A 1,141,204-nucleotide genomic window follows, 5' to 3' on the forward strand; every position below is an offset into this window, starting at 1 on the left:
GATACACTCTCTAGTGCTCAGCAGGGGCTGGCACTGGTGCATGGACGCAATGATGCCTTGGAGAGCATTAATCTCTGGGGAAGCTCCCACCACACCTGACAAGGAGCTGGGATCAGGTTTGGATGAGACCCAGTGCATCTTGGGATGTGGCATGGAGGGAAGCATATTGGCCCGCAATAGTAGAAGCCTTGCCAGCAGATCGAGGGAAGTGATTATTCCCCACTATTCGGCACTGGTGAGGTCACATCTGGCCCCCCACAAGAGAAAGGATGTGGAGAAATCGGAGAGAGTCCAGCAGAGGCTAAGGAAAATGATTAGCGGGCTGAAGCACATGAATTATGAGGAGAGACTGAGGGAAGTGGGCTTATTTAGTCTGCAGAAGAGAAGAGTGAGGGGGGATTTGATAGCAGCCTTCAACTACCTGCGGGGGTCGGGGGGGTGGGTTCCAAAGAGGCTGGAGCTCGGCTGTTCTTAGTGGTGGCAGGTGACAGAACAAGCATCAATGGTCTCAAGTTGCAGAGGGGGAGGTCCAGGTTGGATATGAGGAAACGCTATTTCACTAGAAGAAAAGGAGTACTTATGGCACCTTAGAGACTAACCAATTTATTTGAGCATAAGCTTTCGTGAAGTGAGCTGTAGCTCACAAAAGCTTAAGCTCAAATAAATTGATTAGTCTCTAAGGTGCCACAAGTACTCCTTTTCTTTTTGCGAATACAGACTAACACGGCTGTTACTCTGAAACTATTTCACTAGGAGGGTGGTGAAGCACTGGAAAGCGTTACCTAGGGAGGTGGGGAATCTCCATCCTTCGAGATTTTTAAGGTCAGGCTTGACAAAGCCCTGGCTGGGATGATTTAGTTGGGGTTGGTCCTGCTATGAGAAGGGGGTTGGATTAGATACCTCTGAGGTCTATGATTCTATGAGGTGGAGTGGGCCATCGGCAGGGCTCCGGCCCAGCTGGATGGGGTCAGTCACACGCCTGGGTCTGTCCCTCCCCCCTGACTCCTAGGGTGTTAATTTCTCTCTCCTGAGAACTCTGGGCACAACAATCCCAGGAAGCATTGAAAGTAGTTACCATGGCGATATTGCTGGTGTTGGTGAACCAGGTGACCCAGAAGGTGTTCTCCGCTCGCCACTCCCTGAAGACCTGCAGATACTCTGCACTCTGCTTTGCCAGCGTGGTGCCTGAACCAGGGAGGGGAAACAGACAGCAGGCAATAGAAATCAGAGGTTAGCTTTGGAAACGGGAGTTTTGCAAGGAAGTTTAGAGACAAGTACATCTAAGAAACATACCGTAAATTCAGACCAATAAACTCCCCCCCCCCCAACAAAACAAAACAAACTAACCCCCCTGGAAGAGTCAAAATAAACCAGGCAGAAGTGCAGCAGCAGTGTGAGGCTCTCCAGTGGATTGCACTGAATGCAGCATGTAGGATTACCAGCCCTGTGGGCAGCTAGCACATCTGGGCATTTGGCCCAAGGAGCTACTGCCCTCGGAGACCAGGAGGCCAGAGGATCTGAACTGGTGGAGCCAAGGGAGACAGCGAGGTACATAGAGGAGACTTTTAGGGATGCAGTAGAGTGGTCCCACCCCCCGTCTGACAGCCTCTGTGCTGCTGAGGAGGGTGAAAGTTTCTGGGAAGGAGAACATCGAGCTGGAGCAGAGGGAGAAGATCCCATAGTTGGGACCCACCTGCCAGATGAAGTCAGGATATCCTCTCACACTGAGGCTGCCCCTCCTGAGTCAGGAAGCCCAGTTAGAAAGAAAAGCCAGGTAATAGTAATGGGGGATTCAATCAATAGACATATAAGCAGTTGGGTTTGTGATGAGTGGGAGAACCGCATGGTAAATTGCCTGCCTGGTGCAAAGGTTGCAGCTCTCACGAGACATCCAAACAAACTTATGTGCAGTGCTGTGGTATGTAAGCTAATGTTTAAATCGGCCTCTGTACGAGATAGCGAATGTGACAGTGAAGTTTATAAAAGTCTCCAGATGTGATCCCTGGCAAGCCTGACTTCAGGACCAGGCAACTTGTTGAAATGATAGGAAAGAAGAGAATTATCAGACACATAGGTGAACACAATTTGTTGGGGCAGAGTCAACCTGGCTTTTGTAAAGGGAAATCATGCCTCACCAATCTACTAGAAATCTTTGAAGGGGGTCAACAAGAATGTGGAGAAGGGTGATCCAGTGGATATGGTGTACTTGGACTTTCAGAAAGCCTTTGACAGGGTCCCTCACCAAAGGCTCTTAACCAAAGTAAGCTGTCATGGGATAAGAGGGAAGGTCCTCTCATGGGTCAGTGGTTAAAAGATAGGAAGCAAACAACAGGAATAAATGGTCAGTTTTCACAGTGGAGAGAGGTAAAGAGCGGGGCACCCCAAGGATCTGTGTTGACACCAGTGTAGTTCAACATAGTCATCAATGATCCAGAAAAAGGGGTAACCAGTGAGGTAGCAAAATTTGCAGATGATACAAAATGACTCAAGATAGTTAAATCCAAAGCAGACTGCGAAGAGCTACAAAGGGATCTCACAAAACTGGGGGACTGGGCAACAAAATGGCAGATGACATTCAATATTGATAAATGCAAACTGGACACCACAATCCCAACTATACATACACAATTATGGGGTTTAAATTACCACTCAAGAAAGAGATTTTGGAGTCATCATAAAGAGTTCTCTGAAAACATCCGCTCACCGTGCAGTGGCAGTTAAAAAAGCCAACAGAATGTTGGGAACCATTAGGAAAGGGATAGATAATAAACCAGAAAAATGTCAGAATGCCTCGATACAAATCCAATGTGCGCGCCCACACCTTGAATACCACGTGTAGTTCTGGTCGCCCCATCTCAAAACAGATATACCAGACTTGTAAAAGGTGCAGAGAAGGGCGACAAAAATGATTAGGGGTATGGAAGAGCTTCCATATGAGGAAAGATTAAAAAGACTGGGGGCAAGTCTACACTTAAACCACTCTATCGCCATAGCTGCACCGGCGCTGTAGCGTTGAAGAGAAGATGGTCCTCTGCCAACAAGCTCTGAATCCACCTCCCGGAGAGGCGCTAGCTATGTCAGTGGGAGGGGTGCTTCTGCCAACAGGGGTGTGGATTTTTCACAGCCCTGAGCAATGGAGTGATAACAATATAGGTGTGCAGTGTAGACCTGGGACCATTTAGTTTAGAAAAGAGCTGACTAAGGGGGGAGATGACAGAGGTCTATAAAATCATGACTGGTGTGGAGAAAGTGAATAGGGAAGTGTTATTTACCCCTGCACATAACACGGGAACTAGGGGTCACTTTCTGAAATTAATAGGCAGCAAGTTAAAAGCAAAGAAAAGAAGGTATCTCTGCACACAATGCACAGGCAACCTGTGGAAATTGTTGCTGTGGGATGTTGTGAAGCCTAAAAGGATAATTGGGTTCAAGATAATTAGGCCATGCAACCCCAGACTCTGCATGTCCCTAAACCTCTGACTACCAGAAGCTGGGACTGGATGAGAGGGGATGGATCACTCCAAATTTCCCTTTTCAGTTCATTCACTCTGAAGCATGAGGCACTGGCCGTTATCAGAAGACCCAGTACTGGGCTAGATGAACTGATCTGAGTCAGTATGTCCATTCTTATGTGAGTTATGAAGAGTAGAGTATGGACAGGGGAAGCTAAAGACATCAGGGGAAACTCCATGGCTTGAAGGACTATGGATACTAAGGAGGTTTTTTTCAAAAAGTGTATTAGGAACAAAAGAAATCCTAGCAATGGGGTAGACTCATTACTAGATGGAGACTGTTTAAAAGGATGCAGAAAAGGCAGAAGTGTTCAATAAATATGTTTCCCATGTTTGGAAACCCCATGTCAGTGTATTTAGGAAGGACAAGGGTCTCCAGTGCTCTTACGTTTTTGCCGCAGCATGAAGGTGTAGAGGTGGTGAAGTCCCTCCATAGCCGATCGGCAGATCTCCTGCTCCTGCTCAGCACAGCGCAGAGTGAGACAGCCCACCAGCTGGCCCAGGGCTCTGAACTCCTCCACTCCCTGACGGAGAGAGGGAGCAAGGGGAGTCACTCGCCCCTGCAGGCCCAGCGCAGCATGTCCCCCTGGCATTGCACTAGCAAGGGGCTAGAACCGGGGGAGGCAGAGCCCAGCGCAGAGAGACTGGGGACAATGAGAGCAGGAGGAGCCATGGGGCCCATCACCAGGGACTGAGGGAAGCTCAGCAGGGACGGGAAGTCTGGGTAGCAAAGTCAGCAAACATTGCCCTCGAGTGGGGACCTGGGTAAGGAATGAACTAACGTCCAGTCTCCATCTATCTCAAGGGCAAGCTCCTAATCCCAGCCCCTTCTCCCATCCCCCTCCCTCCACAGACCTCAGATCTAGGAGCGTGAGGTCACCTTGGACTCCTCTTCTCTGCATTGCGCCTCTCTCACTCCATCCTGGAGCTCCCCACAACCCCCACTTTCTGCGCCGCACCCAGCCTGCCGGCTCTCTCCTGCCGGCTCTCTCCTGCAGCCTCCCCCTCTAGCCTCCCCCTCCTGCCAGACCTTCCCTTGCCCCTCCTGCAGCCCCTGCGCTTGCTCCCTCCTCTTCCCCATGTCGTTGCACCAAGCCCCTTGCCCTCCTCTCCTGGGGTCTGCACAGCCTCCCCTGACCCACTCCCCATTGCTCTGGCTCCTTTGGCCCCTCCCATCCCTTTCACTGTGTCCCCTCCCACCTCCCTCCTTCTCTTCTGCTGCCCCAGCCTCTGGGGGCATATCATCCAAGCGCCCCCCTCCAGCTGCCGGAGGGGAGGCCCTGCCACAGGGGGGATGGAGCAGCTGGAGCAGCTCAGTGGCCCTGAGCACCCAGAGCAGGGGGTGTTCATCTGGCAGCCTGGCAGGAGCTGATGCCAAAGCATCCCGGGGGCAACTGACAAAGGGGCTGAACAGACACCTGGGTTCAGAGGGTGCTCTCAGGGCGATCCTCTGTAAATCCGTTGACCCTGCGGAGCAGACTTTGGTCCTAGGGGAACAGCGGGGAGAGTCCTTGGAGATAGAATTATGGGGCTCCACCCAAGGCCCACTGGAGTCAGAGGACAGACCTGTCCACATCAGGGCTCATTAGATTGGACTCCTACCGAGGATCTTGCTGAGTCACTATTCCAGGCCCGGGTTTTCCCTGCCAGGGAGCGCTGCACCGCGAGGCTGCTCAGTGCAGTTAGGAGACGGCCAGAGTCACAGGCTGCTCACCTTGAATTTGTGTTGACCGGAGATGAATTTGGTCAGCCAGGTGATTCTTCCCACTGCCCTCAGCCGCACATGCACCTCCCTGGATGCGGTCCAGGGGAGCAGGACCTGAGAGAAACAGATTGGGACAAATTGCAAAGGAGAAGTACCAAAAAATAACACAAGCACATAGAGTGAAAATCAGAAAGGCTAAGGCAAAAATGAGTTCTAACTGGCAAGGGACATAAAAGGCAATCAGAAGCATTTTGGGATGTATAAGTGGGGCATAGCCAGCAGATCGAGGGATGTGATCGTTCCCCTCTATTCGACACTGGTGAGGCCTCATCTGGAGTACTGTGTCCAGTTTTGGGCCCTACACTACAAGAAGGATGTGGATAAATTGGAGAGAGTCCAGCGAAGGGCAACAAAAATGATTAGGGGTCTAGAGCACATGACTTATGAGGAGAGGCTGAGGGAGCTGGGATTGTTTAGTCTGCAGAAGAGAAGAATGAGGGGGGATTTGATAGCTGCTTTCAACTACCTGAAAGGGGGTTCCAAAGAGGATGGCTCTAGACTGTTCTCAATGGTAGCAGATGACAGAACGAGGAGTAATGGTCTCAAGTTGCAATGGGGGAGGTTTAGATTGGATATTAGGAAAAACTTTTTCACTAAGAGGGTGGTGAAACACTGGAATGCGTTACCTAGGGAGGTGGTAGAATCTCCTTCCTTAGAGGTTTTTAAGGTCAGGCTTGACAAAGCCCTGGCTGGGATGATTTAACTGGGAATTGGTCCTGCTTCGAGCAGGGGGTTGGACTAGATGACCTTCTGGGGTCCCTTCCAACCCTGATGTTCTATGATTCTATGATTCTATGAAGCAGCTCTGTAAATGCATTAGGAGCAAGAGAAAGACAAAGGAAAGTGTGGGGCCACTACTCTGAGGAGCAGAAGGCACGGGGGTGTCCCATGCTTGCAATTAAATGGAGCCTTGGTCCCAGAGCCCCACCCCAGCTACAGGACTCGTCCCCTTCCTGCCCCCATGCCTCCACACCTCCAAGATGTTTTGCAGCACCACAAGGTTGGGCTTCTCCTCCTCGCACACCAAGGCCTTCAGCAGCTCATCCATGGTGTTCAGAGTCTGTGTGCAGAACAGAGGAGAAACCACAGCAAGTGGCGTTACCCAGCCAGGCCACGAACCAATGCCCTGGCGTGTGACATGCCCCAGGCCATGGCAGCCCCTGCTATTCCAGCTCACCCTCTCACTTGTACCCGCAGGGGACCTACTGCAAACTCTCCTGGCAACAGGACCCCACCCGCTTTTGCTGTCCCCAGGGAGGCCACTGCACACAGTCTAATGCATTAGAAGAGTCAGGAAGGACTCCGCATTTGAGGGGGAGGGGAGATTTCCAGCCAAGCTTCACTTCCCCTGGCCTGTGTGCGTCTGAAGCAGCTGATCTCAGGGCTGTGCCCCCAGCCATGCACTGGGGTGAATGTGCTTGTGAAGGGAGTGTCTGTTCCCCACTAATTGCCGGTGCCTGTGAAGGATAAATGCCTACTACTGCTACCCTATGAGGGAGTTACTCCTTTATCTGCGGCCGTGGGGCTTGTGCTTTGGTACTGGAGGTCCTGAGCTGAAGCGCTGCCAAGGAGCTGTGATCATTACACTCTTATGCCAGCGCCAGGTAACCCAGGGGGCAGGGACACGAGCGACTTGCAGGATTCTCCCTCGGTTTGGGGCAGCTCCTCATGGCTAGTTTGGGGCTTACGTTGTTGTATAGAGCAGCCTCCACGCCCTGGTTGGTCTCTGCTGGAGGCAGGGAGAAGACGCTGGAGAAGGAGACGGTGAGCAGGCTGGATAGCTCCATTCCCCGCAGCAGTGGCTCCACTTTGCTAAGAGAAGAGACACGCGTGGATTGGAGGGCTGAGGCGAGACTGATGCACTGATGTTGGCCTCAGGCTCCCAGGACATGCTGGGCAGGCTTCTGGGAAGCTGAGAGCAGGGTGCCAGCGGCACTGAGAGAGCCCCCCATGGCGCAGGCTGTGCCACGTGCCAGGGCTCAGCCTGTCCCGCCTCTGAGCCACAGGGAGTCGCTGAGCTGCCGGTATGATGCAGCTGGCACAGCTGGCGGCGACTCCGGTGGCTCCCTCCAGCAGTGCCCAACTGCTCCTCTCCCCCCGGAGCCATCGCCTGCGGGTCCCAGAGGGGACCGGTCCAACCCCCTCGCTCCCTCCCCCACATCTTCACACGGCCACTTGGAGAGGTCGCCAGGCACCGAAGGATCCTCCACCACCAACCCACGGGTGCCAGCTCACATGCACCAGCACCATGGCCTGGTGCCACGTGCCCGCGGGAATCAGAAGACGGGGGAGGAGCAGAGGGGGCAATGCCCTGGAGAACTGGCCATGCCAAGAGGCTGGCGTGTCTGGCTGCACACAGCACTAGCTGGGGCTGCGCGGGCAGGCCAGGTACCTCAGCTCCATGATGGCGAGCATCGCTTGCTGACGCACCCCGCTGGTCAGGGAGTCGACGGACTCAAGATCAATCAGCTCCTGGGGAGACAATGTGGGGAAGTGCCAGCTGAGCTCCGAGCTCCCGTAAGGTTCCGACTGGGGAGCAAAGCGCTGGGCCTGCAACACGTGGCCTCGGCAGACAGGTCGTCCTACTGTTGGCTTGACGGTGTGCAGGGCTCCAGCTGGGGAGCGCAGTGCAGGGCCTGTGGTCAGTGCCCCAGCGTCACGCGCCAGTGCACTGCAAAGGCTCCATCAGCATTAGCACCCAGGGACTCCACCTGAGATCAGGCTCCTTGTGCCAGGTGCTGCACACACACAGTGAGAGCCAGTCCCTGCCCCAGAGAACTCACGAGCTAACTGGACGAGACAAGGCATGGGAGGGAAACTGAGGCACAGAGGGGGAAGTGATTTGCCCAAAGGTCTCACTGAGGAACTGAGCCCCAGACCACTGGACCTCCCACCAGCACATGCTGTCCCACGTTCAGGGAAGGGAGGTAAGCTCCGGAAAGCTTTCTGCAGCGCCGCAGATCAAAGACTTTCCAAATCTACGGAGTAGATTTGTTGCTAGTTCCTAGTGGGCACTGACTGAGCAGTGCTGGGGCTCTGTGCAGGGAGACTGGTGTATACAGAGCGACCTGGTGACTTGGGAAGCTGGGTGCAAGGGAACAATCTACGTTTCAATACAGTGACATGTTCAGGAACAAAGAACGCAGGCCACGCTCACAACACGATCCAGCGATTGGCAGTTGAAGGTAGACAAATCTGCAGAGCTCTCCAGGCTCTTTCTGCAGCTGGGCGTGGCCCTGCTTGTATGTATGGCTGGAAGAGGCTTGTGAGCCGAGCCCAACAAGACAAGGTAACGGGGGCCCAGGCTGGCAGAACAGGCGGGCTCAGTGATAAGCCAGTACATCAGGTGGCACCTCAAAGGGGGGCAACCCATCACGCTGGGGACTGGCCAAATCCAGTGGGCACAAGTGGGCAAGGGGCATGGTGGGTGCCTTTTGTAACTCAAGAGAGGATGTTTTTAAGATGCTCTAGTTTCAACAGGAATTATTTGGGGGCAGGTCTCTGGCCTGTGTTATACAGGAGGTCACAGTGGTCCCGTCTGGCCTTAGAATCCATGCCTCATGCGGAGAAGGACGGATGGTGCCTGTGGACAGGGCAGTAGCTGAGAGATCAGAGGAGGGCTCTTGGTACCTGTTCATTGCCCTTGAGAAAGGCGTTGATGTACTCTAGGGTCTCTTTCTCCTGCGAGTCTGGCCCCATAAAGCAGGAGGCATTCCCAGGTGATGGTGAATCTGATCAAAGACAGAGCAGTGGTAATACCTGGGGCTGCCAAGCTGCAGGCTGGATGACAGAGATCTTAGCAGAAACCCTTGCCCCCCGCTCCCACCCCAGCAGGGTAGCAGCCCTAATGCACAACAGAGTCTGGCACAGCCATCCCTGGTTTCCCCAACTCTTTGCTGCTCAGCCCAGCAAAGATCCAGTCAGAGCCCTGGTTCCCAGCGGCCACCCCACTTCCCTGCCGCACCCAGCATGCAGGCTGAGCCTGGGGATTTGGGGAGCGCCACACCTGGAAGGAGGCATGATGTCAGGCTATGAGTGGTGTCCCCGCTCTCCGGGCCATTGCTGGAGGGGGCAGAGGGACTGGCAGTGAATCGGTCTGCTCCCCGCTGCGGGAGAGGGAGGAGCTACCCAGTCTGCGCGGGATATGGGGACCCAGGGCCTGCCCGTTCTGCTTCCTCTGACTGCCTCTCCTGCCATCGACAGCCACGGGGTGTAACCTGGGCAAGCCCTGGGCTCCCATCATCGACCCCCCCACCCAAATGCCCTGCGCTGTGCCATGTGTCACTCCCCTGCAAAGGAGCCAGCAGATGGGGCTGCAACATCAGGGGTCATCTCATGCTTTGGCCGGCGCCCTGCAATCCTAGGCTTAACAACCCACAGTGCACAGAGCATCCCCTTCGACCGGTGGAAACATCTTCTGACCCCGCAGTGTGACGGATCGGGGTGGGCAATTCAGTCAGTCTCCACCTGATGCTTCTGCTGCCGCCCCTAATGCCCCGATCAGATGCAGGGGCTGCAGCTGCTGCCAGCAAGAGGGGCCATTCCCCCCTGCCTGGGTTCTCCTGTCTCTCCATCTCATGGCAGCCCAGAGTTGTACAAAGGTGATGGAGTCTTCTCCCGCCACTGACACCCTGGTCTTGCAACCCCAACCCCCAGAGGGGCCAAGTCCCACCGCAATGCAGGGCCATGGCCCCTGCCGTTTTTGCAGCCCCCTCCGCCCACCCAGGAGGCACCCACTCACCAGCATGGAAGGGCTGAGGCACACACAGCTCCTGCTGCTGCTGTGGCCTCTTCCGCGGACTCTTCCTTCGAGGAGGTCTCGTCTCCTCCCAGGCACGGATGGGTTTCAAGGGGACCTTGCGGACTTCCTCAGCCATCCTGCAAGAAGCCAGGACAAGGCATTGCTTGTGAGGGGTGAGAGGCGACTGCCCCGTTCAGCATCAGGGCCAGTCCACGTACTGCCTACAGCTGCCAGCTGAGATCAGGGCCCTGGTGCCCCAGGTGCTGCAGACAATCCCTGGGCCGTAGGGCTCAGACTCTAACTAGCCAAGGCAGCCAGCAGGGAAACAAGCCAATGGATGTGCTCAAAATCACCCAGTCAGTCAGCAGTACAGGCAGGATTAGAACCCAGGTCTCCGGACTCCCAGGCCCATCCGCAGGCCAAACGGCCTCCCCCGGCTCACTCCCGCCTCTCCTTCTGCTGGTTCACAAACTGCCCAGCAGACAGGCGGCATCCAAGCACTCAGGATTCTTCCTGCCCAGGGAAATTACCCTGATCCCTTCCCCCAGGAATCTTGGGGCCGTGGCAGGTGCCAGGTGGGGGAGGCAAGTGGTGTGAGGGAGCGGGGGGCAGGCTGGTGAGCAGCAGGAGTTGCTCTGACACCACCGTGAAGGGGAAGGAGCAGAAGGCGGGAGAGCGGCAGGCAGGCAGGCTGTGCCGGGGCAGAGCTTTGTGGCGATTTCGCATCTCGTCTCTCCAAGGCCTGTGTGGGAGCAACCACTGCAGAGAATCCCAGGCCTGATTCCCCCCACGCTGGGTCTCCTGAATGGCCCCTGCCCTGGGGGGCTCCATTCCTCACCCACTGTCTCCTGCTCACTCTCCAGCAGCTGCACGGCGGCATCCTAAGGCACCTCTAGTCCTCTCCAGAGCTCAGGGGGACTGTCCTGGCATCGGACTGTCCTGGTGAATGGAACAATGGCTCCGGGCAGCCGGAGAAAGCCTGTTCCCCTGGCAACCTCAGTGCCATTCCCTCTGGAAGTGATGGTGTCAGCAAAGGTGCTGGAGGTGGTCAGGCCTCGTGGTTGGAGCTGGACTCAGGAGGCCAGGGCGTGGGTGGAGCAAGGCTGGAGCGAGAGCAGGGCTGGAGTAGGACGAGGGGCAGGGCCACCAGCTACCTCCCGGTCTGGGCACTTACCTGGCCCCACCATGCCAGTGGCTGAGCACACACGAGTTGTGGTATTTAAGCTCTCAACCCCCCCTCTGCAGAGCAGGGACCTGCTCTCCCTCGTTAGCTGAGGCCCGGGGCGGCGGGGACTCACCTGATCTCACACAGAAGACTTACAGAGGAGCGGGGAACTGAACACAGCTCTCCTGGGTCCCAGCCCAATGCCTCATCTAACACCCTGTGCCGCCTTCCCGTGCCGTGCCACCAGCCCTGCCAAACCCTCCTCCTTGTCTCCGTCCCCTCCGGGCTCGACTGGTGCGATCCCTTCTGTCGAGCCGCCCCAGACTCCCTCCTGTGCGCATGCCGCTGCCCGCTTCCTGACTGGCACCAGGCTAGACGGCCGGCACCGGGGCACTTGGCAGACGTGCGCCGCCCAGCCAGGAGCTCGGGAAGGCTCGGTGTGGTTGGCGATGCAATGGAAAAGCAGAGGTGGGCAATGGAAGATTCTCCTACCTGGAGTCAGGAGTGGGCAGAAGCCTGCGTGTAAATGGGCCACCCACTTTCTGCTGCCGGTGGCGGAGCTGGAACTGCTGGCTCAGCGTTCCCCAGCGGCACGTGCCAGCTCTCGCTCTGCCAGAGCCAAGCCTGGCAGTGAGGGGATGGGGCTGTGCCAGCCAGCAGGGGCGTGTCACAATGGGCAGGCGAGTCACAGACCAGCCAATGTGTGACTCCCCAGCCATGGGATGCCCCAGCCCAGACTTGCTCTGGCCTCGCCGGGGCGTTAGAGCCTGTCCTTCCCCAACGGGGTCATGGGAGGGACCTTCCGCTGTTATACCAATAAAATAAAAACCAGCAGGATCTCATGAAAGGGTAAAAAGGCAAAATACCACATTTATTGTGAATACAGAAAGAATCATAGTAAGCAGTTAGTTATAGGTATAACATTCCATTCAATCTCATATTTATTCACACATTCATTCATACAAACACACACACCCAGGTTCTGCAAGGTTGTTATCATAGTTACCAGCCTTAGAGTTGCTCATGCCAAGCCACTGGCCAGGTGGCCTGACATGAGGAGGGAGCAGGTTCTTGTCAGATGCTCATCTGATGCTCCTGGAAGTTGGTTGGCAGAATCAGACCGCAAAGTTCTCACTTTTTCTAACACTTTTCCTTTTTAACATTTTCACAGAATTTAACTGCTTAATTCCCTCCAGCCTCTGCAGAGTTAACTTTTTTTTACTCTCTTTTCTCTTTGTATTTATGCCTGGGGGTGCCGTACATAGGACCTTCTCCCCCTTTACCTGTCTCCCTCCAGCCTCTGCAGAGTTAACTTTTTCACTCTTTTTGTATTCCTGGAGTGCCTCTTTCACTATTTTCAGCTGGCTTTGGGTATTTGTAGCCAGCACCTTCCAATTGTCTGCTCCCTTTTCCGTTTGTGCCTTTTCCTCTTTACATGAAGACAAGCGGAGGGAAGAATCCTTACATGCCTCCCACAACAACCAAATTGCTGCTGCATCTCTTTTGGCAGCACTAGAAGGTTTGTATATGAGGATATACTGAGCCAATCTATCCTCTAGGTCCGAAATAGTGCAGACATCGGCTAGGGCTTGTTTAGTCCAAGGACTGTGCCCAAATTTTTGAAGGATTTGTTTAAAAGGTGTAATTTCTTTAACAAAGGTGAGGTTGGAGTTCCTTCTGACTCCATTCCTCCCTCTGGACTGGCTTACCCTGTTTTCTTTTAAACATCTTAACATGGATAGTTCAATCTCTTTGTCACTGCTGGTATTACTTAGCAAGTGACACAAGTGATGGTGTCAGCAAAGGTGCTGGAGGTGGTCAGGCCTCGTGGTTGGAGCTGGACTCTGGAGGGCGGGGCGTGGGTGGAGCGAGGTTGGAGCAAGAGCAGGGCTTCAGCAGGACGAGGAGCAGGGCTGGAGCAGCCTAAGACTGTTGCCAATGTCAGGCAGGAGCGAGTTCCTGGCCCTGGAGTCCTGTTGAGCAGACTGAGCTGCTGCTGTGAGACTGAAATACTTGCTCCGGAAGTCACGGGCCTGTTCCTGGCTTGTGGATTGGTGGGAACCCAGCACAGGAGGGACTCAGGGCCTGACACATGGCTCCAGGGGGCCCTTGGCTCCAGCCCCGCTGGGCACTGACAGGCTAGGTGCAGGAGGCCAGGCGCAGCACCAGGGAGGACATTGGGGAGGCAGGAGCGCTGAGGTGGGGCTGAGGGGGCAGGTGCTGAGGAGCTGCGGCCGGCTGGCCAGCAGGGAGGAGGAGCAGCACCCAGCTGTGGAGGGCCCAGCTGCAGCTCCACACCGGGCGCTGCCAGAGCCTGGCAGGCGGCTGGCTGAAGTGGCACTTTGTGATCTGGCGCAGGCGGGAGCTGGCTCCCCACATCTGAACTCTCTGCAGAGCCGGCGGATTCGCATCTAAACCCGGATCTGGCTCCCAATTCACAGCTGGCCCCTCCCCCCGATCTGGAGTGGCTGAGACTCCAGCGCTCTGTGGAAGAGGCCAACAAATGCCAGCTCCTGGGGTGGGCTTCCCCCAGAGACAATCCCGTGCTGGGAAGGGAGGTTCCAAGAGCCGGCAGCTTGACCACTCACACTCCCAGCTTCCTGGGAATGAGCCAGGAGCAGAGTCCCAGTCCCCGTCCCCTGGCATTAACCCAGGGACTCCGCACTGGGGATGTGCACCTGGGAGCACGCATCCTCCTGAGAACACACAGGCCAGGGTGCAGGGCAAGGGCTCCCAGAGAGAAACAGGAGGAGGGCAATGCTGGGAACCCCCAGGCCGTCTTCAGCTCAAGCATGAGGACACTCCAGCATCCTGGAGAGCATGAATCTAGCTTCAGCTCAGCCTTTATGTCCCCCCGTTCTCTGTGCTAGATGGGTTGGTCTCCCGGAGGGAGGAAAGTGCCCATCAGGAGTTCCTGGCTTATCCAACGTCAGTTTCCCGCTCTTGTGAAAAAAACGGTGACTTCCCTTACACAGGAGCTGGTGTTCTTCAGGCTGGGCTGGGCCTGTACACGTTCCCCTGTAGGGGTGTGTGCACCCAGGGCCCGTGAGTCGCAGACGTTTGCCAACGAACATTTGCCAACAGACGTTTGCCCCCTGCTCTCCCCATGGGCTCAGGGACCGCCATCAAAAGGGCACGTCTGCCACCTCCCTCTCAAGTCCTTCGCACCTGCATACTGCCAGGGGAACCTCCCCATTTCTACTGAGGCCTCAGGGACAGGGTTTACGATGAACCAGCTGGAGTTGATCCCCCCTCCCCCCTCCCCGCGTGTTGCACCCCTACGACTAGCTGGGGATCCAAACTGACGCTCCCCGGTTTGAGCCCCTGCCTAGCCAGGCCCTGTTCCCTCCCCCCAGGCAGTCGGTGGCCCTGAACTCCTGCAGGCAGCCATGACACACAGGTGCTTGGGGGCTTGAGAGATGGGCTATCACCAGCTGAATGACCCCTGCCTGTACGGTGGGGACTGAGGTGCCCCCCAAGTCCTGTGCTATGCTGAGTCTGGGAGATGGGCAGGTTCAGCCTCATTAGAAGGGATCGGCCAGACAGAAAGGCAGAATCGGGTCCCCGCACAGAGCCCCTCTACTCCCTGCCTGTGTCCTAACCACCAGGACAGTGGCCAATCCCACCTTCAGGTCAGGTTCCAGCGTCGGGCCCTGTCCATACCCACAGCGTGTGGCACCCAGCATGCGCTGATAGACTCCGGTACATGCAGTAAGTTCACAGACACTAGAAACTGCCTAACACCAGGCTGGGGGCTGGGGATGTGTAGGGTACAGAGCACAGCACCCCCTAAGGCCGGGCAGGAGGGCTGGAAAATGCATATGATACAAAGCACAGCGCCCTCTAATACCTGGCAGGGGGGCTGAGAGATGGGGGGTGTAGGGTACAGAGCATAGCGCTCCCTAATGCCGGCCAGGGGGCCTGGAAGCTGGGGGAATATGTCGGATCCGGAGCATAGCATCCCCTAACACCAGGCTGGGGGGCAGGGAGAGGGGGGATATGTGGGGTACAGAGCACAGCGCTCCCTCACACCAGGACACGAGGTCTCATCCGTCTCAGGGCGGAAATGATCACACCCTTCGAATGGGGGATCTGCCACGGGCACTGGCAGGAGCGCGCTGCTTTACATTCAGGTTCTTTGGCTGATGGGCGAACCTCACCCCACCCTGCGTTTCGAACAGCTGTCGATGGAAACCCAGACAGCAGAGATGGAGTAGGACTAACCGGGGTCACTGAGTCTCGCCCTCACCCCGTGTCTACACTGTACAAGGGTGGGAAATAGCAGGTGCCTTTTCTTGCCCTGATACGATTTTGGAGATGCCGACGCTTGCGACAGCTTTCTCCCTGTGTGGGTTGTGGGATCCAGGGGAGCCGTCTGTGTGCTCTGTACAGGACAAGGCGTGTAGATCGTTTATACCTCAATGTATCACTGTAAATACAGTTATTTAATATATCAAATAAAAGCAGAACAATACATCAAAAAGCATCAAAATGAAAGAGAGGATTACTATGTACAGGGGGGATTGCTATGTACAGGGGGGGTTGCACGTGACTAGTTAACTGCTCGAGAGCTTTCATCACCGTGTACTTTCTGACAGGTTTCTGCGCCCTGTGTAGGGTTTACGTCCCGCCCTCCGTCCCCATTTCCGGTCGTGTACGGTTTTGGCTCCGTTGGCCCTTTTGAACATTTCTTTTGTATTGTTTTCTGTGTTTGGCTGGGGGAAGGTTGCGTTCTTGTGTTTTGACATATTTAGAGAAACAGTATGAACAAGTAGAAAGAAAGGCTGTAAGGGGTTCGCGGCTCCCTCCCCGTCCATCAGGGTGGGAGACCATGCCCCTCGCTACGATACTTCCGGGGTACCTTGGTTCAGGGGAAAATTAGCCCGGTGTTAATGGTTCAGGCCTGCAGTCAGGCCGAGCAATGGTAGAGAGTCTGTTTGCCTAGGGCCCTCATTCAGGGCAGGGCTGCAGTCAAGTAGGGGCTCTGGCCTACAGTCAGGCAGGCAGAGCAGCAGAAGGTCCATTTGCCTGGCCCTTGATCAGGGCGGGGCAGCAATCAAGCAGGGGGGCTCTGGCCTACAGTCCGGCAGAGCCGTCGCCGTCTAGGGGAGATTAGCTCTCTGGTGGAAGAGTCAGAACAACCATCTGGCGTCCTGATTCAGGCGCGTGCCAGACCAATCAGGCCTCCTGACAACCAGGTGGGGAGCCTGCCACTCCTGACGGTGGCGTGGCGGTGGTAGGGGAACGCAGGCCTTCCCGCTCCACTGAGTCCCCTCCCAGGGCCCTAAACAACAGCGGAGTGGTCCAGCACTGGGTCAGCGGGGAAAATCTGATCACAACACGCTGGCCGGCTTGTAGTCACTAACACAGCTGAACCCAATTCGGCTGCCCTGGGCTCCTTCCTACACACCCATTCCGTGTGTACATGAGTTCCAGGGTTGTTGTTCGCTTCGCTGGGGTAGACGGCTAGTGGCAGCCCCACCAGCTCCTTGGAGTCCCCGGCGTTTGGCAGCTCCGGCAGCCCCTCTGGCTCTCTGTCAGGATAGCGCTCTCCATTAGGGGAGCAGGGAAGAGACGTCCTGCTCCTCCAGCAGCTCTCTCCCAACTCAGCTGGAGGGGCGGCCTTTTATAGTTCCGCTTCCTGTCCCACCCCTCTGCTTCCGGCAGGGTGGCATGCGGTGGGAGACAAGCCTGCTTTCTGCAACCCTCCTGTCCCCAACAACCCACTACAGCAAGTCCCCAAATCAAATCCACTTACCAGGGGCCTCCTCTCCTCTTTGCGCTTCGCCAACATCCGGGGTAGAAAAGAGCTCCTGGCCGCATGTCATCTTCTGCCTCTCGGTCCCCCTCCACATCCTCGTCCAAAATTTCCTCCTCCTGGCTCGGTCCACTCTCAACTGACACGCGAGCCACCCAAGTATCCACAGTGGTGTTAGCAATGGAGGTGGGATCGCCGCGGAGTATCATGTCCAGCTCTTTGGAGAACCGGCAGCTCATAGGCGCAGCACCGGAGTGGCGTTTGCCTCCCGCGTCCTGTGGTCGGCATTCCGCAGCTCGTTCACTTTGATCCTAAACTGCCGTGTGTCCCGGTCATCGCCCCTTTCTGTCATGCATCGTGAAATCTGTCCGTAGGCGTAATGATGCTGGTTCTGGCGGGACCCAACTGAGAGTGCCAGTTCAGGACAAACTGCTTCAAGCAGGGCAGTTACAGCCGAAGGCTGGGGGGTTTCCACCTCTGAGGCAAACCAAACCAGCCAAACAGAGCAGACTTTGGTCTCACCCCACTGGCTCACCACAAGTCACACAAGCAATTCCCTCAGACACTCCAATTTCCCAGTATCACCAACAGTACCACTTCTTATGGGGACAAATGGTTATGAAAACCAAGACCCCAGGAAAAGAAAAAAGGTTCTCTCGATCCCAAAGGACCAAGCCCCAGACCCAGGTCAATATACACATCAGATCTTGTCCCAAATCACGCTGTTGCCAATCCTTTAGACTCTAAAATCTAAAGGTTTGTTCATAAAAGGAAAAAGCTATAGATGAGAGGTAGAATTGGTGAAATGGAATCAATGACATACAGTCATGGCCAAGTTCTTGGTTCAGGCGTGCGGCAGCGACAGAATAAACTGCAGGTTCAAATCAAGTCTCTGGAGAACATCCACAGCTGGGATGCGTCTTTCAGTTCTTGGTTGAAAGCTTCAGTGTAGCAAAGTCCCTCCAGAGGGATGAAGCAGGACTGAAGACAAGATGGAGGAGCTGCAGCAGCTTTTAATATTCTCTTGCCATGTGGTCTTTCTTTCTTTGTCCCAAAGACAAGCTGTCCATCACGTGGCCTGGAAAAACCTCCGAGTTCTGGCTATAGGCAGGTCCCTGCACACCTTGCTGAGTCCCAAGGCATGTCTGCCTTCTCTCAATGGGTCAATTGTGTAGCTGATGGTCCTTAATCGGCCATCAAGCAGGCTAGGCATTGCATCCAGTGAAGTGAGCTGTAGCTCACGAAAGCTTATGCTCAGATAAATTTGTTTGTCTCTAATGTGCCACAAGTCCTCCTTTTCAACTTGTCTGGGGTGTCACCCAGAAGCATAGTACAAGTTTGAACCACAGACAGTGTAGAGCCAATACTTATAACTTAAAATACAAAAATGACACAAGCATATAGATAGCACAGTCAGAACCAGCAAACCGTAACCTTGCCTTAGACACCTTGTTTGACCCCCCTTTATACAAGATTTGGTGCCACTACAGGACCTTGGTTGCAACAATGATCTATATGGTCCCAGTTCAAGTCAATAACGTCACAGTAGCTATAATAATTGCTACGTCCGGAGTGCAGCTGGGACTGCACAGCCTCCTCTCCCCAAATGGTGATAAGGTCCAGCAGCTCGGCATAGCTCCAAGCAGGGGGATCGCCTGGTGCGTGGAGCAGGCCTGGCCACCTGGAAAGATGCGCTGCACGCATCACCGAGCAAACAGGAAGGGGACTTTCAAAATTCCAAAGGAGTTTACGGAGTGGAGATGATGGATGGTCACCTGAGGGCCGGGCAGTAGAGTTCAAACCGATGACCAGAGAGGCGAGAGCAGGCATTGTGGGACACCTCCCGGAGGCCAATCGCAGCGCCGTAATCGACCTCGGTGTCTACACTGGCACCGCAGCCCTGTAGCCCCAGTGCAGAAAGTTTTTTAAACTGTGCAGTGCTTTTTTTAAAGCACTGCAACTGCCCTGTTTCCGCGCCCTGAGTGGCGTGGCCGTGTGTACACCTCACCAGTTGCAGCGCAGAAAGCTGCTTTACCGCGCTGGAACTTGCCAGCGTAGACAGGACCTAAGGAAACAGTGCCATGACTTTAAACCTGCTGTTTACCGGAAAAAAACAAGGCTGTGTTTTGGAGTGGAATAAAAATGCACCTTTTAAAAATGCTGTAACAGTTTTAACACATGATGAAAGTTATATTAAGCTTATTAAACATTTTAGATTTTTGTTGCATTATCAGACTGCTTTTGTTCTTAAATGTTTGCAGCCCACGGGCTGAGACATAGATACATGCTTCTGTGTTTGTTTTGGGTCTAGAAGCTGTAGTAAATGTAATGCTTTATAAAAACAAAAAGGTTTTTTCATTTGGACTTTGTGTTTCTAAGAAGACAAAAAGCATTTTAGTTATAAGTTTGACAGGGGCATTTTTGAATTAGCCGGTTTGTTTTCAAAAGATGTCTAGCTACCATTAAGCAAAAGCCAGGGCCGTAAAGTTAATTAAAGGAAACAGGCATGTAGATTTCAAAGCCTCCTGGTTACAGAAATGGGAATGGCCACATCACCATTCACAAAATCTTTTTATTAACTGTTTAAATAAACTTACTATATAAAAGAATACAAAAAGAGACCCAAACCAAAACAGTTTTACCTTTAAATTGTAAAGAAAGCTTTAAAAATCAGGGTACAGTTAAAACCCTCATGTTTTTAAAGTATGGATTTAGACAAAAAAGAAGAAAAAGCAGCTGATGTGAAAAAGTTCTGACAGAGATAAGGGGCTTGTTCTGTTCCCAACATACACACACATACGTTCTTCTTCTTTTCTCATCTTTTTTTGAAATGTAAAACAGGACACACAAGTTTGCTTTAGGCCTGTTATAGAAAATCTGCATGGAGCAGGATTTAAAAATAGCTGCCTTCCCCTGTTTAGCTCGCATGTCCTGTGACCAAAGTTGTTTCACTGTAAAGATGGCCAAAACATGTATGAATTTAAAACAAACAAGAACCCACAGCAGATTACTTTTCAAAAGACACCCTTTGAACTTATTAAGAGTGTAAAATAAAGAAGCACCTCGGGGTTAAAACCACAGGCAGTTTACAAAAGTAATTTGTGAAAGTTAAATGAAGTTTTTATTGACTTAGGGATTTTTGTCTGAATTTTGTGCTGCATTATCAGACTGTCTTTGTTTCTAAATGTTTCTAAATGTTTGCAGTCTGTGTGCTGAGACCCAGGTACAAGCTCTTTTTTAACTGTTTAAATGGACTTAATATATCAAAGAATGCAAAAAGAGAAAGCTGTTTTTGTTTGGTTAGCTTGAAATTGTAAAGAAAGCTTTAAAAATCAGGGTACAGTTAAAAACCTCATGTTTTGAAAGTATGGATTTCTACAAAACACAAGAAAAAGCAGCTTATGTGAACCAGGTAGCTTTTTTTTTTAAACCTGAGATAAGGTATTTGTTGCCCCCCTTCGCCGCCCCCCGCACACACATTTTTCTTTTCTCATGATTTTTTAAATGTAAACCAAAGGCAAACAAACTTGGAAGGGTTTTAAAATGCTAAAAGGAAACATAAAAAGACATGATGAAAGGTTTTTTTTTTTAAAGTGTTCATTTGCTTCTCAGAGTTTTGCCCAAGTCAATTGACCAGAGTACAAAAATCTAGCGTTAGTTTCTTTTTAAAGCATTTGCCTACGAGTACTTTTGTATGATTTCTTGAATATGTGACCAAGCAAGGCAGTGGCTCCTGCCCCTTATGAAAATTCCTAATGAATTTAAGAAACCTTTCCAGAGGTTTTTTAAACTCCTGATAGAATTGCATGCTAATTTTTATCCTGGCTACCAAATTTTGTAGGCTGTATTTTTTAAAAACCTACAAAAAGGCTCACACTCTTTATTAAACCCCTTACATCTTTAGCATGATGTCTATAGAACCCCAATGTCTTTAATCCCTTTTAAATTTTATGGGACTTTTCCCACTGGGGCTGACAGACGAACAACAAAAATGATTTTGGGGGTTTTTAGAGAGAGTTCCCTGTTTTAAAATTTCACAGTTTAATTAGATTCTGTAAACTCAGCTCCTTGAACTTTTTCATGGTCCAAGCCCACGAATTTCACAACTGTTAGGAGAGAAGCATCCAGCATTCTGTGTGTACTTCTCCTCTGAATGCTGCTTTCTACTGGGAGAGGGCCGTACTACAGCACATTTTATAGCCTGTGGTCATAAGTTGTTATATCTACTGGTAGCAGATAGGCACAAGAAACAGCCCTCTGACCAGGTACATTTGTTTTCCAGCACACAGTGATGAGGCCGCTGGCCTGCCTGCCGGCGATTTTGGAAAACCTCCACCCCACCCCTTTCCTGACTTTTCCCCCGCCACTTAACACTTGCTAAACATACAGCGTTTAATCATATCAAATAAAGTTTTTAAGAGATTTGACCTATTTGAAGCAGGCCCTTCTGCTTTTCAAAATTTTTTGCAGCAAAGGCAGAGGATTAAAACTAAATGTAAACCTAAAGGGCTGCCAAGTTTTACTGAAGACTAATAAGCTCAACACCTGTTTACAGGAACGTTAATGGTAAAGACATAGCAATATTACCATTCACGGTCTATTTAACACCTTTTGAACCCTTGAAATGAACTCCCTTGTTCTTTAGTGAAATAAAGAGGCCCCCTTTTAACACTAACTGGTATAAACTGTTCAGAAGGTGTCTACGCTGCCCACGTTAAATCGCTGCCGCGACAAGGCTTTAAGGTGGCAGTGTCGCCGCGGCTCCAGCTCAGGAGGGTGTTTTTTCACACCCCTGAGCGGTGCAAGTTTCAGCGCTGTAAGTGGCAGTGTAGACAAGCCCTAATTAAACTGTTAAATTTTAAAACAGGGAACTCTCTCTAAAAACCCCTGAAATCATTTTTCTTGTTTGTCTGTCAGCCCCAGTGGGAAAAGTCCCATAAAATTTAAAAGGGCTTCAAGCCAATGGGGTTATCTATCTATCTATCTATCTATCTAGTGGGAAAGGTGCTTGGGGCCTGTTTTCTTAGGGAAGAATAAGGCAGTTAAAGGGGGTGGGTAGTGAGGGGAGGGGCTGGGAGGGGAGGGAGAGGGCTCTTGTTTAAAAATCTTGGGTTGATAGGATTGGTTCAGGAAAATGCATTCGATGATGCAGCTGTAGAACAGTTTCTGATTGGTCCGCCCGAGAGGCGGAGATAACCATGCTGGGGGCTGTGAGCCTTGGGAGCTCCCTCTTTTCCCAGGGGCAGCCGCAAGGGTAAGTTCTCTTCCCCCTCCCCGTCCGCCCCCTGCAGCTTGCTATACTTTCCTTGCATAATGACAGGTTTCAGAGTAGCAGCCGTGTTAGTCTGTATTGGCAAAAAGAAAAGGAGGACTTGTGGCACCTTAGAGATTAACACATTTATTTGAGCATAAGCTTTCGTGAGCTACAGCTCACTTCATCCGATGCTCACGAAAGCTTATGCTCAGATAAATTTGTTAGTCTCTAAGGTGCCACAAGGACTCCTTTTCTTTATACTTTCCTTGTCTCACCAACCAAAAAGGATCTCTTCCTGTTTTCAATACTCTCCTTCTCTAATTAACCAAAAAAAGGATCTTTCTCTCTTTTGCACAGCTCTGTGTTCTGCTTACTAACAAAAAAGGATCTTTCTCTCTCTTTCTGTTTTCTGTACTTTACACAGCCCTGTGTCACTGACACAAGATCTCTAGCTCATTTTTCGGCCGTGTGATTTCTTTCACCCGACCTTCTCAACCTTCCTTTAGAGTTTCCTCTTTTCTTTAATGAGCCTTTGCTTTTTAAAATTTATTTCAATTTTTTTACTCTTATTATTTTTTAGTCCCAACAAAAATAACATTTTACCACGTTCTTACTAATCTATCAAAAACACTCCTCTCTCTTGTTGCTTACTATAGTTTCCCCTCTTCCTTCTATTTAAAATAACCTTTCTTTCCTTTTTTCTTCTAAGGCTAAGCAATTTTTCTTTTCTTAAAACTCCTTTCCTTTAAGGCCTCTGTCGCGAGGGGGCATGGTCTCCTGCCCTGACAGCCTGGGAGGGAGCCGCAAACGCCCCCTGGTGGGCAGAACCGGGACACCCATGGCAGCAGAGGGGCAGGGCAGGAAGCGGCACTATAAAAGGCCGGCCCTCCAGCTCAGATGGGAGAGAGGTGGCAGATGAGCAGCACCTCTCTTCCCCGCTGTGGAAGGACAGAGCTAAGGGAGAGCGCTATCCTGACAGAGACCCAGAGGGGCTGCCAGATGCCGGGGACGCCGAGGAGCTGGTGGGGTTGCCACTCACCGTCCTCCCCTAGAGCTCGCTGTTGCCGGCAGGGAAAGGGCTGGGGGGAGTCCTCCTCTCTGGCCCCTGTCCCGGAGCAGCCCGCCTACACCCCAAACTCATCCCCAGCCCTGCCCCACCCCAGAGCCCACACCCCCAGCCAGAGCTTTCACCTCCCACCGCACCCTCAACCCTCGCCCTGAGCCCCTCCAACACCCCAAACCCCTCATCCGCCCACACCCCAACCCTCTGCCCCAGCCCTGAGCCCCCTCCAACACCACAAACCCCTCATCTCCAGCCCTAGACAGAGCCCTCATCCCCCCCATACCCCAACCCTCTACCCCAGCCCTGAGCCCCCTCCAACACCACAAACCCCTCAACTCCAGCCCTAGACAGAGCCCTCATCCTCCTGAACTCCCACCCTCCTCCCCAGCCCTGAGCCTCTCTAACCCCCCAAACCCCTCAGCCCCAAACAGAACCCTCACCCTCTACACCCCTACTCTTGCCCTGAGCCCCTCCCAAACACCTCAGCCCTGCACCCCACCTCCGCACCCCCTCCCATCCCCAAACTCCCTCCCAGAGCCTGCAGCCTGCACCCCAATACTCTGCCTAAACCTAGGGCCTGCACCCCAGACGTCCTTCCCCACCCATACTCCCTCCTGGAGCCTTGGGCAGGAGGGGGGCAAAGTAGGGGCGGGTTCGGGGCACCAGCAAAATTTCTACAAACCTGCCACCCCTGAACCCATGTACACACGGAACGGGCGTGTAGCAAGGAGCCCAGGGCAGCTGAATTGGGTTCAGCTGTGTTATTGACTACAAGCCGTCCAGTGTGTTGCGGTCAGATTTTCCCCACTGACGCAGTGGCGGACCGCTCCACGGCTGTTAGGGCCCTGGGCTGGGACGCAGTGGAGCGGGAGGGCCTGGGTTCCCCGACCACCGCCACCCCACCGTCAGGAGTAGCAGCCTCCCCACTTGGTTGTCAGGAGGCCTGATTGACCTGGCACCCGCCTGAATCAGGACGCCAGACGGTTGTGCTGACTCTCCCACCAGAGAGCTAACCTCCCCCAGACTGCGACGGCTCTGCCGGACTCTAGGCCAGAGCCCCCCTACTTGATTGCTGCCCCGCCCTGATCAAGGGCCAGGCAAATGGACCTTCTGCTGCTCTGCCTGCCTGACTGTAGGCCAGAGCCCCTACTCGACAGCAGCCCTGCCCTGAATGAAGTCCCCGGGGAAACAGATTCTTGACCGTTGGTCGGCCTGACTGCAGGCCAGAACCATGAACACTGAGCTATTTCCCCTGAACCAAGGTACCCCGGAAGTATCGTAGCAAGGGGCATGGTCTCCCGCCCAGACGGATGGGGAGGGAGCCGCGAACCCCCTACAGCCTCTCTTTCTACTCGTTCATACTTTTTCTCTGAATATGTCAAAACACAGCACGCTGTTAGGGCCCTGGGCGGGGACGCTGTGGAGCGGGAGGACCTGGGTTCTCCTATCCCCGCCACCCCTCCGTCAGGAGTGGCAGCCTCCCGATGTGGCCGTCAGGAGGCCTTCTGCTGCTCTGCCTGCCTGACTGTAGCACAAGCATGCAACCTTCCCCCGGCCAGACACAGAAAAATAATACAAAATAAATGTTCAAAAGGGCCGATGGTGCCAAAAATGTACACGACCGGAAACGGGGACGGAGGGCGGGACGTAAACGCTACACGGGGCATGGAAACCTGTCAAAAAGTACATGGTGATAAAAGCTATTGAGCGGTTAAGTACTCAGGTGGCTGGGCAGGGCAGGCGGCCAATGGGGAGGAAGCCATGGTCCGGCATGATGTGTTCCACCCTGCTCCAGGCGGGCTCTGGTGCACCAAACCCCCAGAGTAGAGAGGCTGGCTTTTACTCGGACAGCTGGGCAGCTTCAATGACTGGGCTCTCCCTTGTACACATCAGTCTCATCCTCTGCAAGAGTGTTCGTAGGCTGGCACGGGCTGGACGGTGTTTCTTGCAGGCATTGAGGATTAGCGTGGTCTGCAAAGCCAGGCACCTGACAGAGGACTTGCTGTCCTCCTGCAAGCCTTTGAGGACTAAGATTGAAAGGAAGGAAATGGAGGTCAGAGCCATGGTGCTCTGGAAAGCCCTGGCAGACCAAGCCACAATGAACCCCATTCACTCACTATTTCTAGGACTGCCCCACCCCTGCAGTATCTGATGGCCTCATCCCTGCCTGTATTTAAGCTCCCCCTTCCCCCCAGTGCACAGATGGGCACTTAAGCCCCGAGAGGGGGAGATTCACAAAGGGGGCTGGGCATCGTTAGGCTACGCCTAACTTCCGGTGCCCTGCTGCCCTCCAGGAAATGCCGAGGAGGGAGCTCTGCCATTCCCTAGCTCTGGTTGGGGACCAGCTGTGAACCTGCTCTGGGAGTGAGGAGCCTGAGCTATGTCACCCCCCCGCCCCCTTTTCCCCAACAAATGTGGAGGAGACGCTGCTCTGCCCTGCGCTGGCCCAGGGGTCCGGGCACGCAGCAGGGAGGTAGATGACCGGACGTCACCTCAGTCTCCTTTGGAGCAGTGGCTTGACACCAGGCACCCCACCTGGAGGTGACTGCAACAAACCCTGGGCTAGTGAGTGCAAGGCGGGGAGGCAGGACCAAACCTTTGCTGTGTTGGGGGGGGGGCAATCATCTGCGAAGGCCAGCCAGCTTCGGCCCAGTTTGGGGATTTGCCAGGCCACAGCTCTGAGGTCAGGGCTAAGTGCCTGGGCACATGCCAACCAGCAGACACCACAGGGTGAGGGGGAAGCTGATCAGGGGTTTGGGGATCTACATTTTGCAACCCTTTGTGGCTCTTGCCCAAGATCACATTGCTGGCGTTGGAGATTGAACACAGCCCGCAGCCCTGGGCCATTCCTCCCTCTAGCGCTCAGTGCTCAAAGCGGGTACCACTCACCGTTGAAGATGGCATCCAACTTCTTCTGGCTCTTCTGGTCCAGCTGCCGGGCAGTGAGCCCTACACACACAAACAGCTCATCACATCCCTGCATCCCCAGTGAGGGTGTCAAAGCGTCTGTCACCCTCCAAGCAGCGGGGCTTTCCCCTGCCCCTTGCTGCCCAGGACGGACTCCTGAGTCCCCAGGGGAAAGGGCGAGTCCCCAGGGATGGCTGTGGGGCTGGTTGCCAAAGGAGAGCATAGCACCTTGAGGTTCCACTCCCAAGAGCCCATGGTGGGGTGGGGGGAGGGGGAGATGGGGACTGCATGGGGAGCAGTGGGGTTAGAGGGGGCCCATCAGCCGATCAGGGCAGTTTGGGGTGAGCTTGCTCCTGCGGGTTTCTGACACCCCTGAGCCTTCATTCGGCAATCAGGAGCCCAGGGGTTACTTCTCGCTGCCGGCAGGGACTGAGGAGAGCCTGAAACTGGATCCAGCCCCCCTGCTTAAGGGACCCCTCTGCTCTGTGGTTACCTAGAAACCTGATGGCCGCTTCTCTAATGGGAGCCTGCGGGTTTTTCAGAAAGGCCATGGCCTGGCAGAGGAAGGTTTCTGCCCTCTCCTTGTAGCACGCCACCTAGGAGCCAGAAGAAGGGAGCACAAGGTTATTAAAGGCCTTTCCATCCTGCAGGCCAGGTTCCAGATCTGTGGAGTGTCCTGCTTTCGCCCCTCCTTCCTCTGCCGGGGGGATCACGCAGCGGGACTACAGCCAGGGCCAGGTGTGGTCCCGGGGCTGGGGCTCGGTGTGGGCACGGAGCCGGGCAATGGAGGGCTCCCTCACCAGGCAGTCACAGCCTCGCCAAAGCTCCTTTCGCTGGACGAGAGCACCGAGCTGGCTCCACCTTAGGAATTCCACAGCACGGCTGAGGGCGTCCCAACACACCTGCAAAACAAGAGGGGCCGGGGCGAGCCAGCCACGGTTACAGGAGGTGGAAGCCAGGGCAGTCCCTCGGCATAGGTGGCTGCATAGGGGACCACGAAATATGGGGCACCAAATTTCCCCAAATTTCATGGTGCCACTAGGCGGCTGCATGCTGCACATGCAGCAGCCCCAGCCCCAGTGACCTGCCCTATACCTCGGCCAGCCCCGCCGCGGGCTGCGCCCACTACAAAGGGCAGGGCCGTCCCTGGGGGGGCTCAGACAACTCCCTCCGCCCGGACTCTTCCCCTTCCCCCCTGCTACGCCCCTGGCCCGCCCCCATTCCACCTCTTCTCCGCAAGCCTCTTCCCCCAGCCACCCCACACTCACCGGCAGTGGCAGGAAGTGGAGCAACCAGGTCCCAGGCCGCTCTACTCCAAAGGATTGCCCCCCGCACTCACCGGCGGTGGGAAGCGGAGTGCCGCGGCTGGGAGCTGGCAGAGTAGAGCAGGCTGGGGCCAGGCTGCTCCGCTTCCCGCTGCTGTCAGTGAGTGTGTGTGTGGGAGGGATCCCTTTCCCCAAACCCCCTCCCTCGAGCCACACGGCTGGAGCCGGGGAGAGGGAAGCAGAGCGGGCTACTCCCAGCTCTCCGCTAATCTCCCAGGCCACTCTGGGCCTGTGGGCCCCCCAAAAGTGGCCCCACACAGCTCCTGCCTCCCAGACCGTGGTGGGGGGGAGGAGGAGGCCTGGGACCCCACACAGCCCCACTGCGGGGGGGGCTGGATAGGGCAGCCGAATGGCTAGGGACAGCCCCGCTGGAAGCCACTAGCCTAGTTACCGGAGGCCGTGTGTGCGGAACGGTTCCCGGCCCGCGGCTGCTCGCGGAAGGGCGGAGGTGTGGCTAAGGCAATGGCTGGAGACCTGACTCAATTCCCAGCTCTTCCTGCAGGAACTCAGGCAAGTTGCTTCGGCCCAGGGCTACAAAGGGATTTAGGTGCCTAATGCCCATGGGCATTCAATACTTCTGAGGCGCTAGGCCTCACGCTGTGCCTTAGTTCCCCACCTCCTGGGGGGTAGGAGGGTGAATTCATTACTGCTGGGGGCATTTGGCTCCCAAGTGATGGGGGCCATGAGAGCGAGCGTGTGCACAGGCACCTGGGGCGGGGCGGAGGGGGGGATTGGGCGTGTCATGGATAGTAAGAGCTGACCGGGCTGCTTGGCCAAGGGCACATTGGGTCTTGGGCACCATCCGGAGGGCTCCTGGTAGGGACCATGGCCAGGGTTGTGCTCTTCCCACCAGCACAGCCAGGGGAATGTGCGGAGGCCAGTGGCTGTAGGAGAGGTGAGCTGACCCCTCCACCCACCCATTCTCTCAGCCTGGCTGCAGAGGGGCAGTGTTGGGCTCAGAGGAGGCAGGGAAGACTCAGCAATTGGGTGAGGCGCCATGGTCATGGCGCTACTGGACTCAACGTTCAAGTGATTTTGAGCACCTGATTGTCACAGCACTGAGCACCCGCCCTCTGCCGGCCAGACCCTTGAAAGGGGGGTGTCACATGTTGGCCCCCCCCAACAAATTCCTGGTCACTGTAACAATCTCAGCTGCAGGCTCCAGCTCGTGGCCTCACCTGGGACACATTGGGACGCTCATCGTGCAGGAGGAGGAGCAGCGGGACCAGGCTCCGGAGGACGAGCTCCTTCATCTTTTTTCTGTTGGGCTCCCTTACAAGCTCCAGCAGGTGTTTAAAGAGGGCGATGGAGAGCACCCGGAGTTTGCTGGACTCCTGCAAGAGAGGATGTGGGGAGGAGATGCTGTGACGGTCGTGCTCTCCCAGCAAGGTGAGCGCTCACTGTGAGAGAGATGTCTGCCCTGCAGGGGGTATTGCTAACTCACCCCCAGTCATACGGGCACAGCTGGGGGCCAGAGTCTCATGGGCACAGCGCCATTGAAGGCAATAGAGATGCAGGTTTCCACCAGCTGAGGGGCTGGCCTGGCAACTTCTTGGCCAGAGAGAGCAGTAAGGTGGGGTGAGACAGCCCCTGGGATCTCACAGCCAGCTCTGGGCACACTGACATCAGCACCCGCCTGTCAAGCCCAGGGGAAACGCTCAGGGCAGAGCAGCACCAGGACAGGGGCGGCAGAGAGGGAGCGATGAGGAAAGATTCAAAGAACGAAGGGATGTGTGTACTTTGTCCTCCCGCTTTGCATGCCCGACTCACACTGGTGCTGACCCACAGCGACCCTCTAGCGAGGCCAAGGGGGCCAGGCATGGGGGGCAAATTCCTACACTGCTGTTTGTTCGGGCCACGCACAGGGACCTGAGGGGGATTTAAGCAGGAGCAAGGGGTGGTAAATGTGCAGGAGCTCCCAGATAGGGGGCCTTGGAAGCCATGACTGGAAACCACCCAGCCTCCAGGGGCTTGGGGTTCGGCAAGGGCTGCCCAACTCCTACACATGGGTTTCTTGTTAACTCAGGGTTGGCCCCACTTGGTCACATGATGCCCCCTCGCTGCATGGCAGCTGGCAGAGCCGGACCAGTCCAGTGACCTGGGAGGCCGGGCAAGCTGTGCCCAGCAGGGAGAACCAGGAGCAATAGCTGGGGGCTGTAGGGAGGGGCCACTGCTTTCTGGGAGGTGAGGCTGAGGGTAAGGGGGGGCAGCCTGGGGGGGCGGGTTGACTTGAGCTGTTCTGAGAGTGGCTGAACCTTTAAATGGTGCCCCCCCAATCAGCAGTTACGTGTCGCCTCTGGGCACCAGGTTCTAGACCAGGCAGTTCTCTGAGTGACGTCTGTTGTAAAAGTCTTCATAAGTTCTTTTAGTCTGTTTATCTATTTGGCTGCGCTCTCCTGTCTGGCCACTTTGGAGACAGGCTCTTGGAACAGTAGTTCTCAGTTGTCTTTCCATCAGGAGCGGGTGCTGGACTAGATGCAGGAGCTGCTCTTGGTGTTGATCTTTAGCTGGGCCTGTGCCACTGCTAAATCAAGAGCGGCTGGGTCCCAGCAGAGTTGGGGAGGGCTGAGGGTAGGATTTAGCGTTGTGAGAGCTGGGGAGGTGGGTGGTCCCTCCAGGAGCCCCCACTGGGGCGTTACCCCTGGAAGGCAGTAATGGATGGGTCCCTTTCTCCTGCCCACTTTGCTGGCTCTCGCCATGCAGTGGGGGACTGAACATCAGTCTGGTGAACACGCTGGCGGGGGCTCGTTTGTGGTTACAAAAGGCCTGGGGAGAACTAGCCCCTCCTTTGATGCTGCCCTGCCATGAGAACGAAGGGGAGAGGAAAGGGCGGTAGCTGCAGAACCTATAGACGGAGCCGTTTCCTTATGGAGCTGACAGGCCAGCTGTGGGATTCCTGGCCAGGGAGGGGAGGGGCGGGGCAGGATTTTCACCAGGGTACCATCACTTGTTACCCTGGAAGCCAGCAGGAGCATTGCGGCACCCTGTGCTGCAGAGGCCCCCTCGCTGCATGCAGGCTCAGGAATGCATGTCCTTCCCTCAAGGGGAGCCTCGTCCCCAGGCTGCCCTGATCCTTGTCAGCAGGCCTGCAGGACACCAGGGTTCCCACCCTTACTGCCATATGCTCTGATGGAGAATGGGCTAGCAGAAGAAGGCGGGAATGGGTTCATGTCATTTACGACAATCCTTTTTCTGGCTGGGGCCATAGCATAGGTCCCGCTAGCCCACCCGCCAGCCCCCATTCACACGTCTGTGGCTTGAAGGGTCTCCCGCGGGCCGCCAGGCCTTACATCATGAAAGAAGGGCAGGAGTTTCTCAGCCACTTGCACAGCCACGGGGCTGGCGCTCTGCCTGTCCATGCCGGCGAGGATGTCTCTCAGCACGGTGATGGCATTGGAGATGACACCCCTGTCTGCCTTGTGTAGCCGCTCCACGACGACTGGCTGCTGACGCTGGATTTTCCCCACCTGTGTGAAAGGAGGAGCTGCTTTACGGAACACCCTCCGGTGACCCAACAAGCCATTTCCATAACAACGTCTGCCTCCCCTGCAGACAGAGCCACGGGAACTAGGAGTGCAGGGGGTGCTGCAGCACTCCAAGCTTTTACGCGGGGCTCTGCTCCTGGCTCCACACACAAGGTCCCAGCTGCCGGCCCTGCGCCAACTCCCAGCTGTGGCCCCAGCCTCGGACCCCTTGCCCCATCCGTCTCCCGCCCCCCTGGAGCCATGGCCCTGCTCCTGACCCCAGCTCTAGGGGTGGTGGGGTGTGTGGACAGGTGTAAGGGGGTGCTCAGCACCTCCACTAGAAAAAGTCTTCTAGCGCCCCTCCTCCAGATGACATGTTAGAGCCTCAAAGCCCTTGCACAGCCCCAGCTAGGATCGCAGGCAGCGGGGCCGGCTACCTGCAACATAAGCAGCTGCTTCCTTGTACCCCCGATCTCAGGGGGTGGTATTTATTAGCAGGTATCATCTGTGGAAACTTCTCTGCACAACACCTTGACCCCAAACAAATCAAGTGTATTATTGTTATAAGGGTTAGAATAGCACCTCCAGCGCCTATCTGCAATCAGGGCGTGTGCTGGGGGCTTTCCAGGCACAGAAAGAGACATTCCCTGGCCTAGAGCTTACAGGCTAGACACACAAAGGAAGGATTTCTATCCCCGTTGTACAGACATGGAAGTCAGGCACAGAGAGGCGACGTGACTCACCCATGGTCACCCAGGGAGTCTGGCAGAGCCCGAAACTGAACTTGGGTTCTGCTGAGTCCCGGGCCTTACAGCCCAGCCTCGGCGAGGGAGCCGATTTTGTACACGAGTTGTAGGGTTGGTCTGTTACTAAAAGCCAGATTCAATCATTTCTGTGTTTGGCTTTTGAACTGTTCAAAGACAGCCCCACAAAACCTCAACCGGGATCAGGGGGAAAAGTGTCCAATACAGGCTTACTGGTTCCGGAAGGAAAAATAAAACACAAGCAAGTGAAAACCAGCTGAGGACATGGAACAATGGGAATGGTGGATAACAAGGAGAATTACAGTCATGCCCTCTCCATGTCTGATCGATTCATCGTCCGTGTTTAATAAACCGGACTCACCTGCTATTCTCAGGGGAAGTAAATTATCATTAGGGAGAGTTGCCTTCAGATTGTCTCCTCTTTGACCAAGCTGCCAGATCTGTGTATTTAAGTCCCAAGGGTTTTCTCTGCCTTCACTATGCTGTGTCTATCACACTTGTTATGAGGTCGGAGCAGCAAAAGGCCCTTCTCGAGCTCTTCAGAGGAGTGAGTGCTGCGGGACAGAGCTGTGACGTCAACAGTTAAAACCTACGAGGCTCAGAAAGGGGATTGGTAGGAAAAAATGGTTCCAATTGAAGCAAAATGGCTCTGTCCGGGCGTCCCGGATCACTGGTGTCACCAGCATTCCCTGGAGGTCTAGAGTCCACAGCTCTAGAGTCCACAGTCACACACCCAGAGACGCACCCTGCAGGAGCCAGGCCCTGCCATGCAGAACAACAGACAAAAGCCAGGCAGGGACTTGCCCAAGGTCACCCAGCAGGTCAGAGGCAGAGCCAGGAATAGAAACCAGGGCTCCTGACTCCAGGCCAGGGCCAGGTCCCCTGGGAAGCTTTCAATGACTCCAGCCCTGCATCAGCTCCCTGATGAAGGAGTTGCCAAGACTTTGAAGGAAAGAGCTGAAATTCAGAGGGATCATGGTAAATTGGAGGACTGGGCTATAGACAACAAAATGAAACTCACCCAAGACAAAAGTGAGGTGCTACATTTAGAGAAGAAAAAGCAAATGCACAGAAACAGAATGGGAGATAACCGGTTGAACTGCTGAGAAGGATCTGGGAGCTGCGGTGGATCACAGCCTCAGCATGAGTCAGCAAAGCGATGCTGTTGCCAAAAAAAAAAAAAGCAAATGCAATTTTAGGTTGCATTAACAGAGGTATAGCCTGCAAGTCATGGGAGGTGATAGTACCACTCTACTCAGTGCTGGTTAGGCCTCAGCTGGAGTACGGTATCCAGTTTTGGTCACCAATGTCTACAAAAGATGTGGAGAAACTGTAATGGATCCAGAGGCGAGTGACAAAGACGATCAGAGGGATGGAACACAAGCCATATGAGCAAAGGTTGAAGGAACTGGCTATGTTTAGTTTGGAAAAGAGGAGATTAAGGGGGGACATGCTAATGGCCTTCAGATTCTTCGAAGGCTGCCAAAAAAAAGATGGCAAAAAGTTGTTCTCTCTTGCCACAGAGGGCAGGACAAGAGGGGATGGGTTCAAAGGACAGCACGGCAGATTTAGATTAAATCTCAGGAAAACCTTCCTAACTGTAAGAAGAGTAGGACAATGGGACAGACGACTAGGGAGCTTGTGGAAGCCCCTTTGCTGGAGGTTTATAGTAGGAAGCTGGAGCCATCTGTCTCGGCTGGGATAGACACAACAAATCCTGCATCTTGGCAGGGGGCTGGACAAGCTGACCATGCGATCCCTTCTCACCCTGCGGTTCTATGAGAGCTGTCCCAGAGCACCAGGAGAGGGTTTCGGCGTGTTCTGCCTCGACCATAGCGCTGGCTAGAGTCACGCTCTCTCTCTTCGGCCCAATGGCGATACCCAGTGGGAGACTGAGAGACACCCTCAGGCCGTGGAGGGGAAACACGGTGCTCCTTCCCTTGCTGCAGGGGCTGGAACTTACAGTCAAGGGGGCGATGCCAGCCTCTTGCTGAGAGACGTTGTGATGAGGGTGCAGCGGTCGCTCCTGCTGCGTGTTGAGCAGCTCCCGTAGGACCTTTCCTGCGGTCTTGGGGTGGGATATCAGCACCCTCCACATCTCCACAGCAACGCTGCAAAGGGAGAGAGCCGATTTCACCTGGCCAGAGCCCCGCCAGCCTCCTGCACCCACTGCCACCCGCACCCTGCTGGGTCTCCGGCCACTGGCCGGCCCTTTGTTGCCCTCCAGATGCAGCAAGGGCCCCCACTGCCTGGCGCAGGTTGCATGGGGGCCGGGTCTGAGTGTCAGCCCCGGGGGAGGACGAGGGCTGCCATATGGGGTTTTGCAGGCTGGCCTGTCTCCACGGCATGTCAGCCTGCAAAACCCTCCAGAACAAGCAGCAGCTCTGCAGGGAGCAGGAGGTCTCTGGAAGGTTCTGCACGCCCCTGTCCCTGGCAGCGGGACCAGTCCGGGGGAGCCGGAGCGCAAGCGGCAGCAGCCCCAGCCCCGTACCTGTCACATGACAGCGAGCAGCCCAGCAGCGTTGTGACCACCTCCTCGCTGTACTGGTTGCCCAGCACGACAAGGGCCTTGAGCAGCTGCTGCTGGGCCAGCGGCTCGCTGATGGAGTCCAGGTTGTGGTAGATGCTCATCACAGCCTCCGACACCTGGAAGGGAAATGGGGAGATGGGAGCCTTGGCTTCCTCGCGCTGCTATTGATCTGGGATGCCAGGGACCTGCCGTACCTGAGAGCCATCTGCCCTCCCACATCCTCTTCTCCAGCTCCAGGCCTAGAACACAGGGCCAATTCCCGGCCTATCGATTCATAGACTGCAAGACCACAAACGGCCAAGGAGATCACCTAGACTGACCCCCCTCATGGCACAGGACCTGCCCCCCAGTAATGCCGAGCGCCCAGAGACAGAGTCTCCCACGGATGGGCTCCCCCAGCAGGCTGTTCTCACTGCAGCTCTTACCCTCTCCAAGCTTGGGCTGGGGACCCACAGGATCACATGCAGCATGTGCCTGGCCGCCACCGAGTCATGGACGCTGGTGTCTCTCATGCCCTCGATAGCAGTGAGGAGGAAGTCCATGCGCTCGGATGGGTTGAAGTACTTCCCAAACATCTGAAACAAACCTGCCAGTGAAACCCCTTTTGCTGCCCAGTGCGGTTCCAGTCGGACCGAGCAGCCAGGAGTGCAGGCAAAGCCCGCTTTGCCGGGACAGGGCTGGGTTACTGCACCTGGGACGCACAGTACCCAGCCAGCAATCAGGAGCTGTCCTGCATGGCACAGGCCAGCGTGGCAGTGCATGGGGGCACAATACCGCACAGCACGGATACACTCTCTAGTGCTCAGCAGGGGCTGGCACTGGTGCATGGACGCAATGATGCCTTGGAGAGCATTAATCTCTGGGGAAGCTCCCACCACACCTGACAAGGAGCTGGGATCAGGTTTGGATGAGACCCAGTGCATCTTGGGATGTGGCATGGAGGGAAGCATATTGGCCCGCAATAGTAGAAGCCTTGCCAGCAGATCGAGGGAAGTGATTATTCCCCACTATTCGGCACTGGTGAGGTCACATCTGGCCCCCCACAAGAGAAAGGATGTGGAGAAATCGGAGAGAGTCCAGCAGAGGCTAAGGAAAATGATTAGCGGGCTGAAGCACATGAATTATGAGGAGAGACTGAGGGAAGTGGGCTTATTTAGTCTGCAGAAGAGAAGAGTGAGGGGGGATTTGATAGCAGCCTTCAACTACCTGCGGGGGTCGGGGGGGGGGGGGTTCCAAAGAGGCTGGAGCTCGGCTGTTCTCAGTGGTGGCAGGTGACAGAACAAGCATCAATGGTCTCAAGTTGCAGTGGGGGAGGTCCAGGTTGGATATGAGGAAACGCTATTTCACTAGAAGAAAAGGAGTACTTATGGCACCTTAGAGACTAACCAATTTATTTGAGCATAAGCTTTCGTGAAGTGAGCTGTAGCTCACAAAAGCTTAAGCTCAAATAAATTGATTAGTCTCTAAGGTGCCACAAGTACTCCTTTTCTTTTTGCGAATACAGACTAACACGGCTGTTACTCTGAAACTATTTCACTAGGAGGGTGGTGAAGCACTGGAAAGCGTTACCTAGGGAGGTGGGGAATCTCCATCCTTCGAGATTTTTAAGGTCAGGCTTGACAAAGCCCTGGCTGGGATGATTTAGTTGGGGTTGGTCCTGCTATGAGAAGGGGGTTGGATTAGATACCTCCTGAGGTCTATGATTCTATGAGGTGGAGTGGGCCATCGGCAGGGCTCCGGCCCAGCTGGATGGGGTCAGTCACACGCCTGGGTCTGTCCCTCCCCCCTGACTCCTAGGGTGTTAATTTCTCTCTCCTGAGAACTCTGGGCACAACAATCCCAGGAAGCATTGAAAGTAGTTACCATGGCGATATTGCTGGTGTTGGTGAACCAGGTGACCCAGAAGGTGTTCTCCGCTCGCCACTCCCTGAAGACCTGCAGATACTCTGCACTCTGCTTTGCCAGCGTGGTGCCTGAACCAGGGAGGGGAAACAGACAGCAGGCAATAGAAATCAGAGGTTAGCTTTGGAAACGGGAGTTTTGCAAGGAAGTTTAGAGACAAGTACATCTAAGAAACATACCGTAAATTCAGACCAATAAACTCCCCCCCCCCCAACAAAACAAAACAAACTAACCCCCCTGGAAGAGTCAAAATAAACCAGGCAGAAGTGCAGCAGCAGTGTGAGGCTCTCCAGTTGATTGCACTGAATGCAGCATGTAGGATTACCAGCCCTGTGGGCAGCTAGCACATCTGGGCATTTGGCCCAAGGAGCTACTGCCCTCGGAGACCAGGAGGCCAGAGGATCTGAACTGGTGGAGCCAAGGGAGACAGCGAGGTACATAGAGGAGACTTTTAGGGATGCAGTAGAGTGGTCCCACCCCCCGTCTGACAGCCTCTGTGCTGCTGAGGAGGGTGAAAGTTTCTGGGAAGGAGAACATCGAGCTGGAGCAGAGGGAGAAGATCCCATAGTTGGGACCCACCTGCCAGATGAAGTCAGGATATCCTCTCACACTGAGGCTGCCCCTCCTGAGGCAGGAAGCCCAGTTAGAAAGAAAAGCCAGGTAATAGTAATGGGGGATTCAATCAATAGACATATAAGCAGTTGGGTTTGTGATGAGTGGGAGAACCGCATGGTAAATTGCCTGCCTGGTGCAAAGGTTGCAGCTCTCACGAGACATCCAAACAAACTTATGTGCAGTGCTGTGGTATGTAAGCTAATGTTTAAATCGGCCTCTGTACGAGATAGCGAATGTGACAGTGAAGTTTATAAAAGTCTCCAGATGTGATCCCTGGCAAGCCTGACTTCAGGACCAGGCAACTTGTTGAAATGATAGGAAAGAAGAGAATTATCAGACACATAGGTGAACACAATTTGTTGGGGCAGAGTCAACCTGGCTTTTGTAAAGGGAAATCATGCCTCACCAATCTACTAGAAATCTTTGTAGGGGTTCAACAAGAATGTGGAGAAGGGTGATCCAGTGGATATGGTGTACTTGGACTTTCAGAAAGCCTTTGACAGGGTCCCTCACCAAAGGCTCTTAACCAAAGTAAGCTGTCATGGGATAAGAGGGAAGGTCCTCTCATGGGTCAGTGGTTAAAAGATAGGAAGCAAACAACAGGAATAAATGGTCAGTTTTCACAGTGGAGAGAGGTAAAGAGCGGGGCACCCCAAGGATCTGTGTTGACACCAGTGTAGTTCAACATAGTCATCAATGATCCAGAAAAAGGGGTAACCAGTGAGGTAGCAAAATTTGCAGATGATACAAAATGACTCAAGATAGTTAAATCCAAAGCAGACTGCGAAGAGCTACAAAGGGATCTCACAAAACTGGGGGACTGGGCAACAAAATGGCAGATGACATTCAATATTGATAAATGCAAACTGGACACCACAATCCCAACTATACATACACAATTATGGGGTTTAAATTACCACTCAAGAAAGAGATTTTGGAGTCATCGTAAAGAGTTCTCTGAAAACATCCGCTCACCGTGCAGTGGCAGTTAAAAAAGCCAACAGAATGTTGGGAACCATTAGGAAAGGGATAGATAATAAACCAGAAAAATGTCAGAATGCCTCGATACAAATCCAATGTGCGCGCCCACACCTTGAATACCACGTGTAGTTCTGGTCGCCCCATCTCAAAACAGATATACCAGACTTGTAAAAGGTGCAGAGAAGGGCGACAAAAATGATTAGGGGTATGGAAGAGCTTCCATATGAGGAAAGATTAAAAAGACTGGGGGCAAGTCTACACTTAAACCACTCTATCGCCATAGCTGCACCGGCGCTGTAGCGTTGAAGAGAAGATGGTCCTCTGCCAACAAGCTCTGAATCCACCTCCCGGAGAGGCGCTAGCTATGTCAGTGGGAGGGGTGCTTCTGCCAACAGGGGTGTGGATTTTTCACAGCCCTGAGCAATGGAGTGATAACAATATAGGTGTGCAGTGTAGACCTGGGACCATTTAGTTTAGAAAAGAGCTGACTAAGGGGGGAGATGACAGAGGTCTATAAAATCATGACTGGTGTGGAGAAAGTGAATAGGGAAGTGTTATTTACCCCTGCACATAACACGGGAACTAGGGGTCACTTTCTGAAATTAATAGGCAGCAAGTTAAAAGCAAAGAAAAGAAGGTATCTCTGCACACAATGCACAGGCAACCTGTGGAAATTGTTGCTGTGGGATGTTGTGAAGCCTAAAAGGATAATTGGGTTCAAGATAATTAGGCCATGCAACCCCAGACTCTGCATGTCCCTAAACCTCTGACTACCAGAAGCTGGGACTGGATGAGAGGGGATGGATCACTCCAAATTTCCCTTTTCAGTTCATTCTCTCTGAAGCATGAGGCACTGGCCGTTATCAGAAGACCCAGTACTGGGCTAGATGAACTGATCTGAGTCAGTATGTCCATTCTTATGTGAGTTATGAAGAGTAGAGTATGGACAGGGGAAGCTAAAGACATCAGGGGAAACTCCATGGCTTGAAGGACTATGGATACTAAGGAGGTTTTTTTCAAAAAGTGTATTAGGAACAAAAGAAATCCTAGCAATGGTGTAGACTCATTACTAGATGGAGACTGTTTAAAAGGATGCAGAAAAGGCAGAAGTGTTCAATAAATATGTTTCCCATGTTTGGAAACCCCATGTCAGTGTATTTAGGAAGGACAAGGGTCTCCAGTGCTCTTACGTTTTTGCCGCAGCATGAAGGTGTAGAGGTGGTGAAGTCCCTCCATAGCCGATCGGCAGATCTCCTGCTCCTGCTCAGCACAGCGCAGAGTGAGACAGCCCACCAGCTGGCCCAGGGCTCTGAACTCCTCCACTCCCTGACGGAGAGAGGGAGCAAGGGGAGTCACTCGCCCCTGCAGGCCCAGCGCAGCATGTCCCCCTGGCATTGCACTAGCAAGGGGCTAGAACCGGGGGAGGCAGAGCCCAGTGCAGAGAGACTGGGGACAATGAGAGCAGGAGGAGCCATGGGGCCCATCACCAGGGACTGAGGGAAGCTCAGCAGGGACGGGAAGTCTGGGTAGCAAAGTCAGCAAACATTGCCCTCGAGTGGGGACCTGGGTAAGGAATGAACTAACGTCCAGTCTCCATCTATCTCAAGGGCAAGCTCCTAATCCCAGCCCCTTCTCCCATCCCCCTCCCTCCACAGACCTCAGATCTAGGAGCGTGAGGTCACCTTGGACTCCTCTTCTCTGCACTGCGCCTCTCTCACTCCATCCTGGAGCTCCCCACAACCCCCACTTTCTGCGCCGCACCCAGCCTGCCGGCTCTCTCCTGCCGGCTCTCTCCTGCAGCCTCCCCCTCTAGCCTCCCCCTCCTGCCAGACCTTCCCTTGCCCCTCCTGCAGCCCCTGCGCTTGCTCCCTCCTCTTCCCCATGTCGTTGCACCAAGCCCCTTGCCCTCCTCTCCTGGGGTCTGCACAGCCTCCCCTGACCCACTCCCCATTGCTCTGGCTCCTTTGGCCCCTCCCATCCCTTTCACTGTGTCCCCTCCCACCTCCCTCCTTCTCTTCTGCTGCCCCAGCCTCTGGGGGCATATCATCCAAGCGCCCCCCTCCAGCTGCCGGAGGGGAGGCCCTGCCACAGGGGGGATGGAGCAGCTGGAGCAGCTCAGTGGCCCTGAGCACCCAGAGCAGGGGGTGTTCATCTGGCAGCCTGGCAGGAGCTGATGCCAAAGCATCCCGGGGGCAACTGACAAAGGGGCTGAACAGACACCTGGGTTCAGAGGGTGCTCTCAGGGCGATCCTCTGTAAATCCGTTGACCCTGCGGAGCAGACTTTGGTCCTAGGGGAACAGCGGGGAGAGTCCTTGGAGATAGAATTATGGGGCTCCACCCAAGGCCCACTGGAGTCAGAGGACAGACCTGTCCACATCAGGGCTCATTAGATTGGACTCCTACCGAGGATCTTGCTGAGTCACTATTCCAGGCCCGGGTTTTCCCTGCCAGGGAGCGCTGCACCGCGAGGCTGCTCAGTGCAGTTAGGAGACGGCCAGAGTCACAGGCTGCTCACCTTGAATTTGTGTTGACCGGAGATGAATTTGGTCAGCCAGGTGATTCTTCCCACTGCCCTCAGCCGCACATGCACCTCCCTGGATGCGGTCCAGGGGAGCAGGACCTGAGAGAAACAGATTGGGACAAATTGCAAAGGAGAAGTACCAAAAAATAACACAAGCACATAGAGAGAAAATCAGAAAGGCTAAGGCAAAAATGAGTTCTAACTGGCAAGGGACATAAAAGGCAATCAGAAGCAGCTCTGTAAATGCATTAGGAGCAAGAGAAAGACAAAGGAAAGTGTGGGGCCACTACTCTGAGGAGCAGAAGGCACGGGGGTGTCCCATGCTTGCAATTAAATGGAGCCTTGGTCCCAGAGCCCCACCCCAGCTACAGGACTCGTCCCCTTCCTGCCCCCATGCCTCCACACCTCCAAGATGTTTTGCAGCACCACAAGGTTGGGCTTCTCCTCCTCGCACACCAAGGCCTTCAGCAGCTCATCCATGGTGTTCAGAGTCTGTGTGCAGAACAGAGGAGAAACCACAGCAAGTGGCGTTACCCAGCCAGGCCACGAACCAATGCCCTGGCGTGTGACATGCCCCAGGCCATGGCAGCCCCTGCTATTCCAGCTCACCCTCTCACTTGTACCCGCAGGGGACCTACTGCAAACTCTCCTGGCAACAGGACCCCACCCGCTTTTGCTGTCCCCAGGGAGGCCACTGCACACAGTCTAATGCATTAGAAGAGTCAGGAAGGACTCCGCATTTGAGGGGGAGGGGAGATTTCCAGCCAAGCTTCACTTCCCCTGGCCTGTGTGCGTCTCAAGCAGCTGATCTCAGGGCTGTGCCCCCAGCCATGCACTGGGGTGAATGTGCTTGTGAAGGGAGTGTCTGTTCCCCACTAATTGCCGGTGCCTGTGAAGGATAAATGCCTACTACTGCTACCCTATGAGGGAGTTACTCCTTTATCTGCGGCGGTGGGGCTTGTGCTTTGGTACTGGAGGTCCTGAGCTGAAGCGCTGCCAAGGAGCTGTGATCATTACACTCTTATGCCAGCGCCAGGTAACCCAGGGGGCAGGGACACGAGCGACTTGCAGGATTCTCCCTCGGTTTGGGGCAGCTCCTCATGGCTAGTTTGGGGCTTACGTTGTTGTATAGAGCAGCCTCCACGCCCTGGTTGGTCTCTGCTGGAGGCAGGGAGAAGACGCTGGAGAAGCAGACGGTGAGCAGGCTGGATAGCTCCATTCCCCGCAGCAGTGGCTCCACTTTGCTAAGAGAAGAGACACGCGTGGATTGGAGGGCTGAGGCGAGACTGATGCACTGATGTTGGCCTCAGGCTCCCAGGACATGCTGGGCAGGCTTCTGGGAAGCTGAGAGCAGGGTGCCAGCGGCACTGAGAGAGCCCCCCATGGCGCAGGCTGTGCCACGTGCCAGGGCTCAGCCTGTCCCGCCTCTGAGCCACAGGGAGTCGCTGAGCTGCCGGTATGATGCAGCTGGCACAGCTGGCGGCGACTCCGGTGGCTCCCTCCAGCAGTGCCCAACTGCTCCTCTCCCCCCGGAGCCATCGCCTGCGGGTCCCAGAGGGGACCGGTCCAACCCCCTCGCTCCCTCCCCCACATCTTCACACGGCCACTTGGAGAGGTCGCCAGGCACCGAAGGATCCTCCACCACCAACCCACGGGTGCCAGCTCACATGCACCAGCACCATGGCCTGGTGCCACGTGCCCGCGGGAATCAGAAGACGGGGGAGGAGCAGAGGGGGCAATGCCCTGGAGAACTGGCCATGCCAAGAGGCTGGCGTGTCTGGCTGCACACAGCACTAGCTGGGGCTGCGCGGGCAGGCCAGGTACCTCAGCTCCATGATGGCGAGCATCGCTTGCTGACGCACCCCGCTGGTCAGGGAGTCGACGGACTCAAGATCAATCAGCTCCTGGGGAGACAATGTGGGGAAGTGCCAGCTGAGCTCCGAGCTCCCGTAAGGTTCCGACTGGGGAGCAAAGCGCTGGGCCTGCAACACGTGGCCTCGGCAGACAGGTCGTCCTACTGTTGGCTTGACGGTGTGCAGGGCTCCAGCTGGGGAGCGCAGTGCAGGGCCTGTGGTCAGTGCCCCAGCGTCACGCGCCAGTGCACTGCAAAGGCTCCATCAGCATTAGCACCCAGGGACTCCACCTGAGATCAGGCTCCTTGTGCCAGGTGCTGCACACACACAGTGAGAGCCAGTCCCTGCCCCAGAGAACTCACGAGCTAACTGGACGAGACAAGGCATGGGAGGGAAACTGAGGCACAGAGGGGGAAGTGATTTGCCCAAAGGTCTCACTGAGGAACTGAGCCCCAGACCACTGGACCTCCCACCAGCACATGCTGTCCCACGTTCAGGGAAGGGAGGTAAGCTCCGGAAAGCTTTCTGCAGCGCCGCAGATCAAAGACTTTCCAAATCTACGGAGTAGATTTGTTGCTAGTTCCTAGTGGGCACTGACTGAGCAGTGCTGGGGCTCTGTGCAGGGAGACTGGTGTATACAGAGCGACCTGGTGACTTGGGAAGCTGGGTGCAAGGGAACAATCTACGTTTCAATACAGTGACATGTTCAGGAACAAAGAACGCAGGCCACGCTCACAACACGATCCAGCGATTGGCAGTTGAAGGTAGACAAATCTGCAGAGCTCTCCAGGCTCTTTCTGCAGCTGGGCGTGGCCCTGCTTGTATGTATGGCTGGAAGAGGCTTGTGAGCCGAGCCCAACAAGACAAGGTAACGGGGGCCCAGGCTGGCAGAACAGGCGGGCTCAGTGATAAGCCAGTACATCAGGTGGCACCTCAAAGGGGGGCAACCCATCACGCTGGGGACTGGCCAAATCCAGTGGGCACAAGTGGGCAAGGGGCATGGTGGGTGCCTTTTGTAACTCAAGAGAGGATGTTTTTAAGATGCTCTAGTTTCAACAGGAATTATTTGGGGGCAGGTCTCTGGCCTGTGTTATACAGGAGGTCACAGTGGTCCCGTCTGGCCTTAGAATCCATGCCTCATGCGGAGAAGGACGGATGGTGCCTGTGGACAGGGCAGTAGCTGAGAGATCAGAGGAGGGCTCTTGGTACCTGTTCATTGCCCTTGAGAAAGGCGTTGATGTACTCTAGGGTCTCTTTCTCCTGCGAGTCTGGCCCCATAAAGCAGGAGGCATTCCCAGGTGATGGTGAATCTGATCAAAGACAGAGCAGTGGTAATACCTGGGGCTGCCATGCTGCAGGCTGGATGACAGAGATCTTAGCAGAAACCCTTGCCCCCCGCTCCCACCCCAGCAGGGTAGCAGCCCTAATGCACAACAGGGTCTGGCACAGCCATCCCTGGTTTCCCCAACTCTTTGCTGCTCAGCCCAGCAAAGATCCAGTCAGAGCCCTGGTTCCCAGCGGCCACCCCACTTCCCTGCCGCACCCAGCATGCAGGCTGAGCCTGGGGATCTGGGGAGCGCCACACCTGGAAGGAGGCATGATGTCAGGCTATGAGTGGTGTCCCCGCTCTCCGGGCCATTGCTGGAGGGGGCAGAGGGACTGGCAGTGAATCGGTCTGCTCCCCGCTGCGGGAGAGGGAGGAGCTACCCAGTCTGCGCGGGATATGGGGACCCAGGGCCTGCCCGTTCTGCTTCCTCTGACTGCCTCTCCTGCCATTGACAGCCACCGGGTGTAACCTGGGCAGGCCCTGGTTTCCCATCATCGACCCCCCCACCCAAATGCCCTGCGCTGTGCCATGTGTCACTCCCCTGCAAAGGAGCCAGCAGATGGGGCTGCAACATCAGGGGTCATCTCATGCTTTGGCCGGCGCCCTGCAATCCTACGCTTAACAACCCACAGTGCACAGAGCATCCCCTTCGACCGGTGGAAACATCTTCCGACCCCGCAGTGTGACGGATCGGGGTGGGCAATTCAGTCAGTCTCCACCTGATGCTTCTGCTGCCGCACCTAATGCCCCGATCAGATGCAGGGGCTGCAGCTGCTGCCAGCAGGAGGGGCCATTCCCCCCTGCCTGGGTTTTCCTGTCTCTCCATCTCATGGCAGCCCAGAGTTGTACAAAGGTGATGGAGACTTCTCCCGCCACTGACACCCTGGTCTTGCAACCCCAACCCCCAGAGGGGCCAAGTCCCACCGCAATGCAGGGCCATGGCCCCTGCCATTTTTGCAGCCCCCTCCGCCCACCCAGGAGGCACCCACTCACCAGCATGGAAGGGCTGAGGCACACACAGCTCCTGCTGCTGCTGTGGCCTCTTCCGCGGACTCTTCCTTCGAGGAGGTCTCGTCTCCTCCCAGGCACGGATGGGTTTCAAGGGGACCTTGTGGACTTCCTCAGCCATCCTGCAAGAAGCCAGGACAAGGCATTGCTTGTGAGGGGTGAGAGGCGACTGCCCCGTTCAGCATCAGGGCCAGTCCACGTATTGCCGTTCCACCAGCGCCTACAGCTGCCAGCTGAGATCAGGGCCCTGGTGCCCCAGGTGCTGCAGACAATCCCTGGGCCGTAGGGCTCAGACTCTAACTAGCCAAGGCAGCCAGCAGGGAAACAAGCCAGTGGATGTGCTCAAAGTCACCCAGGCAGTCAGCAGTACAGGCAGGATTAGAACCCAGGTCTCCGGACTCCCAGGCCAATCCCGCAGGCCAAACGGCCTCCCCCGGGTCTCTCCCGCCTCTCCTTCTGCTGGTTCACAAACTGCCCAGCAGACAGGCTGCATCCAAGCACTCAGGATTCTTCCTGCCCAGGGAAATTACCCTGATCCCTTCCCCCAGGAATCTTGGGGCCGTGGCAGGTCCCAGGTGGGGGAGGCAAGCGGGGTAGGGGAGCGGGGGGCGGGCTGGTGAGCAGCAGGAGTTGCTCTGACACCACCGTGAAGGGGAAGGAGCAGAAGGCGGGAGAGCGGCAGGCAGGCAGACTGTGCCGGGGCAGAGCTTTGTGGCGATTTCACATCTCGTCTCTCCAAGGCCTGTGTGGGAGCAGCCGCTGCAGAGAATCCCAGGCCTGATTCCCCCCACGCTGGGTCTCCTGAATGGCCCCTGCCCTGGGGGGCTCCATTCCTCACCCACTGTCTCCTGCTCACTCTCCAGCAGCTGCACGGCAGGCATCCTAAGGCACCTGTAGTCCTCTCCAGAGCTCAGGGGGACTGTCCTGGCATCGGACTGTCCTGGTGAATGGAACAATGGCTCCAGGCAACCGGAGAATGCCTGTTCCCCCGGCAACCTCAGTGCCATTCCCTCTGGAAGTGATGGTGTCAGCAAAGGTGCTGGAGGTGGTCAGGCCTCGTGGTTGGAGCTGGACTCAGGAGGCCAGGGCGTGGGTGGAGCAAGGCTGGAGCGAGAGCAGGGCTGGAGTAGGACGAGGGGCAGGGCCACCAGCTACCTCCCGGTCTGGGCACTTACCTGGCCCCACCATGCCAGTGGCTGAGCACACACGTGTTGTGGTATTTAGGCTCTCAACCCCCCCTCTGCAGAGCAGGGACCTGCTCTCCCTCGTTAGCTGAGGCCCGGGGCGGCGGGGACTCACCTGATCTCACACAGAAGACTTACAGAGGAGCGGGGAACTGAACACAGCTCTTCTGGGTCCCAGCCCAATGCCTCATCTAACACCCTGTGCCGCCTTCCCGTGCCGTGCCACCAGCCCTGCCAAACCCTCCTCCTTGTCTCCGTCCCCTCCGGGCTCGACTGGTGCGATCCCTTCTGTTGAGCCGCCCCAGACTGCCTCCTGTGCGCATGCCGCTTCCCGCTTCCTGACTGGCACCAGGCTAGTCGGCCGGCACCGGGGCACTTGGCAGACGTGCACCGCCCAGCCAGGAGCTCGGGGAAGGCTCGGGGTGGTTGGCGATGCAATGGAAAAGCAGAGGTGGGCAATGGAAGATTCTCCTACCTGGAGTCAGGAGTGGGCAGAAGCCTGCGTGTAAATGGGCCACCCACTTTCTGCTGCCGGTGGCGGAGCTGGAACTGCTGGCTCAGCGTTCCCCAGCGGCACGTGCCAGCTCTCGCTCTGCCAGAGCCAAGCCTGACAGTGAGGGGATGAGGCTGTGCAAGCCAGCAGGGGCGTGTCACAATGGGCAGGCGAGTCACAGACCAGCCAATGTGTGACTCCCCAGCCATGGGATGCCCCAGCTCAGACTTGCTCTGGTCTCGCCGGGGCGTTAGAGCCTGTCCTTCCCCAACGGGGTCATGGGAGGGACCTTCCGCTGTTATACCAATAAAATAAAAACCAGCAGGATCTCATTAAAGGGTAAAAAGGCAAAATACCACATTTATTGTGAATACAGAAAGAATCATAGTAAGCAGTTAGTTATAGGTATAACATTCCATTCAATCTCATATTTATTCACACATTCATTCATACAAACACACACACCCAGGTTCTGCAAGGTTGTTATCATAGTTACCAGCCTTAGAGTTGCTCATGCCAAGCCACTGGCCAGGTGGCCTGGACATGAGGAGGGAGCAGGGCCTTGTCAGATGCTCATCTGATGCTCCTGGAAGTTGGTTGGCAGAATCAGACCCCAAAGTTCTCACTTTTTATAGTCTATTTTTATAGGAATTTCTTCCTATGCCAGTCTATGGGAATTGCTTCATCATGCTGTTGCTGAATCAATCAGCAGATAGCACATTCCTGACGGCTCCAAGATGTTATCTTGTTCTTTGGTTCTCCCATTCTTGAGGCTGTTGGGTGGATTGCAGTCTGCCCTCTGGGGGACCTCTGGTTATTTCCACTTGACGCCTTCTTCAGCCCATGGACACGGGATTCTTAGGCTGGCACCTCCCTGATCATTCAGTTATTATCCACACCAAGCATCCATCCACATACATCCTCTATCTCGATTGTAATCACAATTGTTAATACAACAAAAGGGCGGGGAGTCTCTGGGTGCTGTTTCTGTTGTTACAGAGTATTGCTTTGAGTCTCTCTCTGTGTGAATTGCTTTGAGAACAGACTCAGTCTTAGAATGTACTAACACAATTAGCAGCTTGCAAGTTTCACACATAGAGGGAGAGAAACAGCACCAAAAACCAAGAGACCTCTTAACTAGTAATACCCTGGAATTGAAACTATGGGGAATCAAACTCATTTGTGATTTTAATACAGAACTTCTTTAATATGATCCAACACCGCTCCCCACAGTCACAGACGTTAGGCCGGAAGGGACCGCTGGGCTCCTCTAGTCCCAGCTCCTGCTACCCCAGGCCAGAGCCCCTCCCTGCGTCCATGCCACTGGAGCCAGGGGGTCTCTGGATCCCCGAGTGGGAGAACCACTTCCATCCCGGTTCCTCCTTCTCGTGACAGTGCAGAACGGGGATTCATGAACTCTCCCCACCCCCAGCTCCCAGTCCACCCGAGCGGCTCTTTCCACTTTCCCATGCTGCCGGGTGCTTTGGCCATGGGGTGTAAAACGGTCCCATCTCTGCTTCCTCTCCCAACGCTGCAACGATGCAGAAGCTGCTTTAATAGCAGCCCCTCCCCCGCCCAACTGAGTCCCAGGCCTTGCTAACGCTCAGTGCCATGGCAGCCCCAGGAGATGATTGCTGTGGGGGTCTCGGCCCAGGGAGAGGCAGTGACTCCTAGAAGCAGGGAGAGCAGCAGCACCATAGATCAGGGAGGTCTGGCAATGCCAGTTGCTGTCTGGGGTCTGGCACCCCAGGCACTCAGAGCAGATTGTCAAAGGCCAAACCCCTCTCACCACCAGCTCTGTAGCTCCCCCTTGCTTTCGGTCTGTCTTAGGCACCATCCTGGCCCTCATCCCCCTGGCATCCGAGCACTGCCCAACCTCGATTGCATTTATTCTAACTGCCCCCATCAGGGCAGGGCCTGGCTGCTACCCCCACTGTACAGACAGGGAACCGCTGCAGAGAGAGAATAAGGGACTTGCTCGAAGCCAAACAGAGCATCTGTGGCAGAGCTGGGAAATAAACATGGGTCTCCTGGGTCCCGGGCTGGCACCTTCTCTTCCAACCTCCTGCCCCCTTCGTCCCTGGTTCAGTGGGAGCTGTGGGAGCTCTCTGGGGCACAGGAGCTGGCTGGAGCCCAGATGGAGCTACGTTGCCTATTGCACAGATCTCGCTTTTCCCGAACAATGAAAATGCTGCTCCAACCTTACCAGGGCCCGCCAGGATCCTTGCAGCTGGTCAGTGCTAAATTGTGAACTGTGCCCTGGCCTCCCAGAGCGGGGCAATGGGAGAGGGTGGGGCTGGCCCAAGGCCCTGCTGGATTGCGGCTCACGCGTACGGAGTCCCAGTGCTACAGAGCTGTGTGCCGGGATGGCGTTTTGTGGGGGTTTCGCAGCTCCTCTCTCCAAGGCTGTGTGGGAGCAGCCGCTGCAGAGAATCCCAGGCCTGATTCCCCCCACGCTGGGTCTCCTGAATGGCCCCTGCCCTGGGGGGCTCCATTCCTCACCAAGTGTCTCCTGCTGACTCACCAGCAGCTGCACGGCAGGTGTCCTAAGGCACCTCTAGTCCTCTCCAGAGCTCAGGGGGACTGGCCTGGCATCGGACTGTCCTGGTGAATGGAACAATGGCTCCGGGCAGTCGGAGAATGCCTGTTCCCCCGGCAACCTCAGTGCCATTCCCTCTGGAAGTGATGGTGTCAGCAAAGGTGCTGGAGGTGGTCAGGCCTCGTGGTTGGAGCTGGACTCAGGAGGCCGGGGCGTGGGTGGAGCGAGGTTGGAGCAAGAGCAGGGCTGGAGCAGCCTAAGACTGTTGCTAATGTCAGGCAGGAGCGAGTTCCTGGGCCTGAAGTCCTGTTGAGCAGACTGAGCTGCTGCTGTGAGACTGAAATACTTGCTCCGGAAGTCACGGGCCTGTTCCTGGCTTGTGGATTGGTGGGAGCCCGGCACAGGAGGGACTCAGGGCCTGACACATGGCTCCAGGGGGCGCTTGGCTCCAGCCCCGCTGGGCACTGACAGGCCAGGTGCAGGGGGCCAGGCGCAGCACCAGGGAGGACATTGGGGAGGCAGGAGCGCTGAGGTGGGGCTGAGGGGGCAGGTGCTGAGGAGCTGCGGCCGGCTGGCCAGCAGGGAGGGCCCAGCTGCAGCTCCACACCGGGCACTGCCAGAGCCTGGCAGGCGGCTGGCTGAAGTGGCACTTTGTGATCTGACGCAGGCGGGAGCTGGCTCCCCACATCTGAACTCTCTGCAGAGCCGGCGGATTCGCATCTAAACCCGGATCTGGCTCCCAATTCACAGCTGGCCCCTCCCTCCGATCTGGAGTGGCTGAGACCCCAGCGCTCTGTGGAAGAGGCCAACAAATGCCAGCTCCTGGGGTGCGCTTCCCCCAGAGACAATCCCGTGCTGGGAAGGGAGGCTCCAAGAGCCGACAGCTCCACCACTCACACTCCCAGCTTCCTGGGAATGAGCCAGGAGCAGAGTCCCAGTCCCCGTCCCCTGGCATTAACCCAGGGACTCCGCACTGGGGATGTGCACCTGGCAGCAGGCAGCCTCCTGAGAGCACACAAGGCAGGGTGCAGGGCGAGGGCTCCCAGAGAGAAACAGGAGGAGGGCAATGCTGGGAACCCCCAGGCCATCTTCAGCTCAAGCATGAGGACACCCCAGCATCCTGGAGAGCATGAATCTAGCTTCAGCTCAGCCTTTATGTCCCCCCGTTCTCTGTGCTAGATGGGTTGGTCTCCCGGAGGGATGAAAGTGCCCATCAGGAGTTCCTGGCTTATCCAACGTCAGTTTCCCGCTCTTGTGAAAAAAACGGTGACTTCCCTTACACAGGAGCTGGTGTTCTTCAGGCTGGGCTGGGCCTGTACACGTTCCCCTGTAGGGGTGTGTGCACCCAGGGCCCGTGAGTCGCAGACGTTTGCCAACGAACATTTGCCAACAGACGTTTGCCCCCTGCTCTCCCCATGGGCTCAGGGACCGCCATCAAAAGGGCACGTCTGCCACCTCCCTCTCAAGTCCTTCGCACCTGCATACTGCCAGGGGAACCTCCCCATTTCTACTGAGGCCTCAGGGACAGGGTTTATGATGAACCGGCTGGAGTTGATCCCCCCTCCCAACTCCCCGCATGTTGCACCCCTACGACTAGCTGGGGATCCAAACTGACGCTCCCCGGTTTGAGCCCCTGCCTAGCCAGGCCCTGTTCCCTCCCCCCAGGCAGTCGGTGGCCCTGAACTCCTGCAGGCAGCCATGACACACAGGTGCTTGGGGGCTTGAGAGAAGGGCTATCACCAGCTGAATGACCCCTGCCTGGACGGTGGGGACTGAGGTGCCCCCCAAGTCCTGTGCTATGCTGAGTCTGGGGAGATGGGCAGGTTCAGCCTCATTAGAAGGGATCGGCCGGACAGAAAGGCAGAATCGGGTCCCCGCACAGAGCCCCTCTACTCCGTGCCTGTGTCCTAACCACCAGGACAGTGGCCAATCCCACCTTCAGGCCAGGTTCCAGCATCGGGCCCTGTCCATACCCACAGCGTGTGGCACCCAGCATGCGCTGATAGACTCCGGTACATGCAGTAAGTTCACAGACACTAGAAACTGCCTAACACCAGGCTGGGGGCTGGGGATGTGTAGGGTACAGAGCACAGCACCCCCTAAGGCCGGGCAGGAGGGCTGGGAAATGCATATGATACAGAGCACAGCGCCCTCTAACACCTGGCAGGGGGGCTGAGAGATGGGGGGTGTAGGGTACAGAGCACAGCGCTCCCTAATGCCGGCCAGGGGGCCTGGAAGCTGGGGGAATATGTCGGATCCGGAGCACAGCATCCCCTAACACCAGGCTGGGGGGCAGGGAGAGGGGGGATATGTGGGGTACAGAGCACAGCGCCCCCTCACACCAGGACACGAGGTCTCATCCGTCTCAGGGCGGAAATGATCACACCCTTCGAATGGGGGATCTGCCACGGGCACTGGCAGGAGCGCGCTGCTTTACATTCAGGTTCTTTGGCTGATGGGCGAACCTCACCCCGCCCTGCGTTTCGAACAGCTGTCGATGGAAACCCAGACAGCAGAGATGGAGTAGGACTAACCGGGGTCACTGAGTCTCGCCCTCACCCCGTGTCTACACTGTACAAGGGTGGGAAATAGCAGGTGCCTTTTCTTGCCCTGATACGATTTTGGAGATGCCGACGCTTGCGACAGCTTTCTCCCTGTGTGGGTTGTGGGATCCAGGGGAGCCGTCTGTGTGCTCTGTACAGGACAAGGCGATTAGATCGTTTATACCTCAATGTATCACTGTAAATACAGTTATTTAATATATCAAATAAAAGCAGAACAATACATCAAAAAGCATCAAAATGAAAGAGAGGATTACTATGTACAGGGGGGATTGCTATGTACAGGGGGGGTTGCACGTGACTAGTTAACTGCTCGAGAGCTTTCATCACCGTGTACTTTCTGACAGGTTTCTGCGCCCTGTGTAGGGTTTACGACCCGCCCTCCGTCCCCGTTTCCGGTCGTGTACGATTTTGGCGCCGTCGGCCCTTTTGAACATTTCTTTTGTATTGTTTTCTGTGTTTGGCTGGGGGAAGGTTGCGTTCTTGTGTTTTGACATATTTAGAGAAACAGTATGAACAAGTAGAAAGAAAGGCTGTAAGGGGTTCGCGGCTCCCTCCCCGTCCATCAGGGTGGGAGACCATGCCCCTCGCTACGATACTTCCGGGGTACCTTGGTTCAGGGGAAAATTAGCCCAGTGTTAATGGTTCAGGCCTGCAGTCAGGCCGAGCAATGGTAGAGAGTCTGTTTGCCTAGGGCCCTCATTCAGGGCAGGGCTGCAGTCAAGTAGGGGCTCTGGCCTACAGTCAGGCAGGCAGAGCAGCAGAAGGTCCATTTGCCTGGCCCTTGATCAGGGCGGGGCAGCAATCAAGCAGGGGGGCTCTGGCCTACAGTCCGGCAGAGCCGTCGCCGTCTAGGAGAGGTTAGCTCTCTGGTGGAAGAGTCAGCACAACCATCTGGCGTCCTGATTCAGGCGCGTGCCAGACCAATCAGGCCTCCTGACAACCAGGTGGGGAGCCTGCCACTCCTGATGGTGGCGTGGCGGTGGTAGGGGAACCCAGGCCTTCCCGCTCCACTGAGTCCCCTTCCAGGGCCCTAAACAGCAGCGGAGTGGTCCGGCACTGGGTCAGCAGGGAAAATCTGATCACAACACGCTGGCCGGCTTGTAGTCACTAACACAGCTGAACCCAATTCGGCTGCCCTGGGCTCCTTCCTACACACCCATTCCGTGTGTACATGGGTTCCAGGGTTGTTGTTCGCTTCATTGGGGTAGACGGCTAGTGGCAGCCCCACCAGCTCCTTGGAGTCCCCGGCGTCTGGCAGCTCCGGCAGCCCCTCTGGCTCTCTGTCAGGATAGCGCTCTCCACTGGGGAGCAGGGAAGAGACGTCCTGCTCCTCCAGCAGCTCTCTCCCAACTCAGCTGGAGGGGCGGCCTTTTATAGTTCCGCTTCCTGTCCCGCCCCGCTGCTTCCGGCAGGGTGGCATGCGGTGGGAGACAAGCCTGCTTTCTGCAACCCTCCTGCCCCCAACAACCCACTTCAGCGAGTCCCAAAATCAAATCCACTTACCAGGGGCCTCCTCTCCTCTTTGTGCTTCGCCAACATCCGGGGTAGAAAAGAGCTCCTGGCCGCATGTCATCTTCTGCCTCTGAGTCCCCCTCCACATCCTCGTCCAAGATTTCCTCCTCCTGGCTCGGTCCACTCTCGACTGACACGCGAGCCACCCAAGTATCCACAGTGGTGTTAGCAATGGAGGTGGGGTCGCCGCGGAGTATCATGTCCAGCTCTTTGGAGAACCGGCAGCTCATAGGCGCAGCACCGGAGTGGCGTTTGCCTCCCGCGTCCTGTGGTCGGCGTTCCGCAGCTCCTTCACTTTGCTCCTAAACTGCCGTGTGTCCTGGTCATCGCCCCTTTCTGTCATGCATCGTGAAATCTGTCCGTAGGCGTAATGATGCTGGTTCTGGCGGGACCCAACCGAGAGTGCCAGTTCAGGACAAACTGCTTCAAGCAGGGCAGTTACAGCCGAAGGCTGGGGGGTTTCCACCTCTGAGGCAAACCAAACCAGCCAAACAGAGCAGACTTTGGTCTCACCCCACTGGCTCACCACAAGTCACACAAGCAATTCCCTTAGACACTGCAGTTTCCCAGTATCCCCAACAGTACCACTTCTTATGGGGACAAATGGTTATGAAAACCAAGACCCCAGGAAAAGAAAAAAGGTTCTCTCGATCCCAAAGGACCAAGCCCAGACCCAGGTCAATATACAAATCAGATCTTGTCCCAAATCACGCTGTTGCCAATCCTTTAGACTCTAAAATCTAAAGGTTTGTTCATAAAAGGAAAAAGCTATAGATGAGAGGTAGAATTGGTGAAATGGAATCAATGACATACAGTCATGGCCAAGTTCTTGGTTCAGGCGTGCGGCAGCGACAGAATAAACTGCAGGTTCAAATCAAGTCTCTGGAGAACATCCACAGCTGGGATGCGTCTTTCAGTTCTTAGTTCAAAGCTTCAGTGTAGCAAAGTCCCTCCAGAGGGATGAAGCAGGACTGAAGACAAGATGGAGGAGCTGCAGCAGCTTTTTATATTCTCCTGCCGTGTGGTCTTTCTTTCTTTGTCCCAAAGACAAGCTGTCCATCACGTGGCCTGGAAAAACCTCCAAGTTCTGTCCATAGGCACAAGGTCCCTGCACACCTTACTGAGTCCCAAGGCGTGTCTGCCTTCTCTCAATGGGTCAATTGTGTAGCTGATGGTCCTTAATTGGCCATCAAGCAGGCTAGGCATTGCATCCGATGAAGTGAGCTGTAGCTCACGAAAGCTTATGTTCAAATAAATTTGTTCGTCTCTAATGTGCCACAAGTCCTCCTTTTCAACTTGTCTGGGGTGTCACCCAGAAGCATAGTACAAGTTTGAACCACAGACAGTGTAGAGCCAATACTTATAACTTAAAATACAAAAATGATACAAGCGTATAGACAGCATAATCATAACCAGCAAACCGTAACCTTGCCTTAGACACCTTATCTGACCCCCTTTATACAAGATTTGGTGCCACTATAGGACCTTGGTTGCAACAATGTTCTATATGGTCCCAGTTCATAGAATCATAGAATATCAGGTTTGGACGGGACCTCAGGAGGTCATCTAGTCCAACCCCCTGCTCAAAGCAGGACCGATCCCTGACTAAATCATCCCAGCCAGGGCTTTGTCAAACCTGACCTTAAAAACTTCTAGGGAAGGAGATTCCACCACCTCCCTAGGTAACGCATTCCAGTGTTTCACCACCCTCATAGTGAAAAAGTTTTTCCTAATATCCAACCTAAATCTCCCCCACTGCAACTTGAGACCATTACTCCTTGTTCTGTCATCTGCTAAGTCAATAACGTCACAGTAGGTATAATAATTTCTACGTCCGGAGTGCAGCTGGGACTGCACAGCCTCCTCTCCCCAAATGCTGATGAGGTCCAGCAGCTCGGCATAGCTCCAACAGGGGTGTCGCCTTGTCCGTGGAGCAGGCCTGGCCAGCTGGAAAGATGTGCTGAGACCACTGCACGCATCACCGAGAAAACAGGAAGGGGACTTTCAAAATGGCAAAGGAGTTTACGGAGTGGGGATGATGGATGGTCACCTGAGGGCCGGGAAGTAGAGTTCAAACCGATGACCAGAGAGGCGAGAGCAGGCATTGTGGGACACCTCCCGGAGGCCAATCGCAGGGCCGTAATCGACCTCGGTGTCTACACTGGCACCGCAGCCCTGTAGCCCCGGTGAAGAGTGTTTTTTAAACAGTGCAGTGCTTTTTTTAAAGCGCTGCAACTGCCCTGTTTCCACGCCCTGAGTGGCGTGGCCATGCGTACACCTCACCAGTTGCAGCGCAGAAAGCTGCTTTACCGTGCAGCAACTTGCCAGTGTAGACAGGACCTAAGGAAACAGTGCCATGACTTCAAACCTCCTGTTCACCGGAAAAAAACAAGGCTGTGTTTTGGAGTGGAATAAAAATGCACCTTTTAAAAATGCTGTAACAGTTTTAACACATGATGAAAGTTATATTAAGCTTATTAAACATTTTAGATTTTTGTTGCATTATCAGACTGCTTTTGTTCTTAAATGTTTGCAGCCCACGGGCTGAGACATAGATATATGCTTCTGTGTTTGTTTTGGGTCTAGAAGCTGTAGTAAAAGTAATGCTTTATAAAAACAAAAAGGTTTTTTCATTTGGACTTTGTGTTTCTAAGAAGACAAAAAGCATTTTAGTTATAAGTTAGACAGGGTCATTTTTGAATTAGCCAGTTTGTTTTCAAAAGATGTCTAGCTACCATTAAGCAAAAGCCAGGGCCGTAAAGTTAATTAAAGGAAACAGGCATGTAGATTTCAAAGCCTCCTGGTTACAGAAATGGGAATGGCCACATCACCATTTACAAAATCTTTTTATTAACTGTTTAAATAAACTTACTATATAAAAGAATACAAAAAGAGACCCAAACCAAAACAGTTTTACCTTTAAATTGTAAAGAAAGCTTTAAAAATCAGGGTACAGTTAAAACCCTCATGTTTTTAAAGTATGGATTTAGACAAAAAAGAAGAAAAAGCAGCTGATGTGAAAAAGTTCTGACAGAGATAAGGGGCTTGTTCTGTTCCCAACATACACACACATACGTTCTTCTTCTTTTCTCATGTCTTTTGAAATGTAAAGCAGGACACACAAGTTTGCTTTAGGCCTGTTATAGAAAATCTGCATGGAGCAGGATTTAAAATAGCTGCTTTCCCCTGTTTAGCTCGCATGTCCTGTGACCAAAGTTGTTTCACTGTAAAGATGGCCAAAACATGTGTGAATTTAAAACAAACAAGAACCCACAGCAGATTATTTTTCAAAAGACACCCTTTGAACTTATTAAGAGTGTAAAATAAAGAAGCACCTCGGAGTTAAAACCACAGGCAGTTTACAAAAGTAATTTGTGAAAGTTAAATGAAGTTTTTATTGACTTAGGGATTTTTGTCTGAATTTTGTGCTGCATTATCAGACTGTCTTTGTTTCTAAATGTTTCTAAATGTTTGCAGTCTGTGTGCTGAGACCCAGGTACAAGCTCTTTTTTAACTGTTTAAATGGACTTAATATATCAAAGAATGCAAAAAGAGAAAGCTGTTTTTGTTTGCTTAGCTTGAAATTGTAAAGAAAGCTTTAAAAATCAGGGTACAGTTAAAAACCTCACGTTTTGAAAGTATGGATTTCTACAAAACTCAAGAAAAAGCAGCTTATGTGAACCAGTTAGCTTTTTTTTTTAAACCTGAGATAAGGTATTTGTTGCCCCCCTTCGCCGCCCCCCGCACACACATTTTTCTTTTCTCATGATTTTTTAAATGTAAACCAAAGGTAAACAAACTTGGAAGGGTTTTAAAATGCTAAAAGGAAACATAAAAAGACACGATGAAAGGTTTTTTTTTTTAAAGTGTTCGTTTGCTTTTCAGAGTTTTGCCCAAGTCAATTGACCAGAGTACAAAAATCTAGCGTTAGTTTCTTTTTAAAGCATTTGCCTACGAGTACTTTTGTATGATTTCTTGAATATGTGACCAAGCAATGCAGTGGCTCCTGCCCCTTATGAAAATTCCTAATGAATTTAAGAAACCTTTCCAGAGGTTTTTTATACTCCTGATAGAATTGAATGCTAATTTTTATCCTGGCCACCAAATTTTGAAGGCTGTATTTTTTAAAAACCTACAAAAAGGCTCACACTCTTTATTAAACCCCTTACATCTTTAGCATGATGTCTATAGAACCCCAATGTCTTTAATCCCTTTTAAATTTTATGGGACTTTTCCCACTGGGGCTGACAGACGAACAACAAAAATGATTTTGGGGGTTTTTAGAGAGAGTTCCCTGTTTTAAAATTTCACAGTTTAATTAGATTCTGTAAACTCAGCTCCTTGAACTTTTTCATGGTCCAAGCCCACGAATTTCACAACTGTTAGGAGAGAAGCATCCAGCATTCTGTGTGTACTTCTCCTCTGAATGCTGGTTTCTACTGGGAGAGGGCCGTACTACAGCACATTTTATAGCCTGTGGTCATAAGTTGTTATATCTACTGGTAGCAGATAGGCACAAGAAGCAGCCCTCTGACCAGGTACACTTGTTTTCCAGCACACAGTGATGAGGCCGCTGGCCTGCCTGCCGGCGATTTTGGAAAACCCCCACCCCACCCCTTTCCTGACTTTTCCCCCGCCACTTAACACTTGCTAAACATACAGTGTTTAATCATATCAAATAAAGTTTTTAAGAGATTTGACCTATTTGAAGCAGGCCCTTCTGCTTTTCAAAATTTTTTGCAGCAAAGGCAGAGGATTAAAACTAAATGTAAACCTAAAGGGCTGCCAAGTTTTACTGAAGACTAATAAGCTCAACACCTGTTTACAGGAACGTTAATGGTAAAGACATAGCAATATTACCATTCACGGTCTATTTAACACCTTTTTAACCCTTGAAATGAACTCCCTTGTTCTGTAGTGAAATAAAGAGGCCCCCTTTTAACACTAACTGGTATAAACTGTTCAGAAGGTGTCTACGCTGCCCACGTTAAATCACTGCCGCGACAAGGCTTTAAGGTGGCAGTGTCGCCGCGGCTCCAGCTCAGGAGGGTGTTTTTTCACACCCCTGAGCGGTGCAAGTTTCAGCGCTGTAAGTGGCAGTGTAGACAAGCCCTAATTAAACTGTTAAATTTTAAAACAGGGAACTCTCTCTAAAAACCCCTGAAATCATTTTTGTTGTTTGTCTGTCAGCCCCAGTGGGAAAAGTCCCATAAAATTTAAAAGGGCTTCAAGCCAATGGGGTTATCTATCTATCTATCTATCTCTCTATCTCTCTATCTATCTAGTGGGAAAGGTGCTTGGGGCCTGTTTTTTTAGAGAAGAATAAGGCAGTTAAAGGGGGTGGGTAGTGAGGGGAGGGGCGGGGAGGGGAGGGAGAGGGCTCGTTTAAAAATCTTGGGTTGATAGAATTGGTTCAGGAAAATGCATTCGATGATGCAGCTGTAGAACAAAAAGAAAAGGAGGACTTGTGGCACCTTAGAGACTAACCAATTTATTTGAGCATGAACTTTCGTGAGCTACAGCTCACTTCATCGGATGCATACTGTGGAAACTGCAGAAGACATTATATACACAGAGACCATGAAACAATACCTCCTCCCACCCCACTCTCCTGCTGGTAATAGCTTATCTAAAGTGATCATCAAGTTGGGCCATTTCCAGCACAAATCCAGGCTAACCTGGTGGCTGAACTTTGTGACTTTGTCCTTCCCATAACTATTTTACATTTGGGGACAATGTATACCTTCAGATCAGCGGCACTGCTATGGGTACCCGCATGGCCCCACAGTATGCCAACATTTTTATGGCTGATTTAGAACAACGCTTTCTCAGCTCTCGTCCCCTAACGCCCCTACTCTACTTGCGCTATATTGATGACATCTTCATCATCTGGACCCATGGAAAAGAAGCCCTTGAGGAATTCCACCATGATTTCAACAATTTCCATCCCACCATCAACCTCAGCCTGGTCCAGTCCACACAAGAGATCCACTTCCTGGACACTACAGTGCTAATAAACAATGGTCACATAAACACCACCCTATACCGGAAACCTACTGACCGCTATTCCTACCTACATGCCTCCAGCTTTCACCCTGACCACACCACATGATCCATCGTCTACAGCCAAGCTCTGCGATACAACCGCATTTGTTCCAACCCCTCAGACAGAGACAAACACCTACAAGATCTCTATCAAGCATTCTTACAACTACAATACCCACCTGCGGAAGTGAAGAAACAGATTGATAGAGCCAGAAGAGTTCCCAGAAGTCACCTACTACAGGACAGGCCTAACAAAGAAAATAACAGAACACCACTAGCCGTCACCTTCAGCCCCCAACTAAAACCCCTCCAACGCATTATTAAGGATCTACAACCTATCCTGAAGGATGACCCAACACTCACAAATCTTGGGAGACAGGCCAGTCCTTGCCTACAGACAGCCCCCCAACCTGAAGCAAATACTCACCAACAACCACATACCACACAACAGAACCACTAACCCAGGAACCTACCCTTGCAACAAAGCCCGTTGCCAACTGTGCCCACATATCTATTCAGGGGACACCATCACAGGGCCTAATAACATCAGCCACGCTATCAGAGGCTCGTTCACCTGCACATCCACCAATGTGATATATGCCATCATGTGCCAGCAATGCCCCTCTGCCATGTACATTGGTCAAACTGGACAGTCTCTACGTAAAAGAATAAATGGACACAAATCAGATGTCAAGAATTATAACATTCATAAACCAGTCGGAGAACACTTCAATCTCTCTGGTCACGCAATCACAGACATGAAGGTCGCTATCTTACAACTGTAAGCAGAGTCAGGATGGGCTCCACCCTGACATCTGGTGGTGAGGTGTGGCAAGTAGTGGAAAAGAACTTCAGGGGCTGATCTCAATTTGCATAGGCACACCCACCCCGCCTAGAATGAGGCCATAACTGCCCAAATGGTCACTTTGGCTGTTGTGGGATCCCCAGTGTCTCTGTTATTGGGGCGGGAAGAGTAAATTTTTATTACCCTGATTATGGGAACTGTGCTTGGAACTGTACTTGGCCTTTTGTTATGATGGAGGGACTCACCATCAACTGAGTAGCACTCGCTAGGCAAGGGACATGGGTTCCAAAACTCTGTGAAGGGAGAGAGACTTGAGACAGGTATTAGTACCTGGTGGTGTGGGCCCCTCTGTGAGGGCCTGAAGCACCAATTGCACCTCTGTCTCTCTCCACTGTGGAATGTCAGAGCTAATTTTGGGTCTATTAAGAGTCTTGCTACAGGTACTGTGCTGCATTCACTTTGGCCTTATGGTGCACCAGCACTAAGGCCCCCACTACTATGAGCTGAAATCACTGAGAGCTGAAATCACTAAGAGCTGAAATCACTGAGCACTGTGTCAAGTAGTGGGGAGCCGGAAGATCTAGAGTGCAGTGGTGCTGTTCGTGAGACAGCGAGCTGTGCAGAGCGGAGCCGTTCGCGAGACGGCTAGCTGAGCAGAGCTGTTCGTGGGACGGCGAGCTGTGCAGAGTGGAGCCGTTCGTGAGACAGCGGTGTGTTCGCGAGACGGCGAGCTGAGCAGAGCTGTTCGTGAGATGGCGAGCTGTGCCGAGCGGAGCCGGTCGTGGTGGAGCGGAGCCGTTCGTGAGACGGCGAGCTGAGCGGAGCCGTTCGTGAGACGGCGAGCTGAGCCGAGCTGTTCGTGAGACAGCGAGCTGTGCCGAGCGGAGCCGGTCGTGGTGGAGCGGAGCCGTTCGTGAGACAGCGAGCTGAGCAGAGCTGTTCGTGAGACGGCGAGCTGTGCAGAGCGGAGCCGGTCGTGGTGGAGCGGAGCCGGTCGCGAGACGGCAAGCTGAGCAGAGCTGTTCGTGAGACGGCGAGCTGTGCAGAGTGGAGCCGGTCGTGGTGGAGCGGAGCCGTTCGTGAGACAGCGTAGCAGAGCAGAGCCCTGTGGGGCAGTCAGCTTCAGGACACGTAAGGTACCCCTTACCTCTTTCCCCCACACACAGGCACATTTTAGCCAGACTGGGGAGTAACACTCTGCAGATGAACTTTTGAACTCTGGGGCTGGACTTTTTGGAGTTTGGGTGATTTGAGGATTGCTGGACTCAAGAGACATTTGGGGTTCTGGGACTCAAGAACCCGAGGGAAAGGATGTGGCCCAATTTTCTGGGGTGGGTCTTTGCTCATGGTTTGGTTAATGAACACTAGTTGTGGTGTTTTCCCAATTTAATGCTGATGTCGTTTACCTCATGTAATTAAAGATTCTCTACTACACCGAGACTCCGTGCTTGCGAGAGGGGAAGTATTGCCTCTTCGAGGCGCCCAGGGGGTGTGTAAGATTTTCCCAGGTCACTGGGTGGGGGCTCGAGCCAGTTTTGTATTTGCTTTGATGAGAGGGAACCCCTGTGTACTGAACCCGGCCCTTGCTGCTATCAACTTGGCCTGGCAGAAGGGTTACACAACAAAAAAACTTCAAATCCAGACTCCAGCGAGAAACTGCTGAATTGGAATTCATTTGCAAATTGGATACTATTAATTTAGGCTTAAATAGAGACTGGGAGTGGCTAAGTCATTATGCAAGGTAGCCTATTTCCCCTTGTTTTTTCCTAACACACCCCCCCCCAGACGTTCTGGTTAAACTTGGATTTATGCTGGAAATGGCCCACCTTGATTATCATGCACATTGTAGGGAGAGCGGTCACTTTGGATAAGCTATTACCAGCAGGAGAGTGAGTTTGTGTGTGTGTGTTTTTTGGGAAAAAAAAAAGGGGGGGGTGAGAAAACCTGTATTTGTGCTGGAAATGGCCCACCTTGATTTTCATGCATGTTGTAAGGAGAGTGGTCACTTTGGATAGGCTATTACCAGCAGGAGAGTGAGTTTGTGTGTGTGGTTTTTGGAGGGAGGTGAGGGGGTGAGAGAACCTGGATTTGTGTAGGAAATGGCCCACCTTGATTATCATACACATTGTGAAGAGAGTGGTCACTTTGGATGGGTTATTACCAGCAGGAGAGTGAGTTTTTTTTTGGGGGGGGGGGGGCGGAGGGTGAGAAAACCTGGATTTGTCCTGGAAATGGCCCAACTTGATGATCACTTTAGATAAGCTATTACCAGCAGGAGAGTGGGGTGGGAGGAGGTATTGTTTCATGGTCTCTGTGTGTATATAATGTCTTCTGCAGTTTCCACAGTATGCATCCGATGAAGTGAGCTGTAGCTCACGAAAGCTCATGCTCAAATAAATTGGTTAGTCTCTAAGGTGCCACAAGTCCTCCTTTTCTTTTTGCCAATACAGACTAACACGGCTGTTACTCTGAAAGCTGTAGAACAGTTTCTGATTGGTCCGCCCGAGAGGCGGAGATAACCATGCTGGGGGCTGTGAGCCTTGGGAGCTCCCTCTTTTCCTGGGGGCAGCCGCAAGGGTAAGTTCTCTTCCCCCTCCCCGTCCGCCCCCCTGCAGCTTGCTATACTTTCCTTGCATAATGACAGGTTTCAGAGTAGCAGCCGTATTAGTCTGTATAGGCAAAAAGAAAAGGAGGACTTGTGGCACCTTAGAGATTAACACATTTATTTGAGCATAAGCTTTCATGAGATACAGCTCATTACATCCAATGCTCACGAAAGCTTATGCTCAGATAAATGTGTTAGTCTCTAAGGTGCCACAAGGACTCCTTTTCTTTATACTTTCCTTGTCTCACCAACCAAAAAGGATCTCTTCCTCTTTTCTATACTCTCCTTCTCTAACTAACCAAAAAAAGGATCTTTCTCTCTTTTGCACAGCTCCGTGTTCTGCTTACTAACAAAAAAGGATCTTTCTCTCTCTTTCTGTTTTCTGTACTTTACACAGCCCTGTGTCACTGACACAGGATCTCTAGCTCATTTTTTGGCCGTGTGATTTCTTTCACCCGACCTTCTCAACCTTCCTTTAGAGTTTCCTCTTTTCTTTAATGAGCCTTTGCTTTTTAAAATTTATTTCAATTTTTTTACTCTTATTATTTTTTAGTCCCAACAAAAATAACCTTTTACCACGTTCTTACTAATCTATCAAAAACACTCCTCTCTCTTGTTGCTTTCTATAGTTTCCCTCTTCCTTCTATTTAAAATAACCTTTCTTTCCTTTTTTCTTCTAAGGCTAAGCAATTTTTCTTTTCTTAAAACTCCTTTCCTTTAAGGCCTCTGTCGCGAGGGGGCATGGTCTCCTGCCCTGACAGCCTGGGAGGGAGCCGCGAACGCCCCCTGGTGGGCAGAACCGGGACACCCATGGCAGCAGAGGGGCGGGGCAGGAAGCGGCACTATAAAAGGCCGGCCCTCCAGCTCAGCTGGGAGAGAGCTGCCAGATGAGCAGCACGTCTCTTCCCTGCTGCGGAAGGACAGAGCTAACGGAGAGCGCTATCCTGACAGAGACCCAGAGGGGCTGCCAGATGCCGGGGACGCCGAGGAGCTGGTGGGGCTGCCACTCACCGTCCTCCCCTAGAGCTCGCTGTTGCCGGCAGGGAAAGGGCTGGGGGGAGTCCTCCTCTCTGGCCCCTGTCCCGGAGCAGCCTGCCTGCACCCCAAACTCATCCCCAGCCCTGCCCCACCCCAGAGCCCACACCCCCAGCCAGAGCTTTCAGCTCCCACCGCACCCTCAACCCTCGCCCTGAGCCCCTCCAACACCCCAAACACCTTATCCCCAGTCCTAGGCAGAGCCCTCATCCCCCCCATACCCCAACCCTCTGCCCCAGCCCTGAGCCCCCTCCAACACCACAAACCCCTCATCCCCCCACACCCCAACCCTCTGCCCCAGCCCTGAGCCCCCTCCAACACCACAAACCCCTCATCTCCAGCCCTAGACAGAGCCCTCATCCTCCTGAACTCCAACCCTCTGCCCCAGCCCTGAGCCTCTCTATCCCCCCAAACCCCCCAGCCCCAAACAGAACCCTCACCCTCTACACCCCTACTCTTGCCCTGAGCCCCTCCCAAACCCCTCAGCCCTGCACCCCCTCCCTCTGCACCCCCTCCCATCCCCAAACTCCCTCCCAGAGCCTCAGCCTGCACTCCAATACTCTGCCTAAGCCTAGGGCCTGCACCCCAGACGTCCTTCCCCACCCAAACTCCCTCCCGGAGCCTTGGGCAGGTGGGGGGCAAAGTAGGGGCGGGTTCTGGGCAGCAGCAAAATTTCTACAAACCTGCCTCCCCTGAACCCATGTACACACGGAACGGGCGTGTAGCAAGGAGCCCAGGGCAGCCGAATTGGGTTCAGCTGTGTTATTGACAACAAGCCGTCCAGTGTGTTGCGGTCGGATTTTCCCCACTGACGCAGTGGTGGACCGCTCCACGGCTGTTAGGGCCCTGGGCTGGGACGCAGTGGAGCGGGAGGGCCTGGGTTCCCCGACCACCGCCACCCCACCGTCAGGAGTAGCAGCCTCCCCACTTGGTTGTCAGGAGGCCTGATTGACCTGGCACCCGCCTGAATCAGGACGCCAGACGGTTGTGCTGACTCTCCCACCAGAGAGCTAACCTCCCCCAGACTGCGACGGCTCTGCCGGACTGTAGACCAGAGCCCCCCTACTTGATTGCTGCCCCGCCCTGATCAAGGGCCAGGCAAATGGACCTTCTGCTGCTCTGCCTGCCTGACTCTAGGCCAGAGCCCCTAATCGACAGCAGCCCTGCCCTGAATGAAGTCCCTGGGGAAACAGACTCTCGACCGTTGGTCGACCTGACTGCAGGCCAGAACCATGAACACTGAGCTATTTCCCCTGAACCAAGGTACCCCGGAAGTATCACAGCAAGGGGCATGGTCTCCCGCCCAGACGGATGGGGAGGAAGCCGTGAACCCCCTACAGCCTCTCTTTCTACTCGTTCATATTTTTTCTCTAAATATGTCAAAACACAGCACGCTGTTAGGGCCCTGGGCGGGGACGCTGTAGAGCGGGAGGGCCTGGGTTCCCCTATCCCCGCCACCCCACCGTCAGGAGTGGCAGCCTCCCGATGTGGTCGTCAGGAGGCCTTCTGCTGCTCTGCCTGCCTGACTGTAGCACAAGCACGCAACCTTCCCCCGGCCAGACACAGAAAAATAATACAAAATAAATGTTCAAAAGGGCCGATGGTGCCAAAAATGTACACGACCGGAAACGGGGACGGAGGGTGGGACGTAAACTCTACACGGGGCATGGAAACCTGTCAAAAAGTACATGGTGATAAAAGCTATTGAGCGGTTAAGTACTCACGTGGCTGGGCAGGGCAGGCGGCCAATGGGGAGGAAGCCATGGTCTAGCATGCTGTGTTCCACCCTGCTCCAGGCGGGCTCTGGTGCACCAAACCCCCAGAGTAGGGAGGCTGGCTTTTACTCGGACAGCTGGGCAGCTTCAATGACTGGGCTCTCCCTTGTACACATCAGTCTCATCCTCTGCAAGAGTGTTCGTAGGCTGGCACGGGCTGGACGGTGTTTCTTGCAGGCATTGAGGATGAGCACGGTCTGCAAAGCCAGGCACCTGACAGAGGACTTGCTGTCCTCCTGCAAGCCTTTGAGGACTAAGATTGAAAGAAAGGAAATGGAGGTCAGAGCCATGGTGCTCTGGAAAGCCCTGGCAGACCAAGCCAGCGCTGTACCTCTCGGCCTGCAATAAGGAGGCAGCAGGCTGGGAGGCGGGAGGCAGGGGACTAGCAGGAACAACCACCGATCCTCACTAAACATCCCTGCTGCCCTCCACAGCTGGGGGAGCCCCCAGACACAGGCAAGAAGTCACAATGAACCCCATTCACTCACTATTTCTAGGACTGCCCCACCCCTGCAGTATCTGATGGCCTCATCCCTGCCTGTATTTAAGCTCCCCCTTCCCCCCAGTGCACAGATGGGCACTTAAGCCCCGAGAGGGGGAGATTCACAAAGGGGGCTGGGCATCGTTAGGCTACGCCTAACTTCCGGTGCCCTGCTGCCCTCCAGGAAATGCCGAGGAGGGAGCTCTGCCATTCTCTAGCTCTGGTTGGGGCCCAGCTGTGAACCTGCTCTGGGAGTGAGGAGCCTGAGCTATGTCACCCCCCCGCCCCCTTTTCCCCAACAAATGTGGAGGAGACGCTGCTCTGCCCTGCGCTGGCCCAGGGGTCCGGGCACGCAGCAGGGAGGTAGATGACCGGACGTCACCTCAGTCTCCTTTGGAGCAGTGGCTTGACACCAGGCACCCCACCTGGAGGTGACTGCAACAAACCCTGGGCTAGTGAGTGCAAGGGGGGGAGGCAGGACCAAACCTTTGCTGTGTTGGCGGGGGGGCAATCATCTGCGAAGGCCAGCCAGCTTCGGCCCAGTTTGGGGATTTGCCAGGCCACAGCTCTGAGGTCAGGGCTAAGTGCCTGGGCACATGCCAACCAGCAGACACCACAGGGTGAGGGGGAAGCTGATCAGGGGTTTGGGGATCTACATTTTGCAACCCTTTGTGGCTCTTGCCCAAGATCACATTGCTGGCGTTGGAGATTGAACACAGCCCGCAGCCCTGGGCCATTCGTCCCTCTAGCGCTCAGTGCTCAAAGCGGGTACCACTCACCGTTGAAGATGGAATCCAACTTCTCCTGGCTCTTCTGGTCCAGCTGCCGGGCAGTGAGCCCTACACACACAAACAGCTCATCACATCCCTGCATCCCCAGTGAGGGTGTCAAAGCGTCTGTCACCCTCCAAGCAGCGGGGCTTTCCCCTGCCCCTTGCTGCCCAGGACGGACTCCTGAGTCCCCAGGGAAAGGGCGAGTCCCCAGGGACGGCTGTGGGGCTGGTTGCCAAAGGAGAGCATAGCGCCTTGAGGTTCCACTCTCAAGAGCCCATGGTGGGGTGGGGGGAGGGGGGGATGGGGACTGCATGGGGAGCAGTGGGGTTAGAGGGGGCCCATCAGCCGATCAGGGCAGTTTGGGGTGAGCTTGCTCCTGCGGGTTTCTGACACCCCTGAGCCTTCATTCGGCAATCAGGAGCCCAGGGGTTACTTCTCGCTGCCGGCAGGGACTGAGGAGAGCCTGAAACTGGATCCAGCCCCCCTGCTTAAGGGACCCCTCTGCTCTGTGGTTACCTAGAAACCTGATGACCGCTTCTCTAATGGGAGCCTGCGGGTTTTTCAGAAAGGCCATGGCCTGGCAGAGGAAGGTTTCTGCCCTCTCCTTGTAGCACGCCACCTAGGAGCCAGAAGAAGGGAGCACAAGGTTATTAAAGGCCTTTCCATCCTGCAGGCCAGGTTCCAGATCTGTGGAGTGTCCTGCTTTCGCCCCTCCTTCCTCTGCCGGGGGGATCACGCAGCGGGACTACAGCCAGGGCCAGGTGTGGTCCCGGGGCTGGGGCTCGGTGTGGGCACGGAGCCGGGCAATGGAGGGCTCCCTCACCAGGCAGTCACAGCCTCGCCAAAGCTCCTTTCGCTGGACGAGAGCACCGAGCTGGCTCCACCTTAGGAATTCCACAGCACGGCTGAGGGCGTCCCAACACACCTGCAAAACAAGAGGGGCCCGGGCGAGCCAGCCACGGTTACAGGAGGTGGAAGCCAGGGCAGTCCCTCGGCATACGCGGCTGCATAGGGGACCACGAAATATGGGGCACCAAATTTCCCCAAATTTCATGGTGCCACTAGGCGGCTGCATGCTGCACATGCAGCAGCCCCAGCCCCAGTGACCTGCCCTATACCTCGGCCAGCCCTGCCGCGGGCTGCGCCCACTACATAGGGCAGGGCCGTCCCTGGGGGGGGCCCAGACAACTCCCTCCGCCCGGCCTCTTCCCCTTCCCCCTCTGCTACGCCCCTGGCCTGCCCCCATTCCACCTCTTCTCCGCAAGCCTCTTCCCCCAGCCACCCCACACTCACCGGCAGTGGCAGGAAGTGGAGCAACCCGGTCCCAGCCCACTCTACTCCAAAGGATTGCCCCCCGCACTCACCGGCGGTGGGAAGCGGAGTGCCACGGCTGGGAGCAGGCAGGGTAGAGCGGGCTGGGGCCAGGCTGCTCCGCTTCCCGCTGCTGTCAGTGAATGTGTGTGTGGGAGGGATCCCTTTCCCCAAACCCCCTCCCTCGAGCCACACGGCTGGAGCCGGGGAGAGGGAAGCAGAGCGGGCTACTCCCAGCTCTCCGCTAATCCCCCAGGCCACTCTGGGCCTGTGGGCCATCCAAAAGTGGCCCCACACAGCTCCTGCCTAACAGACCCTGGTGGGGGGGAGGGGGAGGCCTGGGACCCCACACAGTCCCACTGCGGGGGGCTGGATAGGGCACCCGAATGGCTAGGGACGGCCTGGCTGAAAGCCACTAGCCTAGTTACCGGAGGCCGTGTGTGCGGAACACTTCCCGGCCCGCGGCTGCTCGCGGAAGGGCGGAGGTGTGGCTAAGGCAATGGCTGGAGACCTGACTCAATTCCCAGCTCTTCCTGCAGGAACTCAGGCAAGTTGCTTAGGCCCAGGGCTACAAAGGGATTTAGGTGCCTAATGCCCATGGGCATTCAATACTTCTGAGGCACTAGGCCTCACGCTGTGCCTTAGTTCCCCACCTCCTGGGGGGTAGGAGGGTGAATTCATTACTGCTGGGGGCATTTGGCTCCCAAGTGATGGGGGCCATGGGAGCGAGCATGTGCACAGGCACCTGGGGCGGGGCGGAGGGGGGGCTTGGGCGTGTCATGGCTAGTAAGAGCTGTCCAGGCTGCTTGGCCAAGGGCACATTGGGTCTTGGGCACCATCCGGAGGCTGGGTAGTTCTGCTCCGGGTAGGGACCATGGCCAGGGTTGTGCTCTTCCCACCAGCACAGCCAGGGGAATGTGCGGAGGCCAGTGGCTGTAGGAGAGGTGAGCTGACCCCTCCACCCACCCATTCTCTCAGCCTGGCTGCAGAGGGGCAGTGTTGGGCTCAGAGGAGGCAGGGAAGACTCAGCAATTGGGTGGGGCACCATGGTCATGGCGCTACTGGACTCAACGTTCAAGTGATTTTGAGCACCTGATTGTCACAGCACTGAGCACCCGCCCTCTGCCGGCCAGACCCTTGAAAGGGGGGTGTCACATGTTGGCCCCCCCCAACAAATTCCTGGTCACTGTAACAATCTCAGCTGCAGGCTCCAGCTCGTGGCCTCACCTGGGACACATTGGGACGCTCATCGTGCAGGAGGAGGAGCAGTGGGACCAGGCTCCGGAGGACGAGCTCCTTCATCTTTTTTCTGTTGGGCTCCCTTACAAGCTCCAGCAGGTGTTTAAAGAGGGCGATGGAGAGCACCTGGAGTTTGCTGGACTCCTGCAAGAGAGGATGTGGGGAGGAGACGCTGTGACGCTCGTGCTCTCCCAGCAAGGTGAGCGCTCACTGTGAGAGAGATGTCTACCCTGCAGGGGGTATTGCTAACTCACCCCCAGTCATACGGGCACAGCTGGGGGCCAGAGTCTCATGGGCACAGCGCCATTGAAGGCAATAGAGATGCAGGTTTCCACCAGCTGAGGGGCTGGCCTGGCAACTTCTTGGCCAGAGAGAGCAGTAAGGTGGGGTGAGACAGCCCCTGGGATCTCACAGCCAGCTCTGGGCACACTGACATCAGCACCCGCCTGTCAAGCCCAGGGGAAACGCTCAGGGCAGAGCAGCACCAGGACAGGGGCGGCAGAGAGGGAGCGATGAGGAAAGATTCAAAGAACGAAGGGATGTGTGTACTTTGTCCTCCCGCTTTGCATGCCCGACTCACACTGGTGCTGACCCACAGCGACCCTCTAGCGAGGCCAAGGGGGCCAGGCATGGGGGGCAAATTCCTACACTGCTGTTTGTTCGGGCCACGCACAGGGACCTGGGGGGGATTTAAGCAGGAGCAAGGGGTGGTAAATGTGCAGGAGCTCCCAGATAGGGGGCCTTGGAAGCCATGCCTGGAAACCACCCAGCCTCCAGGGGCTTGGGGTTCGGCAAGGGCTGCCCAACTCCTACACATGGGTTTCTTGTTAACTCAGGGTCGGCCCCACTTGGTCACATGATGCCCCCTCGCTGCATGGCAGCTGGCAGAGCCGGACCAGTCCAGTGACCTGGGAGGCCGGGCAAGCTGTGCCCAGCAGGGAGAACCAGGAGCAATAGCTGGGGGCTGTAGGGAGGGGCCACTGCTTTCTGGGAGGTGAGGCTGAGGGTAAGGGGGGGCAGCCTGGGGGGGCGGGTTGACTTGAGCTGTTCTGAGAGTGGCTGAACCTTTAAATGGTGCCCCCCCAATCAGCAGTTACGTGTCGCCTCTGGGCACCAGGTTCTAGACCAGGCAGTTCTCTGAGTGACGTCTGTTGTAAAAGTCTTCATAAGTTCTTTTAGTCTGTTTATCTATTTGGCTGCGCTCTCCTGTCTGGCCACTTTGGAGACAGGCTCTTGGAACAGTAGTTCTCAGTTGTCTTTCCATCAGGAGCGGGTGCTGGACTAGATGCAGGAGCTGCTCTTGGTGTTGATCTTTAGCTGGGCCTGTGCCACTGCTAAATCAAGAGCGGCCGGGTCCCAGCAGAGTTGGGGAGGGCTGAGGGTAGGATTTAGCGTTGTGAGAGCTGGGGAGGTGGGTGGTCCCTCCAGGAGCCCCCACTGGGGCGTTACCCCTGGAAGGCAGTAATGGATGGGTCCCTTTCTCCCGCCCACTTTGCTGGCTCTCGCCATGCAGTGGGGGACTGAACATCAGTCTGGTGAACACGCTGGCGGGGGCTCGTTTGTGGTTACAAAAGGCCTGGGGAGAACTAGCCCCTCCTTTGATGCTGCCCTGCCATGAGAACGAAGGGGAGAGGAAAGGGCGGTAGCTGCAGAACCTATAGACGGAGCCATTTCCTTATGGAGCTGACAGGCCAGCTGTGGGATTCCTGGCCAGGGAGGGGAGGGGCGGGGCAGGATTTTCACCAGGGTACCATCACTTGTTACCCTGGAAGCCAGCAGGAGCATTGCGGCACCCTGTGCTGCAGAGGCCCCCTCGCTGCATGCAGGCTCAGGAATGCATGTCCTTCCCTCAAGGGGAGCCTCGTCCCCAGGCTGCCCTGATCCTTGTCAGCAGGCCTGCAGGACACCAGGGTTCCCACCCTTACTGCCATATGCTCTGATGGAGAATGGGCTAGCAGAAGAAGGCGGGAATGGGTTCATGTCATTTACGACGATCCTTTTTCTGGCTGGGGCCATAGCATAGGTCCCGCTAGCCCACCCGCCAGCCCCCATTCACACGTCTGTGGCTTGAAGGGTCTCCCGCGGGCCGCCAGGCCTTACATCATGAAAGAACGGCAGGAGTTTCTCAGCCACTTGCACAGCCACGGGGCTGGCGCTCTGCCTGTCCATGCCGGCGAGGATGTCTCTCAGCACGGTGATGGCATTGGAGATGACGCCCCTGTATGCCTCGTGTAGCCGCTCCACGACGACTGGCTGCTGACGCTGGATTTTCCCCACCTGCGTGAAAGGAGGAGCTGCTTTACGGAACACCCTCCGGTGACCCAACAAGCCATTTCCATAACAACGTCTGCCTCCCCTGCAGACAGAGCCACGGGAACTAGGAGTGCAGGGGGTGCTGCAGCACTCCAAGGTTTTACGCGGGGCTCTGCTCCTGGCTCCACACACAAGGTCCCAGCTGCCGGCCCTGCGCCAACTCCCAGCTGTGGCCCCAGCCTCGGACCCCTTGCCCCATCCGTCTCCCGCCCCCCTGGAGCCATGGCCCTGCTCCTGACCCCAGCTCTAGGGGTGGTGGGGTGTGTGGACAGGTGTAAGGGGGTGCTCAGCACCTCCACTATCAAAAGTCTTCTAGCGCCCCTCCTCCAGATGACATGTTAGAGCCTCAAAGCCCTTGCACAGCCCCAGCTAGGATCGCAGGCAGCGGGGCCGGCTACCTGCAACATAAGCAGCTGCTTCCTTGTACCCCCGATCTCAGGGGGTGGTATTTATTAGCAGGTATCATCTGTGGAAACTTCTCTGCACAACACCTTGACCCCAAACAAATCAAGTGTATTATTGTTATAAGGGTTAGAATAGCACCTCCAGCGCCTATCTGCAATCAGGGCGTGTGCTGGGGGCTTTCCAGGCACAGAAAGAGACATTCCCTGGCCTAGAGCTTACAGGCTAGACACACAAAGGAAGGATTTCTATCCCCGTTGTACAGACATGGAACTCAGGCACAGAGAGGCGACGTGACTCACCCATGGTCACCCAGGGAGTCTGGCAGAGCCCGAAACTGAACTTGGGTTCTGCTGAGTCCCGGGCCTTACAGCCCAGCCTCGGCGAGGGAGCCGATTTTGTACACGAGTTGTAGGGTTGGTCTGTTACTAAAAGCCAGATTCAATCATTTCTGTATTTGGCTTTTGAACTGTTCAAAGACAGCCCCACAAAACCTCAACCGGGATCAGGGGGAAAAGTGTCCAATACAGGCTTACTGGTTCCGGAAGGAAAAATAAAACACAAGCAAGTGAAAACCAGCTGAGGACATGGAACAATGGGAATGGTGGATAACAAGGAGAATTACAGTCATGCCCTCTCCATGTCTGATCGATTCATCGTCCGTGTTTAATAAACCGGACTCACCTGCTATTCTCAGGGGAAGTAAATTATCATTAGGGAGAGTTGCCTTCAGATTGTCTCCTCTTTGACCAGGCTGCCAGATCTGTGTATTTAAGTTCCAAGGGTTTTCTCTGCCTTCACTATGCTGTGTCTATCACACTTGTTATGAGGTCTGAGCAGCAAAAGGCCCTTCTCGAGCTTCTCGAGGAGCGAGTGCTGCGGGACAGAGCTGTGACGTCAACAGTTAAAACCTACGAGGCTCAAAAAGGGGATTGGTAGGAAAAAATGGTTCCAATTGAAGCAAAATGGCTCTGTCCGGGCGTCCCGGATCACTGGTGTCACCAGCATTCCCTGGAGGTCTAGAGTCCACAGCTCTAGAGTCCACAGTCACACACCCAGAGACGCACCCTGCAGGAGCCAGGCCCTGCCCTGCAGAACAACAGACAAAAGCCAGGCAGGGACTTGCCCAAGGTCACCCAGCAGGTCAGAGGCAGAGCCAGGAATAGAAACCAGGGCTCCTGACTCCAGGCCAGGGCCAGGTCCAGGTCCCCTGGGAAGCTTTCAGTGACTCCAGCCCTGCATCAGCTCCCTGATGAAGGAGTTGCCAAGACTTTGAAGGAAAGAGCTGAAATTCAGAGGGATCATGGTAAATTGGAGGACTGGGCTATAGACAACAAAATGAAACTCACCCAAGACAAAAGTGAGGTGCTACATTTAGAGAAGAAAAAGCAAATGCACAGAAACAGAATGGGGGATAACCGGTTGAACTGCTGAGAAGGATCTGGGAGCTGCGGTGGATCACAGCCTCAGCATGAGTCAGCAAAGCGATGCTGTTGCCAAAAAAAAAAAAAGCAAATGCAATTTTAGGTTGCATTAACAGAGGTATAGCCTGCAAGTCATGGGAGGTGATAGTACCACTCTACTCAGTGCTGGTTAGGCCTCAGCTGGAGTACGGTATCCAGATTTGGTCACCAATGTCTACAAAAGATGTGGAGAAACTGTAATGGATCCAGAGGCGAGTGACATAGACGATCAGAGGGATGGAACACAAGCCATACGAGCAAAGGTTGAAGGAACTGGCTATGTTTAGTTTGGAAAAGAGGAGATTAAGGGGGGACATGCTAATGGCCTTCAGATTCTTCGAAGGCTGCCAAAAAAAAGATGGCAAAAAGTTGTTCTCTCTTGCCACAGAGGGCAGGACAAGAGGGGATGGGTTCAAAGGACAGCACGGCAGATTTAGATTAAATCTCAGGAAAACCTTCCTAACTGTAAGAAGAGTAGGACAATGGGACAGACGACTAGGGAGCTTGTGGAAGCCCCTTTGCTAGAGGTTTATAGTAGGAAGCTGGAGCCATCTGTCTCGGCTGGGACAGACACAACAAATCCTGCATCTTGGCAGGGGGCTGGACAAGCTGACCTTGCGATCCCTTCTCACCCTGCGGTTCTATGAGAGCTGTCCCAGAGCACCAGGAGAGGGTTTCGGCGTGTTCTGCCTCGACCATAGCGCTGGCTAGAGTCACGCTCTCTCTCTTCGGCCCAATGGCGATACCCAGTGGGAGACTGAGAGACACCCTCAGGCCGTGGAGGGGAAACACGGTGCTCCTTCCCTTGCTGCAGGGGCTGGAACTTACAGTCAAGGGGGCGACGCCAGCCTCTTGCTGAGAGACATCGTGATGCTGGCACAGCGGCCCTTCCTGCAGCCTGTCGAGCAGCTCCCGTAGGACCTTTCCTGCGGTCTTGGGGTGGGATGTCAGCACCCTCCACATCTCCACAGCAACGCTGCAAAGGGAGAGAGCCGATTTCACCTGGTCAGAGCCCCGCCAGCCTCCTGCACCCACTGCCACCCGCACCCTGCTGGGTCTCCGGCCACTGGCCGGCCCTTTGTTGCCCTCCAGATGCAGCAAGGGCCCCCACTGCCTGGCGCAGGTTGCATGGGGGCCGGGTCTGAGTGTCAGCCCCGGGGGAGGACGAGGGCTGCCATATGGGGTTTTGCAGACTGGCCTGTCTCCACGGCATGTCAGCCTGCAAAACCCTCCAGAACAAGCAGCAGCTCTGCAGGGAGCAGGAGGTCTCTGGAAGGTTCTGCACGCCCCTGTCCCTGGCAGCGGGTCCAGTCCGGGGGAGCCGGAGCGCAAGCGGCAGCAGCCCCAGCCCCGTACCTGTCACATGACAGCGAGCAGCCCAGCAGCGTTGTGACCACCTCCTCGCTGTACTGGTTGCCCAGCACGACAAGGGCCTTGAGCAGCTGCTGCTGGGCCAGCGGCTCGCTGATGGAGTCCAGGTTGTGGTAGATGCTCATCACAGCCTCCGACACCTGGAAGGGAAATGGGGAGATGGGAGCCTTGGCTTCCTCGCGCTACTATTGATCTGGGATGCCAGGGACCTGCCGTACCTGAGAGCCATCTGCCCTCCCACATCCTCTTCTCCAGCTCCAGGCCTAGAACACAGGGCCAATTCCCGGCCTATCGATTCATAGACTGCAAGACCACAAATGGCCATGGAGATCACCTAGACTGACCCCCCTCATGGCACAGGACCTGCCCCCCAGTAATGCCGAGCGCCCAGAGGCAGAGTCTCCCACGGATGGGCTCCCCCAGCAGGCTGTTCTCACTGCAGCTCTTACCCTCTCCAAGCTTGGGCTGGGGACCCACAGGATCACATGCAGCATGTGCCTGGCCGCCACCGAGTCATGGACGCTGGTGTCTCTCATGCCCTCAATAGCAGTGAGGAGGAAGTCCATGCGCTCGGATGGGTTGAAGTACTTCCCAAACATCTGAAACAAACCTGCCAGTGAAACCCCTTTTGCTGCCCAGTGCGGTTCCAGTCGGACCGAGCAGCCAGGAGTGCAGGCAAAGCCCGCTTTGCCGGGACAGGGCTGGGTTACTGCACCTGGGACGCACAGTACCCAGCCAGCAATCAGGAGCTGTCCTGCATGGCACAGGCCAGCGTGGCAGTGCATGGGGGCACAATACCGCACAGCACGGATACACTCTCTAGTGCTCAGCAGGGGCTGGCACTGGTGCATGGACACAATGATGCCTTGGAGAGCATTAATCTCTGGGGAAGCTCCCACCACACCTGACAAGGAGCTGGGATCAGGTTTGGATGAGACCCAGTGCATCTTGGGATGTGGCATGGAGGGAAGCATATTGGCCCGCAATAGTAGAAGCCTTGCCAGCAGATCGAGGGAAGTGATTATTCCCCACTATTCGGCACTGGTGAGGTCACATCTGGCCCCCCACAAGAGAAAGGATGTGGAGAAATCGGAGAGAGTCCAGCAGAGGCTAAGGAAAATGATTAGCAGGCTGAAGCACATGAATTATGAGGAGAGACTGAGGGAAGTGGGCTTATTTAGTCTGCAGAAGAGAGGAGTGAGGGGGGATTTGATAGCAGCCTTCAACTACCTGCGGGGGGCGGGGGGGCGGGTTCCAAAGAGGCTGGAGCTCGGCTGTTCTTAGTGGTGGCAGGTGACAGAACAAGCATCAATGGTCTCAAGTTGCAGTGGGGGAGGTCCAGGTTGGATATGAGGAAACGCTATTTCACTAGAAGAAAAGGAGTACTTATGGCACCTTAGAGACTAACCAATTTATTTGAGCATAAGCTTTCGTGAAGTGAGCTGTAGCTCACAAAAGCTTAAGCTCAAATAAATTGATTAGTCTCTAAGGTGCCACAAGTACTCCTTTTCTTTTTGCGAATACAGACTAACACGGCTGTTACTCTGAAACTATTTCACTAGGAGGGTGGTGAAGCACTGGAAAGCGTTACCTAGGGAGGTGGGGAATCTCCATCCTTCGAGATTTTTAAGGTCAGGCTTGACAAAGCCCTGGCTGGGATGATTTAGTTGGGGTTGGTCCTGCTATGAGAAGGGGGTTGGATTAGATACCTCCTGAGGTCTATGATTCTATGAGGTGGAGTGGGCCATCGGCAGGGCTCCGGCCCAGCTGGATGGGGTCAGTCACACGCCTGGGTCTGTCCCTCCCCCCTGACTCCTAGGGTGTTAATTTCTCTCTCCTGAGAACTCTGGGCACAACAATCCCAGGAAGCATTGAAAGTAGTTACCATGGCGATATTGCTGGTGTTGGTGAACCAGGTGACCCAGAAGGTGTTCTCCGCTCGCCACTCCCTGAAGACCTGCAGATACTCTGCACTCTGCTTTGCCAGCGTGGTGCCTGAACCAGGGAGGGGAAACAGACAGCAGGCAATAGAAATCAGAGGTTAGCTTTGGAAACGGGAGTTTTGCAAGGAAGTTTAGAGACAAGTACATCTAAGAAACATACCGTAAATTCAGACCAATAAACTCCCCCCCCCAACAAAACAAAACAAACTAACCCCCCTGGAAGAGTCAAAATAAACCAGGCAGAAGTGCAGCAGCAGTGTGAGGCTCTCCAGTGGATTGCACTGAATGCAGCATGTAGGATTACCAGCCCTGTGGGCAGCTAGCACATCTGGGCATTTGGCCCAAGGAGCTACTGCCCTCGGAGACCAGGAGGCCAGAGGATCTGAACTGGTGGAGCCAAGGGAGACAGCGAGGTACATAGAGGAGACTTTTAGGGATGCAGTAGAGTGGTCCCACCCCCCGTCTGACAGCCTCTGTGCTGCTGAGGAGGGTGAAAGTTTCTGGGAAGGAGAACATCGAGCTGGAGCAGAGGGAGAAGATCCCATAGTTGGGACCCACCTGCCAGATGAAGTCAGGATATCCTCTCACACTGAGGCTGCCCCTCCTGAGGCAGGAAGCCCAGTTAGAAAGAAAAGCCAGGTAATAGTAATGGGGGATTCAATCAATAGACATATAAGCAGTTGGGTTTGTGATGAGTGGGAGAACCGCATGGTAAATTGCCTGCCTGGTGCAAAGGTTGCAGCTCTCACGAGACATCCAAACAAACTTATGTGCAGTGCTGTGGTATGTAAGCTAATGTTTAAATCGGCCTCTGTACGAGATAGCGAATGTGACAGTGAAGTTTATAAAAGTCTCCAGATGTGATCCCTGGCAAGCCTGACTTCAGGACCAGGCAACTTGTTGAAATGATAGGAAAGAAGAGAATTATCAGACACATAGGTGAACACAATTTGTTGGGGCAGAGTCAACCTGGCTTTTGTAAAGGGAAATCATGCCTCACCAATCTACTAGAAATCTTTGTAGGGGTTCAACAAGAATGTGGAGAAGGGTGATCCAGTGGATATGGTGTACTTGGACTTTCAGAAAGCCTTTGACAGGGTCCCTCACCAAAGGCTCTTAACCAAAGTAAGCTGTCATGGGATAAGAGGGAAGGTCCTCTCATGGGTCAGTGGTTAAAAGATAGGAAGCAAACAACAGGAATAAATGGTCAGTTTTCACAGTGGAGAGAGGTAAAGAGCGGGGCACCCCAAGGATCTGTGTTGACACCAGTGTAGTTCAACATAGTCATCAATGATCCAGAAAAAGGGGTAACCAGTGAGGTAGCAAAATTTGCAGATGATACAAAATGACTCAAGATAGTTAAATCCAAAGCAGACTGCGAAGAGCTACAAAGGGATCTCACAAAACTGGGGGACTGGGCAACAAAATGGCAGATGACATTCAATATTGATAAATGCAAACTGGACACCACAATCCCAACTATACATACACAATTATGGGGTTTAAATTACCACTCAAGAAAGAGATTTTGGAGTCATCGTAAAGAGTTCTCTGAAAACATCCGCTCACCGTGCAGTGGCAGTTAAAAAAGCCAACAGAATGTTGGGAACCATTAGGAAAGGGATAGATAATAAACCAGAAAAATGTCAGAATGCCTCGATACAAATCCAATGTGCGCGCCCACACCTTGAATACCACGTGTAGTTCTGGTCGCCCCATCTCAAAACAGATATACCAGACTTGTAAAAGGTGCAGAGAAGGGCGACAAAAATGATTAGGGGTATGGAAGAGCTTCCATATGAGGAAAGATTAAAAAGACTGGGGGCAAGTCTACACTTAAACCACTCTATCGCCATAGCTGCACCGGCGCTGTAGCGTTGAAGAGAAGATGGTCCTCTGCCAACAAGCTCTGAATCCACCTCCCGGAGAGGCGCTAGCTATGTCAGTGGGAGGGGTGCTTCTGCCAACAGGGGTGTGGATTTTTCACAGCCCTGAGCAATGGAGTGATAACAATATAGGTGTGCAGTGTAGACCTGGGACCATTTAGTTTAGAAAAGAGCTGACTAAGGGGGGAGATGACAGAGGTCTATAAAATCATGACTGGTGTGGAGAAAGTGAATAGGGAAGTGTTATTTACCCCTGCACATAACACGGGAACTAGGGGTCACTTTCTGAAATTAATAGGCAGCAAGTTAAAAGCAAAGAAAAGAAGGTATCTCTGCACACAATGCACAGGCAACCTGTGGAAATTGTTGCTGTGGGATGTTGTGAAGCCTAAAAGGATAATTGGGTTCAAGATAATTAGGCCATGCAACCCCAGACTCTGCATGTCCCTAAACCTCTGACTACCAGAAGCTGGGACTGGATGAGAGGGGATGGATCACTCCAAATTTCCCTTTTCAGTTCATTCTCTCTGAAGCATGAGGCACTGGCCGTTATCAGAAGACCCAGTACTGGGCTAGATGAACTGATCTGAGTCAGTATGTCCATTCTTATGTGAGTTATGAAGAGTAGAGTATGGACAGGGGAAGCTAAAGACATCAGGGGAAACTCCATGGCTTGAAGGACTATGGATACTAAGGAGGTTTTTTTCAAAAAGTGTATTAGGAACAAAAGAAATCCTAGCAATGGTGTAGACTCATTACTAGATGGAGACTGTTTAAAAGGATGCAGAAAAGGCAGAAGTGTTCAATAAATATGTTTCCCATGTTTGGAAACCCCATGTCAGTGTATTTAGGAAGGACAAGGGTCTCCAGTGCTCTTACGTTTTTGCCGCAGCATGAAGGTGTAGAGGTGGTGAAGTCCCTCCATAGCCGATCGGCAGATCTCCTGCTCCTGCTCAGCACAGCGCAGAGTGAGACAGCCCACCAGCTGGCCCAGGGCTCTGAACTCCTCCACTCCCTGACGGAGAGAGGGAGCAAGGGGAGTCACTCGCCCCTGCAGGCCCAGCGCAGCATGTCCCCCTGGCATTGCACTAGCAAGGGGCTAGAACCGGGGGAGGCAGAGCCCAGTGCAGAGAGACTGGGGACAATGAGAGCAGGAGGAGCCATGGGGCCCATCACCAGGGACTGAGGGAAGCTCAGCAGGGACGGGAAGTCTGGGTAGCAAAGTCAGCAAACATTGCCCTCGAGTGGGGACCTGGGTAAGGAATGAACTAACGTCCAGTCTCCATCTATCTCAAGGGCAAGCTCCTAATCCCAGCCCCTTCTCCCATCCCCCTCCCTCCACAGACCTCAGATCTAGGAGCGTGAGGTCACCTTGGACTCCTCTTCTCTGCATTGCGCCTCTCTCACTCCATCCTGGAGCTCCCCACAACCCCCACTTTCTGCGCCGCACCCAGCCTGCCGGCTCTCTCCTGCCGGCTCTCTCCTGCAGCCTCCCCCTCTAGCCTCCCCCTCCTGCCAGACCTTCCCTTGCCCCTCCTGCAGCCCCTGCGCTTGCTCCCTCCTCTTCCCCATGTCGTTGCACCAAGCCCCTTGCCCTCCTCTCCTGGGGTCTGCACAGCCTCCCCTGACCCACTCCCCATTGCTCTGGCTCCTTTGGCCCCTCCCATCCCTTTCACTGTGTCCCCTCCCACCTCCCTCCTTCTCTTCTGCTGCCCCAGCCTCTGGGGGCATATCATCCAAGCGCCCCCCTCCAGCTGCCGGAGGGGAGGCCCTGCCACAGGGGGGATGGAGCAGCTGGAGCAGCTCAGTGGCCCTGAGCACCCAGAGCAGGGGGTGTTCATCTGGCAGCCTGGCAGGAGCTGATGCCAAAGCATCCCGGGGGCAACTGACAAAGGGGCTGAACAGACACCTGGGTTCAGAGGGTGCTCTCAGGGCGATCCTCTGTAAATCCGTTGACCCTGCGGAGCAGACTTTGGTCCTAGGGGAACAGCGGGGAGAGTCCTTGGAGATAGAATTATGGGGCTCCACCCAAGGCCCACTGGAGTCAGAGGACAGACCTGTCCACATCAGGGCTCATTAGATTGGACTCCTACCGAGGATCTTGCTGAGTCACTATTCCAGGCCCGGGTTTTCCCTGCCAGGGAGCGCTGCACCGCGAGGCTGCTCAGTGCAGTTAGGAGACGGCCAGAGTCACAGGCTGCTCACCTTGAATTTGTGTTGACCGGAGATGAATTTGGTCAGCCAGGTGATTCTTCCCACTGCCCTCAGCCGCACATGCACCTCCCTGGATGCGGTCCAGGGGAGCAGGACCTGAGAGAAACAGATTGGGACAAATTGCAAAGGAGAAGTACCAAAAAATAACACAAGCACATAGAGAGAAAATCAGAAAGGCTAAGGCAAAAATGAGTTCTAACTGGCAAGGGACATAAAAGGCAATCAGAAGCAGCTCTGTAAATGCATTAGGAGCAAGAGAAAGACAAAGGAAAGTGTGGGGCCACTACTCTGAGGAGCAGAAGGCACGGGGGTGTCCCATGCTTGCAATTAAATGGAGCCTTGGTCCCAGAGCCCCACCCCAGCTACAGGACTCGTCCCCTTCCTGCCCCCATGCCTCCACACCTCCAAGATGTTTTGCAGCACCACAAGGTTGGGCTTCTCCTCCTCGCACACCAAGGCCTTCAGCAGCTCATCCATGGTGTTCACAGTCTGTGTGCAGAACAGAGGAGAAACCACAGCAAGTGGCGTTACCCAGCCAGGCCACGAACCAATGCCCTGGCGTGTGACATGCCCCAGGCCATGGCAGCCCCTGCTATTCCAGCTCACCCTCTCACTTGTACCCGCAGGGGACCTACTGCAAACTCTCCTGGCAACAGGACCCCACCCGCTTTTGCTGTCCCCAGGGAGGCCACTGCACACAGTCTAATGCATTAGAAGAGTCAGGAAGGACTCCGCATTTGAGGGGGAGGGGAGATTTCCAGCCAAGCTTCACTTCCCCTGGCCTGTGTGCGTCTCAAGCAGCTGATCTCAGGGCTGTGCCCCCAGCCATGCACTGGGGTGAATGTGCTTGTGAAGGGAGTGTCTGTTCCCCACTAATTGCCGGTGCCTGTGAAGGATAAATGCCTACTACTGCTACCCTATGAGGGAGTTACTCCTTTATCTGCGGCGGTGGGGCTTGTGCTTTGGTACTGGAGGTCCTGAGCTGAAGCGCTGCCAAGGAGCTGTGATCATTACACTCTTATGCCAGCGCCAGGTAACCCAGGGGGCAGGGACACGAGCGACTTGCAGGATTCTCCCTCGGTTTGGGGCAGCTCCTCATGGCTAGTTTGGGGCTTACGTTGTTGTATAGAGCAGCCTCCACGCCCTGGTTGGTCTCTGCTGGAGGCAGGGAGAAGACGCTGGAGAAGCAGACGGTGAGCAGGCTGGATAGCTCCATTCCCCGCAGCAGTGGCTCCACTTTGCTAAGAGAAGAGACACGCGTGGATTGGAGGGCTGAGGCGAGACTGATGCACTGATGTTGGCCTCAGGCTCCCAGGACATGCTGGGCAGGCTTCTGGGAAGCTGAGAGCAGGGTGCCAGCGGCACTGAGAGAGCCCCCCATGGCGCAGGCTGTGCCACGTGCCAGGGCTCAGCCTGTCCCGCCTCTGAGCCACAGGGAGTCGCTGAGCTGCCGGTATGATGCAGCTGGCACAGCTGGCGGCGACTCCGGTGGCTCCCTCCAGCAGTGCCCAACTGCTCCTCTCCCCCCGGAGCCATCGCCTGCGGGTCCCAGAGGGGACCGGTCCAACCCCCTCGCTCCCTCCCCCACATCTTCACACGGCCACTTGGAGAGGTCGCCAGGCACCGAAGGATCCTCCACCACCAACCCACGGGTGCCAGCTCACATGCACCAGCACCATGGCCTGGTGCCACGTGCCCGCGGGAATCAGAAGACGGGGGAGGAGCAGAGGGGGCAATGCCCTGGAGAACTGGCCATGCCAAGAGGCTGGCGTGTCTGGCTGCACACAGCACTAGCTGGGGCTGCGCGGGCAGGCCAGGTACCTCAGCTCCATGATGGCGAGCATCGCTTGCTGACGCACCCCGCTGGTCAGGGAGTCGACGGACTCAAGATCAATCAGCTCCTGGGGAGACAATGTGGGGAAGTGCCAGCTGAGCTCCGAGCTCCCGTAAGGTTCCGACTGGGGAGCAAAGCGCTGGGCCTGCAACACGTGGCCTCGGCAGACAGGTCGTCCTACTGTTGGCTTGACGGTGTGCAGGGCTCCAGCTGGGGAGCGCAGTGCAGGGCCTGTGGTCAGTGCCCCAGCGTCACGCGCCAGTGCACTGCAAAGGCTCCATCAGCATTAGCACCCAGGGACTCCACCTGAGATCAGGCTCCTTGTGCCAGGTGCTGCACACACACAGTGAGAGCCAGTCCCTGCCCCAGAGAACTCACGAGCTAACTGGACGAGACAAGGCATGGGAGGGAAACTGAGGCACAGAGGGGGAAGTGATTTGCCCAAAGGTCTCACTGAGGAACTGAGCCCCAGACCACTGGACCTCCCACCAGCACATGCTGTCCCACGTTCAGGGAAGGGAGGTAAGCTCCGGAAAGCTTTCTGCAGCGCCGCAGATCAAAGACTTTCCAAATCTACGGAGTAGATTTGTTGCTAGTTCCTAGTGGGCACTGACTGAGCAGTGCTGGGGCTCTGTGCAGGGAGACTGGTGTATACAGAGCGACCTGGTGACTTGGGAAGCTGGGTGCAAGGGAACAATCTACGTTTCAATACAGTGACATGTTCAGGAACAAAGAACGCAGGCCACGCTCACAACACGATCCAGCGATTGGCAGTTGAAGGTAGACAAATCTGCAGAGCTCTCCAGGCTCTTTCTGCAGCTGGGCGTGGCCCTGCTTGTATGTATGGCTGGAAGAGGCTTGTGAGCCGAGCCCAACAAGACAAGGTAACGGGGGCCCAGGCTGGCAGAACAGGCGGGCTCAGTGATAAGCCAGTACATCAGGTGACACCTCAAAGGGGGGCAACCCATCACGCTGGGGACTGGCCAAATCCAGTGGGCACAAGTGGGCAAGGGGCATGGTGGGTGCCTTTTGTAACTCAAGAGAGGATGTTTTTAAGATGCTCTAGTTTCAACAGGAATTATTTGGGGGCAGGTCTCTGGCCTGTGTTATACAGGAGGTCACAGTGGTCCCGTCTGGCCTTAGAATCCATGCCTCATGCGGAGAAGGACGGATGGTGCCTGTGGACAGGGCAGTAGCTGAGAGATCAGAGGAGGGCTCTTGGTACCTGTTCATTGCCCTTGAGAAAGGCGTTGATGTACTCTAGGGTCTCTTTCTCCTGCGAGTCTGGCCCCATAAAGCAGGAGGCATTCCCAGGTGATGGTGAATCTGATCAAAGACAGAGCAGTGGTAATACCTGGGGCTGCCAAGCTGCAGGCTGGATGACAGAGATCTTAGCAGAAACCCTTGCCCCCCGCTCCCACCCCAGCAGGGTAGCAGCCCTAATGCACAACAGGGTCTGGCACAGCCATCCCTGGTTTCCCCAACTCTTTGCTGCTCAGCCCAGCAAAGATCCAGTCAGAGCCCTAGTTCCCAGCAGCCACCCCACTTCCCTGCCGCACCCAGCATGCAGACTGAGCCTGGGGATCTGGGGAGCGCCACACCTGGAAGGAGGCATGATGTCAGGCTATGAGTGGTGTCCCCGCTCTCCGGGCCATTGCTGGAGGGGGCAGAGGGACTGGCAGTGAATCGGTCTGCTCCCCACTGCGGGAGAGGGAGGAGCTACCCAGTCTGCGCGGGATACGGGGACCCAGGGCCTGCCCGTTCTGCTTCCTCTGACTGCCTCTCCTGCCATTGACAGCCACCGGGTGTAACCTGGGCAGGCCCTGGTTTCCCATCATCGACCCCCCCACCCAAATGCCCTGCGCTGTGCCATGTGTCACTCCCCTGCAAAGGAGCCAGCAGATGGGGCTGCAACATCAGGGAGCATCTCATGCTTTGGCCGGCGCCCTGCAATCCTACGCTTAACAACCCACAGTGCACAGAGCATCCCCTTCGACCGGTGGAAACATCTTCCGACCCCGCAGTGTGACGGATCGGGGTGGGCAATTCAGTCAGTCTCCACCTGATGCTTCTGCTGCCGCCCCTAATGCCCCGATCAGATGCAGGGGCTGCAGCTGCTGCCAGCAGGAGGGGCCATTCCCCCCTGCCTGGGTTTTCCTGTCTCTCCATCTCATGGCAGCCCAGAGTTGTACAAAGGTGATGGAGACTTCTCCCGCCACTGACACCCTGGTCTTGCAACCCCAACCCCCAGAGGGGCCAAGTCCCACCGCAATGCAGGGCCATGGCCCCTGCCATTTTTGCAGCCCCCTCCGCCCACCCAGGAGGCACCCACTCACCAGCATGGAAGGGCTGAGGCACACACAGCTCCTGCTGCTGCTGTGGCCTCTTCCGCGGACTCTTCCTTCGAGGAGGTCTTGTCTCCTCCCAGGCACGGATGGGTTTCAAGGGGACCTTGCGGACTTCCTCAGCCATCCTGCAAGAAGCCAGGACAAGGCATTGCTTGTGAGGGGTGAGAGGCGACTGCCCCGTTCAGCATCAGGGCCAGTCCACGTATTGCCATTCCACCAGCGCCTACAGCTGCCAGCTGAGATCAGGGCCCTGGTGCCCCAGGTGCTGCAGACAATCCCTGGGCCGTAGGGCTCAGACTCTAACTAGCCAAGGCAGCCAGCAGGGAAACAAGCCAGTGGATGTGCTCAAAGTCACCCAGGCAGTCAGCAGTACAGGCAGGATTAGAACCCAGGTCTCCGGACTCCCAGGCCCATCCCGCAGGCCAAACGGCCTCCCCCGGGTCTCTCCCGCCTCTCCTTCTGCTGGTTCACAAACTGCCCAGCAGACAGGCGGCATCCAACCACTCAGGATTCTTCCTGCCCAGGGAAATTACCCTGATCCCTTCCCCCAGGAATCTTGGGGCCGTGGCAGGTCCCAGGTGGGGGAGGCAAGCAGGGTAGGGGAGCGGGGGGCGGGCTGGTGAGCAGCAGGAGTTGCTCTGACACCACCGTGAAGGGGAAGGAGCAGAAGGCGGGAGAGCGGCAGGCAGGCAGACTGTGCCGGGGCAGAGCTTTGTGGCGATTTCGCATCTCGTCTCTCCAAGGCCTGTGTGGGAGCAGCCGCTGCAGAGAATCCCAGGCCTGATTCCCCCCACGCTGGGTCTCCTGAATGGCCCCTGCCCTGGGGGGCTCCATTCCTCACCCACTGTCTCCTGCTCACTCTCCAGCAGCTGCACGACAGGGGTCCTAAGGCACCTGTAGTCCTCTCCAGAGCTCAGGGGGACTGTCCTGGCATCGGACTGTCCTGGTGAATGGAACAATGGCTCCGGGCAAGCGGAGAATGCCTGTTCCCCTGGCAACCTCAGTGCCATTCCCTCTGGAAGTGATGGTGTCAGCAAAGGTGCTGGAGGTGGTCAGGCCTCGTGGTTGGAGCTGGACTCAGGAGGCCAGGGTGTGGATGGAGCGAGGCTGGAGTGAGAGAAGGGCTGGAGAAGGACGAGGGGCAGGGCCACCAGCTACCTCCCGGTCTGGGCACTTACCTGGCCCCACCATGCCAGTAGCTGAGCACACACGTGTTGTGGTATTTAGGCTCTCAACCCCCCCTCTGCAGAGCAAGGACCTGCTCTCCCTCGTTAGCTGAGGCCCGGGGCGGCGGGGACTCACCTGATCTCACTCAGAAGACTTACAGAGGAGCGGGGAACTGAACACAGCTCTTCTGGGTCCCAGCCCAATGCCTCATCTAACACCCTGTGCCGCCTTCCCGTGCCGTGCCACCAGCCCTGCCAAACCCTCCTCCTTGTCTCCGTCCCCTCCGGGCTCGACTGGTGCCACCCCTTCTGTCGAGCCGCCCCAGACTCCCTCCTGTGCGCATGCCGCTGCCCGCTTCCTGACTGGCACCAGGCTAGACGGCCGACAACGGGGCACTTGGCAGACGTGCGCCGCCCAGCCAGGAGCTTGGGGAAGGCTCGGGGTGGTTGGCGATGCAATGGAAAAGCAGAGGTGGGCAATGGAAGATTCTCCTACCTGGAGTCAGGAGTGGGCAAAAGCCTGCGCGTAAATGGGCCACCCACTTTCTGCTGCCGGTGGCGGAGCTGGAACTGCTGGCTCAGCGTTCCCCAGCGGCACGTGCCAGCTCTCGCTCTGCCAGAGCCAAGCCTGGCAGTGAGGGGATGAGGCTGTGCCAGCCAGCAGGGGCGTGTCACAATGGGCAGGCGAGTCACAGACCAGCCAATGTGTGACTCCCCAGCCCTGGGATGCCCCAGCCCAGACTTGCTCTGGCCTCGCCGGGGCTTTAGAGCCTGTCCTTCCCCACCGGGGTCATGGCAGGGACCTTCCGCTCCCCACAGTCACAGACGTGAGGCCGGAAGGGACCGCTGGGCTCCTCTAGTCCCAGCTCCTGCTACCCCAGGCCAGAGCCCCTCCCTGCATCCATGCCACTGGAGCCAGGGGCTCTCTGGATCCCCGAGTGGGAGAATCACTTCCATCCCGGTTCCTCCTTCTCGTGACAGTGCAGAACGGGGATTCATGAACTCTCCCCACCCCCAGCTCCCAGCCCACACGGGAGGCTCTTTCCACTTTCCCAAGCTGCCAGGTGCTTTGGCCATGGGGTGTAAAATGGTCCCATCTCTGCTTCCTCTCCCACCGCTGAAACGACGCAGAAGCTGCTTTAATAGCAGCCCCCCACCCACCCAACTGAGTCCCAGGCCTTGCTAACGCTCAGTGCCATGACAGCCCCAGGAGATGATTGCTGCGGCGTGTGACGAAGTGGGACTGTTCTTAATGTTTCCTCTGAATAGTATGGGGGTGCCTCAGTTTCCCCTAGGCAGTTCTCAAGTCTCTAGGTGGTGGGATAAGGGTGTATGATCATTGCAGAGCCCTAGAGGGCAGGTATGTGCAGGGGTCTGGACACAGAGAATGGCCGACACCCTGTTTCCTGGCAACTGATGGCCTGGCCCTTCCCCCCTGCAAGGTGAGAGCTAAAAGGGTTGGAGAACAAAGGAATCGGGTGACCTCCTGGCCCCGGAAAGGGACAAAGCCCAGAGGAGGAGGGGCTGGAGGGAGTTTCAGTTGAGGCTGGCTGGGGACATGGAGTGAAGTACAGAGGTGGTTGTCTGGCTCACTACCTCCCAAAATGGACCCAGCTGAGGGGTCCTGTTCTCTGCACCTACAAGCTCTGTGTTAGACCATGTTCCTGTTGTGTAATAAACCTTCTGTTTTACTGGCTGGCTGAGAGTCCCGTCTGACTGCGGAGTTGGGGGGCAGGACCTCTGGCTTCCCCAGGAGCCTGCCTGGGCGGACTCGCTGTGGGAAGCTCACGGAGGGGCAGAGGATGCTGAATGCTCCGAGGTCAGACCCAGAAAGGTGGACGCTGTGTGAGCTGTTTGCCCTGCATACAGGCTGCTCACAGAAAAGAGACTTCCCCAGAGTCCTGACTGACTTTGTAGGGAGCAGTTCCAGAGCATCGCCCGGGGACTCCGTGACACGGGGGTCTCGGCCCAGGGGGAGGCAGTGACTCCTAGAAGCAGGGAGAGCAGCAGCACTATAGATCAGGGAGGTCTGGCAATGCCAGTGGCTGGCTGGGATCTGGCAGCCCAGGCACTCAGAGCAGATTGTCAAAGGCCAAACTCCTCTCACCACCGGCTCTGTAGCTCCCCCTTGCTTTCAGTCTGTCTTAGGCACCATCCTGGCCCTCATCCCCCTGGCATCGGAGCACTACCCATCCTCGATAGCATTTATTCTAACTGTCCCCTTCAGGGCAGGGTCTGGCAGCTACCCCCACTGTACAGACAGGGAACTACAGCACAGAGGGAAGAAGGGACTTGCTCGAAGCCAAACAGAGCATCTGTGGCAGAGCTGGGAAATGAACATGGGTCTTCTGGGTCCCAGGATGGCACCTTCTCGTTCAACCTCCTGCCCCCTTCGTCCCTGGTTCAGTGGGAGCTGTGGGAGCTCTCTGGGGCACAGGAGCCGGCTGGTGCTCAGATGGAGCTACGTTGCCTATTGCACAGATCTCACTTTTCTCGAACATTGAAAATGCTGCTCCAACCTTACCAGAGCCCGTCAGGATCCTTGCAGCTGGTCAGTGCTAAATTGTGAACTGTGCCCTGGCCTCCCAGAGCGGGGCAATGGGAGAGGGTGGGGCTGGCCCAAGGCCCTGCTGGATTGCGGCTCACGCGTACGGGGTCCCAGTGCTACAGAGCTCTGTGCCGGGACGGCGCTTTGTGGGGGTTTCGCAGCTCCTCTCTCCAAGGCCTGTGTGGGAGCAGCCGCTGCAGAGAATCCCAGGCCTGATTCCCCCCACGCTGGGTCTCCTGAATGGCCCCTGCCCTGGGGGGCTCCATTTCTCACCCAGTGTCTCCTGTTGACTCCCCAGCAGCTGCACGGCAGGTGTCCTAAGGCACCTCTAGTCCTCTCCAGAGCTCAGGGGGACTGTCCTGGCATCGGACTGTCCTGGTGAATGGAACAATGGCTCCAGGCAACCGGAGAATGCCTGTTCCCCCGGCAACCTCAGTGCCATTCCCTCTGGAAGTGATGGTGTCAGCGAAGGTGCTGGAGGTGGTCAGGCCTCGTGGTTGGAGCTGGACTCAGGAGGCCAGGGCGTGGGTGGAGCAAGGCTGGAGCGAGAGCAGGGCTGGAGTAGGATGAGGGGCAGGGCCACCAGCTACCCCCCGTTCTGGGCACTTACCTGGCCCCACCATGCCAGTGGCTGAGCACACACGTGTTGTGGTATTTAGGCTCTCAACCCCCCCTCTGCAGAGCAGGATCCTGCTCTCCCTCGTTAGCTGAGGCCCGGGGCGGCGGGGACTCACCTGATCTCACACAGAAGACTTACAGAGGAGCGGGGAACTGAACACAGCTCTCCTGGGTCCCAGCCCAATGCCTCATCTAACACCCTGTGCCACCTTCCCGTGCCGTGCCACCAGCCCTGCCAAAACCTCCTCCTTGTCTCCGTCCCCTCCGGGCTCGACTGGTGCGATCCCTTCTGTCGAGCCGCCCCAGACTGCCTCCTGTGCGCATGCCGCTGCCCGCTTCCTGACTGGCACCAGGCTAGACGGCCGGCACCGGGGCACTTGGCAGACGTGCACCGCCCAGCCAGGAGCTCGGGGAAGGCTCGGGGTGGTTGGCGATGCAATGGAAAAGCAGAGGTGGGCAATGGAAGATTCTCCTACCTGGAGTCAGGAGTGGGCAGAAGCCTGCGTGTAAATGGGCCACCCACTTTCTGCTGCCGGTGGCGGAGCTGGAACTGCTGGCTCAGCGTTCCCCAGCGGCACGTGCCAGCTCTCGCTCTGCCAGAGCCAAGCCTGGCAGTGAGGGGATGAGGCTGTGCCAGCCAGCAGGGGCGTGTCACAATGGGCAGGCGAGTCACAGACCAGCCAATGTGTGACTCCCCAGCCATGGGATGCCCCAGCTCAGACTTGCTCTGGTCTCGTCGGGGCGTTAGAGCCTGTCCTTCCCCAACGGGGTCATGGGAGGGACCTTCCGTTGTTATACCAATAAAATAAAAACCAGCAGGATCTCATGAAAGGGTAAAAAGGCAAAATACCACATTTATTGTGAATACAGAAAGAATCATAGTAAGCAGTTAGTTATAGGTATAACATTCCATTCAATCTCATATTTATTCACACATTCATTCATACAAACACACACACCCAGGTTCTGCAAGGTTGTTATCATAGTTACCAGCCTTAGAGTTGCTCATGCCAAGCCACTGGCCAGGTGGCCTGACATGAGGAGGGAGCAGGTTCTTGTCAGATGCTCATCTGATGCTCCTGGAAGTTGGTTGGCAGAATCAGACTCCAAAGTTCTCACTTTTTCTAACACTTTTCCTTTTTAACATTTTCACAGAATTTAACTGCTTAATTCCCTCCAGCCTCTGCAGAGTTAACTTTTTTTTACTCTCTTTTCTCTTTGTATTTATGCCTGGGGGTGCCGTACATAGGACCTTCTCCCCCTTTACCTGTCTCCCTCCAGCCTCTGCAGAGTTAACTTTTTCACTCTTTTTGTATTCCTGGAGTGCCTCTTTCACTATTTTCAGCTGGCTTTGGGTATTTGTAGCCAGCACCTTCCAATTGTCTGCTCCCTTTTCCGTTTGTGCCTTTTCCTCTTTACATGAAGACAAGCGGAGGGAAGAATCCTTACATGCCTCCCACAACAACCAAATTGCTGCTGCATCTCTTTTGGCAGCACTAGAAGGTTTGTATATGAGGATATACTGAGCCAATCTATCCTCTAGGTCCGAAATAGTGCAGACATCGGCTAGGGCTTGTTTAGTCCAAGGACTGTGCCCAAATTTTTGAAGGATTTGTTTAAAAGGTGTAATTTCTTTAACAAAGGTGAGGTTGGAGTTCCTTCTGACTCCATTCCTCCCTCTGGACTGGCTTACCCTGTTTTCTTTTAAACATCTTAACATGGATATTTCAATCTCTTTGTCACTGCTGGTATTACTTAGCAAGTGACACAGCCTAGATTCTGAAATAATAGCTTCATCTATGCGTTTTTCCCTGCTACCTTCCCGGAGGCTAGCAGGTCTGGTTAACCTAATAGAAATGCCTAGCTCAATAGAGCTGGCGGTGTGCACACCAATATTTACAATAACTGAGGTTTTTTACCAATATTCCCCCTTTCACATTTCTCCACCAAAATGTTATACCAATAAAATAAAAACCAGCAGGATCTTATTAAAGGCAAAAAGGCAAAATACCATATTTACTGTGAATACAGAAAGAATCATAGACAGCCCCCCAACCTGAAGCGAATACTCACCAACAACCACATACCACACAACAGAACCACTAACCCAGGAACCTATCCTTGCAACAAAGACCGTTGCCAACTGTGCCCACATATCTATTCAGGGAACACCATCACAGGGCCTAACAACATCAGCCACACTATCAGAGGCTCGTTCACCTGCACATCCACCAATGTGATATATGCCATCATGTGCCAGCAATGCCCCTCTGCCATGTACATTGGTCAAACTGGACAGTCTCTACGTAAAAGAATAAATGGACACAAATCAGATGTTAAGAATTATAACATTCATAAACCAGTCGGAGAACACTTCAATCTCTCTGGTCACGCAATCACAGACATGAGGGTCGCTATCTTAAAGCAAAAAAACTTCAAATCCAGACTCCAGCGAGAAACTACTGAATTGGAATTCATTTGCAAATTGGATACTATTAATTTGGGCTTGAATAGAGACTGGGAGTGGCTAAGTCATTATGCAAGGTAGCCTATCTCCCCTTGTTTTTTTCCTACAACCCCCCCCCCCCCCCAAGACGTTCTGGTTAAACTTGGATTATTGCTGTGCACATTGTAAGATGAGCTATTGCCAGCAGGAGAGTGAGTTTGTGTGTGTGGTTTTTGGAGGGGGTGTGTGTGTGGGGGGGGTGGTGAGAAAACCTGGATTAGTGCTGGAAATGACCCACCTTGATTATCATGCGCATTATAAATAGAGGTTTCAAAGAGGGATGGGCTATTACCAGCAGGAGAGTGAGTTTGTATGTGTGTCTGTGTGTGTGTGTGTGTGGGGGGGAAGAGTGAGAAAACCTTGATTTGTGCTGGAAATGGCCTTCCTTGATGATCACTTGATGATCACTTTAGATAAGCTGTTAGCAGCAGGACAGTGGGGTGGGAGGAAGTTTTGTTTCATGGTCTCTGTGTGTATATAATGTCTTCTGCAGTTTCCACGATACGCTATGCATCCGATGAAGTGAGCTGTAGCTCACGAAAGCTCATGCTCAAATAAACTGGTTAGTCTCTAAGGTGCCACAAGTACTCCTTTTCTTTTTTCTTTTTACGAATACAGACTAACACGGCTGTTACTCTGAAACCTGTCATTATGCAAGGCACTGCATTTAGCCGCATGGAGTGGAAATCTATCAACTGCATGAAAAAACTTGTACAGATACAGACAGACATCATCTTCCTTTCCAAATGCAAACAGATGGACATCGTACCAAAAGGACTGAAGGTAAAAAATCCATTACAATCTACATACCACACAGACTATGCTGACAGCTTGTGCCACACGCTCTCAAAGAAACTGCGGAATCACCTGATCAACATCCTCTACAGCAAACAGGGAAAGATTAAGAATGAGCTCTCAAAAATGGATACTCTCATAAAAAACCAACCTTCCACACAAACTTCCTCGTGGCTGGATTTTACTAAAACTGGACAAGCCATTTACAACGCACACTTTACTTCTCTACAAAAGAAAAAGGACACTAAACTTTCTAAACTACTACTGGCTACAAGGGGCCACAGCAATGGTCCCCTCAACCCACCCAGCAATATTGTTAACCTATCCAACTATACTCTCAGCCCAGCAGAAGCAGCTGTCCTATCTCGGGGTCTCTCCTTCTGCCCCTCCACCCCCTCGAACATGATACAGTTCTGTGGTGACCTAGAATCCTATTTTCGACGTCTCCGACTCAAGGAATATTTCCAAGATACCTCTGAACAACATAATGATCCACAGAGGCCTGCCTACCAACATTACAAAAAGAAAGATTCTAGGTGGACTCCTCCTGAAGGTCGAAACAGCAGACTGGACTTCTACATAGAGTGCTTCCGCCGACGTGCACGGGCTGAAATTGTGGAAAAGCAGCATCACTTGCCCCATAACCTCAGCCGTGCAGAACACAATGCCATCCACAGCCTCAGAAACAACTCTGACATCATAATAAAAAAGGCTGACAAAGGAGGTGCTGTTGTCATCATGAATAGGTCGGAATATGAACAAGAGGCTGCTCGGCAGCTCTCCAACACCACTTTCTACAAGCCATTACCCTCTGATCCCACTGAGAGTTACCAAAAGCATCTACAGCATTTGCTCAAGAAACTTCCTGAAAAAGCGCAAGATCAAATCCGCACAGACACACCCCTGGAACCCCGACCTGGGATATTCTATCTACTACCCAAGATCCATAAACCTGGAAATCCTGGACGCCCCATCATCTCAGGCATTGGCACCCTGACAGCAGGATTGTCCGGCTATGTAGACTCACTCCTCAGGCCCTACGCTACCAGCACTCCCAGCTACCTTCGAGACACCACTGACTTCCTGAGGAAACTACAATCCATTGGTGATCTTCCTGATAACACCATCCTGGCCACTATGGATGTAGAAGCCCTCTACACCAACATTCCACACAAAGATGGACTACAAGCCATCAAGAACACTATCCCCGATAATGTCACGGCTAACCTGGTGGCTGAACTTTGTGACTTTGTCCTTACCCATAACTATTTTACATTTGGGGACAATGTATACCTTCAGATCAGCGGCACTGCTATGGGTATCCGCATGGCCCCACAGTATGCCAACATTTTTATGGCTGATTTAGAACAACGCTTCCTCAGCTCTCGTCCCCTAACGCCCCTACTTTACTTGCGCTATATTGATGACATCTTCATCATCTGGACCCATGGAAAAGAAGCCCTTGAGGAATTCCACCATGATTTCAACAATTTCCATCCCACCATCAACCTCAGCCTGGTCCAGTCCACACATGAGATCCACTTCCTGGACACTACAGTGCTAATAAACGATGGTCACATCAACACCACCCTATACCGGAAACCTACTGACCGCTATTCTTACCTACATGCCTCCAGCTTTCACCCTGACCACACCACACGATCCATCGTCTACAGCCAAGCTCTCCGATACAACCGCATTTGCTCCAACCCCTCAGACAGAGACAAACACCTACAAGAGCTCTATCAAGCATTCTTACAACTACAATACCCACCTGCGGAAGTGAAGAAACAGATTGATAGAGCCAGAAGAGTTCCCAGAAGTCACCTACTACAGGACAGGCCTAACAAAGAAAATAACAGAACGCCACTAGCCGTCACCTTCAGCCCCCAACTAAAACCCCTCCAACGCATTATTAAGGATCTACAACCTATCCTGAAGGATGACCCAACACTCTCACAAATCTTGGGAGAAAGGCCAGTCCTTGCCTACAGACAGCCCCCCAACCTGAAGCGAATACTCACCAACAACCACATACCACACAACAGAACCACTAACCCAGGAACCTATCCTTGCAACAAAGACCGTTGCCAACTGTGCCCACATATCTATTCAGGGAACACCATCACAGGGCCTAACAACATCAGCCACACTATCAGAGGCTCGTTCACCTGCACATCCACCAATGTGATATATGCCATCATGTGCCAGCAATGCCCCTCTGCCATGTACATTGGTCAAACTGGACAGTCTCTACGTAAAAGAATAAATGGACACAAATCAGATGTTAAGAATTATAACATTCATAAACCAGTCGGAGAACACTTCAATCTCTCTGGTCACGCAATCACAGACATGAGGGTCGCTATCTTAAAGCAAAAAAACTTCAAATCCAGACTCCAGCGAGAAACTGCTGAATTGGAATTCATTTGCAAATTGGATACTATTAATTTGGGCTTGAATAGAGACTGGGAGTGGCTAAGTCATTATGCAAGGTAGCCTATCTCCCCTTGTTTTTTTCCTACAACCCCACCCCACCCCCCCAAGACGTTCTGGTTAAACTTGGATTATTGCTGTGCACATTGTAAGATGAGCTATTGCCAGCAGGAGAGTGAGTTTGTGTGTGTGGTTTTTGGAGGGGGTGTGTGTGTGGGGGGGGGGGTGGTGAGAAAACCTGGATTAGTGCTGGAAATGACCCACCTTGATTATCATGCGCATTATAAAGAGAGGTTTCAAAGAGGGATGGGCTATTACCAGCAGGAGAGTGAGTTTGTATGTGTGTCTGTGTGTGTGTGGGGGGGGGGAAGAGTGAGAAAACCTTGATTTGTGCTGGAAATGGCCTTCCTTGATGATCACTTGATGATCACTTTAGATAAGCTGTTAGCAGCAGGACAGTGGGGTGGGACGAAGTTTTGTTTCATGGTCTCTGTGTGTATATAATGTCTTCTGCAGTTTCCACGATACGCTATGCATCCGATGAAGTGAGCTGTAGCTCACGAAAGCTCATGCTCAAATAAACTGGTTAGTCTCTAAGGTGCCACAAGTACTCCTTTTCTTTTTTCTTTTTACGAATACAGACTAACACGGCTGTTACTCTGAAACCTGAAGTAAGCAGTTAGTTATAGCTTTAACATTCCATTCAATCTCATATTTATTTACACATTCATTCCTACAAACACACACACACAGGTTCTGCAAGGTTGTTATCATAGTTACCAGCCTTAGAGTTGCTCATGCCAAGCCATGGCCAGGTGGCCTGGACATGAGGAGGGAGCAGGGCCTTGTCAGATGCTCATCTGATGCTCCTGGAAGTTGGTTGGCAGAATCAGACCCCAAAGTTCTCACTTTTTAGAGTCTATTTTTATAGGAATTTCTTCCTATGCCAGTCTATGGGAATTGCTTCATCATGCTGTTGCTGAATCAATCAGCAGATAGCACATTCCTGACGGCTCCAAGATGTTATCTTGTTCTTTGGTTCTCCCATTCTTGAGGCTGTTGGGTGGATTGCAGTCTGCCCTCTGGGGGACCTCTGGTTATTTCCACTTGACGCCTTCTTCAGCCCATGGACACGGGATTCTTAGGCTGGCACCTCCCTGATCATTCAGTTATTATCCACACCAAGCATCCATCCACATACATCCTCTATCTCGATTGTAATCACAATTGTTAATACAACAAAAGGGCGGGGAGTCTCTGGGTGCTGTTTCTGTTGTTACAGAGTATTGCTTTGAGTCTCTCTCTGTGTGAATTGCTTTGAGAACAGACTCAGTCTTAGAATGTACTAACACAATTAGCAGCTTGCAAGTTTTACACATAGAGGGAGAGAAACAGCACCAAAAACCAAGAGACCTCTTAATTAGTAATACCCTGGAATTGAAACTATGGGGAATCAAACTCATTTGTGATTTTAATACAGAACTTCTTTAATATGATCCAACACCGCTCCCCACAGTCACAGACGTGAGGCCGGAAGGGACCGCTGGGCTCCTCTGGTCCCAGCTCCTGCAGACCTCAGGCCAGAGCCCCTCCCTGCGTCCATGCCACTGGAGCCAGGGGGTCTCTGGATCCCCGAGTGGGAGAACCACTTCCATCCCGGTTCCTCCTTCTCGTGACAGTGCAGAACGGGGATTCATGAACTCTCCCCACCCCCAGCTCCCAGTCCACCCGAGCGGCTCTTTCCACTTTCCCAAGCTGCCGGGTGCTTTGGCCATGGGGTGTAAAACGGTCCCATCTCTGCTTCCTCTCCCAACGCTGCAAGGATGCAGAAGCTGCTTTAATAGCAGCCCCTCCCCCGCCCAACTGAGTCCCAGGCCTTGCTAACGCTCAGTGCCATGGCAGCCCCAGGAGATGATTGCTGTGGGGGTCTCGGCCCAGGGGGAGGCAGTGACTCCTAGAAGCAGGGAGAGCAGCAGCACCATAGATCAGGGAGGTCTGGCAATGCCAGTGGCTGTCTGGGGTCTGGCACCCCAGGCACTCAGAGCAGATTGTCAAAGGCCAAACCCCTCTCACCACCAGCTCTGTAGCTCCCCCTTGCTTTCGGTCTGTCTTAGGCACCATCCTGGCCCTCATCCCCCTGGCATCCGAGCACTGCCCAACCTCGATTGCATTTATTCTAACTGCCCCCATCAGGGCAGGGCCTGGCTGCTACCCCCACTGTACAGACAGGGAACCGCTGCAGAGAGAGAATAAGGGACTTGCTCGAAGACAAACAGAGCATCTGTGGCAGAGCTGGGAAATAAACATGGGTCTCCTGGGTCCCGGGCTGGCACCTTCTCTTCCAACCTCCTGCCCCCTTCGTCCCTGGTTCAGTGGGAGCTGTGGGAGCTCTCTGGGGCACAGGAGCTGGCTGGAGCCCAGATGGAGCTACGTTGCCTATTGTACAGATCTCGCTTTTCCCGAACAATGAAAATGCTGCTCCAACCTTACCAGGGCCCGCCAGGATCCTTGCAGCTGGTCCGTGCTAAATTGTGAACTGTGCCCTGGCCTCCCAGAGCGGGGCAATGGGAGAGGGTGGGGCTGGCCCACGGCCCTGCTGGATTGCGGCTCACGCGTACGGAGTCCCAGTGCTACAGAGCTCTGTGCCGGGATGGCGTTTTGTGGGGGTTTCGCAGCTCCTCTCTCCAAGGCCTGTGTGGGAGCAGCCGCTGCAGAGAATCCCAGGCCTGATTCCCCCCACGCTGAGTCTCCTGAATGGCCCCTGCCCTGGGGGGCTCCATTCCTCACCCACTGTCTCCTGCTGACTCACCAGCAGCTGCACGGCAGGTGTCCTAAGGCACCTCTAGTCCTCTCCAGAGCTCAGGGGGACTGGCCTGGCATCGGACAGTCCTGGTGAATGGAACAATGGCTCCGGGCAGTCGGAGAATGCCTGTTCCCCCGGCAACCTCAGTGCCATTCCCTCTGGAAGTGATGGTGTCAGCAAAGGTGCTGGAGGTGGTCAGGCCTCGTGGTTGGAGCTGGACTCAGGAGGGCGGGGCGTGGGTGGAGCGAGGTTGGAGCAAGAGCAGGGCTGGAGCAGGACGAGGAGCAGGGCTGGAGCAGCCTAAGACTGTTGCCAATGTCAGGCAGGAGCGAGTTCCTGGGCCTGGAGTCCTGTTGAGCAGACTGAGCTGCTGCTGTGAGACTGAAATACTTGCTCCGGAAGTCACGGGCCTGTTCCTGGCTTGTGGATTGGCGGGAGCCCGGCACAGGAGGGACTCAGGGCCTGACACATGGCTCCAGGGGACGCTTGGCTCCAGCCCCGCTGGGCACTGACAGGCCAGGTGCAGGGGGCCAGGCGCAGCACCAGGGAGGACATTGGGGAGGCAGGAGCGCTGAGGTGGGGCTGAGGGGGCAGGTGCTGAGGAGCTGCGGCCGGCTGGCCAGCAGGGAGGAGGAGCAGCACCCAGCTGTGGAGGGCCCAGCTGCAGCTGCACACCGGGCGCTGCCAGAGCCTGGCAGGCGGCTGGCTGAAGTGGCACTTTGTGATCTGGCACAGGCGGGAGCTGGCTCCCCACATCTGAACTCTCTGCAGAGCCGGCGGATTCACATCTAAACCCGGATCTGGCTCCCAATTCACAGCTGGCCCCTCCCCCCGATCTGGAGTTGCTGAGACCCCAGCGCTCTGTGGAAGAGGCCAACAAATGCCAGCTCCTGGGGTGCGCTTCCCCCAGAGACAATCCCGTGCTGGGAAGGGAGGCTCCAAGAGCCGACAGCTTGACCACTCACACTCCCAGCTTCCTGGGAATGAGCCAGGAGCAGAGTCCCAGTCCCCGTCCCCTGGCATTAATCCCGGGACTCCGCACTGGGGATGTGCACCTGGCAGCACGCAGCCTCCTGAGAACACACAGGCCAGGGTGCAGGGCGAGGGCTCCCAGAGAGAAACAGGAGGAGGGCAATGCTGGGAACCCCCAGGCCGTCTTCAGCTCAAGCATGAGGACAACCCAGCATCCTGCAGAGCATGAATCTAGCTTCAGCTTCAGCTCAGCCTTTATGTCCCCCCATTCTCTGTGCTAGATGGGTTGGTCTCCCGGAGGGAGGAAAGTGCCCATCAGGAGTTCCTGGCTTATCCAACGTCAGTTTCCCGCTCTTGTGAAAAAAACGGTGACTTCCCTTACACAGGAGCTGGTGTTCTTCAGGCTGGGCTGGGCCTGTACACGTTCCCCTGTAGGGGTGTGTGCACCCAGGGCCCGTGAGTCGCAGACGTTTGCCAACGAACATTTGCCAACAGACGTTTGCTCCCTGCTCTCCCCGTGGGCTCAGGGACCGCCATCAAAAGGGCACGTCTGCCACCTCCCTCTCAAGTCCTTCGCACCTGCATACTGCCAGGGGAACCTCCCCATTTCTACTGAGGCCTCAGGGACAGGGTTTATGATGAACCGGCTGGAGTTGATTACCCCCTCCCCCCCACTGCGTGTTGCACCCCTACGACTACCTGGGGATCCAAACTGACGCTCCCTGGTTTGAGCCCCTGCCTAGCCAGGCCCTCTTCCCTCCCCCCAGGCAGTTGTTGGCCCTGAACTCCTGCAGGCAGCCATGACACACAGGTGCTTGGGCTATCACCAGCTGAATGACCCCTGCCTGTACGGTGGGGACTGAGGTGCCCCCCAAGTCCTGTGCTATGCTGAGTCTGGGAGATGGGCAGGTTCAGCCTCATTAGAAGGGATCGGCCAGACAGAAAGGCAGAATCGGGTCCCCGCACAGAGCCCCTCTACTCCCTGCCTGTGTCCTAACCACCAGGACAATGGCCAATCCCACCTTCAGGTCAGGTTCCAGCGTCGGGCCCTGTCCATACCCACAGCGTGTGGCACCCAGCATGCGCTGATAGACTCCGGTACATGCAGTAAGTTCACAGACACTAGAAACTGCCTAACACCAGGCTGGGGGCTGGGGATGTGTAGGGTACAGAGCACAGCACCCCCTAAGGCCGGGCAGGAGGGCTGGGAAATGCATATGATACAAAGCACAGCGCCCTCTAATACCTGGCAGGGGGGCTGAGAGATGGGGGGTGTAGGGTACAGAGCACAGCGCTCCCTAATGCCAGCCAGGGGGCCTGGAAGCTGGGGGAATATGTCGGATCCGGAGCACAGCATCCCTTAACACCAGGCTGGGGGGCAGGGAGAGGGGGGATATGTGGGGTACAGAGCACAGCGCTCCCTCACACCAGGACACGAGGTCTCATCCGTCTCAGGGCGGAAATGATCACACCCTTCGAATGGGGGATCTGCCACGGGCACTGGCAGGAGCGCGCTGCTTTACATTCAGGTTCTTTGGCTGATGGGCGAACCTCACCCCACCCTGCGTTTCGAACAGCTGTCGATGGAAACCCAGACAGCAGAGATGGAGTAGGACTAACCGGGGTCACTGAGTCTCGCCCTCACCCCGTGTCTACACTGTACAAGGGTGGGAAATAGCAGGTGCCTTTTCTTGCCCTGATACGATTTTGGAGATGCCGACGCTTGCGACAGCTTTCTCCCTGTGTGGGTTGTGGGATCCAGGGGAGCCGTCTGTGTGCTCTGTACAGGACAAGGCGATTAGATCGTTTATACCTCAATGTATCACTGTAAATACAGTTATTTAATATATCAAATAAAAGCAGAACAATACATCAAAAAACATCAAAATGAAAGAGAGGATTACTATGTACAGGGGGGATTGCTATGTACAGGGGGGGTTGCACGTGACTAGTTAACTGCTCGAGAGCTTTCATCACCGTGTACTTTCTGACAGGTTTCTGCGCCCTGTGTAGGGTTTACGTCCCGCCCTCCGTCCCCGTTTCCGGTCGTGTACGGTTTTGGCGCCGTCGGCCCTTTTGAACATTTCTTTTGTATTGTTTTCTGTGTTTGGCTGGGGGAAGGTTGCGTTCTTGTGTTTTGACATATTTAGAGAAACAGTATGAACAAGTAGAAAGAAAGGCTGTAAGGGGTTCGCGGCTCCCTCCCCGTCCATCAGGGTGGGAGACCATGCCCCTCGTTACGATACTTCCGGGGTACCTTGGTTCAGGGGAAAATTAGCCCAGTGTTAATGGTTCAGGCCTGCAGTCAGGCCGAGCAATGGTAGAGAGTCTGTTTGCCTAGGGCCCTCATTCAGGGCAGGGCTGCAGTCAAGTAGGGGCTCTGGCCTACAGTCAGGCAGGCAGAGCAGCAGAAGGTCCATTTGCCTGGCCCTTGATCAGGGCGGGGCAGCAATCAAGCAGGGGGGCTCTGGCCTACAGTCCGGCAGAGCCGTCGCCATCTAGGGGAGATTAGCTCTCTGGTGGAAGAGTCAGCACAACCATCTGGCATCCTGATTCAGGCGCGTGCCAGACCAATCAGGCCTCCTGACAACCAGGTGGGGAGCCTGCCACTCCTGACGGTGGCGTGGCGGTGGTAGGGGAACCCAGGCCTTCCCGCTCCACTGAGTCCCCTCCCAGGGCCCTAAACAGCAGCAGAGTGGTCCGGCACTGGGTCAGCGGGGAAAATCTGATCACAACACGCTGGCCGGCTTGTAGTCACTAACACAGCTGAACCCAATTCGGCTGCCCTGGGCTCCTTCCTACACACCCATTCCGTGTGTACATGGGTTCCAGGGTTGTTGTTCGCTTCATTGGGGTAGACGGCTAGTGGCAGCCCCACCAGCTCCTTGGAGTCCCCGGCGTCTGGCAGCTCCGGCAGCCCCTCTGGCTCTCTGTCAGGATAGCGCTCTCCATTAGGGGAGCAGGGAAGAGACGTCCTGCTCCTCCAGCAGCTCTCTCCCAACTCAGCTGGAGGGGCGGCCTTTTATAGTTCCGCTTCCTGTCCCGCCCCTCTGCTTCCGGCAGGGTGGCATGCGGTGGGAGACAAGCCTGCTTTCTGCAACCCTCCTGCCCCCAACAACCCACTACAGCAAGTCCCAAAATCAAATACACTTACCAGGGGCCTCCTCTCCTCTTTGCGCTTCGCCAACATCCGGGGTAGAAAAGAGCTCCTGGCCGCATGTCATCTTCTGCCTCTGAGTCCCCCTCCACATCCTCGTCCAAGATTTCCTCCTCCTGGCTCGGTCCACTCTCAACTGACACGCGAGCCACCGAAGTATCCACAGTGGTGTTAGCAATGGAGGTGGGATCGCCGCGGAGTATCATGTCCAGCTCTTTGGAGAACCGGCAGCTCATAGGCGCAGCACCGGAGTGGCGTTTGCCTCCCGCGTCCTGTGGTCGGCGTTCCGCAGCTCCTTCACTTTGATCCTAAACTGCCGTGTGTCCCGGTCATCGCCCCTTTCTGTCATGCATCGTGAAATCTGTCCGTAGGCGTAATGATGCTGGTTCTGGCGGGACCCAACCGAGAGTGCCAGTTCAGGACAAACTGCTTCAAGCAGGGCAGTTACAGCCGAAGGCTGGGGGGTTTCCACCTCTGAGGCAAACCAAACCAGCCAAACAGAGCAGACTTTGGTCTCACCCCACTGGCTCACCACAAGTCACACAAGCAATTCCCTCAGACACTCCAATTTCCCAGTATCCCCAACAGTACCACTTCTTATGGGGACAAATGGTTATGAAAACCAAGACCCCAGGAAAAGAAAAAAGGTTCTCTCGATCCCAAAGGACCAAGCCCCAGACCCAGGTCAATATACAAATCAGATCTTGTCCCAAATCACGCTGTTGCCAATCCTTTAGACTCTAAAATCTAAAGGTTTGTTCATAAAAGGAAAAAGCTATAGATGAGAGGTAGAATTGGTGAAATGGAATCAATGACATACAGTCATGGCCAAGTTCTTGGTTCAGGCGTGCGGCAGCGACAGAATAAACTGCAGGTTCAAATCAAGTCTCTGGAGAACATCCACAGCTGGGATGTGTCTTTCAGTTCTTGGTTGAAAGCTTCAGTGTAGCAAAGTCCCTCCAGAGGGATGAAGCAGGACTGAAGACAAGATGGAGGAGCTGCAGCAGCTTTTAATATTCTCTTGCCATGTGGTCTTTCTTTCTTTGTCCCAAAGACAAGCTGTCCATCACGTGGCCTGGAAAAACCTCCGAGTTCTGGCTATAGGCAGGTCCCTGCACACCTTGCTGAGTCCCAAGGCATGTCTGCCTTCTCTCAATGGGTCAATTGTGTAGCTGATGGTCCTTAATCGGCCATCAAGCAGGCTAGGCATTGCATCCAGTGAAGTGAGCTGTAGCTCACGAAAGCTTATGCTCAGATAAATTTCTCTAATGTGCCACAAGTCCTCCTTTTCAACTTGTCTGGGGTGTCACCCAGAAGCATAGTACAAGTTTGAACCACAGACAGTGTAGAGCCAATACTTATAACTTAAAATACAAAAATGACACAAGCATATAGATAGCACAGTCAGAACCAGCAAACCGTAACCTTGCCTTAGACACCTTGTTTGACCCCCCTTTATACAAGATTTGGTGCCACTACAGGACCTTGGTTGCAACAATGATCTATATGGTCCCAGTTCAAGTCAATAACGTCACAGTAGCTATAATAATTGCTACGTCCGGAGTGCAGCTGGGACTGCACAGCCTCCTCTCCCCAAATGCTGATGAGGTCCAGCAGCTCGGCATAGCTCCAACAGGGGTGTCGCCTTGTCCGTGGAGCAGGCCTGGCCAGCTGGAAAGATGTGCTGAGACCACTGCACGCATCACCGAGCAAACAGGAAGGGGACTTTCAAAATTCCAAAGGAGTTTACGGAGTGGGGATGATGGATGGTCACCTGAGGGCCGGGCAGTAGAGTTCAAACCGATGACCAGAGAGGCGAGAGCAGGCATTGTGGGACACCTCCCGGAGGCCAATCGCAGCGCCCTAATCGACCTCGGTGTCTACACTGGCACCGCAGCCCTGTAGCCCCGGTGCAGAAAGTTTTTTAAACTGTGCAGTGCTTTTTTTAAAGCGCTGCAACTGCCCTGTTTCCGCGCCCTGAGTGGCGTGGCCGTGTGTACACCTCACCAGTTGCAGCGCAGAAAGCTGCTTTACCGCGCTGGAACTTGCCAGCGTAGACAGGACCTAAGGAAACAGTGCCATGACTTTAAACCTGCTGTTTACCGGAAAAAAACAAGGCTGTGTTTTGGAGTGGAATAAAAATGCACCTTTTAAAAATGCTGTAACAGTTTTAACACATGATGAAAGTTATATTAAGCTTATTAAACATTTTAGATTTTTGTTGCATTATCAGACTGCTTTTGTTCTTAAATGTTTGCAGCCCACGGGCTGAGACATAGATATATGCTTCTGTGTTTGTTTTGGGTCTAGAAGCTGTAGTAAATGTAATGCTTTATAAAAACAAAAAGGTTTTTTCATTTGGACTTTGTGTTTCTAAGAAGACAAAAAGCATTTTAGTTATAAGTTTGACAGGGGCATTTTTGAATTAGCCGGTTTGTTTTCAAAAGATGTCTAGCTACCATTAAGCAAAAGCCAGGGCCGTAAAGTTAATTAAAGGAAACAGGCATGTAGATTTCAAAGCCTCCTGGTTACAGAAATGGGAATGGCCACATCACCATTCACAAAATCTTTTTATTAACTGTTTAAATAAACTTACTATATAAAAGAATACAAAAAGAGACCCAAACCAAAACAGTTTTACCTTTAAATTGTAAAGAAAGCTTTAAAAATCAGGGTACAGTTAAAACCCTCATGTTTTTAAAGTATGGATTTAGACAAAAAAGAAGAAAAAGCAGCTGATGTGAAAAAGTTCTGACAGAGATAAGGGGCTTGTTCTGTTCCCAACATACACACACATACGTTCTTCTTCTTTTCTCATGTCTTTTGAAATGTAAAGCAGGACACACAAGTTTGCTTTAGGCCTGTTATAGAAAATCTGCATGGAGCAGGATTTAAAAATAGCTGCCTTCCCCTGTTTAGCTCGCATGTCCTGTGACCAAAGTTGTTTCACTGTAAAGATGGCCAAAACATGTATGAATTTAAAACAAACAAGAACCCACAGCAGATTACTTTTCAAAAGACACCCTTTGAACTTATTAAGAGTGTAAAATAAAGAAGCACCTCGGGGTTAAAACCACAGGCAGTTTACAAAAGTAATTTGTGAAAGTTAAATGAAGTTTTTATTGACTTAGGGATTTTTGTCTGAATTTTGTGCTGCATTATCAGACTGTCTTTGTTTCTAAATGTTTCTAAATGTTTGCAGTCTGTGTGCTGAGACCCAGGTACAAGCTCTTTTTTAACTGTTTAAATGGACTTAATATATCAAAGAATGCAAAAAGAGAAAGCTGTTTTTGTTTGGTTAGCTTGAAATTGTAAAGAAAGCTTTAAAAATCAGGGTACAGTTAAAAACCTCATGTTTTGAAAGTATGGATTTCTACAAAACACAAGAAAAAGCAGCTTATGTGAACCAGTTAGCTTTTTTTTTTAAACCTGAGATAAGGTATTTGTTGCCCCCCTTCGCCGCCCCCCGCACACACATTTTTCTTTTCTAATGATTTTTTAAATGTAAACCAAAGGCAAACAAACTTGGAAGGGTTTTAAAATGCTAAAAGGAAACATAAAAAGACATGATGAAAGGTTTTTTTTTTTAAAGTGTTCATTTGCTTTTCAGAGTTTTGCCCAAGTCAATTGACCAGAGTACAAAAATCTAGCGTTAGTTTCTTTTTAAAGCATTTGCCTACGAGTACTTTTGTATGATTTCTTGAATATGTGACCAAGCAAGGCAGTGGCTCCTGCCCCTTATGAAAATTCCTAATGAATTTAAGAAACCTTTCCAGAGGTTTTTTAAACTCCTGATAGAATTGCATGCTAATTTTTATCCTGGCTACCAAATTTTGTAGGCTGTATTTTTTAAAAACCTACAAAAAGGCTCACACTCTTTATTAAACCCCTTACATCTTTAGCATGATGTCTATAGAACCCCAATGTCTTTAATCCCTTTTAAATTTTATGGGACTTTTCCCACTGGGGCTGACAGACGAACAACAAAAATGATTTTGGGGGTTTTTAGAGAGAGTTCCCTGTTTTAAAATTTCACAGTTTAATTAGATTCTGTAAACTCAGCTCCTTGAACTTTTTCATGGTCCAAGCCCACGAATTTCACAACTGTTAGGAGAGAAGCATCCAGCATTCTGTGTGTACTTCTCCTCTGAATGCTGCTTTCTACTGGGAGAGGGCCGTACTACAGCACATTTTATAGCCTGTGGTCATAAGTTGTTATATCTACTGGTAGCAGATAGGCACAAGAAACAGCCCTCTGACCAGGTACATTTGTTTTCCAGCACACAGTGATGAGGCCGCTGGCCTGCCTGCCGGCGATTTTGGAAAACCTCCACCCCACCCCTTTCCTGACTTTTCCCCCGCCACTTAACACTTGCTAAACATACAGCGTTTAATCATATCAAATAAAGTTTTTAAGAGATTTGACCTATTTGAAGCAGGCCCTTCTGCTTTTCAAAATTTTTTGCAGCAAAGGCAGAGGATTAAAACTAAATGTAAACCTAAAGGGCTGCCAAGTTTTACTGAAGACTAATAAGCTCAACACCTGTTTACAGGAACGTTAATGGTAAAGACATAGCAATATTACCATTCACGGTCTATTTAACACCTTTTGAACCCTTGAAATGAACTCCCTTGTTCTGTAGGGAAATAAAGAGGCCCCCTTTTAACACTAACTGGTATAAACTGTTCAGAAGGTGTCTACACTGCCCACGTTAAATCGCTGCCGCGACAAGGCTTTAAGGTGGCAGTGTCGCCGCGGCTCCAGCTCAGGAGGGTGTTTTTTCACACCCCTGAGCGGTGCAAGTTTCAGCGCTGTAAGTGGCAGTGTAGACAAGCCCTAATTAAACTGTGAAATTTTAAAACAGGGAACTCTCTCTAAAAACCCCTGAAATCATTTTTGTTGTTTGTCTGTCAGCCCCAGTGGGAAAAGTCCCATAAAATTTAAAAGGGCTTCAAGCCAATGGGGTTATCTATCTATCTATCTATCTCTCTATCTAGTGGGAAAGGTACTTGGGGCCTGTTTTCTTAGGGAAGAATAAGGCAGTTAAAGGGGGTGGGTAGTGAGGGGAGGGGCGGGGAGGGGAGGGAGAGGGCTCTTGTTTAAAAATCTTGGGTTGATAGGATTGGTTCAGGAAAATGCATTCGATGATGCAGCTGTAGAACAGTTTCTGATTGGTCCGCCCGAGAGGCGGAGATAACCATGCTGGGGGCTGTGAGCCTTGGGAGCTCCCTCTTTTCCCAGGGGCAGCCGCAAGGGTAAGTTCTCTTCCCCCTCCCCGTCCGCCCCCTGCAGCTTGCTATACTTTCCTTGCATAATGACAGGTTTCAGAGTAGCAGCCGTGTTAGTCTGTATTGGCAAAAAGAAAAGGAGGACTTGTGGCACCTTAGAGATTAACACATTTATTTGAGCATAAGCTTTCGTGAGCTACAGCTCACTTCATCCGATGCTCACGAAAGCTTATGCTCAGATAAATTTGTTAGTCTCTAAGGTGCCACAAGGACTCCTTTTCTTTATACTTTCCTTGTCTCACCAACCAAAAAGGATCTCTTCCTGTTTTCTATACTCTCCTTCTCTAATTAACCAAAAAAAGGATCTTTCTCTCTTTTGCACAGCTCTGTGTTCTGCTTACTAACAAAAAAGGATCTTTCTCTCTCTTTCTGTTTTCTGTACTTTACACAGCCCTGTGTCACTGACACAAGATCTCTAGCTCATTTTTCGGCCGTGTGATTTCTTTCACCCGACCTTCTCAACCTTCCTTTAGAGTTTCCTCTTTTCTTTAATGAGCCTTTGCTTTTTAAAATTTATTTCAATTTTTTTACTCTTATTATTTTTTAGTCCCAACAAAAATAACCTTTTACCACGTTCTTACTAATCTATCAAAAACACTCCTCTCTCTTGTTGCTTACTATAGTTTCCCCTCTTCCTTCTATTTAAAATAACCTTTCTTTCCTTTTTTCTTCTAAGGCTAAGCAATTTTTCTTTTCTTAAAACTCCTTTCCTTTAAGGCCTCTGTCGCGAGGGGGCATGGTCTCCTGCCCTGACAGCCTGGGAGGGAGCCGCAAACGCCCCCTGGTGGGCAGAACCGGGACACCCATGGCAGCAGAGGGGCAGGGCAGGAAGCGGCACTATAAAAGGCCGGCCCTCCAGCTCAGATGGGAGAGAGGTGGCAGATGAGCAGCACGTCTCTTCCCTGCTGTGGAAGGACAGAGCTAATGGAGAGCGCTATCCTGACAGAGACCCAGAGGGGCTGCCAGATGCCGGGGACGCCGAGGAGCTGGTGGGGTTGCCACTCACCGTCCTCCCCTAGAGCTCGCTGTTGCCGGCAGGGAAAGGGCTGGGGGGAGTCCTCCTCTCTGGCCCCTGTCCCGGAGCAGCCTGCCTACACCCCAAACTCATCCCCAGCCCTGCCCCACCCCAGAGCCCACACCCCCAGCCAGAGCTTTCACCTCCCACCGCACCCTCAACCCTCGCCCTGAGCCCCTCCAACACCCCAAACACCTTATCCCCAGTCCTAGGAAGAGCCCTCATCCCCCCCATACCCCAACCCTCTGCCCCAGCCCTCAGCCCCCTCCAACACCACAAACCCCTCATCTCCAGCCCTAGACAGAGCCCTCATCCTCCTAAACTCCAACCCTCTGCCCCAGCCCTGAGCCCCCTCCAACACCACAAACCCCTCATCCGCCCACACCCCAACCCTCTGCCCCAGCCCTGAGCCCCCTCCAACACCACAAACCCCTCATCTCCAGCCCTAGACAGAGCCCTCATACCCCAACCCTCTACCCCAGCCCTGAGCCCCCTCCAACACCACAAACCCCTCAACTCCAGCCCTAGACAGAGCCCTCATCCTCCTGAACTCCCACCCTCCTCCCCAGCCCTGAGCCTCTCTAACCCCCCAAACCCCCCAGCCCCAAACAGAACCCTCACCCTCTACACCCCTACTCTTGCCCTGAGCCCCTCCCAAACCCCTCAGCCCTGCACCCCCCCTCCGCACCCCCTCCCATCCCCAAACTCCCTCCCAGAGCCTGCAGCCTGCACCCCAATACTCTGCCTAAACCTAGGGCCTGCACCCCAGACGTCCTTCCCCACCCATACTCCCTCCTGGAGCCTTGGGCAGGAGGGGGGCAAAGTAGGGGCGGGTTCGGGGCACCAGCAAAATTTCTACAAACCTGCCACCCCTGAACCCATGTACACACGGAACGGGCGTGTAGCAAGGAGCCCAGGGCAGCTGAATTGGGTTCAGCTGTGTTATTGACTACAAGCTGTCCAGTGTGTTGCGGTCAGATTTTCCCCACTGACGCAGTGGCGGACCGCTCCACGGCTGTTAGGGCCCTGGGCTGGGACGCAGTGGAGCGGGAGGGCCTGGGTTCCCCGACCACCGCCACCCCACCGTCAGGAGTAGCAGCCTCCCCACTTGGTTGTCAGGAGGCCTGATTGACCTGGCACCCGCCTGAATCAGGACGCCAGACGGTTGTGCTGACTCTCCCACCAGAGAGCTAACCTCCCCCAGACTGCGACGGCTCTGCCGGACTCTAGGCCAGAGCCCCCCTACTTGATTGCTGCCCCGCCCTGATCAAGGGCCAGGCAAATGGACCTTCTGCTGCTCTGCCTGCCTGACTGTAGGCCAGAGCCCCTACTCGACAGCAGCCCTGCCCTGAATGAAGTCCCCGGGGAAACAGATTCTTGACCGTTGGTCGGCCTGACTGCAGGCCAGAACCATGAACACTGAGCTATTTCCCCTGAACCAAGGTACCCCGGAAGTATCGTAGCAAGGGGCATGGTCTCCCGCCCAGACGGATGGGGAGGGAGCCGCGAACCCCCTACAGCCTCTCTTTCTACTCGTTCATACTTTTTCTCTGAATATGTCAAAACACAGCACGCTGTTAGGGCCCTGGGCGGGGACGCTGTGGAGCGGGAGGACCTGGGTTCTCCTATCCCCGCCACCCCTCCGTCAGGAGTGGCAGCCTCCCGATGTGGCCGTCAGGAGGCCTTCTGCTGCTCTGCCTGCCTGACTGTAGCACAAGCATGCAACCTTCCCCCGGCCAGACACAGAAAAATAATACAAAATAAATGTTCAAAAGGGCCGATGGTGCCAAAAATGTACACGACCGGAAACGGGGACGGAGGGCGGGACGTAAACGCTACACGGGGCATGGAAACCTGTCAAAAAGTACATGGTGATAAAAGCTATTGAGCGGTTAAGTACTCACGTGGCTGGGCAGGGCAGGCGGCCAATGGGGAGGAAGCCATGGTCCGGCATGATGTGTTCCACCCTGCTCCAGGCGGGCTCTGGTGCACCAAACCCCCAGAGTAGAGAGGCTGGCTTTTACTCGGACAGCTGGGCAGCTTCAATGACTGGGCTCTCCCTTGTACACATCAGTCTCATCCTCTGCAAGAGTGTTCGTAGGCTGGCACGGGCTGGACGGTGTTTCTTGCAGGCATTGAGGATTAGCGTGGTCTGCAAAGCCAGGCACCTGACAGAGGACTTGCTGTCCTCCTGCAAGCCTTTGAGGACTAAGATTGAAAGGAAGGAAATGGAGGTCAGAGCCATGGTGCTCTGGAAAGCCCTGGCAGACCAAGCCACAATGAACCCCATTCACTCACTATTTCTAGGACTGCCCCACCCCTGCAGTATCTGATGGCCTCATCCCTGCCTGTATTTAAGCTCCCCCTTCCCCCCAGTGCACAGATGGGCACTTAAGCCCCGAGAGGGGGAGATTCACAAAGGGGGCTGGGCATCGTTAGGCTACGCCTAACTTCCGGTGCCCTGCTGCCCTCCAGGAAATGCCGAGGAGGGAGCTCTTCCATTCCCTAGCTCTGGTTGGGGACCAGCTGTGAACCTGCTCTGGGCGTGAGGAGCCTGAGCTATGTCACCCCCCCGCCCCCTTTTCCCCAACAAATGTGGAGGAGACGCTGCTCTGCCCTGCGCTGGCCCAGGGGTCCGGGCACGCAGCAGGGAGGTAGATGACCGGACGTCACCTCAGTCTCCTTTGGAGCAGTGGCTTGACACCAGGCACCCCACCTGGAGGTGACTGCAACAAACCCTGGGCTAGTGAGTGCAAGGGGGGGAGGCAGGACCAAACCTTTGCTGTGTTGGGGGGGGGCAATCATCTGCGAAGGCCAGCCAGCTTCGGCCCAGTTTGGGGATTTGCCAGGCCACAGCTCTGAGGTCAGGGCTAAGTGCCTGGGCACATGCCAACCAGCAGACACCACAGGGTGAGGGGGAAGCTGATCAGGGGTTTGGGGATCTACATTTTGCAACCCTTTGTGGCTCTTGCCCAAGATCACATTGCTGGCGTTGGAGATTGAACACAGCCCGCAGCCCTGGGCCATTCCTCCCTCTAGCGCTCAGTGCTCAAAGCGGGTACCACTCACCGTTGAAGATGGCATCCAACTTCTCCTGGCTCTTCTGGTCCAGCTGCCGGGCAGTGAGCCCTACACACACAAACAGCTCATCACATCCCTGCATCCCCAGTGAGGGTGTCAAAGCGTCTGTCACCCTCCAAGCAGCGGGGCTTTCCCCTGCCCCTTGCTGCCCAGGAGGGACTCCTGAGTCCCCAGGGGAAAGGGCGAGTCCCCAGGGATGGCTGTGGGGCTGGTTGCCAAAGGAGAGCATAGCGCCTTGAGGTTCCACTCCCAAGAGCCCATGGTGGGGTGGGGGGAGGGGGGAATGGGGACTGCATGGGGAGCAGTGGGGTTAGAGGGCGCCCATCAGCCGATCAGGGCAGTTTGGGGTGAGCTTGCTCCTGCGGGTTTCTGACACCCCTGAGCCTTCATTCGGCAATCAGGAGCCCAGGGGTTACTTCTCGCTGCCGGCAGGGACTGAGGAGAGCCTGAAACTGGATCCAGCCCCCCTGCTTAAGGGACCCCTCTGCTCTGTGGTTACCTAGAAACCTGATGGCCGCTTCTCTAATGGGAGCCTGCGGGTTTTTCAGAAAGGCCATGGCCTGGCAGAGGAAGGTTTCTGCCCTCTCCTTGTAGCACGCCACCTAGGAGCCAGAAGAAGGGAGCACAAGGTTATTAAAGGCCTTTCCATCCTGCAGGCCAGGTTCCAGATCTGTGGAGTGTCCTGCTTTCGCCCCTCCTTCCTCTGCCGGGGGGATCACGCAGCGGGACTACAGCCAGGGCCAGGTGTGGTCCCGGGGCTGGGGCTCGGTGTGGGCACGGAGCCGGGCAATGGAGGGCTCCCTCACCAGGCAGTCACAGCCTCGCCAAAGCTCCTTTCGCTGGACGAGAGCACCGAGCTGGCTCCACCTTAGGAATTCCACAGCACGGCTGAGGGCGTCCCAACACACCTGCAAAACAAGAGGGGCCGGGGCGAGCCGACCACGGTTACAGGAGGTGGAAGCCAGGGCAGTCCCTCGGCATAGGTGGCTGCATAGGGGACCACGAAATATGGGGCACCAAATTTCCCCAAATTTCATGGTGCCACTAGGCGGCTGCAAGCTGCACATGCAGCAGCCCCAGCCCCAGTGACCTGCCCTATACCTCGGCCAGCCCCGCCGCGGGCTGCGCCCACTACAAAGGGCAGGGCCGTCCCTGGGGGGGCTCAGACAACTCCCTCCGCCCGGACTCTTCCCCTTCCCCCCTGCTACGCCCCTGGCCCGCCCCCATTCCACCTCTTCTCCGCAAGCCTCTTCCCCCAGCCACCCCACACTCACCGGCAGTGGCAGGAAGTGGAGCAACCAGGTCCCAGGCCGCTCTACTCCAAAGGATTGCCCCCCGCACTCACCGGCGGTGGGAAGCGGAGTGCCGCGGCTGGGAGCTGGCAGAGTAGAGCAGGCTGGGGCCAGGCTGCTCCGCTTCCCGCTGCTGTCAGTGAGTGTGTGTGTGGGAGGGATCCCTTTCCCCAAACCCCCTTGTGACGAAGTGGGACTGTTCTTAATGTTTCCTCTGAATAGTGTGGGGGTGCCTCAGTTTCCCCTATGAAGTTCTTAAGTATCTAGGTGGTGCGATAAGGGTGTATGATCATTGCAGAGCCCTAGAGGGCAGGTGTGTGCAGGAGTCTGGACACAGAGAATGGCCGACACCCTGTTTCCTGGCAACTGATGGCCTGGGCCCTTCCCCCCTGCAAGGTGAGAGCTAAAGGGTTGGAGAACAAAGGAATCAGGTGACCTCCTGGCCCGGGAAAGGAACAAAGCCCAGAGGAGGAGGGGCTGGAGGGAGTTTCAGTTTGGGGCTGGCTAGGACATGGAGTGAAGTGCAGACGTGGTTGTCTGGCTCACTGCCCTCCAAAATGGACCCAGCTGAGGGGTCCTGTTCTCTGCACCTACAAGCTCTGTGTCAGACCATGTTCCTGTCGTCTAATAAACCTTCTGTGTCACTGGCTGGCTGAGAGTCACGTCTGACTGCGAAGTTGGGGGGCAGGACCCTCTGGCTTCCCCAGGAGCCCCGCCTGAGCGGACTCGCTGTGGGAAGCGCACGGAGGGGCAGAGGATGCTGAATGCTCCGAGGTCAGACCCAGGAAGGTGGAAGCCGGGTGAGCTGTTTGCCCTGCGGACAGGCTGCTCACCGGAAGGCGACTGCCCCAGAGTCCTGACTGGCTTCATAGGGAGCAGTTCCAGAGCATCGCCCGGGCACTCCGTGACACCCCTCCCTCGAGCCACACGGCTGGAGCCGGGGAGAGGGAAGCAGAGCGGGCTACTCCCAGCTCTCCGCTAATCTCCCAGGCCACTCTGGGCCTGTGGGCCCCCCAAAAGTGGCCCCACACAGCTCCTGCCTCCCAGACCGTGGTGGGGGGGAGGAGGAGGCCTGGGACCCCACACAGCCCCACTGCGGGGGGGGCTGGATAGGGCAGCCGAATGGCTAGGGACAGCCCCGCTGGAAGCCACTAGCCTAGTTACCGGAGGCCGTGTGTGCGGAACGGTTCCCGGCCCGCGGCTGCTCGCGGAAGGGCGGAGGTGTGGCTAAGGCAATGGCTGGAGACCTGACTCAATTCCCAGCTCTTCCTGCAGGAACTCAGGCAAGTTGCTTCGGCCCAGGGCTACAAAGGGATTTAGGTGCCTAATGCCCATGGGCATTCAATACTTCTGAGGCGCTAGGCCTCACGCTGTGCCTTAGTTCCCCACCTCCTGGGGGGTAGGAGGGTGAATTCATTACTGCTGGGGGCATTTGGCTCCCAAGTGATGGGGGCCATGAGAGCGAGCGTGTGCACAGGCACCTGGGGCGGGGCGGAGGGGGGGATTGGGCGTGTCATGGATAGTAAGAGCTGACCGGGCTGCTTGGCCAAGGGCACATTGGGTCTTGGGCACCATCCGGAGGGCTCCTGGTAGGGACCATGGCCAGGGTTGTGCTCTTCCCACCAGCACAGCCAGGGGAATGTGCGGAGGCCAGTGGCTGTAGGAGAGGTGAGCTGACCCCTCCACCCACCCATTCTCTCAGCCTGGCTGCAGAGGGGCAGTGTTGGGCTCAGAGGAGGCAGGGAAGACTCAGCAATTGGGTGAGGCGCCATGGTCATGGCGCTACTGGACTCAACGTTCAAGTGATTTTGAGCACCTGATTGTCACAGCACTGAGCACCCGCCCTCTGCCGGCCAGACCCTTGAAAGGGGGGTGTCACATGTTGGCCCCCCCCAACAAATTCCTGGTCACTGTAACAATCTCAGCTGCAGGCTCCAGCTCGTGGCCTCACCTGGGACACATTGGGACGCTCATCGTGCAGGAGGAGGAGCAGCGGGACCAGGCTCCGGAGGACGAGCTCCTTCATCTTTTTTCTGTTGGGCTCCCTTACAAGCTCCAGCAGGTGTTTAAAGAGGGCGATGGAGAGCACCCGGAGTTTGCTGGACTCCTGCAAGAGAGGATGTGGGGAGGAGATGCTGTGACGGTCGTGCTCTCCCAGCAAGGTGAGCGCTCACTGTGAGAGAGATGTCTGCCCTGCAGGGGGTATTGCTAACTCACCCCCAGTCATACGGGCACAGCTGGGGGCCAGAGTCTCATGGGCACAGCGCCATTGAAGGCAATAGAGATGCAGGTTTCCACCAGCTGAGGGGCTGGCCTGGCAACTTCTTGGCCAGAGAGAGCAGTAAGGTGGGGTGAGACAGCCCCTGGGATCTCACAGCCAGCTCTGGGCACACTGACATCAGCACCCGCCTGTCAAGCCCAGGGGAAACGCTCAGGGCAGAGCAGCACCAGGACAGGGGCGGCAGAGAGGGAGCGATGAGGAAAGATTCAAAGAACGAAGGGATGTGTGTACTTTGTCCTCCCGCTTTGCATGCCCGACTCACACTGGTGCTGACCCACAGCGACCCTCTAGCGAGGCCAAGGGGGCCAGGCATGGGGGGCAAATTCCTACACTGCTGTTTGTTCGGGCCACGCACAGGGACCTGGGGGGGATTTAAGCAGGAGCAAGGGGTGGTAAATGTGCAGGAGCTCCCAGATAGGGGGCCTTGGAAGCCATGACTGGAAACCACCCAGCCTCCAGGGGCTTGGGGTTCGGCAAGGGCTGCCCAACTCCTACACATGGGTTTCTTGTTAACTCAGGGTTGGCCCCACTTGGTCACATGATGCCCCCTCGCTGCATGGCAGCTGGCAGAGCCGGACCAGTCCAGTGACCTGGGAGGCCGGGCAAGCTGTGCCCAGCAGGGAGAACCAGGAGCAATAGCTGGGGGCTGTAGGGAGGGGCCACTGCTTTCTGGGAGGTGAGGCTGAGGGTAAGGGGGGGCAGCCTGGGGGGGCGGGTTGACTTGAGCTGTTCTGAGAGTGGCTGAACCTTTAAATGGTGCCCCCCCAATCAGCAGTTACGTGTCGCCTCTGGGCACCAGGTTCTAGACCAGGCAGTTCTCTGAGTGACGTCTGTTGTAATAGTCTTCATAAGTTCTTTTAGTCTGTTTATCTATTTGGCTGCGCTCTCCTGTCTGGCCACTTTGGAGACAGGCTCTTGGAACAGTAGTTCTCAGTTGTCTTTCCATCAGGAGCGGGTGCTGGACTAGATGCAGGAGCTGCTCTTGGTGTTGATCTTTAGCTGGGCCTGTGCCACTGCTAAATCAAGAGCGGCCGGGTCCCAGCAGAGTTGGGGAGGGCTGAGGGTAGGATTTAGCGTTGTGAGAGCTGGGGAGGTGGGTGGTCCCTCCAGGAGCCCCCACTGGGGCGTTACCCCTGGAAGGCAGTAATGGATGGGTCCCTTTCTCCCGCCCACTTTGCTGGCTCTCGCCATGCAGTGGGGGACTGAACATCAGTCTGGTGAACACGCTGGCGGGGGCTCGTTTGTGGTTACAAAAGGCCTGGGGAGAACTAGCCCCTCCTTTGATGCTGCCCTGCCATGAGAACGAAGGGGAGAGGAAAGGGCGGTAGCTGCAGAACCTATAGACGGAGCCGTTTCCTTATGGAGCTGACAGGCCAGCTGTGGGATTCCTGGCCAGGGAGGGGAGGGGCGGGGCAGGATTTTCACCAGGGTACCATCACTTGTTACCCTGGAAGCCAGCAGGAGCATTGCGGCACCCTGTGCTGCAGAGGCCCCCTCGCTGCATGCAGGCTCAGGAATGCATGTCCTTCCCTCAAGGGGAGCCTCGTCCCCAGGCTGCCCTGATCCTTGTCAGCAGGCCTGCAGGACACCAGGGTTCCCACCCTTACTGCCATATGCTCTGATGGAGAATGGGCTTGCAGAAGAAGGCGGGAATGGGTTCATGTCATTTACGACAATCCTTTTTCTGGCTGGGGCCATAGCATAGGTCCCGCTAGCCCACCCGCCAGCCCCCATTCACACGTCTGTGGCTTGAAGGGTCTCCCGCGGGCCGCCAGGCCTTACATCATGAAAGAACGGCAGGAGTTTCTCAGCCACTTGCACAGCCACGGGGCTGGCGGTCTGCCTGTCCATGCCGGCGAGGATGTCTCTCAGCACGGTGATGGCATTGGAGATGACGCCCCTGTCTGCCTAGTGTAGCCGCTCCATGACGACTGGCTGCTGACGCTGGATTTTCCCCACCTGTGTGAAAGGAGGAGCTGCTTTACGGAACACCCTCCGGTGACCCAACAAGCCATTTCCATAACAACGTCGGCCTCCCCTGCAGACAGAGCCACGGGAACTAGGAGTGCAGGGGGTGCTGCAGCACTCCAAGGTTTTACGCGGGGCTCTGCTCCTGGCTCCACACACAAGGTCCCAGCTGCCGGCCCTGCGCCAACTCCCAGCTGTGGCCCCAGCCTCGGCTCCCTTGCCCCATCCGTCTCCCGCCCCCCTGGAGCCATGGCCCTGCTCCTGACCCCAGCTCTAGGGGTGGTGGGGTGTGTGGACAGGTGTAAGGGGGTGCTCAGCACCTCCACTGTCAAAAGTCTTCTAGCGCCCCTCCTCCAGATGACATGTTAGAGCCTCAAAGCCCTTGCACAGCCCCAGCTAGGATCGCAGGCAGCGGGGCCGGCTACCTGCAACATAAGCAGCTGCTTCCTTGTACCCCCGATCTCAGGGGGTGGTATTTATTAGCAGGTATCATCTGTGGAAACTTCTCTGCACAACACCTTGACCCCAAACAAATCAAGTGTATTATTGTTATAAGGGTTAGAATAGCACCTCCAGCGCCTATCTGCAATCAGGGCGTGTGCTGGGGGCTTTCCAGGCACAGAAAGAGACATTCCCTGGCCTAGAGCTTACAGGCTAGACACACAAAGGAAGGATTTCTATCCCCGTTGTACAGACATGGAACTCAGGCACAGAGAGGCGACGTGACTCACCCATGGTCACCCAGGGAGTCTGGCAGAGCCCGAAACTGAACTTGGGTTCTGCTGAGTCCCGGGCCTTACAGCCCAGCCTCGGCGAGGGAGCCGATTTTGTACACGAGTTGTAGGGTTGGTCTGTTACTAAAAGCCAGATTCAATCATTTCTGTGTTTGGCTTTTGAACTGTTCAAAGACAGCCCCACAAAACCTCAACCGGGATCAGGGGGAAAAGTGTCCAATACAGGCTTACTGGTTCCGGAAGGAAAAATAAAACACAAGCAAGTGAAAACCAGGCTGAGCACATGGAACAATGGGAATGGTGGATAACAAAGAGAATTACAGTCATGCCCTCTCCATGTCTGATCGATTCATCGTCCGTGTTTAATAAACCGGACTCACCTGCTATTCTCAGGGGAAGTAAATTATCATTAGGGAGAGTTGCCTTCAGATTGTCTCCTCTTTGACCAAGCTGCCAGATCTGTGTATTTAAGTCCCAAGGGTTTTCTCTGCCTTCACTATGCTGTGTCTATCACACTTGTTATGAGGTCGGAGCAGCAAAAGGCCCTTCTCGAGCTCTTCAGAGGAGTGAGTGCTGCGGGACAGAGCTGTGACGTCAACAGTTAAAATCTACGAGGCTCAGAAAGGGGATTGGTAGGAAAAAATGGTTCCAATTGAAGCAAAATGGCTCTGTCCGGGCGTCCCGGATCACTGGTGTCACCAGCATTCCCTGGAGGTCTAGAGTCCACAGCTCTGCTACTACTCTAGTGCTAGGGTTCTTTGGATCACACACCCAGAGATGCACCCTGCAGGAGCCAGGCCCTGCCCTGCAGAACAACAGACAAAAGCCAGGCAGGGACTTGCCCAAGGTCACCCAGCAGGTCAGAGGCAGAGCCAGGAATAGAAACCAGGGCTCCTGACTCCAGGCCAGGGCCAGGTCCAGGTCCCCTGGGAAGCTTTCAATGACTCCAGCCCTGCATCAGCTCCCTGATGAAGGAGTTGCCAAGACTTTGAAGGAAAGAGCTGAAATTCAGAGGGATCATGGTAAATTGGAGGACTGGGCTATAGACAACAAAATGAAACTCACCCAAGACAAAAGTGAGGTGCTACATTTAGAGAAGAAAAAGCAAATGCACAGAAACAGAATGGGGGATAACCGGTTGAACTGCTGAGAAGGATCTGGGAGCTGCGGTGGATCACAGCCTCAGCATGAGTCAGCAAAGCGATGCTGTTGCAAAAAAAAAAAAAAGCAAATGCAATTTTAGGTTGCATTAACAGAGGTATAGCCTGCAAGTCATGGGAGGTGATAGTACCACTCTACTCAGTGCTGGTTAGGCCTCAGCTGGAGTACGGTATCCAGATTTGGTCACCAATGTCTACAAAAGATGTGGAGAAACTGTAATGGATCCAGAGGCGAGTGACAAAGACGATCAGAGGGATGGAACACAAGCCATACGAGCAAAGGTTGAAGGAACTGGCTATGTTTAGTTTGGAAAAGAGGAGATTAAGGGGGGACATGCTAATGGCCTTCAGATTCTTCGAAGGCTGCCAAAAAAAAGATGGCAAAAAGTTGTTCTCTCTTGCCACAGAGGGCAGGACAAGAGGGGATGGGTTCAAAGGACAGCACGGCAGATTTAGATTAAATCTCAGGAAAACCTTCCTAACTGTAAGAAGAGTAGGACAATGGGACAGACGACTAGGGAGCTTGTGGAAGCCCCTTTGCTGGAGGTTTATAGTAGGAAGCTGGAGCCATCTGTCTCGGCTGGGATAGACACAACAAATCCTGCATCTTGGCAGGGGGCTGGACAAGCTGACCATGCGATCCCTTCTCACCCTGCGGTTCTATGAGAGCTGTCCCAGAGCACCAGGAGAGGGTTTCGGCGTGTTCTGCCTCGACCATAGCGCTGGCTAGAGTCACGCTCTCTCTCTTCGGCCCAATGGCGATACCCAGTGGGAGACTGAGAGACACCCTCAGGCCGTGGAGGGGAAACACGGTGCTCCTTCCCTTGCTGCAGGGGCTGGAACTTACAGTCAAGGGGGCGACGCCAGCCTCTTGCTGAGAGACATCGTGATGCTGGCACAGCGGCCGTTCCTGCAGCCTGTTGAGCAGCTCCCGTAGGACCTTTCCTGCGGTCTTGGGGTGGGATGCCAGCACCCTCCACATCTCCACAGCAACACTGCAAAGGGAGAGAGCCGATTTCACCTGGCCAGAGCCCCGCCAGCCTCCTGCACCCACTGCCACCCGCACCCTGCTGGGTCTCCGGCCACTGGCCGGCCCTTTGTTGCCCTCCAGATGCAGCAAGGGCCCCCACTGCCTGGCGCAGGTTGCATGGGGGCCGGGTCTGAGTGTCAGCCCCGGGGGAGGCCGAGGGCTGCCATATGGGGTTTTGCAGGCTGGCCTGTCTCCACGGCATGTCAGCCTGCAAAACCCTCCAGAACAAGCAGCAGCTCTGCAGGGAGCAGGAGGTCTCTGGAAGGTTCTGCATGCCCCTGTCCCTGGCAGCGGGACCAGTCCGGGGGAGCCGGAGCGCAAGCGGCAGCAGCCCCAGCCCCGTACCTGTCACATGACAGCGAGCAGCCCAGCAGCGTTGTGACCACCTCCTCGCTGTACTGGTTGCCCAGCACGACAAGGGCCTTGAGCAGCTGCTGCTGGGCCAGCGGCTCGCTGATGGAGTCCAGGTTGTGGTAGATGCTCATCACAGCCTCCGACACCTGGAAGGGAAATGGGGAGATGGGAGCCTTGGCTTCCTCGCGCTGCTATTGATCTGGGATGCCAGGGACCTGCCGTACCTGAGAGCCATCTGCCCTCCCACATCCTCTTCTCCAGCTCCAGGCCTAGAACACAGGGCCAATTCCCGGCCTATCGATTCATAGACTGCAAGACCACAAACGGCCATGGAGATCACCTAGACTGACCCCCCTCATGGCACAGGACCTGCCCCCCAGTAATGCCGAGCGCCCAGAGGCAGAGTCTCCCACGGATGGGCTCCCCCAGCAGGCTGTTCTCACTGCAGCTCTTACCCTCTCCAAGCTTGGGCTGGGGACCCACAGGATCACATGCAGCATGTGCCTGGCCGCCACCGAGTCATGGACGCTGGTGTCTCTCATGCCCTCGATAGCAGTGAGGAGGAAGTCCATGCGCTCGGATGGGTTGAAGTACTTCCCAAACATCTGAAACAAACCTGCCAGTGAAACCCCTTTTGCTGCCCAGTGCGGTTCCAGTCGGACCGAGCAGCCAGGAGTGCAGGCAAAGCCCGCTTTGCCGGGACAGGGCTGGGTTACTGCACCTGGGACGCACAGTACCCAGCCAGCAATCAGGAGCTGTCCTGCATGGCACAGGCCAGCGTGGCAGTGCATGGGGGCACAATACCGCACAGCACGGATACACTCTCTAGTGCTCAGCAGGGGCTGGCACTGGTGCATGGACGCAATGATGCCTTGGAGAGCATTAATCTCTGGGGAAGCTCCCACCACACCTGACAAGGAGCTGGGATCAGGTTTGGATGAGACCCAGTGCATCTTGGGATGTGGCATGGAGGGAAGCATATTGGCCCGCAATAGTAGAAGCCTTGCCAGCAGATCGAGGGAAGTGATTATTCCCCACTATTCGGCACTGGTGAGGTCACATCTGGCCCCCCACAAGAGAAAGGATGTGGAGAAATCGGAGAGAGTCCAGCAGAGGCTAAGGAAAATGATTAGCGGGCTGAAGCACATGAATTATGAGGAGAGACTGAGGGAAGTGGGCTTATTTAGTCTGCAGAAGAGAAGAGTGAGGGGGGATTTGATAGCAGCCTTCAACTACCTGCGGGGGGCGGGGGGGCGGGTTCCAAAGAGGCTGGAGCTCGGCTGTTCTTAGTGGTGGCAGGTGACAGAACAAGCATCAATGGTCTCAAGTTGCAGTGGGGGAGGTCCAGGTTGGATATGAGGAAACGCTATTTCACTAGAAGAAAAGGAGTACTTATGGCACCTTAGAGACTAACCAATTTATTTGAGCATAAGCTTTCATGAAGTGAGCTGTAGCTCACAAAAGCTTAAGCTCAAATAAATTGATTAGTCTCTAAGGTGCCACAAGTACTCCTTTTCTTTTTGCGAATACAGACTAACACGGCTGTTACTCTGAAACTATTTCACTAGGAGGGTGGTGAAGCACTGGAAAGCGTTACCTAGGGAGGTGGGGAATCTCCATCCTTTGAGATTTTTAAGGTCAGGCTTGACAAAGCCCTGGCTGGGATGATTTAGTTGGGGTTGGTCCTGCTATGAGAAGGGGGTTGGATTAGATACCTCTGAGGTCTATGATTCTATGAGGTGGAGTGGGCCATCGGCAGGGCTCCGGCCCAGCTGGATGGGGTCAGTCACACGCCTGGGTCTGTCCCTCCCCCCTGACTCCTAGGGTGTTAATTTCTCTCTCCTGAGAACTCTGGGCACAACAATCCCAGGAAGCATTGAAAGTAGTTACCATGGCGATATTGCTGGTGTTGGTGAACCAGGTGACCCAGAAGGTGTTCTCCGCTCGCCACTCCCTGAAGACCTGCAGATACTCTGCACTCTGCTTTGCCAGCGTGGTGCCTGAACCAGGGAGGGGAAACAGACAGCAGGCAATAGAAATCAGAGGTTAGCTTTGGAAACGGGAGTTTTGCAAGGAAGTTTAGAGACAAGTACATCTAAGAAACATACCGTAAATTCAGACCAATAAACTCCCCCCCCCCAACAAAACAAAACAAACTAACCCCCCTGGAAGAGTCAAAATAAACCAGGCAGAAGTGCAGCAGCAGTGTGAGGCTCTCCAGTGGATTGCACTGAATGCAGCATGTAGGATTACCAGCCCTGTGGGCAGGTAGCACATCTGGGCATTTGGCCCAAGGAGCTACTGCCCTCGGAGACCAGGAGGCCAGAGGATCTGAACTGGTGGAGCCAAGGGAGACAGCGAGGTACATAGAGGAGACTTTTAGGGATGCAGTAGAGTGGTCCCACCCCCCGTCTGACAGCCTCTGTGCTGCTGAGGAGGGTGAAAGTTTCTGGGAAGGAGAACATCGAGCTGGAGCAGAGGGAGAAGATCCCATAGTTGGGACCCACCTGCCAGATGAAGTCAGGATATCCTCTCACACTGAGGCTGCCCCTCCTGAGTCAGGAAGCCCAGTTAGAAAGAAAAGCCAGGTAATAGTAATGGGGGATTCAATCAATAGACATATAAGCAGTTGGGTTTGTGATGAGTGGGAGAACCGCATGGTAAATTGCCTGCCTGGTGCAAAGGTTGCAGCTCTCACGAGACATCCAAACAAACTTATGTGCAGTGCTGTGGTATGTAAGCTAATGTTTAAATCGGCCTCTGTACGAGATAGCGAATGTGACAGTGAAGTTTATAAAAGTCTCCAGATGTGATCCCTGGCAAGCCTGACTTCAGGACCAGGCAACTTGTTGAAATGATAGGAAAGAAGAGAATTATCAGACACATAGGTGAACACAATTTGTTGGGGCAGAGTCAACCTGGCTTTTGTAAAGGGAAATCATGCCTCACCAATCTACTAGAAATCTTTGTAGGGGTTCAACAAGAATGTGGAGAAGGGTGATCTAGTGGATATGGTGTACTTGGACTTTCAGAAAGCCTTTGACAGGGTCCCTCACCAAAGGCTCTTAACCAAAGTAAGCTGTCATGGGATAAGAGGGAAGGTCCTCTCATGGGTCAGTGGTTAAAAGATAGGAAGCAAACAACAGGAATAAATGGTCAGTTTTCACAGTGGAGAGAGGTAAAGAGCGGGGCACCCCAAGGATCTGTGTTGACACCAGTGTAGTTCAACATAGTCATCAATGATCCAGAAAAAGGGGTAACCAGTGAGGTAGCAAAATTTGCAGATGATACAAAATGACTCAAGATAGTTAAATCCAAAGCAGACTGCGAAGAGCTACAAAGGGATCTCACAAAACTGGGGGACTGGGCAACAAAATGGCAGATGACATTCAATATTGATAAATGCAAACTGGACACCACAATCCCAACTATACATACACAATTATGGGGTTTAAATTACCACTCAAGAAAGAGATTTTGGAGTCATCGTAAAGAGTTCTCTGAAAACATCCGCTCACCGTGCAGTGGCAGTTAAAAAAGCCAACAGAATGTTGGGAACCATTAGGAAAGGGATAGATAATAAACCAGAAAAATGTCAGAATGCCTCGATACAAATCCAATGTGCGCGCCCACACCTTGAATACCACGTGTAGTTCTGGTCGCCCCATCTCAAAACAGATATACCAGACTTGTAAAAGGTGCAGAGAAGGGCGACAAAAATGATTAGGGGTATGGAAGAGCTTCCATATGAGGAAAGATTAAAAAGACTGGGGGCAAGTCTACACTTAAACCACTCTATCGCCATAGCTGCACCGGCGCTGTAGCGTTGAAGAGAAGATGGTCCTCTGCCAACAAGCTCTGAATCCACCTCCCGGAGAGGCGCTAGCTATGTCAGTGGGAGGGGTGCTTCTGCCAACAGGGGTGTGGATTTTTCACAGCCCTGAGCAATGGAGTGATAACAATATAGGTGTGCAGTGTAGACCTGGGACCATTTAGTTTAGAAAAGAGCTGACTAAGGGGGGAGATGACAGAGGTCTATAAAATCATGACTGGTGTGGAGAAAGTGAATAGGGAAGTGTTATTTACCCCTGCACATAACACGGGAACTAGGGGTCACTTTCTGAAATTAATAGGCAGCAAGTTAAAAGCAAAGAAAAGAAGGTATCTCTGCACACAATGCACAGGCAACCTGTGGAAATTGTTGCTGTGGGATGTTGTGAAGCCTAAAAGGATAATTGGGTTCAAGATAATTAGGCCATGCAACCCCAGACTCTGCATGTCCCTAAACCTCTGACTACCAGAAGCTGGGACTGGATGAGAGGGGATGGATCACTCCAAATTTCCCTTTTCAGTTCATTCTCTCTGAAGCATGAGGCACTGGCCGTTATCAGAAGACCCAGTACTGGGCTAGATGAACTGATCTGAGTCAGTATGTCCATTCTTATGTGAGTTATGAAGAGTAGAGTATGGACAGGGGAAGCTAAAGACATCAGGGGAAACTCCATGGCTTGAAGGACTATGGATACTAAGGAGGTTTTTTTCAAAAAGTGTATTAGGAACAAAAGAAATCCTAGCAATGGGGTAGACTCATTACTAGATGGAGACTGTTTAAAAGGATGCAGAAAAGGCAGAAGTGTTCAATAAATATGTTTCCCATGTTTGGAAACCCCATGTCAGTGTATTTAGGAAGGACAAGGGTCTCCAGTGCTCTTACGTTTTTGCCGCAGCATGAAGGTGTAGAGGTGGTGAAGTCCCTCCATAGCCGATCGGCAGATCTCCTGCTCCTGCTCAGCACAGCGCAGAGTGAGACAGCCCACCAGCTGGCCCAGGGCTCTGAACTCCTCCACTCCCTGACGGAGAGAGGGAGCAAGGGGAGTCACTCGCCCCTGCAGGCCCAGCGCAGCATGTCCCCCTGGCATTGCACTAGCAAGGGGCTAGAACCGGGGGAGGCAGAGCCCAGCGCAGAGAGACTGGGGACAATGAGAGCAGGAGGAGCCATGGGGCCCATCACCAGGGACTGAGGGAAGCTCAGCAGGGACGGGAAGTCTGGGTAGCAAAGTCAGCAAACATTGCCCTCGAGTGGGGACCTGGGTAAGGAATGAACTAACGTCCAGTCTCCATCTATCTCAAGGGCAAGCTCCTAATCCCAGCCCCTTCTCCCATCCCCCTCCCTCCACAGACCTCAGATCTAGGAGCGTGAGGTCACCTTGGACTCCTCTTCTCTGCATTGCGCCTCTCTCACTCCATCCTGGAGCTCCCCACAACCCCCACTTTCTGCGCCGCACCCAGCCTGCCGGCTCTCTCCTGCCGGCTCTCTCCTGCAGCCTCCCCCTCTAGCCTCCCCCTCCTGCCAGACCTTCCCTTGCCCCTCCTGCAGCCCCTGCGCTTGCTCCCTCCTCTTCCCCATGTCGTTGCACCAAGCCCCTTGCCCTCCTCTCCTGGGGTCTGCACAGCCTCCCCTGACCCACTCCCCATTGCTCTGGCTCCTTTGGCCCCTCCCATCCCTTTCACTGTGTCCCCTCCCACCTCCCTCCTTCTCTTCTGCTGCCCCAGCCTCTGGGGGCATATCATCCAAGCGCCCCCCTCCAGCTGCCGGAGGGGAGGCCCTGCCACAGGGGGGATGGAGCAGCTGGAGCAGCTCAGTGGCCCTGAGCACCCAGAGCAGGGGGTGTTCATCTGGCAGCCTGGCAGGAGCTGATGCCAAAGCATCCCGGGGGCAACTGACAAAGGGGCTGAACAGACACCTGGGTTCAGAGGGTGCTCTCAGGGCGATCCTCTGTAAATCCGTTGACCCTGCGGAGCAGACTTTGGTCCTAGGGGAACAGCGGGGAGAGTCCTTGGAGATAGAATTATGGGGCTCCACCCAAGGCCCACTGGAGTCAGAGGACAGACCTGTCCACATCAGGGCTCATTAGATTGGACTCCTACCGAGGATCTTGCTGAGTCACTATTCCAGGCCCGGGTTTTCCCTGCCAGGGAGCGCTGCACCGCGAGGCTGCTCAGTGCAGTTAGGAGACGGCCAGAGTCACAGGCTGCTCACCTTGAATTTGTGTTGACCGGAGATGAATTTGGTCAGCCAGGTGATTCTTCCCACTGCCCTCAGCCGCACATGCACCTCCCTGGATGCGGTCCAGGGGAGCAGGACCTGAGAGAAACAGATTGGGACAAATTGCAAAGGAGAAGTACCAAAAAATAACACAAGCACATAGAGTGAAAATCAGAAAGGCTAAGGCAAAAATGAGTTCTAACTGGCAAGGGACATAAAAGGCAATCAGAAGCAGCTCTGTAAATGCATTAGGAGCAAGAGTAAGACAAAGGAAAGTGTGGGGCCACTACTCTGAGGAGCAGAAGGCACGGGGGTGTCCCATGCTTGCGATTAAATGGAGCCTTGGTCCCAGAGCCCCACCCCAGCCACAGGATTCGTCCCCTTCCTGCCCCCATGCCTCCACACCTCCAAGATGTTTTGCAGCACCACAAGGTTGGGCTTCTCCTCCTCGCACACCAAGGCCTTCAGCAGCTCATCCATGGTGTTCAGAGTCTGCGTGCAGAGCAGAGGAGAAACCACAGCAAGTGGCATTACCCAGCCAGGCCACGAACCAATGCCCTGGCGTGTGACATGCCCCAGGCCATGGCAGCCCCTGCTATTCCAGCTCACCCTCTCACTTGTACCCGCAGGGGACCTACTGCAAACTCCTGCTGGCAACAGGACCCCACCCGCTTTTGCTGTCCCCAGGGAGGCCACTGCACACAGTCTAATGCATTAGAAGAGTCAGGAAGGACTCCGCATTTGAGGGGGAGGGGAGATTTCCAGCCAAGCTTCACTTCCCCTGGCCTGTGTGCGTCTGAAGCAGCCGATCTCATGGCCCCCAGCCATGCACTGGGGTGAATGTGCTTGTGAAGGGAGTGTCTGTTCCCCACTAATTGCCGATGCCTGTGAAGGATAAATGCCTACTACTGCTACCCTATGAGGGAGTTACTCCTTTATCTGCAGCCGTGGGGCTTGTGCTTTGGTACTGCAGGTCCTGAGCTGAAGCGCTGCCAAGGAGCTGTGATCATTACACTCTTATGCCAGCGCCAGGTAACCCAGGGGGCAGGGACACGAGCGACTTGCAGGATTCCCCCTCGGTTTGGGACAGCTCCTCATGGCTAGTTTGGGGCTTACGTTGTTGTATAGAGCAGCCTCCAGGCCCTGGTTGGTCTCTGCTGGAGGCAGGGAGAAGGTGCTGGAGAAGCAGACGTTGAGCAGGGTGGATAGCTCCATTCCCCGCAGCAGTGGCTTCACTTTGCTAAGAGAAGAGACACGCGCGGATTGGAGGGCTGAGGCGAGACTGATGCACTGATGTTGGCCTCAGGCTCCCAGGACATGCTGGGCAGGCTTCTGGGAAGCTGAGAGCAGGGCAGGGGAGGGGAGATTTCCAGCCAAGCTTCACTTCCCCTGGCCTGTGTGCGTCTCAAGCAGCCGATCTCATGGCCCCCAGCCATGCACTGGGGTGAATGTGCTTGTGAAGGGAGTGTCTGTTCCCCACTAATTGCCGATGCCTGTGAAGGATAAATGCCTACTACTGCTACCCTATGAGGGAGTTACTCCTTTATCTGCGGCCGTGGGGCTTGTGCTTTGGTACTGCAGGTCCTGAGCTGAAGCGCTGCCAAGGAGCTGTGATCATTACACTCTTATGCCAGCGCCAGGTAACCCAGGGGGCAGGGACACGAGCGACTTGCAGGATTCCCCCTCGGTTTGGGACAGCTCCTCATGGCTAGTTTGGGGCTTACGTTGTTGTATAGAGCAGCCTCCAGGCCCTGGTTGGTCTCTGCTGGAGGCAGGGAGAAGGTGCTGGAGAAGCAGACGTTGAGCAGGGTGGATAGCTCCATTCCCCGCAGCAGTGGCTTCACTTTGCTAAGAGAAGAGACACGCGCGGATTGGAGGGCTGAGGCGAGACTGATGCACTGATGTTGGCCTCAGGCTCCCAGGACATGCTGGGCAGGCTTCTGGGAAGCTGAGAGCAGGGCAGGGGAGGGGAGATTTCCAGCCAAGCTTCACTTCCCCTGGCCTGTGTGCGTCTCAAGCAGCCGATCTCATGGCCCCCAGCCATGCACTGGGGTGAATGTGCTTGTGAAGGGAGTGTCTGTTCCCCACTAATTGCCGATGCCTGTGAAGGATAAATGCCTACTACTGCTACCCTATGAGGGAGTTACTCCTTTATCTGCGGCCGTGGGGCTTGTGCTTTGGTACTGCAGGTCCTGAGCTGAAGCGCTGCCAAGGAGCTGTGATCATTACACTCTTATGCCAGCGCCAGGTAACCCAGGGGGCAGGGACACGAGCGACTTGCAGGATTCCCCCTCGGTTTGGGACAGCTCCTCATGGCTAGTTTGGGGCTTACGTTGTTGTATAGAGCAGCCTCCAGGCCCTGGTTGGTCTCTGCTGGAGGCAGGGAGAAGGTGCTGGAGAAGCAGACGTTGAGCAGGGTGGATAGCTCCATTCCCCGCAGCAGTGGCTTCACTTTGCTAAGAGAAGAGACACGCGCGGATTGGAGGGCTGAGGCGAGACTGATGCACTGATGTTGGCCTCAGGCTCCCAGGACATGCTGGGCAGGCTTCTGGGAAGCTGAGAGCAGGGCGCCAGCGGCACTGAGAGAGAGCCCCCCATGGCGCAGGCTGTGCCACGTGCCAGGGCTCAGCCTGCCCAGCCTCTGAGCCACATGGAGTCGCTGAACTGCCGGTGTGATGCAGCTGGCACAGCTGGCGGCGACTCCGGTGGCTCCGCTCCAGCAGTGCCCAACTGCCCCTCTCCCCCCGGAGCCATCGCCTGCGGGTCCCAGAGGGGACCGGTCCAACCCCCTCGCTCCCTCCCCCACATCTTCACACGGCCACTTGGAGAGGTTGCCAGGCACCGAAGGATCCTCCACCACCAACCCACGGGTGCCAGCTTACATGCACCAGCACCATGGCCTGGTGCCACGTGCCCGGGGGAATCAGAAGACGGGGGAGGAGCAGAGGGGGCAATGCCCTGGAGAACTGGCCATGCCAAGAGGCTGGCGTGTCTGGCTGCACACAGCACTAGCTGGGGCTGCGCGGGCAGGCCGGGTACCTCAGCTCCATGATGGCGAGCATCGCTTGCTGACGCACCCCGCTGGTCAGGGAGTCGACAGACTCAAGATCAATCAGCTCCTGGGGAGACAATGTGGGGAAGTGCCAGCCGGGCTCCGAGCTCCCGTAAGGCTCCGACTGGGGAGCAAAGCGCAGGGCCTGCAACACGTGGCCTCGGCAGACAGGTCGTCCTACTGTTGGCTTGACGGTGTGCAGGGCTCCAGCTGGGGAGCGCAGTGCAGGGCCTGTGGTCAGTGCCCCAGCGTCACGTGCCAGTGCACTGCAAAGACTCCATCAGCATTAGCACCCAGGGACTCCACCTGAGATCAGGCTCCTTGTGCCAGGTGCTGCACACACAGTGAGAGCCAGTCCCTGCCCCAGAGAACTCACGAGCTAACTGGACGAGACAAGGCATGGGAGGGAAACTGAGGCACAGAGGGAGAAGTGATTTGCCCAAAGGTCTCACTGAGGAACTGAGCCCCAGCCCACTGGACCACCCACCAGCACACGCTGTCCCACGTTCAGGGAAGGGAGGTAAGCTCCGGAAAGCTTTCTGCAGCGCCGCAGAGCAAAGACTTTCCAAATCTACGGAGCAGATTTGTTGCTAGTTCCCTAGTGGGCACCGACTGCGGAGTGTTGGGGCTCTGTGCAGGGAGACTGGTGTATACAGAGCGACCTGGTGACTTGGGAAGCTGGGCGCAAGGGAACAATCTACGTTTCAATACAGTGACATGTTCAGGACCAAAGAACGCAGGCCACACTCACAGCATGGGGGGCTCTAACCTGGGAAGCGGTGACTCTGGAAAAGACTTGGCAGGCATGGAAATCAGCTGACCAGGAGTGCCCAGTGCGAGGCTGGGGCCAAAAGGGCTTATGCCATCCTGGGCTGGACAAACAGGGCAATCTCCAGTTGTTAGAGAGGTTATTTTCCCTCTGTATTTGGCACTGGTGCGACCTCTGCTGGGATCCTCTGTCCAGGTCTGGTGCCCACAATTCAAGGAGAATGTTGATAAATTGGAGGGGGGTCAGAGAAAAGCCACAAGAGTGACTGAAGGACTGGGAAACATGCCTTATAGTGAGAGACTCCAGAAATCAATCAGTTCAGCTTCACAAAGAGAAGGTTACAGGGTGCCTTGATGACAGTCTGTAAGTACCTACACAGGGAGCAAATGCTTGAAAATGGGCTCTTCAGTCTAACAGACAAACGTCCAACACGATCCAGCGATTGGCAGTTGAAGGTAGACAAATCTCCAGAGCTCTCCAGGCCAAACACTAAACCCGCTAAGTAACATAGCCCGAGTGTGTGTTTTACTCACCTTTATCTTCTCCACAAGGAGGGCTTTGCCGAGAAAAGCTGACAGGTTTCTCTCTGGGTGCCTCGTGAGGACGGCCCTGCTGATGGTGATGACACGATCCAAGAATTCAAGTTTCTTGGCCTCCTCCTATGCCCCGCAGAGATTAGACAAAAACAGGAAGGTTAGCGTGGAAAGGAGCTGCCAGTGGGAGAGATGTCAGAAAGCTTCCCCCCAGCGCTGCTCAGGCTTTGATATGCCGAAGGCCAGAAGGCCATTCATCTCCCAACAGGAGTGACTATGTGGGTTGGGCAGGGCAGGTCTGTGTGAAACCAGACCAGAGAGGGAGCAGATCTCACGGGGTAGGTGTCCAAAGAGGAACTGCAAGATGGGGGCTAAGCAGCCAGACAGTCTTACTGGGGGGCTTGATAGAGTGGGAGGAACATCTGGGTGTGACACCCTGACACCCCAATATTCGCCGCTGTCATATAATTAGGATATGTTTGGTACCAAGTATGTCTTGTAAGGTATCATTCTAAAAGTCTTTCTCTGCTAGACATTAATGTCTCACTGGATTGCATGTGCTATCGTTGGATGTGACGTTCTGAAGTTCAGCTGTGTATGTGTTCCTGAAAAACACTGTGAGGTTCAAAACAGCCTTTCAGGTAGAACAGCAAAAAAGCCAAACACTGGCTCCTGGAGGAAATGCACAAGCATTAGGGCTACCCCAGGAACTGTGTGCAATAGAAACCTCCCCGAGATAAGGCGACACAACGGGAGCTGTTGGACCCAGGTCACAGCAAAAGAGTTTTCCAGCAGGTGGGAAGAGAAGAGAAAAGGGGAACAATGACATCGCGGGGGGGACGGGACGGGACCTCAGACTCCCTGCAATAAGATACCTGGAAACACCTGAGGGACAAAGATTGAACCATGAGAAGTGATGGTCCCAGGCTAGAGAGAGATTCCTAGCCTGTGCAAGAAAACCTGGGAAATCCAAGCTGCAAAACCAAGGCAGCTTCTGCCTTAAGAATCTGCCAACCTCTTTATCACTCGGGGAGAATTTGCTAATGTATATCCTATCTATCTGGTGTGTAAAGCTTCGTTTGTGTGTTTTGTCTATTTACTACGGTAATCTGCTTTGTTCTGTTTGCTATCTCTTATAACCGCTTAAAATCTACCTCTTGTAGTTCATCATCTTGTTTCTTGTTTATACCACAACCCAGTTTGTAGTATAAATTAGTAATTGGGAGGAGGGGCAAAGAGTTGTTCATACCTCTCTCCACACCGAGGGAGGGGGCGAATGTCATAAAACCTTTGGGTCTGTACTCCAAAGGAGGTGGGCACCAGAGGACTGGGACAAGGCCCTTCAGCTGAGTCTTCCCAGAGCTGATCTCAGTGTCTGTGTCTTTCTGCAGCTGGGTGTGGCCCTGCCTGTGTGTATGGCTGGAAGAGGCTTGTGAGCCGAGCCCAACAAGACAAGGTAACGGGGGCCCAGGCTGGCAGAACAGGTGGGCTCAGTGATAAGCCAGTACATCAGGTGGCACCTCAAAGGGGGGCAACCCATCACACTGGGGACTGGCCAAATCCAGTGGGCACAAGAGGGCAAGGAGCATGGTGGGTGCCTTTTGTAACTCAAGAGAGGATGTTTTTAAGATGCTCTAGTTTCAACAGGAATTATTTGGGGGCAGGTCTCTGGCCTGTGTTATACAGGAGGTCACAGTGGTCCCGTCTGGCCTTAGAATCCATGCCTCATGCGGAGAAGGATGGATGGTGCATGTGGACAGGGCAGTAGCTGAGAGATCAGAGGAGGGCTCTTGGTACCTGTTCCTTGCCCTTGAGAAAGGCGTTGATGTACTCTAGGGTCTCTTTCTCCTGCGAGTCTGGCCCCATAAAGCAGGAGGCATTCCCAGGTGATGGTGAATCTGATCAAAGACAGAGCAGTGGTAATACCTGGGGCTGCCAAGCTGCAGGCTGGATGACAGAGATCTTAGCAGAAACCCTTGCCCCCCGCTCCCACCCCAGCAGGGTAGCAGCCCTAATGCACAACAGGGTCTGGCACAGCCATCCCTGGTTTCCCCAACTCTTTGCTGCTCAGCCCAGCAAAGATCCAGTCAGAGCCCTGGTTCCCAGCGGCCACCCCACTTCCCTGCCGCACCCAGCATGCAGGCTGAGCCTGGGGATTTGGGGAGCGCCACACCTGGAAGGAGGCATGATGTCAGGCTATGAGTGGTGTCCCCGCTCTCCGGGCCATTGCTGGAGGGGGCAGAGGGACTGGCAGTGAATCGGTCTGCTCCCCGCTGCGGGAGAGGGAGGAGCTACCCAGTCTGCGCGGGTTACGGGGACCCAGGGCCTGCCCGCTCTGCTTCCTCTGACTGCCTCTCCTGCCATTGACAGCCACCGGGTGTAACCTGGGCAGGCCCTGGTTTCCCATCATCGACCCCCACACCCAAATGCCCTGCGCTGTGCCATGTGTCACTCCCCTGCAAAGGAGCCAGCAGATGGGGATGCAACATCAGGGGTCATCTCATGCTTTGGCCGGCGCCCTGCAATCCTAGGCTTAACAACCCACAGTGCACAGAGCATCCCCTTCGACCGGTGGAAACATCTTCCGACCCCGCAGTGTGACGGATCGGGGTGGACAATTCAGTCAGTCTCCACCTGATGCTTCTGCTGCCGCCCCTAATGCCCCGATCAGATGCAGGGGCTGCAGCTGCTGCCAGCAAGAGGGGCCATTCCCCCCTGCCTGGGTTTTCCTGTCTCTCCATCTCATGGCAGCCCAGAGTTGTACAAAGGTGATGGAGACTTCTCCCGCCACTGACACCCTGGTCTTGCAACCCCAACCCCCAGAGGGGCCAAGTCCCACCGCAATGCAGGGCAATGGCCCCTGCCATTTTTGCAGCCCCCTCCGCCCACCCAGGAGGCACTCCCATCCGCAGGACAAACGGCCTCCCCCGGCTCACTCCCGCCTCTCCTTCTGCTGGTTCACAAACTGCCCAGCAGACAGGCGGCATCCAACCACTCAGGATTCTTCCTGCCCAGGGAAATTACCCTGATCCCTTCCCCCAGGAATATTGGGGCCGTGGCAGGTCCCAGGTGGGGGAGGCAAGTGGGGTGAGGGAGCGGGGGGCAGGCTGGTGAGCAGCAGGAGTTGCTCTGACACCACCGTGAAGGGGAAGGAGCAGAAGGCGGGAGAGCGGCAGGCAGGCAGACTGTGCCGGGGCAGAGCTTTGTGGCGATTTCACATCTCGTCTCTCCAAGGCCTGTGTGGGAGCAGCCGCTGCAGAGAATCCCAGGCCTGATTCCCCCCACGCTGGGTCTCCTGAATGGCCCCTGCCCTGGGGGGCTCCATTCCTCACCCACTGTCTCCTGCTCACTCTCCAGCAGCTGCACGGCAGGGGTCCTAAGGCACCTGTAGTCCTCTCCAGAGCTCAGGGGGACTGTCCTGGCATCGGACTGTCCTGGTGAATGGAACAATGGCTCCGGGCAGCCGGAGAAAGCCTGTTCCCCTGGCAACCTCAGTGCCATTCCCTCTGGAAGTGATGGTGTCAGCAAAGGTGCTGGAGGTGGTTAGGCCTCGTGGTTGGAGCTGGACTCAGGAGGCCAGGGCGGGGATGGAGCGAGGCTGGAGTGAGAGAAGGACTGGAGTAGGACGAGGGGCAGGGCTACCAGCTACCTCCCGGTCTGGGCACTTACCTGGCCCCACCATGCCAGTGGCTGAGCACACACGTGTTGTGGTATTTAGGCTCTCAACTCCCCCGCAGAGCAAGGACCTGCTCTCCCTCGTTAGCTGAGGCCCGGGGCGGCGGGGACTCACCTGATCTCACACAGAAGACTTACAGAGGAGCGGGGAACTGAACACAGCTCTCCTGGGTCCCAGCCCAATGCCTCATCTAACACCCTGTGCCGCCTTCCCGTGCCGTGCCACCAGCCCTGCCAAACCCTCCTCCTTGTCTCCGTCCCCTCCGGGCTCGACTGGTGCGATCCCTTCTGTCGAGCCGCCCCAGACTCCCTCCTGTGCGCATGCCGCTTCCCGCTTCCTGACTGGCACCAGGCTAGACGGCCGGCAACGGGGCACTTGGCAGACGTGCGCCGCCCAGCCAGGAGCTTGGGGAAGGCTCGGTGTGGTTGGCGATGCAATGGAAAAGCAGAGGTGGGCAATAGAAGATTCTCCTACCTGGAGTCAGGAGTGGGCAGAAGCCTGCGCGTAAATGGGCCACCCACTTTCTGCTGCCGGTGGCGGAGCTGGAACTGCTGGCTCAGCGTTCCCCAGCGGCACGTGCCAGCTCTCGCTCTGCCAGAGCCAAGCTTGGCAGTGAGGGGATGAGGCTGTGCCAGCCAGCAGGGGCGTGTCACAATGGGCAGGCGAGTCACAGACCAGCCAATGTGTGACTCCCCAGCCCTGGGATGCCCCAGCCCAGACTTGCTCTGGCCTCGCCGGGGCTTTAGAGCCTGTCCTTCCCCACCGGGGTCATGGGAGGGACCTTCCGCTCCCCACAGTCACAGACGTGAGGCCGGAAGGGACCGCTGGGCTCCTCTAGTCCCAGCTCCTGCTACCCCAGGCCAGAGCCCCTCCCTGCATCCATGCCACTGGAGCCAGGGGCTCTCTGGATCCCCGAGTGGGAGAATCACTTCCATCCCGGTTCCTCCTTCTCGTGACAGTGCAGAATGGGGATTCATGAACTCTCCCCACCCCCAGCTCCCAGCCCACACGGGAGGCTCTTTCCACTTTCCCAAGCCGCCAGGTGCTTTGGCCATGGGGTGTAAAATGGTCCCATCTCTGCTTCCTCTCCCACCGCTGAAACGACGCAGAAGCTGCTTTAATAGCAGCCCCCCACCCACCCAACTGAGTCCCAGGCCTTGCTAACGCTCAGTGCCATGACAGCCCCAGGAGATGATTGCTGCGGCGTGTGACGAAGTGGGACTGTTCTTAATGTTTCCTCTGAATAGTATGGGGGTGCCTCAGTTTCCCCTAGGCAGTTCTTAAGTCTCTAGGTGGTGGGATAAGGGTGTATGATCATTGCAGAGCCCTAGAGGGCAGGTATGTGCAGGGGTCTGGACACAGAGAATGACAGACACCCTGTTTCCTGGCAACTGATGGCCTGGCCCTTCCCCCCTGCAAGGTGAGAGCTAAAAGGGTTGGAGAACAAAGGAATCGGGTGACCTCCTGGCCCCGGAAAGGGACAAAGCCCAAAGGAGGAGGGGCTGGAGGGAGTTTCAGTTGAGGCTGGCTGGGGACATGGAGTGAAGTACAGAGGTGGTTGTCTGGCTCACTATCTCCCAAAATGGACCCAGCTGAGGGGTCCTGTTCTCTGCACCTACAAGCTCTGTGTTAGACCATGTTCCTGTTGTGTAATAAACCTTCTGTTTTACTGGCTGGCTGAGAGTCCCGTCTGACTGCGGAGTTGGGGGGCAGGACCTCTGGCTTCCCCAGGAGCCTGCCTGGGCGGACTCGCTGTGGGAAGCTCACGGAGGGGCAGAGGATGCTGAATGCTCCGAGGTCAGACCCAGAAAGGTGGACGCTGTGTGAGCTGTTTGCCCTGCATACAGGCTGCTCACAGAAAAGAGACTTCCCCAGAGTCCTGACTGACTTTGTAGGGAGCAGTTCCAGAGCTTCGCCCGGGGACTCCGTGACACGGGGGTCTCGGCCCAGGGGGAGGCAGTGACTCCTAGAAGCAGGGAGAGCAGCAGCACTATAGATCAGGGAGGTCTGGCAATGCCAGTGGCTGGCTGGGATCTGGCAGCCCAGGCACTCAGAGCAGATTGTCAAAGGCCAAACTCCTCTCACCACCGGCTCTGTAGCTCCCCCTTGCTTTCAGTCTGTCTTAGGCACCATCCTGGCCCTCATCCCCCTGGCATCCGAGCACTACCCATCCTCGATAGCATTTATTCTAACTGTCCCCTTCAGGGCAGGGTCTGGCAGCTACCCCCACTGTACAGACAGGGAACTACAGCACAGAGGGAAGAAGGGACTTGCTCGAAGCCAAACAGAGCATCTGTGGCAGAGCTGGGAAATGAACATGGGTCTTCTGGGTCCCAGGATGGCACCTTCTCGTTCAACCTCCTGCCCCCTTCGTCCCTGGTTCAGTGGGAGCTGTGGGAGCTCTCTGGGGCACAGGAGCCGGCTGGTGCTCAGATGGAGCTACGTTGCCTATTGCACAGATCTCACTTTTCTCGAACATTGAAAATGCTGCTCCAACCTTACCAGAGCCTGTCAGGATCCTTGCAGCTGGTCAGTGCTAAATTGTGAACTGTGCCCTGGCCTCCCAGAGCGGGGCAATGGGAGAGGGTGGGGCTGGCCCAAGGCCCTGCTGGATTGCGGCTCACGCGTACGGGGTCCCAGTGCTACAGAGCTCTGTGCCGGGACGGCGCTTTGTGGGGGTTTCGCAGCTCCTCTCTCCAAGGCCTGTGTGGGAGCAGCCGCTGCAGAGAATCCCAGGCCTGATTCCCCCCACGCTGGGTCTCCTGAATGGCCCCTGCCCTGGGGGGCTCCATTTCTCACCCAGTGTCTCCTGTTGACTCTCCAGCAGCTGCACGGCAGGTGTCCTAAGGCACCTCTAGTCCTCTCCAGAGCTCAGGGGGACTGTCCTGGCATCGGACTGTCCTGGTGAATGGAACAATGGCTCCAGGCAACCGGAGAATGCCTGTTCCCCCGGCAACCTCAGTGCCATTCCCTCTGGAAGTGATGGTGTCAGCGAAGGTGCTGGAGGTGGTCAGGCCTCGTGGTTGGAGCTGGACTCAGGAGGCCAGGGCGTGGGTGGAGCAAGGCTGGAGCGAGAGCAGGGCTGCAGTAGGATGAGGGGCAGGGCCACCAGCTACCCCCCGTTCTGGGCACTTACCTGGCCCCACCATGCCAGTGGCTGAGCACACACGTGTTGTGGTATTTAGGCTCTCAACCCCCCCTCTGCAGAGCAGGATCCTGCTCTCCCTCGTTAGCTGAGGCCCGGGGCGGCGGGGACTCACCTGATCTCACACAGAAGACTTACAGAGGAGCGGGGAACTGAACACAGCTCTCCTGGGTCCCAGCCCAATGCCTCATCTAACACCCTGTGCCACCTTCCCGTGCCGTGCCACCAGCCCTGCCAAAACCTCCTCCTTGTCTCCGTCCCCTCCGGGCTCGACTGGTGCGATCCCTTCTGTCGAGCCGCCCCAGACTGCCTCCTGTGCGCATGCCGCTGCCCGCTTCCTGACTGGCACCAGGCTAGACGGCCGGCACCGGGGCACTTGGCAGACGTGCACCGCCCAGCCAGGAGCTCGGGGAAGGCTCGGGGTGGTTGGCGATGCAATGGAAAAGCAGAGGTGGGCAATGGAAGATTCTCCTACCTGGAGTCAGGAGTGGGCAGAAGCCTGCGTGTAAATGGGCCACCCACTTTCTGCTGCCGGTGGCGGAGCTGGAACTGCTGGCTCAGCGTTCCCCAGCGGCACGTGCCAGCTCTCGCTCTGCCAGAGCCAAGCCTGGCAGTGAGGGGATGAGGCTGTGCCAGCCAGCAGGGGCGTGTCACAATGGGCAGGCGAGTCACAGACCAGCCAATGTGTGACTCCCCAGCCATGGGATGCCCCAGCTCAGACTTGCTCTGGTCTCGTCGGGGCGTTAGAGCCTGTCCTTCCCCAACGGGGTCATGGGAGGGACCTTCCGCTGTTATACCAATAAAATAAAAACCAGCAGGATCTCATGAAAGGGTAAAAAGGCAAAATACCACATTTATTGTGAATACAGAAAGAATCATAGTAAGCAGTTAGTTATAGGTATAACATTCCATTCAATCTCATATTTATTCACACATTCATTCATACAAACACACACACCCAGGTTCTGCAAGGTTGTTATCATAGTTACCAGCCTTAGAGTTGCTCATGCCAAGCCACTGGCCAGGTGGCCTGGACATGAGGAGGGAGCAGGGCCTTGTCAGATGCTCATCTGATGCTCCTGGAAGTTGGTTGGCAGAATCAGACCCCAAAGTTCTCACTTTTTAGAGTCTATTTTTATAGGAATTTCTTCCTATGCCAGTCTATGGGAATTGCTTCATCATGCTGTTGCTGAATCAATCAGCAGATAGCACATTCCTGACGGCTCCAAGATGTTATCTTGTTCTTTGGTTCTCCCATTCTTGAGGCTGTTGGGTGGATTGCAGTCTGCCCTCTGGGGGACCTCTGGTTATTTCCACTTGACGCCTTCTTCAGCCCATGGACACGGGATTCTTAGGCTGGCACCTCCCTGATCATTCAGTTATTATCCACACCAAGCATCCATCCACATACATCCTCTATCTCGATTGTAATCACAATTGTTAATACAACAAAAGGGCAGGGAGTCTCTGGGTGCTGTTTCTGTTGTTACAGAGTATTGCTTTGAGTCTCTCTCTGTGTGAATTGCTTTGAGAACAGACTCAGTCTTAGAATGTACTAACACAATTAGCAGCTTGCAAGTTTCACACATAGAGGGAGAGAAACAGCACCAAAAACCAAGAGACCTCTTAACTAGTAATACCCTGGAATTGAAACTATGGGGAATCAAACTCATTTGTGATTTTAATACAGAACTTCTTTAATATGATCCAACACCGCTCCCCACAGTCACAGACGTGAGGCCGGAAGGGACCGCTGGGCTCCTCTAGTCCCAGCTCCTGCAGACCCCAGGCCAGAGCCCCTCCCTGCGTCCATGCCACTGGAGCCAGGGGGTCTCTGGATCCCCGAGTGGGAGAACCACTTCCATCCCGGTTCCTCCTTCTCGTGACAGTGCAGAACGGGGATTCATGAACTCTCCCCACCCCCAGCTCCCAGTCCACCGGAGCGGCTCTTTCCACTTTCCCAAGCTGCCGGGTGCTTTGGCCATGGGGTGTAAAACGGTCCCATCTCTGCTTCCTCTCCCAACGCTGCAAGGATGCAGAAGCTGCTTTAATAGCAGCCCCTCCCCCGCCCAACTGAGTCCCAGGCCTTGCTAACGCTCAGTGCCGTGGCAGCCCCAGGAGATGATTGCTGTGGGGGTCTCGGCCCAGGGAGAGGCAGTGACTCCTAGAAGCAGGGAGAGCAGCAGCACCATAGATCAGGGAGGTCTGGCAATGCCAGTTGCTGTCTGGGGTCTGGCACCCCAGGCACTCAGAGCAGATTGTCAAAGGCCAAACCCCTCTCACCACCAGCTCTGTAGCTCCCCCTTGCTTTCGGTCTGTCTTAGGCACCATCCTGGCCCTCATCCCCCTGGCATCCAAGCACTGCCCAACCTCGATTGCATTTATTCTAACTGCCCCCATCAGGGCAGGGCCTGGCTGCTACCCCCAGTGTACAGACAGGGAACCGCTGCAGAGAGAGAATAAGGGACTTGCTCGAAGACAAACAGAGCATCTGTGGCAGAGCTGGGAAATAAACATGGGTCTCCTGGGTCCCGGGCTGGCACCTTCTCTTCCAACCTCCTGCCCCCTTCGTCCCTGGTTCAGTGGGAACTGTGGGAGCTCTCTGGGGCACAGGAGCTGGCTGGAGCCCAGATGGAGCTACGTTGCCTATTGCACAGATCTCGCTTTTCCCGAACAATGAAAATGCTGCTCCAACCTTACCAGGGCCCGCCAGGATCCTTGCAGCTGGTCCGTGCTAAATTGTGAACTGTGCCCTGGCCTCCCAGAGCGGGGCAATGGGAGAGGGTGGGGCTGGCCCAAGGCCCTGCTGGATTGCGGCTCACGCGTACGGAGTCCCAGTGCTACAGAGCTCTGTGCCGGGATGGCGTTTTGTGGGGGTTTCGCAGCTCCTCTCTCCAAGGCTGTGTGGGAGCAGCCGCTGCAGAGAATCCCAGGCCTGATTCCCCCCACGCTGGGTCTCCTGAATGGCCCCTGCCCTGGTGGGCTCCATTCCTCACCCAGTGTCTCCTGCTGACTCACCAGCAGCTGCACGGCAGGTGTCCTAAGGCACCTCTAGTCCTCTCCAGAGCTCAGGGGGACTGTCCTGGCATCGGACTGTCCTGGTGAATGGAACAATGGCTCCGGGCAGTCGGAGAATGCCTGTTCCCCCGGCAACCTCAGTGCCATTCCCTCTGGAAGTGATGGTGTCAGCAAAGGTGCTGGAGGTGGTCAGGCCTCGTGGTTGGAGCTGGACTCAGGAGGCCGGGGCGTGGGTGGAGCGAGGTTGGAGCAAGAGCAGGGCTGGAGCAGGACGAGGAGCAGGGCTGGAGCAGCCTAAGACTGTTGCCAATGTCAGGCAGGAGCGAGTTCCTGGGCCTGGAGTCCTGTTGAGCAGACTGAGCTGCTGCTGTGAGACTGAAATACTTGCTCCGGAAGTCACGGGCCTGTTCCTGGCTTGTGGATTGGTGGGAGCCCGGCACAGGAGGGACTCAGGGCCTGACACATGGCTCCAGGGGACGCTTGGCTCCAGCCCCGCTGGGCACTGAGAGGCCAGGTGCAGGGGGCCAGGCGCAGCACCAGGGAGGACATTGGGGAGGCAGGAGCGCTGAGGTGGGGCTGAGGGGGCAGGTGCTGAGGAGCTGTGGCCGGCTGGCCAGCAGGGAGGGCCCAGCTGCAGCTCCACACCGGGCGCTGCCAGAGCCTGGCAGGCGGCTGGCTGAAGTGGCACTTTGTGATCTGACGCAGGCGGGAGCTGGCTCCCCACATCTGAACTCTCTGCAGAGCCGGCGGATTCACATCTAAACCCGGATGTGGCTCCCAATTCACAGCTGGCCCCTCCCTCCGATCTGGAGTGGCTGAGACCCCAGCGCTCTGTGGAAGAGGCCAACAAATGCCAGCTCCTGGGGTGCGCTTCCCCCAGAGACAATCCCGTGCTGGGAAGGGAGGCTCCAAGAGCCGACAGCTCCACCACTCACACTCCCAGCTTCCTGGGAATGAGCCAGGAGCAGAGTCCCAGTCCCCGTCCCCTGGCATTAACCCAGGGACTCCGCACTGGGGATGTGCACCTGGCAGCAGGCAGCCTCCTGAGAACACACAGGGCAGGGTGCAGGGCGAGGGCTCCCAGAGAGAAACAGGAGGAGGGCAATGCTGGGAACCCCCAGGCCGTCTTCAGCTCAAGCATGAGGACACCCCAGCATCCTGGAGAGCATGAATCTAGCTTCAGCTCACCCTTTATGTCCCCCCGTTCTCTGTGCTAGATGGGTTGGTCTCCCGGAGGGAGGAAAGTGCCCATCAGGAGTTCCTGGCTTATCCAACGTCAGTTTCCCGCTCTTGTGAAAAAAACGGTGACTTCCCTTACACAGGAGCTGGTGTTCTTCAGGTTGGGCTGGGCCTGTACACGTTCTCCTGTAGGGGTGTGTGCACCCAGGGCCCGTGAGTCGCAGACGTTTGCCAACGAACATTTGCCAACAGACGTTTGCCCCCTGCTCTCCCCGTGGGCTCAGGGACCGCCATCAAAAGGGCACGTCTGCCACCTCCCTCTCAAGTCCTTCGCACCTGCATACTGCCAGGGGAACCTCCCCATTTCTACTGAGGCCTCAGGGACAGGGTTTACGATGAACCAGCTGGAGTTGATCCCCCCTCCCCCCTCCCCGCGTGTTGCACCCCTACGACTAGCTGGGGATCCAAACTGACGCTCCCCGGTTTGAGCCCCTGCCTAGCCAGGCCCTGTTCCCTCCCCCCAGGCAGTCGGTGGCCCTGAACTCCTGCAGGCAGCCATGACACACAGGTGCTTGGGGGCTTGAGAGATGGGCTATCACCAGCTGAATGACCCCTGCCTGTACGGTGGGGACTGAGGTGCCCCCCAAGTCCTGTGCTATGCTGAGTCTGGGGAGATGGGCAGGTTCAGCCTCATTAGAAGGGATCGGCCAGACAGAAAGGCAGAATCGGGTCCCCGCACAGAGCCCCTCTACTCCGTGCCTGTGTCCTAACCACCAGGACAGTGGCCAATCCCACCTTCAGGCCAGGTTCCAGCGTCGGGCCCTGTCCATACCCACAGCGTGTGGCACCCAGCATGCGCTGATAGACTCCGGTACATGCAGTAAGTTCACAGACACTAGAAACTGCCTAACACCAGGCTGGGGGCTGGGGATGTGTAGGGTACAGAGCACAGCACCCCCTAAGGCCGGGCAGGAGGGCTGGGAAATGCATATGATACAGAGCACAGCGCCCTCTAACACCTGGCAGGGGGGCTGAGAGATGGGGGGTGTAGGGTACAGAGCACAGCGCTCCCTAATGCCGGCCAGGGGGCCTGGAAGCTGGGGGAATATGTCGGATCCGGAGCACAGCATCCCCTAACACCAGGCTGGGGGGCAGGGAGAGGGGGGATATGTGGGGTACAGAGCACAGCGCCCCCTCACACCAGGACACGAGGTCTCATCCGTCTCAGGGCGGAAATGATCACACCCTTCGAATGGGGGATCTGCCACGGGCACTGGCAGGAGCGCGCTGCTTTACATTCAGGTTCTTTGGCTGATGGGCGAACCTCACCCCGCCCTGCGTTTCGAACAGCTGTCGATGGAAACCCAGACAGCAGAGATGGAGTAGGACTAACCGGGGTCACTGAGTCTCGCCCTCACCCCGTGTCTACACTGTACAAGGGTGGGAAATAGCAGGTGCCTTTTCTTGCCCTGATACGATTTTGGAGATGCCGACGCTTGCGACAGCTTTCTCCCTGTGTGGGTTGTGGGATCCAGGGGAGCCGTCTGTGTGCTCTGTACAGGACAAGGCGATTAGATCGTTTATACCTCAATGTATCACTGTAAATACAGTTATTTAATATATCAAATAAAAGCAGAACAATACATCAAAAAGCATCAAAATGAAAGAGAGGATTACTATGCACAGGGGGGATTGCTATGTACAGGGGGGGTTGCACGTGACTAGTTAACTGCTCGAGAGCTTTCATCACCGTGTACTTTCTGACAGGTTTCTGCGCCCTGTGTAGGGTTTACGACCCGCCCTCCGTCCCCGTTTCCGGTCGTGTACGGTTTTGGCGCCGTCGGCCCTTTTGAACATTTCTTTTGTATTGTTTTCTGTGTTTGGCTGGGGGAAGGTTGCGTTCTTGTGTTTTGACATATTTAGAGAAACAGTATAAACAAGTAGAAAGAAAGGCTGTAAGGGGTTCGCGGCTCCCTCCCCGTCCATCAGGGTGGGAGACCATGCCCCTCGTTACGATACTTCCGGGGTACCTTGGTTCAGGGGAAAATTAGCCCAGTGTTAATGGTTCAGGCCTGCAGTCAGGCCGAGCAATGGTAGAGAGTCTGTTTGCCTAGGGCCCTCATTCAGGGCAGGGCTGCAGTCAAGTAGGGGCTCTGGCCTACAGTCAGGCAGGCAGAGCAGCAGAAGGTCCATTTGCCTGGCCCTTGATCAGGGCGGGGCAGCAATCAAGCAGGGGGGCTCTGGCCTACAGTCCGGCAGAGCCGTCGCCGTCTAGGAGAGGTTAGCTCTCTGGTGGAAGAGTCAGAACAACCATCTGGCATCCTGATTCAGGCGCGTGCCAGACCAATCAGGCCTCCTGACAACCAGGTGGGGAGCCTGCCACTCCTGATGGTGGCGTGGCGGTGGTAGGGGAACGCAGGCCTTCCCGCTCCACTGAGTCCCCTCCCAGGGCCCTAAACAGCAGCGGAGTGGTCCGGCACTGGGTCAGCAGGGAAAATCTGATCACAACACGCTGGCCGGCTTGTAGTCACTAACACAGCTGAACCCAATTCGGCTGCCCTGGGCTCCTTCCTACACACCCATTCCGTGTGTACATGGGTTCCAGGGTTGTTGTTCGCTTCATTGGGGTAGACGGCTAGTGGCAGCCCCACCAGCTCCTTGGAGTCCCCGGCGTCTGGCAGCTCCGGCAGCCCCTCTGGCTCTCTGTCAGGATAGCGCTCTCCATTAGGGGAGCAGGGAAGAGACGTCCTGCTCCTCCAGCAGCTCTCTCCCAACTCAGCTGGAGGGGCGGCCTTTTATAGTTCCGCTTCCTGTCCCGCCCCTCTGCTTCCGGCAGGGTGGCATGCGGTGGGAGACAAGCCTGCTTTCTGCAACCCTCCTGCCCCCAACAACCCACTTCAGCGAGTCCCAAAATCAAATCCACTTACCAGGGGCCTCCTCTCCTCTTTGTGCTTCGCCAACATCCGGGGTAGAAAAGAGCTCCTGGCCGCATGTCATCTTCTGCCTCTGAGTCCCCCTCCACATCCTCGTCCAAGATTTCCTCCTCCTGGCTCGGTCCACTCTCGACTGACACGCGAGCCACCCAAGTATCCACAGTGGTGTTAGCAATGGAGGTGGGGTCGCCGCGGAGTATCATGTCCAGCTCTTTGGAGAACCGGCAGCTCATAGGCGCAGCACCGGAGTGGCGTTTGCCTCCCGCGTCCTGTGGTCGGCGTTCCGCAGCTCCTTCACTTTGCTCCTAAACTGCCGTGTGTCCTGGTCATCGCCCCTTTCTGTCATGCATCGTGAAATCTGTCCGTAGGCGTAATGATGCTGGTTCTGGCGGGACCCAACCGAGAGTGCCAGTTCAGGACAAACTGCTTCAAGCAGGGCAGTTACAGCCGAAGGCTGGGGGGTTTCCACCTCTGAGGCAAACCAAACCAGCCAAACAGAGCAGACTTTGGTCTCACCCCACTGGCTCACCACAAGTCACACAAGCAATTCCCTTAGACACTGCAGTTTCCCAGTATCCCCAACAGTACCACTTCTTATGGGGACAAATGGTTATGAAAACCAAGACCCCAGGAAAAGAAAAAAGGTTCTCTCGATCCCAAAGGACCAAGCCCCAGACCCAGGTCAATATACAAATCAGATCTTGTCCCAAATCACGCTGTTGCCAATCCTTTAGACTCTAAAATCTAAAGGTTTGTTCATAAAAGGAAAAAGCTCTAGATGAGAGGTAGAATTGGTGAAATGGAATCAATGACATACAGTCATGGCCAAGTTCTTGGTTCAGGCGTGCGGCAGCGACAGAATAAACTGCAGGTTCAAATCAAGTCTCTGGAGAACATCCACAGCTGGGATGCGTCTTTCAGTTCTTAGTTCAAAGCTTCAGTGTAGCAAAGTCCCTCCAGAGGGATGAAGCAGGACTGAAGACAAGATGGAGGAGCTGCAGCAGCTTTTTATATTCTCCTGCCGTGTGGTCTTTCTTTCTTTGTCCCAAAGACAAGCTGTCCATCACGTGGCCTGGAAAAACCTCCGAGTTCTGTCCATAGGCACAAGGTCCCTGCACACCTTGCTGAGTCCCAAGGCGTGTCTGCCTTCTCTCAATGGGTCAATTGTGTAGCTGATGGTCCTTAATTGGCCATCAAGCAGGCTAGGCATTGCATCCGATGAAGTGAGCTGTAGCTCCCGAAAGCTTATGTTCAAATAAATTTGTTCGTCTCTAATGTGCCACAAGTCCTCCTTTTCAACTTGTCTGGGGTGTCACCCAGAAGCATAGTACAAGTTTGAACCACAGACAGTGTAGAGCCAATACTTATAACTTAAAATACAAAAATGATACAAGCGTATAGACAGCATAATCATAACCAGCAAACCGTAACCTTGCCTTAGACACCTTATTTGACCCCCTTTATACAAGATTTGGTGCCACTATAGGACCTTGGTTGCAACAATGTTCTATATGGTCCCAGTTCATAGAATCATAGAATATCAGGTTTGGACGGGACCTCAGGAGGTCATCTAGTCCAACCCCCTGCTCAAAGCAGGACCGATCCCTGACTAAATCATCCCAGCCAGGGCTTTGTCAAACCTGACCTTAAAAACTTCTAGGGAAGGAGATTCCACCACCTCCCTAGGTAACGCATTCCAGTGTTTCACCACCCTCATAGTGAAAAAGTTTTTCCTAATATCCAACCTAAATCTCCCCCACTGCAACTTGAGACCATTACTCCTTGTTCTGTCATCTGCTAAGTCAATAACGTCACAGTAGGTATAATAATTTCTACGTCCGGAGTGCAGCTGGGACTGCACAGCCTCCTCTCCCCAAATGCTGATGAGGTCCAGCAGCTCGGCATAGCTCCAACAGGGGTGTCGCCTTGTCCGTGGAGCAGGCCTGGCCAGCTGGAAAGATGTGCTGAGACCACTGCACGCATCACCGAGAAAACAGGAAGGGGACTTTCAAAATGGCAAAGGAGTTTACGGAGTGGGGATGATGGATGGTCACCTGAGGGCCGGGAAGTAGAGTTCAAACCGATGACCAGAGAGGCGAGAGCAGGCATTGTGGGATGCCTCCCGGAGGCCAATCGCAGGGCCGTAATCGACCTCGGTGTCTACACTGGCACCGCAGCCCTGTAGCCCCGGTGCAGAAAGTTTTTTAAACTGTGCAGTGCTTTTTTTAAAGCGCTGCAACTGCCCTGTTTCCACGCCCTGAGTGGCGTGGCCGTGCGTACACCTCACCAGTTGCAGCGCAGAAAGCTGCTTTACCATGCAGCAACTTGCCAGCGTAGACAGGACCTAAGGAAACAGTGCCATGACTTCAAACCTCCCGTTCACCGGAAAAAAACAAGGCTGTGTTTTGGAGTGGAATAAAAATGCACCTTTTAAAAATGCTGTAACAGTTTTAACACATGATGAAAGTTATATTAAGCTTATTAAACATTTTAGATTTTTGTTGCATTATCAGACTGCTTTTGTTCTTAAATGTTTGCAGCCCACGGGCTGAGACATAGATATATGCTTCTGTGTTTGTTTTGGGTCTAGAAGCTGTAGTAAAAGTAATGCTTTATAAAAACAAAAAGGTTTTTTCATTTGGACTTTGTGTTTCTAAGAAGACAAAAAGCATTTTAGTTATAAGTTAGACAGGGTCATTTTTGAATTAGCCAGTTTGTTTTCAAAAGATGTCTAGCTACCATTAAGCAAAAGCCAGGGCCGTAAAGTTAATTAAAGGAAACAGGCATGTAGATTTCAAAGCCTCCTGGTTACAGAAATGGGAATGGCCACATCACCATTTACAAAATCTTTTTATTAACTGTTTAAATAAACTTACTATATAAAAGAATACAAAAAGAGACCCAAACCAAAACAGTTTTACCTTTAAATTGTAAAGAAAGCTTTAAAAATCAGGGTACAGTTAAAACCCTCATGTTTTTAAAGCATGGATTTAGACAAAAAAGAAGAAAAAGCAGCTGATGTGAAAAAGTTCTGACAGAGATAAGGGGCTTGTTCTGTTCCCAACATACACACACATACGTTCTTCTTCTTTTCTCATGTCTTTTGAAATGTAAAGCAGGACACACAAGTTTGCTTTAGGCCTGTTATAGAAAATCTGCATGGAGCAGGATTTAAAATAGCTGCTTTCCCCTGTTTAGCTCGCATGTCCTGTGACCAAAGTTGTTTCACTGTAAAGATGGCCAAAACATGTATGAATTTAAAACAAACAAGAACCCACAGCAGATTATTTTTCAAAAGACACCCTTTGAACTTATTAAGAGTGTAAAATAAAGAAGCACCTCGGGGTTAAAACCACAGGCAGTTTACAAAAGTAATTTGTGAAAGTTAAATGAAGTTTTTATTGACTTAGGGATTTTTGTCTGAATTTTGTGCTGCATTATCAGACTGTCTTTGTTTCTAAATGTTTCTAAATGTTTGCAGTCTGTGTGCTGAGACCCAGGTACAAGCTCTTTTTTAACTGTTTAAATGGACTTAATATATCAAAGAATGCAAAAAGAGAATGCCGCCCCCCGCACACACATTTTTCTTTTCTCATGATTTTTTAAATGTAAACCAAAGGCAAACAAACTTGGAAGGGTTTTAAAATGCTAAAAGGAAACATAAAAAGACACGATGAAAGGTTTTTTTTTTTAAAGTGTTCGTTTGCTTTTCAGAGTTTTGCCCAAGTCAATTGACCAGAGTACAAAAATCTAGCGTTAGTTTCTTTTTAAAGCATTTGCCTACGAGTGCTTTTGTATGATTTTTTGAATATGTGACCAAGCAATGCAGTGGCTCCTGCCCCTTATGAAAATTCCTAATGAATTTAAGAAACCTTTCCAGAGGTTTTTTATACTCCTGATAGAATTGAATGCTAAGTTTTATCCTGGCCACCAAATTTTGAAGGCTGTATTTTTTAAAAACCTACAAAAAGGCTCACACTCTTTATTAAACCCCTTACATCTTTAGCATGATGTCTATAGAACCCCAATGTCTTTAATCCCTTTTAAATTTTATGGGACTTTTCCCACTGGGGCTGACAGACGAACAACAAAAATGATTTTGGGGGTTTTTAGAGAGAGTTCCCTGTTTTAAAATTTCACAGTTTAATTAGATTCTGTAAACTCAGCTCCTTGAACTTTTTCATGGTCCAAGCCCACGAATTTCACAACTGTTAGGAGAGAAGCATCCAGCATTCTGTGTGTACTTCTCCTCTGAATGCTGCTTTCTACTGGGAGAGGGCCGTACTACAGCACATTTTATAGCCTGTGGTCATAAGTTGTTATATCTACTGGTAGCAGATAGGCACAAGAAGCAGCCCTCTGACCAGGTCAAACTGGACAAATTGGTCAAACTGGACAGTCTCTACGTAAAAGAATAAATGGACACAAATCAGATGTCAAGAATTATAACATTCATAAACCAGTCGGAGAACACTTCAATCTCTCTGGTCACGCAATCACAGACATGAAGGTCGCTATCTTACAACAAAAAAACTTCAAATCCAGACTCCAGCGAGAAACTGCTGAATTGGAATTCATTTGCAAATTGGATACTATTAATTTAGGCTTAAATAGAGACTGGGAGTGGCTAAGTCATTATGCAAGGTAGCCTATTTCCCCTTGTTTTTTCCTAACACCCCCCCCCCCCAGACTTTCTGGTTAAACTTGGATTTATGCTGGAAATGGCCCACCTTGATTATCATGCACATTGTAGGGAGAGTGGTCACTTTGGATAAGCTATTACCAGCAGGAGAGTGAGTTTGTGTGTGTGTGTGTTTTTTGGGAAAAAAAAAAGGGGGGGGTGAGAAAACCTGTATTTGTGCTGGAAATGGCCCACCTTGATTTTCATGCATGTTGTAAGGAGAGTGGTCACTTTGGATAGGCTATTACCAGCAGCAGAATGAGTTTGTGTGTGTGGTTTTTGGAGGGGGGTGAGGGGGTGAGAGAACCTGGATTTGTGTAGGAAATGGCCCACCTTGATTATCATACACATTGTGAAGAGAGTGGTCACTTTGGATGGGCTATTACCAGCAGGAGAGTGAGGTTTTTTGGGGGGGGGGGGCGGAGGGTGAGAAAACCTGGATTTGTCCTGGAAATGGCCCAACTTGATGATCACTTTAGATAAGCTATTACCAGCAGGAGAGTGGGGTGGGAGGAGGTATTGTTTCATGGTCTCTGTGTGTATATAATGTCTTCTGCAGTTTCCACAGTATGCATCCGATGAAGTGAGCTGTAGCTCACGAAAGCTCATGCTCAAATAAATTGGTTAATCTCTAAGGTGCCACAAGTCCTCCTTTTCTTTTTGCCAATACAGACTAACACGGCTGTTACTCTGAAAGCTGTAGAACAGTTTCTGATTGGTCCGCCCGAGAGGCGGAGATAACCATGCTGGGGGCTGTGAGCCTTGGGAGCTCCCTCTTTTCCTGGGGGCAGCCGCAAGGGTAAGTTCTCTTCCCCCTCCCCGTCCGCCCCCCTGCAGCTTGCTATACTTTCCTTGCATAATGACAGGTTTCAGAGTAGCAGCCGTATTAGTCTGTATTGGCAAAAAGAAAAGGAGGACTTGTGGCACCTTAGAGATTAACACATTTATTTGAGCATAAGCTTTCATGAGCTACAGCTCATTACATCCGATGCTCACGAAAGCTTATGCTCAGATAAATGTGTTAGTCTCTAAGGTGCCACAAGGACTCCTTTTCTTTATACTTTCCTTGTCTCACCAACCAAAAAGGATCTCTTCCTCTTTTCTATACTCTCCTTCTCTAACTAACCAAAAAAAGGATCTTTCTCTCTTTTGCACAGCTCCGTGTTCTGCTTACTAACAAAAAAGGATCTTTCTCTCTCTTTCTGTTTTCTGTACTTTACACAGCCCTGTGTCACTGACACAGGATCTCTAGCTCATTTTTTGGCCGTGTGATTTCTTTCACCCGACCTTCTCAACCTTCCTTTAGAGTTTCCTCTTTTCTTTAATGAGCCTTTGCTTTTTAAAATTTATTTCAATTTTTTTACTCTTATTATTTTTTAGTCCCAACAAAAATAACCTTTTACCACGTTCTTACTAATCTATCAAAAACACTCCTCTCTCTTGTTGCTTTCTATAGTTTCCCTCTTCCTTCTATTTAAAATAACCTTTCTTTCCTTTTTTCTTCTAAGGCTAAGCAATTTTTCTTTTCTTAAAACTCCTTTCCTTTAAGGCCTCTGTCGCGAGGGGGCATGGTCTCCTGCCCTGACAGCCTGGGAGGGAGCCGCGAACGCCCCCTGGTGGGCAGAACCGGGACACCCACGGCAGCAGAGTGGCGGGGCAGGAAGCGGCACTATAAAAGGCCGGCCCTCCAGCTCAGATGGGAGAGAGGTGGCAGATGAGCAGCACGTCTCTTCCCTGCTGTGGAAGGACAGAGCTAACGGAGAGCGCTATCCTGACAGAGACCCAGAGGGGCTGCCAGATGCCGGGGACGCCGAGGAGCTGCTGGGGCTGCCACTCACTGTCCTCCCCTAGAGCTCACTGTTGCCGGCAGGGAAAGGGCTGGGGGGGAGTACTCCTCTCTGGCCCCTGTCCCGGAGCAGCCTGCCTGCACCCCAAACTCATCCCCAGCCCTGCCCCACCCCAGAGCCCACACCCCCAGCCAGAGCTTTCAGCTCCCACCGCACCCTCAACCCTCGCCCTGAGCCCCTCCAACACCCCAAACACCTTATCCCCAGTCCTAGGCAGAGCCCTCATCCCCCCCACACCCCAACCCTCTGCCCCAGCCCTGAGCCCCCTCCAACACCACAAACCCCTCATCTCCAGCCCTAGACAGAGCCCTCATCCCCCCCATACCCCAACCCTCTGCCCCAGCCCTGAGCCCCCTCCAACACCACAAACCCCTCATCTCCAGCCCTAGACAGAGCCCTCATCCTCCTGAACTCCAACCCTCTGCCCCAGCCCTGAGCCTCTCTTACCCCCCAAACCCCCCAGCCCCAAAAAGAACCCTCACCCTCTACACCCCTACTCTTGCCCTGAGCCCCTCCCAAACCCCTCAGCCCTGCACCCCCTCCCTCTGCACCCCCTCCCATCCCCAAACTCCCTCCCAGAGCCTCAGCCTGCACTCCAATACTCTGCCTAAGCCTAGGGCCTGCACCCCAGACGTCCTTCCCCACCCAAACTCCCTCCCGGAGCCTTGGGCAGGTGGGGGGCAAAGTAGGGGCGGGTTCTGGGCAGCAGCAAAATTTCTACAAACCTGCCACCCCTGAACCCATGTACACACGGAACGGGCGTGTAGCAAGGAGCCCAGGGCAGCCGAATTGGGTTCAGCTGTGTTATTGACTACAAGCCGTCCAGTGTGTTGCGGTCGGATTTTCCCCACTGACGCAGTGGCGGATCGCTCCACGGCTGTTAGGGCCCTGGGCTGGGACGCAGTGGAGCGGGAGGGCCTGGGTTCCCCGACCACCGCCACCCCACCGTCAGGAGTAGCAGCCTCCCCACTTGGTTATCAGGAGGCCTGATTGACCTGGCATCCGCCTGAATCAGGACGCCAGACGGTTGTGCTGACTCTCCCACCAGAGAGCTAACCTCCCCCAGACTGCGACGGCTCTGCCGGACTGTAGACCAGAGCCCCCCTACTTGATTGCTGCCCCGCCCTGATCAAGGGCCAGGCAAATGGACCTTCTGCTGCTCTGCCTGCCTGACTGTAGGCCAGAGCCCCTACTCGACAGCAGCCCTGCCCTGAATGAAGTCCCTGGGGAAACAGACTCTCGACCGTTGGTCGACCTGACTGCAGGCCAGAACCATGAACACTGAGCTATTTCCCCTGAACCAAGGTACCCCGGAAGTATCACAGCAAGGGGCATGGTCTCCCGCCCAGACGGATGGGGAGGAAGCCGTGAACCCCCTACAGTCTCTCTTTCTACTCGTTCATATTTTTTCTCTAAATATGTCAAAACACAGCACGCTGTTAGGGCCCTGGGCGGGGACGCTGTAGAGCGGGAGGGCCTGGGTTCCCCTATCCCCGCCACCCCACCGTCAGGAGTGGCAGCCTCCCCATGTGGTCGTCAGGAGGCCTTCTGCTGCTCTGCCTGCCTGACTGTAGCACAAGCACGCAACCTTCCTCCGGCCAGACACAGAAAAATAATACAAAATAAATGTTCAAAAGGGCCGATGGTGCCAAAAATGTACACGACCGGAAACGGGGACGGAGGGTGGGACGTAAACTCTACACGGGGCATGGAAACCTGTCAAAAAGTACATGGTGATAAAAGCTATTGAGCGGTTAAGTACTCACGTGGCTGGGCAGGGCAGGCGGCCAATGGGGAGGAAGCCATGGTCCCGCATGATGTGTTCCACCCTGCTCCAGGCGGGCTCTGGTGCACCAAACCCCCAGAGTAGGGAGGCTGGCTTTTACTCGGACAGCTGGGCAGCTTCAATGACTGGGCTCTCCCTTGTACACATCAGTCTCATCCTCTGCAAGAGTGTTCGTAGGCTGGCACGGGCTGGACGGTGTTTCTTGCAGGCATTGAGGATGAGCACGGTCTGCAAAGCCAGGCACCTGACAGAGGACTTGCTGTCCTCCTGCAAGCCTTTGAGGACTAAGATTGAAAGAAAGGAAATGGAGGTCAGAGCCATGGTGCTCTGGAAAGCCCTGGCAGACCAAGCCAGCGCTGTACCTCTCGGCCTGCAATAAGGAGGCAGCAGGCTGGGAGGCGGGAGGCAGGGGACTAGCAGGAACAACCACCGATCCTCACTAAACATCCCTGCTGCCCTCCACAGCTGGGGGAGCCCCCAGACACAGGCAAGAAGTCACAATGAACCCCATTCACTCACTATTTCTAGGACTGCCCCACCCCTGCAGTATCTGATGGCCTCATCCCTGCCTGTATTTAAGCTCCCCCTTCCCCCCAGTGCACAGATGGGCACTTAAGCCCCGAGAGGGGGAGATTCACAAAGGGGGCTGGGCATCGTTAGGCTACGCCTAACTTCCGGTGCCCTGCTGCCCTCCAGGAAATGCCGAGGAGGGAGCTCTGCCATTCTCTAGCTCTGGTTGGGGACCAGCTGTGCACCTGCTCTGGGAGTGAGGAGCCTGAGCTATGTCACCCCCCTGCCCCCTTTTCCCCAACAAATGTGGAGGAGACGCTGCTCTGCCCTGCGCTGGCCCAGGGGTCCGGGCACGCAGCAGGGAGGTAGGTGACCGGACGTCACCTCAGTCTCCTTTGGAGCAGTGGCTTGACACCAGGCACCCCACCTGGAGGTGACTGCAACAAACCCTGGGCTAGTGAGTGCAAGGGGGGGAGGCAGGACCAAACCTTTGCTGTGTTGGGGGGGGGCAATCATCTGCGAAGGCCAGCCAGCTTCGGCCCAGTTTGGGGATTTGCCAGGCCACAGCTCTGAGGTCAGGGCTAAGTGCCTGGGCACATGCCAACCAGCAGACACCACAGGGTGAGGGGGAAGCTGATCAGGGGTTCGGGGATCTACATTTTGCAACCCTTTGTGGCTCTTGCCCAAGATCACATTGCTGGCGTTGGAGATTGAACACAGCCCGCAGCCCTGGGCCATTCGTCCCTCTAGCGCTCAGTGCTCAAAGCGGGTACCACTCACCGTTGAAGATGGCATCCAACTTCTCCTGGCTCTTCTGGTCCAGCTGCCGGGCAGTGAGCCCTACACACACAAACAGCTCATCACATCCCTGCATCCCCAGTGAGGGTGTCAAAGCGTCTGTCACCCTCCAAGCAGCGGGGCTTTCCCCTGCCCCTTGCTGCCCAGGACGGACTCCTGAGTCCCCAGGGAAAGGGCGAGTCCCCAGGGACGGCTGTGGGGCTGGTTGCCAAAGGAGAGCATAGCGCCTTGAGGTTCCACTCCCAAGAGCCCATGGTGGGGTGGGGGGAGGGGGGGATGGGGACTGCATGGGGAGCAGTGGGGTTAGAGGGGGCCCATCAGCCGATCAGGGCAGTTTGGGGTGAGCTTGCTCCTGCGGGTTTCTGACACCCCTGAGCCTTCATTCGGCAATCAGGAGCCCAGGGGTTACTTCTCGCTGCCGGCAGGGACTGAGGAGAGCCTGAAACTGGATCCAGCCCCCCTGCTTAAGGGACCCCTCTGCTCTGTGGTTACCTAGAAACCTGATGGCCGCTTCTCTAATGGGAGCCTGCGGGTTTTTCAGAAAGGCCATGGCCTGGCAGAGGAAGGTTTCTGCCCTCTCCTTGTAGCACGCCACCTAGGAGACAGAAGAAGGGAGCACAAGGTTATTAAAGGCCTTTCCATCCTGCAGGCCAGGTTCCAGATCTGTGGAGTGTCCTGCTTTCGCCCCTCCTTCCTCTGCCGGGGGGATCACGCAGCGGGACTACAGCCAGGGCCAGGTGTGGTCCCGGGGCTGGGGCTCGGTGTGGGCACGGAGCCGGGCAATGGAGGGCTCCCTCACCAGGCAGTCACAGCCTCGCCAAAGCTCCTTTCGCTGGACGAGAGCACCGAGCTGGCTCCACCTTAGGAATTCCACAGCACGGCTGAGGGCGTCCCAACACACCTGCAAAACAAGAGGGGCCGGGGCGAGCCAGCCACGGTTACAGGAGGTGGAAGCCAGGGCAGTCCCTCGGCATACGCGGCTGCATAGGGGACCACGAAATATGGGGCACCAAATTTCCCCAAATTTCATGGTGCCACTAGGCGGCTGCATGCTGCACATGCAGCAGCCCCAGCCCCAGTGACCCGCCCTATACCTCGGCCAGCCCTGCCGCGGGCTGCGCCCACTACAAAGGGCAGGGCCGTCCCTGGGGGGGGCCCAGACAACTCCCTCCGCCCGGCCTCTTCCCCTTCCCCCTCTGCTACGCCCCTGGCCTGCCCCCATTCCACCTCTTCTCCGCAAGCCTCTTCCCCCAGTGACCCCACACTCACCGGCAGTGGCAGGAAGTGGAGCAACCCGGTCCCAGCCCACTCTACTCCAAAGGATTGCCCCCCGCACTCACCGGCGGTGGGAAGTGGAGTGCCACGGCTGGGAGCAGGCAGGGTAGAGCGGGCTGGGGCCAGGCTGCTCCGCTTCCCGCTGCTGTCAGTGAATGTGTGTGTGGGAGGGATCCCTTTCCCCAAACCCCCTCCCTCGAGCCACACGGCTGGAGCCGGGGAGAGGGAAGCAGAGCGGGCTACTCCCAGCTCTCCGCTAATCCCCCAGGCCACTCTGGGCCTGTGGGCCATCCAAAAGTGGCCCCACACAGCTCCTGCCTAACAGACCCTGGTGGGGGGGAGGGGGAGGCCTGGGACCCCACACAGTCCCACTGCGGGGGGCTGGATAGGGCACCCGAATGGCTAGGGACGGCCTGGCTGAAAGCCACTAGCCTAGTTACCGGAGGCCGTGTGTGTGGAACACTTCCCGGCCCGCGGCTGCTCGCAGAAGGGCGGAGGTGTGGCTAAGGCAATGGCTGGAGACCTGACTCAATTCCCAGCTCTTCCTGCAGGAACTCAGGCAAGTTGCTTAGGCCCAGGGCTACAAAGGGATTTAGGTGCCTAATGCCCATGGGCATTCAATACTTCTGAGGCACTAGGCCTCACGCTGTGCCTTAGTTCCCCACCTCCTGGGGGGTAGGAGGGTGAATTCATTACTGCTGGGGGCATTTGGCTCCCAAGTGATGGGGGCCATGGGAGCGAGCATGTGCACAGGCACCTGGGGCGGGGCGGAGGGGGGGCTTGGGCATGTCATGGCTAGTAAGAGCTGTCCAGGCTGCTTGGCCAAGGGCACATTGGGTCTTGGGCACCATCCGGAGGCTGGGTAGCTCTGCTCCGGGTAGGGACCATGGCCAGGGTTGTGCTCTTCCCACCAGCACAGCCAGGGGAATGTGCGGAGGCCAGTGGCTGTAGGAGAGGTGAGCTGACCCCTCCACCCACCCATTCTCTCAGCCTGGCTGCAGAGGGGCAGTGTTGGGCTCAGAGGAGGCAGGGAAGACTCAGCAATTGGGTGGGGCACCATGGTCATGGCGCTACTGGACTCAACGTTCAAGTGATTTTGAGCACCTGATTGTCACAGCACTGAGCACCCGCCCTCTGCCGGCCAGACCCTTGAAAGGGGGGTGTCACATGTTGGCCCCCCCCAACAAATTCCTGGTCACTGTAACAATCTCAGCTGCAGGCTCCAGCTCGTGGCCTCACCTGGGACACATTGGGACGCTCATCGTGCAGGAGGAGGAGCAGTGGGACCAGGCTCCGGAGGACGAGCTCCTTCATCTTTTTTCTGTTGGGCTCCCTTACAAGCTCCAGCAGGTGTTTAAAGAGGGCGATGGAGAGCACCTGGAGTTTGCTGGACTCCTGCAAGAGAGGATGTGGGGAGGAGACGCTGTGACGCTCGTGCTCTCCCAGCAAGGTGAGCGCTCACTGTGAGAGAGATGTCTACCCTGCAGGGGGTATTGCTAACTCACCCCCAGTCATACGGGCACAGCTGGGGGCCAGAGTCTCATGGGCACAGCGCCATTGAAGGCAATAGAGATGCAGGTTTCCACCAGCTGAGGGGCTGGCCTGGCAACTTCTTGGCCAGAGAGAGCAGTAAGGTGGGGTGAGACAGCCCCTGGGATCTCACAGCCAGCTCTGGGCACACTGACATCAGCACCCGCCTGTCAAGCCCAGGGGAAACGCTCAGGGCAGAGCAGCACCAGGACAGGGGCGGCAGAGAGGGAGCGATGAGGAAAGATTCAAAGAACGAAGGGATGTGTGTACTTTGTCCTCCCGCTTTGCATGCCCGACTCACACTGGTGCTGACCCACAGCGACCCTCTAGCGAGGCCAAGGGGGCCAGGCATGGGGGGCAAATTCCTACACTGCTGTTTGTTCGGGCCACGCACAGGGACCTGGGGGGGATTTAAGCAGGAGCAAGGGGTGGTAAATGTGCAGGAGCTCCCAGATAGGGGGCCTTGGAAGCCATGCCTGGAAACCACCCAGCCTCCAGGGGCTTGGGGTTCGGCAAGGGCTGCCCAACTCCTACACATGGGTTTCCTGTTAACTCAGGGTCGGCCCCACTTGGTCACACGATGCCCCCTCGCTGCATGGCAGCTGGCAGAGCCGGACCAGTCCAGTGACCTGGGAGGCCGGGCAAGCTGTGCCCAGCAGGGAGAACCAGGAGCAATAGCTGGGGGCTGTAGGGAGGGGCCACTGCTTTCTGGGAGGTGAGGCTGAGGGTAAGGGGGGGCAGCCTGGGGGGGCGGGTTGACTTGAGCTGTTCTGAGAGTGGCTGAACCTTTAAATGGTGCCCCCCCAATCAGCAGTTACGTGTCGCCTCTGGGCACCAGGTTCTAGACCAGGCAGTTCTCTGAGTGACGTCTGTTGTAAAAGTCTTCATAAGTTCTTTTAGTCTGTTTATCTATTTGGCTGCGCTCTCCTGTCTGGCCACTTTGGAGACAGGCTCTTGGAACAGTAGTTCTCAGTTGTCTTTCCATCAGGAGCGGGTGCTGGACTAGATGCAGGAGCTGCTCTTGGTGTTGATCTTTAGCTGGGCCTGTGCCACTGCTAAATCAAGAGCGGCCGGGTCCCAGCAGAGTTGGGGAGGGCTGAGGGTAGGATTTAGCGTTGTGAGAGCTGGGGAGGTGGGTGGTCCCTCCAGGAGCCCCCACTGGGGCGTTACCCCTGGAAGGCAGTAATGGATGGGTCCCTTTCTCCCGCCCACTTTGCTGGCTCTCGCCATGCAGTGGGGGACTGAACATCAGTCTGGTGAACACGCTGGCGGGGGCTCGTTTGTGGTTACAAAAGGCCTGGGGAGAACTAGCCCCTCCTTTGATGCTGCCCTGCCATGAGAACGAAGGGGAGAGGAAAGGGCGGTAGCTGCAGAACCTATAGACGGAGCCGTTTCCTTATGGAGCTGACAGGCCAGCTGTGGGATTCCTGGCCAGGGAGGGGAGGGGCGGGGCAGGATTTTCACCAGGGTACCATCACTTGTTACCCTGGAAGCCAGCAGGAGCATTGCGGCACCCTGTGCTGCAGAGGCCCCCTCGCTGCATGCAGGCTCAGGAATGCATGTCCTTCCCTCAAGGGGAGCCTCGTCCCCAGGCTGCCCTGATCCTTGTCAGCAGGCCTGCAGGACACCAGGGTTCCCACCCTTACTGCCATATGCTCTGATGGAGAATGGGCTAGCAGAAGAAGGCGGGAATGGGTTCATGTCATTTACGACGATCCTTTTTCTGGCTGGGGCCATAGCATAGGTCCCGCTAGCCCACCCGCCAGCCCCCATTCACACGTCTGTGGCTTGAAGGGTCTCCCGCGGGCCGCCAGGCCTTACATCATGAAAGAAGGGCAGGAGTTTCTCAGCCACTTGCACAGCCACGGGGCTGGCGCTCTGCCTGTCCATGCCGGCGAGGATGTCTCTCAGCACGGTGATGGCATTGGAGATGACGCCCCTGTATGCCTTGTGTAGCCGCTCCACGACGACTGGCTGCTGACGCTGGATTTTCCCCACCTGTGTGAAAGGAGGAGCTGCTTTACGGAACACCCTCCGGTGACCCAACAAGCCATTTCCATAACAACGTCTGCCTCCCCTGCAGACAGAGCCACGGGAACTAGGAGTGCAGGGGGTGCTGCAGCACTCCAAGGTTTTACGCGGGGCTCTGCTCCTGGCTCCACACACAAGGTCCCAGCTGCCGGCCCTGCGCCAACTCCCAGCTGTGGCCCCAGCCTCGGACCCCTTGCCCCATCCGTCTCCCGCCCCCCTGGAGCCATGGCCCTGCTCCTGACCCCAGCTCTAGGGGTGGTGGGGTGTGTGGACAGGTGTAAGGGGGTGCTCAGCACCTCCACTATCAAAAGTCTTCTAGCGCCCCTCCTCCAGATGACATGTTAGAGCCTCAAAGCCCTTGCACAGCCCCAGCTAGGATCGCAGGCAGCGGGGCCAGCTACCTGCAACGTAAGCAGCTGCTTCCTTGTACCCCTGATCTCAGGGGGTGGTATTTATTAGCAGGTATCATCTGTGGAAACTTCTCTGCACAACACCTTGACCCCAAACAAATCAAGTGTATTATTGTTATAAGGGTTAGAATAGCACCTCCAGCGCCTATCTGCAATCAGGGCGTGTGCTGGGGGCTTTCCAGGCACAGAAAGAGACATTCCCTGGCCTAGAGCTTACAGGCTAGACACACAAAGGAAGGATTTCTATCCCCGTTGTACAGACATGGAACTCAGGTACAGAGAGGCGACATGACTCACCCATGGTCACCCAGGGAGTCTGGTTCCGGAAGGAAAAATAAAACACAAGCAAGTGAAAACCAGCTGAGGACATGGAACAATGGGAATGGTGGATAACAAGGAGAATTACAGTCATGCCCTCTCCATGTCTGATCGATTCATCGTCCGTGTTTAATAAACCGGACTCACCTGCTATTCTCAGGGGAAGTAAATTATCATTAGGGAGAGTTGCCTTCAGATTGTCTCCTCTTTGACCAGGCTGCCAGATCTGTGTATTTAAGTTCCAAGGGTTTTCTCTGCCTTCACTATGCTGTGTCTATCACACTTGTTATGAGGTCTGAGCAGCAAAAGGCCCTTCTCGAGCTTCTCGAGGAGCGAGTGCTACGGGACAGAGCTGTGACGTCAACAGTTAAAACCTACGAGGCTCAAAAAGGGGATTGGTAGGAAAAAATGGTTCCAATTGAAGCAAAATGGCTCTGTCCGGGCGTCCCGGATCACTGGTGTCACCAGCATTCCCTGGAGGTCTAGAGTCCACAGCTCTAGAGTCCACAGTCACACACCCAGAGACGCACCCTGCAGGAGCCAGGCCCTGCCCTGCAGAACAACAGACAAAAGCCAGGCAGGGACTTGCCCAAGGTCACCCAGCAGGTCAGAGGCAGAGCCAGGAATAGAAACCAGGGCTCCTGACTCCAGGCCAGGGCCAGGTCCAGGTCCCCTGGGAAGCTTTCAATGACTCCAGCCCTGCATCAGCTCCCTGATGAAGGAGTTGCCAAGACTTTGAAGGAAAGAGCTGAAATTCAGAGGGATCATGGTAAATTGGAGGACTGGGCTATAGACAACAAAATGAAACTCACCCAAGACAAAAGTGAGGTGCTACATTTAGAGAAGAAAAAGCAAATGCACAGAAACAGAATGGGGGATAACCGGTTGAACTGCTGAGAAGGATCTGGGAGCTGCGGTGGATCACAGCCTCAGCATGAGTCAGCAAAGCGATGCTGTTGCCAAAAAAAAAAAAAGCAAATGCAATTTTAGGTTGCATTAACAGAGGTATAGCCTGCAAGTCATGGGAGGTGATAGTACCACTCTACTCAGTGCTGGTTAGGCCTCAGCTGGAGTACGGTATCCAGTTTTGGTCACCAATGTCTACAAAAGATGTGGAGAAACTGTAATGGATCCAGAGGCGAGTGACATAGACGATCAGAGGGATGGAACACAAGCCATATGAGCAAAGGTTGAAGGAACTGGCTATGTTTAGTTTGGAAAAGAGGAGATTAAGGGGGGACATGCTAATGGCCTTCAGATTCTTCGAAGGCTGCCAAAAAAAAGATGGCAAAAAGTTGTTCTCTCTTGCCACAGAGGGCAGGACAAGAGGGGATGGGTTCAAAGGACAGCACGGCAGATTTAGATTAAATCTCAGGAAAACCTTCCTAACTGTAAGAAGAGTAGGACAATGGGACAGACGACTAGGGAGCTTGTGGAAGCCCCTTTGCTGGAGGTTTATAGTAGGAAGCTGGAGCCATCTGTCTCGGCTGGGACAGACACAACAAATCCTGCATCTTGGCAGGGGGCTGGACAAGCTGACCTTGCGATCCCTTCTCACCCTGCGGTTCTATGAGAGCTGTCCCAGAGCACCAGGAGAGGGTTTCGGCGTGTTCTGCCTCGACCATAGCGCTGGCTAGAGTCACGCTCTCTCTCTTCGGCCCAATGGCGATACAGTGGGAGACTGAGAGACACCCTCAGGCCGTGGAGGGGAAACACGGTGCTCCTTCCCTTGCTGCAGGGGCTGGAACTTACAGTCAAGGGGGCGACGCCAGCCTCTTGCTGAGAGACATCGTGATGCTGGCACAGCGGCCGTTCCTGCAGCCTGTCGAGCAGCTCCCGTAGGACCTTTCCTGCGGTCTTGGGGTGGGATGTCAGCACCCTCCACATCTCCACAGCAACGCTGCAAAGGGAGAGAGCCGATTTCACCTGGTCAGAGCCCCGCCAGCCTCCTGCACCCACTGCCACCCGCACCCTGCTGGGTCTCCGGCCACTGGCCGGCCCTTTGTTGCCCTCCAGATGCAGCAAGGGCCCCCACTGCCTGGCGCAGGTTGCATGGGGGCCGGGTCTGAGTGTCAGCCCCGGGGGAGGACGAGGGCTGCCATATGGGGTTTTGCAGGCTGGCCTGTCTCCACGGCATGTCAGCCTGCAAAACCCTCCAGAACAAGCAGCAGCTCTGCAGGGAGCAGGAGGTCTCTGGAAGGTTCTGCATGCCCCTGTCCCTGGCAGCGGGACCAGTCCGGGGGAGCCGGAGCGCAAGCGGCAGCAGCCCCAGCCCCGTACCTGTCACATGACAGCGAGCAGCCCAGCAGCGTTGTGACCACCTCCTCGCTGTACTGGTTGCCCAGCACGACAAGGGCCTTGAGCAGCTGCTGCTGGGCCAGCGGCTCGCTGATGGAGTCCAGGTTGTGGTAGATGCTCATCACAGCCTCCGACACCTGGAAGGGAAATGGGGAGATGGGAGCCTTGGCTTCCTCGCGCTGCTATTGATCTGGGATGCCAGGGACCTGCCGTACCTGAGAGCCATCTGCCCTCCCACATCCTCTTCTCCAGCTCCAGGCCTAGAACACAGGGCCAATTCCCGGCCTATCGATTCATAGACTGCAAGACCACAAACGGCCATGGAGATCACCTAGACTGACCCCCCTCATGGCACAGGACCTGCCCCCCAGTAATGCCGAGCGCCCAGAGGCAGAGTCTCCCACGGATGGGCTCCCCCAGCAGGCTGTTCTCACTGCAGCTCTTACCCTCTCCAAGCTTGGGCTGGGGACCCACAGGATCACATGCAGCATGTGCCTGGCCGCCACCGAGTCATGGACGCTGGTGTCTCTCATGCCCTCGATAGCAGTGAGGAGGAAGTCCATGCGCTCGGATGGGTTGAAGTACTTCCCAAACATCTGAAACAAACCTGCCAGTGAAACCCCTTTTGCTGCCCAGTGCGGTTCCAGTCGGACCGAGCAGCCAGGAGTGCAGGCAAAGCCCGCTTTGCCGGGACAGGGCTGGGTTACTGCACCTGGGACGCACAGTACCCAGCCAGCAATCAGGAGCTGTCCTGCATGGCACAGGCCAGCGTGGCAGTGCATGGGGGCACAATACCGCACAGCACGGATACACTCTCTAGTGCTCAGCAGGGGCTGGCACTGGTGCATGGACGCAATGATGCCTTGGAGAGCATTAATCTCTGGGGAAGCTCCCACCACACCTGACAAGGAGCTGGGATCAGGTTTGGATGAGACCCAGTGCATCTTGGGATGTGGCATGGAGGGAAGCATATTGGCCCGCAATAGTAGAAGCCTTGCCAGCAGATCGAGGGAAGTGATTATTCCCCACTATTCGGCACTGGTGAGGTCACATCTGGCCCCCCACAAGAGAAAGGATGTGGAGAAATCGGAGAGAGTCCAGCAGAGGCTAAGGAAAATGATTAGCAGGCTGAAGCACATGAATTATGAGGAGAGACTGAGGGAAGTGGGCTTATTTAGTCTGCAGAAGAGAAGAGTGAGGGGGGATTTGATAGCAGCCTTCAACTACCTGCGGGGGGCGGGGGGGGCGGGTTCCAAAGAGGCTGGAGCTCGGCTGTTCTTAGTGGTGGCAGGTGACAGAACAAGCATCAATGGTCTCAAGTTGCAGTGGGGGAGGTCCAGGTTTGATATGAGGAAACGCTATTTCACTAGAAGAAAAGGAGTACTTATGGCACCTTAGAGACTAACCAATTTATTTGAGCATAAGCTTTCGTGAAGTGAGCTGTAGCTCACAAAAGCTTAAGCTCAAATAAATTGATTAGTCTCTAAGGTGCCACAAGTACTCCTTTTCTTTTTGCGAATACAGACTAACACGGCTGTTACTCTGAAACTATTTCACTAGGAGGGTGGTGAAGCACTGGAAAGCGTTACCTAGGGAGGTGGGGAATCTCCATCCTTCGAGATTTTTAAGGTCAGGCTTGACAAAGCCCTGGCTGGGATGATTTAGTTGGGGTTGGTCCTGCTATGAGAAGGGGGTTGGATTAGATACCTCCTGAGGTCTATGATTCTATGAGGTGGAGTGGGCCATCGGCAGGGCTCCGGCCCAGCTGGATGGGGTCAGTCACACGCCTGGGTCTGTCCCTCCCCCCTGACTCCTAGGGTGTTAATTTCTCTCTCCTGAGAACTCTGGGCACAACAATCCCAGGAAGCATTGAAAGTAGTTACCATGGCGATATTGCTGGTGTTGGTGAACCAGGTGACCCAGAAGGTGTTCTCCGCTCGCCACTCCCTGAAGACCTGCAGATACTCTGCACTCTGCTTTGCCAGCGTGGTGCCTGAACCAGGGAGGGGAAACAGACAGCAGGCAATAGAAATCAGAGGTTAGCTTTGGAAACGGGAGTTTTGCAAGGAAGTTTAGAGACAAGTACATCTAAGAAACATACCGTAAATTCAGACCAATAAACTCCCCCCCCCCCCAACAAAACAAAACAAACTAACCCCCCTGGAAGAGTCAAAATAAACCAGGCAGAAGTGCAGCAGCAGTGTGAGGCTCTCCAGTTGATTGCACTGAATGCAGCATGTAGGATTACCAGCCCTGTGGGCAGGTAGCACATCTGGGCATTTGGCCCAAGGAGCTACTGCCCTCGGAGACCAGGAGGCCAGAGGATCTGAACTGGTGGAGCCAAGGGAGACAGCGAGGTACATAGAGGAGACTTTTAGGGATGCAGTAGAGTGGTCCCACCCCCCGTCTGACAGCCTCTGTGCTGCTGAGGAGGGTGAAAGTTTCTGGGAAGGAGAACATCGAGCTGGAGCAGAGGGAGAAGATCCCATAGTTGGGACCCACCTGCCAGATGAAGTCAGGATATCCTCTCACACTGAGGCTGCCCCTCCTGAGGCAGGAAGCCCAGTTAGAAAGAAAAGCCAGGTAATAGTAATGGGGGATTCAATCAATAGACATATAAGCAGTTGGGTTTGTGATGAGTGGGAGAACCGCATGGTAAATTGCCTGCCTGGTGCAAAGGTTGCAGCTCTCACGAGACATCCAAACAAACTTATGTGCAGTGCTGTGGTATGTAAGCTAATGTTTAAATCGGCCTCTGTACGAGATAGCGAATGTGACAGTGAAGTTTATAAAAGTCTCCAGATGTGATCCCTGGCAAGCCTGACTTCAGGACCAGGCAACTTGTTGAAATGATAGGAAAGAAGAGAATTATCAGACACATAGGTGAACACAATTTGTTGGGGCAGAGTCAACCTGGCTTTTGTAAAGGGAAATCATGCCTCACCAATCTACTAGAAATCTTTGTAGGGGTTCAACAAGAATGTGGAGAAGGGTGATCCAGTGGATATGGTGTACTTGGACTTTCAGAAAGCCTTTGACAGGGTCCCTCACCAAAGGCTCTTAACCAAAATAAGCTGTCATGGGATAAGAGGGAAGGTCCTCTCATGGGTCAGTGGTTAAAAGATAGGAAGCAAACAACAGGAATAAATGGTCAGTTTTCACAGTGGAGAGAGGTAAAGAGCGGGGCACCCCAAGGATCTGTGTTGACACCAGTGTAGTTCAACATAGTCATCAATGATCCAGAAAAAGGGGTAACCAGTGAGGTAGCAAAATTTGCAGATGATACAAAATGACTCAAGATAGTTAAATCCAAAGCAGACTGCGAAGAGCTACAAAGGGATCTCACAAAACTGGGGGACTGGGCAACAAAATGGCAGATGACATTCAATATTGATAAATGCAAACTGGACACCACAATCCCAACTATACATACACAATTATGGGGTTTAAATTACCACTCAAAAAAGAGATTTTGGAGTCATCGTAAAGAGTTCTCTGAAAACATCCGCTCACCGTGCAGTGGCAGTTAAAAAAGCCAACAGAATGTTGGGAACCATTAGGAAAGGGATAGATAATAAACCAGAAAAATGTCATAACGCCTCGATACAAATCCAATGTGCGCGCCCACACCTTGAATACCACGTGTAGTTCTGGTCGCCCCATCTCAAAACAGATATACCAGACTTGTAAAAGGTGCAGAGAAGAGCGACAAAAATGATTAGGGGTATGGAAGAGCTTCCATATGAGGAAAGATTAAAAAGACTGGGGGCAAGTCTACACTTAAACCACTCTATCGCCATAGCTGCACCGGCGCTGTAGCGTTGAAGAGAAGATGGTCCTCTGCCAACAAGCTCTGAATCCACCTCCCGGAGAGGCGCTAGCTATGTCAGTGGGAGGGGTGCTTCTGCCAACAGGGGTGTGGATTTTTCACACCCCTGAGCAATGGAGTGATAACAATATAGGTGTGCAGTGTAGACCTGGGACCATTTAGTTTAGAAAAGAGCTGACTAAGGGGAGAGATGACAGAGGTCTATAAAATCATGACTGGTGTGGAGAAAGTGAATAGGGAAGTGTTATTTACCCCTGCACATACCACGGGAACTAGGGGTCACTTTCTGAAATTAATAGGCAGCAAGTTAAAAGCAAAGAAAAGAAGGTATCTCTGCACACAATGCACAGGCAACCTATGGAAATTGTTGCTGTGGGATGTTGTGAAGCCTAAAAGGATAATTGGGTTCAAGATAATTAGGCCATGCAACCCCAGACTCTGCATGTCCCTAAACCTCTGACTACCAGAAGCTGGGACTGGATGAGAGGGGATGGATCACTCCAAATTTCCCTTTTCAGTTCATTCTCTCTGAAGCATGAGGCACTGGCCGTTATCAGAAGACCCAGTACTGGGCTAGATGAACTGATCTGAGTCAGTATGTCCATTCTTATGTGAGTTATGAAGAGTAGAGTATGGACAGGGGAAGCTAAAGACATCAGGGGAAACTCCATGGCTTGAAGGACTATGGATACTAAGGAGGTTTTTTTCAAAAAGTGTATTAGGAACAAAAGAAATCCTAGCAATGGTGTAGACTCATTACTAGATGGAGACTGTTTAAAAGGATGCAGAAAAGGCAGAAGTGTTCAATAAATATGTTTCCCATGTTTGGAAACCCCATGTCAGTGTATTTAGGAAGGACAAGGGTCTCCAGTGCTCTTACGTTTTTGCCGCAGCATGAAGGTGTAGAGGTGGTGAAGTCCCTCCATAGCCGATCGGCAGATCTCCTGCTCCTGCTCAGCACAGCGCAGAGTGAGACAGCCCACCAGCTGGCCCAGGGCTCTGAACTCCTCCACTCCCTGACGGAGAGAGGGAGCAAGGGGAGTCACTCGCCCCTGCAGGCCCAGCGCAGCATGTCCCCCTGGCATTGCACTAGCAAGGGGCTAGAACCGGGGGAGGCAGAGCCCAGCGCAGAGAGACTGGGGACAATGAGAGCAGGAGGAGCCATGGGGCCCATCACCAGGGACTGAGGGAAGCTCAGCAGGGACGGGAAGTCTGGGTAGCAAAGTCAGCAAACATTGCCCTCGAGTGGGGACCTGGGTAAGGAATGAACTAACGTCCAGTCTCCATCTATCTCAAGGGCAAGCTCCTAATCCCAGCCCCTTCTCCCATCCCCCTCCCTCCACAGACCTCAGATCTAGGAGCGTGAGGTCACCTTGGACTCCTCTTCTCTGCATTGCGCCTCTCTCACTCCATCCTGGAGCTCCCCACAACCCCCACTTTCTGCGCCGCACCCAGCCTGCCGGCTCTCTCCTGCCGGCTCTCTCCTGCAGCCTCCCCCTCTAGCCTCCCCCTCCTGCCAGACCTTCCCTTGCCCCTCCTGCAGCCCCTGCGCTTGCTCCCTCCTCTTCCCCATGTCGTTGCACCAAGCCCCTTGCCCTCCTCTCCTGGGGTCTGCACAGCCTCCCCTGACCCACTCCCCATTGCTCTGGCTCCTTTGGCCCCTCCCATCCCTTTCACTGTGTCCCCTCCCACCTCCCTCCTTCTCTTCTGCTGCCCCAGCCTCTGGGGGCATATCATCCAAGCGCCCCCCTCCAGCTGCCGGAGGGGAGGCCCTGCCACAGGGGGGATGGAGCAGCTGGAGCAGCTCAGTGGCCCTGAGCACCCAGAGCAGGGGGTGTTCATCTGGCAGCCTGGCAGGAGCTGATGCCAAAGCATCCCGGGGGCAACTGACAAAGGGGCTGAACAGACACCTGGGTTCAGAGGGTGCTCTCAGGGCGATCCTCTGTAAATCCGTTGACCCTGCGGAGCAGACTTTGGTCCTAGGGGAACAGCGGGGAGAGTCCTTGGAGATAGAATTATGGGGCTCCACCCAAGGCCCACTGGAGTCAGAGGACAGACCTGTCCACATCAGGGCTCATTAGATTGGACTCCTACCGAGGATCTTGCTGAGTCACTATTCCAGGCCCGGGTTTTCCCTGCCAGGGAGCGCTGCACCGCGAGGCTGCTCAGTGCAGTTAGGAGACGGCCAGAGTCACAGGCTGCTCACCTTGAATTTGTGTTGACCGGAGATGAATTTGGTCAGCCAGGTGATTCTTCCCACTGCCCTCAGCCGCACATGCACCTCCCTGGATGCGGTCCAGGGGAGCAGGACCTGAGAGAAACAGATTGGGACAAATTGCAAAGGAGAAGTACCAAAAAATAACACAAGCACATAGAGTGAAAATCAGAAAGGCTAAGGCAAAAATGAGTTCTAACTGGCAAGGGACATAAAAGGCAATCAGAAGCAGCTCTGTAAATGCATTAGGAGCAAGAGTAAGACAAAGGAAAGTGTGGGGCCACTACTCTGAGGAGCAGAAGGCACGGGGGTGTCCCATGCTTGCGATTAAATGGAGCCTTGGTCCCAGAGCCCCACCCCAGCCACAGGACTCGTCCCCTTCCTGCCCCCATGCCTCCACACCTCCAAGATATTTTGCAGCACCACAAGGTTGGGCTTCTCCTCCTCGCACACCAAGGCCTTCAGCAGCTCATCCATGGTGTTCAGAGTCTGCGTGCAGAGCAGAGGAGAAACCACAGCAAGTGGCATTACCGAGCCAGGCCACGAACCAATGCCCTGGCGTGTGACATGCCCCAGGCCATGGCAGCCCCTGCTATTCCATCTCACCCTCTCACTTGTACCCGCAGGGGACCTACTGCAAACTCCTGCTGGCAACAGGACCCCACCCGCTTTTGCTGTCCCCAGGGAGGCCACTGCACACAGTCTAATGCATTAGAAGAGTCAGGAAGGACTCCGCATTTGAGGGGGAGGGGAGATTTCCAGCCAAGCTTCACTTCCCCTGGCCTGTGTGCGTCTCAAGCAGCCGATCTCATGGCCCCCAGCCATGCACTGGGGTGAACGTGCTTGTGAAGGGAGTGTCTGTTCCCCACTAACTGCCGATGCCTGTGAAGGATAAATGCCTACTACTGCTACCCTATGAGGGAGTTACTCCTTTATCTGCGGCGGTGGGGCTTGTGCTTTGGTACTGCAGGTCCTGAGCTGAAGCGCTGCCAAGGAGCTGTGATCATTACACTCTTATGCCAGCGCCAGGTAACCCAGGGGGCAGGGACACGAGCGACTTGCAGGATTCTCCCTCGGTTTGGGGCAGCTCCTCATGGCTAGTTTGGGGCTTACGTTGTTGTATAGAGCAGCCTCCAGGCCCTGGTTGGTCTCTGCTGGAGGCAGGGAGAAGGTGCTGGAGAAGCAGACGTTGAGCAGGGTGGATAGCTCCATTCCCCGCAGCAGTGGCTTCACTTTGCTAAGAGAAGAGACACGCGCGGATTGGAGGGCTGAGGCGAGACTGATGCACTGATGTTGGCCTCAGGCTCCCAGGACATGCTGGGCAGGCTTCTGGGAAGCTGAGAGCAGGGCGCCAGCGGCACTGAGAGAGAGCCCCCCATGGCGCAGGCTGTGCCACGTGCCAGGGCTCAGCCTGCCCAGCCTCTGAGCCACAGGGAGTCGCTGAACTGCCGGTGTGATGCAGCTGGCACAGCTGGCGGCGACTCCGGTGGCTCCGCTCCAGCAGTGCCCAACTGCCCCTCTCCCCCCGGAGCCATCGCCTGCGGGTCCCAGAGGGGACCGGTCCAACCCCCTCGCTCCCTCCCCCACATCTTCACACGGCCACTTGGAGAGGTTGCCAGGCACCGAAGGATCCTCCACCACCAACCCACGGGTGCCAGCTTACATGCACCAGCACCATGGCCTGGTGCCACGTGCCCGGGGGAATCGGAAGACGGGGGAGGAGCAGAGGGGGCAATGCCCTGGAGAACTGGCCATGCCAAGAGGCTGGCGTGTCTGGCTGCACACAGCACTAGCTGGGGCTGCGTGGGCAGGCCGGGTACCTCAGCTCCATGATGGCGAGCATCGCTTGCTGACGCACCCCGCTGGTCAGGGAGTCGACAGACTCAAGATCAATCAGCTCCTGGGGAGACAATGTGGGGAAGTGCCAGCCGGGCTCCGAGCTCCCGTAAGGCTCCAACTGGGGAGCAAAGCGCAGGGCCTGCAACACGTGGCCTCGGCAGACAGGTCGTCCTACTGTTGGCTTGACGGTGTGCAGGGCTCCAGCTGGGGAGCGCAGTGCAGGGCCTGTGGTCAGTGCCCCAGCGTCACGTGCCAGTGCACTGCAAAGACTCCATCAGCATTAGCACCCAGGGACTCCACCTGAGATCAGGCTCCTTGTGCCAGGTGCTGCACACACAGTGAGAGCCAGTCCCTGCCCCAGAGAACTCACGAGCGAACTGGACGAGACAAGGCATGGGAGGGAAACTGAGGCACAGAGGGAGAAGTGATTTGCCCAAAGGTCTCACTGAGGAACTGAGCCCCAGCCCACTGGACCACCCACCAGCACACGCTGTCCCACGTTCAGGGAAGGGAGGTAAGCTCCGGAAAGCTTTCTGCAGCGCCGCAGAGCAAAGACTTTCCAAATCTACGAAGCAGATTTGTTGCTAGTTCCCTAGTGGGCACCGACTGCGCAGTGTTGGGGCTCTGTGCAGGGAGACTGGTGTATACAGAGCGACCTGGTGACTTGGGAAGCTGGGCGCAAGGGAACAATCTACGTTTCAATACAGTGACATGTTCAGGACCAAAGAACGCAGGCCACACTCACAGCATGGGGGGCTCTAACCTGGGAAGCGGTGACTCTGGAAAAGACTTGGCAGGCATGGAAATCAGCTGACCAGGAGTGCCCAGTGCGAGGCTGGGGCCAAAAGGGCTTATGCCATCCTGGGCTGGACAAACAGGGCAATCTCCAGTTGTTAGAGAGGTTATTTTCCCTCTGTATTTGGCACTGGTGCGACCTCTGCTGGGATCCTCTGTCCAGGTCTGGTGCCCACAATTCAAGGAGAATGTTGATAAATTGGAGGGGGGTCAGAGAAAAGCCACAAGAGTGACTGAAGGACTGGGAAACATGCCTTATAGTGAGAGACTCCAGAAATCAATCAGTTCAGCTTCACAAAGAGAAGGTTACAGGGTGCCTTGATGACAGTCTGTAAGTACCTACACAGGGAGCAAATGCTTGAAAATGGGCTCTTCAGTCTAACAGACAAACGTCCAACACGATCCAGCGATTGGCAGTTGAAGGTAGACAAATCTCCAGAGCTCTCCAGGCCAAACACTAAACCCGCTAAGTAACATAGCCCGAGTGTGTGTTTTACTCACCTTTATCTTCTCCACAAGGAGGGCTTTGCCGAGAAAAGCTGACAGGTTTCTCTCTGGGTGCCTCGTGAGGACGGCCCTGCTGATGGTGATGACACGATCCAAGAATTCAAGTTTCTTGGCCTCCTCCTATGCCCCGCAGAGATTAGACAAAAACAGGAAGGTTAGCGTGGAAAGGAGCTGCCAGTGGGAGAGATGTCAGAAAGCTTCCCCCCAGCGCTGCTCAGGCTTTGATATGCCGAAGGCCAGAAGGCCATTCATCTCCCAACAGGAGTGACTATGTGGGTTGGGCAGGGCAGGTCTGTGTGAAACCAGACCAGAGAGGGAGCAGATCTCACGGGGTAGGTGTCCAAAGAGGAACTGCAAGATGGGGGCTAAGCAGCCAGACAGTCTTACTGGGGGGCTTGATAGAGTGGGAGGAACATCTGGGTGTGACACCCTGACACCCCAATATTCGCCGCTGTCATATAATTAGGATATGTTTGGTACCAAGTATGTCTTGTAAGGTATCATTCTAAAAGTCTTTCTCTGCTAGACATTAATGTCTCACTGGATTGCATGTGCTATCGTTGGATGTGACGTTCTGAAGTTCAGCTGTGTATGTGTTCCTGAAAAACACTGTGAGGTTCAAAACAGCCTTTCAGGTAGAACAGCAAAAAAGCCAAACACTGGCTCCTGGAGGAAATGCACAAGCATTAGGGCTACCCCAGGAACTGTGTGCAATAGAAACCTCCCCGAGATAAGGCGACACAACGGGAGCTGTTGGACCCAGGTCACAGCAAAAGAGTTTTCCAGCAGGTGGGAAGAGAAGAGAAAAGGGGAACAATGACATCGCGGGGGGGACGGGACGGGACCTCAGACTCCCTGCAATAAGATACCTGGAAACACCTGAGGGACAAAGATTGAACCATGAGAAGTGATGGTCCCAGGCTAGAGAGAGATTCCTAGCCTGTGCAAGAAAACCTGGGAAATCCAAGCTGCAAAACCAAGGCAGCTTCTGCCTTAAGAATCTGCCAACCTCTTTATCACTCGGGGAGAATTTGCTAATGTATATCCTATCTATCTGGTGTGTAAAGCTTCGTTTGTGTGTTTTGTCTATTTACTACGGTAATCTGCTTTGTTCTGTTTGCTATCTCTTATAACCGCTTAAAATCTACCTCTTGTAGTTCATCATCTTGTTTCTTGTTTATACCACAACCCAGTTTGTAGTATAAATTAGTAATTGGGAGGAGGGGCAAAGAGTTGTTCATACCTCTCTCCACACCGAGGGAGGGGGCGAATGTCATAAAACCTTTGGGTCTGTACTCCAAAGGAGGTGGGCACCAGAGGACTGGGACAAGGCCCTTCAGCTGAGTCTTCCCAGAGCTGATCTCAGTGTCTGTGTCTTTCTGCAGCTGGGTGTGGCCCTGCCTGTGTGTATGGCTGGAAGAGGCTTGTGAGCCGAGCCCAACAAGACAAGGTAACGGGGGCCCAGGCTGGCAGAACAGGTGGGCTCAGTGATAAGCCAGTACATCAGGTGGCACCTCAAAGGGGGGCAACCCATCACACTGGGGACTGGCCAAATCCAGTGGGCACAAGAGGGCAAGGAGCATGGTGGGTGCCTTTTGTAACTCAAGAGAGGATGTTTTTAAGATGCTCTAGTTTCAACAGGAATTATTTGGGGGCAGGTCTCTGGCCTGTGTTATACAGGAGGTCACAGTGGTCCCGTCTGGCCTTAGAATCCATGCCTCATGCGGAGAAGGATGGATGGTGCATGTGGACAGGGCAGTAGCTGAGAGATCAGAGGAGGGCTCTTGGTACCTGTTCCTTGCCCTTGAGAAAGGCGTTGATGTACTCTAGGGTCTCTTTCTCCTGCGAGTCTGGCCCCATAAAGCAGGAGGCATTCCCAGGTGATGGTGAATCTGATCAAAGACAGAGCAGTGGTAATACCTGGGGCTGCCAAGCTGCAGGCTGGATGACAGAGATCTTAGCAGAAACCCTTGCCCCCCGCTCCCACCCCAGCAGGGTAGCAGCCCTAATGCACAACAGGGTCTGGCACAGCCATCCCTGGTTTCCCCAACTCTTTGCTGCTCAGCCCAGCAAAGATCCAGTCAGAGCCCTGGTTCCCAGCGGCCACCCCACTTCCCTGCCGCACCCAGCATGCAGGCTGAGCCTGGGGATTTGGGGAGCGCCACACCTGGAAGGAGGCATGATGTCAGGCTATGAGTGGTGTCCCCGCTCTCCGGGCCATTGCTGGAGGGGGCAGAGGGACTGGCAGTGAATCGGTCTGCTCCCCGCTGCGGGAGAGGGAGGAGCTACCCAGTCTGCGCGGGTTACGGGGACCCAGGGCCTGCCCGCTCTGCTTCCTCTGACTGCCTCTCCTGCCATTGACAGCCACCGGGTGTAACCTGGGCAGGCCCTGGTTTCCCATCATCGACCCCCCCACCCAAATGCCCTGCGCTGTGCCATGTGTCACTCCCCTGCAAAGGAGCCAGCAGATGGGGCTGCAACATCAGGGGTCATCTCATGCTTTGGCCGGCGCCCTGCAATCCTAGGCTTAACAACCCACAGTGCACAGAGCATCCCCTTCGACCGGTGGAAACATCTTCCGACCCCGCAGTGTGACGGATCGGGGTGGACAATTCAGTCAGTCTCCACCTGATGCTTCTGCTGCCGCCCCTAATGCCCCGATCAGATGCAGGGGCTGCAGCTGCTGCCAGCAAGAGGGGCCATTCCCCCCTGCCTGGGTTTTCCTGTCTCTCCATCTCATGGCAGCCCAGAGTTGTACAAAGGTGATGGAGACTTCTCCCGCCACTGACACCCTGGTCTTGCAACCCCAACCCCCAGAGGGGCCAAGTCCCACCGCAATGCAGGGCAATGGCCCCTGCCATTTTTGCAGCCCCCTCCGCCCACCCAGGAGGCACTCCCATCCGCAGGACAAACGGCCTCCCCCGGCTCACTCCCGCCTCTCCTTCTGCTGGTTCACAAACTGCCCAGCAGACAGGCGGCATCCAACCACTCAGGATTCTTCCTGCCCAGGGAAATTACCCTGATCCCTTCCCCCAGGAATATTGGGGCCGTGGCAGGTCCCAGGTGGGGGAGACAAGTGGGGTGAGGGAGCGGGGGGCAGGCTGGTGAGCAGCAGGAGTTGCTCTGACACCACCGTGAAGGGGAAGGAGCAGAAGGCGGGAGAGCGGCAGGCAGGCAGACTGTGCCGGGGCAGAGCTTTGTGGCGATTTCACATCTCGTCTCTCCAAGGCCTGTGTGGGAGCAGCCGCTGCAGAGAATCCCAGGCCTGATTCCCCCCACGCTGGGTCTCCTGAATGGCCCCTGCCCTGGGGGGCTCCATTCCTCACCCACTGTCTCCTGCTCACTCTCCAGCAGCTGCACGGCAGGGGTCCTAAGGCACCTGTAGTCCTCTCCAGAGCTCAGGGGGACTGTCCTGGCATCGGACTGTCCTGGTGAATGGAACAATGGCTCCGGGCAGCCGGAGAAAGCCTGTTCCCCTGGCAACCTCAGTGCCATTCCCTCTGGAAGTGATGGTGTCAGCAAAGGTGCTGGAGGTGGTCAGGCCTCGTGGTTGGAGCTGGACTCAGGAGGCCAGGGCGGGGATGGAGCGAGGCTGGAGTGAGAGAAGGACTGGAGTAGGACGAGGGGCAGGGCTACCAGCTACCTCCCGGTCTGGGCACTTACCTGGCCCCACCATGCCAGTGGCTGAGCACACACGTGTTGTGGTATTTAGGCTCTCAACTCCCCCGCAGAGCAAGGACCTGCTCTCCCTTGTTAGCTGAGGCCCGGGGCGGCGGGGACTCACCTGATCTCACACAGAAGACTTACAGAGGAGCGGGGAACTGAACACAGCTCTCCTGGGTCCCAGCCCAATGCCTCATCTAACACCCTGTGCCGCCTTCCCGTGCCGTGCCACCAGCCCTGCCAAACCCTCCTCCTTGTCTCCGTCCCCTCCGGGCTCGACTGGTGCCACCCCTTCTGTCGAGCCGCCCCAGACTCCCTCCTGTGCGCATGCCGCTGCCCGCTTCCTGACTGGCACCAGGCTAGACGGCCGACAACGGGGCACTTGGCAGATGTGCGCCGCCCAGCCAGGAGCTTGGGGAAGGCTCGGTGTGGTTGGCGATGCAATGGAAAAGCAGAGATGGGCAATGGAAGATTCTCCTACCTGGAGTCAGGAGTGGGCAAAAGCCTGCGCGTAAATGGGCCACCCACTTTCTGCTGCCGGTGGCGGAGCTGGAACTGCTGGCTCAGCGTTCCCCAGCGGCACGTGCCAGCTCTCGCTCTGCCAGAGCCAAGCCTGGCAGTGAGGGGATGAGGCTGTGCCAGCCAGCAGGGGCGTGTCACAATGGGCAGGCGAGTCACAGACCAGCCAATGTGTGACTCCCCAGCCCTGGGATGCCCCAGCCCAGACTTGCTCTGGCCTCGCCGGGGCTTTAGAGCCTGTCCTTCCCCACCGGGATCATGGGAGGGACCTTCCACTCCCCACAGTCACAGACGTGAGGCCGGAAGGGACCGCTGGGCTCCTCTAGTCCCAGCTCCTGCTACCCCAGGCCAGAGCCCCTCCCTGCATCCATGCCACTGGAGCCAGGGGCTCTCTGGATCCCCGAGTGGGAGAATCACTTCCATCCCGGTTCCTCCTTCTCGTGACAGTGCAGAACGGGGATTCATGAACTCTCCCCACCCCCAGCTCCCAGCCCACACGGGAGGCTCTTTCCACTTTCCCAAGCCGCCAGGTGCTTTGGCCATGGGGTGTAAAATGGTCCCATCTCTGCTTCCTCTCCCACCGCTGAAACGACGCAGAAGCTGCTTTAATAGCAGCCCCCCCCCCACCCAACTGAGTCCCAGGCCTTGCTAACGCTCAGTGCCATGACAGCCCCAGGAGATGATTGCTGCGGCGTGTGACGAAGTGGGACTGTTCTTAATGTTTCCTCTGAATAGTATGGGGGTGCCTCAGTTTCCCCTAGGCAGTTCTTAAGTCTCTAGGTGGTGGGATAAGGATGTATGATCATTGCAGAGCCCTAGAGGGCAGGTATGTGCAGGGGTCTGGACACAGAGAATGGCAGACACCCTGTTTCCTGGCAACTGATGGCCTGGCCCTTCCCCCCTGCAAGGTGAGAGCTAAAAGGGTTGGAGAACAAAGGAATCGGGTGACCTCCTGGCCCCGGAAAGGGACAAAGCCCAGAGGAGGAGGGGCTGGAGGGAGTTTCAGTTGAGGCTGGCTGGGGACATGGAGTGAAGTACAGAGGTGGTTGTCTGGCTCACTATCTCCCAAAATGGACCCAGCTGAGGGGTCCTGTTCTCTGCACCTACAAGCTCTGTGTTAGACCATGTTCCTGTTGTGTAATAAACCTTCTGTTTTACTGGCTGGCTGAGAGTCCCGTCTGACTGCGGAGTTGGGGGGCAGGACCTCTGGCTTCCCCAGGAGCCTGCCTGGGCGGACTCGCTGTGGGAAGCTCACGGAGGGGCAGAGGATGCTGAATGCTCCGAGGTCAGACCCAGAAAGGTGGACGCTGTGTGAGCTGTTTGCCCTGCATACAGGCTGCTCACAGAAAAGAGACTTCCCCAGAGTCCTGACTGACTTTGTAGGGAGCAGTTCCAGAGCATCGCCCGGGGACTCCGTGACACGGGGGTCTCGGCCCAGGGGGAGGCAGTGACTCCTAGAAGCAGGGAGAGCAGCAGCACTATAGATCAGGGAGGTCTGGCAATGCCAGTGGCTGGCTGGGATCTGGCAGCCCAGGCACTCAGAGCAGATTGTCAAAGGCCAAACTCCTCTCACCACCGGCTCTGTAGCTCCCCCTTGCTTTCAGTCTGTCTTAGGCACCATCCTGGCCCTCATCCCCCTGGCATCGGAGCACTACCCATCCTCGATAGCATTTATTCTAACTGTCCCCTTCAGGGCAGGGTCTGGCAGCTACCCCCACTGTACAGACAGGGAACTACAGCACAGAGGGAAGAAGGGACTTGCTCGAAGCCAAACAGAGCATCTGTGGCAGAGCTGGGAAATGAACATGGGTCTTCTGGGTCCCAGGATGGCACCTTCTCGTTCAACCTCCTGCCCCCTTCGTCCCTGGTTCAGTGGGAGCTGTGGGAGCTCTCTGGGGCACAGGAGCCGGCTGGTGCTCAGATGGAGCTACGTTGCCTATTGCACAGATCTCACTTTTCTCGAACATTGAAAATGCTGCTCCAACCTTACCAGAGCCCGTCAGGATCCTTGCAGCTGGTCAGTGCTAAATTGTGAACTGTGCCCTGGCCTCCCAGAGCGGGGCAATGGGAGAGGGTGGGGCTGGCCCAAGGCCCTGCTGGATTGCGGCTCACGCGTACGGGGTCCCAGTGCTACAGAGCTCTGTGCCGGGACGGCGCTTTGTGGGGGTTTCGCAGCTCCTCTCTCCAAGGCCTGTGTGGGAGCAGCCGCTGCAGAGAATCCCAGGCCTGATTCCCCCCACGCTGGGTCTCCTGAATGGCCCCTGCCCTGGGGGGCTCCATTTCTCACCCAGTGTCTCCTGTTGACTCCCCAGCAGCTGCACGGCAGGTGTCCTAAGGCACCTCTAGTCCTCTCCAGAGCTCAGGGGGACTGTCCTGGCATCGGACTGTCCTGGTGAATGGAACAATGGCTCCAGGCAACCGGAGAATGCCTGTTCCCCCGGCAACCTCAGTGCCATTCCCTCTGGAAGTGATGGTGTCAGCGAAGGTGCTGGAGGTGGTCAGGCCTCGTGGTTGGAGCTGGACTCAGGAGGCCAGGGCGTGGGTGGAGCAAGGCTGGAGCGAGAGCAGGGCTGGAGTAGGATGAGGGGCAGGGCCACCAGCTACCCCCCGTTCTGGGCACTTACCTGGCCCCACCATGCCAGTGGCTGAGCACACACGTGTTGTGGTATTTAGGCTCTCAACCCCCCCTCTGCAGAGCAGGATCCTGCTCTCCCTCGTTAGCTGAGGCCCGGGGCGGCGGGGACTCACCTGATCTCACACAGAAGACTTACAGAGGAGCGGGGAACTGAACACAGCTCTCCTGGGTCCCAGCCCAATGCCTCATCTAACACCCTGTGCCACCTTCCCGTGCCGTGCCACCAGCCCTGCCAAAACCTCCTCCTTGTCTCCGTCCCCTCCGGGCTCGACTGGTGCGATCCCTTCTGTCGAGCCGCCCCAGACTGCCTCCTGTGCGCATGCCGCTGCCCGCTTCCTGACTGGCACCAGGCTAGACGGCCGGCACCGGGGCACTTGGCAGACGTGCACCGCCCAGCCAGGAGCTCGGGGAAGGCTCGGGGTGGTTGGCGATGCAATGGAAAAGCAGAGGTGGGCAATGGAAGATTCTCCTACCTGGAGTCAGGAGTGGGCAGAAGCCTGCGTGTAAATGGGCCACCCACTTTCTGCTGCCGGTGGCGGAGCTGGAACTGCTGGCTCAGCGTTCCCCAGCGGCACGTGCCAGCTCTCGCTCTGCCAGAGCCAAGCCTGGCAGTGAGGGGATGAGGCTGTGCCAGCCAGCAGGGGCGTGTCACAATGGGCAGGCGAGTCACAGACCAGCCAATGTGTGACTCCCCAGCCATGGGATGCCCCAGCTCAGACTTGCTCTGGTCTCGTCGGGGCGTTAGAGCCTGTCCTTCCCCAACGGGGTCATGGGAGGGACCTTCCGTTGTTATACCAATAAAATAAAAACCAGCAGGATCTCATGAAAGGGTAAAAAGGCAAAATACCACATTTATTGTGAATACAGAAAGAATCATAGTAAGCAGTTAGTTATAGGTATAACATTCCATTCAATCTCATATTTATTCACACATTCATTCATACAAACACACACACCCAGGTTCTGCAAGGTTGTTATCATAGTTACCAGCCTTAGAGTTGCTCATGCCAAGCCACTGGCCAGGTGGCCTGACATGAGGAGGGAGCAGGTTCTTGTCAGATGCTCATCTGATGCTCCTGGAAGTTGGTTGGCAGAATCAGACTCCAAAGTTCTCACTTTTTCTAACACTTTTCCTTTTTAACATTTTCACAGAATTTAACTGCTTAATTCCCTCCAGCCTCTGCAGAGTTAACTTTTTTTTACTCTCTTTTCTCTTTGTATTTATGCCTGGGGGTGCCGTACATAGGACCTTCTCCCCCTTTACCTGTCTCCCTCCAGCCTCTGCAGAGTTAACTTTTTCACTCTTTTTGTATTCCTGGAGTGCCTCTTTCACTATTTTCAGCTGGCTTTGGGTATTTGTAGCCAGCACCTTCCAATTGTCTGCTCCCTTTTCCGTTTGTGCCTTTTCCTCTTTACATGAAGACAAGCGGAGGGAAGAATCCTTACATGCCTCCCACAACAACCAAATTGCTGCTGCATCTCTTTTGGCAGCACTAGAAGGTTTGTATATGAGGATATACTGAGCCAATCTATCCTCTAGGTCCGAAATAGTGCAGACATCGGCTAGGGCTTGTTTAGTCCAAGGACTGTGCCCAAATTTTTGAAGGATTTGTTTAAAAGGTGTAATTTCTTTAACAAAGGTGAGGTTGGAGTTCCTTCTGACTCCATTCCTCCCTCTGGACTGGCTTACCCTGTTTTCTTTTAAACATCTTAACATGGATATTTCAATCTCTTTGTCACTGCTGGTATTACTTAGCAAGTGACACAGCCTAGATTCTGAAATAATAGCTTCATCTATGCGTTTTTCCCTGCTACCTTCCCGGAGGCTAGCAGGTCTGGTTAACCTAATAGAAATGCCTAGCTCAATAGAGCTGGCGGTGTGCACACCAATATTTACAATAACTGAGGTTTTTTACCAATATTCCCCCTTTCACATTTCTCCACCAAAATGTTATACCAATAAAATAAAAACCAGCAGGATCTTATTAAAGGCAAAAAGGCAAAATACCATATTTACTGTGAATACAGAAAGAATCATAGACAGCCCCCCAACCTGAAGCGAATACTCACCAACAACCACATACCACACAACAGAACCACTAACCCAGGAACCTATCCTTGCAACAAAGACCGTTGCCAACTGTGCCCACATATCTATTCAGGGAACACCATCACAGGGCCTAACAACATCAGCCACACTATCAGAGGCTCGTTCACCTGCACATCCACCAATGTGATATATGCCATCATGTGCCAGCAATGCCCCTCTGCCATGTACATTGGTCAAACTGGACAGTCTCTACGTAAAAGAATAAATGGACACAAATCAGATGTTAAGAATTATAACATTCATAAACCAGTCGGAGAACACTTCAATCTCTCTGGTCACGCAATCACAGACATGAGGGTCGCTATCTTAAAGCAAAAAAACTTCAAATCCAGACTCCAGCGAGAAACTACTGAATTGGAATTCATTTGCAAATTGGATACTATTAATTTGGGCTTGAATAGAGACTGGGAGTGGCTAAGTCATTATGCAAGGTAGCCTATCTCCCCTTGTTTTTTTCCTACAACCCCCCCCCCCCCCAAGACGTTCTGGTTAAACTTGGATTATTGCTGTGCACATTGTAAGATGAGCTATTGCCAGCAGGAGAGTGAGTTTGTGTGTGTGGTTTTTGGAGGGGGTGTGTGTGTGGGGGGGGTGGTGAGAAAACCTGGATTAGTGCTGGAAATGACCCACCTTGATTATCATGCGCATTATAAAGAGAGGTTTCAAAGAGGGATGGGCTATTACCAGCAGGAGAGTGAGTTTGTATGTGTGTCTGTGTGTGTGTGTGTGGGGGGGGGAAGAGTGAGAAAACCTTGATTTGTGCTGGAAATGGCCTTCCTTGATGATCACTTGATGATCACTTTAGATAAGCTGTTAGCAGCAGGACAGTGGGGTGGGAGGAAGTTTTGTTTCATGGTCTCTGTGTGTATATAATGTCTTCTGCAGTTTCCACGATACGCTATGCATCCGATGAAGTGAGCTGTAGCTCACGAAAGCTCATGCTCAAATAAACTGGTTAGTCTCTAAGGTGCCACAAGTACTCCTTTTCTTTTTTCTTTTTACGAATACAGACTAACACGGCTGTTACTCTGAAACCTGTCATTATGCAAGGCACTGCATTTAGCCGCATGGAGTGGAAATCTATCAACTGCATGAAAAAACTTGTACAGATACAGACAGACATCATCTTCCTTTCCAAATGCAAACAGATGGACATCGTACCAAAAGGACTGAAGGTAAAAAATCCATTACAATCTACATACCACACAGACTATGCTGACAGCTTGTGCCACACGCTCTCAAAGAAACTGCGGAATCACCTGATCAACATCCTCTACAGCAAACAGGGAAAGATTAAGAATGAGCTCTCAAAAATGGATACTCTCATAAAAAACCAACCTTCCACACAAACTTCCTCGTGGCTGGATTTTACTAAAACTGGACAAGCCATTTACAACGCACACTTTACTTCTCTACAAAAGAAAAAGGACACTAAACTTTCTAAACTACTACTGGCTACAAGGGGCCACAGCAATGGTCCCCTCAACCCACCCAGCAATATTGTTAACCTATCCAACTATACTCTCAGCCCAGCAGAAGCAGCTGTCCTATCTCGGGGTCTCTCCTTCTGCCCCTCCACCCCCTCGAACATGATACAGTTCTGTGGTGACCTAGAATCCTATTTTCGACGTCTCCGACTCAAGGAATATTTCCAAGATACCTCTGAACAACATAATGATCCACAGAGGCCTGCCTACCAACATTACAAAAAGAAAGATTCTAGGTGGACTCCTCCTGAAGGTCGAAACAGCAGACTGGACTTCTACATAGAGTGCTTCCGCCGACGTGCACGGGCTGAAATTGTGGAAAAGCAGCATCACTTGCCCCATAACCTCAGCCGTGCAGAACACAATGCCATCCACAGCCTCAGAAACAACTCTGACATCATAATAAAAAAGGCTGACAAAGGAGGTGCTGTTGTCATCATGAATAGGTCGGAATATGAACAAGAGGCTGCTCGGCAGCTCTCCAACACCACTTTCTACAAGCCATTACCCTCTGATCCCACTGAGAGTTACCAAAAGCATCTACAGCATTTGCTCAAGAAACTTCCTGAAAAAGCGCAAGATCAAATCCGCACAGACACACCCCTGGAACCCCGACCTGGGATATTCTATCTACTACCCAAGATCCATAAACCTGGAAATCCTGGACGCCCCATCATCTCAGGCATTGGCACCCTGACAGCAGGATTGTCCGGCTATGTAGACTCACTCCTCAGGCCCTACGCTACCAGCACTCCCAGCTACCTTCGAGACACCACTGACTTCCTGAGGAAACTACAATCCATTGGTGATCTTCCTGATAACACCATCCTGGCCACTATGGATGTAGAAGCCCTCTACACCAACATTCCACACAAAGATGGACTACAAGCCATCAAGAACACTATCCCCGATAATGTCACGGCTAACCTGGTGGCTGAACTTTGTGACTTTGTCCTTACCCATAACTATTTTACATTTGGGGACAATGTATACCTTCAGATCAGCGGCACTGCTATGGGTATCCGCATGGCCCCACAGTATGCCAACATTTTTATGGCTGATTTAGAACAACGCTTCCTCAGCTCTCGTCCCCTAACGCCCCTACTTTACTTGCGCTATATTGATGACATCTTCATCATCTGGACCCATGGAAAAGAAGCCCTTGAGGAATTCCACCATGATTTCAACAATTTCCATCCCACCATCAACCTCAGCCTGGTCCAGTCCACACATGAGATCCACTTCCTGGACACTACAGTGCTAATAAACGATGGTCACATCAACACCACCCTATACCGGAAACCTACTGACCGCTATTCTTACCTACATGCCTCCAGCTTTCACCCTGACCACACCACACGATCCATCGTCTACAGCCAAGCTCTCCGATACAACCGCATTTGCTCCAACCCCTCAGACAGAGACAAACACCTACAAGAGCTCTATCAAGCATTCTTACAACTACAATACCCACCTGCGGAAGTGAAGAAACAGATTGATAGAGCCAGAAGAGTTCCCAGAAGTCACCTACTACAGGACAGGCCTAACAAAGAAAATAACAGAACGCCACTAGCCGTCACCTTCAGCCCCCAACTAAAACCCCTCCAACGCATTATTAAGGATCTACAACCTATCCTGAAGGATGACCCAACACTCTCACAAATCTTGGGAGAAAGGCCAGTCCTTGCCTACAGACAGCCCCCCAACCTGAAGCGAATACTCACCAACAACCACATACCACACAACAGAACCACTAACCCAGGAACCTATCCTTGCAACAAAGACCGTTGCCAACTGTGCCCACATATCTATTCAGGGAACACCATCACAGGGCCTAACAACATCAGCCACACTATCAGAGGCTCGTTCACCTGCACATCCACCAATGTGATATATGCCATCATGTGCCAGCAATGCCCCTCTGCCATGTACATTGGTCAAACTGGACAGTCTCTACGTAAAAGAATAAATGGACACAAATCAGATGTTAAGAATTATAACATTCATAAACCAGTCGGAGAACACTTCAATCTCTCTGGTCACGCAATCACAGACATGAGGGTCGCTATCTTAAAGCAAAAAAACTTCAAATCCAGACTCCAGCGAGAAACTGCTGAATTGGAATTCATTTGCAAATTGGATACTATTAATTTGGGCTTGAATAGAGACTGGGAGTGGCTAAGTCATTATGCAAGGTAGCCTATCTCCCCTTGTTTTTTTCCTACAACCCCCCCCCCCCCCCAAGACGTTCTGGTTAAACTTGGATTATTGCTGTGCACATTGTAAGATGAGCTATTGCCAGCAGGAGAGTGAGTTTGTGTGTGTGGTTTTTGGAGGGGGTGTGTGTGTGGGGGGGGGGGTGGTGAGAAAACCTGGATTAGTGCTGGAAATGACCCACCTTGATTATCATGCGCATTATAAAGAGAGGTTTCAAAGAGGGATGGGCTATTACCAGCAGGAGAGTGAGTTTGTATGTGTGTCTGTGTGTGTGGGGGGGGGGGGGGAAGAGTGAGAAAACCTTGATTTGTGCTGGAAATGGCCTTCCTTGATGATCACTTGATGATCACTTTAGATAAGCTGTTAGCAGCAGGACAGTGGGGTGGGACGAAGTTTTGTTTCATGGTCTCTGTGTGTATATAATGTCTTCTGCAGTTTCCACGATACGCTATGCATCCGATGAAGTGAGCTGTAGCTCACGAAAGCTCATGCTCAAATAAACTGGTTAGTCTCTAAGGTGCCACAAGTACTCCTTTTCTTTTTTCTTTTTACGAATACAGACTAACACGGCTGTTACTCTGAAACCTGAAGTAAGCAGTTAGTTATAGCTTTAACATTCCATTCAATCTCATATTTATTTACACATTCATTCCTACAAACACACACACACAGGTTCTGCAAGGTTGTTATCATAGTTACCAGCCTTAGAGTTGCTCATGCCAAGCCATGGCCAGGTGGCCTGGACATGAGGAGGGAGCAGGGCCTTGTCAGATGCTCATCTGATGCTCCTGGAAGTTGGTTGGCAGAATCAGACCCCAAAGTTCTCACTTTTTAGAGTCTATTTTTATAGGAATTTCTTCCTATGCCAGTCTATGGGAATTGCTTCATCATGCTGTTGCTGAATCAATCAGCAGATAGCACATTCCTGACGGCTCCAAGATGTTATCTTGTTCTTTGGTTCTCCCATTCTTGAGGCTGTTGGGTGGATTGCAGTCTGCCCTCTGGGGGACCTCTGGTTATTTCCACTTGACGCCTTCTTCAGCCCATGGACACGGGATTCTTAGGCTGGCACCTCCCTGATCATTCAGTTATTATCCACACCAAGCATCCATCCACATACATCCTCTATCTCGATTGTAATCACAATTGTTAATACAACAAAAGGGCGGGGAGTCTCTGGGTGCTGTTTCTGTTGTTACAGAGTATTGCTTTGAGTCTCTCTCTGTGTGAATTGCTTTGAGAACAGACTCAGTCTTAGAATGTACTAACACAATTAGCAGCTTGCAAGTTTTACACATAGAGGGAGAGAAACAGCACCAAAAACCAAGAGACCTCTTAATTAGTAATACCCTGGAATTGAAACTATGGGGAATCAAACTCATTTGTGATTTTAATACAGAACTTCTTTAATATGATCCAACACCGCTCCCCACAGTCACAGACGTGAGGCCGGAAGGGACCGCTGGGCTCCTCTGGTCCCAGCTCCTGCAGACCTCAGGCCAGAGCCCCTCCCTGCGTCCATGCCACTGGAGCCAGGGGGTCTCTGGATCCCCGAGTGGGAGAACCACTTCCATCCCGGTTCCTCCTTCTCGTGACAGTGCAGAACGGGGATTCATGAACTCTCCCCACCCCCAGCTCCCAGTCCACCCGAGCGGCTCTTTCCACTTTCCCAAGCTGCCGGGTGCTTTGGCCATGGGGTGTAAAACGGTCCCATCTCTGCTTCCTCTCCCAACGCTGCAAGGATGCAGAAGCTGCTTTAATAGCAGCCCCTCCCCCGCCCAACTGAGTCCCAGGCCTTGCTAACGCTCAGTGCCATGGCAGCCCCAGGAGATGATTGCTGTGGGGGTCTCGGCCCAGGGGGAGGCAGTGACTCCTAGAAGCAGGGAGAGCAGCAGCACCATAGATCAGGGAGGTCTGGCAATGCCAGTGGCTGTCTGGGGTCTGGCACCCCAGGCACTCAGAGCAGATTGTCAAAGGCCAAACCCCTCTCACCACCAGCTCTGTAGCTCCCCCTTGCTTTCGGTCTGTCTTAGGCACCATCCTGGCCCTCATCCCCCTGGCATCCGAGCACTGCCCAACCTCGATTGCATTTATTCTAACTGCCCCCATCAGGGCAGGGCCTGGCTGCTACCCCCACTGTACAGACAGGGAACCGCTGCAGAGAGAGAATAAGGGACTTGCTCGAAGACAAACAGAGCATCTGTGGCAGAGCTGGGAAATAAACATGGGTCTCCTGGGTCCCGGGCTGGCACCTTCTCTTCCAACCTCCTGCCCCTTTCGTCCCTGGTTCAGTGGGAGCTGTGGGAGCTCTCTGGGGCACAGGAGCTGGCTGGAGCCCAGATGGAGCTACGTTGCCTATTGTACAGATCTCGCTTTTCCCGAACAATGAAAATGCTGCTCCAACCTTACCAGGGCCCGCCAGGATCCTTGCAGCTGGTCCGTGCTAAATTGTGAACTGTGCCCTGGCCTCCCAGAGCGGGGCAATGGGAGAGGGTGGGGCTGGCCCACGGCCCTGCTGGATTGCGGCTCACGCGTACGGAGTCCCAGTGCTACAGAGCTCTGTGCCGGGATGGCGTTTTGTGGGGGTTTCGCAGCTCCTCTCTCCAAGGCCTGTGTGGGAGCAGCCGCTGCAGAGAATCCCAGGCCTGATTCCCCCCACGCTGAGTCTCCTGAATGGCCCCTGCCCTGGGGGGCTCCATTCCTCACCCACTGTCTCCTGCTGACTCACCAGCAGCTGCACGGCAGGTGTCCTAAGGCACCTCTAGTCCTCTCCAGAGCTCAGGGGGACTGGCCTGGCATCGGACAGTCCTGGTGAATGGAACAATGGCTCCGGGCAGTCGGAGAATGCCTGTTCCCCCGGCAACCTCAGTGCCATTCCCTCTGGAAGTGATGGTGTCAGCAAAGGTGCTGGAGGTGGTCAGGCCTCGTGGTTGGAGCTGGACTCAGGAGGGCGGGGCGTGGGTGGAGCGAGGTTGGAGCAAGAGCAGGGCTGGAGCAGGACGAGGAGCAGGGCTGGAGCAGCCTAAGACTGTTGCCAATGTCAGGCAGGAGCGAGTTCCTGGGCCTGGAGTCCTGTTGAGCAGACTGAGCTGCTGCTGTGAGACTGAAATACTTGCTCCGGAAGTCACGGGCCTGTTCCTGGCTTGTGGATTGGCGGGAGCCCGGCACAGGAGGGACTCAGGGCCTGACACATGGCTCCAGGGGACGCTTGGCTCCAGCCCCGCTGGGCACTGACAGGCCAGGTGCAGGGGGCCAGGCGCAGCACCAGGGAGGACATTGGGGAGGCAGGAGCGCTGAGGTGGGGCTGAGGGGGCAGGTGCTGAGGAGCTGCGGCCGGCTGGCCAGCAGGGAGGAGGAGCAGCACCCAGCTGTGGAGGGCCCAGCTGCAGCTGCACACCGGGCGCTGCCAGAGCCTGGCAGGCGGCTGGCTGAAGTGGCACTTTGTGATCTGGCACAGGCGGGAGCTGGCTCCCCACATCTGAACTCTCTGCAGAGCCGGCGGATTCACATCTAAACCCGGATCTGGCTCCCAATTCACAGCTGGCCCCTCCCCCCGATCTGGAGTTGCTGAGACCCCAGCGCTCTGTGGAAGAGGCCAACAAATGCCAGCTCCTGGGGTGCGCTTCCCCCAGAGACAATCCCGTGCTGGGAAGGGAGGCTCCAAGAGCCGACAGCTTGACCACTCACACTCCCAGCTTCCTGGGAATGAGCCAGGAGCAGAGTCCCAGTCCCCGTCCCCTGGCATTAATCCCGGGACTCCGCACTGGGGATGTGCACCTGGCAGCACGCAGCCTCCTGAGAACACACAGGCCAGGGTGCAGGGCGAGGGCTCCCAGAGAGAAACAGGAGGAGGGCAATGCTGGGAACCCCCAGGCCGTCTTCAGCTCAAGCATGAGGACAACCCAGCATCCTGCAGAGCATGAATCTAGCTTCAGCTTCAGCTCAGCCTTTATGTCCCCCCATTCTCTGTGCTAGATGGGTTGGTCTCCCGGAGGGAGGAAAGTGCCCATCAGGAGTTCCTGGCTTATCCAACGTCAGTTTCCCGCTCTTGTGAAAAAAACGGTGACTTCCCTTACACAGGAGCTGGTGTTCTTCAGGCTGGGCTGGGCCTGTACACGTTCCCCTGTAGGGGTGTGTGCACCCAGGGCCCGTGAGTCGCAGACGTTTGCCAACGAACATTTGCCAACAGACGTTTGCTCCCTGCTCTCCCCGTGGGCTCAGGGACCGCCATCAAAAGGGCACGTCTGCCACCTCCCTCTCAAGTCCTTCGCACCTGCATACTGCCAGGGGAACCTCCCCATTTCTACTGAGGCCTCAGGGACAGGGTTTATGATGAACCGGCTGGAGTTGATTACCCCCTCCCCCCCACTGCGTGTTGCACCCCTACGACTAGCTGGGGATCCAAACTGACGCTCCCTGGTTTGAGCCCCTGCCTAGCCAGGCCCTCTTCCCTCCCCCCAGGCAGTTGTTGGCCCTGAACTCCTGCAGGCAGCCATGACACACAGGTGCTTGGGCTATCACCAGCTGAATGACCCCTGCCTGTACGGTGGGGACTGAGGTGCCCCCCAAGTCCTGTGCTATGCTGAGTCTGGGAGATGGGCAGGTTCAGCCTCATTAGAAGGGATCGGCCAGACAGAAAGGCAGAATCGGGTCCCCGCACAGAGCCCCTCTACTCCCTGCCTGTGTCCTAACCACCAGGACAATGGCCAATCCCACCTTCAGGTCAGGTTCCAGCGTCGGGCCCTGTCCATACCCACAGCGTGTGGCACCCAGCATGCGCTGATAGACTCCGGTACATGCAGTAAGTTCACAGACACTAGAAACTGCCTAACACCAGGCTGGGGGCTGGGGATGTGTAGGGTACAGAGCACAGCACCCCCTAAGGCCGGGCAGGAGGGCTGGGAAATGCATATGATACAAAGCACAGCGCCCTCTAATACCTGGCAGGGGGGCTGAGAGATGGGGGGTGTAGGGTACAGAGCACAGCGCTCCCTAATGCCAGCCAGGGGGCCTGGAAGCTGGGGGAATATGTCGGATCCGGAGCACAGCATCCCTTAACACCAGGCTGGGGGGCAGGGAGAGGGGGGATATGTGGGGTACAGAGCACAGCGCTCCCTCACACCAGGACACGAGGTCTCATCCGTCTCAGGGCGGAAATGATCACACCCTTCGAATGGGGGATCTGCCACGGGCACTGGCAGGAGCGCGCTGCTTTACATTCAGGTTCTTTGGCTGATGGGCGAACCTCACCCCGCCCTGCGTTTCGAACAGCTGTCGATGGAAACCCAGACAGCAGAGATGGAGTAGGACTAACCGGGGTCACTGAGTCTCGCCCTCACCCCGTGTCTACACTGTACAAGGGTGGGAAATAGCAGGTGCCTTTTCTTGCCCTGATACGATTTTGGAGATGCCGACGCTTGCGACAGCTTTCTCCCTGTGTGGGTTGTGGGATCCAGGGGAGCCGTCTGTGTGCTCTGTACAGGACAAGGCGATTAGATCGTTTATACCTCAATGTATCACTGTAAATACAGTTATTTAATATATCAAATAAAAGCAGAACAATACATCAAAAAACATCAAAATGAAAGAGAGGATTACTATGTACAGGGGGGATTGCTATGTACAGGGGGGGTTGCACGTGACTAGTTAACTGCTCGAGAGCTTTCATCACCGTGTACTTTCTGACAGGTTTCTGCGCCCTGTGTAGGGTTTACGTCCCGCCCTCCGTCCCCGTTTCCGGTCGTGTACGGTTTTGGCGCCGTCGGCCCTTTTGAACATTTCTTTTGTATTGTTTTCTGTGTTTGGCTGGGGGAAGGTTGCGTTCTTGTGTTTTGACATATTTAGAGAAACAGTATGAACAAGTAGAAAGAAAGGCTGTAAGGGGTTCGCGGCTCCCTCCCCGTCCATCAGGGTGGGAGACCATGCCCCTCGTTACGATACTTCCGGGGTACCTTGGTTCAGGGGAAAATTAGCCCAGTGTTAATGGTTCAGGCCTGCAGTCAGGCCGAGCAATGGTAGAGAGTCTGTTTGCCTAGGGCCCTCATTCAGGGCAGGGCTGCAGTCAAGTAGGGGCTCTGGCCTACAGTCAGGCAGGCAGAGCAGCAGAAGGTCCATTTGCCTGGCCCTTGATCAGGGCGGGGCAGCAATCAAGCAGGGGGGCTCTGGCCTACAGTCCGGCAGAGCCGTCGCCATCTAGGGGAGATTAGCTCTCTGGTGGAAGAGTCAGCACAACCATCTGGCATCCTGATTCAGGCGCGTGCCAGACCAATCAGGCCTCCTGACAACCAGGTGGGGAGCCTGCCACTCCTGACGGTGGCGTGGCGGTGGTAGGGGAACCCAGGCCTTCCCGCTCCACTGAGTCCCCTCCCAGGGCCCTAAACAGCAGCAGAGTGGTCCGGCACTGGGTCAGCGGGGAAAATCTGATCACAACACGCTGGCCGGCTTGTAGTCACTAACACAGCTGAACCCAATTCGGCTGCCCTGGGCTCCTTCCTACACACCCATTCCGTGTGTACATGGGTTCCAGGGTTGTTGTTCGCTTCATTGGGGTAGACGGCTAGTGGCAGCCCCACCAGCTCCTTGGAGTCCCCGGCGTCTGGCAGCTCCGGCAGCCCCTCTGGCTCTCTGTCAGGATAGCGCTCTCCATTAGGGGAGCAGGGAAGAGACGTCCTGCTCCTCCAGCAGCTCTCTCCCAACTCAGCTGGAGGGGCGGCCTTTTATAGTTCCGCTTCCTGTCCCGCCCCTCTGCTTCCGGCAGGGTGGCATGCGGTGGGAGACAAGCCTGCTTTCTGCAACCCTCCTGCCCCCAACAACCCACTACAGCAAGTCCCAAAATCAAATACACTTACCAGGGGCCTCCTCTCCTCTTTGCGCTTCGCCAACATCCGGGGTAGAAAAGAGCTCCTGGCCGCATGTCATCTTCTGCCTCTGAGTCCCCCTCCACATCCTCGTCCAAGATTTCCTCCTCCTGGCTCGGTCCACTCTCAACTGACACGCGAGCCACCGAAGTATCCACAGTGGTGTTAGCAATGGAGGTGGGATCGCCGCGGAGTATCATGTCCAGCTCTTTGGAGAACCGGCAGCTCATAGGCGCAGCACCGGAGTGGCGTTTGCCTCCCGCGCCCTGTGGTCGGCGTTCCGCAGCTCCTTCACTTTGATCCTAAACTGCCGTGTGTCCCGGTCATCGCCCCTTTCTGTCATGCATCGTGAAATCTGTCCGTAGGCGTAATGATGCTGGTTCTGGCGGGACCCAACCGAGAGTGCCAGTTCAGGACAAACTGCTTCAAGCAGGGCAGTTACAGCCGAAGGCTGGGGGGTTTCCACCTCTGAGGCAAACCAAACCAGCCAAACAGAGCAGACTTTGGTCTCACCCCACTGGCTCACCACAAGTCACACAAGCAATTCCCTCAGACACTCCAATTTCCCAGTATCCCCAACAGTACCACTTCTTATGGGGACAAATGGTTATGAAAACCAAGACCCCAGGAAAAGAAAAAAGGTTCTCTCGATCCCAAAGGACCAAGCCCCAGACCCAGGTCAATATACAAATCAGATCTTGTCCCAAATCACGCTGTTGCCAATCCTTTAGACTCTAAAATCTAAAGGTTTGTTCATAAAAGGAAAAAGCTATAGATGAGAGCTAGAATTGGTGAAATGGAATCAATGACATACAGTCATGGCCAAGTTCTTGGTTCAGGCGTGCGGCAGCGACAGAATAAACTGCAGGTTCAAATCAAGTCTCTGGAGAACATCCACAGCTGGGATGTGTCTTTCAGTTCTTGGTTGAAAGCTTCAGTGTAGCAAAGTCCCTCCAGAGGGATGAAGCAGGACTGAAGACAAGATGGAGGAGCTGCAGCAGCTTTTAATATTCTCTTGCCATGTGGTCTTTCTTTCTTTGTCCCAAAGACAAGCTGTCCATCACGTGGCCTGGAAAAACCTCCGAGTTCTGGCTATAGGCAGGTCCCTGCACACCTTGCTGAGTCCCAAGGCATGTCTGCCTTCTCTCAATGGGTCAATTGTGTAGCTGATGGTCCTTAATCGGCCATCAAGCAGGCTAGGCATTGCATCCAGTGAAGTGAGCTGTAGCTCACGAAAGCTTATGCTCAGATAAATTTCTCTAATGTGCCACAAGTCCTCCTTTTCAACTTGTCTGGGGTGTCACCCAGAAGCATAGTACAAGTTTGAACCACAGACAGTGTAGAGCCAATACTTATAACTTAAAATACAAAAATGACACAAGCATATAGATAGCACAGTCAGAACCAGCAAACCGTAACCTTGCCTTAGACACCTTGTTTGACCCCCCTTTATACAAGATTTGGTGCCACTACAGGACCTTGGTTGCAACAATGATCTATATGGTCCCAGTTCAAGTCAATAACGTCACAGTAGCTATAATAATTGCTACGTCCGGAGTGCAGCTGGGACTGCACAGCCTCCTCTCCCCAAATGCTGATGAGGTCCAGCAGCTCGGCATAGCTCCAACAGGGGTGTCGCCTTGTCCGTGGAGCAGGCCTGGCCAGCTGGAAAGATGTGCTGAGACCACTGCACGCATCACCGAGAAAACAGGAAGGGGACTTTCAAAATTCCAAAGGAGTTTACGGAGTGGGGATGATGGATGGTCACCTGAGGGCCGGGCAGTTGAGTTCAAACCGATGACCAGAGAGGCGAGAGCAGGCATTGTGGGACACCTCCCGGAGGCCAATCGCAGCGCCCTAATCGACCTCGGTGTCTACACTGGCACCGCAGCCCTGTAGCCCCGGTGCAGAAAGTTTTTTAAACTGTGCAGTGCTTTTTTTAAAGCGCTGCAACTGCCCTGTTTCCGCGCCCTGAGTGGCGTGGCCGTGTGTACACCTCACCAGTTGCAGCGCAGAAAGCTGCTTTACCGCGCTGGAACTTGCCAGCGTAGACAGGACCTAAGGAAACAGTGCCATGACTTTAAACCTGCTGTTTACCGGAAAAAAACAAGGATGTGTTTTGGAGTGGAATAAAAATGCACCTTTTAAAAATGCTGTAACAGTTTTAACACATGATGAAAGTTATATTAAGCTTATTAAACATTTTAGATTTTTGTTGCATTATCAGACTGCTTTTGTTCTTAAATGTTTGCAGCCCACGGGCTGAGACATAGATATATGCTTCTGTGTTTGTTTTGGGTCTAGAAGCTGTAGTAAATGTAATGCTTTATAAAAACAAAAAGGTTTTTTCATTTGGACTTTGTGTTTCTAAGAAGACAAAAAGCATTTTAGTTATAAGTTTGACAGGGGCATTTTTGAATTAGCCGGTTTGTTTTCAAAAGATGTCTAGCTACCATTAAGCAAAAGCCAGGGCCGTAAAGTTAATTAAAGGAAACAGGCATGTAGATTTCAAAGCCTCCTGGTTACAGAAATGGGAATGGCCACATCACCATTCACAAAATCTTTTTATTAACTGTTTAAATAAACTTACTATATAAAAGAATACAAAAAGAGACCCAAACCAAAACAGTTTTACCTTTAAATTGTAAAGAAAGCTTTAAAAATCAGGGTACAGTTAAAACCCTCATGTTTTTAAAGTATGGATTTAGACAAAAAAGAAGAAAAAGCAGCTGATGTGAAAAAGTTCTGACAGAGATAAGGGGCTTGTTCTGTTCCCAACATACACACACATACGTTCTTCTTTTCTCATCTTTTTTTGAAATGTAAAACAGGACACACAAGTTTGCTTTAGGCCTGTTATAGAAAATCTGCATGGAGCAGGATTTAAAAATAGCTGCCTTCCCCTGTTTAGCTCGCATGTCCTGTGACCAAAGTTGTTTCACTGTAAAGATGGCCAAAACATGTATGAATTTAAAACAAACAAGAACCCACAGCAGATTACTTTTCAAAAGACACCCTTTGAACTTATTAAGAGTGTAAAATAAAGAAGCACCTCGGGGTTAAAACCACAGGCAGTTTACAAAAGTAATTTGTGAAAGTTAAATGAAGTTTTTATTGACTTAGGGATTTTTGTCTGAATTTTGTGCTGCATTATCAGACTGTCTTTGTTTCTAAATGTTTCTAAATGTTTGCAGTCTGTGTGCTGAGACCCAGGTACAAGCTCTTTTTTAACTGTTTAAATGGACTTAATATATCAAAGAATGCAAAAAGAGAAAGCTGTTTTTGTTTGGTTAGCTTGAAATTGTAAAGAAAGCTTTAAAAATCAGGGTACAGTTAAAAACCTCATGTTTTGAAAGTATGGATTTCTACAAAACACAAGAAAAAGCAGCTTATGTGAACCAGTTAGCTTTTTTTTTTAAACCTGAGATAAGGTATTTGTTGCCCCCCTTCGCCGCCCCCCGCACACACATTTTTCTTTTCTAATGATTTTTTAAATGTAAACCAAAGGCAAACAAACTTGGAAGGGTTTTAAAATGCTAAAAGGAAACATAAAAAGACATGATGAAAGGTTTTTTTTTTTAAAGTGTTCATTTGCTTTTCAGAGTTTTGCCCAAGTCAATTGACCAGAGTACAAAAATCTAGCGTTAGTTTCTTTTTAAAGCATTTGCCTACGAGTACTTTTGTATGATTTCTTGAATATGTGACCAAGCAAGGCAGTGGCTCCTGCCCCTTATGAAAATTCCTAATGAATTTAAGAAACCTTTCCAGAGGTTTTTTAAACTCCTGATAGAATTGCATGCTAATTTTTATCCTGGCTACCAAATTTTGTAGGCTGTATTTTTTAAAAACCTACAAAAAGGCTCACACTCTTTATTAAACCCCTTACATCTTTAGCATGATGTCTATAGAACCCCAATGTCTTTAATCCCTTTTAAATTTTATGGGACTTTTCCCACTGGGGCTGACAGACGAACAACAAAAATGATTTTGGGGGTTTTTAGAGAGAGTTCCCTGTTTTAAAATTTCACAGTTTAATTAGATTCTGTAAACTCAGCTCCTTGAACTTTTTCATGGTCCAAGCCCACGAATTTCACAACTGTTAGGAGAGAAGCATCCAGCATTCTGTGTGTACTTCTCCTCTGAATGCTGCTTTCTACTGGGAGAGGGCCGTACTACAGCACATTTTATAGCCTGTGGTCATAAGTTGTTATATCTACTGGTAGCAGATAGGCACAAGAAACAGCCCTCTGACCAGGTACATTTGTTTTCCAGCACACAGTGATGAGGCCGCTGGCCTGCCTGCCGGCGATTTTGGAAAACCTCCACCCCACCCCTTTCCTGACTTTTCCCCCGCCACTTAACACTTGCTAAACATACAGCGTTTAATCATATCAAATAAAGTTTTTAAGAGATTTGACCTATTTGAAGCAGGCCCTTCTGCTTTTCAAAATTTTTTGCAGCAAAGGCAGAGGATTAAAACTAAATGTAAACCTAAAGGGCTGCCAAGTTTTACTGAAGACTAATAAGCTCAACACCTGTTTACAGGAACGTTAATGGTAAAGACATAGCAATATTACCATTCACGGTCTATTTAACACCTTTTGAACCCTTGAAATGAACTCCCTTGTTCTGTAGGGAAATAAAGAGGCCCCCTTTTAACACTAACTGGTATAAACTGTTCAGAAGGTGTCTACACTGCCCACGTTAAATCGCTGCCGCGACAAGGCTTTAAGGTGGCAGTGTCGCCGCGGCTCCAGCTCAGGAGGGTGTTTTTTCACACCCCTGAGCGGTGCAAGTTTCAGCGCTGTAAGTGGCAGTGTAGACAAGCCCTAATTAAACTGTGAAATTTTAAAACAGGGAACTCTCTCTAAAAACCCCTGAAATCATTTTTGTTGTTTGTCTGTCAGCCCCAGTGGGAAAAGTCCCATAAAATTTAAAAGGGCTTCAAGCCAATGGGGTTATCTATCTATCTATCTATCTCTCTATCTAGTGGGAAAGGTACTTGGGGCCTGTTTTCTTAGGGAAGAATAAGGCAGTTAAAGGGGGTGGGTAGTGAGGGGAGGGGCGGGGAGGGGAGGGAGAGGGCTCTTGTTTAAAAATCTTGGGTTGATAGGATTGGTTCAGGAAAATGCATTCGATGATGCAGCTGTAGAACAGTTTCTGATTGGTCCGCCCGAGAGGCGGAGATAACCATGCTGGGGGCTGTGAGCCTTGGGAGCTCCCTCTTTTCCCAGGGGCAGCCGCAAGGGTAAGTTCTCTTCCCCCTCCCCGTCCGCCCCCTGCAGCTTGCTATACTTTCCTTGCATAATGACAGGTTTCAGAGTAGCAGCCGTGTTAGTCTGTATTGGCAAAAAGAAAAGGAGGACTTGTGGCACCTTAGAGATTAACACATTTATTTGAGCATAAGCTTTCGTGAGCTACAGCTCACTTCATCCGATGCTCACGAAAGCTTATGCTCAGATAAATTTGTTAGTCTCTAAGGTGCCACAAGGACTCCTTTTCTTTATACTTTCCTTGTCTCACCAACCAAAAAGGATCTCTTCCTGTTTTCTATACTCTCCTTCTCTAATTAACCAAAAAAAGGATCTTTCTCTCTTTTGCACAGCTCTGTGTTCTGCTTACTAACAAAAAAGGATCTTTCTCTCTCTTTCTGTTTTCTGTACTTTACACAGCCCTGTGTCACTGACACAAGATCTCTAGCTCATTTTTCGGCCGTGTGATTTCTTTCACCCGACCTTCTCAACCTTCCTTTAGAGTTTCCTCTTTTCTTTAATGAGCCTTTGCTTTTTAAAATTTATTTCAATTTTTTTACTCTTATTATTTTTTAGTCCCAACAAAAATAACCTTTTACCACGTTCTTACTAATCTATCAAAAACACTCCTCTCTCTTGTTGCTTACTATAGTTTCCCCTCTTCCTTCTATTTAAAATAACCTTTCTTTCCTTTTTTCTTCTAAGGCTAAGCAATTTTTCTTTTCTTAAAACTCCTTTCCTTTAAGGCCTCTGTCGCGAGGGGGCATGGTCTCCTGCCCTGACAGCCTGGGAGGGAGCCGCAAACGCCCCCTGGTGGGCAGAACCGGGACACCCATGGCAGCAGAGGGGCAGGGCAGGAAGCGGCACTATAAAAGGCCGGCCCTCCAGCTCAGATGGGAGAGAGGTGGCAGATGAGCAGCACGTCTCTTCCCTGCTGTGGAAGGACAGAGCTAATGGAGAGCGCTATCCTGACAGAGACCCAGAGGGGCTGCCAGATGCCGGGGACGCCGAGGAGCTGGTGGGGTTGCCACTCACCGTCCTCCCCTAGAGCTCGCTGTTGCCGGCAGGGAAAGGGCTGGGGGGAGTCCTCCTCTCTGGCCCCTGTCCCGGAGCAGCCCGCCTACACCCCAAACTCATCCCCAGCCCTGCCCCACCCCAGAGCCCACACCCCCAGCCAGAGCTTTCACCTCCCACCGCACCCTCAACCCTCGCCCTGAGCCCCTCCAACACCCCAAACACCTTATCCCCAGTCCTAGGAAGAGCCCTCATCCCCCCCATACCCCAACCCTCTGCCCCAGCCCTCAGCCCCCTCCAACACCACAAACCCCTCATCTCCAGCCCTAGACAGAGCCCTCATCCTCCTAAACTCCAACCCTCTGCCCCAGCCCTGAGCCCCCTCCAACACCACAAACCCCTCATCCGCCCACACCCCAACCCTCTGCCCCAGCCCTGAGCCCCCTCCAACACCACAAACCCCTCATCTCCAGCCCTAGACAGAGCCCTCATACCCCAACCCTCTACCCCAGCCCTGAGCCCCCTCCAACACCACAAACCCCTCAACTCCAGCCCTAGACAGAGCCCTCATCCTCCTGAACTCCCACCCTCCTCCCCAGCCCTGAGCCTCTCTAACCCCCCAAACCCCCCAGCCCCAAACAGAACCCTCACCCTCTACACCCCTACTCTTGCCCTGAGCCCCTCCCAAACCCCTCAGCCCTGCACCACCCCTCCGCACCCCCTCCCATCCCCAAACTCCCTCCCAGAGCCTGCAGCCTGCACCCCAATACTCTGCCTAAACCTAGGGCCTGCACCCCAGACGTCCTTCCCCACCCATACTCCCTCCTGGAGCCTTGGGCAGGAGGGGGGCAAAGTAGGGGCGGGTTCGGGGCACCAGCAAAATTTCTACAAACCTGCCACCCCTGAACCCATGTACACACGGAACGGGCGTGTAGCAAGGAGCCCAGGGCAGCTGAATTGGGTTCAGCTGTGTTATTGACTACAAGCTGTCCAGTGTGTTGCGGTCAGATTTTCCCCACTGACGCAGTGGCGGACCGCTCCACGGCTGTTAGGGCCCTGGGCTGGGACGCAGTGGAGCGGGAGGGCCTGGGTTCCCCGACCACCGCCACCCCACCGTCAGGAGTAGCAGCCTCCCCACTTGGTTGTCAGGAGGCCTGATTGACCTGGCACCCGCCTGAATCAGGACGCCAGACGGTTGTGCTGACTCTCCCACCAGAGAGCTAACCTCCCCCAGACTGCGACGGCTCTGCCGGACTCTAGGCCAGAGCCCCCCTACTTGATTGCTGCCCCGCCCTGATCAAGGGCCAGGCAAATGGACCTTCTGCTGCTCTGCCTGCCTGACTGTAGGCCAGAGCCCCTACTCGACAGCAGCCCTGCCCTGAATGAAGTCCCCGGGGAAACAGATTCTTGACCGTTGGTCGGCCTGACTGCAGGCCAGAACCATGAACACTGAGCTATTTCCCCTGAACCAAGGTACCCCGGAAGTATCGTAGCAAGGGGCATGGTCTCCCGCCCAGACGGATGGGGAGGGAGCCGCGAACCCCCTACAGCCTCTCTTTCTACTCGTTCATACTTTTTCTCTGAATATGTCAAAACACAGCACGCTGTTAGGGCCCTGGGCGGGGACGCTGTGGAGCGGGAGGACCTGGGTTCTCCTATCCCCGCCACCCCTCCGTCAGGAGTGGCAGCCTCCCGATGTGGCCGTCAGGAGGCCTTCTGCTGCTCTGCCTGCCTGACTGTAGCACAAGCATGCAACCTTCCCCCGGCCAGACACAGAAAAATAATACAAAATAAATGTTCAAAAGGGCCGATGGTGCCAAAAATGTACACGACCGGAAACGGGGACGGAGGGCGGGACGTAAACGCTACACGGGGCATGGAAACCTGTCAAAAAGTACATGGTGATAAAAGCTATTGAGCGGTTAAGTACTCACGTGGCTGGGCAGGGCAGGCGGCCAATGGGGAGGAAGCCATGGTCCGGCATGATGTGTTCCACCCTGCTCCAGGCGGGCTCTGGTGCACCAAACCCCCAGAGTAGAGAGGCTGGCTTTTACTCGGACAGCTGGGCAGCTTCAATGACTGGGCTCTCCCTTGTACACATCAGTCTCATCCTCTGCAAGAGTGTTCGTAGGCTGGCACGGGCTGGACGGTGTTTCTTGCAGGCATTGAGGATTAGCGTGGTCTGCAAAGCCAGGCACCTGACAGAGGACTTGCTGTCCTCCTGCAAGCCTTTGAGGACTAAGATTGAAAGGAAGGAAATGGAGGTCAGAGCCATGGTGCTCTGGAAAGCCCTGGCAGACCAAGCCACAATGAACCCCATTCACTCACTATTTCTAGGACTGCCCCACCCCTGCAGTATCTGATGGCCTCATCCCTGCCTGTATTTAAGCTCCCCCTTCCCCCCAGTGCACAGATGGGCACTTAAGCCCCGAGAGGGGGAGATTCACAAAGGGGGCTGGGCATCGTTAGGCTACGCCTAACTTCCGGTGCCCTGCTGCCCTCCAGGAAATGCCGAGGAGGGAGCTCTTCCATTCCCTAGCTCTGGTTGGGGACCAGCTGTGAACCTGCTCTGGGCGTGAGGAGCCTGAGCTATGTCACCCCCCCGCCCCCTTTTCCCCAACAAATGTGGAGGAGACGCTGCTCTGCCCTGCGCTGGCCCAGGGGTCCGGGCACGCAGCAGGGAGGTAGATGACCGGACGTCACCTCAGTCTCCTTTGGAGCAGTGGCTTGACACCAGGCACCCCACCTGGAGGTGACTGCAACAAACCCTGGGCTAGTGAGTGCAAGGGGGGGAGGCAGGACCAAACCTTTGCTGTGTTGGGGGGGGGCAATCATCTGCGAAGGCCAGCCAGCTTCGGCCCAGTTTGGGGATTTGCCAGGCCACAGCTCTGAGGTCAGGGCTAAGTGCCTGGGCACATGCCAACCAGCAGACACCACAGGGTGAGGGGGAAGCTGATCAGGGGTTTGGGGATCTACATTTTGCAACCCTTTGTGGCTCTTGCCCAAGATCACATTGCTGGCGTTGGAGATTGAACACAGCCCGCAGCCCTGGGCCATTCCTCCCTCTAGCGCTCAGTGCTCAAAGCGGGTACCACTCACCGTTGAAGATGGCATCCAACTTCTCCTGGCTCTTCTGGTCCAGCTGCCGGGCAGTGAGCCCTACACACACAAACAGCTCATCACATCCCTGCATCCCCAGTGAGGGTGTCAAAGCGTCTGTCACCCTCCAAGCAGCGGGGCTTTCCCCTGCCCCTTGCTGCCCAGGAGGGACTCCTGAGTCCCCAGGGGAAAGGGCGAGTCCCCAGGGATGGCTGTGGGGCTGGTTGCCAAAGGAGAGCATAGCGCCTTGAGGTTCCACTCCCAAGAGCCCATGGTGGGGTGGGGGGAGGGGGGAATGGGGACTGCATGGGGAGCAGTGGGGTTAGAGGGCGCCCATCAGCCGATCAGGGCAGTTTGGGGTGAGCTTGCTCCTGCGGGTTTCTGACACCCCTGAGCCTTCATTCGGCAATCAGGAGCCCAGGGGTTACTTCTCGCTGCCGGCAGGGACTGAGGAGAGCCTGAAACTGGATCCAGCCCCCCTGCTTAAGGGACCCCTCTGCTCTGTGGTTACCTAGAAACCTGATGGCCGCTTCTCTAATGGGAGCCTGCGGGTTTTTCAGAAAGGCCATGGCCTGGCAGAGGAAGGTTTCTGCCCTCTCCTTGTAGCACGCCACCTAGGAGCCAGAAGAAGGGAGCACAAGGTTATTAAAGGCCTTTCCATCCTGCAGGCCAGGTTCCAGATCTGTGGAGTGTCCTGCTTTCGCCCCTCCTTCCTCTGCCGGGGGGATCACGCAGCGGGACTACAGCCAGGGCCAGGTGTGGTCCCGGGGCTGGGGCTCGGTGTGGGCACGGAGCCGGGCAATGGAGGGCTCCCTCACCAGGCAGTCACAGCCTCGCCAAAGCTCCTTTCGCTGGACGAGAGCACCGAGCTGGCTCCACCTTAGGAATTCCACAGCACGGCTGAGGGCGTCCCAACACACCTGCAAAACAAGAGGGGCCGGGGCGAGCCGACCACGGTTACAGGAGGTGGAAGCCAGGGCAGTCCCTCGGCATAGGTGGCTGCATAGGGGACCACGAAATATGGGGCACCAAATTTCCCCAAATTTCATGGTGCCACTAGGCGGCTGCAAGCTGCACATGCAGCAGCCCCAGCCCCAGTGACCTGCCCTATACCTCGGCCAGCCCCGCCGCGGGCTGCGCCCACTACAAAGGGCAGGGCCGTCCCTGGGGGGGCTCAGACAACTCCCTCCGCCCGGACTCTTCCCCTTCCCCCCTGCTACGCCCCTGGCCCGCCCCCATTCCACCTCTTCTCCGCAAGCCTCTTCCCCCAGCCACCCCACACTCACCGGCAGTGGCAGGAAGTGGAGCAACCAGGTCCCAGGCCGCTCTACTCCAAAGGATTGCCCCCCGCACTCACCGGCGGTGGGAAGCGGAGTGCCGCGGCTGGGAGCTGGCAGAGTAGAGCAGGCTGGGGCCAGGCTGCTCTGCTTCCCGCTGCTGTCAGTGAGTGTGTGTGTGGGAGGGATCCCTTTCCCCAAACCCCCTTGTGACGAAGTGGGACTGTTCTTAATGTTTCCTCTGAATAGTGTGGGGGTGCCTCAGTTTCCCCTATGAAGTTCTTAAGTATCTAGGTGGTGCGATAAGGGTGTATGATCATTGCAGAGCCCTAGAGGGCAGGTGTGTGCAGGAGTCTGGACACAGAGAATGGCCGACACCCTGTTTCCTGGCAACTGATGGCCTGGGCCCTTCCCCCCTGCAAGGTGAGAGCTAAAGGGTTGGAGAACAAAGGAATCAGGTGACCTCCTGGCCCGGGAAAGGAACAAAGCCCAGAGGAGGAGGGGCTGGAGGGAGTTTCAGTTTGGGGCTGGCTAGGACATGGAGTGAAGTGCAGACGTGGTTGTCTGGCTCACTGCCCTCCAAAATGGACCCAGCTGAGGGGTCCTGTTCTCTGCACCTACAAGCTCTGTGTCAGACCATGTTCCTGTCGTCTAATAAACCTTCTGTGTCACTGGCTGGCTGAGAGTCACGTCTGACTGCGAAGTTGGGGGGCAGGACCCTCTGGCTTCCCCAGGAGCCCCGCCTGAGCGGACTCGCTGTGGGAAGCGCACGGAGGGGCAGAGGATGCTGAATGCTCCGAGGTCAGACCCAGGAAGGTGGAAGCCGGGTGAGCTGTTTGCCCTGCGGACAGGCTGCTCACCGGAAGGCGACTGCCCCAGAGTCCTGACTGGCTTCATAGGGAGCAGTTCCAGAGCATCGCCCGGGCACTCCGTGACACCCCTCCCTCGAGCCACACGGCTGGAGCCGGGGAGAGGGAAGCAGAGCGGGCTACTCCCAGCTCTCCGCTAATCTCCCAGGCCACTCTGGGCCTGTGGGCCCCCCAAAAGTGGCCCCACACAGCTCCTGCCTCCCAGACCGTGGTGGGGGGGAGGAGGAGGCCTGGGACCCCACACAGCCCCACTGCGGGGGGGGCTGGATAGGGCAGCCGAATGGCTAGGGACAGCCCCGCTGGAAGCCACTAGCCTAGTTACCGGAGGCCGTGTGTGCGGAACGGTTCCCGGCCCGCGGCTGCTCGCGGAAGGGCGGAGGTGTGGCTAAGGCAATGGCTGGAGACCTGACTCAATTCCCAGCTCTTCCTGCAGGAACTCAGGCAAGTTGCTTCGGCCCAGGGCTACAAAGGGATTTAGGTGCCTAATGCCCATGGGCATTCAATACTTCTGAGGCGCTAGGCCTCACGCTGTGCCTTAGTTCCCCACCTCCTGGGGGGTAGGAGGGTGAATTCATTACTGCTGGGGGCATTTGGCTCCCAAGTGATGGGGGCCATGAGAGCGAGCGTGTGCACAGGCACCTGGGGCGGGGCGGAGGGGGGGATTGGGCGTGTCATGGATAGTAAGAGCTGACCGGGCTGCTTGGCCAAGGGCACATTGGGTCTTGGGCACCATCCGGAGGGCTCCTGGTAGGGACCATGGCCAGGGTTGTGCTCTTCCCACCAGCACAGCCAGGGGAATGTGCGGAGGCCAGTGGCTGTAGGAGAGGTGAGCTGACCCCTCCACCCACCCATTCTCTCAGCCTGGCTGCAGAGGGGCAGTGTTGGGCTCAGAGGAGGCAGGGAAGACTCAGCAATTGGGTGAGGCGCCATGGTCATGGCGCTACTGGACTCAACGTTCAAGTGATTTTGAGCACCTGATTGTCACAGCACTGAGCACCCGCCCTCTGCCGGCCAGACCCTTGAAAGGGGGGTGTCACATGTTGGCCCCCCCCAACAAATTCCTGGTCACTGTAACAATCTCAGCTGCAGGCTCCAGCTCGTGGCCTCACCTGGGACACATTGGGACGCTCATCGTGCAGGAGGAGGAGCAGTGGGACCAGGCTCCGGAGGACGAGCTCCTTCATCTTTTTTCTGTTGGGCTCCCTTACAAGCTCCAGCAGGTGTTTAAAGAGGGCGATGGAGAGCACCTGGAGTTTGCTGGACTCCTGCAAGAGAGGATGTGGGGAGGAGATGCTGTGACGGTCGTGCTCTCCCAGCAAGGTGAGCGCTCACTGTGAGAGAGATGTCTGCCCTGCAGGGGGTATTGCTAACTCACCCCCAGTCATACGGGCACAGCTGGGGGCCAGAGTCTCATGGGCACAGCGCCATTGAAGGCAATAGAGATGCAGGTTTCCACCAGCTGAGGGGCTGGCCTGGCAACTTCTTGGCCAGAGAGAGCAGTAAGGTGGGGTGAGACAGCCCCTGGGATCTCACAGCCAGCTCTGGGCACACTGACATCAGCACCCGCCTGTCAAGCCCAGGGGAAACGCTCAGGGCAGAGCAGCACCAGGACAGGGGCGGCAGAGAGGGAGCGATGAGGAAAGATTCAAAGAACGAAGGGATGTGTGTACTTTGTCCTCCCGCTTTGCATGCCCGACTCACACTGGTGCTGACCCACAGCGACCCTCTAGCGAGGCCAAGGGGGCCAGGCATGGGGGGCAAATTCCTACACTGCTGTTTGTTCGGGCCACGCACAGGGACCTGGGGGGGATTTAAGCAGGAGCAAGGGGTGGTAAATGTGCAGGAGCTCCCAGATAGGGGGCCTTGGAAGCCATGACTGGAAACCACCCAGCCTCCAGGGGCTTGGGGTTCGGCAAGGGCTGCCCAACTCCTACACATGGGTTTCTTGTTAACTCAGGGTTGGCCCCACTTGGTCACATGATGCCCCCTCGCTGCATGGCAGCTGGCAGAGCCGGACCAGTCCAGTGACCTGGGAGGCCGGGCAAGCTGTGCCCAGCAGGGAGAACCAGGAGCAATAGCTGGGGGCTGTAGGGAGGGGCCACTGCTTTCTGGGAGGTGAGGCTGAGGGTAAGGGGGGGCAGCCTGGGGGGGCGGGTTGACTTGAGCTGTTCTGAGAGTGGCTGAACCTTTAAATGGTGCCCCCCCAATCAGCAGTTACGTGTCGCCTCTGGGCACCAGGTTCTAGACCAGGCAGTTCTCTGAGTGACGTCTGTTGTAAAAGTCTTCATAAGTTCTTTTAGTCTGTTTATCTATTTGGCTGCGCTCTCCTGTCTGGCCACTTTGGAGACAGGCTCTTGGAACAGTAGTTCTCAGTTGTCTTTCCATCAGGAGCGGGTGCTGGACTAGATGCAGGAGCTGCTCTTGGTGTTGATCTTTAGCTGGGCCTGTGCCACTGCTAAATCAAGAGCGGCCGGGTCCCAGCAGAGTTGGGGAGGGCTGAGGGTAGGATTTAGCGTTGTGAGAGCTGGGGAGGTGGGTGGTCCCTCCAGGAGCCCCCACTGGGGCGTTACCCCTGGAAGGCAGTAATGGATGGGTCCCTTTCTCCCGCCCACTTTGCTGGCTCTCGCCATGCAGTGGGGGACTGAACATCAGTCTGGTGAACACGCTGGCGGGGGCTCGTTTGTGGTTACAAAAGGCCTGGGGAGAACTAGCCCCTCCTTTGATGCTGCCCTGCCATGAGAACGAAGGGGAGAGGAAAGGGCGGTAGCTGCAGAACCTATAGACGGAGCCGTTTCCTTATGGAGCTGACAGGCCAGCTGTGGGATTCCTGGCCAGGGAGGGGAGGGGCGGGGCAGGATTTTCACCAGGGTACCATCACTTGTTACCCTGGAAGCCAGCAGGAGCATTGCGGCACCCTGTGCTGCAGAGGCCCCCTTGCTGCATGCAGGCTCAGGAATGCATGTCCTTCCCTCAAGGGGAGCCTCGTCCCCAGGCTGCCCTGATCCTTGTCAGCAGGCCTGCAGGACACCAGGGTTCCCACCCTTACTGCCATATGCTCTGATGGAGAATGGGCTAGCAGAAGAAGGCGGGAATGGGTTCATGTCATTTACGACAATCCTTTTTCTGGCTGGGGCCATAGCATAGGTCCCGCTAGCCCACCCGCCAGCCCCCATTCACACGTCTGTGGCTTGAAGGGTCTCCCGCGGGCCGCCAGGCCTTACATCATGAAAGAAGGGCAGGAGTTTCTCAGCCACTTGCACAGCCACGGGGCTGGCGCTCTGCCTGTCCATGCCGGCGAGGATGTCTCTCAGCACGGTGATGGCATTGGAGATGACACCCCTGTCTGCCTAGTGTAGCCGCTCCACGACGACTGGCTGCTGACGCTGGATTTTCCCCACCTGTGTGAAAGGAGGAGCTGCTTTACGGAACACCCTCCGGTGACCCAACAAGCCATTTCCATAACAACGTCGGCCTCCCCTGCAGACAGAGCCACGGGAACTAGGAGTGCAGGGGGTGCTGCAGCACTCCAAGGTTTTACGCGGGGCTCTGCTCCTGGCTCCACACACAAGGTCCCAGCTGCCGGCCCTGCGCCAACTCCCAGCTGTGGCCCCAGCCTCGGCTCCCTTGCCCCATCCGTCTCCCGCCCCCCTGGAGCCATGGCCCTGCTCCTGACCCCAGCTCTAGGGGTGGTGGGGTGTGTGGACAGGTGTAAGGGGGTGCTCAGCACCTCCACTGTCAAAAGTCTTCTAGCGCCCCTCCTCCAGATGACATGTTAGAGCCTCAAAGCCCTTGCACAGCCCCAGCTAGGATCGCAGGCAGCGGGGCCGGCTACCTGCAACATAAGCAGCTGCTTCCTTGTACCCCCGATCTCAGGGGGTGGTATTTATTAGCAGGTATCATCTGTGGAAACTTCTCTGCACAACACCTTGACCCCAAACAAATCAAGTGTATTATTGTTATAAGGGTTAGAATAGCACCTCCAGCGCCTATCTGCAATCAGGGCGTGTGCTGGGGGCTTTCCAGGCACAGAAAGAGACATTCCCTGGCCTAGAGCTTACAGGCTAGACACACAAAGGAAGGATTTCTATCCCCGTTGTACAGACATGGAACTCAGGCACAGAGAGGCGACGTGACTCACCCATGGTCACCCAGGGAGTCTGGCAGAGCCCGAAACTGAACTTGGGTTCTGCTGAGTCCCGGGCCTTACAGCCCAGCCTCGGCGAGGGAGCCGATTTTGTACACGAGTTGTAGGGTTGGTCTGTTACTAAAAGCCAGATTCAATCATTTCTGTGTTTGGCTTTTGAACTGTTCAAAGACAGCCCCACAAAACCTCAACCGGGATCAGGGGGAAAAGTGTCCAATACAGGCTTACTGGTTCCGGAAGGAAAAATAAAACACAAGCAAGTGAAAACCAGGCTGAGCACATGGAACAATGGGAATGGTGGATAACAAAGAGAATTACAGTCATGCCCTCTCCATGTCTGATCGATTCATCGTCCGTGTTTAATAAACCGGACTCACCTGCTATTCTCAGGGGAAGTAAATTATCATTAGGGAGAGTTGCCTTCAGATTGTCTCCTCTTTGACCAAGCTGCCAGATCTGTGTATTTAAGTCCCAAGGGTTTTCTCTGCCTTCACTATGCTGTGTCTATCACACTTGTTATGAGGTCGGAGCAGCAAAAGGCCCTTCTCGAGCTCTTCAGAGGAGTGAGTGCTGCGGGACAGAGCTGTGACGTCAACAGTTAAAATCTACGAGGCTCAGAAAGGGGATTGGTAGGAAAAAATGGTTCCAATTGAAGCAAAATGGCTCTGTCCGGGCGTCCCGGATCACTGGTGTCACCAGCATTCCCTGGAGGTCTAGAGTCCACAGCTCTGCTACTACTCTAGTGCTAGGGTTCTTTGGATCACACACCCAGAGATGCACCCTGCAGGAGCCAGGCCCTGCCCTGCAGAACAACAGACAAAAGCCAGGCAGGGACTTGCCCAAGGTCACCCAGCAGGTCAGAGGCAGAGCCAGGAATAGAAACCAGGGCTCCTGACTCCAGGCCAGGGCCAGGTCCAGGTCCCCTGGGAAGCTTTCAATGACTCCAGCCCTGCATCAGCTCCCTGATGAAGGAGTTGCCAAGACTTTGAAGGAAAGAGCTGAAATTCAGAGGGATCATGGTAAATTGGAGGACTGGGCTATAGACAACAAAATGAAACTCACCCAAGACAAAAGTGAGGTGCTACATTTAGAGAAGAAAAAGCAAATGCACAGAAACAGAATGGGGGATAACCGGTTGAACTGCTGAGAAGGATCTGGGAGCTGCGGTGGATCACAGCCTCAGCATGAGTCAGCAAAGCGATGCTGTTGCAAAAAAAAAAAAAAGCAAATGCAATTTTAGGTTGCATTAACAGAGGTATAGCCTGCAAGTCATGGGAGGTGATAGTACCACTCTACTCAGTGCTGGTTAGGCCTCAGCTGGAGTACGGTATCCAGATTTGGTCACCAATGTCTACAAAAGATGTGGAGAAACTGTAATGGATCCAGAGGCGAGTGACAAAGACGATCAGAGGGATGGAACACAAGCCATACGAGCAAAGGTTGAAGGAACTGGCTATGTTTAGTTTGGAAAAGAGGAGATTAAGGGGGGACATGCTAATGGCCTTCAGATTCTTCGAAGGCTGCCAAAAAAAAGATGGCAAAAAGTTGTTCTCTCTTGCCACAGAGGGCAGGACAAGAGGGGATGGGTTCAAAGGACAGCACGGCAGATTTAGATTAAATCTCAGGAAAACCTTCCTAACTGTAAGAAGAGTAGGACAATGGGACAGACGACTAGGGAGCTTGTGGAAGCCCCTTTGCTGGAGGTTTATAGTAGGAAGCTGGAGCCATCTGTCTCGGCTGGGATAGACACAACAAATCCTGCATCTTGGCAGGGGGCTGGACAAGCTGACCATGCGATCCCTTCTCACCCTGCGGTTCTATGAGAGCTGTCCCAGAGCACCAGGAGAGGGTTTCGGCGTGTTCTGCCTCGACCATAGCGCTGGCTAGAGTCACGCTCTCTCTCTTCGGCCCAATGGCGATACCCAGTGGGAGACTGAGAGACACCCTCAGGCCGTGGAGGGGAAACACGGTGCTCCTTCCCTTGCTGCAGGGGCTGGAACTTACAGTCAAGGGGGCGACGCCAGCCTCTTGCTGAGAGACATCGTGATGCTGGCACAGCGGCCGTTCCTGCAGCCTGTTGAGCAGCTCCCGTAGGACCTTTCCTGCGGTCTTGGGGTGGGATGCCAGCACCCTCCACATCTCCACAGCAACACTGCAAAGGGAGAGAGCCGATTTCACCTGGCCAGAGCCCCGCCAGCCTCCTGCACCCACTGCCACCCGCACCCTGCTGGGTCTCCGGCCACTGGCCGGCCCTTTGTTGCCCTCCAGATGCAGCAAGGGCCCCCACTGCCTGGCGCAGGTTGCATGGGGGCCGGGTCTGAGTGTCAGCCCCGGGGGAGGCCGAGGGCTGCCATATGGGGTTTTGCAGGCTGGCCTGTCTCCACGGCATGTCAGCCTGCAAAACCCTCCAGAACAAGCAGCAGCTCTGCAGGGAGCAGGAGGTCTCTGGAAGGTTCTGCATGCCCCTGTCCCTGGCAGCGGGACCAGTCCGGGGGAGCCGGAGCGCAAGCGGCAGCAGCCCCAGCCCCGTACCTGTCACATGACAGCGAGCAGCCCAGCAGCGTTGTGACCACCTCCTCGCTGTACTGGTTGCCCAGCACGACAAGGGCCTTGAGCAGCTGCTGCTGGGCCAGCGGCTCGCTGATGGAGTCCAGGTTGTGGTAGATGCTCATCACAGCCTCCGACACCTGGAAGGGAAATGGGGAGATGGGAGCCTTGGCTTCCTCGCGCTGCTATTGATCTGGGATGCCAGGGACCTGCCGTACCTGAGAGCCATCTGCCCTCCCACATCCTCTTCTCCAGCTCCAGGCCTAGAACACAGGGCCAATTCCCGGCCTATCGATTCATAGACTGCAAGACCACAAACGGCCATGGAGATCACCTAGACTGACCCCCCTCATGGCACAGGACCTGCCCCCCAGTAATGCCGAGCGCCCAGAGGCAGAGTCTCCCACGGATGGGCTCCCCCAGCAGGCTGTTCTCACTGCAGCTCTTACCCTCTCCAAGCTTGGGCTGGGGACCCACAGGATCACATGCAGCATGTGCCTGGCCGCCACCGAGTCATGGACGCTGGTGTCTCTCATGCCCTCGATAGCAGTGAGGAGGAAGTCCATGCGCTCGGATGGGTTGAAGTACTTCCCAAACATCTGAAACAAACCTGCCAGTGAAACCCCTTTTGCTGCCCAGTGCGGTTCCAGTCGGACCGAGCAGCCAGGAGTGCAGGCAAAGCCCGCTTTGCCGGGACAGGGCTGGGTTACTGCACCTGGGACGCACAGTACCCAGCCAGCAATCAGGAGCTGTCCTGCATGGCACAGGCCAGCGTGGCAGTGCATGGGGGCACAATACCGCACAGCACGGATACACTCTCTAGTGCTCAGCAGGGGCTGGCACTGGTGCATGGACGCAATGATGCCTTGGAGAGCATTAATCTCTGGGGAAGCTCCCACCACACCTGACAAGGAGCTGGGATCAGGTTTGGATGAGACCCAGTGCATCTTGGGATGTGGCATGGAGGGAAGCATATTGGCCCGCAATAGTAGAAGCCTTGCCAGCAGATCGAGGGAAGTGATTATTCCCCACTATTCGGCACTGGTGAGGTCACATCTGGCCCCCCACAAGAGAAAGGATGTGGAGAAATCGGAGAGAGTCCAGCAGAGGCTAAGGAAAATGATTAGCGGGCTGAAGCACATGAATTATGAGGAGAGACTGAGGGAAGTGGGCTTATTTAGTCTGCAGAAGAGAAGAGTGAGGGGGGATTTGATAGCAGCCTTCAACTACCTGCGGGGGGCGGGGGGGCGGGTTCCAAAGAGGCTGGAGCTCGGCTGTTCTTAGTGGTGGCAGGTGACAGAACAAGCATCAATGGTCTCAAGTTGCAGTGGGGGAGGTCCAGGTTGGATATGAGGAAACGCTATTTCACTAGAAGAAAAGGAGTACTTATGGCACCTTAGAGACTAACCAATTTATTTGAGCATAAGCTTTCATGAAGTGAGCTGTAGCTCACAAAAGCTTAAGCTCAAATAAATTGATTAGTCTCTAAGGTGCCACAAGTACTCCTTTTCTTTTTGCGAATACAGACTAACACGGCTGTTACTCTGAAACTATTTCACTAGGAGGGTGGTGAAGCACTGGAAAGCGTTACCTAGGGAGGTGGGGAATCTCCATCCTTTGAGATTTTTAAGGTCAGGCTTGACAAAGCCCTGGCTGGGATGATTTAGTTGGGGTTGGTCCTGCTATGAGAAGGGGGTTGGATTAGATACCTCTGAGGTCTATGATTCTATGAGGTGGAGTGGGCCATCGGCAGGGCTCCGGCCCAGCTGGATGGGGTCAGTCACACGCCTGGGTCTGTCCCTCCCCCCTGACTCCTAGGGTGTTAATTTCTCTCTCCTGAGAACTCTGGGCACAACAATCCCAGGAAGCATTGAAAGTAGTTACCATGGCGATATTGCTGGTGTTGGTGAACCAGGTGACCCAGAAGGTGTTCTCCGCTCGCCACTCCCTGAAGACCTGCAGATACTCTGCACTCTGCTTTGCCAGCGTGGTGCCTGAACCAGGGAGGGGAAACAGACAGCAGGCAATAGAAATCAGAGGTTAGCTTTGGAAACGGGAGTTTTGCAAGGAAGTTTAGAGACAAGTACATCTAAGAAACTGTAAATTCAGGCCAATAAACTCCCCCCCCCCCCTCGAACAAAACTAAACAAACTAACCCCCCTGGAAGAGTCAAAATAAACCAGGCAGAAGTGCAGCAGCAGTGTGAGGCTCTCCAGTTGATTGCACTGAATGCAGCATGTAGGATTACTAGCCCTGTGGGCAGCTAGCACATCTGGGCATTTGGCCCAAGGAGCTACTGCCCTCGGAGACCAGGAGGCCAGAGGATCTGAACTGGTGGAGCCAAGGGAGACAGCGAGGTACATAGAGGAGACTTTTAGGGATGCAGTAGAGTGGTCCCACCCCCCGTCTGACAGCCTTTGTGCTCTGAGGAGGGTGAAAGTTTCTGGGAAGGAGAACATCGAGCTGGAGCAGAGGGAGAAGATCCCATAGTTGGGACCCACCTTCCAGATGAAGTCAGGATATTCTCTCACACTGAGGCTGCCCCTCCTGAGGCAGGAAGCCCAGTTAGAAAGAAAAGCCAGGTAATAGTAATGGGGGATTCAATCAATAGACATATAAGCAGTTGGGTTTGTGATGAGTGGGAGAACCGCATGGTAAATTGCCTGCCTGGTGCAAAGGTTGCAGCTCTCATGAGACATCCAAACAAACTTATGTGCAGTGCTGTGGTATGTAAGCTAATGTTTAAATCAGCCTCTGTACGAGATAGCGAATGTGACAGTGAAGTTTATAAAAGTCTCCAGATGTGATCCCTGGCAAGCCTGACTTCAGGACCAGGCAACTTGTTGAAATGATAGGAAAGAAGAGAATTATCAGACACATAGGTGAACACAATTTGTTGGGGCAGAGTCAACCTGGCTTTTGTAAAGGGAAATCATGCCTCACCAATCTACTAGAATTCTTTGTAGGGGGTCAACAAGAATGTGGAGAAGGGTGATCCAGTGGATATGGTGTACTTGGACTTTCAGAAAGCCTTTGACAGGGTCCCTCACCAAAGGCTCTTAACCCAAGTAATCTGTCATGGGATAAGAGGGAAGGTCCTCTCATGGGTCAGTGGTTAAAAGATAGGAAGCAAACAACAGGAATAAATGGTCAGTTTTCACAGTGGAGAGAGGTAAAGAGCGGGGCACCCCAAGGATCTGTGTTGACACCAGTGTAGTTCAACATAGTCATCAATGATCCAGAAAAAGGGGTAACCAGTGAGGTAGCAAAATTTGCAGATGATACAAAATGACTCAAGATAGTTAAATCCAAAGCAGACTGTGAAGAGCTACAAAGGGATCTCACAAAACTGGGGGACTGGGCAACACAATGGCAGATGACATTCAATATTGATAAATGCAAACTGGACACCACAATCCCAACTATACATACACAATTATGGGGTTTAAATTACCACTCAAGAAAGAGATTTTGGAGTCATCGTAAAGAGTTCTCTGAAAACATCCGCTCACCATGCAGTGGCAGTTAAAAAAGCCAACAGAATGTTGGGAACCATTAGGAAAGGGATAGATAATAAACCAGAAAAATGTCAGAATGCCTCGATACAAATCCAATGTGCGCGCCCACACCTTGAATACCACGTGTAGTTCTGGTCGCCCCATCTCAAAACAGATATACCAGACTTGTAAAAGGTGCAGAGAAGGGCGACAAAAATGATTAGGGGTATGGAAGAGCTTCCATATGAGGAAAGATTAAAAAGACTGGGGGCAAGTCTACACTTAAACCACTCTATCGCCATAGCTGCACCGGCGCTGTAGCGTTGAAGAGAAGATGGTCCTCTGCCAACAAGCTCTGAATCCACCTCCCGGAGAGGCGCTAGCTATGTCAGTGGGAGGGGTGCTTCTGCCAACAGGGGTGTGGATTTTTCACAGCCCTGAGCAATGGAGTGATAACAATATAGGTGTGCAGTGTAGACCTGGGACCATTTAGTTTAGAAAAGAGCTGACTAAGGGGGGAGATGACAGAGGTCTATAAAATCATGACTGGTGTGGAGAAAGTGAATAGGGAAGTGTTATTTACCCCTGCACATAACACGGGAACTAGGGGTCACTTTCTGAAATTAATAGGCAGCAAGTTAAAAGCAAAGAAAAGAAGGTATCTCTGCACACAATGCACAGGCAACCTGTGGAAATTGTTGCTGTGGGATGTTGTGAAGCCTAAAAGGATAATTGGGTTCAAGATAATTAGGCCATGCAACCCCAGACTCTGCATGTCCCTAAACCTCTGACTACCAGAAGCTGGGACTGGATGAGAGGGGATGGATCACTCCAAATTTCCCTTTTCAGTTCATTCTCTCTGAAGCATGAGGCACTGGCCGTTATCAGAAGACCCAGTACTGGGCTAGATGAACTGATCTGAGTCAGTATGTCCATTCTTATGTGAGTTATGAAGAGTAGAGTATGGACAGGGGAAGCTAAAGACATCAGGGGAAACTCCATGGCTTGAAGGACTATGGATACTAAGGAGGTTTTTTTCAAAAAGTGTATTAGGAACAAAAGAAATCCTAGCAATGGGGTAGACTCATTACTAGATGGAGACTGTTTAAAAGGATGCAGAAAAGGCAGAAGTGTTCAATAAATATGTTTCCCATGTTTGGAAACCCCATGTCAGTGTATTTAGGAAGGACAAGGGTCTCCAGTGCTCTTACGTTTTTGCCGCAGCATGAAGGTGTAGAGGTGGTGAAGTCCCTCCATAGCCGATCGGCAGATCTCCTGCTCCTGCTCAGCACAGCGCAGAGTGAGACAGCCCACCAGCTGGCCCAGGGCTCTGAACTCCTCCACTCCCTGACGGAGAGAGGGAGCAAGGGGAGTCACTCGCCCCTGCAGGCCCAGCGCAGCATGTCCCCCTGGCATTGCACTAGCAAGGGGCTAGAACCGGGGGAGGCAGAGCCCAGCGCAGAGAGACTGGGGACAATGAGAGCAGGAGGAGCCATGGGGCCCATCACCAGGGACTGAGGGAAGCTCAGCAGGGACGGGAAGTCTGGGTAGCAAAGTCAGCAAACATTGCCCTCGAGTGGGGACCTGGGTAAGGAATGAACTAACGTCCAGTCTCCATCTATCTCAAGGGCAAGCTCCTAATCCCAGCCCCTTCTCCCATCCCCCTCCCTCCACAGACCTCAGATCTAGGAGCGTGAGGTCACCTTGGACTCCTCTTCTCTGCATTGCGCCTCTCTCACTCCATCCTGGAGCTCCCCACAACCCCCACTTTCTGCGCCGCACCCAGCCTGCCGGCTCTCTCCTGCCGGCTCTCTCCTGCAGCCTCCCCCTCTAGCCTCCCCCTCCTGCCAGACCTTCCCTTGCCCCTCCTGCAGCCCCTGCGCTTGCTCCCTCCTCTTCCCCATGTCGTTGCACCAAGCCCCTTGCCCTCCTCTCCTGGGGTCTGCACAGCCTCCCCTGACCCACTCCCCATTGCTCTGGCTCCTTTGGCCCCTCCCATCCCTTTCACTGTGTCCCCTCCCACCTCCCTCCTTCTCTTCTGCTGCCCCAGCCTCTGGGGGCATATCATCCAAGCGCCCCCCTCCAGCTGCCAGAGGGGAGGCCCTGCCACAGGGGGGATGGAGCAGCTGGAGCAGCTCAGTGGCCCTGAGCACCCAGAGCAGGGGGTGTTCATCTGGCAGCCTGGCAGGAGCTGATGCCAAAGCATCCCGGGGGCAACTGACAAAGGGGCTGAACAGACACCTGGGTTCAGAGGGTGCTCTCAGGGCGATCCTCTGTAAATCTGTTGACCCTGCGGAGCAGACTTTGGTCCTAGGGGAACAGCGGGGAGAGTCCTTGGAGATAGAATTATGGGGCTCCACCCAAGGCCCACTGGAGTCAGAGGACAGACCTGTCCACATCAGGGCTCATTAGATTGGACTCCTACCGAGGATCTTGCTGAGTCACTATTCCAGGCCCGGGTTTTCCCTGCCAGGGAGCGCTGCACCGCGAGGCTGCTCAGTGCAGTTAGGAGACGGCCAGAGTCACAGGCTGCTCACCTTGAATTTGTGTTGACCGGAGATGAATTTGGTCAGCCAGGTGATTCTTCCCACTGCCCTCAGCCGCACATGCACCTCCCTGGATGCTGTCCAGGGGAGCAGGACCTGAGAGAAACAGATTGGGACAAATTGCAAAGGAGAAGTACCAAAAAATAACACAAGCACATAGAGAGAAAATCAGAAAGGCTAAGGCAAAAATGAGTTCTAACTGGCAAGGGACATAAAAGGCAATCAGAAGCAGCTCTGTAAATGCATTAGGAGCAAGAGAAAGACAAAGGAAAGTGTGGGGCCACTACTCTGAGGAGCAGAAGGCACGGGGGTGTCCCATGCTTGCGATTAAATGGAGCCTTGGTCCCAGAGCCCCACCCCAGCTACAGGACTCGTCCCCTTCCTGCCCCCATGCCTCCACACCTCCAAGATGTTTTGCAGCACCACAAGGTTGGGCTTCTCCTCCTCGCACACCAAGGCCTTCAGCAGCTCATCCATGGTGTTCACAGTCTGTGTGCAGAACAGAGGAGAAACCACAGCAAGTGGCGTTACCCAGCCAGGCCACGAACCAATGCCCTGGCGTGTGACATGCCCCAGGCCATGGCAGCCCCTGCTATTCCAGCTCACCCTCTCACTTGTACCCGCAGGGGACCTACTGCAAACTCTCCTGGCAACAGGACCCCACCCGCTTTTGCTGTCCCCAGGGAGGCCACTGCACACAGTCTAATGCATTAGAAGAGTCAGGAAGGACTCCGCATTTGAGGGGGAGGGGAGATTTCCAGCCAAGCTTCACTTCCCCTGGCCTGTGTGCGTCTGAAGCAGCTGATCTCAGGGCTGTGCCCCCAGCCATGCACTGGGGTGAATGTGCTTGTGAAGGGAGTGTCTGTTCCCCACTAATTGCCGGTGCCTGTGAAGGATAAATGCCTACTACTGCTACCCTATGAGGGAGTTACTCCTTTATCTGCGGCGGTGGGGCTTGTGCTTTGGTACTGCAGGTCCTGAGCTGAAGCGCTGCCAAGGAGCTGTGATCATTACACTCTTATGCCAGCGCCAGGTAACCCAGGGGGCAGGGACACGAGCGACTTGCAGGATTCTCCCTCGGTTTGGGGCAGCTCCTCATGGCTAGTTTGGGGCTTACATTGTTGTATAGAGCAGCCTCCACGCCCTGGTTGGTCTCTGCTGGAGGCAGGGAGAAGACGCTGGAGAAGCAGACGTTGAGCAGGCTGGATAGCTCCATTCCCCGCAGCAGTGGCTCCACTTTGCTAAGAGAAGAGACACGCGTGGATTGGAGGGCTGAGGCGAGACTGATGCACTGATGTTGGCCTCAGGCTCCCAGGACATGCTGGGCAGGCTTCTGGGAAGCTGAGAGCAGGGTGCCAGCGGCACTGAGAGAGCCCCCCATGGCGCAGGCTGTGCCACGTGCCAGGGCTCAGCCTGTCCCGCCTCTGAGCCACAGGGAGTCGCTGAGCTGCCGGTGTGATGCAGCTGGCACAGCTGGCGGCGACTCCGGTGGCTCCCTCCAGCAGTGCCCAACTGCTCCTCTCCCCCCGGAGCCATCGCCTGCGGGTCCCAGAGGGGACCGGTCCAACCCCCTCGCTCCCTCCCCCACATCTTCACACGGCCACTTGGAGAGGTCGCCAGGCACCGAAGGATCCTCCACCACCAACCCACGGGTGCCAGCTCACATGCACCAGCACCATGGCCTGGTGCCACGTGCCCGCGGGAATCAGAAGACGGGGGAGGAGCAGAGGGGGCAATGCCCTGCAGAACTGGCCATGCCAAGAGGCTGGCGTGTCTGGCTGCACACAGCACTAGCTGGGGCTGCGCGGGCAGGCCAGGTACCTCAGCTCCATGATGGCGAGCATCGCTTGCTGACGCACCCCGCTGGTCAGGGAGTCGACGGACTCAAGATCAATCAGCTCCTGGGGAGACAATGTGGGGAAGTGCCAGCTGAGCTCCGAGCTCCCGTAAGGTTCCGACTGGGGAGCAAAGCGCTGGGCCTGCAACACGTGGCCTCGGCAGACAGGTCGTCCTACTGTTGGCTTGACGGTGTGCAGGGCTCAAGCTGGGGAGCGCAGTGCAGGGCCTGTGGTCAGTGCCCCAGCGTCACGCGCCAGTGCACTGCAAAGACTCCATCAGCATTAGCACCCAGGGACTCCACCTGAGATCAGGCTCCTTGTGCCAGGTGCTGCACACACACAGTGAGAGCCAGTCCCTGCCCCAGAGAACTCACGAGCTAACTGGACGAGACAAGGCATGGGAGGGAAACTGAGGCACAGAGGGGGAAGTGATTTGCCCAAAGGTCTCACTGAGGAACTGAGCCCCAGACCACTGGACCTCCCACCAGCACATGCTGTCCCACGTTCAGGGAAGGGAGGTAAGCTCCGGAAAGCTTTCTGCAGCGCCGCAGATCAAAGACTTTCCAAATCTACGGAGTAGATTTGTTGCTAGTTCCTAGTGGGCACTGACTGAGCAGTGCTGGGGCTCTGTGCAGGGAGACTGGTGTATACAGAGCGACCTGGTGACTTGGGAAGCTGGGTGCAAGGGAACAATCTACGTTTCAATACAGTGACATGTTCAGGAACAAAGAACGCAGGCCACGCTCACAACACGATCCAGCGATTGGCAGGTGAAGGTAGACAAATCTGCAGAGCTCTCCAGGCCAATCACTAAACCCGCTAAGTAACATAGCCCGAGTGTGTGTTTTACTCACCTTTATCTTCTCCACAAGGAGGGCTTTCCCGAGAAAAGCTGACAGGTTTCTCTCCGGGCGCCTCGTAAGGACGGCTCTGCTGATGGTGATGACACAATCCAAGAATTCAAGTTTCTTGGCCTCCTCCTATGCCCCACAGAGATTAGACAAAAACAGGAAGGTTAGCGTGGAAAGGAGCTGCCAGTGGGAGAGATGTCAGAAAGCTTCCCCCCAGCGCTGCTCAGGCTTTGATATGCCGAAGGCCAGAAGGCCATTCATCTCCCAACAGGAGTGACTATGCGGGGAGGGCAGGGCAGCTCTGTGTGAAACCAGACCAGAGAGGGAGCAGATCTCACGGGGTAGGGGTCCAAAGAGGAACTGCAAGATGGGGGCTAAGCAGCCAGACAGTCTTACTGGGGGGCTTGATAGAGTGGGAGGAACATCTGGGTGTGACACCCTGACACCCCAATATTCGCCACTGTCATATAATTAGGATATGTTTGGTACCAAGTATGTCTTGTAAGATATCAGTCTAAAAGTCTTTCTCTGCTAGACATTAATGTCTCACTGGATTGCATGTGCTATCGTTGGATGTGACGTTCTGAAGTGCAGCTGTGTATGTGTTCCTGAACAACACTGTGAGGTTCAAAACAGCTTTTCAGGTAGAACAGCAAAAAAGCCAAACACTGGCTCCTGGAGGAAATGCACAAGCATTAGGGCTACCCCAGGAACTGTGTGCAATAGAAATCTCCCTGAGATAACGCGACACAACGGGACCTGTTGGACCCAGGTCACAGCAAAAGAGTTTTCCAGCAGGTGGGAAGAGAAGATAAAAGGGGAACAATGACATCGTGGGGGGGACGGGACGGGACCTCAGACTCCCTGCAATAAGATACCAGGAAACACCTGAGGGACAAAGATTGAACCATGAGAAGTGATGGTCCCAGGCTAGAGAGAGATTCCTAGCCTGTGCAAGAAAACCTGGGAAATCCAAGCTGCAAAACCAAGGCAGCTTCTGCCTTAAGAATCTGCCAACCTCTTTATCACTCGGGGAGAATTTGCTAATGTATATCCTATCTATCTGGTGTGTAAAGCTTCGTTTGTGTGTTTTGTTTATTTACTATGGTAATCTGCTTTGTTCTGTTTGCTATCTCTTATAACCGCTTAAAATCTACCTCTTGTAGTTCATCATCTTGTTTCTTATTTATACCACAACCCAGTTTGTAGTATAAATTAGTAAGTGGGAGGAGGGGCAAAGAGTTGTTCATACCTCTCTCCACATCGAGGGAGGGGGCGAATGTCATAAAACCTTTGGGTCTGTACTCCAAAGGAGGTGGGCACCAGAGGACTGGGACAAGGCCCTTCAGCTGAGTCTTCCCAGAGCTGATCTCAGTGTCTATGTCTTTCTGCAGCTGGGCGTGGCCCTGCTTGTGTGTATGGCTGGAAGAGGCTTGTGAGCCGAGCCCAACAAGACAAGGTAACGGGGGCCCAGGTTGGCAGAACAGGCGGGCTCAGTGATAAGCCAGTACATCAGGTGACACCTCAAAGGGGGGCAACCCATCACGCTGGGGACTGGCCAAATCCAGTGGGCACAAGTGGGCAAGGGGCATGGTGGGTGCCTTTTGTAACTCAAGAGAGGATGTTTTTAAGATGCTCTAGTTTCAACAGGAATTATTTGGGGGCAGGTCTCTGGCCTGTGTTATACAGGAGGTCACAGTGGTCCCGTCTGGCCTTAGAATCCATGCCTCATGCGGAGAAGGACGGATGGTGCCTGTGGACAGGGCAGTAGCTGAGAGATCAGAGGAGGGCTCTTGGTACCTGTTCATTGCCCTTGAGAAAGGCGTTGATGTACTCTAGGGTCTCTTTCTCCTGCGAGTCTGGCCCCATAAAGCAGGAGGCATTCCCAGGTGATGGTGAATCTGATCAAAGACAGAGCAGTGGTAATACCTGGGGCTGCCAAGCTGCAGGCTGGATGACAGAGATCTTAGCAGAAACCCTTGCCCCCCGCTCCCACCCCAGCAGGGTAGCAGCCCTAATGCACAACAGGGTCTGGCACAGCCATCCCTGGTTTCCCCAACTCTTTGCTGCTCAGCCCAGCAAAGATCCAGTCAGAGCCCTAGTTCCCAGCAGCCACCCCACTTCCCTGCCGCACCCAGCATGCAGACTGAGCCTGGGGATCTGGGGAGCGCCACACCTGGAAGGAGGCATGATGTCAGGCTATGAGTGGTGTCCCCGCTCTCCGGGCCATTGCTGGAGGGGGCAGAGGGACTGGCAGTGAATCGGTCTGCTCCCCACTGCGGGAGAGGGAGGAGCTACCCAGTCTGCGCGGGATACGGGGACCCAGGGCCTGCCCGTTCTGCTTCCTCTGACTGCCTCTCCTGCCATTGACAGCCACCGGGTGTAACCTGGGCAGGCCCTGGTTTCCCATCATCGACCCCCCCACCCAAATGCCCTGCGCTGTGCCATGTGTCACTCCCCTGCAAAGGAGCCAGCAGATGGGGCTGCAACATCAGGGAGCATCTCATGCTTTGGCCGGCGCCCTGCAATCCTACGCTTAACAACCCACAGTGCACAGAGCATCCCCTTCGACCGGTGGAAACATCTTCCGACCCCGCAGTGTGACGGATCGGGGTGGGCAATTCAGTCAGTCTCCACCTGATGCTTCTGCTGCCGCCCCTAATGCCCCGATCAGATGCAGGGGCTGCAGCTGCTGCCAGCAGGAGGGGCCATTCCCCCCTGCCTGGGTTTTCCTGTCTCTCCATCTCATGGCAGCCCAGAGTTGTACAAAGGTGATGGAGACTTCTCCCGCCACTGACACCCTGGTCTTGCAACCCCAACCCCCAGAGGGGCCAAGTCCCACCGCAATGCAGGGCCATGGCCCCTGCCATTTTTGCAGCCCCCTCCGCCCACCCAGGAGGCACCCACTCACCAGCATGGAAGGGCTGAGGCACACACAGCTCCTGCTGCTGCTGTGGCCTCTTCCGCGGACTCTTCCTTCGAGGAGGTCTTGTCTCCTCCCAGGCACGGATGGGTTTCAAGGGGACCTTGCGGACTTCCTCAGCCATCCTGCAAGAAGCCAGGACAAGGCATTGCTTGTGAGGGGTGAGAGGCGACTGCCCCGTTCAGCATCAGGGCCAGTCCACGTATTGCCGTTCCACCAGCGCCTACAGCTGCCAGCTGAGATCAGGGCCCTGGTGCCCCAGGTGCTGCAGACAATCCCTGGGCCGTAGGGCTCAGACTCTAACTAGCCAAGGCAGCCAGCAGGGAAACAAGCCAGTGGATGTGCTCAAAGTCACCCAGGCAGTCAGCAGTACAGGCAGGATTAGAACCCAGGTCTCAGGACTCCCAGGCCCATCCCGCAGGCCAAACGGCCTCCCCCGGGTCTCTCCCGCCTCTCCTTCTGCTGGTTCACAAACTGCCCAGCAGACAGGCGGCATCCAACCACTCAGGATTCTTCCTGCCCAGGGAAATTACCCTGATCCCTTCCCCCAGGAATCTTGGGGCCGTGGCAGGTCCCAGGTGGGGGAGGCAAGCAGGGTAGCGGAGCGGGGGGCGGGCTGGTGAGCAGCAGGAGTTGCTCTGACACCACCGTGAAGGGGAAGGAGCAGAAGGCGGGAGAGCGGCAGGCAGGCAGACTGTGCCGGGGCAGAGCTTTGTGGCGATTTCGCATCTCGTCTCTCCAAGGCCTGTGTGGGAGCAGCCGCTGCAGAGAATCCCAGGCCTGATTCCCCCCACGCTGGGTCTCCTGAATGGCCCCTGCCCTGGGGGGCTCCATTCCTCACCCACTGTCTCCTGCTCACTCTCCAGCAGCTGCACGACAGGGGTCCTAAGGCACCTGTAGTCCTCTCCAGAGCTCAGGGGGACTGTCCTGGCATCGGACTGTCCTGGTGAATGGAACAATGGCTCCGGGCAAGCGGAGAATGCCTGTTCCCCTGGCAACCTCAGTGCCATTCCCTCTGGAAGTGATGGTGTCAGCAAAGGTGCTGGAGGTGGTCAGGCCTCGTGGTTGGAGCTGGACTCAGGAGGCCAGGGTGTGGATGGAGCGAGGCTGGAGTGAGAGAAGGGCTGGAGAAGGACGAGGGGCAGGGCCACCAGCTACCTCCCGGTCTGGGCACTTACCTGGCCCCACCATGCCAGTAGCTGAGGACACACGTGTTGTGGTATTTAGGCTCTCAACCCCCCCTCTGCAGAGCAAGGACCTGCTCTCCCTCGTTAGCTGAGGCCCGGGGCGGCGGGGACTCACCTGATCTCACTCAGAAGACTTACAGAGGAGCGGGGAACTGAACACAGCTCTTCTGGGTCCCAGCCCAATGCCTCATCTAACACCCTGTGCCGCCTTCCCGTGCCGTGCCACCAGCCCTGCCAAACCCTCCTCCTTGTCTCCGTCCCCTCCGGGCTCGACTGGTGCCACCCCTTCTGTCGAGCCGCCCCAGACTCCCTCCTGTGCGCATGCCGCTGCCCGCTTCCTGACTGGCACCAGGCTAGACGGCCGACAACGGGGCACTTGGCAGACGTGCGCCGCCCAGCCAGGAGCTTGGGGAAGGCTCGGTGTGGTTGGCGATGCAATGGAAAAGCAGAGATGGGCAATGGAAGATTCTCCTACCTGGAGTCAGGAGTGGGCAAAAGCCTGCGCGTAAATGGGCCACCCACTTTCTGCTGCCGGTGGCGGAGCTGGAACTGCTGGCTCAGCGTTCCCCAGCGGCACGTGCCAGCTCTCGCTCTGCCAGAGCCAAGCCTGGCAGTGAGGGGATGAGGCTGTGCCAGCCAGCAGGGGCGTGTCACAATGGGCAGGCGAGTCACAGACCAGCCAATGTGTGACTCCCCAGCCCTGGGATGCCCCAGCCCAGACTTGCTCTGGCCTCGCCGGGGCTTTAGAGCCTGTCCTTCCCCACCGGGGTCATGGCAGGGACCTTCCGCTCCCCACAGTCACAGACGTGAGGCCGGAAGGGACCGCTGGGCTCCTCTAGTCCCAGCTCCTGCTACCCCAGGCCAGAGCCCCTCCCTGCATCCATGCCACTGGAGCCAGGGGCTCTCTGGATCCCCGAGTGGGAGAATCACTTCCATCCAGGTTCCTCCTTCTCATGACAGTGCAGAAACGGGGATTCATGAACTCTCCCCACCCCCAGCTCCCAGCCCACACGGGAGGCTCTTTCCACTTTCCCAAGCTGCCAGGTGCTTTGGCCATGGGGTGCAAAATGGTCCCATCTCTGCTTCCTCTCCCACCGCTGAAACGACACAGAAGCTGCTTTAATAGCAGCCCCCCCCCCCCACCCAACTGAGTCCCAGGCCTTGCTAACGCTCAGTGCCATGACAGCCCCAGGAGATGATTGCTGCGGCGTGTGACGAAGTGGGACTGTTCTTAATGTTTCCTCTGAATAGTATGGGGGTGCCTCAGTTTCCCCTAGGCAGTTCTCAAGTCTCTAGGTGGTGGGATAAGGGTGTATGATCATTGCAGAGCCCTAGAGGGCAGGTATGTGCAGGGGTCTGGACACAGAGAATGGCCGACACCCTGTTTCCTGGCAACTGATGGCCTGGCCCTTCCCCCCTGCAAGGTGAGAGCTAAAAGGGTTGGAGAACAAAGGAATCGGGTGACCTCCTGGCCCCGGAAAGGGACAAAGCCCAGAGGAGGAGGGGCTGGAGGGAGTTTCAGTTGAGGCTGGCTGGGGACATGGAGTGAAGTACAGAGGTGGTTGTCTGGCTCACTACCTCCCAAAATGGACCCAGCTGAGGGGTCCTGTTCTCTGCACCTACAAGCTCTGTGTTAGACCATGTTCCTGTTGTGTAATAAACCTTCTGTTTTACTGGCTGGCTGAGAGTCCCGTCTGACTGCGGAGTTGGGGGGCAGGACCTCTGGCTTCCCCAGGAGCCTGCCTGGGCGGACTCGCTGTGGGAAGCTCACGGAGGGGCAGAGGATGCTGAATGCTCCGAGGTCAGACCCAGAAAGGTGGACGCTGTGTGAGCTGTTTGCCCTGCATACAGGCTGCTCACAGAAAAGAGACTTCCCCAGAGTCCTGACTGACTTTGTAGGGAGCAGTTCCAGAGCATCGCCCGGGGACTCCGTGACACGGGGGTCTCGGCCCAGGGGGAGGCAGTGACTCCTAGAAGCAGGGAGAGCAGCAGCACTATAGATCAGGGAGGTCTGGCAATGCCAGTGGCTGGCTGGGATCTGGCAGCCCAGGCACTCAGAGCAGATTGTCAAAGGCCAAACTCCTCTCACCACCGGCTCTGTAGCTCCCCCTTGCTTTCAGTCTGTCTTAGGCACCATCCTGGCCCTCATCCCCCTGGCATCCGAGCACTACCCATCCTCGATAGCATTTATTCTAACTGTCCCCTTCAGGGCAGGGTCTGGCAGCTACCCCCACTGTACAGACAGGGAACTACAGCACAGAGGGAAGAAGGGACTTGCTCGAAGCCAAACAGAGCATCTGTGGCAGAGCTGGGAAATGAACATGGGTCTTCTGGGTCCCAGGATGGCACCTTCTCGTTCAATCTCCTGCCCCCTTCGTCCCTGGTTCAGTGGGAGCTGTGGGAGCTCTCTGGGGCACAGGAGCCGGCTGGTGCTCAGATGGAGCTACGTTGCCTATTGCACAGATCTCGCTTTTCCCGGACATTGAAAATGCTGCTCCAACCTTACCAGAGCCCGTCAGGATCCTTGCAGCTGGTCAGTGCTAAATTGTGAACTGTGCCCTGGCCTCCCAGAGCGGGGCAATGGGAGAGGGTGGGGCTGGCCCAAGGCCTTGCTGGATTGCGGCTCACGCGTACGGGGTCCCAGTGCTACAGAGCTCTGTGCCGGGACGGCGCTTTGTGGCGGTTTCGCAGCTCCTCTCTCCAAGGCCTGTGTGGGAGCAGCCGCTGCAGAGAATCCCAGGCCTGATTCCCCCCACGCTGGGTCTCCTGAATGGCCCCTGCCCTGGGGGGCTCCATTCCTCACCCACTGTCTCCTGTTGACTCTCCAGCAGCTGCACGGCAGGTGTCCGAAGGCACCTCTAGTCCTCTCCAGAGCTCAGGGGGACTGTCCTGGCATCGGACAGTCCTGGTGAATGGAACAATGGCTCCAGGCAACCGGAGAATGCCTGTTCCCCCGGCAACCTCAGTGCCATTCCCTCTGGAAGTGATGGTGTCAGCAAAGGTGCTGGAGGTGGTCAGGCCTCGTGGTTGGAGCTGGACTCAGGAGGCCAGGGCGTGGGTGGAGCAAGGCTGGAGCGAGAGCAGGGCTGGAGTAGGACGAGGGGCAGGGCCACCAGCTACCTCCCGGTCTGGGCACTTACCTGGCCCCACCATGCCAGTGGCTGAGGACACACGTGTTGTGGTATTTAGGCTCTCAACCCCCCCTCTGCAGAGCAGGGACCTGCTCTCCCTCGTTAGCTGAGGCCCGGGGCGGCGGGGACTCACCTGATCTCACACAGAAGACTTACAGAGGAGCGGGGAACTGAACACAGCTCTTCTGGGTCCCAGCCCAATGCCTCATCTAACACCCTGTGCCGCCTTCCCGTGCCGTGCCACCAGCCCTGCCAAACCCTCCTCCTTGTCTCCGTCCCCTCCGGGCTCGACTGGTGCGATCCCTTCTGTCGAGCCGCCCCAGACTCCCTCCTGTGCGCATGCCGCTTCCCGCTTCCTGACTGGCACCAGGCTAGTCGGCCGGCACCGGGGCACTTGGCAGACGTGCACCGCCCAGCCAGGAGCTCGGGGAAGGCTCGGGGTGGTTGGCGATGCAATGGAAAAGCAGAGGTGGGCAATGGAAGATTCTCCTACCTGGAGTCAGGAGTGGGCAGAAGCCTGCGTGTAAATGGGCCACCCACTTTCTGCTGCCGGTGGCGGAGCTGGAACTGCTGGCTCAGCGTTCCCCAGCGGCACGTGCCAGCTCTCGCTCTGCCAGAGCCAAGCCTGGCAGTGAGGGGATGAGGCTGTGCCAGCCAGCAGGGGCGTGTCACAATGGGCAGGCGAGTCACAGACCAGCCAATGTGTGACTCCCCAGCCATGGGATGCCCCAGCCCAGACTTGCTCTGGTCTCGCTGGGGCGTTAGAGCCTGTCCTTCCCCAACGGGGTCATGGGAGGGACCTTCCGCTGTTATACCAATAAAATAAAAACCAGCAGGATCTCATGAAAGGGTAAAAAGGCAAAATACCACATTTATTGTGAATACAGAAAGAATCATAGTAAGCAGTTAGTTATAGGTATAACATTCCATTCAATCTCATATTTATTCACACATTCATTCATACAAACACACACACACAGGTTCTGCAAGGTTGTTATCATAGTTACCAGCCTTAGAGTTGCTCATGCCAAGCCACTGGCCAGGTGGCCTGGACATGAGGAGGGAGCAGGGCCTTGTCAGATGCTCATCTGATGCTCCTGGAAGTTGGTTGGCAGAATCAGACCCCAAAGTTCTCACTTTTTAGAGTCTATTTTTATAGGAATTTCTTCCTATGCCAGTCTATGGGAATTGCTTCATCATGCTGTTGCTGAATCAATCAGCAGATAGCACATTCCTGACGGCTCCAAGATGTTATCTTGTTCTTTGGTTCTCCCATTCTTGAGGCTGTTGGGTGGATTGCAGTCTGCCCTCTGGGGGACCTCTGGTTATTTCCACTTGACGCCTTCTTCAGCCCATGGACACGGGATTCTTAGGCTGGCACCTCCCTGATCATTCAGTTATTATCCACACCAAGCATCCATCCACATACATCCTCTATCTCGATTGTAATCACAATTTTTAATACAACAAAAGGGCGGGGAGTCTCTGGGTGCTGTTTCTGTTGTTACAGAATATTGCTTTGAGTCTCTCTCTGTGTGAATTGCTTTGAGAACAGACTCAGTCTTAGAATGTACTAACACAATTAGCAGCTTGCAAGTTTCACACATAGAGGGAGAGAAACAGCACCAAAAACCAAGAGACCTCTTAACTAGTAATACCCTGGAATTGAAACTATGGGGAATCAAACTCATTTGTGATTTTAATACAGAACTTCTTTAATATGATCCAACACCGCTCCCCACAGTCACAGACGTGAGGCCGGAAGGGACCGCTGGGCTCCTCTAGTCCCAGCTCCTGCAGACCCCAGGCCAGAGCCCCTCCCTGCGTCCATGCCACTGGAGCCAGGGGGTCTCTGGATCCCCGAGTGGGAGAACCACTTCCATCCCGGTTCCTCCTTCTCGTGACAGTGCAGAACGGGGATTCATGAACTCTACCCACCCCCAGCTCCCAGTCCACCCGAGCGGCTCTTTCCACTTTCCCAAGCTGCCGGGTGCTTTGGCCATGGGGTGTAAAACGGTCCCATCTCTGCTTCCTCTCCCAACGCTGCAAGGATGCAGAAGCTGCTTTAATAGCAGCCCCTCCCCCGCCCAACTGAGTCCCAGGCCTTGCTAACGCTCAGTGCCATGGCAGCCCCAGGAGATGATTGCTGTGGGGGTCTCGGCCCAGGGAGAGGCAGTGACTCCTAGAAGCAGGGAGAGCAGCAGCACCATAGATCAGGGAGGTCTGGCAATGCCAGTTGCTGTCTGGGGTCTGGCACCCCAGGCACTCAGAGCAGATTGTCAAAGGCCAAACCCCTCTCACCACCAGCTCTGTAGCTCCCCCTTGCTTTCGGTCTGTCTTAGGCACCATCCTGGCCCTCATCCCCCTGGCATCCGAGCACTGCCCAACCTCGATTGCATTTATTCTAACTGCCCCCATCAGGGCAGGGCCTGGCTGCTACCCCCACTGTACAGACAGGGAACCGCTGCAGAGAGAGAATAAGGGACTTGCTCGAAGACAAACAGAGCATCTGTGGCAGAGCTGGGAAATAAACATGGGTCTCCTGGGTCCCGGGCTGGCACCTTCTCTTCCAACCTCCTGCCCCCTTCGTCCCTGGTTCAGTGGGAGCTGTGGGAGCTCTCTGGGGCACAGGAGCTGGCTGGAGCCCAGATGGAGCTACGTTGCCTATTGCACAGATCTCGCTTTTCCCGAACAATGAAAATGCTGCTCCAACCTTACCAGGGCCCGCCACGATCCTTGCAGCTGGTCCGTGCTAAATTGTGAACTGTGCCCTGGCCTCCCAGAGCGGGGCAATGGGAGAGGGTGGGGCTGGCCCAAGGCCCTGCTGGATTGCGGCTCACGCGTACGGAGTCCCAGTGCTACAGAGCTCTGTGCCGGGATGGCGTTTTGTGGGGGTTTCGCAGCTCCTCTCTCCAAGGCTGTGTGGGAGCAGCCGCTGCAGAGAATCCCAGGCCTGATTCCCCCCACGCTGGGTCTCCTGAATGGCCCCTGCCCTGGGGGGCTCCATTCCTCACCCAGTGTCTCCTGCTGACTCACCAGCAGCTGCACGGCAGGTGTCCTAAGGCACCTCTAGTCCTCTCCAGAGCTCAGGGGGACTGGCCTGGCATCGGACAGTCCTGGTGAATGGAACAATGGCTCCGGGCAGTCGGAGAATGCCTGTTCCCCCGGCAACCTCAGTGCCATTCCCTCTGGAAGTGATGGTGTCAGCAAAGGTGCTGGAGGTGGTCAGGCCTTGTGGTTGGAGCTGGACTCAGGAGGCCGGGGCGTGGGTGGAGCGAGGTTGGAGCAAGAGCAGGGCTGGAGCAGGACGAGGAGCAGGGCTGGAGCAGCCTAAGACTGTTGCCAATGTCAGGCAGGAGCGAGTTCCTGGGCCTGGAGTCCTGTTGAGCAGACTGAGCTGCTGCTGTGAGACTGAAATACTTGCTCCGGAAGTCATGGGCCTGTTCCTGGCTTGTGGATTGGTGGGAGCCCGGCACAGGAGGGACTCAGGGCCTGACACATGGCTCCAGGGGACGCTTGGCTCCAGCCCCGCTGGGCACTGACAGGCCAGGTGCAGGGGGCCAGGCGCAGCACCAGGGAGGACATTGGGGAGGCAGGAGCGCTGAGGTGGGGCTGAGGGGGCAGGTGCTGAGGAGCTGCGGCCGGCTGGCCAGCAGGGAGGGCCCAGCTGCAGCTCCACACCGGGCGCTGCCAGAGCCTGGCAGGCGGCTGGCTGAAGTGGCACTTTGTGATCTGACGCAGGCGGGAGCTGGCTCCCCACATCTGAACTCTCTGCAGAGCCGGCGGATTCGCATCTAAACCCGGATCTGGCTCCCAATTCACAGCTGGCCCCTCCCTCCGATCTGGAGTGGCTGAGACCCCAGCGCTCTGTGGAAGAGGCCAACAAATGCCAGCTCCTGGGGTGCGCTTCCCCCAGAGACAATCCCGTGCTGGGAAGGGAGGCTCCAAGAGCCGACAGCTCCACCACTCACACTCCCAGCTTCCTGGGAATGAGCCAGGAGCAGAGTCCCAGTCCCCGTCCCCTGGCATTAACCCAGGGACTCCGCACTGGGGATGTGCACCTGGCAGCAGGCAGCCTCCTGAGAACACACAGGGCAGGGTGCAGGGCGAGGGCTCCCAGAGAGAAACAGGAGGAGGGCAATGCTGGGAACCCCCAGGCCATCTTCAGCTCAAGCATGAGGACACCCCAGCATCCTGGAGAGCATGAATCTAGCTTCAGCTCAGCCTTTATGTCCCCCCGTTCTCTGTGCTAGATGGGTTGGTCTCCCGGAGGGAGGAAAGTGCCCATCAGGAGTTCCTGGCTTATCCAACGTCAGTTTCCCGCTCTTGTGAAAAAAACGGTGACTTCCCTTACACAGGAGCTGGTGTTCTTCAGGCTGGGCTGGGCCTGTACACGTTCCCCTGTAGGGGTGTGTGCACCCAGGGCCCGTGAGTCGCAGACGTTTGCCAACGAACATTTGCCAACAGACGTTTGCCCCCTGCTCTCCCCGTGGGCTCAGGGACCGCCATCAAAAGGGCACGTCTGCCACCTCCCTCTCAAGTCCTTCGCACCTGCATACTGCCAGGGGAACCTCCCCATTTCTACTGAGGCCTCAGGGACAGGGTTTATGATGAACCGGCTGGAGTTGATCCCCCCTCCCACCTCCTCGCGTGTTGCACCCCTACGACTAGCAGGGGAACCAAACTGACGCTCCCCGGTTTGAGCCCCTGCCTAGCCAGGCCCTGTTCCCTCCCCCCAGGCAGTTGGTGGCCCTGAACTCCTGCAGGCAGCCATGACACACAGGTGCTTGGGCTATCACCAGCTGAATGACCCCTGCCTGTACGGTGGGGACTGAGGTGCCCCCCAAGTCCTGTGCTATGCTGAGTCTGGGAGATGGGCAGGTTCAGCCTCATTAGAAGGGATCGGCCAGACAGAAAGGCAGAATCGGGTCCCCGCACAGAGCCCCTCTACTCCCTGCCTGTGTCCTAATCACCAGGACAGTGGCCAATCCCACCTTCAGGTCAGGTTCCAGAGTCGGGCCCTGTCCATACCCACAGCGTGTGGCACCCAGCATGCGCTGATAGACTCCGGTACATGCAGTAAGTTCACAGACACTAGAAACTGCCTAACACCAGGCTGGGGGCTGGGGATGTGTAGGGTACAGAGCACAGCACCCCTAAGGCCGGGCAGGAGGGCTGGGAAATGCATATGATACAAAGCACAGCGCCCTCTAATACCTGGCAGGGGGGCTGAGAGATGGGGGGTGTTGGGTACAGAGCACAGCGCTCCCTAATGCCGGCCAGGAGGCCTGGAAGCTGGGGGAATATGTCGGATCCGGAGCACAGCATCCCCTAACACCAGGCTGGGGGGCAGGGAGAGGGGGGATATGTGGGGTACAGAGCACAGCGCTCCCTCACACCAGGACACGAGGTCTCATCCGTCTCAGGGCGGAAATGATCACACCCTTCGAATGGGGGATCTGCCACGGGCACTGGCAGGAGCGCGCTGCTTTACATTCAGGTTCTTTGGCTGATGGGCGAACCTCACCCCGCCCTGCGTTTCGAACAGCTGTCGATGGAAACCCAGACAGCAGAGATGGAGTAGGACTAACCGGGGTCACTGAGTCTCGCCCTCACCCCGTGTCTACACTGTACAAGGGTGGGAAATAGCAGGTGCCTTTTCTTGCCCTGATACAATTTTGGAGATGCCGACGCTTGCGACAGCTTTCTCCCTGTGTGGGTTGTGGGATGCAGGGGAGCCGTCTGTGTGCTCTGTACAGGACAAGGCGTGTAGATCGTTTATACCTCAATGTATCACTGTAAATACAGTTATTTAATATATCAAATAAAAGCAGAACAATACATCAAAAAGCATCAAAATGAAAGAGAGGATTACTATGTACAGGGGGGATTGCTATGTACAGGGGGGGTTGCACGTGACTAGTTAACTGCTCGAGAGCTTTCATCACCGTGTACTTTCTGACAGGTTTCTGCGCCCTGTGTAGGGTTTACGTCCCGCCCTCCGTCCCCATTTCCGGTCGTGTACGGTTTTGGCTCCGTTGGCCCTTTTGAACATTTCTTTTGTATTGTTTTCTGTGTTTGGCTGGGGGAAGGTTGCGTTCTTGTGTTTTGACATATTTAGAGAAACAGTATGAACAAGTAGAAAGAAAGGCTGTAAGGGGTTCGCGGCTCCCTCCCCGTCCATCAGGGTGGGAGACCATGCCCCTCGCTACGATACTTCCGGGGTACCTTGGTTCAGGGGAAAATTAGCCCAGTGTTAATGGTTCAGGCCTGCAGTCAGGCCGAGCAATGGTAGAGAGTCTGTTTGCCTAGGGCCCTCATTCAGGGCAGGGCTGCAGTCAAGTAGGGGCTCTGGCCTACAGTCAGGCAGGCAGAGCAGCAGAAGGTCCATTTGCCTGGCCCTTGATCAGGGCGGGGCAGCAATCAAGCAGGGGGGCTCTGGCCTACAGTCCGGCAGAGCCGTCGCCGTCTAGGGGAGATTAGCTCTCTGGTGGAAGAGTCAGCACAACCATCTGGCGTCCTGATTCAGGCGCATGCCAGACCAATCAGGCCTCCTGACAACCAGGTGGGGAGCCTGCCACTCCTGACGGTGGCGTGGCGGTGGTAGGGGAACCCAGGCCTTCCCGCTCCACTGAGTCCCCTCCCAGGGCCCTAAACAGCAGCGGAGTGGTCCGGCACTGGGTCAGCGGGGAAAATCTGATCACAACACCCTGGCCGGCTTGTAGTCACTAACACAGCTGAACCCAATTCGGCTGCCCTGGGCTCCTTCCTACACACCCATTCCGTGTGTACATGAGTTCCAGGGTTGTTGTTCGCTTCGCTGGGGTAGACGGCTAGTGGCAACCCCACCAGCTCCTTGGAGTCCCCGGCGTCTGGCAGCTCCGGCAGCCCCTCTGGCTCTCTGTCAGGATAGCGCTCTCCATTAGGGGAGCAGGGAAGAGACGTCCTGCTCCTCCAGCAGCTCTCTCCCAACTCAGCTGGAGGGGCGGCCTTTTATAGTTCCGCTTCCTGTCCCGCCCCTCTGCTTCCGGCAGGGTGGCATGCGGTGGGAGACAAGCCTGCTTTCTGCAACCCTCCTGCCCCCAACAACCCACTTCAGCGAGTCCCAAAATCAAATCCACTTACCAGGGGCCTCCTCTCCTCTTTGCGCTTCGCCAACATCCGGGGTAGAAAAGAGCTCCTGGCCGCATGTCATCTTCTGCCTCTGGGTCCCCCTCCACATCCTCGTCCAAGATTTCCTCCTCCTGGCTCGGTCCACTCTCAACTGACACGCGAGCCACCGAAGTATCCACAGTGGTGTTAGCAATGGAGGTGGGATCGCCGCGGAGTATCATGTCCAGCTCTTTGGAGAACCGGCAGCTCATAGGCGCAGCACCGGAGTGGCGTTTGCCTCCCGCGTCCTGTGGTCGGCCTTCCGCAGCTCGTTCACTTTGATCCTAAACTGCCGTGTGTCCCGGTCATCGCCCCTTTCTGTCATGCATCGTGAAATCTGTCCGTAGGCGTAATGATGCTGGTTCTGGCGGGACCCAACCGAGAGTGCCAGTTCAGGACAAACTGCTTCAAGCAGGGCAGTTACAGCCGAAGGCTGGGGGGTTTCCACCTCTGAGGCAAACCAAACCAGCCAAACAGAGCAGACTTTGGTCTCACCCCACTGGCTCACCACAAGTCACACAAGCAATTCCCTCAGACACTCCAATTTCCCAGTATCCCCAACAGTACCACTTCTTATGGGGACAAATGGTTATGAAAACCAAGACCCCAGGAAAAGAAAAAAGGTTCTCTCGATCCCAAAGGACCAAGCCCCAGACCCAGGTCAATATACAAATCAGATCTTGTCCCAAATCACGCTGTTGCCAATCCTTTAGACTCTAAAATCTAAAGGTTTGTTCATAAAAGGAAAAAGCTATAGATGAGAGGTAGAATTGGTGAAATGGTATCAATGACATACAGTCATGGCCAAGTTCTTGGTTCAGGCGTGCGGCAGCGACAGAATAAACTGCAGGTTCAAATCAAGTCTCTGGAGAACATCCACAGCTGGGATGCGTCTTTCAGTTCTTGGTTGAAAGCTTCAGTGTAGCAAAGTCCCTCCAGAGGGATGAAGCAGGACTGAAGACAAGATGGAGGAGCTGCAGCAGCTTTTAATATTCTCTTGCCATGTGGTCTTTCTTTCTTTGTCCCAAAGACAAGCTGTCCATCATGTGGCCTGGAAAAACCTCCGAGTTCTGGCTATAGGCAGGTCCCTGCACACCTTGCTGAGTCCCAAGGCATGTCTGCCTTCTCTCAATGGGTCAATTGTGTAGCTGATGGTCCTTAATCGGCCATCAAGCAGGCTAGGCATTGCATCCAGTGAAGTGAGCTGTAGCTCACGAAAGCTTATGCTCAGATAAATTTGTTCGTCTCTAATGTGCCACAAGTCCTCCTTTTCAACTTGTCTGGGGTGTCACCCAGAAGCATAGTACAAGTTTGAACCACAGACAGTGTAGAGCCAATACTTATAACTTAAAATACAAAAATGACACAAGCATATAGATAGCACAGTCAGAACCAGCAAACCGTAACCTTGCCTTAGACACCTTGTTTGACCCCCCTTTATACAAGATTTGGTGCCACTACAGGACCTTGGTTGCAACAATGATCTATATGGTCCCAGTTCAAGTCAATAACGTCACAGTAGCTATAATAATTTCTACGTCCGGAGTGCAGCTGGGACTGCACAGCCTCCTCTCCCCAAATGCTGATGAGGTCCAGCAGCTCGGCATAGCTCCAACAGGGGTGTCGCCTTGTCCGTGGAGCAGGCCTGGCCAGCTGGAAAGATGTGCTGAGACCACTGCACGCATCACCGAGAAAACAGGAAGGGGACTTTCAAAATTCCAAAGGAGTTTACGGAGTGGGGATGATGGATGGTCACCTGAGGGCCGGGCAGTTGAGTTCAAACCGATGACCAGAGAGGCGAGAGCAGGCATTGTGGGACACCTCCCGGAGGCCAATCGCAGCGCCCTAATCGACCTCGGTGTCTACACTGGCACCGCAGCCCTGTAGCCCCGGTGCAGAAAGTTTTTTAAACTGTGCAGTGCTTTTTTTAAAGCGCTGCAACTGCCCTGTTTCCGCGCCCTGAGTGGCGTGGCCGTGTGTACACCTCACCAGTTGCAGCGCAGAAAGCTGCTTTACCGCGCTGGAACTTGCCAGCGTAGACAGGACCTAAGGAAACAGTGCCATGACTTTAAACCTGCTGTTTACCGGAAAAAAACAAGGATGTGTTTTGGAGTGGAATAAAAATGCACCTTTTAAAAATGCTGTAACAGTTTTAACACATGATGAAAGTTATATTAAGCTTATTAAACATTTTAGATTTTTGTTGCATTATCAGACTGCTTTTGTTCTTAAATGTTTGCAGCCCACGGGCTGAGACATAGATATATGCTTCTGTGTTTGTTTTGGGTCTAGAAGCTGTAGTAAATGTAATGCTTTATAAAAACAAAAAGGTTTTTTCATTTGGACTTTGTGTTTCTAAGAAGACAAAAAGCATTTTAGTTATAAGTTTGACAGGGGCATTTTTGAATTAGCCGGTTTGTTTTCAAAAGATGTCTAGCTACCATTAAGCAAAAGCCAGGGCCGTAAAGTTAATTAAAGGAAACAGGCATGTAGATTTCAAAGCCTCCTGGTTACAGAAATGGGAATGGCCACATCACCATTCACAAAATCTTTTTATTAACTGTTTAAATAAACTTACTATATAAAAGAATACAAAAAGAGACCCAAACCAAAACAGTTTTACCTTTAAATTGTAAAGAAAGCTTTAAAAATCAGGGTACAGTTAAAACCCTCATGTTTTTAAAGTATGGATTTAGACAAAAAAGAAGAAAAAGCAGCTGATGTGAAAAAGTTCTGACAGAGATAAGGGGCTTGTTCTGTTCCCAACATACACACACATACGTTCTTCTTTTCTCATCTTTTTTTGAAATGTAAAACAGGACACACAAGTTTGCTTTAGGCCTGTTATAGAAAATCTGCATGGAGCAGGATTTAAAAATAGCTGCCTTCCCCTGTTTAGCTCGCATGTCCTGTGACCAAAGTTGTTTCACTGTAAAGATGGCCAAAACATGTATGAATTTAAAACAAACAAGAACCCACAGCAGATTACTTTTCAAAAGACACCCTTTGAACTTATTAAGAGTGTAAAATAAAGAAGCACCTCGGGGTTAAAACCACAGGCAGTTTACAAAAGTAATTTGTGAAAGTTAAATGAAGTTTTTATTGACTTAGGGATTTTTGTCTGAATTTTGTGCTGCATTATCAGACTGTCTTTGTTTCTAAATGTTTCTAAATGTTTGCAGTCTGTGTGCTGAGACCCAGGTACAAGCTCTTTTTTAACTGTTTAAATGGACTTAATATATCAAAGAATGCAAAAAGAGAAAGCTGTTTTTGTTTGGTTAGCTTGAAATTGTAAAGAAAGCTTTAAAAATCAGGGTACAGTTAAAAACCTCATGTTTTGAAAGTATGGATTTCTACAAAACACAAGAAAAAGCAGCTTATGTGAACCAGTTAGCTTTTTTTTTTAAACCTGAGATAAGGTATTTGTTGCCCCCCTTCGCCGCCCCCCGCACACACATTTTTCTTTTCTAATGATTTTTTAAATGTAAACCAAAGGCAAACAAACTTGGAAGGGTTTTAAAATGCTAAAAGGAAACATAAAAAGACATGATGAAAGGTTTTTTTTTTTAAAGTGTTCATTTGCTTTTCAGAGTTTTGCCCAAGTCAATTGACCAGAGTACAAAAATCTAGCGTTAGTTTCTTTTTAAAGCATTTGCCTACGAGTACTTTTGTATGATTTCTTGAATATGTGACCAAGCAAGGCAGTGGCTCCTGCCCCTTATGAAAATTCCTAATGAATTTAAGAAACCTTTCCAGAGGTTTTTTAAACTCCTGATAGAATTGCATGCTAATTTTTATCCTGGCTACCAAATTTTGTAGGCTGTATTTTTTAAAAACCTACAAAAAGGCTCACACTCTTTATTAAACCCCTTACATCTTTAGCATGATGTCTATAGAACCCCAATGTCTTTAATCCCTTTTAAATTTTATGGGACTTTTCCCACTGGGGCTGACAGACGAACAACAAAAATGATTTTGGGGGTTTTTAGAGAGAGTTCCCTGTTTTAAAATTTCACAGTTTAATTAGATTCTGTAAACTCAGCTCCTTGAACTTTTTCATGGTCCAAGCCCACGAATTTCACAACTGTTAGGATAGAAGCATCCAGCATTCTGTGTGTACTTCTCCTCTGAATGCTGCTTTCTACTGGGAGAGGGCCGTACTACAGCACATTTTATAGCCTGTGGTCATAAGTTGTTATATCTACTGGTAGCAGATAGGCACAAGAAACAGCCCTCTGACCAGGTACATTTGTTTTCCAGCACACAGTGATGAGGCCGCTGGCCTGCCTGCCGGCGATTTTGGAAAACCCCCACCCCACCCCTTTCCTGACTTTTCCCCCGCCACTTAACACTTGCTAAACATACAGCGTTTAATCATATCAAATAAAGTTTTTAAGAGATTTGACCTATTTGAAGCAGGCCCTTCTGCTTTTCAAAATTTTTTGCAGCAAAGGCAGAGGATTAAAACTAAATGTAAACCTAAAGGGCTGCCAAGTTTTACTGAAGACTAATAAGCTCAACACCTGTTTACAGGAACGTTAATGGTAAAGACATAGCAATATTACCATTCACGGTCTATTTAACACCTTTTGAACCGTTGAAATGAACTCCCTTGTTCTGCAGTGAAATAAAGAGGCCCCCTTTTAACACTAACTGGTATAAACTGTTCAGAAGGTGTCTACACTGCCCACGTTAAATCGCTGCCGCGACAAGGCTTTAAGGTGGCAGTGTCGCCGCGGCTCCAGCTCAGGAGGGTGTTTTTTCACACCCCTGAGCGGTGCAAGTTTCAGCGCTGTAAGTGGCAGTGTAGACAAGCCCTAATTAAACTGTGAAATTTTAAAACAGGGAACTCTCTCTAAAAACCCCTGAAATCATTTTTCTTGTTTGTCTGTCAGCCCCAGTGGGAAAAGTCCCATAAAATTTAAAAGGGCTTCAAGCCAATGGGGTTATCTATCTATCTATCTATCTATCTATCTATCTAGTGGGAAAGGTGCTTGGGGCCTGTTTTCTTAGAGAAGAATAAGGCAGTTAAAGGGGGTGGGTAGTGAGGGGAGGGGCGGGGAGGGGAGGGAGAGGGCTCGTTTAAAAATCTTGGGTTGATAGGATTGGTTCAGGAAAATGCATTCGATGATGAAACTGTAGAACAGTTTCTGATTGGTCCGCCCGAGAGGCGGAGATAACCATGCTGGGGGCTGTGAGCCTTGGGAGCTCCCTCTTTTCCCGGGGGCAGCCGCAAGGGTAAGTTCTCTTCCCCCTCCCCGTCCGCCCCCTGCAGCTTGCTATACTTTCCTTGCATAATGACAGGTTTCAGAGTAGCAGCCGTGTTAGTCTGTATTGGCAAAAAGAAAAGGAGGACTTGTGGCACCTTAGAGATTAACACATTTATTTGAGCATAAGCTTTCGTGAGCTACAGCTCACTTCATCCGATGCTCACGAAAGCTTATGCTCAGATAAATTTGTTAGTCTCTAAGGTGCCACAAGGACTCCTTTTCTTTATACTTTCCTTGTCTCACCAACCAAAAAGGATCTCTTCCTGTTTTCTATACTCTCCTTCTCTAATTAACCAAAAAAAGGATCTTTCTCTCTTTTGCACAGCTCTGTGTTCTGCTTACTAACAAAAAAGGATCTTTCTCTCTCTTTCTGTTTTCTGTACTTTACACAGCCCTGTGTCACTGACACAAGATCTCTAGCTCATTTTTCGGCCGTGTGATTTCTTTCACCCGACCTTCTCAACCTTCCTTTAGAGTTTCCTCTTTTCTTTAATGAGCCTTTGCTTTTTAAAATTTATTTCAATTTTTTTACTCTTATTATTTTTTAGTCCCAACAAAAATAACCTTTTACCACGTTCTTACTAATCTATCAAAAACACTCCTCTCTCTTGTTGCTTTCTATAGTTTCCCCTCTTCCTTCTATTTAAAATAACCTTTCTTTCCTTTTTTCTTCTAAGGCTAAGCAATTTTTCTTTTCTTAAAACTCCTTTCCTTTAAGGCCTCTGTCGCGAGGGGGCATGGTCTCCTGCCCTGACAGCCTGGGAGGGAGCCGCGAACGCCCCCTGGTGGGCAGAACCGGGACACCCACGGCAGCAGAGTGGCGGGGCAGGAAGCGGCACTATAAAAGGCCGGCCCTCCAGCTCAGATGGGAGAGAGGTGGCAGATGAGCAGCACGTCTCTTCCCTGCTGCGGAAGGACAGAGCTAACGGAGAGCGCTATCCTGACAGAGACCCAGAGGGGCTGCCAGATGCCGGGGACGCCGAGGAGCTGCTGGGGCTGCCACTCACTGTCCTCCCCTAGAGCTCACTGTTGCCGGCAGGGAAAGGGCTGGGGGGGAGTACTCCTCTCTGGCCCCTGTCCCGGAGCAGCCTGCCTGCACCCCAAACTCATCCCCAGCCCTGCCCCACCCCAGAGCCCACACCCCCAGCCAGAGCTTTCACCTCCCACCGCACCCTCAACCCTCGCCCTGAGCCCCTCCAACACCCCAAACACCTTATCCCCAGTCCTAGCCAGAGCCCTCATCCCCCCATACCCCAACCCTCTGCCCCAGCCCTGAGCCCCCTCCAACACCACAAACCCCTCATCCCCCCACACCCCAACCTTCTGCCCCAGCCCTGAGCCCCCTCCAACACCACAAACCCCTCATCTCCAGCCCTAGACAGAGCCCTCATTCTCCCCATACCCCAACCCTCTCCCCAGCCCTGAGCCCCCTCCAACACCACAAACCCCTCATCTCCAGCCCTAGACAGAGCCCTCATCCTCCTGAACTCCAACCCTCTGCCCCAGCCCTGAGCCTCTCTAACCCCCCAACCCCCCCAGCCCCAAACAGAACCCTCACCCTCTACACCCCTACTCTTGCTCTGAGCCCCTCCCAAACCCCTCAGCCCTGCACCCCCTCCCTCTGCACCCCCTCCCATCCCCAAACTCCCTCCCAGAGCCTGCAGCCTCCACCCCAATACTCTGCCTAAGCCTAAGGCCTGCACCCCAGACGTCCTTCCCCACCCAAACTCCCTCCTGGAGCCTTGGGCAGGTGGGGGGCAAAGTAGGGGCGGGTTCTGGGCAGCAGCAAAATTTCTACAAACCTGCCACCCCTGAACCCATGTACACACGGAATGGGCGTGTAGCAAGGAGCCCAGAGCGGCCGAATTGGGTTCAGCTGTGTTATTGACTACAAGCCGTCCAGCGTGTTGCGGTCGGATTTTCCCCACTGACGCAGTGGCGGATCGCTCCACGGCTGTTAGGGCCCTGGGCGGGGACGCAGTGGAGCGGGAGGGCCTGGGTTCCCCTACCACCGCCACCCCACCGTCAGGAGTAGCAGCCTCCCCACTTGGTTGTCAGGAGGCCTCACCGGTCTGGCACGCGCCTGAATCAGGACGCCAGACGGTTGTGCTGATTCTCCCACCAGAGAGCTAACCTCCCCCCGACTGCGACGGCTCTGCCGGACTGTAGACCAGAGCCCCCCTACTTGATTGCTGCCCCGCCCTGATCAAGGGCCAGGCAAATGGACCTTCTGCTGCTCTGCCTGCATGACTGTAGGCCAGAGCCCCTACTCGACAGCAGCCCCCCCTGAATGAAGTCCCTGGGGAAACAGACTCTTGACCGTTGGTCAGCCTGACTGCAGGCCAGAACCATGAACACTGAGCTATTTCCCCTGAACCAAGGTACCCCGGAAGTATCGTAGCAATGGGCATGGTCTCCCGCCCAGACGGATGGGGAGGGAGCCGCGAACCCCCTACAGCCTCTCTTTCTACTCGTTCATACTTTTTCTCTAAATATGTCAAAACACAGCACGCTGTTAGGGCTCTGGGCGGGGACGCTGTGGAGCGGGAGGATCTGGGTTCCCCTATCCCCGCCACCCCTCCGTCAGGAGTGGCAGCCTCCCGATGTGGTCGTCAGGAGGCCTTCAGCTGCTCTGCCTGCCTGACTGTAGCACAAGCACGCAACCTTCCCCCGGCCAGACACAGAAAAATAATACAAAATAAATGTTCAAAAGGGCTGATGGTGCCAAAAATGTACACGACCGGAAACGGGGACAGAGGGCGGGACGTAAACGCTACACGGGGCATGGAAACCTGTCAAAAAGTACATGGTGATAAAAGCTATTGAGCGGTTAAGTACTCACGTGGCTGGGCAGGGCAGGCGGCCAATGGGGAGGAAGCCATGGTCCGGCATGATGTGTTCCACCCTGCTCCAGGCGGGCTCTGGTGCACCAAACCCCCAGAGTAGGGAGGCTGGCTTTTACTCGGACAGCTGGGCAGCTTCAATGACTGGGCTCTCCCTTGTGCACATCAGTCTCATCCTCTGCAAGAGTGTTCGTAGGCTGGCACGGGCTGGACGGTGTTTCTTGCAGGTATTGAGGATGAGCACGGTCTGCAATGCCAGGCACCTGACAGAGGACTTGCTGTCCTCCTGCAAGCCTTTGAGGACTAATATTGAAAGGAAGGAAATGGAGATCAGAGCCATGGTGCTCTGGAAAGCCCTGGCAGACCAAGCCACAATGAACCCCATTCACTCACTATTTCTAGGACTGCCCCACCCCTGCAGTATCTGATGGCCTCATCCCTGCCTGTATTAAAGCTCCCCCTTCCCCCCAGTGCACAGATGGGCACTTAAGCCCAGAGAGGGGGAGATTCACAAAGGGGGCTGGGCATTGTTAGGCTACGCCTAACTTCCGGTGCCCTGCTGCCCTCCAGGAAATGCCGAGGAGGGAGCTCTGCCATTCTCTAGCTCTGGTTGGGGCCCAGCTGTGAACCTGCTCTGGGAGTGAGGAGCCTGAGCTATGTCACCCCCCCCCGCCCCCTTTTCCCCAACAAATGTGGAGGAGACGCTGCTCTGCCCTGCGCTGGCCCAGGGGTCCGGGCACGCAGCAGGGAGGTAGATGACCGGACGTCACCTCAGTCTCCTTTGGAGCAGTGGCTTGACACCAGGCACCCCACCTGGAGGTGACTGCAACAAACCCTGGGCTAGTGAGTGCAAGGGGGGGAGGCAGGACCCCACCTTTGCTGTGTTGGGGGGGGCAATCATCTGCAAAGGCCAGCCAGCTTTGGCCCAGTTTGGGGATTTGCCAGGCCACAGCTCTGAGGTCAGGGCTAAGTGCCTGGGCACATGCCAACCAGCAGACACCACAGGGTGAGGGGGAAGCTGATCAGGGGTTCGGGGATCTACATTTTGCAACCCTTTGTGGCTCTTGCCCAAGATCACATTGCTGGCGTCGGAGAATGAATACAGCCCTCAGCCCTGGGCCATTCCTCCCTCTAGCGCTCAGTGCTCAAAGCGGGTACCACTCACCGTTGAAGATGGCATCCAACTTCTCCTGGCTCTTCTGGTCCAGCTGCCGGGCAGTGAGCCCTACACACACAAACAGCTCATCACATCCCTGCATCCCCAGTGAGGGTGTCAAAGCGTCTGTCACTCTCCAAGCAGCCGGGCTTTCCCCTGCCCCTTGCTGTCCAGGATGCACTCCTGAGTCCCCAGGGGAAAGGGCGAGTCCCCAGGGATGGCTGTGGGGCTGGTTGCCAAAGGAAAGCATAGCGCCTTGAGGTTCCACTACCACGAGCCCATGGTGGGGAGGGGGGGAATGGGGACTGCATGGGGAGCAGTGGGGTTAGAGGGGGCCCATCAGCTGATCAGGGCAGTTTGGGGTGAGCTTGCTCCTGCGGGTTTCTGACACCCCTGAGCCTTCATTCGGCAATCAGGAGCCCAGGGGTTACTTCTCGCTGCCGGCAGGGACTGAGAAGAGCTTGAAATTGGATCCAGCCCCCCTGCTTAAGGGAACCCTCTGCTCTGTGGTCACCTAGAAACCTGATGGCCACTTCTCTAATGGGAGCCTGCGGGTTTTTCAGAAAGGCCATGGCCTGGCAGAGGAAGGTTTCTGCCCTCTCCTTGTAGCACGCCACCTCGGAGCCAGAAGAAGGGAGCACAAGGTTATTAAAGGCCTTTCCATCCTGCAGGCCAGGTTCCAGATCTGTGGAGTGTCCTGCTTTCGCCCCTCCTTCCTCTGCCGGGGGGATCACGCAGCGGGACTACAGCCAGGGCCAGGGGTGGTCCCGGAGCTGGGGCTCGGTGTGGGCACGGAGCCGGGCAATGGAGGGCTCCCTCACCAGGCAGTCACAGCCTCGCCAAAGCTCCTTTCGCTGGACGAGAGCACCGAGCTGGCTCCACCTTAGGAATTCCACAGCACGGCTGAGGGCGTCCCAACACACCTGCAAAACAAGAGGGGCCGGGGCGAGCCAGCCACGGTTACAGGAGGTGGAAGCCAGGGCAGTCTCTCGGCATAGGCTGCTGCATAGGGGACCACGAAATATGGGGCACCAAATTTCCCCAAATTTCATGGTGCCACTAGGCGGCTGCATGCTGCACATGCAGCAGCCCCAGCCCCAGTGACCCGCCCTATACCTCGGCCAGCCCCGCCGCGGGCTGCGCCCACTACAAAGGGCAGGGCCGTCCCTGGAGGGGGCCCAGACAACTCCCTCCGCCCGGCCTCTTCCCCTTCCCCCCTGCTACGCCCCTGGCCTGCCCCCATTCCACCTCTTCTCCGCAAGCCTCTTCCCCCAGTGACCCCACACTCACCGGCAGTGGCAGGAAGTGGAGCAACCCGGTCCCAGCCCGCTCTACTCCAAAGGATTGCCCCCCGCACTCACCGGCGGTGGGAAGCGGAGTGCCGCGGCTGGGAGCTGGCAGAGTAGAGCGGGCTGGGGCCAGGCTGCTCCGCTTCCCGCTGCTGTCAGTGAGTGTGTGTGTGGGAGGGATCCCTTTCCCCAAACCCCCTCCCTCGAGCCACATGGCTGGAGCCGGGGCGAGGGAAGCAGAGCGGGCTACTCCCAGCCCTCCGCTAATCCCCCAGGCCACTCTGGGCCTGTGGGCCCCCCAAAAGTGGCCCCACACAGCTCCTGCCTCCCAGACCCTGGTGGGGGGGAGGGGGAGGCCTGGGACCCCACACAGCCCCATTGCAGGGGGGCTGGATAGGGCACCCGAATGGCTAGGGACGGCCTGGCTGAAAGCCACTAGCCTAGTTACCGGAGGCCGTGTGTGCGGAACGGTTCCCGGCCCGCGGCTGCTCGCGGAAGGGCGGAGGTGTGGCTAAGGCAATGGCTGGAGACCTGACTCAATTCCCAGCTCTTCCTGCAGGAACTCAGGCAAGTTGCTTAGGCCCAGGGCTACAAAGGGATTTAGGTGCCTAATGCCCATGGGCATTCAATACTTCTGAGGCGCTAGGCCTCACGCTGTGCCTTAGTTCCCCACCTCCTGGGGGGTAGGAGGGTGAATTCATTACTGCTGGGGGCATTTGGCTCCCAAGTGATGGGGGCCATGAGAGCGAGCGTGTGCACAGGCACCTGGGGCGGGGCGGAGGGGGGGCTTGGGCATGTCATGGCTAGTAAGAGCTGTCCAGGCTGCTTGGCCAAGGGCACATTGGGTCTTGGGCACCATCCGGAGGCTGGGTAGCTCTGCTCCGGGTAGGAACCACGGCCAGGGTTGTGCTCTTCCCACCAGCACAGCCAGGGGAATGTGCGGAGGCCAGTGGCTGTAGGAGAGGTGAGCTGACCCCTCCACCCACCCATTCTCTCAGCCTGGCTGCAGGGGGGAGTGTTGGGCTCAGAGGAGGCAGGGAAGACTCAGCAGTTGGCTGGGGCGCCATGGTCGTGGCGCTACTGGACTCAACGTTCAAGTGATTTTGAGCACCTGATTGTCACAGCACTGAGTACCCGCCCTCTGCCGGCCAGACCCTTGAAAGGGGGGTGTCACATGTTGGCCCCCCCCAACAAATTCCTGGTCACTGTAACAATCTCAGCTGCAGGCTCCAGCTCGTGGCCTCACCTGGGACACATTGGGATGCTCATCGTGCAGGAGGAGGAGCAGCGGGACCAGGCTCCGGAGGACGAGCTCCTTCATCTTTTTTCTGTTGGGCTCCCTTACAAGCTCCAGCAGGTGTTTAAAGAGGGCGATGGAGAGCACCCGGAGTTTGCTGGACTCCTGCAAGAGAGGATGTGGGGAGGAGACGCTGTGACGCTCGTGCTCACTCAGCGGGGTGAGCGCTCACTGTGACAGAGATGTCTGCCCTGCAGGGGGTATTGCTAACTCACCCCCAGTCATACAGGGACAGCTGGGGGCCAGAGTCTCATGGGCACAGCGCCATTGAAGGCAATAGAGATGCAGGTTTCCACCAGCTGAGGGGCTGGCCTGGCAACTTCTTGGCCAGAGAGAGCAGTAAGGTGGGGTGAGACAGCCCCTGGGATCTCACAGCCAGCTCTGGGCACACTGACATCAGCACCCGCCTGTCACGCCCAGGGGAAACGCTCAGGGCAGAGCAGCACCAGGACAGGGGCGGCAGAGAGGGAGCGATGAGGGAAGATTCAAAGAGCGAAGGGATGTGTGTACTTTGTCCTCCCACTTTGCGTACCCCACTCACACTGGTGCTGACCCACAGCGACCCTCTAGCGAGGCCAAGGGGGCCAGGCATGTGGGGCAAATTCCTACACTGCTGTTTGTTCGGGCCACGCACAGGGACCTGGGGGGGATTTAAGCGGGAGCAAGGGGTGGTAAATGTGCAGGAGCTCCCAGATAGGGGGCCTTGGAAGCCATGCCTGGAAACCACCCAGCCTCCAGGGGCTTGGGGTTCGGCAAGGGCTGCCCCACTCCTACACATGGGTTTCTTGTTAACTCAGGGTCGGCCCCACTTGGTCACATGATGCCCCCTCGCTGCATGGCAGCTGGCAGAGCCGGGCCAGTCCAGTGACCTGGGAGGCCGGGCAAGCTCTCCCAGCAGGGAGAACCAGGAGCAATAGCTGGGGGCTGTAGGGAGGGGCCACTGCTTTCTGGGAGGTGAGGCTGAGGGTAAGGGGGGGCAGCCTGGGGGGGCGGGTTGACTTGAGCTGTTCTGAGAGTGGCTGAACCTTTAAATGGTGCCCCCCCAATCAGCAGTTACGTGTCGCCTCTGGGCACCAGGTTCTAGACCAGGCAGTTCTCTGAGTGACGTCTGTTGTAAAAGTCTTCATAAGTTCTTTTAGTCTGTTTATCTATTTGGCTGCGCTCTCCTGTCTGGCCACTTTGGAGACAGGCTCTTGGAACAGTAGTTCTCAGTTCTCTTTCCATCAGGAGCGGGTGCTGGACTAGATGCAGGAGCTGCTCTTGGTGTTGATCTTTAGCTGGGCCTGTGCCACTGCTAAATCAAGAGCGGCCGGGTCCCAGCAGAGTTGGGGAGGGCTGAGGGTAGGATTTAGCGTTGTGAGAGCTGGGGAGGTGGGTGGTCCCTCCAGGAGCCCCCACTGGGGCGTTACCCCTGGAAGGCAGTAATGGATGGGTCCCTTTCTCCCGCCCACTTTGCTGGCTCTCGCCGTGCAGTGGGGGACTGAACATCAGTCTGGTGAACACGCTGGCGGGGGCTCGTTTGTGGTTACAAAAGGCCTGGGGAGAACTAGCCCCTCCTTTGATGCTGCCCTGCCATGAGAACGAAGGGGAGAGGAAAGGGTGGTAGCTGCAGAACCTATAGACGGAGCCGTTTCCTTATGGAGCTGACAGGCCAGCTGTGGAATTCCTGGCCAGGGAGGGGAGGGGCGGGGCAGGATTTTCACCAGGGTACCATCACTTGTTACCCTGGAAGCCAGCAGGAGCATTGCGGCACGCTGTGCTGCAGAGGCCCCCTTGCTGCATGCAGGCTCAGGAATGCATGTCCTTCCCTCAAGGGGAGCCTCGTCCCCAGGCTGCCCTGATCCTTGTCAGCAGGCCTGCAGGACACCAGGGTTCCCACCCTTACTGCCATATGCTCTGATGGAGAATGGGCTAGCAGAAGAAGGCGGGAATGGGTTCATGTCATTTACGACAATCCTTTTTCTGGCTGGGGCCATAGCATAGGTCCCGCTAGCCCACCCGCCAGCCCCCATTCACACGTCTGTGGCTTGAAGGGTCTCCCGCGGGCCGCCAGGCCTTACATCATGAAAGAAGGGCAGGAGTTTCTCAGCCACTTGCACAGCCACGGGGCTGGCGCTCTGCCTGTCCATGCCGGCGAGGATGTCTCTCAGCACGGTGATGGCATTGGAGATGACGCCCCTGTCTGCCTCGTGTAGCCGCTCCACGACGACTGGCTGCTGACGCTGGATTTTCCCCACCTGTGTGAAAGGAGGAGCTGCTTTACGAAACACCCTCCGGTGACCCAACAAGCCATTTCCATAACAACGTCTGCCTCCCCTGCAGACAGAGCCACGGGAACTAGGAGTGCAGGGGGTGCTGCAGCACTCCAAGGTTTTACGCGGGGCTCTGCTCCTGGCTCCACACACAAGGTCCCAGCTGCCGGCCCTGCGCCAACTCCCAGCTGTGGCCCCAGCCTCGGACCCCTTGCCCCATCCGTCTCCCGCCCCCCTGGAGCCATGGCCCTGCTCCTGACCCCAGCTCTAGGGGTGGTGGGGTGTGTGGACAGGTGTAAGGGGGTGCTCAGCACCTCCACTATCAAAAGTCTTCTAGCGCCCCTCCTCCAGATGACATGTTAGAGCCTCAAAGCCCTTGCACAGCCCCAGCTAGGATCACAGGCAGCGGGGCCGGCTACCTGCAACATAAGCAGCTGCTTCCTTGTACCCCCGATCTCAGGGGGTGGTATTTATTAGCAGGTATCATCTGTGGAAACTTCTCTGCACAACACCTGGACCCCAAACAAATCAAGTGTATTCTTCTTATAAGGGTTAGAATAGCACCTCCAGCGCCTATCTGCAATCAGGGCGTGTGCTGGGGGCTTTCCAGGCACAGAAAGAGACATTCCCTGGCCTAGAGCTTACAGGCTAGACACACAAAGGAAGGATTTCTATCCCCGTTGTACAGACATGGAACTCAGGCACAGAGAGGCGACATGACTCACCCATGGTCACCCAGGGAGTCTGGCAGAGCCCGAAACTGAACTTGGGTTCTGCTGAGTCCCGGGCCTTACAGCCCAGCCTGGGCGAGGGAGCCGATTTTGTACACGAGTTCTAGCGTTGGTCTGTTACTAAAAGCCAGATTCAATCATTTCTGTATTTGGCTTTTGAACTGTTCAAAGACAGCCCCACAAAACCTCAACCGGGATCAGGGGGAAAAGTGTCCAATACAGGCTTACTGGTTCCGGAAGGAAAAATAAAACACAAGCAAGTGAAAACCAGGCTGAGCACATGGAACAATGGGAATGGTGGATAACAAAGAGAATTACAGTCATGCCCTGTCCATGTCTGATCGATTCATCGTCCGTGTTTAATAAACCGGACTCACCTGCTATTCTCAGGGGAAGTAAATTATCATTAGGGAGAGTTGCCTTCAGATTGTCTCCTCTTTGACCAAGCTGCCAGATCTGTGTATTTAAGTCCCAAGGGTTTTCTCTGCCTTCACTATGCTGTGTCTATCACACTTGTTATGAGGTCGGAGCAGCAAAAGGCCCTTCTCGAGCTCTTCAGAGGAGTGAGTGCTGCGGGACAGAGCTGTGACGTCAACAGTTAAAATCTACGAGGCTCAGAAAGGGGATTGGTAGGAAAAAATGGTTCCAATTGAAGCAAAATGGCTCTGTCCGGGCGTCCCGGATCACTGGTGTCACCAGCATTCCCTGGAGGTCTAGAGTCCACAGCTCTAGAGTCCACAGTCACACACCCAGAGACGCACCCTGCAGGAGCCAGGCCCTGCCCTGCAGAACAACAGACAAAAGCCAGGCAGGGACTTGCCCAAGGTCACCCAGCAGGTCAGAGGCAGAGCCAGGAATAGAAACCAGGGCTCCTGACTCCAGGCCAGGGCCAGGTCCAGGTCCCCTGGGAAGCTTTCAATGACTCCAGCCCTGCATCAGCTCCCTGATGAAGGAGTTGCCAAGACTTTGAAGGAAAGAGCTCAAATTCAGAGGGATCATGGTAAATTGGAGGACTGGGCTATAGACAACAAAATGAAACTCACCCAAGACAAAAGTGAGGTGCTACATTTAGAGAAGAAAAAGCAAATGCACAGAAACAGAATGGGGGATAACCGGTTGAACTGCTGAGAAGGATCTGGGAGCTGCGGTGGATCACAGCCTCAGCATGAGTCAGCAAAGCGATGCTGTTGCCAAAAAAAAAAAAGCAAATGCAATTTTAGGTTGCATTAACAGAGGTATAGCCTGCAAGTCATGGGAGGTGATAGTACCACTCTACTCAGTGCTGGTTAGGCCTCAGCTGGAGTACGGTGTCCAGTTTTGGTCACCAATGTCTACAAAAGATGTGGAGAAACTGTAATGGATCCAGAGGCGAGTGACATAGACGATCAGAGGGATGGAACACAAGCCATACGAGCAAAGGTTGAAGGAACTGGCTATGTTTAGTTTGGAAAAGAGGAGATTAAGGGGGGACATGCTAATGGCCTTCAGATTCTTCGAAGGCTGCCAAAAAAAAGATGGCAAAAAGTTGTTCTCTCTTGCCACAGAGGGCAGGACAAGAGGGGATGGGTTCAAAGGACAGCACGGCAGATTTAGATTAAATCTCAGGAAAACCTTCCTAACTGTAAGAAGAGTAGGATAATCGGACAGACGACTAGGGAGCTTGTGGAAGCCCCTTTGCTGGAGGTTTATAGTAGGAAGCTGGAGCCATCTGTCTCGGCTGGGACAGACACAACAAATCCTGCATCTTGGCAGGGAGCTGGACAAGCTGACCTTGCGATCCCTTCTCACCCTGCGGTTCTATGAGAGCTGTCCCAGAGCACCAGGAGAGGGTTTCGGCGTGTTCTGCCTCGACCATAGCGCTGGCTAGAGTCACGCTCTCTCTCTTCGGCCCAATGGCGATACCCAGTGGGAGACTGAGAGACACCCTCAGGCCGTGGAGGGGAAACACGGTGCTCCTTCCCTTGCTGCAGGGGCTGGAACTTACAGTCAAGGGGGCGACGCCAGCCTCTTGCTGAGAGACATCGTGATGCTGGCACAGCGGCCGTTCCTGCAGCCTGTCGAGCAGCTCCCGTAGGACCTTTCCTGCGGTCTTGGGGTGGGATGTCAGCACCCTCCACATCTCCACAGCAACACTGCAAAGGGAGAGAGCCGATTTCACCTGGCCAGAGCCCCGCCAGCCTCCTGCACCCACTGCCACCCGCACCCTGCTGGGTCTCCGGCCACTGGCTGGCCCTTTGTTGCCCTCCAGATGCAGCAAGGGCCCCCACTGCCTGGCGCAGGTTGCATGGGGGCCGGGTCTGAGTGTCAGCCCCGGGGGAGGACGAGGGCTGCCATATGGGGTTTTGCAGACTGGCCTGTCTCCACGGCATGTCAGCCTGCAAAACCCTCCAGAACAAGCAGCAGCTCTGCAGGGAGCAGGAGGTCTCTGGAAGGTTCTGCACGCCCCTGTCCCTGGCAGCGGGACCAGTCCGGGGGAGCCGGAGCGCAAGCGGCAGCAGCCCCAGCCCCGTACCTGTCACATGACAGCGAGCAGCCCAGCAGCGTTGTGACCACCTCCTCGCTGTACTGGTTGCCCAGCACGACAAGGGCCTTGAGCAGCTGCTGCTGGGCCAGCGGCTCGCTGATGGAGTCCAGGTTGTGGTAGATGCTCATCACAGCCTCCGACACCTGGAAGGGAAATGGGGAGATGGGACCTTGGCTTCCTCGCGCTGCTATTGATCTGGGATGCCAGGGACCTGCCGTACCTGAGAGTCATCTGCCCTCCCACATCCTCTTCTCCAGCTCCAGGCCTAGAACACAGGGCCAATTCCCGGCCTATCGATTCATAGACTGCAAGACCACAAACGGCCATGGAGATCACCTAGACTGACCCCCCTCATGGCACAGGACCTGCCCCCCAGTAATGCCGAGCGCCCAGAGGCAGAGTCTCCCACGGATGGGCTCCCCCAGCAGGCTGTTCTCACTGCAGCTCTTACCCTCTCCAAGCTTGGGCTGGGGACCCACAGGATCACATGCAGCATGTGCCTGGCCGCCACCGAGTCATGGACGCTGGTGTCTCTCATGCCCTCGATAGCAGTGAGGAGGAAGTCCATGCGCTCGGATGGGTTGAAGTACTTCCCAAACATCTGAAACAAACCTGCCAGTGAAACCCCTTTTGCTGCCCAGTGCGGTTCCAGTCGGACCGAGCAGCCAGGAGTGCAGGCAAAGCCCGCTTTGCCGGGACAGGGCTGGGTTACTGCACCTGGGACGCACAGTACCCAGCCAGCAATCAGGAGCTGTCCTGCATGGCACAGGCCAGCGTGGCAGTGCATGGGGGCACAATACCGCACAGCACGGATACACTCTCTAGTGCTCAGCAGGGGCTGGCACTGGTGCATGGACGCAATGATGCCTTGGAGAGCATTAATCTCTGGGGAAGCTCCCACCACACCTGACAAGGAGCTGGGATCAGGTTTGGATGAGACCCAGTGCATCTTGGGATGTGGCATGGAGGGAAGCATATTGGCCCGCAATAGTAGAAGCCTTGCCAGCAGATCGAGGGAAGTGATTATTCCCCACTATTCGGCACTGGTGAGGTCACATCTGGCCCCCCACAAGAGAAAGGATGTGGAGAAATCGGAGAGAGTCCAGCAGAGGCTAAGGAAAATGATTAGCGGGCTGAAGCACATGAATTATGAGGAGAGACTGAGGGAAGTGGGCTTATTTAGTCTGCAGAAGAGAAGAGTGAGGGGGGATTTGATAGCAGCCTTCAACTACCTGCGGGGGGCGGGGGGGCGGGTTCCAAAGAGGCTGGAGCTCGGCTGTTCTTAGTGGTGGCAGGTGACAGAACAAGCATCAATGGTCTCAAGTTGCAGTGGGGGAGGTCCAGGTTGGATATGAGGAAACGCTATTTCACTAGAAGAAAAGGAGTACTTATGGCACCTTAGAGACTAACCAATTTATTTGAGCATAAGCTTTCATGAAGTGAGCTGTAGCTCACAAAAGCTTAAGCTCAAATAAATTGATTAGTCTCTAAGGTGCCACAAGTACTCCTTTTCTTTTTGCGAATACAGACTAACACGGCTGTTACTCTGAAACTATTTCACTAGGAGGGTGGTGAAGCACTGGAAAGCGTTACCTAGGGAGGTGGGGAATCTCCATCCTTTGAGATTTTTAAGGTCAGGCTTGACAAAGCCCTGGCTGGGATGATTTAGTTGGGGTTGGTCCTGCTATGAGAAGGGGGTTGGATTAGATACCTCTGAGGTCTATGATTCTATGAGGTGGAGTGGGCCATCGGCAGGGCTCCGGCCCAGCTGGATGGGGTCAGTCACACGCCTGGGTCTGTCCCTCCCCCCTGACTCCTAGGGTGTTAATTTCTCTCTCCTGAGAACTCTGGGCACAACAATCCCAGGAAGCATTGAAAGTAGTTACCATGGCGATATTGCTGGTGTTGGTGAACCAGGTGACCCAGAAGGTGTTCTCCGCTCGCCACTCCCTGAAGACCTGCAGATACTCTGCACTCTGCTTTGCCAGCGTGGTGCCTGAACCAGGGAGGGGAAACAGACAGCAGGCAATAGAAATCAGAGGTTAGCTTTGGAAACGGGAGTTTTGCAAGGAAGTTTAGAGACAAGTACATCTAAGAAACTGTAAATTCAGGCCAATAAACTCCCCCCCCCCCTCGAACAAAACTAAACAAACTAACCCCCCTGGAAGAGTCAAAATAAACCAGGCAGAAGTGCAGCAGCAGTGTGAGGCTCTCCAGTTGATTGCACTGAATGCAGCATGTAGGATTACTAGCCCTGTGGGCAGCTAGCACATCTGGGCATTTGGCCCAAGGAGCTACTGCCCTCGGAGACCAGGAGGCCAGAGGATCTGAACTGGTGGAGCCAAGGGAGACAGCGAGGTACATAGAGGAGACTTTTAGGGATGCAGTAGAGTGGTCCCACCCCCCGTCTGACAGCCTTTGTGCTCTGAGGAGGGTGAAAGTTTCTGGGAAGGAGAACATTGAGCTGGAGCAGAGGGAGATGATCCCATAGTTGGGACCCACCTGCCAGATGAAGTCAGGATATCCTCTCACACTGAGGCTGCCCCTCCTGAGGCAGGAAGCCCAGTTAGAAAGAAAAGCCAGGTAATAGTAATGGGGGATTCAATCAATAGACATATAAGCAGTTGGGTTTGTGATGAGTGGGAGAACCGCATGGTAAATTGCCTGCCTGGTGCAAAGGTTGCAGCTCTCACGAGACATCCAAACAAACTTATGTGCAGTGCTGTGGTATGTAAGCTAATGTTTAAATCGGCCTCTGTACGAGATAGCGAATGTGACAGTGAAGTTTATAAAAGTCTCCAGATGTGATCCCTGGCAAGCCTGACTTCAGGACCAGGCAACTTGTTGAAATGATAGGAAAGAAGAGAATTATCAGACACATAGGTGAACACAATTTGTTGGGGCAGAGTCAACCTGGCTTTTGTAAAGGGAAATCATGCCTCACCAATCTACTAGAATTCTTTGAAGGGGGTCAACAAGAATGTGGAGAAGGGTGATCCAGTGGATATGGTGTACTTGGACTTTCAGAAAGCCTTTGACAGGGTCCCTCACCAAAGGCTCTTAACCAAAGTAAGCTGTCATGGGATAAGAGGGAAGGTCCTCTCATGGGTCAGTGGTTAAAAGATAGGAAGCAAACAACAGGAATAAATGGTCAGTTTTCACAGTGGAGAGAGGTAAAGAGCGGGGCACCCCAAGGATCTGTGTTGACACCAGTGTAGTTCAACATAGTCATCAATGATCCAGAAAAAGGGGTAACCAGTGAGGTAGCAAAATTTGCAGATGATACAAAATGACTCAAGATAGTTAAATCCAAAGCAGACTGCGAAGAGCTACAAAGGGATCTCACAAAACTGGGGGACTGGGCAACAAAATGGCAGATGACATTCAATATTGATAAATGCAAACTGGACACCACAATCCCAACTATACATACACAATTATGGGGTTTAAATTACCACTCAAGAAAGAGATTTTGGAGTCATCGTAAAGAGTTCTCTGAAAACATCCGCTCACCGTGCAGTGGCAGTTAAAAAAGCCAACAGAATGTTGGGAACCATTAGGAAAGGGATAGATAATAAACCAGAAAAATGTCAGAATGCCTCGATACAAATCCAATGTGCGCGCCCACACCTTGAATACCACGTGTAGTTCTGGTCGCCCCATCTCAAAACAGATATACCAGACTTGTAAAAGGTGCAGAGAAGGGCGACAAAAATGATTAGGGGTATGGAAGAGCTTCCATATGAGGAAAGATTAAAAAGACTGGGGGCAAGTCTACACTTAAACCACTCTATCGCCATAGCTGCACCGGCGCTGTAGCGTTGAAGAGAAGATGGTCCTCTGCCAACAAGCTCTGAATCCACCTCCCGGAGAGGCGCTAGCTATGTCAGTGGGAGGGGTGCTTCTGCCAACAGGGGTGTGGATTTTTCACAGCCCTGAGCAATGGAGTGATAACAATATAGGTGTGCAGTGTAGACCTGGGACCATTTAGTTTAGAAAAGAGCTGACTAAGGGGGGAGATGACAGAGGTCTATAAAATCATGACTGGTGTGGAGAAAGTGAATAGGGAAGTGTTATTTACCCCTGCACATAACACGGGAACTAGGGGTCACTTTCTGAAATTAATAGGCAGCAAGTTAAAAGCAAAGAAAAGAAGGTATCTCTGCACACAATGCACAGGCAACCTGTGGAAATTGTTGCTGTGGGATGTTGTGAAGCCTAAAAGGATAATTGGGTTCAAGATAATTAGGCCATGCAACCCCAGACTCTGCATGTCCCTAAACCTCTGACTACCAGAAGCTGGGACTGGATGAGAGGGGATGGATCACTCCAAATTTCCCTTTTCAGTTCATTCTCTCTGAAGCATGAGGCACTGGCCGTTATCAGAAGACCCAGTACTGGGCTAGATGAACTGATCTGAGTCAGTATGTCCATTCTTATGTGAGTTATGAAGAGTAGAGTATGGACAGGGGAAGCTAAAGACATCAGGGGAAACTCCATGGCTTGAAGGACTATGGATACTAAGGAGGTTTTTTTCAAAAAGTGTATTAGGAACAAAAGAAATCCTAGCAATGGGGTAGACTCATTACTAGATGGAGACTGTTTAAAAGGATGCAGAAAAGGCAGAAGTGTTCAATAAATATGTTTCCCATGTTTGGAAACCCCATGTCAGTGTATTTAGGAAGGACAAGGGTCTCCAGTGCTCTTACGTTTTTGCCGCAGCATGAAGGTGTAGAGGTGGTGAAGTCCCTCCATAGCCGATCGGCAGATCTCCTGCTCCTGCTCAGCACAGCGCAGAGTGAGACAGCCCACCAGCTGGCCCAGGGCTCTGAACTCCTCCACTCCCTGACGGAGAGAGGGAGCAAGGGGAGTCACTCGCCCCTGCAGGCCCAGCGCAGCATGTCCCCCTGGCATTGCACTAGCAAGGGGCTAGAACCGGGGGAGGCAGAGCCCAGCGCAGAGAGACTGGGGACAATGAGAGCAGGAGGAGCCATGGGGCCCATCACCAGGGACTGAGGGAAGCTCAGCAGGGACGGGAAGTCTGGGTAGCAAAGTCAGCAAACATTGCCCTCGAGTGGGGACCTGGGTAAGGAATGAACTAACGTCCAGTCTCCATCTATCTCAAGGGCAAGCTCCTAATCCCAGCCCCTTCTCCCATCCCCCTCCCTCCACAGACCTCAGATCTAGGAGCGTGAGGTCACCTTGGACTCCTCTTCTCTGCATTGCGCCTCTCTCACTCCATCCTGGAGCTCCCCACAACCCCCACTTTCTGCGCCGCACCCAGCCTGCCGGCTCTCTCCTGCCGGCTCTCTCCTGCAGCCTCCCCCTCTAGCCTCCCCCTCCTGCCAGACCTTCCCTTGCCCCTCCTGCAGCCCCTGCGCTTGCTCCCTCCTCTTCCCCATGTCGTTGCACCAAGCCCCTTGCCCTCCTCTCCTGGGGTCTGCACAGCCTCCCCTGACCCACTCCCCATTGCTCTGGCTCCTTTGGCCCCTCCCATCCCTTTCACTGTGTCCCCTCCCACCTCCCTCCTTCTCTTCTGCTGCCCCAGCCTCTGGGGGCATATCATCCAAGCGCCCCCCTCCAGCTGCCAGAGGGGAGGCCCTGCCACAGGGGGGATGGAGCAGCTGGAGCAGCTCAGTGGCCCTGAGCACCCAGAGCAGGGGGTGTTCATCTGGCAGCCTGGCAGGAGCTGATGCCAAAGCATCCCGGGGGCAACTGACAAAGGGGCTGAACAGACACCTGGGTTCAGAGGGTGCTCTCAGGGCGATCCTCTGTAAATCTGTTGACCCTGCGGAGCAGACTTTGGTCCTAGGGGAACAGCGGGGAGAGTCCTTGGAGATAGAATTATGGGGCTCCACCCAAGGCCCACTGGAGTCAGAGGACAGACCTGTCCACATCAGGGCTCATTAGATTGGACTCCTACCGAGGATCTTGCTGAGTCACTATTCCAGGCCCGGGTTTTCCCTGCCAGGGAGCGCTGCACCGCGAGGCTGCTCAGTGCAGTTAGGAGACGGCCAGAGTCACAGGCTGCTCACCTTGAATTTGTGTTGACCGGAGATGAATTTGGTCAGCCAGGTGATTCTTCCCACTGCCCTCAGCCGCACATGCACCTCCCTGGATGCTGTCCAGGGGAGCAGGACCTGAGAGAAACAGATTGGGACAAATTGCAAAGGAGAAGTACCAAAAAATAACACAAGCACATAGAGAGAAAATCAGAAAGGCTAAGGCAAAAATGAGTTCTAACTGGCAAGGGACATAAAAGGCAATCAGAAGCAGCTCTGTAAATGCATTAGGAGCAAGAGAAAGACAAAGGAAAGTGTGGGGCCACTACTCTGAGGAGCAGAAGGCACGGGGGTGTCCCATGCTTGCGATTAAATGGAGCCTTGGTCCCAGAGCCCCACCCCAGCTACAGGACTCGTCCCCTTCCTGCCCCCATGCCTCCACACCTCCAAGATGTTTTGCAGCACCACAAGGTTGGGCTTCTCCTCCTCGCACACCAAGGCCTTCAGCAGCTCATCCATGGTGTTCACAGTCTGTGTGCAGAACAGAGGAGAAACCACAGCAAGTGGCGTTACCCAGCCAGGCCACGAACCAATGCCCTGGCGTGTGACATGCCCCAGGCCATGGCAGCCCCTGCTATTCCAGCTCACCCTCTCACTTGTACCCGCAGGGGACCTTCTGCAAACTCTCCTGGCAACAGGACCCCACCCGCTTTTGCTGTCCCCAGGGAGGCCACTGCACACAGTCTAATGCATTAGAAGAGTCAGGAAGGACTCCGCATTTGAGGGGGAGGGGAGATTTCCAGCCAAGCTTCACTTCCCCTGGCCTGTGTGCGTCTGAAGCAGCTGATCTCAGGGCTGTGCCCCCAGCCATGCACTGGGGTGAATGTGCTTGTGAAGGGAGTGTCTGTTCCCCACTAATTGCCGGTGCCTGTGAAGGATAAATGCCTACTACTGCTACCCTATGAGGGAGTTACTCCTTTATCTGCGGCGGTGGGGCTTGTGCTTTGGTACTGCAGGTCCTGAGCTGAAGCGCTGCCAAGGAGCTGTGATCATTACACTCTTATGCCAGCGCCAGGTAACCCAGGGGGCAGGGACACGAGCGACTTGCAGGATTCTCCCTCGGTTTGGGGCAGCTCCTCATGGCTAGTTTGGGGCTTACATTGTTGTATAGAGCAGCCTCCACGCCCTGGTTGGTCTCTGCTGGAGGCAGGGAGAAGACGCTGGAGAAGCAGACGGTGAGCAGGCTGGATAGCTCCATTCCCCGCAGCAGTGGCTCCACTTTGCTAAGAGAAGAGACACGCGTGGATTGGAGGGCTGAGGCGAGACTGATGCACTGATGTTGGCCTCAGGCTCCCAGGACATGCTGGGCAGGCTTCTGGGAAGCTGAGAGCAGGGTGCCAGCGGCACTGAGAGAGCCCCCCATGGCGCAGGCTGTGCCACGTGCCAGGGCTCAGCCTGTCCCGCCTCTGAGCCACAGGGAGTCGCTGAGCTGCCGGTGTGATGCAGCTGGCACAGCTGGCGGCGACTCCGGTGGCTCCCTCCAGCAGTGCCCAACTGCTCCTCTCCCCCCGGAGCCATCGCCTGCGGGTCCCAGAGGGGACCGGTCCAACCCCCTCGCTCCCTCCCCCACATCTTCACACGGCCACTTGGAGAGGTCGCCAGGCACCGAAGGATCCTCCACCACCAACCCACGGGTGCCAGCTCACATGCACCAGCACCATGGCCTGGTGCCACGTGCCCGCGGGAATCAGAAGACGGGGGAGGAGCAGAGGGGGCAATGCCCTGCAGAACTGGCCATGCCAAGAGGCTGGCGTGTCTGGCTGCACACAGCACTAGCTGGGGCTGCGCGGGCAGGCCAGGTACCTCAGCTCCATGATGGCGAGCATCGCTTGCTGACGCACCCCGCTGGTCAGGGAGTCGACGGACTCAAGATCAATCAGCTCCTGGGGAGACAATGTGGGGAAGTGCCAGCTGAGCTCCGAGCTCCCGTAAGGTTCCGACTGGGGAGCAAAGCGCTGGGCCTGCAACACGTGGCCTCGGCAGACAGGTCGTCCTACTGTTGGCTTGACGGTGTGCAGGGCTCAAGCTGGGGAGCGCAGTGCAGGGCCTGTGGTCAGTGCCCCAGCGTCACGCGCCAGTGCACTGCAAAGGCTCCATCAGCATTAGCACCCAGGGACTCCACCTGAGATCAGGCTCCTTGTGCCAGGTGCTGCACACACACAGTGAGAGCCAGTCCCTGCCCCAGAGAACTCACGAGCTAACTGGACGAGACAAGGCATGGGAGGGAAACTGAGGCACAGAGGGGGAAGTGATTTGCCCAAAGGTCTCACTGAGGAACTGAGCCCCAGACCACTGGACCACCCACCAGCACATGCTGTCCCACGTTCAGGGAAGGGAGGTAAGCTCCGGAAAGCTTTCTGCAGCGCCGCAGATCAAAGACTTTCCAAATCTACGGAGTAGATTTGTTGCTAGTTCCTAGTGGGCACTGACTGAGCAGTGCTGGGGCTCTGTGCAGGGAGACTGGTGTATACAGAGCGACCTGGTGACTTGGGAAGCTGGGTGCAAGGGAACAATCTACGTTTCAATACAGTGACATGTTCAGGAACAAAGAACGCAGGCCACGCTCACAACACGATCCAGCGATTGGCAGTTGAAGGTAGACAAATCTGCAGAGCTCTCCAGGCTCTTTCTGCAGCTGGGCGTGGCCCTGCTTGTGTGTATGGCTGGAAGAGGCTTGTGAGCCGAGGCCAAAAAGACAAGGTAACGGGGGCCCAGGCTGGCAGAACAGGCGGGCTCAGTGATAAGCCAGTACATCAGGTGGCACCTCAAAGGGGGGTAACCCATCACGCTGGGGACTGGCCAAATCCAGTGGGCACAAGTGGGCAAGGGGCATGGTGGGTGCCTTTTGTAACTCAAGCGAGGATGTTTTTAAGATGCTCTAGTTTCAACAGGAATTATTTGGGGGCAGGTCTCTGGCCTGTGTTATACAGGAGGTCACAGTGGTCCCGTCTGGCCTTAGAATCCATGCCTCATGCGGAGAAGGACGGATGGTGCATGTGGACAGGGCAGTAGCTGAGAGATCAGAGGAGGGCTCTTGGTACCTGTTCATTGCCCTTGAGAAAGGCGTTGATGTACTCTAGGGTCTCTTTCTCCTGCGAGTCTGGCCCCATAAAGCAGGAGGCATTCCCAGGTGATGGTGAATCTGATCAAAGACAGAGCAGTGGTAATACCTGGGGCTGCCAAGCTGCAGGCTGGATGACAGAGATCTTAGCAGAAACCCTTGCCCCCCGCTCCCACCCCAGCAGGGTAGCAGCCCTAATGCACAACAGGGTCTGGCACAGCCATCCCTGGTTTCCCCAACTCTTTGCTGCTCAGCCCAGCAAAGATCCAGTCAGAGCCCTAGTTCCCAGCAGCCACCCCACTTCCCTGCCGCACCCAGCATGCAGACTGAGCCTGGGGATCTGGGGAGCGCCACACCTGGAAGGAGGCATGATGTCAGGCTATGAGTGGTGTCCCCGCTCTCCGGGCCATTGCTGGAGGGGGCAGAGGGACTGGCAGTGAATCGGTCTGCTCCCCGCTGCGGGAGAGGGAGGAGCTACCCAGTCTGCGCGGGATACGGGGACCCAGGGCCTGCCCGTTCTGCTTCCTCTGACTGCCTCTCCTGCCATTGACAGCCACCGGGTGTAACCTGGGCAGGCCCTGGTTTCCCATCATCGACCCCCCCACCCAAATACCCTGCGCTGTGCCATGTGTCACTCCCCTGCAAAGGAGCCAGCAGATGGGGCTGCAACATCAGGGAGCATCTCATGCTTTGGCCGGCGCCCTGCAATCCTACGCTTAACAACCCACAGTGCACAGAGCATCCCCTTCGACCGGTGGAAACATCTTCCGACCCCGCAGTGTGACGGATCGGGGTGGGCAATTCAGTCAGTCTCCACCTGATGCTTCTGCTGCCGCCCCTAATGCCCCGATCAGATGCAGGGGCTGCAGCTGCTGCCAGCAGGAGGGGCCATTCCCCCCTGCCTGGGTTTTCCTGTCTCTCCATCTCATGGCAGCCCAGAGTTGTACAAAGGTGATGGAGACTTCTCCCGCCACTGACACCCTGGTCTTGCAACCCCAACCCCCAGAGGGGCCAAGTCCCACCGCAATGCAGGGCCATGGCCCCTGCCATTTTTGCAGCCCCCTCCGCCCACCCAGGAGGCACCCACTCACCAGCATGGAAGGACTGAGGCACACACAGCTCCTGCTGCTGCTGTGGCCTCTTCCGCGGACTCTTCCTTCGAGGAGGTCTCGTCTCCTCCCAGGCACGGATGGGTTTCAAGGGGACCTTGCGGACTTCCTCAGCCATCCTGCAAGAAGCCAGGACAAGGCATTGCTTGTGAGGGGTGAGAGGCGACTGCCCCGTTCAGCATCAGGGCCAGTCCACGTATTGCCGTTCCACCAGCGCCTACAGCTGCCAGCTGAGATCAGGGCCCTGGTGCCCCAGGTGCTGCAGACAATCCCTGGGCCGTAGGGCTCAGACTCTAACTAGCCAAGGCAGCCAGCAGGGAAACAAGCCAGTGGATGTGCTCAAAGTCACCCAGGCAGTCAGCAGTACAGGCAGGATTAGAACCCAGGTCTCCGGACTCCCAGGCCCATCCCGCAGGCCAAACGGCCTCCCCCGGGTCTCTCCCGCCTCTCCTTCTGCTGGTTCACAAAGTGCCCAGCAGACAGGCTGCATCCAAGCACTCAGGATTCTTCCTGCCCAGGGAAATTACCCTGATCCCTTCCCCCAGGAATCTTGGGGCCGTGGCAGGTCCCAGGTGGGGGAGGCAAGCGGGGTAGGAGAGCGGGGGGCGGGCTGGTGAGCAGCAGGAGTTGCTCTGACACCACCGTGAAGGGGAAGGAGCAGAAGGCGGGAGAGCGGCAGGCAGGCAGACTGTGCCGGGGCAGAGCTTTGTGGCGATTTCGCATCTCGTCTCTCCAAGGCCTGTGTGGGAGCAGCCGCTGCAGAGAATCCCAGGCCTGATTCCCCCCACGCTGGGTCTCCTGAATGGCCCCTGCCCTGGGGGGCTCCATTCCTCACCCACTGTCTCCTGCTCACTCTCCAGCAGCTGCACGGCAGGGGTCCTAAGGCACCTGTAGTCCTCTCCAGAGCTCAGGGGGACTGGCCTGGCATCGGACTGTCCTGGTGAATGGAACAATGGCTCCGGGCAAGCGGAGAATGCCTGTTCCCCTAGCAACCTCAGTGCCATTCCCTCTGGAAGTGATGGTGTCAGCAAAGGTGCTGGAGGTGGTCAGGCCTCGTGGTTGGAGCTGGACTCAGGAGGCCAGGGTGTGGATGGAGCGAGGCTGGAGCGAGAGAAGGGCTGGAGAAGGACGAGGGGCAGGGCTACCAGCTACCTCCCGGTCTGGGCACTTACCTGGCCCCACCATGCCAGTAGCTGAGCACACACGTGTTGTGGTATTTAGGCTCTCAACCCCCCCGCAGAGCAAGGACCTGCTCTCCCTCGTTAGCTGAGGCCCGGGGCGGCGGGGACTCACCTGATCTCACACAGAAGACTTACAGAGGAGCGGGGAACTGAACACAGCTCTCCTGGGTCCCAGCCCAATGCCTCATCTAACACCCTGTGCCGCCTTCCCGTGCCGTGCCACCAGCCCTGCCAAACCCTCCTCCTTGTCTCCGTCCCCTCCGGGCTCGACTGGTGCGATCCCTTCTGTCGAGCCGCCCCAGACTCCCTCCTGTGCGCATGCCGCTTCCCGCTTCCTGACTGGCACCAGGCTAGTCGGCCGGCACCGGGGCACTTGGCAGACGTGCACCGCCCAGCCAGGAGCTCGGGGAAGGCTCGGGGTGGTTGGCGATGCAATGGAAAAGCAGAGGTGGGCAATGGAAGATTCTCCTACCTGGAGTCAGGAGTGGGCAGAAGCCTGCGTGTAAATGGGCCACCCACTTTCTGCTGCCGGTGGCGGAGCTGGAACTGCTGGCTCAGCGTTCCCCAGCGGCACGTGCCAGCTCTCGCTCTGCCAGAGCCAAGCCTGGCAGTGAGGGGATGAGGCTGTGCCAGCCAGCAGGGGCGTGTCACAATGGGCAGGCGAGTCACAGACCAGCCAATGTGTGACTCCCCAGCCATGGGATGCCCCAGCTCAGACTTGCTCTGGTCTCGCCGGGGCGTTAGAGCCTGTCCTTCCCCAACGGGGTCATGGGAGGGACCTTCCGCTGTTATACCAATAAAATAAAAACCAGCAGGATCTCATGAAAGGGTAAAAAGGCAAAATACCACATTTATTGTGAATACAGAAAGAATCATAGTAAGCAGTTAGTTATAGGTATAACATTCCATTCAATCTCATATTTATTCACACATTCATTCATACAAACACACACACCCAGGTTCTGCAAGGTTGTTATCATAGTTACCAGCCTTAGAGTTGCTCATGCCAAGCCACTGGCCAGGTGGCCTGGACATGAGGAGGGAGCAGGGCCTTGTCAGATGCTCATCTGATGCTCCTGGAAGTTGGTTGGCAGAATCAGACCCCAAAGTTCTCACTTTTTAGAGTCTATTTTTATAGGAATTTCTTCCTATGCCAGTCTATGGGAATTGCTTCATCATGCTGTTGCTGAATCAATCAGCAGATAGCACATTCCTGATGGCTCCAAGATGTTATCTTGTTCTTTGGTTCTCCCATTCTTGAGGCTGTTGGGTGGATTGCAGTCTGCCCTCTGGGGGACCTCTGGTTATTTCCACTTGACGCCTTCTTCAGCCCATGGACACGGGATTCTTAGGCTGGCACCTCCCTGATCATTCAGTTATTATCCACACCAAGCATCCATCCACATACATCCTCTATCTCGATTGTAATCACAATTGTTAATACAACAAAAGGGCGGGGAGTCTCTGGGTGCTGTTTCTGTTGTTACAGAGTATTGCTTTGAGTCTCTCTCTCTGTGAATTGCTTTGAGAACAGACTCAGTCTTAGAATGTACTAACACAATTAGCAGCTTGCAAGTTTCACACATAGAGGGAGAGAAACAGCACCAAAAACCAAGAGACCTCTTAACTAGTAATACCCTGGAATTGAAACTATGGGGAATCAAACTCATTTGTGATTTTAATACAGAACTTCTTTAATATGATCCAACACCGCTCCCCACAGTCACAGACGTGAGGCCGGAAGGGACCGCTGGGCTCCTCTAGTCCCAGCTCCTGCAGACCCCAGGCCAGAGCCCCTCCCTGCGTCCATGCCACTGGAGCCAGGGGGTCTCTGGATCCCCGAGTGGGAGAACCACTTCCATCCCGGTTCCTCCTTCTCGTGACAGTGCAGAACGGGGATTCATGAACTCTCCCCACCCCCAGCTCCCAGTCCACCCGAGCGGCTCTTTCCACTTTCCCAAGCTGCCGGGTGCTTTGGCCATGGGGTGTAAAACGGTCCCATCTCTGCTTCCTCTCCCAACGCTGCAAGGATGCAGAAGCTGCTTTAATAGCAGCCCCTCCCCCGCCCAACTGAGTCCCAGGCCTTGCTAACGCTCAGTGCCATGGCAGCCCCAGGAGATGATTGCTGTGGGGGTCTCGGCCCAGGGAGAGGCAGTGACTCCTAGAAGCAGGGAGAGCAGCAGCACCATAGATCAGGGAGGTCTGGCAATGCCAGTTGCTGTCTGGGGTCTGGCACCCCAGGCACTCAGAGCAGATTGTCAAAGGCCAAACCCCTCTCACCACCAGCTCTGTAGCTCCCCCTTGCTTTCGGTCTGTCTTAGGCACCATCCTGGCCCTCATCCCCCTGGCATCCGAGCACTGCCCAACCTCGATTGCATTTATTCTAACTGCCCCCATCAGGGCAGGGCCTGGCTGCTACCCCCACTGTACAGACAGGGAACCGCTGCAGAGAGAGAATAAGGGACTTGCTCGAAGACAAACAGAGCATCTGTGGCAGAGCTGGGAAATAAACATGGGTCTCCTGGGTCCCGGGCTGGCACCTTCTCTTCCAACCTCCTGCCCCCTTCGTCCCTGGTTCAGTGGGAGCTGTGGGAGCTCTCTGGGGCACAGGAGCTGGCTGGAGCCCAGATGGAGCTACGTTGCCTATTGCACAGATCTCGCTTTTCCCGAACAATGAAAATGCTGCTCCAACCTTACCAGGGCCCGCCACGATCCTTGCAGCTGGTCCGTGCTAAATTGTGAACTGTGCCCTGGCCTCCCAGAGCGGGGCAATGGGAGAGGGTGGGGCTGGCCCAAGGCCCTGCTGGATTGCGGCTCACGCGTACGGAGTCCCAGTGCTACAGAGCTGTGTGCCGGGATGGCGTTTTGTGGGGGTTTCGCAGCTCCTCTCTCCAAGGCCTGTGTGGGAGCAGCCGCTGCAGAGAATCCCAGGCCTGATTCCCCCCACGCTGGGTCTCCTGAATGGCCCCTGCCCTGGGGGGCTCCATTCCTCACCCAGTGTCTCCTGCTGACTCACCAGCAGCTGCATGGCAGGTGTCCTAAGGCACCTCTAGTCCTCTCCAGAGCTCAGGGGGACTGTCCTGGCATCGGACAGTCCTGGTGAATGGAACAATGGCTCCGGGCAGTCGGAGAATGCCTGTTCCCCCGGCAACCTCAGTGCCATTCCCTCTGGAAGTGATGGTGTCAGCAAAGGTGCTGGAGGTGGTCAGGCCTTGTGGTTGGAGCTGGACTCAGGAGGCCGGGGCGTCGGTGGAGCGAGGTTGGAGCAAGAGCAGGGCTGGAGCAGGACGAGGAGCAGGGCTGGAGCAGCCTAAGACTGTTGCCAATGTCAGGCAGGAGCGAGTTCCTGGGCCTGGAGTCCTGTTGAGCAGACTGAGCTGCTGCTGTGAGACTGAAATACTTGCTCCGGAAGTCACGGGCCTGTTCCTGGCTTGTGGATTGGTGGGAGCCCGGCACAGGAGGGACTCAGGGCCTGACACATGGCTCCAGGGGACGCTTGGCTCCAGCCCCGCTGGGCACTGACAGGCCAGGTGCAGGGGGCCAGGCGCAGCACCAGGGAGGACATTGGGGAGGCAGGAGCGCTGAGGTGGGGCTGAGGGGGCAGGTGCTGAGGAGCTGCGGCCGGCTGGCCAGCAGGGAGGGCCCAGCTGCAGCTCCACACCGGGCGCTGCCAGAGCCTGGCAGGCGGCTGGCTGAAGTGGCACTTTGTGATCTGACGCAGGCGGGAGCTGGCTCCCCACATCTGAACTCTCTGCAGAGCCGGCGGATTCGCATCTAAACCCGGATCTGGCTCCCAATTCACAGCTGGCCCCTCCCTCCGATCTGGAGTGGCTGAGACTCCAGCGCTCTGTGGAAGAGGCCAACAAATGCCAGCTCCTGGGGTGCGCTTCCCCCAGAGACAATCCCGTGCTGGGAAGGGAGGCTCCAAGAGCCGACAGCTCCACCACTCACACTCCCAGCTTCCTGGGAATGAGCCAGGAGCAGAGTCCCAGTCCCCGTCCCCTGGCATTAATCCCGGGACTCCGCACTGGGGATGTGCACCTGGCAGCAGGCAGCCTCCTGAGAACACACAGGGCAGGGTGCAGGGCAAGGGCTCCCAGAGAGAAACAGGAGGAGGGCAATGCTGGGAACCCCCAGGCCGTCTTCAGCTCAAGCATGAGGACACCCCAGCATCCTGGAGAGCATGAATCTAGCTTCAGCTCAGCCTTTATGTCCCCCCGTTCTCTGTGCTAGATGGGTTGGTCTCCCGGAGGGAGGAAAGTGCCCATCAGGAGTTCCTGGCTTATCCAACGTCAGTTTCCCGCTCTTGTGAAAAAAACGGTGACTTCCCTTACACAGGAGCTGGTGTTCTTCAGGCTGGGCTGGGCCTGTACACGTTCCCCTGTAGGGGTGTGTGCACCCAGGGCCCGTGAGTCGCAGACGTTTGCCAACGAACATTTGCCAACAGACGTTTGCCCCCTGCTCTCCCCGTGGGCTCAGGGACCGCCATCAAAAGGGCACGTCTGCCACCTCCCTCTCAAGTCCTTCGCACCTGCATACTGCCAGGGGAACCTCCCCATTTCTACTGAGGCCTCAGGGACAGGGTTTATGATGAACCGGCTGGAGTTGATCCCCCCTCCCCCCTCCCCGCGTGTTGCACCCCTACGACTAGCTGGGGATCCAATCTGACGCTCCCCGGTTTGAGCCCCTGCCTAGCCAGGCCCTCTTCCCTCCCCCCAGGCAGTTGTTGGCCCTGAACTCCTGCAGGCAGCCATGACACACAGGTGCTTGGGGGCTTGAGAGAAGGGCTATCACCAGCTTAATGACCCCTGCCTGTACGGTGGGGACTGAGGTGCCCCCCAAGTCCTGTGCTATGCTGAGTCTGGGGAGATGGGCAGGTTCAGCCTCATTAGAAGGGATCGGCCAGACAGAAAGGCAGAATCGGGTCCCCGCACAGAGCCCCTCTACTCCCTGCCTGTGTCCTAACCACCAGGACAGTGGCCAATCCCACCTTCAGGTCAGGTTCCAGCGTCGGGCCCTGTCCATACCCACAGCGTGTGGCACCCAGCATGCGCTGATAGACTCCGGTACATGCAGTAAGTTCACAGACACTAGAAACTGCCTAACACCAGGCTGGGGGCTGGGGATGTGTAGGGTACAGAGCACAGCACCCCCTAAGGCCGGGCAGGAGGGCTGGGAAATGCATATGATACAGAGCACAGCGCCCTCTAACACCTGGCAGGGGGGCTGAGAGATGGGGGGTGTAGGGTACAGAGCACAGCGCTCCCTAATGCCGGCCAGGGGGCCTGGAAGCTGGGGGACTATGTCGGATCCGGAGCACAGCATCCCCTAACACCAGGCTGGGGGGCAGGGAGAGGGGGGATATGTGGGGTACAGAGCACAGCGCCCCCTCACACCAGGACACGAGGTCTCATCCGTCTCAGGGCGGAAATGATCACACCTTTCGAATGGGGGATCTGCCACGGGCACTGGCAGGAGCGCGCTGCTTTACATTCAGGTTCTTTGGCTGATGGGCGAACCTCACCCCGCCCTGCGTTTCGAACAGCTGTCGATGGAAACCCAGACAGCAGAGATGGAGTAGGACTAACCGGGGTCACTGAGTCTCGCCCTCACCCCGTGTCTACACTGTACAAGGGTGGGAAATAGCAGGTGCCTTTTCTTGCCCTGATACGATTTTGGAGATGCCGACGCTTGCGACAGCTTTCTCCCTGTGTGGGTTGTGGGATCCAGGGGAGCCGTCTGTGTGCTCTGTACAGGACAAGGCGTGTAGATCGTTTATACCTCAATGTATCACTGTAAATACAGTTATTTAATATATCAAATAAAAGCAGAACAATACATCAAAAAACATCAAAATGAAAGAGAGGATTACTATGTACAGGGGGGATTGCTATGTACAGGGGGGGTTGCACGTGACTAGTTAACTGCTCGAGAGCTTTCAACACCGTGTACTCTCTGACAGGTTTCTGCGCCCTGTGTAGGGTTTACGACCCGCCCTCCGTCCCCGTTTCCGGTCGTGTACGGTTTTGGCGCCGTCGGCCCTTTTGAACATTTCTTTTGTATTGTTTTCTGTGTTTGGCTGGGGGAAGGTTGCGTTCTTGTGTTTTGACATATTTAGAGAAACAGTATAAACAAGTAGAAAGAAAGGCTGTAAGGGGTTCGCGGCTCCCTCCCCGTCCATCAGGGTGGGAGACCATGCCCCTCGCTACGATACTTCCGGGGTACCTTGGTTCAGGGGAAAATTAGCCCAGTGTTAATGGTTCAGGCCTGCAGTCAGGCCGAGCAATGGTAGAGAGTCTGTTTGCCTAGGGCCCTCATTCAGGGCAGGGCTGCAGTCAAGTAGGGGCTCTGGCCTACAGTCAGGCAGGCAGAGCAGCAGAAGGTCCATTTGCCTGGCCCTTGATCAGGGCGGGGCAGCAATCAAGCAGGGGGGCTCTGGCCTACAGTCCGGCAGAGCCGTCGCCGTCTAGGAGAGGTTAGCTCTCTGGTGGAAGAGTCAGCACAACCATCTGGCGTCCTGATTCAGGCGCGTGCCAGACCAATCAGGCCTCCTGACAACCAGGTGGGGAGCCTGCCACTCCTGACGGTGGCGTGGCGGTGGTAGGGGAACCCAGGCCTTCCCGCTCCACTGAGTCCCCTCCCAGGGCCCTAAACAGCAGCGGAGTGGTCCGGCACTGGGTCAGCAGGGAAAATCTGATCACAACACGCTGGCCGGCTTGTAGTCACTAACACAGCTGAACCCAATTCGGCTGCCCTGGGCTCCTTCCTACACACCCATTCCGTGTGTACATGGGTTCCAGGGTTGTTGTTCGCTTCATTGGGGTAGACGGCTAGTGGCAGCCCCACCAGCTCCTTGGAGTCCCCGGCGTCTGGCAGCTCCGGCAGCCCCTCTGGCTCTCTGTCAGGATAGCGCTCTCCATTAGGGGAGCAGGGAAGAGACGTCCTGCTCCTCCAGCAGCTCTCTCCCAACTCAGCTGGAGGGGCGGCCTTTTATAGTTCCGCTTCCTGTCCCGCCCCTCTGCTTCCGGCAGGGTGGCATGCGGTGGGAGACAAGCCTGCTTTCTGCAACCCTCCTGCCCCCAACAACCCACTTCAGCGAGTCCCAAAATCAAATCCACTTACCAGGGGCCTCCTCTCCTCTTTGCGCTTCGCCAACATCCGGGGTAGAAAAGAGCTCCTGGCCGCATGTCATCTTCTGCCTCTGAGTCCCCCTCCACATCCTCGTCCAAGATTTCCTCCTCCTGGCTCGGTCCACTCTCGACTGACACGCGAGCCACCCAAGTATCCACAGTGGTGTTAGCAATGGAGGTGGGATCGCCGCGGAGTATCATGTCCAGCTCTTTGGAGAACCGGCAGCTCATAGGCGCAGCACCGGAGTGGCGTTTGCCTCCCGCGCCCTGTGGTCGGCGTTCCGCAGCTCCTTCACTTTGCTCCTAAACTGCCGTGTGTCCTGGTCATCGCCCCTTTCTGTCATGCATCGTGAAATCTGTCCGTAGGCGTAATGATGCTGGTTCTGGCGGGACCCAACCGAGAGTGCCAGTTCAGGACAAACTGCTTCAAGCAGGGCAGTTACAGCCGAAGGCTGGGGGGTTTCCACCTCTGAGGCAAACCAAACCAGCCAAACAGAGCAGACTTTGGTCTCACCCCACTGGCTCACCACAAGTCACACAAGCAATTCCCTTAGACACTGCAGTTTCCCAGTATCCCCAACAGTACCACTTCTTATGGGGACAAATGGTTATGAAAACCAAGACCCCAGGAAAAGAAAAAAGGTTCTCTCGATCCCAAAGGACCAAGCCCCAGACCCAGGTCAATATACAAATCAGATCTTGTCCCAAATCACGCTGTTGCCAATCCTTTAGACTCTAAAATCTAAAGGTTTGTTCATAAAAGGAAAAAGCTATAGATGAGAGGTAGAATTGGTGAAATGGAATCAATGACATACAGTCATGGCCAAGTTCTTGGTTCAGGCGTGCGGCAGCGACAGAATAAACTGCAGGTTCAAATCAAGTCTCTGGAGAACATCCACAGCTGGGATGCGTCTTTCAGTTCTTAGTTCAAAGCTTCAGTGTAGCAAAGTCCCTCCAGAGGGATGAAGCAGGACTGAAGACAAGATGGAGGAGCTGCAGCAGCTTTTTATATTCTCCTGCCGTGTGGTCTTTCTTTCTTTGTCCCAAAGACAAGCTGTCCATCACGTGGCCTGGAAAAACCTCCAAGTTCTGTCCATAGGCACAAGGTCCCTGCACACCTTGCTGAGTCCCAAGGCGTGTCTGCCTTCTCTCAATGGGTCAATTGTGTAGCTGATGGTCCTTAACTGGCCATCAAGCAGGCTAGGCATTGCATCCGATGAAGTGAGCTGTAGCTCACGAAAGCTTATGTTCAAATAAATTTGTTCGTCTCTAATGTGCCACAAGTCCTCCTTTTCAACTTGTCTGGGGTGTCACCCAGAAGCATAGTACAAGTTTGAACCACAGACAGTGTAGAGCCAATACTTATAACTTAAAATACAAAAATGATACAAGCGTATAGACAGCATAATCATAACCAGCAAACCGTAACCTTGCCTTAGACACCTTATTTGACCCCCTTTATACAAGATTTGGTGCCACTATAGGACCTTGGTTGCAACAATGTTCTATATGGTCCCAGTTCATAGAATCATAGAATATCAGGTTTGGACGGGACCTCAGGAGGTCATCTAGTCCAACCCCCTGCTCAAAGCAGGACCGATCCCTGACTAAATCATCCCAGCCAGGGTTTTGTCAAACCTGACCTTAAAAACTTCTAGGGAAGGAGATTCCACCACCTCCCTAGGTAACGCATTCCAGTGTTTCACCACCCTCATAGTGAAAAAGTTTTTCCTAATATCCAACCTAAATCTCCCCCACTGCAACTTGAGACCATTACTCCTTGTTCTGTCATCTGCTAAGTCAATAACGTCACAGTAGGTATAATAATTTCTACGTCCGGAGTGCAGCTGGGACTGCACAGCCTCCTCTCCCCAAATGCTGATGAGGTCCAGCAGCTCGGCATAGCTCCAACAGGGGTGTCGCCTTGTCCGTGGAGCAGGCCTGGCCAGCTGGAAAGATGTGCTGAGACCACTGCACGCATCACCGAGAAAACAGGAAGGGGACTTTCAAAATGGCAAAGGAGTTTACGGAGTGGGGATGATGGATGGTCACCTGAGGGCCGGGAAGTAGAGTTCAAACCGATGACCAGAGAGGCGAGAGCAGGCATTGTGGGACGCCTCCCGGAGGCCAATCGCAGGGCCGTAATCGACCTCGGTGTCTACACTGGCACCGCAGCCCTGTAGCCCCGGTGCAGAAAGTTTTTTAAACTGTGCAGTGCTTTTTTTAAAGCGCTGCAACTGCCCTGTTTCCACGCCCTGAGTGGCGTGGCCGTGCGTACACCTCACCAGTTGCAGCGCAGAAAGCTGCTTTACCATGCAGCAACTTGCCAGCGTAGACAGGACCTAAGGAAACAGTGCCATGACTTCAAACCTCCTGTTCACCGGAAAAAAACAAGGCTGTGTTTTGGAGTGGAATAAAAATGCACCTTTTAAAAATGCTGTAACAGTTTTAACACATGATGAAAGTTATATTAAGCTTATTAAACATTTTAGATTTTTGTTGCATTATCAGACTGCTTTTGTTCTTAAATGTTTGCAGCCCACGGGCTGAGACATAGATATATGCTTCTGTGTTTGTTTTGGGTCTAGAAGCTGTAGTAAAAGTAATGCTTTATAAAAACAAAAAGGTTTTTTTCATTTGGACTTTGTGTTTCTAAGAAGACAAAAAGCATTTTAGTTATAAGTTAGACAGGGTCATTTTTGAATTAGCCAGTTTGTTTTCAAAAGATGTCTAGCTACCATTAAGCAAAAGCCAGGGCCGTAAAGTTAATTAAAGGAAACAGGCATGTAGATTTCAAAGCCTCCTGGTTACAGAAATGGGAATGGCCACATCACCATTTACAAAATCTTTTTATTAACTGTTTAAATAAACTTACTATATAAAAGAATACAAAAAGAGACCCAAACCAAAACAGTTTTACCTTTAAATTGTAAAGAAAGCTTTAAAAATCAGGGTACAGTTAAAACCCTCATGTTTTTAAAGTATGGATTTAGACAAAAAAGAAGAAAAAGCAGCTGATGTGAAAAAGTTCTGACAGAGATAAGGGGCTTGTTCTGTTCCCAACATACACACACATACGTTCTTCTTCTTTTCTCATGTCTTTTGAAATGTAAAGCAGGACACACAAGTTTGCTTTAGGCCTGTTATAGAAAATCTGCATGGAGCAGGATTTAAAATAGCTGCTTTCCCCTGTTTAGCTCGCATGTCCTGTGACCAAAGTTGTTTCACTGTAAAGATGGCCAAAACATGTATGAATTTAAAACAAACAAGAACCCACAGCAGATTATTTTTCAAAAGACACCCTTTGAACTTATTAAGAGTGTAAAATAAAGAAGCACCTCGGGGTTAAAACCACAGGCAGTTTACAAAAGTAATTTGTGAAAGTTAAATGAAGTTTTTATTGACTTAGGGATTTTTGTCTGAATTTTGTGCTGCATTATCAGACTGTCTTTGTTTCTAAATGTTTCTAAATGTTTGCAGTCTGTGTGCTGAGACCCAGGTACAAGCTCTTTTTTAACTGTTTAAATGGACTTAATATATCAAAGAATGCAAAAAGAGAAAGCTGTTTTTGTTTGGTTAGCTTGAAATTGTAAAGAAAGCTTTAAAAATCAGGGTACAGTTAAAAACCTCATGTTTTGAAAGTATGGATTTCTACAAAACACAAGAAAAAGCAGCTTATGTGAACCAGGTAGCTTTTTTTTTTAAACCTGAGATAAGGTATTTGTTGCCCCCCTTCGCCGCCCCCCGCACACACATTTTTCTTTTCTAATGATTTTTTAAATGTAAACCAAAGGCAAACAAACTTGGAAGGGTTTTAAAATGCTAAAAGGAAACATAAAAAGACACGATGAAAGGTTTTTTTTTTAAAGTGTTCGTTTGCTTTTCAGCGTTTTGCCCAAGTCAATTGACCAGAGTACAAAAATCTAGCGTTAGTTTCTTTTTAAAGCATTTGCCTACGAGTACTTTTGTATGATTTTTTGAATATGTGACCAAGCAATGCAGTGGCTCCTGCCCCTTATGAAAATTCCTAATGAATTTAAGAAACCTTTCCAGAGGTTTTTTATACTCCTGATAGAATTGAATGCTAATTTTTATCCTGGCCACCAAATTTTGAAGGCTGTATTTTTTAAAAACCTACAAAAAGGCTCACACTCTTTATTAAACCCCTTACATCTTTAGCATGATGTCTATAGAACCCCAATGTCTTTAATCCCTTTTAAATTTTATGGGACTTTTCCCACTGGGGCTGACAGACGAACAACAAAAATGATTTTGGGGGTTTTTAGAGAGAGTTCCCTGTTTTAAAATTTCACAGTTTAATTAGATTCTGTAAACTCAGCTCCTTGAACTTTTTCATGGTCCAAGCCCACGAATTTCACAACTGTTAGGAGAGAAGCATCCAGCATTCTGTGTGTACTTCTCCTCTGAATGCTGCTTTCTACTGGGAGAGGGCCGTACTACAGCACATTTTATAGCCTGTGGTCATAAGTTGTTATATCTACTGGTAGCAGATAGGCACAAGAAGCAGCCCTCTGACCAGGTACACTTGTTTTCCAGCACACAGTGATGAGGCCGCTGGCCTGCCTGCCGGCGATTTTGGAAAACCCCCACCCCACCCCTTTCCTGACTTTTCCCCCGCCACTTAACACTTGCTAAACATACAGCGTTTAATCATATCAAATAAAGTTTTTAAGAGATTTGACCTATTTGAAGCAGGCCCTTCTGCTTTTCAAAATTTTTTGCAGCAAAGGCAGAGGATTAAAACTAAATGTAAACCTAAAGGGCTGCCAAGTTTTACTGAAGACTAATAAGCTCAACACCTGTTTACAGGAACGTTAATGGTAAAGACATAGCAATATTACCATTCACGGTCTATTTAACACCTTTTGAACCCTTGAAATGAACTCCCTTGTTCTGTAGTGAAATAAAGAGGCCCCCTTTTAACACTAACTGGTATAAACTGTTCAGAAGGTGTCTACGCTGCCCACGTTAAATCACTGCCGCGACAAGACTTTAAGGTGGCAGTGTCGCCGCGGCTCCAGCTCAGGAGGGTGTTTTTTCACACCCCTGAGCGGTGCAAGTTTCAGCGCTGTAAGTGGCAGTGTAGACAAGCCCTAATTAAACTGTGAAATTTTAAAACAGGGAACTCTCTCTAAAAACCCCTGAAATCATTTTTGTTGTTTGTCTGTCAGCCCCAGTGGGAAAAGTCCCATAAAATTTAAAAGGGCTTCAAGCCAATGGGGTTATCTATCTATCTATCTATCTCTCTATCTATCTAGTGGGAAAGGTGCTTGGGGCCTGTTTTTTTAGAGAAGAATAAGGCAGTTAAAGGGGGTGGGTAGTGAGGGGAGGGGCGGGGAGGGGAGGGAGAGGGCTCGTTTAAAAATCTTGGGTTGATAGGATTGGTTCAGGAAAATGCATTCGATGATGCAGCTGTAGAACAAAAAGAAAAGGAGGACTTGTGGCACCTTAGAGACTAACCAATTTATTTGAGCATGAGCTTTCGTGAGCTACAGCTCACTTCATCGGATGCATACTGTGGAAACTGCAGAAGACATTATATACACAGAGACCATGAAACAATACCTCCTCCCACCCCACTCTCCTGCTGGTAATAGCTTATCTAAAGTGATCATCAAGTTGGGCCATTTCCAGCACAAATCCAGGCTAACCTGGTGGCTGAACTTTGTGACTTTGTCCTTACCCATAACTATTTTACATTTGGGGACAATGTATACCTTCAGATCAGCGGCACTGCTATGGGTACCCGCATGGCCCCACAGTATGCCAACATTTTTATGGCTGATTTAGAACAACGCTTCCTCAGCTCTCGTCCCCTAACGCCCCTACTCTACTTGCGCTATATTGATGACATCTTCATCATCTGGACCCATGGAAAAGAAGCCCTTGAGGAATTCCACCATGATTTCAACAATTTCCATCCCACCATCAACCTCAGCCTGGTCCAGTCCACACAAGAGATCCACTTCCTGGACACTACAGTGCTAATAAACAATGGTCACATAAACACCACCCTATACCGGAAACCTACTGACCGCTATTCCTACCTACATGCCTCCAGCTTTCACCCTGACCACACCACACGATCCATCGTCTACAGCCAAGCTCTGCGATACAACCGCATTTGTTCCAACCCCTCAGACAGAGACAAACACCTACAAGATCTCTATCAAGCATTCTTACAACTACAATACCCACCTGCGGAAGTGAAGAAACAGATCGATAGAGCCAGAAGAGTTCCCAGAAGTCACCTACTACAGGACAGGCCTAACAAAGAAAATAACAGAACACCACTAGCCGTCACCTTCAGCCCCCAACTAAAACCCCTCCAACGCATTATTAAGGATCTACAACCTATCCTGAAGGATGACCCAACACTCACAAATCTTGGGAGACAGGCCAGTCCTTGCCTACAGACAGCCCCCCAACCTGAAGCAAATACTCACCAACAACCACATACCACACAACAGAACCACTAACCCAGGAACCTACCCTTGCAACAAAGCCCGTTGCCAACTGTGCCCACATATCTATTCAGGGGACACCATCACAGGGCCTAATAACATCAGCCACGCTATCAGAGGCTCGTTCACCTGCACATCCACCAATGTGATATATGCCATCATGTGCCAGCAATGCCCCTCTGCCATGTACATTGGTCAAACTGGACAGTCTCTACGTAAAAGAATAAATGGACACAAATCAGATGTCAAGAATTATAACATTCATAAACCAGTCGGAGAACACTTCAATCTCTCTGGTCACGCAATCACAGACATGAAGGTCGCTATCTTACAACAAAAAAACTTCAAATCCAGACTCCAGCAAGAAACTGCTGAATTGGAATTCATTTGCAAATTGGATACTATTAATTTAGGCGTAAATAGAGACTGGGAGTGGCTAAGTCATTATGCAAGGTAGCCTATTTCCCCTTGTTTTTTCCTAACACCCCCCCCCCCAGACGTTCTGGTTAAACTTGGATTTATGCTGGAAATGGCCCACCTTGATTATCATGCACATTGTAGGGAGAGCGGTCACTTTGGATAAGCTATTACCAGCAGGAGAGTGAGTTTGTGTGTGTGTGTTTTTTGGGAAAAAAAAAGGGGGGGGTGAGAAAACCTGTATTTGTGCTGGAAATGGCCCACCTTGATTTTCATGCATGTTGTAAGGAGAGTGGTCACTTTGGATAGGCTATTACCAGCAGGAGAGTGAGTTTGTGTGTGTGGTTTTTGGAGGGGGGTGAGGGGGTGAGAGAACCTGGATTTGTGTAGGAAATGGCCCACCTTGATTATCATACACATTGTGAAGAGAGTGGTCACTTTGGATGGACTATTACCAGCAGGAGAGTGAGTTTTTTGGGGGGGGGGGGCGGAGGGTGAGAAAACCTGGATTTGTCCTGGAAATGGCCCAACTTGATGATCACTTTAGATAAGCTATTACCAGCAGGAGAGTGGGGTGGGAGGAGGTATTGTTTCATGGTCTCTGTGTGTATATAATGTCTTCTGCAGTTTCCACAGTATGCATCCGATGAAGTGAGCTGTAGCTCACGAAAGCTCATGCTCAAATAAATTGGTTAGTCTCTAAGGTGCCACAAGTCCTCCTTTTCTTTTTGCCAATACAGACTAACACGGCTGTTACTCTGAAAGCTGTAGAACAGTTTCTGATTGGTCCGCCCGAGAGGCGGAGATAACCATGCTGGGGGCTGTGAGCCTTGGGAGCTCCCTCTTTTCCTGGGGGCAGCCGCAAGGGTAAGTTCTCTTCCCCCTCCCCGTCCGCCCCCCTGCAGCTTGCTATACTTTCCTTGCATAATGACAGGTTTCAGAGTAGCAGCCGTATTAGTCTGTATTGGCAAAAAGAAAAGAAGGACTTGTGGCACCTTAGAGATTAACACATTTATTTGAGCATAAGCTTTCATGAGCTACAGCTCATTACATCCGATGCTCACGAAAGCTTATGCTCAGATAAATGTGTTAGTCTCTAAGGTGCCACAAGGACTCCTTTTCTTTATACTTTCCTTGTCTCACCAACCAAAAAGGATCTCTTCCTCTTTTCTATACTCTCCTTCTCTAACTAACCAAAAAAAGGATCTTTCTCTCTTTTGCACAGCTCCGTGTTCTGCTTACTAACAAAAAAGGATCTTTCTCTCTCTTTCTGTTTTCTGTACTTTACACAGCCCTGTGTCACTGACACAGGATCTCTAGCTCATTTTTTGGCCGTGTGATTTCTTTCACCCGACCTTCTCAACCTTCCTTTAGAGTTTCCTCTTTTCTTTAATGAGCCTTTGCTTTTTAAAATTTATTTCAATTTTTTTACTCTTATTATTTTTTAGTCTCAACAAAAATAACCTTTTACCACGTTCTTACTAATCTATCAAAAACACTCCTCTCTCTTGTTGCTTTCTATAGTTTCCCTTCTTCCTTCTATTTAAAATAACCTTTCTTTCCTTTTTTCTTCTAAGGCTAAGCAATTTTTCTTTTCTTAAAACTCCTTTCCTTGAAGGCCTCTGTCGCGAGGGGGCATGGTCTCCTGCCCTGACAGCTTGGGAGGGAGCTGCGAACGCCCCCTGGTGGGCAGAACCGGGACACCCATGGCAGCAGAGGGGCGGGGCAGGAAGCGGCACTATAAAAGGCCGGCCCTCCAGCTCAGCTGGGAGAGAGCTGCCAGATGAGCAGCACGTCTCTTCCCTGCTGCGGAAGGACAGAGCTAACGGAGAGCGCTATCCTGACAGAGACCCAGAGGGGCTGCCAGATGCCGGGGACGCCGAGGAGCTGGTGGGGCTGCCACTCACCGTCCTCCCCTAGAGCTCACTGTTGCCGGCAGGGAAAGGGCTGGGGGGAGTCCTCCTCTCTGGCCCCTGTCCCGGAGCAGCCTGCCTGCACCCCAAACTCATCCCCAGCCCTGCCCCACCCCAGAGCCCACACCCCCAGCCAGAGTTTCAGCTCCCACCGCACCCTCAACCCTCGCCCTGAGCCCCTCCAACACCCCAAACACCTTATCCCCAGTCCTAGGCAGAGCCCTCATCCCCCCCATACCCCAACCCTCTGCCCCAGCCCTGAGCCCCCTCCAACACCACAAACCCCTCATCTCCAGCCCTAGACAGAGCCCTCATCCTCCTGAACTCCAACCCTCTGCCCCAGCCCTGAGCCTCTCTAACCCCCCAAACCCCCCAGCCCCAAACAGAACCCTCACCCTCTACACCCCTACTCTTGCCCTGAGCCCCTCCCAAACCCCTCAGCCCTGCACCCCCTCCCTCTGCACCCCCTCCCATCCCCAAACTCCCTCCCAGAGCCTCAGCCTGCACTCCAATACTCTGCCTAAGCCTAGGGCCTGCACCCCAGACGTCCTTCCCCACCCAAACTCCCTCCCGGAGCCTTGGGCAGGTGGGGGGCAAAGTAGGGGCGGGTTCTGGGCAGCAGCAAAATTTCTACAAACCTGCCACTCCTGAACCCATGTACACACGGAACGGGCGTGTAGCAAGGAGCCCAGGGCAGCCGAATTGGGTTCAGCTGTGTTATTGACTACAAGCCGTCCAGTGTGTTGCGGTCGGATTTTCCCCACTGACGCAGTGGTGGATCGCTCCACGGCTGTTAGGGCCCTGGGCTGGGACGCAGTGGAGCGGGAGGGCCTGGGTTCCCCGACCACCGCCACCCCACCGTCAGGAGTAGCAGCCTCCCCACTTGGTTATCAGGAGGCCTGATTGATCTGGCATCCGCCTGAATCAGGACGCCAGACGGTTGTGCTGACTCTCCCACCAGAGAGCTAACCTCCCCCAGACTGCGACGGCTCTGCCGGACTGTAGACCAGAGCCCCCCTACTTGATTGCTGCCCCGCCCTGATCAAGGGCCAGGCAAATGGACCTGCTGCTGCTCTGCCTGCCTGACTGTAGGCCAGAGCCCCTACTCGACAGCAGCCCTGCCCTGAATGAAGTCCCTGGGGAAACAGACTCTCGACCGTTGGTCGACCTGACTGCAGGCCAGAACCATGAACACTGAGCTATTTCCCCTGAACCAAGGTACCCCGGAAGTATCATAGCAAGGGGCATGGTCTCCCGCCCAGACGGATGGGGAGGAAGCCGTGAACCCCCTACAGCCTCTCTTTCTACTCGTTCATATTTTTTCTCTAAATATGTCAAAACACAGCACGCTGTTAGGGCCCTGGGCGGGGACGCTGTAGAGCGGGAGGGCCTGGGTTCCCCTATCCCCGCCACCCCACCGTCAGGAGTGGCAGCCTCCCCATGTGGTCGTCAGGAGGCCTTCTGCTGCTCTGCCTGCCTGACTGTAGCACAAGCATGCAACCTTCCCCCGGCCAGACACAGAAAAATAATACAAAATAAATGTTCAAAAGGGCCGATGGTGCCAAAAATGTACACGACCGGAAACGGGGACGGAGGGCGGGACGTAAACTCTACACGGGGCATGGAAACCTGTCAAAAAGTACATGGTGATAAAAGCTATTGAGCGGTTAAGTACTCACGTGGCTGGGCAGGGCAGGCGGCCAATGGGGAGGAAGCCATGGTCCGGCATGATGTGTTCCACCCTGCTCCAGGCCGGCTCTGGTGCACCAAACCCCCAGAGTAGGGAGGCTGGCTTTTACTCGGACAGCTGGGCAGCTTCAATGACTGGGCTCTCCCTTGTACACATCAGTCTCATCCTCTGCAAGAGTGTTCGTAGGCTGGCACGGGCTGGACGGTGTTTCTTGCAGGCATTGAGGATGAGCACGGTCTGCAAAGCCAGGCACCTGACAGAGGACTTGCTGTCCTCCTGCAAGCCTTTGAGGACTAAGATTGAAAGAAAGGAAATGGAGGTCAGAGCCATGGTGCTCTGGAAAGCCCTGGCAGACCAAGCCAGCGCTGTACCTCTCGGCCTGCAATAAGGAGGCAGCAGGCTGGGAGGCGGGAGGCAGGGGACTAGCAGGAACAACCACCGATCCTCACTAAACATCCCTGCTGCCCTCCACAGCTGGGGGAGCCCCCAGACACAGGCAAGAAGTCACAATGAACCCCATTCACTCACTATTTCTAGGACTGCCCCACCCCTGCAGTATCTGATGGCCTCATCCCTGCCTGTATTTAAGCTCCCCCTTCCCCCCAGTGCACAGATGGGCACTTAAGCCCAGAGAGAGGGAGATTCACAAAGGGGGCTGGGCATCGTTAGGCTACGCCTAACTTCCGGTGCCCTGCTGCCCTCCAGGAAATGCCGAGGAGGGAGCTCTGCCATTCTCTAGCTCTGGTTGGGGACCAGCTGTGCACCTGCTCTGGGAGTGAGGAGCCTGAGCTATGTCACCCCCCTGCCCCCTTTTCCCCAACAAATGTGGAGGAGACGCTGCTCTGCCCTGTGCTGGCCCAGGGGTCCGGGCACGCAGCAGGGAGGTAGGTGACCGGACGTCACCTCAGTCTCCTTTGGAGCAGTGGCTTGACACCAGGCACCCCACCTGGAGGTGACTGCAACAAACCCTGGGCTAGTGAGTGCAAGGGGGGGAGGCAGGACCAAACCTTTGCTGTGTTGGGGGGGGGGCAATCATCTGCGAAGGCCAGCCAGCTTCGGCCCAGTTTGGGGATTTGCCAGGCCACAGCTCTGAGGTCAGGGCTAAGTGCCTGGGCACATGCCAACCAGCAGACACCACAGGGTGAGGGGGAAGCTGATCAGGGGTTCGGGGATCTACATTTTGCAACCCTTTGTGGCTCTTGCCCAAGATCACATTGCTGGCGTTGGAGATTGAACACAGCCCGCAGCCCTGGGCCATTCGTCCCTCTAGCGCTCAGTGCTCAAAGCGGGTACCACTCACCGTTGAAGATGGAATCCAACTTCTCCTGGCTCTTCTGGTCCAGCTGCCGGGCAGTGAGCCCTACACACACAAACAGCTCATCACATCCCTGCATCCCCAGTGAGGGTGTCAAAGCGTCTGTCACCCTCCAAGCAGCGGGGCTTTCCCCTGCCCCTTGCTGCCCAGGACGGACTCCTGAGTCCCCAGGAAAAGGGCGAGTCCCCAGGGACGGCTGTGGGGCTGGTTGCCAAAGGAGAGCATAGCGCCTTGAGGTTCCACTCCCAAGAGCCCATGGTGGGGTGGGGGGAGGGGGGGATGGGGACTGCATGGGGAGCAGTGGGGTTAGAGGGGGCCCATCAGCCGATCAGGGCAGTTTGGGGTGAGCTTGCTCCTGCGGGTTTCTGACACCCCTGAGCCTTCATTCGGCAATCAGGAGCCCAGGGGTTACTTCTCGCTGCCGGCAGGGACTGAGGAGAGCCTGAAACTGGATCCAGCCCCCCTGCTTAAGGGACCCCTCTGCTCTGTGGTTACCTAGAAACCTGATGGCCACTTCTCTAATGGGAGCCTGCGGGTTTTTCAGAAAGGCCATGGCCTGGCAGAGGAAGGTTTCTGCCCTCTCCTTGTAGCACGCCACCTAGGAGCCAGAAGAAGGGAGCACAAGGTTATTAAAGGCCTTTCCATCCTGCAGGCCAGGTTCCAGATCTGTGGAGTGTCCTGCTTTCGCCCCTCCTTCCTCTGCCGGGGGGATCACGCAGCGGGACTACAGCCAGGGCCAGGTGTGGTCCCGGGGCTGGGGCTCGGTGTGGGCACGGAGCCGGGCAATGGAGGGCTCCCTCACCAGGCAGTCACAGCCTCGCCAAAGCTCCTTTCGCTTGACGAGAGCACCGAGCTGGCTCCACCTTAGGAATTCCACAGCACGGCTGAGGGCGTCCCAACACACCTGCAAAACAAGAGGGGCCGGGGCGAGCCAGCCACGGTTACAGGAGGTGGAAGCCAGGGCAGTCCCTCGGCATACGCGGCTGCATAGGGGACCACGAAATATGGGGCACCAAATTTCCCCAAATTTCATGGTGCCACTAGGCGGCTGCATGCTGCACATGCAGCAGCCCCAGCCCCAGTGACCCGCCCTATACCTCGGCCAGCCCTGCCGCGGGCTGCGCCCACTACATAGGGCAGGGCCGTCCCTGGGCGGGGCCCAGACAACTCCCTCCGCCCGGCCTCTTCCCCTTCCCCCTCTGCTACGCCCCTGGCCTGCCCCCATTCCACCTCTTCTCCGCAAGCCTCTTCCCCCAGTGACCCCACACTCACCGGCAGTGGCAGGAAGTGGAGCAACCCGGTCCCAGCCCACTCTACTCCAAAGGATTGCCCCCCGCACTCACCGGCGGTGGGAAGCGGAGTGCCACGGCTGGGAGCAGGCAGGGTAGAGCGGGCTGGGGCCAGGCTGCTCCGCTTCCCGCTGCTGTCAGTGAATGTGTGTGTGGGAGGGATCCCTTTCCCCAAACCCCCTCCCTCGAGCCACACGGCTGGAGCCGGGGAGAGGGAAGCAGAGCGGGCTACTCCCAGCTCTCCGCTAATCCCCCAGGCCACTCTGGGCCTGTGGGCCATCCAAAAGTGGCCCCACACAGCTCCTGCCTAACAGACCCTGGTGGGGGGGAGGGGGAGGCCTGGGACCCCACACAGTCCCACTGCGGGGGGCTGGATAGGGCACCCGAATGGCTAGGGACGGCCTGGCTGAAAGCCACTAGCCTAGTTACCGGAGGCCGTGTGTGTGGAACACTTCCCGGCCCGCGGCTGCTCGCAGAAGGGCGGAGGTGTGGCTAAGGCAATGGCTGGAGACCTGACTCAATTCCCAGCTCTTCCTGCAGGAACTCAGGCAAGTTGCTTAGGCCCAGGGCTACAAAGGGATTTAGGTGCCTAATGCCCATGGGCATTCAATACTTCTGAGGCACTAGGCCTCACGCTGTGCCTTAGTTCCCCACCTCCTGGGGGGTAGGAGGGTGAATTCATTACTGCTGGGGGCATTTGGCTCCCAAGTGATGGGGGCCATGGGAGCGAGCATGTGCACAGGCACCTGGGGCGGGGCGGAGGGGGGGATTGGGCGTGTCATGGATAGTAAGAGCTGTCCAGGCTGCTTGGCCAAGGGCACATTGGGTCTTGGGCACCATCCGGAGGCTGGGTAGCTCTGCTCCGGGTAGGGACCATGGCCAGGGTTGTGCTCTTCCCACCAGCACAGCCAGGGGAATGTGCGGAGGCCAGTGGCTGTAGGAGAGGTGAGCTGACCCCTCCACCCACCCATTCTCTCAGCCTGGCTGCAGAGGGGCAGTGTTGGGCTCAGAGGAGGCAGGGAAGACTCAGCAATTGGGTGGGGCACCATGGTCATGGCGCTACTGGACTCAACGTTCAAGTGATTTTGAGCACCTGATTGTCACAGCACTGAGCACCCGCCCTCTGCCGGCCAGACCCTTGAAAGGGGGGTGTCACATGTTGGCCCCCCCCAACAAATTCCTGGTCACTGTAACAATCTCAGCTGCAGGCTCCAGCTCGTGGCCTCACCTGGGACACATTGGGACGCTCATCGTGCAGGAGGAGGAGCAGTGGGACCAGGCTCCGGAGGACGAGCTCCTTCATCTTTTTTCTGTTGGGCTCCCTTACAAGCTCCAGCAGGTGTTTAAAGAGGGCGATGGAGAGCACCTGGAGTTTGCTGGACTCCTGCAAGAGAGGATGTGGGGAGGAGACGCTGTGACGCTCGTGCTCTCCCAGCAAGGTGAGCGCTCACTGTGAGAGAGATGTCTACCCTGCAGGGGGTATTGCTAACTCACCCCCAGTCATACGGGCACAGCTGGGGGCCAGAGTCTCATGGGCACAGCGCCATTGAAGGCAATAGAGATGCAGGTTTCCACCAGCTGAGGGGCTGGCCTGGCAACTTCTTGGCCAGAGAGAGCAGTAAGGTGGGGTGAGACAGCCCCTGGGATCTCACAGCCAGCTCTGGGCACACTGACATCAGCACCCGCCTGTCAAGCCCAGGGGAAACGCTCAGGGCAGAGCAGCACCAGGACAGGGGCGGCAGAGAGGGAGCGATGAGGAAAGATTCAAAGAACGAAGGGATGTGTGTACTTTGTCCTCCCGCTTTGCATGCCCGACTCACACTGGTGCTGACCCACAGCGACCCTCTAGCGAGGCCAAGGGGGCCAGGCATGGGGGGCAAATTCCTACACTGCTGTTTGTTCGGGCCACGCACAGGGACCTGGGGGGGATTTAAGCAGGAGCAAGGGGTGGTAAATGTGCAGGAGCTCCCAGATAGGGGGCCTTGGAAGCCATGCCTGGAAACCACCCAGCCTCCAGGGGCTTGGGGTTCGGCAAGGGCTGCCCAACTCCTACACATGGGTTTCTTGTTAACTCAGGGTCGGCCCCACTTGGTCACATGATGCCCCCTCGCTGCATGGCAGCTGGCAGAGCCGGACCAGTCCAGTGACCTGGGAGGCCGGGCAAGCTGTGCCCAGCAGGGAGAACCAGGAGCAATAGCTGGGGGCTGTAGGGAGGGGCCACTGCTTTCTGGGAGGTGAGGCTGAGGGTAAGGGGGGGCAGCCTGGGGGGGCGGGTTGACTTGAGCTGTTCTGAGAGTGGCTGAACCTTTAAATGGTGCCCCCCCAATCAGCAGTTACGTGTTGCCTCTGGGCACCAGGTTCTAGACCAGGCAGTTCTCTGAGTGACGTCTGTTGTAAAAGTCTTCATAAGTTCTTTTAGTCTGTTTATCTATTTGGCTGCGCTCTCCTGTCTGGCCACTTTGGAGACAGGCTCTTGGAACAGTAGTTCTCAGTTGTCTTTCCATCAGGAGCGGGTGCTGGACTAGATGCAGGAGCTGCTCTTGGTGTTGATCTTTAGCTGGGCCTGTGCCACTGCTAAATCAAGAGCGGCCGGGTCCCAGCAGAGTTGGGGAGGGCTGAGGGTAGGATTTAGCGTTGTGAGAGCTGGGGAGGTGGGTGGTCCCTCCAGGAGCCCCCACTGGGGCGTTACCCCTGGAAGGCAGTAATGGATGGGTCCCTTTCTCCCGCCCACTTTGCTGGCTCTCGCCATGCAGTGGGGGACTGAACATCAGTCTGGTGAACACGCTGGCGGGGGCTCGTTTGTGGTTACAAAAGGCCTGGGGAGAACTAGCCCCTCCTTTGATGCTGCCCTGCCATGAGAACGAAGGGGAGAGGAAAGGGCGGTAGCTGCAGAACCTATAGACGGAGCCGTTTCCTTATGGAGCTGACAGGCCAGCTGTGGGATTCCTGGCCAGGGAGGGGAGGGGCGGGGCAGGATTTTCACCAGGGTACCATCACTTGTTACCCTGGAAGCCAGCAGGAGCATTGCGGCACCCTGTGCTGCAGAGGCCCCCTCGCTGCATGCAGGCTCAGGAATGCATGTCCTTCCCTCAAGGGGAGCCTCGTCCCCAGGCTGCCCTGATCCTTGTCAGCAGGCCTGCAGGACACCAGGGTTCCCACCCTTACTGCCATATGCTCTGATGGAGAATGGGCTAGCAGAAGAAGGCGGGAATGGGTTCATGTCATTTACGACGATCCTTTTTCTGGCTGGGGCCATAGCATAGGTCCCGCTAGCCCACCCGCCAGCCCCCATTCACACGTCTGTGGCTTGAAGGGTCTCCCGCGGGCCGCCAGGCCTTACATCATGAAAGAACGGCAGGAGTTTCTCAGCCACTTGCACAGCCACGGGGCTGGCGCTCTGCCTGTCCATGCCGGCGAGGATGTCTCTCAGCACGGTGATGGCATTGGAGATGACGCCCCTGTATGCCTCGTGTAGCCGCTCCACGACGACTGGCTGCTGACGCTGGATTTTCCCCACCTGTGTGAAAGGAGGAGCTGCTTTACGGAACACCCTCCGGTGACCCAACAAGCCATTTCCATAACAAAGTCTGCCTCCCCTGCAGACAGAGCCACGGGAACTAGGAGTGCAGGGGGTGCTGCAGCACTCCAAGCTTTTACGCGGGGCTCTGCTCCTGGCTCCACACACAAGGTCCCAGCTGCCGGCCCTGCGCCAACTCCCAGCTGTGGCCCCAGCCTCGGACCCCTTGCCCCATCCGTCTCCCGCCCCCCTGGAGCCATGGCCCTGCTCCTGACCCCAGCTCTAGGGGTGGTGGGGTGTGTGGACAGGTGTAAGGGGGTGCTCAGCACCTCCACTAGAAAAAGTCTTCTAGCGCCCCTCCTCCAGATGACATGTTAGAGCCTCAAAGCCCTTGCACAGCCCCAGCTAGGATCGCAGGCAGCGGGGCCGGCTACCTGCAACATAAGCAGCTGCTTCCTTGTACCCCCGATCTCAGGGGGTGGTATTTATTAGCAGGTATCATCTGTGGAAACTTCTCTGCACAACACCTGGACCCCAAACAAATCAAGTGTATTCTTCTTATAAGGGTTAGAATAGCACCTCCAGCGCCTATCTGCAATCAGGGCGTGTGCTGGGGGCTTTCCAGGCACAGAAAGAGACATTCCCTGGCCTAGAGCTTACAGGCTAGACACACAAAGGAAGGATTTCTATCCCCGTTGTACAGACATGGAACTCAGGCACAGAGAGGCGACGTGACTCACCCATGGTCACCCAGGGAGTCTGGCAGAGCCCGAAACTGAACTTGGGTTCTGCTGAGTCCCGGGCCTTACAGCCCAGCCTCGGCGAGGGAGCCGATTTTGTACACGAGTTGTAGGGTTGGTCTGTTACTAAAAGCCAGATTCAATCATTTCTGTATTTGGCTTTTGAACTGTTCAAAGACAGCCCCACAAAACCTCAACCGGGATCAGGGGGAAAAGTGTCCAATACAGGCTTACTGGTTCCGGAAGGAAAAATAAAACACAAGCAAGTGAAAACCAGCTGAGGACATGGAACAATGGGAATGGTGGATAACAAAGAGAATTACAGTCATGCCCTGTCCATGTCTGATCGATTCATCGTCCGTGTTTAATAAACCGGACTCACCTGCTATTCTCAGGGGAAGTAAATTATCATTAGGGAGAGTTGCCTTCAGATTGTCTCCTCTTTGACCAAGCTGCCAGATCTGTGTATTTAAGTCCCAAGGGTTTTCTCTGCCTTCACTATGCTGTGTCTATCACACTTGTTATGAGGTCGGAGCAGGAAAAGGCCCTCCACGAGCTTCTCGAGGAGCGAGTGCTGCGGGACAGAGATGTGACGTCAACAGTTAAAACCTACGAGGCTCAAAAAGGGGATTGGTAGGAAAAAATGGTTCCAATTGAAGCAAAATGGCTCTGTCCGGGCGTCCCGGATCACTGGTGTCACCAGCATTCCCTGGAGGTCTAGAGTCCACAGCTCTAGAGTCCACAGTCACACACCCAGAGACGCACCCTGCAGGAGCCAGGCCCTGCCCTGCAGAACAACAGACAAAAGCCAGGCAGGGACTTGCCCAAGGTCACCCAGCAGGTCAGAGGCAGAGCCAGGAATAGAAACCAGGGCTCCTGACTCCAGGCCAGGGCCAGGTCCAGGTCCCCTGGGAAGCTTTCAATGACTCCAGCCCTGCATCAGCTCCCTGATGAAGGAGTTGCCAAGACTTTGAAGGAAAGAGCTCAAATTCAGAGGGATCATGGTAAATTGGAGGACTGGGCTATAGACAACAAAATTAAACTCACCCAAGACAAAAGTGAGGTGCTACATTTAGAGAAGAAAAAGCAAATGCACAGAAACAGAATGGGGGATAACCGGTTGAACTGCTGAGAAGGATCTGGGAGTTGCGGTGGATCACAGCCTCAGCATGAGTCAGCAAAGCGATGCTGTTGCCAAAAAAAAAAAAAGCAAATGCAATTTTAGGTTGCATTAACAGAGGTATAGCCTGCAAGTCATGGGAGGTGATAGTACCACTCTACTCAGTGCTGGTTAGGCCTCAGCTGGAGTACGGTATCCAGTTTTGGTCACCAATGTCTACAAAAGATGTGGAGAAACTGTAATGGATCCAGAGGCGAATGACATAGACGATCAGAGGGATGGAACACAAGCCATACGAGCAAAGGTTGAAGGAACTGGCTATGTTTAGTTTGGAAAAGAGGAGATTAAGGGGGGACATGCTAATGGCCTTCAGATTCTTCGAAGGCTGCCAAAAAAAAGATGGCAAAAAGTTGTTCTCTCTTGCCACAGAGGGCAGGACAACAGGGGATGGGTTCAAAGGACAGCACGGCAGATTTAGATTAAATCTCAGGAAAACCTTCCTAACTGTAAGAAGAGTAGGACAATGGGACAGACGACTAGGGAGCTTGTGGAAGCCCCTTTGCTGGAGGTTTATAGTAGGAAGCTGGAGCCATCTGTCTCGGCTGGGACAGACACAACAAATCCTGCATCTTGGCAGGGGGCTGGACAAGCTGACCTTGCGATCCCTTCTCACCCTGCGGTTCTATGAGAGCTGTCCCAGAGCACCAGGAGAGGGTTTCGGCGTGTTCTGCCTCGACCATAGCGCTGGCTAGAGTCACGCTCTCTCTCTTCGGCCCAATGGCGATACCCAGTGGGAGACTGAGAGACACCCTCAGGCCGTGGAGGGGAAACACGGTGCTCCTTCCCTTGCTGCAGGGGCTGGAACTTACAGTCAAGGGGGCGACGCCAGCCTCTTGCTGAGAGACATCGTGATGCTGGCACAGCGGCCATTCCTGCAGCCTGTCGAGCAGCTCCCGTAGGACCTTTCCTGTGGTCTTGGGGTGGGATGTCAGCACCCTCCACATCTCCACAGCAACGCTGCAAAGGGAGAGAGCCGATTTCACCTGGTAAGAGCCCCGCCAGCCTCCTGCACCCACTGCCACCCGCACCCTGCTGGGTCTCCGGCCACTGGCCGGCCCTTTGTTGCCCTCCAGATGCAGCAAGGGCCCCCACTGCCTGGCGCAGGTTGCATGGGGGCCGGGTCTGAGTGTCAGCCCCGGGGGAGGACGAGGGCTGCCATATGGGGTTTTGCAGACTGGCCTGTCTCCACGGCATGTCAGCCTACAAAACTCTCCAGAACAAGCAGCAGCTCTGCAGGGAGCAGGAGGTCTCTGGAAGGTTCTGCACGCCCCTGTCCCTGGCAGCGGGACCAGTCCGGGGGAGCCGGAGCGCAAGCGGCAGCAGCCCCAGCCCCGTACCTGTCACATGACAGCGAGCAGCCCAGCAGCGTTGTGACCACCTCCTCGCCGTACTGGTTGCCCAGCACGACAAGGGCCTTGAGCAGCTGCTGCTGGGCCAGCGGCTCGCTGATGGAGTCCAGGTTGTGGTAGATGCTCATCACAGCCTCCGACACCTGGAAGGGAAATGGGGAGATGGGAGCCTTGGCTTCCTCGCGCTGCTATTGATCTGGGATGCCAGGGACCTGCCGTACCTGAGAGCCATCTGCCCTCCCACATCCTCTTCTCCAGCTCCAGGCCTAGAACACAGGGCCAATTCCCGGCCTATCGATTCATAGACTGCAAGACCACAAATGGCCATGGAGATCACCTAGACTGACCCCCCTCATGGCACAGGACCTGCCCCCCAGTAATGCCGAGCGCCCAGAGGCAGAGTCTCCCACGGATGGGCTCCCCCAGCAGGCTGTTCTCACTGCAGCTCTTACCCTCTCCAAGCTTGGGCTGGGGACCCACAGGATCACATGCAGCATGTGCCTGGCCGCCACCGAGTCATGGACGCTGGTGTCTCTCATGCCCTCGATAGCAGTGAGGAGGAAGTCCATGCGCTCGGATGGGTTGAAGTACTTCCCAAACATCTGAAACAAACCTGCCAGTGAAACCCCTTTTGCTGCCCAGTGCGGTTCCAGTCGGACCGAGCAGCCAGGAGTGCAGGCAAAGCCCGCTTTGCCGGGACAGGGCTGGGTTACTGCACCTGGGACGCACAGTACCCAGCCAGCAATCAGGAGCTGTCCTGCATGGCACAGGCCAGCGTGGCAGTGCATGGGGGCACAATACCGCACAGCACGGATACACTCTCTAGTGCTCAGCAGGGGCTGGCACTGGTGCATGGACGCAATGATGCCTTGGAGAGCATTAATCTCTGGGGAAGCTCCCACCACACCTGACAAGGAGCTGGGATCAGGTTTGGATGAGACCCAGTGCATCTTGGGATGTGGCATGGAGGGAAGCATATTGGCCCGCAATAGTAGAAGCCTTGCCAGCAGATCGAGGGAAGTGATTATTCCCCACTATTCGGCACTGGTGAGGTCACATCTGGCCCCCCACAAGAGAAAGGATGTGGAGAAATCGGAGAGAGTCCAGCAGAGGCTAAGGAAAATGATTAGCAGGCTGAAGCACATGAATTATGAGGAGAGACTGAGGGAAGTGGGCTTATTTAGTCTGCAGAAGAGAAGAGTGAGGGGGGATTTGATAGCAGCCTTCAACTACCTGCGGGGGGCGGAGGGGGCGGGTTCCAAAGAGGCTGGAGCTCGGCTGTTCTTAGTGGTGGCAGGTGACAGAACAAGCATCAATGGTCTCAAGTTGCAGTGGGGGAGGTCCAGGTTTGATATGAGGAAACGCTATTTCACTAGAAGAAAAGGAGTACTTATGGCACCTTAGAGACTAACCAATTTATTTGAGCATAAGCTTTCGTGAAGTGAGCTGTAGCTCACAAAAGCTTAAGCTCAAATAAATTGATTAGTCTCTAAGGTGCCACAAGTACTCCTTTTCTTTTTGCGAATACAGACTAACACGGCTGTTACTCTGAAACTATTTCACTAGGAGGGTGGTGAAGCACTGGAAAGCGTTACCTAGGGAGGTGGGGAATCTCCATCCTTCGAGATTTTTAAGGTCAGGCTTGACAAAGCCCTGGCTGGGATGATTTAGTTGGGGTTGGTCCTGCTATGAGAAGGGGGTTGGATTAGATACCTCCTGAGGTCTATGATTCTATGAGGTGGAGTGGGCCATCGGCAGGGCTCCGGCCCAGCTGGATGGGGTCAGTCACACGCCTGGGTCTGTCCCTCCCCCCTGACTCCTAGGGTGTTAATTTCTCTCTCCTGAGAACTCTGGGCACAACAATCCCAGGAAGCATTGAAAGTAGTTACCATGGCGATATTGCTGGTGTTGGTGAACCAGGTGACCCAGAAGGTGTTCTCCGCTCGCCACTCCCTGAAGACCTGCAGATACTCTGCACTCTGCTTTGCCAGCGTGGTGCCTGAACCAGGGAGGGGAAACAGACAGCAGGCAATAGAAATCAGAGGTTAGCTTTGGAAACGGGAGTTTTGCAAGGAAGTTTAGAGACAAGTACATCTAAGAAACATACCGTAAATTCAGACCAATAAACTCCCCCCCCCCAACAAAACAAAACAAACTAACCCCCCTGGAAGAGTCAAAATAAACCAGGCAGAAGTGCAGCAGCAGTGTGAGGCTCTCCAGTGGATTGCACTGAATGCAGCATGTAGGATTACCAGCCCTGTGGGCAGGTAGCACATCTGGGCATTTGGCCCAAGGAGCTACTGCCCTCGGAGACCAGGAGGCCAGAGGATCTGAACTGGTGGAGCCAAGGGAGACAGCGAGGTACATAGAGGAGACTTTTAGGGATGCAGTAGAGTGGTCCCACCCCCCGTCTGACAGCCTCTGTGCTGCTGAGGAGGGTGAAAGTTTCTGGGAAGGAGAACATCGAGCTGGAGCAGAGGGAGAAGATCCCATAGTTGGGACCCACCTGCCAGATGAAGTCAGGATATCCTCTCACACTGAGGCTGCCCCTCCTGAGTCAGGAAGCCCAGTTAGAAAGAAAAGCCAGGTAATAGTAATGGGGGATTCAATCAATAGACATATAAGCAGTTGGGTTTGTGATGAGTGGGAGAACCGCATGGTAAATTGCCTGCCTGGTGCAAAGGTTGCAGCTCTCACGAGACATCCAAACAAACTTATGTGCAGTGCTGTGGTATGTAAGCTAATGTTTAAATCGGCCTCTGTACGAGATAGCGAATGTGACAGTGAAGTTTATAAAAGTCTCCAGATGTGATCCCTGGCAAGCCTGACTTCAGGACCAGGCAACTTGTTGAAATGATAGGAAAGAAGAGAATTATCAGACACATAGGTGAACACAATTTGTTGGGGCAGAGTCAACCTGGCTTTTGTAAAGGGAAATCATGCCTCACCAATCTACTAGAAATCTTTGTAGGGGTTCAACAAGAATGTGGAGAAGGGTGATCTAGTGGATATGGTGTACTTGGACTTTCAGAAAGCCTTTGACAGGGTCCCTCACCAAAGGCTCTTAACCAAAGTAAGCTGTCATGGGATAAGAGGGAAGGTCCTCTCATGGGTCAGTGGTTAAAAGATAGGAAGCAAACAACAGGAATAAATGGTCAGTTTTCACAGTGGAGAGAGGTAAAGAGCGGGGCACCCCAAGGATCTGTGTTGACACCAGTGTAGTTCAACATAGTCATCAATGATCCAGAAAAAGGGGTAACCAGTGAGGTAGCAAAATTTGCAGATGATACAAAATGACTCAAGATAGTTAAATCCAAAGCAGACTGCGAAGAGCTACAAAGGGATCTCACAAAACTGGGGGACTGGGCAACAAAATGGCAGATGACATTCAATATTGATAAATGCAAACTGGACACCACAATCCCAACTATACATACACAATTATGGGGTTTAAATTACCACTCAAGAAAGAGATTTTGGAGTCATCGTAAAGAGTTCTCTGAAAACATCCGCTCACCGTGCAGTGGCAGTTAAAAAAGCCAACAGAATGTTGGGAACCATTAGGAAAGGGATAGATAATAAACCAGAAAAATGTCAGAATGCCTCGATACAAATCCAATGTGCGCGCCCACACCTTGAATACCACGTGTAGTTCTGGTCGCCCCATCTCAAAACAGATATACCAGACTTGTAAAAGGTGCAGAGAAGGGCGACAAAAATGATTAGGGGTATGGAAGAGCTTCCATATGAGGAAAGATTAAAAAGACTGGGGGCAAGTCTACACTTAAACCACTCTATCGCCATAGCTGCACCGGCGCTGTAGCGTTGAAGAGAAGATGGTCCTCTGCCAACAAGCTCTGAATCCACCTCCCGGAGAGGCGCTAGCTATGTCAGTGGGAGGGGTGCTTCTGCCAACAGGGGTGTGGATTTTTCACAGCCCTGAGCAATGGAGTGATAACAATATAGGTGTGCAGTGTAGACCTGGGACCATTTAGTTTAGAAAAGAGCTGACTAAGGGGGGAGATGACAGAGGTCTATAAAATCATGACTGGTGTGGAGAAAGTGAATAGGGAAGTGTTATTTACCCCTGCACATAACACGGGAACTAGGGGTCACTTTCTGAAATTAATAGGCAGCAAGTTAAAAGCAAAGAAAAGAAGGTATCTCTGCACACAATGCACAGGCAACCTGTGGAAATTGTTGCTGTGGGATGTTGTGAAGCCTAAAAGGATAATTGGGTTCAAGATAATTAGGCCATGCAACCCCAGACTCTGCATGTCCCTAAACCTCTGACTACCAGAAGCTGGGACTGGATGAGAGGGAATGGATCACTCCAAATTTCCCTTTTCAGTTCATTCTCTCTGAAGCATGAGGCACTGGCCGTTATCAGAAGACCCAGTACTGGGCTAGATGAACTGATCTGAGTCAGTATGTCCATTCTTATGTGAGTTATGAAGAGTAGAGTATGGACAGGGGAAGCTAAAGACATCAGGGGAAACTCCATGGCTTGAAGGACTATGGATACTAAGGAGGTTTTTTTCAAAAAGTGTATTAGGAACAAAAGAAATCCTAGCAATGGGGTAGACTCATTACTAGATGGAGACTGTTTAAAAGGATGCAGAAAAGGCAGAAGTGTTCAATAAATATGTTTCCCATGTTTGGAAACCCCATGTCAGTGTATTTAGGAAGGACAAGGGTCTCCAGTGCTCTTACGTTTTTGCCGCAGCATGAAGGTGTAGAGGTGGTGAAGTCCCTCCATAGCCGATCGGCAGATCTCCTGCTCCTGCTCAGCACAGCGCAGAGTGAGACAGCCCACCAGCTGGCCCAGGGCTCTGAACTCCTCCACTCCCTGACGGAGAGAGGGAGCAAGGGGAGTCACTCGCCCCTGCAGGCCCAGCGCAGCATGTCCCCCTGGCATTGCACTAGCAAGGGGCTAGAACCGGGGGAGGCAGAGCCCAGCGCAGAGAGACTGGGGACAATGAGAGCAGGAGGAGCCATGGGGCCCATCACCAGGGACTGAGGGAAGCTCAGCAGGGACGGGAAGTCTGGGTAGCAAAGTCAGCAAACATTGCCCTCGAGTGGGGACCTGGGTAAGGAATGAACTAACGTCCAGTCTCCATCTATCTCAAGGGCAAGCTCCTAATCCCAGCCCCTTCTCCCATCCCCCTCCCTCCACAGACCTCAGATCTAGGAGCGTGAGGTCACCTTGGACTCCTCTTCTCTGCATTGCGCCTCTCTCACTCCATCCTGGAGCTCCCCACAACCCCCACTTTCTGCGCCGCACCCAGCCTGCCGGCTCTCTCCTGCCGGCTCTCTCCTGCAGCCTCCCCCTCTAGCCTCCCCCTCCTGCCAGACCTTCCCTTGCCCCTCCTGCAGCCCCTGCGCTTGCTCCCTCCTCTTCCCCATGTCGTTGCACCAAGCCCCTTGCCCTCCTCTCCTGGGGTCTGCACAGCCTCCCCTGACCCACTCCCCATTGCTCTGGCTCCTTTGGCCCCTCCCATCCCTTTCACTGTGTCCCCTCCCACCTCCCTCCTTCTCTTCTGCTGCCCCAGCCTCTGGGGGCATATCATCCAAGCGCCCCCCTCCAGCTGCCGGAGGGGAGGCCCTGCCACAGGGGGGATGGAGCAGCTGGAGCAGCTCAGTGGCCCTGAGCACCCAGAGCAGGGGGTGTTCATCTGGCAGCCTGGCAGGAGCTGATGCCAAAGCATCCCGGGGGCAACTGACAAAGGGGCTGAACAGACACCTGGGTTCAGAGGGTGCTCTCAGGGCGATCCTCTGTAAATCCGTTGACCCTGCGGAGCAGACTTTGGTCCTAGGGGAACAGCGGGGAGAGTCCTTGGAGATAGAATTATGGGGCTCCACCCAAGGCCCACTGGAGTCAGAGGACAGACCTGTCCACATCAGGGCTCATTAGATTGGACTCCTACCGAGGATCTTGCTGAGTCACTATTCCAGGCCCGGGTTTTCCCTGCCAGGGAGCGCTGCACCGCGAGGCTGCTCAGTGCAGTTAGGAGACGGCCAGAGTCACAGGCTGCTCACCTTGAATTTGTGTTGACCGGAGATGAATTTGGTCAGCCAGGTGATTCTTCCCACTGCCCTCAGCCGCACATGCACCTCCCTGGATGCGGTCCAGGGGAGCAGGACCTGAGAGAAACAGATTGGGACAAATTGCAAAGGAGAAGTACCAAAAAATAACACAAGCACATAGAGTGAAAATCAGAAAGGCTAAGGCAAAAATGAGTTCTAACTGGCAAGGGACATAAAAGGCAATCAGAAGCAGCTCTGTAAATGCATTAGGAGCAAGAGTAAGACAAAGGAAAGTGTGGGGCCACTACTCTGAGGAGCAGAAGGCACGGGGGTGTCCCATGCTTGCGATTAAATGGAGCCTTGGTCCCAGAGCCCCACCCCAGCCACAGGATTCGTCCCCTTCCTGCCCCCATGCCTCCACACCTCCAAGATGTTTTGCAGCACCACAAGGTTGGGCTTCTCCTCCTCGCACACCAAGGCCTTCAGCAGCTCATCCATGGTGTTCAGAGTCTGCGTGCAGAGCAGAGGAGAAACCACAGCAAGTGGCATTACCCAGCCAGGCCACGAACCAATGCCCTGGCGTGTGACATGCCCCAGGCCATGGCAGCCCCTGCTATTCCAGCTCACCCTCTCACTTGTACCCGCAGGGGACCTACTGCAAACTCCTGCTGGCAACAGGACCCCACCCGCTTTTGCTGTCCCCAGGGAGGCCACTGCACACAGTCTAATGCATTAGAAGAGTCAGGAAGGACTCCGCATTTGAGGGGGAGGGGAGATTTCCAGCCAAGCTTCACTTCCCCTGGCCTGTGTGCGTCTCAAGCAGCCGATCTCATGGCCCCCAGCCATGCACTGGGGTGAATGTGCTTGTGAAGGGAGTGTCTGTTCCCCACTAATTGCCGATGCCTGTGAAGGATAAATGCCTACTACTGCTACCCTATGAGGGAGTTACTCCTTTATCTGCGGCCGTGGGGCTTGTGCTTTGGTACTGCAGGTCCTGAGCTGAAGCGCTGCCAAGGAGCTGTGATCATTACACTCTTATGCCAGCGCCAGGTAACCCAGGGGGCAGGGACACGAGCGACTTGCAGGATTCCCCCTCGGTTTGGGACAGCTCCTCATGGCTAGTTTGGGGCTTACGTTGTTGTATAGAGCAGCCTCCAGGCCCTGGTTGGTCTCTGCTGGAGGCAGGGAGAAGGTGCTGGAGAAGCAGACGTTGAGCAGGGTGGATAGCTCCATTCCCCGCAGCAGTGGCTTCACTTTGCTAAGAGAAGAGACACGCGCGGATTGGAGGGCTGAGGCGAGACTGATGCACTGATGTTGGCCTCAGGCTCCCAGGACATGCTGGGCAGGCTTCTGGGAAGCTGAGAGCAGGGCAGGGGAGGGGAGATTTCCAGCCAAGCTTCACTTCCCCTGGCCTGTGTGCGTCTCAAGCAGCCGATCTCATGGCCCCCAGCCATGCACTGGGGTGAATGTGCTTGTGAAGGGAGTGTCTGTTCCCCACTAATTGCCGATGCCTGTGAAGGATAAATGCCTACTACTGCTACCCTATGAGGGAGTTACTCCTTTATCTGCGGCCGTGGGGCTTGTGCTTTGGTACTGCAGGTCCTGAGCTGAAGCGCTGCCAAGGAGCTGTGATCATTACACTCTTATGCCAGCGCCAGGTAACCCAGGGGGCAGGGACACGAGCGACTTGCAGGATTCCCCCTCGGTTTGGGACAGCTCCTCATGGCTAGTTTGGGGCTTACGTTGTTGTATAGAGCAGCCTCCAGGCCCTGGTTGGTCTCTGCTGGAGGCAGGGAGAAGGTGCTGGAGAAGCAGACGTTGAGCAGGGTGGATAGCTCCATTCCCCGCAGCAGTGGCTTCACTTTGCTAAGAGAAGAGACACGCGCGGATTGGAGGGCTGAGGCGAGACTGATGCACTGATGTTGGCCTCAGGCTCCCAGGACATGCTGGGCAGGCTTCTGGGAAGCTGAGAGCAGGGCGCCAGCGGCACTGAGAGAGAGCCCCCCATGGCGCAGGCTGTGCCACGTGCCAGGGCTCAGCCTGCCCAGCCTCTGAGCCACATGGAGTCGCTGAACTGCCGGTGTGATGCAGCTGGCACAGCTGGCGGCGACTCCGGTGGCTCCGCTCCAGCAGTGCCCAACTGCCCCTCTCCCCCCGGAGCCATCGCCTGCGGGTCCCAGAGGGGACCGGTCCAACCCCCTCGCTCCCTCCCCCACATCTTCACACGGCCACTTGGAGAGGTTGCCAGGCACCGAAGGATCCTCCACCACCAACCCACGGGTGCCAGCTTACATGCACCAGCACCATGGCCTGGTGCCACGTGCCCGGGGGAATCAGAAGACGGGGGAGGAGCAGAGGGGGCAATGCCCTGGAGAACTGGCCATGCCAAGAGGCTGGCGTGTCTGGCTGCACACAGCACTAGCTGGGGCTGCGCGGGCAGGCCGGGTACCTCAGCTCCATGATGGCGAGCATCGCTTGCTGACGCACCCCGCTGGTCAGGGAGTCGACAGACTCAAGATCAATCAGCTCCTGGGGAGACAATGTGGGGAAGTGCCAGCCGGGCTCCGAGCTCCCGTAAGGCTCCGACTGGGGAGCAAAGCGCAGGGCCTGCAACACGTGGCCTCGGCAGACAGGTCGTCCTACTGTTGGCTTGACGGTGTGCAGGGCTCCAGCTGGGGAGCGCAGTGCAGGGCCTGTGGTCAGTGCCCCAGCGTCACGTGCCAGTGCACTGCAAAGACTCCATCAGCATTAGCACCCAGGGACTCCACCTGAGATCAGGCTCCTTGTGCCAGGTGCTGCACACACAGTGAGAGCCAGTCCCTGCCCCAGAGAACTCACGAGCTAACTGGACGAGACAAGGCATGGGAGGGAAACTGAGGCACAGAGGGAGAAGTGATTTGCCCAAAGGTCTCACTGAGGAACTGAGCCCCAGCCCACTGGACCACCCACCAGCACACGCTGTCCCACGTTCAGGGAAGGGAGGTAAGCTCCGGAAAGCTTTCTGCAGCGCCGCAGAGCAAAGACTTTCCAAATCTACGGAGCAGATTTGTTGCTAGTTCCCTAGTGGGCACCGACTGCGGAGTGTTGGGGCTCTGTGCAGGGAGACTGGTGTATACAGAGCGACCTGGTGACTTGGGAAGCTGGGCGCAAGGGAACAATCTACGTTTCAATACAGTGACATGTTCAGGACCAAAGAACGCAGGCCACACTCACAGCATGGGGGGCTCTAACCTGGGAAGCGGTGACTCTGGAAAAGACTTGGCAGGCATGGAAATCAGCTGACCAGGAGTGCCCAGTGCGAGGCTGGGGCCAAAAGGGCTTATGCCATCCTGGGCTGGACAAACAGGGCAATCTCCAGTTGTTAGAGAGGTTATTTTCCCTCTGTATTTGGCACTGGTGCGACCTCTGCTGGGATCCTCTGTCCAGGTCTGGTGCCCACAATTCAAGGAGAATGTTGATAAATTGGAGGGGGGTCAGAGAAAAGCCACAAGAGTGACTGAAGGACTGGGAAACATGCCTTATAGTGAGAGACTCCAGAAATCAATCAGTTCAGCTTCACAAAGAGAAGGTTACAGGGTGCCTTGATGACAGTCTGTAAGTACCTACACAGGGAGCAAATGCTTGAAAATGGGCTCTTCAGTCTAACAGACAAACGTCCAACACGATCCAGCGATTGGCAGTTGAAGGTAGACAAATCTCCAGAGCTCTCCAGGCCAAACACTAAACCCGCTAAGTAACATAGCCCGAGTGTGTGTTTTACTCACCTTTATCTTCTCCACAAGGAGGGCTTTGCCGAGAAAAGCTGACAGGTTTCTCTCTGGGTGCCTCGTGAGGACGGCCCTGCTGATGGTGATGACACGATCCAAGAATTCAAGTTTCTTGGCCTCCTCCTATGCCCCGCAGAGATTAGACAAAAACAGGAAGGTTAGCGTGGAAAGGAGCTGCCAGTGGGAGAGATGTCAGAAAGCTTCCCCCCAGCGCTGCTCAGGCTTTGATATGCCGAAGGCCAGAAGGCCATTCATCTCCCAACAGGAGTGACTATGTGGGTTGGGCAGGGCAGGTCTGTGTGAAACCAGACCAGAGAGGGAGCAGATCTCACGGGGTAGGTGTCCAAAGAGGAACTGCAAGATGGGGGCTAAGCAGCCAGACAGTCTTACTGGGGGGCTTGATAGAGTGGGAGGAACATCTGGGTGTGACACCCTGACACCCCAATATTCGCCGCTGTCATATAATTAGGATATGTTTGGTACCAAGTATGTCTTGTAAGGTATCATTCTAAAAGTCTTTCTCTGCTAGACATTAATGTCTCACTGGATTGCATGTGCTATCGTTGGATGTGACGTTCTGAAGTTCAGCTGTGTATGTGTTCCTGAAAAACACTGTGAGGTTCAAAACAGCCTTTCAGGTAGAACAGCAAAAAAGCCAAACACTGGCTCCTGGAGGAAATGCACAAGCATTAGGGCTACCCCAGGAACTGTGTGCAATAGAAACCTCCCCGAGATAAGGCGACACAACGGGAGCTGTTGGACCCAGGTCACAGCAAAAGAGTTTTCCAGCAGGTGGGAAGAGAAGAGAAAAGGGGAAAAATGACATCGCGGGGGGGACGGGACGGGACCTCAGACTCCCTGCAATAAGATACCTGGAAACACCTGAGGGACAAAGATTGAACCATGAGAAGTGATGGTCCCAGGCTAGAGAGAGATTCCTAGCCTGTGCAAGAAAACCTGGGAAATCCAAGCTGCAAAACCAAGGCAGCTTCTGCCTTAAGAATCTGCCAACCTCTTTATCACTCGGGGAGAATTTGCTAATGTATATCCTATCTATCTGGTGTGTAAAGCTTCGTTTGTGTGTTTTGTCTATTTACTACGGTAATCTGCTTTGTTCTGTTTGCTATCTCTTATAACCGCTTAAAATCTACCTCTTGTAGTTCATCATCTTGTTTCTTGTTTATACCACAACCCAGTTTGTAGTATAAATTAGTAATTGGGAGGAGGGGCAAAGAGTTGTTCATACCTCTCTCCACACCGAGGGAGGGGGCGAATGTCATAAAACCTTTGGGTCTGTACTCCAAAGGAGGTGGGCACCAGAGGACTGGGACAAGGCCCTTCAGCTGAGTCTTCCCAGAGCTGATCTCAGTGTCTGTGTCTTTCTGCAGCTGGGTGTGGCCCTGCCTGTGTGTATGGCTGGAAGAGGCTTGTGAGCCGAGCCCAACAAGACAAGGTAACGGGGGCCCAGGCTGGCAGAACAGGTGGGCTCAGTGATAAGCCAGTACATCAGGTGGCACCTCAAAGGGGGGCAACCCATCACACTGGGGACTGGCCAAATCCAGTGGGCACAAGAGGGCAAGGAGCATGGTGGGTGCCTTTTGTAACTCAAGAGAGGATGTTTTTAAGATGCTCTAGTTTCAACAGGAATTATTTGGGGGCAGGTCTCTGGCCTGTGTTATACAGGAGGTCACAGTGGTCCCGTCTGGCCTTAGAATCCATGCCTCATGCGGAGAAGGATGGATGGTGCATGTGGACAGGGCAGTAGCTGAGAGATCAGAGGAGGGCTCTTGGTACCTGTTCCTTGCCCTTGAGAAAGGCGTTGATGTACTCTAGGGTCTCTTTCTCCTGCGAGTCTGGCCCCATAAAGCAGGAGGCATTCCCAGGTGATGGTGAATCTGATCAAAGACAGAGCAGTGGTAATACCTGGGGCTGCCAAGCTGCAGGCTGGATGACAGAGATCTTAGCAGAAACCCTTGCCCCCCGCTCCCACCCCAGCAGGGTAGCAGCCCTAATGCACAACAGGGTCTGGCACAGCCATCCCTGGTTTCCCCAACTCTTTGCTGCTCAGCCCAGCAAAGATCCAGTCAGAGCCCTGGTTCCCAGCGGCCACCCCACTTCCCTGCCGCACCCAGCATGCAGGCTGAGCCTGGGGATTTGGGGAGCGCCACACCTGGAAGGAGGCATGATGTCAGGCTATGAGTGGTGTCCCCGCTCTCCGGGCCATTGCTGGAGGGGGCAGAGGGACTGGCAGTGAATCGGTCTGCTCCCCGCTGCGGGAGAGGGAGGAGCTACCCAGTCTGCGCGGGTTACGGGGACCCAGGGCCTGCCCGCTCTGCTTCCTCTGACTGCCTCTCCTGCCATTGACAGCCACCGGGTGTAACCTGGGCAGGCCCTGGTTTCCCATCATCGACCCCCCCACCCAAATGCCCTGCGCTGTGCCATGTGTCACTCCCCTGCAAAGGAGCCAGCAGATGGGGCTGCAACATCAGGGGTCATCTCATGCTTTGGCCGGCGCCCTGCAATCCTAGGCTTAACAACCCACAGTGCACAGAGCATCCCCTTCGACCGGTGGAAACATCTTCCGACCCCGCAGTGTGACGGATCGGGGTGGACAATTCAGTCAGTCTCCACCTGATGCTTCTGCTGCCGCCCCTAATGCCCCGATCAGATGCAGGGGCTGCAGCTGCTGCCAGCAAGAGGGGCCATTCCCCCCTGCCTGGGTTTTCCTGTCTCTCCATCTCATGGCAGCCCAGAGTTGTACAAAGGTGATGGAGACTTCTCCCGCCACTGACACCCTGGTCTTGCAACCCCAACCCCCAGAGGGGCCAAGTCCCACCGCAATGCAGGGCAATGGCCCCTGCCATTTTTGCAGCCCCCTCCGCCCACCCAGGAGGCACTCCCATCCGCAGGACAAACGGCCTCCCCCGGCTCACTCCCGCCTCTCCTTCTGCTGGTTCACAAACTGCCCAGCAGACAGGCGGCATCCAACCACTCAGGATTCTTCCTGCCCAGGGAAATTACCCTGATCCCTTCCCCCAGGAATATTGGGGCCGTGGCAGGTCCCAGGTGGGGGAGGCAAGTGGGGTGAGGGAGCGGGGGGCAGGCTGGTGAGCAGCAGGAGTTGCTCTGACACCACCCTGAAGGGGAAGGAGCAGAAGGCGGGAGAGCGGCAGGCAGGCAGACTGTGCCGGGGCAGAGCTTTGTGGCGATTTCACATCTCGTCTCTCCAAGGCCTGTGTGGGAGCAGCCGCTGCAGAGAATCCCAGGCCTGATTCCCCCCACGCTGGGTCTCCTGAATGGCCCCTGCCCTGGGGGGCTCCATTCCTCACCCACTGTCTCCTGCTCACTCTCCAGCAGCTGCACGGCAGGGGTCCTAAGGCACCTGTAGTCCTCTCCAGAGCTCAGGGGGACTGTCCTGGCATCGGACTGTCCTGGTGAATGGAACAATGGCTCCGGGCAGCCGGAGAAAGCCTGTTCCCCTGGCAACCTCAGTGCCATTCCCTCTGGAAGTGATGGTGTCAGCAAAGGTGCTGGAGGTGGTTAGGCCTCGTGGTTGGAGCTGGACTCAGGAGGCCAGGGCGGGGATGGAGCGAGGCTGGAGTGAGAGAAGGACTGGAGTAGGACGAGGGGCAGGGCTACCAGCTACCTCCCGGTCTGGGCACTTACCTGGCCCCACCATGCCAGTGGCTGAGCACACACGTGTTGTGGTATTTAGGCTCTCAACTCCCCCGCAGAGCAAGGACCTGCTCTCCCTCGTTAGCTGAGGCCCGGGGCGGCGGGGACTCACCTGATCTCACACAGAAGACTTACAGAGGAGCGGGGAACTGAACACAGCTCTCCTGGGTCCCAGCCCAATGCCTCATCTAACACCCTGTGCCGCCTTCCCGTGCCGTGCCACCAGCCCTGCCAAACCCTCCTCCTTGTCTCCGTCCCCTCCGGGCTCGACTGGTGCGATCCCTTCTGTCGAGCCGCCCCAGACTCCCTCCTGTGCGCATGCCGCTTCCCGCTTCCTGACTGGCACCAGGCTAGACGGCCGGCAACGGGGCACTTGGCAGACGTGCGCCGCCCAGCCAGGAGCTTGGGGAAGGCTCGGTGTGGTTGGCGATGCAATGGAAAAGCAGAGGTGGGCAATAGAAGATTCTCCTACCTGGAGTCAGGAGTGGGCAGAAGCCTGCGCGTAAATGGGCCACCCACTTTCTGCTGCCGGTGGCGGAGCTGGAACTGCTGGCTCAGCGTTCCCCAGCGGCACGTGCCAGCTCTCGCTCTGCCAGAGCCAAGCTTGGCAGTGAGGGGATGAGGCTGTGCCAGCCAGCAGGGGCGTGTCACAATGGGCAGGCGAGTCACAGACCAGCCAATGTGTGACTCCCCAGCCCTGGGATGCCCCAGCCCAGACTTGCTCTGGCCTCGCCGGGGCTTTAGAGCCTGTCTTTCCCCACCGGGGTCATGGGAGGGACCTTCCGCTCCCCACAGTCACAGACGTGAGGCCGGAAGGGACCGCTGGGCTCCTCTAGTCCCAGCTCCTGCTACCCCAGGCCAGAGCCCCTCCCTGCATCCATGCCACTGGAGCCAGGGGCTCTCTGGATCCCCGAGTGGGAGAATCACTTCCATCCCGGTTCCTCCTTCTCGTGACAGTGCAGAACGGGGATTCATGAACTCTCCCCACCCCCAGCTCCCAGCCCACACGGGAGGCTCTTTCCACTTTCCCAAGCCGCCAGGTGCTTTGGCCATGGGGTGTAAAATGGTCCCATCTCTGCTTCCTCTCCCACCGCTGAAACGACGCAGAAGCTGCTTTAATAGCAGCCCCCCACCCACCCAACTGAGTCCCAGGCCTTGCTAACGCTCAGTGCCATGACAGCCCCAGGAGATGATTGCTGCGGCGTGTGACGAAGTGGGACTGTTCTTAATGTTTCCTCTGAATAGTATGGGGGTGCCTCAGTTTCCCCTAGGCAGTTCTTAAGTCTCTAGGTGGTGGGATAAGGGTGTATGATCATTGCAGAGCCCTAGAGGGCAGGTATGTGCAGGGGTCTGGACACAGAGAATGACAGACACCCTGTTTCCTGGCAACTGATGGCCTGGCCCTTCCCCCCTGCAAGGTGAGAGCTAAAAGGGTTGGAGAACAAAGGAATCGGGTGACCTCCTGGCCCCGGAAAGGGACAAAGCCCAAAGGAGGAGGGGCTGGAGGGAGTTTCAGTTGAGGCTGGCTGGGGACATGGAGTGAAGTACAGAGGTGGTTGTCTGGCTCACTATCTCCCAAAATGGACCCAGCTGAGGGGTCCTGTTCTCTGCACCTACAAGCTCTGTGTTAGACCATGTTCCTGTTGTGTAATAAACCTTCTGTTTTACTGGCTGGCTGAGAGTCCCGTCTGACTGCGGAGTTGGGGGGCAGGACCTCTGGCTTCCCCAGGAGCCTGCCTGGGCGGACTCGCTGTGGGAAGCTCACGGAGGGGCAGAGGATGCTGAATGCTCCGAGGTCAGACCCAGAAAGGTGGACGCTGTGTGAGCTGTTTGCCCTGCATACAGGCTGCTCACAGAAAAGAGACTTCCCCAGAGTCCTGACTGACTTTGTAGGGAGCAGTTCCAGAGCTTCGCCCGGGGACTCCGTGACACGGGGGTCTCGGCCCAGGGGGAGGCAGTGACTCCTAGAAGCAGGGAGAGCAGCAGCACTATAGATCAGGGAGGTCTGGCAATGCCAGTGGCTGGCTGGGATCTGGCAGCCCAGGCACTCAGAGCAGATTGTCAAAGGCCAAACTCCTCTCACCACCGGCTCTGTAGCTCCCCCTTGCTTTCAGTCTGTCTTAGGCACCATCCTGGCCCTCATCCCCCTGGCATCCGAGCACTACCCATCCTCGATAGCATTTATTCTAACTGTCCCCTTCAGGGCAGGGTCTGGCAGCTACCCCCACTGTACAGACAGGGAACTACAGCACAGAGGGAAGAAGGGACTTGCTCGAAGCCAAACAGAGCATCTGTGGCAGAGCTGGGAAATGAACATGGGTCTTCTGGGTCCCAGGATGGCACCTTCTCGTTCAACCTCCTGCCCCCTTCGTCCCTGGTTCAGTGGGAGCTGTGGGAGCTCTCTGGGGCACAGGAGCCGGCTGGTGCTCAGATGGAGCTACGTTGCCTATTGCACAGATCTCACTTTTCTCGAACATTGAAAATGCTGCTCCAACCATACCAGAGCCTGTCAGGATCCTTGCAGCTGGTCAGTGCTAAATTGTGAACTGTGCCCTGGCCTCCCAGAGCGGGGCAATGGGAGAGGGTGGGGCTGGCCCAAGGCCCTGCTGGATTGCGGCTCACGCGTACGGGGTCCCAGTGCTACAGAGCTCTGTGCCGGGACGGCGCTTTGTGGGGGTTTCGCAGCTCCTCTCTCCAAGGCCTGTGTGGGAGCAGCCGCTGCAGAGAATCCCAGGCCTGATTCCCCCCACGCTGGGTCTCCTGAATGGCCCCTGCCCTGGGGGGCTCCATTTCTCACCCAGTGTCTCCTGTTGACTCTCCAGCAGCTGCACGGCAGGTGTCCTAAGGCACCTCTAGTCCTCTCCAGAGCTCAGGGGGACTGTCCTGGCATCGGACTGTCCTGGTGAATGGAACAATGGCTCCAGGCAACCGGAGAATGCCTGTTCCCCCGGCAACCTCAGTGCCATTCCCTCTGGAAGTGATGGTGTCAGCGAAGGTGCTGGAGGTGGTCAGGCCTCGTGGTTGGAGCTGGACTCAGGAGGCCAGGGCGTGGGTGGAGCAAGGCTGGAGCGAGAGCAGGGCTGGAGTAGGATGAGGGGCAGGGCCACCAGCTACCCCCCGTTCTGGGCACTTACCTGGCCCCACCATGCCAGTGGCTGAGCACACACGTGTTGTGGTATTTAGGCTCTCAACCCCCCCTCTGCAGAGCAGGATCCTGCTCTCCCTCGTTAGCTGAGGCCCGGGGCGGCGGGGACTCACCTGATCTCACACAGAAGACTTACAGAGGAGCGGGGAACTGAACACAGCTCTCCTGGGTCCCAGCCCAATGCCTCATCTAACACCCTGTGCCACCTTCCCGTGCCGTGCCACCAGCCCTGCCAAAACCTCCTCCTTGTCTCCGTCCCCTCCGGGCTCGACTGGTGCGATCCCTTCTGTCGAGCCGCCCCAGACTGCCTCCTGTGCGCATGCCGCTGCCCGCTTCCTGACTGGCACCAGGCTAGACGGCCGGCACCGGGGCACTTGGCAGACGTGCACCGCCCAGCCAGGAGCTCGGGGAAGGCTCGGGGTGGTTGGCGATGCAATGGAAAAGCAGAGGTGGGCAATGGAAGATTCTCCTACCTGGAGTCAGGAGTGGGCAGAAGCCTGCGTGTAAATGGGCCACCCACTTTCTGCTGCCGGTGGCGGAGCTGGAACTGCTGGCTCAGCGTTCCCCAGCGGCACGTGCCAGCTCTCGCTCTGCCAGAGCCAAGCCTGGCAGTGAGGGGATGAGGCTGTGCCAGCCAGCAGGGGCGTGTCACAATGGGCAGGCGAGTCACAGACCAGCCAATGTGTGACTCCCCAGCCATGGGATGCCCCAGCTCAGACTTGCTCTGGTCTCGTCGGGGCGTTAGAGCCTGTCCTTCCCCAACGGGGTCATGGGAGGGACCTTCCGCTGTTATACCAATAAAATAAAAACCAGCAGGATCTCATGAAAGGGTAAAAAGGCAAAATACCACATTTATTGTGAATACAGAAAGAATCATAGTAAGCAGTTAGTTATAGGTATAACATTCCATTCAATCTCATATTTATTCACACATTCATTCATACAAACACACACACCCAGGTTCTGCAAGGTTGTTATCATAGTTACCAGCCTTAGAGTTGCTCATGCCAAGCCACTGGCCAGGTGGCCTGGACATGAGGAGGGAGCAGGGCCTTGTCAGATGCTCATCTGATGCTCCTGGAAGTTGGTTGGCAGAATCAGACCCCAAAGTTCTCACTTTTTAGAGTCTATTTTTATAGGAATTTCTTCCTATGCCAGTCTATGGGAATTGCTTCATCATGCTGTTGCTGAATCAATCAGCAGATAGCACATTCCTGACGGCTCCAAGATGTTATCTTGTTCTTTGGTTCTCCCATTCTTGAGGCTGTTGGGTGGATTGCAGTCTGCCCTCTGGGGGACCTCTGGTTATTTCCACTTGACGCCTTCTTCAGCCCATGGACACGGGATTCTTAGGCTGGCACCTCCCTGATCATTCAGTTATTATCCACACCAAGCATCCATCCACATACATCCTCTATCTCGATTGTAATCACAATTGTTAATACAACAAAAGGGCAGGGAGTCTCTGGGTGCTGTTTCTGTTGTTACAGAGTATTGCTTTGAGTCTCTCTCTGTGTGAATTGCTTTGAGAACAGACTCAGTCTTAGAATGTACTAACACAATTAGCAGCTTGCAAGTTTCACACATAGAGGGAGAGAAACAGCACCAAAAACCAAGAGACCTCTTAACTAGTAATACCCTGGAATTGAAACTATGGGGAATCAAACTCATTTGTGATTTTAATACAGAACTTCTTTAATATGATCCAACACCGCTCCCCACAGTCACAGACGTGAGGCCGGAAGGGACCGCTGGGCTCCTCTAGTCCCAGCTCCTGCAGACCCCAGGCCAGAGCCCCTCCCTGCGTCCATGCCACTGGAGCCAGGGGGTCTCTGGATCCCCGAGTGGGAGAACCACTTCCATCCCGGTTCCTCCTTCTCGTGACAGTGCAGAACGGGGATTCATGAACTCTCCCCACCCCCAGCTCCCAGTCCACCGGAGCGGCTCTTTCCACTTTCCCAAGCTGCCGGGTGCTTTGGCCATGGGGTGTAAAACGGTCCCATCTCTGCTTCCTCTCCCAACGCTGCAAGGATGCAGAAGCTGCTTTAATAGCAGCCCCTCCCCCGCCCAACTGAGTCCCAGGCCTTGCTAACGCTCAGTGCCGTGGCAGCCCCAGGAGATGATTGCTGTGGGGGTCTCGGCCCAGGGAGAGGCAGTGACTCCTAGAAGCAGGGAGAGCAGCAGCACCATAGATCAGGGAGGTCTGGCAATGCCAGTTGCTGTCTGGGGTCTGGCACCCCAGGCACTCAGAGCAGATTGTCAAAGGCCAAACCCCTCTCACCACCAGCTCTGTAGCTCCCCCTTGCTTTCGGTCTGTCTTAGGCACCATCCTGGCCCTCATCCCCCTGGCATCCAAGCACTGCCCAACCTCGATTGCATTTATTCTAACTGCCCCCATCAGGGCAGGGCCTGGCTGCTACCCCCAGTGTACAGACAGGGAACCGCTGCAGAGAGAGAATAAGGGACTTGCTCGAAGACAAACAGAGCATCTGTGGCAGAGCTGGGAAATAAACATGGGTCTCCTGGGTCCCGGGCTGGCACCTTCTCTTCCAACCTCCTGCCCCCTTCGTCCCTGGTTCAGTGGGAACTGTGGGAGCTCTCTGGGGCACAGGAGCTGGCTGGAGCCCAGATGGAGCTACGTTGCCTATTGCACAGATCTCGCTTTTCCCGAACAATGAAAATGCTGCTCCAACCTTACCAGGGCCCGCCAGGATCCTTGCAGCTGGTCCGTGCTAAATTGTGAACTGTGCCCTGGCCTCCCAGAGCGGGGCAATGGGAGAGGGTGGGGCTGGCCCAAGGCCCTGCTGGATTGCGGCTCACGCGTACGGAGTCCCAGTGCTACAGAGCTCTGTGCCGGGATGGCGTTTTGTGGGGGTTTCGCAGCTCCTCTCTCCAAGGCTGTGTGGGAGCAGCCGCTGCAGAGAATCCCAGGCCTGATTCCCCCCACGCTGGGTCTCCTGAATGGCCCCTGCCCTGGTGGGCTCCATTCCTCACCCAGTGTCTCCTGCTGACTCACCAGCAGCTGCACGGCAGGTGTCCTAAGGCACCTCTAGTCCTCTCCAGAGCTCAGGGGGACTGTCCTGGCATCGGACAGTCCTGGTGAATGGAACAATGGCTCCGGGCAGTCGGAGAATGCCTGTTCCCCCGGCAACCTCAGTGCCATTCCCTCTGGAAGTGATGGTGTCAGCAAAGGTGCTGGAGGTGGTCAGGCCTCGTGGTTGGAGCTGGACTCAGGAGGCCGGGGCGTGGGTGGAGCGAGGTTGGAGCAAGAGCAGGGCTGGAGCAGGACGAGGAGCAGGGCTGGAGCAGCCTAAGACTGTTGCCAATGTCAGGCAGGAGCGAGTTCCTGGGCCTGGAGTCCTGTTGAGCAGACTGAGCTGCTGCTGTGAGACTGAAATACTTGCTCCGGAAGTCACGGGCCTGTTCCTGGCTTGTGGATTGGTGGGAGCCCGGCACAGGAGGGACTCAGGGCCTGACACATGGCTCCAGGGGACGCTTGGCTCCAGCCCCGCTGGGCACTGAGAGGCCAGGTGCAGGGGGCCAGGCGCAGCACCAGGGAGGACATTGGGGAGGCAGGAGCGCTGAGGTGGGGCTGAGGGGGCAGGTGCTGAGGAGCTGTGGCCGGCTGGCCAGCAGGGAGGGCCCAGCTGCAGCTCCACACCGGGCGCTGCCAGAGCCTGGCAGGCGGCTGGCTGAAGTGGCACTTTGTGATCTGACGCAGGCGGGAGCTGGCTCCCCACATCTGAACTCTCTGCAGAGCCGGCGGATTCACATCTAAACCCGGATGTGGCTCCCAATTCACAGCTGGCCCCTCCCTCCGATCTGGAGTGGCTGAGACCCCAGCGCTCTGTGGAAGAGGCCAACAAATGCCAGCTCCTGGGGTGCGCTTCCCCCAGAGACAATCCCGTGCTGGGAAGGGAGGCTCCAAGAGCCGACAGCTCCACCACTCACACTCCCAGCTTCCTGGGAATGAGCCAGGAGCAGAGTCCCAGTCCCCGTCCCCTGGCATTAACCCAGGGACTCCGCACTGGGGATGTGCACCTGGCAGCAGGCAGCCTCCTGAGAACACACAGGGCAGGGTGCAGGGCGAGGGCTCCCAGAGAGAAACAGGAGGAGGGCAATGCTGGGAACCCCCAGGCCGTCTTCAGCTCAAGCATGAGGACACCCCAGCATCCTGGAGAGCATGAATCTAGCTTCAGCTCAGCCTTTATGTCCCCCCGTTCTCTGTGCTAGATGGGTTGGTCTCCCGGAGGGAGGAAAGTGCCCATCAGGAGTTCCTGGCTTATCCAACGTCAGTTTCCCGCTCTTGTGAAAAAAACGGTGACTTCCCTTACACAGGAGCTGGTGTTCTTCAGGTTGGGCTGGGCCTGTACACGTTCTCCTGTAGGGGTGTGTGCACCCAGGGCCCGTGAGTCGCAGACGTTTGCCAACGAACATTTGCCAACAGACGTTTGCCCCCTGCTCTCCCCGTGGGCTCAGGGACCGCCATCAAAAGGGCACGTCTGCCACCTCCCTCTCAAGTCCTTCGCACCTGCATACTGCCAGGGGAACCTCCCCATTTCTACTGAGGCCTCAGGGACAGGGTTTACGATGAACCAGCTGGAGTTGATCCCCCCTCCCCCCTCCCCGCGTGTTGCACCCCTACGACTAGCTGGGGATCCAAACTGACGCTCCCCGGTTTGAGCCCCTGCCTAGCCAGGCCCTGTTCCCTCCCCCCAGGCAGTCGGTGGCCCTGAACTCCTGCAGGCAGCCATGACACACAGGTGCTTGGGGGCTTGAGAGATGGGCTATCACCAGCTGAATGACCCCTGCCTGTACGGTGGGGACTGAGGTGCCCCCCAAGTCCTGTGCTATGCTGAGTCTGGGGAGATGGGCAGGTTCAGCCTCATTAGAAGGGATCGGCCAGACAGAAAGGCAGAATCGGGTCCCCGCACAGAGCCCCTCTACTCCGTGCCTGTGTCCTAACCACCAGGACAGTGGCCAATCCCACCTTCAGGCCAGGTTCCAGCGTCGGGCCCTGTCCATACCCACAGCGTGTGGCACCCAGCATGCGCTGATAGACTCCGGTACATGCAGTAAGTTCACAGACACTAGAAACTGCCTAACACCAGGCTGGGGGCTGGGGATGTGTAGGGTACAGAGCACAGCACCCCCTAAGGCCGGGCAGGAGGCCTGGGAAATGCATATGATACAGAGCACAGCGCCCTCTAACACCTGGCAGGGGGGCTGAGAGATGGGGGGTGTAGGGTACAGAGCACAGCGCTCCCTAATGCCGGCCAGGGGGCCTGGAAGCTGGGGGAATATGTCGGATCCGGAGCACAGCATCCCCTAACACCAGGCTGGGGGGCAGGGAGAGGGGGGATATGTGGGGTACAGAGCACAGCGCCCCCTCACACCAGGACACGAGGTCTCATCCGTCTCAGGGCGGAAATGATCACACCCTTCGAATGGGGGATCTGCCACGGGCACTGGCAGGAGCGCGCTGCTTTACATTCAGGTTCTTTGGCTGATGGGCGAACCTCACCCCGCCCTGCGTTTCGAACAGCTGTCGATGGAAACCCAGACAGCAGAGATGGAGTAGGACTAACCGGGGTCACTGAGTCTCGCCCTCACCCCGTGTCTACACTGTACAAGGGTGGGAAATAGCAGGTGCCTTTTCTTGCCCTGATACGATTTTGGAGATGCCGACGCTTGCGACAGCTTTCTCCCTGTGTGGGTTGTGGGATCCAGGGGAGCCGTCTGTGTGCTCTGTACAGGACAAGGCGATTAGATCGTTTATACCTCAATGTATCACTGTAAATACAGTTATTTAATATATCAAATAAAAGCAGAACAATACATCAAAAAGCATCAAAATGAAAGAGAGGATTACTATGCACAGGGGGGATTGCTATGTACAGGGGGGGTTGCACGTGACTAGTTAACTGCTCGAGAGCTTTCATCACCGTGTACTTTCTGACAGGTTTCTGCGCCCTGTGTAGGGTTTACGACCCGCCCTCCGTCCCCGTTTCCGGTCGTGTACGGTTTTGGCGCCGTCGGCCCTTTTGAACATTTCTTTTGTATTGTTTTCTGTGTTTGGCTGGGGGAAGGTTGCGTTCTTGTGTTTTGACATATTTAGAGAAACAGTATAAACAAGTAGAAAGAAAGGCTGTAAGGGGTTCGCGGCTCCCTCCCCGTCCATCAGGGTGGGAGACCATGCCCCTCGCTACGATACTTCCGGGGTACCTTGGTTCAGGGGAAAATTAGCCCAGTGTTAATGGTTCAGGCCTGCAGTCAGGCCGAGCAATGGTAGAGAGTCTGTTTGCCTAGGGCCCTCATTCAGGGCAGGGCTGCAGTCAAGTAGGGGCTCTGGCCTACAGTCAGGCAGGCAGAGCAGCAGAAGGTCCATTTGCCTGGCCCTTGATCAGGGCGGGGCAGCAATCAAGCAGGGGGGCTCTGGCCTACAGTCCGGCAGAGCCGTCGCCGTCTAGGAGAGGTTAGCTCTCTGGTGGAAGAGTCAGAACAACCATCTGGCATCCTGATTCAGGCGCGTGCCAGACCAATCAGGCCTCCTGACAACCAGGTGGGGAGCCTGCCACTCCTGATGGTGGCGTGGCGGTGGTAGGGGAACGCAGGCCTTCCCGCTCCACTGAGTCCCCTCCCAGGGCCCTAAACAGCAGCGGAGTGGTCCGGCACTGGGTCAGCAGGGAAAATCTGATCACAACACGCTGGCCGGCTTGTAGTCACTAACACAGCTGAACCCAATTCGGCTGCCCTGGGCTCCTTCCTACACACCCATTCCGTGTGTACATGGGTTCCAGGGTTGTTGTTCGCTTCATTGGGGTAGACGGCTAGTGGCAGCCCCACCAGCTCCTTGGAGTCCCCGGCGTCTGGCAGCTCCGGCAGCCCCTCTGGCTCTCTGTCAGGATAGCGCTCTCCATTAGGGGAGCAGGGAAGAGACGTCCTGCTCCTCCAGCAGCTCTCTCCCAACTCAGCTGGAGGGGCGGCCTTTTATAGTTCCGCTTCCTGTCCCGCCCCTCTGCTTCCGGCAGGGTGGCATGCGGTGGGAGACAAGCCTGCTTTCTGCAACCCTCCTGCCCCCAACAACCCACTTCAGCGAGTCCCAAAATCAAATCCACTTACCAGGGGCCTCCTCTCCTCTTTGTGCTTCGCCAACATCCGGGGTAGAAAAGAGCTCCTGGCCGCATGTCATCTTCTGCCTCTGAGTCCCCCTCCACATCCTCGTCCAAGATTTCCTCCTCCTGGCTCGGTCCACTCTCGACTGACACGCGAGCCACCCAAGTATCCACAGTGGTGTTAGCAATGGAGGTGGGGTCGCCGCGGAGTATCATGTCCAGCTCTTTGGAGAACCGGCAGCTCATAGGCGCAGCACCGGAGTGGCGTTTGCCTCCCGCGTCCTGTGGTCGGCGTTCCGCAGCTCCTTCACTTTGCTCCTAAACTGCCGTGTGTCCCGGTCATCGCCCCTTTCTGTCATGCATCGTGAAATCTGTCCGTAGGCGTAATGATGCTGGTTCTGGCGGGACCCAACCGAGAGTGCCAGTTCAGGACAAACTGCTTCAAGCAGGGCAGTTACAGCCGAAGGCTGGGGGGTTTCCACCTCTGAGGCAAACCAAACCAGCCAAACAGAGCAGACTTTGGTCTCACCCCACTGGCTCACCACAAGTCACACAAGCAATTCCCTTAGACACTGCAGTTTCCCAGTATCCCCAACAGTACCACTTCTTATGGGGACAAATGGTTATGAAAACCAAGACCCCAGGAAAAGAAAAAAGGTTCTCTCGATCCCAAAGGACCAAGCCCCAGACCCAGGTCAATATACAAATCAGATCTTGTCCCAAATCACGCTGTTGCCAATCCTTTAGACTCTAAAATCTAAAGGTTTGTTCATAAAAGGAAAAAGCTATAGATGAGAGGTAGAATTGGTGAAATGGAATCAATGACATACAGTCATGGCCAAGTTCTTGGTTCAGGCGTGCGGCAGCGACAGAATAAACTGCAGGTTCAAATCAAGTCTCTGGAGAACATCCACAGCTGGGATGCGTCTTTCAGTTCTTAGTTCAAAGCTTCAGTGTAGCAAAGTCCCTCCAGAGGGATGAAGCAGGACTGAAGACAAGATGGAGGAGCTGCAGCAGCTTTTTATATTCTCCTGCCGTGTGGTCTTTCTTTCTTTGTCCCAAAGACAAGCTGTCCATCACGTGGCCTGGAAAAACCTCCGAGTTCTGTCCATAGGCACAAGGTCCCTGCACACCTTGCTGAGTCCCAAGGCGTGTCTGCCTTCTCTCAATGGGTCAATTGTGTAGCTGATGGTCCTTAATTGGCCATCAAGCAGGCTAGGCATTGCATCCGATGAAGTGAGCTGTAGCTCCCGAAAGCTTATGTTCAAATAAATTTGTTCGTCTCTAATGTGCCACAAGTCCTCCTTTTCAACTTGTCTGGGGTGTCACCCAGAAGCATAGTACAAGTTTGAACCACAGACAGTGTAGAGCCAATACTTATAACTTAAAATACAAAAATGATACAAGCGTATAGACAGCATAATCATAACCAGCAAACCGTAACCTTGCCTTAGACACCTTATTTGACCCCCTTTATACAAGATTTGGTGCCACTATAGGACCTTGGTTGCAACAATGTTCTATATGGTCCCAGTTCATAGAATCATAGAATATCAGGTTTGGACGGGACCTCAGGAGGTCATCTAGTCCAACCCCCTGCTCAAAGCAGGACCGATCCCTGACTAAATCATCCCAGCCAGGGCTTTGTCAAACCTGACCTTAAAAACTTCTAGGGAAGGAGATTCCACCACCTCCCTAGGTAACGCATTCCAGTGTTTCACCACCCTCATAGTGAAAAAGTTTTTCCTAATATCCAACCTAAATCTCCCCCACTGCAACTTGAGACCATTACTCCTTGTTCTGTCATCTGCTAAGTCAATAACGTCACAGTAGGTATAATAATTTCTACGTCCGGAGTGCAGCTGGGACTGCACAGCCTCCTCTCCCCAAATGCTGATGAGGTCCAGCAGCTCGGCATAGCTCCAACAGGGGTGTCGCCTTGTCCGTGGAGCAGGCCTGGCCAGCTGGAAAGATGTGCTGAGACCACTGCACGCATCACCGAGAAAACAGGAAGGGGACTTTCAAAATGGCAAAGGAGTTTACGGAGTGGGGATGATGGATGGTCACCTGAGGGCCGGGAAGTAGAGTTCAAACCGATGACCAGAGAGGCGAGAGCAGGCATTGTGGGATGCCTCCCGGAGGCCAATCGCAGGGCCGTAATCGACCTCGGTGTCTACACTGGCACCGCAGCCCTGTAGCCCCGGTGCAGAAAGTTTTTTAAACTGTGCAGTGCTTTTTTTAAAGCGCTGCAACTGCCCTGTTTCCACGCCCTGAGTGGCGTGGCCGTGCGTACACCTCACCAGTTGCAGCGCAGAAAGCTGCTTTACCATGCAGCAACTTGCCAGCGTAGACAGGACCTAAGGAAACAGTGCCATGACTTCAAACCTCCCGTTCACCGGAAAAAAACAAGGCTGTGTTTTGGAGTGGAATAAAAATGCACCTTTTAAAAATGCTGTAACAGTTTTAACACATGATGAAAGTTATATTAAGCTTATTAAACATTTTAGATTTTTGTTGCATTATCAGACTGCTTTTGTTCTTAAATGTTTGCAGCCCACGGGCTGAGACATAGATATATGCTTCTGTGTTTGTTTTGGGTCTAGAAGCTGTAGTAAAAGTAATGCTTTATAAAAACAAAAAGGTTTTTTCATTTGGACTTTGTGTTTCTAAGAAGACAAAAAGCATTTTAGTTATAAGTTAGACAGGGTCATTTTTGAATTAGCCAGTTTGTTTTCAAAAGATGTCTAGCTACCATTAAGCAAAAGCCAGGGCCGTAAAGTTAATTAAAGGAAACAGGCATGTAGATTTCAAAGCCTCCTGGTTACAGAAATGGGAATGGCCACATCACCATTTACAAAATCTTTTTATTAACTGTTTAAATAAACTTACTATATAAAAGAATACAAAAAGAGACCCAAACCAAAACAGTTTTACCTTTAAATTGTAAAGAAAGCTTTAAAAATCAGGGTACAGTTAAAACCCTCATGTTTTTAAAGCATGGATTTAGACAAAAAAGAAGAAAAAGCAGCTGATGTGAAAAAGTTCTGACAGAGATAAGGGGCTTGTTCTGTTCCCAACATACACACACATACGTTCTTCTTCTTTTCTCATGTCTTTTGAAATGTAAAGCAGGACACACAAGTTTGCTTTAGGCCTGTTATAGAAAATCTGCATGGAGCAGGATTTAAAATAGCTGCTTTCCCCTGTTTAGCTCGCATGTCCTGTGACCAAAGTTGTTTCACTGTAAAGATGGCCAAAACATGTATGAATTTAAAACAAACAAGAACCCACAGCAGATTATTTTTCAAAAGACACCCTTTGAACTTATTAAGAGTGTAAAATAAAGAAGCACCTCGGGGTTAAAACCACAGGCAGTTTACAAAAGTAATTTGTGAAAGTTAAATGAAGTTTTTATTGACTTAGGGATTTTTGTCTGAATTTTGTGCTGCATTATCAGACTGTCTTTGTTTCTAAATGTTTCTAAATGTTTGCAGTCTGTGTGCTGAGACCCAGGTACAAGCTCTTTTTTAACTGTTTAAATGGACTTAATATATCAAAGAATGCAAAAAGAGAATGCCGCCCCCCGCACACACATTTTTCTTTTCTCATGATTTTTTAAATGTAAACCAAAGGCAAACAAACTTGGAAGGGTTTTAAAATGCTAAAAGGAAACATAAAAAGACACGATGAAAGGTTTTTTTTTTTAAAGTGTTCGTTTGCTTTTCAGAGTTTTGCCCAAGTCAATTGACCAGAGTACAAAAATCTAGCGTTAGTTTCTTTTTAAAGCATTTGCCTACGAGTGCTTTTGTATGATTTTTTGAATATGTGACCAAGCAATGCAGTGGCTCCTGCCCCTTATGAAAATTCCTAATGAATTTAAGAAACCTTTCCAGAGGTTTTTTATACTCCTGATAGAATTGAATGCTAATTTTTATCCTGGCCACCAAATTTTGAAGGCTGTATTTTTTAAAAACCTACAAAAAGGCTCACACTCTTTATTAAACCCCTTACATCTTTAGCATGATGTCTATAGAACCCCAATGTCTTTAATCCCTTTTAAATTTTATGGGACTTTTCCCACTGGGGCTGACAGACGAACAACAAAAATGATTTTGGGGGTTTTTAGAGAGAGTTCCCTGTTTTAAAATTTCACAGTTTAATTAGATTCTGTAAACTCAGCTCCTTGAACTTTTTCATGGTCCAAGCCCACGAATTTCACAACTGTTAGGAGAGAAGCATCCAGCATTCTGTGTGTACTTCTCCTCTGAATGCTGCTTTCTACTGGGAGAGGGCCGTACTACAGCACATTTTATAGCCTGTGGTCATAAGTTGTTATATCTACTGGTAGCAGATAGGCACAAGAAGCAGCCCTCTGACCAGGTCAAACTGGACAAATTGGTCAAACTGGACAGTCTCTACGTAAAAGAATAAATGGACACAAATCAGATGTCAAGAATTATAACATTCATAAACCAGTCGGAGAACACTTCAATCTCTCTGGTCACGCAATCACAGACATGAAGGTCGCTATCTTACAACAAAAAAACTTCAAATCCAGACTCCAGCGAGAAACTGCTGAATTGGAATTCATTTGCAAATTGGATACTATTAATTTAGGCTTAAATAGAGACTGGGAGTGGCTAAGTCATTATGCAAGGTAGCCTATTTCCCCTTGTTTTTTCCTAACACCCCCCCCCCCCCAGACTTTCTGGTTAAACTTGGATTTATGCTGGAAATGGCCCACCTTGATTATCATGCACATTGTAGGGAGAGTGGTCACTTTGGATAAGCTATTACCAGCAGGAGAGTGAGTTTGTGTGTGTGTGTGTTTTTTGGGAAAAAAAAAAGGGGGGGGTGAGAAAACCTGTATTTGTGCTGGAAATGGCCCACCTTGATTTTCATGCATGTTGTAAGGAGAGTGGTCACTTTGGATAGGCTATTACCAGCAGCAGAATGAGTTTGTGTGTGTGGTTTTTGGAGGGGGGTGAGGGGGTGAGAGAACCTGGATTTGTGTAGGAAATGGCCCACCTTGATTATCATACACATTGTGAAGAGAGTGGTCACTTTGGATGGGCTATTACCAGCAGGAGAGTGAGGTTTTTTGGGGGGGGGGGGGGCGGAGGGTGAGAAAACCTGGATTTGTCCTGGAAATGGCCCAACTTGATGATCACTTTAGATAAGCTATTACCAGCAGGAGAGTGGGGTGGGAGGAGGTATTGTTTCATGGTCTCTGTGTGTATATAATGTCTTCTGCAGTTTCCACAGTATGCATCCGATGAAGTGAGCTGTAGCTCACGAAAGCTCATGCTCAAATAAATTGGTTAATCTCTAAGGTGCCACAAGTCCTCCTTTTCTTTTTGCCAATACAGACTAACACGGCTGTTACTCTGAAAGCTGTAGAACAGTTTCTGATTGGTCCGCCCGAGAGGCGGAGATAACCATGCTGGGGGCTGTGAGCCTTGGGAGCTCCCTCTTTTCCTGGGGGCAGCCGCAAGGGTAAGTTCTCTTCCCCCTCCCCGTCCGCCCCCCTGCAGCTTGCTATACTTTCCTTGCATAATGACAGGTTTCAGAGTAGCAGCCGTATTAGTCTGTATTGGCAAAAAGAAAAGGAGGACTTGTGGCACCTTAGAGATTAACACATTTATTTGAGCATAAGCTTTCATGAGCTACAGCTCATTACATCCGATGCTCACGAAAGCTTATGCTCAGATAAATGTGTTAGTCTCTAAGGTGCCACAAGGACTCCTTTTCTTTATACTTTCCTTGTCTCACCAACCAAAAAGGATCTCTTCCTCTTTTCTATACTCTCCTTCTCTAACTAACCAAAAAAAGGATCTTTCTCTCTTTTGCACAGCTCCGTGTTCTGCTTACTAACAAAAAAGGATCTTTCTCTCTCTTTCTGTTTTCTGTACTTTACACAGCCCTGTGTCACTGACACAGGATCTCTAGCTCATTTTTTGGCCGTGTGATTTCTTTCACCCGACCTTCTCAACCTTCCTTTAGAGTTTCCTCTTTTCTTTAATGAGCCTTTGCTTTTTAAAATTTATTTCAATTTTTTTACTCTTATTATTTTTTAGTCCCAACAAAAATAACCTTTTACCACGTTCTTACTAATCTATCAAAAACACTCCTCTCTCTTGTTGCTTTCTATAGTTTCCCTCTTCCTTCTATTTAAAATAACCTTTCTTTCCTTTTTTCTTCTAAGGCTAAGCAATTTTTCTTTTCTTAAAACTCCTTTCCTTTAAGGCCTCTGTCGCGAGGGGGCATGGTCTCCTGCCCTGACAGCCTGGGAGGGAGCCGCGAACGCCCCTGGTGGGCAGAACCGGGACACCCACGGCAGCAGAGTGGCGGGGCAGGAAGCGGCACTATAAAAGGCCGGCCCTCCAGCTCAGATGGGAGAGAGGTGGCAGATGAGCAGCACGTCTCTTCCCTGCTGTGGAAGGACAGAGCTAACGGAGAGCGCTATCCTGACAGAGACCCAGAGGGGCTGCCAGATGCCGGGGACGCCGAGGAGCTGCTGGGGCTGCCACTCACTGTCCTCCCCTAGAGCTCACTGTTGCCGGCAGGGAAAGGGCTGGGGGGGAGTACTCCTCTCTGGCCCCTGTCCCGGAGCAGCCTGCCTGCACCCCAAACTCATCCCCAGCCCTGCCCCACCCCAGAGCCCACACCCCCAGCCAGAGCTTTCAGCTCCCACCGCACCCTCAACCCTCGCCCTGAGCCCCTCCAACACCCCAAACACCTTATCCCCAGTCCTAGGCAGAGCCCTCATCCCCCCCACACCCCAACCCTCTGCCCCAGCCCTGAGCCCCCTCCAACACCACAAACCCCTCATCTCCAGCCCTAGACAGAGCCCTCATCCCCCCCATACCCCAACCCTCTGCCCCAGCCCTGAGCCCCCTCCAACACCACAAACCCCTCATCTCCAGCCCTAGACAGAGCCCTCATCCTCCTGAACTCCAACCCTCTGCCCCAGCCCTGAGCCTCTCTAACCCCCCAAACCCCCCAGCCCCAAAAAGAACCCTCACCCTCTACACCCCTACTCTTGCCCTGAGCCCCTCCCAAACCCCTCAGCCCTGCACCCCCTCCCTCTGCACCCCCTCCCATCCCCAAACTCCCTCCCAGAGCCTCAGCCTGCACTCCAATACTCTGCCTAAGCCTAGGGCCTGCACCCCAGACGTCCTTCCCCACCCAAACTCCCTCCCGGAGCCTTGGGCAGGTGGGGGGCAAAGTAGGGGCGGGTTCTGGGCAGCAGCAAAATTTCTACAAACCTGCCACCCCTGAACCCATGTACACACGGAACGGGCGTGTAGCAAGGAGCCCAGGGCAGCCGAATTGGGTTCAGCTGTGTTATTGACTACAAGCCGTCCAGTGTGTTGCGGTCGGATTTTCCCCACTGACGCAGTGGCGGATCGCTCCACGGCTGTTAGGGCCCTGGGCTGGGACGCAGTGGAGCGGGAGGGCCTGGGTTCCCCGACCACCGCCACCCCACCGTCAGGAGTAGCAGCCTCCCCACTTGGTTATCAGGAGGCCTGATTGACCTGGCATCCGCCTGAATCAGGACGCCAGACGGTTGTGCTGACTCTCCCACCAGAGAGCTAACCTCCCCCAGACTGCGACGGCTCTGCCGGACTGTAGACCAGAGCCCCCCTACTTGATTGCTGCCCCGCCCTGATCAAGGGCCAGGCAAATGGACCTTCTGCTGCTCTGCCTGCCTGACTGTAGGCCAGAGCCCCTACTCGACAGCAGCCCTGCCCTGAATGAAGTCCCTGGGGAAACAGACTCTCGACCGTTGGTCGACCTGACTGCAGGCCAGAACCATGAACACTGAGCTATTTCCCCTGAACCAAGGTACCCCGGAAGTATCACAGCAAGGGGCATGGTCTCCCGCCCAGACGGATGGGGAGGAAGCCGTGAACCCCCTACAGTCTCTCTTTCTACTCGTTCATATTTTTTCTCTAAATATGTCAAAACACAGCACGCTGTTAGGGCCCTGGGCGGGGACGCTGTAGAGCGGGAGGGCCTGGGTTCCCCTATCCCCGCCACCCCACCGTCAGGAGTGGCAGCCTCCCCATGTGGTCGTCAGGAGGCCTTCTGCTGCTCTGCCTGCCTGACTGTAGCACAAGCACGCAACCTTCCTCCGGCCAGACACAGAAAAATAATACAAAATAAATGTTCAAAAGGGCCGATGGTGCCAAAAATGTACACGACCGGAAACGGGGACGGAGGGTGGGACGTAAACTCTACACGGGGCATGGAAACCTGTCAAAAAGTACATGGTGATAAAAGCTATTGAGCGGTTAAGTACTCACGTGGCTGGGCAGGGCAGGCGGCCAATGGGGAGGAAGCCATGGTCCAGCATGATGTGTTCCACCCTGCTCCAGGCGGGCTCTGGTGCACCAAACCCCCAGAGTAGGGAGGCTGGCTTTTACTCGGACAGCTGGGCAGCTTCAATGACTGGGCTCTCCCTTGTACACATCAGTCTCATCCTCTGCAAGAGTGTTCGTAGGCTGGCACGGGCTGGACGGTGTTTCTTGCAGGCATTGAGGATGAGCACGGTCTGCAAAGCCAGGCACCTGACAGAGGACTTGCTGTCCTCCTGCAAGCCTTTGAGGACTAAGATTGAAAGAAAGGAAATGGAGGTCAGAGCCATGGTGCTCTGGAAAGCCCTGGCAGACCAAGCCAGCGCTGTACCTCTCGGCCTGCAATAAGGAGGCAGCAGGCTGGGAGGCGGGAGGCAGGGGACTAGCAGGAACAACCACCGATCCTCACTAAACATCCCTGCTGCCCTCCACAGCTGGGGGAGCCCCCAGACACAGGCAAGAAGTCACAATGAACCCCATTCACTCACTATTTCTAGGACTGCCCCACCCCTGCAGTATCTGATGGCCTCATCCCTGCCTGTATTTAAGCTCCCCCTTCCCCCCAGTGCACAGATGGGCACTTAAGCCCCGAGAGGGGGAGATTCACAAAGGGGGCTGGGCATCGTTAGGCTACGCCTAACTTCCGGTGCCCTGCTGCCCTCCAGGAAATGCCGAGGAGGGAGCTCTGCCATTCTCTAGCTCTGGTTGGGGACCAGCTGTGCACCTGCTCTGGGAGTGAGGAGCCTGAGCTATGTCACCCCCCTGCCCCCTTTTCCCCAACAAATGTGGAGGAGACGCTGCTCTGCCCTGCGCTGGCCCAGGGGTCCGGGCACGCAGCAGGGAGGTAGGTGACCGGACGTCACCTCAGTCTCCTTTGGAGCAGTGGCTTGACACCAGGCACCCCACCTGGAGGTGACTGCAACAAACCCTGGGCTAGTGAGTGCAAGGGGGGGAGGCAGGACCAAACCTTTGCTGTGTTGGGGGGGGGCAATCATCTGCGAAGGCCAGCCAGCTTCGGCCCAGTTTGGGGATTTGCCAGGCCACAGCTCTGAGGTCAGGGCTAAGTGCCTGGGCACATGCCAACCAGCAGACACCACAGGGTGAGGGGGAAGCTGATCAGGGGTTCGGGGATCTACATTTTGCAACCCTTTGTGGCTCTTGCCCAAGATCACATTGCTGGCGTTGGAGATTGAACACAGCCCGCAGCCCTGGGCCATTCGTCCCTCTAGCGCTCAGTGCTCAAAGCGGGTACCACTCACCGTTGAAGATGGAATCCAACTTCTCCTGGCTCTTCTGGTCCAGCTGCCGGGCAGTGAGCCCTACACACACAAACAGCTCATCACATCCCTGCATCCCCAGTGAGGGTGTCAAAGCGTCTGTCACCCTCCAAGCAGCGGGGCTTTCCCCTGCCCCTTGCTGCCCAGGACGGACTCCTGAGTCCCCAGGGAAAGGGCGAGTCCCCAGGGACGGCTGTGGGGCTGGTTGCCAAAGGAGAGCATAGCGCCTGAGGTTCCACTCCCAAGAGCCCATGGTGGGGTGGGGGGAGGGGGGGATGGGGACTGCATGGGGAGCAGTGGGGTTAGAGGGGGCCCATCAGCCGATCAGGGCAGTTTGGGGTGAGCTTGCTCCTGCGGGTTTCTGACACCCCTGAGCCTTCATTCGGCAATCAGGAGCCCAGGGGTTACTTCTCGCTGCCGGCAGGGACTGAGGAGAGCCTGAAACTGGATCCAGCCCCCCTGCTTAAGGGACCCCTCTGCTCTGTGGTTACCTAGAAACCTGATGGCCGCTTCTCTAATGGGAGCCTGCGGGTTTTTCAGAAAGGCCATGGCCTGGCAGAGGAAGGTTTCTGCCCTCTCCTTGTAGCACGCCACCTAGGAGCCAGAAGAAGGGAGCACAAGGTTATTAAAGGCCTTTCCATCCTGCAGGCCAGGTTCCAGATCTGTGGAGTGTCCTGCTTTCGCCCCTCCTTCCTCTGCCGGGGGATCACGCAGCGGGACTACAGCCAGGGCCAGGTGTGGTCCCGGGGCTGGGGCTCGGTGTGGGCACGGAGCCGGGCAATGGAGGGCTCCCTCACCAGGCAGTCACAGCCTCGCCAAAGCTCCTTTCGCTGGACGAGAGCACCGAGCTGGCTCCACCTTAGGAATTCCACAGCACGGCTGAGGGCGTCCCAACACACCTGCAAAACAAGAGGGGCCGGGGCGAGCCAGCCACGGTTACAGGAGGTGGAAGCCAGGGCAGTCCCTCGGCATACGCGGCTGCATAGGGGACCACGAAATATGGGGCACCAAATTTCCCCAAATTTCATGGTGCCACTAGGCGGCTGCATGCTGCACATGCAGCAGCCCCAGCCCCAGTGACCCGCCCTATACCTCGGCCAGCCCTGCCGCGGGCTGCGCCCACTACAAAGGGCAGGGCCGTCCCTGGGGGGGGCCCAGACAACTCCCTCCGCCCGGCCTCTTCCCCTTCCCCCTCTGCTACGCCCCTGGCCTGCCCCCATTCCACCTCTTCTCCGCAAGCCTCTTCCCCCAGTGACCCCACACTCACCGGCAGTGGCAGGAAGTGGAGCAACCCGGTCCCAGCCCACTCTACTCCAAAGGATTGCCCCCCGCACTCACCGGCGGTGGGAAGTGGAGTGCCACGGCTGGGAGCAGGCAGGGTAGAGCGGGCTGGGGCCAGGCTGCTCCGCTTCCCGCTGCTGTCAGTGAATGTGTGTGTGGGAGGGATCCCTTTCCCCAAACCCCCTCCCTCGAGCCACACGGCTGGAGCCGGGGAGAGGGAAGCAGAGCGGGCTACTCCCAGCTCTCCGCTAATCCCCCAGGCCACTCTGGGCCTGTGGGCCATCCAAAAGTGGCCCCACACAGCTCCTGCCTAACAGACCCTGGTGGGGGGGAGGGGGAGGCCTGGGACCCCACACAGTCCCACTGCGGGGGGCTGGATAGGGCACCCGAATGGCTAGGGACGGCCTGGCTGAAAGCCACTAGCCTAGTTACCGGAGGCCGTGTGTGCGGAACACTTCCCGGCCCGCGGCTGCTCGCGGAAGGGTGGAGGTGTGGCTAAGGCAATGGCTGGAGACCTGACTCAATTCCCAGCTCTTCCTGCAGGAACTCAGGCAAGTTGCTTAGGCCCAGGGCTACAAAGGGATTTAGGTGCCTAATGCCCATGGGCATTCAATACTTCTGAGGCACTAGGCTTCACGCTGTGCCTTAGTTCCCCACCTCCTGGGGGGTAGGAGGGTGAATTCATTACTGCTGGGGGCATTTGGCTCCCAAGTGATGGGGGCCATGGGAGCGAGCATGTGCACAGGCACCTGGGGCGGGGCGGAGGGGGGGCTTGGGCATGTCATGGCTAGTAAGAGCTGTCCAGGCTGCTTGGCCAAGGGCACATTGGGTCTTGGGCACCATCCGGAGGCTGGGTAGCTCTGCTCCGGGTAGGGACCATGGCCAGGGTTGTGCTCTTCCCACCAGCACAGCCAGGGGAATGTGCGGAGGCCAGTGGCTGTAGGAGAGGTGAGCTGACCCCTCCACCCACCCATTCTCTCAGCCTGGCTGCAGAGGGGCAGTGTTGGGCTCAGAGGAGGCAGGGAAGACTCAGCAATTGGGTGGGGCACCATGGTCATGGCGCTACTGGACTCAACGTTCAAGTGATTTTGAGCACCTGATTGTCACAGCACTGAGCACCCGCCCTCTGCCGGCCAGACCCTTGAAAGGGGGGTGTCACATGTTGGCCCCCCCCAACAAATTCCTGGTCACTGTAACAATCTCAGCTGCAGGCTCCAGCTCGTGGCCTCACCTGGGACACATTGGGACGCTCATCGTGCAGGAGGAGGAGCAGTGGGACCAGGCTCCGGAGGACGAGCTCCTTCATCTTTTTTCTGTTGGGCTCCCTTACAAGCTCCAGCAGGTGTTTAAAGAGGGCGATGGAGAGCACCTGGAGTTTGCTGGACTCCTGCAAGAGAGGATGTGGGGAGGAGACGCTGTGACGCTCGTGCTCTCCCAGCAAGGTGAGCGCTCACTGTGAGAGAGATGTCTACCCTGCAGGGGGTATTGCTAACTCACCCCCAGTCATACGGGCACAGCTGGGGGCCAGAGTCTCATGGGCACAGCGCCATTGAAGGCAATAGAGATGCAGGTTTCCACCAGCTGAGGGGCTGGCCTGGCAACTTCTTGGCCAGAGAGAGCAGTAAGGTGGGGTGAGACAGCCCCTGGGATCTCACAGCCAGCTCTGGGCACACTGACATCAGCACCCGCCTGTCAAGCCCAGGGGAAACGCTCAGGGCAGAGCAGCACCAGGACAGGGGCGGCAGAGAGGGAGCGATGAGGAAAGATTCAAAGAACGAAGGGATGTGTGTACTTTGTCCTCCCGCTTTGCATGCCCGACTCACACTGGTGCTGACCCACAGCGACCCTCTAGCGAGGCCAAGGGGGCCAGGCATGGGGGGCAAATTCCTACACTGCTGTTTGTTCGGGCCACGCACAGGGACCTGGGGGGGATTTAAGCAGGAGCAAGGGGTGGTAAATGTGCAGGAGCTCCCAGATAGGGGGCCTTGGAAGCCATGCCTGGAAACCACCCAGCCTCCAGGGGCTTGGGGTTCGGCAAGGGCTGCCCAACTCCTACACATGGGTTTCCTGTTAACTCAGGGTCGGCCCCACTTGGTCACACGATGCCCCCTCGCTGCATGGCAGCTGGCAGAGCCGGACCAGTCCAGTGACCTGGGAGGCCGGGCAAGCTGTGCCCAGCAGGGAGAACCAGGAGCAATAGCTGGGGGCTGTAGGGAGGGGCCACTGCTTTCTGGGAGGTGAGGCTGAGGGTAAGGGGGGGCAGCCTGGGGGGGCGGGTTGACTTGAGCTGTTCTGAGAGTGGCTGAACCTTTAAATGGTGCCCCCCCAATCAGCAGTTACGTGTCGCCTCTGGGCACCAGGTTCTAGACCAGGCAGTTCTCTGAGTGACGTCTGTTGTAAAAGTCTTCATAAGTTCTTTTAGTCTGTTTATCTATTTGGCTGCGCTCTCCTGTCTGGCCACTTTGGAGACAGGCTCTTGGAACAGTAGTTCTCAGTTGTCTTTCCATCAGGAGCGGGTGCTGGACTAGATGCAGGAGCTGCTCTTGGTGTTGATCTTTAGCTGGGCCTGTGCCACTGCTAAATCAAGAGCGGCCGGGTCCCAGCAGAGTTGGGGAGGGCTGAGGGTAGGATTTAGCGTTGTGAGAGCTGGGGAGGTGGGTGGTCCCTCCAGGAGCCCCCACTGGGGCGTTACCCCTGGAAGGCAGTAATGGATGGGTCCCTTTCTCCCGCCCACTTTGCTGGCTCTCGCCATGCAGTGGGGGACTGAACATCAGTCTGGTGAACACGCTGGCGGGGGCTCGTTTGTGGTTACAAAAGGCCTGGGGAGAACTAGCCCCTCCTTTGATGCTGCCCTGCCATGAGAACGAAGGGGAGAGGAAAGGGCGGTAGCTGCAGAACCTATAGACGGAGCCGTTTCCTTATGGAGCTGACAGGCCAGCTGTGGGATTCCTGGCCAGGGAGGGGAGGGGCGGGGCAGGATTTTCACCAGGGTACCATCACTTGTTACCCTGGAAGCCAGCAGGAGCATTGCGGCACCCTGTGCTGCAGAGGCCCCCTCGCTGCATGCAGGCTCAGGAATGCATGTCCTTCCCTCAAGGGGAGCCTCGTCCCCAGGCTGCCCTGATCCTTGTCAGCAGGCCTGCAGGACACCAGGGTTCCCACCCTTACTGCCATATGCTCTGATGGAGAATGGGCTAGCAGAAGAAGGCGGGAATGGGTTCATGTCATTTACGACGATCCTTTTTCTGGCTGGGGCCATAGCATAGGTCCCGCTAGCCCACCCGCCAGCCCCCATTCACACGTCTGTGGCTTGAAGGGTCTCCCGCGGGCCGCCAGGCCTTACATCATGAAAGAAGGGCAGGAGTTTCTCAGCCACTTGCACAGCCACGGGGCTGGCGCTCTGCCTGTCCATGCCGGCGAGGATGTCTCTCAGCACGGTGATGGCATTGGAGATGACGCCCCTGTATGCCTTGTGTAGCCGCTCCACGACGACTGGCTGCTGACGCTGGATTTTCCCCACCTGTGTGAAAGGAGGAGCTGCTTTACGGAACACCCTCCGGTGACCCAACAAGCCATTTCCATAACAAAGTCTGCCTCCCCTGCAGACAGAGCCACGGGAACTAGGAGTGCAGGGGGTGCTGCAGCACTCCAAGGTTTTACGCGGGGCTCTGCTCCTGGCTCCACACACAAGGTCCCAGCTGCCGGCCCTGCGCCAACTCCCAGCTGTGGCCCCAGCCTCGGACCCCTTGCCCCATCCGTCTCCCGCCCCCCTGGAGCCATGGCCCTGCTCCTGACCCCAGCTCTAGGGGTGGTGGGGTGTGTGGACAGGTGTAAGGGGGTGCTCAGCACCTCCACTATCAAAAGTCTTCTAGCGCCCCTCCTCCAGATGACATGTTAGAGCCTCAAAGCCCTTGCACAGCCCCAGCTAGGATCGCAGGCAGCGGGGCCAGCTACCTGCAACGTAAGCAGCTGCTTCCTTGTACCCCTGATCTCAGGGGGTGGTATTTATTAGCAGGTATCATCTGTGGAAACTTCTCTGCACAACACCTTGACCCCAAACAAATCAAGTGTATTATTGTTATAAGGGTTAGAATAGCACCTCCAGCGCCTATCTGCAATCAGGGCGTGTGCTGGGGGCTTTCCAGGCACAGAAAGAGACATTCCCTGGCCTAGAGCTTACAGGCTAGACACACAAAGGAAGGATTTCTATCCCCGTTGTACAGACATGGAACTCAGGTACAGAGAGGCGACATGACTCACCCATGGTCACCCAGGGAGTCTGGTTCCGGAAGGAAAAATAAAACACAAGCAAGTGAAAACCAGCTGAGGACATGGAACAATGGGAATGGTGGATAACAAGGAGAATTACAGTCATGCCCTCTCCATGTCTGATCGATTCATCGTCCGTGTTTAATAAACCGGACTCACCTGCTATTCTCAGGGGAAGTAAATTATCATTAGGGAGAGTTGCCTTCAGATTGTCTCCTCTTTGACCAGGCTGCCAGATCTGTGTATTTAAGTTCCAAGGGTTTTCTCTGCCTTCACTATGCTGTGTCTATCACACTTGTTATGAGGTCTGAGCAGCAAAAGGCCCTTCTCGAGCTTCTCGAGGAGCGAGTGCTACGGGACAGAGCTGTGACGTCAACAGTTAAAACCTACGAGGCTCAAAAAGGGGATTGGTAGGAAAAAATGGTTCCAATTGAAGCAAAATGGCTCTGTCCGGGCGTCCCGGATCACTGGTGTCACCAGCATTCCCTGGAGGTCTAGAGTCCACAGCTCTAGAGTCCACAGTCACACACCCAGAGACGCACCCTGCAGGAGCCAGGCCCTGCCCTGCAGAACAACAGACAAAAGCCAGGCAGGGACTTGCCCAAGGTCACCCAGCAGGTCAGAGGCAGAGCCAGGAATAGAAACCAGGGCTCCTGACTCCAGGCCAGGGCCAGGTCCAGGTCCCCTGGGAAGCTTTCAATGACTCCAGCCCTGCATCAGCTCCCTGATGAAGGAGTTGCCAAGACTTTGAAGGAAAGAGCTGAAATTCAGAGGGATCATGGTAAATTGGAGGACTGGGCTATAGACAACAAAATGAAACTCACCCAAGACAAAAGTGAGGTGCTACATTTAGAGAAGAAAAAGCAAATGCACAGAAACAGAATGGGGGATAACCGGTTGAACTGCTGAGAAGGATCTGGGAGCTGCGGTGGATCACAGCCTCAGCATGAGTCAGCAAAGCGATGCTGTTGCCAAAAAAAAAAAAAAGCAAATGCAATTTTAGGTTGCATTAACAGAGGTATAGCCTGCAAGTCATGGGAGGTGATAGTACCACTCTACTCAGTGCTGGTTAGGCCTCAGCTGGAGTACGGTATCCAGTTTTGGTCACCAATGTCTACAAAAGATGTGGAGAAACTGTAATGGATCCAGAGGCGAGTGACACAGACGATCAGAGGGATGGAACACAAGCCATATGAGCAAAGGTTGAAGGAACTGGCTATGTTTAGTTTGGAAAAGAGGAGATTAAGGGGGGACATGCTAATGGCCTTCAGATTCTTCGAAGGCTGCCAAAAAAAAGATGGCAAAAAGTTGTTCTCTCTTGCCACAGAGGGCAGGACAAGAGGGGATGGGTTCAAAGGACAGCACGGCAGATTTAGATTAAATCTCAGGAAAACCTTCCTAACTGTAAGAAGAGTAGGACAATGGGACAGACGACTAGGGAGCTTGTGGAAGCCCCTTTGCTGGAGGTTTATAGTAGGAAGCTGGAGCCATCTGTCTCGGCTGGGACAGACACAACAAATCCTGCATCTTGGCAGGGGGCTGGACAAGCTGACCTTGCGATCCCTTCTCACCCTGCGGTTCTATGAGAGCTGTCCCAGAGCACCAGGAGAGGGTTTCGGCGTGTTCTGCCTCGACCATAGCGCTGGCTAGAGTCACGCTCTCTCTCTTCGGCCCAATGGCGATACAGTGGGAGACTGAGAGACACCCTCAGGCCGTGGAGGGGAAACACGGTGCTCCTTCCCTTGCTGCAGGGGCTGGAACTTACAGTCAAGGGGGCGACGCCAGCCTCTTGCTGAGAGACATCGTGATGCTGGCACAGCGGCCGTTCCTGCAGCCTGTCGAGCAGCTCCCGTAGGACCTTTCCTGCGGTCTTGGGGTGGGATGTCAGCACCCTCCACATCTCCACAGCAACGCTGCAAAGGGAGAGAGCCGATTTCACCTGGTCAGAGCCCCGCCAGCCTCCTGCACCCACTGCCACCCGCACCCTGCTGGGTCTCCGGCCACTGGCCGGCCCTTTGTTGCCCTCCAGATGCAGCAAGGGCCCCCACTGCCTGGCGCAGGTTGCATGGGGGCCGGGTCTGAGTGTCAGCCCCGGGGGAGGACGAGGGCTGCCATATGGGGTTTTGCAGGCTGGCCTGTCTCCACGGCATGTCAGCCTGCAAAACCCTCCAGAACAAGCAGCAGCTCTGCAGGGAGCAGGAGGTCTCTGGAAGGTTCTGCATGCCCCTGTCCCTGGCAGCGGGACCAGTCCGGGGGAGCCGGAGCGCAAGCGGCAGCAGCCCCAGCCCCGTACCTGTCACATGACAGCGAGCAGCCCAGCAGCGTTGTGACCACCTCCTCGCTGTACTGGTTGCCCAGCACGACAAGGGCCTTGAGCAGCTGCTGCTGGGCCAGCGGCTCGCTGATGGAGTCCAGGTTGTGGTAGATGCTCATCACAGCCTCCGACACCTGGAAGGGAAATGGGGAGATGGGAGCCTTGGCTTCCTCGCGCTGCTATTGATCTGGGATGCCAGGGACCTGCCGTACCTGAGAGCCATCTGCCCTCCCACATCCTCTTCTCCAGCTCCAGGCCTAGAACACAGGGCCAATTCCCGGCCTATCGATTCATAGACTGCAAGACCACAAATGGCCATGGAGATCACCTAGACTGACCCCCCTCATGGCACAGGACCTGCCCCCCAGTAATGCCGAGCGCCCAGAGGCAGAGTCTCCCACGGATGGGCTCCCCCAGCAGGCTGTTCTCACTGCAGCTCTTACCCTCTCCAAGCTTGGGCTGGGGACCCACAGGATCACATGCAGCATGTGCCTGGCCGCCACCGAGTCATGGACGCTGGTGTCTCTCATGCCCTCGATAGCAGTGAGGAGGAAGTCCATGCGCTCGGATGGGTTGAAGTACTTCCCAAACATCTGAAACAAACCTGCCAGTGAAACCCCTTTTGCTGCCCAGTGCGGTTCCAGTCGGACCGAGCAGCCAGGAGTGCAGGCAAAGCCCGCTTTGCCGGGACAGGGCTGGGTTACTGCACCTGGGACGCACAGTACCCAGCCAGCAATCAGGAGCTGTCCTGCATGGCACAGGCCAGCGTGGCAGTGCATGGGGGCACAATACCGCACAGCACGGATACACTCTCTAGTGCTCAGCAGGGGCTGGCACTGGTGCATGGACGCAATGATGCCTTGGAGAGCATTAATCTCTGGGGAAGCTCCCACCACACCTGACAAGGAGCTGGGATCAGGTTTGGATGAGACCCAGTGCATCTTGGGATGTGGCATGGAGGGAAGCATATTGGCCCGCAATAGTAGAAGCCTTGCCAGCAGATCGAGGGAAGTGATTATTCCCCACTATTCGGCACTGGTGAGGTCACATCTGGCCCCCCACAAGAGAAAGGATGTGGAGAAATCGGAGAGAGTCCAGCAGAGGCTAAGGAAAATGATTAGCAGGCTGAAGCACATGAATTATGAGGAGAGACTGAGGGAAGTGGGCTTATTTAGTCTGCAGAAGAGAAGAGTGAGGGGGGATTTGATAGCAGCCTTCAACTACCTGCGGGGGGCGGGGGGGGCGGGTTCCAAAGAGGCTGGAGCTCGGCTGTTCTTAGTGGTGGCAGGTGACAGAACAAGCATCAATGGTCTCAAGTTGCAGTGGGGGAGGTCCAGGTTTGATATGAGGAAACGCTATTTCACTAGAAGAAAAGGAGTACTTATGGCACCTTAGAGACTAACCAATTTATTTGAGCATAAGCTTTCGTGAAGTGAGCTGTAGCTCACAAAAGCTTAAGCTCAAATAAATTGATTAGTCTCTAAGGTGCCACAAGTACTCCTTTTCTTTTTGCGAATACAGACTAACACGGCTGTTACTCTGAAACTATTTCACTAGGAGGGTGGTGAAGCACTGGAAAGCGTTACCTAGGGAGGTGGGGAATCTCCATCCTTCGAGATTTTTAAGGTCAGGCTTGACAAAGCCCTGGCTGGGATGATTTAGTTGGGGTTGGTCCTGCTATGAGAAGGGGGTTGGATTAGATACCTCCTGAGGTCTATGATTCTATGAGGTGGAGTGGGCCATCGGCAGGGCTCCGGCCCAGCTGGATGGGGTCAGTCACACGCCTGGGTCTGTCCCTCCCCCCTGACTCCTAGGGTGTTAATTTCTCTCTCCTGAGAACTCTGGGCACAACAATCCCAGGAAGCATTGAAAGTAGTTACCATGGCGATATTGCTGGTGTTGGTGAACCAGGTGACCCAGAAGGTGTTCTCCGCTCGCCACTCCCTGAAGACCTGCAGATACTCTGCACTCTGCTTTGCCAGCGTGGTGCCTGAACCAGGGAGGGGAAACAGACAGCAGGCAATAGAAATCAGAGGTTAGCTTTGGAAACGGGAGTTTTGCAAGGAAGTTTAGAGACAAGTACATCTAAGAAACATACCGTAAATTCAGACCAATAAACTCCCCCCCCCCCAACAAAACAAAACAAACTAACCCCCCTGGAAGAGTCAAAATAAACCAGGCAGAAGTGCAGCAGCAGTGTGAGGCTCTCCAGTTGATTGCACTGAATGCAGCATGTAGGATTACCAGCCCTGTGGGCAGGTAGCACATCTGGGCATTTGGCCCAAGGAGCTACTGCCCTCGGAGACCAGGAGGCCAGAGGATCTGAACTGGTGGAGCCAAGGGAGACAGCGAGGTACATAGAGGAGACTTTTAGGGATGCAGTAGAGTGGTCCCACCCCCCGTCTGACAGCCTCTGTGCTGCTGAGGAGGGTGAAAGTTTCTGGGAAGGAGAACATCGAGCTGGAGCAGAGGGAGAAGATCCCATAGTTGGGACCCACCTGCCAGATGAAGTCAGGATATCCTCTCACACTGAGGCTGCCCCTCCTGAGGCAGGAAGCCCAGTTAGAAAGAAAAGCCAGGTAATAGTAATGGGGGATTCAATCAATAGACATATAAGCAGTTGGGTTTGTGATGAGTGGGAGAACCGCATGGTAAATTGCCTGCCTGGTGCAAAGGTTGCAGCTCTCACGAGACATCCAAACAAACTTATGTGCAGTGCTGTGGTATGTAAGCTAATGTTTAAATCGGCCTCTGTACGAGATAGCGAATGTGACAGTGAAGTTTATAAAAGTCTCCAGATGTGATCCCTGGCAAGCCTGACTTCAGGACCAGGCAACTTGTTGAAATGATAGGAAAGAAGAGAATTATCAGACACATAGGTGAACACAATTTGTTGGGGCAGAGTCAACCTGGCTTTTGTAAAGGGAAATCATGCCTCACCAATCTACTAGAAATCTTTGTAGGGGTTCAACAAGAATGTGGAGAAGGGTGATCCAGTGGATATGGTGTACTTGGACTTTCAGAAAGCCTTTGACAGGGTCCCTCACCAAAGGCTCTTAACCAAAATAAGCTGTCATGGGATAAGAGGGAAGGTCCTCTCATGGGTCAGTGGTTAAAAGATAGGAAGCAAACAACAGGAATAAATGGTCAGTTTTCACAGTGGAGAGAGGTAAAGAGCGGGGCACCCCAAGGATCTGTGTTGACACCAGTGTAGTTCAACATAGTCATCAATGATCCAGAAAAAGGGGTAACCAGTGAGGTAGCAAAATTTGCAGATGATACAAAATGACTCAAGATAGTTAAATCCAAAGCAGACTGCGAAGAGCTACAAAGGGATCTCACAAAACTGGGGGACTGGGCAACAAAATGGCAGATGACATTCAATATTGATAAATGCAAACTGGACACCACAATCCCAACTATACATACACAATTATGGGGTTTAAATTACCACTCAAAAAAGAGATTTTGGAGTCATCGTAAAGAGTTCTCTGAAAACATCCGCTCACCGTGCAGTGGCAGTTAAAAAAGCCAACAGAATGTTGGGAACCATTAGGAAAGGGATAGATAATAAACCAGAAAAATGTCATAACGCCTCGATACAAATCCAATGTGCGCGCCCACACCTTGAATACCACGTGTAGTTCTGGTCGCCCCATCTCAAAACAGATATACCAGACTTGTAAAAGGTGCAGAGAAGAGCGACAAAAATGATTAGGGGTATGGAAGAGCTTCCATATGAGGAAAGATTAAAAAGACTGGGGGCAAGTCTACACTTAAACCACTCTATCGCCATAGCTGCACCGGCGCTGTAGCGTTGAAGAGAAGATGGTCCTCTGCCAACAAGCTCTGAATCCACCTCCCGGAGAGGCGCTAGCTATGTCAGTGGGAGGGGTGCTTCTGCCAACAGGGGTGTGGATTTTTCACAGCCCTGAGCAATGGAGTGATAACAATATAGGTGTGCAGTGTAGACCTGGGACCATTTAGTTTAGAAAAGAGCTGACTAAGGGGAGAGATGACAGAGGTCTATAAAATCATGACTGGTGTGGAGAAAGTGAATAGGGAAGTGTTATTTACCCCTGCACATACCACGGGAACTAGGGGTCACTTTCTGAAATTAATAGGCAGCAAGTTAAAAGCAAAGAAAAGAAGGTATCTCTGCACACAATGCACAGGCAACCTATGGAAATTGTTGCTGTGGGATGTTGTGAAGCCTAAAAGGATAATTGGGTTCAAGATAATTAGGCCATGCAACCCCAGACTCTGCATGTCCCTAAACCTCTGACTACCAGAAGCTGGGACTGGATGAGAGGGGATGGATCACTCCAAATTTCCCTTTTCAGTTCATTCTCTCTGAAGCATGAGGCACTGGCCGTTATCAGAAGACCCAGTACTGGGCTAGATGAACTGATCTGAGTCAGTATGTCCATTCTTATGTGAGTTATGAAGAGTAGAGTATGGACAGGGGAAGCTAAAGACATCAGGGGAAACTCCATGGCTTGAAGGACTATGGATACTAAGGAGGTTTTTTTCAAAAAGTGTATTAGGAACAAAAGAAATCCTAGCAATGGGGTAGACTCATTACTAGATGGAGACTGTTTAAAAGGATGCAGAAAAGGCAGAAGTGTTCAATAAATATGTTTCCCATGTTTGGAAACCCCATGTCAGTGTATTTAGGAAGGACAAGGGTCTCCAGTGCTCTTACGTTTTTGCCGCAGCATGAAGGTGTAGAGGTGGTGAAGTCCCTCCATAGCCGATCGGCAGATCTCCTGCTCCTGCTCAGCACAGCGCAGAGTGAGACAGCCCACCAGCTGGCCCAGGGCTCTGAACTCCTCCACTCCCTGACGGAGAGAGGGAGCAAGGGGAGTCACTCGCCCCTGCAGGCCCAGCGCAGCATGTCCCCCTGGCATTGCACTAGCAAGGGGCTAGAACCGGGGGAGGCAGAGCCCAGCGCAGAGAGACTGGGGACAATGAGAGCAGGAGGAGCCATGGGGCCCATCACCAGGGACTGAGGGAAGCTCAGCAGGGACGGGAAGTCTGGGTAGCAAAGTCAGCAAACATTGCCCTCGAGTGGGGACCTGGGTAAGGAATGAACTAACGTCCAGTCTCCATCTATCTCAAGGGCAAGCTCCTAATCCCAGCCCCTTCTCCCATCCCCCTCCCTCCACAGACCTCAGATCTAGGAGCGTGAGGTCACCTTGGACTCCTCTTCTCTGCATTGCGCCTCTCTCACTCCATCCTGGAGCTCCCCACAACCCCCACTTTCTGCGCCGCACCCAGCCTGCCGGCTCTCTCCTGCCGGCTCTCTCCTGCAGCCTCCCCCTCTAGCCTCCCCCTCCTGCCAGACCTTCCCTTGCCCCTCCTGCAGCCCCTGCGCTTGCTCCCTCCTCTTCCCCATGTCGTTGCACCAAGCCCCTTGCCCTCCTCTCCTGGGGTCTGCACAGCCTCCCCTGACCCACTCCCCATTGCTCTGGCTCCTTTGGCCCCTCCCATCCCTTTCACTGTGTCCCCTCCCACCTCCCTCCTTCTCTTCTGCTGCCCCAGCCTCTGGGGGCATATCATCCAAGCGCCCCCCTCCAGCTGCCGGAGGGGAGGCCCTGCCACAGGGGGGATGGAGCAGCTGGAGCAGCTCAGTGGCCCTGAGCACCCAGAGCAGGGGGTGTTCATCTGGCAGCCTGGCAGGAGCTGATGCCAAAGCATCCCGGGGGCAACTGACAAAGGGGCTGAACAGACACCTGGGTTCAGAGGGTGCTCTCAGGGCGATCCTCTGTAAATCCGTTGACCCTGCGGAGCAGACTTTGGTCCTAGGGGAACAGCGGGGAGAGTCCTTGGAGATAGAATTATGGGGCTCCACCCAAGGCCCACTGGAGTCAGAGGACAGACCTGTCCACATCAGGGCTCATTAGATTGGACTCCTACCGAGGATCTTGCTGAGTCACTATTCCAGGCCCGGGTTTTCCCTGCCAGGGAGCGCTGCACCGCGAGGCTGCTCAGTGCAGTTAGGAGACGGCCAGAGTCACAGGCTGCTCACCTTGAATTTGTGTTGACCGGAGATGAATTTGGTCAGCCAGGTGATTCTTCCCACTGCCCTCAGCCGCACATGCACCTCCCTGGATGCGGTCCAGGGGAGCAGGACCTGAGAGAAACAGATTGGGACAAATTGCAAAGGAGAAGTACCAAAAAATAACACAAGCACATAGAGTGAAAATCAGAAAGGCTAAGGCAAAAATGAGTTCTAACTGGCAAGGGACATAAAAGGCAATCAGAAGCAGCTCTGTAAATGCATTAGGAGCAAGAGTAAGACAAAGGAAAGTGTGGGGCCACTACTCTGAGGAGCAGAAGGCACGGGGGTGTCCCATGCTTGCGATTAAATGGAGCCTTGGTCCCAGAGCCCCACCCCAGCCACAGGACTCGTCCCCTTCCTGCCCCCATGCCTCCACACCTCCAAGATATTTTGCAGCACCACAAGGTTGGGCTTCTCCTCCTCGCACACCAAGGCCTTCAGCAGCTCATCCATGGTGTTCAGAGTCTGCGTGCAGAGCAGAGGAGAAACCACAGCAAGTGGCATTACCGAGCCAGGCCACGAACCAATGCCCTGGCGTGTGACATGCCCCAGGCCATGGCAGCCCCTGCTATTCCATCTCACCCTCTCACTTGTACCCGCAGGGGACCTACTGCAAACTCCTGCTGGCAACAGGACCCCACCCGCTTTTGCTGTCCCCAGGGAGGCCACTGCACACAGTCTAATGCATTAGAAGAGTCAGGAAGGACTCCGCATTTGAGGGGGAGGGGAGATTTCCAGCCAAGCTTCACTTCCCCTGGCCTGTGTGCGTCTCAAGCAGCCGATCTCATGGCCCCCAGCCATGCACTGGGGTGAACGTGCTTGTTAAGGGAGTGTCTGTTCCCCACTAACTGCCGATGCCTGTGAAGGATAAATGCCTACTACTGCTACCCTATGAGGGAGTTACTCCTTTATCTGCGGCGGTGGGGCTTGTGCTTTGGTACTGCAGGTCCTGAGCTGAAGCGCTGCCAAGGAGCTGTGATCATTACACTCTTATGCCAGCGCCAGGTAACCCAGGGGGCAGGGACACGAGCGACTTGCAGGATTCTCCCTCGGTTTGGGGCAGCTCCTCATGGCTAGTTTGGGGCTTACGTTGTTGTATAGAGCAGCCTCCAGGCCCTGGTTGGTCTCTGCTGGAGGCAGGGAGAAGGTGCTGGAGAAGCAGACGTTGAGCAGGGTGGATAGCTCCATTCCCCGCAGCAGTGGCTTCACTTTGCTAAGAGAAGAGACACGCGCGGATTGGAGGGCTGAGGCGAGACTGATGCACTGATGTTGGCCTCAGGCTCCCAGGACATGCTGGGCAGGCTTCTGGGAAGCTGAGAGCAGGGCGCCAGCGGCACTGAGAGAGAGCCCCCCATGGCGCAGGCTGTGCCACGTGCCAGGGCTCAGCCTGCCCAGCCTCTGAGCCACAGGGAGTCGCTGAACTGCCGGTGTGATGCAGCTGGCACAGCTGGCGGCGACTCCGGTGGCTCCGCTCCAGCAGTGCCCAACTGCCCCTCTCCCCCCGGAGCCATCGCCTGCGGGTCCCAGAGGGGACCGGTCCAACCCCCTCGCTCCCTCCCCCACATCTTCACACGGCCACTTGGAGAGGTTGCCAGGCACCGAAGGATCCTCCACCACCAACCCACGGGTGCCAGCTTACATGCACCAGCACCATGGCCTGGTGCCACGTGCCCGGGGGAATCGGAAGACGGGGGAGGAGCAGAGGGGGCAATGCCCTGGAGAACTGGCCATGCCAAGAGGCTGGCGTGTCTGGCTGCACACAGCACTAGCTGGGGCTGCGTGGGCAGGCCGGGTACCTCAGCTCCATGATGGCGAGCATCGCTTGCTGACGCACCCCGCTGGTCAGGGAGTCGACAGACTCAAGATCAATCAGCTCCTGGGGAGACAATGTGGGGAAGTGCCAGCCGGGCTCCGAGCTCCCGTAAGGCTCCAACTGGGGAGCAAAGCGCAGGGCCTGCAACACGTGGCCTCGGCAGACAGGTCGTCCTACTGTTGGCTTGACGGTGTGCAGGGCTCCAGCTGGGGAGCGCAGTGCAGGGCCTGTGGTCAGTGCCCCAGCGTCACGTGCCAGTGCACTGCAAAGACTCCATCAGCATTAGCACCCAGGGACTCCACCTGAGATCAGGCTCCTTGTGCCAGGTGCTGCACACACAGTGAGAGCCAGTCCCTGCCCCAGAGAACTCACGAGCGAACTGGACGAGACAAGGCATGGGAGGGAAACTGAGGCACAGAGGGAGAAGTGATTTGCCCAAAGGTCTCACTGAGGAACTGAGCCCCAGCCCACTGGACCACCCACCAGCACACGCTGTCCCACGTTCAGGGAAGGGAGGTAAGCTCCGGAAAGCTTTCTGCAGCGCCGCAGAGCAAAGACTTTCCAAATCTACGAAGCAGATTTGTTGCTAGTTCCCTAGTGGGCACCGACTGCGCAGTGTTGGGGCTCTGTGCAGGGAGACTGGTGTATACAGAGCGACCTGGTGACTTGGGAAGCTGGGCGCAAGGGAACAATCTACGTTTCAATACAGTGACATGTTCAGGACCAAAGAACGCAGGCCACACTCACAGCATGGGGGGCTCTAACCTGGGAAGCGGTGACTCTGGAAAAGACTTGGCAGGCATGGAAATCAGCTGACCAGGAGTGCCCAGTGCGAGGCTGGGGCCAAAAGGGCTTATGCCATCCTGGGCTGGACAAACAGGGCAATCTCCAGTTGTTAGAGAGGTTATTTTCCCTCTGTATTTGGCACTGGTGCGACCTCTGCTGGGATCCTCTGTCCAGGTCTGGTGCCCACAATTCAAGGAGAATGTTGATAAATTGGAGGGGGGTCAGAGAAAAGCCACAAGAGTGACTGAAGGACTGGGAAACATGCCTTATAGTGAGAGACTCCAGAAATCAATCAGTTCAGCTTCACAAAGAGAAGGTTACAGGGTGCCTTGATGACAGTCTGTAAGTACCTACACAGGGAGCAAATGCTTGAAAATGGGCTCTTCAGTCTAACAGACAAACGTCCAACACGATCCAGCGATTGGCAGTTGAAGGTAGACAAATCTCCAGAGCTCTCCAGGCCAAACACTAAACCCGCTAAGTAACATAGCCCGAGTGTGTGTTTTACTCACCTTTATCTTCTCCACAAGGAGGGCTTTGCCGAGAAAAGCTGACAGGTTTCTCTCTGGGTGCCTCGTGAGGACGGCCCTGCTGATGGTGATGACACGATCCAAGAATTCAAGTTTCTTGGCCTCCTCCTATGCCCCGCAGAGATTAGACAAAAACAGGAAGGTTAGCGTGGAAAGGAGCTGCCAGTGGGAGAGATGTCAGAAAGCTTCCCCCCAGCGCTGCTCAGGCTTTGATATGCCGAAGGCCAGAAGGCCATTCATCTCCCAACAGGAGTGACTATGTGGGTTGGGCAGGGCAGCTCTGTGTGAAACCAGACCAGAGAGGGAGCAGATCTCACGGGGTAGGTGTCCAAAGAGGAACTGCAAGATGGGGGCTAAGCAGCCAGACAGTCTTACTGGGGGGCTTGATAGAGTGGGAGGAACATCTGGGTGTGACACCCTGACACCCCAATATTCGCCGCTGTCATATAATTAGGATATGTTTGGTACCAAGTATGTCTTGTAAGGTATCATTCTAAAAGTCTTTCTCTGCTAGACATTAATGTCTCACTGGATTGCATGTGCTATCGTTGGATGTGACGTTCTGAAGTTCAGCTGTGTATGTGTTCCTGAAAAACACTGTGAGGTTCAAAACAGCCTTTCAGGTAGAACAGCAAAAAAGCCAAACACTGGCTCCTGGAGGAAATGCACAAGCATTAGGGCTACCCCAGGAACTGTGTGCAATAGAAACCTCCCCGAGATAAGGCGACACAACGGGAGCTGTTGGACCCAGGTCACAGCAAAAGAGTTTTCCAGCAGGTGGGAAGAGAAGAGAAAAGGGGAACAATGACATCGCGGGGGGGACGGGACGGGACCTCAGACTCCCTGCAATAAGATACCTGGAAACACCTGAGGGACAAAGATTGAACCATGAGAAGTGATGGTCCCAGGCTAGAGAGAGATTCCTAGCCTGTGCAAGAAAACCTGGGAAATCCAAGCTGCAAAACCAAGGCAGCTTCTGCCTTAAGAATCTGCCAACCTCTTTATCACTCGGGGAGAATTTGCTAATGTATATCCTATCTATCTGGTGTGTAAAGCTTCGTTTGTGTGTTTTGTCTATTTACTACGGTAATCTGCTTTGTTCTGTTTGCTATCTCTTATAACCGCTTAAAATCTACCTCTTGTAGTTCATCATCTTGTTTCTTGTTTATACCACAACCCAGTTTGTAGTATAAATTAGTAATTGGGAGGAGGGGCAAAGAGTTGTTCATACCTCTCTCCACACCGAGGGAGGGGGCGAATGTCATAAAACCTTTGGGTCTGTACTCCAAAGGAGGTGGGCACCAGAGGACTGGGACAAGGCCCTTCAGCTGAGTCTTCCCAGAGCTGATCTCAGTGTCTGTGTCTTTCTGCAGCTGGGTGTGGCCCTGCCTGTGTGTATGGCTGGAAGAGGCTTGTGAGCCGAGCCCAACAAGACAAGGTAACGGGGGCCCAGGCTGGCAGAACAGGTGGGCTCAGTGATAAGCCAGTACATCAGGTGGCACCTCAAAGGGGGGCAACCCATCACACTGGGGACTGGCCAAATCCAGTGGGCACAAGAGGGCAAGGAGCATGGTGGGTGCCTTTTGTAACTCAAGAGAGGATGTTTTTAAGATGCTCTAGTTTCAACAGGAATTATTTGGGGGCAGGTCTCTGGCCTGTGTTATACAGGAGGTCACAGTGGTCCCGTCTGGCCTTAGAATCCATGCCTCATGCGGAGAAGGATGGATGGTGCATGTGGACAGGGCAGTAGCTGAGAGATCAGAGGAGGGCTCTTGGTACCTGTTCCTTGCCCTTGAGAAAGGCGTTGATGTACTCTAGGGTCTCTTTCTCCTGCGAGTCTGGCCCCATAAAGCAGGAGGCATTCCCAGGTGATGGTGAATCTGATCAAAGACAGAGCAGTGGTAATACCTGGGGCTGCCAAGCTGCAGGCTGGATGACAGAGATCTTAGCAGAAACCCTTGCCCCCCGCTCCCACCCCAGCAGGGTAGCAGCCCTAATGCACAACAGGGTCTGGCACAGCCATCCCTGGTTTCCCCAACTCTTTGCTGCTCAGCCCAGCAAAGATCCAGTCAGAGCCCTGGTTCCCAGCGGCCACCCCACTTCCCTGCCGCACCCAGCATGCAGGCTGAGCCTGGGGATTTGGGGAGCGCCACACCTGGAAGGAGGCATGATGTCAGGCTATGAGTGGTGTCCCCGCTCTCCGGGCCATTGCTGGAGGGGGCAGAGGGACTGGCAGTGAATCGGTCTGCTCCCCGCTGCGGGAGAGGGAGGAGCTACCCAGTCTGCGCGGGTTACGGGGACCCAGGGCCTGCCCGCTCTGCTTCCTCTGACTGCCTCTCCTGCCATTGACAGCCACCGGGTGTAACCTGGGCAGGCCCTGGTTTCCCATCATCGACCCCCACACCCAAATGCCCTGCGCTGTGCCATGTGTCACTCCCCTGCAAAGGAGCCAGCAGATGGGGATGCAACATCAGGGGTCATCTCATGCTTTGGCCGGCGCCCTGCAATCCTAGGCTTAACAACCCACAGTGCACAGAGCATCCCCTTCGACCGGTGGAAACATCTTCCGACCCCGCAGTGTGACGGATCGGGGTGGACAATTCAGTCAGTCTCCACCTGATGCTTCTGCTGCCGCCCCTAATGCCCCGATCAGATGCAGGGGCTGCAGCTGCTGCCAGCAAGAGGGGCCATTCCCCCCTGCCTGGGTTTTCCTGTCTCTCCATCTCATGGCAGCCCAGAGTTGTACAAAGGTGATGGAGACTTCTCCCGCCACTGACACCCTGGTCTTGCAACCCCAACCCCCAGAGGGGCCAAGTCCCACCGCAATGCAGGGCAATGGCCCCTGCCATTTTTGCAGCCCCCTCCGCCCACCCAGGAGGCACTCCCATCCGCAGGACAAACGGCCTCCCCCGGCTCACTCCCGCCTCTCCTTCTGCTGGTTCACAAACTGCCCAGCAGACAGGCGGCATCCAACCACTCAGGATTCTTCCTGCCCAGGGAAATTACCCTGATCCCTTCCCCCAGGAATATTGGGGCCGTGGCAGGTCCCAGGTGGGGGAGGCAAGTGGGGTGAGGGAGCGGGGGGCAGGCTGGTGAGCAGCAGGAGTTGCTCTGACACCACCCTGAAGGGGAAGGAGCAGAAGGCGGGAGAGCGGCAGGCAGGCAGACTGTGCCGGGGCAGAGCTTTGTGGCGATTTCACATCTCGTCTCTCCAAGGCCTGTGTGGGAGCAGCCGCTGCAGAGAATCCCAGGCCTGATTCCCCCCACGCTGGGTCTCCTGAATGGCCCCTGCCCTGGGGGGCTCCATTCCTCACCCACTGTCTCCTGCTCACTCTCCAGCAGCTGCACGGCAGGGGTCCTAAGGCACCTGTAGTCCTCTCCAGAGCTCAGGGGGACTGTCCTGGCATCGGACTGTCCTGGTGAATGGAACAATGGCTCCGGGCAGCCGGAGAAAGCCTGTTCCCCTGGCAACCTCAGTGCCATTCCCTCTGGAAGTGATGGTGTCAGCAAAGGTGCTGGAGGTGGTTAGGCCTCGTGGTTGGAGCTGGACTCAGGAGGCCAGGGCGGGGATGGAGCGAGGCTGGAGTGAGAGAAGGACTGGAGTAGGACGAGGGGCAGGGCTACCAGCTACCTCCCGGTCTGGGCACTTACCTGGCCCCACCATGCCAGTGGCTGAGCACACACGTGTTGTGGTATTTAGGCTCTCAACTCCCCCGCAGAGCAAGGACCTGCTCTCCCTTGTTAGCTGAGGCCCGGGGCGGCGGGGACTCACCTGATCTCACACAGAAGACTTACAGAGGAGCGGGGAACTGAACACAGCTCTCCTGGGTCCCAGCCCAATGCCTCATCTAACACCCTGTGCCGCCTTCCCGTGCCGTGCCACCAGCCCTGCCAAACCCTCCTCCTTGTCTCCGTCCCCTCCGGGCTCGACTGGTGCCACCCCTTCTGTCGAGCCGCCCCAGACTCCCTCCTGTGCGCATGCCGCTGCCCGCTTCCTGACTGGCACCAGGCTAGACGGCCGACAACGGGGCACTTGGCAGATGTGCGCCGCCCAGCCAGGAGCTTGGGGAAGGCTCGGTGTGGTTGGCGATGCAATGGAAAAGCAGAGATGGGCAATGGAAGATTCTCCTACCTGGAGTCAGGAGTGGGCAAAAGCCTGCGCGTAAATGGGCCACCCACTTTCTGCTGCCGGTGGCGGAGCTGGAACTGCTGGCTCAGCGTTCCCCAGCGGCACGTGCCAGCTCTCGCTCTGCCAGAGCCAAGCCTGGCAGTGAGGGGATGAGGCTGTGCCAGCCAGCAGGGGCGTGTCACAATGGGCAGGCGAGTCACAGACCAGCCAATGTGTGACTCCCCAGCCCTGGGATGCCCCAGCCCAGACTTGCTCTGGCCTCGCCGGGGCTTTAGAGCCTGTCCTTCCCCACCGGGATCATGGGAGGGACCTTCCGCTCCCCACAGTCACAGACGTGAGGCCGGAAGGGACCGCTGGGCTCCTCTAGTCCCAGCTCCTGCTACCCCAGGCCAGAGCCCCTCCCTGCATCCATGCCACTGGAGCCAGGGGCTCTCTGGATCCCCGAGTGGGAGAATCACTTCCATCCCGGTTCCTCCTTCTCGTGACAGTGCAGAACGGGGATTCATGAACTCTCCCCACCCCCAGCTCCCAGCCCACACGGGAGGCTCTTTCCACTTTCCCAAGCCGCCAGGTGCTTTGGCCATGGGGTGTAAAATGGTCCCATCTCTGCTTCCTCTCCCACCGCTGAAACGACGCAGAAGCTGCTTTAATAGCAGCCCCCCACCCACCCAACTGAGTCCCAGGCCTTGCTAACGCTCAGTGCCATGACAGCCCCAGGAGATGATTGCTGCGGCGTGTGACGAAGTGGGACTGTTCTTAATGTTTCCTCTGAATAGTATGGGGGTGCCTCAGTTTCCCCTAGGCAGTTCTTAAGTCTCTAGGTGGTGGGATAAGGATGTATGATCATTGCAGAGCCCTAGAGGGCAGGTATGTGCAGGGGTCTGGACACAGAGAATGGCAGACACCCTGTTTCCTGGCAACTGATGGCCTGGCCCTTCCCCCCTGCAAGGTGAGAGCTAAAAGGGTTGGAGAACAAAGGAATCGGGTGACCTCCTGGCCCCGGAAAGGGACAAAGCCCAGAGGAGGAGGGGCTGGAGGGAGTTTCAGTTGAGGCTGGCTGGGGACATGGAGTGAAGTACAGAGGTGGTTGTCTGGCTCACTATCTCCCAAAATGGACCCAGCTGAGGGGTCCTGTTCTCTGCACCTACAAGCTCTGTGTTAGACCATGTTCCTGTTGTGTAATAAACCTTCTGTTTTACTGGCTGGCTGAGAGTCCCGTCTGACTGCGGAGTTGGGGGGCAGGACCTCTGGCTTCCCCAGGAGCCTGCCTGGGCGGACTCGCTGTGGGAAGCTCACGGAGGGGCAGAGGATGCTGAATGCTCCGAGGTCAGACCCAGAAAGGTGGACGCTGTGTGAGCTGTTTGCCCTGCATACAGGCTGCTCACAGAAAAGAGACTTCCCCAGAGTCCTGACTGACTTTGTAGGGAGCAGTTCCAGAGCATCGCCCGGGGACTCCGTGACACGGGGGTCTCGGCCCAGGGGGAGGCAGTGACTCCTAGAAGCAGGGAGAGCAGCAGCACTATAGATCAGGGAGGTCTGGCAATGCCAGTGGCTGGCTGGGATCTGGCAGCCCAGGCACTCAGAGCAGATTGTCAAAGGCCAAACTCCTCTCACCACCGGCTCTGTAGCTCCCCCTTGCTTTCAGTCTGTCTTAGGCACCATCCTGGCCCTCATCCCCCTGGCATCCGAGCACTACCCATCCTCGATAGCATTTATTCTAACTGTCCCCTTCAGGGCAGGGTCTGGCAGCTACCCCCACTGTACAGACAGGGAACTACAGCACAGAGGGAAGAAGGGACTTGCTCGAAGCCAAACAGAGCATCTGTGGCAGAGCTGGGAAATGAACATGGGTCTTCTGGGTCCCAGGATGGCACCTTCTCGTTCAACCTCCTGCCCCCTTCGTCCCTGGTTCAGTGGGAGCTGTGGGAGCTCTCTGGGGCACAGGAGCCGGCTGGTGCTCAGATGGAGCTACGTTGCCTATTGCACAGATCTCACTTTTCTCGAACATTGAAAATGCTGCTCCAACCTTACCAGAGCCCGTCAGGATCCTTGCAGCTGGTCAGTGCTAAATTGTGAACTGTGCCCTGGCCTCCCAGAGCGGGGCAATGGGAGAGGGTGGGGCTGGCCCAAGGCCCTGCTGGATTGCGGCTCACGCGTACGGGGTCCCAGTGCTACAGAGCTCTGTGCCGGGACGGCGCTTTGTGGGGGTTTCGCAGCTCCTCTCTCCAAGGCCTGTGTGGGAGCAGCCGCTGCAGAGAATCCCAGGCCTGATTCCCCCCACGCTGGGTCTCCTGAATGGCCCCTGCCCTGGGGGGCTCCATTTCTCACCCAGTGTCTCCTGTTGACTCCCCAGCAGCTGCACGGCAGGTGTCCTAAGGCACCTCTAGTCCTCTCCAGAGCTCAGGGGGACTGTCCTGGCATCGGACTGTCCTGGTGAATGGAACAATGGCTCCAGGCAACCGGAGAATGCCTGTTCCCCCGGCAACCTCAGTGCCATTCCCTCTGGAAGTGATGGTGTCAGCGAAGGTGCTGGAGGTGGTCAGGCCTCGTGGTTGGAGCTGGACTCAGGAGGCCAGGGCGTGGGTGGAGCAAGGCTGGAGCGAGAGCAGGGCTGGAGTAGGATGAGGGGCAGGGCCACCAGCTACCCCCCGTTCTGGGCACTTACCTGGCCCCACCATGCCAGTGGCTGAGCACACACGTGTTGTGGTATTTAGGCTCTCAACCCCCCCTCTGCAGAGCAGGATCCTGCTCTCCCTCGTTAGCTGAGGCCCGGGGCGGCGGGGACTCACCTGATCTCACACAGAAGACTTACAGAGGAGCGGGGAACTGAACACAGCTCTCCTGGGTCCCAGCCCAATGCCTCATCTAACACCCTGTGCCACCTTCCCGTGCCGTGCCACCAGCCCTGCCAAAACCTCCTCCTTGTCTCCGTCCCCTCCGGGCTCGACTGGTGCGATCCCTTCTGTCGAGCCGCCCCAGACTGCCTCCTGTGCGCATGCCGCTGCCCGCTTCCTGACTGGCACCAGGCTAGACGGCCGGCACCGGGGCACTTGGCAGACGTGCACCGCCCAGCCAGGAGCTCGGGGAAGGCTCGGGGTGGTTGGCGATGCAATGGAAAAGCAGAGGTGGTCAATGGAATATTCTCCTACCTGGAGTCAGGAGTGGGCAGAAGCCTGCGTGTAAATGGGCCACCCACTTTCTGCTGCCGGTGGCGGAGCTGGAACTGCTGGCTCAGCGTTCCCCAGCGGCACGTGCCAGCTCTCGCTCTGCCAGAGCCAAGCCTGGCAGTGAGGGGATGAGGCTGTGCCAGCCAGCAGGGGCGTGTCACAATGGGCAGGCGAGTCACAGACCAGCCAATGTGTGACTCCCCAGCCATGGGATGCCCCAGCTCAGACTTGCTCTGGTCTCGTCGGGGCGTTAGAGCCTGTCCTTCCCCAACGGGGTCATGGGAGGGACCTTCCGCTGTTATACCAATAAAATAAAAACCAGCAGGATCTCATGAAAGGGTAAAAAGGCAAAATACCACATTTATTGTGAATACAGAAAGAATCATAGTAAGCAGTTAGTTATAGGTATAACATTCCATTCAATCTCATATTTATTCACACATTCATTCATACAAACACACACACCCAGGTTCTGCAAGGTTGTTATCATAGTTACCAGCCTTAGAGTTGCTCATGCCAAGCCACTGGCCAGGTGGCCTGACATGAGGAGGGAGCAGGTTCTTGTCAGATGCTCATCTGATGCTCCTGGAAGTTGGTTGGCAGAATCAGACTCCAAAGTTCTCACTTTTTCTAACACTTTTCCTTTTTAACATTTTCACAGAATTTAACTGCTTAATTCCCTCCAGCCTCTGCAGAGTTAACTTTTTTTTACTCTCTTTTCTCTTTGTATTTATGCCTGGGGGTGCCGTACATAGGACCTTCTCCCCCTTTACCTGTCTCCCTCCAGCCTCTGCAGAGTTAACTTTTTCACTCTTTTTGTATTCCTGGAGTGCCTCTTTCACTATTTTCAGCTGGCTTTGGGTATTTGTAGCCAGCACCTTCCAATTGTCTGCTCCCTTTTCCGTTTGTGCCTTTTCCTCTTTACATGAAGACAAGCGGAGGGAAGAATCCTTACATGCCTCCCACAACAACCAAATTGCTGCTGCATCTCTTTTGGCAGCACTAGAAGGTTTGTATATGAGGATATACTGAGCCAATCTATCCTCTAGGTCCGAAATAGTGCAGACATCGGCTAGGGCTTGTTTAGTCCAAGGACTGTGCCCAAATTTTTGAAGGATTTGTTTAAAAGGTGTAATTTCTTTAACAAAGGTGAGGTTGGAGTTCCTTCTGACTCCATTCCTCCCTCTGGACTGGCTTACCCTGTTTTCTTTTAAACATCTTAACATGGATATTTCAATCTCTTTGTCACTGCTGGTATTACTTAGCAAGTGACACAGCCTAGATTCTGAAATAATAGCTTCATCTATGCGTTTTTCCCTGCTACCTTCCCGGAGGCTAGCAGGTCTGGTTAACCTAATAGAAATGCCTAGCTCAATAGAGCTGGCGGTGTGCACACCAATATTTACAATAACTGAGGTTTTTTACCAATATTCCCCCTTTCACATTTCTCCACCAAAATGTTATACCAATAAAATAAAAACCAGCAGGATCTTATTAAAGGCAAAAAGGCAAAATACCATATTTACTGTGAATACAGAAAGAATCATAGACAGCCCCCCAACCTGAAGCGAATACTCACCAACAACCACATACCACACAACAGAACCACTAACCCAGGAACCTATCCTTGCAACAAAGACCGTTGCCAACTGTGCCCACATATCTATTCAGGGAACACCATCACAGGGCCTAACAACATCAGCCACACTATCAGAGGCTCGTTCACCTGCACATCCACCAATGTGATATATGCCATCATGTGCCAGCAATGCCCCTCTGCCATGTACATTGGTCAAACTGGACAGTCTCTACGTAAAAGAATAAATGGACACAAATCAGATGTTAAGAATTATAACATTCATAAACCAGTCGGAGAACACTTCAATCTCTCTGGTCACGCAATCACAGACATGAGGGTCGCTATCTTAAAGCAAAAAAACTTCAAATCCAGACTCCAGCGAGAAACTACTGAATTGGAATTCATTTGCAAATTGGATACTATTAATTTGGGCTTGAATAGAGACTGGGAGTGGCTAAGTCATTATGCAAGGTAGCCTATCTCCCCTTGTTTTTTTCCTACAACCCCCCCCCCCCCCAAGACGTTCTGGTTAAACTTGGATTATTGCTGTGCACATTGTAAGATGAGCTATTGCCAGCAGGAGAGTGAGTTTGTGTGTGTGGTTTTTGGAGGGGGTGTGTGTGTGGGGGGGGTGGTGAGAAAACCTGGATTAGTGCTGGAAATGACCCACCTTGATTATCATGCGCATTATAAAGAGAGGTTTCAAAGAGGGATGGGCTATTACCAGCAGGAGAGTGAGTTTGTATGTGTGTCTGTGTGTGTGTGTGGGGGGGGGGGAAGAGTGAGAAAACCTTGATTTGTGCTGGAAATGGCCTTCCTTGATGATCACTTGATGATCACTTTAGATAAGCTGTTAGCAGCAGGACAGTGGGGTGGGAGGAAGTTTTGTTTCATGGTCTCTGTGTGTATATAATGTCTTCTGCAGTTTCCACGATACGCTATGCATCCGATGAAGTGAGCTGTAGCTCACGAAAGCTCATGCTCAAATAAACTGGTTAGTCTCTAAGGTGCCACAAGTACTCCTTTTCTTTTTTCTTTTTACGAATACAGACTAACACGGCTGTTACTCTGAAACCTGAAGTAAGCAGTTAGTTATAGCTTTAACATTCCATTCAATCTCATATTTATTTACACATTCATTCCTACAAACACACACACACAGGTTCTGCAAGGTTGTTATCATAGTTACCAGCCTTAGAGTTGCTCATGCCAAGCCATGGCCAGGTGGCCTGGACATGAGGAGGGAGCAGGGCCTTGTCAGATGCTCATCTGATGCTCCTGGAAGTTGGTTGGCAGAATCAGACCCCAAAGTTCTCACTTTTTAGAGTCTATTTTTATAGGAATTTCTTCCTATGCCAGTCTATGGGAATTGCTTCATCATGCTGTTGCTGAATCAATCAGCAGATAGCACATTCCTGACGGCTCCAAGATGTTATCTTGTTCTTTGGTTCTCCCATTCTTGAGGCTGTTGGGTGGATTGCAGTCTGCCCTCTGGGGGACCTCTGGTTATTTCCACTTGACGCCTTCTTCAGCCCATGGACACGGGATTCTTAGGCTGGCACCTCCCTGATCATTCAGTTATTATCCACACCAAGCATCCATCTACATACATCCTCTATCTCGATTGTAATCACAATTGTTAATACAACAAAAGGGCGGGGAGTCTCTGGGTGCTGTTTCTGTTGTTACAGAGTATTGCTTTGAGTCTCTCTCTGTGTGAATTGCTTTGAGAACAGACTCAGTCTTAGAATGTACTAACACAATTAGCAGCTTGCAAGTTTTACACATAGAGGGAGAGAAACAGCACCAAAAACCAAGAGACCTCTTAATTAGTAATACCCTGGAATTGAAACTATGGGGAATCAAACTCATTTGTGATTTTAATACAGAACTTCTTTAATATGATCCAACACCGCTCCCCACAGTCACAGACGTGAGGCCGGAAGGGACCACTGGGCTCCTCTGGTCCCAGCTCCTGCAGACCTCAGGCCAGAGCCCCTCCCTGCGTCCATGCCACTGGAGCCAGGGGGTCTCTGGATCCCCGAGTGGGAGAACCACTTCCATCCCGGTTCCTCCTTCTCGTGACAGTGCAGAACGGGGATTCATGAACTCTCCCCACCCCCAGCTCCCAGTCCACCCGAGCGGCTCTTTCCACTTTCCCAAGCTGCCGGGTGCTTTGGCCATGGGGTGTAAAACGGTCCCATCTCTGCTTCCTCTCCCAACGCTGCAAGGATGCAGAAGCTGCTTTAATAGCAGCCCCTCCCCCGCCCAACTGAGTCCCAGGCCTTGCTAACGCTCAGTGCCATGGCAGCCCCAGGAGATGATTGCTGTGGGGGTCTCGGCCCAGGGGGAGGCAGTGACTCCTAGAAGCAGGGAGAGCAGCAGCACCATAGATCAGGGAGGTCTGGCAATGCCAGTGGCTGTCTGGGGTCTGGCACCCCAGGCACTCAGAGCAGATTGTCAAAGGCCAAACCCCTCTCACCACCGGCTCTGTAGCTCCCCCTTGCTTTCGGTCTGTCTTAGGCACCATCCTGGCCCTCATCCCCCTGGCATCCGAGCACTGCCCAACCTCGATTGCATTTATTCTAACTGCCCCCATCAGGGCAGGGCCTGGCTGCTACCCCCACTGTACAGACAGGGAACCGCTGCAGAGAGAGAATAAGGGACTTGCTCGAAGACAAACAGAGCATCTGTGGCAGAGCTGGGAAATAAACATGGGTCTCCTGGGTCCCGGGCTGGCACCTTCTCTTCCAACCTCCTGCCCCCTTCGTCCCTGGTTCAGTGGGAGCTGTGGGAGCTCTCTGGGGCACAGGAGCTGGCTGGAGCCCAGATGGAGCTACGTTGCCTATTGTACAGATCTCGCTTTTCCCGAACAATGAAAATGCTGCTCCAACCTTACCAGGGCCCGCCAGGATCCTTGCAGCTGGTCCGTGCTAAATTGTGAACTGTGCCCTGGCCTCCCAGAGCGGGGCAATGGGAGAGGGTGGGGCTGGCCCACGGCCCTGCTGGATTGCGGCTCACGCGTACGGAGTCCCAGTGCTACAGAGCTCTGTGCCGGGATGGCGTTTTGTGGGGGTTTCGCAGCTCCTCTCTCCAAGGCCTGTGTGGGAGCAGCCGCTGCAGAGAATCCCAGGCCTGATTCCCCCCACGCTGAGTCTCCTGAATGGCCCCTGCCCTGGGGGGCTCCATTCCTCACCCACTGTCTCCTGCTGACTCACCAGCAGCTGCACGGCAGGTGTCCTAAGGCACCTCTAGTCCTCTCCAGAGCTCAGGGGGACTGGCCTGGCATCGGACAGTCCTGGTGAATGGAACAATGGCTCCGGGCAGTCGGAGAATGCCTGTTCCCCCGGCAACCTCAGTGCCATTCCCTCTGGAAGTGATGGTGTCAGCAAAGGTGCTGGAGGTGGTCAGGCCTCGTGGTTGGAGCTGGACTCAGGAGGGCGGGGCGTGGGTGGAGCGAGGTTGGAGCAAGAGCAGGGCTGGAGCAGGACGAGGAGCAGGGCTGGAGCAGCCTAAGACTGTTGCCAATGTCAGGCAGGAGCGAGTTCCTGGGCCTGGAGTCCTGTTGAGCAGACTGAGCTGCTGCTGTGAGACTGAAATACTTGCTCCGGGAGTCACGGGCCTGTTTCTGGCTTGTGGATTGGCGGGAGCCCGGCACAGGAGGGACTCAGGGCCTGACACATGGCTCCAGGGGACGCTTGGCTCCAGCCCCGCTGGGCACTGACAGGCCAGGTGCAGGGGGCCAGGCGCAGCACCAGGGAGGACATTGGGGAGGCAGGAGCGCTGAGGTGGGGCTGAGGGGGCAGGTGCTGAGGAGCTGCGGCCGGCTGGCCAGCAGGGAGGAGGAGCAGCACCCAGCTGTGGAGGGCCCAGCTGCAGCTGCACACCGGGCGCTGCCAGAGCCTGGCAGGCGGCTGGCTGAAGTGGCACTTTGTGATCTGGCGCAGGCGGGAGCTGGCTCCCCACATCTGAACTCTCTGCAGAGCCGGCGGATTCACATCTAAACCCGGATCTGGCTCCCAATTCACAGCTGGCCCCTCCCCCCGATCTGGAGTTGCTGAGACCCCAGCGCTCTGTGGAAGAGGCCAACAAATGCCAGCTCCTGGGGTGCGCTTCCCCCAGAGACAATCCCGTGCTGGGAAGGGAGGCTCCAAGAGCCGACAGCTTGACCACTCACACTCCCAGCTTCCTGGGAATGAGCCAGGAGCAGAGTCCCAGTCCCCGTCCCCTGGCATTAATCCCGGGACTCCGCACTGGGGATGTGCACCTGGCAGCACGCAGCCTCCTGAGAACACACAGGCCAGGGTGCAGGGCGAGGGCTCCCAGAGAGAAACAGGAGGAGGGCAATGCTGGGAACCCCCAGGCCGTCTTCAGCTCAAGCATGAGGACAACCCAGCATCCTGCAGAGCATGAATCTAGCTTCAGCTTCAGCTCAGCCTTTATGTCCCCCCATTCTCTGTGCTAGATGGGTTGGTCTCCCGGAGGGAGGAAAGTGCCCATCAGGAGTTCCTGGCTTATCCAACGTCAGTTTCCCGCTCTTGTGAAAAAAACGGTGACTTCCCTTACACAGGAGCTGGTGTTCTTCAGGCTGGGCTGGGCCTGTACACGTTCCCCTGTAGGGGTGTGTGCACCCAGGGCCCGTGAGTCGCAGACGTTTGCCAACGAACATTTGCCAACAGACGTTTGCTCCCTGCTCTCCCCGTGGGCTCAGGGACCGCCATCAAAAGGGCACGTCTGCCACCTCCCTCTCAAGTCCTTCGCACCTGCATACTGCCAGGGGAACCTCCCCATTTCTACTGAGGCCTCAGGGACAGGGTTTATGATGAACCGGCTGGAGTTGATTACCCCCTCCCCCCCACTGCGTGTTGCACCCCTACGACTAGCTGGGGATCCAAACTGACGCTCCCTGGTTTGAGCCCCTGCCTAGCCAGGCCCTGTTCCCTCCCCCCAGGCAGTTGTTGGCCCTGAACTCCTGCAGGCAGCCATGACACACAGGTGCTTGGGCTATCACCAGCTGAATGACCCCTGCCTGTACGGTGGGGACTGAGGTGCCCCCCAAGTCCTGTGCTATGCTGAGTCTGGGAGATGGGCAGGTTCAGCCTCATTAGAAGGGATCGGCCAGACAGAAAGGCAGAATCGGGTCCCCGCACAGAGCCCCTCTACTCCCTGCCTGTGTCCTAACCACCAGGACAATGGCCAATCCCACCTTCAGGTCAGGTTCCAGCGTCGGGCCCTGTCCATACCCACAGCGTGTGGCACCCAGCATGCGCTGATAGACTCCGGTACATGCAGTAAGTTCACAGACACTAGAAACTGCCTAACACCAGGCTGGGGGCTGGGGATGTGTAGGGTACAGAGCACAGCACCCCCTAAGGCCGGGCAGGAGGGCTGGGAAATGCATATGATACAAAGCACAGCGCCCTCTAATACCTGGCAGGGGGGCTGAGAGATGGGGGGTGTAGGGTACAGAGCACAGCGCTCCCTAATGCCAGCCAGGGGGCCTGGAAGCTGGGGGAATATGTCGGATCCGGAGCACAGCATCCCTTAACACCAGGCTGGGGGGCAGGGAGAGGGGGGATATGTGGGGTACAGAGCACAGCGCTCCCTCACACCAGGACACGAGGTCTCATCCGTCTCAGGGCGGAAATGATCACACCCTTCGAATGGGGGATCTGCCACGGGCACTGGCAGGAGCGCGCTGCTTTACATTCAGGTTCTTTGGCTGATGGGCGAACCTCACCCCACCCTGCGTTTCGAACAGCTGTCGATGGAAACCCAGACAGCAGAGATGGAGCAGGACTAACCGGGGTCACTGAGTCTCGCCCTCACCCCGTGTCTACACTGTACAAGGGTGGGAAATAGCAGGTGCCTTTTCTTGCCCTGATACGATTTTGGAGATGCCGACGCTTGCGACAGCTTTCTCCCTGTGTGGGTTGTGGGATCCAGGGGAGCCGTCTGTGTGCTCTGTACAGGACAAGGCGATTAGATCGTTTATACCTCAATGTATCACTGTAAATACAGTTATTTAATATATCAAATAAAAGCAGAACAATACATCAAAAAACATCAAAATGAAAGAGAGGATTACTATGTACAGGGGGGATTGCTATGTACAGGGGGGGTTGCACGTGACTAGTTAACTGCTCGAGAGCTTTCATCACCGTGTACTTTCTGACAGGTTTCTGCGCCCTGTGTAGGGTTTACGTCCCGCCCTCCGTCCCCGTTTCCGGTCGTGTACGGTTTTGGCGCCGTCGGCCCTTTTGAACATTTCTTTTGTATTGTTTTCTGTGTTTGGCTGGGGGAAGGTTGCGTTCTTGTGTTTTGACATATTTAGAGAAACAGTATGAACAAGTAGAAAGAAAGGCTGTAAGGGGTTCGCGGCTCCCTCCCCGTCCATCAGGGTGGGAGACCATGCCCCTCGTTACGATACTTCCGGGGTACCTTGGTTCAGGGGAAAATTAGCCCAGTGTTAATGGTTCAGGCCTGCAGTCAGGCCGAGCAATGGTAGAGAGTCTGTTTGCCTAGGGCCCTCATTCAGGGCAGGGCTGCAGTCAAGTAGGGGCTCTGGCCTACAGTCAGGCAGGCAGAGCAGCAGAAGGTCCATTTGCCTGGCCCTTGATCAGGGCGGGGCAGCAATCAAGTAGGGGGGCTCTGGCCTACAGTCCGGCAGAGCCGTCGCCATCTAGGGGAGATTAGCTCTCTGGTGGAAGAGTCAGCACAACCATCTGGCATCCTGATTCAGGCGCGTGCCAGACCAATCAGGCCTCCTGACAACCAGGTGGGGAGCCTGCCACTCCTGACGGTGGCGTGGCGGTGGTAGGGGAACCCAGGCCTTCCCGCTCCACTGAGTCCCCTCCCAGGGCCCTAAACAGCAGCAGAGTGGTCCGGCACTGGGTCAGCGGGGAAAATCTGATCACAACACGCTGGCCGGCTTGTAGTCACTAACACAGCTGAACCCAATTCGGCTGCCCTGGGCTCCTTCCTACACACCCATTCCGTGTGTACATGGGTTCCAGGGTTGTTGTTCGCTTCGCTGGGGTAGACGGCTAGTGGCAGCCCCACCAGCTCCTTGGAGTCCCCGGCGTCTGGCAGCTCCGGCAGCCCCTCTGGCTCTCTGTCAGGATAGCGCTCTCCATTAGGGGAGCAGGGAAGAGACGTCCTGCTCCTCCAGCAGCTCTCTCCCAACTCAGCTGGAGGGGCGGCCTTTTATAGTTCCGCTTCCTGTCCCGCCCCTCTGCTTCCGGCAGGGTGGCATGCGGTGGGAGACAAGCCTGCTTTCTGCAACCCTCCTGCCCCCAACAACCCACTACAGCAAGTCCCAAAATCAAATACACTTACCAGGGGCCTCCTCTCCTCTTTGCGCTTCGCCAACATCCGGGGTAGAAAAGAGCTCCTGGCCGCATGTCATCTTCTGCCTCTGAGTCCCCCTCCACATCCTCGTCCAAGATTTCCTCCTCCTGGCTCGGTCCACTCTCAACTGACACGCGAGCCACCGAAGTATCCACAGTGGTGTTAGCAATGGAGGTGGGATCGCCGCGGAGTATCATGTCCAGCTCTTTGGAGAACCGGCAGCTCATAGGCGCAGCACCGGAGTGGCGTTTGCCTCCCGCGTCCTGTGGTCGGCGTTCCGCAGCTCCTTCACTTTGATCCTAAACTGCCGTGTGTCCCGGTCATCGCCCCTTTCTGTCATGCATCGTGAAATCTGTCCGTAGGCGTAATGATGCTGGTTCTGGCGGGACCCAACCGAGAGTGCCAGTTCAGGACAAACTGCTTCAAGCAGGGCAGTTACAGCCGAAGGCTGGGGGGTTTCCACCTCTGAGGCAAACCAAACCAGCCAAACAGAGCAGACTTTGGTCTCACCCCACTGGCTCACCACAAGTCACACAAGCAATTCCCTCAGACACTCCAATTTCCCAGTATCCCCAACAGTACCACTTCTTATGGGGACAAATGGTTATGAAAACCAAGACCCCAGGAAAAGAAAAAAGGTTCTCTCGATCCCAAAGGACCAAGCCCCAGACCCAGGTCAATATACAAATCAGATCTTGTCCCAAATCACGCTGTTGCCAATCCTTTAGACTCTAAAATCTAAAGGTTTGTTCATAAAAGGAAAAAGCTATAGATGAGAGCTAGAATTGGTGAAATGGAATCAATGACATACAGTCATGGCCAAGTTCTTGGTTCAGGCGTGCGGCAGCGACAGAATAAACTGCAGGTTCAAATCAAGTCTCTGGAGAACATCCACAGCTGGGATGTGTCTTTCAGTTCTTGGTTGAAAGCTTCAGTGTAGCAAAGTCCCTCCAGAGGGATGAAGCAGGACTGAAGACAAGATGGAGGAGCTGCAGCAGCTTTTAATATTCTCTTGCCATGTGGTCTTTCTTTCTTTGTCCCAAAGACAAGCTGTCCATCACGTGGCCTGGAAAAACCTCCGAGTTCTGGCTATAGGCAGGTCCCTGCACACCTTGCTGAGTCCCAAGGCATGTCTGCCTTCTCTCAATGGGTCAATTGTGTAGCTGATGGTCCTTAATCGGCCATCAAGCAGGCTAGGCATTGCATCCAGTGAAGTGAGCTGTAGCTCACGAAAGCTTATGCTCAGATAAATTTCTCTAATGTGCCACAAGTCCTCCTTTTCAACTTGTCTGGGGTGTCACCCAGAAGCATAGTACAAGTTTGAACCACAGACAGTGTAGAGCCAATACTTATAACTTAAAATACAAAAATGACACAAGCATATAGATAGCACAGTCAGAACCAGCAAACCGTAACCTTGCCTTAGACACCTTGTTTGACCCCCCTTTATACAAGATTTGGTGCCACTACAGGACCTTGGTTGCAACAATGATCTATATGGTCCCAGTTCAAGTCAATAACGTCACAGTAGCTATAATAATTGCTACGTCCGGAGTGCAGCTGGGACTGCACAGCCTCCTCTCCCCAAATGCTGATGAGGTCCAGCAGCTCGGCATAGCTCCAACAGGGGTGTCGCCTTGTCCGTGGAGCAGGCCTGGCCAGCTGGAAAGATGTGCTGAGACCACTGCACGCATCACCGAGAAAACAGGAAGGGGACTTTCAAAATTCCAAAGGAGTTTACGGAGTGGGGATGATGGATGGTCACCTGAGGGCCGGGCAGTTGAGTTCAAACCGATGACCAGAGAGGCGAGAGCAGGCATTGTGGGACACCTCCCGGAGGCCAATCGCAGCGCCCTAATCGACCTCGGTGTCTACACTGGCACCGCAGCCCTGTAGCCCCGGTGCAGAAAGTTTTTTAAACTGTGCAGTGCTTTTTTTAAAGCGCTGCAACTGCCCTGTTTCCGCGCCCTGAGTGGCGTGGCCGTGTGTACACCTCACCAGTTGCAGCGCAGAAAGCTGCTTTACCGCGCTGGAACTTGCCAGCGTAGACAGGACCTAAGGAAACAGTGCCATGACTTTAAACCTGCTGTTTACCGGAAAAAAACAAGGATGTGTTTTGGAGTGGAATAAAAATGCACCTTTTAAAAATGCTGTAACAGTTTTAACACATGATGAAAGTTATATTAAGCTTATTAAACATTTTAGATTTTTGTTGCATTATCAGACTGCTTTTGTTCTTAAATGTTTGCAGCCCACGGGCTGAGACATAGATATATGCTTCTGTGTTTGTTTTGGGTCTAGAAGCTGTAGTAAATGTAATGCTTTATAAAAACAAAAAGGTTTTTTCATTTGGACTTTGTGTTTCTAAGAAGACAAAAAGCATTTTAGTTATAAGTTTGACAGGGGCATTTTTGAATTAGCCGGTTTGTTTTCAAAAGATGTCTAGCTACCATTAAGCAAAAGCCAGGGCCGTAAAGTTAATTAAAGGAAACAGGCATGTAGATTTCAAAGCCTCCTGGTTACAGAAATGGGAATGGCCACATCACCATTCACAAAATCTTTTTATTAACTGTTTAAATAAACTTACTATATAAAAGAATACAAAAAGAGACCCAAACCAAAACAGTTTTACCTTTAAATTGTAAAGAAAGCTTTAAAAATCAGGGTACAGTTAAAACCCTCATGTTTTTAAAGTATGGATTTAGACAAAAAAGAAGAAAAAGCAGCTGATGTGAAAAAGTTCTGACAGAGATAAGGGGCTTGTTCTGTTCCCAACATACACACACATACGTTCTTCTTTTCTCATCTTTTTTTGAAATGTAAAACAGGACACACAAGTTTGCTTTAGGCCTGTTATAGAAAATCTGCATGGAGCAGGATTTAAAAATAGCTGCCTTCCCCTGTTTAGCTCGCATGTCCTGTGACCAAAGTTGTTTCACTGTAAAGATGGCCAAAACATGTATGAATTTAAAACAAACAAGAACCCACAGCAGATTACTTTTCAAAAGACACCCTTTGAACTTATTAAGAGTGTAAAATAAAGAAGCACCTCGGGGTTAAAACCACAGGCAGTTTACAAAAGTAATTTGTGAAAGTTAAATGAAGTTTTTATTGACTTAGGGATTTTTGTCTGAATTTTGTGCTGCATTATCAGACTGTCTTTGTTTCTAAATGTTTCTAAATGTTTGCAGTCTGTGTGCTGAGACCCAGGTACAAGCTCTTTTTTAACTGTTTAAATGGACTTAATATATCAAAGAATGCAAAAAGAGAAAGCTGTTTTTGTTTGGTTAGCTTGAAATTGTAAAGAAAGCTTTAAAAATCAGGGTACAGTTAAAAACCTCATGTTTTGAAAGTATGGATTTCTACAAAACACAAGAAAAAGCAGCTTATGTGAACCAGTTAGCTTTTTTTTTTAAACCTGAGATAAGGTATTTGTTGCCCCCCTTCGCCGCCCCCCGCACACACATTTTTCTTTTCTAATGATTTTTTAAATGTAAACCAAAGGCAAACAAACTTGGAAGGGTTTTAAAATGCTAAAAGGAAACATAAAAAGACATGATGAAAGGTTTTTTTTTTTAAAGTGTTCATTTGCTTTTCAGAGTTTTGCCCAAGTCAATTGACCAGAGTACAAAAATCTAGCGTTAGTTTCTTTTTAAAGCATTTGCCTACGAGTACTTTTGTATGATTTCTTGAATATGTGACCAAGCAAGGCAGTGGCTCCTGCCCCTTATGAAAATTCCTAATGAATTTAAGAAACCTTTCCAGAGGTTTTTTAAACTCCTGATAGAATTGCATGCTAATTTTTATCCTGGCTACCAAATTTTGTAGGCTGTATTTTTTAAAAACCTACAAAAAGGCTCACACTCTTTATTAAACCCCTTACATCTTTAGCATGATGTCTATAGAACCCCAATGTCTTTAATCCCTTTTAAATTTTATGGGACTTTTCCCACTGGGGCTGACAGACGAACAACAAAAATGATTTTGGGGGTTTTTAGAGAGAGTTCCCTGTTTTAAAATTTCACAGTTTAATTAGATTCTGTAAACTCAGCTCCTTGAACTTTTTCATGGTCCAAGCCCACGAATTTCACAACTGTTAGGAGAGAAGCATCCAGCATTCTGTGTGTACTTCTCCTCTGAATGCTGCTTTCTACTGGGAGAGGGCCGTACTACAGCACATTTTATAGCCTGTGGTCATAAGTTGTTATATCTACTGGTAGCAGATAGGCACAAGAAACAGCCCTCTGACCAGGTACATTTGTTTTCCAGCACACAGTGATGAGGCCGCTGGCCTGCCTGCCGGCGATTTTGGAAAACCTCCACCCCACCCCTTTCCTGACTTTTCCCCCGCCACTTAACACTTGCTAAACATACAGCGTTTAATCATATCAAATAAAGTTTTTAAGAGATTTGACCTATTTGAAGCAGGCCCTTCTGCTTTTCAAAATTTTTTGCAGCAAAGGCAGAGGATTAAAACTAAATGTAAACCTAAAGGGCTGCCAAGTTTTACTGAAGACTAATAAGCTCAACACCTGTTTACAGGAACGTTAATGGTAAAGACATAGCAATATTACCATTCACGGTCTATTTAACACCTTTTGAACCCTTGAAATGAACTCCCTTGTTCTGTAGGGAAATAAAGAGGCCCCCTTTTAACACTAACTGGTATAAACTGTTCAGAAGGTGTCTACACTGCCCACGTTAAATCGCTGCCGCGACAAGGCTTTAAGGTGGCAGTGTCGCCGCGGCTCCAGCTCAGGAGGGTGTTTTTTCACACCCCTGAGCGGTGCAAGTTTCAGCGCTGTAAGTGGCAGTGTAGACAAGCCCTAATTAAACTGTGAAATTTTAAAACAGGGAACTCTCTCTAAAAACCCCTGAAATCATTTTTGTTGTTTGTCTGTCAGCCCCAGTGGGAAAAGTCCCATAAAATTTAAAAGGGCTTCAAGCCAATGGGGTTATCTATCTATCTATCTATCTCTCTATCTAGTGGGAAAGGTACTTGGGGCCTGTTTTCTTCGGGAAGAATAAGGCAGTTAAAGGGGGTGGGTAGTGAGGGGAGGGGCGGGGAGGGGAGGGAGAGGGCTCTTGTTTAAAAATCTTGGGTTGATAGGATTGGTTCAGGAAAATGCATTCGATGATGCAGCTGTAGAACAGTTTCTGATTGGTCCGCCCGAGAGGCGGAGATAACCATGCTGGGGGCTGTGAGCCTTGGGAGCTCCCTCTTTTCCCAGGGGCAGCCGCAAGGGTAAGTTCTCTTCCCCCTCCCCGTCCGCCCCCTGCAGCTTGCTATACTTTCCTTGCATAATGACAGGTTTCAGAGTAGCAGCCGTGTTAGTCTGTATTGGCAAAAAGAAAAGGAGGACTTGTGGCACCTTAGAGATTAACACATTTATTTGAGCATAAGCTTTCGTGAGCTACAGCTCACTTCATCCGATGCTCACGAAAACTTATGCTCAGATAAATTTGTTAGTCTCTAAGGTGCCACAAGGACTCCTTTTCTTTATACTTTCCTTGTCTCACCAACCAAAAAGGATCTCTTCCTGTTTTCTATACTCTCCTTCTCTAATTAACCAAAAAAAGGATCTTTCTCTCTTTTGCACAGCTCTGTGTTCTGCTTACTAACAAAAAAGGATCTTTCTCTCTCTTTCTGTTTTCTGTACTTTACACAGCCCTGTGTCACTGACACAAGATCTCTAGCTCATTTTTCGGCCGTGTGATTTCTTTCACCCGACCTTCTCAACCTTCCTTTAGAGTTTCCTCTTTTCTTTAATGAGCCTTTGCTTTTTAAAATTTATTTCAATTTTTTTACTCTTATTATTTTTTAGTCCCAACAAAAATAACCTTTTACCACGTTCTTACTAATCTATCAAAAACACTCCTCTCTCTTGTTGCTTACTATAGTTTCCCCTCTTCCTTCTATTTAAAATAACCTTTCTTTCCTTTTTTCTTCTAAGGCTAAGCAATTTTTCTTTTCTTAAAACTCCTTTCCTTTAAGGCCTCTGTCGCGAGGGGGCATGGTCTCCTGCCCTGACAGCCTGGGAGGGAGCCGCAAACGCCCCCTGGTGGGCAGAACCGGGACACCCATGGCAGCAGAGGGGCAGGGCAGGAAGCGGCACTATAAAAGGCCGGCCCTCCAGCTCAGATGGGAGAGAGGTGGCAGATGAGCAGCACGTCTCTTCCCTGCTGTGGAAGGACAGAGCTAATGGAGAGCGCTATCCTGACAGAGACCCAGAGGGGCTGCCAGATGCCGGGGACGCCGAGGAGCTGGTGGGGTTGCCACTCACCGTCCTCCCCTAGAGCTCGCTGTTGCCGGCAGGGAAAGGGCTGGGGGGAGTCCTCCTCTCTGGCCCCTGTCCCGGAGCAGCCTGCCTGCACCCCAAACTCATCCCCAGCCCTGCCCCACCCCAGAGCCCACACCCCCAGCCAGAGCTTTCACCTCCCACCGCACCCTCAACCCTCGCCCTGAGCCCCTCCAACACCCCAAACACCTTATCCCCAGTCCTAGGAAGAGCCCTCATCCCCCCCATACCCCAACCCTCTGCCCCAGCCCTCAGCCCCCTCCAACACCACAAACCCCTCATCTCCAGCCCTAGACAGAGCCCTCATCCTCCTAAACTCCAACCCTCTGCCCCAGCCCTGAGCCCCCTCCAACACCACAAACCCCTCATCCGCCCACACCCCAACCCTCTGCCCCAGCCCTGAGCCCCCTCCAACACCACAAACCCCTCATCTCCAGCCCTAGACAGAGCCCTCATACCCCAACCCTCTACCCCAGCCCTGAGCCCCCTCCAACACCACAAACCCCTCAACTCCAGCCCTAGACAGAGCCCTCATCCTCCTGAACTCCCACCCTCCTCCCCAGCCCTGAGCCTCTCTAACCCCCCAAACCCCCCAGCCCCAAACAGAACCCTCACCCTCTACACCCCTACTCTTGCCCTGAGCCCCTCCCAAACCCCTCAGCCCTGCACCCCCCCTCCGCACCCCCTCCCATCCCCAAACTCCCTCCCAGAGCCTGCAGCCTGCACCCCAATACTCTGCCTAAACCTAGGGCCTGCACCCCAGACGTCCTTCCCCACCCATACTCCCTCCTGGAGCCTTGGGCAGGAGGGGGGCAAAGTAGGGGCGGGTTCGGGGCACCAGCAAAATTTCTACAAACCTGCCACCCCTGAACCCATGTACACACGGAACGGGCGTGTAGCAAGGAGCCCAGGGCAGCTGAATTGGGTTCAGCTGTGTTATTGACTACAAGCTGTCCAGTGTGTTGCGGTCAGATTTTCCCCACTGACGCAGTGGCGGACCGCTCCACGGCTGTTAGGGCCCTGGGCTGGGACGCAGTGGAGCGGGAGGGCCTGGGTTCCCCGACCACCGCCACCCCACCGTCAGGAGTAGCAGCCTCCCCACTTGGTTGTCAGGAGGCCTGATTGACCTGGCACCCGCCTGAATCAGGACGCCAGACGGTTGTGCTGACTCTCCCACCAGAGAGCTAACCTCCCCCAGACTGCGACGGCTCTGCCGGACTCTAGGCCAGAGCCCCCCTACTTGATTGCTGCCCCGCCCTGATCAAGGGCCAGGCAAATGGACCTTCTGCTGCTCTGCCTGCCTGACTGTAGGCCAGAGCCCCTACTCGACAGCAGCCCTGCCCTGAATGAAGTCCCCGGGGAAACAGATTCTTGACCGTTGGTCGGCCTGACTGCAGGCCAGAACCATGAACACTGAGCTATTTCCCCTGAACCAAGGTACCCCGGAAGTATCGTAGCAAGGGGCATGGTCTCCCGCCCAGACGGATGGGGAGGGAGCCGCGAACCCCCTACAGCCTCTCTTTCTACTCGTTCATACTTTTTCTCTGAATATGTCAAAACACAGCACGCTGTTAGGGCCCTGGGCGGGGACGCTGTGGAGCGGGAGGACCTGGGTTCTCCTATCCCCGCCACCCCTCCGTCAGGAGTGGCAGCCTCCCGATGTGGCCGTCAGGAGGCCTTCTGCTGCTCTGCCTGCCTGACTGTAGCACAAGCATGCAACCTTCCCCCGGCCAGACACAGAAAAATAATACAAAATAAATGTTCAAAAGGGCCGATGGTGCCAAAAATGTACACGACCGGAAACGGGGACGGAGGGCGGGACGTAAACGCTACACGGGGCATGGAAACCTGTCAAAAAGTACATGGTGATAAAAGCTATTGAGCGGTTAAGTACTCACGTGGCTGGGCAGGGCAGGCGGCCAATGGGGAGGAAGCCATGGTCCGGCATGATGTGTTCCACCCTGCTCCAGGCGGGCTCTGGTGCACCAAACCCCCAGAGTAGAGAGGCTGGCTTTTACTCGGACAGCTGGGCAGCTTCAATGACTGGGCTCTCCCTTGTACACATCAGTCTCATCCTCTGCAAGAGTGTTCGTAGGCTGGCACGGGCTGGACGGTGTTTCTTGCAGGCATTGAGGATTAGCGTGGTCTGCAAAGCCAGGCACCTGACAGAGGACTTGCTGTCCTCCTGCAAGCCTTTGAGGACTAAGATTGAAAGGAAGGAAATGGAGGTCAGAGCCATGGTGCTCTGGAAAGCCCTGGCAGACCAAGCCACAATGAACCCCATTCACTCACTATTTCTAGGACTGCCCCACCCCTGCAGTATCTGATGGCCTCATCCCTGCCTGTATTTAAGCTCCCCCTTCCCCCCAGTGCACAGATGGGCACTTAAGCCCCGAGAGGGGGAGATTCACAAAGGGGGCTGGGCATCGTTAGGCTACGCCTAACTTCCGGTGCCCTGCTGCCCTCCAGGAAATGCCGAGGAGGGAGCTCTTCCATTCCCTAGCTCTGGTTGGGGACCAGCTGTGAACCTGCTCTGGGCGTGAGGAGCCTGAGCTATGTCACCCCCCCGCCCCCTTTTCCCCAACAAATGTGGAGGAGACGCTGCTCTGCCCTGCGCTGGCCCAGGGGTCCGGGCACGCAGCAGGGAGGTAGATGACCGGACGTCACCTCAGTCTCCTTTGGAGCAGTGGCTTGACACCAGGCACCCCACCTGGAGGTGACTGCAACAAACCCTGGGCTAGTGAGTGCAAGGGGGGGAGGCAGGACCAAACCTTTGCTGTGTTGGGGGGGGGCAATCATCTGCGAAGGCCAGCCAGCTTCGGCCCAGTTTGGGGATTTGCCAGGCCACAGCTCTGAGGTCAGGGCTAAGTGCCTGGGCACATGCCAACCAGCAGACACCACAGGGTGAGGGGGAAGCTGATCAGGGGTTTGGGGATCTACATTTTGCAACCCTTTGTGGCTCTTGCCCAAGATCACATTGCTGGCGTTGGAGATTGAACACAGCCCGCAGCCCTGGGCCATTCCTCCCTCTAGCGCTCAGTGCTCAAAGCGGGTACCACTCACCGTTGAAGATGGCATCCAACTTCTCCTGGCTCTTCTGGTCCAGCTGCCGGGCAGTGAGCCCTACACACACAAACAGCTCATCACATCCCTGCATCCCCAGTGAGGGTGTCAAAGCGTCTGTCACCCTCCAAGCAGCGGGGCTTTCCCCTGCCCCTTGCTGCCCAGGAGGGACTCCTGAGTCCCCAGGGGAAAGGGCGAGTCCCCAGGGATGGCTGTGGGGCTGGTTGCCAAAGGAGAGCATAGCGCCTTGAGGTTCCACTCCCAAGAGCCCATGGTGGGGTGGGGGGAGGGGGGAATGGGGACTGCATGGGGAGCAGTGGGGTTAGAGGGCGCCCATCAGCCGATCAGGGCAGTTTGGGGTGAGCTTGCTCCTGCGGGTTTCTGACACCCCTGAGCCTTCATTCGGCAATCAGGAGCCCAGGGGTTACTTCTCGCTGCCGGCAGGGACTGAGGAGAGCCTGAAACTGGATCCAGCCCCCCTGCTTAAGGGACCCCTCTGCTCTGTGGTTACCTAGAAACCTGATGGCCGCTTCTCTAATGGGAGCCTGCGGGTTTTTCAGAAAGGCCATGGCCTGGCAGAGGAAGGTTTCTGCCCTCTCCTTGTAGCACGCCACCTAGGAGCCAGAAGAAGGGAGCACAAGGTTATTAAAGGCCTTTCCATCCTGCAGGCCAGGTTCCAGATCTGTGGAGTGTCCTGCTTTCGCCCCTCCTTCCTCTGCCGGGGGGATCACGCAGCGGGACTACAGCCAGGGCCAGGTGTGGTCCCGGGGCTGGGGCTCGGTGTGGGCACGGAGCCGGGCAATGGAGGGCTCCCTCACCAGGCAGTCACAGCCTCGCCAAAGCTCCTTTCGCTGGACGAGAGCACCGAGCTGGCTCCACCTTAGGAATTCCACAGCACGGCTGAGGGCGTCCCAACACACCTGCAAAACAAGAGGGGCCGGGGCGAGCCGACCACGGTTACAGGAGGTGGAAGCCAGGGCAGTCCCTCGGCATAGGTGGCTGCATAGGGGACCACGAAATATGGGGCACCAAATTTCCCCAAATTTCATGGTGCCACTAGGCGGCTGCAAGCTGCACATGCAGCAGCCCCAGCCCCAGTGACCTGCCCTATACCTCGGCCAGCCCCGCCGCGGGCTGCGCCCACTACAAAGGGCAGGGCCGTCCCTGGGGGGGCTCAGACAACTCCCTCCGCCCGGACTCTTCCCCTTCCCCCCTGCTACGCCCCTGGCCCGCCCCCATTCCACCTCTTCTCCGCAAGCCTCTTCCCCCAGCCACCCCACACTCACCGGCAGTGGCAGGAAGTGGAGCAACCAGGTCCCAGGCCGCTCTACTCCAAAGGATTGCCCCCCGCACTCACCGGCGGTGGGAAGCGGAGTGCCGCGGCTGGGAGCTGGCAGAGTAGAGCAGGCTGGGGCCAGGCTGCTCCGCTTCCCGCTGCTGTCAGTGAGTGTGTGTGTGGGAGGGATCCCTTTCCCCAAACCCCCTTGTGACGAAGTGGGACTGTTCTTAATGTTTCCTCTGAATAGTGTGGGGGTGCCTCAGTTTCCCCTATGAAGTTCTTAAGTATCTAGGTGGTGCGATAAGGGTGTATGATCATTGCAGAGCCCTAGAGGGCAGGTGTGTGCAGGAGTCTGGACACAGAGAATGGCCGACACCCTGTTTCCTGGCAACTGATGGCCTGGGCCCTTCCCCCCTGCAAGGTGAGAGCTAAAGGGTTGGAGAACAAAGGAATCAGGTGACCTCCTGGCCCGGGAAAGGAACAAAGCCCAGAGGAGGAGGGGCTGGAGGGAGTTTCAGTTTGGGGCTGGCTAGGACATGGAGTGAAGTGCAGACGTGGTTGTCTGGCTCACTGCCCTCCAAAATGGACCCAGCTGAGGGGTCCTGTTCTCTGCACCTACAAGCTCTGTGTCAGACCATGTTCCTGTCGTCTAATAAACCTTCTGTGTCACTGGCTGGCTGAGAGTCACGTCTGACTGCGAAGTTGGGGGGCAGGACCCTCTGGCTTCCCCAGGAGCCCCGCCTGAGCGGACTCGCTGTGGGAAGCGCACGGAGGGGCAGAGGATGCTGAATGCTCCGAGGTCAGACCCAGGAAGGTGGAAGCCGGGTGAGCTGTTTGCCCTGCGGACAGGCTGCTCACCGGAAGGCGACTGCCCCAGAGTCCTGACTGGCTTCATAGGGAGCAGTTCCAGAGCATCGCCCGGGCACTCCGTGACACCCCTCCCTCGAGCCACACGGCTGGAGCCGGGGAGAGGGAAGCAGAGCGGGCTACTCCCAGCTCTCCGCTAATCTCCCAGGCCACTCTGGGCCTGTGGGCCCCCCAAAAGTGGCCCCACACAGCTCCTGCCTCCCAGACCGTGGTGGGGGGGAGGAGGAGGCCTGGGACCCCACACAGCCCCACTGCGGGGGGGGCTGGATAGGGCAGCCGAATGGCTAGGGACAGCCCCGCTGGAAGCCACTAGCCTAGTTACCGGAGGCCGTGTGTGCGGAACGGTTCCCGGCCCGCGGCTGCTCGCGGAAGGGCGGAGGTGTGGCTAAGGCAATGGCTGGAGACCTGACTCAATTCCCAGCTCTTCCTGCAGGAACTCAGGCAAGTTGCTTCGGCCCAGGGCTACAAAGGGATTTAGGTGCCTAATGCCCATGGGCATTCAATACTTCTGAGGCGCTAGGCCTCACGCTGTGCCTTAGTTCCCCACCTCCTGGGGGGTAGGAGGGTGAATTCATTACTGCTGGGGGCATTTGGCTCCCAAGTGATGGGGGCCATGAGAGCGAGCGTGTGCACAGGCACCTGGGGCGGGGCGGAGGGGGGGATTGGGCGTGTCATGGATAGTAAGAGCTGACCGGGCTGCTTGGCCAAGGGCACATTGGGTCTTGGGCACCATCCGGAGGGCTCCTGGTAGGGACCATGGCCAGGGTTGTGCTCTTCCCACCAGCACAGCCAGGGGAATGTGCGGAGGCCAGTGGCTGTAGGAGAGGTGAGCTGACCCCTCCACCCACCCATTCTCTCAGCCTGGCTGCAGAGGGGCAGTGTTGGGCTCAGAGGAGGCAGGGAAGACTCAGCAATTGGGTGAGGCGCCATGGTCATGGCGCTACTGGACTCAACGTTCAAGTGATTTTGAGCACCTGATTGTCACAGCACTGAGCACCCGCCCTCTGCCGGCCAGACCCTTGAAAGGGGGGTGTCACATGTTGGCCCCCCCCAACAAATTCCTGGTCACTGTAACAATCTCAGCTGCAGGCTCCAGCTCGTGGCCTCACCTGGGACACATTGGGACGCTCATCGTGCAGGAGGAGGAGCAGTGGGACCAGGCTCCGGAGGACGAGCTCCTTCATCTTTTTTCTGTTGGGCTCCCTTACAAGCTCCAGCAGGTGTTTAAAGAGGGCGATGGAGAGCACCTGGAGTTTGCTGGACTCCTGCAAGAGAGGATGTGGGGAGGAGATGCTGTGACGGTCGTGCTCTCCCAGCAAGGTGAGCGCTCACTGTGAGAGAGATGTCTGCCCTGCAGGGGGTATTGCTAACTCACCCCCAGTCATACGGGCACAGCTGGGGGCCAGAGTCTCATGGGCACAGCGCCATTGAAGGCAATAGAGATGCAGGTTTCCACCAGCTGAGGGGCTGGCCTGGCAACTTCTTGGCCAGAGAGAGCAGTAAGGTGGGGTGAGACAGCCCCTGGGATCTCACAGCCAGCTCTGGGCACACTGACATCAGCACCCGCCTGTCAAGCCCAGGGGAAACGCTCAGGGCAGAGCAGCACCAGGACAGGGGCGGCAGAGAGGGAGCGATGAGGAAAGATTCAAAGAACGAAGGGATGTGTGTACTTTGTCCTCCCGCTTTGCATGCCCGACTCACACTGGTGCTGACCCACAGCGACCCTCTAGCGAGGCCAAGGGGGCCAGGCATGGGGGGCAAATTCCTACACTGCTGTTTGTTCGGGCCACGCACAGGGACCTGGGGGGGATTTAAGCAGGAGCAAGGGGTGGTAAATGTGCAGGAGCTCCCAGATAGGGGGCCTTGGAAGCCATGACTGGAAACCACCCAGCCTCCAGGGGCTTGGGGTTCGGCAAGGGCTGCCCAACTCCTACACATGGGTTTCTTGTTAACTCAGGGTTGGCCCCACTTGGTCACATGATGCCCCCTCGCTGCATGGCAGCTGGCAGAGCCGGACCAGTCCAGTGACCTGGGAGGCCGGGCAAGCTGTGCCCAGCAGGGAGAACCAGGAGCAATAGCTGGGGGCTGTAGGGAGGGGCCACTGCTTTCTGGGAGGTGAGGCTGAGGGTAAGGGGGGGCAGCCTGGGGGGGCGGGTTGACTTGAGCTGTTCTGAGAGTGGCTGAACCTTTAAATGGTGCCCCCCCAATCAGCAGTTACGTGTCGCCTCTGGGCACCAGGTTCTAGACCAGGCAGTTCTCTGAGTGACGTCTGTTGTAAAAGTCTTCATAAGTTCTTTTAGTCTGTTTATCTATTTGGCTGCGCTCTCCTGTCTGGCCACTTTGGAGACAGGCTCTTGGAACAGTAGTTCTCAGTTGTCTTTCCATCAGGAGCGGGTGCTGGACTAGATGCAGGAGCTGCTCTTGGTGTTGATCTTTAGCTGGGCCTGTGCCACTGCTAAATCAAGAGCGGCCGGGTCCCAGCAGAGTTGGGGAGGGCTGAGGGTAGGATTTAGCGTTGTGAGAGCTGGGGAGGTGGGTGGTCCCTCCAGGAGCCCCCACTGGGGCGTTACCCCTGGAAGGCAGTAATGGATGGGTCCCTTTCTCCCGCCCACTTTGCTGGCTCTCGCCATGCAGTGGGGGACTGAACATCAGTCTGGTGAACACGCTGGCGGGGGCTCGTTTGTGGTTACAAAAGGCCTGGGGAGAACTAGCCCCTCCTTTGATGCTGCCCTGCCATGAGAACGAAGGGGAGAGGAAAGGGCGGTAGCTGCAGAACCTATAGACGGAGCCGTTTCCTTATGGAGCTGACAGGCCAGCTGTGGGATTCCTGGCCAGGGAGGGGAGGGGCGGGGCAGGATTTTCACCAGGGTACCATCACTTGTTACCCTGGAAGCCAGCAGGAGCATTGCGGCACCCTGTGCTGCAGAGGCCCCCTTGCTGCATGCAGGCTCAGGAATGCATGTCCTTCCCTCAAGGGGAGCCTCGTCCCCAGGCTGCCCTGATCCTTGTCAGCAGGCCTGCAGGACACCAGGGTTCCCACCCTTACTGCCATATGCTCTGATGGAGAATGGGCTAGCAGAAGAAGGCGGGAATGGGTTCATGTCATTTACGACAATCCTTTTTCTGGCTGGGGCCATAGCATAGGTCCCGCTAGCCCACCCGCCAGCCCCCATTCACACGTCTGTGGCTTGAAGGGTCTCCCGCGGGCCGCCAGGCCTTACATCATGAAAGAAGGGCAGGAGTTTCTCAGCCACTTGCACAGCCACGGGGCTGGCGCTCTGCCTGTCCATGCCGGCGAGGATGTCTCTCAGCACGGTGATGGCATTGGAGATGACACCCCTGTCTGCCTAGTGTAGCCGCTCCACGACGACTGGCTGCTGACGCTGGATTTTCCCCACCTGTGTGAAAGGAGGAGCTGCTTTACGGAACACCCTCCGGTGACCCAACAAGCCATTTCCATAACAACGTCGGCCTCCCCTGCAGACAGAGCCACGGGAACTAGGAGTGCAGGGGGTGCTGCAGCACTCCAAGGTTTTACGCGGGGCTCTGCTCCTGGCTCCACACACAAGGTCCCAGCTGCCGGCCCTGCGCCAACTCCCAGCTGTGGCCCCAGCCTCGGCTCCCTTGCCCCATCCGTCTCCCGCCCCCCTGGAGCCATGGCCCTGCTCCTGACCCCAGCTCTAGGGGTGGTGGGGTGTGTGGACAGGTGTAAGGGGGTGCTCAGCACCTCCACTGTCAAAAGTCTTCTAGCGCCCCTCCTCCAGATGACATGTTAGAGCCTCAAAGCCCTTGCACAGCCCCAGCTAGGATCGCAGGCAGCGGGGCCGGCTACCTGCAACATAAGCAGCTGCTTCCTTGTACCCCCGATCTCAGGGGGTGGTATTTATTAGCAGGTATCATCTGTGGAAACTTCTCTGCACAACACCTTGACCCCAAACAAATCAAGTGTATTATTGTTATAAGGGTTAGAATAGCACCTCCAGCGCCTATCTGCAATCAGGGCGTGTGCTGGGGGCTTTCCAGGCACAGAAAGAGACATTCCCTGGCCTAGAGCTTACAGGCTAGACACACAAAGGAAGGATTTCTATCCCCGTTGTACAGACATGGAACTCAGGCACAGAGAGGCGACGTGACTCACCCATGGTCACCCAGGGAGTCTGGCAGAGCCCGAAACTGAACTTGGGTTCTGCTGAGTCCCGGGCCTTACAGCCCAGCCTCGGCGAGGGAGCCGATTTTGTACACGAGTTGTAGGGTTGGTCTGTTACTAAAAGCCAGATTCAATCATTTCTGTGTTTGGCTTTTGAACTGTTCAAAGACAGCCCCACAAAACCTCAACCGGGATCAGGGGGAAAAGTGTCCAATACAGGCTTACTGGTTCCGGAAGGAAAAATAAAACACAAGCAAGTGAAAACCAGGCTGAGCACATGGAACAATGGGAATGGTGGATAACAAAGAGAATTACAGTCATGCCCTCTCCATGTCTGATCGATTCATCGTCCGTGTTTAATAAACCGGACTCACCTGCTATTCTCAGGGGAAGTAAATTATCATTAGGGAGAGTTGCCTTCAGATTGTCTCCTCTTTGACCAAGCTGCCAGATCTGTGTATTTAAGTCCCAAGGGTTTTCTCTGCCTTCACTATGCTGTGTCTATCACACTTGTTATGAGGTCGGAGCAGCAAAAGGCCCTTCTCGAGCTCTTCAGAGGAGTGAGTGCTGCGGGACAGAGCTGTGACGTCAACAGTTAAAATCTACGAGGCTCAGAAAGGGGATTGGTAGGAAAAAATGGTTCCAATTGAAGCAAAATGGCTCTGTCCGGGCGTCCCGGATCACTGGTGTCACCAGCATTCCCTGGAGGTCTAGAGTCCACAGCTCTGCTACTACTCTAGTGCTAGGGTTCTTTGGATCACACACCCAGAGATGCACCCTGCAGGAGCCAGGCCCTGCCCTGCAGAACAACAGACAAAAGCCAGGCAGGGACTTGCCCAAGGTCACCCAGCAGGTCAGAGGCAGAGCCAGGAATAGAAACCAGGGCTCCTGACTCCAGGCCAGGGCCAGGTCCAGGTCCCCTGGGAAGCTTTCAATGACTCCAGCCCTGCATCAGCTCCCTGATGAAGGAGTTGCCAAGACTTTGAAGGAAAGAGCTGAAATTCAGAGGGATCATGGTAAATTGGAGGACTGGGCTATAGACAACAAAATGAAACTCACCCAAGACAAAAGTGAGGTGCTACATTTAGAGAAGAAAAAGCAAATGCACAGAAACAGAATGGGGGATAACCGGTTGAACTGCTGAGAAGGATCTGGGAGCTGCGGTGGATCACAGCCTCAGCATGAGTCAGCAAAGCGATGCTGTTGCAAAAAAAAAAAAAAGCAAATGCAATTTTAGGTTGCATTAACAGAGGTATAGCCTGCAAGTCATGGGAGGTGATAGTACCACTCTACTCAGTGCTGGTTAGGCCTCAGCTGGAGTACGGTATCCAGATTTGGTCACCAATGTCTACAAAAGATGTGGAGAAACTGTAATGGATCCAGAGGCGAGTGACAAAGACGATCAGAGGGATGGAACACAAGCCATACGAGCAAAGGTTGAAGGAACTGGCTATGTTTAGTTTGGAAAAGAGGAGATTAAGGGGGGACATGCTAATGGCCTTCAGATTCTTCGAAGGCTGCCAAAAAAAAGATGGCAAAAAGTTGTTCTCTCTTGCCACAGAGGGCAGGACAAGAGGGGATGGGTTCAAAGGACAGCACGGCAGATTTAGATTAAATCTCAGGAAAACCTTCCTAACTGTAAGAAGAGTAGGACAATGGGACAGACGACTAGGGAGCTTGTGGAAGCCCCTTTGCTGGAGGTTTATAGTAGGAAGCTGGAGCCATCTGTCTCGGCTGGGATAGACACAACAAATCCTGCATCTTGGCAGGGGGCTGGACAAGCTGACCATGCGATCCCTTCTCACCCTGCGGTTCTATGAGAGCTGTCCCAGAGCACCAGGAGAGGGTTTCGGCGTGTTCTGCCTCGACCATAGCGCTGGCTAGAGTCACGCTCTCTCTCTTCGGCCCAATGGCGATACCCAGTGGGAGACTGAGAGACACCCTCAGGCCGTGGAGGGGAAACACGGTGCTCCTTCCCTTGCTGCAGGGGCTGGAACTTACAGTCAAGGGGGCGACGCCAGCCTCTTGCTGAGAGACATCGTGATGCTGGCACAGCGGCCGTTCCTGCAGCCTGTTGAGCAGCTCCCGTAGGACCTTTCCTGCGGTCTTGGGGTGGGATGCCAGCACCCTCCACATCTCCACAGCAACACTGCAAAGGGAGAGAGCCGATTTCACCTGGCCAGAGCCCCGCCAGCCTCCTGCACCCACTGCCACCCGCACCCTGCTGGGTCTCCGGCCACTGGCCGGCCCTTTGTTGCCCTCCAGATGCAGCAAGGGCCCCCACTGCCTGGCGCAGGTTGCATGGGGGCCGGGTCTGAGTGTCAGCCCCGGGGGAGGCCGAGGGCTGCCATATGGGGTTTTGCAGGCTGGCCTGTCTCCACGGCATGTCAGCCTGCAAAACCCTCCAGAACAAGCAGCAGCTCTGCAGGGAGCAGGAGGTCTCTGGAAGGTTCTGCATGCCCCTGTCCCTGGCAGCGGGACCAGTCCGGGGGAGCCGGAGCGCAAGCGGCAGCAGCCCCAGCCCCGTACCTGTCACATGACAGCGAGCAGCCCAGCAGCGTTGTGACCACCTCCTCGCTGTACTGGTTGCCCAGCACGACAAGGGCCTTGAGCAGCTGCTGCTGGGCCAGCGGCTCGCTGATGGAGTCCAGGTTGTGGTAGATGCTCATCACAGCCTCCGACACCTGGAAGGGAAATGGGGAGATGGGAGCCTTGGCTTCCTCGCGCTGCTATTGATCTGGGATGCCAGGGACCTGCCGTACCTGAGAGCCATCTGCCCTCCCACATCCTCTTCTCCAGCTCCAGGCCTAGAACACAGGGCCAATTCCCGGCCTATCGATTCATAGACTGCAAGACCACAAACGGCCATGGAGATCACCTAGACTGACCCCCCTCATGGCACAGGACCTGCCCCCCAGTAATGCCGAGCGCCCAGAGGCAGAGTCTCCCACGGATGGGCTCCCCCAGCAGGCTGTTCTCACTGCAGCTCTTACCCTCTCCAAGCTTGGGCTGGGGACCCACAGGATCACATGCAGCATGTGCCTGGCCGCCACCGAGTCATGGACGCTGGTGTCTCTCATGCCCTCGATAGCAGTGAGGAGGAAGTCCATGCGCTCGGATGGGTTGAAGTACTTCCCAAACATCTGAAACAAACCTGCCAGTGAAACCCCTTTTGCTGCCCAGTGCGGTTCCAGTCGGACCGAGCAGCCAGGAGTGCAGGCAAAGCCCGCTTTGCCGGGACAGGGCTGGGTTACTGCACCTGGGACGCACAGTACCCAGCCAGCAATCAGGAGCTGTCCTGCATGGCACAGGCCAGCGTGGCAGTGCATGGGGGCACAATACCGCACAGCACGGATACACTCTCTAGTGCTCAGCAGGGGCTGGCACTGGTGCATGGACGCAATGATGCCTTGGAGAGCATTAATCTCTGGGGAAGCTCCCACCACACCTGACAAGGAGCTGGGATCAGGTTTGGATGAGACCCAGTGCATCTTGGGATGTGGCATGGAGGGAAGCATATTGGCCCGCAATAGTAGAAGCCTTGCCAGCAGATCGAGGGAAGTGATTATTCCCCACTATTCGGCACTGGTGAGGTCACATCTGGCCCCCCACAAGAGAAAGGATGTGGAGAAATCGGAGAGAGTCCAGCAGAGGCTAAGGAAAATGATTAGCGGGCTGAAGCACATGAATTATGAGGAGAGACTGAGGGAAGTGGGCTTATTTAGTCTGCAGAAGAGAAGAGTGAGGGGGGATTTGATAGCAGCCTTCAACTACCTGCGGGGGGCGGGGGGGCGGGTTCCAAAGAGGCTGGAGCTCGGCTGTTCTTAGTGGTGGCAGGTGACAGAACAAGCATCAATGGTCTCAAGTTGCAGTGGGGGAGGTCCAGGTTGGATATGAGGAAACGCTATTTCACTAGAAGAAAAGGAGTACTTATGGCACCTTAGAGACTAACCAATTTATTTGAGCATAAGCTTTCATGAAGTGAGCTGTAGCTCACAAAAGCTTAAGCTCAAATAAATTGATTAGTCTCTAAGGTGCCACAAGTACTCCTTTTCTTTTTGCGAATACAGACTAACACGGCTGTTACTCTGAAACTATTTCACTAGGAGGGTGGTGAAGCACTGGAAAGCGTTACCTAGGGAGGTGGGGAATCTCCATCCTTTGAGATTTTTAAGGTCAGGCTTGACAAAGCCCTGGCTGGGATGATTTAGTTGGGGTTGGTCCTGCTATGAGAAGGGGGTTGGATTAGATACCTCTGAGGTCTATGATTCTATGAGGTGGAGTGGGCCATCGGCAGGGCTCCGGCCCAGCTGGATGGGGTCAGTCACACGCCTGGGTCTGTCCCTCCCCCCTGACTCCTAGGGTGTTAATTTCTCTCTCCTGAGAACTCTGGGCACAACAATCCCAGGAAGCATTGAAAGTAGTTACCATGGCGATATTGCTGGTGTTGGTGAACCAGGTGACCCAGAAGGTGTTCTCCGCTCGCCACTCCCTGAAGACCTGCAGATACTCTGCACTCTGCTTTGCCAGCGTGGTGCCTGAACCAGGGAGGGGAAACAGACAGCAGGCAATAGAAATCAGAGGTTAGCTTTGGAAACGGGAGTTTTGCAAGGAAGTTTAGAGACAAGTACATCTAAGAAACTGTAAATTCAGGCCAATAAACTCCCCCCCCCCCCTCGAACAAAACTAAACAAACTAACCCCCCTGGAAGAGTCAAAATAAACCAGGCAGAAGTGCAGCAGCAGTGTGAGGCTCTCCAGTTGATTGCACTGAATGCAGCATGTAGGATTACTAGCCCTGTGGGCAGCTAGCACATCTGGGCATTTGGCCCAAGGAGCTACTGCCCTCGGAGACCAGGAGGCCAGAGGATCTGAACTGGTGGAGCCAAGGGAGACAGCGAGGTACATAGAGGAGACTTTTAGGGATGCAGTAGAGTGGTCCCACCCCCCGTCTGACAGCCTTTGTGCTCTGAGGAGGGTGAAAGTTTCTGGGAAGGAGAACATCGAGCTGGAGCAGAGGGAGAAGATCCCATAGTTGGGACCCACCTTCCAGATGAAGTCAGGATATTCTCTCACACTGAGGCTGCCCCTCCTGAGGCAGGAAGCCCAGTTAGAAAGAAAAGCCAGGTAATAGTAATGGGGGATTCAATCAATAGACATATAAGCAGTTGGGTTTGTGATGAGTGGGAGAACCGCATGGTAAATTGCCTGCCTGGTGCAAAGGTTGCAGCTCTCATGAGACATCCAAACAAACTTATGTGCAGTGCTGTGGTATGTAAGCTAATGTTTAAATCAGCCTCTGTACGAGATAGCGAATGTGACAGTGAAGTTTATAAAAGTCTCCAGATGTGATCCCTGGCAAGCCTGACTTCAGGACCAGGCAACTTGTTGAAATGATAGGAAAGAAGAGAATTATCAGACACATAGGTGAACACAATTTGTTGGGGCAGAGTCAACCTGGCTTTTGTAAAGGGAAATCATGCCTCACCAATCTACTAGAATTCTTTGTAGGGGGTCAACAAGAATGTGGAGAAGGGTGATCCAGTGGATATGGTGTACTTGGACTTTCAGAAAGCCTTTGACAGGGTCCCTCACCAAAGGCTCTTAACCCAAGTAATCTGTCATGGGATAAGAGGGAAGGTCCTCTCATGGGTCAGTGGTTAAAAGATAGGAAGCAAACAACAGGAATAAATGGTCAGTTTTCACAGTGGAGAGAGGTAAAGAGCGGGGCACCCCAAGGATCTGTGTTGACACCAGTGTAGTTCAACATAGTCATCAATGATCCAGAAAAAGGGGTAACCAGTGAGGTAGCAAAATTTGCAGATGATACAAAATGACTCAAGATAGTTAAATCCAAAGCAGACTGTGAAGAGCTACAAAGGGATCTCACAAAACTGGGGGACTGGGCAACACAATGGCAGATGACATTCAATATTGATAAATGCAAACTGGACACCACAATCCCAACTATACATACACAATTATGGGGTTTAAATTACCACTCAAGAAAGAGATTTTGGAGTCATCGTAAAGAGTTCTCTGAAAACATCCGCTCACCATGCAGTGGCAGTTAAAAAAGCCAACAGAATGTTGGGAACCATTAGGAAAGGGATAGATAATAAACCAGAAAAATGTCAGAATGCCTCGATACAAATCCAATGTGCGCGCCCACACCTTGAATACCACGTGTAGTTCTGGTCGCCCCATCTCAAAACAGATATACCAGACTTGTAAAAGGTGCAGAGAAGGGCGACAAAAATGATTAGGGGTATGGAAGAGCTTCCATATGAGGAAAGATTAAAAAGACTGGGGGCAAGTCTACACTTAAACCACTCTATCGCCATAGCTGCACCGGCGCTGTAGCGTTGAAGAGAAGATGGTCCTCTGCCAACAAGCTCTGAATCCACCTCCCGGAGAGGCGCTAGCTATGTCAGTGGGAGGGGTGCTTCTGCCAACAGGGGTGTGGATTTTTCACAGCCCTGAGCAATGGAGTGATAACAATATAGGTGTGCAGTGTAGACCTGGGACCATTTAGTTTAGAAAAGAGCTGACTAAGGGGGGAGATGACAGAGGTCTATAAAATCATGACTGGTGTGGAGAAAGTGAATAGGGAAGTGTTATTTACCCCTGCACATAACACGGGAACTAGGGGTCACTTTCTGAAATTAATAGGCAGCAAGTTAAAAGCAAAGAAAAGAAGGTATCTCTGCACACAATGCACAGGCAACCTGTGGAAATTGTTGCTGTGGGATGTTGTGAAGCCTAAAAGGATAATTGGGTTCAAGATAATTAGGCCATGCAACCCCAGACTCTGCATGTCCCTAAACCTCTGACTACCAGAAGCTGGGACTGGATGAGAGGGGATGGATCACTCCAAATTTCCCTTTTCAGTTCATTCTCTCTGAAGCATGAGGCACTGGCCGTTATCAGAAGACCCAGTACTGGGCTAGATGAACTGATCTGAGTCAGTATGTCCATTCTTATGTGAGTTATGAAGAGTAGAGTATGGACAGGGGAAGCTAAAGACATCAGGGGAAACTCCATGGCTTGAAGGACTATGGATACTAAGGAGGTTTTTTTCAAAAAGTGTATTAGGAACAAAAGAAATCCTAGCAATGGGGTAGACTCATTACTAGATGGAGACTGTTTAAAAGGATGCAGAAAAGGCAGAAGTGTTCAATAAATATGTTTCCCATGTTTGGAAACCCCATGTCAGTGTATTTAGGAAGGACAAGGGTCTCCAGTGCTCTTACGTTTTTGCCGCAGCATGAAGGTGTAGAGGTGGTGAAGTCCCTCCATAGCCGATCGGCAGATCTCCTGCTCCTGCTCAGCACAGCGCAGAGTGAGACAGCCCACCAGCTGGCCCAGGGCTCTGAACTCCTCCACTCCCTGACGGAGAGAGGGAGCAAGGGGAGTCACTCGCCCCTGCAGGCCCAGCGCAGCATGTCCCCCTGGCATTGCACTAGCAAGGGGCTAGAACCGGGGGAGGCAGAGCCCAGCGCAGAGAGACTGGGGACAATGAGAGCAGGAGGAGCCATGGGGCCCATCACCAGGGACTGAGGGAAGCTCAGCAGGGACGGGAAGTCTGGGTAGCAAAGTCAGCAAACATTGCCCTCGAGTGGGGACCTGGGTAAGGAATGAACTAACGTCCAGTCTCCATCTATCTCAAGGGCAAGCTCCTAATCCCAGCCCCTTCTCCCATCCCCCTCCCTCCACAGACCTCAGATCTAGGAGCGTGAGGTCACCTTGGACTCCTCTTCTCTGCATTGCGCCTCTCTCACTCCATCCTGGAGCTCCCCACAACCCCCACTTTCTGCGCCGCACCCAGCCTGCCGGCTCTCTCCTGCCGGCTCTCTCCTGCAGCCTCCCCCTCTAGCCTCCCCCTCCTGCCAGACCTTCCCTTGCCCCTCCTGCAGCCCCTGCGCTTGCTCCCTCCTCTTCCCCATGTCGTTGCACCAAGCCCCTTGCCCTCCTCTCCTGGGGTCTGCACAGCCTCCCCTGACCCACTCCCCATTGCTCTGGCTCCTTTGGCCCCTCCCATCCCTTTCACTGTGTCCCCTCCCACCTCCCTCCTTCTCTTCTGCTGCCCCAGCCTCTGGGGGCATATCATCCAAGCGCCCCCCTCCAGCTGCCAGAGGGGAGGCCCTGCCACAGGGGGGATGGAGCAGCTGGAGCAGCTCAGTGGCCCTGAGCACCCAGAGCAGGGGGTGTTCATCTGGCAGCCTGGCAGGAGCTGATGCCAAAGCATCCCGGGGGCAACTGACAAAGGGGCTGAACAGACACCTGGGTTCAGAGGGTGCTCTCAGGGCGATCCTCTGTAAATCTGTTGACCCTGCGGAGCAGACTTTGGTCCTAGGGGAACAGCGGGGAGAGTCCTTGGAGATAGAATTATGGGGCTCCACCCAAGGCCCACTGGAGTCAGAGGACAGACCTGTCCACATCAGGGCTCATTAGATTGGACTCCTACCGAGGATCTTGCTGAGTCACTATTCCAGGCCCGGGTTTTCCCTGCCAGGGAGCGCTGCACCGCGAGGCTGCTCAGTGCAGTTAGGAGACGGCCAGAGTCACAGGCTGCTCACCTTGAATTTGTGTTGACCGGAGATGAATTTGGTCAGCCAGGTGATTCTTCCCACTGCCCTCAGCCGCACATGCACCTCCCTGGATGCTGTCCAGGGGAGCAGGACCTGAGAGAAACAGATTGGGACAAATTGCAAAGGAGAAGTACCAAAAAATAACACAAGCACATAGAGAGAAAATCAGAAAGGCTAAGGCAAAAATGAGTTCTAACTGGCAAGGGACATAAAAGGCAATCAGAAGCAGCTCTGTAAATGCATTAGGAGCAAGAGAAAGACAAAGGAAAGTGTGGGGCCACTACTCTGAGGAGCAGAAGGCACGGGGGTGTCCCATGCTTGCGATTAAATGGAGCCTTGGTCCCAGAGCCCCACCCCAGCTACAGGACTCGTCCCCTTCCTGCCCCCATGCCTCCACACCTCCAAGATGTTTTGCAGCACCACAAGGTTGGGCTTCTCCTCCTCGCACACCAAGGCCTTCAGCAGCTCATCCATGGTGTTCACAGTCTGTGTGCAGAACAGAGGAGAAACCACAGCAAGTGGCGTTACCCAGCCAGGCCACGAACCAATGCCCTGGCGTGTGACATGCCCCAGGCCATGGCAGCCCCTGCTATTCCAGCTCACCCTCTCACTTGTACCCGCAGGGGACCTACTGCAAACTCTCCTGGCAACAGGACCCCACCCGCTTTTGCTGTCCCCAGGGAGGCCACTGCACACAGTCTAATGCATTAGAAGAGTCAGGAAGGACTCCGCATTTGAGGGGGAGGGGAGATTTCCAGCCAAGCTTCACTTCCCCTGGCCTGTGTGCGTCTGAAGCAGCTGATCTCAGGGCTGTGCCCCCAGCCATGCACTGGGGTGAATGTGCTTGTGAAGGGAGTGTCTGTTCCCCACTAATTGCCGGTGCCTGTGAAGGATAAATGCCTACTACTGCTACCCTATGAGGGAGTTACTCCTTTATCTGCGGCGGTGGGGCTTGTGCTTTGGTACTGCAGGTCCTGAGCTGAAGCGCTGCCAAGGAGCTGTGATCATTACACTCTTATGCCAGCGCCAGGTAACCCAGGGGGCAGGGACACGAGCGACTTGCAGGATTCTCCCTCGGTTTGGGGCAGCTCCTCATGGCTAGTTTGGGGCTTACATTGTTGTATAGAGCAGCCTCCACGCCCTGGTTGGTCTCTGCTGGAGGCAGGGAGAAGACGCTGGAGAAGCAGACGTTGAGCAGGCTGGATAGCTCCATTCCCCGCAGCAGTGGCTCCACTTTGCTAAGAGAAGAGACACGCGTGGATTGGAGGGCTGAGGCGAGACTGATGCACTGATGTTGGCCTCAGGCTCCCAGGACATGCTGGGCAGGCTTCTGGGAAGCTGAGAGCAGGGTGCCAGCGGCACTGAGAGAGCCCCCCATGGCGCAGGCTGTGCCACGTGCCAGGGCTCAGCCTGTCCCGCCTCTGAGCCACAGGGAGTCGCTGAGCTGCCGGTGTGATGCAGCTGGCACAGCTGGCGGCGACTCCGGTGGCTCCCTCCAGCAGTGCCCAACTGCTCCTCTCCCCCCGGAGCCATCGCCTGCGGGTCCCAGAGGGGACCGGTCCAACCCCCTCGCTCCCTCCCCCACATCTTCACACGGCCACTTGGAGAGGTCGCCAGGCACCGAAGGATCCTCCACCACCAACCCACGGGTGCCAGCTCACATGCACCAGCACCATGGCCTGGTGCCACGTGCCCGCGGGAATCAGAAGACGGGGGAGGAGCAGAGGGGGCAATGCCCTGCAGAACTGGCCATGCCAAGAGGCTGGCGTGTCTGGCTGCACACAGCACTAGCTGGGGCTGCGCGGGCAGGCCAGGTACCTCAGCTCCATGATGGCGAGCATCGCTTGCTGACGCACCCCGCTGGTCAGGGAGTCGACGGACTCAAGATCAATCAGCTCCTGGGGAGACAATGTGGGGAAGTGCCAGCTGAGCTCCGAGCTCCCGTAAGGTTCCGACTGGGGAGCAAAGCGCTGGGCCTGCAACACGTGGCCTCGGCAGACAGGTCGTCCTACTGTTGGCTTGACGGTGTGCAGGGCTCAAGCTGGGGAGCGCAGTGCAGGGCCTGTGGTCAGTGCCCCAGCGTCACGCGCCAGTGCACTGCAAAGACTCCATCAGCATTAGCACCCAGGGACTCCACCTGAGATCAGGCTCCTTGTGCCAGGTGCTGCACACACACAGTGAGAGCCAGTCCCTGCCCCAGAGAACTCACGAGCTAACTGGACGAGACAAGGCATGGGAGGGAAACTGAGGCACAGAGGGGGAAGTGATTTGCCCAAAGGTCTCACTGAGGAACTGAGCCCCAGACCACTGGACCTCCCACCAGCACATGCTGTCCCACGTTCAGGGAAGGGAGGTAAGCTCCGGAAAGCTTTCTGCAGCGCCGCAGATCAAAGACTTTCCAAATCTACGGAGTAGATTTGTTGCTAGTTCCTAGTGGGCACTGACTGAGCAGTGCTGGGGCTCTGTGCAGGGAGACTGGTGTATACAGAGCGACCTGGTGACTTGGGAAGCTGGGTGCAAGGGAACAATCTACGTTTCAATACAGTGACATGTTCAGGAACAAAGAACGCAGGCCACGCTCACAACACGATCCAGCGATTGGCAGTTGAAGGTAGACAAATCTGCAGAGCTCTCCAGGCTCTTTCTGCAGCTGGGCGTGGCCCTGCTTGTATGTATGGCTGGAAGAGGCTTGTGAGCCGAGCCCAACAAGACAAGGTAACGGGGGCCCAGGCTGGCAGAACAGGCGGGCTCAGTGATAAGCCAGTACATCAGGTGACACCTCAAAGGGGGGCAACCCATCACGCTGGGGACTGGCCAAATCCAGTGGGCACAAGTGGGCAAGGGGCATGGTGGGTGCCTTTTGTAACTCAAGAGAGGATGTTTTTAAGATGCTCTAGTTTCAACAGGAATTATTTGGGGGCAGGTCTCTGGCCTGTGTTATACAGGAGGTCACAGTGGTCCCGTCTGGCCTTAGAATCCATGCCTCATGCGGAGAAGGACGGATGGTGCCTGTGGACAGGGCAGTAGCTGAGAGATCAGAGGAGGGCTCTTGGTACCTGTTCCTTGCCCTTGAGAAAGGCGTTGATGTACTCTAGGGTCTCTTTCTCCTGCGAGTCTGGCCCCATAAAGCAGGAGGCATTCCCAGGTGATGGTGAATCTGATCAAAGACAGAGCAGTGGTAATACCTGGGGCTGCCAAGCTGCAGGCTGGATGACAGAGATCTTAGCAGAAACCCTTGCCCCCCGCTCCCACCCCAGCAGGGTAGCAGCCCTAATGCACAACAGGGTCTGGCACAGCCATCCCTGGTTTCCCCAACTCTTTGCTGCTCAGCCCAGCAAAGATCCAGTCAGAGCCCTAGTTCCCAGCAGCCACCCCACTTCCCTGCCGCACCCAGCATGCAGACTGAGCCTGGGGATCTGGGGAGCGCCACACCTGGAAGGAGGCATGATGTCAGGCTATGAGTGGTGTCCCCGCTCTCCGGGCCATTGCTGGAGGGGGCAGAGGGACTGGCAGTGAATCGGTCTGCTCCCCACTGCGGGAGAGGGAGGAGCTACCCAGTCTGCGCGGGATACGGGGACCCAGGGCCTGCCCGTTCTGCTTCCTCTGACTGCCTCTCCTGCCATTGACAGCCACCGGGTGTAACCTGGGCAGGCCCTGGTTTCCCATCATCGACCCCCCCACCCAAATGCCCTGCGCTGTGCCATGTGTCACTCCCCTGCAAAGGAGCCAGCAGATGGGGCTGCAACATCAGGGAGCATCTCATGCTTTGGCCGGCGCCCTGCAATCCTACGCTTAACAACCCACAGTGCACAGAGCATCCCCTTCGACCGGTGGAAACATCTTCCGACCCCGCAGTGTGACGGATCGGGGTGGGCAATTCAGTCAGTCTCCACCTGATGCTTCTGCTGCCGCCCCTAATGCCCCGATCAGATGCAGGGGCTGCAGCTGCTGCCAGCAGGAGGGGCCATTCCCCCCTGCCTGGGTTTTCCTGTCTCTCCATCTCATGGCAGCCCAGAGTTGTACAAAGGTGATGGAGACTTCTCCCGCCACTGACACCCTGGTCTTGCAACCCCAACCCCCAGAGGGGCCAAGTCCCACCGCAATGCAGGGCCATGGCCCCTGCCATTTTTGCAGCCCCCTCCGCCCACCCAGGAGGCACCCACTCACCAGCATGGAAGGGCTGAGGCACACACAGCTCCTGCTGCTGCTGTGGCCTCTTCCGCGGACTCTTCCTTCGAGGAGGTCTTGTCTCCTCCCAGGCACGGATGGGTTTCAAGGGGACCTTGCGGACTTCCTCAGCCATCCTGCAAGAAGCCAGGACAAGGCATTGCTTGTGAGGGGTGAGAGGCGACTGCCCCGTTCAGCATCAGGGCCAGTCCACGTATTGCCGTTCCACCAGCGCCTACAGCTGCCAGCTGAGATCAGGGCCCTGGTGCCCCAGGTGCTGCAGACAATCCCTGGGCCGTAGGGCTCAGACTCTAACTAGCCAAGGCAGCCAGCAGGGAAACAAGCCAGTGGATGTGCTCAAAGTCACCCAGGCAGTCAGCAGTACAGGCAGGATTAGAACCCAGGTCTCAGGACTCCCAGGCCCATCCCGCAGGCCAAACGGCCTCCCCCGGGTCTCTCCCGCCTCTCCTTCTGCTGGTTCACAAACTGCCCAGCAGACAGGCGGCATCCAACCACTCAGGATTCTTCCTGCCCAGGGAAATTACCCTGATCCCTTCCCCCAGGAATCTTGGGGCCGTGGCAGGTCCCAGGTGGGGGAGGCAAGCAGGGTAGCGGAGCGGGGGGCGGGCTGGTGAGCAGCAGGAGTTGCTCTGACACCACCGTGAAGGGGAAGGAGCAGAAGGCGGGAGAGCGGCAGGCAGGCAGACTGTGCCGGGGCAGAGCTTTGTGGCGATTTCGCATCTCGTCTCTCCAAGGCCTGTGTGGGAGCAGCCGCTGCAGAGAATCCCAGGCCTGATTCCCCCCACGCTGGGTCTCCTGAATGGCCCCTGCCCTGGGGGGCTCCATTCCTCACCCACTGTCTCCTGCTCACTCTCCAGCAGCTGCACGACAGGGGTCCTAAGGCACCTGTAGTCCTCTCCAGAGCTCAGGGGGACTGTCCTGGCATCGGACTGTCCTGGTGAATGGAACAATGGCTCCGGGCAAGCGGAGAATGCCTGTTCCCCTGGCAACCTCAGTGCCATTCCCTCTGGAAGTGATGGTGTCAGCAAAGGTGCTGGAGGTGGTCAGGCCTCGTGGTTGGAGCTGGACTCAGGAGGCCAGGGTGTGGATGGAGCGAGGCTGGAGTGAGAGAAGGGCTGGAGAAGGACGAGGGGCAGGGCCACCAGCTACCTCCCGGTCTGGGCACTTACCTGGCCCCACCATGCCAGTAGCTGAGGACACACGTGTTGTGGTATTTAGGCTCTCAACCCCCCCTCTGCAGAGCAAGGACCTGCTCTCCCTCGTTAGCTGAGGCCCGGGGCGGCGGGGACTCACCTGATCTCACTCAGAAGACTTACAGAGGAGCGGGGAACTGAACACAGCTCTTCTGGGTCCCAGCCCAATGCCTCATCTAACACCCTGTGCCGCCTTCCCGTGCCGTGCCACCAGCCCTGCCAAACCCTCCTCCTTGTCTCCGTCCCCTCCGGGCTCGACTGGTGCCACCCCTTCTGTCGAGCCGCCCCAGACTCCCTCCTGTGCGCATGCCGCTGCCCGCTTCCTGACTGGCACCAGGCTAGACGGCCGACAACGGGGCACTTGGCAGACGTGCGCCGCCCAGCCAGGAGCTTGGGGAAGGCTCGGTGTGGTTGGCGATGCAATGGAAAAGCAGAGATGGGCAATGGAAGATTCTCCTACCTGGAGTCAGGAGTGGGCAAAAGCCTGCGCGTAAATGGGCCACCCACTTTCTGCTGCCGGTGGCGGAGCTGGAACTGCTGGCTCAGCGTTCCCCAGCGGCACGTGCCAGCTCTCGCTCTGCCAGAGCCAAGCCTGGCAGTGAGGGGATGAGGCTGTGCCAGCCAGCAGGGGCGTGTCACAATGGGCAGGCGAGTCACAGACCAGCCAATGTGTGACTCCCCAGCCCTGGGATGCCCCAGCCCAGACTTGCTCTGGCCTCGCCGGGGCTTTAGAGCCTGTCCTTCCCCACCGGGGACATGGAAGGGACCTTCCGCTCCCCACAGTCACAGACGTGAGGCCGGAAGGGACCGCTGGGCTCCTCTAGTCCCAGCTCCTGCTACCCCAGGCCAGAGCCCCTCCCTGCATCCATGCCACTGGAGCCAGGGGCTCTCTGGATCCCCGAGTGGGAGAATCACTTCCATCCCGGTTCCTCCTTCTCATGACAGTGCAGAAACGGGGATTCATGAACTCTCCCCACCCCCAGCTCCCAGCCCACACGGGAGGCTCTTTCCACTTTCCCAAGCTGCCAGGTGCTTTGGCCATGGGGTGCAAAATGGTCCCATCTCTGCTTCCTCTCCCACCGCTGAAACGACACAGAAGCTGCTTTAATAGCAGCCCCCCCCCCACCCAACTGAGTCCCAGGCCTTGCTAACGCTCAGTGCCATGACAGCCCCAGGAGATGATTGCTGCGGCGTGTGACGAAGTGGGACTGTTCTTAATGTTTCCTCTGAATAGTATGGGGGTGCCTCAGTTTCCCCTAGGCAGTTCTCAAGTCTCTAGGTGGTGGGATAAGGGTGTATGATCATTGCAGAGCCCTAGAGGGCAGGTATGTGCAGGGGTCTGGACACAGAGAATGGCCGACACCCTGTTTCCTGGCAACTGATGGCCTGGCCCTTCCCCCCTGCAAGGTGAGAGCTAAAAGGGTTGGAGAACAAAGGAATCGGGTGACCTCCTGGCCCCGGAAAGGGACAAAGCCCAGAGGAGGAGGGGCTGGAGGGAGTTTCAGTTGAGGCTGGCTGGGGACATGGAGTGAAGTACAGAGGTGGTTGTCTGGCTCACTACCTCCCAAAATGGACCCAGCTGAGGGGTCCTGTTCTCTGCACCTACAAGCTCTGTGTTAGACCATGTTCCTGTTGTGTAATAAACCTTCTGTTTTACTGGCTGGCTGAGAGTCCCGTCTGACTGCGGAGTTGGGGGGCAGGACCTCTGGCTTCCCCAGGAGCCTGCCTGGGCGGACTCGCTGTGGGAAGCTCACGGAGGGGCAGAGGATGCTGAATGCTCCGAGGTCAGACCCAGAAAGGTGGACGCTGTGTGAGCTGTTTGCCCTGCATACAGGCTGCTCACAGAAAAGAGACTTCCCCAGAGTCCTGACTGACTTTGTAGGGAGCAGTTCCAGAGCATCGCCCGGGGACTCCGTGACACGGGGGTCTCGGCCCAGGGGGAGGCAGTGACTCCTAGAAGCAGGGAGAGCAGCAGCACTATAGATCAGGGAGGTCTGGCAATGCCAGTGGCTGGCTGGGATCTGGCAGCCCAGGCACTCAGAGCAGATTGTCAAAGGCCAAACTCCTCTCACCACCGGCTCTGTAGCTCCCCCTTGCTTTCAGTCTGTCTTAGGCACCATCCTGGCCCTCATCCCCCTGGCATCCGAGCACTACCCATCCTCGATAGCATTTATTCTAACTGTCCCCTTCAGGGCAGGGTCTGGCAGCTACCCCCACTGTACAGACAGGGAACTACAGCACAGAGGGAAGAAGGGACTTGCTCGAAGCCAAACAGAGCATCTGTGGCAGAGCTGGGAAATGAACATGGGTCTTCTGGGTCCCAGGATGGCACCTTCTCGTTCAATCTCCTGCCCCCTTCGTCCCTGGTTCAGTGGGAGCTGTGGGAGCTCTCTGGGGCACAGGAGCCGGCTGGTGCTCAGATGGAGCTACGTTGCCTATTGCACAGATCTCGCTTTTCCCGGACATTGAAAATGCTGCTCCAACCTTACCAGAGCCCGTCAGGATCCTTGCAGCTGGTCAGTGCTAAATTGTGAACTGTGCCCTGGCCTCCCAGAGCGGGGCAATGGGAGAGGGTGGGGCTGGCCCAAGGCCTTGCTGGATTGCGGCTCACGCGTACGGGGTCCCAGTGCTACAGAGCTCTGTGCCGGGACGGCGCTTTGTGGGGGTTTCGCAGCTCCTCTCTCCAAGGCCTGTGTGGGAGCAGCCGCTGCAGAGAATCCCAGGCCTGATTCCCCCCACGCTGGGTCTCCTGAATGGCCCCTGCCCTGGGGGGCTCCATTCCTCACCCACTGTCTCCTGTTGACTCTCCAGCAGCTGCACGGCAGGTGTCCGAAGGCACCTCTAGTCCTCTCCAGAGCTCAGGGGGACTGTCCTGGCATCGGACAGTCCTGGTGAATGGAACAATGGCTCCAGGCAACCGGAGAATGCCTGTTCCCCCGGCAACCTCAGTGCCATTCCCTCTGGAAGTGATGGTGTCAGCAAAGGTGCTGGAGGTGGTCAGGCCTCGTGGTTGGAGCTGGACTCAGGAGGCCAGGGCGTGGGTGGAGCAAGGCTGGAGCGAGAGCAGGGCTGGAGTAGGACGAGGGGCAGGGCCACCAGCTACCTCCCGGTCTGGGCACTTACCTGGCCCCACCATGCCAGTGGCTGAGGACACACGTGTTGTGGTATTTAGGCTCTCAACCCCCCCTCTGCAGAGCAGGGACCTGCTCTCCCTCGTTAGCTGAGGCCCGGGGCGGCGGGGACTCACCTGATCTCACACAGAAGACTTACAGAGGAGCGGGGAACTGAACACAGCTCTTCTGGGTCCCAGCCCAATGCCTCATCTAACACCCTGTGCCGCCTTCCCGTGCCGTGCCACCAGCCCTGCCAAACCCTCCTCCTTGTCTCCGTCCCCTCCGGGCTCGACTGGTGCGATCCCTTCTGTCGAGCCGCCCCAGACTCCCTCCTGTGCGCATGCCGCTTCCCGCTTCCTGACTGGCACCAGGCTAGTCGGCCGGCACCGGGGCACTTGGCAGACGTGCACCGCCCAGCCAGGAGCTCGGGGAAGGCTCGGGGTGGTTGGCGATGCAATGGAAAAGCAGAGGTGGGCAATGGAAGATTCTCCTACCTGGAGTCAGGAGTGGGCAGAAGCCTGCGTGTAAATGGGCCACCCACTTTCTGCTGCCGGTGGCGGAGCTGGAACTGCTGGCTCAGCGTTCCCCAGCGGCACGTGCCAGCTCTCGCTCTGCCAGAGCCAAGCCTGGCAGTGAGGGGATGAGGCTGTGCCAGCCAGCAGGGGCGTGTCACAATGGGCAGGCGAGTCACAGACCAGCCAATGTGTGACTCCCCAGCCATGGGATGCCCCAGCCCAGACTTGCTCTGGTCTCGCTGGGGCGTTAGAGCCTGTCCTTCCCCAACGGGGTCATGGGAGGGACCTTCCGCTGTTATACCAATAAAATAAAAACCAGCAGGATCTCATGAAAGGGTAAAAAGGCAAAATACCACATTTATTGTGAATACAGAAAGAATCATAGTAAGCAGTTAGTTATAGGTATAACATTCCATTCAATCTCATATTTATTCACACATTCATTCATACAAACACACACACCCAGGTTCTGCAAGGTTGTTATCATAGTTACCAGCCTTAGAGTTGCTCATGCCAAGCCACTGGCCAGGTGGCCTGGACATGAGGAGGGAGCAGGGCCTTGTCAGATGCTCATCTGATGCTCCTGGAAGTTGGTTGGCAGAATCAGACCCCAAAGTTCTCACTTTTTAGAGTCTATTTTTATAGGAATTTCTTCCTATGCCAGTCTATGGGAATTGCTTCATCATGCTGTTGCTGAATCAATCAGCAGATAGCACATTCCTGACGGCTCCAAGATGTTATCTTGTTCTTTGGTTCTCCCATTCTTGAGGCTGTTGGGTGGATTGCAGTCTGCCCTCTGGGGGACCTCTGGTTATTTCCACTTGACGCCTTCTTCAGCCCATGGACACGGGATTCTTAGGCTGGCACCTCCCTGATCATTCAGTTATTATCCACACCAAGCATCCATCCACATACATCCTCTATCTCGATTGTAATCACAATTTTTAATACAACAAAAGGGCGGGGAGTCTCTGGGTGCTGTTTCTGTTGTTACAGAATATTGCTTTGAGTCTCTCTCTGTGTGAATTGCTTTGAGAACAGACTCAGTCTTAGAATGTACTAACACAATTAGCAGCTTGCAAGTTTCACACATAGAGGGAGAGAAACAGCACCAAAAACCAAGAGACCTCTTAACTAGTAATACCCTGGAATTGAAACTATGGGGAATCAAACTCATTTGTGATTTTAATACAGAACTTCTTTAATATGATCCAACACCGCTCCCCACAGTCACAGACGTGAGGCCGGAAGGGACCGCTGGGCTCCTCTAGTCCAAGCTCCTGCAGACCCCAGGCCAGAGCCCCTCCCTGCGTCCATGCCACTGGAGCCAGGGGGTCTCTGGATCCCCGAGTGGGAGAACCACTTCCATCCCGGTTCCTCCTTCTCGTGACAGTGCAGAACGGGGATTCATGAACTCTACCCACCCCCAGCTCCCAGTCCACCCGAGCGGCTCTTTCCACTTTCCCAAGCTGCCGGGTGCTTTGGCCATGGGGTGTAAAACGGTCCCATCTCTGCTTCCTCTCCCAACGCTGCAAGGATGCAGAAGCTGCTTTAATAGCAGCCCCTCCCCCGCCCAACTGAGTCCCAGGCCTTGCTAACGCTCAGTGCCATGGCAGCCCCAGGAGATGATTGCTGTGGGGGTCTCGGCCCAGGGAGAGGCAGTGACTCCTAGAAGCAGGGAGAGCAGCAGCACCATAGATCAGGGAGGTCTGGCAATGCCAGTTGCTGTCTGGGGTCTGGCACCCCAGGCACTCAGAGCAGATTGTCAAAGGCCAAACCCCTCTCACCACCAGCTCTGTAGCTCCCCCTTGCTTTCGGTCTGTCTTAGGCACCATCCTGGCCCTCATCCCCCTGGCATCCGAGCACTGCCCAACCTCGATTGCATTTATTCTAACTGCCCCCATCAGGGCAGGGCCTGGCTGCTACCCCCACTGTACAGACAGGGAACCGCTGCAGAGAGAGAATAAGGGACTTGCTCGAAGACAAACAGAGCATCTGTGGCAGAGCTGGGAAATAAACATGGGTCTCCTGGGTCCCGGGCTGGCACCTTCTCTTCCAACCTCCTGCCCCCTTCGTCCCTGGTTCAGTGGGAGCTGTGGGAGCTCTCTGGGGCACAGGAGCTGGCTGGAGCCCAGATGGAGCTACGTTGCCTATTGCACAGATCTCGCTTTTCCCGAACAATGAAAATGCTGCTCCAACCTTACCAGGGCCCGCCACGATCCTTGCAGCTGGTCAGTGCTAAATTGTGAACTGTGCCCTGGCCTCCCAGAGCGGGGCAATGGGAGAGGGTGGGGCTGGCCCAAGGCCCTGCTGGATTGCGGCTCACGCGTACGGAGTCCCAGTGCTACAGAGCTGTGTGCCGGGATGGCGTTTTGTGGGGGTTTCGCAGCTCCTCTCTCCAAGGCTGTGTGGGAGCAGCCGCTGCAGAGAATCCCAGGCCTGATTCCCCCCACGCTGGGTCTCCTGAATGGCCCCTGCCCTGGGGGGCTCCATTCCTCACCCAGTGTCTCCTGCTGACTCACCAGCAGCTGCACGGCAGGTGTCCTAAGGCACCTCTAGTCCTCTCCAGAGCTCAGGGGGACTGGCCTGGCATCGGACAGTCCTGGTGAATGGAACAATGGCTCCGGGCAGTCGGAGAATGCCTGTTCCCCCGGCAACCTCAGTGCCATTCCCTCTGGAAGTGATGGTGTCAGCAAAGGTGCTGGAGGTGGTCAGGCCTTGTGGTTGGAGCTGGACTCAGGAGGCCGGGGCGTGGGTGGAGCGAGGTTGGAGCAAGAGCAGGGCTGGAGCAGGACGAGGAGCAGGGCTGGAGCAGCCTAAGACTGTTGCCAATGTCAGGCAGGAGCGAGTTCCTGGGCCTGGAGTCCTGTTGAGCAGACTGAGCTGCTGCTGTGAGACTGAAATACTTGCTCCGGAAGTCACGGGCCTGTTCCTGGCTTGTGGATTGGTGGGAGCCCGGCACAGGAGGGACTCAGGGCCTGACACATGGCTCCAGGGGACGCTTGGCTCCAGCCCCGCTGGGCACTGACAGGCCAGGTGCAGGGGGCCAGGCGCAGCACCAGGGAGGACATTGGGGAGGCAGGAGCGCTGAGGTGGGGCTGAGGGGGCAGGTGCTGAGGAGCTGCGGCCGGCTGGCCAGCAGGGAGGGCCCAGCTGCAGCTCCACACCGGGCGCTGCCAGAGCCTGGCAGGCGGCTGGCTGAAGTGGCACTTTGTGATCTGACGCAGGCGGGAGCTGGCTCCCCACATCTGAACTCTCTGCAGAGCCGGCGGATTCGCATCTAAACCCGGATCTGGCTCCCAATTCACAGCTGGCCCCTCCCTCCGATCTGGAGTTGCTGAGACCCCAGCGCTCTGTGGAAGAGGCCAACAAATGCCAGCTCCTGGGGTGCGCTTCCCCCAGAGACAATCCCGTGCTGGGAAGGGAGGCTCCAAGAGCCGACAGCTCCACCACTCACACTCCCAGCTTCCTGGGAATGAGCCAGGAGCAGAGTCCCAGTCCCCGTCCCCTGGCATTAACCCAGGGACTCCGCACTGGGGATGTGCACCTGGCAGCAGGCAGCCTCCTGAGAACACACAGGGCAGGGTGCAGGGCGAGGGCTCCCAGAGAGAAACAGGAGGAGGGCAATGCTGGGAACCCCCAGGCCATCTTCAGCTCAAGCATGAGGACACCCCAGCATCCTGGAGAGCATGAATCTAGCTTCAGCTCAGCCTTTATGTCCCCCCGTTCTCTGTGCTAGATGGGTTGGTCTCCCGGAGGGAGGAAAGTGCCCATCAGGAGTTCCTGGCTTATCCAACGTCAGTTTCCCGCTCTTGTGAAAAAAACGGTGACTTCCCTTACACAGGAGCTGGTGTTCTTCAGGCTGGGCTGGGCCTGTACACGTTCCCCTGTAGGGGTGTGTGCACCCAGGGCCCGTGAGTCGCAGACGTTTGCCAACGAACATTTGCCAACAGACGTTTGCCCCCTGCTCTCCCCGTGGGCTCAGGGACCGCCATCAAAAGGGCACGTCTGCCACCTCCCTCTCAAGTCCTTCGCACCTGCATACTGCCAGGGGAACCTCCCCATTTCTACTGAGGCCTCAGGGACAGGGTTTATGATGAACCGGCTGGAGTTGATCCCCCCTCCCACCTCCTCGCGTGTTGCACCCCTACGACTAGCTGGGGATCAAAACTGACGCTCCCCGGTTTGAGCCCCTGCCTAGCCAGGCCCTGTTCCCTCCCCCCAGGCAGTTGGTGGCCCTGAACTCCTGCAGGCAGCCATGACACACAGGTGCTTGGGCTATCACCAGCTGAATGACCCCTGCCTGTACGGTGGGGACTGAGGTGCCCCCCAAGTCCTGTGCTATGCTGAGTCTGGGAGATGGGCAGGTTCAGCCTCATTAGAAGGGATCGGCCAGACAGAAAGGCAGAATCGGGTCCCCGCACAGAGCCCCTCTACTCCCTGCCTGTGTCCTAATCACCAGGACAGTGGCCAATCCCACCTTCAGGTCAGGTTCCAGAGTCGGACCCTGTCCATACCCACAGCGTGTGGCACCCAGCATGCGCTGATAGACTCCGGTACATGCAGTAAGTTCACAGACACTAGAAACTGCCTAACACCAGGCTGGGGGCTGGGGATGTGTAGGGTACAGAGCACAGCACCCCTAAGGCCGGGCAGGAGGGCTGGGAAATGCATATGATACAAAGCACAGCGCCCTCTAATACCTGGCAGGGGGGCTGAGAGATGGGGGGTGTTGGGTACAGAGCACAGCGCTCCCTAATGCCGGCCAGGAGGCCTGGAAGCTGGGGGAATATGTCGGATCCGGAGCACAGCATCCCCTAACACCAGGCTGGGGGGCAGGGAGAGGGGGGATATGTGGGGTACAGAGCACAGCGCTCCCTCACACCAGGACACGAGGTCTCATCCGTCTCAGGGCGGAAATGATCACACCCTTCGAATGGGGGATCTGCCACGGGCACTGGCAGGAGCGCGCTGCTTTACATTCAGGTTCTTTGGCTGATGGGCGAACCTCACCCCGCCCTGCGTTTCGAACAGCTGTCGATGGAAACCCAGACAGCAGAGATGGAGTAGGACTAACCGGGGTCACTGAGTCTCGCCCTCACCCCGTGTCTACACTGTACAAGGGTGGGAAATAGCAGGTGCCTTTTCTTGCCCTGATACAATTTTGGAGATGCCGACGCTTGCGACAGCTTTCTCCCTGTGTGGGTTGTGGGATGCAGGGGAGCCGTCTGTGTGCTCTGTACAGGACAAGGCGTGTAGATCGTTTATACCTCAATGTATCACTGTAAATACAGTTATTTAATATATCAAATAAAAGCAGAACAATACATCAAAAAGCATCAAAATGAAAGAGAGGATTACTATGTACAGGGGGGATTGCTATGTACAGGGGGGGTTGCACGTGACTAGTTAACTGCTCGAGAGCTTTCATCACCGTGTACTTTCTGACAGGTTTCTGCGCCCTGTGTAGGGTTTACGTCCCGCCCTCCGTCCCCATTTCCGGTCGTGTACGGTTTTGGCGCCGTCGGCCCTTTTGAACATTTCTTTTGTATTGTTTTCTGTGTTTGGCTGGGGGAAGGTTGCGTTCTTGTGTTTTGACATATTTAGAGAAACAGTATGAACAAGTAGAAAGAAAGGCTGTAAGGGGTTCGCGGCTCCCTCCCCGTCCATCAGGGTGGGAGACCATGCCCCTCGCTACGATACTTCCGGGGTACCTTGGTTCAGGGGAAAATTAGCCCAGTGTTAATGGTTCAGGCCTGCAGTCAGGCCGAGCAATGGTAGAGAGTCTGTTTGCCTAGGGCCCTCATTCAGGGCAGGGCTGCAGTCAAGTAGGGGCTCTGGCCTACAGTCAGGCAGGCAGAGCAGCAGAAGGTCCATTTGCCTGGCCCTTGATCAGGGCGGGGCAGCAATCAAGCAGGGGGGCTCTGGCCTACAGTCCGGCAGAGCCGTCGCCGTCTAGGGGAGATTAGCTCTCTGGTGGAAGAGTCAGCACAACCATCTGGCATCCTGATTCAGGCACGTGCCAGACCAATCAGGCCTCCTGACAACCAGGTGGGGAGCCTGCCACTCCTGACGGTGGCGTGGCGGTGGTAGGGGAACCCAGGCCTTCCCGCTCCACTGAGTCCCCTCCCAGGGCCCTAAACAGCAGCGGAGTGGTCCGGCACTGGGTCAGCGGGGAAAATCTGATCACAACACACTGGCCGGCTTGTAGTCACTAACACAGCTGAACCCAATTCGGCTGCCCTGGGCTCCTTCCTACACACCCATTCCGTGTGTACATGAGTTCCAGGGTTGTTGTTCGCTTCGCTGGGGTAGACGGCTAGTGGCAACCCCACCAGCTCCTTGGAGTCCCCGGCATCTGGCAGCTCCGGCAGCCCCTCTGGCTCTCTGTCAGGATAGCGCTCTCCATTAGGGGAGCAGGGAAGAGACGTCCTGCTCCTCCAGCAGCTCTCTCCCAACTCAGCTGGAGGGGCGGCCTTTTATAGTTCCGCTTCCTGTCCCGCCCCTCTGCTTCCGGCAGGGTGGCATGCGGTGGGAGACAAGCCTGCTTTCTGCAACCCTCCTGCCCCCAACAACCCACTTCAGCGAGTCCCAAAATCAAATCCACTTACCAGGGGCCTCCTCTCCTCTTTGCGCTTCGCCAACATCCGGGGTAGAAAAGAGCTCCTGGCCGCATGTCATCTTCTGCCTCTGGGTCCCCCTCCACATCCTCGTCCAAGATTTCCTCCTCCTGGCTCGGTCCACTCTCAACTGACACGCGAGCCACCGAAGTATCCACAGTGGTGTTAGCAATGGAGGTGGGATCGCCGCGGAGTATCATGTCCAGCTCTTTGGAGAACCGGCAGCTCATAGGCGCAGCACCGGAGTGGCGTTTGCCTCCCGCGTCCTGTGGTCGGCCTTCCGCAGCTCGTTCACTTTGATCCTAAACTGCCGTGTGTCCCGGTCATCGCCCCTTTCTGTCATGCATCGTGAAATCTGTCCGTAGGCGTAATGATGCTGGTTCTGGCGGGACCCAACCGAGAGTGCCAGTTCAGGACAAACTGCTTCAAGCAGGGCAGTTACAGCCGAAGGCTGGGGGGTTTCCACCTCTGAGGCAAACCAAACCAGCCAAACAGAGCAGACTTTGGTCTCACCCCACTGGCTCACCACAAGTCACACAAGCAATTCCCTCAGACACTCCAATTTCCCAGTATCCCCAACAGTACCACTTCTTATGGGGACAAATGGTTATGAAAACCAAGACCCCAGGAAAAGAAAAAAGGTTCTCTCGATCCCAAAGGACCAAGCCCCAGACCCAGGTCAATATACAAATCAGATCTTGTCCCAAATCACGCTGTTGCCAATCCTTTAGACTCTAAAATCTAAAGGTTTGTTCATAAAAGGAAAAAGCTATAGATGAGAGGTAGAATTGGTGAAATGGTATCAATGACATACAGTCATGGCCAAGTTCTTGGTTCAGGCGTGCGGCAGCGACAGAATAAACTGCAGGTTCAAATCAAGTCTCTGGAGAACATCCACAGCTGGGATGCGTCTTTCAGTTCTTGGTTGAAAGCTTCAGTGTAGCAAAGTCCCTCCAGAGGGATGAAGCAGGACTGAAGACAAGATGGAGGAGCTGCAGCAGCTTTTAATATTCTCTTGCCATGTGGTCTTTCTTTCTTTGTCCCAAAGACAAGCTGTCCATCACGTGGCCTGGAAAAACCTCCGAGTTCTGGCTATAGGCAGGTCCCTGCACACCTTGCTGAGTCCCAAGGCATGTCTGCCTTCTCTCAATGGGTCAATTGTGTAGCTGATGGTCCTTAATCGGCCATCAAGCAGGCTAGGCATTGCATCCAGTGAAGTGAGCTGTAGCTCACGAAAGCTTATGCTCAGATAAATTTGTTCGTCTCTAATGTGCCACAAGTCCTCCTTTTCAACTTGTCTGGGGTGTCACCCAGAAGCATAGTACAAGTTTGAACCACAGACAGTGTAGAGCCAATACTTATAACTTAAAATACAAAAATGACACAAGCATATAGATAGCACAGTCAGAACCAGCAAACCGTAACCTTGCCTTAGACACCTTGTTTGACCCCCCTTTATACAAGATTTGGTGCCACTACAGGACCTTGGTTGCAACAATGATCTATATGGTCCCAGTTCAAGTCAATAACGTCACAGTAGCTATAATAATTGCTACGTCCGGAGTGCAGCTGGGACTGCACAGCCTCCTCTCCCCAAATGCTGATGAGGTCCAGCAGCTCGGCATAGCTCCAAGCAGGGGGATCGCCTGGTGCGTGGAGCAGGCCTGGCCACCTGGAAAGATGCGCTGCACGCATCACCGAGCAAACAGGAAGGGGACTTTCAAAATTCCAAAGGAGTTTACGGAGTGGGGATGATGGATGGTCACCTGAGGGCCGGGCAGTAGAGTTCAAACCGATGACCAGAGAGGCGAGAGCAGGCATTGTGGGACACCTCCCGGAGGCCAATCGCAGCGCCCTAATCGACCTCAGTGTCTACACTGGCACCGCAGCCCTGTAGCCCCGGTGCAGAAAGTTTTTTAAACTGTGCAGTGCTTTTTTTAAAGCGCTGCAACAGCCCTGTTTCCGCGCCCTGAGTGGCGTGGCCGTGTGTACACCTCACCAGTTGCAGCGCAGAAAGCTGCTTTACCGCGCTGCAACTTGCCAGCGTAGACAGGACCTAAGGAAACAGTGCCATGACTTCAAACCTCCTGTTCACCGGAAAAAAACAAGGCTGTGTTTTGGAGTGGAATAAAAATGCACCTTTTAAAAATGCTGTAACAGTTTTAACACATGATGAAAGTTATATTAAGCTTATTAAACATTTTAGATTTTTGTTGCATTATCAGACTGCTTTTGTTCTTAAATGTTTGCAGCCCACGGGCTGAGACATAGATATATGCTTCTGTGTTTGTTTTGGGTCTAGAAGCTGTAGTAAATGTAATGCTTTATAAAAACAAAAAGGTTTTTTCATTTGGACTTTGTGTTTCTAAGAAGACAAAAAGCATTTTAGTTATAAGTTTGACAGGGGCATTTTTGAATTAGCCGGTTTGTTTTCAAAAGATGTCTAGCTACCATTAAGCAAAAGCCAGGGCCGTAAAGTTAATTAAAGGAAACAGGCATGTAGATTTCAAAGCCTCCTGGTTACAGAAATGGGAATGGCCACATCACCATTCACAAAATCTTTTTATTAACTGTTTAAATAAACTTACTATATAAAAGAATACAAAAAGAGACCCAAACCAAAACAGTTTTACCTTTAAATTGTAAAGAAAGCTTTAAAAATCAGGGTACAGTTAAAACCCTCATGTTTTTAAAGTATGGATTTAGACAAAAAAGAAGAAAAAGCAGCTGATGTGAAAAAGTTCTGACAGAGATAAGGGGCTTGTTCTGTTCCCAACATACACACACATACGTTCTTCTTCTTTTCTCATCTTTTTTTGAAATGTAAAACAGGACACACAAGTTTGCTTTAGGCCTGTTATAGAAAATCTGCATGGAGCAGGATTTAAAAATAGCTGCCTTCCCCTGTTTAGCTCGCATGTCCTGTGACCAAAGTTGTTTCACTGTAAAGATGGCCAAAACATGTATGAATTTAAAACAAACAAGAACCCACAGCAGATTACTTTTCAAAAGACACCCTTTGAACTTATTAAGAGTGTAAAATAAAGAAGCACCTCGGGGTTAAAACCACAGGCAGTTTACAAAAGTAATTTGTGAAAGTTAAATGAAGTTTTTATTGACTTAGGGATTTTTGTCTGAATTTTGTGCTGCATTATCAGACTGTCTTTGTTTCTAAATGTTTCTAAATGTTTGCAGTCTGTGTGCTGAGACCCAGGTACAAGCTCTTTTTTAACTGTTTAAATGGACTTAATATATCAAAGAATGCAAAAAGAGAAAGCTGTTTTTGTTTGGTTAGCTTGAAATTGTAAAGAAAGCTTTAAAAATCAGGGTACAGTTAAAAACCTCATGTTTTGAAAGTATGGATTTCTACAAAACACAAGAAAAAGCAGCTTATGTGAACCAGGTAGCTTTTTTTTTTAAACCAGAGATAAGGTATTTGTTGCCCCCCTTCGCCGCCCCCCGCACACACATTTTTCTTTTCTAATGATTTTTTAAATGTAAACCAAAGGCAAACAAACTTGGAAGGGTTTTAAAATGCTAAAAGGAAACATAAAAAGACATGATGAAAGGTTTTTTTTTTTTAAAGTGTTCATTTGCTTTTCAGAGTTTTGCCCAAGTCAATTGACCAGAGTACAAAAATCTAGCGTTAGTTTCTTTTTAAAGCATTTGCCTACGAGTACTTTTGTATGATTTCTTGAATATGTGACCAAGCAAGGCAGTGGCTCCTGCCCCTTATGAAAATTCCTAATGAATTTAAGAAACCTTTCCAGAGGTTTTTTAAACTCCTGATAGAATTGCATGCTAATTTTTATCCTGGCTACCAAATTTTGTAGGCTGTATTTTTTAAAAACCTACAAAAAGGCTCACACTCTTTATTAAACCCCTTACATCTTTAGCATGATGTCTATAGAACCCCAATGTCTTTAATCCCTTTTAAATTTTATGGGACTTTTCCCACTGGGGCTGACAGACGAACAACAAAAATGATTTTGGGGGTTTTTAGAGAGAGTTCCCTGTTTTAAAATTTCACAGTTTAATTAGATTCTGTAAACTCAGCTCCTTGAACTTTTTCATGGTCCAAGCCCACGAATTTCACAACTGTTAGGATAGAAGCATCCAGCATTCTGTGTGTACTTCTCCTCTGAATGCTGCTTTCTACTGGGAGAGGGCCGTACTACAGCACATTTTATAGCCTGTGGTCATAAGTTGTTATATCTACTGGTAGCAGATAGGCACAAGAAACAGCCCTCTGACCAGGTACATTTGTTTTCCAGCACACAGTGATGAGGCCGCTGGCCTGCCTGCCGGCGATTTTGGAAAACCCCCACCCCACCCCTTTCCTGACTTTTCCCCCGCCACTTAACACTTGCTAAACATACAGCGTTTAATCATATCAAATAAAGTTTTTAAGAGATTTGACCTATTTGAAGCAGGCCCTTCTGCTTTTCAAAATTTTTTGCAGCAAAGGCAGAGGATTAAAACTAAATGTAAACCTAAAGGGCTGCCAAGTTTTACTGAAGACTAATAAGCTCAACACCTGTTTACAGGAACGTTAATGGTAAAGACATAGCAATATTACCATTCACGGTCTATTTAACACCTTTTGAACCGTTGAAATGAACTCCCTTGTTCTGCAGTGAAATAAAGAGGCCCCCTTTTAACACTAACTGGTATAAACTGTTCAGAAGGTGTCTACACTGCCCACGTTAAATCGCTGCCGCGACAAGGCTTTAAGGTGGCAGTGTCGCCGCGGCTCCAGCTCAGGAGGGTGTTTTTTCACACCCCTGAGCGGTGCAAGTTTCAGCGCTGTAAGTGGCAGTGTAGACAAGCCCTAATTAAACTGTGAAATTTTAAAACAGGGAACTCTCTCTAAAAACCCCTGAAATCATTTTTCTTGTTTGTCTGTCAGCCCCAGTGGGAAAAGTCCCATAAAATTTAAAAGGGCTTCAAGCCAATGGGGTTATCTATCTATCTATCTATCTATCTATCTATCTAGTGGGAAAGGTGCTTGGGGCCTGTTTTCTTAGAGAAGAATAAGGCAGTTAAAGGGGGTGGGTAGTGAGGGGAGGGGCGGGGAGGGGAGGGAGAGGGCTCGTTTAAAAATCTTGGGTTGATAGGATTGGTTCAGGAAAATGCATTCGATGATGAAACTGTAGAACAGTTTCTGATTGGTCCGCCCGAGAGGCGGAGATAACCATGCTGGGGGCTGTGAGCCTTGGGAGCTCCCTCTTTTCCCGGGGGCAGCCGCAAGGGTAAGTTCTCTTCCCCCTCCCCGTCCGCCCCCTGCAGCTTGCTATACTTTCCTTGCATAATGACAGGTTTCAGAGTAGCAGCCGTGTTAGTCTGTATTGGCAAAAAGAAAAGGAGGACTTGTGGCACCTTAGAGATTAACACATTTATTTGAGCATAAGCTTTCGTGAGCTACAGCTCACTTCATCCGATGCTCACGAAAGCTTATGCTCAGATAAATTTGTTAGTCTCTAAGGTGCCACAAGGACTCCTTTTCTTTATACTTTCCTTGTCTCACCAACCAAAAAGGATCTCTTCCTGTTTTCTATACTCTCCTTCTCTAATTAACCAAAAAAAGGATCTTTCTCTCTTTTGCACAGCTCTGTGTTCTGCTTACTAACAAAAAAGGATCTTTCTCTCTCTTTCTGTTTTCTGTACTTTACACAGCCCTGTGTCACTGACACAAGATCTCTAGCTCATTTTTCGGCCGTGTGATTTCTTTCACCCGACCTTCTCAACCTTCCTTTAGAGTTTCCTCTTTTCTTTAATGAGCCTTTGCTTTTTAAAATTTATTTCAATTTTTTTACTCTTATTATTTTTTAGTCCCAACAAAAATAACCTTTTACCACGTTCTTACTAATCTATCAAAAACACTCCTCTCTCTTGTTGCTTTCTATAGTTTCCCCTCTTCCTTCTATTTAAAATAACCTTTCTTTCCTTTTTTCTTCTAAGGCTAAGCAATTTTTCTTTTCTTAAAACTCCTTTCCTTTAAGGCCTCTGTCGCGAGGGGGCATGGTCTCCTGCCCTGACAGCCTGGGAGGGAGCCGCGAACGCCCCCTGGTGGGCAGAACCGGGACACCCACGGCAGCAGAGTGGCGGGGCAGGAAGCGGCACTATAAAAGGCCGGCCCTCCAGCTCAGATGGGAGAGAGGTGGCAGATGAGCAGCACGTCTCTTCCCTGCTGCGGAAGGACAGAGCTAACGGAGAGCGCTATCCTGACAGAGACCCAGAGGGGCTGCCAGATGCCGGGGACGCCGAGGAGCTGCTGGGGCTGCCACTCACTGTCCTCCCCTAGAGCTCACTGTTGCCGGCAGGGAAAGGGCTGGGGGGGAGTACTCCTCTCTGGCCCCTGTCCCGGAGCAGCCTGCCTGCACCCCAAACTCATCCCCAGCCCTGCCCCACCCCAGAGCCCACACCCCCAGCCAGAGCTTTCACCTCCCACCGCACCCTCAACCCTCGCCCTGAGCCCCTCCAACACCCCAAACACCTTATCCCCAGTCCTAGCCAGAGCCCTCATCCCCCCATACCCCAACCCTCTGCCCCAGCCCTGAGCCCCCTCCAACACCACAAACCCCTCATCCCCCCACACCCCAACCTTCTGCCCCAGCCCTGAGCCCCCTCCAACACCACAAACCCCTCATCTCCAGCCCTAGACAGAGCCCTCATTCTCCCCATACCCCAACCCTCTCCCCAGCCCTGAGCCCCCTCCAACACCACAAACCCCTCATCTCCAGCCCTAGACAGAGCCCTCATCCTCCTGAACTCCAACCCTCTGCCCCAGCCCTGAGCCTCTCTAACCCCCCAACCCCCCCAGCCCCAAACAGAACCCTCACCCTCTACACCCCTACTCTTGCTCTGAGCCCCTCCCAAACCCCTCAGCCCTGCACCCCCTCCCTCTGCACCCCCTCCCATCCCCAAACTCCCTCCCAGAGCCTGCAGCCTCCACCCCAATACTCTGCCTAAGCCTAAGGCCTGCACCCCAGACGTCCTTCCCCACCCAAACTCCCTCCTGGAGCCTTGGGCAGGTGGGGGGCAAAGTAGGGGCGGGTTCTGGGCAGCAGCAAAATTTCTACAAACCTGCCACCCCTGAACCCATGTACACACGGAATGGGCGTGTAGCAAGGAGCCCAGAGCGGCCGAATTGGGTTCAGCTGTGTTATTGACTACAAGCCGTCCAGCGTGTTGCGGTCGGATTTTCCCCACTGACGCAGTGGCGGATCGCTCCACGGCTGTTAGGGCCCTGGGCGGGGACGCAGTGGAGCGGGAGGGCCTGGGTTCCCCTACCACCGCCACCCCACCGTCAGGAGTAGCAGCCTCCCCACTTGGTTGTCAGGAGGCCTCACCGGTCTGGCACGCGCCTGAATCAGGACGCCAGACGGTTGTGCTGATTCTCCCACCAGAGAGCTAACCTCCCCCCGACTGCGACGGCTCTGCCGGACTGTAGACCAGAGCCCCCCTACTTGATTGCTGCCCCGCCCTGATCAAGGGCCAGGCAAATGGACCTTCTGCTGCTCTGCCTGCCTGACTGTAGGCCAGAGCCCCTACTCGACAGCAGCCCCCCCTGAATGAAGTCCCTGGGGAAACAGACTCTTGACCGTTGGTCAGCCTGACTGCAGGCCAGAACCATGAACACTGAGCTATTTCCCCTGAACCAAGGTACCCCGGAAGTATCGTAGCAATGGGCATGGTCTCCCGCCCAGACGGATGGGGAGGGAGCCGCGAACCCCCTACAGCCTCTCTTTCAACTCGTTCATACTTTTTCTCTAAATATGTCAAAACACAGCACGCTGTTAGGGCTCTGGGCGGGGACGCTGTGGAGCGGGAGGATCTGGGTTCCCCTATCCCCGCCACCCCTCCGTCAGGAGTGGCAGCCTCCCGATGTGGTCGTCAGGAGGCCTTCAGCTGCTCTGCCTGCCTGACTGTAGCACAAGCACGCAACCTTCCCCCGGCCAGACACAGAAAAATAATACAAAATAAATGTTCAAAAGGGCTGATGGTGCCAAAAATGTACACGACCGGAAACGGGGACGGAGGGCGGGACGTAAACGCTACACGGGGCATGGAAACCTGTCAAAAAGTACATGGTGATAAAAGCTATTGAGCGGTTAAGTACTCACGTGGCTGGGCAGGGCAGGCGGCCAATGGGGAGGAAGCCATGGTCCGGCATGATGTGTTCCACCCTGCTCCAGGCGGGCTCTGGTGCACCAAACCCCCAGAGTAGGGAGGCTGGCTTTTACTCGGACAGCTGGGCAGCTTCAATGACTGGGCTCTCCCTTGTGCACATCAGTCTCATCCTCTGCAAGAGTGTTCGTAGGCTGGCACGGGCTGGACGGTGTTTCTTGCAGGTATTGAGGATGAGCACGGTCTGCAATGCCAGGCACCTGACAGAGGACTTGCTGTCCTCCTGCAAGCCTTTGAGGACTAATATTGAAAGGAAGGAAATGGAGATCAGAGCCATGGTGCTCTGGAAAGCCCTGGCAGACCAAGCCACAATGAACCCCATTCACTCACTATTTCTAGGACTGCCCCACCCCTGCAGTATCTGATGGCCTCATCCCTGCCTGTATTAAAGCTCCCCCTTCCCCCCAGTGCACAGATGGGCACTTAAGCCCAGAGAGGGGGAGATTCACAAAGGGGGCTGGGCATTGTTAGGCTACGCCTAACTTCCGGTGCCCTGCTGCCCTCCAGGAAATGCCGAGGAGGGAGCTCTGCCATTCTCTAGCTCTGGTTGGGGCCCAGCTGTGAACCTGCTCTGGGAGTGAGGAGCCTGAGCTATGTCACCCCCCCCCGCCCCCTTTTCCCCAACAAATGTGGAGGAGACGCTGCTCTGCCCTGCACTGGCCCAGGGGTCCGGGCACGCAGCAGGGAGGTAGATGACCGGACGTCACCTCAGTCTCCTTTGGAGCAGTGGCTTGACACCAGGCACCCCACCTGGAGGTGACTGCAACAAACCCTGGGCTAGTGAGTGCAAGGGGGGGAGGCAGGACCCCACCTTTGCTGTGTTGGGGGGGGCAATCATCTGCAAAGGCCAGCCAGCTTTGGCCCAGTTTGGGGATTTGCCAGGCCACAGCTCTGAGGTCAGGGCTAAGTGCCTGGGCACATGCCAACCAGCAGACACCACAGGGTGAGGGGGAAGCTGATCAGGGGTTCGGGGATCTACATTTTGCAACCCTTTGTGGCTCTTGCCCAAGATCACATTGCTGGCGTCGGAGAATGAATACAGCCCTCAGCCCTGGGCCATTCCTCCCTCTAGCGCTCAGTGCTCAAAGCGGGTACCACTCACCGTTGAAGATGGCATCCAACTTCTCCTGGCTCTTCTGGTCCAGCTGCCGGGCAGTGAGCCCTACACACACAAACAGCTCATCACATCCCTGCATCCCCAGTGAGGGTGTCAAAGCGTCTGTCACTCTCCAAGCAGCCGGGCTTTCCCCTGCCCCTTGCTGTCCAGGATGCACTCCTGAGTCCCCAGGGGAAAGGGCGAGTCCCCAGGGATGGCTGTGGGGCTGGTTGCCAAAGGAAAGCATAGCGCCTTGAGGTTCCACTACCACGAGCCCATGGTGGGGAGGGGGGGAATGGGGACTGCATGGGGAGCAGTGGGGTTAGAGGGGGCCCATCAGCTGATCAGGGCAGTTTGGGGTGAGCTTGCTCCTGCGGGTTTCTGACACCCCTGAGCCTTCATTCGGCAATCAGGAGCCCAGGGGTTACTTCTCGCTGCCGGCAGGGACTGAGAAGAGCTTGAAATTGGATCCAGCCCCCCTGCTTAAGGGAACCCTCTGCTCTGTGGTCACCTAGAAACCTGATGGCCACTTCTCTAATGGGAGCCTGCGGGTTTTTCAGAAAGGCCATGGCCTGGCAGAGGAAGGTTTCTGCCCTCTCCTTGTAGCACGCCACCTCGGAGCCAGAAGAAGGGAGCACAAGGTTATTAAAGGCCTTTCCATCCTGCAGGCCAGGTTCCAGATCTGTGGAGTGTCCTGCTTTCGCCCCTCCTTCCTCTGCCGGGGGGATCACGCAGCGGGACTACAGCCAGGGCCAGGGGTGGTCCCGGAGCTGGGGCTCGGTGTGGGCACGGAGCCGGGCAATGGAGGGCTCCCTCACCAGGCAGTCACAGCCTCGCCAAAGCTCCTTTCGCTGGACGAGAGCACCGAGCTGGCTCCACCTTAGGAATTCCACAGCACGGCTGAGGGCGTCCCAACACACCTGCAAAACAAGAGGGGCCGGGGCGAGCCGACCACGGTTACAGGAGGTGGAAGCCAGGGCAGTCTCTCGGCATAGGCTGCTGCATAGGGGACCACGAAATATGGGGCACCAAATTTCCCCAAATTTCATGGTGCCACTAGGCGGCTGCATGCTGCACATGCAGCAGCCCCAGCCCCAGTGACCCGCCCTATACCTCGGCCAGCCCCGCCGCGGGCTGCGCCCACTACAAAGGGCAGGGCCGTCCCTGGAGGGGGCCCAGACAACTCCCTCCGCCCGGCCTCTTCCCCTTCCCCCCTGCTACGCCCCTGGCCTGCCCCCATTCCACCTCTTCTCCGCAAGCCTCTTCCCCCAGTGACCCCACACTCACCGGCAGTGGCAGGAAGTGGAGCAACCCGGTCCCAGCCCGCTCTACTCCAAAGGATTGCCCCCCGCACTCACCGGCGGTGGGAAGCGGAGTGCCGCGGCTGGGAGCTGGCAGAGTAGAGCGGGCTGGGGCCAGGCTGCTCCGCTTCCCGCTGCTGTCAGTGAGTGTGTGTGTGGGAGGGATCCCTTTCCCCAAACCCCCTCCCTCGAGCCACATGGCTGGAGCCGGGGCGAGGGAAGCAGAGCGGGCTACTCCCAGCCCTCCGCTAATCCCCCAGGCCACTCTGGGCCTGTGGGCCCCCCAAAAGTGGCCCCACACAGCTCCTGCCTCCCAGACCCTGGTGGGGGGGAGGGGGAGGCCTGGGACCCCACACAGCCCCATTGCAGGGGGGCTGGATAGGGCACCCGAATGGCTAGGGACGGCCTGGCTGAAAGCCACTAGCCTAGTTACCGGAGGCCGTGTGTGCGGAACGGTTCCCGGCCCGCGGCTGCTCGCGGAAGGGCGGAGGTGTGGCTAAGGCAATGGCTGGAGACCTGACTCAATTCCCAGCTCTTCCTGCAGGAACTCAGGCAAGTTGCTTAGGCCCAGGGCTACAAAGGGATTTAGGTGCCTAATGCCCATGGGCATTCAATACTTCTGAGGCGCTAGGCCTCACGCTGTGCCTTAGTTCCCCACCTCCTGGGGGGTAGGAGGGTGAATTCATTACTGCTGGGGGCATTTGGCTCCCAAGTGATGGGGGCCATGAGAGCGAGCGTGTGCACAGGCACCTGGGGCGGGGCGGAGGGGGGGCTTGGGCATGTCATGGCTAGTAAGAGCTGTCCAGGCTGCTTGGCCAAGGGCACATTGGGTCTTGGGCACCATCCAGAGGCTGGGTAGCTCTGCTCCGGGTAGGGACCACGGCCAGGGTTGTGCTCTTCCCACCAGCACAGCCAGGGGAATGTGCGGAGGCCAGTGGCTGTAGGAGAGGTGAGCTGACCCCTCCACCCACCCATTCTCTCAGCCTGGCTGCAGGGGGGAGTGTTGGGCTCAGAGGAGGCAGGGAAGACTCAGCAGTTGGCTGGGGCGCCATGGTCGTGGCGCTACTGGACTCAACGTTCAAGTGATTTTGAGCACCTGATTGTCACAGCACTGAGCACCCGCCCTCTGCCGGCCAGACCCTTGAAAGGGGGGTGTCACATGTTGGCCCCCCCCAACAAATTCCTGGTCACTGTAACAATCTCAGCTGCAGGCTCCAGCTCGTGGCCTCACCTGGGACACATTGGGATGCTCATCGTGCAGGAGGAGGAGCAGCGGGACCAGGCTCCGGAGGACGAGCTCCTTCATCTTTTTTCTGTTGGGCTCCCTTACAAGCTCCAGCAGGTGTTTAAAGAGGGCGATGGAGAGCACCCGGAGTTTGCTGGACTCCTGCAAGAGAGGATGTGGGGAGGAGACGCTGTGACGCTCGTGCTCACTCAGCGGGGTGAGCGCTCACTGTGACAGAGATGTCTGCCCTGCAGGGGGTATTGCTAACTCACCCCCAGTCATACAGGGACAGCTGGGGGCCAGAGTCTCATGGGCACAGCGCCATTGAAGGCAATAGAGATGCAGGTTTCCACCAGCTGAGGGGCTGGCCTGGCAACTTCTTGGCCAGAGAGAGCAGTAAGGTGGGGTGAGACAGCCCCTGGGATCTCACAGCCAGCTCTGGGCACACTGACATCAGCACCCGCCTGTCACGCCCAGGGGAAACGCTCAGGGCAGAGCAGCACCAGGACAGGGGCGGCAGAGAGGGAGCGATGAGGGAAGATTCAAAGAGCGAAGGGATGTGTGTACTTTGTCCTCCCACTTTGCGTACCCCACTCACACTGGTGCTGACCCACAGCGACCCTCTAGCGAGGCCAAGGAGGCCAGGCATGTGGGGCAAATTCCTACACTGCTGTTTGTTCGGGCCACGCACAGGGACCTGGGGGGGATTTAAGCGGGAGCAAGGGGTGGTAAATGTGCAGGAGCTCCCAGATAGGGGGCCTTGGAAGCCATGCCTGGAAACCACCCAGCCTCCAGGGGCTTGGGGTTCGGCAAGGGCTGCCCCACTCCTACACATGGGTTTCTTGTTAACTCAGGGTCGGCCCCACTTGGTCACATGATGCCCCCTCGCTGCATGGCAGCTGGCAGAGCCGGGCCAGTCCAGTGACCTGGGAGGCCGGGCAAGCTCTCCCAGCAGGGAGAACCAGGAGCAATAGCTGGGGGCTGTAGGGAGGGGCCACTGCTTTCTGGGAGGTGAGGCTGAGGGTAAGGGGGGGCAGCCTGGGGGGGCGGGTTGACTTGAGCTGTTCTGAGAGTGGCTGAACCTTTAAATGGTGCCCCCCCAATCAGCAGTTACGTGTCGCCTCTGGGCACCAGGTTCTAGACCAGGCAGTTCTCTGAGTGACGTCTGTTGTAAAAGTCTTCATAAGTTCTTTTAGTCTGTTTATCTATTTGGCTGCGCTCTCCTGTCTGGCCACTTTGGAGACAGGCTCTTGGAACAGTAGTTCTCAGTTGTCTTTCCATCAGGAGCGGGTGCTGGACTAGATGCAGGAGCTGCTCTTGGTGTTGATCTTTAGCTGGGCCTGTGCCACTGCTAAATCAAGAGCGGCCGGGTCCCAGCAGAGTTGGGGAGGGCTGAGGGTAGGATTTAGCGTTGTGAGAGCTGGGGAGGTGGGTGGTCCCTCCAGGAGCCCCCACTGGGGCGTTACCCCTGGAAGGCAGTAATGGATGGGTCCCTTTCTCCCGCCCACTTTGCTGGCTCTCGCCGTGCAGTGGGGGACTGAACATCAGTCTGGTGAACACGCTGGCGGGGGCTCGTTTGTGGTTACAAAAGGCCTGGGGAGAACTAGCCCCTCCTTTGATGCTGCCCTGCCATGAGAACGAAGGGGAGAGGAAAGGGCGGTAGCTGCAGAACCTATAGACGGAGCCGTTTCCTTATGGAGCTGACAGGCCAGCTGTGGAATTCCTGGCCAGGGAGGGGAGGGGCGGGGCAGGATTTTCACCAGGGTACCATCACTTGTTACCCTGGAAGCCAGCAGGAGCATTGCGGCACGCTGTGCTGCAGAGGCCCCCTTGCTGCATGCAGGCTCAGGAATGCATGTCCTTCCCTCAAGGGGAGCCTCGTCCCCAGGCTGCCCTGATCCTTGTCAGCAGGCCTGCAGGACACCAGGGTTCCCACCCTTACTGCCATATGCTCTGATGGAGAATGGGCTAGCAGAAGAAGGCGGGAATGGGTTCATGTCATTTACGACAATCCTTTTTCTGGCTGGGGCCATAGCATAGGTCCCGCTAGCCCACCCGCCAGCCCCCATTCACACGTCTGTGGCTTGAAGGGTCTCCCGCGGGCCGCCAGGCCTTACATCATGAAAGAAGGGCAGGAGTTTCTCAGCCACTTGCACAGCCACGGGGCTGGCGCTCTGCCTGTCCATGCCGGCGAGGATGTCTCTCAGCACGGTGATGGCATTGGAGATGACGCCCCTGTCTGCCTCGTGTAGCCGCTCCACGACGACTGGCTGCTGACGCTGGATTTTCCCCACCTGTGTGAAAGGAGGAGCTGCTTTACGAAACACCCTCCGGTGACCCAACAAGCCATTTCCATAACAACGTCTGCCTCCCCTGCAGACAGAGCCACGGGAACTAGGAGTGCAGGGGGTGCTGCAGCACTCCAAGGTTTTACGCGGGGCTCTGCTCCTGGCTCCACACACAAGGTCCCAGCTGCCGGCCCTGCGCCAACTCCCAGCTGTGGCCCCAGCCTCGGACCCCTTGCCCCATCCGTCTCCCGCCCCCCTGGAGCCATGGCCCTGCTCCTGACCCCAGCTCTAGGGGTGGTGGGATGTGTGGACAGGTGTAAGGGGGTGCTCAGCACCTCCACTAGAAAAAGTCTTCTAGCGCCCCTCCTCCAGATGACATGTTAGAGCCTCAAAGCCCTTGCACAGCCCCAGCTAGGATCACAGGCAGCGGGGCCGGCTACCTGCAACATAAGCAGCTGCTTCCTTGTACCCCCGATCTCAGGGGGTGGTATTTATTAGCAGGTATCATCTGTGGAAACTTCTCTGCACAACACCTGGACCCCAAACAAATCAAGTGTATTCTTCTTATAAGGGTTAGAATAGCACCTCCAGCGCCTATCTGCAATCAGGGCGTGTGCTGGGGGCTTTCCAGGCACAGAAAGAGACATTCCCTGGCCTAGAGCTTACAGGCTAGACACACAAAGGAAGGATTTCTATCCCCGTTGTACAGACATGGAACTCAGGCACAGAGAGGCGACATGACTCACCCATGGTCACCCAGGGAGTCTGGCAGAGCCCGAAACTGAACTTGGGTTCTGCTGAGTCCCGGGCCTTACAGCCCAGCCTGGGCGAGGGAGCCGATTTTGTACACGAGTTCTAGCGTTGGTCTGTTACTAAAAGCCAGATTCAATCATTTCTGTATTTGGCTTTTGAACTGTTCAAAGACAGCCCCACAAAACCTCAACCGGGATCAGGGGGAAAAGTGTCCAATACAGGCTTACTGGTTCCGGAAGGAAAAATAAAACACAAGCAAGTGAAAACCAGGCTGAGCACATGGAACAATGGGAATGGTGGATAACAAAGAGAATTACAGTCATGCCCTGTCCATGTCTGATCGATTCATCGTCCGTGTTTAATAAACCGGACTCACCTGCTATTCTCAGGGGAAGTAAATTATCATTAGGGAGAGTTGCCTTCAGATTGTCTCCTCTTTGACCAAGCTGCCAGATCTGTGTATTTAAGTCCCAAGGGTTTTCTCTGCCTTCACTATGCTGTGTCTATCACACTTGTTATGAGGTCGGAGCAGCAAAAGGCCCTTCTCGAGCTCTTCAGAGGAGTGAGTGCTGCGGGACAGAGCTGTGACGTCAACAGTTAAAACCTACGAGGCTCAGAAAGGGGATTGGTAGGAAAAAATGGTTCCAATTGAAGCAAAATGGCTCTGTCCGGGCGTCCCGGATCACTGGTGTCACCAGCATTCCCTGGAGGTCTAGAGTCCACAGCTCTAGAGTCCACAGTCACACACCCAGAGACGCACCCTGCAGGAGCCAGGCCCTGCCCTGCAGAACAACAGACAAAAGCCAGGCAGGGACTTGCCCAAGGTCACCCAGCAGGTCAGAGGCAGAGCCAGGAATAGAAACCAGGGCTCCTGACTCCAGGCCAGGGCCAGGTCCAGGTCCCCTGGGAAGCTTTCAATGACTCCAGCCCTGCATCAGCTCCCTGATGAAGGAGTTGCCAAGACTTTGAAGGAAAGAGCTCAAATTCAGAGGGATCATGGTAAATTGGAGGACTGGGCTATAGACAACAAAATGAAACTCACCCAAGACAAAAGTGAGGTGCTACATTTAGAGAAGAAAAAGCAAATGCACAGAAACAGAATGGGGGATAACCGGTTGAACTGCTGAGAAGGATCTGGGAGCTGCGGTGGATCACAGCCTCAGCATGAGTCAGCAAAGCGATGCTGTTGCCAAAAAAAAAAAAAGCAAATGCAATTTTAGGTTGCATTAACAGAGGTATAGCCTGCAAGTCATGGGAGGTGATAGTACCACTCTACTCAGTGCTGGTTAGGCCTCAGCTGGAGTACGGTATCCAGTTTTGGTCACCAATGTCTACAAAAGATGTGGAGAAACTGTAATGGATCCAGAGGCGAGTGACATAGACGATCAGAGGGATGGAACACAAGCCATACGAGCAAAGGTTGAAGGAACTGGCTATGTTTAGTTTGGAAAAGAGGAGATTAAGGGGGGACATGCTAATGGCCTTCAGATTCTTCGAAGGCTGCCAAAAAAAAGATGGCAAAAAGTTGTTCTCTCTTGCCACAGAGGGCAGGACAAGAGGGGATGGGTTCAAAGGACAGCACGGCAGATTTAGATTAAATCTCAGGAAAACCTTCCTAACTGTAAGAAGAGTAGGACAATGGGACAGACGACTAGGGAGCTTGTGGAAGCCCCTTTGCTGGAGGTTTATAGTAGGAAGCTGGAGCCATCTGTCTCGGCTGGGACAGACACAACAAATCCTGCATCTTGGCAGGGGGCTGGACAAGCTGACCTTGCGATCCCTTCTCACCCTGCGGTTCTATGAGAGCTGTCCCAGAGCACCAGGAGAGGGTTTCGGCGTGTTCTGCCTCGACCATAGCGCTGGCTAGAGTCACGCTCTCTCTCTTCGGCCCAATGGCGATACCCAGTGGGAGACTGAGAGACACCCTCAGGCCGTGGAGGGGAAACACGGTGCTCCTTCCCTTGCTGCAGGGGCTGGAACTTACAGTCAAGGGGGCGACGCCAGCCTCTTGCTGAGAGACATCGTGATGCTGGCACAGCGGCCGTTCCTGCAGCCTGTCGAGCAGCTCCCGTAGGACCTTTCCTGTGGTCTTGGGGTGGGATGTCAGCACCCTCCACATCTCCACAGCAACGCTGCAAAGGGAGAGAGCCGATTTCACCTGGTAAGAGCCCCGCCAGCCTCCTGCACCCACTGCCACCCGCACCCTGCTGGGTCTCCGGCCACTGGCCGGCCCTTTGTTGCCCTCCAGATGCAGCAAGGGCCCCCACTGCCTGGCGCAGGTTGCATGGGGGCCGGGTCTGAGTGTCAGCCCCGGGGGAGGACGAGGGCTGCCATATGGGGTTTTGCAGACTGGCCTGTCTCCACGGCATGTCAGCCTACAAAACTCTCCAGAACAAGCAGCAGCTCTGCAGGGAGCAGGAGGTCTCTGGAAGGTTCTGCACGCCCCTGTCCCTGGCAGCGGGACCAGTCCGGGGGAGCCGGAGCGCAAGCGGCAGCAGCCCCAGCCCCGTACCTGTCACATGACAGCGAGCAGCCCAGCAGCGTTGTGACCACCTCCTCGCCGTACTGGTTGCCCAGCACGACAAGGGCCTTGAGCAGCTGCTGCTGGGCCAGCGGCTCGCTGATGGAGTCCAGGTTGTGGTAGATGCTCATCACAGCCTCCGACACCTGGAAGGGAAATGGGGAGATGGGACCTTGGCTTCCTCGCGCTGCTATTGATCTGGGATGCCAGGGACCTGCCGTACCTGAGAGCCATCTGCCCTCCCACATCCTCTTCTCCAGCTCCAGGCCTAGAACACAGGGCCAATTCCCGGCCTATCGATTCATAGACTGCAAGACCACAAACGGCCATGGAGATCACCTAGACTGACCCCCCTCATGGCACAGGACCTGCCCCCCAGTAATGCCGAGCGCCCAGAGGCAGAGTCTCCCACGGATGGGCTCCCCCAGCAGGCTGTTCTCACTGCAGCTCTTACCCTCTCCAAGCTTGGGCTGGGGACCCACAGGATCACATGCAGCATGTGCCTGGCCGCCACCGAGTCATGGACGCTGGTGTCTCTCATGCCCTCGATAGCAGTGAGGAGGAAGTCCATGCGCTCGGATGGGTTGAAGTACTTCCCAAACATCTGAAACAAACCTGCCAGTGAAACCCCTTTTGCTGCCCAGTGCGGTTCCAGTCGGACCGAGCAGCCAGGAGTGCAGGCAAAGCCCGCTTTGCCGGGACAGGGCTGGGTTACTGCACCTGGGACGCACAGTACCCAGCCAGCAATCAGGAGCTGTCCTGCATGGCACAGGCCAGCGTGGCAGTGCATGGGGGCACAATACCGCACAGCACGGATACACTCTCTAGTGCTCAGCAGGGGCTGGCACTGGTGCATGGACGCAATGATGCCTTGGAGAGCATTAATCTCTGGGGAAGCTCCCACCACACCTGACAAGGAGCTGGGATCAGGTTTGGATGAGACCCAGTGCATCTTGGGATGTGGCATGGAGGGAAGCATATTGGCCCGCAATAGTAGAAGCCTTGCCAGCAGATCGAGGGAAGTGATTATTCCCCACTATTCGGCACTGGTGAGGTCACATCTGGCCCCCCACAAGAGAAAGGATGTGGAGAAATCGGAGAGAGTCCAGCAGAGGCTAAGGAAAATGATTAGCAGGCTGAAGCACATGAATTATGAGGAGAGACTGAGGGAAGTGGGCTTATTTAGTCTGCAGAAGAGAAGAGTGAGGGGGGATTTGATAGCAGCCTTCAACTACCTGCGGGGGGCGGGGGGGCGGGTTCCAAAGAGGCTGGAGCTCGGCTGTTCTTAGTGGTGGCAGGTGACAGAACAAGCATCAATGGTCTCAAGTTGCAGTGGGGGAGGTCCAGGTTGGATATGAGGAAACGCTATTTCACTAGAAGAAAAGGAGTACTTATGGCACCTTAGAGACTAACCAATTTATTTGAGCATAAGCTTTCATGAAGTGAGCTGTAGCTCACAAAAGCTTAAGCTCAAATAAATTGATTAGTCTCTAAGGTGCCACAAGTACTCCTTTTCTTTTTGCGAATACAGACTAACACGGCTGTTACTCTGAAACTATTTCACTAGGAGGGTGGTGAAGCACTGGAAAGCGTTACCTAGGGAGGTGGGGAATCTCCATCCTTCGAGATTTTTAAGGTCAGGCTTGACAAAGCCCTGGCTGGGATGATTTAGTTGGGGTTGGTCCTGCTATGAGAAGGGGGTTGGATTAGATACCTCTGAGGTCTATGATTCTATGAGGTGGAGTGGGCCATCGGCAGGGCTCCGGCCCAGCTGGATGGGGTCAGTCACACGCCTGGGTCTGTCCCTCCCCCCTGACTCCTAGGGTGTTAATTTCTCTCTCCTGAGAACTCTGGGCACAACAATCCCAGGAAGCATTGAAAGTAGTTACCATGGCGATATTGCTGGTGTTGGTGAACCAGGTGACCCAGAAGGTGTTCTCCGCTCGCCACTCCCTGAAGACCTGCAGATACTCTGCACTCTGCTTTGCCAGCGTGGTGCCTGAACCAGGGAGGGGAAACAGACAGCAGGCAATAGAAATCAGAGGTTAGCTTTGGAAACGGGAGTTTTGCAAGGAAGTTTAGAGACAAGTACATCTAAGAAACATACCGTAAATTCAGGCCAATAAACTCCCCCCCCCCAACAAAACAAAACAAACTAACCCCCCTGGAAGAGTCAAAATAAACCAGGCAGAAGTGCAGCAGCAGTGTGAGGCTCTCCAGTGGATTGCACTGAATGCAGCATGTAGGATTACCAGCCCTGTGGGCAGGTAGCACATCTGGGCATTTGGCCCAAGGAGCTACTGCCCTCGGAGACCAGGAGGCCAGAGGATCTGAACTGGTGGAGCCAAGGGAGACAGCGAGGTACATAGAGGAGACTTTTAGGGATGCAGTAGAGTGGTCCCACCCCCCGTCTGACAGCCTCTGTGCTGCTGAGGAGGGTGAAAGTTTCTGGGAAGGAGAACATCGAGCTGGAGCAGAGGGAGATGATCCCATAGTTGGGACCCACCTGCCAGATGAAGTCAGGATATTCTCTCACACTGAGGCTGCCCCTCCTGAGGCAGGAAGCCCAGTTAGAAAGAAAAGCCAGGTAATAGTAATGGGGGATTCAATCAATAGACATATAAGCAGTTGGGTTTGTGATGAGTGGGAGAACCGCATGGTAAATTGCCTGCCTGGTGCAAAGGTTGCAGCTCTCACGAGACATCCAAACAAACTTATGTGCAGTGCTGTGGTATGTAAGCTAATGTTTAAATCGGCCTCTGTACGAGATAGCGAATGTGACAGTGAAGTTTATAAAAGTCTCCAGATGTGATCCCTGGCAAGCCTGACTTCAGGACCAGGCAACTTGTTGAAATGATAGGAAAGAAGAGAATTATCAGACACATAGGTGAACACAATTTGTTGGGGCAGAGTCAACCTGGCTTTTGTAAAGGGAAATCATGCCTCACCAATCTACTAGAATTCTTTGAAGGGGGTCAACAAGAATGTGGAGAAGGGTGATCCAGTGGATATGGTGTACTTGGACTTTCAGAAAGCCTTTGACAGGGTCCCTCACCAAAGGCTCTTAACCAAAGTAAGCTGTCATGGGATAAGAGGGAAGGTCCTCTCATGGGTCAGTGGTTAAAAGATAGGAAGCAAACAACAGGAATAAATGGTCAGTTTTCACAGTGGAGAGAGGTAAAGAGCGGGGCACCCCAAGGATCTGTGTTGACACCAGTGTAGTTCAACATAGTCATCAATGATCCAGAAAAAGGGGTAACCAGTGAGGTAGCAAAATTTGCAGATGATACAAAATGACTCAAGATAGTTAAATCCAAAGCAGACTGCGAAGAGCTACAAAGGGATCTCACAAAACTGGGGGACTGGGCAACAAAATGGCAGATGACATTCAATATTGATAAATGCAAACTGGACACCACAATCCCAACTATACATACACAATTATGGGGTTTAAATTACCACTCAAGAAAGAGATTTTGGAGTCATCGTAAAGAGTTCTCTGAAAACATCCGCTCACCGTGCAGTGGCAGTTAAAAAAGCCAACAGAATGTTGGGAACCATTAGGAAAGGGATAGATAATAAACCAGAAAAATGTCATAACGCCTCGATACAAATCCAATGTGCGCGCCCACACCTTGAATACCACGTGTAGTTCTGGTCGCCCCATCTCAAAACAGATATACCAGACTTGTAAAAGGTGCAGAGAAGGGCGACAAAAATGATTAGGGGTATGGAAGAGCTTCCATATGAGGAAAGATTAAAAAGACTGGGGGCAAGTCTACACTTAAACCACTCTATCGCCATAGCTGCACCGGCGCTGTAGCGTTGAAGAGAAGATGGTCCTCTGCCAACAAGCTCTGAATCCACCTCCCGGAGAGGCGCTAGCTATGTCAGTGGGAGGGGTGCTTCTGCCAACAGGGGTGTGGATTTTTCACAGCCCTGAGCAATGGAGTGATAACAATATAGGTGTGCAGTGTAGACCTGGGACCATTTAGTTTAGAAAAGAGCTGACTAAGGGGAGAGATGACAGAGGTCTATAAAATCATGACTGGTGTGGAGAAAGTGAATAGGGAAGTGTTATTTACCCCTGCACATAACACGGGAACTAGGGGTCACTTTCTGAAATTAATAGGCAGCAAGTTAAAAGCAAAGAAAAGAAGGTATCTCTGCACACAATGCACAGGCAACCTGTGGAAATTGTTGCTGTGGGATGTTGTGAAGCCTAAAAGGATAATTGGGTTCAAGATAATTAGGCCATGCAACCCCAGACTCTGCATGTCCCTAAACCTCTGACTACCAGAAGCTGGGACTGGATGAGAGGGGATGGATCACTCCAAATTTCCCTTTTCAGTTCATTCTCTCTGAAGCATGAGGCACTGGCCGTTATCAGAAGACCCAGTACTGGGCTAGATGAACTGATCTGAGTCAGTATGTCCATTCTTATGTGAGTTATGAAGAGTAGAGTATGGACAGGGGAAGCTAAAGACATCAGGGGAAACTCCATGGCTTGAAGGACTATGGATACTAAGGAGGTTTTTTTCAAAAAGTGTATTAGGAACAAAAGAAATCCTAGCAATGGGGTAGACTCATTACTAGATGGAGACTGTTTAAAAGGATGCAGAAAAGGCAGAAGTGTTCAATAAATATGTTTCCCATGTTTGGAAACCCCATGTCAGTGTATTTAGGAAGGACAAGGGTCTCCAGTGCTCTTACGTTTTTGCCGCAGCATGAAGGTGTAGAGGTGGTGAAGTCCCTCCATAGCCGATCGGCAGATCTCCTGCTCCTGCTCAGCACAGCGCAGAGTGAGACAGCCCACCAGCTGGCCCAGGGCTCTGAACTCCTCCACTCCCTGACGGAGAGAGGGAGCAAGGGGAGTCACTCGCCCCTGCAGGCCCAGCGCAGCATGTCCCCCTGGCATTGCACTAGCAAGGGGCTAGAACCGGGGGAGGCAGAGCCCAGCGCAGAGAGACTGGGGACAATGAGAGCAGGAGGAGCCATGGGGCCCATCACCAGGGACTGAGGGAAGCTCAGCAGGGACGGGAAGTCTGGGTAGCAAAGTCAGCAAACATTGCCCTCGAGTGGGGACCTGGGTAAGGAATGAACTAACGTCCAGTCTCCATCTATCTCAAGGGCAAGCTCCTAATCCCAGCCCCTTCTCCCATCCCCCTCCCTCCACAGACCTCAGATCTAGGAGCGTGAGGTCACCTTGGACTCCTCTTCTCTGCATTGCGCCTCTCTCACTCCATCCTGGAGCTCCCCACAACCCCCACTTTCTGCGCCGCACCCAGCCTGCCGGCTCTCTCCTGCCGGCTCTCTCCTGCAGCCTCCCCCTCTAGCCTCCCCCTCCTGCCAGACCTTCCCTTGCCCCTCCTGCAGCCCCTGCGCTTGCTCCCTCCTCTTCCCCATGTCGTTGCACCAAGCCCCTTGCCCTCCTCTCCTGGGGTCTGCACAGCCTCCCCTGACCCACTCCCCATTGCTCTGGCTCCTTTGGCCCCTCCCATCCCTTTCACTGTGTCCCCTCCCACCTCCCTCCTTCTCTTCTGCTGCCCCAGCCTCTGGGGGCATATCATCCAAGCGCCCCCCTCCAGCTGCCGGAGGGGAGGCCCTGCCACAGGGGGGATGGAGCAGCTGGAGCAGCTCAGTGGCCCTGAGCACCCAGAGCAGGGGGTGTTCATCTGGCAGCCTGGCAGGAGCTGATGCCAAAGCATCCCGGGGGCAACTGACAAAGGGGCTGAACAGACACCTGGGTTCAGAGGGTGCTCTCAGGGCGATCCTCTGTAAATCTGTTGACCCTGCGGAGCAGACTTTGGTCCTAGGGGAACAGCGGGGAGAGTCCTTGGAGATAGAATTATGGGGCTCCACCCAAGGCCCACTGGAGTCAGAGGACAGACCTGTCCACATCAGGGCTCATTAGATTGGACTCCTACCGAGGATCTTGCTGAGTCACTATTCCAGGCCCGGGTTTTCCCTGCCAGGGAGCGCTGCACCGCGAGGCTGCTCAGTGCAGTTAGGAGACGGCCAGAGTCACAGGCTGCTCACCTTGAATTTGTGTTGACCGGAGATGAATTTGGTCAGCCAGGTGATTCTTCCCACTGCCCTCAGCCGCACATGCACCTCCCTGGATGCGGTCCAGGGGAGCAGGACCTGAGAGAAACAGATTGGGACAAATTGCAAAGGAGAAGTACCAAAAAATAACACAAGCACATAGAGTGAAAATCAGAAAGGCTAAGGCAAAAATGAGTTCTAACTGGCAAGGGACATAAAAGGCAATCAGAAGCAGCTCTGTAAATGCATTAGGAGCAAGAGTAAGACAAAGGAAAGTGTGGGGCCACTACTCTGAGGAGCAGAAGGCACGGGGGTGTCCCATGCTTGCGATTAAATGGAGCCTTGGTCCCAGAGCCCCACCCCAGCTACAGGACTCGTCCCCTTCCTGCCCCCATGCCTCCACACCTCCAAGATGTTTTGCAGCACCACAAGGTTGGGCTTCTCCTCCTCGCACACCAAGGCCTTCAGCAGCTCATCCATGGTGTTCAGAGTCTGCGTGCAGAGCAGAGGAGAAACCACAGCAAGTGGCATTACCCAGCCAGGCCACGAACCAATGCCCTGGCGTGTGACATGCCCCAGGCCATGGCAGCCCCTGCTATTCCAGCTCACCCTCTCACTTGTACCCGCAGGGGACCTACTGCAAACTCTCCTGGCAACAGGACCCCACCCGCTTTTGCTGTCCCCAGGGAGGCCACTGCACACAGTCTAATGCATTAGAAGAGTCAGGAAGGACTCCGCATTTGAGGGGGAGGGGAGATTTCCAGCCAAGCTTCACTTCCCCTGGCCTGTGTGCGTCTGAAGCAGCCGATCTCATGGCCCCCAGCCATGCACTGGGGTGAATGTGCTTGTGAAGGGAGTGTCTGTTCCCCACTAATTGCCGGTGCCTGTGAAGGATAAATGCCTACTACTGCTACCCTATGAGGGAGTTACTCCTTTATCTGCGGCGGTGGGGCTTGTGCTTTGGTACTGCAGGTCCTGAGCTGAAGCGCTGCCAAGGAGCTGTGATCATTACACTCTTATGCCAGCGCCAGGTAACCCAGGGGGCAGGGACACGAGCGACTTGCAGGATTCTCCCTCGGTTTGGGGCAGCTCCTCATGGCTAGTTTGGGGCTTACGTTGTTGTATAGAGCAGCCTCCAGGCCCTGGTTGGTCTCTGCTGGAGGCAGGGAGAAGGTGCTGGAGAAGCAGACGTTGAGCAGGGTGGATAGCTCCATTCCCCGCAGCAGTGGCTTCACTTTGCTAAGAGAAGAGACACGCGCGGATTGGAGGGCTGAGGCGAGACTGATGCACTGATGTTGGCCTCAGGCTCCCAGGACATGCTGGGCAGGCTTCTGGGAAGCTGAGAGCAGGGCAGGGGAGGGGAGATTTCCAGCCAAGCTTCACTTCCCCTGGCCTGTGTGCGTCTCAAGCAGCCGATCTCATGGCCCCCAGCCATGCACTGGGGTGAATGTGCTTGTGAAGGGAGTGTCTGTTCCCCACTAATTGCCGATGCCTGTGAAGGATAAATGCCTACTACTGCTACCCTATGAGGGAGTTACTCCTTTATCTGCGGCGGTGGGGCTTGTGCTTTGGTACTGCAGGTCCTGAGCTGAAGCGCTGCCAAGGAGCTGTGATCATTACACTCTTATGCCAGCGCCAGGTAACCCAGGGGGCAGGGACACGAGCGACTTGCAGGATTCCCCCTCGGTTTGGGACAGCTCCTCATGGCTAGTTTGGGGCTTACGTTGTTGTATAGAGCAGCCTCCAGGCCCTGGTTGGTCTCTGCTGGAGGCAGGGAGAAGGTGCTGGAGAAGCAGACGTTGAGCAGGGTGGATAGCTCCATTCCCCGCAGCAGTGGCTTCACTTTGCTAAGAGAAGAGACACGCGCGGATTGGAGGGCTGAGGCGAGACTGATGCACTGATGTTGGCCTCAGGCTCCCAGGACATGCTGGGCAGGCTTCTGGGAAGCTGAGAGCAGGGCGCCAGCGGCACTGAGAGAGAGCCCCCCATGGCGCAGGCTGTGCCACGTGCCAGGGCTCAGCCTGCCCAGCCTCTGAGCCACATGGAGTCGCTGAACTGCCGGTGTGATGCAGCTGGCACAGCTGGCGGCGACTCCGGTGGCTCCGCTCCAGCAGTGCCCAACTGCCCCTCTCCCCCCGGAGCCATCGCCTGCGGGTCCCAGAGGGGACCGGTCCAACCCCCTCGCTCCCTCCCCCACATCTTCACACGGCCACTTGGAGAGGTTGCCAGGCACCGAAGGATCCTCCACCACCAACCCACGGGTGCCAGCTTACATGCACCAGCACCATGGCCTGGTGCCACGTGCCCGGGGGAATCAGAAGACGGGGGAGGAGCAGAGGGGGCAATGCCCTGGAGAACTGGCCATGCCAAGAGGCTGGCGTGTCTGGCTGCACACAGCACTAGCTGGGGCTGCGCGGGCAGGCCGGGTACCTCAGCTCCATGATGGCGAGCATCGCTTGCTGACGCACCCCGCTGGTCAGGGAGTCGACAGACTCAAGATCAATCAGCTCCTGGGGAGACAATGTGGGGAAGTGCCAGCCGGGCTCCGAGCTCCCGTAAGGCTCCGACTGGGGAGCAAAGCGCAGGGCCTGCAACACGTGGCCTCGGCAGACAGGTCGTCCTACTGTTGGCTTGACGGTGTGCAGGGCTCCAGCTGGGGAGCGCAGTGCAGGGCCTGTGGTCAGTGCCCCAGCGTCACGTGCCAGTGCACTGCAAAGACTCCATCAGCATTAGCACCCAGGGACTCCACCTGAGATCAGGCTCCTTGTGCCAGGTGCTGCACACACAGTGAGAGCCAGTCCCTGCCCCAGAGAACTCACGAGCGAACTGGACGAGACAAGGCATGGGAGGGAAACTGAGGCACAGAGGGAGAAGTGATTTGCCCAAAGGTCTCACTGAGGAACTGAGCCCCAGCCCACTGGACCACCCACCAGCACACGCTGTCCCACGTTCAGGGAAGGGAGGTAAGCTCCGGAAAGCTTTCTGCAGCGCCGCAGAGCAAAGACTTTCCAAATCTACGGAGCAGATTTGTTGCTAGTTCCCTAGTGGGCACCGACTGCGGAGTGTTGGGGCTCTGTGCAGGGAGACTGGTGTATACAGAGCGACCTGGTGACTTGGGAAGCTGGGCGCAAGGGAACAATCTACGTTTCAATACAGTGACATGTTCAGGACCAAAGAACGCAGGCCACACTCACAGCATGGGGGGCTCTAACCTGGGAAGCGGTGACTCTGGAAAAGACTTGGCAGGCATGGAAATCAGCTGACCAGGAGTGCCCAGTGCGAGGCTGGGGCCAAAAGGGCTTATGCCATCCTGGGCTGGACAAACAGGGCAATCTCCAGTTGTTAGAGAGGTTATTTTCCCTCTGTATTTGGCACTGGTGCGACCTCTGCTGGGATCCTCTGTCCAGGTCTGGTGCCCACAATTCAAGGAGAATGTTGATAAATTGGAGGGGGGTCAGAGAAAAGCCACAAGAGTGACTGAAGGACTGGGAAACATGCCTTATAGTGAGAGACTCCAGAAATCAATCAGTTCAGCTTCACAAAGAGAAGGTTACAGGGTGCCTTGATGACAGTCTGTAAGTACCTACACAGGGAGCAAATGCTTGAAAATGGGCTCTTCAGTCTAACAGACAAACGTCCAACACGATCCAGCGATTGGCAGTTGAAGGTAGACAAATCTCCAGAGCTCTCCAGGCCAAACACTAAACCCGCTAAGTAACATAGCCCGAGTGTGTGTTTTACTCACCTTTATCTTCTCCACAAGGAGGGCTTTGCCGAGAAAAGCTGACAGGTTTCTCTCTGGGTGCCTCGTGAGGACGGCCCTGCTGATGGTGATGACACGATCCAAGAATTCAAGTTTCTTGGCCTCCTCCTATGCCCCGCAGAGATTAGACAAAAACAGGAAGGTTAGCGTGGAAAGGAGCTGCCAGTGGGAGAGATGTCAGAAAGCTTCCCCCCAGCGCTGCTCAGGCTTTGATATGCCGAAGGCCAGAAGGCCATTCATCTCCCAACAGGAGTGACTATGTGGGTTGGGCAGGGCAGGTCTGTGTGAAACCAGACCAGAGAGGGAGCAGATCTCACGGGGTAGGTGTCCAAAGAGGAACTGCAAGATGGGGGCTAAGCAGCCAGACAGTCTTACTGGGGGGCTTGATAGAGTGGGAGGAACATCTGGGTGTGACACCCTGACACCCCAATATTCGCCGCTGTCATATAATTAGGATATGTTTGGTACCAAGTATGTCTTGTAAGGTATCATTCTAAAAGTCTTTCTCTGCTAGACATTAATGTCTCACTGGATTGCATGTGCTATCGTTGGATGTGACGTTCTGAAGTTCAGCTGTGTATGTGTTCCTGAAAAACACTGTGAGGTTCAAAACAGCCTTTCAGGTAGAACAGCAAAAAAGCCAAACACTGGCTCCTGGAGGAAATGCACAAGCATTAGGGCTACCCCAGGAACTGTGTGCAATAGAAACCTCCCCGAGATAAGGCGACACAACGGGAGCTGTTGGACCCAGGTCACAGCAAAAGAGTTTTCCAGCAGGTGGGAAGAGAAGAGAAAAGGGGAACAATGACATCGCGGGGGGGACGGGACGGGACCTCAGACTCCCTGCAATAAGATACCTGGAAACACCTGAGGGACAAAGATTGAACCATGAGAAGTGATGGTCCCAGGCTAGAGAGAGATTCCTAGCCTGTGCAAGAAAACCTGGGAAATCCAAGCTGCAAAACCAAGGCAGCTTCTGCCTTAAGAATCTGCCAACCTCTTTATCACTCGGGGAGAATTTGCTAATGTATATCCTATCTATCTGGTGTGTAAAGCTTCGTTTGTGTGTTTTGTCTATTTACTACGGTAATCTGCTTTGTTCTGTTTGCTATCTCTTATAACCGCTTAAAATCTACCTCTTGTAGTTCATCATCTTGTTTCTTGTTTATACCACAACCCAGTTTGTAGTATAAATTAGTAATTGGGAGGAGGGGCAAAGAGTTGTTCATACCTCTCTCCACACCGAGGGAGGGGGCGAATGTCATAAAACCTTTGGGTCTGTACTCCAAAGGAGGTGGTCACCAGAGGACTGGGACAAGGCCCTTCAGCTGAGTCTTCCCAGAGCTGATCTCAGTGTCTGTGTCTTTCTGCAGCTGGGTGTGGCCCTGCCTGTGTGTATGGCTGGAAGAGGCTTGTGAGCCGAGCCCAACAAGACAAGGTAACGGGGGCCCAGGCTGGCAGAACAGGTGGGCTCAGTGATAAGCCAGTACATCAGGTGGCACCTCAAAGGGGGGCAACCCATCACACTGGGGACTGGCCAAATCCAGTGGGCACAAGAGGGCAAGGAGCATGGTGGGTGCCTTTTGTAACTCAAGAGAGGATGTTTTTAAGATGCTCTAGTTTCAACAGGAATTATTTGGGGGCAGGTCTCTGGCCTGTGTTATACAGGAGGTCACAGTGGTCCCGTCTGGCCTTAGAATCCATGCCTCATGCGGAGAAGGATGGATGGTGCATGTGGACAGGGCAGTAGCTGAGAGATCAGAGGAGGGCTCTTGGTACCTGTTCCTTGCCCTTGAGAAAGGCGTTGATGTACTCTAGGGTCTCTTTCTCCTGCGAGTCTGGCCCCATAAAGCAGGAGGCATTCCCAGGTGATGGTGAATCTGATCAAAGACAGAGCAGTGGTAATACCTGGGGCTGCCAAGCTGCAGGCTGGATGACAGAGATCTTAGCAGAAACCCTTGCCCCCCGCTCCCACCCCAGCAGGGTAGCAGCCCTAATGCACAACAGGGTCTGGCACAGCCATCCCTGGTTTCCCCAACTCTTTGCTGCTCAGCCCAGCAAAGATCCAGTCAGAGCCCTGGTTCCCAGCGGCCACCCCACTTCCCTGCCGCACCCAGCATGCAGGCTGAGCCTGGGGATTTGGGGAGCGCCACACCTGGAAGGAGGCATGATGTCAGGCTATGAGTGGTGTCCCCGCTCTCCGGGCCATTGCTGGAGGGGGCAGAGGGACTGGCAGTGAATCGGTCTGCTCCCCGCTGCGGGAGAGGGAGGAGCTACCCAGTCTGCGCGGGTTACGGGGACCCAGGGCCTGCCCGCTCTGCTTCCTCTGACTGCCTCTCCTGCCATTGACAGCCACCGGGTGTAACCTGGGCAGGCCCTGGTTTCCCATCATCGACCCCCCCACCCAAATGCCCTGCGCTGTGCCATGTGTCACTCCCCTGGAAAGGAGCCAGCAGATGGGGATGCAACATCAGGGGTCATCTCATGCTTTGGCCGGCGCCCTGCAATCCTAGGCTTAACAACCCACAGTGCACAGAGCATCCCCTTCGACCGGTGGAAACATCTTCCGACCCCGCAGTGTGACGGATCGGGGTGGACAATTCAGTCAGTCTCCACCTGATGCTTCTGCTGCCGCCCCTAATGCCCCGATCAGATGCAGGGGCTGCAGCTGCTGCCAGCAAGAGGGGCCATTCCCCCCTGCCTGGGTTTTCCTGTCTCTCCATCTCATGGCAGCCCAGAGTTGTACAAAGGTGATGGAGACTTCTCCCGCCACTGACACCCTGGTCTTGCAACCCCAACCCCCAGAGGGGCCAAGTCCCACCGCAATGCAGGGCAATGGCCCCTGCCATTTTTGCAGCCCCCTCCGCCCACCCAGGAGGCACTCCCATCCGCAGGACAAACGGCCTCCCCCGGCTCACTCCCGCCTCTCCTTCTGCTGGTTCACAAACTGCCCAGCAGACAGGCGGCATCCAACCACTCAGGATTCTTCCTGCCCAGGGAAATTACCCTGATCCCTTCCCCCAGGAATATTGGGGCCGTGGCAGGTCCCAGGTGGGGGAGGCAAGTGGGGTGAGGGAGCGGGGGGCAGGCTGGTGAGCAGCAGGAGTTGCTCTGACACCACCGTGAAGGGGAAGGAGCAGAAGGCGGGAGAGCGGCAGGCAGGCAGACTGTGCCGGGGCAGAGCTTTGTGGCGATTTCACATCTCGTCTCTCCAAGGCCTGTGTGGGAGCAGCCGCTGCAGAGAATCCCAGGCCTGATTCCCCCCACGCTGGGTCTCCTGAATGGCCCCTGCCCTGGGGGGCTCCATTCCTCACCCACTGTCTCCTGCTCACTCTCCAGCAGCTGCACGGCAGGGGTCCTAAGGCACCTGTAGTCCTCTCCAGAGCTCAGGGGGACTGTCCTGGCATCGGACTGTCCTGGTGAATGGAACAATGGCTCCGGGCAGCCGGAGAAAGCCTGTTCCCCTGGCAACCTCAGTGCCATTCCCTCTGGAAGTGATGGTGTCAGCAAAGGTGCTGGAGGTGGTTAGGCCTCGTGGTTGGAGCTGGACTCAGGAGGCCAGGGCGGGGATGGAGCGAGGCTGGAGTGAGAGAAGGACTGGAGTAGGACGAGGGGCAGGGCTACCAGCTACCTCCCGGTCTGGGCACTTACCTGGCCCCACCATGCCAGTGGCTGAGCACACACGTGTTGTGGTATTTAGGCTCTCAACTCCCCCGCAGAGCAAGGACCTGCTCTCCCTCGTTAGCTGAGGCCCGGGGCGGCGGGGACTCACCTGATCTCACACAGAAGACTTACAGAGGAGCGGGGAACTGAACACAGCTCTCCTGGGTCCCAGCCCAATGCCTCATCTAACACCCTGTGCCGCCTTCCCGTGCCGTGCCACCAGCCCTGCCAAACCCTCCTCCTTGTCTCCGTCCCCTCCGGGCTCGACTGGTGCGATCCCTTCTGTCGAGCCGCCCCAGACTCCCTCCTGTGCGCATGCCGCTTCCCGCTTCCTGACTGGCACCAGGCTAGACGGCCGGCAACGGGGCACTTGGCAGACGTGCGCCGCCCAGCCAGGAGCTTGGGGAAGGCTCGGTGTGGTTGGCGATGCAATGGAAAAGCAGAGGTGGGCAATAGAAGATTCTCCTACCTGGAGTCAGGAGTGGGCAGAAGCCTGCGCGTAAATGGGCCACCCACTTTCTGCTGCCGGTGGCGGAGCTGGAACTGCTGGCTCAGCGTTCCCCAGCGGCACGTGCCAGCTCTCGCTCTGCCAGAGCCAAGCTTGGCAGTGAGGGGATGAGGCTGTGCCAGCCAGCAGGGGCGTGTCACAATGGGCAGGCGAGTCACAGACCAGCCAATGTGTGACTCCCCAGCCCTGGGATGCCCCAGCCCAGACTTGCTCTGGCCTCGCCGGGGCTTTAGAGCCTGTCCTTCCCCACCGGGGTCATGGGAGGGACCTTCCGCTCCCCACAGTCACAGACGTGAGGCCGGAAGGGACCGCTGGGCTCCTCTAGTCCCAGCTCCTGCTACCCCAGGCCAGAGCCCCTCCCTGCATCCATGCCACTGGAGCCAGGGGCTCTCTGGATCCCCGAGTGGGAGAATCACTTCCATCCCGGTTCCTCCTTCTCGTGACAGTGCAGAACGGGGATTCATGAACTCTCCCCACCCCCAGCTCCCAGCCCACACGGGAGGCTCTTTCCACTTTCCCAAGCCGCCAGGTGCTTTGGCCATGGGGTGTAAAATGGTCCCATCTCTGCTTCCTCTCCCACCGCTGAAACGACGCAGAAGCTGCTTTAATAGCAGCCCCCCACCCACCCAACTGAGTCCCAGGCCTTGCTAACGCTCAGTGCCATGACAGCCCCAGGAGATGATTGCTGCGGCGTGTGACGAAGTGGGACTGTTCTTAATGTTTCCTCTGAATAGTATGGGGGTGCCTCAGTTTCCCCTAGGCAGTTCTTAAGTCTCTAGGTGGTGGGATAAGGGTGTATGATCATTGCAGAGCCCTAGAGGGCAGGTATGTGCAGGGGTCTGGACACAGAGAATGACAGACACCCTGTTTCCTGGCAACTGATGGCCTGGCCCTTCCCCCCTGCAAGGTGAGAGCTAAAAGGGTTGGAGAACAAAGGAATCGGGTGACCTCCTGGCCCCGGAAAGGGACAAAGCCCAAAGGAGGAGGGGCTGGAGGGAGTTTCAGTTGAGGCTGGCTGGGGACATGGAGTGAAGTACAGAGGTGGTTGTCTGGCTCACTATCTCCCAAAATGGACCCAGCTGAGGGGTCCTGTTCTCTGCACCTACAAGCTCTGTGTTAGACCATGTTCCTGTTGTGTAATAAACCTTCTGTTTTACTGGCTGGCTGAGAGTCCCGTCTGACTGCGGAGTTGGGGGGCAGGACCTCTGGCTTCCCCAGGAGCCTGCCTGGGCGGACTCGCTGTGGGAAGCTCACGGAGGGGCAGAGGATGCTGAATGCTCCGAGGTCAGACCCAGAAAGGTGGACGCTGTGTGAGCTGTTTGCCCTGCATACAGGCTGCTCACAGAAAAGAGACTTCCCCAGAGTCCTGACTGACTTTGTAGGGAGCAGTTCCAGAGCTTCGCCCGGGGACTCCGTGACACGGGGGTCTCGGCCCAGGGGGAGGCAGTGACTCCTAGAAGCAGGGAGAGCAGCAGCACTATAGATCAGGGAGGTCTGGCAATGCCAGTGGCTGGCTGGGATCTGGCAGCCCAGGCACTCAGAGCAGATTGTCAAAGGCCAAACTCCTCTCACCACCGGCTCTGTAGCTCCCCCTTGCTTTCAGTCTGTCTTAGGCACCATCCTGGCCCTCATCCCCCTGGCATCCGAGCACTACCCATCCTCGATAGCATTTATTCTAACTGTCCCCTTCAGGGCAGGGTCTGGCAGCTACCCCCACTGTACAGACAGGGAACTACAGCACAGAGGGAAGAAGGGACTTGCTCGAAGCCAAACAGAGCATCTGTGGCAGAGCTGGGAAATGAACATGGGTCTTCTGGGTCCCAGGATGGCACCTTCTCGTTCAACCTCCTGCCCCCTTCGTCCCTGGTTCAGTGGGAGCTGTGGGAGCTCTCTGGGGCACAGGAGCCGGCTGGTGCTCAGATGGAGCTACGTTGCCTATTGCACAGATCTCACTTTTCTCGAACATTGAAAATGCTGCTCCAACCTTACCAGAGCCTGTCAGGATCCTTGCAGCTGGTCAGTGCTAAATTGTGAACTGTGCCCTGGCCTCCCAGAGCGGGGCAATGGGAGAGGGTGGGGCTGGCCCAAGGCCCTGCTGGATTGCGGCTCACGCGTACGGGGTCCCAGTGCTACAGAGCTCTGTGCCGGGACGGCGCTTTGTGGGGGTTTCGCAGCTCCTCTCTCCAAGGCCTGTGTGGGAGCAGCCGCTGCAGAGAATCCCAGGCCTGATTCCCCCCACGCTGGGTCTCCTGAATGGCCCCTGCCCTGGGGGGCTCCATTTCTCACCCAGTGTCTCCTGTTGACTCTCCAGCAGCTGCACGGCAGGTGTCCTAAGGCACCTCTAGTCCTCTCCAGAGCTCAGGGGGACTGTCCTGGCATCGGACTGTCCTGGTGAATGGAACAATGGCTCCAGGCAACCGGAGAATGCCTGTTCCCCCGGCAACCTCAGTGCCATTCCCTCTGGAAGTGATGGTGTCAGCGAAGGTGCTGGAGGTGGTCAGGCCTCGTGGTTGGAGCTGGACTCAGGAGGCCAGGGCGTGGGTGGAGCAAGGCTGGAGCGAGAGCAGGGCTGCAGTAGGATGAGGGGCAGGGCCACCAGCTACCCCCCGTTCTGGGCACTTACCTGGCCCCACCATGCCAGTGGCTGAGCACACACGTGTTGTGGTATTTAGGCTCTCAACCCCCCCTCTGCAGAGCAGGATCCTGCTCTCCCTCGTTAGCTGAGGCCCGGGGCGGCGGGGACTCACCTGATCTCACACAGAAGACTTACAGAGGAGCGGGGAACTGAACACAGCTCTCCTGGGTCCCAGCCCAATGCCTCATCTAACACCCTGTGCCACCTTCCCGTGCCGTGCCACCAGCCCTGCCAAAACCTCCTCCTTGTCTCCGTCCCCTCCGGGCTCGACTGGTGCGATCCCTTCTGTCGAGCCGCCCCAGACTGCCTCCTGTGCGCATGCCGCTGCCCGCTTCCTGACTGGCACCAGGCTAGACGGCCGGCACCGGGGCACTTGGCAGACGTGCACCGCCCAGCCAGGAGCTCGGGGAAGGCTCGGGGTGGTTGGCGATGCAATGGAAAAGCAGAGGTGGGCAATGGAAGATTCTCCTACCTGGAGTCAGGAGTGGGCAGAAGCCTGCGTGTAAATGGGCCACCCACTTTCTGCTGCCGGTGGCGGAGCTGGAACTGCTGGCTCAGCGTTCCCCAGCGGCACGTGCCAGCTCTCGCTCTGCCAGAGCCAAGCCTGGCAGTGAGGGGATGAGGCTGTGCCAGCCAGCAGGGGCGTGTCACAATGGGCAGGCGAGTCACAGACCAGCCAATGTGTGACTCCCCAGCCATGGGATGCCCCAGCTCAGACTTGCTCTGGTCTCGTCGGGGCGTTAGAGCCTGTCCTTCCCCAACGGGGTCATGGGAGGGACCTTCCGCTGTTATACCAATAAAATAAAAACCAGCAGGATCTCATGAAAGGGTAAAAAGGCAAAATACCACATTTATTGTGAATACAGAAAGAATCATAGTAAGCAGTTAGTTATAGGTATAACATTCCATTCAATCTCATATTTATTCACACATTCATTCATACAAACACACACACCCAGGTTCTGCAAGGTTGTTATCATAGTTACCAGCCTTAGAGTTGCTCATGCCAAGCCACTGGCCAGGTGGCCTGGACATGAGGAGGGAGCAGGGCCTTGTCAGATGCTCATCTGATGCTCCTGGAAGTTGGTTGGCAGAATCAGACCCCAAAGTTCTCACTTTTTAGAGTCTATTTTTATAGGAATTTCTTCCTATGCCAGTCTATGGGAATTGCTTCATCATGCTGTTGCTGAATCAATCAGCAGATAGCACATTCCTGACGGCTCCAAGATGTTATCTTGTTCTTTGGTTCTCCCATTCTTGAGGCTGTTGGGTGGATTGCAGTCTGCCCTCTGGGGGACCTCTGGTTATTTCCACTTGACGCCTTCTTCAGCCCATGGACACGGGATTCTTAGGCTGGCACCTCCCTGATCATTCAGTTATTATCCACACCAAGCATCCATCCACATACATCCTCTATCTCGATTGTAATCACAATTGTTAATACAACAAAAGGGCAGGGAGTCTCTGGGTGCTGTTTCTGTTGTTACAGAGTATTGCTTTGAGTCTCTCTCTGTGTGAATTGCTTTGAGAACAGACTCAGTCTTAGAATGTACTAACACAATTAGCAGCTTGCAAGTTTCACACATAGAGGGAGAGAAACAGCACCAAAAACCAAGAGACCTCTTAACTAGTAATACCCTGGAATTGAAACTATGGGGAATCAAACTCATTTGTGATTTTAATACAGAACTTCTTTAATATGATCCAACACCGCTCCCCACAGTCACAGACGTGAGGCCGGAAGGGACCGCTGGGCTCCTCTAGTCCCAGCTCCTGCAGACCCCAGGCCAGAGCCCCTCCCTGCGTCCATGCCACTGGAGCCAGGGGGTCTCTGGATCCCCGAGTGGGAGAACCACTTCCATCCCGGTTCCTCCTTCTCGTGACAGTGCAGAACGGGGATTCATGAACTCTCCCCACCCCCAGCTCCCAGTCCACCGGAGCGGCTCTTTCCACTTTCCCAAGCTGCCGGGTGCTTTGGCCATGGGGTGTAAAACGGTCCCATCTCTGCTTCCTCTCCCAACGCTGCAAGGATGCAGAAGCTGCTTTAATAGCAGCCCCTCCCCCGCCCAACTGAGTCCCAGGCCTTGCTAACGCTCAGTGCCGTGGCAGCCCCAGGAGATGATTGCTGTGGGGGTCTCGGCCCAGGGAGAGGCAGTGACTCCTAGAAGCAGGGAGAGCAGCAGCACCATAGATCAGGGAGGTCTGGCAATGCCAGTTGCTGTCTGGGGTCTGGCACCCCAGGCACTCAGAGCAGATTGTCAAAGGCCAAACCCCTCTCACCACCAGCTCTGTAGCTCCCCCTTGCTTTCGGTCTGTCTTAGGCACCATCCTGGCCCTCATCCCCCTGGCATCCAAGCACTGCCCAACCTCGATTGCATTTATTCTAACTGCCCCCATCAGGGCAGGGCCTGGCTGCTACCCCCAGTGTACAGACAGGGAACCGCTGCAGAGAGAGAATAAGGGACTTGCTCGAAGACAAACAGAGCATCTGTGGCAGAGCTGGGAAATAAACATGGGTCTCCTGGGTCCCGGGCTGGCACCTTCTCTTCCAACCTCCTGCCCCCTTCGTCCCTGGTTCAGTGGGAACTGTGGGAGCTCTCTGGGGCACAGGAGCTGGCTGGAGCCCAGATGGAGCTACGTTGCCTATTGCACAGATCTCGCTTTTCCCGAACAATGAAAATGCTGCTCCAACCTTACCAGGGCCCGCCAGGATCCTTGCAGCTGGTCCGTGCTAAATTGTGAACTGTGCCCTGGCCTCCCAGAGCGGGGCAATGGGAGAGGGTGGGGCTGGCCCAAGGCCCTGCTGGATTGCGGCTCACGCGTACGGAGTCCCAGTGCTACAGAGCTCTGTGCCGGGATGGCGTTTTGTGGGGGTTTCGCAGCTCCTCTCTCCAAGGCTGTGTGGGAGCAGCCGCTGCAGAGAATCCCAGGCCTGATTCCCCCCACGCTGGGTCTCCTGAATGGCCCCTGCCCTGGGGGGCTCCATTCCTCACCCAGTGTCTCCTGCTGACTCACCAGCAGCTGCACGGCAGGTGTCCTAAGGCACCTCTAGTCCTCTCCAGAGCTCAGGGGGACTGTCCTGGCATCGGACTGTCCTGGTGAATGGAACAATGGCTCCGGGCAGTCGGAGAATGCCTGTTCCCCCGGCAACCTCAGTGCCATTCCCTCTGGAAGTGATGGTGTCAGCAAAGGTGCTGGAGGTGGTCAGGCCTCGTGGTTGGAGCTGGACTCAGGAGGCCGGGGCGTGGGTGGAGCGAGGTTGGAGCAAGAGCAGGGCTGGAGCAGGACGAGGAGCAGGGCTGGAGCAGCCTAAGACTGTTGCCAATGTCAGGCAGGAGCGAGTTCCTGGGCCTGGAGTCCTGTTGAGCAGACTGAGCTGCTGCTGTGAGACTGAAATACTTGCTCCGGAAGTCACGGGCCTGTTCCTGGCTTGTGGATTGGTGGGAGCCCGGCACAGGAGGGACTCAGGGCCTGACACATGGCTCCAGGGGACGCTTGGCTCCAGCCCCGCTGGGCACTGAGAGGCCAGGTGCAGGGGGCCAGGCGCAGCACCAGGGAGGACATTGGGGAGGCAGGAGCGCTGAGGTGGGGCTGAGGGGGCAGGTGCTGAGGAGCTGTGGCCGGCTGGCCAGCAGGGAGGGCCCAGCTGCAGCTCCACACCGGGCGCTGCCAGAGCCTGGCAGGCGGCTGGCTGAAGTGGCACTTTGTGATCTGACGCAGGCGGGAGCTGGCTCCCCACATCTGAACTCTCTGCAGAGCCGGCGGATTCACATCTAAACCCGGATGTGGCTCCCAATTCACAGCTGGCCCCTCCCTCCGATCTGGAGTGGCTGAGACCCCAGCGCTCTGTGGAAGAGGCCAACAAATGCCAGCTCCTGGGGTGCGCTTCCCCCAGAGACAATCCCGTGCTGGGAAGGGAGGCTCCAAGAGCCGACAGCTCCACCACTCACACTCCCAGCTTCCTGGGAATGAGCCAGGAGCAGAGTCCCAGTCCCCGTCCCCTGGCATTAACCCAGGGACTCCGCACTGGGGATGTGCACCTGGCAGCAGGCAGCCTCCTGAGAACACACAGGGCAGGGTGCAGGGCGAGGGCTCCCAGAGAGAAACAGGAGGAGGGCAATGCTGGGAACCCCCAGGCCGTCTTCAGCTCAAGCATGAGGACACCCCAGCATCCTGGAGAGCATGAATCTAGCTTCAGCTCACCCTTTATGTCCCCCCGTTCTCTGTGCTAGATGGGTTGGTCTCCCGGAGGGAGGAAAGTGCCCATCAGGAGTTCCTGGCTTATCCAACGTCAGTTTCCCGCTCTTGTGAAAAAAACGGTGACTTCCCTTACACAGGAGCTGGTGTTCTTCAGGTTGGGCTGGGCCTGTACACGTTCTCCTGTAGGGGTGTGTGCACCCAGGGCCCGTGAGTCGCAGACGTTTGCCAACGAACATTTGCCAACAGACGTTTGCCCCCTGCTCTCCCCGTGGGCTCAGGGACCGCCATCAAAAGGGCACGTCTGCCACCTCCCTCTCAAGTCCTTCGCACCTGCATACTGCCAGGGGAACCTCCCCATTTCTACTGAGGCCTCAGGGACAGGGTTTACGATGAACCAGCTGGAGTTGATCCCCCCTCCCCCCTCCCCGCGTGTTGCACCCCTACGACTAGCTGGGGATCCAAACTGACGCTCCCCGGTTTGAGCCCCTGCCTAGCCAGGCCCTGTTCCCTCCCCCCAGGCAGTCGGTGGCCCTGAACTCCTGCAGGCAGCCATGACACACAGGTGCTTGGGGGCTTGAGAGATGGGCTATCACCAGCTGAATGACCCCTGCCTGTACGGTGGGGACTGAGGTGCCCCCCAAGTCCTGTGCTATGCTGAGTCTGGGGAGATGGGCAGGTTCAGCCTCATTAGAAGGGATCGGCCAGACAGAAAGGCAGAATCGGGTCCCCGCACAGAGCCCCTCTACTCCGTGCCTGTGTCCTAACCACCAGGACAGTGGCCAATCCCACCTTCAGGCCAGGTTCCAGCGTCGGGCCCTGTCCATACCCACAGCGTGTGGCACCCAGCATGCGCTGATAGACTCCGGTACATGCAGTAAGTTCACAGACACTAGAAACTGCCTAACACCAGGCTGGGGGCTGGGGATGTGTAGGGTACAGAGCACAGCACCCCCTAAGGCCGGGCAGGAGGCCTGGGAAATGCATATGATACAGAGCACAGCGCCCTCTAATACCTGGCAGGGGGGCTGAGAGATGGGGGGTGTAGGGTACAGAGCACAGCGCTCCCTAATGCCGGCCAGGGGGCCTGGAAGCTGGGGGAATATGTCGGATCCGGAGCACAGCATCCCCTAACACCAGGCTGGGGGGCAGGGAGAGGGGGGATATGTGGGTACAGAGCACAGCGCCCCCTCACACCAGGACACGAGGTCTCATCCGTCTCAGGGCGGAAATGATCACACCCTTCGAATGGGGGATCTGCCACGGGCACTGGCAGGAGCGCGCTGCTTTACATTCAGGTTCTTTGGCTGATGGGCGAACCTCACCCCGCCCTGCGTTTCGAACAGCTGTCGATGGAAACCCAGACAGCAGAGATGGAGTAGGACTAACCGGGGTCACTGAGTCTCGCCCTCACCCCGTGTCTACACTGTACAAGGGTGGGAAATAGCAGGTGCCTTTTCTTGCCCTGATACGATTTTGGAGATGCCGACGCTTGCGACAGCTTTCTCCCTGTGTGGGTTGTGGGATCCAGGGGAGCCGTCTGTGTGCTCTGTACAGGACAAGGCGATTAGATCGTTTATACCTCAATGTATCACTGTAAATACAGTTATTTAATATATCAAATAAAAGCAGAACAATACATCAAAAAGCATCAAAATGAAAGAGAGGATTACTATGCACAGGGGGGATTGCTATGTACAGGGGGGGTTGCACGTGACTAGTTAACTGCTCGAGAGCTTTCATCACCGTGTACTTTCTGACAGGTTTCTGCGCCCTGTGTAGGGTTTACGACCCGCCCTCCGTCCCCGTTTCCGGTCGTGTACGGTTTTGGCGCCGTCGGCCCTTTTGAACATTTCTTTTGTATTGTTTTCTGTGTTTGGCTGGGGGAAGGTTGCGTTCTTGTGTTTTGACATATTTAGAGAAACAGTATAAACAAGTAGAAAGAAAGGCTGTAAGGGGTTCGCGGCTCCCTCCCCGTCCATCAGGGTGGGAGACCATGCCCCTCGCTACGATACTTCCGGGGTACCTTGGTTCAGGGGAAAATTAGCCCAGTGTTAATGGTTCAGGCCTGCAGTCAGGCCGAGCAATGGTAGAGAGTCTGTTTGCCTAGGGCCCTCATTCAGGGCAGGGCTGCAGTCAAGTAGGGGCTCTGGCCTACAGTCAGGCAGGCAGAGCAGCAGAAGGTCCATTTGCCTGGCCCTTGATCAGGGCGGGGCAGCAATCAAGCAGGGGGGCTCTGGCCTACAGTCCGGCAGAGCCGTCGCCGTCTAGGAGAGGTTAGCTCTCTGGTGGAAGAGTCAGAACAACCATCTGGCATCCTGATTCAGGCGCGTGCCAGACCAATCAGGCCTCCTGACAACCAGGTGGGGAGCCTGCCACTCCTGATGGTGGCGTGGCGGTGGTAGGGGAACGCAGGCCTTCCCGCTCCACTGAGTCCCCTCCCAGGGCCCTAAACAGCAGCGGAGTGGTCCGGCACTGGGTCAGCAGGGAAAATCTGATCACAACACGCTGGCCGGCTTGTAGTCACTAACACAGCTGAACCCAATTCGGCTGCCCTGGGCTCCTTCCTACACACCCATTCCGTGTGTACATGGGTTCCAGGGTTGTTGTTCGCTTCATTGGGGTAGACGGCTAGTGGCAGCCCCACCAGCTCCTTGGAGTCCCCGGCGTCTGGCAGCTCCGGCAGCCCCTCTGGCTCTCTGTCAGGATAGCGCTCTCCATTAGGGGAGCAGGGAAGAGACGTCCTGCTCCTCCAGCAGCTCTCTCCCAACTCAGCTGGAGGGGCGGCCTTTTATAGTTCCGCTTCCTGTCCCGCCCCTCTGCTTCCGGCAGGGTGGCATGCGGTGGGAGACAAGCCTGCTTTCTGCAACCCTCCTGCCCCCAACAACCCACTTCAGCGAGTCCCAAAATCAAATCCACTTACCAGGGGCCTCCTCTCCTCTTTGTGCTTCGCCAACATCCGGGGTAGAAAAGAGCTCCTGGCCGCATGTCATCTTCTGCCTCTGAGTCCCCCTCCACATCCTCGTCCAAGATTTCCTCCTCCTGGCTCGGTCCACTCTCGACTGACACGCGAGCCACCCAAGTATCCACAGTGGTGTTAGCAATGGAGGTGGGGTCGCCGCGGAGTATCATGTCCAGCTCTTTGGAGAACCGGCAGCTCATAGGCGCAGCACCGGAGTGGCGTTTGCCTCCCGCGTCCTGTGGTCGGCGTTCCGCAGCTCCTTCACTTTGCTCCTAAACTGCCGTGTGTCCTGGTCATCGCCCCTTTCTGTCATGCATCGTGAAATCTGTCCGTAGGCGTAATGATGCTGGTTCTGGCGGGACCCAACCGAGAGTGCCAGTTCAGGACAAACTGCTTCAAGCAGGGCAGTTACAGCCGAAGGCTGGGGGGTTTCCACCTCTGAGGCAAACCAAACCAGCCAAACAGAGCAGACTTTGGTCTCACCCCACTGGCTCACCACAAGTCACACAAGCAATTCCCTTAGACACTGCAGTTTCCCAGTATCCCCAACAGTACCACTTCTTATGGGGACAAATGGTTATGAAAACCAAGACCCCAGGAAAAGAAAAAAGGTTCTCTCGATCCCAAAGGACCAAGCCCCAGACCCAGGTCAATATACAAATCAGATCTTGTCCCAAATCACGCTGTTGCCAATCCTTTAGACTCTAAAATCTAAAGGTTTGTTCATAAAAGGAAAAAGCTATAGATGAGAGGTAGAATTGGTGAAATGGAATCAATGACATACAGTCATGGCCAAGTTCTTGGTTCAGGCGTGCGGCAGCGACAGAATAAACTGCAGGTTCAAATCAAGTCTCTGGAGAACATCCACAGCTGGGATGCGTCTTTCAGTTCTTAGTTCAAAGCTTCAGTGTAGCAAAGTCCCTCCAGAGGGATGAAGCAGGACTGAAGACAAGATGGAGGAGCTGCAGCAGCTTTTTATATTCTCCTGCCGTGTGGTCTTTCTTTCTTTGTCCCAAAGACAAGCTGTCCATCACGTGGCCTGGAAAAACCTCCAAGTTCTGTCCATAGGCACAAGGTCCCTGCACACCTTGCTGAGTCCCAAGGCGTGTCTGCCTTCTCTCAATGGGTCAATTGTGTAGCTGATGGTCCTTAATTGGCCATCAAGCAGGCTAGGCATTGCATCCGATGAAGTGAGCTGTAGCTCCCGAAAGCTTATGTTCAAATAAATTTGTTCGTCTCTAATGTGCCACAAGTCCTCCTTTTCAACTTGTCTGGGGTGTCACCCAGAAGCATAGTACAAGTTTGAACCACAGACAGTGTAGAGCCAATACTTATAACTTAAAATACAAAAATGATACAAGCGTATAGACAGCATAATCATAACCAGCAAACCGTAACCTTGCCTTAGACACCTTATTTGACCCCCTTTATACAAGATTTGGTGCCACTATAGGACCTTGGTTGCAACAATGTTCTATATGGTCCCAGTTCATAGAATCATAGAATATCAGGTTTGGACGGGACCTCAGGAGGTCATCTAGTCCAACCCCCTGCTCAAAGCAGGACCGATCCCTGACTAAATCATCCCAGCCAGGGCTTTGTCAAACCTGACCTTAAAAACTTCTAGGGAAGGAGATTCCACCACCTCCCTAGGTAACGCATTCCAGTGTTTCACCACCCTCATAGTGAAAAAGTTTTTCCTAATATCCAACCTAAATCTCCCCCACTGCAACTTGAGACCATTACTCCTTGTTCTGTCATCTGCTAAGTCAATAACGTCACAGTAGGTATAATAATTTCTACGTCCGGAGTGCAGCTGGGACTGCACAGCCTCCTCTCCCCAAATGCTGATGAGGTCCAGCAGCTCGGCATAGCTCCAACAGGGGTGTCGCCTTGTCCGTGGAGCAGGCCTGGCCAGCTGGAAAGATGTGCTGAGACCACTGCACGCATCACCGAGAAAACAGGAAGGGGACTTTCAAAATGGCAAAGGAGTTTACGGAGTGGGGATGATGGATGGTCACCTGAGGGCCGGGAAGTAGAGTTCAAACCGATGACCAGAGAGGCGAGAGCAGGCATTGTGGGATGCCTCCCGGAGGCCAATCGCAGGGCCGTAATCGACCTCGGTGTCTACACTGGCACCGCAGCCCTGTAGCCCCGGTGCAGAAAGTTTTTTAAACTGTGCAGTGCTTTTTTTAAAGCGCTGCAACTGCCCTGTTTCCACGCCCTGAGTGGCGTGGCCGTGCGTACACCTCACCAGTTGCAGCGCAGAAAGCTGCTTTACCATGCAGCAACTTGCCAGCGTAGACAGGACCTAAGGAAACAGTGCCATGACTTCAAACCTCCTGTTCACCGGAAAAAAACAAGGCTGTGTTTTGGAGTGGAATAAAAATGCACCTTTTAAAAATGCTGTAACAGTTTTAACACATGATGAAAGTTATATTAAGCTTATTAAACATTTTAGATTTTTGTTGCATTATCAGACTGCTTTTGTTCTTAAATGTTTGCAGCCCACGGGCTGAGACATAGATATATGCTTCTGTGTTTGTTTTGGGTCTAGAAGCTGTAGTAAAAGTAATGCTTTATAAAAACAAAAAGGTTTTTTCATTTGGACTTTGTGTTTCTAAGAAGACAAAAAGCATTTTAGTTATAAGTTAGACAGGGTCATTTTTGAATTAGCCAGTTTGTTTTCAAAAGATGTCTAGCTACCATTAAGCAAAAGCCAGGGCCGTAAAGTTAATTAAAGGAAACAGGCATGTAGATTTCAAAGCCTCCTGGTTACAGAAATGGGAATGGCCACATCACCATTTACAAAATCTTTTTATTAACTGTTTAAATAAACTTACTATATAAAAGAATACAAAAAGAGACCCAAACCAAAACAGTTTTACCTTTAAATTGTAAAGAAAGCTTTAAAAATCAGGGTACAGTTAAAACCCTCATGTTTTTAAAGCATGGATTTAGACAAAAAAGAAGAAAAAGCAGCTGATGTGAAAAAGTTCTGACAGAGATAAGGGGCTTGTTCTGTTCCCAACATACACACACATACGTTCTTCTTCTTTTCTCATGTCTTTTGAAATGTAAAGCAGGACACACAAGTTTGCTTTAGGCCTGTTATAGAAAATCTGCATGGAGCAGGATTTAAAATAGCTGCTTTCCCCTGTTTAGCTCGCATGTCCTGTGACCAAAGTTGTTTCACTGTAAAGATGGCCAAAACATGTATGAATTTAAAACAAACAAGAACCCACAGCAGATTATTTTTCAAAAGACACCCTTTGAACTTATTAAGAGTGTAAAATAAAGAAGCACCTCGGGGTTAAAACCACAGGCAGTTTACAAAAGTAATTTGTGAAAGTTAAATGAAGTTTTTATTGACTTAGGGATTTTTGTCTGAATTTTGTGCTGCATTATCAGACTGTCTTTGTTTCTAAATGTTTCTAAATGTTTGCAGTCTGTGTGCTGAGACCCAGGTACAAGCTCTTTTTTAACTGTTTAAATGGACTTAATATATCAAAGAATGCAAAAAGAGAATGCCGCCCCCCGCACACACATTTTTCTTTTCTCATGATTTTTTAAATGTAAACCAAAGGCAAACAAACTTGGAAGGGTTTTAAAATGCTAAAAGGAAACATAAAAAGACACGATGAAAGGTTTTTTTTTTTAAAGTGTTCGTTTGCTTTTCAGAGTTTTGCCCAAGTCAATTGACCAGAGTACAAAAATCTAGCGTTAGTTTCTTTTTAAAGCATTTGCCTACGAGTGCTTTTGTATGATTTTTTGAATATGTGACCAAGCAATGCAGTGGCTCCTGCCCCTTATGAAAATTCCTAATGAATTTAAGAAACCTTTCCAGAGGTTTTTTATACTCCTGATAGAATTGAATGCTAATTTTTATCCTGGCCACCAAATTTTGAAGGCTGTATTTTTTAAAAACCTACAAAAAGGCTCACACTCTTTATTAAACCCCTTACATCTTTAGCATGATGTCTATAGAACCCCAATGTCTTTAATCCCTTTTAAATTTTATGGGACTTTTCCCACTGGGGCTGACAGACGAACAACAAAAATGATTTTGGGGGTTTTTAGAGAGAGTTCCCTGTTTTAAAATTTCACAGTTTAATTAGATTCTGTAAACTCAGCTCCTTGAACTTTTTCATGGTCCAAGCCCACGAATTTCACAACTGTTAGGAGAGAAGCATCCAGCATTCTGTGTGTACTTCTCCTCTGAATGCTGCTTTCTACTGGGAGAGGGCCGTACTACAGCACATTTTATAGCCTGTGGTCATAAGTTGTTATATCTACTGGTAGCAGATAGGCACAAGAAGCAGCCCTCTGACCAGGTCAAACTGGACAAATTGGTCAAACTGGACAGTCTCTACGTAAAAGAATAAATGGACACAAATCAGATGTCAAGAATTATAACATTCATAAACCAGTCGGAGAACACTTCAATCTCTCTGGTCACGCAATCACAGACATGAAGGTCGCTATCTTACAACAAAAAAACTTCAAATCCAGACTCCAGCGAGAAACTGCTGAATTGGAATTCATTTGCAAATTGGATACTATTAATTTAGGCTTAAATAGAGACTGGGAGTGGCTAAGTCATTATGCAAGGTAGCCTATTTCCCCTTGTTTTTTCCTAACACCCCCCCCCCCCCCCCAGACTTTCTGGTTAAACTTGGATTTATGCTGGAAATGGCCCACCTTGATTTTCATGCATGTTGTAAGGAGAGTGGTCACTTTGGATAGGCTATTACCAGCAGCAGAATGAGTTTGTGTGTGTGGTTTTTGGAGGGGGGTGAGGGGGTGAGAGAACCTGGATTTGTGTAGGAAATGGCCCACCTTGATTATCATACACATTGTGAAGAGAGTGGTCACTTTGGATGGGCTATTACCAGCAGGAGAGTGAGGTTTTTTGGGGGGGGGGGGGGCGGAGGGTGAGAAAACCTGGATTTGTCCTGGAAATGGCCCAACTTGATGATCACTTTAGATAAGCTATTACCAGCAGGAGAGTGGGGTGGGAGGAGGTATTGTTTCATGGTCTCTGTGTGTATATAATGTCTTCTGCAGTTTCCACAGTATGCATCCGATGAAGTGAGCTGTAGCTCACGAAAGCTCATGCTCAAATAAATTGGTTAATCTCTAAGGTGCCACAAGTCCTCCTTTTCTTTTTGCCAATACAGACTAACACGGCTGTTACTCTGAAAGCTGTAGAACAGTTTCTGATTGGTCCGCCCGAGAGGCGGAGATAACCATGCTGGGGGCTGTGAGCCTTGGGAGCTCCCTCTTTTCCTGGGGGCAGCCGCAAGGGTAAGTTCTCTTCCCCCTCCCCGTCCGCCCCCCTGCAGCTTGCTATACTTTCCTTGCATAATGACAGGTTTCAGAGTAGCAGCCGTATTAGTCTGTATTGGCAAAAAGAAAAGGAGGACTTGTGGCACCTTAGAGATTAACACATTTATTTGAGCATAAGCTTTCGTGAGCTACAGCTCATTACATCCGATGCTCACGAAAGCTTATGCTCAGATAAATGTGTTAGTCTCTAAGGTGCCACAAGGACTCCTTTTCTTTATACTTTCCTTGTCTCACCAACCAAAAAGGATCTCTTCCTCTTTTCTATACTCTCCTTCTCTAACTAACCAAAAAAAGGATCTTTCTCTCTTTTGCACAGCTCCGTGTTCTGCTTACTAACAAAAAAGGATCTTTCTCTCTCTTTCTGTTTTCTGTACTTTACACAGCCCTGTGTCACTGACACAGGATCTCTAGCTCATTTTTTGGCCGTGTGATTTCTTTCACCCGACCTTCTCAACCTTCCTTTAGAGTTTCCTCTTTTCTTTAATGAGCCTTTGCTTTTTAAAATTTATTTCAATTTTTTTACTCTTATTATTTTTTAGTCCCAACAAAAATAACCTTTTACCACGTTCTTACTAATCTATCAAAAACACTCCTCTCTCTTGTTGCTTTCTATAGTTTCCCTCTTCCTTCTATTTAAAATAACCTTTCTTTCCTTTTTTCTTCTAAGGCTAAGCAATTTTTCTTTTCTTAAAACTCCTTTCCTTTAAGGCCTCTGTCGCGAGGGGGCATGGTCTCCTGCCCTGACAGCCTGGGAGGGAGCCGCGAACGCCCCCTGGTGGGCAGAACCGGGACACCCACGGCAGCAGAGTGGCGGGGCAGGAAGCGGCACTATAAAAGGCCGGCCCTCCAGCTCAGATGGGAGAGAGGTGGCAGATGAGCAGCACGTCTCTTCCCTGCTGTGGAAGGACAGAGCTAACGGAGAGCGCTATCCTGACAGAGACCCAGAGGGGCTGCCAGATGCCGGGGACGCCGAGGAGCTGCTGGGGCTGCCACTCACTGTCCTCCCCTAGAGCTCACTGTTGCCGGCAGGGAAAGGGCTGGGGGGGAGTACTCCTCTCTGGCCCCTGTCCCGGAGCAGCCTGCCTGCACCCCAAACTCATCCCCAGCCCTGCCCCACCCCAGAGCCCACACCCCCAGCCAGAGCTTTCAGCTCCCACCGCACCCTCAACCCTCGCCCTGAGCCCCTCCAACACCCCAAACACCTTATCCCCAGTCCTAGGCAGAGCCCTCATCCCCCCCACACCCCAACCCTCTGCCCCAGCCCTGAGCCCCCTCCAACACCACAAACCCCTCATCTCCAGCCCTAGACAGAGCCCTCATCCCCCCCATACCCCAACCCTCTGCCCCAGCCCTGAGCCCCCTCCAACACCACAAACCCCTCATCTCCAGCCCTAGACAGAGCCCTCATCCTCCTGAACTCCAACCCTCTGCCCCAGCCCTGAGCCTCTCTAACCCCCCAAACCCCCCAGCCCCAAAAAGAACCCTCACCCTCTACACCCCTACTCTTGCCCTGAGCCCCTCCCAAACCCCTCAGCCCTGCACCCCCTCCCTCTGCACCCCCTCCCATCCCCAAACTCCCTCCCAGAGCCTCAGCCTGCACTCCAATACTCTGCCTAAGCCTAGGGCCTGCACCCCAGACGTCCTTCCCCACCCAAACTCCCTCCCGGAGCCTTGGGCAGGTGGGGGGCAAAGTAGGGGCGGGTTCTGGGCAGCAGCAAAATTTCTACAAACCTGCCACCCCTGAACCCATGTACACACGGAACGGGCGTGTAGCAAGGAGCCCAGGGCAGCCGAATTGGGTTCAGCTGTGTTATTGACTACAAGCCGTCCAGTGTGTTGCGGTCGGATTTTCCCCACTGACGCAGTGGCGGATCGCTCCACGGCTGTTAGGGCCCTGGGCTGGGACGCAGTGGAGCGGGAGGGCCTGGGTTCCCCGACCACCGCCACCCCACCGTCAGGAGTAGCAGCCTCCCCACTTGGTTATCAGGAGGCCTGATTGACCTGGCATCCGCCTGAATCAGGACGCCAGACGGTTGTGCTGACTCTCCCACCAGAGAGCTAACCTCCCCCAGACTGCGACGGCTCTGCCGGACTGTAGACCAGAGCCCCCCTACTTGATTGCTGCCCCGCCCTGATCAAGGGCCAGGCAAATGGACCTTCTGCTGCTCTGCCTGCCTGACTGTAGGCCAGAGCCCCTACTCGACAGCAGCCCTGCCCTGAATGAAGTCCCTGGGGAAACAGACTCTCGACCGTTGGTCGACCTGACTGCAGGCCAGAACCATGAACACTGAGCTATTTCCCCTGAACCAAGGTACCCCGGAAGTATCACAGCAAGGGGCATGGTCTCCCGCCCAGACGGATGGGGAGGAAGCCGTGAACCCCCTACAGTCTCTCTTTCTACTCGTTCATATTTTTTCTCTAAATATGTCAAAACACAGCACGCTGTTAGGGCCCTGGGCGGGGACGCTGTAGAGCGGGAGGGCCTGGGTTCCCCTATCCCCGCCACCCCACCGTCAGGAGTGGCAGCCTCCCCATGTGGTCGTCAGGAGGCCTTCTGCTGCTCTGCCTGCCTGACTGTAGCACAAGCACGCAACCTTCCTCCGGCCAGACACAGAAAAATAATACAAAATAAATGTTCAAAAGGGCCGATGGTGCCAAAAATGTACACGACCGGAAACGGGGACGGAGGGTGGGACGTAAACTCTACACGGGGCATGGAAACCTGTCAAAAAGTACATGGTGATAAAAGCTATTGAGCGGTTAAGTACTCACGTGGCTGGGCAGGGCAGGCGGCCAATGGGGAGGAAGCCATGGTCCAGCATGATGTGTTCCACCCTGCTCCAGGCGGGCTCTGGTGCACCAAACCCCCAGAGTAGGGAGGCTGGCTTTTACTCGGACAGCTGGGCAGCTTCAATGACTGGGCTCTCCCTTGTACACATCAGTCTCATCCTCTGCAAGAGTGTTCGTAGGCTGGCACGGGCTGGACGGTGTTTCTTGCAGGCATTGAGGATGAGCACGGTCTGCAAAGCCAGGCACCTGACAGAGGACTTGCTGTCCTCCTGCAAGCCTTTGAGGACTAAGATTGAAAGAAAGGAAATGGAGGTCAGAGCCATGGTGCTCTGGAAAGCCCTGGCAGACCAAGCCAGCGCTGTACCTCTCGGCCTGCAATAAGGAGGCAGCAGGCTGGGAGGCGGGAGGCAGGGGACTAGCAGGAACAACCACCGATCCTCACTAAACATCCCTGCTGCCCTCCACAGCTGGGGGAGCCCCCAGACACAGGCAAGAAGTCACAATGAACCCCATTCACTCACTATTTCTAGGACTGCCCCACCCCTGCAGTATCTGATGGCCTCATCCCTGCCTGTATTTAAGCTCCCCCTTCCCCCCAGTGCACAGATGGGCACTTAAGCCCAGAGAGGGGGAGATTCACAAAGGGGGCTGGGCATCGTTAGGCTACGCCTAACTTCCGGTGCCCTGCTGCCCTCCAGGAAATGCCGAGGAGGGAGCTCTGCCATTCTCTAGCTCTGGTTGGGGACCAGCTGTGCACCTGCTCTGGGAGTGAGGAGCCTGAGCTATGTCACCCCCCTGCCCCCTTTTCCCCAACAAATGTGGAGGAGACGCTGCTCTGCCCTGCGCTGGCCCAGGGGTCCGGGCACGCAGCAGGGAGGTAGGTGACCGGACGTCACCTCAGTCTCCTTTGGAGCAGTGGCTTGACACCAGGCACCCCACCTGGAGGTGACTGCAACAAACCCTGGGCTAGTGAGTGCAAGGGGGGGAGGCAGGACCAAACCTTTGCTGTGTTGGGGGGGGGCAATCATCTGCGAAGGCCAGCCAGCTTCGGCCCAGTTTGGGGATTTGCCAGGCCACAGCTCTGAGGTCAGGGCTAAGTGCCTGGGCACATGCCAACCAGCAGACACCACAGGGTGAGGGGGAAGCTGATCAGGGGTTCGGGGATCTACATTTTGCAACCCTTTGTGGCTCTTGCCCAAGATCACATTGCTGGCGTTGGAGATTGAACACAGCCCGCAGCCCTGGGCCATTCGTCCCTCTAGCGCTCAGTGCTCAAAGCGGGTACCACTCACCGTTGAAGATGGAATCCAACTTCTCCTGGCTCTTCTGGTCCAGCTGCCGGGCAGTGAGCCCTACACACACAAACAGCTCATCACATCCCTGCATCCCCAGTGAGGGTGTCAAAGCGTCTGTCACCCTCCAAGCAGCGGGGCTTTCCCCTGCCCCTTGCTGCCCAGGACGGACTCCTGAGTCCCCAGGGAAAGGGCGAGTCCCCAGGGACGGCTGTGGGGCTGGTTGCCAAAGGAGAGCATAGCGCCTTGAGGTTCCACTCTCAAGAGCCCATGGTGGGGTGGGGGGAGGGGGGGATGGGGACTGCATGGGGAGCAGTGGGGTTAGAGGGGGCCCATCAGCCGATCAGGGCAGTTTGGGGTGAGCTTGCTCCTGCGGGTTTCTGACACCCCTGAGCCTTCATTCGGCAATCAGGAGCCCAGGGGTTACTTCTCGCTGCCGGCAGGGACTGAGGAGAGCCTGAAACTGGATCCAGCCCCCCTGCTTAAGGGACCCCTCTGCTCTGTGGTTACCTAGAAACCTGATGACCGCTTCTCTAATGGGAGCCTGCGGGTTTTTCAGAAAGGCCATGGCCTGGCAGAGGAAGGTTTCTGCCCTCTCCTTGTAGCACGCCACCTAGGAGACAGAAGAAGGGAGCACAAGGTTATTAAAGGCCTTTCCATCCTGCAGGCCAGGTTCCAGATCTGTGGAGTGTCCTGCTTTCGCCCCTCCTTCCTCTGCCGGGGGGATCACGCAGCGGGACTACAGCCAGGGCCAGGTGTGGTCCCGGGGCTGGGGCTCGGTGTGGGCACGGAGCCGGGCAATGGAGGGCTCCCTCACCAGGCAGTCACAGCCTCGCCAAAGCTCCTTTCGCTGGACGAGAGCACCGAGCTGGCTCCACCTTAGGAATTCCACAGCACGGCTGAGGGCGTCCCAACACACCTGCAAAACAAGAGGGGCCCGGGCGAGCCAGCCACGGTTACAGGAGGTGGAAGCCAGGGCAGTCCCTCGGCATACGCGGCTGCATAGGGGACCACGAAATATGGGGCACCAAATTTCCCCAAATTTCATGGTGCCACTAGGCGGCTGCATGCTGCACATGCAGCAGCCCCAGCCCCAGTGACCTGCCCTATACCTCGGCCAGCCCTGCCGCGGGCTGCGCCCACTACATAGGGCAGGGCCGTCCCTGGGGGGGGCCCAGACAACTCCCTCCGCCCGGCCTCTTCCCCTTCCCCCTCTGCTACGCCCCTGGCCTGCCCCCATTCCACCTCTTCTCCGCAAGCCTCTTCCCCCAGCCACCCCACACTCACCGGCAGTGGCAGGAAGTGGAGCAACCCGGTCCCAGCCCACTCTACTCCAAAGGATTGCCCCCCGCACTCACCGGCGGTGGGAAGCGGAGTGCCACGGCTGGGAGCAGGCAGGGTAGAGCGGGCTGGGGCCAGGCTGCTCCGCTTCCCGCTGCTGTCAGTGAATGTGTGTGTGGGAGGGATCCCTTTCCCCAAACCCCCTCCCTCGAGCCACACGGCTGGAGCCGGGGAGAGGGAAGCAGAGCGGGCTACTCCCAGCTCTCCGCTAATCCCCCAGGCCACTCTGGGCCTGTGGGCCATCCAAAAGTGGCCCCACACAGCTCCTGCCTAACAGACCCTGGTGGGGGGGAGGGGGAGGCCTGGGACCCCACACAGTCCCACTGCGGGGGGCTGGATAGGGCACCCGAATGGCTAGGGACGGCCTGGCTGAAAGCCACTAGCCTAGTTACCGGAGGCCGTGTGTGCGGAACACTTCCCGGCCCGCGGCTGCTCGCGGAAGGGCGGAGGTGTGGCTAAGGCAATGGCTGGAGACCTGACTCAATTCCCAGCTCTTCCTGCAGGAACTCAGGCAAGTTGCTTAGGCCCAGGGCTACAAAGGGATTTAGGTGCCTAATGCCCATGGGCATTCAATACTTCTGAGGCGCTAGGCCTCACGCTGTGCCTTAGTTCCCCACCTCCTGGGGGGTAGGAGGGTGAATTCATTACTGCTGGGGGCATTTGGCTCCCAAGTGATGGGGGCCATGGGAGCGAGCATGTGCACAGGCACCTGGGGCGGGGCGGAGGGGGGGCTTGGGCGTGTCATGGCTAGTAAGAGCTGTCCAGGCTGCTTGGCCAAGGGCACATTGGGTCTTGGGCACCATCCGGAGGCTGGGTAGTTCTGCTCCGGGTAGGGACCATGGCCAGGGTTGTGCTCTTCCCACCAGCACAGCCAGGGGAATGTGCGGAGGCCAGTGGCTGTAGGAGAGGTGAGCTGACCCCTCCACCCACCCATTCTCTCAGCCTGGCTGCAGAGGGGCAGTGTTGGGCTCAGAGGAGGCAGGGAAGACTCAGCAATTGGGTGGGGCACCATGGTCATGGCGCTACTGGACTCAACGTTCAAGTGATTTTGAGCACCTGATTGTCACAGCACTGAGCACCCGCCCTCTGCCGGCCAGACCCTTGAAAGGGGGGTGTCACATGTTGGCCCCCCCCAACAAATTCCTGGTCACTGTAACAATCTCAGCTGCAGGCTCCAGCTCGTGGCCTCACCTGGGACACATTGGGACGCTCATCGTGCAGGAGGAGGAGCAGTGGGACCAGGCTCCGGAGGACGAGCTCCTTCATCTTTTTTCTGTTGGGCTCCCTTACAAGCTCCAGCAGGTGTTTAAAGAGGGCGATGGAGAGCACCTGGAGTTTGCTGGACTCCTGCAAGAGAGGATGTGGGGAGGAGACGCTGTGACGCTCGTGCTCTCCCAGCAAGGTGAGCGCTCACTGTGAGAGAGATGTCTACCCTGCAGGGGGTATTGCTAACTCACCCCCAGTCATACGGGCACAGCTGGGGGCCAGAGTCTCATGGGCACAGCGCCATTGAAGGCAATAGAGATGCAGGTTTCCACCAGCTGAGGGGCTGGCCTGGCAACTTCTTGGCCAGAGAGAGCAGTAAGGTGGGGTGAGACAGCCCCTGGGATCTCACAGCCAGCTCTGGGCACACTGACATCAGCACCCGCCTGTCAAGCCCAGGGGAAACGCTCAGGGCAGAGCAGCACCAGGACAGGGGCGGCAGAGAGGGAGCGATGAGGAAAGATTCAAAGAACGAAGGGATGTGTGTACTTTGTCCTCCCGCTTTGCATGCCCGACTCACACTGGTGCTGACCCACAGCGACCCTCTAGCGAGGCCAAGGGGGCCAGGCATGGGGGGCAAATTCCTACACTGCTGTTTGTTCGGGCCACGCACAGGGACCTGGGGGGGATTTAAGCAGGAGCAAGGGGTGGTAAATGTGCAGGAGCTCCCAGATAGGGGGCCTTGGAAGCCATGCCTGGAAACCACCCAGCCTCCAGGGGCTTGGGGTTCGGCAAGGGCTGCCCAACTCCTACACATGGGTTTCTTGTTAACTCAGGGTCGGCCCCACTTGGTCACACGATGCCCCCTCGCTGCATGGCAGCTGGCAGAGCCGGACCAGTCCAGTGACCTGGGAGGCCGGGCAAGCTGTGCCCAGCAGGGAGAACCAGGAGCAATAGCTGGGGGCTGTAGGGAGGGGCCACTGCTTTCTGGGAGGTGAGGCTGAGGGTAAGGGGGGGCAGCCTGGGGGGGCGGGTTGACTTGAGCTGTTCTGAGAGTGGCTGAACCTTTAAATGGTGCCCCCCCAATCAGCAGTTACGTGTCGCCTCTGGGCACCAGGTTCTAGACCAGGCAGTTCTCTGAGTGACGTCTGTTGTAAAAGTCTTCATAAGTTCTTTTAGTCTGTTTATCTATTTGGCTGCGCTCTCCTGTCTGGCCACTTTGGAGACAGGCTCTTGGAACAGTAGTTCTCAGTTGTCTTTCCATCAGGAGCGGGTGCTGGACTAGATGCAGGAGCTGCTCTTGGTGTTGATCTTTAGCTGGGCCTGTGCCACTGCTAAATCAAGAGCGGCCGGGTCCCAGCAGAGTTGGGGAGGGCTGAGGGTAGGATTTAGCGTTGTGAGAGCTGGGGAGGTGGGTGGTCCCTCCAGGAGCCCCCACTGGGGCGTTACCCCTGGAAGGCAGTAATGGATGGGTCCCTTTCTCCCGCCCACTTTGCTGGCTCTCGCCATGCAGTGGGGGACTGAACATCAGTCTGGTGAACACGCTGGCGGGGGCTCGTTTGTGGTTACAAAAGGCCTGGGGAGAACTAGCCCCTCCTTTGATGCTGCCCTGCCATGAGAACGAAGGGGAGAGGAAAGGGCGGTAGCTGCAGAACCTATAGACGGAGCCGTTTCCTTATGGAGCTGACAGGCCAGCTGTGGGATTCCTGGCCAGGGAGGGGAGGGGCGGGGCAGGATTTTCACCAGGGTACCATCACTTGTTACCCTGGAAGCCAGCAGGAGCATTGCGGCACCCTGTGCTGCAGAGGCCCCCTCGCTGCATGCAGGCTCAGGAATGCATGTCCTTCCCTCAAGGGGAGCCTCGTCCCCAGGCTGCCCTGATCCTTGTCAGCAGGCCTGCAGGACACCAGGGTTCCCACCCTTACTGCCATATGCTCTGATGGAGAATGGGCTAGCAGAAGAAGGCGGGAATGGGTTCATGTCATTTACGACGATCCTTTTTCTGGCTGGGGCCATAGCATAGGTCCCGCTAGCCCACCCGCCAGCCCCCATTCACACGTCTGTGGCTTGAAGGGTCTCCCGCGGGCCGCCAGGCCTTACATCATGAAAGAACGGCAGGAGTTTCTCAGCCACTTGCACAGCCACGGGGCTGGCGCTCTGCCTGTCCATGCCGGCGAGGATGTCTCTCAGCACGGTGATGGCATTGGAGATGACGCCCCTGTATGCCTCGTGTAGCCGCTCCACGACGACTGGCTGCTGACGCTGGATTTTCCCCACCTGTGTGAAAGGAGGAGCTGCTTTACGGAACACCCTCCGGTGACCCAACAAGCCATTTCCATAACAACGTCTGCCTCCCCTGCAGACAGAGCCACGGGAACTAGGAGTGCAGGGGGTGCTGCAGCACTCCAAGGTTTTACGCGGGGCTCTGCTCCTGGCTCCACACACAAGGTCCCAGCTGCCGGCCCTGCGCCAACTCCCAGCTGTGGCCCCAGCCTCGGCTCCCTTGCCCCATCCGTCTCCCGCCCCCCTGGAGCCATGGCCCTGCTCCTGACCCCAGCTCTAGGGGTGGTGGGGTGTGTGGACAGGTGTAAGGGGGTGCTCAGCACCTCCACTATCAAAAGTCTTCTAGCGCCCCTCCTCCAGATGACATGTTAGAGCCTCAAAGCCCTTGCACAGCCCCAGCTAGGATCGCAGGCAGCGGGGCCGGCTACCTGCAACATAAGCAGCTGCTTCCTTGTACCCCCGATCTCAGGGGGTGGTATTTATTAGCAGGTATCATCTGTGGAAACTTCTCTGCACAACACCTTGACCCCAAACAAATCAAGTGTATTATTGTTATAAGGGTTAGAATAGCACCTCCAGCGCCTATCTGCAATCAGGGCGTGTGCTGGGGGCTTTCCAGGCACAGAAAGAGACATTCCCTGGCCTAGAGCTTACAGGCTAGACACACAAAGGAAGGATTTCTATCCCCGTTGTACAGACATGGAACTCAGGCACAGAGAGGCGACGTGACTCACCCATGGTCACCCAGGGAGTCTGGCAGAGCCCGAAACTGAACTTGGGTTCTGCTGAGTCCCGGGCCTTACAGCCCAGCCTCGGCGAGGGAGCCGATTTTGTACACGAGTTGTAGGGTTGGTCTGTTACTAAAAGCCAGATTCAATCATTTCTGTATTTGGCTTTTGAACTGTTCAAAGACAGCCCCACAAAACCTCAACCGGGATCAGGGGGAAAAGTGTCCAATACAGGCTTACTGGTTCCGGAAGGAAAAATAAAACACAAGCAAGTGAAAACCAGCTGAGGACATGGAACAATGGGAATGGTGGATAACAAGGAGAATTACAGTCATGCCCTCTCCATGTCTGATCGATTCATCGTCCGTGTTTAATAAACCGGACTCACCTGCTATTCTCAGGGGAAGTAAATTATCATTAGGGAGAGTTGCCTTCAGATTGTCTCCTCTTTGACCAGGCTGCCAGATCTGTGTATTTAAGTTCCAAGGGTTTTCTCTGCCTTCACTATGCTGTGTCTATCACACTTGTTATGAGGTCTGAGCAGCAAAAGGCCCTTCTCGAGCTTCTCGAGGAGCGAGTGCTGCGGGACAGAGCTGTGACGTCAACAGTTAAAACCTACGAGGCTCAAAAAGGGGATTGGTAGGAAAAAATGGTTCCAATTGAAGCAAAATGGCTCTGTCCGGGCGTCCCGGATCACTGGTGTCACCAGCATTCCCTGGAGGTCTAGAGTCCACAGCTCTAGAGTCCACAGTCACACACCCAGAGACGCACCCTGCAGGAGCCAGGCCCTGCCCTGCAGAACAACAGACAAAAGCCAGGCAGGGACTTGCCCAAGGTCACCCAGCAGGTCAGAGGCAGAGCCAGGAATAGAAACCAGGGCTCCTGACTCCAGGCCAGGGCCAGGTCCAGGTCCCCTGGGAAGCTTTCAGTGACTCCAGCCCTGCATCAGCTCCCTGATGAAGGAGTTGCCAAGACTTTGAAGGAAAGAGCTGAAATTCAGAGGGATCATGGTAAATTGGAGGACTGGGCTATAGACAACAAAATGAAACTCACCCAAGACAAAAGTGAGGTGCTACATTTAGAGAAGAAAAAGCAAATGCACAGAAACAGAATGGGGGATAACCGGTTGAACTGCTGAGAAGGATCTGGGAGCTGCGGTGGATCACAGCCTCAGCATGAGTCAGCAAAGCGATGCTGTTGCCAAAAAAAAAAAAAGCAAATGCAATTTTAGGTTGCATTAACAGAGGTATAGCCTGCAAGTCATGGGAGGTGATAGTACCACTCTACTCAGTGCTGGTTAGGCCTCAGCTGGAGTACGGTATCCAGATTTGGTCACCAATGTCTACAAAAGATGTGGAGAAACTGTAATGGATCCAGAGGCGAGTGACATAGACGATCAGAGGGATGGAACACAAGCCATACGAGCAAAGGTTGAAGGAACTGGCTATGTTTAGTTTGGAAAAGAGGAGATTAAGGGGGGACATGCTAATGGCCTTCAGATTCTTCGAAGGCTGCCAAAAAAAAGATGGCAAAAAGTTGTTCTCTCTTGCCACAGAGGGCAGGACAAGAGGGGATGGGTTCAAAGGACAGCACGGCAGATTTAGATTAAATCTCAGGAAAACCTTCCTAACTGTAAGAAGAGTAGGACAATGGGACAGACGACTAGGGAGCTTGTGGAAGCCCCTTTGCTAGAGGTTTATAGTAGGAAGCTGGAGCCATCTGTCTCGGCTGGGACAGACACAACAAATCCTGCATCTTGGCAGGGGGCTGGACAAGCTGACCTTGCGATCCCTTCTCACCCTGCGGTTCTATGAGAGCTGTCCCAGAGCACCAGGAGAGGGTTTCGGCGTGTTCTGCCTCGACCATAGCGCTGGCTAGAGTCACGCTCTCTCTCTTCGGCCCAATGGCGATACCCAGTGGGAGACTGAGAGACACCCTCAGGCCGTGGAGGGGAAACACGGTGCTCCTTCCCTTGCTGCAGGGGCTGGAACTTACAGTCAAGGGGGCGACGCCAGCCTCTTGCTGAGAGACATCGTGATGCTGGCACAGCGGCCCTTCCTGCAGCCTGTCGAGCAGCTCCCGTAGGACCTTTCCTGCGGTCTTGGGGTGGGATGTCAGCACCCTCCACATCTCCACAGCAACGCTGCAAAGGGAGAGAGCCGATTTCACCTGGTCAGAGCCCCGCCAGCCTCCTGCACCCACTGCCACCCGCACCCTGCTGGGTCTCCGGCCACTGGCCGGCCCTTTGTTGCCCTCCAGATGCAGCAAGGGCCCCCACTGCCTGGCGCAGGTTGCATGGGGGCCGGGTCTGAGTGTCAGCCCCGGGGGAGGACGAGGGCTGCCATATGGGGTTTTGCAGACTGGCCTGTCTCCACGGCATGTCAGCCTGCAAAACCCTCCAGAACAAGCAGCAGCTCTGCAGGGAGCAGGAGGTCTCTGGAAGGTTCTGCACGCCCCTGTCCCTGGCAGCGGGTCCAGTCCGGGGGAGCCGGAGCGCAAGCGGCAGCAGCCCCAGCCCCGTACCTGTCACATGACAGCGAGCAGCCCAGCAGCGTTGTGACCACCTCCTCGCTGTACTGGTTGCCCAGCACGACAAGGGCCTTGAGCAGCTGCTGCTGGGCCAGCGGCTCGCTGATGGAGTCCAGGTTGTGGTAGATGCTCATCACAGCCTCCGACACCTGGAAGGGAAATGGGGAGATGGGAGCCTTGGCTTCCTCGCGCTACTATTGATCTGGGATGCCAGGGACCTGCCGTACCTGAGAGCCATCTGCCCTCCCACATCCTCTTCTCCAGCTCCAGGCCTAGAACACAGGGCCAACTCCCGGCCTATCGATTCATAGACTGCAAGACCACAAATGGCCATGGAGATCACCTAGACTGACCCCCCTCATGGCACAGGACCTGCCCCCCAGTAATGCCGAGCGCCCAGAGGCAGAGTCTCCCACGGATGGGCTCCCCCAGCAGGCTGTTCTCACTGCAGCTCTTACCCTCTCCAAGCTTGGGCTGGGGACCCACAGGATCACATGCAGCATGTGCCTGGCCGCCACCGAGTCATGGACGCTGGTGTCTCTCATGCCCTCGATAGCAGTGAGGAGGAAGTCCATGCGCTCGGATGGGTTGAAGTACTTCCCAAACATCTGAAACAAACCTGCCAGTGAAACCCCTTTTGCTGCCCAGTGCGGTTCCAGTCGGACCGAGCAGCCAGGAGTGCAGGCAAAGCCCGCTTTGCCGGGACAGGGCTGGGTTACTGCACCTGGGACGCACAGTACCCAGCCAGCAATCAGGAGCTGTCCTGCATGGCACAGGCCAGCGTGGCAGTGCATGGGGGCACAATACCGCACAGCACGGATACACTCTCTAGTGCTCAGCAGGGGCTGGCACTGGTGCATGGACACAATGATGCCTTGGAGAGCATTAATCTCTGGGGAAGCTCCCACCACACCTGACAAGGAGCTGGGATCAGGTTTGGATGAGACCCAGTGCATCTTGGGATGTGGCATGGAGGGAAGCATATTGGCCCGCAATAGTAGAAGCCTTGCCAGCAGATCGAGGGAAGTGATTATTCCCCACTATTCGGCACTGGTGAGGTCACATCTGGCCCCCCACAAGAGAAAGGATGTGGAGAAATCGGAGAGAGTCCAGCAGAGGCTAAGGAAAATGATTAGCAGGCTGAAGCACATGAATTATGAGGAGAGACTGAGGGAAGTGGGCTTATTTAGTCTGCAGAAGAGAGGAGTGAGGGGGGATTTGATAGCAGCCTTCAACTACCTGCGGGGGGCGGGGGGGCGGGTTCCAAAGAGGCTGGAGCTCGGCTGTTCTTAGTGGTGGCAGGTGACAGAACAAGCATCAATGGTCTCAAGTTGCAGTGGGGGAGGTCCAGGTTGGATATGAGGAAACGCTATTTCACTAGAAGAAAAGGAGTACTTATGGCACCTTAGAGACTAACCAATTTATTTGAGCATAAGCTTTCGTGAAGTGAGCTGTAGCTCACAAAAGCTTAAGCTCAAATAAATTGATTAGTCTCTAAGGTGCCACAAGTACTCCTTTTCTTTTTGCGAATACAGACTAACACGGCTGTTACTCTGAAACTATTTCACTAGGAGGGTGGTGAAGCACTGGAAAGCGTTACCTAGGGAGGTGGGGAATCTCCATCCTTCGAGATTTTTAAGGTCAGGCTTGACAAAGCCCTGGCTGGGATGATTTAGTTGGGGTTGGTCCTGCTATGAGAAGGGGGTTGGATTAGATACCTCCTGAGGTCTATGATTCTATGAGGTGGAGTGGGCCATCGGCAGGGCTCCGGCCCAGCTGGATGGGGTCAGTCACACGCCTGGGTCTGTCCCTCCCCCCTGACTCCTAGGGTGTTAATTTCTCTCTCCTGAGAACTCTGGGCACAACAATCCCAGGAAGCATTGAAAGTAGTTACCATGGCGATATTGCTGGTGTTGGTGAACCAGGTGACCCAGAAGGTGTTCTCCGCTCGCCACTCCCTGAAGACCTGCAGATACTCTGCACTCTGCTTTGCCAGCGTGGTGCCTGAACCAGGGAGGGGAAACAGACAGCAGGCAATAGAAATCAGAGGTTAGCTTTGGAAACGGGAGTTTTGCAAGGAAGTTTAGAGACAAGTACATCTAAGAAACATACCGTAAATTCAGACCAATAAACTCCCCCCCCCAACAAAACAAAACAAACTAACCCCCCTGGAAGAGTCAAAATAAACCAGGCAGAAGTGCAGCAGCAGTGTGAGGCTCTCCAGTGGATTGCACTGAATGCAGCATGTAGGATTACCAGCCCTGTGGGCAGCTAGCACATCTGGGCATTTGGCCCAAGGAGCTACTGCCCTCGGAGACCAGGAGGCCAGAGGATCTGAACTGGTGGAGCCAAGGGAGACAGCGAGGTACATAGAGGAGACTTTTAGGGATGCAGTAGAGTGGTCCCACCCCCCGTCTGACAGCCTCTGTGCTGCTGAGGAGGGTGAAAGTTTCTGGGAAGGAGAACATCGAGCTGGAGCAGAGGGAGAAGATCCCATAGTTGGGACCCACCTGCCAGATGAAGTCAGGATATCCTCTCACACTGAGGCTGCCCCTCCTGAGGCAGGAAGCCCAGTTAGAAAGAAAAGCCAGGTAATAGTAATGGGGGATTCAATCAATAGACATATAAGCAGTTGGGTTTGTGATGAGTGGGAGAACCGCATGGTAAATTGCCTGCCTGGTGCAAAGGTTGCAGCTCTCACGAGACATCCAAACAAACTTATGTGCAGTGCTGTGGTATGTAAGCTAATGTTTAAATCGGCCTCTGTACGAGATAGCGAATGTGACAGTGAAGTTTATAAAAGTCTCCAGATGTGATCCCTGGCAAGCCTGACTTCAGGACCAGGCAACTTGTTGAAATGATAGGAAAGAAGAGAATTATCAGACACATAGGTGAACACAATTTGTTGGGGCAGAGTCAACCTGGCTTTTGTAAAGGGAAATCATGCCTCACCAATCTACTAGAAATCTTTGTAGGGGTTCAACAAGAATGTGGAGAAGGGTGATCCAGTGGATATGGTGTACTTGGACTTTCAGAAAGCCTTTGACAGGGTCCCTCACCAAAGGCTCTTAACCAAAGTAAGCTGTCATGGGATAAGAGGGAAGGTCCTCTCATGGGTCAGTGGTTAAAAGATAGGAAGCAAACAACAGGAATAAATGGTCAGTTTTCACAGTGGAGAGAGGTAAAGAGCGGGGCACCCCAAGGATCTGTGTTGACACCAGTGTAGTTCAACATAGTCATCAATGATCCAGAAAAAGGGGTAACCAGTGAGGTAGCAAAATTTGCAGATGATACAAAATGACTCAAGATAGTTAAATCCAAAGCAGACTGCGAAGAGCTACAAAGGGATCTCACAAAACTGGGGGACTGGGCAACAAAATGGCAGATGACATTCAATATTGATAAATGCAAACTGGACACCACAATCCCAACTATACATACACAATTATGGGGTTTAAATTACCACTCAAGAAAGAGATTTTGGAGTCATCGTAAAGAGTTCTCTGAAAACATCCGCTCACCGTGCAGTGGCAGTTAAAAAAGCCAACAGAATGTTGGGAACCATTAGGAAAGGGATAGATAATAAACCAGAAAAATGTCAGAATGCCTCGATACAAATCCAATGTGCGCGCCCACACCTTGAATACCACGTGTAGTTCTGGTCGCCCCATCTCAAAACAGATATACCAGACTTGTAAAAGGTGCAGAGAAGGGCGACAAAAATGATTAGGGGTATGGAAGAGCTTCCATATGAGGAAAGATTAAAAAGACTGGGGGCAAGTCTACACTTAAACCACTCTATCGCCATAGCTGCACCGGCGCTGTAGCGTTGAAGAGAAGATGGTCCTCTGCCAACAAGCTCTGAATCCACCTCCCGGAGAGGCGCTAGCTATGTCAGTGGGAGGGGTGCTTCTGCCAACAGGGGTGTGGATTTTTCACAGCCCTGAGCAATGGAGTGATAACAATATAGGTGTGCAGTGTAGACCTGGGACCATTTAGTTTAGAAAAGAGCTGACTAAGGGGAGAGATGACAGAGGTCTATAAAATCATGACTGGTGTGGAGAAAGTGAATAGGGAAGTGTTATTTACCCCTGCACATAACACGGGAACTAGGGGTCACTTTCTGAAATTAATAGGCAGCAAGTTAAAAGCAAAGAAAAGAAGGTATCTCTGCACACAATGCACAGGCAACCTGTGGAAATTGTTGCTGTGGGATGTTGTGAAGCCTAAAAGGATAATTGGGTTCAAGATAATTAGGCCATGCAACCCCAGACTCTGCATGTCCCTAAACCTCTGACTACCAGAAGCTGGGACTGGATGAGAGGGGATGGATCACTCCAAATTTCCCTTTTCAGTTCATTCTCTCTGAAGCATGAGGCACTGGCCGTTATCAGAAGACCCAGTACTGGGCTAGATGAACTGATCTGAGTCAGTATGTCCATTCTTATGTGAGTTATGAAGAGTAGAGTATGGACAGGGGAAGCTAAAGACATCAGGGGAAACTCCATGGCTTGAAGGACTATGGATACTAAGGAGGTTTTTTTCAAAAAGTGTATTAGGAACAAAAGAAATCCTAGCAATGGGGTAGACTCATTACTAGATGGAGACTGTTTAAAAGGATGCAGAAAAGGCAGAAGTGTTCAATAAATATGTTTCCCATGTTTGGAAACCCCATGTCAGTGTATTTAGGAAGGACAAGGGTCTCCAGTGCTCTTACGTTTTTGCCGCAGCATGAAGGTGTAGAGGTGGTGAAGTCCCTCCATAGCCGATCGGCAGATCTCCTGCTCCTGCTCAGCACAGCGCAGAGTGAGACAGCCCACCAGCTGGCCCAGGGCTCTGAACTCCTCCACTCCCTGACGGAGAGAGGGAGCAAGGGGAGTCACTCGCCCCTGCAGGCCCAGCGCAGCATGTCCCCCTGGCATTGCACTAGCAAGGGGCTAGAACCGGGGGAGGCAGAGCCCAGCGCAGAGAGACTGGGGACAATGAGAGCAGGAGGAGCCATGGGGCCCATCACCAGGGACTGAGGGAAGCTCAGCAGGGACGGGAAGTCTGGGTAGCAAAGTCAGCAAACATTGCCCTCGAGTGGGGACCTGGGTAAGGAATGAACTAACGTCCAGTCTCCATCTATCTCAAGGGCAAGCTCCTAATCCCAGCCCCTTCTCCCATCCCCCTCCCTCCACAGACCTCAGATCTAGGAGCGTGAGGTCACCTTGGACTCCTCTTCTCTGCATTGCGCCTCTCTCACTCCATCCTGGAGCTCCCCACAACCCCCACTTTCTGCGCCGCACCCAGCCTGCCGGCTCTCTCCTGCCGGCTCTCTCCTGCAGCCTCCCCCTCTAGCCTCCCCCTCCTGCCAGACCTTCCCTTGCCCCTCCTGCAGCCCCTGCGCTTGCTCCCTCCTCTTCCCCATGTCGTTGCACCAAGCCCCTTGCCCTCCTCTCCTGGGGTCTGCACAGCCTCCCCTGACCCACTCCCCATTGCTCTGGCTCCTTTGGCCCCTCCCATCCCTTTCACTGTGTCCCCTCCCACCTCCCTCCTTCTCTTCTGCTGCCCCAGCCTCTGGGGGCATATCATCCAAGCGCCCCCCTCCAGCTGCCGGAGGGGAGGCCCTGCCACAGGGGGGATGGAGCAGCTGGAGCAGCTCAGTGGCCCTGAGCACCCAGAGCAGGGGGTGTTCATCTGGCAGCCTGGCAGGAGCTGATGCCAAAGCATCCCGGGGGCAACTGACAAAGGGGCTGAACAGACACCTGGGTTCAGAGGGTGCTCTCAGGGCGATCCTCTGTAAATCCGTTGACCCTGCGGAGCAGACTTTGGTCCTAGGGGAACAGCGGGGAGAGTCCTTGGAGATAGAATTATGGGGCTCCACCCAAGGCCCACTGGAGTCAGAGGACAGACCTGTCCACATCAGGGCTCATTAGATTGGACTCCTACCGAGGATCTTGCTGAGTCACTATTCCAGGCCCGGGTTTTCCCTGCCAGGGAGCGCTGCACCGCGAGGCTGCTCAGTGCAGTTAGGAGACGGCCAGAGTCACAGGCTGCTCACCTTGAATTTGTGTTGACCGGAGATGAATTTGGTCAGCCAGGTGATTCTTCCCACTGCCCTCAGCCGCACATGCACCTCCCTGGATGCGGTCCAGGGGAGCAGGACCTGAGAGAAACAGATTGGGACAAATTGCAAAGGAGAAGTACCAAAAAATAACACAAGCACATAGAGTGAAAATCAGAAAGGCTAAGGCAAAAATGAGTTCTAACTGGCAAGGGACATAAAAGGCAATCAGAAGCAGCTCTGTAAATGCATTAGGAGCAAGAGTAAGACAAAGGAAAGTGTGGGGCCACTACTCTGAGGAGCAGAAGGCACGGGGGTGTCCCATGCTTGCGATTAAATGGAGCCTTGGTCCCAGAGCCCCACCCCAGCCACAGGACTCGTCCCCTTCCTGCCCCCATGCCTCCACACCTCCAAGATGTTTTGCAGCACCACAAGGTTGGGCTTCTCCTCCTCGCACACCAAGGCCTTCAGCAGCTCATCCATGGTGTTCAGAGTCTGCGTGCAGAGCAGAGGAGAAACCACAGCAAGTGGCATTACCGAGCCAGGCCACGAACCAATGCCCTGGCGTGTGACATGCCCCAGGCCATGGCAGCCCCTGCTATTCCAGCTCACCCTCTCACTTGTACCCGCAGGGGACCTACTGCAAACTCCTGCTGGCAACAGGACCCCACCCGCTTTTGCTGTCCCCAGGGAGGCCACTGCACACAGTCTAATGCATTAGAAGAGTCAGGAAGGACTCCGCATTTGAGGGGGAGGGGAGATTTCCAGCCAAGCTTCACTTCCCCTGGCCTGTGTGCGTCTCAAGCAGCCGATCTCATGGCCCCCAGCCATGCACTGGGGTGAATGTGCTTGTGAAGGGAGTGTCTGTTCCCCACTAATTGCCGATGCCTGTGAAGGATAAATGCCTACTACTGCTACCCTATGAGGGAGTTACTCCTTTATCTGCGGCCGTGGGGCTTGTGCTTTGGTACTGCAGGTCCTGAGCTGAAGCGCTGCCAAGGAGCTGTGATCATTACACTCTTATGCCAGCGCCAGGTAACCCAGGGGGCAGGGACACGAGCGACTTGCAGGATTCCCCCTCGGTTTGGGACAGCTCCTCATGGCTAGTTTGGGGCTTACGTTGTTGTATAGAGCAGCCTCCAGGCCCTGGTTGGTCTCTGCTGGAGGCAGGGAGAAGGTGCTGGAGAAGCAGACGTTGAGCAGGGTGGATAGCTCCATTCCCCGCAGCAGTGGCTTCACTTTGCTAAGAGAAGAGACACGCGCGGATTGGAGGGCTGAGGCGAGACTGATGCACTGATGTTGGCCTCAGGCTCCCAGGACATGCTGGGCAGGCTTCTGGGAAGCTGAGAGCAGGGCAGGGGAGGGGAGATTTCCAGCCAAGCTTCACTTCCCCTGGCCTGTGTGCGTCTCAAGCAGCCGATCTCATGGCCCCCAGCCATGCACTGGGGTGAATGTGCTTGTGAAGGGAGTGTCTGTTCCCCACTAATTGCCGATGCCTGTGAAGGATAAATGCCTACTACTGCTACCCTATGAGGGAGTTACTCCTTTATCTGCGGCCGTGGGGCTTGTGCTTTGGTACTGCAGGTCCTGAGCTGAAGCGCTGCCAAGGAGCTGTGATCATTACACTCTTATGCCAGCGCCAGGTAACCCAGGGGGCAGGGACACGAGCGACTTGCAGGATTCCCCCTCGGTTTGGGACAGCTCCTCATGGCTAGTTTGGGGCTTACGTTGTTGTATAGAGCAGCCTCCAGGCCCTGGTTGGTCTCTGCTGGAGGCAGGGAGAAGGTGCTGGAGAAGCAGACGTTGAGCAGGGTGGATAGCTCCATTCCCCGCAGCAGTGGCTTCACTTTGCTAAGAGAAGAGACACGCGCGGATTGGAGGGCTGAGGCGAGACTGATGCACTGATGTTGGCCTCAGGCTCCCAGGACATGCTGGGCAGGCTTCTGGGAAGCTGAGAGCAGGGCAGGGGAGGGGAGATTTCCAGCCAAGCTTCACTTCCCCTGGCCTGTGTGCGTCTCAAGCAGCCGATCTCATGGCCCCCAGCCATGCACTGGGGTGAATGTGCTTGTGAAGGGAGTGTCTGTTCCCCACTAATTGCCGATGCCTGTGAAGGATAAATGCCTACTACTGCTACCCTATGAGGGAGTTACTCCTTTATCTGCGGCCGTGGGGCTTGTGCTTTGGTACTGCAGGTCCTGAGCTGAAGCGCTGCCAAGGAGCTGTGATCATTACACTCTTATGCCAGCGCCAGGTAACCCAGGGGGCAGGGACACGAGCGACTTGCAGGATTCCCCCTCGGTTTGGGACAGCTCCTCATGGCTAGTTTGGGGCTTACGTTGTTGTATAGAGCAGCCTCCAGGCCCTGGTTGGTCTCTGCTGGAGGCAGGGAGAAGGTGCTGGAGAAGCAGACGTTGAGCAGGGTGGATAGCTCCATTCCCCGCAGCAGTGGCTTCACTTTGCTAAGAGAAGAGACACGCGCGGATTGGAGGGCTGAGGCGAGACTGATGCACTGATGTTGGCCTCAGGCTCCCAGGACATGCTGGGCAGGCTTCTGGGAAGCTGAGAGCAGGGCGCCAGCGGCACTGAGAGAGAGCCCCCCATGGCGCAGGCTGTGCCACGTGCCAGGGCTCAGCCTGCCCAGCCTCTGAGCCACAGGGAGTCGCTGAACTGCCGGTGTGATGCAGCTGGCACAGCTGGCGGCGACTCCGGTGGCTCCGCTCCAGCAGTGCCCAACTGCCCCTCTCCCCCCGGAGCTATCGCCTGCGGGTCCCAGAGGGGACCGGTCCAACCCCCTCGCTCCCTCCCCCACATCTTCACACGGCCACTTGGAGAGGTTGCCAGGCACCGAAGGATCCTCCACCACCAACCCACGGGTGCCAGCTTACATGCACCAGCACCATGGCCTGGTGCCACGTGCCCGGGGGAATCAGAAGACGGGGGAGGAGCAGAGGGGGCAATGCCCTGGAGAACTGGCCATGCCAAGAGGCTGGCGTGTCTGGCTGCACACAGCACTAGCTGGGGCTGCGCGGGCAGGCCGGGTACCTCAGCTCCATGATGGCGAGCATCGCTTGCTGACGCACCCCGCTGGTCAGGGAGTCGACAGACTCAAGATCAATCAGCTCCTGGGGAGACAATGTGGGGAAGTGCCAGCCGGGCTCCGAGCTCCCGTAAGGCTCCGACTGGGGAGCAAAGCGCAGGGCCTGCAACACGTGGCCTCGGCAGACAGGTCGTCCTACTGTTGGCTTGACGGTGTGCAGGGCTCCAGCTGGGGAGCGCAGTGCAGGGCCTGTGGTCAGTGCCCCAGCGTCACGTGCCAGTGCACTGCAAAGACTCCATCAGCATTAGCACCCAGGGACTCCACCTGAGATCAGGCTCCTTGTGCCAGGTGCTGCACACACAGTGAGAGCCAGTCCCTGCCCCAGAGAACTCACGAGCGAACTGGACGAGACAAGGCATGGGAGGGAAACTGAGGCACAGAGGGAGAAGTGATTTGCCCAAAGGTCTCACTGAGGAACTGAGCCCCAGCCCACTGGACCACCCACCAGCACACGCTGTCCCACGTTCAGGGAAGGGAGGTAAGCTCCGGAAAGCTTTCTGCAGCGCCGCAGAGCAAAGACTTTCCAAATCTACGGAGCAGATTTGTTGCTAGTTCCCTAGTGGGCACCGACTGCGGAGTGTTGGGGCTCTGTGCAGGGAGACTGGTGTATACAGAGCGACCTGGTGACTTGGGAAGCTGGGCGCAAGGGAACAATCTACGTTTCAATACAGTGACATGTTCAGGACCAAAGAACGCAGGCCACACTCACAGCATGGGGGGCTCTAACCTGGGAAGCGGTGACTCTGGAAAAGACTTGGCAGGCATGGAAATCAGCTGACCAGGAGTGCCCAGTGCGAGGCTGGGGCCAAAAGGGCTTATGCCATCCTGGGCTGGACAAACAGGGCAATCTCCAGTTGTTAGAGAGGTTATTTTCCCTCTGTATTTGGCACTGGTGCGACCTCTGCTGGGATCCTCTGTCCAGGTCTGGTGCCCACAATTCAAGGAGAATGTTGATAAATTGGAGGGGGGTCAGAGAAAAGCCACAAGAGTGACTGAAGGACTGGGAAACATGCCTTATAGTGAGAGACTCCAGAAATCAATCAGTTCAGCTTCACAAAGAGAAGGTTACAGGGTGCCTTGATGACAGTCTGTAAGTACCTACACAGGGAGCAAATGCTTGAAAATGGGCTCTTCAGTCTAACAGACAAACGTCCAACACGATCCAGCGATTGGCAGTTGAAGGTAGACAAATCTCCAGAGCTCTCCAGGCCAAACACTAAACCCGCTAAGTAACATAGCCCGAGTGTGTGTTTTACTCACCTTTATCTTCTCCACAAGGAGGGCTTTGCCGAGAAAAGCTGACAGGTTTCTCTCTGGGTGCCTCGTGAGGACGGCCCTGCTGATGGTGATGACACGATCCAAGAATTCAAGTTTCTTGGCCTCCTCCTATGCCCCGCAGAGATTAGACAAAAACAGGAAGGTTAGCGTGGAAAGGAGCTGCCAGTGGGAGAGATGTCAGAAAGCTTCCCCCCAGCGCTGCTCAGGCTTTGATATGCCGAAGGCCAGAAGGCCATTCATCTCCCAACAGGAGTGACTATGTGGGTTGGGCAGGGCAGGTCTGTGTGAAACCAGACCAGAGAGGGAGCAGATCTCACGGGGTAGGTGTCCAAAGAGGAACTGCAAGATGGGGGCTAAGCAGCCAGACAGTCTTACTGGGGGGCTTGATAGAGTGGGAGGAACATCTGGGTGTGACACCCTGACACCCCAATATTCGCCGCTGTCATATAATTAGGATATGTTTGGTACCAAGTATGTCTTGTAAGGTATCATTCTAAAAGTCTTTCTCTGCTAGACATTAATGTCTCACTGGATTGCATGTGCTATCGTTGGATGTGACGTTCTGAAGTTCAGCTGTGTATGTGTTCCTGAAAAACACTGTGAGGTTCAAAACAGCCTTTCAGGTAGAACAGCAAAAAAGCCAAACACTGGCTCCTGGAGGAAATGCACAAGCATTAGGGCTACCCCAGGAACTGTGTGCAATAGAAACCTCCCCGAGATAAGGCGACACAACGGGAGCTGTTGGACCCAGGTCACAGCAAAAGAGTTTTCCAGCAGGTGGGAAGAGAAGAGAAAAGGGGAACAATGACATCGCGGGGGGGACGGGACGGGACCTCAGACTCCCTGCAATAAGATACCTGGAAACACCTGAGGGACAAAGATTGAACCATGAGAAGTGATGGTCCCAGGCTAGAGAGAGATTCCTAGCCTGTGCAAGAAAACCTGGGAAATCCAAGCTGCAAAACCAAGGCAGCTTCTGCCTTAAGAATCTGCCAACCTCTTTATCACTCGGGGAGAATTTGCTAATGTATATCCTATCTATCTGGTGTGTAAAGCTTCGTTTGTGTGTTTTGTCTATTTACTACGGTAATCTGCTTTGTTCTGTTTGCTATCTCTTATAACCGCTTAAAATCTACCTCTTGTAGTTCATCATCTTGTTTCTTGTTTATACCACAACCCAGTTTGTAGTATAAATTAGTAATTGGGAGGAGGGGCAAAGAGTTGTTCATACCTCTCTCCACACCGAGGGAGGGGGCGAATGTCATAAAACCTTTGGGTCTGTACTCCAAAGGAGGTGGTCACCAGAGGACTGGGACAAGGCCCTTCAGCTGAGTCTTCCCAGAGCTGATCTCAGTGTCTGTGTCTTTCTGCAGCTGGGTGTGGCCCTGCCTGTGTGTATGGCTGGAAGAGGCTTGTGAGCCGAGCCCAACAAGACAAGGTAACGGGGGCCCAGGCTGGCAGAACAGGTGGGCTCAGTGATAAGCCAGTACATCAGGTGGCACCTCAAAGGGGGGCAACCCATCACACTGGGGACTGGCCAAATCCAGTGGGCACAAGAGGGCAAGGAGCATGGTGGGTGCCTTTTGTAACTCAAGAGAGGATGTTTTTAAGATGCTCTAGTTTCAACAGGAATTATTTGGGGGCAGGTCTCTGGCCTGTGTTATACAGGAGGTCACAGTGGTCCCGTCTGGCCTTAGAATCCATGCCTCATGCGGAGAAGGATGGATGGTGCATGTGGACAGGGCAGTAGCTGAGAGATCAGAGGAGGGCTCTTGGTACCTGTTCCTTGCCCTTGAGAAAGGCGTTGATGTACTCTAGGGTCTCTTTCTCCTGCGAGTCTGGCCCCATAAAGCAGGAGGCATTCCCAGGTGATGGTGAATCTGATCAAAGACAGAGCAGTGGTAATACCTGGGGCTGCCAAGCTGCAGGCTGGATGACAGAGATCTTAGCAGAAACCCTTGCCCCCCGCTCCCACCCCAGCAGGGTAGCAGCCCTAATGCACAACAGGGTCTGGCACAGCCATCCCTGGTTTCCCCAACTCTTTGCTGCTCAGCCCAGCAAAGATCCAGTCAGAGCCCTGGTTCCCAGCGGCCACCCCACTTCCCTGCCGCACCCAGCATGCAGGCTGAGCCTGGGGATTTGGGGAGCGCCACACCTGGAAGGAGGCATGATGTCAGGCTATGAGTGGTGTCCCCGCTCTCCGGGCCATTGCTGGAGGGGGCAGAGGGACTGGCAGTGAATCGGTCTGCTCCCCGCTGCGGGAGAGGGAGGAGCTACCCAGTCTGCGCGGGTTACGGGGACCCAGGGCCTGCCCGCTCTGCTTCCTCTGACTGCCTCTCCTGCCATTGACAGCCACCGGGTGTAACCTGGGCAGGCCCTGGTTTCCCATCATCGACCCCCCCACCCAAATGCCCTGCGCTGTGCCATGTGTCACTCCCCTGGAAAGGAGCCAGCAGATGGGGATGCAACATCAGGGGTCATCTCATGCTTTGGCCGGCGCCCTGCAATCCTAGGCTTAACAACCCACAGTGCACAGAGCATCCCCTTCGACCGGTGGAAACATCTTCCGACCCCGCAGTGTGACGGATCGGGGTGGGCAATTCAGTCAGTCTCCACCTGATGCTTCTGCTGCCGCCCCTAATGCCCCGATCAGATGCAGGGGCTGCAGCTGCTGCCAGCAAGAGGGGCCATTCCCCCCTGCCTGGGTTTTCCTGTCTCTCCATCTCATGGCAGCCCAGAGTTGTACAAAGGTGATGGAGACTTCTCCCGCCACTGACACCCTGGTCTTGCAACCCCAACCCCCAGAGGGGCCAAGTCCCACCGCAATGCAGGGCAATGGCCCCTGCCATTTTTGCAGCCCCCTCCGCCCACCCAGGAGGCACTCCCATCCGCAGGCCAAACGGCCTCCCCCGGCTCACTCCCGCCTCTCCTTCTGCTGGTTCACAAACTGCCCAGCAGACAGGCGGCATCCAACCACTCAGGATTCTTCCTGCCCAGGGAAATTACCCTGATCCCTTCCCCCAGGAATATTGGGGCCGTGGCAGGTCCCAGGTGGGGGAGGCAAGTGGGGTGAGGGAGCGGGGGGCAGGCTGGTGAGCAGCAGGAGTTGCTCTGACACCACCGTGAAGGGGAAGGAGCAGAAGGCGGGAGAGCGGCAGGCAGGCAGACTGTGCCGGGGCAGAGCTTTGTGGCGATTTCACATCTCGTCTCTCCAAGGCCTGTGTGGGAGCAGCCGCTGCAGAGAATCCCAGGCCTGATTCCCCCCACGCTGGGTCTCCTGAATGGCCCCTGCCCTGGGGGGCTCCATTCCTCACCCACTGTCTCCTGCTCACTCTCCAGCAGCTGCACGGCAGGGGTCCTAAGGCACCTGTAGTCCTCTCCAGAGCTCAGGGGGACTGTCCTGGCATCGGACTGTCCTGGTGAATGGAACAATGGCTCCGGGCAGCCGGAGAAAGCCTGTTCCCCTGGCAACCTCAGTGCCATTCCCTCTGGAAGTGATGGTGTCAGCAAAGGTGCTGGAGGTGGTTAGGCCTCGTGGTTGGAGCTGGACTCAGGAGGCCAGGGCGGGGATGGAGCGAGGCTGGAGTGAGAGAAGGACTGGAGTAGGACGAGGGGCAGGGCTACCAGCTACCTCCCGGTCTGGGCACTTACCTGGCCCCACCATGCCAGTGGCTGAGCACACACGTGTTGTGGTATTTAGGCTCTCAACTCCCCCGCAGAGCAAGGACCTGCTCTCCCTCGTTAGCTGAGGCCCGGGGCGGCGGGGACTCACCTGATCTCACACAGAAGACTTACAGAGGAGCGGGGAACTGAACACAGCTCTCCTGGGTCCCAGCCCAATGCCTCATCTAACACCCTGTGCCGCCTTCCCGTGCCGTGCCACCAGCCCTGCCAAACCCTCCTCCTTGTCTCCGTCCCCTCCGGGCTCGACTGGTGCGATCCCTTCTGTCGAGCCGCCCCAGACTCCCTCCTGTGCGCATGCCGCTGCCCGCTTCCTGACTGGCACCAGGCTAGACGGCCGGCAACGGGGCACTTGGCAGACGTGCGCCGCCCAGCCAGGAGCTTGGGGAAGGCTCGGTGTGGTTGGCGATGCAATGGAAAAGCAGAGGTGGGCAATAGAAGATTCTCCTACCTGGAGTCAGGAGTGGGCAGAAGCCTGCGCGTAAATGGGCCACCCACTTTCTGCTGCCGGTGGCGGAGCTGGAACTGCTGGCTCAGCGTTCCCCAGCGGCACGTGCCAGCTCTCGCTCTGCCAGAGCCAAGCTTGGCAGTGAGGGGATGAGGCTGTGCCAGCCAGCAGGGGCGTGTCACAATGGGCAGGCGAGTCACAGACCAGCCAATGTGTGACTCCCCAGCCCTGGGATGCCCCAGCCCAGACTTGCTCTGGCCTCGCCGGGGCTTTAGAGCCTGTCCTTCCCCACCGGGGTCATGGCAGGGACCTTCCGCTCCCCACAGTCACAGACGTGAGGCCGGAAGGGACCGCTGGGCTCCTCTAGTCCCAGCTCCTGCTACCCCAGGCCAGAGCCCCTCCCTGCATCCATGCCACTGGAGCCAGGGGCTCTCTGGATCCCCGAGTGGGAGAATCACTTCCATCCCGGTTCCTCCTTCTCGTGACAGTGCAGAACGGGGATTCATGAACTCTCCCCACCCCCAGCTCCCAGCCCACACGGGAGGCTCTTTCCACTTTCCCAAGCCGCCAGGTGCTTTGGCCATGGGGTGTAAAATGGTCCCATCTCTGCTTCCTCTCCCACCGCTGAAACGACGCAGAAGCTGCTTTAATAGCAGCCCCCCACCCACCCAACTGAGTCCCAGGCCTTGCTAACGCTCAGTGCCATGACAGCCCCAGGAGATGATTGCTGCGGCGTGTGACGAAGTGGGACTGTTCTTAATGTTTCCTCTGAATAGTATGGGGGTGCCTCAGTTTCCCCTAGGCAGTTCTTAAGTCTCTAGGTGGTGGGATAAGGGTGTATGATCATTGCAGAGCCCTAGAGGGCAGGTATGTGCAGGGGTCTGGACACAGAGAATGGCAGACACCCTGTTTCCTGGCAACTGATGGCCTGGCCCTTCCCCCCTGCAAGGTGAGAGCTAAAAGGGTTGGAGAACAAAGGAATCGGGTGACCTCCTGGCCCCGGAAAGGGACAAAGCCCAAAGGAGGAGGGGCTGGAGGGAGTTTCAGTTGAGGCTGGCTGGGGACATGGAGTGAAGTACAGAGGTGGTTGTCTGGCTCACTATCTCCCAAAATGGACCCAGCTGAGGGGTCCTGTTCTCTGCACCTACAAGCTCTGTGTTAGACCATGTTCCTGTTGTGTAATAAACCTTCTGTTTTACTGGCTGGCTGAGAGTCCCGTCTGACTGCGGAGTTGGGGGGCAGGACCTCTGGCTTCCCCAGGAGCCTGCCTGGGCGGACTCGCTGTGGGAAGCTCACGGAGGGGCAGAGGATGCTGAATGCTCCGAGGTCAGACCCAGAAAGGTGGACGCTGTGTGAGCTGTTTGCCCTGCATACAGGCTGCTCACAGAAAAGAGACTTCCCCAGAGTCCTGACTGACTTTGTAGGGAGCAGTTCCAGAGCATCGCCCGGGGACTCCGTGACACGGGGGTCTCGGCCCAGGGGGAGGCAGTGACTCCTAGAAGCAGGGAGAGCAGCAGCACTATAGATCAGGGAGGTCTGGCAATGCCAGTGGCTGGCTGGGATCTGGCAGCCCAGGCACTCAGAGCAGATTGTCAAAGGCCAAACTCCTCTCACCACCGGCTCTGTAGCTCCCCCTTGCTTTCAGTCTGTCTTAGGCACCATCCTGGCCCTCATCCCCCTGGCATCCGAGCACTACCCATCCTCGATAGCATTTATTCTAACTGTCCCCTTCAGGGCAGGGTCTGGCAGCTACCCCCACTGTACAGACAGGGAACTACAGCACAGAGGGAAGAAGGGACTTGCTCGAAGCCAAACAGAGCATCTGTGGCAGAGCTGGGAAATGAACATGGGTCTTCTGGGTCCCAGGATGGCACCTTCTCGTTCAACCTCCTGCCCCCTTCGTCCCTGGTTCAGTGGGAGCTGTGGGAGCTCTCTGGGGCACAGGAGCCGGCTGGTGCTCAGATGGAGCTACGTTGCCTATTGCACAGATCTCACTTTTCTCGAACATTGAAAATGCTGCTCCAACCTTACCAGAGCCTGTCAGGATCCTTGCAGCTGGTCAGTGCTAAATTGTGAACTGTGCCCTGGCCTCCCAGAGCGGGGCAATGGGAGAGGGTGGGGCTGGCCCAAGGCCCTGCTGGATTGCGGCTCACGCGTACGGGGTCCCAGTGCTACAGAGCTCTGTGCCGGGACGGCGCTTTGTGGGGGTTTCGCAGCTCCTCTCTCCAAGGCCTGTGTGGGAGCAGCTGCTGCAGAGAATCCCAGGCCTGATTCCCCCCACGCTGGGTCTCCTGAATGGCCCCTGCCCTGGGGGGCTCCATTTCTCACCCAGTGTCTCCTGTTGACTATCCAGCAGCTGCACGGCAGGTGTCCTAAGGCACCTCTAGTCCTCTCCAGAGCTCAGGGGGACTGTCCTGGCATCGGACTGTCCTGGTGAATGGAACAATGGCTCCAGGCAACCGGAGAATGCCTGTTCCCCCGGCAACCTCAGTGCCATTCCCTCTGGAAGTGATGGTGTCAGCGAAGGTGCTGGAGGTGGTCAGGCCTCGTGGTTGGAGCTGGACTCAGGAGGCCAGGGCGTGGGTGGAGCAAGGCTGGAGCGAGAGCAGGGCTGGAGTAGGATGAGGGGCAGGGCCACCAGCTACCCCCCGTTCTGGGCACTTACCTGGCCCCACCATGCCAGTGGCTGAGCACACACGTGTTGTGGTATTTAGGCTCTCAACCCCCCCTCTGCAGAGCAGGATCCTGCTCTCCCTCGTTAGCTGAGGCCCGGGGCGGCGGGGACTCACCTGATCTCACACAGAAGACTTACAGAGGAGCGGGGAACTGAACACAGCTCTCCTGGGTCCCAGCCCAATGCCTCATCTAACACCCTGTGCCACCTTCCCGTGCCGTGCCACCAGCCCTGCCAAACCCTCCTCCTTGTCTCCGTCCCCTCCGGGCTCGACTGGTGCGATCCCTTCTGTCGAGCCGCCCCAGACTGCCTCCTGTGCGCATGCCGCTGCCCGCTTCCTGACTGGCACCAGGCTAGACGGCCGGCACCGGGGCACTTGGCAGACGTGCACCGCCCAGCCAGGAGCTCGGGGAAGGCTCGGGGTGGTTGGCGATGCAATGGAAAAGCAGAGGTGGGCAATGGAAGATTCTCCTACCTGGAGTCAGGAGTGGGCAGAAGCCTGCGTGTAAATGGGCCACCCACTTTCTGCTGCCGGTGGCGGAGCTGGAACTGCTGGCTCAGCGTTCCCCAGCGGCACGTGCCAGCTCTCGCTCTGCCAGAGCCAAGCCTGGCAGTGAGGGGATGAGGCTGTGCCAGCCAGCAGGGGCGTGTCACAATGGGCAGGCGAGTCACAGACCAGCCAATGTGTGACTCCCCAGCCATGGGATGCCCCAGCTCAGACTTGCTCTGGTCTCGTCGGGGCGTTAGAGCCTGTCCTTCCCCAACGGGGTCATGGGAGGGACCTTCCGCTGTTATACCAATAAAATAAAAACCAGCAGGATCTCATGAAAGGGTAAAAAGGCAAAATACCACATTTATTGTGAATACAGAAAGAATCATAGTAAGCAGTTAGTTATAGGTATAACATTCCATTCAATCTCATATTTATTCACACATTCATTCATACAAACACACACACCCAGGTTCTGCAAGGTTGTTATCATAGTTACCAGCCTTAGAGTTGCTCATGCCAAGCCACTGGCCAGGTGGCCTGACATGAGGAGGGAGCAGGTTCTTGTCAGATGCTCATCTGATGCTCCTGGAAGTTGGTTGGCAGAATCAGACTCCAAAGTTCTCACTTTTTCTAACACTTTTCCTTTTTAACATTTTCACAGAATTTAACTGCTTAATTCCCTCCAGCCTCTGCAGAGTTAACTTTTTTTTACTCTCTTTTCTCTTTGTATTTATGCCTGGGGGTGCCGTACATAGGACCTTCTCCCCCTTTACCTGTCTCCCTCCAGCCTCTGCAGAGTTAACTTTTTCACTCTTTTTGTATTCCTGGAGTGCCTCTTTCACTATTTTCAGCTGGCTTTGGGTATTTGTAGCCAGCACCTTCCAATTGTCTGCTCCCTTTTCCGTTTGTGCCTTTTCCTCTTTACATGAAGACAAGCGGAGGGAAGAATCCTTACATGCCTCCCACAACAACCAAATTGCTGCTGCATCTCTTTTGGCAGCACTAGAAGGTTTGTATATGAGGATATACTGAGCCAATCTATCCTCTAGGTCCGAAATAGTGCAGACATCGGCTAGGGCTTGTTTAGTCCAAGGACTGTGCCCAAATTTTTGAAGGATTTGTTTAAAAGGTGTAATTTCTTTAACAAAGGTGAGGTTGGAGTTCCTTCTGACTCCATTCCTCCCTCTGGACTGGCTTACCCTGTTTTCTTTTAAACATCTTAACATGGATATTTCAATCTCTTTGTCACTGCTGGTATTACTTAGCAAGTGACACAGCCTAGATTCTGAAATAATAGCTTCATCTATGCGTTTTTCCCTGCTACCTTCCCGGAGGCTAGCAGGTCTGGTTAACCTAATAGAAATGCCTAGCTCAATAGAGCTGGCGGTGTGCACACCAATATTTACAATAACTGAGGTTTTTTACCAATATTCCCCCTTTCACATTTCTCCACCAAAATGTTATACCAATAAAATAAAAACCAGCAGGATCTTATTAAAGGCAAAAAGGCAAAATACCATATTTACTGTGAATACAGAAAGAATCATAGACAGCCCCCCAACCTGAAGCGAATACTCACCAACAACCACATACCACACAACAGAACCACTAACCCAGGAACCTATCCTTGCAACAAAGACCGTTGCCAACTGTGCCCACATATCTATTCAGGGAACACCATCACAGGGCCTAACAACATCAGCCACACTATCAGAGGCTCGTTCACCTGCACATCCACCAATGTGCCATCATGTGCCAGCAATGCCCCTCTGCCATGTACATTGGTCAAACTGGACAGTCTCTACGTAAAAGAATAAATGGACACAAATCAGATGTTAAGAATTATAACATTCATAAACCAGTCGGAGAACACTTCAATCTCTCTGGTCACGCAATCACAGACATGAGGGTCGCTATCTTAAAGCAAAAAAACTTCAAATCCAGACTCCAGCGAGAAACTGCTGAATTGGAATTCATTTGCAAATTGGATACTATTAATTTGGGCTTGAATAGAGACTGGGAGTGGCTAAGTCATTATGCAAGGTAGCCTATCTCCCCTTGTTTTTTTCCTACAACCCCCGCCCCCCAAGACGTTCTGGTTAAACTTGGATTATTGCTGTGCACATTGTAAGATGAGCTATTGCCAGCAGGAGAGTGAGTTTGTGTGTGTGGTTTTTGGAGGGGGTGTGTGTGTGTGGGGGGGGTGGTGAGAAAACCTGGATTAGTGCTGGAAATGACCCACCTTGATTATCATGCGCATTATAAAGAGAGGTTTCAAAGAGGGATGGGCTATTACCAGCAGGAGAGTGAGTTTGTATGTGTGTCTGTGTGTGTGTGTGTGTGGGGGGGAAGAGTGAGAAAACCTTGATTTGTGCTGGAAATGGCCTTCCTTGATGATCACTTGATGATCACTTTAGATAAGCTGTTAGCAGCAGGACAGTGGGGTGGGAGGAAGTTTTGTTTCATGGTCTCTGTGTGTATATAATGTCTTCTGCAGTTTCCACGATACGCTATGCATCCGATGAAGTGAGCTGTAGCTCACGAAAGCTCATGCTCAAATAAACTGGTTAGTCTCTAAGGTGCCACAAGTACTCCTTTTCTTTTTTCTTTTTACGAATACAGACTAACACGGCTGTTACTCTGAAACCTGAAGTAAGCAGTTAGTTATAGCTTTAACATTCCATTCAATCTCATATTTATTTACACATTCATTCCTACAAACACACACACACAGGTTCTGCAAGGTTGTTATCATAGTTACCAGCCTTAGAGTTGCTCATGCCAAGCCATGGCCAGGTGGCCTGGACATGAGGAGGGAGCAGGGCCTTGTCAGATGCTCATCTGATGCTCCTGGAAGTTGGTTGGCAGAATCAGACCCCAAAGTTCTCACTTTTTAGAGTCTATTTTTATAGGAATTTCTTCCTATGCCAGTCTATGGGAATTGCTTCATCATGCTGTTGCTGAATCAATCAGCAGATAGCACATTCCTGACGGCTCCAAGATGTTATCTTGTTCTTTGGTTCTCCCATTCTTGAGGCTGTTGGGTGGATTGCAGTCTGCCCTCTGGGGGACCTCTGGTTATTTCCACTTGACGCCTTCTTCAGCCCATGGACACGGGATTCTTAGGCTGGCACCTCCCTGATCATTCAGTTATTATCCACACCAAGCATCCATCCACATACATCCTCTATCTCGATTGTAATCACAATTGTTAATACAACAAAAGGGCGGGGAGTCTCTGGGTGCTGTTTCTGTTGTTAGAGAGTATTGCTTTGAGTCTCTCTCTGTGTGAATTGCTTTGAGAACAGACTCAGTCTTAGAATGTACTAACACAATTAGCAGCTTGCAAGTTTTACACATAGAGGGAGAGAAACAGCACCAAAAACCAAGAGACCTCTTAATTAGTAATACCCTGGAATTGAAACTATGGGGAATCAAACTCATTTGTGATTTTAATACAGAACTTCTTTAATATGATCCAACACCGCTCCCCACAGTCACAGACGTGAGGCCGGAAGGGACCGCTGGGCTCCTCTGGTCCCAGCTCCTGCAGACCTCAGGCCAGAGCCCCTCCCTGCGTCCATGCCACTGGAGCCAGGGGGTCTCTGGATCCCCGAGTGGGAGAACCACTTCCATCCCGGTTCCTCCTTCTCGTGACAGTGCAGAACGGGGATTCATGAACTCTCCCCACCCCCAGCTCCCAGTCCACCCGAGCGGCTCTTTCCACTTTCCCAAGCTGCTGGGTGCTTTGGCCATGGGGTGTAAAACGGTCCCATCTCTGCTTCCTCTCCCAACGCTGCAAGGATGCAGAAGCTGCTTTAATAGCAGCCCCTCCCCCGCCCAACTGAGTCCCAGGCCTTGCTAACGTTCAGTGCCATGGCAGCCCCAGGAGATGATTGCTGTGGGGGTCTCGGCCCAGGGGGAGGCAGTGACTCCTAGAAGCAGGGAGAGCAGCAGCACCATAGATCAGGGAGGTCTGGCAATGCCAGTGGCTGTCTGGGGTCTGGCACCCCAGGCACTCAGAGCAGATTGTCAAAGGCCAAACCCCTCTCACCACCAGCTCTGTAGCTCCCCCTTGCTTTCGGTCTGTCTTAGGCACCATCCTGGCCCTCATCCCCCTGGCATCCGAGCACTGCCCAACCTCGATTGCATTTATTCTAACTGCCCCCATCAGGGCAGGGCCTGGCTGCTACCCCCACTGTACAGACAGGGAACCGCTGCAGAGAGAGAATAAGGGACTTGCTCGAAGACAAACAGAGCATCTGTGGCAGAGCTGGGAAATAAACATGGGTCTCCTGGGTCCCGGGCTGGCACCTTCTCTTCCAAACTCCTGCCCCCTTCGTCCCTGGTTCAGTGGGAGCTGTGGGAGCTCTCTGGGGCACAGGAGCTGGCTGGAGCCCAGATGGAGCTACGTTGCCTATTGCACAGATCTCGCTTTTCCCGAACAATGAAAATGCTGCTCCAACCTTACCAGGGCCCGCCAGGATCCTTGCAGCTGGTCCGTGCTAAATTGTGAACTGTGCCCTGGCCTCCCAGAGCGGGGCAATGGGAGAGGGTGGGGCTGGCCCACGGCCCTGCTGGATTGCGGCTCACGCATACGGAGTCCCAGTGCTACAGAGCTGTGTGCCGGGATGGCGTTTTGTGGGGGTTTCGCAGCTCCTCTCTCCAAGGCCTGTGTGGGAGCAGCCGCTGCAGAGAATCCCAGGCCTGATTCCCCCCACGCTGGGTCTCCTGAATGGCCCCTGCCCTGGGGGGCTCCATTCCTCACCCACTGTCTCCTGCTGACTCACCAGCAGCTGCACGGCAGGTGTCCTAAGGCACCTCTAGTCCTCTCCAGAGCTCAGGGGGACTGGCCTGGCATCGGACAGTCCTGGTGAATGGAACAATGGCTCCGGGCAGTCGGAGAATGCCTGTTCCCCCGGCAACCTCAGTGCCATTCCCTCTGGAAGTGATGGTGTCAGCAAAGGTGCTGGAGGTGGTCAGGCCTCGTGGTTGGAGCTGGACTCAGGAGGGCGGGGCGTGGGTGGAGCGAGGTTGGAGCAAGAGCAGGGCTGGAGCAGGACGAGGAGCAGGGCTGGAGCAGCCTAAGACTGTTGCCAATGTCAGGCAGGAGCGAGTTCCTGGGCCTGGAGTCCTGTTGAGCAGACTGAGCTGCTGCTGTGAGACTGAAATACTTGCTCCGGGAGTCACGGGCCTGTTTCTGGCTTGTGGATTGGCGGGAGCCCGGCACAGGAGGGACTCAGGGCCTGACACATGGCTCCAGGGGACGCTTGGCTCCAGCCCCGCTGGGCACTGACAGGCCAGGTGCAGGGGGCCAGGCGCAGCACCAGGGAGGACATTGGGGAGGCAGGAGCGCTGAGGTGGGGCTGAGGGGGCAGGTGCTGAGGAGCTGCGGCCGGCTGGCCAGCAGGGAGGAGGAGCAGCACCCAGCTGTGGAGGGCCCAGCTGCAGCTGCACACCGGGCGCTGCCAGAGCCTGGCAGGCGGCTGGCTGAAGTGGCACTTTGTGGTCTGGCGCAGGCGGGAGCTGGCTCCCCACATCTGAACTCTCTGCAGAGCTGGCGGATTCACATCTAAACCCGGATCTGGCTCCCAATTCACAGCTGGCCCCTCCCCCCGATCTGGAGTTGCTGAGACCCCAGCGCTCTGTGGAAGAGGCCAACAAATGCCATCTCCTGGGGTGCGCTTCCCCCAGAGACAATCCCGTGCTGGGAAGGGAGGCTCCAAGAGCCGACAGCTTGACCACTCACACTCCCAGCTTCCTGGGAATGAGCCAGGAGCAGAGTCCCAGTCCCCGTCCCCTGGCATTAATCCCGGGACTCCGCACTGGGGATGTGCACCTGGCAGCACGCAGCCTCCTGAGAACACACAGGGCAGGGTGCAGGGCGAGGGCTCCCAGAGAGAAACAGGAGGAGGGCAATGCTGGGAACCCCCAGGCCGTCTTCAGCTCAAGCATGAGGACAACCCAGCATCCTGGAGAGCATGAATCTAGCTTCAGCTTCAGCTCAGCCTTTATGTCCCCCCCATTCTCTGTGCTAGATGGGTTGGTCTCCCGGAGGGAGGAAAGTGCCCATCAGGAGTTCCTGGCTTATCCAACGTCAGTTTCCCGCTCTTGTGAAAAAAACGGTGACTTCCCTTACACAGGAGCTGGTGTTCTTCAGGCTGGGCTGGGCCTGTACACGTTCCCCTGTAGGGGTGTGTGCACCCAGGGCCCGTGAGTCGCAGACGTTTGCCAACGAACATTTGCCAACAGACGTTTGCTCCCTGCTCTCCCCGTGGGCTCAGGGACCGCCATCAAAAGGGCACGTCTGCCACCTCCCTCTCAAGTCCTTCGCACCTGCATACTGCCAGGGGAACCTCCCCATTTCTACTGAGGCCTCAGGGACAGGGTTTATGATGAACCGGCTGGAGTTGATTACCCCCTCCCCCCCACTGCGTGTTGCACCCCTACGACTAGCTGGGGATCCAAACTGACGCTCCCTGGTTTGAGCCCCTGCCTAGCCAGGCCCTCTTCCCTCCCCCCAGGCAGTTGTTGGCCCTGAACTCCTGCAGGCAGCCATGACACACAGGTGCTTGGGCTATCACCAGCTGAATGACCCCTGACTTGGTGGGGACTGAGGTGCCCCCCAAGTCCTGTGCTATGCTGAGTCTGGGAGATGGGCAGGTTCAGCCTCATTAGAAGGGATCGGCCAGACAGAAAGGCAGAATCGGGTCCCCGCACAGAGCCCCTCTACTCCCTGCCTGTGTCCTAACCACCAGGACAATGGCCAATCCCACCTTCAGGCCAGGTTCCAGCGTCGGGCCCTGTCCATACCCACAGCGTGTGGCACCCAGCATGCGCTGATAGACTCCGGTACATGCAGTAAGTTCACAGACACTAGAAACTGCCTAACACCAGGCTGGGGGCTGGGGATGTGTAGGGTACAGAGCACAGCACCCCCTAAGGCCGGGCAGGAGGGCTGGGAAATGCATATGATACAAAGCACAGCGCCCTCTAATACCTGGCAGGGGGGCTGAGAGATGGGGGGTGTAGGGTACAGAGCACAGCGCTCCCTAATGCCAGCCAGGGGGCCTGGAAGCTGGGGGAATATGTCGGATCCGGAGCACAGCATCCCTTAACACCAGGCTGGGGGGCAGGGAGAGGGGGGATATGTGGGGTACAGAGCACAGCGCTCCCTCACACCAGGACACGAGGTCTCATCCGTCTCAGGGCGGAAATGATCACACCCTTCGAATGGGGGATCTGCCACGGGCACTGGCAGGAGCGCGCTGCTTTACATTCAGGTTCTTTGGCTGATGGGCGAACCTCACCCCACCCTGCGTTTCGAACAGCTGTCGATGGAAACCCAGACAGCAGAGATGGAGTAGGACTAACCGGGGTCACTGAGTCTCGCCCTCACCCCGTGTCTACACTGTACAAGGGTGGGAAATAGCAGGTGCCTTTTCTTGCCCTGATACGATTTTGGAGATGCCGACGCTTGCGACAGCTTTCTCCCTGTGTGGGTTGTGGGATCCAGGGGAGCCGTCTGTGTGCTCTGTACAGGACAAGGCGTGCAGATCGTTTATACCTCAATGTATCACTGTAAATACAGTTATTTAATATATCAAATAAAAACAGAACAATACATCAAAAAACATCAAAATGAAAGAGAGGATTACTATGTACAGGGGGGATTGCTATGTACAGGGGGGGTTGCACGTGACTAGTTAACTGCTCGAGAGCTTTCATCACCGTGTACTTTCTGACAGGTTTCTGCGCCCTGTGTAGGGTTTACGTCCCGCCCTCCGTCCCCGTTTCCGGTCGTGTACGGTTTTGGCGCCGTCGGCCCTTTTGAACATTTCTTTTGTATTGTTTTCTGTGTTTGGCTGGGGGAAGGTTGCGTTCTTGTGTTTTGACATATTTAGAGAAACAGTATGAACAAGTAGAAAGAAAGGCTGTAAGGGGTTCGCGGCTCCCTCCCCGTCCATCAGGGTGGGAGACCATGCCCCTCGTTACGATACTTCCGGGGTACCTTGGTTCAGGGGAAAATTAGCCCAGTGTTAATGGTTCAGGCCTGCAGTCAGGCCGAGCAATGGTAGAGAGTCTGTTTGCCTAGGGCCCTCATTCAGGGCAGGGCTGCAGTCAAGTAGGGGCTCTGGCCTACAGTCAGGCAGGCAGAGCAGCAGAAGGTCCATTTGCCTGGCCCTTGATCAGGGCGGGGCAGCAATCAAGCAGGGGGGCTCTGGCCTACAGTCCGGCAGAGCCGTCGCCATCTAGGAGAGGTTAGCTCTCTGGTGGAAGAGTCAGCACAACCATCTGGCGTCCTGATTCAGGCGCGTGCCAGACCAATCAGGCCTCCTGACAACCAGGTGGGGAGCCTGCCACTCCTGACGGTGGCGTGGCGGTGGTAGGGGAACCCAGGCCTTCCCGCTCCACTGAGTCCCCTCCCAGGGCCCTAAACAGCAGCGGAGTGGTCCGGCACTGGGTCAGCAGGGAAAATCTGATCACAACACGCTGGCCGGCTTGTAGTCACTAACACAGCTGAACCCAATTCGGCTGCCCTGGGCTCCTTCCTACACACCCATTCCGTGTGTACATGGGTTCCAGGGTTGTTGTTCGCTTCATTGGGGTAGACGGCTAGTGGCAGCCCCACCAGCTCCTTGGAGTCCCCGGCGTCTGGCAGCTCCGGCAGCCCCTCTGGCTCTCTGTCAGGATAGCGCTCTCCATTAGGGGAGCAGGGAAGAGACGTCCTGCTCCTCCAGCAGCTCTCTCCCAACTCAGCTGGAGGGGCGGCCTTTTATAGTTCCGCTTCCTGTCCCGCCCCTCTGCTTCCGGCAGGGTGGCATGCGGTGGGAGACAAGCCTGCTTTCTGCAACCCTCCTGCCCCCAACAACCCACTACAGCAAGTCCCAAAATCAAATACACTTACCAGGGGCCTCCTCTCCTCTTTGCGCTTCGCCAACATCCGGGGTAGAAAAGAGCTCCTGGCCGCATGTCATCTTCTGCCTCTGAGTCCCCCTCCACATCCTCGTCCAAGATTTCCTCCTCCTGGCTCGGTCCACTCTCAACTGACATGCGAGCCACCGAAGTATCCACAGTGGTGTTAGCAATGGAGGTGGGATCGCCGCGGAGTATCATGTCCAGCTCTTTGGAGAACCGGCAGCTCATAGGCGCAGCACCGGAGTGGCGTTTGCCTCCCGCATCCTGTGGTCGGCGTTCCGCAGCTCCTTCACTTTGATCCTAAACTGCCGTGTGTCCCGGTCATCGCCCCTTTCTGTCATGCATCGTGAAATCTGTCCGTAGGCGTAATGATGCTGGTTCTGGCGGGACCCAACCGAGAGTGCCAGTTCAGGACAAACTGCTTCAAGCAGGGCAGTTACAGCCGAAGGCTGGGGGGTTTCCACCTCTGAGGCAAACCAAACCAGCCAAACAGAGCAGACTTTGGTCTCACCCCACTGGCTCACCACAAGTCACACAAGCAATTCCCTCAGACACTCCAATTTCCCAGTATCCCCAACAGTACCACTTCTTATGGGGACAAATGGTTATGAAAACCAAGACCCCAGGAAAAGAAAAAAGGTTCTCTCGATCCCAAAGGACCAAGCCCCAGACCCAGGTCAATATACAAATCAGATCTTGTCCCAAATCACGCTGTTGCCAGTCCTTTAGACTCTAAAATCTAAAGGTTTGTTCATAAAAGGAAAAAGCTATAGATGAGAGCTAGAATTGGTGAAATGGAATCAATGACATACAGTCATGGCCAAGTTCTTGGTTCAGGCGTGCGGCAGCGACAGAATAAACTGCAGGTTCAAATCAAGTCTCTGGAGAACATCCACAGCTGGGATGTGTCTTTCAGTTCTTGGTTGAAAGCTTCAGTGTAGCAAAGTCCCTCCAGAGGGATGAAGCAGGACTGAAGACAAGATGGAGGAGCTGCAGCAGCTTTTAATATTCTCTTGCCATGTGGTCTTTCTTTCTTTGTCCCAAAGACAAGCTGTCCATCACGTGGCCTGGAAAAACCTCCGAGTTCTGGCTAAAGGCAGGTCCCTGCACACCTTGCTGAGTCCCAAGGCATGTCTGCCTTCTCTCAATGGGTCAATTGTGTAGCTGATGGTCCTTAATCGGCCATCAAGCAGGCTAGGCATTGCATCCAGTGAAGTGAGCTGTAGCTCACGAAAGCTTATGCTCAGATAAATTTGTTCGTCTCTAATGTGCCACAAGTCCTCCTTTTCAACTTGTCTGGGGTGTCACCCAGAAGCATAGTACAAGTTTGAACCACAGACAGTGTAGAGCCAATACTTATAACTTAAAATACAAAAATGACACAAGCATATAGATAGCACAGTCAGAACCAGCAAACCGTAACCTTGCCTTAGACACCTTGTTTGACCCCCCCTTTATACAAGATTTGGTGCCACTACAGGACCTTGGTTGCAACAATGATCTATATGGTCCCAGTTCAAGTCAATAACGTCACAGTAGCTATAATAATTGCTACGTCCGGAGTGCAGCTGGGACTGCACAGCCTCCTCTCCCCAAATGCTGATGAGGTCCAGCAGCTCGGCATAGCTCCAAGCAGGGGGATCGCCTGGTGCGTGGAGCAGGCCTGGCCACCTGGAAAGATGCGCTGCACGCATCACCGAGCAAACAGGAAGGGGACTTTCAAAATTCCAAAGGAGTTTACGGAGTGGGGATGATGGATGGTCACCTGAGGGCCGGGCAGTAGAGTTCAAACCGATGACCAGAGAGGCGAGAGCAGGCATTGTGGGACGCCTCCCGGAGGCCAATCGCAGGGCCGTAATCGACCTCGGTGTCTACACTGGCACCGCAGCCCTGTAGCCCCGGTGCAGAAAGTTTTTTAAACTGTGCAGTGCTTTTTTTAAAGCGCTGCAACAGCCCTGTTTCCGCGCCCTGAGTGGCGTGGCCGTGTGTACACCTCACCAGTTGCAGCGCAGAAAGCTGCTTTACCGCGCTGGAACTTGCCAGCGTAGACAGGACCTAAGGAAACAGTGCCATGACTTTAAACCTGCTGTTTACCGGAAAAAAACAAGGATGTGTTTTGGAGTGGAATAAAAATACACCTTTTAAAAATGCTGTAACAGTTTTAACACATGATGAAAGTTATATTAAGCTTATTAAACATTTTAGATTTTTGTTGCATTATCAGACTGCTTTTGTTCTTAAATGTTTGCAGCCCACGGGCTGAGACATAGATATATGCTTCTGTGTTTGTTTTGGGTCTAGAAGCTGTAGTAAATGTAATGCTTTATAAAAACAAAAAGGTTTTTTCATTTGGACTTTGTGTTTCTAAGAAGACAAAAAGCATTTTAGTTATAAGTTTGACAGGGGCATTTTTGAATTAGCCGGTTTGTTTTCAAAAGATGTCTAGCTACCATTAAGCAAAAGCCAGGGCCGTAAAGTTAATTAAAGGAAACAGGCATGTAGATTTCAAAGCCTCCTGGTTACAGAAATGGGAATGGCCACATCACCATTCACAAAATCTTTTTATTAACTGTTTAAATAAACTTACTATATAAAAGAATACAAAAAGAGACCCAAACCAAAACAGTTTTACCTTTAAATTGTAAAGAAAGCTTTAAAAATCAGGGTACAGTTAAAACCCTCATGTTTTTAAAGTATGGATTTAGACAAAAAAGAAGAAAAAGCAGCTGATGTGAAAAAGTTCTGACAGAGATAAGGGGCTTGTTCTGTTCCCAACATACACACACATACGTTCTTCTTCTTTTCTCATCTTTTTTTGAAATGTAAAACAGGACACACAAGTTTGCTTTAGGCCTGTTATAGAAAATCTGCATGGAGCAGGATTTAAAAATAGCTGCCTTCCCCTGTTTAGCTCGCATGTCCTGTGACCAAAGTTGTTTCACTGTAAAGATGGCCAAAACATGTATGAATTTAAAACAAACAAGAACCCACAGCAGATTACTTTTCAAAAGACACCCTTTGAACTTATTAAGAGTGTAAAATAAAGAAGCACCTCGGGGTTAAAACCACAGGCAGTTTACAAAAGTAATTTGTGAAAGTTAAATGAAGTTTTTATTGACTTAGGGATTTTTGTCTGAATTTTGTGCTGCATTATCAGACTGTCTTTGTTTCTAAATGTTTCTAAATGTTTGCAGTCTGTGTGCTGAGACCCAGGTACAAGCTCTTTTTTAACTGTTTAAATGGACTTAATATATCAAAGAATGCAAAAAGAGAAAGCTGTTTTTGTTTGGTTAGCTTGAAATTGTAAAGAAAGCTTTAAAAATCAGGGTACAGTTAAAAACCTCATGTTTTGAAAGTATGGATTTCTACAAAACACAAGAAAAAGCAGCTTATGTGAACCAGGTAGCTTTTTTTTTTAAACCAGAGATAAGGTATTTGTTGCCCCCCTTCGCCGCCCCCCGCACACACATTTTTCTTTTCTAATGATTTTTTAAATGTAAACCAAAGGCAAACAAACTTGGAAGGGTTTTAAAATGCTAAAAGGAAACATAAAAAGACATGATGAAAGGTTTTTTTTTTTAAAGTGTTCGTTTGCTTTTCAGAGTTTTGCCCAAGTCAATTGACCAGAGTACAAAAATCTAGCGTTAGTTTCTTTTTAAAGCATTTGCCTACGAGTACTTTTGTATGATTTCTTGAATATGTGACCAAGCAAGGCAGTGGCTCCTGCCCCTTATGAAAATTCCTAATGAATTTAAGAAACCTTTCCAGAGGTTTTTTAAACTCCTGATAGAATTGCATGCTAATTTTTATCCTGGCTACCAAATTTTGTAGGCTGTATTTTTTAAAAACCTACAAAAAGGCTCACACTCTTTATTAAACCCCTTACATCTTTAGCATGATGTCTATAGAACCCCAATGTCTTTAATCCCTTTTAAATTTTATGGGACTTTTCCCACTGGGGCTGACAGACGAACAACAAAAATGATTTTGGGGGTTTTTAGAGAGAGTTCCCTGTTTTAAAATTTCACAGTTTAATTAGATTCTGTAAACTCAGCTCCTTGAACTTTTTCATGGTCCAAGCCCACGAATTTCACAACTGTTAGGAGAGAAGCATCCAGCATTCTGTGTGTACTTCTCCTCTGAATGCTGCTTTCTACTGGGAGAGGGCCGTACTACAGCACATTTTATAGCCTGTGGTCATAAGTTGTTATATCTACTGGTAGCAGATAGGCACAAGAAACAGCCCTCTGACCAGGTACATTTGTTTTCCAGCACACAGTGATGAGGCCGCTGGCCTGCCTGCCGGCGATTTTGGAAAACCTCCACCCCACCCCTTTCCTGACTTTTCCCCCGCCACTTAACACTTGCTAAACATACAGCGTTTAATCATATCAAATAAAGTTTTTAAGAGATTTGACCTATTTGAAGCAGGCCCTTCTGCTTTTCAAAATTTTTTGCAGCAAAGGCAGAGGATTAAAACTAAATGTAAACCTAAAGGGCTGCCAAGTTTTACTGAAGACTAATAAGCTCAACACCTGTTTACAGGAACGTTAATGGTAAAGACATAGCAATATTACCATTCACGGTCTATTTAACACCTTTTGAACCCTTGAAATGAACTCCCTTGTTCTGTAGGGAAATAAAGAGGCCCCCTTTTAACACTAACTGGTATAAACTGTTCAGAAGGTGTCTACACTGCCCACGTTAAATCGCTGCCGCGACAAGGCTTTAAGGTGGCAGTGTCGCCGCGGCTCCAGCTCAGGAGGGTGTTTTTTCACACCCCTGAGCGGTGCAAGTTTCAGCGCTGTAAGTGGCAGTGTAGACAAGCCCTAATTAAACTGTGAAATTTTAAAACAGGGAACTCTCTCTAAAAACCCCTGAAATCATTTTTGTTGTTTGTCTGTCAGCCCCAGTGGGAAAAGTCCCATAAAATTTAAAAGGGCTTCAAGCCAATGGGGTTATCTATCTATCTATCTATCTCTCTATCTAGTGGGAAAGGTACTTGGGGCCTGTTTTCTTAGGGAAGAATAAGGCAGTTAAAGGGGGTGGGTAGTGAGGGGAGGGGCGGGGAGGGGAGGGAGAGGGCTCTTGTTTAAAAATCTTGGGTTGATAGGATTGGTTCAGGAAAATGCATTCGATGATGCAGCTGTAGAACAGTTTCTGATTGGTCCGCCCGAGAGGCGGAGATAACCATGCTGGGGGCTGTGAGCCTTGGGAGCTCCCTCTTTTCCCAGGGGCAGCCGCAAGGGTAAGTTCTCTTCCCCCTCCCCGTCCGCCCCCTGCAGCTTGCTATACTTTCCTTGCATAATGACAGGTTTCAGAGTAGCAGCCGTGTTAGTCTGTATTGGCAAAAAGAAAAGGAGGACTTGTGGCACCTTAGAGATTAACACATTTATTTGAGGATAAGCTTTCGTGAGCTACAGCTCACTTCATCCGATGCTCACGAAAGCTTATGCTCAGATAAATTTGTTAGTCTCTAAGGTGCCACAAGGACTCCTTTTCTTTATACTTTCCTTGTCTCACCAACCAAAAAGGATCTCTTCCTGTTTTCTATACTCTCCTTCTCTAATTAACCAAAAAAAGGATCTTTCTCTCTTTTGCACAGCTCTGTGTTCTGCTTACTAACAAAAAAGGATCTTTCTCTCTCTTTCTGTTTTCTGTACTTTACACAGCCCTGTGTCACTGACACAAGATCTCTAGCTCATTTTTCGGCCGTGTGATTTCTTTCACCCGACCTTCTCAACCTTCCTTTAGAGTTTCCTCTTTTCTTTAATGAGCCTTTGCTTTTTAAAATTTATTTCAATTTTTTTACTCTTATTATTTTTTAGTCCCAACAAAAATAACCTTTTACCACGTTCTTACTAATCTATCAAAAACACTCCTCTCTCTTGTTGCTTACTATAGTTTCCCCTCTTCCTTCTATTTAAAATAACCTTTCTTTCCTTTTTTCTTCTAAGGCTAAGCAATTTTTCTTTTCTTAAAACTCCTTTCCTTTAAGGCCTCTGTCGCGAGGGGGCATGGTCTCCTGCCCTGACAGCCTGGGAGGGAGCCGCAAACGCCCCCTGGTGGGCAGAACCGGGACACCCATGGCAGCAGAGGGGCAGGGCAGGAAGCGGCACTATAAAAGGCCGGCCCTCCAGCTCAGATGGGAGAGAGGTGGCAGATGAGCAGCACCTCTCTTCCCCGCTGTGGAAGGACAGAGCTAAGGGAGAGCGCTATCCTGACAGAGACCCAGAGGGGCTGCCAGATGCCGGGGACGCCGAGGAGCTGGTGGGGTTGCCACTCACCGTCCTCCCCTAGAGCTCGCTGTTGCCGGCAGGGAAAGGGCTGGGGGGAGTCCTCCTCTCTGGCCCCTGTCCCGGAGCAGCCCGCCTACACCCCAAACTCATCCCCAGCCCTGCCCCACCCCAGAGCCCACACCCCCAGCCAGAGCTTTCACCTCCCACCGCACCCTCAACCCTCGCCCTGAGCCCCTCCAACACCCCAAACACCTTATCCCCAGTCCTAGGAAGAGCCCTCATCCCCCCCATACCCCAACCCTCTGCCCCAGCCCTCAGCCCCCTCCAACACCACAAACCCCTCATCTCCAGCCCTAGACAGAGCCCTCATCCTCCTAAACTCCAACCCTCTGCCCCAGCCCTGAGCCCCCTCCAACACCACAAACCCCTCATCTCCAGCCCTAGACAGAGCCCTCATCCCCCCCATACCCCAACCCTCTACCCCAGCCCTGAGCCCCCTCCAACACCACAAACCCCTCAACTCCAGCCCTAGACAGAGCCCTCATCCTCCTGAACTCCCACCCTCCTCCCCAGCCCTGAGCCTCTCTAACCCCCCAAACCCCCCAGCCCCAAACAGAACCCTCACCCTCTACACCCCTACTCTTGCCCTGAGCCCCTCCCAAACCCCTCAGCCCTGCACCCCCCCTCCGCACCCCCTCCCATCCCCAAACTCCCTCCCAGAGCCTGCAGCCTGCACCCCAATACTCTGCCTAAACCTAGGGCCTGCACCCCAGACATCCTTCCCCACCCATACTCCCTCCTGGAGCCTTGGGCAGGAGGGGGGCAAAGTAGGGGCGGGTTCGGGGCACCAGCAAAATTTCTACAAACCTGCCACCCCTGAACCCATGTACACACGGAACGGGCGTGTAGCAAGGAGCCCAGGGCAGCTGAATTGGGTTCAGCTGTGTTATTGACTACAAGCCGTCCAGTGTGTTGCGGTCAGATTTTCCCCACTGACGCAGTGGCGGACCGCTCCACGGCTGTTAGGGCCCTGGGCTGGGACGCAGTGGAGCGGGAGGGCCTGGGTTCCCCGACCACCGCCACCCCACCGTCAGGAGTAGCAGCCTCCCCACTTGGTTGTCAGGAGGCCTGATTGACCTGGCACCCGCCTGAATCAGGACGCCAGACGGTTGTGCTGACTCTCCCACCAGAGAGCTAACCTCCCCCAGACTGCGACGGCTCTGCCGGACTCTAGGCCAGAGCCCCCCTACTTGATTGCTGCCCCGCCCTGATCAAGGGCCAGGCAAATGGACCTTCTGCTGCTCTGCCTGCCTGACTGTAGGCCAGAGCCCCTACTCGACAGCAGCCCTGCCCTGAATGAAGTCCCCGGGGAAACAGATTCTTGACCGTTGGTCGGCCTGACTACAGGCCAGAACCATGAACACTGAGCTATTTCCCCTGAACCAAGGTACCCCGGAAGTATCGTAGCAAGGGGCATGGTCTCCCGCCCAGACGGATGGGGAGGGAGCCGCGAACCCCCTACAGCCTCTCTTTCTACTCGTTCATACTTTTTCTCTGAATATGTCAAAACACAGCACGCTGTTAGGGCCCTGGGCGGGGACGCTGTGGAGCGGGAGGACCTGGGTTCTCCTATCCCCGCCACCCCTCCGTCAGGAGTGGCAGCCTCCCGATGTGGCCGTCAGGAGGCCTTCTGCTGCTCTGCCTGCCTGACTGTAGCACAAGCATGCAACCTTCCCCCGGCCAGACACAGAAAAATAATACAAAATAAATGTTCAAAAGGGCCGATGGTGCCAAAAATGTACACGACCGGAAACGGGGACGGAGGGCGGGACGTAAACGCTACACGGGGCATGGAAACCTGTCAAAAAGTACATGGTGATAAAAGCTATTGAGCGGTTAAGTACTCACGTGGCTGGGCAGGGCAGGCGGCCAATGGGGAGGAAGCCATGGTCCGGCATGATGTGTTCCACCCTGCTCCAGGCGGGCTCTGGTGCACCAAACCCCCAGAGTAGAGAGGCTGGCTTTTACTCGGACAGCTGGGCAGCTTCAATGACTGGGCTCTCCCTTGTACACATCAGTCTCATCCTCTGCAAGAGTGTTCGTAGGCTGGCACGGGCTGGACGGTGTTTCTTGCAGGCATTGAGGATTAGCGTGGTCTGCAAAGCCAGGCACCTGACAGAGGACTTGCTGTCCTCCTGCAAGCCTTTGAGGACTAAGATTGAAAGGAAGGAAATGGAGGTCAGAGCCATGGTGCTCTGGAAAGCCCTGGCAGACCAAGCCACAATGAACCCCATTCACTCACTATTTCTAGGACTGCCCCACCCCTGCAGTATCTGATGGCCTCATCCCTGCCTGTATTTAAGCTCCCCCTTCCCCCCAGTGCACAGATGGGCACTTAAGCCCCGAGAGGGGGAGATTCACAAAGGGGGCTGGGCATCGTTAGGCTACGCCTAACTTCCGGTGCCCTGCTGCCCTCCAGGAAATGCCGAGGAGGGAGCTCTGCCATTCCCTAGCTCTGGTTGGGGACCAGCTGTGAACCTGCTCTGGGCGTGAGGAGCCTGAGCTATGTCACCCCCCCGCCCCCTTTTCCCCAACAAATGTGGAGGAGACGCTGCTCTGCCCTGCGCTGGCCCAGGGGTCCGGGCACGCAGCAGGGAGGTAGATGACCGGACGTCACCTCAGTCTCCTTTGGAGCAGTGGCTTGACACCAGGCACCCCACCTGGAGGTGACTGCAACAAACCCTGGGCTAGTGAGTGCAAGGGGGGGAGGCAGGACCAAACCTTTGCTGTGTTGGGGGGGGGGGGCAATCATCTGCGAAGGCCAGCCAGCTTCGGCCCAGTTTGGGGATTTGCCAGGCCACAGCTCTGAGGTCAGGGCTAAGTGCCTGGGCACATGCCAACCAGCAGACACCACAGGGTGAGGGGGAAGCTGATCAGGGGTTCGGGGATCTACATTTTGCAACCCTTTGTGGCTCTTGCCCAAGATCACATTGCTGGCGTTGGAGATTGAACACAGCCCGCAGCCCTGGGCCATTCCTCCCTCTAGCGCTCAGTGCTCAAAGCGGGTACCACTCACCGTTGAAGATGGCATCCAACTTCTCCTGGCTCTTCTGGTCCAGCTGCCGGGCAGTGAGCCCTACACACACAAACAGCTCATCACATCCCTGCATCCCCAGTGAGGGTGTCAAAGCGTCTGTCACCCTCCAAGCAGCGGGGCTTTCCCCTGCCCCTTGCTGCCCAGGACGGACTCCTGAGTCCCCAGGGGAAAGGGCGAGTCCCCAGGGATGGCTGTGGGGCTGGTTGCCAAAGGAGAGCATAGCGCCTTGAGGTTCCACTCCCAAGAGCCCATGGTGGGGTGGGGGGAGGGGGGAATGGGGACTGCATGGGGAGCAGTGGGGTTAGAGGGCGCCCATCAGCCGATCAGGGCAGTTTGGGGTGAGCTTGCTCCTGCGGGTTTCTGACACCCCTGAGCCTTCATTCGGCAATCAGGAGCCCAGGGGTTACTTCTCGCTGCCGGCAGGGACTGAGGAGAGCCTGAAACTGGATCCAGCCCCCCTGCTTAAGGGACCCCTCTGCTCTGTGGTTACCTAGAAACCTGATGGCCGCTTCTCTAATGGGAGCCTGCGGGTTTTTCAGAAAGGCCATGGCCTGGCAGAGGAAGGTTTCTGCCCTCTCCTTGTAGCACGCCACCTAGGAGCCAGAAGAAGGGAGCACAAGGTTATTAAAGGCCTTTCCATCCTGCAGGCCAGGTTCCAGATCTGTGGAGTGTCCTGCTTTCGCCCCTCCTTCCTCTGCCGGGGGGATCACGCAGCGGGACTACAGCCAGGGCCAGGTGTGGTCCCGGGGCTGGGGCTCGGTGTGGGCACGGAGCCGGGCAATGGAGGGCTCCCTCACCAGGCAGTCACAGCCTCGCCAAAGCTCCTTTCGCTGGACGAGAGCACCGAGCTGGCTCCACCTTAGGAATTCCACAGCACGGCTGAGGGCGTCCCAACACACCTGCAAAACAAGAGGGGCCGGGGCGAGCCAGCCACGGTTACAGGAGGTGGAAGCCAGGGCAGTCCCTCGGCATAGGTGGCTGCATAGGGGACCACGAAATATGGGGCACCAAATTTCCCCAAATTTCATGGTGCCACTAGGCGGCTGCAAGCTGCACATGCAGCAGCCCCAGCCCCAGTGACCTGCCCTATACTTCGGCCAGCCCCGCCGCGGGCTGCGCCCACTACAAAGGGCAGGGCCGTCCCTGGGGGGGCTCAGACAACTCCCTCCGCCCGGACTCTTCCCCTTCCCCCCTGCTACGCCCCTGGCCCGCCCCCATTCCACCTCTTCTCCGCAAGCCTCTTCCCCCAGCCACCCCACACTCACCGGCAGTGGCAGGAAGTGGAGCAACCAGGTCCCAGGCCGCTCTACTCCAAAGGATTGCCCCCCGCACTCACCGGCGGTGGGAAGCGGAGTGCCGCGGCTGGGAGCTGGCAGAGTAGAGCAGGCTGGGGCCAGGCTGCTCCGCTTCCCGCTGCTGTCAGTGAGTGTGTGTGTGGGAGGGATCCCTTTCCCCAAACCCCCTTGTGACGAAGTGGGACTGTTCTTAATGTTTCCTCTGAATAGTGTGGGGGTGCCTCAGTTTCCCCTATGAAGTTCTTAAGTATCTAGGTGGTGCGATAAGGGTGTATGATCATTGCAGAGCCCTAGAGGGCAGGTGTGTGCAGGAGTCTGGACACAGAGAATGGCCGACACCCTGTTTCCTGGCAACTGATGGCCTGGGCCCTTCCCCCCTGCAAGGTGAGAGCTAAAGGGTTGGAGAACAAAGGAATCAGGTGACCTCCTGGCCCGGGAAAGGAACAAAGCCCAGAGGAGGAGGGGCTGGAGGGAGTTTCAGTTTGGGGCTGGCTAGGACATGGAGTGAAGTGCAGACGTGGTTGTCTGGCTCACTGCCCTCCAAAATGGACCCAGCTGAGGGGTCCTGTTCTCTGCACCTACAAGCTCTGTGTCAGACCATGTTCCTGTCGTCTAATAAACCTTCTGTGTCACTGGCTGGCTGAGAGTCACGTCTGACTGCGAAGTTGGGGGGCAGGACCCTCTGGCTTCCCCAGGAGCCCCGCCTGAGCGGACTCGCTGTGGGAAGCGCACGGAGGGGCAGAGGATGCTGAATGCTCCGAGGTCAGACCCAGGAAGGTGGAAGCCGGGTGAGCTGTTTGCCCTGCGGACAGGCTGCTCACCGGAAGGCGACTGCCCCAGAGTCCTGACTGGCTTCATAGGGAGCAGTTCCAGAGCATCGCCCGGGCACTCCGTGACAACTGGTGGCAGCGGTGGGATCTACTGCACCCCGTGGATGGCGCTTCCTGCAGTAAGTGACTGGGGAGCAGTAAAACAAAGGGGGATTGATGGGGACTAGGCGTGCTGAAGATGCAGAGAGAGACGGTTTCAGGGGGCGGTTAACCCCTAGGATCGTGTGACCAGAGAAAAGGACTTTTGCAGTAACAGGGTCCCCCGGGGGACTGCAGCGAGCGGTCCCAGGGGCGGAGGAGTCTGCAGCTCGACCCTGGCAAAGAGGTGGTGACCTCGAGAAGGGCTGGCACACTAGGGGTTTTCCCTGGAAACCGTGGGGAGCTGCGAGCACACAGGCCTGTGAGTCCACAACAACTTGGGAAGAGTGGAGTGATGGTCTGTCACCGTCTTCTTAAGAAGGACATTGTAACCCTGTGCAAAAAGAGAGGGTTGAGCATTGGAAAGTTCACCAAAGCACAGTTAATCGTGCAGCTGGAGGAGGATGACCACTCTAAGGGACAGATTCCTGACCCCAAATGGGGCTATAGCAGGATCTGGGAGCAGCTGGAGTAGTAGCCAGGCATCCCCAAGACTCCTGTCCCTGACCAGACGAGGGTCTTCACGATCGGGTTCCCCATCCGGGGATCGGAGATGGACGGGATTGGAGCTGAGTCCGAGAGAGCAAGAGGACTGTGAGAGACAGCGAGAGCCCGAGAAAGAGCTGCAGAAGCAGTAGCAGCATGAACTGGCGGTGGGGGAGCGGAGAGGCCTAGGGAACCTCCCCGGGGTGAGTGGGGATAGACCCCGGGGGGCCAGTTCCGCAGGGAACCTCGAGACTAAATTGCTGCCCCTGGTTAAGGGGGGGGGGATGTGGATGCCCACCTCACTGCCTTTGAGCAGGCTGGAGATCTGAACCAGGGGGACCCTGCGGAAAAGCCCCGGTGTCTAGCTCCCTTGCTGGGTCCCAAGGCCATAGACTCTGTCGGCCAGATGGGTGGGGAGGTGGACAGGCTCCCACTCCTGACCCCAACCTATATGTCTGTGTGGAGTTTCCTGGGGCCAGGCCCCTCGGACCCCCAGTGGGAGCGGAAGGTGATGGTCAATGGGGAGACATTCCTGGGGTGGCGAGATCCTGGGACAGAGAGAACTGTTGTCAGGCCCTGGGTGGTGCAGCCTCAGAGGTTGAGGGGCTGTGTGAGCTGGGTGAGGGTCCCAGGGACGAAGCCCCTCGCCCTGCCTATGGCCCAGATCCCTGTGCAGACCCAGGAGGGGTGGGGCTGGCTGGTTGTTGGGGTTCTCCAGGATATCGGCTGCAAGACCCTGTTGTGGGGGGACTGTGTCTCTTTGGGACAGGATCCAGGCCCTGCTCCGGTAACTGCCAAGGGTTTGAATTTGAATCCAGGGAACCAATCAGCGGAGAGGGAAATGGTCAGTGAAAATGCAGATAACCTGGCTGGCAGGTGGGGGGAGCCGCTAAGCTCAGGCTACCTGCCTGCCTGTAACCAGACCCCTGGGTCTGGGTGGGACAGAGAGATGCTCCCCGCCCCCTTGCACACTGGAGAGGGGGCTCACACTGGCTCTGATGCAGTGAGGAAAGCAGGGAGCTCACTGCCTACCCCCACTGGGACAGCAGCGCTGAGCACAATGGGAGCTGAGACCCCAGCTGAGTGAGGGGAGACACAGGCAGGGCAGGGGATCTGTTGGGAGTGGCAAGGTGCTGGGTAAGGAAAGTTTGGATGAGCCTAGGCAGCCTTGTGATCTGATGGCTTTGTCTAGTCAGCAGGGTGGGAAGGCGAGGAGAGTGGAAGATGAGTGTCCCTGGACCTTACCTGTTAGCTGGGTGGAGAATTGGGACAGTGAAGGAAATGTGTCTGTGTCTGTCAGGGGTATTGACTTGCCTATGGAGGGAGCTACCCTGATCTCCAAGCAGTTGTCTGTGACCAGCCCTGTGTGCTGGGACAAGGGGAAAGAGATCCCAAGCTGTGTGTCTGGGAAAGGAGAAAGTGTGTCCGGCTCTTCTTTGTCTGTGCAGCAGACAGAAGGGGCCTTTCCGCCTGTGATGGTTGAGGGTAGTGCAGTTGTCTCAGAGCTGGTTCTGGATTCAGCTAAAGCCCAGGAAGGGAAGGGTCCTAAGTTTGTGTCTGCTCGGGAGAATGGCCCTGTAACTAGGTCACATCCAGTTAGTGTCTATGTAAAATCCCAGAGCCCAGACAATTCTGGTGCTTGTATTTTGCCTGTTGCTAGTGTGTTGTTGGGAAAGGGTGTCGCAACTCTGTCTAATCAGGGTGAGATCCTAGCCAGGGCACAAGGAGAGCATGAAGGTGATGTGATTGTGTTACCTACTGAGGGTGTGGAAACCTGTAGCAAGAAGGAAAAGATTCCTGAACTTGTGTGTGGCAAAGGGAAGGAGAATGCTTCTGACCTTTTCTCTAGGAAGTCTGTCAGTTTGCCTGAAAGGGGATTGTGTAGGAATCCGCCGGATGGGCTAGAGGTAATTCTGGATGTAAGGGAGACCCAGTGTGGAGAGCTTTGAGAAGGTCTCAGATGAAGTGAAAGCTGTTAAGAAAGTTAAACCGTCCTATAACCAAGTGGCTGTGTTTGGCCAGCTTGATGGGGAGAAGACCCAATCCCAGTTTGACCCACTGGGGTTTTGGGGTGGCCAAAGGGCACGGGCCGCATAAACCTTCCCACATGCGGCCTGCGAGTGCTATCGACCACCCCCGACCTAAGGGAGGGCGTGAAACTGGAAGGTCCTGGTGTAACTCCTACCAAGGAATGGGAGAGATGCTGGGGCATCCATGGGAACGTTGGTGGCTTCGAACTTCCCCAGGTCACCAGCTAAAGTGACCCTGCTCAGTTCGATCTCGAAGGGGGGAGAGATGTGACGAAGTGGGACTGTTCTTAATGTTTCCTCTGAATAGTGTGGGGGTGCCTCAGTTTCCCCTATGAAGTTCTTAAGTATCTAGGTGGTGCGATAAGGGTGTATGATCATTGCAGAGCCCTAGAGGGCAGGTGTGTGCAGGAGTCTGGACACAGAGAATGGCCGACACCCTGTTTCCTGGCAACTGATGGCCTGGGCCCTTCCCCCCTGCAAGGTGAGAGCTAAAGGGTTGGAGAACAAAGGAATCAGGTGACCTCCTGGCCCGGGAAAGGAACAAAGCCCAGAGGAGGAGGGGCTGGAGGGAGTTTCAGTTTGGGGCTGGCTAGGACATGGAGTGAAGTGCAGACGTGGTTGTCTGGCTCACTGCCCTCCAAAATGGACCCAGCTGAGGGGTCCTGTTCTCTGCACCTACAAGCTCTGTGTCAGACCATGTTCCTGTCGTCTAATAAACCTTCTGTGTCACTGGCTGGCTGAGAGTCACGTCTGACTGCGAAGTTGGGGGGCAGGACCCTCTGGCTTCCCCAGGAGCCCCGCCTGAGCGGACTCGCTGTGGGAAGCGCACGGAGGGGCAGAGGATGCTGAATGCTCCGAGGTCAGACCCAGGAAGGTGGAAGCCGGGTGAGCTGTTTGCCCTGCGGACAGGCTGCTCACCGGAAGGCGACTGCCCCAGAGTCCTGACTGGCTTCATAGGGAGCAGTTCCAGAGCATCGCCCGGGCACTCCGTGACACCCCTCCCTCGAGCCACACGGCTGGAGCCGGGGAGAGGGAAGCAGAGCGGGCTACTCCCAGCTCTCCGCTAATCTCCCAGGCCACTCTGGGCCTGTGGGCCCCCCAAAAGTGGCCCCACACAGCTCCTGCCTCCCAGACCGTGGTGGGGGGGAGGAGGAGGCCTGGGATCCCACACAGCCCCACTGCGGGGGGGGCTGGATAGGGCAGCCGAATGGCTAGGGACAGCCCCGCTGGAAGCCACTAGCCTAGTTACCGGAGGCCGTGTGTGGGAACGGTTCCCGGCCCGCGGTTGCTCGCGGAAGGGCGGAGGTGTGGCTAAGGCAATGGCTGGAGACCTGACTCAATTCCCAGCTCTTCCTGCAGGAACTCAGGCAAGTTGCTTCGGCCCAGGGCTACAAAGGGATTTAGGTGCCTAATGCCCATGGGCATTCAATACTTCTGAGGCGCTAGGCCTCACGCTGTGCCTTAGTTCCCCACCTCCTGGGGGGTAGGAGGGTGAATTCATTACTGCTGGGGGCATTTGGCTCCCAAGTGATGGGGGCCATGAGAGCGAGCGTGTGCACAGGCACCTGGGGCGGGGCGGAGGGGGGGATTGGGCGTGTCATGGATAGTAAGAGCTGACCGGGCTGCTTGGCCAAGGGCACATTGGGTCTTGGGCACCATCCGGAGGGCTCCTGGTAGGGACCATGGCCAGGGTTGTGCTCTTCCCACCAGCACAGCCAGGGGAATGTGCGGAGGCCAGTGGCTGTAGGAGAGGTGAGCTGACCCCTCCACCCACCCATTCTCTCAGCCTGGCTGCAGAGGGGCAGTGTTGGGCTCAGAGGAGGCAGGGAAGACTCAGCAATTGGGTGAGGCGCCATGGTCATGGCGCTACTGGACTCAACGTTCAAGTGATTTTGAGCACCTGATTGTCACAGCACTGAGCACCCGCCCTCTGCCGGCCAGACCCTTGAAAGGGGGGTGTCACATGTTGGCCCCCCCCAACAAATTCCTGGTCACTGTAACAATCTCAGCTGCAGGCTCCAGCTCGTGGCCTCACCTGGGACACATTGGGACGCTCATCGTGCAGGAGGAGGAGCAGTGGGACCAGGCTCCGGAGGACGAGCTCCTTCATCTTTTTTCTGTTGGGCTCCCTTACAAGCTCCAGCAGGTGTTTAAAGAGGGCGATGGAGAGCACCCGGAGTTTGCTGGACTCCTGCAAGAGAGGATGTGGGGAGGAGATGCTGTGACGGTCGTGCTCTCCCAGCAAGGTGAGCGCTCACTGTGAGAGAGATGTCTGCCCTGCAGGGGGTATTGCTAACTCACCCCCAGTCATACGGGCACAGCTGGGGGCCAGAGTCTCATGGGCACAGCGCCATTGAAGGCAATAGAGATGCAGGTTTCCACCAGCTGAGGGGCTGGCCTGGCAACTTCTTGGCCAGAGAGAGCAGTAAGGTGGGGTGAGACAGCCCCTGGGATCTCACAGCCAGCTCTGGGCACACTGACATCAGCACCCGCCTGTCAAGCCCAGGGGAAACGCTCAGGGCAGAGCAGCACCAGGACAGGGGCGGCAGAGAGGGAGCGATGAGGAAAGATTCAAAGAACGAAGGGATGTGTGTACTTTGTCCTCCCGCTTTGCATGCCCGACTCACACTGGTGCTGACCCACAGCGACCCTCTAGCGAGGCCAAGGGGGCCAGGCATGGGGGGCAAATTCCTACACTGCTGTTTGTTCGGGCCACGCACAGGGACCTGGGGGGGATTTAAGCAGGAGCAAGGGGTGGTAAATGTGCAGGAGCTCCCAGATAGGGGGCCTTGGAAGCCATGACTGGAAACCACCCAGCCTCCAGGGGCTTGGGGTTCGGCAAGGGCTGCCCAACTCCTACACATGGGTTTCTTGTTAACTCAGGGTCGGCCCCACTTGGTCACATGATGCCCCCTCGCTGCATGGCAGCTGGCAGAGCCGGACCAGTCCAGTGACCTGGGAGGCCGGGCAAGCTGTGCCCAGCAGGGAGAACCAGGAGCAATAGCTGGGGGCTGTAGGGAGGGGCCACTGCTTTCTGGGAGGTGAGGCTGAGGGTAAGGGGGGGCAGCCTGGGGGGGCGGGTTGACTTGAGCTGTTCTGAGAGTGGCTGAACCTTTAAATGGTGCCCCCCCAATCAGCAGTTACGTGTCGCCTCTGGGCACCAGGTTCTAGACCAGGCAGTTCTCTGAGTGACGTCTGTTGTAAAAGTCTTCATAAGTTCTTTTAGTCTGTTTATCTATTTGGCTGCGCTCTCCTGTCTGGCCACTTTGGAGACAGGCTCTTGGAACAGTAGTTCTCAGTTGTCTTTCCATCAGGAGCGGGTGCTGGACTAGATGCAGGAGCTGCTCTTGGTGTTGATCTTTAGCTGGGCCTGTGCCACTGCTAAATCAAGAGCGGCCGGGTCCCAGCAGAGTTGGGGAGGGCTGAGGGTAGGATTTAGCGTTGTGAGAGCTGGGGAGGGGGGTGGTCCCTCCAGGAGCCCCCACTGGGGCGTTACCCCTGGAAGGCAGTAATGGATGGGTCCCTTTCTCCCGCCCACTTTGCTGGCTCTCGCCATGCAGTGGGGGACTGAACATCAGTCTGGTGAACACGCTGGCGGGGGCTCGTTTGTGGTTACAAAAGGCCTGGGGAGAACTAGCCCCTCCTTTGATGCTGCCCTGCCATGAGAACGAAGGGGAGAGGAAAGGGCGGTAGCTGCAGAACCTATAGACGGAGCCGTTTCCTTATGGAGCTGACAGGCCAGCTGTGGGATTCCTGGCCAGGGAGGGGAGGGGCGGGGCAGGATTTTCACCAGGGTACCATCACTTGTTACCCTGGAAGCCAGCAGGAGCATTGCGGCACCCTGTGCTGCAGAGGCCCCCTCGCTGCATGCAGGCTCAGGAATGCATGTCCTTCCCTCAAGGGGAGCCTCGTCCCCAGGCTGCCCTGATCCTTGTCAGCAGGCCTGCAGGACACCAGGGTTCCCACCCTTACTGCCATATGCTCTGATGGAGAATGGGCTAGCAGAAGAAGGCGGGAATGGGTTCATGTCATTTACGACAATCCTTTTTCTGGCTGGGGCCATAGCATAGGTCCCGCTAGCCCACCCGCCAGCCCCCATTCACACGTCTGTGGCTTGAAGGGTCTCCCGCGGGCCGCCAGGCCTTACATCATGAAAGAACGGCAGGAGTTTCTCAGCCACTTGCACAGCCACGGGGCTGGCGCTCTGCCTGTTCATGCCGGCGAGGATGTCTCTCAGCACGGTGATGGCATTGGAGATGACACCCCTGTCTGCCTTGTGTAGCCGCTCCACGACGACAGGCTGCTGACGCTGGATTTTCCCCACCTGTGTGAAAGGAGGAGCTGCTTTACGGAACACCCTCCGGTGACCCAACAAGCCATTTCCATAACAACGTCTGCCTCCCCTGCAGACAGAGCCACGGGAACTAGGAGTGCAGGGGGTGCTGCAGCACTCCAAGGTTTTACGCGGGGCTCTGCTCCTGGCTCCACACACAAGGTCCCAGCTGCCGGCCCTGCGCCAACTCCCAGCTGTGGCCCCAGCCTCGGCTCCCTTGCCCCATCCGTCTCCCGCCCCCCTGGAGCCATGGCCCTGCTCCTGACCCCAGCTCTAGGGGTGGTGGGGTGTGTGGACAGGTGTAAGGGGGTGCTCAGCACCTCCACTGTCAAAAGTCTTCTAGCGCCCCTCCTCCAGATGACATGTTAGAGCCTCAAAGCCCTTGCACAGCCCCAGCTAGGATCGCAGGCAGCGGGGCCGGCTACCTGCAACATAAGCAGCTGCTTCCTTGTACCCCCGATCTCAGGGGGTGGTATTTATTAGCAGGTATCATCTGTGGAAACTTCTCTGCACAACACCTTGACCCCAAACAAATCAAGTGTATTATTGTTATAAGGGTTAGAATAGCACCTCCAGCGCCTATCTGCAATCAGGGCGTGTGCTGGGGGCTTTCCAGGCACAGAAAGAGACATTCCCTGGCCTAGAGCTTACAGGCTAGACACACAAAGGAAGGATTTCTATCCCCGTTGTACAGACATGGAACTCAGGCACAGAGAGGCGACGTGACTCACCCATGGTCACCCAGGGAGTCTGGCAGAGCCCGAAACTGAACTTGGGTTCTGCTGAGTCCCGGGCCTTACAGCCCAGCCTCGGCGAGGGAGCCGATTTTGTACACGAGTTGTAGGGTTGGTCTGTTACTAAAAGCCAGATTCAATCATTTCTGTGTTTGGCTTTTGAACTGTTCAAAGACAGCCCCACAAAACCTCAACCGGGATCAGGGGGAAAAGTGTCCAATACAGGCTTACTGGTTCCGGAAGCAAAAATAAAACACAAGCAAGTGAAAACCAGCTGAGGACATGGAACAATGGGAATGGTGGATAACAAGGAGAATTACAGTCATGCCCTGTCCATGTCTGATCGATTCATCGTCCGTGTTTAATAAACCGGACTCACCTGCTATTCTCAGGGGAAGTAAATTATCATTAGGGAGAGTTGCCTTCAGATTGTCTCCTCTTTGACCAAGCTGCCAGATCTGTGTATTTAAGTCCCAAGGGTTTTCTCTGCCTTCACTATGCTGTGTCTATCACACTTGTTATGAGGTCGGAGCAGCAAAAGGCCCTCCTCGAGCTTCTCGAGGAGCGAGTGCTGCGGGACAGAGATGTGACGTCAACAGTTAAAACCTACGAGGCTCAAAAAGGGGATTGGTAGGAAAAAATGGTTCCAATTGAAGCAAAATGGCTCTGTCCGGGCGTCCCGGATCACTGGTGTCACCAGCATTCCCTGGAGGTCTAGAGTCCACAGCTCTGCTACTACTCTAGTGCTAGGGTTCTTTGGATCACACACCCAGAGATGCACCCTGCAGGAGCCAGGCCCTGCCCTGCAGAACAACAGACAAAAGCCAGGCAGGGACTTGCCCAAGGTCACCCAGCAGGTCAGAGGCAGAGCCAGGAATAGAAACCAGGGCTCCTGACTCCAGCCCAGGTCCAGGTCCCCTGGGAAGCTTTCAATGACTCCAGCCCTGCATCAGCTCCCTGATGAAGGAGTTGCCAAGACTTTGAAGGAAAGAGCTGAAATTCAGAGGGATCATGGTAAATTGGAGGACTGGGCTATAGACAACAAAATGAAACTCACCCAAGACAAAAGTGAGGTGCTACATTTAGAGAAGAAAAAGCAAATGCACAGAAACAGAATGGGGGATAACCGGTTGAACTGCTGAGAAGGATCTGGGAGCTGCGGTGGATCACAGCCTCAGCATGAGTCAGCAAAGCGATGCTGTTGGAAAAAAAAAAAAAAGCAAATGCAATTTTAGGTTGCATTAACAGAGGTATAGCCTGCAAGTCATGGGAGGTGATAGTACCACTCTACTCAGTGCTGGTTAGGCCTCAGCTGGAGTACGGTATCCAGTTTTGGTCACCAATGTCTACAAAAGATGTGGAGAAACTGTAATGGATCCAGAGGCGAGTGACAAAGACGATCAGAGGGATGGAACACAAGCCATATGAGCAAAGGTTGAAGGAACTGGCTATGTTTAGTTTGGAAAAGAGGAGATTAAGGGGGGACATGCTAATGGCCTTCAGATTCTTCGAAGGCTGCCAAAAAAAAGATGGCAAAAAGTTGTTCTCTCTTGCCACAGAGGGCAGGACAAGAGGGGATGGGTTCAAAGGACAGCACGGCAGATTTAGATTAAATCTCAGGAAAACCTTCCTAACTGTAAGAAGAGTAGGACAATGGGACAGACGACTAGGGAGCTTGTGGAAGCCCCTTTGCTGGAGGTTTATAGTAGGAAGCTGGAGCCATCTGTCTCGGCTGGGATAGACACAACAAATCCTGCATCTTGGCAGGGGGCTGGACAAGCTGACCATGCGATCCCTTCTCACCCTGCGGTTCTATGAGAGCTGTCCCAGAGCACCAGGAGAGGGTTTCGGCGTGTTCTGCCTCGACCATAGCGCTGGCTAGAGTCACGCTCTCTCTCTTCGGCCCAATGGCGATACCCAGTGGGAGACTGAGAGACACCCTCAGGCCGTGGAGGGGAAACACGGCGCTCCTTCCCTTGCTGCAGGGGCTGGAACTTACAGTCAAGGGGGCGATGCCAGCCTCTTGCTGAGAGACGTCGTGATGAGGGTGCAGCGGTCGCTCCTGCTGCGTGTTGAGCAGCTCCCGTAGGACCTTTCCTGCGGTCTTGGGGTGGGATATCAGCACCCTCCACATCTCCACAGCAACGCTGCAAAGGGAGAGAGCCGATTTCACCTGGCCAGAGCCCCGCCAGCCTCCTGCACCCACTGCCACCCGCACCCTGCTGGGTCTCCGGCCACTGGCCGGCCCTTTGTTGCCCTCCAGATGCAGCAAGGGCCCCCACTGCCTGGCGCAGGTTGCATGGGGGCCGGGTCTGAGTGTCAGCCCCGGGGGAGGCCGAGGGCTGCCATATGGGGTTTTGCAGGCTGGCCTGTCTCCACGGCATGTCAGCCTGCAAAACCCTCCAGAACAAGCAGCAGCTCTGCAGGGAGCAGGAGGTCTCTGGAAGGTTCTGCATGCCCCTGTCCCTGGCAGCGGGACCAGTCCGGGGGAGCCGGAGCGCAAGCGGCAGCAGCCCCAGCCCCGTACCTGTCACATGACAGCGAGCAGCCCAGCAGCGTTGTGACCACCTCCTCGCTGTACTGGTTGCCCAGCACGACAAGGGCCTTGAGCAGCTGCTGCTGGGCCAGCGGCTCGCTGATGGAGTCCAGGTTGTGGTAGATGCTCATCACAGCCTCCGACACCTGGAAGGGAAATGGGGAGATGGGAGCCTTGGCTTCCTCGCGCTGCTATTGATCTGGGATGCCAGGGACCTGCCGTACCTGAGAGCCATCTGCCCTCCCACATCCTCTTCTCCAGCTCCAGGCCTAGAACACAGGGCCAATTCCCGGCCTATCGATTCATAGACTGCAAGACCACAAACGGCCATGGAGATCACCTAGACTGACCCCCCTCATGGCACAGGACCTGCCCCCCAGTAATGCCGAGCGCCCAGAGGCAGAGTCTCCCACGGATGGGCTCCCCCAGCAGGCTGTTCTCACTGCAGCTCTTACCCTCTCCAAGCTTGGGCTGGGGACCCACAGGATCACATGCAGCATGTGCCTGGCCGCCACCGAGTCATGGACGCTGGTGTCTCTCATGCCCTCGATAGCAGTGAGGAGGAAGTCCATGCGCTCGGATGGGTTGAAGTACTTCCCAAACATCTGAAACAAACCTGCCAGTGAAACCCCTTTTGCTGCCCAGTGCGGTTCCAGTCGGACCGAGCAGCCAGGAGTGCAGGCAAAGCCCGCTTTGCCGGGACAGGGCTGGGTTACTGCACCTGGGACGCACAGTACCCAGCCAGCAATCAGGAGCTGTCCTGCATGGCACAGGCCAGCGTGGCAGTGCATGGGGGCACAATACCGCACAGCACGGATACACTCTCTAGTGCTCAGCAGGGGCTGGCACTGGTGCATGGACGCAATGATGCCTTGGAGAGCATTAATCTCTGGGGAAGCTCCCACCACACCTGACAAGGAGCTGGGATCAGGTTTGGATGAGACCCAGTGCATCTTGGGATGTGGCATGGAGGGAAGCATATTGGCCCGCAATAGTAGAAGCCTTGCCAGCAGATCGAGGGAAGTGATTATTCCCCACTATTCGGCACTGGTGAGGTCACATCTGGCCCCCCACAAGAGAAAGGATGTGGAGAAATCGGAGAGAGTCCAGCAGAGGCTAAGGAAAATGATTAGCGGGCTGAAGCACATGAATTATGAGGAGAGACTGAGGGAAGTGGGCTTATTTAGTCTGCAGAAGAGAAGAGTGAGGGGGGATTTGATAGCAGCCTTCAACTACCTGCGAGGGTCGGGGGGGGGGGGTTCCAAAGAGGCTGGAGCTCGGCTGTTCTTAGTGGTGGCAGGTGACAGAACAAGCATCAATGGTCTCAAGTTGCAGTGGGGGAGGTCCAGGTTGGATATGAGGAAACGCTATTTCACTAGAAGAAAAGGAGTACTTATGGCACCTTAGAGACTAACCAATTTATTTGAGCATAAGCTTTCGTGAAGTGAGCTGTAGCTCACAAAAGCTTAAGCTCAAATAAATTGATTAGTCTCTAAGGTGCCACAAGTACTCCTTTTCTTTTTGCGAATACAGACTAACACGGCTGTTACTCTGAAACTATTTCACTAGGAGGGTGGTGAAGCACTGGAAAGCGTTACCTAGGGAGGTGGGGAATCTCCATCCTTCGAGATTTTTAAGGTCAGGCTTGACAAAGCCCTGGCTGGGATGATTTAGTTGGGGTTGGTCCTGCTATGAGAAGGGGGTTGGATTAGATACCTCCTGAGGTCTATGATTCTATGAGGTGGAGTGGGCCATCGGCAGGGCTCCGGCCCAGCTGGATGGGGTCAGTCACACGCCTGGGTCTGACCCTCCCCCCTGACTCCTAGGGTGTTAATTTCTCTCTCCTGAGAACTCTGGGCACAACAATCCCAGGAAGCATTGAAAGTAGTTACCATGGCGATATTGCTGGTGTTGGTGAACCAGGTGACCCAGAAGGTGTTCTCCGCTCGCCACTCCCTGAAGACCTGCAGATACTCTGCACTCTGCTTTGCCAGCGTGGTGCCTGAACCAGGGAGGGGAAACAGACAGCAGGCAATAGAAATCAGAGGTTAGCTTTGGAAACGGGAGTTTTGCAAGGAAGTTTAGAGACAAGTACATCTAAGAAACTGTAAATTCAGGCCAATAAACTCCCCCCCCCCCCGAACAAAACTAAACAAACTAACCCCCCTGGAAGAGTCAAAATAAACCAGGCAGAAGTGCAGCAGCAGTGTGAGGCTCTCCAGTTGATTGCACTGAATGCAGCATGTAGGATTACTAGCCCTGTGGGCAGCTAGCACATCTGGGCATTTGGCCCAAGGAGCTACTGCCCTCGGAGACCAGGAGGCCAGAGGATCTGAACTGGTGGAGCCAAGGGAGACAGCGAGGTACATAGAGGAGACTTTTAGGGATGCAGTAGAGTGGTCCCACCCCCCGTCTGACAGCCTTTGTGCTCTGAGGAGGGTGAAAGTTTCTGGGAAGGAGAACATTGAGCTGGAGCAGAGGGAGATGATCCCATAGTTGGGACCCACCTTCCAGATGAAGTCAGGATATTCTCTCACACTGAGGCTGCCCCTCCTGAGGCAGGAAGCCCAGTTAGAAAGAAAAGCCAGGTAATAGTAATGGGGGATTCAATCAATAGACATATAAGCAGTTGGGTTTGTGATGAGTGGGAGAACCGCATGGTAAATTGCCTGCCTGGTGCAAAGGTTGCAGCTCTCATGAGACATCCAAACAAACTTATGTGCAGTGCTGTGGTATGTAAGCTAATGTTTAAATCAGCCTCTGTACGAGATAGCGAATGTGACAGTGAAGTTTATAAAAGTCTCCAGATGTGATCCCTGGCAAGCCTGACTTCAGGACCAGGCAACTTGTTGAAATGATAGGAAAGAAGAGAATTATCAGACACATAGGTGAACACAATTTGTTGGGGCAGAGTCAACCTGGCTTTTGTAAAGGGAAATCATGCCTCACCAATCTACTAGAATTCTTTGTAGGGGGTCAACAAGAATGTGGAGAAGGGTGATCCAGTGGATATGGTGTACTTGGACTTTCAGAAAGCCTTTGACAGGGTCCCTCACCAAAGGCTCTTAACCCAAGTAATCTGTCATGGGATAAGAGGGAAGGTTCTTTCATGGGTCAGTGGTTAAAAGATAGGAAGCAAACAACAGGAATAAATGGTCAGTTTTCACAGTGGAGAGAGGTAAAGAGCGGGGCACCCCAAGGATCTGTGTTGACACCAGTGTAGTTCAACATAGTCATCAATGATCCAGAAAAAGGGGTAACCAGTGAGGTAGCAAAATTTGCAGATGATACAAAATGACTCAAGATAGTTAAATCCAAAGCAGACTGCGAAGAGCTACAAAGGGATCTCACAAAACTGGGGGACTGGGCAACAAAATGGCAGATGACATTCAATATTGATAAATGCAAACTGGACACCACAATCCCAACTATACATACACAATTATGGGGTTTAAATTACCACTCAAGAAAGAGATTTTGGAGTCATCGTAAAGAGTTCTCTGAAAACATCCGCTCACCGTGCAGTGGCAGTTAAAAAAGCCAACAGAATGTTGGGAACCATTAGGAAAGGGATAGATAATAAACCAGAAAAATGTCAGAATGCCTCGATACAAATCCAATGTGCGCGCCCACACCTTGAATACCACGTGTAGTTCTGGTCGCCCCATCTCAAAACAGATATACCAGACTTGTAAAAGGTGCAGAGAAGGGCGACAAAAATGATTAGGGATATGGAAGAGCTTCCATATGAGGAAAGATTAAAAAGACTGGGGGCAAGTCTACACTTAAACCACTCTATCGCCATAGCTGCACCGGCGCTGTAACGTTGAAGAGAAGATGGTCCTCTGCCAATAAGCTCTGAATTCACCTCCCGGAGAGGCGCTAGCTATGTCAGTGGGAGGGGTGCTTCTGCCAACAGGGGTGTGGATTTTTCACAGCCCTGAGCAATGGAGTGATAACAATATAGGTGTGCAGTGTAGACCTGGGACCATTTAGTTTAGAAAAGAGCTGACTAAGGGGGGAGATGACAGAGGTCTATAAAATCATGACTGGTGTGGAGAAAGTGAATAGGGAAGTGTTATTTACCCCTGCACATAACACGGGAACTAGGGGTCACTCTCTGAAATTAATAGGCAGCAAGTTAAAAGCAAAGAAAAGAAGGTATCTCTGCACACAATGCACAGGCAACCTGTGGAAATTGTTGCTGTGGGATGTTGTGAAGCCTAAAAGGATAATTGGGTTCAAGATAATTAGGCCATGCAACCCCAGACTCTGCATGTCCCTAAACCTCTGACTACCAGAAGCTGGGACTGGATGAGAGGGGATGGATCACTCCAAATTTCCCTTTTCAGTTCATTCTCTCTGAAGCATGAGGCACTGGCCGTTATCAGAAGACCCAGTACTGGGCTAGATGAACTGATCTGAGTCAGTATGTCCATTCTTATGTGAGTTATGAAGAGTAGAGTATGGACAGGGGAAGCTAAAGACATCAGGGGAAACTCCATGGCTTGAAGGACTATGGATACTAAGGAGGTTTTTTTCAAAAAGTGTATTAGGAACAAAAGAAATCCTAGCAATGGGGTAGACTCATTACTAGATGGAGACTGTTTAAAAGGATGCAGAAAAGGCAGAAGTGTTCAATAAATATGTTTCCCATGTTTGGAAACCCCATGTCAGTGTATTTAGGAAGGACAAGGGTCTCCAGTGCTCTTACGTTTTTGCCGCAGCATGAAGGTGTAGAGGTGGTGAAGTCCCTCCATAGCCGATCGGCAGATCTCCTGCTCCTGCTCAGCACAGCGCAGAGTGAGACAGCCCACCAGCTGGCCCAGGGCTCTGAACTCCTCCACTCCCTGACGGAGAGAGGGAGCAAGGGGAGTCACTCGCCCCTGCAGGCCCAGCACAGCATGTCCCCCTGGCATTGCACTAGCAAGGGGCTAGAACCGGGGGAGGCAGAGCCCAGCGCAGAGAGACTGGGGACAATGAGAGCAGGAGGAGCCATGGGGCCCATCACCAGGGACTGAGGGAAGCTCAGCAGGGACGGGAAGTCTGGGTAGCAAAGTCAGCAAACATTGCCCTCGAGTGGGGACCTGGGTAAGGAATGAACTAACGTCCAGTCTCCATCTATCTCAAGGGCAAGCTCCTAATCCCAGCCCCTTCTCCCATCCCCCTCCCTCCACAGACCTCAGATCTAGGAGCGTGAGGTCACCTTGGACTCCTCTTCTCTGCATTGCGCCTCTCTCACTCCATCCTGGAGCTCCCCACAACCCCCACTTTCTGCGCCGCACCCAGCCTGCCGGCTCTCTCCTGCCGGCTCTCTCCTGCAGCCTCCCCCTCTAGCCTCCCCCTCCTGCCAGACCTTCCCTTGCCCCTCCTGCAGCCCCTGCGCTTGCTCCCTCCTCTTCCCCATGTCGTTGCACCAAGCCCCTTGCCCTCCTCTCCTGGGGTCTGCACAGCCTCCCCTGACCCACTCCCCATTGCTCTGGCTCCTTTGGCCCCTCCCATCCCTTTCACTGTGTCCCCTCCCACCTCCCTCCTTCTCTTCTGCTGCCCCAGCCTCTGGGGGCATATCATCCAAGCGCCCCCCTCCAGCTGCCGGAGGGGAGGCCCTGCCACAGGGGGGATGGAGCAGCTGGAGCAGCTCAGTGGCCCTGAGCACCCAGAGCAGGGGGTGTTCATCTGGCAGCCTGGCAGGAGCTGATGCCAAAGCATCCCGGGGGCAACTGACAAAGGGGCTGAACAGACACCTGGGTTCAGAGGGTGCTCTCAGGGCGATCCTCTGTAAATCTGTTGACCCTGCGGAGCAGACTTTGGTCCTAGGGGAACAGCGGGGAGAGTCCTTGGAGATAGAATTATGGGGCTCCACCCAAGGCCCACTGGAGTCAGAGGACAGACCTGTCCACATCAGGGCTCATTAGATTGGACTCCTACCGAGAATCTTGCTGAGTCACTATTCCAGGCCCGGGTTTTCCCTGCCAGGGAGCGCTGCACCGCGAGGCTGCTCAGTGCAGTTAGGAGACGGCCAGAGTCACAGGCTGCTCACCTTGAATTTGTGTTGACCGGAGATGAATTTGGTCAGCCAGGTGATTCTTCCCACTGCCCTCAGCCACACATGCACCTCCCTGGATGCGGTCCAGGGGAGCAGGACCTGAGAGAAACAGATTGGGACAAATTGCAAAGGAGAAGTACCAAAAAATAACACAAGCACATAGAGAGAAAATCAGAAAGGCTAAGGCAAAAATGAGTTCTAACTGGCAAGGGACATAAAAGGCAATCAGAAGCAGCTCTGTAAATGCATTAGGAGCAAGAGAAAGACAAAGGAAAGTGTGGGGCCACTACTCTGAGGAGCAGAAGGCACGGGGGTGTCCCATGCTTGCGATTAAATGGAGCCTTGGTCCCAGAGCCCCACCCCAGCTACAGGACTCGTCCCCTTCCTGCCCCCATGCCTCCACACCTCCAAGATGTTTTGCAGCACCACAAGGTTGGGCTTCTCCTCCTCGCACACCAAGGCCTTCAGCAGCTCATCCATGGTGTTCACAGTCTGTGTGCAGAACAGAAGAGAAACCACAGCAAGTGGCGTTACCCAGCCAGGCCACGAACCAATGCCCTGGCGTGTGACATGCCCCAGGCCATGGCAGCCCCTGCTATTCCAGCTCACCCTCTCACTTGTACCCGCAGGGGACCTACTGCAAACTCTCCTGGCAACAGGACCCCACCCGCTTTTGCTGTCCCCAGGGAGGCCACTGCACACAGTCTAATGCATTAGAAGAGTCAGGAAGGACTCCGCATTTGAGGGGGAGGGGAGATTTCCAGCCAAGCTTCACTTCCCCTGGCCTGTGTGCGTCTCAAGCAGCTGATCTCAGGGCTGTGCCCCCAGCCATGCACTGGGGTGAATGTGCTTGTGAAGGGAGTGTCTGTTCCCCACTAATTGCCGGTGCCTGTGAAGGATAAATGCCTACTACTGCTACCCTATGAGGGAGTTACTCCTTTATCTGCGGCGGTGGGGCTTGTGCTTTGGTACTGCAGGTCCTGAGCTGAAGCGCTGCCAAGGAGCTGTGATCATTACACTCTTATGCCAGCGCCAGGTAACCCAGGGGGCAGGGACACGAGCGACTTGCAGGATTCTCCCTCGGTTTGGGGCAGCTCCTCATGGCTAGTTTGGGGCTTACATTGTTGTATAGAGCAGCCTCCACGCCCTGGTTGGTCTCTGCTGGAGGCAGGGAGAAGACGCTGGAGAAGCAGACGGTGAGCAGGCTGGATAGCTCCATTCCCCGCAGCAGTGGCTCCACTTTGCTAAGAGAAGAGACACGCGTGGATTGGAGGGCTGAGGCGAGACTGATGCACTGATGTTGGCCTCAGGCTCCCAGGACATGCTGGGCAGGCTTCTGGGAAGCTGAGAGCAGGGTGCCAGCGGCACTGAGAGAGCCCCACATGGCGCAGGCTGTGCCACGTGCCAGGGCTCAGCCTGTCCCGCCTCTGAGCCACAGGGAGTCGCTGAGCTGCCGGTGTGATGCAGCTGGCACAGCTGGCGGCGACTCCGGTGGCTCCCTCCAGCAGTGCCCAACTGCTCCTCTCCCCCCGGAGCCATCGCCTGCGGGTCCCAGAGGGGACCGGTCCAACCCCCTCGCTCCCTCCCCCACATCTTCACACGGCCACTTGGAGAGGTCGCCAGGCACCGAAGGATCCTCCACCACCAACCCACGGGTGCCAGCTCACATGCACCAGCACCATGGCCTGGTGCCACGTGCCCGCGGGAATCAGAAGACGGGGGAGGAGCAGAGGGGGCAATGCCCTGCAGAACTGGCCATGCCAAGAGGCTGGCGTGTCTGGCTGCACACAGCACTAGCTGGGGCTGCGCGGGCAGGCCAGGTACCTCAGCTCCATGATGGCGAGCATCGCTTCTGACGCACCCCGCTGGTCAGGGAGTCGACGGACTCAAGATCAATCAGCTCCTGGGGAGACAATGTGGGGAAGTGCCAGCTGAGCTCCGAGCTCCCGTAAGGTTCCGACTGGGGAGCAAAGCGCTGGGCCTGCAACACGTGGCCTCGGCAGACAGGTCGTCCTACTGTTGGCTTGACGGTGTGCAGGGCTCAAGCTGGGGAGCGCAGTGCAGGGCCTGTGGTCAGTGCCCCAGCGTCACGTGCCAGTGCACTGCAAAGACTCCATCAGCATTAGCACCCAGGGACTCCACCTGAGATCAGGCTCCTTGTGCCAGGTGCTGCACACACACAGTGAGAGCCAGTCCCTGCCCCAGAGAACTCACGAGCTAACTGGACGAGACAAGGCATGGGAGGGAAACTGAGGCACAGAGGGGGAAGTGATTTGCCCAAAGGTCTCACTGAGGAACTCAGCCCCAGACCACTGGACCTCCCACCAGCACATGCTGTCCCACGTTCAGGGAAGGGAGGTAAGCTCCGGAAAGCTTTCTGCAGCGCCGCAGATCAAAGACTTTCCAAATCTACGGAGTAGATTTGTTGCTAGTTCCTAGTGGGCACTGACTGAGCAGTGCTGGGGCTCTGTGCAGGGAGACTGGTGTATACAGAGCGACCTGGTGACTTGGGAAGCTGGGTGCAAGGGAACAATCTACGTTTCAATACAGTGACATGTTCAGGAACAAAGAACGCAGGCCACGCTCACAACACGATCCAGCGATTGGCAGGTGAAGGTAGACAAATCTGCAGAGCTCTCCAGGCCAATCACTAAACCCGCTAAGTAACATAGCCCGAGGTCACAGTGGTCCCGTCTGGCCTTAGAATCCATGCCTCATGCGGAGAAGGACGGATGGTGCCTGTGGACAGGGCAGTAGCTGAGAGATCAGAGGAGGGCTCTTGGTACCTGTTCATTGCCCTTGAGAAAGGCGTTGATGTACTCTAGGGTCTCTTTCTCCTGCGAGTCTGGCCCCATAAAGCAGGAGGCATTCCCAGGTGATGGTGAATCTGATCAAAGACAGAGCAGTGGTAATACCTGGGGCTGCCAAGCTGCAGGCTGGATGACAGAGATCTTAGCAGAAACCCTTGCCCCCCGCTCCCACCCCAGCAGGGTAGCAGCCCTAATGCACAACAGGGTCTGGCACAGCCATCCCTGGTTTCCCCAACTCTTTGCTGCTCAGCCCAGCAAAGATCCAGTCAGAGCCCTAGTTCCCAGCAGCCACCCCACTTCCCTGCCGCACCCAGCATGCAGACTGAGCCTGGGGATCTGGGGAGCGCCACACCTGGAAGGAGGCATGATGTCAGGCTATGAGTGGTGTCCCCGCTCTCCGGGCCATTGCTGGAGGGGGCAGAGGGACTGGCAGTGAATCGGTCTGCTCCCCACTGCGGGAGAGGGAGGAGCTACCCAGTCTGCGCGGGATACGGGGACCCAGGGCCTGCCCGTTCTGCTTCCTCTGACTGCCTCTCCTGCCATTGACAGCCACCGGGTGTAACCTGGGCAGGCCCTGGTTTCCCATCATCGACCCCCCCACCCAAATGCCCTGCGCTGTGCCATGTGTCACTCCCCTGCAAAGGAGCCAGCAGATGGGGCTGCAACATCAGGGAGCATCTCATGCTTTGGCCGGCGCCCTGCAATCCTACGCTTAACAACCCACAGTGCACAGAGCATCCCCTTCGACCGGTGGAAACATCTTCCGACCCCGCAGTGTGACGGATCGGGGTGGGCAATTCAGTCAGTCTCCACCTGATGCTTCTGCTGCCGCCCCTAATGCCCCGATCAGATGCAGGGGCTGCAGCTGCTGCCAGCAGGAGGGGCCATTCCCCCCTGCCTGGGTTTTCCTGTCTCTCCATCTCATGGCAGCCCAGAGTTGTACAAAGGTGATGGAGACTTCTCCCGCCACTGACACCCTGGTCTTGCAACCCCAACCCCCAGAGGGGCCAAGTCCCACCGCAATGCAGGGCCATGGCCCCTGCCATTTTTGCAGCCCCCTCCGCCCACCCAGGAGGCACCCACTCACCAGCATGGAAGGGCTGAGGCACACACAGCTCCTGCTGCTGCTGTGGCCTCTTCCGCGGACTCTTCCTTCGAGGAGGTCTCGTCTCCTCCCAGGCACGGATGGGTTTCAAGGGGACCTTGTGGACTTCCTCAGCCATCCTGCAAGAAGCCAGGACAAGGGATTGCTTGTGAGGGGTGAGAGGCGACTGCCCCGTTCAGCATCAGGGCCAGTCCACGTATTGCCGTTCCACCAGCGCCTACAGCTGCCAGCTGAGATCAGGGCCCTGGTGCCCCAGGTGCTGCAGACAATCCCTGGGCCGTAGGGCTCAGACTCTAACTAGCCAAGGCAGCCAGCAGGGAAACAAGCCAGTGGATGTGCTCAAAGTCACCCAGGCAGTCAGCAGTACAGGCAGGATTAGAACCCAGGTCTCCGGACTCCCAGGCCCATCCCGCAGGCCAAACGGCCTCCCCCGGGTCTCTCCCGCCTCTCCTTCTGCTGGTTCACAAACTGCCCAGCAGACAGGCGGCATCCAACCACTCAGGATTCTTCCTGCCCAGGGAAATTACCCTGATCCCTTCCCCCAGGAATCTTGGGGCCGTGGCAGGTCCCAGGTGGGGGAGGCAAGCAGGGTAGCGGAGCGGGGGGCGGGCTGGTGAGCAGCAGGAGTTGCTCTGACACCACCGTGAAGGGGAAGGAGCAGAAGGCGGGAGAGCGGCAGGCAGGCAGACTGTGCCGGGGCAGAGCTTTGTGGCGATTTCGCATCTCGTCTCTCCAAGGCCTGTGTGGGAGCAGCCGCTGCAGAGAATCCCAGGCCTGATTCCCCCCACGCTGGGTCTCCTGAATGGCCCCTGCCCTGGGGGGCTCCATTCCTCACCCACTGTCTCCTGCTCACTCTCCAGCAGCTGCACGACAGGGGTCCTAAGGCACCTGTAGTCCTCTCCAGAGCTCAGGGGGACTGTCCTGGCATCGGACTGTCCTGGTGAATGGAACAATGGCTCCGGGCAAGCGGAGAATGCCTGTTCCCCTGGCAACCTCAGTGCCATTCCCTCTGGAAGTGATGGTGTCAGCAAAGGTGCTGGAGGTGGTCAGGCCTCGTGGTTGGAGCTGGACTCAGGAGGCCAGGGTGTGGATGGAGCGAGGCTGGAGTGAGAGAAGGGCTGGAGAAGGACGAGGGGCAGGGCCACCAGCTACCTCCCGGTCTGGGCACTTACCTGGCCCCACCATGCCAGTAGCTGAGGACACACGTGTTGTGGTATTTAGGCTCTCAACCCCCCCTCTGCAGAGCAAGGACCTGCTCTCCCTCGTTAGCTGAGGCCCGGGGCGGCGGGGACTCACCTGATCTCACTCAGAAGACTTACAGAGGAGCGGGGAACTGAACACAGCTCTTCTGGGTCCCAGCCCAATGCCTCATCTAACACCCTGTGCCGCCTTCCCGTGCCGTGCCACCAGCCCTGCCAAACCCTCCTCCTTGTCTCCGTCCCCTCCGGGCTCGACTGGTGCCACCCCTTCTGTCGAGCCGCCCCAGACTCCCTCCTGTGCGCATGCCGCTGCCCGCTTCCTGACTGGCACCAGGCTAGACGGCCGACAACGGGGCACTTGGCAGACGTGCGCCGCCCAGCCAGGAGCTTGGGGAAGGCTCGGTGTGGTTGGCGATGCAATGGAAAAGCAGAGATGGGCAATGGAAGATTCTCCTACCTGGAGTCAGGAGTGGGCAAAAGCCTGCGCGTAAATGGGCCACCCACTTTCTGCTGCCGGTGGCGGAGCTGGAACTGCTGGCTCAGCGTTCCCCAGCGGCACGTGCCAGCTCTCGCTCTGCCAGAGCCAAGCCTGGCAGTGAGGGGATGAGGCTGTGCCAGCCAGCAGGGGCGTGTCACAATGGGCAGGCGAGTCACAGACCAGCCAATGTGTGACTCCCCAGCCCTGGGATGCCCCAGCCCAGACTTGCTCTGGCCTCGCCGGGGCTTTAGAGCCTGTCCTTCCCCACCGGGGTCATGGCAGGGACCTTCCGCTCCCCACAGTCACAGACGTGAGGCCGGAAGGGACCGCTGGGCTCCTCTAGTCCCAGCTCCTGCTACCCCAGGCCAGAGCCCCTCCCTGCATCCATGCCACTGGAGCCAGGGGCTCTCTGGATCCCCGAGTGGGAGAATCACTTCCATCCCGGTTCCTCCTTCTCATGACAGTGCAGAAACGGGGATTCATGAACTCTCCCCACCCCCAGCTCCCAGCCCACACGGGAGGCTCTTTCCACTTTCCCAAGCTGCCAGGTGCTTTGGCCATGGGGTGTAAAATGGTCCCATCTCTGCTTCCTCTCCCACCGCTGAAACGACGCAGAAGCTGCTTTAATAGCAGCCCCCCCCCCCACCCAACTGAGTCCCAGGCCTTGCTAACGCTCAGTGCCATGACAGCCCCAGGAGATGATTGCTGCGGCGTGTGACGAAGTGGGACTGTTCTTAATGTTTCCTCTCAATAGTATGGGGGTGCCTCAGTTTCCCCTAGGCAGTTCTCAAGTCTCTAGGTGGTGGGATAAGGGTGTATGATCATTGCAGAGCCCTAGAGGGCAGGTATGTGCAGGGGTCTGGACACAGAGAATGGCCGACACCCTGTTTCCTGGCAACTGATGGCCTGGCCCTTCCCCCCTGCAAGGTGAGAGCTAAAAGGGTTGGAGAACAAAGGAATCGGGTGACCTCCTGGCCCCGGAAAGGGACAAAGCCCAGAGGAGGAGGGGCTGGAGGGAGTTTCAGTTGAGGCTGGCTGGGGACATGGAGTGAAGTACAGAGGTGGTTGTCTGGCTCACTACTTCCCAAAATGGACCCAGCTGAGGGGTCCTGTTCTCTGCACCTACAAGCTCTGTGTTAGACCATGTTCCTGTTGTGTAATAAACCTTCTGTTTTACTGGCTGGCTGAGAGTCCCGTCTGACTGCGGAGTTGGGGGGCAGGACCTCTGGCTTCCCCAGGAGCCTGCCTGGGCGGACTCGCTGTGGGAAGCTCACGGAGGGGCAGAGGATGCTGAATGCTCCGAGGTCAGACCCAGAAAGGTGGACGCTGTGTGAGCTGTTTGCCCTGCATACAGGCTGCTCACAGAAAAGAGACTTCCCCAGAGTCCTGACTGACTTTGTAGGGAGCAGTTCCAGAGCATCGCCCGGGGACTCCGTGACACGGGGGTCTCGGCCCAGGGGGAGGCAGTGACTCCTAGAAGCAGGGAGAGCAGCAGCACTATAGATCAGGGAGGTCTGGCAATGCCAGTGGCTGGCTGGGATCTGGCAGCCCAGGCACTCAGAGCAGATTGTCAAAGGCCAAACTCCTCTCACCACCGGCTCTGTAGCTCCCCCTTGCTTTCAGTCTGTCTTAGGCACCATCCTGGCCCTCATCCCCCTGGCATCCGAGCACTACCCATCCTCGATAGCATTTATTCTAACTGTCCCCTTCAGGGCAGGGTCTGGCAGCTACCCCCACTGTACAGACAGGGAACTACAGCACAGAGGGAAGAAGGGACTTGCTCGAAGCCAAACAGAGCATCTGTGGCAGAGCTGGGAAATGAACATGGGTCTTCTGGGTCCCAGGATGGCACCTTCTCGTTCAATCTCCTGCCCCCTTCGTCCCTGGTTCAGTGGGAGCTGTGGGAGCTCTCTGGGGCACAGGAGCCGGCTGGTGCTCAGATGGAGCTACGTTGCCTATTGCACAGATCTCGCTTTTCCCGGACATTGAAAATGCTGCTCCAACCTTACCAGAGCCCGTCAGGATCCTTGCAGCTGGTCAGTGCTAAATTGTGAACTGTGCCCTGGCCTCCCAGAGCGGGGCAATGGGAGAGGGTGGGGCTGGCCCAAGGCCTTGCTGGATTGCGGCTCACGCGTACGGAGTCCCAGTGCTACAGAGCTCTGTGCCGGGACGGCGCTTTGTGGCGGTTTCGCAGCTCCTCTCTCCAAGGCCTGTGTGGGAGCAGCCGCTGCAGAGAATCCCAGGCCTGATTCCCCCCACGCTGGGTCTCCTGAATGGCCCCTGCCCTGGGGGGCTCCATTCCTCACCCACTGTCTCCTGTTGACTCTCCAGCAGCTGCACGGCAGGTGTCCGAAGGCACCTCTAGTCCTCTCCAGAGCTCAGGGGGACTGTCCTGGCATCGGACAGTCCTGGTGAATGGAACAATGGCTCCAGGCAACCGGAGAATGCCTGTTCCCCCGGCAACCTCAGTGCCATTCCCTCTGGAAGTGATGGTGTCAGCAAAGGTGCTGGAGGTGGTCAGGCCTCGTGGTTGGAGCTGGACTCAGGAGGCCAGGGCGTGGGTGGAGCAAGGCTGGAGCGAGAGCAGGGCTGGAGTAGGACGAGGGGCAGGGCCACCAGCTACCTCCCGGTCTGGGCACTTACCTGGCCCCACCATGCCAGTGGCTGAGCACACACGTGTTGTGGTATTTAGGCTCTCAACCCCCCCTCTGCAGAGCAGGGACCTGCTCTCCCTCGTTAGCTGAGGCCCGGGGCGGCGGGGACTCACCTGATCTCACACAGAAGACTTACAGAGGAGCGGGGAACTGAACACAGCTCTTCTGGGTCCCAGCCCAATGCCTCATTTAACACCCTGTGCCGCCTTCCCGTGCCGTGCCACCAGCCCTGCCAAACCCTCCTCCTTGTCTCCGTCCCCTCCGGGCTCGACTGGTGCGATCCCTTCTGTCGAGCCGCCCCAGACTCCCTCCTGTGCGCATGCCGCTTCCCGCTTCCTGACTGGCACCAGGCTAGTCGGCCGGCACCGGGGCACTTGGCAGACGTGCACCGCCCAGCCAGGAGCTCGGGGAAGGCTCGGGGTGGTTGGCGATGCAATGGAAAAGCAGAGGTGGGCAATGGAAGATTCTCCTACCTGGAGTCAGGAGTGGGCAGAAGCCTGTGTGTAAATGGGCCACCCACTTTCTGCTGCCGGTGGCGGAGCTGGAACTGCTGGCTCAGCGTTCCCCAGCGGCACGTGCCAGCTCTCGCTCTGCCAGAGCCAAGCCTGGCAGTGAGGGGATGAGGCTGTGCCAGCCAGCAGGGGCGTGTCACAATGGGCAGGCGAGTCACAGACCAGCCAATGTGTGACTCCCCAGCCATGGGATGCCCCAGCCCAGACTTGCTCTGGTCTCGCTGGGGCGTTAGAGCCTGTCCTTCCCCAACGGGGTCATGGGAGGGACCTTCCGCTGTTATACCAATAAAATAAAAACCAGCAGGATCTCATTAAAGGGTAAAAAGGCAAAATACCACATTTATTGTGAATACAGAAAGAATCATAGTAAGCAGTTAGTTATAGGTATAACATTCCATTCAATCTCATATTTATTCACACATTCATTCATACAAACACACACACCCAGGTTCTGCAAGGTTGTTATCATAGTTACCAGCCTTAGAGTTGCTCATGCCAAGCCACTGGCCAGGTGGCCTGGACATGAGGAGGGAGCAGGGCCTTGTCAGATGCTCATCTGATGCTCCTGGAAGTTGGTTGGCAGAATCAGACCCCAAAGTTCTCACTTTTTAGAGTCTATTTTTATAGGAATTTCTTCCTATGCCAGTCTATGGGAATTGCTTCATCATGCTGTTGCTGAATCAATCAGCAGATAGCACATTCCTGACGGCTCCAAGATGTTATCTTGTTCTTTGGTTCTCCCATTCTTGAGGCTGTTGGGTGGATTGCAGTCTGCCCTCTGGGGGACCTCTGGTTATTTCCACTTGACGCCTTCTTCAGCCCATGGACACGGGATTCTTAGGCTGGCACCTCCCTGATCATTCAGTTATTATCCACACCAAGCATCCATCCACATACATCCTCTATCTCGATTTTAATCACAATTGTTAATACAACAAAAGGGCGGGGAGTCTCTGGGTGCTGTTTCTGTTGTTACAGAGTATTGCTTTGAGTCTCTCTCTGTGTGAATTGCTTTGAGAACAGACTCAGTCTTAGAATGTACTAACACAATTAGCAGCTTGCAAGTTTTACACATAGAGGGAGAGAAACAGCACCAAAAACCAAGAGACCTCTTAATTAGTAATACCCTGGAATTGAAACTATGGGGAATCAAACTCATTTGTGATTTTAATACAGAACTTCTTTAATATGATCCAACACCGCTCCCCACAGTCACAGACGTGAGGCCGGAAGGGACCGCTGGGCTCCTCTGGTCCCAGCTCCTGCAGACCTCAGGCCAGAGCCCCTCCCTGCGTCCATGCCACTGGAGCCAGGGGGTCTCTGGATCCCCGAGTGGGAGAACCACTTCCATCCCGGTTCCTCCTTCTCGTGACAGTGCAGAACGGGGATTCATGAACTCTCCCCACCCCCAGCTCCCAGTCCACCCGAGCGGCTCTTTCCACTTTCCCAAGCTGCTGGGTGCTTTGGCCATGGGGTGTAAAACGGTCCCATCTCTGCTTCCTCTCCCAACGCTGCAAGGATGCAGAAGCTGCTTTAATAGCAGCCCCTCCCCCGCCCAACTGAGTCCCAGGCCTTGCTAACGTTCAGTGCCATGGCAGCCCCAGGAGATGATTGCTGTGGGGGTCTCGGCCCAGGGGGAGGCAGTGACTCCTAGAAGCAGGGAGAGCAGCAGCACCATAGATCAGGGAGGTCTGGCAATGCCAGTGGCTGTCTGGGGTCTGGCACCCCAGGCACTCAGAGCAGATTGTCAAAGGCCAAACCCCTCTCACCACCAGCTCTGTAGCTCCCCCTTGCTTTCGGTCTGTCTTAGGCACCATCCTGGCCCTCATCCCCCTGGCATCCGAGCACTGCCCAACCTCGATTGCATTTATTCTAACTGCCCCCATCAGGGCAGGGCCTGGCTGCTACCCCCACTGTACAGACAGGGAACCGCTGCAGAGAGAGAATAAGGGACTTGCTCGAAGACAAACAGAGCATCTGTGGCAGAGCTGGGAAATAAACATGGGTCTCCTGGGTCCCGGGCTGGCACCTTCTCTTCCAACCTCCTGCCCCCTTCGTCCCTGGTTCAGTGGGAGCTGTGGGAGCTCTCTGGGGCACAGGAGCTGGCTGGAGCCCAGATGGAGCTACGTTGCCTATTGTACAGATCTCGCTTTTCCCGAACAATGAAAATGCTGCTCCAACCTTACCAGGGCCCGCCAGGATCCTTGCAGCTGGTCCGTGCTAAATTGTGAACTGTGCCCTGGCCTCCCAGAGCGGGGCAATGGGAGAGGGTGGGGCTGGCCCACGGCCCTGCTGGATTGCGGCTCACGCGTACGGAGTCCCAGTGCTACAGAGCTCTGTGCCGGGATGGCGTTTTGTGGGGGTTTCGCAGCTCCTCTCTCCAAGGCCTGTGTGGGAGCAGCCGCTGCAGAGAATCCCAGGCCTGATTCCCCCCACGCTGGGTCTCCTGAATGGCCCCTGCCCTGGGGGGCTCCATTCCTCACCCAGTGTCTCCTGCTGACTCACCAGCAGCTGCACGGCAGGTGTCCTAAGGCACCTCTAGTCCTCTCCAGAGCTCAGGGGGACTGGCCTGGCATCGGACAGTCCTGGTGAATGGAACAATGGCTCCGGGCAGTCGGAGAATGCCTGTTCCCCCGGCAACCTCAGTGCCATTCCCTCTGGAAGTGATGGTGTCAGCAAAGGTGCTGGAGGTGGTCAGGCCTCGTGGTTGGAGCTGGACTCAGGAGGGCGGGGCGTGGGTGGAGCGAGGTTGGAGCAAGAGCAGGGCTGGAGCAGGACGAGGAGCAGGGCTGGAGCAGCCTAAGACTGTTGCCAATGTCAGGCAGGAGCGAGTTCCTGGGCCTGGAGTCCTGTTGAGCAGACTGAGCTGCTGCTGTGAGACTGAAATACTTGCTCCAGGAGTCACGGGCCTGTTTCTGGCTTGTGGATTGGCGGGAGCCCGGCACAGGAGGGACTCAGGGCCTGACACATGGCTCCAGGGGACGCTTGGCTCCAGCCCCGCTGGGCACTGACAGGCCAGGTGCAGGGGGCCAGGCGCAGCACCAGGGAGGACATTGGGGAGGCAGGAGCGCTGAGGTGGGGCTGAGGGGGCAGGTGCTGAGGAGCTGTGGCCGGCTGGCCAGCAGGGAGGGCCCAGCTGCAGCTCCACACCGGGCGCTGCCAGAGCCTGGCAGGCGGCTGGCTGAAGTGGCACTTTGTGATCTGACGCAGGCGGGAGCTGGCTCCCCACATCTGAACTCTCTGCAGAGCCGGCGGATTCACATCTAAACCCGGATGTGGCTCCCAATTCACAGCTGGCCCCTCCCTCCGATCTGGAGTGGCTGAGACCCCAGCGCTCTGTGGAAGAGGCCAACAAATGCCAGCTCCTGGGGTGCGCTTCCCCCAGAGACAATCCCGTGCTGGGAAGGGAGGCTCCAAGAGCCGACAGCTCCACCACTCACACTCCCAGCTTCCTGGGAATGAGCCAGGAGCAGAGTCCCAGTCCCCGTCCCCTGGCATTAACCCAGGGACTCCGCACTGGGGATGTGCACCTGGCAGCAGGCAGCCTCCTGAGAACACACAGGGCAGGGTGCAGGGCGAGGGCTCCCAGAGAGAAACAGGAGGAGGGCAATGCTGGGAACCCCCAGGCCGTCTTCAGCTCAAGCATGAGGACACCCCAGCATCCTGGAGAGCATGAATCTAGCTTCAGCTCACCCTTTATGTCCCCCCGTTCTCTGTGCTAGATGGGTTGGTCTCCCGGAGGGAGGAAAGTGCCCATCAGGAGTTCCTGGCTTATCCAACGTCAGTTTCCCGCTCTTGTGAAAAAAACGGTGACTTCCCTTACACAGGAGCTGGTGTTCTTCAGGCTGGGCTGGGCCTGTACACGTTCTCCTGTAGGGGTGTGTGCACCCAGGGCCCGTGAGTCGCAGACGTTTGCCAACGAACATTTGCCAACAGACGTTTGCCCCCTGCTCTCCCCGTGGGCTCAGGGACCGCCATCAAAAGGGCACGTCTGCCACCTCCCTCTCAAGTCCTTCGCACCTGCATACTGCCAGGGGAACCTCCCCATTTCTACTGAGGCCTCAGGGACAGGGTTTACGATGAACCAGCTGGAGTTGATCCCCCCTCCCCCCTCCCCGCGTGTTGCACCCCTACGACTAGCTGGGGATCCAAAATGACGCTCCCCGGTTTGAGCCCCTGCCTAGCCAGGCCCTCTTCCCTCCCCCCAGGCAGTCGGTGGCCCTGAACTCCTGCAGGCAGCCATGACACACAGGTGCTTGGGGGCTTGAGAGATGGGCTATCACCAGCTGAATGACCCCTGCCTGTACGGTGGGGACTGAGGTGCCCCCCAAGTCCTGTGCTATGCTGAGTCTGGGGAGATGGGCAGGTTCAGCCTCATTAGAAGGGATCGGCCAGACAGAAAGGCAGAATCGGGTCCCCGCACAGAGCCCCTCTACTCCGTGCCTGTGTCCTAACCACCAGGACAGTGGCCAATCCCACCTTCAGGCCAGGTTCCAGCGTCGGGCCCTGTCCATACCCACAGCGTGTGGCACCCAGCATGCGCTGATAGACTCCGGTACATGCAGTAAGTTCACAGACACTAGAAACTGCCTAACACCAGGCTGGGGGCTGGGGATGTGTAGGGTACAGAGCACAGCACCCCCTAAGGCCGGGCAGGAGGGCTGGGAAATGCATATGATACAGAGCACAGCGCCCTCTAACACCTGGCAGGGGGGCTGAGAGATGGGGGGTGTAGGGTACAGAGCACAGCGCTCCCTAATGCCGGCCAGGGGGCCTGGAAGCTGGGGGAATATGTCGGATCCGGAGCACAGCATCCCCTAACACCAGGCTGGGGGGCAGGGAGAGGGGGGATATGTGGGGTACAGAGCACAGCGCCCCCTCACACCAGGACACGAGGTCTCATCCGTCTCAGGGCGGAAATGATCACACCCTTCGAATGGGGGATCTGCCACGGGCACTGGCAGGAGCGCGCTGCTTTACATTCAGGTTCTTTGGCTGATGGGCGAACCTCACCCCGCCCTGCGTTTCGAACAGCTGTCGATGGAAACCCAGACAGCAGAGATGGAGTAGGACTAACCGGGGTCACTGAGTCTCGCCCTCACCCCGTGTCTACATTGTACAAGGGTGGGAAATAGCAGGTGCCTTTTCTTGCCCTGATACGATTTTGGAGATGCCGACGCTTGCGACAGCTTTCTCCCTGTGTGGGTTGTGGGATCCAGGGGAGCCGTCTGTGTGCTCTGTACAGGACAAGGCGATTAGATCGTTTATACCTCAATGTATCACTGTAAATACAGTTATTTAATATATCAAATAAAAGCAGAACAATACATCAAAAAGCATCAAAATGAAAGAGAGGATTACTATGCACAGGGGGGATTGCTATGTACAGGGGGGGTTGCACGTGACTAGTTAACTGCTCGAGAGCTTTCATCACCGTGTACTTTCTGACAGGTTTCTGCGCCCTGTGTAGGGTTTACGACCCGCCCTCCGTCCCCGTTTCCGGTCGTGTACGGTTTTGGCGCCGTCGGCCCTTTTGAACATTTCTTTTGTATTGTTTTCTGTGTTTGGCTGGGGGAAGGTTGCGTTCTTGTGTTTTGACATATTTAGAGAAACAGTATAAACAAGTAGAAAGAAAGGCTGTAAGGGGTTCGCGGCTCCCTCCCCGTCCATCAGGGTGGGAGACCATGCCCCTCGCTACGATACTTCCGGGGTACCTTGGTTCAGGGGAAAATTAGCCCAGTGTTAATGGTTCAGGCCTGCAGTCAGGCCGAGCAATGGTAGAGAGTCTGTTTGCCTAGGGCCCTCATTCAGGGCAGGGCTGCAGTCAAGTAGGGGCTCTGGCCTACAGTCAGGCAGGCAGAGCAGCAGAAGGTCCATTTGCCTGGCCCTTGATCAGGGCGGGGCAGCAATCAAGCAGGGGGGCTCTGGCCTACAGTCCGGCAGAGCCGTCGCCGTCTAGGAGAGGTTAGCTCTCTGGTGGAAGAGTCAGCACAACCATCTGGCGTCCTGATTCAGGCGCGTGCCAGACCAATCAGGCCTCCTGACAACCAGGTGGGGAGCCTGCCACTCCTGACGGTGGCGTGGCGGTGGTAGGGGAACCCAGGCCTTCCCGCTCCACTGAGTCCCCTCCCAGGGCCCTAAACAGCAGCGGAGTGGTCCGGCACTGGGTCAGCAGGGAAAATCTGATCACAACACGCTGGCCGGCTTGTAGTCACTAACACAGCTGAACCCAATTCGGCTGCCCTGGGCTCCTTCCTACACACCCATTCCGTGTGTACATGGGTTCCAGGGTTGTTGTTCGCTTCATTGGGGTAGACGGCTAGTGGCAGCCCCACCAGCTCCTTGGAGTCCCCGGCGTCTGGCAGCTCCGGCAGCCCCTCTGGCTCTCTGTCAGGATAGCGCTCTCCATTAGGGGAGCAGGGAAGAGACGTCCTGCTCCTCCAGCAGCTCTCTCCCAACTCAGCTGGAGGGGCGGCCTTTTATAGTTCCGCTTCCTGTCCCGCCCCTCTGCTTCCGGCAGGGTGGCATGCGGTGGGAGACAAGCCTGCTTTCTGCAACCCTCCTGCCCCCAACAACCCACTTCAGCGAGTCCCAAAATCAAATCCACTTACCAGGGGCCTCCTCTCCTCTTTGCGCTTCGCCAACATCCGGGGTAGAAAAGAGCTCCTGGCCGCATGTCATCTTCTGCCTCTGAGTCCCCCTCCACATCCTCGTCCAAGATTTCCTCCTCCTGGCTCGGTCCACTCTCGACTGACACGCGAGCCACCCAAGTATCCACAGTGGTGTTAGCAATGGAGGTGGGGTCGCCGCGGAGTATCATGTCCAGCTCTTTGGAGAACCGGCAGCTCATAGGCGCAGCACCGGAGTGGCGTTTGCCTCCCGCGTCCTGTGGTCGGCGTTCCGCAGCTCCTTCACTTTGCTCCTAAACTGCCGTGTGTCCTGGTCATCGCCCCTTTCTGTCATGCATCGTGAAATCTGTCCGTAGGCGTAATGATGCTGGTTCTGGCGGGACCCAACCGAGAGTGCCAGTTCAGGACAAACTGCTTCAAGCAGGGCAGTTACAGCCGAAGGCTGGGGGGTTTCCACCTCTGAGGCAAACCAAACCAGCCAAACAGAGCAGACTTTGGTCTCACCCCACTGGCTCACCACAAGTCACACAAGCAATTCCCTTAGACACTGCAGTTTCCCAGTATCCCCAACAGTACCACTTCTTATGGGGACAAATGGTTATGAAAACCAAGACCCCAGGAAAAGAAAAAAGGTTCTCTCGATCCCAAAGGACCAAGCCCCAGACCCAGGTCAATATACAAATCAGATCTTGTCCCAAATCACGCTGTTGCCAATCCTTTAGACTCTAAAATCTAAAGGTTTGTTCATAAAAGGAAAAAGCTCTAGATGAGAGCTAGAATTGGTGAAATGGAATCAATGACATACAGTCATGGCCAAGTTCTTGGTTCAGGCGTGCGGCAGCGACAGAATAAACTGCAGGTTCAAATCAAGTCTCTGGAGAACATCCACAGCTGGGATGTGTCTTTCAGTTCTTAGTTCAAAGCTTCAGTGTAGCAAAGTCCCTCCAGAGGGATGAAGCAGGACTGAAGACAAGATGGAGGAGCTGCAGCAGCTTTTTATATTCTCCTGCCGTGTGGTCTTTCTTTCTTTGTCCCAAAGACAAGCTGTCCATCACGTGGCCTGGAAAAACCTCCGAGTTCTGTCCATAGGCACAAGGTCCCTGCACACCTTGCTGAGTCCCAAGGCGTGTCTGCCTTCTCTCAGTGGGTCAATTGTGTAGCTGATGGTCCTTAATTGGCCATCAAGCAGGCTAGGCATTGCATCCGATGAAGTGAGCTGTAGCTCACGAAAGCTTATGTTCAAATAAATTTGTTCGTCTCTAATGTGCCACAAGTCCTCCTTTTCAACTTGTCTGGGGTGTCACCCAGAAGCATAGTACAAGTTTGAACCACAGACAGTGTAGAGCCAATACTTATAACTTAAAATACAAAAATGATACAAGCGTATAGACAGCATAATCATAACCAGCAAACCGTAACCTTGCCTTAGACACCTTATTTGACCCCCTTTATACAAGATTTGGTGCCACTATAGGACCTTGGTTGCAACAATGTTCTATATGGTCCCAGTTCATAGAATCATAGAATATCAGGTTTGGACGGGACCTCAGGAGGTCATCTAGTCCAACCCCCTGCTCAAAGCAGGACCGATCCCTGACTAAATCATCCCAGCCAGGGCTTTGTCAAACCTGACCTTAAAAACTTCTAGGGAAGGAGATTCCACCACCTCCCTAGGTAACGCATTCCAGTGTTTCACCACCCTCATAGTGAAAAAGTTTTTCCTAATATCCAACCTAAATCTCCCCCACTGCAACTTGAGACCATTACTCCTTGTTCTGTCATCTGCTAAGTCAATAACGTCACAGTAGGTATAATAATTTCTACGTCCGGAGTGCAGCTGGGACTGCACAGCCTCCTCTCCCCAAATGCTGATGAGGTCCAGCAGCTCGGCATAGCTCCAACAGGGGTGTCGCCTTGTCCGTGGAGCAGGCCTGGCCAGCTGGAAAGATGTGCTGAGACCACTGCACGCATCACCGAGAAAACAGGAAGGGGACTTTCAAAATGGCAAAGGAGTTTACGGAGTGGGGATGATGGATGGTCACCTGAGGGCCGGGAAGTAGAGTTCAAACCGATGACCAGAGAGGCGAGAGCAGGCATTGTGGGATGCCTCCCGGAGGCCAATCGCAGGGCCGTAATCGACCTCGGTGTCTACACTGGCACCGCAGCCCTGTAGCCCCGGTGCAGAAAGTTTTTTAAACTGTGCAGTGCTTTTTTTAAAGCGCTGCAACTGCCCTGTTTCCACGCCCTGAGTGGCGTGGCCGTGCGTACACCTCACCAGTTGCAGCGCAGAAAGCTGCTTTACCGTGCAGCAACTTGCCAGCGTAGACAGGACCTAAGGAAACAGTGCCATGACTTCAAACCTCCTGTTCACCGGAAAAAAACAAGGCTGTGTTTTGGAGTGGAATAAAAATGCACCTTTTAAAAATGCTGTAACAGTTTTAACACATGATGAAAGTTATATTAAGCTTATTAAACATTTTAGATTTTTGTTGCATTATCAGACTGCTTTTGTTCTTAAATGTTTGCAGCCCACGGGCTGAGACATAGATATATGCTTCTGTGTTTGTTTTGGGTCTAGAAGCTGTAGTAAAAGTAATGCTTTATAAAAACAAAAAGGTTTTTTCATTTGGACTTTGTGTTTCTAAGAAGACAAAAAGCATTTTAGTTATAAGTTAGACAGGGTCATTTTTGAATTAGCCAGTTTGTTTTCAAAAGATGTCTAGCTACCATTAAGCAAAAGCCAGGGCCGTAAAGTTAATTAAAGGAAACAGGCATGTAGATTTCAAAGCCTCCTGGTTACAGAAATGGGAATGGCCACATCACCATTTACAAAATCTTTTTATTAACTGTTTAAATAAACTTACTATATAAAAGAATACAAAAAGAGACCCAAACCAAAACAGTTTTACCTTTAAATTGTAAAGAAAGCTTTAAAAATCAGGGTACAGTTAAAACCCTCATGTTTTTAAAGCATGGATTTAGACAAAAAAGAAGAAAAAGCAGCTGATGTGAAAAAGTTCTGACAGAGATAAGGGGCTTGTTCTGTTCCCAACATACACACACATACGTTCTTCTTCTTTTCTCATGTCTTTTGAAATGTAAAGCAGGACACACAAGTTTGCTTTAGGCCTGTTATAGAAAATCTGCATGGAGCAGGATTTAAAATAGCTGCTTTCCCCTGTTTAGCTCGCATGTCCTGTGACCAAAGTTGTTTCACTGTAAAGATGGCCAAAACATGTATGAATTTAAAACAAACAAGAACCCACAGCAGATTATTTTTCAAAAGACACCCTTTGAACTTATTAAGAGTGTAAAATAAAGAAGCACCTCGGGGTTAAAACCACAGGCAGTTTACAAAAGTAATTTGTGAAAGTTAAATGAAGTTTTTATTGACTTAGGGATTTTTGTCTGAATTTTGTGCTGCATTATCAGACTGTCTTTGTTTCTAAATGTTTCTAAATGTTTGCAGTCTGTGTGCTGAGACCCAGGTACAAGCTCTTTTTTAACTGTTTAAATGGACTTAATATATCAAAGAATGCAAAAAGAGAAAGCTGTTTTTGTTTGGTTAGCTTGAAATTGTAAAGAAAGCTTTAAAAATCAGGGTACAGTTAAAAACCTCATGTTTTGAAAGTATGGATTTCTACAAAACTCAAGAAAAAGCAGCTTATGTGAACCAGGTAGCTTTTTTTTTTAAACCTGAGATAAGGTATTTGTTGCCCCCCTTCGCCGCCCCCCGCACACACATTTTTCTTTTCTCATGATTTTTTAAATGTAAACCAAAGGCAAACAAACTTGGAAGGGTTTTAAAATGCTAAAAGGAAACATAAAAAGACACGATGAAAGGTTTTTTTTTTTAAAGTGTTCGTTTGCTTTTCAGAGTTTTGCCCAAGTCAATTGACCAGAGTACAAAAATCTAGCGTTAGTTTCTTTTTAAAGCATTTGCCTACGAGTGCTTTTGTATGATTTTTTGAATATGTGACCAAGCAATGCAGTGGCTCCTGCCCCTTATGAAAATTCCTAATGAATTTAAGAAACCTTTCCAGAGGTTTTTTATACTCCTGATAGAATTGAATGCTAATTTTTATCCTGGCCACCAAATTTTGAAGGCTGTATTTTTTAAAAACCTACAAAAAGGCTCACACTCTTTATTAAACCCCTTACATCTTTAGCATGATGTCTATAGAACCCCAATGTCTTTAATCCCTTTTAAATTTTATGGGACTTTTCCCACTGGGGCTGACAGACGAACAACAAAAATGATTTCCTGATGATAAGAATGTTTTTTCACACCCCTGAGCGGTGCAAGTTTCAGCGCTGTAAGTGGCAGTGTAGACAAGCCCTAATTAAACTGTGAAATTTTAAAACAGGGAACTCTCTCTAAAAACCCCTGAAATCATTTTTGTTGTTTGTCTGTCAGCCCCAGTGGGAAAAGTCCCATAAAATTTAAAAGGGCTTCAAGCCAATGGGGTTATCTATCTCTCTATCTCTCTATCTCTCTATCTATCTAGTGGGAAAGGTGCTTGGGGCCTGTTTTTTTAGAGAAGAATAAGGCAGTTAAAGGGGGTGGGTAGTGAGGGGAGGGGCGGGTAGGGGAGGGAGAGGGCTCGTTTAAAAATCTTGGGTTGATAGGATTGGTTCAGGAAAATGCATTCGATGATGCAGCTGTAGAACAAAAAGAAAAGGAGGACTTGTGGCACCTTAGAGACTAACCAATTTATTTGAGCATGAGCTTTCGTGAGCTACAGCTCACTTCATCGGATGCATACTGTGGAAACTGCAGAAGACATTATATACACAGAGACCATGAAACAATACCTCCTCCCACCCCACTCTCCTGCTGGTAATAGCTTATCTAAAGTGATCATCAAGTTGGGCCATTTCCAGCACAAATCCAGGCTAACCTGGTGGCTGAACTTTGTGACTTTGTCCTTACCCATAACTATTTTACATTTGGGGACAATGTATACCTTCAGATCAGCGGCACTGCTATGGGTACCCGCATGGCCCCACAGTATGCCAACATTTTTATGGCTGATTTAGAACAACGCTTCCTCAGCTCTCGTCCCCTAACGCCCCTACTCTACTTGCGCTATATTGATGACATCTTCATCATCTGGACCCATGGAAAAGAAGCCCTTGAGGAATTCCACCATGATTTCAACAATTTCCATCCCACCATCAACCTCAGCCTGGTCCAGTCCACACAAGAGATCCACTTCCTGGACACTACAGTGCTAATAAACAATGGTCACATAAACACCACCCTATACCGGAAACCTACTGACCGCTATTCCTACCTACATGCCTCCAGCTTTCACCCTGACCACACCACACGATCCATCGTCTACAGCCAAGCTCTGCGATACAACCGCATTTGTTCCAACCCCTCAGACAGAGACAAACACCTACAAGATCTCTATCAAGCATTCTTACAACTACAATACCCACCTGCGGAAGTGAAGAAACAGATCGATAGAGCCAGAAGAGTTCCCAGAAGTCACCTACTACAGGACAGGCCTAACAAAGAAAATAACAGAAGGCCACTAGCCGTCACCTTCAGCCCCCAACTAAAACCCCTCCAACGCATTATTAAGGATCTACAACCTATCCTGAAGGATGACCCAACACTCACAAATCTTGGGAGACAGGCCAGTCCTTGCCTACAGACAGCCCCCCAACCTGAAGCAAATACTCACCAACAACCACATACCACACAACAGAACCACTAACCCAGGAACCTACCCTTGCAACAAAGCCCGTTGCCAACTGTGCCCACATATCTATTCAGGGGACACCATCACAGGGCCTAATAACATCAGCCACGCTATCAGAGGCTCGTTCACCTGCACATCCACCAATGGTGATATATGCCATCATGTGCCAGCAATGCCCCTCTGCCATGTACATTGGTCAAACTGGACAGTCTCTACGTAAAAGAATAAATGGACACAAATCAGATGTCAAGAATTATAACATTCATAAACCAGTCGGAGAACACTTCAATCTCTCTGGTCACGCAATCACAGACATGAAGGTCGCTATCTTACAACAAAAAAACTTCAAATCCAGACTCCAGCGAGAAACTGCTGAATTGGAATTCATTTGCAAATTGGATACTATTAATTTAGGCTTAAATAGAGACTGGGAGTGGCTAAGTCATTATGCAAGGTAGCCTATTTCCCCTTGTTTTTTCCTAACACACCCCCCCCCCGAGACGTTCTGGTTAAACTTGGATTTATGCTGGAAATGGCCCACCTTGATTATCATGCACATTGTACGGAGAGCGGTCACTTTGGATAAGCTATTACCAGCAGGAGAGTGAGTTTGTGTGTGTGTGTTTTTTGGGAAAAAAAAAAGGGGGGGGTGAGAAAACCTGTATTTGTGCTGGAAATGGCCCACCTTGATTTTCATGCATGTTGTAAGGAGAGTGGTCACTTTGGATAGGCTATTACCAGCAGGAGAGTGAGTTTGTGTGTGTGGTTTTTGGAGGGGGGTGAGGGGGTGAGAGAACCTGGATTTGTGTAGGAAATGGCCCACCTTGATTATCATACACATTGTGAAGAGAGTGGTCACTTTGGATGGGCTATTACCAGCAGGAGAGTGAGTTTTTTTTTTTTGGGGGGGGGGGGGGCGGAGGGTGAGAAAACCTGGATTTGTCCTGGAAATGGCCCAACTTGATGATCACTTTAGATAAGCTATTACCAGCAGGAGAGTGGGGTGGGAGGAGGTATTGTTTCATGGTCTCTGTGTGTATATAATGTCTTCTGCAGTTTCCACAGTATGCATCCGATGAAGTGAGCTGTAGCTCACGAAAGCTCATGCTCAAATAAATTGGGTAGTCTCTAAGGTCCCACAAGTCCTCCTTTTCTTTTTGCCAATACAGACTAACACGGCTGTTACTCTGAAAGCTGTAGAACAGTTTCTGATTGGTCAGCCCGAGAGGCGGAGATAACCATGCTGGGGGCTGTGAGCCTTGGGAGCTCCCTCTTTTCCCGGGGCAGCCGCAAGGGTAAGTTCTCTTCCCCCTCCCCGTCCGCCCCCCTGCAGCTTGCTATACTTTCCTTGCATAATGACAGGTTTCAGAGTAGCAGCCGTGTTAGTCTGTATTGGCAAAAAGAAAAGGAGGACTTGTGGCACCTTAGAGATTAACACATTTATTTGAGCATAAGCTTTCGTGAGCTACAGCTCACTTCATCCGATGCTCACGAAAGCTTATGCTCAGATAAATTTGTTAGTCTCTAAGGTGCCACAAGGACTCCTTTTCTTTATACTTTCCTTGTCTCACCAACCAAAAAGGATCTCTTCCTCTTTTCTATACTCTCCTTCTCTCACTAACCAAAAAAAGGATCTTTCTCTCTTTTGCACAGCTCTGTGTTCTGCTTACTAACAAAAAAGGATCTTTCTCTCTCTTTCTGTTTTCTGTACTTTACACAGCCCTGTGTCACTGACACAGGATCTCTAGCTCATTTTTCGGCCGTGTGATTTCTTTCACCCAACCTTCTCAACCTTCCTTTAGAGTTTCCTCTTTTCTTTAATGAGCCTTTGCTTTTTAAAATTTATTTCAATTTTTTCACTCTTATTATTTTTTAGTCCCAACAAAAATAACCTTTTACCACGTTCTTACTAATCTATCAAAAACACTCCTCTCTCTTGTTGCTTTCTATAGTTTCCCTCTTCCTTCTATTTAAAATAACCTTTCTTTCCTTTTTTCTTCTAAGGCTAAGCAATTTTTCTTTTCTTAAAACTCCTTTCCTTGAAGGCCTCTGTCGCGAGGGGGCATGGTCTCCTGCCCTGACAGCTTGGGAGGGAGCCGCGAACGCCCCCTGGTGGGCAGAACCGGGACACCCATGGCAGCAGAGGGGCGGGGCAGGAAGCGGCACTATAAAAGGCCGGCCCTCCAGCTCAGCTGGGAGAGAGGTGGCAGATGAGCAGCACGTCTCTTCCCTGCTGCGGAAGGACAGAGCTAACGGAGAGCGCTATCCTGACAGAGACCCAGAGGGGCTGCCAGATGCCGGGGACGCCGAGGAGCTGGTGGGGCTGCCACTCACCGTCCTCCCCTAGAGCTCGCTGTTGCCGGCAGGGAAAGGGCTGGGGGGAGTCCTCCTCTCTGGCCCCTGTCCCGGAGCAGCCTGCCTGCACCCCAAACTCATCCCCAGCCCTGCCCCACCCCAGAGCCCACACCCCCAGCCAGAGCTTTCAGCTCCCACCGCACCCTCAACCCTCGCCCTGAGCCCCTCCAACACCACAAACCCCTCATCTCCAGCCCTAGACAGAGCCCTCATCCTCCTGAACTCCAACCCTCTGCCCCAGCCCTGAGCCTCTCTAACCCCCCAAACCCCCCAGCCCCAAACAGAACCCTCACCCTCTACACCCCTACTCTTGCCCTGAGCCCCTCCCAAACCCCTCAGCCCTGCATCCCCTCCCTCTGCACCCCCTCCCATCCCCAAACTCCCTCCCAGAGCCTCAGCCTGCACTCCAATACTCTGCCTAAGCCTAGGGCCTGCACCCCAGACGTCCTTCCCCACCCAAACTCCCTCCCGGAGCCTTGGGCAGGTGGGGGGCAAAGTAGGGGCGGGTTCTGGGCAGCAGCAAAATTTCTACAAACCTGCCACCCCTGAACCCATGTACACACGGAACGGGCGTGTAGCAAGGAGCCCAGGGCAGCCGAATTGGGTTCAGCTGTGTTATTGACTACAAGCCGTCCAGTGTGTTGCGGTCGGATTTTCCCCACTGACGCAGTGGCGGATCGCTCCACGGCTGTTAGGGCCCTGGGCTGGGACGCAGTGGAGCGGGAGGGCCTGGGTTCCCCTACCACCGCCACCCCACCGTCAGGAGTAGCAGCCTCCCCACTTGGTTGTCAGGAGGCCTCACCGGTCTGGCACCCGCCTGAATCAGGACGCCAGACGGTTGTGCTGACTCTCCCACCAGAGAGCTAACCTCCCCCCGACTGCGACGGCTCTGCCGGACTGTAGACCAGAGCCCCCCTACTTGATTGCTGCCCCGCCCTGATCAAGGGCCAGGCAAATGGACCTTCTGCTGCTCTGCCTGCCTGACTGTAGGCCAGAGCCCCTACTCGACAGCAGCCCCCCCTGAATGAAGTCCCTGGGGAAACAGACTCTTGACCGTTGGTCAGCCTGACTGCAGGCCAGAACCATAAACACTGAGCTATTTCCCCTGAACCAAGGTACCCCGGAAGTATCGTAGCAAGGGGCATGGTCTCCCGCCCAGACGGATGGGGAGGGAGCCGCGAACCCCCTACAGCCTCTCTTTCTACTCGTTCATACTTTTTCTCTAAATATGTCAAAACACAGCACGCTGTTAGGGCTCTGGGCGGGGACGCTGTGGAGCGGGAGGATCTGGGTTCCCCTATCCCCGCCACCCCTCCGTCAGGAGTGGCAGCCTCCCGATGTGGTCGTCAGGAGGCCTTCTGCTGCTCTGCCTGCCTGACTGTAGCACAAGCACGCAACCTTCCCCCGGCCAGACACAGAAAAATAATAGAAAATAAATGTTCAAAAGGGCTGATGGTGCCAAAAATGTACACGACCGGAAACGGGGATGGAGGGCGGGACGTAAACGCTACACGGGGCATGGAAACCTGTCAAAAAGTACATGGTGATAAAAGCTATTGAGCGGTTAAGTACTCACGTGGCTGGGCAGGGCAGGCGGCCAATGGGGAGGAAGCCATGGTCCGGCATGATGTGTTCCACCCTGCTCCAGGCGGGCTCTGGTGCACCAAACCCCCAGAGTAGGGAGGCTGGCTTTTACTCGGACAGCTGGGCAGCTTCAATGACTGGGCTCTCCCTTGTGCACATCAGTCTCATCCTCTGCAAGAGTGTTCGTAGGCTGGCACGGGCTGGACGGTGTTTCTTGCAGGCATTGAGGATGAGCACGGTCTGCAAAGCCAGGCACCTGACAGAGGACTTGCTGTCCTCCTGCAAGCCTTTGAGGACTAATATTGAAAGAAAGGAAATGGAGGTCAGAGCCATGGTGCTCTGGAAAGCCCTGGCAGACCAAGCCACAATGAACCCCATTCACTCACTATTTCTAGGACTGCCCCACCCCTGCAGTATCTGATGGCCTCATCCCTGCCTGTATTAAAGCTCCCCCTTCCCCCCAGTGCACAGATGGGCACTTAAGCCCAGAGAGGGGGAGATTCACAAAGGGGGCTGGGCATTGTTAGGCTACGCCTAACTTCCGGTGCCCTGCTGCCCTCCAGGAAATGCCGAGGAGGGAGCTCTGCCATTCTCTAGCTCTGGTTGGGGCCCAGTTGTGAACCTGCTCTGGGAGTGAGGAGCCTGAGCTATGTCACCCCCCCCCGCCCCCTTTTCCCCAACAAATGTGGAGGAGACGCTGCTCTGCCCTGCGCTGGCCCAGGGGTCCGGGCACGCAGCAGGGAGGTAGATGACCGGACGTCACCTCAGTCTCCTTTGGAGCAGTGGCTTGACACCAGGCACCCCACCTGGAGGTGACTGCAACAAACCCTGGGCTAGTGAGTGCAAGGGGGGGAGGCAGGACCCCACCTTTGCTGTGTTGGGGGGGGCAATCATCTGCAAAGGCCAGCCAGCTTTGGCCCAGTTTGGGGATTTGCCAGGCCACAGCTCTGAGGTCAGGGCTAAGTGCCTGGGCACATGCCAACCAGCAGACACCACAGGGTGAGGGGGAAGCTGATCAGGGGTTCGGGGATCTACATTTTGCAACCCTTTGTGGCTCTTGCCCAAGATCACATTGCTGGCGTCGGAGAATGAATACAGCCCTCAGCCCTGGGCCATTCGTCCCTCTAGCGCTCAGTGCTCAAAGCGGGTACCACTCACCGTTGAAGATGGCATCCAACTTCTCCTGGCTCTTCTGGTCCAGCTGCCGGGCAGTGAGCCCTACACACACAAACAGCTCATCACATCCCTGCATCCCCAGTGAGGGTGTCAAAGCGTCTGTCACTCTCCAAGCAGCCGGGCTTTCCCCTGCCCCTTGCTGTCCAGGACGCACTCCTGAGTCCCCAGGGGAAAGGGCGAGTCCCCAGGGATGGCTGTGGGGCTGGTTGCCAAAGGAAAGCATAGCGCCTTGAGGTTCCACTACCACGAGCCCATGGTGGGGAGGGGGGGAATGGGGACTGCATGGGGAGAAGTGGGGTTAGAGGGGGCCCATCAGCTGATCAGGGCAGTTTGGGGTGAGCTTGCTCCTGCGGGTTTCTGACACCCCTGAGCCTTCATTCGGCAATCAGGAGCCCAGGGGTTACTTCTCGCTGCCGGCAGGGACTGAGAAGAGCTTGAAATTGGATCCAGCCCCCCTGCTTAAGGGAACCCTCTGCTCTGTGGTTACCTAGAAACCTGATGGCCACTTCTCTAATGGGAGCCTGCGGGTTTTTCAGAAAGGCCATGGCCTGGCAGAGGAAGGTTTCTGCCCTCTCCTTGTAGCACGCCACCTCGGAGCCAGAAGAAGGGAGCACAAGGTTATTAAAGGCCTTTCCATCCTGCAGGCCAGGTTCCAGATCTGTGGAGTGTCCTGCTTTCGCCCCTCCTTCCTCTGCCGGGGGGATCACGCAGCGGGACTACAGCCAGGGCCAGGTGTGGTCCCGGAGCTGGGGCTCGGTGTGGGCACGGAGCCGGGCAATGGAGGGCTCCCTCACCAGGCAGTCACAGCCTCGCCAAAGCTCCTTTCGCTGGACGAGAGCACCGAGCTGGCTCCACCTTAGGAATTCCACAGCACGGCTGAGGGCGTCCCAACACACCTGCAAAACAAGAGGGGCCGGGGCGAGCCGACCACGGTTACAGGAGGTGGAAGCCAGGGCAGTCTCTCGGCATAGGCTGCTGCATAGGGGACCACGAAATATGGGGCACCAAATTTCCCCAAATTTCATGGTGCCACTAGGCGGCTGCATGCTGCACATGCAGCAGCCCCAGCCCCAGTGACCCGCCCTATACCTCGGCCAACCCCGCCGCGGGCTGCGCCCACTACAAAGGGCAGGGCCGTCCCTGGAGGGGGCCCAGACAACTCCCTCCGCCCGGCCTCTTCCCCTTCCCCCCTGCTACGCCCCTGGCCTGCCCCCATTCCACCTCTTCTCCGCAAGCCTCTTCCCCCAGTGACCCCACACTCACCGGCAGTGGCAGGAAGTGGAGCAACCCGGTCCCAGCCCGCTCTACTCCAAAGGATTGCCCCCCGCACTCACCGGCGGTGGGAAGCGGAGTGCCGCGGCTGGGAGCTGGCAGAGTAGAGCGGGCTGGGGCCAGGCTGCTCCGCTTCCCGCTGCTGTCAGTGAGTGTGTGTGTGGGAGGGATCCCTTTCCCCAAACCCCCTCCCTCGAGCCACATGGCTGGAGCCGGGGCGAGGGAAGCAGAGCGGGCTACTCCCAGCCCTCCGCTAATCCCCCAGGCCACTCTGGGCCTGTGGGCCCCCCAAAAGTGGCCCCACACAGCTCCTGCCTCCCAGACCCTGGTGGGGGGGAGGGGGAGGCCTGGGACCCCACACAGCCCCATTGCGGGGGGGCTGGATAGGGCACCCGAATGGCTAGGGACGGCCTGGCTGAAAGCCACTAGCCTAGTTACCGGAGGCCGTGTGTGCGGAACGGTTCCCGGCCCGCGGCTGCTCGCGGAAGGGCGGAGGTGTGGCTAAGGCAATGGCTGGAGACCTGACTCAATTCCCAGCTCTTCCTGCAGGAACTCAGGCAAGTTGCTTAGGCCCAGGGCTACAAAGGGATTTAGGTGCCTAATGCCCATGGGCATTCAATACTTCTGAGGCGCTAGGCCTCACGCTGTGCCTTAGTTCCCCACCTCCTGGGGGGTAGGAGGGTGAATTCATTACTGCTGGGGGCATTTGGCTCCCAAGTGATGGGGGCCATGAGAGCGAGCGTGTGCACAGGCACCTGGGGCGGGGCGGAGGGGGGGCTTGGGCATGTCATGGCTAGTAAGAGCTGTCCAGGCTGCTTGGCCAAGGGCACACTGGGTCTTGGGCACCATCCAGAGGCTGGGTAGCTCTGCTCCGGGTAGGGACCACGGCCAGGGTTGTGCTCTTCCCACCAGCACAGCCAGGGGAATGTGCGGAGGCCAGTGGCTGTAGGAGAGGTGAGCTGACCCCTCCGCCCACGCATTCTCTCAGCCTGGCTGCAGGGGGGAGTGTTGGGCTCAGAGGAGGCAGGGAAGACTCAGCAGTTGGCTGGGGCGCCATGGTCGTGGCGCTACTGGACTCAACGTTCAAGTGATTTTGAGCACCTGATTGTCACAGCACTGAGCACCCGCCCTCTGCCGGCCAGACCCTTGAAAGGGGGGTGTCACATGTTGGCCCCCCCCAACAAATTCCTGGTCACTGTTACAATCTCAGCTGCAGGCTCCAGCTCGTGGCCTCACCTGGGACACATTGGGACGCTCATCGTGCAGGAGGAGGAGCAGCGGGACCAGGCTCCGGAGGACGAGCTCCTTCATCTTTTTTCTGTTGGGCTCCCTTACAAGCTCCAGCAGGTGTTTAAAGAGGGCGATGGAGAGCACCCGGAGTTTGCTGGACTCCTGCAAGAGAGGATGTGGGGAGGAGACGCTGTGACGCTCGTGCTCACTCAGCGGGGTGAGCGCTCACTGTGAGAGAGATGTCTGCCCTGCAGGGGGTATTGCTAACTCACCCCCAGTCATACAGGCACAGCTGGGGGCCAGAGTCTCATGGGCACAGCGCCATTGAAGGCAATAGAGATGCAGGTTTCCACCAGCTGAGGGGCTGGCCTGGCAACTTCTTGGCCAGAGAGAGCAGTAAGGTGGGGTGAGACAGCCCCTGGGATCTCACAGCCAGCTCTGGGCACACTGACATCAGCACCCGCCTGTCACGCCCAGGGGAAACGCTCAGGGCAGAGCAGCACCAGGACAGGGGCGGCAGAGAGGGAGCGATGAGGGAAGATTCAAAGAGCGAAGGGATGTGTGTACTTTGTCCTCCCACTTTGCGTACCCCACTCACACTGGTGCTGACCCACAGCGACCCTCTAGCGAGGCCAAGGGGGCCAGGCATGGGGGGCAAATTCCTACACTGCTGTTTGTTCGGGCCACGCACAGGGACCTGGGGGGGATTTAAGCAGGAGCAAGGGGTGGTAAATGTGCAGGAGCTCCCAGATAGGGGGCCTTGGAAGCCATGCCTGGAAACCACCCAGCCTCCAGGGGCTTGGGGTTCGGCAAGGGCTGCCCCACTCCTACACATGGGTTTCTTGTTAACTCAGGGTCGGCCCCACTTGGTCACATGATGCCCCCTCGCTGCATGGCAGCTGGCAGAGCCGGGCCAGTCCAGTGACCTGGGAGGCCGGGCGAGCTCTCCCAGCAGGGAGAACCAGGAGCAATAGCTGGGGGCTGTAGGGAGGGGCCACTGCTTTCTGGGAGGTGAGGCTGAGGGTAAGGGGGGGCAGCCTGGGGGGGCGGGTTGACTTGAGCTGTTCTGAGAGTGGCTGAACCTTTAAATGGTGCGCCCCCAATCAGCAGTTACGTGTCGCCTCTGGGCACCAGGTTCTAGACCAGGCAGTTCTCTGAGTGACGTCTGTTGTAAAAGTCTTCATAAGTTCTTTTAGTCTGTTTATCTATTTGGCTGCGCTCTCCTGTCTGGCCACTTTGGAGACAGGCTCTTGGAACAGTAGTTCTCAGTTGTCTTTCCATCAGGAGCGGGTGCTGGACTAGATGCAGGAGCTGCTCTTGGTGTTGATCTTTAGCTGGGCCTGTGCCACTGCTAAATCAAGAGCGGCCGGGTCCCAGCAGAGTTGGGGAGGGCTGAGGGTAGGATTTAGCGTTGTGAGAGCTGGGGAGGTGGGTGGTCCCTCCAGGAGCCCCCACTGGGGCGTTACCCCTGGAAGGCAGTAATGGATGGGTCCCTTTCTCCCGCCCACTTTGCTGGCTCTCGCCGTGCAGTGGGGGACTGAACATCAGTCTGGTGAACACGCTGGCGGGGGCTCGTTTGTGGTTACAAAAGGCCTGGGGAGAACTAGCCCCTCCTTTGATGCTGCCCTGCCATGAGAACGAAGGGGAGAGGAAAGGGTGGTAGCTGCAGAACCTATAGACGGAGCCGTTTCCTTATGGAGCTGACAGGCCAGCTGTGGAATTCCTGGCCAGGGAGGGGAGGGGCGGGGCAGGATTTTCACCAGGGTTCCATCACTTGTTACCCTGGAAGCCAGCAGGAGCATTGCGGCACCCTGTGCTGCAGAGGCCCCCTTGCTGCATGCAGGCTCAGGAATGCATGTCCTTCCCTCAAGGGGAGCCTCGTCCCCAGGCTGCCCTGATCCTTGTCAGCAGGCCTGCAGGACACCAGGGTTCCCACCCTTACTGCCATATGCTCTGATGGAGAATGGGCTAGCAGAAGAAGGCGGGAATGGGTTCATGTCATTTACGACAATCCTTTTTCTGGCTGGGGCCATAGCATAGGTCCCGCTAGCCCACCCGCCAGCCCCCATTCACACGTCTGTGGCTTGAAGGGTCTCCCGCGGGCCGCCAGGCCTTACATCATGAAAGAACGGCAGGAGTTTCTCAGCCACTTGCACAGCCACGGTGCTGGCGCTCTGCCTGTCCATGCCGGCGAGGATGTCTCTCAGCACGGTGATGGCATTGGAGATGATGCCCCTGTCTGCCTCGTGTAGCCGCTCCACGATGACTGGCTGCTGACCATGGATTTTCCCCACCTGTGTGAAAGGAGGAGCTGCTTTACGAAACACCCTCCGGTGACCCAACAAGCCATTTCCATAACAACGTCTGCCTCCCCTGCAGACAGAGCCACGGGAACTAGGAGTGCAGGGGGTGCTGCAGCACTCCAAGGTTTTACGCGGGGCTCTGCTCCTGGCTCCACACACAAGGTCCCAGCTGCCGGCCCTGCGCCAACTCCCAGCTGTGGCCCCAGCCTCAGACCCCTTGCCCCATCCGTCTCCCGCCCCCCTGGAGCCATGGCCCTGCTCCTGACCCCAGCTCTAGGGGTGGTGGGGTGTGTGGACAGGTGTAAGGGGGTGCTCAGCACCTCCACTAGAAAAAGTCTTCTAGCGCCCCTCCTCCAGATGACATGTTAGAGCCTCAAAGCCCTTGCACAGCCCCAGCTAGGATCACAGGCAGCGGGGCCGGCTACCTGCAACATAAGCAGCTGCTTCCTTGTACCCCCGATCTCAGGGGGTGGTATTTATTAGCAGGTATCATCTGTGGAAACTTCTCTGCACAACACCTGGACCCCAAACAAATCAAGTGTATTCTTCTTATAAGGGTTAGAATAGCACCTCCAGCGCCTATCTGCAATCAGGGCGTGTGCTGGGGGCTTTCCAGGCACAGAAAGAGACATTCCCTGGCCTAGAGCTTACAGGCTAGACACACAAAGGAAGGATTTCTATCCCCGTTGTACAGACATGGAAGTCAGGCACAGAGAGGCGACCTGACTCACCCATGGTCACCCAGGGAGTCTGGCAGAGCCCGAAACTGAACTTGGGTTCTGCTGAGTCCCGGGCCTTACAGCCCAGCCTGGGCGAGGGAGCCGATTTTGTACACGAGTTCTAGCGTTGGTCTGTTACTAAAAGCCAGATTCAATCATTTCTGTATTTGGCTTTTGAACTGTTCAAAGACAGCCCCACAAAACCTCAACCGGGATCAGGGGGAAAAGTGTCCAATACAGGCTTACTGGTTCCGGAAGGAAAAATAAAACACAAGCAAGTGAAAACCAGGCTGAGCACATGGAACAATGGGAATGGTGGATAACAAAGAGAATTACAGTCATGCCCTCTCCATGTCTGATCGATTCATCGTCCGTGTTTAATAAACCGGACTCACCTGCTATTCTCAGGGGAAGTAAATTATCATTAGGGAGAGTTGCCTTCAGATTGTCTCCTCTTTGACCAAGCTGCCAGATCTGTGTATTTAAGTCCCAAGGGTTTTCTCTGCCTTCACTATGCTGTGTCTATCACACTTGTTATGAGGTCGGAGCAGCAAAAGGCCCTTCTCGAGCTCTTCAGAGGAGTGAGTGCTGCGGGACAGAGCTGTGACGTCAACAGTTAAAACCTACGAGGCTCAGAAAGGGGATTGGTAGGAAAAAATGGTTCCAATTGAAGCAAAATGGCTCTGTCCGGGCGTCCCGGATCACTGGTGTCACCAGCATTCCCTGGAGGTCTAGAGTCCACAGCTCTAGAGTCCACAGTCACACACCCAGAGACGCACCCTGCAGGAGCCAGGCCCTGCCCTGCAGAACAACAGACAAAAGCCAGGCAGGGACTTGCCCAAGGTCACCCAGCAGGTCAGAGGCAGAGCCAGGAATAGAAACCAGGGCTCCTGACTCCAGCCCAGGTCCAGGTCCCCTGGGAAGCTTTCAATGACTCCAGCCCTGCATCAGCTCCCTGATGAAGGAGTTGCCAAGACTTTGAAGGAAAGAGCTGAAATTCAGAGGGATCATGGTAAATTGGAGGACTGGGCTATAGACAACAAAATGAAACTCACCCAAGACAAAAGTGAGGTGCTACATTTAGAGAAGAAAAAGCAAATGCACAGAAACAGAATGGGGGATAACCGGTTGAACTGCTGAGAAGGATCTGGGAGCTGCGGTGGATCACAGCCTCAGCATGAGTCAGCAAAGCGATGCTGTTGCCAAAAAAAAAAAAAGCAAATGCAATTTTAGGTTGCATTAACAGAGGTATAGCCTGCAAGTCATGGGAGGTGATAGTACCACTCTACTCAGTGCTGGTTAGGCCTCAGCTGGAGTACGGTGTCCAGTTTTGGTCACCAATGTCTACAAAAGATGTGGAGAAACTGTAATGGATCCAGAGGCGAGTGACATAGACGATCAGAGGGATGGAACACAAGCCATACGAGCAAAGGTTGAAGGAACTGGCTATGTTTAGTTTGGAAAAGAGGAGATTAAGGGGGGACATGCTAATGGCCTTCAGATTCTTCGAAGGCTGCCAAAAAAAAGATGGCAAAAAGTTGTTCTCTCTTGCCACAGAGGGCAGGACAAGAGGGGATGGGTTCAAAGGACAGCACGGCAGATTTAGATTAAATCTCAGGAAAACCTTCCTAACTGTAAGAAGAGTAGGATAATCGGACAGACGACTAGGGAGCTTGTGGAAGCCCCTTTGCTGGAGGTTTATAGTAGGAAGCTGGAGCCATCTGTCTCGGCTGGGATAGACACAACAAATCCTGCATCTTGGCAGGGAGCTGGACAAGCTGACCTTGCGATCCCTTCTCACCCTGCGGTTCTACGAGAGCTGTCCCAGAGCACCAGGAGAGGGTTTCGGCGTGTTCTGCCTCGACCATAGCGCTGGCTAGAGTCACGCTCTCTCTCTTCGGCCCAATGGCGATACCCAGTGGGAGACTGAGAGACACCCTCAGGCCGTTGAGGGGAAACACGGTACTCCTTCCCTTGCTGCAGGGGCTGGAACTTACAGTCAAGGGGGCGACGCCAGCCTCTTGCTGAGAGACATCGTGATTCTGGCACAGCGGCCATTCCTGCAGCCTGTCGAGCAGCTCCCGTAGGACCTTTCCTGCGGTCTTGGGGTGGGATGTCAGCACCCTCCACATCTCCACAGCAACGCTGCAAAGGGAGAGAGCCGATTTCACCTGGCCAGAGCCCCGCCAGCCTCCTGCACCCACTGCCACCCGCACCCTGCTGGGTCTCCGGCCACTGGCCGGCCCTTTGTTGCCCTCCAGATGCAGCAAGGGCCCCCACTGCCTGGCGCAGGTTGCATGGGGGCCGGGTCTGAGTGTCAGCCCCGGGGGAGGCCGAGGGCTGCCATATGGGGTTTTGCAGGCTGGCCTGTCTCCACGGCATGTCAGCCTGCAAAACCCTCCAGAACAAGCAGCAGCTCTGCAGGGAGCAGGAGGTCTCTGGAAGGTTCTGCATGCCCCTGTCCCTGGCAGCGGGACCAGTCCGGGGGAGCCGGAGCGCAAGCGGCAGCAGCCCCAGCCCCGTACCTGTCACATGACAGCGAGCAGCCCAGCAGCGTTGTGACCACCTCCTCGCTGTACTGGTTGCCCAGCACGACAAGGGCCTTGAGCAGCTGCTGCTGGGCCAGCGGCTCGCTGATGGAGTCCAGGTTGTGGTAGATGCTCATCACAGCCTCCGACACTTGGAAGGGAAATGGGGAGATGGGAGCCTTGGCTTCCTCGCGCTGCTATTGATCTGGGATGCCAGGGACCTGCCGTACCTGAGAGCCATCTGCCCTCCCACATCCTCTTCTCCAGCTCCAGGCCTAGAACACAGGGCCAATTCCCGGCCTATCGATTCATAGACTGCAAGACCACAAGCGGCCATGGAGATCACCTAGACTGACCCCCCTCATGGCACAGGACCTGCCCCCCAGTAATGCCGAGCGCCCAGAGACAGAGTCTCCCACGGATGGGCTCCCCCAGCAGGCTGTTCTCACTGCAGCTCTTACCCTCTCCAAGCTTGGGCTGGGGACCCACAGGATCACATGCAGCATGTGCCTGGCCGCCACCGAGTCATGGACGCTGGTGTCTCTCATGCCCTCGATAGCAGTGAGGAGGAAGTCCATGCGCTCAGATGGGTTGAAGTACTTCCCAAACATCTGAAAGAAACCTGCCACTGAAACCCCTTTTGCTGCCCAGTGCGGTTCCAGTCGGACCGAGCAGCCAGGAGTGCAGGCAAAGCCCGCTTTGCCGGGACAGGGCTGGGTTACTGCACCTGGGACGCACAGTACCCAGCCAGCAATCAGGAGCTGTCCTGCATGGCACAGGCCAGCGTGGCAGTGCATGGGGGCACAATACCGCACAGCACGGATACACTCTCTAGTGCTCAGCAGGGGCTGGCACTGGTGCGTGGACGCAATGATGCCTTGGAGAGCATTAATCTCTGGGGAAGCTCCCACCACACCTGACAAGGAGCTGGGATCAGGTTTGGATGAGACCCAGTGCATCTTGGGATGTGGCATGGAGGGAAGCATATTGGCCCGCAATAGTAGAAGCCTTGCCAGGAGATCGAGGGAAGTGATTATTCCCCACTATTCGGCACTGGTGAGGTCACATCTGGCCCCCCACAAGAGAAAGGATGTGGAGAAATCGGAGAGAGTCCAGCAGAGGCTAAGGAAAATGATTAGCGGGCTGAAGCACATGAATTATGAGGAGAGACTGAGGGAAGTGGGCTTATTTAGTCTGCAGAAGAGAAGAGTGAGGGGGGATTTGATAGCAGCCTTCAACTACCTGCGGGGGTCGGGTGGGGGGTTCCAAAGAGGCTGGAGCTCGGCTGTTCTCAGTGGTGGCAGGTGACAGAACAAGCATCAATGGTCTCAAGTTGCAGTGGGGGAGGTCCAGGTTGGATATGAGGAAACGCTATTTCACTAGAAGAAAAGGAGTACTTATGGCACCTTAGAGACTAACCAATTTATTTGAGCATAAGCTTTCGTGAAGTGAGCTGTAGCTCACAAAAGCTTAAGCTCAAATAAATTGATTAGTCTCTAAGGTGCCACAAGTACTCCTTTTCTTTTTGCGAATACAGACTAACACGGCTGTTACTCTGAAACTATTTCACTAGGAGGGTGGTGAAGCACTGGAAAGCGTTACCTAGGGAGGTGGGGAATCTCCATCCTTCGAGATTTTTAAGGTCAGGCTTGACAAAGCCCTGGCTGGGATGATTTAGTTGGGGTTGGTCCTGCTATGAGAAGGGGGTTGGATTAGATACCTCCTGAGGTCTATGATTCTATGAGGTGGAGTGGGCCATCGGCAGGGCTCCGGCCCAGCTGGATGGGGTCAGTCACACGCCTGGGTCTGTCCCTCCCCCCTGACTCCTAGGGTGTTAATTTCTCTCTCCTGAGAACTCTGGGCACAACAATCCCAGGAAGCATTGAAAGTAGTTACCATGGCGATATTGCTGGTGTTGGTGAACCAGGTGACCCAGAAGGTGTTCTCCGCTCGCCACTCCCTGAAGACCTGCAGATACTCTGCACTCTGCTTTGCCAACGTGGTGCCTGAACCAGGGAGGGGAAACAGACAGCAGGCAATAGAAATCAGAGGTTAGCTTTGGAAACGGGAGTTTTGCAAGGAAGTTTAGAGACAAGTACATCTAAGAAACATACTGTAAATTCAGGCCAATAAACTCCCCCCCCCCCCCCGAACAAAACTAAACAAACTAACCCCCCTGGAAGAGTCAAAATAAACCAGGCAGAAGTGCAGCAGCAGTGTGAGGCTCTCCAGTTGATTGCACTGAATGCAGCATGTAGGATTACCAGCCCTGTGGGCAGCTAGCACATCTGGGCATTTGGCCCAAGGAGCTACTGCCCTCGGAGACCAGGAGGCCAGAGGATCTGAACTGGTGGAGCCAAGGGAGACAGCGAGGTACATAGAGGAGACTTTTAGGGATGCAGTAGAGTGGTCCCACCCCCCGTCTGACAGCCTTTGTGCTCTGAGGAGGGTGAAAGTTTCTGGGAAGGAGAACATTGAGCTGGAGCAGAGGGAGATGATCCCATAGTTGGGACCCACCTTCCAGATGAAGTCAGGATATTCTCTCACACTGAGGCTGCCCCACCTGAGGCAGGAAGCCCAGTTAGAAAGAAAAGCCAGGTAATAGTAATGGGGGATTCAATCAATAGACATATAAGCAGTTGGGTTTGTGATGAGTGGGAGAACCGCATGGTAAATTGCCTGCCTGGTGCAAAGGTTGCAGCTCTCACGAGACATCCAAACAAACTTATGTGCAGTGCTGTGGTATGTAAGCTAATGTTTAAATCAGCCTCTGTACGAGATAGCGAATGGGACAGTGAAGTTTATAAAAGTCTCCAGATGTGATCCCTGGCAAGCCTGACTTCAGGACCAGGCAACTTGTTGAAATGATAGGAAAGAAGAGAATTATCAGACACATAGGTGAACACAATTTGTTGGGGCAGAGTCACCCTGGCTTTTGTAAAGGGAAATCATGCCTCACCAATCTACTCGAATTCTTTGAAGCGGGTCAACAAGCATGTGGAGAAGGGTGATCCAGTGGATATGGTGTACTTGGACTTTCAGAAAGCCTTTGACAGGGTCCCTCACCAAAGGCTCTTAACCCAAGTAATCTGTCATGGGATAAGAGGGAAGGTTCTTTCATGGGTCAGTGGTTAAAAGATAGGAAGCAAACAACAGGAATAAATGGTCAGTTTTCACAGTGGAGAGAGGTAAAGAGCGGGGCACCCCAAGGATCTGTGTTGACACCAGTGTAGTTCAACATAGTCATCAATGATCCAGAAAAAGGGGTAACCAGTGAGGTAGCAAAATTTGCAGATGATACAAAATGACTCAAGATAGTTAAATCCAAAGCAGACTGCGAAGAGCTACAAAGGGATCTCACAAAACTGGGGGACTGGGCAACACAATGGCAGATGACATTCAATATTGATAAATGCAAACTGGACACCACAATCCCAACTATACATACACAATTATGGGGTTTAAATTACCACTCAAGAAAGAGATTTTGGAGTCATCGTAAAGAGTTCTCTGAAAACATCCGCTCACCGTGCAGTGGCAGTTAAAAAAGCCAACAGAACGTTGGGAGCCATTAGGAAAGGGATAGATAATAAACCAGAAAAATGTCAGAATGCCTCGATACAAATCCAATGTGCGCGCCCACACCTTGAATACCACGTGTAGTTCTGGTCGCCCCATCTCAAAACAGATATACCAGACTTGTAAAAGGTGCAGAGAAGGGCGACAAAAATGATTAGGGGTATGGAAGAGCTTCCATATGAGGAAAGATTAAAAAGACTGGGGGCAAGTCTACACTTAAACCACTCTATCGCCATAGCTGCACCGGCGCTGTAGCGTTGAAGAGAAGATGGTCCTCTGCCAACAAGCTCTGAATCCACCTCCCGGAGAGGCGCTAGCTATGTCAGTGGGAGGGGTGCTTCTGCCAACAGGGGTGTGGATTTTTCACAGCCCTGAGCAATGGAGTGATAACAATATAGGTGTGCAGTGTAGACCTGGGACCATTTAGTTTAGAAAAGAGCTGACTAAGGGGGGAGATGACAGAGGTCTATAAAATCATGACTGGTGTGAAGAAAGTGAATAGGGAAGTGTTATTTACCCCTGCACATAACACGGGAACTAGGGGTCACTTTCTGAAATTAATAGGCAGCAAGTTAAAAGCAAAGAAAAGAAGGTATCTCTGCACACAATGCACAGGCAACCTGTGGAAATTGTTGCTGTGGGATGTTGTGAAGCCTAAAAGGATAATTGGGTTCAAGATAATTAGGCCATGCAACCCCAGACTCTGCATGTCCCTAAACCTCTGACTACCAGAAGCTGGGACTGGATGAGAGGGGATGGATCACTCCAAATTTCCCTTTTCAGTTCATTCTCTCTGAAGCATGAGGCACTGGCCGTTATCAGAAGACCCAGTACTGGGCTAGATGAACTGATCTGAGTCAGTATGTCCATTCTTATGTGAGTTATGAAGAGTAGAGTATGGACAGGGGAAGCTAAAGACATCAGGGGAAACTCCATGGCTTGAAGGACTATGGATACTAAGGAGGTTTTTTTCAAAAAGTGTATTAGGAACAAAAGAAATCCTAGCAATGGGGTAGACTCATTACTAGATGGAGACTGTTTAAAAGGATGCAGAAAAGGCAGAAGTGTTCAATAAATATGTTTCCCATGTTTGGAAACCCCATGTCAGTGTATTTAGGAAGGACAAGGGTCTCCAGTGCTCTTACGTTTTTGCCGCAGCATGAAGGTGTAGAGGTGGTGAAGTCCCTCCATAGCCGATCGGCAGATCTCCTGCTCCTGCTCAGCACAGCGCAGAGTGAGACAGCCCACCAGCTGGCCCAGGGCTCTGAACTCCTCCACTCCCTGACGGAGAGAGGGAGCAAGGGGAGTCACTCGCCCCTGCAGGCCCAGCACAGCATGTCCCCCTGGCATTGCACTAGCAAGGGGCTAGAACCGGGGGAGGCAGAGCCCAGCGCAGAGAGACTGGGGACAATGAGAGCAGGAGGAGCCATGGGGCCCATCACCAGGGACTGAGGGAAGCTCAGCAGGGACGGGAAGTCTGGGTAGCAAAGTCAGCAAACATTGCCCTCGAGTGGGGACCTGGGTAAGGAATGAACTAACGTCCAGTCTCCATCTATCTCAAGGGCAAGCTCCTAATCCCAGCCCCTTCTCCCATCCCCCTCCCTCCACAGACCTCAGATCTAGGAGCGTGAGGTCACCTTGGACTCCTCTTCTCTGCATTGCGCCTCTCTCACTCCATCCTGGAGCTCCCCACAACCCCCACTTTCTGCGCCGCACCCAGCCTGCCGGCTCTCTCCTGCCGGCTCTCTCCTGCAGCCTCCCCCTCTAGCCTCCCCCTCCTGCCAGACCTTCCCTTGCCCCTCCTGCAGCCCCTGCGCTTGCTCCCTCCTCTTCCCCATGTCGTTGCACCAAGCCCCTTGCCCTCCTCTCCTGGGGTCTGCACAGCCTCCCCTGACCCACTCCCCATTGCTCTGGCTCCTTTGGCCCCTCCCATCCCTTTCACTGTGTCCCCTCCCACCTCCCTCCTTCTCTTCTGCTGCCCCAGCCTCTGGGGGCATATCATCCAAGCGCCCCCCTCCAGCTGCCGGAGGGGAGGCCCTGCCACAGGGGGGATGGAGCAGCTGGAGCAGCTCAGTGGCCCTGAGCACCCAGAGCAGGGGGTGTTCATCTGGCAGCCTGGCAGGAGCTGATGCCAAAGCATCCCGGGGGCAACTGACAAAGGGGCTGAACAGACACCTGGGTTCAGAGGGTGCTCTCAGGGCGATCCTCTGTAAATCCGTTGACCCTGCGGAGCAGACTTTGGTCCTAGGGGAACAGCGGGGAGAGTCCTTGGAGATAGAATTATGGGGCTCCACCCAAGGCCCACTGGAGTCAGAGGACAGACCTGTCCACATCAGGGCTCATTAGATTGGACTCCTACCGAGGATCTTGCGGAGTCACTATTCCAAGCCCGGGTTTTCCCTGCCAGGGAGCGCTGCACCGCGAGGCTGCTCAGTGCAGTTAGGAGACGGCCAGAGTCACAGGCTGCTCACCTTGAATTTGTGTTGACCGGAGATGAATTTGGTCAGCCAGGTGATTCTTCCCACTGCCCTCAGCCGCACATGCACCTCCCTGGATGCGGTCCAGGGGAGCAGGACCTTAGAGAAACAGATTGGGACAAATTGCAAAGGAGAAGTACCAAAAAATAACACAAGCACATAGAGAGAAAATCAGAAAGGCTAAGGCAAAAATGAGTTCTAACTGGCAAGGGACATAAAAGGCAATCAGAAGCAGCTCCGTAAATGCATTAGGAGCAAGAGAAAGACAAAGGAAAGTGTGGGGCCACTACTCTGAGGAGCAGAAGGCACGGGGGTGTCCCATGCTTGCGATTAAATGGAGCCTTGGTCCCAGAGCCCCACCCCAGCCACAGGACTCGTCCCCTTCCTGCCCCCATGCCTCCACACCTCCAAGATGTTTTGCAGCACCACAAGGTTGGGCTTCTCCTCCTCGCACACCAAGGCCTTCAGCAGCTCATCCATGGTGTTCAGAGTCTGTGTGCAGAACAGAGGAGAAACCACAGCAAGTGGCGTTACCCAGCCAGGCCACGAACCAATGCCCTGGCGTGTGACATGCCCCAGGCCATGGCAGCCCCTGCTATTCCAGCTCACCCTCTCACTTGTACCCGCAGGGGACCTACTGCAAACTCTCCTGGCAACAGGACCCCACCCGCTTTTGCTGTCCCCAGGGAGGCCACTGCACACAGTCTAATGCATTAGAAGAGTCAGGAAGGACTCCGCATTTGAGGGGGAGGGGAGATTTCCAGCCAAGCTTCACTTCCCCTGGCCTGTGTGCGTCTGAAGCAGCTGATCTCAGGGCTGTGCCCCCAGCCATGCACTGGGGTGAATGTGCTTGTGAAGGGAGTGTCTGTTCCCCACTAATTGCCGGTGCCTGTGAAGGATAAATGCTTACTACTGCTACCCTATGAGGGAGTTACTCCTTTATCTGCGGCGGTGGGGCTTGTGCTTTGGTACTGCAGGTCCTGAGCTGAAGCGCTGCCAAGGAGCTGTGATCATTACACTCTTATGCCAGCGCCAGGTAACCCAGGGGGCAGGGACACGAGCGACTTGCAGGATTCTCCCTCAGTTTGGGGCAGCTCCTCATGGCTAGTTTGGGGCTTACGTTGTTGTATAGAGCAGCCTCCACGCCCTGGTTGGTCTCTGCTGGAGGCAGGGAGAAGACGCTGGAGAAGCAGACGGTGAGCAGGCTGGATAGCTCCATTCCCCGCAGCAGTGGCTCCACTTTGCTAAGAGAAGAGACACGCGTGGATTGGAGGGCTGAGGCGAGACTGATGCACTGATGTTGGCCTCAGGCTCCCAGGACATGCTGGGCAGGCTTCTGGGAAGCTGAGAGCAGGGTGCCAGCGGCACTGAGAGAGCCCCCCATGGCGCAGGCTGTGCCACGTGCCAGGGCTCAGCCTGTCCCGCCTCTGAGCCACAGGGAGTCGCTGAGCTGCAGGTGTGATGCAGCTGGCACAGCTGGCGGCGACTCCGGTGGCTCCCTCCAGCAGTGCCCAACTGCTCCTCTCCCCCCGGAGCCATCGCCTGCGGGTCCCAGAGGGGACCGGTCCAACCCCCTCGCTCCCTCCCCCACATCTTCACACGGCCACTTGGAGAGGTCGCCAGGCACCGAAGGATCCTCCACCACCAACCCACGGGTGCCAGCGCACATGCACCAGCACCATGGCCTGGTGCCACGTGCCCGCGGGAATCAGAAGACGGGGGAGGAGCAGAGGGGGCAATGCCCTGGAGAACTGGCCATGCCAAGAGGCTGGCGTGTCTGGCTGCACACAGCACTAGCTGGGGCTGCGCGGGCAGGCCAGGTACCTCAGCTCCATGATGGCGAGCATCGCTTGCTGATGCACCCCGCTGGTCAGGGAGTCGACGGACTCAAGATCAATCAGCTCCTGGGGAGACAATGTGGGGAAGTGCCAGCCGAGCTCCGAGCTCCCGTAAGGTTCCGACTGGGGAGCAAAGCGCAGGGCCTGCAACACGTGGCCTCGGCAGACAGGTCGTCCTACTGTTGGCTTGACGGTGTGCAGGGCTCAAGCTGGGGAGCGCAGTGCAGGGCCTGTGGTCAGTGCCCCAGCGTCACGCGCCAGTGCACTGCAAAGGCTCCATCAGCATTAGCACCCAGGGACTCCACCTGAGATCAGGCTCCTTGTGCCAGGTGCTGCACACACAGTGAGAGCCAGTCCCTGCCCCAGAGAACTCACGAGCTAACTGGACGAGACAAGGCATGGGAGGGAAACTGAGGCACAGAGGGAGAAGTGATTTGCCCAAAGGTCTCACTGAGGAACTGAGCCCCAGCCCACTGGACCACCCACCAGCACACGCTGTCCCACGTTCAGGGAAGGGAGGTAAGCTCCGGAAAGCTTTCTGCAGCGCCGCAGATCAAAGACTTTCCAAATCTACGGAGCAGATTTCTTGCTAGTTCCTAGTGGGCACTGACTGCGCAGTGCTGGGGCTCTGTGCAGGGAGACTGGTGTATACAGAGCGACCTGGTGACTTGGGAAGCTGGGTGCAAGGGAACAATCTACGTTTCAATACAGTGACATGTTCAGGAACAAAGAACGCAGGCCACGCTCACAACACGATCCAGCGATTGGCAGTTGAAGGTAGACAAATCTGCAGAGCTCTCCAGGCCAATCACTAAACCCGCTAAGTAACATAGCCCGAGTGTGTGTTTTACTCACCTTTATCTTCTCCACAAGGAGGGCTTTGCCGAGAAAAGCTGACAGGTTTCTCTCTGGGCGCCTCGTAAGGACGGCTCTGCTGATGGTGATGAGACAATCCAAGAATTCAAGTTTCTTGGCCTCCTCCTATGCCCCGCAGAGATTAGACAAAAACAGGAAGGTTAGCGTGGAAAGGAGCTGCCAGTGGGAGAGATGTCAGAAAGCTTCCCCCCAGCGCTGCTCAGGCTTTGATATGCCGAAGGCCAGAAGGCCATTCATCTCCCAATAGGAGTGACTATGCGGGGAGGGCAGGGCAGCTCTGTGTGAAACCAGACCAGAGAGGGAGCAGATCTCATGGGGTAGGGGTCCAAAGAGGAACTGCAAGATGGGGGCTAAGCAGCCAGACAGTCTTACTGGGGGGCTTGATAGAGTGGGAGGAACATCTGGGTGTGACACCCTGACACCCCAATATTCGCCACTGTCATATAATTAGGATATGTTTGGTACCAAGTATGTCTTGTAAGATATCAGTCTAAAAGTCTTTCTCTGCTAGACATTAATGTCTCATTGGATTGCATGTGCTATCGTTGGATGTGACGTTCTGAAGTTCAGCTGTGTATGTGTTCCTGAACAACACTGTGAGGTTCAAAACAGCTTTTCAGGTAGAACAGCAAAAAAGCCAAACACTAACTCCTGGAGGAAATGCACAAGCATTAGGGCTACCCCAGGAACTGTGTGCAATAGAAAACTCCCCGAGATAACGCGACACAACGGGACCTGTTGGACCCAGGTCACAGCAAAAGAGTTTTCCAGCAGGTGGGAAGAGAAGAGAAAAGGCGAACAATGACATCGTGGGGGGGACGGGACAGGACCTCAGACTCCCTGCAATAAGATACCAGGAAACACCTGAGGGACAAAGATTGAACCATGAGAAGTGATGGTCTCAGGCTAGAGAGAGATTCCTAGCCTGTGCAAGAAAACCTGGGAAATCCAAGCTGCAAAACCAAGGCAGCTTCTGCCTTAAGAATCTGCCAACCTCTTTATCACTCGGGGAGAATTTGCTAATGTATATCCTATCTATCTGGTGTGTAAAGCTTCGTTTGTGTGTTTTGTTTATTTACTATGGTAATCTGCTTTGTTCTGTTTGCTATCTCTTATAACCCCTTAAAATCGACCTCTTGTAGTTCATCATCTTGTTTCTTATTTATACCACAACCCAGTTTGTAGTATAAATTAGTAAGTGGGAGGAGGGGCAAAGAGTTGTTCATACCTCTCTCCACATCGAGGGAGGGGGCGAATGTCATAAAACCTTTGGGTCTGTACTCCAAAGGAGGTGGGCACCAGAGGACTGGGACAAGGCCCTTCAGCTGAGTCTTCCCAGAGCTGATCTCAGTGTCTGTGTCTTTCTGCAGCTGGGCGTGGCCCTGCTTGTGTGTATGGCTGGAAGAGGCTTGTGAGCCGAGCCCAACAAGACAAGGTAACGGGGGCCCAGGCTGGCAGAACAGGCGGGCTCAGTGATAAGCCAGTACATCAGGTGGCACCTCAAAGGGGGGCAACCCATCACGCTGGGGACTGGCCAAATCCAGTGGGCACAAGTGGGCAAGGGGCATGGTGGGTGCCTTTTGTAACTCAAGAGAGGATGTTTTTAAGATGCTCTAGTTTCAACAGGAATTATTTGGGGGCAGGTCTCTGGCCTGTGTTATACAGGAGGTCACAGTGGTCCCGTCTGGCCTTAGAATCCATGCCTCATGCGGAAAAGGATGGATGGTGCATGTGGACAGGGCAGTAGCTGAGAGATCAGAGGAGGGCTCTTGGTACCTGTTCCTTGCCCTTGAGAAAGGCGTTGATGTACTCTAGGGTCTCTTTCTCCTGCGAGTCTGGCCCCATAAAGCAGGAGGCATTCCCAGGTGATGGTGAATCTGATCAAAGACAGAGCAGTGGTAATACCTGGGGCTGCCAAGCTGCAGGCTGGATGACAGAGATCTTAGCAGAAACCCTTGCCCCCCGCTCCCACCCCAGCAGGGTAGCAGCCCTAATGCACAACAGGGTCTGGCACAGCCATCCCTGGTTTCCCCAACTCTTTGGCTGCTCAGCCCAGCAAAGATCCAGTCAGAGCCCTAGTTCCCAGCAGCCACCCCACTTCCCTGCCGCACCCAGCATGCAGACTGAGCCTGGGGATCTGGGGAGCGCCACACCTGGAAGGAGGCATGATGTCAGGCTATGAGTGGTGTCCCCGCTCTCCGGGCCATTGCTGGAGGGGGCAGAGGGACTGGCAGTGAATCGGTCTGCTCCCCGCTGCGGGAGAGGGAGGAGCTACCCAGTCTGCGCGGGATACGGGGACCCAGGGCCTGCCCGTTCTGCTTCCTCTGACTGCCTCTCCTGCCATTGACAGCCACCGGGTGTAACCTGGGCAGGCCCTGGTTTCCCATCATCGACCCCCCCACCCAAATGCCCTGCGCTGTGCCATGTGTCACTCCCCTGCAAAGGAGCCAGCAGATGGGGCTGCAACATCAGGGAGCATCTCATGCTTTGGCCGGCGCCCTGCAATCCTACGCTTAACAACCCACAGTGCACAGAGCATCCCCTTCGACCGGTGGAAACATCTTCCGACCCCGCAGTGTGACGGATCGGGGTGGGCAATTCAGTCAGTCTCCACCTGATGCTTCTGCTGCCGCCCCTAATGCCCCGATCAGATGCAGGGGCTGCAGCTGCTGCCAGCAGGAGGGGCCATTCCCCCCTGCCTGGGTTTTCCTGTCTCTCCATCTCATGGCAGCCCAGAGTTGTACAAAGGTGATGGAGACTTCTCCCGCCACTGACACCCTGGTCTTGCAACCCCAACCCCCAGAGGGGCCAAGTCCCACCGCAATGCAGGGCCATGGCCCCTGCCATTTTTGCAGCCCCCTCCGCCCACCCAGGAGGCACCCACTCACCAGCATGGAAGGGCTGAGGCACACACAGCTCCTGCTGCTGCTGTGGCCTCTTCCGCGGACTCTTCCTTCGAGGAGGTCTCGTCTCCTCCCAGGCACGGATGGGTTTCAAGGGGACCTTGCGGACTTCCTCAGCCATCCTGCAAGAAGCCAGGACAAGGGATTGCTTGTGAGGGGTGAGAGGCGACTGCCCCGTTCAGCATCAGGGCCAGTCCACGTATTGCCGTTCCACCAGCGCCTACAGCTGCCAGCTGAGATCAGGGCCCTGGTGCCCCAGGTGCTGCAGACAATCCCTGGGCCGTAGGGCTCAGACTCTAACTAGCCAAGGCAGCCAGCAGGGAAACAAGCCAGTGGATGTGCTCAAAGTCACCCAGGCAGTCAGCAGTACAGGCAGGATTAGAACCCAGGTCTCCGGACTCCCAGGCCCATCCCGCAGGCCAAACGGCCTCCCCCGGGTCTCTCCCGCCTCTCCTTCTGTTGGTTCACAAACTGCCCAGCAGACAGGCTGCATCCAAGCACTCAGGATTCTTCCTGCCCAGGGAAATTACCCTGATCCCTTCCCCCAGGAATCTTGGGGCCGTGGCAGGTCCCAGGTGGGGGAGGCAAGCGGGGTAGGGGAGCGGGGGCGGGCTGGTGAGCAGCAGGAGTTGCTCTGACACCACCGTGAAGGGGAAGGAGCAGAAGGCGGGAGAGCGGCAGGCAGGCAGACTGTGCCGGGGCAGAGCTTTGTGGCGATTTCGCATCTCGTCTCTCCAAGGCCTGTGTGGGAGCAGCCGCTGCAGAGAATCCCAGGCCTGATTCCCCCCACGCTGGGTCTCCTGAATGGCCCCTGCCCTGGGGGGCTCCATTCCTCACCCACTGTCTCCTGCTCACTCTCCAGCAGCTGCACGGCAGGGGTCCTAAGGCACCTGTAGTCCTCTCCAGAGCTCAGGGGGACTGTCCTGGCATCGGACTGTCCTGGTGAATGGAACAATGGCTCCAGGCAACCGGAGAATGCCTGTTCCCCTGGCAACCTCAGTGCCATTCCCTCTGGAAGTGATGGTGTCAGCAAAGGTGCTGGAGGTGGTCAGGCCTCGTGGTTGGAGCTGGACTCAGGAGGCTAGGGCGTGGGTGGAGCAAGGCTGGAGCGAGAGCAGGGCTGGAGTAGGACGAGGGGCAGGGCCACCAGCTACCTCCCGGTCTGGGCACTTACCTGGCCCCACCATGCCAGTAGCTGAGCACACACGTGTTGTGGTATTTAGGCTCTCAACCCCCCCTCTGCAGAGCAGGGACCTGCTCTCCCTCGTTAGCTGAGGCCCGGGGCGGCGGGGACTCACCTGATCTCACACAGAAGACTTACAGAGGAGCGGGGAACTGAACACAGCTCTTCTGGGTCCCAGCCCAATGCCTCATCTAACACCCTGTGCCGCCTTCCCGTGCCGTGCCACCAGCCCTGCCAAACCCTCCTCCTTGTCTCCGTCCCCTCTGGGCTCGACTGGTGCGATCCTTTCTGTCGAGCCGCCCCAGACTCCCTCCTGTGCGCATGCCGCTTCCCGCTTCCTGACTGGCACCAGGCTAGACGGCCGGCAACGGGGCACTTGGCAGACGTGCACCGCCCAGCCAGGAGCTCGGGGAAGGCTCGGGGTGGTTGGCGATGCAATGGAAAAGCAGAGGTGGGCAATGGAAGATTCTCCTACCTGGAGTCAGGAGTGGGCAGAAGCCTGCGCGTAAATGGGCCACCCACTTTCTGCTGCCGGTGGCAGAGCTGGAACTGCTGGCTCAGCGTTCCCCAGCGGCACGTGCCAGCTCTCGCTCTGCCAGAGCCAAGCCTGGCAGTGAGGGGATGAGGCTGTGCCAGCCAGCAGGGGCGTGTCACAATGGGCAGGCGAGTCACAGACCAGCCAATGTGTGACTCCCCAGCCCTGGGATGCCCCAGCCCAGACTTGCTCTGGCCTCGCCGGGGCTTTAGAGCCTGTCCTTCCCCACCGGGGTCATGGAAGGGACCTTCCGCTCCCCACAGTCACAGACGTGAGGCCGGAAGGGACCGCTGGGCTCCTCTAGTCCCAGCTCCTGCTACCCCAGGCCAGAGCCCCTCCCTGCATCCATGCCACTGGAGCCAGGGGCTCTCTGGATCCCCGAGTGGGAGAATCACTTCCATCCCGGTTCCTCCTTCTCATGACAGTGCAGAAACGGGGATTCATGAACTCTCCCCACCCCCAGCTCCCAGCCCACACGGGAGGCTCTTTCCACTTTCCCAAGCCGCCAGGTGCTTTGGCCATGGGGTGTAAAATGGTCCCATCTCTGCTTCCTCTCCCACCGCTGAAACGACGCAGAAGCTGCTTTAATAGCAGCCCCTCCCCCACCCAACTGAGTCCCAGGCCTTGCTAATGCTCAGTGCCATGACAGCCCCAGGAGATGATTGCTGCGGCGTGTGACGAAGTGGGACTGTTCTTAATGTTTCCTCTCAATAGTATGGGGGTGCCTCAGTTTCCCCTAGGCAGTTCTCAGGTCTCTAGGTGGTGGGATAAGGGTGTATGATCATTGCAGAGCCCTAGAGGGCAGGTATGTGCAGGGGTCTGGACACAGAGAATGGCCGACACCCTGTTTCCTGGCAACTGATGGCCTGGCCCTTCCCCCCTGCAAGGTGAGAGCTAAAAGGGTTGGAGAACAAAGGAATCGGGTGACCTCCTGGCCCCGGAAAGGGACAAAGCCCAGAGGAGGAGGGGCTGGAGGGAGTTTCAGTTGAGGCTGGCTGGGGACATGGAGTGAAGTACAGAGGTGGTTGTCTGGCTCACTACCTCCCAAAATGGACCCAGCTGAGGGGTCCTGTTCTCTGCACCTACAAGCTCTGTGTTAGACCATGTTCCTGTTGTGTAATAAACCTTCTGTTTTACTGGCTGGCTGAGAGTCCCGTCTGACTGCGGAGTTGGGGGGCAGGACCTCTGGCTTCCCCAGGAGCCTGCCTGGGCGGACTCGCTGTGGGAAGCTCACGGAGGGGCAGAGGATGCTGAATGCTCCGAGGTCAGACCCAGAAAGGTGGACGCTGTGTGAGCTGTTTGCCCTGCATACAGGCTGCTCACAGAAAAGAGACTTCCCCAGAGTCCTGACTGACTTTGTAGGGAGCAGTTCCAGAGCATCGCCCGGGGACTCCGTGACACGGGGGTCTCGGCCCAGGGGGAGGCAGTGACTCCTAGAAGCAGGGAGAGCAGCAGCACTATAGATCAGGGAGGTCTGGCAATGCCAGTGGCTGGCTGGGATCTGGCAGCCCAGGCACTCAGAGCAGATTGTCAAAGGCCAAACTCCTCTCACCACCGGCTCTGTAGCTCCCCCTTGCTTTCAGTCTGTCTTAGGCACCATCCTGGCCCTCATCCCCCTGGCATCCGAGCACTACCCATCCTCGATAGCATTTATTCTAACTGTCCCCTTCAGGGCAGGGTCTGGCAGCTACCCCCACTGTACAGACAGGGAACTACAGCACAGAGGGAAGAAGGGACTTGCTCGAAGCCAAAAAGAGCATCTGTGGCAGAGCTGGGAAATGAACATGGGTCTTCTGGGTCCCAGGATGGCACCTTCTCGTTCAATCTCCTGCCCCCTTCGTCCCTGGTTCAGTGGGAGCTGTGGGAGCTCTCTGGGGCACAGGAGCCGGCTGGTGCTCAGATGGAGCTCCGTTGCCTATTGCACAGATCTCGCTTTTCCCGGACATTGAAAATGCTGCTCCAACCTTACCAGAGCCCGTCAGGATCCTTGCAGCTGGTCAGTGCTAAATTGTGAACTGTGTCCTGGCCTCCCAGAGCGGGGCAATGGGAGAGGGTGGGGCTGGCCCAAGGCCTTGCTGGATTGCGGCTCACGCGTACGGGGTCCCAGTGCTACAGAGCTCTGTGCCGGGACGGCGCTTTGTGGGGGTTTCGCAGCTCCTCTCTCCAAGGCCTGTGTGGGAGCAGCCGCTGCAGAGAATCCCAGGCCTGATTCCCCCCACGCTGGGTCTCCTGAATGGCCCCTGCCCTGGGGGGCTCCATTCCTCACCCACTGTCTCCTGTTGACTCTCCAGCAGCTGCACGGCAGGTGTCCGAAGGCACCTCTAGTCCTCTCCAGAGCTCAGGGGGACTGTCCTGGCATCGGACAGTCCTGGTGAATGGAACAATGGCTCCAGGCAACCGGAGAATGCCTGTTCCCCCGGAAACCTCAGTGCCATTCCCTCTGGAAGTGATGGTGTCAGCAAAGGTGCTGGAGGTGGTCAGGCCTCGTGGTTGGAGCTGGACTCAGGAGGCCAGGGCGTGGGTGGAGCAAGGCTGGAGCGAGAGCAGGGCTGGAGTAGGACGAGGGGCAGGGCCACCAGCTACCTCCCGGTCTGGGCACTTACCTGGCCCCACCATGCCAGTGGCTGAGCACACACGTGTTGTGGTATTTAGGCTCTCAACCCCCCCTCTGCAGAGCAGGGACCTGCTCTCCCTCGTTAGCTGAGGCCCCGGGGCGGCGGGGACTCACCTGATCTCACACAGAAGACTTACAGAGGAGCGGGGAACTGAACACAGCTCTCCTGGGTCCCAGCCCAATGCCTCATCTAACACCCTGTGCCGCCTTCCCGTGCCGTGCCACCAGCCCTGCCAAACCCTCCTCCTTGTCTCCGTCCCCTCCGGGCTCGACTGGTGCGATCCCTTCTGTCGAGCCGCCCCAGACTCCCTCCTGTGCGCATGCCGCTTCCCGCTTCCTGACTGGCACCAGGCTAGTCGGCCGGCACCGGGGCACTTGGCAGACGTGCACCGCCCAGCCAGGAGCTCGGGGAAGGCTCGGGGTGGTTGGCGATGCAATGGAAAAGCAGAGGTGGGCAATGGAAGATTCTCCTACCTGGAGTCAGGAGTGGGCAGAAGCCTGCGTGTAAATGGGCCACCCACTTTCTGCTGCCGGTGGCGGAGCTGGAACTGCTGGCTCAGCGTTCCCCAGCGGCACGTGCCAGCTCTCGCTCTGCCAGAGCCAAGCCTGGCAGTGAGGGGATGAGGCTGTGCCAGCCAGCAGGGGCGTGTCACAATGGGCAGGCGAGTCACAGACCAGCCAATGTGTGACTCCCCAGCCATGGGATGCCCCAGCTCAGACTTGCTCTGGTCTCGCCGGGGCGTTAGAGCCTGTCCTTCCCCAACGGGGTCATGGGAGGGACCTTCCGCTGTTATACCAATAAAATAAAAACCAGCAGGATCTCATGAAAGGGTAAAAAGGCAAAATACCACATTTATTGTGAATACAGAAAGAATCATAGTAAGCAGTTAGTTATAGGTATAACATTCCATTTAATCTCATATTTATTCACACATTCATTCATACAAACACACACACCCAGGTTCTGCAAGGTTGTTATCATAGTTACCAGCCTTAGAGTTGCTCATGCCAAGCCACTGGCCAGGTGGCCTGGACATGAGGAGGGAGCAGGGCCTTGTCAGATGCTCATCTGATGCTCCTGGAAGTTGGTTGGCAGAATCAGACCCCAAAGTTCTCACTTTTTAGAGTCTATTTTTATAGGAATTTCTTCCTATGCCAGTCTATGGGAATTGCTTCATCATGCTGTTGCTGAATCAATCAGCAGATAGCACATTCCTGACGGCTCCAAGATGTTATCTTGTTCTTTGGTTCTCCCATTCTTGAGGCTGTTGGGTGGATTGCAGTCTGCCCTCTGGGGGACCTCTGGTTATTTCCACTTGACGCCTTCTTCAGCCCATGGACACGGGATTCTTAGGCTGGCACCTCCCTGATCATTCAGTTATTATCCACACCAAGCATCCATCCACATACATCCTCTATCTCGATTGTAATCACAATTGTTAATACAACAAAAGGGCGGGGAGTCTCTGGGTGCTGTTTCTGTTGTTACAGAATATTGCTTTGAGTCACTCTCTCTTTGAATTGCTTTGAGAACAGACTCAGTCTTAGAATGTACTAACACAATGAGCAGCTTGCAAGTTTCACACATAGAGGGAGAGAAACAGCACCAAAAACCAAGAGACCTCTTAACTAGTAATACCCTGGAATTGAAACTATGGGGAATCAAACTCATTTGTGATTTTAATACAGAACTTCTTTAATATGATCCAACACCGCTCCCCACAGTCACAGACGTGAGGCCGGAAGGGACCGCTGGGCTCCTCTAGTCCCAGCTCCTGCAGACCCCAGGCCAGAGCCCCTCCCTGCGTCCATGCCACTGGAGCCAGGGGGTCTCTGGATCCCCGAGTGGGAGAACCACTTCCATCCCAGTTCCTCCTTCTCGTGACAGTGCAGAACGGGGATTCATGAACTCTCCCCACCCCCAGCTCCCAGTCCACCCGAGCGGCTCTTTCCACTTTCCCAAGCTGCCGGGTGCTTTGGCCATGGGGTGTAAAACGGTCCCATCTCTGCTTCCTCTCCCAACGCTGCAAGGATGCAGAAGCTGCTTTAATAGCAGCCCCTCCCCCGCCCAACTGAGTCCCAGGCCTTGCTAACGCTCAGTGCCATGGCAGCCCCAGGAGATGATTGCTGTGGGGGTCTCGGCCCAGGGAGAGGCAGTGACTCCTAGAAGCAGGGAGAGCAGCAGCACCATAGATCAGGGAGGTCTGGCAATGCCAGTTGCTGTCTGGGGTCTGGCACCCCAGGCACTCAGAGCAGATTGTCAAAGGCCAAACCCCTCTCACCACCAGCTCTGTAGCTCCCCCTTGCTTTCGGTCTGTCTTAGGCACCATCCTGGCCCTCATCCCCCTGGCATCCGAGCACTGCCCAACCTCGATTGCATTTATTCTAACTGCCTCCATCAGGGCAGGGCCTGGCTGCTACCCCCACTGTACAGACAGGGAACCGCTGCAGAGAGAGAATAAGGGACTTGCTCGAAGACAAACAGAGCATCTGTGGCAGAGCTGGGAAATAAACATGGGTCTCCTGGGTCCCGGGCTGGCACCTTGTCTTCCAACCTCCTGCCCCCTTCGTCCCTGGTTCAGTGGGAGCTGTGGGAGCTCTCTGGGGCACAGGAGCTGGCTGGAGCCCAGATGGAGCTACGTTGCCTATTGCACAGATCTCGCTTTTCCCGAACAATGAAAATGCTGCTCCAACCTTACCAGGGCCCGCCAGGATCCTTGCAGCTGGTCCGTGCTAAATTGTGAACTGTGCCCTGGCCTCCCAGAGCGGGGCAATGGGAGAGGGTGGGGCTGGCCCAAGGCCCTGCTGGATTGCGGCTCACGCGTACGGAGTCCCAGTGCTACAGAGCTGTGTGCCGGGATGGCGTTTTGTGGGGGTTTCGCAGCTCCTCTCTCCAAGGCTGTGTGGGAGCAGCCGCTGCAGAGAATCCCAGGCCTGATTCCCCCCACGCTGGGTCTCCTGAATGGCCCCTGCCCTGGGGGGCTCCATTCCTCACCCACTGTCTCCTGCTGACTCACCAGCAGCTGCACGGCAGGTGTCCTAAGGCACCTCTAGTCCTCTCCAGAGCTCAGGGGGACTGGCCTGGCATCGGACTGTCCTGGTGAATGGAACAATGGCTCCGGGCAGTCGGAGAATGCCTGTTCCCCCGGCAACCTCAGTGCCATTCCCTCTGGAAGTGATGGTGTCAGCAAAGGTGCTGGAGGTGGTCAGGCCTCGTGGTTGGAGCTGGACTCAGGAGGGCGGGGCGTGGGTGGAGCGAGGTTGGAGCAAGAGCAGGGCTGGAGCAGGACGAGGAGCAGGGCTGGAGCAGCCTAAGACTGTTGCCAATGTCAGGCAGGAGCGAGTTCCTGGGCCTGGAGTCCTGTTGAGCAGACTGAGCTACTGCTGTGAGACTGAAATACTTGCTCCGGAAGTCACGGGCCTGTTCCTGGCTTGTGGATTGGTGGGAGCCCGGCACAGGAGGGACTCAGGGCCTGACACATGGCTCCAGGGGGCGCTTGGCTCCAGCCCCGCTGGGCACTGACAGGCCAGGTGCAGGGGGCCAGGCGCAGCACCAGGGAGGACATTGGGGAGGCAGGAGCGCTGAGGTGGGGCTGAGGGGGCAGGTGCTGAGGAGCTGCGGCCGGCTGGCCAGCAGGGAGGGCCCAGCTGCAGCTCCACACCGGGCGCTGCCAGAGCCTGGCAGGCGGCTGGCTGAAGTGGCACTTTGTGATCTGACGCAGGTGGGAGCTGGCTCCCCACATCTGAACTCTCTGCAGAGCCGGCGGATTCACATCTAAACCCGGATCTGGCTCCCAATTCACAGCTGGCACCTCCCTCCAATCTGGAGTGGCTGAGACCCCAGCGCTCTGTGGAAGAGGCCAACAAATGCCAGCTCCTGGGGTGCGCTTCCCCCAGAGACAATCCCGTGCTGGGAAGGGAGGCTCCAAGAGCCGACAGCTTGACCACTCACACTCCCAGCTTCCTGGGAATGAGCCAGGAGCAGAGTCCCAGTCCCCGTCCCCTGGCATTAACCCAGGGACTCCGCACTGGGGCTGTGCACCTGGGAGCACGCATCCTCCTGAGAACACACAGGCCAGGGTGCAGGGCAAGGGCTCCCAGAGAGAAACAGGAGGAGGGCAATGCTGGGAACCCCCAGGCCGTCTTCAGCTCAAGCATGAGGACACCCCAGCATCCTGGAGAGCATGAATCTAGCTTCAGCTCAGCCTTTATGTCCCCCCGTTCTCTGTGCTAGATGGGTTGGTCTCCCGGAGGGAGGAAAGTGCCCATCAGGAGTTCCTGGCTTATCCAACGTCAGTTTCCCGCTCTTGTGAAAAAAACGGTGACTTCCCTTACACAGGAGCTGGTGTTCTTCAGGCTGGGCTGGGCCTGTACACGTTCCCCTGTAGGGGTGTGTGCACCCAGGGCCCGTGAGTCGCAGACGTTTGCCAACGAACATTTGCCAACAGACGTTTGCCCCCTGCTCTCCCCGTGGGCTCAGGGACCGCCATCAAAAGGGCACGTCTGCCACCTCCCTCTCAAGTCCTTCGCACCTGCATACTGCCAGGGGAACCTCCCCATTTCTACTGAGGCCTCAGGGACAGGGTTTATGATGAACCGGCTGGAGTTGATCCCCCCTCCCCCCTCCCCGCGTGTTGCACCCCTACGACTAGCTGGGGATCCAAACTGACGCTCCCCGGTTTGAGCCCCTGCCTAGCCAGGCCCTGTTCCCTCCCCCCAGGCAGTTGTTGGCCCTGAACTCCTGCAGGCAGCCATGACACACAGGTGCTTGGGGGCTTGAGAGAAGGGCTATCACCTATGCTGAGTCTGGGGAGATGGGCAGGTTCAGCCTCATTAGAAGGGATTGGCCAGACAGAAAGGCAGAATCGGGTCCCCGCACAGAGCCCCTCTACTCCCTGCCTGTGTCCTAACCACCAGGACAGTGGCCAATCCCACCTTCAGGTCAGGTTCCAGCGTCGGGCCCTGTCCATACCCACAGCGTGTGGCACCCAGCATGCGCTGATAGACTCCGGTACATGCAGTAAGTTCACAGACACTAGAAACTGCCTAACACCAGGCTGGGGGCTGGGGATGTGTAGGGTACAGAGCACAGCACCCCCTAAGGCCGGGCAGGAGGGCTGGGAAATGCATATGATACAGAGCACAGCGCCCTCTAACACCTGGCAGGGGGGCTGAGAGATGGGGGGTGTAGGGTACAGAGCACAGCGCTCCCTAATGCCGGCCAGGGGGCCTGGAAGCTGGGGGACTATGTCGGATCCGGAGCACAGCATCCCCTAACACCAGGCTGGGGGGCAGGGAGAGGGGGGATATGTGGGGTACAGAGCACAGCGCCCCCTCACACCAGGACACGAGGTCTCATCCATCTCAGGGCGGAAATGATCACACCCTTCGAATGGGGGATCTGCCACGGGCACTGGCAGGAGCGCGCTGCTTTACATTCAGGTTCTTTGGCTGATGGGCGAACCTCACCCCGCCCTGCGTTTCGAACAGCTGTCGATGGAAACCCAGACAGCAGAGATGGAGTAGGACTAACCGGGGTCACTGAGTCTCGCCCTCACCCCGTGTCTACACTGTACAAGGGTGGGAAATAGCAGGTGCCTTTTCTTGCCCTGATACGATTTTGGAGATGCCGACGCTTGCGACAGCTTTCTCCCTGTGTGGGTTGTGCGATCCAGGGGAGCCGTCTGTGTGCTCTGTACAGGACAAGGCGTGTAGATCGTTTATACCTCAATGTATCACTGTAAATACAGTTATTTAATATGTCAAATAAAAGCAGAACAATACATCAAAAAACATCAAAATGAAAGAGAGGATTACTATGTACAGGGGGGATTGCTATGTACAGGGGGGGTTGCACGTGACTAGTTAACTGCTCGAGAGCTTTCAACACCGTGTACTCTCTGACAGGTTTCTGCGCCCTGTGTAGGGTTTACGTCCCGCCCTCCGTCCCCGTTTCCCGTCGTGTACGGTTTTGGCGCCGTCGGCCCTTTTGAACATTTCTTTTGTATTGTTTTCTGTGTTTGGCTGGGGGAAGGTTGCGTTCTTGTGTTTTGACATATTTAGAGAAACAGTATAAACAAGTAGAAAGAAAGGCTGTAAGGGGTTCGCGGCTCCCTCCCCGTCCATCAGGGTGGGAGACCATGCCCCTCGCTACGATACTTCCGGGGTACCTTGGTTCAGGGGAAAATTAGCCCAGTGTTAATGGTTCAGGCCTGCAGTCAGGCCGAGCAATGGTAGAGAGTCTGTTTGCCTAGGGCCCTCATTCAGGGCAGGGCTGCAGTCAAGTAGGGGCTCTGGCCTACAGTCAGGCAGGCAGAGCAGCAGAAGGTCCATTTGCCTGGCCCTTGATCAGGGCAGGGCAGCAATCAAGCAGGGGGGCTCTGGCCTACAGTCCGGCAGAGCCGTCGCCGTCTAGGAGAGGTTAGCTCTCTGGTGGAAGAGTCAGCACAACCATCTGGCGTCCTGATTCAGGCGCGTGCCAGACCAATCAGGCCTCCTGACAACCAGGTGGGGAGCCTGCCACTCCTGACGGTGGCGTGGCGGTGGTAGGGGAACCCAGGCCTTCCCGCTCCACTGAGTCCCCTCCCAGGGCCCTAAACAGCAGCGGAGTGGTCCGGCACTGGGTCAGCAGGGAAAATCTGATCACAACACGCTGGCCGGCTTGTAGTCACTAACACAGCTGAACCCAATTCGGCTGCCCTGGGCTCCTTCCTACACACCCATTCCGTGTGTACATGGGTTCCAGGGTTGTTGTTCGCTTCATTGGGGTAGACGGCTAGTGGCAGCCCCACCAGCTCCTTGGAGTCCCCGGCGTCTGGCAGCTCCGGCAGCCCCTCTGGCTCTCTGTCAGGATAGCGCTCTCCATTAGGGGAGCAGGGAAGAGACGTCCTGCTCCTCCAGCAGCTCTCTCCCAACTCAGCTGGAGGGGCGGCCTTTTATAGTTCCGCTTCCTGTCCCGCCCCTCTGCTTCCGGCAGGGTGGCATGCGGTGGGAGACAAGCCTGCTTTCTGCAACCCTCCTGCCCCCAACAACCCACTTCAGCGAGTCCCAAAATCAAATCCACTTACCAGGGGCCTCCTCTCCTCTTTGTGCTTCGCCAACATCCGGGGTAGAAAAGAGCTCCTGGCCGCATGTCATCTTCTGCCTCTGAGTCCCCCTCCACATCCTCGTCCAAGATTTCCTCCTCCTGGCTCGGTCCACTCTCGACTGACACGCGAGCCACCCAAGTATCCACAGTGGTGTTAGCAATGGAGGTGGGGTCGCCGCGGAGTATCATGTCCAGCTCTTTGGAGAACCGGCAGCTCATAGGCGCAGCACCGGAGTGGCGTTTGCCTCCCGCGCCCTGTGGTCGGCGTTCCGCAGCTCCTTCACTTTGCTCCTAAACTGCCGTGTGTCCCGGTCATCGCCCCTTTCTGTCATGCATCGTGAAATCTGTCCGTAGGCGTAATGATGCTGGTTCTGGCGGGACCCAACCGAGAGTGCCAGTTCAGGACAAACTGCTTCAAGCAGGGCAGTTACAGCCGAAGGCTGGGGGGTTTCCACCTCTGAGGCAAACCAAACCAGCCAAACAGAGCAGACTTTGGTCTCACCCCACTGGCTCACCACAAGTCACACAAGCAATTCCCTTAGACACTGCAGTTTCCCAGTATCCCCAACAGTACCACTTCTTATGGGGACAAATGGTTATGAAAACCAAGACCCCAGGAAAAGAAAAAAGGTTCTCTCGATCCCAAAGGACCAAGCCCCAGACCCAGGTCAATATACAAATCAGATCTTGTCCCAAATCACGCTGTTGCCAATCCTTTAGACTCTAAAATCTAAAGGTTTGTTCATAAAAGGAAAAAGCTCTAGATGAGAGCTAGAATTGGTGAAATGGAATCAATGACATACAGTCATGGCCAAGTTCTTGGTTCAGGCGTGCGGCAGCGACAGAATAAACTGCAGGTTCAAATCAAGTCTCTGGAGAACATCCACAGCTGGGATGCGTCTTTCAGTTCTTAGTTCAAAGCTTCAGTGTAGCAAAGTCCCTCCAGAGGGATGAAGCAGGACTGAAGACAAGATGGAGGAGCTGCAGCAGCTTTTTATATTCTCCTGCCGTGTGGTCTTTCTTTCTTTGTCCCAAAGACAAGCTGTCCATCACGTGGCCTGGAAAAACCTCCGAGTTCTGTCCATAGGCACAAGGTCCCTGCACACCTTGCTGAGTCCCAAGGCGTGTCTGCCTTCTCTCAATGGGTCAATTGTGTAGCTGATGGTCCTTAATTGGCCATCAAGCAGGCTAGGCATTGCATCCGATGAAATGAGCTGTAGCTCACGAAAGCTTATGTTCAAATAAATTTGTTCGTCTCTAATGTGCCACAAGTCCTCCTTTTCAACTTGTCTGGGGTGTCACCCAGAAGCATAGTACAAGTTTGAACCACAGACAGTGTAGAGCCAATACTTATAACTTAAAATACAAAAATGATACAAGCGTATAGACAGCATAATCATAACCAGCAAACCGTAACCTTGCCTTAGACACCTTATTTGACCCCCTTTATACAAGATTTGGTGCCACTATAGGACCTTGGTTGCAACAATGTTCTATATGGTCCCAGTTCATAGAATCATAGAATATCAGGTTTGGACGGGACCTCAGGAGGTCATCTAGTCCAACCCCCTGCTCAAAGCAGGACCGATCCCTGACTAAATCATCCCAGCCAGGGCTTTGTCAAACCTGACCTTAAAAACTTCTAGGGAAGGAGATTCCACCACCTCCCTAGGTAACGCATTCCAGTGTTTCACCACCCTCATAGTGAAAAAGTTTTTCCTAATATCCAACCTAAATCTCCCCCACTGCAACTTGAGACCATTACTCCTTGTTCTGTCATCTGCTAAGTCAATAACGTCACAGTAGGTATAATAATTTCTACGTCCGGAGTGCAGCTGGGACTGCACAGCCTCCTCTCCCCAAATGCTGATGAGGTCCAGCAGCTCGGCATAGCTCCAACAGGGGTGTCGCCTTGTCCGTGGAGCAGGCCTGGCCAGCTGGAAAGATGTGCTGAGACCACTGCACGCATCACCGAGAAAACAGGAAGGGGACTTTCAAAATGGCAAAGGAGTTTACGGAGTGGGGATGATGGATGGTCACCTGAGGGCCGGGAAGTAGAGTTCAAACCGATGACCAGAGAGGCGAGAGCAGGCATTGTGGGACGCCTCCCGGAGGCCAATCGCAGGGCCGTAATCGACCTCGGTGTCTACACTGGCACCGCAGCCCTGTAGCCCCGGTGCAGAAAGTTTTTTAAACTGTGCAGTGCTTTTTTTAAAGCGCTGCAACTGCCCTGTTTCCACGCCCTGAGTGGCGTGGCCGTGCGTACACCTCACCAGTTGCAGCGCAGAAAGCTGCTTTACCATGCAGCAACTTGCCAGCGTAGACAGGACCTAAGGAAACAGTGCCATGACTTCAAACCTCCTGTTCACCGGAAAAAAACAAGGCTGTGTTTTGGAGTGGAATAAAAATGCACCTTTTAAAAATGCTGTAACAGTTTTAACACATGATGAAAGTTATATTAAGCTTATTAAACATTTTAGATTTTTGTTGCATTATCAGACTGCTTTTGTTCTTAAATGTTTGCAGCCCACGGGCTGAGACATAGATATATGCTTCTGTGTTTGTTTTGGGTCTAGAAGCTGTAGTAAAAGTAATGCTTTATAAAAACAAAAAGGTTTTTTCATTTGGACTTTGTGTTTCTAAGAAGACAAAAAGCATTTTAGTTATAAGTTAGACAGGGTCATTTTTGAATTAGCCAGTTTGTTTTCAAAAGATGTCTAGCTACCATTAAGCAAAAGCCAGGGCCGTAAAGTTAATTAAAGGAAACAGGCATGTAGATTTCAAAGCCTCCTGGTTACAGAAATGGGAATGGCCACATCACCATTTACAAAATCTTTTTATTAACTGTTTAAATAAACTTACTATATAAAAGAATACAAAAAGAGACCCAAACCAAAACAGTTTTACCTTTAAATTGTAAAGAAAGCTTTAAAAATCAGGGTACAGTTAAAACCCTCATGTTTTTAAAGTATGGATTTAGACAAAAAAGAAGAAAAAGCAGCTGATGTGAAAAAGTTCTGACAGAGATAAGGGGCTTGTTCTGTTCCCAACATACACACACATACGTTCTTCTTCTTTTCTCATGTCTTTTGAAATGTAAAGCAGGACACACAAGTTTGCTTTAGGCCTGTTATAGAAAATCTGCATGGAGCAGGATTTAAAATAGCTGCTTTCCCCTGTTTAGCTCGCATGTCCTGTGACCAAAGTTGTTTCACTGTAAAGATGGCCAAAACATGTATGAATTTAAAACAAACAAGAACCCACAGCAGATTATTTTTCAAAAGACACCCTTTGAACTTATTAAGAGTGTAAAATAAAGAAGCACCTCGGGGTTAAAACCACAGGCAGTTTACAAAAGTAATTTGTGAAAGTTAAATGAAGTTTTTATTGACTTAGGGATTTTTGTCTGAATTTTGTGCTGCATTATCAGACTGTCTTTGTTTCTAAATGTTTCTAAATGTTTGCAGTCTGTGTGCTGAGACCCAGGTACAAGCTCTTTTTTAACTGTTTAAATGGACTTAATATATCAAAGAATGCAAAAAGAGAAAGCTGTTTTTGTTTGGTTAGCTTGAAATTGTAAAGAAAGCTTTAAAAATCAGGGTACAGTTAAAAACCTCATGTTTTGAAAGTATGGATTTCTACAAAACACAAGAAAAAGCAGCTTATGTGAACCAGGTAGCTTTTTTTTTTAAACCTGAGATAAGGTATTTGTTGCCCCCCTTCGCCGCCCCCCGCACACACATTTTTCTTTTCTAATGATTTTTTAAATGTAAACCAAAGGCAAACAAACTTGGAAGGGTTTTAAAATGCTAAAAGGAAACATAAAAAGACACGATGAAAGGTTTTTTTTTTAAAGTGTTCGTTTGCTTTTCAGAGTTTTGCCCAAGTCAATTGACCAGAGTACAAAAATCTAGCGTTAGTTTCTTTTTAAAGCATTTGCCTACGAGTACTTTTGTATGATTTTTTGAATATGTGACCAAGCAATGCAGTGGCTCCTGCCCCTTATGAAAATTCCTAATGAATTTAAGAAACCTTTCCAGAGGTTTTTTATACTCCTGATAGAATTGAATGCTAATTTTTATCCTGGCCACCAAATTTTGAAGGCTGTATTTTTTAAAAACCTACAAAAAGGCTCACACTCTTTATTAAACCCCTTACATCTTTAGCATGATGTCTATAGAACCCCAATGTCTTTAATCCCTTTTAAATTTTATGGGACTTTTCCCACTGGGGCTGACAGACGAACAACAAAAATGATTTTGGGGGTTTTTAGAGAGAGTTCCCTGTTTTAAAATTTCACAGTTTAATTAGATTCTGTAAACTCAGCTCCTTGAACTTTTTCATGGTCCAAGCCCACGAATTTCACAACTGTTAGGAGAGAAGCATCCAGCATTCTGTGTGTACTTCTCCTCTGAATGCTGGTTTCTACTGGGAGAGGGCCGTACTACAGCACATTTTATAGCCTGTGGTCATAAGTTGTTATATCTACTGGTAGCAGATAGGCACAAGAAGCAGCCCTCTGACCAGGTACACTTGTTTTCCAGCACACAGTGATGAGGCCGCTGGCCTGCCTGCCGGCGATTTTGGAAAACCCCCACCCCACCCCTTTCCTGACTTTTCCCCCGCCACTTAACACTTGCTAAACATACAGCGTTTAATCATATCAAATAAAGTTTTTAAGAGATTTGACCTATTTGAAGCAGGCCCTTCTGCTTTTCAAAATTTTTTGCAGCAAAGGCAGAGGATTAAAACTAAATGTAAACCTAAAGGGCTGCCAAGTTTTACTGAAGACTAATAAGCTCAACACCTGTTTACAGGAACGTTAATGGTAAAGACATAGCAATATTACCATTCACGGTCTATTTAACACCTTTTTAACCCTTGAAATGAACTCCCTTGTTCTTTAGTGAAATAAAGAGGCCCCCTTTTAACACTAACTGGTATAAACTGTTCAGAAGGTGTCTACGCTGCCCACGTTAAATCACTGCCGCGACAAGGCTTTAAGGTGGCAGTGTCGCCGCGGCTCCAGCTCAGGAGGGTGTTTTTTCACACCCCTGAGCGGTGCAAGTTTCAGCGCTGTAAGTGGCAGTGTAGACAAGCCCTAATTAAACTGTGAAATTTTAAAACAGGGAACTCTCTCTAAAAACCCCTGAAATCATTTTTGTTGTTTGTCTGTCAGCCCCAGTGGGAAAAGTCCCATAAAATTTAAAAGGGCTTCAAGCCAATGGGGTTATCTATCTATCTATCTATCTCTCTATCTATCTAGTGGGAAAGGTGCTTGGGGCCTGTTTTTTTAGAGAAGAATAAGGCAGTTAAAGGGGGTGGGTAGTGAGGGGAGGGGCGGGGAGGGGAGGGAGAGGGCTCGTTTAAAAATCTTGGGTTGATAGGATTGGTTCAGGAAAATGCATTCGATGATGCAGCTGTAGAACAAAAAGAAAAGGAGGACTTGTGGCACCTTAGAGACTAACCAATTTATTTGAGCATGAGCTTTCGTGAGCTACAGCTCACTTCATCGGATGCATACTGTGGAAACTGCAGAAGACATTATATACACAGAGACCATGAAACAATACCTCCTCCCACCCCACTCTCCTGCTGGTAATAGCTTATCTAAAGTGATCATCAAGTTGGGCCATTTCCAGCACAAATCCAGGCTAACCTGGTGGCTGAACTTTGTGACTTTGTCCTTACCCATAACTATTTTACATTTGGGGACAATGTATACCTTCAGATCAGCGGCACTGCTATGGGTACCCGCATGGCCCCACAGTATGCCAACATTTTTATGGCTGATTTAGAACAACGCTTCCTCAGCTCTCGTCCCCTAACGCCCCTACTCTACTTGCGCTATATTGATGACATCTTCATCATCTGGACCCATGGAAAAGAAGCCCTTGAGGAATTCCACCATGATTTCAACAATTTCCATCCCACCATCAACCTCAGCCTGGTCCAGTCCACACAAGAGATCCACTTCCTGGACACTACAGTGCTAATAAACAATGGTCACATAAACACCACCCTATACCGGAAACCTACTGACCGCTATTCCTACCTACATGCCTCCAGCTTTCACCCTGACCACACCACACGATCCATCGTCTACAGCCAAGCTCTGCGATACAACCGCATTTGTTCCAACCCCTCAGACAGAGACAAACACCTACAAGAGCTCTATCAAGCATTCTTACAACTACAATACCCACCTGCGGAAGTGAAGAAACAGATTGATAGAGCCAGAAGTGTTCCCAGAAGTCACCTACTACAGGACAGGCCTAACAAAGAAAATAACAGAAGGCCACTAGCCGTCACCTTCAGCCCCCAACTAAAACCCCTCCAACGCATTATTAAGGATCTACAACCTATCCTGAAGGATGACCCAACACTCACAAATCTTGGGAGACAGGCCAGTCCTTGCCTACAGACAGCCCCCCAACCTGAAGCAAATACTCACCAACAACCACATACCACACAACAGAACCACTAACCCAGGAACCTACCCTTGCAACAAAGCCCGTTGCCAACTGTGCCCACATATCTATTCAGGGGACACCATCACAGGGCCTAATAACATCAGCCACGCTATCAGAGGCTCGTTCACCTGCACATCCACCAATGGTGATATGTGCCATCATGTGCCAGCAATGCCCCTCTGCCATGTACATTGGTCAAACTGGACAGTCTCTACGTAAAAGAATAAATGGACACAAATCAGATGTCAAGAATTATAACATTCATAAACCAGTCGGAGAACACTTCAATCTCTCTGGTCACGCAATCACAGACATGAAGGTCGCTATCTTACAACAAAAAAACTTCAAATCCAGACTCCAGTGAGAAACTGCTGAATTGGAATTCATTTGCAAATTGGATACTATTAATTTAGGCTTAAATAGAGACTGGGAGTGGCTAAGTCATTATGCAAGGTAGCTTATTTCCCCTTGTTTTTTCCTAACACGCCCCCCCCCCAGACGTTCTGGTTAAACTTGGATTTATGCTGGAAATGGCCCACCTTGATTATCATGCACATTGTAGGGAGAGCGGTCACTTTGGATAAGCTATTACCAGCAGGAGAGTGAGTTTGTGTGTGTGTGTTTTTTGGGAAAAAAAAAAGGGGGGGGGTGAGAAAACCTGTATTTGTGCTGGAAATGGCCCACCTTGATTTTCATGCATGTTGTAAGGAGAGTGGTCACTTTGGATAGGCTATTACCAGCAGGAGAGTGAGTTTGTGTGTGTGGTTTTTGGAGGGGGGTGAGGGGGTGAGAGAACCTGGATTTGTGTAGGAAATGGCCCACCTTGATTATCATACACATTGTGAAGAGAGTGGTCACTTTGGATGGGCTATTACCAGCAGGAGAGTGAGTTTTTTTTTTGGGAGGGGGGGGGGCGGAGGGTGAGAAAACCTGGATTTGTCCTGGAAATGGCCCAACTTGATGATTACTTTAGATAAGCTATTACCAGCAGGAGAGTGGGGTGGGAGGAGGTATTGTTTCATGGTCTCTGTGTGTATATAATGTCTTCTGCAGTTTCCACAGTATGCATCCGATGAAGTGAGCTGTAGCTCACGAAAGCTCATGCTCAAATAAATTGGTTAGTCTCTAAGGTGCCACAAGTCCTCCTTTTCTTTTTGCCAATACAGACTAACACGGCTGTTACTCTGAAAGCTGTAGAACAGTTTCTGATTGGTCCGCCCGAGAGGCGGAGATAACCATGCTGGGGGCTGTGAGCCTTGGGAGCTCCCTCTTTTCCTGGGGGCAGCCGCAAGGGTAAGTTCTCTTCCCCCTCCCCGTCCGCCCCCCTGCAGCTTGCTATACTTTCCTTGCATAATGACAGGTTTCAGAGTAGCAGCCGTATTAGTCTGTATTGGCAAAAAGAAAAGGAGGACTTGTGGCACCTTAGAGATTAACACATTTATTTGAGCATAAGCTTTCATGAGCTACAGCTCATTACATCCGATGCTCACGAAAGCTTATGCTCAGATAAATGTGTTAGTCTCTAAGGTGCCACAAGGACTCCTTTTCTATATACTTTCCTTGTCTCACCAACCAAAAAGGATCTCTTCCTCTTTTCTATACTCTCCTTCTCTAACTAACCAAAAAAAGGATCTTTCTCTCTTTTGCACAGCTCCGTGTTCTGCTTACTAACAAAAAAGGATCTTTCTCTCTCTTTGTGTTTTCTGTACTTTACACAGCCCTGTGTCACTGACACAGGATCTCTAGCTCATTTTTTGGCCGTGTGATTTCTTTCACCCGACCTTCTCAACCTTCCTTTAGAGTTTCCTCTTTTCTTTAATGAGCCTTTGCTTTTTAAAATTTATTTCAATTTTTTTACTCTTATTATTTTTTAGTCCCAACAAAAATAACCTTTTACCACGTTCTTACTAATCTATCAAAAACACTCCTCTCTCTTGTTGCTTTCTATAGTTTCCCTCTTCCTTCTATTTAAAATAACCTTTCTTTCCTTTTTTCTTCTAAGGCTAAGCAATTTTTCTTTTCTTAAAACTCCTTTCCTTGAAGGCCTCTGTCGCGAGGGGGCATGGTCTCCTGCCCTGACAGCCTGGGAGGGAGCCGCGAACGCCCCCTGGTGGGCAGAACCGGGACACCCATGGCAGCAGAGGGGCGGGGCAGGAAGCGGCACTATAAAAGGCCGGCCCTCCAGCTCAGCTGGGAGAGAGCTGCCAGATGAGCAGCACGTCTCTTCCCTGCTGCGGAAGGACAGAGCTAACGGAGAGCGCTATCCTGACAGAGACCCAGAGGGGCTGCCAGATGCCGGGGACGCCGAGGAGCTGGTGGGGTTGCCACTCACCGTCCTCCCCTAGAGCTCGCTGTTGCCGGCAGGGAAAGGGCTGGGGGGAGTCCTCCTCTCTGGCCCCTGTCCCGGAGCAGCCTGCCTGCACCCCAAACTCATCCCCAGCCCTGCCCCACCCCAGAGCCCACACCCCCAGCCAGAGCTTTCAGCTCCCACCGCACCCTCAACCCTCGCCCTGAGCCCCTCCAACACCCCAAACACCTTATCCCCAGTCCTAGGCAGAGCCCTCATCCCCCCCACACCCCAACCCTCTGCCCCAGCCCTGAGCCCCCTCCAACACCACAAACCCCTCATCTCCAGCCCTAGACAGAGCCCTCATCCTCCTGAACTCCAACCCTCTGCCCCAGCCCTGAGCCTCTCTAACCCCCCAAACCCCCCAGCCCCAAACAGAACCCTCACCCTCTACACCCCTACTCTTGCCCTGAGCCCCTCCCAAACCCCTCAGCCCTGCACCCCCTCCCTCTGCACCCCCTCCCATCCCCAAACTCCCTCCCAGAGCCTCAGCCTGCACTCCAATACTCTGCCTAAGCCTAGGGCCTGCACCCCAGACGTCCTTCCCCACCCAAACTCCCTCCCGGAGCCTTGGGCAGGTGGGGGGCAAAGTAGGGGCGGGTTCTGGGCAGCAGCAAAATTTCTACAAACCTGCCACCCCTGAACCCATGTACACACGGAACGGGCGTGTAGCAAGGAGCCCAGGGCAGCCGAATTGGGTTCAGCTGTGTTATTGACTACAAGCCGTCCAGTGTGTTGCGGTCGGATTTTCCCCACTGACGCAGTGGCGGATCGCTCCACGGCTGTTAGGGCCCTGGGCTGGGACGCAGTGGAGCGGGAGGGCCTGGGTTCCCCGACCACCGCCACCCCACCGTCAGGAGTAGCAGCCTCCCCACTTGGTTGTCAGGAGGCCTGATTGACCTGGCATCCGCCTGAATCAGGACGCCAGACGGTTGTGCTGACTCTCCCACCAGAGAGCTAACCTCCCCCAGACTGCGACGGCTCTGCCGGACTGTAGACCAGAGCCCCCCTACTTGATTGCTGCCCCGCCCTGATCAAGGGCCAGGCAAATGGACCTTCTGCTGCTCTGCCTGCCTGACTGTAGGCCAGAGCCCCTACTCGACAGCAGCCCTGCCCTGAATGAAGTCCCTGGGGAAACAGACTCTCGACCGTTGGTCGACCTGACTGCAGGCCAGAACCATGAACACTGAGCTATTTCCCCTGAACCAAGGTACCCCGGAAGTATCGTAGCAAGGGGCATGGTCTCCCGCCCAGACGGATGGGGAGGAAGCCGTGAACCCCCTACAGCCTCTCTTTCTACTCGTTCATATTTTTTCTCTAAATATGTCAAAACACAGCACGCTGTTAGGGCCCTGGGCGGGGACGCTGTAGAGCGGGAGGGCCTGGGTTCCCCTATCCCCGCCACCCCACCGTCAGGAGTGGCAGCCTCCCGATGTGGTCGTCAGGAGGCCTTCTGCTGCTCTGCCTGCCTGACTGTAGCACAAGCACGCAACCTTCCCCCGGCCAGACACAGAAAAATAATAGAAAATAAATGTTCAAAAGGGCCGATGGTGCCAAAAATGTACACGACCAGAAACGGGGACGGAGGGTGGGACGTAAACTCTACACGGGGCATGGAAACCTGTCAAAAAGTACATGGTGATAAAAGCTATTGAGCGGTTAACTACTCACGTGGCTGGGCAGGGCAGGCGGCCAATGGGGAGGAAGCCATGGTCCGGCATGCTGTGTTCCACCCTGCTCCAGGCGGGCTCTGGTGCACCAAACCCCCAGAGTAGGGAGGCTGGCTTTTACTCGGACAGCTGGGCAGCTTCAATGACTGGGCTCTCCCTTGTACACATCAGTCTCATCCTCTGCAAGAGTGTTCGTAGGCTGGCACGGGCTGGACGGTGTTTCTTGCAGGCATTGAGGATGAGCACGGTCTGCAAAGCCAGGCACCTGACAGAGGACTTGCTGTCCTCCTGCAAGCCTTTGAGGACTAAGATTGAAAGAAAGGAAATGGAGGTCAGAGCCATGGTGCTCTGGAAAGCCCTGGCAGACCAAGCCAGCGCTGTACCTCTCGGCCTGCAATAAGGAGGCAGCAGGCTGGGAGGCGGGAGGCAGGGGACTAGCAGGAACAACCACCGATCCTCACTAAACATCCCTGCTGCCCTCCACAGCTGGGGGAGCCCCCAGACACAGGCAAGAAGTCACAATGAACCCCATTCACTCACTATTTCTAGGACTGCCCCGCCCCTGCAGTATCTGATGGCCTCATCCCTGCCTGTATTTAAGCTCCCCCTTCCCCCCAGTGCACAGATGGGCACTTAAGCCCCAAGAGGGGGAGATTCACAAAGGGGGCTGGGCATCGTTAGGCTACGCCTAACTTCCGGTGCCCTGCTGCCCTCCAGGAAATGCCGAGGAGGGAGCTCTGCCATTCTCTAGCTCTGGTTGGGGCCCAGCTGTGAACCTGCTCTGGGAGTGAGGAGCCTGAGCTATGTCACCCCCCCCCCCGCCCCCTTTTCCCCAACAAATGTGGAGGAGACGCTGCTCTGCCCTGCACTGGCCCAGGGGTCCGGGCACGCAGCAGGGAGGTAGATGACCGGACGTCACCTCAGTCTCCTTTGGAGCAGTGGCTTGACACCAGGCACCCCACCTGGAGGTGACTGCAAGAAACCCTGGGCTAGTGAGTGCAAGGGGGGGAGGCAGGACCAAACCTTTGCTGTGTTGCGGGGGGGGGGCAATCATCTGCGAAGGCCAGCCAGCTTCGGCCCAGTTTGGGGATTTGCCAGGCCACAGCTCTGAGGTCAGGGCTAAGTGCCTGGGCACATGCCAACCAGCAGACACCACAGGGTGAGGGGGAAGCTGATCAGGGGTTCGGGGATCTACATTTTGCAACCCTTTGTGGCTCTTGCCCAAGATCACATTGCTGGCGTCGGAGATTGAACCCAGCCCTCAGCCCTGGGCCATTCCTCCCTCTAGCGCTCAGTGCTCAAAGCGGGTACCACTCACCGTTGAAGATGGCATCCAACTTCTCTTGGCTCTTCTGGTCCAGCTGCCGGGCAGTGAGCCCTACACACACAAACAGCTCATCACATCCCTGCATCCCCAGTGAGGGTGTCAAAGCGTCTGTCACTCTCCAAGCAGCGGGGCTTTTCCTTGCCCCTTGCTGTCCAGGACGCACTCCTGAGTCCCCAGGGGAAAGGGCGAGTCCCCAGGGATGGCTGTAGGGCTGGTTGCCAAAGGAAAGCATAGCGCCTTGAGGTTCCACTACCACGAGCCCATGGTGGGGTGGGGGGAGGAGGGGATGGGGACTGCATGGGGAGCAGTGGGGTTAGAGGGGGCCCATCAGCTGATCAGGGCAGTTTGGGGTGAGCTTGCTCCTGCGGGTTTCTGACACCCCTGAGCCTTCATTCGGCAATCAGGAGCCCAGGGGTTACTTCTCGCTGCCGGCAGGGACTGAGAAGAGCTTGAAACTGGATCCAGCCCCCCTGCTTAAGGGACCCCTCTGCTCTGTGGTTACCTAGAAACCTGATGGCCGCTTCTCTAATGGGAGCCTGCGGGTTTTTCAAAAAGGCCATGGCCTAGCAGAGGAAGGTTTCTGCCCTCTCCTTTTAGCATGCCACCTAGGAGCCAGAAGAAGGGAGCACAAGGTTATTAAAGGCCTTTCCATCCTGCAGGCCAGGTTCCAGATCTGTGGAGTGTCCTGCTTTCGCCCCTCCTTCCTCTGCCGGGGGGATCACGCAGCGGGACTACAGCCAGGGCCAGGTGTGGTCCCGGAGCTGGGGCTCGGTGTGGGCATGGAGCCGGGCAATGGAGGGCTCCCGCACAAGGCAGTCACAGCCTCGCCAAAGCTCCTTTCGCTGGACGAGAGCACCGAGCTGGCTCCACCTTAGGAATTCCACAGCACGGCTGAGGGCGTCCCAACACACCTGCAAAACAAGAGGGGCCGGGGCGAGCCGGCCACGGTTACAGGAGGTGGAAGCCAGGGCAGTCCCTCGGCATAGGCGGCTGGATAGGGGACCACGAAATATGGGGCACCAAATTTCCCCAAATTTCATGGTGCCACTAGGCGGCTGCATGCTGCACATGCAGCAGCCCCAGCCCCAGTGACCTGCCCTATACCTCGGCCAGCCCCGCCACGGGCTGCGCCCACTACAAAGGGCAGGGCCGTCCCTGGGGGGGGCCCAGACAACTCCCTCCGCCCGGCCTCTTCCCCTTCCCCCCTGCTACGCCCCTGGCCCGCCCCCATTCCACCTCTTCTCCGCAAGCCTCTTCCCCCAGCCACCCCACACTCACCGGCAGTGGCAGGAAGTGGAGCAACCCGGTCCCAGCCCGCTCTACTCCAAAGGATTGCCCCCCGCACTCACCGGCGGTGGGAAGCGGAGTGCCACGGCTGGGAGCAGGCAGGGTAGAGCGGGCTGGGGCCAGGCTGCTCCGCTTCCCGCTGCTGTCAGTGAGTGTGTGGGGGGGAGGGATCCCTTTCCCCAAACCCCCTCCCTCGAGCCACACAGCTGGAGGCGGGGAGAGGGAAGCAGAGCGGGCTACTCCCAGCTCTCCGCTAATCCCCCAGGCCACTCTGGGCCTGTGGGCCCCCCAAAAGTGGCCCCACACAGCTCCTGCCTCCCAGACCCTGGTGGGGGGGAGGGGGAGGCCTGGGACCCCACACAGTCCCACTGAGGGGGGCTGGATAGGGCACCCGAATGGCTAGGGACGGCCTGGCTGAAAGCCACTAGCCTAGTTACCGGAGGCCGTGTGTGCGGAACGGTTCCCGGCCCGCGGCTGCTCGCAGAAGAGCGGAGGTGTGGCTAAGGCAATGGCTGGAGACCTGACTCAATTCCCAGCTCTTCCTGCAGGAACTCAGGCAAGTTGCTTAGGCCCAGGGCTACAAAGGGATTTAGGTGCCTAATGCCCATGGGCATTCAATACTTCTGAGGCGCTAGGCCTCACGCTGTGCCTTAGTTCCCCACCTCCTGGGGGGTAGGAGGGTGAATTCATTACTGCTGGGGGCATTTGGCTCCCAAGTGATGGGGGCCATGAGAGCGAGCGTGTGCACAGGCACCTGGGGCGGGGCGGAGGGGGGGCTTGGGCATGTCATGGCTAGTAAGAGCTGTCCAGGCTGCTTGGCCAAGGGCACATTGGATCTTGGGCACCATCAGGAGGCTGGGTAGCTCTGCTCCGGGTAGGGACCATGGCCAGGGTTGTGCTCTTCCCACCAGCACAGCCAGGGGAATGTGCAGAGGCCAGTGGCTGTAGGAGTGGTGACCTGACCTCTCCGCCCACCCATTCTCTCAGCCTGGCTGCATGGGGGGAGTGCTGGCCTCAGAGGAGGCAGGGAAGACTCAGCAGTTGGCTGGGGCGCCATGGTCATGGACTCAACGTTCAAGTGATTTTGAGCACCTGATTGTCACAGCACTGAGCACCTGCCTTCTGCCGGCCAGACCCTTGAAAGGGGGGTGTCACATGTTGGCCCCCCCCCAACAAATTCCTGGTCACTGTAACAATCTCAGCTGCAGGCTCCAGCTCGTGGCCTCACCTGGGACACATTGGGACGCTCATCGTGCAGGAGGAGGAGCAGCGGGACCAGGCTCCGGAGGACGAGCTCCTTCATCTTTCTCCTGTTGGGCTCCCTTACAAGCTCCAGCAGGTGTTTAAAGAGGGCGATGGAGAGCACCCGGAGTTTGCTGGACTCCTGCAAGAGAGGATGTGGGGAGGAGACTCTGTGACGGTCGTGCTCACCCAGCAGGGTGAGCGCTCACTGTGACAGAGATGTCTGCCCTGCAGGGGGTATTGCTAACTCACCCCCAGTCATACAGGCACAGCTGGGGGCCAGAGTCTCATGGGCACAGCGCCATTGAAGGCAATAGAGATGCAGGTTTCCACCAGCTGAGGGGCTGGCCTGGCAACTTCTTGGCCAGAGAGAGCAGTAAGGTGGGGTGAGACAGCCCCTGGGATCTCACAGCCAGCTCTGGGCACACTGACATCAGCACCCACCTGTCAAGCCCAGGGGAAACGCTCAGGGCAGAGCAGCACCAGGACAGGGGCGGCAGAGAGGGAGCGATGAGGAAAGATTCAAAGAGCGAAGGGATGTGTGTACTTTGTCCTCCCGCTTTGCATGCCCGACTCACACTGGTGCTGACCCACAGCGACCCTCTAGCGAGGCCAAGGGGGCCAGGCATGGGGGGCAAATTCCTACACTGCTGTTTGTTCGGGCCACGCACAGGGACCTGGGGGGGATTTAAGCAGGAGCAAGGGGTGGTAAATGTGCAGGAGCTCCCAGATAGGGGGCCTTGGAAGCCATGCCTGGAAACCACCCAGCCTCCAGGGGCTTGGGGTTCGGCAAGGGCTGCCCCACTCCTACACATGGGTTTCTTGTTAACTCAGGGTTGGCCCCACTTGGTCACATGATGCCCCCTCGCTGCATGGCAGCTGGCAGAGCCGGACCAGTCCAGTGACCTGGGAGGCCGGGCGAGCTGTGCCCAGCAGGGAGAACCAGGAGCAATAGCTGGGGTCTGTAGGGAGGGGCCACTGCTTTCTGGGAGGTGAGGCTGAGGGTAAGGGGGGGGCAGCCTGGGGGGGCGGGTTGACTTGAGCTGTTCTGAGAGTGGCTGAACCTTTAAATGGTGCCCCCCCAATCAGCAGTTACGTGTCGCCTCTGGGCACCAGGTTCTAGACCAGGCAGTTCTCTGAGTGACGTCTGTTGTAAAAGTCTTCATAAGTTCTTTTAGTCTGTTTATCTATTTGGCTGCGCTCTCCTGTCTGGCCACTTTGGAGACAGGCTCTTGGAACAGTAGTTCTCAGTTGTCTTTCCATCAGGAGCGGGTGCTGGACTAGATGCAGGAGCTGCTCTTGGTGTTGATCTTTAGCTGGGCCTGTGCCACTGCTAAATCAAGAGCGGCCGGGTCCCAGCAGAGCTGGGGAGGGCTGAGGGTAGGATTTAGCGTTGTGAGAGCTGGGGAGGGGGGTGGTCCCTCCAGGAGCCCCCACTGGGGCGTTACCCCTGGAAGGCAGTAATGGATGGGTCCCTTTCTCCCGCCCACTTTGCTGGCTCTCGCCGTGCAGTGGGGGACTGAACATCAGTCTGGTGAACACGCTGGCAGGGGCTCGTTTGTGGTTACAAAAGGCCTGGGGAGAACTAGCCCCTCCTTTGATGCTGCCCTGCCATGAGAACGAAGGGGAGAGGAAAGGGCGGTAGCTGCAGAACCTATAGACGGAGCCGTTTCCTTATGGAGCTGACAGGCCAGCTGTGGAATTCCTGGCCAGGGAGGGGAGGGGCAGGATTTTCACCAGGGTACCATCACTTGTTACCCTTGAAGCCAGCAGGAGCATTGTGGCACCCTGTGCTGCAGAGGCCCCCTCGCTGCATGCAGGCTCAGGAATGCATGTCCTTCCTTCAAGGGGAGCCTCGTCCCCAGGCTGCCCTGATCCTTGTCAGCAGGCCTGCAGGACGCCAGGGTTCCCACCCTTACTGCCATATGCTCTGATGGAGAATGGGCTAGCAGAAGAAGGCGGGAATGGGTTCATGTCATTTACGACAATCCTTTTTCTGGCTGGGGCCATAGCATAGGTCCCGCTAGCCCACCCGCCAGCCCCCATTCACACGTCTGTGGCTTGAAGGGTCTCCCGCGGGCCGCCAGGCCTTACATCATGAAAGAACGGCAGGAGTTTCTCAGCCACTTGCACAGCCACGGGGCTGGCGCTCTGCCTGTCCATGCCGGCGAGGATGTCTCTCAGCACGGTGATGGCATTGGAGATGATGCCCCTGTCTGCCTCGTGTAGCCGCTCCACGATGACTGGCTGCTGACCATGGATTTTCCCCACCTGTGTGAAAGGAGGAGCTGCTTTACGAAACACCCTCCGGTGACCCAACAAGCCATTTCCATAACAACGTCTGCCTCCCCTGCAGACAGAGCCACGGGAACTAGGAGTGCAGGGGGTGCTGCAGCACTCCAAGGTTTTACGCGGGGCTCTGCTCCTGGCTCCACACACAAGGTCCCAGCTGCCGGCCCTGCGCCAACTCCCAGCTGTGGCCCCAGCCTCGGACCCCTTGCCCCATCCGTCTCCCGCCCCCCTGGAGCCATGGCCCTGCTCCTGACCCCAGCTCTAGGGGTGGTGGGGTGTGTGGACAGGTGTAAGGGGGTGCTCAGCACCTCCACTAGAAAAAGTCTTCTAGCGCCCCTCCTCCAGATGACATGTTAGAGCCTCAAAGCCCTTGCACAGCCCCAGCTAGGATCGCAGGCAGCGGGGCCGGCTACCTGCAACATAAGCAGCTGCTTCCTTGTACCCCCGATCTCAGGGGGTGGTATTTATTAGCAGGTATCATCTGTGGAAACTTCTCTGCACAACACCTGGACCCCAAACAAATCAAGTGTATTCTTCTTATAAGGGTTAGAATAGCACCTCCAGCGCCTATCTGCAATCAGGGCGTGTGCTGGGGGCTTTCCAGGCACAGAAAGAGACATTCCCTGGCCTAGAGCTTACAGGCTAGACACACAAAGGAAGGATTTCTATCCCCGTTGTACAGACATGGAACTCAGGCACAGAGAGGCGACGTGACTCACCCATGGTCACCCAGGGAGTCTGGCAGAGCCCGAAACTGAACTTGGGTTCTGCTGAGTCCCGGGCCTTACAGCCCAGCCTGGGCGAGGGAGCCGATTTTGTACACGAGTTCTAGCGTTGGTCTGTTACTAAAAGCCAGATTCAATCATTTCTGTATTTGGCTTTTGAACTGTTCAAAGACAGCCCCACAAAACCTCAACCGGGATCAGGGGGAAAAGTGTCCAATACAGGCTTACTGGTTCCGGAAGGAAAAATAAAACACAAGCAAGTGAAAACCAGGCTGAGCACATGGAACAATGGGAATGGTGGATAACAAAGAGAATTACAGTCATGCCCTCTCCATGTCTGATCGATTCATCGTCCGTGTTTAATAAACCGGACTCACCTGCTATTCTCAGGGGAAGTAAATTATCATTAGGGAGAGTTGCCTTCAGATTGTCTCCTCTTTGACCAAGCTGCCAGATCTGTGTATTTAAGTCCCAAGGGTTTTCTCTGCCTTCACTATGCTGTGTCTATCACACTTGTTATGAGGTCGGAGCAGCAAAAGGCCCTTCTCGAGCTCTTCAGAGGAGTGAGTGCTGCGGGACAGAGCTGTGACGTCAACAGTTAAAACCTACGAGGCTCAGAAAGGGGATTGGTAGGAAAAAATGGTTCCAATTGAAGCAAAATGGCTCTGTCCGGGCGTCCCGGATCACTGGTGTCACCAGCATTCCCTGGAGGTCTAGAGTCCACAGCTCTAGAGTCCACAGTCACACACCCAGAGACGCACCCTGCAGGAGCCAGGCCCTGCCCTGCAGAACAACAGACAAAAGCCAGGCAGGGACTTGCCCAAGGTCACCCAGCAGGTCAGAGGCAGAGCCAGGAATAGAAACCAGGGCTCCTGACTCCAGGCCAGGGCCAGGGCCAGGTCCCCTGGGAAGCTTTCAATGACTCCAGCCCTGCATCAGCTCCCTGATGAAGGAGTTGCCAAGACTTTGAAGGAAAGAGCTGAAATTCAGAGGGATCATGGTAAATTGGAGGACTGGGCTATAGACAACAAAATGAAACTCACCCAAGACAAAAGTGAGGTGCTACATTTAGAGAAGAAAAAGCAAATGCACAGAAACAGAATGGGGGATAACCGGTTGAACTGCTGAGAAGGATCTGGGAGCTGCGGTGGATCACAGCCTCAGCATGAGTCAGCAAAGCGATGCTGTTGCCAAAAAAAAAAAAGCAAATGCAATTTTAGGTTGCATTAACAGAGGTATAGCCTGCAAGTCATGGGAGGTGATAGTACCACTCTACTCAGTGCTGGTTAGGCCTCAGCTGGAGTACGGTGTCCAGTTTTTGTCACCAATGTCTACAGAAGATGTGGAGAAACTGTAATGGATCCAGAGGCGAGTGACATAGACGATCAGAGGGATGGAACACAAGCCATACGAGCAAAGGTTGAAGGAACTGGCTATGTTTAGTTTGGAAAAGAGGAGATTAAGGGGGGACATGCTAATGGCCTTCAGATTCTTCGAAGGCTGCCAAAAAAAAGATGGCAAAAAGTTGTTCTCTCTTGCCACAGAGGGCAGGACAAGAGGGGATGGGTTCAAAGGACAGCACGGCAGATTTAGATTAAATCTCAGGAAAACCTTCCTAACTGTAAGAAGAGTAGGACAATGGGACAGACGACTAGGGAGCTTGTGGAAGCCCCTTTGCTGGAGGTTTATAGTAGGAAGCTGGAGCCATCTGTCTCGGCTGGGACAGACACAACAAATCCTGCATCTTGGCAGGGGGCTGGACAAGCTGACCTTGCGATCCCTTCTCACCCTGCGGTTCTACGAGAGCTGTCCCAGAGCACCAGGAGAGGGTTTCGGCGTGTTCTGCCTCGACCATAGCGCTGGCTAGAGTCACGCTCTCTCTCTTCGGCCCAATGGCGATACCCAGTGGGAGACTGAGAGACACCCTCAGGCCGTGGAGGGGAAACACGGTGCTCCTTCCCTTGCTGCAGGGGCTGGAACTTACAGTCAAGGGGGCGACGCCAGCCTCTTGCTGAGAGACATCGTGATGCTGGCACAGCGGCCATTCCTGCAGCCTGTCGAGCAGCTCCCGTAGGACCTTTCCTGCGGTCTTGGGGTGGGATGTCAGCACCCTCCACATCTCCACAGCAACGCTGCAAAGGGAGAGAGCCGATTTCACCTGGCCAGAGCCCCGCCAGCCTCCTGCACCCACTGCCACCCGCACCCTGCTGGGTCTCCGGCCACTGGCTGGCCCTTTGTTGCCCTCCAGATGCAGCAAGGGCCCCCACTGCCTGGCGCAGGTTGCATGGGGGCCGGGTCTGAGTGTCAGCCCCGGGGGAGGACGAGGGCTGCCATATGGGGTTTTGCAGGCTGGCCTGTCTCCACGGCATGTCAGCCTGCAAAACCCTCCAGAACAAGCAGCAGCTCTGCAGGGAGCAGGAGGTCTCTGGAAGGTTCTGCACGCCCCTGTCCCTGGCAGCGGGACCAGTCCGGGGGAGCCGGAGCGCAAGCGGCAGCAGCCCCAGCCCCGTACCTGTCACATGACAGCGAGCAGCCCAGCAGCGTTGTGACCACCTCCTCGCTGTACTGGTTGCCCAGCACGACAAGGGCCTTGAGCAGCTGCTGCTGGGCCAGCGGCTCGCTGATGGAGTCCAGGTTGTGGTAGATGCTCATCACAGCCTCCGACACCTGGAAGGGAAATGGGGAGATGGGAGCCTTGGCTTCCTCGCGCTGCTATTGATCTGGGATGCCAGGGACCTGCCGTACCTGAGAGCCATCTGCCCTCCCACATCCTCTTCTCCAGCTCCAGGCCTAGAACACAGGGCCAATTCCCGGCCTATCGATTCATAGTCTGCAAGACCACAAACGGCCATGGAGATCACCTAGACTGACCCCCCTCATGGCACAGGACCTGCCCCCCAGTAATGCCGAGCGCCCAGAGGCAGAGTCTCCCACGGATGGGCTCCCCCAGCAGGCTGTTCTCACTGCAGCTCTTACCCTCTCCAAGCTTGGGCTGGGGACCCACAGGATCACATGCAGCATGTGCCTGGCCGCCACCGAGTCATGGACGCTGGTGTCTCTCATGCCCTCGATAGCAGTGAGGAGGAAGTCCATGCGCTCGGATGGGTTGAAGTACTTCCCAAACATCTGAAACAAACCTGCCAGTGAAACCCCTTTTGCTGCCCAGTGCGGTTCCAGTCGGACCGAGCAGCCAGGAGTGCAGGCAAAGCCCGCTTTGCCGGGACAGGGCTGGGTTACTGCACCTGGGACGCACAGTACCCAGCCAGCAATCAGGAGCTGTCCTGCATGGCACAGGCCAGCGTGGCAGTGCATGGGGGCACAATACCGCACAGCACGGATACACTCTCTAGTGCTCAGCAGGGGCTGGCACTGGTGCATGGACGCAATGATGCCTTGGAGAGCATTAATCTCTGGGGAAGCTCCCACCACACCTGACAAGGAGCTGGGATCAGGTTTGGATGAGACCCAGTGCATCTTGGGATGTGGCATGGAGGGAAGCATATTGGCCCGCAATAGTAGAAGCCTTGCCAGCAGATCGAGGGAAGTGATTATTCCCCACTATTCGGCACTGGTGAGGTCACATCTGGCCCCCCACAAGAGAAAGGATGTGGAGAAATCGGAGAGAGTCCAGCAGAGGCTAAGGAAAATGATTAGCGGGCTGAAGCACATGAATTATGAGGAGAGACTGAGGGAAGTGGGCTTATTTAGTCTGCAGAAGAGAAGAGTGAGGGGGGATTTGATAGCAGCCTTCAACTACCTGCGGGGGTCGGGGGGGGGGGGTTCCAAAGAGGCTGGAGCTCGGCTGTTCTTAGTGGTGGCAGGTGACACAACAAGCATCAATGGTCTCAAGTTGCAGTGGGGGAGGTCCAGGTTGGATATGAGGAAACGCTATTTCACTAGAAGAAAAGGAGTACTTATGGCACCTTAGAGACTAACCAATTTATTTGAGCATAAGCTTTCGTGAAGTGAGCTGTAGCTCACAAAAGCTTAAGCTCAAATAAATTGATTAGTCTCTAAGGTGCCACAAGTACTCCTTTTCTTTTTGCGAATACAGACTAACACGGCTGTTACTCTGAAACTATTTCACTAGGAGGGTGGTGAAGCACTGGAAAGCGTTACCTAGGGAGGTGGGGAATCTCCATCCTTTGAGATTTTTAAGGTCAGGCTTGACAAAGCCCTGGCTGGGATGATTTAGTTGGGGTTGGTCCTGCTATGAGAAGGGGGTTGGATTAGATACCTCTGAGGTCTATGATTCTATGAGGTGGAGTGGGCCATCGGCAGGGCTCCGGCCCAGCTGGATGGGGTCAGTCACACGCCTGGGTCTGTCCCTCCCCCCTGACTCCTAGGGTGTTAATTTCTCTCTCCTGAGAACTCTGGGCACAACAATCCCAGGAAGCATTGAAAGTAGTTACCATGGCGATATTGCTGGTGTTGGTGAACCAGGTGACCCAGAAGGTGTTCTCCGCTCGCCACTCCCTGAAGACCTGCAGATACTCTGCACTCTGCTTTGCCAGCGTGGTGCCTGAACCAGGGAGGGGAAACAAACAGCAGGCAATAGAAATCAGAGGTTAGCTTTGGAAACGGGAGTTTTGCAAGGAAGTTTAGAGACAAGTACATCTAAGAAACATACCGTAAATTCAGACCAATAAACTCCCCCCCCCCAACAAAACAAAACAAACTAACCCCCCTGGAAGAGTCAAAATAAACCAGGCAGAAGTGCAGCAGCAGTGTGAGGCTCTCCAGTGGATTGCACTGAATGCAGCATGTAGGATTACCAGCCCTGTGGGCAGCTAGCACATCTGGGCATTTGGCCCAAGGAGCTACTGCCCTCGGAGACCAGGAGGCCAGAGGATCTGAACTGGTGGAGCCAAGGGAGACAGCGAGGTACATAGAGGAGACTTTTAGGGATGCAGTAGAGTGGTCCCACCCCCCGTCTGACAGCCTCTGTGCTGCTGAGGAGGGTGAAAGTTTCTGGGAAGGAGAACATCGAGCTGGAGCAGAGGGAGAAGATCCCATAGTTGGGACCCACCTGCCAGATGAAGTCAGGATATCCTCTCACACTGAGGCTGCCCCTCCTGAGTCAGGAAGCCCAGTTAGAAAGAAAAGCCAGGTAATAGTAATGGGGGATTCAATCAATAGACATATAAGCAGTTGGGTTTGTGATGAGTGGGAGAACCGCATGGTAAATTGCCTGCCTGGTGCAAAGGTTGCAGCTCTCACGAGACATCCAAACAAACTTATGTGCAGTGCTGTGGTATGTAAGCTAATGTTTAAATCGGCCTCTGTACGAGATAGCGAATGTGACAGTGAAGTTTATAAAAGTCTCCAGATGTGATCCCTGGCAAGCCTGACTTCAGGACCAGGCAACTTGTTGAAATGATAGGAAAGAAGAGAATTATCAGACACATAGGTGAACACAATTTGTTGGGGCAGAGTCAACCTGGCTTTTGTAAAGGGAAATCATGCCTCACCAATCTACTAGAAATCTTTGAAGGGGGTCAACAAGAATGTGGAGAAGGGTGATCCAGTGGATATGGTGTACTTGGACTTTCAGAAAGCCTTTGACAGGGTCCCTCACCAAAGGCTCTTAACCAAAGTAAGCTGTCATGGGATAAGAGGGAAGGTCCTCTCATGGGTCAGTGGTTAAAAGATAGGAAGCAAACAACAGGAATAAATGGTCAGTTTTCACAGTGGAGAGAGGTAAAGAGCGGGGCACCCCAAGGATCTGTGTTGACACCAGTGTAGTTCAACATAGTCATCAATGATCCAGAAAAAGGGGTAACCAGTGAGGTAGCAAAATTTGCAGATGATACAAAATGACTCAAGATAGTTAAATCCAAAGCAGACTGCGAAGAGCTACAAAGGGATCTCACAAAACTGGGGGACTGGGCAACAAAATGGCAGATGACATTCAATATTGATAAATGCAAACTGGACACCACAATCCCAACTATACATACACAATTATGGGGTTTAAATTACCACTCAAGAAAGAGATTTTGGAGTCATCGTAAAGAGTTCTCTGAAAACATCCGCTCACCGTGCAGTGGCAGTTAAAAAAGCCAACAGAATGTTGGGAACCATTAGGAAAGGGATAGATAATAAACCAGAAAAATGTCAGAATGCCTCGATACAAATCCAATGTGCGCGCCCACACCTTGAATACCACGTGTAGTTCTGGTCGCCCCATCTCAAAACAGATATACCAGACTTGTAAAAGGTGCAGAGAAGGGCGACAAAAATGATTAGGGGTATGGAAGAGCTTCCATATGAGGAAAGATTAAAAAGACTGGGGGCAAGTCTACACTTAAACCACTCTATCGCCATAGCTGCACCGGCGCTGTAGCGTTGAAGAGAAGATGGTCCTCTGCCAACAAGCTCTGAATCCACCTCCCGGAGAGGCGCTAGCTATGTCAGTGGGAGGGGTGCTTCTGCCAACAGGGGTGTGGATTTTTCACAGCCCTGAGCAATGGAGTGATAACAATATAGGTGTGCAGTGTAGACCTGGGACCATTTAGTTTAGAAAAGAGCTGACTAAGGGGGGAGATGACAGAGGTCTATAAAATCATGACTGGTGTGGAGAAAGTGAATAGGGAAGTGTTATTTACCCCTGCACATAACACGGGAACTAGGGGTCACTTTCTGAAATTAATAGGCAGCAAGTTAAAAGCAAAGAAAAGAAGGTATCTCTGCACACAATGCACAGGCAACCTGTGGAAATTGTTGCTGTGGGATGTTGTGAAGCCTAAAAGGATAATTGGGTTCAAGATAATTAGGCCATGCAACCCCAGACTCTGCATGTCCCTAAACCTCTGACTACCAGAAGCTGGGACTGGATGAGAGGGGATGGATCACTCCAAATTTCCCTTTTCAGTTCATTCTCTCTGAAGCATGAGGCACTGGCCGTTATCAGAAGACCCAGTACTGGGCTAGATGAACTGATCTGAGTCAGTATGTCCATTCTTATGTGAGTTATGAAGAGTAGAGTATGGACAGGGGAAGCTAAAGACATCAGGGGAAACTCCATGGCTTGAAGGACTATGGATACTAAGGAGGTTTTTTTCAAAAAGTGTATTAGGAACAAAAGAAATCCTAGCAATGGTGTAGACTCATTACTAGATGGAGACTGTTTAAAAGGATGCAGAAAAGGCAGAAGTGTTCAATAAATATGTTTCCCATGTTTGGAAACCCCATGTCAGTGTATTTAGGAAGGACAAGGGTCTCCAGTGCTCTTACGTTTTTGCCGCAGCATGAAGGTGTAGAGGTGGTGAAGTCCCTCCATAGCCGATCGGCAGATCTCCTGCTCCTGCTCAGCACAGCGCAGAGTGAGACAGCCCACCAGCTGGCCCAGGGCTCTGAACTCCTCCACTCCCTGACGGAGAGAGGGAGCAAGGGGAGTCACTCGCCCCTGCAGGCCCAGCGCAGCATGTCCCCCTGGCATTGCACTAGCAAGGGGCTAGAACCGGGGGAGGCAGAGCCCAGCGCAGAGAGACTGGGGACAATGAGAGCAGGAGGAGCCATGGGGCCCATCACCAGGGACTGAGGGAAGCTCAGCAGGGACGGGAAGTCTGGGTAGCAAAGTCAGCAAACATTGCCCTCGAGTGGGGACCTGGGTAAGGAATGAACTAACGTCCAGTCTCCATCTATCTCAAGGGCAAGCTCCTAATCCCAGCCCCTTCTCCCATCCCCCTCCCTCCACAGACCTCAGATCTAGGAGCGTGAGGTCACCTTGGACTCCTCTTCTCTGCATTGCGCCTCTCTCACTCCATCCTGGAGCTCCCCACAACCCCCACTTTCTGCGCCGCACCCAGCCTGCCGGCTCTCTCCTGCCGGCTCTCTCCTGCAGCCTCCCCCTCTAGCCTCCCCCTCCTGCCAGACCTTCCCTTGCCCCTCCTGCAGCCCCTGCGCTTGCTCCCTCCTCTTCCCCATGTCGTTGCACCAAGCCCCTTGCCCTCCTCTCCTGGGGTCTGCACAGCCTCCCCTGACCCACTCCCCATTGCTCTGGCTCCTTTGGCCCCTCCCATCCCTTTCACTGTGTCCCCTCCCACCTCCCTCCTTCTCTTCTGCTGCCCCAGCCTCTGGGGGCATATCATCCAAGCGCCCCCCTCCAGCTGCCGGAGGGGAGGCCCTGCCACAGGGGGGATGGAGCAGCTGGAGCAGCTCAGTGGCCCTGAGCACCCAGAGCAGGGGGTGTTCATCTGGCAGCCTGGCAGGAGCTGATGCCAAAGCATCCCGGGGGCAACTGACAAAGGGGCTGAACAGACACCTGGGTTCAGAGGGTGCTCTCAGGGCGATCCTCTGTAAATCCGTTGACCCTGCGGAGCAGACTTTGGTTCTAGGGGAACAGCGGGGAGAGTCCTTGGAGATAGAATTATGGGGCTCCACCCAAGGCCCACTGGAGTCAGAGGACAGACCTGTCCACATCAGGGCTCATTAGATTGGACTCCTACCGAGGATCTTGCGGAGTCACTATTCCAGGCCCGGGTTTTCCCTGCCAGGGAGCGCTGCACCGCGAGGCTGCTCAGTGCAGTTAGGAGACGGCCAGAGTCACAGGCTGCTCACCTTGAATTTGTGTTGACCGGAGATGAATTTGGTCAGCCAGGTGATTCTTCCCACTGCCCTCAGCCGCACATGCACCTCCCTGGATGCGGTCCAGGGGAGCAGGACCTTAGAGAAACAGATTGGGACAAATTGCAAAGGAGAAGTACCAAAAAATAACACAAGCACATAGAGTGAAAATCAGAAAGGCTAAGGCAAAAATGAGTTCTAACTGGCAAGGGACATAAAAGGCAATCAGAAGCAGCTCTGTAAATGCATTAGGAGCAAGAGAAAGACAAAGGAAAGTGTGGGGCCACTACTCTGAGGAGCAGAAGGCACGGGGGTGTCCCATGCTTGCGATTAAATGGAGCCTTGGTCCCAGAGCCCCACCCCAGCCACAGGACTCGTCCCCTTCCTGCCCCCATGCCTCCACACCTCCAAGATGTTTTGCAGCACCACAAGGTTGGGCTTCTCCTCCTCGCACACCAAGGCCTTCAGCAGCTCATCCATGGTGTTCAGAGTCTGCGTGCAGAGCAGAGGAGAAACCACAGCAAGTGGCATTACCCAGCCAGGCCACGAACCAATGCCCTGGCGTGTGACATGCCCCAGGCCATGGCAGCCCCTGCTATTCCAGCTCACCCTCTCACTTGTACCCGCAGGGGACCTACTGCAAACTCCTGCTGGCAACAGGACCCCACCCGCTTTTGCTGTCCCCAGGGAGGCCACTGCACACAGTCTAATGCATTAGAAGAGTCAGGAAGGACTCCGCATTTGAGGGGGAGGGGAGATTTCCAGCCAAGCTTCACTTCCCCTGGCCTGTGTGCGTCTCAAGCAGCCGATCTCATGGCCCCCAGCCATGCACTGGGGTGAATGTGCTTGTGAAGGGAGTGTCTGTTCCCCACTAATTGCCGATGCCTGTGAAGGATAAATGCCTACTACTGCTACCCTATGAGGGAGTTACTCCTTTATCTGCGGCCGTGGGGCTTGTGCTTTGGTACTGCAGGTCCTGAGCTGAAGCGCTGCCAAGAAGCTGTGATCATTACACTCTTATGCCAGCGCCAGGCAACCCAGGGGGCAGGGACACGAGCGACTTGCAGGATTCCCCCTCGGTTTGGGGCAGCTCCTCATGGCTAGTTTGGGGCTTACGTTGTTGTATAGAGCAGCCTCCAGGCCCTGGTTGGTCTCTGCTGGAGGCAGGGAGAAGGTGCTGGAGAAGCAGACGTTGAGCAGGCTGGATAGCTCCATTCCCCACAGCAGTGGCTTCACTTTGCTAAGAGAAGAGACACGCGCGGATTGGAGGGCTGAGGCGAGACTGATGCACTGATGTTGGCCTCAGGCTCCCAGGATATGCTGGGCAGGCTTCTGGGAAGCTGAGAGCAGGGTGCCAGCGGCACTGAGAGAGAACCCCCCATGGCGCAGGCTGTGCCACGTGCCAGGGCTCAGCCTGCCCAGCCTCTGAGCCACAGGGAGTCGCTGAACTGCCGGTGTGATGCAGCTGGCACAGCTGGCGGCGACTCCGGTGGCTCCGCTCTAGCAATGCCCAACTGCCCCTCTCCCCCCGGAGCCATCGCCTGCGGGTCCCAGAGGGGACCGGTCCAACCCCCTCGCTCCCTCCCCCACATCTTCACATGGCCACTTGGAGAGGTTGCCAGGCACCGAAGGATCCTCCACCACCAACCCACGGGTGCCAGCTCACATGCACCAGCACCATGGCCTGGTGCCACGTGCCCGGGGGAATCGGAAGACGGGGGAGGAGCAGAGGGGGCAATGCCCTGGAGAACTGGCCATGCCAAGAGGCTGGCGTGTCTGGCTGCACACAGCACTAGCTGGGGCTGCGCGGGCAGGCCGGGTACCTCAACTCCATGATGGCGAGCATCGCTTGCTGACGCACCCCGCTGGTCAGGGAGTCGACGGACTCAAGATCAATCAGCTCCTGGGGAGACAATGTGGGGAAGTGCCAGCCGAGCTCCGAGCTCCCGTAAGGCTCCGACTGGGAAGCAAAGCGCAGGGCCTGCAACACGTGGCCTCGGCAGACAGGTCGTCCTACTGTTGGCTTGACGGTGTGCAGGGCTCCAGCTGGGGAGCGCAGTGCAGGGCCTGTGGTCAGTGCCCCAGCGTCACGCGCCAGTGCACTGCAAAGGCTCCATCAGCATTAGCACCCAGGGACTCCACCTGAGATCAGGCTCCTTGTGCCAGGTGCTGCACACACACAGTGAGAGCCAGTCCCTGCCCCAGAGAACTCACGAGCGAACTGGACGAGACAAGGCATGGGAGGGAAACTGAGGCACAGAGGGAGAAGTGATTTGCCCAAAGGTCTCACTGAGGAACTGAGCCCCAGCCCACTGGACCACCCACCAGCACACGCTGTCCCACGTTCAGGGAAGGGAGTTAAGCTCCGGAAAGCTTTCTGCAGCGCCGCAGAGAAAAGACTTTCCAAATCTACGGAGCAGATTTGTTGCTAGTTCCCTAGTGGGCACCGACTGCGGAGTGTTGGGGCTCTGTGCAGGGAGACTGGTGTATACAGAGCGACCTGGTGACTTGGGAAGCTGGGCGCAAGGGAACAATCTACGTTTCAATACAGTGACATGTTCAGGACCAAAGAACGCAGGCCACACTCACAGCATGGGGGGCTCTAACCTGGGAAGCGGTGACTCCGGAAAAGACTTGGCAGGCATGGAAATCAGCTGACCAGGAGTGCCCAGTGCGAGGCTGGGGCCAAAAGGGCTTATGCCATCCTGGGCTGGACAAACAGGGCAATCTCCAGTTGTTAGAGAGGTTATTTTCCCTCTGTATTTGGCACTGGTGCGACCTCTGCTGGGATCCTCTGTCCAGGTCTGGTGCCCACAATTCAAGGAGAATGTTGATAAATTGGAGGGGGGTCAGAGAAAAGCCACAAGAGTGACTGAAGGACTGGGAAACATGCCTTATAGTGAGAGACTCCAGAAATCAATCAGTTCAGCTTCACAAAGAGAAGGTTACAGGGTGCCTTGATGACAGTCTGTAAGTACCTACACAGGGAGCAAATGCTTGAAAATGGGCTCTTCAGTCTAACAGACAAACGTCCAACACGATCCAGCGATTGGCAGTTGAAGGTAGACAAATCTGCAGAGCTCTCCAGGCCAAACACTAAACCCGCTAAGTAACATAGCCCGAGTGTGTGTTTTACTCTCCTTTATCTTCTCCACAAGGAGGGCTTTCCCGAGAAAAGCTGCCAGGTTTCTCTCTGGGTGCCTCGTGAGGACGGCCCTGCTGATGGTGATGACACGATCCAAGAATTCAAGTTTCTTGGCCTCCTCCTATGCCCCGCAGAGATTAGACAAAAACAGGAAGGTTAGCATGGAAAGGAGCTGCCAGTGGGAGAGATGTCAGAAAGCTTCCCCCCAGCGCTGCTCAGGCTTTGATATGCCGAAGGCCAGAAGGCCATTCATCTCCCAACAGGAGTGACTATGTGGGTTGGGCAGGGCAGGTCTGTGTGAAACCAGACCAGAGAGGGAGCAGATCTCACGGGGTAGGTGTCCAAAGAGGAACTGCAAGATGGGGGCTAAGCAGCCAGACAGTCTTACTGGGGGGCTTGATAGAGTGGGAGGAACATCTGGGTGTGACACCCCGACACCCCAATATTCGCCGCTGTCATATAATTAGGATATGTTTGGTACCAAGTATGTCTTGTAAGGTATCATTCTAAAAGTCTTTCTCTGCTAGACATTAATGTCTCACTGGATTGCATGTGCTATCGTTGGATGTGACGTTCTGAAGTTCAGCTGTGTATGTGTTCCTGAAAAACACTGTGAGGTTCAAAACAGCCTTTCAGGTAGAACAGCAAAAAAGCCAAACACTGGCTCCTGGAGGAAATGCACAAGCATTAGGGCTACCCCAGGAACTGTGTGCAATAGAAACCTCCCCGAGATAAGGCGACACAACGGGACCTGTTGGACCCAGGTCACAGCAAAAGAGTTTTCCAGCAGGTGGGAAGAGAAGAGAAAAGGGGAACAATGACATCGCGGGGGGGACGGTACGGGACCTCAGACTCCCTGCAATAAGATACCTGGAAACACCTGAGGGACAAAGATTGAACCATGAGAAGTGATGGTCCCAGGCTAGAGAGAGATTCCTAGCCTGTGCAAGAAAACCTGGGAAATCCAAGCTGCAAAACCAAGGCAGCTTCTGCCTTAAGAATCTGCCAACCTCTTTATCACTCGGGGAGAATTTGCTAATGTATATCCTATCTATCCGGTGTGTAAGGCTTCGTTTTTGTGTTTTGTCTATTTACTATGGTAATCTGCTTTGTTCTGTTTGCTATCTCTTATAACCGCTTAAAATCTACCTCTTGTAGTTCATCATCTTGTTTCTTATTTATACCACAACCCAGTTTGTAGTATAAATTAGTAAGTGGGAGGAGGGGCAAAGAGTTGTTCATACCTCTCTCCACACCGAGGGAGGGGGCGAATGTCATAAAACCTTTGGGTCTGTACTCCAAAGGAGGTGGGCACCAGAGGACTGGGACAAGGCCCTTCAGCTGAGTCTTCCCAGAGCTGATCTCAGTGTCTGTGTCTTTCTGCAGCTGGGTGTGGCCCTGCCTGTGTGTATGGCTGGAAGAGGCTTGTGAGCCGAGCCCAACAAGACAAGGTAACGGGGGCCCAGGCTGGCAGAACAGGCGGGCTCAGTGATAAGCCAGTACATCAGGTGGCACCTCAAAGGGGGGCAACCCATCACGCTGGGGACTGGCCAAATCCAGTGGGCACAAGTGGGCAAGGAGCATGGTGGGTGCCTTTTGTAACTCAAGAGAGGATGTTTTTAAGATGCTCTAGTTTCAACAGGAATTATTTGGGGGCAGGTCTCTGGCCTGTGTTATACAGGAGGTCACAGTGGTCCCGTCTGGCCTTAGAATCCATGCCTCATGCGGAAAAGGATGGATGGTGCATGTGGACAGGGCAGTAGCTGAGAGATCAGAGGAGGGCTCTTGGTACCTGTTCCTTGCCCTTGAGAAAGGCGTTGATGTACTCTAGGGTCTCTTTCTCCTGCGAGTCTGGCCCCATAAAGCAGGAGGCATTCCCAGGTGATGGTGAATCTGATCAAAGACAGAGCAGTGGTAATACCTGGGGCTGCCAAGCTGCAGGCTGGATGACAGAGATCTTAGCAGAAACCCTTGCCCCCCGCTCCCACCCCAGCAGGGTAGCAGCCCTAATGCACAACAGAGTCTGGCACAGCCATCCCTGGTTTCCCCAACTCTTTGCTGCTCAGCCCAGCAAAGATCCAGTCAGAGCCCTGGTTCCCAGCGGCCACCCCACTTCCCTGCCGCACCCAGCATGCAGGCTGAGCCTGGGGATTTGGGGAGCGCCACACCTGGAAGGAGGCATGATGTCAGGCTATGAGTGGTGTCCCCGCTCTCCGGGCCATTGCTGGAGGGGGCAGAGGGACTGGCAGTGAATCGGTCTGCTCCCCGCTGCGGGAGAGGGAGGAGCTACCCAGTCTGCGCGGGTTACGGGGACCCAGGGCCTGCCCGTTCTGCTTCCTCTGACTGCCTCTCCTGCCATTGACAGCCACCGGGTGTAACCTGGGCAGGCCCTGGTTTCCCATCATCGACCCCCCCACCCAAATGCCCTGTGCTGTGCCATGTGTCACTCCCCTGCAAAGGAGCCAGCAGATGGGGCTGCAACATCAGGGGGCATCTAATGCTTTGGCCGGCGCCCTGCAATCCTAGGCTTAACAACCCACAGTGCACAGAGCATCCCCTTCGACCGGTGGAAACATCTTCCGACCCCGCAGTGTGACGGATTGGGGTGGGCAATTCAGTCAGTCTCCACCTGATGCTTCTGCTGCTGCCCCTAATGCCCCGATCAGATGCAGGGGCTGCAGCTGCTGCCAGCAGGAGGGGCCATTCCCCCCTGCCTGGGTTTTCCTGTCTCTCCATCTCATGGCAGCCCAGAGTTGTACAAAGGTGATGGAGACTTCTCCCGCCACTGACACCCTGGTCTTGCAACCCCAACCCCCAGAGGGGCCAAGTCCCACCGCAATGCAGGGCCATGGCCCCTGCCATTTTTGCAGCCCCCTCCGCCCACCCAGGAGGCACCCACTCACCAGCATGGAAGGGCTGAGGCACACACAGCTCCTGCTGCTGCTGTGGCCTCTTCCGCGGACTCTTCCTTCGAGGAGGTCTCGTCTCCTCCCAGGCACGGATGGGTTTCAAGGGGACCTTGCGGACTTCCTCAGCCATCCTGCAAGAAGCCAGGACAAGGCATTGCTTGTGAGGGGTGAGAGGCGACTGCCCCGTTCAGCATCAGGGCCAGTCCACGTACTGCCTACAGCTGCCAGCTGAGATCAGGGCCCTGGTGCCCCAGGTGCTGCAGACAATCCCTGGGCCGTAGGGCTCAGACTCTAACTAGCCAAGGCAGCCAGCAGGGAAACAAGCCAATGGATGTGCTCAAAATCACCCAGTCAGTCAGCAGTACAGGCAGGATTAGAACCCAGGTCTCCGGACTCCCAGGCCCATCCGCAGGCCAAACGGCCTCCCCCGGCTCACTCCCGCCTCTCCTTCTGCTGGTTCACAAACTGCCCAGCAGACAGGCGGCATCCGACAACTCAGGATTCTTCCTGCCCAGGGAAATTACCCTGATCCCTTCCGCCAGGAATATTGGGGCCGTGGCAGGTCCCAGGTGGGGGAGGCAAGTGGGGTGAGGGAGCGGGGGGCAGGCTGGTGAGCAGCAGGAGTTGCTCTGACACCACCGTGAAGGGGAAGGAGCAGAAGGCGGGAGAGCGGCAGGCAGGCAGACTGTGCCGGGGCAGAGCTTTGTGGCGATTTCACATCTCGTCTCTCCAAGGCCTGTGTGGGAGCAGCCGCTGCAGAGAATCCCAGGCCTGATTCCCCCCACGCTGGGTCTCCTGAATGGCCCCTGCCCTGGGGGGCTCCATTCCTCACCCACTGTCTCCTGCTTACTCTCCAGCAGCTGCACGGCAGGCATCCTAAGGCACCTGTAGTCCTCTCCAGAGCTCAGGGGGACTGGCCTGGCATCGGACTGTCCTGGTGAATGGAACAATGGCTCCAGGCAACCGGAGAATGCCTGTTCCCCCGGCAACCTCAGTGCCATTCCCTCTGGAAGTGATGGTGTCAGCAAAGGTGCTGGAGGTGGTCAGGCCTCGTGGTTGGAGCTGGACTCAGGAGGCCAGGGCGTGGGTGGAGCAAGGCTGGAGCGAGAGCAGGGCTGGAGTAGGACGAGGGGCAGGGCCACCAGCTACCCCCCGTTCTGGGCACTTACCTGGCCCCACCATGCCAGTGGCTGAGCACACACGTGTTGTGGTATTTAGGCTCTCAACCCCCCCTCTGCAGAGCAGGGACCTGCTCTCCCTCGTTAGCTGAGGCCCGGGGCGGCGGGGACTCACCTGATCTCACACAGAAGACTTACAGAGGAGCGGGGAACTGAACACAGCTCTCCTGGGTCCCAGCCCAATGCCTCATCTAACACCCTGTGCCGCCTTCCCGTGCCGTGCCACCAGCCCTGCCAAAACCTCCTCCTTGTCTCCGTCCCCTCCGGGCTCGACTGGTGCGATCCCTTCTGTCGAGCTGCCCCAGACTCCCTCCTGTGCGCATGCCGCTTCCCGCTTCCTGACTGGCACCAGGCTAGTCGGCCGGCACCGGGGCACTTGGCAGACATGCGCCGCCCAGCCAGGAGCTCGGGGAAGGCTCGGGGTGGTTGGCGATGCAATGGAAAAGCAGAGGTGGGCACTAGAAGATTCTCCTACCTGGAGTCAGGAGTGGGCAGAAGCCTGCGTGTAAATGGGCCACCCACTTTCTGCTGCCGGTGGCGGAGCTGGAACTGCTGGCTCAGCGTTCCCCAGCGGCACGTGCCAGCTCTCGCTCTGCCAGAGCCAAGCCTGGCAGTGAGGGGATGAGGCTGTGCCAGCCAGCAGGGGCGTGTCACAATGGGCAGGCGAGTCACAGACCAGCCAATGTGTGACTCCCCAGCCATGGGATGCCCCAGCTCAGACTTGCTCTGGTCTCGCCGGGGCGTTAGAGCCTGTCCTTCCCCAACGGGGTCATGGGAGGGACCTTCCGCTGTTATACCAATAAAATAAAAACCAGCAGGATCTCATTAAAGGGTAAAAAGGCAAAATACCACATTTATTGTGAATACAGAAAGAATCATAGTAAGCAGTTAGTTATAGGTATAACATTCCATTCAATCTCATATTTATTCACACATTCATTCATACAAACACACACACCCAGGTTCTGCAAGGTTGTTATCATAGTTACCAGCCTTAGAGTTGCTCATGCCAAGCCACTGGCCAGGTGGCCTGGACATGAGGAGGGAGCAGGTTCTTGTCAGATGCTCATCTGATGCTCCTGGAAGTTGGTTGGCAGAATCAGACTCCAAAGTTCTCACTTTTTCTAACACTTTTCCTTTTTAACATTTTCACAGAATTTAACTGCTTAGTTCCCTCCAGCCTCTGCAGAGTTAACTTTTTTTTACTCTCTTTTCTCTTTGTATTTATGCCTGGGGGTGCCGTACATAGGACCTTCTCCCCCTTTACCTGTCTCCCTCCAGCCTCTGCAAAGTTAACTTTTTCACTCTTTTTGTATTCCTGGAGTGCCTCTTTCACTATTTTCAGCTGGCTTTGGGTATTTGTAGCCAGCACCTTCCAATTGTCTGCTCCCTTTTCCGTTTGTGCCTTTTCCTCTTTACATGAAGACAAGCGGAGGGAAGAATCCTTACATGCCTCCCACAACAACCAAATTGCTGCTGCATCTCTTTTGGCAGCACTAGAAGGTTTGTATATGAGGATATACTGAGCCAATCTATCCTCTAGGTCCGAAATAGTGCAGACATCGGCTAGGGCTTGTTTAGTCCAAGGACTGTGCCCAAATTTTGAAGGATTTGTTTAAAAGGTGTAATTTCTTTAACAAAGGTGAGGTTGGAGTTCCTTCTGACTCCATTCCTCCCTCTGGACTGGCTTACCCTGTTTTCTTTTAAACATCTTAACATGGATATTTCAATCTCTTTGTCACTGCTGGTATTACTTAGCAAGTGACACAGCCTAGATTCTGAAATAATAGCTTCATCTATGCGTTTTTCCCTGCTACCTTCCCGAAGGCTAGCAGGTCTGGTTAACCTAATAGAAATGCCTAGCTCAATAGAGCTGGTGGTGTGCACACCAATATTTACAATAACTGAGGTTTTTTACCAATATTCCCCCTTTCACATTTCTCCACCAAAATGTTATACCAATAAAATAAAAACCAGCAGGATCTTATTAAAGGCAAAAAGGCAAAATACCATATTTACTGTGAATACAGAAAGAATCATAGTAAGCAGTTAGTTATAGCTTTAACATTCCTTTCAATCTCATATTTATTTACACATTCATTCCTACAAACACACACACACAGGTTCTGCAAGGTTGTTATCATAGTTACCAGCCTTAGAGTTGCTCATGCCAAGCCATGGCCAGGTGGCCTGGACATGAGGAGGGAGCAGGGCCTTGTCAGATGCTCATCTGATGCTCCTGGAAGTTGGTTGGCAGAATCAGACCCCAAAGTTCTCACTTTTTAGAGTCTATTTTTATAGGAATTTCTTCCTATGCCAGTCTATGGGAATTGCTTCATCATGCTGTTGCTGAATCAATCAGCAGATAGCACATTCCTGACGGCTCCAAGATGTTATCTTGTTCTTTGGTTCTCCCATTCTTGAGGCTGTTGGGTGGATTGCAGTCTGCCCTCTGGGGGACCTCTGGTTATTTCCACTTGACGCCTTCTTCAGCCCATGGACACGGGATTCTTAGGCTGGCACCTCCCTGATCATTCAGTTATTATCCACACCAAGCATCCATCCACATACATCCTCTATCTCGATTGTAATCACAATTGTTAATACAACAAAAGGGCGGGGAGTCTCTGGGTGCTGTTTCTGTTGTTACAGAGTATTGCTTTGAGTCTCTCTCTGTGTGAATTGCTTTGAGAACAGACTCAGTCTTAGAATGTACTAACACAATTAGCAGCTTGCAAGTTTCACACATAGAGGGAGAGAAACAGCACCAAAAACCAAGAGACCTCTTAACTAGTAATACCCTGGAATTGAAACTATGGGGAATCAAACTCATTTGTGATTTTAATACAGAACTTCTTTAATATGATCCAACACCGCTCCCCACAGTCACAGACGTGAGGCCGGAAGGGACCGCTGGGCTCCTCTAGTCCCAGCTCCTGCAGACCTCAGGCCAGAGCCCCTCCCTGCGTCCATGCCACTGGAGCCAGGGGGTCTCTGGATCCCCGAGTGGGAGAACCACTTCCATCCCGGTTCCTCCTTCTCGTGACAGTGCAGAACGGGGATTCATGAACTCTCCCCACCCCCAGCTCCCAGTCCACCCGAGCGGCTCTTTCCACTTTCCCAAGCTGCCGGGTGCTTTGGCCATGGGGTGTAAAACGGTCCCATCTCTGCTTCCTCTCCCAACGCTGCAAGGATGCAGAAGCTGCTTTAATAGCAGCCCCTCCCCCGCCCAACTGAGTCCCAGGCCTTGCTAACGTTCAGTGCCATGGCAGCCCCAGGAGATGATTGCTGTGGGGGTCTCGGCCCAGGGGGAGGCAGTGACTCCTAGAAGCAGGGAGAGCAGCAGCACCATAGATCAGGGAGGTCTGGCAATGCCAGTGGCTGTCTGGGGTCTGGCACCCCAGGCACTCAGAGCAGATTGTCAAAGGCCAAACCCCTCTCACCACCAGCTCTGTAGCTCCCCCTTGCTTTCGGTCTGTCTTAGGCACCATCCTGGCCCTCATCCCCCTGGCATCCGAGCACTGCCCAACCTCGATTGCATTTATTCTAACTGCCCCCATCAGGGCAGGGCCTGGCTGCTACCCCCACTGTACAGACAGGGAACCGCTGCAGAGAGAGAATAAGGGACTTGCTCGAAGACAAACAGAGCATCTGTGGCAGAGCTGGGAAATAAACATGGGTCTCCTGGGTCCCGGGCTGGCACCTTCTCTTCCAACCTCCTGCCCCCTTCGTCCCTGGTTTAGTGGGAGCTGTGGGAGCTCTCTGGGGCACAGGAGCTGGCTGGAGCCCAGATGGAGCTACGTTGCCTATTGTACAGATCTCGCTTTTCCCGAACAATGAAAATGCTGCTCCAACCTTACCAGGGCCCGCCAGGATCCTTGCAGCTGGTCAGTGCTAAATTGTGAACTGTGCCCTGGCCTCCCAGAGCGGGGCAATGGGAGAGGGTGGGGCTGGCCCAAGGCCCTGCTGGGTTGCGGCTCACGCGTACGGAGTCCCAGTGCTACAGAGCTCTGTGCCGGGATGGCGTTTTGTGGGGGTTTCGCAGCTCCTCTCTCCAAGGCCTGTGTGGGAGCAGCCGCTGCAGAGAATCCCAGGCCTGATTCCCCCCACGCTGGGTCTCCTGAATGGCCCCTGCCCTGGGGGGCTCCATTCCTCACCCACTGTCTCCTGCTGACTCACCAGCAGCTGCACGGCAGGTGTCCTAAGGCACCTCTAGTCCTCTCCAGAACTCAAGGGGACTGGCCTGGCATCGGACTGTCCTGGTGAATGGAACAATGGCTCCGGGCAGTCGGAGAATGCCTGTTCCCCCGGCAACCTCAGTGCCATTCCCTCTGGAAGTGATGGTGTCAGCAAAGGTGCTGGAGGTGGTCAGGCCTCGTGGTTGGAGCTGGACTCAGGAGGCCGGGGCGTGGGTGGAGCGAGGTTGGAGCAAGAGCAGGGCTGGAGCAGGACGAGGAGCAGGGCTGGAGCAGCCTAAGACTGTTGCCAATGTCAGGCAGGAGCGAGTTCCTGGGCCTGGAGTCCTGTTGAGCAGACTGAGCTGCTGCTGTGAGACTGAAATACTTGCTCCGGGAGTCACGGGCCTGTTTCTGGCTTGTGGATTGGCGGGAGCCCGGCACAGGAGGGACTCAGGGCCTGACACATGGCTCCAGGGGACGCTTGGCTCCAGCCCCGCTGGGCACTGACAGGCCAGGTGCAGGGGGCCAGGCGCAGCACCAGGGAGGACATTGGGGAGGCAGGAGCGCTGAGGTGGGGCTGAGGGGGCAGGTGCTGAGGAGCTGCGGCCGGCTGGCCAGCAGGGAGGGCCCAGCTGCAGCTCCACACCGGGCGCTGCCAGAGCCTGGCAGGCGGCTGGCTGAAGTGGCACTTTGTGATCTGACGCAGGCGGGAGCTGGCTCCCCACATCTGAACTCTCTGCAGAGCCGGCGGATTCGCATCTAAACCCGGATCTGGCTCCCAATTCACAGCTGGCCCCTCCCTCCAATCTGGAGTGGCTGAGACCCCAGCGCTCTGTGGAAGAGGCCAACAAATGCCAGCTCCTGGGGTGCGCTTCCCCCAGAGACAATCCCGTGCTGGGAAGGGAGGCTCCAAGAGCCGACAGCTCCACCACTCACACTCCCAGCTTCCTGGGAATGAGCCAGGAGCAGAGTCCCAGTCCCCGTCCCCTGGCATTAATCCCGGGACTCCGCACTGGGGATGTGCACCTGGCAGCAGGCAGCCTCCTGAGAACACACAGGCCAGGGTGCAGGGCGAGGGCTCCCAGAGAGAAACAGGAGGAGGGCAATGCTGGGAACCCCCAGGCCGTCTTCAGCTCAAGCATGAGGACACCCCAGCATCCTGGAGAGCATGAATCTAGCTTCAGCTCAGCCTTTATGTCCCCCCGTTCTCTGTGCTAGATGGGTTGGTCTCCCGGAGGGAGGAAAGTGCCCATCAGGAGTTCCTGGCTTATCCAACGTCAGTTTCCCGCTCTTGTGAAAAAAACGGTGACTTCCCTTACACAGGAGCTGGTGTTCTTCAGGCTGGGCTGGGCCTGTACACGTTCCCCTGTAGGGGTGTGTGCACCCAGGGCCCGTGAGTCGCAGACGTTTGCCAACGAACATTTGCCAACAGACGTTTGCTCCCTGCTCTCCCCGTGGGCTCAGGGACCGCCATCAAAAGGGCACGTCTGCCACCTCCCTCTCAAGTCCTTCGCACCTGCATACTGCCAGGGGAACCTCCCCATTTCTACTGAGGCCTCAGGGACAGGGTTTACGATGAACCGGCTGGAGTTGATTCCCCCCTCCCCCCCACTGTGTGTTGCACCCCTACGACTAGCTGGGGATCCAAACTGACGCTCCCTGGTTTGAGCCCCTGCCTAGCCAGGCCCTCTTCCCTCCCCCCAGGCAGTTGTTGGCCCTGAACTCCTGCAGGCAGCCATGACACACAGGTGCTTGGGCTATCACCAGCTGAATGACCCCTGCCTGTACGGTGGGGACTGAGGTGCCCCCCAAGTCCTGTGCTATGCTGAGTCTGGGAGATGGGCAGGTTCAGCCTCATTAGAAGGGATCGGCCAGACAGAAAGGCAGAATCGGGTCCCCGCACAGAGCCCCTCTACTCCCTGCCTGTGTCCTAACCACCAGGACAGCGGCCAATCCCACCTTCAGGTCAGGTTCCAGCGTCGGGCCCTGTCCATACCCACAGCGTGTGGCACCCAGCATGCGCTGATAGACTCCGGTACATGCAGTAAGTTCACAGACACTAGAAACTGCCTAACACCAGGCTGGGGGCTGGGGATGTGTAGGGTACAGAGCACAGCACCCCCTAAGGCCGGGCAGGAGGGCTGGGAAATGCATATGATACAAAGCACAGCGCCCTCTAATACCTGGCAGGGGGGCTGAGAGATGGGGGGTGTAGGGTACAGAGCACAGCGCTCCCTAATGCCGGCCAGGGGGCCTGGAAGCTGGGGGAATATGTCGGATCCGGAGCACAGCATCCCCTAACACCAGGCTGGGGGGCAGGGAGAGGGGGGATATGTGGGGTACAGAGCACAGCGCTCCCTCACACCAGGACACGAGGTCTCATCCGTCTCAGGGCGGAAATGATCACACCCTTCGAATGGGGGATCTGCCACGGGCACTGGCAGGAGCGCGCTGCTTTACATTCAGGTTCTTTGGCTGATGGGCGAACCTCACCCCACCCTGCGTTTCGAACAGCTGTCGATGGAAACCCAGACAGCAGAGATGGAGTAGGACTAACCGGGGTCACTGAGTCTCGCCCTCACCCCGTGTCTACACTGTACAAGGGTGGGAAATAGCAGGTGCCTTTTCTTGCCCTGATACGATTTTGGAGATGCCGACGCTTGCAACAGCTTTCTCCCTGTGTGGGTTGTGGGATGCAGGGGAGCCGTCTGTGTGCTCTGTACAGGACAAGGCGTGTAGATCGTTTATACCTCAATGTATCACTGTAAATACAGTTATTTAATATATCAAATAAAAGCAGAACAATACATCAAAAAGCATCAAAATGAAAGAGAGGATTACTATGTACAGGGGGGATTGCTATGTACAGGGGGGGTTGCACGTGACTAGTTAACTGCTCGAGAGCTTTCATCACCGTGTACTTTCTGACAGGTTTCTGCGCCCTGTGTAGGGTTTACGTCCCGCCCTCCGTCCCCGTTTCCGGTCGTGTACGGTTTTGGCTCTGTTGGCCATTTTGAACATTTCTTTTGTATTGTTTTCTGTGTTTGGCTGGGGGAAGGTTGCGTTCTTGTGTTTTGACATATTTAGAGAAACAGTATGAACAAGTAGAAAGAAAGGCTGTAAGGGGTTCGCGGCTCCCTCCCCGTCCATCAGGGTGGGAGACCATGCCCCTCGCTACGATACTTCCGGGGTACCTTGGTTCAGGGGAAAATTAGCCCGGTGTTAATGGTTCAGGCCTGCAGTCAGGCCGAGCAATGGTAGAGAGTCTGTTTGCCTAGGGCCCTCATTCAGGGCAGGGCTGCAGTCAAGTAGGGGCTCTGGCCTACAGTCAGGCAGGCAGAGCAGCAGAAGGTCCATTTGCCTGGCCCTTGATCAGGGCGGGGCAGCAATCAAGCAGGGGGGCTCTGGCCTACAGTCCGGCAGAGCCGTCGCCGTCTAGGGGAGATTAGCTCTCTGGTGGAAGAGTCAGAACAACCATCTGGCGTCCTGATTCAGGCGCGTGCCAGACCAATCAGGCCTCCTGACAACCAGGTGGGGAGCCTGCCACTCCTGACGGTGGCGTGGCGGTGGTAGGGGAACGCAGGCCTTCCCGCTCCACTGAGTCCCCTCCCAGGGCCCTAAACAACAGCGGAGTGGTCCAGCACTGGGTCAGCGGGGAAAATCTGATCACAACACGCTGGCCGGCTTGTAGTCACTAACACAGCTGAACCCAATTCGGCTGCCCTGGGCTCCTTCCTACACACCCATTCCGTGTGTACATGGGTTCCAGGGTTGTTGTTCGCTTCGCTGGGGTAGACGGCTAGTGGCAGCCCCACCAGCTCCTTGGAGTCCCCGGCGTTTGGCAGCTCCGGCAGCCCCTCTGGCTCTCTGTCAGGATAGCGCTCTCCATTAGGGGAGCAGGGAAGAGACGTCCTGCTCCTCCAGCAGCTCTCTCCCAACTCAGCTGGAGGGGCGGCCTTTTATAGTTCCGCTTCCTGTCCCGCCCCTCTGCTTCCGGCAGGGTGGCATGCGGTGGGAGACAAGCCTGCTTTCTGCAACCCTCCTGCCCCCAACAACCCACTACAGCAAGTCCCCAAATCAAATCCACTTACCAGGGGCCTCCTCTCCTCTTTGCGCTTCGCCAACATCCGGGGTAGAAAAGAGCTCCTGGCCGCATGTCATCTTCTGCCTCTCGGTCCCCCTCCACATCCTCGTCCAAAATTTCCTCCTCCTGGCTCGGTCCACTCTCAACTGACACGCGAGCCACCCAAGTATCCACAGTGGTGTTAGCAATGGAGGTGGGATCGCCGCGGAGTATCATGTCCAGCTCTTTGGAGAACCGGCAGCTCATAGGCGCAGCACCGGAGTGGCGTTTGCCTCCCGCGTCCTGTGGTCGGCGTTCCGCAGCTCGTTCACTTTGATCCTAAACTGCCGTGTGTCCCGGTCATCGCCCCTTTCTGTCATGCATCGTGAAATCTGTCCGTAGGCGTAATGATGCTGGTTCTGGCGGGACCCAACTGAGAGTGCCAGTTCAGGACAAACTGCTTCAAGCAGGGCAGTTACAGCCGAAGGCTGGGGGGTTTCCACCTCTGAGGCAAACCAAACCAGCCAAACAGAGCAGACTTTGGTCTCACCCCACTGGCTCACCACAAGTCACACAAGCAATTCCCTCAGACACTCCAATTTCCCAGTATCCCCAACAGTACCACTTCTTATGGGGACAAATGGTTATGAAAACCAAGACCCCAGGAAAAGAAAAAAGGTTCTCTCGATCCCAAAGGACCAAGCCCCAGACCCAGGTCAATATACACATCAGATCTTGTCCCAAATCACGCTGTTGCCAATCCTTTAGACTCTAAAATCTAAAGGTTTGTTCATAAAAGGAAAAAGCTATAGATGAGAGGTAGAATTGGTGAAATGGAATCAATGACATACAGTCATGGCCAAGTTCTTGGTTCAGGCGTGCGGCAGCGACAGAATAAACTGCAGGTTCAAATCAAGTCTCTGGAGAACATCCACAGCTGGGATGCGTCTTTCAGTTCTTGGTTGAAAGCTTCAGTGTAGCAAAGTCCCTCCAGAGGGATGAAGCAGGACTGAAGACAAGATGGAGGAGCTGCAGCAGCTTTTAATATTCTCTTGCCATGTGGTCTTTCTTTCTTTGTCCCAAAGACAAGCTGTCCATCACGTGGCCTGGAAAAACCTCCGAGTTCTGGCTATAGGCAGGTCCCTGCACACCTTGCTGAGTCCCAAGGCATGTCTGCCTTCTCTCAATGGGTCAATTGTGTAGCTGATGGTCCTTAATCGGCCATCAAGCAGGCTAGGCATTGCATCCAGTGAAGTGAGCTGTAGCTCACGAAAGCTTATGCTCAGATAAATTTGTTCGTCTCTAATGTGCCACAAGTCCTCCTTTTCAACTTGTCTGGGGTGTCACCCAGAAGCATAGTACAAGTTTGAACCACAGACAGTGTAGAGCCAATACTTATAACTTAAAATACAAAAATGACACAAGCATATAGATAGCACAGTCAGAACCAGCAAACCGTAACCTTGCCTTAGACACCTTGTTTGACCCCCCTTTATACAAGATTTGGTGCCACTACAGGACCTTGGTTGCAACAATGATCTATATGGTCCCAGTTCAAGTCAATAACGTCACAGTAGCTATAATAATTGCTACGTCCGGAGTGCAGCTGGGACTGCACAGCCTCCTCTCCCCAAATGCTGATGAGGTCCAGCAGCTCGGCATAGCTCCAAGCAGGGGGATCGCCTGGTGCGTGGAGCAGGCCTGGCCACCTGGAAAGATGCGCTGCACGCATCACCGAGCAAACAGGAAGGGGACTTTCAAAATTCCAAAGGAGTTTACGGAGTGGGGATGATGGATGGTCACCTGAGGGCCGGGCAGTAGAGTTCAAACCGATGACCAGAGAGGCGAGAGCAGGCATTGTGGGACGCCTCCCGGAGGCCAATCGCAGCGCCCTAATCGACCTCGGTGTCTACACTGGCACCGCAGCCCTGTAGCCCCAGTGCAGAAAGTTTTTTAAACTGTGCAGTGCTTTTTTTAAAACGCTGCAACAGCCCTGTTTCCGCGCCCTGAGTGGCGTGGCCGTGTGTACACCTCACCAGTTGCAGCGCAGAAAGCTGCTTTACCGCGCTGCAACTTGCCAGCGTAGACAGGACCTAAGGAAACAGTGCCATGACTTTAAACCTGCTGTTTACCGGAAAAAAACAAGGATGTGTTTTGGAGTGGAATAAAAATACACCTTTTAAAAATGCTGTAACAGTTTTAACACATGATGAAAGTTATATTAAGCTTATTAAACATTTTAGATTTTTGTTGCATTATCAGACTGCTTTTGTTCTTAAATGTTTGCAGCCCACGGGCTGAGACATAGATATATGCTTCTGTGTTTGTTTTGGGTCTAGAAGCTGTAGTAAATGTAATGCTTTATAAAAACAAAAAGGTTTTTTCATTTGGACTTTGTGTTTCTAAGAAGACAAAAAGCATTTTAGTTATAAGTTTGACAGGGGCATTTTTGAATTAGCTGGTTTGTTTTCAAAAGATGTCTAGCTACCACTAAGCAAAAGCCAGGGCCGTAAAGTTAATTAAAGGAAACAGGCATGTAGATTTCAAAGCCTCCTGGTTACAGAAATGGGAATGGCCACATCACCATTCACAAAATCTTTTTATTAACTGTTTAAATAAACTTACTATATAAAAGAATACAAAAAGAGACCCAAACCAAAACAGTTTTACCTTTAAATTGTAAAGAAAGCTTTAAAAATCAGGGTACAGTTAAAACCCTCATGTTTTTAAAGTATGGATTTAGACAAAAAAGAAGAAAAAGCAGCTGATGTGAAAAAGTTCTGACAGAGATAAGGGGCTTGTTCTGTTCCCAACATACACACACATACGTTCTTCTTCTTTTCTCATCTTTTTTTGAAATGTAAAACAGGACACACAAGTTTGCTTTAGGCCTGTTATAGAAAATCTGCATGGAGCAGGATTTAAAAATAGCTGCCTTCCCCTGTTTAGCTCGCATGTCCTGTGACCAAAGTTGTTTCACTGTAAAGATGGCCAAAACATGTATGAATTTAAAACAAACAAGAACCCACAGCAGATTACTTTTCAAAAGACACCCTTTGAACTTATTAAGAGTGTAAAATAAAGAAGCACCTCAGGGTTAAAACCACAGGCAGTTTACAAAAGTAATTTGTGAAAGTTAAATGAAGTTTTTATTGACTTAGGGATTTTTGTCTGAATTTTGTGCTGCATTATCAGACTGTCTTTGTTTCTAAATGTTTCTAAATGTTTGCAGTCTGTGTGCTGAGACCCAGGTACAAGCTCTTTTTTAACTGTTTAAATGGACTTAATATATCAAAGAATGCAAAAAGAGAAAGCTGTTTTTGTTTGGTTAGCTTGAAATTGTAAAGAAAGCTTTAAAAATCAGGGTACAGTTAAAAACCTCATGTTTTGAAAGTATGGATTTCTACAAAACACAAGAAAAAGCAGCTTATGTGAACCAGGTAGCTTTTTTTTTTAAACCAGAGATAAGGTATTTGTTGCCCCCCTTCGCCGCCCCCCGCACACACATTTTTCTTTTCTAATGATTTTTTAAATGTAAACCAAAGGCAAACAAACTTGGAAGGGTTTTAAAATGCTAAAAGGAAACATAAAAAGACATGATGAAAGGTTTTTTTTTTTAAAGTGTTCATTTGCTTCTCAGAGTTTTGCCCAAGTCAATTGACCAGAGTACAAAAATCTAGCGTTAGTTTCTTTTTAAAGCATTTGCCTACGAGTACTTTTGTATGATTTCTTGAATATGTGACCAAGCAAGGCAGTGGCTCCTGCCCCTTATGAAAATTCCTAATGAATTTAAGAAACCTTTCCAGAGGTTTTTTATACTCCTGATAGAATTGAATGCTAATTTTTATCCTGGCCACCAAATTTTGAAGGCTGTATTTTTTAAAAACCTACAAAAAGGCTCACACTCTTTATTAAACCCCTTACATCTTTAGCATGATGTCTATAGAACCCCAATGTCTTTAATCCCTTTTAAATTTTATGGGACTTTTCCCACTGGGGCTGACAGACGAACAACAAAAATGATTTTGGGGGTTTTTAGAGAGAGTTCCCTGTTTTAAAATTTCACAGTTTAATTAGATTCTGTAAACTCAGCTCCTTGAACTTTTTCATGGTCCAAGCCCACGAATTTCACAACTGTTAGGAGAGAAGCATCCAGCATTCTGTGTGTACTTCTCCTCTGAATGCTGGTTTCTACTGGGAGAGGGCCGTACTACAGCACATTTTATAGCCTGTGGTCATAAGTTGTTATATCTACTGGTAGCAGATAGGCACAAGAAGCAGCCCTCTGACCAGGTACACTTGTTTTCCAGCACACAGTGATGAGGCCGCTGGCCTGCCTGCCGGCGATTTTGGAAAACCCCCACCCCACCCCTTTCCTGACTTTTCCCCCGCCACTTAACACTTGCTAAACATACAGCGTTTAATCATATCAAATAAAGTTTTTAAGAGATTTGACCTATTTGAAGCAGGCCCTTCTGCTTTTCAAAATTTTTTGCAGCAAAGGCAGAGGATTAAAACTAAATGTAAACCTAAAGGGCTGCCAAGTTTTACTGAAGACTAATAAGCTCAACACCTGTTTACAGGAACGTTAATGGTAAAGACATAGCAATATTACCATTCACGGTCTATTTAACACCTTTTGAACCGTTGAAATGAACTCCCTTGTTCTGCAGGGAAATAAAGAGGCCCCCTTTTAACACTAACTGGTATAAACTGTTCAGAAGGTGTCTACACTGCCCACGTTAAATCGCTGCCGCGACAAGGCTTTAAGGTGGCAGTGTCGCCGCGGCTCCAGCTCAGGAGGGTGTTTTTTCACACCCCTGAGCGGTGCAAGTTTCAGCGCTGTAAGTGGCAGTGTAGACAAGCCCTAATTAAACTGTGAAATTTTAAAACAGGGAACTCTCTCTAAAAACCCCTGAAATCATTTTTCTTGTTTGTCTGTCAGCCCCAGTGGGAAAAGTCCCATAAAATTTAAAAGGGCTTCAAGCCAATGGGGTTATCTATCTATCTATCTCTCTATCTCTCTATCTATCTAGTGGGAAAGGTGCTTGGGGCCTGTTTTTTTAGAGAAGAATAAGGCAGTTAAAGGGGGTGGGTAGTGAGGGGAGGGGCGGGGAGGGGAGGGAGAGGGCTCTTGTTTAAAAATCTTGGGTTGATAGGATTGGTTCAGGAAAATGCATTCGATGATGAAACTGTAGAACAGTTTCTGATTGGTCCGCCCGAGAGGCGGAGATAACCATGCTGGGGGCTGTGAGCCTTGGGAGCTCCCTCTTTTCCCGGGGGCAGCCGCAAGGGTAAGTTCTCTTCCCCCTCCCCGTCCGCCCCATGCAGCTTGCTATACTTTCCTTGCATAATGACAGGTTTCAGAGTAGCAGCCGAGTTAGTCTGTATTGGCAAAAAGAAAAGGAGGACTTGTGGCACCTTAGAGATTAACACATTTATTTGAGCATAAGCTTTCGTGAGCTACAGCTCACTTCATCCGATGCTCACGAAAGCTTATGCTCAGATAAATTTGTTAGTCTCTAAGGTGCCACAAGGACTCCTTTTCTTTATACTTTCCTTGTCTCACCAACCAAAAAGGATCTCTTCCTCTTTTCTATACTCTCCTTCTCTCACTAACCAAAAAAAGGATCTTTCTCTCTTTTGCACAGCTCTGTGTTCTGCTTACTAACAAAAAAGGATCTTTCTCTCTCTTTCTGTTTTCTGTACTTTACACAGCCCTGTGTCACTGACACAGGATCTCTAGCTCATTTTTCGGCCGTGTGATTTCTTTCACCCGACCTTCTCAACCTTCCTTTAGAGTTTCCTCTTTTCTTTAATGAGCCTTTGCTTTTTAAAATTTATTTCAATTTTTTTACTCTTATTATTTTTTAGTCCCAACAAAAATAACCTTTTACCACATTCTTACTAATCTATCAAAAACACTCCTCTCTCTTGTTGCTTACTATAGTTTCCCCTCTTCCTTCTATTTAAAATAACCTTTCTTTCCTTTTTTCTTCTAAGGCTAAGCAATTTTTCTTTTCTTAAAACTCCTTTCCTTGAAGGCCTCTGTCGCGAGGGGGCATGGTCTCCTGCCCTGACAGCCTGGGAGGGAGCCGCAAACGCCCCCTGGTGGGCAGAACCGGGACACCCACGGCAGCAGAGGGGCGGGGCAGGAAGCGGCACTATAAAAGGCCGGCCCTCCAGCTCAGATGGGAGAGAGCTGCCAGATGAGCAGCACCTCTCTTCCCCGCTGTGGAAGGACAGAGCTAATGGAGAGCGCTATCCTGACAGAGACCCAGAGGGGCTGCCAGATGCCGGGGACGCCGAGGAGCTGGTGGGGTTGCCACTCACCGTCCTCCCCTAGAGCTCGCTGTTGCCGGCAGGGAAAGGGCTGGGGGGAGTCCTCCTCTCTGGCCCCTGTCCCGGAGCAGCCCGCCTGCACCCCAAACTCATCCCCAGCCCTGCCCCACCCCAGAGCCCACACCCCCAGCCAGAGCTTTCACCTCCCACCGCACACTCAACCCTCGCCCTGAGCCCCTCCAACACCCCAAACACCTTATCCCCAGTCCTAGGCAGAGCCCTCATCCCCCCCATACCCCAACCCTCTGCCCCAGCCCTGAGCCCCCTCCAACACCACAAACCCCTCATCTCCAGCCCTAGACAGAGCCCTCATCCTCCTAAACTCCAACCCTCTGCCCCAGCCCTGAGCCCCCTCCAACACCACAAACCCCTCATCCGCCCACACCCCAACCCTCTGCCCCAGCCCTGAGCCCCCTCCAACACCACAAACCCCTCATCTCCAGCCCTAGACAGAGCCCTCATCCCCCCCATACCCCAACCCTCTACCCCAGCCCTGAGCCCCCTCCAACACCACAAACCCCTCAACTCCAGCCCTAGACAGAGCCCTCATCCTCCTGAACTCCCACCCTCCTCCCCAGCCCTAAGCCTCTCTAACCCCCCAAACCCCCCAGCCCCAAACAGAACCCTCACCCTCTACACCCCTACTCTTGCCCTGAGCCCCTCCCAAACCCCTCAGCCCTGCACCCCCTCCCTCTGCACCCCCTCCCATCCCCAAACTCCCTCCCAGAGCCTACAGCCTGCACCCCAATACTCTGCCTAAACCTAGGGCCTGCATCCCAGACGTCCTTCCCCACCCATACTCCCTCCTGGAGCCTTGGGCAGGAGGGGGGCAAAGTAGGGGTGGGTTCGGGGCACCAGCAAAATTTCTACAAACCTGCCACCCCTGAACCCATGTACACACGGAATGGGCGTGTAGCAAGGAGCCCAGGGCAGCTGAATTGGGTTCAGCTGTGTTATTGACTACAAGCCGTCCAGTGTGTTGCGGTCGGATTTTCCCCACTGACGCAGTGGCGGACCGCTCCACGGCTGTTAGGGCCCTGGGCTGGGACGCAGTGGAGCGGGAGGGCCTGGGTTCCCCGACCACCGCCACCCCACCGTCAGGAGTAGCAGCCTCCCCACTTGGTTGTCAGGAGGCCTGATTGACCTGGCACCCGCCTGAATCAGGACGCCAGACGGTTGTGCTGACTCTACCACCAGAGAGCTAACCTCCCCCAGACTGCGACGGCTCTACCGGACTCTAGGCCAGAGCCCCCCTACTTGATTGCTGCCCCGCCCTGATCAAGGGCCAGGCAAATGGACCTTCTGCTGCTCTGCCTGCCTGACTGTAGGCCAGAGCCCCTACTCGACAGCAGCCCTGCCCTGAATGAAGTCCCTGGGGAAACAGACTCTTGACCGTTGGTCGGCCTGACTGCAGGCCAGAACCATGAACACTGAGCTATTTCCCCTGAACCAAGGTACCCCGGAAGTATCGTAGCAAGGGGCATGGTCTCCCGCCCAGACGGATGGGGAGGGAGCCGCGAACCCCCTACAGCCTCTCTTTCTACTCGTTCATACTTTTTCTCTGAATATGTCAAAACACAGCACGCTGTTAGGGCCCTGGGCGGGGACGCTGTGGAGCGGGAGGACCTGGGTTCCCCTATCCCCGCCACCCCTCCGTCAGGAGTGGCAGCCTCCCGATGTGGCCGTCAGGAGGCCTTCTGCTGCTCTGCCTGCCTGACTGTAGCACAAGCATGCAACCTTCCCCCGGCCAGACACAGAAAAATAATACAAAATAAATGTTCAAAAGGGCTGATGGTGCCAAAAATGTACACGACCGGAAACGGGGACGGAGGGCGGGACGTAAACGCTACACGGGGCATGGAAACCTGTCAAAAAGTACATGGTGATAAAAGCTATTGAGCGGTTAAGTACTCACGTGGCTGGGCAGGGCAGGCGGCCAATGGGGAGGAAGCCATGGTCCGGCATGATGTGTTCCACCCTGCTCCAGGCGGGCTCTGGTGCACCAAACCCCCAGAGTAGAGAGGCTGGCTTTTACTCGGACAGCTGGGCAGCTTCAATGACTGGGCTCTCCCTTGTACACATCAGTCTCATCCTCTGCAAGAGTGTTCGTAGGCTGGCACGGGCTGGACGGTGTTTCTTGCAGGCATTGAGGATTAGCGTGGTCTGCAAAGCCAGGCACCTGACAGAGGACTTGCTGTCCTCCTGCAAGCCTTTGAGGACTAAGATTGAAAGGAAGGAAATGGAGGTCAGAGCCATGGTGCTCTGGAAAGCCCTGGCAGACCAAGCCACAATGAACCCCATTCACTCACTATTTCTAGGACTGCCCCACCCCTGCAGTATCTGATGGCCTCATCCCTGCCTGTATTTAAGCTCCCCCTTCCCCCCAGTGCACAGATGGGCACTTAAGCCCCGAGAGGGGGAGATTCACAAAGGGGGCTGGGCATCGTTAGGCTACGCCTAACTTCCGGTGCCCTGCTGCCCTCCAGGAAATGCCGAGGAGGGAGCTCTGCCATTCCCTAGCTCTGGTTGGGGACCAGCTGTGAACCTGCTCTGGGAGTGAGGAGCCTGAGCTATGTCACCCCCCCGCCCCCTTTTCCCCAACAAATGTGGAGGAGATGCTGCTCTGCCCTGCGCTGGCCCAGGGGTCCGGGCACGCAGCAGGGAGGTAGATGACCGGACGTCACCTCAGTCTCCTTTGGAGCAGTGGCTTGACACCAGGCACCCCACCTGGAGGTGACTGCAACAAACCCTGGGCTAGTGAGTGCAAGGGGGGGAGGCAGGACCAAACCTTTGCTGTTTGGGGGGGGGGGGGGGGGAATCATCTGCGAAGGCCAGCCAGCTTCGGCCCAGTTTGGGGATTTGCCAGGCCACAGCTCTGAGGTCAGGGCTAAGTGCCTGGGCACATGCCAACCAGCAGACACCACAGGGTGAGGGGGAAGCTGATCAGGGGTTTGGGGATCTACATTTTGCAACCCTTTGTGGCTCTTGCCCAAGATCACATTGCTGGCGTCGGAGATTGAACACAGCCCGCAGCCCTGGGCCATTCCTCCCTCTAGCGCTCAGTGCTCAAAGCGGGTACCACTCACCGTTGAAGATGGCATCCAACTTCTCCTGGCTCTTCTGGTCCAGCTGCCGGGCAGTGAGCCCTACACACACAAACAGCTCATCACATCCCTGCATCCCCAGTGAGGGTGTCAAAGCGTCTGTCACCCTCCAAGCAGCGGGGCTTTCCCCTGCCCCTTGCTGCCCAGGACGGACTCCTGAGTCCCCAGGGGAAAGGGCGAGTCCCCAGGGATGGCTGTGGGGCTGGTTGCCAAAGGAGAGCATAGCGCCTTGAGGTTCCACTCCCAAGAGCCCATGGTGGGGTGGGGGGAGGGGGGGATGGGGACTGCATAGGGAGCAGTGGGGTTAGAGGGGGCCCATCAGCCAATCAGGGCAGTTTGGGGTGAGCTTGCTCCTGCGGGTTTCTGACACCCCTGAGCCTTCATTCGGCAATCAGGAGCCCAGGGGTTACTTCTCGCTGCCGGCAGGGACTGAGGAGAGCCTGAAACTGGATCCAGCCCCCCTGCTTAAGGGACCCCTCTGCTCTGTGGTTACCTAGAAACCTGATGGCCGTTTCTCTAATGGGAGCCTGCGGGTTTTTCAGAAAGGCCATGGCCTGGCAGAGGAAGGTTTCTGCCCTCTCCTTGTAGCACGCCACCTAGGAGCCAGAAGAAGGGAGCACAAGGTTATTAAAGGCCTTTCCATCCTGCAGGCCAGGTTCCAGATCTGTGGAGTGTCCTGCTTTCGCCCCTCCTTCCTCTGCCGGGGGGATCACGCAGCGGGACTACAGCCAGGGCCAGGTGTGGTCCCGGGGCTGGGGCTCGGTGTGGGCACGGAGCCGGGCAATGGAGGGCTCCCTCACCAGGCAGTCACAGCCTCGCCAAAGCTCCTTTCGCTGGACGAGAGCACCGAGCTGGCTCCACCTTAGGAATTCCACAGCACGGCTGAGGGCGTCCCAACACACCTGCAAAACAAGAGGGGCCGGGGCGAGCCAGCCACGGTTACAGGAGGTGGAAGCCAGGGCAGTCCCTCGGCATAGGTGGCTGCATAGGGGACCACGAAATATGGGGCACCAAATTTCCCCAAATTTCATGGTGCCACTAGGCGGCTGCATGCTGCACATGCAGCAGCCCCAGCCCCAGTGACCTGCCCTATACCTCGGCCAGCCCCGCCGCGGGCTGCGCCCACTACAAAGGGCAGGGCCGTCCCTGGGGGGGCTCAGACAACTCCCTCCGCCCGGACTCTTCCCCTTCCCCCCTGCTACGCCCCTGGCCCGCCCCCATTCCACCTCTTCTCCGCAAGCCTCTTCCCCCAGCCACCCCACACTCACCGGCAGTGGCAGGAAGTGGAGCAACCCGGTCCCAGCCCGCTCTACTCCAAAGGATTGCCCCCCGCACTCACCGGCGGTGGGAAGCGGAGTGACACGGCTGGGAGCTGGCAGAGTAGAGCAGGCTGGGGCCAGGCTGCTCCGCTTCCCGCTGCTGTCAGTGAGTGTGTGTGTGGGAGGGATCCCTTTCCCCAAACCCCGTCCCTCGAGCCACACGGCTGGAGCCGGGGCGAGGGAAGCAGAGCGGGCTACTCCCATCTCTCCGCTAATCTCCCAGGCCACTCTGGGCCTGTGGGCCCCCCAAAAGTGGCCCCACACAGCTCCTGCCTCCCAGACCCTGGTGGGGGGAGGAGGAGGCCTGGGACCCCACACAGCCCCACTGCGGGGGGGGCTGGATAGGGCAGCCGAATGGCTAGGGACAGCCCCGCTGGAAGCCACTAGCCTAGTTACCGGAGGCCGTGTGTGGGAACGGTTCCCGGCCCGCGGCTGCTCGTGGAAGGGCGGAGGTGTGGCTAAGGCAATGGCTGGAGACCTGACTCAATTCCCAGCTCTTCCTGCAGGAACTCAGGCAAGTTGCTTCGGCCCAGGGCTACAAAGGGATTTAGGTGCCTAATGCCCATGGGCATTCAATACTTCTGAGGCGCTAGGCCTCACGCTGTGCCTTAGTTCCCCACCTCCTGGGGGGTAGGAGGGTGAATTCATTACTGCTGGGGGCATTTGGCTCCCAAGTGATGGGGGCCATGAGAGCGAGCGTGTGCACAGGCACCTGGGGCGGGGGGATTGGGCGTGTCATGGATAGTAAGAGCTGACCGGGCTGCTTGGCCAAGGGCACATTGGGTCTTGGGCACCATCCGGAGGGCTCCTGGTAGGGACCATGGCCAGGGTTGTGCTCTTCCCACCAGCACAGCCAGGGGAATGTGCGGAGGCCAGTGGCTGTAGGAGAGGTGAGCTGACCCCTCCACCCACCCATTCTCTCAGCCTGGCTGCAGAGGGGCAGTGTTGGGCTCAGAGGAGGCAGGGAAGACTCAGCAATTGTGTGGGGCGCCATGGTCATGGCGCTACTGGACTCAACGTTCAAGTGATTTTGAGCACCTGATTGTCACAGCACTGAGCACCCGCCCTCTGCCGGCCAGACCCTTGAAAGGGGGGTGTCACATGTTGGCCCCCCCCAACAAATTCCTGGTCACTGTAACAATCTCAGCTGCAGGCTCCAGCTCGTGGCCTCACCTGGGACACATTGGGACGCTCATCGTGCAGGAGGAGGAGCAGCGGGACCAGGCTCCGGAGGACGAGCTCCTTCATCTTTTTTCTGTTGGGCTCCCTTACAAGCTCCAGCAGGTGTTTAAAGAGGGCGAAGGAGAGCACCTGGAGTTTGCTGGACTCCTGCAAGACAGGATGTGGGGAGGAGATGCTGTGACGGTCATGCTCTCCCAGCAAGGTGAGCGCTCACTGTGAGAGAGATGTCTGCCCTGCAGGGGGTATTGCTAACTCACCCCCAGTCATACGGGCACAGCTGGGGGCCAGAGTCTCATGGGCACAGCGCCATTGAAGGCAATAGAGATGCAGGTTTCCACCAGCTGAGGGGCTGGCCTGGCAACTTCTTGGCCAGAGAGAGCAGTAAGGTGGGGTGAGACAGCCCCTGGGATCTCACAGCCAGCTCTGGGCACACTGACATCAGCACCCGCCTGTCAAGCCCAGGGGAAACGCTCAGGGCAGAGCAGCACCAGGACAGGGGCGGCAGAGAGGGAGCGATGAGGAAAGATTCAAAGAACGAAGGGATGTGTGTACTTTGTCCTCCCGCTTTGCATGCCCGACTCACACTGATGCTGACCCACAGCGACCCTCTAGCGAGGCCAAGGGGGCCAGGCATGGGGGGCAAATTCCTACACTGCTGTTTGTTCGGGCCACGCACAGGGACCTGGGGGGGATTTAAGCAGGAGCAAGGGGTGGTAAATGTGCAGGAGCTCCCAGATAGGGGGCCTTGGAAGCCATGCCTGGAAACCACCCAGCCTCCAGGGGCTTGGGGTTCGGCAAGGGCTGCCCCACTCCTACACATGGGTTTCTTGTTAACTCAGGGTCGGCCCCACTTGGTCACATGATGCCCCCTCGCTGCATGGCAGCTGGCAGAGCCGGACCAGTCCAGTGACCTGGGAGGCCGGGCAAGCTGTGCCCAGCAGGGAGAACCAGGAGCAATAGCTGGGGGCTGTAGGGAGGGGCCACTGCTTTCTGGGAGGTGAGGCTGAGGGTAAGGGGGGGCAGCCTGGGGGGGCGGGTTGACTTGAGCTGTTCTGAGAGTGGCTGAACCTTTAAATGGTGCCCCCCCAATCAGCAGTTACGTGTCGCCTCTGGGCACCAGGTTCTAGACCAGGCAGTTCTCTGAGTGACGTCTGTTGTAAAAGTCTTCATAAGTTCTTTTAGTCTGTTTATCTATTTGGTTGCGCTCTCCTGTCTGGCCACTTTGGAGACAGGCTCTTGGAACAGTAGTTCTCAGTTGTCTTTCCATCAGGAGCGGGTGCTGGACTAGATGCAGGAGCTGCTCTTGGTGTTGATCTTTAGCTGGGCCTGTGCCACTGCTAAATCAAGAGCGGCTGGGTCCCAGCAGAGTTGGGGAGGGCTGAGGGTAGGATTTAGCGTTGTGAGAGCTGGGGAGGTGGGTGGTCCCTCCAGGAGCCCCCACTGGGGCGTTACCCCTGGAAGGCAGTAATGGATGGGTCCCTTTCTCCCGCCCACTTTGCTGGCTCTCGCCATGCAGTGGGGGACTGAACATCAGTCTGGTGAACACGCTGGCGGGGGCTCGTTTGTGGTTACAAAAGGCCTGGGGAGAACTAGCCCCTCCTTTGATGCTGCCCTGCCATGAGAACGAAGGGGAGAGGAAAGGGCGGTAGCTGCAGAACCTATAGACGGAGCCGTTTCCTTATGGAGCTGACAGGCCAGCTGTGGGATTCCTGGCCAGGGAGGGGAGGGGCGGGGCAGGATTTTCACCAGGGTACCATCACTTGTTACCCTGGAAGCCAGCAGGAGCATTGCGGCACCCTGTGCTGCAGAGGCCCCCTCGCTGCATGCAGGCTCAGGAATGCATGTCCTTCCCTCAAGGGGAGCCTCGTCCCCAGGCTGCCCTGATCCTTGTCAGCAGGCCTGCAGGACACCAGGGTTCCCACCCTTACTGCCATATGCTCTGATGGAGAATGGGCTTGCAGAAGAAGGCGGGAATGGGTTCATGTCATTTACGACAATCCTTTTTCTGGCTGGGGCCATAGCATAGGTCCCGCTAGCCCACCCGCCAGCCCCCATTCACACGTCTGTGGCTTGAAGGGTCTCCCGCGGGCCGCCAGGCCTTACATCATGAAAGAACGGCAGGAGTTTCTCAGCCACTTGCACAGCCACGGGGCTGGCGGTCTGCCTGTCCATGCCGGCGAGGATGTCTCTCAGCACGGTGATGGCATTGGAGATGACGCCCCTGTCTGCCTCGTGTAGCCGCTCCACGACGACTGGCTGCTGACCATGGATTTTCCCCACCTGTGTGAAAGGAGGAGCTGCTTTACGGAACACCCTCCGGTGACCCAACAAGCCATTTCCATAACAACGTCTGCCTCCCCTGCAGACAGAGCCACGGGAACTAGGAGTGCAGGGGGTGCTGCAGCACTCCAAGGTTTTACGCGGGGCTCTGCTCCTGGCTCCACACACAAGGTCCCAGCTGCCGGCCCTGCGCCAACTCCCAGCTGTGGCCCCAGCCTCGGACCCCTTGCCCCATCCGTCTCCCGCCCCCCTGGAGCCATGGCCCTGCTCCTGACCCCAGCTCTAGGGGTGGTGGGGTGTGTGGACAGGTGTAAGGGGGTGCTCAGCACCTCCACTAGAAAAAGTCTTCTAGCGCCCCTCCTCCAGATGACATGTTAGAGCCTCAAAGCCCTTGCACAGCCCCAGCTAGGATCGCAGGCAGCGGGGCCGGCTACCTGCAACATAAGCAGCTGCTTCCTTGTACCCCCGATCTCAGGGGGTGGTATTTATTAGCAGGTATCATCTGTGGAAACTTCTCTGCACAACACCTTGACCCCAAACAAATCAAGTGTATTATTGTTATAAGGGTTAGAATAGCACCTCCAGCGCCTATCTGCAATCAGGGCGTGTGCTGGGGGCTTTCCAGGCACAGAAAGAGACATTCCCTGGCCTAGAGCTTACAGGCTAGACACACAAAGGAAGGATTTCTATCCCCGTTGTACAGACATGGAACTCAGGCACAGAGAGGCGACGTGACTCACCCATGGTCACCCAGGGAGTCTGGCAGAGCCCGAAACTGAACTTGGGTTCTGCTGAGTCCCGGGCCTTACAGCCCAGCCTGGGCGAGGGAGCCGATTTTGTACACGAGTTCTAGCGTTGGTCTGTTACTAAAAGCCAGATTCAATCATTTCTGTATTTGGCTTTTGAACTGTTCAAAGACAGCCCCACAAAACCTCAACCGGGATCAGGGGGAAAAGTGTCCAATACAGGCTTACTGGTTCCGGAAGGAAAAATAAAACACAAGCAAGTGAAAACCAGCTGAGGACATGGAACAATGGGAATGGTGGATAACAAGGAGAATTACAGTCATGCCCTCTCCATGTCTGATCGATTCATCGTCCGTGTTTAATAAACCGGACTCACCTGCTATTCTCAGGGGAAGTAAATTATCATTAGGGAGAGTTGCCTTCAGATTGTCTCCTCTTTGACCAAGCTGCCAGATCTGTGTATTTAAGTCCCAAGGGTTTTCTCTGCCTTCACTATGCTGTGTCTATCACACTTGTTATGAGGTCTGAGCAGCAAAAGGCCCTTCTCGAGCTTCTCGAGGAGCGAGTGCTGCGGGACAGAGATGTGACGTCAACAGTTAAAACCTACGAGGCTCAAAAAGGGGATTGGTAGGAAAAAATGGTTCCAATTGAAGCAAAATGGCTCTGTCCGGGCGTCCCGGATCACTGGTGTCACCAGCATTCCCTGGAGGTCTAGAGTCCACAGCTCTAGAGTCCACAGTCACACACCCAGAGACGCACCCTGCAGGAGCCAGGCCCTGCCCTGCAGAACAACAGACAAAAGCCAGGCAGGGACTTGCCCAAGGTCACCCAGCAGGTCAGAGGCAGAGCCAGGAATAGAAACCAGGGCTCCTGACTCCAGGCCAGGGCCAGGTCCAGGTCCCCTGGGAAGCTTTCAATGACTCCAGCCCTGCATCAGCTCCCTGATGAAGGAGTTGCCAAGACTTTGAAGGAAAGAGCTGAAATTCAGAGGGATCATGGTAAATTGGAGGACTGGGCTATAGACAACAAAATGAAACTCACCCAAGACAAAAGTGAGGTGCTACATTTAGAGAAGAAAAAGCAAATGCACAGAAACAGAATGGGGGATAACCGGTTGAACTGCTGAGAAGGATCTGGGAGCTGCGGTGGATCACAGCCTCAGCATGAGTCAGCAAAGCGATGCTGTTGGAAAAAAAAAAAAAAGCAAATGCAATTTTAGGTTGCATTAACAGAGGTATAGCCTGCAAGTCATGGGAGGTGATAGTACCACTCTACTCAGTGCTGGTTAGGCCTCAGCTGGAGTACGGTATCCAGTTTTGGTCACCAATGTCTACAAAAGATGTGGAGAAACTGTAATGGATCCAGAGGCGAGTGACAAAGACGATCAGAGGGATGGAACACAAGCCATATGAGCAAAGGTTGAAGGAACTGGCTATGTTTAGTTTGGAAAAGAGGAGATTAAGGGGGGACATGCTAATGGCCTTCAGATTCTTCGAAGGCTGCCAAAAAAAAGATGGCAAAAAGTTGTTCTCTCTTGCCACAGAGGGCAGGACAAGAGGGGATGGGTTCAAAGGACAGCACGGCAGATTTAGATTAAATCTCAGGAAAACCTTCCTAACTGTAAGAAGAGTAGGACAATGGGACAGACGACTAGGGAGCTTGTGGAAGCCCCTTTGCTGGAGGTTTATAGTAGGAAGCTGGAGCCATCTGTCTCGGCTGGGATAGACACAACAAATCCTGCATCTTGGCAGGGGGCTGGACAAGCTGACCATGCGATCCCTTCTCACCCTGCGGTTCTATGAGAGCTGTCCCAGAGCACCAGGAGAGGGTTTCGGCGTGTTCTGCCTCGACCATAGCGCTGGCTAGAGTCACGCTCTCTCTCTTCGGCCCAATGGCGATACCCAGTGGGAGACTGAGAGACACCCTCAGGCCGTGGAGGGGAAACACGGCGCTCCTTCCCTTGCTGCAGGGGCTGGAACTTACAGTCAAGGGGGCGATGCCAGCCTCTTGCTGAGAGACGTCGTAATGAGGGTGCAGCAGTCGCTCCTGCTGCGTGTTGAGCAGCTCCCGTAGGACCTTTCCTGCGGTCTTGGGGTGGGATGTCAGCACCCTCCACATCTCCACAGCAACGCTGCAAAGGGAGAGAGCCGATTTCACCTGGCCAGAGCCCCGCCAGCCTCCTGCACCCACTGCCACCCGCACCCTGCTGGGTCTCCGGCCACTGGCTGGCCCTTTGTTGCCCTCCAGATGCAGCAAGGGCCCCCACTGCCTGGCGCAGGTTGCATGGGGGCCGGGTCTGAGTGTCAGCCCCGGGGGAGGACGAGGGCTGCCATATGGGGTTTTGCAGGCTGGCCTGTCTCCACGGCATGTCAGCCTGCAAAACTCTCCAGAACAAGCAGCAGCTCTGCAGGGAGCAGGAGGTCTCTGGAAGGTTCTGCACGCCCCTGTCCCTGGCAGCGGGACCAGTCCGGGGGAGCCGGAGCGCAAGCGGCAGCAGCCCCAGCCCCGTACCTGTCACATGACAGCGAGCAGCCCAGCAGCGTTGTGACCACCTCCTCGCCGTACTGGTTGCCCAGCACGACAAGGGCCTTGAGCAGCTGCTGCTGGGCCAGCGGCTCGCTGATGGAGTCCAGGTTGTGGTAGATGCTCATCACAGCCTCCGACACCTGGAAGGGAAATGGGGAGATGGGAGCCTTGGCTTCCTCGCGCTGCTATTGATCTGGGATGCCAGGGACCTGCCGTACCTGAGAGCCATCTGCCCTCCCACATCCTCTTCTCCAGCTCCAGGCCTAGAACACAGGGCCAATTCCCGGCCTATCGATTCATAGACTGCAAGACCACAAACGGCCAAGGAGATCACCTAGACTGACCCCCCTCATGGCACAGGACCTGCCCCCCAGTAATGCCGAGCGCCCAGAGACAGAGTCTCCCACGGATGGGCTCCCCCAGCAGGCTGTTCTCACTGCAGCTCTTACCCTCTCCAAGCTTGGGCTGGGGACCCACAGGATCACATGCAGCATGTGCCTGGCCGCCACCGAGTCATGGACGCTGGTGTCTCTCATGCCCTCGATAGCAGTGAGGAGGAAGTCCATGCGCTCGGATGGGTTGAAGTACTTCCCAAACATCTGAAACAAACCTGCCAGTGAAACCCCTTTTGCTGCCCAGTGCGGTTCCAGTCGGACCGAGCAGCCAGGAGTGCAGGCAAAGCCCGCTTTGCCGGGACAGGGCTGGGTTACTGCACCTGGGACGCACAGTACCCAGCCAGCAATCAGGAGCTGTCCTGCATGGCACAGGCCAGCGTGGCAGTGCATGGGGGCACAATACCGCACAGCACGGATACACTCTCTAGTGCTCAGCAGGGGCTGGCACTGGTGCGTGGATGCAATGATGCCTTGGAGAGCATTAATCTCTGGGGAAGCTCCCACCACACCTGACAAGGAGCTGGGATCAGGTTTGGATGAGACCCAGTGCATCTTGGGATGTGGCATGGAGGGAAGCATATTGGCCCGCAATAGTAGAAGCCTTGCCAGCAGATCGAGGGAAGTGATTATTCCCCACTATTCGGCACTGGTGAGGTCACATCTGGCCCCCCACAAGAGAAAGGATGTGGAGAAATCGGAGAGAGTCCAGCAGAGGCTAAGGAAAATGATTAGCAGGCTGAAGCACATGAATTATGAGGAGAGACTGAGGGAAGTGGGCTTATTTAGTCTGCAGAAGAGAAGAGTGAGGGGGGATTTGATAGCAGCCTTCAACTACCTGCGGGGGTCGGGGGGGGGGGTTCCAAAGAGGCTGGAGCTCGGCTGTTCTCAGTGGTGGCAGGTGACAGAACAAGCATCAATGGTCTCAAGTTGCAGTGGGGGAGGTCCAGGTTGGATATGAGGAAACGCTATTTCACTAGAAGAAAAGGAGTACTTATGGCACCTTAGAGACTAACCAATTTATTTGAGCATAAGCTTTCGTGAAGTGAGCTGTAGCTCACAAAAGCTTAAGCTCAAATAAATTGATTAGTCTCTAAGGTGCCACAAGTACTCCTTTTCTTTTTGCGAATACAGACTAACACGGCTGTTACTCTGAAACTATTTCACTAGGAGGGTGGTGAAGCACTGGAAAGCGTTACCTAGGGAGGTGGGGAATCTCCATCCTTCGAGATTTTTAAAGTCAGGCTTGACAAAGCCCTGGCTGGGATGATTTAGTTGGGGTTGGTCCTGCTATGAGAAGGGGGTTGGATTAGATACCTCCTGAGGTCTATGATTCTATGAGGTGGAGTGGGCCATCGGCAGGGCTCCGGCCCAGCTGGATGGGGTCAGTCACACGCCTGGGTCTGTCCCTCCCCCCTGACTCCTAGGGTGTTAATTTCTCTCTCCTGAGAACTCTGGGCACAACAATCCCAGGAAGCATTGAAAGTAGTTACCATGGCGATATTGCTGGTGTTGGTGAACCAGGTGACCCAGAAGGTGTTCTCCGCTCGCCACTCCCTGAAGACCTGCAGATACTCTGCACTCTGCTTTGCCAGCGTGGTTCCTGAACCAGGGAGGGGAAACAAACAGCAGGCAATAGAAATCAGAGGTTAGCTTTGGAAACGGGAGTTTTGCAAGGAAGTTTAGAGACAAGTACATCTAAGAAACATACTGTAAATTCAGGCCAATAAACTCCCCCCCCGCCCCCCGAACAAAACTAAACAAACTAACCCCCCTGGAAGAGTAAAAATAAACCAGGCAGAAGTGCAGCAGCAGTGTGAGGCTCTCCAGTTGATTGCACTGAATGCAGCATGTAGGGTTACCAGCCCTGTGGGCAGCTAGCACATCTGGGCATTTGGCCCAAGGAGCTACTGCCCTCGGAGACCAGGAGGCCAGAGGATCTGAACTGGTGGAGCCAAGGGAGACAGCGAGGTACATAGAGGAGACTTTTAGGGATGCAGTAGAGTGGTCCCACCCCCCGTCTGACAGCCTTTGTGCTGCTGAGGAGGTTGAAAGTTTCTGGGAAGGAGAACATCCAGCTGGAGCAGAGGGAGATGATCCCATAGTTGGGACCCACCTTCCAGATGAAGTCAGGATATTCTCTCACACTGAGGCTGCCCCACCTGAGGTGGGAAGCCCAGTTACAAAGAAAAGCCAGGTAATAGTAATAGGGGATTCAATCAATAGACATATAAGCAGTTGGGTTTGTGATGAGTGGGAGAACCGCATGGTAAATTGCCTGCCTGGTGCAAAGGTTGCAGCTCTCACGAGACATCCAAACAAACTTATGTGCAGTGCTGTGGTATGTAAGCTAATGTTTAAATCGGCCTCTGTACGAGATAGCGAATGTGACAGTGAAGTTTATAAAAGTCTCCAGATGTGATCCCTGGCAAGCCTGACTTCAGGACAAGGCAACTTGTTGAAATGATAGGAAAGAAGAGAATTATCAGACACATAGGTGAACACAATTTGTTGGGGCAGAGTCAACCTGGCTTTTGTAAAGGGAAATCATGCCTCACCAATCTACTAGAATTCTTTGAAGGGGGTCAACAAGAATGTGGAGAAGGGTGATCCAGTGGATATGGTGTACTTGGACTTTCAGAAAGCCTTTGACAGGGTCCCTCACCAAAGGCTCTTAACCAAAGTAAGCTGTCATGGGATAAGAGGGAAGGTTCTCTCATGGGCCACTGGTTGAAAGATAGGAAGCAAACAACAGGAATAAATGGTCAGTTTTCACAGTGGAGAGAGGTAAAGAGCGGGGCACCCCAAGGATCTGAGTTGACACCAGTGTAGTTCAACATAGTCATCAATGATCCAGAAAAACGGGTAACCAGTGAGGTAGCAAAATTAGCAGATGATACAAAATGACTCAAGATAGTTAAATCCAAAGCAGACTGCGAAGAGCTACAAAGGGATCTCACAAAACTGGGGGACTGGGCAACACAATGGCAGATGACATTCAATATTGATAAATGCAAACTGGACACCACAATCCCAACTATACATATACAATTATGGGGTTTAAATTACCACTCAAGAAAGAGATTTTGGAGTCATCGTAAAGAGTTCTCCGAAAACATCCACTCACCGTGCAGTGGCAGTTAAAAAAGCCAACAGAATGTTGGGAACCATTAGGAAAGGGATAGATAATAAACCAGAAAAATGTCAGAATGCCTCGATACAAATCCAATGTGCGCGCCCACACCTTGAATACCACGTGTAGTTCTGGTCGCCCCATCTCAAAACAGATATACCAGACTTGTAAAAGGTGCAGAGAAGGGCGACAAAAATGATTAGGGGTATGGAAGAGCTTCCATATGAGGAAAGATTAAAAAGACTGGGGGCAAGTCTACACTTAAACCACTCTATCGCCATAGCTGCACCGGCGCTGTAGCGTTGAAGAGAAGATGGTCCTCTGCCAACAAGCTCTGAATCCACCTCCCGGAGAGGCGCTAGCTATGTCAGTGGGAGGGGTGCTTCTGCCAACAGGGGTGTGGATTTTTCACAGCCCTGAGCAATGGAGTGATAACAATATAGGTCTGCAGTGTAGACCTGGGACCATTTAGTTTAGAAAAGAGCTGACTAAGGGGGGAGATGACAGAGGTCTATAAAATCATGACTGGTGTGGAGAAAGTGAATAGGGAAGTGTTATTTACCCCTGCACATAACACGGGAACTAGGGGTCACTTTCTGAAATTAATAGGCAGCAAGTTAAAAGCAAAGAAAAGAAGGTATCTCTGCACACAATGCACAGGCAACCTGTGGAAATTGTTGCCGTGGGATGTTGTGAAGCCTAAAAGTATAATTGGGTTCAAGATAATTAGGCCATGCAACCCCAGACTCTGCATGTCCCTAAACCTCTGACTACCAGAAGCTGGGACTGGATGAGAGGGGATGGATCACTCCAAATTTCCCTTTTCAGTTCATTCTCTCTGAAGCATGAGGCACTGGCCGTTATCAGAAGACACAATACTGGGCTAGATGAACTGATCTGAGTCAGTATGTCCATTCTTATGTGAGTTATGAAGAGTAGAATATGGACAGGGGAAGCTCAGCACAGCGCAGAGTGAGACAGCCCACCAGCTGGCCCAGGGCTCTGAACTCCTCCACTCCCTGACGGAGAGAGGGAGCAAGGGGAGTCACTCGCCCCTGCAGGCCCAGCGCAGCATGTCCCCCTGGCATTGCACTAGCAAGGGGCTAAAACTGGGGGAGGCAGAGCCCAGCGCAGAGAGACTGGGGACAATGAGAGCAGGAGGAGCCATGGGGCCCATCACCAGGGACTGAGGGAAGCTCAGCAGGGATGGGAAGTCTGGGTAGCAAAGTCAGCAAACGTTGCCCTCGAGTGGGGACCTGGGAAACGAATGAACTAACGTCCAGTCTCCATCTCAAGGGCAAGCTCCTAATCCCAGCCCCTTCTCCCATCCCCCTCCCTCCACTGACCTCAGGTCCAGGAGCGTGAGGTCACCTTGGACTCCTCTTCTCTGCATTGCGCCTCTCTCACTCCATCCTGGAGCTCCCCACAACCCCCACTTTCTGCGCCGCACCCAGCCTGCCGGCTCTCTCCTGCCGGCTCTCTCCTGCAGCCTCCCCCTCTAGCCTCCCCCTCCTGCCAGACCTTCCCTTGCCCCTCCTGCAGCCCCTGCGCTTGCTCCCTCCTCTTCCCCATGTCGTTGCACCAAGCCCCTTGCCCTCCTCTCCTGGGTCTGCACAGCCTCCCCTGACCCACTCCCCATTGCTCTGGCTCCTTTGGCCCCTCCCATCCCTTTCACTGTGTCCCCTCCCACCTCCCTCCTTCTCTTCTGCTGCCCCAGCCTCTGGGGGCATATCATCCAAGCGCCCCCCTCCAGCTGCCGGAGGGGAGGCCCTGCCACAGGGGGGATGGAGCAGCTGGAGCAGCTCAGTGGCCCTGAGCACCCAGAGCAGGGGGTGTTCATCTGGCAGCCTGGCAGGAGCTGATGCCAAAGCATCCCGGGGGCAACTGACAAAGGGACTGAACAGACACCTGGGTTCAGAGGGTGCTCTCAGGGCGATCTTCTGTAAATCTGCTGACCCTGCGGAGCAGACTTTGGTCCTAGGGGAACAGTGGGGAGAGTCCTTGGAGATAGAATTATGGGGCTCCACCCAAGGCCCACCGGAGTCAAAGGACAGACCCGTCCACATCAGGGCTCATTAGATTGGACTCCTACCGAGGATCTTGCGGAGTCACTATTCCAGGCCCGGGTTTTCCCTGCCAGGGAGTGCTGCACCGCGAGGCTGCTCAGTGCAGTTAGGAGACGGCCAGAGTCACAGGCTGCTCACCTTGAATTTGTGTTGACCAGAGATTAATTTGGTCAGCCAGGTGATTCTTCCCACTGCCCTCAGCCGCACATGCACCTCCTTGGATGCGGTCCAGGGGAGCAGGACCTGAGAGAAACAGATTGGGACAAATTGCAAAGGAGAAGTACCAAAAAATAGCACAAGCACATAGCGTGAAAATCAGAAAAGCTAAGGCAAAAATGAGTTCTAACTGGCAAGGGACATAAAAGGCAATCAGAAGCAGCTCTGTAAATGCATTAGGAGCAAGAGAAAGACAAAGGAAAGTGTGGGGCCACTACTCTGAGGAGCAGAAGGCACGGGGGTGTCCCATGCTTGCGATTAAATGGAGCCTTGGTCCCAGAGCCCCACCCCAGCCACAGGACTCGTCCCCTTCCTGCCCCCATGCCTCCACACCTCCAAGATGTTTTGCAGCACCACAAGGTTGGGCTTCTCCTCCTCGCACACCAAGGCCTTCAGCAGCTCATCCATGGTGTTCAGAGTCTGCGTGCAGAGCAGAGGAGAAACCACAGCAAGTGGCGTTACCCAGCCAGGCCACGAACCAATGCCCTGGCGTGTGACATGCCCCAGGCCATGGCAGCCCCTGCTATTCCAGCTCACCCTCTCACTTGTACCCGCAGGGGACCTACTGCAAACTCTCCTGGCAACAGGACCCCACCCGCTTTTGCTGTCCCCAGGGAGGCCACTGCACACAGTCTAATGCATTAGAAGAGTCAGGAAGGACTCCGCATTTGAGGGGGAGGGGAGATTTCCAGCCAAGCTTCACTTCCCCTGGCCTGTGTGCGTCTCAAGCAGCCGATCTCATGGCCCCCAGCCATGCACTGGGGTGAATGTGTTTGTGAAGGGAGTGTCTGTTCCCCACTAATTGCCGATGCCTGTGAAGGATAAATGCCTACTACTGCTACCCTATGAGGGAGTTACTCCTTTATCTGCGGCCGTGGGGCTTGTGCTTTGGTACTGCAGGTCCTGAGCTGAAGCGCTGCCAAGGAGCTGTGATCATTACACTCTTATGCCAGCGCCAGGTAACCCAGGGGGCAGGGACACGAGCGACTTGCAGGATTCCCTCTCAGTTTGGGGCAGCTCCTCATGGCTAGTTTGGGGCTTACGTTGTTGTATAGAGCAGCCTCCACGCCCTGGTTGGTCTCTTCTGGAGGCAGGGAGAAGACGCTGGAGAAGCAGACGGTGAGCAGGCTGGATAGCTCCATTCCCCGCAGCAGTGGCTTCACTTTGCTAAGAGAAGAGACACACGGGGATTGGAGGGCTGAGGCGAGACTGATGCACTGATGTTGGCCTCAGGCTCCCAGGACATGCTGGGCAGGCTTCTGGGAAGCTGAGAGCAGGGCGCCAGCGGCACTGAGAGAGAACCCCCCATGGCGCAGGCTGTGCCACGTGCCAGGGCTCAGCCTGCCCAGCCTCTAAGCCACAGGGAGTCACTGAGCTGCCGGTGTGATGCAGCTGGCACAGCTGGCGGCGACTCCGGTGGCTCCGCTCCAGCAGTGCCCAACTGCCCCTCTCCCCCCGGAGCCATCGCCTGCGGGTCCCAGAGGGGACCGGTCCAACCCCCTCGCTCCCTCCCCCACATCTTCACACGGCCACTTGGAGAGGTTGCCAGGCACCGAAGGATCCTCCACCACCAACCCACGGGTGCCAGCGCACATGTCCCAGCACCATGGCCTGGTGCCACGTGCCCGGGGGAATCAGAAGATGGGGGAGGAGCAGAGGGGCAATGCCCTGGAGAACTGGCCATGCCAAGAGGCTGGCGTGTCTGGCTGCACACAGCACTAGCTGGGGCTGCGCGGGCAGGCCGGGTACCTCAGCTCCATGATGGCGAGCATCGCTTGCTGACGCACCCCGCTGGTCAGGGAGTCGACGGACTCAAGATCAATCAGCTCCTGGGGAGACAATGTGGGGAAGTGCCAGCCGAGCTCCGAGCTCCCGTAAGGCTCCGACTGGGGAGCAAAGGGCAGGGCCTGCAACACGTGGCCTCGGCAGACAGGTCGTCCTACTGTGGGCTTGACGGTGTGCAGGGCTCCAGCTGGGGAGCGCAGTGCAGGGCCTGTGGTCAGTGCCCCAGCGTCACGCGCCAGTGCACTGCAAAGACTCCATCAGCATTAGCACCCAGGGACTCCACCTGAGACCAGGCTCCTTGTGCCAGGTCCTGCACACACACAGTGAGAGCCAGTCCCTGCCCCAGAGAACTAACGAGCTAACTGGACGAGACAAGGCATGGGAGGGAAACTGAGGCACAGAGGGGGAAGTGATTTGCCCAAAGGTCTCACTGAGGAACTGAGCCCCAGCCCACTGGACCACCCACCAGCACACGCTGTCCCACGTTCAGGGAAGGGAGGTAAGCTCCGGAAAGCTTTCTGCAGCGCCGCAGAGAAAAGACTTTCCAAATCTATGGAGCAGATTTGTTGCTAGTTCCCTAGTGGGCACTGACTGCGGAGTGTTGGGGCTCTGTGCAGGGAGACTAGTGTATACAGAGCGACCTGGTGACTTGGGAAGCTGGGTGCAAGGGAACAATCTACGTTTCAATACAGTGACATGTTCAGGACCAAAGAACGCAGGCCACGCTCACAGCATGGGGGGCTCTAACCTGGGAAGCGGTGACTCTGGAAAAGACTTGGCAGGCATGGAAATCAGCTGACCAGGAGTGCCCAGTGCGAGGCTGGGGCCAAAAGGGCTTATGCCATCCTGGGCTGGACAAACAGGGCAATCTCCAGTTGTTAGAGAGGTTATTTTCCCTCTGTATTTGGCACTGGTGCGACCTCTGCTGGGATCCTCTGTCCAGGTCTGGTGCCCACAATTCAAGGAGAATGTTGATAAATTGGAGAGGGGTCAGAGAAGAGCCACAAGAGTGACTGAAGGACTGGGAAACATGCCTTATCGTGAGAGACTCCAGAAATCAATCAGTTCAGCTTCACAAAGAGAAGGTTACAGGGTGCCTTGATGACAGTCTGTAAGTACCTACACAGGGAGCAAATGCTTGAAAATGGGCTCTTCAGTCTAACAGACAAACGTCCAACACGATCCAGCGATTGGCAGTTGAAGGTAGACAAATCTCCAGAGCTCTCCAGGCCAATCACTAAACCCGCTAAGGAACATAGCCCGAGTGTGTGTTTTACTCACCTTTATCTTCTCCACAAGGAGGACTTTGCCGAGAAAAGCTGACAGGTTTCTGTCTGGGCGCCTCGTGAGGACGGCCCTGCTGATGGTGATGACACGATCCAAGAATTCAAGTTTCTTGGCCTCCCCCTACGCCCCGCAGAGATTAGACAAAAACAGGAAGGTTAGCGTGGAAAGGAGCTGCCAGTGGGAGAGATGTCAGAAAGCTTCCCCCCAGCGCTGTCAGGCTTTGATATGCCGAAGGCCAGAAGGCCATTCATCTCCCAACAGGAGTGACTATGTGGGGAGGGCAGGGCAGCTCTGTGTGAAACCAGACCAGAGAGGGAGCAGATCTCATGGGGTAGGTGTCCAAAGAGGAACTGCAAGATGGGGGCTAAGCAGCCAGACAGTCTTACTGGGGGGCTTGATAGAGTGGGAGGAACATCTGGGTGTGACACCCTGACACCCCAATATTCGCCACTGTCATATAATTAGGATATGTTTGGTACCAAGTATGTCTTGTAAGATATCAGTCTAAAAGTCTTTCTCTGCTAGACATTAATGTCTCACTGGATTGCAAGTGCTATCGTTGGATGTGACGTTCTGAAGTTCAGCTGTGTATGTGTTCCTGAACAACACTGTGAGGTTCAAAACAGCTTTTCAGGTAGAACAGCAAAAAAGCCAAACACTGGCTCCTGGAGGAAATGCACAAGCATTAGGGCTACCCCAGGAACTGCGTGCAATAGAAACCTCCCCGAGATAACGCGACACAACGGGACCTGTTGGACCCAGGTCACAGCAAAAGAGTTTTCCAGCAGGTGGGAAGAGAAGATAAAAGGGGAACAATGACATCGTGGGGGGGACGGGACGGGACCTCAGACTCCCTGCAATAAGATACCAGGAAACACCTGAGGGACAAAGATTGAACCATGAGAAGTGATGGTCTCAGGCTAGAGAGAGATTCCTAGCCTGTGCAAGAAAACCTGGGAAATCCAAGCTGCAAAACCAAGGCAGCTTCTGCCTTAAGAATCTGCCAACCTCTTTATCACTCGGGGAGAATTTGCTAATGTATATCCTATCTATCTGGTGTGTAAAGCTTCGTTTGTGTGTTTTGTTTATTTACTATGGTAATCTGCTTTGTTCTGTTTGCTATCTCTTATAACCCCTTAAAATCGACCTCTTGTAGTTCATCATCTTGTTTCTTATTTATACCACAACCCAGTTTGTAGTATAAATTAGTAAGTGGGAGGAGGGGCAAAGAGTTGTTCATACCTCTCTCCACATCGAGGGAGGGGGCGAATGTCATAAAACCTTTGGGTCTGTACTCCAAAGGAGGTGGGCACCAGAGGACTGGGACAAGGCCCTTCAGCTGAGTCTTCCCAGAGCTGATCTCAGTGTCTGTGTCTTTCTGCAGCTGGGCATGGCCCTGCTTGTGTGTATGGCTGGAAGAGGCTTGTGAGCCGAGCCCAACAAGACAAGGTAACGGGGGCCCAGGCTGGCAGAACAGGCGGGCTCAGTGATAAGCCAGTACATCAGGTGGCACCTCAAAGGGGGGCAACCCATCACGCTGGGGACTGGCCAAATCCAGTGGGCACAAGTGGGCAAGGGGCATGGTGGGTGCCTTTTGTAACTCAAGAGAGGATGTTTTTAAGATGCTCTAGTTTCAACAGGAATTATTTGGGGGCAGGTCTCTGGCCTGTGTTATACAGGAGGTCACAGTGGTCCCGTCTGGCCTTAGAATCCATGCCTCATGCGGAGAAGGACGGATGGTGCCTGTGGACAGGGCAGTAGCTGAGAGATCAGAGGAGGGCTCTTGGTACCTGTTCATTGCCCTTGAGAAAGGCGTTGATGTACTCTAGGGTCTCTTTCTCCTGCGAGTCTGGCCCCATAAAGCAGGAGGCATTCCCAGGTGATGGTGAATCTGATCAAAGACAGAGCAGTGGTAATACCTGGGGCTGCCAAGCTGCAGGCTGGATGACAGAGATCTTAGCAGAAACCCTTGCCCCCCGCTCCCACCCCAGCAGGGTAGCAGCCCTAATGCACAACAGAGTCTGGCACAGCCATCCCTGGTTTCCCCAACTCTTTGCTGCTCAGCCCAGCAAAGATCCAGTCAGAGCCCTGGTTCCCAGCGGCCACCCCACTTCCCTGCCGCACCCAGCATGCAGGCTGAGCCTGGGGATTTGGGGAGCGCCACACCTGGAAGGAGGCATGATGTCAGGCTGTGAGTGGTGTCCCCGCTCTCCGGGCCATTGCTGGAGGGGGCAGAGGGACTGGCAGTGAATCGGTCTGCTCCCCGCTGCGGGAGAGGGAGGAGCTACCCAGTCTGCGCGGGATATGGGGACCCAGGGCCTGCCCGTTCTGCTTCCTCTGACTGCCTCTCCTGCCATCGACAGCCACGGGGTGTAACCTGGGCAAGCCCTGGGCTCCCATCATCGACCCCCCCACCCAAATGCCCTGCGCTGTGCCATGTGTCACTCCCCTGCAAAGGAGCCAGCAGATGGGGCTGCAACATCAGGGGTCATCTCATGCTTTGGCCGGCGCCCTGCAATCCTAGGCTTAACAACCCACAGTGCACAGAGCATCCCCTTCGACCGGTGGAAACATCTTCTGACCCCGCAGTGTGACGGATCGGGGTGGGCAATTCAGTCAGTCTCCACCTGATGCTTCTGCTGCCGCCCCTAATGCCCCGATCAGATGCAGGGGCTGCAGCTGCTGCCAGCAAGAGGGGCCATTCCCCCCTGCCTGGGTTCTCCTGTCTCTCCATCTCATGGCAGCCCAGAGTTGTACAAAGGTGATGGAGTCTTCTCCCGCCACTGACACCCTGGTCTTGCAACCCCAACCCCCAGAGGGGCCAAGTCCCACCGCAATGCAGGGCCATGGCCCCTGCCGTTTTTGCAGCCCCCTCCGCCCACCCAGGAGGCACCCACTCACCAGCATGGAAGGGCTGAGGCACACACAGCTCCTGCTGCTGCTGTGGCCTCTTCCGCGGACTCTTCCTTCGAGGAGGTCTCGTCTCCTCCCAGGCACGGATGGGTTTCAAGGGGACCTTGCGGACTTCCTCAGCCATCCTGCAAGAAGCCAGGACAAGGCATTGCTTGTGAGGGGTGAGAGGCGACTGCCCCGTTCAGCATCAGGGCCAGTCCACGTACTGCCTACAGCTGCCAGCTGAGATCAGGGCCCTGGTGCCCCAGGTGCTGCAGACAATCCCTGGGCCGTAGGGCTCAGACTCTAACTAGCCAAGGCAGCCAGCAGGGAAACAAGCCAATGGATGTGCTCAAAATCACCCAGTCAGTCAGCAGTACAGGCAGGATTAGAACCCAGGTCTCCGGACTCCCAGGCCCATCCGCAGGCCAAACGGCCTCCCCCGGCTCACTCCCGCCTCTCCTTCTGCTGGTTCACAAACTGCCCAGCAGACAGGCGGCATCCAAGCACTCAGGATTCTTCCTGCCCAGGGAAATTACCCTGATCCCTTCCCCCAGGAATCTTGGGGCCGTGGCAGGTGCCAGGTGGGGGAGGCAAGTGGTGTGAGGGAGCGGGGGGCAGGCTGGTGAGCAGCAGGAGTTGCTCTGACACCACCGTGAAGGGGAAGGAGCAGAAGGCGGGAGAGCGGCAGGCAGGCAGGCTGTGCCGGGGCAGAGCTTTGTGGCGATTTCGCATCTCGTCTCTCCAAGGCCTGTGTGGGAGCAGCCGCTGCAGAGAATCCCAGGCCTGATTCCCCCCACGCTGGGTCTCCTGAATGGCCCCTGCCCTGGGGGGCTCCATTCCTCACCCACTGTCTCCTGCTCACTCTCCAGCAGCTGCACGGCGGCATCCTAAGGCACCTCTAGTCCTCTCCAGAGCTCAGGGGGACTGTCCTGGCATCGGACTGTCCTGGTGAATGGAACAATGGCTCCGGGCAGCCGGAGAAAGCCTGTTCCCCTGGCAACCTCAGTGCCATTCCCTCTGGAAGTGATGGTGTCAGCAAAGGTGCTGGAGGTGGTCAGGCCTCGTGGTTGGAGCTGGACTCAGGAGGCCAGGGCGTGGGTGGAGCAAGGCTGGAGCGAGAGCAGGGCTGGAGTAGGACGAGGGGCAGGGCCACCAGCTACCTCCCGGTCTGGGCACTTACCTGGCCCCACCATGCCAGTGGCTGAGCACACACGAGTTGTGGTATTTAAGCTCTCAACCCCCCCGCAGAGCAAGGACCTGCTCTCCCTCGTTAGCTGAGGCCCCGGGGCGGCGGGGACTCACCTGATCTCACACAGAAGACTTACAGAGGAGCGGGGAACTGAACACAGCTCTCCTGGGTCCCAGCCCAATGCCTCATCTAACACCCTGTGCCGCCTTCCCGTGCCGTGCCACCAGCCCTGCCAAACCCTCCTCCTTGTCTCCGTCCCCTCCGGGCTCGACTGGTGCGATCCCTTCTGTCGAGCCGCCCCAGACTCCCTCCTGTGCGCATGCCGCTGCCCGCTTCCTGACTGGCACCAGGCTAGACGGCCGGCACCGGGGCACTTGGCAGACGTGCGCCGCCCAGCCAGGAGCTCGGGAAGGCTCGGGGTGGTTGGCGATGCAATGGAAAAGCAGAGGTGGGCAATGGAAGATTCTCCTACCTGGAGTCAGGAGTGGGCAGAAGCCTGCGTGTAAATGGGCCACCCACTTTCTGCTGCCGGTGGCGGAGCTGGAACTGCTGGCTCAGCGTTCCCCAGCGGCACGTGCCAGCTCTCGCTCTGCCAGAGCCAAGCCTGGCAGTGAGGGGATGGGGCTGTGCCAGCCAGCAGGGGCGTGTCACAATGGGCAGGCGAGTCACAGACCAGCCAATGTGTGACTCCCCAGCCATGGGATGCCCCAGCCCAGACTTGCTCTGGCCTCGCCGGGGCGTTAGAGCCTGTCCTTCCCCAACGGGGTCATGGGAGGGACCTTCCGCTGTTATACCAATAAAATAAAAACCAGCAGGATCTCATGAAAGGGTAAAAAGGCAAAATACCACATTTATTGTGAATACAGAAAGAATCATAGTAAGCAGTTAGTTATAGGTATAACATTCCATTCAATCTCATATTTATTCACACATTCATTCATACAAACACACACACCCAGGTTCTGCAAGGTTGTTATCATAGTTACCAGCCTTAGAGTTGCTCATGCCAAGCCACTGGCCAGGTGGCCTGACATGAGGAGGGAGCAGGTTCTTGTCAGATGCTCATCTGATGCTCCTGGAAGTTGGTTGGCAGAATCAGACCGCAAAGTTCTCACTTTTTCTAACACTTTTCCTTTTTAACATTTTCACAGAATTTAACTGCTTAATTCCCTCCAGCCTCTGCAGAGTTAACTTTTTTTTACTCTCTTTTCTCTTTGTATTTATGCCTGGGGGTGCCGTACATAGGACCTTCTCCCCCTTTACCTGTCTCCCTCCAGCCTCTGCAGAGTTAACTTTTTCACTCTTTTTGTATTCCTGGAGTGCCTCTTTCACTATTTTCAGCTGGCTTTGGGTATTTGTAGCCAGCACCTTCCAATTGTCTGCTCCCTTTTCCGTTTGTGCCTTTTCCTCTTTACATGAAGACAAGCGGAGGGAAGAATCCTTACATGCCTCCCACAACAACCAAATTGCTGCTGCATCTCTTTTGGCAGCACTAGAAGGTTTGTATATGAGGATATACTGAGCCAATCTATCCTCTAGGTCCGAAATAGTGCAGACATCGGCTAGGGCTTGTTTAGTCCAAGGACTGTGCCCAAATTTTTGAAGGATTTGTTTAAAAGGTGTAATTTCTTTAACAAAGGTGAGGTTGGAGTTCCTTCTGACTCCATTCCTCCCTCTGGACTGGCTTACCCTGTTTTCTTTTAAACATCTTAACATGGATAGTTCAATCTCTTTGTCACTGCTGGTATTACTTAGCAAGTGACACAAGTGATGGTGTCAGCAAAGGTGCTGGAGGTGGTCAGGCCTCGTGGTTGGAGCTGGACTCTGGAGGGCGGGGCGTGGGTGGAGCGAGGTTGGAGCAAGAGCAGGGCTTCAGCAGGACGAGGAGCAGGGCTGGAGCAGCCTAAGACTGTTGCCAATGTCAGGCAGGAGCGAGTTCCTGGCCCTGGAGTCCTGTTGAGCAGACTGAGCTGCTGCTGTGAGACTGAAATACTTGCTCCGGAAGTCACGGGCCTGTTCCTGGCTTGTGGATTGGTGGGAACCCAGCACAGGAGGGACTCAGGGCCTGACACATGGCTCCAGGGGGCCCTTGGCTCCAGCCCCGCTGGGCACTGACAGGCTAGGTGCAGGAGGCCAGGCGCAGCACCAGGGAGGACATTGGGGAGGCAGGAGCGCTGAGGTGGGGCTGAGGGGGCAGGTGCTGAGGAGCTGCGGCCGGCTGGCCAGCAGGGAGGAGGAGCAGCACCCAGCTGTGGAGGGCCCAGCTGCAGCTCCACACCGGGCGCTGCCAGAGCCTGGCAGGCGGCTGGCTGAAGTGGCACTTTGTGATCTGGCGCAGGCGGGAGCTGGCTCCCCACATCTGAACTCTCTGCAGAGCCGGCGGATTCGCATCTAAACCCGGATCTGGCTCCCAATTCACAGCTGGCCCCTCCCCCCGATCTGGAGTGGCTGAGACTCCAGCGCTCTGTGGAAGAGGCCAACAAATGCCAGCTCCTGGGGTGGGCTTCCCCCAGAGACAATCCCGTGCTGGGAAGGGAGGTTCCAAGAGCCGGCAGCTTGACCACTCACACTCCCAGCTTCCTGGGAATGAGCCAGGAGCAGAGTCCCAGTCCCCGTCCCCTGGCATTAACCCAGGGACTCCGCACTGGGGATGTGCACCTGGGAGCACGCATCCTCCTGAGAACACACAGGCCAGGGTGCAGGGCAAGGGCTCCCAGAGAGAAACAGGAGGAGGGCAATGCTGGGAACCCCCAGGCCGTCTTCAGCTCAAGCATGAGGACACTCCAGCATCCTGGAGAGCATGAATCTAGCTTCAGCTCAGCCTTTATGTCCCCCCGTTCTCTGTGCTAGATGGGTTGGTCTCCCGGAGGGAGGAAAGTGCCCATCAGGAGTTCCTGGCTTATCCAACGTCAGTTTCCCGCTCTTGTGAAAAAAACGGTGACTTCCCTTACACAGGAGCTGGTGTTCTTCAGGCTGGGCTGGGCCTGTACACGTTCCCCTGTAGGGGTGTGTGCACCCAGGGCCCGTGAGTCGCAGACGTTTGCCAACGAACATTTGCCAACAGACGTTTGCCCCCTGCTCTCCCCATGGGCTCAGGGACCGCCATCAAAAGGGCACGTCTGCCACCTCCCTCTCAAGTCCTTCGCACCTGCATACTGCCAGGGGAACCTCCCCATTTCTACTGAGGCCTCAGGGACAGGGTTTACGATGAACCAGCTGGAGTTGATCCCCCCTCCCCCCTCCCCGCGTGTTGCACCCCTACGACTAGCTGGGGATCCAAACTGACGCTCCCCGGTTTGAGCCCCTGCCTAGCCAGGCCCTGTTCCCTCCCCCCAGGCAGTCGGTGGCCCTGAACTCCTGCAGGCAGCCATGACACACAGGTGCTTGGGGGCTTGAGAGATGGGCTATCACCAGCTGAATGACCCCTGCCTGTACGGTGGGGACTGAGGTGCCCCCCAAGTCCTGTGCTATGCTGAGTCTGGGAGATGGGCAGGTTCAGCCTCATTAGAAGGGATCGGCCAGACAGAAAGGCAGAATCGGGTCCCCGCACAGAGCCCCTCTACTCCCTGCCTGTGTCCTAACCACCAGGACAGTGGCCAATCCCACCTTCAGGTCAGGTTCCAGCGTCGGGCCCTGTCCATACCCACAGCGTGTGGCACCCAGCATGCGCTGATAGACTCCGGTACATGCAGTAAGTTCACAGACACTAGAAACTGCCTAACACCAGGCTGGGGGCTGGGGATGTGTAGGGTACAGAGCACAGCACCCCCTAAGGCCGGGCAGGAGGGCTGGGAAATGCATATGATACAAAGCACAGCGCCCTCTAATACCTGGCAGGGGGGCTGAGAGATGGGGGGTGTAGGGTACAGAGCATAGCGCTCCCTAATGCCGGCCAGGGGGCCTGGAAGCTGGGGGAATATGTCGGATCCGGAGCATAGCATCCCCTAACACCAGGCTGGGGGGCAGGGAGAGGGGGGATATGTGGGGTACAGAGCACAGCGCTCCCTCACACCAGGACACGAGGTCTCATCCGTCTCAGGGCGGAAATGATCACACCCTTCGAATGGGGGATCTGCCACGGGCACTGGCAGGAGCGCGCTGCTTTACATTCAGGTTCTTTGGCTGATGGGCGAACCTCACCCCACCCTGCGTTTCGAACAGCTGTCGATGGAAACCCAGACAGCAGAGATGGAGTAGGACTAACCGGGGTCACTGAGTCTCGCCCTCACCCCGTGTCTACACTGTACAAGGGTGGGAAATAGCAGGTGCCTTTTCTTGCCCTGATACGATTTTGGAGATGCCGACGCTTGCGACAGCTTTCTCCCTGTGTGGGTTGTGGGATCCAGGGGAGCCGTCTGTGTGCTCTGTACAGGACAAGGCGTGTAGATCGTTTATACCTCAATGTATCACTGTAAATACAGTTATTTAATATATCAAATAAAAGCAGAACAATACATCAAAAAGCATCAAAATGAAAGAGAGGATTACTATGTACAGGGGGGATTGCTATGTACAGGGGGGGTTGCACGTGACTAGTTAACTGCTCGAGAGCTTTCATCACCGTGTACTTTCTGACAGGTTTCTGCGCCCTGTGTAGGGTTTACGTCCCGCCCTCCGTCCCCATTTCCGGTCGTGTACGGTTTTGGCTCCGTTGGCCCTTTTGAACATTTCTTTTGTATTGTTTTCTGTGTTTGGCTGGGGGAAGGTTGCGTTCTTGTGTTTTGACATATTTAGAGAAACAGTATGAACAAGTAGAAAGAAAGGCTGTAAGGGGTTCGCGGCTCCCTCCCCGTCCATCAGGGTGGGAGACCATGCCCCTCGCTACGATACTTCCGGGGTACCTTGGTTCAGGGGAAAATTAGCCCGGTGTTAATGGTTCAGGCCTGCAGTCAGGCCGAGCAATGGTAGAGAGTCTGTTTGCCTAGGGCCCTCATTCAGGGCAGGGCTGCAGTCAAGTAGGGGCTCTGGCCTACAGTCAGGCAGGCAGAGCAGCAGAAGGTCCATTTGCCTGGCCCTTGATCAGGGCGGGGCAGCAATCAAGCAGGGGGGCTCTGGCCTACAGTCCGGCAGAGCCGTCGCCGTCTAGGGGAGATTAGCTCTCTGGTGGAAGAGTCAGAACAACCATCTGGCGTCCTGATTCAGGCGCGTGCCAGACCAATCAGGCCTCCTGACAACCAGGTGGGGAGCCTGCCACTCCTGACGGTGGCGTGGCGGTGGTAGGGGAACGCAGGCCTTCCCGCTCCACTGAGTCCCCTCCCAGGGCCCTAAACAACAGCGGAGTGGTCCAGCACTGGGTCAGCGGGGAAAATCTGATCACAACACGCTGGCCGGCTTGTAGTCACTAACACAGCTGAACCCAATTCGGCTGCCCTGGGCTCCTTCCTACACACCCATTCCGTGTGTACATGAGTTCCAGGGTTGTTGTTCGCTTCGCTGGGGTAGACGGCTAGTGGCAGCCCCACCAGCTCCTTGGAGTCCCCGGCGTTTGGCAGCTCCGGCAGCCCCTCTGGCTCTCTGTCAGGATAGCGCTCTCCATTAGGGGAGCAGGGAAGAGACGTCCTGCTCCTCCAGCAGCTCTCTCCCAACTCAGCTGGAGGGGCGGCCTTTTATAGTTCCGCTTCCTGTCCCACCCCTCTGCTTCCGGCAGGGTGGCATGCGGTGGGAGACAAGCCTGCTTTCTGCAACCCTCCTGCCCCCAACAACCCACTACAGCAAGTCCCCAAATCAAATCCACTTACCAGGGGCCTCCTCTCCTCTTTGCGCTTCGCCAACATCCGGGGTAGAAAAGAGCTCCTGGCCGCATGTCATCTTCTGCCTCTCGGTCCCCCTCCACATCCTCGTCCAAAATTTCCTCCTCCTGGCTCGGTCCACTCTCAACTGACACGCGAGCCACCCAAGTATCCACAGTGGTGTTAGCAATGGAGGTGGGATCGCCGCGGAGTATCATGTCCAGCTCTTTGGAGAACCGGCAGCTCATAGGCGCAGCACCGGAGTGGCGTTTGCCTCCCGCGTCCTGTGGTCGGCATTCCGCAGCTCGTTCACTTTGATCCTAAACTGCCGTGTGTCCCGGTCATCGCCCCTTTCTGTCATGCATCGTGAAATCTGTCCGTAGGCGTAATGATGCTGGTTCTGGCAGGACCCAACTGAGAGTGCCAGTTCAGGACAAACTGCTTCAAGCAGGGCAGTTACAGCCGAAGGCTGGGGGGTTTCCACCTCTGAGGCAAACCAAACCAGCCAAACAGAGCAGACTTTGGTCTCACCCCACTGGCTCACCACAAGTCACACAAGCAATTCCCTCAGACACTCCAATTTCCCAGTATCCCCAACAGTACCACTTCTTATGGGGACAAATGGTTATGAAAACCAAGACCCCAGGAAAAGAAAAAAGGTTCTCTCGATCCCAAAGGACCAAGCCCCAGACCCAGGTCAATATACACATCAGATCTTGTCCCAAATCACGCTGTTGCCAATCCTTTAGACTCTAAAATCTAAAGGTTTGTTCATAAAAGGAAAAAGCTATAGATGAGAGGTAGAATTGGTGAAATGGAATCAATGACATACAGTCATGGCCAAGTTCTTGGTTCAGGCGTGCGGCAGCGACAGAATAAACTGCAGGTTCAAATCAAGTCTCTGGAGAACATCCACAGCTGGGATGCGTCTTTCAGTTCTTGGTTGAAAGCTTCAGTGTAGCAAAGTCCCTCCAGAGGGATGAAGCAGGACTGAAGACAAGATGGAGGAGCTGCAGCAGCTTTTAATATTCTCTTGCCATGTGGTCTTTCTTTCTTTGTCCCAAAGACAAGCTGTCCATCACGTGGCCTGGAAAAACCTCCGAGTTCTGGCTATAGGCAGGTCCCTGCACACCTTGCTGAGTCCCAAGGCATGTCTGCCTTCTCTCAATGGGTCAGTTGTGTAGCTGATGGTCCTTAATCGGCCATCAAGCAGGCTAGGCATTGCATCCAGTGAAGTGAGCTGTAGCTCACGAAAGCTTATGCTCAGATAAATTTGTTCGTCTCTAATGTGCCACAAGTCCTCCTTTTCAACTTGTCTGGGGTGTCACCCAGAAGCATAGTACAAGTTTGAACCACAGACAGTGTAGAGCCAATACTTATAACTTAAAATACAAAAATGACACAAGCATATAGATAGCACAGTCAGAACCAGCAAACCGTAACCTTGCCTTAGACACCTTGTTTGACCCCCCTTTATACAAGATTTGGTGCCACTACAGGACCTTGGTTGCAACAATGATCTATATGGTCCCAGTTCAAGTCAATAACGTCACAGTAGCTATAATAATTGCTACGTCCGGAGTGCAGCTGGGACTGCACAGCCTCCTCTCCCCAAATGCTGATGAGGTCCAGCAGCTCGGCATAGCTCCAAGCAGGGGGATCGCCTGGTGCGTGGAGCAGGCCTGGCCACCTGGAAAGATGCGCTGCACGCATCACCGAGCAAACAGGAAGGGGACTTTCAAAATTCCAAAGGAGTTTACGGAGTGGGGATGATGGATGGTCACCTGAGGGCCGGGCAGTAGAGTTCAAACCGATGACCAGAGAGGCGAGAGCAGGCATTGTGGGACACCTCCCGGAGGCCAATCGCAGCGCCCTAATCGACCTCGGTGTCTACACTGGCACCGCAGCCCTGTAGCCCCGGTGCAGAAAGTTTTTTAAACTGTGCAGTGCTTTTTTTAAAGCGCTGCAACAGCCCTGTTTCCGCGCCCTGAGTGGCGTGGCCGTGTGTACACCTCACCAGTTGCAGCGCAGAAAGCTGCTTTACCGCGCTGGAACTTGCCAGCGTAGACAGGACCTAAGGAAACAGTGCCATGACTTTAAACCTGCTGTTTACCGGAAAAAAACAAGGATGTGTTTTGGAGTGGAATAAAAATACACCTTTTAAAAATGCTGTAACAGTTTTAACACATGATGAAAGTTATATTAAGCTTATTAAACATTTTAGATTTTTGTTGCATTATCAGACTGCTTTTGTTCTTAAATGTTTGCAGCCCACGGGCTGAGACATAGATATATGCTTCTGTGTTTGTTTTGGGTCTAGAAGCTGTAGTAAATGTAATGCTTTATAAAAACAAAAAGGTTTTTTCATTTGGACTTTGTGTTTCTAAGAAGACAAAAAGCATTTTAGTTATAAGTTTGACAGGGGCATTTTTGAATTAGCCGGTTTGTTTTCAAAAGATGTCTAGCTACCATTAAGCAAAAGCCAGGGCCGTAAAGTTAATTAAAGGAAACAGGCATGTAGATTTCAAAGCCTCCTGGTTACAGAAATGGGAATGGCCACATCACCATTCACAAAATCTTTTTATTAACTGTTTAAATAAACTTACTATATAAAAGAATACAAAAAGAGACCCAAACCAAAACAGTTTTACCTTTAAATTGTAAAGAAAGCTTTAAAAATCAGGGTACAGTTAAAACCCTCATGTTTTTAAAGTATGGATTTAGACAAAAAAGAAGAAAAAGCAGCTGATGTGAAAAAGTTCTGACAGAGATAAGGGGCTTGTTCTGTTCCCAACATACACACACATACGTTCTTCTTCTTTTCTCATCTTTTTTTGAAATGTAAAACAGGACACACAAGTTTGCTTTAGGCCTGTTATAGAAAATCTGCATGGAGCAGGATTTAAAAATAGCTGCCTTCCCCTGTTTAGCTCGCATGTCCTGTGACCAAAGTTGTTTCACTGTAAAGATGGCCAAAACATGTATGAATTTAAAACAAACAAGAACCCACAGCAGATTATTTTTCAAAAGACACCCTTTGAACTTATTAAGAGTGTAAAATAAAGAAGCACCTCGGGGTTAAAACCACAGGCAGTTTACAAAAGTAATTTGTGAAAGTTAAATGAAGTTTTTATTGACTTAGGGATTTTTGTCTGAATTTTGTGCTGCATTATCAGACTGTCTTTGTTTCTAAATGTTTCTAAATGTTTGCAGTCTGTGTGCTGAGACCCAGGTACAAGCTCTTTTTTAACTGTTTAAATGGACTTAATATATCAAAGAATGCAAAAAGAGAAAGCTGTTTTTGTTTGGTTAGCTTGAAATTGTAAAGAAAGCTTTAAAAATCAGGGTACAGTTAAAAACCTCATGTTTTGAAAGTATGGATTTCTACAAAACACAAGAAAAAGCAGCTTATGTGAACCAGGTAGCTTTTTTTTTTAAACCAGAGATAAGGTATTTGTTGCCCCCCTTCGCCGCCCCCCGCACACACATTTTTCTTTTCTAATGATTTTTTAAATGTAAACCAAAGGCAAACAAACTTGGAAGGGTTTTAAAATGCTAAAAGGAAACATAAAAAGACATGATGAAAGGTTTTTTTTTTTTAAAGTGTTCATTTGCTTTTCAGAGTTTTGCCCAAGTCAATTGACCAGAGTACAAAAATCTAGCGTTAGTTTCTTTTTAAAGCATTTGCCTACGAGTACTTTTGTATGATTTCTTGAATATGTGACCAAGCAAGGCAGTGGCTCCTGCCCCTTATGAAAATTCCTAATGAATTTAAGAAACCTTTCCAGAGGTTTTTTAAACTCCTGATAGAATTGCATGCTAATTTTTATCCTGGCTACCAAATTTTGTAGGCTGTATTTTTTAAAAACCTACAAAAAGGCTCACACTCTTTATTAAACCCCTTACATCTTTAGCATGATGTCTATAGAACCCCAATGTCTTTAATCCCTTTTAAATTTTATGGGACTTTTCCCACTGGGGCTGACAGACGAACAACAAAAATGATTTTGGGGGTTTTTAGAGAGAGTTCCCTGTTTTAAAATTTCACAGTTTAATTAGATTCTGTAAACTCAGCTCCTTGAACTTTTTCATGGTCCAAGCCCACGAATTTCACAACTGTTAGGATAGAAGCATCCAGCATTCTGTGTGTACTTCTCCTCTGAATGCTGGTTTCTACTGGGAGAGGGCCGTACTACAGCACATTTTATAGCCTGTGGTCATAAGTTGTTATATCTACTGGTAGCAGATAGGCACAAGAAACAGCCCTCTGACCAGGTACATTTGTTTTCCAGCACACAGTGATGAGGCCGCTGGCCTGCCTGCCGGCGATTTTGGAAAACCTCCACCCCACCCCTTTCCTGACTTTTCCCCCGCCACTTAACACTTGCTAAACATACAGCGTTTAATCATATCAAATAAAGTTTTTAAGAGATTTGACCTATTTGAAGCAGGCCCTTCTGCTTTTCAAAATTTTTTGCAGCAAAGGCAGAGGATTAAAACTAAATGTAAACCTAAAGGGCTGCCAAGTTTTACTGAAGACTAATAAGCTCAACACCTGTTTACAGGAACGTTAATGGTAAAGACATAGCAATATTACCATTCACGGTCTATTTAACACCTTTTGAACCCTTGAAATGAACTCCCTTGTTCTGTAGGGAAATAAAGAGGCCCCCTTTTAACACTAACTGGTATAAACTGTTCAGAAGGTGTCTACGCTGCCCACGTTAAATCGCTGCCGCGACAAGGCTTTAAGGTGGCAGTGTCGCCGCGGCTCCAGCTCAGGAGGGTGTTTTTTCACACCCCTGAGCGGTGCAAGTTTCAGCGCTGTAAGTGGCAGTGTAGACAAGCCCTAATTAAACTGTGAAATTTTAAAACAGGGAACTCTCTCTAAAAACCCCTGAAATCATTTTTCTTGTTTGTCTGTCAGCCCCAGTGGGAAAAGTCCCATAAAATTTAAAAGGGCTTCAAGCCAATGGGGTTATCTATCTATCTATCTCTCTATCTCTCTATCTATCTAGTGGGAAAGGTGCTTGGGCCTGTTTTCTTAGAGAAGAATAAGGCAGTTAAAGGGGGTGGGTAGTGAGGGGAGGGGCGGGGAGGGGAGGGAGAGGGCTCTTGTTTAAAAATCTTGGGTTGATAGGATTGGTTCAGGAAAATGCATTCGATGATGCAGCTGTAGAACAGTTTCTGATTGGTCCGCCCGAGAGGCGGAGATAACCATGCTGGGGGCTGTGAGCCTTGGGAGCTCCCTCTTTTCCCGGGGGCAGCCGCAAGGGTAAGTTCTCTTCCCCCTCCCCGTCCGCCCCCCTGCAGCTTGCTATACTTTCCTTGCATAATGACAGGTTTCAGAGTAGCAGCCGTGTTAGTCTGTATTGGCAAAAAGAAAAGGAGGACTTGTGGCACCTTAGAGATTAACACATTTATTTGAGCATAAGCTTTCGTGAGCTACAGCTCACTTCATCCGATGCTCACGAAAGCTTATGCTCAGATAAATTTGTTAGTCTCTAAGGTGCCACAAGGACTCCTTTTCTTTATACTTTCCTTGTCTCACCAACCAAAAAGGATCTCTTCCTCTTTTCTATACTCTCCTTCTCTCACTAACCAAAAAAAGGATCTTTCTCTCTTTTGCACAGCTCTGTGTTCTGCTTACTAACAAAAAAGGATCTTTCTCTCTCTTTCTGTTTTCTGTACTTTACACAGCCCTGTGTCATTGACACAAGATCTCTAGCTCATTTTTCGGCCGTGTGATTTCTTTCACCCGACCTTCTCAACCTTCCTTTAGAGTTTCCTCTTTTCTTTAATGAGCCTTTGCTTTTTAAAATTTATTTCAATTTTTTTACTCTTATTATTTTTTAGTCCCAACAAAAATAACCTTTTACCACGTTCTTACTAATCTATCAAAAACACTCCTCTCTCTTGTTGCTTTCTATAGTTTCCCCTCTTCCTTCTATTTAAAATAACCTTTCTTTCCTTTTTTCTTCTAAGGCTAAGCAATTTTTCTTTTGTTAAAACTCCTGTCCTTTAAGGCCTCTGTCGCGAGCGGGCATGGTCTCCTGCCCTGACAGCCTGGGAGGGAGCCGCGAACGCCCCCTGGTGGGCAGAACCGGGACACCCACGGCAGCAGAGGGGCGGGGAGGAAGCGGCACTATAAAAGGCCGGCCCTCCAGCTCAGATGGGAGAGAGCTGCCAGATGAGCAGCACGTCTCTTCCCTGCTGCGGAAGGACAGAGCTAACGGAGAGCGCTATCCTGACAGAGACCCAGAGGGGCTGCCAGATGCCGGGGACGCCGAGGAGCTGCTGGGGCTGCCACTCACTGTCCTCCCCTAGAGCTCACTGTTGCCGGCAGGGAAAGGGCTGGGGGGGAGTACTCCTCTCTGGCCCCTGTCCCGGAGCAGCCTGCCTGCACCCCAAACTCATCCCCAGCCCTGCCCCACCCCAGAGCCCACACCCCCAGCCAGAGCTTTCACCTCCCACCGCACCCTCAACCCTCGCCCTGAGCCCCTCCAACACCCCAAACACCTTATCCCCAGTCCTAGCCAGAGCCCTCATCCCCCCATACCCCAACCCTCTGCCCCAGCCCTGAGCCCCCTCCAACACCACAAACCCCTCATCCCCCCACACCCCAACCTTCTGCCCCAGCCCTGAGCCCCCTCCAACACCACAAACCCCTCATCTCCAGCCCTAGACAGAGCCCTCATTCTCCCCATACCCCAACCCTCTCCCCAGCCCTGAGCCCCCTCCAACACCACAAACCCCTCATCTCCAGCCCTAGACAGAGCCCTCATCCTCCTGAACTCCAACCCTCTGCCCCAGCCCTGAGCCTCTCTAACCCCCCAACCCCCCCAGCCCCAAACAGAACCCTCACCCTCTACACCCCTACTCTTGCTCTGAGCCCCTCCCAAACCCCTCAGCCCTGCACCCCCTCCCTCTGCACCCCCTCCCATCCCCAAACTCCCTCCCAGAGCCTGCAGCCTCCACCCCAATACTCTGCCTAAGCCTAAGGCCTGCACCCCAGACGTCCTTCCCCACCCAAACTCCCTCCTGGAGCCTTGGGCAGGTGGGGGGCAAAGTAGGGGCGGGTTCTGGGCAGCAGCAAAATTTCTACAAACCTGCCACCCCTGAACCCATGTACACACGGAATGGGCGTGTAGCAAGGAGCCCAGAGCAGCCGAATTGGGTTCAGCTGTGTTATTGACTACAAGCCGTCCAGCGTGTTGCGGTCGGATTTTCCCCACTGACGCAGTGGCGGATCGCTCCACGGCTGTTAGGGCCCTGGGCGGGGACGCAGTGGAGCGGGAGGGCCTGGGTTCCCCGACCACCGCCACCCCACCGTCAGGAGTAGCAGCCTCCCCACTTGGTTGTCAGGAGGCCTGATCGGTCTGGCACCCGCCTGAATCAGGACGCCAGACGGTTGTGCTGATTCTCCCACCAGAGAGCTAACCTCCCCCAGACTGCGACGGCTCTGCCGGACTGTAGACCAGAGCCCCCCTACTTGATTGCTGCCCCGCCCTGATCAAGGGCCAGGCAAATGGACCTTCTGCTTCTCTGCCTGCCTGACTGTAGGCCAGAGCCCCTACTCGACAGCAGCCCCCCCGAATGAAGTCCCTGGGGAAACAGACTCTTGACCGTTGGTCAGCCTGACTGCAGGCCAGAACCATGAACACTGAGCTATTTCCCCTGAACCAAGGTACCCCGGAAGTATCGTAGTAAGGGGCATGGTCTCCCGCCCAGACGGATGGGGAGGGAGCCGCGAACCCCCTACAGCCTCTCTTTCTACTCGTTCATACTTTTTCTCTAAGTATGTCAAAACACAGCACGCTGTTAGGGCCCTGGGCGGGGACGCTGTGGAGCGGGAGGACCTGGGTTCCCCTATCCCCGCCACCCCTCCGTCAGGAGTGGCAGCCTCCCGATGTGGTCGTCAGGAGGCCTTCTGCTGCTCTGCCTGCCTGACTGTAGCACAAGCACGCAACCTTCCCCCGGCCAGACACAGAAAAATAATACAAAATAAATGTTCAAAAGGGCTGATGGTGCCAAAAATGTACACGACCGGAAACGGGGACGGAGGGCGGGACGTAAACGCTACACGGGGCATGGAAACCTGTCAAAAAGTACATGGTGATAAAAGCTATTGAGCGGTTAAGTACTCACGTGGCTGGGCAGGGCAGGCGGCCAATGGGGAGGAAGCCATGGTCCGGCATGATGTGTTCCACCCTGCTCCAGGCGGGCTCTGGTGCACCAAACCCCCAGAGTAGAGAGGCTGGCTTTTACTCGGACAGCTGGGCAGCTTCAATGACTGGGCTCTCCCTTGTACACATCAGTCTCATCCTCTGCAAGAGTGTTCGTAGGCTGGCACGGGCTGGACGGTGTTTCTTGCAGGCATTGAGGATTAGCGTGGTCTGCAAAGCCAGGCACCTGACAGAGGACTTGCTGTCCTCCTGCAAGCCTTTGAGGACTAAGATTGAAAGGAAGGAAATGGAGGTCAGAGCCATGGTGCTCTGGAAAGCCCTGGCAGACCAAGCCACAATGAACCCCATTCACTCACTATTTCTAGGACTGCCCCACCCCTGCAGTATCTGATGGCCTCATCCCTGCCTGTATTTAAGCTCCCCCTTCCCCCCAGTGCACAGATGGGCACTTAAGCCCCGAGAGGGGGAGATTCACAAAGGGGGCTGGGCATCGTTAGGCTACGCCTAACTTCCGGTGCCCTGCTGCCCTCCAGGAAATGCCGAGGAGGGAGCTCTGCCATTCCCTAGCTCTGGTTGGGGACCAGCTGTGAACCTGCTCTGGGCGTGAGGAGCCTGAGCTATGTCACCCCCCCGCCCCCTTTTCCCCAACAAATGTGGAGGAGACGCTGCTCTGCCCTGCGCTGGCCCAGGGGTCCGGGCACGCAGCAGGGAGGTAGATGACCGGACGTCACCTCAGTCTCCTTTGGAGCAGTGGCTTGACACCAGGCACCCCACCTGGAGGTGACTGCAACAAACCCTGGGCTAGTGAGTGCAAGGGGGGGAGGCAGGACCAAACCTTTGCTGTGTTGGGGGGGGGGGCAATCATCTGCGAAGGCCAGCCAGCTTCGGCCCAGTTTGGGGATTTGCCAGGCCACAGCTCTGAGGTCAGGGCTAAGTGCCTGGGCACATGCCAACCAGCAGACACCACAGGGTGAGGGGGAAGCTGATCAGGGGTTTGGGGATCTACATTTTGCAACCCTTTGTGGCTCTTGCCCAAGATCACATTGCTGGCGTTGGAGATTGAACACAGCCCGCAGCCCTGGGCCATTCCTCCCTCTAGCGCTCAGTGCTCAAAGCGGGTACCACTCACCATTGAAGATGGCATCCAACTTCTCCTGGCTCTTCTGGTCCAGATGCCGGGCAGTGAGCCCTACACACACAAACAGCTCATCACATCCCTGCATCCCCAGTGAGGGTGTCAAAGCGTCTGTCACCCTCCAAGCAGCGGGGCTTTCCCCTGCCCCTTGCTGCCCAGGACGGACTCCTGAGTCCCCAGGGGAAAGGGCGAGTCCCCAGGGATGGCTGTGGGGCTGGTTGCCAAAGGAGAGCATAGCGCCTTGAGGTTCCACTCCCAAGAGCCCATGGTGGGGTGGGGGGAGGGGGGGATGGGGACTGCATGGGGAGCAGTGGGGTTAGAGGGGGCCCATCAGCCGATCAGGGCAGTTTGGGGTGAGCTTGCTCCTGCGGGTTTCTGACACCCCTGAGCCTTCATTCGGCAATCAGGAGCCCAGGGGTTACTTCTCGCTGCCGGCAGGGACTGAGGAGAGCCTGAAACTGGATCCAGCCCCCCTGCTTAAGGGACCCCTCTGCTCTGTGGTTACCTAGAAACCTGATGGCCGCTTCTCTAATGGGAGCCTGCGGGTTTTTCAGAAAGGCCATGGCCTGGCAGAGGAAGGTTTCTGCCCTCTCCTTGTAGCACGCCACCTAGGAGCCAGAAGAAGGGAGCACAAGGTTATTAAAGGCCTTTCCATCCTGCAGGCCAGGTTCCAGATCTGTGGAGTGTCCTGCTTTCGCCCCTCCTTCCTCTGCCGGGGGGATCACGCAGCGGGACTACAGCCAGGGCCAGGTGTGGTCCCGGGGCTGGGGCTCGGTGTGGGCACGGAGCCGGGCAATGGAGGGCTCCCTCACCAGGCAGTCACAGCCTCGCCAAAGCTCCTTTCGCTGGACGAGAGCACCGAGCTGGCTCCACCTTAGGAATTCCACAGCACGGCTGAGGGCGTCCCAACACACCTGCAAAACAAGAGGGGCCGGGGCGAGCCAGCCACGGTTACAGGAGGTGGAAGCCAGGGCAGTCCCTCGGCATAGGTGGCTGCATAGGGGACCACGAAATATGGGGCACCAAATTTCCCCAAATTTCATGGTGCCACTAGGCGGCTGCAAGCTGCACATGCAGCAGCCCCAGCCCCAGTGACCTGCCCTATACCTCGGCCAGCCCCGCCGCGGGCTGCGCCCACTACAAAGGGCAGGGCCGTCCCTGGGGGGGCTCAGACAACTCCCTCCGCCCGGACTCTTCCCCTTCCCCCCTGCTACGCCCCTGGCCCGCCCCCATTCCACCTCTTCTCCGCAAGCCTCTTCCCCCAGCCACCCCACACTCACCGGCAGTGGCAGGAAGTGGAGCAACCAGGTCCCAGGCCGCTCTACTCCAAAGGATTGCCCCCCGCACTCACCGGCGGTGGGAAGCGGAGTGCCGCGGCTGGGAGCTGGCAGAGTAGAGCAGGCTGGGGCCAGGCTGCTCCGCTTCCCGCTGCTGTCAGTGAGTGTGTGTGTGGGAGGGATCCCTTTCCCCAAACCCCCTTGTGACGAAGTGGGACTGTTCTTAATGTTTCCTCTGAATAGTGTGGGGGTGCCTCAGTTTCCCCTATGAAGTTCTTAAGTATCTAGGTGGTGCGATAAGGGTGTATGATCATTGCAGAGCCCTAGAGGGCAGGTGTGTGCAGGAGTCTGGACACAGAGAATGGCCGACACCCTGTTTCCTGGCAACTGATGGCCTGGGCCCTTCCCCCCTGCAAGGTGAGAGCTAAAGGGTTGGAGAACAAAGGAATCAGGTGACCTCCTGGCCCGGGAAAGGAACAAAGCCCAGAGGAGGAGGGGCTGGAGGGAGTTTCAGTTTGGGGCTGGCTAGGACATGGAGTGAAGTGCAGACGTGGTTGTCTGGCTCACTGCCCTCCAAAATGGACCCAGCTGAGGGGTCCTGTTCTCTGCACCTACAAGCTCTGTGTCAGACCATGTTCCTGTCGTCTAATAAACCTTCTGTGTCACTGGCTGGCTGAGAGTCACGTCTGACTGCGAAGTTGGGGGGCAGGACCCTCTGGCTTCCCCAGGAGCCCCGCCTGAGCGGACTCGCTGTGGGAAGCGCACGGAGGGGCAGAGGATGCTGAATGCTCCGAGGTCAGACCCAGGAAGGTGGAAGCCGGGTGAGCTGTTTGCCCTGCGGACAGGCTGCTCACCGGAAGGCGACTGCCCCAGAGTCCTGACTGGCTTCATAGGGAGCAGTTCCAGAGCATCGCCCGGGCACTCCGTGACACCCCTCCCTCGAGCCACACGGCTGGAGCCGGGGAGAGGGAAGCAGAGCGGGCTACTCCCAGCTCTCCGCTAATCTCCCAGGCCACTCTGGGCCTGTGGGCCCCCCAAAAGTGGCCCCACACAGCTCCTGCCTCCCAGACCGTGGTGGGGGGGAGGAGGAGGCCTGGGACCCCACACAGCCCCACTGCGGGGGGGGCTGGATAGGGCAGCCGAATGGCTAGGGACAGCCCCGCTGGAAGCCACTAGCCTAGTTACCGGAGGCCGTGTGTGCGGAACGGTTCCCGGCCCGCGGCTGCTCGCGGAAGGGCGGAGGTGTGGCTAAGGCAATGGCTGGAGACCTGACTCAATTCCCAGCTCTTCCTGCAGGAACTCAGGCAAGTTGCTTCGGCCCAGGGCTACAAAGGGATTTAGGTGCCTAATGCCCATGGGCATTCAATACTTCTGAGGCGCTAGGCCTCACGCTGTGCCTTAGTTCCCCACCTCCTGGGGGGTAGGAGGGTGAATTCATTACTGCTGGGGGCATTTGGCTCCCAAGTGATGGGGGCCATGAGAGCGAGCGTGTGCACAGGCACCTGGGGCGGGGCGGAGGGGGGGATTGGGCGTGTCATGGATAGTAAGAGCTGACCGGGCTGCTTGGCCAAGGGCACATTGGGTCTTGGGCACCATCCGGAGGGCTCCTGGTAGGGACCATGGCCAGGGTTGTGCTCTTCCCACCAGCACAGCCAGGGGAATGTGCGGAGGCCAGTGGCTGTAGGAGAGGTGAGCTGACCCCTCCACCCACCCATTCTCTCAGCCTGGCTGCAGAGGGGCAGTGTTGGGCTCAGAGGAGGCAGGGAAGACTCAGCAATTGGGTGAGGCGCCATGGTCATGGCGCTACTGGACTCAACGTTCAAGTGATTTTGAGCACCTGATTGTCACAGCACTGAGCACCCGCCCTCTGCCGGCCAGACCCTTGAAAGGGGGGTGTCACATGTTGGCCCCCCCCAACAAATTCCTGGTCACTGTAACAATCTCAGCTGCAGGCTCCAGCTCGTGGCCTCACCTGGGACACATTGGGACGCTCATCGTGCAGGAGGAGGAGCAGCGGGACCAGGCTCCGGAGGACGAGCTCCTTCATCTTTTTTCTGTTGGGCTCCCTTACAAGCTCCAGCAGGTGTTTAAAGAGGGCGATGGAGAGCACCCGGAGTTTGCTGGACTCCTGCAAGAGAGGATGTGGGGAGGAGATGCTGTGACGGTCGTGCTCTCCCAGCAAGGTGAGCGCTCACTGTGAGAGAGATGTCTGCCCTGCAGGGGGTATTGCTAACTCACCCCCAGTCATACGGGCACAGCTGGGGGCCAGAGTCTCATGGGCACAGCGCCATTGAAGGCAATAGAGATGCAGGTTTCCACCAGCTGAGGGGCTGGCCTGGCAACTTCTTGGCCAGAGAGAGCAGTAAGGTGGGGTGAGACAGCCCCTGGGATCTCACAGCCAGCTCTGGGCACACTGACATCAGCACCCGCCTGTCAAGCCCAGGGGAAACTCTCAGGGCAGAGCAGCACCAGGACAGGGGCGGCAGAGAGGGAGCGATGAGGAAAGATTCAAAGAACGAAGGGATGTGTGTACTTTGTCCTCCCGCTTTGCATGCCCGACTCACACTGGTGCTGACCCACAGCGACCCTCTAGCGAGGCCAAGGGGGCCAGGCATGGGGGGCAAATTCCTACACTGCTGTTTGTTCGGGCCACGCACAGGGACCTGGGGGGGATTTAAGCAGGAGCAAGGGGTGGTAAATGTGCAGGAGCTCCCAGATAGGGGGCCTTGGAAGCCATGACTGGAAACCACCCAGCCTCCAGGGGCTTGGGGTTCGGCAAGGGCTGCCCAACTCCTACACATGGGTTTCTTGTTAACTCAGGGTTGGCCCCACTTGGTCACATGATGCCCCCTCGCTGCATGGCAGCTGGCAGAGCCGGACCAGTCCAGTGACCTGGGAGGCCGGGCAAGCTGTGCCCAGCAGGGAGAACCAGGAGCAATAGCTGGGGGCTGTAGGGAGGGGCCACTGCTTTCTGGGAGGTGAGGCTGAGGGTAAGGGGGGCAGCCTGGGGGGGCGGGTTGACTTGAGCTGTTCTGAGAGTGGCTGAACCTTTAAATGGTGCCCCCCCAATCAGCAGTTACGTGTCGCCTCTGGGCACCAGGTTCTAGACCAGGCAGTTCTCTGAGTGACGTCTGTTGTAATAGTCTTCATAAGTTCTTTTAGTCTGTTTATCTATTTGGCTGCGCTCTCCTGTCTGGCCACTTTGGAGACAGGCTCTTGGAACAGTAGTTCTCAGTTGTCTTTCCATCAGGAGCGGGTGCTGGACTAGATGCAGGAGCTGCTCTTGGTGTTGATCTTTAGCTGGGCCTGTGCCACTGCTAAATCAAGAGCGGCCGGGTCCCAGCAGAGTTGGGGAGGGCTGAGGGTAGGATTTAGCGTTGTGAGAGCTGGGGAGGTGGGTGGTCCCTCCAGGAGCCCCCACTGGGGCGTTACCCCTGGAAGGCAGTAATGGATGGGTCCCTTTCTCCCGCCCACTTTGCTGGCTCTCGCCATGCAGTGGGGGACTGAACATCAGTCTGGTGAACACGCTGGCGGGGGCTCGTTTGTGGTTACAAAAGGCCTGGGGAGAACTAGCCCCTCCTTTGATGCTGCCCTGCCATGAGAACGAAGGGGAGAGGAAAGGGCGGTAGCTGCAGAACCTATAGACGGAGCCGTTTCCTTATGGAGCTGACAGGCCAGCTGTGGGATTCCTGGCCAGGGAGGGGAGGGGCGGGGCAGGATTTTCACCAGGGTACCATCACTTGTTACCCTGGAAGCCAGCAGGAGCATTGCGGCACCCTGTGCTGCAGAGGCCCCCTCGCTGCATGCAGGCTCAGGAATGCATGTCCTTCCCTCAAGGGGAGCCTCGTCCCCAGGCTGCCCTGATCCTTGTCAGCAGGCCTGCAGGACACCAGGGTTCCCACCCTTACTGCCATATGCTCTGATGGAGAATGGGCTAGCAGAAGAAGGCGGGAATGGGTTCATGTCATTTACGACAATCCTTTTTCTGGCTGGGGCCATAGCATAGGTCCCGCTAGCCCACCCGCCAGCCCCCATTCACACGTCTGTGGCTTGAAGGGTCTCCCGCGGGCCGCCAGGCCTTACATCATGAAAGAAGGGCAGGAGTTTCTCAGCCACTTGCACAGCCACGGTGCTGGCGCTCTGCCTGTCCATGCCGGCGAGGATGTCTCTCAGCACGGTGATGGCATTGGAGATGACACCCCTGTCTGCCTTGTGTAGCCGCTCCACGACGACTGGCTGCTGACGCTGGATTTTCCCCACCTGTGTGAAAGGAGGAGCTGCTTTACGGAACACCCTCCGGTGACCCAACAAGCCATTTCCATAACAACGTCTGCCTCCCCTGCAGACAGAGCCACGGGAACTAGGAGTGCAGGGGGTGCTGCAGCACTCCAAGGTTTTACGCGGGGCTCTGCTCCTGGCTCCACACACAAGGTCCCAGCTGCCGGCCCTGCGCCAACTCCCAGCTGTGGCCCCAGCCTCGGCTCCCTTGCCCCATCCGTCTCCCGCCCCCCTGGAGCCATGGCCCTGCTCCTGACCCCAGCTCTAGGGGTGGTGGGGTGTGTGGACAGGTGTAAGGGGGTGCTCAGCACCTCCACTAGAAAAAGTCTTCTAGCGCCCCTCCTCCAGATGACATGTTAGAGCCTCAAAGCCCTTGCACAGCCCCAGCTAGGATCGCAGGCAGCGGGGCCGGCTACCTGCAACATAAGCAGCTGCTTCCTTGTACCCCCGATCTCAGGGGGTGGTATTTATTAGCAGGTATCATCTGTGGAAACTTCTCTGCACAACACCTTGACCCCAAACAAATCAAGTGTATTCTTCTTATAAGGGTTAGAATAGCACCTCCAGCGCCTATCTGCAATCAGGGCGTGTGCTGGGGGCTTTCCAGGCACAGAAAGAGACATTCCCTGGCCTAGAGCTTACAGGCTAGACACACAAAGGAAGGATTTCTATCCCCGTTGTACAGACATGGAACTCAGGCACAGAGAGGCGACGTGACTCACCCATGGTCACCCAGGGAGTCTGGCAGAGCCCGAAACTGAACTTGGGTTCTGCTGAGTCCCGGGCCTTACAGCCCAGCCTCGGCGAGGGAGCCGATTTTGTACACGAGTTGTAGGGTTGGTCTGTTACTAAAAGCCAGATTCAATCATTTCTGTGTTTGGCTTTTGAACTGTTCAAAGACAGCCCCACAAAACCTCAACCGGGATCAGGGGGAAAAGTGTCCAATACAGGCTTACTGGTTCCGGAAGCAAAAATAAAACACAAGCAAGTGAAAACCAGCTGAGGACATGGAACAATGGGAATGGTGGATAACAAGGAGAATTACAGTCATGCCCTGTCCATGTCTGATCGATTCATCGTCCGTGTTTAATAAACCGGACTCACCTGCTATTCTCAGGGGAAGTAAATTATCATTAGGGAGAGTTGCCTTCAGATTGTCTCCTCTTTGACCAAGCTGCCAGATCTGTGTATTTAAGTCCCAAGGGTTTTCTCTGCCTTCACTATGCTGTGTCTATCACACTTGTTATGAGGTCGGAGCAGCAAAAGGCCCTTCTCGAGCTCTTCAGAGGAGTGAGTGCTGCGGGACAGAGCTGTGACGTCAACAGTTAAAATCTATGAGGCTCAGAAAGGGGATTGGTAGGAAAAAATGGTTCCAATTGAAGCAAAATGGCTCTGTCCGGGCGTCCCGGATCACTGGTGTCACCAGCATTCCCTGGAGGTCTAGAGTCTACAGCTCTAGAGTCCACAGTCACACACCCAGAGACGCACCCTGCAAGAGCCAGGCCCTGCCCTGCAGAACAACAGACAAAAGCCAGGCAGGGACTTGCCCAAGGTCACCCAGCAGGTCAGAGGCAGAGCCAGGAATAGAAACCAGGGCTCCTGACTCCAGCCCAGGTCCAGGTCCCCTGGGAAGCTTTCAATGACTCCAGCCCTGCATCAGCTCCCTGATGAAGGAGTTGCCAAGACTTTGAAGGAAAGAGCTGAAATTCAGAGGGATCATGGTAAATTGGAGGACTGGGCTATAGACAACAAAATGAAACTCACCCAAGACAAAAGTGAGGTGCTACATTTAGAGAAGAAAAAGCAAATGCACAGAAACAGAATGGGGGATAACCGGTTGAACTGCTGAGAAGGATCTGGGAGCTGCGGTGGATCACAGCCTCAGCATGAGTCAGCAAAGCGATGCTGTTGCCAAAAAAAAAAAAAGCAAATGCAATTTTAGGTTGCATTAACAGAGGTATAGCCTGCAAGTCATGGGAGGTGATAGTACCACTCTACTCAGTGCTGGTTAGGCCTCAGCTGGAGTACGGTGTCCAGTTTTGGTCACCAATGTCTACAAAAGATGTGGAGAAACTGTAATGGATCCAGAGGCGAGTGACATAGACGATCAGAGGGATGGAACACAAGCCATACGAGCAAAGGTTGAAGGAACTGGCTATGTTTAGTTTGGAAAAGAGGAGATTAAGGGGGGACATGCTAATGGCCTTCAGATTCTTCGAAGGCTGCCAAAAAAAAGATGGCAAAAAGTTGTTCTCTCTTGCCACAGAGGGCAGGACAAGAGGGGATGGGTTCAAAGGACAGCACGGCAGATTTAGATTAAATCTCAGGAAAACCTTCCTAACTGTAAGAAGAGTAGGATAATCGGACAGACGACTAGGGAGCTTGTGGAAGCCCCTTTGCTGGAGGTTTATAGTAGGAAGCTGGAGCCATCTGTCTCGGCTGGGACAGACACAACAAATCCTGCATCTTGGCAGGGAGCTGGACAAGCTGACCTTGCGATCCCTTCTCACCCTGCGGTTCTATGAGAGCTGTCCCAGAGCACCAGGAGAGGGTTTCGGCGTGTTCTGCCTCGACCATAGCGCTGGCTAGAGTCACGCTCTCTCTCTTCGGCCCAATGGCGATACCCAGTGGGAGACTGAGAGACACCCTCAGGCCGTGGAGGGGAAACACGGTGCTCCTTCCCTTGCTGCAGGGGCTGGAACTTACAGTCAAGGGGGCGACGCCAGCCTCTTGCTGAGAGACATCGTGATGCTGGCACAGCGGCCCTTCCTGCAGCCTGTCGAGCAGCTCCCGTAGGACCTTTCCTGCGGTCTTGGGGTGGGATGTCAGCACCCTCCACATCTCCACAGCAACACTGCAAAGGGAGAGAGCCGATTTCACCTGGCCAGAGCCCCGCCAGCCTCCTGCACCCACTGCCACCCGCACCCTGCTGGGTCTCCGGCCACTGGCTGGCCCTTTGTTGCCCTCCAGATGCAGCAAGGGCCCCCACTGCCTGGCGCAGGTTGCATGGGGGCCGGGTCTGAGTGTCAGCCCCGGGGGAGGACGAGGGCTGCCATATGGGGTTTTGCAGACTGGCCTGTCTCCACGGCATGTCAGCCTGCAAAACCCTCCAGAACAAGCAGCAGCTCTGCAGGGAGCAGGAGGTCTCTGGAAGGTTCTGCACGCCCCTGTCCCTGGCAGCGGGACCAGTCCGGGGGAGCCGGAGCGCAAGCGGCAGCAGCCCCAGCCCCGTACCTGTCACATGACAGCGAGCAGCCCAGCAGCGTTGTGACCACCTCCTCGCTGTACTGGTTGCCCAGCACGACAAGGGCCTTGAGCAGCTGCTGCTGGGCCAGCGGCTCGCTGATGGAGTCCAGGTTGTGGTAGATGCTCATCACAGCCTCCGACACCTGGAAGGGAAATGGGGAGATGGGACCTTGGCTTCCTCGCGCTGCTATTGATCTGGGATGCCAGGGACCTGCCGTACCTGAGAGCCATCTGCCCTCCCACATCCTCTTCTCCAGCTCCAGGCCTAGAACACAGGGCCAATTCCCGGCCTATCGATTCATAGACTGCAAGACCACAAACGGCCATGGAGATCACCTAGACTGACCCCCCTCATGGCACAGGACCTGCCCCCCAGTAATGCCGAGCGCCCAGAGGCAGAGTCTCCCACGGATGGGCTCCCCCAGCAGGCTGTTCTCACTGCAGCTCTTACCCTCTCCAAGCTTGGGCTGGGGACCCACAGGATCACATGCAGCATGTGCCTGGCCGCCACCGAGTCATGGACGCTGGTGTCTCTCATGCCCTCGATAGCAGTGAGGAGGAAGTCCATGCGCTCGGATGGGTTGAAGTACTTCCCAAACATCTGAAACAAACCTGCCAGTGAAACCCCTTTTGCTGCCCAGTGCGGTTCCAGTCGGACCGAGCAGCCAGGAGTGCAGGCAAAGCCCGCTTTGCCGGGACAGGGCTGGGTTACTGCACCTGGGACGCACAGTACCCAGCCAGCAATCAGGAGCTGTCCTGCATGGCACAGGCCAGCGTGGCAGTGCATGGGGGCACAATACCGCACAGCACGGATACACTCTCTAGTGCTCAGCAGGGGCTGGCACTGGTGCATGGACGCAATGATGCCTTGGAGAGCATTAATCTCTGGGGAAGCTCCCACCACACCTGACAAGGAGCTGGGATCAGGTTTGGATGAGACCCAGTGCATCTTGGGATGTGGCATGGAGGGAAGCATATTGGCCCGCAATAGTAGAAGCCTTGCCAGCAGATCGAGGGAAGTGATTATTCCCCACTATTCGGCACTGGTGAGGTCACATCTGGCCCCCCACAAGAGAAAGGATGTGGAGAAATCGGAGAGAGTCCAGCAGAGGCTAAGGAAAATGATTAGCGGGCTGAAGCACATGAATTATGAGGAGAGACTGAGGGAAGTGGGCTTATTTAGTCTGCAGAAGAGAAGAGTGAGGGGGGATTTGATAGCAGCCTTCAACTACCTGCGGGGGTCGGGGGGGTGGGTTCCAAAGAGGCTGGAGCTCGGCTGTTCTTAGTGGTGGCAGGTGACAGAACAAGCATCAATGGTCTCAAGTTGCAGAGGGGGAGGTCCAGGTTGGATATGAGGAAACGCTATTTCACTAGAAGAAAAGGAGTACTTATGGCACCTTAGAGACTAACCAATTTATTTGAGCATAAGCTTTCGTGAAGTGAGCTGTAGCTCACAAAAGCTTAAGCTCAAATAAATTGATTAGTCTCTAAGGTGCCACAAGTACTCCTTTTCTTTTTGCGAATACAGACTAACACGGCTGTTACTCTGAAACTATTTCACTAGGAGGGTGGTGAAGCACTGGAAAGCGATACCTAGGGAGGTGGGGAATCTCCATCCTTCGAGATTTTTAAGGTCAGGCTTGACAAAGCCCTGGCTGGGATGATTTAGTTGGGGTTGGTCCTGCTATGAGAAGGGGGTTGGATTAGATACCTCTGAGGTCTATGATTCTATGAGGTGGAGTGGGCCATCGGCAGGGCTCCGGCCCAGCTGGATGGGGTCAGTCACACGCCTGGGTCTGTCCCTCCCCCCTGACTCCTAGGGTGTTAATTTCTCTCTCCTGAGAACTCTGGGCACAACAATCCCAGGAAGCATTGAAAGTAGTTACCATGGCGATATTGCTGGTGTTGGTGAACCAGGTGACCCAGAAGGTGTTCTCCGCTCGCCACTCCCTGAAGACCTGCAGATACTCTGCACTCTGCTTTGCCAGCGTGGTGCCTGAACCAGGGAGGGGAAACAGACAGCAGGCAATAGAAATCAGAGGTTAGCTTTGGAAACGGGAGTTTTGCAAGGAAGTTTAGAGACAAGTACATCTAAGAAACATACCGTAAATTCAGACCAATAAACTCCCCCCCCCCCAACAAAACAAAACAAACTAACCCCCCTGGAAGGAGTCAAAATAAACCAGGCAGAAGTGCAGCAGCAGTGTGAGGCTCTCCAGTGGATTGCACTGAATGCAGCATGTAGGATTACCAGCCCTGTGGGCAGCTAGCACATCTGGGCATTTGGCCCAAGGAGCTACTGCCCTCGGAGACCAGGAGGCCAGAGGATCTGAACTGGTGGAGCCAAGGGAGACAGCGAGGTACATAGAGGAGACTTTTAGGGATGCAGTAGAGTGGTCCCACCCCCCGTCTGACAGCCTCTGTGCTGCTGAGGAGGGTGAAAGTTTCTGGGAAGGAGAACATCGAGCTGGAGCAGAGGGAGAAGATCCCATAGTTGGGACCCACCTGCCAGATGAAGTCAGGATATCCTCTCACACTGAGGCTGCCCCTCCTGAGTCAGGAAGCCCAGTTAGAAAGAAAAGCCAGGTAATAGTAATGGGGGATTCAATCAATAGACATATAAGCAGTTGGGTTTGTGATGAGTGGGAGAACCGCATGGTAAATTGCCTGCCTGGTGCAAAGGTTGCAGCTCTCACGAGACATCCAAACAAACTTATGTGCAGTGCTGTGGTATGTAAGCTAATGTTTAAATCGGCCTCTGTACGAGATAGCGAATGTGACAGTGAAGTTTATAAAAGTCTCCAGATGTGATCCCTGGCAAGCCTGACTTCAGGACCAGGCAACTTGTTGAAATGATAGGAAAGAAGAGAATTATCAGACACATAGGTGAACACAATTTGTTGGGGCAGAGTCAACCTGGCTTTTGTAAAGGGAAATCATGCCTCACCAATCTACTAGAAATCTTTGAAGGGGGTCAACAAGAATGTGGAGAAGGGTGATCCAGTGGATATGGTGTACTTGGACTTTCAGAAAGCCTTTGACAGGGTCCCTCACCAAAGGCTCTTAACCAAAGTAAGCTGTCATGGGATAAGAGGGAAGGTCCTCTCATGGGTCAGTGGTTAAAAGATAGGAAGCAAACAACAGGAATAAATGGTCAGTTTTCACAGTGGAGAGAGGTAAAGAGCGGGGCACCCCAAGGATCTGTGTTGACACCAGTGTAGTTCAACATAGTCATCAATGATCCAGAAAAAGGGGTAACCAGTGAGGTAGCAAAATTTGCAGATGATACAAAATGACTCAAGATAGTTAAATCCAAAGCAGACTGCGAAGAGCTACAAAGGGATCTCACAAAACTGGGGGACTGGGCAACAAAATGGCAGATGACATTCAATATTGATAAATGCAAACTGGACACCACAATCCCAACTATACATACACAATTATGGGGTTTAAATTACCACTCAAGAAAGAGATTTTGGAGTCATCATAAAGAGTTCTCTGAAAACATCCGCTCACCGTGCAGTGGCAGTTAAAAAAGCCAACAGAATGTTGGGAACCATTAGGAAAGGGATAGATAATAAACCAGAAAAATGTCAGAATGCCTCGATACAAATCCAATGTGCGCGCCCACACCTTGAATACCACGTGTAGTTCTGGTCGCCCCATCTCAAAACAGATATACCAGACTTGTAAAAGGTGCAGAGAAGGGCGACAAAAATGATTAGGGGTATGGAAGAGCTTCCATATGAGGAAAGATTAAAAAGACTGGGGGCAAGTCTACACTTAAACCACTCTATCGCCATAGCTGCACCGGCGCTGTAGCGTTGAAGAGAAGATGGTCCTCTGCCAACAAGCTCTGAATCCACCTCCCGGAGAGGCGCTAGCTATGTCAGTGGGAGGGGTGCTTCTGCCAACAGGGGTGTGGATTTTTCACAGCCCTGAGCAATGGAGTGATAACAATATAGGTGTGCAGTGTAGACCTGGGACCATTTAGTTTAGAAAAGAGCTGACTAAGGGGGGAGATGACAGAGGTCTATAAAATCATGACTGGTGTGGAGAAAGTGAATAGGGAAGTGTTATTTACCCCTGCACATAACACGGGAACTAGGGGTCACTTTCTGAAATTAATAGGCAGCAAGTTAAAAGCAAAGAAAAGAAGGTATCTCTGCACACAATGCACAGGCAACCTGTGGAAATTGTTGCTGTGGGATGTTGTGAAGCCTAAAAGGATAATTGGGTTCAAGATAATTAGGCCATGCAACCCCAGACTCTGCATGTCCCTAAACCTCTGACTACCAGAAGCTGGGACTGGATGAGAGGGGATGGATCACTCCAAATTTCCCTTTTCAGTTCATTCACTCTGAAGCATGAGGCACTGGCCGTTATCAGAAGACCCAGTACTGGGCTAGATGAACTGATCTGAGTCAGTATGTCCATTCTTATGTGAGTTATGAAGAGTAGAGTATGGACAGGGGAAGCTAAAGACATCAGGGGAAACTCCATGGCTTGAAGGACTATGGATACTAAGGAGGTTTTTTTCAAAAAGTGTATTAGGAACAAAAGAAATCCTAGCAATGGGGTAGACTCATTACTAGATGGAGACTGTTTAAAAGGATGCAGAAAAGGCAGAAGTGTTCAATAAATATGTTTCCCATGTTTGGAAACCCCATGTCAGTGTATTTAGGAAGGACAAGGGTCTCCAGTGCTCTTACGTTTTTGCCGCAGCATGAAGGTGTAGAGGTGGTGAAGTCCCTCCATAGCCGATCGGCAGATCTCCTGCTCCTGCTCAGCACAGCGCAGAGTGAGACAGCCCACCAGCTGGCCCAGGGCTCTGAACTCCTCCACTCCCTGACGGAGAGAGGGAGCAAGGGGAGTCACTCGCCCCTGCAGGCCCAGCGCAGCATGTCCCCCTGGCATTGCACTAGCAAGGGGCTAGAACCGGGGGAGGCAGAGCCCAGCGCAGAGAGACTGGGGACAATGAGAGCAGGAGGAGCCATGGGGCCCATCACCAGGGACTGAGGGAAGCTCAGCAGGGACGGGAAGTCTGGGTAGCAAAGTCAGCAAACATTGCCCTCGAGTGGGGACCTGGGTAAGGAATGAACTAACGTCCAGTCTCCATCTATCTCAAGGGCAAGCTCCTAATCCCAGCCCCTTCTCCCATCCCCCTCCCTCCACAGACCTCAGATCTAGGAGCGTGAGGTCACCTTGGACTCCTCTTCTCTGCATTGCGCCTCTCTCACTCCATCCTGGAGCTCCCCACAACCCCCACTTTCTGCGCCGCACCCAGCCTGCCGGCTCTCTCCTGCCGGCTCTCTCCTGCAGCCTCCCCCTCTAGCCTCCCCCTCCTGCCAGACCTTCCCTTGCCCCTCCTGCAGCCCCTGCGCTTGCTCCCTCCTCTTCCCCATGTCGTTGCACCAAGCCCCTTGCCCTCCTCTCCTGGGGTCTGCACAGCCTCCCCTGACCCACTCCCCATTGCTCTGGCTCCTTTGGCCCCTCCCATCCCTTTCACTGTGTCCCCTCCCACCTCCCTCCTTCTCTTCTGCTGCCCCAGCCTCTGGGGGCATATCATCCAAGCGCCCCCCTCCAGCTGCCGGAGGGGAGGCCCTGCCACAGGGGGGATGGAGCAGCTGGAGCAGCTCAGTGGCCCTGAGCACCCAGAGCAGGGGGTGTTCATCTGGCAGCCTGGCAGGAGCTGATGCCAAAGCATCCCGGGGGCAACTGACAAAGGGGCTGAACAGACACCTGGGTTCAGAGGGTGCTCTCAGGGCGATCCTCTGTAAATCCGTTGACCCTGCGGAGCAGACTTTGGTCCTAGGGGAACAGCGGGGAGAGTCCTTGGAGATAGAATTATGGGGCTCCACCCAAGGCCCACTGGAGTCAGAGGACAGACCTGTCCACATCAGGGCTCATTAGATTGGACTCCTACCGAGGATCTTGCTGAGTCACTATTCCAGGCCCGGGTTTTCCCTGCCAGGGAGCGCTGCACCGCGAGGCTGCTCAGTGCAGTTAGGAGACGGCCAGAGTCACAGGCTGCTCACCTTGAATTTGTGTTGACCGGAGATGAATTTGGTCAGCCAGGTGATTCTTCCCACTGCCCTCAGCCGCACATGCACCTCCCTGGATGCGGTCCAGGGGAGCAGGACCTGAGAGAAACAGATTGGGACAAATTGCAAAGGAGAAGTACCAAAAAATAACACAAGCACATAGAGTGAAAATCAGAAAGGCTAAGGCAAAAATGAGTTCTAACTGGCAAGGGACATAAAAGGCAATCAGAAGCATTTTGGGATGTATAAGTGGGGCATAGCCAGCAGATCGAGGGATGTGATCGTTCCCCTCTATTCGACACTGGTGAGGCCTCATCTGGAGTACTGTGTCCAGTTTTGGGCCCTACACTACAAGAAGGATGTGGATAAATTGGAGAGAGTCCAGCGAAGGGCAACAAAAATGATTAGGGGTCTAGAGCACATGACTTATGAGGAGAGGCTGAGGGAGCTGGGATTGTTTAGTCTGCAGAAGAGAAGAATGAGGGGGGATTTGATAGCTGCTTTCAACTACCTGAAAGGGGGTTCCAAAGAGGATGGCTCTAGACTGTTCTCAATGGTAGCAGATGACAGAACGAGGAGTAATGGTCTCAAGTTGCAATGGGGGAGGTTTAGATTGGATATTAGGAAAAACTTTTTCACTAAGAGGGTGGTGAAACACTGGAATGCGTTACCTAGGGAGGTGGTAGAATCTCCTTCCTTAGAGGTTTTTAAGGTCAGGCTTGACAAAGCCCTGGCTGGGATGATTTAACTGGGAATTGGTCCTGCTTCGAGCAGGGGGTTGGACTAGATGACCTTCTGGGGTCCCTTCCAACCCTGATATTCTATGATTCTATGATTCTATGAAGCAGCTCTGTAAATGCATTAGGAGCAAGAGAAAGACAAAGGAAAGTGTGGGGCCACTACTCTGAGGAGCAGAAGGCACGGGGGTGTCCCATGCTTGCAATTAAATGGAGCCTTGGTCCCAGAGCCCCACCCCAGCTACAGGACTCGTCCCCTTCCTGCCCCCATGCCTCCACACCTCCAAGATGTTTTGCAGCACCACAAGGTTGGGCTTCTCCTCCTCGCACACCAAGGCCTTCAGCAGCTCATCCATGGTGTTCAGAGTCTGTGTGCAGAACAGAGGAGAAACCACAGCAAGTGGCGTTACCCAGCCAGGCCACGAACCAATGCCCTGGTGTGTGACATGCCCCAGGCCATGGCAGCCCCTGCTATTCCAGCTCACCCTCTCACTTGTACCCGCAGGGGACCTACTGCAAACTCTCCTGGCAACAGGACCCCACCCGCTTTTGCTGTCCCCAGGGAGGCCACTGCACACAGTCTAATGCATTAGAAGAGTCAGGAAGGACTCCGCATTTGAGGGGGAGGGGAGATTTCCAGCCAAGCTTCACTTCCCCTGGCCTGTGTGCGTCTGAAGCAGCTGATCTCAGGGCTGTGCCCCCAGCCATGCACTGGGGTGAATGTGCTTGTGAAGGGAGTGTCTGTTCCCCACTAATTGCCGGTGCCTGTGAAGGATAAATGCCTACTACTGCTACCCTATGAGGGAGTTACTCCTTTATCTGCGGCGGTGGGGCTTGTGCTTTGGTACTGGAGGTCCTGAGCTGAAGCGCTGCCAAGGAGCTGTGATCATTACACTCTTATGCCAGCGCCAGGTAACCCAGGGGGCAGGGACACGAGCGACTTGCAGGATTCTCCCTCGGTTTGGGGCAGCTCCTCATGGCTAGTTTGGGGCTTACGTTGTTGTATAGAGCAGCCTCCACGCCCTGGTTGGTCTCTGCTGGAGGCAGGGAGAAGACGCTGGAGAAGCAGACGGTGAGCAGGCTGGATAGCTCCATTCCCCGCAGCAGTGGCTCCACTTTGCTAAGAGAAGAGACACGCGTGGATTGGAGGGCTGAGGCGAGACTGATGCACTGATGTTGGCCTCAGGCTCCCAGGACATGCTGGGCAGGCTTCTGGGAAGCTGAGAGCAGGGTGCCAGCGGCACTGAGAGAGCCCCCCATGGCGCAGGCTGTGCCACGTGCCAGGGCTCAGCCTGTCCCGCCTCTGAGCCACAGGGAGTCGCTGAGCTGCCGGTATGATGCAGCTGGCACAGCTGGCGGCGACTCCGGTGGCTCCCTCCAGCAGTGCCCAACTGCTCCTCTCCCCCCGGAGCCATCGCCTGCGGGTCCCAGAGGGGACCGGTCCAACCCCCTCGCTCCCTCCCCCACATCTTCACACGGCCACTTGGAGAGGTCGCCAGGCACCGAAGGATCCTCCACCACCAACCCACGGGTGCCAGCTCACATGCACCAGCACCATGGCCTGGTGCCACGTGCCCGCGGGAATCAGAAGACGGGGGAGGAGCAGAGGGGGCAATGCCCTGGAGAACTGGCCATGCCAAGAGGCTGGCGTGTCTGGCTGCACACAGCACTAGCTGGGGCTGCGCGGGCAGGCCAGGTACCTCAGCTCCATGATGGCGAGCATCGCTTGCTGACGCACCCCGCTGGTCAGGGAGTCGACGGACTCAAGATCAATCAGCTCCTGGGGAGACAATGTGGGGAAGTGCCAGCTGAGCTCCGAGCTCCCGTAAGGTTCCGACTGGGGAGCAAAGCGCTGGGCCTGCAACACGTGGCCTCGGCAGACAGGTCGTCCTACTGTTGGCTTGACGGTGTGCAGGGCTCCAGCTGGGGAGCGCAGTGCAGGGCCTGTGGTCAGTGCCCCAGCGTCACGCGCCAGTGCACTGCAAAGACTCCATCAGCATTAGCACCCAGGGACTCCACCTGAGATCAGGCTCCTTGTGCCAGGTGCTGCACACACACAGTGAGAGCCAGTCCCTGCCCCAGAGAACTCACGAGCTAACTGGACGAGACAAGGCATGGGAGGGAAACTGAGGCACAGAGGGGGAAGTGATTTGCCCAAAGGTCTCACTGAGGAACTGAGCCCCAGACCACTGGACCTCCCACCAGCACATGCTGTCCCACGTTCAGGGAAGGGAGGTAAGCTCCGGAAAGCTTTCTGCAGCGCCGCAGATCAAAGACTTTCCAAATCTACGGAGTAGATTTGTTGCTAGTTCCTAGTGGGCACTGACTGAGCAGTGCTGGGGCTCTGTGCAGGGAGACTGGTGTATACAGAGCGACCTGGTGACTTGGGAAGCTGGGTGCAAGGGAACAATCTACGTTTCAATACAGTGACATGTTCAGGAACAAAGAACGCAGGCCACGCTCACAACACGATCCAGCGATTGGCAGTTGAAGGTAGACAAATCTGCAGAGCTCTCCAGGCTCTTTCTGCAGCTGGGCGTGGCCCTGCTTGTATGTATGGCTGGAAGAGGCTTGTGAGCCGAGCCCAACAAGACAAGGTAACGGGGGCCCAGGCTGGCAGAACAGGCGGGCTCAGTGATAAGCCAGTACATCAGGTGGCACCTCAAAGGGGGGCAACCCATCACGCTGGGGACTGGCCAAATCCAGTGGGCACAAGTGGGCAAGGGGCATGGTGGGTGCCTTTTGTAACTCAAGAGAGGATGTTTTTAAGATGCTCTAGTTTCAACAGGAATTATTTGGGGGCAGGTCTCTGGCCTGTGTTATACAGGAGGTCACAGTGGTCCCGTCTGGCCTTAGAATCCATGCCTCATGCGGAGAAGGACGGATGGTGCCTGTGGACAGGGCAGTAGCTGAGAGATCAGAGGAGGGCTCTTGGTACCTGTTCATTGCCCTTGAGAAAGGCGTTGATGTACTCTAGGGTCTCTTTCTCCTGCGAGTCTGGCCCCATAAAGCAGGAGGCATTCCCAGGTGATGGTGAATCTGATCAAAGACAGAGCAGTGGTAATACCTGGGGCTGCCAAGCTGCAGGCTGGATGACAGAGATCTTAGCAGAAACCCTTGCCCCCCGCTCCCACCCCAGCAGGGTAGCAGCCCTAATGCACAACAGAGTCTGGCACAGCCATCCCTGGTTTCCCCAACTCTTTGCTGCTCAGCCCAGCAAAGATCCAGTCAGAGCCCTGGTTCCCAGCGGCCACCCCACTTCCCTGCCGCACCCAGCATGCAGGCTGAGCCTGGGGATTTGGGGAGCGCCACACCTGGAAGGAGGCATGATGTCAGGCTATGAGTGGTGTCCCCGCTCTCCGGGCCATTGCTGGAGGGGGCAGAGGGACTGGCAGTGAATCGGTCTGCTCCCCGCTGCGGGAGAGGGAGGAGCTACCCAGTCTGCGCGGGATATGGGGACCCAGGGCCTGCCCGTTCTGCTTCCTCTGACTGCCTCTCCTGCCATCGACAGCCACGGGGTGTAACCTGGGCAAGCCCTGGGCTCCCATCATCGACCCCCCCCACCCAAATGCCCTGCGCTGTGCCATGTGTCACTCCCCTGCAAAGGAGCCAGCAGATGGGGCTGCAACATCAGGGGTCATCTCATGCTTTGGCCGGCGCCCTGCAATCCTAGGCTTAACAACCCACAGTGCACAGAGCATCCCCTTCGACCGGTGGAAACATCTTCTGACCCCGCAGTGTGACGGATCGGGGTGGGCAATTCAGTCAGTCTCCACCTGATGCTTCTGCTGCCGCCCCTAATGCCCCGATCAGATGCAGGGGCTGCAGCTGCTGCCAGCAAGAGGGGCCATTCCCCCCTGCCTGGGTTCTCCTGTCTCTCCATCTCATGGCAGCCCAGAGTTGTACAAAGGTGATGGAGTCTTCTCCCGCCACTGACACCCTGGTCTTGCAACCCCAACCCCCAGAGGGGCCAAGTCCCACCGCAATGCAGGGCCATGGCCCCTGCCGTTTTTGCAGCCCCCTCCGCCCACCCAGGAGGCACCCACTCACCAGCATGGAAGGGCTGAGGCACACACAGCTCCTGCTGCTGCTGTGGCCTCTTCCGCGGACTCTTCCTTCGAGGAGGTCTCGTCTCCTCCCAGGCACGGATGGGTTTCAAGGGGACCTTGCGGACTTCCTCAGCCATCCTGCAAGAAGCCAGGACAAGGCATTGCTTGTGAGGGGTGAGAGGCGACTGCCCCGTTCAGCATCAGGGCCAGTCCACGTACTGCCTACAGCTGCCAGCTGAGATCAGGGCCCTGGTGCCCCAGGTGCTGCAGACAATCCCTGGGCCGTAGGGCTCAGACTCTAACTAGCCAAGGCAGCCAGCAGGGAAACAAGCCAATGGATGTGCTCAAAATCACCCAGTCAGTCAGCAGTACAGGCAGGATTAGAACCCAGGTCTCCGGACTCCCAGGCCCATCCGCAGGCCAAACGGCCTCCCCCGGCTCACTCCCGCCTCTCCTTCTGCTGGTTCACAAACTGCCCAGCAGACAGGCGGCATCCAAGCACTCAGGATTCTTCCTGCCCAGGGAAATTACCCTGATCCCTTCCCCCAGGAATCTTGGGGCCGTGGCAGGTGCCAGGTGGGGGAGGCAAGTGGTGTGAGGGAGCGGGGGGCAGGCTGGTGAGCAGCAGGAGTTGCTCTGACACCACCGTGAAGGGGAAGGAGCAGAAGGCGGGAGAGCGGCAGGCAGGCAGGCTGTGCCGGGGCAGAGCTTTGTGGCGATTTCGCATCTCGTCTCTCCAAGGCCTGTGTGGGAGCAACCACTGCAGAGAATCCCAGGCCTGATTCCCCCCACGCTGGGTCTCCTGAATGGCCCCTGCCCTGGGGGGCTCCATTCCTCACCCACTGTCTCCTGCTCACTCTCCAGCAGCTGCACGGCGGCATCCTAAGGCACCTCTAGTCCTCTCCAGAGCTCAGGGGGACTGTCCTGGCATCGGACTGTCCTGGTGAATGGAACAATGGCTCCGGGCAGCCGGAGAAAGCCTGTTCCCCTGGCAACCTCAGTGCCATTCCCTCTGGAAGTGATGGTGTCAGCAAAGGTGCTGGAGGTGGTCAGGCCTCGTGGTTGGAGCTGGACTCAGGAGGCCAGGGCGTGGGTGGAGCAAGGCTGGAGCGAGAGCAGGGCTGGAGTAGGACGAGGGGCAGGGCCACCAGCTACCTCCCGGTCTGGGCACTTACCTGGCCCCACCATGCCAGTGGCTGAGCACACACGAGTTGTGGTATTTAAGCTCTCAACCCCCCCGCAGAGCAAGGACCTGCTCTCCCTCGTTAGCTGAGGCCCGGGGCGGCGGGGACTCACCTGATCTCACACAGAAGACTTACAGAGGAGCGGGGAACTGAACACAGCTCTCCTGGGTCCCAGCCCAATGCCTCATCTAACACCCTGTGCCGCCTTCCCGTGCCGTGCCACCAGCCCTGCCAAACCCTCCTCCTTGTCTCCGTCCCCTCCGGGCTCGACTGGTGCGATCCCTTCTGTCGAGCCGCCCCAGACTCCCTCCTGTGCGCATGCCGCTGCCCGCTTCCTGACTGGCACCAGGCTAGACGGCCGGCACCGGGGCACTTGGCAGACGTGCGCCGCCCAGCCAGGAGCTCGGGAAGGCTCGGTGTGGTTGGCGATGCAATGGAAAAGCAGAGGTGGGCAATGGAAGATTCTCCTACCTGGAGTCAGGAGTGGGCAGAAGCCTGCGTGTAAATGGGCCACCCACTTTCTGCTGCCGGTGGCGGAGCTGGAACTGCTGGCTCAGCGTTCCCCAGCGGCACGTGCCAGCTCTCGCTCTGCCAGAGCCAAGCCTGGCAGTGAGGGGATGGGGCTGTGCCAGCCAGCAGGGGCGTGTCACAATGGGCAGGCGAGTCACAGACCAGCCAATGTGTGACTCCCCAGCCATGGGATGCCCCAGCCCAGACTTGCTCTGGCCTCGCCGGGGCGTTAGAGCCTGTCCTTCCCCAACGGGGTCATGGGAGGGACCTTCCGCTGTTATACCAATAAAATAAAAACCAGCAGGATCTCATGAAAGGGTAAAAAGGCAAAATACCACATTTATTGTGAATACAGAAAGAATCATAGTAAGCAGTTAGTTATAGGTATAACATTCCATTCAATCTCATATTTATTCACACATTCATTCATACAAACACACACACCCAGGTTCTGCAAGGTTGTTATCATAGTTACCAGCCTTAGAGTTGCTCATGCCAAGCCACTGGCCAGGTGGCCTGACATGAGGAGGGAGCAGGTTCTTGTCAGATGCTCATCTGATGCTCCTGGAAGTTGGTTGGCAGAATCAGACCGCAAAGTTCTCACTTTTTCTAACACTTTTCCTTTTTAACATTTTCACAGAATTTAACTGCTTAATTCCCTCCAGCCTCTGCAGAGTTAACTTTTTTTTACTCTCTTTTCTCTTTGTATTTATGCCTGGGGGTGCCGTACATAGGACCTTCTCCCCCTTTACCTGTCTCCCTCCAGCCTCTGCAGAGTTAACTTTTTCACTCTTTTTGTATTCCTGGAGTGCCTCTTTCACTATTTTCAGCTGGCTTTGGGTATTTGTAGCCAGCACCTTCCAATTGTCTGCTCCCTTTTCCGTTTGTGCCTTTTCCTCTTTACATGAAGACAAGCGGAGGGAAGAATCCTTACATGCCTCCCACAACAACCAAATTGCTGCTGCATCTCTTTTGGCAGCACTAGAAGGTTTGTATATGAGGATATACTGAGCCAATCTATCCTCTAGGTCCGAAATAGTGCAGACATCGGCTAGGGCTTGTTTAGTCCAAGGACTGTGCCCAAATTTTTGAAGGATTTGTTTAAAAGGTGTAATTTCTTTAACAAAGGTGAGGTTGGAGTTCCTTCTGACTCCATTCCTCCCTCTGGACTGGCTTACCCTGTTTTCTTTTAAACATCTTAACATGGATAGTTCAATCTCTTTGTCACTGCTGGTATTACTTAGCAAGTGACACAAGTGATGGTGTCAGCAAAGGTGCTGGAGGTGGTCAGGCCTCGTGGTTGGAGCTGGACTCTGGAGGGCGGGGCGTGGGTGGAGCGAGGTTGGAGCAAGAGCAGGGCTTCAGCAGGACGAGGAGCAGGGCTGGAGCAGCCTAAGACTGTTGCCAATGTCAGGCAGGAGCGAGTTCCTGGCCCTGGAGTCCTGTTGAGCAGACTGAGCTGCTGCTGTGAGACTGAAATACTTGCTCCGGAAGTCACGGGCCTGTTCCTGGCTTGTGGATTGGTGGGAACCCAGCACAGGAGGGACTCAGGGCCTGACACATGGCTCCAGGGGGCCCTTGGCTCCAGCCCCGCTGGGCACTGACAGGCTAGGTGCAGGAGGCCAGGCGCAGCACCAGGGAGGACATTGGGGAGGCAGGAGCGCTGAGGTGGGGCTGAGGGGGCAGGTGCTGAGGAGCTGCGGCCGGCTGGCCAGCAGGGAGGAGGAGCAGCACCCAGCTGTGGAGGGCCCAGCTGCAGCTCCACACCGGGCGCTGCCAGAGCCTGGCAGGCGGCTGGCTGAAGTGGCACTTTGTGATCTGGCGCAGGCGGGAGCTGGCTCCCCACATCTGAACTCTCTGCAGAGCCGGCGGATTCGCATCTAAACCCGGATCTGGCTCCCAATTCACAGCTGGCCCCTCCCCCCGATCTGGAGTGGCTGAGACTCCAGCGCTCTGTGGAAGAGGCCAACAAATGCCAGCTCCTGGGGTGGGCTTCCCCCAGAGACAATCCCGTGCTGGGAAGGGAGGTTCCAAGAGCCGGCAGCTTGACCACTCACACTCCCAGCTTCCTGGGAATGAGCCAGGAGCAGAGTCCCAGTCCCCGTCCCCTGGCATTAACCCAGGGACTCCGCACTGGGGATGTGCACCTGGGAGCACGCATCCTCCTGAGAACACACAGGCCAGGGTGCAGGGCAAGGGCTCCCAGAGAGAAACAGGAGGAGGGCAATGCTGGGAACCCCCAGGCCGTCTTCAGCTCAAGCATGAGGACACTCCAGCATCCTGGAGAGCATGAATCTAGCTTCAGCTCAGCCTTTATGTCCCCCCGTTCTCTGTGCTAGATGGGTTGGTCTCCCGGAGGGAGGAAAGTGCCCATCAGGAGTTCCTGGCTTATCCAACGTCAGTTTCCCGCTCTTGTGAAAAAAACGGTGACTTCCCTTACACAGGAGCTGGTGTTCTTCAGGCTGGGCTGGGCCTGTACACGTTCCCCTGTAGGGGTGTGTGCACCCAGGGCCCGTGAGTCGCAGACGTTTGCCAACGAACATTTGCCAACAGACGTTTGCCCCCTGCTCTCCCCATGGGCTCAGGGACCGCCATCAAAAGGGCACGTCTGCCACCTCCCTCTCAAGTCCTTCGCACCTGCATACTGCCAGGGGAACCTCCCCATTTCTACTGAGGCCTCAGGGACAGGGTTTACGATGAACCAGCTGGAGTTGATCCCCCCTCCCCCCTCCCCGCGTGTTGCACCCCTACGACTAGCTGGGGATCCAAACTGACGCTCCCCGGTTTGAGCCCCTGCCTAGCCAGGCCCTGTTCCCTCCCCCCAGGCAGTCGGTGGCCCTGAACTCCTGCAGGCAGCCATGACACACAGGTGCTTGGGGGCTTGAGAGATGGGCTATCACCAGCTGAATGACCCCTGCCTGTACGGTGGGGACTGAGGTGCCCCCCAAGTCCTCTGCTATGCTGAGTCTGGGAGATGGGCAGGTTCAGCCTCATTAGAAGGGATCGGCCAGACAGAAAGGCAGAATCGGGTCCCCGCACAGAGCCCCTCTACTCCCTGCCTGTGTCCTAACCACCAGGACAGTGGCCAATCCCACCTTCAGGTCAGGTTCCAGCGTCGGGCCCTGTCCATACCCACAGCGTGTGGCACCCAGCATGCGCTGATAGACTCCGGTACATGCAGTAAGTTCACAGACACTAGAAACTGCCTAACACCAGGCTGGGGGCTGGGGATGTGTAGGGTACAGAGCACAGCACCCCCTAAGGCCGGGCAGGAGGGCTGGGAAATGCATATGATACAAAGCACAGCGCCCTCTAATACCTGGCAGGGGGGCTGAGAGATGGGGGGTGTAGGGTACAGAGCATAGCGCTCCCTAATGCCGGCCAGGGGGCCTGGAAGCTGGGGGAATATGTCGGATCCGGAGCATAGCATCCCCTAACACCAGGCTGGGGGGCAGGGAGAGGGGGGATATGTGGGGTACAGAGCACAGCGCTCCCTCACACCAGGACACGAGGTCTCATCCGTCTCAGGGCGGAAATGATCACACCCTTCGAATGGGGGATCTGCCACGGGCACTGGCAGGAGCGCGCTGCTTTACATTCAGGTTCTTTGGCTGATGGGCGAACCTCACCCCACCCTGCGTTTCGAACAGCTGTCGATGGAAACCCAGACAGCAGAGATGGAGTAGGACTAACCGGGGTCACTGAGTCTCGCCCTCACCCCGTGTCTACACTGTACAAGGGTGGGAAATAGCAGGTGCCTTTTCTTGCCCTGATACGATTTTGGAGATGCCGACGCTTGCGACAGCTTTCTCCCTGTGTGGGTTGTGGGATCCAGGGGAGCCGTCTGTGTGCTCTGTACAGGACAAGGCGTGTAGATCGTTTATACCTCAATGTATCACTGTAAATACAGTTATTTAATATATCAAATAAAAGCAGAACAATACATCAAAAAGCATCAAAATGAAAGAGAGGATTACTATGTACAGGGGGGATTGCTATGTACAGGGGGGGTTGCACGTGACTAGTTAACTGCTCGAGAGCTTTCATCACCGTGTACTTTCTGACAGGTTTCTGCGCCCTGTGTAGGGTTTACGTCCCGCCCTCCGTCCCCATTTCCGGTCGTGTACGGTTTTGGCTCCGTTGGCCCTTTTGAACATTTCTTTTGTATTGTTTTCTGTGTTTGGCTGGGGGAAGGTTGCGTTCTTGTGTTTTGACATATTTAGAGAAACAGTATGAACAAGTAGAAAGAAAGGCTGTAAGGGGTTCGCGGCTCCCTCCCCGTCCATCAGGGTGGGAGACCATGCCCCTCGCTACGATACTTCCGGGGTACCTTGGTTCAGGGGAAAATTAGCCCGGTGTTAATGGTTCAGGCCTGCAGTCAGGCCGAGCAATGGTAGAGAGTCTGTTTGCCTAGGGCCCTCATTCAGGGCAGGGCTGCAGTCAAGTAGGGGCTCTGGCCTACAGTCAGGCAGGCAGAGCAGCAGAAGGTCCATTTGCCTGGCCCTTGATCAGGGCGGGGCAGCAATCAAGCAGGGGGGCTCTGGCCTACAGTCCGGCAGAGCCGTCGCCGTCTAGGGGAGATTAGCTCTCTGGTGGAAGAGTCAGAACAACCATCTGGCGTCCTGATTCAGGCGCGTGCCAGACCAATCAGGCCTCCTGACAACCAGGTGGGGAGCCTGCCACTCCTGACGGTGGCGTGGCGGTGGTAGGGGAACGCAGGCCTTCCCGCTCCACTGAGTCCCCTCCCAGGGCCCTAAACAACAGCGGAGTGGTCCAGCACTGGGTCAGCGGGGAAAATCTGATCACAACACGCTGGCCGGCTTGTAGTCACTAACACAGCTGAACCCAATTCGGCTGCCCTGGGCTCCTTCCTACACACCCATTCCGTGTGTACATGAGTTCCAGGGTTGTTGTTCGCTTCGCTGGGGTAGACGGCTAGTGGCAGCCCCACCAGCTCCTTGGAGTCCCCGGCGTTTGGCAGCTCCGGCAGCCCCTCTGGCTCTCTGTCAGGATAGCGCTCTCCATTAGGGGAGCAGGGAAGAGACGTCCTGCTCCTCCAGCAGCTCTCTCCCAACTCAGCTGGAGGGGCGGCCTTTTATAGTTCCGCTTCCTGTCCCACCCCTCTGCTTCCGGCAGGGTGGCATGCGGTGGGAGACAAGCCTGCTTTCTGCAACCCTCCTGTCCCCAACAACCCACTACAGCAAGTCCCCAAATCAAATCCACTTACCAGGGGCCTCCTCTCCTCTTTGCGCTTCGCCAACATCCGGGGTAGAAAAGAGCTCCTGGCCGCATGTCATCTTCTGCCTCTCGGTCCCCCTCCACATCCTCGTCCAAAATTTCCTCCTCCTGGCTCGGTCCACTCTCAACTGACACGCGAGCCACCCAAGTATCCACAGTGGTGTTAGCAATGGAGGTGGGATCGCCGCGGAGTATCATGTCCAGCTCTTTGGAGAACCGGCAGCTCATAGGCGCAGCACCGGAGTGGCGTTTGCCTCCCGCGTCCTGTGGTCGGCATTCCGCAGCTCGTTCACTTTGATCCTAAACTGCCGTGTGTCCCGGTCATCGCCCCTTTCTGTCATGCATCGTGAAATCTGTCCGTAGGCGTAATGATGCTGGTTCTGGCGGGACCCAACTGAGAGTGCCAGTTCAGGACAAACTGCTTCAAGCAGGGCAGTTACAGCCGAAGGCTGGGGGGTTTCCACCTCTGAGGCAAACCAAACCAGCCAAACAGAGCAGACTTTGGTCTCACCCCACTGGCTCACCACAAGTCACACAAGCAATTCCCTCAGACACTCCAATTTCCCAGTATCACCAACAGTACCACTTCTTATGGGGACAAATGGTTATGAAAACCAAGACCCCAGGAAAAGAAAAAAGGTTCTCTCGATCCCAAAGGACCAAGCCCCAGACCCAGGTCAATATACACATCAGATCTTGTCCCAAATCACGCTGTTGCCAATCCTTTAGACTCTAAAATCTAAAGGTTTGTTCATAAAAGGAAAAAGCTATAGATGAGAGGTAGAATTGGTGAAATGGAATCAATGACATACAGTCATGGCCAAGTTCTTGGTTCAGGCGTGCGGCAGCGACAGAATAAACTGCAGGTTCAAATCAAGTCTCTGGAGAACATCCACAGCTGGGATGCGTCTTTCAGTTCTTGGTTGAAAGCTTCAGTGTAGCAAAGTCCCTCCAGAGGGATGAAGCAGGACTGAAGACAAGATGGAGGAGCTGCAGCAGCTTTTAATATTCTCTTGCCATGTGGTCTTTCTTTCTTTGTCCCAAAGACAAGCTGTCCATCACGTGGCCTGGAAAAACCTCCGAGTTCTGGCTATAGGCAGGTCCCTGCACACCTTGCTGAGTCCCAAGGCATGTCTGCCTTCTCTCAATGGGTCAGTTGTGTAGCTGATGGTCCTTAATCGGCCATCAAGCAGGCTAGGCATTGCATCCAGTGAAGTGAGCTGTAGCTCACGAAAGCTTATGCTCAGATAAATTTGTTCGTCTCTAATGTGCCACAAGTCCTCCTTTTCAACTTGTCTGGGGTGTCACCCAGAAGCATAGTACAAGTTTGAACCACAGACAGTGTAGAGCCAATACTTATAACTTAAAATACAAAAATGACACAAGCATATAGATAGCACAGTCAGAACCAGCAAACCGTAACCTTGCCTTAGACACCTTGTTTGACCCCCCTTTATACAAGATTTGGTGCCACTACAGGACCTTGGTTGCAACAATGATCTATATGGTCCCAGTTCAAGTCAATAACGTCACAGTAGCTATAATAATTGCTACGTCCGGAGTGCAGCTGGGACTGCACAGCCTCCTCTCCCCAAATGCTGATGAGGTCCAGCAGCTCGGCATAGCTCCAAGCAGGGGGATCGCCTGGTGCGTGGAGCAGGCCTGGCCACCTGGAAAGATGCGCTGCACGCATCACCGAGCAAACAGGAAGGGGACTTTCAAAATTCCAAAGGAGTTTACGGAGTGGGGATGATGGATGGTCACCTGAGGGCCGGGCAGTAGAGTTCAAACCGATGACCAGAGAGGCGAGAGCAGGCATTGTGGGACACCTCCCGGAGGCCAATCGCAGTGCCCTAATCGACCTCGGTGTCTACACTGGCACCGCAGCCCTGTAGCCCCGGTGCAGAAAGTTTTTTAAACTGTGCAGTGCTTTTTTTAAAGCGCTGCAACAGCCCTGTTTCCGCGCCCTGAGTGGCGTGGCCGTGTGTACACCTCACCAGTTGCAGCGCAGAAAGCTGCTTTACCGCGCTGGAACTTGCCAGCGTAGACAGGACCTAAGGAAACAGTGCCATGACTTTAAACCTGCTGTTTACCGGAAAAAAACAAGGATGTGTTTTGGAGTGGAATAAAAATACACCTTTTAAAAATGCTGTAACAGTTTTAACACATGATGAAAGTTATATTAAGCTTATTAAACATTTTAGATTTTTGTTGCATTATCAGACTGCTTTTGTTCTTAAATGTTTGCAGCCCACGGGCTGAGACATAGATATATGCTTCTGTGTTTGTTTTGGGTCTAGAAGCTGTAGTAAATGTAATGCTTTATAAAAACAAAAAGGTTTTTTCATTTGGACTTTGTGTTTCTAAGAAGACAAAAAGCATTTTAGTTATAAGTTTGACAGGGGCATTTTTGAATTAGCCGGTTTGTTTTCAAAAGATGTCTAGCTACCATTAAGCAAAAGCCAGGGCCGTAAAGTTAATTAAAGGAAACAGGCATGTAGATTTCAAAGCCTCCTGGTTACAGAAATGGGAATGGCCACATCACCATTCACAAAATCTTTTTATTAACTGTTTAAATAAACTTACTATATAAAAGAATACAAAAAGAGACCCAAACCAAAACAGTTTTACCTTTAAATTGTAAAGAAAGCTTTAAAAATCAGGGTACAGTTAAAACCCTCATGTTTTTAAAGTATGGATTTAGACAAAAAAGAAGAAAAAGCAGCTGATGTGAAAAAGTTCTGACAGAGATAAGGGGCTTGTTCTGTTCCCAACATACACACACATACGTTCTTCTTCTTTTCTCATCTTTTTTTGAAATGTAAAACAGGACACACAAGTTTGCTTTAGGCCTGTTATAGAAAATCTGCATGGAGCAGGATTTAAAAATAGCTGCCTTCCCCTGTTTAGCTCGCATGTCCTGTGACCAAAGTTGTTTCACTGTAAAGATGGCCAAAACATGTATGAATTTAAAACAAACAAGAACCCACAGCAGATTATTTTTCAAAAGACACCCTTTGAACTTATTAAGAGTGTAAAATAAAGAAGCACCTCGGGGTTAAAACCACAGGCAGTTTACAAAAGTAATTTGTGAAAGTTAAATGAAGTTTTTATTGACTTAGGGATTTTTGTCTGAATTTTGTGCTGCATTATCAGACTGTCTTTGTTTCTAAATGTTTCTAAATGTTTGCAGTCTGTGTGCTGAGACCCAGGTACAAGCTCTTTTTTAACTGTTTAAATGGACTTAATATATCAAAGAATGCAAAAAGAGAAAGCTGTTTTTGTTTGGTTAGCTTGAAATTGTAAAGAAAGGTTTAAAAATCAGGGTACAGTTAAAAACCTCATGTTTTGAAAGTATGGATTTCTACAAAACACAAGAAAAAGCAGCTTATGTGAACCAGGTAGCTTTTTTTTTTAAACCAGAGATAAGGTATTTGTTGCCCCCCTTCGCCGCCCCCCGCACACACATTTTTCTTTTCTAATGATTTTTTAAATGTAAACCAAAGGCAAACAAACTTGGAAGGGTTTTAAAATGCTAAAAGAAAACATAAAAAGACATGATGAAAGGTTTTTTTTTTTTAAAGTGTTCATTTGCTTTTCAGAGTTTTGCCCAAGTCAATTGACCAGAGTACAAAAATCTAGCGTTAGTTTCTTTTTAAAGCATTTGCCTACGAGTACTTTTGTATGATTTCTTGAATATGTGACCAAGCAAGGCAGTGGCTCCTGCCCCTTATGAAAATTCCTAATGAATTTAAGAAACCTTTCCAGAGGTTTTTTAAACTCCTGATAGAATTGCATGCTAATTTTTATCCTGGCTACCAAATTTTGTAGGCTGTATTTTTTAAAAACCTACAAAAAGGCTCACACTCTTTATTAAACCCCTTACATCTTTAGCATGATGTCTATAGAACCCCAATGTCTTTAATCCCTTTTAAATTTTATGGGACTTTTCCCACTGGGGCTGACAGACGAACAACAAAAATGATTTTGGGGGTTTTTAGAGAGAGTTCCCTGTTTTAAAATTTCACAGTTTAATTAGATTCTGTAAACTCAGCTCCTTGAACTTTTTCATGGTCCAAGCCCACGAATTTCACAACTGTTAGGATAGAAGCATCCAGCATTCTGTGTGTACTTCTCCTCTGAATGCTGGTTTCTACTGGGAGAGGGCCGTACTACAGCACATTTTATAGCCTGTGGTCATAAGTTGTTATATCTACTGGTAGCAGATAGGCACAAGAAACAGCCCTCTGACCAGGTACATTTGTTTTCCAGCACACAGTGATGAGGCCGCTGGCCTGCCTGCCGGCGATTTTGGAAAACCTCCACCCCACCCCTTTCCTGACTTTTCCCCCGCCACTTAACACTTGCTAAACATACAGCGTTTAATCATATCAAATAAAGTTTTTAAGAGATTTGACCTATTTGAAGCAGGCCCTTCTGCTTTTCAAAATTTTTTGCAGCAAAGGCAGAGGATTAAAACTAAATGTAAACCTAAAGGGCTGCCAAGTTTTACTGAAGACTAATAAGCTCAACACCTGTTTACAGGAACGTTAATGGTAAAGACATAGCAATATTACCATTCACGGTCTATTTAATACCTTTTGAACCCTTGAAATGAACTCCCTTGTTCTGTAGGGAAATAAAGAGGCCCCCTTTTAACACTAACTGGTATAAACTGTTCAGAAGGTGTCTACGCTGCCCACGTTAAATCGCTGCCGCGACAAGGCTTTAAGGTGGCAGTGTCGCCGCGGCTCCAGCTCAGGAGGGTGTTTTTTCACACCCCTGAGCGGTGCAAGTTTCAGCGCTGTAAGTGGCAGTGTAGACAAGCCCTAATTAAACTGTGAAATTTTAAAACAGGGAACTCTCTCTAAAAACCCCTGAAATCATTTTTCTTGTTTGTCTGTCAGCCCCAGTGGGAAAAGTCCCATAAAATTTAAAAGGGCTTCAAGCCAATGGGGTTATCTATCTATCTATCTCTCTATCTCTCTATCTATCTAGTGGGAAAGGTGCTTGGGCCTGTTTTCTTAGAGAAGAATAAGGCAGTTAAAGGGGGTGGGTAGTGAGGGGAGGGGCGGGGAGGGGAGGGAGAGGGCTCTTGTTTAAAAATCTTGGGTTGATAGGATTGGTTCAGGAAAATGCATTCGATGATGCAGCTGTAGAACAGTTTCTGATTGGTCCGCCCGAGAGGCGGAGATAACCATGCTGGGGGCTGTGAGCCTTGGGAGCTCCCTCTTTTCCCGGGGGCAGCCGCAAGGGTAAGTTCTCTTCCCCCTCCCCGTCCGCCCCCTGCAGCTTGCTATACTTTCCTTGCATAATGACAGGTTTCAGAGTAGCAGCCGTGTTAGTCTGTATTGGCAAAAAGAAAAGGAGGACTTGTGGCACCTTAGAGATTAACACATTTATTTGAGCATAAGCTTTCGTGAGCTACAGCTCACTTCATCCGATGCTCACGAAAGCTTATGCTCAGATAAATTTGTTAGTCTCTAAGGTGCCACAAGGACTCCTTTTCTTTATACTTTCCTTGTCTCACCAACCAAAAAGGATCTCTTCCTCTTTTCTATACTCTCCTTCTCTCACTAACCAAAAAAAGGATCTTTCTCTCTTTTGCACAGCTCTGTGTTCTGCTTACTAACAAAAAAGGATCTTTCTCTCTCTTTCTGTTTTCTGTACTTTACACAGCCCTGTGTCATTGACACAAGATCTCTAGCTCATTTTTCGGCCGTGTGATTTCTTTCACCCGACCTTCTCAACCTTCCTTTAGAGTTTCCTCTTTTCTTTAATGAGCCTTTGCTTTTTAAAATTTATTTCAATTTTTTTACTCTTATTATTTTTTAGTCCCAACAAAAATAACCTTTTACCACGTTCTTACTAATCTATCAAAAACACTCCTCTCTCTTGTTGCTTTCTATAGTTTCCCCTCTTCCTTCTATTTAAAATAACCTTTCTTTCCTTTTTTCTTCTAAGGCTAAGCAATTTTTCTTTTGTTAAAACTCCTGTCCTTTAAGGCCTCTGTCGCGAGCGGGCATGGTCTCCTGCCCTGACAGCCTGGGAGGGAGCCGCGAACGCCCCCTGGTGGGCAGAACCGGGACACCCACGGCAGCAGAGGGGCGGGGAGGAAGCGGCACTATAAAAGGCCGGCCCTCCAGCTCAGATGGGAGAGAGCTGCCAGATGAGCAGCACGTCTCTTCCCTGCTGCGGAAGGACAGAGCTAACGGAGAGCGCTATCCTGACAGAGACCCAGAGGGGCTGCCAGATGCCGGGGACGCCGAGGAGCTGCTGGGGCTGCCACTCACTGTCCTCCCCTAGAGCTCACTGTTGCCGGCAGGGAAAGGGCTGGGGGGGAGTACTCCTCTCTGGCCCCTGTCCCGGAGCAGCCTGCCTGCACCCCAAACTCATCCCCAGCCCTGCCCCACCCCAGAGCCCACACCCCCAGCCAGAGCTTTCACCTCCCACCGCACCCTCAACCCTCGCCCTGAGCCCCTCCAACACCCCAAACACCTTATCCCCAGTCCTAGGCAGAGCCCTCATCCCCCCATACCCCAACCCTCTGCCCCAGCCCTGAGCCCCCTCCAACACCACAAACCCCTCATCCCCCCACACCCCAACCTTCTGCCCCAGCCCTGAGCCCCCTCCAACACCACAAACCCCTCATCTCCAGCCCTAGACAGAGCCCTCATTCTCCCCATACCCCAACCCTCTCCCCAGCCCTGAGCCCCCTCCAACACCACAAACCCCTCATCTCCAGCCCTAGACAGAGCCCTCATCCTCCTGAACTCCAACCCTCTGCCCCAGCCCTGAGCCTCTCTAACCCCCCAACCCCCCCAGCCCCAAACAGAACCCTCACCCTCTACACCCCTACTCTTGCTCTGAGCCCCTCCCAAACCCCTCAGCCCTGCACCCCCTCCCTCTGCACCCCCTCCCATCCCCAAACTCCCTCCCAGAGCCTGCAGCCTCCACCCCAATACTCTGCCTAAGCCTAAGGCCTGCACCCCAGACGTCCTTCCCCACCCAAACTCCCTCCTGGAGCCTTGGGCAGGTGGGGGGCAAAGTAGGGGCGGGTTCTGGGCAGCAGCAAAATTTCTACAAACCTGCCACCCCTGAACCCATGTACACACGGAATGGGCGTGTAGCAAGGAGCCCAGAGCAGCCGAATTGGGTTCAGCTGTGTTATTGACTACAAGCCGTCCAGCGTGTTGCGGTCGGATTTTCCCCACTGACGCAGTGGCGGATCGCTCCACGGCTGTTAGGGCCCTGGGCGGGGACGCAGTGGAGCGGGAGGGCCTGGGTTCCCCGACCACCGCCACCCCACCGTCAGGAGTAGCAGCCTCCCCACTTGGTTGTCAGGAGGCCTGATCGGTCTGGCACCCGCCTGAATCAGGACGCCAGACGGTTGTGCTGATTCTCCCACCAGAGAGCTAACCTCCCCCAGACTGCGACGGCTCTGCCGGACTGTAGACCAGAGCCCCCCTACTTGATTGCTGCCCCGCCCTGATCAAGGGCCAGGCAAATGGACCTTCTGCTTCTCTGCCTGCCTGACTGTAGGCCAGAGCCCCTACTCGACAGCAGCCCCCCCGAATGAAGTCCCTGGGGAAACAGACTCTTGACCGTTGGTCAGCCTGACTGCAGGCCAGAACCATGAACACTGAGCTATTTCCCCTGAACCAAGGTACCCCGGAAGTATCGTAGTAAGGGGCATGGTCTCCCGCCCAGACGGATGGGGAGGGAGCCGCGAACCCCCTACAGCCTCTCTTTCTACTCGTTCATACTTTTTCTCTAAGTATGTCAAAACACAGCACGCTGTTAGGGCCCTGGGCGGGGACGCTGTGGAGCGGGAGGACCTGGGTTCCCCTATCCCCGCCACCCCTCCGTCAGGAGTGGCAGCCTCCCGATGTGGTCGTCAGGAGGCCTTCTGCTGCTCTGCCTGCCTGACTGTAGCACAAGCACGCAACCTTCCCCCGGCCAGACACAGAAAAATAATACAAAATAAATGTTCAAAAGGGCTGATGGTGCCAAAAATGTACACGACCGGAAACGGGGACGGAGGGCGGGACGTAAACGCTACACGGGGCATGGAAACCTGTCAAAAAGTACATGGTGATAAAAGCTATTGAGCGGTTAAGTACTCACGTGGCTGGGCAGGGCAGGCGGCCAATGGGGAGGAAGCCATGGTCCGGCATGATGTGTTCCACCCTGCTCCAGGCGGGCTCTGGTGCACCAAACCCCCAGAGTAGAGAGGCTGGCTTTTACTCGGACAGCTGGGCAGCTTCAATGACTGGGCTCTCCCTTGTACACATCAGTCTCATCCTCTGCAAGAGTGTTCGTAGGCTGGCACGGGCTGGACGGTGTTTCTTGCAGGCATTGAGGATTAGCGTGGTCTGCAAAGCCAGGCACCTGACAGAGGACTTGCTGTCCTCCTGCAAGCCTTTGAGGACTAAGATTGAAAGGAAGGAAATGGAGGTCAGAGCCATGGTGCTCTGGAAAGCCCTGGCAGACCAAGCCACAATGAACCCCATTCACTCACTATTTCTAGGACTGCCCCACCCCTGCAGTATCTGATGGCCTCATCCCTGCCTGTATTTAAGCTCCCCCTTCCCCCCAGTGCACAGATGGGCACTTAAGCCCCGAGAGGGGGAGATTCACAAAGGGGGCTGGGCATCGTTAGGCTACGCCTAACTTCCGGTGCCCTGCTGCCCTCCAGGAAATGCCGAGGAGGGAGCTCTGCCATTCCCTAGCTCTGGTTGGGGACCAGCTGTGAACCTGCTCTGGGCGTGAGGAGCCTGAGCTATGTCACCCCCCCGCCCCCTTTTCCCCAACAAATGTGGAGGAGACGCTGCTCTGCCCTGCGCTGGCCCAGGGGTCCGGGCACGCAGCAGGGAGGTAGATGACCGGACGTCACCTCAGTCTCCTTTGGAGCAGTGGCTTGACACCAGGCACCCCACCTGGAGGTGACTGCAACAAACCCTGGGCTAGTGAGTGCAAGGGGGGGAGGCAGGACCAAACCTTTGCTGTGTTGGGGGGGGGGGCAATCATCTGCGAAGGCCAGCCAGCTTCGGCCCAGTTTGGGGATTTGCCAGGCCACAGCTCTGAGGTCAGGGCTAAGTGCCTGGGCACATGCCAACCAGCAGACACCACAGGGTGAGGGGGAAGCTGATCAGGGGTTTGGGGATCTACATTTTGCAACCCTTTGTGGCTCTTGCCCAAGATCACATTGCTGGCGTTGGAGATTGAACACAGCCCGCAGCCCTGGGCCATTCCTCCCTCTAGCGCTCAGTGCTCAAAGCGGGTACCACTCACCATTGAAGATGGCATCCAACTTCTCCTGGCTCTTCTGGTCCAGATGCCGGGCAGTGAGCCCTACACACACAAACAGCTCATCACATCCCTGCATCCCCAGTGAGGGTGTCAAAGCGTCTGTCACCCTCCAAGCAGCGGGGCTTTCCCCTGCCCCTTGCTGCCCAGGACGGACTCCTGAGTCCCCAGGGGAAAGGGCGAGTCCCCAGGGATGGCTGTGGGGCTGGTTGCCAAAGGAGAGCATAGCGCCTTGAGGTTCCACTCCCAAGAGCCCATGGTGGGGTGGGGGGAGGGGGGGATGGGGACTGCATGGGGAGCAGTGGGGTTAGAGGGGGCCCATCAGCCGATCAGGGCAGTTTGGGGTGAGCTTGCTCCTGCGGGTTTCTGACACCCCTGAGCCTTCATTCGGCAATCAGGAGCCCAGGGGTTACTTCTCGCTGCCGGCAGGGACTGAGGAGAGCCTGAAACTGGATCCAGCCCCCCTGCTTAAGGGACCCCTCTGCTCTGTGGTTACCTAGAAACCTGATGGCCGCTTCTCTAATGGGAGCCTGCGGGTTTTTCAGAAAGGCCATGGCCTGGCAGAGGAAGGTTTCTGCCCTCTCCTTGTAGCACGCCACCTAGGAGCCAGAAGAAGGGAGCACAAGGTTATTAAAGGCCTTTCCATCCTGCAGGCCAGGTTCCAGATCTGTGGAGTGTCCTGCTTTCGCCCCTCCTTCCTCTGCCGGGGGGATCACGCAGCGGGACTACAGCCAGGGCCAGGTGTGGTCCCGGGGCTGGGGCTCGGTGTGGGCACGGAGCCGGGCAATGGAGGGCTCCCTCACCAGGCAGTCACAGCCTCGCCAAAGCTCCTTTCGCTGGACGAGAGCACCGAGCTGGCTCCACCTTAGGAATTCCACAGCACGGCTGAGGGCGTCCCAACACACCTGCAAAACAAGAGGGGCCGGGGCGAGCCAGCCACGGTTACAGGAGGTGGAAGCCAGGGCAGTCCCTCGGCATAGGTGGCTGCATAGGGGACCACGAAATATGGGGCACCAAATTTCCCCAAATTTCATGGTGCCACTAGGCGGCTGCAAGCTGCACATGCAGCAGCCCCAGCCCCAGTGACCTGCCCTATACCTCGGCCAGCCCCGCCGCGGGCTGCGCCCACTACAAAGGGCAGGGCCGTCCCTGGGGGGGCTCAGACAACTCCCTCCGCCCGGACTCTTCCCCTTCCCCCCTGCTACGCCCCTGGCCCGCCCCCATTCCACCTCTTCTCCGCAAGCCTCTTCCCCCAGCCACCCCACACTCACCGGCAGTGGCAGGAAGTGGAGCAACCAGGTCCCAGGCCGCTCTACTCCAAAGGATTGCCCCCCGCACTCACCGGCGGTGGGAAGCGGAGTGCCGCGGCTGGGAGCTGGCAGAGTAGAGCAGGCTGGGGCCAGGCTGCTCCGCTTCCCACTGCTGTCAGTGAGTGTGTGTGTGGGAGGGATCCCTTTCCCCAAACCCCCTTGTGACGAAGTGGGACTGTTCTTAATGTTTCCTCTGAATAGTGTGGGGGTGCCTCAGTTTCCCCTATGAAGTTCTTAAGTATCTAGGTGGTGCGATAAGGGTGTATGATCATTGCAGAGCCCTAGAGGGCAGGTGTGTGCAGGAGTCTGGACACAGAGAATGGCCGACACCCTGTTTCCTGGCAACTGATGGCCTGGGCCCTTCCCCCCTGCAAGGTGAGAGCTAAAGGGTTGGAGAACAAAGGAATCAGGTGACCTCCTGGCCCGGGAAAGGAACAAAGCCCAGAGGAGGAGGGGCTGGAGGGAGTTTCAGTTTGGGGCTGGCTAGGACATGGAGTGAAGTGCAGACGTGGTTGTCTGGCTCACTGCCCTCCAAAATGGACCCAGCTGAGGGGTCCTGTTCTCTGCACCTACAAGCTCTGTGTCAGACCATGTTCCTGTCGTCTAATAAACCTTCTGTGTCACTGGCTGGCTGAGAGTCACGTCTGACTGCGAAGTTGGGGGGCAGGACCCTCTGGCTTCCCCAGGAGCCCCGCCTGAGCGGACTCGCTGTGGGAAGCGCACGGAGGGGCAGAGGATGCTGAATGCTCCGAGGTCAGACCCAGGAAGGTGGAAGCCGGGTGAGCTGTTTGCCCTGCGGACAGGCTGCTCACCGGAAGGCGACTGCCCCAGAGTCCTGACTGGCTTCATAGGGAGCAGTTCCAGAGCATCGCCCGGGCACTCCGTGACACCCCTCCCTCGAGCCACACGGCTGGAGCCGGGGAGAGGGAAGCAGAGCGGGCTACTCCCAGCTCTCCGCTAATCTCCCAGGCCACTCTGGGCCTGTGGGCCCCCCAAAAGTGGCCCCACACAGCTCCTGCCTCCCAGACCGTGGTGGGGGGGAGGAGGAGGCCTGGGACCCCACACAGCCCCACTGCGGGGGGGGCTGGATAGGGCAGCCGAATGGCTAGGGACAGCCCCGCTGGAAGCCACTAGCCTAGTTACCGGAGGCCGTGTGTGCGGAACGGTTCCCGGCCCGCGGCTGCTCGCGGAAGGGCGGAGGTGTGGCTAAGGCAATGGCTGGAGACCTGACTCAATTCCCAGCTCTTCCTGCAGGAACTCAGGCAAGTTGCTTCGGCCCAGGGCTACAAAGGGATTTAGGTGCCTAATGCCCATGGGCATTCAATACTTCTGAGGCGCTAGGCCTCACGCTGTGCCTTAGTTCCCCACCTCCTGGGGGGTAGGAGGGTGAATTCATTACTGCTGGGGGCATTTGGCTCCCAAGTGATGGGGGCCATGAGAGCGAGCGTGTGCACAGGCACCTGGGGCGGGGCGGAGGGGGGGATTGGGCGTGTCATGGATAGTAAGAGCTGACCGGGCTGCTTGGCCAAGGGCACATTGGGTCTTGGGCACCATCCGGAGGGCTCCTGGTAGGGACCATGGCCAGGGTTGTGCTCTTCCCACCAGCACAGCCAGGGGAATGTGCGGAGGCCAGTGGCTGTAGGAGAGGTGAGCTGACCCCTCCACCCACCCATTCTCTCAGCCTGGCTGCAGAGGGGCAGTGTTGGGCTCAGAGGAGGCAGGGAAGACTCAGCAATTGGGTGAGGCGCCATGGTCATGGCGCTACTGGACTCAACGTTCAAGTGATTTTGAGCACCTGATTGTCACAGCACTGAGCACCCGCCCTCTGCCGGCCAGACCCTTGAAAGGGGGGTGTCACATGTTGGCCCCCCCCAACAAATTCCTGGTCACTGTAACAATCTCAGCTGCAGGCTCCAGCTCGTGGCCTCACCTGGGACACATTGGGACGCTCATCGTGCAGGAGGAGGAGCAGCGGGACCAGGCTCCGGAGGACGAGCTCCTTCATCTTTTTTCTGTTGGGCTCCCTTACAAGCTCCAGCAGGTGTTTAAAGAGGGCGATGGAGAGCACCCGGAGTTTGCTGGACTCCTGCAAGAGAGGATGTGGGGAGGAGATGCTGTGACGGTCGTGCTCTCCCAGCAAGGTGAGCGCTCACTGTGAGAGAGATGTCTGCCCTGCAGGGGGTATTGCTAACTCACCCCCAGTCATACGGGCACAGCTGGGGGCCAGAGTCTCATGGGCACAGCGCCATTGAAGGCAATAGAGATGCAGGTTTCCACCAGCTGAGGGGCTGGCCTGGCAACTTCTTGGCCAGAGAGAGCAGTAAGGTGGGGTGAGACAGCCCCTGGGATCTCACAGCCAGCTCTGGGCACACTGACATCAGCACCCGCCTGTCAAGCCCAGGGGAAACGCTCAGGGCAGAGCAGCACCAGGACAGGGGCGGCAGAGAGGGAGCGATGAGGAAAGATTCAAAGAACGAAGGGATGTGTGTACTTTGTCCTCCCGCTTTGCATGCCCGACTCACACTGGTGCTGACCCACAGCGACCCTCTAGCGAGGCCAAGGGGGCCAGGCATGGGGGGCAAATTCCTACACTGCTGTTTGTTCGGGCCACGCACAGGGACCTGGGGGGGATTTAAGCAGGAGCAAGGGGTGGTAAATGTGCAGGAGCTCCCAGATAGGGGGCCTTGGAAGCCATGACTGGAAACCACCCAGCCTCCAGGGGCTTGGGGTTCGGCAAGGGCTGCCCAACTCCTACACATGGGTTTCTTGTTAACTCAGGGTTGGCCCCACTTGGTCACATGATGCCCCCTCGCTGCATGGCAGCTGGCAGAGCCGGACCAGTCCAGTGACCTGGGAGGCCGGGCAAGCTGTGCCCAGCAGGGAGAACCAGGAGCAATAGCTGGGGGCTGTAGGGAGGGGCCACTGCTTTCTGGGAGGTGAGGCTGAGGGTAAGGGGGGGCAGCCTGGGGGGGCGGGTTGACTTGAGCTGTTCTGAGAGTGGCTGAACCTTTAAATGGTGCCCCCCCAATCAGCAGTTACGTGTCGCCTCTGGGCACCAGGTTCTAGACCAGGCAGTTCTCTGAGTGACGTCTGTTGTAATAGTCTTCATAAGTTCTTTTAGTCTGTTTATCTATTTGGCTGCGCTCTCCTGTCTGGCCACTTTGGAGACAGGCTCTTGGAACAGTAGTTCTCAGTTGTCTTTCCATCAGGAGCGGGTGCTGGACTAGATGCAGGAGCTGCTCTTGGTGTTGATCTTTAGCTGGGCCTGTGCCACTGCTAAATCAAGAGCGGCCGGGTCCCAGCAGAGTTGGGGAGGGCTGAGGGTAGGATTTAGCGTTGTGAGAGCTGGGGAGGTGGGTGGTCCCTCCAGGAGCCCCCACTGGGGCGTTACCCCTGGAAGGCAGTAATGGATGGGTCCCTTTCTCCCGCCCACTTTGCTGGCTCTCGCCATGCAGTGGGGGACTGAACATCAGTCTGGTGAACACGCTGGCGGGGGCTCGTTTGTGGTTACAAAAGGCCTGGGGAGAACTAGCCCCTCCTTTGATGCTGCCCTGCCATGAGAACGAAGGGGAGAGGAAAGGGCGGTAGCTGCAGAACCTATAGACGGAGCCGTTTCCTTATGGAGCTGACAGGCCAGCTGTGGGATTCCTGGCCAGGGAGGGGAGGGGCGGGGCAGGATTTTCACCAGGGTACCATCACTTGTTACCCTGGAAGCCAGCAGGAGCATTGCGGCACCCTGTGCTGCAGAGGCCCCCTCGCTGCATGCAGGCTCAGGAATGCATGTCCTTCCCTCAAGGGGAGCCTCGTCCCCAGGCTGCCCTGATCCTTGTCAGCAGGCCTGCAGGACACCAGGGTTCCCACCCTTACTGCCATATGCTCTGATGGAGAATGGGCTAGCAGAAGAAGGCGGGAATGGGTTCATGTCATTTACGACAATCCTTTTTCTGGCTGGGGCCATAGCATAGGTCCCGCTAGCCCACCCGCCAGCCCCCATTCACACGTCTGTGGCTTGAAGGGTCTCCCGCGGGCCGCCAGGCCTTACATCATGAAAGAAGGGCAGGAGTTTCTCAGCCACTTGCACAGCCACGGTGCTGGCGCTCTGCCTGTCCATGCCGGCGAGGATGTCTCTCAGCACGGTGATGGCATTGGAGATGACACCCCTGTCTGCCTTGTGTAGCCGCTCCACGACGACTGGCTGCTGACGCTGGATTTTCCCCACCTGTGTGAAAGGAGGAGCTGCTTTACGGAACACCCTCCGGTGACCCAACAAGCCATTTCCATAACAACGTCTGCCTCCCCTGCAGACAGAGCCACGGGAACTAGGAGTGCAGGGGGTGCTGCAGCACTCCAAGGTTTTACGCGGGGCTCTGCTCCTGGCTCCACACACAAGGTCCCAGCTGCCGGCCCTGCGCCAACTCCCAGCTGTGGCCCCAGCCTCGGCTCCCTTGCCCCATCCGTCTCCCGCCCCCCTGGAGCCATGGCCCTGCTCCTGACCCCAGCTCTAGGGGTGGTGGGGTGTGTGGACAGGTGTAAGGGGGTGCTCAGCACCTCCACTATCAAAAGTCTTCTAGCGCCCCTCCTCCAGATGACATGTTAGAGCCTCAAAGCCCTTGCACAGCCCCAGCTAGGATCGCAGGCAGCGGGGCCGGCTACCTGCAACATAAGCAGCTGCTTCCTTGTACCCCCGATCTCAGGGGGTGGTATTTATTAGCAGGTATCATCTGTGGAAACTTCTCTGCACAACACCTTGACCCCAAACAAATCAAGTGTATTATTGTTATAAGGGTTAGAATAGCACCTCCAGCGCCTATCTGCAATCAGGGCATGTGCTGGGGGCTTTCCAGGCACAGAAAGAGACATTCCCTGGCCTAGAGCTTACAGGCTAGACACACAAAGGAAGGATTTCTATCCCCGTTGTACAGACATGGAACTCAGGCACAGAGAGGCGACGTGACTCACCCATGGTCACCCAGGGAGTCTGGCAGAGCCCGAAACTGAACTTGGGTTCTGCTGAGTCCCGGGCCTTACAGCCCAGCCTCGGCGAGGGAGCCGATTTTGTACACGAGTTGTAGGGTTGGTCTGTTACTAAAAGCCAGATTCAATCATTTCTGTGTTTGGCTTTTGAACTGTTCAAAGACAGCCCCACAAAACCTCAACCGGGATCAGGGGGAAAAGTGTCCAATACAGGCTTACTGGTTCCGGAAGCAAAAATAAAACACAAGCAAGTGAAAACCAGCTGAGGACATGGAACAATGGGAATGGTGGATAACAAGGAGAATTACAGTCATGCCCTGTCCATGTCTGATCGATTCATCGTCCGTGTTTAATAAACCGGACTCACCTGCTATTCTCAGGGGAAGTAAATTATCATTAGGGAGAGTTGCCTTCAGATTGTCTCCTCTTTGACCAAGCTGCCAGATCTGTGTATTTAAGTCCCAAGGGTTTTCTCTGCCTTCACTATGCTGTGTCTATCACACTTGTTATGAGGTCGGAGCAGCAAAAGGCCCTTCTCGAGCTCTTCAGAGGAGTGAGTGCTGCGGGACAGAGCTGTGACGTCAACAGTTAAAATCTATGAGGCTCAGAAAGGGGATTGGTAGGAAAAAATGGTTCCAATTGAAGCAAAATGGCTCTGTCCGGGCGTCCCGGATCACTGGTGTCACCAGCATTCCCTGGAGGTCTAGAGTCTACAGCTCTAGAGTCCACAGTCACACACCCAGAGACGCACCCTGCAAGAGCCAGGCCCTGCCCTGCAGAACAACAGACAAAAGCCAGGCAGGGACTTGCCCAAGGTCACCCAGCAGGTCAGAGGCAGAGCCAGGAATAGAAACCAGGGCTCCTGACTCCAGCCCAGGTCCAGGTCCCCTGGGAAGCTTTCAATGACTCCAGCCCTGCATCAGCTCCCTGATGAAGGAGTTGCCAAGACTTTGAAGGAAAGAGCTGAAATTCAGAGGGATCATGGTAAATTGGAGGACTGGGCTATAGACAACAAAATGAAACTCACCCAAGACAAAAGTGAGGTGCTACATTTAGAGAAGAAAAAGCAAATGCACAGAAACAGAATGGGGGATAACCGGTTGAACTGCTGAGAAGGATCTGGGAGCTGCGGTGGATCACAGCCTCAGCATGAGTCAGCAAAGCGATGCTGTTGCCAAAAAAAAAAAAAGCAAATGCAATTTTAGGTTGCATTAACAGAGGTATAGCCTGCAAGTCATGGGAGGTGATAGTACCACTCTACTCAGTGCTGGTTAGGCCTCAGCTGGAGTACGGTGTCCAGTTTTGGTCACCAATGTCTACAAAAGATGTGGAGAAACTGTAATGGATCCAGAGGCGAGTGACATAGACGATCAGAGGGATGGAACACAAGCCATACGAGCAAAGGTTGAAGGAACTGGCTATGTTTAGTTTGGAAAAGAGGAGATTAAGGGGGGACATGCTAATGGCCTTCAGATTCTTCGAAGGCTGCCAAAAAAAAGATGGCAAAAAGTTGTTCTCTCTTGCCACAGAGGGCAGGACAAGAGGGGATGGGTTCAAAGGACAGCACGGCAGATTTAGATTAAATCTCAGGAAAACCTTCCTAACTGTAAGAAGAGTAGGATAATCGGACAGACGACTAGGGAGCTTGTGGAAGCCCCTTTGCTGGAGGTTTATAGTAGGAAGCTGGAGCCATCTGTCTCGGCTGGGACAGACACAACAAATCCTGCATCTTGGCAGGGAGCTGGACAAGCTGACCTTGCGATCCCTTCTCACCCTGCGGTTCTATGAGAGCTGTCCCAGAGCACCAGGAGAGGGTTTCGGCGTGTTCTGCCTCGACCATAGCGCTGGCTAGAGTCACGCTCTCTCTCTTCGGCCCAATGGCGATACCCAGTGGGAGACTGAGAGACACCCTCAGGCCGTGGAGGGGAAACACGGTGCTCCTTCCCTTGCTGCAGGGGCTGGAACTTACAGTCAAGGGGGCGACGCCAGCCTCTTGCTGAGAGACATCGTGATGCTGGCACAGCGGCCCTTCCTGCAGCCTGTCGAGCAGCTCCCGTAGGACCTTTCCTGCGGTCTTGGGGTGGGATGTCAGCACCCTCCACATCTCCACAGCAACACTGCAAAGGGAGAGAGCCGATTTCACCTGGCCAGAGCCCCGCCAGCCTCCTGCACCCACTGCCACCCGCACCCTGCTGGGTCTCCGGCCACTGGCTGGCCCTTTGTTGCCCTCCAGATGCAGCAAGGGCCCCCACTGCCTGGCGCAGGTTGCATGGGGGCCGGGTCTGAGTGTCAGCCCCGGGGGAGGACGAGGGCTGCCATATGGGGTTTTGCAGACTGGCCTGTCTCCACGGCATGTCAGCCTGCAAAACCCTCCAGAACAAGCAGCAGCTCTGCAGGGAGCAGGAGGTCTCTGGAAGGTTCTGCACGCCCCTGTCCCTGGCAGCGGGACCAGTCCGGGGGAGCCGGAGCGCAAGCGGCAGCAGCCCCAGCCCCGTACCTGTCACATGACAGCGAGCAGCCCAGCAGCGTTGTGACCACCTCCTCGCTGTACTGGTTGCCCAGCACGACAAGGGCCTTGAGCAGCTGCTGCTGGGCCAGCGGCTCGCTGATGGAGTCCAGGTTGTGGTAGATGCTCATCACAGCCTCCGACACCTGGAAGGGAAATGGGGAGATGGGACCTTGGCTTCCTCGCGCTGCTATTGATCTGGGATGCCAGGGACCTGCCGTACCTGAGAGCCATCTGCCCTCCCACATCCTCTTCTCCAGCTCCAGGCCTAGAACACAGGGCCAATTCCCGGCCTATCGATTCATAGACTGCAAGACCACAAACGGCCATGGAGATCACCTAGACTGACCCCCCTCATGGCACAGGACCTGCCCCCCAGTAATGCCGAGCGCCCAGAGGCAGAGTCTCCCACGGATGGGCTCCCCCAGCAGGCTGTTCTCACTGCAGCTCTTACCCTCTCCAAGCTTGGGCTGGGGACCCACAGGATCACATGCAGCATGTGCCTGGCCGCCACCGAGTCATGGACGCTGGTGTCTCTCATGCCCTCGATAGCAGTGAGGAGGAAGTCCATGCGCTCGGATGGGTTGAAGTACTTCCCAAACATCTGAAACAAACCTGCCAGTGAAACCCCTTTTGCTGCCCAGTGCGGTTCCAGTCGGACCGAGCAGCCAGGAGTGCAGGCAAAGCCCGCTTTGCCGGGACAGGGCTGGGTTACTGCACCTGGGACGCACAGTACCCAGCCAGCAATCAGGAGCTGTCCTGCATGGCACAGGCCAGCGTGGCAGTGCATGGGGGCACAATACCGCACAGCACGGATACACTCTCTAGTGCTCAGCAGGGGCTGGCACTGGTGCATGGACGCAATGATGCCTTGGAGAGCATTAATCTCTGGGGAAGCTCCCACCACACCTGACAAGGAGCTGGGATCAGGTTTGGATGAGACCCAGTGCATCTTGGGATGTGGCATGGAGGGAAGCATATTGGCCCGCAATAGTAGAAGCCTTGCCAGCAGATCGAGGGAAGTGATTATTCCCCACTATTCGGCACTGGTGAGGTCACATCTGGCCCCCCACAAGAGAAAGGATGTGGAGAAATCGGAGAGAGTCCAGCAGAGGCTAAGGAAAATGATTAGCGGGCTGAAGCACATGAATTATGAGGAGAGACTGAGGGAAGTGGGCTTATTTAGTCTGCAGAAGAGAAGAGTGAGGGGGGATTTGATAGCAGCCTTCAACTACCTGCGGGGGTCGGGGGGGTGGGTTCCAAAGAGGCTGGAGCTCGGCTGTTCTTAGTGGTGGCAGGTGACAGAACAAGCATCAATGGTCTCAAGTTGCAGAGGGGGAGGTCCAGGTTGGATATGAGGAAACGCTATTTCACTAGAAGAAAAGGAGTACTTATGGCACCTTAGAGACTAACCAATTTATTTGAGCATAAGCTTTCGTGAAGTGAGCTGTAGCTCACAAAAGCTTAAGCTCAAATAAATTGATTAGTCTCTAAGGTGCCACAAGTACTCCTTTTCTTTTTGCGAATACAGACTAACACGGCTGTTACTCTGAAACTATTTCACTAGGAGGGTGGTGAAGCACTGGAAAGCGATACCTAGGGAGGTGGGGAATCTCCATCCTTCGAGATTTTTAAGGTCAGGCTTGACAAAGCCCTGGCTGGGATGATTTAGTTGGGGTTGGTCCTGCTATGAGAAGGGGGTTGGATTAGATACCTCTGAGGTCTATGATTCTATGAGGTGGAGTGGGCCATCGGCAGGGCTCCGGCCCAGCTGGATGGGGTCAGTCACACGCCTGGGTCTGTCCCTCCCCCCTGACTCCTAGGGTGTTAATTTCTCTCTCCTGAGAACTCTGGGCACAACAATCCCAGGAAGCATTGAAAGTAGTTACCATGGCGATATTGCTGGTGTTGGTGAACCAGGTGACCCAGAAGGTGTTCTCCGCTCGCCACTCCCTGAAGACCTGCAGATACTCTGCACTCTGCTTTGCCAGCGTGGTGCCTGAACCAGGGAGGGGAAACAGACAGCAGGCAATAGAAATCAGAGGTTAGCTTTGGAAACGGGAGTTTTGCAAGGAAGTTTAGAGACAAGTACATCTAAGAAACATACCGTAAATTCAGACCAATAAACTCCCCCCCCCCAACAAAACAAAACAAACTAACCCCCCTGGAAGAGTCAAAATAAACCAGGCAGAAGTGCAGCAGCAGTGTGAGGCTCTCCAGTGGATTGCACTGAATGCAGCATGTAGGATTACCAGCCCTGTGGGCAGCTAGCACATCTGGGCATTTGGCCCAAGGAGCTACTGCCCTCGGAGACCAGGAGGCCAGAGGATCTGAACTGGTGGAGCCAAGGGAGACAGCGAGGTACATAGAGGAGACTTTTAGGGATGCAGTAGAGTGGTCCCACCCCCCGTCTGACAGCCTCTGTGCTGCTGAGGAGGGTGAAAGTTTCTGGGAAGGAGAACATCGAGCTGGAGCAGAGGGAGAAGATCCCATAGTTGGGACCCACCTGCCAGATGAAGTCAGGATATCCTCTCACACTGAGGCTGCCCCTCCTGAGTCAGGAAGCCCAGTTAGAAAGAAAAGCCAGGTAATAGTAATGGGGGATTCAATCAATAGACATATAAGCAGTTGGGTTTGTGATGAGTGGGAGAACCGCATGGTAAATTGCCTGCCTGGTGCAAAGGTTGCAGCTCTCACGAGACATCCAAACAAACTTATGTGCAGTGCTGTGGTATGTAAGCTAATGTTTAAATCGGCCTCTGTACGAGATAGCGAATGTGACAGTGAAGTTTATAAAAGTCTCCAGATGTGATCCCTGGCAAGCCTGACTTCAGGACCAGGCAACTTGTTGAAATGATAGGAAAGAAGAGAATTATCAGACACATAGGTGAACACAATTTGTTGGGGCAGAGTCAACCTGGCTTTTGTAAAGGGAAATCATGCCTCACCAATCTACTAGAAATCTTTGAAGGGGGTCAACAAGAATGTGGAGAAGGGTGATCCAGTGGATATGGTGTACTTGGACTTTCAGAAAGCCTTTGACAGGGTCCCTCACCAAAGGCTCTTAACCAAAGTAAGCTGTCATGGGATAAGAGGGAAGGTCCTCTCATGGGTCAGTGGTTAAAAGATAGGAAGCAAACAACAGGAATAAATGGTCAGTTTTCACAGTGGAGAGAGGTAAAGAGCGGGGCACCCCAAGGATCTGTGTTGACACCAGTGTAGTTCAACATAGTCATCAATGATCCAGAAAAAGGGGTAACCAGTGAGGTAGCAAAATTTGCAGATGATACAAAATGACTCAAGATAGTTAAATCCAAAGCAGACTGCGAAGAGCTACAAAGGGATCTCACAAAACTGGGGGACTGGGCAACAAAATGGCAGATGACATTCAATATTGATAAATGCAAACTGGACACCACAATCCCAACTATACATACACAATTATGGGGTTTAAATTACCACTCAAGAAAGAGATTTTGGAGTCATCATAAAGAGTTCTCTGAAAACATCCGCTCACCGTGCAGTGGCAGTTAAAAAAGCCAACAGAATGTTGGGAACCATTAGGAAAGGGATAGATAATAAACCAGAAAAATGTCAGAATGCCTCGATACAAATCCAATGTGCGCGCCCACACCTTGAATACCACGTGTAGTTCTGGTCGCCCCATCTCAAAACAGATATACCAGACTTGTAAAAGGTGCAGAGAAGGGCGACAAAAATGATTAGGGGTATGGAAGAGCTTCCATATGAGGAAAGATTAAAAAGACTGGGGGCAAGTCTACACTTAAACCACTCTATCGCCATAGCTGCACCGGCGCTGTAGCGTTGAAGAGAAGATGGTCCTCTGCCAACAAGCTCTGAATCCACCTCCCGGAGAGGCGCTAGCTATGTCAGTGGGAGGGGTGCTTCTGCCAACAGGGGTGTGGATTTTTCACAGCCCTGAGCAATGGAGTGATAACAATATAGGTGTGCAGTGTAGACCTGGGACCATTTAGTTTAGAAAAGAGCTGACTAAGGGGGGAGATGACAGAGGTCTATAAAATCATGACTGGTGTGGAGAAAGTGAATAGGGAAGTGTTATTTACCCCTGCACATAACACGGGAACTAGGGGTCACTTTCTGAAATTAATAGGCAGCAAGTTAAAAGCAAAGAAAAGAAGGTATCTCTGCACACAATGCACAGGCAACCTGTGGAAATTGTTGCTGTGGGATGTTGTGAAGCCTAAAAGGATAATTGGGTTCAAGATAATTAGGCCATGCAACCCCAGACTCTGCATGTCCCTAAACCTCTGACTACCAGAAGCTGGGACTGGATGAGAGGGGATGGATCACTCCAAATTTCCCTTTTCAGTTCATTCACTCTGAAGCATGAGGCACTGGCCGTTATCAGAAGACCCAGTACTGGGCTAGATGAACTGATCTGAGTCAGTATGTCCATTCTTATGTGAGTTATGAAGAGTAGAGTATGGACAGGGGAAGCTAAAGACATCAGGGGAAACTCCATGGCTTGAAGGACTATGGATACTAAGGAGGTTTTTTTCAAAAAGTGTATTAGGAACAAAAGAAATCCTAGCAATGGGGTAGACTCATTACTAGATGGAGACTGTTTAAAAGGATGCAGAAAAGGCAGAAGTGTTCAATAAATATGTTTCCCATGTTTGGAAACCCCATGTCAGTGTATTTAGGAAGGACAAGGGTCTCCAGTGCTCTTACGTTTTTGCCGCAGCATGAAGGTGTAGAGGTGGTGAAGTCCCTCCATAGCCGATCGGCAGATCTCCTGCTCCTGCTCAGCACAGCGCAGAGTGAGACAGCCCACCAGCTGGCCCAGGGCTCTGAACTCCTCCACTCCCTGACGGAGAGAGGGAGCAAGGGGAGTCACTCGCCCCTGCAGGCCCAGCGCAGCATGTCCCCCTGGCATTGCACTAGCAAGGGGCTAGAACCGGGGGAGGCAGAGCCCAGCGCAGAGAGACTGGGGACAATGAGAGCAGGAGGAGCCATGGGGCCCATCACCAGGGACTGAGGGAAGCTCAGCAGGGACGGGAAGTCTGGGTAGCAAAGTCAGCAAACATTGCCCTCGAGTGGGGACCTGGGTAAGGAATGAACTAACGTCCAGTCTCCATCTATCTCAAGGGCAAGCTCCTAATCCCAGCCCCTTCTCCCATCCCCCTCCCTCCACAGACCTCAGATCTAGGAGCGTGAGGTCACCTTGGACTCCTCTTCTCTGCATTGCGCCTCTCTCACTCCATCCTGGAGCTCCCCACAACCCCCACTTTCTGCGCCGCACCCAGCCTGCCGGCTCTCTCCTGCCGGCTCTCTCCTGCAGCCTCCCCCTCTAGCCTCCCCCTCCTGCCAGACCTTCCCTTGCCCCTCCTGCAGCCCCTGCGCTTGCTCCCTCCTCTTCCCCATGTCGTTGCACCAAGCCCCTTGCCCTCCTCTCCTGGGGTCTGCACAGCCTCCCCTGACCCACTCCCCATTGCTCTGGCTCCTTTGGCCCCTCCCATCCCTTTCACTGTGTCCCCTCCCACCTCCCTCCTTCTCTTCTGCTGCCCCAGCCTCTGGGGGCATATCATCCAAGCGCCCCCCTCCAGCTGCCGGAGGGGAGGCCCTGCCACAGGGGGGATGGAGCAGCTGGAGCAGCTCAGTGGCCCTGAGCACCCAGAGCAGGGGGTGTTCATCTGGCAGCCTGGCAGGAGCTGATGCCAAAGCATCCCGGGGGCAACTGACAAAGGGGCTGAACAGACACCTGGGTTCAGAGGGTGCTCTCAGGGCGATCCTCTGTAAATCCGTTGACCCTGCGGAGCAGACTTTGGTCCTAGGGGAACAGCGGGGAGAGTCCTTGGAGATAGAATTATGGGGCTCCACCCAAGGCCCACTGGAGTCAGAGGACAGACCTGTCCACATCAGGGCTCATTAGATTGGACTCCTACCGAGGATCTTGCTGAGTCACTATTCCAGGCCCGGGTTTTCCCTGCCAGGGAGCGCTGCACCGCGAGGCTGCTCAGTGCAGTTAGGAGACGGCCAGAGTCACAGGCTGCTCACCTTGAATTTGTGTTGACCGGAGATGAATTTGGTCAGCCAGGTGATTCTTCCCACTGCCCTCAGCCGCACATGCACCTCCCTGGATGCGGTCCAGGGGAGCAGGACCTGAGAGAAACAGATTGGGACAAATTGCAAAGGAGAAGTACCAAAAAATAACACAAGCACATAGAGTGAAAATCAGAAAGGCTAAGGCAAAAATGAGTTCTAACTGGCAAGGGACATAAAAGGCAATCAGAAGCATTTTGGGATGTATAAGTGGGGCATAGCCAGCAGATCGAGGGATGTGATCGTTCCCCTCTATTCGACACTGGTGAGGCCTCATCTGGAGTACTGTGTCCAGTTTTGGGCCCTACACTACAAGAAGGATGTGGATAAATTGGAGAGAGTCCAGCGAAGGGCAACAAAAATGATTAGGGGTCTAGAGCACATGACTTATGAGGAGAGGCTGAGGGAGCTGGGATTGTTTAGTCTGCAGAAGAGAAGAATGAGGGGGGATTTGATAGCTGCTTTCAACTACCTGAAAGGGGGTTCCAAAGAGGATGGCTCTAGACTGTTCTCAATGGTAGCAGATGACAGAACGAGGAGTAATGGTCTCAAGTTGCAATGGGGGAGGTTTAGATTGGATATTAGGAAAAACTTTTTCACTAAGAGGGTGGTGAAACACTGGAATGCGTTACCTAGGGAGGTGGTAGAATCTCCTTCCTTAGAGGTTTTTAAGGTCAGGCTTGACAAAGCCCTGGCTGGGATGATTTAACTGGGAATTGGTCCTGCTTCGAGCAGGGGGTTGGACTAGATGACCTTCTGGGGTCCCTTCCAACCCTGATATTCTATGATTCTATGATTCTATGAAGCAGCTCTGTAAATGCATTAGGAGCAAGAGAAAGACAAAGGAAAGTGTGGGGCCACTACTCTGAGGAGCAGAAGGCACGGGGGTGTCCCATGCTTGCAATTAAATGGAGCCTTGGTCCCAGAGCCCCACCCCAGCTACAGGACTCGTCCCCTTCCTGCCCCCATGCCTCCACACCTCCAAGATGTTTTGCAGCACCACAAGGTTGGGCTTCTCCTCCTCGCACACCAAGGCCTTCAGCAGCTCATCCATGGTGTTCAGAGTCTGTGTGCAGAACAGAGGAGAAACCACAGCAAGTGGCGTTACCCAGCCAGGCCACGAACCAATGCCCTGGCGTGTGACATGCCCCAGGCCATGGCAGCCCCTGCTATTCCAGCTCACCCTCTCACTTGTACCCGCAGGGGACCTACTGCAAACTCTCCTGGCAACAGGACCCCACCCGCTTTTGCTGTCCCCAGGGAGGCCACTGCACACAGTCTAATGCATTAGAAGAGTCAGGAAGGACTCCGCATTTGAGGGGGAGGGGAGATTTCCAGCCAAGCTTCACTTCCCCTGGCCTGTGTGCGTCTCAAGCAGCTGATCTCAGGGCTGTGCCCCCAGCCATGCACTGGGGTGAATGTGCTTGTGAAGGGAGTGTCTGTTCCCCACTAATTGCCGGTGCCTGTGAAGGATAAATGCCTACTACTGCTACCCTATGAGGGAGTTACTCCTTTATCTGCGGCGGTGGGGCTTGTGCTTTGGTACTGGAGGTCCTGAGCTGAAGCGCTGCCAAGGAGCTGTGATCATTACACTCTTATGCCAGCGCCAGGTAACCCAGGGGGCAGGGACACGAGCGACTTGCAGGATTCTCCCTCGGTTTGGGGCAGCTCCTCATGGCTAGTTTGGGGCTTACGTTGTTGTATAGAGCAGCCTCCACGCCCTGGTTGGTCTCTGCTGGAGGCAGGGAGAAGACGCTGGAGAAGCAGACGGTGAGCAGGCTGGATAGCTCCATTCCCCGCAGCAGTGGCTCCACTTTGCTAAGAGAAGAGACACGCGTGGATTGGAGGGCTGAGGCGAGACTGATGCACTGATGTTGGCCTCAGGCTCCCAGGACATGCTGGGCAGGCTTCTGGGAAGCTGAGAGCAGGGTGCCAGCGGCACTGAGAGAGCCCCCCATGGCGCAGGCTGTGCCACGTGCCAGGGCTCAGCCTGTCCCGCCTCTGAGCCACAGGGAGTCGCTGAGCTGCCGGTATGATGCAGCTGGCACAGCTGGCGGCGACTCCGGTGGCTCCCTCCAGCAGTGCCCAACTGCTCCTCTCCCCCCGGAGCCATCGCCTGCGGGTCCCAGAGGGGACCGGTCCAACCCCCTCGCTCCCTCCCCCACATCTTCACACGGCCACTTGGAGAGGTCGCCAGGCACCGAAGGATCCTCCACCACCAACCCACGGGTGCCAGCTCACATGCACCAGCACCATGGCCTGGTGCCACGTGCCCGCGGGAATCAGAAGACGGGGGAGGAGCAGAGGGGGCAATGCCCTGGAGAACTGGCCATGCCAAGAGGCTGGCGTGTCTGGCTGCACACAGCACTAGCTGGGGCTGCGCGGGCAGGCCAGGTACCTCAGCTCCATGATGGCGAGCATCGCTTGCTGACGCACCCCGCTGGTCAGGGAGTCGACGGACTCAAGATCAATCAGCTCCTGGGGAGACAATGTGGGGAAGTGCCAGCTGAGCTCCGAGCTCCCGTAAGGTTCCGACTGGGGAGCAAAGCGCTGGGCCTGCAACACGTGGCCTCGGCAGACAGGTCGTCCTACTGTTGGCTTGACGGTGTGCAGGGCTCCAGCTGGGGAGCGCAGTGCAGGGCCTGTGGTCAGTGCCCCAGCGTCACGCGCCAGTGCACTGCAAAGACTCCATCAGCATTAGCACCCAGGGACTCCACCTGAGATCAGGCTCCTTGTGCCAGGTGCTGCACACACACAGTGAGAGCCAGTCCCTGCCCCAGAGAACTCACGAGCTAACTGGACGAGACAAGGCATGGGAGGGAAACTGAGGCACAGAGGGGGAAGTGATTTGCCCAAAGGTCTCACTGAGGAACTGAGCCCCAGACCACTGGACCTCCCACCAGCACATGCTGTCCCACGTTCAGGGAAGGGAGGTAAGCTCCGGAAAGCTTTCTGCAGCGCCGCAGATCAAAGACTTTCCAAATCTACGGAGTAGATTTGTTGCTAGTTCCTAGTGGGCACTGACTGAGCAGTGCTGGGGCTCTGTGCAGGGAGACTGGTGTATACAGAGCGACCTGGTGACTTGGGAAGCTGGGTGCAAGGGAACAATCTACGTTTCAATACAGTGACATGTTCAGGAACAAAGAACGCAGGCCACGCTCACAACACGATCCAGCGATTGGCAGTTGAAGGTAGACAAATCTGCAGAGCTCTCCAGGCTCTTTCTGCAGCTGGGCGTGGCCCTGCTTGTATGTATGGCTGGAAGAGGCTTGTGAGCCGAGCCCAACAAGACAAGGTAACGGGGGCCCAGGCTGGCAGAACAGGCGGGCTCAGTGATAAGCCAGTACATCAGGTGGCACCTCAAAGGGGGGCAACCCATCACGCTGGGGACTGGCCAAATCCAGTGGGCACAAGTGGGCAAGGGGCATGGTGGGTGCCTTTTGTAACTCAAGAGAGGATGTTTTTAAGATGCTCTAGTTTCAACAGGAATTATTTGGGGGCAGGTCTCTGGCCTGTGTTATACAGGAGGTCACAGTGGTCCCGTCTGGCCTTAGAATCCATGCCTCATGCGGAGAAGGACGGATGGTGCCTGTGGACAGGGCAGTAGCTGAGAGATCAGAGGAGGGCTCTTGGTACCTGTTCATTGCCCTTGAGAAAGGCGTTGATGTACTCTAGGGTCTCTTTCTCCTGCGAGTCTGGCCCCATAAAGCAGGAGGCATTCCCAGGTGATGGTGAATCTGATCAAAGACAGAGCAGTGGTAATACCTGGGGCTGCCAAGCTGCAGGCTGGATGACAGAGATCTTAGCAGAAACCCTTGCCCCCCGCTCCCACCCCAGCAGGGTAGCAGCCCTAATGCACAACAGAGTCTGGCACAGCCATCCCTGGTTTCCCCAACTCTTTGCTGCTCAGCCCAGCAAAGATCCAGTCAGAGCCCTGGTTCCCAGCGGCCACCCCACTTCCCTGCCGCACCCAGCATGCAGGCTGAGCCTGGGGATTTGGGGAGCGCCACACCTGGAAGGAGGCATGATGTCAGGCTATGAGTGGTGTCCCCGCTCTCCGGGCCATTGCTGGAGGGGGCAGAGGGACTGGCAGTGAATCGGTCTGCTCCCCGCTGCGGGAGAGGGAGGAGCTACCCAGTCTGCGCGGGATATGGGGACCCAGGGCCTGCCCGTTCTGCTTCCTCTGACTGCCTCTCCTGCCATCGACAGCCACGGGGTGTAACCTGGGCAAGCCCTGGGCTCCCATCATCGACCCCCCCACCCAAATGCCCTGCGCTGTGCCATGTGTCACTCCCCTGCAAAGGAGCCAGCAGATGGGGCTGCAACATCAGGGGTCATCTCATGCTTTGGCCGGCGCCCTGCAATCCTAGGCTTAACAACCCACAGTGCACAGAGCATCCCCTTCGACCGGTGGAAACATCTTCTGACCCCGCAGTGTGACGGATCGGGGTGGGCAATTCAGTCAGTCTCCACCTGATGCTTCTGCTGCCGCCCCTAATGCCCCGATCAGATGCAGGGGCTGCAGCTGCTGCCAGCAAGAGGGGCCATTCCCCCCTGCCTGGGTTCTCCTGTCTCTCCATCTCATGGCAGCCCAGAGTTGTACAAAGGTGATGGAGTCTTCTCCCGCCACTGACACCCTGGTCTTGCAACCCCAACCCCCAGAGGGGCCAAGTCCCACCGCAATGCAGGGCCATGGCCCCTGCCGTTTTTGCAGCCCCCTCCGCCCACCCAGGAGGCACCCACTCACCAGCATGGAAGGGCTGAGGCACACACAGCTCCTGCTGCTGCTGTGGCCTCTTCCGCGGACTCTTCCTTCGAGGAGGTCTCGTCTCCTCCCAGGCACGGATGGGTTTCAAGGGGACCTTGCGGACTTCCTCAGCCATCCTGCAAGAAGCCAGGACAAGGCATTGCTTGTGAGGGGTGAGAGGCGACTGCCCCGTTCAGCATCAGGGCCAGTCCACGTACTGCCTACAGCTGCCAGCTGAGATCAGGGCCCTGGTGCCCCAGGTGCTGCAGACAATCCCTGGGCCGTAGGGCTCAGACTCTAACTAGCCAAGGCAGCCAGCAGGGAAACAAGCCAATGGATGTGCTCAAAATCACCCAGTCAGTCAGCAGTACAGGCAGGATTAGAACCCAGGTCTCCGGACTCCCAGGCCCATCCGCAGGCCAAACGGCCTCCCCCGGCTCACTCCCGCCTCTCCTTCTGCTGGTTCACAAACTGCCCAGCAGACAGGCGGCATCCAAGCACTCAGGATTCTTCCTGCCCAGGGAAATTACCCTGATCCCTTCCCCCAGGAATCTTGGGGCCGTGGCAGGTGCCAGGTGGGGGAGGCAAGTGGTGTGAGGGAGCGGGGGGCAGGCTGGTGAGCAGCAGGAGTTGCTCTGACACCACCGTGAAGGGGAAGGAGCAGAAGGCGGGAGAGCGGCAGGCAGGCAGGCTGTGCCGGGGCAGAGCTTTGTGGCGATTTCGCATCTCGTCTCTCCAAGGCCTGTGTGGGAGCAACCACTGCAGAGAATCCCAGGCCTGATTCCCCCCACGCTGGGTCTCCTGAATGGCCCCTGCCCTGGGGGGCTCCATTCCTCACCCACTGTCTCCTGCTCACTCTCCAGCAGCTGCACGGCGGCATCCTAAGGCACCTCTAGTCCTCTCCAGAGCTCAGGGGGACTGTCCTGGCATCGGACTGTCCTGGTGAATGGAACAATGGCTCCGGGCAGCCGGAGAAAGCCTGTTCCCCTGGCAACCTCAGTGCCATTCCCTCTGGAAGTGATGGTGTCAGCAAAGGTGCTGGAGGTGGTCAGGCCTCGTGGTTGGAGCTGGACTCAGGAGGCCAGGGCGTGGGTGGAGCAAGGCTGGAGCGAGAGCAGGGCTGGAGTAGGACGAGGGGCAGGGCCACCAGCTACCTCCCGGTCTGGGCACTTACCTGGCCCCACCATGCCAGTGGCTGAGCACACACGAGTTGTGGTATTTAAGCTCTCAACCCCCCCGCAGAGCAAGGACCTGCTCTCCCTCGTTAGCTGAGGCCCGGGGCGGCGGGGACTCACCTGATCTCACACAGAAGACTTACAGAGGAGCGGGGAACTGAACACAGCTCTCCTGGGTCCCAGCCCAATGCCTCATCTAACACCCTGTGCCGCCTTCCCGTGCCGTGCCACCAGCCCTGCCAAACCCTCCTCCTTGTCTCCGTCCCCTCCGGGCTCGACTGGTGCGATCCCTTCTGTCGAGCCGCCCCAGACTCCCTCCTGTGCGCATGCCGCTGCCCGCTTCCTGACTGGCACCAGGCTAGACGGCCGGCACCGGGGCACTTGGCAGACGTGCGCCGCCCAGCCAGGAGCTCGGGAAGGCTCGGTGTGGTTGGCGATGCAATGGAAAAGCAGAGGTGGGCAATGGAAGATTCTCCTACCTGGAGTCAGGAGTGGGCAGAAGCCTGCGTGTAAATGGGCCACCCACTTTCTGCTGCCGGTGGCGGAGCTGGAACTGCTGGCTCAGCGTTCCCCAGCGGCACGTGCCAGCTCTCGCTCTGCCAGAGCCAAGCCTGGCAGTGAGGGGATGGGGCTGTGCCAGCCAGCAGGGGCGTGTCACAATGGGCAGGCGAGTCACAGACCAGCCAATGTGTGACTCCCCAGCCATGGGATGCCCCAGCCCAGACTTGCTCTGGCCTCGCCGGGGCGTTAGAGCCTGTCCTTCCCCAACGGGGTCATGGGAGGGACCTTCCGCTGTTATACCAATAAAATAAAAACCAGCAGGATCTCATGAAAGGGTAAAAAGGCAAAATACCACATTTATTGTGAATACAGAAAGAATCATAGTAAGCAGTTAGTTATAGGTATAACATTCCATTCAATCTCATATTTATTCACACATTCATTCATACAAACACACACACCCAGGTTCTGCAAGGTTGTTATCATAGTTACCAGCCTTAGAGTTGCTCATGCCAAGCCACTGGCCAGGTGGCCTGACATGAGGAGGGAGCAGGTTCTTGTCAGATGCTCATCTGATGCTCCTGGAAGTTGGTTGGCAGAATCAGACCGCAAAGTTCTCACTTTTTCTAACACTTTTCCTTTTTAACATTTTCACAGAATTTAACTGCTTAATTCCCTCCAGCCTCTGCAGAGTTAACTTTTTTTTACTCTCTTTTCTCTTTGTATTTATGCCTGGGGGTGCCGTACATAGGACCTTCTCCCCCTTTACCTGTCTCCCTCCAGCCTCTGCAGAGTTAACTTTTTCACTCTTTTTGTATTCCTGGAGTGCCTCTTTCACTATTTTCAGCTGGCTTTGGGTATTTGTAGCCAGCACCTTCCAATTGTCTGCTCCCTTTTCCGTTTGTGCCTTTTCCTCTTTACATGAAGACAAGCGGAGGGAAGAATCCTTACATGCCTCCCACAACAACCAAATTGCTGCTGCATCTCTTTTGGCAGCACTAGAAGGTTTGTATATGAGGATATACTGAGCCAATCTATCCTCTAGGTCCGAAATAGTGCAGACATCGGCTAGGGCTTGTTTAGTCCAAGGACTGTGCCCAAATTTTTGAAGGATTTGTTTAAAAGGTGTAATTTCTTTAACAAAGGTGAGGTTGGAGTTCCTTCTGACTCCATTCCTCCCTCTGGACTGGCTTACCCTGTTTTCTTTTAAACATCTTAACATGGATAGTTCAATCTCTTTGTCACTGCTGGTATTACTTAGCAAGTGACACAAGTGATGGTGTCAGCAAAGGTGCTGGAGGTGGTCAGGCCTCGTGGTTGGAGCTGGACTCTGGAGGGCGGGGCGTGGGTGGAGCGAGGTTGGAGCAAGAGCAGGGCTTCAGCAGGACGAGGAGCAGGGCTGGAGCAGCCTAAGACTGTTGCCAATGTCAGGCAGGAGCGAGTTCCTGGCCCTGGAGTCCTGTTGAGCAGACTGAGCTGCTGCTGTGAGACTGAAATACTTGCTCCGGAAGTCACGGGCCTGTTCCTGGCTTGTGGATTGGTGGGAACCCAGCACAGGAGGGACTCAGGGCCTGACACATGGCTCCAGGGGGCCCTTGGCTCCAGCCCCGCTGGGCACTGACAGGCTAGGTGCAGGAGGCCAGGCGCAGCACCAGGGAGGACATTGGGGAGGCAGGAGCGCTGAGGTGGGGCTGAGGGGGCAGGTGCTGAGGAGCTGCGGCCGGCTGGCCAGCAGGGAGGAGGAGCAGCACCCAGCTGTGGAGGGCCCAGCTGCAGCTCCACACCGGGCGCTGCCAGAGCCTGGCAGGCGGCTGGCTGAAGTGGCACTTTGTGATCTGGCGCAGGCGGGAGCTGGCTCCCCACATCTGAACTCTCTGCAGAGCCGGCGGATTCGCATCTAAACCCGGATCTGGCTCCCAATTCACAGCTGGCCCCTCCCCCCGATCTGGAGTGGCTGAGACTCCAGCGCTCTGTGGAAGAGGCCAACAAATGCCAGCTCCTGGGGTGGGCTTCCCCCAGAGACAATCCCGTGCTGGGAAGGGAGGTTCCAAGAGCCGGCAGCTTGACCACTCACACTCCCAGCTTCCTGGGAATGAGCCAGGAGCAGAGTCCCAGTCCCCGTCCCCTGGCATTAACCCAGGGACTCCGCACTGGGGATGTGCACCTGGGAGCACGCATCCTCCTGAGAACACACAGGCCAGGGTGCAGGGCAAGGGCTCCCAGAGAGAAACAGGAGGAGGGCAATGCTGGGAACCCCCAGGCCGTCTTCAGCTCAAGCATGAGGACACTCCAGCATCCTGGAGAGCATGAATCTAGCTTCAGCTCAGCCTTTATGTCCCCCCGTTCTCTGTGCTAGATGGGTTGGTCTCCCGGAGGGAGGAAAGTGCCCATCAGGAGTTCCTGGCTTATCCAACGTCAGTTTCCCGCTCTTGTGAAAAAAACGGTGACTTCCCTTACACAGGAGCTGGTGTTCTTCAGGCTGGGCTGGGCCTGTACACGTTCCCCTGTAGGGGTGTGTGCACCCAGGGCCCGTGAGTCGCAGACGTTTGCCAACGAACATTTGCCAACAGACGTTTGCCCCCTGCTCTCCCCATGGGCTCAGGGACCGCCATCAAAAGGGCACGTCTGCCACCTCCCTCTCAAGTCCTTCGCACCTGCATACTGCCAGGGGAACCTCCCCATTTCTACTGAGGCCTCAGGGACAGGGTTTACGATGAACCAGCTGGAGTTGATCCCCCCTCCCCCCTCCCCGCGTGTTGCACCCCTACGACTAGCTGGGGATCCAAACTGACGCTCCCCGGTTTGAGCCCCTGCCTAGCCAGGCCCTGTTCCCTCCCCCCAGGCAGTCGGTGGCCCTGAACTCCTGCAGGCAGCCATGACACACAGGTGCTTGGGGGCTTGAGAGATGGGCTATCACCAGCTGAATGACCCCTGCCTGTACGGTGGGGACTGAGGTGCCCCCCAAGTCCTCTGCTATGCTGAGTCTGGGAGATGGGCAGGTTCAGCCTCATTAGAAGGGATCGGCCAGACAGAAAGGCAGAATCGGGTCCCCGCACAGAGCCCCTCTACTCCCTGCCTGTGTCCTAACCACCAGGACAGTGGCCAATCCCACCTTCAGGTCAGGTTCCAGCGTCGGGCCCTGTCCATACCCACAGCGTGTGGCACCCAGCATGCGCTGATAGACTCCGGTACATGCAGTAAGTTCACAGACACTAGAAACTGCCTAACACCAGGCTGGGGGCTGGGGATGTGTAGGGTACAGAGCACAGCACCCCCTAAGGCCGGGCAGGAGGGCTGGGAAATGCATATGATACAAAGCACAGCGCCCTCTAATACCTGGCAGGGGGGCTGAGAGATGGGGGGTGTAGGGTACAGAGCATAGCGCTCCCTAATGCCGGCCAGGGGGCCTGGAAGCTGGGGGAATATGTCGGATCCGGAGCATAGCATCCCCTAACACCAGGCTGGGGGGCAGGGAGAGGGGGGATATGTGGGGTACAGAGCACAGCGCTCCCTCACACCAGGACACGAGGTCTCATCCGTCTCAGGGCGGAAATGATCACACCCTTCGAATGGGGGATCTGCCACGGGCACTGGCAGGAGCGCGCTGCTTTACATTCAGGTTCTTTGGCTGATGGGCGAACCTCACCCCACCCTGCGTTTCGAACAGCTGTCGATGGAAACCCAGACAGCAGAGATGGAGTAGGACTAACCGGGGTCACTGAGTCTCGCCCTCACCCCGTGTCTACACTGTACAAGGGTGGGAAATAGCAGGTGCCTTTTCTTGCCCTGATACGATTTTGGAGATGCCGACGCTTGCGACAGCTTTCTCCCTGTGTGGGTTGTGGGATCCAGGGGAGCCGTCTGTGTGCTCTGTACAGGACAAGGCGTGTAGATCGTTTATACCTCAATGTATCACTGTAAATACAGTTATTTAATATATCAAATAAAAGCAGAACAATACATCAAAAAGCATCAAAATGAAAGAGAGGATTACTATGTACAGGGGGGATTGCTATGTACAGGGGGGGTTGCACGTGACTAGTTAACTGCTCGAGAGCTTTCATCACCGTGTACTTTCTGACAGGTTTCTGCGCCCTGTGTAGGGTTTACGTCCCGCCCTCCGTCCCCATTTCCGGTCGTGTACGGTTTTGGCTCCGTTGGCCCTTTTGAACATTTCTTTTGTATTGTTTTCTGTGTTTGGCTGGGGGAAGGTTGCGTTCTTGTGTTTTGACATATTTAGAGAAACAGTATGAACAAGTAGAAAGAAAGGCTGTAAGGGGTTCGCGGCTCCCTCCCCGTCCATCAGGGTGGGAGACCATGCCCCTCGCTACGATACTTCCGGGGTACCTTGGTTCAGGGGAAAATTAGCCCGGTGTTAATGGTTCAGGCCTGCAGTCAGGCCGAGCAATGGTAGAGAGTCTGTTTGCCTAGGGCCCTCATTCAGGGCAGGGCTGCAGTCAAGTAGGGGCTCTGGCCTACAGTCAGGCAGGCAGAGCAGCAGAAGGTCCATTTGCCTGGCCCTTGATCAGGGCGGGGCAGCAATCAAGCAGGGGGGCTCTGGCCTACAGTCCGGCAGAGCCGTCGCCGTCTAGGGGAGATTAGCTCTCTGGTGGAAGAGTCAGAACAACCATCTGGCGTCCTGATTCAGGCGCGTGCCAGACCAATCAGGCCTCCTGACAACCAGGTGGGGAGCCTGCCACTCCTGACGGTGGCGTGGCGGTGGTAGGGGAACGCAGGCCTTCCCGCTCCACTGAGTCCCCTCCCAGGGCCCTAAACAACAGCGGAGTGGTCCAGCACTGGGTCAGCGGGGAAAATCTGATCACAACACGCTGGCCGGCTTGTAGTCACTAACACAGCTGAACCCAATTCGGCTGCCCTGGGCTCCTTCCTACACACCCATTCCGTGTGTACATGAGTTCCAGGGTTGTTGTTCGCTTCGCTGGGGTAGACGGCTAGTGGCAGCCCCACCAGCTCCTTGGAGTCCCCGGCGTTTGGCAGCTCCGGCAGCCCCTCTGGCTCTCTGTCAGGATAGCGCTCTCCATTAGGGGAGCAGGGAAGAGACGTCCTGCTCCTCCAGCAGCTCTCTCCCAACTCAGCTGGAGGGGCGGCCTTTTATAGTTCCGCTTCCTGTCCCACCCCTCTGCTTCCGGCAGGGTGGCATGCGGTGGGAGACAAGCCTGCTTTCTGCAACCCTCCTGTCCCCAACAACCCACTACAGCAAGTCCCCAAATCAAATCCACTTACCAGGGGCCTCCTCTCCTCTTTGCGCTTCGCCAACATCCGGGGTAGAAAAGAGCTCCTGGCCGCATGTCATCTTCTGCCTCTCGGTCCCCCTCCACATCCTCGTCCAAAATTTCCTCCTCCTGGCTCGGTCCACTCTCAACTGACACGCGAGCCACCCAAGTATCCACAGTGGTGTTAGCAATGGAGGTGGGATCGCCGCGGAGTATCATGTCCAGCTCTTTGGAGAACCGGCAGCTCATAGGCGCAGCACCGGAGTGGCGTTTGCCTCCCGCGTCCTGTGGTCGGCATTCCGCAGCTCGTTCACTTTGATCCTAAACTGCCGTGTGTCCCGGTCATCGCCCCTTTCTGTCATGCATCGTGAAATCTGTCCGTAGGCGTAATGATGCTGGTTCTGGCGGGACCCAACTGAGAGTGCCAGTTCAGGACAAACTGCTTCAAGCAGGGCAGTTACAGCCGAAGGCTGGGGGGTTTCCACCTCTGAGGCAAACCAAACCAGCCAAACAGAGCAGACTTTGGTCTCACCCCACTGGCTCACCACAAGTCACACAAGCAATTCCCTCAGACACTCCAATTTCCCAGTATCACCAACAGTACCACTTCTTATGGGGACAAATGGTTATGAAAACCAAGACCCCAGGAAAAGAAAAAAGGTTCTCTCGATCCCAAAGGACCAAGCCCCAGACCCAGGTCAATATACACATCAGATCTTGTCCCAAATCACGCTGTTGCCAATCCTTTAGACTCTAAAATCTAAAGGTTTGTTCATAAAAGGAAAAAGCTATAGATGAGAGGTAGAATTGGTGAAATGGAATCAATGACATACAGTCATGGCCAAGTTCTTGGTTCAGGCGTGCGGCAGCGACAGAATAAACTGCAGGTTCAAATCAAGTCTCTGGAGAACATCCACAGCTGGGATGCGTCTTTCAGTTCTTGGTTGAAAGCTTCAGTGTAGCAAAGTCCCTCCAGAGGGATGAAGCAGGACTGAAGACAAGATGGAGGAGCTGCAGCAGCTTTTAATATTCTCTTGCCATGTGGTCTTTCTTTCTTTGTCCCAAAGACAAGCTGTCCATCACGTGGCCTGGAAAAACCTCCGAGTTCTGGCTATAGGCAGGTCCCTGCACACCTTGCTGAGTCCCAAGGCATGTCTGCCTTCTCTCAATGGGTCAGTTGTGTAGCTGATGGTCCTTAATCGGCCATCAAGCAGGCTAGGCATTGCATCCAGTGAAGTGAGCTGTAGCTCACGAAAGCTTATGCTCAGATAAATTTGTTCGTCTCTAATGTGCCACAAGTCCTCCTTTTCAACTTGTCTGGGGTGTCACCCAGAAGCATAGTACAAGTTTGAACCACAGACAGTGTAGAGCCAATACTTATAACTTAAAATACAAAAATGACACAAGCATATAGATAGCACAGTCAGAACCAGCAAACCGTAACCTTGCCTTAGACACCTTGTTTGACCCCCCTTTATACAAGATTTGGTGCCACTACAGGACCTTGGTTGCAACAATGATCTATATGGTCCCAGTTCAAGTCAATAACGTCACAGTAGCTATAATAATTGCTACGTCCGGAGTGCAGCTGGGACTGCACAGCCTCCTCTCCCCAAATGCTGATGAGGTCCAGCAGCTCGGCATAGCTCCAAGCAGGGGGATCGCCTGGTGCGTGGAGCAGGCCTGGCCACCTGGAAAGATGCGCTGCACGCATCACCGAGCAAACAGGAAGGGGACTTTCAAAATTCCAAAGGAGTTTACGGAGTGGGGATGATGGATGGTCACCTGAGGGCCGGGCAGTAGAGTTCAAACCGATGACCAGAGAGGCGAGAGCAGGCATTGTGGGACACCTCCCGGAGGCCAATCGCAGCGCCCTAATCGACCTCGGTGTCTACACTGGCACCGCAGCCCTGTAGCCCCGGTGCAGAAAGTTTTTTAAACTGTGCAGTGCTTTTTTTAAAGCGCTGCAACAGCCCTGTTTCCGCGCCCTGAGTGGCGTGGCCGTGTGTACACCTCACCAGTTGCAGCGCAGAAAGCTGCTTTACCGCGCTGGAACTTGCCAGCGTAGACAGGACCTAAGGAAACAGTGCCATGACTTTAAACCTGCTGTTTACCGGAAAAAAACAAGGATGTGTTTTGGAGTGGAATAAAAATACACCTTTTAAAAATGCTGTAACAGTTTTAACACATGATGAAAGTTATATTAAGCTTATTAAACATTTTAGATTTTTGTTGCATTATCAGACTGCTTTTGTTCTTAAATGTTTGCAGCCCACGGGCTGAGACATAGATATATGCTTCTGTGTTTGTTTTGGGTCTAGAAGCTGTAGTAAATGTAATGCTTTATAAAAACAAAAAGGTTTTTTCATTTGGACTTTGTGTTTCTAAGAAGACAAAAAGCATTTTAGTTATAAGTTTGACAGGGGCATTTTTGAATTAGCCGGTTTGTTTTCAAAAGATGTCTAGCTACCATTAAGCAAAAGCCAGGGCCGTAAAGTTAATTAAAGGAAACAGGCATGTAGATTTCAAAGCCTCCTGGTTACAGAAATGGGAATGGCCACATCACCATTCACAAAATCTTTTTATTAACTGTTTAAATAAACTTACTATATAAAAGAATACAAAAAGAGACCCAAACCAAAACAGTTTTACCTTTAAATTGTAAAGAAAGCTTTAAAAATCAGGGTACAGTTAAAACCCTCATGTTTTTAAAGTATGGATTTAGACAAAAAAGAAGAAAAAGCAGCTGATGTGAAAAAGTTCTGACAGAGATAAGGGGCTTGTTCTGTTCCCAACATACACACACATACGTTCTTCTTCTTTTCTCATCTTTTTTTGAAATGTAAAACAGGACACACAAGTTTGCTTTAGGCCTGTTATAGAAAATCTGCATGGAGCAGGATTTAAAAATAGCTGCCTTCCCCTGTTTAGCTCGCATGTCCTGTGACCAAAGTTGTTTCACTGTAAAGATGGCCAAAACATGTATGAATTTAAAACAAACAAGAACCCACAGCAGATTATTTTTCAAAAGACACCCTTTGAACTTATTAAGAGTGTAAAATAAAGAAGCACCTCGGGGTTAAAACCACAGGCAGTTTACAAAAGTAATTTGTGAAAGTTAAATGAAGTTTTTATTGACTTAGGGATTTTTGTCTGAATTTTGTGCTGCATTATCAGACTGTCTTTGTTTCTAAATGTTTCTAAATGTTTGCAGTCTGTGTGCTGAGACCCAGGTACAAGCTCTTTTTTAACTGTTTAAATGGACTTAATATATCAAAGAATGCAAAAAGAGAAAGCTGTTTTTGTTTGGTTAGCTTGAAATTGTAAAGAAAGGTTTAAAAATCAGGGTACAGTTAAAAACCTCATGTTTTGAAAGTATGGATTTCTACAAAACACAAGAAAAAGCAGCTTATGTGAACCAGGTAGCTTTTTTTTTTAAACCAGAGATAAGGTATTTGTTGCCCCCCTTCGCCGCCCCCCGCACACACATTTTTCTTTTCTAATGATTTTTTAAATGTAAACCAAAGGCAAACAAACTTGGAAGGGTTTTAAAATGCTAAAAGGAAACATAAAAAGACATGATGAAAGGTTTTTTTTTTTTAAAGTGTTCATTTGCTTTTCAGAGTTTTGCCCAAGTCAATTGACCAGAGTACAAAAATCTAGCGTTAGTTTCTTTTTAAAGCATTTGCCTACGAGTACTTTTGTATGATTTCTTGAATATGTGACCAAGCAAGGCAGTGGCTCCTGCCCCTTATGAAAATTCCTAATGAATTTAAGAAACCTTTCCAGAGGTTTTTTAAACTCCTGATAGAATTGCATGCTAATTTTTATCCTGGCTACCAAATTTTGTAGGCTGTATTTTTTAAAAACCTACAAAAAGGCTCACACTCTTTATTAAACCCCTTACATCTTTAGCATGATGTCTATAGAACCCCAATGTCTTTAATCCCTTTTAAATTTTATGGGACTTTTCCCACTGGGGCTGACAGACGAACAACAAAAATGATTTTGGGGGTTTTTAGAGAGAGTTCCCTGTTTTAAAATTTCACAGTTTAATTAGATTCTGTAAACTCAGCTCCTTGAACTTTTTCATGGTCCAAGCCCACGAATTTCACAACTGTTAGGATAGAAGCATCCAGCATTCTGTGTGTACTTCTCCTCTGAATGCTGGTTTCTACTGGGAGAGGGCCGTACTACAGCACATTTTATAGCCTGTGGTCATAAGTTGTTATATCTACTGGTAGCAGATAGGCACAAGAAACAGCCCTCTGACCAGGTACATTTGTTTTCCAGCACACAGTGATGAGGCCGCTGGCCTGCCTGCCGGCGATTTTGGAAAACCTCCACCCCACCCCTTTCCTGACTTTTCCCCCGCCACTTAACACTTGCTAAACATACAGCGTTTAATCATATCAAATAAAGTTTTTAAGAGATTTGACCTATTTGAAGCAGGCCCTTCTGCTTTTCAAAATTTTTTGCAGCAAAGGCAGAGGATTAAAACTAAATGTAAACCTAAAGGGCTGCCAAGTTTTACTGAAGACTAATAAGCTCAACACCTGTTTACAGGAACGTTAATGGTAAAGACATAGCAATATTACCATTCACGGTCTATTTAATACCTTTTGAACCCTTGAAATGAACTCCCTTGTTCTGTAGGGAAATAAAGAGGCCCCCTTTTAACACTAACTGGTATAAACTGTTCAGAAGGTGTCTACGCTGCCCACGTTAAATCGCTGCCGCGACAAGGCTTTAAGGTGGCAGTGTCGCCGCGGCTCCAGCTCAGGAGGGTGTTTTTTCACACCCCTGAGCGGTGCAAGTTTCAGCGCTGTAAGTGGCAGTGTAGACAAGCCCTAATTAAACTGTGAAATTTTAAAACAGGGAACTCTCTCTAAAAACCCCTGAAATCATTTTTCTTGTTTGTCTGTCAGCCCCAGTGGGAAAAGTCCCATAAAATTTAAAAGGGCTTCAAGCCAATGGGGTTATCTATCTATCTATCTCTCTATCTCTCTATCTATCTAGTGGGAAAGGTGCTTGGGCCTGTTTTCTTAGAGAAGAATAAGGCAGTTAAAGGGGGTGGGTAGTGAGGGGAGGGGCGGGGAGGGGAGGGAGAGGGCTCTTGTTTAAAAATCTTGGGTTGATAGGATTGGTTCAGGAAAATGCATTCGATGATGCAGCTGTAGAACAGTTTCTGATTGGTCCGCCCGAGAGGCGGAGATAACCATGCTGGGGGCTGTGAGCCTTGGGAGCTCCCTCTTTTCCCGGGGGCAGCCGCAAGGGTAAGTTCTCTTCCCCCTCCCCGTCCGCCCCCTGCAGCTTGCTATACTTTCCTTGCATAATGACAGGTTTCAGAGTAGCAGCCGTGTTAGTCTGTATTGGCAAAAAGAAAAGGAGGACTTGTGGCACCTTAGAGATTAACACATTTATTTGAGCATAAGCTTTCGTGAGCTACAGCTCACTTCATCCGATGCTCACGAAAGCTTATGCTCAGATAAATTTGTTAGTCTCTAAGGTGCCACAAGGACTCCTTTTCTTTATACTTTCCTTGTCTCACCAACCAAAAAGGATCTCTTCCTCTTTTCTATACTCTCCTTCTCTCACTAACCAAAAAAAGGATCTTTCTCTCTTTTGCACAGCTCTGTGTTCTGCTTACTAACAAAAAAGGATCTTTCTCTCTCTTTCTGTTTTCTGTACTTTACACAGCCCTGTGTCATTGACACAAGATCTCTAGCTCATTTTTCGGCCGTGTGATTTCTTTCACCCGACCTTCTCAACCTTCCTTTAGAGTTTCCTCTTTTCTTTAATGAGCCTTTGCTTTTTAAAATTTATTTCAATTTTTTTACTCTTATTATTTTTTAGTCCCAACAAAAATAACCTTTTACCACGTTCTTACTAATCTATCAAAAACACTCCTCTCTCTTGTTGCTTTCTATAGTTTCCCCTCTTCCTTCTATTTAAAATAACCTTTCTTTCCTTTTTTCTTCTAAGGCTAAGCAATTTTTCTTTTGTTAAAACTCCTGTCCTTTAAGGCCTCTGTCGCGAGCGGGCATGGTCTCCTGCCCTGACAGCCTGGGAGGGAGCCGCGAACGCCCCCTGGTGGGCAGAACCGGGACACCCACGGCAGCAGAGGGGCGGGGAGGAAGCGGCACTATAAAAGGCCGGCCCTCCAGCTCAGATGGGAGAGAGCTGCCAGATGAGCAGCACGTCTCTTCCCTGCTGCGGAAGGACAGAGCTAACGGAGAGCGCTATCCTGACAGAGACCCAGAGGGGCTGCCAGATGCCGGGGACGCCGAGGAGCTGCTGGGGCTGCCACTCACTGTCCTCCCCTAGAGCTCACTGTTGCCGGCAGGGAAAGGGCTGGGGGGGAGTACTCCTCTCTGGCCCCTGTCCCGGAGCAGCCTGCCTGCACCCCAAACTCATCCCCAGCCCTGCCCCACCCCAGAGCCCACACCCCCAGCCAGAGCTTTCACCTCCCACCGCACCCTCAACCCTCGCCCTGAGCCCCTCCAACACCCCAAACACCTTATCCCCAGTCCTAGGCAGAGCCCTCATCCCCCCATACCCCAACCCTCTGCCCCAGCCCTGAGCCCCCTCCAACACCACAAACCCCTCATCCCCCCACACCCCAACCTTCTGCCCCAGCCCTGAGCCCCCTCCAACACCACAAACCCCTCATCTCCAGCCCTAGACAGAGCCCTCATTCTCCCCATACCCCAACCCTCTCCCCAGCCCTGAGCCCCCTCCAACACCACAAACCCCTCATCTCCAGCCCTAGACAGAGCCCTCATCCTCCTGAACTCCAACCCTCTGCCCCAGCCCTGAGCCTCTCTAACCCCCCAACCCCCCCAGCCCCAAACAGAACCCTCACCCTCTACACCCCTACTCTTGCTCTGAGCCCCTCCCAAACCCCTCAGCCCTGCACCCCCTCCCTCTGCACCCCCTCCCATCCCCAAACTCCCTCCCAGAGCCTGCAGCCTCCACCCCAATACTCTGCCTAAGCCTAAGGCCTGCACCCCAGACGTCCTTCCCCACCCAAACTCCCTCCTGGAGCCTTGGGCAGGTGGGGGGCAAAGTAGGGGCGGGTTCTGGGCAGCAGCAAAATTTCTACAAACCTGCCACCCCTGAACCCATGTACACACGGAATGGGCGTGTAGCAAGGAGCCCAGAGCAGCCGAATTGGGTTCAGCTGTGTTATTGACTACAAGCCGTCCAGCGTGTTGCGGTCGGATTTTCCCCACTGACGCAGTGGCGGATCGCTCCACGGCTGTTAGGGCCCTGGGCGGGGACGCAGTGGAGCGGGAGGGCCTGGGTTCCCCGACCACCGCCACCCCACCGTCAGGAGTAGCAGCCTCCCCACTTGGTTGTCAGGAGGCCTGATCGGTCTGGCACCCGCCTGAATCAGGACGCCAGACGGTTGTGCTGATTCTCCCACCAGAGAGCTAACCTCCCCCAGACTGCGACGGCTCTGCCGGACTGTAGACCAGAGCCCCCCTACTTGATTGCTGCCCCGCCCTGATCAAGGGCCAGGCAAATGGACCTTCTGCTTCTCTGCCTGCCTGACTGTAGGCCAGAGCCCCTACTCGACAGCAGCCCCCCCGAATGAAGTCCCTGGGGAAACAGACTCTTGACCGTTGGTCAGCCTGACTGCAGGCCAGAACCATGAACACTGAGCTATTTCCCCTGAACCAAGGTACCCCGGAAGTATCGTAGTAAGGGGCATGGTCTCCCGCCCAGACGGATGGGGAGGGAGCCGCGAACCCCCTACAGCCTCTCTTTCTACTCGTTCATACTTTTTCTCTAAGTATGTCAAAACACAGCACGCTGTTAGGGCCCTGGGCGGGGACGCTGTGGAGCGGGAGGACCTGGGTTCCCCTATCCCCGCCACCCCTCCGTCAGGAGTGGCAGCCTCCCGATGTGGTCGTCAGGAGGCCTTCTGCTGCTCTGCCTGCCTGACTGTAGCACAAGCACGCAACCTTCCCCCGGCCAGACACAGAAAAATAATACAAAATAAATGTTCAAAAGGGCTGATGGTGCCAAAAATGTACACGACCGGAAACGGGGACGGAGGGCGGGACGTAAACGCTACACGGGGCATGGAAACCTGTCAAAAAGTACATGGTGATAAAAGCTATTGAGCGGTTAAGTACTCACGTGGCTGGGCAGGGCAGGCGGCCAATGGGGAGGAAGCCATGGTCCGGCATGATGTGTTCCACCCTGCTCCAGGCGGGCTCTGGTGCACCAAACCCCCAGAGTAGAGAGGCTGGCTTTTACTCGGACAGCTGGGCAGCTTCAATGACTGGGCTCTCCCTTGTACACATCAGTCTCATCCTCTGCAAGAGTGTTCGTAGGCTGGCACGGGCTGGACGGTGTTTCTTGCAGGCATTGAGGATTAGCGTGGTCTGCAAAGCCAGGCACCTGACAGAGGACTTGCTGTCCTCCTGCAAGCCTTTGAGGACTAAGATTGAAAGGAAGGAAATGGAGGTCAGAGCCATGGTGCTCTGGAAAGCCCTGGCAGACCAAGCCACAATGAACCCCATTCACTCACTATTTCTAGGACTGCCCCACCCCTGCAGTATCTGATGGCCTCATCCCTGCCTGTATTTAAGCTCCCCCTTCCCCCCAGTGCACAGATGGGCACTTAAGCCCCGAGAGGGGGAGATTCACAAAGGGGGCTGGGCATCGTTAGGCTACGCCTAACTTCCGGTGCCCTGCTGCCCTCCAGGAAATGCCGAGGAGGGAGCTCTGCCATTCCCTAGCTCTGGTTGGGGACCAGCTGTGAACCTGCTCTGGGAGTGAGGAGCCTGAGCTATGTCACCCCCCCGCCCCCTTTTCCCCAACAAATGTGGAGGAGACGCTGCTCTGCCCTGCGCTGGCCCAGGGGTCCGGGCACGCAGCAGGGAGGTAGATGACCGGACGTCACCTCAGTCTCCTTTGGAGCAGTGGCTTGACACCAGGCACCCCACCTGGAGGTGACTGCAACAAACCCTGGGCTAGTGAGTGCAAGGGGGGGAGGCAGGACCAAACCTTTGCTGTGTTGGGGGGGGGGGCAATCATCTGCGAAGGCCAGCCAGCTTCGGCCCAGTTTGGGGATTTGCCAGGCCACAGCTCTGAGGTCAGGGCTAAGTGCCTGGGCACATGCCAACCAGCAGACACCACAGGGTGAGGGGGAAGCTGATCAGGGGTTTGGGGATCTACATTTTGCAACCCTTTGTGGCTCTTGCCCAAGATCACATTGCTGGCGTTGGAGATTGAACACAGCCCGCAGCCCTGGGCCATTCCTCCCTCTAGCGCTCAGTGCTCAAAGCGGGTACCACTCACCATTGAAGATGGCATCCAACTTCTCCTGGCTCTTCTGGTCCAGATGCCGGGCAGTGAGCCCTACACACACAAACAGCTCATCACATCCCTGCATCCCCAGTGAGGGTGTCAAAGCGTCTGTCACCCTCCAAGCAGCGGGGCTTTCCCCTGCCCCTTGCTGCCCAGGACGGACTCCTGAGTCCCCAGGGGAAAGGGCGAGTCCCCAGGGATGGCTGTGGGGCTGGTTGCCAAAGGAGAGCATAGCGCCTTGAGGTTCCACTCCCAAGAGCCCATGGTGGGGTGGGGGGAGGGGGGGATGGGGACTGCATGGGGAGCAGTGGGGTTAGAGGGGGCCCATCAGCCGATCAGGGCAGTTTGGGGTGAGCTTGCTCCTGCGGGTTTCTGACACCCCTGAGCCTTCATTCGGCAATCAGGAGCCCAGGGGTTACTTCTCGCTGCCGGCAGGGACTGAGGAGAGCCTGAAACTGGATCCAGCCCCCCTGCTTAAGGGACCCCTCTGCTCTGTGGTTACCTAGAAACCTGATGGCCGCTTCTCTAATGGGAGCCTGCGGGTTTTTCAGAAAGGCCATGGCCTGGCAGAGGAAGGTTTCTGCCCTCTCCTTGTAGCACGCCACCTAGGAGCCAGAAGAAGGGAGCACAAGGTTATTAAAGGCCTTTCCATCCTGCAGGCCAGGTTCCAGATCTGTGGAGTGTCCTGCTTTCGCCCCTCCTTCCTCTGCCGGGGGGATCACGCAGCGGGACTACAGCCAGGGCCAGGTGTGGTCCCGGGGCTGGGGCTCGGTGTGGGCACGGAGCCGGGCAATGGAGGGCTCCCTCACCAGGCAGTCACAGCCTCGCCAAAGCTCCTTTCGCTGGACGAGAGCACCGAGCTGGCTCCACCTTAGGAATTCCACAGCACGGCTGAGGGCGTCCCAACACACCTGCAAAACAAGAGGGGCCGGGGCGAGCCAGCCACGGTTACAGGAGGTGGAAGCCAGGGCAGTCCCTCGGCATAGGTGGCTGCATAGGGGACCACGAAATATGGGGCACCAAATTTCCCCAAATTTCATGGTGCCACTAGGCGGCTGCAAGCTGCACATGCAGCAGCCCCAGCCCCAGTGACCTGCCCTATACCTCGGCCAGCCCCGCCGCGGGCTGCGCCCACTACAAAGGGCAGGGCCGTCCCTGGGGGGGCTCAGACAACTCCCTCCGCCCGGACTCTTCCCCTTCCCCCCTGCTACGCCCCTGGCCCGCCCCCATTCCACCTCTTCTCCGCAAGCCTCTTCCCCCAGCCACCCCACACTCACCGGCAGTGGCAGGAAGTGGAGCAACCAGGTCCCAGGCCGCTCTACTCCAAAGGATTGCCCCCCGCACTCACCGGCGGTGGGAAGCGGAGTGCCGCGGCTGGGAGCTGGCAGAGTAGAGCAGGCTGGGGCCAGGCTGCTCCGCTTCCCACTGCTGTCAGTGAGTGTGTGTGTGGGAGGGATCCCTTTCCCCAAACCCCCTTGTGACGAAGTGGGACTGTTCTTAATGTTTCCTCTGAATAGTGTGGGGGTGCCTCAGTTTCCCCTATGAAGTTCTTAAGTATCTAGGTGGTGCGATAAGGGTGTATGATCATTGCAGAGCCCTAGAGGGCAGGTGTGTGCAGGAGTCTGGACACAGAGAATGGCCGACACCCTGTTTCCTGGCAACTGATGGCCTGGGCCCTTCCCCCCTGCAAGGTGAGAGCTAAAGGGTTGGAGAACAAAGGAATCAGGTGACCTCCTGGCCCGGGAAAGGAACAAAGCCCAGAGGAGGAGGGGCTGGAGGGAGTTTCAGTTTGGGGCTGGCTAGGACATGGAGTGAAGTGCAGACGTGGTTGTCTGGCTCACTGCCCTCCAAAATGGACCCAGCTGAGGGGTCCTGTTCTCTGCACCTACAAGCTCTGTGTCAGACCATGTTCCTGTCGTCTAATAAACCTTCTGTGTCACTGGCTGGCTGAGAGTCACGTCTGACTGCGAAGTTGGGGGGCAGGACCCTCTGGCTTCCCCAGGAGCCCCGCCTGAGCGGACTCGCTGTGGGAAGCGCACGGAGGGGCAGAGGATGCTGAATGCTCCGAGGTCAGACCCAGGAAGGTGGAAGCCGGGTGAGCTGTTTGCCCTGCGGACAGGCTGCTCACCGGAAGGCGACTGCCCCAGAGTCCTGACTGGCTTCATAGGGAGCAGTTCCAGAGCATCGCCCGGGCACTCCGTGACACCCCTCCCTCGAGCCACACGGCTGGAGCCGGGGAGAGGGAAGCAGAGCGGGCTACTCCCAGCTCTCCGCTAATCTCCCAGGCCACTCTGGGCCTGTGGGCCCCCCAAAAGTGGCCCCACACAGCTCCTGCCTCCCAGACCGTGGTGGGGGGGAGGAGGAGGCCTGGGACCCCACACAGCCCCACTGCGGGGGGGGCTGGATAGGGCAGCCGAATGGCTAGGGACAGCCCCGCTGGAAGCCACTAGCCTAGTTACCGGAGGCCGTGTGTGCGGAACGGTTCCCGGCCCGCGGCTGCTCGCGGAAGGGCGGAGGTGTGGCTAAGGCAATGGCTGGAGACCTGACTCAATTCCCAGCTCTTCCTGCAGGAACTCAGGCAAGTTGCTTCGGCCCAGGGCTACAAAGGGATTTAGGTGCCTAATGCCCATGGGCATTCAATACTTCTGAGGCGCTAGGCCTCACGCTGTGCCTTAGTTCCCCACCTCCTGGGGGGTAGGAGGGTGAATTCATTACTGCTGGGGGCATTTGGCTCCCAAGTGATGGGGGCCATGAGAGCGAGCGTGTGCACAGGCACCTGGGGCGGGGCGGAGGGGGGGATTGGGCGTGTCATGGATAGTAAGAGCTGACCGGGCTGCTTGGCCAAGGGCACATTGGGTCTTGGGCACCATCCGGAGGGCTCCTGGTAGGGACCATGGCCAGGGTTGTGCTCTTCCCACCAGCACAGCCAGGGGAATGTGCGGAGGCCAGTGGCTGTAGGAGAGGTGAGCTGACCCCTCCACCCACCCATTCTCTCAGCCTGGCTGCAGAGGGGCAGTGTTGGGCTCAGAGGAGGCAGGGAAGACTCAGCAATTGGGTGAGGCGCCATGGTCATGGCGCTACTGGACTCAACGTTCAAGTGATTTTGAGCACCTGATTGTCACAGCACTGAGCACCCGCCCTCTGCCGGCCAGACCCTTGAAAGGGGGGTGTCACATGTTGGCCCCCCCCAACAAATTCCTGGTCACTGTAACAATCTCAGCTGCAGGCTCCAGCTCGTGGCCTCACCTGGGACACATTGGGACGCTCATCGTGCAGGAGGAGGAGCAGCGGGACCAGGCTCCGGAGGACGAGCTCCTTCATCTTTTTTCTGTTGGGCTCCCTTACAAGCTCCAGCAGGTGTTTAAAGAGGGCGATGGAGAGCACCCGGAGTTTGCTGGACTCCTGCAAGAGAGGATGTGGGGAGGAGATGCTGTGACGGTCGTGCTCTCCCAGCAAGGTGAGCGCTCACTGTGAGAGAGATGTCTGCCCTGCAGGGGGTATTGCTAACTCACCCCCAGTCATACGGGCACAGCTGGGGGCCAGAGTCTCATGGGCACAGCGCCATTGAAGGCAATAGAGATGCAGGTTTCCACCAGCTGAGGGGCTGGCCTGGCAACTTCTTGGCCAGAGAGAGCAGTAAGGTGGGGTGAGACAGCCCCTGGGATCTCACAGCCAGCTCTGGGCACACTGACATCAGCACCCGCCTGTCAAGCCCAGGGGAAACGCTCAGGGCAGAGCAGCACCAGGACAGGGGCGGCAGAGAGGGAGCGATGAGGAAAGATTCAAAGAACGAAGGGATGTGTGTACTTTGTCCTCCCGCTTTGCATGCCCGACTCACACTGGTGCTGACCCACAGCGACCCTCTAGCGAGGCCAAGGGGGCCAGGCATGGGGGGCAAATTCCTACACTGCTGTTTGTTCGGGCCACGCACAGGGACCTGGGGGGGATTTAAGCAGGAGCAAGGGGTGGTAAATGTGCAGGAGCTCCCAGATAGGGGGCCTTGGAAGCCATGACTGGAAACCACCCAGCCTCCAGGGGCTTGGGGTTCGGCAAGGGCTGCCCAACTCCTACACATGGGTTTCTTGTTAACTCAGGGTTGGCCCCACTTGGTCACATGATGCCCCCTCGCTGCATGGCAGCTGGCAGAGCCGGACCAGTCCAGTGACCTGGGAGGCCGGGCAAGCTGTGCCCAGCAGGGAGAACCAGGAGCAATAGCTGGGGGCTGTAGGGAGGGGCCACTGCTTTCTGGGAGGTGAGGCTGAGGGTAAGGGGGGGCAGCCTGGGGGGGCGGGTTGACTTGAGCTGTTCTGAGAGTGGCTGAACCTTTAAATGGTGCCCCCCCAATCAGCAGTTACGTGTCGCCTCTGGGCACCAGGTTCTAGACCAGGCAGTTCTCTGAGTGACGTCTGTTGTAATAGTCTTCATAAGTTCTTTTAGTCTGTTTATCTATTTGGCTGCGCTCTCCTGTCTGGCCACTTTGGAGACAGGCTCTTGGAACAGTAGTTCTCAGTTGTCTTTCCATCAGGAGCGGGTGCTGGACTAGATGCAGGAGCTGCTCTTGGTGTTGATCTTTAGCTGGGCCTGTGCCACTGCTAAATCAAGAGCGGCCGGGTCCCAGCAGAGTTGGGGAGGGCTGAGGGTAGGATTTAGCGTTGTGAGAGCTGGGGAGGTGGGTGGTCCCTCCAGGAGCCCCCACTGGGGCGTTACCCCTGGAAGGCAGTAATGGATGGGTCCCTTTCTCCCGCCCACTTTGCTGGCTCTCGCCATGCAGTGGGGGACTGAACATCAGTCTGGTGAACACGCTGGCGGGGGCTCGTTTGTGGTTACAAAAGGCCTGGGGAGAACTAGCCCCTCCTTTGATGCTGCCCTGCCATGAGAACGAAGGGGAGAGGAAAGGGCGGTAGCTGCAGAACCTATAGACGGAGCCGTTTCCTTATGGAGCTGACAGGCCAGCTGTGGGATTCCTGGCCAGGGAGGGGAGGGGCGGGGCAGGATTTTCACCAGGGTACCATCACTTGTTACCCTGGAAGCCAGCAGGAGCATTGCGGCACCCTGTGCTGCAGAGGCCCCCTCGCTGCATGCAGGCTCAGGAATGCATGTCCTTCCCTCAAGGGGAGCCTCGTCCCCAGGCTGCCCTGATCCTTGTCAGCAGGCCTGCAGGACACCAGGGTTCCCACCCTTACTGCCATATGCTCTGATGGAGAATGGGCTAGCAGAAGAAGGCGGGAATGGGTTCATGTCATTTACGACAATCCTTTTTCTGGCTGGGGCCATAGCATAGGTCCCGCTAGCCCACCCGCCAGCCCCCATTCACACGTCTGTGGCTTGAAGGGTCTCCCGCGGGCCGCCAGGCCTTACATCATGAAAGAAGGGCAGGAGTTTCTCAGCCACTTGCACAGCCACGGTGCTGGCGCTCTGCCTGTCCATGCCGGCGAGGATGTCTCTCAGCACGGTGATGGCATTGGAGATGACACCCCTGTCTGCCTTGTGTAGCCGCTCCACGACGACTGGCTGCTGACGCTGGATTTTCCCCACCTGTGTGAAAGGAGGAGCTGCTTTACGGAACACCCTCCGGTGACCCAACAAGCCATTTCCATAACAACGTCTGCCTCCCCTGCAGACAGAGCCACGGGAACTAGGAGTGCAGGGGGTGCTGCAGCACTCCAAGGTTTTACGCGGGGCTCTGCTCCTGGCTCCACACACAAGGTCCCAGCTGCCGGCCCTGCGCCAACTCCCAGCTGTGGCCCCAGCCTCGGCTCCCTTGCCCCATCCGTCTCCCGCCCCCCTGGAGCCATGGCCCTGCTCCTGACCCCAGCTCTAGGGGTGGTGGGGTGTGTGGACAGGTGTAAGGGGGTGCTCAGCACCTCCACTATCAAAAGTCTTCTAGCGCCCCTCCTCCAGATGACATGTTAGAGCCTCAAAGCCCTTGCACAGCCCCAGCTAGGATCGCAGGCAGCGGGGCCGGCTACCTGCAACATAAGCAGCTGCTTCCTTGTACCCCCGATCTCAGGGGGTGGTATTTATTAGCAGGTATCATCTGTGGAAACTTCTCTGCACAACACCTTGACCCCAAACAAATCAAGTGTATTATTGTTATAAGGGTTAGAATAGCACCTCCAGCGCCTATCTGCAATCAGGGCATGTGCTGGGGGCTTTCCAGGCACAGAAAGAGACATTCCCTGGCCTAGAGCTTACAGGCTAGACACACAAAGGAAGGATTTCTATCCCCGTTGTACAGACATGGAAGTCAGGCACAGAGAGGCGACGTGACTCACCCATGGTCACCCAGGGAGTCTGGCAGAGCCCGAAACTGAACTTGGGTTCTGCTGAGTCCCGGGCCTTACAGCCCAGCCTCGGCGAGGGAGCCGATTTTGTACACGAGTTGTAGGGTTGGTCTGTTACTAAAAGCCAGATTCAATCATTTCTGTGTTTGGCTTTTGAACTGTTCAAAGACAGCCCCACAAAACCTCAACCGGGATCAGGGGGAAAAGTGTCCAATACAGGCTTACTGGTTCCGGAAGCAAAAATAAAACACAAGCAAGTGAAAACCAGCTGAGGACATGGAACAATGGGAATGGTGGATAACAAGGAGAATTACAGTCATGCCCTGTCCATGTCTGATCGATTCATCGTCCGTGTTTAATAAACCGGACTCACCTGCTATTCTCAGGGGAAGTAAATTATCATTAGGGAGAGTTGCCTTCAGATTGTCTCCTCTTTGACCAAGCTGCCAGATCTGTGTATTTAAGTCCCAAGGGTTTTCTCTGCCTTCACTATGCTGTGTCTATCACACTTGTTATGAGGTCGGAGCAGCAAAAGGCCCTTCTCGAGCTCTTCAGAGGAGTGAGTGCTGCGGGACAGAGCTGTGACGTCAACAGTTAAAATCTATGAGGCTCAGAAAGGGGATTGGTAGGAAAAAATGGTTCCAATTGAAGCAAAATGGCTCTGTCCGGGCGTCCCGGATCACTGGTGTCACCAGCATTCCCTGGAGGTCTAGAGTCTACAGCTCTAGAGTCCACAGTCACACACCCAGAGACGCACCCTGCAAGAGCCAGGCCCTGCCCTGCAGAACAACAGACAAAAGCCAGGCAGGGACTTGCCCAAGGTCACCCAGCAGGTCAGAGGCAGAGCCAGGAATAGAAACCAGGGCTCCTGACTCCAGCCCAGGTCCAGGTCCCCTGGGAAGCTTTCAATGACTCCAGCCCTGCATCAGCTCCCTGATGAAGGAGTTGCCAAGACTTTGAAGGAAAGAGCTGAAATTCAGAGGGATCATGGTAAATTGGAGGACTGGGCTATAGACAACAAAATGAAACTCACCCAAGACAAAAGTGAGGTGCTACATTTAGAGAAGAAAAAGCAAATGCACAGAAACAGAATGGGGGATAACCGGTTGAACTGCTGAGAAGGATCTGGGAGCTGCGGTGGATCACAGCCTCAGCATGAGTCAGCAAAGCGATGCTGTTGCCAAAAAAAAAAAAAGCAAATGCAATTTTAGGTTGCATTAACAGAGGTATAGCCTGCAAGTCATGGGAGGTGATAGTACCACTCTACTCAGTGCTGGTTAGGCCTCAGCTGGAGTACGGTGTCCAGTTTTGGTCACCAATGTCTACAAAAGATGTGGAGAAACTGTAATGGATCCAGAGGCGAGTGACATAGACGATCAGAGGGATGGAACACAAGCCATACGAGCAAAGGTTGAAGGAACTGGCTATGTTTAGTTTGGAAAAGAGGAGATTAAGGGGGGACATGCTAATGGCCTTCAGATTCTTCGAAGGCTGCCAAAAAAAAGATGGCAAAAAGTTGTTCTCTCTTGCCACAGAGGGCAGGACAAGAGGGGATGGGTTCAAAGGACAGCACGGCAGATTTAGATTAAATCTCAGGAAAACCTTCCTAACTGTAAGAAGAGTAGGATAATCGGACAGACGACTAGGGAGCTTGTGGAAGCCCCTTTGCTGGAGGTTTATAGTAGGAAGCTGGAGCCATCTGTCTCGGCTGGGACAGACACAACAAATCCTGCATCTTGGCAGGGAGCTGGACAAGCTGACCTTGCGATCCCTTCTCACCCTGCGGTTCTATGAGAGCTGTCCCAGAGCACCAGGAGAGGGTTTCGGCGTGTTCTGCCTCGACCATAGCGCTGGCTAGAGTCACGCTCTCTCTCTTCGGCCCAATGGCGATACCCAGTGGGAGACTGAGAGACACCCTCAGGCCGTGGAGGGGAAACACGGTGCTCCTTCCCTTGCTGCAGGGGCTGGAACTTACAGTCAAGGGGGCGACGCCAGCCTCTTGCTGAGAGACATCGTGATGCTGGCACAGCGGCCCTTCCTGCAGCCTGTCGAGCAGCTCCCGTAGGACCTTTCCTGCGGTCTTGGGGTGGGATGTCAGCACCCTCCACATCTCCACAGCAACACTGCAAAGGGAGAGAGCCGATTTCACCTGGCCAGAGCCCCGCCAGCCTCCTGCACCCACTGCCACCCGCACCCTGCTGGGTCTCCGGCCACTGGCTGGCCCTTTGTTGCCCTCCAGATGCAGCAAGGGCCCCCACTGCCTGGCGCAGGTTGCATGGGGGCCGGGTCTGAGTGTCAGCCCCGGGGGAGGACGAGGGCTGCCATATGGGGTTTTGCAGACTGGCCTGTCTCCACGGCATGTCAGCCTGCAAAACCCTCCAGAACAAGCAGCAGCTCTGCAGGGAGCAGGAGGTCTCTGGAAGGTTCTGCACGCCCCTGTCCCTGGCAGCGGGACCAGTCCGGGGGAGCCGGAGCGCAAGCGGCAGCAGCCCCAGCCCCGTACCTGTCACATGACAGCGAGCAGCCCAGCAGCGTTGTGACCACCTCCTCGCTGTACTGGTTGCCCAGCACGACAAGGGCCTTGAGCAGCTGCTGCTGGGCCAGCGGCTCGCTGATGGAGTCCAGGTTGTGGTAGATGCTCATCACAGCCTCCGACACCTGGAAGGGAAATGGGGAGATGGGACCTTGGCTTCCTCGCGCTGCTATTGATCTGGGATGCCAGGGACCTGCCGTACCTGAGAGCCATCTGCCCTCCCACATCCTCTTCTCCAGCTCCAGGCCTAGAACACAGGGCCAATTCCCGGCCTATCGATTCATAGACTGCAAGACCACAAACGGCCATGGAGATCACCTAGACTGACCCCCCTCATGGCACAGGACCTGCCCCCCAGTAATGCCGAGCGCCCAGAGGCAGAGTCTCCCACGGATGGGCTCCCCCAGCAGGCTGTTCTCACTGCAGCTCTTACCCTCTCCAAGCTTGGGCTGGGGACCCACAGGATCACATGCAGCATGTGCCTGGCCGCCACCGAGTCATGGACGCTGGTGTCTCTCATGCCCTCGATAGCAGTGAGGAGGAAGTCCATGCGCTCGGATGGGTTGAAGTACTTCCCAAACATCTGAAACAAACCTGCCAGTGAAACCCCTTTTGCTGCCCAGTGCGGTTCCAGTCGGACCGAGCAGCCAGGAGTGCAGGCAAAGCCCGCTTTGCCGGGACAGGGCTGGGTTACTGCACCTGGGACGCACAGTACCCAGCCAGCAATCAGGAGCTGTCCTGCATGGCACAGGCCAGCGTGGCAGTGCATGGGGGCACAATACCGCACAGCACGGATACACTCTCTAGTGCTCAGCAGGGGCTGGCACTGGTGCATGGACGCAATGATGCCTTGGAGAGCATTAATCTCTGGGGAAGCTCCCACCACACCTGACAAGGAGCTGGGATCAGGTTTGGATGAGACCCAGTGCATCTTGGGATGTGGCATGGAGGGAAGCATATTGGCCCGCAATAGTAGAAGCCTTGCCAGCAGATCGAGGGAAGTGATTATTCCCCACTATTCGGCACTGGTGAGGTCACATCTGGCCCCCCACAAGAGAAAGGATGTGGAGAAATCGGAGAGAGTCCAGCAGAGGCTAAGGAAAATGATTAGCGGGCTGAAGCACATGAATTATGAGGAGAGACTGAGGGAAGTGGGCTTATTTAGTCTGCAGAAGAGAAGAGTGAGGGGGGATTTGATAGCAGCCTTCAACTACCTGCGGGGGTCGGGGGGGTGGGTTCCAAAGAGGCTGGAGCTCGGCTGTTCTTAGTGGTGGCAGGTGACAGAACAAGCATCAATGGTCTCAAGTTGCAGAGGGGGAGGTCCAGGTTGGATATGAGGAAACGCTATTTCACTAGAAGAAAAGGAGTACTTATGGCACCTTAGAGACTAACCAATTTATTTGAGCATAAGCTTTCGTGAAGTGAGCTGTAGCTCACAAAAGCTTAAGCTCAAATAAATTGATTAGTCTCTAAGGTGCCACAAGTACTCCTTTTCTTTTTGCGAATACAGACTAACACGGCTGTTACTCTGAAACTATTTCACTAGGAGGGTGGTGAAGCACTGGAAAGCGATACCTAGGGAGGTGGGGAATCTCCATCCTTCGAGATTTTTAAGGTCAGGCTTGACAAAGCCCTGGCTGGGATGATTTAGTTGGGGTTGGTCCTGCTATGAGAAGGGGGTTGGATTAGATACCTCTGAGGTCTATGATTCTATGAGGTGGAGTGGGCCATCGGCAGGGCTCCGGCCCAGCTGGATGGGGTCAGTCACACGCCTGGGTCTGTCCCTCCCCCCTGACTCCTAGGGTGTTAATTTCTCTCTCCTGAGAACTCTGGGCACAACAATCCCAGGAAGCATTGAAAGTAGTTACCATGGCGATATTGCTGGTGTTGGTGAACCAGGTGACCCAGAAGGTGTTCTCCGCTCGCCACTCCCTGAAGACCTGCAGATACTCTGCACTCTGCTTTGCCAGCGTGGTGCCTGAACCAGGGAGGGGAAACAGACAGCAGGCAATAGAAATCAGAGGTTAGCTTTGGAAACGGGAGTTTTGCAAGGAAGTTTAGAGACAAGTACATCTAAGAAACATACCGTAAATTCAGACCAATAAACTCCCCCCCCCCAACAAAACAAAACAAACTAACCCCCCTGGAAGAGTCAAAATAAACCAGGCAGAAGTGCAGCAGCAGTGTGAGGCTCTCCAGTGGATTGCACTGAATGCAGCATGTAGGATTACCAGCCCTGTGGGCAGCTAGCACATCTGGGCATTTGGCCCAAGGAGCTACTGCCCTCGGAGACCAGGAGGCCAGAGGATCTGAACTGGTGGAGCCAAGGGAGACAGCGAGGTACATAGAGGAGACTTTTAGGGATGCAGTAGAGTGGTCCCACCCCCCGTCTGACAGCCTCTGTGCTGCTGAGGAGGGTGAAAGTTTCTGGGAAGGAGAACATCGAGCTGGAGCAGAGGGAGAAGATCCCATAGTTGGGACCCACCTGCCAGATGAAGTCAGGATATCCTCTCACACTGAGGCTGCCCCTCCTGAGTCAGGAAGCCCAGTTAGAAAGAAAAGCCAGGTAATAGTAATGGGGGATTCAATCAATAGACATATAAGCAGTTGGGTTTGTGATGAGTGGGAGAACCGCATGGTAAATTGCCTGCCTGGTGCAAAGGTTGCAGCTCTCACGAGACATCCAAACAAACTTATGTGCAGTGCTGTGGTATGTAAGCTAATGTTTAAATCGGCCTCTGTACGAGATAGCGAATGTGACAGTGAAGTTTATAAAAGTCTCCAGATGTGATCCCTGGCAAGCCTGACTTCAGGACCAGGCAACTTGTTGAAATGATAGGAAAGAAGAGAATTATCAGACACATAGGTGAACACAATTTGTTGGGGCAGAGTCAACCTGGCTTTTGTAAAGGGAAATCATGCCTCACCAATCTACTAGAAATCTTTGAAGGGGGTCAACAAGAATGTGGAGAAGGGTGATCCAGTGGATATGGTGTACTTGGACTTTCAGAAAGCCTTTGACAGGGTCCCTCACCAAAGGCTCTTAACCAAAGTAAGCTGTCATGGGATAAGAGGGAAGGTCCTCTCATGGGTCAGTGGTTAAAAGATAGGAAGCAAACAACAGGAATAAATGGTCAGTTTTCACAGTGGAGAGAGGTAAAGAGCGGGGCACCCCAAGGATCTGTGTTGACACCAGTGTAGTTCAACATAGTCATCAATGATCCAGAAAAAGGGGTAACCAGTGAGGTAGCAAAATTTGCAGATGATACAAAATGACTCAAGATAGTTAAATCCAAAGCAGACTGCGAAGAGCTACAAAGGGATCTCACAAAACTGGGGGACTGGGCAACAAAATGGCAGATGACATTCAATATTGATAAATGCAAACTGGACACCACAATCCCAACTATACATACACAATTATGGGGTTTAAATTACCACTCAAGAAAGAGATTTTGGAGTCATCATAAAGAGTTCTCTGAAAACATCCGCTCACCGTGCAGTGGCAGTTAAAAAAGCCAACAGAATGTTGGGAACCATTAGGAAAGGGATAGATAATAAACCAGAAAAATGTCAGAATGCCTCGATACAAATCCAATGTGCGCGCCCACACCTTGAATACCACGTGTAGTTCTGGTCGCCCCATCTCAAAACAGATATACCAGACTTGTAAAAGGTGCAGAGAAGGGCGACAAAAATGATTAGGGGTATGGAAGAGCTTCCATATGAGGAAAGATTAAAAAGACTGGGGGCAAGTCTACACTTAAACCACTCTATCGCCATAGCTGCACCGGCGCTGTAGCGTTGAAGAGAAGATGGTCCTCTGCCAACAAGCTCTGAATCCACCTCCCGGAGAGGCGCTAGCTATGTCAGTGGGAGGGGTGCTTCTGCCAACAGGGGTGTGGATTTTTCACAGCCCTGAGCAATGGAGTGATAACAATATAGGTGTGCAGTGTAGACCTGGGACCATTTAGTTTAGAAAAGAGCTGACTAAGGGGGGAGATGACAGAGGTCTATAAAATCATGACTGGTGTGGAGAAAGTGAATAGGGAAGTGTTATTTACCCCTGCACATAACACGGGAACTAGGGGTCACTTTCTGAAATTAATAGGCAGCAAGTTAAAAGCAAAGAAAAGAAGGTATCTCTGCACACAATGCACAGGCAACCTGTGGAAATTGTTGCTGTGGGATGTTGTGAAGCCTAAAAGGATAATTGGGTTCAAGATAATTAGGCCATGCAACCCCAGACTCTGCATGTCCCTAAACCTCTGACTACCAGAAGCTGGGACTGGATGAGAGGGGATGGATCACTCCAAATTTCCCTTTTCAGTTCATTCACTCTGAAGCATGAGGCACTGGCCGTTATCAGAAGACCCAGTACTGGGCTAGATGAACTGATCTGAGTCAGTATGTCCATTCTTATGTGAGTTATGAAGAGTAGAGTATGGACAGGGGAAGCTAAAGACATCAGGGGAAACTCCATGGCTTGAAGGACTATGGATACTAAGGAGGTTTTTTTCAAAAAGTGTATTAGGAACAAAAGAAATCCTAGCAATGGGGTAGACTCATTACTAGATGGAGACTGTTTAAAAGGATGCAGAAAAGGCAGAAGTGTTCAATAAATATGTTTCCCATGTTTGGAAACCCCATGTCAGTGTATTTAGGAAGGACAAGGGTCTCCAGTGCTCTTACGTTTTTGCCGCAGCATGAAGGTGTAGAGGTGGTGAAGTCCCTCCATAGCCGATCGGCAGATCTCCTGCTCCTGCTCAGCACAGCGCAGAGTGAGACAGCCCACCAGCTGGCCCAGGGCTCTGAACTCCTCCACTCCCTGACGGAGAGAGGGAGCAAGGGGAGTCACTCGCCCCTGCAGGCCCAGCGCAGCATGTCCCCCTGGCATTGCACTAGCAAGGGGCTAGAACCGGGGGAGGCAGAGCCCAGCGCAGAGAGACTGGGGACAATGAGAGCAGGAGGAGCCATGGGGCCCATCACCAGGGACTGAGGGAAGCTCAGCAGGGACGGGAAGTCTGGGTAGCAAAGTCAGCAAACATTGCCCTCGAGTGGGGACCTGGGTAAGGAATGAACTAACGTCCAGTCTCCATCTATCTCAAGGGCAAGCTCCTAATCCCAGCCCCTTCTCCCATCCCCCTCCCTCCACAGACCTCAGATCTAGGAGCGTGAGGTCACCTTGGACTCCTCTTCTCTGCATTGCGCCTCTCTCACTCCATCCTGGAGCTCCCCACAACCCCCACTTTCTGCGCCGCACCCAGCCTGCCGGCTCTCTCCTGCCGGCTCTCTCCTGCAGCCTCCCCCTCTAGCCTCCCCCTCCTGCCAGACCTTCCCTTGCCCCTCCTGCAGCCCCTGCGCTTGCTCCCTCCTCTTCCCCATGTCGTTGCACCAAGCCCCTTGCCCTCCTCTCCTGGGGTCTGCACAGCCTCCCCTGACCCACTCCCCATTGCTCTGGCTCCTTTGGCCCCTCCCATCCCTTTCACTGTGTCCCCTCCCACCTCCCTCCTTCTCTTCTGCTGCCCCAGCCTCTGGGGGCATATCATCCAAGCGCCCCCCTCCAGCTGCCGGAGGGGAGGCCCTGCCACAGGGGGGATGGAGCAGCTGGAGCAGCTCAGTGGCCCTGAGCACCCAGAGCAGGGGGTGTTCATCTGGCAGCCTGGCAGGAGCTGATGCCAAAGCATCCCGGGGGCAACTGACAAAGGGGCTGAACAGACACCTGGGTTCAGAGGGTGCTCTCAGGGCGATCCTCTGTAAATCCGTTGACCCTGCGGAGCAGACTTTGGTCCTAGGGGAACAGCGGGGAGAGTCCTTGGAGATAGAATTATGGGGCTCCACCCAAGGCCCACTGGAGTCAGAGGACAGACCTGTCCACATCAGGGCTCATTAGATTGGACTCCTACCGAGGATCTTGCTGAGTCACTATTCCAGGCCCGGGTTTTCCCTGCCAGGGAGCGCTGCACCGCGAGGCTGCTCAGTGCAGTTAGGAGACGGCCAGAGTCACAGGCTGCTCACCTTGAATTTGTGTTGACCGGAGATGAATTTGGTCAGCCAGGTGATTCTTCCCACTGCCCTCAGCCGCACATGCACCTCCCTGGATGCGGTCCAGGGGAGCAGGACCTGAGAGAAACAGATTGGGACAAATTGCAAAGGAGAAGTACCAAAAAATAACACAAGCACATAGAGTGAAAATCAGAAAGGCTAAGGCAAAAATGAGTTCTAACTGGCAAGGGACATAAAAGGCAATCAGAAGCATTTTGGGATGTATAAGTGGGGCATAGCCAGCAGATCGAGGGATGTGATCGTTCCCCTCTATTCGACACTGGTGAGGCCTCATCTGGAGTACTGTGTCCAGTTTTGGGCCCTACACTACAAGAAGGATGTGGATAAATTGGAGAGAGTCCAGCGAAGGGCAACAAAAATGATTAGGGGTCTAGAGCACATGACTTATGAGGAGAGGCTGAGGGAGCTGGGATTGTTTAGTCTGCAGAAGAGAAGAATGAGGGGGGATTTGATAGCTGCTTTCAACTACCTGAAAGGGGGTTCCAAAGAGGATGGCTCTAGACTGTTCTCAATGGTAGCAGATGACAGAACGAGGAGTAATGGTCTCAAGTTGCAATGGGGGAGGTTTAGATTGGATATTAGGAAAAACTTTTTCACTAAGAGGGTGGTGAAACACTGGAATGCGTTACCTAGGGAGGTGGTAGAATCTCCTTCCTTAGAGGTTTTTAAGGTCAGGCTTGACAAAGCCCTGGCTGGGATGATTTAACTGGGAATTGGTCCTGCTTCGAGCAGGGGGTTGGACTAGATGACCTTCTGGGGTCCCTTCCAACCCTGATATTCTATGATTCTATGATTCTATGAAGCAGCTCTGTAAATGCATTAGGAGCAAGAGAAAGACAAAGGAAAGTGTGGGGCCACTACTCTGAGGAGCAGAAGGCACGGGGGTGTCCCATGCTTGCAATTAAATGGAGCCTTGGTCCCAGAGCCCCACCCCAGCTACAGGACTCGTCCCCTTCCTGCCCCCATGCCTCCACACCTCCAAGATGTTTTGCAGCACCACAAGGTTGGGCTTCTCCTCCTCGCACACCAAGGCCTTCAGCAGCTCATCCATGGTGTTCAGAGTCTGTGTGCAGAACAGAGGAGAAACCACAGCAAGTGGCGTTACCCAGCCAGGCCACGAACCAATGCCCTGGCGTGTGACATGCCCCAGGCCATGGCAGCCCCTGCTATTCCAGCTCACCCTCTCACTTGTACCCGCAGGGGACCTACTGCAAACTCTCCTGGCAACAGGACCCCACCCGCTTTTGCTGTCCCCAGGGAGGCCACTGCACACAGTCTAATGCATTAGAAGAGTCAGGAAGGACTCCGCATTTGAGGGGGAGGGGAGATTTCCAGCCAAGCTTCACTTCCCCTGGCCTGTGTGCGTCTCAAGCAGCTGATCTCAGGGCTGTGCCCCCAGCCATGCACTGGGGTGAATGTGCTTGTGAAGGGAGTGTCTGTTCCCCACTAATTGCCGGTGCCTGTGAAGGATAAATGCCTACTACTGCTACCCTATGAGGGAGTTACTCCTTTATCTGCGGCGGTGGGGCTTGTGCTTTGGTACTGGAGGTCCTGAGCTGAAGCGCTGCCAAGGAGCTGTGATCATTACACTCTTATGCCAGCGCCAGGTAACCCAGGGGGCAGGGACACGAGCGACTTGCAGGATTCTCCCTCGGTTTGGGGCAGCTCCTCATGGCTAGTTTGGGGCTTACGTTGTTGTATAGAGCAGCCTCCACGCCCTGGTTGGTCTCTGCTGGAGGCAGGGAGAAGACGCTGGAGAAGCAGACGGTGAGCAGGCTGGATAGCTCCATTCCCCGCAGCAGTGGCTCCACTTTGCTAAGAGAAGAGACACGCGTGGATTGGAGGGCTGAGGCGAGACTGATGCACTGATGTTGGCCTCAGGCTCCCAGGACATGCTGGGCAGGCTTCTGGGAAGCTGAGAGCAGGGTGCCAGCGGCACTGAGAGAGCCCCCCATGGCGCAGGCTGTGCCACGTGCCAGGGCTCAGCCTGTCCCGCCTCTGAGCCACAGGGAGTCGCTGAGCTGCCGGTATGATGCAGCTGGCACAGCTGGCGGCGACTCCGGTGGCTCCCTCCAGCAGTGCCCAACTGCTCCTCTCCCCCCGGAGCCATCGCCTGCGGGTCCCAGAGGGGACCGGTCCAACCCCCTCGCTCCCTCCCCCACATCTTCACACGGCCACTTGGAGAGGTCGCCAGGCACCGAAGGATCCTCCACCACCAACCCACGGGTGCCAGCTCACATGCACCAGCACCATGGCCTGGTGCCACGTGCCCGCGGGAATCAGAAGACGGGGGAGGAGCAGAGGGGGCAATGCCCTGGAGAACTGGCCATGCCAAGAGGCTGGCGTGTCTGGCTGCACACAGCACTAGCTGGGGCTGCGCGGGCAGGCCAGGTACCTCAGCTCCATGATGGCGAGCATCGCTTGCTGACGCACCCCGCTGGTCAGGGAGTCGACGGACTCAAGATCAATCAGCTCCTGGGGAGACAATGTGGGGAAGTGCCAGCTGAGCTCCGAGCTCCCGTAAGGTTCCGACTGGGGAGCAAAGCGCTGGGCCTGCAACACGTGGCCTCGGCAGACAGGTCGTCCTACTGTTGGCTTGACGGTGTGCAGGGCTCCAGCTGGGGAGCGCAGTGCAGGGCCTGTGGTCAGTGCCCCAGCGTCACGCGCCAGTGCACTGCAAAGACTCCATCAGCATTAGCACCCAGGGACTCCACCTGAGATCAGGCTCCTTGTGCCAGGTGCTGCACACACACAGTGAGAGCCAGTCCCTGCCCCAGAGAACTCACGAGCTAACTGGACGAGACAAGGCATGGGAGGGAAACTGAGGCACAGAGGGGGAAGTGATTTGCCCAAAGGTCTCACTGAGGAACTGAGCCCCAGACCACTGGACCTCCCACCAGCACATGCTGTCCCACGTTCAGGGAAGGGAGGTAAGCTCCGGAAAGCTTTCTGCAGCGCCGCAGATCAAAGACTTTCCAAATCTACGGAGTAGATTTGTTGCTAGTTCCTAGTGGGCACTGACTGAGCAGTGCTGGGGCTCTGTGCAGGGAGACTGGTGTATACAGAGCGACCTGGTGACTTGGGAAGCTGGGTGCAAGGGAACAATCTACGTTTCAATACAGTGACATGTTCAGGAACAAAGAACGCAGGCCACGCTCACAACACGATCCAGCGATTGGCAGTTGAAGGTAGACAAATCTGCAGAGCTCTCCAGGCTCTTTCTGCAGCTGGGCGTGGCCCTGCTTGTATGTATGGCTGGAAGAGGCTTGTGAGCCGAGCCCAACAAGACAAGGTAACGGGGGCCCAGGCTGGCAGAACAGGCGGGCTCAGTGATAAGCCAGTACATCAGGTGGCACCTCAAAGGGGGGCAACCCATCACGCTGGGGACTGGCCAAATCCAGTGGGCACAAGTGGGCAAGGGGCATGGTGGGTGCCTTTTGTAACTCAAGAGAGGATGTTTTTAAGATGCTCTAGTTTCAACAGGAATTATTTGGGGGCAGGTCTCTGGCCTGTGTTATACAGGAGGTCACAGTGGTCCCGTCTGGCCTTAGAATCCATGCCTCATGCGGAGAAGGACGGATGGTGCCTGTGGACAGGGCAGTAGCTGAGAGATCAGAGGAGGGCTCTTGGTACCTGTTCATTGCCCTTGAGAAAGGCGTTGATGTACTCTAGGGTCTCTTTCTCCTGCGAGTCTGGCCCCATAAAGCAGGAGGCATTCCCAGGTGATGGTGAATCTGATCAAAGACAGAGCAGTGGTAATACCTGGGGCTGCCAAGCTGCAGGCTGGATGACAGAGATCTTAGCAGAAACCCTTGCCCCCCGCTCCCACCCCAGCAGGGTAGCAGCCCTAATGCACAACAGAGTCTGGCACAGCCATCCCTGGTTTCCCCAACTCTTTGCTGCTCAGCCCAGCAAAGATCCAGTCAGAGCCCTGGTTCCCAGCGGCCACCCCACTTCCCTGCCGCACCCAGCATGCAGGCTGAGCCTGGGGATTTGGGGAGCGCCACACCTGGAAGGAGGCATGATGTCAGGCTATGAGTGGTGTCCCCGCTCTCCGGGCCATTGCTGGAGGGGGCAGAGGGACTGGCAGTGAATCGGTCTGCTCCCCGCTGCGGGAGAGGGAGGAGCTACCCAGTCTGCGCGGGATATGGGGACCCAGGGCCTGCCCGTTCTGCTTCCTCTGACTGCCTCTCCTGCCATCGACAGCCACGGGGTGTAACCTGGGCAAGCCCTGGGCTCCCATCATCGACCCCCCCACCCAAATGCCCTGCGCTGTGCCATGTGTCACTCCCCTGCAAAGGAGCCAGCAGATGGGGCTGCAACATCAGGGGTCATCTCATGCTTTGGCCGGCGCCCTGCAATCCTAGGCTTAACAACCCACAGTGCACAGAGCATCCCCTTCGACCGGTGGAAACATCTTCTGACCCCGCAGTGTGACGGATCGGGGTGGGCAATTCAGTCAGTCTCCACCTGATGCTTCTGCTGCCGCCCCTAATGCCCCGATCAGATGCAGGGGCTGCAGCTGCTGCCAGCAAGAGGGGCCATTCCCCCCTGCCTGGGTTCTCCTGTCTCTCCATCTCATGGCAGCCCAGAGTTGTACAAAGGTGATGGAGTCTTCTCCCGCCACTGACACCCTGGTCTTGCAACCCCAACCCCCAGAGGGGCCAAGTCCCACCGCAATGCAGGGCCATGGCCCCTGCCGTTTTTGCAGCCCCCTCCGCCCACCCAGGAGGCACCCACTCACCAGCATGGAAGGGCTGAGGCACACACAGCTCCTGCTGCTGCTGTGGCCTCTTCCGCGGACTCTTCCTTCGAGGAGGTCTCGTCTCCTCCCAGGCACGGATGGGTTTCAAGGGGACCTTGCGGACTTCCTCAGCCATCCTGCAAGAAGCCAGGACAAGGCATTGCTTGTGAGGGGTGAGAGGCGACTGCCCCGTTCAGCATCAGGGCCAGTCCACGTACTGCCTACAGCTGCCAGCTGAGATCAGGGCCCTGGTGCCCCAGGTGCTGCAGACAATCCCTGGGCCGTAGGGCTCAGACTCTAACTAGCCAAGGCAGCCAGCAGGGAAACAAGCCAATGGATGTGCTCAAAATCACCCAGTCAGTCAGCAGTACAGGCAGGATTAGAACCCAGGTCTCCGGACTCCCAGGCCCATCCGCAGGCCAAACGGCCTCCCCCGGCTCACTCCCGCCTCTCCTTCTGCTGGTTCACAAACTGCCCAGCAGACAGGCGGCATCCAAGCACTCAGGATTCTTCCTGCCCAGGGAAATTACCCTGATCCCTTCCCCCAGGAATCTTGGGGCCGTGGCAGGTGCCAGGTGGGGGAGGCAAGTGGTGTGAGGGAGCGGGGGGCAGGCTGGTGAGCAGCAGGAGTTGCTCTGACACCACCGTGAAGGGGAAGGAGCAGAAGGCGGGAGAGCGGCAGGCAGGCAGGCTGTGCCGGGGCAGAGCTTTGTGGCGATTTCGCATCTCGTCTCTCCAAGGCCTGTGTGGGAGCAACCACTGCAGAGAATCCCAGGCCTGATTCCCCCCACGCTGGGTCTCCTGAATGGCCCCTGCCCTGGGGGGCTCCATTCCTCACCCACTGTCTCCTGCTCACTCTCCAGCAGCTGCACGGCGGCATCCTAAGGCACCTCTAGTCCTCTCCAGAGCTCAGGGGGACTGTCCTGGCATCGGACTGTCCTGGTGAATGGAACAATGGCTCCGGGCAGCCGGAGAAAGCCTGTTCCCCTGGCAACCTCAGTGCCATTCCCTCTGGAAGTGATGGTGTCAGCAAAGGTGCTGGAGGTGGTCAGGCCTCGTGGTTGGAGCTGGACTCAGGAGGCCAGGGCGTGGGTGGAGCAAGGCTGGAGCGAGAGCAGGGCTGGAGTAGGACGAGGGGCAGGGCCACCAGCTACCTCCCGGTCTGGGCACTTACCTGGCCCCACCATGCCAGTGGCTGAGCACACACGAGTTGTGGTATTTAAGCTCTCAACCCCCCCGCAGAGCAAGGACCTGCTCTCCCTCGTTAGCTGAGGCCCGGGGCGGCGGGGACTCACCTGATCTCACACAGAAGACTTACAGAGGAGCGGGGAACTGAACACAGCTCTCCTGGGTCCCAGCCCAATGCCTCATCTAACACCCTGTGCCGCCTTCCCGTGCCGTGCCACCAGCCCTGCCAAACCCTCCTCCTTGTCTCCGTCCCCTCCGGGCTCGACTGGTGCGATCCCTTCTGTCGAGCCGCCCCAGACTCCCTCCTGTGCGCATGCCGCTGCCCGCTTCCTGACTGGCACCAGGCTAGACGGCCGGCACCGGGGCACTTGGCAGACGTGCGCCGCCCAGCCAGGAGCTCGGGAAGGCTCGGTGTGGTTGGCGATGCAATGGAAAAGCAGAGGTGGGCAATGGAAGATTCTCCTACCTGGAGTCAGGAGTGGGCAGAAGCCTGCGTGTAAATGGGCCACCCACTTTCTGCTGCCGGTGGCGGAGCTGGAACTGCTGGCTCAGCGTTCCCCAGCGGCACGTGCCAGCTCTCGCTCTGCCAGAGCCAAGCCTGGCAGTGAGGGGATGGGGCTGTGCCAGCCAGCAGGGGCGTGTCACAATGGGCAGGCGAGTCACAGACCAGCCAATGTGTGACTCCCCAGCCATGGGATGCCCCAGCCCAGACTTGCTCTGGCCTCGCCGGGGCGTTAGAGCCTGTCCTTCCCCAACGGGGTCATGGGAGGGACCTTCCGCTGTTATACCAATAAAATAAAAACCAGCAGGATCTCATGAAAGGGTAAAAAGGCAAAATACCACATTTATTGTGAATACAGAAAGAATCATAGTAAGCAGTTAGTTATAGGTATAACATTCCATTCAATCTCATATTTATTCACACATTCATTCATACAAACACACACACCCAGGTTCTGCAAGGTTGTTATCATAGTTACCAGCCTTAGAGTTGCTCATGCCAAGCCACTGGCCAGGTGGCCTGACATGAGGAGGGAGCAGGTTCTTGTCAGATGCTCATCTGATGCTCCTGGAAGTTGGTTGGCAGAATCAGACCGCAAAGTTCTCACTTTTTCTAACACTTTTCCTTTTTAACATTTTCACAGAATTTAACTGCTTAATTCCCTCCAGCCTCTGCAGAGTTAACTTTTTTTTACTCTCTTTTCTCTTTGTATTTATGCCTGGGGGTGCCGTACATAGGACCTTCTCCCCCTTTACCTGTCTCCCTCCAGCCTCTGCAGAGTTAACTTTTTCACTCTTTTTGTATTCCTGGAGTGCCTCTTTCACTATTTTCAGCTGGCTTTGGGTATTTGTAGCCAGCACCTTCCAATTGTCTGCTCCCTTTTCCGTTTGTGCCTTTTCCTCTTTACATGAAGACAAGCGGAGGGAAGAATCCTTACATGCCTCCCACAACAACCAAATTGCTGCTGCATCTCTTTTGGCAGCACTAGAAGGTTTGTATATGAGGATATACTGAGCCAATCTATCCTCTAGGTCCGAAATAGTGCAGACATCGGCTAGGGCTTGTTTAGTCCAAGGACTGTGCCCAAATTTTTGAAGGATTTGTTTAAAAGGTGTAATTTCTTTAACAAAGGTGAGGTTGGAGTTCCTTCTGACTCCATTCCTCCCTCTGGACTGGCTTACCCTGTTTTCTTTTAAACATCTTAACATGGATAGTTCAATCTCTTTGTCACTGCTGGTATTACTTAGCAAGTGACACAAGTGATGGTGTCAGCAAAGGTGCTGGAGGTGGTCAGGCCTCGTGGTTGGAGCTGGACTCTGGAGGGCGGGGCGTGGGTGGAGCGAGGTTGGAGCAAGAGCAGGGCTTCAGCAGGACGAGGAGCAGGGCTGGAGCAGCCTAAGACTGTTGCCAATGTCAGGCAGGAGCGAGTTCCTGGCCCTGGAGTCCTGTTGAGCAGACTGAGCTGCTGCTGTGAGACTGAAATACTTGCTCCGGAAGTCACGGGCCTGTTCCTGGCTTGTGGATTGGTGGGAACCCAGCACAGGAGGGACTCAGGGCCTGACACATGGCTCCAGGGGGCCCTTGGCTCCAGCCCCGCTGGGCACTGACAGGATAGGTGCAGGAGGCCAGGCGCAGCACCAGGGAGGACATTGGGGAGGCAGGAGCGCTGAGGTGGGGCTGAGGGGGCAGGTGCTGAGGAGCTGCGGCCGGCTGGCCAGCAGGGAGGAGGAGCAGCACCCAGCTGTGGAGGGCCCAGCTGCAGCTCCACACCGGGCGCTGCCAGAGCCTGGCAGGCGGCTGGCTGAAGTGGCACTTTGTGATCTGGCGCAGGCGGGAGCTGGCTCCCCACATCTGAACTCTCTGCAGAGCCGGCGGATTCGCATCTAAACCCGGATCTGGCTCCCAATTCACAGCTGGCCCCTCCCCCCGATCTGGAGTGGCTGAGACTCCAGCGCTCTGTGGAAGAGGCCAACAAATGCCAGCTCCTGGGGTGGGCTTCCCCCAGAGACAATCCCGTGCTGGGAAGGGAGGTTCCAAGAGCCGGCAGCTTGACCACTCACACTCCCAGCTTCCTGGGAATGAGCCAGGAGCAGAGTCCCAGTCCCCGTCCCCTGGCATTAACCCAGGGACTCCGCACTGGGGATGTGCACCTGGGAGCACGCATCCTCCTGAGAACACACAGGCCAGGGTGCAGGGCAAGGGCTCCCAGAGAGAAACAGGAGGAGGGCAATGCTGGGAACCCCCAGGCCGTCTTCAGCTCAAGCATGAGGACACTCCAGCATCCTGGAGAGCATGAATCTAGCTTCAGCTCAGCCTTTATGTCCCCCCGTTCTCTGTGCTAGATGGGTTGGTCTCCCGGAGGGACGAAAGTGCCCATCAGGAGTTCCTGGCTTATCCAACGTCAGTTTCCCGCTCTTGTGAAAAAAACGGTGACTTCCCTTACACAGGAGCTGGTGTTCTTCAGGCTGGGCTGGGCCTGTACACGTTCCCCTGTAGGGGTGTGTGCACCCAGGGCCCGTGAGTCGCAGACGTTTGCCAACGAACATTTGCCAACAGACGTTTGCCCCCTGCTCTCCCCATGGGCTCAGGGACCGCCATCAAAAGGGCACGTCTGCCACCTCCCTCTCAAGTCCTTCGCACCTGCATACTGCCAGGGGAACCTCCCCATTTCTACTGAGGCCTCAGGGACAGGGTTTACGATGAACCAGCTGGAGTTGATCCCCCCTCCCCCCTCCCCGCGTGTTGCACCCCTACGACTAGCTGGGGATCCAAACTGACGCTCCCCGGTTTGAGCCCCTGCCTAGCCAGGCCCTGTTCCCTCCCCCCAGGCAGTCGGTGGCCCTGAACTCCTGCAGGCAGCCATGACACACAGGTGCTTGGGGGCTTGAGAGATGGGCTATCACCAGCTGAATGACCCCTGCCTGTACGGTGGGGACTGAGGTGCCCCCCAAGTCCTGTGCTATGCTGAGTCTGGGAGATGGGCAGGTTCAGCCTCATTAGAAGGGATCGGCCAGACAGAAAGGCAGAATCGGGTCCCCGCACAGAGCCCCTCTACTCCCTGCCTGTGTCCTAACCACCAGGACAGTGGCCAATCCCACCTTCAGGTCAGGTTCCAGCGTCGGGCCCTGTCCATACCCACAGCGTGTGGCACCCAGCATGCGCTGATAGACTCCGGTACATGCAGTAAGTTCACAGACACTAGAAACTGCCTAACACCAGGCTGGGGGCTGGGGATGTGTAGGGTACAGAGCACAGCACCCCCTAAGGCCGGGCAGGAGGGCTGGGAAATGCATATGATACAAAGCACAGCGCCCTCTAATACCTGGCAGGGGGGCTGAGAGATGGGGGGTGTAGGGTACAGAGCATAGCGCTCCCTAATGCCGGCCAGGGGGCCTGGAAGCTGGGGGAATATGTCGGATCCGGAGCATAGCATCCCCTAACACCAGGCTGGGGGGCAGGGAGAGGGGGGATATGTGGGGTACAGAGCACAGCGCTCCCTCACACCAGGACACGAGGTCTCATCCGTCTCAGGGCGGAAATGATCACACCCTTCGAATGGGGGATCTGCCACGGGCACTGGCAGGAGCGCGCTGCTTTACATTCAGGTTCTTTGGCTGATGGGCGAACCTCACCCCACCCTGCGTTTCGAACAGCTGTCGATGGAAACCCAGACAGCAGAGATGGAGTAGGACTAACCGGGGTCACTGAGTCTCGCCCTCACCCCGTGTCTACACTGTACAAGGGTGGGAAATAGCAGGTGCCTTTTCTTGCCCTGATACGATTTTGGAGATGCCGACGCTTGCGACAGCTTTCTCCCTGTGTGGGTTGTGGGATCCAGGGGAGCCGTCTGTGTGCTCTGTACAGGACAAGGCGTGTAGATCGTTTATACCTCAATGTATCACTGTAAATACAGTTATTTAATATATCAAATAAAAGCAGAACAATACATCAAAAAGCATCAAAATGAAAGAGAGGATTACTATGTACAGGGGGGATTGCTATGTACAGGGGGGGTTGCACGTGACTAGTTAACTGCTCGAGAGCTTTCATCACCGTGTACTTTCTGACAGGTTTCTGCGCCCTGTGTAGGGTTTACGTCCCGCCCTCCGTCCCCATTTCCGGTCGTGTACGGTTTTGGCTCCGTTGGCCCTTTTGAACATTTCTTTTGTATTGTTTTCTGTGTTTGGCTGGGGGAAGGTTGCGTTCTTGTGTTTTGACATATTTAGAGAAACAGTATGAACAAGTAGAAAGAAAGGCTGTAAGGGGTTCGCGGCTCCCTCCCCGTCCATCAGGGTGGGAGACCATGCCCCTCGCTACGATACTTCCGGGGTACCTTGGTTCAGGGGAAAATTAGCCCGGTGTTAATGGTTCAGGCCTGCAGTCAGGCCGAGCAATGGTAGAGAGTCTGTTTGCCTAGGGCCCTCATTCAGGGCAGGGCTGCAGTCAAGTAGGGGCTCTGGCCTACAGTCAGGCAGGCAGAGCAGCAGAAGGTCCATTTGCCTGGCCCTTGATCAGGGCGGGGCAGCAATCAAGCAGGGGGGCTCTGGCCTACAGTCCGGCAGAGCCGTCGCCGTCTAGGGGAGATTAGCTCTCTGGTGGAAGAGTCAGAACAACCATCTGGCGTCCTGATTCAGGCGCGTGCCAGACCAATCAGGCCTCCTGACAACCAGGTGGGGAGCCTGCCACTCCTGACGGTGGCGTGGCGGTGGTAGGGGAACGCAGGCCTTCCCGCTCCACTGAGTCCCCTCCCAGGGCCCTAAACAACAGCGGAGTGGTCCAGCACTGGGTCAGCGGGGAAAATCTGATCACAACACGCTGGCCGGCTTGTAGTCACTAACACAGCTGAACCCAATTCGGCTGCCCTGGGCTCCTTCCTACACACCCATTCCGTGTGTACATGAGTTCCAGGGTTGTTGTTCGCTTCGCTGGGGTAGACGGCTAGTGGCAGCCCCACCAGCTCCTTGGAGTCCCCGGCGTTTGGCAGCTCCGGCAGCCCCTCTGGCTCTCTGTCAGGATAGCGCTCTCCATTAGGGGAGCAGGGAAGAGACGTCCTGCTCCTCCAGCAGCTCTCTCCCAACTCAGCTGGAGGGGCGGCCTTTTATAGTTCCGCTTCCTGTCCCACCCCTCTGCTTCCGGCAGGGTGGCATGCGGTGGGAGACAAGCCTGCTTTCTGCAACCCTCCTGTCCCCAACAACCCACTACAGCAAGTCCCCAAATCAAATCCACTTACCAGGGGCCTCCTCTCCTCTTTGCGCTTCGCCAACATCCGGGGTAGAAAAGAGCTCCTGGCCGCATGTCATCTTCTGCCTCTCGGTCCCCCTCCACATCCTCGTCCAAAATTTCCTCCTCCTGGCTCGGTCCACTCTCAACTGACACGCGAGCCACCCAAGTATCCACAGTGGTGTTAGCAATGGAGGTGGGATCGCCGCGGAGTATCATGTCCAGCTCTTTGGAGAACCGGCAGCTCATAGGCGCAGCACCGGAGTGGCGTTTGCCTCCCGCGTCCTGTGGTCGGCATTCCGCAGCTCGTTCACTTTGATCCTAAACTGCCGTGTGTCCCGGTCATCGCCCCTTTCTGTCATGCATCGTGAAATCTGTCCGTAGGCGTAATGATGCTGGTTCTGGCGGGACCCAACTGAGAGTGCCAGTTCAGGACAAACTGCTTCAAGCAGGGCAGTTACAGCCGAAGGCTGGGGGGTTTCCACCTCTGAGGCAAACCAAACCAGCCAAACAGAGCAGACTTTGGTCTCACCCCACTGGCTCACCACAAGTCACACAAGCAATTCCCTCAGACACTCCAATTTCCCAGTATCACCAACAGTACCACTTCTTATGGGGACAAATGGTTATGAAAACCAAGACCCCAGGAAAAGAAAAAAGGTTCTCTCGATCCCAAAGGACCAAGCCCCAGACCCAGGTCAATATACACATCAGATCTTGTCCCAAATCACGCTGTTGCCAATCCTTTAGACTCTAAAATCTAAAGGTTTGTTCATAAAAGGAAAAAGCTATAGATGAGAGGTAGAATTGGTGAAATGGAATCAATGACATACAGTCATGGCCAAGTTCTTGGTTCAGGCGTGCGGCAGCGACAGAATAAACTGCAGGTTCAAATCAAGTCTCTGGAGAACATCCACAGCTGGGATGCGTCTTTCAGTTCTTGGTTGAAAGCTTCAGTGTAGCAAAGTCCCTCCAGAGGGATGAAGCAGGACTGAAGACAAGATGGAGGAGCTGCAGCAGCTTTTAATATTCTCTTGCCATGTGGTCTTTCTTTCTTTGTCCCAAAGACAAGCTGTCCATCACGTGGCCTGGAAAAACCTCCGAGTTCTGGCTATAGGCAGGTCCCTGCACACCTTGCTGAGTCCCAAGGCATGTCTGCCTTCTCTCAATGGGTCAGTTGTGTAGCTGATGGTCCTTAATCGGCCATCAAGCAGGCTAGGCATTGCATCCAGTGAAGTGAGCTGTAGCTCACGAAAGCTTATGCTCAGATAAATTTGTTCGTCTCTAATGTGCCACAAGTCCTCCTTTTCAACTTGTCTGGGGTGTCACCCAGAAGCATAGTACAAGTTTGAACCACAGACAGTGTAGAGCCAATACTTATAACTTAAAATACAAAAATGACACAAGCATATAGATAGCACAGTCAGAACCAGCAAACCGTAACCTTGCCTTAGACACCTTGTTTGACCCCCCTTTATACAAGATTTGGTGCCACTACAGGACCTTGGTTGCAACAATGATCTATATGGTCCCAGTTCAAGTCAATAACGTCACAGTAGCTATAATAATTGCTACGTCCGGAGTGCAGCTGGGACTGCACAGCCTCCTCTCCCCAAATGCTGATGAGGTCCAGCAGCTCGGCATAGCTCCAAGCAGGGGGATCGCCTGGTGCGTGGAGCAGGCCTGGCCACCTGGAAAGATGCGCTGCACGCATCACCGAGCAAACAGGAAGGGGACTTTCAAAATTCCAAAGGAGTTTACGGAGTGGGGATGATGGATGGTCACCTGAGGGCCGGGCAGTAGAGTTCAAACCGATGACCAGAGAGGCGAGAGCAGGCATTGTGGGACACCTCCCGGAGGCCAATCGCAGCGCCCTAATCGACCTCGGTGTCTACACTGGCACCGCAGCCCTGTAGCCCCGGTGCAGAAAGTTTTTTAAACTGTGCAGTGCTTTTTTTAAAGCGCTGCAACAGCCCTGTTTCCGCGCCCTGAGTGGCGTGGCCGTGTGTACACCTCACCAGTTGCAGCGCAGAAAGCTGCTTTACCGCGCTGGAACTTGCCAGCGTAGACAGGACCTAAGGAAACAGTGCCATGACTTTAAACCTGCTGTTTACCGGAAAAAAACAAGGATGTGTTTTGGAGTGGAATAAAAATACACCTTTTAAAAATGCTGTAACAGTTTTAACACATGATGAAAGTTATATTAAGCTTATTAAACATTTTAGATTTTTGTTGCATTATCAGACTGCTTTTGTTCTTAAATGTTTGCAGCCCACGGGCTGAGACATAGATATATGCTTCTGTGTTTGTTTTGGGTCTAGAAGCTGTAGTAAATGTAATGCTTTATAAAAACAAAAAGGTTTTTTCATTTGGACTTTGTGTTTCTAAGAAGACAAAAAGCATTTTAGTTATAAGTTTGACAGGGGCATTTTTGAATTAGCCGGTTTGTTTTCAAAAGATGTCTAGCTACCATTAAGCAAAAGCCAGGGCCGTAAAGTTAATTAAAGGAAACAGGCATGTAGATTTCAAAGCCTCCTGGTTACAGAAATGGGAATGGCCACATCACCATTCACAAAATCTTTTTATTAACTGTTTAAATAAACTTACTATATAAAAGAATACAAAAAGAGACCCAAACCAAAACAGTTTTACCTTTAAATTGTAAAGAAAGCTTTAAAAATCAGGGTACAGTTAAAACCCTCATGTTTTTAAAGTATGGATTTAGACAAAAAAGAAGAAAAAGCAGCTGATGTGAAAAAGTTCTGACAGAGATAAGGGGCTTGTTCTGTTCCCAACATACACACACATACGTTCTTCTTCTTTTCTCATCTTTTTTTGAAATGTAAAACAGGACACACAAGTTTGCTTTAGGCCTGTTATAGAAAATCTGCATGGAGCAGGATTTAAAAATAGCTGCCTTCCCCTGTTTAGCTCGCATGTCCTGTGACCAAAGTTGTTTCACTGTAAAGATGGCCAAAACATGTATGAATTTAAAACAAACAAGAACCCACAGCAGATTACTTTTCAAAAGACACCCTTTGAACTTATTAAGAGTGTAAAATAAAGAAGCACCTCGGGGTTAAAACCACAGGCAGTTTACAAAAGTAATTTGTGAAAGTTAAATGAAGTTTTTATTGACTTAGGGATTTTTGTCTGAATTTTGTGCTGCATTATCAGACTGTCTTTGTTTCTAAATGTTTCTAAATGTTTGCAGTCTGTGTGCTGAGACCCAGGTACAAGCTCTTTTTTAACTGTTTAAATGGACTTAATATATCAAAGAATGCAAAAAGAGAAAGCTGTTTTTGTTTGGTTAGCTTGAAATTGTAAAGAAAGGTTTAAAAATCAGGGTACAGTTAAAAACCTCATGTTTTGAAAGTATGGATTTCTACAAAACACAAGAAAAAGCAGCTTATGTGAACCAGGTAGCTTTTTTTTTTAAACCAGAGATAAGGTATTTGTTGCCCCCCTTCGCCGCCCCCCGCACACACATTTTTCTTTTCTAATGATTTTTTAAATGTAAACCAAAGGCAAACAAACTTGGAAGGGTTTTAAAATGCTAAAAGGAAACATAAAAAGACATGATGAAAGGTTTTTTTTTTTTAAAGTGTTCATTTGCTTTTCAGAGTTTTGCCCAAGTCAATTGACCAGAGTACAAAAATCTAGCGTTAGTTTCTTTTTAAAGCATTTGCCTACGAGTACTTTTGTATGATTTCTTGAATATGTGACCAAGCAAGGCAGTGGCTCCTGCCCCTTATGAAAATTCCTAATGAATTTAAGAAACCTTTCCAGAGGTTTTTTAAACTCCTGATAGAATTGCATGCTAATTTTTATCCTGGCTACCAAATTTTGTAGGCTGTATTTTTTAAAAACCTACAAAAAGGCTCACACTCTTTATTAAACCCCTTACATCTTTAGCATGATGTCTATAGAACCCCAATGTCTTTAATCCCTTTTAAATTTTATGGGACTTTTCCCACTGGGGCTGACAGACGAACAACAAAAATGATTTTGGGGGTTTTTAGAGAGAGTTCCCTGTTTTAAAATTTCACAGTTTAATTAGATTCTGTAAACTCAGCTCCTTGAACTTTTTCATGGTCCAAGCCCACGAATTTCACAACTGTTAGGATAGAAGCATCCAGCATTCTGTGTGTACTTCTCCTCTGAATGCTGGTTTCTACTGGGAGAGGGCCGTACTACAGCACATTTTATAGCCTGTGGTCATAAGTTGTTATATCTACTGGTAGCAGATAGGCACAAGAAACAGCCCTCTGACCAGGTACATTTGTTTTCCAGCACACAGTGATGAGGCCGCTGGCCTGCCTGCCGGCGATTTTGGAAAACCTCCACCCCACCCCTTTCCTGACTTTTCCCCCGCCACTTAACACTTGCTAAACATACAGCGTTTAATCATATCAAATAAAGTTTTTAAGAGATTTGACCTATTTGAAGCAGGCCCTTCTGCTTTTCAAAATTTTTTGCAGCAAAGGCAGAGGATTAAAACTAAATGTAAACCTAAAGGGCTGCCAAGTTTTACTGAAGACTAATAAGCTCAACACCTGTTTACAGGAACGTTAATGGTAAAGACATAGCAATATTACCATTCACGGTCTATTTAATACCTTTTGAACCCTTGAAATGAACTCCCTTGTTCTGTAGGGAAATAAAGAGGCCCCCTTTTAACACTAACTGGTATAAACTGTTCAGAAGGTGTCTACGCTGCCCACGTTAAATCGCTGCCGCGACAAGGCTTTAAGGTGGCAGTGTCGCCGCGGCTCCAGCTCAGGAGGGTGTTTTTTCACACCCCTGAGCGGTGCAAGTTTCAGCGCTGTAAGTGGCAGTGTAGACAAGCCCTAATTAAACTGTGAAATTTTAAAACAGGGAACTCTCTCTAAAAACCCCTGAAATCATTTTTCTTGTTTGTCTGTCAGCCCCAGTGGGAAAAGTCCCATAAAATTTAAAAGGGCTTCAAGCCAATGGGGTTATCTATCTATCTATCTCTCTATCTCTCTATCTATCTAGTGGGAAAGGTGCTTGGGCCTGTTTTCTTAGAGAAGAATAAGGCAGTTAAAGGGGGTGGGTAGTGAGGGGAGGGGCGGGGAGGGGAGGGAGAGGGCTCTTGTTTAAAAATCTTGGGTTGATAGGATTGGTTCAGGAAAATGCATTCGATGATGCAGCTGTAGAACAGTTTCTGATTGGTCCGCCCGAGAGGCGGAGATAACCATGCTGGGGGCTGTGAGCCTTGGGAGCTCCCTCTTTTCCCGGGGGCAGCCGCAAGGGTAAGTTCTCTTCCCCCTCCCCGTCCGCCCCCTGCAGCTTGCTATACTTTCCTTGCATAATGACAGGTTTCAGAGTAGCAGCCGTGTTAGTCTGTATTGGCAAAAAGAAAAGGAGGACTTGTGGCACCTTAGAGATTAACACATTTATTTGAGCATAAGCTTTCGTGAGCTACAGCTCACTTCATCCGATGCTCACGAAAGCTTATGCTCAGATAAATTTGTTAGTCTCTAAGGTGCCACAAGGACTCCTTTTCTTTATACTTTCCTTGTCTCACCAACCAAAAAGGATCTCTTCCTCTTTTCTATACTCTCCTTCTCTCACTAACCAAAAAAAGGATCTTTCTCTCTTTTGCACAGCTCTGTGTTCTGCTTACTAACAAAAAAGGATCTTTCTCTCTCTTTCTGTTTTCTGTACTTTACACAGCCCTGTGTCATTGACACAAGATCTCTAGCTCATTTTTCGGCCGTGTGATTTCTTTCACCCGACCTTCTCAACCTTCCTTTAGAGTTTCCTCTTTTCTTTAATGAGCCTTTGCTTTTTAAAATTTATTTCAATTTTTTTACTCTTATTATTTTTTAGTCCCAACAAAAATAACCTTTTACCACGTTCTTACTAATCTATCAAAAACACTCCTCTCTCTTGTTGCTTTCTATAGTTTCCCCTCTTCCTTCTATTTAAAATAACCTTTCTTTCCTTTTTTCTTCTAAGGCTAAGCAATTTTTCTTTTGTTAAAACTCCTTTCCTTTAAGGCCTCTGTCGCGAGGGGGCATGGTCTCCTGCCCTGACAGCCTGGGAGGGAGCCGCGAACGCCCCCTGGTGGGCAGAACCGGGACACCCACGGCAGCAGAGGGGCGGGGAGGAAGCGGCACTATAAAAGGCCGGCCCTCCAGCTCAGATGGGAGAGAGCTGCCAGATGAGCAGCACGTCTCTTCCCTGCTGCGGAAGGACAGAGCTAACGGAGAGCGCTATCCTGACAGAGACCCAGAGGGGCTGCCAGATGCCGGGGACGCCGAGGAGCTGCTGGGGCTGCCACTCACTGTCCTCCCCTAGAGCTCACTGTTGCCGGCAGGGAAAGGGCTGGGGGGGAGTACTCCTCTCTGGCCCCTGTCCCGGAGCAGCCTGCCTGCACCCCAAACTCATCCCCAGCCCTGCCCCACCCCAGAGCCCACACCCCCAGCCAGAGCTTTCACCTCCCACCGCACCCTCAACCCTCGCCCTGAGCCCCTCCAACACCCCAAACACCTTATCCCCAGTCCTAGGCAGAGCCCTCATCCCCCCATACCCCAACCCTCTGCCCCAGCCCTGAGCCCCCTCCAACACCACAAACCCCTCATCCCCCCACACCCCAACCTTCTGCCCCAGCCCTGAGCCCCCTCCAACACCACAAACCCCTCATCTCCAGCCCTAGACAGAGCCCTCATTCTCCCCATACCCCAACCCTCTCCCCAGCCCTGAGCCCCCTCCAACACCACAAACCCCTCATCTCCAGCCCTAGACAGAGCCCTCATCCTCCTGAACTCCAACCCTCTGCCCCAGCCCTGAGCCTCTCTAACCCCCCAACCCCCCCAGCCCCAAACAGAACCCTCACCCTCTACACCCCTACTCTTGCTCTGAGCCCCTCCCAAACCCCTCAGCCCTGCACCCCCTCCCTCTGCACCCCCTCCCATCCCCAAACTCCCTCCCAGAGCCTGCAGCCTCCACCCCAATACTCTGCCTAAGCCTAAGGCCTGCACCCCAGACGTCCTTCCCCACCCAAACTCCCTCCTGGAGCCTTGGGCAGGTGGGGGGCAAAGTAGGGGCGGGTTCTGGGCAGCAGCAAAATTTCTACAAACCTGCCACCCCTGAACCCATGTACACACGGAATGGGCGTGTAGCAAGGAGCCCAGAGCAGCCGAATTGGGTTCAGCTGTGTTATTGACTACAAGCCGTCCAGCGTGTTGCGGTCGGATTTTCCCCACTGACGCAGTGGCGGATCGCTCCACGGCTGTTAGGGCCCTGGGCGGGGACGCAGTGGAGCGGGAGGGCCTGGGTTCCCCGACCACCGCCACCCCACCGTCAGGAGTAGCAGCCTCCCCACTTGGTTGTCAGGAGGCCTGATCGGTCTGGCACCCGCCTGAATCAGGACGCCAGACGGTTGTGCTGATTCTCCCACCAGAGAGCTAACCTCCCCCAGACTGCGACGGCTCTGCCGGACTGTAGACCAGAGCCCCCCTACTTGATTGCTGCCCCGCCCTGATCAAGGGCCAGGCAAATGGACCTTCTGCTTCTCTGCCTGCCTGACTGTAGGCCAGAGCCCCTACTCGACAGCAGCCCCCCCGAATGAAGTCCCTGGGGAAACAGACTCTTGACCGTTGGTCAGCCTGACTGCAGGCCAGAACCATGAACACTGAGCTATTTCCCCTGAACCAAGGTACCCCGGAAGTATCGTAGTAAGGGGCATGGTCTCCCGCCCAGACGGATGGGGAGGGAGCCGCGAACCCCCTACAGCCTCTCTTTCTACTCGTTCATACTTTTTCTCTAAGTATGTCAAAACACAGCACGCTGTTAGGGCCCTGGGCGGGGACGCTGTGGAGCGGGAGGACCTGGGTTCCCCTATCCCCGCCACCCCTCCGTCAGGAGTGGCAGCCTCCCGATGTGGTCGTCAGGAGGCCTTCTGCTGCTCTGCCTGCCTGACTGTAGCACAAGCACGCAACCTTCCCCCGGCCAGACACAGAAAAATAATACAAAATAAATGTTCAAAAGGGCTGATGGTGCCAAAAATGTACACGACCGGAAACGGGGACGGAGGGCGGGACGTAAACGCTACACGGGGCATGGAAACCTGTCAAAAAGTACATGGTGATAAAAGCTATTGAGCGGTTAAGTACTCACGTGGCTGGGCAGGGCAGGCGGCCAATGGGGAGGAAGCCATGGTCCGGCATGATGTGTTCCACCCTGCTCCAGGCGGGCTCTGGTGCACCAAACCCCCAGAGTAGAGAGGCTGGCTTTTACTCGGACAGCTGGGCAGCTTCAATGACTGGGCTCTCCCTTGTACACATCAGTCTCATCCTCTGCAAGAGTGTTCGTAGGCTGGCACGGGCTGGACGGTGTTTCTTGCAGGCATTGAGGATTAGCGTGGTCTGCAAAGCCAGGCACCTGACAGAGGACTTGCTGTCCTCCTGCAAGCCTTTGAGGACTAAGATTGAAAGGAAGGAAATGGAGGTCAGAGCCATGGTGCTCTGGAAAGCCCTGGCAGACCAAGCCACAATGAACCCCATTCACTCACTATTTCTAGGACTGCCCCACCCCTGCAGTATCTGATGGCCTCATCCCTGCCTGTATTTAAGCTCCCCCTTCCCCCCAGTGCACAGATGGGCACTTAAGCCCCGAGAGGGGGAGATTCACAAAGGGGGCTGGGCATCGTTAGGCTACGCCTAACTTCCGGTGCCCTGCTGCCCTCCAGGAAATGCCGAGGAGGGAGCTCTGCCATTCCCTAGCTCTGGTTGGGGACCAGCTGTGAACCTGCTCTGGGCGTGAGGAGCCTGAGCTATGTCACCCCCCCGCCCCCTTTTCCCCAACAAATGTGGAGGAGACGCTGCTCTGCCCTGCGCTGGCCCAGGGGTCCGGGCACGCAGCAGGGAGGTAGATGACCGGACGTCACCTCAGTCTCCTTTGGAGCAGTGGCTTGACACCAGGCACCCCACCTGGAGGTGACTGCAACAAACCCTGGGCTAGTGAGTGCAAGGGGGGGAGGCAGGACCAAACCTTTGCTGTGTTGGGGGGGGGGGCAATCATCTGCGAAGGCCAGCCAGCTTCGGCCCAGTTTGGGGATTTGCCAGGCCACAGCTCTGAGGTCAGGGCTAAGTGCCTGGGCACATGCCAACCAGCAGACACCACAGGGTGAGGGGGAAGCTGATCAGGGGTTTGGGGATCTACATTTTGCAACCCTTTGTGGCTCTTGCCCAAGATCACATTGCTGGCGTTGGAGATTGAACACAGCCCGCAGCCCTGGGCCATTCCTCCCTCTAGCGCTCAGTGCTCAAAGCGGGTACCACTCACCATTGAAGATGGCATCCAACTTCTCCTGGCTCTTCTGGTCCAGATGCCGGGCAGTGAGCCCTACACACACAAACAGCTCATCACATCCCTGCATCCCCAGTGAGGGTGTCAAAGCGTCTGTCACCCTCCAAGCAGCGGGGCTTTCCCCTGCCCCTTGCTGCCCAGGACGGACTCCTGAGTCCCCAGGGGAAAGGGCGAGTCCCCAGGGATGGCTGTGGGGCTGGTTGCCAAAGGAGAGCATAGCGCCTTGAGGTTCCACTCCCAAGAGCCCATGGTGGGGTGGGGGGAGGGGGGGATGGGGACTGCATGGGGAGCAGTGGGGTTAGAGGGGGCCCATCAGCCGATCAGGGCAGTTTGGGGTGAGCTTGCTCCTGCGGGTTTCTGACACCCCTGAGCCTTCATTCGGCAATCAGGAGCCCAGGGGTTACTTCTCGCTGCCGGCAGGGACTGAGGAGAGCCTGAAACTGGATCCAGCCCCCCTGCTTAAGGGACCCCTCTGCTCTGTGGTTACCTAGAAACCTGATGGCCGCTTCTCTAATGGGAGCCTGCGGGTTTTTCAGAAAGGCCATGGCCTGGCAGAGGAAGGTTTCTGCCCTCTCCTTGTAGCACGCCACCTAGGAGCCAGAAGAAGGGAGCACAAGGTTATTAAAGGCCTTTCCATCCTGCAGGCCAGGTTCCAGATCTGTGGAGTGTCCTGCTTTCGCCCCTCCTTCCTCTGCCGGGGGGATCACGCAGCGGGACTACAGCCAGGGCCAGGTGTGGTCCCGGGGCTGGGGCTCGGTGTGGGCACGGAGCCGGGCAATGGAGGGCTCCCTCACCAGGCAGTCACAGCCTCGCCAAAGCTCCTTTCGCTGGACGAGAGCACCGAGCTGGCTCCACCTTAGGAATTCCACAGCACGGCTGAGGGCGTCCCAACACACCTGCAAAACAAGAGGGGCCGGGGCGAGCCAGCCACGGTTACAGGAGGTGGAAGCCAGGGCAGTCCCTCGGCATAGGTGGCTGCATAGGGGACCACGAAATATGGGGCACCAAATTTCCCCAAATTTCATGGTGCCACTAGGCGGCTGCAAGCTGCACATGCAGCAGCCCCAGCCCCAGTGACCTGCCCTATACCTCGGCCAGCCCCGCCGCGGGCTGCGCCCACTACAAAGGGCAGGGCCGTCCCTGGGGGGGCTCAGACAACTCCCTCCGCCCGGACTCTTCCCCTTCCCCCCTGCTACGCCCCTGGCCCGCCCCCATTCCACCTCTTCTCCGCAAGCCTCTTCCCCCAGCCACCCCACACTCACCGGCAGTGGCAGGAAGTGGAGCAACCAGGTCCCAGGCCGCTCTACTCCAAAGGATTGCCCCCCGCACTCACCGGCGGTGGGAAGCGGAGTGCCGCGGCTGGGAGCTGGCAGAGTAGAGCAGGCTGGGGCCAGGCTGCTCCGCTTCCCGCTGCTGTCAGTGAGTGTGTGTGTGGGAGGGATCCCTTTCCCCAAACCCCCTTGTGACGAAGTGGGACTGTTCTTAATGTTTCCTCTGAATAGTGTGGGGGTGCCTCAGTTTCCCCTATGAAGTTCTTAAGTATCTAGGTGGTGCGATAAGGGTGTATGATCATTGCAGAGCCCTAGAGGGCAGGTGTGTGCAGGAGTCTGGACACAGAGAATGGCCGACACCCTGTTTCCTGGCAACTGATGGCCTGGGCCCTTCCCCCCTGCAAGGTGAGAGCTAAAGGGTTGGAGAACAAAGGAATCAGGTGACCTCCTGGCCCGGGAAAGGAACAAAGCCCAGAGGAGGAGGGGCTGGAGGGAGTTTCAGTTTGGGGCTGGCTAGGACATGGAGTGAAGTGCAGACGTGGTTGTCTGGCTCACTGCCCTCCAAAATGGACCCAGCTGAGGGGTCCTGTTCTCTGCACCTACAAGCTCTGTGTCAGACCATGTTCCTGTCGTCTAATAAACCTTCTGTGTCACTGGCTGGCTGAGAGTCACGTCTGACTGCGAAGTTGGGGGGCAGGACCCTCTGGCTTCCCCAGGAGCCCCGCCTGAGCGGACTCGCTGTGGGAAGCGCACGGAGGGGCAGAGGATGCTGAATGCTCCGAGGTCAGACCCAGGAAGGTGGAAGCCGGGTGAGCTGTTTGCCCTGCGGACAGGCTGCTCACCGGAAGGCGACTGCCCCAGAGTCCTGACTGGCTTCATAGGGAGCAGTTCCAGAGCATCGCCCGGGCACTCCGTGACACCCCTCCCTCGAGCCACACGGCTGGAGCCGGGGAGAGGGAAGCAGAGCGGGCTACTCCCAGCTCTCCGCTAATCTCCCAGGCCACTCTGGGCCTGTGGGCCCCCCAAAAGTGGCCCCACACAGCTCCTGCCTCCCAGACCGTGGTGGGGGGGAGGAGGAGGCCTGGGACCCCACACAGCCCCACTGCGGGGGGGGCTGGATAGGGCAGCCGAATGGCTAGGGACAGCCCCGCTGGAAGCCACTAGCCTAGTTACCGGAGGCCGTGTGTGGGAACGGTTCCCGGCCCGCGGCTGCTCGCGGAAGGGCGGAGGTGTGGCTAAGGCAATGGCTGGAGACCTGACTCAATTCCCAGCTCTTCCTGCAGGAACTCAGGCAAGTTGCTTCGGCCCAGGGCTACAAAGGGATTTAGGTGCCTAATGCCCATGGGCATTCAATACTTCTGAGGCGCTAGGCCTCACGCTGTGCCTTAGTTCCCCACCTCCTGGGGGGTAGGAGGGTGAATTCATTACTGCTGGGGGCATTTGGCTCCCAAGTGATGGGGGCCATGAGAGCGAGCGTGTGCACAGGCACCTGGGGCGGGGCGGAGGGGGGGATTGGGCGTGTCATGGATAGTAAGAGCTGACCGGGCTGCTTGGCCAAGGGCACATTGGGTCTTGGGCACCATCCGGAGGGCTCCTGGTAGGGACCATGGCCAGGGTTGTGCTCTTCCCACCAGCACAGCCAGGGGAATGTGCGGAGGCCAGTGGCTGTAGGAGAGGTGAGCTGACCCCTCCACCCACCCATTCTCTCAGCCTGGCTGCAGAGGGGCAGTGTTGGGCTCAGAGGAGGCAGGGAAGACTCAGCAATTGGGTGAGGCGCCATGGTCATGGCGCTACTGGACTCAACGTTCAAGTGATTTTGAGCACCTGATTGTCACAGCACTGAGCACCCGCCCTCTGCCGGCCAGACCCTTGAAAGGGGGGTGTCACATGTTGGCCCCCCCCAACAAATTCCTGGTCACTGTAACAATCTCAGCTGCAGGCTCCAGCTCGTGGCCTCACCTGGGACACATTGGGACGCTCATCGTGCAGGAGGAGGAGCAGCGGGACCAGGCTCCGGAGGACGAGCTCCTTCATCTTTTTTCTGTTGGGCTCCCTTACAAGCTCCAGCAGGTGTTTAAAGAGGGCGATGGAGAGCACCCGGAGTTTGCTGGACTCCTGCAAGAGAGGATGTGGGGAGGAGATGCTGTGACGGTCGTGCTCTCCCAGCAAGGTGAGCGCTCACTGTGAGAGAGATGTCTGCCCTGCAGGGGGTATTGCTAACTCACCCCCAGTCATACGGGCACAGCTGGGGGCCAGAGTCTCATGGGCACAGCGCCATTGAAGGCAATAGAGATGCAGGTTTCCACCAGCTGAGGGGCTGGCCTGGCAACTTCTTGGCCAGAGAGAGCAGTAAGGTGGGGTGAGACAGCCCCTGGGATCTCACAGCCAGCTCTGGGCACACTGACATCAGCACCCGCCTGTCAAGCCCAGGGGAAACGCTCAGGGCAGAGCAGCACCAGGACAGGGGCGGCAGAGAGGGAGCGATGAGGAAAGATTCAAAGAACGAAGGGATGTGTGTACTTTGTCCTCCCGCTTTGCATGCCCGACTCACACTGGTGCTGACCCACAGCGACCCTCTAGCGAGGCCAAGGGGGCCAGGCATGGGGGGCAAATTCCTACACTGCTGTTTGTTCGGGCCACGCACAGGGACCTGGGGGGGATTTAAGCAGGAGCAAGGGGTGGTAAATGTGCAGGAGCTCCCAGATAGGGGGCCTTGGAAGCCATGACTGGAAACCACCCAGCCTCCAGGGGCTTGGGGTTCGGCAAGGGCTGCCCAACTCCTACACATGGGTTTCTTGTTAACTCAGGGTTGGCCCCACTTGGTCACATGATGCCCCCTCGCTGCATGGCAGCTGGCAGAGCCGGACCAGTCCAGTGACCTGGGAGGCCGGGCAAGCTGTGCCCAGCAGGGAGAACCAGGAGCAATAGCTGGGGGCTGTAGGGAGGGGCCACTGCTTTCTGGGAGGTGAGGCTGAGGGTAAGGGGGGGCAGCCTGGGGGGGCGGGTTGACTTGAGCTGTTCTGAGAGTGGCTGAACCTTTAAATGGTGCCCCCCCAATCAGCAGTTACGTGTCGCCTCTGGGCACCAGGTTCTAGACCAGGCAGTTCTCTGAGTGACGTCTGTTGTAATAGTCTTCATAAGTTCTTTTAGTCTGTTTATCTATTTGGCTGCGCTCTCCTGTCTGGCCACTTTGGAGACAGGCTCTTGGAACAGTAGTTCTCAGTTGTCTTTCCATCAGGAGCGGGTGCTGGACTAGATGCAGGAGCTGCTCTTGGTGTTGATCTTTAGCTGGGCCTGTGCCACTGCTAAATCAAGAGCGGCCGGGTCCCAGCAGAGTTGGGGAGGGCTGAGGGTAGGATTTAGCGTTGTGAGAGCTGGGGAGGTGGGTGGTCCCTCCAGGAGCCCCCACTGGGGCGTTACCCCTGGAAGGCAGTAATGGATGGGTCCCTTTCTCCCGCCCACTTTGCTGGCTCTCGCCATGCAGTGGGGGACTGAACATCAGTCTGGTGAACACGCTGGCGGGGGCTCGTTTGTGGTTACAAAAGGCCTGGGGAGAACTAGCCCCTCCTTTGATGCTGCCCTGCCATGAGAACGAAGGGGAGAGGAAAGGGCGGTAGCTGCAGAACCTATAGACGGAGCCGTTTCCTTATGGAGCTGACAGGCCAGCTGTGGGATTCCTGGCCAGGGAGGGGAGGGGCGGGGCAGGATTTTCACCAGGGTACCATCACTTGTTACCCTGGAAGCCAGCAGGAGCATTGCGGCACCCTGTGCTGCAGAGGCCCCCTCGCTGCATGCAGGCTCAGGAATGCATGTCCTTCCCTCAAGGGGAGCCTCGTCCCCAGGCTGCCCTGATCCTTGTCAGCAGGCCTGCAGGACACCAGGGTTCCCACCCTTACTGCCATATGCTCTGATGGAGAATGGGCTAGCAGAAGAAGGCGGGAATGGGTTCATGTCATTTACGACAATCCTTTTTCTGGCTGGGGCCATAGCATAGGTCCCGCTAGCCCACCCGCCAGCCCCCATTCACACGTCTGTGGCTTGAAGGGTCTCCCGCGGGCCGCCAGGCCTTACATCATGAAAGAAGGGCAGGAGTTTCTCAGCCACTTGCACAGCCACGGTGCTGGCGCTCTGCCTGTCCATGCCGGCGAGGATGTCTCTCAGCACGGTGATGGCATTGGAGATGACACCCCTGTCTGCCTTGTGTAGCCGCTCCACGACGACTGGCTGCTGACGCTGGATTTTCCCCACCTGTGTGAAAGGAGGAGCTGCTTTACGGAACACCCTCCGGTGACCCAACAAGCCATTTCCATAACAACGTCTGCCTCCCCTGCAGACAGAGCCACGGGAACTAGGAGTGCAGGGGGTGCTGCAGCACTCCAAGGTTTTACGCGGGGCTCTGCTCCTGGCTCCACACACAAGGTCCCAGCTGCCGGCCCTGCGCCAACTCCCAGCTGTGGCCCCAGCCTCGGCTCCCTTGCCCCATCCGTCTCCCGCCCCCCTGGAGCCATGGCCCTGCTCCTGACCCCAGCTCTAGGGGTGGTGGGGTGTGTGGACAGGTGTAAGGGGGTGCTCAGCACCTCCACTATCAAAAGTCTTCTAGCGCCCCTCCTCCAGATGACATGTTAGAGCCTCAAAGCCCTTGCACAGCCCCAGCTAGGATCGCAGGCAGCGGGGCCGGCTACCTGCAACATAAGCAGCTGCTTCCTTGTACCCCCGATCTCAGGGGGTGGTATTTATTAGCAGGTATCATCTGTGGAAACTTCTCTGCACAACACCTTGACCCCAAACAAATCAAGTGTATTATTGTTATAAGGGTTAGAATAGCACCTCCAGCGCCTATCTGCAATCAGGGCGTGTGCTGGGGGCTTTCCAGGCACAGAAAGAGACATTCCCTGGCCTAGAGCTTACAGGCTAGACACACAAAGGAAGGATTTCTATCCCCGTTGTACAGACATGGAACTCAGGCACAGAGAGGCGACGTGACTCACCCATGGTCACCCAGGGAGTCTGGCAGAGCCCGAAACTGAACTTGGGTTCTGCTGAGTCCCGGGCCTTACAGCCCAGCCTCGGCGAGGGAGCCGATTTTGTACACGAGTTGTAGGGTTGGTCTGTTACTAAAAGCCAGATTCAATCATTTCTGTGTTTGGCTTTTGAACTGTTCAAAGACAGCCCCACAAAACCTCAACCGGGATCAGGGGGAAAAGTGTCCAATACAGGCTTACTGGTTCCGGAAGCAAAAATAAAACACAAGCAAGTGAAAACCAGCTGAGGACATGGAACAATGGGAATGGTGGATAACAAGGAGAATTACAGTCATGCCCTGTCCATGTCTGATCGATTCATCGTCCGTGTTTAATAAACCGGACTCACCTGCTATTCTCAGGGGAAGTAAATTATCATTAGGGAGAGTTGCCTTCAGATTGTCTCCTCTTTGACCAAGCTGCCAGATCTGTGTATTTAAGTCCCAAGGGTTTTCTCTGCCTTCACTATGCTGTGTCTATCACACTTGTTATGAGGTCGGAGCAGCAAAAGGCCCTTCTCGAGCTCTTCAGAGGAGTGAGTGCTGCGGGACAGAGCTGTGACGTCAACAGTTAAAATCTATGAGGCTCAGAAAGGGGATTGGTAGGAAAAAATGGTTCCAATTGAAGCAAAATGGCTCTGTCCGGGCGTCCCGGATCACTGGTGTCACCAGCATTCCCTGGAGGTCTAGAGTCTACAGCTCTAGAGTCCACAGTCACACACCCAGAGACGCACCCTGCAAGAGCCAGGCCCTGCCCTGCAGAACAACAGACAAAAGCCAGGCAGGGACTTGCCCAAGGTCACCCAGCAGGTCAGAGGCAGAGCCAGGAATAGAAACCAGGGCTCCTGACTCCAGCCCAGGTCCAGGTCCCCTGGGAAGCTTTCAATGACTCCAGCCCTGCATCAGCTCCCTGATGAAGGAGTTGCCAAGACTTTGAAGGAAAGAGCTGAAATTCAGAGGGATCATGGTAAATTGGAGGACTGGGCTATAGACAACAAAATGAAACTCACCCAAGACAAAAGTGAGGTGCTACATTTAGAGAAGAAAAAGCAAATGCACAGAAACAGAATGGGGGATAACCGGTTGAACTGCTGAGAAGGATCTGGGAGCTGCGGTGGATCACAGCCTCAGCATGAGTCAGCAAAGCGATGCTGTTGCCAAAAAAAAAAAAAGCAAATGCAATTTTAGGTTGCATTAACAGAGGTATAGCCTGCAAGTCATGGGAGGTGATAGTACCACTCTACTCAGTGCTGGTTAGGCCTCAGCTGGAGTACGGTGTCCAGTTTTGGTCACCAATGTCTACAAAAGATGTGGAGAAACTGTAATGGATCCAGAGGCGAGTGACATAGACGATCAGAGGGATGGAACACAAGCCATACGAGCAAAGGTTGAAGGAACTGGCTATGTTTAGTTTGGAAAAGAGGAGATTAAGGGGGGACATGCTAATGGCCTTCAGATTCTTCGAAGGCTGCCAAAAAAAAGATGGCAAAAAGTTGTTCTCTCTTGCCACAGAGGGCAGGACAAGAGGGGATGGGTTCAAAGGACAGCACGGCAGATTTAGATTAAATCTCAGGAAAACCTTCCTAACTGTAAGAAGAGTAGGATAATCGGACAGACGACTAGGGAGCTTGTGGAAGCCCCTTTGCTGGAGGTTTATAGTAGGAAGCTGGAGCCATCTGTCTCGGCTGGGACAGACACAACAAATCCTGCATCTTGGCAGGGGGCTGGACAAGCTGACCTTGCGATCCCTTCTCACCCTGCGGTTCTATGAGAGCTGTCCCAGAGCACCAGGAGAGGGTTTCGGCGTGTTCTGCCTCGACCATAGCGCTGGCTAGAGTCACGCTCTCTCTCTTCGGCCCAATGGCGATACCCAGTGGGAGACTGAGAGACACCCTCAGGCCGTGGAGGGGAAACACGGTGCTCCTTCCCTTGCTGCAGGGGCTGGAACTTACAGTCAAGGGGGCGACGCCAGCCTCTTGCTGAGAGACATCGTGATGCTGGCACAGCGGCCCTTCCTGCAGCCTGTCGAGCAGCTCCCGTAGGACCTTTCCTGCGGTCTTGGGGTGGGATGTCAGCACCCTCCACATCTCCACAGCAACACTGCAAAGGGAGAGAGCCGATTTCACCTGGCCAGAGCCCCGCCAGCCTCCTGCACCCACTGCCACCCGCACCCTGCTGGGTCTCCGGCCACTGGCTGGCCCTTTGTTGCCCTCCAGATGCAGCAAGGGCCCCCACTGCCTGGCGCAGGTTGCATGGGGGCCGGGTCTGAGTGTCAGCCCCGGGGGAGGACGAGGGCTGCCATATGGGGTTTTGCAGACTGGCCTGTCTCCACGGCATGTCAGCCTGCAAAACCCTCCAGAACAAGCAGCAGCTCTGCAGGGAGCAGGAGGTCTCTGGAAGGTTCTGCACGCCCCTGTCCCTGGCAGCGGGACCAGTCCGGGGGAGCCGGAGCGCAAGCGGCAGCAGCCCCAGCCCCGTACCTGTCACATGACAGCGAGCAGCCCAGCAGCGTTGTGACCACCTCCTCGCTGTACTGGTTGCCCAGCACGACAAGGGCCTTGAGCAGCTGCTGCTGGGCCAGCGGCTCGCTGATGGAGTCCAGGTTGTGGTAGATGCTCATCACAGCCTCCGACACCTGGAAGGGAAATGGGGAGATGGGACCTTGGCTTCCTCGCGCTGCTATTGATCTGGGATGCCAGGGACCTGCCGTACCTGAGAGCCATCTGCCCTCCCACATCCTCTTCTCCAGCTCCAGGCCTAGAACACAGGGCCAATTCCCGGCCTATCGATTCATAGACTGCAAGACCACAAACGGCCATGGAGATCACCTAGACTGACCCCCCTCATGGCACAGGACCTGCCCCCCAGTAATGCCGAGCGCCCAGAGGCAGAGTCTCCCACGGATGGGCTCCCCCAGCAGGCTGTTCTCACTGCAGCTCTTACCCTCTCCAAGCTTGGGCTGGGGACCCACAGGATCACATGCAGCATGTGCCTGGCCGCCACCGAGTCATGGACGCTGGTGTCTCTCATGCCCTCGATAGCAGTGAGGAGGAAGTCCATGCGCTCGGATGGGTTGAAGTACTTCCCAAACATCTGAAACAAACCTGCCAGTGAAACCCCTTTTGCTGCCCAGTGCGGTTCCAGTCGGACCGAGCAGCCAGGAGTGCAGGCAAAGCCCGCTTTGCCGGGACAGGGCTGGGTTACTGCACCTGGGACGCACAGTACCCAGCCAGCAATCAGGAGCTGTCCTGCATGGCACAGGCCAGCGTGGCAGTGCATGGGGGCACAATACCGCACAGCACGGATACACTCTCTAGTGCTCAGCAGGGGCTGGCACTGGTGCATGGACGCAATGATGCCTTGGAGAGCATTAATCTCTGGGGAAGCTCCCACCACACCTGACAAGGAGCTGGGATCAGGTTTGGATGAGACCCAGTGCATCTTGGGATGTGGCATGGAGGGAAGCATATTGGCCCGCAATAGTAGAAGCCTTGCCAGCAGATCGAGGGAAGTGATTATTCCCCACTATTCGGCACTGGTGAGGTCACATCTGGCCCCCCACAAGAGAAAGGATGTGGAGAAATCGGAGAGAGTCCAGCAGAGGCTAAGGAAAATGATTAGCGGGCTGAAGCACATGAATTATGAGGAGAGACTGAGGGAAGTGGGCTTATTTAGTCTGCAGAAGAGAAGAGTGAGGGGGGATTTGATAGCAGCCTTCAACTACCTGCGGGGGTCGGGGGGGTGGGTTCCAAAGAGGCTGGAGCTCGGCTGTTCTTAGTGGTGGCAGGTGACAGAACAAGCATCAATGGTCTCAAGTTGCAGAGGGGGAGGTCCAGGTTGGATATGAGGAAACGCTATTTCACTAGAAGAAAAGGAGTACTTATGGCACCTTAGAGACTAACCAATTTATTTGAGCATAAGCTTTCGTGAAGTGAGCTGTAGCTCACAAAAGCTTAAGCTCAAATAAATTGATTAGTCTCTAAGGTGCCACAAGTACTCCTTTTCTTTTTGCGAATACAGACTAACACGGCTGTTACTCTGAAACTATTTCACTAGGAGGGTGGTGAAGCACTGGAAAGCGTTACCTAGGGAGGTGGGGAATCTCCATCCTTCGAGATTTTTAAGGTCAGGCTTGACAAAGCCCTGGCTGGGATGATTTAGTTGGGGTTGGTCCTGCTATGAGAAGGGGGTTGGATTAGATACCTCTGAGGTCTATGATTCTATGAGGTGGAGTGGGCCATCGGCAGGGCTCCGGCCCAGCTGGATGGGGTCAGTCACACGCCTGGGTCTGTCCCTCCCCCCTGACTCCTAGGGTGTTAATTTCTCTCTCCTGAGAACTCTGGGCACAACAATCCCAGGAAGCATTGAAAGTAGTTACCATGGCGATATTGCTGGTGTTGGTGAACCAGGTGACCCAGAAGGTGTTCTCCGCTCGCCACTCCCTGAAGACCTGCAGATACTCTGCACTCTGCTTTGCCAGCGTGGTGCCTGAACCAGGGAGGGGAAACAGACAGCAGGCAATAGAAATCAGAGGTTAGCTTTGGAAACGGGAGTTTTGCAAGGAAGTTTAGAGACAAGTACATCTAAGAAACATACCGTAAATTCAGACCAATAAACTCCCCCCCCCCCAACAAAACAAAACAAACTAACCCCCCTGGAAGAGTCAAAATAAACCAGGCAGAAGTGCAGCAGCAGTGTGAGGCTCTCCAGTGGATTGCACTGAATGCAGCATGTAGGATTACCAGCCCTGTGGGCAGCTAGCACATCTGGGCATTTGGCCCAAGGAGCTACTGCCCTCGGAGACCAGGAGGCCAGAGGATCTGAACTGGTGGAGCCAAGGGAGACAGCGAGGTACATAGAGGAGACTTTTAGGGATGCAGTAGAGTGGTCCCACCCCCCGTCTGACAGCCTCTGTGCTGCTGAGGAGGGTGAAAGTTTCTGGGAAGGAGAACATCGAGCTGGAGCAGAGGGAGAAGATCCCATAGTTGGGACCCACCTGCCAGATGAAGTCAGGATATCCTCTCACACTGAGGCTGCCCCTCCTGAGTCAGGAAGCCCAGTTAGAAAGAAAAGCCAGGTAATAGTAATGGGGGATTCAATCAATAGACATATAAGCAGTTGGGTTTGTGATGAGTGGGAGAACCGCATGGTAAATTGCCTGCCTGGTGCAAAGGTTGCAGCTCTCACGAGACATCCAAACAAACTTATGTGCAGTGCTGTGGTATGTAAGCTAATGTTTAAATCGGCCTCTGTACGAGATAGCGAATGTGACAGTGAAGTTTATAAAAGTCTCCAGATGTGATCCCTGGCAAGCCTGACTTCAGGACCAGGCAACTTGTTGAAATGATAGGAAAGAAGAGAATTATCAGACACATAGGTGAACACAATTTGTTGGGGCAGAGTCAACCTGGCTTTTGTAAAGGGAAATCATGCCTCACCAATCTACTAGAAATCTTTGAAGGGGGTCAACAAGAATGTGGAGAAGGGTGATCCAGTGGATATGGTGTACTTGGACTTTCAGAAAGCCTTTGACAGGGTCCCTCACCAAAGGCTCTTAACCAAAGTAAGCTGTCATGGGATAAGAGGGAAGGTCCTCTCATGGGTCAGTGGTTAAAAGATAGGAAGCAAACAACAGGAATAAATGGTCAGTTTTCACAGTGGAGAGAGGTAAAGAGCGGGGCACCCCAAGGATCTGTGTTGACACCAGTGTAGTTCAACATAGTCATCAATGATCCAGAAAAAGGGGTAACCAGTGAGGTAGCAAAATTTGCAGATGATACAAAATGACTCAAGATAGTTAAATCCAAAGCAGACTGCGAAGAGCTACAAAGGGATCTCACAAAACTGGGGGACTGGGCAACAAAATGGCAGATGACATTCAATATTGATAAATGCAAACTGGACACCACAATCCCAACTATACATACACAATTATGGGGTTTAAATTACCACTCAAGAAAGAGATTTTGGAGTCATCATAAAGAGTTCTCTGAAAACATCCGCTCACCGTGCAGTGGCAGTTAAAAAAGCCAACAGAATGTTGGGAACCATTAGGAAAGGGATAGATAATAAACCAGAAAAATGTCAGAATGCCTCGATACAAATCCAATGTGCGCGCCCACACCTTGAATACCACGTGTAGTTCTGGTCGCCCCATCTCAAAACAGATATACCAGACTTGTAAAAGGTGCAGAGAAGGGCGACAAAAATGATTAGGGGTATGGAAGAGCTTCCATATGAGGAAAGATTAAAAAGACTGGGGGCAAGTCTACACTTAAACCACTCTATCGCCATAGCTGCACCGGCGCTGTAGCGTTGAAGAGAAGATGGTCCTCTGCCAACAAGCTCTGAATCCACCTCCCGGAGAGGCGCTAGCTATGTCAGTGGGAGGGGTGCTTCTGCCAACAGGGGTGTGGATTTTTCACAGCCCTGAGCAATGGAGTGATAACAATATAGGTGTGCAGTGTAGACCTGGGACCATTTAGTTTAGAAAAGAGCTGACTAAGGGGGGAGATGACAGAGGTCTATAAAATCATGACTGGTGTGGAGAAAGTGAATAGGGAAGTGTTATTTACCCCTGCACATAACACGGGAACTAGGGGTCACTTTCTGAAATTAATAGGCAGCAAGTTAAAAGCAAAGAAAAGAAGGTATCTCTGCACACAATGCACAGGCAACCTGTGGAAATTGTTGCTGTGGGATGTTGTGAAGCCTAAAAGGATAATTGGGTTCAAGATAATTAGGCCATGCAACCCCAGACTCTGCATGTCCCTAAACCTCTGACTACCAGAAGCTGGGACTGGATGAGAGGGGATGGATCACTCCAAATTTCCCTTTTCAGTTCATTCACTCTGAAGCATGAGGCACTGGCCGTTATCAGAAGACCCAGTACTGGGCTAGATGAACTGATCTGAGTCAGTATGTCCATTCTTATGTGAGTTATGAAGAGTAGAGTATGGACAGGGGAAGCTAAAGACATCAGGGGAAACTCCATGGCTTGAAGGACTATGGATACTAAGGAGGTTTTTTTCAAAAAGTGTATTAGGAACAAAAGAAATCCTAGCAATGGGGTAGACTCATTACTAGATGGAGACTGTTTAAAAGGATGCAGAAAAGGCAGAAGTGTTCAATAAATATGTTTCCCATGTTTGGAAACCCCATGTCAGTGTATTTAGGAAGGACAAGGGTCTCCAGTGCTCTTACGTTTTTGCCGCAGCATGAAGGTGTAGAGGTGGTGAAGTCCCTCCATAGCCGATCGGCAGATCTCCTGCTCCTGCTCAGCACAGCGCAGAGTGAGACAGCCCACCAGCTGGCCCAGGGCTCTGAACTCCTCCACTCCCTGACGGAGAGAGGGAGCAAGGGGAGTCACTCGCCCCTGCAGGCCCAGCGCAGCATGTCCCCCTGGCATTGCACTAGCAAGGGGCTAGAACCGGGGGAGGCAGAGCCCAGCGCAGAGAGACTGGGGACAATGAGAGCAGGAGGAGCCATGGGGCCCATCACCAGGGACTGAGGGAAGCTCAGCAGGGACGGGAAGTCTGGGTAGCAAAGTCAGCAAACATTGCCCTCGAGTGGGGACCTGGGTAAGGAATGAACTAACGTCCAGTCTCCATCTATCTCAAGGGCAAGCTCCTAATCCCAGCCCCTTCTCCCATCCCCCTCCCTCCACAGACCTCAGATCTAGGAGCGTGAGGTCACCTTGGACTCCTCTTCTCTGCATTGCGCCTCTCTCACTCCATCCTGGAGCTCCCCACAACCCCCACTTTCTGCGCCGCACCCAGCCTGCCGGCTCTCTCCTGCCGGCTCTCTCCTGCAGCCTCCCCCTCTAGCCTCCCCCTCCTGCCAGACCTTCCCTTGCCCCTCCTGCAGCCCCTGCGCTTGCTCCCTCCTCTTCCCCATGTCGTTGCACCAAGCCCCTTGCCCTCCTCTCCTGGGGTCTGCACAGCCTCCCCTGACCCACTCCCCATTGCTCTGGCTCCTTTGGCCCCTCCCATCCCTTTCACTGTGTCCCCTCCCACCTCCCTCCTTCTCTTCTGCTGCCCCAGCCTCTGGGGGCATATCATCCAAGCGCCCCCCTCCAGCTGCCGGAGGGGAGGCCCTGCCACAGGGGGGATGGAGCAGCTGGAGCAGCTCAGTGGCCCTGAGCACCCAGAGCAGGGGGTGTTCATCTGGCAGCCTGGCAGGAGCTGATGCCAAAGCATCCCGGGGGCAACTGACAAAGGGGCTGAACAGACACCTGGGTTCAGAGGGTGCTCTCAGGGCGATCCTCTGTAAATCCGTTGACCCTGCGGAGCAGACTTTGGTCCTAGGGGAACAGCGGGGAGAGTCCTTGGAGATAGAATTATGGGGCTCCACCCAAGGCCCACTGGAGTCAGAGGACAGACCTGTCCACATCAGGGCTCATTAGATTGGACTCCTACCGAGGATCTTGCTGAGTCACTATTCCAGGCCCGGGTTTTCCCTGCCAGGGAGCGCTGCACCGCGAGGCTGCTCAGTGCAGTTAGGAGACGGCCAGAGTCACAGGCTGCTCACCTTGAATTTGTGTTGACCGGAGATGAATTTGGTCAGCCAGGTGATTCTTCCCACTGCCCTCAGCCGCACATGCACCTCCCTGGATGCGGTCCAGGGGAGCAGGACCTGAGAGAAACAGATTGGGACAAATTGCAAAGGAGAAGTACCAAAAAATAACACAAGCACATAGAGTGAAAATCAGAAAGGCTAAGGCAAAAATGAGTTCTAACTGGCAAGGGACATAAAAGGCAATCAGAAGCATTTTGGGATGTATAAGTGGGGCATAGCCAGCAGATCGAGGGATGTGATCGTTCCCCTCTATTCGACACTGGTGAGGCCTCATCTGGAGTACTGTGTCCAGTTTTGGGCCCTACACTACAAGAAGGATGTGGATAAATTGGAGAGAGTCCAGCGAAGGGCAACAAAAATGATTAGGGGTCTAGAGCACATGACTTATGAGGAGAGGCTGAGGGAGCTGGGATTGTTTAGTCTGCAGAAGAGAAGAATGAGGGGGGATTTGATAGCTGCTTTCAACTACCTGAAAGGGGGTTCCAAAGAGGATGGCTCTAGACTGTTCTCAATGGTAGCAGATGACAGAACGAGGAGTAATGGTCTCAAGTTGCAATGGGGGAGGTTTAGATTGGATATTAGGAAAAACTTTTTCACTAAGAGGGTGGTGAAACACTGGAATGCGTTACCTAGGGAGGTGGTAGAATCTCCTTCCTTAGAGGTTTTTAAGGTCAGGCTTGACAAAGCCCTGGCTGGGATGATTTAACTGGGAATTGGTCCTGCTTCGAGCAGGGGGTTGGACTAGATGACCTTCTGGGGTCCCTTCCAACCCTGATATTCTATGATTCTATGATTCTATGAAGCAGCTCTGTAAATGCATTAGGAGCAAGAGAAAGACAAAGGAAAGTGTGGGGCCACTACTCTGAGGAGCAGAAGGCACGGGGGTGTCCCATGCTTGCAATTAAATGGAGCCTTGGTCCCAGAGCCCCACCCCAGCTACAGGACTCGTCCCCTTCCTGCCCCCATGCCTCCACACCTCCAAGATGTTTTGCAGCACCACAAGGTTGGGCTTCTCCTCCTCGCACACCAAGGCCTTCAGCAGCTCATCCATGGTGTTCAGAGTCTGTGTGCAGAACAGAGGAGAAACCACAGCAAGTGGCGTTACCCAGCCAGGCCACGAACCAATGCCCTGGCGTGTGACATGCCCCAGGCCATGGCAGCCCCTGCTATTCCAGCTCACCCTCTCACTTGTACCCGCAGGGGACCTACTGCAAACTCTCCTGGCAACAGGACCCCACCCGCTTTTGCTGTCCCCAGGGAGGCCACTGCACACAGTCTAATGCATTAGAAGAGTCAGGAAGGACTCCGCATTTGAGGGGGAGGGGAGATTTCCAGCCAAGCTTCACTTCCCCTGGCCTGTGTGCGTCTGAAGCAGCTGATCTCAGGGCTGTGCCCCCAGCCATGCACTGGGGTGAATGTGCTTGTGAAGGGAGTGTCTGTTCCCCACTAATTGCCGGTGCCTGTGAAGGATAAATGCCTACTACTGCTACCCTATGAGGGAGTTACTCCTTTATCTGCGGCCGTGGGGCTTGTGCTTTGGTACTGGAGGTCCTGAGCTGAAGCGCTGCCAAGGAGCTGTGATCATTACACTCTTATGCCAGCGCCAGGTAACCCAGGGGGCAGGGACACGAGCGACTTGCAGGATTCTCCCTCGGTTTGGGGCAGCTCCTCATGGCTAGTTTGGGGCTTACGTTGTTGTATAGAGCAGCCTCCACGCCCTGGTTGGTCTCTGCTGGAGGCAGGGAGAAGACGCTGGAGAAGCAGACGGTGAGCAGGCTGGATAGCTCCATTCCCCGCAGCAGTGGCTCCACTTTGCTAAGAGAAGAGACACGCGTGGATTGGAGGGCTGAGGCGAGACTGATGCACTGATGTTGGCCTCAGGCTCCCAGGACATGCTGGGCAGGCTTCTGGGAAGCTGAGAGCAGGGTGCCAGCGGCACTGAGAGAGCCCCCCATGGCGCAGGCTGTGCCACGTGCCAGGGCTCAGCCTGTCCCGCCTCTGAGCCACAGGGAGTCGCTGAGCTGCCGGTATGATGCAGCTGGCACAGCTGGCGGCGACTCCGGTGGCTCCCTCCAGCAGTGCCCAACTGCTCCTCTCCCCCCGGAGCCATCGCCTGCGGGTCCCAGAGGGGACCGGTCCAACCCCCTCGCTCCCTCCCCCACATCTTCACACGGCCACTTGGAGAGGTCGCCAGGCACCGAAGGATCCTCCACCACCAACCCACGGGTGCCAGCTCACATGCACCAGCACCATGGCCTGGTGCCACGTGCCCGCGGGAATCAGAAGACGGGGGAGGAGCAGAGGGGGCAATGCCCTGGAGAACTGGCCATGCCAAGAGGCTGGCGTGTCTGGCTGCACACAGCACTAGCTGGGGCTGCGCGGGCAGGCCAGGTACCTCAGCTCCATGATGGCGAGCATCGCTTGCTGACGCACCCCGCTGGTCAGGGAGTCGACGGACTCAAGATCAATCAGCTCCTGGGGAGACAATGTGGGGAAGTGCCAGCTGAGCTCCGAGCTCCCGTAAGGTTCCGACTGGGGAGCAAAGCGCTGGGCCTGCAACACGTGGCCTCGGCAGACAGGTCGTCCTACTGTTGGCTTGACGGTGTGCAGGGCTCCAGCTGGGGAGCGCAGTGCAGGGCCTGTGGTCAGTGCCCCAGCGTCACGCGCCAGTGCACTGCAAAGGCTCCATCAGCATTAGCACCCAGGGACTCCACCTGAGATCAGGCTCCTTGTGCCAGGTGCTGCACACACACAGTGAGAGCCAGTCCCTGCCCCAGAGAACTCACGAGCTAACTGGACGAGACAAGGCATGGGAGGGAAACTGAGGCACAGAGGGGGAAGTGATTTGCCCAAAGGTCTCACTGAGGAACTGAGCCCCAGACCACTGGACCTCCCACCAGCACATGCTGTCCCACGTTCAGGGAAGGGAGGTAAGCTCCGGAAAGCTTTCTGCAGCGCCGCAGATCAAAGACTTTCCAAATCTACGGAGTAGATTTGTTGCTAGTTCCTAGTGGGCACTGACTGAGCAGTGCTGGGGCTCTGTGCAGGGAGACTGGTGTATACAGAGCGACCTGGTGACTTGGGAAGCTGGGTGCAAGGGAACAATCTACGTTTCAATACAGTGACATGTTCAGGAACAAAGAACGCAGGCCACGCTCACAACACGATCCAGCGATTGGCAGTTGAAGGTAGACAAATCTGCAGAGCTCTCCAGGCTCTTTCTGCAGCTGGGCGTGGCCCTGCTTGTATGTATGGCTGGAAGAGGCTTGTGAGCCGAGCCCAACAAGACAAGGTAACGGGGGCCCAGGCTGGCAGAACAGGCGGGCTCAGTGATAAGCCAGTACATCAGGTGGCACCTCAAAGGGGGGCAACCCATCACGCTGGGGACTGGCCAAATCCAGTGGGCACAAGTGGGCAAGGGGCATGGTGGGTGCCTTTTGTAACTCAAGAGAGGATGTTTTTAAGATGCTCTAGTTTCAACAGGAATTATTTGGGGGCAGGTCTCTGGCCTGTGTTATACAGGAGGTCACAGTGGTCCCGTCTGGCCTTAGAATCCATGCCTCATGCGGAGAAGGACGGATGGTGCCTGTGGACAGGGCAGTAGCTGAGAGATCAGAGGAGGGCTCTTGGTACCTGTTCATTGCCCTTGAGAAAGGCGTTGATGTACTCTAGGGTCTCTTTCTCCTGCGAGTCTGGCCCCATAAAGCAGGAGGCATTCCCAGGTGATGGTGAATCTGATCAAAGACAGAGCAGTGGTAATACCTGGGGCTGCCAAGCTGCAGGCTGGATGACAGAGATCTTAGCAGAAACCCTTGCCCCCCGCTCCCACCCCAGCAGGGTAGCAGCCCTAATGCACAACAGAGTCTGGCACAGCCATCCCTGGTTTCCCCAACTCTTTGCTGCTCAGCCCAGCAAAGATCCAGTCAGAGCCCTGGTTCCCAGCGGCCACCCCACTTCCCTGCCGCACCCAGCATGCAGGCTGAGCCTGGGGATTTGGGGAGCGCCACACCTGGAAGGAGGCATGATGTCAGGCTATGAGTGGTGTCCCCGCTCTCCGGGCCATTGCTGGAGGGGGCAGAGGGACTGGCAGTGAATCGGTCTGCTCCCCGCTGCGGGAGAGGGAGGAGCTACCCAGTCTGCGCGGGATATGGGGACCCAGGGCCTGCCCGTTCTGCTTCCTCTGACTGCCTCTCCTGCCATCGACAGCCACGGGGTGTAACCTGGGCAAGCCCTGGGCTCCCATCATCGACCCCCCCACCCAAATGCCCTGCGCTGTGCCATGTGTCACTCCCCTGCAAAGGAGCCAGCAGATGGGGCTGCAACATCAGGGGTCATCTCATGCTTTGGCCGGCGCCCTGCAATCCTACGCTTAACAACCCACAGTGCACAGAGCATCCCCTTCGACCGGTGGAAACATCTTCTGACCCCGCAGTGTGACGGATCGGGGTGGGCAATTCAGTCAGTCTCCACCTGATGCTTCTGCTGCCGCCCCTAATGCCCCGATCAGATGCAGGGGCTGCAGCTGCTGCCAGCAAGAGGGGCCATTCCCCCCTGCCTGGGTTCTCCTGTCTCTCCATCTCATGGCAGCCCAGAGTTGTACAAAGGTGATGGAGTCTTCTCCCGCCACTGACACCCTGGTCTTGCAACCCCAACCCCCAGAGGGGCCAAGTCCCACCGCAATGCAGGGCCATGGCCCCTGCCGTTTTTGCAGCCCCCTCCGCCCACCCAGGAGGCACCCACTCACCAGCATGGAAGGGCTGAGGCACACACAGCTCCTGCTGCTGCTGTGGCCTCTTCCGCGGACTCTTCCTTCGAGGAGGTCTCGTCTCCTCCCAGGCACGGATGGGTTTCAAGGGGACCTTGCGGACTTCCTCAGCCATCCTGCAAGAAGCCAGGACAAGGCATTGCTTGTGAGGGGTGAGAGGCGACTGCCCCGTTCAGCATCAGGGCCAGTCCACGTACTGCCTACAGCTGCCAGCTGAGATCAGGGCCCTGGTGCCCCAGGTGCTGCAGACAATCCCTGGGCCGTAGGGCTCAGACTCTAACTAGCCAAGGCAGCCAGCAGGGAAACAAGCCAATGGATGTGCTCAAAATCACCCAGTCAGTCAGCAGTACAGGCAGGATTAGAACCCAGGTCTCCGGACTCCCAGGCCCATCCGCAGGCCAAACGGCCTCCCCCGGCTCACTCCCGCCTCTCCTTCTGCTGGTTCACAAACTGCCCAGCAGACAGGCGGCATCCAAGCACTCAGGATTCTTCCTGCCCAGGGAAATTACCCTGATCCCTTCCCCCAGGAATCTTGGGGCCGTGGCAGGTGCCAGGTGGGGGAGGCAAGTGGTGTGAGGGAGCGGGGGGCAGGCTGGTGAGCAGCAGGAGTTGCTCTGACACCACCGTGAAGGGGAAGGAGCAGAAGGCGGGAGAGCGGCAGGCAGGCAGGCTGTGCCGGGGCAGAGCTTTGTGGCGATTTCGCATCTCGTCTCTCCAAGGCCTGTGTGGGAGCAACCACTGCAGAGAATCCCAGGCCTGATTCCCCCCACGCTGGGTCTCCTGAATGGCCCCTGCCCTGGGGGGCTCCATTCCTCACCCACTGTCTCCTGCTCACTCTCCAGCAGCTGCACGGCGGCATCCTAAGGCACCTCTAGTCCTCTCCAGAGCTCAGGGGGACTGTCCTGGCATCGGACTGTCCTGGTGAATGGAACAATGGCTCCGGGCAGCCGGAGAAAGCCTGTTCCCCTGGCAACCTCAGTGCCATTCCCTCTGGAAGTGATGGTGTCAGCAAAGGTGCTGGAGGTGGTCAGGCCTCGTGGTTGGAGCTGGACTCAGGAGGCCAGGGCGTGGGTGGAGCAAGGCTGGAGCGAGAGCAGGGCTGGAGTAGGACGAGGGGCAGGGCCACCAGCTACCTCCCGGTCTGGGCACTTACCTGGCCCCACCATGCCAGTGGCTGAGCACACACGAGTTGTGGTATTTAAGCTCTCAACCCCCCCGCAGAGCAAGGACCTGCTCTCCCTCGTTAGCTGAGGCCCGGGGCGGCGGGGACTCACCTGATCTCACACAGAAGACTTACAGAGGAGCGGGGAACTGAACACAGCTCTCCTGGGTCCCAGCCCAATGCCTCATCTAACACCCTGTGCCGCCTTCCCGTGCCGTGCCACCAGCCCTGCCAAACCCTCCTCCTTGTCTCCGTCCCCTCCGGGCTCGACTGGTGCGATCCCTTCTGTCGAGCCGCCCCAGACTCCCTCCTGTGCGCATGCCGCTGCCCGCTTCCTGACTGGCACCAGGCTAGACGGCCGGCACCGGGGCACTTGGCAGACGTGCGCCGCCCAGCCAGGAGCTCGGGAAGGCTCGGTGTGGTTGGCGATGCAATGGAAAAGCAGAGGTGGGCAATGGAAGATTCTCCTACCTGGAGTCAGGAGTGGGCAGAAGCCTGCGTGTAAATGGGCCACCCACTTTCTGCTGCCGGTGGCGGAGCTGGAACTGCTGGCTCAGCGTTCCCCAGCGGCACGTGCCAGCTCTCGCTCTGCCAGAGCCAAGCCTGGCAGTGAGGGGATGGGGCTGTGCCAGCCAGCAGGGGCGTGTCACAATGGGCAGGCGAGTCACAGACCAGCCAATGTGTGACTCCCCAGCCATGGGATGCCCCAGCCCAGACTTGCTCTGGCCTCGCCGGGGCGTTAGAGCCTGTCCTTCCCCAACGGGGTCATGGGAGGGACCTTCCGCTGTTATACCAATAAAATAAAAACCAGCAGGATCTCATGAAAGGGTAAAAAGGCAAAATACCACATTTATTGTGAATACAGAAAGAATCATAGTAAGCAGTTAGTTATAGGTATAACATTCCATTCAATCTCATATTTATTCACACATTCATTCATACAAACACACACACCCAGGTTCTGCAAGGTTGTTATCATAGTTACCAGCCTTAGAGTTGCTCATGCCAAGCCACTGGCCAGGTGGCCTGACATGAGGAGGGAGCAGGTTCTTGTCAGATGCTCATCTGATGCTCCTGGAAGTTGGTTGGCAGAATCAGACCGCAAAGTTCTCACTTTTTCTAACACTTTTCCTTTTTAACATTTTCACAGAATTTAACTGCTTAATTCCCTCCAGCCTCTGCAGAGTTAACTTTTTTTTACTCTCTTTTCTCTTTGTATTTATGCCTGGGGGTGCCGTACATAGGACCTTCTCCCCCTTTACCTGTCTCCCTCCAGCCTCTGCAGAGTTAACTTTTTCACTCTTTTTGTATTCCTGGAGTGCCTCTTTCACTATTTTCAGCTGGCTTTGGGTATTTGTAGCCAGCACCTTCCAATTGTCTGCTCCCTTTTCCGTTTGTGCCTTTTCCTCTTTACATGAAGACAAGCGGAGGGAAGAATCCTTACATGCCTCCCACAACAACCAAATTGCTGCTGCATCTCTTTTGGCAGCACTAGAAGGTTTGTATATGAGGATATACTGAGCCAATCTATCCTCTAGGTCCGAAATAGTGCAGACATCGGCTAGGGCTTGTTTAGTCCAAGGACTGTGCCCAAATTTTTGAAGGATTTGTTTAAAAGGTGTAATTTCTTTAACAAAGGTGAGGTTGGAGTTCCTTCTGACTCCATTCCTCCCTCTGGACTGGCTTACCCTGTTTTCTTTTAAACATCTTAACATGGATAGTTCAATCTCTTTGTCACTGCTGGTATTACTTAGCAAGTGACACAAGTGATGGTGTCAGCAAAGGTGCTGGAGGTGGTCAGGCCTCGTGGTTGGAGCTGGACTCTGGAGGGCGGGGCGTGGGTGGAGCGAGGTTGGAGCAAGAGCAGGGCTTCAGCAGGACGAGGAGCAGGGCTGGAGCAGCCTAAGACTGTTGCCAATGTCAGGCAGGAGCGAGTTCCTGGCCCTGGAGTCCTGTTGAGCAGACTGAGCTGCTGCTGTGAGACTGAAATACTTGCTCCGGAAGTCACGGGCCTGTTCCTGGCTTGTGGATTGGTGGGAACCCAGCACAGGAGGGACTCAGGGCCTGACACATGGCTCCAGGGGGCCCTTGGCTCCAGCCCCGCTGGGCACTGACAGGCTAGGTGCAGGAGGCCAGGCGCAGCACCAGGGAGGACATTGGGGAGGCAGGAGCGCTGAGGTGGGGCTGAGGGGGCAGGTGCTGAGGAGCTGCGGCCGGCTGGCCAGCAGGGAGGAGGAGCAGCACCCAGCTGTGGAGGGCCCAGCTGCAGCTCCACACCGGGCGCTGCCAGAGCCTGGCAGGCGGCTGGCTGAAGTGGCACTTTGTGATCTGGCGCAGGCGGGAGCTGGCTCCCCACATCTGAACTCTCTGCAGAGCCGGCGGATTCGCATCTAAACCCGGATCTGGCTCCCAATTCACAGCTGGCCCCTCCCCCCGATCTGGAGTGGCTGAGACTCCAGCGCTCTGTGGAAGAGGCCAACAAATGCCAGCTCCTGGGGTGGGCTTCCCCCAGAGACAATCCCGTGCTGGGAAGGGAGGTTCCAAGAGCCGGCAGCTTGACCACTCACACTCCCAGCTTCCTGGGAATGAGCCAGGAGCAGAGTCCCAGTCCCCGTCCCCTGGCATTAACCCAGGGACTCCGCACTGGGGATGTGCACCTGGGAGCACGCATCCTCCTGAGAACACACAGGCCAGGGTGCAGGGCAAGGGCTCCCAGAGAGAAACAGGAGGAGGGCAATGCTGGGAACCCCCAGGCCGTCTTCAGCTCAAGCATGAGGACACTCCAGCATCCTGGAGAGCATGAATCTAGCTTCAGCTCAGCCTTTATGTCCCCCCGTTCTCTGTGCTAGATGGGTTGGTCTCCCGGAGGGAGGAAAGTGCCCATCAGGAGTTCCTGGCTTATCCAACGTCAGTTTCCCGCTCTTGTGAAAAAAACGGTGACTTCCCTTACACAGGAGCTGGTGTTCTTCAGGCTGGGCTGGGCCTGTACACGTTCCCCTGTAGGGGTGTGTGCACCCAGGGCCCGTGAGTCGCAGACGTTTGCCAACGAACATTTGCCAACAGACGTTTGCCCCCTGCTCTCCCCATGGGCTCAGGGACCGCCATCAAAAGGGCACGTCTGCCACCTCCCTCTCAAGTCCTTCGCACCTGCATACTGCCAGGGGAACCTCCCCATTTCTACTGAGGCCTCAGGGACAGGGTTTACGATGAACCAGCTGGAGTTGATCCCCCCTCCCCCCTCCCCGCGTGTTGCACCCCTACGACTAGCTGGGGATCCAAACTGACGCTCCCCGGTTTGAGCCCCTGCCTAGCCAGGCCCTGTTCCCTCCCCCCAGGCAGTCGGTGGCCCTGAACTCCTGCAGGCAGCCATGACACACAGGTGCTTGGGGGCTTGAGAGATGGGCTATCACCAGCTGAATGACCCCTGCCTGTACGGTGGGGACTGAGGTGCCCCCCAAGTCCTGTGCTATGCTGAGTCTGGGAGATGGGCAGGTTCAGCCTCATTAGAAGGGATCGGCCAGACAGAAAGGCAGAATCGGGTCCCCGCACAGAGCCCCTCTACTCCCTGCCTGTGTCCTAACCACCAGGACAGTGGCCAATCCCACCTTCAGGTCAGGTTCCAGCGTCGGGCCCTGTCCATACCCACAGCGTGTGGCACCCAGCATGCGCTGATAGACTCCGGTACATGCAGTAAGTTCACAGACACTAGAAACTGCCTAACACCAGGCTGGGGGCTGGGGATGTGTAGGGTACAGAGCACAGCACCCCCTAAGGCCGGGCAGGAGGGCTGGGAAATGCATATGATACAAAGCACAGCGCCCTCTAATACCTGGCAGGGGGGCTGAGAGATGGGGGGTGTAGGGTACAGAGCATAGCGCTCCCTAATGCCGGCCAGGGGGCCTGGAAGCTGGGGGAATATGTCGGATCCGGAGCATAGCATCCCCTAACACCAGGCTGGGGGGCAGGGAGAGGGGGGATATGTGGGGTACAGAGCACAGCGCTCCCTCACACCAGGACACGAGGTCTCATCCGTCTCAGGGCGGAAATGATCACACCCTTCGAATGGGGGATCTGCCACGGGCACTGGCAGGAGCGCGCTGCTTTACATTCAGGTTCTTTGGCTGATGGGCGAACCTCACCCCACCCTGCGTTTCGAACAGCTGTCGATGGAAACCCAGACAGCAGAGATGGAGTAGGACTAACCGGGGTCACTGAGTCTCGCCCTCACCCCGTGTCTACACTGTACAAGGGTGGGAAATAGCAGGTGCCTTTTCTTGCCCTGATACGATTTTGGAGATGCCGACGCTTGCGACAGCTTTCTCCCTGTGTGGGTTGTGGGATCCAGGGGAGCCGTCTGTGTGCTCTGTACAGGACAAGGCGTGTAGATCGTTTATACCTCAATGTATCACTGTAAATACAGTTATTTAATATATCAAATAAAAGCAGAACAATACATCAAAAAGCATCAAAATGAAAGAGAGGATTACTATGTACAGGGGGGATTGCTATGTACAGGGGGGGTTGCACGTGACTAGTTAACTGCTCGAGAGCTTTCATCACCGTGTACTTTCTGACAGGTTTCTGCGCCCTGTGTAGGGTTTACGTCCCGCCCTCCGTCCCCATTTCCGGTCGTGTACGGTTTTGGCTCCGTTGGCCCTTTTGAACATTTCTTTTGTATTGTTTTCTGTGTTTGGCTGGGGGAAGGTTGCGTTCTTGTGTTTTGACATATTTAGAGAAACAGTATGAACAAGTAGAAAGAAAGGCTGTAAGGGGTTCGCGGCTCCCTCCCCGTCCATCAGGGTGGGAGACCATGCCCCTCGCTACGATACTTCCGGGGTACCTTGGTTCAGGGGAAAATTAGCCCGGTGTTAATGGTTCAGGCCTGCAGTCAGGCCGAGCAATGGTAGAGAGTCTGTTTGCCTAGGGCCCTCATTCAGGGCAGGGCTGCAGTCAAGTAGGGGCTCTGGCCTACAGTCAGGCAGGCAGAGCAGCAGAAGGTCCATTTGCCTGGCCCTTGATCAGGGCGGGGCAGCAATCAAGCAGGGGGGCTCTGGCCTACAGTCCGGCAGAGCCGTCGCCGTCTAGGGGAGATTAGCTCTCTGGTGGAAGAGTCAGAACAACCATCTGGCGTCCTGATTCAGGCGCGTGCCAGACCAATCAGGCCTCCTGACAACCAGGTGGGGAGCCTGCCACTCCTGACGGTGGCGTGGCGGTGGTAGGGGAACGCAGGCCTTCCCGCTCCACTGAGTCCCCTCCCAGGGCCCTAAACAACAGCGGAGTGGTCCAGCACTGGGTCAGCGGGGAAAATCTGATCACAACACGCTGGCCGGCTTGTAGTCACTAACACAGCTGAACCCAATTCGGCTGCCCTGGGCTCCTTCCTACACACCCATTCCGTGTGTACATGAGTTCCAGGGTTGTTGTTCGCTTCGCTGGGGTAGACGGCTAGTGGCAGCCCCACCAGCTCCTTGGAGTCCCCGGCGTTTGGCAGCTCCGGCAGCCCCTCTGGCTCTCTGTCAGGATAGCGCTCTCCATTAGGGGAGCAGGGAAGAGACGTCCTGCTCCTCCAGCAGCTCTCTCCCAACTCAGCTGGAGGGGCGGCCTTTTATAGTTCCGCTTCCTGTCCCACCCCTCTGCTTCCGGCAGGGTGGCATGCGGTGGGAGACAAGCCTGCTTTCTGCAACCCTCCTGTCCCCAACAACCCACTACAGCAAGTCCCCAAATCAAATCCACTTACCAGGGGCCTCCTCTCCTCTTTGCGCTTCGCCAACATCCGGGGTAGAAAAGAGCTCCTGGCCGCATGTCATCTTCTGCCTCTCGGTCCCCCTCCACATCCTCGTCCAAAATTTCCTCCTCCTGGCTCGGTCCACTCTCAACTGACACGCGAGCCACCCAAGTATCCACAGTGGTGTTAGCAATGGAGGTGGGATCGCCGCGGAGTATCATGTCCAGCTCTTTGGAGAACCGGCAGCTCATAGGCGCAGCACCGGAGTGGCGTTTGCCTCCCGCGTCCTGTGGTCGGCATTCCGCAGCTCGTTCACTTTGATCCTAAACTGCCGTGTGTCCCGGTCATCGCCCCTTTCTGTCATGCATCGTGAAATCTGTCCGTAGGCGTAATGATGCTGGTTCTGGCGGGACCCAACTGAGAGTGCCAGTTCAGGACAAACTGCTTCAAGCAGGGCAGTTACAGCCGAAGGCTGGGGGGTTTCCACCTCTGAGGCAAACCAAACCAGCCAAACAGAGCAGACTTTGGTCTCACCCCACTGGCTCACCACAAGTCACACAAGCAATTCCCTCAGACACTCCAATTTCCCAGTATCACCAACAGTACCACTTCTTATGGGGACAAATGGTTATGAAAACCAAGACCCCAGGAAAAGAAAAAAGGTTCTCTCGATCCCAAAGGACCAAGCCCCAGACCCAGGTCAATATACACATCAGATCTTGTCCCAAATCACGCTGTTGCCAATCCTTTAGACTCTAAAATCTAAAGGTTTGTTCATAAAAGGAAAAAGCTATAGATGAGAGGTAGAATTGGTGAAATGGAATCAATGACATACAGTCATGGCCAAGTTCTTGGTTCAGGCGTGCGGCAGCGACAGAATAAACTGCAGGTTCAAATCAAGTCTCTGGAGAACATCCACAGCTGGGATGCGTCTTTCAGTTCTTGGTTGAAAGCTTCAGTGTAGCAAAGTCCCTCCAGAGGGATGAAGCAGGACTGAAGACAAGATGGAGGAGCTGCAGCAGCTTTTAATATTCTCTTGCCATGTGGTCTTTCTTTCTTTGTCCCAAAGACAAGCTGTCCATCACGTGGCCTGGAAAAACCTCCGAGTTCTGGCTATAGGCAGGTCCCTGCACACCTTGCTGAGTCCCAAGGCATGTCTGCCTTCTCTCAATGGGTCAATTGTGTAGCTGATGGTCCTTAATCGGCCATCAAGCAGGCTAGGCATTGCATCCAGTGAAGTGAGCTGTAGCTCACGAAAGCTTATGCTCAGATAAATTTGTTTGTCTCTAATGTGCCACAAGTCCTCCTTTTCAACTTGTCTGGGGTGTCACCCAGAAGCATAGTACAAGTTTGAACCACAGACAGTGTAGAGCCAATACTTATAACTTAAAATACAAAAATGACACAAGCATATAGATAGCACAGTCAGAACCAGCAAACCGTAACCTTGCCTTAGACACCTTGTTTGACCCCCCTTTATACAAGATTTGGTGCCACTACAGGACCTTGGTTGCAACAATGATCTATATGGTCCCAGTTCAAGTCAATAACGTCACAGTAGCTATAATAATTGCTACGTCCGGAGTGCAGCTGGGACTGCACAGCCTCCTCTCCCCAAATGGTGATAAGGTCCAGCAGCTCGGCATAGCTCCAAGCAGGGGGATCGCCTGGTGCATGGAGCAGGCCTGGCCACCTGGAAAGATGCGCTGCACGCATCACCGAGCAAACAGGAAGGGGACTTTCAAAATTCCAAAGGAGTTTACGGAGTGGAGATGATGGATGGTCACCTGAGGGCCGGGCAGTAGAGTTCAAACCGATGACCAGAGAGGCGAGAGCAGGCATTGTGGGACACCTCCCGGAGGCCAATCGCAGCGCCGTAATCGACCTCGGTGTCTACACTGGCACCGCAGCCCTGTAGCCCCAGTGCAGAAAGTTTTTTAAACTGTGCAGTGCTTTTTTTAAAGCACTGCAACTGCCCTGTTTCCGCGCCCTGAGTGGCGTGGCCGTGTGTACACCTCACCAGTTGCAGCGCAGAAAGCTGCTTTACCGCGCTGGAACTTGCCAGCGTAGACAGGACCTAAGGAAACAGTGCCATGACTTTAAACCTGCTGTTTACCGGAAAAAAACAAGGCTGTGTTTTGGAGTGGAATAAAAATGCACCTTTTAAAAATGCTGTAACAGTTTTAACACATGATGAAAGTTATATTAAGCTTATTAAACATTTTAGATTTTTGTTGCATTATCAGACTGCTTTTGTTCTTAAATGTTTGCAGCCCACGGGCTGAGACATAGATACATGCTTCTGTGTTTGTTTTGGGTCTAGAAGCTGTAGTAAATGTAATGCTTTATAAAAACAAAAAGGTTTTTTCATTTGGACTTTGTGTTTCTAAGAAGACAAAAAGCATTTTAGTTATAAGTTTGACAGGGGCATTTTTGAATTAGCCGGTTTGTTTTCAAAAGATGTCTAGCTACCATTAAGCAAAAGCCAGGGCCGTAAAGTTAATTAAAGGAAACAGGCATGTAGATTTCAAAGCCTCCTGGTTACAGAAATGGGAATGGCCACATCACCATTCACAAAATCTTTTTATTAACTGTTTAAATAAACTTACTATATAAAAGAATACAAAAAGAGACCCAAACCAAAACAGTTTTACCTTTAAATTGTAAAGAAAGCTTTAAAAATCAGGGTACAGTTAAAACCCTCATGTTTTTAAAGTATGGATTTAGACAAAAAAGAAGAAAAAGCAGCTGATGTGAAAAAGTTCTGACAGAGATAAGGGGCTTGTTCTGTTCCCAACATACACACACATACGTTCTTCTTCTTTTCTCATCTTTTTTTGAAATGTAAAACAGGACACACAAGTTTGCTTTAGGCCTGTTATAGAAAATCTGCATGGAGCAGGATTTAAAAATAGCTGCCTTCCCCTGTTTAGCTCGCATGTCCTGTGACCAAAGTTGTTTCACTGTAAAGATGGCCAAAACATGTATGAATTTAAAACAAACAAGAACCCACAGCAGATTACTTTTCAAAAGACACCCTTTGAACTTATTAAGAGTGTAAAATAAAGAAGCACCTCGGGGTTAAAACCACAGGCAGTTTACAAAAGTAATTTGTGAAAGTTAAATGAAGTTTTTATTGACTTAGGGATTTTTGTCTGAATTTTGTGCTGCATTATCAGACTGTCTTTGTTTCTAAATGTTTCTAAATGTTTGCAGTCTGTGTGCTGAGACCCAGGTACAAGCTCTTTTTTAACTGTTTAAATGGACTTAATATATCAAAGAATGCAAAAAGAGAAAGCTGTTTTTGTTTGGTTAGCTTGAAATTGTAAAGAAAGCTTTAAAAATCAGGGTACAGTTAAAAACCTCATGTTTTGAAAGTATGGATTTCTACAAAACACAAGAAAAAGCAGCTTATGTGAACCAGGTAGCTTTTTTTTTTAAACCTGAGATAAGGTATTTGTTGCCCCCCTTCGCCGCCCCCCGCACACACATTTTTCTTTTCTCATGATTTTTTAAATGTAAACCAAAGGCAAACAAACTTGGAAGGGTTTTAAAATGCTAAAAGGAAACATAAAAAGACATGATGAAAGGTTTTTTTTTTTAAAGTGTTCATTTGCTTCTCAGAGTTTTGCCCAAGTCAATTGACCAGAGTACAAAAATCTAGCGTTAGTTTCTTTTTAAAGCATTTGCCTACGAGTACTTTTGTATGATTTCTTGAATATGTGACCAAGCAAGGCAGTGGCTCCTGCCCCTTATGAAAATTCCTAATGAATTTAAGAAACCTTTCCAGAGGTTTTTTAAACTCCTGATAGAATTGCATGCTAATTTTTATCCTGGCTACCAAATTTTGTAGGCTGTATTTTTTAAAAACCTACAAAAAGGCTCACACTCTTTATTAAACCCCTTACATCTTTAGCATGATGTCTATAGAACCCCAATGTCTTTAATCCCTTTTAAATTTTATGGGACTTTTCCCACTGGGGCTGACAGACGAACAACAAAAATGATTTTGGGGGTTTTTAGAGAGAGTTCCCTGTTTTAAAATTTCACAGTTTAATTAGATTCTGTAAACTCAGCTCCTTGAACTTTTTCATGGTCCAAGCCCACGAATTTCACAACTGTTAGGATAGAAGCATCCAGCATTCTGTGTGTACTTCTCCTCTGAATGCTGGTTTCTACTGGGAGAGGGCCGTACTACAGCACATTTTATAGCCTGTGGTCATAAGTTGTTATATCTACTGGTAGCAGATAGGCACAAGAAACAGCCCTCTGACCAGGTACATTTGTTTTCCAGCACACAGTGATGAGGCCGCTGGCCTGCCTGCCGGCGATTTTGGAAAACCTCCACCCCACCCCTTTCCTGACTTTTCCCCCGCCACTTAACACTTGCTAAACATACAGCGTTTAATCATATCAAATAAAGTTTTTAAGAGATTTGACCTATTTGAAGCAGGCCCTTCTGCTTTTCAAAATTTTTTGCAGCAAAGGCAGAGGATTAAAACTAAATGTAAACCTAAAGGGCTGCCAAGTTTTACTGAAGACTAATAAGCTCAACACCTGTTTACAGGAACGTTAATGGTAAAGACATAGCAATATTACCATTCACGGTCTATTTAACACCTTTTGAACCCTTGAAATGAACTCCCTTGTTCTTTAGTGAAATAAAGAGGCCCCCTTTTAACACTAACTGGTATAAACTGTTCAGAAGGTGTCTACGCTGCCCACGTTAAATCGCTGCCGCGACAAGGCTTTAAGGTGGCAGTGTCGCCGCGGCTCCAGCTCAGGAGGGTGTTTTTTCACACCCCTGAGCGGTGCAAGTTTCAGCGCTGTAAGTGGCAGTGTAGACAAGCCCTAATTAAACTGTTAAATTTTAAAACAGGGAACTCTCTCTAAAAACCCCTGAAATCATTTTTCTTGTTTGTCTGTCAGCCCCAGTGGGAAAAGTCCCATAAAATTTAAAAGGGCTTCAAGCCAATGGGGTTATCTATCTATCTATCTATCTATCTAGTGGGAAAGGTGCTTGGGGCCTGTTTTCTTAGGGAAGAATAAGGCAGTTAAAGGGGGTGGGTAGTGAGGGGAGGGGCTGGGAGGGGAGGGAGAGGGCTCTTGTTTAAAAATCTTGGGTTGATAGGATTGGTTCAGGAAAATGCATTCGATGATGCAGCTGTAGAACAGTTTCTGATTGGTCCGCCCGAGAGGCGGAGATAACCATGCTGGGGGCTGTGAGCCTTGGGAGCTCCCTCTTTTCCCAGGGGCAGCCGCAAGGGTAAGTTCTCTTCCCCCTCCCCGTCCGCCCCCTGCAGCTTGCTATACTTTCCTTGCATAATGACAGGTTTCAGAGTAGCAGCCGTGTTAGTCTGTATTGGCAAAAAGAAAAGGAGGACTTGTGGCACCTTAGAGATTAACACATTTATTTGAGCATAAGCTTTCGTGAGCTACAGCTCACTTCATCCGATGCTCACGAAAGCTTATGCTCAGATAAATTTGTTAGTCTCTAAGGTGCCACAAGGACTCCTTTTCTTTATACTTTCCTTGTCTCACCAACCAAAAAGGATCTCTTCCTGTTTTCAATACTCTCCTTCTCTAATTAACCAAAAAAAGGATCTTTCTCTCTTTTGCACAGCTCTGTGTTCTGCTTACTAACAAAAAAGGATCTTTCTCTCTCTTTCTGTTTTCTGTACTTTACACAGCCCTGTGTCACTGACACAAGATCTCTAGCTCATTTTTCGGCCGTGTGATTTCTTTCACCCGACCTTCTCAACCTTCCTTTAGAGTTTCCTCTTTTCTTTAATGAGCCTTTGCTTTTTAAAATTTATTTCAATTTTTTTACTCTTATTATTTTTTAGTCCCAACAAAAATAACATTTTACCACGTTCTTACTAATCTATCAAAAACACTCCTCTCTCTTGTTGCTTACTATAGTTTCCCCTCTTCCTTCTATTTAAAATAACCTTTCTTTCCTTTTTTCTTCTAAGGCTAAGCAATTTTTCTTTTCTTAAAACTCCTTTCCTTTAAGGCCTCTGTCGCGAGGGGGCATGGTCTCCTGCCCTGACAGCCTGGGAGGGAGCCGCAAACGCCCCCTGGTGGGCAGAACCGGGACACCCATGGCAGCAGAGGGGCAGGGCAGGAAGCGGCACTATAAAAGGCCGGCCCTCCAGCTCAGATGGGAGAGAGGTGGCAGATGAGCAGCACCTCTCTTCCCCGCTGTGGAAGGACAGAGCTAAGGGAGAGCGCTATCCTGACAGAGACCCAGAGGGGCTGCCAGATGCCGGGGACGCCGAGGAGCTGGTGGGGTTGCCACTCACCGTCCTCCCCTAGAGCTCGCTGTTGCCGGCAGGGAAAGGGCTGGGGGGAGTCCTCCTCTCTGGCCCCTGTCCCGGAGCAGCCCGCCTACACCCCAAACTCATCCCCAGCCCTGCCCCACCCCAGAGCCCACACCCCCAGCCAGAGCTTTCAGCTCCCACCGCACCCTCAACCCTCGCCCTGAGCCCCTCCAACACCCCAAACCCCTCATCCGCCCACACCCCAACCCTCTGCCCCAGCCCTGAGCCCCCTCCAACACCACAAACCCCTCATCTCCAGCCCTAGACAGAGCCCTCATCCCCCCCATACCCCAACCCTCTACCCCAGCCCTGAGCCCCCTCCAACACCACAAACCCCTCAACTCCAGCCCTAGACAGAGCCCTCATCCTCCTGAACTCCCACCCTCCTCCCCAGCCCTGAGCCTCTCTAACCCCCCAAACCCCTCAGCCCCAAACAGAACCCTCACCCTCTACACCCCTACTCTTGCCCTGAGCCCCTCCCAAACACCTCAGCCCTGCACCCCACCTCCGCACCCCCTCCCATCCCCAAACTCCCTCCCAGAGCCTGCAGCCTGCACCCCAATACTCTGCCTAAACCTAGGGCCTGCACCCCAGACGTCCTTCCCCACCCATACTCCCTCCTGGAGCCTTGGGCAGGAGGGGGGCAAAGTAGGGGCGGGTTCGGGGCACCAGCAAAATTTCTACAAACCTGCCACCCCTGAACCCATGTACACACGGAACGGGCGTGTAGCAAGGAGCCCAGGGCAGCTGAATTGGGTTCAGCTGTGTTATTGACTACAAGCCGTCCAGTGTGTTGCGGTCAGATTTTCCCCACTGACGCAGTGGCGGACCGCTCCACGGCTGTTAGGGCCCTGGGCTGGGACGCAGTGGAGCGGGAGGGCCTGGGTTCCCCGACCACCGCCACCCCACCGTCAGGAGTAGCAGCCTCCCCACTTGGTTGTCAGGAGGCCTGATTGACCTGGCACCCGCCTGAATCAGGACGCCAGACGGTTGTGCTGACTCTCCCACCAGAGAGCTAACCTCCCCCAGACTGCGACGGCTCTGCCGGACTCTAGGCCAGAGCCCCCCTACTTGATTGCTGCCCCGCCCTGATCAAGGGCCAGGCAAATGGACCTTCTGCTGCTCTGCCTGCCTGACTGTAGGCCAGAGCCCCTACTCGACAGCAGCCCTGCCCTGAATGAAGTCCCCGGGGAAACAGATTCTTGACCGTTGGTCGGCCTGACTGCAGGCCAGAACCATGAACACTGAGCTATTTCCCCTGAACCAAGGTACCCCGGAAGTATCGTAGCAAGGGGCATGGTCTCCCGCCCAGACGGATGGGGAGGGAGCCGCGAACCCCCTACAGCCTCTCTTTCTACTCGTTCATACTTTTTCTCTGAATATGTCAAAACACAGCACGCTGTTAGGGCCCTGGGCGGGGACGCTGTGGAGCGGGAGGACCTGGGTTCTCCTATCCCCGCCACCCCTCCGTCAGGAGTGGCAGCCTCCCGATGTGGCCGTCAGGAGGCCTTCTGCTGCTCTGCCTGCCTGACTGTAGCACAAGCATGCAACCTTCCCCCGGCCAGACACAGAAAAATAATACAAAATAAATGTTCAAAAGGGCCGATGGTGCCAAAATGTACACGACCGGAAACGGGGACGGAGGGCGGGACGTAAACGCTACACGGGGCATGGAAACCTGTCAAAAAGTACATGGTGATAAAAGCTATTGAGCGGTTAAGTACTCACGTGGCTGGGCAGGGCAGGCGGCCAATGGGGAGGAAGCCATGGTCCGGCATGATGTGTTCCACCCTGCTCCAGGCGGGCTCTGGTGCACCAAACCCCCAGAGTAGAGAGGCTGGCTTTTACTCGGACAGCTGGGCAGCTTCAATGACTGGGCTCTCCCTTGTACACATCAGTCTCATCCTCTGCAAGAGTGTTCGTAGGCTGGCACGGGCTGGACGGTGTTTCTTGCAGGCATTGAGGATTAGCGTGGTCTGCAAAGCCAGGCACCTGACAGAGGACTTGCTGTCCTCCTGCAAGCCTTTGAGGACTAAGATTGAAAGGAAGGAAATGGAGGTCAGAGCCATGGTGCTCTGGAAAGCCCTGGCAGACCAAGCCACAATGAACCCCATTCACTCACTATTTCTAGGACTGCCCCACCCCTGCAGTATCTGATGGCCTCATCCCTGCCTGTATTTAAGCTCCCCCTTCCCCCCAGTGCACAGATGGGCACTTAAGCCCCGAGAGGGGGAGATTCACAAAGGGGGCTGGGCATCGTTAGGCTACGCCTAACTTCCGGTGCCCTGCTGCCCTCCAGGAAATGCCGAGGAGGGAGCTCTGCCATTCCCTAGCTCTGGTTGGGGACCAGCTGTGAACCTGCTCTGGGAGTGAGGAGCCTGAGCTATGTCACCCCCCCGCCCCCTTTTCCCCAACAAATGTGGAGGAGACGCTGCTCTGCCCTGCGCTGGCCCAGGGGTCCGGGCACGCAGCAGGGAGGTAGATGACCGGACGTCACCTCAGTCTCCTTTGGAGCAGTGGCTTGACACCAGGCACCCCACCTGGAGGTGACTGCAACAAACCCTGGGCTAGTGAGTGCAAGGCGGGGAGGCAGGACCAAACCTTTGCTGTGTTGGGGGGGGGGCAATCATCTGCGAAGGCCAGCCAGCTTCGGCCCAGTTTGGGGATTTGCCAGGCCACAGCTCTGAGGTCAGGGCTAAGTGCCTGGGCACATGCCAACCAGCAGACACCACAGGGTGAGGGGGAAGCTGATCAGGGGTTTGGGGATCTACATTTTGCAACCCTTTGTGGCTCTTGCCCAAGATCACATTGCTGGCGTTGGAGATTGAACACAGCCCGCAGCCCTGGGCCATTCCTCCCTCTAGCGCTCAGTGCTCAAAGCGGGTACCACTCACCGTTGAAGATGGCATCCAACTTCTTCTGGCTCTTCTGGTCCAGCTGCCGGGCAGTGAGCCCTACACACACAAACAGCTCATCACATCCCTGCATCCCCAGTGAGGGTGTCAAAGCGTCTGTCACCCTCCAAGCAGCGGGGCTTTCCCCTGCCCCTTGCTGCCCAGGACGGACTCCTGAGTCCCCAGGGGAAAGGGCGAGTCCCCAGGGATGGCTGTGGGGCTGGTTGCCAAAGGAGAGCATAGCACCTTGAGGTTCCACTCCCAAGAGCCCATGGTGGGGTGGGGGGAGGGGGAGATGGGGACTGCATGGGGAGCAGTGGGGTTAGAGGGGGCCCATCAGCCGATCAGGGCAGTTTGGGGTGAGCTTGCTCCTGCGGGTTTCTGACACCCCTGAGCCTTCATTCGGCAATCAGGAGCCCAGGGGTTACTTCTCGCTGCCGGCAGGGACTGAGGAGAGCCTGAAACTGGATCCAGCCCCCCTGCTTAAGGGACCCCTCTGCTCTGTGGTTACCTAGAAACCTGATGGCCGCTTCTCTAATGGGAGCCTGCGGGTTTTTCAGAAAGGCCATGGCCTGGCAGAGGAAGGTTTCTGCCCTCTCCTTGTAGCACGCCACCTAGGAGCCAGAAGAAGGGAGCACAAGGTTATTAAAGGCCTTTCCATCCTGCAGGCCAGGTTCCAGATCTGTGGAGTGTCCTGCTTTCGCCCCTCCTTCCTCTGCCGGGGGGATCACGCAGCGGGACTACAGCCAGGGCCAGGTGTGGTCCCGGGGCTGGGGCTCGGTGTGGGCACGGAGCCGGGCAATGGAGGGCTCCCTCACCAGGCAGTCACAGCCTCGCCAAAGCTCCTTTCGCTGGACGAGAGCACCGAGCTGGCTCCACCTTAGGAATTCCACAGCACGGCTGAGGGCGTCCCAACACACCTGCAAAACAAGAGGGGCCGGGGCGAGCCAGCCACGGTTACAGGAGGTGGAAGCCAGGGCAGTCCCTCGGCATAGGTGGCTGCATAGGGGACCACGAAATATGGGGCACCAAATTTCCCCAAATTTCATGGTGCCACTAGGCGGCTGCATGCTGCACATGCAGCAGCCCCAGCCCCAGTGACCTGCCCTATACCTCGGCCAGCCCCGCCGCGGGCTGCGCCCACTACAAAGGGCAGGGCCGTCCCTGGGGGGGCTCAGACAACTCCCTCCGCCCGGCCTCTTCCCCTTCCCCCCTGCTACGCCCCTGGCCCGCCCCCATTCCACCTCTTCTCCGCAAGCCTCTTCCCCCAGCCACCCCACACTCACCGGCAGTGGCAGGAAGTGGAGCAACCAGGTCCCAGGCCGCTCTACTCCAAAGGATTGCCCCCCGCACTCACCGGCGGTGGGAAGCGGAGTGCCGCGGCTGGGAGCTGGCAGAGTAGAGCAGGCTGGGGCCAGGCTGCTCCGCTTCCCGCTGCTGTCAGTGAGTGTGTGTGTGGGAGGGATCCCTTTCCCCAAACCCCCTCCCTCGAGCCACACGGCTGGAGCCGGGGAGAGGGAAGCAGAGCGGGCTACTCCCAGCTCTCCGCTAATCTCCCAGGCCACTCTGGGCCTGTGGGCCCCCCAAAAGTGGCCCCACACAGCTCCTGCCTCCCAGACCGTGGTGGGGGGGAGGAGGAGGCCTGGGACCCCACACAGCCCCACTGCGGGGGGGGCTGGATAGGGCAGCCGAATGGCTAGGGACAGCCCCGCTGGAAGCCACTAGCCTAGTTACCGGAGGCCGTGTGTGCGGAACGGTTCCCGGCCCGCGGCTGCTCGCGGAAGGGCGGAGGTGTGGCTAAGGCAATGGCTGGAGACCTGACTCAATTCCCAGCTCTTCCTGCAGGAACTCAGGCAAGTTGCTTCGGCCCAGGGCTACAAAGGGATTTAGGTGCCTAATGCCCATGGGCATTCAATACTTCTGAGGCGCTAGGCCTCACGCTGTGCCTTAGTTCCCCACCTCCTGGGGGGTAGGAGGGTGAATTCATTACTGCTGGGGGCATTTGGCTCCCAAGTGATGGGGGCCATGAGAGCGAGCGTGTGCACAGGCACCTGGGGCGGGGCGGAGGGGGGGATTGGGCGTGTCATGGATAGTAAGAGCTGTCCAGGCTGCTTGGCCAAGGGCACATTGGGTCTTGGGCACCATCCGGAGGGCTCCTGGTAGGGACCATGGCCAGGGTTGTGCTCTTCCCACCAGCACAGCCAGGGGAATGTGCGGAGGCCAGTGGCTGTAGGAGAGGTGAGCTGACCCCTCCACCCACCCATTCTCTCAGCCTGGCTGCAGAGGGGCAGTGTTGGGCTCAGAGGAGGCAGGGAAGACTCAGCAATTGGGTGAGGCGCCATGGTCATGGCGCTACTGGACTCAACGTTCAAGTGATTTTGAGCACCTGATTGTCACAGCACTGAGCACCCGCCCTCTGCCGGCCAGACCCTTGAAAGGGGGGTGTCACATGTTGGCCCCCCCCAACAAATTCCTGGTCACTGTAACAATCTCAGCTGCAGGCTCCAGCTCGTGGCCTCACCTGGGACACATTGGGACGCTCATCGTGCAGGAGGAGGAGCAGTGGGACCAGGCTCCGGAGGACGAGCTCCTTCATCTTTTTTCTGTTGGGCTCCCTTACAAGCTCCAGCAGGTGTTTAAAGAGGGCGATGGAGAGCACCTGGAGTTTGCTGGACTCCTGCAAGAGAGGATGTGGGGAGGAGATGCTGTGACGGTCGTGCTCTCCCAGCAAGGTGAGCGCTCACTGTGAGAGAGATGTCTACCCTGCAGGGGGTATTGCTAACTCACCCCCAGTCATACGGGCACAGCTGGGGGCCAGAGTCTCATGGGCACAGCGCCATTGAAGGCAATAGAGATGCAGGTTTCCACCAGCTGAGGGGCTGGCCTGGCAACTTCTTGGCCAGAGAGAGCAGTAAGGTGGGGTGAGACAGCCCCTGGGATCTCACAGCCAGCTCTGGGCACACTGACATCAGCACCCGCCTGTCAAGCCCAGGGGAAACGCTCAGGGCAGAGCAGCACCAGGACAGGGGCGGCAGAGAGGGAGCGATGAGGAAAGATTCAAAGAACGAAGGGATGTGTGTACTTTGTCCTCCCGCTTTGCATGCCCGACTCACACTGGTGCTGACCCACAGCGACCCTCTAGCGAGGCCAAGGGGGCCAGGCATGGGGGGCAAATTCCTACACTGCTGTTTGTTCGGGCCACGCACAGGGACCTGAGGGGGATTTAAGCAGGAGCAAGGGGTGGTAAATGTGCAGGAGCTCCCAGATAGGGGGCCTTGGAAGCCATGACTGGAAACCACCCAGCCTCCAGGGGCTTGGGGTTCGGCAAGGGCTGCCCAACTCCTACACATGGGTTTCTTGTTAACTCAGGGTTGGCCCCACTTGGTCACATGATGCCCCCTCGCTGCATGGCAGCTGGCAGAGCCGGACCAGTCCAGTGACCTGGGAGGCCGGGCAAGCTGTGCCCAGCAGGGAGAACCAGGAGCAATAGCTGGGGGCTGTAGGGAGGGGCCACTGCTTTCTGGGAGGTGAGGCTGAGGGTAAGGGGGGGCAGCCTGGGGGGGCGGGTTGACTTGAGCTGTTCTGAGAGTGGCTGAACCTTTAAATGGTGCCCCCCCAATCAGCAGTTACGTGTCGCCTCTGGGCACCAGGTTCTAGACCAGGCAGTTCTCTGAGTGACGTCTGTTGTAAAAGTCTTCATAAGTTCTTTTAGTCTGTTTATCTATTTGGCTGCGCTCTCCTGTCTGGCCACTTTGGAGACAGGCTCTTGGAACAGTAGTTCTCAGTTGTCTTTCCATCAGGAGCGGGTGCTGGACTAGATGCAGGAGCTGCTCTTGGTGTTGATCTTTAGCTGGGCCTGTGCCACTGCTAAATCAAGAGCGGCTGGGTCCCAGCAGAGTTGGGGAGGGCTGAGGGTAGGATTTAGCGTTGTGAGAGCTGGGGAGGTGGGTGGTCCCTCCAGGAGCCCCCACTGGGGCGTTACCCCTGGAAGGCAGTAATGGATGGGTCCCTTTCTCCCGCCCACTTTGCTGGCTCTCGCCATGCAGTGGGGGACTGAACATCAGTCTGGTGAACACGCTGGCGGGGGCTCGTTTGTGGTTACAAAAGGCCTGGGGAGAACTAGCCCCTCCTTTGATGCTGCCCTGCCATGAGAACGAAGGGGAGAGGAAAGGGCGGTAGCTGCAGAACCTATAGACGGAGCCGTTTCCTTATGGAGCTGACAGGCCAGCTGTGGGATTCCTGGCCAGGGAGGGGAGGGGCGGGGCAGGATTTTCACCAGGGTACCATCACTTGTTACCCTGGAAGCCAGCAGGAGCATTGCGGCACCCTGTGCTGCAGAGGCCCCCTCGCTGCATGCAGGCTCAGGAATGCATGTCCTTCCCTCAAGGGGAGCCTCGTCCCCAGGCTGCCCTGATCCTTGTCAGCAGGCCTGCAGGACACCAGGGTTCCCACCCTTACTGCCATATGCTCTGATGGAGAATGGGCTAGCAGAAGAAGGCGGGAATGGGTTCATGTCATTTACGACAATCCTTTTTCTGGCTGGGGCCATAGCATAGGTCCCGCTAGCCCACCCGCCAGCCCCCATTCACACGTCTGTGGCTTGAAGGGTCTCCCGCGGGCCGCCAGGCCTTACATCATGAAAGAACGGCAGGAGTTTCTCAGCCACTTGCACAGCCACGGGGCTGGCGCTCTGCCTGTCCATGCCGGCGAGGATGTCTCTCAGCACGGTGATGGCATTGGAGATGACACCCCTGTCTGCCTTGTGTAGCCGCTCCACGACGACTGGCTGCTGACGCTGGATTTTCCCCACCTGTGTGAAAGGAGGAGCTGCTTTACGGAACACCCTCCGGTGACCCAACAAGCCATTTCCATAACAACGTCTGCCTCCCCTGCAGACAGAGCCACGGGAACTAGGAGTGCAGGGGGTGCTGCAGCACTCCAAGCTTTTACGCGGGGCTCTGCTCCTGGCTCCACACACAAGGTCCCAGCTGCCGGCCCTGCGCCAACTCCCAGCTGTGGCCCCAGCCTCGGACCCCTTGCCCCATCCGTCTCCCGCCCCCCTGGAGCCATGGCCCTGCTCCTGACCCCAGCTCTAGGGGTGGTGGGGTGTGTGGACAGGTGTAAGGGGGTGCTCAGCACCTCCACTATCAAAAGTCTTCTAGCGCCCCTCCTCCAGATGACATGTTAGAGCCTCAAAGCCCTTGCACAGCCCCAGCTAGGATCGCAGGCAGCGGGGCCGGCTACCTGCAACATAAGCAGCTGCTTCCTTGTACCCCCGATCTCAGGGGGTGGTATTTATTAGCAGGTATCATCTGTGGAAACTTCTCTGCACAACACCTTGACCCCAAACAAATCAAGTGTATTATTGTTATAAGGGTTAGAATAGCACCTCCAGCGCCTATCTGCAATCAGGGCGTGTGCTGGGGGCTTTCCAGGCACAGAAAGAGACATTCCCTGGCCTAGAGCTTACAGGCTAGACACACAAAGGAAGGATTTCTATCCCCGTTGTACAGACATGGAAGTCAGGCACAGAGAGGCGACGTGACTCACCCATGGTCACCCAGGGAGTCTGGCAGAGCCCGAAACTGAACTTGGGTTCTGCTGAGTCCCGGGCCTTACAGCCCAGCCTCGGCGAGGGAGCCGATTTTGTACACGAGTTGTAGGGTTGGTCTGTTACTAAAAGCCAGATTCAATCATTTCTGTGTTTGGCTTTTGAACTGTTCAAAGACAGCCCCACAAAACCTCAACCGGGATCAGGGGGAAAAGTGTCCAATACAGGCTTACTGGTTCCGGAAGGAAAAATAAAACACAAGCAAGTGAAAACCAGCTGAGGACATGGAACAATGGGAATGGTGGATAACAAGGAGAATTACAGTCATGCCCTCTCCATGTCTGATCGATTCATCGTCCGTGTTTAATAAACCGGACTCACCTGCTATTCTCAGGGGAAGTAAATTATCATTAGGGAGAGTTGCCTTCAGATTGTCTCCTCTTTGACCAAGCTGCCAGATCTGTGTATTTAAGTCCCAAGGGTTTTCTCTGCCTTCACTATGCTGTGTCTATCACACTTGTTATGAGGTCGGAGCAGCAAAAGGCCCTTCTCGAGCTCTTCAGAGGAGTGAGTGCTGCGGGACAGAGCTGTGACGTCAACAGTTAAAACCTACGAGGCTCAGAAAGGGGATTGGTAGGAAAAAATGGTTCCAATTGAAGCAAAATGGCTCTGTCCGGGCGTCCCGGATCACTGGTGTCACCAGCATTCCCTGGAGGTCTAGAGTCCACAGCTCTAGAGTCCACAGTCACACACCCAGAGACGCACCCTGCAGGAGCCAGGCCCTGCCATGCAGAACAACAGACAAAAGCCAGGCAGGGACTTGCCCAAGGTCACCCAGCAGGTCAGAGGCAGAGCCAGGAATAGAAACCAGGGCTCCTGACTCCAGGCCAGGGCCAGGTCCCCTGGGAAGCTTTCAATGACTCCAGCCCTGCATCAGCTCCCTGATGAAGGAGTTGCCAAGACTTTGAAGGAAAGAGCTGAAATTCAGAGGGATCATGGTAAATTGGAGGACTGGGCTATAGACAACAAAATGAAACTCACCCAAGACAAAAGTGAGGTGCTACATTTAGAGAAGAAAAAGCAAATGCACAGAAACAGAATGGGAGATAACCGGTTGAACTGCTGAGAAGGATCTGGGAGCTGCGGTGGATCACAGCCTCAGCATGAGTCAGCAAAGCGATGCTGTTGCCAAAAAAAAAAAAAGCAAATGCAATTTTAGGTTGCATTAACAGAGGTATAGCCTGCAAGTCATGGGAGGTGATAGTACCACTCTACTCAGTGCTGGTTAGGCCTCAGCTGGAGTACGGTATCCAGTTTTGGTCACCAATGTCTACAAAAGATGTGGAGAAACTGTAATGGATCCAGAGGCGAGTGACAAAGACGATCAGAGGGATGGAACACAAGCCATATGAGCAAAGGTTGAAGGAACTGGCTATGTTTAGTTTGGAAAAGAGGAGATTAAGGGGGGACATGCTAATGGCCTTCAGATTCTTCGAAGGCTGCCAAAAAAAAGATGGCAAAAAGTTGTTCTCTCTTGCCACAGAGGGCAGGACAAGAGGGGATGGGTTCAAAGGACAGCACGGCAGATTTAGATTAAATCTCAGGAAAACCTTCCTAACTGTAAGAAGAGTAGGACAATGGGACAGACGACTAGGGAGCTTGTGGAAGCCCCTTTGCTGGAGGTTTATAGTAGGAAGCTGGAGCCATCTGTCTCGGCTGGGATAGACACAACAAATCCTGCATCTTGGCAGGGGGCTGGACAAGCTGACCATGCGATCCCTTCTCACCCTGCGGTTCTATGAGAGCTGTCCCAGAGCACCAGGAGAGGGTTTCGGCGTGTTCTGCCTCGACCATAGCGCTGGCTAGAGTCACGCTCTCTCTCTTCGGCCCAATGGCGATACCCAGTGGGAGACTGAGAGACACCCTCAGGCCGTGGAGGGGAAACACGGTGCTCCTTCCCTTGCTGCAGGGGCTGGAACTTACAGTCAAGGGGGCGATGCCAGCCTCTTGCTGAGAGACGTTGTGATGAGGGTGCAGCGGTCGCTCCTGCTGCGTGTTGAGCAGCTCCCGTAGGACCTTTCCTGCGGTCTTGGGGTGGGATATCAGCACCCTCCACATCTCCACAGCAACGCTGCAAAGGGAGAGAGCCGATTTCACCTGGCCAGAGCCCCGCCAGCCTCCTGCACCCACTGCCACCCGCACCCTGCTGGGTCTCCGGCCACTGGCCGGCCCTTTGTTGCCCTCCAGATGCAGCAAGGGCCCCCACTGCCTGGCGCAGGTTGCATGGGGGCCGGGTCTGAGTGTCAGCCCCGGGGGAGGACGAGGGCTGCCATATGGGGTTTTGCAGGCTGGCCTGTCTCCACGGCATGTCAGCCTGCAAAACCCTCCAGAACAAGCAGCAGCTCTGCAGGGAGCAGGAGGTCTCTGGAAGGTTCTGCACGCCCCTGTCCCTGGCAGCGGGACCAGTCCGGGGGAGCCGGAGCGCAAGCGGCAGCAGCCCCAGCCCCGTACCTGTCACATGACAGCGAGCAGCCCAGCAGCGTTGTGACCACCTCCTCGCTGTACTGGTTGCCCAGCACGACAAGGGCCTTGAGCAGCTGCTGCTGGGCCAGCGGCTCGCTGATGGAGTCCAGGTTGTGGTAGATGCTCATCACAGCCTCCGACACCTGGAAGGGAAATGGGGAGATGGGAGCCTTGGCTTCCTCGCGCTGCTATTGATCTGGGATGCCAGGGACCTGCCGTACCTGAGAGCCATCTGCCCTCCCACATCCTCTTCTCCAGCTCCAGGCCTAGAACACAGGGCCAATTCCCGGCCTATCGATTCATAGACTGCAAGACCACAAACGGCCAAGGAGATCACCTAGACTGACCCCCCTCATGGCACAGGACCTGCCCCCCAGTAATGCCGAGCGCCCAGAGGCAGAGTCTCCCACGGATGGGCTCCCCCAGCAGGCTGTTCTCACTGCAGCTCTTACCCTCTCCAAGCTTGGGCTGGGGACCCACAGGATCACATGCAGCATGTGCCTGGCCGCCACCGAGTCATGGACGCTGGTGTCTCTCATGCCCTCGATAGCAGTGAGGAGGAAGTCCATGCGCTCGGATGGGTTGAAGTACTTCCCAAACATCTGAAACAAACCTGCCAGTGAAACCCCTTTTGCTGCCCAGTGCGGTTCCAGTCGGACCGAGCAGCCAGGAGTGCAGGCAAAGCCCGCTTTGCCGGGACAGGGCTGGGTTACTGCACCTGGGACGCACAGTACCCAGCCAGCAATCAGGAGCTGTCCTGCATGGCACAGGCCAGCGTGGCAGTGCATGGGGGCACAATACCGCACAGCACGGATACACTCTCTAGTGCTCAGCAGGGGCTGGCACTGGTGCATGGACGCAATGATGCCTTGGAGAGCATTAATCTCTGGGGAAGCTCCCACCACACCTGACAAGGAGCTGGGATCAGGTTTGGATGAGACCCAGTGCATCTTGGGATGTGGCATGGAGGGAAGCATATTGGCCCGCAATAGTAGAAGCCTTGCCAGCAGATCGAGGGAAGTGATTATTCCCCACTATTCGGCACTGGTGAGGTCACATCTGGCCCCCCACAAGAGAAAGGATGTGGAGAAATCGGAGAGAGTCCAGCAGAGGCTAAGGAAAATGATTAGCGGGCTGAAGCACATGAATTATGAGGAGAGACTGAGGGAAGTGGGCTTATTTAGTCTGCAGAAGAGAAGAGTGAGGGGGGATTTGATAGCAGCCTTCAACTACCTGCGGGGGTCGGGGGGGGGGGTTCCAAAGAGGCTGGAGCTCGGCTGTTCTCAGTGGTGGCAGGTGACAGAACAAGCATCAATGGTCTCAAGTTGCAGTGGGGGAGGTCCAGGTTGGATATGAGGAAACGCTATTTCACTAGAAGAAAAGGAGTACTTATGGCACCTTAGAGACTAACCAATTTATTTGAGCATAAGCTTTCGTGAAGTGAGCTGTAGCTCACAAAAGCTTAAGCTCAAATAAATTGATTAGTCTCTAAGGTGCCACAAGTACTCCTTTTCTTTTTGCGAATACAGACTAACACGGCTGTTACTCTGAAACTATTTCACTAGGAGGGTGGTGAAGCACTGGAAAGCGTTACCTAGGGAGGTGGGGAATCTCCATCCTTCGAGATTTTTAAGGTCAGGCTTGACAAAGCCCTGGCTGGGATGATTTAGTTGGGGTTGGTCCTGCTATGAGAAGGGGGTTGGATTAGATACCTCCTGAGGTCTATGATTCTATGAGGTGGAGTGGGCCATCGGCAGGGCTCCGGCCCAGCTGGATGGGGTCAGTCACACGCCTGGGTCTGTCCCTCCCCCCTGACTCCTAGGGTGTTAATTTCTCTCTCCTGAGAACTCTGGGCACAACAATCCCAGGAAGCATTGAAAGTAGTTACCATGGCGATATTGCTGGTGTTGGTGAACCAGGTGACCCAGAAGGTGTTCTCCGCTCGCCACTCCCTGAAGACCTGCAGATACTCTGCACTCTGCTTTGCCAGCGTGGTGCCTGAACCAGGGAGGGGAAACAGACAGCAGGCAATAGAAATCAGAGGTTAGCTTTGGAAACGGGAGTTTTGCAAGGAAGTTTAGAGACAAGTACATCTAAGAAACATACCGTAAATTCAGACCAATAAACTCCCCCCCCCAACAAAACAAAACAAACTAACCCCCCTGGAAGAGTCAAAATAAACCAGGCAGAAGTGCAGCAGCAGTGTGAGGCTCTCCAGTGGATTGCACTGAATGCAGCATGTAGGATTACCAGCCCTGTGGGCAGCTAGCACATCTGGGCATTTGGCCCAAGGAGCTACTGCCCTCGGAGACCAGGAGGCCAGAGGATCTGAACTGGTGGAGCCAAGGGAGACAGCGAGGTACATAGAGGAGACTTTTAGGGATGCAGTAGAGTGGTCCCACCCCCCGTCTGACAGCCTCTGTGCTGCTGAGGAGGGTGAAAGTTTCTGGGAAGGAGAACATCGAGCTGGAGCAGAGGGAGAAGATCCCATAGTTGGGACCCACCTGCCAGATGAAGTCAGGATATCCTCTCACACTGAGGCTGCCCCTCCTGAGGCAGGAAGCCCAGTTAGAAAGAAAAGCCAGGTAATAGTAATGGGGGATTCAATCAATAGACATATAAGCAGTTGGGTTTGTGATGAGTGGGAGAACCGCATGGTAAATTGCCTGCCTGGTGCAAAGGTTGCAGCTCTCACGAGACATCCAAACAAACTTATGTGCAGTGCTGTGGTATGTAAGCTAATGTTTAAATCGGCCTCTGTACGAGATAGCGAATGTGACAGTGAAGTTTATAAAAGTCTCCAGATGTGATCCCTGGCAAGCCTGACTTCAGGACCAGGCAACTTGTTGAAATGATAGGAAAGAAGAGAATTATCAGACACATAGGTGAACACAATTTGTTGGGGCAGAGTCAACCTGGCTTTTGTAAAGGGAAATCATGCCTCACCAATCTACTAGAAATCTTTGTAGGGGTTCAACAAGAATGTGGAGAAGGGTGATCCAGTGGATATGGTGTACTTGGACTTTCAGAAAGCCTTTGACAGGGTCCCTCACCAAAGGCTCTTAACCAAAGTAAGCTGTCATGGGATAAGAGGGAAGGTCCTCTCATGGGTCAGTGGTTAAAAGATAGGAAGCAAACAACAGGAATAAATGGTCAGTTTTCACAGTGGAGAGAGGTAAAGAGCGGGGCACCCCAAGGATCTGTGTTGACACCAGTGTAGTTCAACATAGTCATCAATGATCCAGAAAAAGGGGTAACCAGTGAGGTAGCAAAATTTGCAGATGATACAAAATGACTCAAGATAGTTAAATCCAAAGCAGACTGCGAAGAGCTACAAAGGGATCTCACAAAACTGGGGGACTGGGCAACAAAATGGCAGATGACATTCAATATTGATAAATGCAAACTGGACACCACAATCCCAACTATACATACACAATTATGGGGTTTAAATTACCACTCAAGAAAGAGATTTTGGAGTCATCGTAAAGAGTTCTCTGAAAACATCCGCTCACCGTGCAGTGGCAGTTAAAAAAGCCAACAGAATGTTGGGAACCATTAGGAAAGGGATAGATAATAAACCAGAAAAATGTCAGAATGCCTCGATACAAATCCAATGTGCGCGCCCACACCTTGAATACCACGTGTAGTTCTGGTCGCCCCATCTCAAAACAGATATACCAGACTTGTAAAAGGTGCAGAGAAGGGCGACAAAAATGATTAGGGGTATGGAAGAGCTTCCATATGAGGAAAGATTAAAAAGACTGGGGGCAAGTCTACACTTAAACCACTCTATCGCCATAGCTGCACCGGCGCTGTAGCGTTGAAGAGAAGATGGTCCTCTGCCAACAAGCTCTGAATCCACCTCCCGGAGAGGCGCTAGCTATGTCAGTGGGAGGGGTGCTTCTGCCAACAGGGGTGTGGATTTTTCACAGCCCTGAGCAATGGAGTGATAACAATATAGGTGTGCAGTGTAGACCTGGGACCATTTAGTTTAGAAAAGAGCTGACTAAGGGGGGAGATGACAGAGGTCTATAAAATCATGACTGGTGTGGAGAAAGTGAATAGGGAAGTGTTATTTACCCCTGCACATAACACGGGAACTAGGGGTCACTTTCTGAAATTAATAGGCAGCAAGTTAAAAGCAAAGAAAAGAAGGTATCTCTGCACACAATGCACAGGCAACCTGTGGAAATTGTTGCTGTGGGATGTTGTGAAGCCTAAAAGGATAATTGGGTTCAAGATAATTAGGCCATGCAACCCCAGACTCTGCATGTCCCTAAACCTCTGACTACCAGAAGCTGGGACTGGATGAGAGGGGATGGATCACTCCAAATTTCCCTTTTCAGTTCATTCTCTCTGAAGCATGAGGCACTGGCCGTTATCAGAAGACCCAGTACTGGGCTAGATGAACTGATCTGAGTCAGTATGTCCATTCTTATGTGAGTTATGAAGAGTAGAGTATGGACAGGGGAAGCTAAAGACATCAGGGGAAACTCCATGGCTTGAAGGACTATGGATACTAAGGAGGTTTTTTTCAAAAAGTGTATTAGGAACAAAAGAAATCCTAGCAATGGTGTAGACTCATTACTAGATGGAGACTGTTTAAAAGGATGCAGAAAAGGCAGAAGTGTTCAATAAATATGTTTCCCATGTTTGGAAACCCCATGTCAGTGTATTTAGGAAGGACAAGGGTCTCCAGTGCTCTTACGTTTTTGCCGCAGCATGAAGGTGTAGAGGTGGTGAAGTCCCTCCATAGCCGATCGGCAGATCTCCTGCTCCTGCTCAGCACAGCGCAGAGTGAGACAGCCCACCAGCTGGCCCAGGGCTCTGAACTCCTCCACTCCCTGACGGAGAGAGGGAGCAAGGGGAGTCACTCGCCCCTGCAGGCCCAGCGCAGCATGTCCCCCTGGCATTGCACTAGCAAGGGGCTAGAACCGGGGGAGGCAGAGCCCAGTGCAGAGAGACTGGGGACAATGAGAGCAGGAGGAGCCATGGGGCCCATCACCAGGGACTGAGGGAAGCTCAGCAGGGACGGGAAGTCTGGGTAGCAAAGTCAGCAAACATTGCCCTCGAGTGGGGACCTGGGTAAGGAATGAACTAACGTCCAGTCTCCATCTATCTCAAGGGCAAGCTCCTAATCCCAGCCCCTTCTCCCATCCCCCTCCCTCCACAGACCTCAGATCTAGGAGCGTGAGGTCACCTTGGACTCCTCTTCTCTGCATTGCGCCTCTCTCACTCCATCCTGGAGCTCCCCACAACCCCCACTTTCTGCGCCGCACCCAGCCTGCCGGCTCTCTCCTGCCGGCTCTCTCCTGCAGCCTCCCCCTCTAGCCTCCCCCTCCTGCCAGACCTTCCCTTGCCCCTCCTGCAGCCCCTGCGCTTGCTCCCTCCTCTTCCCCATGTCGTTGCACCAAGCCCCTTGCCCTCCTCTCCTGGGGTCTGCACAGCCTCCCCTGACCCACTCCCCATTGCTCTGGCTCCTTTGGCCCCTCCCATCCCTTTCACTGTGTCCCCTCCCACCTCCCTCCTTCTCTTCTGCTGCCCCAGCCTCTGGGGGCATATCATCCAAGCGCCCCCCTCCAGCTGCCGGAGGGGAGGCCCTGCCACAGGGGGGATGGAGCAGCTGGAGCAGCTCAGTGGCCCTGAGCACCCAGAGCAGGGGGTGTTCATCTGGCAGCCTGGCAGGAGCTGATGCCAAAGCATCCCGGGGGCAACTGACAAAGGGGCTGAACAGACACCTGGGTTCAGAGGGTGCTCTCAGGGCGATCCTCTGTAAATCCGTTGACCCTGCGGAGCAGACTTTGGTCCTAGGGGAACAGCGGGGAGAGTCCTTGGAGATAGAATTATGGGGCTCCACCCAAGGCCCACTGGAGTCAGAGGACAGACCTGTCCACATCAGGGCTCATTAGATTGGACTCCTACCGAGGATCTTGCTGAGTCACTATTCCAGGCCCGGGTTTTCCCTGCCAGGGAGCGCTGCACCGCGAGGCTGCTCAGTGCAGTTAGGAGACGGCCAGAGTCACAGGCTGCTCACCTTGAATTTGTGTTGACCGGAGATGAATTTGGTCAGCCAGGTGATTCTTCCCACTGCCCTCAGCCGCACATGCACCTCCCTGGATGCGGTCCAGGGGAGCAGGACCTGAGAGAAACAGATTGGGACAAATTGCAAAGGAGAAGTACCAAAAAATAACACAAGCACATAGAGAGAAAATCAGAAAGGCTAAGGCAAAAATGAGTTCTAACTGGCAAGGGACATAAAAGGCAATCAGAAGCAGCTCTGTAAATGCATTAGGAGCAAGAGAAAGACAAAGGAAAGTGTGGGGCCACTACTCTGAGGAGCAGAAGGCACGGGGGTGTCCCATGCTTGCAATTAAATGGAGCCTTGGTCCCAGAGCCCCACCCCAGCTACAGGACTCGTCCCCTTCCTGCCCCCATGCCTCCACACCTCCAAGATGTTTTGCAGCACCACAAGGTTGGGCTTCTCCTCCTCGCACACCAAGGCCTTCAGCAGCTCATCCATGGTGTTCACAGTCTGTGTGCAGAACAGAGGAGAAACCACAGCAAGTGGCGTTACCCAGCCAGGCCACGAACCAATGCCCTGGCGTGTGACATGCCCCAGGCCATGGCAGCCCCTGCTATTCCAGCTCACCCTCTCACTTGTACCCGCAGGGGACCTACTGCAAACTCTCCTGGCAACAGGACCCCACCCGCTTTTGCTGTCCCCAGGGAGGCCACTGCACACAGTCTAATGCATTAGAAGAGTCAGGAAGGACTCCGCATTTGAGGGGGAGGGGAGATTTCCAGCCAAGCTTCACTTCCCCTGGCCTGTGTGCGTCTCAAGCAGCTGATCTCAGGGCTGTGCCCCCAGCCATGCACTGGGGTGAATGTGCTTGTGAAGGGAGTGTCTGTTCCCCACTAATTGCCGGTGCCTGTGAAGGATAAATGCCTACTACTGCTACCCTATGAGGGAGTTACTCCTTTATCTGCGGCGGTGGGGCTTGTGCTTTGGTACTGGAGGTCCTGAGCTGAAGCGCTGCCAAGGAGCTGTGATCATTACACTCTTATGCCAGCGCCAGGTAACCCAGGGGGCAGGGACACGAGCGACTTGCAGGATTCTCCCTCGGTTTGGGGCAGCTCCTCATGGCTAGTTTGGGGCTTACGTTGTTGTATAGAGCAGCCTCCACGCCCTGGTTGGTCTCTGCTGGAGGCAGGGAGAAGACGCTGGAGAAGCAGACGGTGAGCAGGCTGGATAGCTCCATTCCCCGCAGCAGTGGCTCCACTTTGCTAAGAGAAGAGACACGCGTGGATTGGAGGGCTGAGGCGAGACTGATGCACTGATGTTGGCCTCAGGCTCCCAGGACATGCTGGGCAGGCTTCTGGGAAGCTGAGAGCAGGGTGCCAGCGGCACTGAGAGAGCCCCCCATGGCGCAGGCTGTGCCACGTGCCAGGGCTCAGCCTGTCCCGCCTCTGAGCCACAGGGAGTCGCTGAGCTGCCGGTATGATGCAGCTGGCACAGCTGGCGGCGACTCCGGTGGCTCCCTCCAGCAGTGCCCAACTGCTCCTCTCCCCCCGGAGCCATCGCCTGCGGGTCCCAGAGGGGACCGGTCCAACCCCCTCGCTCCCTCCCCCACATCTTCACACGGCCACTTGGAGAGGTCGCCAGGCACCGAAGGATCCTCCACCACCAACCCACGGGTGCCAGCTCACATGCACCAGCACCATGGCCTGGTGCCACGTGCCCGCGGGAATCAGAAGACGGGGGAGGAGCAGAGGGGGCAATGCCCTGGAGAACTGGCCATGCCAAGAGGCTGGCGTGTCTGGCTGCACACAGCACTAGCTGGGGCTGCGCGGGCAGGCCAGGTACCTCAGCTCCATGATGGCGAGCATCGCTTGCTGACGCACCCCGCTGGTCAGGGAGTCGACGGACTCAAGATCAATCAGCTCCTGGGGAGACAATGTGGGGAAGTGCCAGCTGAGCTCCGAGCTCCCGTAAGGTTCCGACTGGGGAGCAAAGCGCTGGGCCTGCAACACGTGGCCTCGGCAGACAGGTCGTCCTACTGTTGGCTTGACGGTGTGCAGGGCTCCAGCTGGGGAGCGCAGTGCAGGGCCTGTGGTCAGTGCCCCAGCGTCACGCGCCAGTGCACTGCAAAGGCTCCATCAGCATTAGCACCCAGGGACTCCACCTGAGATCAGGCTCCTTGTGCCAGGTGCTGCACACACACAGTGAGAGCCAGTCCCTGCCCCAGAGAACTCACGAGCTAACTGGACGAGACAAGGCATGGGAGGGAAACTGAGGCACAGAGGGGGAAGTGATTTGCCCAAAGGTCTCACTGAGGAACTGAGCCCCAGACCACTGGACCTCCCACCAGCACATGCTGTCCCACGTTCAGGGAAGGGAGGTAAGCTCCGGAAAGCTTTCTGCAGCGCCGCAGATCAAAGACTTTCCAAATCTACGGAGTAGATTTGTTGCTAGTTCCTAGTGGGCACTGACTGAGCAGTGCTGGGGCTCTGTGCAGGGAGACTGGTGTATACAGAGCGACCTGGTGACTTGGGAAGCTGGGTGCAAGGGAACAATCTACGTTTCAATACAGTGACATGTTCAGGAACAAAGAACGCAGGCCACGCTCACAACACGATCCAGCGATTGGCAGTTGAAGGTAGACAAATCTGCAGAGCTCTCCAGGCTCTTTCTGCAGCTGGGCGTGGCCCTGCTTGTATGTATGGCTGGAAGAGGCTTGTGAGCCGAGCCCAACAAGACAAGGTAACGGGGGCCCAGGCTGGCAGAACAGGCGGGCTCAGTGATAAGCCAGTACATCAGGTGGCACCTCAAAGGGGGGCAACCCATCACGCTGGGGACTGGCCAAATCCAGTGGGCACAAGTGGGCAAGGGGCATGGTGGGTGCCTTTTGTAACTCAAGAGAGGATGTTTTTAAGATGCTCTAGTTTCAACAGGAATTATTTGGGGGCAGGTCTCTGGCCTGTGTTATACAGGAGGTCACAGTGGTCCCGTCTGGCCTTAGAATCCATGCCTCATGCGGAGAAGGACGGATGGTGCCTGTGGACAGGGCAGTAGCTGAGAGATCAGAGGAGGGCTCTTGGTACCTGTTCATTGCCCTTGAGAAAGGCGTTGATGTACTCTAGGGTCTCTTTCTCCTGCGAGTCTGGCCCCATAAAGCAGGAGGCATTCCCAGGTGATGGTGAATCTGATCAAAGACAGAGCAGTGGTAATACCTGGGGCTGCCATGCTGCAGGCTGGATGACAGAGATCTTAGCAGAAACCCTTGCCCCCCGCTCCCACCCCAGCAGGGTAGCAGCCCTAATGCACAACAGGGTCTGGCACAGCCATCCCTGGTTTCCCCAACTCTTTGCTGCTCAGCCCAGCAAAGATCCAGTCAGAGCCCTGGTTCCCAGCGGCCACCCCACTTCCCTGCCGCACCCAGCATGCAGGCTGAGCCTGGGGATCTGGGGAGCGCCACACCTGGAAGGAGGCATGATGTCAGGCTATGAGTGGTGTCCCCGCTCTCCGGGCCATTGCTGGAGGGGGCAGAGGGACTGGCAGTGAATCGGTCTGCTCCCCGCTGCGGGAGAGGGAGGAGCTACCCAGTCTGCGCGGGATATGGGGACCCAGGGCCTGCCCGTTCTGCTTCCTCTGACTGCCTCTCCTGCCATTGACAGCCACCGGGTGTAACCTGGGCAGGCCCTGGTTTCCCATCATCGACCCCCCCACCCAAATGCCCTGCGCTGTGCCATGTGTCACTCCCCTGCAAAGGAGCCAGCAGATGGGGCTGCAACATCAGGGGTCATCTCATGCTTTGGCCGGCGCCCTGCAATCCTACGCTTAACAACCCACAGTGCACAGAGCATCCCCTTCGACCGGTGGAAACATCTTCCGACCCCGCAGTGTGACGGATCGGGGTGGGCAATTCAGTCAGTCTCCACCTGATGCTTCTGCTGCCGCCCCTAATGCCCCGATCAGATGCAGGGGCTGCAGCTGCTGCCAGCAGGAGGGGCCATTCCCCCCTGCCTGGGTTTTCCTGTCTCTCCATCTCATGGCAGCCCAGAGTTGTACAAAGGTGATGGAGACTTCTCCCGCCACTGACACCCTGGTCTTGCAACCCCAACCCCCAGAGGGGCCAAGTCCCACCGCAATGCAGGGCCATGGCCCCTGCCATTTTTGCAGCCCCCTCCGCCCACCCAGGAGGCACCCACTCACCAGCATGGAAGGGCTGAGGCACACACAGCTCCTGCTGCTGCTGTGGCCTCTTCCGCGGACTCTTCCTTCGAGGAGGTCTCGTCTCCTCCCAGGCACGGATGGGTTTCAAGGGGACCTTGTGGACTTCCTCAGCCATCCTGCAAGAAGCCAGGACAAGGCATTGCTTGTGAGGGGTGAGAGGCGACTGCCCCGTTCAGCATCAGGGCCAGTCCACGTATTGCCGTTCCACCAGCGCCTACAGCTGCCAGCTGAGATCAGGGCCCTGGTGCCCCAGGTGCTGCAGACAATCCCTGGGCCGTAGGGCTCAGACTCTAACTAGCCAAGGCAGCCAGCAGGGAAACAAGCCAGTGGATGTGCTCAAAGTCACCCAGGCAGTCAGCAGTACAGGCAGGATTAGAACCCAGGTCTCCGGACTCCCAGGCCAATCCCGCAGGCCAAACGGCCTCCCCCGGGTCTCTCCCGCCTCTCCTTCTGCTGGTTCACAAACTGCCCAGCAGACAGGCTGCATCCAAGCACTCAGGATTCTTCCTGCCCAGGGAAATTACCCTGATCCCTTCCCCCAGGAATCTTGGGGCCGTGGCAGGTCCCAGGTGGGGGAGGCAAGCGGGGTAGGGGAGCGGGGGGCGGGCTGGTGAGCAGCAGGAGTTGCTCTGACACCACCGTGAAGGGGAAGGAGCAGAAGGCGGGAGAGCGGCAGGCAGGCAGACTGTGCCGGGGCAGAGCTTTGTGGCGATTTCACATCTCGTCTCTCCAAGGCCTGTGTGGGAGCAGCCGCTGCAGAGAATCCCAGGCCTGATTCCCCCCACGCTGGGTCTCCTGAATGGCCCCTGCCCTGGGGGGCTCCATTCCTCACCCACTGTCTCCTGCTCACTCTCCAGCAGCTGCACGGCAGGCATCCTAAGGCACCTGTAGTCCTCTCCAGAGCTCAGGGGGACTGTCCTGGCATCGGACTGTCCTGGTGAATGGAACAATGGCTCCAGGCAACCGGAGAATGCCTGTTCCCCCGGCAACCTCAGTGCCATTCCCTCTGGAAGTGATGGTGTCAGCAAAGGTGCTGGAGGTGGTCAGGCCTCGTGGTTGGAGCTGGACTCAGGAGGCCAGGGCGTGGGTGGAGCAAGGCTGGAGCGAGAGCAGGGCTGGAGTAGGACGAGGGGCAGGGCCACCAGCTACCTCCCGGTCTGGGCACTTACCTGGCCCCACCATGCCAGTGGCTGAGCACACACGTGTTGTGGTATTTAGGCTCTCAACCCCCCCTCTGCAGAGCAGGGACCTGCTCTCCCTCGTTAGCTGAGGCCCGGGGCGGCGGGGACTCACCTGATCTCACACAGAAGACTTACAGAGGAGCGGGGAACTGAACACAGCTCTTCTGGGTCCCAGCCCAATGCCTCATCTAACACCCTGTGCCGCCTTCCCGTGCCGTGCCACCAGCCCTGCCAAACCCTCCTCCTTGTCTCCGTCCCCTCCGGGCTCGACTGGTGCGATCCCTTCTGTTGAGCCGCCCCAGACTGCCTCCTGTGCGCATGCCGCTTCCCGCTTCCTGACTGGCACCAGGCTAGTCGGCCGGCACCGGGGCACTTGGCAGACGTGCACCGCCCAGCCAGGAGCTCGGGGAAGGCTCGGGGTGGTTGGCGATGCAATGGAAAAGCAGAGGTGGGCAATGGAAGATTCTCCTACCTGGAGTCAGGAGTGGGCAGAAGCCTGCGTGTAAATGGGCCACCCACTTTCTGCTGCCGGTGGCGGAGCTGGAACTGCTGGCTCAGCGTTCCCCAGCGGCACGTGCCAGCTCTCGCTCTGCCAGAGCCAAGCCTGACAGTGAGGGGATGAGGCTGTGCAAGCCAGCAGGGGCGTGTCACAATGGGCAGGCGAGTCACAGACCAGCCAATGTGTGACTCCCCAGCCATGGGATGCCCCAGCTCAGACTTGCTCTGGTCTCGCCGGGGCGTTAGAGCCTGTCCTTCCCCAACGGGGTCATGGGAGGGACCTTCCGCTGTTATACCAATAAAATAAAAACCAGCAGGATCTCATTAAAGGGTAAAAAGGCAAAATACCACATTTATTGTGAATACAGAAAGAATCATAGTAAGCAGTTAGTTATAGGTATAACATTCCATTCAATCTCATATTTATTCACACATTCATTCATACAAACACACACACCCAGGTTCTGCAAGGTTGTTATCATAGTTACCAGCCTTAGAGTTGCTCATGCCAAGCCACTGGCCAGGTGGCCTGGACATGAGGAGGGAGCAGGGCCTTGTCAGATGCTCATCTGATGCTCCTGGAAGTTGGTTGGCAGAATCAGACCCCAAAGTTCTCACTTTTTAGAGTCTATTTTTATAGGAATTTCTTCCTATGCCAGTCTATGGGAATTGCTTCATCATGCTGTTGCTGAATCAATCAGCAGATAGCACATTCCTGACGGCTCCAAGATGTTATCTTGTTCTTTGGTTCTCCCATTCTTGAGGCTGTTGGGTGGATTGCAGTCTGCCCTCTGGGGGACCTCTGGTTATTTCCACTTGACGCCTTCTTCAGCCCATGGACACGGGATTCTTAGGCTGGCACCTCCCTGATCATTCAGTTATTATCCACACCAAGCATCCATCCACATACATCCTCTATCTCGATTGTAATCACAATTGTTAATACAACAAAAGGGCGGGGAGTCTCTGGGTGCTGTTTCTGTTGTTACAGAGTATTGCTTTGAGTCTCTCTCTGTGTGAATTGCTTTGAGAACAGACTCAGTCTTAGAATGTACTAACACAATTAGCAGCTTGCAAGTTTCACACATAGAGGGAGAGAAACAGCACCAAAAACCAAGAGACCTCTTAACTAGTAATACCCTGGAATTGAAACTATGGGGAATCAAACTCATTTGTGATTTTAATACAGAACTTCTTTAATATGATCCAACACCGCTCCCCACAGTCACAGACGTTAGGCCGGAAGGGACCGCTGGGCTCCTCTAGTCCCAGCTCCTGCTACCCCAGGCCAGAGCCCCTCCCTGCGTCCATGCCACTGGAGCCAGGGGGTCTCTGGATCCCCGAGTGGGAGAACCACTTCCATCCCGGTTCCTCCTTCTCGTGACAGTGCAGAACGGGGATTCATGAACTCTCCCCACCCCCAGCTCCCAGTCCACCCGAGCGGCTCTTTCCACTTTCCCATGCTGCCGGGTGCTTTGGCCATGGGGTGTAAAACGGTCCCATCTCTGCTTCCTCTCCCAACGCTGCAACGATGCAGAAGCTGCTTTAATAGCAGCCCCTCCCCCGCCCAACTGAGTCCCAGGCCTTGCTAACGCTCAGTGCCATGGCAGCCCCAGGAGATGATTGCTGTGGGGGTCTCGGCCCAGGGAGAGGCAGTGACTCCTAGAAGCAGGGAGAGCAGCAGCACCATAGATCAGGGAGGTCTGGCAATGCCAGTTGCTGTCTGGGGTCTGGCACCCCAGGCACTCAGAGCAGATTGTCAAAGGCCAAACCCCTCTCACCACCAGCTCTGTAGCTCCCCCTTGCTTTCGGTCTGTCTTAGGCACCATCCTGGCCCTCATCCCCCTGGCATCCGAGCACTGCCCAACCTCGATTGCATTTATTCTAACTGCCCCCATCAGGGCAGGGCCTGGCTGCTACCCCCACTGTACAGACAGGGAACCGCTGCAGAGAGAGAATAAGGGACTTGCTCGAAGCCAAACAGAGCATCTGTGGCAGAGCTGGGAAATAAACATGGGTCTCCTGGGTCCCGGGCTGGCACCTTCTCTTCCAACCTCCTGCCCCCTTCGTCCCTGGTTCAGTGGGAGCTGTGGGAGCTCTCTGGGGCACAGGAGCTGGCTGGAGCCCAGATGGAGCTACGTTGCCTATTGCACAGATCTCGCTTTTCCCGAACAATGAAAATGCTGCTCCAACCTTACCAGGGCCCGCCAGGATCCTTGCAGCTGGTCAGTGCTAAATTGTGAACTGTGCCCTGGCCTCCCAGAGCGGGGCAATGGGAGAGGGTGGGGCTGGCCCAAGGCCCTGCTGGATTGCGGCTCACGCGTACGGAGTCCCAGTGCTACAGAGCTGTGTGCCGGGATGGCGTTTTGTGGGGGTTTCGCAGCTCCTCTCTCCAAGGCTGTGTGGGAGCAGCCGCTGCAGAGAATCCCAGGCCTGATTCCCCCCACGCTGGGTCTCCTGAATGGCCCCTGCCCTGGGGGGCTCCATTCCTCACCAAGTGTCTCCTGCTGACTCACCAGCAGCTGCACGGCAGGTGTCCTAAGGCACCTCTAGTCCTCTCCAGAGCTCAGGGGGACTGGCCTGGCATCGGACTGTCCTGGTGAATGGAACAATGGCTCCGGGCAGTCGGAGAATGCCTGTTCCCCCGGCAACCTCAGTGCCATTCCCTCTGGAAGTGATGGTGTCAGCAAAGGTGCTGGAGGTGGTCAGGCCTCGTGGTTGGAGCTGGACTCAGGAGGCCGGGGCGTGGGTGGAGCGAGGTTGGAGCAAGAGCAGGGCTGGAGCAGCCTAAGACTGTTGCTAATGTCAGGCAGGAGCGAGTTCCTGGGCCTGAAGTCCTGTTGAGCAGACTGAGCTGCTGCTGTGAGACTGAAATACTTGCTCCGGAAGTCACGGGCCTGTTCCTGGCTTGTGGATTGGTGGGAGCCCGGCACAGGAGGGACTCAGGGCCTGACACATGGCTCCAGGGGGCGCTTGGCTCCAGCCCCGCTGGGCACTGACAGGCCAGGTGCAGGGGGCCAGGCGCAGCACCAGGGAGGACATTGGGGAGGCAGGAGCGCTGAGGTGGGGCTGAGGGGGCAGGTGCTGAGGAGCTGCGGCCGGCTGGCCAGCAGGGAGGGCCCAGCTGCAGCTCCACACCGGGCACTGCCAGAGCCTGGCAGGCGGCTGGCTGAAGTGGCACTTTGTGATCTGACGCAGGCGGGAGCTGGCTCCCCACATCTGAACTCTCTGCAGAGCCGGCGGATTCGCATCTAAACCCGGATCTGGCTCCCAATTCACAGCTGGCCCCTCCCTCCGATCTGGAGTGGCTGAGACCCCAGCGCTCTGTGGAAGAGGCCAACAAATGCCAGCTCCTGGGGTGCGCTTCCCCCAGAGACAATCCCGTGCTGGGAAGGGAGGCTCCAAGAGCCGACAGCTCCACCACTCACACTCCCAGCTTCCTGGGAATGAGCCAGGAGCAGAGTCCCAGTCCCCGTCCCCTGGCATTAACCCAGGGACTCCGCACTGGGGATGTGCACCTGGCAGCAGGCAGCCTCCTGAGAGCACACAAGGCAGGGTGCAGGGCGAGGGCTCCCAGAGAGAAACAGGAGGAGGGCAATGCTGGGAACCCCCAGGCCATCTTCAGCTCAAGCATGAGGACACCCCAGCATCCTGGAGAGCATGAATCTAGCTTCAGCTCAGCCTTTATGTCCCCCCGTTCTCTGTGCTAGATGGGTTGGTCTCCCGGAGGGATGAAAGTGCCCATCAGGAGTTCCTGGCTTATCCAACGTCAGTTTCCCGCTCTTGTGAAAAAAACGGTGACTTCCCTTACACAGGAGCTGGTGTTCTTCAGGCTGGGCTGGGCCTGTACACGTTCCCCTGTAGGGGTGTGTGCACCCAGGGCCCGTGAGTCGCAGACGTTTGCCAACGAACATTTGCCAACAGACGTTTGCCCCCTGCTCTCCCCATGGGCTCAGGGACCGCCATCAAAAGGGCACGTCTGCCACCTCCCTCTCAAGTCCTTCGCACCTGCATACTGCCAGGGGAACCTCCCCATTTCTACTGAGGCCTCAGGGACAGGGTTTATGATGAACCGGCTGGAGTTGATCCCCCCTCCCAACTCCCCGCATGTTGCACCCCTACGACTAGCTGGGGATCCAAACTGACGCTCCCCGGTTTGAGCCCCTGCCTAGCCAGGCCCTGTTCCCTCCCCCCAGGCAGTCGGTGGCCCTGAACTCCTGCAGGCAGCCATGACACACAGGTGCTTGGGGGCTTGAGAGAAGGGCTATCACCAGCTGAATGACCCCTGCCTGGACGGTGGGGACTGAGGTGCCCCCCAAGTCCTGTGCTATGCTGAGTCTGGGGAGATGGGCAGGTTCAGCCTCATTAGAAGGGATCGGCCGGACAGAAAGGCAGAATCGGGTCCCCGCACAGAGCCCCTCTACTCCGTGCCTGTGTCCTAACCACCAGGACAGTGGCCAATCCCACCTTCAGGCCAGGTTCCAGCATCGGGCCCTGTCCATACCCACAGCGTGTGGCACCCAGCATGCGCTGATAGACTCCGGTACATGCAGTAAGTTCACAGACACTAGAAACTGCCTAACACCAGGCTGGGGGCTGGGGATGTGTAGGGTACAGAGCACAGCACCCCCTAAGGCCGGGCAGGAGGGCTGGGAAATGCATATGATACAGAGCACAGCGCCCTCTAACACCTGGCAGGGGGGCTGAGAGATGGGGGGTGTAGGGTACAGAGCACAGCGCTCCCTAATGCCGGCCAGGGGGCCTGGAAGCTGGGGGAATATGTCGGATCCGGAGCACAGCATCCCCTAACACCAGGCTGGGGGGCAGGGAGAGGGGGGATATGTGGGGTACAGAGCACAGCGCCCCCTCACACCAGGACACGAGGTCTCATCCGTCTCAGGGCGGAAATGATCACACCCTTCGAATGGGGGATCTGCCACGGGCACTGGCAGGAGCGCGCTGCTTTACATTCAGGTTCTTTGGCTGATGGGCGAACCTCACCCCGCCCTGCGTTTCGAACAGCTGTCGATGGAAACCCAGACAGCAGAGATGGAGTAGGACTAACCGGGGTCACTGAGTCTCGCCCTCACCCCGTGTCTACACTGTACAAGGGTGGGAAATAGCAGGTGCCTTTTCTTGCCCTGATACGATTTTGGAGATGCCGACGCTTGCGACAGCTTTCTCCCTGTGTGGGTTGTGGGATCCAGGGGAGCCGTCTGTGTGCTCTGTACAGGACAAGGCGATTAGATCGTTTATACCTCAATGTATCACTGTAAATACAGTTATTTAATATATCAAATAAAAGCAGAACAATACATCAAAAAGCATCAAAATGAAAGAGAGGATTACTATGTACAGGGGGGATTGCTATGTACAGGGGGGGTTGCACGTGACTAGTTAACTGCTCGAGAGCTTTCATCACCGTGTACTTTCTGACAGGTTTCTGCGCCCTGTGTAGGGTTTACGACCCGCCCTCCGTCCCCGTTTCCGGTCGTGTACGATTTTGGCGCCGTCGGCCCTTTTGAACATTTCTTTTGTATTGTTTTCTGTGTTTGGCTGGGGGAAGGTTGCGTTCTTGTGTTTTGACATATTTAGAGAAACAGTATGAACAAGTAGAAAGAAAGGCTGTAAGGGGTTCGCGGCTCCCTCCCCGTCCATCAGGGTGGGAGACCATGCCCCTCGCTACGATACTTCCGGGGTACCTTGGTTCAGGGGAAAATTAGCCCAGTGTTAATGGTTCAGGCCTGCAGTCAGGCCGAGCAATGGTAGAGAGTCTGTTTGCCTAGGGCCCTCATTCAGGGCAGGGCTGCAGTCAAGTAGGGGCTCTGGCCTACAGTCAGGCAGGCAGAGCAGCAGAAGGTCCATTTGCCTGGCCCTTGATCAGGGCGGGGCAGCAATCAAGCAGGGGGGCTCTGGCCTACAGTCCGGCAGAGCCGTCGCCGTCTAGGAGAGGTTAGCTCTCTGGTGGAAGAGTCAGCACAACCATCTGGCATCCTGATTCAGGCGCGTGCCAGACCAATCAGGCCTCCTGACAACCAGGTGGGGAGCCTGCCACTCCTGATGGTGGCGTGGCGGTGGTAGGGGAACCCAGGCCTTCCCGCTCCACTGAGTCCCCTCCCAGGGCCCTAAACAGCAGCGGAGTGGTCCGGCACTGGGTCAGCAGGGAAAATCTGATCACAACACGCTGGCCGGCTTGTAGTCACTAACACAGCTGAACCCAATTCGGCTGCCCTGGGCTCCTTCCTACACACCCATTCCGTGTGTACATGGGTTCCAGGGTTGTTGTTCGCTTCATTGGGGTAGACGGCTAGTGGCAGCCCCACCAGCTCCTTGGAGTCCCCGGCGTCTGGCAGCTCCGGCAGCCCCTCTGGCTCTCTGTCAGGATAGCGCTCTCCACTGGGGAGCAGGGAAGAGACGTCCTGCTCCTCCAGCAGCTCTCTCCCAACTCAGCTGGAGGGGCGGCCTTTTATAGTTCCGCTTCCTGTCCCGCCCCGCTGCTTCCGGCAGGGTGGCATGCGGTGGGAGACAAGCCTGCTTTCTGCAACCCTCCTGCCCCCAACAACCCACTTCAGCGAGTCCCAAAATCAAATCCACTTACCAGGGGCCTCCTCTCCTCTTTGTGCTTCGCCAACATCCGGGGTAGAAAAGAGCTCCTGGCCGCATGTCATCTTCTGCCTCTGAGTCCCCCTCCACATCCTCGTCCAAGATTTCCTCCTCCTGGCTCGGTCCACTCTCGACTGACACGCGAGCCACCCAAGTATCCACAGTGGTGTTAGCAATGGAGGTGGGGTCGCCGCGGAGTATCATGTCCAGCTCTTTGGAGAACCGGCAGCTCATAGGCGCAGCACCGGAGTGGCGTTTGCCTCCCGCGTCCTGTGGTCGGCGTTCCGCAGCTCCTTCACTTTGCTCCTAAACTGCCGTGTGTCCTGGTCATCGCCCCTTTCTGTCATGCATCGTGAAATCTGTCCGTAGGCGTAATGATGCTGGTTCTGGCGGGACCCAACCGAGAGTGCCAGTTCAGGACAAACTGCTTCAAGCAGGGCAGTTACAGCCGAAGGCTGGGGGGTTTCCACCTCTGAGGCAAACCAAACCAGCCAAACAGAGCAGACTTTGGTCTCACCCCACTGGCTCACCACAAGTCACACAAGCAATTCCCTTAGACACTGCAGTTTCCCAGTATCCCCAACAGTACCACTTCTTATGGGGACAAATGGTTATGAAAACCAAGACCCCAGGAAAAGAAAAAAGGTTCTCTCGATCCCAAAGGACCAAGCCCAGACCCAGGTCAATATACAAATCAGATCTTGTCCCAAATCACGCTGTTGCCAATCCTTTAGACTCTAAAATCTAAAGGTTTGTTCATAAAAGGAAAAAGCTATAGATGAGAGGTAGAATTGGTGAAATGGAATCAATGACATACAGTCATGGCCAAGTTCTTGGTTCAGGCGTGCGGCAGCGACAGAATAAACTGCAGGTTCAAATCAAGTCTCTGGAGAACATCCACAGCTGGGATGCGTCTTTCAGTTCTTAGTTCAAAGCTTCAGTGTAGCAAAGTCCCTCCAGAGGGATGAAGCAGGACTGAAGACAAGATGGAGGAGCTGCAGCAGCTTTTTATATTCTCCTGCCGTGTGGTCTTTCTTTCTTTGTCCCAAAGACAAGCTGTCCATCACGTGGCCTGGAAAAACCTCCAAGTTCTGTCCATAGGCACAAGGTCCCTGCACACCTTACTGAGTCCCAAGGCGTGTCTGCCTTCTCTCAATGGGTCAATTGTGTAGCTGATGGTCCTTAATTGGCCATCAAGCAGGCTAGGCATTGCATCCGATGAAGTGAGCTGTAGCTCACGAAAGCTTATGTTCAAATAAATTTGTTCGTCTCTAATGTGCCACAAGTCCTCCTTTTCAACTTGTCTGGGGTGTCACCCAGAAGCATAGTACAAGTTTGAACCACAGACAGTGTAGAGCCAATACTTATAACTTAAAATACAAAAATGATACAAGCGTATAGACAGCATAATCATAACCAGCAAACCGTAACCTTGCCTTAGACACCTTATCTGACCCCCTTTATACAAGATTTGGTGCCACTATAGGACCTTGGTTGCAACAATGTTCTATATGGTCCCAGTTCATAGAATCATAGAATATCAGGTTTGGACGGGACCTCAGGAGGTCATCTAGTCCAACCCCCTGCTCAAAGCAGGACCGATCCCTGACTAAATCATCCCAGCCAGGGCTTTGTCAAACCTGACCTTAAAAACTTCTAGGGAAGGAGATTCCACCACCTCCCTAGGTAACGCATTCCAGTGTTTCACCACCCTCATAGTGAAAAAGTTTTTCCTAATATCCAACCTAAATCTCCCCCACTGCAACTTGAGACCATTACTCCTTGTTCTGTCATCTGCTAAGTCAATAACGTCACAGTAGGTATAATAATTTCTACGTCCGGAGTGCAGCTGGGACTGCACAGCCTCCTCTCCCCAAATGCTGATGAGGTCCAGCAGCTCGGCATAGCTCCAACAGGGGTGTCGCCTTGTCCGTGGAGCAGGCCTGGCCAGCTGGAAAGATGTGCTGAGACCACTGCACGCATCACCGAGAAAACAGGAAGGGGACTTTCAAAATGGCAAAGGAGTTTACGGAGTGGGGATGATGGATGGTCACCTGAGGGCCGGGAAGTAGAGTTCAAACCGATGACCAGAGAGGCGAGAGCAGGCATTGTGGGACACCTCCCGGAGGCCAATCGCAGGGCCGTAATCGACCTCGGTGTCTACACTGGCACCGCAGCCCTGTAGCCCCGGTGAAGAGTGTTTTTTAAACAGTGCAGTGCTTTTTTTAAAGCGCTGCAACTGCCCTGTTTCCACGCCCTGAGTGGCGTGGCCATGCGTACACCTCACCAGTTGCAGCGCAGAAAGCTGCTTTACCGTGCAGCAACTTGCCAGTGTAGACAGGACCTAAGGAAACAGTGCCATGACTTCAAACCTCCTGTTCACCGGAAAAAAACAAGGCTGTGTTTTGGAGTGGAATAAAAATGCACCTTTTAAAAATGCTGTAACAGTTTTAACACATGATGAAAGTTATATTAAGCTTATTAAACATTTTAGATTTTTGTTGCATTATCAGACTGCTTTTGTTCTTAAATGTTTGCAGCCCACGGGCTGAGACATAGATATATGCTTCTGTGTTTGTTTTGGGTCTAGAAGCTGTAGTAAAAGTAATGCTTTATAAAAACAAAAAGGTTTTTTCATTTGGACTTTGTGTTTCTAAGAAGACAAAAAGCATTTTAGTTATAAGTTAGACAGGGTCATTTTTGAATTAGCCAGTTTGTTTTCAAAAGATGTCTAGCTACCATTAAGCAAAAGCCAGGGCCGTAAAGTTAATTAAAGGAAACAGGCATGTAGATTTCAAAGCCTCCTGGTTACAGAAATGGGAATGGCCACATCACCATTTACAAAATCTTTTTATTAACTGTTTAAATAAACTTACTATATAAAAGAATACAAAAAGAGACCCAAACCAAAACAGTTTTACCTTTAAATTGTAAAGAAAGCTTTAAAAATCAGGGTACAGTTAAAACCCTCATGTTTTTAAAGTATGGATTTAGACAAAAAAGAAGAAAAAGCAGCTGATGTGAAAAAGTTCTGACAGAGATAAGGGGCTTGTTCTGTTCCCAACATACACACACATACGTTCTTCTTCTTTTCTCATGTCTTTTGAAATGTAAAGCAGGACACACAAGTTTGCTTTAGGCCTGTTATAGAAAATCTGCATGGAGCAGGATTTAAAATAGCTGCTTTCCCCTGTTTAGCTCGCATGTCCTGTGACCAAAGTTGTTTCACTGTAAAGATGGCCAAAACATGTGTGAATTTAAAACAAACAAGAACCCACAGCAGATTATTTTTCAAAAGACACCCTTTGAACTTATTAAGAGTGTAAAATAAAGAAGCACCTCGGAGTTAAAACCACAGGCAGTTTACAAAAGTAATTTGTGAAAGTTAAATGAAGTTTTTATTGACTTAGGGATTTTTGTCTGAATTTTGTGCTGCATTATCAGACTGTCTTTGTTTCTAAATGTTTCTAAATGTTTGCAGTCTGTGTGCTGAGACCCAGGTACAAGCTCTTTTTTAACTGTTTAAATGGACTTAATATATCAAAGAATGCAAAAAGAGAAAGCTGTTTTTGTTTGCTTAGCTTGAAATTGTAAAGAAAGCTTTAAAAATCAGGGTACAGTTAAAAACCTCACGTTTTGAAAGTATGGATTTCTACAAAACTCAAGAAAAAGCAGCTTATGTGAACCAGTTAGCTTTTTTTTTTAAACCTGAGATAAGGTATTTGTTGCCCCCCTTCGCCGCCCCCCGCACACACATTTTTCTTTTCTCATGATTTTTTAAATGTAAACCAAAGGTAAACAAACTTGGAAGGGTTTTAAAATGCTAAAAGGAAACATAAAAAGACACGATGAAAGGTTTTTTTTTTTAAAGTGTTCGTTTGCTTTTCAGAGTTTTGCCCAAGTCAATTGACCAGAGTACAAAAATCTAGCGTTAGTTTCTTTTTAAAGCATTTGCCTACGAGTACTTTTGTATGATTTCTTGAATATGTGACCAAGCAATGCAGTGGCTCCTGCCCCTTATGAAAATTCCTAATGAATTTAAGAAACCTTTCCAGAGGTTTTTTATACTCCTGATAGAATTGAATGCTAATTTTTATCCTGGCCACCAAATTTTGAAGGCTGTATTTTTTAAAAACCTACAAAAAGGCTCACACTCTTTATTAAACCCCTTACATCTTTAGCATGATGTCTATAGAACCCCAATGTCTTTAATCCCTTTTAAATTTTATGGGACTTTTCCCACTGGGGCTGACAGACGAACAACAAAAATGATTTTGGGGGTTTTTAGAGAGAGTTCCCTGTTTTAAAATTTCACAGTTTAATTAGATTCTGTAAACTCAGCTCCTTGAACTTTTTCATGGTCCAAGCCCACGAATTTCACAACTGTTAGGAGAGAAGCATCCAGCATTCTGTGTGTACTTCTCCTCTGAATGCTGCTTTCTACTGGGAGAGGGCCGTACTACAGCACATTTTATAGCCTGTGGTCATAAGTTGTTATATCTACTGGTAGCAGATAGGCACAAGAAGCAGCCCTCTGACCAGGTACACTTGTTTTCCAGCACACAGTGATGAGGCCGCTGGCCTGCCTGCCGGCGATTTTGGAAAACCCCCACCCCACCCCTTTCCTGACTTTTCCCCCGCCACTTAACACTTGCTAAACATACAGTGTTTAATCATATCAAATAAAGTTTTTAAGAGATTTGACCTATTTGAAGCAGGCCCTTCTGCTTTTCAAAATTTTTTGCAGCAAAGGCAGAGGATTAAAACTAAATGTAAACCTAAAGGGCTGCCAAGTTTTACTGAAGACTAATAAGCTCAACACCTGTTTACAGGAACGTTAATGGTAAAGACATAGCAATATTACCATTCACGGTCTATTTAACACCTTTTTAACCCTTGAAATGAACTCCCTTGTTCTGTAGTGAAATAAAGAGGCCCCCTTTTAACACTAACTGGTATAAACTGTTCAGAAGGTGTCTACGCTGCCCACGTTAAATCACTGCCGCGACAAGGCTTTAAGGTGGCAGTGTCGCCGCGGCTCCAGCTCAGGAGGGTGTTTTTTCACACCCCTGAGCGGTGCAAGTTTCAGCGCTGTAAGTGGCAGTGTAGACAAGCCCTAATTAAACTGTTAAATTTTAAAACAGGGAACTCTCTCTAAAAACCCCTGAAATCATTTTTGTTGTTTGTCTGTCAGCCCCAGTGGGAAAAGTCCCATAAAATTTAAAAGGGCTTCAAGCCAATGGGGTTATCTATCTATCTATCTATCTCTCTATCTCTCTATCTATCTAGTGGGAAAGGTGCTTGGGGCCTGTTTTTTTAGAGAAGAATAAGGCAGTTAAAGGGGGTGGGTAGTGAGGGGAGGGGCGGGGAGGGGAGGGAGAGGGCTCGTTTAAAAATCTTGGGTTGATAGAATTGGTTCAGGAAAATGCATTCGATGATGCAGCTGTAGAACAAAAAGAAAAGGAGGACTTGTGGCACCTTAGAGACTAACCAATTTATTTGAGCATGAACTTTCGTGAGCTACAGCTCACTTCATCGGATGCATACTGTGGAAACTGCAGAAGACATTATATACACAGAGACCATGAAACAATACCTCCTCCCACCCCACTCTCCTGCTGGTAATAGCTTATCTAAAGTGATCATCAAGTTGGGCCATTTCCAGCACAAATCCAGGCTAACCTGGTGGCTGAACTTTGTGACTTTGTCCTTCCCATAACTATTTTACATTTGGGGACAATGTATACCTTCAGATCAGCGGCACTGCTATGGGTACCCGCATGGCCCCACAGTATGCCAACATTTTTATGGCTGATTTAGAACAACGCTTTCTCAGCTCTCGTCCCCTAACGCCCCTACTCTACTTGCGCTATATTGATGACATCTTCATCATCTGGACCCATGGAAAAGAAGCCCTTGAGGAATTCCACCATGATTTCAACAATTTCCATCCCACCATCAACCTCAGCCTGGTCCAGTCCACACAAGAGATCCACTTCCTGGACACTACAGTGCTAATAAACAATGGTCACATAAACACCACCCTATACCGGAAACCTACTGACCGCTATTCCTACCTACATGCCTCCAGCTTTCACCCTGACCACACCACATGATCCATCGTCTACAGCCAAGCTCTGCGATACAACCGCATTTGTTCCAACCCCTCAGACAGAGACAAACACCTACAAGATCTCTATCAAGCATTCTTACAACTACAATACCCACCTGCGGAAGTGAAGAAACAGATTGATAGAGCCAGAAGAGTTCCCAGAAGTCACCTACTACAGGACAGGCCTAACAAAGAAAATAACAGAACACCACTAGCCGTCACCTTCAGCCCCCAACTAAAACCCCTCCAACGCATTATTAAGGATCTACAACCTATCCTGAAGGATGACCCAACACTCACAAATCTTGGGAGACAGGCCAGTCCTTGCCTACAGACAGCCCCCCAACCTGAAGCAAATACTCACCAACAACCACATACCACACAACAGAACCACTAACCCAGGAACCTACCCTTGCAACAAAGCCCGTTGCCAACTGTGCCCACATATCTATTCAGGGGACACCATCACAGGGCCTAATAACATCAGCCACGCTATCAGAGGCTCGTTCACCTGCACATCCACCAATGTGATATATGCCATCATGTGCCAGCAATGCCCCTCTGCCATGTACATTGGTCAAACTGGACAGTCTCTACGTAAAAGAATAAATGGACACAAATCAGATGTCAAGAATTATAACATTCATAAACCAGTCGGAGAACACTTCAATCTCTCTGGTCACGCAATCACAGACATGAAGGTCGCTATCTTACAACTGTAAGCAGAGTCAGGATGGGCTCCACCCTGACATCTGGTGGTGAGGTGTGGCAAGTAGTGGAAAAGAACTTCAGGGGCTGATCTCAATTTGCATAGGCACACCCACCCCGCCTAGAATGAGGCCATAACTGCCCAAATGGTCACTTTGGCTGTTGTGGGATCCCCAGTGTCTCTGTTATTGGGGCGGGAAGAGTAAATTTTTATTACCCTGATTATGGGAACTGTGCTTGGAACTGTACTTGGCCTTTTGTTATGATGGAGGGACTCACCATCAACTGAGTAGCACTCGCTAGGCAAGGGACATGGGTTCCAAAACTCTGTGAAGGGAGAGAGACTTGAGACAGGTATTAGTACCTGGTGGTGTGGGCCCCTCTGTGAGGGCCTGAAGCACCAATTGCACCTCTGTCTCTCTCCACTGTGGAATGTCAGAGCTAATTTTGGGTCTATTAAGAGTCTTGCTACAGGTACTGTGCTGCATTCACTTTGGCCTTATGGTGCACCAGCACTAAGGCCCCCACTACTATGAGCTGAAATCACTGAGAGCTGAAATCACTAAGAGCTGAAATCACTGAGCACTGTGTCAAGTAGTGGGGAGCCGGAAGATCTAGAGTGCAGTGGTGCTGTTCGTGAGACAGCGAGCTGTGCAGAGCGGAGCCGTTCGCGAGACGGCTAGCTGAGCAGAGCTGTTCGTGGGACGGCGAGCTGTGCAGAGTGGAGCCGTTCGTGAGACAGCGGTGTGTTCGCGAGACGGCGAGCTGAGCAGAGCTGTTCGTGAGATGGCGAGCTGTGCCGAGCGGAGCCGGTCGTGGTGGAGCGGAGCCGTTCGTGAGACGGCGAGCTGAGCGGAGCCGTTCGTGAGACGGCGAGCTGAGCCGAGCTGTTCGTGAGACAGCGAGCTGTGCCGAGCGGAGCCGGTCGTGGTGGAGCGGAGCCGTTCGTGAGACAGCGAGCTGAGCAGAGCTGTTCGTGAGACGGCGAGCTGTGCAGAGCGGAGCCGGTCGTGGTGGAGCGGAGCCGGTCGCGAGACGGCAAGCTGAGCAGAGCTGTTCGTGAGACGGCGAGCTGTGCAGAGTGGAGCCGGTCGTGGTGGAGCGGAGCCGTTCGTGAGACAGCGTAGCAGAGCAGAGCCCTGTGGGGCAGTCAGCTTCAGGACACGTAAGGTACCCCTTACCTCTTTCCCCCACACACAGGCACATTTTAGCCAGACTGGGGAGTAACACTCTGCAGATGAACTTTTGAACTCTGGGGCTGGACTTTTTGGAGTTTGGGTGATTTGAGGATTGCTGGACTCAAGAGACATTTGGGGTTCTGGGACTCAAGAACCCGAGGGAAAGGATGTGGCCCAATTTTCTGGGGTGGGTCTTTGCTCATGGTTTGGTTAATGAACACTAGTTGTGGTGTTTTCCCAATTTAATGCTGATGTCGTTTACCTCATGTAATTAAAGATTCTCTACTACACCGAGACTCCGTGCTTGCGAGAGGGGAAGTATTGCCTCTTCGAGGCGCCCAGGGGGTGTGTAAGATTTTCCCAGGTCACTGGGTGGGGGCTCGAGCCAGTTTTGTATTTGCTTTGATGAGAGGGAACCCCTGTGTACTGAACCCGGCCCTTGCTGCTATCAACTTGGCCTGGCAGAAGGGTTACACAACAAAAAAACTTCAAATCCAGACTCCAGCGAGAAACTGCTGAATTGGAATTCATTTGCAAATTGGATACTATTAATTTAGGCTTAAATAGAGACTGGGAGTGGCTAAGTCATTATGCAAGGTAGCCTATTTCCCCTTGTTTTTTCCTAACACACCCCCCCCCAGACGTTCTGGTTAAACTTGGATTTATGCTGGAAATGGCCCACCTTGATTATCATGCACATTGTAGGGAGAGCGGTCACTTTGGATAAGCTATTACCAGCAGGAGAGTGAGTTTGTGTGTGTGTGTTTTTTGGGAAAAAAAAAAGGGGGGGGTGAGAAAACCTGTATTTGTGCTGGAAATGGCCCACCTTGATTTTCATGCATGTTGTAAGGAGAGTGGTCACTTTGGATAGGCTATTACCAGCAGGAGAGTGAGTTTGTGTGTGTGGTTTTTGGAGGGGGGTGAGGGGGTGAGAGAACCTGGATTTGTGTAGGAAATGGCCCACCTTGATTATCATACACATTGTGAAGAGAGTGGTCACTTTGGATGGGTTATTACCAGCAGGAGAGTGAGTTTTTTTTTGGGGGGGGGGGGCGGAGGGTGAGAAAACCTGGATTTGTCCTGGAAATGGCCCAACTTGATGATCACTTTAGATAAGCTATTACCAGCAGGAGAGTGGGGTGGGAGGAGGTATTGTTTCATGGTCTCTGTGTGTATATAATGTCTTCTGCAGTTTCCACAGTATGCATCCGATGAAGTGAGCTGTAGCTCACGAAAGCTCATGCTCAAATAAATTGGTTAGTCTCTAAGGTGCCACAAGTCCTCCTTTTCTTTTTGCCAATACAGACTAACACGGCTGTTACTCTGAAAGCTGTAGAACAGTTTCTGATTGGTCCGCCCGAGAGGCGGAGATAACCATGCTGGGGGCTGTGAGCCTTGGGAGCTCCCTCTTTTCCTGGGGGCAGCCGCAAGGGTAAGTTCTCTTCCCCCTCCCCGTCCGCCCCCCTGCAGCTTGCTATACTTTCCTTGCATAATGACAGGTTTCAGAGTAGCAGCCGTATTAGTCTGTATAGGCAAAAAGAAAAGGAGGACTTGTGGCACCTTAGAGATTAACACATTTATTTGAGCATAAGCTTTCATGAGATACAGCTCATTACATCCAATGCTCACGAAAGCTTATGCTCAGATAAATGTGTTAGTCTCTAAGGTGCCACAAGGACTCCTTTTCTTTATACTTTCCTTGTCTCACCAACCAAAAAGGATCTCTTCCTCTTTTCTATACTCTCCTTCTCTAACTAACCAAAAAAAGGATCTTTCTCTCTTTTGCACAGCTCCGTGTTCTGCTTACTAACAAAAAAGGATCTTTCTCTCTCTTTCTGTTTTCTGTACTTTACACAGCCCTGTGTCACTGACACAGGATCTCTAGCTCATTTTTTGGCCGTGTGATTTCTTTCACCCGACCTTCTCAACCTTCCTTTAGAGTTTCCTCTTTTCTTTAATGAGCCTTTGCTTTTTAAAATTTATTTCAATTTTTTTACTCTTATTATTTTTTAGTCCCAACAAAAATAACCTTTTACCACGTTCTTACTAATCTATCAAAAACACTCCTCTCTCTTGTTGCTTTCTATAGTTTCCCTCTTCCTTCTATTTAAAATAACCTTTCTTTCCTTTTTTCTTCTAAGGCTAAGCAATTTTTCTTTTCTTAAAACTCCTTTCCTTTAAGGCCTCTGTCGCGAGGGGCCATGGTCTCCTGCCCTGACAGCCTGGGAGGGAGCCGCGAACGCCCCCTGGTGGGCAGAACCGGGACACCCATGGCAGCAGAGGGGCGGGGCAGGAAGCGGCACTATAAAAGGCCGGCCCTCCAGCTCAGCTGGGAGAGAGCTGCCAGATGAGCAGCACGTCTCTTCCCTGCTGCGGAAGGACAGAGCTAACGGAGAGCGCTATCCTGACAGAGACCCAGAGGGGCTGCCAGATGCCGGGGACGCCGAGGAGCTGGTGGGGCTGCCACTCACCGTCCTCCCCTAGAGCTCGCTGTTGCCGGCAGGGAAAGGGCTGGGGGGAGTCCTCCTCTCTGGCCCCTGTCCCGGAGCAGCCTGCCTGCACCCCAAACTCATCCCCAGCCCTGCCCCACCCCAGAGCCCACACCCCCAGCCAGAGCTTTCAGCTCCCACCGCACCCTCAACCCTCGCCCTGAGCCCCTCCAACACCCCAAACACCTTATCCCCAGTCCTAGGCAGAGCCCTCATCCCCCCCATACCCCAACCCTCTGCCCCAGCCCTGAGCCCCCTCCAACACCACAAACCCCTCATCCCCCCACACCCCAACCCTCTGCCCCAGCCCTGAGCCCCCTCCAACACCACAAACCCCTCATCTCCAGCCCTAGACAGAGCCCTCATCCTCCTGAACTCCAACCCTCTGCCCCAGCCCTGAGCCTCTCTATCCCCCCAAACCCCCCAGCCCCAAACAGAACCCTCACCCTCTACACCCCTACTCTTGCCCTGAGCCCCTCCCAAACCCCTCAGCCCTGCACCCCCTCCCTCTGCACCCCCTCCCATCCCCAAACTCCCTCCCAGAGCCTCAGCCTGCACTCCAATACTCTGCCTAAGCCTAGGGCCTGCACCCCAGACGTCCTTCCCCACCCAAACTCCCTCCCGGAGCCTTGGGCAGGTGGGGGGCAAAGTAGGGGCGGGTTCTGGGCAGCAGCAAAATTTCTACAAACCTGCCTCCCCTGAACCCATGTACACACGGAACGGGCGTGTAGCAAGGAGCCCAGGGCAGCCGAATTGGGTTCAGCTGTGTTATTGACAACAAGCCGTCCAGTGTGTTGCGGTCGGATTTTCCCCACTGACGCAGTGGTGGACCGCTCCACGGCTGTTAGGGCCCTGGGCTGGGACGCAGTGGAGCGGGAGGGCCTGGGTTCCCCGACCACCGCCACCCCACCGTCAGGAGTAGCAGCCTCCCCACTTGGTTGTCAGGAGGCCTGATTGACCTGGCACCCGCCTGAATCAGGACGCCAGACGGTTGTGCTGACTCTCCCACCAGAGAGCTAACCTCCCCCAGACTGCGACGGCTCTGCCGGACTGTAGACCAGAGCCCCCCTACTTGATTGCTGCCCCGCCCTGATCAAGGGCCAGGCAAATGGACCTTCTGCTGCTCTGCCTGCCTGACTCTAGGCCAGAGCCCCTAATCGACAGCAGCCCTGCCCTGAATGAAGTCCCTGGGGAAACAGACTCTCGACCGTTGGTCGACCTGACTGCAGGCCAGAACCATGAACACTGAGCTATTTCCCCTGAACCAAGGTACCCCGGAAGTATCACAGCAAGGGGCATGGTCTCCCGCCCAGACGGATGGGGAGGAAGCCGTGAACCCCCTACAGCCTCTCTTTCTACTCGTTCATATTTTTTCTCTAAATATGTCAAAACACAGCACGCTGTTAGGGCCCTGGGCGGGGACGCTGTAGAGCGGGAGGGCCTGGGTTCCCCTATCCCCGCCACCCCACCGTCAGGAGTGGCAGCCTCCCGATGTGGTCGTCAGGAGGCCTTCTGCTGCTCTGCCTGCCTGACTGTAGCACAAGCACGCAACCTTCCCCCGGCCAGACACAGAAAAATAATACAAAATAAATGTTCAAAAGGGCCGATGGTGCCAAAAATGTACACGACCGGAAACGGGGACGGAGGGTGGGACGTAAACTCTACACGGGGCATGGAAACCTGTCAAAAAGTACATGGTGATAAAAGCTATTGAGCGGTTAAGTACTCACGTGGCTGGGCAGGGCAGGCGGCCAATGGGGAGGAAGCCATGGTCTAGCATGCTGTGTTCCACCCTGCTCCAGGCGGGCTCTGGTGCACCAAACCCCCAGAGTAGGGAGGCTGGCTTTTACTCGGACAGCTGGGCAGCTTCAATGACTGGGCTCTCCCTTGTACACATCAGTCTCATCCTCTGCAAGAGTGTTCGTAGGCTGGCACGGGCTGGACGGTGTTTCTTGCAGGCATTGAGGATGAGCACGGTCTGCAAAGCCAGGCACCTGACAGAGGACTTGCTGTCCTCCTGCAAGCCTTTGAGGACTAAGATTGAAAGAAAGGAAATGGAGGTCAGAGCCATGGTGCTCTGGAAAGCCCTGGCAGACCAAGCCAGCGCTGTACCTCTCGGCCTGCAATAAGGAGGCAGCAGGCTGGGAGGCGGGAGGCAGGGGACTAGCAGGAACAACCACCGATCCTCACTAAACATCCCTGCTGCCCTCCACAGCTGGGGGAGCCCCCAGACACAGGCAAGAAGTCACAATGAACCCCATTCACTCACTATTTCTAGGACTGCCCCACCCCTGCAGTATCTGATGGCCTCATCCCTGCCTGTATTTAAGCTCCCCCTTCCCCCCAGTGCACAGATGGGCACTTAAGCCCCGAGAGGGGGAGATTCACAAAGGGGGCTGGGCATCGTTAGGCTACGCCTAACTTCCGGTGCCCTGCTGCCCTCCAGGAAATGCCGAGGAGGGAGCTCTGCCATTCTCTAGCTCTGGTTGGGGCCCAGCTGTGAACCTGCTCTGGGAGTGAGGAGCCTGAGCTATGTCACCCCCCCGCCCCCTTTTCCCCAACAAATGTGGAGGAGACGCTGCTCTGCCCTGCGCTGGCCCAGGGGTCCGGGCACGCAGCAGGGAGGTAGATGACCGGACGTCACCTCAGTCTCCTTTGGAGCAGTGGCTTGACACCAGGCACCCCACCTGGAGGTGACTGCAACAAACCCTGGGCTAGTGAGTGCAAGGGGGGGAGGCAGGACCAAACCTTTGCTGTGTTGGCGGGGGGGCAATCATCTGCGAAGGCCAGCCAGCTTCGGCCCAGTTTGGGGATTTGCCAGGCCACAGCTCTGAGGTCAGGGCTAAGTGCCTGGGCACATGCCAACCAGCAGACACCACAGGGTGAGGGGGAAGCTGATCAGGGGTTTGGGGATCTACATTTTGCAACCCTTTGTGGCTCTTGCCCAAGATCACATTGCTGGCGTTGGAGATTGAACACAGCCCGCAGCCCTGGGCCATTCGTCCCTCTAGCGCTCAGTGCTCAAAGCGGGTACCACTCACCGTTGAAGATGGAATCCAACTTCTCCTGGCTCTTCTGGTCCAGCTGCCGGGCAGTGAGCCCTACACACACAAACAGCTCATCACATCCCTGCATCCCCAGTGAGGGTGTCAAAGCGTCTGTCACCCTCCAAGCAGCGGGGCTTTCCCCTGCCCCTTGCTGCCCAGGACGGACTCCTGAGTCCCCAGGGAAAGGGCGAGTCCCCAGGGACGGCTGTGGGGCTGGTTGCCAAAGGAGAGCATAGCGCCTTGAGGTTCCACTCTCAAGAGCCCATGGTGGGGTGGGGGGAGGGGGGGATGGGGACTGCATGGGGAGCAGTGGGGTTAGAGGGGGCCCATCAGCCGATCAGGGCAGTTTGGGGTGAGCTTGCTCCTGCGGGTTTCTGACACCCCTGAGCCTTCATTCGGCAATCAGGAGCCCAGGGGTTACTTCTCGCTGCCGGCAGGGACTGAGGAGAGCCTGAAACTGGATCCAGCCCCCCTGCTTAAGGGACCCCTCTGCTCTGTGGTTACCTAGAAACCTGATGACCGCTTCTCTAATGGGAGCCTGCGGGTTTTTCAGAAAGGCCATGGCCTGGCAGAGGAAGGTTTCTGCCCTCTCCTTGTAGCACGCCACCTAGGAGCCAGAAGAAGGGAGCACAAGGTTATTAAAGGCCTTTCCATCCTGCAGGCCAGGTTCCAGATCTGTGGAGTGTCCTGCTTTCGCCCCTCCTTCCTCTGCCGGGGGGATCACGCAGCGGGACTACAGCCAGGGCCAGGTGTGGTCCCGGGGCTGGGGCTCGGTGTGGGCACGGAGCCGGGCAATGGAGGGCTCCCTCACCAGGCAGTCACAGCCTCGCCAAAGCTCCTTTCGCTGGACGAGAGCACCGAGCTGGCTCCACCTTAGGAATTCCACAGCACGGCTGAGGGCGTCCCAACACACCTGCAAAACAAGAGGGGCCCGGGCGAGCCAGCCACGGTTACAGGAGGTGGAAGCCAGGGCAGTCCCTCGGCATACGCGGCTGCATAGGGGACCACGAAATATGGGGCACCAAATTTCCCCAAATTTCATGGTGCCACTAGGCGGCTGCATGCTGCACATGCAGCAGCCCCAGCCCCAGTGACCTGCCCTATACCTCGGCCAGCCCTGCCGCGGGCTGCGCCCACTACATAGGGCAGGGCCGTCCCTGGGGGGGGCCCAGACAACTCCCTCCGCCCGGCCTCTTCCCCTTCCCCCTCTGCTACGCCCCTGGCCTGCCCCCATTCCACCTCTTCTCCGCAAGCCTCTTCCCCCAGCCACCCCACACTCACCGGCAGTGGCAGGAAGTGGAGCAACCCGGTCCCAGCCCACTCTACTCCAAAGGATTGCCCCCCGCACTCACCGGCGGTGGGAAGCGGAGTGCCACGGCTGGGAGCAGGCAGGGTAGAGCGGGCTGGGGCCAGGCTGCTCCGCTTCCCGCTGCTGTCAGTGAATGTGTGTGTGGGAGGGATCCCTTTCCCCAAACCCCCTCCCTCGAGCCACACGGCTGGAGCCGGGGAGAGGGAAGCAGAGCGGGCTACTCCCAGCTCTCCGCTAATCCCCCAGGCCACTCTGGGCCTGTGGGCCATCCAAAAGTGGCCCCACACAGCTCCTGCCTAACAGACCCTGGTGGGGGGGAGGGGGAGGCCTGGGACCCCACACAGTCCCACTGCGGGGGGCTGGATAGGGCACCCGAATGGCTAGGGACGGCCTGGCTGAAAGCCACTAGCCTAGTTACCGGAGGCCGTGTGTGCGGAACACTTCCCGGCCCGCGGCTGCTCGCGGAAGGGCGGAGGTGTGGCTAAGGCAATGGCTGGAGACCTGACTCAATTCCCAGCTCTTCCTGCAGGAACTCAGGCAAGTTGCTTAGGCCCAGGGCTACAAAGGGATTTAGGTGCCTAATGCCCATGGGCATTCAATACTTCTGAGGCACTAGGCCTCACGCTGTGCCTTAGTTCCCCACCTCCTGGGGGGTAGGAGGGTGAATTCATTACTGCTGGGGGCATTTGGCTCCCAAGTGATGGGGGCCATGGGAGCGAGCATGTGCACAGGCACCTGGGGCGGGGCGGAGGGGGGGCTTGGGCGTGTCATGGCTAGTAAGAGCTGTCCAGGCTGCTTGGCCAAGGGCACATTGGGTCTTGGGCACCATCCGGAGGCTGGGTAGTTCTGCTCCGGGTAGGGACCATGGCCAGGGTTGTGCTCTTCCCACCAGCACAGCCAGGGGAATGTGCGGAGGCCAGTGGCTGTAGGAGAGGTGAGCTGACCCCTCCACCCACCCATTCTCTCAGCCTGGCTGCAGAGGGGCAGTGTTGGGCTCAGAGGAGGCAGGGAAGACTCAGCAATTGGGTGGGGCACCATGGTCATGGCGCTACTGGACTCAACGTTCAAGTGATTTTGAGCACCTGATTGTCACAGCACTGAGCACCCGCCCTCTGCCGGCCAGACCCTTGAAAGGGGGGTGTCACATGTTGGCCCCCCCCAACAAATTCCTGGTCACTGTAACAATCTCAGCTGCAGGCTCCAGCTCGTGGCCTCACCTGGGACACATTGGGACGCTCATCGTGCAGGAGGAGGAGCAGTGGGACCAGGCTCCGGAGGACGAGCTCCTTCATCTTTTTTCTGTTGGGCTCCCTTACAAGCTCCAGCAGGTGTTTAAAGAGGGCGATGGAGAGCACCTGGAGTTTGCTGGACTCCTGCAAGAGAGGATGTGGGGAGGAGACGCTGTGACGCTCGTGCTCTCCCAGCAAGGTGAGCGCTCACTGTGAGAGAGATGTCTACCCTGCAGGGGGTATTGCTAACTCACCCCCAGTCATACGGGCACAGCTGGGGGCCAGAGTCTCATGGGCACAGCGCCATTGAAGGCAATAGAGATGCAGGTTTCCACCAGCTGAGGGGCTGGCCTGGCAACTTCTTGGCCAGAGAGAGCAGTAAGGTGGGGTGAGACAGCCCCTGGGATCTCACAGCCAGCTCTGGGCACACTGACATCAGCACCCGCCTGTCAAGCCCAGGGGAAACGCTCAGGGCAGAGCAGCACCAGGACAGGGGCGGCAGAGAGGGAGCGATGAGGAAAGATTCAAAGAACGAAGGGATGTGTGTACTTTGTCCTCCCGCTTTGCATGCCCGACTCACACTGGTGCTGACCCACAGCGACCCTCTAGCGAGGCCAAGGGGGCCAGGCATGGGGGGCAAATTCCTACACTGCTGTTTGTTCGGGCCACGCACAGGGACCTGGGGGGGATTTAAGCAGGAGCAAGGGGTGGTAAATGTGCAGGAGCTCCCAGATAGGGGGCCTTGGAAGCCATGCCTGGAAACCACCCAGCCTCCAGGGGCTTGGGGTTCGGCAAGGGCTGCCCAACTCCTACACATGGGTTTCTTGTTAACTCAGGGTCGGCCCCACTTGGTCACATGATGCCCCCTCGCTGCATGGCAGCTGGCAGAGCCGGACCAGTCCAGTGACCTGGGAGGCCGGGCAAGCTGTGCCCAGCAGGGAGAACCAGGAGCAATAGCTGGGGGCTGTAGGGAGGGGCCACTGCTTTCTGGGAGGTGAGGCTGAGGGTAAGGGGGGGCAGCCTGGGGGGGCGGGTTGACTTGAGCTGTTCTGAGAGTGGCTGAACCTTTAAATGGTGCCCCCCCAATCAGCAGTTACGTGTCGCCTCTGGGCACCAGGTTCTAGACCAGGCAGTTCTCTGAGTGACGTCTGTTGTAAAAGTCTTCATAAGTTCTTTTAGTCTGTTTATCTATTTGGCTGCGCTCTCCTGTCTGGCCACTTTGGAGACAGGCTCTTGGAACAGTAGTTCTCAGTTGTCTTTCCATCAGGAGCGGGTGCTGGACTAGATGCAGGAGCTGCTCTTGGTGTTGATCTTTAGCTGGGCCTGTGCCACTGCTAAATCAAGAGCGGCCGGGTCCCAGCAGAGTTGGGGAGGGCTGAGGGTAGGATTTAGCGTTGTGAGAGCTGGGGAGGTGGGTGGTCCCTCCAGGAGCCCCCACTGGGGCGTTACCCCTGGAAGGCAGTAATGGATGGGTCCCTTTCTCCCGCCCACTTTGCTGGCTCTCGCCATGCAGTGGGGGACTGAACATCAGTCTGGTGAACACGCTGGCGGGGGCTCGTTTGTGGTTACAAAAGGCCTGGGGAGAACTAGCCCCTCCTTTGATGCTGCCCTGCCATGAGAACGAAGGGGAGAGGAAAGGGCGGTAGCTGCAGAACCTATAGACGGAGCCATTTCCTTATGGAGCTGACAGGCCAGCTGTGGGATTCCTGGCCAGGGAGGGGAGGGGCGGGGCAGGATTTTCACCAGGGTACCATCACTTGTTACCCTGGAAGCCAGCAGGAGCATTGCGGCACCCTGTGCTGCAGAGGCCCCCTCGCTGCATGCAGGCTCAGGAATGCATGTCCTTCCCTCAAGGGGAGCCTCGTCCCCAGGCTGCCCTGATCCTTGTCAGCAGGCCTGCAGGACACCAGGGTTCCCACCCTTACTGCCATATGCTCTGATGGAGAATGGGCTAGCAGAAGAAGGCGGGAATGGGTTCATGTCATTTACGACGATCCTTTTTCTGGCTGGGGCCATAGCATAGGTCCCGCTAGCCCACCCGCCAGCCCCCATTCACACGTCTGTGGCTTGAAGGGTCTCCCGCGGGCCGCCAGGCCTTACATCATGAAAGAACGGCAGGAGTTTCTCAGCCACTTGCACAGCCACGGGGCTGGCGCTCTGCCTGTCCATGCCGGCGAGGATGTCTCTCAGCACGGTGATGGCATTGGAGATGACGCCCCTGTATGCCTCGTGTAGCCGCTCCACGACGACTGGCTGCTGACGCTGGATTTTCCCCACCTGCGTGAAAGGAGGAGCTGCTTTACGGAACACCCTCCGGTGACCCAACAAGCCATTTCCATAACAACGTCTGCCTCCCCTGCAGACAGAGCCACGGGAACTAGGAGTGCAGGGGGTGCTGCAGCACTCCAAGGTTTTACGCGGGGCTCTGCTCCTGGCTCCACACACAAGGTCCCAGCTGCCGGCCCTGCGCCAACTCCCAGCTGTGGCCCCAGCCTCGGACCCCTTGCCCCATCCGTCTCCCGCCCCCCTGGAGCCATGGCCCTGCTCCTGACCCCAGCTCTAGGGGTGGTGGGGTGTGTGGACAGGTGTAAGGGGGTGCTCAGCACCTCCACTATCAAAAGTCTTCTAGCGCCCCTCCTCCAGATGACATGTTAGAGCCTCAAAGCCCTTGCACAGCCCCAGCTAGGATCGCAGGCAGCGGGGCCGGCTACCTGCAACATAAGCAGCTGCTTCCTTGTACCCCCGATCTCAGGGGGTGGTATTTATTAGCAGGTATCATCTGTGGAAACTTCTCTGCACAACACCTTGACCCCAAACAAATCAAGTGTATTATTGTTATAAGGGTTAGAATAGCACCTCCAGCGCCTATCTGCAATCAGGGCGTGTGCTGGGGGCTTTCCAGGCACAGAAAGAGACATTCCCTGGCCTAGAGCTTACAGGCTAGACACACAAAGGAAGGATTTCTATCCCCGTTGTACAGACATGGAACTCAGGCACAGAGAGGCGACGTGACTCACCCATGGTCACCCAGGGAGTCTGGCAGAGCCCGAAACTGAACTTGGGTTCTGCTGAGTCCCGGGCCTTACAGCCCAGCCTCGGCGAGGGAGCCGATTTTGTACACGAGTTGTAGGGTTGGTCTGTTACTAAAAGCCAGATTCAATCATTTCTGTATTTGGCTTTTGAACTGTTCAAAGACAGCCCCACAAAACCTCAACCGGGATCAGGGGGAAAAGTGTCCAATACAGGCTTACTGGTTCCGGAAGGAAAAATAAAACACAAGCAAGTGAAAACCAGCTGAGGACATGGAACAATGGGAATGGTGGATAACAAGGAGAATTACAGTCATGCCCTCTCCATGTCTGATCGATTCATCGTCCGTGTTTAATAAACCGGACTCACCTGCTATTCTCAGGGGAAGTAAATTATCATTAGGGAGAGTTGCCTTCAGATTGTCTCCTCTTTGACCAGGCTGCCAGATCTGTGTATTTAAGTTCCAAGGGTTTTCTCTGCCTTCACTATGCTGTGTCTATCACACTTGTTATGAGGTCTGAGCAGCAAAAGGCCCTTCTCGAGCTTCTCGAGGAGCGAGTGCTGCGGGACAGAGCTGTGACGTCAACAGTTAAAACCTACGAGGCTCAAAAAGGGGATTGGTAGGAAAAAATGGTTCCAATTGAAGCAAAATGGCTCTGTCCGGGCGTCCCGGATCACTGGTGTCACCAGCATTCCCTGGAGGTCTAGAGTCCACAGCTCTAGAGTCCACAGTCACACACCCAGAGACGCACCCTGCAGGAGCCAGGCCCTGCCCTGCAGAACAACAGACAAAAGCCAGGCAGGGACTTGCCCAAGGTCACCCAGCAGGTCAGAGGCAGAGCCAGGAATAGAAACCAGGGCTCCTGACTCCAGGCCAGGGCCAGGTCCAGGTCCCCTGGGAAGCTTTCAGTGACTCCAGCCCTGCATCAGCTCCCTGATGAAGGAGTTGCCAAGACTTTGAAGGAAAGAGCTGAAATTCAGAGGGATCATGGTAAATTGGAGGACTGGGCTATAGACAACAAAATGAAACTCACCCAAGACAAAAGTGAGGTGCTACATTTAGAGAAGAAAAAGCAAATGCACAGAAACAGAATGGGGGATAACCGGTTGAACTGCTGAGAAGGATCTGGGAGCTGCGGTGGATCACAGCCTCAGCATGAGTCAGCAAAGCGATGCTGTTGCCAAAAAAAAAAAAAGCAAATGCAATTTTAGGTTGCATTAACAGAGGTATAGCCTGCAAGTCATGGGAGGTGATAGTACCACTCTACTCAGTGCTGGTTAGGCCTCAGCTGGAGTACGGTATCCAGATTTGGTCACCAATGTCTACAAAAGATGTGGAGAAACTGTAATGGATCCAGAGGCGAGTGACATAGACGATCAGAGGGATGGAACACAAGCCATACGAGCAAAGGTTGAAGGAACTGGCTATGTTTAGTTTGGAAAAGAGGAGATTAAGGGGGGACATGCTAATGGCCTTCAGATTCTTCGAAGGCTGCCAAAAAAAAGATGGCAAAAAGTTGTTCTCTCTTGCCACAGAGGGCAGGACAAGAGGGGATGGGTTCAAAGGACAGCACGGCAGATTTAGATTAAATCTCAGGAAAACCTTCCTAACTGTAAGAAGAGTAGGACAATGGGACAGACGACTAGGGAGCTTGTGGAAGCCCCTTTGCTAGAGGTTTATAGTAGGAAGCTGGAGCCATCTGTCTCGGCTGGGACAGACACAACAAATCCTGCATCTTGGCAGGGGGCTGGACAAGCTGACCTTGCGATCCCTTCTCACCCTGCGGTTCTATGAGAGCTGTCCCAGAGCACCAGGAGAGGGTTTCGGCGTGTTCTGCCTCGACCATAGCGCTGGCTAGAGTCACGCTCTCTCTCTTCGGCCCAATGGCGATACCCAGTGGGAGACTGAGAGACACCCTCAGGCCGTGGAGGGGAAACACGGTGCTCCTTCCCTTGCTGCAGGGGCTGGAACTTACAGTCAAGGGGGCGACGCCAGCCTCTTGCTGAGAGACATCGTGATGCTGGCACAGCGGCCCTTCCTGCAGCCTGTCGAGCAGCTCCCGTAGGACCTTTCCTGCGGTCTTGGGGTGGGATGTCAGCACCCTCCACATCTCCACAGCAACGCTGCAAAGGGAGAGAGCCGATTTCACCTGGTCAGAGCCCCGCCAGCCTCCTGCACCCACTGCCACCCGCACCCTGCTGGGTCTCCGGCCACTGGCCGGCCCTTTGTTGCCCTCCAGATGCAGCAAGGGCCCCCACTGCCTGGCGCAGGTTGCATGGGGGCCGGGTCTGAGTGTCAGCCCCGGGGGAGGACGAGGGCTGCCATATGGGGTTTTGCAGACTGGCCTGTCTCCACGGCATGTCAGCCTGCAAAACCCTCCAGAACAAGCAGCAGCTCTGCAGGGAGCAGGAGGTCTCTGGAAGGTTCTGCACGCCCCTGTCCCTGGCAGCGGGTCCAGTCCGGGGGAGCCGGAGCGCAAGCGGCAGCAGCCCCAGCCCCGTACCTGTCACATGACAGCGAGCAGCCCAGCAGCGTTGTGACCACCTCCTCGCTGTACTGGTTGCCCAGCACGACAAGGGCCTTGAGCAGCTGCTGCTGGGCCAGCGGCTCGCTGATGGAGTCCAGGTTGTGGTAGATGCTCATCACAGCCTCCGACACCTGGAAGGGAAATGGGGAGATGGGAGCCTTGGCTTCCTCGCGCTACTATTGATCTGGGATGCCAGGGACCTGCCGTACCTGAGAGCCATCTGCCCTCCCACATCCTCTTCTCCAGCTCCAGGCCTAGAACACAGGGCCAATTCCCGGCCTATCGATTCATAGACTGCAAGACCACAAATGGCCATGGAGATCACCTAGACTGACCCCCCTCATGGCACAGGACCTGCCCCCCAGTAATGCCGAGCGCCCAGAGGCAGAGTCTCCCACGGATGGGCTCCCCCAGCAGGCTGTTCTCACTGCAGCTCTTACCCTCTCCAAGCTTGGGCTGGGGACCCACAGGATCACATGCAGCATGTGCCTGGCCGCCACCGAGTCATGGACGCTGGTGTCTCTCATGCCCTCGATAGCAGTGAGGAGGAAGTCCATGCGCTCGGATGGGTTGAAGTACTTCCCAAACATCTGAAACAAACCTGCCAGTGAAACCCCTTTTGCTGCCCAGTGCGGTTCCAGTCGGACCGAGCAGCCAGGAGTGCAGGCAAAGCCCGCTTTGCCGGGACAGGGCTGGGTTACTGCACCTGGGACGCACAGTACCCAGCCAGCAATCAGGAGCTGTCCTGCATGGCACAGGCCAGCGTGGCAGTGCATGGGGGCACAATACCGCACAGCACGGATACACTCTCTAGTGCTCAGCAGGGGCTGGCACTGGTGCATGGACACAATGATGCCTTGGAGAGCATTAATCTCTGGGGAAGCTCCCACCACACCTGACAAGGAGCTGGGATCAGGTTTGGATGAGACCCAGTGCATCTTGGGATGTGGCATGGAGGGAAGCATATTGGCCCGCAATAGTAGAAGCCTTGCCAGCAGATCGAGGGAAGTGATTATTCCCCACTATTCGGCACTGGTGAGGTCACATCTGGCCCCCCACAAGAGAAAGGATGTGGAGAAATCGGAGAGAGTCCAGCAGAGGCTAAGGAAAATGATTAGCAGGCTGAAGCACATGAATTATGAGGAGAGACTGAGGGAAGTGGGCTTATTTAGTCTGCAGAAGAGAGGAGTGAGGGGGGATTTGATAGCAGCCTTCAACTACCTGCGGGGGGCGGGGGGGCGGGTTCCAAAGAGGCTGGAGCTCGGCTGTTCTTAGTGGTGGCAGGTGACAGAACAAGCATCAATGGTCTCAAGTTGCAGTGGGGGAGGTCCAGGTTGGATATGAGGAAACGCTATTTCACTAGAAGAAAAGGAGTACTTATGGCACCTTAGAGACTAACCAATTTATTTGAGCATAAGCTTTCGTGAAGTGAGCTGTAGCTCACAAAAGCTTAAGCTCAAATAAATTGATTAGTCTCTAAGGTGCCACAAGTACTCCTTTTCTTTTTGCGAATACAGACTAACACGGCTGTTACTCTGAAACTATTTCACTAGGAGGGTGGTGAAGCACTGGAAAGCGTTACCTAGGGAGGTGGGGAATCTCCATCCTTCGAGATTTTTAAGGTCAGGCTTGACAAAGCCCTGGCTGGGATGATTTAGTTGGGGTTGGTCCTGCTATGAGAAGGGGGTTGGATTAGATACCTCCTGAGGTCTATGATTCTATGAGGTGGAGTGGGCCATCGGCAGGGCTCCGGCCCAGCTGGATGGGGTCAGTCACACGCCTGGGTCTGTCCCTCCCCCCTGACTCCTAGGGTGTTAATTTCTCTCTCCTGAGAACTCTGGGCACAACAATCCCAGGAAGCATTGAAAGTAGTTACCATGGCGATATTGCTGGTGTTGGTGAACCAGGTGACCCAGAAGGTGTTCTCCGCTCGCCACTCCCTGAAGACCTGCAGATACTCTGCACTCTGCTTTGCCAGCGTGGTGCCTGAACCAGGGAGGGGAAACAGACAGCAGGCAATAGAAATCAGAGGTTAGCTTTGGAAACGGGAGTTTTGCAAGGAAGTTTAGAGACAAGTACATCTAAGAAACATACCGTAAATTCAGACCAATAAACTCCCCCCCCCAACAAAACAAAACAAACTAACCCCCCTGGAAGAGTCAAAATAAACCAGGCAGAAGTGCAGCAGCAGTGTGAGGCTCTCCAGTGGATTGCACTGAATGCAGCATGTAGGATTACCAGCCCTGTGGGCAGCTAGCACATCTGGGCATTTGGCCCAAGGAGCTACTGCCCTCGGAGACCAGGAGGCCAGAGGATCTGAACTGGTGGAGCCAAGGGAGACAGCGAGGTACATAGAGGAGACTTTTAGGGATGCAGTAGAGTGGTCCCACCCCCCGTCTGACAGCCTCTGTGCTGCTGAGGAGGGTGAAAGTTTCTGGGAAGGAGAACATCGAGCTGGAGCAGAGGGAGAAGATCCCATAGTTGGGACCCACCTGCCAGATGAAGTCAGGATATCCTCTCACACTGAGGCTGCCCCTCCTGAGGCAGGAAGCCCAGTTAGAAAGAAAAGCCAGGTAATAGTAATGGGGGATTCAATCAATAGACATATAAGCAGTTGGGTTTGTGATGAGTGGGAGAACCGCATGGTAAATTGCCTGCCTGGTGCAAAGGTTGCAGCTCTCACGAGACATCCAAACAAACTTATGTGCAGTGCTGTGGTATGTAAGCTAATGTTTAAATCGGCCTCTGTACGAGATAGCGAATGTGACAGTGAAGTTTATAAAAGTCTCCAGATGTGATCCCTGGCAAGCCTGACTTCAGGACCAGGCAACTTGTTGAAATGATAGGAAAGAAGAGAATTATCAGACACATAGGTGAACACAATTTGTTGGGGCAGAGTCAACCTGGCTTTTGTAAAGGGAAATCATGCCTCACCAATCTACTAGAAATCTTTGTAGGGGTTCAACAAGAATGTGGAGAAGGGTGATCCAGTGGATATGGTGTACTTGGACTTTCAGAAAGCCTTTGACAGGGTCCCTCACCAAAGGCTCTTAACCAAAGTAAGCTGTCATGGGATAAGAGGGAAGGTCCTCTCATGGGTCAGTGGTTAAAAGATAGGAAGCAAACAACAGGAATAAATGGTCAGTTTTCACAGTGGAGAGAGGTAAAGAGCGGGGCACCCCAAGGATCTGTGTTGACACCAGTGTAGTTCAACATAGTCATCAATGATCCAGAAAAAGGGGTAACCAGTGAGGTAGCAAAATTTGCAGATGATACAAAATGACTCAAGATAGTTAAATCCAAAGCAGACTGCGAAGAGCTACAAAGGGATCTCACAAAACTGGGGGACTGGGCAACAAAATGGCAGATGACATTCAATATTGATAAATGCAAACTGGACACCACAATCCCAACTATACATACACAATTATGGGGTTTAAATTACCACTCAAGAAAGAGATTTTGGAGTCATCGTAAAGAGTTCTCTGAAAACATCCGCTCACCGTGCAGTGGCAGTTAAAAAAGCCAACAGAATGTTGGGAACCATTAGGAAAGGGATAGATAATAAACCAGAAAAATGTCAGAATGCCTCGATACAAATCCAATGTGCGCGCCCACACCTTGAATACCACGTGTAGTTCTGGTCGCCCCATCTCAAAACAGATATACCAGACTTGTAAAAGGTGCAGAGAAGGGCGACAAAAATGATTAGGGGTATGGAAGAGCTTCCATATGAGGAAAGATTAAAAAGACTGGGGGCAAGTCTACACTTAAACCACTCTATCGCCATAGCTGCACCGGCGCTGTAGCGTTGAAGAGAAGATGGTCCTCTGCCAACAAGCTCTGAATCCACCTCCCGGAGAGGCGCTAGCTATGTCAGTGGGAGGGGTGCTTCTGCCAACAGGGGTGTGGATTTTTCACAGCCCTGAGCAATGGAGTGATAACAATATAGGTGTGCAGTGTAGACCTGGGACCATTTAGTTTAGAAAAGAGCTGACTAAGGGGGGAGATGACAGAGGTCTATAAAATCATGACTGGTGTGGAGAAAGTGAATAGGGAAGTGTTATTTACCCCTGCACATAACACGGGAACTAGGGGTCACTTTCTGAAATTAATAGGCAGCAAGTTAAAAGCAAAGAAAAGAAGGTATCTCTGCACACAATGCACAGGCAACCTGTGGAAATTGTTGCTGTGGGATGTTGTGAAGCCTAAAAGGATAATTGGGTTCAAGATAATTAGGCCATGCAACCCCAGACTCTGCATGTCCCTAAACCTCTGACTACCAGAAGCTGGGACTGGATGAGAGGGGATGGATCACTCCAAATTTCCCTTTTCAGTTCATTCACTCTGAAGCATGAGGCACTGGCCGTTATCAGAAGACCCAGTACTGGGCTAGATGAACTGATCTGAGTCAGTATGTCCATTCTTATGTGAGTTATGAAGAGTAGAGTATGGACAGGGGAAGCTAAAGACATCAGGGGAAACTCCATGGCTTGAAGGACTATGGATACTAAGGAGGTTTTTTTCAAAAAGTGTATTAGGAACAAAAGAAATCCTAGCAATGGGGTAGACTCATTACTAGATGGAGACTGTTTAAAAGGATGCAGAAAAGGCAGAAGTGTTCAATAAATATGTTTCCCATGTTTGGAAACCCCATGTCAGTGTATTTAGGAAGGACAAGGGTCTCCAGTGCTCTTACGTTTTTGCCGCAGCATGAAGGTGTAGAGGTGGTGAAGTCCCTCCATAGCCGATCGGCAGATCTCCTGCTCCTGCTCAGCACAGCGCAGAGTGAGACAGCCCACCAGCTGGCCCAGGGCTCTGAACTCCTCCACTCCCTGACGGAGAGAGGGAGCAAGGGGAGTCACTCGCCCCTGCAGGCCCAGCGCAGCATGTCCCCCTGGCATTGCACTAGCAAGGGGCTAGAACCGGGGGAGGCAGAGCCCAGCGCAGAGAGACTGGGGACAATGAGAGCAGGAGGAGCCATGGGGCCCATCACCAGGGACTGAGGGAAGCTCAGCAGGGACGGGAAGTCTGGGTAGCAAAGTCAGCAAACATTGCCCTCGAGTGGGGACCTGGGTAAGGAATGAACTAACGTCCAGTCTCCATCTATCTCAAGGGCAAGCTCCTAATCCCAGCCCCTTCTCCCATCCCCCTCCCTCCACAGACCTCAGATCTAGGAGCGTGAGGTCACCTTGGACTCCTCTTCTCTGCATTGCGCCTCTCTCACTCCATCCTGGAGCTCCCCACAACCCCCACTTTCTGCGCCGCACCCAGCCTGCCGGCTCTCTCCTGCCGGCTCTCTCCTGCAGCCTCCCCCTCTAGCCTCCCCCTCCTGCCAGACCTTCCCTTGCCCCTCCTGCAGCCCCTGCGCTTGCTCCCTCCTCTTCCCCATGTCGTTGCACCAAGCCCCTTGCCCTCCTCTCCTGGGGTCTGCACAGCCTCCCCTGACCCACTCCCCATTGCTCTGGCTCCTTTGGCCCCTCCCATCCCTTTCACTGTGTCCCCTCCCACCTCCCTCCTTCTCTTCTGCTGCCCCAGCCTCTGGGGGCATATCATCCAAGCGCCCCCCTCCAGCTGCCGGAGGGGAGGCCCTGCCACAGGGGGGATGGAGCAGCTGGAGCAGCTCAGTGGCCCTGAGCACCCAGAGCAGGGGGTGTTCATCTGGCAGCCTGGCAGGAGCTGATGCCAAAGCATCCCGGGGGCAACTGACAAAGGGGCTGAACAGACACCTGGGTTCAGAGGGTGCTCTCAGGGCGATCCTCTGTAAATCCGTTGACCCTGCGGAGCAGACTTTGGTCCTAGGGGAACAGCGGGGAGAGTCCTTGGAGATAGAATTATGGGGCTCCACCCAAGGCCCACTGGAGTCAGAGGACAGACCTGTCCACATCAGGGCTCATTAGATTGGACTCCTACCGAGGATCTTGCTGAGTCACTATTCCAGGCCCGGGTTTTCCCTGCCAGGGAGCGCTGCACCGCGAGGCTGCTCAGTGCAGTTAGGAGACGGCCAGAGTCACAGGCTGCTCACCTTGAATTTGTGTTGACCGGAGATGAATTTGGTCAGCCAGGTGATTCTTCCCACTGCCCTCAGCCGCACATGCACCTCCCTGGATGCGGTCCAGGGGAGCAGGACCTGAGAGAAACAGATTGGGACAAATTGCAAAGGAGAAGTACCAAAAAATAACACAAGCACATAGAGTGAAAATCAGAAAGGCTAAGGCAAAAATGAGTTCTAACTGGCAAGGGACATAAAAGGCAATCAGAAGCAGCTCTGTAAATGCATTAGGAGCAAGAGTAAGACAAAGGAAAGTGTGGGGCCACTACTCTGAGGAGCAGAAGGCACGGGGGTGTCCCATGCTTGCGATTAAATGGAGCCTTGGTCCCAGAGCCCCACCCCAGCCACAGGACTCGTCCCCTTCCTGCCCCCATGCCTCCACACCTCCAAGATGTTTTGCAGCACCACAAGGTTGGGCTTCTCCTCCTCGCACACCAAGGCCTTCAGCAGCTCATCCATGGTGTTCAGAGTCTGCGTGCAGAGCAGAGGAGAAACCACAGCAAGTGGCATTACCCAGCCAGGCCACGAACCAATGCCCTGGCGTGTGACATGCCCCAGGCCATGGCAGCCCCTGCTATTCCAGCTCACCCTCTCACTTGTACCCGCAGGGGACCTACTGCAAACTCCTGCTGGCAACAGGACCCCACCCGCTTTTGCTGTCCCCAGGGAGGCCACTGCACACAGTCTAATGCATTAGAAGAGTCAGGAAGGACTCCGCATTTGAGGGGGAGGGGAGATTTCCAGCCAAGCTTCACTTCCCCTGGCCTGTGTGCGTCTCAAGCAGCCGATCTCATGGCCCCCAGCCATGCACTGGGGTGAATGTGCTTGTGAAGGGAGTGTCTGTTCCCCACTAATTGCCGATGCCTGTGAAGGATAAATGCCTACTACTGCTACCCTATGAGGGAGTTACTCCTTTATCTGCGGCCGTGGGGCTTGTGCTTTGGTACTGCAGGTCCTGAGCTGAAGCGCTGCCAAGGAGCTGTGATCATTACACTCTTATGCCAGCGCCAGGTAACCCAGGGGGCAGGGACACGAGCGACTTGCAGGATTCCCCCTCGGTTTGGGACAGCTCCTCATGGCTAGTTTGGGGCTTACGTTGTTGTATAGAGCAGCCTCCAGGCCCTGGTTGGTCTCTGCTGGAGGCAGGGAGAAGGTGCTGGAGAAGCAGACGTTGAGCAGGGTGGATAGCTCCATTCCCCGCAGCAGTGGCTTCACTTTGCTAAGAGAAGAGACACGCGCGGATTGGAGGGCTGAGGCGAGACTGATGCACTGATGTTGGCCTCAGGCTCCCAGGACATGCTGGGCAGGCTTCTGGGAAGCTGAGAGCAGGGCAGGGGAGGGGAGATTTCCAGCCAAGCTTCACTTCCCCTGGCCTGTGTGCGTCTCAAGCAGCCGATCTCATGGCCCCCAGCCATGCACTGGGGTGAATGTGCTTGTGAAGGGAGTGTCTGTTCCCCACTAATTGCCGATGCCTGTGAAGGATAAATGCCTACTACTGCTACCCTATGAGGGAGTTACTCCTTTATCTGCGGCCGTGGGGCTTGTGCTTTGGTACTGCAGGTCCTGAGCTGAAGCGCTGCCAAGGAGCTGTGATCATTACACTCTTATGCCAGCGCCAGGTAACCCAGGGGGCAGGGACACGAGCGACTTGCAGGATTCCCCCTCGGTTTGCGACAGCTCCTCATGGCTAGTTTGGGGCTTACGTTGTTGTATAGAGCAGCCTCCAGGCCCTGGTTGGTCTCTGCTGGAGGCAGGGAGAAGGTGCTGGAGAAGCAGACGTTGAGCAGGGTGGATAGCTCCATTCCCCGCAGCAGTGGCTTCACTTTGCTAAGAGAAGAGACACGCGCGGATTGGAGGGCTGAGGCGAGACTGATGCACTGATGTTGGCCTCAGGCTCCCAGGACATGCTGGGCAGGCTTCTGGGAAGCTGAGAGCAGGGCGCCAGCGGCACTGAGAGAGAGCCCCCCATGGCGCAGGCTGTGCCACGTGCCAGGGCTCAGCCTGCCCAGCCTCTGAGCCACAGGGAGTCGCTGAACTGCCGGTGTGATGCAGCTGGCACAGCTGGCGGCGACTCCGGTGGCTCCGCTCCAGCAGTGCCCAACTGCCCCTCTCCCCCCGGAGCTATCGCCTGCGGGTCCCAGAGGGGACCGGTCCAACCCCCTCGCTCCCTCCCCCACATCTTCACACGGCCACTTGGAGAGGTTGCCAGGCACCGAAGGATCCTCCACCACCAACCCACGGGTGCCAGCTTACATGCACCAGCACCATGGCCTGGTGCCACGTGCCCGGGGGAATCAGAAGACGGGGGAGGAGCAGAGGGGGCAATGCCCTGGAGAACTGGCCATGCCAAGAGGCTGGCGTGTCTGGCTGCACACAGCACTAGCTGGGGCTGCGCGGGCAGGCCGGGTACCTCAGCTCCATGATGGCGAGCATCGCTTGCTGACGCACCCCGCTGGTCAGGGAGTCGACAGACTCAAGATCAATCAGCTCCTGGGGAGACAATGTGGGGAAGTGCCAGCCGGGCTCCGAGCTCCCGTAAGGCTCCGACTGGGGAGCAAAGCGCAGGGCCTGCAACACGTGGCCTCGGCAGACAGGTCGTCCTACTGTTGGCTTGACGGTGTGCAGGGCTCCAGCTGGGGAGCGCAGTGCAGGGCCTGTGGTCAGTGCCCCAGCGTCACGTGCCAGTGCACTGCAAAGACTCCATCAGCATTAGCACCCAGGGACTCCACCTGAGATCAGGCTCCTTGTGCCAGGTGCTGCACACACAGTGAGAGCCAGTCCCTGCCCCAGAGAACTCACGAGCGAACTGGACGAGACAAGGCATGGGAGGGAAACTGAGGCACAGAGGGAGAAGTGATTTGCCCAAAGGTCTCACTGAGGAACTGAGCCCCAGCCCACTGGACCACCCACCAGCACACGCTGTCCCACGTTCAGGGAAGGGAGGTAAGCTCCGGAAAGCTTTCTGCAGCGCCGCAGAGCAAAGACTTTCCAAATCTACGGAGCAGATTTGTTGCTAGTTCCCTAGTGGGCACCGACTGCGGAGTGTTGGGGCTCTGTGCAGGGAGACTGGTGTATACAGAGCGACCTGGTGACTTGGGAAGCTGGGCGCAAGGGAACAATCTACGTTTCAATACAGTGACATGTTCAGGACCAAAGAACGCAGGCCACACTCACAGCATGGGGGGCTCTAACCTGGGAAGCGGTGACTCTGGAAAAGACTTGGCAGGCATGGAAATCAGCTGACCAGGAGTGCCCAGTGCGAGGCTGGGGCCAAAAGGGCTTATGCCATCCTGGGCTGGACAAACAGGGCAATCTCCAGTTGTTAGAGAGGTTATTTTCCCTCTGTATTTGGCACTGGTGCGACCTCTGCTGGGATCCTCTGTCCAGGTCTGGTGCCCACAATTCAAGGAGAATGTTGATAAATTGGAGGGGGGTCAGAGAAAAGCCACAAGAGTGACTGAAGGACTGGGAAACATGCCTTATAGTGAGAGACTCCAGAAATCAATCAGTTCAGCTTCACAAAGAGAAGGTTACAGGGTGCCTTGATGACAGTCTGTAAGTACCTACACAGGGAGCAAATGCTTGAAAATGGGCTCTTCAGTCTAACAGACAAACGTCCAACACGATCCAGCGATTGGCAGTTGAAGGTAGACAAATCTCCAGAGCTCTCCAGGCCAAACACTAAACCCGCTAAGTAACATAGCCCGAGTGTGTGTTTTACTCACCTTTATCTTCTCCACAAGGAGGGCTTTGCCGAGAAAAGCTGACAGGTTTCTCTCTGGGTGCCTCGTGAGGACGGCCCTGCTGATGGTGATGACACGATCCAAGAATTCAAGTTTCTTGGCCTCCTCCTATGCCCCGCAGAGATTAGACAAAAACAGGAAGGTTAGCGTGGAAAGGAGCTGCCAGTGGGAGAGATGTCAGAAAGCTTCCCCCCAGCGCTGCTCAGGCTTTGATATGCCGAAGGCCAGAAGGCCATTCATCTCCCAACAGGAGTGACTATGTGGGTTGGGCAGGGCAGGTCTGTGTGAAACCAGACCAGAGAGGGAGCAGATCTCACGGGGTAGGTGTCCAAAGAGGAACTGCAAGATGGGGGCTAAGCAGCCAGACAGTCTTACTGGGGGGCTTGATAGAGTGGGAGGAACATCTGGGTGTGACACCCTGACACCCCAATATTCGCCGCTGTCATATAATTAGGATATGTTTGGTACCAAGTATGTCTTGTAAGGTATCATTCTAAAAGTCTTTCTCTGCTAGACATTAATGTCTCACTGGATTGCATGTGCTATCGTTGGATGTGACGTTCTGAAGTTCAGCTGTGTATGTGTTCCTGAAAAACACTGTGAGGTTCAAAACAGCCTTTCAGGTAGAACAGCAAAAAAGCCAAACACTGGCTCCTGGAGGAAATGCACAAGCATTAGGGCTACCCCAGGAACTGTGTGCAATAGAAACCTCCCCGAGATAAGGCGACACAACGGGACCTGTTGGACCCAGGTCACAGCAAAAGAGTTTTCCAGCAGGTGGGAAGAGAAGAGAAAAGGGGAACAATGACATCGCGGGGGGGACGGGACGGGACCTCAGACTCCCTGCAATAAGATACCTGGAAACACCTGAGGGACAAAGATTGAACCATGAGAAGTGATGGTCCCAGGCTAGAGAGAGATTCCTAGCCTGTGCAAGAAAACCTGGGAAATCCAAGCTGCAAAACCAAGGCAGCTTCTGCCTTAAGAATCTGCCAACCTCTTTATCACTCGGGGAGAATTTGCTAATGTATATCCTATCTATCTGGTGTGTAAAGCTTCGTTTGTGTGTTTTGTCTATTTACTACGGTAATCTGCTTTGTTCTGTTTGCTATCTCTTATAACCCCTTAAAATCTACCTCTTGTAGTTCATCATCTTGTTTCTTGTTTATACCACAACCCAGTTTGTAGTATAAATTAGTAATTGGGAGGAGGGGCAAAGAGTTGTTCATACCTCTCTCCACACCGAGGGAGGGGGCGAATGTCATAAAACCTTTGGGTCTGTACTCCAAAGGAGGTGGTCACCAGAGGACTGGGACAAGGCCCTTCAGCTGAGTCTTCCCAGAGCTGATCTCAGTGTCTGTGTCTTTCTGCAGCTGGGTGTGGCCCTGCCTGTGTGTATGGCTGGAAGAGGCTTGTGAGCCGAGCCCAACAAGACAAGGTAACGGGGGCCCAGGCTGGCAGAACAGGCGGGCTCAGTGATAAGCCAGTACATCAGGTGGCACCTCAAAGGGGGGCAACCCATCACACTGGGGACTGGCCAAATCCAGTGGGCACAAGAGGGCAAGGAGCATGGTGGGTGCCTTTTGTAACTCAAGAGAGGATGTTTTTAAGATGCTCTAGTTTCAACAGGAATTATTTGGGGGCAGGTCTCTGGCCTGTGTTATACAGGAGGTCACAGTGGTCCCGTCTGGCCTTAGAATCCATGCCTCATGCGGAGAAGGATGGATGGTGCATGTGGACAGGGCAGTAGCTGAGAGATCAGAGGAGGGCTCTTGGTACCTGTTCCTTGCCCTTGAGAAAGGCGTTGATGTACTCTAGGGTCTCTTTCTCCTGCGAGTCTGGCCCCATAAAGCAGGAGGCATTCCCAGGTGATGGTGAATCTGATCAAAGACAGAGCAGTGGTAATACCTGGGGCTGCCAAGCTGCAGGCTGGATGACAGAGATCTTAGCAGAAACCCTTGCCCCCCGCTCCCACCCCAGCAGGGTAGCAGCCCTAATGCACAACAGGGTCTGGCACAGCCATCCCTGGTTTCCCCAACTCTTTGCTGCTCAGCCCAGCAAAGATCCAGTCAGAGCCCTGGTTCCCAGCGGCCACCCCACTTCCCTGCCGCACCCAGCATGCAGGCTGAGCCTGGGGATTTGGGGAGCGCCACACCTGGAAGGAGGCATGATGTCAGGCTATGAGTGGTGTCCCCGCTCTCCGGGCCATTGCTGGAGGGGGCAGAGGGACTGGCAGTGAATCGGTCTGCTCCCCGCTGCGGGAGAGGGAGGAGCTACCCAGTCTGCGCGGGTTACGGGGACCCAGGGCCTGCCCGCTCTGCTTCCTCTGACTGCCTCTCCTGCCATTGACAGCCACCGGGTGTAACCTGGGCAGGCCCTGGTTTCCCATCATCGACCCCCCCACCCAAATGCCCTGCGCTGTGCCATGTGTCACTCCCCTGGAAAGGAGCCAGCAGATGGGGATGCAACATCAGGGGTCATCTCATGCTTTGGCCGGCGCCCTGCAATCCTAGGCTTAACAACCCACAGTGCACAGAGCATCCCCTTCGACCGGTGGAAACATCTTCCGACCCCGCAGTGTGACGGATCGGGGTGGGCAATTCAGTCAGTCTCCACCTGATGCTTCTGCTGCCGCCCCTAATGCCCCGATCAGATGCAGGGGCTGCAGCTGCTGCCAGCAAGAGGGGCCATTCCCCCCTGCCTGGGTTTTCCTGTCTCTCCATCTCATGGCAGCCCAGAGTTGTACAAAGGTGATGGAGACTTCTCCCGCCACTGACACCCTGGTCTTGCAACCCCAACCCCCAGAGGGGCCAAGTCCCACCGCAATGCAGGGCAATGGCCCCTGCCATTTTTGCAGCCCCCTCCGCCCACCCAGGAGGCACTCCCATCCGCAGGCCAAACGGCCTCCCCCGGCTCACTCCCGCCTCTCCTTCTGCTGGTTCACAAACTGCCCAGCAGACAGGCGGCATCCAACCACTCAGGATTCTTCCTGCCCAGGGAAATTACCCTGATCCCTTCCCCCAGGAATATTGGGGCCGTGGCAGGTCCCAGGTGGGGGAGGCAAGTGGGGTGAGGGAGCGGGGGGCAGGCTGGTGAGCAGCAGGAGTTGCTCTGACACCACCCTGAAGGGGAAGGAGCAGAAGGCGGGAGAGCGGCAGGCAGGCAGACTGTGCCGGGGCAGAGCTTTGTGGCGATTTCACATCTCGTCTCTCCAAGGCCTGTGTGGGAGCAGCCGCTGCAGAGAATCCCAGGCCTGATTCCCCCCACGCTGGGTCTCCTGAATGGCCCCTGCCCTGGGGGGCTCCATTCCTCACCCACTGTCTCCTGCTCACTCTCCAGCAGCTGCACGGCAGGGGTCCTAAGGCACCTGTAGTCCTCTCCAGAGCTCAGGGGGACTGTCCTGGCATCGGACTGTCCTGGTGAATGGAACAATGGCTCCGGGCAGCCGGAGAAAGCCTGTTCCCCTGGCAACCTCAGTGCCATTCCCTCTGGAAGTGATGGTGTCAGCAAAGGTGCTGGAGGTGGTTAGGCCTCGTGGTTGGAGCTGGACTCAGGAGGCCAGGGCGGGGATGGAGCGAGGCTGGAGTGAGAGAAGGACTGGAGTAGGACGAGGGGCAGGGCTACCAGCTACCTCCCGGTCTGGGCACTTACCTGGCCCCACCATGCCAGTGGCTGAGCACACACGTGTTGTGGTATTTAGGCTCTCAACTCCCCCGCAGAGCAAGGACCTGCTCTCCCTCGTTAGCTGAGGCCCGGGGCGGCGGGGACTCACCTGATCTCACACAGAAGACTTACAGAGGAGCGGGGAACTGAACACAGCTCTCCTGGGTCCCAGCCCAATGCCTCATCTAACACCCTGTGCCGCCTTCCCGTGCCGTGCCACCAGCCCTGCCAAACCCTCCTCCTTGTCTCCGTCCCCTCCGGGCTCGACTGGTGCGATCCCTTCTGTCGAGCCGCCCCAGACTCCCTCCTGTGCGCATGCCGCTTCCCGCTTCCTGACTGGCACCAGGCTAGACGGCCGGCAACGGGGCACTTGGCAGACGTGCGCCGCCCAGCCAGGAGCTTGGGGAAGGCTCGGTGTGGTTGGCGATGCAATGGAAAAGCAGAGGTGGGCAATAGAAGATTCTCCTACCTGGAGTCAGGAGTGGGCAGAAGCCTGCGCGTAAATGGGCCACCCACTTTCTGCTGCCGGTGGCGGAGCTGGAACTGCTGGCTCAGCGTTCCCCAGCGGCACGTGCCAGCTCTCGCTCTGCCAGAGCCAAGCTTGGCAGTGAGGGGATGAGGCTGTGCCAGCCAGCAGGGGCGTGTCACAATGGGCAGGCGAGTCACAGACCAGCCAATGTGTGACTCCCCAGCCCTGGGATGCCCCAGCCCAGACTTGCTCTGGCCTCGCCGGGGCTTTAGAGCCTGTCCTTCCCCACCGGGGTCATGGCAGGGACCTTCCGCTCCCCACAGTCACAGACGTGAGGCCGGAAGGGACCGCTGGGCTCCTCTAGTCCCAGCTCCTGCTACCCCAGGCCAGAGCCCCTCCCTGCATCCATGCCACTGGAGCCAGGGGCTCTCTGGATCCCCGAGTGGGAGAATCACTTCCATCCCGGTTCCTCCTTCTCGTGACAGTGCAGAACGGGGATTCATGAACTCTCCCCACCCCCAGCTCCCAGCCCACACGGGAGGCTCTTTCCACTTTCCCAAGCCGCCAGGTGCTTTGGCCATGGGGTGTAAAATGGTCCCATCTCTGCTTCCTCTCCCACCGCTGAAACGACGCAGAAGCTGCTTTAATAGCAGCCCCCCACCCACCCAACTGAGTCCCAGGCCTTGCTAACGCTCAGTGCCATGACAGCCCCAGGAGATGATTGCTGCGGCGTGTGACGAAGTGGGACTGTTCTTAATGTTTCCTCTGAATAGTATGGGGGTGCCTCAGTTTCCCCTAGGCAGTTCTCAAGTCTCTAGGTGGTGGGATAAGGGTGTATGATCATTGCAGAGCCCTAGAGGGCAGGTATGTGCAGGGGTCTGGACACAGAGAATGGCCGACACCCTGTTTCCTGGCAACTGATGGCCTGGCCCTTCCCCCCTGCAAGGTGAGAGCTAAAAGGGTTGGAGAACAAAGGAATCGGGTGACCTCCTGGCCCCGGAAAGGGACAAAGCCCAAAGGAGGAGGGGCTGGAGGGAGTTTCAGTTGAGGCTGGCTGGGGACATGGAGTGAAGTACAGAGGTGGTTGTCTGGCTCACTATCTCCCAAAATGGACCCAGCTGAGGGGTCCTGTTCTCTGCACCTACAAGCTCTGTGTTAGACCATGTTCCTGTTGTGTAATAAACCTTCTGTTTTACTGGCTGGCTGAGAGTCCCGTCTGACTGCGGAGTTGGGGGGCAGGACCTCTGGCTTCCCCAGGAGCCTGCCTGGGCGGACTCGCTGTGGGAAGCTCACGGAGGGGCAGAGGATGCTGAATGCTCCGAGGTCAGACCCAGAAAGGTGGACGCTGTGTGAGCTGTTTGCCCTGCATACAGGCTGCTCACAGAAAAGAGACTTCCCCAGAGTCCTGACTGACTTTGTAGGGAGCAGTTCCAGAGCATCGCCCGGGGACTCCGTGACACGGGGGTCTCGGCCCAGGGGGAGGCAGTGACTCCTAGAAGCAGGGAGAGCAGCAGCACTATAGATCAGGGAGGTCTGGCAATGCCAGTGGCTGGCTGGGATCTGGCAGCCCAGGCACTCAGAGCAGATTGTCAAAGGCCAAACTCCTCTCACCACCGGCTCTGTAGCTCCCCCTTGCTTTCAGTCTGTCTTAGGCACCATCCTGGCCCTCATCCCCCTGGCATCCGAGCACTACCCATCCTCGATAGCATTTATTCTAACTGTCCCCTTCAGGGCAGGGTCTGGCAGCTACCCCCACTGTACAGACAGGGAACTACAGCACAGAGGGAAGAAGGGACTTGCTCGAAGCCAAACAGAGCATCTGTGGCAGAGCTGGGAAATGAACATGGGTCTTCTGGGTCCCAGGATGGCACCTTCTCGTTCAACCTCCTGCCCCCTTCGTCCCTGGTTCAGTGGGAGCTGTGGGAGCTCTCTGGGGCACAGGAGCCGGCTGGTGCTCAGATGGAGCTACGTTGCCTATTGCACAGATCTCACTTTTCTCGAACATTGAAAATGCTGCTCCAACCTTACCAGAGCCTGTCAGGATCCTTGCAGCTGGTCAGTGCTAAATTGTGAACTGTGCCCTGGCCTCCCAGAGCGGGGCAATGGGAGAGGGTGGGGCTGGCCCAAGGCCCTGCTGGATTGCGGCTCACGCGTACGGGGTCCCAGTGCTACAGAGCTCTGTGCCGGGACGGCGCTTTGTGGGGGTTTCGCAGCTCCTCTCTCCAAGGCCTGTGTGGGAGCAGCCGCTGCAGAGAATCCCAGGCCTGATTCCCCCCACGCTGGGTCTCCTGAATGGCCCCTGCCCTGGGGGGCTCCATTTCTCACCCAGTGTCTCCTGTTGACTATCCAGCAGCTGCACGGCAGGTGTCCTAAGGCACCTCTAGTCCTCTCCAGAGCTCAGGGGGACTGTCCTGGCATCGGACTGTCCTGGTGAATGGAACAATGGCTCCAGGCAACCGGAGAATGCCTGTTCCCCCGGCAACCTCAGTGCCATTCCCTCTGGAAGTGATGGTGTCAGCGAAGGTGCTGGAGGTGGTTAGGCCTCGTGGTTGGAGCTGGACTCAGGAGGCCAGGGCGTGGGTGGAGCAAGGCTGGAGCGAGAGCAGGGCTGGAGTAGGATGAGGGGCAGGGCCACCAGCTACCCCCCGTTCTGGGCACTTACCTGGCCCCACCATGCCAGTGGCTGAGCACACACGTGTTGTGGTATTTAGGCTCTCAACCCCCCCTCTGCAGAGCAGGATCCTGCTCTCCCTCGTTAGCTGAGGCCCGGGGCGGCGGGGACTCACCTGATCTCACACAGAAGACTTACAGAGGAGCGGGGAACTGAACACAGCTCTCCTGGGTCCCAGCCCAATGCCTCATCTAACACCCTGTGCCACCTTCCCGTGCCGTGCCACCAGCCCTGCCAAAACCTCCTCCTTGTCTCCGTCCCCTCCGGGCTCGACTGGTGCGATCCCTTCTGTCGAGCCGCCCCAGACTGCCTCCTGTGCGCATGCCGCTGCCCGCTTCCTGACTGGCACCAGGCTAGACGGCCGGCACCGGGGCACTTGGCAGACGTGCACCGCCCAGCCAGGAGCTCGGGGAAGGCTCGGGGTGGTTGGCGATGCAATGGAAAAGCAGAGGTGGGCAATGGAAGATTCTCCTACCTGGAGTCAGGAGTGGGCAGAAGCCTGCGTGTAAATGGGCCACCCACTTTCTGCTGCCGGTGGCGGAGCTGGAACTGCTGGCTCAGCGTTCCCCAGCGGCACGTGCCAGCTCTCGCTCTGCCAGAGCCAAGCCTGGCAGTGAGGGGATGAGGCTGTGCCAGCCAGCAGGGGCGTGTCACAATGGGCAGGCGAGTCACAGACCAGCCAATGTGTGACTCCCCAGCCATGGGATGCCCCAGCTCAGACTTGCTCTGGTCTCGTCGGGGCGTTAGAGCCTGTCCTTCCCCAACGGGGTCATGGGAGGGACCTTCCGCTGTTATACCAATAAAATAAAAACCAGCAGGATCTCATGAAAGGGTAAAAAGGCAAAATACCACATTTATTGTGAATACAGAAAGAATCATAGTAAGCAGTTAGTTATAGGTATAACATTCCATTCAATCTCATATTTATTCACACATTCATTCATACAAACACACACACCCAGGTTCTGCAAGGTTGTTATCATAGTTACCAGCCTTAGAGTTGCTCATGCCAAGCCACTGGCCAGGTGGCCTGACATGAGGAGGGAGCAGGTTCTTGTCAGATGCTCATCTGATGCTCCTGGAAGTTGGTTGGCAGAATCAGACTCCAAAGTTCTCACTTTTTCTAACACTTTTCCTTTTTAACATTTTCACAGAATTTAACTGCTTAATTCCCTCCAGCCTCTGCAGAGTTAACTTTTTTTTACTCTCTTTTCTCTTTGTATTTATGCCTGGGGGTGCCGTACATAGGACCTTCTCCCCCTTTACCTGTCTCCCTCCAGCCTCTGCAGAGTTAACTTTTTCACTCTTTTTGTATTCCTGGAGTGCCTCTTTCACTATTTTCAGCTGGCTTTGGGTATTTGTAGCCAGCACCTTCCAATTGTCTGCTCCCTTTTCCGTTTGTGCCTTTTCCTCTTTACATGAAGACAAGCGGAGGGAAGAATCCTTACATGCCTCCCACAACAACCAAATTGCTGCTGCATCTCTTTTGGCAGCACTAGAAGGTTTGTATATGAGGATATACTGAGCCAATCTATCCTCTAGGTCCGAAATAGTGCAGACATCGGCTAGGGCTTGTTTAGTCCAAGGACTGTGCCCAAATTTTTGAAGGATTTGTTTAAAAGGTGTAATTTCTTTAACAAAGTTGAGGTTGGAGTTCCTTCTGACTCCATTCCTCCCTCTGGACTGGCTTACCCTGTTTTCTTTTAAACATCTTAACATGGATATTTCAATCTCTTTGTCACTGCTGGTATTACTTAGCAAGTGACACAGCCTAGATTCTGAAATAATAGCTTCATCTATGCGTTTTTCCCTGCTACCTTCCCGGAGGCTAGCAGGTCTGGTTAACCTAATAGAAATGCCTAGCTCAATAGAGCTGGCGGTGTGCACACCAATATTTACAATAACTGAGGTTTTTTACCAATATTCCCCCTTTCACATTTCTCCACCAAAATGTTATACCAATAAAATAAAAACCAGCAGGATCTTATTAAAGGCAAAAAGGCAAAATACCATATTTACTGTGAATACAGAAAGAATCATAGACAGCCCCCCAACCTGAAGCGAATACTCACCAACAACCACATACCACACAACAGAACCACTAACCCAGGAACCTATCCTTGCAACAAAGACCGTTGCCAACTGTGCCCACATATCTATTCAGGGAACACCATCACAGGGCCTAACAACATCAGCCACACTATCAGAGGCTCGTTCACCTGCACATCCACCAATGTGATATATGCCATCATGTGCCAGCAATGCCCCTCTGCCATGTACATTGGTCAAACTGGACAGTCTCTACGTAAAAGAATAAATGGACACAAATCAGATGTTAAGAATTATAACATTCATAAACCAGTCGGAGAACACTTCAATCTCTCTGGTCACGCAATCACAGACATGAGGGTCGCTATCTTAAAGCAAAAAAACTTCAAATCCAGACTCCAGCGAGAAACTACTGAATTGGAATTCATTTGCAAATTGGATACTATTAATTTGGGCTTGAATAGAGACTGGGAGTGGCTAAGTCATTATGCAAGGTAGCCTATCTCCCCTTGTTTTTTTCCTACAACCCCCCCCCCCCCAAGACGTTCTGGTTAAACTTGGATTATTGCTGTGCACATTGTAAGATGAGCTATTGCCAGCAGGAGAGTGAGTTTGTGTGTGTGGTTTTTGGAGGGGGTGTGTGTGTGGGGGGGGTGGTGAGAAAACCTGGATTAGTGCTGGAAATGACCCACCTTGATTATCATGCGCATTATAAAGAGAGGTTTCAAAGAGGGATGGGCTATTACCAGCAGGAGAGTGAGTTTGTATGTGTGTCTGTGTGTGTGTGGGGGGGGGGGGAAGAGTGAGAAAACCTTGATTTGTGCTGGAAATGGCCTTCCTTGATGATCACTTGATGATCACTTTAGATAAGCTGTTAGCAGCAGGACAGTGGGGTGGGAGGAAGTTTTGTTTCATGGTCTCTGTGTGTATATAATGTCTTCTGCAGTTTCCACGATACGCTATGCATCCGATGAAGTGAGCTGTAGCTCACGAAAGCTCATGCTCAAATAAACTGGTTAGTCTCTAAGGTGCCACAAGTACTCCTTTTCTTTTTTCTTTTTACGAATACAGACTAACACGGCTGTTACTCTGAAACCTGTCATTATGCAAGGCACTGCATTTAGCCGCATGGAGTGGAAATCTATCAACTGCATGAAAAAACTTGTACAGATACAGACAGACATCATCTTCCTTTCCAAATGCAAACAGATGGACATCGTACCAAAAGGACTGAAGGTAAAAAATCCATTACAATCTACATACCACACAGACTATGCTGACAGCTTGTGCCACACGCTCTCAAAGAAACTGCGGAATCACCTGATCAACATCCTCTACAGCAAACAGGGAAAGATTAAGAATGAGCTCTCAAAAATGGATACTCTCATAAAAAACCAACCTTCCACACAAACTTCCTCGTGGCTGGATTTTACTAAAACTGGACAAGCCATTTACAACGCACACTTTACTTCTCTACAAAAGAAAAAGGACACTAAACTTTCTAAACTACTACTGGCTACAAGGGGCCACAGCAATGGTCCCCTCAACCCACCCAGCAATATTGTTAACCTATCCAACTATACTCTCAGCCCAGCAGAAGCAGCTGTCCTATCTCGGGGTCTCTCCTTCTGCCCCTCCACCCCCTCGAACATGATACAGTTCTGTGGTGACCTAGAATCCTATTTTCGACGTCTCCGACTCAAGGAATATTTCCAAGATACCTCTGAACAACATAATGATCCACAGAGGCCTGCCTACCAACATTACAAAAAGAAAGATTCTAGGTGGACTCCTCCTGAAGGTCGAAACAGCAGACTGGACTTCTACATAGAGTGCTTCCGCCGACGTGCACGGGCTGAAATTGTGGAAAAGCAGCATCACTTGCCCCATAACCTCAGCCGTGCAGAACACAATGCCATCCACAGCCTCAGAAACAACTCTGACATCATAATAAAAAAGGCTGACAAAGGAGGTGCTGTTGTCATCATGAATAGGTCGGAATATGAACAAGAGGCTGCTCGGCAGCTCTCCAACACCACTTTCTACAAGCCATTACCCTCTGATCCCACTGAGAGTTACCAAAAGCATCTACAGCATTTGCTCAAGAAACTTCCTGAAAAAGCGCAAGATCAAATCCGCACAGACACACCCCTGGAACCCCGACCTGGGATATTCTATCTACTACCCAAGATCCATAAACCTGGAAATCCTGGACGCCCCATCATCTCAGGCATTGGCACCCTGACAGCAGGATTGTCCGGCTATGTAGACTCACTCCTCAGGCCCTACGCTACCAGCACTCCCAGCTACCTTCGAGACACCACTGACTTCCTGAGGAAACTACAATCCATTGGTGATCTTCCTGATAACACCATCCTGGCCACTATGGATGTAGAAGCCCTCTACACCAACATTCCACACAAAGATGGACTACAAGCCATCAAGAACACTATCCCCGATAATGTCACGGCTAACCTGGTGGCTGAACTTTGTGACTTTGTCCTTACCCATAACTATTTTACATTTGGGGACAATGTATACCTTCAGATCAGCGGCACTGCTATGGGTACCCGCATGGCCCCACAGTATGCCAACATTTTTATGGCTGATTTAGAACAACGCTTCCTCAGCTCTCGTCCCCTAACGCCCCTACTTTACTTGCGCTATATTGATGACATCTTCATCATCTGGACCCATGGAAAAGAAGCCCTTGAGGAATTCCACCATGATTTCAACAATTTCCATCCCACCATCAACCTCAGCCTGGTCCAGTCCACACATGAGATCCACTTCCTGGACACTACAGTGCTAATAAACGATGGTCACATCAACACCACCCTATACCGGAAACCTACTGACCGCTATTCCTACCTACATGCCTCCAGCTTTCACCCTGACCACACCACACGATCCATCGTCTACAGCCAAGCTCTGCGATACAACCGCATTTGCTCCAACCCCTCAGACAGAGACAAACACCTACAAGAGCTCTATCAAGCATTCTTACAACTACAATACCCACCTGCGGAAGTGAAGAAACAGATTGATAGAGCCAGAAGAGTTCCCAGAAGTCACCTACTACAGGACAGGCCTAACAAAGAAAATAACAGAACGCCACTAGCCGTCACCTTCAGCCCCCAACTAAAACCCCTCCAACGCATTATTAAGGATCTACAACCTATCCTGAAGGATGACCCAACACTCTCACAAATCTTGGGAGAAAGGCCAGTCCTTGCCTACAGACAGCCCCCCAACCTGAAGCGAATACTCACCAACAACCACATACCACACAACAGAACCACTAACCCAGGAACCTATCCTTGCAACAAAGACCGTTGCCAACTGTGCCCACATATCTATTCAGGGAACACCATCACAGGGCCTAACAACATCAGCCACACTATCAGAGGCTCGTTCACCTGCACATCCACCAATGTGCCATCATGTGCCAGCAATGCCCCTCTGCCATGTACATTGGTCAAACTGGACAGTCTCTACGTAAAAGAATAAATGGACACAAATCAGATGTTAAGAATTATAACATTCATAAACCAGTCGGAGAACACTTCAATCTCTCTGGTCACGCAATCACAGACATGAGGGTCGCTATCTTAAAGCAAAAAAACTTCAAATCCAGACTCCAGCGAGAAACTGCTGAATTGGAATTCATTTGCAAATTGGATACTATTAATTTGGGCTTGAATAGAGACTGGGAGTGGCTAAGTCATTATGCAAGGTAGCCTATCTCCCCTTGTTTTTTTCCTACAACCCCCCCCCCCCCCCAAGACGTTCTGGTTAAACTTGGATTATTGCTGTGCACATTGTAAGATGAGCTATTGCCAGCAGGAGAGTGAGTTTGTGTGTGTGGTTTTTGGAGGGGGTGTGTGTGTGTGGGGGGGGTGGTGAGAAAACCTGGATTAGTGCTGGAAATGACCCACCTTGATTATCATGCGCATTATAAAGAGAGGTTTCAAAGAGGGATGGGCTATTACCAGCAGGAGAGTGAGTTTGTATGTGTGTCTGTGTGTGTGTGTGGGGGGGGGGGAAGAGTGAGAAAACCTTGATTTGTGCTGGAAATGGCCTTCCTTGATGATCACTTGATGATCACTTTAGATAAGCTGTTAGCAGCAGGACAGTGGGGTGGGACGAAGTTTTGTTTCATGGTCTCTGTGTGTATATAATGTCTTCTGCAGTTTCCACGATACGCTATGCATCCGATGAAGTGAGCTGTAGCTCACGAAAGCTCATGCTCAAATAAACTGGTTAGTCTCTAAGGTGCCACAAGTACTCCTTTTCTTTTTTCTTTTTACGAATACAGACTAACACGGCTGTTACTCTGAAACCTGAAGTAAGCAGTTAGTTATAGCTTTAACATTCCATTCAATCTCATATTTATTTACACATTCATTCCTACAAACACACACACACAGGTTCTGCAAGGTTGTTATCATAGTTACCAGCCTTAGAGTTGCTCATGCCAAGCCATGGCCAGGTGGCCTGGACATGAGGAGGGAGCAGGGCCTTGTCAGATGCTCATCTGATGCTCCTGGAAGTTGGTTGGCAGAATCAGACCCCAAAGTTCTCACTTTTTAGAGTCTATTTTTATAGGAATTTCTTCCTATGCCAGTCTATGGGAATTGCTTCATCATGCTGTTGCTGAATCAATCAGCAGATAGCACATTCCTGACGGCTCCAAGATGTTATCTTGTTCTTTGGTTCTCCCATTCTTGAGGCTGTTGGGTGGATTGCAGTCTGCCCTCTGGGGGACCTCTGGTTATTTCCACTTGACGCCTTCTTCAGCCCATGGACACGGGATTCTTAGGCTGGCACCTCCCTGATCATTCAGTTATTATCCACACCAAGCATCCATCCACATACATCCTCTATCTCGATTGTAATCACAATTGTTAATACAACAAAAGGGCGGGGAGTCTCTGGGTGCTGTTTCTGTTGTTAGAGAGTATTGCTTTGAGTCTCTCTCTGTGTGAATTGCTTTGAGAACAGACTCAGTCTTAGAATGTACTAACACAATTAGCAGCTTGCAAGTTTTACACATAGAGGGAGAGAAACAGCACCAAAAACCAAGAGACCTCTTAATTAGTAATACCCTGGAATTGAAACTATGGGGAATCAAACTCATTTGTGATTTTAATACAGAACTTCTTTAATATGATCCAACACCGCTCCCCACAGTCACAGACGTGAGGCCGGAAGGGACCGCTGGGCTCCTCTGGTCCCAGCTCCTGCAGACCTCAGGCCAGAGCCCCTCCCTGCGTCCATGCCACTGGAGCCAGGGGGTCTCTGGATCCCCGAGTGGGAGAACCACTTCCATCCCGGTTCCTCCTTCTCGTGACAGTGCAGAACGGGGATTCATGAACTCTCCCCACCCCCAGCTCCCAGTCCACCCGAGCGGCTCTTTCCACTTTCCCAAGCTGCTGGGTGCTTTGGCCATGGGGTGTAAAACGGTCCCATCTCTGCTTCCTCTCCCAACGCTGCAAGGATGCAGAAGCTGCTTTAATAGCAGCCCCTCCCCCGCCCAACTGAGTCCCAGGCCTTGCTAACGTTCAGTGCCATGGCAGCCCCAGGAGATGATTGCTGTGGGGGTCTCGGCCCAGGGGGAGGCAGTGACTCCTAGAAGCAGGGAGAGCAGCAGCACCATAGATCAGGGAGGTCTGGCAATGCCAGTGGCTGTCTGGGGTCTGGCACCCCAGGCACTCAGAGCAGATTGTCAAAGGCCAAACCCCTCTCACCACCAGCTCTGTAGCTCCCCCTTGCTTTCGGTCTGTCTTAGGCACCATCCTGGCCCTCATCCCCCTGGCATCCGAGCACTGCCCAACCTCGATTGCATTTATTCTAACTGCCCCCATCAGGGCAGGGCCTGGCTGCTACCCCCACTGTACAGACAGGGAACCGCTGCAGAGAGAGAATAAGGGACTTGCTCGAAGACAAACAGAGCATCTGTGGCAGAGCTGGGAAATAAACATGGGTCTCCTGGGTCCCGGGCTGGCACCTTCTCTTCCAACCTCCTGCCCCCTTCGTCCCTGGTTCAGTGGGAGCTGTGGGAGCTCTCTGGGGCACAGGAGCTGGCTGGAGCCCAGATGGAGCTACGTTGCCTATTGCACAGATCTCGCTTTTCCCGAACAATGAAAATGCTGCTCCAACCTTACCAGGGCCCGCCAGGATCCTTGCAGCTGGTCCGTGCTAAATTGTGAACTGTGCCCTGGCCTCCCAGAGCGGGGCAATGGGAGAGGGTGGGGCTGGCCCACGGCCCTGCTGGATTGCGGCTCACGCATACGGAGTCCCAGTGCTACAGAGCTGTGTGCCGGGATGGCGTTTTGTGGGGGTTTCGCAGCTCCTCTCTCCAAGGCCTGTGTGGGAGCAGCCGCTGCAGAGAATCCCAGGCCTGATTCCCCCCACGCTGGGTCTCCTGAATGGCCCCTGCCCTGGGGGGCTCCATTCCTCACCCACTGTCTCCTGCTGACTCACCAGCAGCTGCACGGCAGGTGTCCTAAGGCACCTCTAGTCCTCTCCAGAGCTCAGGGGGACTGGCCTGGCATCGGACAGTCCTGGTGAATGGAACAATGGCTCCGGGCAGTCGGAGAATGCCTGTTCCCCCGGCAACCTCAGTGCCATTCCCTCTGGAAGTGATGGTGTCAGCAAAGGTGCTGGAGGTGGTCAGGCCTCGTGGTTGGAGCTGGACTCAGGAGGGCGGGGCGTGGGTGGAGCGAGGTTGGAGCAAGAGCAGGGCTGGAGCAGGACGAGGAGCAGGGCTGGAGCAGCCTAAGACTGTTGCCAATGTCAGGCAGGAGCGAGTTCCTGGGCCTGGAGTCCTGTTGAGCAGACTGAGCTGCTGCTGTGAGACTGAAATACTTGCTCCGGGAGTCACGGGCCTGTTTCTGGCTTGTGGATTGGCGGGAGCCCGGCACAGGAGGGACTCAGGGCCTGACACATGGCTCCAGGGGACGCTTGGCTCCAGCCCCGCTGGGCACTGACAGGCCAGGTGCAGGGGGCCAGGCGCAGCACCAGGGAGGACATTGGGGAGGCAGGAGCGCTGAGGTGGGGCTGAGGGGGCAGGTGCTGAGGAGCTGCGGCCGGCTGGCCAGCAGGGAGGAGGAGCAGCACCCAGCTGTGGAGGGCCCAGCTGCAGCTGCACACCGGGCGCTGCCAGAGCCTGGCAGGCGGCTGGCTGAAGTGGCACTTTGTGATCTGGCGCAGGCGGGAGCTGGCTCCCCACATCTGAACTCTCTGCAGAGCCGGCGGATTCACATCTAAACCCGGATCTGGCTCCCAATTCACAGCTGGCCCCTCCCCCCGATCTGGAGTTGCTGAGACCCCAGCGCTCTGTGGAAGAGGCCAACAAATGCCATCTCCTGGGGTGCGCTTCCCCCAGAGACAATCCCGTGCTGGGAAGGGAGGCTCCAAGAGCCGACAGCTTGACCACTCACACTCCCAGCTTCCTGGGAATGAGCCAGGAGCAGAGTCCCAGTCCCCGTCCCCTGGCATTAATCCCGGGACTCCGCACTGGGGATGTGCACCTGGCAGCACGCAGCCTCCTGAGAACACACAGGCCAGGGTGCAGGGCGAGGGCTCCCAGAGAGAAACAGGAGGAGGGCAATGCTGGGAACCCCCAGGCCGTCTTCAGCTCAAGCATGAGGACAACCCAGCATCCTGGAGAGCATGAATCTAGCTTCAGCTTCAGCTCAGCCTTTATGTCCCCCCCATTCTCTGTGCTAGATGGGTTGGTCTCCCGGAGGGAGGAAAGTGCCCATCAGGAGTTCCTGGCTTATCCAATGTCAGTTTCCCGCTCTTGTGAAAAAAACGGTGACTTCCCTTACACAGGAGCTGGTGTTCTTCAGGCTGGGCTGGGCCTGTACACGTTCCCCTGTAGGGGTGTGTGCACCCAGGGCCCGTGAGTCGCAGACGCTTGCCAACGAACATTTGCCAACAGACGTTTGCTCCCTGCTCTCCCCGTGGGCTCAGGGACCGCCATCAAAAGGGCACGTCTGCCACCTCCCTCTCAAGTCCTTCGCACCTGCATACTGCCAGGGGAACCTCCCCATTTCTACTGAGGCCTCAGGGACAGGGTTTATGATGAACCGGCTGGAGTTGATTACCCCCTCCCCCCCACTGCGTGTTGCACCCCTACGACTAGCTGGGGATCCAAACTGACGCTCCCTGGTTTGAGCCCCTGCCTAGCCAGGCCCTCTTCCCTCCCCCCAGGCAGTTGTTGGCCCTGAACTCCTGCAGGCAGCCATGACACACAGGTGCTTGGGCTATCACCAGCTGAATGACCCCTGACTTGGTGGGGACTGAGGTGCCCCCCAAGTCCTGTGCTATGCTGAGTCTGGGAGATGGGCAGGTTCAGCCTCATTAGAAGGGATCGGCCAGACAGAAAGGCAGAATCGGGTCCCCGCACAGAGCCCCTCTACTCCCTGCCTGTGTCCTAACCACCAGGACAATGGCCAATCCCACCTTCAGGCCAGGTTCCAGCGTCGGGCCCTGTCCATACCCACAGCGTGTGGCACCCAGCATGCGCTGATAGACTCCGGTACATGCAGTAAGTTCACAGACACTAGAAACTGCCTAACACCAGGCTGGGGGCTGGGGATGTGTAGGGTACAGAGCACAGCACCCCCTAAGGCCGGGCAGGAGGGCTGGGAAATGCATATGATACAAAGCACAGCGCCCTCTAATACCTGGCAGGGGGGCTGAGAGATGGGGGGTGTAGGGTACAGAGCACAGCGCTCCCTAATGCCAGCCAGGGGGCCTGGAAGCTGGGGGAATATGTCGGATCCGGAGCACAGCATCCCTTAACACCAGGCTGGGGGGCAGGGAGAGGGGGGATATGTGGGGTACAGAGCACAGCGCTCCCTCACACCAGGACACGAGGTCTCATCCGTCTCAGGGCGGAAATGATCACACCCTTCGAATGGGGGATCTGCCACGGGCACTGGCAGGAGCGCGCTGCTTTACATTCAGGTTCTTTGGCTGATGGGCGAACCTCACCCCACCCTGCGTTTCGAACAGCTGTCGATGGAAACCCAGACAGCAGAGATGGAGTAGGACTAACCGGGGTCACTGAGTCTCGCCCTCACCCCGTGTCTACACTGTACAAGGGTGGGAAATAGCAGGTGCCTTTTCTTGCCCTGATACGATTTTGGAGATGCCGACGCTTGCGACAGCTTTCTCCCTGTGTGGGTTGTGGGATGCAGGGGAGCCGTCTGTGTGCTCTGTACAGGACAAGGCGTGCAGATCGTTTATACCTCAATGTATCACTGTAAATACAGTTATTTAATATATCAAATAAAAACAGAACAATACATCAAAAAACATCAAAATGAAAGAGAGGATTACTATGTACAGGGGGGATTGCTATGTACAGGGGGGGTTGCACGTGACTAGTTAACTGCTCGAGAGCTTTCATCACCGTGTACTTTCTGACAGGTTTCTGCGCCCTGTGTAGGGTTTACGTCCCGCCCTCCGTCCCCGTTTCCGGTCGTGTACGGTTTTGGCGCCGTCGGCCCTTTTGAACATTTCTTTTGTATTGTTTTCTGTGTTTGGCTGGGGGAAGGTTGCGTTCTTGTGTTTTGACATATTTAGAGAAACAGTATGAACAAGTAGAAAGAAAGGCTGTAAGGGGTTCGCGGCTCCCTCCCCGTCCATCAGGGTGGGAGACCATGCCCCTCGTTACGATACTTCCGGGGTACCTTGGTTCAGGGGAAAATTAGCCCAGTGTTAATGGTTCAGGCCTGCAGTCAGGCCGAGCAATGGTAGAGAGTCTGTTTGCCTAGGGCCCTCATTCAGGGCAGGGCTGCAGTCAAGTAGGGGCTCTGGCCTACAGTCAGGCAGGCAGAGCAGCAGAAGGTCCATTTGCCTGGCCCTTGATCAGGGCGGGGCAGCAATCAAGCAGGGGGGCTCTGGCCTACAGTCCGGCAGAGCCGTCGCCATCTAGGAGAGGTTAGCTCTCTGGTGGAAGAGTCAGCACAACCATCTGGCGTCCTGATTCAGGCGCGTGCCAGACCAATCAGGCCTCCTGACAACCAGGTGGGGAGCCTGCCACTCCTGACGGTGGCGTGGCGGTGGTAGGGGAACCCAGGCCTTCCCGCTCCACTGAGTCCCCTCCCAGGGCCCTAAACAGCAGCGGAGTGGTCCGGCACTGGGTCAGCAGGGAAAATCTGATCACAACACGCTGGCCGGCTTGTAGTCACTAACACAGCTGAACCCAATTCGGCTGCCCTGGGCTCCTTCCTACACACCCATTCCGTGTGTACATGGGTTCCAGGGTTGTTGTTCGCTTCATTGGGGTAGACGGCTAGTGGCAGCCCCACCAGCTCCTTGGAGTCCCCGGCGTCTGGCAGCTCCGGCAGCCCCTCTGGCTCTCTGTCAGGATAGCGCTCTCCATTAGGGGAGCAGGGAAGAGACGTCCTGCTCCTCCAGCAGCTCTCTCCCAACTCAGCTGGAGGGGCGGCCTTTTATAGTTCCGCTTCCTGTCCCGCCCCTCTGCTTCCGGCAGGGTGGCATGCGGTGGGAGACAAGCCTGCTTTCTGCAACCCTCCTGCCCCCAACAACCCACTACAGCAAGTCCCAAAATCAAATACACTTACCAGGGGCCTCCTCTCCTCTTTGCGCTTCGCCAACATCCGGGGTAGAAAAGAGCTCCTGGCCGCATGTCATCTTCTGCCTCTGAGTCCCCCTCCACATCCTCGTCCAAGATTTCCTCCTCCTGGCTCGGTCCACTCTCAACTGACATGCGAGCCACCGAAGTATCCACAGTGGTGTTAGCAATGGAGGTGGGATCGCCGCGGAGTATCATGTCCAGCTCTTTGGAGAACCGGCAGCTCATAGGCGCAGCACCGGAGTGGCGTTTGCCTCCCGCATCCTGTGGTCGGCGTTCCGCAGCTCCTTCACTTTGATCCTAAACTGCCGTGTGTCCTGGTCATCGCCCCTTTCTGTCATGCATCGTGAAATCTGTCCGTAGGCGTAATGATGCTGGTTCTGGCGGGACCCAACCGAGAGTGCCAGTTCAGGACAAACTGCTTCAAGCAGGGCAGTTACAGCCGAAGGCTGGGGGGTTTCCACCTCTGAGGCAAACCAAACCAGCCAAACAGAGCAGACTTTGGTCTCACCCCACTGGCTCACCACAAGTCACACAAGCAATTCCCTCAGACACTCCAATTTCCCAGTATCCCCAACAGTACCACTTCTTATGGGGACAAATGGTTATGAAAACCAAGACCCCAGGAAAAGAAAAAAGGTTCTCTCGATCCCAAAGGACCAAGCCCCAGACCCAGGTCAATATACAAATCAGATCTTGTCCCAAATCACGCTGTTGCCAGTCCTTTAGACTCTAATATCTAAAGGTTTGTTCATAAAAGGAAAAAGCTCTAGATGAGAGCTAGAATTGGTGAAATGGAATCAATGACATACAGTCATGGCCAAGTTCTTGGTTCAGGCGTGCGGCAGCGACAGAATAAACTGCAGGTTCAAATCAAGTCTCTGGAGAACATCCACAGCTGGGATGTGTCTTTCAGTTCTTGGTTGAAAGCTTCAGTGTAGCAAAGTCCCTCCAGAGGGATGAAGCAGGACTGAAGACAAGATGGAGGAGCTGCAGCAGCTTTTAATATTCTCTTGCCATGTGGTCTTTCTTTCTTTGTCCCAAAGACAAGCTGTCCATCACGTGGCCTGGAAAAACCTCCGAGTTCTGGCTATAGGCAGGTCCCTGCACACCTTGCTGAGTCCCAAGGCATGTCTGCCTTCTCTCAATGGGTCAATTGTGTAGCTGATGGTCCTTAATCGGCCATCAAGCAGGCTAGGCATTGCATCCAGTGAAGTGAGCTGTAGCTCACGAAAGCTTATGCTCAGATAAATTTGTTCGTCTCTAATGTGCCACAAGTCCTCCTTTTCAACTTGTCTGGGGTGTCACCCAGAAGCATAGTACAAGTTTGAACCACAGACAGTGTAGAGCCAATACTTATAACTTAAAATACAAAAATGACACAAGCATATAGATAGCACAGTCAGAACCAGCAAACCGTAACCTTGCCTTAGACACCTTGTTTGACCCCCCCTTTATACAAGATTTGGTGCCACTACAGGACCTTGGTTGCAACAATGATCTATATGGTCCCAGTTCAAGTCAATAACGTCACAGTAGCTATAATAATTGCTACGTCCGGAGTGCAGCTGGGACTGCACAGCCTCCTCTCCCCAAATGCTGATGAGGTCCAGCAGCTCGGCATAGCTCCAAGCAGGGGGATCGCCTGGTGCGTGGAGCAGGCCTGGCCACCTGGAAAGATGCGCTGCACGCATCACCGAGCAAACAGGAAGGGGACTTTCAAAATTCCAAAGGAGTTTACGGAGTGGGGATGATGGATGGTCACCTGAGGGCCGGGCAGTAGAGTTCAAACCGATGACCAGAGAGGCGAGAGCAGGCATTGTGGGACGCCTCCCGGAGGCCAATCGCAGCGCCCTAATCGACCTCGGTGTCTACACTGGCACCGCAGCCCTGTAGCCCCGGTGCAGAAAGTTTTTTAAACTGTGCAGTGCTTTTTTTAAAGCGCTGCAACAGCCCTGTTTCCGCGCCCTGAGTGGCGTGGCCGTGTGTACACCTCACCAGTTGCAGCGCAGAAAGCTGCTTTACCGCGCTGGAACTTGCCAGCGTAGACAGGACCTAAGGAAACAGTGCCATGACTTTAAACCTGCTGTTTACCGGAAAAAAACAAGGATGTGTTTTGGAGTGGAATAAAAATACACCTTTTAAAAATGCTGTAACAGTTTTAACACATGATGAAAGTTATATTAAGCTTATTAAACATTTTAGATTTTTGTTGCATTATCAGACTGCTTTTGTTCTTAAATGTTTGCAGCCCACGGGCTGAGACATAGATATATGCTTCTGTGTTTGTTTTGGGTCTAGAAGCTGTAGTAAATGTAATGCTTTATAAAAACAAAAAGGTTTTTTCATTTGGACTTTGTGTTTCTAAGAAGACAAAAAGCATTTTAGTTATAAGTTTGACAGGGGCATTTTTGAATTAGCCGGTTTGTTTTCAAAAGATGTCTAGCTACCATTAAGCAAAAGCCAGGGCCGTAAAGTTAATTAAAGGAAACAGGCATGTAGATTTCAAAGCCTCCTGGTTACAGAAATGGGAATGGCCACATCACCATTCACAAAATCTTTTTATTAACTGTTTAAATAAACTTACTATATAAAAGAATACAAAAAGAGACCCAAACCAAAACAGTTTTACCTTTAAATTGTAAAGAAAGCTTTAAAAATCAGGGTACAGTTAAAACCCTCATGTTTTTAAAGTATGGATTTAGACAAAAAAGAAGAAAAAGCAGCTGATGTGAAAAAGTTCTGACAGAGATAAGGGGCTTGTTCTGTTCCCAACATACACACACATACGTTCTTCTTCTTTTCTCATCTTTTTTTGAAATGTAAAACAGGACACACAAGTTTGCTTTAGGCCTGTTATAGAAAATCTGCATGGAGCAGGATTTAAAAATAGCTGCCTTCCCCTGTTTAGCTCGCATGTCCTGTGACCAAAGTTGTTTCACTGTAAAGATGGCCAAAACATGTATGAATTTAAAACAAACAAGAACCCACAGCAGATTACTTTTCAAAAGACACCCTTTGAACTTATTAAGAGTGTAAAATAAAGAAGCACCTCGGGGTTAAAACCACAGGCAGTTTACAAAAGTAATTTGTGAAAGTTAAATGAAGTTTTTATTGACTTAGGGATTTTTGTCTGAATTTTGTGCTGCATTATCAGACTGTCTTTGTTTCTAAATGTTTCTAAATGTTTGCAGTCTGTGTGCTGAGACCCAGGTACAAGCTCTTTTTTAACTGTTTAAATGGACTTAATATATCAAAGAATGCAAAAAGAGAAAGCTGTTTTTGTTTGGTTAGCTTGAAATTGTAAAGAAAGCTTTAAAAATCAGGGTACAGTTAAAAACCTCATGTTTTGAAAGTATGGATTTCTACAAAACACAAGAAAAAGCAGCTTATGTGAACCAGGTAGCTTTTTTTTTTAAACCAGAGATAAGGTATTTGTTGCCCCCCTTCGCCGCCCCCCGCACACACATTTTTCTTTTCTAATGATTTTTTAAATGTAAACCAAAGGCAAACAAACTTGGAAGGGTTTTAAAATGCTAAAAGGAAACATAAAAAGACATGATGAAAGGTTTTTTTTTTTAAAGTGTTCGTTTGCTTTTCAGAGTTTTGCCCAAGTCAATTGACCAGAGTACAAAAATCTAGCGTTAGTTTCTTTTTAAAGCATTTGCCTACGAGTACTTTTGTATGATTTCTTGAATATGTGACCAAGCAAGGCAGTGGCTCCTGCCCCTTATGAAAATTCCTAATGAATTTAAGAAACCTTTCCAGAGGTTTTTTAAACTCCTGATAGAATTGCATGCTAATTTTTATCCTGGCTACCAAATTTTGTAGGCTGTATTTTTTAAAAACCTACAAAAAGGCTCACACTCTTTATTAAACCCCTTACATCTTTAGCATGATGTCTATAGAACCCCAATGTCTTTAATCCCTTTTAAATTTTATGGGACTTTTCCCACTGGGGCTGACAGACGAACAACAAAAATGATTTTGGGGGTTTTTAGAGAGAGTTCCCTGTTTTAAAATTTCACAGTTTAATTAGATTCTGTAAACTCAGCTCCTTGAACTTTTTCATGGTCCAAGCCCACGAATTTCACAACTGTTAGGAGAGAAGCATCCAGCATTCTGTGTGTACTTCTCCTCTGAATGCTGCTTTCTACTGGGAGAGGGCCGTACTACAGCACATTTTATAGCCTGTGGTCATAAGTTGTTATATCTACTGGTAGCAGATAGGCACAAGAAACAGCCCTCTGACCAGGTACATTTGTTTTCCAGCACACAGTGATGAGGCCGCTGGCCTGCCTGCCGGCGATTTTGGAAAACCTCCACCCCACCCCTTTCCTGACTTTTCCCCCGCCACTTAACACTTGCTAAACATACAGCGTTTAATCATATCAAATAAAGTTTTTAAGAGATTTGACCTATTTGAAGCAGGCCCTTCTGCTTTTCAAAATTTTTTGCAGCAAAGGCAGAGGATTAAAACTAAATGTAAACCTAAAGGGCTGCCAAGTTTTACTGAAGACTAATAAGCTCAACACCTGTTTACAGGAACGTTAATGGTAAAGACATAGCAATATTACCATTCACGGTCTATTTAACACCTTTTGAACCCTTGAAATGAACTCCCTTGTTCTGTAGGGAAATAAAGAGGCCCCCTTTTAACACTAACTGGTATAAACTGTTCAGAAGGTGTCTACACTGCCCACGTTAAATCGCTGCCGCGACAAGGCTTTAAGGTGGCAGTGTCGCCGCGGCTCCAGCTCAGGAGGGTGTTTTTTCACACCCCTGAGCGGTGCAAGTTTCAGCGCTGTAAGTGGCAGTGTAGACAAGCCCTAATTAAACTGTGAAATTTTAAAACAGGGAACTCTCTCTAAAAACCCCTGAAATCATTTTTGTTGTTTGTCTGTCAGCCCCAGTGGGAAAAGTCCCATAAAATTTAAAAGGGCTTCAAGCCAATGGGGTTATCTATCTATCTATCTATCTCTCTATCTAGTGGGAAAGGTACTTGGGGCCTGTTTTCTTAGGGAAGAATAAGGCAGTTAAAGGGGGTGGGTAGTGAGGGGAGGGGCGGGGAGGGGAGGGAGAGGGCTCTTGTTTAAAAATCTTGGGTTGATAGGATTGGTTCAGGAAAATGCATTCGATGATGCAGCTGTAGAACAGTTTCTGATTGGTCCGCCCGAGAGGCGGAGATAACCATGCTGGGGGCTGTGAGCCTTGGGAGCTCCCTCTTTTCCCAGGGGCAGCCGCAAGGGTAAGTTCTCTTCCCCCTCCCCGTCCGCCCCCTGCAGCTTGCTATACTTTCCTTGCATAATGACAGGTTTCAGAGTAGCAGCCGTGTTAGTCTGTATTGGCAAAAAGAAAAGGAGGACTTGTGGCACCTTAGAGATTAACACATTTATTTGAGGATAAGCTTTCGTGAGCTACAGCTCACTTCATCCGATGCTCACGAAAGCTTATGCTCAGATAAATTTGTTAGTCTCTAAGGTGCCACAAGGACTCCTTTTCTTTATACTTTCCTTGTCTCACCAACCAAAAAGGATCTCTTCCTGTTTTCTATACTCTCCTTCTCTAATTAACCAAAAAAAGGATCTTTCTCTCTTTTGCACAGCTCTGTGTTCTGCTTACTAACAAAAAAGGATCTTTCTCTCTCTTTCTGTTTTCTGTACTTTACACAGCCCTGTGTCACTGACACAAGATCTCTAGCTCATTTTTCGGCCGTGTGATTTCTTTCACCCGACCTTCTCAACCTTCCTTTAGAGTTTCCTCTTTTCTTTAATGAGCCTTTGCTTTTTAAAATTTATTTCAATTTTTTTACTCTTATTATTTTTTAGTCCCAACAAAAATAACCTTTTACCACGTTCTTACTAATCTATCAAAAACACTCCTCTCTCTTGTTGCTTACTATAGTTTCCCCTCTTCCTTCTATTTAAAATAACCTTTCTTTCCTTTTTTCTTCTAAGGCTAAGCAATTTTTCTTTTCTTAAAACTCCTTTCCTTTAAGGCCTCTGTCGCGAGGGGGCATGGTCTCCTGCCCTGACAGCCTGGGAGGGAGCCGCAAACGCCCCCTGGTGGGCAGAACCGGGACACCCATGGCAGCAGAGGGGCAGGGCAGGAAGCGGCACTATAAAAGGCCGGCCCTCCAGCTCAGATGGGAGAGAGGTGGCAGATGAGCAGCACCTCTCTTCCCCGCTGTGGAAGGACAGAGCTAAGGGAGAGCGCTATCCTGACAGAGACCCAGAGGGGCTGCCAGATGCCGGGGACGCCGAGGAGCTGGTGGGGTTGCCACTCACCGTCCTCCCCTAGAGCTCGCTGTTGCCGGCAGGGAAAGGGCTGGGGGGAGTCCTCCTCTCTGGCCCCTGTCCCGGAGCAGCCCGCCTACACCCCAAACTCATCCCCAGCCCTGCCCCACCCCAGAGCCCACACCCCCAGCCAGAGCTTTCACCTCCCACCGCACCCTCAACCCTCAACCCTCGCCCTGAGCCCCTCCAACACCCCAAACACCTTATCCCCAGTCCTAGGAAGAGCCCTCATCCCCCCCATACCCCAACCCTCTGCCCCAGCCCTCAGCCCCCTCCAACACCACAAACCCCTCATCTCCAGCCCTAGACAGAGCCCTCATCCTCCTAAACTCCAACCCTCTGCCCCAGCCCTGAGCCCCCTCCAACACCACAAACCCCTCATCTCCAGCCCTAGACAGAGCCCTCATCCCCCCCATACCCCAACCCTCTACCCCAGCCCTGAGCCCCCTCCAACACCACAAACCCCTCAACTCCAGCCCTAGACAGAGCCCTCATCCTCCTGAACTCCCACCCTCCTCCCCAGCCCTGAGCCTCTCTAACCCCCCAAACCCCCCAGCCCCAAACAGAACCCTCACCCTCTACACCCCTACTCTTGCCCTGAGCCCCTCCCAAACCCCTCAGCCCTGCACCCCCCCTCCGCACCCCCTCCCATCCCCAAACTCCCTCCCAGAGCCTGCAGCCTGCACCCCAATACTCTGCCTAAACCTAGGGCCTGCACCCCAGACATCCTTCCCCACCCATACTCCCTCCTGGAGCCTTGGGCAGGAGGGGGGCAAAGTAGGGGCGGGTTCGGGGCAGCAGCAAAATTTCTACAAACCTGCCACCCCTGAACCCATGTACACACGGAACGGGCGTGTAGCAAGGAGCCCAGGGCAGCTGAATTGGGTTCAGCTGTGTTATTGACTACAAGCCGTCCAGTGTGTTGCGGTCAGATTTTCCCCACTGACGCAGTGGCGGACCGCTCCACGGCTGTTAGGGCCCTGGGCTGGGACGCAGTGGAGCGGGAGGGCCTGGGTTCCCCGACCACCGCCACCCCACCGTCAGGAGTAGCAGCCTCCCCACTTGGTTGTCAGGAGGCCTGATTGACCTGGCACCCGCCTGAATCAGGACGCCAGACGGTTGTGCTGACTCTCCCACCAGAGAGCTAACCTCCCCCAGACTGCGACGGCTCTGCCGGACTCTAGGCCAGAGCCCCCCTACTTGATTGCTGCCCCGCCCTGATCAAGGGCCAGGCAAATGGACCTTCTGCTGCTCTGCCTGCCTGACTGTAGGCCAGAGCCCCTACTCGACAGCAGCCCTGCCCTGAATGAAGTCCCCGGGGAAACAGATTCTTGACCGTTGGTCGGCCTGACTACAGGCCAGAACCATGAACACTGAGCTATTTCCCCTGAACCAAGGTACCCCGGAAGTATCGTAGCAAGGGGCATGGTCTCCCGCCCAGACGGATGGGGAGGGAGCCGCGAACCCCCTACAGCCTCTCTTTCTACTCGTTCATACTTTTTCTCTGAATATGTCAAAACACAGCACGCTGTTAGGGCCCTGGGCGGGGACGCTGTGGAGCGGGAGGACCTGGGTTCTCCTATCCCCGCCACCCCTCCGTCAGGAGTGGCAGCCTCCCGATGTGGCCGTCAGGAGGCCTTCTGCTGCTCTGCCTGCCTGACTGTAGCACAAGCATGCAACCTTCCCCCGGCCAGACACAGAAAAATAATACAAAATAAATGTTCAAAAGGGCCGATGGTGCCAAAAATGTACACGACCGGAAACGGGGACGGAGGGCGGGACGTAAACGCTACACGGGGCATGGAAACCTGTCAAAAAGTACATGGTGATAAAAGCTATTGAGCGGTTAAGTACTCACGTGGCTGGGCAGGGCAGGCGGCCAATGGGGAGGAAGCCATGGTCCGGCATGATGTGTTCCACCCTGCTCCAGGCGGGCTCTGGTGCACCAAACCCCCAGAGTAGAGAGGCTGGCTTTTACTCGGACAGCTGGGCAGCTTCAATGACTGGGCTCTCCCTTGTACACATCAGTCTCATCCTCTGCAAGAGTGTTCGTAGGCTGGCACGGGCTGGACGGTGTTTCTTGCAGGCATTGAGGATTAGCGTGGTCTGCAAAGCCAGGCACCTGACAGAGGACTTGCTGTCCTCCTGCAAGCCTTTGAGGACTAAGATTGAAAGGAAGGAAATGGAGGTCAGAGCCATGGTGCTCTGGAAAGCCCTGGCAGACCAAGCCACAATGAACCCCATTCACTCACTATTTCTAGGACTGCCCCACCCCTGCAGTATCTGATGGCCTCATCCCTGCCTGTATTTAAGCTCCCCCTTCCCCCCAGTGCACAGATGGGCACTTAAGCCCCGAGAGGGGGAGATTCACAAAGGGGGCTGGGCATCGTTAGGCTACGCCTAACTTCCGGTGCCCTGCTGCCCTCCAGGAAATGCCGAGGAGGGAGCTCTGCCATTCCCTAGCTCTGGTTGGGGACCAGCTGTGAACCTGCTCTGGGCGTGAGGAGCCTGAGCTATGTCACCCCCCCGCCCCCTTTTCCCCAACAAATGTGGAGGAGACGCTGCTCTGCCCTGCGCTGGCCCAGGGGTCCGGGCACGCAGCAGGGAGGTAGATGACCGGACGTCACCTCAGTCTCCTTTGGAGCAGTGGCTTGACACCAGGCACCCCACCTGGAGGTGACTGCAACAAACCCTGGGCTAGTGAGTGCAAGGGGGGGAGGCAGGACCAAACCTTTGCTGTGTTGGGGGGGGGGGCAATCATCTGCGAAGGCCAGCCAGCTTCGGCCCAGTTTGGGGATTTGCCAGGCCACAGCTCTGAGGTCAGGGCTAAGTGCCTGGGCACATGCCAACCAGCAGACACCACAGGGTGAGGGGGAAGCTGATCAGGGGTTCGGGGATCTACATTTTGCAACCCTTTGTGGCTCTTGCCCAAGATCACATTGCTGGCGTTGGAGATTGAACACAGCCCGCAGCCCTGGGCCATTCCTCCCTCTAGCGCTCAGTGCTCAAAGCGGGTACCACTCACCGTTGAAGATGGCATCCAACTTCTCCTGGCTCTTCTGGTCCAGCTGCCGGGCAGTGAGCCCTACACACACAAACAGCTCATCACATCCCTGCATCCCCAGTGAGGGTGTCAAAGCGTCTGTCACCCTCCAAGCAGCGGGGCTTTCCCCTGCCCCTTGCTGCCCAGGACGGACTCCTGAGTCCCCAGGGGAAAGGGCGAGTCCCCAGGGATGGCTGTGGGGCTGGTTGCCAAAGGAGAGCATAGCGCCTTGAGGTTCCACTCCCAAGAGCCCATGGTGGGGTGGGGGGAGGGGGGAATGGGGACTGCATGGGGAGCAGTGGGGTTAGAGGGCGCCCATCAGCCGATCAGGGCAGTTTGGGGTGAGCTTGCTCCTGCGGGTTTCTGACACCCCTGAGCCTTCATTCGGCAATCAGGAGCCCAGGGGTTACTTCTCGCTGCCGGCAGGGACTGAGGAGAGCCTGAAACTGGATCCAGCCCCCCTGCTTAAGGGACCCCTCTGCTCTGTGGTTACCTAGAAACCTGATGGCCGCTTCTCTAATGGGAGCCTGCGGGTTTTTCAGAAAGGCCATGGCCTGGCAGAGGAAGGTTTCTGCCCTCTCCTTGTAGCACGCCACCTAGGAGCCAGAAGAAGGGAGCACAAGGTTATTAAAGGCCTTTCCATCCTGCAGGCCAGGTTCCAGATCTGTGGAGTGTCCTGCTTTCGCCCCTCCTTCCTCTGCCGGGGGGATCACGCAGCGGGACTACAGCCAGGGCCAGGTGTGGTCCCGGGGCTGGGGCTCGGTGTGGGCACGGAGCCGGGCAATGGAGGGCTCCCTCACCAGGCAGTCACAGCCTCGCCAAAGCTCCTTTCGCTGGACGAGAGCACCGAGCTGGCTCCACCTTAGGAATTCCACAGCACGGCTGAGGGCGTCCCAACACACCTGCAAAACAAGAGGGGCCGGGGCGAGCCAGCCACGGTTACAGGAGGTGGAAGCCAGGGCAGTCCCTCGGCATAGGTGGCTGCATAGGGGACCACGAAATATGGGGCACCAAATTTCCCCAAATTTCATGGTGCCACTAGGCGGCTGCAAGCTGCACATGCAGCAGCCCCAGCCCCAGTGACCTGCCCTATACTTCGGCCAGCCCCGCCGCGGGCTGCGCCCACTACAAAGGGCAGGGCCGTCCCTGGGGGGGCTCAGACAACTCCCTCCGCCCGGACTCTTCCCCTTCCCCCCTGCTACGCCCCTGGCCCGCCCCCATTCCACCTCTTCTCCGCAAGCCTCTTCCCCCAGCCACCCCACACTCACCGGCAGTGGCAGGAAGTGGAGCAACCAGGTCCCAGGCCGCTCTACTCCAAAGGATTGCCCCCCGCACTCACCGGCGGTGGGAAGCGGAGTGCCGCGGCTGGGAGCTGGCAGAGTAGAGCAGGCTGGGGCCAGGCTGCTCCGCTTCCCGCTGCTGTCAGTGAGTGTGTGTGTGGGAGGGATCCCTTTCCCCAAACCCCCTTGTGACGAAGTGGGACTGTTCTTAATGTTTCCTCTGAATAGTGTGGGGGTGCCTCAGTTTCCCCTATGAAGTTCTTAAGTATCTAGGTGGTGCGATAAGGGTGTATGATCATTGCAGAGCCCTAGAGGGCAGGTGTGTGCAGGAGTCTGGACACAGAGAATGGCCGACACCCTGTTTCCTGGCAACTGATGGCCTGGGCCCTTCCCCCCTGCAAGGTGAGAGCTAAAGGGTTGGAGAACAAAGGAATCAGGTGACCTCCTGGCCCGGGAAAGGAACAAAGCCCAGAGGAGGAGGGGCTGGAGGGAGTTTCAGTTTGGGGCTGGCTAGGACATGGAGTGAAGTGCAGACGTGGTTGTCTGGCTCACTGCCCTCCAAAATGGACCCAGCTGAGGGGTCCTGTTCTCTGCACCTACAAGCTCTGTGTCAGACCATGTTCCTGTCGTCTAATAAACCTTCTGTGTCACTGGCTGGCTGAGAGTCACGTCTGACTGCGAAGTTGGGGGGCAGGACCCTCTGGCTTCCCCAGGAGCCCCGCCTGAGCGGACTCGCTGTGGGAAGCGCACGGAGGGGCAGAGGATGCTGAATGCTCCGAGGTCAGACCCAGGAAGGTGGAAGCCGGGTGAGCTGTTTGCCCTGCGGACAGGCTGCTCACCGGAAGGCGACTGCCCCAGAGTCCTGACTGGCTTCATAGGGAGCAGTTCCAGAGCATCGCCCGGGCACTCCGTGACAACTGGTGGCAGCGGTGGGATCTACTGCACCCCGTGGATGGCGCTTCCTGCAGTAAGTGACTGGGGAGCAGTAAAACAAAGGGGGATTGATGGGGACTAGGCGTGCTGAAGATGCAGAGAGAGACGGTTTCAGGGGGCGGTTAACCCCTAGGATCGTGTGACCAGAGAAAAGGACTTTTGCAGTAACAGGGTCCCCCGGGGGACTGCAGCGAGCGGTCCCAGGGGCGGAGGAGTCTGCAGCTCGACCCTGGCAAAGAGGTGGTGACCTCGAGAAGGGCTGGCACACTAGGGGTTTTCCCTGGAAACCGTGGGGAGCTGCGAGCACACAGGCCTGTGAGTCCACAACAACTTGGGAAGAGTGGAGTGATGGTCTGTCACCGTCTTCTTAAGAAGGACATTGTAACCCTGTGCAAAAAGAGAGGGTTGAGCATTGGAAAGTTCACCAAAGCACAGTTAATCGTGCAGCTGGAGGAGGATGACCACTCTAAGGGACAGATTCCTGACCCCAAATGGGGCTATAGCAGGATCTGGGAGCAGCTGGAGTAGTAGCCAGGCATCCCCAAGACTCCTGTCCCTGACCAGACGAGGGTCTTCACGATCGGGTTCCCCATCCGGGGATCGGAGATGGACGGGATTGGAGCTGAGTCCGAGAGAGCAAGAGGACTGTGAGAGACAGCGAGAGCCCGAGAAAGAGCTGCAGAAGCAGTAGCAGCATGAACTGGCGGTGGGGGAGCGGAGAGGCCTAGGGAACCTCCCCGGGGTGAGTGGGGATAGACCCCGGGGGGCCAGTTCCGCAGGGAACCTCGAGACTAAATTGCTGCCCCTGGTTAAGGGGGGGGGGATGTGGATGCCCACCTCACTGCCTTTGAGCAGGCTGGAGATCTGAACCAGGGGGACCCTGCGGAAAAGCCCCGGTGTCTAGCTCCCTTGCTGGGTCCCAAGGCCATAGACTCTGTCGGCCAGATGGGTGGGGAGGTGGACAGGCTCCCACTCCTGACCCCAACCTATATGTCTGTGTGGAGTTTCCTGGGGCCAGGCCCCTCGGACCCCCAGTGGGAGCGGAAGGTGATGGTCAATGGGGAGACATTCCTGGGGTGGCGAGATCCTGGGACAGAGAGAACTGTTGTCAGGCCCTGGGTGGTGCAGCCTCAGAGGTTGAGGGGCTGTGTGAGCTGGGTGAGGGTCCCAGGGACGAAGCCCCTCGCCCTGCCTATGGCCCAGATCCCTGTGCAGACCCAGGAGGGGTGGGGCTGGCTGGTTGTTGGGGTTCTCCAGGATATCGGCTGCAAGACCCTGTTGTGGGGGGACTGTGTCTCTTTGGGACAGGATCCAGGCCCTGCTCCGGTAACTGCCAAGGGTTTGAATTTGAATCCAGGGAACCAATCAGCGGAGAGGGAAATGGTCAGTGAAAATGCAGATAACCTGGCTGGCAGGTGGGGGGAGCCGCTAAGCTCAGGCTACCTGCCTGCCTGTAACCAGACCCCTGGGTCTGGGTGGGACAGAGAGATGCTCCCCGCCCCCTTGCACACTGGAGAGGGGGCTCACACTGGCTCTGATGCAGTGAGGAAAGCAGGGAGCTCACTGCCTACCCCCACTGGGACAGCAGCGCTGAGCACAATGGGAGCTGAGACCCCAGCTGAGTGAGGGGAGACACAGGCAGGGCAGGGGATCTGTTGGGAGTGGCAAGGTGCTGGGTAAGGAAAGTTTGGATGAGCCTAGGCAGCCTTGTGATCTGATGGCTTTGTCTAGTCAGCAGGGTGGGAAGGCGAGGAGAGTGGAAGATGAGTGTCCCTGGACCTTACCTGTTAGCTGGGTGGAGAATTGGGACAGTGAAGGAAATGTGTCTGTGTCTGTCAGGGGTATTGACTTGCCTATGGAGGGAGCTACCCTGATCTCCAAGCAGTTGTCTGTGACCAGCCCTGTGTGCTGGGACAAGGGGAAAGAGATCCCAAGCTGTGTGTCTGGGAAAGGAGAAAGTGTGTCCGGCTCTTCTTTGTCTGTGCAGCAGACAGAAGGGGCCTTTCCGCCTGTGATGGTTGAGGGTAGTGCAGTTGTCTCAGAGCTGGTTCTGGATTCAGCTAAAGCCCAGGAAGGGAAGGGTCCTAAGTTTGTGTCTGCTCGGGAGAATGGCCCTGTAACTAGGTCACATCCAGTTAGTGTCTATGTAAAATCCCAGAGCCCAGACAATTCTGGTGCTTGTATTTTGCCTGTTGCTAGTGTGTTGTTGGGAAAGGGTGTCGCAACTCTGTCTAATCAGGGTGAGATCCTAGCCAGGGCACAAGGAGAGCATGAAGGTGATGTGATTGTGTTACCTACTGAGGGTGTGGAAACCTGTAGCAAGAAGGAAAAGATTCCTGAACTTGTGTGTGGCAAAGGGAAGGAGAATGCTTCTGACCTTTTCTCTAGGAAGTCTGTCAGTTTGCCTGAAAGGGGATTGTGTAGGAATCCGCCGGATGGGCTAGAGGTAATTCTGGATGTAAGGGAGACCCAGTGTGGAGAGCTTTGAGAAGGTCTCAGATGAAGTGAAAGCTGTTAAGAAAGTTAAACCGTCCTATAACCAAGTGGCTGTGTTTGGCCAGCTTGATGGGGAGAAGACCCAATCCCAGTTTGACCCACTGGGGTTTTGGGGTGGCCAAAGGGCACGGGCCGCATAAACCTTCCCACATGCGGCCTGCGAGTGCTATCGACCACCCCCGACCTAAGGGAGGGCGTGAAACTGGAAGGTCCTGGTGTAACTCCTACCAAGGAATGGGAGAGATGCTGGGGCATCCATGGGAACGTTGGTGGCTTCGAACTTCCCCAGGTCACCAGCTAAAGTGACCCTGCTCAGTTCGATCTCGAAGGGGGGAGAGATGTGACGAAGTGGGACTGTTCTTAATGTTTCCTCTGAATAGTGTGGGGGTGCCTCAGTTTCCCCTATGAAGTTCTTAAGTATCTAGGTGGTGCGATAAGGGTGTATGATCATTGCAGAGCCCTAGAGGGCAGGTGTGTGCAGGAGTCTGGACACAGAGAATGGCCGACACCCTGTTTCCTGGCAACTGATGGCCTGGGCCCTTCCCCCCTGCAAGGTGAGAGCTAAAGGGTTGGAGAACAAAGGAATCAGGTGACCTCCTGGCCCGGGAAAGGAACAAAGCCCAGAGGAGGAGGGGCTGGAGGGAGTTTCAGTTTGGGGCTGGCTAGGACATGGAGTGAAGTGCAGACGTGGTTGTCTGGCTCACTGCCCTCCAAAATGGACCCAGCTGAGGGGTCCTGTTCTCTGCACCTACAAGCTCTGTGTCAGACCATGTTCCTGTCGTCTAATAAACCTTCTGTGTCACTGGCTGGCTGAGAGTCACGTCTGACTGCGAAGTTGGGGGGCAGGACCCTCTGGCTTCCCCAGGAGCCCCGCCTGAGCGGACTCGCTGTGGGAAGCGCACGGAGGGGCAGAGGATGCTGAATGCTCCGAGGTCAGACCCAGGAAGGTGGAAGCCGGGTGAGCTGTTTGCCCTGCGGACAGGCTGCTCACCGGAAGGCGACTGCCCCAGAGTCCTGACTGGCTTCATAGGGAGCAGTTCCAGAGCATCGCCCGGGCACTCCGTGACACCCCTCCCTCGAGCCACACGGCTGGAGCCGGGGAGAGGGAAGCAGAGCGGGCTACTCCCAGCTCTCCGCTAATCTCCCAGGCCACTCTGGGCCTGTGGGCCCCCCAAAAGTGGCCCCACACAGCTCCTGCCTCCCAGACCGTGGTGGGGGGGAGGAGGAGGCCTGGGATCCCACACAGCCCCACTGCGGGGGGGGCTGGATAGGGCAGCCGAATGGCTAGGGACAGCCCCGCTGGAAGCCACTAGCCTAGTTACCGGAGGCCGTGTGTGGGAACGGTTCCCGGCCCGCGGCTGCTCGCGGAAGGGCGGAGGTGTGGCTAAGGCAATGGCTGGAGACCTGACTCAATTCCCAGCTCTTCCTGCAGGAACTCAGGCAAGTTGCTTCGGCCCAGGGCTACAAAGGGATTTAGGTGCCTAATGCCCATGGGCATTCAATACTTCTGAGGCGCTAGGCCTCACGCTGTGCCTTAGTTCCCCACCTCCTGGGGGGTAGGAGGGTGAATTCATTACTGCTGGGGGCATTTGGCTCCCAAGTGATGGGGGCCATGAGAGCGAGCGTGTGCACAGGCACCTGGGGCGGGGCGGAGGGGGGGATTGGGCGTGTCATGGATAGTAAGAGCTGACCGGGCTGCTTGGCCAAGGGCACATTGGGTCTTGGGCACCATCCGGAGGGCTCCTGGTAGGGACCATGGCCAGGGTTGTGCTCTTCCCACCAGCACAGCCAGGGGAATGTGCGGAGGCCAGTGGCTGTAGGAGAGGTGAGCTGACCCCTCCACCCACCCATTCTCTCAGCCTGGCTGCAGAGGGGCAGTGTTGGGCTCAGAGGAGGCAGGGAAGACTCAGCAATTGGGTGAGGCGCCATGGTCATGGCGCTACTGGACTCAACGTTCAAGTGATTTTGAGCACCTGATTGTCACAGCACTGAGCACCCGCCCTCTGCCGGCCAGACCCTTGAAAGGGGGGTGTCACATGTTGGCCCCCCCCAACAAATTCCTGGTCACTGTAACAATCTCAGCTGCAGGCTCCAGCTCGTGGCCTCACCTGGGACACATTGGGACGCTCATCGTGCAGGAGGAGGAGCAGTGGGACCAGGCTCCGGAGGACGAGCTCCTTCATCTTTTTTCTGTTGGGCTCCCTTACAAGCTCCAGCAGGTGTTTAAAGAGGGCGATGGAGAGCACCCGGAGTTTGCTGGACTCCTGCAAGAGAGGATGTGGGGAGGAGATGCTGTGACGGTCGTGCTCTCCCAGCAAGGTGAGCGCTCACTGTGAGAGAGATGTCTGCCCTGCAGGGGGTATTGCTAACTCACCCCCAGTCATACGGGCACAGCTGGGGGCCAGAGTCTCATGGGCACAGCGCCATTGAAGGCAATAGAGATGCAGGTTTCCACCAGCTGAGGGGCTGGCCTGGCAACTTCTTGGCCAGAGAGAGCAGTAAGGTGGGGTGAGACAGCCCCTGGGATCTCACAGCCAGCTCTGGGCACACTGACATCAGCACCCGCCTGTCAAGCCCAGGGGAAACGCTCAGGGCAGAGCAGCACCAGGACAGGGGCGGCAGAGAGGGAGCGATGAGGAAAGATTCAAAGAACGAAGGGATGTGTGTACTTTGTCCTCCCGCTTTGCATGCCCGACTCACACTGGTGCTGACCCACAGCGACCCTCTAGCGAGGCCAAGGGGGCCAGGCATGGGGGGCAAATTCCTACACTGCTGTTTGTTCGGGCCACGCACAGGGACCTGGGGGGGATTTAAGCAGGAGCAAGGGGTGGTAAATGTGCAGGAGCTCCCAGATAGGGGGCCTTGGAAGCCATGACTGGAAACCACCCAGCCTCCAGGGGCTTGGGGTTCGGCAAGGGCTGCCCAACTCCTACACATGGGTTTCTTGTTAACTCAGGGTCGGCCCCACTTGGTCACATGATGCCCCCTCGCTGCATGGCAGCTGGCAGAGCCGGACCAGTCCAGTGACCTGGGAGGCCGGGCAAGCTGTGCCCAGCAGGGAGAACCAGGAGCAATAGCTGGGGGCTGTAGGGAGGGGCCACTGCTTTCTGGGAGGTGAGGCTGAGGGTAAGGGGGGGCAGCCTGGGGGGGCGGGTTGACTTGAGCTGTTCTGAGAGTGGCTGAACCTTTAAATGGTGCCCCCCCAATCAGCAGTTACGTGTCGCCTCTGGGCACCAGGTTCTAGACCAGGCAGTTCTCTGAGTGACGTCTGTTGTAAAAGTCTTCATAAGTTCTTTTAGTCTGTTTATCTATTTGGCTGCGCTCTCCTGTCTGGCCACTTTGGAGACAGGCTCTTGGAACAGTAGTTCTCAGTTGTCTTTCCATCAGGAGCGGGTGCTGGACTAGATGCAGGAGCTGCTCTTGGTGTTGATCTTTAGCTGGGCCTGTGCCACTGCTAAATCAAGAGCGGCCGGGTCCCAGCAGAGTTGGGGAGGGCTGAGGGTAGGATTTAGCGTTGTGAGAGCTGGGGAGGGGGGTGGTCCCTCCAGGAGCCCCCACTGGGGCGTTACCCCTGGAAGGCAGTAATGGATGGGTCCCTTTCTCCCGCCCACTTTGCTGGCTCTCGCCATGCAGTGGGGGACTGAACATCAGTCTGGTGAACACGCTGGCGGGGGCTCGTTTGTGGTTACAAAAGGCCTGGGGAGAACTAGCCCCTCCTTTGATGCTGCCCTGCCATGAGAACGAAGGGGAGAGGAAAGGGCGGTAGCTGCAGAACCTATAGACGGAGCCGTTTCCTTATGGAGCTGACAGGCCAGCTGTGGGATTCCTGGCCAGGGAGGGGAGGGGCGGGGCAGGATTTTCACCAGGGTACCATCACTTGTTACCCTGGAAGCCAGCAGGAGCATTGCGGCACCCTGTGCTGCAGAGGCCCCCTCGCTGCATGCAGGCTCAGGAATGCATGTCCTTCCCTCAAGGGGAGCCTCGTCCCCAGGCTGCCCTGATCCTTGTCAGCAGGCCTGCAGGACACCAGGGTTCCCACCCTTACTGCCATATGCTCTGATGGAGAATGGGCTAGCAGAAGAAGGCGGGAATGGGTTCATGTCATTTACGACAATCCTTTTTCTGGCTGGGGCCATAGCATAGGTCCCGCTAGCCCACCCGCCAGCCCCCATTCACACGTCTGTGGCTTGAAGGGTCTCCCGCGGGCCGCCAGGCCTTACATCATGAAAGAACGGCAGGAGTTTCTCAGCCACTTGCACAGCCACGGGGCTGGCGCTCTGCCTGTTCATGCCGGCGAGGATGTCTCTCAGCACGGTGATGGCATTGGAGATGACACCCCTGTCTGCCTTGTGTAGCCGCTCCACGACGACAGGCTGCTGACGCTGGATTTTCCCCACCTGTGTGAAAGGAGGAGCTGCTTTACGGAACACCCTCCGGTGACCCAACAAGCCATTTCCATAACAACGTCTGCCTCCCCTGCAGACAGAGCCACGGGAACTAGGAGTGCAGGGGGTGCTGCAGCACTCCAAGGTTTTACGCGGGGCTCTGCTCCTGGCTCCACACACAAGGTCCCAGCTGCCGGCCCTGCGCCAACTCCCAGCTGTGGCCCCAGCCTCGGCTCCCTTGCCCCATCCGTCTCCCGCCCCCCTGGAGCCATGGCCCTGCTCCTGACCCCAGCTCTAGGGGTGGTGGGGTGTGTGGACAGGTGTAAGGGGGTGCTCAGCACCTCCACTGTCAAAAGTCTTCTAGCGCCCCTCCTCCAGATGACATGTTAGAGCCTCAAAGCCCTTGCACAGCCCCAGCTAGGATCGCAGGCAGCGGGGCCGGCTACCTGCAACATAAGCAGCTGCTTCCTTGTACCCCCGATCTCAGGGGGTGGTATTTATTAGCAGGTATCATCTGTGGAAACTTCTCTGCACAACACCTTGACCCCAAACAAATCAAGTGTATTATTGTTATAAGGGTTAGAATAGCACCTCCAGCGCCTATCTGCAATCAGGGCGTGTGCTGGGGGCTTTCCAGGCACAGAAAGAGACATTCCCTGGCCTAGAGCTTACAGGCTAGACACACAAAGGAAGGATTTCTATCCCCGTTGTACAGACATGGAACTCAGGCACAGAGAGGCGACGTGACTCACCCATGGTCACCCAGGGAGTCTGGCAGAGCCCGAAACTGAACTTGGGTTCTGCTGAGTCCCGGGCCTTACAGCCCAGCCTCGGCGAGGGAGCCGATTTTGTACACGAGTTGTAGGGTTGGTCTGTTACTAAAAGCCAGATTCAATCATTTCTGTGTTTGGCTTTTGAACTGTTCAAAGACAGCCCCACAAAACCTCAACCGGGATCAGGGGGAAAAGTGTCCAATACAGGCTTACTGGTTCCGGAAGCAAAAATAAAACACAAGCAAGTGAAAACCAGCTGAGGACATGGAACAATGGGAATGGTGGATAACAAGGAGAATTACAGTCATGCCCTGTCCATGTCTGATCGATTCATCGTCCGTGTTTAATAAACCGGACTCACCTGCTATTCTCAGGGGAAGTAAATTATCATTAGGGAGAGTTGCCTTCAGATTGTCTCCTCTTTGACCAAGCTGCCAGATCTGTGTATTTAAGTCCCAAGGGTTTTCTCTGCCTTCACTATGCTGTGTCTATCACACTTGTTATGAGGTCGGAGCAGCAAAAGGCCCTCCTCGAGCTTCTCGAGGAGCGAGTGCTGCGGGACAGAGATGTGACGTCAACAGTTAAAACCTACGAGGCTCAAAAAGGGGATTGGTAGGAAAAAATGGTTCCAATTGAAGCAAAATGGCTCTGTCCGGGCGTCCCGGATCACTGGTGTCACCAGCATTCCCTGGAGGTCTAGAGTCCACAGCTCTGCTACTACTCTAGTGCTAGGGTTCTTTGGATCACACACCCAGAGATGCACCCTGCAGGAGCCAGGCCCTGCCCTGCAGAACAACAGACAAAAGCCAGGCAGGGACTTGCCCAAGGTCACCCAGCAGGTCAGAGGCAGAGCCAGGAATAGAAACCAGGGCTCCTGACTCCAGCCCAGGTCCAGGTCCCCTGGGAAGCTTTCAATGACTCCAGCCCTGCATCAGCTCCCTGATGAAGGAGTTGCCAAGACTTTGAAGGAAAGAGCTGAAATTCAGAGGGATCATGGTAAATTGGAGGACTGGGCTATAGACAACAAAATGAAACTCACCCAAGACAAAAGTGAGGTGCTACATTTAGAGAAGAAAAAGCAAATGCACAGAAACAGAATGGGGGATAACCGGTTGAACTGCTGAGAAGGATCTGGGAGCTGCGGTGGATCACAGCCTCAGCATGAGTCAGCAAAGCGATGCTGTTGGAAAAAAAAAAAAAAGCAAATGCAATTTTAGGTTGCATTAACAGAGGTATAGCCTGCAAGTCATGGGAGGTGATAGTACCACTCTACTCAGTGCTGGTTAGGCCTCAGCTGGAGTACGGTATCCAGTTTTGGTCACCAATGTCTACAAAAGATGTGGAGAAACTGTAATGGATCCAGAGGCGAGTGACAAAGACGATCAGAGGGATGGAACACAAGCCATATGAGCAAAGGTTGAAGGAACTGGCTATGTTTAGTTTGGAAAAGAGGAGATTAAGGGGGGACATGCTAATGGCCTTCAGATTCTTCGAAGGCTGCCAAAAAAAAGATGGCAAAAAGTTGTTCTCTCTTGCCACAGAGGGCAGGACAAGAGGGGATGGGTTCAAAGGACAGCACGGCAGATTTAGATTAAATCTCAGGAAAACCTTCCTAACTGTAAGAAGAGTAGGACAATGGGACAGACGACTAGGGAGCTTGTGGAAGCCCCTTTGCTGGAGGTTTATAGTAGGAAGCTGGAGCCATCTGTCTCGGCTGGGATAGACACAACAAATCCTGCATCTTGGCAGGGGGCTGGACAAGCTGACCATGCGATCCCTTCTCACCCTGCGGTTCTATGAGAGCTGTCCCAGAGCACCAGGAGAGGGTTTCGGCGTGTTCTGCCTCGACCATAGCGCTGGCTAGAGTCACGCTCTCTCTCTTCGGCCCAATGGCGATACCCAGTGGGAGACTGAGAGACACCCTCAGGCCGTGGAGGGGAAACACGGCGCTCCTTCCCTTGCTGCAGGGGCTGGAACTTACAGTCAAGGGGGCGATGCCAGCCTCTTGCTGAGAGACGTCGTGATGAGGGTGCAGCGGTCGCTCCTGCTGCGTGTTGAGCAGCTCCCGTAGGACCTTTCCTGCGGTCTTGGGGTGGGATATCAGCACCCTCCACATCTCCACAGCAACGCTGCAAAGGGAGAGAGCCGATTTCACCTGGCCAGAGCCCCGCCAGCCTCCTGCACCCACTGCCACCCGCACCCTGCTGGGTCTCCGGCCACTGGCCGGCCCTTTGTTGCCCTCCAGATGCAGCAAGGGCCCCCACTGCCTGGCGCAGGTTGCATGGGGGCCGGGTCTGAGTGTCAGCCCCGGGGGAGGCCGAGGGCTGCCATATGGGGTTTTGCAGGCTGGCCTGTCTCCACGGCATGTCAGCCTGCAAAACCCTCCAGAACAAGCAGCAGCTCTGCAGGGAGCAGGAGGTCTCTGGAAGGTTCTGCATGCCCCTGTCCCTGGCAGCGGGACCAGTCCGGGGGAGCCGGAGCGCAAGCGGCAGCAGCCCCAGCCCCGTACCTGTCACATGACAGCGAGCAGCCCAGCAGCGTTGTGACCACCTCCTCGCTGTACTGGTTGCCCAGCACGACAAGGGCCTTGAGCAGCTGCTGCTGGGCCAGCGGCTCGCTGATGGAGTCCAGGTTGTGGTAGATGCTCATCACAGCCTCCGACACCTGGAAGGGAAATGGGGAGATGGGAGCCTTGGCTTCCTCGCGCTGCTATTGATCTGGGATGCCAGGGACCTGCCGTACCTGAGAGCCATCTGCCCTCCCACATCCTCTTCTCCAGCTCCAGGCCTAGAACACAGGGCCAATTCCCGGCCTATCGATTCATAGACTGCAAGACCACAAACGGCCATGGAGATCACCTAGACTGACCCCCCTCATGGCACAGGACCTGCCCCCCAGTAATGCCGAGCGCCCAGAGGCAGAGTCTCCCACGGATGGGCTCCCCCAGCAGGCTGTTCTCACTGCAGCTCTTACCCTCTCCAAGCTTGGGCTGGGGACCCACAGGATCACATGCAGCATGTGCCTGGCCGCCACCGAGTCATGGACGCTGGTGTCTCTCATGCCCTCGATAGCAGTGAGGAGGAAGTCCATGCGCTCGGATGGGTTGAAGTACTTCCCAAACATCTGAAACAAACCTGCCAGTGAAACCCCTTTTGCTGCCCAGTGCGGTTCCAGTCGGACCGAGCAGCCAGGAGTGCAGGCAAAGCCCGCTTTGCCGGGACAGGGCTGGGTTACTGCACCTGGGACGCACAGTACCCAGCCAGCAATCAGGAGCTGTCCTGCATGGCACAGGCCAGCGTGGCAGTGCATGGGGGCACAATACCGCACAGCACGGATACACTCTCTAGTGCTCAGCAGGGGCTGGCACTGGTGCATGGACGCAATGATGCCTTGGAGAGCATTAATCTCTGGGGAAGCTCCCACCACACCTGACAAGGAGCTGGGATCAGGTTTGGATGAGACCCAGTGCATCTTGGGATGTGGCATGGAGGGAAGCATATTGGCCCGCAATAGTAGAAGCCTTGCCAGCAGATCGAGGGAAGTGATTATTCCCCACTATTCGGCACTGGTGAGGTCACATCTGGCCCCCCACAAGAGAAAGGATGTGGAGAAATCGGAGAGAGTCCAGCAGAGGCTAAGGAAAATGATTAGCGGGCTGAAGCACATGAATTATGAGGAGAGACTGAGGGAAGTGGGCTTATTTAGTCTGCAGAAGAGAAGAGTGAGGGGGGATTTGATAGCAGCCTTCAACTACCTGCGAGGGTCGGGGGGGGGGGGTTCCAAAGAGGCTGGAGCTCGGCTGTTCTTAGTGGTGGCAGGTGACAGAACAAGCATCAATGGTCTCAAGTTGCAGTGGGGGAGGTCCAGGTTGGATATGAGGAAACGCTATTTCACTAGAAGAAAAGGAGTACTTATGGCACCTTAGAGACTAACCAATTTATTTGAGCATAAGCTTTCGTGAAGTGAGCTGTAGCTCACAAAAGCTTAAGCTCAAATAAATTGATTAGTCTCTAAGGTGCCACAAGTACTCCTTTTCTTTTTGCGAATACAGACTAACACGGCTGTTACTCTGAAACTATTTCACTAGGAGGGTGGTGAAGCACTGGAAAGCGTTACCTAGGGAGGTGGGGAATCTCCATCCTTCGAGATTTTTAAGGTCAGGCTTGACAAAGCCCTGGCTGGGATGATTTAGTTGGGGTTGGTCCTGCTATGAGAAGGGGGTTGGATTAGATACCTCCTGAGGTCTATGATTCTATGAGGTGGAGTGGGCCATCGGCAGGGCTCCGGCCCAGCTGGATGGGGTCAGTCACACGCCTGGGTCTGACCCTCCCCCCTGACTCCTAGGGTGTTAATTTCTCTCTCCTGAGAACTCTGGGCACAACAATCCCAGGAAGCATTGAAAGTAGTTACCATGGCGATATTGCTGGTGTTGGTGAACCAGGTGACCCAGAAGGTGTTCTCCGCTCGCCACTCCCTGAAGACCTGCAGATACTCTGCACTCTGCTTTGCCAGCGTGGTGCCTGAACCAGGGAGGGGAAACAGACAGCAGGCAATAGAAATCAGAGGTTAGCTTTGGAAACGGGAGTTTTGCAAGGAAGTTTAGAGACAAGTACATCTAAGAAACTGTAAATTCAGGCCAATAAACTCCCCCCCCCCCCCGAACAAAACTAAACAAACTAACCCCCCTGGAAGAGTCAAAATAAACCAGGCAGAAGTGCAGCAGCAGTGTGAGGCTCTCCAGTTGATTGCACTGAATGCAGCATGTAGGATTACTAGCCCTGTGGGCAGCTAGCACATCTGGGCATTTGGCCCAAGGAGCTACTGCCCTCGGAGACCAGGAGGCCAGAGGATCTGAACTGGTGGAGCCAAGGGAGACAGCGAGGTACATAGAGGAGACTTTTAGGGATGCAGTAGAGTGGTCCCACCCCCCGTCTGACAGCCTTTGTGCTCTGAGGAGGGTGAAAGTTTCTGGGAAGGAGAACATTGAGCTGGAGCAGAGGGAGATGATCCCATAGTTGGGACCCACCTTCCAGATGAAGTCAGGATATTCTCTCACACTGAGGCTGCCCCTCCTGAGGCAGGAAGCCCAGTTAGAAAGAAAAGCCAGGTAATAGTAATGGGGGATTCAATCAATAGACATATAAGCAGTTGGGTTTGTGATGAGTGGGAGAACCGCATGGTAAATTGCCTGCCTGGTGCAAAGGTTGCAGCTCTCATGAGACATCCAAACAAACTTATGTGCAGTGCTGTGGTATGTAAGCTAATGTTTAAATCAGCCTCTGTACGAGATAGCGAATGTGACAGTGAAGTTTATAAAAGTCTCCAGATGTGATCCCTGGCAAGCCTGACTTCAGGACCAGGCAACTTGTTGAAATGATAGGAAAGAAGAGAATTATCAGACACATAGGTGAACACAATTTGTTGGGGCAGAGTCAACCTGGCTTTTGTAAAGGGAAATCATGCCTCACCAATCTACTAGAATTCTTTGTAGGGGGTCAACAAGAATGTGGAGAAGGGTGATCCAGTGGATATGGTGTACTTGGACTTTCAGAAAGCCTTTGACAGGGTCCCTCACCAAAGGCTCTTAACCCAAGTAATCTGTCATGGGATAAGAGGGAAGGTTCTTTCATGGGTCAGTGGTTAAAAGATAGGAAGCAAACAACAGGAATAAATGGTCAGTTTTCACAGTGGAGAGAGGTAAAGAGCGGGGCACCCCAAGGATCTGTGTTGACACCAGTGTAGTTCAACATAGTCATCAATGATCCAGAAAAAGGGGTAACCAGTGAGGTAGCAAAATTTGCAGATGATACAAAATGACTCAAGATAGTTAAATCCAAAGCAGACTGCGAAGAGCTACAAAGGGATCTCACAAAACTGGGGGACTGGGCAACAAAATGGCAGATGACATTCAATATTGATAAATGCAAACTGGACACCACAATCCCAACTATACATACACAATTATGGGGTTTAAATTACCACTCAAGAAAGAGATTTTGGAGTCATCGTAAAGAGTTCTCTGAAAACATCCGCTCACCGTGCAGTGGCAGTTAAAAAAGCCAACAGAATGTTGGGAACCATTAGGAAAGGGATAGATAATAAACCAGAAAAATGTCAGAATGCCTCGATACAAATCCAATGTGCGCGCCCACACCTTGAATACCACGTGTAGTTCTGGTCGCCCCATCTCAAAACAGATATACCAGACTTGTAAAAGGTGCAGAGAAGGGCGACAAAAATGATTAGGGGTATGGAAGAGCTTCCATATGAGGAAAGATTAAAAAGACTGGGGGCAAGTCTACACTTAAACCACTCTATCGCCATAGCTGCACCGGCGCTGTAACGTTGAAGAGAAGATGGTCCTCTGCCAATAAGCTCTGAATTCACCTCCCGGAGAGGCGCTAGCTATGTCAGTGGGAGGGGTGCTTCTGCCAACAGGGGTGTGGATTTTTCACAGCCCTGAGCAATGGAGTGATAACAATATAGGTGTGCAGTGTAGACCTGGGACCATTTAGTTTAGAAAAGAGCTGACTAAGGGGGGAGATGACAGAGGTCTATAAAATCATGACTGGTGTGGAGAAAGTGAATAGGGAAGTGTTATTTACCCCTGCACATAACACGGGAACTAGGGGTCACTCTCTGAAATTAATAGGCAGCAAGTTAAAAGCAAAGAAAAGAAGGTATCTCTGCACACAATGCACAGGCAACCTGTGGAAATTGTTGCTGTGGGATGTTGTGAAGCCTAAAAGGATAATTGGGTTCAAGATAATTAGGCCATGCAACCCCAGACTCTGCATGTCCCTAAACCTCTGACTACCAGAAGCTGGGACTGGATGAGAGGGGATGGATCACTCCAAATTTCCCTTTTCAGTTCATTCTCTCTGAAGCATGAGGCACTGGCCGTTATCAGAAGACCCAGTACTGGGCTAGATGAACTGATCTGAGTCAGTATGTCCATTCTTATGTGAGTTATGAAGAGTAGAGTATGGACAGGGGAAGCTAAAGACATCAGGGGAAACTCCATGGCTTGAAGGACTATGGATACTAAGGAGGTTTTTTTCAAAAAGTGTATTAGGAACAAAAGAAATCCTAGCAATGGTGTAGACTCATTACTAGATGGAGACTGTTTAAAAGGATGCAGAAAAGGCAGAAGTGTTCAATAAATATGTTTCCCATGTTTGGAAACCCCATGTCAGTGTATTTAGGAAGGACAAGGGTCTCCAGTGCTCTTACGTTTTTGCCGCAGCATGAAGGTGTAGAGGTGGTGAAGTCCCTCCATAGCCGATCGGCAGATCTCCTGCTCCTGCTCAGCACAGCGCAGAGTGAGACAGCCCACCAGCTGGCCCAGGGCTCTGAACTCCTCCACTCCCTGACGGAGAGAGGGAGCAAGGGGAGTCACTCGCCCCTGCAGGCCCAGCACAGCATGTCCCCCTGGCATTGCACTAGCAAGGGGCTAGAACCGGGGGAGGCAGAGCCCAGCGCAGAGAGACTGGGGACAATGAGAGCAGGAGGAGCCATGGGGCCCATCACCAGGGACTGAGGGAAGCTCAGCAGGGACGGGAAGTCTGGGTAGCAAAGTCAGCAAACATTGCCCTCGAGTGGGGACCTGGGTAAGGAATGAACTAACGTCCAGTCTCCATCTATCTCAAGGGCAAGCTCCTAATCCCAGCCCCTTCTCCCATCCCCCTCCCTCCACAGACCTCAGATCTAGGAGCGTGAGGTCACCTTGGACTCCTCTTCTCTGCATTGCGCCTCTCTCACTCCATCCTGGAGCTCCCCACAACCCCCACTTTCTGCGCCGCACCCAGCCTGCCGGCTCTCTCCTGCCGGCTCTCTCCTGCAGCCTCCCCCTCTAGCCTCCCCCTCCTGCCAGACCTTCCCTTGCCCCTCCTGCAGCCCCTGCGCTTGCTCCCTCCTCTTCCCCATGTCGTTGCACCAAGCCCCTTGCCCTCCTCTCCTGGGGTCTGCACAGCCTCCCCTGACCCACTCCCCATTGCTCTGGCTCCTTTGGCCCCTCCCATCCCTTTCACTGTGTCCCCTCCCACCTCCCTCCTTCTCTTCTGCTGCCCCAGCCTCTGGGGGCATATCATCCAAGCGCCCCCCTCCAGCTGCCGGAGGGGAGGCCCTGCCACAGGGGGGATGGAGCAGCTGGAGCAGCTCAGTGGCCCTGAGCACCCAGAGCAGGGGGTGTTCATCTGGCAGCCTGGCAGGAGCTGATGCCAAAGCATCCCGGGGGCAACTGACAAAGGGGCTGAACAGACACCTGGGTTCAGAGGGTGCTCTCAGGGCGATCCTCTGTAAATCTGTTGACCCTGCGGAGCAGACTTTGGTCCTAGGGGAACAGCGGGGAGAGTCCTTGGAGATAGAATTATGGGGCTCCACCCAAGGCCCACTGGAGTCAGAGGACAGACCTGTCCACATCAGGGCTCATTAGATTGGACTCCTACCGAGAATCTTGCTGAGTCACTATTCCAGGCCCGGGTTTTCCCTGCCAGGGAGCGCTGCACCGCGAGGCTGCTCAGTGCAGTTAGGAGACGGCCAGAGTCACAGGCTGCTCACCTTGAATTTGTGTTGACCGGAGATGAATTTGGTCAGCCAGGTGATTCTTCCCACTGCCCTCAGCCACACATGCACCTCCCTGGATGCGGTCCAGGGGAGCAGGACCTGAGAGAAACAGATTGGGACAAATTGCAAAGGAGAAGTACCAAAAAATAACACAAGCACATAGAGAGAAAATCAGAAAGGCTAAGGCAAAAATGAGTTCTAACTGGCAAGGGACATAAAAGGCAATCAGAAGCAGCTCTGTAAATGCATTAGGAGCAAGAGAAAGACAAAGGAAAGTGTGGGGCCACTACTCTGAGGAGCAGAAGGCACGGGGGTGTCCCATGCTTGCGATTAAATGGAGCCTTGGTCCCAGAGCCCCACCCCAGCTACAGGACTCGTCCCCTTCCTGCCCCCATGCCTCCACACCTCCAAGATGTTTTGCAGCACCACAAGGTTGGGCTTCTCCTCCTCGCACACCAAGGCCTTCAGCAGCTCATCCATGGTGTTCACAGTCTGTGTGCAGAACAGAAGAGAAACCACAGCAAGTGGCGTTACCCAGCCAGGCCACGAACCAATGCCCTGGCGTGTGACATGCCCCAGGCCATGGCAGCCCCTGCTATTCCAGCTCACCCTCTCACTTGTACCCGCAGGGGACCTACTGCAAACTCTCCTGGCAACAGGACCCCACCCGCTTTTGCTGTCCCCAGGGAGGCCACTGCACACAGTCTAATGCATTAGAAGAGTCAGGAAGGACTCCGCATTTGAGGGGGAGGGGAGATTTCCAGCCAAGCTTCACTTCCCCTGGCCTGTGTGCGTCTCAAGCAGCTGATCTCAGGGCTGTGCCCCCAGCCATGCACTGGGGTGAATGTGCTTGTGAAGGGAGTGTCTGTTCCCCACTAATTGCCGGTGCCTGTGAAGGATAAATGCCTACTACTGCTACCCTATGAGGGAGTTACTCCTTTATCTGCGGCGGTGGGGCTTGTGCTTTGGTACTGCAGGTCCTGAGCTGAAGCGCTGCCAAGGAGCTGTGATCATTACACTCTTATGCCAGCGCCAGGTAACCCAGGGGGCAGGGACACGAGCGACTTGCAGGATTCTCCCTCGGTTTGGGGCAGCTCCTCATGGCTAGTTTGGGGCTTACATTGTTGTATAGAGCAGCCTCCACGCCCTGGTTGGTCTCTGCTGGAGGCAGGGAGAAGACGCTGGAGAAGCAGACGGTGAGCAGGCTGGATAGCTCCATTCCCCGCAGCAGTGGCTCCACTTTGCTAAGAGAAGAGACACGCGTGGATTGGAGGGCTGAGGCGAGACTGATGCACTGATGTTGGCCTCAGGCTCCCAGGACATGCTGGGCAGGCTTCTGGGAAGCTGAGAGCAGGGTGCCAGCGGCACTGAGAGAGCCCCACATGGCGCAGGCTGTGCCACGTGCCAGGGCTCAGCCTGTCCCGCCTCTGAGCCACAGGGAGTCGCTGAGCTGCCGGTGTGATGCAGCTGGCACAGCTGGCGGCGACTCCGGTGGCTCCCTCCAGCAGTGCCCAACTGCTCCTCTCCCCCCGGAGCCATCGCCTGCGGGTCCCAGAGGGGACCGGTCCAACCCCCTCGCTCCCTCCCCCACATCTTCACACGGCCACTTGGAGAGGTCGCCAGGCACCGAAGGATCCTCCACCACCAACCCACGGGTGCCAGCTCACATGCACCAGCACCATGGCCTGGTGCCACGTGCCCGCGGGAATCAGAAGACGGGGGAGGAGCAGAGGGGGCAATGCCCTGCAGAACTGGCCATGCCAAGAGGCTGGCGTGTCTGGCTGCACACAGCACTAGCTGGGGCTGCGCGGGCAGGCCAGGTACCTCAGCTCCATGATGGCGAGCATCGCTTCTGACGCACCCCGCTGGTCAGGGAGTCGACGGACTCAAGATCAATCAGCTCCTGGGGAGACAATGTGGGGAAGTGCCAGCTGAGCTCCGAGCTCCCGTAAGGTTCCGACTGGGGAGCAAAGCGCTGGGCCTGCAACACGTGGCCTCGGCAGACAGGTCGTCCTACTGTTGGCTTGACGGTGTGCAGGGCTCAAGCTGGGGAGCGCAGTGCAGGGCCTGTGGTCAGTGCCCCAGCGTCACGTGCCAGTGCACTGCAAAGACTCCATCAGCATTAGCACCCAGGGACTCCACCTGAGATCAGGCTCCTTGTGCCAGGTGCTGCACACACACAGTGAGAGCCAGTCCCTGCCCCAGAGAACTCACGAGCTAACTGGACGAGACAAGGCATGGGAGGGAAACTGAGGCACAGAGGGGGAAGTGATTTGCCCAAAGGTCTCACTGAGGAACTCAGCCCCAGACCACTGGACCTCCCACCAGCACATGCTGTCCCACGTTCAGGGAAGGGAGGTAAGCTCCGGAAAGCTTTCTGCAGCGCCGCAGATCAAAGACTTTCCAAATCTACGGAGTAGATTTGTTGCTAGTTCCTAGTGGGCACTGACTGAGCAGTGCTGGGGCTCTGTGCAGGGAGACTGGTGTATACAGAGCGACCTGGTGACTTGGGAAGCTGGGTGCAAGGGAACAATCTACGTTTCAATACAGTGACATGTTCAGGAACAAAGAACGCAGGCCACGCTCACAACACGATCCAGCGATTGGCAGGTGAAGGTAGACAAATCTGCAGAGCTCTCCAGGCCAATCACTAAACCCGCTAAGTAACATAGCCCGAGGTCACAGTGGTCCCGTCTGGCCTTAGAATCCATGCCTCATGCGGAGAAGGACGGATGGTGCCTGTGGACAGGGCAGTAGCTGAGAGATCAGAGGAGGGCTCTTGGTACCTGTTCATTGCCCTTGAGAAAGGCGTTGATGTACTCTAGGGTCTCTTTCTCCTGCGAGTCTGGCCCCATAAAGCAGGAGGCATTCCCAGGTGATGGTGAATCTGATCAAAGACAGAGCAGTGGTAATACCTGGGGCTGCCAAGCTGCAGGCTGGATGACAGAGATCTTAGCAGAAACCCTTGCCCCCCGCTCCCACCCCAGCAGGGTAGCAGCCCTAATGCACAACAGGGTCTGGCACAGCCATCCCTGGTTTCCCCAACTCTTTGCTGCTCAGCCCAGCAAAGATCCAGTCAGAGCCCTAGTTCCCAGCAGCCACCCCACTTCCCTGCCGCACCCAGCATGCAGACTGAGCCTGGGGATCTGGGGAGCGCCACACCTGGAAGGAGGCATGATGTCAGGCTATGAGTGGTGTCCCCGCTCTCCGGGCCATTGCTGGAGGGGGCAGAGGGACTGGCAGTGAATCGGTCTGCTCCCCACTGCGGGAGAGGGAGGAGCTACCCAGTCTGCGCGGGATACGGGGACCCAGGGCCTGCCCGTTCTGCTTCCTCTGACTGCCTCTCCTGCCATTGACAGCCACCGGGTGTAACCTGGGCAGGCCCTGGTTTCCCATCATCGACCCCCCCACCCAAATGCCCTGCGCTGTGCCATGTGTCACTCCCCTGCAAAGGAGCCAGCAGATGGGGCTGCAACATCAGGGAGCATCTCATGCTTTGGCCGGCGCCCTGCAATCCTACGCTTAACAACCCACAGTGCACAGAGCATCCCCTTCGACCGGTGGAAACATCTTCCGACCCCGCAGTGTGACGGATCGGGGTGGGCAATTCAGTCAGTCTCCACCTGATGCTTCTGCTGCCGCCCCTAATGCCCCGATCAGATGCAGGGGCTGCAGCTGCTGCCAGCAGGAGGGGCCATTCCCCCCTGCCTGGGTTTTCCTGTCTCTCCATCTCATGGCAGCCCAGAGTTGTACAAAGGTGATGGAGACTTCTCCCGCCACTGACACCCTGGTCTTGCAACCCCAACCCCCAGAGGGGCCAAGTCCCACCGCAATGCAGGGCCATGGCCCCTGCCATTTTTGCAGCCCCCTCCGCCCACCCAGGAGGCACCCACTCACCAGCATGGAAGGGCTGAGGCACACACAGCTCCTGCTGCTGCTGTGGCCTCTTCCGCGGACTCTTCCTTCGAGGAGGTCTCGTCTCCTCCCAGGCACGGATGGGTTTCAAGGGGACCTTGTGGACTTCCTCAGCCATCCTGCAAGAAGCCAGGACAAGGGATTGCTTGTGAGGGGTGAGAGGCGACTGCCCCGTTCAGCATCAGGGCCAGTCCACGTATTGCCGTTCCACCAGCGCCTACAGCTGCCAGCTGAGATCAGGGCCCTGGTGCCCCAGGTGCTGCAGACAATCCCTGGGCCGTAGGGCTCAGACTCTAACTAGCCAAGGCAGCCAGCAGGGAAACAAGCCAGTGGATGTGCTCAAAGTCACCCAGGCAGTCAGCAGTACAGGCAGGATTAGAACCCAGGTCTCCGGACTCCCAGGCCCATCCCGCAGGCCAAACGGCCTCCCCCGGGTCTCTCCCGCCTCTCCTTCTGCTGGTTCACAAACTGCCCAGCAGACAGGCGGCATCCAACCACTCAGGATTCTTCCTGCCCAGGGAAATTACCCTGATCCCTTCCCCCAGGAATCTTGGGGCCGTGGCAGGTCCCAGGTGGGGGAGGCAAGCAGGGTAGGGGAGCGGGGGGCGGGCTGGTGAGCAGCAGGAGTTGCTCTGACACCACCGTGAAGGGGAAGGAGCAGAAGGCGGGAGAGCGGCAGGCAGGGAGACTGTGCCGGGGCAGAGCTTTGTGGCGATTTCGCATCTCGTCTCTCCAAGGCCTGTGTGGGAGCAGCCGCTGCAGAGAATCCCAGGCCTGATTCCCCCCACGCTGGGTCTCCTGAATGGCCCCTGCCCTGGGGGGCTCCATTCCTCACCCACTGTCTCCTGCTCACTCTCCAGCAGCTGCACGACAGGGGTCCTAAGGCACCTGTAGTCCTCTCCAGAGCTCAGGGGGACTGTCCTGGCATCGGACTGTCCTGGTGAATGGAACAATGGCTCCGGGCAAGCGGAGAATGCCTGTTCCCCTGGCAACCTCAGTGCCATTCCCTCTGGAAGTGATGGTGTCAGCAAAGGTGCTGGAGGTGGTCAGGCCTCGTGGTTGGAGCTGGACTCAGGAGGCCAGGGTGTGGATGGAGCGAGGCTGGAGTGAGAGAAGGGCTGGAGAAGGACGAGGGGCAGGGCCACCAGCTACCTCCCGGTCTGGGCACTTACCTGGCCCCACCATGCCAGTAGCTGAGGACACACGTGTTGTGGTATTTAGGCTCTCAACCCCCCCTCTGCAGAGCAAGGACCTGCTCTCCCTCGTTAGCTGAGGCCCGGGGCGGCGGGGACTCACCTGATCTCACTCAGAAGACTTACAGAGGAGCGGGGAACTGAACACAGCTCTTCTGGGTCCCAGCCCAATGCCTCATCTAACACCCTGTGCCACCTTCCCGTGCCGTGCCACCAGCCCTGCCAAACCCTCCTCCTTGTCTCCGTCCCCTCCGGGCTCGACTGGTGCGATCCCTTCTGTCGAGCCGCCCCAGACTCCCTCCTGTGCGCATGCCGCTGCCCACTTCCTGACTGGCACCAGGCTAGACGGCCGACAACGGGGCACTTGGCAGACGTGCGCCGCCCAGCCAGGAGCTTGGGGAAGGCTCGGTGTGGTTGGCGATGCAATGGAAAAGCAGAGATGGGCAATGGAAGATTCTCCTACCTGGAGTCAGGAGTGGGCAAAAGCCTGCGCGTAAATGGGCCACCCACTTTCTGCTGCCGGTGGCGGAGCTGGAACTGCTGGCTCAGCGTTCCCCAGCGGCACGTGCCAGCTCTCGCTCTGCCAGAGCCAAGCCTGGCAGTGAGGGGATGAGGCTGTGCCAGCCAGCAGGGGCGTGTCACAATGGGCAGGCGAGTCACAGACCAGCCAATGTGTGACTCCCCAGCCCTGGGATGCCCCAGCCCAGACTTGCTCTGGCCTCGCCGGGGCTTTAGAGCCTGTCCTTCCCCACCGGGGTCATGGCAGGGACCTTCCGCTCCCCACAGTCACAGACGTGAGGCCGGAAGGGACCGCTGGGCTCCTCTAGTCCCAGCTCCTGCTACCCCAGGCCAGAGCCCCTCCCTGCATCCATGCCACTGGAGCCAGGGGCTCTCTGGATCCCCGAGTGGGAGAATCACTTCCATCCCGGTTCCTCCTTCTCATGACAGTGCAGAAACGGGGATTCATGAACTCTCCCCACCCCCAGCTCCCAGCCCACACGGGAGGCTCTTTCCACTTTCCCAAGCTGCCAGGTGCTTTGGCCATGGGGTGTAAAATGGTCCCATCTCTGCTTCCTCTCCCACCGCTGAAACGACGCAGAAGCTGCTTTAATAGCAGCCCCCCCCCCCACCCAACTGAGTCCCAGGCCTTGCTAACGCTCAGTGCCATGACAGCCCCAGGAGATGATTGCTGCGGCGTGTGACGAAGTGGGACTGTTCTTAATGTTTCCTCTCAATAGTATGGGGGTGCCTCAGTTTCCCCTAGGCAGTTCTCAAGTCTCTAGGTGGTGGGATAAGGGTGTATGATCATTGCAGAGCCCTAGAGGGCAGGTATGTGCAGGGGTCTGGACACAGAGAATGGCCGACACCCTGTTTCCTGGCAACTGATGGCCTGGCCCTTCCCCCCTGCAAGGTGAGAGCTAAAAGGGTTGGAGAACAAAGGAATCGGGTGACCTCCTGGCCCCGGAAAGGGACAAAGCCCAGAGGAGGAGGGGCTGGAGGGAGTTTCAGTTGAGGCTGGCTGGGGACATGGAGTGAAGTACAGAGGTGGTTGTCTGGCTCACTACTTCCCAAAATGGACCCAGCTGAGGGGTCCTGTTCTCTGCACCTACAAGCTCTGTGTTAGACCATGTTCCTGTTGTGTAATAAACCTTCTGTTTTACTGGCTGGCTGAGAGTCCCGTCTGACTGCGGAGTTGGGGGGCAGGACCTCTGGCTTCCCCAGGAGCCTGCCTGGGCGGACTCGCTGTGGGAAGCTCACGGAGGGGCAGAGGATGCTGAATGCTCCGAGGTCAGACCCAGAAAGGTGGACGCTGTGTGAGCTGTTTGCCCTGCATACAGGCTGCTCACAGAAAAGAGACTTCCCCAGAGTCCTGACTGACTTTGTAGGGAGCAGTTCCAGAGCATCGCCCGGGGACTCCGTGACACGGGGGTCTCGGCCCAGGGGGAGGCAGTGACTCCTAGAAGCAGGGAGAGCAGCAGCACTATAGATCAGGGAGGTCTGGCAATGCCAGTGGCTGGCTGGGATCTGGCAGCCCAGGCACTCAGAGCAGATTGTCAAAGGCCAAACTCCTCTCACCACCGGCTCTGTAGCTCCCCCTTGCTTTCAGTCTGTCTTAGGCACCATCCTGGCCCTCATCCCCCTGGCATCCGAGCACTACCCATCCTCGATAGCATTTATTCTAACTGTCCCCTTCAGGGCAGGGTCTGGCAGCTACCCCCACTGTACAGACAGGGAACTACAGCACAGAGGGAAGAAGGGACTTGCTCGAAGCCAAACAGAGCATCTGTGGCAGAGCTGGGAAATGAACATGGGTCTTCTGGGTCCCAGGATGGCACCTTCTCGTTCAATCTCCTGCCCCCTTCGTCCCTGGTTCAGTGGGAGCTGTGGGAGCTCTCTGGGGCACAGGAGCCGGCTGGTGCTCAGATGGAGCTACGTTGCCTATTGCACAGATCTCGCTTTTCCCGGACATTGAAAATGCTGCTCCAACCTTACCAGAGCCCGTCAGGATCCTTGCAGCTGGTCAGTGCTAAATTGTGAACTGTGCCCTGGCCTCCCAGAGCGGGGCAATGGGAGAGGGTGGGGCTGGCCCAAGGCCTTGCTGGATTGCGGCTCACGCGTACGGAGTCCCAGTGCTACAGAGCTCTGTGCCGGGACGGCGCTTTGTGGCGGTTTCGCAGCTCCTCTCTCCAAGGCCTGTGTGGGAGCAGCCGCTGCAGAGAATCCCAGGCCTGATTCCCCCCACGCTGGGTCTCCTGAATGGCCCCTGCCCTGGGGGGCTCCATTCCTCACCCACTGTCTCCTGTTGACTCTCCAGCAGCTGCACGGCAGGTGTCCGAAGGCACCTCTAGTCCTCTCCAGAGCTCAGGGGGACTGTCCTGGCATCGGACAGTCCTGGTGAATGGAACAATGGCTCCAGGCAACCGGAGAATGCCTGTTCCCCCGGCAACCTCAGTGCCATTCCCTCTGGAAGTGATGGTGTCAGCAAAGGTGCTGGAGGTGGTCAGGCCTCGTGGTTGGAGCTGGACTCAGGAGGCCAGGGCGTGGGTGGAGCAAGGCTGGAGCGAGAGCAGGGCTGGAGTAGGACGAGGGGCAGGGCCACCAGCTACCTCCCGGTCTGGGCACTTACCTGGCCCCACCATGCCAGTGGCTGAGCACACACGTGTTGTGGTATTTAGGCTCTCAACCCCCCCTCTGCAGAGCAGGGACCTGCTCTCCCTCGTTAGCTGAGGCCCGGGGCGGCGGGGACTCACCTGATCTCACACAGAAGACTTACAGAGGAGCGGGGAACTGAACACAGCTCTTCTGGGTCCCAGCCCAATGCCTCATTTAACACCCTGTGCCGCCTTCCCGTGCCGTGCCACCAGCCCTGCCAAACCCTCCTCCTTGTCTCCGTCCCCTCCGGGCTCGACTGGTGCGATCCCTTCTGTCGAGCCGCCCCAGACTCCCTCCTGTGCGCATGCCGCTTCCCGCTTCCTGACTGGCACCAGGCTAGTCGGCCGGCACCGGGGCACTTGGCAGACGTGCACCGCCCAGCCAGGAGCTCGGGGAAGGCTCGGGGTGGTTGGCGATGCAATGGAAAAGCAGAGGTGGGCAATGGAAGATTCTCCTACCTGGAGTCAGGAGTGGGCAGAAGCCTGTGTGTAAATGGGCCACCCACTTTCTGCTGCCGGTGGCGGAGCTGGAACTGCTGGCTCAGCGTTCCCCAGCGGCACGTGCCAGCTCTCGCTCTGCCAGAGCCAAGCCTGGCAGTGAGGGGATGAGGCTGTGCCAGCCAGCAGGGGCGTGTCACAATGGGCAGGCGAGTCACAGACCAGCCAATGTGTGACTCCCCAGCCATGGGATGCCCCAGCCCAGACTTGCTCTGGTCTCGCTGGGGCGTTAGAGCCTGTCCTTCCCCAACGGGGTCATGGGAGGGACCTTCCGCTGTTATACCAATAAAATAAAAACCAGCAGGATCTCATTAAAGGGTAAAAAGGCAAAATACCACATTTATTGTGAATACAGAAAGAATCATAGTAAGCAGTTAGTTATAGGTATAACATTCCATTCAATCTCATATTTATTCACACATTCATTCATACAAACACACACACCCAGGTTCTGCAAGGTTGTTATCATAGTTACCAGCCTTAGAGTTGCTCATGCCAAGCCACTGGCCAGGTGGCCTGGACATGAGGAGGGAGCAGGGCCTTGTCAGATGCTCATCTGATGCTCCTGGAAGTTGGTTGGCAGAATCAGACCCCAAAGTTCTCACTTTTTAGAGTCTATTTTTATAGGAATTTCTTCCTATGCCAGTCTATGGGAATTGCTTCATCATGCTGTTGCTGAATCAATCAGCAGATAGCACATTCCTGACGGCTCCAAGATGTTATCTTGTTCTTTGGTTCTCCCATTCTTGAGGCTGTTGGGTGGATTGCAGTCTGCCCTCTGGGGGACCTCTGGTTATTTCCACTTGACGCCTTCTTCAGCCCATGGACACGGGATTCTTAGGCTGGCACCTCCCTGATCATTCAGTTATTATCCACACCAAGCATCCATCCACATACATCCTCTATCTCGATTGTAATCACAATTGTTAATACAACAAAAGGGCGGGGAGTCTCTGGGTGCTGTTTCTGTTGTTACAGAATATTGCTTTGAGTCTCTCTCTCTGTGAATTGCTTTGAGAACAGACTCAGTCTTAGAATGTACTAACACAATTAGCAGCTTGCAAGTTTCACACATAGAGGGAGAGAAACAGCACCAAAAACCAAGAGACCTCTTAACTAGTAATACCCTGGAATTGAAACTATGGGGAATCAAACTCATTTGTGATTTTAATACAGAACTTCTTTAATATGATCCAACACCGCTCCCCACAGTCACAGACGTGAGGCCGGAAGGGACCGCTGGGCTCCTCTAGTCCCAGCTCCTGCAGACCCCAGGCCAGAGCCCCTCCCTGCGTCCATGCCACTGGAGCCAGGGGGTCTCTGGATCCCCGAGTGGGAGAACCACTTCCATCCCGGTTCCTCCTTCTCGTGACAGTGCAGAACGGGGATTCATGAACTCTCCCCACCCCCAGCTCCCAGTCCACCCGAGCGGCTCTTTCCACTTTCCCAAGCTGCCGGGTGCTTTGGCCATGGGGTGTAAAACGGTCCCATCTCTGCTTCCTCTCCCAACGCTGCAAGGATGCAGAAGCTGCTTTAATAGCAGCCCCTCCCCCGCCCAACTGAGTCCCAGGCCTTGCTAACGCTCAGTGCCGTGGCAGCCCCAGGAGATGATTGCTGTGGGGGTCTCGGCCCAGGGAGAGGCAGTGACTCCTAGAAGCAGGGAGAGCAGCAGCACCATAGATCAGGGAGGTCTGGCAATGCCAGTTGCTGTCTGGGGTCTGGCACCCCAGGCACTCAGAGCAGATTGTCAAAGGCCAAACCCCTCTCACCACCAGCTCTGTAGCTCCCCCTTGCTTTCGGTCTGTCTTAGGCACCATCCTGGCCCTCATCCCCCTGGCATCCAAGCACTGCCCAACCTCGATTGCATTTATTCTAACTGCCCCCATCAGGGCAGGGCCTGGCTGCTACCCCCACTGTACAGACAGGGAACCGCTGCAGAGAGAGAATAAGGGACTTGCTCGAAGACAAACAGAGCATCTGTGGCAGAGCTGGGAAATAAACATGGGTCTCCTGGGTCCCGGGCTGGCACCTTCTCTTCCAACCTCCTGCCCCCTTCGTCCCTGGTTCAGTGGGAGCTGTGGGAGCTCTCTGGGGCACAGGAGCTGGCTGGAGCCCAGATGGAGCTACGTTGCCTATTGCACAGATCTCGCTTTTCCCGAACAATGAAAATGCTGCTCCAACCTTACCAGGGCCCGCCAGGATCCTTGCAGCTGGTCCGTGCTAAATTGTGAACTGTGCCCTGGCCTCCCAGAGCGGGGCAATGGGAGAGGGTGGGGCTGGCCCAAGGCCCTGCTGGATTGCGGCTCACGCGTACGGAGTCCCAGTGCTACAGAGCTGTGTGCCGGGATGGCGTTTTGTGGGGGTTTCGCAGCTCCTCTCTCCAAGGCTGTGTGGGAGCAGCCGCTGCAGAGAATCCCAGGCCTGATTCCCCCCACGCTGGGTCTCCTGAATGGCCCCTGCCCTGGGGGGCTCCATTCCTCACCCAGTGTCTCCTGCTGACTCACCAGCAGCTGCACGGCAGGTGTCCTAAGGCACCTCTAGTCCTCTCCAGAGCTCAGGGGGACTGACCTGGCATCGGACAGTCCTGGTGAATGGAACAATGGCTCCGGGCAGTCGGAGAATGCCTGTTCCCCCGGCAACCTCAGTGCCATTCCCTCTGGAAGTGATGGTGTCAGCAAAGGTGCTGGAGGTGGTCAGGCCTCGTGGTTGGAGCTGGACTCAGGAGGCCGGGGCGTGGGTGGAGCGAGGTTGGAGCAAGAGCAGGGCTGGAGCAGAACGAGGAGCAGGGCTGGAGCAGCCTAAGACTGTTGCCAATGTCAGGCAGGAGCGAGTTCCTGGGCCTGGAGTCCTGTTGAGCAGACTGAGCTGCTGCTGTGAGACTGAAATACTTGCTCCGGAAGTCACGGGCCTGTTCCTGGCTTGTGGATTGGTGGGAGCCCGGCACAGGAGGGACTCAGGGCCTGACACATGGCTCCAGGGGGCGCTTGGCTCCAGCCCCGCTGGGCACTGACAGGCCAGGTGCAGGGGGCCAGGCGCAGCACCAGGGAGGACATTGGGGAGGCAGGAGCGCTGAGGTGGGGCTGAGGGGGCAGGTGCTGAGGAGCTGCGGCCGGCTGGCCAGCAGGGAGGGCCCAGCTGCAGCTCCACACCGGGCGCTGCCAGAGCCTGGCAGGCGGCTGGCTGAAGTGGCACTTTGTGATCTGACGCAGGCGGGAGCTGGCTCCCCACATCTGAACTCTCTGCAGAGCCGGCGGATTCGCATCTAAACCCGGATCTGGCTCCCAATTCACAGCTGGCCCCTCCCTCCGATCTGGAGTGGCTGAGACCCCAGCGCTCTGTGGAAGAGGCCAACAAATGCCAGCTCCTGGGGTGCGCTTCCCCCAGAGACAATCCCGTGCTGGGAAGGGAGGCTCCAAGAGCCGACAGCTCCACCACTCACACTCCCAGCTTCCTGGGAATGAGCCAGGAGCAGAGTCCCAGTCCCCGTCCCCTGGCATTAACCCAGGGACTCCGCACTGGGGATGTGCACCTGGCAGCAGGCAGCCTCCTGAGAACACACAGGGCAGGGTGCAGGGCGAGGGCTCCCAGAGAGAAACAGGAGGAGGGCAATGCTGGGAACCCCCAGGCCGTCTTCAGCTCAAGAATGAGGACACCCCAGCATCCTGGAGAGCATGAATCTAGCTTCAGCTCAGCCTTTATGTCCCCCCGTTCTCTGTGCTAGATGGGTTGGTCTCCCGGAGGGACGAAAGTGCCCATCAGGAGTTCCTGGCTTATCCAACGTCAGTTTCCCGCTCTTGTGAAAAAAACGGTGACTTCCCTTACACAGGAGCTGGTGTTCTTCAGGCTGGGCTGGGCCTGTACACGTTCTCCTGTAGGGGTGTGTGCACCCAGGGCCCGTGAGTCGCAGACGTTTGCCAACGAACATTTGCCAACAGACGTTTGCCCCCTGCTCTCCCCGTGGGCTCAGGGACCGCCATCAAAAGGGCACGTCTGCCACCTCCCTCTCAAGTCCTTCGCACCTGCATACTGCCAGGGGAACCTCCCCATTTCTACTGAGGCCTCAGGGACAGGGTTTATGATGAACCGGCTGGAGTTGATCCCCCCTCCCCCCTCCCCGCGTGTTGCACCCCTACGACTAGCTGGGGATCCAAAATGACGCTCCCCGGTTTGAGCCCCTGCCTAGCCAGGCCCTCTTCCCTCCCCCCAGGCAGTCGGTGGCCCTGAACTCCTGCAGGCAGCCATGACACACAGGTGCTTGGGGGCTTGAGAGATGGGCTATCACCAGCTGAATGACCCCTGCCTGGACGGTGGGGACTGAGGTGCCCCCCAAGTCCTGTGCTATGCTGAGTCTGGGGAGATGGGCAGGTTCAGCCTCATTAGAAGGGATCGGCCAGACAGAAAGGCAGAATCGGGTCCCCGCACAGAGCCCCTCTACTCCCTGCCTGTGTCCTAACCACCAGGACAGTGGCCAATCCCACCTTCAGGCCAGGTTCCAGCGTCGGGCCCTGTCCATACCCACAGCGTGTGGCACCCAGCATGCGCTGATAGACTCCGGTACATGCAGTAAGTTCACAGACACTAGAAACTGCCTAACACCAGGCTGGGGGCTGGGGATGTGTAGGGTACAGAGCACAGCACCCCCTAAGGCCGGGCAGGAGGGCTGGGAAATGCATATGATACAGAGCACAGCGCCCTCTAACACCTGGCAGGGGGGCTGAGAGATGGGGGGTGTAGGGTACAGAGCACAGCGCTCCCTAATGCCGGCCAGGGGGCCTGGAAGCTGGGGGAATATGTCGGATCCGGAGCACAGCATCCCCTAACACCAGGCTGGGGGGCAGGGAGAGGGGGGATATGTGGGGTACAGAGCACAGCGCCCCCTCACACCAGGACACGAGGTCTCATCCGTCTCAGGGCGGAAATGATCACACCCTTCGAATGGGGGATCTGCCACGGGCACTGGCAGGAGCGCGCTGCTTTACATTCAGGTTCTTTGGCTGATGGGCGAACCTCACCCCGCCCTGCGTTTCGAACAGCTGTCGATGGAAACCCAGACAGCAGAGATGGAGTAGGACTAACCGGGGTCACTGAGTCTCGCCCTCACCCCGTGTCTACACTGTACAAGGGTGGGAAATAGCAGGTGCCTTTTCTTGCCCTGATACGATTTTGGAGATGCCGACGCTTGCGACAGCTTTCTCCCTGTGTGGGTTGTGGGATCCAGGGGAGCCGTCTGTGTGCTCTGTACAGGACAAGGCGATTAGATCGTTTATACCTCAATGTATCACTGTAAATACAGTTATTTAATATATCAAATAAAAGCAGAACAATACATCAAAAAGCATCAAAATGAAAGAGAGGATTACTATGTACAGGGGGGATTGCTATGTACAGGGGGGGTTGCACGTGACTAGTTAACTGCTCGAGAGCTTTCATCACCGTGTACTTTCTGACAGGTTTCTGCGCCCTGTGTAGGGTTTACGACCCGCCCTCCGTCCCCGTTTCCGGTCGTGTATGGTTTTGGCGCCGTCGGCCCTTTTGAACATTTCTTTTGTATTGTTTTCTGTGTTTGGCTGGGGGAAGGTTGCGTTCTTGTGTTTTGACATATTTAGAGAAACAGTATGAACAAGTAGAAAGAAAGGCTGTAAGGGGTTCGCGGCTCCCTCCCCGTCCATCAGGGTGGGAGACCATGCCCCTCGCTACGATACTTCCGGGGTACCTTGGTTCAGGGGAAAATTAGCCCAGTGTTAATGGTTCAGGCCTGCAGTCAGGCCGAGCAATGGTAGAGAGTCTGTTTGCCTAGGGCCCTCATTCAGGGCAGGGCTGCAGTCAAGTAGGGGCTCTGGCCTACAGTCAGGCAGGCAGAGCAGCAGAAGGTCCATTTGCCTGGCCCTTGATCAGGGCGGGGCAGCAATCAAGCAGGGGGGCTCTGGCCTACAGTCCGGCAGAGCCGTCGCCGTCTAGGAGAGGTTAGCTCTCTGGTGGAAGAGTCAGCACAGCCATCTGGCGTCCTGATTCAGGCGCGTGCCAGACCAATCAGGCCTCCTGACAACCAGGTGGGGAGCCTGCCACTCCTGACGGTGGCGTGGCGGTGGTAGGGGAACCCAGGCCTTCCCGCTCCACTGAGTCCCCTCCCAGGGCCCTAAACAGCAGCGGAGTGGTCCGGCACTGGGTCAGCAGGGAAAATCTGATCACAACACGCTGGCCGGCTTGTAGTCACTAACACAGCTGAACCCAATTCGGCTGCCCTGGGCTCCTTCCTACACACCCATTCCGTGTGTACATGGGTTCCAGGGTTGTTGTTCGCTTCATTGGGGTAGACGGCTAGTGGCAGCCCCACCAGCTCCTTGGAGTCCCCGGCGTCTGGCAGCTCCGGCAGCCCCTCTGGCTCTCTGTCAGGATAGCGCTCTCCATTAGGGGAGCAGGGAAGAGACGTCCTGCTCCTCCAGCAGCTCTCTCCCAACTCAGCTGGAGGGGCGGCCTTTTATAGTTCCGCTTCCTGTCCCGCCCCTCTGCTTCCGGCAGGGTGGCATGCGGTGGGAGACAAGCCTGCTTTCTGCAACCCTCCTGCCCCCAACAACCCACTTCAGCGAGTCCCAAAATCAAATCCACTTACCAGGGGCCTCCTCTCCTCTTTGTGCTTCGCCAACATCCGGGGTAGAAAAGAGCTCCTGGCCGCATGTCATCTTCTGCCTCTGAGTCCCCCTCCACATCCTCGTCCAAGATTTCCTCCTCCTGGCTCGGTCCACTCTCGACTGACACGCGAGCCACCCAAGTATCCACAGTGGTGTTAGCAATGGAGGTGGGGTCGCCGCGGAGTATCATGTCCAGCTCTTTGGAGAACCGGCAGCTCATAGGCGCAGCACCGGAGTGGCGTTTGCCTCCCGCGTCCTGTGGTCGGCGTTCCGCAGCTCCTTCACTTTGCTCCTAAACTGCCGTGTGTCCTGGTCATCGCCCCTTTCTGTCATGCATCGTGAAATCTGTCCGTAGGCGTAATGATGCTGGTTCTGGCGGGACCCAACCGAGAGTGCCAGTTCAGGACAAACTGCTTCAAGCAGGGCAGTTACAGCCGAAGGCTGGGGGGTTTCCACCTCTGAGGCAAACCAAACCAGCCAAACAGAGCAGACTTTGGTCTCACCCCACTGGCTCACCACAAGTCACACAAGCAATTCCCTTAGACACTGCAGTTTCCCAGTATCCCCAACAGTACCACTTCTTATGGGGACAAATGGTTATGAAAACCAAGACCCCAGGAAAAGAAAAAAGGTTCTCTCGATCCCAAAGGACCAAGCCCCAGACCCAGGTCAATATACAAATCAGATCTTGTCCCAAATCACGCTGTTGCCAATCCTTTAGACTCTAAAATCTAAAGGTTTGTTCATAAAAGGAAAAAGCTCTAGATGAGAGGTAGAATTGGTGAAATGGAATCAATGACATACAGTCATGGCCAAGTTCTTGGTTCAGGCGTGCGGCAGCGACAGAATAAACTGCAGGTTCAAATCAAGTCTCTGGAGAACATCCACAGCTGGGATGTGTCTTTCAGTTCTTAGTTCAAAGCTTCAGTGTAGCAAAGTCCCTCCAGAGGGATGAAGCAGGACTGAAGACAAGATGGAGGAGCTGCAGCAGCTTTTTATATTCTCCTGCCGTGTGGTCTTTCTTTCTTTGTCCCAAAGACAAGCTGTCCATCACGTGGCCTGGAAAAACCTCCGAGTTCTGTCCATAGGCACAAGGTCCCTGCACACCTTGCTGAGTCCCAAGGCGTGTCTGCCTTCTCTCAATGGGTCAATTGTGTAGCTGATGGTCCTTAATTGGCCATCAAGCAGGCTAGGCATTGCATCCGATGAAGTGAGCTGTAGCTCACGAAAGCTTATGTTCAAATAAATTTGTTCATCTCTAATGTGCCACAAGTCCTCCTTTTCAACTTGTCTGGGGTGTCACCCAGAAGCATAGTACAAGTTTGAACCACAGACAGTGTAGAGCCAATACTTATAACTTAAAATACAAAAATGATACAAGCGTATAGACAGCATAATCATAACCAGCAAACCGTAACCTTGCCTTAGACACCTTATTTGACCCCCTTTATACAAGATTTGGTGCCACTATAGGACCTTGGTTGCAACAATGTTCTATATGGTCCCAGTTCATAGAATCATAGAATATCAGGTTTGGACGGGACCTCAGGAGGTCATCTAGTCCAACCCCCTGCTCAAAGCAGGACCGATCCCTGACTAAATCATCCCAGCCAGGGCTTTGTCAAACCTGACCTTAAAAACTTCTAGGGAAGGAGATTCCACCACCTCCCTAGGTAACGCATTCCAGTGTTTCACCACCCTCATAGTGAAAAAGTTTTTCCTAATATCCAACCTAAATCTCCCCCACTGCAACTTGAGACCATTACTCCTTGTTCTGTCATCTGCTAAGTCAATAACGTCACAGTAGGTATAATAATTTCTACGTCCGGAGTGCAGCTGGGACTGCACAGCCTCCTCTCCCCAAATGCTGATGAGGTCCAGCAGCTCGGCATAGCTCCAACAGGGGTGTCGCCTTGTCCGTGGAGCAGGCCTGGCCAGCTGGAAAGATGTGCTGAGACCACTGCACGCATCACCGAGAAAACAGGAAGGGGACTTTCAAAATGGCAAAGGAGTTTACGGAGTGGGGATGATGGATGGTCACCTGAGGGCCGGGAAGTAGAGTTCAAACCGATGACCAGAGAGGCGAGAGCAGGCATTGTGGGACACCTCCCGGAGGCCAATCGCAGGGCCGTAATCGACCTCGGTGTCTACACTGGCACCGCAGCCCTGTAGCCCCGGTGCAGAAAGTTTTTTAAACTGTGCAGTGCTTTTTTTAAAGCGCTGCAACTGCCCTGTTTCCACGCCCTGAGTGGCGTGGCCGTGCGTACACCTCACCAGTTGCAGCGCAGAAAGCTGCTTTACCGTGCAGCAACTTGCCAGCGTAGACAGGACCTAAGGAAACAGTGCCATGACTTCAAACCTCCTGTTCACCGGAAAAAAACAAGGCTGTGTTTTGGAGTGGAATAAAAATGCACCTTTTAAAAATGCTGTAACAGTTTTAACACATGATGAAAGTTATATTAAGCTTATTAAACATTTTAGATTTTTGTTGCATTATCAGACTGCTTTTGTTCTTAAATGTTTGCAGCCCACGGGCTGAGACATAGATATATGCTTCTGTGTTTGTTTTGGGTCTAGAAGCTGTAGTAAAAGTAATGCTTTATAAAAACAAAAAGGTTTTTTAGTTATAATTAGACAGGGTCATTTTTGAATTAGCCGGTTTGTTTTCAAAAGATGTCTAGCTACCATTAAGCAAAAGCCAGGGCCGTAAAGTTAATTAAAGGAAACAGGCATGTAGATTTCAAAGCCTCCTGGTTACAGAAATGGGAATGGCCACATCACCATTCACAAAATCTTTTTATTAACTGTTTAAATAAACTTACTATATAAAAGAATACAAAAAGAGACCCAAACCAAAACAGTTTTACCTTTAAATTGTAAAGAAAGCTTTAAAAATCAGGGTACAGTTAAAACCCTCATGTTTTTAAAGTATGGATTTAGACAAAAAAGAAGAAAAAGCAGCTGATGTGAAAAAGTTCTGACAGAGATAAGGGGCTTGTTCTGTTCCCAACATACACACACATACGTTCTTCTTCTTTTCTCATGTCTTTTGAAATGTAAAGCAGGACACACAAGTTTGCTTTAGGCCTGTTATAGAAAATCTGCATGGAGCAGGATTTAAAATAGCTGCTTTCCCCTGTTTAGCTCGCATGTCCTGTGACCAAAGTTGTTTCACTGTAAAGATGGCCAAAACATGTATGAATTTAAAACAAACAAGAACCCACAGCAGATTATTTTTCAAAAGACACCCTTTGAACTTATTAAGAGTGTAAAATAAAGAAGCACCTCGGGGTTAAAACCACAGGCAGTTTACAAAAGTAATTTGTGAAAGTTAAATGAAGTTTTTATTGACTTAGGGATTTTTGTCTGAATTTTGTGCTGCATTATCAGACTGTCTTTGTTTCTAAATGTTTCTAAATGTTTGCAGTCTGTGTGCTGAGACCCAGGTACAAGCTCTTTTTTAACTGTTTAAATGGACTTAATATATCAAAGAATGCAAAAAGAGAAAGCTGTTTTTGTTTGGTTAGCTTGAAATTGTAAAGAAAGCTTTAAAAATCAGGGTACAGTTAAAAACCTCATGTTTTGAAAGTATGGATTTCTACAAAACACAAGAAAAAGCAGCTTATGTGAACCAGTTAGCTTTTTTTTTTAAACCTGAGATAAGGTATTTGTTGCCCCCCTTCGCCACCCCCCGCACACACATTTTTCTTTTCTAATGATTTTTTAAATGTAAACCAAAGGCAAACAAACTTGGAAGGGTTTTAAAATGCTAAAAGGAAACATAAAAAGACACGATGAAAGGTTTTTTTTTTAAAGTGTTCGTTTGCTTTTCAGAGTTTTGCCCAAGTCAATTGACCAGAGTACAAAAATCTAGCGTTAGTTTCTTTTTAAAGCATTTGCCTACGAGTGCTTTTGTATGATTTTTTGAATATGTGACCAAGCAATGCAGTGGCTCCTGCCCCTTATGAAAATTCCTAATGAATTTAAGAAACCTTTCCAGAGGTTTTTTATACTCCTGATAGAATTGAATGCTAATTTTTATCCTGGCCACCAAATTTTGAAGGCTGTATTTTTTAAAAACCTACAAAAAGGCTCACACTCTTTATTAAACCCCTTACATCTTTAGCATGATGTCTATAGAACCCCAATGTCTTTAATCCCTTTTAAATTTTATGGGACTTTTCCCACTGGGGCTGACAGACGAACAACAAAAATGATTTCCTGATGATAAGAATGTTTTTTCACACCCCTGAGCGGTGCAAGTTTCAGCGCTGTAAGTGGCAGTGTAGACAAGCCCTAATTAAACTGTGAAATTTTAAAACAGGGAACTCTCTCTAAAAACCCCTGAAATCATTTTTGTTGTTTGTCTGTCAGCCCCAGTGGGAAAAGTCCCATAAAATTTAAAAGGGCTTCAAGCCAATGGGGTTATCTATCTCTCTATCTCTCTATCTCTCTATCTATCTAGTGGGAAAGGTGCTTGGGGCCTGTTTTTTTAGAGAAGAATAAGGCAGTTAAAGGGGGTGGGTAGTGAGGGGAGGGGCGGGTAGGGGAGGGAGAGGGCTCGTTTAAAAATCTTGGGTTGATAGGATTGGTTCAGGAAAATGCATTCGATGATGCAGCTGTAGAACAAAAAGAAAAGGAGGACTTGTGGCACCTTAGAGACTAACCAATTTATTTGAGCATGAGCTTTCGTGAGCTACAGCTCACTTCATCGGATGCATACTGTGGAAACTGCAGAAGACATTATATACACAGAGACCATGAAACAATACCTCCTCCCACCCCACTCTCCTGCTGGTAATAGCTTATCTAAAGTGATCATCAAGTTGGGCCATTTCCAGCACAAATCCAGGCTAACCTGGTGGCTGAACTTTGTGACTTTGTCCTTACCCATAACTATTTTACATTTGGGGACAATGTATACCTTCAGATCAGCGGCACTGCTATGGGTACCCGCATGGCCCCACAGTATGCCAACATTTTTATGGCTGATTTAGAACAACGCTTCCTCAGCTCTCGTCCCCTAACGCCCCTACTCTACTTGCGCTATATTGATGACATCTTCATCATCTGGACCCATGGAAAAGAAGCCCTTGAGGAATTCCACCATGATTTCAACAATTTCCATCCCACCATCAACCTCAGCCTGGTCCAGTCCACACAAGAGATCCACTTCCTGGACACTACAGTGCTAATAAACAATGGTCACATAAACACCACCCTATACCGGAAACCTACTGACCGCTATTCCTACCTACATGCCTCCAGCTTTCACCCTGACCACACCACACGATCCATCGTCTACAGCCAAGCTCTGCGATACAACCGCATTTGTTCCAACCCCTCAGACAGAGACAAACACCTACAAGATCTCTATCAAGCATTCTTACAACTACAATACCCACCTGCGGAAGTGAAGAAACAGATCGATAGAGCCAGAAGAGTTCCCAGAAGTCACCTACTACAGGACAGGCCTAACAAAGAAAATAACAGAAGGCCACTAGCCGTCACCTTCAGCCCCCAACTAAAACCCCTCCAACGCATTATTAAGGATCTACAACCTATCCTGAAGGATGACCCAACACTCACAAATCTTGGGAGACAGGCCAGTCCTTGCCTACAGACAGCCCCCCAACCTGAAGCAAATACTCACCAACAACCACATACCACACAACAGAACCACTAACCCAGGAACCTACCCTTGCAACAAAGCCCGTTGCCAACTGTGCCCACATATCTATTCAGGGGACACCATCACAGGGCCTAATAACATCAGCCACGCTATCAGAGGCTCGTTCACCTGCACATCCACCAATGGTGATATATGCCATCATGTGCCAGCAATGCCCCTCTGCCATGTACATTGGTCAAACTGGACAGTCTCTACGTAAAAGAATAAATGGACACAAATCAGATGTCAAGAATTATAACATTCATAAACCAGTCGGAGAACACTTCAATCTCTCTGGTCACGCAATCACAGACATGAAGGTCGCTATCTTACAACAAAAAAACTTCAAATCCAGACTCCAGCGAGAAACTGCTGAATTGGAATTCATTTGCAAATTGGATACTATTAATTTAGGCTTAAATAGAGACTGGGAGTGGCTAAGTCATTATGCAAGGTAGCCTATTTCCCCTTGTTTTTTCCTAACACACCCCCCCCCGAGACGTTCTGGTTAAACTTGGATTTATGCTGGAAATGGCCCACCTTGATTATCATGCACATTGTACGGAGAGCGGTCACTTTGGATAAGCTATTACCAGCAGGAGAGTGAGTTTGTGTGTGTGTGTTTTTTGGGAAAAAAAAAAGGGGGGGGTGAGAAAACCTGTATTTGTGCTGGAAATGGCCCACCTTGATTTTCATGCATGTTGTAAGGAGAGTGGTCACTTTGGATAGGCTATTACCAGCAGGAGAGTGAGTTTGTGTGTGTGGTTTTTGGAGGGGGGTGAGGGGGTGAGAGAACCTGGATTTGTGTAGGAAATGGCCCACCTTGATTATCATACACATTGTGAAGAGAGTGGTCACTTTGGATGGGTTATTACCAGCAGGAGAGTGAGTTTTTTTGGGGGGGGGGGGGCGGAGGGTGAGAAAACCTGGATTTGTCCTGGAAATGGCCCAACTTGATGATCACTTTAGATAAGCTATTACCAGCAGGAGAGTGGGGTGGGAGGAGGTATTGTTTCATGGTCTCTGTGTATATAATGTCTTCTGCAGTTTCCACAGTATGCATCCGATGAAGTGAGCTGTAGCTCACGAAAGCTCATGCTCAAATAAATTGGTTAGTCTCTAAGGTGCCACAAGTCCTCCTTTTCTTTTTGTTCTACAGCTGCATCATCGAATGCATCGAATGCTTTACACAGCCCTGTGTCATTGACACAAGATCTCTAGCTCATTTTTCGGCCGTGTGATTTCTTTCACCCAACCTTCTCAACCTTCCTTTAGAGTTTCCTCTTTTCTTTAATGAGCCTTTGCTTTTTAAAATTTATTTCAATTTTTTCACTCTTATTATTTTTTAGTCCCAACAAAAATAACCTTTTACCACGTTCTTACTAATCTATCAAAAACACTCCTCTCTCTTGTTGCTTTCTATAGTTTCCCTTCTTCCTTCTATTTAAAATAACCTTTCTTTCCTTTTTTCTTCTAAGGCTAAGCAATTTTTCTTTTCTTAAAACTCCTTTCCTTGAAGGCCTCTGTCGCGAGGGGGCATGGTCTCCTGCCCTGACAGGCTGGGAGGGAGCCGCGAACGCCCCCTGGTGGGCAGAACCGGGACACCCATGGCAGCAGAGGGGCGGGGCAGGAAGCGGCACTATAAAAGGCCGGCCCTCCAGCTCAGCTGGGAGAGAGGTGGCAGATGAGCAGCACGTCTCTTCCCTGCTGCGGAAGGACAGAGCTAACGGAGAGCGCTATCCTGACAGAGACCCAGAGGGGCTGCCAGATGCCGGGGACGCCGAGGAGCTGGTGGGGCTGCCACTCACCGTCCTCCCCTAGAGCTCACTGTTGCCGGCAGGGAAAGGGCTGGGGGGAGTCCTCCTCTCTGGCCCCTGTCCCGGAGCAGCCTGCCTGCACCCCAAACTCATCCCCAGCCCTGCCCCACCCCAGAGCCCACACCCCCAGCCAGAGCTTTCAGCTCCCACCGCACCCTCAACCCTCGCCCTGAGCCCCTCCAACACCCCAAACACCTTATCCCCAGTCCTAGGCAGAGCCCTCATCCCCCCATACCCCAACCCTCTGCCCCAGCCCTGAGCCCCCTCCAACACCACAAACCCCTCATCTCCAGCCCTAGACAGAGCCCTCATCCTCCTGAACTCCAACCCTCTGCCCCAGCCCTGAGCCTCTCTAACCCCCCAAACCCCCCAGCCCCAAACAGAACCCTCACCCTCTACACCCCTACTCTTGCCCTGAGCCCCTCCCAAACCCCTCAGCCCTGCATCCCCTCCCTCTGCACCCCCTCCCATCCCCAAACTCCCTCCCAGAGCCTCAGCCTGCACTCCAATACTCTGCCTAAGCCTAGGGCCTGCACCCCAGACGTCCTTCCCCACCCAAACTCCCTCCCGGAGCCTTGGGCAGGTGGGGGGCAAAGTAGGGGCGGGTTCTGGGCAGCAGCAAAATTTCTACAAACCTGCCACCCCTGAACCCATGTACACACGGAACGGGCGTGTAGCAAGGAGCCCAGGGCAGCCGAATTGGGTTCAGCTGTGTTATTGACTACAAGCCGTCCAGTGTGTTGCGGTCGGATTTTCCCCACTGACGCAGTGGTGGACCGCTCCACGGCTGTTAGGGCCCTGGGCTGGGACGCAGTGGAGCGGGAGGGCCTGGGTTCCCCTACCACCGCCACCCCACTGTCAGGAGTAGCAGCCTCCCCACTTGGTTGTCAGGAGGCCTGATTGACCTGGCACCCGCCTGAATCAGGACGCCAGACGGTTGTGCTGACTCTCCCACCAGAGAGCTAACCTCCCCCAGACTGCGACGGCTCTGCCGGACTGTAGACCAGAGCCCCCCTACTTGATTGCTGCCCCGCCCTGATCAAGGGCCAGGCAAATGGACCTTCTGCTGCTCTGCCTGCCTGACTGTAGGCCAGAGCCCCTACTCGACAGCAGCCCCCCCTGAATGAAGTCCCTGGGGAAACAGACTCTTGACCGTTGGTCAGCCTGACTGCAGGCCAGAACCATAAACACTGAGCTATTTCCCCTGAACCAAGGTACCCCGGAAGTATCGTAGCAAGGGGCATGGTCTCCCGCCCAGACGGATGGGGAGGGAGCCGCGAACCCCCTACAGCCTCTCTTTCTACTCGTTCATACTTTTTCTCTAAATATGTCAAAACACAGCACGCTGTTAGGGCTCTGGGCGGGGACGCTGTGGAGCGGGAGGATCTGGGTTCCCCTATCCCCGCCACCCCTCCGTCAGGAGTGGCAGCCTCCCGATGTGGTCGTCAGGAGGCCTTCTGCTGCTCTGCCTGCCTGACTGTAGCACAAGCACGCAACCTTCCCCCGGCCAGACACAGAAAAATAATAGAAAATAAATGTTCAAAAGGGCTGATGGTGCCAAAAATGTACACGACCGGAAACGGGGATGGAGGGCGGGACGTAAACGCTACACGGGGCATGGAAACCTGTCAAAAAGTACATGGTGATAAAAGCTATTGAGCGGTTAAGTACTCACGTGGCTGGGCAGGGCAGGCGGCCAATGGGGAGGAAGCCATGGTCCGGCATGATGTGTTCCACCCTGCTCCAGGCGGGCTCTGGTGCACCAAACCCCCAGAGTAGGGAGGCTGGCTTTTACTCGGACAGCTGGGCAGCTTCAATGACTGGGCTCTCCCTTGTGCACATCAGTCTCATCCTCTGCAAGAGTGTTCGTAGGCTGGCACGGGCTGGACGGTGTTTCTTGCAGGCATTGAGGATGAGCACGGTCTGCAAAGCCAGGCACCTGACAGAGGACTTGCTGTCCTCCTGCAAGCCTTTGAGGACTAATATTGAAAGAAAGGAAATGGAGGTCAGAGCCATGGTGCTCTGGAAAGCCCTGGCAGACCAAGCCACAATGAACCCCATTCACTCACTATTTCTAGGACTGCCCCACCCCTGCAGTATCTGATGGCCTCATCCCTGCCTGTATTAAAGCTCCCCCTTCCCCCCAGTGCACAGATGGGCACTTAAGCCCAGAGAGGGGGAGATTCACAAAGGGGGCTGGGCATTGTTAGGCTACGCCTAACTTCCGGTGCCCTGCTGCCCTCCAGGAAATGCCGAGGAGGGAGCTCTGCCATTCTCTAGCTCTGGTTGGGGCCCAGCTGTGAACCTGCTCTGGGAGTGAGGAGCCTGAGCTATGTCACCCCCCCCCCGCCCCCTTTTCCCCAACAAATGTGGAGGAGACGCTGCTCTGCCCTGCGCTGGCCCAGGGGTCCGGGCACGCAGCAGGGAGGTAGATGACCGGACGTCACCTCAGTCTCCTTTGGAGCAGTGGCTTGACACCAGGCACCCCACCTGGAGGTGACTGCAACAAACCCTGGGCTAGTGAGTGCAAGGGGGGGAGGCAGGACCCCACCTTTGCTGTGTTGGGGGGGGCAATCATCTGCAAAGGCCAGCCAGCTTTGGCCCAGTTTGGGGATTTGCCAGGCCACAGCTCTGAGGTCAGGGCTAAGTGCCTGGGCACATGCCAACCAGCAGACACCACAGGGTGAGGGGGAAGCTGATCAGGGGTTCGGGGATCTACATTTTGCAACCCTTTGTGGCTCTTGCCCAAGATCACATTGCTGGCGTCGGAGAATGAATACAGCCCTCAGCCCTGGGCCATTCGTCCCTCTAGCGCTCAGTGCTCAAAGCGGGTACCACTCACCGTTGAAGATGGCATCCAACTTCTCCTGGCTCTTCTGGTCCAGCTGCCGGGCAGTGAGCCCTACACACACAAACAGCTCATCACATCCCTGCATCCCCAGTGAGGGTGTCAAAGCGTCTGTCACTCTCCAAGCAGCCGGGCTTTCCCCTGCCCCTTGCTGTCCAGGACGCACTCCTGAGTCCCCAGGGGAAAGGGCGAGTCCCCAGGGATGGCTGTGGGGCTGGTTGCCAAAGGAAAGCATAGCGCCTTGAGGTTCCACTACCACGAGCCCATGGTGGGGAGGGGGGGAATGGGGACTGCATGGGGAGAAGTGGGGTTAGAGGGGGCCCATCAGCTGATCAGGGCAGTTTGGGGTGAGCTTGCTCCTGCGGGTTTCTGACACCCCTGAGCCTTCATTCGGCAATCAGGAGCCCAGGGGTTACTTCTCGCTGCCGGCAGGGACTGAGAAGAGCTTGAAATTGGATCCAGCCCCCCTGCTTAAGGGAACCCTCTGCTCTGTGGTTACCTAGAAACCTGATGGCCACTTCTCTAATGGGAGCCTGCGGGTTTTTCAGAAAGGCCATGGCCTGGCAGAGGAAGGTTTCTGCCCTCTCCTTGTAGCACGCCACCTCGGAGCCAGAAGAAGGGAGCACAAGGTTATTAAAGGCCTTTCCATCCTGCAGGCCAGGTTCCAGATCTGTGGAGTCTCCTGCTTTCGCCCCTCCTTCCTCTGCCGGGGGGATCACGCAGCGGGACTACAGCCAGGGCCAGGTGTGGTCCCGGGGCTGGGGCTCGGTGTGGGCACGGAGCCGGGCAATGGAGGGCTCCCTCACCAGGCAGTCACAGCCTCGCCAAAGCTCCTTTCGCTGGACGAGAGCACCGAGCTGGCTCCACCTTAGGAATTCCACAGCACGGCTGAGGGCGTCCCAACACACCTGCAAAACAAGAGGGGCCGGGGCGAGCCGACCACGGTTACAGGAGGTGGAAGCCAGGGCAGTCTCTCGGCATAGGCTGCTGCATAGGGGACCACGAAATATGGGGCACCAAATTTCCCCAAATTTCATGGTGCCACTAGGCGGCTGCATGCTGCACATGCAGCAGCCCCAGCCCCAGTGACCCGCCCTATACCTCGGCCAACCCCGCCGCGGGCTGCGCCCACTACAAAGGGCAGGGCCGTCCCTGGAGGGGGCCCAGACAACTCCCTCCGCCCGGCCTCTTCCCCTTCCCCCCTGCTACGCCCCTGGCCTGCCCCCATTCCACCTCTTCTCCGCAAGCCTCTTCCCCCAGTGACCCCACACTCACCGGCAGTGGCAGGAAGTGGAGCAACCCGGTCCCAGCCCGCTCTACTCCAAAGGATTGCCCCCCGCACTCACCGGCGGTGGGAAGCGGAGTGCCGCGGCTGGGAGCTGGCAGAGTAGAGCGGGCTGGGGCCAGGCTGCTCCACTTCCCGCTGCTGTCAGTGAGTGTGTGTGTGGGAGGGATCCCTTTCCCCAAACCCCCTCCCTCGAGCCACATGGCTGGAGCCGGGGCGAGGGAAGCAGAGCGGGCTACTCCCAGCCCTCCGCTAATCCCCCAGGCCACTCTGGGCCTGTGGGCCCCCCAAAAGTGGCCCCACACAGCTCCTGCCTCCCAGACCCTGGTGGGGGGGAGGGGGAGGCCTGGGACCCCACACAGCCCCATTGCGGGGGGGCTGGATAGGGCACCCGAATGGCTAGGGACGGCCTGGCTGAAAGCCACTAGCCTAGTTACCGGAGGCCGTGTGTGCGGAACGGTTCCCGGCCCGCGGCTGCTCGCGGAAGGGCGGAGGTGTGGCTAAGGCAATGGCTGGAGACCTGACTCAATTCCCAGCTCTTCCTGCAGGAACTCAGGCAAGTTGCTTAGGCCCAGGGCTACAAAGGGATTTAGGTGCCTAATGCCCATGGGCATTCAATACTTCTGAGGCGCTACGCCTCACGCTGTGCCTTAGTTCCCCACCTCCTGGGGGGTAGGAGGGTGAATTCATTACTGCTGGGGGCATTTGGCTCCCAAGTGATGGGGGCCATGAGAGCGAGCGTGTGCACAGGCACCTGGGGCGGGGCGGAGGGGGGGCTTGGGCATGTCATGGCTAGTAAGAGCTGTCCAGGCTGCTTGGCCAAGGGCACACTGGGTCTTGGGCACCATCCAGAGGCTGGGTAGCTCTGCTCCGGGTAGGGACCACGGCCAGGGTTGTGCTCTTCCCACCAGCACAGCCAGGGGAATGTGCGGAGGCCAGTGGCTGTAGGAGAGGTGAGCTGACCCCTCCGCCCACGCATTCTCTCAGCCTGGCTGCAGGGGGGAGTGTTGGGCTCAGAGGAGGCAGGGAAGACTCAGCAGTTGGCTGGGGCGCCATGGTCGTGGCGCTACTGGACTCAACGTTCAAGTGATTTTGAGCACCTGATTGTCACAGCACTGAGCACCCGCCCTCTGCCGGCCAGACCCTTGAAAGGGGGGTGTCACATGTTGGCCCCCCCCAACAAATTCCTGGTCACTGTTACAATCTCAGCTGCAGGCTCCAGCTCGTGGCCTCACCTGGGACACATTGGGACGCTCATCGTGCAGGAGGAGGAGCAGCGGGACCAGGCTCCGGAGGACGAGCTCCTTCATCTTTTTTCTGTTGGGCTCCCTTACAAGCTCCAGCAGGTGTTTAAAGAGGGCGATGGAGAGCACCCGGAGTTTGCTGGACTCCTGCAAGAGAGGATGTGGGGAGGAGACGCTGTGACGCTCGTGCTCACTCAGCGGGGTGAGCGCTCACTGTGACAGAGATGTCTGCCCTGCAGGGGGTATTGCTAACTCACCCCCAGTCATACAGGCACAGCTGGGGGCCAGAGTCTCATGGGCACAGCGCCATTGAAGGCAATAGAGATGCAGGTTTCCACCAGCTGAGGGGCTGGCCTGGCAACTTCTTGGCCAGAGAGAGCAGTAAGGTGGGGTGAGACAGCCCCTGGGATCTCACAGCCAGCTCTGGGCACACTGACATCAGCACCCGCCTGTCACGCCCAGGGGAAACGCTCAGGGCAGAGCAGCACCAGGACAGGGGCGGCAGAGAGGGAGCGATGAGGGAAGATTCAAAGAGCGAAGGGATGTGTGTACTTTGTCCTCCCACTTTGCGTACCCCACTCACACTGGTGCTGACCCACAGCGACCCTCTAGCGAGGCCAAGGGGGCCAGGCATGGGGGGCAAATTCCTACACTGCTGTTTGTTCGGGCCACGCACAGGGACCTGGGGGGGATTTAAGCAGGAGCAAGGGGTGGTAAATGTGCAGGAGCTCCCAGATAGGGGGCCTTGGAAGCCATGCCTGGAAACCACCCAGCCTCCAGGGGCTTGGGGTTCGGCAAGGGCTGCCCCACTCCTACACATGGGTTTCTTGTTAACTCAGGGTCGGCCCCACTTGGTCACATGATGCCCCCTCGCTGCATGGCAGCTGGCAGAGCCGGGCCAGTCCAGTGACCTGGGAGGCCGGGCGAGCTCTCCCAGCAGGGAGAACCAGGAGCAATAGCTGGGGGCTGTAGGGAGGGGCCACTGCTTTCTGGGAGGTGAGGCTGAGGGTAAGGGGGGGCAGCCTGGGGGGGCGGGTTGACTTGAGCTGTTCTGAGAGTGGCTGAACCTTTAAATGGTGCGCCCCCAATCAGCAGTTACGTGTCGCCTCTGGGCACCAGGTTCTAGACCAGGCAGTTCTCTGAGTGACGTCTGTTGTAAAAGTCTTCATAAGTTCTTTTAGTCTGTTTATCTATTTGGCTGCGCTCTCCTGTCTGGCCACTTTGGAGACAGGCTCTTGGAACAGTAGTTCTCAGTTGTCTTTCCATCAGGAGCGGGTGCTGGACTAGATGCAGGAGCTGCTCTTGGTGTTGATCTTTAGCTGGGCCTGTGCCACTGCTAAATCAAGAGCGGCCGGGTCCCAGCAGAGTTGGGGAGGGCTGAGGGTAGGATTTAGCGTTGTGAGAGCTGGGGAGGTGGGTGGTCCCTCCAGGAGCCCCCACTGGGGCGTTACCCCTGGAAGGCAGTAATGGATGGGTCCCTTTCTCCCGCCCACTTTGCTGGCTCTCGCCGTGCAGTGGGGGACTGAACATCAGTCTGGTGAACACGCTGGCGGGGGCTCGTTTGTGGTTACAAAAGGCCTGGGGAGAACTAGCCCCTCCTTTGATGCTGCCCTGCCATGAGAACGAAGGGGAGAGGAAAGGGTGGTAGCTGCAGAACCTATAGACGGAGCCGTTTCCTTATGGAGCTGACAGGCCAGCTGTGGAATTCCTGGCCAGGGAGGGGAGGGGCGGGGCAGGATTTTCACCAGGGTTCCATCACTTGTTACCCTGGAAGCCAGCAGGAGCATTGCGGCACCCTGTGCTGCAGAGGCCCCCTTGCTGCATGCAGGCTCAGGAATGCATGTCCTTCCCTCAAGGGGAGCCTCGTCCCCAGGCTGCCCTGATCCTTGTCAGCAGGCCTGCAGGACACCAGGGTTCCCACCCTTACTGCCATATGCTCTGATGGAGAATGGGCTAGCAGAAGAAGGCGGGAATGGGTTCATGTCATTTACGACAATCCTTTTTCTGGCTGGGGCCATAGCATAGGTCCCGCTAGCCCACCCGCCAGCCCCCATTCACACGTCTGTGGCTTGAAGGGTCTCCCGCGGGCCGCCAGGCCTTACATCATGAAAGAACGGCAGGAGTTTCTCAGCCACTTGCACAGCCACGGTGCTGGCGCTCTGCCTGTCCATGCCGGCGAGGATGTCTCTCAGCACGGTGATGGCATTGGAGATGATGCCCCTGTCTGCCTCGTGTAGCCGCTCCACGATGACTGGCTGCTGACCATGGATTTTCCCCACCTGTGTGAAAGGAGGAGCTGCTTTACGAAACACCCTCCGGTGACCCAACAAGCCATTTCCATAACAACGTCTGCCTCCCCTGCAGACAGAGCCACGGGAACTAGGAGTGCAGGGGGTGCTGCAGCACTCCAAGGTTTTACGCGGGGCTCTGCTCCTGGCTCCACACACAAGGTCCCAGCTGCCGGCCCTGCGCCAACTCCCAGCTGTGGCCCCAGCCTCAGACCCCTTGCCCCATCCGTCTCCCGCCCCCCTGGAGCCATGGCCCTGCTCCTGACCCCAGCTCTAGGGGTGGTGGGGTGTGTGGACAGGTGTAAGGGGGTGCTCAGCACCTCCACTAGAAAAAGTCTTCTAGCGCCCCTCCTCCAGATGACATGTTAGAGCCTCAAAGCCCTTGCACAGCCCCAGCTAGGATCACAGGCAGCGGGGCCGGCTACCTGCAACATAAGCAGCTGCTTCCTTGTACCCCCGATCTCAGGGGGTGGTATTTATTAGCAGGTATCATCTGTGGAAACTTCTCTGCACAACACCTGGACCCCAAACAAATCAAGTGTATTCTTCTTATAAGGGTTAGAATAGCACCTCCAGCGCCTATCTGCAATCAGGGCGTGTGCTGGGGGCTTTCCAGGCACAGAAAGAGACATTCCCTGGCCTAGAGCTTACAGGCTAGACACACAAAGGAAGGATTTCTATCCCCGTTGTACAGACATGGAAGTCAGGCACAGAGAGGCGACCTGACTCACCCATGGTCACCCAGGGAGTCTGGCAGAGCCCGAAACTGAACTTGGGTTCTGCTGAGTCCCGGGCCTTACAGCCCAGCCTGGGCGAGGGAGCCGATTTTGTACACGAGTTCTAGCGTTGGTCTGTTACTAAAAGCCAGATTCAATCATTTCTGTATTTGGCTTTTGAACTGTTCAAAGACAGCCCCACAAAACCTCAACCGGGATCAGGGGGAAAAGTGTCCAATACAGGCTTACTGGTTCCGGAAGGAAAAATAAAACACAAGCAAGTGAAAACCAGGCTGAGCACATGGAACAATGGGAATGGTGGATAACAAAGAGAATTACAGTCATGCCCTCTCCATGTCTGATCGATTCATCGTCCGTGTTTAATAAACCGGACTCACCTGCTATTCTCAGGGGAAGTAAATTATCATTAGGGAGAGTTGCCTTCAGATTGTCTCCTCTTTGACCAAGCTGCCAGATCTGTGTATTTAAGTCCCAAGGGTTTTCTCTGCCTTCACTATGCTGTGTCTATCACACTTGTTATGAGGTCGGAGCAGCAAAAGGCCCTTCTCGAGCTCTTCAGAGGAGTGAGTGCTGCGGGACAGAGCTGTGACGTCAACAGTTAAAACCTACGAGGCTCAGAAAGGGGATTGGTAGGAAAAAATGGTTCCAATTGAAGCAAAATGGCTCTGTCCGGGCGTCCCGGATCACTGGTGTCACCAGCATTCCCTGGAGGTCTAGAGTCCACAGCTCTAGAGTCCACAGTCACACACCCAGAGACGCACCCTGCAGGAGCCAGGCCCTGCCCTGCAGAACAACAGACAAAAGCCAGGCAGGGACTTGCCCAAGGTCACCCAGCAGGTCAGAGGCAGAGCCAGGAATAGAAACCAGGGCTCCTGACTCCAGCCCAGGTCCAGGTCCCCTGGGAAGCTTTCAATGACTCCAGCCCTGCATCAGCTCCCTGATGAAGGAGTTGCCAAGACTTTGAAGGAAAGAGCTGAAATTCAGAGGGATCATGGTAAATTGGAGGACTGGGCTATAGACAACAAAATGAAACTCACCCAAGACAAAAGTAAGGTGCTACATTTAGAGAAGAAAAAGCAAATGCACAGAAACAGAATGGGGGATAACCGGTTGAACTGCTGAGAAGGATCTGGGAGCTGCGGTGGATCACAGCCTCAGCATGAGTCAGCAAAGCGATGCTGTTGCCAAAAAAAAAAAAAGCAAATGCAATTTTAGGTTGCATTAACAGAGGTATAGCCTGCAAGTCATGGGAGGTGATAGTACCACTCTACTCAGTGCTGGTTAGGCCTCAGCTGGAGTACGGTGTCCAGTTTTGGTCACCAATGTCTACAAAAGATGTGGAGAAACTGTAATGGATCCAGAGGCGAGTGACATAGACGATCAGAGGGATGGAACACAAGCCATACGAGCAAAGGTTGAAGGAACTGGCTATGTTTAGTTTGGAAAAGAGGAGATTAAGAGGGGACATGCTAATGGCCTTCAGATTCTTCGAAGGCTGCCAAAAAAAAGATGGCAAAAAGTTGTTCTCTCTTGCCACAGAGGGCAGGACAAGAGGGGATGGGTTCAAAGGACAGCACGGCAGATTTAGATTAAATCTCAGGAAAACCTTCCTAACTGTAAGAAGAGTAGGATAATCGGACAGACGACTAGGGAGCTTGTGGAAGCCCCTTTGCTGGAGGTTTATAGTAGGAAGCTGGAGCCATCTGTCTCGGCTGGGACAGACACAACAAATCCTGCATCTTGGCAGGGAGCTGGACAAGCTGACCTTGCGATCCCTTCTCACCCTGCGGTTCTACGAGAGCTGTCCCAGAGCACCAGGAGAGGGTTTCGGCGTGTTCTGCCTCGACCATAGCGCTGGCTAGAGTCACGCTCTCTCTCTTCGGCCCAATGGCGATACCCAGTGGGAGACTGAGAGACACCCTCAGGCCGTTGAGGGGAAACACGGTGCTCCTTCCCTTGCTGCAGGGGCTGGAACTTACAGTCAAGGGGGCGACGCCAGCCTCTTGCTGAGAGACATCGTGATGCTGGCACAGCGGCCATTCCTGCAGCCTGTCGAGCAGCTCCCGTAGGACCTTTCCTGCGGTCTTGGGGTGGGATGTCAGCACCCTCCACATCTCCACAGCAACGCTGCAAAGGGAGAGAGCCGATTTCACCTGGCCAGAGCCCCGCCAGCCTCCTGCACCCACTGCCACCCGCACCCTGCTGGGTCTCCGGCCACTGGCCGGCCCTTTGTTGCCCTCCAGATGCAGCAAGGGCCCCCACTGCCTGGCGCAGGTTGCATGGGGGCCGGGTCTGAGTGTCAGCCCCGGGGGAGGCCGAGGGCTGCCATATGGGGTTTTGCAGGCTGGCCTGTCTCCACGGCATGTCAGCCTGCAAAACCCTCCAGAACAAGCAGCAGCTCTGCAGGGAGCAGGAGGTCTCTGGAAGGTTCTGCATGCCCCTGTCCCTGGCAGCGGGACCAGTCCGGGGGAGCCGGAGCGCAAGCGGCAGCAGCCCCAGCCCCGTACCTGTCACATGACAGCGAGCAGCCCAGCAGCGTTGTGACCACCTCCTCGCTGTACTGGTTGCCCAGCACGACAAGGGCCTTGAGCAGCTGCTGCTGGGCCAGCGGCTCGCTGATGGAGTCCAGGTTGTGGTAGATGCTCATCACAGCCTCCGACACTTGGAAGGGAAATGGGGAGATGGGAGCCTTGGCTTCCTCGCGCTGCTATTGATCTGGGATGCCAGGGACCTGCCGTACCTGAGAGCCATCTGCCCTCCCACATCCTCTTCTCCAGCTCCAGGCCTAGAACACAGGGCCAATTCCCGGCCTATCGATTCATAGACTGCAAGACCACAAGCGGCCATGGAGATCACCTAGACTGACCCCCCTCATGGCACAGGACCTGCCCCCCAGTAATGCCGAGCGCCCAGAGACAGAGTCTCCCACGGATGGGCTCCCCCAGCAGGCTGTTCTCACTGCAGCTCTTACCCTCTCCAAGCTTGGGCTGGGGACCCACAGGATCACATGCAGCATGTGCCTGGCCGCCACCGAGTCATGGACGCTGGTGTCTCTCATGCCCTCGATAGCAGTGAGGAGGAAGTCCATGCGCTCAGATGGGTTGAAGTACTTCCCAAACATCTGAAAGAAACCTGCCACTGAAACCCCTTTTGCTGCCCAGTGCGGTTCCAGTCGGACCGAGCAGCCAGGAGTGCAGGCAAAGCCCGCTTTGCCGGGACAGGGCTGGGTTACTGCACCTGGGACGCACAGTACCCAGCCAGCAATCAGGAGCTGTCCTGCATGGCACAGGCCAGCGTGGCAGTGCATGGGGGCACAATACCGCACAGCACGGATACACTCTCTAGTGCTCAGCAGGGGCTGGCACTGGTGCGTGGACGCAATGATGCCTTGGAGAGCATTAATCTCTGGGGAAGCTCCCACCACACCTGACAAGGAGCTGGGATCAGGTTTGGATGAGACCCAGTGCATCTTGGGATGTGGCATGGAGGGAAGCATATTGGCCCGCAATAGTAGAAGCCTTGCCAGGAGATCGAGGGAAGTGATTATTCCCCACTATTCGGCACTGGTGAGGTCACATCTGGCCCCCCACAAGAGAAAGGATGTGGAGAAATCGGAGAGAGTCCAGCAGAGGCTAAGGAAAATGATTAGCGGGCTGAAGCACATGAATTATGAGGAGAGACTGAGGGAAGTGGGCTTATTTAGTCTGCAGAAGAGAAGAGTGAGGGGGGATTTGATAGCAGCCTTCAACTACCTGCGGGGGTCGGGTGGGGGGTTCCAAAGAGGCTGGAGCTCGGCTGTTCTCAGTGGTGGCAGGTGACAGAACAAGCATCAATGGTCTCAAGTTGCAGTGGGGGAGGTCCAGGTTGGATATGAGGAAACGCTATTTCACTAGAAGAAAAGGAGTACTTATGGCACCTTAGAGACTAACCAATTTATTTGAGCATAAGCTTTCGTGAAGTGAGCTGTAGCTCACAAAAGCTTAAGCTCAAATAAATTGATTAGTCTCTAAGGTGCCACAAGTACTCCTTTTCTTTTTGCGAATACAGACTAACACGGCTGTTACTCTGAAACTATTTCACTAGGAGGGTGGTGAAGCACTGGAAAGCGTTACCTAGGGAGGTGGGGAATCTCCATCCTTCGAGATTTTTAAGGTCAGGCTTGACAAAGCCCTGGCTGGGATGATTTAGTTGGGGTTGGTCCTGCTATGAGAAGGGGGTTGGATTAGATACCTCCTGAGGTCTATGATTCTATGAGGTGGAGTGGGCCATCGGCAGGGCTCCGGCCCAGCTGGATGGGGTCAGTCACACGCCTGGGTCTGTCCCTCCCCCCTGACTCCTAGGGTGTTAATTTCTCTCTCCTGAGAACTCTGGGCACAACAATCCCAGGAAGCATTGAAAGTAGTTACCATGGCGATATTGCTGGTGTTGGTGAACCAGGTGACCCAGAAGGTGTTCTCCGCTCGCCACTCCCTGAAGACCTGCAGATACTCTGCACTCTGCTTTGCCAACGTGGTGCCTGAACCAGGGAGGGGAAACAGACAGCAGGCAATAGAAATCAGAGGTTAGCTTTGGAAACGGGAGTTTTGCAAGGAAGTTTAGAGACAAGTACATCTAAGAAACATACTGTAAATTCAGGCCAATAAACTCCCCCCCCCCCCGAACAAAACTAAACAAACTAACCCCCCTGGAAGAGTCAAAATAAACCAGGCAGAAGTGCAGCAGCAGTGTGAGGCTCTCCAGTTGATTGCACTGAATGCAGCATGTAGGATTACCAGCCCTGTGGGCAGCTAGCACATCTGGGCATTTGGCCCAAGGAGCTACTGCCCTCGGAGACCAGGAGGCCAGAGGATCTGAACTGGTGGAGCCAAGGGAGACAGCGAGGTACATAGAGGAGACTTTTAGGGATGCAGTAGAGTGGTCCCACCCCCCGTCTGACAGCCTTTGTGCTCTGAGGAGGGTGAAAGTTTCTGGGAAGGAGAACATTGAGCTGGAGCAGAGGGAGATGATCCCATAGTTGGGACCCACCTTCCAGATGAAGTCAGGATATTCTCTCACACTGAGGCTGCCCCACCTGAGGCAGGAAGCCCAGTTAGAAAGAAAAGCCAGGTAATAGTAATGGGGGATTCAATCAATAGACATATAAGCAGTTGGGTTTGTGATGAGTGGGAGAACCGCATGGTAAATTGCCTGCCTGGTGCAAAGGTTGCAGCTCTCACGAGACATCCAAACAAACTTATGTGCAGTGCTGTGGTATGTAAGCTAATGTTTAAATCAGCCTCTGTACGAGATAGCGAATGGGACAGTGAAGTTTATAAAAGTCTCCAGATGTGATCCCTGGCAAGCCTGACTTCAGGACCAGGCAACTTGTTGAAATGATAGGAAAGAAGAGAATTATCAGACACATAGGTGAACACAATTTGTTGGGGCAGAGTCACCCTGGCTTTTGTAAAGGGAAATCATGCCTCACCAATCTACTCGAATTCTTTGAAGCGGGTCAACAAGCATGTGGAGAAGGGTGATCCAGTGGATATGGTGTACTTGGACTTTCAGAAAGCCTTTGACAGGGTCCCTCACCAAAGGCTCTTAACCCAAGTAATCTGTCATGGGATAAGAGGGAAGGTTCTTTCATGGGTCAGTGGTTAAAAGATAGGAAGCAAACAACAGGAATAAATGGTCAGTTTTCACAGTGGAGAGAGGTAAAGAGCGGGGCACCCCAAGGATCTGTGTTGACACCAGTGTAGTTCAACATAGTCATCAATGATCCAGAAAAAGGGGTAACCAGTGAGGTAGCAAAATTTGCAGATGATACAAAATGACTCAAGATAGTTAAATCCAAAGCAGACTGCGAAGAGCTACAAAGGGATCTCACAAAACTGGGGGACTGGGCAACACAATGGCAGATGACATTCAATATTGATAAATGCAAACTGGACACCACAATCCCAACTATACATACACAATTATGGGGTTTAAATTACCACTCAAGAAAGAGATTTTGGAGTCATCGTAAAGAGTTCTCTGAAAACATCCGCTCACCGTGCAGTGGCAGTTAAAAAAGCCAACAGAATGTTGGGAGCCATTAGGAAAGGGATAGATAATAAACCAGAAAAATGTCAGAATGCCTCGATACAAATCCAATGTGCGCGCCCACACCTTGAATACCACGTGTAGTTCTGGTCGCCCCATCTCAAAACAGATATACCAGACTTGTAAAAGGTGCAGAGAAGGGCGACAAAAATGATTAGGGGTATGGAAGAGCTTCCATATGAGGAAAGATTAAAAAGACTGGGGGCAAGTCTACACTTAAACCACTCTATCGCCATAGCTGCACCGGCGCTGTAGCGTTGAAGAGAAGATGGTCCTCTGCCAATAAGCTCTGAATCCACCTCCCGGAGAGGCGCTAGCTATGTCAGTGGGAGGGGTGCTTCTGCCAACAGGGGTGTGGATTTTTCACACCCCTGAGCAATGGAGTGATAACAATATAGGTGTGCAGTGTAGACCTGGGACCATTTAGTTTAGAAAAGAGCTGACTAAGGGGGGAGATGACAGAGGTCTATAAAATCATGACTGGTGTGAAGAAAGTGAATAGGGAAGTGTTATTTACCCCTGCACATAACACGGGAACTAGGGGTCACTCTCTGAAATTAATAGGCAGCAAGTTAAAAGCAAAGAAAAGAAGGTATCTCTGCACACAATGCACAGGCAACCTGTGGAAATTGTTGCTGTGGGATGTTGTGAAGCCTAAAAGGATAATTGGGTTCAAGATAATTAGGCCATGCAACCCCAGACTCTGCATGTCCCTAAACCTCTGACTACCAGAAGCTGGGACTGGATGAGAGGGGATGGATCACTCCAAATTTCCCTTTTCAGTTCATTCTCTCTGAAGCATGAGGCACTGGCCGTTATCAGAAGACCCAGTACTGGGCTAGATGAACTGATCTGAGTCAGTATGTCCATTCTTATGTGAGTTATGAAGAGTAGAGTATGGACAGGGGAAGCTAAAGACATCAGGGGAAACTCCATGGCTTGAAGGACTATGGATACTAAGGAGGTTTTTTTCAAAAAGTGTATTAGGAACAAAAGAAATCCTAGCAATGGGGTAGACTCATTACTAGATGGAGACTGTTTAAAAGGATGCAGAAAAGGCAGAAGTGTTCAATAAATACGTTTCCCATGTTTGGAAACCCCATGTCAGTGTATTTAGGAAGGACAAGGGTCTCCAGTGCTCTTACGTTTTTGCCGCAGCATGAAGGTGTAGAGGTGGTGAAGTCCCTCCATAGCCGATCGGCAGATCTCCTGCTCCTGCTCAGCACAGCGCAGAGTGAGACAGCCCACCAGCTGGCCCAGGGCTCTGAACTCCTCCACTCCCTGACGGAGAGAGGGAGCAAGGGGAGTCACTCGCCCCTGCAGGCCCAGCGCAGCATGTCCCCCTGGCATTGCACTAGCAAGGGGCTAGAACCGGGGGAGGCAGAGCCCAGCGCAGAGAGACTGGGGACAATGAGAGCAGGAGGAGCCATGGGGCCCATCACCAGGGACTGAGGGAAGCTCAGCAGGGACGGGAAGTCTGGGTAGCAAAGTCAGCAAACATTGCCCTCGAGTGGGGACCTGGGTAAGGAATGAACTAACGTCCAGTCTCCATCTATCTCAAGGGCAAGCTCCTAATCCCAGCCCCTTCTCCCATCCCCCTCCCTCCACAGACCTCAGATCTAGGAGCGTGAGGTCACCTTGGACTCCTCTTCTCTGCATTGCGCCTCTCTCACTCCATCCTGGAGCTCCCCACAACCCCCACTTTCTGCGCCGCACCCAGCCTGCCGGCTCTCTCCTGCCGGCTCTCTCCTGCAGCCTCCCCCTCTAGCCTCCCCCTCCTGCCAGACCTTCCCTTGCCCCTCCTGCAGCCCCTGCGCTTGCTCCCTCCTCTTCCCCATGTCGTTGCACCAAGCCCCTTGCCCTCCTCTCCTGGGGTCTGCACAGCCTCCCCTGACCCACTCCCCATTGCTCTGGCTCCTTTGGCCCCTCCCATCCCTTTCACTGTGTCCCCTCCCACCTCCCTCCTTCTCTTCTGCTGCCCCAGCCTCTGGGGGCATATCATCCAAGCGCCCCCCTCCAGCTGCCGGAGGGGAGGCCCTGCCACAGGGGGGATGGAGCAGCTGGAGCAGCTCAGTGGCCCTGAGCACCCAGAGCAGGGGGTGTTCATCTGGCAGCCTGGCAGGAGCTGATGCCAAAGCATCCCGGGGGCAACTGACAAAGGGGCTGAACAGACACCTGGGTTCAGAGGGTGCTCTCAGGGCGATCCTCTGTAAATCCGTTGACCCTGCGGAGCAGACTTTGGTCCTAGGGGAACAGCGGGGAGAGTCCTTGGAGATAGAATTATGGGGCTCCACCCAAGGCCCACTGGAGTCAGAGGACAGACCTGTCCACATCAGGGCTCATTAGATTGGACTCCTACCGAGGATCTTGCGGAGTCACTATTCCAAGCCCGGGTTTTCCCTGCCAGGGAGCGCTGCACCGCGAGGCTGCTCAGTGCAGTTAGGAGACGGCCAGAGTCACAGGCTGCTCACCTTGAATTTGTGTTGACCGGAGATGAATTTGGTCAGCCAGGTGATTCTTCCCACTGCCCTCAGCCGCACATGCACCTCCCTGGATGCGGTCCAGGGGAGCAGGACCTGAGAGAAACAGATTGGGACAAATTGCAAAGGAGAAGTACCAAAAAATAACACAAGCACATAGAGAGAAAATCAGAAAGGCTAAGGCAAAAATGAGTTCTAACTGGCAAGGGACATAAAAGGCAATCAGAAGCAGCTCCGTAAATGCATTAGGAGCAAGAGAAAGACAAAGGAAAGTGTGGGGCCACTACTCTGAGGAGCAGAAGGCACGGGGGTGTCCCATGCTTGCGATTAAATGGAGCCTTGGTCCCAGAGCCCCACCCCAGCCACAGGACTCGTCCCCTTCCTGCCCCCATGCCTCCACACCTCCAAGATGTTTTGCAGCACCACAAGGTTGGGCTTCTCCTCCTCGCACACCAAGGCCTTCAGCAGCTCATCCATGGTGTTCAGAGTCTGTGTGCAGAACAGAGGAGAAACCACAGCAAGTGGCGTTACCCAGCCAGGCCACGAACCAATGCCCTGGCGTGTGACATGCCCCAGGCCATGGCAGCCCCTGCTATTCCAGCTCACCCTCTCACTTGTACCCGCAGGGGACCTACTGCAAACTCCTGCTGGCAACAGGACCCCACCCGCTTTTGCTGTCCCCAGGGAGGCCACTGCACACAGTCTAATGCATTAGAAGAGTCAGGAAGGACTCCGCATTTGAGGGGGAGGGGAGATTTCCAGCCAAGCTTCACTTCCCCTGGCCTGTGTGCGTCTGAAGCAGCTGATCTCAGGGCTGTGCCCCCAGCCATGCACTGGGGTGAATGTGCTTGTGAAGGGAGTGTCTGTTCCCCACTAATTGCCGGTGCCTGTGAAGGATAAATGCTTACTACTGCTACCCTATGAGGGAGTTACTCCTTTATCTGCGGCGGTGGGGCTTGTGCTTTGGTACTGCAGGTCCTGAGCTGAAGCGCTGCCAAGGAGCTGTGATCATTACACTCTTATGCCAGCGCCAGGTAACCCAGGGGGCAGGGACACGAGCGACTTGCAGGATTCTCCCTCAGTTTGGGGCAGCTCCTCATGGCTAGTTTGGGGCTTACGTTGTTGTATAGAGCAGCCTCCACGCCCTGGTTGGTCTCTGCTGGAGGCAGGGAGAAGACGCTGGAGAAGCAGACGGTGAGCAGGCTGGATAGCTCCATTCCCCGCAGCAGTGGCTCCACTTTGCTAAGAGAAGAGACACGCGTGGATTGGAGGGCTGAGGCGAGACTGATGCACTGATGTTGGCCTCAGGCTCCCAGGACATGCTGGGCAGGCTTCTGGGAAGCTGAGAGCAGGGTGCCAGCGGCACTGAGAGAGCCCCCCATGGCGCAGGCTGTGCCACGTGCCAGGGCTCAGCCTGTCCCGCCTCTGAGCCACAGGGAGTCGCTGAGCTGCAGGTGTGATGCAGCTGGCACAGCTGGCGGCGACTCCGGTGGCTCCCTCCAGCAGTGCCCAACTGCTCCTCTCCCCCCGGAGCCATCGCCTGCGGGTCCCAGAGGGGACCGGTCCAACCCCCTCGCTCCCTCCCCCACATCTTCACACGGCCACTTGGAGAGGTCGCCAGGCACCGAAGGATCCTCCACCACCAACCCACGGGTGCCAGCGCACATGCACCAGCACCATGGCCTGGTGCCACGTGCCCGCGGGAATCAGAAGACGGGGGAGGAGCAGAGGGGGCAATGCCCTGCAGAACTGGCCATGCCAAGAGGCTGGCGTGTCTGGCTGCACACAGCACTAGCTGGGGCTGCGCGGGCAGGCCAGGTACCTCAGCTCCATGATGGCGAGCATCGCTTGCTGATGCACCCCGCTGGTCAGGGAGTCGACGGACTCAAGATCAATCAGCTCCTGGGGAGACAATGTGGGGAAGTGCCAGCCGAGCTCCGAGCTCCCGTAAGGTTCCGACTGGGGAGCAAAGCGCAGGGCCTGCAACACGTGGCCTCGGCAGACAGGTCGTCCTACTGTTGGCTTGACGGTGTGCAGGGCTCAAGCTGGGGAGCGCAGTGCAGGGCCTGTGGTCAGTGCCCCAGCGTCACGCGCCAGTGCACTGCAAAGGCTCCATCAGCATTAGCACCCAGGGACTCCACCTGAGATCAGGCTCCTTGTGCCAGGTGCTGCACACACAGTGAGAGCCAGTCCCTGCCCCAGAGAACTCACGAGCTAACTGGACGAGACAAGGCATGGGAGGGAAACTGAGGCACAGAGGGAGAAGTGATTTGCCCAAAGGTCTCACTGAGGAACTGAGCCCCAGCCCACTGGACCACCCACCAGCACACGCTGTCCCACGTTCAGGGAAGGGAGGTAAGCTCCGGAAAGCTTTCTGCAGCGCCGCAGATCAAAGACTTTCCAAATCTACGGAGCAGATTTGTTGCTAGTTCCTAGTGGGCACTGACTGCGCAGTGCTGGGGCTCTGTGCAGGGAGACTGGTGTATACAGAGCGACCTGGTGACTTGGGAAGCTGGGTGCAAGGGAACAATCTACGTTTCAATACAGTGACATGTTCAGGAACAAAGAACGCAGGCCACGCTCACAACACGATCCAGCGATTGGCAGTTGAAGGTAGACAAATCTGCAGAGCTCTCCAGGCCAATCACTAAACCCGCTAAGTAACATAGCCCGAGTGTGTGTTTTACTCACCTTTATCTTCTCCACAAGGAGGGCTTTGCCGAGAAAAGCTGACAGGTTTCTCTCTGGGCGCCTCGTAAGGACGGCTCTGCTGATGGTGATGAGACAATCCAAGAATTCAAGTTTCTTGGCCTCCTCCTATGCCCCGCAGAGATTAGACAAAAACAGGAAGGTTAGCGTGGAAAGGAGCTGCCAGTGGGAGAGATGTCAGAAAGCTTCCCCCCAGCGCTGCTCAGGCTTTGATATGCCGAAGGCCAGAAGGCCATTCATCTCCCAATAGGAGTGACTATGCGGGGAGGGCAGGGCAGCTCTGTGTGAAACCAGACCAGAGAGGGAGCAGATCTCATGGGGTAGGGGTCCAAAGAGGAACTGCAAGATGGGGGCTAAGCAGCCAGACAGTCTTACTGGGGGGCTAGATAGAGTGGGAGGAACATCTGGGTGTGACACCCTGACACCCCAATATTCGCCACTGTCATATAATTAGGATATGTTTGGTACCAAGTATGTCTTGTAAGATATCAGTCTAAAAGTCTTTCTCTGCTAGACATTAATGTCTCATTGGATTGCATGTGCTATCGTTGGATGTGACGTTCTGAAGTTCAGCTGTGTATGTGTTCCTGAACAACACTGTGAGGTTCAAAACAGCTTTTCAGGTAGAACAGCAAAAAAGCCAAACACTAACTCCTGGAGGAAATGCACAAGCATTAGGGCTACCCCAGGAACTGTGTGCAATAGAAAACTCCCCGAGATAACGCGACACAACGGGACCTGTTGGACCCAGGTCACAGCAAAAGAGTTTTCCAGCAGGTGGGAAGAGAAGAGAAAAGGGGAACAATGACATCGTGGGGGGGACGGGACAGGACCTCAGACTCCCTGCAATAAGATACCAGGAAACACCTGAGGGACAAAGATTGAACCATGAGAAGTGATGGTCTCAGGCTAGAGAGAGATTCCTAGCCTGTGCAAGAAAACCTGGGAAATCCAAGCTGCAAAACCAAGGCAGCTTCTGCCTTAAGAATCTGCCAACCTCTTTATCACTCGGGGAGAATTTGCTAATGTATATCCTATCTATCTGGTGTGTAAAGCTTCGTTTGTGTGTTTTGTTTATTTACTATGGTAATCTGCTTTGTTCTGTTTGCTATCTCTTATAACCCCTTAAAATCGACCTCTTGTAGTTCATCATCTTGTTTCTTATTTATACCACAACCCAGTTTGTAGTATAAATTAGTAAGTGGGAGGAGGGGCAAAGAGTTGTTCATACCTCTCTCCACATCGAGGGAGGGGGCGAATGTCATAAAACCTTTGGGTCTGTACTCCAAAGGAGGTGGGCACCAGAGGACTGGGACAAGGCCCTTCAGCTGAGTCTTCCCAGAGCTGATCTCAGTGTCTGTGTCTTTCTGCAGCTGGGCGTGGCCCTGCTTGTGTGTATGGCTGGAAGAGGCTTGTGAGCCGAGCCCAACAAGACAAGGTAACGGGGGCCCAGGCTGGCAGAACAGGCGGGCTCAGTGATAAGCCAGTACATCAGGTGGCACCTCAAAGGGGGGCAACCCATCACGCTGGGGACTGGCCAAATCCAGTGGGCACAAGTGGGCAAGGGGCATGGTGGGTGCCTTTTGTAACTCAAGAGAGGATGTTTTTAAGATGCTCTAGTTTCAACAGGAATTATTTGGGGGCAGGTCTCTGGCCTGTGTTATACAGGAGGTCACAGTGGTCCCGTCTGGCCTTAGAATCCATGCCTCATGCGGAAAAGGATGGATGGTGCATGTGGACAGGGCAGTAGCTGAGAGATCAGAGGAGGGCTCTTGGTACCTGTTCCTTGCCCTTGAGAAAGGCGTTGATGTACTCTAGGGTCTCTTTCTCCTGCGAGTCTGGCCCCATAAAGCAGGAGGCATTCCCAGGTGATGGTGAATCTGATCAAAGACAGAGCAGTGGTAATACCTGGGGCTGCCAAGCTGCAGGCTGGATGACAGAGATCTTAGCAGAAACCCTTGCCCCCCGCTCCCACCCCAGCAGGGTAGCAGCCCTAATGCACAACAGGGTCTGGCACAGCCATCCCTGGTTTCCCCAACTCTTTGGCTGCTCAGCCCAGCAAAGATCCAGTCAGAGCCCTAGTTCCCAGCAGCCACCCCACTTCCCTGCCGCACCCAGCATGCAGACTGAGCCTGGGGATCTGGGGAGCGCCACACCTGGAAGGAGGCATGATGTCAGGCTATGAGTGGTGTCCCCGCTCTCCGGGCCATTGCTGGAGGGGGCAGAGGGACTGGCAGTGAATCGGTCTGCTCCCCGCTGCGGGAGAGGGAGGAGCTACCCAGTCTGCGCGGGATACGGGGACCCAGGGCCTGCCCGTTCTGCTTCCTCTGACTGCCTCTCCTGCCATTGACAGCCACCGGGTGTAACCTGGGCAGGCCCTGGTTTCCCATCATCGACCCCCCCACCCAAATGCCCTGCGCTGTGCCATGTGTCACTCCCCTGCAAAGGAGCCAGCAGATGGGGCTGCAACATCAGGGAGCATCTCATGCTTTGGCCGGCGCCCTGCAATCCTAGGCTTAACAACCCACAGTGCACAGAGCATCCCCTTCGACCGGTGGAAACATCTTCCGACCCCGCAGTGTGACGGATCGGGGTGGGCAATTCAGTCAGTCTCCACCTGATGCTTCTGCTGCCGCCCCTAATGCCCCGATCAGATGCAGGGGCTGCAGCTGCTGCCAGCAGGAGGGGCCATTCCCCCCTGCCTGGGTTTTCCTGTCTCTCCATCTCATGGCAGCCCAGAGTTGTACAAAGGTGACGGAGACTTCTCCCGCCACTGACACCCTGGTCTTGCAACCCCAACCCCCAGAGGGGCCAAGTCCCACCGCAATGCAGGGCCATGGCCCCTGCCATTTTTGCAGCCCCCTCCGCCCACCCAGGAGGCACCCACTCACCAGCATGGAAGGGCTGAGGCACACACAGCTCCTGCTGCTGCTGTGGCCTCTTCCGCGGACTCTTCCTTCGAGGAGGTCTCGTCTCCTCCCAGGCACGGATGGGTTTCAAGGGGACCTTGCGGACTTCCTCAGCCATCCTGCAAGAAGCCAGGACAAGGGATTGCTTGTGAGGGGTGAGAGGCGACTGCCCCGTTCAGCATCAGGGCCAGTCCACGTATTGCCGTTCCACCAGCGCCTACAGCTGCCAGCTGAGATCAGGGCCCTGGTGCCCCAGGTGCTGCAGACAATCCCTGGGCCGTAGGGCTCAGACTCTAACTAGCCAAGGCAGCCAGCAGGGAAACAAGCCAGTGGATGTGCTCAAAGTCACCCAGGCAGTCAGCAGTACAGGCAGGATTAGAACCCAGGTCTCCGGACTCCCAGGCCCATCCCGCAGGCCAAACGGCCTCCCCCGGGTCTCTCCCGCCTCTCCTTCTGCTGGTTCACAAACTGCCCAGCAGACAGGCTGCATCCAAGCACTCAGGATTCTTCCTGCCCAGGGAAATTACCCTGATCCCTTCCCCCAGGAATCTTGGGGCCGTGGCAGGTCCCAGGTGGGGGAGGCAAGCGGGGTAGGGGAGCGGGGGCGGGCTGGTGAGCAGCAGGAGTTGCTCTGACACCACCGTGAAGGGGAAGGAGCAGAAGGCGGGAGAGCGGCAGGCAGGCAGACTGTGCCGGGGCAGAGCTTTGTGGCGATTTCGCATCTCGTCTCTCCAAGGCCTGTGTGGGAGCAGCCGCTGCAGAGAATCCCAGGCCTGATTCCCCCCACGCTGGGTCTCCTGAATGGCCCCTGCCCTGGGGGGCTCCATTCCTCACCCACTGTCTCCTGCTCACTCTCCAGCAGCTGCACGGCAGGGGTCCTAAGGCACCTGTAGTCCTCTCCAGAGCTCAGGGGGACTGTCCTGGCATCGGACTGTCCTGGTGAATGGAACAATGGCTCCAGGCAACCGGAGAATGCCTGTTCCCCTGGCAACCTCAGTGCCATTCCCTCTGGAAGTGATGGTGTCAGCAAAGGTGCTGGAGGTGGTCAGGCCTCGTGGTTGGAGCTGGACTCAGGAGGCTAGGGCGTGGGTGGAGCAAGGCTGGAGCGAGAGCAGGGCTGGAGTAGGACGAGGGGCAGGGCCACCAGCTACCTCCCGGTCTGGGCACTTACCTGGCCCCACCATGCCAGTAGCTGAGCACACACGTGTTGTGGTATTTAGGCTCTCAACCCCCCCTCTGCAGAGCAGGGACCTGCTCTCCCTCGTTAGCTGAGGCCCGGGGCGGCGGGGACTCACCTGATCTCACACAGAAGACTTACAGAGGAGCGGGGAACTGAACACAGCTCTTCTGGGTCCCAGCCCAATGCCTCATCTAACACCCTGTGCCGCCTTCCCGTGCCGTGCCACCAGCCCTGCCAAACCCTCCTCCTTGTCTCCGTCCCCTCTGGGCTCGACTGGTGCGATCCTTTCTGTCGAGCCGCCCCAGACTCCCTCCTGTGCGCATGCCGCTTCCCGCTTCCTGACTGGCACCAGGCTAGACGGCCGGCAACGGGGCACTTGGCAGACGTGCACCGCCCAGCCAGGAGCTCGGGGAAGGCTCGGGGTGGTTGGCGATGCAATGGAAAAGCAGAGGTGGGCAATGGAAGATTCTCCTACCTGGAGTCAGGAGTGGGCAGAAGCCTGCGCGTAAATGGGCCACCCACTTTCTGCTGCCGGTGGCAGAGCTGGAACTGCTGGCTCAGCGTTCCCCAGCGGCACGTGCCAGCTCTCGCTCTGCCAGAGCCAAGCCTGGCAGTGAGGGGATGAGGCTGTGCCAGCCAGCAGGGGCGTGTCACAATGGGCAGGCGAGTCACAGACCAGCCAATGTGTGACTCCCCAGCCCTGGGATGCCCCAGCCCAGACTTGCTCTGGCCTCGCCGGGGCTTTAGAGCCTGTCCTTCCCCACCGGGGTCATGGAAGGGACCTTCCGCTCCCCACAGTCACAGACGTGAGGCCGGAAGGGACCGCTGGGCTCCTCTAGTCCCAGCTCCTGCTACCCCAGGCCAGAGCCCCTCCCTGCATCCATGCCACTGGAGCCAGGGGCTCTCTGGATCCCCGAGTGGGAGAATCACTTCCATCCCGGTTCCTCCTTCTCATGACAGTGCAGAAACGGGGATTCATGAACTCTCCCCACCCCCAGCTCCCAGCCCACACGGGAGGCTCTTTCCACTTTCCCAAGCCGCCAGGTGCTTTGGCCATGGGGTGTAAAATGGTCCCATCTCTGCTTCCTCTCCCACCGCTGAAACGACGCAGAAGCTGCTTTAATAGCAGCCCCTCCCCCACCCAACTGAGTCCCAGGCCTTGCTAATGCTCAGTGCCATGACAGCCCCAGGAGATGATTGCTGCGGCGTGTGACGAAGTGGGACTGTTCTTAATGTTTCCTCTCAATAGTATGGGGATGCCTCAGTTTCCCCTAGGCAGTTCTTAAGTCTCTAGGTGGTGGGATAAGGGTGTATGATCATTGCAGAGCCCTAGAGGGCAGGTATGTGCAGGGGTCTGGACACAGAGAATGGCAGACACCCTGTTTCCTGGCAACTGATGGCCTGGCCCTTCCCCCCTGCAAGGTGAGAGCTAAAAGGGTTGGAGAACAAAGGAATCGGGTGACCTCCTGGCCCCGGAAAGGGACAAAGCCCAGAGGAGGAGGGGCTGGAGGGAGTTTCAGTTGAGGCTGGCTGGGGACATGGAGTGAAGTACAGAGGTGGTTGTCTGGCTCACTACCTCCCAAAATGGACCCAGCTGAGGGGTCCTGTTCTCTGCACCTACAAGCTCTGTGTTAGACCATGTTCCTGTTGTGTAATAAACCTTCTGTTTTACTGGCTGGCTGAGAGTCCCGTCTGACTGCGGAGTTGGGGGGCAGGACCTCTGGCTTCCCCAGGAGCCTGCCTGGGCGGACTCGCTGTGGGAAGCTCACGGAGGGGCAGAGGATGCTGAATGCTCCGAGGTCAGACCCAGAAAGGTGGACGCTGTGTGAGCTGTTTGCCCTGCATACAGGCTGCTCACAGAAAAGAGACTTCCCCAGAGTCCTGATTGACTTTGTAGGGAGCAGTTCCAGAGCATCGCCCGGGGACTCCGTGACACGGGGGTCTCGGCCCAGGGGGAGGCAGTGACTCCTAGAAGCAGGGAGAGCAGCAGCACTATAGATCAGGGAGGTCTGGCAATGCCAGTGGCTGGCTGGGATCTGGCAGCCCAGGCACTCAGAGCAGATTGTCAAAGGCCAAACTCCTCTCACCACCGGCTCTGTAGCTCCCCCTTGCTTTCAGTCTGTCTTAGGCACCATCCTGGCCCTCATCCCCCTGGCATCCGAGCACTACCCATCCTCGATAGCATTTATTCTAACTGTCCCCTTCAGGGCAGGGTCTGGCAGCTACCCCCACTGTACAGACAGGGAACTACAGCACAGAGGGAAGAAGGGACTTGCTCGAAGCCAAAAAGAGCATCTGTGGCAGAGCTGGGAAATGAACATGGGTCTTCTGGGTCCCAGGATGGCACCTTCTCGTTCAATCTCCTGCCCCCTTCGTCCCTGGTTCAGTGGGAGCTGTGGGAGCTCTCTGGGGCACAGGAGCCGGCTGGTGCTCAGATGGAGCTCCGTTGCCTATTGCACAGATCTCGCTTTTCCCGGACATTGAAAATGCTGCTCCAACCTTACCAGAGCCCGTCAGGATCCTTGCAGCTGGTCAGTGCTAAATTGTGAACTGTGTCCTGGCCTCCCAGAGCGGGGCAATGGGAGAGGGTGGGGCTGGCCCAAGGCCTTGCTGGATTGCGGCTCACGCGTACGGGGTCCCAGTGCTACAGAGCTCTGTGCCGGGACGGCGCTTTGTGGGGGTTTCGCAGCTCCTCTCTCCAAGGCCTGTGTGGGAGCAGCCGCTGCAGAGAATCCCAGGCCTGATTCCCCCCACGCTGGGTCTCCTGAATGGCCCCTGCCCTGGGGGGCTCCATTCCTCACCCACTGTCTCCTGTTGACTCTCCAGCAGCTGCACGGCAGGTGTCCGAAGGCACCTCTAGTCCTCTCCAGAGCTCAGGGGGACTGTCCTGGCATCGGACAGTCCTGGTGAATGGAACAATGGCTCCAGGCAACCGGAGAATGCCTGTTCCCCCGGAAACCTCAGTGCCATTCCCTCTGGAAGTGATGGTGTCAGCAAAGGTGCTGGAGGTGGTCAGGCCTCGTGGTTGGAGCTGGACTCAGGAGGCCAGGGCGTGGGTGGAGCAAGGCTGGAGCGAGAGCAGGGCTGGAGTAGGACGAGGGGCAGGGCCACCAGCTACCTCCCGGTCTGGGCACTTACCTGGCCCCACCATGCCAGTGGCTGAGCACACACGTGTTGTGGTATTTAGGCTCTCAACCCCCCCTCTGCAGAGCAGGGACCTGCTCTCCCTCGTTAGCTGAGGCCCCGGGGCGGCGGGGACTCACCTGATCTCACACAGAAGACTTACAGAGGAGCGGGGAACTGAACACAGCTCTCCTGGGTCCCAGCCCAATGCCTCATCTAACACCCTGTGCCGCCTTCCCGTGCCGTGCCACCAGCCCTGCCAAACCCTCCTCCTTGTCTCCGTCCCCTCCGGGCTCGACTGGTGCGATCCCTTCTGTCGAGCCGCCCCAGACTCCCTCCTGTGCGCATGCCGCTTCCCGCTTCCTGACTGGCACCAGGCTAGTCGGCCGGCAACGGGGCACTTGGCAGACGTGCACCGCCCAGCCAGGAGCTCGGGGAAGGCTCGGGGTGGTTGGCGATGCAATGGAAAAGCAGAGGTGGGCAATGGAAGATTCTCCTACCTGGAGTCAGGAGTGGGCAGAAGCCTGCGTGTAAATGGGCCACCCACTTTCTGCTGCCGGTGGCGGAGCTGGAACTGCTGGCTCAGCGTTCCCCAGCGGCACGTGCCAGCTCTCGCTCTGCCAGAGCCAAGCCTGGCAGTGAGGGGATGAGGCTGTGCCAGCCAGCAGGGGCGTGTCACAATGGGCAGGCGAGTCACAGACCAGCCAATGTGTGACTCCCCAGCCATGGGATGCCCCAGCTCAGACTTGCTCTGGTCTCGCCGGGGCGTTAGAGCCTGTCCTTCCCCAACGGGGTCATGGGAGGGACCTTCCGCTGTTATACCAATAAAATAAAAACCAGCAGGATCTCATGAAAGGGTAAAAAGGCAAAATACCACATTTATTGTGAATACAGAAAGAATCATAGTAAGCAGTTAGTTATAGGTATAACATTCCATTTAATCTCATATTTATTCACACATTCATTCATACAAACACACACACCCAGGTTCTGCAAGGTTGTTATCATAGTTACCAGCCTTAGAGTTGCTCATGCCAAGCCACTGGCCAGGTGGCCTGGACATGAGGAGGGAGCAGGGCCTTGTCAGATGCTCATCTGATGCTCCTGGAAGTTGGTTGGCAGAATCAGACCCCAAAGTTCTCACTTTTTAGAGTCTATTTTTATAGGAATTTCTTCCTATGCCAGTCTATGGGAATTGCTTCATCATGCTGTTGCTGAATCAATCAGCAGATAGCACATTCCTGACGGCTCCAAGATGTTATCTTGTTCTTTGGTTCTCCCATTCTTGAGGCTGTTGGGTGGATTGCAGTCTGCCCTCTGGGGGACCTCTGGTTATTTCCACTTGACGCCTTCTTCAGCCCATGGACACGGGATTCTTAGGCTGGCACCTCCCTGATCATTCAGTTATTATCCACACCAAGCATCCATCCACATACATCCTCTATCTCGATTGTAATCACAATTGTTAATACAACAAAAGGGCGGGGAGTCTCTGGGTGCTGTTTCTGTTGTTACAGAATATTGCTTTGAGTCACTCTCTCTGTGAATTGCTTTGAGAACAGACTCAGTCTTAGAATGTACTAACACAATGAGCAGCTTGCAAGTTTCACACATAGAGGGAGAGAAACAGCACCAAAAACCAAGAGACCTCTTAACTAGTAATACCCTGGAATTGAAACTATGGGGAATCAAACTCATTTGTGATTTTAATACAGAACTTCTTTAATATGATCCAACACCGCTCCCCACAGTCACAGACGTGAGGCCGGAAGGGACCGCTGGGCTCCTCTAGTCCCAGCTCCTGCAGACCCCAGGCCAGAGCCCCTCCCTGCGTCCATGCCACTGGAGCCAGGGGGTCTCTGGATCCCCGAGTGGGAGAACCACTTCCATCCCAGTTCCTCCTTCTCGTGACAGTGCAGAACGGGGATTCATGAACTCTCCCCACCCCCAGCTCCCAGTCCACCCGAGCGGCTCTTTCCACTTTCCCAAGCTGCCGGGTGCTTTGGCCATGGGGTGTAAAACGGTCCCATCTCTGCTTCCTCTCCCAACGCTGCAAGGATGCAGAAGCTGCTTTAATAGCAGCCCCTCCCCCGCCCAACTGAGTCCCAGGCCTTGCTAACGCTCAGTGCCATGGCAGCCCCAGGAGATGATTGCTGTGGGGGTCTCGGCCCAGGGAGAGGCAGTGACTCCTAGAAGCAGGGAGAGCAGCAGCACCATAGATCAGGGAGGTCTGGCAATGCCAGTTGCTGTCTGGGGTCTGGCACCCCAGGCACTCAGAGCAGATTGTCAAAGGCCAAACCCCTCTCACCACCAGCTCTGTAGCTCCCCCTTGCTTTCGGTCTGTCTTAGGCACCATCCTGGCCCTCATCCCCCTGGCATCCGAGCACTGCCCAACCTCGATTGCATTTATTCTAACTGCCTCCATCAGGGCAGGGCCTGGCTGCTACCCCCACTGTACAGACAGGGAACCGCTGCAGAGAGAGAATAAGGGACTTGCTCGAAGACAAACAGAGCATCTGTGGCAGAGCTGGGAAATAAACATGGGTCTCCTGGGTCCCGGGCTGGCACCTTCTCTTCCAACCTCCTGCCCCCTTCGTCCCTGGTTCAGTGGGAGCTGTGGGAGCTCTCTGGGGCACAGGAGCTGGCTGGAGCCCAGATGGAGCTACGTTGCCTATTGCACAGATCTCGCTTTTCCCGAACAATGAAAATGCTGCTCCAACCTTACCAGGGCCCGCCAGGATCCTTGCAGCTGGTCCGTGCTAAATTGTGAACTGTGCCCTGGCCTCCCAGAGCGGGGCAATGGGAGAGGGTGGGGCTGGCCCAAGGCCCTGCTGGATTGCGGCTCACGCGTACGGAGTCCCAGTGCTACAGAGCTGTGTGCCGGGATGGCGTTTTGTGGGGGTTTCGCAGCTCCTCTCTCCAAGGCTGTGTGGGAGCAGCCGCTGCAGAGAATCCCAGGCCTGATTCCCCCCACGCTGGGTCTCCTGAATGGCCCCTGCCCTGGGGGGCTCCATTCCTCACCCACTGTCTCCTGCTGACTCACCAGCAGCTGCACGGCAGGTGTCCTAAGGCACCTCTAGTCCTCTCCAGAGCTCAGGGGGACTGGCCTGGCATCGGACTGTCCTGGTGAATGGAACAATGGCTCCGGGCAGTCGGAGAATGCCTGTTCCCCCGGCAACCTCAGTGCCATTCCCTCTGGAAGTGATGGTGTCAGCAAAGGTGCTGGAGGTGGTCAGGCCTCGTGGTTGGAGCTGGACTCAGGAGGGCGGGGCGTGGGTGGAGCGAGGTTGGAGCAAGAGCAGGGCTGGAGCAGGACGAGGAGCAGGGCTGGAGCAGCCTAAGACTGTTGCCAATGTCAGGCAGGAGCGAGTTCCTGGGCCTGGAGTCCTGTTGAGCAGACTGAGCTACTGCTGTGAGACTGAAATACTTGCTCCGGAAGTCACGGGCCTGTTCCTGGCTTGTGGATTGGTGGGAGCCCGGCACAGGAGGGACTCAGGGCCTGACACATGGCTCCAGGGGGCGCTTGGCTCCAGCCCCGCTGGGCACTGACAGGCCAGGTGCAGGGGGCCAGGCGCAGCACCAGGGAGGACATTGGGGAGGCAGGAGCGCTGAGGTGGGGCTGAGGGGGCAGGTGCTGAGGAGCTGCGGCCGGCTGGCCAGCAGGGAGGGCCCAGCTGCAGCTCCACACCGGGCGCTGCCAGAGCCTGGCAGGCGGCTGGCTGAAGTGGCACTTTGTGATCTGACGCAGGTGGGAGCTGGCTCCCCACATCTGAACTCTCTGCAGAGCCGGCGGATTCACATCTAAACCCGGATCTGGCTCCCAATTCACAGCTGGCACCTCCCTCCAATCTGGAGTGGCTGAGACCCCAGCGCTCTGTGGAAGAGGCCAACAAATGCCAGCTCCTGGGGTGCGCTTCCCCCAGAGACAATCCCGTGCTGGGAAGGGAGGCTCCAAGAGCCGACAGCTTGACCACTCACACTCCCAGCTTCCTGGGAATGAGCCAGGAGCAGAGTCCCAGTCCCCGTCCCCTGGCATTAACCCAGGGACTCCGCACTGGGGCTGTGCACCTGGGAGCACGCATCCTCCTGAGAACACACAGGCCAGGGTGCAGGGCAAGGGCTCCCAGAGAGAAACAGGAGGAGGGCAATGCTGGGAACCCCCAGGCCGTCTTCAGCTCAAGCATGAGGACACCCCAGCATCCTGGAGAGCATGAATCTAGCTTCAGCTCACCCTTTATGTCCCCCCGTTCTCTGTGCTAGATGGGTTGGTCTCCCGGAGGGAGGAAAGTGCCCATCAGGAGTTCCTGGCTTATCCAACGTCAGTTTCCCGCTCTTGTGAAAAAAACGGTGACTTCCCTTACACAGGAGCTGGTGTTCTTCAGGCTGGGCTGGGCCTGTACACGTTCCCCTGTAGGGGTGTGTGCACCCAGGGCCCGTGAGTCGCAGACGTTTGCCAACGAACATTTGCCAACAGACGTTTGCCCCCTGCTCTCCCCGTGGGCTCAGGGACCGCCATCAAAAGGGCACGTCTGCCACCTCCCTCTCAAGTCCTTCGCACCTGCATACTGCCAGGGGAACCTCCCCATTTCTACTGAGGCCTCAGGGACAGGGTTTATGATGAACCGGCTGGAGTTGATCCCCCCTCCCCCCTCCCCGCATGTTGCACCCCTACGACTAGCTGGGGATCCAAACTGACGCTCCCCGGTTTGAGCCCCTGCCTAGCCAGGCCCTGTTCCCTCCCCCCAGGCAGTTGTTGGCCCTGAACTCCTGCAGGCAGCCATGACACACAGGTGCTTGGGGGCTTGAGAGAAGGGCTATCACCTATGCTGAGTCTGGGGAGATGGGCAGGTTCAGCCTCATTAGAAGGGATTGGCCAGACAGAAAGGCAGAATCGGGTCCCCGCACAGAGCCCCTCTACTCCCTGCCTGTGTCCTAACCACCAGGACAGTGGCCAATCCCACCTTCAGGTCAGGTTCCAGCGTCGGGCCCTGTCCATACCCACAGCGTGTGGCACCCAGCATGCGCTGATAGACTCCGGTACATGCAGTAAGTTCACAGACACTAGAAACTGCCTAACACCAGGCTGGGGGCTGGGGATGTGTAGGGTACAGAGCACAGCACCCCCTAAGGCCGGGCAGGAGGGCTGGGAAATGCATATGATACAGAGCACAGCGCCCTCTAACACCTGGCAGGGGGGCTGAGAGATGGGGGGTGTAGGGTACAGAGCACAGCGCTCCCTAATGCCGGCCAGGGGGCCTGGAAGCTGGGGGACTATGTCGGATCCGGAGCACAGCATCCCCTAACACCAGGCTGGGGGGCAGGGAGAGGGGGGATATGTGGGGTACAGAGCACAGCGCCCCCTCACACCAGGACACGAGGTCTCATCCATCTCAGGGCGGAAATGATCACACCCTTCGAATGGGGGATCTGCCACGGGCACTGGCAGGAGCGCGCTGCTTTACATTCAGGTTCTTTGGCTGATGGGCGAACCTCACCCCGCCCTGCGTTTCGAACAGCTGTCGATGGAAACCCAGACAGCAGAGATGGAGTAGGACTAACCGGGGTCACTGAGTCTCGCCCTCACCCCGTGTCTACACTGTACAAGGGTGGGAAATAGCAGGTGCCTTTTCTTGCCCTGATACGATTTTGGAGATGCCGACGCTTGCGACAGCTTTCTCCCTGTGTGGGTTGTGGGATCCAGGGGAGCCGTCTGTGTGCTCTGTACAGGACAAGGCGTGTAGATCGTTTATACCTCAATGTATCACTGTAAATACAGTTATTTAATATGTCAAATAAAAGCAGAACAATACATCAAAAAACATCAAAATGAAAGAGAGGATTACTATGTACAGGGGGGATTGCTATGTACAGGGGGGGTTGCACGTGACTAGTTAACTGCTCGAGAGCTTTCAACACCGTGTACTCTCTGACAGGTTTCTGCGCCCTGTGTAGGGTTTACGTCCCGCCCTCCGTCCCCGTTTCCCGTCGTGTACGGTTTTGGCGCCGTCGGCCCTTTTGAACATTTCTTTTGTATTGTTTTCTGTGTTTGGCTGGGGGAAGGTTGCGTTCTTGTGTTTTGACATATTTAGAGAAACAGTATAAACAAGTAGAAAGAAAGGCTGTAAGGGGTTCGCGGCTCCCTCCCCGTCCATCAGGGTGGGAGACCATGCCCCTCGCTACGATACTTCCGGGGTACCTTGGTTCAGGGGAAAATTAGCCCAGTGTTAATGGTTCAGGCCTGCAGTCAGGCCGAGCAATGGTAGAGAGTCTGTTTGCCTAGGGCCCTCATTCAGGGCAGGGCTGCAGTCAAGTAGGGGCTCTGGCCTACAGTCAGGCAGGCAGAGCAGCAGAAGGTCCATTTGCCTGGCCCTTGATCAGGGCAGGGCAGCAATCAAGCAGGGGGGCTCTGGCCTACAGTCCGGCAGAGCCGTCGCCGTCTAGGAGAGGTTAGCTCTCTGGTGGAAGAGTCAGCACAACCATCTGGCGTCCTGATTCAGGCGCGTGCCAGACCAATCAGGCCTCCTGACAACCAGGTGGGGAGCCTGCCACTCCTGACGGTGGCGTGGCGGTGGTAGGGGAACCCAGGCCTTCCCGCTCCACTGAGTCCCCTCCCAGGGCCCTAAACAGCAGCGGAGTGGTCCGGCACTGGGTCAGCAGGGAAAATCTGATCACAACACGCTGGCCGGCTTGTAGTCACTAACACAGCTGAACCCAATTCGGCTGCCCTGGGCTCCTTCCTACACACCCATTCCGTGTGTACTTGGGTTCCAGGGTTGTTGTTCGCTTCATTGGGGTAGACGGCTAGTGGCAGCCCCACCAGCTCCTTGGAGTCCCCGGCGTCTGGCAGCTCCGGCAGCCCCTCTGGCTCTCTGTCAGGATAGCGCTCTCCATTAGGGGAGCAGGGAAGAGACGTCCTGCTCCTCCAGCAGCTCTCTCCCAACTCAGCTGGAGGGGCGGCCTTTTATAGTTCCGCTTCCTGTCCCGCCCCTCTGCTTCCGGCAGGGTGGCATGCGGTGGGAGACAAGCCTGCTTTCTGCAACCCTCCTGCCCCCAACAACCCACTTCAGCGAGTCCCAAAATCAAATCCACTTACCAGGGGCCTCCTCTCCTCTTTGTGCTTCGCCAACATCCGGGGTAGAAAAGAGCTCCTGGCCGCATGTCATCTTCTGCCTCTGAGTCCCCCTCCACATCCTCGTCCAAGATTTCCTCCTCCTGGCTCGGTCCACTCTCGACTGACACGCGAGCCACCCAAGTATCCACAGTGGTGTTAGCAATGGAGGTGGGGTCGCCGCGGAGTATCATGTCCAGCTCTTTGGAGAACCGGCAGCTCATAGGCGCAGCACCGGAGTGGCGTTTGCCTCCCGCGCCCTGTGGTCGGCGTTCCGCAGCTCCTTCACTTTGCTCCTAAACTGCCGTGTGTCCCGGTCATCGCCCCTTTCTGTCATGCATCGTGAAATCTGTCCGTAGGCGTAATGATGCTGGTTCTGGCGGGACCCAACCGAGAGTGCCAGTTCAGGACAAACTGCTTCAAGCAGGGCAGTTACAGCCGAAGGCTGGGGGGTTTCCACCTCTGAGGCAAACCAAACCAGCCAAACAGAGCAGACTTTGGTCTCACCCCACTGGCTCACCACAAGTCACACAAGCAATTCCCTTAGACACTGCAGTTTCCCAGTATCCCCAACAGTACCACTTCTTATGGGGACAAATGGTTATGAAAACCAAGACCCCAGGAAAAGAAAAAAGGTTCTCTCGATCCCAAAGGACCAAGCCCCAGACCCAGGTCAATATACAAATCAGATCTTGTCCCAAATCACGCTGTTGCCAATCCTTTAGACTCTAAAATCTAAAGGTTTGTTCATAAAAGGAAAAAGCTCTAGATGAGAGGTAGAATTGGTGAAATGGAATCAATGACATACAGTCATGGCCAAGTTCTTGGTTCAGGCGTGCGGCAGCGACAGAATAAACTGCAGGTTCAAATCAAGTCTCTGGAGAACATCCACAGCTGGGATGCGTCTTTCAGTTCTTAGTTCAAAGCTTCAGTGTAGCAAAGTCCCTCCAGAGGGATGAAGCAGGACTGAAGACAAGATGGAGGAGCTGCAGCAGCTTTTTATATTCTCCTGCCGTGTGGTCTTTCTTTCTTTGTCCCAAAGACAAGCTGTCCATCACGTGGCCTGGAAAAACCTCCGAGTTCTGTCCATAGGCACAAGGTCCCTGCACACCTTGCTGAGTCCCAAGGCGTGTCTGCCTTCTCTCAATGGGTCAATTGTGTAGCTGATGGTCCTTAATTGGCCATCAAGCAGGCTAGGCATTGCATCCGATGAAATGAGCTGTAGCTCACGAAAGCTTATGTTCAAATAAATTTGTTCGTCTCTAATGTGCCACAAGTCCTCCTTTTCAACTTGTCTGGGGTGTCACCCAGAAGCATAGTACAAGTTTGAACCACAGACAGTGTAGAGCCAATACTTATAACTTAAAATACAAAAATGATACAAGCGTATAGACAGCATAATCATAACCAGCAAACCGTAACCTTGCCTTAGACACCTTATTTGACCCCCTTTATACAAGATTTGGTGCCACTATAGGACCTTGGTTGCAACAATGTTCTATATGGTCCCAGTTCATAGAATCATAGAATATCAGGTTTGGACGGGACCTCAGGAGGTCATCTAGTCCAACCCCCTGCTCAAAGCAGGACCGATCCCTGACTAAATCATCCCAGCCAGGGCTTTGTCAAACCTGACCTTAAAAACTTCTAGGGAAGGAGATTCCACCACCTCCCTAGGTAACGCATTCCAGTGTTTCACCACCCTCATAGTGAAAAAGTTTTTCCTAATATCCAACCTAAATCTCCCCCACTGCAACTTGAGACCATTACTCCTTGTTCTGTCATCTGCTAAGTCAATAACGTCACAGTAGGTATAATAATTTCTACGTCCGGAGTGCAGCTGGGACTGCACAGCCTCCTCTCCCCAAATGCTGATGAGGTCCAGCAGCTCGGCATAGCTCCAACAGGGGTGTCGCCTTGTCCGTGGAGCAGGCCTGGCCAGCTGGAAAGATGTGCTGAGACCACTGCACGCATCACCGAGAAAACAGGAAGGGGACTTTCAAAATGGCAAAGGAGTTTACGGAGTGGGGATGATGGATGGTCACCTGAGGGCCGGGAAGTAGAGTTCAAACCGATGACCAGAGAGGCGAGAGCAGGCATTGTGGGACGCCTCCCGGAGGCCAATCGCAGGGCCGTAATCGACCTCGGTGTCTACACTGGCACCGCAGCCCTGTAGCCCCGGTGCAGAAAGTTTTTTAAACTGTGCAGTGCTTTTTTTAAAGCGCTGCAACTGCCCTGTTTCCACGCCCTGAGTGGCGTGGCCGTGCGTACACCTCACCAGTTGCAGCGCAGAAAGCTGCTTTACCATGCAGCAACTTGCCAGCGTAGACAGGACCTAAGGAAACAGTGCCATGACTTCAAACCTCCTGTTCACCGGAAAAAAACAAGGCTGTGTTTTGGAGTGGAATAAAAATGCACCTTTTAAAAATGCTGTAACAGTTTTAACACATGATGAAAGTTATATTAAGCTTATTAAACATTTTAGATTTTTGTTGCATTATCAGACTGCTTTTGTTCTTAAATGTTTGCAGCCCACGGGCTGAGACATAGATATATGCTTCTGTGTTTGTTTTGGGTCTAGAAGCTGTAGTAAAAGTAATGCTTTATAAAAACAAAAAGGTTTTTTCATTTGGACTTTGTGTTTCTAAGAAGACAAAAAGCATTTTAGTTATAAGTTAGACAGGGTCATTTTTGAATTAGCCAGTTTGTTTTCAAAAGATGTCTAGCTACCATTAAGCAAAAGCCAGGGCCGTAAAGTTAATTAAAGGAAACAGGCATGTAGATTTCAAAGCCTCCTGGTTACAGAAATGGGAATGGCCACATCACCATTTACAAAATCTTTTTATTAACTGTTTAAATAAACTTACTATATAAAAGAATACAAAAAGAGACCCAAACCAAAACAGTTTTACCTTTAAATTGTAAAGAAAGCTTTAAAAATCAGGGTACAGTTAAAACCCTCATGTTTTTAAAGTATGGATTTAGACAAAAAAGAAGAAAAAGCAGCTGATGTGAAAAAGTTCTGACAGAGATAAGGGGCTTGTTCTGTTCCCAACATACACACACATACGTTCTTCTTCTTTTCTCATGTCTTTTGAAATGTAAAGCAGGACACACAAGTTTGCTTTAGGCCTGTTATAGAAAATCTGCATGGAGCAGGATTTAAAATAGCTGCTTTCCCCTGTTTAGCTCGCATGTCCTGTGACCAAAGTTGTTTCACTGTAAAGATGGCCAAAACATGTATGAATTTAAAACAAACAAGAACCCACAGCAGATTATTTTTCAAAAGACACCCTTTGAACTTATTAAGAGTGTAAAATAAAGAAGCACCTCGGGGTTAAAACCACAGGCAGTTTACAAAAGTAATTTGTGAAAGTTAAATGAAGTTTTTATTGACTTAGGGATTTTTGTCTGAATTTTGTGCTGCATTATCAGACTGTCTTTGTTTCTAAATGTTTCTAAATGTTTGCAGTCTGTGTGCTGAGACCCAGGTACAAGCTCTTTTTTAACTGTTTAAATGGACTTAATATATCAAAGAATGCAAAAAGAGAAAGCTGTTTTTGTTTGGTTAGCTTGAAATTGTAAAGAAAGCTTTAAAAATCAGGGTACAGTTAAAAACCTCATGTTTTGAAAGTATGGATTTCTACAAAACACAAGAAAAAGCAGCTTATGTGAACCAGGTAGCTTTTTTTTTTAAACCTGAGATAAGGTATTTGTTGCCCCCCTTCGCCGCCCCCCGCACACACATTTTTCTTTTCTAATGATTTTTTAAATGTAAACCAAAGGCAAACAAACTTGGAAGGGTTTTAAAATGCTAAAAGGAAACATAAAAAGACACGATGAAAGGTTTTTTTTTTAAAGTGTTCGTTTGCTTTTCAGAGTTTTGCCCAAGTCAATTGACCAGAGTACAAAAATCTAGCGTTAGTTTCTTTTTAAAGCATTTGCCTACGAGTACTTTTGTATGATTTTTTGAATATGTGACCAAGCAATGCAGTGGCTCCTGCCCCTTATGAAAATTCCTAATGAATTTAAGAAACCTTTCCAGAGGTTTTTTATACTCCTGATAGAATTGAATGCTAATTTTTATCCTGGCCACCAAATTTTGAAGGCTGTATTTTTTAAAAACCTACAAAAAGGCTCACACTCTTTATTAAACCCCTTACATCTTTAGCATGATGTCTATAGAACCCCAATGTCTTTAATCCCTTTTAAATTTTATGGGACTTTTCCCACTGGGGCTGACAGACGAACAACAAAAATGATTTTGGGGGTTTTTAGAGAGAGTTCCCTGTTTTAAAATTTCACAGTTTAATTAGATTCTGTAAACTCAGCTCCTTGAACTTTTTCATGGTCCAAGCCCACGAATTTCACAACTGTTAGGAGAGAAGCATCCAGCATTCTGTGTGTACTTCTCCTCTGAATGCTGGTTTCTACTGGGAGAGGGCCGTACTACAGCACATTTTATAGCCTGTGGTCATAAGTTGTTATATCTACTGGTAGCAGATAGGCACAAGAAGCAGCCCTCTGACCAGGTACACTTGTTTTCCAGCACACAGTGATGAGGCCGCTGGCCTGCCTGCCGGCGATTTTGGAAAACCCCCACCCCACCCCTTTCCTGACTTTTCCCCCGCCACTTAACACTTGCTAAACATACAGCGTTTAATCATATCAAATAAAGTTTTTAAGAGATTTGACCTATTTGAAGCAGGCCCTTCTGCTTTTCAAAATTTTTTGCAGCAAAGGCAGAGGATTAAAACTAAATGTAAACCTAAAGGGCTGCCAAGTTTTACTGAAGACTAATAAGCTCAACACCTGTTTACAGGAACGTTAATGGTAAAGACATAGCAATATTACCATTCACGGTCTATTTAACACCTTTTTAACCCTTGAAATGAACTCCCTTGTTCTTTAGTGAAATAAAGAGGCCCCCTTTTAACACTAACTGGTATAAACTGTTCAGAAGGTGTCTACGCTGCCCACGTTAAATCACTGCCGCGACAAGGCTTTAAGGTGGCAGTGTCGCCGCGGCTCCAGCTCAGGAGGGTGTTTTTTCACACCCCTGAGCGGTGCAAGTTTCAGCGCTGTAAGTGGCAGTGTAGACAAGCCCTAATTAAACTGTGAAATTTTAAAACAGGGAACTCTCTCTAAAAACCCCTGAAATCATTTTTGTTGTTTGTCTGTCAGCCCCAGTGGGAAAAGTCCCATAAAATTTAAAAGGGCTTCAAGCCAATGGGGTTATCTATCTATCTATCTATCTCTCTATCTATCTAGTGGGAAAGGTGCTTGGGGCCTGTTTTTTTAGAGAAGAATAAGGCAGTTAAAGGGGGTGGGTAGTGAGGGGAGGGGCGGGGAGGGGAGGGAGAGGGCTCGTTTAAAAATCTTGGGTTGATAGGATTGGTTCAGGAAAATGCATTCGATGATGCAGCTGTAGAACAAAAAGAAAAGGAGGACTTGTGGCACCTTAGAGACTAACCAATTTATTTGAGCATGAGCTTTCGTGAGCTACAGCTCACTTCATCGGATGCATACTGTGGAAACTGCAGAAGACATTATATACACAGAGACCATGAAACAATACCTCCTCCCACCCCACTCTCCTGCTGGTAATAGCTTATCTAAAGTGATCATCAAGTTGGGCCATTTCCAGCACAAATCCAGGCTAACCTGGTGGCTGAACTTTGTGACTTTGTCCTTACCCATAACTATTTTACATTTGGGGACAATGTATACCTTCAGATCAGCGGCACTGCTATGGGTACCCGCATGGCCCCACAGTATGCCAACATTTTTATGGCTGATTTAGAACAACGCTTCCTCAGCTCTCGTCCCCTAACGCCCCTACTCTACTTGCGCTATATTGATGACATCTTCATCATCTGGACCCATGGAAAAGAAGCCCTTGAGGAATTCCACCATGATTTCAACAATTTCCATCCCACCATCAACCTCAGCCTGGTCCAGTCCACACAAGAGATCCACTTCCTGGACACTACAGTGCTAATAAACAATGGTCACATAAACACCACCCTATACCGGAAACCTACTGACCGCTATTCCTACCTACATGCCTCCAGCTTTCACCCTGACCACACCACACGATCCATCGTCTACAGCCAAGCTCTGCGATACAACCGCATTTGTTCCAACCCCTCAGACAGAGACAAACACCTACAAGAGCTCTATCAAGCATTCTTACAACTACAATACCCACCTGCGGAAGTGAAGAAACAGATTGATAGAGCCAGAAGTGTTCCCAGAAGTCACCTACTACAGGACAGGCCTAACAAAGAAAATAACAGAAGGCCACTAGCCGTCACCTTCAGCCCCCAACTAAAACCCCTCCAACGCATTATTAAGGATCTACAACCTATCCTGAAGGATGACCCAACACTCACAAATCTTGGGAGACAGGCCAGTCCTTGCCTACAGACAGCCCCCCAACCTGAAGCAAATACTCACCAACAACCACATACCACACAACAGAACCACTAACCCAGGAACCTACCCTTGCAACAAAGCCCGTTGCCAACTGTGCCCACATATCTATTCAGGGGACACCATCACAGGGCCTAATAACATCAGCCACGCTATCAGAGGCTCGTTCACCTGCACATCCACCAATGGTGATATGTGCCATCATGTGCCAGCAATGCCCCTCTGCCATGTACATTGGTCAAACTGGACAGTCTCTACGTAAAAGAATAAATGGACACAAATCAGATGTCAAGAATTATAACATTCATAAACCAGTCGGAGAACACTTCAATCTCTCTGGTCACGCAATCACAGACATGAAGGTCGCTATCTTACAACAAAAAAACTTCAAATCCAGACTCCAGTGAGAAACTGCTGAATTGGAATTCATTTGCAAATTGGATACTATTAATTTAGGCTTAAATAGAGACTGGGAGTGGCTAAGTCATTATGCAAGGTAGCTTATTTCCCCTTGTTTTTTCCTAACACGCCCCCCCCCCAGACGTTCTGGTTAAACTTGGATTTATGCTGGAAATGGCCCACCTTGATTATCATGCACATTGTAGGGAGAGCGGTCACTTTGGATAAGCTATTACCAGCAGGAGAGTGAGTTTGTGTGTGTGTGTTTTTTGGGAAAAAAAAAAGGGGGGGGGGTGAGAAAACCTGTATTTGTGCTGGAAATGGCCCACCTTGATTTTCATGCATGTTGTAAGGAGAGTGGTCACTTTGGATAGGCTATTACCAGCAGGAGAGTGAGTTTGTGTGTGTGGTTTTTGGAGGGGGGTGAGGGGGTGAGAGAACCTGGATTTGTGTAGGAAATGGCCCACCTTGATTATCATACACATTGTGAAGAGAGTGGTCACTTTGGATGGGCTATTACCAGCAGGAGAGTGAGTTTTTTTTTTGGGAGGGGGGGGGGCGGAGGGTGAGAAAACCTGGATTTGTCCTGGAAATGGCCCAACTTGATGATTACTTTAGATAAGCTATTACCAGCAGGAGAGTGGGGTGGGAGGAGGTATTGTTTCATGGTCTCTGTGTGTATATAATGTCTTCTGCAGTTTCCACAGTATGCATCCGATGAAGTGAGCTGTAGCTCACGAAAGCTCATGCTCAAATAAATTGGTTAGTCTCTAAGGTGCCACAAGTCCTCCTTTTCTTTTTGCCAATACAGACTAACACGGCTGTTACTCTGAAAGCTGTAGAACAGTTTCTGATTGGTCCGCCCGAGAGGCGGAGATAACCATGCTGGGGGCTGTGAGCCTTGGGAGCTCCCTCTTTTCCTGGGGGCAGCCGCAAGGGTAAGTTCTCTTCCCCCTCCCCGTCCGCCCCCCTGCAGCTTGCTATACTTTCCTTGCATAATGACAGGTTTCAGAGTAGCAGCCGTATTAGTCTGTATTGGCAAAAAGAAAAGGAGGACTTGTGGCACCTTAGAGATTAACACATTTATTTGAGCATAAGCTTTCATGAGCTACAGCTCATTACATCCGATGCTCACGAAAGCTTATGCTCAGATAAATGTGTTAGTCTCTAAGGTGCCACAAGGACTCCTTTTCTATATACTTTCCTTGTCTCACCAACCAAAAAGGATCTCTTCCTCTTTTCTATACTCTCCTTCTCTAACTAACCAAAAAAAGGATCTTTCTCTCTTTTGCACAGCTCCGTGTTCTGCTTACTAACAAAAAAGGATCTTTCTCTCTCTTTGTGTTTTCTGTACTTTACACAGCCCTGTGTCACTGACACAGGATCTCTAGCTCATTTTTTGGCCGTGTGATTTCTTTCACCCGACCTTCTCAACCTTCCTTTAGAGTTTCCTCTTTTCTTTAATGAGCCTTTGCTTTTTAAAATTTATTTCAATTTTTTTACTCTTATTATTTTTTAGTCCCAACAAAAATAACCTTTTACCACGTTCTTACTAATCTATCAAAAACACTCCTCTCTCTTGTTGCTTTCTATAGTTTCCCTCTTCCTTCTATTTAAAATAACCTTTCTTTCCTTTTTTCTTCTAAGGCTAAGCAATTTTTCTTTTCTTAAAACTCCTTTCCTTGAAGGCCTCTGTCGCGAGGGGGCATGGTCTCCTGCCCTGACAGCCTGGGAGGGAGCCGCGAACGCCCCCTGGTGGGCAGAACCGGGACACCCATGGCAGCAGAGGGGCGGGGCAGGAAGCGGCACTATAAAAGGCCGGCCCTCCAGCTCAGCTGGGAGAGAGCTGCCAGATGAGCAGCACGTCTCTTCCCTGCTGCGGAAGGACAGAGCTAACGGAGAGCGCTATCCTGACAGAGACCCAGAGGGGCTGCCAGATGCCGGGGACGCCGAGGAGCTGGTGGGGTTGCCACTCACCGTCCTCCCCTAGAGCTCGCTGTTGCCGGCAGGGAAAGGGCTGGGGGGAGTCCTCCTCTCTGGCCCCTGTCCCGGAGCAGCCTGCCTGCACCCCAAACTCATCCCCAGCCCTGCCCCACCCCAGAGCCCACACCCCCAGCCAGAGCTTTCAGCTCCCACCGCACCCTCAACCCTCGCCCTGAGCCCCTCCAACACCCCAAACACCTTATCCCCAGTCCTAGGCAGAGCCCTCATCCCCCCCACACCCCAACCCTCTGCCCCAGCCCTGAGCCCCCTCCAACACCACAAACCCCTCATCTCCAGCCCTAGACAGAGCCCTCATCCTCCTGAACTCCAACCCTCTGCCCCAGCCCTGAGCCTCTCTAACCCCCCAAACCCCCCAGCCCCAAACAGAACCCTCACCCTCTACACCCCTACTCTTGCCCTGAGCCCCTCCCAAACCCCTCAGCCCTGCACCCCCTCCCTCTGCACCCCCTCCCATCCCCAAACTCCCTCCCAGAGCCTCAGCCTGCACTCCAATACTCTGCCTAAGCCTAGGGCCTGCACCCCAGACGTCCTTCCCCACCCAAACTCCCTCCCGGAGCCTTGGGCAGGTGGGGGGCAAAGTAGGGGCGGGTTCTGGGCAGCAGCAAAATTTCTACAAACCTGCCACCCCTGAACCCATGTACACACGGAACGGGCGTGTAGCAAGGAGCCCAGGGCAGCCGAATTGGGTTCAGCTGTGTTATTGACTACAAGCCGTCCAGTGTGTTGCGGTCGGATTTTCCCCACTGACGCAGTGGCGGATCGCTCCACGGCTGTTAGGGCCCTGGGCTGGGACGCAGTGGAGCGGGAGGGCCTGGGTTCCCCGACCACCGCCACCCCACCGTCAGGAGTAGCAGCCTCCCCACTTGGTTGTCAGGAGGCCTGATTGACCTGGCATCCGCCTGAATCAGGACGCCAGACGGTTGTGCTGACTCTCCCACCAGAGAGCTAACCTCCCCCAGACTGCGACGGCTCTGCCGGACTGTAGACCAGAGCCCCCCTACTTGATTGCTGCCCCGCCCTGATCAAGGGCCAGGCAAATGGACCTTCTGCTGCTCTGCCTGCCTGACTGTAGGCCAGAGCCCCTACTCGACAGCAGCCCTGCCCTGAATGAAGTCCCTGGGGAAACAGACTCTCGACCGTTGGTCGACCTGACTGCAGGCCAGAACCATGAACACTGAGCTATTTCCCCTGAACCAAGGTACCCCGGAAGTATCGTAGCAAGGGGCATGGTCTCCCGCCCAGACGGATGGGGAGGAAGCCGTGAACCCCCTACAGCCTCTCTTTCTACTCGTTCATATTTTTTCTCTAAATATGTCAAAACACAGCACGCTGTTAGGGCCCTGGGCGGGGACGCTGTAGAGCGGGAGGGCCTGGGTTCCCCTATCCCCGCCACCCCACCGTCAGGAGTGGCAGCCTCCCGATGTGGTCGTCAGGAGGCCTTCTGCTGCTCTGCCTGCCTGACTGTAGCACAAGCACGCAACCTTCCCCCGGCCAGACACAGAAAAATAATAGAAAATAAATGTTCAAAAGGGCCGATGGTGCCAAAAATGTACACGACCAGAAACGGGGACGGAGGGTGGGACGTAAACTCTACACGGGGCATGGAAACCTGTCAAAAAGTACATGGTGATAAAAGCTATTGAGCGGTTAAGTACTCACGTGGCTGGGCAGGGCAGGCGGCCAATGGGGAGGAAGCCATGGTCCGGCATGCTGTGTTCCACCCTGCTCCAGGCGGGCTCTGGTGCACCAAACCCCCAGAGTAGGGAGGCTGGCTTTTACTCGGACAGCTGGGCAGCTTCAATGACTGGGCTCTCCCTTGTACACATCAGTCTCATCCTCTGCAAGAGTGTTCGTAGGCTGGCACGGGCTGGACGGTGTTTCTTGCAGGCATTGAGGATGAGCACGGTCTGCAAAGCCAGGCACCTGACAGAGGACTTGCTGTCCTCCTGCAAGCCTTTGAGGACTAAGATTGAAAGAAAGGAAATGGAGGTCAGAGCCATGGTGCTCTGGAAAGCCCTGGCAGACCAAGCCAGCGCTGTACCTCTCGGCCTGCAATAAGGAGGCAGCAGGCTGGGAGGCGGGAGGCAGGGGACTAGCAGGAACAACCACCGATCCTCACTAAACATCCCTGCTGCCCTCCACAGCTGGGGGAGCCCCCAGACACAGGCAAGAAGTCACAATGAACCCCATTCACTCACTATTTCTAGGACTGCCCCGCCCCTGCAGTATCTGATGGCCTCATCCCTGCCTGTATTTAAGCTCCCCCTTCCCCCCAGTGCACAGATGGGCACTTAAGCCCCAAGAGGGGGAGATTCACAAAGGGGGCTGGGCATCGTTAGGCTACGCCTAACTTCCGGTGCCCTGCTGCCCTCCAGGAAATGCCGAGGAGGGAGCTCTGCCATTCTCTAGCTCTGGTTGGGGCCCAGCTGTGAACCTGCTCTGGGAGTGAGGAGCCTGAGCTATGTCACCCCCCCCCCCCGCCCCCTTTTCCCCAACAAATGTGGAGGAGACGCTGCTCTGCCCTGCACTGGCCCAGGGGTCCGGGCACGCAGCAGGGAGGTAGATGACCGGACGTCACCTCAGTCTCCTTTGGAGCAGTGGCTTGACACCAGGCACCCCACCTGGAGGTGACTGCAAGAAACCCTGGGCTAGTGAGTGCAAGGGGGGGAGGCAGGACCAAACCTTTGCTGTGTTGCGGGGGGGGGGCAATCATCTGCGAAGGCCAGCCAGCTTCGGCCCAGTTTGGGGATTTGCCAGGCCACAGCTCTGAGGTCAGGGCTAAGTGCCTGGGCACATGCCAACCAGCAGACACCACAGGGTGAGGGGGAAGCTGATCAGGGGTTCGGGGATCTACATTTTGCAACCCTTTGTGGCTCTTGCCCAAGATCACATTGCTGGCGTCGGAGATTGAACCCAGCCCTCAGCCCTGGGCCATTCCTCCCTCTAGCGCTCAGTGCTCAAAGCGGGTACCACTCACCGTTGAAGATGGCATCCAACTTCTCTTGGCTCTTCTGGTCCAGCTGCCGGGCAGTGAGCCCTACACACACAAACAGCTCATCACATCCCTGCATCCCCAGTGAGGGTGTCAAAGCGTCTGTCACTCTCCAAGCAGCGGGGCTTTTCCTTGCCCCTTGCTGTCCAGGACGCACTCCTGAGTCCCCAGGGGAAAGGGCGAGTCCCCAGGGATGGCTGTAGGGCTGGTTGCCAAAGGAAAGCATAGCGCCTTGAGGTTCCACTACCACGAGCCCATGGTGGGGTGGGGGGAGGAGGGGATGGGGACTGCATGGGGAGCAGTGGGGTTAGAGGGGGCCCATCAGCTGATCAGGGCAGTTTGGGGTGAGCTTGCTCCTGCGGGTTTCTGACACCCCTGAGCCTTCATTCGGCAATCAGGAGCCCAGGGGTTACTTCTCGCTGCCGGCAGGGACTGAGAAGAGCTTGAAACTGGATCCAGCCCCCCTGCTTAAGGGACCCCTCTGCTCTGTGGTTACCTAGAAACCTGATGGCCGCTTCTCTAATGGGAGCCTGCGGGTTTTTCAAAAAGGCCATGGCCTAGCAGAGGAAGGTTTCTGCCCTCTCCTTTTAGCATGCCACCTAGGAGCCAGAAGAAGGGAGCACAAGGTTATTAAAGGCCTTTCCATCCTGCAGGCCAGGTTCCAGATCTGTGGAGTGTCCTGCTTTCGCCCCTCCTTCCTCTGCCGGGGGGATCACGCAGCGGGACTACAGCCAGGGCCAGGTGTGGTCCCGGAGCTGGGGCTCGGTGTGGGCATGGAGCCGGGCAATGGAGGGCTCCCGCACAAGGCAGTCACAGCCTCGCCAAAGCTCCTTTCGCTGGACGAGAGCACCGAGCTGGCTCCACCTTAGGAATTCCACAGCACGGCTGAGGGCGTCCCAACACACCTGCAAAACAAGAGGGGCCGGGGCGAGCCGGCCACGGTTACAGGAGGTGGAAGCCAGGGCAGTCCCTCGGCATAGGCGGCTGGATAGGGGACCACGAAATATGGGGCACCAAATTTCCCCAAATTTCATGGTGCCACTAGGCGGCTGCATGCTGCACATGCAGCAGCCCCAGCCCCAGTGACCTGCCCTATACCTCGGCCAGCCCCGCCACGGGCTGCGCCCACTACAAAGGGCAGGGCCGTCCCTGGGGGGGGCCCAGACAACTCCCTCCGCCCGGCCTCTTCCCCTTCCCCCCTGCTACGCCCCTGGCCCGCCCCCATTCCACCTCTTCTCCGCAAGCCTCTTCCCCCAGCCACCCCACACTCACCGGCAGTGGCAGGAAGTGGAGCAACCCGGTCCCAGCCCGCTCTACTCCAAAGGATTGCCCCCCGCACTCACCGGCGGTGGGAAGCGGAGTGCCACGGCTGGGAGCAGGCAGGGTAGAGCGGGCTGGGGCCAGGCTGCTCCGCTTCCCGCTGCTGTCAGTGAGTGTGTGGGGGGGAGGGATCCCTTTCCCCAAACCCCCTCCCTCGAGCCACACAGCTGGAGGCGGGGAGAGGGAAGCAGAGCGGGCTACTCCCAGCTCTCCGCTAATCCCCCAGGCCACTCTGGGCCTGTGGGCCCCCCAAAAGTGGCCCCACACAGCTCCTGCCTCCCAGACCCTGGTGGGGGGGAGGGGGAGGCCTGGGACCCCACACAGTCCCACTGAGGGGGGCTGGATAGGGCACCCGAATGGCTAGGGACGGCCTGGCTGAAAGCCACTAGCCTAGTTACCGGAGGCCGTGTGTGCGGAACGGTTCCCGGCCCGCGGCTGCTCGCAGAAGAGCGGAGGTGTGGCTAAGGCAATGGCTGGAGACCTGACTCAATTCCCAGCTCTTCCTGCAGGAACTCAGGCAAGTTGCTTAGGCCCAGGGCTACAAAGGGATTTAGGTGCCTAATGCCCATGGGCATTCAATACTTCTGAGGCGCTAGGCCTCACGCTGTGCCTTAGTTCCCCACCTCCTGGGGGGTAGGAGGGTGAATTCATTACTGCTGGGGGCATTTGGCTCCCAAGTGATGGGGGCCATGAGAGCGAGCGTGTGCACAGGCACCTGGGGCGGGGCGGAGGGGGGGCTTGGGCATGTCATGGCTAGTAAGAGCTGTCCAGGCTGCTTGGCCAAGGGCACATTGGATCTTGGGCACCATCAGGAGGCTGGGTAGCTCTGCTCCGGGTAGGGACCATGGCCAGGGTTGTGCTCTTCCCACCAGCACAGCCAGGGGAATGTGCAGAGGCCAGTGGCTGTAGGAGTGGTGACCTGACCTCTCCGCCCACCCATTCTCTCAGCCTGGCTGCATGGGGGGAGTGCTGGCCTCAGAGGAGGCAGGGAAGACTCAGCAGTTGGCTGGGGCGCCATGGTCATGGACTCAACGTTCAAGTGATTTTGAGCACCTGATTGTCACAGCACTGAGCACCTGCCTTCTGCCGGCCAGACCCTTGAAAGGGGGGTGTCACATGTTGGCCCCCCCCCAACAAATTCCTGGTCACTGTAACAATCTCAGCTGCAGGCTCCAGCTCGTGGCCTCACCTGGGACACATTGGGACGCTCATCGTGCAGGAGGAGGAGCAGCGGGACCAGGCTCCGGAGGACGAGCTCCTTCATCTTTCTCCTGTTGGGCTCCCTTACAAGCTCCAGCAGGTGTTTAAAGAGGGCGATGGAGAGCACCCGGAGTTTGCTGGACTCCTGCAAGAGAGGATGTGGGGAGGAGACTCTGTGACGGTCGTGCTCACCCAGCAGGGTGAGCGCTCACTGTGACAGAGATGTCTGCCCTGCAGGGGGTATTGCTAACTCACCCCCAGTCATACAGGCACAGCTGGGGGCCAGAGTCTCATGGGCACAGCGCCATTGAAGGCAATAGAGATGCAGGTTTCCACCAGCTGAGGGGCTGGCCTGGCAACTTCTTGGCCAGAGAGAGCAGTAAGGTGGGGTGAGACAGCCCCTGGGATCTCACAGCCAGCTCTGGGCACACTGACATCAGCACCCACCTGTCAAGCCCAGGGGAAACGCTCAGGGCAGAGCAGCACCAGGACAGGGGCGGCAGAGAGGGAGCGATGAGGAAAGATTCAAAGAGCGAAGGGATGTGTGTACTTTGTCCTCCCGCTTTGCATGCCCGACTCACACTGGTGCTGACCCACAGCGACCCTCTAGCGAGGCCAAGGGGGCCAGGCATGGGGGGCAAATTCCTACACTGCTGTTTGTTCGGGCCACGCACAGGGACCTGGGGGGGATTTAAGCAGGAGCAAGGGGTGGTAAATGTGCAGGAGCTCCCAGATAGGGGGCCTTGGAAGCCATGCCTGGAAACCACCCAGCCTCCAGGGGCTTGGGGTTCGGCAAGGGCTGCCCCACTCCTACACATGGGTTTCTTGTTAACTCAGGGTTGGCCCCACTTGGTCACATGATGCCCCCTCGCTGCATGGCAGCTGGCAGAGCCGGACCAGTCCAGTGACCTGGGAGGCCGGGCGAGCTGTGCCCAGCAGGGAGAACCAGGAGCAATAGCTGGGGGCTGTAGGGAGGGGCCACTGCTTTCTGGGAGGTGAGGCTGAGGGTAAGGGGGGGGCAGCCTGGGGGGGCGGGTTGACTTGAGCTGTTCTGAGAGTGGCTGAACCTTTAAATGGTGCCCCCCCAATCAGCAGTTACGTGTCGCCTCTGGGCACCAGGTTCTAGACCAGGCAGTTCTCTGAGTGACGTCTGTTGTAAAAGTCTTCATAAGTTCTTTTAGTCTGTTTATCTATTTGGCTGCGCTCTCCTGTCTGGCCACTTTGGAGACAGGCTCTTGGAACAGTAGTTCTCAGTTGTCTTTCCATCAGGAGCGGGTGCTGGACTAGATGCAGGAGCTGCTCTTGGTGTTGATCTTTAGCTGGGCCTGTGCCACTGCTAAATCAAGAGCGGCCGGGTCCCAGCAGAGCTGGGGAGGGCTGAGGGTAGGATTTAGCGTTGTGAGAGCTGGGGAGGGGGGTGGTCCCTCCAGGAGCCCCCACTGGGGCGTTACCCCTGGAAGGCAGTAATGGATGGGTCCCTTTCTCCCGCCCACTTTGCTGGCTCTCGCCGTGCAGTGGGGGACTGAACATCAGTCTGGTGAACACGCTGGCAGGGGCTCGTTTGTGGTTACAAAAGGCCTGGGGAGAACTAGCCCCTCCTTTGATGCTGCCCTGCCATGAGAACGAAGGGGAGAGGAAAGGGCGGTAGCTGCAGAACCTATAGACGGAGCCGTTTCCTTATGGAGCTGACAGGCCAGCTGTGGAATTCCTGGCCAGGGAGGGGAGGGGCAGGATTTTCACCAGGGTACCATCACTTGTTACCCTTGAAGCCAGCAGGAGCATTGTGGCACCCTGTGCTGCAGAGGCCCCCTCGCTGCATGCAGGCTCAGGAATGCATGTCCTTCCTTCAAGGGGAGCCTCGTCCCCAGGCTGCTCTGATCCTTGTCAGCAGGCCTGCAGGACGCCAGGGTTCCCACCCTTACTGCCATATGCTCTGATGGAGAATGGGCTAGCAGAAGAAGGCGGGAATGGGTTCATGTCATTTACGACAATCCTTTTTCTGGCTGGGGCCATAGCATAGGTCCCGCTAGCCCACCCGCCAGCCCCCATTCACACGTCTGTGGCTTGAAGGGTCTCCCGCGGGCCGCCAGGCCTTACATCATGAAAGAACGGCAGGAGTTTCTCAGCCACTTGCACAGCCACGGGGCTGGCGCTCTGCCTGTCCATGCCGGCGAGGATGTCTCTCAGCACGGTGATGGCATTGGAGATGACGCCCCTGTCTGCCTCGTGTAGCCGCTCCACGATGACTGGCTGCTGACCATGGATTTTCCCCACCTGTGTGAAAGGAGGAGCTGCTTTACGAAACACCCTCCGGTGACCCAACAAGCCATTTCCATAACAACGTCTGCCTCCCCTGCAGACAGAGCCACGGGAACTAGGAGTGCAGGGGGTGCTGCAGCACTCCAAGGTTTTACGCGGGGCTCTGCTCCTGGCTCCACACACAAGGTCCCAGCTGCCGGCCCTGCGCCAACTCCCAGCTGTGGCCCCAGCCTCGGACCCCTTGCCCCATCCGTCTCCCGCCCCCCTGGAGCCATGGCCCTGCTCCTGACCCCAGCTCTAGGGGTGGTGGGGTGTGTGGACAGGTGTAAGGGGGTGCTCAGCACCTCCACTAGAAAAAGTCTTCTAGCGCCCCTCCTCCAGATGACATGTTAGAGCCTCAAAGCCCTTGCACAGCCCCAGCTAGGATCGCAGGCAGCGGGGCCGGCTACCTGCAACATAAGCAGCTGCTTCCTTGTACCCCCGATCTCAGGGGGTGGTATTTATTAGCAGGTATCATCTGTGGAAACTTCTCTGCACAACACCTGGACCCCAAACAAATCAAGTGTATTCTTCTTATAAGGGTTAGAATAGCACCTCCAGCGCCTATCTGCAATCAGGGCGTGTGCTGGGGGCTTTCCAGGCACAGAAAGAGACATTCCCTGGCCTAGAGCTTACAGGCTAGACACACAAAGGAAGGATTTCTATCCCCGTTGTACAGACATGGAAGTCAGGCACAGAGAGGCGACGTGACTCACCCATGGTCACCCAGGGAGTCTGGCAGAGCCCGAAACTGAACTTGGGTTCTGCTGAGTCCCGGGCCTTACAGCCCAGCCTGGGCGAGGGAGCCGATTTTGTACACGAGTTCTAGCGTTGGTCTGTTACTAAAAGCCAGATTCAATCATTTCTGTATTTGGCTTTTGAACTGTTCAAAGACAGCCCCACAAAACCTCAACCGGGATCAGGGGGAAAAGTGTCCAATACAGGCTTACTGGTTCCGGAAGGAAAAATAAAACACAAGCAAGTGAAAACCAGGCTGAGCACATGGAACAATGGGAATGGTGGATAACAAAGAGAATTACAGTCATGCCCTCTCCATGTCTGATCGATTCATCGTCCGTGTTTAATAAACCGGACTCACCTGCTATTCTCAGGGGAAGTAAATTATCATTAGGGAGAGTTGCCTTCAGATTGTCTCCTCTTTGACCAAGCTGCCAGATCTGTGTATTTAAGTCCCAAGGGTTTTCTCTGCCTTCACTATGCTGTGTCTATCACACTTGTTATGAGGTCGGAGCAGCAAAAGGCCCTTCTCGAGCTCTTCAGAGGAGTGAGTGCTGCGGGACAGAGCTGTGACGTCAACAGTTAAAACCTACGAGGCTCAGAAAGGGGATTGGTAGGAAAAAATGGTTCCAATTGAAGCAAAATGGCTCTGTCCGGGCGTCCCGGATCACTGGTGTCACCAGCATTCCCTGGAGGTCTAGAGTCCACAGCTCTAGAGTCCACAGTCACACACCCAGAGACGCACCCTGCAGGAGCCAGGCCCTGCCCTGCAGAACAACAGACAAAAGCCAGGCAGGGACTTGCCCAAGGTCACCCAGCAGGTCAGAGGCAGAGCCAGGAATAGAAACCAGGGCTCCTGACTCCAGGCCAGGGCCAGGGCCAGGTCCCCTGGGAAGCTTTCAATGACTCCAGCCCTGCATCAGCTCCCTGATGAAGGAGTTGCCAAGACTTTGAAGGAAAGAGCTGAAATTCAGAGGGATCATGGTAAATTGGAGGACTGGGCTATAGACAACAAAATGAAACTCACCCAAGACAAAAGTGAGGTGCTACATTTAGAGAAGAAAAAGCAAATGCACAGAAACAGAATGGGGGATAACCGGTTGAACTGCTGAGAAGGATCTGGGAGCTGCGGTGGATCACAGCCTCAGCATGAGTCAGCAAAGCGATGCTGTTGCCAAAAAAAAAAAAGCAAATGCAATTTTAGGTTGCATTAACAGAGGTATAGCCTGCAAGTCATGGGAGGTGATAGTACCACTCTACTCAGTGCTGGTTAGGCCTCAGCTGGAGTACGGTGTCCAGTTTTGGTCACCAATGTCTACAAAAGATGTGGAGAAACTGTAATGGATCCAGAGGCGAGTGACATAGACGATCAGAGGGATGGAACACAAGCCATACGAGCAAAGGTTGAAGGAACTGGCTATGTTTAGTTTGGAAAAGAGGAGATTAAGGGGGGACATGCTAATGGCCTTCAGATTCTTCGAAGGCTGCCAAAAAAAAGATGGCAAAAAGTTGTTCTCTCTTGCCACAGAGGGCAGGACAAGAGGGGATGGGTTCAAAGGACAGCATGGCAGATTTAGATTAAATCTCAGGAAAACCTTCCTAACTGTAAGAAGAGTAGGACAATGGGACAGACGACTAGGGAGCTTGTGGAAGCCCCTTTGCTGGAGGTTTATAGTAGGAAGCTGGAGCCATCTGTCTCGGCTGGGACAGACACAACAAATCCTGCATCTTGGCAGGGGGCTGGACAAGCTGACCTTGCGATCCCTTCTCACCCTGCGGTTCTACGAGAGCTGTCCCAGAGCACCAGGAGAGGGTTTCGGCGTGTTCTGCCTCGACCATAGCGCTGGCTAGAGTCACGCTCTCTCTCTTCGGCCCAATGGCGATACCCAGTGGGAGACTGAGAGACACCCTCAGGCCGTGGAGGGGAAACACGGTGCTCCTTCCCTTGCTGCAGGGGCTGGAACTTACAGTCAAGGGGGCGACGCCAGCCTCTTGCTGAGAGACATCGTGATGCTGGCACAGCGGCCATTCCTGCAGCCTGTCGAGCAGCTCCCGTAGGACCTTTCCTGCGGTCTTGGGGTGGGATGTCAGCACCCTCCACATCTCCACAGCAACGCTGCAAAGGGAGAGAGCCGATTTCACCTGGCCAGAGCCCCGCCAGCCTCCTGCACCCACTGCCACCCGCACCCTGCTGGGTCTCCGGCCACTGGCTGGCCCTTTGTTGCCCTCCAGATGCAGCAAGGGCCCCCACTGCCTGGCGCAGGTTGCATGGGGGCCGGGTCTGAGTGTCAGCCCCGGGGGAGGCCGAGGGCTGCCATATGGGGTTTTGCAGGCTGGCCTGTCTCCACGGCATGTCAGCCTGCAAAACCCTCCAGAACAAGCAGCAGCTCTGCAGGGAGCAGGAGGTCTCTGGAAGGTTCTGCACGCCCCTGTCCCTGGCAGCGGGACCAGTCCGGGGGAGCCGGAGCGCAAGCGGCAGCAGCCCCAGCCCCGTACCTGTCACATGACAGCGAGCAGCCCAGCAGCGTTGTGACCACCTCCTCGCTGTACTGGTTGCCCAGCACGACAAGGGCCTTGAGCAGCTGCTGCTGGGCCAGCGGCTCGCTGATGGAGTCCAGGTTGTGGTAGATGCTCATCACAGCCTCCGACACCTGGAAGGGAAATGGGGAGATGGGAGCCTTGGCTTCCTCGCGCTGCTATTGATCTGGGATGCCAGGGACCTGCCGTACCTGAGAGCCATCTGCCCTCCCACATCCTCTTCTCCAGCTCCAGGCCTAGAACACAGGGCCAATTCCCGGCCTATCGATTCATAGTCTGCAAGACCACAAACGGCCATGGAGATCACCTAGACTGACCCCCCTCATGGCACAGGACCTGCCCCCCAGTAATGCCGAGCGCCCAGAGGCAGAGTCTCCCACGGATGGGCTCCCCCAGCAGGCTGTTCTCACTGCAGCTCTTACCCTCTCCAAGCTTGGGCTGGGGACCCACAGGATCACATGCAGCATGTGCCTGGCCGCCACCGAGTCATGGACGCTGGTGTCTCTCATGCCCTCGATAGCAGTGAGGAGGAAGTCCATGCGCTCGGATGGGTTGAAGTACTTCCCAAACATCTGAAACAAACCTGCCAGTGAAACCCCTTTTGCTGCCCAGTGCGGTTCCAGTCGGACCGAGCAGCCAGGAGTGCAGGCAAAGCCCGCTTTGCCGGGACAGGGCTGGGTTACTGCACCTGGGACGCACAGTACCCAGCCAGCAATCAGGAGCTGTCCTGCATGGCACAGGCCAGCGTGGCAGTGCATGGGGGCACAATACCGCACAGCACGGATACACTCTCTAGTGCTCAGCAGGGGCTGGCACTGGTGCATGGACGCAATGATGCCTTGGAGAGCATTAATCTCTGGGGAAGCTCCCACCACACCTGACAAGGAGCTGGGATCAGGTTTGGATGAGACCCAGTGCATCTTGGGATGTGGCATGGAGGGAAGCATATTGGCCCGCAATAGTAGAAGCCTTGCCAGCAGATCGAGGGAAGTGATTATTCCCCACTATTCGGCACTGGTGAGGTCACATCTGGCCCCCCACAAGAGAAAGGATGTGGAGAAATCGGAGAGAGTCCAGCAGAGGCTAAGGAAAATGATTAGCGGGCTGAAGCACATGAATTATGAGGAGAGACTGAGGGAAGTGGGCTTATTTAGTCTGCAGAAGAGAAGAGTGAGGGGGGATTTGATAGCAGCCTTCAACTACCTGCGGGGGTCGGGGGGGGGGGGGTTCCAAAGAGGCTGGAGCTCGGCTGTTCTTAGTGGTGGCAGGTGACACAACAAGCATCAATGGTCTCAAGTTGCAGTGGGGGAGGTCCAGGTTGGATATGAGGAAACGCTATTTCACTAGAAGAAAAGGAGTACTTATGGCACCTTAGAGACTAACCAATTTATTTGAGCATAAGCTTTCGTGAAGTGAGCTGTAGCTCACAAAAGCTTAAGCTCAAATAAATTGATTAGTCTCTAAGGTGCCACAAGTACTCCTTTTCTTTTTGCGAATACAGACTAACACGGCTGTTACTCTGAAACTATTTCACTAGGAGGGTGGTGAAGCACTGGAAAGCGTTACCTAGGGAGGTGGGGAATCTCCATCCTTTGAGATTTTTAAGGTCAGGCTTGACAAAGCCCTGGCTGGGATGATTTAGTTGGGGTTGGTCCTGCTATGAGAAGGGGGTTGGATTAGATACCTCTGAGGTCTATGATTCTATGAGGTGGAGTGGGCCATCGGCAGGGCTCCGGCCCAGCTGGATGGGGTCAGTCACACGCCTGGGTCTGTCCCTCCCCCCTGACTCCTAGGGTGTTAATTTCTCTCTCCTGAGAACTCTGGGCACAACAATCCCAGGAAGCATTGAAAGTAGTTACCATGGCGATATTGCTGGTGTTGGTGAACCAGGTGACCCAGAAGGTGTTCTCCGCTCGCCACTCCCTGAAGACCTGCAGATACTCTGCACTCTGCTTTGCCAGCGTGGTGCCTGAACCAGGGAGGGGAAACAAACAGCAGGCAATAGAAATCAGAGGTTAGCTTTGGAAACGGGAGTTTTGCAAGGAAGTTTAGAGACAAGTACATCTAAGAAACATACCGTAAATTCAGGCCAATAAACTCCCCCCCCCCCCTCGAACAAAACTAAACAAACTAACCCCCCTGGAAGAGTCAAAATAAACCAGGCAGAAGTGCAGCAGCAGTGTGAGGCTCTCCAGTTGATTGCACTGAATGCAGCATGTAGGATTACCAGCCCTGTGGGCAGCTAGCACATCTGGGCATTTGGCCCAAGGAGCTACTGCCCTCGGAGACCAGGAGGCCAGAGGATCTGAACTGGTGGAGCCAAGGGAGACAGCGAGGTACATAGAGGAGACTTTTAGGGATGCAGTAGAGTGGTCCCACCCCCCGTCTGACAGCCTCTGTGCTGCTGAGGAGGGTGAAAGTTTCTGGGAAGGAGAACATCGAGCTGGAGCAGAGGGAGAAGATCCCATAGTTGGGACCCACCTGCCAGATGAAGTCAGGATATCCTCTCACACTGAGGCTGCCCCTCCTGAGGCAGGAAGCCCAGTTAGAAAGAAAAGCCAGGTAATAGTAATGGGGGATTCAATCAATAGACATATAAGCAGTTGGGTTTGTGATGAGTGGGAGAACCGCATGGTAAATTGCCTGCCTGGTGCAAAGGTTGCAGCTCTCACGAGACATCCAAACAAACTTATGTGCAGTGCTGTGGTATGTAAGCTAATGTTTAAATCGGCCTCTGTACGAGATAGCGAATGTGACAGTGAAGTTTATAAAAGTCTCCAGATGTGATCCCTGGCAAGCCTGACTTCAGGACAAGGCAACTTGTTGAAATGATAGGAAAGAAGAGAATTATCAGACACATAGGTGAACACAATTTGTTGGGGCAGAGTCAACCTGGCTTTTGTAAAGGGAAATCATGCCTCACCAATCTACTAGAATTCTTTGAAGGGGGTCAACAAGAATGTGGAGAAGGGTGATCCAGTGGATATGGTGTACTTGGACTTTCAGAAAGCCTTTGACAGGGTCCCTCACCAAAGGCTCTTAACCAAAGTAAGCTGTCATGGGATAAGAGGGAAGGTCCTCTCATGGGTCAGTGGTTAAAAGATAGGAAGCAAACAACAGGAATAAATGGTCAGTTTTCACAGTGGAGAGAGGTAAAGAGCGGGGCACCCCAAGGATCTGTGTTGACACCAGTGTAGTTCAACATAGTCATCAATGATCCAGAAAAAGGGGTAACCAGTGAGGTAGCAAAATTTGCAGATGATACAAAATGACTCAAGATAGTTAAATCCAAAGCAGACTGCGAAGAGCTACAAAGGGATCTCACAAAACTGGGGGACTGGGCAACAAAATGGCAGATGACATTCAATATTGATAAATGCAAACTGGACACCACAATCCCAACTATACATACACAATTATGGGGTTTAAATTACCACTCAAGAAAGAGATTTTGGAGTCATCGTAAAGAGTTCTCTGAAAACATCCGCTCACCGTGCAGTGGCAGTTAAAAAAGCCAACAGAATGTTGGGAACCATTAGGAAAGGGATAGATAATAAACCAGAAAAATGTCAGAATGCCTCGATACAAATCCAATGTGCGCGCCCACACCTTGAATACCACGTGTAGTTCTGGTCGCCCCATCTCAAAACAGATATACCAGACTTGTAAAAGGTGCAGAGAAGGGCGACAAAAATGATTAGGGGTATGGAAGAGCTTCCATATGAGGAAAGATTAAAAAGACTGGGGGCAAGTCTACACTTAAACCACTCTATCGCCATAGCTGCACCGGCGCTGTAGCGTTGAAGAGAAGATGGTCCTCTGCCAACAAGCTCTGAATCCACCTCCCGGAGAGGCGCTAGCTATGTCAGTGGGAGGGGTGCTTCTGCCAACAGGGGTGTGGATTTTTCACAGCCCTGAGCAATGGAGTGATAACAATATAGGTGTGCAGTGTAGACCTGGGACCATTTAGTTTAGAAAAGAGCTGACTAAGGGGGGAGATGACAGAGGTCTATAAAATCATGACTGGTGTGGAGAAAGTGAATAGGGAAGTGTTATTTACCCCTGCACATAACACGGGAACTAGGGGTCACTTTCTGAAATTAATAGGCAGCAAGTTAAAAGCAAAGAAAAGAAGGTATCTCTGCACACAATGCACAGGCAACCTGTGGAAATTGTTGCTGTGGGATGTTGTGAAGCCTAAAAGGATAATTGGGTTCAAGATAATTAGGCCATGCAACCCCAGACTCTGCATGTCCCTAAACCTCTGACTACCAGAAGCTGGGACTGGATGAGAGGGGATGGATCACTCCAAATTTCCCTTTTCAGTTCATTCTCTCTGAAGCATGAGGCACTGGCCGTTATCAGAAGACCCAGTACTGGGCTAGATGAACTGATCTGAGTCAGTATGTCCATTCTTATGTGAGTTATGAAGAGTAGAGTATGGACAGGGGAAGCTAAAGACATCAGGGGAAACTCCATGGCTTGAAGGACTATGGATACTAAGGAGGTTTTTTTCAAAAAGTGTATTAGGAACAAAAGAAATCCTAGCAATGGTGTAGACTCATTACTAGATGGAGACTGTTTAAAAGGATGCAGAAAAGGCAGAAGTGTTCAATAAATATGTTTCCCATGTTTGGAAACCCCATGTCAGTGTATTTAGGAAGGACAAGGGTCTCCAGTGCTCTTACGTTTTTGCCGCAGCATGAAGGTGTAGAGGTGGTGAAGTCCCTCCATAGCCGATCGGCAGATCTCCTGCTCCTGCTCAGCACAGCGCAGAGTGAGACAGCCCACCAGCTGGCCCAGGGCTCTGAACTCCTCCACTCCCTGACGGAGAGAGGGAGCAAGGGGAGTCACTCGCCCCTGCAGGCCCAGTGCAGCATGTCCCCCTGGCATTGCACTAGCAAGGGGCTAGAACCGGGGGAGGCAGAGCCCAGCGCAGAGAGACTGGGGACAATGAGAGCAGGAGGAGCCATGGGGCCCATCACCAGGGACTGAGGGAAGCTCAGCAGGGACGGGAAGTCTGGGTAGCAAAGTCAGCAAACATTGCCCTCGAGTGGGGACCTGGGTAAGGAATGAACTAACGTCCAGTCTCCATCTATCTCAAGGGCAAGCTCCTAATCCCAGCCCCTTCTCCCATCCCCCTCCCTCCACAGACCTCAGATCTAGGAGCGTGAGGTCACCTTGGACTCCTCTTCTCTGCATTGCGCCTCTCTCACTCCATCCTGGAGCTCCCCACAACCCCCACTTTCTGCGCCGCACCCAGCCTGCCGGCTCTCTCCTGCCGGCTCTCTCCTGCAGCCTCCCCCTCTAGCCTCCCCCTCCTGCCAGACCTTCCCTTGCCCCTCCTGCAGCCCCTGCGCTTGCTCCCTCCTCTTCCCCATGTCGTTGCACCAAGCCCCTTGCCCTCCTCTCCTGGGGTCTGCACAGCCTCCCCTGACCCACTCCCCATTGCTCTGGCTCCTTTGGCCCCTCCCATCCCTTTCACTGTGTCCCCTCCCACCTCCCTCCTTCTCTTCTGCTGCCCCAGCCTCTGGGGGCATATCATCCAAGCGCCCCCCTCCAGCTGCCGGAGGGGAGGCCCTGCCACAGGGGGGATGGAGCAGCTGGAGCAGCTCAGTGGCCCTGAGCACCCAGAGCAGGGGGTGTTCATCTGGCAGCCTGGCAGGAGCTGATGCCAAAGCATCCCGGGGGCAACTGACAAAGGGGCTGAACAGACACCTGGGTTCAGAGGGTGCTCTCAGGGCGATCCTCTGTAAATCCGTTGACCCTGCGGAGCAGACTTTGGTCCTAGGGGAACAGCGGGGAGAGTCCTTGGAGATAGAATTATGGGGCTCCACCCAAGGCCCACTGGAGTCAGAGGACAGACCTGTCCACATCAGGGCTCATTAGATTGGACTCCTACCGAGGATCTTGCGGAGTCACTATTCCAGGCCCGGGTTTTCCCTGCCAGGGAGCGCTGCACCGCGAGGCTGCTCAGTGCAGTTAGGAGACGGCCAGAGTCACAGGCTGCTCACCTTGAATTTGTGTTGACCGGAGATGAATTTGGTCAGCCAGGTGATTCTTCCCACTGCCCTCAGCCGCACATGCACCTCCCTGGATGCGGTCCAGGGGAGCAGGACCTGAGAGAAACAGATTGGGACAAATTGCAAAGGAGAAGTACCAAAAAATAACACAAGCACATAGAGTGAAAATCAGAAAGGCTAAGGCAAAAATGAGTTCTAACTGGCAAGGGACATAAAAGGCAATCAGAAGCAGCTCTGTAAATGCATTAGGAGCAAGAGAAAGACAAAGGAAAGTGTGGGGCCACTACTCTGAGGAGCAGAAGGCACGGGGGTGTCCCATGCTTGCGATTAAATGGAGCCTTGGTCCCAGAGCCCCACCCCAGCCACAGGACTCGTCCCCTTCCTGCCCCCATGCCTCCACACCTCCAAGATGTTTTGCAGCACCACAAGGTTGGGCTTCTCCTCCTCGCACACCAAGGCCTTCAGCAGCTCATCCATGGTGTTCAGAGTCTGCGTGCAGAGCAGAGGAGAAACCACAGCAAGTGGCATTACCCAGCCAGGCCACGAACCAATGCCCTGGCGTGTGACATGCCCCAGGCCATGGCAGCCCCTGCTATTCCAGCTCACCCTCTCACTTGTACCCGCAGGGGACCTACTGCAAACTCCTGCTGGCAACAGGACCCCACCCGCTTTTGCTGTCCCCAGGGAGGCCACTGCACACAGTCTAATGCATTAGAAGAGTCAGGAAGGACTCCGCATTTGAGGGGGAGGGGAGATTTCCAGCCAAGCTTCACTTCCCCTGGCCTGTGTGCGTCTCAAGCAGCCGATCTCATGGCCCCCAGCCATGCACTGGGGTGAATGTGCTTGTGAAGGGAGTGTCTGTTCCCCACTAATTGCCGATGCCTGTGAAGGATAAATGCCTACTACTGCTACCCTATGAGGGAGTTACTCCTTTATCTGCGGCCGTGGGGCTTGTGCTTTGGTACTGCAGGTCCTGAGCTGAAGCGCTGCCAAGGAGCTGTGATCATTACACTCTTATGCCAGCGCCAGGCAACCCAGGGGGCAGGGACACGAGCGACTTGCAGGATTCCCCCTCGGTTTGGGGCAGCTCCTCATGGCTAGTTTGGGGCTTACGTTGTTGTATAGAGCAGCCTCCAGGCCCTGGTTGGTCTCTGCTGGAGGCAGGGAGAAGGTGCTGGAGAAGCAGACGTTGAGCAGGCTGGATAGCTCCATTCCCCACAGCAGTGGCTTCACTTTGCTAAGAGAAGAGACACGCGCGGATTGGAGGGCTGAGGCGAGACTGATGCACTGATGTTGGCCTCAGGCTCCCAGGATATGCTGGGCAGGCTTCTGGGAAGCTGAGAGCAGGGTGCCAGCGGCACTGAGAGAGAACCCCCCATGGCGCAGGCTGTGCCACGTGCCAGGGCTCAGCCTGCCCAGCCTCTGAGCCACAGGGAGTCGCTGAACTGCCGGTGTGATGCAGCTGGCACAGCTGGCGGCGACTCCGGTGGCTCCGCTCTAGCAATGCCCAACTGCCCCTCTCCCCCCGGAGCCATCGCCTGCGGGTCCCAGAGGGGACCGGTCCAACCCCCTCGCTCCCTCCCCCACATCTTCACGTGGCCACTTGGAGAGGTTGCCAGGCACCGAAGGATCCTCCACCACCAACCCACGGGTGCCAGCTCACATGCACCAGCACCATGGCCTGGTGCCACGTGCCCGGGGGAATCGGAAGACGGGGGAGGAGCAGAGGGGGCAATGCCCTGGAGAACTGGCCATGCCAAGAGGCTGGCGTGTCTGGCTGCACACAGCACTAGCTGGGGCTGCGCGGGCAGGCCGGGTACCTCAGCTCCATGATGGCGAGCATCGCTTGCTGACGCACCCCGCTGGTCAGGGAGTCGACGGACTCAAGATCAATCAGCTCCTGGGGAGACAATGTGGGGAAGTGCCAGCCGGGCTCCGAGCTCCCGTAAGGCTCCGACTGGGAAGCAAAGCGCAGGGCCTGCAACACGTGGCCTCGGCAGACAGGTCGTCCTACTGTTGGCTTGACGGTGTGCAGGGCTCCAGCTGGGGAGCGCAGTGCAGGGCCTGTGGTCAGTGCCCCAGCGTCACGCGCCAGTGCACTGCAAAGGCTCCATCAGCATTAGCACCCAGGGACTCCACCTGAGATCAGGCTCCTTGTGCCAGGTGCTGCACACACACAGTGAGAGCCAGTCCCTGCCCCAGAGAACTCACGAGCGAACTGGACGAGACAAGGCATGGGAGGGAAACTGAGGCACAGAGGGAGAAGTGATTTGCCCAAAGGTCTCACTGAGGAACTGAGCCCCAGCCCACTGGACCACCCACCAGCACACGCTGTCCCACGTTCAGGGAAGGGAGTTAAGCTCCGGAAAGCTTTCTGCAGCGCCGCAGAGAAAAGACTTTCCAAATCTACGGAGCAGATTTGTTGATAGTTCCCTAGTGGGCACCGACTGCGGAGTGTTGGGGCTCTGTGCAGGGAGACTGGTGTATACAGAGCGACCTGGTGACTTGGGAAGCTGGGCGCAAGGGAACAATCTACGTTTCAATACAGTGACATGTTCAGGACCAAAGAACGCAGGCCACGCTCACAGCATGGGGGGCTCTAACCTGGGAAGCGGTGACTCCGGAAAAGACTTGGCAGGCATGGAAATCAGCTGACCAGGAGTGCCCAGTGCGAGGCTGGGGCCAAAAGGGCTTATGCCATCCTGGGCTGGACAAACAGGGCAATCTCCAGTTGTTAGAGAGGTTATTTTCCCTCTGTATTTGGCACTGGTGCGACCTCTGCTGGGATCCTCTGTCCAGGTCTGGTGCCCACAATTCAAGGAGAATGTTGATAAATTGGAGGGGGGTCAGAGAAAAGCCACAAGAGTGACTGAAGGACTGGGAAACATGCCTTATAGTGAGAGACTCCAGAAATCAATCAGTTCAGCTTCACAAAGAGAAGGTTACAGGGTGCCTTGATGACAGTCTGTAAGTACCTACACAGGGAGCAAATGCTTGAAAATGGGCTCTTCAGTCTAACAGACAAACGTCCAACACGATCCAGCGATTGGCAGTTGAAGGTAGACAAATCTGCAGAGCTCTCCAGGCCAAACACTAAACCCGCTAAGTAACATAGCCCGAGTGTGTGTTTTACTCTCCTTTATCTTCTCCACAAGGAGGGCTTTCCCGAGAAAAGCTGCCAGGTTTCTCTCTGGGTGCCTCGTGAGGACGGCCCTGCTGATGGTGATGACACGATCCAAGAATTCAAGTTTCTTGGCCTCCTCCTATGCCCCGCAGAGATTAGACAAAAACAGGAAGGTTAGCATGGAAAGGAGCTGCCAGTGGGAGAGATGTCAGAAAGCTTCCCCCCAGCGCTGCTCAGGCTTTGATATGCCGAAGGCCAGAAGGCCATTCATCTCCCAACAGGAGTGACTATGTGGGTTGGGCAGGGCAGGTCTGTGTGAAACCAGACCAGAGAGGGAGCAGATCTCACGGGGTAGGGGTCCAAAGAGGAACTGCAAGATGGGGGCTAAGCAGCCAGACAGTCTTACTGGGGGGCTTGATAGAGTGGGAGGAACATCTGGGTGTGACACCCCGACACCCCAATATTCGCCGCTGTCATATAATTAGGATATGTTTGGTACCAAGTATGTCTTGTAAGGTATCATTCTAAAAGTCTTTCTCTGCTAGACATTAATGTCTCACTGGATTGCATGTGCTATCGTTGGATGTGACGTTCTGAAGTTCAGCTGTGTATGTGTTCCTGAAAAACACTGTGAGGTTCAAAACAGCCTTTCAGGTAGAACAGCAAAAAAGCCAAACACTGGCTCCTGGAGGAAATGCACAAGCATTAGGGCTACCCCAGGAACTGTGTGCAATAGAAACCTCCCCGAGATAAGGCGACACAACGGGACCTGTTGGACCCAGGTCACAGCAAAAGAGTTTTCCAGCAGGTGGGAAGAGAAGAGAAAAGGGGAACAATGACATCGCGGGGGGGACGGTACGGGACCTCAGACTCCCTGCAATAAGATACCTGGAAACACCTGAGGGACAAAGATTGAACCATGAGAAGTGATGGTCCCAGGCTAGAGAGAGATTCCTAGCCTGTGCAAGAAAACCTGGGAAATCCAAGCTGCAAAACCAAGGCAGCTTCTGCCTTAAGAATCTGCCAACCTCTTTATCACTCGGGGAGAATTTGCTAATGTATATCCTATCTATCCGGTGTGTAAGGCTTCGTTTTTGTGTTTTGTCTATTTACTATGGTAATCTGCTTTGTTCTGTTTGCTATCTCTTATAACCGCTTAAAATCTACCTCTTGTAGTTCATCATCTTGTTTCTTATTTATACCACAACCCAGTTTGTAGTATAAATTAGTAAGTGGGAGGAGGGGCAAAGAGTTGTTCATACCTCTCTCCACACCGAGGGAGGGGGCGAATGTCATAAAACCTTTGGGTCTGTACTCCAAAGGAGGTGGGCACCAGAGGACTGGGACAAGGCCCTTCAGCTGAGTCTTCCCAGAGCTGATCTCAGTGTCTGTGTCTTTCTGCAGCTGGGTGTGGCCCTGCCTGTGTGTATGGCTGGAAGAGGCTTGTGAGCCGAGCCCAACAAGACAAGGTAACGGGGGCCCAGGCTGGCAGAACAGGCGGGCTCAGTGATAAGCCAGTACATCAGGTGGCACCTCAAAGGGGGGCAACCCATCACGCTGGGGACTGGCCAAATCCAGTGGGCACAAGTGGGCAAGGAGCATGGTGGGTGCCTTTTGTAACTCAAGAGAGGATGTTTTTAAGATGCTCTAGTTTTAACAGGAATTATTTGGGGGCAGGTCTCTGGCCTGTGTTATACAGGAGGTCACAGTGGTCCCGTCTGGCCTTAGAATCCATGCCTCATGCGGAAAAGGATGGATGGTGCATGTGGACAGGGCAGTAGCTGAGAGATCAGAGGAGGGCTCTTGGTACCTGTTCCTTGCCCTTGAGAAAGGCGTTGATGTACTCTAGGGTCTCTTTCTCCTGCGAGTCTGGCCCCATAAAGCAGGAGGCATTCCCAGGTGATGGTGAATCTGATCAAAGACAGAGCAGTGGTAATACCTGGGGCTGCCAAGCTGCAGGCTGGATGACAGAGATCTTAGCAGAAACCCTTGCCCCCCGCTCCCACCCCAGCAGGGTAGCAGCCCTAATGCACAACAGAGTCTGGCACAGCCATCCCTGGTTTCCCCAACTCTTTGCTGCTCAGCCCAGCAAAGATCCAGTCAGAGCCCTGGTTCCCAGCGGCCACCCCACTTCCCTGCCGCACCCAGCATGCAGGCTGAGCCTGGGGATTTGGGGAGCGCCACACCTGGAAGGAGGCATGATGTCAGGCTATGAGTGGTGTCCCCGCTCTCCGGGCCATTGCTGGAGGGGGCAGAGGGACTGGCAGTGAATCGGTCTGCTCCCCGCTGCGGGAGAGGGAGGAGCTACCCAGTCTGCGCGGGTTACGGGGACCCAGGGCCTGCCCGTTCTGCTTCCTCTGACTGCCTCTCCTGCCATTGACAGCCACCGGGTGTAACCTGGGCAGGCCCTGGTTTCCCATCATCGACCCCCCCACCCAAATGCCCTGTGCTGTGCCATGTGTCACTCCCCTGCAAAGGAGCCAGCAGATGGGGCTGCAACATCAGGGGGCATCTAATGCTTTGGCCGGCGCCCTGCAATCCTAGGCTTAACAACCCACAGTGCACAGAGCATCCCCTTCGACCGGTGGAAACATCTTCCGACCCCGCAGTGTGACGGATTGGGGTGGGCAATTCAGTCAGTCTCCACCTGATGCTTCTGCTGCTGCCCCTAATGCCCCGATCAGATGCAGGGGCTGCAGCTGCTGCCAGCAGGAGGGGCCATTCCCCCCTGCCTGGGTTTTCCTGTCTCTCCATCTCATGGCAGCCCAGAGTTGTACAAAGGTGATGGAGACTTCTCCCGCCACTGACACCCTGGTCTTGCAACCCCAACCCCCAGAGGGGCCAAGTCCCACCGCAATGCAGGGCCATGGCCCCTGCCATTTTTGCAGCCCCCTCCGCCCACCCAGGAGGCACCCACTCACCAGCATGGAAGGGCTGAGGCACACACAGCTCCTGCTGCTGCTGTGGCCTCTTCCGCGGACTCTTCCTTCGAGGAGGTCTCGTCTCCTCCCAGGCACGGATGGGTTTCAAGGGGACCTTGCGGACTTCCTCAGCCATCCTGCAAGAAGCCAGGACAAGGCATTGCTTGTGAGGGGTGAGAGGCGACTGCCCCGTTCAGCATCAGGGCCAGTCCACGTACTGCCTACAGCTGCCAGCTGAGATCAGGGCCCTGGTGCCCCAGGTGCTGCAGACAATCCCTGGGCCGTAGGGCTCAGACTCTAACTAGCCAAGGCAGCCAGCAGGGAAACAAGCCAATGGATGTGCTCAAAATCACCCAGTCAGTCAGCAGTACAGGCAGGATTAGAACCCAGGTCTCCGGACTCCCAGGCCCATCCGCAGGCCAAACGGCCTCCCCCGGCTCACTCCCGCCTCTCCTTCTGCTGGTTCACAAACTGCCCAGCAGACAGGCGGCATCCGACAACTCAGGATTCTTCCTGCCCAGGGAAATTACCCTGATCCCTTCCCCCAGGAATATTGGGGCCGTGGCAGGTCCCAGGTGGGGGAGGCAAGTGGGGTGAGGGAGCGGGGGGCAGGCTGGTGAGCAGCAGGAGTTGCTCTGACACCACCGTGAAGGGGAAGGAGCAGAAGGCGGGAGAGCGGCAGGCAGGCAGACTGTGCCGGGGCAGAGCTTTGTGGCGATTTCACATCTCGTCTCTCCAAGGCCTGTGTGGGAGCAGCCGCTGCAGAGAATCCCAGGCCTGATTCCCCCCACGCTGGGTCTCCTGAATGGCCCCTGCCCTGGGGGGCTCCATTCCTCACCCACTGTCTCCTGCTTACTCTCCAGCAGCTGCACGGCAGGCATCCTAAGGCACCTGTAGTCCTCTCCAGAGCTCAGGGGGACTGGCCTGGCATCGGACTGTCCTGGTGAATGGAACAATGGCTCCAGGCAACCGGAGAATGCCTGTTCCCCCGGCAACCTCAGTGCCATTCCCTCTGGAAGTGATGGTGTCAGCAAAGGTGCTGGAGGTGGTCAGGCCTCGTGGTTGGAGCTGGACTCAGGAGGCCAGGGCGTGGGTGGAGCAAGGCTGGAGCGAGAGCAGGGCTGGAGTAGGACGAGGGGCAGGGCCACCAGCTACCCCCCGTTCTGGGCACTTACCTGGCCCCACCATGCCAGTGGCTGAGCACACACGTGTTGTGGTATTTAGGCTCTCAACCCCCCCTCTGCAGAGCAGGGACCTGCTCTCCCTCGTTAGCTGAGGCCCGGGGCGGCGGGGACTCACCTGATCTCACACAGAAGACTTACAGAGGAGCGGGGAACTGAACACAGCTCTCCTGGGTCCCAGCCCAATGCCTCATCTAACACCCTGTGCCGCCTTCCCGTGCCGTGCCACCAGCCCTGCCAAAACCTCCTCCTTGTCTCCGTCCCCTCCGGGCTCGACTGGTGCGATCCCTTCTGTCGAGCTGCCCCAGACTGCCTCCTGTGCGCATGCCGCTGCCCGCTTCCTGACTGGCACCAGGCTAGTCGGCCGGCACCGGGGCACTTGGCAGACGTGCGCCGCCCAGCCAGGAGCTCGGGGAAGGCTCGGGGTGGTTGGCGATGCAATGGAAAAGCAGAGGTGGGCACTAGAAGATTCTCCTACCTGGAGTCAGGAGTGGGCAGAAGCCTGCGTGTAAATGGGCCACCCACTTTCTGCTGCCGGTGGCGGAGCTGGAACTGCTGGCTCAGCGTTCCCCAGCGGCACGTGCCAGCTCTCGCTCTGCCAGAGCCAAGCCTGGCAGTGAGGGGATGAGGCTGTGCCAGCCAGCAGGGGCGTGTCACAATGGGCAGGCGAGTCACAGACCAGCCAATGTGTGACTCCCCAGCCATGGGATGCCCCAGCTCAGACTTGCTCTGGTCTCGCCGGGGCGTTAGAGCCTGTCCTTCCCCAACGGGGTCATGGGAGGGACCTTCCGCTGTTATACCAATAAAATAAAAACCAGCAGGATCTCATTAAAGGGTAAAAAGGCAAAATACCACATTTATTGTGAATACAGAAAGAATCATAGTAAGCAGTTAGTTATAGGTATAACATTCCATTCAATCTCATATTTATTCACACATTCATTCATACAAACACACACACCCAGGTTCTGCAAGGTTGTTATCATAGTTACCAGCCTTAGAGTTGCTCATGCCAAGCCACTGGCCAGGTGGCCTGGACATGAGGAGGGAGCAGGTTCTTGTCAGATGCTCCTGGAAGTTGGTTGGCAGAATCAGACTCCAAAGTTCTCACTTTTTCTAACACTTTTCCTTTTTAACATTTTCACAGAATTTAACTGCTTAGTTCCCTCCAGCCTCTGCAGAGTTAACTTTTTTTTACTCTCTTTTCTCTTTGTATTTATGCCTGGGGGTGCCGTACATAGGACCTTCTCCCCCTTTACCTGTCTCCCTCCAGCCTCTGCAAAGTTAACTTTTTCACTCTTTTTGTATTCCTGGAGTGCCTCTTTCACTATTTTCAGCTGGCTTTGGGTATTTGTAGCCAGCACCTTCCAATTGTCTGCTCCCTTTTCCGTTTGTGCCTTTTCCTCTTTACATGAAGACAAGCGGAGGGAAGAATCCTTACATGCCTCCCACAACAACCAAATTGCTGCTGCATCTCTTTTGGCAGCACTAGAAGGTTTGTATATGAGGATATACTGAGCCAATCTATCCTCTAGGTCCGAAATAGTGCAGACATCGGCTAGGGCTTGTTTAGTCCAAGGACTGTGCCCAAATTTTGAAGGATTTGTTTAAAAGGTGTAATTTCTTTAACAAAGGTGAGGTTGGAGTTCCTTCTGACTCCATTCCTCCCTCTGGACTGGCTTACCCTGTTTTCTTTTAAACATCTTAACATGGATATTTCAATCTCTTTGTCACTGCTGGTATTACTTAGCAAGTGACACAGCCTAGATTCTGAAATAATAGCTTCATCTATGCGTTTTTCCCTGCTACCTTCCCGAAGGCTAGCAGGTCTGGTTAACCTAATAGAAATGCCTAGCTCAATAGAGCTGGCGGTGTGCACACCAATATTTACAATAACTGAGGTTTTTTACCAATATTCCCCCTTTCACATTTCTCCACCAAAATGTTATACCAATAAAATAAAAACCAGCAGGATCTTATTAAAGGCAAAAAGGCAAAATACCATATTTACTGTGAATACAGAAAGAATCATAGTAAGCAGTTAGTTATAGCTTTAACATTCCTTTCAATCTCATATTTATTTACACATTCATTCCTACAAACACACACACACAGGTTCTGCAAGGTTGTTATCATAGTTACCAGCCTTAGAGTTGCTCATGCCAAGCCATGGCCAGGTGGCCTGGACATGAGGAGGGAGCAGGGCCTTGTCAGATGCTCATCTGATGCTCCTGGAAGTTGGTTGGCAGAATCAGACCCCAAAGTTCTCACTTTTTAGAGTCTATTTTTATAGGAATTTCTTCCTATGCCAGTCTATGGGAATTGCTTCATCATGCTGTTGCTGAATCAATCAGCAGATAGCACATTCCTGACGGCTCCAAGATGTTATCTTGTTCTTTGGTTCTCCCATTCTTGAGGCTGTTGGGTGGATTGCAGTCTGCCCTCTGGGGGACCTCTGGTTATTTCCACTTGACGCCTTCTTCAGCCCATGGACACGGGATTCTTAGGCTGGCACCTCCCTGATCATTCAGTTATTATCCACACCAAGCATCCATCCACATACATCCTCTATCTCGATTGTAATCACAATTGTTAATACAACAAAAGGGCGGGGAGTCTCTGGGTGCTGTTTCTGTTGTTACAGAGTATTGCTTTGAGTCTCTCTCTCTGTGAATTGCTTTGAGAACAGACTCAGTCTTAGAATGTACTAACACAATGAGCAGCTTGCAAGTTTCACACATAGAGGGAGAGAAACAGCACCAAAAACCAAGAGACCTCTTAACTAGTAATACCCTGGAATTGAAACTATGGGGAATCAAACTCATTTGTGATTTTAATACAGAACTTCTTTAATATGATCCAACACCGCTCCCCACAGTCACAGACGTGAGGCCGGAAGGGACCGCTGGGCTCCTCTAGTCCCAGCTCCTGCAGACCTCAGGCCAGAGCCCCTCCCTGCGTCCATGCCACTGGAGCCAGGGGGTCTCTGGATCCCCGAGTGGGAGAACCACTTCCATCCCGGTTCCTCCTTCTCGTGACAGTGCAGAACGGGGATTCATGAACTCTCCCCACCCCCAGCTCCCAGTCCACCCGAGCGGCTCTTTCCACTTTCCCAAGCTGCCGGGTGCTTTGGCCATGGGGTGTAAAACGGTCCCATCTCTGCTTCCTCTCCCAACGCTGCAAGGATGCAGAAGCTGCTTTAATAGCAGCCCCTCCCCCGCCCAACTGAGTCCCAGGCCTTGCTAACGTTCAGTGCCATGGCAGCCCCAGGAGATGATTGCTGTGGGGGTCTCGGCCCAGGGGGAGGCAGTGACTCCTAGAAGCAGGGAGAGCAGCAGCACCATAGATCAGGGAGGTCTGGCAATGCCAGTGGCTGTCTGGGGTCTGGCACCCCAGGCACTCAGAGCAGATTGTCAAAGGCCAAACCCCTCTCACCACCAGCTCTGTAGCTCCCCCTTGCTTTCGGTCTGTCTTAGGCACCATCCTGGCCCTCATCCCCCTGGCATCCGAGCACTGCCCAACCTCGATTGCATTTATTCTAACTGCCCCCATCAGGGCAGGGCCTGGCTGCTACCCCCACTGTACAGACAGGGAACCGCTGCAGAGAGAGAATAAGGGACTTGCTCGAAGACAAACAGAGCATCTGTGGCAGAGCTGGGAAATAAACATGGGTCTCCTGGGTCCCGGGCTGGCACCTTCTCTTCCAACCTCCTGCCCCCTTCGTCCCTGGTTTAGTGGGAGCTGTGGGAGCTCTCTGGGGCACAGGAGCTGGCTGGAGCCCAGATGGAGCTACGTTGCCTATTGTACAGATCTCGCTTTTCCTGAACAATGAAAATGCTGCTCCAACCTTACCAGGGCCCGCCAGGATCCTTGCAGCTGGTCAGTGCTAAATTGTGAACTGTGCCCTGGCCTCCCAGAGCGGGGCAATGGGAGAGGGTGGGGCTGGCCCAAGGCCCTGCTGGGTTGCGGCTCACGCGTACGGAGTCCCAGTGCTACAGAGCTCTGTGCCGGGATGGCGTTTTGTGGGGGTTTCGCAGCTCCTCTCTCCAAGGCCTGTGTGGGAGCAGCCGCTGCAGAGAATCCCAGGCCTGATTCCCCCCACGCTGGGTCTCCTGAATGGCCCCTGCCCTGGGGGGCTCCATTCCTCACCCACTGTCTCCTGCTGACTCACCAGCAGCTGCACGGCAGGTGTCCTAAGGCACCTCTAGTCCTCTCCAGAACTCAAGGGGACTGGCCTGGCATCGGACTGTCCTGGTGAATGGAACAATGGCTCCGGGCAGTCGGAGAATGCCTGTTCCCCCGGCAACCTCAGTGCCATTCCCTCTGGAAGTGATGGTGTCAGCAAAGGTGCTGGAGGTGGTCAGGCCTCGTGGTTGGAGCTGGACTCAGGAGGCCGGGGCGTGGGTGGAGCGAGGTTGGAGCAAGAGCAGGGCTGGAGCAGGACGAGGAGCAGGGCTGGAGCAGCCTAAGACTGTTGCCAATGTCAGGCAGGAGCGAGTTCCTGGGCCTGGAGTCCTGTTGAGCAGACTGAGCTGCTGCTGTGAGACTGAAATACTTGCTCCGGGAGTCACGGGCCTGTTTCTGGCTTGTGGATTGGCGGGAGCCCGGCACAGGAGGGACTCAGGGCCTGACACATGGCTCCAGGGGACGCTTGGCTCCAGCCCCGCTGGGCACTGACAGGCCAGGTGCAGGGGGCCAGGCGCAGCACCAGGGAGGACATTGGGGAGGCAGGAGCGCTGAGGTGGGGCTGAGGGGGCAGGTGCTGAGGAGCTGCGGCCGGCTGGCCAGCAGGGAGGGCCCAGCTGCAGCTCCACACCGGGCGCTGCCAGAGCCTGGCAGGCGGCTGGCTGAAGTGGCACTTTGTGATCTGACGCAGGCGGGAGCTGGCTCCCCACATCTGAACTCTCTGCAGAGCCGGCGGATTCGCATCTAAACCCGGATCTGGCTCCCAATTCACAGCTGGCCCCTCCCTCCGATCTGGAGTGGCTGAGACCCCAGCGCTCTGTGGAAGAGGACAACAAATGCCAGCTCCTGGGGTGCGCTTCCCCCAGAGACAATCCCGTGCTGGGAAGGGAGGCTCCAAGAGCCGACAGCTCCACCACTCACACTCCCAGCTTCCTGGGAATGAGCCAGGAGCAGAGTCCCAGTCCCCGTCCCCTGGCATTAATCCCGGGACTCCGCACTGGGGATGTGCACCTGGCAGCAGGCAGCCTCCTGAGAACACACAGGCCAGGGTGCAGGGCGAGGGCTCCCAGAGAGAAACAGGAGGAGGGCAATGCTGGGAACCCCCAGGCCGTCTTCAGCTCAAGCATGAGGACACCCCAGCATCCTGGAGAGCATGAATCTAGCTTCAGCTCAGCCTTTATGTCCCCCCGTTCTCTGTGCTAGATGGGTTGGTCTCCCGGAGGGAGGAAAGTGCCCATCAGGAGTTCCTGGCTTATCCAACGTCAGTTTCCCGCTCTTGTGAAAAAAACGGTGACTTCCCTTACACAGGAGCTGGTGTTCTTCAGGCTGGGCTGGGCCTGTACACGTTCCCCTGTAGGGGTGTGTGCACCCAGGGCCCGTGAGTCGCAGACGTTTGCCAACGAACATTTGCCAACAGACGTTTGCTCCCTGCTCTCCCCGTGGGCTCAGGGACCGCCATCAAAAGGGCACGTCTGCCACCTCCCTCTCAAGTCCTTCGCACCTGCATACTGCCAGGGGAACCTCCCCATTTCTACTGAGGCCTCAGGGACAGGGTTTACGATGAACCGGCTGGAGTTGATTCCCCCCTCCCCCCCACTGTGTGTTGCACCCCTACGACTAGCTGGGGATCCAAACTGACGCTCCCTGGTTTGAGCCCCTGCCTAGCCAGGCCCTCTTCCCTCCCCCCAGGCAGTTGTTGGCCCTGAACTCCTGCAGGCAGCCATGACACACAGGTGCTTGGGCTATCACCAGCTGAATGACCCCTGCCTGTACGGTGGGGACTGAGGTGCCCCCCAAGTCCTGTGCTATGCTGAGTCTGGGAGATGGGCAGGTTCAGCCTCATTAGAAGGGATCGGCCAGACAGAAAGGCAGAATCGGGTCCCCGCACAGAGCCCCTCTACTCCCTGCCTGTGTCCTAACCACCAGGACAGCGGCCAATCCCACCTTCAGGTCAGGTTCCAGCGTCGGGCCCTGTCCATACCCACAGCGTGTGGCACCCAGCATGCGCTGATAGACTCCGGTACATGCAGTAAGTTCACAGACACTAGAAACTGCCTAACACCAGGCTGGGGGCTGGGGATGTGTAGGGTACAGAGCACAGCACCCCCTAAGGCCGGGCAGGAGGGCTGGGAAATGCATATGATACAAAGCACAGCGCCCTCTAATACCTGGCAGGGGGGCTGAGAGATGGGGGGTGTAGGGTACAGAGCACAGCGCTCCCTAATGCCGGCCAGGGGGCCTGGAAGCTGGGGGAATATGTCGGATCCGGAGCACAGCATCCCCTAACACCAGGCTGGGGGGCAGGGAGAGGGGGGATATGTGGGGTACAGAGCACAGCGCTCCCTCACACCAGGACACGAGGTCTCATCCGTCTCAGGGCGGAAATGATCACACCCTTCGAATGGGGGATCTGCCACGGGCACTGGCAGGAGCGCGCTGCTTTACATTCAGGTTCTTTGGCTGATGGGCGAACCTCACCCCACCCTGCGTTTCGAACAGCTGTCGATGGAAACCCAGACAGCAGAGATGGAGTAGGACTAACCGGGGTCACTGAGTCTCGCCCTCACCCCGTGTCTACACTGTACAAGGGTGGGAAATAGCAGGTGCCTTTTCTTGCCCTGATACGATTTTGGAGATGCCGACGCTTGCAACAGCTTTCTCCCTGTGTGGGTTGTGGGATGCAGGGGAGCCGTCTGTGTGCTCTGTACAGGACAAGGCGTGTAGATCGTTTATACCTCAATGTATCACTGTAAATACAGTTATTTAATATATCAAATAAAAGCAGAACAATACATCAAAAAGCATCAAAATGAAAGAGAGGATTACTATGTACAGGGGGGATTGCTATGTACAGGGGGGGTTGCACGTGACTAGTTAACTGCTCGAGAGCTTTCATCACCGTGTACTTTCTGACAGGTTTCTGCGCCCTGTGTAGGGTTTACGTCCCGCCCTCCGTCCCCGTTTCCGGTCGTGTACGGTTTTGGCTCTGTTGGCCATTTTGAACATTTCTTTTGTATTGTTTTCTGTGTTTGGCTGGGGGAAGGTTGCGTTCTTGTGTTTTGACATATTTAGAGAAACAGTATGAACAAGTAGAAAGAAAGGCTGTAAGGGGTTCGCGGCTCCCTCCCCGTCCATCAGGGTGGGAGACCATGCCCCTCGCTACGATACTTCCGGGGTACCTTGGTTCAGGGGAAAATTAGCCCGGTGTTAATGGTTCAGGCCTGCAGTCAGGCCGAGCAATGGTAGAGAGTCTGTTTGCCTAGGGCCCTCATTCAGGGCAGGGCTGCAGTCAAGTAGGGGCTCTGGCCTACAGTCAGGCAGGCAGAGCAGCAGAAGGTCCATTTGCCTGGCCCTTGATCAGGGCGGGGCAGCAATCAAGCAGGGGGGCTCTGGCCTACAGTCCGGCAGAGCCGTCGCCGTCTAGGGGAGATTAGCTCTCTGGTGGAAGAGTCAGAACAACCATCTGGCGTCCTGATTCAGGCGCGTGCCAGACCAATCAGGCCTCCTGACAACCAGGTGGGGAGCCTGCCACTCCTGACGGTGGCGTGGCGGTGGTAGGGGAACGCAGGCCTTCCCGCTCCACTGAGTCCCCTCCCAGGGCCCTAAACAACAGCGGAGTGGTCCAGCACTGGGTCAGCGGGGAAAATCTGATCACAACACGCTGGCCGGCTTGTAGTCACTAACACAGCTGAACCCAATTCGGCTGCCCTGGGCTCCTTCCTACACACCCATTCCGTGTGTACATGGGTTCCAGGGTTGTTGTTCGCTTCGCTGGGGTAGACGGCTAGTGGCAGCCCCACCAGCTCCTTGGAGTCCCCGGCGTTTGGCAGCTCCGGCAGCCCCTCTGGCTCTCTGTCAGGATAGCGCTCTCCATTAGGGGAGCAGGGAAGAGACGTCCTGCTCCTCCAGCAGCTCTCTCCCAACTCAGCTGGAGGGGCGGCCTTTTATAGTTCCGCTTCCTGTCCCGCCCCTCTGCTTCCGGCAGGGTGGCATGCGGTGGGAGACAAGCCTGCTTTCTGCAACCCTCCTGCCCCCAACAACCCACTACAGCAAGTCCCCAAATCAAATCCACTTACCAGGGGCCTCCTCTCCTCTTTGCGCTTCGCCAACATCCGGGGTAGAAAAGAGCTCCTGGCCGCATGTCATCTTCTGCCTCTCGGTCCCCCTCCACATCCTCGTCCAAAATTTCCTCCTCCTGGCTCGGTCCACTCTCAACTGACACGCGAGCCACCCAAGTATCCACAGTGGTGTTAGCAATGGAGGTGGGATCGCCGCGGAGTATCATGTCCAGCTCTTTGGAGAACCGGCAGCTCATAGGCGCAGCACCGGAGTGGCGTTTGCCTCCCGCGTCCTGTGGTCGGCGTTCCGCAGCTCGTTCACTTTGATCCTAAACTGCCGTGTGTCCCGGTCATCGCCCCTTTCTGTCATGCATCGTGAAATCTGTCCGTAGGCGTAATGATGCTGGTTCTGGCGGGACCCAACTGAGAGTGCCAGTTCAGGACAAACTGCTTCAAGCAGGGCAGTTACAGCCGAAGGCTGGGGGGTTTCCACCTCTGAGGCATACCAAACCAGCCAAACAGAGCAGACTTTGGTCTCACCCCACTGGCTCACCACAAGTCACACAAGCAATTCCCTCAGACACTCCAATTTCCCAGTATCACCAACAGTACCACTTCTTATGGGGACAAATGGTTATGAAAACCAAGACCCCAGGAAAAGAAAAAAGGTTCTCTCGATCCCAAAGGACCAAGCCCCAGACCCAGGTCAATATACACATCAGATCTTGTCCCAAATCACGCTGTTGCCAATCCTTTAGACTCTAAAATCTAAAGGTTTGTTCATAAAAGGAAAAAGCTATAGATGAGAGGTAGAATTGGTGAAATGGAATCAATGACATACAGTCATGGCCAAGTTCTTGGTTCAGGCGTGCGGCAGCGACAGAATAAACTGCAGGTTCAAATCAAGTCTCTGGAGAACATCCACAGCTGGGATGCGTCTTTCAGTTCTTGGTTGAAAGCTTCAGTGTAGCAAAGTCCCTCCAGAGGGATGAAGCAGGACTGAAGACAAGATGGAGGAGCTGCAGCAGCTTTTAATATTCTCTTGCCATGTGGTCTTTCTTTCTTTGTCCCAAAGACAAGCTGTCCATCACGTGGCCTGGAAAAACCTCCGAGTTCTGGCTATAGGCAGGTCCCTGCACACCTTGCTGAGTCCCAAGGCATGTCTGCCTTCTCTCAATGGGTCAATTGTGTAGCTGATGGTCCTTAATCGGCCATCAAGCAGGCTAGGCATTGCATCCAGTGAAGTGAGCTGTAGCTCACGAAAGCTTATGCTCAGATAAATTTGTTCGTCTCTAATGTGCCACAAGTCCTCCTTTTCAACTTGTCTGGGGTGTCACCCAGAAGCATAGTACAAGTTTGAACCACAGACAGTGTAGAGCCAATACTTATAACTTAAAATACAAAAATGACACAAGCATATAGATAGCACAGTCAGAACCAGCAAACCGTAACCTTGCCTTAGACACCTTGTTTGACCCCCCTTTATACAAGATTTGGTGCCACTACAGGACCTTGGTTGCAACAATGATCTATATGGTCCCAGTTCAAGTCAATAACGTCACAGTAGCTATAATAATTGCTACGTCCGGAGTGCAGCTGGGACTGCACAGCCTCCTCTCCCCAAATGCTGATGAGGTCCAGCAGCTCGGCATAGCTCCAAGCAGGGGGATCGCCTGGTGCGTGGAGCAGGCCTGGCCACCTGGAAAGATGCGCTGCACGCATCACCGAGCAAACAGGAAGGGGACTTTCAAAATTCCAAAGGAGTTTACGGAGTGGGGATGATGGATGGTCACCTGAGGGCCGGGCAGTAGAGTTCAAACCGATGACCAGAGAGGCGAGAGCAGGCATTGTGGGACGCCTCCCGGAGGCCAATCGCAGCGCCCTAATCGACCTCGGTGTCTACACTGGCACCGCAGCCCTGTAGCCCCAGTGCAGAAAGTTTTTTAAACTGTGCAGTGCTTTTTTTAAAACGCTGCAACAGCCCTGTTTCCGCGCCCTGAGTGGCGTGGCCGTGTGTACACCTCACCAGTTGCAGCGCAGAAAGCTGCTTTACCGCGCTGCAACTTGCCAGCGTAGACAGGACCTAAGGAAACAGTGCCATGACTTTAAACCTGCTGTTTACCGGAAAAAAACAAGGATGTGTTTTGGAGTGGAATAAAAATACACCTTTTAAAAATGCTGTAACAGTTTTAACACATGATGAAAGTTATATTAAGCTTATTAAACATTTTAGATTTTTGTTGCATTATCAGACTGCTTTTGTTCTTAAATGTTTGCAGCCCACGGGCTGAGACATAGATATATGCTTCTGTGTTTGTTTTGGGTCTAGAAGCTGTAGTAAATGTAATGCTTTATAAAAACAAAAAGGTTTTTTCATTTGGACTTTGTGTTTCTAAGAAGACAAAAAGCATTTTAGTTATAAGTTTGACAGGGGCATTTTTGAATTAGCTGGTTTGTTTTCAAAAGATGTCTAGCTACCACTAAGCAAAAGCCAGGGCCGTAAAGTTAATTAAAGGAAACAGGCATGTAGATTTCAAAGCCTCCTGGTTACAGAAATGGGAATGGCCACATCACCATTCACAAAATCTTTTTATTAACTGTTTAAATAAACTTACTATATAAAAGAATACAAAAAGAGACCCAAACCAAAACAGTTTTACCTTTAAATTGTAAAGAAAGCTTTAAAAATCAGGGTACAGTTAAAACCCTCATGTTTTTAAAGTATGGATTTAGACAAAAAAGAAGAAAAAGCAGCTGATGTGAAAAAGTTCTGACAGAGATAAGGGGCTTGTTCTGTTCCCAACATACACACACATACGTTCTTCTTCTTTTCTCATCTTTTTTTGAAATGTAAAACAGGACACACAAGTTTGCTTTAGGCCTGTTATAGAAAATCTGCATGGAGCAGGATTTAAAAATAGCTGCCTTCCCCTGTTTAGCTCGCATGTCCTGTGACCAAAGTTGTTTCACTGTAAAGATGGCCAAAACATGTATGAATTTAAAACAAACAAGAACCCACAGCAGATTACTTTTCAAAAGACACCCTTTGAACTTATTAAGAGTGTAAAATAAAGAAGCACCTCGGGGTTAAAACCACAGGCAGTTTACAAAAGTAATTTGTGAAAGTTAAATGAAGTTTTTATTGACTTAGGGATTTTTGTCTGAATTTTGTGCTGCATTATCAGACTGTCTTTGTTTCTAAATGTTTCTAAATGTTTGCAGTCTGTGTGCTGAGACCCAGGTACAAGCTCTTTTTTAACTGTTTAAATGGACTTAATATATCAAAGAATGCAAAAAGAGAAAGCTGTTTTTGTTTGGTTAGCTTGAAATTGTAAAGAAAGCTTTAAAAATCAGGGTACAGTTAAAAACCTCATGTTTTGAAAGTATGGATTTCTACAAAACACAAGAAAAAGCAGCTTATGTGAACCAGGTAGCTTTTTTTTTTAAACCAGAGATAAGGTATTTGTTGCCCCCCTTCGCCGCCCCCCGCACACACATTTTTCTTTTCTAATGATTTTTTAAATGTAAACCAAAGGCAAACAAACTTGGAAGGGTTTTAAAATGCTAAAAGGAAACATAAAAAGACATGATGAAAGGTTTTTTTTTTTAAAGTGTTCATTTGCTTCTCAGAGTTTTGCCCAAGTCAATTGACCAGAGTACAAAAATCTAGCGTTAGTTTCTTTTTAAAGCATTTGCCTACGAGTACTTTTGTATGATTTCTTGAATATGTGACCAAGCAAGGCAGTGGCTCCTGCCCCTTATGAAAATTCCTAATGAATTTAAGAAACCTTTCCAGAGGTTTTTTATACTCCTGATAGAATTGAATGCTAATTTTTATCCTGGCCACCAAATTTTGAAGGCTGTATTTTTTAAAAACCTACAAAAAGGCTCACACTCTTTATTAAACCCCTTACATCTTTAGCATGATGTCTATAGAACCCCAATGTCTTTAATCCCTTTTAAATTTTATGGGACTTTTCCCACTGGGGCTGACAGACGAACAACAAAAATGATTTTGGGGGTTTTTAGAGAGAGTTCCCTGTTTTAAAATTTCACAGTTTAATTAGATTCTGTAAACTCAGCTCCTTGAACTTTTTCATGGTCCAAGCCCACGAATTTCACAACTGTTAGGAGAGAAGCATCCAGCATTCTGTGTGTACTTCTCCTCTGAATGCTGGTTTCTACTGGGAGAGGGCCGTACTACAGCACATTTTATAGCCTGTGGTCATAAGTTGTTATATCTACTGGTAGCAGATAGGCACAAGAAGCAGCCCTCTGACCAGGTACACTTGTTTTCCAGCACACAGTGATGAGGCCGCTGGCCTGCCTGCCGGCGATTTTGGAAAACCCCCACCCCACCCCTTTCCTGACTTTTCCCCCGCCACTTAACACTTGCTAAACATACAGCGTTTAATCATATCAAATAAAGTTTTTAAGAGATTTGACCTATTTGAAGCAGGCCCTTCTGCTTTTCAAAATTTTTTGCAGCAAAGGCAGAGGATTAAAACTAAATGTAAACCTAAAGGGCTGCCAAGTTTTACTGAAGACTAATAAGCTCAACACCTGTTTACAGGAACGTTAATGGTAAAGACATAGCAATATTACCATTCACGGTCTATTTAACACCTTTTGAACCGTTGAAATGAACTCCCTTGTTCTGCAGGGAAATAAAGAGGCCCCCTTTTAACACTAACTGGTATAAACTGTTCAGAAGGTGTCTACACTGCCCACGTTAAATCGCTGCCGCGACAAGGCTTTAAGGTGGCAGTGTCGCCGCGGCTCCAGCTCAGGAGGGTGTTTTTTCACACCCCTGAGCGGTGCAAGTTTCAGCGCTGTAAGTGGCAGTGTAGACAAGCCCTAATTAAACTGTGAAATTTTAAAACAGGGAACTCTCTCTAAAAACCCCTGAAATCATTTTTCTTGTTTGTCTGTCAGCCCCAGTGGGAAAAGTCCCATAAAATTTAAAAGGGCTTCAAGCCAATGGGGTTATCTATCTCTCTATCTCTCTATCTCTCTATCTATCTAGTGGGAAAGGTGCTTGGGGCCTGTTTTTTTAGAGAAGAATAAGGCAGTTAAAGGGGGTGGGTAGTGAGGGGAGGGGCGGGGAGGGGAGGGAGAGGGCTCTTGTTTAAAAATCTTGGGTTGATAGGATTGGTTCAGGAAAATGCATTCGATGATGAAACTGTAGAACAGTTTCTGATTGGTCCGCCCGAGAGGCGGAGATAACCATGCTGGGGGCTGTGAGCCTTGGGAGCTCCCTCTTTTCCCGGGGGCAGCCGCAAGGGTAAGTTCTCTTCCCCCTCCCCGTCCGCCCCATGCAGCTTGCTATACTTTCCTTGCATAATGACAGGTTTCAGAGTAGCAGCCGAGTTAGTCTGTATTGGCAAAAAGAAAAGGAGGACTTGTGGCACCTTAGAGATTAACACATTTATTTGAGCATAAGCTTTCGTGAGCTACAGCTCACTTCATCCGATGCTCACGAAAGCTTATGCTCAGATAAATTTGTTAGTCTCTAAGGTGCCACAAGGACTCCTTTTCTTTATACTTTCCTTGTCTCACCAACCAAAAAGGATCTCTTCCTCTTTTCTATACTCTCCTTCTCTCACTAACCAAAAAAAGGATCTTTCTCTCTTTTGCACAGCTCTGTGTTCTGCTTACTAACAAAAAAGGATCTTTCTCTCTCTTTCTGTTTTCTGTACTTTACACAGCCCTGTGTCACTGACACAGGATCTCTAGCTCATTTTTCGGCCGTGTGATTTCTTTCACCCGACCTTCTCAACCTTCCTTTAGAGTTTCCTCTTTTCTTTAATGAGCCTTTGCTTTTTAAAATTTATTTCAATTTTTTTACTCTTATTATTTTTTAGTCCCAACAAAAATAACCTTTTACCACATTCTTACTAATCTATCAAAAACACTCCTCTCTCTTGTTGCTTACTATAGTTTCCCCTCTTCCTTCTATTTAAAATAACCTTTCTTTCCTTTTTTCTTCTAAGGCTAAGCAATTTTTCTTTTCTTAAAACTCCTTTCCTTGAAGGCCTCTGTCGCGAGGGGGCATGGTCTCCTGCCCTGACAGCCTGGGAGGGAGCCGCAAACGCCCCCTGGTGGGCAGAACCGGGACACCCACGGCAGCAGAGGGGCAGGGCAGGAAGCGGCACTATAAAAGGCCGGCCCTCCAGCTCAGATGGGAGAGAGCTGCCAGATGAGCAGCACCTCTCTTCCCCGCTGTGGAAGGACAGAGCTAATGGAGAGCGCTATCCTGACAGAGACCCAGAGGGGCTGCCAGATGCCGGGGACGCCGAGGAGCTGGTGGGGTTGCCACTCACCGTCCTCCCCTAGAGCTCGCTGTTGCCGGCAGGGAAAGGGCTGGGGGGAGTCCTCCTCTCTGGCCCCTGTCCCGGAGCAGCCCGCCTGCACCCCAAACTCATCCCCAGCCCTGCCCCACCCCAGAGCCCACACCCCCAGCCAGAGCTTTCACCTCCCACCGCACACTCAACCCTCGCCCTGAGCCCCTCCAACACCCCAAACACCTTATCCCCAGTCCTAGGCAGAGCCCTCATCCCCCCCATACCCCAACCCTCTACCCCAGCCCTGAGCCCCCTCCAACACCACAAACCCCTCAACTCCAGCCCTAGACAGAGCCCTCATCCTCCTGAACTCCCACCCTCCTCCCCAGCCCTAAGCCTCTCTAACCCCCCAAACCCCCCAGCCCCAAACAGAACCCTCACCCTCTACACCCCTACTCTTGCCCTGAGCCCCTCCCAAACCCCTCAGCCCTGCACCCCCTCCCTCTGCACCCCCTCCCATCCCCAAACTCCCTCCCAGAGCCTACAGCCTGCACCCCAATACTCTGCCTAAACCTAGGGCCTGCATCCCAGACGTCCTTCCCCACCCATACTCCCTCCTGGAGCCTTGGGCAGGAGGGGGGCAAAGTAGGGGTGGGTTCGGGGCACCAGCAAAATTTCTACAAACCTGCCACCCCTGAACCCATGTACACACGGAATGGGCGTGTAGCAAGGAGCCCAGGGCAGCTGAATTGGGTTCAGCTGTGTTATTGACTACAAGCCGTCCAGTGTGTTGCGGTCGGATTTTCCCCACTGACGCAGTGGCGGACCGCTCCACGGCTGTTAGGGCCCTGGGCTGGGACGCAGTGGAGCGGGAGGGCCTGGGTTCCCCGACCACCGCCACCCCACCGTCAGGAGTAGCAGCCTCCCCACTTGGTTGTCAGGAGGCCTGATTGACCTGGCACCCGCCTGAATCAGGACGCCAGACGGTTGTGCTGACTCTACCACCAGAGAGCTAACCTCCCCCAGACTGCGACGGCTCTACCGGACTCTAGGCCAGAGCCCCCCTACTTGATTGCTGCCCCGCCCTGATCAAGGGCCAGGCAAATGGACCTTCTGCTGCTCTGCCTGCCTGACTGTAGGCCAGAGCCCCTACTCGACAGCAGCCCTGCCCTGAATGAAGTCCCTGGGGAAACAGACTCTTGACCGTTGGTCGGCCTGACTGCAGGCCAGAACCATGAACACTGAGCTATTTCCCCTGAACCAAGGTACCCCGGAAGTATCGTAGCAAGGGGCATGGTCTCCCGCCCAGACGGATGGGGAGGGAGCCGCGAACCCCCTACAGCCTCTCTTTCTACTCGTTCATACTTTTTCTCTGAATATGTCAAAACACAGCACGCTGTTAGGGCCCTGGGCGGGGACGCTGTGGAGCGGGAGGACCTGGGTTCCCCTATCCCCGCCACCCCTCCGTCAGGAGTGGCAGCCTCCCGATGTGGCCGTCAGGAGGCCTTCTGCTGCTCTGCCTGCCTGACTGTAGCACAAGCATGCAACCTTCCCCCGGCCAGACACAGAAAAATAATACAAAATAAATGTTCAAAAGGGCTGATGGTGCCAAAAATGTACACGACCGGAAACGGGGACGGAGGGCGGGACGTAAACGCTACACGGGGCATGGAAACCTGTCAAAAAGTACATGGTGATAAAAGCTATTGAGCGGTTAAGTACTCACGTGGCTGGGCAGGGCAGGCGGCCAATGGGGAGGAAGCCATGGTCCGGCATGATGTGTTCCACCCTGCTCCAGGCGGGCTCTGGTGCACCAAACCCCCAGAGTAGAGAGGCTGGCTTTTACTCGGACAGCTGGGCAGCTTCAATGACTGGGCTCTCCCTTGTACACATCAGTCTCATCCTCTGCAAGAGTGTTCGTAGGCTGGCACGGGCTGGACGGTGTTTCTTGCAGGCATTGAGGATTAGCGTGGTCTGCAAAGCCAGGCACCTGACAGAGGACTTGCTGTCCTCCTGCAAGCCTTTGAGGACTAAGATTGAAAGGAAGGAAATGGAGGTCAGAGCCATGGTGCTCTGGAAAGCCCTGGCAGACCAAGCCACAATGAACCCCATTCACTCACTATTTCTAGGACTGCCCCACCCCTGCAGTATCTGATGGCCTCATCCCTGCCTGTATTTAAGCTCCCCCTTCCCCCCAGTGCACAGATGGGCACTTAAGCCCCGAGAGGGGGAGATTCACAAAGGGGGCTGGGCATCGTTAGGCTACGCCTAACTTCCGGTGCCCTGCTGCCCTCCAGGAAATGCCGAGGAGGGAGCTCTGCCATTCCCTAGCTCTGGTTGGGGACCAGCTGTGAACCTGCTCTGGGAGTGAGGAGCCTGAGCTATGTCACCCCCCCGCCCCCTTTTCCCCAACAAATGTGGAGGAGATGCTGCTCTGCCCTGCGCTGGCCCAGGGGTCCGGGCACGCAGCAGGGAGGTATATGACCGGACGTCACCTCAGTCTCCTTTGGAGCAGTGGCTTGACACCAGGCACCCCACCTGGAGGTGACTGCAACAAACCCTGGGCTAGTGAGTGCAAGGGGGGGAGGCAGGACCAAACCTTTGCTGTTTGGGGGGGGGGGGGGGGGAATCATCTGCGAAGGCCAGCCAGCTTCGGCCCAGTTTGGGGATTTGCCAGGCCACAGCTCTGAGGTCAGGGCTAAGTGCCTGGGCACATGCCAACCAGCAGACACCACAGGGTGAGGGGGAAGCTGATCAGGGGTTTGGGGATCTACATTTTGCAACCCTTTGTGGCTCTTGCCCAAGATCACATTGCTGGCGTCGGAGATTGAACACAGCCCGCAGCCCTGGGCCATTCCTCCCTCTAGCGCTCAGTGCTCAAAGCGGGTACCACTCACCGTTGAAGATGGCATCCAACTTCTCCTGGCTCTTCTGGTCCAGCTGCCGGGCAGTGAGCCCTACACACACAAACAGCTCATCACATCCCTGCATCCCCAGTGAGGGTGTCAAAGCGTCTGTCACCCTCCAAGCAGCGGGGCTTTCCCCTGCCCCTTGCTGCCCAGGACGGACTCCTGAGTCCCCAGGGGAAAGGGCGAGTCCCCAGGGATGGCTGTGGGGCTGGTTGCCAAAGGAGAGCATAGCGCCTTGAGGTTCCACTCCCAAGAGCCCATGGTGGGGTGGGGGGAGGGGGGGATGGGGACTGCATAGGGAGCAGTGGGGTTAGAGGGGGCCCATCAGCCAATCAGGGCAGTTTGGGGTGAGCTTGCTCCTGCGGGTTTCTGACACCCCTGAGCCTTCATTCGGCAATCAGGAGCCCAGGGGTTACTTCTCGCTGCCGGCAGGGACTGAGGAGAGCCTGAAACTGGATCCAGCCCCCCTGCTTAAGGGACCCCTCTGCTCTGTGGTTACCTAGAAACCTGATGGCCGTTTCTCTAATGGGAGCCTGCGGGTTTTTCAGAAAGGCCATGGCCTGGCAGAGGAAGGTTTCTGCCCTCTCCTTGTAGCACGCCACCTAGGAGCCAGAAGAAGGGAGCACAAGGTTATTAAAGGCCTTTCCATCCTGCAGGCCAGGTTCCAGATCTGTGGAGTGTCCTGCTTTCGCCCCTCCTTCCTCTGCCGGGGGGATCACGCAGCGGGACTACAGCCAGGGCCAGGTGTGGTCCCGGGGCTGGGGCTCGGTGTGGGCACGGAGCCGGGCAATGGAGGGCTCCCTCACCAGGCAGTCACAGCCTCGCCAAAGCTCCTTTCGCTGGACGAGAGCACCGAGCTGGCTCCACCTTAGGAATTCCACAGCACGGCTGAGGGCGTCCCAACACACCTGCAAAACAAGAGGGGCCGGGGCGAGCCAGCCACGGTTACAGGAGGTGGAAGCCAGGGCAGTCCCTCGGCATAGGTGGCTGCATAGGGGACCACGAAATATGGGGCACCAAATTTCCCCAAATTTCATGGTGCCACTAGGCGGCTGCATGCTGCACATGCAGCAGCCCCAGCCCCAGTGACCTGCCCTATACCTCGGCCAGCCCCGCCGCGGGCTGCGCCCACTACAAAGGGCAGGGCCGTCCCTGGGGGGGCTCAGACAACTCCCTCCGCCCGGACTCTTCCCCTTCCCCCCTGCTACGCCCCTGGCCCGCCCCCATTCCACCTCTTCTCCGCAAGCCTCTTCCCCCAGCCACCCCACACTCACCGGCAGTGGCAGGAAGTGGAGCAACCCGGTCCCAGCCCGCTCTACTCCAAAGGATTGCCCCCCGCACTCACCGGCGGTGGGAAGCGGAGTGACACGGCTGGGAGCTGGCAGAGTAGAGCAGGCTGGGGCCAGGCTGCTCCGCTTCCCGCTGCTGTCAGTGAGTGTGTGTGTGGGAGGGATCCCTTTCCCCAAACCCCGTCCCTCGAGCCACACGGCTGGAGCCGGGGCGAGGGAAGCAGAGCGGGCTACTCCCATCTCTCCGCTAATCTCCCAGGCCACTCTGGGCCTGTGGGCCCCCCAAAAGTGGCCCCACACAGCTCCTGCCTCCCAGACCCTGGTGGGGGGAGGAGGAGGCCTGGGACCCCACACAGCCCCACTGCGGGGGGGGCTGGATAGGGCAGCCGAATGGCTAGGGACAGCCCCGCTGGAAGCCACTAGCCTAGTTACCGGAGGCCGTGTGTGGGAACGGTTCCCGGCCCGCGGCTGCTCGTGGAAGGGCGGAGGTGTGGCTAAGGCAATGGCTGGAGACCTGACTCAATTCCCAGCTCTTCCTGCAGGAACTCAGGCAAGTTGCTTCGGCCCAGGGCTACAAAGGGATTTAGGTGCCTAATGCCCATGGGCATTCAATACTTCTGAGGCGCTAGGCCTCACGCTGTGCCTTAGTTCCCCACCTCCTGGGGGGTAGGAGGGTGAATTCATTACTGCTGGGGGCATTTGGCTCCCAAGTGATGGGGGCCATGAGAGCGAGCGTGTGCACAGGCACCTGGGGCGGGGGGATTGGGCGTGTCATGGATAGTAAGAGCTGACCGGGCTGCTTGGCCAAGGGCACATTGGGTCTTGGGCACCATCCGGAGGGCTCCTGGTAGGGACCATGGCCAGGGTTGTGCTCTTCCCACCAGCACAGCCAGGGGAATGTGCGGAGGCCAGTGGCTCTAGGAGAGGTGAGCTGACCCCTCCACCCACCCATTCTCTCAGCCTGGCTGCAGAGGGGCAGTGTTGGGCTCAGAGGAGGCAGGGAAGACTCAGCAATTGGGTGGGGCGCCATGGTCATGGCGCTACTGGACTCAACGTTCAAGTGATTTTGAGCACCTGATTGTCACAGCACTGAGCACCCGCCCTCTGCCGGCCAGACCCTTGAAAGGGGGGTGTCACATGTTGGCCCCCCCCAACAAATTCCTGGTCACTGTAACAATCTCAGCTGCAGGCTCCAGCTCGTGGCCTCACCTGGGACACATTGGGACGCTCATCGTGCAGGAGGAGGAGCAGCGGGACCAGGCTCCGGAGGACGAGCTCCTTCATCTTTTTTCTGTTGGGCTCCCTTACAAGCTCCAGCAGGTGTTTAAAGAGGGCGAAGGAGAGCACCTGGAGTTTGCTGGACTCCTGCAAGACAGGATGTGGGGAGGAGATGCTGTGACGGTCATGCTCTCCCAGCAAGGTGAGCGCTCACTGTGAGAGAGATGTCTGCCCTGCAGGGGGTATTGCTAACTCACCCCCAGTCATACGGGCACAGCTGGGGGCCAGAGTCTCATGGGCACAGCGCCATTGAAGGCAATAGAGATGCAGGTTTCCACCAGCTGAGGGGCTGGCCTGGCAACTTCTTGGCCAGAGAGAGCAGTAAGGTGGGGTGAGACAGCCCCTGGGATCTCACAGCCAGCTCTGGGCACACTGACATCAGCACCCGCCTGTCAAGCCCAGGGGAAACGCTCAGGGCAGAGCAGCACCAGGACAGGGGCGGCAGAGAGGGAGCGATGAGGAAAGATTCAAAGAACGAAGGGATGTGTGTACTTTGTCCTCCCGCTTTGCATGCCCGACTCACACTGATGCTGACCCACAGCGACCCTCTAGCGAGGCCAAGGGGGCCAGGCATGGGGGGCAAATTCCTACACTGCTGTTTGTTCGGGCCACGCACAGGGACCTGGGGGGGATTTAAGCAGGAGCAAGGGGTGGTAAATGTGCAGGAGCTCCCAGATAGGGGGCCTTGGAAGCCATGCCTGGAAACCACCCAGCCTCCAGGGGCTTGGGGTTCGGCAAGGGCTGCCCCACTCCTACACATGGGTTTCTTGTTAACTCAGGGTCGGCCCCACTTGGTCACATGATGCCCCCTCGCTGCATGGCAGCTGGCAGAGCCGGACCAGTCCAGTGACCTGGGAGGCCGGGCAAGCTGTGCCCAGCAGGGAGAACCAGGAGCAATAGCTGGGGGCTGTAGGGAGGGGCCACTGCTTTCTGGGAGGTGAGGCTGAGGGTAAGGGGGGGCAGCCTGGGGGGGCGGGTTGACTTGAGCTGTTCTGAGAGTGGCTGAACCTTTAAATGGTGCCCCCCCAATCAGCAGTTACGTGTCGCCTCTGGGCACCAGGTTCTAGACCAGGCAGTTCTCTGAGTGACGTCTGTTGTAAAAGTCTTCATAAGTTCTTTTAGTCTGTTTATCTATTTGGTTGCGCTCTCCTGTCTGGCCACTTTGGAGACAGGCTCTTGGAACAGTAGTTCTCAGTTGTCTTTCCATCAGGAGCGGGTGCTGGACTAGATGCAGGAGCTGCTCTTGGTGTTGATCTTTAGCTGGGCCTGTGCCACTGCTAAATCAAGAGCGGCCGGGTCCCAGCAGAGTTGGGGAGGGCTGAGGGTAGGATTTAGCGTTGTGAGAGCTGGGGAGGTGGGTGGTCCCTCCAGGAGCCCCCACTGGGGCGTTACCCCTGGAAGGCAGTAATGGATGGGTCCCTTTCTCCCGCCCACTTTGCTGGCTCTCGCCATGCAGTGGGGGACTGAACATCAGTCTGGTGAACACGCTGGCGGGGGCTCGTTTGTGGTTACAAAAGGCCTGGGGAGAACTAGCCCCTCCTTTGATGCTGCCCTGCCATGAGAACGAAGGGGAGAGGAAAGGGCGGTAGCTGCAGAACCTATAGACGGAGCCGTTTCCTTATGGAGCTGACAGGCCAGCTGTGGGATTCCTGGCCAGGGAGGGGAGGGGCGGGGCAGGATTTTCACCAGGGTACCATCACTTGTTACCCTGGAAGCCAGCAGGAGCATTGCGGCACCCTGTGCTGCAGAGGCCCCCTTGCTGCATGCAGGCTCAGGAATGCATGTCCTTCCCTCAAGGGGAGCCTCGTCCCCAGGCTGCCCTGATCCTTGTCAGCAGGCCTGCAGGACACCAGGGTTCCCACCCTTACTGCCATATGCTCTGATGGAGAATGGGCTAGCAGAAGAAGGCGGGAATGGGTTCATGTCATTTACGACAATCCTTTTTCTGGCTGGGGCCATAGCATAGGTCCCGCTAGCCCACCCGCCAGCCCCCATTCACACGTCTGTGGCTTGAAGGGTCTCCCGCGGGCCGCCAGGCCTTACATCATGAAAGAAGGGCAGGAGTTTCTCAGCCACTTGCACAGCCACGGGGCTGGCGCTCTGCCTGTCCATGCCGGCGAGGATGTCTCTCAGCACGGTGATGGCATTGGAGATGACACCCCTGTCTGCCTCGTGTAGCCGCTCCACGACGACTGGCTGCTGATGCTGGATTTTCCCCACCTGTGTGAAAGGAGGAGCTGCTTTACGGAACACCCTCCGGTGACCCAACAAGCCATTTCCATAACAACGTCTGCCTCCCCTGCAGACAGAGCCACGGGAACTAGGAGTGCAGGGGGTGCTGCAGCACTCCAAGGTTTTACGCGGGGCTCTGCTCCTGGCTCCACACACAAGGTCCCAGCTGCCGGCCCTGCGCCAACTCCCAGCTGTGGCCCCAGCCTCGGACCCCTTGCCCCATCCGTCTCCCGCCCCCCTGGAGCCATGGCCCTGCTCCTGACCCCAGCTCTAGGGGTGGTGGGGTGTGTGGACAGGTGTAAGGGGGTGCTCAGCACCTCCACTATCAAAAGTCTTCTAGCGCCCCTCCTCCAGATGACATGTTAGAGCCTCAAAGCCCTTGCACAGCCCCAGCTAGGATCGCAGGCAGCGGGGCCGGCTACCTGCAACATAAGCAGCTGCTTCCTTGTACCCCCGATCTCAGGGGGTGGTATTTATTAGCAGGTATCATCTGTGGAAACTTCTCTGCACAACACCTTGACCCCAAACAAATCAAGTGTATTATTGTTATAAGGGTTAGAATAGCACCTCCAGCGCCTATCTGCAATCAGGGCGTGTGCTGGGGGCTTTCCAGGCACAGAAAGAGACATTCCCTGGCCTAGAGCTTACAGGCTAGACACACAAAGGAAGGATTTCTATCCCCGTTGTACAGACATGGAACTCAGGCACAGAGAGGCGACGTGACTCACCCATGGTCACCCAGGGAGTCTGGCAGAGCCCGAAACTGAACTTGGGTTCTGCTGAGTCCCGGGCCTTACAGCCCAGCCTCGGCGAGGGAGCCGATTTTGTACACGAGTTGTAGGGTTGGTCTGTTACTAAAAGCCAGATTCAATCATTTCTGTATTTGGCTTTTGAACTGTTCAAAGACAGCCCCACAAAACCTCAACCGGGATCAGGGGGAAAAGTGTCCAATACAGGCTTACTGGTTCCGGAAGCAAAAATAAAACACAAGCAAGTGAAAACCAGCTGAGGACATGGAACAATGGGAATGGTGGATAACAAGGAGAATTACAGTCATGCCCTCTCCATGTCTGATCGATTCATCGTCCGTGTTTAATAAACCGGACTCACCTGCTATTCTCAGGGGAAGTAAATTATCATTAGGGAGAGTTGCCTTCAGATTGTCTCCTCTTTGACCAGGCTGCCAGATCTGTGTATTTAAGTTCCAAGGGTTTTCTCTGCCTTCACTATGCTGTGTCTATCACACTTGTTATGAGGTCTGAGCAGCAAAAGGCCCTTCTCGAGCTTCTCGAGGAGCGAGTGCTGCGGGACAGAGCTGTGACGTCAACAGTTAAAACCTACGAGGCTCAAAAAGGGGATTGGTAGGAAAAAATGGTTCCAATTGAAGCAAAATGGCTCTGTCCGGGCGTCCCGGATCACTGGTGTCACCAGCATTCCCTGGAGGTCTAGAGTCCACAGCTCTAGAGTCCACAGTCACACACCCAGAGACGCACCCTGCAGGAGCCAGGCCCTGCCCTGCAGAACAACAGACAAAAGCCAGGCAGGGACTTGCCCAAGGTCACCCAGCAGGTCAGAGGCAGAGCCAGGAATAGAAACCAGGGCTCCTGACTCCAGGCCAGGGCCAGGTCCAGGTCCCCTGGGAAGCTTTCAGTGACTCCAGCCCTGCATCAGCTCCCTGATGAAGGAGTTGCCAAGACTTTGAAGGAAAGAGCTGAAATTCAGAGGGATCATGGTAAATTGGAGGACTGGGCTATATACAACAAAATGAAACTCACCCAAGACAAAAGTGAGGTGCTACATTTAGAGAAGAAAAAGCAAATGCACAGAAACAGAATGGGGGATAACCGGTTGAACTGCTGAGAAGGATCTGGGAGCTGCGGTGGATCACAGCCTCAGCATGAGTCAGCAAAGCGATGCTGTTGCCAAAAAAAAAAAAAGCAAATGCAATTTTAGGTTGCATTAACAGAGGTATAGCCTGCAAGTCATGGGAGGTGATAGTACCACTCTACTCAGTGCTGGTTAGGCCTCAGCTGGAGTACGGTATCCAGTTTTGGTCACCAATGTCTACAAAAGATGTGGAGAAACTGTAATGGATCCAGAGGCGAGTGACATAGACGATCAGAGGGATGGAACACAAGCCATACGAGCAAAGGTTGAAGGAACTGGCTATGTTTAGTTTGGAAAAGAGGAGATTAAGGGGGGACATGCTAATGGCCTTCAGATTCTTCGAAGGCTGCCAAAAAAAAGATGGCAAAAAGTTGTTCTCTCTTGCCACAGAGGGCAGGACAAGAGGGGATGGGTTCAAAGGACAGCACGGCAGATTTAGATTAAATCTCAGGAAAACCTTCCTAACTGTAAGAAGAGTAGGACAATGGGACAGACGACTAGGGAGCTTGTGGAAGCCCCTTTGCTAGAGGTTTATAGTAGGAAGCTGGAGCCATCTGTCTCGGCTGGGACAGACACAACAAATCCTGCATCTTGGCAGGGGGCTGGACAAGCTGACCTTGCGATCCCTTCTCACCCTGCGGTTCTATGAGAGCTGTCCCAGAGCACCAGGAGAGGGTTTCGGCGTGTTCTGCCTCGACCATAGCGCTGGCTAGAGTCACGCTCTCTCTCTTCGGCCCAATGGCGATACCCAGTGGGAGACTGAGAGACACCCTCAGGCCGTGGAGGGGAAACACGGTGCTCCTTCCCTTGCTGCAGGGGCTGGAACTTACAGTCAAGGGGGCGACGCCAGCCTCTTGCTGAGAGACATCGTGATGCTGGCACAGCGGCCCTTCCTGCAGCCTGTCGAGCAGCTCCCGTAGGACCTTTCCTGCGGTCTTGGGGTGGGATGTCAGCACCCTCCACATCTCCACAGCAACGCTGCAAAGGGAGAGAGCCGATTTCACCTGGTCAGAGCCCCGCCAGCCTCCTGCACCCACTGCCACCCGCACCCTGCTGGGTCTCCGGCCACTGGCCGGCCCTTTGTTGCCCTCCAGATGCAGCAAGGGCCCCCACTGCCTGGCGCAGGTTGCATGGGGGCCGGGTCTGAGTGTCAGCCCCGGGGGAGGACGAGGGCTGCCATATGGGGTTTTGCAGACTGGCCTGTCTCCACGGCATGTCAGCCTGCAAAACCCTCCAGAACAAGCAGCAGCTCTGCAGGGAGCAGGAGGTCTCTGGAAGGTTCTGCACGCCCCTGTCCCTGGCAGTGGGTCCAGTCCGGGGGAGCCGGAGCGCAAGCGGCAGCAGCCCCAGCCCCGTACCTGTCACATGACAGCGAGCAGCCCAGCAGCGTTGTGACCACCTCCTCGCTGTACTGGTTGCCCAGCACGACAAGGGCCTTGAGCAGCTGCTGCTGGGCCAGCGGCTCGCTGATGGAGTCCAGGTTGTGGTAGATGCTCATCACAGCCTCCGACACCTGGAAGGGAAATGGGGAGATGGGAGCCTTGGCTTCCTCGCGCTACTATTGATCTGGGATGCCAGGGACCTGCCGTACCTGAGAGCCATCTGCCCTCCCACATCCTCTTCTCCAGCTCCAGGCCTAGAACACAGGGCCAATTCCCGGCCTATCGATTCATAGACTGCAAGACCACAAATGGCCATGGAGATCACCTAGACTGACCCCCCTCATGGCACAGGACCTGCCCCCCAGTAATGCCGAGCGCCCAGAGGCAGAGTCTCCCACGGATGGGCTCCCCCAGCAGGCTGTTCTCACTGCAGCTCTTACCCTCTCCAAGCTTGGGCTGGGGACCCACAGGATCACATGCAGCATGTGCCTGGCCGCCACCGAGTCATGGACGCTGGTGTCTCTCATGCCCTCGATAGCAGTGAGGAGGAAGTCCATGCGCTCGGATGGGTTGAAGTACTTCCCAAACATCTGAAACAAACCTGCCAGTGAAACCCCTTTTGCTGCCCAGTGCGGTTCCAGCCGGACCGAGCAGCCAGGAGTGCAGGCAAAGCCCGCTTTGCCGGGACAGGGCTGGGTTACTGCACCTGGGACGCACAGTACCCAGCCAGCAATCAGGAGCTGTCCTGCATGGCACAGGCCAGCGTGGCAGTGCATGGGGGCACAATACTGCACAGCACGGATACACTCTCTAGTGCTCAGCAGGGGCTGGCACTGGTGCATGGACACAATGATGCCTTGGAGAGCATTAATCTCTGGGGAAGCTCCCACCACACCTGACAAGGAGCTGGGATCAGGTTTGGATGAGACCCAGTGCATCTTGGGATGTGGCATGGAGGGAAGCATATTGGCCCGCAATAGTAGAAGCCTTGCCAGCAGATCGAGGGAAGTGATTATTCCCCACTATTCGGCACTGGTGAGGTCACATCTGGCCCCCCACAAGAGAAAGGATGTGGAGAAATCGGAGAGAGTCCAGCAGAGGCTAAGGAAAATGATTAGCGGGCTGAAGCACATGAATTATGAGGAGAGACTGAGGGAAGTGGGCTTATTTAGTCTGCAGAAGAGAGGAGTGAGGGGGGATTTGATAGCAGCCTTCAACTACCTGCGGGGGGCGGGGGGGCGGGTTCCAAAGAGGCTGGAGCTCGGCTGTTCTTAGTGGTGGCAGGTGACAGAACAAGCATCAATGGTCTCAAGTTGCAGTGGGGGAGGTCCAGGTTGGATATGAGGAAACGCTATTTCACTAGAAGAAAAGGAGTACTTATGGCACCTTAGAGACTAACCAATTTATTTGAGCATAAGCTTTCGTGAAGTGAGCTGTAGCTCACAAAAGCTTAAGCTCAAATAAATTGATTAGTCTCTAAGGTGCCACAAGTACTCCTTTTCTTTTTGCGAATACAGACTAACACGGCTGTTACTCTGAAACTATTTCACTAGGAGGGTGGTGAAGCACTGGAAAGCGTTACCTAGGGAGGTGGGGAATCTCCATCCTTCGAGATTTTTAAGGTCAGGCTTGACAAAGCCCTGGCTGGGATGATTTAGTTGGGGTTGGTCCTGCTATGAGAAGGGGGTTGGATTAGATACCTCCTGAGGTCTATGATTCTATGAGGTGGAGTGGGCCATCGGCAGGGCTCCGGCCCAGCTGGATGGGGTCAGTCACACGCCTGGGTCTGTCCCTCCCCCCTGACTCCTAGGGTGTTAATTTCTCTCTCCTGAGAACTCTGGGCACAACAATCCCAGGAAGCATTGAAAGTAGTTACCATGGCGATATTGCTGGTGTTGGTGAACCAGGTGACCCAGAAGGTGTTCTCCGCTCGCCACTCCCTGAAGACCTGCAGATACTCTGCACTCTGCTTTGCCAGCGTGGTGCCTGAACCAGGGAGGGGAAACAGACAGCAGGCAATAGAAATCAGAGGTTAGCTTTGGAAACGGGAGTTTTGCAAGGAAGTTTAGAGACAAGTACATCTAAGAAACATACCGTAAATTCAGACCAATAAACTCCCCCCCCCAACAAAACAAAACAAACTAACCCCCCTGGAAGAGTCAAAATAAACCAGGCAGAAGTGCAGCAGCAGTGTGAGGCTCTCCAGTGGATTGCACTGAATGCAGCATGTAGGATTACCAGCCCTGTGGGCAGCTAGCACATCTGGGCATTTGGCCCAAGGAGCTACTGCCCTCGGAGACCAGGAGGCCAGAGGATCTGAACTGGTGGAGCCAAGGGAGACAGCGAGGTACATAGAGGAGACTTTTAGGGATGCAGTAGAGTGGTCCCACCCCCCGTCTGACAGCCTCTGTGCTGCTGAGGAGGGTGAAAGTTTCTGGGAAGGAGAACATCGAGCTGGAGCAGAGGGAGAAGATCCCATAGTTGGGACCCACCTGCCAGATGAAGTCAGGATATCCTCTCACACTGAGGCTGCCCCTCCTGAGTCAGGAAGCCCAGTTAGAAAGAAAAGCCAGGTAATAGTAATGGGGGATTCAATCAATAGACATATAAGCAGTTGGGTTTGTGATGAGTGGGAGAACCGCATGGTAAATTGCCTGCCTGGTGCAAAGGTTGCAGCTCTCACGAGACATCCAAACAAACTTATGTGCAGTGCTGTGGTATGTAAGCTAATGTTTAAATCGGCCTCTGTACGAGATAGCGAATGTGACAGTGAAGTTTATAAAAGTCTCCAGATGTGATCCCTGGCAAGCCTGACTTCAGGACCAGGCAACTTGTTGAAATGATAGGAAAGAAGAGAATTATCAGACACATAGGTGAACACAATTTGTTGGGGCAGAGTCAACCTGGCTTTTGTAAAGGGAAATCATGCCTCACCAATCTACTAGAAATCTTTGTAGGGGTTCAACAAGAATGTGGAGAAGGGTGATCCAGTGGATATGGTGTACTTGGACTTTCAGAAAGCCTTTGACAGGGTCCCTCACCAAAGGCTCTTAACCAAAGTAAGCTGTCATGGGATAAGAGGGAAGGTCCTCTCATGGGTCAGTGGTTAAAAGATAGGAAGCAAACAACAGGAATAAATGGTCAGTTTTCACAGTGGAGAGAGGTAAAGAGCGGGGCACCCCAAGGATCTGTGTTGACACCAGTGTAGTTCAACATAGTCATCAATGATCCAGAAAAAGGGGTAACCAGTGAGGTAGCAAAATTTGCAGATGATACAAAATGACTCAAGATAGTTAAATCCAAAGCAGACTGCGAAGAGCTACAAAGGGATCTCACAAAACTGGGGGACTGGGCAACAAAATGGCAGATGACATTCAATATTGATAAATGCAAACTGGACACCACAATCCCAACTATACATACACAATTATGGGGTTTAAATTACCACTCAAGAAAGAGATTTTGGAGTCATCGTAAAGAGTTCTCTGAAAACATCCGCTCACCGTGCAGTGGCAGTTAAAAAAGCCAACAGAATGTTGGGAACCATTAGGAAAGGGATAGATAATAAACCAGAAAAATGTCAGAATGCCTCGATACAAATCCAATGTGCGCGCCCACACCTTGAATACCACGTGTAGTTCTGGTCGCCCCATCTCAAAACAGATATACCAGACTTGTAAAAGGTGCAGAGAAGGGCGACAAAAATGATTAGGGGTATGGAAGAGCTTCCATATGAGGAAAGATTAAAAAGACTGGGGGCAAGTCTACACTTAAACCACTCTATCGCCATAGCTGCACCGGCGCTGTAGCGTTGAAGAGAAGATGGTCCTCTGCCAACAAGCTCTGAATCCACCTCCCGGAGAGGCGCTAGCTATGTCAGTGGGAGGGGTGCTTCTGCCAACAGGGGTGTGGATTTTTCACACCCCTGAGCAATGGAGTGATAACAATATAGGTGTGCAGTGTAGACCTGGGACCATTTAGTTTAGAAAAGAGCTGACTAAGGGGAGAGATGACAGAGGTCTATAAAATCATGACTGGTGTGGAGAAAGTGAATAGGGAAGTGTTATTTACCCCTGCACATAACACGGGAACTAGGGGTCACTTTCTGAAATTAATAGGCAGCAAGTTAAAAGCAAAGAAAAGAAGGTATCTCTGCACACAATGCACAGGCAACCTGTGGAAATTGTTGCTGTGGGATGTTGTGAAGCCTAAAAGGATAATTGGGTTCAAGATAATTAGGCCATGCAACCCCAGACTCTGCATGTCCCTAAACCTCTGACTACCAGAAGCTGGGACTGGATGAGAGGGGATGGATCACTCCAAATTTCCCTTTTCAGTTCATTCTCTCTGAAGCATGAGGCACTGGCCGTTATCAGAAGACCCAGTACTGGGCTAGATGAACTGATCTGAGTCAGTATGTCCATTCTTATGTGAGTTATGAAGAGTAGAGTATGGACAGGGGAAGCTAAAGACATCAGGGGAAACTCCATGGCTTGAAGGACTATGGATACTAAGGAGGTTTTTTTCAAAAAGTGTATTAGGAACAAAAGAAATCCTAGCAATGGGGTAGACTCATTACTAGATGGAGACTGTTTAAAAGGATGCAGAAAAGGCAGAAGTGTTCAATAAATATGTTTCCCATGTTTGGAAACCCCATGTCAGTGTATTTAGGAAGGACAAGGGTCTCCAGTGCTCTTACGTTTTTGCCGCAGCATGAAGGTGTAGAGGTGGTGAAGTCCCTCCATAGCCGATCGGCAGATCTCCTGCTCCTGCTCAGCACAGCGCAGAGTGAGACAGCCCACCAGCTGGCCCAGGGCTCTGAACTCCTCCACTCCCTGACGGAGAGAGGGAGCAAGGGGAGTCACTCGCCCCTGCAGGCCCAGCGCAGCATGTCCCCCTGGCATTGCACTAGCAAGGGGCTAGAACCGGGGGAGGCAGAGCCCAGCGCAGAGAGACTGGGGACAATGAGAGCAGGAGGAGCCATGGGGCCCATCACCAGGGACTGAGGGAAGCTCAGCAGGGACGGGAAGTCTGGGTAGCAAAGTCAGCAAACATTGCCCTTGAGTGGGGACCTGGGTAAGGAATGAACTAACGTCCAGTCTCCATCTATCTCAAGGGCAAGCTCCTAATCCCAGCCCCTTCTCCCATCCCCCTCCCTCCACAGACCTCAGATCTAGGAGCGTGAGGTCACCTTGGACTCCTCTTCTCTGCATTGCGCCTCTCTCACTCCATCCTGGAGCTCCCCACAACCCCCACTTTCTGCGCCGCACCCAGCCTGCCGGCTCTCTCCTGCCGGCTCTCTCCTGCAGCCTCCCCCTCTAGCCTCCCCCTCCTGCCAGACCTTCCCTTGCCCCTCCTGCAGCCCCTGCGCTTGCTCCCTCCTCTTCCCCATGTCGTTGCACCAAGCCCCTTGCCCTCCTCTCCTGGGGTCTGCACAGCCTCCCCTGACCCACTCCCCATTGCTCTGGCTCCTTTGGCCCCTCCCATCCCTTTCACTGTGTCCCCTCCCACCTCCCTCCTTCTCTTCTGCTGCCCCAGCCTCTGGGGGCATATCATCCAAGCGCCCCCCTCCAGCTGCCGGAGGGGAGGCCCTGCCACAGGGGGGATGGAGCAGCTGGAGCAGCTCAGTGGCCCTGAGCACCCAGAGCAGGGGGTGTTCATCTGGCAGCCTGGCAGGAGCTGATGCCAAAGCATCCCGGGGGCAACTGACAAAGGGGCTGAACAGACACCTGGGTTCAGAGGGTGCTCTCAGGGCGATCCTCTGTAAATCCGTTGACCCTGCGGAGCAGACTTTGGTCCTAGGGGAACAGCGGGGAGAGTCCTTGGAGATAGAATTATGGGGCTCCACCCAAGGCCCACTGGAGTCAGAGGACAGACCTGTCCACATCAGGGCTCATTAGATTGGACTCCTACCGAGGATCTTGCTGAGTCACTATTCCAGGCCCGGGTTTTCCCTGCCAGGGAGCGCTGCACCGCGAGGCTGCTCAGTGCAGTTAGGAGACGGCCAGAGTCACAGGCTGCTCACCTTGAATTTGTGTTGACCGGAGATGAATTTGGTCAGCCAGGTGATTCTTCCCACTGCCCTCAGCCGCACATGCACCTCCCTGGATGCGGTCCAGGGGAGCAGGACCTGAGAGAAACAGATTGGGACAAATTGCAAAGGAGAAGTACCAAAAAATAACACAAGCACATAGAGTGAAAATCAGAAAGGCTAAGGCAAAAATGAGTTCTAACTGGCAAGGGACATAAAAGGCAATCAGAAGCAGCTCTGTAAATGCATTAGGAGCAAGAGTAAGACAAAGGAAAGTGTGGGGCCACTACTCTGAGGAGCAGAAGGCACGGGGGTGTCCCATGCTTGCGATTAAATGGAGCCTTGGTCCCAGAGCCCCACCCCAGCCACAGGACTCGTCCCCTTCCTGCCCCCATGCCTCCACACCTCCAAGATGTTTTGCAGCACCACAAGGTTGGGCTTCTCCTCCTCGCACACCAAGGCCTTCAGCAGCTCATCCATGGTGTTCAGAGTCTGCGTGCAGAGCAGAGGAGAAACCACAGCAAGTGGCATTACCGAGCCAGGCCACGAACCAATGCCCTGGCGTGTGACATGCCCCAGGCCATGGCAGCCCCTGCTATTCCAGCTCACCCTCTCACTTGTACCCGCAGGGGACCTACTGCAAACTCCTGCTGGCAACAGGACCCCACCCGCTTTTGCTGTCCCCAGGGAGGCCACTGCACACAGTCTAATGCATTAGAAGAGTCAGGAAGGACTCCGCATTTGAGGGGGAGGGGAGATTTCCAGCCAAGCTTCACTTCCCCTGGCCTGTGTGCGTCTCAAGCAGCCGATCTCATGGCCCCCAGCCATGCACTGGGGTGAATGTGCTTGTGAAGGGAGTGTCTGTTCCCCACTAATTGCCGATGCCTGTGAAGGATAAATGCCTACTACTGCTACCCTATGAGGGAGTTACTCCTTTATCTGCGGCCGTGGGGCTTGTGCTTTGGTACTGCAGGTCCTGAGCTGAAGCGCTGCCAAGGAGCTGTGATCATTACACTCTTATGCCAGCGCCAGGTAACCCAGGGGGCAGGGACACGAGCGACTTGCAGGATTCCCCCTCGGTTTGGGACAGCTCCTCATGGCTAGTTTGGGGCTTACGTTGTTGTATAGAGCAGCCTCCAGGCCCTGGTTGGTCTCTGCTGGAGGCAGGGAGAAGGTGCTGGAGAAGCAGACGTTGAGCAGGGTGGATAGCTCCATTCCCCGCAGCAGTGGCTTCACTTTGCTAAGAGAAGAGACACGCGCGGATTGGAGGGCTGAGGCGAGACTGATGCACTGATGTTGGCCTCAGGCTCCCAGGACATGCTGGGCAGGCTTCTGGGAAGCTGAGAGCAGGGCGCCAGCGGCACTGAGAGAGAGCCCCCCATGGCGCAGGCTGTGCCACGTGCCAGGGCTCAGCCTGCCCAGCCTCTGAGCCACAGGGAGTCGCTGAACTGCCGGTGTGATGCAGCTGGCACAGCTGGCGGCGACTCCGGTGGCTCCGCTCCAGCAGTGCCCAACTGCCCCTCTCCCCCCGGAGCTATCGCCTGCGGGTCCCAGAGGGGACCGGTCCAACCCCCTCGCTCCCTCCCCCACATCTTCACACGGCCACTTGGAGAGGTTGCCAGGCACCGAAGGATCCTCCACCACCAACCCACGGGTGCCAGCTTACATGCACCAGCACCATGGCCTGGTGCCACGTGCCCGGGGGAATCAGAAGACGGGGGAGGAGCAGAGGGGGCAATGCCCTGGAGAACTGGCCATGCCAAGAGGCTGGCGTGTCTGGCTGCACACAGCACTAGCTGGGGCTGCGCGGGCAGGCCGGGTACCTCAGCTCCATGATGGCGAGCATCGCTTGCTGACGCACCCCGCTGGTCAGGGAGTCGACAGACTCAAGATCAATCAGCTCCTGGGGAGACAATGTGGGGAAGTGCCAGCCGGGCTCCGAGCTCCCGTAAGGCTCCGACTGGGGAGCAAAGCGCAGGGCCTGCAACACGTGGCCTCGGCAGACAGGTCGTCCTACTGTTGGCTTGACGGTGTGCAGGGCTCCAGCTGGGGAGCGCAGTGCAGGGCCTGTGGTCAGTGCCCCAGCGTCACGTGCCAGTGCACTGCAAAGACTCCATCAGCATTAGCACCCAGGGACTCCACCTGAGATCAGGCTCCTTGTGCCAGGTGCTGCACACACAGTGAGAGCCAGTCCCTGCCCCAGAGAACTCACGAGCGAACTGGACGAGACAAGGCATGGGAGGGAAACTGAGGCACAGAGGGAGAAGTGATTTGCCCAAAGGTCTCACTGAGGAACTGAGCCCCAGCCCACTGGACCACCCACCAGCACACGCTGTCCCACGTTCAGGGAAGGGAGGTAAGCTCCGGAAAGCTTTCTGCAGCGCCGCAGAGCAAAGACTTTCCAAATCTACGGAGCAGATTTGTTGCTAGTTCCCTAGTGGGCACCGACTGCGGAGTGTTGGGGCTCTGTGCAGGGAGACTGGTGTATACAGAGCGACCTGGTGACTTGGGAAGCTGGGCGCAAGGGAACAATCTACGTTTCAATACAGTGACATGTTCAGGACCAAAGAACGCAGGCCACACTCACAGCATGGGGGGCTCTAACCTGGGAAGCGGTGACTCTGGAAAAGACTTGGCAGGCATGGAAATCAGCTGACCAGGAGTGCCCAGTGCGAGGCTGGGGCCAAAAGGGCTTATGCCATCCTGGGCTGGACAAACAGGGCAATCTCCAGTTGTTAGAGAGGTTATTTTCCCTCTGTATTTGGCACTGGTGCGACCTCTGCTGGGATCCTCTGTCCAGGTCTGGTGCCCACAATTCAAGGAGAATGTTGATAAATTGGAGGGGGGTCAGAGAAAAGCCACAAGAGTGACTGAAGGACTGGGAAACATGCCTTATAGTGAGAGACTCCAGAAATCAATCAGTTCAGCTTCACAAAGAGAAGGTTACAGGGTGCCTTGATGACAGTCTGTAAGTACCTACACAGGGAGCAAATGCTTGAAAATGGGCTCTTCAGTCTAACAGACAAACGTCCAACACGATCCAGCGATTGGCAGTTGAAGGTAGACAAATCTCCAGAGCTCTCCAGGCCAAACACTAAACCCGCTAAGTAACATAGCCCGAGTGTGTGTTTTACTCACCTTTATCTTCTCCACAAGGAGGGCTTTGCCGAGAAAAGCTGACAGGTTTCTCTCTGGGTGCCTCGTGAGGACGGCCCTGCTGATGGTGATGACACGATCCAAGAATTCAAGTTTCTTGGCCTCCTCCTATGCCCCGCAGAGATTAGACAAAAACAGGAAGGTTAGCGTGGAAAGGAGCTGCCAGTGGGAGAGATGTCAGAAAGCTTCCCCCCAGCGCTGCTCAGGCTTTGATATGCCGAAGGCCAGAAGGCCATTCATCTCCCAACAGGAGTGACTATGTGGGTTGGGCAGGGCAGGTCTGTGTGAAACCAGACCAGAGAGGGAGCAGATCTCACGGGGTAGGTGTCCAAAGAGGAACTGCAAGATGGGGGCTAAGCAGCCAGACAGTCTTACTGGGGGGCTTGATAGAGTGGGAGGAACATCTGGGTGTGACACCCTGACACCCCAATATTCGCCGCTGTCATATAATTAGGATATGTTTGGTACCAAGTATGTCTTGTAAGGTATCATTCTAAAAGTCTTTCTCTGCTAGACATTAATGTCTCACTGGATTGCATGTGCTATCGTTGGATGTGACGTTCTGAAGTTCAGCTGTGTATGTGTTCCTGAAAAACACTGTGAGGTTCAAAACAGCCTTTCAGGTAGAACAGCAAAAAAGCCAAACACTGGCTCCTGGAGGAAATGCACAAGCATTAGGGCTACCCCAGGAACTGTGTGCAATAGAAACCTCCCCGAGATAAGGCGACACAACGGGAGCTGTTGGACCCAGGTCACAGCAAAAGAGTTTTCCAGCAGGTGGGAAGAGAAGAGAAAAGGGGAACAATGACATCGCGGGGGGGACGGTACGGGACCTCAGACTCCCTGCAATAAGATACCTGGAAACACCTGAGGGACAAAGATTGAACCATGAGAAGTGATGGTCCCAGGCTAGAGAGAGATTCCTAGCCTGTGCAAGAAAACCTGGGAAATCCAAGCTGCAAAACCAAGGCAGCTTCTGCCTTAAGAATCTGCCAACCTCTTTATCACTCGGGGAGAATTTGCTAATGTATATCCTATCTATCTGGTGTGTAAAGCTTCGTTTGTGTGTTTTGTCTATTTACTACGGTAATCTGCTTTGTTCTGTTTGCTATCTCTTATAACCGCTTAAAATCTACCTCTTGTAGTTCATCATCTTGTTTCTTGTTTATACCACAACCCAGTTTGTAGTATAAATTAGTAAGTGGGAGGAGGGGCAAAGAGTTGTTCATACCTCTCTCCACACCGAGGGAGGGGGCGAATGTCATAAAACCTTTGGGTCTGTACTCCAAAGGAGGTGGTCACCAGAGGACTGGGACAAGGCCCTTCAGCTGAGTCTTCCCAGAGCTGATCTCAGTGTCTGTGTCTTTCTGCAGCTGGGTGTGGCCCTGCCTGTGTGTATGGCTGGAAGAGGCTTGTGAGCCGAGCCCAACAAGACAAGGTAACGGGGGCCCAGGCTGGCAGAACAGGTGGGCTCAGTGATAAGCCAGTACATCAGGTGGCACCTCAAAGGGGGGCAACCCATCACACTGGGGACTGGCCAAATCCAGTGGGCACAAGAGGGCAAGGAGCATGGTGGGTGCCTTTTGTAACTCAAGAGAGGATGTTTTTAAGATGCTCTAGTTTCAACAGGAATTATTTGGGGGCAGGTCTCTGGCCTGTGTTATACAGGAGGTCACAGTGGTCCCGTCTGGCCTTAGAATCCATGCCTCATGCGGAGAAGGATGGATGGTGCATGTGGACAGGGCAGTAGCTGAGAGATCAGAGGAGGGCTCTTGGTACCTGTTCCTTGCCCTTGAGAAAGGCGTTGATGTACTCTAGGGTCTCTTTCTCCTGCGAGTCTGGCCCCATAAAGCAGGAGGCATTCCCAGGTGATGGTGAATCTGATCAAAGACAGAGCAGTGGTAATACCTGGGGCTGCCAAGCTGCAGGCTGGATGACAGAGATCTTAGCAGAAACCCTTGCCCCCCGCTCCCACCCCAGCAGGGTAGCAGCCCTAATGCACAACAGGGTCTGGCACAGCCATCCCTGGTTTCCCCAACTCTTTGCTGCTCAGCCCAGCAAAGATCCAGTCAGAGCCCTGGTTCCCAGCGGCCACCCCACTTCCCTGCCGCACCCAGCATGCAGGCTGAGCCTGGGGATTTGGGGAGCGCCACACCTGGAAGGAGGCATGATGTCAGGCTATGAGTGGTGTCCCCGCTCTCCGGGCCATTGCTGGAGGGGGCAGAGGGACTGGCAGTGAATCGGTCTGCTCCCCGCTGCGGGAGAGGGAGGAGCTACCCAGTCTGCGCGGGTTACGGGGACCCAGGGCCTGCCCGCTCTGCTTCCTCTGACTGCCTCTCCTGCCATTGACAGCCACCGGGTGTAACCTGGGCAGGCCCTGGTTTCCCATCATCGACCCCCCCACCCAAATGCCCTGCGCTGTGCCATGTGTCACTCCCCTGGAAAGGAGCCAGCAGATGGGGATGCAACATCAGGGGTCATCTCATGCTTTGGCCGGCGCCCTGCAATCCTAGGCTTAACAACCCACAGTGCACAGAGCATCCCCTTCGACCGGTGGAAACATCTTCCGACCCCGCAGTGTGACGGATCGGGGTGGGCAATTCAGTCAGTCTCCACCTGATGCTTCTGCTGCCGCCCCTAATGCCCCGATCAGATGCAGGGGCTGCAGCTGCTGCCAGCAAGAGGGGCCATTCCCCCCTGCCTGGGTTTTCCTGTCTCTCCATCTCATGGCAGCCCAGAGTTGTACAAAGGTGATGGAGACTTCTCCCGCCACTGACACCCTGGTCTTGCAACCCCAACCCCCAGAGGGGCCAAGTCCCACCGCAATGCAGGGCAATGGCCCCTGCCATTTTTGCAGCCCCCTCCGCCCACCCAGGAGGCACTCCCATCCGCAGGACAAACGGCCTCCCCCGGCTCACTCCCGCCTCTCCTTCTGCTGGTTCACAAACTGCCCAGCAGACAGGCGGCATCCAACCACTCAGGATTCTTCCTGCCCAGGGAAATTACCCTGATCCCTTCCCCCAGGAATATTGGGGCCGTGGCAGGTCCCAGGTGGGGGAGGCAAGTGGGGTGAGGGAGCGGGGGGCAGGCTGGTGAGCAGCAGGAGTTGCTCTGACACCACCCTGAAGGGGAAGGAGCAGAAGGCGGGAGAGCGGCAGGCAGGCAGACTGTGCCGGGGCAGAGCTTTGTGGCGATTTCACATCTCGTCTCTCCAAGGCCTGTGTGGGAGCAGCCGCTGCAGAGAATCCCAGGCCTGATTCCCCCCACGCTGGGTCTCCTGAATGGCCCCTGCCCTGGGGGGCTCCATTCCTCACCCACTGTCTCCTGCTCACTCTCCAGCAGCTGCACGGCAGGGGTCCTAAGGCACCTGTAGTCCTCTCCAGAGCTCAGGGGGACTGTCCTGGCATCGGACTGTCCTGGTGAATGGAACAATGGCTCCGGGCAGCCGGAGAAAGCCTGTTCCCCTGGCAACCTCAGTGCCATTCCCTCTGGAAGTGATGGTGTCAGCAAAGGTGCTGGAGGTGGTTAGGCCTCGTGGTTGGAGCTGGACTCAGGAGGCCAGGGCGGGGATGGAGCGAGGCTGGAGTGAGAGAAGGACTGGAGTAGGACGAGGGGCAGGGCTACCAGCTACCTCCCGGTCTGGGCACTTACCTGGCCCCACCATGCCAGTGGCTGAGCACACACGTGTTGTGGTATTTAGGCTCTCAACTCCCCCGCAGAGCAAGGACCTGCTCTCCCTCGTTAGCTGAGGCCCGGGGCGGCGGGGACTCACCTGATCTCACACAGAAGACTTACAGAGGAGCGGGGAACTGAACACAGCTCTCCTGGGTCCCAGCCCAATGCCTCATCTAACACCCTGTGCCGCCTTCCCGTGCCGTGCCACCAGCCCTGCCAAACCCTCCTCCTTGTCTCCGTCCCCTCCGGGCTCGACTGGTGCGATCCCTTCTGTCGAGCCGCCCCAGACTCCCTCCTGTGCGCATGCCGCTTCCCGCTTCCTGACTGGCACCAGGCTAGACGGCCGGCAACGGGGCACTTGGCAGACGTGCGCCGCCCAGCCAGGAGCTTGGGGAAGGCTCGGTGTGGTTGGCGATGCAATGGAAAAGCAGAGGTGGGCAATAGAAGATTCTCCTACCTGGAGTCAGGAGTGGGCAGAAGCCTGCGCGTAAATGGGCCACCCACTTTCTGCTGCCGGTGGCGGAGCTGGAACTGCTGGCTCAGCGTTCCCCAGCGGCACGTGCCAGCTCTCGCTCTGCCAGAGCCAAGCCTGGCAGTGAGGGGATGAGGCTGTGCCAGCCAGCAGGGGCGTGTCACAATGGGCAGGCGAGTCACAGACCAGCCAATGTGTGACTCCCCAGCCCTGGGATGCCCCAGCCCAGACTTGCTCTGGCCTCGCCGGGGCTTTAGAGCCTGTCCTTCCCCACCGGGATCATGGGAGGGACCTTCCGCTCCCCACAGTCACAGACGTGAGGCCGGAAGGGACCGCTGGGCTCCTCTAGTCCCAGCTCCTGCTACCCCAGGGCAGAGCCCCTCCCTGCATCCATGCCACTGGAGCCAGGGGCTCTCTGGATCCCCGAGTGGGAGAATCACTTCCATCCCGGTTCCTCCTTCTCGTGACAGTGCAGAACGGGGATTCATGAACTCTCCCCACCCCCAGCTCCCAGCCCACACGGGAGGCTCTTTCCACTTTCCCAAGCCGCCAGGTGCTTTGGCCATGGGGTGTAAAATGGTCCCATCTCTGCTTCCTCTCCCACCGCTGAAACGACGCAGAAGCTGCTTTAATAGCAGCCCCCCCCCCACCCAACTGAGTCCCAGGCCTTGCTAACGCTCAGTGCCATGACAGCCCCAGGAGATGATTGCTGCGGCGTGTGACGAAGTGGGACTGTTCTTAATGTTTCCTCTGAATAGTATGGGGGTGCCTCAGTTTCCCCTAGGCAGTTCTTAAGTCTCTAGGTGGTGGGATAAGGATGTATGATCATTGCAGAGCCCTAGAGGGCAGGTATGTGCAGGGGTCTGGACACAGAGAATGGCAGACACCCTGTTTCCTGGCAACTGATGGCCTGGCCCTTCCCCCCTGCAAGGTGAGAGCTAAAAGGGTTGGAGAACAAAGGAATCGGGTGACCTCCTGGCCCCGGAAAGGGACAAAGCCCAGAGGAGGAGGGGCTGGAGGGAGTTTCAGTTGAGGCTGGCTGGGGACATGGAGTGAAGTACAGAGGTGGTTGTCTGGCTCACTATCTCCCAAAATGGACCCAGCTGAGGGGTCCTGTTCTCTGCACCTACAAGCTCTGTGTTAGACCATGTTCCTGTTGTGTAATAAACCTTCTGTTTTACTGGCTGGCTGAGAGTCCCGTCTGACTGCGGAGTTGGGGGGCAGGACCTCTGGCTTCCCCAGGAGCCTGCCTGGGCGGACTCGCTGTGGGAAGCTCACGGAGGGGCAGAGGATGCTGAATGCTCCGAGGTCAGACCCAGAAAGGTGGACGCTGTGTGAGCTGTTTGCCCTGCATACAGGCTGCTCACAGAAAAGAGACTTCCCCAGAGTCCTGACTGACTTTGTAGGGAGCAGTTCCAGAGCATCGCCCGGGGACTCCGTGACACGGGGGTCTCGGCCCAGGGGGAGGCAGTGACTCCTAGAAGCAGGGAGAGCAGCAGCACTATAGATCAGGGAGGTCTGGCAATGCCAGTGGCTGGCTGGGATCTGGCAGCCCAGGCACTCAGAGCAGATTGTCAAAGGCCAAACTCCTCTCACCACCGGCTCTGTAGCTCCCCCTTGCTTTCAGTCTGTCTTAGGCACCATCCTGGCCCTCATCCCCCTGGCATCCGAGCACTACCCATCCTCGATAGCATTTATTCTAACTGTCCCCTTCAGGGCAGGGTCTGGCAGCTACCCCCACTGTACAGACAGGGAACTACAGCACAGAGGGAAGAAGGGACTTGCTCGAAGCCAAACAGAGCATCTGTGGCAGAGCTGGGAAATGAACATGGGTCTTCTGGGTCCCAGGATGGCACCTTCTCGTTCAACCTCCTGCCCCCTTCGTCCCTGGTTCAGTGGGAGCTGTGGGAGCTCTCTGGGGCACAGGAGCCGGCTGGTGCTCAGATGGAGCTACGTTGCCTATTGCACAGATCTCACTTTTCTCGAACATTGAAAATGCTGCTCCAACCTTACCAGAGCCCGTCAGGATCCTTGCAGCTGGTCAGTGCTAAATTGTGAACTGTGCCCTGGCCTCCCAGAGCGGGGCAATGGGAGAGGGTGGGGCTGGCCCAAGGCCCTGCTGGATTGCGGCTCACGCGTACGGGGTCCCAGTGCTACAGAGCTCTGTGCCGGGACGGCGCTTTGTGGGGGTTTCGCAGCTCCTCTCTCCAAGGCCTGTGTGGGAGCAGCCGCTGCAGAGAATCCCAGGCCTGATTCCCCCCACGCTGGGTCTCCTGAATGGCCCCTGCCCTGGGGGGCTCCATTTCTCACCCAGTGTCTCCTGTTGACTCCCCAGCAGCTGCACGGCAGGTGTCCTAAGGCACCTCTAGTCCTCTCCAGAGCTCAGGGGGACTGTCCTGGCATCGGACTGTCCTGGTGAATGGAACAATGGCTCCAGGCAACCGGAGAATGCCTGTTCCCCCGGCAACCTCAGTGCCATTCCCTCTGGAAGTGATGGTGTCAGCGAAGGTGCTGGAGGTGGTCAGGCCTCGTGGTTGGAGCTGGACTCAGGAGGCCAGGGCGTGGGTGGAGCAAGGCTGGAGCGAGAGCAGGGCTGGAGTAGGATGAGGGGCAGGGCCACCAGCTACCCCCCGTTCTGGGCACTTACCTGGCCCCACCATGCCAGTGGCTGAGCACACACGTGTTGTGGTATTTAGGCTCTCAACCCCCCCTCTGCAGAGCAGGATCCTGCTCTCCCTCGTTAGCTGAGGCCCGGGGCGGCGGGGACTCACCTGATCTCACACAGAAGACTTACAGAGGAGCGGGGAACTGAACACAGCTCTCCTGGGTCCCAGCCCAATGCCTCATCTAACACCCTGTGCCACCTTCCCGTGCCGTGCCACCAGCCCTGCCAAAACCTCCTCCTTGTCTCCGTCCCCTCCGGGCTCGACTGGTGCGATCCCTTCTGTCGAGCCGCCCCAGACTGCCTCCTGTGCGCATGCCGCTGCCCGCTTCCTGACTGGCACCAGGCTAGACGGCCGGCACCGGGGCACTTGGCAGACGTGCACCGCCCAGCCAGGAGCTCGGGGAAGGCTCGGGGTGGTTGGCGATGCAATGGAAAAGCAGAGGTGGGCAATGGAAGATTCTCCTACCTGGAGTCAGGAGTGGGCAGAAGCCTGCGTGTAAATGGGCCACCCACTTTCTGCTGCCGGTGGCGGAGCTGGAACTGCTGGCTCAGCGTTCCCCAGCGGCACGTGCCAGCTCTCGCTCTGCCAGAGCCAAGCCTGGCAGTGAGGGGATGAGGCTGTGCCAGCCAGCAGGGGCGTGTCACAATGGGCAGGCGAGTCACAGACCAGCCAATGTGTGACTCCCCAGCCATGGGATGCCCCAGCTCAGACTTGCTCTGGTCTCGTCGGGGCGTTAGAGCCTGTCCTTCCCCAACGGGGTCATGGGAGGGACCTTCCGCTGTTATACCAATAAAATAAAAACCAGCAGGATCTCATGAAAGGGTAAAAAGGCAAAATACCACATTTATTGTGAATACAGAAAGAATCATAGTAAGCAGTTAGTTATAGGTATAACATTCCATTCAATCTCATATTTATTCACACATTCATTCATACAAACACACACACCCAGGTTCTGCAAGGTTGTTATCATAGTTACCAGCCTTAGAGTTGCTCATGCCAAGCCACTGGCCAGGTGGCCTGACATGAGGAGGGAGCAGGTTCTTGTCAGATGCTCATCTGATGCTCCTGGAAGTTGGTTGGCAGAATCAGACTCCAAAGTTCTCACTTTTTCTAACACTTTTCCTTTTTAACATTTTCACAGAATTTAACTGCTTAATTCCCTCCAGCCTCTGCAGAGTTAACTTTTTTTTACTCTCTTTTCTCTTTGTATTTATGCCTGGGGGTGCCGTACATAGGACCTTCTCCCCCTTTACCTGTCTCCCTCCAGCCTCTGCAGAGTTAACTTTTTCACTCTTTTTGTATTCCTGGAGTGCCTCTTTCACTATTTTCAGCTGGCTTTGGGTATTTGTAGCCAGCACCTTCCAATTGTCTGCTCCCTTTTCCGTTTGTGCCTTTTCCTCTTTACATGAAGACAAGCGGAGGGAAGAATCCTTACATGCCTCCCACAACAACCAAATTGCTGCTGCATCTCTTTTGGCAGCACTAGAAGGTTTGTATATGAGGATATACTGAGCCAATCTATCCTCTAGGTCCGAAATAGTGCAGACATCGGCTAGGGCTTGTTTAGTCCAAGGACTGTGCCCAAATTTTTGAAGGATTTGTTTAAAAGGTGTAATTTCTTTAACAAAGGTGAGGTTGGAGTTCCTTCTGACTCCATTCCTCCCTCTGGACTGGCTTACCCTGTTTTCTTTTAAACATCTTAACATGGATATTTCAATCTCTTTGTCACTGCTGGTATTACTTAGCAAGTGACACAGCCTAGATTCTGAAATAATAGCTTCATCTATGCGTTTTTCCCTGCTACCTTCCCGGAGGCTAGCAGGTCTGGTTAACCTAATAGAAATGCCTAGCTCAATAGAGCTGGCGGTGTGCACACCAATATTTACAATAACTGAGGTTTTTTACCAATATTCCCCCTTTCACATTTCTCCACCAAAATGTTATACCAATAAAATAAAAACCAGCAGGATCTTATTAAAGGCAAAAAGGCAAAATACCATATTTACTGTGAATACAGAAAGAATCATAGACAGCCCCCCAACCTGAAGCAAATACTCACCAACAACCACATACCACACAACAGAACCACTAACCCAGGAACCTATCCTTGCAACAAAGACCGTTGCCAACTGTGCCCACATATCTATTCAGGGAACACCATCACAGGGCCTAACAACATCAGCCACACTATCAGAGGCTCGTTCACCTGCACATCCACCAATGTGATATATGCCATCATGTGCCAGCAATGCCCCTCTGCCATGTACATTGGTCAAACTGGACAGTCTCTACTTAAAGGAATAAATGGACACAAATCAGATGTTAAGAATTATAACATTCATAAACCAGTCGGAGAACACTTCAATCTCTCTGGTCACGCAATCACAGACATGAGGGTCGCTATCTTAAAGCAAAAAAACTTCAAATCCAGACTCCAGCGAGAAACTACTGAATTGGAATTCATTTGCAAATTGGATACTATTAATTTGGGCTTGAATAGAGACTGGGAGTGGCTAAGTCATTATGCAAGGTAGCCTATCTCCCCTTGTTTTTTTCCTACAACCCCCCCCCCCCCCAAGACGTTCTGGTTAAACTTGGATTATTGCTGTGCACATTGTAAGATGAGCTATTGCCAGCAGGAGAGTGAGTTTGTGTGTGTGGTTTTTGGAGGGGGTGTGTGTGTGGGGGGGGTGGTGAGAAAACCTGGATTAGTGCTGGAAATGACCCACCTTGATTATCATGCGCATTATAAAGAGAGGTTTCAAAGAGGGATGGGCTATTACCAGCAGGAGAGTGAGTTTGTATGTGTGTCTGTGTGTGGGGGGGGCGGGGGGAAGAGTGAGAAAACCTTGATTTGTGCTGGAAATGGCCTTCCTTGATGATCACTTGATGATCACTTTAGATAAGCTGTTAGCAGCAGGACAGTGGGGTGGGAGGAAGTTTTGTTTCATGGTCTCTGTGTGTATATAATGTCTTCTGCAGTTTCCACGATATGCTATGCATCCGATGAAGTGAGCTGTAGCTCATGAAAGCTCATGCTCAAATAAACTGGTTAGTCTCTAAGGTGCCACAAGTACTCCTTTTCTTTTTTCTTTTTACGAATACAGACTAACACGGCTGTTACTCTGAAACCTGTCATTATGCAAGGCACTGCATTTAGCCGCATGGAGTGGAAATCTATCAACTGCATGAAAAAACTTGTACAGATACAGACAGACATCATCTTCCTTTCCAAATGCAAACAGATGGACATCGTACCAAAAGGACTGAAGGTAAAAAATCCATTACAATCTACATACCACACAGACTATGCTGACAGCTTGTGCCACACGCTCTCAAAGAAACTGCGGAATCACCTGATCAACATCCTCTACAGCAAACAGGGAAAGATTAAGAATGAGCTCTCAAAAATGGATACTCTCATAAAAAACCAACCTTCCACACAAACTTCCTCGTGGCTGGATTTTACTAAAACTGGACAAGCCATTTACAACGCACACTTTACTTCTCTACAAAAGAAAAAGGACACTAAACTTTCTAAACTACTACTGGCTACAAGGGGCCACAGCAATGGTCCCCTCAACCCACCCAGCAATATTGTTAACCTATCCAACTATACTCTCAGCCCAGCAGAAGCAGCTGTCCTATCTCGGGGTCTCTCCTTCTGCCCCTCCACCCCCTCGAACATGATACAGTTCTGTGGTGACCTAGAATCCTATTTTCGACGTCTCCGACTCAAGGAATATTTCCAAGATACCTCTGAACAACATAATGATCCACAGAGGCCTGCCTACCAACATTACAAAAAGAAAGATTCTAGGTGGACTCCTCCTGAAGGTCGAAACAGCAGACTGGACTTCTACATAGAGTGCTTCCGCCGACGTGCACGGGCTGAAATTGTGGAAAAGCAGCATCACTTGCCCCATAACCTCAGCCGTGCAGAACACAATGCCATCCACAGCCTCAGAAACAACTCTGACATCATAATAAAAAAGGCTGACAAAGGAGGTGCTGTTGTCATCATGAATAGGTCGGAATATGAACAAGAGGCTGCTCGGCAGCTCTCCAACACCACTTTCTACAAGCCATTACCCTCTGATCCCACTGAGAGTTACCAAAAGCATCTACAGCATTTGCTCAAGAAACTTCCTGAAAAAGCGCAAGATCAAATCCGCACAGACACACCCCTGGAACCCCGACCTGGGATATTCTATCTACTACCCAAGATCCATAAACCTGGAAATCCTGGACGCCCCATCATCTCAGGCATTGGCACCCTGACAGCAGGATTGTCCGGCTATGTAGACTCACTCCTCAGGCCCTACGCTACCAGCACTCCCAGCTACCTTCGAGACACCACTGACTTCCTGAGGAAACTACAATCCATTGGTGATCTTCCTGATAACACCATCCTGGCCACTATGGATGTAGAAGCCCTCTACACCAACATTCCACACAAAGATGGACTACAAGCCATCAAGAACACTATCCCCGATAATGTCACGGCTAACCTGGTGGCTGAACTTTGTGACTTTGTCCTTACCCATAACTATTTTACATTTGGGGACAATGTATACCTTCAGATCAGCGGCACTGCTATGGGTACCCGCATGGCCCCACAGTATGCCAACATTTTTATGGCTGATTTAGAACAACGCTTCCTCAGCTCTCGTCCCCTAACGCCCCTACTTTACTTGCGCTATATTGATGACATCTTCATCATCTGGACCCATGGAAAAGAAGCCCTTGAGGAATTCCACCATGATTTCAACAATTTCCATCCCACCATCAACCTCAGCCTGGTCCAGTCCACACATGAGATCCACTTCCTGGACACTACAGTGCTAATAAACGATGGTCACATCAACACCACCCTATACCGGAAACCTACTGACCGCTATTCCTACCTACATGCCTCCAGCTTTCACCCTGACCACACCACACGATCCATCGTCTACAGCCAAGCTCTCCGATACAACCGCATTTGCTCCAACCCCTCAGACAGAGACAAACACCTACAAGAGCTCTATCAAGCATTCTTACAACTACAATACCCACCTGCGGAAGTGAAGAAACAGATTGATAGAGCCAGAAGAGTTCCCAGAAGTCACCTACTACAGGACAGGCCTAACAAAGAAAATAACAGAACGCCACTAGCCGTCACCTTCAGCCCCCAACTAAAACCCCTCCAACGCATTATTAAGGATCTACAACCTATCCTGAAGGATGACCCAACACTCTCACAAATCTTGGGAGAAAGGCCAGTCCTTGCCTACAGACAGCCCCCCAACCTGAAGCGAATACTCACCAACAACCACATACCACACAACAGAACCACTAACCCAGGAACCTATCCTTGCAACAAAGACCGTTGCCAACTGTGCCCACATATCTATTCAGGGAACACCATCACAGGGCCTAACAACATCAGCCACACTATCAGAGGCTCGTTCACCTGCACATCCACCAATGTGATATATGCCATCATGTGCCAGCAATGCCCCTCTGCCATGTACATTGGTCAAACTGGACAGTCTCTACGTAAAAGAATAAATGGACACAAATCAGATGTTAAGAATTATAACATTCATAAACCAGTCGGAGAACACTTCAATCTCTCTGGTCACGCAATCACAGACATGAGGGTCGCTATCTTAAAGCAAAAAAACTTCAAATCCAGACTCCAGCGAGAAACTGCTGAATTGGAATTCATTTGCAAATTGGATACTATTAATTTGGGCTTGAATAGAGACTGGGAGTGGCTAAGTCATTATGCAAGGTAGCCTATCTCCCCTTGTTTTTTTCCTACAACCCCCCCCCCCCCCCAAGACGTTCTGGTTAAACTTGGATTATTGCTGTGCACATTGTAAGATGAGCTATTGCCAGCAGGAGAGTGAGTTTGTGTGTGTGGTTTTTGGAGGGGGTGTGTGTGTGTGGGGGGGGTGGTGAGAAAACCTGGATTAGTGCTGGAAATGACCCACCTTGATTATCATGCGCATTATAAAGAGAGGTTTCAAAGAGGGATGGGCTATTACCAGCAGGAGAGTGAGTTTGTATGTGTGTCTGTGTGTGTGTGGGGGGGGGGAAGAGTGAGAAAACCTTGATTTGTGCTGGAAATGGCCTTCCTTGATGATCACTTGATGATCACTTTAGATAAGCTGTTAGCAGCAGGACAGTGGGGTGGGACGAAGTTTTGTTTCATGGTCTCTGTGTGTATATAATGTCTTCTGCAGTTTCCACGATACGCTATGCATCCGATGAAGTGAGCTGTAGCTCACGAAAGCTCATGCTCAAATAAACTGGTTAGTCTCTAAGGTGCCACAAGTACTCCTTTTCTTTTTTCTTTTTACGAATACAGACTAACACGGCTGTTACTCTGAAACCTGAAGTAAGCAGTTAGTTATAGCTTTAACATTCCATTCAATCTCATATTTATTTACACATTCATTCCTACAAACACACACACACAGGTTCTGCAAGGTTGTTATCATAGTTACCAGCCTTAGAGTTGCTCATGCCAAGCCATGGCCAGGTGGCCTGGACATGAGGAGGGAGCAGGGCCTTGTCAGATGCTCATCTGATGCTCCTGGAAGTTGGTTGGCAGAATCAGACCCCAAAGTTCTCACTTTTTAGAGTCTATTTTTATAGGAATTTCTTCCTATGCCAGTCTATGGGAATTGCTTCATCATGCTGTTGCTGAATCAATCAGCAGATAGCACATTCCTGACGGCTCCAAGATGTTATCTTGTTCTTTGGTTCTCCCATTCTTGAGGCTGTTGGGTGGATTGCAGTCTGCCCTCTGGGGGACCTCTGGTTATTTCCACTTGACGCCTTCTTCAGCCCATGGACACGGGATTCTTAGGCTGGCACCTCCCTGATCATTCAGTTATTATCCACACCAAGCATCCATCCACATACATCCTCTATCTCGATTTTAATCACAATTGTTAATACAACAAAAGGGCGGGGAGTCTCTGGGTGCTGTTTCTGTTGTTACAGAGTATTGCTTTGAGTCTCTCTCTGTGTGAATTGCTTTGAGAACAGACTCAGTCTTAGAATGTACTAACACAATTAGCAGCTTGCAAGTTTTACACATAGAGGGAGAGAAACAGCACCAAAAACCAAGAGACCTCTTAATTAGTAATACCCTGGAATTGAAACTATGGGGAATCAAACTCATTTGTGATTTTAATACAGAACTTCTTTAATATGATCCAACACCGCTCCCCACAGTCACAGACGTGAGGCCGGAAGGGACCGCTGGGCTCCTCTGGTCCCAGCTCCTGCAGACCTCAGGCCAGAGCCCCTCCCTGCGTCCATGCCACTGGAGCCAGGGGGTCTCTGGATCCCCGAGTGGGAGAACCACTTCCATCCCGGTTCCTCCTTCTCGTGACAGTGCAGAACGGGGATTCATGAACTCTCCCCACCCCCAGCTCCCAGTCCACCCGAGCGGCTCTTTCCACTTTCCCAAGCTGCTGGGTGCTTTGGCCATGGGGTGTAAAACGGTCCCATCTCTGCTTCCTCTCCCAACGCTGCAAGGATGCAGAAGCTGCTTTAATAGCAGCCCCTCCCCCGCCCAACTGAGTCCCAGGCCTTGCTAACGTTCAGTGCCATGGCAGCCCCAGGAGATGATTGCTGTGGGGGTCTCGGCCCAGGGGGAGGCAGTGACTCCTAGAAGCAGGGAGAGCAGCAGCACCATAGATCAGGGAGGTCTGGCAATGCCAGTGGCTGTCTGGGGTCTGGCACCCCAGGCACTCAGAGCAGATTGTCAAAGGCCAAACCCCTCTCACCACCAGCTCTGTAGCTCCCCCTTGCTTTCGGTCTGTCTTAGGCACCATCCTGGCCCTCATCCCCCTGGCATCCGAGCACTGCCCAACCTCGATTGCATTTATTCTAACTGCCCCCATCAGGGCAGGGCCTGGCTGCTACCCCCACTGTACAGACAGGGAACCGCTGCAGAGAGAGAATAAGGGACTTGCTCGAAGACAAACAGAGCATCTGTGGCAGAGCTGGGAAATAAACATGGGTCTCCTGGGTCCCGGGCTGGCACCTTCTCTTCCAACCTCCTGCCCCCTTCGTCCCTGGTTCAGTGGGAGCTGTGGGAGCTCTCTGGGGCACAGGAGCTGGCTGGAGCCCAGATGGAGCTACGTTGCCTATTGTACAGATCTCGCTTTTCCCGAACAATGAAAATGCTGCTCCAACCTTACCAGGGCCCGCCAGGATCCTTGCAGCTGGTCCGTGCTAAATTGTGAACTGTGCCCTGGCCTCCCAGAGCGGGGCAATGGGAGAGGGTGGGGCTGGCCCACGGCCCTGCTGGATTGCGGCTCACGCGTACGGAGTCCCAGTGCTACAGAGCTCTGTGCCGGGATGGCGTTTTGTGGGGGTTTCGCAGCTCCTCTCTCCAAGGCCTGTGTGGGAGCAGCCGCTGCAGAGAATCCCAGGCCTGATTCCCCCCACGCTGGGTCTCCTGAATGGCCCCTGCCCTGGGGGGCTCCATTCCTCACCCAGTGTCTCCTGCTGACTCACCAGCAGCTGCACGGCAGGTGTCCTAAGGCACCTCTAGTCCTCTCCAGAGCTCAGGGGGACTGGCCTGGCATCGGACAGTCCTGGTGAATGGAACAATGGCTCCGGGCAGTCGGAGAATGCCTGTTCCCCCGGCAACCTCAGTGCCATTCCCTCTGGAAGTGATGGTGTCAGCAAAGGTGCTGGAGGTGGTCAGGCCTCGTGGTTGGAGCTGGACTCAGGAGGGCGGGGCGTGGGTGGAGCGAGGTTGGAGCAAGAGCAGGGCTGGAGCAGGACGAGGAGCAGGGCTGGAGCAGCCTAAGACTGTTGCCAATGTCAGGCAGGAGCGAGTTCCTGGGCCTGGAGTCCTGTTGAGCAGACTGAGCTGCTGCTGTGAGACTGAAATACTTGCTCCAGGAGTCACGGGCCTGTTTCTGGCTTGTGGATTGGCGGGAGCCCGGCACAGGAGGGACTCAGGGCCTGACACATGGCTCCAGGGGACGCTTGGCTCCAGCCCCGCTGGGCACTGACAGGCCAGGTGCAGGGGGCCAGGCGCAGCACCAGGGAGGACATTGGGGAGGCAGGAGCGCTGAGGTGGGGCTGAGGGGGCAGGTGCTGAGGAGCTGTGGCCGGCTGGCCAGCAGGGAGGGCCCAGCTGCAGCTCCACACCGGGCGCTGCCAGAGCCTGGCAGGCGGCTGGCTGAAGTGGCACTTTGTGATCTGACGCAGGCGGGAGCTGGCTCCCCACATCTGAACTCTCTGCAGAGCCGGCGGATTCACATCTAAACCCGGATGTGGCTCCCAATTCACAGCTGGCCCCTCCCTCCGATCTGGAGTGGCTGAGACCCCAGCGCTCTGTGGAAGAGGCCAACAAATGCCAGCTCCTGGGGTGCGCTTCCCCCAGAGACAATCCCGTGCTGGGAAGGGAGGCTCCAAGAGCCGACAGCTCCACCACTCACACTCCCAGCTTCCTGGGAATGAGCCAGGAGCAGAGTCCCAGTCCCCGTCCCCTGGCATTAACCCAGGGACTCCGCACTGGGGATGTGCACCTGGCAGCAGGCAGCCTCCTGAGAACACACAGGGCAGGGTGCAGGGCGAGGGCTCCCAGAGAGAAACAGGAGGAGGGCAATGCTGGGAACCCCCAGGCCGTCTTCAGCTCAAGCATGAGGACACCCCAGCATCCTGGAGAGCATGAATCTAGCTTCAGCTCACCCTTTATGTCCCCCCGTTCTCTGTGCTAGATGGGTTGGTCTCCCGGAGGGAGGAAAGTGCCCATCAGGAGTTCCTGGCTTATCCAACGTCAGTTTCCCGCTCTTGTGAAAAAAACGGTGACTTCCCTTACACAGGAGCTGGTGTTCTTCAGGCTGGGCTGGGCCTGTACACGTTCTCCTGTAGGGGTGTGTGCACCCAGGGCCCGTGAGTCGCAGACGTTTGCCAACGAACATTTGCCAACAGACGTTTGCCCCCTGCTCTCCCCGTGGGCTCAGGGACCGCCATCAAAAGGGCACGTCTGCCACCTCCCTCTCAAGTCCTTCGCACCTGCATACTGCCAGGGGAACCTCCCCATTTCTACTGAGGCCTCAGGGACAGGGTTTACGATGAACCAGCTGGAGTTGATCCCCCCTCCCCCCTCCCCGCGTGTTGCACCCCTACGACTAGCTGGGGATCCAAAATGACGCTCCCCGGTTTGAGCCCCTGCCTAGCCAGGCCCTCTTCCCTCCCCCCAGGCAGTCGGTGGCCCTGAACTCCTGCAGGCAGCCATGACACACAGGTGCTTGGGGGCTTGAGAGATGGGCTATCACCAGCTGAATGACCCCTGCCTGTACGGTGGGGACTGAGGTGCCCCCCAAGTCCTGTGCTATGCTGAGTCTGGGGAGATGGGCAGGTTCAGCCTCATTAGAAGGGATCGGCCAGACAGAAAGGCAGAATCGGGTCCCCGCACAGAGCCCCTCTACTCCGTGCCTGTGTCCTAACCACCAGGACAGTGGCCAATCCCACCTTCAGGCCAGGTTCCAGCGTCGGGCCCTGTCCATACCCACAGCGTGTGGCACCCAGCATGCGCTGATAGACTCCGGTACATGCAGTAAGTTCACAGACACTAGAAACTGCCTAACACCAGGCTGGGGGCTGGGGATGTGTAGGGTACAGAGCACAGCACCCCCTAAGGCCGGGCAGGAGGGCTGGGAAATGCATATGATACAGAGCACAGCGCCCTCTAACACCTGGCAGGGGGGCTGAGAGATGGGGGGTGTAGGGTACAGAGCACAGCGCTCCCTAATGCCGGCCAGGGGGCCTGGAAGCTGGGGGAATATGTCGGATCCGGAGCACAGCATCCCCTAACACCAGGCTGGGGGGCAGGGAGAGGGGGGATATGTGGGGTACAGAGCACAGCGCCCCCTCACACCAGGACACGAGGTCTCATCCGTCTCAGGGCGGAAATGATCACACCCTTCGAATGGGGGATCTGCCACGGGCACTGGCAGGAGCGCGCTGCTTTACATTCAGGTTCTTTGGCTGATGGGCGAACCTCACCCCGCCCTGCGTTTCGAACAGCTGTCGATGGAAACCCAGACAGCAGAGATGGAGTAGGACTAACCGGGGTCACTGAGTCTCGCCCTCACCCCGTGTCTACATTGTACAAGGGTGGGAAATAGCAGGTGCCTTTTCTTGCCCTGATACGATTTTGGAGATGCCGACGCTTGCGACAGCTTTCTCCCTGTGTGGGTTGTGGGATCCAGGGGAGCCGTCTGTGTGCTCTGTACAGGACAAGGCGATTAGATCGTTTATACCTCAATGTATCACTGTAAATACAGTTATTTAATATATCAAATAAAAGCAGAACAATACATCAAAAAGCATCAAAATGAAAGAGAGGATTACTATGCACAGGGGGGATTGCTATGTACAGGGGGGGTTGCACGTGACTAGTTAACTGCTCGAGAGCTTTCATCACCGTGTACTTTCTGACAGGTTTCTGCGCCCTGTGTAGGGTTTACGACCCGCCCTCCGTCCCCGTTTCCGGTCGTGTACGGTTTTGGCGCCGTCGGCCCTTTTGAACATTTCTTTTGTATTGTTTTCTGTGTTTGGCTGGGGGAAGGTTGCGTTCTTGTGTTTTGACATATTTAGAGAAACAGTATAAACAAGTAGAAAGAAAGGCTGTAAGGGGTTCGCGGCTCCCTCCCCGTCCATCAGGGTGGGAGACCATGCCCCTCGCTACGATACTTCCGGGGTACCTTGGTTCAGGGGAAAATTAGCCCAGTGTTAATGGTTCAGGCCTGCAGTCAGGCCGAGCAATGGTAGAGAGTCTGTTTGCCTAGGGCCCTCATTCAGGGCAGGGCTGCAGTCAAGTAGGGGCTCTGGCCTACAGTCAGGCAGGCAGAGCAGCAGAAGGTCCATTTGCCTGGCCCTTGATCAGGGCGGGGCAGCAATCAAGCAGGGGGGCTCTGGCCTACAGTCCGGCAGAGCCGTCGCCGTCTAGGAGAGGTTAGCTCTCTGGTGGAAGAGTCAGCACAACCATCTGGCGTCCTGATTCAGGCGCGTGCCAGACCAATCAGGCCTCCTGACAACCAGGTGGGGAGCCTGCCACTCCTGACGGTGGCGTGGCGGTGGTAGGGGAACCCAGGCCTTCCCGCTCCACTGAGTCCCCTCCCAGGGCCCTAAACAGCAGCGGAGTGGTCCGGCACTGGGTCAGCAGGGAAAATCTGATCACAACACGCTGGCCGGCTTGTAGTCACTAACACAGCTGAACCCAATTCGGCTGCCCTGGGCTCCTTCCTACACACCCATTCCGTGTGTACATGGGTTCCAGGGTTGTTGTTCGCTTCATTGGGGTAGACGGCTAGTGGCAGCCCCACCAGCTCCTTGGAGTCCCCGGCGTCTGGCAGCTCCGGCAGCCCCTCTGGCTCTCTGTCAGGATAGCGCTCTCCATTAGGGGAGCAGGGAAGAGACGTCCTGCTCCTCCAGCAGCTCTCTCCCAACTCAGCTGGAGGGGCGGCCTTTTATAGTTCCGCTTCCTGTCCCGCCCCTCTGCTTCCGGCAGGGTGGCATGCGGTGGGAGACAAGCCTGCTTTCTGCAACCCTCCTGCCCCCAACAACCCACTTCAGCGAGTCCCAAAATCAAATCCACTTACCAGGGGCCTCCTCTCCTCTTTGCGCTTCGCCAACATCCGGGGTAGAAAAGAGCTCCTGGCCGCATGTCATCTTCTGCCTCTGAGTCCCCCTCCACATCCTCGTCCAAGATTTCCTCCTCCTGGCTCGGTCCACTCTCGACTGACACGCGAGCCACCCAAGTATCCACAGTGGTGTTAGCAATGGAGGTGGGGTCGCCGCGGAGTATCATGTCCAGCTCTTTGGAGAACCGGCAGCTCATAGGCGCAGCACCGGAGTGGCGTTTGCCTCCCGCGTCCTGTGGTCGGCGTTCCGCAGCTCCTTCACTTTGCTCCTAAACTGCCGTGTGTCCTGGTCATCGCCCCTTTCTGTCATGCATCGTGAAATCTGTCCGTAGGCGTAATGATGCTGGTTCTGGCGGGACCCAACCGAGAGTGCCAGTTCAGGACAAACTGCTTCAAGCAGGGCAGTTACAGCCGAAGGCTGGGGGGTTTCCACCTCTGAGGCAAACCAAACCAGCCAAACAGAGCAGACTTTGGTCTCACCCCACTGGCTCACCACAAGTCACACAAGCAATTCCCTTAGACACTGCAGTTTCCCAGTATCCCCAACAGTACCACTTCTTATGGGGACAAATGGTTATGAAAACCAAGACCCCAGGAAAAGAAAAAAGGTTCTCTCGATCCCAAAGGACCAAGCCCCAGACCCAGGTCAATATACAAATCAGATCTTGTCCCAAATCACGCTGTTGCCAATCCTTTAGACTCTAAAATCTAAAGGTTTGTTCATAAAAGGAAAAAGCTCTAGATGAGAGCTAGAATTGGTGAAATGGAATCAATGACATACAGTCATGGCCAAGTTCTTGGTTCAGGCGTGCGGCAGCGACAGAATAAACTGCAGGTTCAAATCAAGTCTCTGGAGAACATCCACAGCTGGGATGTGTCTTTCAGTTCTTAGTTCAAAGCTTCAGTGTAGCAAAGTCCCTCCAGAGGGATGAAGCAGGACTGAAGACAAGATGGAGGAGCTGCAGCAGCTTTTTATATTCTCCTGCCGTGTGGTCTTTCTTTCTTTGTCCCAAAGACAAGCTGTCCATCACGTGGCCTGGAAAAACCTCCGAGTTCTGTCCATAGGCACAAGGTCCCTGCACACCTTGCTGAGTCCCAAGGCGTGTCTGCCTTCTCTCAGTGGGTCAATTGTGTAGCTGATGGTCCTTAATTGGCCATCAAGCAGGCTAGGCATTGCATCCGATGAAGTGAGCTGTAGCTCACGAAAGCTTATGTTCAAATAAATTTGTTCGTCTCTAATGTGCCACAAGTCCTCCTTTTCAACTTGTCTGGGGTGTCACCCAGAAGCATAGTACAAGTTTGAACCACAGACAGTGTAGAGCCAATACTTATAACTTAAAATACAAAAATGATACAAGCGTATAGACAGCATAATCATAACCAGCAAACCGTAACCTTGCCTTAGACACCTTATTTGACCCCCTTTATACAAGATTTGGTGCCACTATAGGACCTTGGTTGCAACAATGTTCTATATGGTCCCAGTTCATAGAATCATAGAATATCAGGTTTGGACGGGACCTCAGGAGGTCATCTAGTCCAACCCCCTGCTCAAAGCAGGACCGATCCCTGACTAAATCATCCCAGCCAGGGCTTTGTCAAACCTGACCTTAAAAACTTCTAGGGAAGGAGATTCCACCACCTCCCTAGGTAACGCATTCCAGTGTTTCACCACCCTCATAGTGAAAAAGTTTTTCCTAATATCCAACCTAAATCTCCCCCACTGCAACTTGAGACCATTACTCCTTGTTCTGTCATCTGCTAAGTCAATAACGTCACAGTAGGTATAATAATTTCTACGTCCGGAGTGCAGCTGGGACTGCACAGCCTCCTCTCCCCAAATGCTGATGAGGTCCAGCAGCTCGGCATAGCTCCAACAGGGGTGTCGCCTTGTCCGTGGAGCAGGCCTGGCCAGCTGGAAAGATGTGCTGAGACCACTGCACGCATCACCGAGAAAACAGGAAGGGGACTTTCAAAATGGCAAAGGAGTTTACGGAGTGGGGATGATGGATGGTCACCTGAGGGCCGGGAAGTAGAGTTCAAACCGATGACCAGAGAGGCGAGAGCAGGCATTGTGGGATGCCTCCCGGAGGCCAATCGCAGGGCCGTAATCGACCTCGGTGTCTACACTGGCACCGCAGCCCTGTAGCCCCGGTGCAGAAAGTTTTTTAAACTGTGCAGTGCTTTTTTTAAAGCGCTGCAACTGCCCTGTTTCCACGCCCTGAGTGGCGTGGCCGTGCGTACACCTCACCAGTTGCAGCGCAGAAAGCTGCTTTACCGTGCAGCAACTTGCCAGCGTAGACAGGACCTAAGGAAACAGTGCCATGACTTCAAACCTCCTGTTCACCGGAAAAAAACAAGGCTGTGTTTTGGAGTGGAATAAAAATGCACCTTTTAAAAATGCTGTAACAGTTTTAACACATGATGAAAGTTATATTAAGCTTATTAAACATTTTAGATTTTTGTTGCATTATCAGACTGCTTTTGTTCTTAAATGTTTGCAGCCCACGGGCTGAGACATAGATATATGCTTCTGTGTTTGTTTTGGGTCTAGAAGCTGTAGTAAAAGTAATGCTTTATAAAAACAAAAAGGTTTTTTCATTTGGACTTTGTGTTTCTAAGAAGACAAAAAGCATTTTAGTTATAAGTTAGACAGGGTCATTTTTGAATTAGCCAGTTTGTTTTCAAAAGATGTCTAGCTACCATTAAGCAAAAGCCAGGGCCGTAAAGTTAATTAAAGGAAACAGGCATGTAGATTTCAAAGCCTCCTGGTTACAGAAATGGGAATGGCCACATCACCATTTACAAAATCTTTTTATTAACTGTTTAAATAAACTTACTATATAAAAGAATACAAAAAGAGACCCAAACCAAAACAGTTTTACCTTTAAATTGTAAAGAAAGCTTTAAAAATCAGGGTACAGTTAAAACCCTCATGTTTTTAAAGCATGGATTTAGACAAAAAAGAAGAAAAAGCAGCTGATGTGAAAAAGTTCTGACAGAGATAAGGGGCTTGTTCTGTTCCCAACATACACACACATACGTTCTTCTTCTTTTCTCATGTCTTTTGAAATGTAAAGCAGGACACACAAGTTTGCTTTAGGCCTGTTATAGAAAATCTGCATGGAGCAGGATTTAAAATAGCTGCTTTCCCCTGTTTAGCTCGCATGTCCTGTGACCAAAGTTGTTTCACTGTAAAGATGGCCAAAACATGTATGAATTTAAAACAAACAAGAACCCACAGCAGATTATTTTTCAAAAGACACCCTTTGAACTTATTAAGAGTGTAAAATAAAGAAGCACCTCGGGGTTAAAACCACAGGCAGTTTACAAAAGTAATTTGTGAAAGTTAAATGAAGTTTTTATTGACTTAGGGATTTTTGTCTGAATTTTGTGCTGCATTATCAGACTGTCTTTGTTTCTAAATGTTTCTAAATGTTTGCAGTCTGTGTGCTGAGACCCAGGTACAAGCTCTTTTTTAACTGTTTAAATGGACTTAATATATCAAAGAATGCAAAAAGAGAAAGCTGTTTTTGTTTGGTTAGCTTGAAATTGTAAAGAAAGCTTTAAAAATCAGGGTACAGTTAAAAACCTCATGTTTTGAAAGTATGGATTTCTACAAAACTCAAGAAAAAGCAGCTTATGTGAACCAGGTAGCTTTTTTTTTTAAACCTGAGATAAGGTATTTGTTGCCCCCCTTCGCCGCCCCCCGCACACACATTTTTCTTTTCTCATGATTTTTTAAATGTAAACCAAAGGCAAACAAACTTGGAAGGGTTTTAAAATGCTAAAAGGAAACATAAAAAGACACGATGAAAGGTTTTTTTTTTTAAAGTGTTCGTTTGCTTTTCAGAGTTTTGCCCAAGTCAATTGACCAGAGTACAAAAATCTAGCGTTAGTTTCTTTTTAAAGCATTTGCCTACGAGTGCTTTTGTATGATTTTTTGAATATGTGACCAAGCAATGCAGTGGCTCCTGCCCCTTATGAAAATTCCTAATGAATTTAAGAAACCTTTCCAGAGGTTTTTTATACTCCTGATAGAATTGAATGCTAATTTTTATCCTGGCCACCAAATTTTGAAGGCTGTATTTTTTAAAAACCTACAAAAAGGCTCACACTCTTTATTAAACCCCTTACATCTTTAGCATGATGTCTATAGAACCCCAATGTCTTTAATCCCTTTTAAATTTTATGGGACTTTTCCCACTGGGGCTGACAGACGAACAACAAAAATGATTTTGGGGGTTTTTAGAGAGAGTTCCCTGTTTTAAAATTTCACAGTTTAATTAGATTCTGTAAACTCAGCTCCTTGAACTTTTTCATGGTCCAAGCCCACGAATTTCACAACTGTTAGGAGAGAAGCATCCAGCATTCTGTGTGTACTTCTCCTCTGAATGCTGCTTTCTACTGGGAGAGGGCCGTACTACAGCACATTTTATAGCCTGTGGTCATAAGTTGTTATATCTACTGGTAGCAGATAGGCACAAGAAGCAGCCCTCTGACCAGGTACACTTGTTTTCCAGCACACAGTGATGAGGCCGCTGGCCTGCCTGCCGGCGATTTTGGAAAACCCCCACCCCACCCCTTTCCTGACTTTTCCCCCGCCACTTAACACTTGCTAAACATACAGCGTTTAATCATATCAAATAAAGTTTTTAAGAGATTTGACCTATTTGAAGCAGGCCCTTCTGCTTTTCAAAATTTTTTGCAGCAAAGGCAGAGGATTAAAACTAAATGTAAACCTAAAGGGCTGCCAAGTTTTACTGAAGACTAATAAGCTCAACACCTGTTTACAGGAACGTTAATGGTAAAGACATAGCAATATTACCATTCACGGTCTATTTAACACCTTTTGAACCCTTGAAATGAACTCCCTTGTTCTGTAGTGAAATAAAGAGGCCCCCTTTTAACACTAACTGGTATAAACTGTTCAGAAGGTGTCTACGCTGCCCACGTTAAATCACTGCCGCGACAAGGCTTTAAGGTGGCAGTGTCGTCGCGGCTCCAGCTCAGGAGGGTGTTTTTTCACACCCCTGAGCGGTGCAAGTTTCAGCGCTGTAAGTGGCAGTGTAGACAAGCCCTAATTAAACTGTGAAATTTTAAAACAGGGAACTCTCTCTAAAAACCCCTGAAATCATTTTTGTTGTTTGTCTGTCAGCCCCAGTGGGAAAAGTCCCATAAAATTTAAAAGGGCTTCAAGCCAATGGGGTTATCTATCTCTCTATCTCTCTATCTATCTAGTGGGAAAGGTGCTTGGGGCCTGTTTTTTTAGAGAAGAATAAGGCAGTTAAAGGGGGTGGGTAGTGAGGGGAGGGGCGGGGAGGGGAGGGAGAGGGCTCGTTTAAAAATCTTGGGTTGATAGGATTGGTTCAGGAAAATGCATTCGATGATGCAGCTGTAGAACAAAAAGAAAAGGAGGACTTGTGGCACCTTAGAGACTAACCAATTTATTTGAGCATGAGCTTTCGTGAGCTACAGCTCACTTCATCGGATGCATACTGTGGAAACTGCAGAAGACATTATATACACAGAGACCATGAAACAATACCTCCTCCCACCCCACTCTCCTGCTGGTAATAGCTTATCTAAAGTGATCATCAAGTTGGGCCATTTCCAGCACAAATCCAGGCTAACCTGGTGGCTGAACTTTGTGACTTTGTCCTTACCCATAACTATTTTACATTTGGGGACAATGTATACCTTCAGATCAGCGGCACTGCTATGGGTACCCGCATGGCCCCACAGTATGCCAACATTTTTATGGCTGATTTAGAACAACGCTTCCTCAGCTCTCGTCCCCTAACGCCCCTACTCTACTTGCGCTATATTGATGACATCTTCATCATCTGGACCCATGGAAAAGAAGCCCTTGAGGAATTCCACCATGATTTCAACAATTTCCATCCCACCATCAACCTCAGCCTGGTCCAGTCCACACAAGAGATCCACTTCCTGGACACTACAGTGCTAATAAACAATGGTCACATAAACACCACCCTATACCGGAAACCTACTGACCGCTATTCCTACCTACATGCCTCCAGCTTTCACCCTGACCACACCACACGATCCATCGTCTACAGCCAAGCTCTGCGATACAACCGCATCTGTTCCAACCCCTCAGACAGAGACAAACACCTACAAGAGCTCTATCAAGCATTCTTACAACTACAATACCCACCTGCGGAAGTGAAGAAACAGATCGATAGAGCCAGAAGAGTTCCCAGAAGTCACCTACTACAGGACAGGCCTAACAAAGAAAATAACAGAACACCACTAGCCGTCACCTTCAGCCCCCAACTAAAACCCCTCCAACGCATTATTAAGGATCTACAACCTATCCTGAAGGATGACCCAACACTCACAAATCTTGGGAGACAGGCCAGTCCTTGCCTACAGACAGCCCCCCAACCTGAAGCAAATACTCACCAACAACCACATACCACACAACAGAACCACTAACCCAGGAACCTACCCTTGCAACAAAGCCCGTTGCCAACTGTGCCCACATATCTATTCAGGGGACACCATCACAGGGCCTAATAACATCAGCCACGCTATCAGAGGCTCGTTCACCTGCACATCCACCAATGTGATATATGCCATCATGTGCCAGCAATGCCCCTCTGCCATGTACATTGGTCAAACTGGACAGTCTCTACGTAAAAGAATAAATGGACACAAATCAGATGTCAAGAATTATAACATTCATAAACCAGTCGGAGAACACTTCAATCTCTCTGGTCACGCAATCACAGACATGAAGGTCGCTATCTTACAACAAAAAAACTTCAAATCCAGACTCCAGCGAGAAACTGCTGAATTGGAATTCATTTGCAAATTGGATACTATTAATTTAGGCTTAAATAGAGACTGGGAGTGGCTAAGTCATTATGCAAGGTAGCCTATTTCCCCTTGTTTTTTCCTAACACCCCCCCCCCCCCCAGACTTTCTGGTTAAACTTGGATTTATGCTGGAAATGGCCCACCTTGATTATCATGCACATTGTAGGGAGAGTGGTCACTTTGGATAAGCTATTACCAGCAGGAGAGTGAGTTTGTGTGTGTGTGTGTTTTTTGGGAAAAAAAAAAGGGGGGGGTGAGAAAACCTGTATTTGTGCTGGAAATGGCCCACCTTGATTTTCATGCATGTTGTAAGGAGAGTGGTCACTTTGGATAGGCTATTACCAGCAGCAGAATGAGTTTGTGTGTGTGGTTTTTGGAGGGGGGTGAGGGGGTGAGAGAACCTGGATTTGTGTAGGAAATGGCCCACCTTGATTATCATACACATTGTGAAGAGAGTGGTCACTTTGGATGGGCTATTACCAGCAGGAGAGTGAGGTTTTTTTTGGGGGGGGGGGCGGAGGGTGAGAAAACCTGGATTTGTCCTGGAAATGGCCCAACTTGATGATCACTTTAGATAAGCTATTACCAGCAGGAGAGTGGGGTGGGAGGAGGTATTGTTTCATGGTCTCTGTGTGTATATAATGTCTTCTGCAGTTTCCACAGTATGCATCCGATGAAGTGAGCTGTAGCTCACGAAAGCTCATGCTCAAATAAATTGGTTAATCTCTAAGGTGCCACAAGTCCTCCTTTTCTTTTTGCCAATACAGACTAACACGGCTGTTACTCTGAAAGCTGTAGAACAGTTTCTGATTGGTCCGCCCGAGAGGCGGAGATAACCATGCTGGGGGCTGTGAGCCTTGGGAGCTCCCTCTTTTCCTGGGGGCAGCCGCAAGGGTAAGTTCTCTTCCCCCTCCCCGTCCGCCCCCCTGCAGCTTGCTATACTTTCCTTGCATAATGACAGGTTTCAGAGTAGCAGCCGTATTAGTCTGTATTGGCAAAAAGAAAAGGAGGACTTGTGGCACCTTAGAGATTAACACATTTATTTGAGCATAAGCTTTCATGAGCTACAGCTCATTACATCCGATGCTGACGAAAGCTTATGCTCAGATAAATGTGTTAGTCTCTAAGGTGCCACAAGGACTCCTTTTCTTTATACTTTCCTTGTCTCACCAACCAAAAAGGATCTCTTCCTCTTTTCTATACTCTCCTTCTCTAACTAACCAAAAAAAGGATCTTTCTCTCTTTTGCACAGCTCCGTGTTCTGCTTACTAACAAAAAAGGATCTTTCTCTCTCTTTCTGTTTTCTGTACTTTACACAGCCCTGTGTCACTGACACAGGATCTCTAGCTCATTTTTTGGCCGTGTGATTTCTTTCACCCGACCTTCTCAACCTTCCTTTAGAGTTTCCTCTTTTCTTTAATGAGCCTTTGCTTTTTAAAATTTATTTCAATTTTTTTACTCTTATTATTTTTTAGTCCCAACAAAAATAACCTTTTACCACGTTCTTACTAATCTATCAAAAACACTCCTCTCTCTTGTTGCTTTCTATAGTTTCCCTCTTCCTTCTATTTAAAATAACCTTTCTTTCCTTTTTTCTTCTAAGGCTAAGCAATTTTTCTTTTCTTAAAACTCCTTTCCTTTAAGGCCTCTGTCGCGAGGGGGCATGGTCTCCTGCCCTGACAGCCTGGGAGGGAGCCGCGAACGCCCCCTGGTGGGCAGAACCGGGACACCCACGGCAGCAGAGTGGCGGGGCAGGAAGCGGCACTATAAAAGGCCGGCCCTCCAGCTCAGATGGGAGAGAGGTGGCAGATGAGCAGCACGTCTCTTCCCTGCTGCGGAAGGACAGAGCTAACGGAGAGCGCTATCCTGACAGAGACCCAGAGGGGCTGCCAGATGCCGGGGACGCCGAGGAGCTGCTGGGGCTGCCACTCACTGTCCTCCCCTAGAGCTCACTGTTGCCGGCAGGGAAAGGGCTGGGGGGGAGTACTCCTCTCTGGCCCCTGTCCCGGAGCAGCCTGCCTGCACCCCAAACTCATCCCCAGCCCTGCCCCACCCCAGAGCCCACACCCCCAGCCAGAGCTTTCAGCTCCCACCGCACCCTCAACCCTCGCCCTGAGCCCCTCCAACACCCCAAACACCTTATCCCCAGTCCTAGGCAGAGCCCTCATCCCCCCCACACCCCAACCCTCTGCCCCAGCCCTGAGCCCCCTCCAACACCACAAACCCCTCATCTCCAGCCCTAGACAGAGCCCTCATCCCCCCCATACCCCAACCCTCTGCCCCAGCCCTGAGCCCCCTCCAACACCACAAACCCCTCATCTCCAGCCCTAGACAGAGCCCTCATCCTCCTGAACTCCAACCCTCTGCCCCAGCCCTGAGCCTCTCTAACCCCCCAAACCCCCCAGCCCCAAAAAGAACCCTCACCCTCTACACCCCTACTCTTGCCCTGAGCCCCTCCAAAACCCCTCAGCCCTGCACCCCCTCCCTCTGCACCCCCTCCCATCCCCAAACTCCCTCCCAGAGCCTCAGCCTGCACTCCAATACTCTGCCTAAGCCTAGGGCCTGCACCCCAGACGTCCTTCCCCACCCAAACTCCCTCCCGGAGCCTTGGGCAGGTGGGGGGCAAAGTAGGGGCGGGTTCTGGGCAGCAGCAAAATTTCTACAAACCTGCCACCCCTGAACCCATGTACACACGGAACGGGCGTGTAGCAAGGAGCCCAGGGCAGCCGAATTGGGTTCAGCTGTGTTATTGACTACAAGCCGTCCAGTGTGTTGCGGTCGGATTTTCCCCACTGACGCAGTGGCGGATCGCTCCACGGCTGTTAGGGCCCTGGGCTGGGACGCAGTGGAGCGGGAGGGCCTGGGTTCCCCTATCCCCGCCACCCCACCGTCAGGAGTGGCAGCCTCCCCATGTGGTCGTCAGGAGGCCTTCTGCTGCTCTGCCTGCCTGACTGTAGCACAAGCACGCAACCTTCCTCCGGCCAGACACAGAAAAATAATACAAAATAAATGTTCAAAAGGGCCGATGGTGCCAAAAATGTACACGACCGGAAACGGGGACGGAGGGTGGGACGTAAACTCTACACGGGGCATGGAAACCTGTCAAAAAGTACATGGTGATAAAAGCTATTGAGCGGTTAAGTACTCACGTGGCTGGGCAGGGCAGGCGGCCAATGGGGAGGAAGCCATGGTCCAGCATGATGTGTTCCACCCTGCTCCAGGCGGGCTCTGGTGCACCAAACCCCCAGAGTAGGGAGGCTGGCTTTTACTCGGACAGCTGGGCAGCTTCAATGACTGGGCTCTCCCTTGTACACATCAGTCTCATCCTCTGCAAGAGTGTTCGTAGGCTGGCACGGGCTGGACGGTGTTTCTTGCAGGCATTGAGGATGAGCACGGTCTGCAAAGCCAGGCACCTGACAGAGGACTTGCTGTCCTCCTGCAAGCCTTTGAGGACTAAGATTGAAAGAAAGGAAATGGAGGTCAGAGCCATGGTGCTCTGGAAAGCCCTGGCAGACCAAGCCAGCGCTGTACCTCTCGGCCTGCAATAAGGAGGCAGCAGGCTGGGAGGCGGGAGGCAGGGGACTAGCAGGAACAACCACCGATCCTCACTAAACATCCCTGCTGCCCTCCACAGCTGGGGGAGCCCCCAGACACAGGCAAGAAGTCACAATGAACCCCATTCACTCACTATTTCTAGGACTGCCCCACCCCTGCAGTATCTGATGGCCTCATCCCTGCCTGTATTTAAGCTCCCCCTTCCCCCCAGTGCACAGATGGGCACTTAAGCCCCGAGAGGGGGAGATTCACAAAGGGGGCTGGGCATCGTTAGGCTACGCCTAACTTCCGGTGCCCTGCTGCCCTCCAGGAAATGCCGAGGAGGGAGCTCTGCCATTCTCTAGCTCTGGTTGGGGACCAGCTGTGCACCTGCTCTGGGAGTGAGGAGCCTGAGCTATGTCACCCCCCTGCCCCCTTTTCCCCAACAAATGTGGAGGAGACGCTGCTCTGCCCTGCGCTGGCCCAGGGGTCCGGGCACGCAGCAGGGAGGTAGGTGACCGGACGTCACCTCAGTCTCCTTTGGAGCAGTGGCTTGACACCAGGCACCCCACCTGGAGGTGACTGCAACAAACCCTGGGCTAGTGAGTGCAAGGGGGGGAGGCAGGACCAAACCTTTGCTGTGTTGGGGGGGGGGCAATCATCTGCGAAGGCCAGCCAGCTTCGGCCCAGTTTGGGGATTTGCCAGGCCACAGCTCTGAGGTCAGGGCTAAGTGCCTGGGCACATGCCAACCAGCAGACACCACAGGGTGAGGGGGAAGCTGATCAGGGGTTCGGGGATCTACATTTTGCAACCCTTTGTGGCTCTTGCCCAAGATCACATTGCTGGCGTTGGAGATTGAACACAGCCCGCAGCCCTGGGCCATTCGTCCCTCTAGCGCTCAGTGCTCAAAGCGGGTACCACTCACCGTTGAAGATGGAATCCAACTTCTCCTGGCTCTTCTGGTCCAGCTGCCGGGCAGTGAGCCCTACACACACAAACAGCTCATCACATCCCTGCATCCCCAGTGAGGGTGTCAAAGCGTCTGTCACCCTCCAAGCAGCGGGGCTTTCCCCTGCCCCTTGCTGCCCAGGAGGGACTCCTGAGTCCCCAGGGAAAGGGCGAGTCCCCAGGGACGGCTGTGGGGCTGGTTGCCAAAGGAGAGCATAGCGCCTTGAGGTTCCACTCCCAAGAGCCCATGGTGGGGTGGGGGGAGGGGGGGATGGGGACTGCATGGGGAGCAGTGGGGTTAGAGGGGGCCCATCAGCCGATCAGGGCAGTTTGGGGTGAGCTTGCTCCTGCGGGTTTCTGACACCCCTGAGCCTTCATTCGGCAATCAGGAGCCCAGGGGTTACTTCTCGCTGCCGGCAGGGACTGAGGAGAGCCTGAAACTGGATCCAGCCCCCCTGCTTAAGGGACCCCTCTGCTCTGTGGTTACCTAGAAACCTGATGGCCGCTTCTCTAATGGGAGCCTGCGGGTTTTTCAGAAAGGCCATGGCCTGGCAGAGGAAGGTTTCTGCCCTCTCCTTGTAGCACGCCACCTAGGAGCCAGAAGAAGGGAGCACAAGGTTATTAAAGGCCTTTCCATCCTGCAGGCCAGGTTCCAGATCTGTGGAGTGTCCTGCTTTCGCCCCTCCTTCCTCTGCCGGGGGGATCACGCAGCGGGACTACAGCCAGGGCCAGGTGTGGTCCCGGGGCTGGGGCTCGGTGTGGGCACGGAGCCGGGCAATGGAGGGCTCCCTCACCAGGCAGTCACAGCCTCGCCAAAGCTCCTTTCGCTGGACGAGAGCACCGAGCTGGCTCCACCTTAGGAATTCCACAGCACGGCTGAGGGCGTCCCAACACACCTGCAAAACAAGAGGGGCCGGGGCGAGCCAGCCACGGTTACAGGAGGTGGAAGCCAGGGCAGTCCCTCGGCATACGCGGCTGCATAGGGGACCACGAAATATGGGGCACCAAATTTCCCCAAATTTCATGGTGCCACTAGGCGGCTGCATGCTGCACATGCAGCAGCCCCAGCCCCAGTGACCCGCCCTATACCTCGGCCAGCCCTGCCGCGGGCTGCGCCCACTAAAAAAGGGCAGGGCCGTCCCTGGGGGGGGCCCAGACAACTCCCTCCGCCCGGCCTCTTCCCCTTCCCCCTCTGCTACGCCCCTGGCCTGCCCCCATTCCACCTCTTCTCCGCAAGCCTCTTCCCCCAGTGACCCCACACTCACCGGCAGTGGCAGGAAGTGGAGCAACCCGGTCCCAGCCCACTCTACTCCAAAGGATTGCCCCCCGCACTCACCGGCGGTGGGAAGTGGAGTGCCACGGCTGGGAGCAGGCAGGGTAGAGCGGGCTGGGGCCAGGCTGCTCCGCTTCCCGCTGCTGTCAGTGAATGTGTGTGTGGGAGGGATCCCTTTCCCCAAACCCCCTCCCTCGAGCCACACGGCTGGAGCCGGGGAGAGGGAAGCAGAGCGGGCTACTCCCAGCTCTCCGCTAATCCCCCAGGCCACTCTGGGCCTGTGGGCCATCCAAAAGTGGCCCCACACAGCTCCTGCCTAACAGACCCTGGTGGCGGGGAGGGGGAGGCCTGGGACCCCACACAGTCCCACTGCGGGGGGCTGGATAGGGCACCCGAATGGCTAGGGACGGCCTGGCTGAAAGCCACTAGCCTAGTTACCGGAGGCCGTGTGTGCGGAACACTTCCCGGCCGGCGGCTGCTCGCGGAAGGGTGGAGGTGTGGCTAAGGCAATGGCTGGAGACCTGACTCAATTCCCAGCTCTTCCTGCAGGAACTCAGGCAAGTTGCTTAGGCCCAGGGCTACAAAGGGATTTAGGTGCCTAATGCCCATGGGCATTCAATACTTCTGAGGCACTAGGCCTCACGCTGTGCCTTAGTTCCCCACCTCCTGGGGGGTAGGAGGGTGAATTCATTACTGCTGGGGGCATTTGGCTCCCAAGTGATGGGGGCCATGGGAGCGAGCATGTGCACAGGCACCTGGGGCGGGGCGGAGGGGGGGCTTGGGCATGTCATGGCTAGTAAGAGCTGTCCAGGCTGCTTGGCCAAGGGCACATTGGGTCTTGGGCACCATCCGGAGGCTGGGTAGCTCTGCTCCGGGTAGGGACCATGGCCAGGGTTGTGCTCTTCCCACCAGCACAGCCAGGGGAATGTGCGGAGGCCAGTGGCTGTAGGAGAGGTGAGCTGACCCCTCCACCCACCCATTCTCTCAGCCTGGCTGCAGAGGGGCAGTGTTGGGCTCAGAGGAGGCAGGGAAGACTCAGCAATTGGGTGGGGCACCATGGTCATGGCGCTACTGGACTCAACGTTCAAGTGATTTTGAGCACCTGATTGTCACAGCACTGAGCACCCGCCCTCTGCCGGCCAGACCCTTGAAAGGGGGGTGTCACATGTTGGCCCCCCCCAACAAATTCCTGGTCACTGTAACAATCTCAGCTGCAGGCTCCAGCTCGTGGCCTCACCTGGGACACATTGGGACGCTCATCGTGCAGGAGGAGGAGCAGTGGGACCAGGCTCCGGAGGACGAGCTCCTTCATCTTTTTTCTGTTGGGCTCCCTTACAAGCTCCAGCAGGTGTTTAAAGAGGGCGATGGAGAGCACCTGGAGTTTGCTGGACTCCTGCAAGAGAGGATGTGGGGAGGAGACGCTGTGACGCTCGTGCTCTCCCAGCAAGGTGAGCGCTCACTGTGAGAGAGATGTCTACCCTGCAGGGGGTATTGCTAACTCACCCCCAGTCATACGGGCACAGCTGGGGGCCAGAGTCTCATGGGCACAGCGCCATTGAAGGCAATAGAGATGCAGGTTTCCACCAGCTGAGGGGCTGGCCTGGCAACTTCTTGGCCAGAGAGAGCAGTAAGGTGGGGTGAGACAGCCCCTGGGATCTCACAGCCAGCTCTGGGCACACTGACATCAGCACCCGCCTGTCAAGCCCAGGGGAAACGCTCAGGGCAGAGCAGCACCAGGACAGGGGCGGCAGAGAGGGAGCGATGAGGAAAGATTCAAAGAACGAAGGGATGTGTGTACTTTGTCCTCCCGCTTTGCATGCCCGACTCACACTGGTGCTGACCCACAGCGACCCTCTAGCGAGGCCAAGGGGGCCAGGCATGGGGGGCAAATTCCTACACTGCTGTTTGTTCGGGCCACGCACAGGGACCTGGGGGGGATTTAAGCAGGAGCAAGGGGTGGTAAATGTGCAGGAGCTCCCAGATAGGGGGCCTTGGAAGCCATGACTGGAAACCACCCAGCCTCCAGGGGCTTGGGGTTCGGCAAGGGCTGCCCAACTCCTACACATGGGTTTCTTGTTAACTCAGGGTCGGCCCCACTTGGTCACACGATGCCCCCTCGCTGCATGGCAGCTGGCAGAGCCGGACCAGTCCAGTGACCTGGGAGGCCGGGCAAGCTGTGCCCAGCAGGGAGAACCAGGAGCAATAGCTGGGGGCTGTAGGGAGGGGCCACTGCTTTCTGGGAGGTGAGGCTGAGGGTAAGGGGGGGCAGCCTGGGGGGGCGGGTTGACTTGAGCTGTTCTGAGAGTGGCTGAACCTTTAAATGGTGCCCCCCCAATCAGCAGTTACGTGTCGCCTCTGGGCACCAGGTTCTAGACCAGGCAGTTCTCTGAGTGACGTCTGTTGTAAAAGTCTTCATAAGTTCTTTTAGTCTGTTTATCTATTTGGCTGCGCTCTCCTGTCTGGCCACTTTGGAGACAGGCTCTTGGAACAGTAGTTCTCAGTTCTCTTTCCATCAGGAGCGGGTGCTGGACTAGATGCAGGAGCTGCTCTTGGTGTTGATCTTTAGCTGGGCCTGTGCCACTGCTAAATCAAGAGCGGCCGGGTCCCAGCAGAGTTGGGGAGGGCTGAGGGTAGGATTTAGCGTTGTGAGAGCTGGGGAGGTGGGTGGTCCCTCCAGGAGCCCCCACTGGGGCGTTACCCCTGGAAGGCAGTAATGGATGGGTCCCTTTCTCCCGCCCACTTTGCTGGCTCTCGCCATGCAGTGGGGGACTGAACATCAGTCTGGTGAACACGCTGGCGGGGGCTCGTTTGTGGTTACAAAAGGCCTGGGGAGAACTAGCCCCTCCTTTGATGCTGCCCTGCCATGAGAACGAAGGGGAGAGGAAAGGGCGGTAGCTGCAGAACCTATAGACGGAGCCGTTTCCTTATGGAGCTGACAGGCCAGCTGTGGGATTCCTGGCCAGGGAGGGGAGGGGCGGGGCAGGATTTTCACCAGGGTACCATCACTTGTTACCCTGGAAGCCAGCAGGAGCATTGCGGCACCCTGTGCTGCAGAGGCCCCCTCGCTGCATGCAGGCTCAGGAATGCATGTCCTTCCCTCAAGGGGAGCCTCGTCCCCAGGCTGCCCTGATCCTTGTCAGCAGGCCTGCAGGACACCAGGGTTCCCACCCTTACTGCCATATGCTCTGATGGAGAATGGGCTAGCAGAAGAAGGCGGGAATGGGTTCATGTCATTTACGACGATCCTTTTTCTGGCTGGGGCCATAGCATAGGTCCCGCTAGCCCACCCGCCAGCCCCCATTCACACGTCTGTGGCTTGAAGGGTCTCCCGCGGGCCGCCAGGCCTTACATCATGAAAGAAGGGCAGGAGTTTCTCAGCCACTTGCACAGCCACGGGGCTGGCGCTCTGCCTGTCCATGCCGGCGAGGATGTCTCTCAGCACGGTGATGGCATTGGAGATGACGCCCCTGTATGCCTTGTGTAGCCGCTCCACGACGACTGGCTGCTGACGCTGGATTTTCCCCACCTGTGTGAAAGGAGGAGCTGCTTTACGGAACACCCTCCGGTGACCCAACAAGCCATTTCCATAACAAAGTCTGCCTCCCCTGCAGACAGAGCCACGGGAACTAGGAGTGCAGGGGGTGCTGCAGCACTCCAAGCTTTTACGCGGGGCTCTGCTCCTGGCTCCACACACAAGGTCCCAGCTGCCGGCCCTGCGCCAACTCCCAGCTGTGGCCCCAGCCTCGGACCCCTTGCCCCATCCGTCTCCCGCCCCCCTGGAGCCATGGCCCTGCTCCTGACCCCAGCTCTAGGGGTGGTGGGGTGTGTGGACAGGTGTAAGGGGGTGCTCAGCACCTCCACTATCAAAAGTCTTCTAGCGCCCCTCCTCCAGATGACATGTTAGAGCCTCAAAGCCCTTGCACAGCCCCAGCTAGGATCGCAGGCAGCGGGGCCGGCTACCTGCAACGTAAGCAGCTGCTTCCTTGTACCCCTGATCTCAGGGGGTGGTATTTATTAGCAGGTATCATCTGTGGAAACTTCTCTGCACAACACCTTGACCCCAAACAAATCAAGTGTATTATTGTTATAAGGGTTAGAATAGCACCTCCAGCGCCTATCTGCAATCAGGGCGTGTGCTGGGGGCTTTCCAGGCACAGAAAGAGACATTCCCTGGCCTAGAGCTTACAGGCTAGACACACAAAGGAAGGATTTCTATCCCCGTTGTACAGACATGGAACTCAGGTACAGAGAGGCGACATGACTCACCCATGGTCACCCAGGGAGTCTGGTTCCGGAAGGAAAAATAAAACACAAGCAAGTGAAAACCAGCTGAGGACATGGAACAATGGGAATGGTGGATAACAAGGAGAATTACAGTCATGCCCTCTCCATGTCTGATCGATTCATCGTCCGTGTTTAATAAACCGGACTCACCTGCTATTCTCAGGGGAAGTAAATTATCATTAGGGAGAGTTGCCTTCAGATTGTCTCCTCTTTGACCAGGCTGCCAGATCTGTGTATTTAAGTTCCAAGGGTTTTCTCTGCCTTCACTATGCTGTGTCTATCACACTTGTTATGAGGTCTGAGCAGCAAAAGGCCCTTCTCGAGCTTCTCGAGGAGCGAGTGCTACGGGACAGAGCTGTGACGTCAACAGTTAAAACCTACGAGGCTCAAAAAGGGGATTGGTAGGAAAAAATGGTTCCAATTGAAGCAAAATGGCTCTGTCCGGGCGTCCCGGATCACTGGTGTCACCAGCATTCCCTGGAGGTCTAGAGTCCACAGCTCTAGAGTCCACAGTCACACACCCAGAGACGCACCCTGCAGGAGCCAGGCCCTGCCCTGCAGAACAACAGACAAAAGCCAGGCAGGGACTTGCCCAAGGTCACCCAGCAGGTCAGAGGCAGAGCCAGGAATAGAAACCAGGGCTCCTGACTCCAGGCCAGGGCCAGGTCCAGGTCCCCTGGGAAGCTTTCAATGACTCCAGCCCTGCATCAGCTCCCTGATGAAGGAGTTGCCAAGACTTTGAAGGAAAGAGCTGAAATTCAGAGGGATCATGGTAAATTGGAGGACTGGGCTATAGACAACAAAATGAAACTCACCCAAGACAAAAGTGAGGTGCTACATTTAGAGAAGAAAAAGCAAATGCACAGAAACAGAATGGGGGATAACCGGTTGAACTGCTGAGAAGGATCTGGGAGCTGCGGTGGATCACAGCCTCAGCATGAGTCAGCAAAGCGATGCTGTTGCCAAAAAAAAAAAAAGCAAATGCAATTTTAGGTTGCATTAACAGAGGTATAGCCTGCAAGTCATGGGAGGTGATAGTACCACTCTACTCAGTGCTGGTTAGGCCTCAGCTGGAGTACGGTATCCAGTTTTGGTCACCAATGTCTACAAAAGATGTGGAGAAACTGTAATGGATCCAGAGGCGAGTGACATAGACGATCAGAGGGATGGAACACAAGCCATATGAGCAAAGGTTGAAGGAACTGGCTATGTTTAGTTTGGAAAAGAGGAGATTAAGGGGGGACATGCTAATGGCCTTCAGATTCTTCGAAGGCTGCCAAAAAAAAGATGGCAAAAAGTTGTTCTCTCTTGCCACAGAGGGCAGGACAAGAGGGGATGGGTTCAAAGGACAGCACGGCAGATTTAGATTAAATCTCAGGAAAACCTTCCTAACTGTAAGAAGAGTAGGACAATGGGACAGACGACTAGGGAGCTTGTGGAAGCCCCTTTGCTGGAGGTTTATAGTAGGAAGCTGGAGCCATCTGTCTCGGCTGGGACAGACACAACAAATCCTGCATCTTGGCAGGGGGCTGGACAAGCTGACCTTGCGATCCCTTCTCACCCTGCGGTTCTATGAGAGCTGTCCCAGAGCACCAGGAGAGGGTTTCGGCGTGTTCTGCCTCGACCATAGCGCTGGCTAGAGTCACGCTCTCTCTCTTCGGCCCAATGGCGATACCCAGTGGGAGACTGAGAGACACCCTCAGGCCGTGGAGGGGAAACACGGTGCTCCTTCCCTTGCTGCAGGGGCTGGAACTTACAGTCAAGGGGGCGACGCCAGCCTCTTGCTGAGAGACATCGTGATGCTGGCACAGCGGCCGTTCCTGCAGCCTGTCGAGCAGCTCCCGTAGGACCTTTCCTGCGGTCTTGGGGTGGGATGTCAGCACCCTCCACATCTCCACAGCAACGCTGCAAAGGGAGAGAGCCGATTTCACCTGGTCAGAGCCCCGCCAGCCTCCTGCACCCACTGCCACCCGCACCCTGCTGGGTCTCCGGCCACTGGCCGGCCCTTTGTTGCCCTCCAGATGCAGCAAGGGCCCCCACTGCCTGGCGCAGGTTGCATGGGGGCCGGGTCTGAGTGTCAGCCCCGGGGGAGGACGAGGGCTGCCATATGGGGTTTTGCAGACTGGCCTGTCTCCACGGCATGTCAGCCTGCAAAACCCTCCAGAACAAGCAGCAGCTCTGCAGGGAGCAGGAGGTCTCTGGAAGGTTCTGCATGCCCCTGTCCCTGGCAGCGGGACCAGTCCGGGGGAGCCGGAGCGCAAGCGGCAGCAGCCCCAGCCCCGTACCTGTCACATGACAGCGAGCAGCCCAGCAGCGTTGTGACCACCTCCTCGCTGTACTGGTTGCCCAGCACGACAAGGGCCTTGAGCAGCTGCTGCTGGGCCAGCGGCTCGCTGATGGAGTCCAGGTTGTGGTAGATGCTCATCACAGCCTCCGACACCTGGAAGGGAAATGGGGAGATGGGAGCCTTGGCTTCCTCGCGCTGCTATTGATCTGGGATGCCAGGGACCTGCCGTACCTGAGAGCCATCTGCCCTCCCACATCCTCTTCTCCAGCTCCAGGCCTAGAACACAGGGCCAATTCCCGGCCTATCGATTCATAGACTGCAAGACCACAAATGGCCATGGAGATCACCTAGACTGACCCCCCTCATGGCACAGGACCTGCCCCCCAGTAATGCCGAGCGCCCAGAGGCAGAGTCTCCCACGGATGGGCTCCCCCAGCAGGCTGTTCTCACTGCAGCTCTTACCCTCTCCAAGCTTGGGCTGGGGACCCACAGGATCACATGCAGCATGTGCCTGGCCGCCACCGAGTCATGGACGCTGGTGTCTCTCATGCCCTCGATAGCAGTGAGGAGGAAGTCCATGCGCTCGGATGGGTTGAAGTACTTCCCAAACATCTGAAACAAACCTGCCAGTGAAACCCCTTTTGCTGCCCAGTGCGGTTCCAGTCGGACCGAGCAGCCAGGAGTGCAGGCAAAGCCCGCTTTGCCGGGACAGGGCTGGGTTACTGCACCTGGGACGCACAGTACCCAGCCAGCAATCAGGAGCTGTCCTGCATGGCACAGGCCAGCGTGGCAGTGCATGGGGGCACAATACCGCACAGCACGGATACACTCTCTAGTGCTCAGCAGGGGCTGGCACTGGTGCATGGACGCAATGATGCCTTGGAGAGCATTAATCTCTGGGGAAGCTCCCACCACACCTGACAAGGAGCTGGGATCAGGTTTGGATGAGACCCAGTGCATCTTGGGATGTGGCATGGAGGGAAGCATATTGGCCCGCAATAGTAGAAGCCTTGCCAGCAGATCGAGGGAAGTGATTATTCCCCACTATTCGGCACTGGTGAGGTCACATCTGGCCCCCCACAAGAGAAAGGATGTGGAGAAATCGGAGAGAGTCCAGCAGAGGCTAAGGAAAATGATTAGCAGGCTGAAGCACATGAATTATGAGGAGAGACTGAGGGAAGTGGGCTTATTTAGTCTGCAGAAGAGAAGAGTGAGGGGGGATTTGATAGCAGCCTTCAACTACCTGCGGGGGTCGGGGGGGGGGGTTCCAAAGAGGCTGGAGCTCGGCTGTTCTTAGTGGTGGCAGGTGACAGAACAAGCATCAATGGTCTCAAGTTGCAGTGGGGGAGGTCCAGGTTTGATATGAGGAAACGCTATTTCACTAGAAGAAAAGGAGTACTTATGGCACCTTAGAGACTAACCAATTTATTTGAGCATAAGCTTTCGTGAAGTGAGCTGTAGCTCACAAAAGCTTAAGCTCAAATAAATTGATTAGTCTCTAAGGTGCCACAAGTACTCCTTTTCTTTTTGCGAATACAGACTAACACGGCTGTTACTCTGAAACTATTTCACTAGGAGGGTGGTGAAGCACTGGAAAGCGTTACCTAGGGAGGTGGGGAATCTCCATCCTTCGAGATTTTTAAGGTCAGGCTTGACAAAGCCCTGGCTGGGATGATTTAGTTGGGGTTGGTCCTGCTATGAGAAGGGGGTTGGATTAGATACCTCCTGAGGTCTATGATTCTATGAGGTGGAGTGGGCCATCGGCAGGGCTCCGGCCCAGCTGGATGGGGTCAGTCACACGCCTGGGTCTGTCCCTCCCCCCTGACTCCTAGGGTGTTAATTTCTCTCTCCTGAGAACTCTGGGCACAACAATCCCAGGAAGCATTGAAAGTAGTTACCATGGCGATATTGCTGGTGTTGGTGAACCAGGTGACCCAGAAGGTGTTCTCCGCTCGCCACTCCCTGAAGACCTGCAGATACTCTGCACTCTGCTTTGCCAGCGTGGTGCCTGAACCAGGGAGGGGAAACAGACAGCAGGCAATAGAAATCAGAGGTTAGCTTTGGAAACGGGAGTTTTGCAAGGAAGTTTAGAGACAAGTACATCTAAGAAACATACCGTAAATTCAGACCAATAAACTCCCCCCCCCCCAACAAAACAAAACAAACTAACCCCCCTGGAAGAGTCAAAATAAACCAGGCAGAAGTGCAGCAGCAGTGTGAGGCTCTCCAGTTGATTGCACTGAATGCAGCATGTAGGATTACCAGCCCTGTGGGCAGGTAGCACATCTGGGCATTTGGCCCAAGGAGCTACTGCCCTCGGAGACCAGGAGGCCAGAGGATCTGAACTGGTGGAGCCAAGGGAGACAGCGAGGTACATAGAGGAGACTTTTAGGGATGCAGTAGAGTGGTCCCACCCCCCGTCTGACAGCCTCTGTGCTGCTGAGGAGGGTGAAAGTTTCTGGGAAGGAGAACATCGAGCTGGAGCAGAGGGAGAAGATCCCATAGTTGGGACCCACCTGCCAGATGAAGTCAGGATATCCTCTCACACTGAGGCTGCCCCTCCTGAGGCAGGAAGCCCAGTTAGAAAGAAAAGCCAGGTAATAGTAATGGGGGATTCAATCAATAGACATATAAGCAGTTGGGTTTGTGATGAGTGGGAGAACCGCATGGTAAATTGCCTGCCTGGTGCAAAGGTTGCAGCTCTCACGAGACATCCAAACAAACTTATGTGCAGTGCTGTGGTATGTAAGCTAATGTTTAAATCGGCCTCTGTACGAGATAGCGAATGTGACAGTGAAGTTTATAAAAGTCTCCAGATGTGATCCCTGGCAAGCCTGACTTCAGGACCAGGCAACTTGTTGAAATGATAGGAAAGAAGAGAATTATCAGACACATAGGTGAACACAATTTGTTGGGGCAGAGTCAACCTGGCTTTTGTAAAGGGAAATCATGCCTCACCAATCTACTAGAAATCTTTGTAGGGGTTCAACAAGAATGTGGAGAAGGGTGATCCAGTGGATATGGTGTACTTGGACTTTCAGAAAGCCTTTGACAGGGTCCCTCACCAAAGGCTCTTAACCAAAATAAGCTGTCATGGGATAAGAGGGAAGGTCCTCTCATGGGTCAGTGGTTAAAAGATAGGAAGCAAACAACAGGAATAAATGGTCAGTTTTCACAGTGGAGAGAGGTAAAGAGCGGGGCACCCCAAGGATCTGTGTTGACACCAGTGTAGTTCAACATAGTCATCAATGATCCAGAAAAAGGGGTAACCAGTGAGGTAGCAAAATTTGCAGATGATACAAAATGACTCAAGATAGTTAAATCCAAAGCAGACTGCGAAGAGCTACAAAGGGATCTCACAAAACTGGGGGACTGGGCAACAAAATGGCAGATGACATTCAATATTGATAAATGCAAACTGGACACCACAATCCCAACTATACATACACAATTATGGGGTTTAAATTACCACTCAAAAAAGAGATTTTGGAGTCATCGTAAAGAGTTCTCTGAAAACATCCGCTCACCGTGCAGTGGCAGTTAAAAAAGCCAACAGAATGTTGGGAACCATTAGGAAAGGGATAGATAATAAACCAGAAAAATGTCATAACGCCTCGATACAAATCCAATGTGCGCGCCCACACCTTGAATACCACGTGTAGTTCTGGTCGCCCCATCTCAAAACAGATATACCAGACTTGTAAAAGGTGCAGAGAAGAGCGACAAAAATGATTAGGGGTATGGAAGAGCTTCCATATGAGGAAAGATTAAAAAGACTGGGGGCAAGTCTACACTTAAACCACTCTATCGCCATAGCTGCACCGGCGCTGTAGCGTTGAAGAGAAGATGGTCCTCTGCCAACAAGCTCTGAATCCACCTCCCGGAGAGGCGCTAGCTATGTCAGTGGGAGGGGTGCTTCTGCCAACAGGGGTGTGGATTTTTCACACCCCTGAGCAATGGAGTGATAACAATATAGGTGTGCAGTGTAGACCTGGGACCATTTAGTTTAGAAAAGAGCTGACTAAGGGGAGAGATGACAGAGGTCTATAAAATCATGACTGGTGTGGAGAAAGTGAATAGGGAAGTGTTATTTACCCCTGCACATACCACGGGAACTAGGGGTCACTTTCTGAAATTAATAGGCAGCAAGTTAAAAGCAAAGAAAAGAAGGTATCTCTGCACACAATGCACAGGCAACCTGTGGAAATTGTTGCTGTGGGATGTTGTGAAGCCTAAAAGGATAATTGGGTTCAAGATAATTAGGCCATGCAACCCCAGACTCTGCATGTCCCTAAACCTCTGACTACCAGAAGCTGGGACTGGATGAGAGGGGATGGATCACTCCAAATTTCCCTTTTCAGTTCATTCTCTCTGAAGCATGAGGCACTGGCCGTTATCAGAAGACCCAGTACTGGGCTAGATGAACTGATCTGAGTCAGTATGTCCATTCTTATGTGAGTTATGAAGAGTAGAGTATGGACAGGGGAAGCTAAAGACATCAGGGGAAACTCCATGGCTTGAAGGACTATGGATACTAAGGAGGTTTTTTTCAAAAAGTGTATTAGGAACAAAAGAAATCCTAGCAATGGGGTAGACTCATTACTAGATGGAGACTGTTTAAAAGGATGCAGAAAAGGCAGAAGTGTTCAATAAATATGTTTCCCATGTTTGGAAACCCCATGTCAGTGTATTTAGGAAGGACAAGGGTCTCCAGTGCTCTTACGTTTTTGCCGCAGCATGAAGGTGTAGAGGTGGTGAAGTCCCTCCATAGCCGATCGGCAGATCTCCTGCTCCTGCTCAGCACAGCGCAGAGTGAGACAGCCCACCAGCTGGCCCAGGGCTCTGAACTCCTCCACTCCCTGACGGAGAGAGGGAGCAAGGGGAGTCACTCGCCCCTGCAGGCCCAGCGCAGCATGTCCCCCTGGCATTGCACTAGCAAGGGGCTAGAACCGGGGGAGGCAGAGCCCAGCGCAGAGAGACTGGGGACAATGAGAGCAGGAGGAGCCATGGGGCCCATCACCAGGGACTGAGGGAAGCTCAGCAGGGACGGGAAGTCTGGGTAGCAAAGTCAGCAAACATTGCCCTCGAGTGGGGACCTGGGTAAGGAATGAACTAACGTCCAGTCTCCATCTATCTCAAGGGCAAGCTCCTAATCCCAGCCCCTTCTCCCATCCCCCTCCCTCCACAGACCTCAGATCTAGGAGCGTGAGGTCACCTTGGACTCCTCTTCTCTGCATTGCGCCTCTCTCACTCCATCCTGGAGCTCCCCACAACCCCCACTTTCTGCGCCGCACCCAGCCTGCCGGCTCTCTCCTGCCGGCTCTCTCCTGCAGCCTCCCCCTCTAGCCTCCCCCTCCTGCCAGACCTTCCCTTGCCCCTCCTGCAGCCCCTGCGCTTGCTCCCTCCTCTTCCCCATGTCGTTGCACCAAGCCCCTTGCCCTCCTCTCCTGGGGTCTGCACAGCCTCCCCTGACCCACTCCCCATTGCTCTGGCTCCTTTGGCCCCTCCCATCCCTTTCACTGTGTCCCCTCCCACCTCCCTCCTTCTCTTCTGCTGCCCCAGCCTCTGGGGGCATATCATCCAAGCGCCCCCCTCCAGCTGCCGGAGGGGAGGCCCTGCCACAGGGGGGATGGAGCAGCTGGAGCAGCTCAGTGGCCCTGAGCACCCAGAGCAGGGGGTGTTCATCTGGCAGCCTGGCAGGAGCTGATGCCAAAGCATCCCGGGGGCAACTGACAAAGGGGCTGAACAGACACCTGGGTTCAGAGGGTGCTCTCAGGGCGATCCTCTGTAAATCCGTTGACCCTGCGGAGCAGACTTTGGTCCTAGGGGAACAGCGGGGAGAGTCCTTGGAGATAGAATTATGGGGCTCCACCCAAGGCCCACTGGAGTCAGAGGACAGACCTGTCCACATCAGGGCTCATTAGATTGGACTCCTACCGAGGATCTTGCTGAGTCACTATTCCAGGCCCGGGTTTTCCCTGCCAGGGAGCGCTGCACCGCGAGGCTGCTCAGTGCAGTTAGGAGACGGCCAGAGTCACAGGCTGCTCACCTTGAATTTGTGTTGACCGGAGATGAATTTGGTCAGCCAGGTGATTCTTCCCACTGCCCTCAGCCGCACATGCACCTCCCTGGATGCGGTCCAGGGGAGCAGGACCTGAGAGAAACAGATTGGGACAAATTGCAGAGGAGAAGTACCAAAAAATAACACAAGCACATAGAGTGAAAATCAGAAAGGCTAAGGCAAAAATGAGTTCTAACTGGCAAGGGACATAAAAGGCAATCAGAAGCAGCTCTGTAAATGCATTAGGAGCAAGAGTAAGACAAAGGAAAGTGTGGGGCCACTACTCTGAGGAGCAGAAGGCACGGGGGTGTCCCATGCTTGCGATTAAATGGAGCCTTGGTCCCAGAGCCCCACCCCAGCCACAGGACTCCTCCCCTTCCTGCCCCCATGCCTCCACACCTCCAAGATATTTTGCAGCACCACAAGGTTGGGCTTCTCCTCCTCGCACACCAAGGCCTTCAGCAGCTCATCCATGGTGTTCAGAGTCTGCGTGCAGAGCAGAGGAGAAACCACAGCAAGTGGCATTACCGAGCCAGGCCACGAACCAATGCCCTGGCGTGTGACATGCCCCAGGCCATGGCAGCCCCTGCTATTCCATCTCACCCTCTCACTTGTACCCGCAGGGGACCTACTGCAAACTCCTGCTGGCAACAGGACCCCACCCGCTTTTGCTGTCCCCAGGGAGGCCACTGCACACAGTCTAATGCATTAGAAGAGTCAGGAAGGACTCCGCATTTGAGGGGGAGGGGAGATTTCCAGCCAAGCTTCACTTCCCCTGGCCTGTGTGCGTCTCAAGCAGCCGATCTCATGGCCCCCAGCCATGCACTGGGGTGAACGTGCTTGTGAAGGGAGTGTCTGTTCCCCACTAACTGCCGATGCCTGTGAAGGATAAATGCCTACTACTGCTACCCTATGAGGGAGTTACTCCTTTATCTGCGGCGGTGGGGCTTGTGCTTTGGTACTGCAGGTCCTGAGCTGAAGCGCTGCCAAGGAGCTGTGATCATTACACTCTTATGCCAGCGCCAGGTAACCCAGGGGGCAGGGACACGAGCGACTTGCAGGATTCTCCCTCGGTTTGGGGCAGCTCCTCATGGCTAGTTTGGGGCTTACGTTGTTGTATAGAGCAGCCTCCAGGCCCTGGTTGGTCTCTGCTGGAGGCAGGGAGAAGGTGCTGGAGAAGCAGACGTTGAGCAGGGTGGATAGCTCCATTCCCCGCAGCAGTGGCTTCACTTTGCTAAGAGAAGAGACACGCGCGGATTGGAGGGCTGAGGCGAGACTGATGCACTGATGTTGGCCTCAGGCTCCCAGGACATGCTGGGCAGGCTTCTGGGAAGCTGAGAGCAGGGCGCCAGCGGCACTGAGAGAGAGCCCCCCATGGCGCAGGCTGTGCCACGTGCCAGGGCTCAGCCTGCCCAGCCTCTGAGCCACAGGGAGTTGCTGAACTGCCGGTGTGATGCAGCTGGCACAGCTGGCGGCGACTCCGGTGGCTCCGCTCCAGCAGTGCCCAACTGCCCCTCTCCCCCCGGAGCCATCGCCTGCGGGTCCCAGAGGGGACCGGTCCAACCCCCTCGCTCCCTCCCCCACATCTTCACACGGCCACTTGGAGAGGTTGCCAGGCACCGAAGGATCCTCCACCACCAACCCACGGGTGCCAGCTTACATGCACCAGCACCATGGCCTGGTGCCACGTGCCCGGGGGAATCGGAAGACGGGGGAGGAGCAGAGGGGGCAATGCCCTGGAGAACTGGCCATGCCAAGAGGCTGGCGTGTCTGGCTGCACACAGCACTAGCTGGGGCTGCGTGGGCAGGCCGGGTACCTCAGCTCCATGATGGCGAGCATCGCTTGCTGACGCACCCCGCTGGTCAGGGAGTCGACAGACTCAAGATCAATCAGCTCCTGGGGAGACAATGTGGGGAAGTGCCAGCCGGGCTCCGAGCTCCCGTAAGGCTCCAACTGGGGAGCAAAGCGCAGGGCCTGCAACACGTGGCCTCGGCAGACAGGTCGTCCTACTGTTGGCTTGACGGTGTGCAGGGCTCCAGCTGGGGAGCGCAGTGCAGGGCCTGTGGTCAGTGCCCCAGCGTCACGTGCCAGTGCACTGCAAAGACTCCATCAGCATTAGCACCCAGGGACTCCACCTGAGATCAGGCTCCTTGTGCCAGGTGCTGCACACACAGTGAGAGCCAGTCCCTGCCCCAGAGAACTCACGAGCGAACTGGACGAGACAAGGCATGGGAGGGAAACTGAGGCACAGAGGGAGAAGTGATTTGCCCAAAGGTCTCACTGAGGAACTGAGCCCCAGCCCACTGGACCACCCACCAGCACACGCTGTCCCACGTTCAGGGAAGGGAGGTAAGCTCCGGAAAGCTTTCTGCAGCGCCGCAGAGCAAAGACTTTCCAAATCTACGAAGCAGATTTGTTGCTAGTTCCCTATTGGGCACCGACTGCGCAGTGTTGGGGCTCTGTGCAGGGAGACTGGTGTATACAGAGCGACCTGGTGACTTGGGAAGCTGGGCGCAAGGGAACAATCTACGTTTCAATACAGTGACATGTTCAGGACCAAAGAACGCAGGCCACACTCACAGCATGGGGGGCTCTAACCTGGGAAGCGGTGACTCTGGAAAAGACTTGGCAGGCATGGAAATCAGCTGACCAGGAGTGCCCAGTGCGAGGCTGGGGCCAAAAGGGCTTATGCCATCCTGGGCTGGACAAACAGGGCAATCTCCAGTTGTTAGAGAGGTTATTTTCCCTCTGTATTTGGCACTGGTGCGACCTCTGCTGGGATCCTCTGTCCAGGTCTGGTGCCCACAATTCAAGGAGAATGTTGATAAATTGGAGGGGGGTCAGAGAAAAGCCACAAGAGTGACTGAAGGACTGGGAAACATGCCTTATAGTGAGAGACTCCAGAAATCAATCAGTTCAGCTTCACAAAGAGAAGGTTACAGGGTGCCTTGATGACAGTCTGTAAGTACCTACACAGGGAGCAAATGCTTGAAAATGGGCTCTTCAGTCTAACAGACAAACGTCCAACACGATCCAGCGATTGGCAGTTGAAGGTAGACAAATCTCCAGAGCTCTCCAGGCCAAACACTAAACCCGCTAAGTAACATAGCCCGAGTGTGTGTTTTACTCACCTTTATCTTCTCCACAAGGAGGGCTTTGCCGAGAAAAGCTGACAGGTTTCTCTCTGGGTGCCTCGTGAGGACGGCCCTGCTGATGGTGATGACACGATCCAAGAATTCAAGTTTCTTGGCCTCCTCCTATGCCCCGCAGAGATTAGACAAAAACAGGAAGGTTAGCGTGGAAAGGAGCTGCCAGTGGGAGAGATGTCAGAAAGCTTCCCCCCAGCGCTGCTCAGGCTTTGATATGCCGAAGGCCAGAAGGCCATTCATCTCCCAACAGGAGTGACTATGTGGGTTGGGCAGGGCAGGTCTGTGTGAAACCAGACCAGAGAGGGAGCAGATCTCACGGGGTAGGTGTCCAAAGAGGAACTGCAAGATGGGGGCTAAGCAGCCAGACAGTCTTACTGGGGGGCTTGATAGAGTGGGAGGAACATCTGGGTGTGACACCCTGACACCCCAATATTCGCCGCTGTCATATAATTAGGATATGTTTGGTACCAAGTATGTCTTGTAAGGTATCATTCTAAAAGTCTTTCTCTGCTAGACATTAATGTCTCACTGGATTGCATGTGCTATCGTTGGATGTGACGTTCTGAAGTTCAGCTGTGTATGTGTTCCTGAAAAACACTGTGAGGTTCAAAACAGCCTTTCAGGTAGAACAGCAAAAAAGCCAAACACTGGCTCCTGGAGGAAATGCACAAGCATTAGGGCTACCCCAGGAACTGTGTGCAATAGAAACCTCCCCGAGATAAGGCGACACAACGGGAGCTGTTGGACCCAGGTCACAGCAAAAGAGTTTTCCAGCAGGTGGGAAGAGAAGAGAAAAGGGGAACAATGACATCGCGGGGGGGACGGGACGGGACCTCAGACTCCCTGCAATAAGATACCTGGAAACACCTGAGGGACAAAGATTGAACCATGAGAAGTGATGGTCCCAGGCTAGAGAGAGATTCCTAGCCTGTGCAAGAAAACCTGGGAAATCCAAGCTGCAAAACCAAGGCAGCTTCTGCCTTAAGAATCTGCCAACCTCTTTATCACTCGGGGAGAATTTGCTAATGTATATCCTATCTATCTGGTGTGTAAAGCTTCGTTTGTGTGTTTTGTCTATTTACTACGGTAATCTGCTTTGTTCTGTTTGCTATCTCTTATAACCGCTTAAAATCTACCTCTTGTAGTTCATCATCTTGTTTCTTGTTTATACCACAACCCAGTTTGTAGTATAAATTAGTAATTGGGAGGAGGGGCAAAGAGTTGTTCATACCTCTCTCCACACCGAGGGAGGGGGCGAATGTCATAAAACCTTTGGGTCTGTACTCCAAAGGAGGTGGTCACCAGAGGACTGGGACAAGGCCCTTCAGCTGAGTCTTCCCAGAGCTGATCTCAGTGTCTGTGTCTTTCTGCAGCTGGGTGTGGCCCTGCCTGTGTGTATGGCTGGAAGAGGCTTGTGAGCCGAGCCCAACAAGACAAGGTAACGGGGGCCCAGGCTGGCAGAACAGGTGGGCTCAGTGATAAGCCAGTACATCAGGTGGCACCTCAAAGGGGGGCAACCCATCACACTGGGGACTGGCCAAATCCAGTGGGCACAAGAGGGCAAGGAGCATGGTGGGTGCCTTTTGTAACTCAAGAGAGGATGTTTTTAAGATGCTCTAGTTTCAACAGGAATTATTTGGGGGCAGGTCTCTGGCCTGTGTTATACAGGAGGTCACAGTGGTCCCGTCTGGCCTTAGAATCCATGCCTCATGCGGAGAAGGATGGATGGTGCATGTGGACAGGGCAGTAGCTGAGAGATCAGAGGAGGGCTCTTGGTACCTGTTCCTTGCCCTTGAGAAAGGCGTTGATGTACTCTAGGGTCTCTTTCTCCTGCGAGTCTGGCCCCATAAAGCAGGAGGCATTCCCAGGTGATGGTGAATCTGATCAAAGACAGAGCAGTGGTAATACCTGGGGCTGCCAAGCTGCAGGCTGGATGACAGAGATCTTAGCAGAAACCCTTGCCCCCCGCTCCCACCCCAGCAGGGTAGCAGCCCTAATGCACAACAGGGTCTGGCACAGCCATCCCTGGTTTCCCCAACTCTTTGCTGCTCAGCCCAGCAAAGATCCAGTCAGAGCCCTGGTTCCCAGCGGCCACCCCACTTCCCTGCCGCACCCAGCATGCAGGCTGAGCCTGGGGATTTGGGGAGCGCCACACCTGGAAGGAGGCATGATGTCAGGCTATGAGTGGTGTCCCCGCTCTCCGGGCCATTGCTGGAGGGGGCAGAGGGACTGGCAGTGAATCGGTCTGCTCCCCGCTGCGGGAGAGGGAGGAGCTACCCAGTCTGCGCGGGTTACGGGGACCCAGGGCCTGCCCGCTCTGCTTCCTCTGACTGCCTCTCCTGCCATTGACAGCCACCGGGTGTAACCTGGGCAGGCCCTGGTTTCCCATCATCGACCCCCCCACCCAAATGCCCTGCGCTGTGCCATGTGTCACTCCCCTGCAAAGGAGCCAGCAGATGGGGCTGCAACATCAGGGGTCATCTCATGCTTTGGCCGGCGCCCTGCAATCCTAGGCTTAACAACCCACAGTGCACAGAGCATCCCCTTCGACCGGTGGAAACATCTTCCGACCCCGCAGTGTGACGGATCGGGGTGGACAATTCAGTCAGTCTCCACCTGATGCTTCTGCTGCCGCCCCTAATGCCCCGATCAGATGCAGGGGCTGCAGCTGCTGCCAGCAAGAGGGGCCATTCCCCCCTGCCTGGGTTTTCCTGTCTCTCCATCTCATGGCAGCCCAGAGTTGTACAAAGGTGATGGAGACTTCTCCCGCCACTGACACCCTGGTCTTGCAACCCCAACCCCCAGAGGGGCCAAGTCCCACCGCAATGCAGGGCAATGGCCCCTGCCATTTTTGCAGCCCCCTCCGCCCACCCAGGAGGCACTCCCATCCGCAGGACAAACGGCCTCCCCCGGCTCACTCCCGCCTCTCCTTCTGCTGGTTCACAAACTGCCCAGCAGACAGGCGGCATCCAACCACTCAGGATTCTTCCTGCCCAGGGAAATTACCCTGATCCCTTCCCCCAGGAATATTGGGGCCGTGGCAGGTCCCAGGTGGGGGAGACAAGTGGGGTGAGGGAGCGGGGGGCAGGCTGGTGAGCAGCAGGAGTTGCTCTGACACCACCCTGAAGGGGAAGGAGCAGAAGGCGGGAGAGCGGCAGGCAGGCAGACTGTGCCGGGGCAGAGCTTTGTGGCGATTTCACATCTCGTCTCTCCAAGGCCTGTGTGGGAGCAGCCGCTGCAGAGAATCCCAGGCCTGATTCCCCCCACGCTGGGTCTCCTGAATGGCCCCTGCCCTGGGGGGCTCCATTCCTCACCCACTGTCTCCTGCTCACTCTCCAGCAGCTGCACGGCAGGGGTCCTAAGGCACCTGTAGTCCTCTCCAGAGCTCAGGGGGACTGTCCTGGCATCGGACTGTCCTGGTGAATGGAACAATGGCTCCGGGCAGCCGGAGAAAGCCTGTTCCCCTGGCAACCTCAGTGCCATTCCCTCTGGAAGTGATGGTGTCAGCAAAGGTGCTGGAGGTGGTTAGGCCTCGTGGTTGGAGCTGGACTCAGGAGGCCAGGGCGGGGATGGAGCGAGGCTGGAGTGAGAGAAGGACTGGAGTAGGACGAGGGGCAGGGCTACCAGCTACCTCCCGGTCTGGGCACTTACCTGGCCCCACCATGCCAGTGGCTGAGCACACACGTGTTGTGGTATTTAGGCTCTCAACTCCCCCGCAGAGCAAGGACCTGCTCTCCCTCGTTAGCTGAGGCCCGGGGCGGCGGGGACTCACCTGATCTCACACAGAAGACTTACAGAGGAGCGGGGAACTGAACACAGCTCTCCTGGGTCCCAGCCCAATGCCTCATCTAACACCCTGTGCCGCCTTCCCGTGCCGTGCCACCAGCCCTGCCAAACCCTCCTCCTTGTCTCCGTCCCCTCCGGGCTCGACTGGTGCGATCCCTTCTGTCGAGCCGCCCCAGACTCCCTCCTGTGCGCATGCCGCTTCCCGCTTCCTGACTGGCACCAGGCTAGACGGCCGGCAACGGGGCACTTGGCAGACGTGCGCCGCCCAGCCAGGAGCTTGGGGAAGGCTCGGTGTGGTTGGCGATGCAATGGAAAAGCAGAGGTGGGCAATAGAAGATTCTCCTACCTGGAGTCAGGAGTGGGCAGAAGCCTGCGCGTAAATGGGCCACCCACTTTCTGCTGCCGGTGGCGGAGCTGGAACTGCTGGCTCAGCGTTCCCCAGCGGCACGTGCCAGCTCTCGCTCTGCCAGAGCCAAGCCTGGCAGTGAGGGGATGAGGCTGTGCCAGCCAGCAGGGGCGTGTCACAATGGGCAGGCGAGTCACAGACCAGCCAATGTGTGACTCCCCAGCCCTGGGATGCCCCAGCCCAGACTTGCTCTGGCCTCGCCGGGGCTTTAGAGCCTGTCCTTCCCCACCGGGATCATGGGAGGGACCTTCCGCTCCCCACAGTCACAGACGTGAGGCCGGAAGGGACCGCTGGGCTCCTCTAGTCCCAGCTCCTGCTACCCCAGGGCAGAGCCCCTCCCTGCATCCATGCCACTGGAGCCAGGGGCTCTCTGGATCCCCGAGTGGGAGAATCACTTCCATCCCGGTTCCTCCTTCTCGTGACAGTGCAGAACGGGGATTCATGAACTCTCCCCACCCCCAGCTCCCAGCCCACACGGGAGGCTCTTTCCACTTTCCCAAGCCGCCAGGTGCTTTGGCCATGGGGTGTAAAATGGTCCCATCTCTGCTTCCTCTCCCACCGCTGAAACGACGCAGAAGCTGCTTTAATAGCAGCCCCCCCCCCACCCAACTGAGTCCCAGGCCTTGCTAACGCTCAGTGCCATGACAGCCCCAGGAGATGATTGCTGCGGCGTGTGACGAAGTGGGACTGTTCTTAATGTTTCCTCTGAATAGTATGGGGGTGCCTCAGTTTCCCCTAGGCAGTTCTTAAGTCTCTAGGTGGTGGGATAAGGATGTATGATCATTGCAGAGCCCTAGAGGGCAGGTATGTGCAGGGGTCTGGACACAGAGAATGGCAGACACCCTGTTTCCTGGCAACTGATGGCCTGGCCCTTCCCCCCTGCAAGGTGAGAGCTAAAAGGGTTGGAGAACAAAGGAATCGGGTGACCTCCTGGCCCCGGAAAGGGACAAAGCCCAGAGGAGGAGGGGCTGGAGGGAGTTTCAGTTGAGGCTGGCTGGGGACATGGAGTGAAGTACAGAGGTGGTTGTCTGGCTCACTATCTCCCAAAATGGACCCAGCTGAGGGGTCCTGTTCTCTGCACCTACAAGCTCTGTGTTAGACCATGTTCCTGTTGTGTAATAAACCTTCTGTTTTACTGGCTGGCTGAGAGTCCCGTCTGACTGCGGAGTTGGGGGGCAGGACCTCTGGCTTCCCCAGGAGCCTGCCTGGGCGGACTCGCTGTGGGAAGCTCACGGAGGGGCAGAGGATGCTGAATGCTCCGAGGTCAGACCCAGAAAGGTGGACGCTGTGTGAGCTGTTTGCCCTGCATACAGGCTGCTCACAGAAAAGAGACTTCCCCAGAGTCCTGACTGACTTTGTAGGGAGCAGTTCCAGAGCATCGCCCGGGGACTCCGTGACACGGGGGTCTCGGCCCAGGGGGAGGCAGTGACTCCTAGAAGCAGGGAGAGCAGCAGCACTATAGATCAGGGAGGTCTGGCAATGCCAGTGGCTGGCTGGGATCTGGCAGCCCAGGCACTCAGAGCAGATTGTCAAAGGCCAAACTCCTCTCACCACCGGCTCTGTAGCTCCCCCTTGCTTTCAGTCTGTCTTAGGCACCATCCTGGCCCTCATCCCCCTGGCATCCGAGCACTACCCATCCTCGATAGCATTTATTCTAACTGTCCCCTTCAGGGCAGGGTCTGGCAGCTACCCCCACTGTACAGACAGGGAACTACAGCACAGAGGGAAGAAGGGACTTGCTCGAAGCCAAACAGAGCATCTGTGGCAGAGCTGGGAAATGAACATGGGTCTTCTGGGTCCCAGGATGGCACCTTCTCGTTCAACCTCCTGCCCCCTTCGTCCCTGGTTCAGTGGGAGCTGTGGGAGCTCTCTGGGGCACAGGAGCCGGCTGGTGCTCAGATGGAGCTACGTTGCCTATTGCACAGATCTCACTTTTCTCGAACATTGAAAATGCTGCTCCAACCTTACCAGAGCCCGTCAGGATCCTTGCAGCTGGTCAGTGCTAAATTGTGAACTGTGCCCTGGCCTCCCAGAGCGGGGCAATGGGAGAGGGTGGGGCTGGCCCAAGGCCCTGCTGGATTGCGGCTCACGCGTACGGGGTCCCAGTGCTACAGAGCTCTGTGCCGGGACGGCGCTTTGTGGGGGTTTCGCAGCTCCTCTCTCCAAGGCCTGTGTGGGAGCAGCCGCTGCAGAGAATCCCAGGCCTGATTCCCCCCACGCTGGGTCTCCTGAATGGCCCCTGCCCTGGGGGGCTCCATTTCTCACCCAGTGTCTCCTGTTGACTCCCCAGCAGCTGCACGGCAGGTGTCCTAAGGCACCTCTAGTCCTCTCCAGAGCTCAGGGGGACTGTCCTGGCATCGGACTGTCCTGGTGAATGGAACAATGGCTCCAGGCAACCGGAGAATGCCTGTTCCCCCGGCAACCTCAGTGCCATTCCCTCTGGAAGTGATGGTGTCAGCGAAGGTGCTGGAGGTGGTCAGGCCTCGTGGTTGGAGCTGGACTCAGGAGGCCAGGGCGTGGGTGGAGCAAGGCTGGAGCGAGAGCAGGGCTGGAGTAGGATGAGGGGCAGGGCCACCAGCTACCCCCCGTTCTGGGCACTTACCTGGCCCCACCATGCCAGTGGCTGAGCACACACGTGTTGTGGTATTTAGGCTCTCAACCCCCCCTCTGCAGAGCAGGATCCTGCTCTCCCTCGTTAGCTGAGGCCCGGGGCGGCGGGGACTCACCTGATCTCACACAGAAGACTTACAGAGGAGCGGGGAACTGAACACAGCTCTCCTGGGTCCCAGCCCAATGCCTCATCTAACACCCTGTGCCACCTTCCCGTGCCGTGCCACCAGCCCTGCCAAAACCTCCTCCTTGTCTCCGTCCCCTCCGGGCTCGACTGGTGCGATCCCTTCTGTCGAGCCGCCCCAGACTGCCTCCTGTGCGCATGCCGCTGCCCGCTTCCTGACTGGCACCAGGCTAGACGGCCGGCACCGGGGCACTTGGCAGACGTGCACCGCCCAGCCAGGAGCTCGGGGAAGGCTCGGGGTGGTTGGCGATGCAATGGAAAAGCAGAGGTGGGCAATGGAAGATTCTCCTACCTGGAGTCAGGAGTGGGCAGAAGCCTGCGTGTAAATGGGCCACCCACTTTCTGCTGCCGGTGGCGGAGCTGGAACTGCTGGCTCAGCGTTCCCCAGCGGCACGTGCCAGCTCTCGCTCTGCCAGAGCCAAGCCTGGCAGTGAGGGGATGAGGCTGTGCCAGCCAGCAGGGGCGTGTCACAATGGGCAGGCGAGTCACAGACCAGCCAATGTGTGACTCCCCAGCCATGGGATGCCCCAGCTCAGACTTGCTCTGGTCTCGTCGGGGCGTTAGAGCCTGTCCTTCCCCAACGGGGTCATGGGAGGGACCTTCCGCTGTTATACCAATAAAATAAAAACCAGCAGGATCTCATGAAAGGGTAAAAAGGCAAAATACCACATTTATTGTGAATACAGAAAGAATCATAGTAAGCAGTTAGTTATAGGTATAACATTCCATTCAATCTCATATTTATTCACACATTCATTCATACAAACACACACACCCAGGTTCTGCAAGGTTGTTATCATAGTTACCAGCCTTAGAGTTGCTCATGCCAAGCCACTGGCCAGGTGGCCTGACATGAGGAGGGAGCAGGTTCTTGTCAGATGCTCATCTGATGCTCCTGGAAGTTGGTTGGCAGAATCAGACTCCAAAGTTCTCACTTTTTCTAACACTTTTCCTTTTTAACATTTTCACAGAATTTAACTGCTTAATTCCCTCCAGCCTCTGCAGAGTTAACTTTTTTTTACTCTCTTTTCTCTTTGTATTTATGCCTGGGGGTGCCGTACATAGGACCTTCTCCCCCTTTACCTGTCTCCCTCCAGCCTCTGCAGAGTTAACTTTTTCACTCTTTTTGTATTCCTGGAGTGCCTCTTTCACTATTTTCAGCTGGCTTTGGGTATTTGTAGCCAGCACCTTCCAATTGTCTGCTCCCTTTTCCGTTTGTGCCTTTTCCTCTTTACATGAAGACAAGCGGAGGGAAGAATCCTTACATGCCTCCCACAACAACCAAATTGCTGCTGCATCTCTTTTGGCAGCACTAGAAGGTTTGTATATGAGGATATACTGAGCCAATCTATCCTCTAGGTCCGAAATAGTGCAGACATCGGCTAGGGCTTGTTTAGTCCAAGGACTGTGCCCAAATTTTTGAAGGATTTGTTTAAAAGGTGTAATTTCTTTAACAAAGGTGAGGTTGGAGTTCCTTCTGACTCCATTCCTCCCTCTGGACTGGCTTACCCTGTTTTCTTTTAAACATCTTAACATGGATATTTCAATCTCTTTGTCACTGCTGGTATTACTTAGCAAGTGACACAGCCTAGATTCTGAAATAATAGCTTCATCTATGCGTTTTTCCCTGCTACCTTCCCGGAGGCTAGCAGGTCTGGTTAACCTAATAGAAATGCCTAGCTCAATAGAGCTGGCGGTGTGCACACCAATATTTACAATAACTGAGGTTTTTTACCAATATTCCCCCTTTCACATTTCTCCACCAAAATGTTATACCAATAAAATAAAAACCAGCAGGATCTTATTAAAGGCAAAAAGGCAAAATACCATATTTACTGTGAATACAGAAAGAATCATAGACAGCCCCCCAACCTGAAGCGAATACTCACCAACAACCACATACCACACAACAGAACCACTAACCCAGGAACCTATCCTTGCAACAAAGACCGTTGCCAACTGTGCCCACATATCTATTCAGGGAACACCATCACAGGGCCTAACAACATCAGCCACACTATCAGAGGCTCGTTCACCTGCACATCCACCAATGTGATATATGCCATCATGTGCCAGCAATGCCCCTCTGCCATGTACATTGGTCAAACTGGACAGTCTCTACGTAAAAGAATAAATGGACACAAATCAGATGTTAAGAATTATAACATTCATAAACCAGTCGGAGAACACTTCAATCTCTCTGGTCACGCAATCACAGACATGAGGGTCGCTATCTTAAAGCAAAAAAACTTCAAATCCAGACTCCAGCGAGAAACTACTGAATTGGAATTCATTTGCAAATTGAATACTATTAATTTGGGCTTGAATAGAGACTGGGAGTGGCTAAGTCATTATGCAAGGTAGCCTATCTCCCCTTGTTTTTTTCCTACAACCCCCCCCCCCCCAAGACGTTCTGGTTAAACTTGGATTATTGCTGTGCACATTGTAAGATGAGCTATTGCCAGCAGGAGAGTGAGTTTGTGTGTGTGGTTTTTGGAGGGTGTGTGTGTGTGGGGGGGGTGGTGAGAAAACCTGGATTAGTGCTGGAAATGACCCACCTTGATTATCATGCGCATTATAAAGAGAGGTTTCAAAGAGGGATGGGCTATTACCAGCAGGAGAGTGAGTTTGTATGTGTGTCTGTGTGTGTGTGTGGGGGGGGGGGGAAGAGTGAGAAAACCTTGATTTGTGCTGGAAATGGCCTTCCTTGATGATCACTTGATGATCACTTTAGATAAGCTGTTAGCAGCAGGACAGTGGGGTGGGAGGAAGTTTTGTTTCATGGTCTCTGTGTGTATATAATGTCTTCTGCAGTTTCCACGATACGCTATGCATCCGATGAAGTGAGCTGTAGCTCACGAAAGCTCATGCTCAAATAAACTGGTTAGTCTCTAAGGTGCCACAAGTACTCCTTTTCTTTTTTCTTTTTACGAATACAGACTAACACGGCTGTTACTCTGAAACCTGTCATTATGCAAGGCACTGCATTTAGCCGCATGGAGTGGAAATCTATCAACTGCATGAAAAAACTTGTACAGATACAGACAGACATCATCTTCCTTTCCAAATGCAAACAGATGGACATCGTACCAAAAGGACTGAAGGTAAAAAATCCATTACAATCTACATACCACACAGACTATGCTGACAGCTTGTGCCACACGCTCTCAAAGAAACTGCGGAATCACCTGATCAACATCCTCTACAGCAAACAGGGAAAGATTAAGAATGAGCTCTCAAAAATGGATACTCTCATAAAAAACCAACCTTCCACACAAACTTCCTCGTGGCTGGATTTTACTAAAACTGGACAAGCCATTTACAACGCACACTTTACTTCTCTACAAAAGAAAAAGGACACTAAACTTTCTAAACTACTACTGGCTACAAGGGGCCACAGCAATGGTCCCCTCAACCCACCCAGCAATATTGTTAACCTATCCAACTATACTCTCAGCCCAGCAGAAGCAGCTGTCCTATCTCGGGGTCTCTCCTTCTGCCCCTCCACCCCCTCGAACATGATACAGTTCTGTGGTGACCTAGAATCCTATTTTCGACGTCTCCGACTCAAGGAATATTTCCAAGATACCTCTGAACAACATAATGATCCACAGAGGCCTGCCTACCAACATTACAAAAAGAAAGATTCTAGGTGGACTCCTCCTGAAGGTCGAAACAGCAGACTGGACTTCTACATAGAGTGCTTCCGCCGACGTGCACGGGCTGAAATTGTGGAAAAGCAGCATCACTTGCCCCATAACCTCAGCCGTGCAGAACACAATGCCATCCACAGCCTCAGAAACAACTCTGACATCATAATAAAAAAGGCTGACAAAGGAGGTGCTGTTGTCATCATGAATAGGTCGGAATATGAACAAGAGGCTGCTCGGCAGCTCTCCAACACCACTTTCTACAAGCCATTACCCTCTGATCCCACTGAGAGTTACCAAAAGCATCTACAGCATTTGCTCAAGAAACTTCCTGAAAAAGCGCAAGATCAAATCCGCACAGACACACCCCTGGAACCCCGACCTGGGATATTCTATCTACTACCCAAGATCCATAAACCTGGAAATCCTGGACGCCCCATCATCTCAGGCATTGGCACCCTGACAGCAGGATTGTCCGGCTATGTAGACTCACTCCTCAGGCCCTACGCTACCAGCACTCCCAGCTACCTTCGAGACACCACTGACTTCCTGAGGAAACTACAATCCATTGGTGATCTTCCTGATAACACCATCCTGGCCACTATGGATGTAGAAGCCCTCTACACCAACATTCCACACAAAGATGGACTACAAGCCATCAAGAACACTATCCCCGATAATGTCACGGCTAACCTGGTGGCTGAACTTTGTGACTTTGTCCTTACCCATAACTATTTTACATTTGGGGACAATGTATACCTTCAGATCAGCGGCACTGCTATGGGTACCCGCATGGCCCCACAGTATGCCAACATTTTTATGGCTGATTTAGAACAACGCTTCCTCAGCTCTCGTCCCCTAACGCCCCTACTTTACTTGCGCTATATTGATGACATCTTCATCATCTGGACCCATGGAAAAGAAGCCCTTGAGGAATTCCACCATGATTTCAACAATTTCCATCCCACCATCAACCTCAGCCTGGTCCAGTCCACACATGAGATCCACTTCCTGGACACTACAGTGCTAATAAACGATGGTCACATCAACACCACCCTATACCGGAAACCTACTGACCGCTATTCCTACCTACATGCCTCCAGCTTTCACCCTGACCACACCACACGATCCATCGTCTACAGCCAAGCTCTGCGATACAACCGCATTTGCTCCAACCCCTCAGACAGAGACAAACACCTACAAGAGCTCTATCAAGCATTCTTACAACTACAATACCCACCTGCGGAAGTGAAGAAACAGATTGATAGAGCCAGAAGAGTTCCCAGAAGTCACCTACTACAGGACAGGCCTAACAAAGAAAATAACAGAACGCCACTAGCCGTCACCTTCAGCCCCCAACTAAAACCCCTCCAACGCATTATTAAGGATCTACAACCTATCCTGAAGGATGACCCAACACTCTCACAAATCTTGGGAGAAAGGCCAGTCCTTGCCTACAGACAGCCCCCCAACCTGAAGCGAATACTCACCAACAACCACATACCACACAACAGAACCACTAACCCAGGAACCTATCCTTGCAACAAAGACCGTTGCCAACTGTGCCCACATATCTATTCAGGGAACACCATCACAGGGCCTAACAACATCAGCCACACTATCAGAGGCTCGTTCACCTGCACATCCACCAATGTGATATATGCCATCATGTGCCAGCAATGCCCCTCTGCCATGTACATTGGTCAAACTGGACAGTCTCTACGTAAAAGAATAAATGGACACAAATCAGATGTTAAGAATTATAACATTCATAAACCAGTCGGAGAACACTTCAATCTCTCTGGTCACGCAATCACAGACATGAGGGTCGCTATCTTAAAGCAAAAAAACTTCAAATCCAGACTCCAGCGAGAAACTGCTGAATTGGAATTCATTTGCAAATTGGATACTATTAATTTGGGCTTGAATAGAGACTGGGAGTGGCTAAGTCATTATGCAAGGTAGCCTATCTCCCCTTGTTTTTTTCCTACAACCCCCCCCCCCCCCCCCCAAGACGTTCTGGTTAAACTTGGATTATTGCTGTGCACATTGTAAGATGAGCTATTGCCAGCAGGAGAGTGAGTTTGTGTGTGTGGTTTTTGGAGGGGGTGTGTGTGTGGGGGGCGGGGGGTGGTGAGAAAACCTGGATTAGTGCTGGAAATGACCCACCTTGATTATCATGCGCATTATAAAGAGAGGTTTCAAAGAGGGATGGGCTATTACCAGCAGGAGAGTGAGTTTGTATGTGTGTCTGTGTGTGTGGGGGGGGGGGGGGAAGAGTGAGAAAACCTTGATTTGTGCTGGAAATGGCCTTCCTTGATGATCACTTGATGATCACTTTAGATAAGCTGTTAGCAGCAGGACAGTGGGGTGGGACGAAGTTTTGTTTCATGGTCTCTGTGTGTATATAATGTCTTCTGCAGTTTCCACGATACGCTATGCATCCGATGAAGTGAGCTGTAGCTCACGAAAGCTCATGCTCAAATAAACTGGTTAGTCTCTAAGGTGCCACAAGTACTCCTTTTCTTTTTTCTTTTTACGAATACAGACTAACACGGCTGTTACTCTGAAACCTGAAGTAAGCAGTTAGTTATAGCTTTAACATTCCATTCAATCTCATATTTATTTACACATTCATTCCTACAAACACACACACCCAGGTTCTGCAAGGTTGTTATCATAGTTACCAGCCTTAGAGTTGCTCATGCCAAGCCATGGCCAGGTGGCCTGGACATGAGGAGGGAGCAGGGCCTTGTCAGATGCTCATCTGATGCTCCTGGAAGTTGGTTGGCAGAATCAGACCCCAAAGTTCTCACTTTTTAGAGTCTATTTTTATAGGAATTTCTTCCTATGCCAGTCTATGGGAATTGCTTCATCATGCTGTTGCTGAATCAATCAGCAGATAGCACATTCCTGACGGCTCCAAGATGTTATCTTGTTCTTTGGTTCTCCCATTCTTGAGGCTGTTGGGTGGATTGCAGTCTGCCCTCTGGGGGACCTCTGGTTATTTCCACTTGACGCCTTCTTCAGCCCATGGACACGGGATTCTTAGGCTGGCACCTCCCTGATCATTCAGTTATTATCCACACCAAGCATCCATCCACATACATCCTCTATCTCGATTGTAATCACAATTGTTAATACAACAAAAGGGCGGGGAGTCTCTGGGTGCTGTTTCTGTTGTTACAGAATATTGCTTTGAGTCTCTCTCTGTGTGAATTGCTTTGAGAACAGACTCAGTCTTAGAATGTACTAACACAATTAGCAGCTTGCAAGTTTTACACATAGAGGGAGAGAAACAGCACCAAAAACCAAGAGACCTCTTAATTAGTAATACCCTGGAATTGAAACTATGGGGAATCAAACTCATTTGTGATTTTAATACAGAACTTCTTTAATATGATCCAACACCGCTCCCCACAGTCACAGACGTGAGGCCGGAAGGGACCGCTGGGCTCCTCTGGTCCCAGCTCCTGCAGACCTCAGGCCAGAGCCCCTCCCTGCGTCCATGCCACTGGAGCCAGGGGGTCTCTGGATCCCCGAGTGGGAGAACCACTTCCATCCCGGTTCCTCCTTCTCGTGACAGTGCAGAACGGGGATTCATGAACTCTCCCCACCCCCAGCTCCCAGTCCACCCGAGCGGCTCTTTCCACTTTCCCAAGCTGCCGGGTGCTTTGGCCATGGGGTGTAAAACGGTCCCATCTCTGCTTCCTCTCCCAACGCTGCAAGGATGCAGAAGCTGCTTTAATAGCAGCCCCTCCCCCGCCCAACTGAGTCCCAGGCCTTGCTAACGCTCAGTGCCATGGCAGCCCCAGGAGATGATTGCTGTGGGGGTCTCGGCCCAGGGGGAGGCAGTGACTCCTAGAAGCAGGGAGAGCAGCAGCACCATAGATCAGGGAGGTCTGGCAATGCCAGTGGCTGTCTGGGGTCTGGCACCCCAGGCACTCAGAGCAGATTGTCAAAGGCCAAACCCCTCTCACCACCAGCTCTGTAGCTCCCCCTTGCTTTCGGTCTGTCTTAGGCACCATCCTGGCCCTCATCCCCCTGGCATCCGAGCACTGCCCAACCTCGATTGCATTTATTCTAACTGCCCCCATCAGGGCAGGGCCTGGCTGCTACCCCCACTGTACAGACAGGGAACCGCTGCAGAGAGAGAATAAGGGACTTGCTCGAAGACAAACAGAGCATCTGTGGCAGAGCTGGGAAATAAACATGGGTCTCCTGGGTCCCGGGCTGGCACCTTCTCTTCCAACCTCCTGCCCCCTTCGTCCCTGGTTCAGTGGGAGCTGTGGGAGCTCTCTGGGGCACAGGAGCTGGCTGGAGCCCAGATGGAGCTACGTTGCCTATTGTACAGATCTCGCTTTTCCCGAACAATGAAAATGCTGCTCCAACCTTACCAGGGCCCGCCAGGATCCTTGCAGCTGGTCCGTGCTAAATTGTGAACTGTGCCCTGGCCTCCCAGAGCGGGGCAATGGGAGAGGGTGGGGCTGGCCCACGGCCCTGCTGGATTGCGGCTCACGCGTACGGAGTCCCAGTGCTACAGAGCTCTGTGCCGGGATGGCGTTTTGTGGGGGTTTCGCAGCTCCTCTCTCCAAGGCCTGTGTGGGAGCAGCCGCTGCAGAGAATCCCAGGCCTGATTCCCCCCACGCTGAGTCTCCTGAATGGCCCCTGCCCTGGGGGGCTCCATTCCTCACCCACTGTCTCCTGCTGACTCACCAGCAGCTGCACGGCAGGTGTCCTAAGGCACCTCTAGTCCTCTCCAGAGCTCAGGGGGACTGGCCTGGCATCGGACAGTCCTGGTGAATGGAACAATGGCTCCGGGCAGTCGGAGAATGCCTGTTCCCCCGGCAACCTCAGTGCCATTCCCTCTGGAAGTGATGGTGTCAGCAAAGGTGCTGGAGGTGGTCAGGCCTCGTGGTTGGAGCTGGACTCAGGAGGGCGGGGCGTGGGTGGAGCGAGGTTGGAGCAAGAGCAGGGCTGGAGCAGGACGAGGAGCAGGGCTGGAGCAGCCTAAGACTGTTGCCAATGTCAGGCAGGAGCGAGTTCCTGGGCCTGGAGTCCTGTTGAGCAGACTGAGCTGCTGCTGTGAGACTGAAATACTTGCTCCGGAAGTCACGGGCCTGTTCCTGGCTTGTGGATTGGCGGGAGCCCGGCACAGGAGGGACTCAGGGCCTGACACATGGCTCCAGGGGACGCTTGGCTCCAGCCCCGCTGGGCACTGACAGGCCAGGTGCAGGGGGCCAGGCGCAGCACCAGGGAGGACATTGGGGAGGCAGGAGCGCTGAGGTGGGGCTGAGGGGGCAGGTGCTGAGGAGCTGCGGCCGGCTGGCCAGCAGGGAGGAGGAGCAGCACCCAGCTGTGGAGGGCCCAGCTGCAGCTGCACACCGGGCGCTGCCAGAGCCTGGCAGGCGGCTGGCTGAAGTGGCACTTTGTGATCTGGCGCAGGCGGGAGCTGGCTCCCCACATCTGAACTCTCTGCAGAGCCGGCGGATTCACATCTAAACCCGGATCTGGCTCCCAATTCACAGCTGGCCCCTCCCCCCGATCTGGAGTTGCTGAGACCCCAGCGCTCTGTGGAAGAGGCCAACAAATGCCAGCTCCTGGGGTGCGCTTCCCCCAGAGACAATCCCGTGCTGGGAAGGGAGGCTCCAAGAGCCGACAGCTTGACCACTCACACTCCCAGCTTCCTGGGAATGAGCCAGGAGCAGAGTCCCAGTCCCCGTCCCCTGGCATTAATCCCGGGACTCCGCACTGGGGATGTGCACCTGGCAGCACGCAGCCTCCTGAGAACACACAGGCCAGGGTGCAGGGCGAGGGCTCCCAGAGAGAAACAGGAGGAGGGCAATGCTGGGAACCCCCAGGCCGTCTTCAGCTCAAGCATGAGGACAACCCAGCATCCTGCAGAGCATGAATCTAGCTTCAGCTTCAGCTCAGCCTTTATGTCCCCCCATTCTCTGTGCTAGATGGGTTGGTCTCCCGGAGGGAGGAAAGTGCCCATCAGGAGTTCCTGGCTTATCCAACGTCAGTTTCCCGCTCTTGTGAAAAAAACGGTGACTTCCCTTACACAGGAGCTGGTGTTCTTCAGGCTGGGCTGGGCCTGTACACGTTCCCCTGTAGGGGTGTGTGCACCCAGGGCCCGTGAGTCGCAGACGTTTGCCAACGAACATTTGCCAACAGACGTTTGCTCCCTGCTCTCCCCGTGGGCTCAGGGACCGCCATCAAAAGGGCACGTCTGCCACCTCCCTCTCAAGTCCTTCGCACCTGCATACTGCCAGGGGAACCTCCCCATTTCTACTGAGGCCTCAGGGACAGGGTTTATGATGAACCGGCTGGAGTTGATTACCCCCTCCCCCCCACTGCGTGTTGCACCCCTACGACTAGCTGGGGATCCAAACTGACGCTCCCTGGTTTGAGCCCCTGCCTAGCCAGGCCCTCTTCCCTCCCCCCAGGCAGTTGTTGGCCCTGAACTCCTGCAGGCAGCCATGACACACAGGTGCTTGGGCTATCACCAGCTGAATGACCCCTGCCTGTACGGTGGGGACTGAGGTGCCCCCCAAGTCCTCTGCTATGCTGAGTCTGGGAGATGGGCAGGTTCAGCCTCATTAGAAGGGATCGGCCAGACAGAAAGGCAGAATCGGGTCCCCGCACAGAGCCCCTCTACTCCCTGCCTGTGTCCTAACCACCAGGACAATGGCCAATCCCACCTTCAGGTCAGGTTCCAGCGTCAGGCCCTGTCCATACCCACAGCGTGTGGCACCCAGCATGCGCTGATAGACTCCGGTACATGCAGTAAGTTCACAGACACTAGAAACTGCCTAACACCAGGCTGGGGGCTGGGGATGTGTAGGGTACAGAGCACAGCACCCCCTAAGGCCGGGCAGGAGGGCTGGGAAATGCATATGATACAAAGCACAGCGCCCTCTAATACCTGGCAGGGGGGCTGAGAGATGGGGGGTGTAGGGTACAGAGCACAGCGCTCCCTAATGCCAGCCAGGGGGCCTGGAAGCTGGGGGAATATGTCGGATCCGGAGCACAGCATCCCTTAACACCAGGCTGGGGGGCAGGGAGAGGGGGGATATGTGGGGTACAGAGCACAGCGCTCCCTCACACCAGGACACGAGGTCTCATCCGTCTCAGGGCGGAAATGATCACACCCTTCGAATGGGGGATCTGCCACGGGCACTGGCAGGAGCGCGCTGCTTTACATTCAGGTTCTTTGGCTGATGGGCGAACCTCACCCCACCCTGCGTTTCGAACAGCTGTCGATGGAAACCCAGACAGCAGAGATGGAGTAGGACTAACCGGGGTCACTGAGTCTCGCCCTCACCCCGTGTCTACACTGTACAAGGGTGGGAAATAGCAGGTGCCTTTTCTTGCCCTGATACGATTTTGGAGATGCCGATGCTTGCGACAGCTTTCTCCCTGTGTGGGTTGTGGGATCCAGGGGAGCCGTCTGTGTGCTCTGTACAGGACAAGGCGATTAGATCGTTTATACCTCAATGTATCACTGTAAATACAGTTATTTAATATATCAAATAAAAGCAGAACAATACATCAAAAAACATCAAAATGAAAGAGAGGATTACTATGTACAGGGGGGATTGCTATGTACAGGGGGGGTTGCACGTGACTAGTTAACTGCTCGAGAGCTTTCATCACCGTGTACTTTCTGACAGGTTTCTGCGCCCTGTGTAGGGTTTACGTCCCGCCCTCCGTCCCCGTTTCCGGTCGTGTACGGTTTTGGCGCCGTCGGCCCTTTTGAACATTTCTTTTGTATTGTTTTCTGTGTTTGGCTGGGGGAAGGTTGCGTTCTTGTGTTTTGACATATTTAGAGAAACAGTATGAACAAGTAGAAAGAAAGGCTGTAAGGGGTTCGCGGCTCCCTCCCCGTCCATCAGGGTGGGAGACCATGCCCCTCGTTACGATACTTCCGGGGTACCTTGGTTCAGGGGAAAATTAGCCCAGTGTTAATGGTTCAGGCCTGCAGTCAGGCCGAGCAATGGTAGAGAGTCTGTTTGCCTAGGGCCCTCATTCAGGGCAGGGCTGCAGTCAAGTAGGGGCTCTGGCCTACAGTCAGGCAGGCAGAGCAGCAGAAGGTCCATTTGCCTGGCCCTTGATCAGGGCGGGGCAGCAATCAAGCAGGGGGGCTCTGGCCTACAGTCCGGCAGAGCCGTCGCCATCTAGGGGAGATTAGCTCTCTGGTGGAAGAGTCAGCACAACCATCTGGCATCCTGATTCAGGCGCGTGCCAGACCAATCAGGCCTCCTGACAACCAGGTGGGGAGCCTGCCACTCCTGACGGTGGCGTGGCGGTGGTAGGGGAACCCAGGCCTTCCCGCTCCACTGAGTCCCCTCCCAGGGCCCTAAACAGCAGCGGAGTGGTCCGGCACTGGGTCAGCGGGGAAAATCTGATCACAACACGCTGGCCGGCTTGTAGTCACTAACACAGCTGAACCCAATTCGGCTGCCCTGGGCTCCTTCCTACACACCCATTCCGTGTGTACATGGGTTCCAGGGTTGTTGTTCGCTTCATTGGGGTAGACGGCTAGTGGCAGCCCCACCAGCTCCTTGGAGTCCCCGGCGTCTGGCAGCTCCGGCAGCCCCTCTGGCTCTCTGTCAGGATAGCGCTCTCCATTAGGGGAGCAGGGAAGAGACGTCCTGCTCCTCCAGCAGCTCTCTCCCAACTCAGCTGGAGGGGCGGCCTTTTATAGTTCCGCTTCCTGTCCCGCCCCTCTGCTTCCGGCAGGGTGGCATGCGGTGGGAGACAAGCCTGCTTTCTGCAACCCTCCTGCCCCCAACAACCCACTACAGCAAGTCCCAAAATCAAATACACTTACCAGGGGCCTCCTCTCCTCTTTGCGCTTCGCCAACATCCGGGGTAGAAAAGAGCTCCTGGCCGCATGTCATCTTCTGCCTCTGAGTCCCCCTCCACATCCTCGTCCAAGATTTCCTCCTCCTGGCTCGGTCCACTCTCAACTGACACGCGAGCCACCGAAGTATCCACAGTGGTGTTAGCAATGGAGGTGGGATCGCCGCGGAGTATCATGTCCAGCTCTTTGGAGAACCGGCAGCTCATAGGCGCAGCACCGGAGTGGCGTTTGCCTCCCGCGTCCTGTGGTCGGCGTTCCGCAGCTCCTTCACTTTGATCCTAAACTGCCGTGTGTCCCGGTCATCGCCCCTTTCTGTCATGCATCGTGAAATCTGTCCGTAGGCGTAATGATGCTGGTTCTGGCGGGACCCAACCGAGAGTGCCAGTTCAGGACAAACTGCTTCAAGCAGGGCAGTTACAGCCGAAGGCTGGGGGGTTTCCACCTCTGAGGCAAACCAAACCAGCCAAACAGAGCAGACTTTGGTCTCACCCCACTGGCTCACCACAAGTCACACAAGCAATTCCCTCAGACACTCCAATTTCCCAGTATCACCAACAGTACCACTTCTTATGGGGACAAATGGTTATGAAAACCAAGACCCCAGGAAAAGAAAAAAGGTTCTCTCGATCCCAAAGGACCAAGCCCCAGACCCAGGTCAATATACAAATCAGATCTTGTCCCAAATCACGCTGTTGCCAATCCTTTAGACTCTAAAATCTAAAGGTTTGTTCATAAAAGGAAAAAGCTATAGATGAGAGCTAGAATTGGTGAAATGGAATCAATGACATACAGTCATGGCCAAGTTCTTGGTTCAGGCGTGCGGCAGCGACAGAATAAACTGCAGGTTCAAATCAAGTCTCTGGAGAACATCCACAGCTGGGATGTGTCTTTCAGTTCTTGGTTGAAAGCTTCAGTGTAGCAAAGTCCCTCCAGAGGGATGAAGCAGGACTGAAGACAAGATGGAGGAGCTGCAGCAGCTTTTAATATTCTCTTGCCATGTGGTCTTTCTTTCTTTGTCCCAAAGACAAGCTGTCCATCACGTGGCCTGGAAAAACCTCCGAGTTCTGGCTATAGGCAGGTCCCTGCACACCTTGCTGAGTCCCAAGGCATGTCTGCCTTCTCTCAATGGGTCAATTGTGTAGCTGATGGTCCTTAATCGGCCATCAAGCAGGCTAGGCATTGCATCCAGTGAAGTGAGCTGTAGCTCACGAAAGCTTATGCTCAGATAAATTTGTTCGTCTCTAATGTGCCACAAGTCCTCCTTTTCAACTTGTCTGGGGTGTCACCCAGAAGCATAGTACAAGTTTGAACCACAGACAGTGTAGAGCCAATACTTATAACTTAAAATACAAAAATGACACAAGCATATAGATAGCACAGTCAGAACCAGCAAACCGTAACCTTGCCTTAGACACCTTGTTTGACCCCCCTTTATACAAGATTTGGTGCCACTACAGGACCTTGGTTGCAACAATGATCTATATGGTCCCAGTTCAAGTCAATAACGTCACAGTAGCTATAATAATTGCTACGTCCGGAGTGCAGCTGGGACTGCACAGCCTCCTCTCCCCAAATGCTGATGAGGTCCAGCAGCTCGGCATAGCTCCAACAGGGGTGTCGCCTTGTCCGTGGAGCAGGCCTGGCCAGCTGGAAAGATGTGCTGAGACCACTGCACGCATCACCGAGAAAACAGGAAGGGGACTTTCAAAATTCCAAAGGAGTTTACGGAGTGGGGATGATGGATGGTCACCTGAGGGCCGGGCAGTTGAGTTCAAACCGATGACCAGAGAGGCGAGAGCAGGCATTGTGGGACACCTCCCGGAGGCCAATCGCAGTGCCCTAATCGACCTCGGTGTCTACACTGGCACCGCAGCCCTGTAGCCCCGGTGCAGAAAGTTTTTTAAACTGTGCAGTGCTTTTTTTAAAGCGCTGCAACTGCCCTGTTTCCGCGCCCTGAGTGGCGTGGCCGTGTGTACACCTCACCAGTTGCAGCGCAGAAAGCTGCTTTACCGCGCTGGAACTTGCCAGCGTAGACAGGACCTAAGGAAACAGTGCCATGACTTTAAACCTGCTGTTTACCGGAAAAAAACAAGGATGTGTTTTGGAGTGGAATAAAAATACACCTTTTAAAAATGCTGTAACAGTTTTAACACATGATGAAAGTTATATTAAGCTTATTAAACATTTTAGATTTTTGTTGCATTATCAGACTGCTTTTGTTCTTAAATGTTTGCAGCCCACGGGCTGAGACATAGATATATGCTTCTGTGTTTGTTTTGGGTCTAGAAGCTGTAGTAAATGTAATGCTTTATAAAAACAAAAAGGTTTTTTCATTTGGACTTTGTGTTTCTAAGAAGACAAAAAGCATTTTAGTTATAAGTTTGACAGGGGCATTTTTGAATTAGCCGGTTTGTTTTCAAAAGATGTCTAGCTACCATTAAGCAAAAGCCAGGGCCGTAAAGTTAATTAAAGGAAACAGGCATGTAGATTTCAAAGCCTCCTGGTTACAGAAATGGGAATGGCCACATCACCATTCACAAAATCTTTTTATTAACTGTTTAAATAAACTTACTATATAAAAGAATACAAAAAGAGACCCAAACCAAAACAGTTTTACCTTTAAATTGTAAAGAAAGCTTTAAAAATCAGGGTACAGTTAAAACCCTCATGTTTTTAAAGTATGGATTTAGACAAAAAAGAAGAAAAAGCAGCTGATGTGAAAAAGTTCTGACAGAGATAAGGGGCTTGTTCTGTTCCCAACATACACACACATACGTTCTTCTTTTCTCATCTTTTTTTGAAATGTAAAACAGGACACACAAGTTTGCTTTAGGCCTGTTATAGAAAATCTGCATGGAGCAGGATTTAAAAATAGCTGCCTTCCCCTGTTTAGCTCGCATGTCCTGTGACCAAAGTTGTTTCACTGTAAAGATGGCCAAAACATGTATGAATTTAAAACAAACAAGAACCCACAGCAGATTACTTTTCAAAAGACACCCTTTGAACTTATTAAGAGTGTAAAATAAAGAAGCACCTCGGGGTTAAAACCACAGGCAGTTTACAAAAGTAATTTGTGAAAGTTAAATGAAGTTTTTATTGACTTAGGGATTTTTGTCTGAATTTTGTGCTGCATTATCAGACTGTCTTTGTTTCTAAATGTTTCTAAATGTTTGCAGTCTGTGTGCTGAGACCCAGGTACAAGCTCTTTTTTAACTGTTTAAATGGACTTAATATATCAAAGAATGCAAAAAGAGAAAGCTGTTTTTGTTTGGTTAGCTTGAAATTGTAAAGAAAGCTTTAAAAATCAGGGTACAGTTAAAAACCTCATGTTTTGAAAGTATGGATTTCTACAAAACACAAGAAAAAGCAGCTTATGTGAACCAGTTAGCTTTTTTTTTTAAACCTGAGATAAGGTATTTGTTGCCCCCCTTCGCCGCCCCCCGCACACACATTTTTCTTTTCTAATGATTTTTTAAATGTAAACCAAAGGCAAACAAACTTGGAAGGGTTTTAAAATGCTAAAAGGAAACATAAAAAGACATGATGAAAGGTTTTTTTTTTTAAAGTGTTCATTTGCTTTTCAGAGTTTTGCCCAAGTCAATTGACCAGAGTACAAAAATCTAGCGTTAGTTTCTTTTTAAAGCATTTGCCTACGAGTACTTTTGTATGATTTCTTGAATATGTGACCAAGCAAGGCAGTGGCTCCTGCCCCTTATGAAAATTCCTAATGAATTTAAGAAACCTTTCCAGAGGTTTTTTAAACTCCTGATAGAATTGCATGCTAATTTTTATCCTGGCTACCAAATTTTGTAGGCTGTATTTTTTAAAAACCTACAAAAAGGCTCACACTCTTTATTAAACCCCTTACATCTTTAGCATGATGTCTATAGAACCCCAATGTCTTTAATCCCTTTTAAATTTTATGGGACTTTTCCCACTGGGGCTGACAGACGAACAACAAAAATGATTTTGGGGGTTTTTAGAGAGAGTTCCCTGTTTTAAAATTTCACAGTTTAATTAGATTCTGTAAACTCAGCTCCTTGAACTTTTTCATGGTCCAAGCCCACGAATTTCACAACTGTTAGGAGAGAAGCATCCAGCATTCTGTGTGTACTTCTCCTCTGAATGCTGCTTTCTACTGGGAGAGGGCCGTACTACAGCACATTTTATAGCCTGTGGTCATAAGTTGTTATATCTACTGGTAGCAGATAGGCACAAGAAACAGCCCTCTGACCAGGTACATTTGTTTTCCAGCACACAGTGATGAGGCCGCTGGCCTGCCTGCCGGCGATTTTGGAAAACCTCCACCCCACCCCTTTCCTGACTTTTCCCCCGCCACTTAACACTTGCTAAACATACAGCGTTTAATCATATCAAATAAAGTTTTTAAGAGATTTGACCTATTTGAAGCAGGCCCTTCTGCTTTTCAAAATTTTTTGCAGCAAAGGCAGAGGATTAAAACTAAATGTAAACCTAAAGGGCTGCCAAGTTTTACTGAAGACTAATAAGCTCAACACCTGTTTACAGGAACGTTAATGGTAAAGACATAGCAATATTACCATTCACGGTCTATTTAACACCTTTTGAACCCTTGAAATGAACTCCCTTGTTCTGTAGGGAAATAAAGAGGCCCCCTTTTAACACTAACTGGTATAAACTGTTCAGAAGGTGTCTACACTGCCCACGTTAAATCGCTGCCGCGACAAGGCTTTAAGGTGGCAGTGTCGCCGCGGCTCCAGCTCAGGAGGGTGTTTTTTCACACCCCTGAGCGGTGCAAGTTTCAGCGCTGTAAGTGGCAGTGTAGACAAGCCCTAATTAAACTGTGAAATTTTAAAACAGGGAACTCTCTCTAAAAACCCCTGAAATCATTTTTGTTGTTTGTCTGTCAGCCCCAGTGGGAAAAGTCCCATAAAATTTAAAAGGGCTTCAAGCCAATGGGGTTATCTATCTATCTATCTATCTCTCTATCTAGTGGGAAAGGTACTTGGGGCCTGTTTTCTTAGGGAAGAATAAGGCAGTTAAAGGGGGTGGGTAGTGAGGGGAGGGGCGGGGAGGGGAGGGAGAGGGCTCTTGTTTAAAAATCTTGGGTTGATAGGATTGGTTCAGGAAAATGCATTCGATGATGCAGCTGTAGAACAGTTTCTGATTGGTCCGCCCGAGAGGCGGAGATAACCATGCTGGGGGCTGTGAGCCTTGGGAGCTCCCTCTTTTCCCAGGGGCAGCCGCAAGGGTAAGTTCTCTTCCCCCTCCCCGTCCGCCCCCTGCAGCTTGCTATACTTTCCTTGCATAATGACAGGTTTCAGAGTAGCAGCCGTGTTAGTCTGTATTGGCAAAAAGAAAAGGAGGACTTGTGGCACCTTAGAGATTAACACATTTATTTGAGCATAAGCTTTCGTGAGCTACAGCTCACTTCATCCGATGCTCACGAAAGCTTATGCTCAGATAAATTTGTTAGTCTCTAAGGTGCCACAAGGACTCCTTTTCTTTATACTTTCCTTGTCTCACCAACCAAAAAGGATCTCTTCCTGTTTTCTATACTCTCCTTCTCTAATTAACCAAAAAAAGGATCTTTCTCTCTTTTGCACAGCTCTGTGTTCTGCTTACTAACAAAAAAGGATCTTTCTCTCTCTTTCTGTTTTCTGTACTTTACACAGCCCTGTGTCACTGACACAAGATCTCTAGCTCATTTTTCGGCCGTGTGATTTCTTTCACCCGACCTTCTCAACCTTCCTTTAGAGTTTCCTCTTTTCTTTAATGAGCCTTTGCTTTTTAAAATTTATTTCAATTTTTTTACTCTTATTATTTTTTAGTCCCAACAAAAATAACCTTTTACCACGTTCTTACTAATCTATCAAAAACACTCCTCTCTCTTGTTGCTTACTATAGTTTCCCCTCTTCCTTCTATTTAAAATAACCTTTCTTTCCTTTTTTCTTCTAAGGCTAAGCAATTTTTCTTTTCTTAAAACTCCTTTCCTTTAAGGCCTCTGTCGCGAGGGGGCATGGTCTCCTGCCCTGACAGCCTGGGAGGGAGCCGCAAACGCCCCCTGGTGGGCAGAACCGGGACACCCATGGCAGCAGAGGGGCAGGGCAGGAAGCGGCACTATAAAAGGCCGGCCCTCCAGCTCAGATGGGAGAGAGGTGGCAGATGAGCAGCACGTCTCTTCCCTGCTGTGGAAGGACAGAGCTAATGGAGAGCGCTATCCTGACAGAGACCCAGAGGGGCTGCCAGATGCCGGGGACGCCGAGGAGCTGGTGGGGTTGCCACTCACCGTCCTCCCCTAGAGCTCGCTGTTGCCGGCAGGGAAAGGGCTGGGGGGAGTCCTCCTCTCTGGCCCCTGTCCCGGAGCAGCCCGCCTACACCCCAAACTCATCCCCAGCCCTGCCCCACCCCAGAGCCCACACCCCCAGCCAGAGCTTTCACCTCCCACCGCACCCTCAACCCTCGCCCTGAGCCCCTCCAACACCCCAAACACCTTATCCCCAGTCCTAGGAAGAGCCCTCATCCCCCCCATACCCCAACCCTCTGCCCCAGCCCTCAGCCCCCTCCAACACCACAAACCCCTCATCTCCAGCCCTAGACAGAGCCCTCATCCTCCTAAACTCCAACCCTCTGCCCCAGCCCTGAGCCCCCTCCAACACCACAAACCCCTCATCCGCCCACACCCCAACCCTCTGCCCCAGCCCTGAGCCCCCTCCAACACCACAAACCCCTCATCTCCAGCCCTAGACAGAGCCCTCATACCCCAACCCTCTACCCCAGCCCTGAGCCCCCTCCAACACCACAAACCCCTCAACTCCAGCCCTAGACAGAGCCCTCATCCTCCTGAACTCCCACCCTCCTCCCCAGCCCTGAGCCTCTCTAACCCCCCAAACCCCCCAGCCCCAAACAGAACCCTCACCCTCTACACCCCTACTCTTGCCCTGAGCCCCTCCCAAACCCCTCAGCCCTGCACCCCCCCTCCGCACCCCCTCCCATCCCCAAACTCCCTCCCAGAGCCTGCAGCCTGCACCCCAATACTCTGCCTAAACCTAGGGCCTGCACCCCAGACGTCCTTCCCCACCCATACTCCCTCCTGGAGCCTTGGGCAGGAGGGGGGCAAAGTAGGGGCGGGTTCGGGGCACCAGCAAAATTTCTACAAACCTGCCACCCCTGAACCCATGTACACACGGAACGGGCGTGTAGCAAGGAGCCCAGGGCAGCTGAATTGGGTTCAGCTGTGTTATTGACTACAAGCTGTCCAGTGTGTTGCGGTCAGATTTTCCCCACTGACGCAGTGGCGGACCGCTCCACGGCTGTTAGGGCCCTGGGCTGGGACGCAGTGGAGCGGGAGGGCCTGGGTTCCCCGACCACCGCCACCCCACCGTCAGGAGTAGCAGCCTCCCCACTTGGTTGTCAGGAGGCCTGATTGACCTGGCACCCGCCTGAATCAGGACGCCAGACGGTTGTGCTGACTCTCCCACCAGAGAGCTAACCTCCCCCAGACTGCGACGGCTCTGCCGGACTCTAGGCCAGAGCCCCCCTACTTGATTGCTGCCCCGCCCTGATCAAGGGCCAGGCAAATGGACCTTCTGCTGCTCTGCCTGCCTGACTGTAGGCCAGAGCCCCTACTCGACAGCAGCCCTGCCCTGAATGAAGTCCCCGGGGAAACAGATTCTTGACCGTTGGTCGGCCTGACTGCAGGCCAGAACCATGAACACTGAGCTATTTCCCCTGAACCAAGGTACCCCGGAAGTATCGTAGCAAGGGGCATGGTCTCCCGCCCAGACGGATGGGGAGGGAGCCGCGAACCCCCTACAGCCTCTCTTTCTACTCGTTCATACTTTTTCTCTGAATATGTCAAAACACAGCACGCTGTTAGGGCCCTGGGCGGGGACGCTGTGGAGCGGGAGGACCTGGGTTCTCCTATCCCCGCCACCCCTCCGTCAGGAGTGGCAGCCTCCCGATGTGGCCGTCAGGAGGCCTTCTGCTGCTCTGCCTGCCTGACTGTAGCACAAGCATGCAACCTTCCCCCGGCCAGACACAGAAAAATAATACAAAATAAATGTTCAAAAGGGCCGATGGTGCCAAAAATGTACACGACCGGAAACGGGGACGGAGGGCGGGACGTAAACGCTACACGGGGCATGGAAACCTGTCAAAAAGTACATGGTGATAAAAGCTATTGAGCGGTTAAGTACTCACGTGGCTGGGCAGGGCAGGCGGCCAATGGGGAGGAAGCCATGGTCCGGCATGATGTGTTCCACCCTGCTCCAGGCGGGCTCTGGTGCACCAAACCCCCAGAGTAGAGAGGCTGGCTTTTACTCGGACAGCTGGGCAGCTTCAATGACTGGGCTCTCCCTTGTACACATCAGTCTCATCCTCTGCAAGAGTGTTCGTAGGCTGGCACGGGCTGGACGGTGTTTCTTGCAGGCATTGAGGATTAGCGTGGTCTGCAAAGCCAGGCACCTGACAGAGGACTTGCTGTCCTCCTGCAAGCCTTTGAGGACTAAGATTGAAAGGAAGGAAATGGAGGTCAGAGCCATGGTGCTCTGGAAAGCCCTGGCAGACCAAGCCACAATGAACCCCATTCACTCACTATTTCTAGGACTGCCCCACCCCTGCAGTATCTGATGGCCTCATCCCTGCCTGTATTTAAGCTCCCCCTTCCCCCCAGTGCACAGATGGGCACTTAAGCCCCGAGAGGGGGAGATTCACAAAGGGGGCTGGGCATCGTTAGGCTACGCCTAACTTCCGGTGCCCTGCTGCCCTCCAGGAAATGCCGAGGAGGGAGCTCTTCCATTCCCTAGCTCTGGTTGGGGACCAGCTGTGAACCTGCTCTGGGCGTGAGGAGCCTGAGCTATGTCACCCCCCCGCCCCCTTTTCCCCAACAAATGTGGAGGAGACGCTGCTCTGCCCTGCGCTGGCCCAGGGGTCCGGGCACGCAGCAGGGAGGTAGATGACCGGACGTCACCTCAGTCTCCTTTGGAGCAGTGGCTTGACACCAGGCACCCCACCTGGAGGTGACTGCAACAAACCCTGGGCTAGTGAGTGCAAGGGGGGGAGGCAGGACCAAACCTTTGCTGTGTTGGGGGGGGGCAATCATCTGCGAAGGCCAGCCAGCTTCGGCCCAGTTTGGGGATTTGCCAGGCCACAGCTCTGAGGTCAGGGCTAAGTGCCTGGGCACATGCCAACCAGCAGACACCACAGGGTGAGGGGGAAGCTGATCAGGGGTTTGGGGATCTACATTTTGCAACCCTTTGTGGCTCTTGCCCAAGATCACATTGCTGGCGTTGGAGATTGAACACAGCCCGCAGCCCTGGGCCATTCCTCCCTCTAGCGCTCAGTGCTCAAAGCGGGTACCACTCACCGTTGAAGATGGCATCCAACTTCTCCTGGCTCTTCTGGTCCAGCTGCCGGGCAGTGAGCCCTACACACACAAACAGCTCATCACATCCCTGCATCCCCAGTGAGGGTGTCAAAGCGTCTGTCACCCTCCAAGCAGCGGGGCTTTCCCCTGCCCCTTGCTGCCCAGGAGGGACTCCTGAGTCCCCAGGGGAAAGGGCGAGTCCCCAGGGATGGCTGTGGGGCTGGTTGCCAAAGGAGAGCATAGCGCCTTGAGGTTCCACTCCCAAGAGCCCATGGTGGGGTGGGGGGAGGGGGGAATGGGGACTGCATGGGGAGCAGTGGGGTTAGAGGGCGCCCATCAGCCGATCAGGGCAGTTTGGGGTGAGCTTGCTCCTGCGGGTTTCTGACACCCCTGAGCCTTCATTCGGCAATCAGGAGCCCAGGGGTTACTTCTCGCTGCCGGCAGGGACTGAGGAGAGCCTGAAACTGGATCCAGCCCCCCTGCTTAAGGGACCCCTCTGCTCTGTGGTTACCTAGAAACCTGATGGCCGCTTCTCTAATGGGAGCCTGCGGGTTTTTCAGAAAGGCCATGGCCTGGCAGAGGAAGGTTTCTGCCCTCTCCTTGTAGCACGCCACCTAGGAGCCAGAAGAAGGGAGCACAAGGTTATTAAAGGCCTTTCCATCCTGCAGGCCAGGTTCCAGATCTGTGGAGTGTCCTGCTTTCGCCCCTCCTTCCTCTGCCGGGGGGATCACGCAGCGGGACTACAGCCAGGGCCAGGTGTGGTCCCGGGGCTGGGGCTCGGTGTGGGCACGGAGCCGGGCAATGGAGGGCTCCCTCACCAGGCAGTCACAGCCTCGCCAAAGCTCCTTTCGCTGGACGAGAGCACGGAGCTGGCTCCACCTTAGGAATTCCACAGCACGGCTGAGGGCGTCCCAACACACCTGCAAAACAAGAGGGGCCGGGGCGAGCCAGCCACGGTTACAGGAGGTGGAAGCCAGGGCAGTCCCTCGGCATAGGTGGCTGCATAGGGGACCACGAAATATGGGGCACCAAATTTCCCCAAATTTCATGGTGCCACTAGGCGGCTGCAAGCTGCACATGCAGCAGCCCCAGCCCCAGTGACCTGCCCTATACCTCGGCCAGCCCCGCCGCGGGCTGCGCCCACTACAAAGGGCAGGGCCGTCCCTGGGGGGGCTCAGACAACTCCCTCCGCCCGGACTCTTCCCCTTCCCCCCTGCTACGCCCCTGGCCCGCCCCCATTCCACCTCTTCTCCGCAAGCCTCTTCCCCCAGCCACCCCACACTCACCGGCAGTGGCAGGAAGTGGAGCAACCAGGTCCCAGGCCGCTCTACTCCAAAGGATTGCCCCCCGCACTCACCGGCGGTGGGAAGCGGAGTGCCGCGGCTGGGAGCTGGCAGAGTAGAGCAGGCTGGGGCCAGGCTGCTCCGCTTCCCGCTGCTGTCAGTGAGTGTGTGTGTGGGAGGGATCCCTTTCCCCAAACCCCCTTGTGACGAAGTGGGACTGTTCTTAATGTTTCCTCTGAATAGTGTGGGGGTGCCTCAGTTTCCCCTATGAAGTTCTTAAGTATCTAGGTGGTGCGATAAGGGTGTATGATCATTGCAGAGCCCTAGAGGGCAGGTGTGTGCAGGAGTCTGGACACAGAGAATGGCCGACACCCTGTTTCCTGGCAACTGATGGCCTGGGCCCTTCCCCCCTGCAAGGTGAGAGCTAAAGGGTTGGAGAACAAAGGAATCAGGTGACCTCCTGGCCCGGGAAAGGAACAAAGCCCAGAGGAGGAGGGGCTGGAGGGAGTTTCAGTTTGGGGCTGGCTAGGACATGGAGTGAAGTGCAGACGTGGTTGTCTGGCTCACTGCCCTCCAAAATGGACCCAGCTGAGGGGTCCTGTTCTCTGCACCTACAAGCTCTGTGTCAGACCATGTTCCTGTCGTCTAATAAACCTTCTGTGTCACTGGCTGGCTGAGAGTCACGTCTGACTGCGAAGTTGGGGGGCAGGACCCTCTGGCTTCCCCAGGAGCCCCGCCTGAGCGGACTCGCTGTGGGAAGCGCACGGAGGGGCAGAGGATGCTGAATGCTCCGAGGTCAGACCCAGGAAGGTGGAAGCCGGGTGAGCTGTCTGCCCTGCGGACAGGCTGCTCACCGGAAGGCGACTGCCCCAGAGTCCTGACTGGCTTCATAGGGAGCAGTTCCAGAGCATCGCCCGGGCACTCCGTGACACCCCTCCCTCGAGCCACACGGCTGGAGCCGGGGAGAGGGAAGCAGAGCGGGCTACTCCCAGCTCTCCGCTAATCTCCCAGGCCACTCTGGGCCTGTGGGCCCCCCAAAAGTGGCCCCACACAGCTCCTGCCTCCCAGACCGTGGTGGGGGGGAGGAGGAGGCCTGGGACCCCACACAGCCCCACTGCGGGGGGGGCTGGATAGGGCAGCCGAATGGCTAGGGACAGCCCCGCTGGAAGCCACTAGCCTAGTTACCGGAGGCCGTGTGTGCGGAACGGTTCCCGGCCCGCGGCTGCTCGCGGAAGGGCGGAGGTGTGGCTAAGGCAATGGCTGGAGACCTGACTCAATTCCCAGCTCTTCCTGCAGGAACTCAGGCAAGTTGCTTCGGCCCAGGGCTACAAAGGGATTTAGGTGCCTAATGCCCATGGGCATTCAATACTTCTGAGGCGCTAGGCCTCACGCTGTGCCTTAGTTCCCCACCTCCTGGGGGGTAGGAGGGTGAATTCATTACTGCTGGGGGCATTTGGCTCCCAAGTGATGGGGGCCATGAGAGCGAGCGTGTGCACAGGCACCTGGGGCGGGGCGGAGGGGGGGATTGGGCGTGTCATGGATAGTAAGAGCTGACCGGGCTGCTTGGCCAAGGGCACATTGGGTCTTGGGCACCATCCGGAGGGCTCCTGGTAGGGACCATGGCCAGGGTTGTGCTCTTCCCACCAGCACAGCCAGGGGAATGTGCGGAGGCCAGTGGCTGTAGGAGAGGTGAGCTGACCCCTCCACCCACCCATTCTCTCAGCCTGGCTGCAGAGGGGCAGTGTTGGGCTCAGAGGAGGCAGGGAAGACTCAGCAATTGGGTGAGGCGCCATGGTCATGGCGCTACTGGACTCAACGTTCAAGTGATTTTGAGCACCTGATTGTCACAGCACTGAGCACCCGCCCTCTGCCGGCCAGACCCTTGAAAGGGGGGTGTCACATGTTGGCCCCCCCCAACAAATTCCTGGTCACTGTAACAATCTCAGCTGCAGGCTCCAGCTCGTGGCCTCACCTGGGACACATTGGGACGCTCATCGTGCAGGAGGAGGAGCAGCGGGACCAGGCTCCGGAGGACGAGCTCCTTCATCTTTTTTCTGTTGGGCTCCCTTACAAGCTCCAGCAGGTGTTTAAAGAGGGCGATGGAGAGCACCTGGAGTTTGCTGGACTCCTGCAAGAGAGGATGTGGGGAGGAGATGCTGTGACGGTCGTGCTCTCCCAGCAAGGTGAGCGCTCACTGTGAGAGAGATGTCTGCCCTGCAGGGGGTATTGCTAACTCACCCCCAGTCATACGGGCACAGCTGGGGGCCAGAGTCTCATGGGCACAGCGCCATTGAAGGCAATAGAGATGCAGGTTTCCACCAGCTGAGGGGCTGGCCTGGCAACTTCTTGGCCAGAGAGAGCAGTAAGGTGGGGTGAGACAGCCCCTGGGATCTCACAGCCAGCTCTGGGCACACTGACATCAGCACCCGCCTGTCAAGCCCAGGGGAAACGCTCAGGGCAGAGCAGCACCAGGACAGGGGCGGCAGAGAGGGAGCGATGAGGAAAGATTCAAAGAACGAAGGGATGTGTGTACTTTGTCCTCCCGCTTTGCATGCCCGACTCACACTGGTGCTGACCCACAGCGACCCTCTAGCGAGGCCAAGGGGGCCAGGCATGGGGGGCAAATTCCTACACTGCTGTTTGTTCGGGCCACGCACAGGGACCTGGGGGGGATTTAAGCAGGAGCAAGGGGTGGTAAATGTGCAGGAGCTCCCAGATAGGGGGCCTTGGAAGCCATGACTGGAAACCACCCAGCCTCCAGGGGCTTGGGGTTCGGCAAGGGCTGCCCAACTCCTACACATGGGTTTCTTGTTAACTCAGGGTTGGCCCCACTTGGTCACATGATGCCCCCTCGCTGCATGGCAGCTGGCAGAGCCGGACCAGTCCAGTGACCTGGGAGGCCGGGCAAGCTGTGCCCAGCAGGGAGAACCAGGAGCAATAGCTGGGGGCTGTAGGGAGGGGCCACTGCTTTCTGGGAGGTGAGGCTGAGGGTAAGGGGGGGCAGCCTGGGGGGGCGGGTTGACTTGAGCTGTTCTGAGAGTGGCTGAACCTTTAAATGGTGCCCCCCCAATCAGCAGTTACGTGTCGCCTCTGGGCACCAGGTTCTAGACCAGGCAGTTCTCTGAGTGACGTCTGTTGTAAAAGTCTTCATAAGTTCTTTTAGTCTGTTTATCTATTTGGCTGCGCTCTCCTGTCTGGCCACTTTGGAGACAGGCTCTTGGAACAGTAGTTCTCAGTTGTCTTTCCATCAGGAGCGGGTGCTGGACTAGATGCAGGAGCTGCTCTTGGTGTTGATCTTTAGCTGGGCCTGTGCCACTGCTAAATCAAGAGCGGCCGGGTCCCAGCAGAGTTGGGGAGGGCTGAGGGTAGGATTTAGCGTTGTGAGAGCTGGGGAGGTGGGTGGTCCCTCCAGGAGCCCCCACTGGGGCGTTACCCCTGGAAGGCAGTAATGGATGGGTCCCTTTCTCCCGCCCACTTTGCTGGCTCTCGCCATGCAGTGGGGGACTGAACATCAGTCTGGTGAACACGCTGGCGGGGGCTCGTTTGTGGTTACAAAAGGCCTGGGGAGAACTAGCCCCTCCTTTGATGCTGCCCTGCCATGAGAACGAAGGGGAGAGGAAAGGGCGGTAGCTGCAGAACCTATAGACGGAGCCGTTTCCTTATGGAGCTGACAGGCCAGCTGTGGGATTCCTGGCCAGGGAGGGGAGGGGCGGGGCAGGATTTTCACCAGGGTACCATCACTTGTTACCCTGGAAGCCAGCAGGAGCATTGCGGCACCCTGTGCTGCAGAGGCCCCCTTGCTGCATGCAGGCTCAGGAATGCATGTCCTTCCCTCAAGGGGAGCCTCGTCCCCAGGCTGCCCTGATCCTTGTCAGCAGGCCTGCAGGACACCAGGGTTCCCACCCTTACTGCCATATGCTCTGATGGAGAATGGGCTAGCAGAAGAAGGCGGGAATGGGTTCATGTCATTTACGACAATCCTTTTTCTGGCTGGGGCCATAGCATAGGTCCCGCTAGCCCACCCGCCAGCCCCCATTCACACGTCTGTGGCTTGAAGGGTCTCCCGCGGGCCGCCAGGCCTTACATCATGAAAGAAGGGCAGGAGTTTCTCAGCCACTTGCACAGCCACGGGGCTGGCGCTCTGCCTGTCCATGCCGGCGAGGATGTCTCTCAGCACGGTGATGGCATTGGAGATGACACCCCTGTCTGCCTAGTGTAGCCGCTCCACGACGACTGGCTGCTGACGCTGGATTTTCCCCACCTGTGTGAAAGGAGGAGCTGCTTTACGGAACACCCTCCGGTGACCCAACAAGCCATTTCCATAACAACGTCGGCCTCCCCTGCAGACAGAGCCACGGGAACTAGGAGTGCAGGGGGTGCTGCAGCACTCCAAGGTTTTACGCGGGGCTCTGCTCCTGGCTCCACACACAAGGTCCCAGCTGCCGGCCCTGCGCCAACTCCCAGCTGTGGCCCCAGCCTCGGCTCCCTTGCCCCATCCGTCTCCCGCCCCCCTGGAGCCATGGCCCTGCTCCTGACCCCAGCTCTAGGGGTGGTGGGGTGTGTGGACAGGTGTAAGGGGGTGCTCAGCACCTCCACTGTCAAAAGTCTTCTAGCGCCCCTCCTCCAGATGACATGTTAGAGCCTCAAAGCCCTTGCACAGCCCCAGCTAGGATCGCAGGCAGCGGGGCCGGCTACCTGCAACATAAGCAGCTGCTTCCTTGTACCCCCGATCTCAGGGGGTGGTATTTATTAGCAGGTATCATCTGTGGAAACTTCTCTGCACAACACCTTGACCCCAAACAAATCAAGTGTATTATTGTTATAAGGGTTAGAATAGCACCTCCAGCGCCTATCTGCAATCAGGGCGTGTGCTGGGGGCTTTCCAGGCACAGAAAGAGACATTCCCTGGCCTAGAGCTTACAGGCTAGACACACAAAGGAAGGATTTCTATCCCCGTTGTACAGACATGGAACTCAGGCACAGAGAGGCGACGTGACTCACCCATGGTCACCCAGGGAGTCTGGCAGAGCCCGAAACTGAACTTGGGTTCTGCTGAGTCCCGGGCCTTACAGCCCAGCCTCGGCGAGGGAGCCGATTTTGTACACGAGTTGTAGGGTTGGTCTGTTACTAAAAGCCAGATTCAATCATTTCTGTGTTTGGCTTTTGAACTGTTCAAAGACAGCCCCACAAAACCTCAACCGGGATCAGGGGGAAAAGTGTCCAATACAGGCTTACTGGTTCCGGAAGGAAAAATAAAACACAAGCAAGTGAAAACCAGGCTGAGCACATGGAACAATGGGAATGGTGGATAACAAAGAGAATTACAGTCATGCCCTCTCCATGTCTGATCGATTCATCGTCCGTGTTTAATAAACCGGACTCACCTGCTATTCTCAGGGGAAGTAAATTATCATTAGGGAGAGTTGCCTTCAGATTGTCTCCTCTTTGACCAAGCTGCCAGATCTGTGTATTTAAGTCCCAAGGGTTTTCTCTGCCTTCACTATGCTGTGTCTATCACACTTGTTATGAGGTCGGAGCAGCAAAAGGCCCTTCTCGAGCTCTTCAGAGGAGTGAGTGCTGCGGGACAGAGCTGTGACGTCAACAGTTAAAATCTACGAGGCTCAGAAAGGGGATTGGTAGGAAAAAATGGTTCCAATTGAAGCAAAATGGCTCTGTCCGGGCGTCCCGGATCACTGGTGTCACCAGCATTCCCTGGAGGTCTAGAGTCCACAGCTCTAGAGTCCACAGTCACACACCCAGAGACGCACCCTGCAGGAGCCAGGCCCTGCCCTGCAGAACAACAGACAAAAGCCAGGCAGGGACTTGCCCAAGGTCACCCAGCAGGTCAGAGGCAGAGCCAGGAATAGAAACCAGGGCTCCTGACTCCAGGCCAGGGCCAGGTCCAGGTCCCCTGGGAAGCTTTCAATGACTCCAGCCCTGCATCAGCTCCCTGATGAAGGAGTTGCCAAGACTTTGAAGGAAAGAGCTCAAATTCAGAGGGATCATGGTAAATTGGAGGACTGGGCTATAGACAACAAAATGAAACTCACCCAAGACAAAAGTGAGGTGCTACATTTAGAGAAGAAAAAGCAAATGCACAGAAACAGAATGGGGGATAACCGGTTGAACTGCTGAGAAGGATCTGGGAGCTGCGGTGGATCACAGCCTCAGCATGAGTCAGCAAAGCGATGCTGTTGCCAAAAAAAAAAAAAGCAAATGCAATTTTAGGTTGCATTAACAGAGGTATAGCCTGCAAGTCATGGGAGGTGATAGTACCACTCTACTCAGTGCTGGTTAGGCCTCAGCTGGAGTACGGTGTCCAGTTTTGGTCACCAATGTCTACAAAAGATGTGGAGAAACTGTAATGGATCCAGAGGCGAGTGACATAGACGATCAGAGGGATGGAACACAAGCCATACGAGCAAAGGTTGAAGGAACTGGCTATGTTTAGTTTGGAAAAGAGGAGATTAAGGGGGGACATGCTAATGGCCTTCAGATTCTTCGAAGGCTGCCAAAAAAAAGATGGCAAAAAGTTGTTCTCTCTTGCCACAGAGGGCAGGACAAGAGGGGATGGGTTCAAAGGACAGCACGGCAGATTTAGATTAAATCTCAGGAAAACCTTCCTAACTGTAAGAAGAGTAGGATAATCGGACAGACGACTAGGGAGCTTGTGGAAGCCCCTTTGCTGGAGGTTTATAGTAGGAAGCTGGAGCCATCTGTCTCGGCTGGGACAGACACAACAAATCCTGCATCTTGGCAGGGAGCTGGACAAGCTGACCTTGCGATCCCTTCTCACCCTGCGGTTCTATGAGAGCTGTCCCAGAGCACCAGGAGAGGGTTTCGGCGTGTTCTGCCTCGACCATAGCGCTGGCTAGAGTCACGCTCTCTCTCTTCGGCCCAATGGCGATACCCAGTGGGAGACTGAGAGACACCCTCAGGCCGTGGAGGGGAAACACGGTGCTCCTTCCCTTGCTGCAGGGGCTGGAACTTACAGTCAAGGGGGCGACGCCAGCCTCTTGCTGAGAGACATCGTGATGCTGGCACAGCGGCCGTTCCTGCAGCCTGTCGAGCAGCTCCCGTAGGACCTTTCCTGCGGTCTTGGGGTGGGATGTCAGCACCCTCCACATCTCCACAGCAACACTGCAAAGGGAGAGAGCCGATTTCACCTGGCCAGAGCCCCGCCAGCCTCCTGCACCCACTGCCACCCGCACCCTGCTGGGTCTCCGGCCACTGGCTGGCCCTTTGTTGCCCTCCAGATGCAGCAAGGGCCCCCACTGCCTGGCGCAGGTTGCATGGGGGCCGGGTCTGAGTGTCAGCCCCGGGGGAGGACGAGGGCTGCCATATGGGGTTTTGCAGACTGGCCTGTCTCCACGGCATGTCAGCCTGCAAAACCCTCCAGAACAAGCAGCAGCTCTGCAGGGAGCAGGAGGTCTCTGGAAGGTTCTGCACGCCCCTGTCCCTGGCAGCGGGACCAGTCCGGGGGAGCCGGAGCGCAAGCGGCAGCAGCCCCAGCCCCGTACCTGTCACATGACAGCGAGCAGCCCAGCAGCGTTGTGACCACCTCCTCGCTGTACTGGTTGCCCAGCACGACAAGGGCCTTGAGCAGCTGCTGCTGGGCCAGCGGCTCGCTGATGGAGTCCAGGTTGTGGTAGATGCTCATCACAGCCTCCGACACCTGGAAGGGAAATGGGGAGATGGGACCTTGGCTTCCTCGCGCTGCTATTGATCTGGGATGCCAGGGACCTGCCGTACCTGAGAGTCATCTGCCCTCCCACATCCTCTTCTCCAGCTCCAGGCCTAGAACACAGGGCCAATTCCCGGCCTATCGATTCATAGACTGCAAGACCACAAACGGCCATGGAGATCACCTAGACTGACCCCCCTCATGGCACAGGACCTGCCCCCCAGTAATGCCGAGCGCCCAGAGGCAGAGTCTCCCACGGATGGGCTCCCCCAGCAGGCTGTTCTCACTGCAGCTCTTACCCTCTCCAAGCTTGGGCTGGGGACCCACAGGATCACATGCAGCATGTGCCTGGCCGCCACCGAGTCATGGACGCTGGTGTCTCTCATGCCCTCGATAGCAGTGAGGAGGAAGTCCATGCGCTCGGATGGGTTGAAGTACTTCCCAAACATCTGAAACAAACCTGCCAGTGAAACCCCTTTTGCTGCCCAGTGTGGTTCCAGTCGGACCGAGCAGCCAGGAGTGCAGGCAAAGCCCGCTTTGCCGGGACAGGGCTGGGTTACTGCACCTGGGACGCACAGTACCCAGCCAGCAATCAGGAGCTGTCCTGCATGGCACAGGCCAGCGTGGCAGTGCATGGGGGCACAATACCGCACAGCACGGATACACTCTCTAGTGCTCAGCAGGGGCTGGCACTGGTGCATGGACGCAATGATGCCTTGGAGAGCATTAATCTCTGGGGAAGCTCCCACCACACCTGACAAGGAGCTGGGATCAGGTTTGGATGAGACCCAGTGCATCTTGGGATGTGGCATGGAGGGAAGCATATTGGCCCGCAATAGTAGAAGCCTTGCCAGCAGATCGAGGGAAGTGATTATTCCCCACTATTCGGCACTGGTGAGGTCACATCTGGCCCCCCACAAGAGAAAGGATGTGGAGAAATCGGAGAGAGTCCAGCAGAGGCTAAGGAAAATGATTAGCGGGCTGAAGCACATGAATTATGAGGAGAGACTGAGGGAAGTGGGCTTATTTAGTCTGCAGAAGAGAAGAGTGAGGGGGGATTTGATAGCAGCCTTCAACTACCTGCGGGGGTCGGGGGGGCGGGTTCCAAAGAGGCTGGAGCTCGGCTGTTCTTAGTGGTGGCAGGTGACAGAACAAGCATCAATGGTCTCAAGTTGCAGTGGGGGAGGTCCAGGTTGGATATGAGGAAACGCTATTTCACTAGAAGAAAAGGAGTACTTATGGCACCTTAGAGACTAACCAATTTATTTGAGCATAAGCTTTCGTGAAGTGAGCTGTAGCTCACAAAAGCTTAAGCTCAAATAAATTGATTAGTCTCTAAGGTGCCACAAGTACTCCTTTTCTTTTTGCGAATACAGACTAACACGGCTGTTACTCTGAAACTATTTCACTAGGAGGGTGGTGAAGCACTGGAAAGCGTTACCTAGGGAGGTGGGGAATCTCCATCCTTTGAGATTTTTAAGGTCAGGCTTGACAAAGCCCTGGCTGGGATGATTTAGTTGGGGTTGGTCCTGCTATGAGAAGGGGGTTGGATTAGATACCTCTGAGGTCTATGATTCTATGAGGTGGAGTGGGCCATCGGCAGGGCTCCGGCCCAGCTGGATGGGGTCAGTCACACGCCTGGGTCTGTCCCTCCCCCCTGACTCCTAGGGTGTTAATTTCTCTCTCCTGAGAACTCTGGGCACAACAATCCCAGGAAGCATTGAAAGTAGTTACCATGGCGATATTGCTGGTGTTGGTGAACCAGGTGACCCAGAAGGTGTTCTCCGCTCGCCACTCCCTGAAGACCTGCAGATACTCTGCACTCTGCTTTGCCAGCGTGGTGCCTGAACCAGGGAGGGGAAACAGACAGCAGGCAATAGAAATCAGAGGTTAGCTTTGGAAACGGGAGTTTTGCAAGGAAGTTTAGAGACAAGTACATCTAAGAAACATACCGTAAATTCAGGCCAATAAACTCCCCCCCCCCTCGAACAAAACTAAACAAACTAACCCCCCTGGAAGAGTCAAAATAAACCAGGCAGAAGTGCAGCAGCAGTGTGAGGCTCTCCAGTTGATTGCACTGAATGCAGCATGTAGGATTACTAGCCCTGTGGGCAGCTAGCACATCTGGGCATTTGGCCCAAGGAGCTACTGCCCTCGGAGACCAGGAGGCCAGAGGATCTGAACTGGTGGAGCCAAGGGAGACAGCGAGGTACATAGAGGAGACTTTTAGGGATGCAGTAGAGTGGTCCCACCCCCCGTCTGACAGCCTTTGTGCTCTGAGGAGGGTGAAAGTTTCTGGGAAGGAGAACATTGAGCTGGAGCAGAGGGAGATGATCCCATAGTTGGGACCCACCTTCCAGATGAAGTCAGGATATTCTCTCACACTGAGGCTGCCCCTCCTGAGGCAGGAAGCCCAGTTAGAAAGAAAAGCCAGGTAATAGTAATGGGGGATTCAATCAATAGACATATAAGCAGTTGGGTTTGTGATGAGTGGGAGAACCGCATGGTAAATTGCCTGCCTGGTGCAAAGGTTGCAGCTCTCACGAGACATCCAAACAAACTTATGTGCAGTGCTGTGGTATGTAAGCTAATGTTTAAATCGGCCTCTGTACGAGATAGCGAATGTGACAGTGAAGTTTATAAAAGTCTCCAGATGTGATCCCTGGCAAGCCTGACTTCAGGACCAGGCAACTTGTTGAAATGATAGGAAAGAAGAGAATTATCAGACACATAGGTGAACACAATTTGTTGGGGCAGAGTCAACCTGGCTTTTGTAAAGGGAAATCATGCCTCACCAATCTACTAGAATTCTTTGAAGGGGGTCAACAAGAATGTGGAGAAGGGTGATCCAGTGGATATGGTGTACTTGGACTTTCAGAAAGCCTTTGACAGGGTCCCTCACCAAAGGCTCTTAACCCAAGTAATCTGTCATGGGATAAGAGGGAAGGTTCTTTCATGGGTCAGTGGTTAAAAGATAGGAAGCAAACAACAGGAATAAATGGTCAGTTTTCACAGTGGAGAGAGGTAAAGAGCGGGGCACCCCAAGGATCTGTGTTGACACCAGTGTAGTTCAACATAGTCATCAATGATCCAGAAAAAGGGGTAACCAGTGAGGTAGCAAAATTTGCAGATGATACAAAATGACTCAAGATAGTTAAATCCAAAGCAGACTGCGAAGAGCTACAAAGGGATCTCACAAAACTGGGGGACTGGGCAACAAAATGGCAGATGACATTCAATATTGATAAATGCAAACTGGACACCACAATCCCAACTATACATACACAATTATGGGGTTTAAATTACCACTCAAGAAAGAGATTTTGGAGTCATCGTAAAGAGTTCTCTGAAAACATCCGCTCACCGTGCAGTGGCAGTTAAAAAAGCCAACAGAATGTTGGGAACCATTAGGAAAGGGATAGATAATAAACCAGAAAAATGTCATAACGCCTCGATACAAATCCAATGTGCGCGCCCACACCTTGAATACCACGTGTAGTTCTGGTCGCCCCATCTCAAAACAGATATACCAGACTTGTAAAAGGTGCAGAGAAGGGCGACAAAAATGATTAGGGGTATGGAAGAGCTTCCATATGAGGAAAGATTAAAAAGACTGGGGGCAAGTCTACACTTAAACCACTCTATCGCCATAGCTGCACCGGCGCTGTAACGTTGAAGAGAAGATGGTCCTCTGCCAACAAGCTCTGAATCCACCTCCCGGAGAGGCGCTAGCTATGTCAGTGGGAGGGGTGCTTCTGCCAACAGGGGTGTGGATTTTTCACAGCCCTGAGCAATGGAGTGATAACAATATAGGTGTGCAGTGTAGACCTGGGACCATTTAGTTTAGAAAAGAGCTGACTAAGGGGGGAGATGACAGAGGTCTATAAAATCATGACTGGTGTGGAGAAAGTGAATAGGGAAGTGTTATTTACCCCTGCACATAACACGGGAACTAGGGGTCACTTTCTGAAATTAATAGGCAGCAAGTTAAAAGCAAAGAAAAGAAGGTATCTCTGCACACAATGCACAGGCAACCTGTGGAAATTGTTGCTGTGGGATGTTGTGAAGCCTAAAAGGATAATTGGGTTCAAGATAATTAGGCCATGCAACCCCAGACTCTGCATGTCCCTAAACCTCTGACTACCAGAAGCTGGGACTGGATGAGAGGGGATGGATCACTCCAAATTTCCCTTTTCAGTTCATTCTCTCTGAAGCATGAGGCCCTGGCCGTTATCAGAAGACCCAGTACTGGGCTAGATGAACTGATCTGAGTCAGTATGTCCATTCTTATGTGAGTTATGAAGAGTAGAGTATGGACAGGGGAAGCTAAAGACATCAGGGGAAACTCCATGGCTTGAAGGACTATGGATACTAAGGAGGTTTTTTTCAAAAAGTGTATTAGGAACAAAAGAAATCCTAGCAATGGGGTAGACTCATTACTAGATGGAGACTGTTTAAAAGGATGCAGAAAAGGCAGAAGTGTTCAATAAATATGTTTCCCATGTTTGGAAACCCCATGTCAGTGTATTTAGGAAGGACAAGGGTCTCCAGTGCTCTTACGTTTTTGCCGCAGCATGAAGGTGTAGAGGTGGTGAAGTCCCTCCATAGCCGATCGGCAGATCTCCTGCTCCTGCTCAGCACAGCGCAGAGTGAGACAGCCCACCAGCTGGCCCAGGGCTCTGAACTCCTCCACTCCCTGACGGAGAGAGGGAGCAAGGGGAGTCACTCGCCCCTGCAGGCCCAGCGCAGCATGTCCCCCTGGCATTGCACTAGCAAGGGGCTAGAACCGGGGGAGGCAGAGCCCAGCGCAGAGAGACTGGGGACAATGAGAGCAGGAGGAGCCATGGGGCCCATCACCAGGGACTGAGGGAAGCTCAGCAGGGACGGGAAGTCTGGGTAGCAAAGTCAGCAAACATTGCCCTCGAGTGGGGACCTGGGTAAGGAATGAACTAACGTCCAGTCTCCATCTATCTCAAGGGCAAGCTCCTAATCCCAGCCCCTTCTCCCATCCCCCTCCCTCCACAGACCTCAGATCTAGGAGCGTGAGGTCACCTTGGACTCCTCTTCTCTGCATTGCGCCTCTCTCACTCCATCCTGGAGCTCCCCACAACCCCCACTTTCTGCGCCGCACCCAGCCTGCCGGCTCTCTCCTGCCGGCTCTCTCCTGCAGCCTCCCCCTCTAGCCTCCCCCTCCTGCCAGACCTTCCCTTGCCCCTCCTGCAGCCCCTGCGCTTGCTCCCTCCTCTTCCCCATGTCGTTGCACCAAGCCCCTTGCCCTCCTCTCCTGGGGTCTGCACAGCCTCCCCTGACCCACTCCCCATTGCTCTGGCTCCTTTGGCCCCTCCCATCCCTTTCACTGTGTCCCCTCCCACCTCCCTCCTTCTCTTCTGCTGCCCCAGCCTCTGGGGGCATATCATCCAAGCGCCCCCCTCCAGCTGCCGGAGGGGAGGCCCTGCCACAGGGGGGATGGAGCAGCTGGAGCAGCTCAGTGGCCCTGAGCACCCAGAGCAGGGGGTGTTCATCTGGCAGCCTGGCAGGAGCTGATGCCAAAGCATCCCGGGGGCAACTGACAAAGGGGCTGAACAGACACCTGGGTTCAGAGGGTGCTCTCAGGGCGATCCTCTGTAAATCTGTTGACCCTGCGGAGCAGACTTTGGTCCTAGGGGAACAGCGGGGAGAGTCCTTGGAGATAGAATTATGGGGCTCCACCCAAGGCCCACTGGAGTCAGAGGACAGACCTGTCCACATCAGGGCTCATTAGATTGGACTCCTACCGAGGATCTTGCTGAGTCACTATTCCAGGCCCGGGTTTTCCCTGCCAGGGAGCGCTGCACTGCGAGGCTGCTCAGTGCAGTTAGGAGACGGCCAGAGTCACAGGCTGCTCACCTTGAATTTGTGTTGACCGGAGATGAATTTGGTCAGCCAGGTGATTCTTCCCACTGCCCTCAGCCGCACATGCACCTCCCTGGATGCGGTCCAGGGGAGCAGGACCTGAGAGAAACAGATTGGGACAAATTGCAAAGGAGAAGTACCAAAAAATAACACAAGCACATAGAGAGAAAATCAGAAAGGCTAAGGCAAAAATGAGTTCTAACTGGCAAGGGACATAAAAGGCAATCAGAAGCAGCTCTGTAAATGCATTAGGAGCAAGAGAAAGACAAAGGAAAGTGTGGGGCCACTACTCTGAGGAGCAGAAGGCACGGGGGTGTCCCATGCTTGCGATTAAATGGAGCCTTGGTCCCAGAGCCCCACCCCAGCTACAGGACTTGTCCCCTTCCTGCCCCCATGCCTCCACACCTCCAAGATGTTTTGCAGCACCACAAGGTTGGGCTTCTCCTCCTCGCACACCAAGGCCTTCAGCAGCTCATCCATGGTGTTCACAGTCTGTGTGCAGAACAGAGGAGAAACCACAGCAAGTGGCGTTACCCAGCCAGGCCACGAACCAATGCCCTGGCGTGTGACATGCCCCAGGCCATGGCAGCCCCTGCTATTCCAGCTCACCCTCTCACTTGTACCCGCAGGGGACCTACTGCAAACTCCTGCTGGCAACAGGACCCCACCCGCTTTTGCTGTCCCCAGGGAGGCCACTGCACACAGTCTAATGCATTAGAAGAGTCAGGAAGGACTCCGCATTTGAGGGGGAGGGGAGATTTCCAGCCAAGCTTCACTTCCCCTGGCCTGTGTGCGTCTGAAGCAGCTGATCTCAGGGCTGTGCCCCCAGCCATGCACTGGGGTGAATGTGCTTGTGAAGGGAGTGTCTGTTCCCCACTAATTGCCGGTGCCTGTGAAGGATAAATGCCTACTACTGCTACCCTATGAGGGAGTTACTCCTTTATCTGCGGCGGTGGGGCTTGTGCTTTGGTACTGCAGGTCCTGAGCTGAAGCGCTGCCAAGGAGCTGTGATCATTACACTCTTATGCCAGCGCCAGGTAACCCAGGGGGCAGGGACACGAGCGACTTGCAGGATTCTCCCTCGGTTTGGGGCAGCTCCTCATGGCTAGTTTGGGGCTTATATTGTTGTATAGAGCAGCCTCCACGCCCTGGTTGGTCTCTGCTGGAGGCAGGGAGAAGACGCTGGAGAAGCAGACGTTGAGCAGGCTGGATAGCTCCATTCCCCGCAGCAGTGGCTCCACTTTGCTAAGAGAAGAGACACGCGTGGATTGGAGGGCTGAGGCGAGACTGATGCACTGATGTTGGCCTCAGGCTCCCAGGACATGCTGGGCAGGCTTCTGGGAAGCTGAGAGCAGGGTGCCAGCGGCACTGAGAGAGCCCCCCATGGCGCAGGCTGTGCCACGTGCCAGGGCTCAGCCTGTCCCGCCTCTGAGCCACAGGGAGTCGCTGAGCTGCCGGTGTGATGCAGCTGGCACAGCTGGCGGCGACTCCGGTGGCTCCCTCCAGCAGTGCCCAACTGCTCCTCTCCCCCCGGAGCCATCGCCTGCGGGTCCCAGAGGGGACCGGTCCAACCCCCTCGCTCCCTCCCCCACATCTTCACACGGCCACTTGGAGAGGTCGCCAGGCACCGAAGGATCCTCCACCACCAACCCACGGGTGCCAGCTCACATGCACCAGCACCATGGCCTGGTGCCACGTGCCCGCGGGAATCAGAAGACGGGGGAGGAGCAGAGGGGGCAATGCCCTGCAGAACTGGCCATGCCAAGAGGCTGGCGTGTCTGGCTGCACACAGCACTAGCTGGGGCTGCGCGGGCAGGCCAGGTACCTCAGCTCCATGATGGCGAGCATCGCTTGCTGACGCACCCCGCTGGTCAGGGAGTCGACGGACTCAAGATCAATCAGCTCCTGGGGAGACAATGTGGGGAAGTGCCAGCTGAGCTCCGAGCTCCCGTAAGGTTCCGACTGGGGAGCAAAGCGCTGGGCCTGCAACACGTGGCCTCGGCAGACAGGTCGTCCTACTGTTGGCTTGACGGTGTGCAGGGCTCAAGCTGGGGAGCGCAGTGCAGGGCCTGTGGTCAGTGCCCCAGCGTCACGCGCCAGTGCACTGCAAAGGCTCCATCAGCATTAGCACCCAGGGACTCCACCTGAGATCAGGCTCCTTGTGCCAGGTGCTGCACACACACAGTGAGAGCCAGTCCCTGCCCCAGAGAACTCACGAGCTAACTGGACGAGACAAGGCATGGGAGGGAAACTGAGGCACAGAGGGGGAAGTGATTTGCCCAAAGGTCTCACTGAGGAACTGAGCCCCAGCCCACTGGACCACCCACCAGCACATGCTGTCCCACGTTCAGGGAAGGGAGGTAAGCTCCGGAAAGCTTTCTGCAGCGCCGCAGATCAAAGACTTTCCAAATCTACGGAGTAGATTTGTTTCTAGTTCCTAGTGGGCACTGACTGAGCAGTGCTGGGGCTCTGTGCAGGGAGACTGGTGTATACAGAGCGACCTGGTGACTTGGGAAGCTGGGTGCAAGGGAACAATCTACGTTTCAATACAGTGACATGTTCAGGAACAAAGAACGCAGGCCACGCTCACAACACGATCCAGCGATTGGCAGTTGAAGGTAGACAAATCTGCAGAGCTCTCCAGGCTCTTTCTGCAGCTGGGCGTGGCCCTGCTTGTGTGTATGGCTGGAAGAGGCTTGTGAGCCGAGGCCAAAAAGACAAGGTAACGGGGGCCCAGGCTGGCAGAACAGGCGGGCTCAGTGATAAGCCAGTACATCAGGTGGCACCTCAAAGGGGGGTAACCCATCACGCTGGGGACTGGCCAAATTCAGTGGGCACAAGTGGGCAAGGGGCATGGTGGGTGCCTTTTGTAACTCAAGCGAGGATGTTTTTAAGATGCTCTAGTTTCAACAGGAATTATTTGGGGGCAGGTCTCTGGCCTGTGTTATACAGGAGGTCACAGTGGTCCCGTCTGGCCTTAGAATCCATGCCTCATGCGGAGAAGGACGGATGGTGCATGTGGACAGGGCAGTAGCTGAGAGATCAGAGGAGGGCTCTTGGTACCTGTTCATTGCCCTTGAGAAAGGCGTTGATGTACTCTAGGGTCTCTTTCTCCTGCGAGTCTGGCCCCATAAAGCAGGAGGCATTCCCAGGTGATGGTGAATCTGATCAAAGACAGAGCAGTGGTAATACCTGGGGCTGCCAAGCTGCAGGCTGGATGACAGAGATCTTAGCAGAAACCCTTGCCCCCCGCTCCCACCCCAGCAGAGTAGCAGCCCTAATGCACAACAGGGTCTGGCACAGCCATCCCTGGTTTCCCCAACTCTTTGCTGCTCAGCCCAGCAAAGATCCAGTCAGAGCCCTAGTTCCCAGCAGCCACCCCACTAACCTGCCGCACCCAGCATGCAGACTGAGCCTGGGGATCTGGGGAGCGCCACACCTGGAAGGAGGCATGATGTCAGGCTATGAGTGGTGTCCCCGCTCTCCGGGCCATTGCTGGAGGGGGCAGAGGGACTGGCAGTGAATCGGTCTGCTCCCCGCTGCGGGAGAGGGAGGAGCTACCCAGTCTGCGCGGGATACGGGGACCCAGGGCCTGCCCGTTCTGCTTCCTCTGACTGCCTCTCCTGCCATTGACAGCCACCGGGTGTAACCTGGGCAGGCCCTGGTTTCCCATCATCGACCCCCCCACCCAAATGCCCTGCGCTGTGCCATGTGTCACTCCCCTGCAAAGGAGCCAGCAGATGGGGCTGCAACATCAGGGAGCATCTCATGCTTTGGCCGGCGCCCTGCAATCCTACGCTTAACAACCCACAGTGCACAGAGCATCCCCTTCGACCGGTGGAAACATCTTCCGACCCCGCAGTGTGACGGATCGGGGTGGGCAATTCAGTCAGTCTCCACCTGATGCTTCTGCTGCCGCCCCTAATGCCCCGATCAGATGCAGGGGCTGCAGCTGCTGCCAGCAAGAGGGGCCATTCCCCCCTGCCTGGGTTTTCCTGTCTCTCCATCTCATGGCAGCCCAGAGTTGTACAAAGGTGATGGAGACTTCTCCCGCCACTGACACCCTGGTCTTGCAACCCCAACCCCCAGAGGGGCCAAGTCCCACTGCAATGCAGGGCCATGGCCCCTGCCATTTTTGCAGCCCCCTCCGCCCACCCAGGAGGCACCCACTCACCAGCATGGAAGGGCTGAGGCACACACAGCTCCTGCTGCTGCTGTGGCCTCTTCCGCGGACTCTTCCTTCGAGGAGGTCTCGTCTCCTCCCAGGCACGGATGGGTTTCAAGGGGACCTTGCGGACTTCCTCAGCCATCCTGCAAGAAGCCAGGACAAGGCATTGCTTGTGAGGGGTGAGAGGCGACTGCCCCGTTCAGCATCAGGGCCAGTCCACGTATTGCCGTTCCACCAGCGCCTACAGCTGCCAGCTGAGATCAGGGCCCTGGTGCCCCAGGTGCTGCAGACAATCCCTGGGCCGTAGGGCTCAGACTCTAACTAGCCAAGGCAGCCAGCAGGGAAACAAGCCAGTGGATGTGCTCAAAGTCACCCAGGCAGTCAGCAGTACAGGCAGGATTAGAACCCAGGTCTCCGGACTCCCAGGCCCATCCCGCAGGCCAAACGGCCTCCCCCGGGTCTCTCCCGCCTCTCCTTCTGCTGGTTCACAAAGTGCCCAGCAGACAGGCTGCATCCAAGCACTCAGGATTCTTCCTGCCCAGGGAAATTACCCTGATCCCTTCCCCCAGGAATCTTGGGGCCGTGGCAGGTCCCAGGTGGGGGAGGCAAGCGGGGTAGGAGAGCGGGGGGCGGGCTGGTGAGCAGCAGGAGTTGCTCTGACACCACCGTGAAGGGGAAGGAGCAGAAGGCGGGAGAGCGGCAGGCAGGCAGACTGTGCCGGGGCAGAGCTTTGTGGCGATTTCGCATCTCGTCTCTCCAAGGCCTGTGTGGGAGCAGCCGCTGCAGAGAATCCCAGGCCTGATTCCCCCCACGCTGGGTCTCCTGAATGGCCCCTGCCCTGGGGGGCTCCATTCCTCACCCACTGTCTCCTGCTCACTCTCCAGCAGCTGCACGGCAGGGGTCCTAAGGCACCTGTAGTCCTCTCCAGAGCTCAGGGGGACTGTCCTGGCATCGGACTGTCCTGGTGAATGGAACAATGGCTCCGGGCAAGCGGAGAATGCCTGTTCCCCTGGCAACCTCAGTGCCATTCCCTCTGGAAGTGATGGTGTCAGCAAAGGTGCTGGAGGTGGTCAGGCCTCGTGGTTGGAGCTGGACTCAGGAGGCCAGGGTGTGGATGGAGCGAGGCTGGAGCGAGAGAAGGGCTGGAGAAGGACGAGGGGCAGGGCTACCAGCTACCTCCCGGTCTGGGCACTTACCTGGCCCCACCATGCCAGTAGCTGAGCACACACGTGTTGTGGTATTTAGGATCTCAACCCCCCCGCAGAGCAAGGACCTGCTCTCCCTCGTTAGCTGAGGCCCGGGGCGGCGGGGACTCACCTGATCTCACACAGAAGACTTACAGAGGAGCGGGGAACTGAACACAGCTCTCCTGGGTCCCAGCCCAATGCCTCATCTAACACCCTGTGCCGCCTTCCCGTGCCGTGCCACCAGCCCTGCCAAACCCTCCTCCTTGTCTCCGTCCCCTCCGGGCTCGACTGGTGCGATCCCTTCTGTCGAGCCGCCCCAGACTCCCTCCTGTGCGCATGCCGCTTCCCGCTTCCTGACTGGCACCAGGCTAGTCGGCCGGCACCGGGGCACTTGGCAGACGTGCACCGCCCAGCCAGGAGCTCAGGGAAGGCTCGGGGTGGTTGGCGATGCAATGGAAAAGCAGAGGTGGGCAATGGAAGATTCTCCTACCTGGAGTCAGGAGTGGGCAGAAGCCTGCGTGTAAATGGGCCACCCACTTTCTGCTGCCGGTGGCGGAGCTGGAACTGCTGGCTCAGCGTTCCCCAGCGGCACGTGCCAGCTCTCGCTCTGCCAGAGCCAAGCCTGGCAGTGAGGGGATGAGGCTGTGCCAGCCAGCAGGGGCGTGTCACAATGGGCAGGCGAGTCACAGACCAGCCAATGTGTGACTCCCCAGCCATGGGATGCCCCAGCTCAGACTTGCTCTGGTCTCGCCGGGGCGTTAGAGCCTGTCCTTCCCCAACGGGGTCATGGGAGGGACCTTCCGCTGTTATACCAATAAAATAAAAACCAGCAGGATCTCATGAAAGGGTAAAAAGGCAAAATACCACATTTATTGTGAATACAGAAAGAATCAGAGTAAGCAGTTAGTTATAGGTATAACATTCCATTCAATCTCATATTTATTCACACATTCATTCATACAAACACACACACCCAGGTTCTGCAAGGTTGTTATCATAGTTACCAGCCTTAGAGTTGCTCATGCCAAGCCACTGGCCAGGTGGCCTGGACATGAGGAGGGAGCAGGGCCTTGTCAGATGCTCATCTGATGCTCCTGGAAGTTGGTTGGCAGAATCAGACCCCAAAGTTCTCACTTTTTAGAGTCTATTTTTATAGGAATTTCTTCCTATGCCAGTCTATGGGAATTGCTTCATCATGCTGTTGCTGAATCAATCAGCAGATAGCACATTCCTGACGGCTCCAAGATGTTATCTTGTTCTTTGGTTCTCCCATTCTTGAGGCTGTTGGGTGGATTGCAGTCTGCCCTCTGGGGGACCTCTGGTTATTTCCACTTGACGCCTTCTTCAGCCCATGGACACGGGATTCTTAGGCTGGCACCTCCCTGATCATTCAGTTATTATCCACACCAAGCATCCATCCACATACATCCTCTATCTCGATTGTAATCACAATTGTTAATACAACAAAAGGGCGGGGAGTCTCTGGGTGCTGTTTCTGTTGTTACAGAGTATTGCTTTGAGTCTCTCTCTGTGTGAATTGCTTTGAGAACAGACTCAGTCTTAGAATGTACTAACACAATTAGCAGCTTGCAAGTTTCACACATAGAGGGAGAGAAACAGCACCAAAAACCAAGAGACCTCTTAACTAGTAATACCCTGGAATTGAAACTATGGGGAATCAAACTCATTTGTGATTTTAATACAGAACTTCTTTAATATGATCCAACACCGCTCCCCACAGTCACAGACGTGAGGCCGGAAGGGACCGCTGGGCTCCTCTAGTCCCAGCTCCTGCAGACCCCAGGCCAGAGCCCCTCCCTGCGTCCATGCCACTGGAGCCAGGGGGTCTCTGGATCCCCGAGTGGGAGAACCACTTCCATCCCGGTTCCTCCTTCTCGTGACAGTGCAGAACGGGGATTCATGAACTCTCCCCACCCCCAGCTCCCAGTCCACCCGAGCGGCTCTTTCCACTTTCCCAAGCTGCCGGGTGCTTTGGCCATGGGGTGTAAAACGGTCCCATCTCTGCTTCCTCTCCCAACGCTGCAAGGATGCAGAAGCTGCTTTAATAGCAGCCCCTCCCCCGCCCAACTGAGTCCCAGGCCTTGCTAACGCTCAGTGCCATGGCAGCCCCAGGAGATGATTGCTGTGGGGGTCTCGGCCCAGGGAGAGGCAGTGACTCCTAGAAGCAGGGAGAGCAGCAGCACCATAGATCAGGGAGGTCTGGCAATGCCAGTTGCTGTCTGGGGTCTGGCACCCCAGGCACTCAGAGCAGATTGTCAAAGGCCAAACCCCTCTCACCACCAGCTCTGTAGCTCCCCCTTGCTTTCGGTCTGTCTTAGGCACCATCCTGGCCCTCATCCCCCTGGCATCCGAGCACTGCCCAACCTCGATTGCATTTATTCTAACTGCCCCCATCAGGGCAGGGCCTGGCTGCTACCCCCACTGTACAGACAGGGAACCGCTGCAGAGAGAGAATAAGGGACTTGCTCGAAGACAAACAGAGCATCTGTGGCAGAGCTGGGAAATAAACATGGGTCTCCTGGGTCCCGGGCTGGCACCTTCTCTTCCAACCTCCTGCCCCCTTCGTCCCTGGTTCAGTGGGAGCTGTGGGAGCTCTCTGGGGCACAGGAGCTGGCTGGAGCCCAGATGGAGCTACGTTGCCTATTGCACAGATCTCGCTTTTCCCGAACAATGAAAATGCTGCTCCAACCTTACCAGGGCCCGCCACGATCCTTGCAGCTGGTCCGTGCTAAATTGTGAACTGTGCCCTGGCCTCCCAGAGCGGGGCAATGGGAGAGGGTGGGGCTGGCCCAAGGCCCTGCTGGATTGCGGCTCACGCGTACGGAGTCCCAGTGCTACAGAGCTGTGTGCCGGGATGGCGTTTTGTGGGGGTTTCGCAGCTCCTCTCTCCAAGGCCTGTGTGGGAGCAGCCGCTGCAGAGAATCCCAGGCCTGATTCCCCCCACGCTGGGTCTCCTGAATGGCCCCTGCCCTGGGGGGCTCCATTCCTCACCCAGTGTCTCCTGCTGACTCACCAGCAGCTGCATGGCAGGTGTCCTAAGGCACCTCTAGTCCTCTCCAGAGCTCAGGGGGACTGTCCTGGCATCGGACAGTCCTGGTGAATGGAACAATGGCTCCGGGCAGTCGGAGAATGCCTGTTCCCCCGGCAACCTCAGTGCCATTCCCTCTGGAAGTGATGGTGTCAGCAAAGGTGCTGGAGGTGGTCAGGCCTCGTGGTTGGAGCTGGACTCAGGAGGCCGGGGCGTGGGTGGAGCGAGGTTGGAGCAAGAGCAGGGCTGGAGCAGGACGAGGAGCAGGGCTGGAGCAGCCTAAGACTGTTGCCAATGTCAGGCAGGAGCGAGTTCCTGGGCCTGGAGTCCTGTTGAGCAGACTGAGCTGCTGCTGTGAGACTGAAATACTTGCTCCGGAAGTCACGGGCCTGTTCCTGGCTTGTGGATTGGTGGGAGCCCGGCACAGGAGGGACTCAGGGCCTGACACATGGCTCCAGGGGGCGCTTGGCTCCAGCCCCGCTGGGCACTGACAGGCCAGGTGCAGGGGGCCAGGCGCAGCACCAGGGAGGACATTGGGGAGGCAGGAGCGCTGAGGTGGGGCTGAGGGGGCAGGTGCTGAGGAGCTGCGGCCGGCTGGCCAGCAGGGAGGGCCCAGCTGCAGCTCCACACCGGGCGCTGCCAGAGCCTGGCAGGCGGCTGGCTGAAGTGGCACTTTGTGATCTGACGCAGGTGGGAGCTGGCTCCCCACATCTGAACTCTCTGCAGAGCCGGCGGATTCACATCTAAACCCGGATCTGGCTCCCAATTCACAGCTGGCCCCTCCCTCCAATCTGGAGTGGCTGAGACCCCAGCGCTCTGTGGAAGAGGCCAACAAATGCCAGCTCCTGGGGTGCGCTTCCCCCAGAGACAATCCCGTGCTGGGAAGGGAGGCTCCAAGAGCCGACAGCTTGACCACTCACACTCCCAGCTTCCTGGGAATGAGCCAGGAGCAGAGTCCCAGTCCCCGTCCCCTGGCATTAACCCAGGGACTCCGCACTGGGGATGTGCACCTGGGAGCACGCATCCTCCTGAGAACACACAGGCCAGGGTGCAGGGCAAGGGCTCCCAGAGAGAAACAGGAGGAGGGCAATGCTGGGAACCCCCAGGCCGTCTTCAGCTCAAGCATGAGGACACCCCAGCATCCTGGAGAGCATGAATCTAGCTTCAGCTCAGCCTTTATGTCCCCCCGTTCTCTGTGCTAGATGGGTTGGTCTCCCGGAGGGAGGAAAGTGCCCATCAGGAGTTCCTGGCTTATCCAACGTCAGTTTCCCGCTCTTGTGAAAAAAACGGTGACTTCCCTTACACAGGAGCTGGTGTTCTTCAGGCTGGGCTGGGCCTGTACACGTTCTCCTGTAGGGGTGTGTGCACCCAGGGCCCGTGAGTCGCAGACGTTTGCCAACGAACATTTGCCAACAGACGTTTGCCCCCTGCTCTCCCCGTGGGCTCAGGGACCGCCATCAAAAGGGCACGTCTGCCACCTCCCTCTCAAGTCCTTCGCACCTGCATACTGCCAGGGGAACCTCCCCATTTCTACTGAGGCCTCAGGGACAGGGTTTATGATGAACCGGCTGGAGTTGATCCCCCCTCCCCCCTCCCCGCGTGTTGCACCCCTACGACTAGCTGGGGATCCAAACTGACGCTCCCCGGATTGAGCCCCTGCCTAGCCAGGCCCTGTTCCCTCCCCCCAGGCAGTTGTTGGCCCTGAACTCCTGCAGGCAGCCATGACACACAGGTGCTTGGGGGCTTGAGAGAAGGGCTATCACCTATGCTGAGTCTGGGGAGATGGGCAGGTTCAGCCTCATTAGAAGGGATTGGCCAGACAGAAAGGCAGAATCGGGTCCCCGCACAGAGCCCCTCTACTCCCTGCCTGTGTCCTAACCACCAGGACAGTGGCCAATCCCACCTTCAGGTCAGGTTCCAGCGTCGGGCCCTGTCCATACCCACAGCGTGTGGCACCCAGCATGCGCTGATAGACTCCGGTACATGCAGTAAGTTCACAGACACTAGAAACTGCCTAACACCAGGCTGGGGGCCGGGGATGTGTAGGGTACAGAGCACAGCACCCCCTAAGGCCGGGCAGGAGGGCTGGGAAATGCATATGATACAGAGCACAGCGCCCTCTAACACCTGGCAGGGGGGCTGAGAGATGGGGGGTGTAGGGTACAGAGCACAGCGCTCCCTAATGCCGGCCAGGGGGCCTGGAAGCTGGGGGACTATGTCGGATCCGGAGCACAGCATCCCCTAACACCAGGCTGGGGGGCAGGGAGAGGGGGGATATGTGGGGTACAGAGCACAGCGCCCCCTCACACCAGGACACGAGGTCTCATCCATCTCAGGGCGGAAATGATCACACCCTTCGAATGGGGGATCTGCCACGGGCACTGGCAGGAGCGCGCTGCTTTACATTCAGGTTCTTTGGCTGATGGGCGAACCTCACCCCGCCCTGCGTTTCGAACAGCTGTCGATGGAAACCCAGACAGCAGAGATGGAGTAGGACTAACCGGGGTCACTGAGTCTCGCCCTCACCCCGTGTCTACACTGTACAAGGGTGGGAAATAGCAGGTGCCTTTTCTTGCCCTGATACGATTTTGGAGATGCCGACGCTTGCGACAGCTTTCTCCCTGTGTGGGTTGTGCGATCCAGGGGAGCCGTCTGTGTGCTCTGTACAGGACAAGGCGTGTAGATCGTTTATACCTCAATGTATCAATGTAAATACAGTTATTTAATATGTCAAATAAAAGCAGAACAATACATCAAAAAACATCAAAATGAAAGAGAGGATTACTATGTACAGGGGGGATTGCTATGTACAGGGGGGGTTGCACGTGACTAGTTAACTGCTCGAGAGCTTTCAACACCGTGTACTCTCTGACAGGTTTCTGCGCCCTGTGTAGGGTTTACGTCCCGCCCTCCGTCCCCGTTTCCCGTCGTGTACGGTTTTGGCGCCGTCGGCCCTTTTGAACATTTCTTTTGTATTGTTTTCTGTGTTTGGCTGGGGGAAGGTTGCGTTCTTGTGTTTTGACATATTTAGAGAAACAGTATAAACAAGTAGAAAGAAAGGCTGTAAGGGGTTCGCGGCTCCCTCCCCGTCCATCAGGGTGGGAGACCATGCCCCTCGCTACGATACTTCCGGGGTACCTTGGTTCAGGGGAAAATTAGCCCAGTGTTAATGGTTCAGGCCTGCAGTCAGGCCGAGCAATGGTAGAGAGTCTGTTTGCCTAGGGCCCTCATTCAGGGCAGGGCTGCAGTCAAGTAGGGGCTCTGGCCTACAGTCAGGCAGGCAGAGCAGCAGAAGGTCCATTTGCCTGGCCCTTGATCAGGGCGGGGCAGCAATCAAGCAGGGGGGCTCTGGCCTACAGTCCGGCAGAGCCGTCGCCGTCTAGGAGAGGTTAGCTCTCTGGTGGAAGAGTCAGCACAACCATCTGGCGTCCTGATTCAGGCGCGTGCCAGACCAATCAGGCCTCCTGACAACCAGGTGGGGAGCCTGCCACTCCTGACGGTGGCGTGGCGGTGGTAGGGGAACCCAGGCCTTCCCGCTCCACTGAGTCCCCTCCCAGGGCCCTAAACAGCAGCGGAGTGGTCCGGCACTGGGTCAGCAGGGAAAATCTGATCACAACACGCTGGCCGGCTTGTAGTCACTAACACAGCTGAACCCAATTCGGCTGCCCTGGGCTCCTTCCTACACACCCATTCCGTGTGTACATGGGTTCCAGGGTTGTTGTTCGCTTCATTGGGGTAGACGGCTAGTGGCAGCCCCACCAGCTCCTTGGAGTCCCCGGCGTCTGGCAGCTCCGGCAGCCCCTCTGGCTCTCTGTCAGGATAGCGCTCTCCATTAGGGGAGCAGGGAAGAGACGTCCTGCTCCTCCAGCAGCTCTCTCCCAACTCAGCTGGAGGGGCGGCCTTTTATAGTTCCGCTTCCTGTCCCGCCCCTCTGCTTCCGGCAGGGTGGCATGCGGTGGGAGACAAGCCTGCTTTCTGCAACCCTCCTGCCCCCAACAACCCACTTCAGCGAGTCCCAAAATCAAATCCACTTACCAGGGGCCTCCTCTCCTCTTTGTGCTTCGCCAACATCCGGGGTAGAAAAGAGCTCCTGGCCGCATGTCATCTTCTGCCTCTGAGTCCCCCTCCACATCCTCGTCCAAGATTTCCTCCTCCTGGCTCGGTCCACTCTCGACTGACACGCGAGCCACCCAAGTATCCACAGTGGTGTTAGCAATGGAGGTGGGGTCGCCGCGGAGTATCATGTCCAGCTCTTTGGAGAACCGGCAGCTCATAGGCGCAGCACCGGAGTGGCGTTTGCCTCCCGCGCCCTGTGGTCGGCGTTCCGCAGCTCCTTCACTTTGCTCCTAAACTGCCGTGTGTCCCGGTCATCGCCCCTTTCTGTCATGCATCGTGAAATCTGTCCGTAGGCGTAATGATGCTGGTTCTGGTGGGACCCAACCGAGAGTGCCAGTTCAGGACAAACTGCTTCAAGCAGGGCAGTTACAGCCGAAGGCTGGGGGGTTTCCACCTCTGAGGCAAACCAAACCAGCCAAACAGAGCAGACTTTGGTCTCACCCCACTGGCTCACCACAAGTCACACAAGCAATTCCCTTAGACACTGCAGTTTCCCAGTATCCCCAACAGTACCACTTCTTATGGGGACAAATGGTTATGAAAACCAAGACCCCAGGAAAAGAAAAAAGGTTCTCTCGATCCCAAAGGACCAAGCCCCAGACCCAGGTCAATATACAAATCAGATCTTGTCCCAAATCACGCTGTTGCCAATCCTTTAGACTCTAAAATCTAAAGGTTTGTTCATAAAAGGAAAAAGCTCTAGATGAGAGCTAGAATTGGTGAAATGGAATCAATGACATACAGTCATGGCCAAGTTCTTGGTTCAGGCGTGCGGCAGCGACAGAATAAACTGCAGGTTCAAATCAAGTCTCTGGAGAACATCCACAGCTGGGATGTGTCTTTCAGTTCTTAGTTCAAAGCTTCAGTGTAGCAAAGTCCCTCCAGAGGGATGAAGCAGGACTGAAGACAAGATGGAGGAGCTGCAGCAGCTTTTTATATTCTCCTGCCGTGTGGTCTTTCTTTCTTTGTCCCAAAGACAAGCTGTCCATCACGTGGCCTGGAAAAACCTCCGAGTTCTGTCCATAGGCACAAGGTCCCTGCACACCTTGCTGAGTCCCAAGGCGTGTCTGCCTTCTCTCAATGGGTCAATTGTGTAGCTGATGGTCCTTAACTGGCCATCAAGCAGGCTAGGCATTGCATCCGATGAAGTGAGCTGTAGCTCCCGAAAGCTTATGTTCAAATAAATTTGTTCGTCTCTAATGTGCCACAAGTCCTCCTTTTCAACTTGTCTGGGGTGTCACCCAGAAGCATAGTACAAGTTTGAACCACAGACAGTGTAGAGCCAATACTTATAACTTAAAATACAAAAATGATACAAGCGTATAGACAGCATAATCATAACCAGCAAACCGTAACCTTGCCTTAGACACCTTATTTGACCCCCTTTATACAAGATTTGGTGCCACTATAGGACCTTGGTTGCAACAATGTTCTATATGGTCCCAGTTCATAGAATCATAGAATATCAGGTTTGGACGGGACCTCAGGAGGTCATCTAGTCCAACCCCCTGCTCAAAGCAGGACCGATCCCTGACTAAATCATCCCAGCCAGGGCTTTGTCAAACCTGACCTTAAAAACTTCTAGGGAAGGAGATTCCACCACCTCCCTAGGTAACGCATTCCAGTGTTTCACCACCCTCATAGTGAAAAAGTTTTTCCTAATATCCAACCTAAATCTCCCCCACTGCAACTTGAGACCATTACTCCTTGTTCTGTCATCTGCTAAGTCAATAACGTCACAGTAGGTATAATAATTTCTACGTCCGGAGTGCAGCTGGGACTGCACAGCCTCCTCTCCCCAAATGCTGATGAGGTCCAGCAGCTCGGCATAGCTCCAACAGGGGTGTCGCCTTGTCCGTGGAGCAGGCCTGGCCAGCTGGAAAGATGTGCTGAGACCACTGCACGCATCACCGAGAAAACAGGAAGGGGACTTTCAAAATGGCAAAGTAGTTTACGGAGTGGGGATGATGGATGGTCACCTGAGGGCCGGGAAGTAGAGTTCAAACCGATGACCAGAGAGGCGAGAGCAGGCATTGTGGGACGCCTCCCGGAGGCCAATCGCAGGGCCGTAATCGACCTCGGTGTCTACACTGGCACCGCAGCCCTGTAGCCCCGGTGCAGAAAGTTTTTTAAACTGTGCAGTGCTTTTTTTAAAGCGCTGCAACTGCCCTGTTTCCACGCCCTGAGTGGCGTGGCCGTGCGTACACCTCACCAGTTGCAGCGCAGAAAGCTGCTTTACCATGCAGCAACTTGCCAGCGTAGACAGGACCTAAGGAAACAGTGCCATGACTTCAAACCTCCTGTTCACCGGAAAAAAACAAGGCTGTGTTTTGGAGTGGAATAAAAATGCACCTTTTAAAAATGCTGTAACAGTTTTAACACATGATGAAAGTTATATTAAGCTTATTAAACATTTTAGATTTTTGTTGCATTATCAGACTGCTTTTGTTCTTAAATGTTTGCAGCCCACGGGCTGAGACATAGATATATGCTTCTGTGTTTGTTTTGGGTCTAGAAGCTGTAGTAAAAGTAATGCTTTATAAAAACAAAAAGGTTTTTTTCATTTGGACTTTGTGTTTCTAAGAAGACAAAAAGCATTTTAGTTATAAGTTAGACAGGGTCATTTTTGAATTAGCCAGTTTGTTTTCAAAAGATGTCTAGCTACCATTAAGCAAAAGCCAGGGCCGTAAAGTTAATTAAAGGAAACAGGCATGTAGATTTCAAAGCCTCCTGGTTACAGAAATGGGAATGGCCACATCACCATTTACAAAATCTTTTTATTAACTGTTTAAATAAACTTACTATATAAAAGAATACAAAAAGAGACCCAAACCAAAACAGTTTTACCTTTAAATTGTAAAGAAAGCTTTAAAAATCAGGGTACAGTTAAAACCCTCATGTTTTTAAAGTATGGATTTAGACAAAAAAGAAGAAAAAGCAGCTGATGTGAAAAAGTTCTGACAGAGATAAGGGGCTTGTTCTGTTCCCAACATACACACACATACGTTCTTCTTCTTTTCTCATGTCTTTTGAAATGTAAAGCAGGACACACAAGTTTGCTTTAGGCCTGTTATAGAAAATCTGCATGGAGCAGGATTTAAAATAGCTGCTTTCCCCTGTTTAGCTCGCATGTCCTGTGACCAAAGTTGTTTCACTGTAAAGATGGCCAAAACATGTATGAATTTAAAACAAACAAGAACCCACAGCAGATTATTTTTCAAAAGACACCCTTTGAACTTATTAAGAGTGTAAAATAAAGAAGCACCTCGGGGTTAAAACCACAGGCAGTTTACAAAAGTAATTTGTGAAAGTTAAATGAAGTTTTTATTGACTTAGGGATTTTTGTCTGAATTTTGTGCTGCATTATCAGACTGTCTTTGTTTCTAAATGTTTCTAAATGTTTGCAGTCTGTGTGCTGAGACCCAGGTACAAGCTCTTTTTTAACTGTTTAAATGGACTTAATATATCAAAGAATGCAAAAAGAGAAAGCTGTTTTTGTTTGGTTAGCTTGAAATTGTAAAGAAAGCTTTAAAAATCAGGGTACAGTTAAAAACCTCATGTTTTGAAAGTATGGATTTCTACAAAACACAAGAAAAAGCAGCTTATGTGAACCAGGTAGCTTTTTTTTTTAAACCTGAGATAAGGTATTTGTTGCCCCCCTTCGCCGCCCCCCGCACACACATTTTTCTTTTCTAATGATTTTTTAAATGTAAACCAAAGGCAAACAAACTTGGAAGGGTTTTAAAATGCTAAAAGGAAACATAAAAAGACACGATGAAAGGTTTTTTTTTTAAAGTGTTCGTTTGCTTTTCAGAGTTTTGCCCAAGTCAATTGACCAGAGTACAAAAATCTAGCGTTAGTTTCTTTTTAAAGCATTTGCCTACGAGTACTTTTGTATGATTTCTTGAATATGTGACCAAGCAAGGCAGTGGCTCCTGCCCCTTATGAAAATTCCTAATGAATTTAAGAAACCTTTCCAGAGGTTTTTTATACTCCTGATAGAATTGAATGCTAATTTTTATCCTGGCCACCAAATTTTGAAGGCTGTATTTTTTAAAAACCTACAAAAAGGCTCACACTCTTTATTAAACCCCTTACATCTTTAGCATGATGTCTATAGAACCCCAATGTCTTTAATCCCTTTTAAATTTTATGGGACTTTTCCCACTGGGGCTGACAGACGAACAACAAAAATGATTTTGGGGGTTTTTAGAGAGAGTTCCCTGTTTTAAAATTTCACAGTTTAATTAGATTCTGTAAACTCAGCTCCTTGAACTTTTTCATGGTCCAAGCCCACGAATTTCACAACTGTTAGGAGAGAAGCATCCAGCATTCTGTGTGTACTTCTCCTCTGAATGCTGGTTTCTACTGGGAGAGGGCCGTACTACAGCACATTTTATAGCCTGTGGTCATAAGTTGTTATATCTACTGGTAGCAGATAGGCACAAGAAGCAGCCCTCTGACCAGGTACACTTGTTTTCCAGCACACAGTGATGAGGCCGCTGGCCTGCCTGCCGGCGATTTTGGAAAACCCCCACCCCACCCCTTTCCTGACTTTTCCCCCGCCACTTAACACTTGCTAAACATACAGCGTTTAATCATATCAAATAAAGTTTTTAAGAGATTTGACCTATTTGAAGCAGGCCCTTCTGCTTTTCAAAATTTTTTGCAGCAAAGGCAGAGGATTAAAACTAAATGTAAACCTAAAGGGCTGCCAAGTTTTACTGAAGACTAATAAGCTCAACACCTGTTTACAGGAACGTTAATGGTAAAGACATAGCAATATTACCATTCACGGTCTATTTAACACCTTTTTAACCCTTGAAATGAACTCCCTTGTTCTGTAGGGAAATAAAGAGGCCCCCTTTTAACACTAACTGGTATAAACTGTTCAGAAGGTGTCTACGCTGCCCACGTTAAATCACTGCCGCGACAAGGCTTTAAGGTGGCAGTGTCGTCGCGGCTCCAGCTCAGGAGGGTGTTTTTTCACACCCCTGAGCGGTGCAAGTTTCAGCGCTGTAAGTGGCAGTGTAGACAAGCCCTAATTAAACTGTGAAATTTTAAAACAGGGAACTCTCTCTAAAAACCCCTGAAATCATTTTTGTTGTTTGTCTGTCAGCCCCAGTGGGAAAAGTCCCATAAAATTTAAAAGGGCTTCAAGCCAATGGGGTTATCTATCTCTCTATCTCTCTATCTCTCTATCTATCTAGTGGGAAAGGTGCTTGGGGCCTGTTTTTTTAGAGAAGAATAAGGCAGTTAAAGGGGGTGGGTAGTGAGGGGAGGGGCGGGGAGGGGAGGGAGAGGGCTCGTTTAAAAATCTTGGGTTGATAGGATTGGTTCAGGAAAATGCATTCGATGATGCAGCTGTAGAACAAAAAGAAAAGGAGGACTTGTGGCACCTTAGAGACTAACCAATTTATTTGAGCATGAGCTTTCGTGAGCTACAGCTCACTTCATCGGATGCATACTGTGGAAACTGCAGAAGACATTATATACACAGAGACCATGAAACAATACCTCCTCCCACCCCACTCTCCTGCTGGTAATAGCTTATCTAAAGTGATCATCAAGTTGGGCCATTTCCAGCACAAATCCAGGCTAACCTGGTGGCTGAACTTTGTGACTTTGTCCTTACCCATAACTATTTTACATTTGGGGACAATGTATACCTTCAGATCAGCGGCACTGCTATGGGTACCCGCATGGCCCCACAGTATGCCAACATTTTTATGGCTGATTTAGAACAACGCTTCCTCAGCTCTCGTCCCCTAACGCCCCTACTCTACTTGCGCTATATTGATGACATCTTCATCATCTGGACCCATGGAAAAGAAGCCCTTGAGGAATTCCACCATGATTTCAACAATTTCCATCCCACCATCAACCTCAGCCTGGTCCAGTCCACACAAGAGATCCACTTCCTGGACACTACAGTGCTAATAAACAATGGTCACATAAACACCACCCTATACCGGAAACCTACTGACCGCTATTCCTACCTACATGCCTCCAGCTTTCACCCTGACCACACCACACGATCCATCGTCTACAGCCAAGCTCTGCGATACAACCGCATTTGTTCCAACCCCTCAGACAGAGACAAACACCTACAAGAGCTCTATCAAGCATTCTTACAACTACAATACCCACCTGCGGAAGTGAAGAAACAGATTGATAGAGCCAGAAGAGTTCCCAGAAGTCACCTACTACAGGACAGGCCTAACAAAGAAAATAACAGAAGGCCACTAGCCGTCACCTTCAGCCCCCAACTAAAACCCCTCCAACGCATTATTAAGGATCTACAACCTATCCTGAAGGATGACCCAACACTCACAAATCTTGGGAGACAGGCCAGTCCTTGCCTACAGACAGCCCCCCAACCTGAAGCAAATACTCACCAACAACCACATACCACACAACAGAACCACTAACCCAGGAACCTACCCTTGCAACAAAGCCCGTTGCCAACTGTGCCCACATATCTATTCAGGGGACACCATCACAGGGCCTAATAACATCAGCCACGCTATCAGAGGCTCGTTCACCTGCACATCCACCAATGGTGATATGTGCCATCATGTGCCAGCAATGCCCCTCTGCCATGTACATTGGTCAAACTGGACAGTCTCTACGTAAAAGAATAAATGGACACAAATCAGATGTCAAGAATTATAACATTCATAAACCAGTCGGAGAACACTTCAATCTCTCTGGTCACGCAATCACAGACATGAAGGTCGCTATCTTACAACAAAAAAACTTCAAATCCAGACTCCAGTGAGAAACTGCTGAATTGGAATTCATTTGCAAATTGGATACTATTAATTTAGGCTTAAATAGAGACTGGGAGTGGCTAAGTCATTATGCAAGGTAGCTTATTTCCCCTTGTTTTTTCCTAACACGCCCCCCCGCCAGACGTTCTGGTTAAACTTGGATTTATGCTGGAAATGGCCCACCTTGATTATCATGCACATTGTAGGGAGAGCGGTCACTTTGGATAAGCTATTACCAGCAGGAGAGTGAGTTTGTGTGTGTGTGTTTTTTGGGAAAAAAAAAGGGGGGGGGGGGTGAGAAAACCTGTATTTGTGCTGGAAATGGCCCACCTTGATTTTCATGCATGTTGTAAGGAGAGTGGTCACTTTGGATAGGCTATTACCAGCAGGAGAGTGAGTTTGTGTGTGTGGTTTTTGGAGGGGGGTGAGGGGGTGAGAGAACCTGGATTTGTGTAGGAAATGGCCCACCTTGATTATCATACACATTGTGAAGAGAGTGGTCACTTTGGATGGGCTATTACCAGCAGGAGAGTGAGTTTTTTTTTTGGGGGGGGGGGGGCGGAGGGTGAGAAAACCTGGATTTGTCCTGGAAATGGCCCAACTTGATGATTACTTTAGATAAGCTATTACCAGCAGGAGAGTGGGGTGGGAGGAGGTATTGTTTCATGGTCTCTGTGTGTATATAATGTCTTCTGCAGTTTCCACAGTATGCATCCGATGAAGTGAGCTGTAGCTCACGAAAGCTCATGCTCAAATAAATTGGTTAGTCTCTAAGGTGCCACAAGTCCTCCTTTTCTTTTTGCCAATACAGACTAACACGGCTGTTACTCTGAAAGCTGTAGAACAGTTTCTGATTGGTCCGCCCGAGAGGCGGAGATAACCATGCTGGGGGCTGTGAGCCTTGGGAGCTCCCTCTTTTCCTGGGGGCAGCCGCAAGGGTAAGTTCTCTTCCCCCTCCCCGTCCGCCCCCCTGCAGCTTGCTATACTTTCCTTGCATAATGACAGGTTTCAGAGTAGCAGCCGTATTAGTCTGTATTGGCAAAAAGAAAAGGAGGACTTGTGGCACCTTAGAGATTAACACATTTATTTGAGCATAAGCTTTCATGAGCTACAGCTCATTACATCCGATGCTCACGAAAGCTTATGCTCAGATAAATGTGTTAGTCTCTAAGGTGCCACAAGGACTCCTTTTCTATATACTTTCCTTGTCTCACCAACCAAAAAGGATCTCTTCCTCTTTTCTATACTCTCCTTCTCTAACTAACCAAAAAAAGGATCTTTCTCTCTTTTGCACAGCTCCGTGTTCTGCTTACTAACAAAAAAGGATCTTTCTCTCTCTTTGTGTTTTCTGTACTTTACACAGCCCTGTGTCACTGACACAGGATCTCTAGCTCATTTTTTGGCCGTGTGATTTCTTTCACCCGACCTTCTCAACCTTCCTTTAGAGTTTCCTCTTTTCTTTAATGAGCCTTTGCTTTTTAAAATTTATTTCAATTTTTTTACTCTTATTATTTTTTAGTCCCAACAAAAATAACCTTTTACCACGTTCTTACTAATCTATCAAAAACACTCCTCTCTCTTGTTGCTTTCTATAGTTTCCCTCTTCCTTCTATTTAAAATAACCTTTCTTTCCTTTTTTCTTCTAAGGCTAAGCAATTTTTCTTTTCTTAAAACTCCTTTCCTTTAAGGCCTCTGTCGCGAGGGGGCATGGTCTCCTGCCCTGACAGCCTGGGAGGGAGCCGCGAACGCCCCCTGGTGGGCAGAACCGGGACACCCATGGCAGCAGAGGGGCGGGGCAGGAAGCGGCACTATAAAAGGCCGGCCCTCCAGCTCAGCTGGGAGAGAGCTGCCAGATGAGCAGCACGTCTCTTCCCTGCTGCGGAAGGACAGAGCTAACGGAGAGCGCTATCCTGACAGAGACCCAGAGGGGCTGCCAGATGCCGGGGACGCCGAGGAGCTGGTGGGGCTGCCACTCACCGTCCTCCCCTAGAGCTCGCTGTTGCCGGCAGGGAAAGGGCTGGGGGGAGTCCTCCTCTCTGGCCCCTGTCCCGGAGCAGCCTGCCTGCACCCCAAACTCATCCCCAGCCCTGCCCCACCCCAGAGCCCACACCCCCAGCCAGAGCTTTCAGCTCCCACCGCACCCTCAACCCTCGCCCTGAGCCCCTCCAACACCCCAAACACCTTATCCCCAGTCCTAGGCAGAGCCCTCATCCCCCCCACACCCCAACCCTCTGCCCCAGCCCTGAGCCCCCTCCAACACCACAAACCCCTCATCTCCAGCCCTAGACAGAGCCCTCATCCTCCTGAACTCCAACCCTCTGCCCCAGCCCTGAGCCTCTCTAACCCCCCAACCCCCCCAGCCCCAAACAGAACCCTCACCCTCTACACCCCTACTCTTGCCCTGAGCCCCTCCCAAACCCCTCAGCCCTGCACCCCCTCCCTCTGCACCCCCTCCCATCCCCAAACTCCCTCCCAGAGCCTCAGCCTGCACTCCAATACTCTGCCTAAGCCTAGGGCCTGCACCCCAGACGTCCTTCCCCACCCAAACTCCCTCCCGGAGCCTTGGGCAGGTGGGGGGCAAAGTAGGGGCGGGTTCTGGGCAGCAGCAAAATTTCTACAAACCTGCCACCCCTGAACCCATGTACACACGGAACGGGCGTGTAGCAAGGAGCCCAGGGCAGCCGAATTGGGTTCAGCTGTGTTATTGACTACAAGCCGTCCAGTGTGTTGCGGTCGGATTTTCCCCACTGACGCAGTGGCGGATCGCTCCACGGCTGTTAGGGCCCTGGGCTGGGACGCAGTGGAGCGGGAGGGCCTGGGTTCCCCGACCACCGCCACCCTACCGTCAGGAGTAGCAGCCTCCCCACTTGGTTGTCAGGAGGCCTGATTGACCTGGCATCCGCCTGAATCAGGACGCCAGACGGTTGTGCTGACTCTCCCACCAGAGAGCTAACCTCCCCCAGACTGCGACGGCTCTGCCGGACTGTAGACCAGAGCCCCCCTACTTGATTGCTGCCCCGCCCTGATCAAGGGCCAGGCAAATGGACCTTCTGCTGCTCTGCCTGCCTGACTGTAGGCCAGAGCCCCTACTCGACAGCAGCCCTGCCCTGAATGAAGTCCCTGGGGAAACAGACTCTCGACCGTTGGTCGACCTGACTGCAGGCCAGAACCATGAACACTGAGCTATTTCCCCTGAACCAAGGTACCCCGGAAGTATCGTAGCAAGGGGCATGGTCTCCCGCCCAGACGGATGGGGAGGAAGCCGTGAACCCCCTACAGCCTCTCTTTCTACTCGTTCATATTTTTTCTCTAAATATGTCAAAACACAGCACGCTGTTAGGGCCCTGGGCGGGGACGCTGTAGAGCGGGAGGGCCTGGGTTCCCCTATCCCCGCCACCCCACCGTCAGGAGTGGCAGCCTCCCGATGTGGTCGTCAGGAGGCCTTCTGCTGCTCTGCCTGCCTGACTGTAGCACAAGCACGCAACCTTCCCCCGGCCAGACACAGAAAAATAATAGAAAATAAATGTTCAAAAGGGCCGATGGTGCCAAAAATGTACACGACCAGAAACGGGGACGGAGGGTGGGACGTAAACTCTACACGGGGCATGGAAACCTGTCAAAAAGTACATGGTGATAAAAGCTATTGAGCGGTTAACTACTCACGTGGCTGGGCAGGGCAGGCGGCCAATGGGGAGGAAGCCATGGTCCGGCATGCTGTGTTCCACCCTGCTCCAGGCGGGCTCTGGTGCACCAAACCCCCAGAGTAGGGAGGCTGGCTTTTACTCGGACAGCTGGGCAGCTTCAATGACTGGGCTCTCCCTTGTACACATCAGTCTCATCCTCTGCAAGAGTGTTCGTAGGCTGGCACGGGCTGGACGGTGTTTCTTGCAGGCATTGAGGATGAGCACGGTCTGCAAAGCCAGGCACCTGACAGAGGACTTGCTGTCCTCCTGCAAGCCTTTGAGGACTAAGATTGAAAGAAAGGAAATGGAGGTCAGAGCCATGGTGCTCTGGAAAGCCCTGGCAGACCAAGCCAGCGCTGTACCTCTCGGCCTGCAATAAGGAGGCAGCAGGCTGGGAGGCGGGAGGCAGGGGACTAGCAGGAACAACCACCGATCCTCACTAAACATCCCTGCTGCCCTCCACAGCTGGGGGAGCCCCCAGACACAGGCAAGAAGTCACAATGAACCCCATTCACTCACTATTTCTAGGACTGCCCCACCCCTGCAGTATCTGATGGCCTCATCCCTGCCTGTATTTAAGCTCCCCCTTCCTCCCAGTGCACAGATGGGCACTTAAGCCCCAAGAGGGGGAGATTCACAAAGGGGGCTGGGCATCGTTAGGCTACGCCTAACTTCCGGTGCCCTGCTGCCCTCCAGGAAATGCCGAGGAGGGAGCTCTGCCATTCTCTAGCTCTGGTTGGGGCCCAGCTGTGAACCTGCTCTGGGAGTGAGGAGCCTGAGCTATGTCACCCCCCCCCCCGCCCCCTTTTCCCCAACAAATGTGGAGGAGACGCTGCTCTGCCCTGCACTGGCCCAGGGGTCCGGGCACGCAGCAGGGAGGTAGATGACCGGACGTCACCTCAGTCTCCTTTGGAGCAGTGGCTTGACACCAGGCACCCCACCTGGAGGTGACTGCAACAAACCCTGGGCTAGTGAGTGCAAGGGGGGGAGGCAGGACCAAACCTTTGCTGTGTTGGGGGGGGGGGGCAATCATCTGCGAAGGCCAGCCAGCTTCGGCCCAGTTTGGGGATTTGCCAGGCCACAGCTCTGAGGTCAGGGCTAAGTGCCTGGGCACATGCCAACCAGCAGACACCACAGGGTGAGGGGGAAGCTGATCAGGGGTTCGGGGATCTACATTTTGCAACCCTTTGTGGCTCTTGCCCAAGATCACATTGCTGGCGTCGGAGATTGAACCCAGCCCTCAGCCCTGGGCCATTCCTCCCTCTAGCGCTCAGTGCTCAAAGCGGGTACCACTCACCGTTGAAGATGGCATCCAACTTCTCTTGGCTCTTCTGGTCCAGCTGCCGGGCAGTGAGCCCTACACACACAAACAGCTCATCACATCCCTGCATCCCCAGTGAGGGTGTCAAAGCGTCTGTCACTCTCCAAGCAGCGGGGCTTTTCCTTGCCCCTTGCTGTCCAGGACGCACTCCTGAGTCCCCAGGGGAAAGGGCGAGTCCCCAGGGATGGCTGTAGGGCTGGTTGCCAAAGGAAAGCATAGCGCCTTGAGGTTCCACTACCACGAGCCCATGGTGGGGTGGGGGGAGGAGGGGATGGGGACTGCATGGGGAGCAGTGGGGTTAGAGGGGGCCCATCAGCTGATCAGGGCAGTTTGGGGTGAGCTTGCTCCTGCGGGTTTCTGACACCCCTGAGCCTTCATTCGGCAATCAGGAGCCCAGGGGTTACTTCTCGCTGCCGGCAGGGACTGAGAAGAGCTTGAAACTGGATCCAGCCCCCCTGCTTAAGGGACCCCTCTGCTCTGTGGTTACCTAGAAACCTGATGGCCGCTTCTCTAATGGGAGCCTGCGGGTTTTTCAAAAAGGCCATGGCCTAGCAGAGGAAGGTTTCTGCCCTCTCCTTTTAGCATGCCACCTAGGAGCCAGAAGAAGGGAGCACAAGGTTATTAAAGGCCTTTCCATCCTGCAGGCCAGGTTCCAGATCTGTGGAGTGTCCTGCTTTCGCCCCTCCTTCCTCTGCCGGG

The sequence above is a fragment of the Natator depressus genome, chromosome 3 (assembly GCF_965152275.1).
Source record: "Natator depressus isolate rNatDep1 chromosome 3, rNatDep2.hap1, whole genome shotgun sequence".
Lineage (NCBI taxonomy): Eukaryota > Metazoa > Chordata > Testudines > Cheloniidae > Natator > Natator depressus.